This window comes from Ambystoma mexicanum, chromosome 3p (assembly GCF_040938575.1).
Source record: "Ambystoma mexicanum isolate Mex_15411 chromosome 3p, UKY_AmexF1_1, whole genome shotgun sequence".
In the NCBI taxonomy this organism is placed as follows: domain Eukaryota; kingdom Metazoa; phylum Chordata; class Amphibia; order Caudata; family Ambystomatidae; genus Ambystoma; species Ambystoma mexicanum.
In genome coordinates this window covers 884,996,578-886,150,010 of record NC_090925.1, presented here as the reverse complement: position 1 = coordinate 886,150,010, position 1,153,433 = coordinate 884,996,578, and the positions used below count along the sequence as shown (strand labels likewise).

Here is a 1,153,433-nt window from a genome sequence, read left to right as displayed (position 1 = left end):
AGCAGCTAACCTCACAAAACCTTCCTGTCTCTGACCCTATCTTTCCCAGGTACTCCCCATAACCTCACTATATCCACAACAGTCCTTCCTCTACAAGCCTTTGTAAAATTCGAAGACTTCTTCAGTGATATATATGTCCCCTTCTAGCCATAATCATTTGAGGGGTTTCTACGTGCTTCAACCTATGGGCTAGCCATCTTGCCGTAGCCCCTTAGAGCTGTTTTTTTGTGCCCAGCATTTGCTCAGCCTTTCTAGTCAAAAGTTAATTTCAATCTAATCTGCACAGCAGTACCGTTCTTTTGCTCTGTTTCTGAACCCTCTAGTCAGCCTCTTTCTTGTCATTAGGGTCATGACCTCCCTCATGACCCGCTCCCCTCCCACACTAATTACTGAGTTTCTCTCCTCAGTATTAAAGAGATTCAAATGCCACTCTTCTTCATTCGATGATCTACCGCTGGCTGCAGAGTACATCTATTTGGAGCAAGGAAGAGTAGAACATCCCTTTTGGCCCTCAGCAGAACCATTGCATCTCCTGAGTCAGAACATCCCTGATCCAGCATCAGATCCCATGATTCGTTAGTTATTATTTCCACAGCAGATTATAAAACCTTTCATCACTCTGGCAGGAGTGATGGTTTTGTAAGTAGTGTGACGAGGAAGAGTAGGACTGAGAAAGAAGAAAATTACCAGTAGATTATCTAGAGATTATCTCCATGTCCTCATCCCAGTACTTCCATTAAATGGATGTCAAAGACAGGACAAGGATGGGGCTTATGTCAGCCGAAAGACGCAGACCATCCTGAACACCTGACACCATCTCCTGTCACCTTTACTTATGCTGCCAAATATGCCCCAGAATTCTATCAATGTGTGCCTGCATTCAGACCAGTCCCGAAAGTGCCTTCAGCGAGACCCTCCACATTCATCTGATAATGCTGGATAAAGATGTTAGGTTCTGCCTGTCTGGCAGCTGTGCATATGTTCACCATGGTTACTCCTTGAGCATCCATCCCTGCTGTTGCCATTCCTCTAGTGGATTGTCCTTGGATATGAGCTGGAAGGGGAACTTTGCACAGCTCACATGCCAATGCCCTTGCTGCACAGTTCCTAAGGGAGACAACTAAAGCCTTCTTATCCCTGCTGGCCAGAGGTGACCAAGAGGTTATCTGTCTTCCTGATTGACAATCCACTTTCCTGATGATGAGATCTTCTTCAGGTTGGCAATGATCGCTCTTAGGCCATCCATATGATGCCACATTTCTTTTGATTTGAAGGGATTGTATAGAATGCTGGAAAACACATTTCCTGGGAGCCATGAAAATTCATTATTAACTTAGGAAGGAAGAATGTGTGAATAATTAAAAAGTGTGCGCAATTAATAGAATGCCTTACTCCACATTCCTCCCAGATTAAGTTATTGCCACCAAGAACAGAGTTTTAAGGGTCAACAGCTTAATATCAATGGAGGCAATGGTATTGAAGGAGAGGGATTGTAAAACAATGATCTCAAAAGGGGGAAGATCAGCAAGGCCTTGAGGACTAATAGACGATTCCATGGAGGAACCCCAAAAGGGGCCTGCGGCCTGTCCAGCAGGAATCTCTTCCACAGAAAATTAGCAAGATTTTCCCCGCTCTATCACTCCTTCCAAAGGTTCATAAAAGGCCTGGATGGCCCCCATGAAACCCATAAGACTCCAGGTCTTGGTAAAAGCCCTCTTTTAGAAACTGCATAGCTACTGGGATCCACATGAGAAGGAAGGACATTTTTCCCATAGCCTCTGGCCACAAAACTGTCTCAGTCCCTGCTACACCGTTTGTGGCTATGAGCCGCTGGAATCTTTGCACTAAAAAGACAATGGCCCTCATTCACAGTTTTCTGGTATCTCGCCGGTAATTCCAGCGGGATACAATTCCAACCCTATCTACAATTCAGATCTAGTCTCATCCATTGGCTAAAGGAACATGATGTCTGACCCTACCTTACCTGCATCCGCCCTAGTACCTAGTGTATATATGAGACCTCAATGCTTTTGCTATATTTATGTGCTCCACATTTATTTTCATGCGACTTACTGTATATATTTATTTGCCTTAACTGTTGTCTCATGCATACAGCATTGTAACCCCAGCTGTACTTATTTCTGTCCACTGTGTAACCTAAGCTTAACAACCCTCTTTATGCTTTCGCGCCCGAATACCTCTGGGTCTGGTGCGCAATATAAATAATAAAACAAACAGATACCGGCAAACTCACCTACCGTTTCCACCGCCTGATATCCCGGTATTACCAGGATATTTCAAGCAGCGGAAACACAGTAAATGCCCCATCCATGGAGTCCGATAGGTATTTATTTGCCCGTGAGGGACTGATTTACCTTCAACTCTTTGGTGAAGGTATATCGGTGTACCACCACCGTAAAATGTGTAGTTTCCCGGTGCGGTAAAAGTGCTTGTGCCAGAATTACCAGCACTTTTACTGGCATTTTTCCCACACAGGGAAACTTGTAATGAGGGCCAATGTGTTCAGAGAGGCCTCAGTCACAGAGACACTACCTTTCAATTTCCAGACCCCTCCTCTCTCTCCCCAGAACACCTGTCCTATAAAAGTACCTGCTTCTACCCTTTTACCGGCCAGGGGTTGTTGGGAATTAACCATACTGGCTCTATTGCCAACTCCAGGTAGAGCGGCAACAAGGTCTCCTTTGCCCTGTGTGGACTCCGGAGACATGGGTCGTTTGAGAGATCTGCTCCAGAATCTGTACTCCATTCTTCGACCACTTTGGGTCTCGGATGAATGCATTCCTCCCTGCAATTTGCTACAGACTATGCCGAGGGAGCTTGGCAGATAGGCGCAAGCAGGTGGATCAGACACATGTCTGTTCCACATGCCTGATCAGCCAACTCTCTGAGAAGACTCAGAACAAACAATCATTCAGGTATGCAAAAGCGTGCATTCCTTCCAGGTGACGGGCTGATGTTAGTAGTGCCAGACTTTTCATTAAGCCTTAAAGAGACATTTTGAGTCCAAAGAAAAGTGCTCTGAATTGAAAGAAAATGTGATGACCCCATTACGAACCCTAGAAACATCTGAAATAGAAATATGCAACCTGAAGGTCCAAAGATGCCAAAAGGGTACCCCTGACCAGCAACATAGGAATGATAGATTGGATGGTGTCCATATTGAAGTGTGATACCATCGATTGGAACATTCTGCACCAGCATGTACGTTTCAAAGCTTTTCAGCACTAGAAAGGTTATAGAATTGAACGCTCTTCCTCATTCTAGCTCGAGGGCCCTCAAAATCAACCTTCTCCTGAATAAGATTGCTGCTCCTTCCATGACTACGTTCTCCTTGACCTTCCCCTTGGTTAGGTGTGTAACAATGACTTCTGATGCGGTTGGAGGATGCATTGACCCCGCGTGATCACTTTCAATGCCTCAGAAACATTTAACAACCACTTCCCACCGGGAGAGAGTAGTTGTCAAGACCTTTGTAGTTTGGAAGGTGCGAGTACCCAGTTAGAGGGCTGGCAGCTCTTCTCTGTGTTCTGGTTGGGCCTGGTTTGGTGTTGCCTGAGATTACTTATATGTCTTCTTGTAACCTTTAACCTTTATTCAGGTATATCGACCTCTGCTTCCTGGCCAGTGGTTTTCTTTCTTCCTGAGTTTCTGTGTGTTTATCATTATGAAAAAACTCTGTGAATGTTCATTGCACTCGGTCTGCCAGTCCTGGGGATGAATGGATTTATGTCCAGAAAAGGACACTCCAATGGTCATGGCCATAGCTTTGACTCTGTCGAGTGACAGGTCTGATTAAAATTCGACATGACACGGTACAGCCCCCAGCCCCGGAACAGTGGATTCGGGAAGAGTTACCAAACAACATCTACTTGGATATATAGCAAGCTAAGGTGCTAGATTGTAAGGACAGATGACCTCCTGTGCATGTTGTGTCTCTACCTTTTTGTCTACCTGATCCCTGATGGAAACAGCCTCGGCCCTTGATGACCTCTCTGTGAAGCTAAGGCACCATTCTGTCCATGCTGACTGATAACGTCAGATGTTTGTCGTCCCCTCTGAGGGGTTACATTGTGGTTAGGAGCCAAGGAATACAGATCTTCTTTCGTTTTTCCCTTCTGGAAGGATGTGTCTTTTAATATCCTTTTTGCCACGCTCCTAAACTGGTGATTCTAGTGGTCATCATCGGAGGCCATGGAATCCTAGGAGAGGAAACTCATACTCTGCAACCTCCTCTGGAATCTCTGCCACTTGGTCCCTGTCCAGGAATTTTTCACACTCATAGTCTTGTTTTGCACCCAGTAAACACGATACCACAAAAGACTAATAGGCTATACTGGAGCCTGAAGAAGAGGAAGAATAGCTGCGTCTCGTCTTCTCTCTCTCTTTCTTCCTTCATTGTTTGCTTAACTATTTCCTTCACTTGCGCGGGGGAGATTTGAACCTTTCTTGTGTTTCTTGTGTATCATCCTAACGGAGCTGACGAAGACATCTCCCTCAGAACCAGGCGCTTCTGCTTAGCTGTAGCTTTTCTTCCCGTAGAACCCATAGTTGCTGAGTTGCGCTCAATGCTATCATGTAGCCACTGCTCCTGGGTTTGTTATGTAGCATTCCCAGCGTGCATATTCTCCGATTCCCCTCTGGCCCTCCTTACTCCAAGATGGCCGCTAGAGATGGGCCTCGAAAGTAGGGCTGGAACTCATTGTTTCAGGCCTCTGCGTGCTGGAGTTGCACAGGAAATGTAATCTACTGCGCCGGAGCTCCGCAATATGTTTCCTGCGAAACTCTGCTGAGTAAGTGTTTAGCACAAGGCCACAGCCACGGGACTGTGAGAGTGTTGCTCTCTGAGCACTACAAGGGGGTGTTTGGTCCCTGTCGTGTAGACACAAGAAAAAATAACACACGCACTTTGGGATCTACCTCGTGAAGGTATAAATAGCTCCTCCTGGAAGCGTTTATACCCCCAGGAGGGTGAGCAGGGGTCACTATCAAAGAATATTTGGTAACAGTTCATGTGGGGAGATGAAAACCGCTAATGTGAGAATTGAACGCAGAGGGACGTGCAGGTAACGTCGCTTACAAGGACAAATAGATCATCAGGCCTTTACAGCCCCCTCAGCCAACTGCTGAACACGCCCCCCACCCCCCTGCCCATTGAATTCAGGTTGCTCACCATAGATGCGTTATTCCAAAGGCTCAGCGTATTATGGTGTTTCTTTTTTGTTACATTTCTTTCTCGGGTTATGCACGTTTATTTTTTATGTTAGAACTATTGTAACTCACAAACTCACCTACCGTTTGCACCGCCTGATATCCCGGTATTACCAGGATATTACAAGCAGCGGAAACACAGTAAATGCCCCTTCTATGGAGTCCGAGAGGCATTTATTTGCCCGTGAGGGACTGATTTACCGTCAGCTCTTTATTTTGTACTCAAAAATGATGTTGCAACTAATATTTGTCCATTATTCATATAAAATATTGAAGCTTCATTATGAAACAATATGCATAGAAGTGCGTGCTTTTATGATAGCACCACATTTTTCACAGTCCTTCACGCCACATTCCTCCCTCGTCTAAGCACTACTATAAATTATGTTGCTACCCAATTTGTTGGCAATGGTCAGTGGCTCCCATTCCTACATTATAAAGCAGAAAAAACAAGCAGATGTGGCATTTCTTTTGAAAGCACAAACAGATTAAATGGTTTAACAACGAAATCACATTGGGCACAAGCAGCCTGGCTACTGGGCTACATGCTGGCACTGAGGGACCACGCAGAAAGAAAAGACGCAGACACCAGTGTAATAATAAAAAGGTTTTATTTAAGTGTAGTGTGTGTGTGTTTATTTATCTAAGTGTTGGAGAAACCATCCAGCCCATCATAGGGCTGGATGGGATGTTGAAAGTCAAAGTAAAAGACAGAACAATAGAAAAGAGCTCCCCTGCCCAAGAATGGGCTGGGCAGGGGAGAGAAAAGAATCCAGGCTAAAAACCCTCAGACAATATGTTTGGGTCTTTGTTCTATTGATTGCTATGTCACATATGATGCCGTCCGTGTGATCGTCAGGACTCGATGCAAAGTCTGCCCAGACCACCCAACACCCAGAGTTCTCCACTGAGGCTTGCATCGCCTTCCCTGCCTTAAGACTGGAATACCCAGACTATTCAGTTCTTGGGCTTGTGATTCAACCATCTCACAGGCCAAACGCATCTCCAGAGGCATAGGCCTCCATGGCCAAATGCATATGGTCTCCATAGTGCATACGTGTTTGTGATACCGGGCAACCAGAACACCCTCTTTAAGGCAGAGCTGCAGTTGGAGGTGCTCACTGGCTGCAGCCAGGGGTATTCCCCCTAAAGCCATCCCTTATTGTTAAAGTCTATAATGTGTCAGAGCCTTTCAACCATGTCATGACGGTATTGACCCTGAATTCTTCCATCACTGCGAATTGTAAAAGGGAATAACATCACCAGTCTGCAATGAAAACCTTCAATTACATCTAGTACACTGAATAAGGGGCTGAAAGACCAGAAGACACTGGGCCTCATCATGAGTTGGGCGGTATCCCGGCGCTAATTGCTCCGGGATACCGGCCAATGCTATTAGCGTTACCACAACTACGTCCGGCGCAATTTGCGCCGGATCCCAAGTTGCAGGGGAGGCTCGGTAAGTCCCCATTCCCCAATGGGGAATGGGGGTTTCTTGGCGCTATTAGAATCGGCCCAATTAGTGCTGCACTAATAGTGACGAAAATGGATGGAAAATGGTGATTTTTCCTTCCAGCAGGAAACTGGAGGTAAAACACCCATTTTCTGCCCAACTCGTGGTTGGGCAGAGCAGTAAATGAGGCGGTAATAGCGTTACTGACGCATTTTACCGCTCCGCCCAACTTGTGATGAGGCCCACTGAAGTGATCCCAGAAATGAACAGAGACGAACCACGGGAAGAAGGCCACAATACAACTTTACCATCAATCCCGGGCATGACCAGACACAACAACTCCAAAAGAAAGAGACCATAAAGGAGAGCAAAAAAAAGAAAGTAGAAGGTTATATGATGAAGTCACATGGCCCTCCCTTTCCCTCCCCTGGACAAAGGCTGCATGCAAACCCCCATGCAGCAATTGCAAATTGAAAGCGAGAGCGACTCACTACTGCCTACCCCATTGGAATACATTTAAATCTCCCTCCTGTCTCTATATGAGGGACAATCATTTGTTCTACCTGGGAAATCTACTAGGGACTTTTGCATCACACAGACTGAGAGCCATGAGGAGCGATTCCCAAAGTCGGACATCAGGGAGAGAGGACACCATGGCACACAGAGGCGATGCAGAGCCACAGCTCACCACCACGTGGGCTGGGAAAGTGATGACAACAAAGCCCAAAATGGTGACAAGCTCTTTTCAAACCTGCTTTTCTCTTTTGGAACTACAAAGCCTACGTTCCTATGAGAACTCCTACTGGGGAAACCTGGTCCTATCGCCCAATTGAGGAGCAAGGCAGCTGCAGTTGATACACCTGACAAGCACCAAGGGGAAAGGGAAACACCTGTGGGAAACCAGCATGAACCAGAGACTCTTCAATTTCTATCCCGCAGATTGAGGACCCACCAATCACAAAGTGGATCAGGTCAATTGGACAATGCAAGTAAAATATAAAAGAGCACCAGAATGAGCTCAGTTTGCCTCAGACCTAGAGGAGAGACATGTTGAAGATCCACACGAGGCGAGGCAGCCACATAGAAGCCGGAGCAAATGGGCGAGGCTAAACAACTACTTCACCTGAAACCTACCCGCTCTCGCTGTCAATCATGACCTCCTGCATCGCTGGCACCATGACCCAGAGGGGCACTCTGACCAGTGGGAGAATACCTTCACAGCTGAGACTTTGGCCAATAGGGAGATACGGACCAGTTGGAGAATACCTGCATTACTGCACACAAAGCATAGTTTGAGGGGCCGTGTGGCTAGAAACGGGTATAGTTTAGCCTGAAAACATCCAAGCAAAGGGAAGCAATGCATTACTAGAGACTGAGATCCAGAGCGCATGATGGGTGTGACAAACCCTCAAGAGGCAAACATAGAGAAGCATAGGACAGACAAAAAGCGACTGCAACTGGTTGTGGTTGTAGCATAGGGGTAACGGGCTAGTTGTAGAAAGGGGTGGTACTCGGGAGGGGGATGGAAATTGAAATTATGTGAGAGGGCGTGGGGTATTTGGTAGTTTGGGTGTAGGGGAATAAAGGTGCGTTCAGCAGAGCTGCAGTGTCCATGTCTTCATTGTTCCCGGGAGGATAGGTGTGGGAACAGCACCTCGGCCGCATGTTCCGTGGTGGTCCCAAGGAGATAAGGGAGACATTGGCGATGAGGCGGAAAGGCTGCGCCCGGGCCTGTCGATGCCTGACATGAGGTAACTCCGAGAAGAGCAGGAGGAAGGATCCAGATTGCCGCACACACCGAAGGAGGGTCAGGGAAGCACTATGACCAACCCGGATGTACCAGGAAGGGCTGTGTAGTGCGTGAAGTGCCCTTGGGCATACATCTGCAGTTGAAGGCACAGCAAGAAGTGTGCCTCCTGAAAGACTGCAGTGAATGGGCTCACTGGACACAAAGAGAGCCACAAGAGACCTGACTCAAGAAAGGCTCTAGATGAAGAAGTTCTGACGAGAGGAACAAGAAGACACACACCCTGGTCCCTACAGAACGACAAGGGCCAATCCAATAAGACAGGCAGGAGACACCACCACGACATCCACCATGTCTGATCTCTTGAGTATTCCCAACCACAGTGGCTGTGACACCATCCAGCCCATTCGCACCCAGCTGCAAGAATCACTGTCTCTACAGATGCACGTAATCATTGACGTGGTAGACACCAGTAACATAGGCCACACCACACACAAACGTTGAATACGAGAGGCAAAGCTTTCACACTACGGCACAACTTAAAGGTGAATCCATGGATGCCTTTGTGATGTGGCCTGCGAATATGGATCAAACACTGTACATTCATTAACTACTCAAACAACGAAGTGCTGAGGTCCCAGATAATCACTGGCTGTGAATCCCCGACATTTTGAAAGAAGTTACTACAAAAACTGTGCTCGCTGGAAGACATATTAATGCTGACAAGAGTGGAACTAGAGGTAGAACAACAGGCGACAGCCATGAGTAACACAAGAATCTCACAGGCAACGCCTGCGGTAGTAAACAAAATGGTCATGACAACTCCATCACCTGGCCCGATGTAACAGTTCAGCTTCTTGTGCAGATATGAATTCCTGCATGAAGGGTGCTGTCCGGCAATAGGACAACTATGCGCAACATATGGTGGTGAAAACCACTTTAAGGCAGTGTGCAGGATGTTAAGGAACCCACAGAAAGGGGGAAATGAAGATCACACACACGTAAGAGCAAAGGACAGATCGAGTATGCCAGCAACAGCAGTGTCGGCAAATGGCTAGAAAGCCAAGGAGATTCAAAGAAGGTGGAAGACGGGATGAAGGGTCAACCAAGGAACAAAGGCGATATGACAAGAGAATGACCTGTGTTTCTGCATCTCGCCCACTAAGGAGTTCAAGACAGCACATCAAATACTTAGTGGTGCAATCTCCATCGGAGAGTGAGTCTAGCTCGTCCACCGATCACCACAGATGGAAAAGATATATATTCGCATTGGGAAACCAACAAGCCAACAAACACAGCCTGACACTGCTACTCACAATTAACCTACAAGCAGAGTTCCTGGTCGACACCGGAGCCATGGTGAATGTAATCAGTGAAGAAGTTAACAAAGCCATTCCGAAAGCTCCAAAATGACTGTCGTCCGAGGTGGGCCTCTACCCATACGGATCGAGGACACTGTTGCCATGCAAGGGCTACTTCAAAGTAATTTGCGAATACAAAACACAAGAAATGAAGCTACCTGACCATGTATTGGAGGCAGCAGCGGAAAGCTGCTGTATATCAAGTTCTGAAGCTGCTGCCGATATGGTTCTGATTCACATACTTTATCAATTAATGGCACACAAATACATAGACACTGTAGCAAAGACGGACCAGCTATTCCCATCATTTTTCAAAGGGCTGGGAAAACAGAAACACTGACAAATAGTGCTCCACATTGACCCCAAAATCACACTAGTGGCCCAACACTACAGGGGCATATAACGATAAACATTCAAAGGCAAGTGGAAGAGGATCTACATAACTGTTGGAGCAAGACATCATCGAGCCAGCATCGGGACATATGCCGTAGGTGTCACCCATCATCGTACTGGTGCCAAAAAGTCTCAGGTGCCATTCACCTGTGAATGGAAATGAAGAGCGCCACCCAGCTCCACACATCACAAATATGATAAATCAGCTGCATGGGGCCAAAATATTTTCAAATTTGGACCTCAATAAGGGATGTTTTCACACAGAGGGACCAAATTGGACTGCTGGACAGAATGCAATGCCTCAATCATCTCACACAAAAATGTATCCGCGCAAAACTTTCATTCAGATGTTTACATTAGATAATCATGAACTCTGGCGATTACCGGAATATGGTAAAAATACTATTGGATGATCACTCCAGCTATAGACGGCTGGCGAGGGACCTCAAACCTGCTATTAAACTGATGACTGGTCCTATTTTAGAACAAGCTTTGAGTAGCCGTAAGGAGTATGCATTTCTCACACCTGCTGATCCAAAATGCCCAGCATTCTATGCTCTTCCTAAAGTCATCTTGGGAACTAGCCCCCCCATCCCCTGGACGACCCATTGTGTCAGGGTTAGGCTCCATTTTAGAGCCACTTTCCCAATTTGTTGACTTCCTTTTTAAAGATGAAGTGACTAAGATGAGATTGTACATAAAGGATACTGCATCTGTCTTATGTATGATTCAACAAATGTCGTTTGACCAGGGGCTGGATTTCCCCATCACCCTCGATATCGAGGCATTGTACACTCAGATTCCACAAGAGGAAACGTTGATTTTAATTGAGAAATTTCTTCAAGCAAAAGATCCATCATTGCCACTTCGAGTTCCTTTTGTTATGCAATTGGTTGAAATCGCTCTTACAAAAAACAAGTATGAGTATTTCGAACAAATCTCAGGCACCGGCATGGGGCAAAGTTTGTCCGCAATTTGACAAATTTATATCTTGAGTATTGTGAGGAAACCATAATTTATGATACCAGTTATCCCTTTGGCATTAACATCAGAAAGTTGGCCTGATATATTTATGATGTGTTGGTCAAATTGGAGGGAACTGAAGAATAATTGGGAGCTTTTTTGACATGGCTGAATGACCAGAATCACTTCTTGAAGTTTACTATGACATGCAGTAAAATACAGGCACATGCTCTTGACCTCATGATAACTGTCAATGTGGGGAAGATAACTACGACTGTTTGCCACTAACGAATCGACACAAACTCCCTCTTACAATTTCAAAGTTATCATCCTCATCCTCAGACTTTGAAACTAAATCTTCCATTCGGACAGTTACTCAGATATCGAAGAAAATGTTCAATGCTACGAGAATCTGACAATCGATATATCTGTCTCAAAGATTGCGTACACAAGGCAACCCCAAAAAACAGTACGGCATGCACGTAAACGTGCAAGGAACCTACCAAGGGACATTTTCCTGACACAGCATGCCTCAAACTCTCCCTTGACAAATTGTTTACAATGAGAGATCTTGAAATTGTGGCTTATTTTGAATGTGGAAAAAACCCATCATCCCATACCAATATTTCCAATAAAGCGTAGACGAAATGTGAGGGGTTCCAAAATTCGCACTTATCCAAAAAGAGATACTGTTATTCAAGGTACCCTATGGTATACCCCAGGTCACACTGATCCATGTGGACAGCATAGTGCATGTACACAGGTGAAGAGGAGCACCTCCATTGATATAGGTTGGCGTTTGCCCCGGTGTCAAAGATTGTTTACCAACTGTAACACCTCTGATGTTATGTATCTTATCACAGGTCCTTGTGGACTTAGATACGTGGGGATGACAGCACGTCCAGTTAATGTCCGGATTGGTGAGCGTAGATCCTATATTGGGAAAAAAAAAATAACAGCGTCAGTGGTTGAACATTTTGTTAATCATCAATACACAGGTATGGACTTCACATGGACAATTTTAGAAAAAGTTTAAATCTCTCGTAGAGGCGCTGATATAGCATACCTCCTGTTCAAGAGAGAACAGCTTGGGATTTTCCACTTGAAGATGGACACCAAGAGCCTCAATGAGGCAACCAGCTGGCATACTTTGGCCACTTTATAGCTATGCACCAACGGTTGTATATATAATATACTTTCAATGCTAGAACACATGTTGCATAGAGTGTGAATAGCACTCAGTATACCAGATTCATTATGTAAAATTACAAATTTCAACAACATTTAAAAGAGAATATCGGCATGATATCATTGAAAATCCTTGATATTGGTTGGTAGAGCGATTCTTTCACATTGGGCACACTAGTCTGTTATAACCAGCAAATACACGATAAGAACGATATTTGCTCCTTTGCTAAGATGGCCGCTCCCCCTTTTTGCAGTATATTGCATTGTTTTTTTACCAACAGGGAACGTAAATGCTTGAATCTCAATGTATTCTGGTAGATGTGGATCTATGTGATTAACTGCAACAATCGAAAATGTAGTGAGTTGTAATAATGATCACATAAAATATTTTTTCGAACAGTATATTTCTACAATCAAAACAAAATACAAAAGTAGGATTTTTAAATTTATATATGCTGGGACCATTGAGTGTGCAGCGCGGTAATCCAAAATGTTTGTATCGCTTTGATATATACAGTACTGTTGCAATTGAGTCAGTGTGATGCATAGGGAGACCAGAGGATAATGGAGATGACTCTGTGCTAAGACGGCGGCGTCTAGGCTATGCTTGATTGGAAGCTATGTAGACACACGTGGTGAGCCTCACATGATTGTACACCATTCCTTTTGTATATGTTAGATGAAAACTACCCGGTACAACGTCCTTTCATCGTGGGATGAAAGGACGCTGGATTTTTCTCCGTTGTTATTTCAATGTGAAAACTCATCATATTTTGCAGGGGGGTTAAAAAAATATATAGATTGGGTGTCGGTGTTCGGGAATAGTTAAATAATTCAAGGGGATGAGGGGTTGGGGGAAACCCCCCAAAAATAAATGTAAAAAAAACCAATGAGTTTTCTCGTTGAAATATCCATGGAGAAAAACCCATCGTTGTTTCATCCCGCTATGAAATAACATGGAACCAACTACCCATGCATCAGGTACGCTATTAAGGATTCCTCCTGCACAAGTGATGTAGAAGGAGCAAAGAAGCTTCGGAGGCTGATTTAATATGGTAAGAGTGAATATGAGGAGCCACATAGATATAATATAGATCTGGTTTCGTTTTAATATCCCCTTAACCTAAAGATAGTTACCTGTTTGTCTCGCCCAGATAAGCCAGAGCGAGCTGAAGTATGGACAAGCCCCTTTCCTTAGGGTGAAAAAAGTCAGATTCCCATTTGGTGAGTGTGTTTTGGACGCACATATTTATGGTGAAATGGTGACGTAACCTTGAGGGTACATGATGAGGTAAATATTATTAATAATAAATGGTCGCCTTTTCTCAATGTCTTTTAAAAACAATTCTGAGCAATTGAGAAGGGAGTATTAAAAGTGGCAGACAACTCCCTCCCGTACTCACCTATATGGGGTCTTAGTTATTTCCAGATTTTTTAACCTTTTTTTTATCTAAGTAGTGTTGCACGAATGGGAACACAATTGGTTATGTTTTGGGATAGGGTCAGCTTCTTTTCTGTCCACTCACCCTAGATAAGCAGCTCACCAGCGCATCCTAGGGCTAACATACATATATCTGGACAGTTAGTGTTGGTCGGAGGGCCTCAAGAAGGGCTACCATCAGCTAGAGCTAAGCTCTGAATGAAGATATATTGCCACCTTCATATCGCACCTTGGGCTCTACAGGTACAAAAGGCTCTGTTTCGGGGTATCATCGGGCAAGATATTTCAGGCTGAAATGCACAGTGTCAGCAAACACATCCCGAACTGTCTAAACTACAGTGATGACATTCTGGTGTTCGGCACAGACACAAAGCACCATGATAACACACTGGCCGGAGTGTGCATGGCACTTGAGGGCCGAAGTCCAACACTCAACAAAGACAAATGTGAGTTCCAAAATGGCACTGTGATATTTTTTGGACATGTATTCTCGGCACAAAGGATGACGCCAGACCCAGAAAAGCCTTGGCTTCTTGGTGCTGATCCAGCCTCGACCTTCTTTGATTCACTTCTGTAATACAATTGCTTTTCAACTGCGACACACTGAAAAAAGCCTTCCTTTTCCTGGTCCAGCTCTGCTAAAATGCATAGTGGAATCATCCATAGTTCACTCACTCTTCTATATATATATATATATATATATATATATATATATATATATATATACGTTGACGCATGCCGCAATCTATTCAATACATAGCTAGCCTCAAGACTACTTTATCTGCTTGCGTTTCTTTGCATCTATACATGTGTAAAATGACTTGATGTCTTCATCACTTTTGTAGCATAAGCATCTTCATCTCAATCCTGAAATGTTACTTATCTTCGATACTTTCTTAACACCTATAGAATGTCTATGTTCTCTTGTCTCTGCATCTCTTCTGGGTGCGTCAGTCTGGCTTCGTATGACGTCACCAATCTGCTCTTTTGCTCATTTTTCACACTTCTTCTGGTATCTCATTCAAATGACCGTCAATCATACTGTCGTGTATGCTGGTATGGTTTTCGCAATGGGAACCTAGCTTCCAGGATTCTCCTTGGTACATGAGAGCGATCCTTGAGGTGGGGGTACTTGTTTCCTTCTCTACACTCCCCATCTGGACGATTCATCGACCACTCTCCCATCATCCTTCACATTATCCTTCACATCAAGACATCCTCGTTTGAAGAAATGCTTCTTTGCGACCCATATCTTTATTACTCCTTTCAGGCATCCAGCTGATTTCACATGCTCATCTTCGTTCCAAGTCATAAGCATGCACTGTCCGCTTGGACTGCAGTAGATCCACTTCCCCACATATTTCTTATGGTTCTTTAGGTACAGGAATTTCGTTCCCTCCGGTGCATGCATACTAGCTTTCACATAGTCTCTGATTTCTTCATCTGTCAGCTCTTTAGACTTCCATCCTAATTCAACATCAATCATGATCTGCATCCGTATGGCTTTCTTTGCAGTCTTCTTGCATTGTGAGATAACCAATCTGATTACACAGAATGCAACCGTCAGCATCACTATCAGGGCTCCAAGGAACTTGAACATATCTGCCATCCATTGTGGAACCCACGAAAAGAGTGATCCAAACCAACTGTCAGCAGCAATATCTTCCACTTCGTCTACCATCTGGACATGTAGCTTCGTCAGCATCTCTATGGCCTTTGTTAAGGTGCCATTGCCATCATCACGAGAAGGTATAAACATGCAACATGATTTTCCAATTTTGGCACAAACACCTCCATCCATAGCTGTAATCATGTCCAGGATGTATCTGTTCTGAAGAGTCATCAGTTGTATGGCTCTCAGCAATTCCTTGATAGCATTGAATCCCTTTATGGTAGTGTTGATTGTCTGCAACAATTCTCATCTGGTTATCTGTAACCATTTAGTGTTCGCATTCATCTGGATCCTGGCCATGAAGATTATTGTGAATAACAATGAAGTCTTACTAAATAATCTGTGTTCATATGCGATGGAATCAAAGGCTTCTATTGACTTGGCTGAGAAATAGCTCTCTGTCTTTATTTGATTCAGGAGTTCAACAGATCTCTTCTTCCTCAGATGAGCATCTGCTTTTGGAAAGCCACCAATGCAAAAGTCACTTTTAGGAATCACCAATGCTGGAACATGAATGTTTACTATAGAACATCGTCCTGCCCAATCTTACATGTACTACTTGTGTAGGAGAAAGCTCCAGAAGCCTCATCCTATTAACATAACATGAAGGTATCAGGGAGCCCCCTATGACTTCCATATGTACTATGACCTCCCCCCAAAAGGAAGCCTAGATGTATCTATCATAGTACTATGTGCCTTTAAATGTACCTCTGGAGTAGGGAAAATTACATAAGGTCTTGGCTGTCTTGTAGTTGTCTTGTAGTTGCCACGTCTGTACCCTACTTCTGCACAGGAAGATACACAGGGATCCTTGCTTTATTTGGATCCATATAGTGGACACTACATACTGCAAGTGAGAGAAGAATCACAATGAATAAAATGCATGTACAAATGACATACAAATAGCTCCTTGCTTGTCGTGGTGGCCTCTCGTTGTTAGCCAAGTTGTTGTTGCTATCGATGTTGCCCATTCTCAATCCTTTTTAAGTTAGGAAAAAACTAACTTTATTCGAGCAACGGCATAAAGTACTCTGGCAACCTCTGGATCTGCTCCACGCCCTGTTCAAGCAGCTGGCTGATTGCAGGATGATTAACAGGATTCCTGATGTACACAAAGGAATCATCATTTCGGCAGATGGAATAAGGATGTGTTTCCAGCAAGTAATAGAAGGTCAAGGACAGTAAGTTCTGAATGTCTTCCCTCGAAAGCCTCATTCAGGATTGTTCTTTAGATTCTCTCAGAAAATAAACGTACGTGCACCTTAATGTCACAAAGCAATTCATTAAGTGCCACTGTGTTCCTTGGATCTCTCAGGAAAGTACGAACATCAGTTTTCCTTCAAACAAGATAAGGATGTTCTTCAATCAGGAAATAAAAGACAATTCCAACTAGTCTATTAGCATTGTCCTCAGATAGGGGCATTTGTGTTTTCCAAACTGTAATCAGGGAGCTATCTCCTCACAATTGGACCGTTTTTAGGATCTTTTAGGAACAGATAAACACTAGGTCTCCCCACAAGCGCAGGGTATGCACGAAGAATGAAGATAAAAACAGTAAGAATGATCTTCTGTACGTGGCCATCAGACACAACCATGGGTGCCTCCAAAAAGAAACTGAGTGAGAAACGAATCAGGGAACTGTTCCCTCTTCCAGTCATCAAAAGGGAATTCTAAATCTGGCATATTTTCATTCTCGATCAAGACTTAAATTTGTGTCTCAGTCTAATGTTTAGCAAGCTCCTGTGGCTCAAGAACAAATAACTTTTCTTTCACTCCTTGTTTAGCACTTTCAAAGATTGTCCCGAAAGAACCACAGTCCAATGTACTCTTTATCTGTCTTATTGGACAGTCTCTGCGTCCTTCTACTTTGTCATAGATCTAGTCTGCATATGCTGAAATACTTCCCCAATGCTTGCTTCCGACTGGCGTGGGGATGAAGGGGACTCTCTGGTGTAGATCCTTACATCTCTGAGAAATATCCAAGCTCGTCTTCCTAGGACCTTCACGGCCGATGGCGTGATGTCTTCTATGACAAACTGCCCATTGAATCGGGGCTCGTGCCACTTCCTTGTAAAGTTTCTTATTAGGATCTCATCCTTGGGGAAAAGTTTGGGAAGACGTAATTTTTCAGATTCGGTTGTTGTATGGTCTCCATCTGCGTTCTGATCCCCACACTCCTTGTAGTCTTGTACTTGTAGTCATACACGTTAAGTAGGCATGTAACTCCTTTCCTAACAATTCCACTGTCATCTTGGCATCACTTCGAGTTCTTGATGGAGGAGTGAGGGGTGTCCTCATTCGCCTCCCTGTCACTATTTCATGGGGCGTAAGATGATGGTCAGAGCCTGGTTGATTCCTCAACGTATATAATGCAAGGGGCAGGCAATGTAACCATCCTTTTTTCAATGTAAGCTTTAATTTAACTATCTTTTCCTTAAGCAAGCCGTTGAGTCTCTCAAAGACCCCATTCGCTTGCGGGTGATAAGCTGAAGAAAACGTGTGCTTTATACTCAGCAACAAGCTTATTTGCTCAAAGACTTCCTTTAAAAATGAGGGCCATTATCTGATCTTAATACTTCACATATTTCCCATCTAGGAAACACTTCTCGCACTAAACCTTTTGCTGCATAGGAGGAATCTGGATGTGTACACGGACCAGCTTCAATCCACCTTGAAAAAGGACATACTACCAGTATGATATACCTGTATCCGTTAAAGACCTGCAGCATATCGACATAGTCAATGTGTAAATGCTGAAAAGGACCATTAGGTCAGGGGATAACTCCTCTAACTGTACGCAGCGTGTGCCCAGCAGTAAACATTTGACACACAATGCAGCTTACTACATAAAATGCAACGTGTACTAGCAGGTTCAGAACAAACCAGTCCTCCGCAATAGCTGCTGCCAGGCTTTCTCTAGTGACATGCGCACGGTAGTACATCTGTTCCAATGCTACCCTTAATAGACTACAGGCATCACCGGTTTACCAGTGCTTTCCTGTCGCCACAATGCTTCGGAAGGGGATAAAGAACACCCCCTCCATGTCCACAGATCTTTCTCATCCTGTGGTGCTTCCCCTTGAATTACCATCAGTTGAGTCTTAGACAAATTGTTAAAACTGTCATTCACACTCTTCATCAGCACAATTTTCTCATTCAAATCAGGCGTACCAAAACTCATTATGACTTCTGAACATGCAACTCATTTCGCTTCTTCGTCTGCGGCTTGATTTCCGCGTGAGATAAAGTCTGGCCCTTTAGTCTGTGCTGAGCACTTAACGAGCGTGATGGATACTGGGAGCTGTACTGCTCTAATAAGTCTGTACAATAAGGTGGCATGTTGTACCAGAGTGCCATCCGTTTGGAGGTAGCCCCTCCTTTTCCAACGTGCTAGCCCTGCGTGTACTGTCAACGTCACATAGGCAGATTCACTGAACACCATTACTTCCTGGTTTGCGTTTTTCTCGAGCGCGACAATCAGAGCCACTAATTCTGCAGCTTGTGCTGAAAAGTGAGATGGTAGTCATGCACTTATCAATACTTCAAACTCCCCATTGGCCCTATGCTTTACCACAGTGGCACCTGTATATCTTTGCCCCTCATTTTGATCAATTCTAGAAGAACTGTCAATAAAGAGAATTTCCCCAGCTGCTAAAACATTTTCTTTCACCCTCAGGATCTCATCATAGAATTCCTCATGATTTGAGCAATCATGTGCGTGCTCATCTTCTGCCAGTGGTTCTGCTACAAACATGGCAGGGTTCACTATTCTACATCTGACTATTTTAATCGCTGTATTTGATATAACCACCTCATAGGCAGAAGCCCTTTGAGACGTCAAAGTACTGTTAGGTTTTTCCAAAATAGCAAACAAAGCAGGTTCAACAAATAACGCCATGGAACATCCCATCACTATGCTGGCAGCTTTCTCAATGGTGAATGTGGCGGCTGCCAAAGATTGTTTGCACAGGAAGTGACCCCTCATTATTGGGTCCAGAATCCCACTTTAACATGCTAGAGGATTGTAACCCAACATAGTTCTCTGCGTGAGTACTGCTGTCATGACTGTACCATTTGTGTGCGAACATAAGAAGAATTCCTCTGCATAATTGGAAATCCCTAAGACTGGAGCTGTACAAATAGCTTTTTTCAACTCATCAAACCCTTCCTCCATTTCCTCAGACCAGACAATTTTTTCCTGAATTTCCTGTGCTTTTTTCAGAGCCTGTAACAAGGGTCTTACATATGAACTGCAATCGAATACCCATGCTCTAACATAATTGCATAGTCCCAAAAATCTTTGCATATGCTTTATCGTGTGTCGCTTTGCTGTTTTCAAAATAGCCTCAACCCTTTCAGGTGTAGCTTTCTTTCCTTCATGCGAGATTAGCTGACCTATGTATAACACCTCTTCTTGACAATACTGCAATTTCTCCTTGTCCACATTGTATCCATTTTCTGCTAGAATAATCATTAGCTGAACTGAATCACGTCTGCACTCTTCCTCTGATGTTCTACAGACTAATATATCATCTACGTATTGCAGCAAATCAATATTGCTTAAGTGCATCTGCAAGACTCCATTGAATATCAATGGGGACTCACAGTACCCCTGGGGTAATCTTGTGCTTTTTAACTTAGTCTGTCTGAACGTAAATGACGTCAGACCTTGAGAATCCTTATGCAACGGGATTGAGAAAAACCCATCTTTCAAGTCAAACACAGTGAAATATCGCGCCTTGACAGGAATACTACATAAGATCGTCACTGGATTAGGAACTAGAGGAAACTCGGCCTCTACAATCTGATTAATTGGGCATATGTCCTGAATTAAATGCCACAACCTCCCTTAGATTACTTGATAGGGTAAACTGTGGTATTGCATGGTGACTCTGACGTCACTATGCCTTGATCCATCATGGTGGATATTGTCTTAAAAATACCTTTGTCTGCCTCTCGAGACATGGGATACTGTTGTGCTTGAGTCAAAATTGCTGCTGGCTTCAGTTTAATCTTAACTTCTCCTACCCCTTTTAATAGGCCTATGTCATAAGGGCTTGTGGTCATAATGAAACTGGCACTTTTATCGTGTCTTCATCAAAAAATGCGTGACGCTGCTGTACTATCATCATCTTCTGAGGAACTTTGCGTCTTATTGCTTTTACCCAATAATTGATTCTCATTTCAAATACTACTTCGTCATCTGACGTGTGGTCTCTAAACATATCCTTGTCAGTGACGTCAGTCAATCTGTAACCCTCTCCAATGGCAATCACTGTGCTCCATTGTCTACCTTCATTATCAACTCCATCAAGCATAGCTAATTCTCCTCGCACTATAGCTGTTTGTAACTCTAAGGGGAAGATTCGTCCCCCATCTTCATCGATAGGTATCCTGGTCCTAAATAAAAACTCATCAGGTATCCTCATAGTCTTACCCACTAACCCAGGTAGCCATGTTAACAAAATGCATACCCCATAGTGAAAGACCTCCGGTTCTAACGGTACTCCTTGCATGGCCATTTGCCCTGTAAATGCCATGATAAATTCACTCACGTTTAAATTATGCATTCCTGGCGTGGAAGACACTATGCCTTCATCAGTAAAATAAATCGTTATATTTAACTTTGTCATTAAATCTCAACCCAGTATATTAACTGGTGTCTGCCTTGAATACAATAAAGGCACAGACATATCTCACTCTCCTATAGAGACTGGCAATTTCTCAGTAAAAGGAACTCTACTTGTAGCTCCTGTGAAACCTTGAGCATTCATGGCATTTCCAGATATGAAAGCGTCCCCTCTCGTATACATGAGCATGTTGCACCTGTGTCTACCAAAAAAGAGAAAGATTTGCTTCCTATAGTGATGTCAACCCTCAGTTTCTCTTGAGGATTGGGAGTCACAGATAGCACTGAACACATCAAGTCACCCAGTGAGCTGTCCTATTTTGGGTACATGCTTATTCCCGTGCCCGTGAAAGGGTTCCCTACCTTGACTGTGACACCCCATATACTAGGAGTCATTAACTGTCCCGTGTTTGGGCCCTGCTGAATCTGCATGGGTGCAAGATCTGTCTTGTGGTGGATTTAATGGTGTCTGCTGTGTTTGCAAAGTTTGTTGCATTCTCTGCGCTTGTGTTTGCTGCACTGTCTGATTTTGGGCAAACCCCTCCCTACCTTGCTGTCTATATGCATGTTGATGAGTGGTCCCCCCTCTTCAGAACTGCCAATTTTGTACAAACCCATGACTTCCACACATGCGCGCTTTATGCCCTGTAATTCCACATGCCCAACATACATGAGGGAATCTCCTAATTTGCCCTTCATGCATGCCCTAGCTATCATTCTGCATATCCTGAAACCCACCCCAATTATTCTGGACATTTCCCTGATTATTCTGGAAGCCTCTTCCTCAGAAACTTCCTCTACCTCTTGGTACAAATCCATTATTACCTTGATCGAACTGCCTTTGGTTATTCACCTGTGGCATACCTGCTGCTTGCTGTGAACCCGACCCTTCTCCGCTAGTCAACATCACACCTTCTATGGTGTATTTTGACAATTTCTTTTGCACCAATTTTGCTTCTTCACCTTTCCTAACATCATCTTTCTTTCGATTCTTCTCCTGTAGCAGTCTGTAGTAATGTACAATGGTCAGCTGTATTTCTGACCAGGGTTTTGTCTCCATACCCACCAGTTTCTTGAGCTGCTTCTGTACTTGATCTGGCAGCCCTTGGCATAATATATGGTAGAATAGAGGTATAGATTTCCCCCACAGTTCCCACGTTTCCAAAGACTACTGCTCTTGAAAATGCTGAATGTACACAAGCATCTTCTGTGCCATTAAAGCTCCCATATCTGACATGTCTGGATGCTCTCTCCCCAAGAATAGCGGCTAGAAGACCTTTAATGTCTCCTATAGCTAACGTGTTTCCTCCTGTCATTTTCTCTAACTCATGTATCCATTTTCCAGCACCGGAAGTTAAAATCGAAAGTTTACACCTTAGGTTATCCTTATCCATTTCTAGCCATGGTATATACTGTGGTCTGGCTCCTGCTTTCTCTAGTAAAGGAAACCGTGAGATCCCAAACTCACATTCATCCCCCATCATCTTTCTGCCCATAGCAGGGACAAAGGTTCCGCACTGCCTTCTTCCTGGTAGCGACCTTAGCCTGCTCACATAAGGTGGCAAGCCCCCCCTCTTACTATGGGATCGCCCTCTGGGTCAATCTAGCCGTGCCAGAGATTCCGACGCCCTAGATTTAGGTAGGTCTAGATCTGACCATCTCACTTCTTTGTCCGTCGGAGAACAATCTTCAGGACCATAGGCACTAGCGCCTTCCTCCCTACGGAAGGTTTCTCTGTCCTCGTCTGACATATCCTGTCCCCAGCTCGTATGACTTCCCTCTTTTTCATTTCTATTCAGAGTTAGCCTATCCAAAGACAACGCTCTATGCCCAAGGTTGTACAAACGTCCCTCTTTGCTGTGCAACTGCGTACTTTCAAGTCAATCTGTTTTTTCCTTTCCTTTCGGTTCTTTCTAGGCCCTCATCTCATGATAGACCTTATTGATTTTATCCCCAATGCTTCTCATATTAAACTCATCCTCTAGATTCGCACTAGATGGACCTAGTATTGGCTCATGTGTCTGGAGTAATTCTTCTATATAGTCCCATGTTATTACTGGATTAGGCTCCAAACAAACAAATAAAAGAAAAAAACATTAATTATTTCTCTATGAGATCAATGTCGCGTGCCCTCTGTCTTCTCTTTTGTTCTATTCCTTCATCTAGTTCTCTTCACTTTCTTGCCACTTCTCTTACCCTTTCCTCTTCCTGTCTTTTCACCTCTCTTCTCTCGTTTGCCCTACATATCTCTTCGTCTCTTCGCCTTTGTATTCTTTTATCTCTTAATTTCTGCTCTTCCTCTTCCTCTCTTTTTCTTTCTAGCTTGTCTCGTTCTTCACTTACCTTCCGTCTATTATCATACTTTCTTTGCTCTCTGCCCTTTCCTGCTTTTTAGCTGCTTATCTTGATACAGCTGTTCCCATCTTTGTCTATCCTTTCTTCTAGCTTCATCTTCTTTTAATTGTTCCTCTCGTTCTCTATCTTTTTTATCTTGTTTGTCCTGATCTTCCCTTTGCCTTACTTCCTGAATGCTCTTTCCATCAAGTTTGAGCAAAATCTGACCACCCATCCCTTCGTTCGGTATGAGCTCTATCTCGTCATCCTTATCTTTCTCTCCTTTCCATCTCTTTATCTCCCGTCCTATATCTAAGGATGTGCTTGGTCAATCACTTCTCTCCTTGTCCCTTTTCTCTTTGTCCCTTGGGACTTTAGGAATCACATCTCTTTCTGGAGTATTTTCTGGACTCTCATCGCTGCTAAGCACAGGTGGCTCATATGCCGGATTGCTGTACCCTATTGCTGCCTTAGGTTCTCTCAATGGGTATACTCTGTCATCCTTCGCACTATCGCCATTTACTTCAGGCACGGTGGGGGTAGCAGAAGGCCCCTCCTCCCCTCTTTGCACTGGTTAAGCATCCAGTCTTCAGGAGGTGGCTCTTCCCTACCCCCATCCCCCGGTACATTTTCCAGATCTCTAAGCTTGCTAACATCTTTTATAACTTTTTTCCGTGTATGCTGCGTGCAAATGTGTTGTCATGTGTTGCAAACCTGTTTTCGATAGTGATCCCCCCTTGCACTGTGCTGTTTAAGCTTGGGCGTGTATTTTGGCAACTGCTTGCATAGATGTGTAAGCAGAGTAATATCCTCCATTTTGACTCGTCATACTTGGATATCAATACTCACCGTTATGTTTTACACTTTATAAGTATGTTTCAGAAAAATAACACAATATGAGCGTGCACCAACAATCGCAGCTCCAAGACTTTTATATCATGTTCTTTTTCAATCTACTTATTCACTAAACATCATCAGTTCAACTAAATAAACAAATAATTAAATTGCAAATCTCTGTGCTTTCTTTTCACGTCTCTTAAATGTTCATTATTTCTTCACCACATATACATTATACAGCACATAAAACAAATGGACAAACTTGACAGACTTGGCCGGCCTACACATATCTCAGTCTACACTCCTCGTGACTATTTCTTCATTTATGCTCTTCGTGACTTATCCTTTCCCCTAAAAATACTCCTACAGAGTTTGAGTTGTTCCCTTTAGACAATCTTTAAATGTGTCTGTAGTCTACGTCATCCACTATTGGGACTCTGGATAGGACGCCTTCTGATACGTGCTGTGATGCAGCACTCTGGGCTTAATCTACCTGTGACCCTCCTCGTCTCACAGTTTCTTAATTGCTTGATGCTCCACGTCTCAAGTCAATTACTTAATAGCTTGACGCTCATTGTATCAAGCTATTCACCTATAAACTTGACGTTTGTCGTCTCAGGTTATTTACCCCAACCACCCTCTGTTACTTATTTCCCCTTATCCCTCTCTCCACTCAACATCCATTCATGTTTTGCCACCTCACTCAGTCTACTCACCATTTGCGTTTTTGACTTCCGACTCTCGGGATCGCCACCTCCTCAATCAGCCACTTCAGCCTTCCGTCCGCTCAGCTTCCTGTTGAAATTGGGAGGGGATTCCGTAGAAACCGAGGGACCAGTCCCACCTGCACTTGCAAGATTATTTGCGCTAATTTCTGCTATCTGCAGGGAGCTTCACATCCTTTCAGCTAAATGGCAGAGGACGTCCGATATTACCGGGACCCCAAAGCTTACTAGGTCGACAGTTCTTTAAACATCATCTCTCTGCTACCATGTGAACCGGGATTACTGACCCAGCCCTTTAAGACGAGGTAGCAATACTTTGAGATGGATGGGGATGCAGAAGATACTCCAACATCAATAATCAAACTAACTCAGGAAGTTGGCAAATCAAAACTGTTTTATTTACAAGTGTCTAAAACAGGGAGCACAACGGACATCAATGGACGTCGCAAAGCCTGATCTCTCATAAAAAATCATCTTATATAGTAAAGACTCGTCATTACTGATGTCAATTTACGTGGCAAACTACAAAAACCTATTTGGGAAAGTGATAGGATTACGGGGAACATCTAGGGATATGTCCCATACTAGTCTAAGAGAGTGATAGGGTCTTTAACATCAGGTGGGGCAACTATGCCCTTCCCTTAAACAGATCACTATGAACATCATTGAATACATGACATCCCATTGGATACACAAACTATAGGGCTCTTTACTACGTGGCCTTCTATAATTGGTTGGCATCCTTACATCCGTCAGTACTTTTCCACATACGCCAGCAGCACGGAGGCTGGCCTCCAGGTGCTGATGGCTTGATCTTGACCATTGCTTCCCACCAATTAGCATATCATCTATCATCACCTCTGTGGTCTGCACGTCAATTAAGGCTTTGAACTCACCCTTGGAAATGTTCCTTGCTCTGGAGAATTTGAGGGAGTATAGCATGCTCTGTCTCCCTGGGTAGGTGTGGTTTGTCACGATTGTCTATTTTCAGCCATACACATGACTGAAGACCATGATTTTGAGCCCTTGGTGTATTTAAAATACTACTATTTAATGAACCTCTAACGTCTTCCTTGTTTTCGTGCCCGTCTTGTGAACATGAGTTTGTTCTTTTCACACGGTTGTAGCTACTGTCTGATCATTCCAGCCTAGAGTGGCCTTGGCTTCTTGGTGCTGATCCAGCCTTGCCCTTCTTTGATTCACTTCTGTAATTCAATTGCTTTTCAACTGCGGCACACTGGAAAAAGCCTTCTTTTTCCTGGTCTGGCTCTGCTAAAATGTGCAGTGGAATCATCCCTAGTTCACTCACTCCTCTATATATATATATACTTTCTTAACACCTATAGAATGGCTATGTTCTCTTGTCTCTGCATCTCTTTTGGGTGTGTCAGTCTGGCTTCGTATGACGTCACCAATCTGCTCTATTGCTCATTTTTCACACGTCTTCTGGTATGTCATTCAGATGACCGTCATACTGTTGTGTATGCTGGTATGGTTTTCACAGGTTCATAGTCATTGCATCGACAGCCAAACCGTCGAATGCCATACCATTGAAAAACATGCATCGAAAAAAGAAAGCATTGAATGCATTAAAAAAAAAATATATATATATTTGATGGGGGGGGGGTTCCACCCCCAACCGCCTTTAAAACCCATTTTTATTAAACTAAATCCTTTACCATTTAAAAAAATGCATTTGATGTTTTTTTCTCAATGCATTTGTTTTCAGTGGAATGGCATTCGGCGGTTTAGCTGTCGCTGTAATGACCAGATACCGTTTTCACAATGGGAACCTAGCTTCCAGGATTCTGCTTGGTATTGGTATTTTCACTGGCACTGCACGTGTTTCACGTTCTGGTTCCCAACATACAGGCAACATGGGAGCAATGCTTGCGGTGGCGGTACTTGGCTCCTTCTCTACACTCTCATTATAAAACCAGGGTCATGTAAATGACGAGAACCCTTAAATACAAATGTGTATTTAAACATTTTTCAGTTTATTTAGGGTTGCATTGGAAAAGGGCTGGAAGGGGCTAGTAATGGAAGCATGGGGTGAAGAACCCCTATATTTTCACATGTAAATGTGTTAACCTGAGGATGTTTCACTGCTAACATTCAACATATTTTTCCTTCTAAACTGTGCATGTCAGCCTTTGTAGCAGGTCATCCTTTTACTGTCTACCTTTTGACAACGGTGATGCTTTGATGTAGGTCAAGAGATATATAACTTTTCTAGGTCCCTGGTTCAAAGTGATTATTTCCAACCTGTACTTTTAACAAAATCACTTTGGGCTTTCTGTGCTCTTCTCTTTCCCCCTTTAGACTTCATTGGGGTTCTCCCCAATACCGTACTTGGCCCCCGCCTGATCCTCCTCTAGCCTTTAGCCAGTCCCCTCAGAGATGTTAATTCTGAATTTGTTTCTGAAAATCCGATCCCTTTTGGGACTTGTGGCTTTTATTCCTGTTTAGGAAGCAATGTCTGCGAATTCTGGGCTGTGCCAAAAACATAATTAGTAATATCTTCAATTAAGCCTGTCATTTACAAAAGAAATTTTGGAAGTCGGGTTATTTACTGACCTTATTGAAGAATCCTATGAACATTTCCGCGTCACTTGTACATATGTCCCAGATTATTACTAAATGGTCTGAAATGACAGTCAAGGAGAGGAAAATCATTGTAGGATGAGATGAACGCACTCCTTAGGGCAGGAAGCACTTTGGGAAGCATGGGAAAAAAGTGGTCAATATCTGCTGGAAAGTCTTAGATCCATATCTGTACAAACCCATCAATACGTCATGCAATATGGGTTTCCTTATGCATCGGAGAGACTGCATACATCTACAAGAAACGAGAATAAGAAATGTTATCAATGTAATGAAGTGGACAATTGTACTCATTCCATTGCCACATTTGCATTGTTAAACAACTGGACAGATATATAAAAAAAGGTGAAAAGCCAATCCAAATTGGATCTACCTAGGCACAGTGGGCAACAATGAAGGGCTGCTCAAACAGGAGGCACAGCCTTTTGTACAATTTGATGATCGTAGCAAAATTTAATTTCTTTAAAAGATTGCATGAAGTCACAGGAGAGTTTTCCATTGACCTGTAGATGTTTGTTATCTCATAGTAAAGTCGTCTAATCTTTCCAGTGCACCCCAAATTCGATTTTAATGAGATACAGCAGCTCGACCCTTGGTTTAATAGTCAGCGCTTCAACTTGTAAAACAACAGCAGCCTCATGTTAAATGCAGTGGGGCGGGAAATGGGCACTTCAAGGTGAGGCCTAATATGCTGTATGTGTCAATTTCCCACTCTGCCCCATTTCGCTTCCATGACCAGGTGGAAGGGGGGCATGGATCAGAGATGAGATCTCTGCCATGCCGAAATTAGCCCCCCCCACAAACCGCCCCCTCCCCCCCTCCCGGACAGTGCGTTTCGTTTTACACCTGCATGAGATTTTCATGCAGCTGTAAAACAAATGCTTCCCTATGGATTCTGCCTCTCTTTTGCACCAGCTAAAGTCCAGGGGGATTCCATAGGAATCCCTTAATCAATGCAGTCTGCAAGGGAAGATTTGCAGGCGCAATTTACTTTTGCACAAGCCTTGTGACTGATCAAAAATCGCATGCAGGCGACCCAAAAGCACAAATATTGGCGATCTCCTGCTTGCACTTTGCGTCTAATATATAATTGGTTATTTATAATGCGCTTAGTACCCAGAGGTTTCTAAGTACGCACTCAGGGATCGAACCTGTGTTGCTGCGTAGTTTTGCTTCCAACGCGCTTAATACCCAGAGGTTTCTAAACGGGGACCCTGGGGTGGAACCTGTGTTGCTCCTGTCCTCTTGCTTCCAAGGCAAGCACGTTGCCCCTGAGCTATCCTCCCATGACTAAAGAGACTACTGGATGAAGGATACTACTCCAGGCTCTCAAAAAAAAAGTTCGGATATGAGGGAAAAGGCTGTAGGGCCTAAGGCTGAGGATTCATCTACCATTAAATACAAAAAGAGCACCGACAATCACAAGCAAAAAAAGACACTTCTTTTCAATATTTGCCGCAGACTACTGTCACTCCCAGGATCCACTCCTTTGCTGTGCACGAAGCAATCCCCCACGCAGATCACAGAGACTGGGTCACATAGTCTTGGTGGCCCTGCTGGCTACGGTGGCCTTTACAGTCCCCACGCTGCCCGTCTGCATTGCTTTGGTCAGCAAGGCCCGGCTGCCAGCATGGGAACATCTGCTTTCCTTTTTTAATGATTTTCAAAATGACTGCAAACAGGAAACAAATAAATGTCCATCTGCATTTATGTGTGGACATCCATAACAAATGGCAAAAGGGGAGCCTTATTTATGTGTCAGATGCAGTAGTGTAAGCCTAACTGGGACGCCTCGTGGTCCTGGAGTGTGTTTTCTACTGGGCGCATGCGCAGACGCCCTAGCAGCTGTATTTGGACGCCTCTGAACAATAAACAGAATTAACATTGAGCGACCCTCGAGCCAACTAAGACTCGTGCAGTTGTTGCAGAGAGCCTTGTTCACAGTGTCCAGAGCTAATGACTGCGCAGACCCGTCACTCACTTGATGATCTAGAGTCAAATGGCTTGCCTACTGTTTCTGGACACCATTTCGTGGCCACCAGGAGCCACCAATGTGACCTCTGTGTTTTCCCTATGAACCACTATGCCCAAGAGACTCAGTGGGCCTCATTACGACCCAGTCGTTGACGCCGGTAATTTACCAATTCCACCATGGTGAATGGCGGAAATTCTGCCCCATTCCAAGGTTGGCGGGGCGGTAATTCCCCATTCACCATTGGCCCTTCCCCATTCCCATTTTTGCCCCCATAGGGCTCAATGGAAATGGGGAAGGCGGTAGTTACGATACCGCAAATTGCGGTACCGTAATTACCTCCGAGGTCCCTTTGCGGGTCCAATCCTTAACGGCTGGTAAAGCCAGCCGTTAAGGTAGGGACCCGCAAAGGGACCTCGTAATTAGGCGGTAAGGGGTTAACGGCGCTGCCACCTTTTACGGTGCCGTAAACCCCGTACCGCCTGGGTCGTAATGAGGCCCAGTGTCCAGATCTCCGGCCTCCCAGAACTTTAGCATCCAATGGAGCGAAGCAGCGAGGGCTTGTATGTGCAAGAGCCAGCAAGAAACTGATTGCCAGGCTTTCAATGACAGAGTAACCAATTGCTGGGCATCATTGAGGTAGTGCTCTGCAACCTTTGGTTGTTCTAATGTTATGGACTATTTTATTTATTTATTTATTTGTAGCGTCCAGGCAGTACATAGTTAGTTACTATATGGTAAGAACAGTAAGGTCTCCCCTGAGTCTTGACCATTGACTACATGGTTTAGGGCTAATGGAAGCTGTACTCCAAAACATCAGGACAGCTAAAGGCTGCATAGCTGTGATTTTGGGGTTCACGAGGAGGAGGAAACTGCAACCACTGCGCCTTCCATTATTACTCCTATATCTGCTGCTTATCAGCATCTGCAAGATTTAGAAGTTATTTATATGTGTTGCAAATATTTTGAGATTACTTTGTATCCACTTTAAGTGATTTCATCCGGGCCCAAGGCTGCTTCTTGCCATCTCTTGCGATGTTAGGGAAGTCAAAAGCCATACGCTGTATCTTCCTGCGATGATGTTATGAGACCAAAGAGCATGTGAAGTCACTTCCGATAACCATTTGACTGTAGTGAAATGGTGCCAGTGTGTTTTATTTATTTATTTATTGTTTATTTGTACAGCGCTTATACACATGTGAAGTGCTTCAAACCGCTTCAAGGTGGGAAGGGAGCAAGGGAATACAGTAGTCATTCTTAGGCCTTGAAGTTTCCGAATGATCTAACAGAAAAGTAACTAGCGCACTAGGCCTGACGGCATTTCTCCTAGTGCAAGTGCGTGAAGTGTATCAGGCGCAACCAAACTGGGGAGGACAAGACAGAATGTACTAGTCCTAGTAAATTCGGGTCACGCAGTATACAGACGGACGTGCAAGGGCACCTTTTCATGGGCAATGAAGGGCGATCCCTTTTAGGGTAATAAGACTCATTCCAATTTGGGCATGTCTTGTCCTGAGCTTGTGAAAACACAACTCCTATATAAGAGTACTCCAAGGAACTATACAGCACTCCTGCCACTTTCCCACATCCATCGCTGCTCATACACAGCTCTGTGCACCACAAATGTGTTTAGTATTTTATCTGAACCTTCACACTCAGGTGCGTGCTACTTAATTCAATTCAAAAACAAAAAAGAAAAACAAATAATTGAAACACAATGCACTCATAAAAAACATAAAATCGCTAAGTGGGGGTTAGTAGTGAGGCTACACTGTACTCAAGCCCATATGCTATCTTTATCTGGGCTCTTAGAATGTACCCATTGCATAGACTTAGGCTCCTCGCACTTAGTTGTGACACATGACAAACTGGTAAACTACTGTCTCTCATCAAAATGCTCAAATACAGTTTCCCTCCTGCGAGCACACTCCAGCACCGCAAACCCTAGTGCGGTGCTCATGCGCCCGCTTCACAGCCAGCGGTTATTCAATGCACACCATTATAGAATGTTCATTTTCAACTTATCCTGAAGTTGGCCATAGAAGCTCCAAAGTTGACAAGCATCTTCTAATATCTAATAGCAAGTCTGGTATTTGAAATACCTAATAGGGACCTTAATAAAGGTTAGGCAGATATTTTGATTGCAAATTCCCAACAACAGTAATTATCCTTACCACCGGTTATATTCCAAAATGTCGAGCCAATTACAGCAATGCAGCTGCACCAGTGGCAACGGCAGCAGAGTAACGTAAATACTGCCAGGGGCACTTTAAAAAAATCCATTTGTAACATGTTTTGTTTTGAAAACATCTATTTTCACCCTCAACTTGTGTGTGGAACAAAACGGACAGTTCTGACCCTTTTCTGCATTACATTGGAAAGATGGTTGAAAGGTGGGCAGCAATCGGGTCCCCTGTTTTAGCCCCCTGAAAGGCCTAATGATAGAAGTGGTTCACTGCTGTGAAGAGAAGTGTTTGTGCTTCCATTCTGTACAGGAGAAAAGTCACTTCTGAACGGGATGAACCCATAGAACTAGGGCCCTTTAAGACGAGGTAGCAATACTGAGAGATGGATGGGGATGCAGATTTTACTCATACATCAATAATCAAACCGACTCAGGAAGTTGATAAAACAAGGTGCTGTTTTATTTGCAATTATCTAAAACACAGAGTTACAACAGACATCAACAGACGTTCGCTCGATTTCTCTAAACGCATTTCATAAAAAACACAATTTTATAGTCAAAACTCATCATCAATGACATCACACTATGTGGCAAACTACAGAAACCTACTTGGTGATGTGGTAGGATTACCAGGAACATCTAAGTATACATTGCATACTAACTGGGTTAGTGATTGGGTCTCTAACATCAGGTGGACAACTAAGCCATCCTCTAGTGCAAGTCATCTTCATCGTCATGAAATACACAACAATCCTTTGGTTAGACAAACTATAGGGCTCTCTGTTACATGGCCCTGTACAATTGGTTGTGGCACCCTTGTGCCCTTCTGGAATATTCCACATGCATGCAGCACGCAGGCTGGTACCCCAGGTGCCCGTGGGCTGGCCTTCACCATAGCTTCCCACCCAATTAGTCTGACATCCATCATCACTCTTGCGGTCTGCCATTCAATTAAGGCTTTGAAGTTGGCCTTGCAGAAGCTCTCTGTGCCTGAGAATAAAAGGGAGTGTGGCATGGTTTTATCTTTTGGTTTCATTGCAGCTCGATCCAAAGTCTATTTCAATATGACCATGTGACTGGAGACCACGTTGTCGAGCTCTTTACTGCATTTAATATTATTAAATTATGAACTCTTGACGCCTTGAGTGTTTTTTCATTCCCCTTCAAACAGAAGTTTGTTTCTTTCTCATGTTCATGTAACTATTGGATGGACAACCAGGCTCACAGTGGCCTCGACTCTTGGTGCTGGGCCAGCCAAGCCTTTCTTGAATTTGTCCTTCGCCATTAGCTGTTTTCCAACTGGGCCGCACTGAAACCCTTTTTATTCATGGGGTTCAAGCCTTGCTAAAGTGCATCGTGGAACATCCAGGTTCTATACATTCCTATGTATATACATTGGCACATCGCTGCAATCTATTCACTACGTAGCCAGCCTCAAGATCACTTTGTCTACTTGCGTTACTGCGTCTGTACAATTGTAAAATGACTTTGCATTCTCTTCAGCGTTTCTTTGCATGTGCATCTTCGTTTCAACCCTGAAATATTGCTCATCTTCGACATCCCTTCTTCAGATCCTATAGAATGTCTATGTTCTTTCGTCTCATGCATCGTTCCAGAGTGCGTCAGTTCTGCTCTGCATGATGTCACCATTCTTCTTTCTCACTCATTTTCACACTTCTTCCGGGCCTTTATCCAAAAAGCCATCATATATTCATGAATGCATATAGGGTTTTCTCAGTGGATACCTTGTTTCAAGAATTCTTTGCGGCACAGGCATCCCCACTGGTACTGCACGTGTCGCAATTTCCAGTTCCCAACATATGGGCAACATGGGGGCACCAGTCTTCACATCAAGGCATCCTCATCTGAAGAAGTGCTTCTTTGGAACCCATATCTTTATAACTCCTTTCAGGCATCCTGCTGATTTCACATGCTCATCAACACTCCAGGTCTTACGGCTGCATTGTCCATTGGGACAGCAGTAGAGCCATCTCCCCACATACTTCTTGTGGTTCTTCAGGTCTAGGAACTTCCTTCCCTCTGGTGCATGAATTCTGGCTTTTATGTAGTTTCTGATTTCTTCATCTGTCAACCCTTTAGGTTCAAATCCTGATTCGACATCAATCACAATATTCACTCCTAATGCTTTCCTTGTAGTCTTCTTGCATTGTGTGATTATTATCCAGATCACACAGAATCCACCATGATCATCACCAACAGGGTTCCAAGGAGCTTGAAAATGTTCCCCATCCACTGTGAAACCCATGAGAAGTTGACACAAACCAGCCTCCATCAGCAAAGTCATCCACTTCGTCTTCCATCTTGACATGTAGGTTTCTCAGCATCGTTATGGCCTCCGTCAAGGTGACACTCTCGTCGTCGTGAGAAGGTATGAATTTTGGCACAAACACCTCCATCCATAGCTGTAATCATATCCAAGACATATCTTTTCTGGATTGTCATCAGTCTTATGGGTCTCAGTTCCTCCTTGATGACATTGAATCCTTTTATAGTGGTGTTTATTGTTGCAGAAGATCCCATCTGGTTATTTTTAACCATTTGGCATTCTTCATCACCTGGATCCTGGTAATAAAGATTGTTGTGAATATTGCTGAAGTCTGACTGAACAATCTGTGTTCATATGGAATGGCATTTAGCTGAGAAATAATTCTTGTTCTTCATCCAATTCAAGGGCTCAGCAGATCTCTTCTTCCTCAGGTGAAAATCTGCTTTTGGAAACTTGCCAAGGTTCAAGCCACTCTTAGGAATCACCAAACCTGGAACATGAACGATCACTATAGAACATAGTCCTCCCCAATCTCTGGGCAGCTTCATGTAAGCTCTGGATCCACAGGCCCAGTAGTGATCCATTATCACTACTGTCCCGTCCTTCATTGCTGGCGCATCAAATATTCGTCTGCACTGTTGATTCTCTCCAACTTTTCTCGTGTCATTGTTTCAGCAGCATTGCTCTGTACTAGCCAGCGGCACTATCTGCAACGGAACTGCTTTGTCTTTGACCCATGTCAGTTGTTTTGCAAGCCTCGGCCATAGAGGTTTGCATCCCTTTTCCACTTGTTCAATAACTGGCTTTTGATGACCAGTTACTGCCACAACTCTGCATATGGCTACACCTTCTTCCAATCCGTCTGGAGAAAGCGCTGTTCCTCAGATCTGCATCTGGCCTCTTTCTCTGCAGCTTCAAATTTCTTCTTCAGTCTTCCCTTGACAATGAAGTCTTCTGTTTACTTCCCATCTAATTCCTGCTCGATTCATACCAGGCTGTTCATATCTTATCACATGATTTCTGGTGTGTGGTCACGCTGTCTTTATATCTTGAACATAATCAACTTCATCTGGTGCTGAACACTCTTTCCCACCTCTTTCATGTGCTGATACCACATGTTGTTCCCCAAATGTGCTGTACAGTCTAAATAATTATTTAATTCATAATCATCCTTCCTTGTACTTCTCTTAGGTCTCTTTCTTGCCAAATAATTCTGGCTATGATGACCATAAAGTAAATAGAAAACAGACCTCCCTCCAAAGGGAAGCCTAGGGTCACTTGTCACATACATAGGTACTGCTGCATGAGCTACTGGAGTAGGGATAATCACATAATGCCTGGGCCTTCTCACAATACCTAGTTCTGCCACAGTGACTGGAGTGGGAAGTATTAACGGACTACCTTCCATTTTGGAACCATTAAAGTAAACAGCACGAATCAATAGAAACAGGAAAACAATGATGGATGCTGAACAGCATAAATTATGCACCAATACATTAGGCTACACCATCAATGTCTTTCCACATGTCGTTGACTCTGCCCACTTTCTGGAACTGCAATATGCTCTATAGACCACATGTTAGCCTATAATTAATTTTAAGGAAGGAAAAACTTGTTTTATTCAGGCAAACTCATCAGATGCTCTGGTAGTTGTTTAATTTGCTCTATGATCTCCAGAGGTAGCTGGCTGATTGCTGGACAATTTATGGTATCTCGCATAAATACAAACACAAAAGTGTTGGTATCTCTCCAAACAAGATAAGGGTGTACTTGAAGCAAATAGTAAAAGATAATAATAAGTAGTTTTTGGGCATCATCGTTAGATAGGACCATCTGTGTGTCCGGAAAGATGTTCAGGTAATAGTCTGATCTGCTCTATAATTGCTGCCAATAAACGTCTAATCATTTGGCCATTTTTAGGATCCTGGATAAAAGTACATATGTCAGTGCTCCTCCCAACAAGAGCAGGGTAAGCTCTGAGTATAAATATGAAGACAGCAAGAAGTAGTCTGTGTATGTGAACATCTAATAACACCATAGGCACCTCCAAAGAGAAACTCAGTGAGAAAGGAGTCAGGGAACTGCTTCCTCTTCCAGTCGTCAAACAGAAACTCCAAATCTGGCATTTTTTGTTTACTTCCGCACTCCACAGTTCAATGTCAGCAAACTCCTGTGGCTCAAGAACAGTAACTTGCTCACTCCTTGCTTAGCAGCTACAAAAGTGTTCCAGGGGAGCCACAGTCCAAATGTACACATTCATCTGTCTACAGGACCATCTTTGCATCCTCCTTCCTCGTCATCGATCGAGTCTGCACGTGCTGAACTTCTTCTCCTTGACTTGCTTCCAAATGGGTTGGGGGTTCGTCGGCCTCTCCAGCATAGACTTTCATGTCTCCTAGGTGTATCCAAGCTTGTCTCCCTAGGACTTTGACTGCAAATGGAGTAATATCCTCTACAATGAAAGGGCAGCTCAATCAGGGCTCGTGCCACTTTCTTGCGAAATTCCTGATCATAACCTCATCTCCAGCAAACAGTTTAGGTACACATAGTACTTCAGGTCTGGTTGCTGTATGGTCGTCATCTGTGTTCTGAGACCGATACCCCGTTCGCTTGACTTGATCTGAAATGACAGAGATACTAGCGGTCATGCATGTTAGGTACACACGTAACTCATCGCCTAACAATTCTGCAGTTGTCTGGGCATCATGTCTCGTCCACGATAGAGGAGTTAGAGGCATTCTCATTCACCTTCCTGTGACTAATTCGTGGGGTGTGAGGTGGTGGTCAGAGCCAGGCTGATTTCTCAATGCATATAATGCAAGGGGCAGGCCATACAGCCACCCCTTTTTCAGTGTCAGTTTCAACTTACCTATTCTCTCTTTGAGCAGACCGTTGAGTCGCTCACATATCCTGTTCGCTTGCAGGTGATAAGTAGAAGAAAACTTGTGTATAATGCTAAGCAATAAACTCATTTGCTCAAATACCTCATTCACAAAATGAGGGCCATTATCTGATCTCAACACCTCACATACTCCCCATCTAGGGAATACTTCTTGTACTAAGAACTTCACAGTGCAAGTGGTGTCAGGATGTGTGCATGGACCAGCTTCAATCCACCTTGAGAAAGGGCACACTACCACTATCATATACATATATCCATTACAGACCTGCAACATATCAACACAATCAAAATGTAAATGCTGAAAAGAACCATTTGGTTGAGGAATTACTCCTCTGACTCCACAGAGTGTGTCCAGCAGTACATTTTTGACATACAATGCAATTTACTACATAAAAAGCAACGTGTTCTAACAGGTTCTGTACAAACCAGTCCTCCGCAATGGTTGCTGTGATGCTCTCCCTAGTGACATGTGCAGGGTAGTATAGCTGGTCTAACGCCACCCTTGATAAAGCTACAGGCATCACTGGTTTACCAGTGCTGTCTTGCCACCACAGTGCTTCGGAAGGGGATAAAGAACACCCCATCCGTGTCCATAGGTCCTTCTCTTCCTATGGAGCTCCACCTTGAACATCAATTACCTGCATTTGTGACAAATGGTTAAAGCTTTCATTCACAACCATTATCACAACAATTTTCTCTTTCACATCAGGAGTATCAAAACTAAAAATATCAGATGAATAGGCAACTCTTTTGGCCTCTTTGTCTATGGCTTGGTTTCTGCGTGAAATAAAGTCAATTCTCTTGGTGTGCTCTGCACACTTAATTATTGTGATGGCTACTGGGAGTTGCAGGGCTTTAATGAGTCTATCCAATAATGCAACGTGTTGCGCTGGAGTGCCATCCGCTCGGAGGTAGCCCCTCCTTTTCCAATGTGCTAACCCTGCGTGCACGGTTGACATAACATAGGCAGAGCCACTGTACATTGTCACTTCCTGCCCTGCGTGATTCTCGAGCGCAACAATAAGCGCAACCAATTTTGCAGACTGTGCTGAAAAATGAGACGGTAGTCTCGCACTTGCTACCACTTCAAATTCCCATTGGCTCTGTGTGTTACCACAGATGAGCCTGAATGCCTTTCTCCATCAGTTTGATCGATCTTCGAAGAACCATCAATAAAGAGAACACTCTCAGGATCTCGTCATGCACTTGTTCATTCTCTGCCAGTGGTTCAGCTACAAATATGGCAGGATTCATCATTTTACACCTAACTATTTTAATCGCTGGATTCGATATAACCACCTCATAAGCAGAAGCTCTTTGAGACGTCAGTGTACCCTTAGGTTTCTACAAAACAGCAAAAAAAGCATGCTCAACAAATAACAACATGGAACACCCCATCACTATGCTGGCAGACTTCTCAATAGCGAACGCGGCTGCTGCCAATGATTGTTCGCAAGGGAAGTGACCCCTCATAACTGGGTCCAAAATCCCACTGTAATATGCTAAGCGCTTGTACCCCAATGTATTTCTCTGTGTGTGAACTTCTGTCATGACTGTCCCATTCGTGTGCGAAAATAAAAAAGGACTCCTCAGAATAATTGGGAATCCCTAAATATGGAGCTGTTCAATTTGTCTTTTTTAGTTCATCAAACCCCTCTTGCATTTCCTCAGTCCATTCAATTTTTTCCTGATTCACCTGTGCCTTTTTCAGGGCTTGCAACAAAGGCCTTGTTTATGAACTATAAACAAATACCCATGCACTAACATAATTGCATAGTTCTAAAAACTGTTGCATTTGGTTTATCGTGTGCGGTTTTGATGTTTTCAAAATTGCCTCAGCTCTTTCAGGTGTAACATTCTTTCCTTTGTGCGAGATTAACTGACCTATGTACAACTCCTCTTCTTGGCAATTTTTCTTTGTCCACCTTATAAAAATAATCATTAGCTGAATCGAGTCTCCACTGCATTCTTCTTCTGATGTGCTAAGTATTGCAACACACTTGGCAAATAAATATTGCTTAGGTCCATCTGGAGGACTGTATTAAAAATCGATGGAGACTCACATTACCTCTGGAGCAAATGTGTGCTTTTCAGCTTAGTCTGATGTGATGTAAACAACGTAAGACCTTGGGAATATTTATGCAACAGGATTGAGAAAAAAACATTTTTCAAGTCAATCACCGTAAAATATTGCGTCACAACAGGGATACTACATAGTATCATTGGCGGATTCGGAACTAGAGGAAATTCTGCCTCTACAATCGGGTTAATCGGTCTCATATCTTGAATTAAACGCCTTGACCCACCCTGTGATTTTTTGATAGGATACATTGCGGTATTCAATGGTGACTGACGTCACTAAGATACCTTGATCCATCATGGGCAATATAGTCTTGAAAATACCTTAATCTGCCTCTCGAGACATAGGATACTGTCTTGCTCGAGGTAAAATTGCTCCTGGATTCAATTTCATTTTAACTTCTCCCACCACTTTTAATAGGCCTATGTCACAGGGGCCCGTAGTCCATAAAAAAATGGTCACTTTCTCCATATCTTGATCAAAAAATGTAGGATGCTGCCGCACTAACATCATTTTCTGTGGAATCTCTTGTCTTTCTGTCCTGATCCAATATGTTTTTTGAGGCTTCTTAGGTGGGTAGAACCTGCCCAGAGAAGCATCAGACGGGGCAGCCAGCAGAAGTGGAGAAACACCAAGGGGCAGAAAATATACAAAATGGCAGACACAAGCGGAACCTTACTGGGAGTGAAGCTGGGCACGGTGGTTGTGACTTGCGGATCTCTTTGGACCCACATGCAGTGTGTAGGAGCTTTGTAGGCAGAAAACAACAGCTGGACCCTGGGGACAGTGACCCGACTCTGAGCCCGAACAAGAGATTAGAGAGCTGGTTAGTAGAAGGCGAGACCTGTGGAGAAGAGGTGAAAGCAGTGGCTGCGGGCAATGCCTGCAGTTGTTAATTGGAGAACCTAAGCAGGCTAGCAGGTGCTGTGGGTGCCGATTGTAGTACCTTGTGGCTGGGGTTTCTGGGAACGCTTGGGTGGGTGGTGAGACTGGAGCAAGCCAGATCAGTAGCACAAAACCTTGGCATGAGAAAGGCAGGGGCAACTGGCACTGCAAGAGACTGTGATTGGTAGTAAAGGTGACTGCGGGCCTGGCTTAGCAGCCGGGCCGCTATATGTTTGGTTCTGTTGACATCCCCTGGTTGATAATTGGATATGGGCATCTGGAGGGCCAAGCCTGAGGTAGTGGTGCACTCGCTGAAGAGGAGCCTATGCACAATGAAGTAAAACATGGCCTAGAACTGGAGACAGAGTGCCAATACAGAGGAGTGCACCTCATAGAGAACACTGAGGTACAGAGCTGCAAGGCAGGGGTAGCATAATGCATAATGCCAAAAAGGGAAGCAAAGAATTGGGGGGTAACTCTGGGACAAAGTTGAGCAAGCAAGGATGGGTCAATATACGTTGTTATCTGACAGGCATAGGTGGCAGGAAGAGAAGCACAGTAGAGAGGTGGATGGGGCACACATTAAGGAATGGGAGACAGAATGAATAGCCACAGCGAAGGATCCTAAAGCCCACATGGAGGTGCTGGCTCTCACAATGACGTATCTAGAGTTGTGGGAAGAGGATGCGGAGGCTTGCTGCAGAAGAAATAAGCTACAACTACTAGGCATGACAGGACCATGGAGGGAACCTGTCAAGGGAGAAGGGGTAGGGGTTGGATGTACACCTCTCCCAGGCTTGCAGTGTCTGAAGCCGTGCATGCAAATTGGTTCCCCTGTCTCTGAACTGTCGCTTACCAACCTCTGTCCTAGACAGGCCACATTTTGTATTCTTTTGGAAAATATGATGACCAGCATGCACCAGAATCATCAGAAACCTGGCATGGATCCTTGAACCTGGGAAGCAATACCATTTGGGGGGAGAAAAGGGAATGTAAGAGAGAGAGAGAGAGTGAAAGAGAGAGAGAGAGAGAGAGAGAGAGAGAAAGAGAGAGATAGAGAAAGAGAGAGAGAGAAAGAGAGATAGAGAGTAAGAGAGAGTGCTGAGCGCACAGCTCATACTCGAGAATAAATATAGCGTTTGCAGGATTTTCTTGTATTCCATAGTCCACTAATTCAGAACACTTGCACAGTGGATCACACAGCATTGGTGTTTAATTTAAGGGGCAGGCATTTCTAACACTGAACTGGCGATTTAATTTGAGGATGCTGGAGAATCTGGCATTCTCGATGAGACTTGAAGAAGACATTGGGCCTCAATTCGAGTTTGGCTGTAATCCAGTAGTAAATCCGTGGAAATGCCACCAAACATGTTTACAGCTGCTGTCACTCAGTTCCTTGACATTACCACAGGATTATAAGCCTACTTAGCAGCCCCATCATTAATCCAAAAACGAGCGAAGACAAGGACATCCCAGCCTTCTGCTACTCTGCACCAGCCACTTCTTAGATATAAACCCCTTTGTAGGTGCTCTTGTCACAGGATGCGTTTATAGAAAATCAACCCAAAGAAGGAAACCCTGCTGTAACCTAAACTGGTCCATTACCATTCACATATAGTGCCAGTCGACTGTATTAAAAACTTTGCGGTCATACAGATTAGCAATTGCAAAGAGTCAACACTTTCCCTACCTGATGCCAGCATCAGAAACAACCTCCTTAGATGCACGTCATTTTCTTCTGCGGAATGAAGCCAGATTGGTCCACGTGTACCAACTGAACTCCTCTGCACCCCATTGTGCTTGTCAGAATTTGACACCACGATATTTTACTATCCACACTCCTTAAGGATATCAGCCTATATGATCCACACTGGTGAATATCCTTCACAGGATTCAAGTGTCTATTTCCTTCTGATATCAACTGCACAGATCACTGTAAAGTGGTCAGAAAGTTGAATTACTCTCAACCTGCTAGTATGCTAAAGCCCCATTTCCATTCCAGATGCCCATGATTGAGTGAACGTCTTCTCTTTATTAACCATCCAAGTAAATAATGATTCTGCCTTAGCCACCTCATCATGTGTCTTTGCCATGTATGCCTCTACTCTTTGACCTTTACAACTTATCCAGAACAGGAGTGCGAGACTTGTCCTTGGCCACAAGCCCAGTGATTGTATCTCTCCAGCTCTGAAATCTCTTCATTGGCTCCCTGTGGCTGCAAGGATCAACTTCAAGACCCTCTGCATTGTCCACAAGGCTTTCTGAGGCCTGGGACGCTCCACCTCTAATTTTCTCTTCCAAAACATCTTCCTTCTCGAGCTCTCTGCTCATCCACCTCCAACTCTCTGAGGGTCAGACGCTTCTCCAAGCAGAGATTTGTGGGCAGATCTATCTCCTCGGCTGGGGCATCCCTTTGGAACAGCTTCTCTGCCTCTCTCAAACTTGAGCAGGACCACCTCTGGTTCCAGAACCAACTCAAGACCTTCCTTTTCACTTCCACTTTTTCTCTTCCTCTCTCCTGCTGATGCACCTGACTGCTCTGCACACTGGTCACCCTCTGAACTCGGCCCCAGGATCCTGCATGTACAGTTACCCTCGCACTGCCTCCGGGCTCCCCAGCACTTAAGGGTCTGTATCAGCAACTCACAGCCCCTTCTCTATGCACTTATGAGCAACCTGCTGGCTGCACTTGTGAGTTAACTGCACTTCACCTACCCCCTGGCACTTCTCACATTCCCTCTTCCCCGCACTTGCGTGATCTGAATGACACAAGGCCTAGTAAGATCGTTATTTTGTCCTCCTTTGTTTCCCCCTCCTTGTCTTATCGCGCCTAGAAACACTTGTGTACAGGTGCGTTATAAATGCCACATCATATCATATAATTTCATATATTAAAATGGCTGTATTCCTGAATCACTAAGGACATATTGCACACTGGGGTTGATGCTCATTTCATTTTTTACAACACTCACCCTAACATTAAAGTGTTTCTAGCCATGAGCTTATATACTCGTTCAGACAGCCTCGGAATCAAAAAAACTAAATTGTGGGGACACACAACTATTTAAATATGATGTATATGAGATAACTGAGTTATTGGTGTTTCAGCTGATCCAGGGCCTGGTGTCCCTGGCGTGGGGACACTGATACTAAGAAAATATGTTTGTTCTTTGAGCTGACTCAAATAAATACCTGGGCACTCCGGGGATAAATCCCAAACCTTCTTTAAGTATGCTTTCCTCAATGAGAAGTAGAATTGATGGATGTATTTCACACATATATGATCGAAAAATTAGAATTAATAAAGCCAGTGTATATAAACAACCATTTGCAGTCAGATTCTTTTGTGTCATCATACTCTACAATGTATACAAACATCATAGAAAGTATTTTTTTACCTTACAAGTCACTCTGACTGGCATATGGTTGCATCTCTGCCTTTTTCAAGTACATCTTACAAGTTGGGCTTGAAGCTAATGTAGTTGGGCCCACCACAGTGACATTAAAATGTGTATATTTTATTTATTTACTTATTTTATTTATTGTGCATTTGTAAGGTGCTTATACAACACAAAATGGTGTTTCAAAGCACCGACAGGGCAAAAGGGGGAGGGAACATGGGAACAAAAGGCAAACAGAATAGGCTGAAGGAGGGGTGGTCCTACTGGGCCTTGCGAGCCTTCAGAACGTGCAAGTGCAGGGAGTGAGAGAGAGAGAGAGAGAGAGAGACAGAGAGAGAGAGAGAGAGAGAGAGAGAGAGGGGGGAAGGGGGCAAGTGCTAGGAGTTCCACAGTGAGACGTGCCAAAGAGTCAAATGTGTGCAACAGTAATTGCCTGGCAGAGAACACTTGGTGCAGAGTGATCACCTGCCACTGTTATAAGGGCAGGCCTGTGAGGGCACAAGCCAGTGGGTGCCCGAAGGCAAGTGCTATAATGGGGCAGAATGCTGAGGGCGATTGGGGGAAGGCCAGGACCCAGGAAGACACATAAGGGCTCAGGCCACCGATATCAGCAACTGTGGGGTTTTAGCACAGGAGAGCAAGGGAGCAGGAGAAGGTGAAGAGGAAAGTCTCGAGGAGCTTCTGGAATTTGAGGAGATCCGGCTCAAGACAGAGAGGAAGGGAGAAGCTTTTCCAGAGGAGGGAGCCACCTGAGGAGAGAGATCTGCCACGCTGAGAGTTAGAGCAGGAGGAGTGGAAAGATCTGGAAGGAAGGTATTTAGTGAGAGCAAGTTGTAGATAGATTGGTCATCGGCCCCAGAAAGCCTTGTGGATGATGCAGAGGGATTTGAATTTGATTCTTGTAGCAACTGGGAGCCAGTGGAGAGATTTTAGGGCTGGAGAGATATCGTCCCTGAGCTTGAGGCCAAGGATAAGTCTCACAGCACTATTCTGGATAAGCTGGAGGGGGCAGAGAGAGGAAGAGGGTAGATTAAGGAAGAGGCTGTTGCAGTAGTTCAGCCAAGAGAGTACAAGAGCTCTGGAGACATTAAGCTTCTGGAGAAAAGTGAGGAAAGGAAGGATACCTCTGAGGAGGTGGAGTTGAAAAAGGGCCTTCATGGCAAGGTCCAAGATGTGAAGGAGGAAAGAGAGGGAGGAGTCAAATAAGATTCTGAGGTTTCTGGGTTCTGATGCAGGAGAAGGGGGAGAACCCATGGCCAGAGTGACGGGAGGAAAAAGGGAGTCGGAGTCCCAATGGGCAGTATCTCAGTCTTGCTGGCGTTGAGGCAGAGATCATTCGAGGCACACCAGGACTGGATAGAAGATAGGCAGTCAGGGATGGTGGAGAACGTAGGGAGAGAGTCAGAGGGAAGTTTGAAGAAAAGTTGGGTGTCATCTGCATAACAATGGAAGTGAGGGGAGAAAGTGGAAATGTGGCGAGCAAGCCGTAGATGTAAAAAAGCCAGGGTGAGATGTTGGAGCCCTGGGGAACGCCACAGGTGAAGATAGAGGTAGGAGAGGAGAAAGAGCCAAGGATGACGAGGGAGGGTCGGTCTATGAGGAAGGAGGTCAGCCAGTACAGTGTCCACTCCGAGAAACTAAGGGTATCATGGAGCTGTTTTATGAGGATGGAGTGGTTGACTGTATCAAACGCAGAAGAAGGATCAAGTGGAAACGAACAGCGGGATAGTTAGTGTTAAGAGATGCAAGCAGTTCTTCACGGTTGTTCAGAAGAGCAGTGTCCATGCATCTGAATGCTCAGAATCCAGATTGATGGCCATTAAGGTTTATAGTGATTTTTTCGAATGGCATATTTTGAAATTGTCATGCATGCTGGACGCTACGCTCGTAGGACAGCGAGACCGTTCTACTCCAAATGGAGGCTATTCGATACGTTACCGGGAAAACGACGTTTACACTTTTCACGTCGCTAACTTCACGTGACTTTTGCTTCGTCACGTGAACTACGGTATTACGTATTTAAGCAGCGTAGAAACTTCACTCGCTGCTTCTGATCGTCTCTATTGGCGTTGTGTAGCTGAACCTCTGATCCACATCCTGGCATAATCCTACAGCTACTTTTGGGCCTTCGATAGCGTGTGTTCCGCCACACGCTGATTCCTGGAGCTATCCCTTCGCGTGATAATGCACACGCGTTCTCTGTCTTCACACGCGGCTGGCCAAGGCTGCGTGAATCCTGCTCGCGTGTAAAATCCACACGCGCTCTTTGTCTTCACACGCGGCTGGCCAAGGCTGCGTAAATCCTGCTCGCGTGTAAAATCCACACGCGCTCTTTGTCTTCAAGTGCGGCTGGCCACGGCTGCGTGAATCCTGCCCGCATGTAGAATCCACACGCGCTCTTCGTCTTCAAGTGCGGCTGGCCAAGGCTGCGCGAATCCTGCCCGCGTGTAAATCCACACGCGCACGTTGTCTTCACACGCGGCTGGCCCAGGCTGCGCGAATCCTGCCCGCGTGTAAAATCCACACGCGCTCTTCGTCTTCAAGTGCGGCTGGCCAAGGCTGCGCGAATCCTGCCCGCGTGTAAATCCACACGCGCACGTTGTCTTCACACGCGGCTGGCCAAGGCTGCGTGAATCCTGCCCGCGTGTAGAATCCACACGCGCTCTTCGTCTTCAAGTGCGGCTGGCCAAGGCTGCGCGAATCCTGCCCGCGTGTAAATCCACACGCGCACGTTTGTCTTCACACGCGGCTGGCCCAGGCTGCGCGAATCCTGCCCGCGTGTAAATCCACACGCTCACGTTGTCTTCAAACACTATTTTCTTCTAACTCCTGCATCTGTGGAATTAACAGAAGGATTGATCCCTAAAGTGGGAAGGAAGCCTTTCAAGGATCATTGGAAGTGACTTTGGACTGAACTTTGGACGCTATCCTGTGGTGAATTCAACCCGTATCTAGCGTGAGCCTCGTTCCGTTCGGGATAAGTCTCCCTTACTAATTTTCCCTTCCCTATCGTTTTGTTCTTCATTTCAAATCCATCAAGAGACTTCTGGATTGTTCTACCCAGAGATACAGGTCAGTGTGATCATTCCTGTCATTATCTAATTCATCATACTCAGATTGGAGCAGTTATTCATGATACTTTAATTTGTCCTAGGCTGGATTACTATACCTTACCCACGCCCTTTCCAGTGATCCATCGCTCTGCCTGTTTTATCAGCCAGAGGGTTGTATCATTTGGAAGGTCTTTGTTGACTTCACGACTATCAAGTCGGGTGAACAGGGATCCGGAAGACCCTACCTCCTGTATCCTTTTGAGTATTGTATCCTTTTCAGTTGATACTTTGGTACATTTCTGACAGAATCAGAAGCCATGGAGGGTACGGATCCTTTAACTGTTTTGACACAGTTGATCAACGATTTGAGAAACGAAATGGTTACTGCACAGGACATGTTACGGCACCGTATGGACGTTATGCAAGACGCCCTACATGGTAGTCCTCAGGGAGCACAGGCGCCGATGGCTACTGCATCTGGATCTGGGACTACGGCACCCCCACAGGAAACTATTAATGTGGTTATGCCCACTCAGTTTCCCTTGGCCCCTCCGGAAAGGTTCACGGGTGATCCCAAAACCTACAGAACCTTTGTAAATCAGTGCCGACTCCATTTTCTTTGCCGTCCTACATCTTTTCCTGATCTAACCACAAAAGCAGCCTTCGTGCTTTCCCATTTAGGGGGCACAGCCGCTGCTTGGGCTAACCCTTTGTTGGAAACTAATAGCCCTTTGTTGTACGATTGTGACGATCTCTTGACTGCTATGAGTAAAGTCTTTGACATGCGTTACTCAACTCAAGCCACAGATCTAGAGTTGCTTAACCTACAACAGGGCAGCCAACCCCTTATGTCTTACGTTGCCCGGTTCAATCAACTGACGGCGGAAACCCAATGGCCTGACAGCAAGAAAACGGCTGTTTTTTACAAGGGTCTTTCTGAGGAACTGAAAGACGCCTTATCTACTGTTCCTGTGGTTCCTACGGGTTTCCCGGAGTTGCTCGATTTGGTTCTACAAATCGACGCCCGAAGGAATGCTCGAAAGGGAGAGAAAAAGCCCTTCATGCCAGTCTCGGGGCGGTCAGAGACACCAGCAGTCGTCTCTAACGACCCTGAACCCATGCAAATAGGCGCCGTGAGAGGCCGATTGTCCAATGCAGAACGGGAGAACCGAAGAAAAAACCACTTATGTATGTACTGTGGTTCTTCCGAGCATTTATTGGCAACATGTCCTAAAAAACCCGTCAAGCGTGCGGGAAACGCCAAAACTCGACATTAGCAGGAGTCCCTATGTCGAGTGTTTCATCGGACTCCAGTACCATTCCTAAACATGCACCTGTAATAGTTCAGGTGACGTTACATTGTGATGAGCGAGAAGTGGTTTCCAAGGCCATGGTTGATTCTGGAGCCACCAGCAATTATATAGACATCACCTATGCCAAGAACCATTCCTTACCCCTTGTAAGCAAAAAAAGACCTGAAACGGTGAACACCGTGGACGGATCTGTTTTAGTTTCTGGTATGGTAACCCAGGAGACGGTACCGGTTCATATGACGTTATCTAATAACCATTCAGAAGAAATCATCTTCGATGTTATTGCTGCTCCGCAGTACGAGATCATACTTGGTCTTGCATGGTTAACCCTTCACAATCCTGCTGTTGACTGGGTTTCGGGATCGCTCCAATATCCTTCGACTCATTGCAATGAACATTGCTTTACCAGTCAGGAGGTGTCAAATAAACAACACATATTGGCCTCTATGGTGGAGGATTCTACTATCAGCGTTGTACATCGATGCGACAATATAATACCATGCGAATACGCTGATTATGCTGATGTCTTTGATAAAGGCCAGGCAGAACGATTACCTCCTCATCGACAGTACGACTGTCCTATCGAATTGATTTCTGGTGCCAAAATTCCTACAGGCCGTGTTTATTCTTTAACACCTAAAGAAGATGTCGTGTTAAAAGAATACATTGACAAAGCGCTAGCAACGGGCTTTATACGGCCCTCACAATCTCCTGCTGCATCTCCTCTATTCTTTGTTCCTAAGAAAGAGGGAGACCTCAGACCATGCATTGATTACAGGGCACTTAATGATATCACCATCAAAAACCAATACCCCTTACCACTAATAAACGTTCTGTTGGATCAGTTAGGCACTTCCAGTTACTTCACCAAATTGGACTTGCGAGGTGCATACAATTTGGTTCGCATTCGTGAAGGCGACGAATGGAAGACCGCTTTTAAGACACGGTATGGTCTTTACGAATATCTGGTGATGCCTTTTGGTCTGTGCAATGCTCCCGCCACATTTCAATTCTTCATGAATGACATATTCAGAGACATAATGGACCGATTTGTGGTTGTCTATCTGGACGACATTTTGATCTACTCATCATCTTTATCGGAACACGTCAGACATGTTTCTACAGTCCTACAAAGACTTAGGGAGAACCATCTTTATGTGAAAGCCGAAAAATGTGTCTTTCATTCACAGGAAGTGGAATTCCTGGGTTATGACATTACCAATCTAGGTGCTCGAATGAGTCGTTCCAAGGTAAAGGCCGTCTTGAACTGGCCAATTCCACATAACGTCAAGTCACTACAGTCTTTCTTGGGCTTTGCGAATTTCTATCGCAGATTTATCCATTCCTTTTCCAAAACAGTAGCTCCTTTGACGGCTTTAACTAGTTCCAAAGTACCTTTCTGTTGGAACCAACATGCCCAAGCAGCATTCGAAAAGCTGAAGGAAGCATTTACCACTGCACCCGTGCTTCAACATCCGGATCCTGATCGCCAGTTTGTCGTCGAAGCGGATGCATCCAGTGTCGCTATTGGTGCAGTGCTCTCACAAGTTTGCACGGAAACCAAGGAGGAACACCCAGTGGCTTTCTTCTCTCGTAAACTCACCTCATATGAACGGAACTACACCGTTACTGAGCGGGAACTACTGGCTATCAAAGATGCCTTCCGAGAATGGCGTCATCATCTTCTTGGGGCCAAACAACAGGTGTTGGTGTACTCTGACCATAGAAATCTCCAAGCATTCAAATCCATGAAATGCCTTACGGCCCGTCAGGCCAGATGGCATGTCTTTTTTGCCCAATACGATTTCCAGGTCACCTATCGTCCTGCCCGAGAACATGTTAAGTCGGACGCTTTGTCCCGTATGAGTAAAGAGGCGCAGGAAGAAAAACAAGTACAGACCCAGCTGTTGGCAGATCATGTGATTTGTAGTTGTTCGGTTCAACCATCCTTAAAAACCGAAATACAAGAGTGGGTAAAAAATAATCCACAAGTAGTCCAGGATATGAATCTGGACGTGCATAACGGTTTACCATTCACACAAGGAGTGCTTTATCTACCATCTCCTTCAATGCGGAATAAAGCCCTCAAATGGAATCATGATTCCTTGATTGCAGCCCATCCTGGACGGAAGAAAACACTGGACCTGCTCAAAAGGTGGTGCTGGTGGCCATCCATGGCAAAAGACGTTATAAACTACGTATCTTCTTGTACTGTATGTATCCAATGTAAAAATACACCTGGTAAACCAGTGGGCTTACTCCAATCCCTGCCTGTCCCTACCAAACCATGGGACATGATATCTATGGACTTTGTGGTGGAACTCCCCCCAAATCAGGGATATGATACCCTATGGGTCGTAGTGGATTATTTCACTAAATTGGCCCTATTTATTCCTTGTATTGGTTTACCAACTGCCACTGTTCTGGCTGAACTGTTCATCCAACATATATTTCGTTTCTTTGGTCTACCGTCAGTAATCATTACTGACAGGGGCTCGCAGTTTGCGTCACGCTTTTGGAGAGCTTTAACATCTGCATTACTAATTGATGATAGGATGTCCAGCGCTTATCATCCTCAAACCGACGGACAGACTGAAAGGGTCAATTGTACTATGGAACAATATCTGCGGTGTCTGTGTTTGCAATACCAATCGGATTGGCTCACGGTACTGCCGGCGGCTGAATTTGCCTATAACAACTCTTATCATAGTGCCATAGGCACTTCACCGTTCTATGCTCTCTATGGACAACACCCCCGATCAATACCTCTGGATTCCGGTCTATCCCTGGACACGCCTGCCGCAGGCCGTACTCTTCGTGATCTGAAGAGATTACAAAGAAAGGTGAAGCAGCAATTGGAGCAGGCTAAACGACGTGACAAGTTCTATGCCGATGCTCATAGGGTGTCCGCACCTGTCTATAAGGCTGGGATGAAAGTCTGGCTATCCACTAAGAACTTAAGGATTCCAGGCAAAAAGAAATTGTTGCCTAGATACATCGGTCCGTATGAAGTGCTCCATGTTCTTAATCCTGCTGCTGTACGTCTGGCTTTGCCACAACGATGGCGGGTGCATCCTGTATTCCACGTCTCGCTCATTAAGCCGTTCTCTGACACTACTAGACTGCCTGTACGGCCTGTTGCTATTTCTGTGCGGGGGTCTGATGAATACGAGGTACAGGACATACTGGATATGAAACTCCGTTCTGGTAGACCGTATTATCTGGTGGACTGGAAGGGCTATGGTCCCGAAGATAGGTCCTGGGAACCTCTTTCCAACATACATGCTCCTGCTTTATTGAAGCGCTTTCACACAAGAAGGGGAGAGGTGGTCGCTTTGGGGGATGGCACTGTCATGCATGCTGGACGCTACGCTCGTAGGACAGCGAGACCGTTCTACTCCAAATGGAGGCTATTCGATACGTTACCGGGAAAACGACGTTTACACTTTTCACGTCGCTAACTTCACGTGACTTTTGCTTCGTCACGTGAACTACGGTATTACGTATTTAAGCAGCGTAGAAACTTCACTCGCTGCTTCTGATCGTCTCTATTGGCGTTGTGTAGCTGAACCTCTGATCCACATCCTGGCATAATCCTACAGCTACTTTTGGGCCTTCGATAGCGTGTGTTCCGCCACACGCTGATTCCTGGAGCTATCCCTTCGCGTGATAATGCACACGCGTTCTCTGTCTTCACACGCGGCTGGCCAAGGCTGCGTGAATCCTGCTCGCGTGTAAAATCCACACGCGCTCTTTGTCTTCACACGCGGCTGGCCAAGGCTGCGTAAATCCTGCTCGCGTGTAAAATCCACACGCGCTCTTTGTCTTCAAGTGCGGCTGGCCACGGCTGCGTGAATCCTGCCCGCGTGTAGAATCCACACGCGCTCTTCGTCTTCAAGTGCGGCTGGCCAAGGCTGCGCGAATCCTGCCCGCGTGTAAATCCACACGCGCACGTTGTCTTCACACGCGGCTGGCACAGGCTGCGCGAATCCTGCCCGCGTGTAAAATCCACACGCGCTCTTCGTCTTCAAGTGCGGCTGGCCAAGGCTGCGCGAATCCTGCCCGCGTGTAAATCCACACGCGCACGTTGTCTTCACACGCGGCTGGCCAAGGCTGCGTGAATCCTGCCCGCGTGTAGAATCCACACGCGCTCTTCGTCTTCAAGTGCGGCTGGCCAAGGCTGCGCGAATCCTGCCCGCGTGTAAATCCACACGCGCACGTTTGTCTTCACACGCGGCTGGCCCAGGCTGCGCGAATCCTGCCCGTGTGTAAATCCACACGCTCACGTTGTCTTCAAACACTATTTTCTTCTAACTCCTGCATCTGTGGAATTAACAGAAGGATTGATCCCTAAAGTGGGAAGGAAGCCTTTCAAGGATCATTGGAAGTGACTTTGGACTGAACTTTGGACGCTATCCTGTGGTGAATTCAACCCGTATCTAGCGTGAGCCTCGTTCCGTTCGGGATAAGTCTCCCTTACTAATTTTCCCTTCCCTATCGTTTTGTTCTTCATTTCAAATCCATCAAGAGACTTCTGGATTGTTCTACCCAGAGATACAGGTCAGTGTGATCATTCCTGTCATTATCTAATTCATCATACTCAGATTGGAGCAGTTATTCATGATACTTTAATTTGTCCTAGGCTGGATTACTATACCTTACCCACGCCCTTTCCAGTGATCCATCGCTCTGCCTGTTTTATCAGCCAGAGGGTTGTATCATTTGGAAGGTCTTTGTTGACTTCACGACTATCAAGTCGGGTGAACAGGGATCTGGAAGACCCTACCTCCTGTATTCTTTTGAGTATTGTATCCTTTTCAGTTGATACTTTGGTACATTTCTGACAGAAATGCCATTTTCTCGACACAATTTTGCCGAATTTTTTTTTCTTGGATGTTTCTTTTTTTAAATTTTATTTTTGAAACGGGGGGTTCCTCCCAAACCCCCTTTTTTAAAACACTTTTTATTTTACTTACGAAACCAAAAAAACCCATATAAAATAAAAAAATAATACATTCTAAAAAATAATGTCAGCAAAATGTTTTCGACAAAATGGTGTTTCGAAAATACATTTTCGAAAAAATGACCGGATACCGGCCATGAAGGCAGCCAACAACCTCAGTATGCTGGACTATTTGAGGGAAAGACCAGCTTCTCCAGGAGTTTCCCCAGGTAAGGGAGTGATGGAGATGGGGCTGTAGTTAGCTAGACATAAGGGGTCGGCGGAAGGCTTTTTCAGATGGGCCGCACAAGAGTGTGCTTGAGGGAAGAGGGGAAACACCCGGTAGCAAGAGAGTGAATGCAGAAATCAGCAAGTGCAGGGGCAAGGGAGCTGATGTTGTCCTTAATAGTTCTGGTAGAACAGGGATAAACCTGTTTGGAGGAGGCCTTCATAGAGCGGACAACCCTAGAGACGTAGTCCGATGTGATGGAAGAGGAGGAGAGAACGGCTGAGAGAGGATTGGAGGTCAGGGGTGGCAGGGGGATGGGAGGAGGGGAAGAGGAAGAATAAAGGGTGCTCAGGATGTCCTGAGTTTTTGCAGTGAAGTGGGTGGCCAGTGCAGTGCACAGGGCCTGTGAGAGAAGGCGCAAGGTGGAGACTGCAGAAGGATTGGCTAGTGGCAAGGTGGATGTTGAAGTCACCCAGTAGAAAGAGCTTAGAGGAAGATGTCGGGCGACAGGAGGAGAAATCAGCTCATTCTCAGAGGAACAGGTGATAGAGCCAGGTGGTCTATAGATAGTGGCAATGGTCATGGAGGAGGTATGAGAGATGACCAGCTTGCAGACCAGGCTCTCAAAGGAGGTGTATGGCTCGGTGGGTACGAGGGAAGAACAGACCCACTCAGGGAACATCAGGGCAACCCCACCGCCAGACCGGTTAGGGCGAGGTTTAGAGATGATCTTGTAGCCATCAGGGAGAAGGGAGTCAAAGGCAGTGACTGAGCTGGCATTGAATCACTTCTCAGTAAGAGCGAGGATATCAAGGTCAATGTCTTCAAGGCGGAGGCAAATATCGGCAAAATGTTTGATAGTAGAGCGAGCATTAAGGGTGACTAGATGAAGCAGGTCTCTGTCTTTAAAGGTTTTCTGAGGAGGAGTACAGGGGCGTTGTACACCAGTCGGAGGAGGTGGAAGAGGGACAGAGAGGAGGAAGGAGTAGAAGGCGCAGGAAAGAAGTTGATGAGGGACGGCAGGCGTCGGTCAAAGAGGAGGAGGCTTGGCTAAGGACCCTGAGCCATGATAGTGCCATAGCGATAGACATTGATGATGATCAGCCCGCCAGGAATACCTCCCATCTAGTGCCACCATTAATGGCCTCACAACGCTGATGAGTGGGCAGTTACAGCTTTTGTGTCACCCTTGCCAGCTCAGGCCCTACCCTGTCTATGCCTAAACGGCTCTCCGCCATCAAATTACTCATTACAAGAAAATGGGCACCCATGTGTGCTTGTATGTTATCCCTCATTTCATTTGGCACTACATGGGCTTATATGTTAACACTCAGTCTCAAGGAATGTTACTGTATTTGACTGTATATCCACCAAAATGCATTCCGATTAGTCTGACGCAGAGGAAGAAGCGATTGGAAAATGGAGCACTGTAGAAACCACTGGAAGCAACATTTTGTCAACGTTCTTGACATAGACCTGGTCCTCATCATTGAGATGCAAATTACATAAAATGGCTGACCAAGTCCCTGATAGCGTTTGTTTCAAAATGCATGTTAGCAGCTGCTATACTGGGTTATAACTGTGGGCATTTGTTCCTTAGCAATATATGTCCTAGGCAGAATTACTTCATAAAACACCATTATTTCAAACAGCCTATGGGTGCATGTCCCCTCGTCAATACCACCACCCTATTATTCTGTCCTGGAAGCCCCTTAGGAAATGGGTCATGGAGACGTGCAGTTACTCCCAAGATAGTAAAAAACAGAAGTTCACTCAGCAGGGCGCCCAACCATGACTGCGCCTGGCTCCCCGCAAGATTCACGAAGACAGCCCTTTTCGAGATACTGCAGAAAAAACTGTCTTCCTGTTGTTAATTGATATTTCCAGGCAAGGCCCTTTATATTGTAAAACTCATGAATAGACACGCTTTAGATTTCCGTATCTTGACATGCGAATCAATCACAGCTGTTATCCTAAGGCCCTTTTCGTGCCAGGGATCATACATAAACAGGAGCCCGATTCAGGCGAAGTATAAAGACTGGCTGGCCCACATTCGGGAGGCAGCCCTGTGAGAACAAAGCCAGGCAATGGAAGGAAGCCCAAGGCACACACGTGCCTCGTCTATTGAGCCATGTAGACCAGCCCTATTGTATGAGCGCAATGGAGTGCACTGGCACCAATGCACTGGCTGGCGATAACGTCTCCTATCCCCCACCCTGACACCGATTCACTCATAGCTCTCAACTCACCCGCTTTTGGCGGGTGTCACCCGCCTTGCAAAGGGCTGCCTCACCCGCCAAGCCTCCTGCACGCCCATTCATTTCAATGGGCCTCTCACCCGCCAAAAACAAAATCGGGTGATTTCACCCGCCTTTGCAAGACAAATGGTTGAGAGCTATGGATTCACTGGGGGATCCCATTTCCTCTCCCCCACCCTTCTCGCGGCTTCTGCGGGCACGTGACTGACTGTGCTCTAGCCCGATTGACCCCTCATAAGCGACCTCGGAACTGTTAGTTGAGAAACGAGCGCGCCACGTGGTGTTCCCACCCGACTGCCTTTTACATGCAGACCCGGATGTGAACGCCAAATTGAGTACGGGAGCCCGTTTGGTGCAAAATATCTTTCCATTGTACTTGCGCCATTGCAGCAAAATTATAGTGTGTGAGAAAAGTCCTTGAGTTTTGACCCAATAGGGAGTGCAGCAAGCGAGTAACCTTTGAAAAAGGTGCCTTGTGGATTCTCCCCAATAAATGTTTTGAAACACGGAACCTAATAGTGTATTTTACAACACATTTTTCAAAATGCATTGGCTATATGGGCAGCTCTGGACATTGGCGCAGATTTGCCCGGCTCGGGAATGCTGCAAAAAATGCCTCCCCGCATCTGGGAAATCCATCTGCACCATTCAAGTGTTTTGGATCTGCTTTTGTTGCCAGAGCAGGGATTTGAACTCACCCTAAAAGCGAAATCTTTATTTATGTGGGCTGTCAATAAATCTTCTGACCCACATCTTACACCGCCGCAGCCCACACCGCTACCCTTACCTCCCTCCTCGCTGGTGGGATCCCACAGTTAAACGTTTCCATTTCCCGCACTGGACGTAGGTTTAATATGGACCATAGGCCATTCAGTGTGTTGATCAGCCTAAGCCCTTAAAAAAAGAATACAAACACATAGCTCCCAACTTTTTTTGTCACCAAGGCGGGTGAAAACACACCCGATTTTCGTTTTTGTGGGCGAGCGGCCCATAGAAGTGAATGGGCGTATGAGGGACTTGGCGGGTGATTCACCTGCTTTCAATGCGGGTGACACCGGCCAAAAGTGGGCAAGTTGAGAGCTATTAAAACATACAAACATAAATACATGAAAAATCATTACATCTTCACGATAATACATATCATTATTCAAAACAATCAAAATGGGATATAACTATGTGCCCCAACTTACTCTCATAAAATGAACTGCCCTTTGCATTGGGGGGATGTCTAGGGCATATGAGGAGGGACACAAAGCTTGTAGACATTGGGCCTCATTACGAGTAGGGTGGTAAGGGGTACCGGGCACTGTTAAGAAGACCGGTGCCGGTAATCCCTTACCGCACTACTACGAGTTCCCTTAGCGGGTCCCTCCTTTAACGCCTGGTCTGACCAGGCGTTATGGACACATACATGCCAACATTCAGACACAGCTGGGAGGGAGATTTCCACAATGAAATCGGGAGACCAATATTTCCCCATAGGCTTGCACTGGGGCTACAGCTATTTTAGGCGGGAGACAGTGAAAACGAGCCCGATTTTTCACTGAAAAATTGTGAGTCTCCCGCCTAAATCGGGAGGGTTGGCATGTATGTGGACAGGAGCCGTTAAGGGAAATCAGAGCCAATAACGGTACCGCAATTTGCGGTACCGTTATTAGCACCTTCCCCATTCCCATTGAGCCCTATTGGGGCTCAAATGGGAATGGGGGATGGCTTTTTCAATGGGGACTTAGCGGTCCTGAAAAGGTTGGACTACACCGGTAAGTCCCCATTGAACGAGACTGGTGCCGGACACATTATTGGTGGCAGTCATGGCGCAAGTATCGCCATGACTACCACCAATCTCGTAATGAGGCCCATTGTTTGGTTATTTACCCACCCATTGACTGCCCATGGCCATGCTAATCCCTATGGCCATTCTCACCCACCTCCTTCCCCGCCCTAAATGCCCCAACCCCCAACCCCAACTGGATCTCTTTTGAGCTAACTTTATCAAGCGTTAAAACCAGACTTTGAAGTGTCTGCCAGGGTTTTTTTCAAAGCAGTCTTCTCAGAGCTAATGGTTTAAATGGTGCTGTAAAAGCGCTGCTGGCGTAATAATGTCTAAACCTGGTCTGCCTGCAGACACTTTATTTATAAGCTGTATGCATGTCCTTCACTAAAGTCCTTTTAAAAACAAGCACTGGCAAAGTCAACAGTTATGGCTTGTGTATAGGCATTTGCTATGATATGCACATGCACCATTTTCCAGCTTCTACAATTAATGGACAGTTAGTACCATTTGGACCATTGCGGCAATGCCAGCCAAATACCTTTCCTGTGTCTAGACACAAAAAACAAAACTGTTGGCATTGCCAGTGCCTGTTATATCGAAGGAGGGGCATGGGGAGATATTCATAACAATTCGCTGCTACTGAAGGTGCCAGAATTAGTAAGGTACCTGTGTTTCTTCCAGGCTTTCCAAATGAAGGCTCATCTGCAAACACCCCAGTTGGGCTAGCCATTGAAAGTGCCCCAAAAAGTGCCTCTTGCCAACACATCACTCTGGACTCCCTCGGTAAGGCCAGGCCTGCCTAAGGCATGGATCATTTTTACATATTGAGAGGAAGTGGGCAACTGTTTCCTTTTCCTGTCCACAAGAAAAGAGACATTCAACAGGTTCAGAGCTTGCCTACTTCCCTGCTGTTATTTTTGCAGGTGGCCATCTCAGGAAGCCAGATTTCCGGAAGTTATGGTTCTTCACAAAAATGACTCTTTAATTCCACATAGAGCACAACACTGGGGTTGGTCTGGATTAAGCCACGCTAAGATGAACCTTTCCCAATAAACTGCTTTGATGACCTTAATGTCCAATGCCGCAATCAGATTTGATGTTGCCTACTGGTGATCGAGGTCATAAGTACATAACCTTTTCCAATGGGCCAACAATGGCAGAGCCTCTTCACCCCTAAGGGCCATTGCGTCTTATAAATGGACCTTATAAACAGGGTCTTCTTCGGCCGACCATATTCTAGCAAAGAGGAGGGCATGTCTTACGGCTCCTGCCCTACTAGTCGAACTTAGTCCAACTCCTGGTGAACCATTATAGACGGTGTGGAAGTAGGAAGCCTCAAAAGCGTCCTGCAAAAAATCTTCCCTACCACATGGAGTGTCTGAATGTCACCTGTCCCCAAGTCACTAGCATTGAGGGCACTCCAGCTAGCCAGAGCATTATAAGCTTTAAGGGCTGGCGAGACAGAATGGCCATCAGTCCTCTGGTTGAATCACAGTGTATCCCCCCAATCCGCTTCAGAGTGAGTTTGCTCTTCTCAAGCTGGGGCTCTGAAATGCCCAAGGCCGAAAGCATCTTACAACTTCTAGAGGGGCATCCCCCACAATGATCCTTTGCTTTAAGGGGCGTCAGAATCCACATAAAATTGCCTTGGTTTTCAGCCTACTAGTTTCAAGCCCCTTCACTGCACAGTATTACTAGGAACAACTCATCAGTTAAATAAGACAATTTTCTGTCTGCGCTAACAGCACAGAGGCGTTTGTATACTGAAGCAAGGGGACTTTGACATAGTCCATCTTCGCAGGGTCTGCACCGTTGCCTTCCAAACATCTGTCTGGGTTGTTGATACATAATTTGAAGAGGGTTGGGATGGGGGCACATCCCTGTCTCACATCCCTGTCTAATGAGATTTCGCTTGTGGTCTCCCTCCCCACCCCAATCCAATTCTTTTGGGTGTGCCGCAAAATGCAAGATCTTTTTTATCTGCACCTATGAAACGATTGATGTGGTGCGATGAAGTCAACGTGGTCTGGCCAGCAAAGGGAGGCTGGGAAACTCTAGGGGCCAGGGGAAGCCACCTGCTCCATGATGAGACCCCTTAAAATAGTAAATAGGGAATCACCCATTCCCCCCAGTCCTCGCACCGCTGGCAAGAAAGATCAAGAACACATGTACTTCCTATATAGCCGACAAATCCCAAATACACACTCCAAGAGAGTTCATGATCGAGGGCGAGGCTAGAGGAGGAGAATGGAGGGAAGGATGAGGAGTTGAGGGCAAGGAGGAGAGAGTGTTGTGTCCCAGACACAACAGAGTGAAGTGTATCCGGCCGACGCTCCCAGCGCGAGTACCATACAAGGACAGACAGGAGGTATGCGCAGTGTGAAGGTGCGGGGCAAAGCGTTCAGTTCGCACAGATTGAAAATGAAGAAAGTCATACTATAAACGGCTCCTGAAGTTTCCTTCCCGCCTTGTGCATCATGTGAACAGTTACTCAGGACCTGACAACATGGTGACGAGGATGGGTTCCTGAATCTTTGCAAGTCGGCTAAGTCCGAGGCGTAGCCAAGCTTGTCTAAAAAGTGGGGCCTGAAGCTAATGTAGAGGGGGCCACCACAGTGACATTAACATCTGTAAATGCCCACAGATTTCTGCTGAGTGGGCATTTACAGGTTTTGGGTGGGCCTTGCCCACTCAGGCTCTACCCTGTCTACGCCTCAGCTTATGAGAATGGTCATGAGTCCCCTATGAGTACCGGTGTTGAATGGACACTATTATTTCTGGATAAAGAGTCAGTGTGCGATGGTGCACTAAGTTTACTCTCGCTGGGCCTGAGGAGTATCCTGAATCGCACACATTTGTAGCAGGCAGTAACAGTGGCCACTGGAAATATGTCTGGTACTGAAGTGGCTGGTGCTGGGCTGAATAATGCACCTGCGTTTTGCCTTATTCGCCTTTCGACATGACCGATCAGCGCCGGGTCCCGACTGGGAACGGTGGCTACGACGTTTTGAAAATGATCTGGCTGCCTACAATGAAAATGCATCCGACAAATTCGTTCTCACAGCGTTTACTCATCAATTTAGCGGGAGGCGAAGTTGAAGACCTCAGTCCCACTTTCCCCCCGGAATAGATTGATTCATACGCAGGATTAAAAGATGTGTTTACTGGATACTTTGACCCTCAAAGGAACACTGACCATGAGAAGGAAATGGTTTACACAGCATTTCAGTCCATAGGAGAACCCATGGATGCCTTTGCCATGCGCCTTTGCAAACTGGTGGCTCACTGTGATTTCCACAAGTTTACGAATGAGGGGGCCGTTCAACTACAAATCATAGGTGGGTGTCCATCCTCATATTTTCAGAAAGAATTACTGAGTGTCACTCACCGTTCTGGTGATGAGTTGGAGTGGGACGGCAAGGCTTCGGAATCCTATGTTTCCGACTTGATAGATGAGCCTGAGGTTATGCAACCCATGCCTCCTCTCTGGAGGGAAAACTCTTTTCATGCGATATGCCCCTTTGCTGAATGAAATAAGCAGACAAAGGAACTGATCGCCTAAAAGAGCGGGGGGAAACGCACCACCATGATATACCAGCTGAAAAGGAAAAAAACACAGGTCAGTGGTTGTTATGTGTACAATATTAAATCGAAAAGAAAACGCGAGAAATAACCACCTGTTTCCCCTCCCTGCTAGAGATGATGGTGTGGGACTATCGCAGAGTCTTATCCCTACAAGAACAGAACAAGAGATTCGACTAAGTATCAGGTTGATTCACAATAATGTAAGATCAGGCCAATGGAGAATTGAGTTTGTTACTGTTCCTTCTCAAGTGTCTAGGATGATGATGCGAGTCCGTGATACAGTAGAAAACGACGGGAGAAAACAAACAAAAAACGTAGGTTAGTAAGGTAGACTGACAAGGGCGGCACGAGGGACGCACTGCAGTCGGGAGGGTGCACCGGCTGAGGTCAGGAGGGTGCAGAGCATTCTGAGGTGCACAGTGATCAATGCTGAGATCCAATACAGGTGGTTCCCAGTCAGTACATGGGTAGTCAGAAAAGGAGCAAGGAGAAACTAGGAAGTCCTTATCACATAGCAGGAGTCGGTACACAGGAAATCAGAATGGAGCGAGGCGAAAGTCCAAAGCAGTCCGTGTAACGTAGCAGGAGTCAGTACACGGGAAATCAGAATGGAACAAGGCGAAAGTCCAAAGCAGTCCGTGTAACGTAGCAGGAGTCGGTACACGGGAAATCAGAATGGAACATGGTGTAGGTAGGTCAGGAACCACGGAAGACAAAATAGTCTGGTAGTAAACTTCAAACAGAAGCAGTGTTTAGAGTATGAATAACGCTTAAGTTTGTGCCGGGAACGAGGCACTGAGCAGCCATTGGTTGTCTGAATCACCTGACACAATGCTGGCCGGGGAAGACGTGGAGGTGTTGGCCTGGTAACAGCTGGCTGTAATGGCCCGTTTCAAGGGCAACCACCAACACCGGAGAAACGATGCAGCGAAACGTTGTGTTCTCCGTTGAATGGCTGGATAAACCTTGCATTTAGCGAGCCTACAAGTAACGTGCCTTCCATGATTGTTGCTCCGGGTATGGGAAGCATGCACGGCCTTCCAAGTTGTTACACTGAGGGAGCCACTTCTGCTAGCAACGATTCATTTGATGGGCCAAACCGAAGCGAGGGCAGAGGCACAATCCACCCAGATGGAAACTGGAAAGGACTCTAAAGGTGAGCAACTATATCAGGTCTCATATTCCATTTTTCACTCGATGAAGGGTCGATATGGAGGTGAAGCACCTGGGAGAATGTACTCCTCTCGAGGCCGATGCTACCGATGTGGTCTGTCATTTCTGCATGAAGACGGCGTGAGATGTCCTGCAATAGGGCACAGATGTAGTAACCGTGATAGGTAAAATCCTTTGGCAAAGGTATGCAATTCAGTATCAACCAGACAGGAAGGAAGCAATCCGGTGATGATGCGGCGCAAATCTTCTGCCTATTGCCTTGCACGTCGAGGCATGAGTGCCAGGAAAGACCTGGTAAGTCATGTTCGTCAAATTACCGGCCATACAACCACACCATTACCGTCTGATATACACATGGAGAAAGGGAAAACTATGCACACATGATGACCAATCCGCCGGGACCGCAAGGAAGAGATGTAAATGTGTTAGTAGGCGATCATGTGGCCAAGTTTGTCAAAGACACAAGTGCAATGCTAAACATCATGTTTATCTCTGAATTTAAGAACAGGTTCATCCTCCGACATTGATACCCTAGCAGCTGAGAGTTTGTCAGTGGGCTGCCATGGGCCCAATGATTAATCATGGGAAGTTCCAAACTATACTGCAGTACAAACGAAAATGACTACACTCCGAAGTGCATGTGCTTCAAGGTGAAGTACCAGGAAGCAATCTCTTGGGGCATGCAGTCATCTAGTTCGATAGCAGAGGTTCTTGTCACCATTTCAAAGATTAAGTCAACTTAAAGATAAGCCAGTAACACTTCACATCGATGAACCCATGACACTAGTAGCACAGCATCCTTGAAGAGTATGCATTCAACTCCAGCCACATGTAGAAAAAGAACCGCTCGCACTCCGTGCCTTTCACACATGACGAAGAAATGGCAAGTGACATACTTGTCTGCATAGACATGAGATAGGCAAACAAGGCCATTGGCAGAGAAAGACATCCCACCATGCAGCTGGATAACATGATAAGCTTGCTGAATGAGACCCAGGTATTCTCTAATCTTGATCTTAATAAAGTATACCACCAGCTCGAACTGGATGAGCAGTCAAGATACATTACTGCTTTCTCCACTTATGTGAGACCTTTTCGCTACAAGCGCCTGAGTTCTGGCATCTAAGTGGCCAAAATCTTTCAGGAAAGTGTTTGTAAGGTGGTACATCACATAGGAAATTGTTCCAATCACAGCAATGATATTCTCGTCCAATTTGGAGCAACACGGTCAAGCTTTGCTGCAAGTGTGCGCCGCGCTTGAAGAAGCGGGTTTGACCCTTAACGCAGATAAATGCACGTTGCACAAGTCTCACCGGAAGTTCTTCTGACTTAATTTCTCCCATAAGGGGATGGGCTAAATGGTAGCCTCACTGCCTGATTTAGATTAACCAGAGGGACAAGGCAGACATGTCCATTGTCCCCGCTATTGTATGCCCTAACGATGGAACCCTTGGTGATAGCAATATTGGAGCATCAAGGGATTAAAGGAATCATATGCAGAGCAGTGGAGTTTAAGCTCTCTCTTTTTGCTGATGATATATTGGGGTATCTAAGTGATGTGCACACCTCCCTTCCAAAACTCTTGTCCCTTAATGAGACACTTGGAACTTTCTCAGGATTGAAAATCAATGTGAGTAAATCGAGCGCCATGCCAATACGTAATATGGGTTCCAGCCTTGATCGTGAGAGGAAGATTCTGGGTATGACGGAAGACAAGTCCAACATTGAATATCTCGGCATTCTCTTATCAAGAAACCTATTGAAATTTCGACTATTTATTTTCACCCACTACTAGATACCATTAAGTGAAATTTACAAAGGTGGATGCCGCTAATATTGTACTGGCATGGTCGGATGACAGCAATCAAAATGAATATTCTACCCTAGCTCCTTTAATTATTTACGGCACCACCCACTTGGCCCCCGGAAAGCTTTTTTGGTGATCTCCGGTCAGCCGTTAATAGGTTTGTGTAGAAAATAAATCTCCCAGGCTTAAGAGTTCCACTCTCACCTTTCCTAGGGAATATGGGTGGTTTGGATTTCCAGATTGTCCACTGTATTACAAGCAGTGAAGTTGAGGGTTCTGCTAGAGCACAGATGATCTGGGAACCTACTAAACATACCTCAAAAATATGTACACTCATGCTGCATAGATGAGAGACCTGCTATTGGCTCCGATCAAGGGCATACCAAGAAGACTTAGGGAACATCCATGTTTGCGGGAGCTGTGGTCCATGTGGAAAAGTGGCAAGTCGAATGACAAACTTTCCTAATGGCCATCGCCCATGACCTCGGTTGGGACCCCCCCCCCAGACCTAGCCAGGCAGGACTTCCACAGGGTGCATCAATGGTTGGATAAGGGGCTAGAAAGGGCGGGACAATTGTTTGAGGAGGAGTTGTTCCTGGACTATGACTCGATAAGTGCAGTTCTGGGCCGCAATAATATCACAGTTTTCAAATATGTACGCCTTAAAGGGATCCTCACTGACCTGAAATGGGGAAATAACTTGAAGTGATCTCGTTCACACCAGCAATGGAACATAATTTCAAAATTCTTCATGGCTGGCACTACGATCTGTTAAAACTCTCCAAAATGTTTGCAGGGGTTTCCATATTGCGTCCAAGGGGATATGGTTGTGTTGAATCCCTCTCCCACATGTGGTGATTCTGCCCTAAAATGTAAATATACTGGGGTGAACTCTTGAGTTGGATAAAAGAAGTGACAAAGGACCAACTCTCTTTGGGCCCACTCCAAGTGCTGTTAGGGATTTCCCCAGAAGGCAATGGGCCTCATTACACGGAAGGCGGTGAACCATGGCGCTATTAGCGCCATGGTTCATGTCGGTAAAATACCGGCACCGCCTTGGTGGAAAGGGGAATTACCGCCCTATTCCAAGGTTGGCGGGGTGGTAATTTGCCCTTCCCCATTCCCATTTTTGCCCCATGGGGCTCTATGGGAATGCGCTAATTACGGTACCGCAAATTGCGGTACCGTAATTCGCTCCCTAGTCCCTTTGCGGGTTGGTTTTTAACGCCTGCAAAAAGCAGGCGTTAAATTCCCCAACCCGCAAAGGGACCTCGTAGTAAGGCGGTAAGGATTTACCGGTACTGGTAAAATACCGGTACTGGTAAACCCTTACCGCCATCCGTGTAATGAGGCCCAATGACTTATATAGATATCCAAGAATATGGGAGGCAATGTTCAGGTCGGGCAGAGTGGCAGTGGCACAGAGGTGGAAAACCCCAAATTCTCTGAGAAATCTGATTGTAAATATTTTTTTGAGGTTCAACATCCAATCGAGAAGCTTACTGCGATGGTGAATGACTACATGGGTTCACTTCGGGAGGAATGGGGTCCATTGATTGCGATTTGGGGATGTGATGCACCCTAGTTGCATTCTTGGAGGCTCCAAGCATGAAATATGAAAGGGCTGTTCTTTTGTCCCTTCTCAATATGGCTGAATGTTGAGTAGGTGGATGAGACTGGTACATCAGGAAGAACATCGAGAACATTTAATAGCTCTTGGTGGGGATCATATGGGAAAGTGAGAGGGAAGGAATGAAAAGGCAAGAGCTATAGTCTACAAAGGGGATAGCCAAGTCCTACCGTGGTGACATGGGAACATTACTTTGCGTAATACTGTTAGTTGGTCCTGCACACTTGATTATATAATCCTGAATCACTTGTAACACATTGGAGAGGGGGGGAGGTGGGGGGATTGTTAGAACGGTATTGTTATATGCATGTTATGAAGATAATAACATGTTCGTAAAACTTTAATAAAATTAAATGGAAAAAAGGGGCAAGGGGCCGGATCCAGGACAAGTGAAAGCCATTTCAGAGGTGTAGTGATGTCCGCTGCTTTCTAGGGATGGCCAATTACTGCAGCAGATATATTACAAATTGTGTTACTACAAGCATGCTGTGAAGTAAATCACCAAACAAGGTACATTATTTCACTGCTCTTTGCACTGAACTGAGAATGGACGGTAGCCCAGTGGGCATAGCGGCTAGCCTCACACAACCCAAAGAAGGAAGAGAATCACCTCGGTCTGTATTGTGTATACCAGCAAAGGTCTGTCTGAGGAAAATAGTTGATACTGTCAACCAGAAAAAGAAAGGCTGGCTGTAGTATGGGCCTGTGAAAACCTCCAAATGTTTCTGCTTGGCAAACCATTTATGATAGGAGCGTATCACCTGGCACTGATCATGATGTAGTGATATGGGGAATCCCTGGTGTAAGATGCCACTGAGAATTGAGAAGTGGGGTCTTTCTCTGCAAAACTATGACTTTCACATCATCCACAAACCAGGAAAGGAGAACAAGCCAGCGGATTGCAATTCACGGCACCTACTTCCTGAATCAATGAGTGATCTATCCATGGTGGAGGAATATGTCAACTTCATTACTCAGACAGTGGTGTCGGGACCTGTATCCATATCACTCATTGCTGAACATACGCAGCAAGACGTCACGCTAATCAAAGTACAAGACCTGTTTAGTTCCAGGTGATGGGGAAGTGTATTCCCGGAAGGTGGTCATTATAACCAGATATTGATGACGAATCTATGTGCGTTCAAACATCTGAAGGATGAACTGTCTGTATCTGCTGCAGGTCTCGTGTTGAGAGGTTCTGACTTTGAGGGTGCTTCAACAACAAATTGTGGATGTGGCTCATGAAGGTCACTGAGGAATAGTTGCAACCAAACGGCAGATTAGAGAGACTATGTGGTTCCCTGGGTTAGACACATGCGTGGAAGGTACCATACTAGCATGTGATCTGTGCCAAAGTACCATGAGACCAGACCGTCCGGAACCTCTCCAAATGTTGAAGTTACCAGAGCCTGTGTGGAGTCAAGTAGCAGCAGATTTCTGCAGATCTATGAAGGATGGCAAGTACCTAATGGTAATAATGTATGAATGCTCCAGATTCCCAACTGTGCAGACGGTGTCGTCCCCCGCAGCAAGAAAAGTAATTGCGGAGCTAGATACCATCTTCTGTGCATGCGGAATTCCAGAAGGATTGAAGACAGAGAGCAGACCTCCATTTAGTGGACATGCGCTTGCTAGGTTCATGCAATACATGGGTGTGCATCACAGTATGATAACTCCCCCAGGGCCGCAGCCAATGGCATGATTGGGAAATGCGGGGGTAGTCTCAAGAAAGGGATTCCACAAAATGATTTGAGACCAATGTAGTTAAATCAAGCTCTGCGCACCATGCTGTGAGGTTATAGGAACTCATCCCATGGCACCACGTGCAAGTGTCCGGCCGGATTGATGCATGGGAGAAAGTTAAAAGCACGGCTGCCTTATATATCACTGGGAAAAGAATTACTTGTGAGTGAGAAATTGATACATGAAGAAGTAGCCAAGAATGATTGGGTAGCAAAATCTGTGATATCAATTTCATGCTGGATAATGAGCATGCAATAAAATGTTGAAAGCATGTTATGGAAGAAAATATGGATTTTTTGTATTAATGCATCTTCTGCTTTTAGTTGTTTAATATTCATCGTTTCCATTTCTCCTGTGCTGTTTTTTCAGTACAAATTGTTATTGATGTTAAAAGTGAGTTTATTATTTCTTGTTTTTATGAGATACAGACTTTGCATTTCTGTTACAACCAGTGGAGGACCTCATGCCCCACAGTGCATGCAAGATATTTAGTGAATCTCCTGGGTGAACCATTACCCCCAGCCAGGAATGCGGGGGCACCTGATGTCTCAACAAGGTGGTACGTAGCCTGCTCAGAAATGATTCCAGTCAGACCTTATAATTTGCTCTGCAAGACTGTGTTGTATCTAGATGTCAGACTTGATTCACTGGTACGTTTAACAGCCACCCACCTACATACATCTGCAACAATCACTGCTCGACTTTACCCACCCAAACACACATCAGCGCTCCCAATAGAATGCAGCTGAGTCCCTCGAAATAAACGCACATAATCACATAATCAGTCTCCTTGACTCTCCTATCCTCCTGATAGTCTGTCACAGCATCCAGCCTCTCATCTGATTTCCGTGGGCTGCTATCAGGGACCTAGCCACCCCTATCTACCTTTGTGCTGGCTGAAAAGGCGCACACGCATTTTAGAATCTTTCCTTCACATCTCACATCTCGGGCCACGGTCCTCCGAAGGGCATTCGTCCCCACAGAACTTCAAGGCCATACCATTGGCATTAGGTGCTATAGAAATGCCATATGATAAAACATAACATATTTGTATGTCATACACACAACACATGCTCCTTCCACTTGCAGAGGCTTCTGGCTGGGCATTATCTATTTTGCACACAAACAATCCCCGCGTTTTAAGAATGCTCTAAACCTCCAGCATGTTCAAAAAAAAAGCTCAGCTGGGGCTGCCCTCTCATCAGCCCCCCCCCCGCCGCCCACTTGTGCATCCCTGACTGAGTGCTGTTTTTAGAGCACATAGACCAGAGGCCAAAGGTTAAGGAAACAAAGCTATGCAGGTGAACCACATGTTTGCCACTGCGCCCTGCTGAGCATGCGCGGTACCGCATCCAAAACATCAGTAAATTGCCCGCTGCCCGCTTACTGAGACAAAGGTTCTTGTATCATGGCAAAGGGTGTATTGTGTGCCAGCCTATATTCCAAGAGTGAGTGACAAGTACAGTATTCCTGTTTGCACTACAAGATTGAAACTGTTGCTGTACAGTACATGCTTATTCGAAAGTCATGCTCCCAGTGGGACTGTTCGAGGACAGTCAGGAGGTCAGGCAGCCGTCATCATGTGTCTTGGGGTATTGCTGCAGTAGACCATTCCCAATGAAGCCCCCCCCCACATCACCAGCTTCTTAAAGGGTTTGTTGGACTGCACCTGCCTTCCCTTGATGTCTTGTTTTCCACTACATGTTCACACCTGTAAGAGTACCGGGTGCCGAGGCCTACTGTCGGCACAGGTTTCGGCCATTTTGGGCAATTAAGGTGACATTTCTTCTCCGGCCCTCCAATGCTTTTCCCCCTGGAGTGTGAATCGATGTACCGTTATCCTGGTCCCCCCGTTCTCTCATCCACTTGCTGTCCACTTGACTTGACTGTTGCCCTGACCATGGTGCCCAAGATGGGACCACCACCCCACCCCCCGGATGAATTCAGACTTGATGTAGCATTTAATTGTTATGGATCAAAATCAGCGATATCTTTATGAATCAATATCTGCAAGTAAACAGCAACAAAAAACAAGACCTGGGGGGAAATTAAAACGGTCACGTCCACTGACATTATTAAACATTACTTGAACACATTAATTTAGTACATATTTGTAGACATACTATACTACCATACGCATACCACAGTCGGGAAAGCAGAGTTAGAAGTTTCTACCTAGGGATCTCGAGATGTTTCGAACAACAAACCCCTTCATCTTTCCCCATTGCGTTCCATGAGTAGTAGAGCTGATGGGAGTGCTAGACTGAAATATTTGGCGGGTTTAGAGAAAGAGAGCATTGCTTTACAGAATATGTTCCACCAGGGGGCAAACCAGACCTGGCCTGTGTCACCAAAGTCTACAGAACTAACACTCTTCCCAAAGATGGACTAGTAAAAGGGTTTGGTACACACCAAGGGCAGGCAGCGCATATATGCATAACCATCTGGTCCGATAGCACAGCGAGTAGAGCGCCCACTTTGATATCGCCGCAGAGCATGCTGACGCAGGTTCAAATCCCACCAGTGCCTAATTCTGCCTTTCATCCTTCCGAGGTCGATAAATGCGCACCACACACCTTGGTTAATAAAATACCAGTGCTCGGATGCCTGAGGGCTCTTAGCGCTATATAAATGCTAATTATTATTATAAGGGTGAAAGACCTGCATTCGTCTTATGCCCTACCGTAGTGCATTTTCTGACAAAAAGTTGTCTTGCACTAAATGATTTTGTTGAACGACTGGGAGAGGGAGGCATGAGACTGGTCTTGTAAAAGACTGTAAAATAATTCATAGGGTTTCCGGAGGGAGCAAGTACTTGATGTCTGACTGGGAGGGCAAGCACAACTGGAGTGGCACCATAGTCTCAAAAAATGTGGAGTTTTAATGTATACTGACTGTAGTAGTTGACAAGAATTTTTTTTATACCTACAATGAGGCTACTGTAAAGTGGTTTTGGGTCGGTCGGCCGATCTTGGGTCGGTCCCCAGGATAACCCACACGATGGGAAATTATATCAAAGAGGGCATAGGAGCTGCCCACAGAATTAATTTGTGCCCTTGCGAGCTGGTCGTGGATCAGCTGCAGAGCATGAATGCCCATTACTGGTGCTCCAATCTGCCGCGCCGCGCGTACGGACACAGAAACAGAGAGCCTGATTCAGAAATATTTGCACGAGACGCAGCATATGAGCAGGCGGGGGGCCCACAAACCACAGCAACCCCAAACAAAACTCAAATGAAAGAGATTAAGGAAAGCATGAAGCCGCTAGGTGATTGGGGTTGGGAAGAGTCCTTCATACTGCAGGGAAGGTGCTGAAAGAACCACATTGCTTGGGTGACTTTGGCAGCCATGGCACATGTGAGGCTACTTCTCCTGACAAGTATGAAAAAAGTCTCCCAAATAAGCAAAATAACAAAAGCAATGTAGTATTTTAATTCTCTAGCAATAAAAACAGGTGACATTTTGTGGTCCGGGGACATCAGAAATGTGCCTGGCTCAATGATTGTCCCCAAGCAGCCACAAGGAAAATTGCTGCTCCAGAATAAAATAAAATAGACAAAGCCAGGCCAACTCCAAAAGGCATTGGCAGAGGTGGCATTAGAACCCAGCTCTCAAGACTGCCACTCATTTGGCGGCCAGTGTCCTAACCACTTGACAAACCTACACCATATGTGGGAAGCCTGTGGAAGCGTAGATAAGTGTGAGCACACCCCTGCATGTCGCCACGCACACGGCTTGGCCAAAACCTTGCACGTAGGCTGCCGAGTTTCTATCTAGTGCCACACCATTCAACAATGTTGTTAATACATCTTTAAGTATATTGGCAATGACCAAAAAAATGAATGATCCAAAGATCACTCATCGAGACTACGGGTCTCATATCGCGCAAAAGGGAGCATCAAATGCCGGCCAATATTCCAAATGTAACTGACAAGCACAGTAGCGACTAAGGGTCTGGTTGATGTAGTACACATTTAGAAATAATTTCCTCAGATTGTGCGAGCGAGAGCTGCCAGGGCCAAACCCTGCCTAATCTGGTAAAACTAGCCCAGGCATATGTGGAAAGAGCAGGTTTTGAATAACCTTTGCTAATAACGAATTCCTATATTATTCCAGCTTCAGCAATAATGTCATCAAAACCTCATGGTTAGATGCCAGCAGCACCCCATGCTCCTCTTCTTTTCATGGCATAGCATGCGAATCTGGGGTGTGGAGAACATTAAAGGTCTTATAAAATTCAGCTGGCAATCCATCTAGCCCCAGAGGGTTGTCCCATTGATGTCTTCTAAAGGAACCTTGAAATCTGTTTCACCGATGGGTTCCTTTAGTGCTTCCCTGGCAGCTCCCTTACTTTAGCCCAGCCATACCCAATCCAAGAAATCATATACAAGACCCCAAAACAGTGATCCCCAGCGTGTAGCAATGATGCTAGACTGGCTGATTTGGAGACTCAAGAAGTCGATATCGAAAATAGAGAAAGAAGGAATAACTTGAGAATATTGAGCCTGAAAGAAAAAGGAGAGAGCCCCCTGAAGACGTGGAGAGAAAAGTGTAAGGCGTTATAAAAAAATCTATTTGCGGAGGAAGGGAAAAGAGGGCCAGCATTGATAGAGCCAACTGAGGTGGAGCATCGCAGAGAGGCCTAAGATCGATAGTAGTTAAGTGCCATTAATATAAGGGAAAAATTGAAGTTATATTAACTAAAGCAAGAGCGAAGGACGTGTGGAATTTAAAGGCCCAAAAATATGCATCTTCCAGGACTTACCTGTTCTGACTTTGCCGAAGCAGAGAGAATGCAGGCCATTAACAACATGGTTGTAGGAACACAAAGTTAAATACCAAAAATGATACACGTTCTCTCTCATGTTTGAATACAAGGGAGAGGACAGATATTAACCATATCGTTGAACAAGGACAGTAGAACCTCCCAACGAGAAAGACTAATGATCGCGTTATCAAAGGAGGGAAGACGACTAGAGGTGGCACATGAGAGATATTTAGAGAGTCCGAAACTTTATGAAAACAAGTTTGACATCACCAGGGAAGAGAGGAGAAATTTGAGATGGGGATGGACAGCTGCACACATTTCGTATTGAAGAACAGAGACCTATGTGAGATAGAAAGAGAGAAGGAACAAATATGTATGGGGGACTGTACTGTGATAAGTTGAAATGTGAAACTAGGCATGTGTATAAGGAAATTAGGGGGGGGGGAAGGGGGGCCTAAAGGGGTGCAGTATTACAAGGGAGTTCATTCACAAGCACTATCAATAGGGTGCATAAGTAACACAGGTGTAGAGGGGACATGGCAACATGTGCCGGGGAAAAGGTGAATAGCGGTCTAGACACTTGAAAGAGTGGGGATCTAATAATTGGGACCTTGAATGTACAGGGACTAAGCTCCCTGACTAAAAGATCGCTGGTAGCAATGGAATTCATCCAACAGCGTTTAGACCTACTGTTCTTGCAGGAGACGAGACGAAAAAGGGAGAGGAAGAATACAATATAGGAGACTATTTGGCCAAGTCAACTGGACCTCAGGTAAGAATAAAAAAGGTGTGTGTGGGCATCCTACTACACAAAGAACTGACTTCAGAAGAGGTAAAGGTGGAGAGGATGATGGAGGGTCAGATCCTGGCCTTGAAGGACCGAATATGGATGAGTCATGCTATGTTCCATTGACCGCCCATGCCAAGGACAGGTTAGACTTTTTAAGGAGGCATTAGACAAGATAACAAAGAAGGCTGAGGGGTCCTCAATAATAGGCAGGGACTTTAATACATGGCCGGACACGGAGAGACTACTGATCAAGAAAGGGAAGAATGTAGGGGTAAACTAAAACCGCACAAAAGAACCCCACATTGATTTTTTAGCCCACATGTGACATACATCAGAATAGACTATATAGACTATATTTTGCTTGAAAAACAACAAGAATATGTAATTTTATGGCGTACAATAGAACAAGTCCAGTATGCAGTGATAATATTGCGGGAAATGATAAAGAACGAATTTAAAAAGATGAAAAAATATTGCAAGAAATAATAGAGTGGGTAAAAAATACCTAACAGCAGAAAGAATATCAAAATAAAAAAATAAAATATAATGATTGGGGTGGGTTTTAGGTGTAAAAAAATAAATAAACAGATGTAGGTTAAAATTGGGATAAAGGGGAGGGAGACTAGGAGAGTTGAGGAGTAGGAGAGGTAGGGGGACTCGGGGGCTGGGGGGGAAATTAGGTATTTTTACAATGTGCACTGTAAAAGGCATTTCGATATTTTTTCTTGCAATATTTTTTGCACTCTGTAATTGTACATCTCTGTTATTTCTGCAATGAAATCAAAGTGAACCACAAGTCCTTGGTCAGACCATGATATGGTGAAAATGAACATGGACATCTGAGACCTGTCCCAAAGAGACACAGGATGCATATGCAATGACATGCTGTTAAAAGACCTGGGGCCTCGTCACGAGTTGAGTGGCATCCCGGCGGTAAATGCGCCAGGATACCGCCCAATGCTATTAGCGTTACCACAACTCGGTCCTGAGCAATTTGCACCAGATCCCAAGTTGCAGTGGCAATGTTAATCCCCATTCATTCGTAGTACATAGGACTCTATGGGGCTTTTCTGCATTATTACTGCTGCCGGTAATAGCGCCAGTGGTAATCGTGCAGAAAATGGGTGGACATGGGAGGTTTGTTCTGTTAGGAAAGATTTCCTAATTGTGGGTAATTTTCCTTCCATGTGGCAACCCTTAAACTTTTTGCTGTTGTTTTCACCATGATCTAGACTTTGCCAAGGAAGTGCAGCCTTCTGCTGCACTCCTCTGGGCTTTCGCTCCATTCTTACGGGGAAACTGACATGCCCTTAAGACAGTCAGTACCGGGAAACGCTGTTTTCCGTAGTGTCTTTATCATGTTGCAGCTTTCGTGCAACATGACACAAGAGGGCACTGTAAGCTAAGTTACTGCTCTCTTGGGTCTCTAGTCTTCTACAGGCCCTAGATACTCTGTTTGGATTGTAAATGATCGGTGCAAGTGAATCACGGACGGGAATGGTGGCAGCAATCGTTTCTTGTGTTTTTGAGCTCCTTTTGGCGTTTTAAGCGCGTTTCTCGCGCTTAGCCCAAAATGGTGGCCTGGCTCCCAAAATGGCCAGACCACGAGGCTTTTGTCCTTTCCGCTGACCGTCTTGCCCCCTTCACCTTCCCCAGGTCGAGACGACCCAGGGCCTTCCTTATTTGGGCATTTACTTTCCCGCGAAACACAGATGCTTTCGCGGGCTTCTACAGGCCTTGTGTGTGCCTCCAGGATGTGGGCTGGGATGTCTGGTCCCAATACACATCCTGGGTGCCAGAGAGTCTAGGGTGGTGTGAATGCCTGGGACCACCGTGGTCCGTGATAGGTCCACGTATGGTGTGAGTGTTTGATGAGCGGATCTCCCATTGGGTCCCCTCCGTTTTGGCGCAAAGGGAACCGTGGATAAGAGGGGGCTGGAAACGCCACTACCATGTCGATCTCCCGAGTTCTCACGAACAAAGGAATACAGGAGCCAAGTATCCTGCAACCACAAGGCTGAACCGAGGAATCGCTGGTGACCCGCTGAAGGACTGCTCCTCTGCACTGCTGTCGCTTTGTGAAACCCTTTCTACCTCTGATCGAACCAGAAGGCCTGTACTGGTACTTCGACCCTTGGAATAGTGGGGACAGCTATTCTCGGCATCTTCACCATCTCCTGCACGTAAGCCTTCGGAAGTGTCTCTGGGCCATCCAGCAGACTGACCAGCCTACCCAGGAGTCTTGCTCTGTAACCGCCGCCAGGTTGTGTTGTATTTCGAGTCCTTGTCACTCTCACACGATTCGTACACTTGGCATTCCCAGGTCTGAAGTGAGTAGTGTACATATGGCTGAGATACACACGGCCGCTCCGTTGCCCTGCTGTGGTAACAAACTGTGCGGGTTCACTTCGTTTGGGACATCTTTAACTCAACTCTGCTGCTGCAGAATCTACACGACGACGAGACGTCCCCTGCTCCCCTGAACCTGCCAGCACTGAAACTGACGCAGAGAAGCCTGGGTCTGCTTGCATCGGGGACCGGTGAGTAGCATAGCTAGGAACTGGTCGCCCTCCTGCAGGAGCCCATAGCTTTTCCCCGCTGTGTCAAACAGCACGCCTTTCCGTACTCGCGCTCTGCTTCTGCCCACAGTGGAGGCTGCGCTTGAGTCGCGGAACTCTGTTCTTCTTCATTTGTGCACCAAACTGAACTGCCTGATTCCCTCGAAGAGACTCCCCTTTTAGCCCGTTGGCTGCAGCGTGTGCAGGTACTTTTGAGCACAAGGCTCCACTCTTCGTAGGGCTTGGACTTCCTTTTAGTTAGGTGCCTCTGAAGGCGGACTGGGTCTAATCATTATTTCGCACTGCCTGTTTTCCTCCCTTTCTAGGTGGACTACACATTTCGTGCATCTAACGCTTTAGACTCGTTTGTATTTGTATATATATTGTATTGGTTTGGTATGTGTTGGTTTACAAGAGTTTTATTGTGATTTCTCGCGAGTCGCTACGGTCATTGTTGCAAAGGCCTTGGAATAAATGTGTATATATTTTTAATATAGCACCTGTTTGGAGTAATTTGTAAGTGTCCTTGCTTTGTGTGCTCATTGCGGGCTTTCAGTCACCCTCACCCCTCTTGAGACCTAGTCTTGACCGCCGCGATCGCTACCCTGATTGGTCTGGCTTGTCCAGAGGTTACCCTGTTCCAAGTAATTAGGTTGGCCTTCTGAACCTCTGCGCCTCCAGGACAGAGTTCAGAAATCCGTCTTAACATGTTCCTCCAGCAAAAAGCTGGAGGTAAACCTCCCACTTCCCACCCAAATTTGGAATTGGGTGGAACGGTAATGCGGCAGTAATAGCGCTACCACCACATTTTTACCACCCCGCCCAACCCCTGATGTTTAGGGAAGAGATTAGAGGCAAAACTAAGGAATACTTTAAGAGTAACTAAACAAGGGAGGTGAGGGAAACTATGGTGTGGGATGCAACAAAAGCCACCACCAGAAGGCTCCTTATAAAAGAAGGATATCGAAAAAAGAGGGAGAAGAATTTAATGGAGTAAAAAATAAGGAAAGAGTTATGGGCTTTAGAAATATCCCTACAAGAAGGCAAGGAACCTAAGGAGGAGTTTGTGATGACAATAAAAAAAAAGACAGGACGTGAGGGCACTGGCCCTAGGGGAGCTCTAAAAGAAACTGTGTTTTTTAAAGCAAACATTTTTAATAAAATAGATGATAAGGCATACTGAGTGCAGCCAGGAGAATAAGGGCACAAAGGCTTGAGAGAAGAGTAGATAGAATCAAGGACAAAACAGAAGGCATGGTAAACCCACCAGGTGTGACAGTGGATTGCTTTCCCAAATTCTACCGGACCCTTTGTACAGAGGAAATAAGTGCAACATACAAAGAAATTATGAATATATACGGAGAGAGACACCCCCCAAAATCACGGCTGAAGAAGCAAATGCTATCAGCGATATGCAGGATTCCCGCTTAAACAATTAGCAGATATACTGGTCCCACACCTAGTGAAAGTATTCAATACTATCTTAGAAAAAGGAACATGAGTAGCGCCTATAACAGTGATTCACAAGGAAGGTTAAAGATCCTGAACATGGTGCATCCTACTGCCCAATCTCCCGCCTGAATGATGATGCAGAAATCTTTACATGGATCCTACCATCGAAAATGGAAGCGATAATACCAAGATGAATACCCAGGAACCAGGCATTGCTCAGGGATGGCAGGCGGTGGGCACCATCCATAAAACAAGCCTTCATGGAGGCTATGAAGGATGCACCAGGACAGCCAGTCCTGTTATCGCTTGAAGCTGAATTGGCGTTAGACCAGGCCAACTAGACACTCCTGACCGCAGTCTTGACCTACATAGGATTCGGAGATAAAATAATTAGGGGCATCGGAATGTTATAAGTGAAGTAGACCCAAAGGTACACGTAATAGTGAATGGCAACATGTTGTGAGTGTTTAATCTTTTATTTTATTTGTATATTACAGTCAATAAAGATACAATTGATACATATATCAAATCACAGCGATTCAACAAAACCAATATTTACAAATAAAGGCATTGAAAAAAGGGAGAAATAAATGTGTCAACATTTTTTAGAAGAAGTACAGTCAAAAGTAATGTCCTTCAACACATGTCTTATTAAAGAAACAGAACTTTGTTAGATGATAAATCAAGGTTTAGGTCGTTGTCTCTCCTAAGTAAGTGTCAAATATTTTCTTTAGTGGACTTTCAACTTTCACGTTGCCATGTGCATGCAAAAAGGTGCTATGAATACAGTCTAAACAGGCACATTCCAAAATCAAATGTTTAGTGGATCCCAAGTTGTTATTACCACACATTCTGCACGTTCTGGCCAATCTGGGAACCTTGTTCCTACTTCCCATAATTTCAAAAGATTCAACAAGACTGAATATAATTTTCACGTATTCTCTTAAAATTCGATTATTTGGGAATGTTTCTTAATCGAGTGGCCTATGAAGTCGCTTGAAGATTTCTTCTATATAATGTCCACTATTTACCCTGGCAGCCAGATCAACCAGTGTTTGCTCTCTGTTGAAGTCAAGAATCACTTTTTTAAACCACATTTTTAAAGTTAATGTGATTAGAGCTGGGGCCAACTAATGCTAATCGTGTCTGCCAAGTACTCACTATATGAAATATGTGGTCAATAACAATAGTCTTTAGGAAAAAAGTTAGAATAGTGTACCCATGTACAGTCCTGGATAGCAATGAGGTCTCCAAAGGGTTACTGCGCTTTACAATTAGGCTACCTCTTGTGAAGGCATCATGAGGTAAGACACAGACAACAGATTCAAAGTTCAAAGCAAAGTGTTTTATTAAATTAAATGTCAGGATGGTTGAAGGCCTAACTTGCCCTACGCTAAGGTGGGATTTCCCTACCCGAACAAAACTAAGGAATGTCTGGGTCATAAAGTTCAACTTAAAAGTCTGTCTGTGTCCAAAACCGATCCTGGCCCTCACAACTAAGCTAAACAATGCATGTGGATGTCAATAATAGTCAATAATAAAAGATACATTGATCAAACAAAGTTCAGAGCTTTTTCCAGCTCTAAACTTCCTTTTCTGCTCCCCTTCCCCAAGTTACAGGAAGTCCCACACAAATCCTTGGTGTTCCCTTCCCCAAGTTCAAGGCACCACGGTTCCAAAGAAAAGGGTCTTGGCTCCATCCTCAAGACAGTATTGCAGATCATCAAGCCTCATGGTTCCCTACCCCAAGACTCCAACTTATCAACTTATACTTGGTTTCGAACGCTTGGTTTCAAACGTCCAACACAACTCCTGGTCAACTTGACATTCCGTCTGGATTGCATTAACAGTTCACTTAAAGTGCTCCTTCTTGGTTTGTTTCAAAATGTCTTTATCTTTCACAATTGAGGGCTCCCTGGACTAGACGCAGTTGTCAGACCACACGGTCCACCCCTCACAGGTCGCTCAACCAGGAGCCCTAGGCTATTCAGCCCACACAGGTTCTTTTATATTTGCCCTTGTGTACAGATTCACATTCACTTTCACTTAGTTTCTCTTTGTCAGCCTCCTGACTTTATGTCCAGGTTCACACCCTCTTGACTTCTCCTGGTTAGCCTCTTGGCTTTTCTATGTTGTGTCACACAACTTCCTTCCCACATGGTATTTATTCATAAAGTTCACTTTGTGGTCATATAACTTATTCCCCACCTTTCTGTCAGGCTCTTTCACACTTGCGCTCTCATTTTGCATCTTTTAAATGGGCACTTTCCCATTTGACTTTCATCTTTTCGCACCTTTGCACAAAACGTTTTCATTCAGTTCGATATTCAATATTTGCTTAATATTTCCATTTCAAGTGTTCATTACTTGCTTGATATTCAAAATGGTTAAATGTGCTATTCAGGACAATGTCCAATTGCTTTTAGATAATTCGGCATTCATAATTTACATATTTTAGTTCGTTCGGCATTCTCAGAACACATATCATCATTAGTGGAGCACTCCGGGCAGAGTGTTTCCTGCATTGCACTCACATGCTATGCGCGGCCGTTCTTTGCAGCTTTGCTGGTTCTTCTTCCCTTGAGAGCTTCCCTAAATTCTCCCGCTTGTCACAGCTGCTGTGGGCTTCGGGCAGAGCACAGCTTCCTGCTGTTGCTATCGGCAACCAGAACTCAATTGGACATTTAGACCCTCTGACAGCCCGCACTCGCTTTAGGCATCTCCCTCCTTCTCCGGACTCACACGGCTCCCAATAGTGGCTCTGAGATGCTTATCTTCAGCCTGTTACGTGCCCTGCTCTCCCTCCTGCGCAGAGGTCCCCCTCCATGAAGGGCACCCCCACCTCTTATACTCCCTAGGTGTAGTATGGGTCCACAGTTGTGGGTCAGAAGGTTCAATTGCCCGGCATCTAATCAACCTATTTGTGGGGCATGCCTGGCTTCCCCAATAGTGTTCAGTCACAGTGTTCATTTTCGTCTCAGTACAAGAGTGGTGAAAATACCTATTGGTGTTCACTACTCCTAGTCACCTCTTCCTTGTCTAAGTACTGTAACAGGTCAAATGAGGGGAAATGAGGGGAGATGTTTTACATTAGCTGATAAGGGCCAGGGGATGGTTTGGTTGGTTTTCAGAGGAAAAAGGGGGATACCATGTCTCGCCTGTGGGTACCCTGCTCCCAATCCCCAAGGACCCTCCGTCCAGGTGATCCTCCCTCGCTTCTCCACCCCCAGAGCCAGGATGCAAAAGTGATGGCCTTTCCCTGCAAGATATTGCAATTGGTGTACCATCTCAACCGTTTTCCCATTTAGTGACCACCGGTACCCCTTAGCCTTGTGTTGTTTGTTCGGGTAGAAAGCCATAATCTTGGTTTTGTCAGTGTTGATCTTAAAACAATTCCGATCTGAATAGATCTTGAAAAGAGAGAGCTGCTGCAACCACTCTTTTGCCTCTCGTACCTTCCCCTCGCCCCCTAAAGTACTCTCTTGTGCACCCTCTTCTCAAGAATCCTTCAGCCGATCCCTCCTTTCTCGCTAATTATCACCCGATCTCCATCAATCCTTTCCTGGGCAAACTCCTGGAAAAGCTGGCCATCTCCCAGCTGAATCTTTTGTCATGCGGCAGCCTAGGCGATTGTTGCACAGATGGAGAATACAGTGTGGTTCTTGTTCGAAACCACGTTCTGTTAATAGTCATCAGGAAAACACTGGACGCGGTCTAGTCCTCTCCCAACATGGCCGCCGCATTGCAGCGTTCCTATAACAACCCGCCGTGATCCCAGCTCAGTGCGTCATATCGTTCTTCCTGGTACCTCGCTGCAGCAACTCTCGCTGTTCCTCCTTCTAGCCCGTGTTTTGTGGATTCTTGCCTCCTGGTGTCATCCTGCCTCCCGGAGTTCCCCCTTCTGACTACTCTCTGTCCCCATACACTTCCGTTCATCTCCTTTTGCCATTCCGACTTCGTTTCACCCGAGACCCTCTTCAGCTGATACCTGCTCAGTAAGGTACGCTCTCTGTTTTCATCGGCTCCACCGGTTTCCTCCTCATACTCCGCTGCTTTCTTAACGAAAGACTTTCTTACTTTCCGGGACTGTTCTCGCCTTTCCTGTGCCCCAGCACTCCCTTCAGCCGCTGTGGCATTTCCCTTTCTCGCTTATCTCATTTCTGGAATTCCTTCCGCTAGCCGCTACGTTCTGTCTTTCCTTACTGCACATTCCAAATTGCTATCTGCCCTTGCCTTCAGGATTGCTATTCAGCCTATAGCTGCCTTGATCCACCCGTATATTTCATTGGACTCATATCTCAAACTACGAACTTTAACCTAATTGAGTACCAAGAGGACTATCATCCGCTGACCATCTGGACCTTCATTACAGCAGGATTATTTGGTGCTAAGAAGCTTTTTCCCTGCTTTTGAGGCTGGCTCCATGGGGTTCCTTTTGGTCAGGAATACCTATCCTGCCAAGCTGGCCCCCATGGAGCCCATCCTTACCTGCATGATAAGAAGGTCAAGATTAAGAAGTGCAAAGGTGATAAGAAGTCCTGGAGAAGAGAGACATCTGAGACCCAGACCAACTCCTCAGAGGAAAGAAGTGAGGAGGGGTCACTGGAGAGTTCACCAGATAACACCAGGCCTGACATCTTCACACTGAATCTGTCGGTTGTCTCCAGGACCATCAGTCTGGCTTCAGAGCCTCCAGAAGAACGGAAACTGCTCTTCTGAACATCCGTGAGGACCTACTCTCTAACCTTGATTCTAATCTCCCCTCTGTCCTCATCCTACTTGATCTTTCCTCTGCCTTTGACACAGTCAACTATGCCAGCCTGCTCAACCGGCTCTGTGATAACCTGGGTATCACTGATCAGGCTCTGGCCTGGCTGACTTCTTTCCTCTCTGACCGACCCTCCCGGGTCCAACTTGGGTCCTTCCTCTCTTTTAGCTCTCTATCCACCTCTGGTGTTCGCCAGGGGTCTAACCTTTCTCCCTGGCTGTTCAACCAATTCCTAGCACCTCTCGCCCACTGCATTGTTGTTCTCTGCTCCATCTTCCAGTGCTATGCGGATGACACACATCTCGCTTTCAGGATCCCCACTGCCACCTCTTCTCCTTCTCTCATCCCGGATTGTCTGTCTGCAATCCAAGAGTGGTGCACCGCAAATGATCTCTGCCTGAATGCCAGCAAGACGGAGATCCTCCTCATCGGTACACCTGCTCCCCTTTTTCCTTTCACTCTCCGGCCAGCCTCCCTTGGCCCTCCTCCTGCTCCCACCTGTGAAGCTAAGAACCTGAGGGTTATCGTCGACTCCACACTCTTCTTCTCTCCTCACATCTCCGACGTCTCTAAGAAGTGAAGCTACCAACTGCACTGACTCAGAGGTATTCTTCCTTTCCTCTCCTTCCCCCAGAAGCTCACTATTTCTAGAGCTCTGGTTCTCTCTAGGATTGACTACCTTAACAGCCTCTTTTTAAATCTTCCCGCCTCTACTCTCTGTCCTCTGCAACTCACCCAGAGCAGGACTGCAAGACTTGTCCTTGGCCTCAAGCCCAGGGAGCGTATATCTCTCCAGCACTGAAATCTCTCCATTGGCTCCCAGTGGCTGCAAGTATCAAATTGAAGACCCTTTGCATTGTCCACAAGGCCTTCTGGTGCATGGGACCAAAATATCTCCAGCTTTCCGTTCTGAAGTATCTTCCTACTCTGCTCTTCGCTCCTCCACCTCCAACTCCTCGATGGGCAGTCGCTTTTCCAAGCAACGAGCTGGGGGCTGATCTCTCTCCTCGGCTGGTGCCTCCCTCTGGAACAATCTCTGTGCCTCTCTGAAACTTGAGCAGAACCATCCCCAGTTCCAGAAGCAGCTCAAGACTTTCCTCTTTGCTTCTGCCTTCTCTCTTCCTCTTCCCTGCTGATCTGCTGACTGTTACTGCACTGGTTACCTAACTACCTTCTGAACCATGGGCCCAGGTCCCTGCCCTCCCAGTTGCACACCTGCATGGCTCCTGGCAACCTCGTACTTGGGGCTGTAACCCTACAGTCCCCCCGCCCCTACCTGCACTATCTACCACTTGCTGCTCTGCACTTAACCTTGCACTGCCACCTGTGGCTGCACTTCTTGTTTTTCTATGTTTTGATCCTATGTCCTGCACTTGCTCCTCCTCCCCTTCCCCCAGCACTTTTACCCTCTCCTCTCCCCTACACTTGCGTGATCTCAATGTCACTGGGCCTAGTTAGATCGTTGTCTTGTCCGCTCTTGTTCCCCTCCCATGCCTCATCACACCTTGAAACACATGTGTATAGGCACGCTATAAATAAAATATATCATAACTTGGCACTAGAAAAAGTAGCAACAGAGCAGAACAGGAGCTACTGAAAGGAGGACTAGAACAGATACGTTTTTAACAAACACCTAAACTGGATGTGATTTTCTACAGGCCTAAGTGTTGCTGGTAGAGAGTTCCACAATCTGGCTGCAGAGACAGAAAAAGAGCGACCACCGAACCTGGCCAGGCAGAATAGGGGAACTAAAATCAAGCAGGCATCATGGGAGCACAGTGCACGAGTGGGGCAGTAAGGTGGAAACTTGTCCCGAAGAAACTCTGCGCCAACACCATAGAATGCCTGGTGCACGATGCAACGCGATTTGAAAGAGAAACGCTTGGATACTGTCAACCCATGAAGTAAACAGAGCAGAGGCGAGATCTGAGACCCATAAGGGGTACCAGTAGCTGCCCTAGCTGCCTGGTTTTGCGTGAGCTGCAGATGCTTGGTTGGGTAGAGAGGTTGAACTAAGCAGAGAGAATTACAGTAGTCGGTGAGGCTCAATATAAACTACATGCAATCAAGCTACTCCACAGATGACAGCGTGATACCCTGAGGCTATCAAAGATGTCACCCTCGTCGAACCTGTACTGCTGGAGGGAATGTGGAAAACATGCTTATGTGGAAAGTAGCCAAACCTAATGGATAAGGGAGATGGATCTGTTTGAGAGATTTGGACCCAATACTACTCGTGTTTGGGCTGCAAAGGAAGGAAATAAGAGACTTGGGAAAATCTCCCACATGTGACCCACTTCCTACTCTTAGCGGGAAGAGCATGCATAGCGTCCTACTGGAAAAGACATAGCTTGCCCATCAAAACGGACTGGTTGCTCAGAGCTTTGGGAACATATATGATATGGAAAGCCTAACAGGGGTGATCGATTCAATATTTGCTTATGTGGAACTAGAATGGCTTCCATTACTGCAGAAATATAGAAATTGTAGGAAACTAAGTTAAACCCCTAAATGGTAATAAGAAGCCAAAAATGAAGCACAACGCAAGAATGAAGGAGGAGCTTTAGATAGAATTAAAGGCTATCATTGATGGTTTATGATGGCAGGTACCTCGACGGACTAAACCAAGTACACTCTATCCGCATGTGAAAATAATATAGATATAAGAATGAATACAGCAAATACACCACCACCATGAATACACCACTCTTTGGGTGGGTGAGGTGTGGGAAAAAGGGAATACATCTGTTGTTTATTGTAGAGTTGAATTATGATCTGGCGGGGGTGATCTGAAACGCTCCTTAAGACAAGTTGAAATCAAATGGATTCATTGGCTGAAAAGGCTGTCTCCTAATGGTCTGAACGCAGATAATGATTTTCATATATTTCTTTGCTTATTATATGTTTTAGATGTATTTCTTTGATTTAGTTTTTGATTTATTTGGCTTTGCGTTTTGATAGTGTTTTCCATACAATCTGAAATAAATATGCATGTACGTGTATACAGAATAACACATGGTTATGTTGGTGTTTGGGCACTGATTTAATTATTGTGTTGATTATTTGTTTTTTAAATATCTAAAATATTTTATGTTTTTTAATTACAATTTTGAATTTTTGTTTTGGTGTTGATCCTGATGCTATCTGGTATCTGGATATCTGGATAATAATTAATTGCATTCCATGTACTTGTTGTGATATACTGAGCTGTTCATTTTCCTTTGTTCTTATCATTTTTAGGATATACATTTTGAATTAATGGTATTATTAGATCAGCCAGGAAGGAACCTGCATTTATTTTTTATGTATTTATTAAATAAATATATATATATATATATATATATATATATATATATATATATATATATATATATTCATTGACTGAATTAATGTATGTGTATCATGTAAATGACTAATTACAATAATAATAAATACAATTATTAGATCAGCCAGGAAGGAACCTGCATTTATTCCTTTTCACTTTCAGGTATGATACCAACATTGACTGCAATTTCCTTAAAGCAATGTGTACCTCCATCTTTCATTCATGTAGATTTGGTACTATACCTTTGTTATGGTATTTTTTTAGATGTCAGGATGTAATAATAAGCACTTACGTATGTGGACATGTATGCATTCTATATAGGTATTTTACCCTAAACACCTTTCCACAATTGTAGTACTTTTTTCCCAGCCAAGGAACCATGCAAGTGGCGACAGTGTGCAGTATATGAACCTTTAACATATTAAACAAATAATAAATAATACTTTATTGTTTTATATTTTAAAATAAACTTTACGCAACAATTAGGAACAACAAACAACACATATTCATTGATATACAGTTATTCCTTAAAAATCAATACATTAATACATCTTAAAAACATAACCCAACTCCATTCCTAATATACTATGACACCTGACAGTCCTCAATTCCCCAATGCGATGTGCTTAATGGACCAAAGGATAATCAAGTTTCGGAGCAATGCGTAACCATATACGAAATAAAGCCAGGTGGGTTGAGATGGCATTCGAATTCAGACAATAAGTCCAGAACGTTTTTATGTACTCCAAATTATGCAGCATATTACCATGCACAATTACATATAACGCCCCCAGCTTGGGGCAGCTTGTGAATACATGCCTCATCATTTCCACGTGTGTCTTACATTCACAAATGCTGCAATGCCTTAGCTTCCTGAGGTAACTTCCATCTAGTCCCCCAGATTGCACGCAGCGACAGCTGATTAATGCTCACCAATAAACGTAGACCGTGTACCACCGGATTAGGGCATATAATGAGATACTGTTGGGGTATGAAAAAAGCATGAGGCACCATCGCGACAGCTGTCGAGTTTTTAGGTACTCAAGTGGTCCTGATCTTTAATCCAGTCCCACTTACATAGCTTTCCAAGAAAGACCTTTTTAAGTAGCTCCAAATTTCGGAATTGTAGAAAACCCGGGACCCACTTCATTTTCCTAAAGAAATGTATGCTAAGCTCCCCATAATGATGCTCTCTCCCGCCTGTTTTTGTCGGCATACTCGACCAGATTGCTTCTAGTTTGGGCGCGGATAGATGAACCCTAGCTTTAATGAACAAAATACTCCGCCTCTGTAGCGCATGAAAACCCAAAAGACACCAGGCCCAGCTCAAGACAAAGGTACTACATGGGAGTAGAGGGCGGCAAACCCAGTATTTTGCACCAAAAAAGAGCTTCAATTTTGTTGAGCCATTTATAATCCCTCATTCCGAGGGCTTCCAAACCATAAAAACTACCAAGGACAAAACCACTGTTTGTAAAGAGTTATAGAGGTGGACTTCCTCTGATGCCTGTGCCTAGAATCCCTGCAAGGTAACGGCTGGTCCATAATGGGCGAGGAGGCATCGACCCAACGGCTCTTGGCCCTCTCTCACCCATTATGTAAAATACGAGCGCTCCCTCAGCTGCTTTTTTCAGCTGAGGGAGTGCTCTTAACTGTGAAAGGGACATTTTTTTCCCTTTCACAGTTCAGTTTCCTCAGCCGCGCAAGCTCAATGAGCCATGCAAGGCTGGGGGCATTTGCTTCCCCAGCCTTGCATGGCTCATAGGAAATGCTGGCTGGGGAACGGCACGTCTGTATGTGCAATGGGGCGCTCCTGCACCTCCTTGCACATACAGATAGAGGAGGCTGGAGAGGGGCATCTACGGACCCACGCTCATGCCCCTTGCACGCATGTGCAGGAACCAGGAAACTTCCGGATTACTGCTCATGCTTGCAGGGGGCTGGAGCACTGGACCCTCCGGACCCGCGGCAGAAGGTAAGTTTGTTTATGTTCATTTTTTAAAATTTAAATTATGTGTATGGATGCCTGCATGTTTCTGTTGTGTTGTTAGGTGAGTGTATGATGATGGATGCTCGTGTGAATGAGAGAGTGCTTTCTATGTGTATGTTGTGTAAATCTGTGTGTTTGTATGTTCATTTATTTAGTATTATTAATATGTGTATGGATGCGTGTGTGCTTGTGTTATGATGAGTGAGTGCATGATGGATGCTCGTGTGAATGAAAGAGTGATTGCAGTGGGTATGTTGTCTAAAAGTGTGTTTGTATGTTAATTTATTTATTTAAATATGTGTGTGGATGCGTGCCTACTTGTGTTTTGAGTGAATGCATGATAGATGTTCATGTGAATGAAACAGAGAGTTCTTGGTCGGTATGTTGTGTACATGTGTGTGTTTGTATGTTTATTATTTGAATATGTTTATGGTATGCTTGTGTTATGAGTGAGTGCATGTTGGGTGCTCATGTGAATGAAAGAGTGCTTACTGTGTGTATGTTGTATAAATGTGTGTGTTTGTATGTTTATTATTTAAATATGTGTATGGATGTGTGTATGCTTGTTTTATGAGTGAGTGCATGATGGGTGCTCTTGTGAATGAAAGAGTGCTTGCTGTTTGTATGTTGTGTGTGTATGTTGTGTAAATGTGTGTGTTTGTATGTTTATTATTTAAATATGTGATGGCGCTCGTGTGAATGAAAGAGTGCTTCCTCTGCGTATGTTGTGTGTGTATGTTGTGTAAATGTGTGTGTTTGTATGTTTGTATTTAAATATGAGTATGGATGGGTGTATGCTTGTATTTTGAGTGAGTGCATGATGGATGTTCCTGTGAATGCAACAGGGAGTGTGTGATGTGTGTATGTTGTGTAAGAGTGTGTTTGTATGTTTATTATTTAAATATGTGTATGGATGTGTATGGATATGTGTATGCTTGTGTTATGAGTGAGTGCATGATGGGTGCTCGTGTGAATGAAAGAATGTTTATTTATTATTTAAATATGTGTATGAATGCTTGTGACTGTGAATGAGACAGCGAGTGCTTGCTGTGTGTATGTTGTGTAAGTGTGTGTGTGTTTGTGCTGGTCCGAGATGACTTTGGCAAGTGGGGGTAGGAGGTGTGTACAATAAAGGCATTTTAAAAATACCTTTGTTGCACAAACCCCCTCATAACAGGCCAAAATCAGCTCTCCGTCTGACGTGCTGTGGGGCCCCGGGGACAGGGATGGTATTTTGTTACTGGACATCTATGATAGATGTCTAGTAAAAAATATCATACTTGCCTCCCTGCCCTGCAGCGTCTTGCATACACACATAATCACTTTGATTGTGTGTGCGTGCTTGGCGCAGTGAGGCCCAGGGAACAAGCATGGTATTTTCTTACTCGACATCTGTGATAGATGTCCAGTAAAAATTACCATCCCCGCCCGGGTCCCCCAGTGCCTGTCAAACACACATAACCACATTGATTCTGTGCATTTATGAGGCGCTCGGGACCCAGGGGACAGGTGCGTCATTATTTTACCAGGCATCTATGATAGATGGGCAGTAAATAAAAATGCTTTTCCCCAGCTCCCCACAGCGCCTCGCAATCACACATAATCACATTCCTTATTATTATGATTATGTCTGGCTGCAAGGTGCTGGCACACCGTGGAGCAGGCATGGCATGTTTTACTGCGCATGTTTGATAAAGCTAGCATGACAAGTGTTATTATGTAGCTAGACTTGCATTTTGATGCAGCCAGTCTAGCCATTTCTTATTATGGTATGACATTTTGTATTGGGCATCTTTGATAAAGCAAGAAGGATCAGTGGTATTATTCTTATTGTGGCATGACATTTTGTATTAGACACCTTTGGTAAAACAAGCATAAGTGTTATTATTTGGCTGGACGGGCATTTCAATGCAGCCAGTTCACTCATTTCGGATTGTGGTATGGCATTTTGTATTGGGCATCGTTGGTAAAGCAAGCATTATAAGTGTTACTATGAAGCAAGAGGTCACTATTATGCGCTTAGTGTAGCCATTTCTTATTGCGATATGACATTTTGTATTGGGCATCTTTGATAAAGCAAGCCCGATAAGTATTATTATGTAGATCGACTGGCATTTTAGTACAGCCAGTTTGGACGGTTTCTAGTGATAGCCTCGACATCCAAAGTATTGAATGCAAAAGCCTCGAAAAAAATGCATTGAAAAAATGCTTTTTTTTTCATTTTCTTAATGGGGGGTCTCCCCCCAGCCCCTGTTTTTTTACCCCTTAAAACCCATTTTTTCAATGCATTTTTTTCAAGGCTTTTGCATTTGATGCTATGTTTTCGAGGGATTCATGGATACGAGTTTGGACATGTTTTCATACTTTGGCATGCAGTTATAATGGTAAAGCCAACTGGAGTATGTTCTTATGAGGGGACACTGCCATATATTGGCAGAACACACATGGACATGCTTGCACAAAGCTAACATGAGTATGTTCTTATGTGTGAATAATAGCGTAATGCTCCCGTCCACTGTTGGTCCACTGTTGGTCACTTGCATCTATTGGATTTTTTTCATGAGTCACCCTACAAACCCCAATGGCAAACAGTTTGGCTTTTTAGCCAATTTTTCTCAAAAAGTGTGCTCTAAAATGCACCATTTCCTCCCCATTATTTAAAAACGAATCTTGGGGGGAGATCCCCCCCAAACTCCATTTGCGTGGTGTGGGCTCCCTCGTTACACTCCGTCGCTCGGACATATCAGGGAAAAATATTTACTCCCCTGCAGTTCAAAAATTCACTAGCCACCAATGATCAGCGTATCCAACATCCTAATGTTGCAGAGACTGCTTGACCCTGGTCGAAATCCCATTTGAAACAGGTGGAGCAAAATATTTGAAATGGCCAACTTTGCAATTCAGCCAAATATTTGAAATGCCCAACTTTGCAATACAGCCAACACATACGAAGCAAAAGTTTTTCCAGATACCTCTAACATAGATAATATTCTGTAATTCCCCGGTACTAGCCTGTCTTCTACCGTAAATACAGGTACTAACAGCGCATCTCTCCAGGACTGGGGAATGACTCTTTCTTCACACATCTTCGTAAAGAATTGAAGCAGAATCGCTGCCCAGCCTTTAGCGACCTGCTTCAGAACTACCGCTGCCAACCCATTGGGCCCGGGGCTCTTGAGCTTTTCAAACTCTTAATAGTTTTACACAAATTATGTCAGTTAAATAGTAGATCCCATCCCAGTTTGTCCCTCTCCGGGCAATTCCAAACGTTACATACAAGCTGTTCACTAAACATCTTCCCGCTAATGAAACTTTTCCACTCCCCCTCGGGTATAGGGTTAACTATATGACCATCTTTAGTGCCCCTTGCCAGAGTCAGAATCCGCCAAATGGAGGGGGTATTCTCCTTACACAATACCCCCAACATATGCTGCCAGTTAATATTTCGTTTTTCTAAAACGTGTCGTTAGTTCCCGTTACTGTGATTGTTTTTACATTTTTTAATCTATGCTATCATATTTTTCGGTGCCATCCCGCCATTTTCTACATGGCGGATTTCCCTTCGAAGATTGCTCTTCATCGCTTGTATAGTGGGGTCAAATGCACGTTTCATTGAATTTGGCTTGATACTGTATACCCTGTCTTGATTGATACCAGCTCTATGTGTCATGGCATTCCATTTCCGTGGCAGTGAGGTCAATCAGGTTTAAGCATGGGAATGAAGCCGCGGCATATCTTATTTTATATCGTAAATCACGTGCTTTACGATACTCTCAGTGGACCAAGTAATACGATTTTTTATATGGTTAGTGCTCGGCCCCCCAATCCCCAACTCTTTCCCCATTCAACTACAGCTTAATTGCAAACCGAGCAATGCATGATCAATATATTGGTTTCTCACAGCCTCAAAATCCATCACCCTTCCAAGTAAGGCATTATTACCACAGAAATAATCAAGTGTGGTGGATTTGGAGCCCATTTGCCAGGTCATCTTTCCCAGGCAATCACTGTGAGACCTACCGTTTAAGAATGATAGCTCCCAATCTGACATAAAGTGGGCCCACTTTGCCCCTTGCCCATTTATTTTTAAATGTTTTTATTGGCATTTAAGGTCATACATAAAGCAGTTAGGCCTAGATTATGGCTCGTAATATTGATTGCGTGACACATTCACCAATTGAACAACAAGTGACAACAGAACAACAATAACAACAACTTAGACTGTCCTCTCTCCTGCTGTTACAGTGCGGTCCACTCGGCACGTGTAGGCTCAGTATCAGGGCCGTCGTTCTCCGTGCCAGTCTTCGGGGGGTAGCGCCAGGGCGTGCGCAGGTTTGGTGGTCTCATCAGGATGGCTAATTTGCAGTTCATGCCATAACGCTCTGCTCAGGGGGGTTTAAAATTCGTCGAGAAGATCATGTCTCTCATGAGGGCCTTCCAGGACTCTAGTGTGGCACTCATATCTTCTCCGCCTCTGCTATTCCCCTCCTCCCAGGCTCTGGTTTCTGCAGCAGTCCATCTCTCCATTTCCTTGATCCAGGGTCCAAATCTCGGGCCTGCAGGCGACTTCCAGGCCATCGCTATTGTTCTCTTCGCGAGTATGCACGCCATGTCCATAAGTTTGACTAGATGCCTGATTTTACTGAGTCTCGGGTAGGTGCCCAAGAGGCATTCCTTGGGGGTCCATTCATCCCTTTCCAATCCAGCTTTCCCGCAGGTCTGTTCGGCAGCTAGCCAGAGCTTCTGTGATCTGGGACAGGTCCAGAACATGTGAATCATGTCGGCGTGTTCAGAGGAGCACCATGGGCACGTCGAGGGAATGCTGCCGTTGAAAGTGGATATTCTATGCAGTGTCATATAGGTCCTGTGGAGGACGTTCAGCTGAATCATCCTGAACCTGGCGTTCCGTGAAACCTCCTTCGGTTGCAGCAGGGCCCCTGCCCATTCGCCCTCCGTGATTTCGGTTCCAATCTCAGCTTCCCACTTCTCTTTCAGGTGCGCACTTGTGGGGTTAGATCGGGCGTTTATTTGGGCGTATAGTCTCGATGTCGGCTTCAAGCCATCGCTCAGGTTGTACATTTCCTGTACAAGAGGATGTGTCTCCGGCTCCTCGGGCCATGTGTTCCATTTTGCCTTGGCTACATGTCTCACCCTCTGGTACCATAGGAACTGGCCTGGTGAGAGCCCGTCTTTTAATTGAAGAGATTCAAAGTCTCTGAATGATCCCTCGTCGAACAGGTCTCCCCATGTATAGAGACCGCAGGTCTCCCAGCTCCTCATCATTGGTAGTTCAAGGGGGGTCTTGCAAACATCAGCCAGAATGGGGATTTCAGGCATGTAGGGGTGCTGAAGGCCAAGCAGTTATTTGACCTTGCTCCAGACCTGTCTCCCCAGCATCACTATCATGGGTGGGTTGGGGGGTCCCACCAGTGAACTCCATATTACCTCCTTGTGGTGCATTGGCGTGATCAGCCGGTGCAGGATGCCAGTCTCAGCCGAGGGCTCATCCGAAAGCCACTTGGTGACATGTGTTAGTTGTGCCGACAGATAGTATCTCTGGAACTCGGGCAGTTGGATGCCGCCCTCAGCATGGGGAAGCATGAGGATGTGCAGGGCGAGTTTGTGTCTCTTCTGGCCCCATAGGAAGTCTCGAAGCAGGGATTCCAGCCTCCTGAAGAAGGGAGGGGAGATATAGTACGCAATGTTGGTGAAGTAATAGAGGAACCTTGGCAGTATTATCATTTTGGATATTGCAGCTCTGCCCATCACCGAAAGGGGAAGTTTCGACCAGAATCTGATGGACCTGCGTACCCCGCACAATGCAGTTTCAGTATTTATTGCGCTCGTGAGTGGAAAGTGGGGAGTGCGCGATGGTGAGGCCCAGGTATCGAAAGGCCTCCACCTGCCATTGAATCCCAATCTCGGGCAAATCTTCGATGTCTTTCCCTCTGAGTATTTGGCGAAGTTGTCGAGGATGTCCAGCGCGGTGGGTGCGTTCTCTCTGAGGTTCCGTAGATATAGAAGGACATTGTCAGCGTACAAGGAGATGATGTTATCTATTCCACCGATGTTGATGCCGGAGTCGAATAGCTGCCTCCTGAAATAAATTGCCACTGGTTCCAGGCCCAGGATGTATAGCATCGGCGATAGTGGGCACCCTTGCCTGGTTCCCCTTTGGATGGGCCAAGCCTCCGACACCATACTTCCAGTCTTCACCCTCGGCACCGGGTCGTTATAGAGGACCTCTACCCACCAGATGAATTGTTCTCTGAGTCCAAACTCCCTCAGCGTAGCAACGAGCCATTCCCAAAATATTGAATCGAAAGCCTTTATGGCATCCAGTGAGAGCACAGCTAGATCTTCCTGGCCCTCCGCTGTTTGTGCCATAATGTGTTGTAGCCTTCTTAGGTTGGCAGTGGTGTTGCGTCCTGGGACGAAGCCGTTCTGGTCCTCGTGTATCAGGGATCCTATTACCTTCGAGAGCCTATTGGCTAGTATAGTTGTGAGGATCTTGCCGTCATAGTTCAGCATCGCCAGGGGGCGGTACGAGTCGCATTCATCGGCAGGTTTACCTGATTTAAGCATTGGTGTAATGAGGGTCTCTCTCATGCTGCTCGGCAGGGTCCCGGTCTCGTATGCCTCCGTGTACACTCCATGCAGTATCGGGGTTAGGATCCCCTCATAGGCCTTGTACAATTCCGGGATAAGGTCGTCAGTCCCAGGGGTCTTGTTTGTGAAGAGGGACCGGATCGCTTCCGATATGTCCTCCAGTGTGATGGCTTCTCCCAGCGCGTCTCGTTGTTCTTGGCTTAATCTGGGTAGCTCCATCTCATCCAGGGTATCTCTGATATCCGCTTCGGGGATTAGCTCGTTGTGAGCATAGAGTTTGGCGTAGAAGTTTGAAAAGACATTGTTAATTGCTTGTTGTGATCTTTCCGTTATACCATCCTCATCTTTGATCTCTCTGAGGGGCTGTCGTGGGTTCTCCTTCCTGCAAAACCAGGCTAGTATCCTGCCTGGCTTATCTGCTTCCTTGTGTGCCTTAAGAGTCCGTGCAGAGAAGTCGAACTTGGATAGTCTTTCCCATGCAGTCCTGGAGTCCTCTCTAATCTCCTTCAGCCTGGCCTCACTCGCAATGGTCGGTGGTAGAGTTCCCTCTAGGTGCCTAATCTCTTCTTCCTTGTGCTCCAACTCCCTTCTCAGTTGCCTCCTGATCCCGCCAGCTTCAGCTATTATCACGCCCCTTGTTATCACCTTCATAGCTTCCCACAGCGTGCTCCATTTCTCGACTGATCCCGTGTTGATTTCTATGTACTCTTCCAGTTTTTCTCCTAGGGTCTCCTTAAATGCGGAGTCCATCAGGGTTTCCGTCGGCATGCGCCACATCGGGATGGGGGGCCTAGGGCCCTTCAGGCAGAGCTGCATTAACAGAGGGGAATGATCTGAAATCGACCTGCCCTGATAGGACGCCGACTCAACTTGGGGGATTAGTTCGCTGGCTATGAAGAAGTGGTCAATCCTGGTGTGCAGGCCGTGAGGTGCGGAGTAGAAAGAGTAAGCCCTGTCGGTGGGGTGTAGGTCTCGCCAAATATCGACCAAATGTAGATCTTCCACCACGTTGCGTAGGGCACAGGAGGCAGGGTTATTGAGGGTACGTGGGGTTGCAGTCCTGTCTAGCTCCTCATTCATCACGCAATTAAAGTCTCCCCCCCACAGGAAAGTGGCCTCCCTGTGGTGTGTGATTCTGGCATACAGCTGCTTGAGATGAGCAGGTATGGCATGTTGGGGGAAATATGAATTCACGATGCATTTGCCCCTTGCCCATTATGGCTCCCAGCAGTCTTTACACTAACAGAGGCCAAATTGGCAAACGGTTGCCGTGGGAGGTGTTCTTCCACATCGGAGGTGGTATTCCACACTTATTAAGTAAGGGTAGCGGAAATTCCCAGCTCACCTGGTGCCGCCCTCAGCGGACCACAGTAGACCACGTCTGCTCCACTTCTCCGCTCCACATACTGCGGTAACTGGGGTTTAAACGCTTTTTTCTCACAGAATAGGGTTCAGTGACCACACCTCCAGGCAAGGGCCACTGAAGAAATACTTCGGCACTCCACAGCATACACCACAGCAGACCACCTCTGCTCCACTTCCCTGCTCTGCATTCCATGGTATCTGGGGTTTAAAAGTCTTTGCTCACAGAATAGGGCTCAGTGACCACACCTCCAGGCAAGGGCCACTGAAGAAATACTTCGGCACTCCACAGCATACACCACAGCAGACCACCTTTGCTCCACTTCCCTGCTCTGCATTCCATGGTATCTGGGGTTTAAAAGTCTTTGCTCACAGAACAGGGCTCAGTGACCACACCTCCAGGCAAGGGACACTGAAGAAATACTTCGGCACTCCACAGCATACACCAAAGCAGATCACTTCTGCTCCACTTCTCCGCTCATAACATAGCATCATTTTATGTGGGATTAGTATTGCCTTATTATTTGGAAGGGCACTTGCTTCCCCTTTTAATGCAGGGCTCCTTCCTGTTATTTACTACTTGTCTAGAATAGTATGTTTTGCTTTTCCAGACTCAAGCAGAGGCTTTTACAGAATCAAGAGGTGTGTGCTGTAATATTTTTTATAAGACGCTGATCTCCATAACTGCTATGTTGGGCGTTTAACCCCTTTAACTTATTATCCAATCTATCTAAGCCCCTTCATATCATGTGTAAGAACCAAGTTCCTTCAGAAATAAATCTCTTCTGGAAGCAGGCCTTTAGGTTTTAACATACCACTTGTTTGGACTGAACTGAGGCATTGCTCCTCTAACAGAATTCTCAAATGTCCTCCCTTACCGAGGTTGTGAAAAATGAAAGGTCAGCCAGGCTATGTGCTTTAAGTCTTCAACCCCCAAAATGGGTGTGAGTTTGATGGGTGAGGTTTTTTTTTATTATATTATTTATTTATTTGCATTTTTGAAAATGCTCACACAGCCCAGGGGCATCGAGGCGCTGTTACAGGAATATGCCTTAGTTGAGTATTTATAACACGCTTAAGAGGTTTCTAAGCGCGGACCCGGGGATCAAAGCTGTGTTGCTTTGTGACATCTTGTTTCCAAGGCGAGCATGTTGCAGCTGAGCTATCCTCGCTAGTTTTTCGTAAATTAACTGGGCGATGATCTCAGAGTTCCTGCAAGAACTGCACACTTATTTTCTAGCCAATGCATTCCTTTCTCAAACACTAAAAATTAAAGCTAATCATGATACTGAATTATGGATGGAAGAATAGAAGGTACGCGACTTGACATCGCTATTGCTGGTCCTCAAAATACATTCCACCCCTTATAGGCCATCTATGGGACCCTTGTTGACCTCAAAGAGTTGTTAGTGCTACTGTATCATTCATGGTCAATCACCTCATGCTTAAGTTGGCTTTAAACATCCACCCGCAAATTATAACTGAGTTCAAACATTCTTGTACCATGCTTGCAATCCATTCATAAAAATTAGTATTGTTACCCTTTGAGCATACTTTGACAAATGTTACACTCTTATAGCCTATAGCTCTGAACTGCACTGCCTTCCCGGCAACCCCTGCACTACGGGACTGTCTCTGTATCCCTACAGCCCCTCTTCCCAGCACTTGTCTGCACTTATCTTGCACTTCCTGCAGCTGGCCCTTATTATTTATCTTGTTCGTTACTAACCGTGTACTGCACTTTCCCCTCTCCCTTTCCCCCTTGCACTTTTCGCGTCCCCTTAACCTTGCACTTGCGCGATCTGAATGACACCTGACCTAGTAGGATCGTTGTCTGTCTCCCTTTGTTCCCCCTCCCTGCCTCGTCGCGCCTTGAAACACTTGTGTATAGGCGCGTTACAAATGCCATATCATATCATATCAAGAGTGTTAGTAATCAACCCTATCTATCTTCTACCATTTCATATAATCTGAAGCCAAGCAGCCTATGGACGAACATGGCATCTGTCTTCCTTTCCTCTCAAGACATTGAACCCACAGAGTCATCACATTTTTCACTCCGGATGGCCTACAGAGCTGTGGCGTCCGTTTGTGAAGCAATCAACCTACCATCTCAACAGAACTGGCCTCTCCCACTGATCAGCCTCCGTCATCAGATAAATGCTTTCCTGCCCACCAACCCAAAGTAACAATAGAAAACGAACAGTTTGAGCCTGGTCCATCTGTTTACCATTTCCATACCTCATCATCTGTGCAACCGGAAGCCGTGTCACCTATCCTTTAGACACCAGCATGTGATGAACACTGTTGCACTAAGAAGATCTGAGACTGATAGAGCCTGGGGAAACCCCACTCCAAGGACAGAACTTTTCCAAAAAGCAATGAGCTGGTTCCAGCATAAGAAATATGTGTGTCTTGCCCGTATCAATTGATACTTTTGCTTTAAACTCCACAGACTATTTGATGTGCTGTAGTCAAGGTTTTCTGACCTCTTTATGGCACCTGGTGCCTTCCTGGTTGCCGCTCTTTTCCCCACTTAGCAAGCCCCGCCCAACTGGTGCCTTCCTGGTTGCCGCTTTTTTTCCCTACTTAAGGAGCCCTCCAGCCTCTTTTACTTTGCTGATGGGGAGCAGGTGCAAGTGGATCTTGGTCACCTGGCCTAAGCCCCGCCCACCTGGTGCCTTCCTGTTGCCGCTCTTTTTTCCCCACTTAGCAAGCCCCGCCCACCTGGTACCTTCCTGGTTGCAGCTCTTTGGCCCTACATAAGGAGTCCTCTGGCCTCTTTTCCTTTGCAGATCGGGAGCATGTGGATCTTGGTCACCTGGCCTAAGCCCCGTCCATTTGGTGCCTTCCTGATTGCCGCTCTTTTTCCCCACTTAGCAAGCCCCGCCAACCTGGTACCTTCCTGGTTGCTGCTTTTTTTCCCTAATTAAGGAGCCCTCCAGCCTCTTTTACTTTGCAGATGGGGAGCAGGTGCAAGTGGATCTTGGTCACCTGGCCTAAGCCCCTCCCACCTGGTGCCTTCCTGGTTGCACTCTTTTTTCCCCACTTAGCAAGCCTCGCCCACCTGGTACCTTCCTGGTTGCAGCTCTTTGTCCCTACATAAGGAGTCCTCTGGCCTCTTTTCCTTTGCAGATCGGGAGCATGTGCAAGTGGATCTTGGTCACCTGGCCTAAGCCCCGCCCATTTGGTGCCTTCTCGGTTGCCGCTCTTTTTCCCCACTTAGCAAGCCCTTCCAACCTGGTACCTTCCTGGCTGCTGCTCTTTTTCCCTACTTAAGGAGCCCTCAAGACTCTTCCTTTGCAGATGGGGAGCAGGTGCAGGTGGATCTTGGTCTCCTGGCCTAAGCCCCGCCCACCTGGTGCCTTCCTGGTTGCTGCTCTTTTTCCCCACTTAGCAAGCCTCACCCACCTGGTGCCTTCCTGGTTGTCACTCTTTTTCCCCACCTTCCTAGCCCTGCCTCTTCCTTCCTGCTCTTAACTCTTAGATCAAGGAGGATTCAGGGCCTGAACATCTGCTCAGACAGCAGGTAAGCATGCACAAACACGTGTTTACTCCCTTTGTCCCCACAGGCCATCCCCACCCCTCTGGTCCCCCTGTGGTGTTCCCTTGTGCCGTGCCCCCCCCTTCTCACACACAGTTGTTGCCTGTTTTGCTTGATTTCACCATCACTGTCTTGTGGCCAATGCTGGATTTAACTTTTATGTACTTCATTGATTGACAGTGCGTCACCCTTTCTCATTGTGGCCCTGAATCATGCTGCTCCCCATCTTCATCTTGTATCCAAGCATGCAACATTATGTGTTACTACTAACTTCTGCAATTGTATTTGCTCTCCACTCTTTTTGACTGTTTACTCTCTGTTCTCTCCTGCTCTCCCTTTTTTCCTTTTCGTACCTCCTCCCCTCCTCCCCTTACTTTCTTCTTTGCACTTACTCTATCAGAATTGTCCCTGGACCTAGTATGATAGCTACCTCGTCTGTCTCATCCCCCGCCCCTTACTTGTTCCCCCCCCCCACTCCTCCAGCACTATCTGAAATGTCATCAGGCCTAGTACGATAGTCGCTTGTTATGTTCCTCCCCTCCCTTTCTGCACCCCTCTCCCTCACCTTATGTTTTCTCCGGCTCTACCAGAAATGTCGTCAGGGCTAGTACGGTAGTCGCCTGTCTGTTTCCATTTCCTTCCCACTCCCCCCTCCCTTATGTATCTATGTCTTAGCTCTTGCACTATCTGAAATGTTGTCAGGCTGAGTACGATAGTTAATTTCACATCCTTATTGGTCATGGCCTGTAAGAATGTCATTGTATTTTCCCTTGTTCCCTCCCTTGCCTTGAAGCGCTTTGAAACACATTGTGTAAAGGCGCTATATGAATAAACTATCATATCATATCATACCATACCTGCACAATGACAGTAAAGTCCAGACAAATTGAGATAGGGTTTTGTTAACATAAGAGTGTCTCTTTCTCTATCTCTCTCTCTCTCTCTCTCTCTCTCTCTCTCGCTCTCCCTCTCTCCATCATGTGAGGGGTCAGCAATGCAAGGTGGACAGCTGTTCGATATTTGTTCAAAATATGCCATTTTAGTAGACTAGAAATGATATAAAAAGGCCTCACTTTCCCTTCTCCACTCTCCTCTACTCTACTGTGGGTTTCCCTACCTAACAAACCTAAGGGGAAACACTCTAACACAGGAGTTCTGTATCTTGATAATCTTCTAACAACCTTGGTAGAACTACCTTTGCCAGAATTCAAGGTATATTCAGTTTCAAGGTTTGTTAAACGAATATGATAGATACCACATAGATAACATTGTCTCAGTTCTTGAAGAGTCAATATTAAGGCCAAGATCTGTCAACTACAGTTCCAACAACAACACACGTTCTTCTGATGAAATAAAGACTTTCCACTTCCTCAGAATAGCATCAATGTTATTCGCAGCCACAATGCCTTTTTACAACTTTCAGTTATCCAAGAAGACTTGACACAGTTCAAATGAAATACAACTTCTAGACTGTTAATTGAACAAATATCTTGGTTAACAGTCATTATTTGTCTGTTCAGGTTAGAATTCACAACAGGTATATTTATCAGGATGACTTCTCAGTTCTGTTGCTTCTACTTCAGCAACTTCATTTCTGCCACCGTTCACCATGAGGACATTCTCCTTGACACCATAGCATTCCACTACTGAATTCTTGCATCCACTGACATCCCAAATATACCACCACAGCTTGAGTACTTGGTGTTTTAAAAGCAGGTTGTGAAAAGATTCACTTTAAGGCACTGCAATGCCTTCAAATAGGCAAGGCACTCTTCCTCTGAAAATCTCTTCAAAAGGGGCAGCCTCTGTGCCCCTCTTGTCTGTCTCCAACCACGACAAATGTACTATTGTATATAAGCAGCAAGGTTTCCCTTCCCCAACTTTGCCTTCACCCCTTTTCCACTGTTGGTCACGTAATGACCAAGAAGCCTTGGTGCCAAGCTCTTGCCTTGGACAATGCTGGCACTCACTCCAACTGCCGATACAGTTTCAAACACTTGACTTCTTTTATGCACAATGATTGTTTGAATAAAGAATTAAAGTTCACTCTTCAAATGGAAAATGAAATTAGGCACACCCGACAACTTCTTCATAACGTTTAAGGGCTTTAAGTGTTTAACAATGGTGTTCCAAAACGTTTGTTCTGCTTAATTATAGACATGCAACCACTTCTTCATAAAGTTTCAGGGCTTAACAATGTCTTTCAGTAGAATTTGCTTTCACGCAAGTAAAAGAGACTTTTCCATTAACACGTGAATGCTACTTTCCTTTGTTCCCTTGTGAGAAATACAACAAACAACTTCAGCTCGCTTCTGTTTCTCTGCGAGTGAATATCTTGACTGCCTTCTGTTGCCGGCAGTGCTCGCACAAGGAATCAAAATGCCAGGTTTCACTCACCGGCTTCTGTGATCCTTGTCCTTGTTCTGCTGGTTGCTCGACTTCCACGACTTTGGGCACAACTTCTATTGCTTCTGGCTTCACAGGGACCCACAACCTTCCTCTGTTCAGGTGTCTCCGGACCGGCCACTCATTCAAGGAGCCCCTCTCACTCCCGACTCCTGCGAAGGACCCACAGAGCCTCGCCTCAGTCGCCGACGCGTTTCCAGCACAGCAACCACGGCAATCAGGCTCACATGGGGAAAGACGCCTCTATGCACATCTTCCGCTGTGCAACCTATGCACTTCAGAGTTTGGGGGAACAGGCCACTCTCAGAACAAGCAGGTGAAATCTGCTGCATCCACGTTCTGGCATACCTCTGGGCTCCCACTTCTGCTTGGCTTGACAACACTGTACCTTCTTCTTTCTGCCTCTGCTACTACTGCACACACTCCAGCCAAAGTTCCAGCTCCTTCTAATTGCTTTTGCCTGAGGGGGCCCTTTATGCCTCACAGGTTCCTTCAGGTGTGGGGTATTAGGCTTAATTGCCTGACTACTACATCAGCCCTCTTCAGTCTTCTTCCTCGTCCCAGTACATATGGTATTATGGGACTTGTAGTCCCCAACAACAAAGTTGGTTCTTTTAACTTCTGCTGTTTGGCAAGCAGCCATCAAAAGTGTGAGCGGTTTCCCAGTTTTCCTGGCCTGTCCCCCCATGTGATCCTCCCGCAGTACATCAACCGCAGGGTGGGGATCAGGAAGCATCTGCCTTTCCCTGGCTACCTGAGAATGGTCCCAGGCCAGCTTTCTGGGAGGAATCATTACTGATTCATCACACTCTTCAGGTAGACGATGCAGCCTTGTTCCTGTAATTTACTAGTTTGACTATGATGGGTCAAGTCACCACTCTAGCACCGACATGTGGGCCAGTGACCTGTACACCCTCCCAACGACAAACAGCGGGAAAGGTGAGGTTTATGAAGCACCTCAGCCATTATTGCTTCCAAGAGTGCCTTTATGTTCTGGGAAGTTGTGAACTCTGTGACACCATGGATCTTTATGTTGTTGTGCCAGGATCTTCTTTCCAAATCTTCCTTTTTTTCTGCCACCGCTTTAAGAGGAGTGCCCATCTTTGTAACCATATCACACACTAAACTTATGCCATCCTCTTAAAATGATAATCTTAACTACGACCCAATATTCACTACTCCTGCTTTTACACCCATAAACACATCCCCACATCTCTCCCACTGTCTGGGATCTTATGACTTTGTAGGTTTTCCACTGCCATGCTCTGTTTCACAGCCTCCGATTTTTGGGAATGTTGTCCCACCTACTTCATACCTGCATTTGGATTGACTTCTGTTGGATTTGACAATTATTCACTGGGGTTTCTAGGTGAGCTTTACCACTGGAAGCAATGTATGGCTAATGCAATCACTATTCTGAAATAAAACCATCAGCAAATCTAGTGAAGAGGGGGTAACAAGGCCTGTTGTAGCTTTAGAACTGGACCTGTCCACCTCTTTCATGAGCCACTGCATTAGCCTTCCTCAGACAGTTCTCTGTGCCACACCCTTCTCGCCCCACTCCCTGACCCCCACTGCTGTCAAAATGACCTTTGTGTAGCACTGGTCAAAAGCTTGAGCCAGTCCCCTGAAGCAACACTCGCTCCAAGATCTCCTACGCTGTCAGGAACCACCATCCATCTTCCACATCCGGACTTCAGCTCTGTGAGAGGAGATGAAAATGAGGATTGGAACTCCACTTCAGCTGCCCAAGGCAAGTATGGATGTGCTAGGAAAGGATTAGCCCCAGGCCGCTCCACTGCACTTTCTCACACAGAGGGTCCCATTGTCCCCGGACTCCGTGAATGCTCACCTCATGGGCACCCGGATTGGAAAAGGGGGCCCAGTGCCCATCAGTCTGCTGCAACACTTTGTAGCCTGGCATCCTAGCTTACCGGGAGCGCTGGCAAGTACTCCACAAGAATTCCTCCCAAGGTCCCAGCAAGCCTCCAGAGGATATCCAGATGGAGCCCCCCTGTTATGCTGTTATGTTGTCAGACATGTACATGTGTTAGCTCAATGGGGTTCACAGAGCACATGGATCCCACAGGAATGGCTTCATGGCACTAAACCGGAGCAGAGCGAGAGATAAGGCGCAAGCGAGGAGAACAGATATCAGATGCTTCCTGAAGGTGAGATGGTTGTCCAGACCGTGTACATCAGGTTGAAGCATGAAGAGGAGGAAAGAGTGAGATGCTGTGGAACTAAAAACTACTAATAAAGCATTTGGACGATGATGCGCATTTGGTGCATTTAGCAAAGCTGGGGAGGACACAGGATTACATGAAAAGCATTGCCAAAGCCAGTAGTTTTAGCTTTTTATAGGTATAAAATAGCATGTGTTAGGCACAGCCATAATGTTACACCTGACGTGTAAAAGATTTTAACTGTGCGCACCAAGACCGTGGGTTTTGTTTTAGTTTTAGTTGAGGCTGTTTTTGTGTTAGAGCCTCCCCGGAATGGGTGCTGCCAGTCTTCAAGTAAAAGTAAATACAAGGGTTGGCGCTGTGTTGCCTAAGCACTGTGCGCAAGTCCTGATCCTGCCCATAAGATGACAACAGCTGAGAAAGAGTGTGATTACGTGGACATGTGATAGCAGTGTCTGCCAAATGCCTACTTAATGTCTATGTACAAACAAACACGAATTGCTTTGAGCTTGCCTCAGTCAATTCCCTTCTTTCTGGATTAAAAACCCCCATATAAATTAGACCCAAAGACAAATATAACTAAATCAATTGGTCTAGCTTGGTGCTGGTTGGTCATGCAAATAAGGAGAGTCCAACTAGTTATGGGCCGGGGGTTGTTAAGATGGATTTCTGAACTCTGACCTGGTGGGGCAGAAGTTCAGAAGGCCAGCCTAGTTTCTTGGAACAGGGAAACCTCTGGACATGCCAGACCAATCAGGGTAGCGATGGCGGCGGTCAAGACTAAGTCTCAAGAGGGGCGAGGGTGACTGAAAGACCTCAATGAGCACACAAAGCAAGGACACTTACAAATTACTCCAGACAGGTGTTATATTAAAAATATAGACACATTTATTACAAGGCCTTTGTAACACCCACTTGATATATCTTTCCAAAGAGCATTTACAGCAGCTGCAGCACAAGCATCAACGATGCACACAGACCAAGTGCAGCGGAAGTGCAAGTGCCCCTCCCACTCCCCCCATAGCAAATGGCAGAAGATAACCATAACTCTTCCAGGACTTCATTGGCCGACTTGGACTGATAGGCAAGACGCGGCTGCTTTAACCTACAATGGGACATGGCAAGCGAGGAAGATGTCTGCCAGTCCTGGTCACTTTGATTGGGACACTGATGCCTGCAGCTGCGGGTCGCATTATCTGCCGAGGGTCTCTTCCGGGACAGGGGAGAGCCAGGAAAGGACAGCAGCTGACTCTCCTCGCCAAAGGACAGGCCGACTTCCTCAGCTGGTCTGCTTCTTGCATCTTCACAGTGCACGCAGGCACGGAAGCAAGCAGACACCAGCACAGGGCTGCCTGCATTGCGCCAGGGTAGGGAGTGCAGGAACGTCCCGCCTCCCAGCCTCTCAGGTGTCTGGCACGGAGCAGGACGATTCGCCGCGACCGATTCGGCGCAGGAGACAGTTGGGCGCGCCCAATTTGGCGCGCCCAGTTCGGCGCTGCGACATTTGGGCGCGGGGATGTTTTGGCGCGCGGGGGGGGGGGGGCGGGGGGCCTGGGAATTGTCATTGTTTTGCGTTGTTCAGTATTTTTTATTGTGAATTGCCCAAAAAAAATAATACAGCATTTGATATGATATGATAGTTTATTTATATAGCGCCATGAAACACATTGTGTATAGGCGCTATATAAATAAACCATCATATCATATCAAATGCTTTATTATTATTTCTTTTCTTAGACTGTTCAATCATGGGAGTTAAGTATGTAACTTTTGCTGCCTCAGGCACAAGGCCAGTTTGGTCTTGTGGTTAAGTTCCAAGCCTCACAATCTTGCAGGCCATGGTTCATGGCTAGGCTAAAGCTTTTAATTTTATTCTATTTGCAAAATATCACATTATTTTTTTTTTCAAATAGAATAACATTAAAAGCTTTATCCCAGCCACGAACCATGGCCTGCAAGATTGTGAGGCTTGGAACTTAACCACAAGACCAAACTGGCCTTGTGCCTGAGGCAGCAAAAGTTCCATATTTAACTCACAAAATTGAACAGTCAAATAAAATAAAATAGTAATAAAGCATTTGGGAAAATCACAATAAAAAATACTACACTTCACGCCAGTCACTTGACCCCAAATTATTTTCAAATGCAACAAGTTGTCAGGCACAGTTCCTGTCAACGTGCTGCATTTGAAAATAATTATGCTTTTAAATTTGGCTGCAATGTCAGCCACGTCCAAACGTCCCTCGCGCCATCGTGCAGCACAATGACAGGGCAGATCGATGTGACAACAGCGCCGCGGTAAATATACTGGCGCTTAATATCGCTATGACAATATCGATTCTGCTAATATAATTGTTGCTCCTGGGGCCTTTCTTTTACAAGGGAGTCCGCCATGCCCCTGCTTTCCGCCCACGTCCACCTCAGCAGCCCCCCGTCCCAGTCTCTGCAGTACATAGCTCCATGCTGCCCCCCACCCCGTTATATTATTCCCTATTTTTATGATTTTGGGCAAGGTGCCACACAATTTTTACCATGATATTACCACTGGCCATCAAAGTTACGTTTACAAATCTAAAACCCGTGTGAACCTCTTCTGACACTCCTCCAGCAACACAGACACAAACCCCATGCCCCCATGAAAATGTGACGTCTTGACCTTTTATTTTTCCAGTAGATGGTCAGGGGGCTGCTCCCTCCCAAAGATCAAACACTGCAAGTGCAACAGACCATCCCCCATCCCCTGCAGCCTACTGGGAACCCCATGGAACTATTTATGCCGCTAACTGGCACAGATGCCTGTGTTACATGGCATTTATGCTGGCAGGGCCACATTGACATTTAACCACGTCAGGGTCTGTCCAAAGTGTTTAAGGGGGGTGGGAACTGATTGGGGGTGCTGGGAGGGGTGTCTTTGTCCCCCCTAAATGTATTTTATTTTACATTGTTTTATTACACGCCGGTAACTTGATCACATATACACACAAGAAACAGAACAAAACGGCACGAGGCATTAGAGAGATGATGGGCCATGGACGTCATTTAGGGGTCGACAGGGGTCGCAACTGTGACCCCCGAGGTCTCCTTTGCTACCCCCGTGGTCTCGCTTGCTACCCCTAAAAAAAATGCTACAAAAAGTATTGTTTTCTTTTTTTTTCTTTCTTTTTTTACATTGAGGCTCATAGGCTGGGGCCAGCACCATGTGGCTCTTTGTTTCTGGAGTGGCTGGTTTTCTGATGGCTATAGTCGGTAAGATAGCTCAGTGGGTTGATCTCTGCCTGCTGAAATGTGTGTGTGTTCTGCAGGTTGCAGGTTTGACTCTCAGCAAGGTCAACACAGCCTTTCATCCTGCTGAGATTGATAAATGAGACCAAAACAGGTTGGGTGATATTTTATGTATATTTGGATACATATGGTGATCCATTCGTGTATGAAATGTATATCACTTTACAGTTATATCGCAACCATATTTTTCGTAGTGTACTCAGAAACAATGCTATGTGATGCCACTTACTGTTCTGTCGTGAGGTGAAAGGTAGTGTTCCATCGCTTCTCGTGATGTCACTTCAGAGTAGGGTCAAATTACATCACTTCCTGTGATGTCATCAGAGGTCAAGGGTCATATGATGTCACTTCCGCTACCCCTGGAATATTGGTGAAATGACGTTGCTGTGATGAGCACGACAAGGATATCCTATTTATCTATTCAAATAGGTGGGTTTTCAAACTCTTCCGAAAGGATAGGAGGTTGTTTTCGAGATGTAAATAGGATCTATCTCTGTCCCAAGGCAGAAAGAAAATAGCATTAACCCTTTACCTCTCACGTTTAAGGCTGGTGTGGAAACTTGTTTCTCAGCTCTCTGCTTCACAATGGGTCTTTACAACAATTCACACCTCTTTCCAGTGGATGGGCACACAGCCTAGAGTCTCAAAAGAGCCTCCGTTAGTTTCTCCGCCCCCTCCATTGCAATTATTTTCCCTGGTACATATACGATACTGTCCGCCTTTGTTGCCGGGAAAGTATGGCCTTGTTCCAGTTCAGGACGCGTGGGAGAGCTTTTTCAGATGGAATGCATCCAAACAGTCAAGGCAGCAATTCCCGCAATTGTGCAGGATTGCGTTATGCATGGAATTGGTTCGGTGTAATCACTGGAGTAGTGAATACCAAGCACAGGCAAAGCCAGCAGTTTGGGATTTTGTGTAGGCATGGAATAAGCATTTTCGGTATCAGGTAATGTTATCCCCACCAAAACTCTCGCCGTATATATGGTCGTCATGATCGGCCATAGGCGATATTTTTAGTGGGGATAAAATTTGGGGTTATTGGGAGCGGGGGTTTAAAATAATATTGGGTTGCGGGGGTGTCCCCCGCAGGTTCCATGCCTTAATATCGCTGCAATAATATGGCGATATTTTTGTATGGCGATATTTATGCGGGGATATTAACACATGGAACTGCATTTTCCAGGCACTTCTATAAGACAGTTACTGGCCATAAAATGGCAATGGCTGGAAAATGGTCTTGGTACCTGTCGTGTCCTGGGCAGGACATGGTTAACAGAAATGGCCGAGCCCGACTCGTCCCAGGATGTCACACCAATGAGAGCTGTCCCAGCTTGCGCATGCCCCGAGGCACCCACTGTGCTCAGCAGTCCGTCGGGACACCGGGACATCCCCCAGTAGGTCTCTGGCCTGCAGGGCCTCTTTGGCACCTGAATCCGCTTGGGTGGTTTGTGTGAATTGGCTGCCTGCAGTGCCGGCTGCCACCACTGACGCCACACTGGCGCCTGGCGCTGCCTGTGTATTTTTTTCTTTCCAGGGTTGGGCTGGGAAGCTAGGCTGCGCGCCTGCGCATGAGGGCCTCGGCTGCCTCCTTAGTACGGGAACCGAAACCGCACATGCCCTGCCTGCCCCTGCACACACATTGCGCAGCAGCACAGGTCAGGTGCAGGGCAGGCTGGCAGTGCGGGCCGGGCAAAGAAGTTTTTGGTGTGCACTGCCAGGGCAGCGTAGGCCGCAGTGAGGGGCCTTCTTCGCTATGGCGTTATCAAGGTAAGCGTAGTTGACAGAGCCCATGTCTCCTCTTCTGCCGCATGGGCCAAGTGTTTCATTCGCCTTGTAGTGCACAAGGCTCTGACAACGATCAGGTCGTTCATCACGAGAGCACCGCATCGGTTTCGCGCACCTCTCCATTTTACTAGACAGTTGGCTATGTTATGTGTCACGTGTTGTTGTATATCTTTACACCAGTGCAGCTTGGCTGCCGTATCCCCCCCCCTGAATTGGCTACTGGTGAGTTCAGGAGAGGAGGTAATAAAGTCAATAAAGCAGCCCTCTTCGTCATCACACAGAGCTGCATTGCACACTGTCTCCCGCACAAGACGGTTAAAAACACAAAGAGCAGCACTTTTAAAATCACAGCAGCCATTGTTTTATTATTTTGTTTGATAATTCAAATAGGGCTGGAACAGTGCAAATGAACCTTGCAAATCAGTATGCAACAGTGCCAAGCAACAGTGAAAATCAGTACAAAATAGTGCATACTGTAAATGGAGAACTAGTCATTACCTGCGGGTTGGACTCACATTTGAATCCTTACTTTCCAAACCTTGAAGGGTGTATATGTATATGAAGTGGTTATTGAACTGTATATTGCCAGAAAACCTTAATTTCGCCAGACATGAATGTTACAATGCGAGCCAAAAAAGTCCCACAATTCATCACCAAAGAAAGTCAAATATCTGCGCTTACACTAGTTCCAATTACATGAACAATGGCATCATCAAGGGCTCTGCAGATAAAATGATGAACGCGGCCATAAGCACTGTCCTTGGAGAGTACGAGTTGCTGAATTTTGGGTTCTTTTTACCATTAAGATAGCTCAGCGGGTTGAGAGCTTGCTGTTGAGATCTATGTACGATCTGCAGGTCGCAGGTTCAAATCCCTGCAAGGTCAACTCAGCCATTCATCTTTCTGAAGTCCATAAATGAGTACCAACTTCGGTTTCTACGAAAGCGCCATTTAAATAACAAATCATTATCCTTTTTAGGATTTGCATTGTAACCTCGACGTCCCTAGAACTGGGGATGTTATGTTGCATTAACATAGGTCAATCCTTCTGCTTAGTAGAAAACCTCAGCATGACTAAGCAACAGTATATTGAGCTGGGTGTGTGATGTGGTCTCATGACAAAGCATATCCACATGACTCCAGGAAGCACGCATCACAACCTTCAGCTGGGCCCCTGTTCATGGCATGTCATGGCATGATAGCACAAGCAGCACATGGCCTGGGTCCTTGTAACGAGTGTCCCATTCACGTATGCAGCCTGTGTTAAATGGCACGCATGTTCCTTCACTCAGACATGAAGACACATGTCAGTGTATGCACATGGTACACATTGCATGCTCTGCAACAATGCACTGTTTGGGGAGCTGAGATGCATGCGCAGGTTGTGTTGAGCGCACATTCATGCTATGCGCTGTATAATGTAGTGGTGCGCACTGCATGCTCTGCAGCAATGCACTGTTTGGGGAGCTCAGATGCATGCGCAGGTTGTGTTGAGGGCACATTCATGCTATGCGCTGTATAATGTAGTGGTGCACACTGCATGCTCTGCAGCAATGCACTGTTTGGGGAGCTCAGATGCATGCGCAGGTTGTGTTGAGCGCATATTCGTGCTATGCGCTGTATAAGTTAGTTCAATGCATGAGTATGGCTCACACAGTGGGGGTCCTCCAGTCTTGTCCAATGTGTACCACTCGAATATACACTGCTGTGTGCAAAGCCACGGCATTGTAGTATGTGTTCCACGCAGATGTAACATAACACTCTCGGTTATAGAATGCAAAACTTGTTGTTAGACAGAATTGCATGCAGTACCCTCTGGGTCCACCACACACAATTAGGACTACAGGTGTAAGCAAGGCCAACCTTTGCTATCAGTCTGTACCACACAGTTTGTTGGTAGTGAGCTGAGCAGCCAGGCTTATCTCAAGAGTGAATGTGAGCAGTACAAGTAGTTACACAGAGGACTTTCAATCACAGTGGTTCAAGTAAACTCTTATACTCAAGGTTTCTTGGTAAAACACTTATTAATTTATTACACAATCATTTATAAAACATTTCACTAGAAGAAGACAACTTAATATTATATACCAATACACTTCAATACAAAACTCGTTTATGAGACAGTTTGAGCTCCCCTGAAAAAGGAGCCAAATGGCAGTTCAGTTACTTAGCAGTGAGCAAAAAGGACAAAAGTAAGTTGAATAGATTACATATACTTTCTAGGCAGTGCAAATAGTTTCAGGTCACCAGAATAGTTCAATTCAAGTCAATAGGCCAGGCCAAAGTCAATGGGCTAGCTTTCTGGATAAGAAAGAGCAGTTCTGGTATCAAACGGTAAAGTCTTTGTAAAAGTTCTCAGAAGTAGTTTAGGTGAAAAAGAATCATTTGTGGGGTCACAGACTGATTAGGCCTGCGAGTTGGGAAAGTTTCACAAACTTTCACCACGAGAGTGGCGTTCTCTCAATTGGGTTGGCACAGTACCTTTGTATGAAGAAAACAAATGTTGCTGAAGTCGTGGTTCCTGGCAGTTCCTGCAGATCTCGCTGTTCCTGAGCCTCAGTCGTGGGGACAAGAGGGAGGACGTCGGGGGACTCCTGCACTGCACGGGATCGTTGAAGAAAGCAAACAAAATGGAGTCACTTCAGTTCGAGTAGCTGTAGATTCAAGAACACAAACTGGTGTCCCTCTCCCTGGTTAAACCTAACCAGCCTTGAGAATGGTATCCAGGTGTCTTACGAGTTGATTTGTCCCACCAACTCAAAGGAAGAAGCCGTCCTTGAAGGAGCTTCTCTGTCGAATGGAGTTTGGCAATTCGGACCTGCAACAGGGCTTCACCGGGAAAACCGACGGTCCAGTGGTTGCAGCAGCCGTCCTCTTCCAGCTCGTCTTCGGTTCTTTCAGTCCAGTGGTCGACTCTGCCTTCCAGTCGACGAGACTCACCTTTTAAACAGTTTTCTCCCTTTCATTCCAGCCTAGCTGTCACTCACCCAGCAAGGTGGCTGTCCTTGCTGGACAGTCAGCCAGCCAATCATGCCAGAGTGCATTTGGGTCTCCTAGGAGACTAAGCACAGGGAGTTTCGGGCACCTCCTTCACTTCCTGCCCACCCCAGACACTCAGACGCCAAGGGCGGACTTCAGTCCTGAAGCCCGCCAAAGTCACACGAACAAAGGGACCAAACCTGGTTTGGCGCTCAGACACAAACACTAGAAGGACCTTTCCAAAAAGAAATGGCGAAAAAAGAAGACCGGGACCTGTTTAAACAAAGGGGCTTAAGGCGCCATCTTGAAAAACATGGCTCCTGTGATTTTTAGCTACAGGTGTTCGCGGTTGGGAAAAATCATGGTAGTTTGTTTTAAAACCACTGCCACCAGCCTTTTCAATAGGAAAGGGTAGCATTTGACTGCTACATGGGTGTTTAGACACAGGGGATACTATGTAACCCCTCCAGCACTCCATTGTAAGATGGTGTGTGCTGGGTCTAGGAAGTTGGAAAAGACTAGTAAAGTCAATTTCACTTTACATTCTCTGGGAAACAGTAGTTTATCCCAGAGAAGGTACTTAAACCTTTGGGAAGTCTAAAAGACATCCCTGTGTCACTGCACTGAGGGTGCTGTGTAACACACATCAAAAGATGATCCCCATGGAGTGATCTAAAACTCCATAATCAAAGAACACAAATGTAAAACACACATCAAAACACATGAAAGAGTGGGAAAAAAGGCTCACACACTTTCTAGGTACAAAAATCAAGTCCTCAAAATCCAGCAAAGTTGCTGGAGGTGTCTAACAAGAAGGGAATTAGCACATTTACGAGAATTCTCCCTAACACTTAGACAAGTGTACAGACGTATTCAGTGAACTCAAGTGGTCAAACAGTGTACCAATGAGACATGGGAGGGGTGTACCACTCAGACATCTGGGCTGTGTTCACTGCATGCATACAGCACACAGTAGACTTCCCAACCATCCTGGACGCTCATCAAAACTGCCCGCATGACACATAAGGCAACCCTTGCCTACTTGCGAGTCACGACTCAGGTGTAATGCTAGACCATTGCACGAATCGAGATTAAACCAGGAGACAGGCCTTCTCTTGCTAGGCCCGGCACCTGGTCTACTGGAACACCATACTGAGGCCTTCATGCACCTGCATTTCAGGACGGGACTGAATACCCTGGTTATATGCCGACCCCCTGGTGTGGGATTCACAAGCTAGTACAACCTGTAACTTCCCTGTCACCGCGCTCTGTTGCTGCCTACCTAGTTTCAAACTATATAAAACCAATAACAAAATACTAATGCAGAGTTCAAGCCGACCAGATATGCAGTCAGTATTCAATTCATATATTTTTTCCAAACTCATTTTAAAAATATTTGATGCTGTTTAGCCTGTCCGGGTCAAGATTACAGCAAGTCAAACGTGTCACAGTTAATTGACCTCTCAGAATTTTTCTTTTGCAAGTTGTTTCTTTTATTTTTTATATGGTTAACTTTCTTTTAATTTGTAGAAGGTGCAGCCATGACCCTCTGCCTTTTCTTCTAACCGATTGAGTGTGGAATGAGTGTGGATCAAATGGATTTGGGTTTTGCAAATTAGCCCAAATGCAAACCTTTTCTGCAGGAAATTGTCTTTGTCTAAGAGGGCAGTGCTTCTTCATACATAACTTAATCAAACCAAGACAGACATTTGCAAGATCATGAACTTATTTAAAACATGATTTTTTGTTAATCCATATATGATTTAAACATGGTTTAAACGCACTAATTTGGACTAATTGTATCGAACATCTTCTTGGGGGATACTCACAATTCCCTCATAAAAGGGTTGGGCTCACGTGCTGTGCTCGCTCCTTCGGCGAAATATGGGGCCACTTTGAAAATAATTTCCAGGGCCACTTTTGGTTCCCAGACCAGCCCTGCGTGTGAGACGTGAATAAAAAGAGGCTGAATATTCCCGCAGTCGCTGGCTCCTTTATCTCCCGCATTTTCCCTCGGCAGCCCGACGCTGGCTGGTGTGTGTGTGGGTGAGAATCCATCCACTCTGCTCTATCAACACGCAAAACAAGAAAATGGCGACAAAGGTGAGATTTTGCTGCCCATGATACCAGACTGGAGCTAGAGGCCAGCCAGAGTGAGAGAGCACTCACTGACATCAATTTGTCACCGACCTCCATACCCGCAGCACATTCTTTCACCCAAAATGTCTGAAAATGAACAGGCAGATGAGGGACGGCCTTGCGCCACTGCACTCCGCAGGCCCATACCATTCGACATGAGTGACCAGCAGGTCCTTGGACCCCGGTGGGAGCGTTGGAGCTGAAGGTTCGAAAATGATTTAGCTGCTCATGAAGGAACCGCACCTGACAAATTTGCCAGAAGGCTGCTGAGTAACTTAGTAGGGGATGAAGTGCAAGATTTAATGCACACTTTCCGACCTGATGACGTAAAGACCTACGCAGGCCTCAAAGAAGCGCTTAGTGCATGTTTAGATCCACAACGAAACGTGGATCATAAACTACACACGTTCAATACGGCGTGCCAGATGATAGGTGAATTGATGGACATGTTTGCGATGCAGCTCTGCAAATTGGTAACCCACTGTGACTTTCACAAGTTCACCAATGAAGAAGCAATCCATTTGAGAATCATTGGAGGCTGTCTCTCATGCTCTGTTTGAAAGAAACTGCTGCGTTAACCACTCCCTCCAAAAACCATATTAGAAATGGCTACAACGGAAGCATGAGCAGATCCGTAAGCCTCGCAGATGGAGACCAACAAAACACCTGTGAAAGATCATATGTACCAGCTCACTCAAAGAGGCAGAGGAAGATATGTCGGCCGCATTCCCCCAAGGAAAGAAGTTACCGATGCGGATTACCTTCTCCTCATGAAGAGGATTTTCAATGTCCTGCCTTTGGACACAAAAGCACAAACTGTGGCCGGTAAAATCACATGGCTTCTGTGTGCTACTCAGTACCCCACCAAATGCCAGGAACCCATTTCACGCCCTCAAGACCAGAAAATATCATGCAGGGATCAGCAAAAAAGATGCAAGTGCACAAAGAGATCTTGTGAGCCAATTAAGAAAGAGTACGGGACGATCTCCCTCACCTCTGCCACCTAAAGAAAGAGGTCCAAATGACTATGCGTACATGTTGCAGGGCGTGTCCGCGTCACCTGACAGTGATGTCGACATACAAGTAGGGGAACATCAGGCCAAATTTGTCATGGACACTGACGCAACCCTGAACATTATGTGCATATCCGAATTCCGCAAGATGACACATCCGCCACCACTATCGGCACTAAAATTGAACGCTTTTCAGTGGGCCGGAAAGGGGCCCGTGCAAATTCTCAGGAAATTTTCTACAATTCTCTGCTACAGAGGAAGAGAGGCCTTTGCAGAAATTCACGTGTTACAAGGGAAAGTCCGGGAAGCAACCCACTAGGTCGCCCCAGAGCCCTCGAAATGAGAATCGCAGCCGTGACACATGCCATGCAACATGAGGGCTCACATTTGCATCTGGAGCTATTCAAAGGCTTGGGATGTCTAAAGGGAGATCCAGTCACTCTCCACATCCATGAGTCCATAGTGCCGGTTGCACATCCAAGAAGAATCCCTATTCATCTCCTATCACAAGTTGAGAAGGAGATTAAGTGTCTGTTAGAAGATGACATAATAGAACCATCCAGTGGTCCAACACCCTGGGTGTCTCATATTGTAGGATTGGAAAATACAAGAAAGGAAAATATGACCAAATATGCCTTTTTGTGGACATGCAATTGGATGTGAAAAACATCCCAGCATGCACCTGGATGACATGATAAGCCTCCTAAATGGGGCCAAGATATTTACGAAGCTTGATTTGAACAAGGGGCACCATCAGATTAAATTGGATGAGTAGTCTTGATATATCACCACTTTTGCCACCTACATTGGGCTTGTAAGAGGTTGAGCTTCAGAATCACGTCCGCTATCTAAATCTTTCAAGAGAGCATCAGGAAAGACATTCGTCACATAAGGAACTGTTTTAACTAGAGTGACGATAGCGTGGTATTCGGGGGCGATACTGAACCACACAATGTTGCCATGCAGCAAGTATGCACTGCCCTCATGCAAGCGGGACTGACACTCGAATTCGAGAAATGCGCTTTCCACAAAACGCACCTCAAGTTCTTTTTGCATGTTTTCGCTCACAAAGGGATGAGTCCTGGTCCATGTAAAGTGGCTGCAGTCTCCGAAAATTGCAGCGCCACAAGATGTCAGTGAAGTCAGATCATTCTTGGGGATGGGTAGTTATTGCAGCCTCAAGAATCTTTCCAACCACAGTGCCCCACTCTGGGAACTAACCAAACAAGACATCCCGTTTTGCTGGTAGTCTTCTGAATGCAAAAAGGCTTTCACCCAAATCAAGAAGGTATCACATTTGCAGAACACATGGTGTATTTTCATCCAGACTAATGGACAGAACTAACCGTGGATACCAGTCCGGTGGGACTCAGAGCCATAGTGGCGCAACACCACCCATTGCGCAGAGCCCCCAGGAGAGCGATTGCATACACCAGAAAAAGCTTATCTGAAGTACAGAACAGATATTCTCAACCTGAGAAGGGAGGGCTTGCAGTTGCATTGGCGTGCAAGTACTTTCAGATGTTTCTCATAGGAAAACCCTTTCACAATAGTGACCTTCAAGCCCTGGTGGCCATATATGGAACCCCTCAGTGTAAGATGCCGCCAAAGATTGAGCGATGGGGTTTAAGGATACAAGAATTTAGCTTCACGATTGTACACAAACCAGGAAAAGAATACAGCCCGGCTGACTTCATGTCACAACATCCTCTCCCTGATTGTTCTACAGAAATGTCAATGGCAGAAGAATACATCCATTTCCTCACCCAGCAAGGACCTCTGAAGCTTCTATCAACTACAATGATCAAGGAATGTAGCCTGATGGACAGGGTGTCGAGGAAAGTGTGAGAGATCATCGAGTCCAGGAGATGAATAGAAATCGGCCTCAGAACAACTCCAGGAGAAGAAGACTTCACTCAAGAATTACACGCATTCCGGTGAACTCTCAGTGACGGCAGAAGGACCTCTTATGAGAGGCCGACATATTATCATACCCACCGATCTATGACAGCAAGTTGTGGACCTTGCTCATGAAGGGAATGGGAAATACTGGATGGTTGTCATGGACAAGTACTTGCGATTCCCGCTATTACAACTGATCTCGTCCACTGTGGCCAGCACAGTCATCCCTGATCTGAACATAATATTCTCAGGATGGAGCATTCCCAAGGTTTTTAAATCAGATAATGGCCCACCATTCAGCATTCAGCAGTTTCGAGTTTGCCCGATTCATGCAGTACATGGGAATACACCACAGGAAGATCACTCCACTGTGACCTCAGGGCAATGGCATGGTGGCGAAGTTCATGGGCAGTTTAACGAAGGTACTCCAGCAAAGCGAATTACAGTCCACCAGGTCTTTGAATCAGGCGGTGTGAAGCATGATCTGTGACTACAGGAACTCGCTGCATGGCGCGTCTGGACGATGTCTGTCTGAGCTGCTATTCAAAAGAAAGGTGAAAACAAGGCTCCCTCACATTGCAAGCTCTCCTGAACAAGACGTTCAAGGGCTTCTAGCGACAGATGCGTCCAAGAAGCAAAACATGAAAAGCTACGCTGACGCAAGAAGGAACACCAGGAATTCGACATTGCAAGCAGGTGAGAAGGTTCTCGTATGCAGGAGACAAGAATGAAAATCAGAGTGCAAGTTTGATCCCACACCAATGGTCGTTTCTCACATGAAAGGATCAATGGCGACTGCCCGGTCTCGCAGAAGAGTCACCACTAGAAATATTTCCCATTTCAAGTTATTCCATGAAAGGGAAGAAAAGGATATTGAGAAGGACAAAGAGGAGGGAGATGGAGAAATTATTACACAGAGTGAAAGTAGAGAGTTGGGCGTTGAGCCTCTGACAAGACCAATGAGATGCGTCAGAAGGCCTGTAAGGCTGATTCAAGAGATGTAAAGGGGAGAACTGTAAGTTTAATGCACTTTTGCCTGAAGGGAGAGATGTGGTGTCCCGGGCAGGAAACGGGTTAACCGAAATGGACGAGCCCGACTCGCCAGAGGACGTCACACCAATGAGAGCCGTCCTGCTCACCTACGCGCAGAGGGAGCTGCCGCCCTCAGCAGTCCGTGTGAGACCTGAATAAAGTAAGGCTGACTATTCCCACAGTCTCTGCCTCATTTCTTTCCTGCGTTTTTCCCTCAGCGGTCCCTCACTGGGGCCAGGAGGGGGCTGGTGTGTGTGTGGGTGAGAAACCATCCACCTCCGCTCTATACACATGCAAAACATGAAAGTACCTAGTCATATTGTCGCAGTCCCTGGAAATGCCTATCTAATGCCCTTTTGGCGAGGAAGGATAGCTTAGGGGCAGTGCGTTTGTCTTGGAAGCAAGACAAGGCAGCGCAACACAGGTTCGAGTCACGATCCTGCGCTTAGGAACCACACGCTGACATTAAGTGTGTTATAAAAGAGCAATTATAATTATACAAGAGCCACAACGGTTGGCTTTGACAATGCTTTTTAAATTGGTATTCAGAGCAAGGAAAAGATGCAAGGGTATATACATATTGCTTATAAATTAATTTGCTGAAGACACTCTTGGTTAAGACATTTTTATTTCACCAGGAGCTGGATACAGCTGCAATTAAGTCATGACTTTTCAGGAGACTGCTTAGAAATAATATTGGCTTCTCCCCAAAGAGACCTCGGGATGCATGTTTTGGGCGAGGAAGGGCAGGTACTGGGTGGGAGTGGCCTGAGGGAGCAGCATGGGCCGGAGCAGTCAACGTGTGGTTATCAGCCCACCAGCCCGAGCCAAAGTAGGTCTGAGCAAAGCTGGGACCTCAGCAAGGGCTCAGGGCCAATATCGCTGAAGTCCACCCCCTGTCAAGGCTTAAGACTGCTAGGTCCCCGGGACTCCCTCTGGAGTGCCAATGTGCCTTGCTTAAAATAAATGGATCCACACAGGGGAGTTGCTAGGTCTGGAAAAGACCCGGGGCTAAGCTGATGTCCGAACTGTTGGGACTGGGGGCTAGCTAGTCTTTTGGCTGTAGCTCCTGAGATTCTATCCGGGGCTGCAACCAAAAGATCAGGGGCTATAGCCCCCACCTAGCAACGCCCCTGGACCCACATCAACAGTGCAAGCCTGCTTTCCTTTAAAAGAAATAGTGATGGCTGTCGAGGAACAATGAAATGGTCATATCTATGTCCCTTTCCTATGTTACTGGTGTCCATCTCTGAAGTAGGGACTGGGGTAGCGACTGCTAAGTGGAATGGGTGGGGAGGATAAGGGTGGCTAAGGCAAGCAGGCAAGCAGTGAGCGGTGGGGCATGAGGGTAAGGGAAGAGAGAAGAGGAAATCAGGTGAGCAAAAATTAGCAGAGTGGGGAGAGGTGCCGGCAGCCCATGGTGGAGCGCCAATCAAGACTGCGATCCAGCCAATGGGATTCCGTGGCAATTTTACCCAGAGTGCTTAGTGCTCATTGATCATGTGGAGAAACACTGGCAAAAGAGGACGTAAACACGTGCATTGCCCGTGAAAAGAAGTGCGAGAGGGAAGAGTTTAGAGTCATCAGAATGTCTTCTGCATTTTGGGGCAATGCTTACTTGGTTTTGAGTTTTCCCAGGGTGAGGAGTGACCATCCTTTTATGTGTTATGCTATTAGATGAGCCACTACGTGCTTTCTTTTCTTCACAAGCTATCAATGCGTGAAGGCAGCGACCATGTTCCCATGCGAGGCCTTTGCATGCCTTCTAATTCACTCACCTATTCACCCGTCTGCTTTCTACCTTACACTGTACTGCTCATGGGCGCCCCACTATGATTCTGCCAGCTGGGATTTGCCCCATGTGTCCCACTGCAAAGTCCTCCCTCTGAGGACTCGCTTCCTGGTGTCCCACTGCAATTTCCTCCCTCTGAGGTTTCGCTTCCTGGTGTCCCACTGCAATTTCCTCCCTCTGAGGTTTCGCTTCCTGGTTTCCTACTGCAATTTCCTCCCCCTGAGGTGTTGCTTCCAGGTGTCCCACTGCAATTTCCTCCCTCTGACATTTCACTTCCTGGTGTCCCACTGCAATGACCTCCCTATGAGGTGTTGCTTCCAGGTGTCCCACTGCAATTTCCTCCCTCTGACATTTCACTTCCTGGTGTCCCACTGCAATGTCCTCCCTATGAGGTGTTGCTTCCAGGTGTCCCACTGCAATTTCCTGCCTCTGAAATTTCACTTCCTGGTGTCCCACTGCAATTTCCTCCCTATGAGGTTTCGCTTCTTGGTGCCCCACTGTGATTTGGCCCTCTGGCTCCCAATGCAATTAAGCTCTACCGTGTTTTGGCTCTCTGATGCTCAGTATAAGTTGAGTGACTGACACTTAGGTATCGCACCTTGACCTAGCAGCATGCTGACTTGGTCCAAGACTCTCCCCTCTCTGGAATACCGGCTGTGTACTTAAATCGCAAGCTATACTCGCCCACTGCCTATTTGGTACCCAGTGCTGCATTCTCCCTATGTTCTCCACTCCTCCCCATCTTCCCCTATTCTCATCCAGGACCAGCCACTAGTCTCTGCCAGAGATACTAGCCCGCTTACGTGTGCCTCAGACATGTCCCCACAAGTACCTTACTCAAAGGGCACCACTACCGAGACATTGCCCAACAGCCATTCCGAAGATACCTCCCATGGCCACACCAGAAGGATGCTCCGAGCTGCCAACCAGGCCCTTTGGTAACCTCCGTGCACAAACATTCTCAACCTCTACACACAAACACACTACACTCATACCAACATAGCCATTCTTACCTGGCCATTCAATAATATCTATTTGCTTCTAAAATGTAAACTCTAGCACTCCCAGTCACTTGGAGGTGCTAGTCTAACCCACCCAACAGATATCAAACCGTAGAATCCAACGCCTCTATAATCAACTAACGCATCACATTCCCGGCCAATGCATGGGCGCGCATGTCTCCCCTCTGGACACAAATGGCTCTGCGCCCTCGTCACATGACATCTAGGGACAGACCTGCACGCAGAGCTCAGGGTACTTCCGATCTGCACGCATCAACACAACAGCAACGTCACCTTGCATTTTTCCTCTCTCACCACTAAACCTAACCAATTCCTTCTCTTCTAGATCTACCAGAGTGTCTGGAGGCCACGAAAATGGCAGCGGTGGTCCCTGTAAATCCTAAGAACATAACATAAACCCATGGTTTTATCTTCTATTTTGCATTTATTTGATACATTGTGGGGCTGTGGTCTTTTTCTGTATTCTGTGTGCCTTCATTTTGCTTCAAGGGAATTGTATGTGGAATGTATGTATTTTCTATTTGCTTTTATGGAACCGTACGTTTTGCAAAACAATCTTGACTTACTTCCCGTGGTGTAGCTGGCAGCTAATGAGGTTGAGTCTTTTGGGAACATATCTACAGTGAACAGTATGTTGCGCTTAATGAGTGATGGAGTAAACTTTGGCATGCCCAATGGTTTTGGAGCTTGGACCCGTGTGTAAGATGCTCTGAGTAGTTTTATTTTTGGGGCCAAAATTTGATGGTTGTATTGTTGTTGTCAGTTGAGATGCGGGGAAATATTAAATAGTACTCGAGATATTTAAAAAAGGATTTCAGGTGCAGCGTTGCAGGGACGGCATTTCACCAAAATGCCTGGGGTAGCGGAAGTGACATCACACCACCCTTGGCCCCCTGATGACATCACAGGACGTGATGTCATTTGACCGCACCCAAAGTGATATCGCGGGAATCGATGGAACATGACGTTTCACCCGTTGACAAAACAGGAAGTGGCATCACATAGCATTGTACACTACGAAAAATATGGTTGCGATATCACTATAATGTGATGTACATTTCATACAAGAATGGATCACCCTATGTATCGTTAATGTCAGTCTGTATAGGCCCATATTACCAAATTACTGTGAATGCAAGCAGACGCCCATGACCAAATCATAATGTTGTGTTATTATATAGCACTTACGCTTAAGCGATTTATATAGAAAAAATATACACCCAATATCACCCAACCTGTGTGGGTACTCATTTATCGACCTCAGAAGGATGAAAGGCTGAGTTGAGGCGTTTAAGAACAGACTAAATCAGTGACTCACGCCCTGAAGTGTGCCTGAAACAAACCTTTAATGAGTCAAACAATTATTGTATAGAATTCCAGAAAGACACATTGTTTGGTATTCCCATTCTTTCTTATTTAGAGTCAGTGCTGAAAGTGTTAGACTTGTGGCACTCCTGTTCTTATTTTTCTTATTTTTTTTAAGGGGCCTGTACAAGAAAGCCAGCCACTCCAGAAGAACAGAGCCACATGGTGCTGGCCACAGCCCTGGAGCTTGCATTAAACATATAAAAGAAATGACGCCCCTGCAGGGTTGTATTCTTTGAGGACATCTTTGGAAAGAGTTGGGTATCATTTGCATCTTGATGTGGGGCACTTCCCTCCTGTGTTACTGTAGTCTGCAGGCATCCCATGTAAAGGGTGGCACCAATTGGGCCATAAAATCGGCCCTTGGGTAACACCTCATGTGAGAGCGAGGGCAATAGGATTTCAATCAATCAAATCAATCAATCAATCAATCACTTTATTCGGTATAAAAACTCTAACGTTCATAAAAACAAGACACGGGTTAAAATTAAAATCACAATGTAAAGGAATGCAATAGGATTTCATCTTTCACTACATTACCACCCATTCTAATGCATGAGCCGACAAGGTGGAAAAGGCGGTGACTAACTTTAGGGAAGCCCGGTACAGATTGGTATTGATTAGCACAGTGGACAGGAGGCCACCCCCCTCTAAACAAAGGCGAGGTTGTTTATCCTTCAATAACTGTAACCATGGCAACAAGCCTCTTGCAGGTGATGTCTAGATTGCATTCTGGAACAGTAGAGATTTTGTGATGGAGATCAGACATTTTGCAGCAAAAAAACAATACCTTCTGTGCCTTTTTTGGACCAGGGCATTTGCCTTGGTGCAGAAATTCACTGAAATAATGTTTTCTTGCACCAGCTCAATTTTCTGCCCTGGTCGAATTACTTTTGCAATGGTGCAAAATGTCCATGATACTGCACTTATTCAGCGACACACATTTCGTGCCTTGTCCGCCTCACGTTAGGTGCCCTTCTTCGCCAGCATGTCTCGCCCATGTCTTCTTCCTGTGCGGTTTAACTCCAAAAATGCCTGCTCATAAGGTTCAGAACAATGTGGCCTGCTGGGGGCGGATTTCCCTTCCATACTGCATGCCCCCAGCAAGTCATGGAACTTTAGATAACATGGCAGCAAGTGCGGGCGATAAGCTTCTTTCTTGTCAGTTCCTGCCTGGACTTTTGTACATTTATTTTCCACTTGTATGGGTTCAGTTTAAGGTTTAATATAGCTTTATAGACCTGCTGCGAGGGCCGTACCGGGCGTTATAGGCCCTGAAGACCGAGTTACGAGGGCCTTTAATGAGGTATGATGGACCATAACGCCCTGTACACCCGAGGTGAAGGTCTATAACGCTATTAGAACACCCCAACTGCTTAATTAAAGTAGAATAAAAGAGACATGTTTAATTAAAGTAGAAACAATTGAGAAATGATACATCAAGCTGCAGCCATTGACTTGGTTGTGCTTTTTTTTATAGGGTGGTAGAACGTGATTGGGTGGGCATTGGCAGCGGCGCAGGCACAGGTAAGCACCTACTATTACAATTGCGGGCTGTAATCAATATGCCGGCTATACCAGTTTGTATAGACCGCAGATTGGCCAATCACAAAATGTCAAAAACACACTAGGGTGTTCTAATAAGCAAGAAAGCCATTATGAATTTGTGTGAAGTAACCGGAAAAATAATGCCTACATGGCTGATCTGCTTACAAAGCAACACAATAAAAACTACTACCAATAACTCCGAACTAATAACTTGGAAAGCAAGACCCAGTGTTGACCTCCCATCTGACCTTTGCAAAGTGGCATCTATTTACCAGCTTTAGGTTATACAGAGACACAAGTTATTTATTTGGTTATTTTTAACGGCTCAATACTCAGAGGTTTCTAAGTGCCGACCATGGGGATCGAACCTGTTCTGCACGTCGTCTTGCTTCCAAGGCGAGCGCGCTGCCCCTGAGCTATCCTCCCGTCCCAAAACTGTGAGTGTTCAGACAGTAAGCATCCTACGCAGGGATGGAGGCTGGTCTGGTGGCTGAGGGTACAAAGCGCCCCTCATGGTGCACTCGTCAATATCATTTCACTTCTCTGCTGGTGGCAGGATGGATAGCCAGGATGTGAAAGGAAACCCAGCGCCTCTTCCCCAGGACCAGCTCGATCTGCACCACCACTGGCCATGTACCTAAAATGAACTTCCGTCTGAGCGCCTGCCAGGTACACAAAAGTAGTGGCAATGCCAATAGTTTTATCTTTTTCAGACGTACATTGTATTTTACATTTATTTTGTAGGCATCATTTCCTGCCCTCCTGTGAAGATTGGACTCAACTCGGGCAACGTGCAAAGCAAGCTGACAGGCCAGCCATCATGTGACTATCATTTCATGAGATGCCAGCTTCTGCTGGCTGAATAAATATGTCTAACATGTTTCATAGGGAGATGAGGCTTTGATATTGATATTGATATTTTATTTCTATCGCGCTCGTACACAAGTTTTTCAGAGCGCGACAAGGCAAGGGAGGGGAGCAGGGGAGAACAAAACAGCGATCTTACTAGGCCCAGTGACATTGAGAATGCGCAAGTGCATGGGAGAGGGCGAGGGGAAAAGTGCATGGAAGCGGGGAGAAGTGGAAAGTGCGGAGCAAAGGAGAAACATAGATAATAATAAATAAATAATAAAGGCAACTAACAGTGGTAGCGCAGCCAGCAAGTGCTGGGTTTAAGGCAGCAGACATGGTAGGTCTGGTAAGTGCAGGAAGTAAAAGGGGGGGGCGACACTATGGGTACAGATACAGACCCCAGTGCAAGGGGTGGCCCAGAGGCAGAGCGGGAGGGTGGCAGGGTGAGGCTTGAACTTTGCAGTGTACACAGCCTGCTATGGAGCTCTATAAAATGCTACTGATCTATGTATCATCTGTAACGGATTCTTCACAAAAGTGAAAACACACCTTCAACTCCAATTAGCCAGGGCCATGAGCGATGTCCAACACAATTGGACAATCACCAACAATCATCTTACCACAGGGCCAAAAAAAGAAGAAATGTACCACTTTGAAATACAAAACAGATGCTGAGATGTTCATGGATCCGAGTGTGGAGCTCTCAGATTGTACTTCCGATGAATTTCAAATCGCACACACATATGATACAATACACGACAAACTTGGTACGACAATTGACATATTCTTGAATACAGTGTGCACCAAGGTTATCAAATGCAACTGACTTGGTGTTGAAATCGTGTCGCACATAGAACAAAACCCACATTTACAAAAGCCAGCAGCCTGGCTTCACATCAGCCATTTTGAATTGTTTTTGTCATAAAAGACGGACTACACAGGCTCTTGAGGGAGGGTGATTTTCGTAAAGAAATACTGGGGCAAGAACTGATACACTTGCTAATGTCAGAGTCCAATAAAAGCAAATTCCAATGTTTTTTGAGGATACAATGTATCTTGTGGCGGTCGGTGGTGAATTGGGTGGTGAACCTCAGTATTTGTTCATCTGTATTGGAAGTATGAGTGATGCACTCCTGGGGCTCTGAAGTGCACATTTCTCTGCCTGTTGCAGTGGGGAATCCCCGGGACACAAACCTGTAATGAGGTAGGCTTCCTATTTGAACGGAGACTTGTCTTTCATCTTAATCACGGGTACTCTCGTGTCCTTTTGGGACTCACTCTTCGTGTGTTTGTTATTTTATTACTCTTTACAACTGATGTACTTTTGTCAGCCTTGCAATAGACCTATGGTCGAAACACGTGTAGGCTGTTTTTTGTGTTCACATGTTAATTTACCCTCAGAAGGCTCCCCCTGCATTGATGGCTTTTGTTCTCAGTGTAATGACATAATAACCTCCACTGATTGTTCACTACACTTTTTCCACGTGCATTGTTGCCCAGGGTATTTGAATATGTGTATATATGTGTCCCAATATGGCGGAATTCTATTCGCACAGCAGTGAGGGATCCTAGAGCATGACCAACACAAAGGAAGGACTTATTATATAGATGATTGAAACCCTTTTTCTATGTCATTACCTGACATAGTGTGTTGTTTGCTTGCCTCCTGTGATTTCCTGCTGGGCGCAAATGAGAGCAATCATTTTAACTAAAGTTTGAATAATAAAAGGTGATTTTAAATCTACCAAGACTTTTTGGAGATTGGTGTCATTCCGACGGATTCTGCAACTGCTTTATTTTTCGATCATTACTGCCTGTGAGTGCGGCTTCCTCATACCGATGGTCAGCATTGGTGAACTTTTGAAATATATATATATCATGTGAGACCACTTGTAGGAGGGCGTGTACTTAATAATAACTATTGTTTTCAGCAAGATGAGAATACTGAGCTCTGTTAAGACCCATCAACAGTTTACCACACATGTTAATGCAGAGACGGCATCAACATTCATGCTAACATGCTAGTTATAAATGATGTAAGTGTGATACGACTGCATGGACTCCATATGCCTATTTCTGTGCAGAATTCATGCCTTATCATTGACATTTAGGACAATTGAATCAGCTGCTCCACTCAGTGCTTGCCTGCAAGTTTCACATTTAATAGTAGTGCGTCAGTTGCATGTATACCTCCAACCCTGCAACCCTGTGTGTGCTGCAGTTGCGAAATGTCGAGTTACCACACTCAGATCCAGATGCATGTTTCGGGTGTTTCTTGCAGCATAAAAGACACATTCTCCTAGGTTATATCACATCTTGTGTTCTCGGCACCCAGCAGCCTTACACACTCTTAACGAAGTCTTTGAGTCTTTCTTCGACTTCACTTGTGCCATTTCCAGCCCAACCGACAATACCGTCCCCCGTGAGAGAGAACTATAGAGAAAGAGAGAGCAAGCAAGAGAGGGTAGACTTGGTGAGAGAGAGGGGGGCAGACAGACAAGGACATATTTAGGGGGAAATGATGAAATGATAGGTGAAGTGTTGAGAGATGGCGACATTGTGACTGTGGATGATTGAAAGCCTGTGCCTGAGAAACTGACTATGACTCGGATGGAGATTGAGACTGAAAATAAAAAGGAGGAGTGACTAGGACTATGATGAGAGACTAGGATGATGGACAAGGACGAAGGAAGAGAGACTAGGGATCAAAGATTAGGAATGAGAGACTAGAGGCTAGGATCAATGATGAGGATCTAGGATCGGGATAAAGGACAAAGGGTTATGAGAAGTGACCCATATGAGGGGCTAGGACAAGGGACTAGGATGATGATGGGGACTAGGAGGAGAAAGAGGCACTGGGTCGAGAAAAGAGAGACTCGGATAAGGATGAGAGACTAAAATGAGGATTTAAGGGCTAGGATGAGGACAACTCGAAGGCTGAGGGGCTGGACAATAGACTAGGTGGACAACGAGAGTTTAGGACTATGATTAGGGACTATCATGGAAGTCTATAAAGACTAGGAGTAGAAACTAGGAGAACAAACCCGGGCAAGGATGAGAGTTTAGGAAGAGGACAAAGTGTTAGCACTACGACTAGTATGAGGATGTGAGACTAGGAAGATGATTAGGTACAAGGAGGAGGGAAAAGGGGCAGAAGGAGGGATAAGGGCGAGAAACTAGAAGGCAGCCAAGGGATTAAGACAAGGAGAATAATAAAAGCAAGGGGATAGGGTGGGAGACTAAGAACTGGGTGAGGTACTAGGAGAAGCAGGAGGGGGGACCACAAGGAAGAGGAGGAGGGACTAGGTTGAGGCAGTATGATAAGGGCGAGGGGCAATGATGAGGGACACAAATGAGAAACTAAGCTGAGGGACTAGGCCAAGAGACATGAATTAGAGTCTAGGCAAAGGGCGACGAAGAGGGATAAGGAATAGGACAAGGATGAGAGACTAGAGTGATGGTCTAGAAGGAGGATAAGGGACTAGGATGAGAATGATGGACAGGGTTGAGGGACAAGGAGAGAGATTAGGGAAAGTAGCAAGTAGGTAGAACTAGGGGCTAGGATGAGAGACTAAGAGGAGGATGAGGTTCAGAGACTATGACGAGGTACTAGGACACGAACTAGGAAGAGGTACAAGGATGATGGAAAAGGACGAAAGATATGGACTAAAATAAGGAACTAGGAATTGAAAATAGGATAAGGAACTAAGATAAGGGAATGGAAATAAGACCAGGGACCATGACATAGATGTGGGACAAGGACTAGGAAAGGGACTAAGATGAGGAGCTATAACGAGGACATTTGGCAAGAATGAGGGACTATGCTGAGGGATTTAGACATGGGGCTAGAACTGGAATGAGGATAAGTGTCAAGGGCGTGAGAAAAGAATGAGAGACAAGGACTATAATGAGGAACTGGGATGAGGAACTAGGAGGAAGGATTATGATGAAAGACTAGGACAAAAGTCTATGGTGAGTATGGGAGACATGGAGGATGATGACATATTAAGGGTGGGACAAGGATGAAGATGGGGGACTAGGTTGAGATACTAGGAGGAGTATGAGGGATTCGAACTAGGATGATGGTCTGGGACTAAAATGGGACAAGGACTATGACAAGGGAATCAGACTAGAATATGTTACAAGGACTAGTATTTAGGAATTTAGGGATCCTATTATCATCTGATCTATCAATTTCTCCGCAGGTTAGTGCGGTCTGTAAGACTGGTCATTTCTTTCTTAGGATTTGGCTCTGTGTCTTGCCCTTTCTGCCTGAACATTTGCAGCCTTTAGTGGTGTCCGCTACCTTAAAGGCTGGTGCACCGCTTGCAGTTGTTGCAGAACTTGGCGGCCAAGGTCGCTATAAAGTCTCCTTTTGGAGCTCACATAAGCCCGGTGCTCCGGTCACTCCTCTGCCTTCCAGTGGCAGAGAGGATTCAATTCAAGGCTTTGTGTTAGTACAGTGTGCCTTTTTCAAGCAGAGACCTGACTATTTACAGGACAGGTTTCTTCCCTATGTCCCTTGCCGACCACTGCGTTCAGGAGATGCCAACTTAGTGGCTGTCCCAAAGGTGCGCCGGGTCCGTGTAGGAGGGTGTGCATTTTCATATGCTGCCAGTAGACTATGGAATGGACTGCCCTCTGGCCTTAGAGCCATGGCAAATCATCTCCAAATTAGGAAAGCCCTGAAAACTTTGCTATTCAAGGGTCACCGTAGCGGCCTGTACCGATGCCAGTCCTTGCGCCAAGATTCCTTCGGGTGGTAGTGCACATTACAAATCTTCATAACATAACAAAACATAGTATGAGGGTCTGCGACTGGACTAGGTTGAGGAACTAGGATGAGGAATCTAGACAAGGAAATAGGACTAGGATGAGGTACCAAGATAAGTGACTGAGACAGGGAAACGAACCACAAGGACGAGGCACAACAGGCAGGAAATGGGACAAGGAACTGTAATGAATAACGAGGATGAGGGCCGAGGATAAGGGACTAAACCTAGGATTACAATGATAGACTAGGATGACTGAATACAATGTGGTACTGGGGCTAAGTTGAGGGGCTATGTGGGGTGTAATCAAAGGCCCCAAACTGAAGGTCTATGGGAAAAGGGCCTACCTGTCATTACCAAAGGAAAAGCAGCATTTAATGCACAAAGAAAGAAGAAATTCAAAGGTCCATTTCACATGGAAAACAGGATTTCTAAATACTGATACAAAATCTGCCTTTCTTGAGTGCTTGCAAGTTAAAGCAAGACATGAGAAAACTGTTCCCCTTCTAACATGAAAATGTCAGGGAAAAGACATTGTGCATGTTGACAAAAAATAATAATGTATATTATGTTTGGCATACAGAATATCAACAAACAATTGGAAAGAAAAGCCCACTTTGTTTCCATGAAAGGGTCTCTCTAGGCACAAGGCAAACACTTTGCTTGCTGTGGGACAAATGTCACAAAGGACTCCCCGCATGGAAAACCTGGTTTATATCCCCTGGCTATTATACCACTGGAAAAAAATGTGGCCTGCCTGAAAGGTGTTGTTTCTGAAGGCTGGGCTGTCTCTGCAGGACAATTTCCTTTGGCTGATGCATGACCAAAATGTAAGCAGGAGGTGAGAAAACAGGGGCTACAATTAAGGGAGGCTGAAACTCCAGCTTCAAAGAGCAAGCTTTAAACACAAAGAGACTAATAAAAACTCTGGTTACAGGCTGGCCCAGAGTGGAAAATGGCATGGAGGAAGGGAAGCTCATATTTGCACATATGAAGATTCCCTTTGTTTAAAAGGACTTGTATGATTTAGGCATTTTTCTCAGCAACCATAGTCGGATTTTCTTTATGTGTAATTTTTTAGGTAATTTCCAGGCGACTTTGGTGATATAAAAGTCATCCACCTATGATTCAAGGAACTGTAATGGCTATCTAAAATGGGTTTCTGGCTGATCTGAAAATGTTAAAAATGTGGGAGTTGGTTAACGAGTGGAGGGTGAAATTAAGGATATTGGGAATAAATTGCATGTTCCTAAGATTATACTTTTGTGAAAATGGCAGAAAATTGCCACACAACTGTGCAAAATGGTGCGGACCTGGCTGTTGTCTTATTTAATTCCCCATGATTAGCTGAAATGGAAAATATATGTATTATGGCAGTTGCAAGTAAAATTATGAAGTTTTGGCAAATAACTAGATTTCCACCATAATTTGACATGAGAACAAATGGGGATTGCAAATGAAGCTGCCCTATGTCTGCTCCAGACTTCTAAACCAATCCGTAGAGAGAGGCGGGAGTTGGAAGGAGGGAGAAGGGTAACTGTTGAAACCTAGTTGCTAAAACTCTTGCAGGGTAATTCCCCAAGATTCTAAACTTTATGGTCTCATCCCTGCTGTATAAGGTGGGATGCACTATGAGGAAGAGACAGAGCTGCTGAAATTTACCATCAGGAGAGCTTCTGAAGCTCCCCATGTGACAGCTGCAAGGAAACACCAGAGGAGATTGCTGAGAGTGCATCTGGGTGGAGCTGTCTATTTCTAGGAAAGCCTAAAAGCTGATTGGGTTGTATGATGGAGAGCGGGAGGCCATCCTTGAGAGTGGAGTGACCAGACCCTGCCCTATCTTTCCAGAGGGTCCTGAAATGCAGCTGGCTGTCCTGAACTTTAAACAGAGGATTTCATTGTAAGTAGATTTGAGCCCTTTGCAACCAAATGGTGGTGGAATCTGCCTGTCTTAAATAATCCTTTGCCTTTATAGTGGGCGGGGTGGTGGGCAAAACTGTGAAGATCCTTAGCCTATTTAACAAAAAACGATTAATTTTATTAATACCCTTTGGCAGAACACTATGGGTTTGTTTTTGTTAAAATTTGAAATTAACAAAGCTCACTTCCTCACACATTGTTAATCACCACTACTTACAGGGGTATAAATGGGGTGGTAAGGGGCAGCGGATAAGTTGATAAAATGTAATCTACCTGTAATGTGGCATTGTAACAAGTTCAGGAGTTAAAGTGCTAAGATGTGGAGAAAGACACTTAAGTAGCGTTGCGGTGGATAAATGGGGGGGTGTTAGGTATCTACAGATTTTTCATTCATACTAGGTGTTCTGTATATAGGGATGGGGCGGGGGAAAAGGTTATTTGAGAATGTTTTCTCTTCATGAGTTGCTGCAGCTTCGGACCAATGTTACCCAAAGAGGGTGCAGATTAATTTGTTTAATTTCTTAATTTTGTGCAGTGCAGACGGGGTAGGTATTCACTGAGAATAAGCATATTACAGGGGAGACAAATATGGCTACTGTTCAGGATGAACTGTGATTAATCTCCTGGAATGTGAAAGGGATCAATAGCCCTCTAAAGAGGAAACATATCCTCAAACATTTGAATAGCCTTAAGGTGGATGTATGCCTGTTACAGGAGACACATCAAATGCAGGGGTAGACAGATAATTTGAGGAAAGGATGGGTTGGAAAAGTATATGGCTCTTCATTTAACTCACAATCGCGTTTTGACTTTATGGCTCCAACGGTAGATGACGGATCTTTTTTCAAATACGTTGCCCAGAGATGACAGAATCTGAATAAGATGAATATAATACTGGGAGGAGAATTCAATGAAGTATTGGATCCTCTGATGGACAGAAGCATTAACTGCACGCCATGGTTAAAAGGCAGCCAGTCAGTTGCATTACATGACTTGATTGAGGAACACAACTTAGTTGACACTTGGAGACTTGAACATCCTTCTACTAGAAACTATAGTTTCCTTTCAAGTGCCCGCAACAATTATTTGAGGATTGATCTGTTACTAAAGCTGGATCTGCAACTTGGAACCATACTGGGGGCACAATTAGAAATATCCATTTATCAGATCATTCTCCATTGGAGATGACTTTGGCTTTGCATTTCAATACCTTATAGGGATCAATATGAAGAATGAACACCTTGGTTTTGGAGGAGGAGGAGTTTAAGGAGAAGATCATTAGTGAAGCAGCCACTTCATTGAAGAGAATCACACTGGTGAACTAGAACCGAGGATGGTCTGGGGGCCTTCAAGTGTTCCAGGAGAGGCCTGTTGATTGGGTTGTAAAGAAGTATGAAGAGGAAATGTATTATAGAGATCTATTATTTTGGTTTACAGATTAAAAAGTTGGAGCAGGAAGTGATGCAAAATCTGAAGAGTGAGAAAATTGGGGAACTACGTTGGCTAAAAGGTGAGAATGTCAGAGAAAGCAGAGCAAACACTGTTCCATATTAAGTACGTCTACTATGAAAAGGGGGAAACATGTGAACAATGGCTAGCCCATCGCTTACGAAAACAGGAGGCGGACAGAGCAATCCCTTCGATTGCTAAATCCGATGGCACCATAACGTTCAACCAGAAAGAGATAAATTATGTTTTTATGAACTATTATAAAGTTGGGGGATGGATAACGTTGGATCAATGACAAGAAACTTGGCAGATACCGAATTGCACACCACATGATTTTTTGAGACTCAAGAGGGCTATTGGGGACGTAACGGTGGATGAGGAGGTTGATTTCAAGAGTATGCATACACAGGCCAAGATTGAGGGTCATCTGGCAGGTAAATACTATAAATGTATTGTTTCCAGGGCAAAAGGCAATATCACCTTATTAGAGTAATGGACTAGAAGATAGCTGTATGAAATGACTCAGGAGTGTTGGGTGAGTGTATGTAAGAATATATGTTTGTCATCTGAGAGTTTGGGGGAGAGATTGCGACAGATTTAGATTTTAAACAGGGTCTACCTGACTCCAGAGAGGTTGTATAAGAGGGGAATGTCTGACACGGATAGCTGCTGGAGCTGCTCTCACAGAGTGGGAACATTGGAGCATGTGCTCTGGGAATGTGTTAAGGGTGAAAGATTTCAGGGGGAAAGTTTGCACTATTTTCAACAGTGTACTGGGATTTACCCTGCATTACAATGTTATGACATTAATCTTCTGAGATTATAACTGTAATTGTAATGGGTTATTTATAACACGCTTAATACCCTGAGGTTTCTAAGCACTTACCCAGGGATCAAACCCGTGTTGCTCACGTCGTCTTGCTTCAAAATCAAGCACGTTGCCCCTGAACTATCCTCCTGAGATGACAATTTGTTGGATGACTTAAGTGTTTCCCAGAGAAAGTGGTTGTTCAGGGCCACCATAATGGCGACAAAACTGATAATAAGAGGGTGGAAATCCAGGGTATATCCGAATGTGGAGTGTTGGTTGGATGAAATGTCAAAACCTGCTGCTATGGAAAGAAAACAGAAGGTGGACAGAGCCATCCCTTCGATTACTAAATCTGATGGCACCATAACGTTCAACCAGAAAGAGATAGATTATGTTTTCATGAACTATTATAAAGTTCTTTACTCGAACAAGAATACTGTAACATGTTGGGATTTGGTGAAGATGTACAACTACAGAAACTGACTGAAGCGGAGAGGGCATCCCTGGAAGAGGATTTTACTTTAGAGGAATTGAAAGACTCAACCTTGTCACTGAATTCCGGGAGGTGCCCAGGACCTGATGCGCTTCCGATGGCGTTTTACAGGGTTATGCCTGATTCAGTATTTGGACTTTTGCACGATATGTACAAAGCATTGCTGACAGCTGGGATGTTAGCACAGATGACCCATCACACATCCATTTCATTGATAATGAAGAAGGATAGTGATCAAACATTACCCTCAAACTATCAAACAATTAGCCTGTTGAGAACAAATTATAAAATTCTAGCTAAAACAATGGCAAGAAGACTGGAATTATTGCTGCCAAGATTGATCCACACAAACCAGACAGGTGTTGTAAAGGGACGACATGCGGCAAGTAATATGAGAAGGCTATTACAAACAATAACACAAATTGATGATTGTGGTGATGATGTAACAATTTCTTCATTGGACGCTGAGAAAGCGTTTGATCGGGTTAACTGGGATTACTTATATGCTGTTCTAGAAAGAATGGGATTTGGTCAGTCAAATGTTAATTGGGTGAGGCTTTTGTACTCATGCCCTACTGCGGAGGTGGGAACAAATGGTATGAGGTCTGAGTCTTTTTGTTTGGAGCGTGGCGCCAGACAAGGATGTCCATTGTCTCTGCTATTGTTTGTGATTGATATGGAGCCTTTGGCCACAGCAATAAGACAGTAGGAAAAAATACAAGGAGTATGCTAAGGCGGAGTCAGTCAAAAACTGAGACTTTATGAAGATGATTTATCACAGGTGTTGACAGATCTGGAAGTTTAACTCCCGAAATTGATAGAGCTGTTAGCGGTGTTTAATATTTGATCTGGTTATGAGATTAATTGACAAAGTCTGAGGCAATGCCACTTACATTGAATACTAAGAAGAATCTGATTGTTAACTTTGGATTCAAATGGTGTCCGGAGAAGCTTAAGTACTTGGGAGTTTGGTTGCCAAGTGGTTATAGAAGATCATACCAGAGAACTTGAGGGTTTTGCGTTTAGGTCTTAAACAAGATCTAGAGAGGTGGATATTAAATGGTCTCGACACAAAGAATTACTTATGTGCTGAGCATGCTTCCGTTGCGTATTGGAAAGAAATTGTGGAAGGAATTTCATGTTCTCCTGAAGGGTTGTCTGTGGGATGCTAAACCTCCCAGAATGAAACTTTGGAAATTGCAATTATCTCTGGAAAGGGGAGGCATGGGGGTTCCTAATTTTCAAGCATATCACCTAGTGTTTGCTGCAAGACATTTTGCACCCCTGGTGGACAGAGAGCCAAATGAATGGGCCAAGGCGGTGGCTTGCTTTTTGGGTCCACTGACCCCGATGTTGATTTTTTCAAACATATTAGGAAGGCCTTCTAAAATAGAACCTACATCAGAATTTATAAGGAACTCATGGAAGGGGTTGCTGACACTGGGAAACACTTATAAATGCCTTTACTCTTCTATCTGGTACAACCCTGCAATAAAGGAGAAAAGTAAGACATTGTTCTGGCAGGATTGGTTTTTTCGGAGGAGTGCAATGGATTGGAGAGAAATGGTAGATGGATAAAGATGGGTCAATTACAAGCAACTTGGCAGATACCGAATTGCACGCCACATGATTTTTTGAGACTCAAGAGGGCTATTGGGGACATCACAGTGGATGAGGAGGTTGATTTCAAGAGAAGGCATACACAGGCCAAGATTGAGGGTCATCGGGCAAGTAAATACCATACATTGATTGTTTCTAGGGCAAAAGGCAATATCACCTAATTAGAGGAATGGACGAGAAGATTGCTGTGTGAAATTACACAGGAGTGTTGGGTGAGTGTATGTAAGAATATATGTTTGTCATGTGTGAGTTCGGGGGAGAGATTGCGACAGATTTAGATTTTAAACAGGGTCTACTGCACTCCAGAGAGGTTGTATAAGAGGGGAATGTCTGACACAGATAGCCACTTTCAGCTGCTCTCACAGAGTGGGAACATTGGAGCACGTGCTCTGGAAATGTGTTAAGGGTGAGAGATTTCGGGGTGAAAGTTTGCACTATTTTCAACAGTGTATTGGGATTTACCCTGGATTACAATGTTATGACATTAATCTTCTGAGATTGTAATTGTAATTGTAATGGGTTATTTATAACATGCTTAACCATGATGTTTCTATCGCATACCCAGGGATCGAACCTGTGTTGCTCACGTCGTCTTGCTTCAAAATCGAGCATGTTGCCCCTGAACTATCCTCCTGAGATGATAATTTGTTGGATGACATATGTCTTTCCCAGAGAAAGTGGTTATTTAGGGGCTCCATAATGACAACTAAACTGATAATAAGAGGGTGGAAATCTAGGGTATCTCCGAATGTGGAGTGTTGGCTGGATGAAATGTCAAAACCTGCTGCTATGGAAAGAATAATATATAATCATCAGAGAAAGAGTACACCATTTGAGAAAACTTGGGGAAGATTATTAGACCTGTACTGGCTCTGTATTGCTATTTCAGGGGGTGGGGGTTTTATTTGAACAGTTGTAAAATGTATAAATTGGTAAAAAAAAAATGTTTTAAAACAAAGCTCACTTCCCAGCGTGTGCTGAAAAACTATAGCCTATAATTTAATTGGGTACTCCTTTTTGTCCTGTTAACCCCAACTTCTTTAAGGAAAAGGGGTGTCTTTGTTCTTACATCAGTCCAATCTATTTGTCCAACTTCCCTTAAAACAGGCCTTTAAGTGGAGGGAGGGGGGGCAGAAAATCCTACATTCTCAAATCATTCCAATTTTCACCATCCAGCTTCACCAACAGGCCTTTAAGTGGAAGGGTATCTGAAATACAACGTTCCCAAATCATTCCAATTTCTGCCTGTCCAACTTCCCCAACACAGACCAAAGTAGGCGGGTCTAAAAAAACAAACCGCTAAATCACCCAGTGTTTATTTTAAATTAGAAGTGTGGGTGAAATCATAATTGCCATATGCATTTGTACCAATCTAGAAACCCTACTGCGAGCCTTTTAAGCATGCAGGGAAATCGAAATTGCACAGCACTACATGTATAATTGTTTTTGGTATTGATTATTTTAATTATTTCCTGAAATTTGTAGAAAGTAAAGAATTGTGATTTGTGTTCTTTTCAACTCACTTGTGTGATTTATTTATGTTGAGAGACGTTTATTGTGTTGTGCCACGGATAAAGTGGTGTTTGACATTTTAGTGCGAGCATCGTACACATCTGAAGTATATTTCACACGGAGGCGTATTACGGTAAGTTATGCATTTATTGTATCTATATATATATCATGTAAAGGGGATAACTAGTTAAGTGGTAACGGGCTCCACCGGCTGACGACCTGTTCCGTTGGCATTTCAAAGTCGCCTCCGCTCGCTCACACTCGATGCGCCCTCTGCACTGTGACGTGCTTCAATGGATCACCTCTCGTGCTTGCCTGGTCACGAGCTCTGCGGTCTTTAGCTGGATTGTTTATACTACACATCTCCCCTTCTTAATATTCGAAAACATAACAAAACTGTCTCTTTACAAATTGTATTGGGCTCATTGTTCACACACGAAGTCTTTCAATCTGCAGGGATGATGAATGACTCTCCCTCTTCTTGATGTGCGTGAGATATCTGTTCTTGGTTTTGGCAAGGAAATCATTGATGGGTCTTTCTCTTGTGTTACATCCCTCTGACATCTCTCAATATCATTAGTACCATTTGTATTCGTTCTCTCTCTTGACTTCCCTCGACTACTATGCATTGGTGCATTCTCTACAGGAGTATCCCACACACACACTCTCTTCATATTCCAGACTCTTCCATCTTCAACCCTCACTGCATGTTTAAAGAGTTCAATGACCCCAACTGGCTTGGACCATTTACATGGACCATTTCTCAATACAGGCGGAAGTTTGATTCTCACTCGTCCTCCAACCATCAACGTTGGACTCCCTTTTTTTTTTTTACTTACAGACACATCATGAGTTCTCTTGTTTCTTAACTGCATAGTTCTGATGTTCTGACATGCATCTCCGAAATCCTTCCTTATCACAGTCATTCTGTTTAACCAGGATGGTGTTAACTTAGTGTTAGCTTTCCTACCTCTACTCATTTCAAATGGCGACAGGCCAGTCGTACAGTGTGTTGTGAAACGGTGTGCATCAATCTTTTGTTTAACAGCTTCTTCCCATTTCACACCGTTTGCCCAAGCCCATCTCACAGCATCTTTAAGCACTCTGTTAAAATGCTCGACCATCCCGTTAGTCTGTGGGTGATATATGGCGCTTCTTTTATGTACAATGGAATTTTCCACACAAAATTTTTCCATTTCTCTTGAACGGAATTGAACTCCATTGTCTGTTAGTATGCTTTTGGGTAAACCTTCCCTTCCACATACTTCTTTTAAGAAATCAACTACCATTTTTGCAGTCATGCATGGTTTAATCATGACTTCAACCCATCTAGTTAAAAGATCAATAATCACTATACAATACTGTTGTTTTCCCTCACTGTAAATTGGACCTATTATGTCCATACCCAGATCTTCCCATATGTTACCTGGAAGTTCAGTAATTACCATGGGGTATTTCTCACTCACACATCCTCTATCACTCTCTTTGCAAAGGATACAGTCACGTATGACTCTCTCAGCCTGTAGATCATATCCTGGCCACCAGAATTCATCTCGTATTCTTCTCTTCGTCTTTACAATTCCTTGGTGGCCTTCATGACCTAACTCAATGATCTTCCGACGTAGACTTACAGGTGGAACAATTCTGTCACTCCTCATAATTCTGTTATTTTCCACCTTCAGTTCATTCGCAACCTTCCAGAATTCCAACAGTCCATTTTCTTCATATTTGGTCTTGGTCAATGCATCACCACTTATTATGATGTGTTTCAACTTATTGAACGTGTCATCCAACTCTTCTGCTTCGTTCCATTCCTTTTCCGATATAGATAGTTCTTCAATATTTAACACAACCTCAGATTCCATATCTTCAACATCATCTACTTCCAAGACATTAGTGAGCCTTGATAAGCAATCAGCAGCACGATTTTTTATGCCTGGTACATATTTCACTGTACTATTGTACTCTTGCAGAAGGATGACCCATCTTTTCATACGATTTGAGACATTGTCCAAACCCTTACTCATTATGACATGGACTAATGGTTTGTGATCTGTGCGAAACTCCACTTCTGTTCCCCAAATGAAATTTCGAAATTTCTCTGCCGCCCATTTAATGGCCAACATCTCTTTTTCAATGGCTGCATATGTTTTTTCAGCTCCCTTCAGCAATCTGGATGCAAAGGCTATCAATCTCTCTTTACCATCACTTTCTTGTGTGATAACTGTACCAAGACCTACATTGCTGGCATCTGTCGTGATAACGGTTTTCTTACCACTCTTGAAATTTCTCAATGATGGCGCTTTATTTAGTTCGTGTTTTATCCACTTAAATTCTTCTTCACATTCTGTATCCCATGCAAATGTTTTCTTCTTCAATAATTCACGTAGAGGAACGGTATGTGTGGCAAAATCACGCATGAATTTTGAATAGTATTCAGCCATGCCGATGAATGTACGTACTTCCTCTTTAGATTTGGGCCTTGGCATATTTTCTATTGCTTCTACCAGTTGTTTCTTGGGTCTTACTCCCTCTGCCGATATAGTATGTCCTAAATATTCAATTTCATTACAATTTATCTTGCATTTTTCTTTACTAAGGGTCATTCCAGCTTCGTATAATTTCTTGAATACTTGTCGTATTTTCTCATCATGTGTTTCCTGGTCAGTAGCATGTATCAAAATATCATCCTGGAAGCATATAACACCATGATCTCCTTCAAACAGCGTATGCATGACCTTCTGGAAAACAGATGCAGCTGATATTAGCCCAAACGGTAGTCTCCTATACTGATATAGACCATCCGGCGTAATAAATGCTGTCATGCATCTGGATTCTTTGTGTAGATTCACCTGATGGTATGCCGAAGTCAAATCAAGGGTGGAGAAATGCTTCGATGGACCAATCGTGGAAACTATTTCATGAATGTTTGGAAGTGGGTGTCTGTCGGGAATTACACATTTATTCAGCTCACGCATGTCAACACATATTCTCAATTTCCCAGATTTCTTCCTTAAGACAACCAACGGGGATACCCATTCGCTGGCATCAATACTTTCTATGACTCCTTGCTCAACCAAATTTATTATTTCTTTCTTGACTTCTTCTCTCATAGAAAGAGGAATATTCCGTAATTTCTGCGCCACCGGAATACATCCTGGTTTCATTCTGATTTTATGTGAATACCCACGTAAACACCCAATTTCATTCTTGAACACCTTCTTCATTATTTCTTCCATTTTCTCATGTGTTAAACGTTTCCTTGTTTCATCATTTTCAATATTCATCACTGATTCGTCAGCATTGGCGTCTAATCTCACTCTGAGTTTGCTCTGATGGGTCCAGCTTAATAAAGGAATTCTCCCAGATTTTGTAATGTAAATCTTCCCATTCGCCTTTCTGTTTTTAAATTTGAGTAAACCCCAAAACCATCCAATGATATCTATTTTAATGCCACCATAGGCTATGGGTCGAATGTCAGGTTCATACAAATATTCATGTTTCTTTCTGTCCCACATCTCTTGTGGTATCAGTGTATATTTGGCACCAGAATCAACCATCATGTGCATACTCACTCCATCTATACACACCATGGCTTTAGGGCTTTCTATTTCTTCTTCCTGTTCTTCATCAGATATAGCAAAAACACATTCATCATCATCAATATTACTGTCATTATCACTACTAATCCAATTCATGGAAGTATTTGATGCTTTGCAACATCTGGCATAGTGGCCCTTGCCCTTGCATTTGCCACATATAATTTTCAAAGCAGGGCATTCAGGATTATCGGCCCAATGGTCAGTGCTGTCACACCTAAAACATCTTCCCTCATTTCTTCTTCTTCTTGGGTTGCCTCCTTGTCTGCGTGGACTTCTTCTCTTCTCATTTACTCTGGTTGCACCTCTGCCCCTTCTATTTCCATTCCACGATGAATTACGAAGTCTTCCTGATTTGTCTCTGCTGCTAGTTACATCCATCACTTGGGTTATTGATTCAGTGCCTTTATTTGTGTTCATAGTGTTATTACTCTTTGGAGTTTCCTGTTTAATCTCCACAGACTGCATCCTGTTTTCTAGTTCCTGAACACATGTTTCCGTATGTTCAACTTCTTTGGCTATCCTCAGAACTGTGTCAAGGGGTGGGTCATCTTCAGCCCACAACTTTTCCCTCACCTTGCCGCTTCTGCACTCTAACATGAATTGGTCACGTAGTCTCTCATCCAATTGTGCATTGAATTTACATGTTCTGGCTAATTTCCTTAAATTAGTTATGTATTGTTCAACACTTTAGCCTTCCTCTTGAATTTTCTTCCCGAACTTGTACCGTTCTAGTATAGTGCTTAATTTCTTTTCATAATGTTTACTCATTTTCTTCACAGAACATTCATAGTCGTTTAAATCTGCACTCTCTTCTGGTAATTGTTCTGGCAGATCTTCACATTTTTCTTGTCCAGCCGGTCCTAAGCAGTGTAACAGAAGGGATTTTCTTTTCTCTATACTACAATTAGGACGGCACACTACTCCTGCATAGTGTTCAAAAGCCTTGATCCATCTCTTCCACGGTATTGAGGGTTCCCGTACATCCGTCAAAAAGAACATGGGAGGTGGAACACCACTGAATGCCATTTTGAATGTCCTATTAAGACTTGGCCTAATTAATAGTGCGCACAATATTGGCAGTGTGCCTCTGTGGTAACTCAAAATCCAGTTCACATTCACTTTTCAGTATCAGCGTTTCACATTACGATGCATTTCACACTGTTTAAATAACACTATTGTCCTGCAATTAAAAGTAGTTAGCTACCAGAGTTCACTTCCTCATCTATAACGTGGTGTACGGTACAAAATTTTCCGTGTACACACTGTGGGCTGGTTGAGTGGGCGGGGTATTCTCCTGGACTGTTTCCAATTTGAAACAACGAAAGCACTTACGTGATGATGTGCTCTTCGCAGACGGTAGGATTATAAGGTGGCCGCTGCTACGTTCACGGTAACGGAGCGGCCATACTCATCGTTGGGCCACTGCCACGCTCGGGAAACAGAGCGGAGCGGCCCGGTTCCCCTGGAAATGTTCTCTGGAAACTGAACGCACAGGCGGAAGGAGGCGGTGGAGCCCGAATCCTCGTCGCCACTTGAAGTATATTTCACACGGAGGCGTATTACGGTAAGTTATGTATTTATTGTATCTATATATATATCATGTAAAGGGGATAACTAGTTAAGTGGTAACGGGATCCACCGGCTGACGACCTGTTCCGTTGGCATTTCAAAGTCGCCTCCGCTCGCTCACACTCGATGCGCCCTCTGCACTGTGACGTGCTTCAATGGATCACCTCTCGTGCTTGCCTGGTCACGAGCTCTGCGGTCTTTAGCTGGATTGTTTATACTACAACATCTAATTCAAACAAATATAAATGTATTTCCTGTACTCTGGCCTGGTTCTTGGCTCATTGGCATCTCTGGGGAAGGGATCCAGGGGACATGATATGCATCTGAAATATGGATGAATACAAGAATCCATTAAACAGTTTGTTGCATGACACCTTGAGTGGGGTGGGGAGGAACTCCCTGTGTTGAGGGTGGCCTCTCAATACATTGTTACAACTAGAATGAGGGGCAAGGGACTAGCATTAGTATGGTAGACTTTGACTAGGACTAGAGTCTAGGATGAGACACTAGGATGATGACTAACCAAAGAGACTAGGACAAGTGCATAGACTGAGATCCTGGAATGGGAGACATGAACTAGGACGACACACTAGGAAAAGGGACTAGGATGAGAGACTAGTACAAGAAATCAGGGACTGAGACGAGAGCAGAGATTAGGATAAGGGGTAGGACAAAGATGATGACTAGGATGAGAGACTAGGAATAGGTTGTGAGATTAGGATTAGAATGAAAGGCTGCAATGAGGGTTTGGGAGAAGGGACTAGGACCAGGATTAGGATCTAGGATGAGAGCTTGTGTCTGTTAATCAGACACCATACATTACAGGGCTCTGCAGTTATATTTCATTACTGGTGCCTGCACTAAGGCGTGCGAAAGAAAAAGGCATGGCGAGGGACAGGTCACAAAAAATAACTATCTGTGATGCATGCAGCAAACAGCATTGCCATTTGCCATACCAAACACATATTCTGTGTCTCTTTTATCTGTAGAATCTTTTGGACGCAAGATATTTCTAAAGTGCTCTCATGTGTGCCAGAACCAATAATTGTCTTTCTCTATCCCATACTGTATCTGTTCCTGCCATTAACAATGTCTGAAACAGAGGGACGCCTTTTAGATTTTGAAACACTAAAGGGGAAACATGGGTACAACAAATGGACCACAATGGGCACATACAACTCACTCACGCAATCAATACCCAATTCCCGAATCTGGAGGAAATACCCATCTGCTCCCCACTAGAGACCAACGTTCTCCCGGTACGCATCCCGTCTAAGGTCACCTCTACACTTTACCTTTGGGACCCAAGAACTCACTAGTCTGAAGGGGAAATGGGAAAGAGACCTGGGCCCACTGGAAACAGAAGAATGGGTGGAAGCATTGATGTTCCCTCGGGAGACAGGGATTGATGCCAAGCTAAGACTGATCCATCTTAAAATACTAAACCAGGCATACTATTCCCGGACAATGATGGCCCGGTGGGGGTTGGTTGACAACGGGGAATGTCTCTGGTGTAAAAAGGCAGAGGGCACCTTCTTCCTTATGGTCTGGGACTGCGATATACTACAGAACTTCTGGGAAAGATGCACTAGTAGGATCTCCAGAGCCCTGGGGTCGCCGGTTCCACGAGACCCAAAACTGATATTACTGGGAATCTGGGGGGAGGTGGACTTTACTAAACACACAAAGACATTTCTGGCAGTGGCATTAGGAACTGGGAAGAGACTGGCGGCAGCAACCTGGGGCTCGGCTGATAAAATAAGTGTTGACCGATGGTCCAATGCTGTGGACAGATGCGCCTCCCTGGAAAAGAGAATCTATAGTGCCAGAGGATGCCCCAAGAAATTTAAGAACATTTGGGGGAAGTGGATAGACTCTGAATAACCACTCCACCACCCCCACCCACCCCCGCCCCACCCCAAAAGGAGGCTGTCCCGGCATCATATGTACCTTCTAGATAACTAATACCTACACTTGAAGAGTTGCCCCCAGGGCGCTCGGGACATCCATGTGCTGCTGAATTGTTAAAGGTTTAACTAATGTGTATGTGTATCATGTGACCCTGCTGCTGCTCATATGGTTATGCATTAGGAATAAAATCAATAAACGGAGTTCTTAAAAAAAAACATTGCCTGAAACAGCATCATACATTTTCCCATTATCATTAAAGGAGCTCTGCTGTATTACGCTGCTCAATAATTCTTAAAATATTTGTCTGGCTTCGAATCACTGACAGATTAAACCCGTGAATATGGCATAATCCTTATGTCAACACTTCTGTTCATAAGAAAGACATGAAACTCATGATGTTGCACCCAGAAAGCTGTCTGTCTCTTTGCTTTTTTACAAGGTACGCTCGCTGGGTGGCGCTCTAGAGGCGGAAGCCGCAGTCACATGCCACAAGGACCCATGTAATGCTGCCCTGGCAGAGCTGATCTGACACGCCAGCCTGCCCTCTGAACGGACACACGCAGAGGCCCCGCAGCAAAACTGAATGCTGAAAGTAGGTGTAAATCCTAAAAGACGCACAGCTCTCAACCATTTGTTTTGCAAAGGCGGGTGAAATCACCGGATTTTGTTTTTGGCGGGTGAGACGCGCATTGGAATGAATGGGCGTGCAGGAGGCTTGGCGGGTGAGTCAGCCCTTTACAAGGCGGGTGACACCCGCCAAAAGCGTGTGAGTTGAGAGCTAGTTATGGGGATGTCTAGGGCCACTGTAAAAGAATCACACCAGTATTTCTACATTATAAGATGTAGGCTTCAGAGGTAGGCCAGACATAGCACATCTCTGGCCCAGTTGGCAGGAGCTTACGCTGCATAACACAGTTGTGTAATAAAATAATACGGGATGTGGCCTAATTTGGCTGAACAAAGGGTATTTTATTGTAACGTTAATTTTTATGCTGGAGGAATGCAGGCTTTTTGGACAGACTTCAAAGATCCTGATTTCCTTCCCTCTGATTTGAAGTGCCGCCATTAATTGGTGTTGTGGAGAGAGAGAGGGGACTGGATTGATCGGGTTTTGCTAAGTCTTTGCAATGTTCTTTACCCGTTTTCTCTGTTAAAGCTGCTGCACTCTTTATTTTCAGGTGCGGGAATTCTGCCTCATGTCTTGCAAAATGGTCGCATTTTCTGGTCTAGGGTCGTAAGTACATGCATCCCTCATCTTTGAAGCAAGCAACAATAGAATGGGTCTGTTCTAATATCCTGGGAATAATAGCCCGTTCTTAAAATTAAATGCTAGAAAAGAAGAGGTGAAAATAACTCATTTTATATTGAAAGTGATATAAACAGTAACAAGATATTTTAAAGGAAGAAAATAAAAATACATGTGCGATTTTACATTTTTCTGTGAATGCATAGAAAGCTAATCAGAGCTAATATATGTATTTATTTTAAAAATGTTTTTGTGATTTCTTCTTCATCCGTCAGTGCCAGGGGAAGCTCTACCATATAACCCCCTGCTAAACTATCATCCTCTTATTAGCCCTTCTCTATTTACACACTCTAAGCTCTACTTTCAAAATGGGGGACAAGTCAACCCTTCTCGCCCTTCCATAACTGCACTATTCCATACGGACCCCAGTCATGAATTATTTGCATTTTGTTTTGATCGCCTGTTTGTTTAAAGAAATATTACATTTGGAAAAGATTTGCTTTCTACATTTTTAGCTAAGATATTTTTAGCAAAAGTAATTTTTACCCTATTCTCATTCTTTGTTTTTGCATCCCAGCAGAAGATTGCAGAGCTATTTTTACTGTGCAACAGTGGGACATCCCAGCAGAATTTTGTGGAGCTATTTTTACTGTGTAACAGTGGTACATACTAGCAGAATTATGCAGAGCTAGTTTTACTGTGCAACAGTGGGACATCCCACCAGAAAAGCCCTCCTTTTGTCCTCCTACCTTATTGTGTCAAAGTCAAATGGTAGCCTCGTATTCGATAATGCGCCCCAAACCTGAAGGCCCAAAGCGTGGTGGAGGCTGTTGCACTTGCATGTCTGAGAAGAGCCAGAGGCTGAGGGGGAATTTTGCAAAATAGGTTAGCAGAAGAAAGCGCCATTCTGTGTGCTGAGTAGTGTTCCTTTATCTCTGATCAGAATGGCAGTGTAGTATCCTCGTGCATAAGCTAGTTCCATTTAAGGCCACTATAGAGAACTCCCTTAAATGCTTGCAGTCATCTCACTAGCCAAATCCTCACAGAGAGAGATGCACAGCAAGGCTTTTTTTGTAAGTTATCCCGCATGTAAAGTTCCCAGCCAGTGTCCAACAAGCCCCGTTTACAGCCCTATTTTCTAAACATATCAATTAGACTTCGCTCTCACCGGCCCGGCGTGTACGGTGGTTTCCTTGAAAGTGATTCGACATGTGTCGTACTCTGTTCCGCCAAGAGAATTCGACAGAATATAAGGTTTGCTTAGATCATTGCTTGGAGGGATGGGGGGGCATTGAGGTTCTCCATGAAACTCTTACACTACTAGATATACTCCTGCAGGCTACGAAACCTCCCGGGGCCACTCAGCAGTTGATAGGCAAGAAATTACTATTTGCCACTAAGGAGTACGGGGTGTGCATGCTGCAATTAGACTTTATGGCACTTGTCGCGGTAGGATAGCTCAGGGGCAACGCGCTGGTCTTAGAAGCAAGATGATGCAGAGTAGCACAGGTTTGATCCACGGGTCTGCACTTAAAAAACGTGCATTATTAATAACCAATTACAATGGGCAAGAGAACGCAAGAAATAACATGGTTCACAACACTGCAACAACACATAAACCGAAGCAACAGCACACGCGGACTGACACCGATCCAATACCTGCACCAAAGCTCAGCACCCAGTGTACACCGAGTTGAAGCTGCCAACAGAACACCACTCCTCTCACTATCCTACTCCCTCTTCACCTTACTAACCCATCCCACCCCACCTTATCGTTTACAGATCCGCCAGAGCGCCTGGGGACCAATTCCGTTGGTGACGGTGCGCGGTACAAATACCTTTAACATTTATGGGTCCACTCCAGTATCTGTTTCATGAATCCCCAGAACAAGGCACAGAATTGTTCATACACTGTGAATGACAGGGGAGACGAAGGCGGACCATAATGAGGCCGCAAGCTCAACTTTGGTTGTTGGCCAGGAGGCTTGTTTGGGGATGGCCTAAAGCTGACCAAACAGCACCAAAGAGGTGATGATGCCAAATGGCAGCACCTACCGGCGGGTACTGTGATTGGCCTGCATTTTCTGAAAAATGGAAACCGAGCAGGAGTAACCAATGGGGAACAAACAGGGTTTTAAAATGACCCGTGCCACCGGAAGAACCTCACATTCTGGGTGTGATAGCTGCAGGCAAGAGGAGAGTCGGGAAAAGCACCCACCCACCTAGCTAGGGGGACGAGGCTAATGTACAGAATATAGTATGACCAAAAGAGGCAACCTCTATCATTGCAGGGGCGATTCACAAGCAACAAGTATGACAAAATGCCACATAAGTCAAACTTTAAGGAAATTGGGGGGGGGTATCGCCCCCTCCGGAATAAGGGCCCTTCTGAGGCCAATCAGCAAGGATGCTTAAATAAAAGAGAGAACTGTGACTTTCCCCTGATATGATCGGCATTCCTTCCAGCCCAGGACAACACGCATGGGCAGGACAGTCCTCTGAGACACTAGGCTGGGGAGACATAGCCAAAAACGGACTTGATTGAAAAAAGAGGGGGGAAGGACAAAAACTATCATGCTCTGCTGGTCGCCTTACAAAATGCTGCTGTATTGAGGCAATATGCCCGGAGGTGGCGGGCCCACCCTGTAGGCAGGGGAGTTGCTAGGTCTGGAAAAGACCCCGGGCTAAGCTGATGTCAGAACTGTTGGGACTGGGGGCTAGCTATCCTTTTGGCTGTAGCTCCTGAGATTCTATCCGGGGCTACAACCAAAAGATCAGGGGCTATAGACCCCTTAGCCCCCCCCCTAGCAACGCCCCTGCCTGTAGGTAACAGCGTGCCACCCAAGTGAAGGGCCGAGCGCAGCGAGGATCCCTTCATGAGGGTGTCGGGCCATTACTTGCAGGGCGGACCCAGCCACTGAGGTGCATATCGCTATTAGCACCTGTGTAGAAAAAGTACCTTTATCACGCGCCCGAAGCAGCAAGTACCTTCAGCCAGTAAGTCCGTCTTCAATGTTGATGACTGACGTCATCAACATTGAAGAGGGGACTACCTGGCTGAAGGCACTGTACGGTTCTGTGAAGTGAGATAAAGGTAAGATTTTCGATTTTTTACAAATAGCGATCTGCATGGATGCTAATGTGAAGGGGGAGCGGGTGAGCAGGGAAGGGAAGCATGTATTGCTCTGACAGGCTCCTTTCGTTCTTTTTAATCTTGTTCTTTTCTGTCTATCTCTGCCAGTGTTCACCCTCCACTGCTACACATATTAACCTCTGTAGGGAGCTCAGAAGGCGACCTGTATCTCTAGAGGCCAGGGAAAGCCACCAGCTCTGTGATCTGACCCCTGAAAGTGATACATGGAGTATTCCCCAGAGAGTACCCAGTCACCACTCTGGACCGCTATTGTGCCCATTAAAATCTACTCTGCATTCATCCTGCTAGCAGAAGTCTCGGGAGGATAGCTCAGGGGCAACGTGCTCGCCTTGGAAGCAACACGACACGGAGCACCACAGGTTCGCTCCCCGGGTCCGCGCTTAGAAACCTCTGGGTATTAAGCGCATTATAAATAACCAATCAGATCCGATCAGCATAGATTTATAGTACAACCTCCCAGAGAATATCCTCCTTGGGAAGAAAGCAGAACTGCACAGTACTGCCCTCACATGAGGGGAATACTGTAAGCAAAAAGAAATGCCAAGGTTTGCCACTGGTACCATGGGTGTCATTTTAGGGGGGTCAAGGGTGTTTGCCCCCTCAACTTTTTTGGCACACCATTTTGTCCCACTCATTTGGCAGGGGCCCCTTTCATTTAGATGTCATGTCCCCCCCCCCAACGTTTTCAGCAAAGTTACACCACTGTCTACTACAGTGTACACAGGATATTTGGTTCTCAGACACCCAGTGCAAGTCCTTGTTAGAGATTTGACTTCTGGGCCTGGGGCCAGATTACAGAATCTTTTCACCGGTGCAAGTGCAAAAGTTTGCACAGTATTAGCACTAGGGCAAAGTTTGCCCTATTTTTAAAAACACTGGCACACATTAAAAAACCATTGCACCTGGACAAGTGCAGTTTGGCATATTAAAAGCACCAGGGATAAAATTGCCCTAGTGCTAAAAAGAGATATTTTGTACGCATTTTTGCATCAGGGCAGAGTTTGCCCTGGTGCTAATACCGCTCCGTATTAGTACTAGGGCAAACTTTGCCCTGGTACAAAAATGTAGTGAAAATGCATCTCTTTTGCACTGGGGCAATTTTAGCCCTGGTGCTTTTAATATGCCAAACTGCACTTGCCGAGGTACAATGTTTTTTTCATGTGTTCCAGTGTTTTTAAACGTTGCCCTGGTGCTGATACCGTGCAGACTTTGCAGTTGCACTGGTGCAAAGTTTCAGTAACCTGGCCCCTGGTCTCTGCTGCAAATGCGGCGCGGATGCTTAACGTTAGAAGTGGCTTGCGGAATGTAGCCCAAAGAGAAAGGCTGCGCAGAGAGGAGCGAGACATCTTTCTACATTTGGATGTTTAGTTAGCCCCTAGATCAGGGGTCTGCAGCAGGTACGTCAATTCACCAACAACTGCATACAATGCACCTAGACCCCCCACATCAATGCCCCAGGTGTAAGCAGGACTCGTCGGCAGGCTTCTGGCACATGGTGTGGTGGTGCCCGGTAATACAAGCCTACCGGCAAGCCGTGAAGGCAAGAATCAATGCTTTGTTGGAGGGGCCAAGTAGACTGTTCCTCCAAGATATGTCTACTGGGGGTCATACTGGGTGGGGGGAGTCGGTGGAACCAGAGGAAGAGAATGCTAGTCTTCTTACCCAAATAAAATTCAGGAGGGTCCTGTGCTGGCATAGTGGTTGGCTGATGCGCAACGGTGGGTAGCGGCCGAGCAGCGGATCGTGTGAGAATTGGGGAGGAAGGAGGGGAACGAGGACAATTGTCTTGCATGGAACATCCTCCTAAATCACTTACAAACCTCCGGATGATCGCCCTCCTTGAAGCGCAGGACGCTTGACCACAGAAGGGTTGAGGAGCAAGACAATGAAGAAGGACCATCGACCGCAGGCGCGACACACGTCGTAAGACTATAATCAGAAATGGAAGAGGAGAGGGACATCTCCTGATCTATCTTGGCAGACTGGGCTGGACAGCGGTAGGGATGGGGGAGGGGGATTTTACGATGTTACTGTGTTTGTTCTATATTTTGAAAAGCAATAAACGGATTTAAAAAAACGTTTTTTTTAAAACCCCAATACGTGCATGATTCATAAAATAATAAATAGTGCTAAAAGGGACAAATAATTATTTTAGTTTTCAACAATATATTAACGATATTGCTGCCCCAGTATGTAATGTGAGCAGTTACAATATGCTGGGAGCGCACCCAGCCGAACCATCAAGGGCCAGGAGCACATCTCTCTTATGCCAGTAGTGGATCATATGGCAAGTCACTGCCATCTTATATATGTTAAACCCTCACATGCCAGCTATGGCCATAATAGGTCAAATGGTGCACCCCATGTTGGACAGTTCTATACGTTGCACAATGCAATACACGTTTAAGCATCATACGGCATGCATAGCCATCACATGGAAGCTACAGCCTGACAGGCACAGGTGCTGAGATCGTTGTCAAGTGTGCACTCAATCACCCAAGTACTTCCATGTTATGCTGGGCAAAGCCTGATATGGTAGATTCATGATTGTGATGTATTGGTTTTTTTTATAGTGCAAACTTAAATTCATCATTTTTTGGTGATCTCACTTTGAGAGGTTAAGGAAAAGCGTGGTATAGTAACTTGCCCAGCCTTACACCTGTTGCTCAAGTGGAGAAGCTGAGACTTGTGCCCATTTCACTGTCTCCAATTGACCCAGTAGACCACATCTCCTACAATCTCATCTTTCATTTTACACCAACATACAAACGTTGTGTTTTTTCATGAGCAGACGCAGATGTTTGTGTTTGATACAGTGGATTCATAACGCACAACACGACCTTCTAAATGAATCAGAAAATATAAAAGAAATCCTTATCGAAGCCCGTTGGGTGGGACAAGTATGAAATATTGTAAAGAATGCTGGAGGGGGCAGAGAAATGAGCTGTAATCAATTAATGAATAGAGCTCTCCACCCCTATTTCTCCATACGTCATAAAAAGTGAATTTCCTAAATGTTAGAAATAACGGCCCTGGACAAACTAGAATGAATTGCCAGGCATACGACAGTACACATCTCAATAAAGCAAACTGCAAACAGAGATCTCTCTCTCTCTCTCACACACACGCACACGCACACGCACAGCACGCGCGCACGGTCTCTCTATACATAGGAATGTATCTATCCATACAATGATAATTCTGAAGATGGATGTGTAGTTCCCTTCTGCAAATGGACAAAGTGTTCACTCCTTCAGTCATTGCTAATGGCTGCAGTACCCAATGCAGAAGCAGTCATTATTAAGCCTCATTACGACCCCGGCGCTAAACCATGGTGCTATTAGCATCATGGTCCATGCCGGGACCGCCATGGTGAATGGTGGAATTACCGCCCCATTCCAAGGTTGGCGGGGCGGTAATTCCCCATTCACCATGGGCCCTTCCCCATTCCCATTTTTGCCCCATAGGGCTCAATGGGAATGGGGAAGGCGCTAAGTACGGTGCCGCAAATTAGCATCAAGGTCCCTTTGCGGCACCCTACTTTAACGCCTGCTAAAAGCAGGCGTTAAGGTCGGGTCCCGCAAAGGGAACTCGTAATGAGGCGTTAAGGGTTTAACGGCGCCGACACCTTTTACAGCGCCGTTAAACCCTTAACGCCAGGGTCGTTTTATGTTAAAAAGATGACTTAAGGTGCGAAAGCCAAGGTGATTTATTTCAGGTCAACAGTGCCTTTTCATAATCCTTTGACATTTAAGTGTGAGGGCTGGGAGGTCACGGGTCGCAAAGAGACTGCCAGCGGTACCATGGAAACTTCCAGGGGTAGCAGCAGGTTCTCCTTGCTACCTCCAAATGGCTAATGGATCCTGAAGGAGTCTGTATCATTCTTCACCGACCCTGGAACTCTTAGGTGGAAAAATACAGGGTCTGGAGAAGGCCAAGGCTGCCTTAACAGATTATTCCAGAACAGGATTAAAGAAGAGAGGAGTCCTATCCCATGAGGCTGTGGATTGCCAATTATACCCGTAGTCGCATAATCAAACAGGTTGGACCAACTTGTGAAAAAGAGAGACCCTTTCCTGTTGAAACAGATACCTTACTCTACGTGTAGGTGGGTTCTGTTTATGTTACAACCTGTTTCATTCCTACCCACAACCAAGTGTTTTACTTCCAAATGTAATCTGATACAGCTCATCCATTTTGTTTGTAAGAGAGTTCTGTTTCTCCCGCCTCATGACAGTACCTAATACTTAAAGTAAGTTTTGGGAAGTAGTGGTGTAATGTGATTTAAGGTTCCATTTTCAGTATGATGGACTTGGTTTAGAGCCAGAGTTTGTATTAACTTTGATGTTGGCATTTCCAAGATTTAGGGAGCGGAGAGTATACCTTTGATTTATCTGGAATGCTGATAGTAACCTTAACGGTGGCATGTCCAGTGTTAGTAGATTTTGCTTTGAATAGGTAGTAAGGGTAACTCTTTAAAAAAAAAATATTTTCTGAACAATGTCCTTTTTTCTGTGTGTGTGTTTCTGTCTGTTTCCTAATGCTGTTACTGAGTGTGTGTGTGGTTGTAACTTTGTAAATTGCGGTCATTTGATGCAGATGTCAAATACCTTATGCGCATCAGTAGCCACACTTGCATCTGTTTGTCTCAAATGTGTGTACTTTGTGTGTGTGTGAGTGAGCACATTTGTTCTGTTTGAATGCTGGTTTGTTTGTGTTGTGACGGGGATAACCATGCTGACGCCGTCTGATACTCCAAGGGTGTTTATTACAAATAAGTCCAATATCTTGGTAAAGGGATTCTTGTCTATTCATCGAGCCAATCAGGCGTCTGGTGAAATTTGGCGCTAGGCCCATCCCTCAGTTGTCCCCCTCCCTAGCCCGGGGCGTCCGTTACAGGGATGTTAGTCTATATCAATCGGTGACACCTACCTGACTCCCCAGCGGCCTTCTAGCTTTCCCTGCCCTAGCACGCTTAGTGTTGATGGTGCCTCCTTGCGCCCAATGTCACTCTCTCTCCTCACATGCCGGGTCTCTCTTGGCCCTATTCTACACCAGATCCCAAGATGTTCTCCTCTCGCTGTGCTACTGTCCCACTGGGCTCACATTCCGCCTTTGATGTTACTACTTTCCTTACTTTCCCTACTCTTTCACTTCTCACAACCTCCAACTCCCACTCTACTACTGCCTCTGCTACTAACTTCTTCCTTCTACTCCCCCACCATGTCACTACTGCCTCTCTGTTACTGCTACACCCTCTTTACCACTATTCGTACTACCCTTCTACTACTGCTGCCACCTCTTACTACTACGACTCCCCTTCTACCTTTTCTCTACTTCCACTTCTTACTACCACCCTCTACCACCGCTATTACTACCTCCTCCTCTATAGTCACAACTACCACTACTCAATACGAATGCTACTACCTCCTACTCTTATTCTACTTCTACTGCACTCACGACTGACTCTTACACACAAACACTCCACAGGCCCCTCTCTAGTAGCCTCCACGCTCTGGTTTCTCGGACGTCAACCTCTGCCTCCTGTCCTCACCCAACTAATCCACACCAACCCATTCACACAGACATCCTTAAATACCCTATCCCCCTGCAGGATGGGCTACTTACCCTCTCCAATCACTTACTTTACTTTCTGGGGTGTGACAAGGGATGATCTAAGGAGGGCTCATAAGGGCCTGTAGGCCCCCTCACTTCTTGCTGAATTTCTCACATGCAGACGAAAGCAGTGGTTCTAAGACCTATTGGTAAGTCTTTTATTTTTACCGAACCCTGCTATGCTAGTGCAGGGGCTACATTTAAGACAGACAATTCTGTGCTAAACCCCATAATTATGAGTTTAGTGTCCTGGTGGCAGGTGCATCTTTAAATATAATCCATACCTGAGGTATGGTGGATGGTATTCCTCATAATTATTACAGCTACAGCAATTTGATATCACACATGTGCCAGCCCTGTGAGCCCAGCTCAGCTGTGAAAGTATTATGCACAGTCTCTCCAAACAAGCTGTCCTTGCTACTGCTAGCAAGATTGTAGCCTTGGGGTTGCCTCTCTCTGTTCCTTTGTGAGGGCAGGTAACACCCTCCCCAGAGAGACAGCCACTCCACATGAAGCTGTCATAGAACAGGAATCAAAGAGCACCCACATTTACAAAAGGCTTGGCCTCACAACATGGTGCTACACACCAAAGGTGGCTTTGACCCTACTGACAAGGGAAGCAGCCGGTGTTAGTGTAGACTGAGGGAGGGAACGCCCCACCATCTTCTTTCTCTTTGTCTCTATCTTTCATTTCTATCCCTTCCACTTCCTTTAGCACCAAGCACTTTGGGTATGATGTCAGAAGGAAAAATCCACTTGTTCTAAGAACAGGAATGGGACTCCCTAAACCAGTCTATCTTTAGTCCAATCATCTGTGGGCTTTTGCATTTAAAAGAAGGGTCCGTAACTCCTTCTTTGGTTCACTCTTGAACAAAAAACTGAGGAAGAATTAATGAAACCTCTGTTGGAAGAGTTGATCACTCCAGTCCTCAGCTAGTGAGGTGAAGACTATGGGCCTCATCACGAGTTGGGCGGTAGCCCTTAAATACAGCACTGTCTCCCAAGCTCTGGTTCTCTCTAAGTTGGACTATTGTAACAGCCTCTTTCTAAATCTACCTGCCTCTACTCTTCGCCCCCTGCAACTAATCCAGAACAGGACTGCAAGACTTGTCCTTGGCCTCAAGCCCTGAGATCGTATCTCTCCAGCTCTGAAATCTCTCCATTGGCTCCCAATGGATGCAAGGATTTAATTTAAAACCCTCTGCATTGTCCACAAGGCTTTCCGGAGCCTGGGTCCAAAATACCTTCAGCTATCCCTCCGCAAATACCTCCCCTCTCGAGCTCTTCGCTCCTCTACCTCTAACTCCGTCAGGGTCAGTCGTTTCTCAAGGAAACGAGCGGGGGTAGATCTCTGTCTTCGGCCGGGGCCTCCCCCTCCCTGCCACACTCAAACTTGAGGAGTACCATCTCTGGTTCCGGAAGCACCTCGAGACCTTCCCCTTTGCATCTGTCTTTGCTCCCCCTATCCCTTGCGGATCTGCTCTCTCTTGGCACTGTGCATCCGGCCACCCTTCGTACCCTTGGCCCAGTTACCTGTTCACCCTGCCACCCTTCTGCACTGTCCCCCGGCCACCCCTTGCACTGGGGTCTGTATCTGTACCCATACAGTCCCCCATGCCCCCATTTTCTTCTTTTTATGCACTTATCAGACTTACCCAGTTCTGCTGCCGTAAACACAGAACTTGCCACTTGCTGGCTGCAGTACCCCTGTTTAATGCTCCATTATATATTTTATTTGTATTTATTATTATTTATCTGTTTATCCTCTGCTCTGCACTTTCCACTCTCCCCCTTCCATGCACTTTACCCCTTTCCCTTCCCCATGCACTTGCACGATCTCAATGTCACTGGGCCTAGTAAGATCGCTGTTTTGGTCTCCCCTGTTCCCCTCCCTTGCCTTGTCGCGCTCTGAAAAACTTGTGTACGAGCGCAATACAAATAAAATATCATATCATATAATACTATAGATGGCCAATGGAAAGTGGCGAAAAGAATTTGAAAAGTGGACAGAGGCGGAAACCAAGGTGTGGGTGGAGGGAGCGACCAGTTCGGAGCCAGATGGGATTGACAAATGCGGGGCGTGGAAAGCACTACTCTGGGACATGTTCCACCCGTCCGATGATAAGCCCCCATGAACGCTTCCACCGAAGCAACTCACACTTGAGGAGCACCCAAACAATATACACCGGTGACATGTGAACACCCCCCAACTGCGATAAGGGTCAGGTAACCACCACCCCGGATGCTGCAACACCTGCCCTGAGACCAACACGCAGGACACAAGCACGTGTAGGAAGTTGTTGTTAAATGTTATTTGTTACTATTGACAAGTATAGACATGCATTATTCAATGCATAATTGTAACTAACTAAATGGCAATAAAAACATTCAAAAATGAAATATAGAATGGGCCCGACACTTTGCCTACTGGGAGCCACAGAGAGGATGAACCCTGTTTGGAGGAAGTTACTGAATTCTGCTATATTACTCACTAAAAGGGCTATGCTAATGAAGTGGAAAAGCAAGTACCCACCTACTAAAAATGACTGGGACAAGGACATGCTTTGGGCAAATTATAATGAGGAAATATATATTGAACCAATGCACCTCATGTCATGACCCAGGAATACTTGGGATAGATATAGACAATATCTTGCCAAAAGTGAAATTGAAGAAAATGACGTATAATGAAGATTGAAATATGTATGTAAGCACGGGGCGTGGGGGGCATTTTTATTTTTTATATATGTAAGATGAGCAACTTGAAGAAATTAACTGTGTACTGTACCTCTGAGTATTTAAATAAATTTTTTTACAAAAAATAAAAATAGATGGCCAAGTGCGTGAGAGTGGAAGGAGCACTGGCGTCTGGTGGGTAAACAGACATGTAGAGTGAAGATATACCTGGAGGCAATAAATGGCCGTGTTAGGCTGATGTCGCAATGTAATAAAGGAAGAAATGCGGGCGAAACCCAAACTAGGAGGGTTGTGTAGAAATCCTACCTCGAGTGAAGTCTAAGTGATCATCAAACAGGGCTCTGCGTAATTCGGAATGCTGCGGAAGCAAGGTTGGCGTGCCGGCAAACCCTCGCGAGGAATGGAGCTTGCTGGAGCTGTGTAGGAATATGTATGGCGTATGCCCACGAGATCGCTGTTACGAGCCTGGGCACATGCGTGGTAGAGAAAGCGTCCCGTTGACAAAGTCACGTAGCTAAAAGTGGCTACCCGTGGGGGGGACAGAGGAGGGCTACGTTCTGGAAATAAACACTTCATCAAATTGAACTAACAGCACCAAGAAGCTGGATTGGACGCCATCGAACCATTAAAAACCTCAGAAGGTATTACTGACTGCTAGAGGCTGGCTAGGTTACTAATTCCCTTTTTTGAAACCAAGAACATATCCTTTTTACAAACATTATGGTTTTTACTTGCTTTACACCCATGATTCATTACTGAGAGTGCTACATATTTTATTCTGTAGATATTCTGTATTCTTTCCTCAGTGGTGGATTTGGTATAGTTGTTCCCTATTTCATTATATTTTCAGATGTTGTGTTTCATTAAAGTATGTCAATGTTTTATGGGACCTTGATTGGACATTCCCTTTATTTTGGACTGTTGTACTATTGCTGTTTGGGGTGCTACTGAATCACATTGACACCCCTCTTGAGAGTATAGCCTTCCCCCGGCCACATTATCACAAAAGGTGAAGGAGGTTCATCTCTTAACCTTTCCTGTTTTACCATTATGATTGGGGTCACTCTTGGTTTGTAGCAGTTTGGGGGCAGAGAAGTCACTTTGGCCACTGCTCACCCTTTTACTCTTGCAGGGCAGAAGTTATTTCATCACAGGTACACAAGTATACAAGTAAAATAATGAATGGCGAAGGCTGATCTGGCTAAATGTGTTACAAAGGTTCAATGAATGAAAGTAAAAAGAAATATCACGGTCAGCATGGTAATTAGGGGCATCAATTCATCACAATGGCAATGGCCGTAGAAGAGATCTGGGTCAAAATAAAGGGGTGTACCTGCACTAAATCCCTGGTCCTTCAGGTAAGATATATAGGATTCACAAAACAAAAGGTGGACCAGTGGATAGGGATGACACAGATTATTCAAAAAAATATTACACATTTTAATCAATAAACATATAGTACATCATTGTATGTATTGCTTTTAAAAACATAAATGTCAATTCATCATCATATATTTCATATATTCAACTTTCATACTCAATCCCAAACTCACTCATTCATACTGTCATTTCTTAAAAAACAAATTTGGCAAATTATACATAATGTATTGTTTTCCTAATACAAGTATTTCCAAACAGTGATTATCACAAGTATTTACGGCCCAGTCCTTATTCACAGGTGTCGTGTTTTATCTGATTTTTTAATTAACCAGAATGTTCACATAATCGTCGACACGTGTTTCGGTCCACATTTAACAGAACATACATAAAACACCATCAGTATTCATGGTCATCCCATATTGCTTTTATCTCCAGTGCAAGGTTATATTTATGTATTCATAATTTCTTGTAACCACCAAAGTATGGATAATTAGAACAACAATTTCTGCATGGGTATTCTAAGGAGGAGGTGAGAGATCCCGCCCTACACTCATAGCAAACATAGACTGCTGCATTTGAAAAACAGTGGTATGGGAAATGCTGCTAATGCTACATAGTAGCGACACCATGCCACCGATTCAGAATGTTATATGCACGCTCCCGTGACTAATAGATGCTGTGGAATCGCGGCACCCTGACAACGATGCTCGAGTGCTCGTTCGAATGCCTGCTCGTGTGTCAGCATCTCTATAATCTATGTCGGTGATTCACCCGCTCGAAGGTGCACAAAAAAGCTCTCCATTTAATAACAGAAGCCGCATGTGTTCAGCGTTAGGGAATGGGAGCATACCTTAAATTGCTTAACTCCCCAGCGTACCACAACAATCTCGCCGTAGACTTCGTATTGTTCTGGCAACATAAACAGGGGACTGCTGCTTTTTAAAGCCCGTCCCAATCTAGTAAACACAGAAAAGGGACATTCTGCTCATTCATGCTGGCTTCATACCAGAAATACCACGTGAAGCCATCCTGGCATGTGTGTTGGACTGCCGAATTTTTCAAGTGTGTGTGCCCACCAGACCACCTAGTCCAGTGTCTGTTAAACACATAGCACGTGTTCAAATCACAGTAAAATAAATATTACAATAAAATAAAATAAAATTAAAATTACAAAAAACTACTCTCGCAGAGGAGATTTTTCTTGATGGAGATTACAAGCGTGGTCCCATTTACCAAAGTATGCATAAACGTAAATATTCTAATGTTCAATCTGTATTGTAAACTCTCTCTTAACTTAACGGTGGCAGGATCTCAATCCTCAAATATATCCGACCCCCTGCTGAACGGTTTATTTTGTTATTAGAGATGAGTTGTGTCGTGCTATTTATCAAGTGAGACTGGCACACTCTTTCTGATGTAAGTATACATCTCTCTAGTACCTCCGAAAGAATATACACAGAAAATATTACATATCTCGTACGCCCAAATGTCAAGTATGTTATCTCTTCTCCTGTGGCACAACATGCATGCCTGAGTGCATAGGGTGAATTATCATACTATGTATTCAATTTTTTGTGATTAAAGCGTTCCACTCAACTGATAGATTTAAACCATTCAGCACCGTGTTCAGGGTGCAGAATGGTTTAAATCTATCAGTCTTGATCTATCCACCGTTGTTAAATACGGTGCAATATTGTGCCCATATCACCACCTCTCATATTAGTTTTTACATGCTGCAGCACAAACCATCTTAGGTCCGTGTCTTTGTGTTTAAGTTTCATAAAATGTTCAACTAGGGGCTTATCTGCAATGTTATTTCTAATGCAGCTCCTATGTTCAGATATGCGCTGTCTCACCTCTCGTGTAGCTTTGCCAACATAAAGTAGTTGGCAAGGGCAAGAGATCACATAAATCACATTTTTCGTTAGGATACCCATGCAGAAATTGTTGTTCTAATTATCCATACTTTGGTGGTTACAAGAAATTATGAATACATAAATATAACCTTGGACTGGAGATGGGTAGTTACAAGAAATTATGAATACATAAATATAACCTAGCACTGGAGATGGGTGTATAAAAATACAAATAAATCACTGTGGATATTATGTTTGTATCCCGGCAGATTCCTTTCTCTAACCATCGCTGATGGATTTATATGACTAGGCTGAAAGAACACAATAACCCGATTCACTGAGCTTGAATAGGAATTTGGATGAGTGAACCCATTTATTTTATCTGTTATGGTTACCAGAAGTTGTAAAAAATATAGATAAAAAGATCAAAGATACATTAGAATGTTTTGGCTCTTGTAGGTGTCGGGAGCAGGAGGGAATTTGGCAACACCCAGGAACATTGAAAATCTATACCTTGTGGCTACGAATAAGTAGAAACTGTAAGTTTATATTGCCATGCTTTTATGAAGAAGAAGTAGAAAGAAATAGATACAGAGAATTGAGTAGCACCTCTGTTGTTTCACAGGGTCTTAACAAAGCCATAGACACCGTGAAGGATTTGCTCCAACTAGCTACTCGCCATCCCTTGAATTGACACATGGGGGTGAGTAAAAGGATGTGTTTATGTATGTTATACACATGTGACAATATGAGTAACCTAAAAAAGCAATATGTGATGACAACGAATACTGATGGTGTTTTATGTATGTTTTTTTAGATCTGAATTTGGCTTATACTATTCCAAATATAAGGGCAGACCTAATAGTTTGTGCCCTACGTCCTGAAGAAGGTCTTGAAAATCAAAGACAGTCAGTTCTGTTAAATGTGGACCGAAACACGTGTCGACGATTATGGGAACATTCTGGTTAATTAAAAAATCAGATAAAACACGACACCTGAAAATAAGGACTGGGCCGTAAATACTTGTGATAATCACTGTTTGGAAATACTTGTATTAGGAAAACAATACATTATGTATAATTCGCCAAATTTGTTTTTTTAAGAAATGACAGTATGAATGAGTGAGTTTGGGATTGAGTATGAAAGTTGAATATATGAAATATATGATGATGAATTGACATTTATGTTTTTAAAATCAATACATATAATGATGTACTATGTGTTTGTTGATTAAAATGTATAATATTTTTTGAATAATCTGTGTCATCCCTATCCACTGTTCCACCTTTTGTTTCGTGGAAGAGATCTTACATACCCAATGACATCAGAAGTGACATCACTTAACCTTTGTCCCCGAAAACATCACACTAAGTGATGCCATATGTCCTGGAGTCCTCACTGGAAGTGACATTAGAAAAGGAAAAAATATCTACAATGAATACGATTAGTACAATAGCAAAAAGTACTAAAACAGACAAAAAGGCTATTTTCGTATCACCTACGGTGTTGTCTGGATATGTAATTGGTGCAGTCAAGATATGTCGGGGTTTCCTTGAGTAGAACCATCATAGGAAAGGAGCACTGCTATCTTATGCCAGTACTCATATGGCCTGTCACTGCCATCTTATAACTCTTAAAGCCTCACATGCCATGTATAGCCATAATATGCTACATACTGCCTCACATGCTAGGCACTTCTATAAAATGCAAACTCATATACCCTAAAGTGCCATCTTATACCAGGATAAGCATCGAACACCATGTATAGTTATCGTATAGAAACTTCTACCTCACAAGTCAAAGTGCTATCATTGCCAAGTGCAGACTCAATCTCCCAAGTACTGTTGTCTCGTGCCAGGTAAAGCATGAAATGCTAGATACATGAAAACGAGTGTGTATTTATTTATAGTGCAAACTTAACTACAACCCTTTTGGTGATCTCAATTTGAGAAATTAGGAAAAATGAGTCCCTGTGAGGTAAAACGATTTGCCTGGGACCACCAATGTTGGTCAAGTGCAGAAGCGGGGTCTTGTGACTTTTTACTGACTCCATTTTACCCAGTAGACCACATGTCCTACCATCGTTTAATTTTACAATAAAATACTAATTTCTGTGCATTGTGTTCTTTCATGAGCAGAATTCTTCGTGCTTAAAAGGTAAAGCACGAAAGCACATTCTGACTGATTCTGAAAATATAAAAGAAGTCTTTATCAAAACCTCTTGGGTACATAAAGTATGATTAATTGTGATGAGATGGGATGCAAGAGAAAAACAATAATTCACTGAGCTATCCCCATCCATTTCTACATACAGCATGAGCACGTTAATTTCTTTATGCACAACATGTCTGTGATGAATCCATGGATTGTGTCCCTATTTACAAACAAGCAAAACTACTCCAATGCTTAAAACACGACGTAGCCAGAAGAATTTAGCCACTTTTGCTACTGTAATCAATCATATGCCATATCAAGCCAAGTACTAGTAATAGGGACATGTAACACTGGGACGAGAAGAGACGAGTTTTTCTATGACCCAGGAGGGTGCATAGAAAAATCATGAGAACTAAAGCCAAGGTTCTAGTTATTGTGCAGTGAAGGAAAACCGGCAGAGAATAAGAAGAGAGAACGGAGAAGGACATAGGAGAAGTAGTAAGGAGGACGAGAAAGAAAACTGAAGAGAAGAGAGAACGCTAGCCTGCGAAGTGTACGTTGGCAGGCCGAACAGCAACCACAAAAGGAAATGGGGTATCAGAAGGAGACCCGCCAGGATATTCCCAGAGGAAGTCTACTTGATTGGAAGTGCCGGTGACACAAACAGAGACACCAGTGCCCTGGGGGTAGCGTGACTCGGAATCCATACAGCAGCAAGGCAGATTGCTCAGGAAACCAGACGAGCATACATCCGGCTGCCGTTCCGCCCAGAGCTAGCGGGGGACCCGCTAGCAATCCCCCTAATCTAGGTAGCTGCCAATTCGGAAATCGAAGAGCGACCCTATGCAAAAACGGTTGCCGGTGGTCGGGAGGGCAGTCGGGTTGGAGCAGAATGCAGAGACAGCGCAACGGCTCTGGCTCTGGGAAAACCTTCAGGCACAGGGCAGACAGACCTGTGTGTTTGCCAGACAGGCATTTTCCTGGCGACAGACACTCTGCAGACTGAGGGAGTGTTGGCTGAATGTCGATGGTAGAGCTGGGAAGGAGAAAGAACCCAGCCTAGAGTGCAAGTTTCATTGAAAAACAGCACGCCAGGGATAAACTAAATTAATGAAAGCATTGTTTTCTTTTTTGTTTGATTCTGACGTTTGAAAGTTGGTAACAGTTGGCAAAGAGTGAAGGCACAGACCTTGCCAGGAGAGTGAACCAAGGCTGTGCTTTTGCCTGAAGATAGACAAGGACTGTTGAACTACAATGAGAATTTAGGAGACTGAATACCTCTGCTATATTTTGACGGAACAAAGAAAAGGGGAAGAGGATTGTCCCCCTTGGCAAAGAGAAAGTAGGAGAAATATAAAGAGGAGAACAAATTTTCCCTCACCTGAAGATCCGAAAGTCAAATATCTATAGGTAATTTAAAATAAAAACAGACTAACTCATGGACGTAATTTCGCCAAAAAGCCAGGCAAAGTGGAAGTGACATCACACAACCCTTGACCTCTGATTACATCACAGGAAGTGATGTCATTTCACCCCACCCCCAAGTGACATCACAGGAAGTGATAGCACACAGCCTTAAGATATTTCAGATGCGTCTAACACCCATGTTTCCAGGCACTCTCATTTCAGCCAGATATATGAACCAAGGCACAAAGCAGGCACGATTTGCCCATGATCACACATTTGGAGAATGTCATTTTTCAGAATCGACATAGGGCCTATCTGTAAAACATAGATAATGTAGTATTTGTAACAAGGTAACTGAAATCTCTAACTCAGGCTACAGCTAGTGTATGAAACATCTATAGATCAATGGACACAAAAGTACTCGTTATCTGTGCCATTGTTGTGTTGACCAAGTCGAAAAAGCACTGACCTGCAGGTACTAATCACAAGACAGCGACAACTGCAATGACACAATCATCACCGCAGAAGAAAGAGAATTACATTCTAACTCCTTTGCAAACCATCTCAAATTGATAATCAATATTGTAGTGGACATAGAACCAATGGCACACAGTATTTAATAATGTCCATCAGCAGCCAGGTGGGGGGAGCCAGCCAAACAGATGGCTAGAAACACAGGCTTGAAACCGCTGGTACAAGCCCTCGCTCCAATCCCCCTACTAACCTTTTTTCAGTGGCGCAGGATGCGGGTGCCGCTGCTGCAACCGCTCCTTCCCCTCACCTCCCGATGTCTGGCATGGAAAGAGAAGGGGGGCAAAAACAAAGAGGTGATGGCTGGAAGGTTTAGAATTAATCTTAACCACTGGCAACGCTCTGGGCAACCCTCCAGACCACCGTTCTTCGCCTGCCAAGCCATTACAGAAGGGAAAGACCATATGCAAATCAGGCTTGGCCCCACCCCAAAAGGGGCAGTCCAGCCCGAACTGCTAGGCCACATCCCCTCTGCATAAGAGCCCCCTTCCCTTTCCATGGTGGCCATCTTCGAAAAGGTTTTTCCTTTCTGCAATGGGATGCTATGCTCGCCGTTTCCCTCTGTTTCCCTTTCACCGTTACATTTCCCCAGCCGAGCAAGCTAAATGAGCCAAGCAAGGCTGGGGGCGTTTGCTTCCCCAGCCTCGCATGGCTCATTGGAAATGCTGGCTGGGGAGCTGTACATCTGTATGTGTAAGGGGGTGCTCCTGGGCCTCCTCACACATACAGACAGAGCAGACTGGAGTGGGGCATCTCCGGACCCACTCTGAGGCCCCTTGCACGCATGTGCAGGAACCAGGAAGATTCCTGATGGCTGTTCATGCTTACATGGGGCTGGAGCACTGGAATCTCCGGACCCGCTATAAAAGGTATGTTTGTTTATGTTCTTTTTAAAATTTAAATTATATGTAGGGATGCGTGCATGCTTGTGTTGTTAGGTGAATGTATGATGATGGATGCTGATGTGAATTAGAGAGTGAATGTGTGTGTTTGTATGTTTGTTTTGTTCGTATTTAAATATGTGTATAGATGCATGTATGCTTGTGTTATGAGAGTGCATGATGGGTGCTTGTGTGAATGAGACAGGGTGCGTGTAGTGCGTATGTTGTCTAAATGTGTGCGTTTGTATGTTCATTTATTTATTTAAATATGAGTATGGATGCGTGTATGCTTGTGTTTTGAGTGAGTGCATGATGTTCGTGTGAATGAAACAGAGAGTGCTTGCTTTGTGTATGTTGTGTAAATGTGTAAATGTGTGTGTTTGTATGTTTATTATTAAAATATGTGTAAGGATGTGTGTATGCTTGTGTTTTGAGTGAGTGCATGATGGATGTTCCTGTGAATGAAACAGAATGCTTGCTGTGTGTATGTTGTGTAAATGTGTGTGTTTGTATGATTATTATTTAAATATGTGTATGGATGCAAGTATGCTTGTGTTATGATTGAGTGCATGATGGGTGCTTGTGACTGTGAATGAGAGGGTGAGTGCTTGATGTGTGTATGCTGTGTATGTGTGTGGGTGTGTTTGTGCTGAACCGAGATGATTTTGGCGAGTGGGGGTAGGAGGTTTGTACAACAAAGGCATTTTAAAAATGCCTTTGTTGCACAAACCCCTTCCCCACCGGGCAAAATCAGCTCTCCGTCTGAGGTGCTGTGGGGCCCCGGGGACATGGATTGTATTTTCGTACTGAACATCGTTTGTTTATTCATGTCTATGTGTTGAAATGGCTGCTTCTCTGCATTAGTACAGTGATGAGTAGTGGCTAATACGCCTACTCAAGCCCACACTACTGCTAAACTAACAGTGTGATCCCAATCAAGGTGAACAAGGCACAGCCTGATCCGTTTACCCCCTTCATCTCTTTTGATAGAATGGGCCAGGCCATATCCAATCCAAGTTCTATCAAAATAGGACCTGTAATCAAATTAAAAAGGCACACAACTAAATCAACATGAAACACCCCCACTTGTTGGAGAGAGATCAGAGAATGCAGACTGTATAGTGAAATGGGCAATCTGGATCTTGTAGACAGGTGCAGGACAGGCAATATTTCACCAGCAATCTCTTTCAAAATATATCTTTAGAAAGAAATAGAGAGTGGGGTCTTACAAGGCACTAAGGCCCCCAAAGACAGGCATAGGGGGACAGGACCACTGCATATTCCTTTTTGTTTTGTTCTTGCAACTCAAGAACATTAAGGCAAGCTTCAAGGTGGTTTTTTACGTGGTGATTCGGCATCGTGTTGGTGAGCTGGGCAACTCGTTCAACACACGGTGTGGTTCACAAGCAGTAATGGCACAGGACACAACGGAGCTTGGGGCAGGCAAGCGATGTCTGGGTCGATGTAGAATTACCATAATCATTTTATGTAATACAAATTAAAAATGTTCAGGCTATTGTCTTCTGTGGGGGCCTCCCTCTGGAACTGCCTACCTGCCACCTTGAAACTTGAGGAGAACCACCTACGGTTCTGGAAGCTCCTCAAGACCTTCCTCTTCGCCTCTGCCTTTCCCTCTCATCTCCCTTGCTGATTTGCTTTCTCTCTCAGCAATGCTGCACCTGGCCACCGTCTGCCCTTCGTGCCCAGCTCCCTGCTCACCCTGTCGCCCTCCTGCACTGCCCCCTGGCCACCCCTTGCACTGGGGCCTGTATCTGTACCCATACAGCCCCCCCCCACTCTTCGTCTACACTGATCAGATACTCCCTATCTGACTAACCTTGCACTTGGCCCGCACAGGCTGCACTACCACTGTTTCTGATCACCGTATTTATTTATTTACTTACTCTACTCCCATGCACTTCCCCCCTTTTCCCTTCCCCATGCACTTGCACGTTCTCAATGTCACTGGGCCTAGTAAGATCGTTGTGTTTGTTCTCCACTGTTCCCCTCCCTTTGCCTGGTCGCAGTCTGAAACACCTGTGTATGAGCGTGATATAAATAAAATATCATATTATATCATACCATCCTCCCAGATGGCCATTCTGGCACAGTCTGTGATTTGTAACCAACCTTCTGGGTGGAAATTCCAGTTGGACAGTTGCAGATGGTTTCTACTGGATCCAGTTGCAGTGTGTGTGGGGGTGGTGGGTTGTACTTGGAGATCTATACAAACTGAACAATATTAATTCTGCTGGTTTAATAAAACTTGTAATTGAAATAATTCAGACACCGGCAACCCATTCTAAGACCAAACTGGAATCCACTGGTGCTTCACCTTACTAGTTGAATAGATAATGGATATGCCAGAGACTGGATCCAGTAGCGATCAGTTGTAACAAGACAGCAGTAATTTCCACTCGGCATGGGACTCTTTTAAGGCTCTCAAATTTCTTATTTTTGTAATCACCTCTGAGGTATATGAATACATGTACCTCACGGTGTGCCAGATTCCATCGTTCTACCTAAACATTGTCAAGAGCCCTATACTGTCATGTGCAAGTGCAGATTTCATTGGGTCCTTAGAGCTTGGCAAAGCTGCCCAAGTTTATTAACTCTTTAGGTGCGAAGGATATATATATATATATATATATATATATATATAAGCTCCTCTCACACTTTATTGTAAGTGTTCTATGGCCCTATGGCCCGGGATCTGGCAGTTTCAATGTAAGGCGTGTTTGGGACTGGTGAACATTCCCCGTGACTCAGGAGTTCCTAATGACTCATCCGAGAGAGTGGCATCCCACACAACCTCCAGGACTATCAGAAGTTGGAAGGATCTCACGCTAAAGTCAACATCAGTTTGTTATTCACTCAATCTGTGCAGATCTTAACATGTGTAAACTAAATGCATGTGATGGCAAATATTTGCCGTGCTTGCTTTAAATGATTTGTTTTCAAGTGCAGTGTGTGCATAGCCAAATACTAATGACTTGAGGGTGTTGTACACGTTGCCTTTGCTTAAATTAAGTACATACAGTTCACACCACAAATAGGAGAAAACCAGTTTCCGGGAAGACACATGCTGAAAGGAAGGCTATTGTTCAGCCTGCAGACTCCATGCTCACTGGATTATAGCTATGCCTCTTCTCAGGGCTGGGAGGACCCGCAGTGGGCGTGAGAATGGGCGCAACTAACTGCGCCAGTATCAGAAGCGGTGATTAGCCGCCTTACATCTGCACTGCATTTGCAATTCTGGATATTTTGAGCACCCCTCCCAGCCCATTAAAGCAGGGATGAGGGGAGTCGAGGAGCAGCCATTGACTGAGGTGATGGCAAGTTATATCATGAAGGTGACAACACAGATAGTGACATTATAGGAAGTGAAATGACAGCCTGTGGTCTGGTAAGTCTTCAGTTCTGTAATGACACTGATCTACCCTTCCAGAAATGGCACTTCACATGTAGAAACCTCTATGTTATTTCCACCTGTCCTTATGTATGTGAGCACACCAAATAATAGATCACCTGAATATAATCTGCAAGGTTTCACCTGCTGCAGAGATGTGTGTGTGTGTGTGCGCAAGCTGCATGCCACAGATATGTATCCTGGATGAGCTGGCAAAGTATGTAATCCTTCGGAGAGTAACAAAACTAGAAACCATAAGCTGAAACATGCTGGCTACATGGAGAAGTGGGGTGGGAGATTACACGGTTGACATCCAGATCTTCTATGGGATTTACGCCTTCTGCATTTGCCTTCTGCAATCTCTCAGCACCCATCAAATGGCAAACAAAGGAGCAGCAGGTAGCACACCTACGTCCTGGATGGTGGGATGGGGCCAAAACTAAAGCAATGCAGCAGGGGGGAATTCACAAGCCTAAGGGCAGAACCAGCACCATGCACACCTGTTCTGCCCACGACCAGTGTCCCCTTCCTACCCTAGGTGCAGTCAGAGTAGCAGGCGAAGCTCCTTAGCTAAAGATTATAGGCCTTGACAGGGCGCAGAAGCAATTATTCTGACAGAGCACTTACCACCTGAAGTCCCATCCTCCTCACCCATCAAACGTTGCAGGGTGTCATTGACTTTTCTGAAAGGAGACTGCCATGCCTCACAAATGATGGTGTCACAAGAGAGATAGCAGCAGTTCTGCTTGCAGTGTGAGTTATATAAATCATCAATGTTATTATATAGACATGGAAAACATAGTAGCATTTTAAACCATGGACATGTTAATGTTCAATGTTGAAGATATTTGTACCGCGCACCGTCACCAACGGCGTTGGTCCCCAGGCTCTCTGGCATATCTGCAAACAAGAAGGTGGGATGGGTTAGTAGGGTGAAGGGGGAGTAGGATAGTGAGAGGAGTGGTGTTCTGTTGGCAGCTTCAGCTCGGTGGACAGCGGGTGCTGAGCTTTTGGGGAGAGTATCAGGCAATGTCAGTCCTCGTGTGCTGTTGGTGTGGTTTATGTGTTGTAGCGGTGAAGAACATGTGAAGAAGTTAGACTTGTGTAGACTTAACACACTAATTTGTAGGTCATCTCTGTTTTCAAAGTCAAGGAAAACAAGGTGTAAATTGCATGGGGGGACCGGCTCCATTTGTACTTCTGTGAAAAAGGCTCCCTGCCATATCATTTAAATTCTTTAAACCACATAGAGAAAAGGTAAACAGTAAACCATAAGCAAAATTACTTTACTAACTACTTTTCCGCAACGAGTTTGGAAACATGTAAATGCCTCCCGCAATCGGCGATTGAGGGAGGCATTTCCAATGGATTCCCATGGAATCCGCCTGCTTCTACCAGTTGTAAATGTCAGGTGGATTCCATAGTTTGACAAATGGACTTCTGCCCTGCAGGAGAGCAAGGGTGAGTGCATGCTAAAGCTCCCACTCAGTCCTCACATTTCTACAAACCAATACCCAACACTATCATAAAGCTAAAAACAGGCACAGTTAAGAGATATACCTCCTTCGCCTTGTATGGTCATGTGGGCTGATGGAAGGCTCTACTCTCAAGAGGGGTGTGAATGTGGTTCAGTAACAACCCAAGCAGCAAAGTATAACAGTCCAAAATAAAGGAATGTCAAATCAAGGTTTTATAAAATATATATAATTAATCAAACATACCATGTACAATAATAACTAACTAGAAAAACTGTAAAACCCAACCCCTGTAGAAAGAACACAGAATATCCTCCAAAAAAAATAAAAGAATAAATGCAGCACTCTGGGTAACGAGACGGGGGGAAAAGGCAATTAAAAAAAGATATTTCTTGAGGTTGCAAAACAGATTAAAATGACCAGTCTCTAGGGCTCAAAGATAAACCAGGGGTAGACATCAGTCAGTAAAACCTTTGGAAATGCTTTGGCGGTCTGATGGCGTTGAACCAGGCTTCTCTGCATCGTTCGCAGGCTCATTTTGGGTTGACGACACAGCCGTCGCGGTAATCCAGTGGGAAGCTGGCATTGAGTCGGGGTCGAACATGAGGTCACTGTGGCTTTGAAGCTTCTACTAGAGCTCAGCGGGTTGGGCAGTCAGCAGGTTCAGTTAGGAGGACAAGGGTGAGCTGGTTCCAGGATGCAGAGGTGAGTCTAATCTATGCAGAGGCTCAGAGGTCACTGTTTGGGGGATACCAGGGCCAGGTCGATCCACTCACAGGAGTGGCAATGAAGAAGCTGGCTGTTCGAACGGTACTCTGAGTAATGCAAGGCAGCAGTACTTCGAGCCGAGGCAATGATGCACTTTAGCTGGCGCCGTGCAGCGGTGGATGGAGTCCAACAGGTTAACGGCTGTTTGAAAAATGATGAACCCCAAAAACAGTGTTGAAAGGTCCTGGTGCTTCACTTGTCGATACACACACTCCAATCACTTCTCACAGCAGGTCGATGTAAAAAACACAGGGATTATGTCTGTTCTTGTTTCCAGGAGATATGAGTCCCACTCCAGTGTCCCAAAAGCCACGATTAGTCCTTTTCTCAGACCCCCAAACATGGGGGACGATGGCTTACACCTTCAGGGGTCCTGCAGCACGGTGAGGTCCCGGCAATAGTGTGGCAGGCAGAGATGCAGGTCTTGATCCAGCCGCAGAGTTCACCGCCAATGGGCCCTGAGGACAGTAAGGGAGCAGAGCTTTCCTCTGCCTTCACCCAAAGCTGGAGAACTTTAGAAAGGACTTCTGTCCCATCAGGATCCAACAAAATCTTCAAGAGCAGGAGTCCAGAGATGATTCAAAGAAATGTCGGTGGACCCCTTCTTTCAAAACAGAAAGCCCACAGGTGATTGGACTAAAGATACCCTGCCTTAGTGGTCCAATCACTGCTCTTAAAATGAGTGGCCCTTGCCCTTCTGACTTCACACCCAAAGTTTTCTTTTTCTAGAGGAAGTAGAGGGGACAGGGCGGAACGAGAGAGATGCAGAGAGAACCAAGATGGCAGAATTCTTCCACTGTTCAGAGATCTCCCATTTACACTAAACCCTGCTCTTCCTACTAGGATCAAAGGCCTTTATAAATGCAGCACGTTGGTGTGAGGCTACTCCCTCTGAATGTGTGTGCTCCTTTGATGCCTGGGCTCAGAACAGCTGCCTGTTGTGTGGCTGTCTTTGAAGGAAGGTGTTACCTACCCTCACAAAGAGATCAAAGAAGAGGCATATCCATTCAGGTTCTTGTTCTGTCATTTGGTAGGATCAGCCTGCCTGGCCAGAATACAATTCACCTTTCACAGCTGAGCAGGTTCAGAGGAACTGACACATGTATGATATCAAATTGGATGTGCCTGCAATGATCATGAGTGGTACCATGCACCATGCATTTAACCCAGGCCTAGTTTATCTTTAGAGTTTCCCCTGCCATCACCATGGGCCACTTATGACCATCATAGTATTGGTAAAGGGGTGCATATCTTAAATGAAGACACGCGCTGCCGAGACTTGACTGTCACAGCAGCTGTGAAATGGGAAACTGTGGCCTCTAAGCCTGCTCTGTGCGACTGGTAGATCAGGTGCTGCTAATCAGGAAACTGATGCAGCGGTACACACTATGTTTTTGGCATGGAGCTTATGAAAGGGGAATCTAATCAGCAGATTATCCTTTCAGAGATGGATCTACCCACATCCTTTTATTAGTTCATAATAATCAGAAAAGCCAGGGCTTCCCACATGCCCCCCGCCAAAAAGGTTGAGACTCATTCTTCTAAGGGTCTTGCTCATCCTCCAGGTGAAAATCCCTACTGAGGCCATCTGCACTGGAGTGCTGTGAGCCAAGTTTATGTTGGACGTCCATGGCGAATCCCTGTCAGGATATGGCCGAATCCAACAATTTAGGGACCTCTCCCTGCGTAGCAATAAGCAACCTAAAAGGGTCTATGGTTCGTTTGGATGGTAAAATGAGACCCAAATATGAAGGATATCATCTTGCATACTGCCCAAACCACTGCAAAAACCTCTTTTTTAATTGTGTCCCAGTTGCACTATCGCTTGGTCAGGCACCTACTATGTTATGTTGCGCACAACTTTGCTCTATCCCCTCAGAGTTTAGCTGCGCTACCACTGCAACAATTCTGAAATCACAAGCACTTTTCTGTATGATTAACTCATGCCCAAAACCCAGGATCTTCAGAACAAGGGCCTTGCACAAGCCATCCTTTAAGCTCTGGAAGGTGTCTTGGCAGGCAGAAGTCCAAGTAACCTTCTTTGGCATCTTCCTAGAAGTTTACATCATTCAGGGGAAGGGCAAGCGTCTCATGCCCCTTAATGAAAGGTCTGTTGTATCTGTTGAGGCCAAACAAAACCTCACCTGAGTCTGGGTAGTGGAGACATCCCAATGCATCACTGCCTGTAGTTTGTCCTGGAGAGCCTGTTTCTTACCGCCACCCACTTGGTGGCCTAAGTAACTAACTGTAACCTATGGTATCTGGCACTTGGATGCCTTGATAGTTAGGCTAGTTGATAGTTAAGCCAGTCTTCTATATGGCTTGAAGCACCTGTTTCAGGTCTTCCTGGGTATGGCTGAAGACAGCAACATCATCTAAATAGTCAATACTTAGGTCCTCTAACCCAGATAGGACCTGATTCACAATCCTTTAACAGGTGGCAGGGGTGTTTTTAACCCAAAGGACATAGCAGTGGACTGGCATTGCCCTTCTGGAATGGGAAATCCTCACCTCTCCATGGCCTTGCAAATCTTAGCACAGGCCATGTGTGTAACAACTGGTGGGAATGAGCTGTGTGCACAGGGTTTCTCAAAGTGACAATGCACATGTACACCGATATGATATAAAAATGAATTCAGTTACTGGGGTGGAAATGCATGTTGTACAACAATGCAGCATAACTGCAGAGAGTGTCCATCGACATGCCATGAAAAATGCCACACATCCTCAATGCATTGTGACTGACATCTATGACCTTTTCCCTTACAGGTGACTCTGGATATCCTGAGCTCTGATGGCTGATGACACCTGCGTGTAATCCATGTGTGATACATGAAGTGGGTTACAATGAAGCACATGTCAGGACCAGGTTCTGCATCGGGCGGACCTTTAGCCTACGGCGGTTCTGATGCCTCCACCAGATAAGAGGGGCCGTGATGTACAGGCAGAGAAGGTTGGGTAAATCTTTGTCGCCTGTGGTATGCTTCACAACATCTGCCTCAAGTGACATGTCCCCTCTTCCTCCTGATGACAACATGCCTCAATTTCTGCAGGTGAAGTGCTGTCACAAAGAGAGCACGAGGAAGGCAGGGACAGTCATCTGGTGTGGTAGGAACTAATAGAAGATTTTTCTAGACACATTTCTTTTCACCTGCTGCACAATTTTGTTTATAGCCACGTATTACACATTCACACAAAATCATTGTACTTGCATGTGTTCAAATGAGCTTGCATTTGATTAAGAACTGTGAAAAGCACCCATTTCCAACACCTCCCCATCCCCAACACCCATTGCCACCCACCTCCTCCCATCCACAACACCTTTTGCCACACATCTCCCCCATCCCCAAAACCATTGACACCCACCTTCCCCCATCCCCAACACACATTTCCACCCTTGTGCCCGGTGAAATATTGTCAAGAGAAATCAATGTCATTTTGGTGGCCTCTTGCCCTAGCCAGGCTGTTTCTGCTGTGGACGGCCCACATTTAGCATTGAGCATCACTGCAGGCTCCCAGCCAATGACCCCTCTGTGGGTGTGACGCAGGTGGATGGCTCAGTATCCAGGGCCCAGATGTGCTGGAGGGCCAGGAACAGGCTGGCGTGCATCGATTCGGCAAATGCTGAGATGCCCGCTGTGAGCTCCCTCACACTCTGGCCCACAACAGTTAGGGTAGCAGTTGTCAGCAATGGTTGCCGGCGCTCTCAGTGCAAGGACCTTGCAATCCAAGCCCATGATGGCCTGCAGATGCAGCACCTGTGTCTCTGCAATGTTCTCAGTGTGGATCTGTCACTGCTGCATTGCATTCAGCTACCCCCAGATTGCATCAATGGAATGCTGAGGCACTGACTGTGGGCTATGGAGAGGGCTGGGGCTGAAGCCAGTGGCTGCATGTGGCTCCTCAGACACAACCAAAGGGGGCCAGCTGTGGAGTGGTGTTTTCAGTTGCTGGGGGTGCCGCACCTGTAGCTGCATGTGGTGTGTTTCCATCAGGTGCTGTTCAAGGAGTGGTATGTACACTGCTGGTGGATGGGTCACTCGGCACACTCGGACTGTGGCGGTGTCCCCACTTGGCATGGCTGCCATGGTGCTGCTGGGCCCTGGCACTTGTGCATTGCTCCTGCTCTCCCTTCTGCTTTTCCCAAGGCGGAGCAGTGCACGGTTGGAGGTTAATGTGCTTGTACCGGTGGACGTACACTGGGATGTAGATGGACCCTTCTCACTGCCCTCAGTGGACTGTGAACCAGTCTGGAGGCAGAGTGGGCTTGATCTTCCCTGACAGATCCCCGCTACTATCATTCCCACTGAATCCTACTCCTCCTTTGAATGCCTTGTCTGCAGGCTCGGCATCTCTCCAACCCTTTTGCTGACTCTTGCCTCCATCTACAGGATCTCTGGTTCAGATGCCCTCTTCCTCTTTGAGTGGTGTGACCTCGCCTTTTCCCTTCTTGCCTCTACATCCAAACTTCTCCTCCTCTGTGACTTCAATATTCACCTTGACTCTCCCAAGGCAGCCTTCTGCAGCCTCTACAACACTCCCTCCCTCAGCATTCATCCCTCTGGTCCAATGCACTCTGCCGTACATACCTTGGATGCTCTCATCTCCTCAGACATTCCTAGCTCCAAACCCCTCACTATGCCTCTCTCCTGGTCTGACCATTCCCTCCTGTCTTCTCATCTGGATCTCTTTGGTCCCCCTGCTAAGCCTCCACCTGCACTGCCTGTCTCATCTACGTCATTCGTCCAATGAAGCGAGTGTCAGTTGCTGCCTTTGCTGCCACTTTCATTCCCCCTCCCACCCTGCCACGGACTCCCACACTGACTATGCCCTTGCTAATCTTCACCTTTCTGTCACCAACACCTTGGATATCTTTGTCCATGTCATGAGGATCCGAATGAAGCCCGCCTCCTAGTGCAACACCTGGTATGACTCCAACCTAGCCTCTCTGAAGCACAAGTGCTGAGCGGCTGAGCAGAAGTGGCGGGCATCAGACACATCTTCTGACAAACTGGCCTGTCGCCTGCTCCAAAGGCAATACAAACGCTCCATTTGCTCAAAGAAGAGGGCTCACATCCAAGCCCACATCTCCAGGGCCACTAACAACTCTGGTGAACTGTTTAAAATCCGCAAGGAACTCGCCTATCATTCTGAAGTCTCCACATCTCCCCTGCCGTCCCTGACCCTCTGTACCTCTCTGGTCTCCCACTTCCTTCTAGAAACTCAGGACATTCTGCCCTCACTCTCCTCTTCCCCCCTCCCTCCGAAGCTGTCATTCCTCCCTTGACTCCCCTGTCCCCTTCCATACTTCTCTCCTCCTTCTCTCCCATAGCACCGACTGAGGTCTCTAGACTAGTCATCTCTATGAAAGTCTCCTCCAAACAGGTGCTCCCCTCCTCCCCCAGACTATCAAGGACAACATTGCCTCCCTTGTGGCTTCCCTTGCTGATTTCTGTAACCACTCCTTTGCCACCAGCTCCTTCCCTCTTCCCCTCAAGCACTCACTTGTGCACCCCTCCTTGAAAAGGCCTCTTCAAACCCCTCCTGCCCTGCTAACTATCGCCCTATTTCCATCACCCCCTTCCTGGGAAAACTGTAGAAGCTGGCCATCTCACAACTGACCCAACACACTGAATCTGTCGGGTGTCTCCACCACCACCAGTCTGGCTTCAGAGCTACCAGAGGCATGGAAACTGCTCTACTGAACGCCTGTGATGACTTGCTCTCTAATCTTGACTCTAACTCTCCATCCGTTCTTATCCTCCTGGATCTTATCCGCCTTTCAACATGGTCATTCATGCCATCCTGACAAATCGGCTCTGCGACACCCTGAGCATTACAGGCCTGGCAGTGGACTGGTTGAACTCCTTCCTCTCCAATTGACCTTTCCAGATTAAACTGGGTCCTTTTCTCTCCTCCATCACTTTCTCCACCTGCAACATCAATCAAGGCTCTACCTTTCTCTTTGTCCCACTTGATCTCTTCCTTCTCTGCTCACTTCCAGTGTTATGCAGACGACACACAGCTCTCCTTCAAGCTTCCATCCTCTTTCTCCTCTCTCATCCCTAACTGTGGGACATCTAATCAGTCATGGTGTGCTGCCAATGATCTCTGTCTCAATGCCAGTAATACTGAGATCCTTTTTAGTCAGACCGCAGCTCGCACCTTCCTTCCCTCCCTCTAGCCTCCCTCTATGGGTCTCCTCACCCTCTTGTGAGGCAAAAAACCTTGGTGTCGTCTTTGATTCCTCTCTCTCCTTCTCTCTTCACATCGCGGACCTTGCCAAGAAGGCCCACTCTCAGCTGCACCTCCTCAGAGGTATTATCCCTTTCCTCACTTTCCTCCAAAAACTCAATGTCTCCAGAGCTCTGGTCCTCTCTAGGCTTAACTACTGTAACAGCCTCTTCCTCCATTTTCTTTCTTCCTCATCTTCAACTAATTCCGAATAGGACTGCAAGACTTACTATTGGCCATCAAGCCAGGGACTGCATCTCTCAGTCCTATTTTCTCTCCACTGACTCCTGGTTGCTGCTACGATCAAATTCAAGACACTCTGCATCATTCACAAGGCTGCCTGGGGCCTGGGACCCCACTACACCCAACTCTCTCTCCCTAAATAGCCTCCCGCTAGAGCCCTTCGGTTGGCTAGCTCCAACACTCGCTCAAGACCCCCCTACTCAGTCCCCCTTTTCCTGCACTTAACTGCATCCCTGGCACTTGCCTGCTGGCCTTCCCATCGCACTTGCACCTCGCCTCTTCACCCTTTTCCCTTCCCACTTTAGCACCTGTTTTTGCTCAGACCAGCACCCTCCTCCTCCTTTGCACTCCGTTTTGAATGTCACATAGCCTAGTAGGACCGTTATTGTATCTTTGCCTTTGTCTCCCCCTTTTGACCTTGTGGCACCTTGAAACACTTTTGTTGTATAGGCGCCTTACAAATATCCAATATATAAATAAATAAATAAATAAATAAATAAATAAATAAATAAAGAGAAAACAGAGGAACCCGCAAATGGGATCAGGAAAGTTAGTGACACGGTGGTACCACCCAATGAACTGCCCCCTCCCTATGGGCTATACCCAGCGCTGAAGCATGCAGCAGGGTACACAAACCTGAAACAGGTGTCCCCAAGTAGGGACAAAACAGAAACAGGGAAGGGAAAGCCAGAGGCTAGAGACACTACCACTACCGGGGGAACAGCCACCAGTAACAAGAAGTACTTAGCCAACACAGATGAAGGTAAGCAGCGGCAGATAGAAACTGTGTTCAAAGCAGACGACAGTATGATAGAGAAGGAGGTCCAGAAAAAGTAGGAGGAGCAAGGCGATGGGAACACAGGGTGGCTGGATGTTTGGAAAAATTATGTTTAAATTAGATAAAGAGACACTGGAAGAGGAGGAGGAGAGCTCTGTGGGTTCCGAAGAAGACCCTGAGGACACTTATGAGGACAAAGGAGCAGGGTTGGGCAGGGGAGAGATATAGGCTGGTGAGCAATGGGATGAAGACAGAGAGAAGGAAAGGGAAGAGAGGAGAAGATGGAGGAAAGACAGAGAGAGAGAGAGAGACGGAGAGAGAGAGAGGGAGAGGGAGAAAGAAAGGGAGACAGATTGGGGGAGCACTAAGGACTGGTCCCAGACCCTCCGAAACAGGATAGGAAGAATAGCAGTAGCTAGCACTTCAAAAGGCAATGCTGCCCCCATGCCATGAACACAGTTGCCATGTTACAGAAAGGCAGGGGAGGAGCGCAGTATGTACTATGACAGAGCATGGACATAGATCAATTAATGTACAGCTTGTCATCCCTCGCAGCGGGAGTGGGCAAGTGGATATATACTCTCGAGAAAGAGACAGGAGGGGTTACCCTGGCAACTGGCGACAAGAAGAGCCTATTTGCAGCCATATTGGGAGAAAGGGTGGACAAAATATGGGAGCCGGCAGGCTATAATGGAGTAAAATTGAGCAGTAACATATGCAACAGTGCCCCCTTGAACAACTTCCATGCTTACATATGGAAAGTATTAAGGACTATGTACCCAGACCTATCAGACATGGGGGCCATTTTGGCATGTAAAATGAAGTCAGACAAAGACACAGCAGAATACATACAACAGATACAGGAGATGTGGACATTAGAGACGTGACAATCATGGGACATAAACATATCAATATTTTATCACATACTGGCTGAGGACTCCCCTCAAATGTGCATACATCCCTAGAAAAGGTAGTTGGGATTGAGGCGAAGGGATGGCCAGAAATACAGACCACCATAGTATACTTTTGTGAGAGGAAACCGGAAGGAGAAAAGGACACAGCAGACAATGCAATTAAGGCAGAAGCAAAATTAATGCAAAAGAAAATAGCAAAAATATCCAAGGAGGGGGCTGTGCTTAACAACATTGTCCCAGGACAGCACGAAGTTGCACCCTTCTGCAAGGGGGGTTCTCTATGGGGGGCGTGCCACAGTGAGGAGTGTATGCACAGCAAGGGGAGTTCCAGCCGCATGGTGGGGGTTTCACCAACATGGAGTGTATCAGCAACAGGGACTATCAGCAAGGGAGGTATTGCCTGCAGTAGGGACTTTAACAAATGGGTAGAGGATACTCATAGAGAGGGAGGGGGTTTGGATATGGTGGAGCAGGACCCAGATTTGGAGGACCGTGTTTTATATGTGGGTAGAGGCGACACTTCACATGAATGTGTCCATATGGACAACAGCAGCTGTATGACCAGGGGGGACCACAGGGATATGTGGAACCCATGCAGTCACAGGGGCAGCCTATACAAGATTTGCCACTCAGAATAGGCACATAGCAGAATGTAGCACCCCTATCATATTCAATAGACACCCCCACCAACATATTAGGAAGAGATATAATTAGCAAATTAAATGTGACAATTTCATTTTCAGAAAAGGTCATAGTATGCTCGACACCCAGTATCTTTTATGAGCGGGTCACAGCCATCATAGAAGCAGTTTGTGCACACAGCACTTTACGTGGGTGCAAGTATTGCTAGGGTGGGTACCCAGAATGAAAGATAGGTTATTCCGATTGGCCACAGAATTTTTGTTCAGGCCAGCAGCGCACAAGGAAATAGCACCCAGAACAACACTCATCATACATTTAGAAGCAGCACTTACAAGGAAGGACATGGTAATTTTGGGAGGGACAGATAAAGATGATGCAGAGTGGCACATGGCCCTCTGTATTGACCCGGCATTAAGACTAACAGACTTGATTAACAAACAGCTGTTCTCAGAGGACAAAGAGGAGGGGGAAATAGTATTTCAGATATACATCCCATGTCAAACTGACATAGAGGAGAGACAGGTCACCCACAGTATGCAGGTAGTGAGCAAGGCATCAAATCACTTGCGGGAAGATTTGAAAAAAGTACCAGATGTACTACGGACCAGTGGCCTCCATGATGTAGGGTTGTTGAAAGGAGATGGGGCAGTCTGCATAAAAGTGAAGGAAGGGGCACTATTGCCACAGGTTAAACAGTACCCATCATCACGTGAAGAAGACAAAGGTATATATGACACAATCCTCGCACTATGGCGACAGAGCATAATAGAAACATCATGATCCACATGTAGCACGCCCATCTACCCTGTCAAGAAAGCAAAAGATGGGGCACGGAGATACCTTCAGGATCTCTGCACCTTAAACAACATAGTGGAAGCAGAATCTCCACTCCTGGATAATCCACAATATTATGTACTATACCTAAAAAAGTAACATATTTCACAGTTATTGTTTTAAAGAATACATTCTTTTCCATCCAGAATCACTGTATCTCACCGCATTCACTTATCGCGGGACGAGGTTCTAACATACTCGTTTACTACCAGGGTTTTGACAGTCACCTAGTGCATTCAATAGGGTGATTCAAATGGACCTAAGCAACTTGCAAATTCACAGCCCAGTCATCTAGTACGTGGACAACCTCCTGGTGTGCAGCACAACAGAGGACCGATGCAGGAAAGATTCAATTACACTGCTGACATTGCAAGCAGAAAAGGGGTACAAGGTTGACAAGGAAAAATTGCAGGATTGCCAAAAGGAATTAGCGTACCTAGGACAAATAATATCAGTTGATGGAGGGAAGATAACTCCAGAAAGCAGAAGCAATACACTGCACACCACAGCCATGCATGGTCAAGCAGATGCAACAGTTCTTAGGCCTGTGCAATTATTACAGGGCCTGAGTCTTTGATTACTCCACATTTGCAAAGCTCCAACTTCACAGATTAAAATAAGTGCACAAGACAAAAAGCCCCATAAAATGGACATCACAAATAAATGAGTCATTTGCCGAATTAAAGCAAGTGTTAGCATACACACCAGTTTTAGCAACCCCAAACTAAAGAGAACTTCTTTTTGTTCTCACATTCTGATGGCACAGTGATAACAGCTGTCCTCACTTAAAAGTAGCCCCTGGGACACAAGCCCCTGGCCTACTACAGTGGTCTCTTAAACTCAATAATGCAACACTGCTTCCCATGCAAGCAAGAACACACCAGAGCAGCATTTGCCATCAAGAAATCAGCAACAATAACGATGGGCTGGGCAGCCATGCTCTATGTGGAGCATTCCTTCTTTGCGATATGAGAAAAAGCAAAGTCCACATTGGCAACTCAGAGAGCTTTAGGATACGAGGTAATGTTATCCAATCCAGCAATTGAGGTAGTTAGGTGTTGAGGTGTCAACTCAGCAACATTGCTCGCACAACCGGTGGAGGTAGAGGAGTATGTACACAAATGTGCCTCATACATGGACAGCCCATGGAGGGAGAAGAGATGCTCTTCGTTGATGGGTCATCAACAATAGATTCAAGCATGAGTTGTCGACACTCTGGTGCAGCAGTGGTTTGTTATCATGAAGGAGAATTTCAGGTATGGGCTCTGATGCGGTTACCTCTACATTATTCCACACAGGCATCTGAACTAACAGCCCTGATAATGGCGGTTAACATGTCAGAGGAGCATGCAGTCAATATTTTTCCAGATTCTGTCTACGTCACATCCACAATGCATTCAGGATTGGCCTGCTGGGAAAGGAGGGAGTTCAGGAGGAGTGATGGATTCCCTGTACAACATGCAGAGATATTGTCCCAATTAATAAAGGTACAGTCCCTCCCAGCAGAACTGGCAATAAAAAACTGTGGCACCCATACTAGCTGCACAGATTTAATTTCACAAGGCAACGATAGGGCCGATGCTGCAGCAAAAGAAGCAGCATATTTACTTTTACACACAACACGGTTCATGCCTTCTAAAGGGGAACAAGTACCTTTGATCGAATTGCTGCAAAGACAGAACCCTACACTCGCAAAGCCATTTAATGCATTGCCCATTGTCCAAGTGATTCAATTGCAGGTGGGTGCACCATAACAAGACCAGGAGTTATGGAAAAAGAGGGCCTGCTCACTGTCACCTGCAGACTTGGTGTGGATTCAGAACAGTACAGGGAAACTGGTAATGCCGCAGAAGCTGCTCCAAACAGCCCTGTAAAAGCTACTTTACCCAGCGCATGTGTCAAAAGTGCATTTAGCTGAAGAGATTAATGAACAGTTGTTTATGCCTAAACAACAAGAACTGGTAATTGAGTTTGTAAACAACTGTGTCACATGCCAAAAAGGTATAGCAGGGCACTTAACAACTATTACCATGCTTGGAGTGGCCCTTCCAGCATTTACATATTGACTATATATCGCTGCAGCTCTTATAGATACATGATCGTCATTTCATGCCCTTTTTCACATTGGCTTGAGGCTGGCCCATGTGCTCACAATGATGGAAAGTCTGCCATCAAATGTTTGGCCGTGAAGTATTCCTAAGGTGGGGGGTATGGGATGTGTTGAGGTCCGACAACAGACAACACTTTGCCAATTATCTATTTATGGATGTAACGTGCCTCCTCGGCATAAGCACACGCTGTGCTAAGTGTACTATCCTCAAGCCAACTGACTTGTTGAGCACCTTAATGGCCTGCTTAAAGTGTGCATTGCCAAGCTGTCAGTGACACTTGGCAAGAATACACTCTACTGTCTTCCGCTTGCTTTATTTGCACTGTGCAATCCCAGGCACGGATCATGTCACTAACAGGAGAATGCATGTGCCTCTCTGCATCAAGCACAGACACTGCGCAAGAAGAGACATTCGTAGTACAGCCTCCCTTTTATCTGGGCGAAAAAGTCCTCATCAGGAATTTCACAAGATATTGGAAAGAACCACATTTCACCAGCCCCTTCACTGTGACGTACTGCACCCCAACACTGGTGAATGTAGAAGAGAGTCTTCCATGGATTCATCTTTCAGATGTTCATCAGGACAAATCCAATGCTCCCCTCATTGGAGAAGAGAGGGGGGCAACTGATGGAAAGTATTAATCGGTTGTCTATGACTTTTTTTCCCCTCCTTTCACCTTTATAGAAAACCTGGGAGCTGGCCAACGGAGTTACAGCAAGTGAAGGTGGCAGGAGGAGAACAAACATTTTATAAACTATGTCGGTGTAGTGTAGTGTTTTTGTTTTTTGATTTTATGTTTACTTGGTTTTTAGTTGAAAGGGGACAGTTCGCCCCTATTAGGAGTAATTCAAAAGGAGTATGCACCAAAGGAGATCTATTTAATTCTGAAATATTTGAAGATGGTATTAGGGGCAGTCTCAGCACTGCACTGCATCTGGCAATATATGGTATGATGAAATGAGACGGGGGGGACGAGAGAGGGCCAATGACACATGTTATGTGTGTTCTCTCATTTGTGAGGAAAATGAGGGTATCCTCATTTCTTTTCCCTGAGAATCCTCCTCTCATGTGGCCATCACCTCTTTGTTTTTGCTTTGTCACCCCGAGTGGGACGGGTATGCCCAGACATGGGTCCCGTGTCTGCTGGGCCTAGAGACCCAAGCTACTCCTCACTGATGAGCCCCAACAAGGGCGAAACATGTTTGGGGATGCTTGTGGTTTCGTGCAGAAGGGATGTGACCTAGCAGTTCGGGCTGGACTCCCCCTTTTGGGGTGGGGCCAAGCCTGATTTGCATATGGTCTTTCCCCTTCTGTAATGGCTTGGCAGGCGAAGAACGATGGTCTGGAGGGTTGCCCCGAGCAATGCCAGTGGTTAAGATTCAGTCTAAACCTTCCAGCCATCACCTCTTTGTTTTTGCTTTGTCACCCCGAGTGGGACGGGTATGCCCAGACGTGGGTCCTGTGCCTGCTGGGCCTAGAGACCCACGCTACTCCTCACTGATGAGCCCCAACAAGGGTGAAACATGTTTGGGGATTCTTGTGGTCTCGTGCAGAAGGGATGTGACCTAGCAGTTCAGGCTGGACTTCCCCTTTCGGGGTGGGGCCAAGCCTGATTTGCATATGGTCTTTCCCCTTCTGTAATGGCTTGGCAGGCGAAGAACGATGGTCTGGAGGGTTGCCCCGAGCAATGCCAGTGGTTAAGATTCAGTCTAAACCTTCCAGCCATCACCTCTTTGTTTTTGCTTTGTCACACCAAGTGGGACGGGTATGCCCAGACGTGGGTCCCGTGCCCGCTGGGCCTAGAGACCCAAGCTACTCCTCACTGATGAGCCCCAACAAGGGTGAAACATGTTTGGGGATGCTTGTGGTCTTGTGCAGAAGGGATGTAACCTAGCAGTTGGGGCTGGACTTCCCCTTTTGGGGTGGGGCCAAGCCTGATTTGCATATGGTCTTTCCCCTTTTGTAATGGCTTGGCAGGCGAAAAACGATGGTCTGGAGGGTTGCCCCGAGCAATGCCAGTGGTTAAGATTCAGTCTAAACCTTCCAGCCATCACCTCTTTGTTTTTGCTTTGTCACCCCGAGTGGGACGGGTATGCCCAGACGTGGGTCCCGTGCCTGCTGGGCCTAGAGACCCAAGCTACTCCTCACTGATGAGCCCCAACAAGGGTGAAACATGTTTGGGGATCCTTGTGGTCTCGTGCAGAAGGGATGTGACCTAGCAGTTGGGGCTGGACTTCCCCTTTTGGGGTGGGGCCAAGCCTGATTTGCATATGGTCTTTCCCCTTCTGTAATGGCTTGGCAGGCGAAGAACGATGGTCTGGAGGGTTGCCCCGAGCAATGCCAGTGGTTAAGATTCAGTCTAAACCTTCCAGCCATCACCTCTTTGTTTTTGCTTTGTCACCCCGAGTGGGACGGGTATACCTAGACGTGAGTCCCGTGCCTGCTGGGCCTAGAGACCCAAGCTACTCCTCACTGATGAGCCCCAACAAGGGTGAAACATGTTTGGGGATCCTTGTGGTCTCGTGCAGAAGGGATGTGAGCTAGCAGTTCGGGCTGGACTTCCCCTTTTGGGGTGAGGCCAAGCCTGATTTGCATATGGTCTTTCCCCTTCTGTAATGGCTTGGCAGGCGAAGAACGATGGTCTGGAGGGTTCCCCCGAGCAATGCCAGTGTTTAAGATTCAGTCTAAACCTTCCAGCCATCACCTCTTTGTTTTTGCCAGTGCAGGGCCGACACCTCCAGATCCTGACCCTGGGGGTGGAGATGCAAGGGAGGATCACCTGGTTGGAGGGACCTTGGGGATTGGGAAGAGGATGACCGCAGGTGAGGCATGGTATCCCCCTTTTCCTTGTGCTAACCAACCATACCCTTTCCCTCCCTTTATAGGCTGTTGCCAATCCCATTCTATCATTTCTCATCATTCACACCACTATAGTAATGGGACGAGGAAGAGGCGACTAGGAGCGGTACACATTAACATGTCATTTCACCACTCTGGTACTGAGATAAGGAAGAGGCCAGAAGGCTATTATGAGGGTCAGGCATGTCCAGAGAACACCAAAAGCTATGGTTAGGCAAATATGCTTAAAGACTCGCACCTGCAGCCTTTAAAGTGGTTGCAAGTGCATAAAAGGTGGAGCAGACAATCAGAGAGGGGATACCAGCAGGAGGGAAGCCAGGCTGGGTTTGTCGGGCCTGCGAGGACAAGAATCCTGCCAAGAAGGAGGCTGCTGTGTACGGTACTGCCTGGAGGCCAGGACACCAGCAAATATCCAAGAGAGACTGTGCGGGCTGTGGGAGGGTCACAACAGTTAGCGCTTCCTTGGTCAGGTGCCCACAGCCACAGCTGTGGGGCACGGAAGAGACCCCAGTGCTGCAAACTATCGGCAGCATTCACGAGTGGTGAGCAGAGCTGTCTGCAATCCACAGAGAGGTTTCCAAAGTGTGAGCACGGCTCGCAACGCTACAAAGACGTGGACATGGAGCAGAGAGCAAGTAAAGAAGATGGCAGAGGAGCCACCAGGGACCAATGAGTGAGCAAAAGGGAACACTTGTACCGGGGTGCTACTGCAGGGCAAATGTAATTGCCGGGTGAATGAAAATAGATATGCAAGCAAAAGTGTACCCACAGTGAGGGGTTATATGAGCAAGATGAACTATAAGAGAAAGCCTTCTTAATTAGGAATTATTGAATACCGAACTAAAGGAAAGCTTTAATAAGCTTATGAATGGTAAGCTAGCATGTGCAAAGCACACGTAATAAATACTGAAAGGCAATGAACGAATCCTAGGAAATAAAGTGAAAAGCAAGTGATGTACATTACTGAACAGTGTGAAAGTATGTGTTGAAGGAAAGTAGGCACCACGAAGTGAACTGTGTGAAAAGAACACATTGTGGCATTGTGGTAAAGCCAAGAGACTGGCAAGGAGAAAGCAAAGTGAAGGTGAACCAAAACACATGGTCAGTGGCAGAGAAGCTTGCTTGGGCAAGAAAGTCTAGGGTTATCGGTTGTGTGACCTGTAATGGGTGGACCGTGTGGTCCGACAACTACACCTAGACCGAGAATGCCCTGTCTGTGAAAGTCAAGAAAACATACAGATACGTGTGAAACAGATTGCTGAAGTGAAAGTGGAACAGTGCAATCTGTGTAAGCTATTAAGGAACCAGAAGGAGTGTGAAATTGACCTAGAACTCGTTTTCAGTGTTAAGACTCTAAAACAAAATGTGAGCTGGCTAGCTGACAAGCTGATGTCGAGGTGAAGGGAAACCTAACACCTTGTGAACTTTGTTGTTGCTTTGGGGAAGGGACCCTCAAAGCCCTTTGGAACACTGTTATCTTCTTGGGGAAGGGAACCCAGAGACTTTGTGCAACTGCTTTGAACTTGGGGAAGGGGAGCTGGAAAATAAGCCAAGAGCTGGAAAAAGCTCTGAACTTTATTTTGGAACACTACTTAGGTTGTTGCTGATATCCCAACACATTGTGTAGTTGTGAAGGTAAGTATAGGTTTTGGACCCTGACAGACTTTTAAGTTGAACTCAATGGCTCATACTATCCTTAATTTCTTTAGGTAGGGAAATCCCACCTTAGCATAGGGCAAGTTAGGCCTTAAACCATCCTGACATTTGAGTTAATTAAAGTATTTTATTTGAACTTTGAATCTGTTGTCTGTGTCTTGCTTCATGATGGCTTCACACATTCCACACGTTACAGGGGCACCCAAGTTCGTTCTCCCAAAGAGGTATTAGCGGATGAAGGGGGGGTATCTGAAGCATTTGTCATTGTGCAAGAAAAGAGGCTTATTTCAAGGAAACTCAGTTAATGTCCAATAGATAGATGAGGGGAGGAGGTATATGATGACAGTTATATGAAACTCATGACAATGGTTAAAAAGAGGCCACAAAACACATTATATTAGAATATATGACAGAAGGGACAAGAAGGGGGGAGCAACTGTTCACAACCCACAGCGGATTAAAATGTCATAATGAAAAAGGGCACGGAATTCAGTGATGTCACACAAGACCACTGATGCGTATTGAGGGGTCAGTCTTCCATGATGGGGCATGGGAGGGGGAATGTTGCAATTTAGGGTGGAAGTGCTGGTAGGGTTTGAGGAAGATGTAGTGAGCAAAATAAATATCAGTTGCCTTACAGTTTGGAGCAAATATGTTCATGCTCTAATGTGGATAGATGAGAAAAAACAACCTTTACACATAAAGGAACTCACACGCTGTTCTTCATTTTTCAGATCAGCTGGCTCGATATATTTAGGGATAAAAACTGCGTGCACAAAGGTGATGAGTATTCCCGTGCTAAGGAGCAGGACTGCAGATATTTGGGATTGATGGTGGGCTTGCAGGGCGCACGCATCTGCCCAGCTCCCTCCAGATTGGAGAGGCACATCTTCCCTCGTCACACTACACAGCCCTGCCCTGGTGGTGCCTCATTCAGAACTAATTCCGTTCATTGAGAGGGTGGTGTGGGGGGTGCATATACAACCGGCCTGATCGTTTAACTTGAAGAAAATTCAAAGGGACAGTAATTATTGGTAGTGAAAGTCATGAGACACACTGTAAGGCATCAAATATTTTTGTGTCCCTATTGCTTCCAGGTGGACAGACAGCAGCCAACGTGAAGTGGTTGCAAATCACCTGTTATAAAGTGTTACAATTGGCTAACTCGACACAGAAAGGGCTAAACGCTGTGAGATGAAGAGTGGAGGGCTGTCTGATTACTTGCCCACCAGAATAGAAACAGTTTAGATCTACTAACAGCAATGGAGGGCAGCATCTGCAAGAAAATCAGAAGCAGCTGCTGTTCTTTCGTGCCTGCAAATGATTCAGCAAAAGGAACCTTTAGGGAGGCTATTGAGTAGCTACATATGCTCCATGAGACTATGACAAGGGAAATGAGGTTCCCATGTGGTTGACGAACAATTTTAAGATAACTTTCCCAATACTCGTTCGGGTGCTAATCACCTTTTGTGCATGTCAATTAGGGGTAATAATCTGGAAGAGAAGCAGGCGAGGAAGAAATACATGATGCCACTGAATGTTGACAGGCTGGGAAAACAACACCCCATGTACACCACACACAAACACAAACAGAAATGCCTGAATATGATCCACCGGGAATGCTCAAAATGCCACCCTTGCAAAGAGATAACTATGAGGCTTTTTGGGTAGACTGTTCAGCTGATGGGGAAGCTTTTGGACACCAAAGGAAAACAACAAAGAGCTACTAGCCCAAAATGTGTCGATCGATAGATTGATCAAAGGGGGAATGTTGTAAATGTCCAGATCCAATGCTGCCAAGGTGGGCACCCGTACCAATTGTGCAAGTAACGTGGTGATGTCAAGGATGACATGGTGGGTGACATCAGGGGTTAGGACATCATTGAACATGGCATGGCATGCATACAATGACACAGAAGAAGGCGCAGTGTGAGAAGTCACAGGGTGCAACTCAAGGAGGGGTCGGTGCTTTGGGACAGTACAGGGTAGTTGTATTGAACAGGCACAAGATGGGGGTACAAGATGTCACAACAGGCTTATGGTATGGGGTTTTCTTTCAGCAATATGTGAACAGTAAAGAGGCCATTTTCGTTATCGGCCATTAAGAAAGCAATTCCCGCAGATAGCTCATAAGAAAAGAGCTGCATGCCCTTGTGCGACAAACAGAATGTATTTCTTGAACATTCTGCAGAAACAGTGTGCAGAAATGTTACACATCTGAAGGCTCCCCAGCTCTAAGATCTCTTTTAGTCTTGGGAGTCAGAGTATGCAAGACGGCTTTTACCTTTGCATGTTGAGGCTGTACATTTCCGTTCCCTATGAAGAAACCAAGATATTTCACAACGTATTGAGCTAATCTGCATTTAGCTAGATTTGCAGTTAGGCCAGCATTACTAAGGACTTTCATGATGGTATAAAGATGGAAGAGATGGTCTTCCCAGGTCTTACTATAGATGATGATATCGTCAATGCAAGCTCTGCAAAAGTCCAAATAGGGTTATACGATGTTATCCATAAGACATTGGAACGTAGCTGGTCCACTGTGTAGGCAGAAAGGAAGAACTTTAAATTGGAATAACCCTAGGGGTGTTGAAAACTCAGATTTGTCCTTATCTGGCCCATAGATAGGTGACTGTTGCTCGTTTATCAATTAGGTCATCGATGCATGGCATGGGATAGGCATCTAAGTCCGAAATGACATTAGCTTGACAGAAGTCGGTGCAGAACCTTCAGGACCGGTCGGGTTTAGTGACTAACACGATAGGAGAGGACTATGGACTTGAGGAAGGTTCAATGATATTAGCCTACAACATTTTGTTGACTTCCTCATCACTATCTGTTTATGGGCCTCTGGTAGACATAGGTTTTTAGGTGAACTACTTTGCATTTTGGTGTTCAAATATAATGATATGTGCCTTTTACTCTTCCTGTTTTTTCTTAGAATACACCAGGGAATGAGACTATTACATATTTTAGATCTTCTCATTCTCAGGAGGAATTAAGTCAAAGTTATCTAAGTCTGCAGGAACCAGGCAGGCTAGAAGTTTGGCATGAATGGCTGATGGGTTCTCTTTCCACACTTTTAAGAGGTTAATGTGATATAGGTGGACTTTCTGTTTTTGGTCTGGCTGGGCTATTTTATAGGTACACGTTCCCATTCTTTCTATTATCTCATAACGTCTGAGCCACTTGGAGACAATTTTGTTTTCTGAGGTGGGTAAGAGGACTAGTACTTTTTGCCCGATATAAAAAGATATTAAATTAACCTTTCTCTCGTAACTGGCCTTTTGCTGACGTTGGGCCTTTCCCATGTGAGTACAAACTAAGTCTCGGACTAATTTCATGTGTTCTTGCATTCTAGTGGCGGTTTGGGATATTAGAATGGGAGTCTCCTCTCGTTCTTTCCAGGTTTCCCGGAGCATGTCCAGGCCATCTCTCGGTTCTCTTCCATAGAGTAGCTCAAAGGGAGAGAAACCTGTGGAAGCTAGTGGTTGGGGGGTTTCTCACGGCAAATAGTGCCCATGGGATCATTTGGTACCAGTCCTTCCCGTCCTTGTCTATCAATTTCTGTAGAATTAGTTTCAAGGTCTTATTGAATCTTTCTACTAGACCTTTGGTTTGAGGATGGTACACAGAAGTTTGCAAGGTGGTACTATGGTGTCCTTGACTTTGGCTATAAGCTTACTCATAAAATTTGAAACCTGGTATGTTAGTATTTCTTTGGGAAACCCTACCCTAGAGAAATACGGTAGAAGATGTTTCTGGATCTGCTGAATGGTGTTATTTCACATTGGGAATGCCTCGGGGTATCGAATCGCACAATCCACGATCACCAGGACATACTTGTTGCCAGTGGCGGCTGGTGCGTTTGAAAGCTGGTGGGGCGTAAATTTCCCAGGGCGAATTTAGTAGCGAGCGCGTGCAGCGCGCAAGCCCACCCCCCCAGGGGGTTGCGTGGGGGTTATACCCCGCAAAATTTTGGGAAAAATGGCCTAAAAAATGTGCAATTTACTGTCCCAAAAACCCACCGAAATATGAAAAAAGCATTCGGTTTTACACATTAATGGAGGTACACTATTCTTACGTGTGCAAGTGTGATGGTGTATTTTACAGCAGCTTGTATTTAGCTGGTACTATGGTTTATGCATAAAGAAATTCATTATATAGTCAGTAATGATGGAAACATATGTTTGTCATGCAGCGGTTACTGGTTACCCCTGCTGTTTCGGTTGCGACTCGCGCGAGTCATGGGTTTCTGAGGCTCAGAGCATTGGAAAGCAATTTGTCCAATCTTTCAAGTGTTAAGCTGTTTTTGGCTTGATCCTCTAGGCTGAAGAGCATCCTCAGGCTTCTATGCACTGGTGTATAGGCGCGTTACAAATGCCATATCATATCATTTGCAGCAGCTGCCCTCAGCCGAGGTCTAGTCCAAGGAAAATAATGCAAACACTGCCCCTGCTGCTGGTTGGCAAGCTGATGACAAAGCCAGGGGCACAAGGGGCCGAATCAGTGCAATGCAATCAATTATTACACAGATATCGGTAGGAATGATTAAAATGGCGATAGTTGGATGGCAAACGAAATGAACCCTCAATAATACCCCGGCGACGGCTCTCGCATCTCCAGGCAGCACAAAATGCTGCAGTTACATATTTTTCATCTTCTAAAATCAGCCTTGATCTCCCTGCTGTGGAAATCATTGCACTGCCTGCCCGTCAGGCAAAGAATCGAATGTATGGCTAATGGCTCTTTGTGGGAGCGGGACGTCCATTCTGCTCACTAATATATATTGGCTGGGCCAACATCACGTTTTTGTGCGCCGAGGAGACAGGAATCTTTCAGTCTTGGCCCCTGGGCCCCATCAGTCTGCGTTGCCTTGATACATTTCTCTAAATTATTTTCTTAATACCACCATGCATATTTTAATAAAGCTTTAATGCAATCCACGTAAAACCTGCGTCCAGATGCAGTTTGTTCTGCCCGGTCTATGCGCATTACAAATAAATAAATACAATGTCAAACACTGGCACACGGCTGCGAAATAAGGTACAGTAAAGTGTACAAAGAGGGCAGCGTTTCCCTCCTGTTCCTTTGAGAAGTCTCTCGACCACGGATTTAACAATGGGAATAATTCATTTTCACGTAAATGGTAAACTGTGGGGGCAAAGTAAGGTGGCCTTGTCCCAGCCGCGGCCTGCGACCCCTCCGAGTCCCGCATCATGCAGTGCTAGGCCTGGCCACTCACTCCTCTGCTGCCCCTCTCCCCTGCTCGCGCGCTCTATCTCCTCTGCCCCTCTCTCCTCTGCTACCACTCTCCCCTGCTCGCGCTCCATCTCCTCTGCTCACCCTTTCCCCTGCTCGCGCTCCATCTCCTCTGCTGCCCCCCTCCCCTGCTTGCGCTCTCTCTCCTCTGCCCCTCTCTCCTCTGCTGCCCCTCTCCCCTGCTCGCACTCTCACTCCTCTGCTCTACCCTTTTGCTTCTCTATATTGACTGGTGCTCCTCTGCTCTGACGATATCCCCTTTGTGTTCTCTCTTTCTCTATCTCTCTGCTACCTCTCTCGCTCTCCCACTTGTTGCTCCCTTGCTCCCTTCACCCTGCAGGCTGCTCGCTTTTCTGTTGACCCATACTCACGTGTCATCCATTATAAACTATGTCTCTCTTACCACTGTAAGCCATATCCGTATCTTCTTCCCTCTGTATCTCCCACCCACCCCTTACCCACTTCCCCTCGTTATTCTTTCCTGCTCATCAGACCCCTCTCAATGGTTCTGTATTGCTCTCTATGCATGATATATTATTCCCCAATCCCCTGTTACTGCCGAACTCCCTCGCTCAGATTTTGGCCCGGGGACTGGTATCTCTCGACTCACCTCTCACATTTTCTATCTCACGTTTCTACACGCTCCCTTCTCTCTTCATTGCATTCCCTCTTCTTCTTCTCCTGTGTAACTCTCTATTTCTAATGCCCCCCTCTGCTACTCTTAGTCCCAGTACTTCTAGTCAATTCGTTCCAGCCCTCGGCTGTATTGTGTATTTTTTACCTGTGTCTCCTCTCCTACCGCCTACCTTTCTGGCTCCCTTCTCTTTAGACACCTCCTGTTTACACTGTCTCTCTCTTTCTGGTCCTCGCTGTTTCCACTTCCCCTTTGGTCTTCTCCTCTATCTCTCCTGTGCACCCTTTCCCCTTCTCCCTTGTTCCTTACTTGCCACCCCCTCTCTACTTCTGCATCCTGTCTCTCCTTTTTTTGTCTCCGTCTGTCAACGCACTCTCCCCACTACTTTTCCAATCCTCTTTTTCTCTTTTCTTTTGTTCTCCCTCCTTCCTTTTCTCTGCCTGTTTCTTTCACACTCCCCCATTTTATCAAGAACTCCCTTTCCCTCCCGCGCCTTCCCCTCTCTCACCTTACTTCTCTCTTCTCGCTTGTTTTTCTTCGCCTCGCTCTCCCTCTCTCCATTCTGCGGCTCCTTTCCTTCCTTTCCCGCTTTCCCTTTCTTCCCTTCTCTCTCTCCTGCCCAGGTTTTTTGATGGAAAAGGGTGTCTCCTGCGGAGGGCTGCGACCCCCTTTCTCTCTTGAGCACTAGGGTGGTGGGAGGGTCAGCCTTCCTGCTCCCACCCTCGCTGCGCTCCCCGGTGCTGGCGGCCCTGTGGCAGTGCCAGGCTGCGAGAGAGAATCCCGCTCAAATGAGAGTGCATTCAAATCCCTTAAAAGCTCCCCTTGCTAATGCACGCAGATCTGGAGGAGACATGGGCTTAGCAGCAAAAAGGCTGTCTTTTCTGATATTATCCACCTGGGCGACCCCTGGCAGCGCCTGCTGAGCCCTTCTGTTACAGGAACCCGGGGATGGGGGGAAGGGGGAGAGCAGAGGGAGAGAGAAAAGGCAGGGGTAATGGAGACAGGAGGACGATGAATGCAGAGACATCATGGGGCGAAAGGGAGGTGGAGGAAAGAGGGGGGTAAAAGAGAGACGAGAGGGTCAAATGAACAGGGGAAGTGGCCGTAAAGAGCGAGTTGGCGAATAAGGGATTTGTCTGAAAGTGGCACCCCTCTCCAACCCAATGAGTAGGCCTTGCCGGACATCAATTCATTTTTATTTTTACATTTCCCAAAGAAACTCCACTGCTTAAAAAGTGAATGAGTCTGAGAGCCATTAATCTGTTCACATCAACCCCCACCCTCATCTGCCAAGTGAACATCTGCACCGCTACCACCCCCGCTTCCAAGAGTATCATTGAACATCTGTGCTAGGCCTGGCCACCAGGCACCGCACCAGCCGTGGTGCTGGTACCACTGTGCCAGGCAGCCAGGCCTCTCCCTCACGCTGCCAGGGCTCTCCCTGGTGACTTACTTTGCCGTTTTATATTTTCGGCATTTTTTATCGAAAAATGCAGAAAATATAAAATGGCACATTTTGGATGGAGTCGAGATTCTACGCGGCAGCGGTCCGCACTGGGCAGCAGCACGCCTGCCTGCACCTTGCTGTCCGCGTGGGCGGACCGGGGGTAAAGGTCCAGGCCAGGTGGCCCCGGGCCCGCTACCACCAAGGCCCGCGGGAGACTCACTCGAGTGAGACACAAGGCCCCATGCCCCAATGAGTTGACGGCAGTCAGCAACACTGAAAGACGTAGGCCCTGGCCTACACGTCTTTCAGCGTTGCTGATTGGGCCGGCTGTGGACCATGTCCCCGGGCCCTGGGAAACACAAACAACATGCTGGGACCTACTACTTACCCGCCGGCAACTCGTGTCGTGGAGCAGGGTCCAGGCCGTCTCTGCTGGGCTGGTGGTGGTCTTCAGGGCCAGGAAGCTGAGCTCACGTCGACTTGTGACTCCTGCCGTCGTACCAATGCATAGATACAGTATGTCATTGGCTGTTTGCCAGCCAATGCAAGGGTTGTCATTGGCTGGCAAACAGCCAATGACATTACTGTGTCCATGCAGGGGAGGGGAGGGAATTTCATTTTAGACTGGCGGGGCCACCCCTGAAGCGCCCCGCCAGCCTTCTAATTAAAGGGGCTTACGTAGAGTGCGTGGAGCTATGAGCTCCACGCACTCTACTATTGAAAGAGGAAGACGTAAAATGGGACGCGCCCCGCTATGAAAGCAGCCGGGCCGGCCCTTTGTTCTTGTTGCCTTGCCACAGCGCCCCAGCGCTGTTGGCAAAGGAAATGCAAGCTAAAAGAGATTCAATCAGAGAAATTCTCAGATTGAATCTCTTTTAGCTTCCTTTCTTTTCTCCTTCTTTTCTGGGGGGGCGGCGCCCGGCCGCCCTATGATAGCAGCCGCCACTGCTTGTTGCCCAATTGAGATGTTTCCAGAGGTCCTAATATGTACATGCCAATTCGTGAAAAGGGGACTTCTAAAACTGGCAATGGGTTCAGAGGGGCAGGTAATGGAATGTGTGGGCTGGTCTTTTGACATATCTTGCATGTTTGTATGAAAGTTTTGTATATTGGCGTGGATACCTGGCAAGCAAAACTTTCCACTAATATGTCCCTGCGTTTTAACTTGGCCCAAATGTCCTCCTGTGAGATGGGATTAAGCAATCTCTAGCACAACCTTTCAGTGACTTTTAGGTATTACCAGTTGAGTTTTGACTAAACCTTCAGGGGAGGTTTCTTTTCTGTAAAGTAACCCTAATTTTAAGAAGTAAAAGAGACTTCCCTTCTCTAGGCCTTCTTCCTCAGGAATTCCTTGTAAAAAAACCTTTCACAAGGGCTGGATCATTTCGCTGGGCAAAGGCTTGATCAGGATAGATGGTGGGTTCCTTTACTTTCCTTCCATCAATGGTAAGGGATTTATCATCTTCTCCAAAACCTAAGTTACCTCTGTCTGTTTTATCTGGTTTACTTTCTTGGAATTGAGGGAACAGAACTCTTTCCAAAATTCCCTGCACAATTTGGTTTCCCCGACAGACCTCAAAAGGGAATTCACCATCATTCTGTAAGAAAACCTTCACGACTCCTCGGAAGTCAGGATCAATAATGCCTGCTAAGATGTCTATCCCGAACTTCCATGCTAACCCAGATTTTGGGGCTAATCATATGTAACACCCCAGGGAGCCAGAACTAAATCCGTAGGAATCAATCCCTTTTTTTCCTGGGAGAATTATAGCTTCCCTACTTCTACATATATCAAACCCTGTTGATTCCTTGGTGGCAATGGAAGGTTTGTAGGCTATCTGACTAAGCTTTTGAAATTTTAGGGTTCCCCAATTTGTTTCAATTGAGTCATATCCCACCCCTGACACCATAAAGGAACCCACGGTGGCAACAAGTAAGACAGACACAAGTGATCACAGTTCAAGGGTGTTTATTGAACAATGAATGCTGTGTGCAGGTTGTGAAAACACCTAATCTAAACCTAAATCTAAGATGGGAGCAAGCATCGACCATCAAATGAAAAATAAGGCAGTCCTAGTGGTGTTGTGGTGTAGTGGTGTTGTGTCAAATAAAAAGGGCCTATACTAAGAAACCTGTTACCAAACCTTAAAACTAATACTAAAAAAATTGTGCAGGATAGTTTCCAAGAAAAGAAACTTACCTCGCTGACAACTGGCAACCACAGCAATCCAACCCATGTTAGAAGCAGTCACATCAAACAACATAACACAAGCAAGTAGAAGAAGGAGGAACAACTCAAAAAATAACAAGCACACAACCTATGCGATAACACCCTACATCACCAAAACAAAAGGAACTTCCAATCAACAACCACAACTTCTGGAAGATGAACATGATGAAAACAAAAATAACCCAAGACAGAACCTAGAAGAACATTTCGAAGACGCGGACAACCCGAAACCCACAGCTCAACAAGTGATCGACCAGGAAGAAAACCTCAGCACCGATCAGAAGACGACCTCAACAAGAAAGTACAAACCAAACAACACATCCAAACTTCACTGCAATCTAATAAATGCAAGATCCATGTCAAAACATTCAACAGAGATCTTCGATCTACTCGACGGTAATGGCATTGACATCCTGTTCCTCACAGAAACATGGCAGGATGACAACTACAAAATCACACACCAAAGCTGCCTTCCAACCAACTTCAAATGCCTGCAAATAAACAGGAAAAACCAAAAAGGAGGAGGCATCGCAATAGCATTCAACGAACACCTGAAAATAAAAACTGACAAACTACTCAACATCCTCAACTGCGAAACCATGGTAATACACCTAACGGCGAACCCAAAAACCAACATCACATTCATCCTGGTGTACAGACCCCCGACATATGATGCAACTTTCGTCGACAACTTCACAGAAGCCATCACCAACTTAGCCATCAACCACGAACAGCTAATCATCCTGGGGGACTTCAACATATGGTTTGAAGACAATCACGCCAACTCACAAAACTCACTGATTGAACAACTCACCACCATGAAACTACGACAACTAGTCAAAGAGGCAACACACTCTGCAGGACACACCCTCGATGCAATTTTCGCCAACGAAAAACTCATCACCACGGCACCACCAATACAAATGCTGTGGAGCGACCATCTCATCATCTCATTCATGAACACTCTGCCTACTCAAGTCTGCATTCATCCCCCGAAACTCACAACCACCACAAAGAGAAACTGGAAACAAGTCAAAGAAAGCAACCTATTCGAACAACTGAATTTAACCAAACCCTCAACTACCGAACTAGAGCTAGCTGACCTAGACGGGAAAGCAGAGATACTACGCAAATTGATTGCAGCTACAAAAGACAAGATCGCCCCAAAAAAAACGTTCACCCCATCAAAAAAAAGAGCAATGGTTAAATGGTTCACCCCACTATTAAGCACCATGAAAAAGGAAAACAAAAAGATGGAACAGGAATGGAGGAAAGAATACAACCCAAAAACAAAAACACTGTTCCAGAAACAAATCCGTGCATGCAAGAAGGAAATTCAAAAGGCAAAGAGAAGACATTACGATGACAGAATCACCAACGCTGCCAACACACAAAAAGAAATGTATAGCATCATTAAAGAAATGAGAAACCCACCAGGCTGCAATTACACCATAACACCCTCAGAAAAACTATGCAACGACCTGGCAGACCACTTAAAAAAAAATCAATGACATCCGACAAACCATACAAAAGAGACCAACCAACCACAACATACAACCTAATTAACCTAACAGGGAACCACAGCACAAACTCCAAAGCTTTCCTGAAATATCAGCAGAGGCATTCGCAATGCTGGTAAAACAAAGCAAGAAAGCTGGATCACCCATGGACCCATGTCCCCCAGACATCTACAAATCAATCCTCGCGCAAGGAACACCAGCAGAACACTACAAAAACCTTCTAAATCTATCACTAACAACAGGGACTGTACCGAGGATCTTCAAATCAGCATATATCAAGCCACTCTTAAAAAACACAAGTAGCGACGTAGAAGACCTCTCCAACTACAGGCCGATCTCCAAAGCACCTAACCGGCAAAACTTCTAGAAACCTACGTATATAAACTAACACAAGAACATGTAGAAAAACACCACTTGCTAGACCAAGCTCAAGTCGGTTTCAGACCAGCAAGAGGAACGGAAACAGCACTACTATCCATCTGGGACGACCTCAAAAATAACGCAGACTCAAACACTACCTCGGTCCTTATTCTGCTCGTCCTCTCTGCAGCCTTTGACACAGTGAACCACAACACCCTGACCAAAAGATTAGTAGACATAGGCATAACAGACACAGCCCTACTTTGGACCAAATCATTCCTAGCAGAAAGAACAGAAACCGTATGGATTAAACCATTAAAATCCACTCCACGAGTTAACAATTGTGGAGTGCAACAAGGATCCTCACTATCTCCACTATATTTCAACATCTACCAGAGTCCGGTCACCAGAATCTTCAAAAAATACAACATTACATTCTACAACTACGCAGAAGATACTCAAATCATCTACAAAATCAAAGACACTGATGCCGAGCATTCAGCCCTAATCGACTGCCTAAAAGAAGTCTTCATTTGGATGAATGCAAACAACCTAAATATCAACCCAGGAAAAACAGAAATCATGATCGTATCCAAAGACCAAGAGAACTAAACCACCATCCCGTGGCCTACGGAAATGGGAAATGCACCAACACCATCGAAGGTAGTAAAAAATCTGGGAGTCATAATGGACAACACCCTAACCTTAGAACCACAAATAAATGCAACAGAGAAGAAATGTTTTTTCCTCCTCCACATGGCAAGAATACTTTTACCTTTCCTCTCCTTCACGCACAAAACACTCACTATCATTGCCCTAATCATGTCAAGAATGGACTATGCAAACAGCCTCTACCTCGGAATACCAGAACACCTGCTGAAGAAACTGCAACAGATCCAAAATGCAGCAGCAACACTACTCCTCAAACTATCCAGAAGAGACCACATCACTCCAGCCCTAAAAACACTACACTGGCTCCCAGTTAAACATCGCATCACCATCAAAACAATGTGCATAACGAACAGGGCAATCAGTGGACAAGGAGCAGAATTCCTACAAAAGAAAATAACAATCTACAAACCAACAAGATACCTCCGATCAAGCAACAAAGTCCTCCAGGAAATCAAACCATACCTTAAGAAAAAACTTGGAGGCACCTCCTTCTACCACTTAGCCGCAAAAACTTGGAACAACATCCCAAAAGAAATAAGAAACACCTAAGATCACCTGCAATTCAGGAAATCACTAAAAACCTGGCTCTTCAATACCACTGACTCAAACTGAAAAATGAAACAGAGAAAAGGATGACTAAACCGGAAAAGACATGGACAACCCCAGAAATGACAGGGAAGCTCACGTGGCTCTTGAATGGGTGACACCGGATAGACGGGAGCTCAGGCAACACGCACGGAGATCGAGTCAACTACTCCACCCACCCCTTAATTACCAACAGGTACCACAGTGGTGTGGAATACCCGAGATATTGGCAATTAGCACACTGCCTTTATTGTTGACATTGGCAGGTGCACTGGCCACAGGAGTATGAAGGGAGTACAGGTGGTGCTAAGAGAGAGCCTGATAGAGGTGGGGACCAGAGGAGTAAGGTGCCTTGAATGTCAGAGGGACCCAGATCAGGACAGGCGCATCGGGGGAGACTACACAAGCCCAGAGCCTCAACTCAGGATTGAGATGCCAACTAACCAATTCTACTAACAATTTCACCTCTACATACACATCTGAAATTCCTGAACCAACACAACCAAAACCTACAGCACAACAAACCGCACAAACTTCACTACATTGCAACAACAAAACAAAAAAGATGCATAGACTCGCACAACAGTACACGACGATTACTGGCTGCAAACACCCCATGCCCAGCCAACGGACCCACCGGAATGAGGCCGCCAACAGCACATCACTGCTCTCTTGCACTTTTCCTGCTTCCTCCCACTAACTCAACCTCCCCTCCTTTTTCAGAGCCGCCAGAGCACCAGGGGACCACTCCAGTGGTGATAGTGTGCGGTACAAATGTCCTTTAACATTAACATTAACATTAATATTAACATTAACATTTCGGCTTCACTGGAGTCAAGACTGGTACCACGATCGCGGGAGCTTCCCTCCTGCTTATCGGCGCAAGCTTGCCTGTGTACTGTTGACATCTGCTGCAAGACACTTGTGCTATTGTTCACGGTCTGATGTCCTCATCCACGAAGGTTCTGCAGGCCTAGGACAAAAAGGCAAGGTTGCTTCTCTCCTCACTGCCCTCTTGATTACCACCACCTTTCTCCTTCTCTTGAACTATTGTACCTGGGTAGCCGTCTTGATGTGCTGTCTGCTGTGCTCATACTGTGCTCTCGAGCTCCACCTTTTATCCCTGTCGGGAAGGGAAAGAGCCGTCAGGTGTGCCTGATTCTGGTCTATTGCCTGACTTTGCCTGACCCTTGTATTGGGACATGTCAGGTAAAATGGCTCTGGTGTTAGTTTGTTGTCCTTTGTGTTGTATGAAAGTGTTTGTGTCGTAAAAGGGGGGAAGGCAGTGGTTTTGAATGTCCTACCTGAGACGATGGGGAAAAGGTGTCAAAGGAAGGGGAACACTGCATCTCACCCGTCGGTCTCCCACTCCCCGAAGACCCCCCATCCATGTGATTCTCCCTCACTGGTCCGCCCCCGGGAACTCAATCCAATAGTGATGGCCGTGTCCTGGCCACCCGGATGACAAATCCCTTGGGATTAGCTAGAGAGACACCTTCAGGTTTCTCACAGTATCTACACCGTGATAAGGGGTATGCTTAAGGGCTTTTAACTTCACTCTCTTTCCCTGGCGGTCATTGGTGTATGTGGTGGTAGGCATGCACCTGTCACTGCTCCATGCTTTAGCGTAGGGGTTCTAGTTGCTGCGATCTGAGATCCCCTCTATATGTCCTGCAGTTCCAGGATCAACTGGGTCGGGGCAGCCGCAGACCCCATTGACCATCCCACTGTCATCCTGCAAGTTTAGGCAAGGAACCTTTGCACATTATTGTAATTGTAATTGTTTATTTGTAAAGTGCTTATACACAAGTGAAGTGCTTCAAAGAAAACTCCAAGAAATTAAAGTTTTCTTTCTCAGAAAGGTGTTTATCATGTGTGGGGCACATGATAAACACCAGCACTTTGTCGTTCATTGGAAAATCCTTGTTGTCAATGATGAAGCTGCACAACTTACCAAAGGTCTTCAATGTCGGCACTTTCTGGATAAAATGGTGTGTAGGAGTGACCATGAATGTGAAGGCAAACCCAATGAGGATGTCAAAATTTCAGATCCACAGTTGCTGGTGACTATATCCAGGAAGTGTGTGGATTGACTGAGATGTCTTTTTTATTTTTTTAAAGCAATTTATTTGCATTTTCAGTATTACATATGTGCATACACAAGTACTTATCATAGGTTGGATATGCAAAAAACAATTCGACATTTGCTCCCCGCCCTCCCCCACCCACAACAATTGCCTTGACAAACTAACCCGACTTACTGTTGGTGCGAATATCATTCTTCAAAGCTCTACTGGATATGCACAGGAACATCCCTGTATCCCAGAGACAGAAAGTCCTGCAAGTGTTGGTCATGTTGTGGCACATTATCTCCCCCTTCTTTCAAGCTCTGGTATACAGCCTGGTGCCACATCACAGTTTCCCCAAAGACCATTTCTGCACATCCCCCCCGATCCCGTCAATTCGAGGGGCATCCGCTGATTTTCAAGACATAGCAATTCTTCTCTTGGCTAACACATATACATGGTCTTTCATTTTAACAATGTGGGCTTCATGCCGTTTCCTAGCCAACATTCCTAACAAACACACCCCTGGAGACGAGACATCAAGACTTATTCCCCCCTCGGACGCTCTTTGTGCTATGTCTTCCCAATACGACTGAATTTTCCTGCATGACCAGAACATGTGGACGATACCATTGTTTTCCTGCGTAAATCTGGGACAGTATTGTTTATCAGCACCAGTAAACTCAGAGACCCTCTGGCGTGCGGGGGGGTAAATGGGCCCTATGTGTTACAAATAACTGTGCAAGCTGTAGCCAGGCATTTCTAGAAACCTTTTTCGATATGACAGTACTCTAGACCATTCTTCATCTGAGATAGGCCTCCCCAGATCTTTCTCCCACTTCTCTCTTATTCCCAGTTCAGGGGAGCTTGGACCGCCCAGTAGTGATTCATTCAGCCTAGACCCCTCATGTCCCCCCTCAGTCATATCGTATATTGCCTCGACTTGGAGATTTCCTTCCATGCGTTCCCAGATAACAAGTGTGCGCTTTATGTTGAGGTATATCATAAACTGCCCTCGGTGTAGGCCGAATCGCTCTATGAGTGGTTCAAATTCTATCCACTCTCCCTTCAGAAACAGGTCTCTTACAGTAACAATGCCACAGCTTTTCCAATATTTACGAACATTCAACATCTGCTGTGGCTTATCCACCACTACGGCCGCCAGGGGGATCTGCTGAGAGAGGGGGTCAGCGTCCCCCAGTATTCTGCAAGCTCTCCCCCATATATGTTTACCCAGGGTCACGAGGTGAGGGGACTGTTTCATGCAAGCGTCTCGTGCCCACACAATTTCTTTCATATAGTGGTATTTTATGCCAGGTGGCAGGAATGTAGTGTCTAAGGTTGGATCCTCTGCTAGCCATACTGTGAACTGCAGTTGTCCCACCACATAATACAATTCGAAATTTGCCATTTTTATTCCGCCACCCTCATAAGCCCTTTCAAGTGTACTAAAATAAATCCTAGGTCCGACTCCTTGCCACAAGAACCCCCTACACAAGGGGCCTCATTACAAGTGAGGCCGAACGGGTTAACGGGACCCGCTAAAGGAGGCGGACCCGTTAAACCCGTTCCGCCTCATTACAAGATCCCCTCGCGGGACCCGGTAAGTAACGCCTGGTCAAACCAGGCGTGCTTACCGGGTCCCGTGAGGGGAAGAGGGAGCAAACAACGGGCCGCTTGTAATCGGCCAGTTGTTTGCTCCCTCCCCCATTCCCATTCAGCCCTATTCGGGCTTAAATGGGAATGGGGAAGGTCCGGGCCCGGGTTCCTGTAGGGAAGAATTACCGGGCCCTCCGAACTCGGAATGGCCCGGTAATTCCCCATCCTGGGAACCCAGAGCCGGACCCGAATAGAGGCATGGCTACCGCCAAAATCGTAATGAGGGCCAATGTGTCAAGGTGTCAGAAGACACTGGGGATGTTATATGGCATATTTATGAAGAAATATAACAACGTTAGAAGGGCTACCTTTTTTAGGAGAGCAGCTCTGCCCATTATTGACAAGGGCAGTCTACCCCAAAACCCATTGGGGGTCATTACGACCCTGGCGGCTGCAGAATTAACAGTGCCGGTAAGGGACTGGCACCGTTCATTCCGGGCTGCCACATTACGAGGTCTGCTCGTGGGTGCCACTAAGGACGTCTGGTCAGACTAGATGTCCTTAGCGACACCCGCGAGCAGGCCAGGATGCTAACAACGGGCCCGTCATTAACAGGCCCGTTGTTAGCATCCTCCTCATGGGGGCTCAAATGGGAATGGGGATGTACTGGGTCCCGGTCCCGAGAATGGGAATGGGAATTACCGGGCCCGCCAAAGTCGGCATGGCCTGGTAATTCCCTATTTTCCGGACCCGGACCCGGACCTGGACCTGGAACTCGTAATGAGGCCCATTGACATAGTTAGTCCTTTTGTGTTACGTTCATTTTTCTGCTTTGGGGTCATGGAATACAAGGATCCCCAAATATCTGAAGGTGTTTCTGGAACATTTCAGCTGTAAGGTAGGGACCTGTGCAACTTCTTGACCTCTCATCCCTGCATGGCGAACAAATATGACTTCTCCCGGCTGATGTTGATGCCTGATAGTTGTGCAAAGTGATCCAATGCATCCAGAATATATTGTAAGTTCTCTCCAGGTCTCTGCACATATAATAGCATTTCATCTGCGTACATGAAGACCACATGCGTGACGACATCTATCTTAATTCCTGTGTCTACATATTCTTCTTTAAGAAACACAGCAATATGCTGCAATGCAAGAATAAAGAGAATCAGCGATAGCAGGCAGCCTAGCGCGGATTGACTGAGATGTCTATGAAAAAGTAACATGTTATGACTACCTTTCTAGATCGAAACAAAAACTGTGGCAAAACGCAGATCGTGTATTGTGATAAGAGTGGAGATATTCTTAACAAAGACTTCATGAAATAATAGTAGTATTTGGAAATAGTGCAGCAGAAAGAATATACCACAGCGGCTTTGTGGTTTTAGTATTTTTTCAATATCTTATACATTTTGACCCATATATGACATTATAGAATAAGGATACCAACGACAGTCAAACAGTCAGCATTGTCAGTTCTACCACATAGGAATTCCCAATGGACAAGCGCATAGAATTATGCTTAAGTGATAAGAACACCATCAGACCCTGGTGACCATAGAAAATTAAAGGAAAAGACAAGGGAGGTCATTACGACCTTGGCGGTAAGGGGTTAACGGTGCCAGTAAACGTGCCAGAGCCATCAATCCATTACCGCCTCATTAGGAGTCCTGCTCGCGGGACCCGCTAAGGACGCCTGGTTTTACCAGGCGGCCTTAGCGGGTACCGCAAGCAGCCCCGCATGCTAACAATTAATTACGCTTGGTTTTACCAGGCGGCCTTAGCGGGTACCACGAGCAGCCCAGCATGCTAACAATTAATTACGGGCCCGTTGTTAGCATGCTCCCCATTCCCATTGAGCCCTATGGGGGCTTGAATGGGAATGGGGATGTACCAGGTCCGGGTTCCTTGAATGAGGAATTACCGGGCCCTCCAAGGTCGCAATGGCCCGGTAATTCCTCATTCAAGGAACCCAGACCCAGTACCCGGTAAGGGGGTAGCCATGCCGCTAATAGTGGCATGGTTACCTCCTACCTCGTAATGACCCCCAAGGTCTCTAGAGTGCTTTCAGCTGAACGAAAGTGCTGTTAGCAACAGCTTGAGAATTTGCATGAGGGAAGGAGACCCATATAGGAATTGTGAGAGGAGCTGCAGCTGAAGACCACTTACAAAGCAGAGGAAATACTCAGATAAAGAAATTGTTAGCGACTTCTGAGGCCATAAGTGCAAAAAAGAATAGATTGGCTTCTCCTCAATATACCAAAAGGAACACTTGAATCAAGTCCATAAAAGGACAAAGGTCCCTTTGTAGTAAAGGTCCTTTATAATCTGCTGGTTGGTAAACAAGACCGCACTTGATGGGAATGTCCACCAAAGAGTTTCTTGCTGAATTTATAAAAAAGCTTCAGCTCTTCCATCACCAAATAAATGCCACAGTGCTTTGGTGAGGGTTCGTATGTCAAGCAAACACATCTTCCGCTTGTTACAGGAAAGTCTTTGGTCCTGCTGTTTCAGAGCTCAGACCACATTTAAGCCTAACCACCACAACAAGGTAATTCCCAAGAATGGGGAAAAAGACACATACTTGTCTCATACAACTGTACTTTACTTACTGTGTTTGCTGTTCCAAATGCATATGTATGAGTTAAAGAAGATCAGCTACTTACCTGCACTGTAGATAACTTGTGATCCGCCAGCGTTCAGGCACCCAGCTCACTGGGCACCAAAGTGCCCTGAGGAAAAACAAATTCTGCAGGAAGTGCATCAACATTTAAATCTGCCCCTGCCCTTATTGGGTGCCACTGCAGCCATGCTACCACTGAAGTAATGTGGCTCCCAATTTAGCTGCTTGATGTGGAACTTTTTTTCAAGTTTAGCAATCCTGCCTGGCAATCCCAAAATGGCGCCCTCACAAAAATCCAATCTGGAACCTGCATTAGCAGCGGATTTTCGATTATTCATTGATAGAGCCTCTAGTCATTGTCTGTGGGTCTCAGATGGAGATAAGAAGATTCCAAAACATTCTCTTTCTGTGACCTGAACAGAAGCTGGTGCTCAGACTGTACGCCCAAGTTGATCATGTTACTCACAAGTTCTATTGAGCAACACCAGAGTCGGGCCTAGGACATGTGTGCTCTACTTTCTTTGACAGCATTCTTAATTGTCTGGGCAGTAGTCATTTAACCATTGGTTCCACAACATTCCATTCACTCTTATTAGTGATTTCTTTTCTCCGACTTCATATTGGGTTTTTTCATTGTACACATTAAAGTCAAGTCTGGTATTAATCATGGCTCCCGGCAAAAATACAAATACTGGTTCATACTGATATCTCTATTTGAATGAGATTTGGCAAAGTGCAGATCCCTGTGGAATGCCACATTTCATGTATTGTGGTGTTCGAATTGCTTAACCTATTTTCATTGTTTGTTCCCCATGCTTCCATGTCTGCTAGCAGATGGGCCTCATTATAACCCTGCAGGCCTGGAATTAACTTGCTGGTGATTCTGTTTGCCGGTACGTTTCCAGACCGGCAGAGTACACGTTTGCCGGGGGGCGGCCTCAAGTCAGGTACCCCACCGGCAAAAAAGCAGCTGGTATTACCGGTGCCGGTAATATCAGCGAGACCCCGTGGAGTCCTATGGTCTTCATGGAGTGGGGATTAACACACTCTTATAGAATCAAAACAACCCCTTACCGGCACCTGTAATCTTCCAGTAATTCCAGCAGATCAGGCACCGGAAGAGTATTACCGTGTGGTGGTATCCCACCGTATTTACTGGCAAGATACCACCAAACCAATAATGAGGGCCAATTTCTGCTTCCTTTGATGTGACCTATTTATAATGCAAAGCAATACCAAGACTATCTAGGCGTTGTCGTCGAGAAATCAGCCAGAGACTCGGGCGGATTGGTGAACGTCTTTTAATAGCAGTCAGCAAAGCCAGCAAACGCAGGACAAACACCAACCCGAGGATTGAATGAGACTCGGTGCAGCAACACCCGTCCCTCAGGGCACAGTGCTCCTAAACAGAAGAGCACACATGCATTTCAATGGAAGGGGTAGTTTAGGCGTGGCATAACATTGACAAGAAACAATGTGGCCGTATGATGTTCACAGTTTCCGAGCATACAAGTCTTAGGCATCCACAGCCTTCTCATGCCTGGCAGAGCACAACCGTGATACTCCCGGAAGACATCCTAGGATGCATTTGAGCAGTTTCTGCTAGCCATGCTACTTGCACAGTTCTCACATGGTTCAGGGTGAGGTGATCCACCTAATGTTGCTCATTTTACCCGCTGACGCTGCTTTGCGTGGTAAGGCAGTCTCTAGCCTCGCTTCGATATGCCAAACAGGAAACACATCAGACGCGAGGAGAAAAGAAGCAGGCAGTCGTATGCAGTGGAAGGCGAAGCGTATCTGCAGTTAGGACATGCACACTACAACATAGTACACATTCAGTTATGGTAACACGGCACAGTCAAACATGGCAGTCCGTGAGTGAACAGCCTATGCAGTAAAGCAACTAGAGGGATACCTCAGGAGTTTGACAAAGTAAGCATTTTCGTTTTTCAACCACAGCATGACACACCTATTGTCAATTTCAGTGACAGAGGACAACGATACCATGATCTATGGTCTCCACTGTCTACAAGAACTTCTGGTTTCCTGCTAATTAAAATCAATTTCCAGCTCTTTTAGGGTTCATTCTTAGACTGCAAACAGGCATACAAGCTTCAATGAAAAGCTGTGAAGTGTCTATGGTGTAGTTACCTGTGGTCTGCACAGTGAATTGCTTGTTTTGGGTTGTGAATTGTGAACACTGATGCAGGCCTTAATAATTCCAAAGCGATGACACCCAATGTCGCAAATTGTGGTGAAGGACCACGTGCATTCCCATCACCTACACACAAAGGCATGGGGCCACGCATGCACCTTTTCATTATTAGGGATGCAAGGCTACTGCAGGGCTGTGACATTTCATATTACCCCCCTTGACTCTTCCATTTGGAGGTGCTTATGAAAAAAGTGGTTCTGACCATCCATTACTTTCCACTATATCCATTTGCCATGTTATGTCAGAGCGAGCATTTCAGTGTGCTCCTGAAGCAGGCAAAGGACCAAGTAAGGAACACCAGGCGTGGCAAGGTGCCCAAACCTACAGAACCACCGCAATGTCCGGGCCAAGAGACAAAAGGCCTGATTACGAGTCCGGCGGTAACCGCGGCGGTAAAACCGCCTGGTTACCGCCGGACTCGTATTACCATTCCGCCTCGGTGATTCCTGGAATTACCGGAGCATTACAACCCCGGTTTTCCGGGAATCACGGAGGCGGAATGGTGTTAATCCCCATTCCCATTGAGTCCTATGGGACTCAATGGGAATGGGGATTATGGAAACACTGGCAGCATCTCGTAATGCTGCCGCTGTTTCCTCGTCCGCCTGCAGGCGGGCGGTGTTAAACCCGCCAGGTCAAACCTGGCGGGAACATCACCTTCCGCCTGCAGGAGTTGTGATCGCCAGGCATGGAAACAACGGTGGCAGCGGGTTTACCGCCACCGTTGTTTCCATACCGGGCGATTTGTAATGAGGCCCAATGAATGGTTTTTATTTGCAGGCACATCAAAGTGGGGTGTGCTCAAACATGGGCACTACCAAAACAGAATATTCAGAAGCTCATACATAAATTGATATGTCAGGGCTTGTGATGAATTAGCCAGTGTCTACAAAGACATTTTAAAGGGCATCCTTCGAGGAGGCCAGAAATGTGTCTTGAGAATGGAGATACGTTTAAATGCTCAACAGTCACAAAGCATTGGTAGTGGTAATGTTTCTTTTATTCAACAGTTCAGTAATTTTACAAAAACGTACGTATACGCCAAATAGTGCAGAAAAACAAGACTCAATAATTTATACATAACCCAATATATTTCATCCATGTCTATCAGAAATAGAATGAGTGTGTCAACGCATAGATAAAATTGATAAAATATACGCACACTATACGAAAATAGACGTTGCTTTCTTACCCTATTCTAAAAGCAATAATCATGTGTGCAAATATTACAGCCAATAAATTCATTAGTCGGTGTGCAAAAAATCAAGAAAGTGCATATTCAATTATATAATAACAATAACGAGTCTGCACTCATAATTTGGCCAGATTTTAGTTTTGGGATCCAACACCACTAGCTTTAAGAACTTTCGCTCTTGTTCGCCAAGCATGATGTATGTAGCTGGCTACAAAAAATATTACATTGATGTCATTTCATGACCCGAACAGCAAGATAGCTTCACTTGTGCAACGTCTTCCATTTGTATTGCAGATAGTCTTCAAATATGTGTTCCGAGCCCCAGGATAACCAGGGCAAAAGAACAAAATATGGCCCAGGGAGTCCCCTGCCGATCCACAGGCCGGACATGAACTATTTCCAGTACTATCCCACAATCTAGTGCGGCATGCCAGATTCAATTGGCCAAACCTAAATTTCAAATCGAGGCTACATGCAAGTGGAGGATTACCTAAGTCCAAATATTTCTCAAACCCCCATGCTGCCCAGATAAGTAGCTCCTATAGACAGCCTACTACACATGTTAACTAGTTCAGTCTCGGAAGCATCACAAGAAATTACCTTGGCTTTTTCAACATCACCCTTGGCGATGCCCATGGGATTGTTCCAGAGGTCTTCCAGATTCAATTCCAAGAGGAGTCTTTTCATGTCTTTGACCCAGGGCAGTGATGTACCTCCCTCACTATACAACATATATTTTAATGATTCACGATACCTATTAAGTTCAGGGGTCATCCACAATCTACAACTATATGCAACCGGCCTAAAAGTGACATCACTATTGATTGCTCTAAGACCCACTTCTAAGTAAACAGGGTTTCCTGGGCATGAGGTTGCCAACCCAAGCAGCCGTTTGAGGAAGCGTCTTTCCACCAAGCCCAATTTATGACAGGTTGCGTAGCCCCATATCTCCGCCCATATAAGGTGGCTGGTTTGGCCTGAGCAGTATACATGGTAACTGCTGGCGAGATTGCACCCCAGCCATGGGCTAGAAAGAACCTTGATATTGCCCCCTGTCTTTTTCCAATATTGCGCTAGATGTAGATATCTCTGAGGTCCAATTCCCTCGATCACTGACTCAAACCCCCAGGTAATCGTAATACTGGACTTGTTCAAGGGCCGTTCCATTAATGTTCAATGTTACTTTCATCTGCTTTTTGAACTTTGGTCGGAAAACAAACACTATTAATGTCAAAGTGGAGATCCGCACACTTCTCAACAGATGCTCCTAGTGTAATTGCGATTCCCCTTGCAGATGTTGACAGAAGTACTACTTTCTGTGTGAATAAAAGTGTTTGGATTGATTCCTTACCAAGTTTGGCTTGATCCAGACACTTTGATCTAATGTGACGGATTACTTCATCTATGTATTCACAAAAAATAGGACCCATCTGGTCAGAGCAAATTATTTTGTTAGTTCTCCCTCCAAACCCTATCGCACTGAAGCTCTATTATGGGAGAAGAGTTGCATAATCATTTTCAGCAGATTGGGTGGGACTCCTTGTTTGAGCAAAATGGGCCACAGCATACCCTGGGACACAGAATCAATACGGTCCTGAGATCTACAAACACTGAAAACAGGTCCATATCTCTCAGTACCGTATACTTCTGCTTAACCAGATGTAATTGGAATGCCTGGTCTATAGTGCTCGTCTTGGACCTAAGCTCCGCCTAGAGATGGTCAACCACCCCTTCCTGTAAGACCCATACCTGCAGGTGCCCATAAATAATTCTAGTAAAAACCTTGCCCACTCCATCCAACAATGAGATCGGCCTCAAGTTTCCAGAATCTTGGCTCTCTCCTTTTTTGTAGATGGGGATTACAGTTGGGGAGCACCTTGTTGAATCTAAGAACAACTTAAAAATAGCTGCCATAGCACCGGTACCCAGATGATCAAAGCATTGGATGTGCTTCACAGCCGGAGCAGCCCACAGTACCCCGTGAACCAAAAAATAAACTGAGTTTCTGTGGGCAGGAAATATTCTTTTTATGGAGCCTTGAATAGACATCCTATTGTCTCTATGTGTTGCTGAATACTTTGAAGTCTTGAAACAATGAACAGGTTGAGGACTTAACTCTGTGGACTGGATTTCTTTGCGCTGGACATAGCACCAGCATTGCATTTACCCCAATGATTGGCAGTCATACACATGCCCACTTTGTAATGTGTCTTGAATGTGATTAATTCTAGAAGATGAGCTTTTATTTTAGACAATCCTGGAAGGCTCTCCAGGTATCATCATACATTCTAAAACAGAGCAACATGCTCCAAAAATAACTGATCATTGAGGTTGCAATGGGTCAGAAGGCTGCAATGCTCATGCTACCATGTCACTGTTCATGGTGACCTGGCAGCATGAGTGTGCTGGTTTATTAGACACCCAAGGATTTCAAGTTCCTTCTATAAAGACTGATCAGTGGCACATGATAAGATGCTGGCACATAGTCATTGTGCCATGCCATTAGACATCTTTCTGATCATTGATGAAGACGCGGGACTTGCAACTTGTGTACTTGCCGGATGTAACACAGTGCAAGATCATACATTAGCAGGGCAATATCATGGCAGCAGCGTGCAATTTAGCAGTTTATTTTGGGTCTTAGAAATATTGCACCACACATGACACGATACAATTGCTAGCTGTAAGTGGTCCATATTTTCAGCTCTAACACAAATGCAATCAAAAATGTGCACAATAATTCCTTCGCAATACAGAAAAGAATGACTGATTAGGCAGTCAGACACCACCGAGATAACTAAATGAGCAAACAAGACATGTGGGATGCGTTCAAAGCTGAAACTAAGGAAAGGGCAGATGTTGGCAAGGCTTCTGAACCACTGAAGCCATATCTGCAAAAAAAGGACTGGCCATATTCTTGCATACCAAAAGTAGCAGCTGAATATGGAAGCCCATCAGGTCCAAGACGGTAAGTATGTCCTCACAGGTGGAAACGTATGCAGATTTGCCATCGGAAATGTTTCCATGGAGGGTTTTTCCATCAAATTTTTTCCAACGAAGAAATGTTCATCGAATGCATATTTTTGCATATTTTTGTGGGGTAAAGGGTTAATTTTGTTTGGGGTGTGTTTTAAGGGTTAAAAACAGGGGACTGAGGGGAGACCCCCAAAAAATAAATGCATTTGATGCACATTTATTTATTGGAAAAAATTCAATGGTACTTACATTTGATGGAAGGACATGTAACCAGGTGGAAATAACCTAGTAAATAGTCCATTAGAGGCTCTGGGATTGCACACAAGAGCATCCTTACAGATCTTTCCCAGTGATTGGTGACTGTATTTTCAGGGTAAATGATTTGTAAAATATCAAATTTGTTGTCATTCCCTGCTTGGAAAGTTAAACCTTGCCATCTAAGCAATCACAATCCACTGCCAGTGGTGAGAGGACAGAGAGGTATGCAAATTATGATGGTGAGCCTACTGAGAAAAAGGGAAAAGGCTCCGGACGAGCGGGGTGGAGGTGTGTTTGTGCAGGGACCGAAAGCGCTGGAGCAAGGGGCAGTGATAGCTCAGGGGAAGGAGTCGAGCATGGTGTCACGTGGTGGTGACACGGGTGGGGTGACAAGCAACGTGGAGGTGAGCGGAGCATTTGGACAAAAGAGACTGAGGGTTAGCTCTCCCCTCCTGACCTACCCTTGGCACGACCCATGGTTCAGGCGATAAGGAGAGACAAGGAGACTTTGTGGAGGGTCTCCCGAGGAGCCATATCAGCTCATGTCAGCCATTTATAATGTGGGCAGACTCCCAGGCTATAGCATACTGCGGGAAACTGAAATAGAAGCAGCCATCTTTTCTCAGGGCGAACTTTTAACCAAACACAGATCAAGGCCTTGGACCATTCATACAAACTCTGCAGGTATTCCAGCACAATATTCTCAGTTTGAATACAGAGGCACAAGGTTATAGACAATGATCTACAACTTGGCACATGATTACAGATAGTGATCTAAAACCTTATTGTTGGTCCTCTTACATCAGACGGGACATGTTCTCCCACTCTAGACCTGGGGCATCTTGAATATGGTGCGAATGACGGGGTCAAATGGCTTCTGGGAAGACTAGAAATAAGGATAAAAAGGCAGAGGCTGACTTGTTTGCACCACGTAATAAGCAGTCAAGTCAGGATGACTCCCGACTTGCTACACTGCCCCAGGACCCAGTTCCCAACCTCCTTGGGCCCTCTACCTGCACCTTCCTGCGAGGCAAAAAAACCTTAGTGTCATCTTCGACTCCACCCTCTCCTTCTCTCCTCACATCAAAGGTATTCTTCCTTTTCTAACTTTTGCCCAGAAGCTCAGGGTCTCTAGAGCCCTGGTTCTCTCTAGGCTGTACTACTGTAACAGCCTCTTTCTAAATCTGCCTGCCTATGCTCTTCGTCCTCTGCAACTAATCCAGAACAGGACTGTAAGAATTGTCCTTGGCCTCAAGCCCCGGGATTGTATCTCGCCAGCTCTGAAATCTCTCCACTGGGTGCCGGTGACTGCAAGGATCAAGTTCAAGACCCTCTGCATTGTCCACAGTGCTGTCTGGGGCCGGACACCCCACTACATCCAACTCCCTCTTCCTAAACACTTTCCTTCTCATGCCCTCTGCTCATCCACCTCCAACTCTCTGGGGGTCAGACACTTCTCTAGGCAGAGAGTGGGGGGTAGATCTCTGTCCTCGGCTGGGGCCTCCCTCTGGAACAGCCTCCCAGTCCCTCTCAAACTTGAACAGGATGACCTCAGGTTTCGGAAGCAACTCAAGACCTTACTTTTCGCTTCTGCTTTCTCTCTCTCTCCCATGCTGATGTTCTTTCTTCTGAACTAACTGGTTACCTGGCCATCCTCTGAACCTTATGGAGACCAGGCTCCTTCACGGCCAGTAGCCTTATGCGTTGCCTTCGGCCCTGCCACGCACTAGGGATTGTATCACCAACCCTACAGTCCCCTGCCTCCTTGCACTTACTTAGAACCGGACACCCCGGCGGCACTTATTTGAGCTTTGCTTGCACTCTCCCTTTCCCTCCCCCTGGCACTTCTCCTATCCCTTCCACTTGCACTTGCACGATCTGAATGACACATGGCCAAGTAAGATCGTTTTTGTTCCCCTTTGTCTTCCCCTTTCCGTGTCTTGTCGCGCCTAGAAACACTTGTGTGCAGGCGTGTTATAAATGACTTATAATATATCATAAAACAGGATTGTGATCAAGAAGGTTATATTTCAACAGCCAAGGTCTGGTTATTACGATCACTGCACATGAAGCAGAGCCGTATCGCAAATTGCATTTTCGAGGATATGGGGAAACACCCCATCCTGTGGAGCTCATTGCTGCGAGGGACCGACAAAGTTGACTTTGGACTGTTTTTCTGTCCATTTTATCCATATGTGAGGAGGAAGAATTACTTAACGTCAGTGTTTAAAAACATTGCAATACGATCGTACCTATTTGACCCATATGCTGCCTGATGTAGCCCCCTGTAACATGAGGTGTGGCTTTGCCAGTCTGTGTACAAAGACCACTTTACATCTGTAATCATATGCTTATTCTTGCACTTTACCAATGTACCTTGCACTTTTGGTAGCTAGCGCCTAGATGCCTCATGGCTTTGTGTGCTGAAATAAATGCATAAATAAATAAATAAATAAATAAATAAATAAATAAATAAATAAATAGATAAATTGTGCACTGGAACAAATGAAATATGAATAGTTGTAAGACAAACTTGCAAGATGCTTTAAGTGGGAATATACTTTATCCTACAAAGTGCATTATTGCGGTGCTGGGTGGATTGCATTGATTGTTATCCTATTAGGCTAAATATTAAGGGTTGATTGCATAATGCATAGGGCTGATTCGCACATGCTCAGTGAAGTTGTAATAATTAACACTTCAGTTTCTTTTTCTGGAACCTGTCCCTTTTACTCGTGTGAATTGCACATTCAAATGCGGTGGTGTGATTTCTGCCTTCATTGTATGATTCTCACCCTTCCAGTGTCTTATTTTCCGCATTTATCACAAAGCTCCTCGGAGGAGGCTGCCAGCTTCCTCTCTCGGCTCTGTAGGTAATGAACAGCCACTAGTTCTATTTTTGGCTGGCACAGAAGGTCCTTGGAACAGCAGTACTATTACCAAGTGCCGGCCTGATTGATGGCTGCGTAGTCCCCTTTAATGTACTGAAGATTTAGCTGACTCACAAGCTGCGCATGCTCGCGACCCTGACTGCACTGTGGGAATAAATGGCTCGCACCACCCCAGAGCTTCACTTCGTTTTGCCCCCACAAGTACTGGTCAGGGATTTCATTTCAGCCAAATGCCAGGGGTAGCGGAAGTGACATGACACGACCTTTGACCTCTAATGACATCAGAAGAAATTATGTCATTTGACCCACACCGAAGTGACATCACAGGAAGTGATGGATTACGACCTTTCACCCCTTGACAATACAGGAAGTGGCATCACATAGCATTGTTCCTAAGTACACTACGAAAAATATGGTTATGATATCACTGTAATGTGATGTACATTTCATACAAGAATGGATCCACCATGTGTACTGTTAATATTAGTGTGTACAGGCCCATATTACCAAATTACTGTGAATGCAAGTAGATGTCCAAGGCCAAACGATAATGACCTGTTATTATATAGCACTTACACTTAAGCACTTTATATAGAACAAATATACATTCAATATCACCCAATTATCAACCTCAGAAGGATGAAAAGATGAGCTGGCCCTGCCAGGATTCGAACCTGCAACTTGCAGATAACACACACAAAGCAGCAGCGAGCCACCACTGAGCTATCTTACCAGCTATAACTATCGTACCAGCTATAATAAAATGAGCAATTACAAGTCTGAATATTCTCAAAGTCAGAAAACAAATTACACTCTGTAGTGGATACCATTGAAATGGTAACTGAGATTTAACAGCAGGCCTGTTCATCTCCACATCTGAGGCAAAGTTGGCCAGATGGCAAGCCTGCATGGATCTACTTTTCAGGCTTCAGAGGTTGGCAAAATACCTACTTTTCAGGCTTCAGAGGTTGGCAAAATACCTACCATTGGGAGGGTTCAGAACTGTGTATTAAAAAGAGTAGCACAGGGAAAGCAGCGCACTCAGACAGCATCCCGTACTCTGGGCACTCATTACCTCATAGATACAAGCAAACATCCTGATCAGTATGCGAGGGAGATAGAAAAGATAGACACATTACAACAAAGCATTAGTTGTGGCACAATGAAATCAAGGGTCACTTGATGTGCTATGGTCAAACATTTCTACACGGTACACAAGCTTTTAGGCATAAGGATTTTGTCAAGTGACCGAGGACACCGAGATGGAATGTCTTGTGTTGATTGTAACAGAGACAACAGCAGAAAGAAACATGCCATAACTTCAATTTGCAAAAAGCAAAATACATAGTCAGAAATGTATGCTTATTCCACTCTAAATGCTTTTTGGAAGCTTTTGTGAATTTTAGGTGTTTACGAACAGACTAAATCAGTGACTCACCCCTGAAGTGTGCCTGAAATAAAACTTTAATGAGTCAAACAATTATTGTACAGAATTCCAGAAAGACACATTTTTTTCCTATTATTTCTTATTCAGGGTCACTGCTCAAAGTGTTACACTTGTGGAACAGCGTGTTTTTTTTCAGAGGCCAGAACAAGAAATCCAGCCACTCCAGAAACAAAGAGCCACATGGTGCTGGCCACAGCCCAGGAGCTTCCACTTTTTTTGTTGTTGTACTTTTCTTTTTTTAGGAGTAGCAAGGGAGACCACAGGAGTAGCAAGGGAGACCACAGGGGTCGCAGCTGCGATCCCTGGCGACCCCCAAATGGCATCCCTGGTACTGGTCATACACAGGGTGAAGTAGAAAATGAAGAAGACATTTGGAACAGAAGATGATTTGGCCCGGAATAAGATGGAGCTGTGGTCCACCAAGAATTTGTCACAATAGTGAGTCATTTCATGGAGTCTCGAGGTGCACACATTGCATGTTATGTGAGACTTAAGGCCTCTAGATGTGCGACAAGCCAGGGAGATGAGTGATTGGTACACAAGCTCTGAGAAACATTTAGGGAAATGAGACATCCCATGTGCAAGCAGATCAGACTGAGCCTCACATCTGTAAACAGGGATTGTCCAAATGAGTATGTAAGGATTGTGGTTTGCAGACGTTTTATGGTTAGGGTGAGTGTTGTGTCACATGAAATGAGCAGAGAGCCCAGTTGGCCTGTTTCATGCTTGAATCACCATCACAGACATATTTCAAATATGCATTTCTGTGGTCATTATTATGTTCCCAAAATGCTTTTTGCTTTCATGCAAATTGACAGGTGACCATATTTGTGCTATTTGCCCCGATCCCCTTTCTCAGGGGTAATTTACCTATAGAATGAGTGTGTTTATTTACTGAATGAGTGAGTTCCTTTACAAATCCCAGAGAAATGAGTTTACAGTATACAGACTGGATGCAAACAATACCATCGGAGGCCATTCTGCGTGGCCCAAAGTACATGTATCCTGATGTATTGTTTAGGTCAGGTGGCACGTCCATCACCATTTTGGGGTCAGGATAGGAAGAGATTAGGTGCTTAGGATGTCGGTGTTGTTCCTTTGGTGTGGGGGTGGGCTCACCAGCAGCCACTTGGGGCATGCTTTGTGGGGATATAGGGGTATGGCTATATGACTCAGGCACCCCTGAGTGTGCCCTCATTGTGACACCATGTCTCAGTTACTCCTGAAGGTGTCCACATTGTGGCTCCATAACTCAGGCCCTCTATCAGGTGTCCTCAATGCAGTGAGATATCTCATCCCTCCTATAGGTGCCAACCAGCTGCACTTGATTTGGTTTCTTGAGGCGATCAGGCGCTGTTCCACCTGGGCTTCACCAATCAGCCCCACCTGCATCGCCCGTATCTGCCCCCACATATGGAGAGTGGGGCAGAGTTTATTTGGTCAATTTCCAGCAACATCAACCCTGATCGCATTGCATGTAGAAGATAGTTGCTCATCCAGACATAGAGCAAATTCTGTAATCAAGCACAACAAATGTTAACACCCACAAATGCCAATGACAAACTAAATGAAACAAGAATTGGCAAAGTCAATAGTTGGGATTTGGCTCTTCTTAATTGTATTTTATATTCATAGGCATGAATTTGAGTTTTCCCTATAAAGAACGGATCCAGCTCAAAAAGCATACAAACTTAAGGGCTGGTCATCACATGGCTATTATTACTCAAGATTTTAGCTTCTGCTAGCTGATTAAATACCTATAACATTTTAAATTGGCGACTGAGACAATCATCTGCAGCTCACACGAGCTTCTACGGAGACCCATAAAATGCTATTGATCTATGTACCATGCAGGACGGCAACATCAATAATATTAAAACACATCCACGGTTATCCAGGCCATAAACAATTTCCAACAGAATAGGGTAACCCCTAAAAGTCAGTTACTAGAGAGATACAAGGTAGGACAACACCACTCCAAAAAGGAATCCAGACAACCATTATATGTGTGTCGGGGTGATCTCCCGGGGGCCGCAGAGCCATCCGCGGACCTCCGTGCTGGGGAGGCCCCAACTCCTCCCGCGTCCCAAAAGGAGTATGAGACACACACAAAGAGCAAGGCAACTACTGCTGTTCATTAGAGTAACGGCAGGAATACGCTCAGTCCGTATGCATCCGGAGTGGCTCTCGTCGTTAGCGGGGCTCGCAGGCCCTTTTTACATTAGTATGATGCGCTACTCGCGTCACCTGGGAAAATCATCACAAAACCTATCGCCACTTCGGGTTGGTTCCCCGAGTGGTAGGGTTAGTATAGATCCCCTATGGGAAGAAATGTTAGTGGATGAGGACGGGTCAGGTGGTACACTTGGGTTGTCCCTAATAGTTGTTACATTGGAATTGTTACAAGGGGACCTTTGGTGATTGGCTAAGAGTAATAGCGTCAGTGATGAGCCCCCCTGTATTCTGATTGGATCTCCCGCGAGCCCCCAAGCCTGGGACCATCGTCATTCCCAGCTCGCGGTGCACCTGACATTAGCATCAATGTGCAACTATGTGTTTGTGCGGACAATGGACAGGTCTGCTTACGGGCTGGGGAGCAGGTCTTTCCCATCGCTGTAGGTGTCCAACTTGCCGCTTCGTTGTTGCAGATTGTTTCCCAGACGTGGGACCCTGGCGGTTCTCTGTCTCGTAGGCTTGGCACCTTGACAGTTCGGCTTAGTCACGTGTGGGGAGACCATAGCTGGAGTAGAATTATGAGCATTAGATTTTGTATTTTGTCTCTGAGGGCTTGGCACCTGTAGGTATAACCTTGGCGCTGTGCGTGCGGCATGTAGGTTGCAACATCGTGGCCTTGGCTGCGGGCTCTCGTTGAGGCTCGTTCTGCATGGTCAGCACTTGTATTTCGTTCTGAGAGGATTTTCGTTTGCGAGGCTCCTGCCTGGGGACTCTTGCTTGCGGCCTACTTGGGCCTAGTTCGTGGGTGGCGGTATATAATCCATACCGTGGGTGTCGCAGGGTGTCAGAGTGTCATATGCACATTAGATATACATGGTGGTATCTTCATAGTGATAGGTAGCAAGGAAGCATAGGCAAGCATATACACGAGCTCTTCAGGCGTCTTGCGTTTCTGCTGTGCTGTAGAAGGCCTATGTGAAAAATAACAATGATGCATGCCTGTGGGTATGTCAGTCCGCTACGTCATAGCACTGAGTATATTCTTCGTGTTGGTTGGTGTGTGAATGACCAGTGTGCATGGTGGCACATGTGTTCTTGTCTGTTGGCTATGTCGTCATGGCATCTCTAATGATGTGAATACTTGTGGCTGTTGTTCTAGTCGAGCTGATCCATGTTGCAGGCGTCGGCTTGACCCGGGCGTACTAGAGGGCATACTCTTCGTATATGCATGTTTTTGAAGCACGGTACTTTGTCATCTGTTAAATAAGCGAACTCCTCTCGTGGGGGGTGCCTGGGCCGTGATCCCCTAGGCCATGGTCTGGATGAGATCGGGGGGAGGGTGCTATACCATTTTCCCACTTCAGTCCCCCCTCTGGTCGACTTGTCGACCACAAAATCATCCTTCTCCTTATCTCCTTTTACTCTCCATACTTTCGTTATTCCAGCCAGGTGTCCATAGTGGTTACCATGATCTTCAAATGACCATTACATATAAATGCATCCGCCGCTGGGTTTACAATATACCCATCTTCCAACATAGCTCCTCGGGTTCCTCGGGTTCTCCACCTTCACAGATGGCGGGTCTAGGTGATTTTCAAGTATCTGTTTGCGCAACCTTTCTCTTTCTTGTATAATCATGTCCATGTGCTTGTCGTCTTCGGCTGGTAGCAGGACCTGCATGCCGACCATTTCCATCATCTCATCCGTTGTACATTCTTTTCTTGCCTTCCAAACCCTCATTCCAATTAACACGGCCATTCCTACTAATAAACAGCCAACTATCAATTTCAGTCCATCTGACAGCCATGAGGGCATCCATGACCATAAAAAGGAGAACCAACTGTCATCTTCCTTTACTCCTTTACTTTCTTCAACCATTTTCGAGTGCATCAGGACAAGTTGTGATACTGCTTCAGTAAGTGTTCCATTGTCTGCGTCATTAGCAGGGCTAATTGTGCAACATGATTGTCCAATTTTTGCACAAACTCCTCCTTCCATTGCTGTGAGGAGGTCTAGCACATATCTGTTTTGTAGGGCTACCATACGTACCGCCCTCAGTTCTTCTTTTATTGCATTAAATACATTGACAGTGGAATTAATTGTGATCATTAGCTCCCATCGGGTTATCTGGAGCCACTTTGCATTTGCATATGCCTGCAGTCCTGGGTGTATTATTGATGAGAAGAACATTGCTGTTCTGCTAAATAGTCTTTGTTCTGGTGGAATGGCAGTGAGAGCTGTTTCCGATCTTCCCCACAGGTAGTTTCCCATCAGTGGTTCTCCTTGTCTTCTCACTCTTGACAGAATGTTTGTGTCGTCGTTCTCGTCACCTTCTTTAAACGTCACAGATCTTTTCCTCCTTTTGTCTCCTTCGTCCATCTTGGGGAAGTTGGCCATGTTGACATGTTTCTGAGGCACAACCAGAGATGGTACGTTGATGTGTACCATAGTGCATATGCCATTCCATAATGGAGGTAATGTGTGATATGCTCTATCGCCACAGGCCCAATAGTCGTCCATTAGAACTGCTGTGCCGGCACCCCCCTCTGGTATCAATATTGTACATTTACAGTTGCTGTTATTCCCAAAATCAACATTGCCATTGTGTTGATAGCAAAGTGTGGGTGCAGTTAGCAGTAGAATAGTTATTGGATCTTCATCTTTCTCCAGCCATGTTAATAGTGGTACACTTTTTACCCACTCCATCCAACACTTGTGGTTTGTTTTGTTTATTGAGTTCGCATTTACGTTTGTTACCATATTGCTCCCCAGCACTCCCTCTGTCCATCTTTCATTGTTGTATATCTTCCCATATTTTACAATGAGAGCTCTTTCCCAGCAATCTCGTTCATCAGCAATTTCACTTGCATACCAATCACAGGGCAGGTATTGTAACATTACTTTCTTCGTCTCTCCTTTTTCAGGGCCATCCGTTACGTATCAGAACCCTTGAGTGTGTAGGCGGTAGCTGTTGTACATCTTAAGTGTTTTGATGAAGTTATTTTCATATGGTTATGAGCCTCTTGTCTTCCATTGCAATGATACCACTGTCCCTTTAAATCGTCCTTTTGTTTGGAACAGTGCCATATATATCAGGCATTCAACTGTCCTTGCTGGTACTTCAGTAGCTACAAACGTCCTTGACGCGCTCATTTCGTATGGGATCAACGAGCACACATAGCAGTTGTCCTTAGTTGTCTGCTTACCAGTTTTGGACATGTGCTGATACCACATGTTGTTCGTGACATGTGCTGAATCTGTGAGATATGTTTCAATCCAATTATTATCTCCATATGTGCTACGTTTAACACTATTCCCATTACCTCTTGTGTTACTTGTACCACTTGACACGGTACCTGTTGCAGCTGTGGGAGGGGGTAGATTAGTTTTAGGTGCAGCCATAATTCGAGAAGCATAGTATGTCTGCCAGACAGAGGCAGCAAGTAGACCAGTGATGACCAACACTCCTACAATTTTTATTACAATAGCTAATATCACCGGAATTTTGCGCTTACCTTTGCTGCGGTCCTGCAGCTAATTCTTTGTGATGCTAAAGGTGCCCGCCTGAAAATCTCTAAAAGTTATACGTTAAGGTGTTAGTTGTTAAGCTCTCCCTATCAGGTAGTCGTTTAATGCCCAGGCGAAAAGCTGTTCCTACGCTGATCTCAGCAACCTATCTCCCAGAGCTGGTAAGTGCTTGTGGAGATGTGGGAATGATTGTTCTATGGCCAAAATGAACGTGTTGTAATATACACGTATCCTTCTCTTCTTTAGATATTTTGGTCTTTTTATAGCGTATACAAATTGGTGTGACAAAGCTTCAGGGTGTTATCGTCTGTGGGTAGCATTTACCCCTGGGCAAAACGCAATGTTAGTTTCTTCACTTTTCCTTATACAGAAACAGTTGTGCGCAGTACCTGCATGTGCAAAACAAAAAAGAGAGAGAGAACATGCACGTGTCTACAAGTGTGGTGCAACGTAACAATTTGTTAGGCAATGTCCTTTATTTGGGTAGTGGCAGGGGCGGGCTGGCAGGGGCAGGGTTTTGTTTGACCTGGGATCTCGTGACCATGGGGAGGGCTGTGGGCTAATGTCCAAGGTTGTTATAATCTGTTGTTGGGGAAGGGTCAGGGGCAGTGTCGCAATTATCTTTCGTTGCAGCTGCTGCTGTGTTGTCCTTTGTTGTGGTTGTTGCGATGTTGGCCCTGTCGTCAACGCAAGGGCGGGTCTGGTCTTTGTAGGGCTTGACGTCATGTAAGTGGTTCCACACTTTCTTATCATGGAGCTTTACAGCTCGAGGAGCTACTTCTTCCACCTGGTGGGGCCCAGTAAATGTGGGGCTGTTCCACCTGCGGTTGAAGTTGTGGAGGAGAACGTGATCTCCTTCCGCAAAAGTCCAGTTAGCATGTTGTCCTTGCTCCTCGTTTGTTTCTTCTTGTCCAGTGGTTTTCGACCCGCCCCCCGTGCGCTCGAGCTGTTGAGAGATAAAGGCGACACTAGTAATCAAGGAAGACACATATTGATACATTTCATCACCAAAAACATTTGCAGAGTTGTCATAATCAGTCAAGGCCCTTGATGGTGGCGTTAGTGGAAGGCGCATCTGACGTCCAGTCACCACCTCGTGGGGTGTGAGGTGGTGATCTGACCCTGGCCTATTCCTTAACTCAAACAGAGCCAAGGGGAGGCAGTACAACCAGCTTTTCTTAGTTGTCTGTTGGATCTTTGCAATTTCTTCTTTCAGGAGGCCGTTCAGACATTCACAAATACCGCTAGCCTGCAGGTGATATGCGCATGCAAACTTGTGTTTGATGCCAAGTAGTGCCGTTGTGTGTTCGAACATTTCGTTTGCAAAGTGTGGGCCATTGTCTGACCTCAGCACTTCGCAAACTCCCCACCTCGGGAAAACTTCCCTCACTAGAAATCTTGCTGCTCTGAAGGCGTCTGCATGAGAGCAGGGCCCAGCCTCTATCCACCTCGAAAATGGGCATACTACTACAATCATGTATCTGTGTCCTTGACATACATTGATCATGTCAACGTAGTCAATGTGCAGGTGCAGGAAGGGTCCTTCTGGCTGGGGTATAGTACCTTTTATCACTTGCAGTGTGTGACCGGCTGTGAACTGTTGACATGTTAGGCATTTGCTGATAAAGTTTGCAACATGTGAATTTAACTCGGGACAGAACCAGGCCTCCTTTATTCGTGCTGCAATTACATCCTTTCCTGTGTGTGCTGGATGGTGTAGCTGAGCCAGGGCTGTTTTCAATAGGGCTAGGGGCATCACTACCTTGCCTGTATTATTCTGGCGCCATATTGCATCTGTGGGGGACATTGTGTACCCTCTTTTGACCCACAGCTCCTTTTCTGCCATGGGTGCTGCTGCCTGTAATTCCATTATCTGTGTTTCAGGGATGTGAGTGTATCCCTCCTTCATTAGCATCTTTTTTGCACCCACCCTCCCTTTGTGTTCTTGTTTTTCTGGGAGGGTCCACATCTCACCAAAGTATGCAGCATGCTTGGAATGTGTGTCTGCTGTTTCATTTCCTTTTGAGCTAGGGTCATCCCCGATAGTGTGTGCTTGACACTTCACCAAGGCTATTTCCTTAGGGTCATTAATTACTTCAATCAGTTCAGCAAGTAGTAGGGCATGTTGTACTGGGGTACCATCAGCTCTTCTCAACCCCCTTCGTTGCCATTTTATTAATCTTGAGTGTACCGTTGATGTGACATATGCACTGTCTGAATATATTGTTACTCTTTTATCATAGCTCTCTTTTAGTGCCAATATTAGGGCCACTAGTTCTGCTGCTTGGGCCGAGTAATGTTGTGGCAGCTGTACACATTTTACTGGGACATACATCCAATCCTCTGTCAGCCTAACAACTGCTGCTCCTGTCCTTCTAACCCCATCACTCTGGTCAATTGTTGAGGACCCATCAATGTACATTATCTCCCCCCCTAGGGCATTTTCCTCGACCTTTCTTGTGCTGGAGTAAATTTCGATGGCCTGTGTGCAATCATGTGCGTAGTCACCATCTTCAACTACCTCCGCTATAAACCTGGCTGGGTTTACATTGCTGCACCTTACAATTGTTAATTCTGGTCTAGATAAAAGTATTTTGTAGCCTGATACTCTCTGTGTGGTCAATGTTGATTTGGGCCTGTTCAATATTGCAAAGAGGGCGTGTTCCACAAATAGTGTGGTGGGGCACCCCATCATTATGGATGATGATTTTTCCACGGCAAAGGCTGCGGCGGCCAAACTCTGTTCACAAGGGAAGTGACCTACACATTACAGGATCCAGGTGTCCGCTGTAAAATGCTACAGGCTTGTGTCCCATGCTTGTCTTTTGTGTCAGTACTGCCTTCATTACTGCTGAGTCGCAATGTGAGAAGATAAATAATTGATGGCCATAGTTTGGAGTGGCTAGTACTGGTGCTGTTGAGATGGCGTGTTTTAATTTGTCAAATGCTTCTTTCATTTCTCTTGTCCACCCCAACCTTTTGTCCCCCTTCTGTGCCTCCCTGAGGGCCTCGAGCAGGGGTCCTATGTATGAGCTGTAATCAAAAACCCATGCCCTGCAGTAGTTGCTTAGGCCCAGGAACTGCTGCAGTTCTCTCACTGTCTGTGGTTGTGGTGTGTTCGTTATTGCTTGTGCTCTTTGTGGTGCAATGCTCCTTCCATTCTGTGATATGAGCTGACCAATGTAGAGTACCTGTTCTTGGCAGTACTGTAGCTTTTCCTTGTCTACCTTGTACCCCTTCTCAGCTAACACTGTGAGCATCTTAATTGAGTCCTTCCTACACCTTTCTTCTGTGGTGCTGCAAATGATGATGTCATCTATGTATTGCAGCACCGTGCTCTCCATCTCGATGTTTACCAAATCCATTTGTATCACTCTATAGAAGATGGATGGTGACTCACAGTACCCTTGGGGCAACCTTGTGTGTTTCCATTTTGTGTTGCGGTATGTGAAGCTTGTCAGATCCTGTGAGTCTGGGTGCAGAGGTATTGAGAAAAAAGCATTTTTGAGGTCAATCAAGGTAAACCGTGATGCCTCTGCTGGGATCCACATAGTATGGTAGCCGGGTTAGCTGCTATGGGGTACTCTGCCTCTACAATGTGGTTTAAGGGCCTTAGGTCCTGGATAAAACACCAATACTCTCCTTTCGCTTTGTGTACTGGGTACACAGCAGTGTTGCAAGGTGATTCTGATGGTACTAGTATACCATTGTTTGTTAGGGTGGTTATTGTTTCATATATGCCCTCATCTGCCTCTTTTGATAGTGGGTATTGTTTCACTCTTGGTAGCATTGCTCCTTTTTTCAGTTTTATTTTTACGCCACCAATGCTCTTGATGCAGCCAACGTCATATGGACTGGTGGTTCACAGTGATGTTGGTACAGCTGCCAGGTCTTCCTCGTAAAATGGCACTGGTGTAGGGGCAGGTGCCACGAGTGCCATTGCCATTTTCGGTGCCACCTGCTTGTACGTTACCTTCAACCAAATGTTAATGCACATCCCAAACACCATCTCTCCCTCTCTGTTGTCGTCTGAGAAGAGCTCCTCATCAGACACCTGTGTAAGCCTGCATCCCTCTGCCAGTGCTATTACAGCTCTCCAAGCTCTCCCCTCCTTGTCTTGGGCATGTACTGCGATGTAGTCAGCAGTTGCCATAATGCTCTCGATGCTCACTGAAATAATTTTCCCATCAATTTCACTTGCTGGTGTCTCTGGTCTGAATAAGTATGCTGCTGGCCTCCTCCAAATGTTGCCCTCAATTCCAGGCAACCATGCAATTGCCATGTCTGTCCCATATTGGAAGATCTCTGCATCTACAGGCTCAGCCCGGGCCACTGTTTGGCCACAGTAAGCCTGCAGTATTTGTCGTGCTGTGAGCATGTTAATTCCTGGTATAGAGAAAATTATGCCCTTCTCCGTGAAGGAGATGGTCATATTCAACCTGCTCATTATTCCCTCCCAAGTATGTTAACTGGTGACTCCTTCGAGTACAGGAGTGGGAGAGACATGTTGTGATCTCCTATAGATAAAGAGATGTTATCAGTGAAGGGACCAACCCTCGAGCCCCAGAGAATCCTTGAGTGTGCATGGCTTCGCCTGACGGCTTAAATTTACCCTCCCTTATGCAGGACCTAGTGGCCCCAGTGTCAACTAGGAAGGAAACATTTTGGTCACCTATCGCTACCTGTATGCGTGGTTCCTCCGCAGTATTAGGTGTTACTGATAGGATGGGACACATCAAAGACATCTGTGGGCTGTCCTATTGTGGATATAGTGACTGACCGCTTCCTGTGTAAGGGTTGACCCAATATTGTCACCTTCCCCAGCCGTGTCTGCTGTAGTGGTTCAGCACTTGTTGATATTGCATTGTCCTGTATTTGTGTAAGCTGCTGTGCCGGTTGTACTTGATGTTGTTGCGTTGTTATCGCCTGTTGCTGTGGTGGTGTGTATGTTTGTACCTGCTGCTGTGGTTGTTGCAGTGACGCTTGTTGTTTTGGTAGGCATTGTTGTATTCCTTGTTGTTGTTGGTAAGCTTGTTGTTCCCCCATAGGTCCTTGCTGCCATTGTTCCCCCCAGGCTGTTGGTGTGGGCCTCATCCTGCAAGTGTGTGACATGTGTCCCACCATCCCGCAAACCCAACATATTGGTGGTTCCCTAGCTTGCCAAGGGAAACTCCCCGTGTTGTCCTGGTACCCTTGCTGTCCGTTTGGGTAGTAGCCCCGGAACCCTCCCCCCTTGCTGTTGTGCAGGTTGGCCATAGCCCCTCCCTCTTATCATGCCGCCCCTCCCTCTGTAGTTGTTATAGTATCCATTTCCCATTGGCATATATCCTCCTCCTGCATTTGCCGTGTATGGTGGGGCGGGGGCATCTGCTGTGTTATAATTTGGGCTGGCTGCTGTAATTGTGCTACCTGTTGTGTTGTGTCTTGTGCAACCGTTACTTGTGTGGGAGTTGGTGTTACTACCGCGGGTGTTGTTATTAGTGCTCCTTCCATTGCACATTTAGATAACTTTTTCTGTACCAATTTTGCCCCCTCTGCCTTTCTATTGTGGGATGTATTTACCCATGCATCCGAGCCATACCTCAAAACTGTGCAGTACTGACATGGAAAACATCATGATGGCCAGAGCTTCCCAGAAAATGCACAGGGAAATGCATGAAGAATAGGCTGCCACTCATTTTTGCCGATGTTATGGGCACAGAAGGACACTGCCTAAAACCACCATTGGACTACCCACACAGTAGTCTGAAACCATTGGGAATGGCAATGCTGATTGCCAAAAGCAAACCCATAACTGTGGAGAATTCATTTTCTTAAATCCCAAAAAGGGGTGCAGTACCAGTACTCACCACTATCCAAAAGCCGGCGTTTTAAAACCACCAGATTTTACTTTTTTGTAGAAAACTGAATAAATGAACCCAAAACAGGCCAAAGAAAGACTTACTGAGAGGTGGATCCAATGTAAAGTTATATTCTGAAGTGACTTGAAGGTTTATAACAAGACTGGCTGAGCTGGGGATTTCAGCAGTTTAAGTAAATTTGGACTGAAAGACATTAAAAATCTCAAGGTTTAAGAGAAATGAGTGACCTACTTTGAGTGTCACATAGGTTGCAATTGTTTAAATGTCATAGTTTTGAACTTAGAATCAGCATTCTAGCTGCATATGTAAAAAAATTGTCTTGACTTAAACTGGGAAACAAAAAGTGACATTTTATCTGAAACCTGGCTTAAGGAACTGAATTCTGCCTGGCAACTACCCCCATCAGGAGTGAAACTTGAGTCACAGCTGTGTTCCCAGGCCTAGCTGCCCTTTTGCTGCTCACACCAAAAGGGATATGACACTTCCCTGAATTACCTGGGCTCTGCAGGAAATTGAACAAAGCCCTGTCCTGACTCAGGCAAATGTTTTATTGGCGGGAGTCGTAAATGGAGCTTCCTCTTGGCAGAAGCTGGGAGGGGCAGGGTCTCTGAGCTTGCCAGAAACTGGAAAGACTGGTTTCTGTACCATGTGACATGAAAAGACACACCTCTATAGCCAGAATATGGTTTTAGAAAAAGATGAATAACTCATAGAGCGGACATGTGAAAATTGTATAAATGACACCATAATTCTTGTGATTTTTCTGCCCACATTTTAAGACGTGCTAGGACCCGGTGGTATGTTCAGGGGGGTTTTAGCGGAAAAGAGGATATTACTCAAAATGTGTGCATGTGAAAAATCTGACACTTCATCAACTAATGTCCATACTCCTTGCGCACATGTGTGTAAATTTGGGTCAATGTCCGGAATTGCAAAATCAGTTAAAAAGTGAAATATGTGCCATTTCTGAATGCAAGCCCCCAGGAAGAGCAAAGTTTGGACAGGGTATATCTCCTGTGATATGTGATGTGTGCATGTAATTTTAAACCAATGTTTACCTGTGCAAATATGTCTTTTGTTATCAAATATAGAATGTGTGCAATTTGACTGGGGAGTGTCCTCTCTGCAGGCTGTAAAATGACATCGCTCTGACACAACTTAGCTCCCCCAATCAAGTGAGAAATGGAAGTTTGACCAATTAGAAGCTGAGAGAGAGGTAGGGTCAGTGATGCTCACACACACCCATTTTCAAAACACATAAAAGCAGAGAGACAGGACAGATAGGGACTTTCAAATCCATTTGCAGCTGGAAGCTCTGCCGGGAAAATCCATACTTTACCTCCATCAATCTCCAGAGAAAGCTGTGCAGAAAGATCCAGACTTTAAATCCCTCAATCTTCAGAATGCAGAGAGAGAGCAGACCCAGATCACTGTGAAGTGCAGAGACCAGAGTCCCGTCTAAAACCTGACCAGATCCATGGCGAGGCCCATTTCACTCAAGAATATAGTGTGAGTACCTAGAAAACTGTGCAGAACCAATCTCCTAGTTAAAATAATATAATTCAATCTAGCTTAATCTAAGTAGAACTGTCTCCTAACTGTCACCTGTCATTTGCATAGCTGTCACCTGTCATTTTCTAGTTGCAAGCTGCACTTGTCTTTTTGAACTTTAAAATTTCGAATCTGAAAAACGACCTTTATTTAATCGCTCATATCTCCGTGACCGTTTGTGCTAGAGACTTGCAGTAACTTTCGTCTGGAAGCTGAGATCCCAGGCTTTCCTAGGACCCCAAAACGATAGTGATAGTCCTTGTAGTTCCTCTGTAATCGCGCCAGACGCATCCGCAAATTTTGCCGCGATTTGAAAATTTCTCCACTTGCAAAAAGATAGCTGCTTTTACTTTCCTCTGAAAAAAAATCGTTTGCCTCATAAAAACTATCCCTGCATCACTGCTAGAGTGAGCCTGAGCTAATATTAACTTGATTTCACTCACCCTGAACCTCTAAAGGGAATTAAAAGCATTTTAGCATATTTTTTTCTTCATTTCCAGCACATTTAAAAGCATTTTGCCTGTGTTTTCAACTTCTGTAGTCTAAGTTGCTGGGTGAACTGAATTACATTTGAATTGCATTTCTGAGAACTGTGTGCTTCCTTCCATTTCCTTGCATTGCAAAAAAGGGGGGGTGAATTGCCAGAGAAAAGTGATTACATTGTTTTGTTGAAATCATATTGAGTATTTTCTATACTGCATTTCATTCATTCAACCTTGCATTTCCTTGAACCCTATAAAACATTCTCTTCCACATTATTCTTCTGTCCCTATTTACCAGTGTGCTATCTTATCCATTTCATGTCAACTCCTTAGTGATTATAAAGAAGTGTGCTAGTGCCAGATTCTCCGTTGTTAATCTTTATCATATCAGATTAAGTGTGATATTCAATTATTAATTTATTATAAAGTGTGATAGATATATATTGCTTTACTTCTCAAATAAACCTTTTAATTTGCAAAACAGAACTACTTCTTGGCTCAGTGGGGTCAGGAGGATTCCAAGAGAGGGGTGTTATATAGGGGTAGTCATCCAGAACGCATGAACTGGACATAAAGATATATCAATAAGGGTTTTCATTCAGTATTCTAGACTAGGCGTTGACTTGGCTGTAGTGCTGAATTGAATCCTCTTACAAATTGGGGGCTCGTGCCGGACGTTTGGGTTAGATCTACCATTTGTGCAGATTAATACAGCGTGCCAGCTGACCAGATACACATATCCGGTCGGATCACCACGCTGTGTTACGCTGTAAAGCACTCCTCATAGGAACACTCCAAGAAAAGTTCTGTTCTGCAAAAATAAAATACTAACTTCTGTAAGTCAGGACAGAGACCAATCTCTAGAATGACGACCTTGGTAGATATGAAAATAGCCAGAGAGCACTTCTTACATAAACTATTTGTGAGAGGTGAATGGGCTGAGCAGGGCCAGGAGGCCTGGTTGCAGGCCATCACGCGACAGGCCACTGAAACAGGGTCAGACTTATGGAGAGATCAGGGTCCATTACATGTGGCCCTGAGTGAACTATATATGGCTCCTAAGGCCAAAGATGAACACGACAAGATTGTTAGGATAGCGGCATATTTATATTTATATATGGGAGCCATACAGAATAAATGTGCTGAAGGCCATGATCTGGCAAAAAGGCAACAGATGGCGTTAGAGAAGGCCCAATCTGATCTGGACTCTTCTGAGCAAAGGCTGCACAGAAGCCAGGAGTCAGAAAATGAGACCAGACAGTACATCACTAAAATAAAGGAGGATATGGATGTGCTGCAAAAGGAAAAGTCAGAACAGGATACCAGATTTCGGGCCTTGCAGAAGGAACACCAAGAAGGTTTGGACTCCCTACTGCAAAGCCAGAAAAAGCTGGAGCAACAACTGGACTTCAACAGGGTATGTGCTGAGCAGGTAGTCACCCTGCAAGGCCACCTAGATAGGGAAAAGGCAGAAAGCAATAAACTGATTCTGAAAGACCTGGATACCCAGGCAGAGTTTGATGAAGAGCGCCGGAAAGCTGGTGCCCTTCAAAGGCAGAGGGACGACCTGGCAGCACAGATGCAGGCTCTCAGTCAGGAAAGAGACACTTTAGGCCAGGAAGTCTGCCACTTAAAAAAGGAAATTGAAGAAAATCACCTGGCCCTCCAGGGGCTGGGTGACCTCCAAAAAGAAAACCAGAACTTGGTAGAGCACACCAGAAGGGTGGAAGATGCTCTGGCAAGAAAGGAGCAGGCCGGTAGGGATGGGACTCAGGAGGTAAACCTCCTGCAGCAAAGACTGGCCCAGTTCTCCAGGACCAACCAGGAAGCACAGAGGGAAAATGAGGCTCTCTGCCAGCACAATGAGAGGCTCCAGCAACAGGTAGCGATGCAGGAGAAACTGATAGAGTCGAGTAAGGCCTTAACAGAGGAACTGAAAGCACAAATGCAGGCTCTTGCATTGCAACAGGGAGCAGGGGCGGATAGAGATGAGGTCCGCTGGGAAAGAGAGATTCCTGACCATAACCGCAGGAGCCCTAACACCAGGGGCCTTCATCTCCCCCAGTCCCTGGACTCTACCACCCCCATGTCCCCTGGCGCACATGAGCACAGGGCCACAGGGATGGCAGATTACTATCCAGCTAAGAGTATGGGGCTCATAGGCCAGTACCACTCAGGAATGGAGGGGTGGGCATCCGGGTATGGGCACCCAAGTACAGTACAGTTCAATGGGGAACCCCAGGAGAGTAGGCCCATTAAGGGCATCCTGAAAACCTCTGCCCAGTTAGGTCAGTGAAGGGGGTACCCATCAAATCCTGGCAGCAAGGAGGAATCTGAAGACTCCTCTGAACTGCACAGGACACAAGAGACCAGGTCCCCACATTCTGCCAGCCATTCCCAGGCTCGCAGAATCCGGGAAAACCTGGAAGAGCAGACAGGAACCTCTGGGAGCAGTGCCTCTGAGTCAGAGGATGAATGGACAAGGGTTACCCGAACCAAAAAGGCCAATAAGGCAAAAAGGGCCTTGCTTAAGGACCCCTTAAAGCAGATTAAGGCGATCAGGAGCGTCATCACGCCTTACCATAAGAACGCTAAGTATTCTGTTTGGGAGCACTTAGAGTTGTTTGAGCAAATGATGGAGACTTTCCATTTGAAGGACAGCCAAAGCTGTATTCAATATGTAAAGTGGACCTTCTCCCCGGAATACTCCAGTTTCTTTGCGGGGCTGGAGGACCAAAATCATTTAAGATGGTCCACCTACAAGGCGGCCATCTTGAAACATTTTTCCATTCATAGAAATCCTCAAGAGGCTCGCAAGGCAGCCTACAATTTGCAATGTGGGGAGGATCAGGCCCCACAAGAATTTGTGCAAGAACTGAAACGTGCTTTTGCGCAGACCACCAGAAGGGTGCGCACAGACAGTAGAGAATTCATAAATACATTTTTTCATGCCTTGCCCAAATACATAATGACCCAGCTCGTGAGGGATTTTCACGAGCAAAGATCTTTAGACTGGGTCCTTGAACAGGCTACCCGGATCTATGAGGTGCAGAAACCGGTAGATAGCAAAAATAATGCTCAGAAAAACCCCAAAGCCAACAGCTCCCCTGCTGCTGCCAAGGTGGCAGAGGTAAAGGTCACCCCCGTTTTAGAGTTGGAGATGGGGGGGCCTAAAAACCTACCTGCACCTAATAATGCTAGGCCCAGAAGGTCCTCGGGCCAGTCACAGACAGGGAGCCAGGGAGGCAGCCCCACAAATGGGGTCCCTCGCTCTCCTGATTATGTAAGTCCCCGTTACAAGGGAAATCGACCCATCCTGGGTTATGTGTGGACTCCTCCAGCCCAAGGGGGGGGGATCCAGCCAAGCACCTAACCCAGGGCACTTCCCTCCCAACTTCCCACAGGAGGGCAGAAATTCTCCAAATCCTGGGCAGAACTTTTTCCCCAGGTATCCACCCAATTTCCAACCCCAAAATCATCCATCCTTCTTTCCCCAATTCCCTGAGCCCAGACAACCTAATCCGGGAGAGGGGAGGCCAAGGGTGGAGGGGTACCCAAATCTTCCCAACCCGGGGTATTACCAGAGGAGGGACAGCTACCCTTCCCGGGATCAGCCCAGGGGAGAAAACAGGGCCCCGTATCAGCCTGAGCGGGTTTCCCAGTTAGAGCGCCAGGTTCAAAACATGGCGCGGGATCTGGGTCACATACTGAGGGCTCAGCAGAACCCTCAGACCGGCATGCCGGCGCAGAACGCACCCAACTCTGGACCTGGTGCCCCAGAACAATGACGGGGGCAGCACCCCGATAACTCACCGGTTCCCAGGGAGGAGGCACAAAGGGAAGGGGGGTGTAAAGCCTTGGAGGAAGCTTCCTTCCTCACTTGTAAACAGCCCCTGGAAACCCAGGAACCGGAAACAAAATCTCTTGCCCCTGAAAGTCTGCCTCCTAAGGAGCAGAGGGGGGGTAGGAGAAACAAAAGACCCAAACAGACTCAGTTTGAGGAGGAGGTACAGGTCTTCCAATTTGAGGGAGAGGGATCCTCAGAGGATCCTGGGAAAAGGATCTTCTCCTTCAGAGAGGGGGGAACTCCTCCCAAAGAAAAATGGGTCCCTAGGGATGCAAATCCAGACTGGGGCGATGTGGAGACTGAGCTACCGCCGCCCACTATCTCATCCCAGAACCAACAGCAAGAAAATCCCCTGGTTCAAACCCATCCTGGTGACTGCCTCCAAAAAGGGGGGGGCGGCCCAGAACCGGAGCCAGGGGAACCCAAAATGGCTATGATCTCCAGTTGCCAACTTTTTCTTTCAGATTCCCAAGGCTCTCCACAGAATTCTGCCCAAATCTCTTCGCTAGCGATGTCCAAAACCAGAAAATTAGCCCACCAGTTGTCCAAAAATGTACATTATCTGTGCCCCCTTGAGGAGAAGGAGGGAAGATATTATGCCCCGGTACAAGTACAGGGGCAGGGTACAATTTTGGCACTGGTGGACACTGGATCTCAAGCTACCCTTCTGTCCAGAAGGGCCTTTGACAAACTGAATGCAGGAAGGGGAGAGAATTACCAAATTCCTCTCACCTCTCTTCCTGGGCAACTCCAGAACTTTGACGGGAAGGAAATTCCCGTCGAGGGGACGGCAGATTTGGACATTAAAATTGGGCGACACAAGTTGAAACACCCGGTCATAGTTGTGACCCCAGAGGGCACCCCTTGTTTACTAGGGAATGACCTCCTGAGAAGGTTGTCACCCCTAATAGATTGCGTAAACAGGGTCCTCTGGACCCAGACTAGCCGACCAATAAAATTAAAACAGAGTATCAACCATGTTAGTTTAAACGGCACATGCCACATGGTTGAACAAAAATCTGACCAAGTAGAATTCCACTTCCAGAATAGCCAAATTCCAGACGTGACAGTAATAGCAGTAGGACAACAGACTGGTGATGGAGGGTCCTCTCTATTTCTGAAAATCAACCTTCCTTCCAGTCTAAAGTGGTACTCCACGCTGGAAGGAAACACTCTGAGATTCTATACTAATCCACAATCAGAAACTCCCACTCCTATAGTCCAGAAAGATGTGAAATCATCTCAGAGCCTGACTGATATTCAGCAAATTGGAGAGCAGTTGTTCATCCCTGTCCAATTAAATGATGGGAAGGTCTCTGTTCTCGCTCGAGTGTGTGTGAACAACGGTAAGAGCTTCATCAGCGAAGCCATGTTCCGCCAACTCCCAAAAGATCCAGCCATTCCCACCTTCAAACTGATAGACAAATGGGAAATGGACCTGGAAGCACCCAATTCAAAACATCTCCTGCCAAGCGGGTGTATGCTCAAAATCTCCATTGGCAACAAGAGCATAGTCCACAATTGTTGGGTCGTGCGAGACGTCCCTGCCGCCTTTTACTTAGGCAGTGACATTCTCAATCGCTTTGCCATTAGTTTGGACCTAATAAACTTCAAAGCTTGGTCCCGATTAGCGGATAATCCCATGGGCTTTGATGATCCAGAAAAAGCATTTAGGTCAGCTCAATTGCTACCTTATGCAGTTGAGATTCAGATCAAAGAGGAAGTCACCATCCCAGAAAGGACCCGACAATTCTCCCTGGAAGTGAAAGTTAAAAGAGGACAACATTTGAAAAACCCTGATGCTTACATACATCTAAATGCTTCTCTCCAACAGCAAGGGTTAGGGGTAAACCCAACACCATTAGTCAACATAGAACATGACACCATTCCAATAGAGGTGGATAACAGCGACTTAAAGAGTATTACTCTAGCCGCAGGCACCATTATTGGAATGGCGGTTGATGACCGACATTTCTCCATTGATCTTGGAAATGAACTGTTAGGGCCAATCCCCAAGGACTGCTTTGACAGTGACAGTGATGACAACACAACACCAGACAGGATTTTTACCCGGCATGGGGGGAACTTCGTGGTGTACACTTCCTGCCCCTATGGTAAGGAAGATGTGACTTGTGACTTCAGGAGGGATGAGGTGATTTTCCAGGTCCATGAGGGCTGCCTTTCCCACCTGAAGCCTCCAGTCCAAATCAGCACTCTGACCAGGGACTTCTCCACCCAGCTGGAGGAGGCCGCTGAAATAGCCAAACCAGAAGTCTTTCCAGGCTTCAGGCAGATGGTGGAAGAGAGAGTCAACCTAGCTGATGCCTGTGTGACTCTGGAACAAAAGCAAAAGTTGAAACAAGTTTTCTTGGATTTCCAAGATCTCTTTGCGGTAGACTCATATGACTGTGGTCGCACTGACATCCACACAACAACAATCCCCACGGACCCTGGCATGACTCCTGTGTTTGTGAAGCAATATCGCTTGCCTCTCGCATCAATGGAGTCCCTTACTGAAATAATTAAGAACCTTGAGTCCCGGGGAATAATCCGTCCAGTCCACAGCACCTTCAATAATCCGGTGCTGGGAATATTGAAGCCAAACGGCCAGTGGAGACTCTGCGCTGACCTCAGGGAGCTCAACAAACGGGTCCATACTTCCCGATGGCCTCTGCCCTACATTGACCAAGGGCTGGCCCAGATTCAGGGGTCACAGGTATTCACTGCAATAGACCTGACCAATGGATACTGGACTGTGCCTGTCAGTAGGGAGGACCAATACAAACTGGCTTTTTCCTTTGGGGGCCAACAGTATACATGGACCCGGACGCCCTTCGGATACCTTAACTCCGGTAATGAGTTCAATATTTTCCTACATAAGGCCATGCCCGACCTGGGTGCAAGGGGTAACCTGGCTTATGTAGATGATGTCCTCATCAAAAGTTCATCTGTGGAGGAACACATAGCGGAGATCCGTTATGTTCTGACCCAGTTGAGAGCCGCCGGAGCAAAACTTTCCTTTCAGAAAGCACAGTGGTGTAGAACCCGTGTTAATTTCTTGGGGCATGAGATTACTCCTCAGGGTCTCTGTCCCCAGGAAAAGAAAGTGGAAGCACTTCAGAAACTGAAAGACCCCACAACTCTACGGGAACTAAGGAGCCTCCTTGGACTGACTAATTACAGCAGAAAGTTCATTGAGGGCTACGCAGAGATCACCAGACCCCTGATTCATCTCCTGAAGGGGGGGGTCAAGTGGGAATGGGGTCCAGAACAAGCCGAGGCAGTAAAACAACTCAAAAGAAGCCTCTCACAAGCGCCTTGCCTAGCTTACCCTGTCAGAAACAAGGAGTTCTTCCTGGAGACGGGGTTCTCTAATACGTGCTTGACGGCAGTATTATACCAAAAGCATGACAAGGTCAATAAAGTAATCTCATATGCGAGCAAAACTTTATCCTCTGTGGAGGAGAAATTCAACGATTGTGAGAATGCACTCCTGGCGACGGTGTGGGCATTGAAGAATTACCGCCCGTTTATCCAGGGGGAGCACATCATAGTGGAGACTCCACACCAGCCTCTGCAATATCTCCAAAGTGACAGAATCCGGGCCGGAAATGTGAGTAATTCCCGAATTACTTCCTGGATTCTGTCAATGCAAGGCTTTCCTGTGGAAGTCAGATATGGCCAAAACAAGAAGAGTCCCCTCGCGCAAGGTCTGGCTGACTTGCATGATTGTGCCAGAGAAAACTGTCTCGAGGACGAGAGTCTAAAAATAAAGGACAACACGGAGGCATACCTTAATTCCCCACACAAAGTCTTTGAAGAGGACAAGTGTGAGGGAATGCCCACTGTCTATGTGGATGTATGCTCTTACCATGTTGACAACAACGGGGAGAAAGAACTGGTGGCCGGCGTAGGGAATGCATGGGTGAATGAGTTCCCAGAACCCTCCGCTGGATACAAAATTGGTCCCCGAAGTAGTCAGGTGACAGAATTGATGGCTGTGCATCAGGCCATCCTCACTGCTGTCCAGCATCAACTCCACGAACTGGTCATAATCACAGATTCGGATTATGTACGGAACGGGTTCGTGGAGCACCTGGTTAATTGGAAAACCAGAGGCATGTTATGTGCTAACAACAAACCCTTGAAACATGGGAAGTTGATCCAAAACATTGATGATCTGGTCACCTCGAATGAGATGACCATCTATTGGAAAAAGATCAAGGGTCATTCCAAAGTAGAGGGACCAGACAAAACTGGAAATGACTTAGCTGATCAGCTGGCCAAAACCGGGGCCATCCAAGGGGATCTAATTGAGATTGAGTCCCTGTTGGGGGAAATCCAGGTCACTGCTATCACTAGGTCCCAGACAAATGCTCACAACAACCTTTCAATTGCACAATGGAGTAAGGAGACCCCTGATGCTGATTTGATTACAGCTCAGAAGGGGGATCCAATAATTGGTAAATTTTACCGGCACCTTGAGGACCCTGAGAACTTTCCCCTGACGGATACCGATTACATTGGGAAAGAGGACCTAAGAGTGTTGATGAAATGTCCAAAAATCTTCCGAATCCAAGACGGTTTGCTGGTAAGGAAATCCAAAGCTGGCCACGATCAGTGGGTGGTTCCTACCTCATTCCGAAGCCTGATGTTAAGTCACGCCCATGATGCGGCCACCGCCGGTCATAGGGGGTTTCACACACACTGGAAATCTTAAGAGAGGTTGCATACTGGCCACACATGGGGCAGGACCTCGACCAATACTTGAAGGGGTGTCTCGTGTGTGCACAATTTCAGCCATCATCCCTCACGCACCGCGCGCCTCTCCAAAAGCGGGGGATGACACTGCCATGGTCAGATTTACAAATCGACTTTGTAGGCCCCGTGATTCGCTCTGCTAGGGGGAATAAGTACATGTTGACTGTCACATGCTTGTTCACCAAGTGGGTGGAATGTCTCCCAGCCCCAAATTGCAAGGCAGAAACCGCAGCTGCCTTGATGATTAACCACATCTTTTCCTGTTTTGGTCTACCTCAAAGGATTGAGTCAGACAGAGGTAGCCACTTCACCAGTGAAGTAATGACAAAGATGTGGGAGATACTGGGGGTCAAGAGAAAGCTGCATATTGCTTATAGACCAGCTTCTTCTGGGGCAGTAGAGAGATATAACCGGACAATTGTGAGCATATTAAAGAAGTTTGTGGCAGATTCTGGGCCAAGTTGGGATATCCGATTACCTCTGGTCCTAATGGCCATCAGATCTACCCCTTCATCTGCAACCAAAATGTCACCATTTGAGTTGATGACTGGGCGCAAGATGGTGCTTCCGCAGCATTTGCTCTACAGGACCCAAGAGCAGACACTGATAAATGCCTCCACTACTCATGAGTATGTGGAGAATTTAAGGAAACACCTTCAACATGCTTTTGCTTATGCTCAGCGGAATCTAGAAAGATCGGCTGATAGCATGAAGACCCATTATGACCTGAAAACTTCCAGGAAGGAATATCAGGTGGGAGACCGGGTCTATCTATACAACTTCCAAAGGAACCAGGCCAAGCAGCGCAAATTTTTGCCTACATGGAAGGGACCCTTTGAGATCATCGACAAGATCTCTCCTGTGGCCTACAAAATCCACATCCCCAAAGGTCCTTTGGCAGCGGGGGAAGACAAGTGGGTCCACATAAACCAGTTGAAATGTTGCCATCCCAGGCACACTCTGCAACAACTGGAGGAATCCTCTGGAAACCTAGCGGGCACTGTCTCAGACTAATTCAGTTCCAACCATAAAACATACCACATCTAGTCTCTAAAATATTGTGATTTGCATGAAACTGTCTCTTAGTTATACTGTTTTTTTTTTTCAAAATAAGAATGTAATGTTTTGTTATGATGAAATGCATATGCTGCCCCACTATCTCAACAGTGGTGGAAAAACGTCTATGAGTAGGTATTGCCGCTTTTGCTTTATCATCCTAGGAGAGATGAAACCATGGAGAATGACCAAGGAGGACGATCCGGAGACCGCGAGCAGAGACGCAACGGGCCCGGGATACCGCCCAATCTTCCCATCAGGACCGGCGAGGAGAACCGATCGATCAGTACCGGATGGAGGAAAAGATGCTGAACTGTGCCATCTATTGGAAGAAGATGAGGAAACATCCCAGGTCTTGCGAGTCCCATTCGTGAAATAGAATGGCCATCGCAAGAGGGGGGCTTGTGGGATGTATTTACCCATGCATCCGAGCCATACCTCAAAACTGTGCAGTACTGACATGGAAAACATCATGATGGCCAGAGCTTCCCAGAAAATGCACAGGGAAATGCATGAAGAATAGGCTGCCACTCATTTTTGCCGATGTTATGGGCACAGAAGGACACTGCCTAAAACCACCATTGGACTACCCACACAGTAGTCTGAAACCATTGGGAATGGCAATGCTGATTGCCAAAAGCAAACCCATAACTGTGGAGAATTCATTTTCTTAAATCCCAAAAAGGGGTGCAGTACCAGTACTCACCACTATCCAAAAGCCGGCGTTTTAAAACCACCAGATTTTACTTTTTTGTAGAAAACTGAATAAATGAACCCAAAACAGGCCAAAGAAAGACTTACTGAGAGGTGGATCCAATGTAAAGTTATATTCTGAAGTGACTTGAAGGTTTATAACAAGACTGGCTGAGCTGGGGATTTCAGCAGTTTAAGTAAATTTGGACTGAAAGACATTAAAAATCTCAAGGTTTAAGAGAAATGAGTGACCTACTTTGAGTGTCACATAGGTTGCAATTGTTTAAATGTCATAGTTTTGAACTTAGAATTAGCATTCTAGCTGCATATGTAAAAGAATTGTCTTGACTTAAACTGGGAAACAAAAAGTGACATTTTATCTGAAACCTGGCTTAAGGAACTGAATTCTGCCTGGCAACTACCCCCATCAGGAGTGAAACTTGAGTCACAGCTGTGTTCCCAGGCCTAGCTGCCCTTTTGCTGCTCACACCAAAAGGGATATGACACTTCCCTGATTGAATTACCTGGGCTCTGCAGGAAATTGAACAAAGCCCTGTCCTGACTCAGGCAAATGTTTTATTGGCAGGAGTCGTAAATGGAGCTTCCTCTTGGCAGAAGCTGGGAGGGGCAGGGTCTCTGAGCTTGCCAGAAACTGGAAAGACTGGTTTCTGTACCATGTGACATGAAAAGACACACCTCTATAGCCAGAATATGGTTTTAGAAAAAGATGAATAACTCATAGAGCGGACATGTGAAAATTGTATAAATGACACCATAATTCTTGTGATTTTTCTGCCCACATTTTAAGACGTGCTAGGACCCGGTGGTATGTTCAGGGGGTTTTTAGCGGAAAAGAGGATATTACTCAAAATGTGTGCATGTGAAAAATCTGACACTTCATCAACTAATGTCCATACTCCTTGCGCACATGTGTGTAAATTTGGGTCAATGTCCGGAATTGCAAAATCAGTTAAAAAGTGAAATATGTGCCATTTCTGAATGCAAGCCCCCAGGAAGAGCAAAGTTTGGACAGGGTATATCTCCTGTGATATGTGATGTGTGCATGTAATTTTAAACCAATGTTTACCTGTGCAAATATGTCTTTTGTTATCAAATATAGAATGTGTGCAATTTGACTGGGGAGTGTCCTCTCTGCAGGCTGTAAAATGACATCGCTCTGACACAACTTAGCTCCCCCAATCAAGTGAGAAATGGAAGTTTGACCAATTAGAAGCTGAGAGAGAGGTAGGGTCAGTGATGCTCACACACACCCATTTTCAAAACACATAAAAGCAGAGAGACAGGACAGATAGGGACTTTCAAATCCATTTGCAGCTGGAAGCTCTGCCGGGAAAATCCATACTTTACCTCCATCAATCTCCAGAGAAAGCTGTGCAGAAAGATCCAGACTTTAAATCCCTCAATCTTCAGAATCCAGAGAGAGAGCAGACCCAGATCACTGTGAAGTGCAGAGACCAGAGTCCCGTCTAAAACTTGACCAGATCCATGGCGAGGCCCATTTCACTCAAGAATATAGCGTGAGTACCTAGAAAACTGTGCAGAACCAATCTCCTAGTTAAAATAATATAATTCAATCTAGCTTAATCTAAGTAGAACTGTCTCCTAACTGTCACCTGTCATTTGCATAGCTGTCACCTGTCATTTTCTAGTTGCAAGCTGCACTTGTCTTTTTGAACTTTAAAATTTCGAATCTGAAAAACGACCTTTATTTAATCGCTCATATCTCCGTGACCGTTTGTGCTAGAGACTTGCAGTAACTTTCATCTGGAAGCTGAGATCCTAGGCTTTCCTAAAATTCCTCTGTAATCGCGCCAGACGCATCCGCGAATTTTGCCGCGATTTGAAAATTTCTCCACTTGCAAAAAGATAGCTGCTTTTGTTTTCCTCTGAAAAAAAATCGTTTGCCTCATAAAAACTATCCCTGCATCACTGCTAGAGTGAGCCTGAGCTAATATTAACTTGATTTCACTCACCCTGAACCTCTAAAGGGAATTAAAAGCATTTTAGCATATTTTTTTCTTCATTTCCAGCACATTTAAAAGCATTTTGCCTGTGTTTTCAACTTCTGTAGTCTAAGTTGCTGGGTGAACTGAATTACATTTGAATTGCATTTCTGAGAACTGTGTGCTTCCTTCCATTTCCTTGCATTGCAAAAAAGGGGGGGTGAATTGCCAGAGAAAAGTGATTACATTGTTTTGTTGAAATCATATTGAGTATTTTCTATACTGCATTTCATTCATTCAACCTTGCATTTCCTTGAACCCTATAAAACATTCTCTTCCACATTATTCTTCTGTCCCTATTTACCAGTGTGCTATCTTATCCATTTCATGTCAACTCCTTAGTGATTATAAAGAAGTGTGCTAGTGCCAGATTCTCCGTTGTTAATCTTTATCATATCAGATTAAGTGTGATATTCAATTATTAATTTATTATAAAGTGTGATAGATATATATTGCTTTACTTCTCAAATAAACCTTTTAATTTGCAAAACAGAACTACTTCTTGGCTCAGTGGGGTCAGGAGGATTCCAAGAGAGGGGTGTTATATAGGGGTAGTCATCCAGAATGCATGAACTGGACATAAAGATATATCAATAAGGGTTTTCATTCAGTATTCTAGACTAGGCGTTGACTTGGCTGTAGTGCTGAATTGAATCCTCTTACACTATCTTCCTCCTTTTGTTTCATCTTTTCCTGCCACATCCTGCAGTAGTGTACTATGGTTAGTTGTATTTCCGGCCAGGCCTTAGCTTCCATCCCCACTATTTCCTTCAGCTGTCTCTGTACTTGCTCCGGGAGCCCTTGTACTAATATATGGTAGAAAATTGCTAGTGTTATATCCCACGGCTCCCGAGTTTCCAGGCACCACTTTTCCTGAATCTCCTTGAAGTAATCAACAGGATCTTCATTCTCACGCATCTTGCGTGATGTTATAGCTCCTATGTCTGACATGTCTGGGTACTGAACCCTTAGAGCCTGCCACAGCGCATGTCTGCAGTTGGCAAATGGCGCTATATCATGTGATGTCTCAGTTATAGTGACCCCTGGGAAGCCCGCCCTTTTCCAAATGTCATCTGCAGAATCCCCCAATATTGACATTAGGAGTCCCTTCACGTGCCCTACTGCTAATTTTTGCCCCTCAGTGTGTTTTTCCATCTCATATATCCACTTCCCTGCTCCTCCACTTAGTGATGGGAGTCTGCATTTAATATTCTCTTTATCGGCATGCTTCCAGGGGACATATTGTGGTCTGGCCCCTCCCTTTTCTAGAAGTGGCATTAAATTGTACCCCCTCATTTCCCCCCGTGCCCGTGGAGTTATGTCTGTGTATTCATCCTCTTCCTCTGTGTCGGGTAATTCTTCAATCATATCAATATTACTGTTAATTGCTCTATCGTCCTCTTCATTCTTCCTCCCTCTCCTGTTACCTTCTTCTCTCACTGTGGGCGTTCTTACCCGTTCTTCCTGTCTGCGTCCTGGGAGGTCCCTAAGTCTGTCGACATATGGGGTGTGCTCAGGGGTTGGTGTCAGTGGGCATGGTGCTAGAGGTCGTGTTGTTAGAGTGCGTGGCATTTGTACCGGTGTCGGTGTTAATAGTTGTGACGCTCTCCTTGCTACCTCTTTCTTCTCTTCACCTTTCGTATCTTCTTCCCTCCTTTCGCACGACCACGGTGACTCGTGGTTGGTGCGTGTAATGTACAGTTTCTCTGAACTTTCCCCCTTGCCATCTCCTCCACTTTTTCCTAAACAGTCTTCCTCCTCGCTGCAAAATCCATCAGCAAAAGACAATCCCCACTCCGTGCGTTTTCCACCCACTGTCACCGTCCTTAGATCTATTAAGTCCACTTCCTTGTGCTCTCCTCCTTTAACAGCTGCCCCTTGTGTTGACGTTGTAGCCGCCTCTAAATCCTGGCGTGTGTATGTTCTTACACCGTGCTCCACCCTCCTATCTCCACTCTCCTCATCCTTTTTTCCTATTATTTCACCACCTATTTCCACTCTCTTCCTTTTTAGTTCTTCCAACACCTCTGCACTTACCTTCGCTAATATCCTCTCTTCATCTTCCTTCCTTTCCCATTTGGCCCATTCCCTTTTTAATATGCTCTCTATTACTTTATCTTCTTCATATTTACGGGCGCTTTCAGATAGTATTTTCTTTTTCCACAGTTCCATTTCCCTTTCTTTCTCTTCCTCCCTCCGTTTCAGTTCTTGTTGCTCTGCTCGTGACACCCTCTCTGCTATTGCCTTCATCCGCTCTGCTTCCTTCTTCCTTTCTTCCATTCATTCCTTCATCCTCTCCTGCTCGTCCCCATTCTCCTTTCTCTCTTTCTTCCTTCCTCGTGTTTCTTGCTCGAACTGTCTGATAAGTGCACTTCGTGCGTCTCTTAATTCAGCCAACCTTTCCTCCAACATTTCTTCCTCTGCCTGTGACAGTTGACCTTCTCTTGTCTTACTCACCTTGGTCCCTGTCTGTGTGATACCCATTTCATCCTTTGCCATCCTCCTCACTACGCCCTCTTCTTCCCCTGTTAGTGTCCCTCGGAGCTTTAGGAGCACTTGTGCTGCTACCCATTCGTCTGGTCCTATGGTTGCAATGTGTTCCCCACTTTCCTTCCCACCCTTCGTGCCTGCCTGTGTGGAGTTTAAGTTCATCGTGCTCGTCACCTCCTCCCCCCTCTGGTAGCTATCTGTAGGGGCATATGGTGGAGGCCTGTATGCGGGGTTGGAGTACCCCTCAGCGGCTGTCAGTTGTTGTCTGGCGTCTTCTCTTAATTCCGTTACTGGGTAAAACCCCCTTTCTTTCTTTCTTCTTCACTACCTTCGCCAGAGGCATATCTTCTGTCCCTTCCTTCTTCACCTTCTCTTCTGATACTGTACCCAATCCCTCTCTCTGCTTCTTGCTCTCTTCTGCGCATAGTGCATTGCTGCTCGCCGTACCCGTGCCCCCTCCGTTCTCCTTCTCCTCTTTGCCTCCCTTCGTTTCTTTGCTCCCTTTCTCCTCTGCTGCCCCTTCCATAGTAAACATCCCCATTGCCCCTGACCTGGCTCCCTGAAACATCTTCCATAAGTTAAACATCTCTATATGGTGAGCTCATTTCTTTCCCTTGTACGTGTTGTGTATATATGTCAATAGCAAGTGTTGGGTGTATGAGTCAAAGCTGCCGTTAGGCGGCCAAGGTGTCAGTATTTTGTCTTTTCCTTGTGTCCAGTCGATACTGTACTTGATAATTTTCTCCTTGTATGGTGATAGTGACGTGCAAATGTGTTGGAGGGGTGTAGTCAAAGCATTTCCCCTCACCCCAGACCCCAACCCGTAATATGTGGCCATGTTATAGTTTTTGTTTTCTCAATATCAACCTTCTTTACCTGGCCCAGTAAACTGGGGACTTCCGATCGTCCGCTGAAAGGTAATACAATGACAAAATATACAGTTCTTTTCCTTTATAATTTTTCCCCCTTGATGTCCCCAGTATGGCCCCCTACGGCCATGGCGCACGAAGACCCCTTCGGCTGCGTGCCCTGTGTGGTGTGCTTTTACAGCCGCCCCACCTCTCCTTCTTCTTCAAACCTCTCCCTCCCATTTTCCAACCCCCGTGCTGAGCGTGACCGGCGTTCTCCATGCGCGGCCCTCTCACCTCTTCTATCCCGCCCTTTCCCTCTTCCTATCCCCCGGCGACTCCTTGATCAACCCGAGATGGTCGCAGTGTCCTATACAAGCCCTGCGGGTGACGTCACCACCTTCTGCAACTATTACCGGTAAGAAACCTTTATAAGATGAAAAAAGAGTGCACAATATGTTTTAACCCTTTTGTCCCCTGTAAACTCCACATCTGTCCTCTCGCTTCAACCGGAGCAAGGTAACTCACAATAAACTCTTATAATCGGACTGCGCACGCTGCGTCGCCTCGCGTGTGATATGCCCCTCACCAGGGGAGCTTAACAAGCCAATTATCTTCCGCACTTGGAGCCAAACTAGCTACCTCCTGCAGTGAAACTTCATCTACCTAACGATCTTCAACACTCAATTAGTAGGGATCCTCATCTACTCATTGATCTATAACACCAATTCATAGGAAAGCCACACCCCTTCCCTACAGGTGCCCGAGATCTGAACAAATCAGTGCCTTCTGACAACCACACTTGGTACCTTTCGGCTCCACCCAATTCGCCTCGTGAAGTGGTTGAAGACAGCCCTCGTGCCTGTCCAGCCACCGCTCACTCGTCTATCATCACTTATTTATCAAATCTTTTGCGGCACACTTTAAACACCTCCCTCCTCCCTTTTCACAATTCCTCCCCCTCCCGCACATCATTACATTGCTTGTTGGGTGTGTCATACTCACCAAGACCTCTTGAGGCGGGGCCGCCCGACTGCGTGCACCCCTCCAAAGCAGCTCGCCACCTCCCCTCGTCTGGACCACGTCTGGACACTCGCCAACCACGGGCGGGATACTTCTCAAGTCGGCTTGCGAGGGCCAATATCCGGTTTGCGCTGTCCGGTCTTCTCGCAGTTCCGCGATGGTCCTGTAGTCCTCAAAAGGGGGCAACGGCAGAGGGGGCCGCGCTGCCTGGTCTCCTCATTGCAAGAGGTCTTCGAGTGGTGCTCTCAGGGTAATAGACCTCAAACAGATCTCAGCAGTGCCTACAACTTGTCGGGGTGATCTCCCGGGGGCCTGCAGGGCCGTCCGCGGACCTCCAGGGCTGGGGAGGCCCCAACTCCTCCCGCGTCCCAAAAGGAGTATGAGACACACACAAGGAGCAAGGCAACTACTGCTGTTTATTAGAATAACGGCAGGGATACGCTCAGTCCGTATGCATCCGGAGTGGCTCTCGTTGTTAGTGGGGCTCACAGGCCCTTTTTACAGCAGTATGACGCGCTACTCGCGTCACCTGGGAAAATCATCACAAAACCTCCCCGAGTGGTAGGGTTAGTATAGATCCCGTATGGGAAGAAATGTAAGTGGATGAGAACTGGTCAGGTGGAACACTTGGGTTGTCCCTAACAGTTGTTACATTGGAATTGTTACAAGGGGACCTTTGGTGATTGGCTAAGAGTAATAGCGTCAGTGATGAGCCCCTCTGTATTCTGATTGGTTCTCCCGCGAGCCCTAAGCCTGGGCCCATCGTCGTTCCCAGCTTGCAGTGCACCTGACATTAGCAACAATGTGCAACTATGTGTTTGTGCGGACAATGGACAGGCCTGCTTACGGGCTGGTGAGCAGGTCTTTCCCATTGCTGTAGGTGTCCAACTTGCCGCTTCGTTGTTGCAGATTGTGTCCCAGATGTGGGACCCTGGCGGTTCTCTGTCTCGTAGGCTTGGCACCTTGTCAGTTCGGCTTAGTCACGTGTGGGGAGACCGTAGCTGGAGTAGAATTATGAGCATTAGATTTTGTATTTTGTCTCTGAGGGCTTGGCACCTGAAGGTATAACCTTGGCGCTGTGCGCGTGGCATGTAGGTTGCAACATCGTGGCCTTGACTGCGGGCTCTCGTTGGGGCTCGCTCTGCATGGTCAGCACTTGTATTTCGTTCTGAGAGGATTTTCGTTTGCAAGGCTCCTGCCTGGGGACTCTTGCTTGCGGCCTACTTGGGCCTAGTTCGTGGGTGGCGGTACATAATCCATACCATGGGTGTCGCAGGGTGTCAGAGTGTCATACGCAGCATTAGATATACATGGTGGTATCTTCATAGTGATAGGTAGCAAGAAAGCATCGGCACACATATACACGAGCTCTTCAGGCGTCTTGCGTTTCTGCGGTGCTGTAGAAGGCCTATGTGAAAAATAACAATGATGCATGTCTGTAGGTATGTCAGTCCGCTACGTCATAGCACTGAGTATATTCTTTGTGTTGGTTTGTGTGTGAGTGACCAGTGTGCATAGTGGCACGTGTGTTCTTGTCTGTTGGCTATTTCGTCATGGCATCTCTAACAATGTGAATACTTGTGGCTGTTCTAGTCGAGCTGATCCATGTTGCAGGCGTCGGCTTGACCCGGGCGTACTAGTGGGCATACTCTTCGTATATGCATGTTTTTGAAGCAGGGTACTTTCTCATCTGTTAAATACGTGAACTCCTCTCGTGGGCGGGTGCCTGGGCCGTGATCCCCTAGGCCATGGTCTGGATGAGATCGGGGGGAGGGTGTTTTCCCATTCTCCCACTTCATGTGAGATCATGTGTCAGATGTTTTGCACTGCTTAGTAACTGTTATTTACAGCAAGATAAGAATATTGTACTGTACCAAGCCCCAACCCCAGTTTACAATCCATGCCCAATCAATGAGGGCCTCAACATTCCAGCAATATTCCATTTATAAATAAGGTATGGGAGATCTAACACCATGAAGGACATATGCCCATTTCTGGCAAAGAAACTTTGGAGCAGCACTCACACCTTACCTCTTACCTCTGTGTTTTCTGTTTTTGTATCCTATTGACTCTAGAATGATTATGACTTTCTTTATTAAGATCTATAATGTGTTATTATGGTTCTGTGAGTACTTGCTCTACTCTGACGCTGCCAACCCGTTTCATGCTTAATATAAATATGTATCCCACCAACCAATTAGGTAATTTAGAAATACCACACACAAACCCATATGCAACCTCATGAAGAGATTGTTCAGCAAAACAAAGCCAAATTCCGGACGAGTGCATCACATTTTATGCATTCAGCATCCATTCCCCTTATAGACTCACCATGCAGCCTGCTCTAGTTCCCCGTCAGCACCCCACTCCCCAGTGAAAGGAGAGAGACTGCAAGCACGAGAGAAAGAGAGAGAGAGAGAGAGAGAATGAAAGGTAAGGTGGGATATATGTGGGGGAAAGAAAAGATAGATGAAGTGATAACGAAGCGGGCAGAGAGAAGGAGAATATGACTGTGACTGACTAGGAGACTGTGTGTGAGGGACAGACTAATTTGGACAAAGGGCTAGCACAAAGATTGTTGCCTGGTCCCTCATGAGTCTTCAGGGGTCAGGCCCTCCTTTGACTAGTCTACCTCAGCATCCCTAACCAGCACTTGTCCCCGGGCACCCTTCCCGGACTAGCTTATATCTGGTTCACCATGTCCACTGCACTTGCTTTCCCTCTCTCCCTTATCCTCTGCACTTGCTCAGCCCCCTGAGCCCCCCACTCCAGCACTTCATCCCCCCTTTCAATTTTTACCTTCTCAGCCCTTCCCCCTACTTCCACCCCCTGCACTTCTTTGTCTCTGTACTTGCACGGTAAGAATGTCACAAAGCCTAGTACAACCCCCCACCCCACCCTGCCCCTGTTTTGCCTTGTGGAACCTGGAAACACTTGTGTATATGCACCTTACAAATGTCAAATACATAAAATAAATAAAGGAGAAGTACTAGGACATAGCACTTGGATGAAAAAAGGAATTTGATGAAGGACATGGACTAGGACCAAGGAATAGGGATTAGGAGAGTGGACTAGGTTTATGATGAAGGAGTATGACTGAGGAACTCATTAAGGCATTGGAAAATCACTATGAGAAAAGACTATGATGCAGGACTATGCCAAAATAGATGGACTGGTGTCAAGGACTATAACAAAATAAAGGACTCGAACGAAGGACCAGGATTAAGAATTTTGATAAAGGACCAGGATTAGGACTGGGGTGAATGACAAAGAGTAGACAAAGGACTATGATGAATGAGAAGGTCTATGATGTTAGGCTATAATAAAGGACTAGGACTAAGGACTAGGATTATGTACAAGGATGAGAAGTAAGTACGTGCACGGATGAGAGAGACTGAGGACTAGGATGATGTACAAGAATGAGGAGTAAGGACTAGGATGAAGAAGAGATCCACAACAAAGGATAATGGTTAAGATGATGGACTACGACAAAGGGCATGGATTATGATAAAGGACAATGGCAAAGGAAAATGTTGGTGGTGAAGTACTAAGATTACAGACTAGAACAAAAGCGAAGGATTAAGATGACAGACTAGGACTAGGAAGAAGCAATAGGACAAGGCTGAAGGAGACACACTTGTATGAAAGGGAAGGATGAACAGAATGTCTTGTGTTGCTATATAGATAGTTTGGCATAACAATATTTTAACTATTTGAATCCTGAAGAAGGTTGAGAACAAAAGATGGAATTCCTGTCTGCCAAAACACAAGTGGATCTTTTGAAAAGAAAGCACATGTTTTTGTAACGAAATAACAGCTGACAAAATAGTCTTATGTCATGCTATAAACATCAGTGAAAGTCATTTTGTGAACTTTTCTAATATATGAGACATTAATATAGTAGTTCAATTGTGAGTTCAGAATACCCATTGTGAATGCTATAAGAATTGATTTTTCATGTTTTAGTTTAACTTATGATTTGTTCAAGGTTTTGTCATATTTGGTGTTGAGTTACAAATTGAAACAATTGTAATATGTTGTATGCTTTTTCCTATGACCTGTTACATGACTGTCAAATATTAAAATAAATGTTCTTAACTCAATGAGGATCGAGTTCAGAAAATGTTTATATGTTAACCATATGTTAGGGATAGTTGAGTGTTTTTTTGGTTGGAGATTTTATTAGCTAATTCTCTCTGACTGAGCAGAGATCTAAGATACATTACACATTTTCAATGTATTTCAAAGCATTTCTGTTTGTGTTTTATGCACTGATTAGTCATTTTTCAATGTGTACTAATCATGCATTGAATGGATACATAAAATACAGTTACACAATCACACTGAATACATTCCAAATCATGAATTTCTATAAAAATAAATACATGTTTTGGGATGTTACAATTGACTGAAATGTGGATAAACGAGTTTCTCATTTACCTATTGTATGAATGACCCTTTCTCTTCATTAAGTAGTCCATCACATCAGTTACAATTTCTCTGGGTGCATAGAATTGTCAACATGTTTAGGCAAAAAACAAAATAGCAGTTAGCTTCGCCTTGTATTTGTTAGGACAGAAATTTTCATTTCAAATATTGTGTCACAAAGTATTGAATCCTTGCCCAAAAACACAATAACTTAACAAACAATTCATTGTTCATATAACTAGTGCCTACAATTATTAGACTTACTTGACTTGTAAGCTTTGACAGCACTTTAAATCTTAAACCTACAATGCACCAAAATGAATTGAATACACAATTAAATATTTATCACATATATGTAATTCAAAAATTACATTTGGAATTGGATGTTCCTCGATGTGGGCTAGGAGACTGCCAGTTCTCAGTTATGCTGGTGGTGCTGTTCTACTGTCAGTAAACCAAAATCTCTACAGGTTTTAGTTGAAGGCTACTTTTCATATATGAAGGCAAGATGCATATTAGTTAATTTGTTTAAGTGTTTTGTGTTGTCTGCCTCTCCAACTACGGTTAAAACCTCTCTGATCGTGTTGGATGGCCAGATTTTCTGACACTGCTCTTCTTTCGATAATCTAGGTCTTAGATTTAAAAGTAAATTGACCAGGGATGAGCATCTCACCAAAGAAAAACTCTCAAAATGCGACAAGTGGTGGGCAGCATTTTTAGATTTTCTAAAATATTTCATCATAGCTCTGTGGGTCATACGCTCACTATTTACAAGGGCAGAGCAATTAGAGCTGGCAGCTATGGGTGTGAAATCTGGGGGGTACCAGAAGCCTCAGCGGGTCCATCTCCAGAAATTGGGGAATCATGTTTTGTCACGTTTACTAATGGTTGCCCCCTCAGCCCCAGTCTATTCAATGCATGTAGAAACAGCTACCACCTAGACTTTGTCTGGGACCTTTGTTAGCCTCAAAGGCTTTATGGGAAGGTCAACAAAGCACCCTCACCAGAGAGTTGATAGGGAATAAGCTTGATCTAGATGGTTCTTATAAAGTGGGTTGGCTCTCACATATAAAGCGTTTATTAAATAATCTCGATAAGGCTCCTATTTTTGAGAATCCTGAAAGCGTAATGAGCATTTCCAAAACAGAATTACAATTGAAGGTTTTGAACTCACTGGAGGCTATTAGAGAAAAGGATATGCTCCTGAAACCTCAGGTAAGAGCCTATGTCCCGCTATTCCCCATGGGGCGACATGCAGCTTATGTTTTACAAATTCCTTTTAGCCAACATAGATTTTTTTCTTACAAGAGCAATGTTTAATAATCTGCCTTTAAAAGTTGTCTCCGGTAAGTGGTCGAAGAATTCTTCTGATGCTCTTAATAGTTGTTGTTTATGGGTGTGGGGGGGGGGGTTCAGTCTCTTACACATCTTGTTCTATTTTGCCCTTTCTATAATGATTTTAGGAAAATGTTTCTTGTGGGCATACTTAGGGACTCTGGGTTTAGACAACATCGACCGGCTATGTCATTTTGATTAACGTCAACCAATTTGTGGGTCAATTTCACCCTAGCAAGTTTTTCAAAGACAGTATGGTCAAGAAGCTGCAAATTACTGGAGGCTAAAGGTTGAGCCTGGAACTTCTAGGGAGGCATGGCCTTGGAGGCACTGAGTTCATATCTGGTTGTCTAATTATAATATGGTTTGTTTCAATCTATTGCAAATTACTTGAATAAAAAAATGGTCAACCTCTGAGTCCTCTCTGAAATCAGAAGCTGTGTTACTTTCCATGTTATTCGCTGAGCTTTCCCTCACGTTTTACAGTTCTGCGGGTAGTATTAGTATGTAACTAATAGGGCAGGCCCCAAGAGGACCTGAATAGCTCAGCTTTTAGAGAGACGTGTCCGGTTTATATTTTAGGGAGAGTTTCATTTTGAGCATTTGAGAAAACTTTCGATCAATCGTTTCTGATTTCTTCACTTTTTCAAATTAATGAGAGAATCATGATGATACTGCCAGGGTTTCGAAAGGCTCTCATGTTCTGATTCTCGGAATAAAGTGTGAGTGGTTGGCGGTGTGTAGTCTCTGATTACTTAACAATAGACTTCCTTGTACTGGGTCCTTTTTTTCCTTGTCACAATCCTTATCTTTAATTTATTTAATTGTTTTTTTATGACACGTCTAATACCATACCTGAGTTCGGTTTCAAAGCGCAATTCCGGGATTCAAACCTCTGTTGCTCTGCATGGTTTTGCTTCCAAGACCAGCACGTTGCCCCTGTGCTATCCTCCGTTAATATCATATGAAACTGTATCATGTTCTGCATTGTAATGTAAAGTACATCACTGGAAGCAAGGATGTGGCTGCAGACAGTCAGGTACATGTTAACCATTTCTTTATTCAAACAGGTTACTTCTTCAGGTACAACTTAAGAGGAAGAGTAGATAAGCATTATAAGCACACACAGATCCTTATACCCCGGGGCGAGATGCTGACCAGGCTTACAGAATCTTCCTCTTAAATTGCACCTGAGAAAGTAACCTGTTTGAATAAAGGAAGAAATTACCACTTGCAGCCTCATCCTTGGTTCGTTTAATGTTCATTACAGTACAACATGTTGAAAACAGGTAACCCGTCTCACCGTGTCCATTTTGTACTGGTTATTAAGCACCTGACAATTTATGCATAGTCCTTGTAGACTACTCAAAGAGAATGCAAATGGTCAAGGAAACACCTCACAGAGACAAATGAGAGTGAGGGAATGGAAGACTATGATGAGGAAAGGAAGGGCTCAGAGCATTACCACTTCATCCGTCTTCTACGACACAGTCCTAAGCACAGTAGGATATACCAAGCAGAGATCAGTCTTCGACCTACCACACTTTACAATCCTCATGCAAAAAAATAAAATGTTTGGAAATAACAGAGTAGCAGTTTCGAAAGACAACCAAGAATGGAAGTGACTGTAAGAGTAACCATCACATAATCAAGTGTTATTGAGATACTTCAGCCACCCCGAAATAAATATCCCACTACTGATTACACCTCTTATTAAACTCAATACTAAATGTATTATCCTTGGAGACTTCAACCTAGGATTTAAAGATGACAAAGACCACAAAGCTGCTTCAGTACACCTTGCTCTCAAAGACATGAACTTCACCCAAATGGTGAATGAGCCCAGGGACATTTCAAGGGCAGAATCCTGGACTGGATACTGTCGCTTAACACCACCCTAACTATCGACCTGATCAGCCCCCTCAACTGGTCAGATCATTACTGCATAGAATTCACTGTCATGAGCAAGGAACTCCTTCATCCCAAGACCAATACTACGGATACCATCGAAGCCAGAAATCCCTGCAAACTCACGGCAGAAATGTTCACCCCTAACCTCATCAAAACACTTGAATCTGATCTAGTCATCAGCAATGACCCCAGTATCATTGCAGACTACTACCACAAGTGCCTCATCCTCACCATCAATGAAGTTGCACCGTTGTCAATTAAAACGTGCTGACTTGACAAAAAGAACCATTTCTGGTTTGATGAAGAACTAGCCTCCCTAAGAAAAACCAAACGATCTCTTGAACATGCCTACAATAAACATCATATCCCAGAGACCACCAAAGCGTTTAAGGAAGCTAACAAAATCTATAAAACAGCTATCATTTTCCATAAAGCCAATGGCTTTAACACTCGCATCAGCAATGCTGCATCAGACTCCAATGAACTCTTCTCCATTCTCAGGGAATTAGAAAATCCCACCCCAAGTACGACCCCCACCAATTCCAGCAACGAATGGTGCACTACTATTCAAGATGCACTATCTGCTAAAATTGTCTTATTACAAAATAAAATCTCCACCAAAAGACTGGCATTAATTGACAAAAAACCACCACATCCAACACCATTCCCACCCCCCTGATAATCCAAACTCATCCTTCCAGTTCTCCCCGGTCACCCAGGAAATGGTATTTGACACCATCTCTAAACTAAAAGCCTCTAATTGCAAAGGCAACAGCGTACCAGCCAAACTAGTGAAAGCTTGTGCTACCACTCTTATCCGACCCTGACAACCTTTATCAGCTCTTCTTTTAACACCAATACAGTTCCAGCAAGCATTCAAAATGCCTGGGTCATCCCCCTCCTAATAAAAAAACAACACTGGACCCGACAGTACCCACTAATTATCGACCAATAACAACGGTCCCATTTCTACTGAAACTCATAGATAAAATAGAGTATACACAGATACAATCTCATCTCGAACAGAACAAGCTCCTAGGAACCAGACAATCAGACTTTAAGCCTAATCATAGCACAGAAACGGCCCTTTGGACCTAAAAATCCAGATGGACACCATCAGGGACCAAAGGAAACTCTGTATTATGCTGCTAATTTGTCCTCTCTGCAGCATTCGACCTTGTGGACCATGATAAACTGTGCACCTCATTAGCTAATTACTTTAATTTCTCCAAAGACGCAACGCTGTGGGTCAAATCTTTCCTGGCTGAACAGACATCTAGAGTGACCATAGGTAAGGAAGCAGCTGATCCCATATCAGTACCCTTGGGAGTACCCCAGGGCTTGTGCCTCTCCCCTACACTCTATAATGCCTACACAAAACTCCTCTTCTCTGCCCTTGACGACATGGGTGTCATCTATATTAATTTCGCAGATGCCACCCAAATCCTCATACCAATCACAGGGATCTACACCCAGGATACCATTACCATTAACAAAATATATGCTATTATCCAGAACTGGATGGCGCTAAATAGCCTCTGTCCAGGGCTGTCAGAAGATGTGGTGAGGCCAGGGGCAAAACATTTGGTGAGGCCCCCTTACAATTTTTTGCACTTGGCCAGCAGCGGCACCTCCGCAAACAGCAGACTCGAGAAATCTCCCCTTGAGTTTGTGTGCAGGATCCCAAATATGGTTTATTACTACAACTCCAAATCAACTACAGCAAAGTTAGATTTCTCTACTGGAGAAAGGTTTATGCCAGACTAACATTTGTATCATATGCAAATATATATATACGATGGCATGAGCTCTCCAGTGCGCCACTTCCAACTCTCTGAGGGTCAGTCACTTTTCCAAGCAAAGGGTTGAGGGCAGATCTCTTTCTTCGGCTGAACCCTCCCTTTGGAAACATCCTCCCTGCCGCTCTGAAACTTGAGCAGAACCATCTCCGGTTCGGGAAGCAGCTCAAGACCTGTCTCTTTGCTTCTGCCTTCTTTTCCTCTCCCTTGCTGATCACCTGCCTGATCCATGCACTGGTCACCTGGTCAAGCTCTGAATTCGGGCCCAGGTACCTGCCTGTCCTGTTGCAATCACGCACTGCCTCTTGACTCCCCTGCACTTGTAGTCTGTATCTGTAACCCTACAGCCTACTCTCTTGCACTTATTCTCCACCCGTTGGCTACACTTATGAGTACCCACACTTGCCACCCGTTGGCTGCAATCTTGTTTCTCCTTTTTTCCTGCACTTCTGCATTCTACCCCACACTCGGCACTTCTCCACTCCCCCCTTCCCTGCTCTTGCGCAATCTGAATTACACAACACCTAGTAAGATCTGTTTTTTGTACACTCTTTTGTTTCCCCCTCCTTGCCTTGTTTCGCCTAGAAACACTTGTGTACAGGCACGTTATAAATGCCATCTCATATCATTAAGGAGCACCCTGCACCTGTGTGCACATTAAAACATACATCACACACAGTGACAAATAATATACAGTGGAGGCTGGTACATTTCTGAATTTAAGAGGCTTAAATGTTTGTGCCAATTAGGCAGGATCAACAGAGCACAGTGAGGGAGCCCAAACCAAAGAAGGGTTGCTTGAGGGGGGTTCTCACACTCAAAAAAATGTTTGAAACATTGGGTTAAAAGTATGCCTTTTATAGTACTTTCTTAGCAAAATTGGGTAGAAATCCATACAGTTTGCAATTGGTTTTGTATGGAAGCACATGGAAAATCCCAATAGTTGGAAATCACAAACAGTGCATAGGAACATTTTCCAATACATTTCATGCCGCCTTTCCATGCGAGATATGCTAGTATAAATATATACTCATGCTGGTTGTTCTAATTATGTCCATGCAGGCTGCATCAATATATGCCATTATTACCATGTACAGACTCCCAGCCAGTAAAAATGCCATGCCACAGAAAGTATATCCAGGCTGACTGTGTACCATAAGTGTCATTACTGGCTAGATTGGCCTACATTCAATGTGGGCCATTTTTAGCCAAGTAGTAAGTTTGCTTTAACCTTGATGCATAGTCCTGTGCATCAAGGGTAAACCAAAAAGAGCACTGGCAATGCTTACAGTTTGGGCATTCGTGTATTCATGGGAAAGTCACTTCTGTATTGGTATTAGCTGGCCATTGATAGTGCCGGTGCAAAATGGTTTGAGTACCTGAGCAGCTCATAGTAGTGTCTGGCAAATGCCTAATACTTATAAACATGCCAAAACTGCTGACTTTGCCAATGCTTATTTTTAACAACTTCAGCAAAACACACGCAGGGTGTTTTTAAATCGAGTGGCCAAAGGCAGACCTAATTAAGACATTTTTATTACACCAGTTCCGTGTTTACAACTCCAATGAAGTCATGAACTCTCACAAGACTCCTTTGAGGAAACACTTGCAGGCACATTGAGGGCACAGTTTGATGGCAAGGCGTGATTAAAGCTAGCTCAAAGAGTTCCAGTGAGGAGGCGTTTTGGGTGGGGAGGGCAGGAACTGGGTGAGAACTGCCATAGGGATTAGCATGGCCATGAGAAGAAGGGAAGTGGTGACATGAGACATCTCATTCTCACAGCAGTCTGTCCTTAAGTGTAACGTTTCAGAAATGAAGGCAAGAGGTAGTTGCTTGTAACATTGACGCTTCACCAGAAGTCTCATTCGAATGTAGAAAGATGTTAGGTGCCCCCACACAAGGAAGTGTCCCTCCCTCACAGCCTCTGATGTTAGTGCCTCTCCCAACATTTTAAGTGTTAGTCCCCCCTCCCACCTGACATTTTAACCTAGGTGCACTTCTGATGCCATGGACACACCACTTAATGAAGTGGCCCCCAGGGAGGCTAAATTTAGGGGTGGGGCTGAACACATACTCACATAAAACACTTTCACCCATGCATTCATCCACCAGTTACACAACTCCATACATACATGCATACATAAAACTAAACACAGCATTTACACAAACACCAACATGCACGCATGCACTCATGCATACACATATACATACTAATTTAATTGAAATACACATTTACACTTTTAATTTAAAATTAAAAAAAACACTTACCGTACCTCCATGCACTCCGACACGTGGACATGCTGCCTGATAGGAGAGAACTCTCCTATCAGTCAGCATGTACAATCACACTGAGCAACGTGAACACACTGACTGACAGGAGAGGAGTCCTCTCCCATCAGTCAGCATGGTCAGGCTGAGCAACATGAACACACTGCTTGACAGGAGAGGAGTCCTCTCCTGTCATTCAGCATGTCCACGTTTTCAGCTGAATAACGGGAGGGAGCAGAGCTCACTTCTGAGCCCTGCTGTCTCCCATTATTTTGCTGTTTGTTGCGGAGCCAAACGGCTTCTCAACAAACAGCAAAAACAGGGGCAGAGAGGAGACAGCACAGTCCCCCGTGTGAAAAAAGGACATGGGAGACTGTGCTGCCTTCTCCTTAGGAGAGGGGGCGCGAGGCCCCCCCAAGTGCGAGGCCCGGGGCAGTTTGCCCCCCCCTGAACCCCCCTCGTGACGGCCCTGCCTCTGTCTCAACGATGAGAAGACAGAAATCCTCATTATCGGATCACCAACCAAAATAGCAACACTCCATGCAGATTACAACTCCATCAACATAGATGGATCCATGATTCCAGTCCTTAAGCAGGTAAAAACACTAGGTGCTCACCGTGACACTAAGCTCAACATGACCAAACATATCAATTCCTTGTCATCATCCACGGCGTATACAGCCAAACTGATTGCGTTAAGTCGACAATTCATGACACCGACCAACTGCCTTACCCTGGCAAGAGCCCTAGTATTATCTAAGTTGGACTATTGCAATATGCTTCTACTAGGGACCTCTAACACCAACCTCTGCAAACTGCAATTCTTGCAAAATAAAGCCCTAATGGCAGCATTAGGGATACAAAACATGATCATATCTCCAAGACCAGGAAGGATGTCCATTGGCTACCCATCAAAGCCAGAATCATCTTTAAAACTTTATGCATCGCACATAAGAGTCTGGCCAAAAAAGCTCCCCTTTATCTGAACAACACCCTTCAGAAAAAAGAAACTGTTAGAACGCTGATATCTAATGACAGTCAATTCTTTGTGTTACCCCGCTACAACAATACCAGAGCAGGGGGCAGCAGCTTCCAGGTTTTAGCCCCCAAACACAGGAACGCCCTCCCCTCAATCTCAAACTAGAGACTTCCTTCCCTGGATTCAAAAAGCAACTAAAGACATGGTTGTTCAATCAATACTAGCACACTGCTGAACGGACACCAGTGCAACCGTCTGTATTTTGTATATAGTGTTTACCTTTGCTTTGTATGAAAAAGGTTATTGTGTCTCATTATTTACCTATTTGCTCTTACCTCAAACCAATGACTAAACTGTCTGTAACCACGTCGTGATACCCCAGGGTCTGGGCATGTAACAAATGAATAAAATAAAATGAAAATAAATAAAATACTGCTCCCTTTCAAGCTAAAGTGTTTTGGACTACAACCACCAACTGTACCCAGCATAGTCAATTATGAGGGATCATGGGAGTCATAGTCCAATGCAACTGTAGAGACTTAGCTTGCAGATCCCTCCCCTATGCTCTAACCAGGAGTACTGTGGCCAACAATGGGGCAGTTTAAACGTTAATATAACTTCCCGACCAGAGGCCTATCCGTCGAAAAACCTGGGGGATGCACACACTGACATAAAATCCATACAGACTGTTAGAGTCACCCATTGATATAAAGGGGGCAAGGCTCCAGGAAACAAACCTAGAACTGGGAGAGCAATACACAGCATCCTAAAAGAAAGCATAGAACGAAGCAAGAGAGCGAAGAGTCGCTAGGACATGAAAGTGGACTATGCATGTAATCATAAAACCTCAGGACATGAAGAGCGACACAAAACAACAAACCTCATTAACAATCTCTGGGGAGGTGGCAGTGCAGAGATCAGGGACAAACACCACTCACCAAATGGTGTAGGGAGAAAACAGTGAAGCACTTTGCCACACAAAAGCAAAGCAACCTACCCAAACCAATAGGGGAAATGGAAACCCGAGTTAGCACTAACTCCAACCACAGAAGCTCCTGAGCTCATGAAGCTGCCCGGTCCAACAGGGCCCAAGCCGTCTGACACAGCATAAGGGTGGGTACTGCCACAACCCAGCCAGATGCCTTAACACCTCCACAATGGAGGAGAACAGCGGCATACAAGATTGCAAACAAGACTACAACATAAAGTCACCAACCAAGGTGCCATAATGTACAGCAGGTACAGCAATGGTGGTGAGATGGTGTAGGCCCCAAGTCTCTAAAGGAAGCTGTGAGAAGCATGCAAAGCACAGGAGATGAGTGGACGAGGAGTGGACGAGCGGACCAGGGCTTACCTCTACACAGGATGCAAGGCTTCAGAGAAGGAGCAGTGACCACGGTGAGTGATGAGGAGGCGAGCAGCTTGAGGTCTTGCAAGTGGAGGCGGGCCTGGTGCCGGGGACTAACATGATCGGAAAAGGCAGTGGTTGGAGTCAGATGAAGGCCATTCCACCAGCTGATACCAACCAGGCAATTGCTGGTATACGATGCAGATCCTTCAAATGATGGGTAGACATGACTAAACAGAGTGGCCTCTTTTCAGCCTAGGTGAATGCCTTGGATGAAATTCTGTGGTATGTCTTGCAATTCACCCAATTACATAAATACCGGAGGGCTAATGAAAATATAGTGGTTTTTTTTAAATAAAATACCACGTGCATTCCCAGCAATGGGACTTCCACACTTTTGGCAAATTATGAAACGTTTGGAATGCCTGTCTGTTAGGGAAAATTCTCATTTATGGCTAATATCCCTCACCTAGTGAGTCCCCCAGCAGCTTTGCTGGACTTCTGGAGTTTATTTTTTTCCACTTGGTAAGAGTGTGAGCTTTTCCCCCACTCTTACCTATGTTTTGCCATGTGTGTTTCTCTGTTTTTATGATTGTGGACTCTGAAGCACACCACTTCAGTAGCCCCCTTCTTTCTGTGTGTCACACAGCACCTTCAGTGCCGTGGCACAGGGTTGTCTTTGAGACTTTGACCGAGTCCATTTCTGAGGCTGACTACAGTCCCCCAGAAAAGGGTAAAGTTGCCATTAACTTTACTTAGTCAATCTACCACAGATCCAGTACACCCCATCTTCCATGGAATACTGGAAAGGGTTAATTCGTATCCCTTTTTATCTGTACCTCCTAGAGCATTGTTTCGCTCTTTTAACATTTGGACTTGGCTGGTGGCAGTGGTATCTACCCTAACTTTTCTACCGCGATTATATTAGATAAACGTGGTATTGTTCTTGGCTATTATCTTAGCCTCAAACATAAACCTGCTTGACCAAATTTTCTTTCTTTTGACTCCGGTTGGGTTTATTCACCATTTCTTTTTGTTAAAGTCCTTCTTGTGTTTTACTTTACGCGGCAAACTAGGTTCGCCTTCTTTGTTCACCGTCTTTTGGCGGGCTTCTGCTCAGAAGCCCTCCACTAGGTGCCTGAGTGTCTAGGTGGGCTGAATGTGAGGGAGGGGAAACCCAAGTCGCACTTTGCCATGATTGGCTGAGGTGGTTGTCCAGGCTGGACAACCCCCATCCTGGGAGATTGACAGCCAGGCTGTGTGAATGGGGGTTTTGTGCATAAAAGGAAGGTCTCTTGGGCTAGAAGTCAGAGAGTCGCCACTGGAACTGCAAGGAAGCGAAGAGAAAAGGAGAGAATGACGGCTGCTGCAACTATCCCGTCCCGGTGCAGCCCTGCTGCAGTCGTGAGCTATCTACCCTTCAACTACTAAGAGGAGATCCAGTCCGGAGTCTTCTTCCCTTGAGCCTGGTGGGGATAACCAGCTCATGTTCCACAGCCAGAGGATCCTCTTCCTTGGTCGAAATCGCTGCACACAGCTGTAGTGGTCCGGATAGCCATTTGAAGAGCCTCTCCTGTTTTTAAGGAGCGCACCTTTTATTCGTTGTCGCTGCTGCCGGCTTCATCCCTGTGTGGTGCAGACCCCCTTCAGACGTCCTCCTTCACAACGAAGGTCCAGGAATCGTGGGTCTGCGGGAAACCAACAGGAACAACTGCCAGGGCACCAGCTGCACCATTGGAATAAGGTACTGTGTTCTGCTTGAGGAAACTGGGTGAACCCCTTTTCTTCATTTCCAAGGCTTGCCCTTGTCTTCCCTCCTTCTTATAACTTTTGCTTCCGAACATTGACAATATCGAAGTACTCTTGGCTACGTTGAATCGTGAACTATCTGACTGTGTGATCCTCGGCAACAGGTCCCCGGTGTCACTTGACCCTGGCTCCGGCCCTTTGACTTTTGAACTCTTGTCTCTGAGTGTTTCTCGATTCTGTTTGCCTAACCAAAATATTGCCTGTGATTTTTGCCTTCAACTCCCTCTGGGTATCTCAAGTGTTAAGTGTGTTTTTGCCCCGATAGCATTTCATGTCACGGATACGTGTTTATTTAGTAGACCGAACTATCAAAAAGTGATCGCAATCATATTCACGGTAACGTGTTTTGTTCATAACACTGGTTCATTCAAACACAGGGTACTTACCTTGAGACGTACTGTACAAAGTGAATTGGTTAGTTGTAGTATATTTGACGTATGGTTTGTGTTTAAATTTAATAGAAGTGTTGTGTTTATAACGAATGGTTTAAAAATAAATGTACTTATATTTTTCTACCTGAAACCTTGAGTCAGTGTTTGCTTGAGTCACAGTAATTGTGGTCCCTTTGTGTAATCTCTGCTACTGCTCATATACCCTTGAGATAAGCCTGGCTGCTCCGCCACTGCTACCACTTTGATATAGTAGTACAGGCGTGTACCAAAGGTAAAACTTGTATTGCCACCTGCAGTCTTAATTGTGTGTAGTGGTCCCTAAGGGCACTGCACAGGATTCTGCCTAACACCATCTAAAGTCCTTAGAGTAATCCAGACCTGGGCCCCCACATCTGTGAGCATAGAGAGGTGTTGTACCGCAGCCACATCATGGTGACCAACAAGAAGACTACACTTCAGGGCTTGCTATTGGCTCTCTAGTTCACCAGAGCACTGTCTACCATTTCGGCACTGAACTGCCACTGAAGGTGTGACCAGAATGATGCGCAAAAAGGTATTTTTCCTCTGATATTGAACAGAGAGCCTAATTGACATGTACGTGCTTGTGTGAATGTATTTATTTATTTACATTTTATAGAATACCACTGGCGGTATTTGAGGAATACCACTTGCTGTACTTTTATTCTATCCATCGCCACCCTCACATTTGTGTACAGTGGTGGTTTATACCACTACTGTATGATTCTTTCAATGAGCAGAAGAGGGATTTCTGACCCTTGAATGCATTACATTTGAAAGATGGTGTAAGGGTTGGCATAACACTTGATGCACTCCTTACCCTCTTCTAATGTCCCCATGACTACTTTTTTCTGGTGCTGAAGGACAGCATTTGTGCTTCTTGCCTGTACAGTAAAAAAAACTAAAAAAATACATGAAAACAATTCTGTGAACCTTTTACTATAGGTAAAAAGTGGTGGATATTCAAGGTGGAAATATGCCCTGTGAAGCAGATGTATTTATGTCAGGCTGAATTCTATTGGAATACCACTGGGGGTATATACACATCTCCGGACCAGCAATGGGTACTGCTACACGCCTTGGGTTGGCACATGACTGCTAGAAGATTAGAACATTTATCAAAGCTAAACTGAATGAACTAAAATTGGGACTGGAAGATAGCTCAGGAGTAACACGCTCGCCTTGGAAACAAGACGGCATGAAGCAACACAGGTTCCATCCCCAGTTTCGCGCTTAGAAACCTCTGGGTATGAAGCGCGTTATAAATAACCAATTACAAATAGTTCTTCTAAATCAAAACGAAAGGTAAACATGGCATATATCAGTTTAAAAAGAACTGTGGTTAGATATGGTGCTGATCACAAAGAGGCTTAAGGAAGCATAAAATATGAACTTGTGTTTAGACTATTACGTTCCATCACAAAGTGAGGCATCTAGAACTAAGAAGCAAATGCAAAACTGTCAGACAAGCTATGAGTCATGTCAGAGGAAGTTACACAAAGCATGTCAGTTGCAAAGCAATTGTGTATGCTTGAGCGGCGACATGCCAGTTGGACATTGTAGATACCACTGAAATTGACACATATTGCCCAGAGACGATCCCGACTAGGCAGGGTTCATCACTAATCCATTTAGTAATTTAATTGCACTGTTTTAGTGGTGAGTAGCGTGTCTTGCATTTAACCAAAGACGATAACGAAAGCAAGTAGGATGGAGGTGAGACATGTTGGAAAAAGGAATTACATTGTTAAAAGCAAGGAAGAAACTCCATTATTGTAACGCCTGGTGCTCTTCTGATTTTGCAGTGGTGTCCATATTCTTTAGGCGGATCGGCAAAAATGTAACAAAGGGATCTGAAACTTGCGCCCCCACATCTGTGAGCATAGAGAGGCGTTGTACCGCAGCTCATCTCAATCATGATGACCAACAAGAACACTACACTTGTCAGGGCTTGCTATTGGCTCTCTAGTTCACCAGAGAATTGCCTACCATGTTGGTGCTTAACTGCCATTGAGGGTGTGACCATAATGATGTGTGTTGGCACAATTCCATTGAACAGGTTTTCTGGTTGCTCAGTTTTGTTTAGCAGTGTGGCTCTCACAATTTCGGTACATTTTAAACATTTGTTGTTTCTACTTAAATATGAAAGAGAATTCCTTGCTCTCTGTACCTAGAGGGCCTGTCAAGGTTCCTCTCCGACTTCCAAGCATCCAGGGACGTCATTTCACCAAAATGCCTGGGGTTGCGGAAGTGACATCACATGACCCTTCACCGCCCTCCCCCAATGACATCACAGGAAGTGATGTCATTTGACCCCTCCCCAAATTACATCATGTGGAAGTGATGGCACACGACCGTCCACCCCTTGACAAAACAGGAAGTGGCATCACATAGCATTTTCCTCCACTTCCTGTTTTGTGAAGGGGTGAAAGGTCGTGTGCCATCACAAAGCATTGGTCCTCAGTACACTATTTATTTATTTATTCACATTTGTAGAGCGCGCAAACAGCCCAAAGGAAGAGAAATAAGAGCAATATGGTTACGATATCACTGTATTATGATATACATTTCATACAAGAATGGATCACCATGTGTAGCATTAATATAAGTGTATACAAACCCATTTTAACAAATTACTGTGAATGCAAGCAGACGTCCAAGGCCAAATGACACCATGCAATGGAAAGAAAATACATGTGGCTGTTGCATGAAATTAAAAAGGTGTGTCAACAAATTCAACCCTTAGAAACTGAGCCAGAACTAAGCAAATCTTCAGTCATCCCCTGTCGAGATATGCAACAAAAAATACAATCGATTGTAACAGGTTATATATATATTTACAGGTGTTGGAAGTTTTCTGAAGCCTACTCATTTGTTCGCCAGCTCTCCCATATTGAGTGTGGCAAGGAACACAGAGAGAGAGAGAGAGACCCTCATTCGTTCCACCCAAGGCCTGCCACAAGCCCACATTCCTCACTAGCAGCTGCAAATGCAAAGCGCCAGTGGCAAAAAAGCAAAATACAGAAACTTGGCAGCTACTGTCCCCCCAACACTCCGCCCAGCCTGCATGGAAAGGAAGCTGTTCTGAATGTGCTACCCACACTAGGCTATAGCATTCTAAACCTGAGCCTTCTGCAAACTGATAAGTGTGTATTGTGAAAATGTTGTGACTAAAGTGTGTATTTCCATAGTGAAAGTTATTTACTGTTTGTTCTGAAAATTAAAAATCTTGTGTTAAAATACAATGGCCCAGCACACACTGAGAAGTAGCACTTTCCAGGAAGATCTGGGATTTGCCGTTTAAAAGGGTCACTGAAGAGGATTAATTATGGCGCCTCATTGCAGCACCTTGACAAAAGAAGGCAGCCTCTGTGAACCAAGTGAGGCGGATGTGCCTGGGCCCTGGAAACAGCTCCTGAGGAGAATCCTTGCAGCAAGCAAGCCAAACCACCCCCGAGATGGCTTCTGACATAGAAGCCAGGGTGTGTTGTCCTAGTTTTTTTGTGGGCTGTTTGGAGAGAGGACTCCGTTTCTTTGATGTGACTTGGGGTTTGTCATCTACAAGCTTGAAGGGCAGGCCGTACCCAGGCTGTGTGTTGCATCTGCTTTCAATTAATCACAGAAAGACATCCAGAGGATACAATTCAAAGATTTGGTATCAAGGATTTTTATTAGACCTGATACAATTTAAATATATGAAACAAATCATGATTTAATCTGCACTTCTAGCAGCAATTTACATAGCAGGAAAAAACTTGTTAAGAACACATCTAAGTGATAAAATTCATACTATTCAATCGTCAAAGCATTCATCCACATGCATCTGTCAAACAATCCACTCATATCAAGCACCTATGGATATACAATATAAAATAAAATCTATAAAAGAATTTCATGACATATAGTTCATCAGAAAAGTTTACAGAAAGAATGTTCAATCAATATGTGGGGCCACAGTAGATAGTGCCAGTGGCCAAACAGTTGAGATGGGTCTCAGAAGTCTCCCAAATTTCACTCAACCGGTTTCGACGTGTGTACTTTATTATAGTAACGTCTTCATCAGGAGTAAAGAGTTTACATTCTTAGCTTTGACGGAGGAAGGCTGTTCATGACTTCCTTTGGTTGTTAACTGGGTCGACTTGTGCATATTAGTTGACAATGTCCCAGCTACACCCCAACACAAAATTACAATAATTCACCCGTTTTTATTAAAAACCGTTTTGGTAAATTCAGGCGGGAATTGCAAAAGTATGTTACATTTCCAACCTGTCATTTTGATTATAAACTGTTTTCAATCTTCCATTCAATTTCACATTGTATGTCCATTCATTCATTTATTCATCCATTTTCAAATGTCAGTTTAGCATTGCCAGGGTTTGAAATCCATTTTTCTCTTGTTTGGGGAGGGAAGGTCGGATTTAAATTCTGTTTCTTGTCTGTCATTCCTGATTACCTGCTGCCTCTGTTCATCCACTTAGAATTGATTATTTGTGGGTTGAGGGAACCTTGCAGGGGGAAATTCTAACTCAAGTGCTATCTTACCTAAAATCAAAAAGTGCTCCTGTTCCCTGGTGTTTTGTAGATATGTCAATAGAAGCTTAAACTAAGTGCATTGCTTACATTCTTGTTGTTCTTATCACCCCATTGGTGATTGCTGCCCCATGTACAAAAATTGTATGATTTCTTTTAATTTTCAAACAAATAAATAAATAAATATTATATTTTATCAACCAGCCTGGTTCATGGTCCATTGTGACCCAGGGTATTTGAAAAGGGTGTGTGATATGAGTGGCGTATCATCTCAATATTGAATCTAATCTAACATAAGCATTTAAATCGCACGCTGCATATTGGGCCGAGACTAAGGTGTGTGTTGCCTGATTGAAATCCTTTGGTTGCCACCCGTGACAGTCTAGCACAGCAGACTAACCTGCATGGTAGAAATACTGTGTTGCACTGTACAAGTGCCTTCTAAAACAAATACTCCAACACCAGGGCTGTCGGTAAAAGCAAAATTAAATCAACCCCGAAATAATTAATAAAGAAAGAACAATTGCCAAGATGGCTGTTCCAGTAGAAATCCGTATGGCTAGGGAGCACCCCCTGCACAAGTTTTTTGTCAGGGGTGAATGGCCAGAACAGGATGAAAATGTCTGGCTGCAGGAAATCACACAACAGTTCACTATCATGAACCTGTTATGGACCTATTACACCAAGCTCTGAGTGAATTATACATGGCCCCAAAAATGTAATCAAAATTGCCCGAGTTGTGGCCTACCTATATCTTCACATTGGAGTGATACAGGAAAAGCATGTTGAAAGCACAGTTCTGGCACAGAATCAAATTGAATTATTAGATAAAATCCAGACTGATCTAGATTCAGCAGAACAAAAATTATGGAAGAGCCAAGAATTGGAGGCAGAATCTAGAGATCATGTCACAAAATTATAAGAGGATTTGGCTCTCCAACAGCACGAAAAAGGCAGATCAAGAGACCAAATTACAGGCATTAAAAGAAGAGTGTAAGGAAAAGGTTGACTCAGAAGTTAAATCAGCAATTACATTTTAATAGAGCCTGTGCAGAGCAGATGGTTACCCTACAAGACCAGATAGACAAATTGAAAGAGGAAAATAATAAGTTAATCTTGAGAGACCTCAACTCAACAGAATTTGATCAGGAGTGCCAGAAATCCAATGCCATCAAAAAACAAAGGAATTACCTGGCTGAACAAAGGGGCACCCTAAATCAAGAGAAAGACGCCCCATGACAGGAAATAAATGTGTTAAAAACCAAGTTACAGGAAAGTAAGTTGGCCCTCCAGGAGCTAAATGAACTAAGAACAGAGCATGGGAAGCTACTGGAGAACGCCAGACGAGTAGAAGGTGCTCTGAAAGAGAACACCCAGCCAAAGATACACAGAATCAGGAGATGAATCTCCTGCAACAGAAAATGTTTCAGTATTCCCAAAACATGCAGGGAGCGCAGAGAGACAATGAGGCCCTCTATGAACAAATTGATGGACTCCACCAGCAAGTGGCAGCACAAGAGCGGATCATTGAGACCAGTAAGGCCTTGATAGATGAACAAAAGGCTCAGATCTTTGCTTATTACCAAGAAATAGGGGCTGAAAAAGAAAAGCTAGCAAGGTTGGAGAAAGAGGGTGCTAGACTAAATCCTAACTGGAGGGACCCATCATAGCATAAGGACCTCTTTACTCAGGGACTCCAACCCATTCAATACCATGAACACTGCTAACTTCATGTCTACTGGCTCACATGAGCCGGGAGCCATGGGGCGGGCAGAATTCAATAGGTTTGGTAAGATGGGACTGACAGATCAGCGCCCCCAGAAATTGATGGACGGCGTCCCTGTACAGATATCCAAATGTTAGGGCTGATATCTCTGACAAGGAAGACTCCTATGAGGGGAGGGTCAGGGAATCAGATCAACTGAAATACCGCCTTCCAAGGGACTAGTTGGTTTAATTTGATGAGAAACTAAATGAAATAAGGCCCAAAAAGAGCATCCTGAAGACCTCTACCCAGTCAGGGCAGTGGGGGATACTCCATAAACCCTGGGAGCAGGGAAGGGTCAGAAGACTATTCTGAGCACCACAGGAGTAGAGAAACAAGGCCCCAACATTCTGCAAGCCCTTCTCAAGCTTGCAGAATCCGGGAGTGCCTAGAGGATCAAGAAGGGACCTCCAGAAGCAGCGCCTCTGAGTCTGAGGGTGAGTGGACTATCAACAAAGATCCCATTAGGTACATTAAGACCATTAGGAGTTTCATAACTCCATATCATAAAAATGCGAAGTATTCTGTTTGGGAACACTTAGAACTAAATGAGCAAATGATGGATACTTTTCATATGAAGGACAGCCAGAATTTCATAGAGTATGTAAAATTGACCTTCTCCCCTGAATACTCCAATTTCTTTACGGGACTGGAGGACCAGAACCACTCCAGATGGTCCACCTACAGGGCGGCCATCTTAAAACATTTTTCTGTACACAGAAACCCCAAAGAGGCCCGCAAGGCGGCCTACAATCTGCAGTGCGGGGAAGATCAGGCCCCCCAAGAATTTGTGCAGGAGCTGAAACGTGCCTTTCCACAGACCACCAGGCGGGTGCGCACAGATAGTCGGGAGTTCATCACCACCTTCTTCCATGTCCTCCCAATATATATAATGACCCAGCTGGTGGGGGACTTTCATGAGAAAATATCGCTGGACTGGGTCATACAGCAGGCGACCAGCATTTAAGAGGTCCAAAAACCGGCAGATAACAAAAACCCCAAAGCAGCCAACACCCCTCTTGCTGCTAAGGTGGCGGAGGTGAAGGTTGCCCCCATTTTAGATCTAGAGATGGGGGGGCCTAAAATTATACCTGTACCAAATTAACCCAATCAAAGACCCAGAAGGCCCTCAGGCCAATCCCAGACAGGTGGTAGTCAGGGAGGTAATCCCACAAATGGGACCCGTAACTCCCCTGATTACATCAGCCCCCGATACAAGGGAAACAGACCAATCCTGGGGTATGTATGGGCTCCCCCCTCCCAAAGGGGTGATCCAACCAGGTAAGTTCTGCCCCAGGAAACTTCCCTCCTAACTTTCCCCAGGAGGGCAGTAATCCCCCAAATGCCGGGTTGAGTTTCTTACCCCGGTACCCACAAAACCCCAACCTGCAGGACAACCCTCCTTTCTTTCCCTGTTTTCAGGAGCCCAGACAGCCCAATCCGGGAGAGGGGGGGACAAGGGTGGAGGGTTACCCAAATTCTCAATACCCAGGGTACTATGGGAGAAGGTATAGTTACCCTTCCAGTGACTCACCTAGGGTTGACAAGAGACCCCATACCAGCCGGAACGGGTGTCCCAACAGGAGCGCTAAGTACAGAACCTGTCCCAGGATCTGGTTTGCATGTTGAGGGCTCAACAGAACCCTCAGATGAACATGGCGGCTCAGAACCCCACTAACCAAGGGTCTGGTACTCCAGAGCAATGACGGGGAGAACACCCCGACAACTCACTGGTTCCGGAGGAGGGGGCGCAGGGGGAAGGGAGGTGTAAAGCCTTAGAGGAAGCTTCCTTCCTTACTTGTGAAAAGCCCCTGGACACCCAGGAACCAGAACCAAATTCTCCTGCCCCCGAAAACCTGCCACCCAAGGAACAGAGGGCGGGTAGGAGGGATAAAGAACCCAAAAAGACCCATTTTGTGGAGGAGGTTAGTGTCCTCCAATTTGAAGGGGAAGAATCCTTAGAGGATTCTTGGAAAAAGACCTTCTCCTTCAAGGACGGGAGAACTCCTCCCAAAGAAAAATGGGTCCCAGAGATCCAAATGAAGACTGGGGGAATGTGGGGACTGAGTCAGAAGCGCCCATCATTGAACCCCAGAATGAGCATCAAGGAAACCACACTGTCCAAACCAAGTCTGGGGACTGCCTCCAAAAAGGGGGGGTGGCCCAGAATCAGAAAAAGAGGATTCCCCAGCTCCCCAAAGCCATTCTGATGACTGTCTCCAAAAAGGGGGGGAGGAGCTCAGAATCAGGAAAGGAAGAGCCCGAGACTCCTTGAATCCCTGAGTGCAAAATTGATGAAGCACCCTTTCATATTTGTGGCTCCAGAGGGAACCCCCTGTCTATTAGGGAATGACATCCTCCGTAGGTTGTCTCCCCTAATAGACTGTGTGAATATGGTACTCTGGACCCAGACTCACAGGCCAATCAAATTAAAACAGAGTGTCAACCATGTTAGTCTAAATGGCACATGCCACATGGTTGAACAAAAACCAGATCAAATGAAGTTTCACCTTCAGAATAATGAAATACCCGACGTTACAATAATTGCTGTGGAACAACAAATGGGTGATGGGAACTCCTCTCCATTTCTGAAAATCAACCTTCCTGCCAGTTTCAAGTGGCATTCCACACTGGAAGTAAATACTTTGAAATTTTATACCAATCCGCCATCTGAAAATCCCAATTCTATAGCCAAAATTGATAACCAACGAGCACAAAGTGTAGCTGGCATTCAGAAGAAGGGCGAAAAGCTCTTCTTTCTGATTCAGTTAAATAAATGACGGGAAGGAGTCTGTCCTCGCCCTAGTTGACTTGAATAGCGAAGAAAGCTTCATCAGCAAAGTATTATTCAGGAAACTCCCAAAAGACCAGACCCTGCACACTGTTGAGTCAGTTTATCAATGGGTACGGGGCATAGAACACAATTGTTGGGTAGTGCGAGGTGTTCCTTCTGCCTTTTATTTGGGCATTCACATCCTCAACTGACTCGAGATTAATTTGGATCCCAGTTATTGCCAAGCCTGGTCCCAACTGTAGAGTAAATCTCAAGGCCCTGACAGTCATAAAGAAAGCCTTCCGGTCAGCCCCAGTGCTACGGTAGGAAATTGAAGTTAAAAAATGGAGGAGAGGTCATCATCCCAGGCCTCGCCTACAGAATCCGCATCCCCAAAGGCGAATTGACAGAAGAGAAATGCGCCCATAGTAATCAAAGAAAGAGCTGCCACCCTAGGCACACTTTGCAACAAATTGAAGAGCTGTGATGCTGGAAATGCATCGGAGGGGCAGGGCCTCCGTATCCTTGTCCTTTACTGCTTTTTATCTTGTTTTCCGCGCAGGAGTTCATGTGGGACTCCTGGCGGTGCAGCTCTCTTTCTTTTGGTTTGGTGAACGGACCCGTGGGATACCCTTATGGCACCCATGGGTGGGGGTACAACCCTGTGCCCCTAGTGTATGTTTTTTTGGGCACCTGTGGGTGGCCCACAGAGCAGGATATGGGCTGGTGGCAGCTCCATGCTGAATTTGACAGATGCGCGGAGTATCCTCCATTTTGGGATACCCCGGCCCTGCCATTGGGATCAGTTGATCCCTGATGGAAAACAAGATGGCCCCGGTGGCCTCTTGCTTTCTATTACCCATTATCTTGTTTTCCCAAAGTCCTGGGAAGCACTGACTCTGTCCCTTCCCCCTGACTGGCTGTTGGATGGAAGTGCCATATATGGTGTTGTTGTGAAGGCCCAGTCAGACTAGCTGGAGCCTTCCCGGTGATGTATGTTGTGGGTACCTCCTGTGGGTAGGACCTGGGTGAATAGAGTGTGTGACGAATATGCATTCTGTGTTGTGGGTGTCTAGTATCTAGTGGCTGACACAATGACTGAGACAACCCTGCCCGAAACCGGTATGAATGCAGCTTGGAGTGTTGAATGGCTTGGTACTTGTCCCAATACACATAACTTGTTGTGAGTGTCTGGAGAGAAGTGAATGGCCTGAATACCTCGTGTGCCTGATTGGCTGCCTGCCTGCATGAATGCCGTAGTCGTGATTGGATGCTTGAGTGTGACCCAGCGGAACGAATGGGAGATCAACAGTATATCTGGGGACCTCTCACTGCTAGGAATCGTGTTCAGAAGCTGAAGTCCACTACGACGAGTAACTGGATTAACTGACGCTTGACCTTGAAGCCCTGCTGGACAAGAAGAATTGCTGTTGCTCTCCTTCACAATCTGAAAGCTGCTGTGCCTCCAAGGACTGACCCAGAGAGGACCTAGTAAGGCGCCCTCTTCCCGAGCTACGAGGGACCATCGTGCACAGCTGATCTTTGCCAATGCTCCCTGGTAGACAGACCTACGACAGGCTGCCGACCCGATACGGGGACTGCTGCGGAACTCCAAGGAGAAGCACTCGGACTGTTGTCTGCCACTGTCGACGACCACCCTCACCGACCGGAGCCTCCATGCTCCCGTTTGCCTAAGAACTTCCATTGATCATCAGACGCTCTCGTCTGCATCGCCATCCGCTTGTCTCCCGCTGGAGAAGGCCCGACCGTCGATGCGCCGAGGAGTATCCACCGGTGGGTTTCCCGCCACCTACAGACCGCAGAGACGCCGACGACTCGACGCCCTTGCTGGGCCACAGTTCTTCATCATCTCTTTGCGGTCCAGAACTATTGTCACCGAAGTGCCCCGCACGCCTCTTCCTTGCAGGACGCCAACGCTCTGTCGTCGACGAGCACCGCTAGGAACGAAGCTGCCACTTCCCTAACATAGTTCACCCTGTTCACCGTCGGACGTTCGACGACCCGTGACTCCTGCCTTAAGGGGAGGGCACACAAGAAGGGCCGTCGATTCCCTGACACCGAACGCCAAGTTCCCCGACACCTCTCGACGATCCGTGGCTCCCGCCTGAAAGGGAGGCACTCAAGAAGGATCGGTCGGTGCATCGTCGGAGAACTCTACTCCACCAGGGACATTGGGGGGGTAAAACCTTAACAGGAAGAAGTAAGACTATTGAACATTTGGACTGGGCTTGTGCTATATATCTTTATTTACAGGTTGCCCAGGTGGGGGTTCTCCACACAGAACTGCGCCTAGTGGTAGGGGTCAGTATTCTGCCTATTGTTTCAACCATCTTGCGTTCCTTCCTATCTCTATTGCTGGTTTACTCGTTATTGATCTGTGTGACATTTTAACCGTACAGTTGATGCACTTTAATGAGATTTGATAACATTAGTGGTACCACTCTAGACATGTGTATATTTATCATTATTGACTTCCAAGTACAAAGTGCGTTATTGTGATCGTGTACATACCTTTGAATATTAATTATATAAAGACTGTGTTTTCAGTAATACAGTGTGTGGACATTCCTTTTTGGGGGTTCGGGGACTACACTGTACTTAAGAACCAGCCCGCATCACCTCCTGAGAAGCTAAGCCTTGATTGCTCGTCCATTGCTACCCTATAGAGAATCTTGGCTGGGGTCCGCTGTGCCTCTCCTCTACCATATAGAGAGCGGAAGTACAGACACCCCCTACCGGTCTTTACACTGGTGGCAGCGGTGGGATGCTTATGGTTTTAAGACTTGGTGTATAACCATGCCACTTACAAAATATCCGCACTTTGTTTGATTAAGGTTTGGGTGTGTACAAAATAACTGCATTACAAGCAATGGAGTCTATTGCGAATGGTAAATTGATTCGGATGAGTTTAGAGGCTCTCCAGAGTGCTTGTGAAGCCAGGGAGTTAGACTTTGTGGATAAGTCTAGGGCTGAGCTGATAGCTGCCCTGGTGGACTACCAGACCGATGGTGAAACTCTTGATGAGGGGGGAATGCAACCAATGAGGACTCTGCCCCTTGGGTTTCTACTGAATCTATTTCTGGGAATGCCGCCATTCCTGCTGCCTCTGTTCCGAACCCCAGCAATACCTTGGAGCTTGAGTTATTAAGGATGAAATTGGCCTTTGAATATCGCAAGTTGGAGATAGATGCTGAGCTTAAGAAGGAGGAGTTGGCGCAACAAGTGGAACTCAAGAATAGGGATCTTGAACTCAAAGACAAGGACACTGAATGTCAGAGAATCCAGCTAGAGAAAGCTTGAGTGGAGACTTCAGCGAAACCCAGTGAGAGTGCAGGTCCCCAGCCACTAAATTTATGAAGGATTTGGTTGGTGTGTTTTCGGAGGGTTCTGATATCCTCCAATGGATTGAAGCGTTTGAAATGGCTTGTGCAATTCATGATGTTGACAAAAGAGATTGGGCTAAGTGTTTGCTAAGCAGAGTGCCTCAAACTGGATATGACTGTATTCTGAAGCTGAGTGTGGAAGAACGGGGTCAGTATGAGTGTATGAAATCTGCTTTGATTGCCAAGTTTGGCAAGACACCTACCCAATACCTTAAAAGGTTCAGGGATTTTAAGAAAAGAGAGTGTCTTGGGTTGACTGGGTGTGTGCTGCGCACATGAATATGATGGGCTGGATTGATGGTTACAAGGTGAAAGCTTTTGTTGAATTGTCCCACCTATTGTTTTTTGAGCATTTTTCTGAAGCCTGTTCACCAGAGCTGCGTCAGTATGTTGCTGACCAGAACATTTTAGATCCCTTTAATCTGGCTAAGTTGGCTGACAAGTGGGTCTCCTACCGGGTGTCCCCTAAGGGCTCCAGTGGGAAGGACAAGGACAAAGAAAAGGGGGCCTCTCAGAAAGCTGAGGAGTCCCAAAAGCAGTCACAGTCTAATAAACCTAAACCCTCCTCTCCTAAGACCCAAATATCTAGTGGGGATAAGTCATCTGTGGGTGGGAATAAGAGTAGTGGTCCACCTGCTGCAAAGCAGACTCCCGGTGGTTCCAGTACCGTACCCCGCACTCCCGGCACTTGTTGGCACTGTGGGGCTCTGGATCACAAAAGGGGTGACTCCAAGTGTAAAGGTAAGGCACTCGGAGTACAGGCTGTCAGCCTGACCTACCCTTACCCCATGTCTGAGGTGGAGGCCACCGTCCTCCCCTCCTCTACCGGGATCACTTTTGGTGCTCCCGTAGAGATTTCCTTAGTGTCCCTTGGGGCCTGGGACCAGTACGTGGAAGTACTGGCGACTATCCCACAGAACACCCGTAGATTTTTGAGAAGTGTCCTCCTGAATGGCCAGCCTTCTACTGGTTTGAGAGACACTGGGGCAAGCATGACAGTGGTGGACAGGACCCTGCTCAAGCCAGAGGACTATGTAGATGCTCCTCTGAGAACCACCAGGTTAGCTGGTGGGCCTCCCAAATTATCGCCTGTAGCCCGAGTCACACTCGTGATTGGAGACAAGACAGCAAAGCTTCCTGTCCTGGTTCAGGACAACGTCCCTGCTAACATTCTGTTAGGTAACGATCTAGTCGAGTTGGGATTGATCGCGGATGGTCTTCCCATGACTGCTGCTGCGGTCACTAGGTCACAGGTGACACCGGGTCTGGCTGTGAGTCAGGTACCCGAGCCGAAGGCACGGCCTAAGGCACGACGAAGGAAGAGCAAGAAGGCCACCTCTGTGGAGGGAGCCCCTTCTCTTCCTGCTGTTCCTACAGCACCCATTGGGATCCATGCTCCGGACGGGCTGGGTCCAGTGGCAAACCCCGTCTCAACTCCTGTGGGAGAAGAGCCAGAAGACTCTCCTGGGGGAGAGGTTCTCAACCCGGAGGATCATCCCGATCTTCAATGCTTGTTGGCTGAAGGGGGACCCTCCCGGGCAGACTTCTGTAAAGGACAGAGAGAGTGTCCCTCTCTCGAGGGTCTGAGGAAACAGGCCCTGTCCCAGGCACAAGGCGAAGTGCCTAGGACTTTCCGGATTTATTGGGAGGGTGAGCTCCTTGTTAGTGAGCCCACTAAGCCTGAACCTGGTGCCCTCACAAGGTTGGTGGTACCCCGGGTTTACATGCCCTTCCTACTGCAGTTGGCGCATGAGGTGCCCTTGGCTGGTCATCTTGGTACCAAGAAGACTAAGCAGAGGCTCTCTGCCCATTTCTACTGGCCCCGGATGGGAGTAGAAGTGGAGTCCCACTGCAGGACCTGCCCAACTTGTCAGTTGTCTGGCAAGACTGGAGGCAGTGTCATTGCCCCACTGCAGCCATTGCCAGTGGTTGGCACAACGTTTGAGAGGGTGGGCATCGACATCGTCGGTCCCCTTGACCCTCCCACATCAGGTGGACATCGGTTCATCCTGGTTTTGGTAGATCATGCCACCAGGTACCCTCAGGCTATACCCCTTCGGACTGTTACTGCCAAGGTGGTTGCCCGGGCCCTCCTGGGCATTTTCACCCGAGTTGAGATTCTCCAAGGAGGTTGTCTCTGACCGAGGATCCAACTTCATGTCTAGTTACATGAAAACCATGTGGAAAGAATGCGTGGTAACCTACAAGTTCTCCACTTCTTATCACCCCCAGACCAATGGTCTGGTTGAGAGGTTTAATAAAACTCTCAAGGGCATGCTAGGTGCTTTGGAAGAGCCCCTAAGGAGGAAATGGTATCTCCTCCTGCCATGCCTGCTGTTTGCTTACCGAGAGGTACATCAAGAGGGTGTTGGTTTCAGCCCCTTTGAATTGCTCTTTGGACATCCCGTGAGGGGGCCCTTCGCCTTGATCAGAGAAGGTTTGGAAGCCACCCCTCCCGGTCCCACCAAGCGAGTGGAGGACTATGTGTTAGGCCTCAGACGGAGGATGACACAGATGATGGGACAAGCAACGGCGAATCTCAAGGCCAGCCAGGAATTGAACAAATACTGGCATGACCTTAAAGCATCGCAAGTAGAGTGGACTCCGGGATAGGAGGTCCTCGTGATGGAGCCTACCAAGCCTCAGGCATTGGCAGATAAATGGACTGGACCCTTCCAGATAGTCTCCAAGATGGGCGAGGTCAATTATCTGGTTGACATGGGAATCCCAGGGGTAGCCCCTCAGGTATTCCATGTTAATAGGCTCAAGCCGTTCCACAGGCGGGCAGAAGTCTCATGTCTCTTGCTGGCTTCAGAGCAAGAAGAGGATGAGAGTGAGCCCCTTCCTGATTTGCTGCATAGCAACCCTCAGGTTGGCTCAGTGGAGGGAGTGCAGCTCTCTCCAGATTTGACAACCGAGCAGCAGAGGGCCTGCAGACTCCAGCAGTATGCCTCTCTGTTTTCGTTGACGCCAGGCCTTACACCGTGGTGTAAGCACGAGATTGACACTGGTGACAGCGTGCCTGTCAAGAGCAGGAGCTACCGAATGTCAGATGGTTAAGAACCACATCCAGACTGAGGTCGCCAAGATGTTGGATCTGGGTGTTATTGAACTCTCAACCAGTCCCTGGTCCAGTCCAGTGGTCCTTGTCCCCAAGGCAAGCTCCCAGGCCGGTACCAAGGATTGGAGGTTCTGTGTGGACTACCGAGGAGTCAATGCCGTCACCAAAACTGAAGGGCACCCATTGCCCAGGGCTGATGAGCTCGTGGACACCATAGGTGCTGCCAAATCTGTGAGCACCTTTGACCTCACCTCAGGCTATTGGCAAATAGCTCTGACGGACCATGCCAAGGAAAAGACAGCGTTCTTAACACCAGAGGGACTCTACCAGTTAAGGGTCATGCCTTTTGGGTTGAAGAATGCCCCTGCCACCTTCCAGAGATTGGTCAATCATGCTCTCAGTGGGCCGGAAGCCTTTTGTGTGGCTTATTTAGACGACATTGCCGTCTACAGTTCAACTTGGGAAGAGCACTTGACACATCTGGGTAGAGTGTTGCAGGCCTTAAAGAGGGCTAACCTCACTATCAAGGCCACCAAGTGCCAGATAGCTCAGGGGAAAGTCACGTATCTTGGTCATGAGGTAGGAGGGGGTCGAATCCAACCTCTCCCCAGTAAGGTACAGGATGTACAGGCCTGGGAGACTCCCACTACTCAAACCCAGGTGAGAGCCTTTTTGGGTCTCACTGGGTACTATCACAATTTCATGGCGGACTATGGAACCATAGCTGCACCACTGACAGCTCTGACTTCACCCAAGCAGCCTGGGAAGGTCAATTGGACTGAAGACTGTCAGAGGGCCTTTAAAGGCTTGAAAGAAAGTCTGTGTCGGGCACCCGTGTTGTGTGCGCCTGACTACAGCCGACCCTTTATCGTCCAGACGGATGCCTGCGACACCGGAATTGGAGCTGTCTTGTCCCAGTTAGATGACAAAGGGAGAGAACATCCTATCATATTCATCAGTAGACAACTCAAGGGTAGAGAACTTAGGTGGGCTACTGTTGAAAAGGAGTGTTTTAGTATAGTTTGGAGCCTTAGGCGTTTTAGGCCCTACCTTACGGGGTCTACCTTCAAGGTCCAAACAGATCATAAGCCCCTAAAGTGGCTTATGCAGATGAAGGGTGAGAACCCGAAACTGCTCAGGTGGTCCATTAACCTGCAAGGGCTAGACTTCACCATAGAGCACAGACCAGGGAAGAGTCACGATAATGCAGATGGCCTTTCCAGAAGGTATGTTGACCGCCTGGATGAGGGTGTCTATCCCGTGGGAGATTAGGCACCCTCCACCTCAGTCTGGGGGGGTGACTGTGATGCTGGAAATGCATCAGAGGGACAGGGCCTCCGCATCCTTGTCCTTTACTGCTTTTTATCGTGTGTTCTGTCGTGTTTTCCGCGCAGGAGTTCATGTGGGACTCCTGGCGGTGCAGCTCTCTTTCTTTTGGTTTGGTGAATGGACCCGTGGGATACCCTTATGGCACCCATGGGTGGGGGTACAACCCTGTGCCCCTAGTGTATGTTTTTTTGGGCACCTGTGGGTGGCCCACAGAGCAGGGTATGGGCTGGTGGCAGCTCCATGCTGAATTTGACAGGTGCACGGAGTATCCTCCATTTTGGGATACCCCGGCCCTGCCATTGGGATCAGTTGATCCCTGATGGAAAACAAGATGGCCCCGGTGGCCTCTTGCTTTCTATTACCCATTACCTTGTTTTCCCAAAGTCCTGGGAAGCCCTGACTCTGTCCCTTCCCCCTGACTGGCTGTTGGATGGAAGTGCCATATATGGTGTTGTTGTGAAGGCCCAGTCAGACTAGCTGGAGCCTTCCCGGTGATGTATGTTGTGGGTACCTCCTGTGGGTGGGACCTGGGTGAATAGAGTGTGTGACGAATATGCATTCTGTGTTGTGGGTGTCTAGTATCTAGTGGCTGACACAATGACTGAGACAACCCTGCCCGAAACCGGTATGAATGCAGCTTGGAGTGTTGAATGGCTCGGTACTTGTCCCAATACACATAACTTGTTGTGAGTGTCTGGAGAGAAGTGAATGGCCTGAATACCTTGTGTGCCTGATTGGCTGCCTGCCTGCATGAATGCCCGTAGTCTTGATTGGATGCTTGAGTGTGACCCAGCGGAATGAATGGGAGATCAACAGTATATTTGGGGACCTCTCACTGCTAGGAATCGTGTTCAGAAGCTGAAGTCCACTACGACGAGTAACTGGATTAACTGACGCTTGACCTTGAAGCCCTGCTGGACGAGAAGAATTGCTGTTGCTCTCCTTCACAATCTGAAAGCTGCTGTGCCTCCAAGGACTGACCCAGAGAGGACCTGGTAAGGCACCCTCTTCCCGAGCTACGAGGGACCATTGTGCACAGCTGATCTTTGCCAACGCTCCCTGGTAGACAGACCTACGACAGGCTGCCGACCCGATACGGGGACTGCTGCGGAACTCCAAGGAGAAGCACTCGGACTGTTGTCCGCCACTGTTGACGACCGCCCACGCCGACCGGAGCCGCCATGCTCCCGTTTGCCTAAGAACTTCCATTGATCATCGGACGTGCTCGTCTGCATCGCCATCCGCTTGTCTCCCGCTGGAGAAGGCACGACCGTCGACGCGCTGAGGAGTATCCACCGGTGGGTTTCCCGCCACCTACAGACCGCAGAGACGCCGACGACTCGACGCCCTTGCTGGGCCACAGTTCTTCATCATCTCTTTGCGGTCCAGAACTATTGTCACCAAAGTGCCCCACACGCCTCTTCCTTGCAGGACGCCAACGCTCTGTTGTCGACGAGCACCGCTAGGAAGCTGCCACTCCCTGCCATAGTTCACCCTGTTCACCGTCGGACGTTCGGCGTCCCTTGACTCCTGCCTTAAAGGGAGGGCACTCAAGAAGGGCCGTCGATTCCCCGACACCAAACGCCAAGTTCCCCGACACCTCTCGACGATCCATGGCTCTCGCCTGAAAGCGAGGCACTCAAGAAGGATCGGTCGGTGCATCGTCGGAGAACTCTACTCCACCAGGTACATTGGGGGGGTAAAACCTTAACAGGAAGAAGTAAGACTATTGAACATTTGGACTGGGCTTGTGCTATATATCTTTATTTACAGGTTGCCCAGGTGGGGGGATCTCCACACAGAACTGCGCCTAGTGGTAGGGGTCAGTATTTTGCCTATTGTTTCAACCATCTTGCGTTCCTTCCTATCTCTATTGCTGGTTTACTCGTTATTGATCTGTGTGACATTTTAACCGTACAGTTGATGCACTTTAATGAGATTTGATAACATTAGTGGTACCACTCTAGACGTGTATATATTTATCATTATTGACTTCCAAGTACAAAGTGCGTTATTGTAATTGTGTACATACCTTTGAATATTAATTATATAAAGACTGTGTTTTCAGTAATACAGTGTGTGAACATTCCTTTGTGGGGGTTCGGGGACTACACTGTACTCAAGAACCATCCCGCATCACCTCCTGAGAAGCTAGGCCTTGATTGCTCGTCCATTGCTACCCTATAGAGAATCTTTGCTGGGGTCCGCTGTGCCTCTCCTCTACCATATAGAGAGCGGAAGTACAGACACCACTGGGTGACAGCGTGCTGTTGGAGAAAGCCCAGATAGACAGTTCAGATACTGTTCGGGCTCCCGCTTCTCATCGGAGGTGCACAGTTTCAATGTATCTGAAGGGTGATGTCAGTAAACAGATTAGAAAATGCTGTGTGTGCTTCCCTTCAGGTCATGGGATGGATAAAGAGATCCATGTCCTGTTGTGTGCTGACAGATGTGTCCTGGCGGATTTCACAGGAGGGCTTGGGGGGCGCGCCCCAAAGTCCACAGCTGGAAAGAAGGGACCAGGCACTTGATCTGCTCAGTTGGAAGTCACACCGGCACAGTGGCGTGTATCAGGGGTGCGGATGGCAGGGTCCGTGAGGCTCAGGCAGGGCTTGCCTTCTCACCTAAACTGCACATGCGTGCAGCGTATGCATGCAGCAAGCCGGAAGGCAGGCAGCCCTCCCTGCCCCTCACACCCTTGCCTCACTGCTTTTGATGTGTCTGGGGGCAGTGGGGGCCACAAGGACCATGGGGTCCCCCCAGCCCCGGTACACCACTGAGCACAGCTTCCGTTTAAAAAATAAAAATACAGGAGCTGTATGAGAAAAAGCAGGGGGAGTGGCTAGAACCAGAGGGGTTGCAGCTGCGACCCCTGGCAACCCCCAAATGATGCCCATGGAAGCTTCTTACGGTGCATGTCCTGTGAATCTCGTCCAGTTGTCTACTTGCCACACCTTATCTGGATACACTGTTATAAGCCCTACCAGCTTCTCGCATGCAGGCCTTTTAACACTCCAGTTGCCTTCTTTAAGAAAGATTCCTGAGGAACGCTGGAGAGTTCCACCACTCTTCACGCTCCACTGGTGCAAGTCACTGCAAGATGTCATATGACCTATTGATGCTGCATAAACTCTGCCTCACGCTGCTCTGCAGTACAGCAGAGTGCCCCAGTATGAGGGTAAAACTCTAGGGAGCACCACTGAAAGGAATGGAGTGGAGGTGTCAGTGAGTGACCGTAGTCCCAACCACTTACCTACGCCCCTGTGGATATCTTCAAAAAATAATCAAAAAGGTCCATGGGTTCCCAAAAGGATCCACCTTGTTCCAGTGCTATTGAACTGTATACATAAGGGACATTGGGAAGAAACAGGAAAGCGGGGTCTACTTGTGTGCAGATGTCCTTTAGGTCCGCTGCACGGATTATATTTACAAACTGGGAAGAACAGCATGACGAGCGATCTAGGACGTGGCAACCATTATTTACATTTTTAAAAGGAAAACTGACAATTAAAGAATAAAGCACTTTAATTGGCATAGTATTCCTGCAAGTAAGCATTTAATGGGGCTGAAGGGAAAGGGCAGGTAGGATTGGTGCTAGAAAATGTTTGTTTATAGAAAGGGTAGGGAACGCGTGGCACAACCTATTAGCAGAAGTGGTTGGAATAGAATCTTTAAAATAATTTAAGGTCTGAGCTAGACAGAGAAGAACACAAAGGTTCTGGGAACAAGGGTAAAGCTTGAGACAGTTTAGAACAGCGGTGTATTTAGGGCACCTACTGAACTAGGCCCATCTAAGTACATGCGCCCCTCTCCCCAACTCTACTCTGTCTCTACCAGATTCTGCACCGTCACCAGATTCTGCCCCTTCAATAGACTCTGTCTTGGCCAAACTACACCCCTTCATCAACATCTTGTCCCGATGCAGCTCCACAAAAACATAAGGATGTTTTAAGGCTACACGGATTAGAAAGGCACTCTTATTAATGTAAGCATGTTATCTTCTATGTTATGCAAGTTGAAAGAGTATTTTCAGGTCCCTCCTGCCCAGGATTTGGAGAAGGCAACATACTCTTCACTCTAGTGCACAAGAGGTACTTGTTGAGGCCAATTGCTTACTTTTGGTTAGGTCAGAGGGCAACTGTTTAGAGTTAGAGATCAGAACATGAGCTGTATGCCAACTGGACACAAGAAAGGGGGGTTTGGAACAAGGACTTTTGGTTTCATTGGTATTATTTGGTTCTCCCAAATTGCCTGCTATCATCCCATGCGAAGCACCTAGACTGGTCTGTAATGGGAATGTTTCAGGCAACATAACAGCCTTGTCAAATGGTAAGGTTTACATATAATATATCCGCAGGTGGTACAGGCGCATCTTTAAATTGATTGAAAAGAACTTAACCTTCTTCTCACGGTTACACCTCTGGTGTTAGCCGGGGGCATAACGGTGAAAAGGCAAGTTACCACCTGCTGCAGCCCATCTACATCCATTCCCTTGGGCTGGAACGCCAATAAAAGATAGCAAAATCACAAGTGGAATGTTTAAACCGCTCGCATAAACACCACTGAGGAGTAAATACAGTTCAAAAAGTTTCCTGGGACCTCTGGCTGTGCATTCCCAAGGATAAGGGTGACCCTGAACATTCATTGGTTGGAAGCACCAGCATTCCTCGTAGCCGAGCAGTGCAGGCAGCATTTTAAACAAATTAAGTGGTGCATACTGTTTACATCATTGCTCTGTGTGCCATTGTTCAAAATACCAAACACCCAAAGAATGAAAATTAGCAATTGGTCGGGCTTTCCAGCACAACATTTACCTTTGTGAGTGTCGCTTAGCCTATGTGTCTTGCCAGCTTGTATGTGCGTTACTTAAAATGTTTGTGAACTCCTTAGAGTTGGTTAGACTTTACAATACTTAGGGACATTTTGAGATTTGTGGGTTATAGATTTCCTGCTGACATGTAAAAGTCCACCCTCTATTTAAAATGTTATTCTCGTAAAGGTCACTTATCAACGTAACTGTTACGCATTCTGTGACATACTACTGTGGTGTCTTCACTGTCTGCGCTTGCAACTTTAGATCATAGATTGAAGAGTGCAACAAATGCAAATTGGTATGTGATCAATAGACAAACTGTAACAGAGTCTCTTTGGTTGAAAGTATTATTATTGGTCACGGTGTGTTGTAAAATATATATATATTGATGTTGTCCACATAATTTACGAAACAAAAAGTTACATCAACAAGATCTCCCAAATCCTGGAGTTGTGTATATTATTTCCAAAACACAAGGTTATAACAGAAAAACCGCCAACACGTGTTTCAACCCCAACTGGGCCGTCTTCAGGGCGTATAAGTCTGTAGGTCACCAGGTATAAGCATAAAAATCACATTGCAATTAACCAAAAGTTTTTTTGGGTTGGTGAGGAATATCCATTACAGGTAAAGTAATGTTGTTAACAAACCTGCAGTTACCCAATTTCATACCATAATTGCAAAGGAGAGAGCAGGGAGAGGGGAGGGGATGCGAGAAAGGGAGACAAAAAAATGAACAGATGATGAGTACAAATTACTTGGTATTTATGAAAATATATACAGAGTTCCATAATAGTTGTAAAGGTGGCACTTGGTGAGCATTGGTGAGCTCTTGGTGAGCTATAGGCCCTGGCCTATGGATTTTATATACTGTATACCCATACATTGATAAATCTATGGCCTCACACTCACGTCTGTAGCCTGTGGCTACAAACTACTGCAGCATATCACAGCTATAGGTACACTTGTACTATGCAACATCATTAAGATGGTTGTGGGAAGGGCATAAGGTTTTGGGACCATCGCTGCATATCAAAACCATGGTACTTGTAAATTAACTACTTATAAGTTAACTTTTGGGACCATCGTCTGCAGCCATGCAGCCAAGACGCTAGGACGTGCACACAACTACCGCATTACACCACACCCATTTTCACTTATAACCCCTCTGCTTATGACTTCAGTCTTGGGTGCATGGCCTTTGGGCATGCAGGCAAGACTCTGGGTCCTGGGCAGAAACACCACAGCATATCGGAACCATTGTGCCTTGTGATTTCACTACGTACAAAGTTGGATGTACGTCTTTGATGCATGGCCGTAGGCCGTAGGCCGACGGCCATACTTCCAAGACTGTAGGCCCTGGCCACAACCACCACAGCATGTCACACCCATGGATACACCTGTAGTATTGATTATCGATTAGGTCTTTGTGGGGAGTGTGTACAGTCTTGGGTGCATGGCCAAAGCCCATGCACCCAAGAACAAAGTTATAAGCACTGGAGGTCTAAGCCACTGCACACCCATAACTTCTAATATCTATGGACATACAGGTAGGAGTCCAGCCTCTGACCAGAAGCACTGAAGTATACCATACCCATAGATACACCTGTACTACGGCACATCACTGAGGTGGTTGTGTGGAGGATCTGCAGTCTACGGTCCATGGCCGGAGGCCATGCACCCAAGAACAAACGTATAAGCTCTAAATCTACAAGCCAACATGGACTTTACATAGTGCAGTGGTTGTGGGCAGGACGTAGCCTTTTGGGTGCATGGCTGAAGGCTGTAGGCCACACACCGAAGAGTGTAGGCCCTGCCTTCAAGCACTACAGGACATCACATTCATACATCACAGCCATAAATTCGATTATGTATCTGGTAGGTGTGGCCAGGCCCTGGAGTCCTGAGTACGAATTGCGTGCATGGTCCAGTTACAATGTTTCATTGTATGGGTATGTTAATGATGTATAAGCGACCATGGGTGTAATATGCTGTGCTGGTTGTGGCCAGGGCCTACAGTCTTGGGTGCATGGCCGCCGTAGGCCATACTTCCAAGACTCTAGGCCCTGGCCACAACCACCGCTGCATGTCACAGCAATGGATACACCTGTAGTATTGCTTATGGATCAGGTGGTTGTGGAGAGTGTGTAGAGACTTGGGTGCATGACCGAAGGCCATGCACCCAACAACACATTTCTAAGCACTAGAGCTATAAGCTACTGCACACCCACACATTGCAATCTCTACAGACAAACAAATAAGAGTCTATACTATGGCCTCATCTACTGCAATATACCACAACTATACATGCACCTGTAGTATCGCCCATCAGTCAGGTGGCTGTGAGGAGGGCCTGCAGTCATGGGTGCATGACCAAAGGCCATGCATCCAACAGCACATTTGTACGTAGTGTAGTTACATGCCCCAATGGGGGTCATATGGTGTGGTAGCTGTGGCCAGGACGTAGAGTTTTTGGTGCATGGCCAAAGGCCATGCACCGAAGAACAAAGTTATAAGCACTGTAGTTGTAAGCCACTATGGATTTTACATACTGCATACCCATACATTGAAAAATCTATGGCCTCACACCCAAGTCTGTAGCCTGTGGCCACAACTACTGCGGCATATCACAGGTATAGGTACACTCGTACTATGAAACATCATTCAGGTGGTTGTGGGGAGGGCGTACCAACTTTATACGTAGTGAAATTAGAAGCCACAATGTGTGCGATATATTGTGGTGATTCTGGCCAGGACCCAGAGTCTTGGGTGCATGGCCAAAGTACATGCACCCAAGACTGAAGTCATAAGCAGTGAGGTTATAAGTGAGCATGGGTGTGGTGTGATGCGGTAGCTGTGTGCACGTCCTAGCCTCTTGTGTGCATGGCTGCAGACAATGCACCCAAGAGCAAACTTATAAGTAGTCAAATTACAAGCACCATGGTTTTGATATGCAGCAATGGTTGTGGGTAGGACCTATAGTCTTGGTTGCTTGGCCGTAGGGTGTAGGTGGTAGGTTATACAACGAAGATGCTAGGGCCAGGCTACAGCCGCTGCAGCATATTAGTGCCATAGATTACACGTGTAGATTTGCATATGTATGAGATGACTGTAATATACTCACTGTTTACTTTGTTCAGAATCCATATATGTCTTACATGACTTTAGTACTTGGCGGAACTATCCATTTTTAATTTCTGTGATAAAAGAAAAAAAGCATGTTAGGGTTTGCATTTTATGAAGACTTATTACATTGTACAATAGACAGTCTAGCTTTTTTTTACCCTCATATTTAGTTTACAAACCAGTGTACTGTGCATTTTGCTCAGTTTCTGTGTTTGTTTTTGAAATCCTTGGGTCTGGGGGAAAAAAATCCTTGTCGGATTAAAAAAAAATTATTTTCCATGCTACACACTATTTCTTTGTTTTCTTTGAGTGTTTCTGTCTTCTTTCTGATTAATGTTATGTTTGTTGCCTTGCTGCTGATTTTTAACAACAGTTAGATACTTGTTGGCGTATTATAACTGTGCATTTGTGGTTATGGATCTGTGATATTCATTTATCTGTGTCGTTGTTATACACTCTTGGGCAGTTAGATACCTGTTGGCGTATTCTAACTGTTTGTAGTCTTTCTCTTTATTTTTTTGGTAATGTTGAAGTACACATTAGTTATTAAATGTTGGCTTTAAGAAGATTAAATACGCATTTGTAAGATAAGCTGTCAATCTCTGCTTTAGAGTAATGGTGCTATCATTACATTCCAACCATCCACATTTCTCTTTAATGTATGCAGTGTAGTGACCTGCATTGGTTGTAGCTCCTGCATGGTAGATTATACCTATTGTTGTAAAGGTTTTCTTTCCAAGTGACACTTGACCGTGTGTGAATCCAGTCAGTTTGCAGTTGTTTTTGGTACCATCTGCATTATAACGTAGAAGCATAAGTATTATGTGTTTGTATCAGTAAGGTGGAGCGATTGTCTGAATTGCACATGGTACATAATCTGCCATGGTTTGCATTCTGTACAAGTTGCTGAAATGGAATGGATTCACAATTAGGTATGAATACGTACACGAATCGCTCATTTGGGATTTGTTCCTGTATCACACTGCTACAGAGAGTGCATATATGTTTCCACATGTATGAAATCTGGAAGATTTCATTTATAGGTATGCTTTTGTTTTCCAGTACTTGTAGTAAGTCCATTACAAATTCTTGTGGATCTTCTTGCGTTTTTACAGTGAATCTCACCATTCCAGCACAGTAGTCCAATTCTTGTCTTATTCTGTTAACACTGTACGTGTTGTCAGGGTTGTTTGTTGCGTTTCTTTGCAGGACTAACATTTGCAAACACAATTGGTCTGTACTGTGTAAGTAAATATTGTTAACAGTTGGTGGCAATTAAAATAGAATATTCATTGCTACATTTGCATAGCAACTTACACCAGTTTCATTTGAAAATTTGAATGGACCAGCTAGTTCTGTATCTGAGTGCCATTTTCGGCCTTTCTGTTCCTTCTTTGAAGAAGTACCTGGTTTACTTTCCCTAATAGATTCTTCTTTGCTTGTGGTAATTGATGAAGCTTTAGCTTCTTTTGTTTTCTTTGAAGGATTTGCTGTCAGATTCTGTTGCATTTATGTTTGATTTAGTTTTCTTTTACCACATTTTACTTTTTCTTGAACAGGATATTGTTCCAGATGTAGGGTGTACAGTGAATGCAGTCTATTGTATTATAAAATACAAGGAATATCAGCGTTCACTTTACTTGCATCAAAGTTCATTAGAAATAGACCGTCAAGTGTACATAAGCATGATAGCGCTACGTAGCTCATGCCTTCTTTAAAGACTGTGTTTCCTATATCTATCAATGCTATGTCTAGGGTAAGACCTTGGATTTATGAATGGTGACTGCATATGCAAGAGTTAGAGAAAATTCTTCTCTACGTACATACATGTCTTCGAAGAGAAGGAATCGAGCAGTTGAGCGCTCTATCCTTTTCACTTCTGAAAGTTTGTTGAAGTGAATATTGACAAACTGAATGTTTTTGTCACGTGGGTATGATTGAAAGCCAACAACCGTACCCAGTGCCCCATTAACTAGCTCTTGCTCCACGTCAAGGTAACGTTTAAGCATTACTCTACAATTTAAGGATCATTTTAAGATTTTTTCGAACCCAGCTGTGTTGGAGATTGAATTTTCTAAGCTATTTAGTCTTGTTGTGGCTTGCTCACACATGGGTAGTGTCATACCATGTACGTCTAGTTTGTCTGTGTCGCTAATTTCTATTATTGGTTGCATTTCTTTATTTAACATTGTTTCATTGAATTTGAAACAGCTTGCAAGAGTTGGCATTAAGGCCATACAATTGACATTTTTGTGCGCTAATTGTTCCATAACATAAGTAGCACATGCATTATCGCCATAAGGTGCATGAATGTGCAGGTTTTTCAATATTGCCTGTGCTTCTTGCGATAGTACACCAACTCTAATACTTTTTAAGGTGTTGGCATAAGTGAGATCTGCAGATTGCCGCATGTTTTCTGTTAATTCTCTGTATTGGAAATGTTGCCAAAGGTTGACATTTCCTATGCTGCCAACAGTTTTACGGCAGAGTTTGTGTCCTAAGGTTTTAAAAATAGGTTCACCTTTTACTGATGTCAATTGTAGAAGATCTCCGAAAACGTTAATGTGCTTTCCTGCAAAGAGTTCTTCGTAGTTTGTTTTAAGTACTTCTTGCAATCTGAGGTGAATCAAAGCCAACATTAGGTTGGAGGCCATGTTCACTTCATCCATTATTAGCATTTTCATTTGTTTTAATACTCTGCATAGTTCCATTGCAGCTTCTGCAGAAAGTTTGTAATAGTCTCATTTGTTTTGGTGCTCTACTGGAAGGAGTAGTAAAATGTGTAAAGTGGCACCGCCTATGTTGTAGGCAGCTAAACCTGTGGAGGCAGTTACAACAGCTGACAGTTTGTTGTTTGTCAATTGTTGAAGGAACTTGCTGATGATTTTGATTAAGAATGTTTTTCCTGACCCAGCTTCACCACTGACGTACATCAGTATAGGTTTGTAATTTTGGCAGGTACATTCTTTATTTTTGTGTTGAACACCATGTACAATTTTTTTTTTACTTCTTCAAAAATGGTGCGCTGATCTTTGTTAAGTTCTGCTTGTTGTACAGTTAAGTCTTCTATATCTTCTTGATAGTGACACATGGTGTTTTCCACTTCTGTCATAGCTAATTCTGCCTCGTTTGCTATTAGTGGCTGTCCTAGTGGTTCTTGGCTTCCTGTTACAGAAGGTTGACTACTGTCAGAAGAGTCCTTATCTAGTTGGGCCTGAAGTTCTTCTTCATGTTGCTGCTCATTGTGTAACATTGTTTTGTACTGCGTAAAGTTCACATCGGTGATAGCGCTTTCATTTGCTTTGAAAGCATCTTCATAGCAGTCAGAGTGATCTAGTATCTCTTCCTCTTTTCTCCACGGTTTGAAAAGTTGTAGCAGAGATATGTAATATAGTTCTTTTTGTTGAGGAGTTTTTAATGACAATTTAACATGATTAATTAAGCTTTGTTTGGTAAGTTTCACTAAGCTGCCTTCACAATCGGTCACTCCATACCTACCTTTGCTTTCATCAGGTTTTACACTATTTTTGTATGCAAAGTTTTGAGCTATGTGGTATAGACACATGCTTTCCACAGTGCTACTCCTGTTCGGATAGTTTGTGTCCAGTAAATTGTTTTTTAAAATGTCTTGGCTGTTGGGATGATTTCTGGCAATTGTTTCTATGTTCTCATATGATTTCAGAACCCCTTTTCTAGAGTTAGCAGGACCAAGACTTAGCCATACTATGTTGTCTGATTTTCCATACAAAGCAGTACCGGTTAAAAGATCTGCTGCTTCATAGGCGCCACATTCTCTATGAGAGAGCATTTTTATGCCTAGGCTGTACAATTTCTGAGATAGGGTTTTGTCTGATGTTAGGTCATCCCAGAGGTCTTGAAGCTCTGTTTTTTCTGCTTTTGTTAAGTAGGCTGTAACATATCGTGCAACAGCAGTACAATTGTCTGCAATGTACTGCACATTTATGTTTGCATTCCTTAAGAAGGCAATGATTGCATTGTAATCATTGATATATTTTGATTCTTCTGTTCTTTTTATGTAATACGTGTTCTTAGGTGATTTACCTTTAACACTATGTCAAACTGAAGACATGAAGTTGTTCACTTCACCTGTTTCTGTAACTGGTCTAGGGAAACCAAAGCGGCATTTGTTGTAGTATTTACCTTTGTTTTTGTATTTGTGATGACAATATTTGCCACATTTGTGTATTTGAAATTGTAAAATCTGCCCATGCAGCTCACTATGTGTCCGTTGTGACGGGATTTCTCAAGTGACATATTTTTGGATGAACTGCAAAACAGGGTCATCACTTTCGTGACCAAATTTAGGTGCACCTTTGATCTTAAAAGCATGTGAATATGTGGTGCTCCTCTCGCTTGATATTCAGTGTTGCACTTCTCAGAGGGGAGGAACAGTTTTATTGCAAATAAAGTGTAGCATAGCAATTAAACGATGATGGAAATATCTTGACACATTAACTGGATCTAGAGAGCAAAGTTCTCCAGGTGTTAATATATCTATGTTGGTTTTGTTGTTGTTTGCTATGTGTAGGAGCGCATGTAAATCTTCCCATGCATATTCTGCACAACTTAGTGTTACAAACCAAGTCGGTGGTCCAAGGTTTCTGATCATACAACGTACATCTCCGTGCCGTCGGAACCAGTATTCTTTTGTACCACGCATGTTTGCAAGCAAATTTGTTATACTTTATTGTAAAACCTCATCTTTTTCATGTAATTTTTGTATTAATTGCATAGCTGACATATTTTGAAAGTGGGTTCCAGATTTCAAAATGTGTGCAACTCCGTAACATAGCGTTGCTAGTTCATTTTCAAAGAGTAGGTTGAATAAATGTACTCCACATTTTGTTGAAATCTGGGATCTTGCGAATACATTCGTAATAAGCGGTATTCTGATGCCGTAATCTGAGTGGGTCTATCATCGTATCTTCCACCTTTGCCAGTAGGAAATAGCAGTGGAAAAGCATGTGCTTCTATACTTTTTTCCCATATACTCATTGGTGAACCTTTGGTTTGTCGCATTTGGTAAGTTTCTAGTACATCATCTATTCTTTCATTGGAATGCAATGGATGAATTGTGTACTGGTCCAAAAGAGTGCATACTGCAGCAAGATCCAGAAGTTCAAATTGTCCAGTTTCTGATGGCTCTTGAATTATTTCAGTTGTTTCCCTTAAGCTTTCTTCAATATTTATTTCCTTGTAGTACTCGTTATTGTCTTTCAGATATTGCAAGGCTTGTCTAACTTTATGTAAGTCCACCAGTTGTTGCCAAATTATTTTGTTTTTTGCTGGTACACCATTTACCAAGACAATTAAAGAATGCTCTATTGAACGTTGCACTCCTAGAGTGTATACATTTTCCGTTAGATCTAATGGCAAATAAACTACTTTGCCACAAATGCCTTTCACCAATTCAGAGGGAGGTAATTTTTCTGTTTTTGGGTGAAGGCGTATAATTGCTTGAAATGGGTAAACTGTTTGAATTATGATGCTCTCATACAAGTTGAGTTGTGTCAGGGTTTTTGGTAGTGGGAACAATTCCAAATTATTTGTGATAGCACGTGAAGGAGTTTGGTTGTTGTCTAGTTTTGTAGTGCAGTAACTGCAACATATTAGGGATTCACTTATTTCATATTTGTTTTCTGCTAAAAGGTAGAGAGCTAATTCAAACCATTTGGAATCTTCATTGTCTTCTATTTTGTATGCTATGTCTACATTTTTTGTGTTCCTTTTGTAAAACGTTTTGCGGAAACACACACACACATGGTTTGGTACTTCAGCCGATGCACATTTAAATTTTAGCATTTCTTTTTTGTATGTGTGTAATAGAAGGTTGCTATGTGCAGAATTGTTGCTACTCTGTTCTAAAACTATTACATTTTGTAAGTGGCTTTCACTTCCGAAATCTTTTCTCTGGATACAGTCAATTTCTTCTTGCAGGTATTTGCGTGTACCATGCAGAAGAGTGTTATTTAAATTGGCTAATTCTGAAGCTGGACTTTTAGCATAGTATATTTTATACACTAGGTTTCTTACATTTGACTGATGTATTGATAACCGTTTGAAATCATGGAAGGTGCTTTTGCAAATAGGTGCAGAAATGCAGGCTAATGAATGTCCTTGTAGTCCTGTGTATTTGCGCACTGGACAGATATCCATATTTTGCAGCACTTCCATTTTAATGTTGTCTTTACCTTTTACATACTGATTGAGGAACTGACGTAAAGATTTGAAAGATTTGTTAGGAATGACACACATTGATGTGCACGACCATTTGTATACTGGACGGTCTGCTTCAGTCAAATCGAGAGGTCATTCTGAGTTTTCAGGGGAGACTTTTCTATGCAGTGTTTCTTGTTCCATGATGGTATTATTGATTTTTTCATACCCTCGTCCACTGCTATGGATGGCAATTGTGTTTGTTTGATTTTGTTTGTATGCTTCTTCATTAAAATATGGTTCTGTGGTTGTCGTATGACTCCATTCACCTCCACAAATATGTAAGAAGTTATTTTTGTTCACATTCCGTTTATTGATAAGTTTCTTTTGTAGTTTGGTACTTAGTTTTGTTAGTGGTTTCATCCTATTTAACACTAATATAAACAACTTCTTTTTGAGAAGGATTGCACTGTCCACGAGAGCTTGAAGGATTAATTTTCTACGGTAGGTTTTAAGGGTTGAGGATGATTTCGGTCCTCTTCTTATTAGATTCTGAAGGACTGTGTGGTGAAACATTTTTGCTAAAATACTTTTTATTACTATGGGTTCTTGTTAATATATCAGGATTAATAGGAGCATTGTTAACAGTACTGGTAGCCGATTTTTTGTGAGGAGTTTTGTGTTTCTTGCTACATTTTGATGGAGGAGGTAAAGTTTCGGTCGTTGAAGCTTCCTTTGTTTTCCTAAATGACTTTATTAGCTGTTTTGTTCCAACGTTTTCTACAAACTCTGCTACAGATGGATGCTTAGGTTGGACACTTATTTTTATTTGCTCTACTTCTGCGTTCCTTTATATGGACTTGCTTTTTGGTAGGCATTCTTTGGGGTCTGTTGAAAAAAAGAAGATATGTTTTGGTCTGTTGTACAATGTATGTGTGCTGTGTGCATGCGTGCATGCGTTTGATGGGGAAACACTTTGTGGTGGTGTGTCAATGTGCATTGGCCTCTTACAATGATTTGGGAAGGCTATATTTCTGTTTGTATAGTACTACAATGTGCTTCAGATGAGAGTACAAAGTGGGCTAGTGGCGAGGAGAAGCATTAACAGTAAACGTAATGGCATAAAATTGAAACAGCTATTTTTTTTCTATTACTAACATAATAAGGATTTTGTATGTTATTTGCGTTCCAAACACACAAGTATTTGTGAGCCATTCTGCCTATTATTCTTTATTTAATAAATGGGGATTTGTGGGTAGAATGGTTCAGAAATCAATGTTTGCTTTGGTGCGCAAATTAAATAAACAACCCACACAGTCTATTTGCGTAATAGTTAGAATATAAAGGTAGTACTGTACTTACTTTTTTGCAGAATAACCAGGTTTCTTCGGATATGTCGTTTGCAGTGAAGATGCTGTTGATTTTCAGGAGAGTAGTTTTCACTTCAGTTGTAAAAAAAGAAACATTTGTAACTTTGTGTGCTTAAAGCAGTGATGTTACTATACACGTTACTTTTGCATCTTGCATCGGACTATTCTCCTTTCATATTTCAACACAGTGCATGTTTACATTTCACTTCACTATGTGCTACTTCTGTATGTTATTTGCAGTATGTTAGTTGCATGTGCTTCAGAAATGAGTACAATTTTTAGGCCATGAAAATGCCTTGTTTTTTTAAAGCTGTATTATCTATAGGAGAGAGGTTTGTAAGCAAAAGGTCATTATGGTAGATGGGAAAAATTCCTCTACTTTCATATTATAAGTACGATTCTGAAAAATCGGGAGACCCTCAGAGGGAGATGTCACCACAGCAATCGGGAGCATTTATTTTTCTCATATGATCGCATTGCAAGTAGCATTAATGTAGGCGGTAAACGTTACAAAATTCAGAAATGTTCTAATGGACAATAGCGTTTCGCACTCAATAGGGATGGTTGTGACGTATGTATAGGTTATGCAGGAGACAGTAAGAAGTAGTGTGGTTTGTCAATGAAAAATCGGATATCTTGCACTTAAAGGGGGAGTGTTGGTATGTTTTGCCTATGCAGATTTATCGACATTAATTTGTTTAAATAAAATCATAAGCGTTGCACATGTTCTCTGACTAAAATATGCATACCTGTACTTTACACTCATGCATGTGCGCATGCATGGAGATGTACGTAGAAATCTGCGACACTTGCACAGTAGTTTTTGAAGTAGGTGCTTTGCAATGATATGAGACTTCCCTTCAGAGTCATCGATAGTACATTTGAAGTGCGAAATTTTGATGACGGAGTTAGATTTAGCGATGTTGATTGTGATTGGTGGATGGTTGTGTGACTGCTTAGTTCTGTCCAATTTGCGACTGATGTAGAAAAGGTAGAAGGACTGCCTAAGAGTTACATCCTGCACGTAGACAATGCTTGTCCGCGGCTATGGCGTGTCACATACAGGTTTCTACAGCAAATCCGGCATATAAAAAAGGGGCTGTAGGCATCAGCCAATCAGATGTTCGCATTGTTCTTTTATCTCGAAAGACGATGGCAGAGGTGGAGAGGGTCAGGGTTTTGGTGCTTGGAGATATTTTTGTCCATGGTTTACAGCAATATGCCGAGAGTAGGCATGTGGCACACCATTTCGATGTGAGAGGAGTGGAGGTGATGTGGAGCGCTGAGAGTGATCGCAATGTTGAGGCAATTCTACAAGTTTGCAGAGACATGGGTACGATGACCACTCCTCATGTGGTACTTTTGCACTAAGGTGCTTGCCATTTGGGCTACGTGACTTCACGTACTTTGTTGGAAGATTTGGAACAGTTGGTTCAAGCTGTCGTGAATATCTTTCCAACTGCGAAAATATTTTTTTCTGGTTTACTCCCTAGAAGAAAATGGGACAACAGTTCGGTTTTCTGTCCTGATCAAAGTATTGGGAGGTGTAACATCAATCACGGCATGCGTGCTTTCATGTTACGAGCTGGTATGTTTTTCTGCAGCCACGATAACATTGTTCCCAGTAATGCAGATTATTTTGAAGCAGATGGTGTTGCGTTATCTTCTTTGGGAAATGCCATGTTCTTTTGGAATGTAAGGCTTGCTTTAGAGTAGGTTCTGTAATGGTTGCAGGAGTAAAGTAAGAACAAAAAATATTTTAAAAAACACAAAATAACAGGTGTCTGTAAAGCATCTGCCCAAAACCAAAAAAAAGGTCCTTTTCAGAGCCCACCTTAAAGGGGAAAAGGGGAATAATACTTAAATGTACAGTCGTCACGCTCTGATCCTGTACGTGTCCGCAGTGGTTTGCAGCCAACGCATGTTAACATGGGGGATTCTGGGGTGGAGATGCATGCAAATGAGAATGAGCGGAGCTAGGGATTGGTCAGTAAAGTTCAGTGGGTGTGTTCTGAACGGAGAGATTTTGTGAGACCGTCTTCTCCCTGACAGGAGACCAGACAGCCATGGCTCTGTGTGCTCGAAAACAGATTATCTGGATTTTGGGAGACTCCTGGATACATTGGTTGAAGGTGCATGCAGAAAGTTAAGGTCTATCTGCAGATCTTGGATTTCCTCATGTGGAAGTGCACTGGCATGGCGTGCGTGGAATGAGGTGGCTGGACTTGGTACCTCTCTGTGCTACTTTACAAACAGAGCGTCATCCTGATATAATTATCATTCATTGTGGAGGAAACAGTTTAGGGCATGTCTCTGGAATTTCTTTGCAATTTGCAATGAAGAAAGGACTTGCGAAGGTCATGGACATGTTTCCAAATTGCCAAATAGTTTTTTCCCGTATTGCACAAAGACAAATATGGCTACGTTCTTCTGCATTTGGTCCACAAATGCAGAAAGCGATGTGAATAAGGTTGTTTGTGCCTTTCTAAGAGATGTTGGCATGTCCTCATTCCACAATGAAAACATTTTGTTTCGCAGCTCTTTAATTTTTCGCAGAGATGGAGTCCATCTCACATTTTCTGGCAATCAGATTTTTCTTTGCAGTGTACAAACCGCATTGCAACCTTTTTTGGATTCACTGTAACCTATTTGGCAATCCATTTTTTTGTACAGTTTTTGACCCACACAAAACACCACCCAAAGGCTCTTTTCAGTGCCACCACTTACTCCCAGCGTAAAGTCCATTGGTTTTGCTCCGCGTGCCCCCTCCATTTTTGTGTGTCCTACGACAAACCGCAAACTTTTTCAAAAATGCACAGAGGCCTACAACGCTCACGTGATAGTTCTATTGTTAAACTGAGAAAGGCGGCTCTGAAAAGAGCCATTTTTTAAAAATGTTTGTAGTTTTCCACTTTACTGCTTTTGGGCACACAATACAGTAGGAGAGGAGGACAAAGGAGGGTAAGGTAGGGACACCAACCACGGGGATAAGAAGGGGCTGGTGGAGAAAGATATAGGGTGAGCTTTACTTAGGTAGGAGGCAGTTCTTCTGGTGCTCTGTGACCGTAGTCTCAAAAGCACTTCGAAAACTCTCCCCCGTGCAGAGTACTGCATCACAATACATACACACTATTGTCACCTTTGAAAGGTAAGGGTCAACAGCATTGCGAATGGCTTGTGAGGCAGCTAAGGGATGCGCTCTGCCACAGGAGTGTCTCTTGTGGTGAGAGGATCGGACACGGAGGATGCTGTGGAGGAACTCAATCTACTGTGTTCTTCACATGGCACCACCTTGCGAATGTCCGCACTGTGGAACGAAGTTAGATGTCGCTTCATGGTTGTCGTACCAAAGCTGTACACACCAGGTCTTCCGCGACCCAGCACCAACTGGCACTCGTTACACCTGACCAGGTTCGCACGTGCTTTTGGTACGTTCCCACAAACGGAAAACAACCGCCACACCCACGACTCCCGGCGAGGGCTTGTAGTTCGGAGTTCCTCCACCTCATTCTCTTCTTCCTCTTCTTCCTCAATCTCTACATCCTCACCCGTATATCCCTCTGCAGGCCCTTGGGGAGGTGGTGGCGGTGGAGGGTTTGGGGGTGGTGCTGAGGCTAATGAGGCAACAGTAGCCATGGATGCCATAACCATTAGTTTCCTATTGGTCGCTACAGCAGTAAAGGCAGCACACCTCAATCTGCTATAGCCAGAAGCACAATTAAGATGCGCTCGGGGGTGTGGCCATTTATAGGGGTGGAGGGGTGCGGCTCATGACCATCTTGATCACTGAAAAGCATTTCAAAAATTTAAAACAATACGTCCACAGGTACAGCTATTGTATGGACATGTGACATGATGATTTTATACTGTGAAATCATTTCCCTTGTGTGTATAAGTTCTTTTGTAATGTTGCGGAAGCACACAAAGTGCGCAAATTAGTCCTCACGTTCAGCATGGGTGCGGTTACATGATGACGTCCTGAACACATCCGCAAGGAAAATGGGTGCCCGCTGGACAGCAAATGCAGACTAACAAATGTGCGCATGCGTGCAAGTGTCCTACGGGCAGTGTTCGGGTCCTCAAACTAATTAAAGGTACAACACAAGTGAGACGGATAGTTAGGGACAGGCGCGATGTTCGCTGTACATATGGGTGTACTGCGCATGTGCATACATGATCACCTGACTGTACGGACAGGTCCAGTGTCCTTAGGACACCTCCATTTTGTTTAACTACGAACATGCCGGCCACCGTGCCTGTTCTACGGACGGTTCCATCTTGGCTGTGGACGATACGGACAGGTATAGTGTCCTTAAAACACTCCCATTTTGCTTATTTACAGACATCCCAGACACTTGGTGTGTTCTAAGAACATGTTATATCTCCTTTGTGAGCGGTACAGAGAGGTATAATGTCCTTAGGACGCCCCATTCTGTTTACTTACACACAACTTCCACAGATGGTGCATTCTAAGATCAGACCCATCTTGGTTGCCATTGGTACGGGTAGGTGTATTGCCGTAAGAACATCCATATTATATTGCTTACGGATAGCTCGATCAGGCGCGCTGTTCACGAACATTTTAAGTCTTTTAAAAAAAAAAAATCCTCAATCTCTTCAACTACAACTAATATACAAAAATTATCCAAAAACACACACACACTTCAATCAACAGAAATACAGGGGGAAGCAGATACTGACACAAATTTAGGAGGATTCAACACGGGCTGGCTATGAGGGGATGATTTGTGAGGGGAAGCAGCGATGGATGTTTCATCAAAACGTCTATTTTCTCCTTGAAGGTTTGGGGATGGTTCAGTAGGGAATGGAGAAGGGGGGCAGGTACAGGTGGGACAGTGATAATGTATTATTCCTCTTACAAACTCCTCCACAAACTGTCTTAAACTGTTAAAATTTTCATTTAGTACGTCCATTTTCAGTTCTATCTTTTTCAGCCTGTCTTCCTCTGTGTCGTTTGTTGGCCTTTCTTCTTTTTTTTCCTGGCCTGTTAAAAATAAATATATATATGTTAAATTCCCATAAAATACTGACCATTACTTTGCTTATGCAGAGCAGTGTATACCATTATTATCGCTATCTTCTGACATTTCCTCATGCAGAAAATTTTACTCCAGCCACTCCAAAGTACTGCACATTTCTGTGTCAAAACAAGAGAAAGAAATTATTTTTTCTAACCCCCATACCAAAAAAAGTACACACACATATAAGAAAAATGAAGTTCACTTACTATTTCCTTGTAATTTGCCTTCCTTGTACTGTGTGCGTCCACTGTCGGTCCTGGCTGCAGAGTTTCTGTGACGTACTTACATTGGAGGCATACCTTTTTTTTGTTATGGTATAATCCATTTCATTCTACATGATTATTAAATCCATGGTTTTTATTTCACACGTTTAGGTTTCCATATTAATTTATTAGTACTTATCATGTCTTTATGTGTCCTTTTTCAAAGTTGAACATTTTTTGAGTAAAACAATAGTACAATTTCAGATACCCCCTGACTGTTTGGTTACTGTTGACCTCGTCCGCGCCCGTCCGCAAACAGGCGCTAGTCCGTGCCTTACAAATATCAATAACGAGGGGTTTCTGTATGTTCTATGTTACATATATATAAAGTCAGTACATTATACTACACATCTCCCAACATCACATGCTAGTGTATAATCAGCAAATAAACTTTGTTAATGCAATGTTATGATTAGGTTCTCCTTCCAAAAACCTGTGAAATTCAGTAACAAAAAAACTTTGTTAAAGGGACGTTATGGTTAAGTTGCACTACTAAAAACCTGTACAATTCACTACGAAAAAAACTTTGTTAAGGGGACGTTATGGTTAAGTTGCCCTACCAAAAACCTGTGCACTTCACTAAAAAACCTTTTCAAACACGCCATTATGGTTCAAAGTAAAACTGAAAAACTCCTGAAATTCGCCAGTTATGGTAGGGTAACCAACCATACCTGCCATCACCTCTCTACACTGTTAAGGTTTATAGTCATAATGTAGAAAAAAAATGTCGACTTACAAAAATGTAGAAAAAAAATGTAGAAAACTATAATGTCGAAAACCTATACATATAATGAAAAGAGTCAATTTTTTGAAAAAAAATGTCGAAAAAAAATGTCAATTAGCACTATCAATAAATAAATAAACAAGAAGAGTATCATTTACTAGGGGGGGTTCCCCCCCAACACCCCTCACCCAACACCCCCCGGCCACCCCCCCAACCCCTCACCACCCTCTCACCCCTCATACCCAACACATTTTAATTATATATATATATTTATTTATAAATAAACAATAAGAGTATCATTTACTAGGGGGGGTCCCCCCCATCCCCCCTCACCCAACACCCCCCGGCCACCCCCCCACCCTCTCACCCCTCATACTCAACACATTTTAATTATATATATATATTTATTTATTTTTTTCGAAAAATTCTAAAAAATGTAGAAAAAATTCGACATTATTGTTTTTCGACATTATTGTTTTAAAAAAAAAAAATTCGACATTTTGACTTTCTACATTATTGCATTCTACATTATGACTGACCACCCACTGTTAACACTAACACCCGGGACATGAAAGATGCCATCCCAAATGTCATTGATGACATCACTGACACCATCACATGTTTAGCCCCTTTGATTTTCTTCACTGCCATATATATATATATGTATATTCAGTAAAAAGGGTTCACTTCACAGTAAAACCAAAAAACACTTGGCGTTCCCTAATTATGGTAAACTAAGCAACCATAACTCGCGGCACCTACATGCAGTGCTAAGACTAACACCCAGGACATCAAAGATGACATCACTGATGACATCACCTGTCTAGCTCCCTCTTTTTTTGTTCACTGACATATCTAAGCCAGGTTCACTGTCACTCACTGTCACTCAGAAAGTAAAAAAGTAGAAAGTGCTATATTTGTAGTCCTAACCCTTCTCATATGTTCTTACAATACTTTCCTTAGGGTACATTTACATTATATCATACATATACATAGGCGAGGAAGAAATCCTGAAACACAAGAATCTTTTCTGTGCATGAAGTTATTTAGGTCGGTTATAAACACTTTCTGGTAATACTGCAGGTTTTTTTGCTTACTTTACGTTCCCTGTATATGCTTCTATTTGTATGCATTGTGGTCTCTTTGTGTTTTGTGTGTAATAGTAGAATGTAGTGAATAGTGATAGTGAACGGTGTGCTTCAGCCGGTGCCTGTAACTTTCTGATCGAAGATAATGGCAAGTCCCTCGTTTGATCACAGTCCCTTTCGTGGAGCTGGTATATGGTTGCAAGTTCTGAAATATTCGGCAACTCTTCTGTATGGAAAATGTGATTCCAAGTAAAGCTTTTCAGCAACGCGTTGTTACAGGGTTGCCATAGTGATTGCGCATGCGTGTTGGTGTTTCTGTTCCTGTGTGAGCCGTGTACCGGGGTGGCCCCGGGTGTTTCTATTGTAGTGTAAGCCGTCCATGGTCCTATGCAGATTGTGAGGCAGAAATGCCTAGGCAAGCAAATGGCTCCATTTGTATACACAGGTGATGCACACAGTTCTGCTATGCCCATTTGTATCGGCGTAGTATTTATAAGCAACTAGTGTGCTTGATGTAATAGTGGTACAACTATATTTGTCCTGGTTCAGTAAGCGGTGTCATTGAGGAGAAGCAGATGTGGAGGCGCCTAAAGAGTAGAGACGACCTGTTTTGTGTGGCTCTGTTGTGACTCTCAGTTTGTGATGACTTTGTGCATGGCCCACGGGTACTTGGAGAGTTGCGTAAGCATTTGGTGCTCCCATCTTGGCGGTGGCAGAATAAATCTGCATTCGTGTACATGAGTTGTCGTCATAGGCGATGCGCTGCCAAAGCAGCTGTGCTTTGCCATACTGCCTGGGCCCCTGTCCTGATTGGGGAACAGGTCATGGGGCACGTGAAGCATTGTTCAGGCCTGATTAGATGTCTGGCAGTGTAATGTGGCACAAGAATTGGTATCCCAACTCATGGTTGTAGAGGGGGCAAAGGGTAGCATCCAGTTTCTCAAAAGACTATTGGCTGGAAGATCTCATTCAAGCCGTGGTGGTATGTATCTAGATGATGGATCCACCTGGATTCCTTGTGTATGAGGCTTCGTTGGATATCCGCTCCTCCCATGATTTTTTCTACCACCCACAAGAAGATGTCATTAGATGTGTGATTGGTGGCTAAATAATGTTCGACTAGTGTTGCTGTTAGATTTTTACATCTGATTTTTGATCTGTGTTCCAATATTCTAGTTTTGATGGATCAGGTGGTTTGTCCAATGTATCTTAAGCCACATGGGCATTGGATACAGTAGACCACATTGTTGATTTTGCAGTTTGTGAGATCTCTCAAGGTCCATTCCCGCCTTCCGATTGTGAAGGTTTGCATCTTCGTGAATTGGCAGGCGACACAGTTGCCACATGGGTGATGGCCTTGTAAGGGACGCAAAGTCCTAAGACCACTATGTTTTGGGTCTGGTTGATAGAGAGAATGTACCAAGTATTCTCTGATATTCTTGGCTCGTTTGTAAGCGAATCTTGGGGAAGGTTCTTCAGGTAAGTTCAAACAAGCTATGTGCCAGTGTTTATGGATAATTTTCTTTATTCGGGATGTGTGTGTGCTGTGAGTGACTACGCAGGTTAAGCGGTCTTAACTCTTCTCGCGGCATCCGTTGTGCGGTTGAAGCAGAGAGTCCCTGTTGGTGTTGCCTGCTCTTTTTCTGGCTTGTTCTAATTGTTTTTTGGGGTACCCCCTCATTTGTAATTGGGTAGACAAAGCTGCAGAGTGTCACCTGAAATCCTCAATAGAGGTACAATTCCTGCGTATCCAGAGAAATTGCCCATAAGGGAGGGTGTCTTTCGTGTATATAGGGTGATTACTGGCATGGTGTCACAATGTATTTCTGTCCGTGGGTATTCAGTGGAGATCACATTGAAGTTTGTCGTCTTTCTGTCGAATGATGAGATCCAAGAACTTAACTTCTGAGGTGCTGTGTTCCATGGTAAATTGTATGGGTCTCATTACACGGTATGCGTGTATGCAGTAAGGGTTTACCGGTACCGGTAAGGGCACCGGTACCGGTAAACCCTTACCGCCTTACTACGAGGTCCCTTTGCCGGACCCGACCTCAACGGCTGGTTTTACCAGCCGTTAAGGAGCGGGCCCCCAAAGGGACCTTGGTGCTAATTACGGTACCGCAGTTTGCGGTACCGTAATTACCTCCTTCCCCATTCCCATTGAGCCCTATGGGGGAAAGAATGGGAATGGGGAAGTGCCTTGGTGAATGGGGAATTACCGGCCCCGCTCACCTTGGAGTAGGCCAGTAATTCCGCCATCCACCAAGGAGGACACGGTAAAATACGCCATGGTTACCGCATACCGTGTAATGAGGCTCTATGTCTGGATTTCAGGTATTGAGCCATGTCCAGAATTGCTGTAATTGTTCCAAAGGAACAGTCAAAATAAAGAGGACATTGTCAATGTATCCATACAATTGACTCACCTGTGCCCTCATGTGTTTAGCTGGGAAAAGACATATTCATTTTCATATTTGGCCATGTAAAGTATAGCTAAACTGGGGGTCAAAGCTGCGCCCATCGTGGTTCCCCTTCGTCTGTAAGTATATATGATTGTCAAATGTAAAGACATTCCTACATAATTCTATTGACATAAGTTCCAAGATGAAATTCGTGGGGACCCTGTGTTGTAATGGGTTCATTGTGAGCCATTCTCAAACACATTCAATAGCTGCCTCCTGAGGTATGCTGGTATATAAGGACTTGATGTCCATAGCTACCAGCATCTGTGTGGATGGGTCAAATGTCATTCCCTCAAAGATCATGATTGTGTGAGTTGTATCCCTTAAGAAAGTCTGTGTTTTTGTGCTAATCGGTTGAAGAAAGGTAGCCACAAATTTGCAGAGTGGTACAAGGATCGACCCGCAACTTGACACAATCTGTCTTCCTGGTGGGTTACAGGGATCCTTGTGGATCTTGGGCAGCGCATAACAGCATGGAGTTCTACCGAGAGGTCTGCTCAGGAACTCTGCCTCTTGTTTCAAAATCCAATCACGTTGTAATGCGTAGTTGACTGATTCCGAGATTTCTTGACCGAGTTCTTTAGTGGGGTCTTCATGTAGAATGGAGTAGCTTTATCTGTTGTCTAGCAACATAAATACCATATCTTTGTACTGTGCAACTGACATAATCACTACTGCACCCCCTTTGTCTGAAGGTTTAATGACTATTTTCTTGTTGTTTTGTAGCGATGTAAGGGCTTGTTTCTCAGCTAATGTAAGGTTATGTTGAAATCTCATTTTCTTGGATTTTAATTTGTCAAGGTCCTGTAAAATGCATTTTTCAAACGTAAGGAGTTCATTCAGAATTTGATTGTCCGAGGGTGTGAACACTGAGGGTTTATGTACTGAGTACTGATCCAGTGTCTTCTTCGCTTTCCTCAGTGTCCAGAGAGTGTTCTTGAAAGAAAGTTTGTAATCTCACCTTGCAGAGGAAGGTGCGAACCTCCATTTCTGCATCTTACCAGTCAGTTAATGTGTTGCGACAAAAGATAGACCCTTGGTCAGTACGGCGGTTTCTCCATCCAAGAGTTCGATTCCGGCTAAATTGAATATGGGTTTTGTATTGGGATCCGTAGAAGGTCTCAGTATCTCTGTCTGCGGCGGGGGCGGAATCCTCGTTGGAGCAGGCCCCATTGTGGTTGGCCCCATTGGGTATTGCCAAAACCACCGCCCCATAATACCATGTCACCCATAATGCCATTTTGTGTGTCATTGTGAATCCCTGCTCTTATTATATGTATGTGCTCATAGGCTTTGCAACAGGAATGCGCCGAGTTGAACTGGTCATGACTTCCTACATCTGTGGAATTTCAAGGATTTTTTTGCGTTAAATCTCTGCAACTTAACTGCACTGTAACTAAGGTTTTTTCAGTGAATTTCAAGGGATTTGTTATACCATCGTTTTATTTACAGGCCTCTATCACTGGCCTTCGGCCGTGTCCACTGTACATGTTCCCCCAATATGTTTCTTCTGGACCCACTAGGTGGCCACGGCCTTTGGCTGTGGCCACTATACATTTCTTTTGGGCCCACTAGCCAGGGTCTTTGGCCGTGCCCACTGTCTATTTTAAAACACTATCGAGCCACGAGCCATGGCCTTCTGACGTGTTCACTGTACATGTTCCCTTAATAGGTTTCTCTTGGTCCCACTAGGTGGCCACGCCTTCGGCCGAAGCCACAATACAGGTACTTTAGGCCCACTAGCCAGGACCTTTCATCCTAGCTAGTGAGCACGGCCTTCGACCATGCCTAGTGTATATTTTAAAACACTTCTGGCCCACTAGCCATGGCTGTGTCCACTGTAGTTGTTCCCCAAATATGCTTCTTTTGGACCTTCTAGGTGGCCACAGCCTTAAGCTGAGTCGATGTAAGTGAGCTTTTGCTCAATTGTGAAATAATAATGGAATCCGAACTTAGATATATTTTCTATGCAACAGCTCCCTCTAGTGGTGACAGGCAGGTAAAGCGCACAGTCTTTTCTGTGCCTGACGGCTTCGGACAAACATACTGACCTTTTTATTGATTTGTGTGTGCGTGTGCATATATACACACATATACAGAACACGTGCAATTCAAAATGTTAAAAATATAAAATAAAATGGGCCCTGTGTTGGCTATTTTACTTGACTGTTGAAAGTTTGCTATCGCACGCGTCCGGTATGTAAATTGTGAAGTTTGAGCGTATATTGTGCAACACAGTGCCTAAAAAGCCAGCATGTCTGGGACCAGAGCACTGTACATTATGCAATTTCTCCTTGCCTCAGCCAGCCCTTATCCACCAAACCTTAAAAGCTCATGGCACATTATCCCTAACCTGTAACGCCACCCCCATACTGCATACTTTGTGTTGCTGTGGTGATGCGCTGCCGCTGTGTATCACTAGCATGCAGTATTTGAGTGGATAAGCGCAGATAAGACACCCCTCGAGAATCCAACAGAGGCATGGTCTGAGATCAATACAGTCAATACATCTGTCTGAGGCTTACAACTCCAGGCGCGCTCTTTCGAAGGCTGCTTGTGTGAAATGGCCGCCCCCGCTGGCGGATACAATGGCGCTGTCTGAGACGAGAAGCTGACGGATTGCGCATGTGTATGAGGCGGCGAGTCCCTGCCTGGCTCAGATAACCCCAGAGACACTGACACGCCATCAACATTTCCTGCAGATAAAGGTCAGCAGTGCCATCCAATCTGCTTTCTCGTGTCGCCTTTATGTACCTCTTCTAATCATATCCGGAGCAGCCACGAATAAGCAAACCCACAAGGACGAAATTGGCGCTTCCTTCGGAAAAATTCTATTTATGTTATCCTTGGGTGACAGGGTACATGCAAGGATAGGTTGCTGTGAAATACACGCGTATGATCCCATGGCCAGGTTCTGAGGGAATCAGACCACGAGGCTGAGTTCTTGGAACACAGAAATAATAATAGTATCATATTTTCATATAGCTCTTCATGCCGGATTCCAAAGCCTTCTAGTAGCCTCCATTTGAGTGATTCTGGATTTTTCGACCACTTGAAGATGATGGGCTGAGCGGACACTGCCAGGGGTTCAAGCCTGTGTATTGCCTGCTGAGCACAGCTGTCTGAGGCGAATAGTTAATTCGCTCAGCATCTTTGCCGGCGAGATGGCATTATTGACCTGCTCAAGAATTCTTGTTTTTCAAAGGAATTCGGTGCAAGGAACAGATGCAAGGACACCCATGCTATATCTCCCAAAAGGCAATCCATTACACTCCAAAATCAGGCTACCTGCACACATTATTTTCCCTACAGATTGGGATTGTATGATGCCCAAATGTGCATGTGCCATTATTAAGCCAATTAAATGCGCTGTATCACCCGTTTGTAATCATGAGAAACAATCGAAGGAAGCATCTGGGGGGGGACACCACCCTCTACAGAAGATGCATTAACCAACAGCAGGTGCATGCTACTTATGAGGACACCCACGCTACAAGTCATATAATGCAAAAAGATGACGGCTAAAACGCCAGAACTAGCTCACGGTTGGCCAGTTTGCAGCTTTCATGGTCATCTGCTGAGTATTCTCTCTACAATAATACGTGTGTCGTGGAAAAAATAAACGCAGCTATGCACTTAGAAATGCAACATTAGAAAAAGAAACAGAGCAACCTATACATGTTTCATGCTAATTTTTGGGGCAACCTTTTGATACAACTAAGTCAGAATCTGCAAGCGTTTATGACAGAAGGGAGGACAGCACCAGGGAAACGCGCTGGACTACGCAGAACAAGAGGTTTGAATCCCGGATTCGCACTTAGTAAGCAAACTCAGGTATGGTATTAGGCTTGTCATAAAAAGAGCAGCTAAATTAAATTAAGGAAGGCTTTGTGGGCAGTTACCACTGATGTTGTAAAGGTGCTGCTTGCTTCCTTGACAGATCTCTGGTGATGTATTTTGCACACTGAATCAGAATTCAGGGACAGATGAAGGGAGACATTCGATAGAGACAAACATAACATGGCAGGACATCAGTTGAGTGATATTGACTGCAGTGAATTTCACAGAACACCAAGATTCAGCTTTCACTCTGCAGAAGAGGAAAGATGTAAATATCCCTACAATTGTTGAAATGTGGAATAAACATATCTAAGATGAATGGACTGCAAGATTCTCCTAACTAAGGGCGCAGGCGTGTTGCTAATAGCGAAAATCAGAGGAACTAAACATATCACGCTTTATAGGTGGTTAACCAACCAGAAACAAAAAAGAATTCCAGCAATAAGAACCCAGAGTGCCAATCACACATGCACAGGTAAGGGCTGAAGTGGAGAGGGAAGAGGTGGAGAAGAAGGTGGGAGAGAGAGAGAGGATCAGAAAGGAAAAGAGGCAGGGAAGGGAGGAGGAGGAAGACTTTGCATATTACCACAGAAAAAAGTCAGCAGAGGAGACATGCCAACAGCACAATAGAAGAATCCCACATTAAGGGAATCTTACTTCCCTTGAAACATGATTCACTGGGAGACCCTGTCAAAGAATGAGGCTGGGAATCATGGATACAAACCCCATAACAGTGTTCACTGGTGCACAAGAGGGAACATGGCTGCTGTGTTACAACCCTGAAAGAACAGAGCAACCCCCTGAACCAGTCAGAATGCAAAATAAATGCATGATAAGCACTGCACTAACAAAACAATGCAGGCACTTTTCCTATTGTTCATGGCTGACCCACGCCATGCAGCATCTTTATTTTATTTATTTATTTGCATTTGTATAGCGCACTTGCATCCCAGAGGCATCGAGGCGTTGAACCAATCCTTGCTTTTTTGCCAACAGTACTTTACATGCTGGGGACAGGTCATACTTATGGGAACAGCTAAACTCCAAGATGGAGAATGCAAAGCGGAATTCCATGAAAAGGCAAGGGCTGACTCGAAAGTGGCCACTTTGCAGCTTTGATATTCACTTCCCATGTATTTCCCCCCTGTAAAAGTAGGTGGTTTGGTGTTGTGGCCAAGTGAAAAACCATACATGTATGTTTAGAAATGTAGTGAAATCAGCACGTCTGCCATGGTTCAGTTAAGCGCCACCCCTTAAACAGGACATCTACCTGCCCACATCAATCCCATTGATTCAGCAAAGAGCTCCAGGCACTTATAAGGAATGTGTATGATGAACATTCCACAAGCAGCTGACACGGATGTGCTTAAGGTGCTGCCTTTGTCTGTCTTTGACAGAACTCTGGATGTATGCATTATAAATGTAAACACTGAATTCTAAGCACAAGAAGGAGGGAAAGGTGCTATAGAATCAATCAACCCTTGCTGGGGATGCGTAACTGAACGCCATGCAGTGTAGCAGTTACCCGAGCCTTCTGCGGGTGCGCAGTGGGGTCCCTCAAATCCCACCCAGGTTCCACTCTCCTTCCTAGAACATCACGAGGACAAGGGGGGAACCTTTGTGGCAAGGGGGGTTGGTAGGCATTGGGTCCCCTCTAGTTCTTCCCAGTTCTTCTCAGGAATTCTTCAGAGTCAAGGATTCTCTGAAAGGAGAAGGAAAAGTCCTTAGATCCTCGCCCTCCTCTTGCCCCCTCTGGATTAGTCCCCCTAATCCCTAGATACCTGAGCAGGGGTATCTGCTGCCACAGGACCAAACCCCCAGAGTTCGCTTCACTCCTAAGCAGTGTAGTTTGGCTACAAGGGATTCGATCAGTTGAGCGACATGGTGCTGCTTAGTCATCAAACAATGGAGGGTTCAGGATTGTTGGCTCTTTGATATCAAGGATCGCTCTGGTCCTTTCGTTCAGCTGGGCTTCTATCCGAGCCGGTGCCAGTTCCTATGCGTGGCCTCGCAACCTTTAAAACTAGTATGTAAAGTAAGTATTTTGCATGCAAACATAGGTTAGTGTCAGTATATCCCTTACAAGATGCTTCCCAAAAGACTTTTGGTCAAGGTAGGCTTTCCCCATTTTATTCTCAACAAGTTCACAAAAAGTTGTAGGTCACTATACTCTCAGTTTCTCTCAGTTCTCACAAGGGTTTCATAAAGTCTATAGGCATAAAGGTCTCTCAGTTCTCTAACAAAGAGTCAGACACTACCCGCAATTCATGCGCTTGTTGCTAGGATGATAAAAGTTAGGGCGTCGCAGAGGAACCTAGATGGTGGGGCGCTTCTCTAATGTCCCTGTAGGTAACAAAAGCACTACAAGAAGGCGACAAGGTTCCTAACAGCGCCTTGCCCCATTCAAAACAGTTCTCCTAAAGTCTGAAGATCAATGGCTCATGGTTTCTTTTTGCCTTTAAAGGTGGCGATCGAGCGAGATCCTGAGGAGCAGCAAGGCCGCTGAAATCCAGAGCGGCTGCTGGTCAGAGTTGCTAGACTGGGAGGAACGCTGAGCACACAGCGTGCTGTGGGCGTAGTCTGTAAAGCCAGGAGGGCCAGATGGCTGTCACTTGCGAAATCCTATCATGAGGCATTGAGATTTCTGAACTGTCACTGGATTTCGGCAGAAGAGAGTGCGGCGAGTGCCAGGTGGCGGCTGGATCCTGTGCCTTCATTAGTTGGGCGATTCTGCACCCCCCCCAATAGTCTCCCGCACTGAACGCAACCCTCACTACCCCCTCTCGAGGGACCCAAAAGTCTAGAGGGCCAGGAGCCTGCTGGTCATTTACCTCACTGGGTTTCCCCCTCTTCCCGAATTCCTGGCATGACTTGAGATGTGCCGAGCAAGTGGCCCCGGCTAATGGAGACTAAAACCATTATGTATTGACAGAGAACATTCAAATGGTTTTCAAGGCTGCCAATGTGTGATCTGCACTGTATCATTGAACAGTAGCGACGCCATGAATGAATATTGTTTTTCTTAAGTGTATACAAGTTCAGAGTGGAATTGCCTCGTGGGTGGGACCAAACTGATATGCAAATGGATATTTCTCCTCTGTGAAGGGTGCAGTGAGCTAAAACGTGGTTTTAGACCCTCCTGAGTGGGAGAAATTCCATAAACAGGTTATTTGACCCATTTGTATTTTTTTTGTATTGTTTTGTATGTTTGTTCTCAGTAGAGGGGCTCCCACACCCTTGTTTCAGTCGTGGAAAGGCATTGTTTATAAATCAAGGGTCTCAAGGTACACTTGGTTATGACATTTGTATTAGTGCATGTGCTGGTTTCCAGTTGAAAGTAAGATATTACCCTCAGAAGACGGCTTAAGAATGACAATGGCCGCTGCTCAACCACGCGTAGCGTGATGCTGCTGTGCAAGAGCAGGAAGGGACAGCTAGTGGGCACTAACGGCCATACAGAGTGACCTGGCTATGAGCGTTCAAGGGATGGTAAAAAGCCAAACAACATTCACAGGCTGCGTGTTCCTCTTCACATCACCACTCTAGCTGTACTTCTATGGCAATCATTTTGAACCACATATTAACCAAAACTAAAAAGGATGGGAAGCATGGCACTACATTGTATATGTGTAGGGAAAGAGAAGCTGCCATTTTAAAAGGGATGGATGGAGTATTTGTGCCAGGTCATTGATGTCACATGGATACTAACATAGTATATTCACTGCGGTGAGAACAATACCACAAGTGTGTAGGGTGAACAAACGTCCTGGTTTTGCCAGGACTAGCCCGGAATTTGGAGCTCTGTCCCGCTTTGTCAGGATTTCGTTTCCATTGGAAACTGCAGTGGTCCCGGTTTTTGGTAGTAGGTCTTCATAGCTGGCAGGCAGGAATGCACAATCGCACATATAAGAAATGCTGCATTTTACAACTTAAGATAGTGTTTGTTTGTGATAAATTAATTATAATGTGTGTTTATTTGAACAGTGACACTTAAACCCCCTTCTCCTCCAACTGCTACTGAAGTGTAGTGCCTTGACAGCCACTTTCACGAGTTAGTCCTACTTTTATGTTAGTTGCCCTGTCCCGGTTTTTCACTTCTTTAAAAATGTGGTCACCCTACAAGTGTGTCAATTGTCATGATAACATCTTCTCACTGCATTTTCTGCAATTCACTGAAACACGCATTGGTCCTTCCTTCCTTTCTGACGGCATCATCCTCCCACCCCCTTCCCATGCGTTATGTGTGGCTTGTTTGATGTATGAAGGAATGTGAGCAGCAGGGTCGGTTTGGCCCATCCACCACTCGGCCTGTGGCCCGGCCGAAATCATGTGTAGTCCCTGGGGGCCGGTTTCTGCACACACCTGGGCTGGTTTGGAAACAAACAAAAAGCACCCGCAACAGCATAATTGATCAAAGCAAGGTAACATGCATGCATGATGTGTGCATCATAAATTATGCTGCTGCAGCACGCGGCCAACTTTGCACCAGACCTGCAGATGAACTCAGCTGGTCTGCTGTTAAATCTCAGTTACCAGTTTAATGGTATCCACTGCAGAGTAATTGCTCGTTTTACTATAGCTGATATGATAGCTCAGTGGGTTGAGCACGCTCTGCTGCGCTGTGTGTGTGATCTGCAGGTTGCAGGTTCGAATCACAGCAAGGATATCTCAGCCTTTCATCCTTCTGAGGTCGAAAAATGAGTACCAACACAGGTTGGGTGATATTGTGTGCATATTTGTTCTATAAATAAGAGCTTAAGCGTAACTCCTGTACAATAACATGTTATCATTTGGCCTTGGACGTCTGCTTGCATTCACAGTAATTTGACAATATGGATCTATACACACAGATATTAATGATACACATGGTGATCCATTCTTGTATGAAATGTATATCACATTAGTGAAATCATAACCATATTGTTCGTAGGGTACTTAGGAACAATGTTATTTGGTGCCACTTCCTGTTTTGTCAAGGGGTGAACGGTTGTGTTTCATCACTTCCCGGGATGTCACTTTCAGGTGGGGTCAAATACATGACTTCCGGTGATGTCATCAGAGGTCAAGGGTCGTGAGGCGAGAGGTGGGCCACTTTTTTTGAGGCGATGGGTGGGCCACTTTTTCTTGGGTGTCCGGGCCTATTTCTTGTCCCAGTTCGACCCTGGTGAGCAGCGATTGTTAAGATTAGATAAGTGTTTTGAGAGGACGCATGTCAAGCGAGGGTGCGCTGATCGGTGCTGTGGGGACATTGACAGGCCATTCTGTCTTCAGATCCATGTATTCTGCTTTGTTACGTCACTGAATGCATGATGCAGAGTTACCTATTGCGTATCTTCGCCATCTCTACCCACTCTATCTCACCCATTTTCAACCCCACCCACCTCACCCCCTTTAACACCACACATACACCCAACCGCTCCCTCTTTGACCTTTACTCACCAATCCTACCTCACATATATCACTGACCACCTTTGCACCATACCTCACCCTTTCACCTCCCATCCGCACTCTCTCAGCAACTTTCAACCCACTCGCTAATTCTACCTCACCCTTTTTAGAACCGGCACGCCCTACTGTGGTAAACAAAGCCTCCTTCTCAATCAAGAACACCAGAAGGTAAGTAGTTTACATGTAGGTTTATTTCTCTTGTTCACAAGTAGAGAAAGCTCTGGGACATCCATCCAGCCCAGCGCATTAGGTCCAACTGACACCAGTAGAACCCAGCACTCCAAGCACCCATCAACACTCCACCTAGAGTCCCAGTGACATCACCACACCAACACTCCATCTAGAATGCCAGTGACATCACCAGACCATCACAACACTCATATCCATAATCAGGCCCAGCGCAGATTATGACATATCTCCCGCTCTTCCACTAACACAACACAACACCCATGGTGGAGACCCATCACAATTGCAATATTACCAGAATATTACCAGAACAAAACTCATGCCAGCTGAGAAACCATTCTCAACTGAGCCAATCCGCTACACCACGAATCCTAACCAAGATCTTAAATGGAAAACACACGAAACTAAAATTCAATCACAGGCCCTCCCCCAAAGCCTGAACCCCACTCAGCTACAGAACCCGCTGAAGGACACAACAAATGGAAGAACAAACCAATCCTTCCCTGCAGGAGACCCCATGCACCATAACCAAAACTAGCCCACTCACCTTCTAATCCCCACACAGACATGTGGCCAGCATGTCTATGTCCAACTGCAAAAACTACAACCAACTTTGACCCTACCACCAAACCAAACTTCATAACAACACACTATCCCCATAACTGATTATGACAGCACCTTACTGACCTTAAAAACACCGGACAGCACCTCACTGCCCCCTAACATGACCCAGACAGCACCTCACTGCCCCTATAAACACCAGACAGCACCTCACTGCCCCTAAAACACCAGACAGCACCCCACTGCCCCTTAAAACCACCAGACAGCACCGCCCCTAAAGAAAACCCAGACAGCACCTCACTCCCCCCTAACATGACCCAGACAGCACCTCACTGCCCTCTAAAATACCAGCAGCAGCACCTCAGTGCCCCTCAAAATCACTGACGTCCACCACACTGACATCATCCACTTATACCCAGGGGACATGCCCCTACGAACAACGACAAACAGAAACGCCATAGGAAAACATATAAACCCTATAAAAATCATATTAGATAAATTAATGGCGCCAAAGTCCCTGCGCCAATCCCAACATGTCCATGAAGTGCAGGCAAATAAATGCAAAAATGACATGGCGCTAAAGTGCCTGCACCAACCCCAACATGTCCATGAAGTGCAGGCAAATAAATTCTAAAATGACATGGCCGCTAAAGTCCCAGCGCCATCCCCACACCCACATGTCCAATTCAACCAATCTGCAAAGAAAACATTGTTTAAAAACAAACATCACAATTTCACCCATGAACCCCAACCCACGAGTCCATACTGCAAACCCAAGGAAGACCTAAACATCAGGCCACATAAGCACACCAGCAGTACATAAATTGACAGGCCTTAAACAATCTAACATGACCCAGGACCAACCCATAATACACCTGCCCCGAGGCCACTACACATACACAACAGCATTATCACAACACCGGCCTCCCCCAACATCTACCTCAGATTAGATATGGAACTCCTTTAATGCCGCCCTCATAGGGAGACCCCACAAGTCAGGATCGAGCTCCCGCAACCATCCTGCAACACTGCAGCCCTTGTCACAACGTCTCTACCACACCCCCTCGGTGCACATGTAAAAAATATCCTCTGCTCTTATCACTTTTCCGCGCTCTTCCGCTCACCTGGAAGACACTCTGTTCCCAGTCGTAGGCACTACACGATAATAATGCAAATCCTCTTCACCACATCCCCCGGCACTTCCTATGGGCACTGCTACCATAGTATATGCCCCATGAGGCTCCGAAACCACACTGGCGGCATACACTGTCCGTTTCCGATCCATTACGCGCAGCTGCACGTGACCAAGGCCGCCGAAGCGTTCCAAAGAAACATTGCTCTTCAAAGGAACGTTGCAGCCACGTTCTACGCTGCGCTCCATCGCTACGTTGCGTTCCAGCAACGTCATCATACATACTCCCGTCACCAAGAGAGCAACATCAGTGGACACATGCCCGCTGCTAAACGCCATCACACTTGACTGCATGCGGATCGCACTGCCCAGATTGGGTCCGTCAACCCAGCAATCCTCCTCCTGGCCATCTCCGCTTCCTGCCTATGCCAAACCCGACGCACACAAACCTGCGCTGGGAATCCACTCCTTGGATCACCAATATTCGTTCCTCCAGTAATGTGTCGTACTCGAAGCACCAATATTCGTCCCTCCAGTAATGTGCTGTACCTGAAGCAGCTCAGGGCCCTCGTCCTGGACCTTGACCACAGTCCTCCGCTGCTCCTACATTCGCTGCCCCTGCACCACCTCACAGGATGACTTCAGCACAACCTCTGGTGAACTGGACCTCTGCTGCACCGCCCAGCCTGCAGCCTCTTACTGCTGGACAGACGTCTCCCAGGAAGGCAGCGCTTCTCACCTACTGCCCCTTCCCAGCAGGACCATCCTCGTTGCCAGTGTTGTAAACTAAGCCTCCTTCTCAATCAAGAACACCAGAAGGTAAGTAGTTCACATATAGGTTTATTTCTCTTGTTGACAAGTAGAGAAAGCACTGGGACATCCATCCAGCCCAGCACATTAGGTCCAACTCACACCAGTAGAACCCAGCACTCCAAACACCCATCAACACTCCACCTCGAATGTCAGTGACATCACCAGACCATCACAACACTCATTTCCATAATCAGGCCCAGAGCAGATTATGACACCTACCTAACCCCCTTGGACACTACCCACCCTTGCTCACCCTCTTTCACACACTCCCTAACTCATTGCTTTTCAGCCACATCCACTCTACCGCACCCTTAACAACCCTACCTCACCCCCTTGCATGCTGCTCACCCTTCCTCATCATCATTCACACCCACCCTACTGTGCCAAACCACATTTCGGCCTCATCCACTATACTGCACTCTGCTCCATACCCTGTTTTCAGGCACCAACTACCCTACCTCGCCCCCTTTCACACCCACCCATCTTATATTACATCCTTTCACTGCCAACTGTGCTACTTCAACCCCATGGGCCCCTCACACCTGACCTCATGCACTTTCACACCCACCCCACCTCGTCCTCCTTGCACCAACCATCCACCCTACTGTATGCCCAATAATTCCACTTAACACCTGTCATCTCCTCCCAACCTAACCTCATCAACCCTTTCACCCACCCCTGTCCCCCTGCCTCACCCAGGGTTTGACTGGGCCATAAAATTGTCTGAGGCACCAATGAAAAAAGTGGCCCACAGTTGCAAATGTCTATTCATTCCCTTTGTGACAATGTTTGAAAAGTACCCAAGGGGGAGTTGTTAGTGTGACATGACTACACAAAAAGCCTTGAAATCAGAATTTCTGATATCTTTACTGATTTGCAGCGATTTAAATGCCGTTTGCAATATTGAGAAGAGCTCACGAGCTAAAAAACATCTAACAGCCGCAGAACAACGTGGCAGAACATGGCTCAATCTGACGCAATCTCGAGACCTACACAATCTCGACCTCGCGTTCCCACAATCAAATCGAAAACCGACTTGGGAACGTGCGAACACGAGTGAGACAATTGATTACATATTTGTCTCCAAATCGCTATTAAGCGCTACTACGTTCTTCAACGTACGTCGAACAGCCGCCAGCGATCACAATCTCTTGGAGACCTGCTGGACAATTCAAAGCGCAAAAAACAAGTGCACAAATACGCACATCGAGATTGATGCAAGAGGAACCAGACTCAAATTAAGTGTAGCCGCGATTAAAAACCTAACACACAGATACAAAGGCAATGCACAGTCAGCACATTCTAAAGCAGTCGACTACCAGCCTCTTCTAGCGGCATACAAACACAAGAAAACAAGTTTAAAGGTCACAGTCAGCATCAAAAAACACACCTATAACAGTGACCTAGTAACAAGAAGACGCAAGTACAGAAGAGCCATGAGAAATGCTAACAAACTCGCATTAATCACCAACGACATGACTACACAAAAAGCCTTGAAATCAGAATACAGAGCTTGGTTACGAGACCATCGAGGCAAACTGTATCAGCAGGATGCCGAAAATATTACCAAAGCTCTAATGATAAACAATGCAAGAGACTTCTGGTCCTTACTAAGATCAACAGAACAGTCAGAGGAGAACCAGATAACGAGCAACATCTCACAACTGACCTGGGAAACACACTTCGCTGAGGTGTTCAAGTCTGTCATACCTAAAAACAAAGTGAAACATCAGTACCAAGAAGCAAAGTGGACCAATCTAGAAGACAAAGACGACATTCTAGAAATCATTAAAAAGCTCAAAAATTCACGGGCGCCGGGCCCAGATGGAATCACCAACTTTGAACTCAAAGCGCATCCTGAAGAATGGGTCACATTCATCAGTGAAATTTTTCGGCGCTGCACAGGGTCAAGCTTGGTACCGAAATCATGGACAACACCTACAATAATCCACATTTACAAAAAGGGAGATATAAAGGACCCGACAAATTTTCGGCCGATATCGTTGCTGGACTGCATCGGCAAAGTCCTCGGATCATTACTTTTAAGAAAATTTCAGTCCTGGGCACTCACAGCCAAATGTAACGACCATCTGCAATCAGGTTTAAAAAAAATGCGGGAACATCGGGCAATATACTAATCTATAGTATACTGAAAAGCAGAGCCCTCCAGTCTGGTCATCCATTGTTCGTTGTGTTCATCGACTTCACACAAGCGTTCGATCGAATTGAAAGACATCATCTCTGGATGAAGCTGAGAGGCTGGCAATGTCCCGATGCCTTACTGGCCCCCACACCTCGATGAGAGTGCGCCTGAGCCATGAGGGTGAGCTATCCGAGGAAATTCCAATTTCTCGGGGAGTGAAGCAAGGATGCCCACTAGCTTCAGCCTTATTTCTAGCCTACATAGGTGATCTTCAAGTTCGTACAACCAGCACGCGGGCCTTTCAGCCAAAAATTGGAAATTCTACGATTGAACGGCTCTTATACTCAGGCGACCTTACACTATTTGACCAGACACAGTAGGCCTACAACGCCAACTCAATGGCCTACAAGAGTATGCAAGGGAAAATTGTTGGGAAATTAATAAAGGAAAAACCAAGGTAATGATCCTACAAGACACGAAGAAGAAAATCACAAATTTCAAGTAGTCTCTTGAAGATTCTAAAATCGAAATCGTTCAAAACTTTAAGTACCTGGGAGTACAACTCGACAGCACAAAGACTGAAACAACTATGCAATCTGTTCTGTTTAAAAAGATCAAAAAGCTAGCAGCTCAAGCAAAGACAATCGACCGCAAATTTGGGAAATTTTCATTACAACCAACAATCAGTTTCTACAAAATGAAGGTCGTGCCTGCAATAACCTACGGAGCAGAGGCCATGCCGGCCATTCCAAAAAACATCTGGCTTAAGCTGGAAGCCTCATTTTGGAGATCAGTGCTCAAGCTCCCTAACTCGACCTCAGGAGTAGCAATAAGACGTGAGCTGAGCCGCCAGTCCATGCAATGCACAGTAAACGTAATACACTAATGCTCTACAGAAAGTGCAGAATGGTCGATGGTAATGAGATCTACAGCATGATCAAGCGTGAGATGGACCTGGGCAAATCCGAGATGTTATCAACTTGGCAAAAAGAAAACACTTGCCTCTTGGACACCATTGCCTCTGACGAAGCTGATTTTATCCACAATCCATGCAAAATTTTACAAAAGCTGAAGGAAGCGGACTGGGCAAAGACGACCGAGCAAGCCTCAGCTCAAAGGCTCACCGCCCACCTCCCTGGCAATACAAGAAAATTGAACAAGCTTCAAAATTACATAAAGAGATTCCCGAACAAATGGGCTTGGAACCTGATTTTAAGAGTGTGTCTGAATCTTTTACCAACAAATGAAATCTTGTACATAAGAGGGCTATCACCAACTGCAAATTGTTGCTTTTGCCACGGCACTGAGCCTCCGCCACAAGAAACAATTCGACACCTTTTAATGACCTGTCCTGCGACGTGCTCATTGAGACAAAGGTACTTCTCGAACGTAACAAAAAACGACCAATTGATGGAAGAAGCAACATGGTGGTGCAGACTCATTGGTGGTTACAAAACCAGCTGGCAAATAATAACAGCCAACACACTGGAATTCATCGCAAACGATCGACTAAAAGCCAAAGAATGATACAAAGAGTCCAAGTTTCACACAGCCAACAAACCCTAGTTGATATGAAATCGTGTTTGTGAGGCAAATTAGAGACATAACGAAAAAGAAATATTGTAAAAATCTAAGTTTGATTAAACAATTAAAAAAAAAAAAAGTACCCAATTTTGCATTTTAAAAACTATTTATTCAACAACACTGGCCAAAACTACTAGCTGCAGAGTGAATTAACTCATCCAACTGGCCCAAATTTTTTTGGTTTGGCCATGGGTCTATTGCTCTATAGGCCAGTCCGAGCCTGGCCCTCAGCCACCTGCTTTTACGAAAAAACACGCCATCTTACTGCATACGCGTTCACCGCCGCCCACCCAAGCTCACCCCCTTTACTCTATTTCACCCCCTTCCTCTCTACCTCACCCCTTAACCTCACTTCAGCCACTCTGACATTCGTCAGACCTCCTTCCACCCCAACATTAACCCCTTTATTTTAAATCACCCGTTTAACTGTTCCTCAGCACATTTAACCCCCCACACATCAGTTCTCACCCTTTTCACTCATTACCCTGTTTTCACCTGCCTTCGCCGCTTCAACCGTCACCAGCCCACCCTACTTCATCACCTTCCACCCCATCCTATCTTACCCCAATAACCACCCTCTCACTTATCCTACCTCACTCCCTTTCGCCACCCTCTCCCTCGCTACACTTTCACGACCCGCACACCCAGCCCACCTCAGCCCCTTTTATCCCCTATTTATCCTTCGTAACCCCTTTCAAATCACGACATGTCCACACTATATCACTCCCTTTCAAAATACTGCAGCCCCTTTCACACCCATCCACCCCACCTCACCCACTTTTATCCCACCCGACGTGACACGGGTTGTATAGCTCAGTGGCAACGCAGGTTCGAATCCCGGTCTGCGCTAGAAACCTCTGCGGTATTAAGCGAGTAATAAAAAACCAACTAATTATAATATTAATATAATCAACACTTTTCACCCAAAGCATTCTACTATACACCCCCCCTTTTCTACTCAACCCACCAACTCAGCCTCACCCGTTTTCATATCCATGTACCCCCCTCGCCCACCTCACCTATCCTCACGGACACCCTTTCAGTTACTGCAACCTCACTCACTCAACTTACCTCAAGATCATCCCAGCCACCCGGCCCCCTTCCACAGCCCTCCAGTGGTCTGAAACCTTTGGCTCACCTGAGGTTTTGTACTACAGCTCTAATGGGCTTTGACAGCTGAGTCAATGGAGGGATCATGGGAGTTGTAGTCTAACACTTCTGGGGAGCCACAGGCTGCAGACCCGTGTGACTCCTTTCACAACCGCCTACCCCATCCCATCCCCTTTCACAAACAAATGTTCCACCAAATCCTTTCACCCGCATCCACCTCACCCATCCACGTTAACATACCTCGCCTACCCCACTTAGCGCTTCACCACTACCCTGTCGCCGCCCACCTCACAACAATGCTGCATCACCCCCTATCTTCTCTTGCCTATCTCTTGCCCTCACCCCCACTCTCCCCTCTGCCCCACCCTCCCTAATACCTGATTCCCAACCCCACTCTGTGCACCTTCTCAATCTCTACAAGACACCCCACCCCTTTGCACTCCTTCTTGCCACGCCCTCGATTCTTCTGCATTTCCTCCCTCCTCCTTGCCCCATTTTCCCTCCTTCTTGCTCTACTCTTCCACTTGCCACGCCCTCCCGCTCTTTCCACACATTCTCCATCTCGTCTATCTCTCTCTCTCTCCTGCAAGATGTCAGGACTGGCCGCTCGGGATGGGTGTACTTTCCCATATTGGAGAAGCATGAAGAAGGAAGAGTGGGTGAGGGGTGCCACTAGGAAACCCGGGCCACCTTTCGCAGGTGCTGCAGCGCTGACCGTTCCGGAGTGGTACATGTAATGGGTGCTAAAGCAGTGGATTTCTAAACAGAGTGGCTCTGGGTATTACGTGTGTGAACGCTGTTCCCACAGTCCTGGTCCAATCAATGGAGCAACGTCATTTCACGGCGGGAAACGTGCAGGCAGCGCGCCGGGAGCACCGTGCGTCGAGGATCTGCTCCTGAGACACAGCTGTGGTGCAATTTCCAAGTGCTGTTCGTTCATTTGCATATCAGTCTTTGTCCCGCCCACTTGAGCATTCCAGCACCAAAATGCTATGGCAATCCTCTATTGAACAAGAGTACCAACAGCAACACATAATAATTAATTATATCTAAATTGTTGGTTTGAAACTTCGAATACTCAGGGCCTCATTACACGGAAGGCGGTGAGCCATGGCGCTATTAGCGCCATGGCTCATGCCGGTAAAATACCGGCACCGCCTTGGCGGAAAGGGGATTTACCGCCCCATTCCAAGGTTGGAGGGGCGGTAAATCCCCCTTCCGCCATTGCCCTTCCCCATTCCCATTTCTGCCCCATAGGGCTCTATGGGAATGGGGAAGGCGCTAATTACGGCACCGCAATTTTGCGGTGCCGTAATTAGCTCCGAGGTCCCTTAGCGGGTTGGTTTTTAACACCTGCAAAAAGCAGGCGTTAAAGCACCTACCCGCTAGGGGACCTCGTAGTAAGGCGGTAATGGTTAACGGTCACCGTTACCATTAACGGTGGCCGTTAACCATTACCGCCTTCCGTGTAATGAGGCCCATAGTTTCTGAACAAGAACATCTCTTATGCAGCTTAATGCTTTATTGCCCCATTGTCAATGTATAATCATTGGGCGTAAGTGACCGCCTCTCATGTCCAGTTGCTGCCATCATATGCCAAGTGCAGTGCCGGATGCCCCATGAATGCATTCTATGCCAGTTAATGCCTCATATTCATGTCACAGCAGCCACAGGTAAGGGACAGCCTCATGTCCAGTCGCTGCCATCACATGCCAAGCGCAGCAACATTGTTTGCAGCCTATGCATGCACAGCCACTGAGTACACATATACAAGGAATTGCTTGGCATGTTCTTCCACTTATCCCTCACCCGCCCGCATGCCCACAACCTGCCCTTCCCTTTATCGGGGACTCTTGTCTGAGCATTCAGCTCTCCCTGCCTGCACTGCTGAAGTGGGGACAGTTGGAAGCCGAGTTCCCAACTGGTTTCCCCTCGTTCCCCACTTAGAAGTTATACGATGAGGTTCCGGGTGGGAACTGCCGAGAGTAAGCAAGGGTAGTCGTCTATACTTTCAGTTCGGCCCTTCCCCAGAGATCCCTGAACCCGAGATATTAAGGGAGTTGCATAGAGTAAAAGGTCATACCCCTAGCAATTAATGTCCCACATATTTCTGCTTTCTTTGGCTATTATTATTATTATTATTATGGGTATTTATGAATCGTGGACCTAGTTCCAGGAAGCAACGGGTCGCTTTACAATCAATGGGGAAAGAAAACAGCGCGGGAAGCAGAGAAAAAGCATGGGAGGAGCTAACAACAGGGGACGGTGGGCAATTGGCAGCAAAGCGTCTACAAGCAACCACGAGAGGAAACCGTGTGGAGCAGATCCCCGAGTCTCATGTAGGATGGGGAGTGGAGGGTGCGCGTGGAATCAGGTGTTAGGGAGGAGCCATTTCTTGAAGAGGAAAGTCTTTAACTCTTTCCTTAACTGTAGAAGCGATGGGTCTAGTCTGATGTTGACTGGGACGAGGTTCCAGAGTCTTGGGGCGTAGGCAGAGAAGGCCTGTTTAGGTCTTTCCTTCATGCACCGCCGGAGTTCAGGTTTGCACATGTCCTTCATTTTGGTGAATCTTAGGCCTCCAGAGATGTTGAGTTTCTCAGTGAGGTAGCTTGGGGACGTCAGGGTGATGGCCTCGTAGATGATGCACAAGGGTTTGAAGATAATACGGGCATGCAGCAGGCGCCAACACAGTTCAATGAGCGTCTGGGTGGCATGGTTGAATTTGCAGAGTCCTGTGATGAGTTGTGCTGCCGCATGCAGGACACATCTCAGGGGTGCCTGGGTAGTCACCGGAAGGCCATCCCAACGGGTATTGCCACCATCCAAGTGGGAGAGGACCAAGGCTTGGACAGCGGATCTGAAGTTGTTTTCTGGGTGGAGAGAAAGTCATTCTTTGCCTGTTTTCCGGGCTGTAGCTGGTTGATGCCGTGTATGCTGCAAGGTTGTGCCACTGTTCAGTGGTGAACTGTAACATGCCATCTTACTCTGCGCCTCTGTCTGACCTTTCCAGTGGGTAATGGAGTGTCGCCCTGCTTCTTTAGACCAATCATGAAGGGAGTGCTTCTTATGGGTTGCCAGTATTTTTCTGAGGGTTTTGAACGGCGCGAGACCAGATTGCACGGACTTTCCTTGGTGGTGCAAAGAGTGACTACTGTGCTAAACTGCATTCCTGTGTTACTTTGCTGCAGTGGTTCTAAACTGTACAGGGCAGTTCTTACTGCAGTGGTTCTAAATAAGCGGCTACTATTGTAACACAGCAATCAGCTTGCATTGCATCTGGAGCACGTTTAACACACTTTCAGCCGGGCCCAAAGCTTCACAAACTAATGCCAACGTAATTTCTGGGACAATTTAAAGCCACTCAAGGGCGCCATTAACGGCTGCTTATTCACTCGCAAATGCAAATGTAAGAAACAAAACAGTTGCAAAACAAAATACCTGCATTTTCTAGTGAACATGAACATTTATCAGAAATTATAAAACCGATGCCAACTACAGGCCATCACACTTGTGAAATGGCAGTTGCTTCCAAGGTCATGATCCGCAGGGCTGTACTGGAACGAAAACAGCTCAAGCATTAATGGCTGCCACCCAGCACTATTCCCGCCAAGTCTGAACGCTAACAGCGTGGGGCCTGCTTTTAACACCCCTCCAGAGACGCGTCATTCTGCACCGTGGAAGCAACCTCCAGCAGCAAAAACACTTCAGGAAAGCCAAGACTTTCCCCGGCAGCGGCTCGTGCGCAGACTGTTTATTTACCCTGTCAGGCTGGTAGAGGCGGCTCCAGTAGGAAGGGAGGCGACTTCCTCCATTGTACATTGGATTTAGTGCTTCTCCTTCGTGTCGTGTTAGGAAACAGGCCCAGGCTCTGTTTCCAAAACCTCTTGACCCACATTTGCTGTAGTACTGAAAACATACATGCCAACATTCAGAGCCACCTGGGAGTGAGATTTCCTGGAGACCTACATTTCCCCATAGGAATGCATTGGGGCTACAGTCATTTTAGGTGGAACAATGTGAAAAACAGCTATATTTTTCACTGAAAAATCGGGACTCTCCCGCCTAAATCGGGAGGGTTGGCATGCATGTGAAAAGCACGTAGAAATTGCTGGATCTTTTCCGCAGTCCTTTTGATTAAGCCATGCATTTCGGCTGCTTCTCCAATCCAAAACATGAATGTGCGCGTAGCACAGGATAATGCAATGATCTGATTGGATACAGACAGGAAGTGTTCACTGTGGGACCCCAGCATGCATGCCAAACCTCCCGATTTAGGGGGGAGACTCACGATTTTACTGTGTCTGACCTAAAATATCCCCAACCTCAATGCAGACATTTCACTGTCCCGATTCTCGTGATAAATCTCGCGCCCGGGTGATCCAAAGGGCTGGTGGCATGTATGCAACAAGACTGCGCTGTGAACAGCCGGGTCCTTTTTATTATAGACAAAAGGTATTGTGTGTTGTACACAAAGGTGTGTTGTGCATTTTGTTTGGGTAGCCTCGGGATTGTGCAGTGTCGTTATGTGCACATACTGTATTTATGAAAAAGGGGCTGTGTGTAACCCCATGACCTTATCAGAACAAACAATACGCATAGCTCAGATTAATATAGACAAATTCTAGGAACCATGGCAGCTATCCAGTGTAATATAACAGGTCTATTTGTGGAGCCTCAGTCATAGCCAGCCTTGGGGGGCGAGCCGGGTGACCTCCTGGGGTGCCAGATCACCCAGGGCACCATTAGCCCCCGCCACGCCAGCTCGGGGGAGTCTTTCAAGGGCTCCCCCAAGTTGGCGTCGTTGGAGAAGGTGCGGCAGGAAGGCTTTTTCTATTAAATGCGCCCGCGGCGGCGGGCGCATGTAATGACAATAGGGCGCTGTTGCGCCCTATTCATATCATTACCTCCTCGCCGGAGAGAGGAGGTTAAAAAAAAAAGAAAAAAAAAAAGTCACATCCTGGCCCACCCCGCCCCCTATTGAACAGGGGCGTGCGAGGGGTGAGGGGGTGGGCGCCAATTCGGCCAGGGCGCTGCGGCCCTTAAGGCCGGCCCTGCCCACAGTGGGTGCATAGTCTACTGAGGCGCACTACCAGCCTCATAGACAGAGGGATGGGTCTTCATACATAGCATAAAGTACCCCCTACTGTATATTGCAAGTTAACAAGAAGTACTTTGTCAAAAAAAAGAGTAACAAGGCCAAAGGCCGAGTCCGAGGTGAGTTGCGATATCCTTTTTAGGTTCTGTAGGTGATATTTAATAACTTATAATGCATGGCCATACACTATCACCTTTGATACTTGGCCTCTTCCTTAGTGTAAAGCAAGAGATTGATAAAGATTATACGTATGCGTAATTGGACAATCTGCCTAATTCCTCCCTTTGCCCCCTTCATCTAATCCAGAATAGGACTGCAAGACTTTTCCTTGGCCTCAAGCCCAGGGACCGCATCTCTCCAGCCCTAAAATCTCTCCACTGGTTCCCGGTTGCTACTAGGATCAAGTTCAAGACACTTTGCATCATCCAGAAGGCTTTCTGGGGCCTGGGACCCCATTGCATCCAACGCTCTCTCCTTAAATACCTCCCTGCTAGAGCCCCTCGGTCTTCTAACTACAACACTCTGCAGATCAGACGATTTTCTAACAGGGTTGGACTGGGACAAGAAATAGGCCCGGACACCCAAAAAAAAGTGGCCTCGCCTCAAAAAAGTGGCCCACTCCTCGCCTCACGACTCTTGACCTCTGAGGACATCACCGGAAGTGATGTCATTTGACCCCACCCTAAAGGGACATCCCAGGAAGCGATGAAACATGACATTTCACCCCTTGCCAAAACAGGAAGCGGCATCAAATAGCATTGTTCCAAAGTACACTACGAACAATATGGTTGATTTCACTAATGTGATATACATTTCATACTTGTGTGTATAGATCCATATTGTCAAATTACTGTGAATGGAAGCAGACGTCCAAGGCCAAATGATAATATGTTATTGTATAGCACTTACTCCTAAGCTCTTTTTAATAGAACAAATATGCATACAATATCACCCCGCCTGTGTTGGTACTCATTTATCGACCTAAGAAGGATGAAAGGCTGAGAAGACCTTGCTGGGTTTCGAACCTGCAGATCACACACACATCGCAGCAGTGAGCTCTCAAACCACGGAGCTATCATATTGGCTATAGTAAAATGAGCAATTATTCTGTAGTGATTACCATTAAACTGGTAACTGAGATTTAACAGCAGACCAGTTAAGTTCATCTGCAGGTCTGGTGCAAAGTTGGCTGCATGTCCAGCCTGCATGCATCTACTTTCAAGCTTCAGAGGTTGGCAAAATAGGGAAAGCAGCGCACACACAGGACATCCCATACTCTGAGCACTCGTTACCTCATACATGCAAGCAAACATCCTGAACAGCATGCCAGGGAGATGGGAAAGATAGACACATTACAACAAAGCATTAGTTGTGGCACAATGAAATCAAGGGTCACTTGATGTGCTATGGTTGAATATTTCTACACTGTACAGAAGCTTTTAGGCACAAGGATGTTGTCAAGTGACCGAGGACACCGAGATGGAATGTCTTGTGATGATCGTAACAGAGACAACGGCAGGAAAAAAAAACATGATGTTACTGCAACTTGCAAAAATACATAGTCCGTAATGGATGCTTATTCTACTCTAAAATTGGTAGTTTATCATTAATATCACTAATACATAGTTATCACTGATACAACAGCACAGCATCACACTTGCTAGAACTTTAATTATGTCTAAGCTAGACTACTGTAATGCCCTCTACCTCGGGACTAGTCAACGCAACATTAGCAAGCTTCAGGTAATTCAAAACAATGCTATCAGAGCTGCCTTGAACATCCCCAGGAACCAACACATCTCGGACAACCGACGCAATCTGCATTGGCTTCACTGTTGCTCAAAGAGTGTCCCTTAAAGCCCTGACCCTCACACACAAATGCTTGACGGACAATGCTCCCCTTTACCTGCTCACTCGATTTTCACAGCAAACCTCAAACCGACCACAAAGAGCAGCCCAAACCCACTGCCTCTCCATACCGAGACACAAACTACAAAAACCAGGCGGGACTAGTTTCCCGGTGCTCGCTTCCAAACTATAGAACTCTCTACCTACTTCATTAAGATTAGAACCCTCATTCTCGGTCTTCAAGAACAAAGCCACATCCTGGCTTCTAACCCAAGACCCAATCAATCCCCCTATGTAACTCTATTACGAGGAACTACTCATTCCCGGTAACTGCCTTTACCCACCACATCTTAGTAATATCTGTTACTTTCTTGTACATATCTTACCTTGTTTAATATGTTTATAACTTTATATTTTGCTGCTAATGTAACATATGTAATGATTATGTATATTGATGCTATGGCTGTGACCCTCAAGATATGTGTCCAGATGCCCTCGGGCCATGTGCGCTATATGAATAAATAAAATACAAATACAAATACAGCAACTCCAGGGGGCACCGTGCCCCCTGGAGTGGCGGCACGGTGGTAGCCGCCAGCCCAGCGGTGGCCCGGGCCCCTCAACTTTGCATGCTGCAGCAGCATGTGAATGATGCATGCATCATAATTTATGATGCACACATCATGTATGCAAATAAATCATCAAAGCAAGGCAACAAGTGTCACCTTGCTTTGATGAATTATGCCGTTGCAGGTGTTATTTTAATTTTTTTAATTTTTTTAATTTCAAATTTCTTTTCCCACATTTTTTCTTCTTCAAAACTGGTCCAGCTATGGCCAGAAACCGGCCCCACTCTACATGGACGATTTTGGCCCGGCCACGGGCCAAAACGCAGAGGGTCCAATCTGACCCTGTTTTCCAAGCACAGCGTGGGGTGGGGGGAGGTAGATCTCTCTCCTCTGCAGGTGCCTCCCTCTGGAATGGCCTCCCTGACCCTCTCAGGCTTCAGTCGGATCTCCTTAAATTCCAGAAGCTTCTCAAGACCCTCCTTTTCTCTTCCTCCTTCTCTCACCCCCTACCCTGCTAATGCCCCCTCTGTCTCTTTTAACTGGCTGCCTGGTTTCTTGTGATTCTTAAAGGGCACCCAACCCTCCTCGACCAGTCTACCCCTGCACTTGGTCTCCCCTGATTCCCTGCCTCCCCCACCTGCACTTGCCCTTCTGGGCTCCCTCCCCCTGCACTAGCCTGGCTGGGCCTGCACCCCACTGAGCCCTTCCAGCCCCGTCCACTGCACTTAGCACATGGACCTTTCTTTTCCTTGCACTATCTGCAATTCCCTGGCTCTTGTCCAACGGGCCCCCATTAGCACCCTCCTAACCCATGGGCCCTGTTTCCACCCTGACCGGCACTTCCCCCCTCCCCTCTCCCATCTCCCCTGCACTTCTTTTACTGCACTTGCACAATCTGAATGACACAAGGCCTAGTAGGACAATTTTTGTTTTCTTCAGCCCTGTCCCCACCCCCCTCTTTTGCCTTGTTGCGCCTTTGAACACCTATTGATGCAAAGGCGCATTATAAATACCCAATACAAAAAGCATCTGTTTGGATTTTTTTTTAAAAGCAGCTTCTCACGTGTTGCAGAAAAACGATGTAGGCAGTTTAATTAAATTTATCTAAAAACGTTTTCGACGTGTGATTTATAACAGGCAATAACTTGCAGATTCTTGCACTCTTAAACTCCAGCCATGCGCAAAATAAACATACTGCCATAGACAGTTCCTTGTGTCACAGAAAGCTATTTTACAAGAAATGAGTTTGAAAAGCTTGGCATGGCTTTAATTAACTTCTCCAGTGACAGCTGGAGTTCCGCTCTGTGCTGACTCAGTCATCAGGCATTGTGACATCACAAGCGAAGTGTAATAACTTATTACAGAGCAGTTTAGATGTCATGTCTTATTACAGGTCATTAGTAGGGTCACAACCAGTCTGCAGTAAAAATAAAAGTATCTACAGACTTTTATGCAGGTTTTGCATGCTACCATGTATTACAATGGCATAATGGTCTGCTAGAGCCATAAGTTGGGGAAGGGTCATTTTCCCAAGCATTAAAGACCTCTGACAAGGTCTATTAGGCTAATAGCACAGACTGATAATAGCAATGTAGGTTGTGGAGTTGTGGTGGTGAAGTGTGACACAACTTGTTAGTATATTAAATGTGGTTTTAATTCATACTATTTAAATAAGGTTGTCTTTATAAGGTAAGCATTTTAATTGTAAGCATGCTTGAACTGGATTGGTTTACGCATGAGCATGTATTTGGGTGCAATGTCTAAGTAAACGGTTTCTCTGTACAAAAGTGAAAGCGTTTTTTCCATAATGCGGCTTTCACTTTGGTATGCTAAACTGGAAGTTGTTTGTCACTTGCTCTCAAGGAAATTATCTCGAAATAATGACATTCTGGGAGATCTGATTTTCTTGCTTATCAAAAAAATGCCTAGGAAATACATGTTGTGCTCTCCCGCTATCCCTGTTTTGGGATTGCCTGTGCCGAATGTGATATGGTAGATGATTGGAAAGGTACACCGCTGACAAAAGCCTGATGCATTGTGGTTAAGTCAGGAAGTGAACTCTGATATTCAGTTATAGAGCAATGGGTTTCGAGGTACTGTACAGCAAGCCTTAAAAATAAAACGTCTATTCTATTCTAAACAGATGATAATTCCACTGTTTGAACCGCTCCAGGAACTGTGGAAGAGACATGGAGGCAGGTTGGGGTAGCACTAATTGATGTAATTGTGTGATGTCCTTATTCTATTCAGTCTTCCTGCGTTATTGTAAGATGAAGATCTTTTCTTTTTCCTGCAAGCAGCAAATTCATAGTATTGTATCCATTACATATCACCACCTCTTCACCCAACCCCTTGGCACATATTGGTTTCTGTAGTTGATACCCTCGCTCCGGCCCTTGCCGATTTCTGCAACCTCTCCTTTGCCTCAGGAACCTTCCCCTCCCCTTTGAAGCACTTTCATGTGCATCCTATTCTCAAGAAACCCACAGCAGATCCTTCTTGTCCGGCTAACTATCTCCCAATTTCCATTAATCCTTTTCTGGGCAAACTCCTTGAAAAGCTGGCCATCACTCAGCTTGACCTTCATTCTGGTTCTGTTGGCTGTCTCTACGACCAGCAGTCTGGCTTTAGAGCTGCCGGAAGCACGGAAACTGCTCTCCTGAACATCCGGGAAGATCTGCTCTCCAACCTTGACTCTAACATTCCCTCTGTCCTCATCCTACTTCATCTCTCTTCTGCCTTTGACACTGCCTGGCTGACCTCTTTTCTCTCTGATCGACCCTCTCAGGTCCAAATTGTGTCCTTCCTATCGTCAATTTCCCTTTCTACCTGTGGTGTTCCTCAGGGGTCTAACCTCTTGCCCAGGCTTTTCAACCAAAACCTGGCAACTCTCTCCCATTGCATTGCCATTTTGTGCTCAGATTTCCAGTGCTATGCTGATGACACTCAACTCATTTTCAGGCTTCCCTCGGCCACCTCCTCTCCTTCTCTCATCTCTGATTGCCTAACTGCCATTCACGATTGGTGTGCCGCCAACGATCTTTGCCTGAATGCCAGCAAGGCAGAGATCCTCCTCATCTGCACACCTTTACCCGCCTTTCCCCTCACTCTCTGGCTGGCCTCCCTCGGTCCTCCTCCTACCCCCACCTGCGAGGCCAAGAACCTCAGGCTCATCTTTGACTCCACACTTTCCTTCTCTGCCCACATCTCTGATATCTCTAAATACTTCCTACTGCACCTCCTCAGAGGTACTCTGCCTTTTCTTTCTTCCCCCAGAAGCTCACTGTCTCCTATGCCCTGGTTCTCTCTAGACTGTACTATTATAATAGCCTGTTTCCAAATCTACCTGCCTCTACTCTCTGCCCTTAGCAACTAATCCAGAACAGGACTGCGAGACTTGTCCTTGGCCTCAAGCCCTGGGATCGTATCTCTCCAGCTCTGAAATTTCTCCATTGGCTCCCAGTGGATGCAAGGATTAAATCCAAAACCCTCTGCATTGTCCACAAGGCTTTCTGGGGCCTGGCTCCAAAATACCTACAGCTATCACTTCGCAAATACCTGCTCTCTCAAGCTCTTCGCTCCTGTACCTCCAACCCCCTCTGGGTCAGTCGTTTTTCAAAGAAAAGTTGCGGGGGTTAGATCTCTGTCCTCAGCTGGGGCCTCCCTCTGGAACAGCTCCCTGTCACCCTGAAATTTGAGGAAAACCATCTCCGGTTCCGGAAACACCTCAAGACCTTCCTCTTTGCTTCTGCCTTTGCCACTCCTCTCCCCTGCTGATCTGTTCTCTCTCTCTGTACTGTGCACCTGGCCTACCCTCTGTCTTCTGTGCCCAGGTACCTGCGCACCCTGCCAACCACTCGCACTGCCTCTAGGCCACCCCTTGCACTGGGGTCTGTATCTTTACCCATACAGTCCCCCCTTTTTTTCTTCTTCCTGCACTTATAAGACATACCCTGTCTGCTGCCTTAAACCCAGCACGTGCCACTTGCTGGCTGCACTACCACTGTTTGTTGCCTTTATTATTTGTTTATTTATTTATATTATTTATCTGTTTTTCATTTAGTCTGCACCTTCCATTCCCCCCTCCTTACACTTCTCCCCTTTCCCTCCCCCATGCACTTGAGCATTCTCAATGTCACTGGGCCTATTAAGATCGTTGTTTTTGTTCTCCCTTGTTCCCCTCCCTTGCCTTGTCGTGCTCTGAAAGACTTGTGTACGAGCGCGATACAAATAAAATATCAATTAATCAATCAAACTGGACAACGCTTGTATAGCCAGTCATGTTAGAGATGTTCCTTCAGCAATGGATCTGAGGCGAGCTCCGGTGCTCATTGACACTAGGGCCGCAATATAACAAATATTTTTATTTTTTTATTGTGCTTTCAGCTAAGACAATTAAGGATATATTGAAATTGAGACCAACAATTTCCCTTGATCCTTGCTACTTGCAATCCTAAAAGTCACACACGAGATGCACACAAATCAGTGATAAGCAAGTTTGTGTCAAGACTCAAGGTCTATCGTGCATTAAAGCAAAACCCATGGGAATGTAGTCCATTTGGAGTCATTTATCTGATTTATTCAATATTTTAAATCTAATCCGGTCTGACCCACAAAAGAAATGCATTGGTCAGTGAGCCACAATGGCATCCCACTCGAAAATGATGTTCCCATAGTAACTATCCAGAGTGGCTCTTTCTTATGAGCCAATCTGATTACCCATTACTGCATCCACCAAAAATATCAAATCACATAGCTACAAATCTATATGTGGCTCAGTAGATTAGACCTGGTAAGCCGTCAAAACACTCAAGAGACAGATTTTGTAATGTGAAGCTAGAAATACATTCATATGAGGTACCTCAAGAGGCCCACCCTCAGCCCTCTGCACCTGGAACTCAAGTCCCTGCCTCATCAACAAGATAAGGCTCAAAGTGGAGTATATCTTAATTATATATATATTCACTACAAAAAAAACTTTGTTGAGGGGACATTATGGTTAAGTTGCCTTAACAAAAACATGTACACTTCACTAAAAAAATACTTTCCACCTCCCTTTAATGCTTCAAATTAAAACCGAAAACCCCCTGAAATTCGACAGTTATGGTAAACTAAGCCCCCAAACCTGCCACCACCCCTGTGCACTGCTAACACTAACACCCAGACCATGAAAGTTGTCATCTCAAATGCCAATGATGACATCAATGACAACATCACTTGTTTAGCCCCTTTATTTTCGTTCCCTGCCATACATATACTTGTACATTCAGTAAAAAAAAATCACTTAAGGAATATTATACTTCACAGTGAAACCAAAAACCACTCCACATTCCCCCATTATGTTAAGCTAAACATCCATAACTCGCACCATCTACGTGCATTGCTAAGACTAACACCCAGGACATCAAAGATGACATCACAAATATCATTGATGACATTTGTAGGGATGAAGACGGTCACGAGGCACACCGCTCTACCCCTACAAAAGGCCACACCCCGAGTGCATCTTCATTGTCCTTCTAGCTATAGCAGATTGAGGTGTACAGCCTTTACTGCTGTAGTGACCAAAAGGAAACTAATCGTATGGCTTCCATGGCTGCTGTTGGGTCATTAGCCTCTGCACCACTCCCAAACCCGCCACCACCACCACCTCACCAAGGGCCTGCAGAGAGATATATGGGTGAGGATGTAGAGATCGGGGAAGAAGAGGAGGAAGAGGAGGAAGAGAATGAAGTGGACAAACTCTGCACTAGGAGCACTTGGCGGGAGTCGTGGGTGTGGCGGTTGTTTTCCGTTTATGGGAACGTACCAAAAGCACGTGCGAACCTGGTGAAGTGTAAACAGTGTGAGGTGGTGCTGAGTCGCGGGAGATTTGGTGCGTACAGTTTTGGGACGACAACCATGAAGCGACACCTCACTTCATTCCACACTGCGGACATTCGCAAGGTGGTGCCATGTGAAGAGCGTAGTCGTTTGAGTTCCTCCACAGCATCCTCGGTGTCCGATCCTCCCACCACAAGAGACACTCCTGTGGGTGAGCGCCTTCCTCCAGCTGCCTCACAAGCCATTCGCAATGCTGTTGACCCTTACCTTTCAAAGGTGATACTAGTGTGCATGTATTGTGACGCAGTACTCTGCAGGGGGGAGGGTTTTCGAAGTGCTTTTGAGGCTTCAGTCACAGAGCACCAGAAGATCTGCTCCTTACCTAAATAAAGCTCACCCTAAATCTTTCTCTGTTCAGTTGCCCTTTTTTATCCCCATGGCTGGTGTCCCTTCCTTACCCTCCTTTGGCATCTTCTCCTAGTGTGCCGTGTGCTGTTAAGCAATGAATGTAAAAACAACAAAAATTACAGAAAAGGCTCTTTTCAGAGCCGCCTTTCTCAGTATAACAATAGAACTATGAAGTGACGGTCCTAGACCCCCGCAGAGTTCTGAAAAAGTATGCGGACAGTCGTAGGGCAAAAAAGGGAAGGTGCAAGCGGAGCAAACGCAATAAAGTGTACGTTGGGAGTAAGTGGCGGCTCTGAAAAGAGCCTTTCGGTGGTGTGTTGTGTGGGTAAAAAACTGTGGATTGGGGAAAATGTATTGTCAGATGGGTTAGTGTGATTGCAAAAGAGGTTGCAATGCATTTTGTACATTGCGAAGAAAAATCTGATTGCCAGCATATGTGAGGTGGACTCTATCTCTGCGGAAAATGAAAGTGCTGCGAGATAAAATGTTTTCATTGTGGAAAGAGGACATTCCAACATCTCTTAAAAAGGCACACACAGCCTTATTCACATTGCGTCTCGCTTTCTCCATTTGTGGACCAAACGCAGAAGAACGCAGCCATATTTGTCTTTGTGCAATACGGGAAAAAAGTATTTGACAATTTGGAAACATGTCCATGAGCTTTGCGAGTCCTTCCTTCATTGCAAATTGCAAAGAAATTTCAGATACATGGCCTAAAATGTTTCCTCTGCAATGAATGATCAGTATATCTGGAGGACGCTCTGTCAGTAAAGTAACACAGAGAGGTACCAAGTCCAGCCATCTCATGCCACGCACGCCATGCCAGTGCACTTCCACATGAGGATATCCGAGATTTGTAGATAAACTGCAGCTTTCTGCATGCACCTTCAACCAATGTATCCATGAGTCTCCCAAAATCCAGATAATCTGTTTTCGAGCATGGAAAGCCATGGCTGTGTGGTCTCCTGTGAGGGAGAAGACGGTCTTACTAAAGTACGTTGGTCAGAACACACCTACTGAACTTTATGGACCAATCCCTAGCTCCGCTCATTCTCATTTACATGCGTCTCCACCCTTGAATCCCCGTTGGTGATATGTGCTGGCTGCTAACTACCGCCATGTTCGTGGACATGTACAGGATCAGAGCGGGACGACGGTACATTAAAGTACTATTCCCCTTTTTCCCCTTTAAGGTAGGCTCTTAAAAGAGCAGTTCTTTTTTATTTTTGGCCAGATACCGTACAGACATCTGGTATTTTATGTATTTTTTTGTCCTTGCTTTACTCTTGCAAACATTACAGAACCTTCTCTAAAGCAAGCCTTACGTTCCAAAAGAACATCGCATTTCCCAAAGAAGATAGCGCAACACCATCTCCTTCAAAGTAATCTGCATTGCTTGGAGCAATGTTATCGTGGCTGCAAAAAAACATACCAGCTCGTAGCATGAATGCACGCATGCCGCGATTGATGATACACCTCCCGATGCTTTGATCTGGACAGAAAACAGAATTGTTGTTCCATTGTACTCTCGGGAGTAAAGCAGAAAAAATGACTTTCGTTGTTGGGAAGATGGTCATGAGTGCTTGAACCAACTGTGCCAAATCTGCCAACAAAATTCGCAGTGAAGACTACTCTCCTGAGAATCAACAGCATCTACACTGCAGACGACATATCCGAAGAAACCTGGTCATCTTGCACAAAAAAGTAAGTACAGTACAACCTTTATATTGTAACTATTCCTCAAAGAGGCTGCATGGTTTATTTGTTTATTTTGGGCACCAAAGCAAGCATTGATTTGTAAACCATTCTACCTACAAATATCCATTTATTGAACAAAGAATAACAGGCAGAATGGCTGACAAATCCCTGCGTGTTTGGTACTCAAATAACATACGTAATCCTTAGAAGGTTAGATTGTGAAAAGAAGTTGTTGTAGCAAGTTTTTGGCATTTTGGTTATTTATAATGGTTCTCGTCACAAGTAGGCCACTTTGTACTTTCATCTGAAGCACATTTTAGAAGTACACAAATAGCAAAGTAGCCTTACCAAATCATTGCTAGAGTTCACTGCACGTTGACACACCATGACAAAGAGCTTCCCCATCAGACTTATGCACACATACATTGGACAACAGACCAAAGTATATATTTTTTCTCAACAGACACCAAAGAACGCCTACCAAAAAGCAACTCCGTAGAAAGGAACTCAGAATTAGAGCAAATAAAAATAAAGGTGCCCAATGTAAGCATCCACCTGTTGTAGAGTTTGTAGAGAATCTTGGTACAAACCAGCTAATGCAGTTGGGTAACAAAATAAAGGAAGTCTCAACTACCGAAACTGTACCTCCTCCATCAAAAAGTGTCACAAAACACAAAAATGTTGTCAAACAAATGGCTGCCAGTACAGCTAACAATGTTCCTAATAATCCTGATAGTGTAAGAAGAACCCATAGTAAAAAAAGTATTTTAGCAAAAATGTTTCATCACAGAGTCCTTCAGAATCTACTAAGAAGAGGACCGAAATCATCCTCACCCCTTAAAACCTACCGTAGAAAGTTAATCTTACAAGCTCTAATGGACAGTGCAATCCTTCTCAAAAGGAAGTTGGTCATATTAGTGTTAAATAGGATGAAAGCACTAACAAAACTAATTACCAAACTACAAAAGAAACTCAGCAATAAACGTAATGTGAACAAAAATAATTTCTTGCATGTTTGTGGTGGTGAATGGAGTCATACAACAAACACAGAGCCATATTTTAATGGAGAAGCATACAAACAAAATCAAACAAACACAATTGCCATCCATAGCAGTGGACGAGGGTATGAGAAAATCAATACTGCCATTATGGAACAAGAAACACTGCTTACAAAACTATCTCCTGAAAACTCAGAATGACCTCTCGATTCAGCAGAACCACACCGTCCAGTATACAAATGGCCATGCACATCAATGTGTGCCATTCCAAACAAAGCTTTCAAATCTTTACGTCAGTTCCTCAATCAATATGTAAAAGGTAAAGACAAAAGTAAAATGAAAGTGCTGCAAAATATGGATATTTGTCCAGTGTGGAAAGACACAGGACTAAAAGGACATTCATTAGCCTGCATTTCTGGGCCTATTTGCAAAAGTACCTTCCATGATATCAAAAGAATATCAGTACATCATTCCAATGTAAGAAATTTTGTGTATAAAATATACTATACAAAAAGTCCAGCTTCAGAATTGGACAATTTAAATACCACTCTTCTGCATGGTACACCCAAATACTTACAAGAAGAAATTGACTGTATTCAGAAAAAGTATTCTGGAAGTGAGAGCCACTTACAAAATGCAACAGTTTTAGAACATAGCAGCAACAATTCTGCACATAGCAACCTTCTATTACACACATACAGAAAAGAAATAGTAACATTTAAAAGGTCATCATCTGAAATACCAAACCATGTGTGTGTGTGTTGCCGCAGAACGTTTTACAAAAGGAACACAAAAAATGTGGACATAGCATACAAAATAGAAGACAATGAAGATTCTAAATGGTTTGAATTAGCTGTGTACCTTTTAGCTGAAAACAAATATGAACTAACTGAACTCCTAATATGTTGCAGTTACTGTACTGCAAAATTAGACAACAACCACACTCCTTCACGTGCTATTACAAATAATTTGGAATTGTTTCCATTACCAAAAATCCTGCAACAGCTCAATTTGTATGAGAGCATAATAATTCAAACAGTTCATCCATTTCAATCAATTATACGCCTTCATCCAAAAACAGCAAAATTACCTTCCTCTGAATTGGTGAAAGGCATTTGTGGCAAAGTAGTTTATTTGCCATTAGATCTAACAGAACATGTACACACTCTAGGAGTGGAACTTTCAATAGAGCATTCTTTAATAGTCTTGGTAAATGGTGTACCAACAATGGCCAAAAAAAGTGGCAACAATTAATGGACTTACACAAAGTTAGACAAGCATTGCAATATCTAAAAGACAATAATGAGTACTACAAGGAAATAAATATTGATGAAAGCTCAAGGGAAACAATTGAAATAAGTCAAGAGCCATCAGAAACTGGACAATTCGAACTTCTGGATCCAGCTACAGTAACCACTCTTTTGGACCATTACACAATTCATCCATTGCATTCCAATGAAAGCATAGATGATGCACTAGAAACTTACCAAATGCGACAAACCAAAGGGTCACTAATGAGTATTTGGAAAAAAAGTAGAGAAGCACGTGCTTTTCCACTGCTATTTCCTACTGGCAAAGGTGGAAGATACGATGATAGACCCACTCAGATTGGGGCATCAGAATACCGCTCATTACGAATGTATTCGCAAGATCAAAGATTTAGACAAAATGTGCAATACATATTCCACCTACTCTATGAAAGTGAATTAGCAACACTATGTTATGGAGTTGCACACATTCTTAAATCTGGAACCGACTTTCAAAATATGTCAGCTACGCAGTTAATACAAAACAAAAAGTACAGGAAAAAGATGAGGTTTTACAATCAAGTATAACAAATTTGTTTGCAAGCATGCGTGGTACAAAGGAATACTGGTTCAGACGGCATGGAGACGTACGTTGCAGGATCAGAAACCTTGGACCACCGACTTGGTTTGTTACGCTAAGTTGTGCAGAATATGCATGGGAAGATTTACATGAGTTCCTACGCATAGCAAACAGCAACAAAAAGAACATAGATATATTAACACCTGGAAAACTTTGCTCTCTAGATCCAGTTAATGTCTCAAGATATTTCCATCATTGTTTCATTGCAATGCTACATTTTATTTGCAATAAAACTGTTCCTCCCCTTGTAGAAGTGCAGCACTTCTTTTGGAGAAATGAATATCAAGCGAGAGGAGCACCACATATTCACATGCTGTTATGGATCAAAGGTGCACCGAAATTTGGGCACGACAGTGATAGCACTGTTTTGCAGTTTATCCAAAAATATGTCACATGTGAAATCCCTTCACAACAGACATGTAGTGAGCTGCATTTGCACAAATGTGGCAAATATTGTTGTCGCAAATTCAAAAACAAAGGTAAATACTACACCAAATGCCGCTTTTGTTTCCCTAGACCAGTTACAGAAACAAGTGAAGTAAACAACTTCACGTCTTCAGTTCGACATAGTGTTAAAGGTAAATCACCTAAAAGCATGTATTACATAAAAAGAAGGGAAGAATCAAAATATATCAATGATTACAATGCAATCATTGCCCTGTTATGGAATGCAAACATAGATGTGCAGTACATTGCAGATAATTCAACTGCTGTTGCACGATATGTTACAGCCTACTTAACAAAAGCAGAAAAAAACAGAGCTTCAAGACCTTTGGGATGCCCTAGCATCAGACAAAACATTATCACAGAAATTGTACAGCCTAGGCATAAAAATGCTCTCTCATAGAGAATGCGGCGCTTATGAAGTAGCATATCGTTTAACCGGCACTGCTTTGTATGGAAAATCAGACAACATAGTATGGCTCAGTCTTGGTCCTGCACAATCTAGAAAAAGAGTGGTAAAATCATATGAGGACATAGAAACAATTGCCAGAAATGATCCCAACAGCCAAGACATTCTAAAAAACAATTTACTGGACACATACTATCCGAACAGGAGTACCACTCTGGAAAGCATGTGTCTATACCACATAGCTCAAAACTTTGCATACAAAAATAATGTAAAACCCGATGAAAGCAAACGTAGATATAGAGTGACTGATTGTGAAGGGAGCTTAGTGAAACTTACCAAACGAAGCTTAGTTAATCATATAAAATTGTCATTAAAAACTCCTCAACAAAAAGAACTATATTACATGTCTCTGTTACAACTTTTCAAACCATGGAGAAAAGAGGAAGACATACTAGATAATTATGAGTGCTATGAAGATGCTTTAAAAAAAATGAAAGCACTATCACCGATGTGACCTTTACGCAGTACGAAACAATGTTACACAATGAGTAGCAACAGGAAGAAGAACTTCAGGCCCAACTAGATAAGGACTATTCCGACAGTAGTCAACCTTCTGTAACAGGAAGTGAAGAACGATTAGGACAATCACAAATAGCAAATGAGGCTGAAGTAGAAAACACCATGTATCAGTATCGAGAAGATACATAAGACTTAACTGTACAACAAGCAAAACTTAACAACGATTAGCGCACCATTTTTGATTACGTAACAAAACAAATTGTACATGGTGTACAACACGAAAATAAAGAATGTACCTGCCAAAATTACAAACCTATACTGCTGTACGTCAGTGGTGAAGCTGGTTCAGGCAAAACATTCTTAATCAAAATCATCAGCAAGTTCCTTCAACAATTGACAAACAACAAACTGTCAGCTGTTGTAACGGCCCCCACAGGTTTAGCTGCCTAGAACATAGGCGGTGTGATTACATGGATTACTACTGCTTCCAGTAGAGCATCAAAATAAATTAGACTACTGCAAACTTTCTGCAGAAGCTGCAATGGAATTACGTAGAGTATTGAAACAAATGAAAATGCTACTAATAGATGAAGTGAGCATGGTCTCCAACCTAATGTTGGCTTTGATTCATCTCAGATTGCAAGAAGTACTTAAAAATAATAACGAAGAACTCTTTGCAGGGAAACACATTATCGTTTTCGGAGATCTTCTACAATTGACACCAGTGAAAGGTGAACCGATTTTTAAAACCTTAGGCCACAAACTCTGCCGGAAAACTGTTGGTAGCATAGGTAATGTTAACCTTTGGCAACATTTCCAATACAGAGAATTAACTAAGAACATGTGGCAATCTGCAGATCTCACTTATGCCAACATCTTAAAATGTATTAGAGTTGGTGTATTATCGCAAGAAGCACAAGTTGTATTGAAAAACCGGCATATACATGCACTTTATGGCGATAATGCATGTGCAACTGATGTTATGGAACAAATAGCGCACAAGAATGTCAATTGTATGGCCTTAATGCCAACTCTTGCAAGCGGTTTCAAATTCAATGAAACAATGTTAAAGAAAGAAATGCAACCAATAATAGAAATTAGCACCACATACAAACTAGACGTACATGGTATGACAGTACCCATGTGTGAGCAAGCCACAACAAGACTAAATAGTTTAGAAAATTCAATCTCCAACACAGCTGGGTTGGGAAAAATATTGAAATTATCCTTAAATTGTAGAGTAATGCTTAAACGTAACCTTGATGTAGAGCAAGGGCTAGTTAATGGAGCACTGGGCACAGTTGTTGGCTTTCAATCATACCCACGTGATAGCAACATTCAGTTTGTAAATATTCGCTTTGATAAAGTTTCAGAAGTGAAAAGGATAGGGCGCTCAATTGCTCGATTCCTTCTCTTCAAAGACATGTATGTACGTAGAGAGCAATTTTCTCTAACTCTTGCAAATGCAGTTACCATTCGTAAATCCCAAGGTCTTACCCTAGACAAAGCATTGATAGATATAGGAAACACAGTGTTTAAGGAAGGCATGAGCTATGTAGCATTATCACGCTTACGTACACTTGACGGTCTATTGCTAATAAACTTTGATTCAAGTAAAGTCAAAGCTGATATTCCTTGCATTCTAGAATACAATAGATTGCGTCACTGTACACCCCTCATCTGAAACAATACCCTGTTCCAGATAAAGTGAAACGTGGTAAAAGAAAAGTAAATGAAACAGAAATGCAACAGAATGCAACAGCAAATTCCGCAAAGAAAAGAAAAGAAGCTAAAGTTTCATCAATTGCTGCAAACATAGAACAACCTATTAGGGAATGTAAACCAGGGACGTCGGCAAAGAAGCAACAGAAAAATCAAAAAATGCACTCAGATACAGAACTTGCTGACCCATTCAAATTTGCAAATGAAAGTGGGGTAAGTTGCTATGCAAATGTAGCAATGAATATTCTATTTCAATTGCCACCAATTGTTAACAATATTTACCTGCACAGTACAGACCAATTGTGTTTGCAAATGTTAGTGCTGCATAGAAATGCAACAAGCAATCCTGACAACACATACAGTGTTCATGGAGTAAGGCAACAATTGGACGACTGTGCTAGAATGGTGAGATTCACTATGAACTCATAAGAAGATCCACAAGAATTTCTAATGTACATACTATTAGTATTGGAAAACAAAAGCATACCTGTAAATGAAATCTTCCAAATTTCGTACATGTGGAAACATACATGCACTCTCTGTAGCAAAGTGATACAGGAAGAAATCCCAAATGAGCGATTTGTTTTATGTTTCCATACCAAATTGTGAGAGCATTCCATTTCAGCAACTTGTACAAAATGCAAACCATGGCAGATTATGTTGTATTTGCAATTCAGACAATCGCTCCACCTTACTGATACAACCACATAGTGCCTACATAATACTTATGCTTCTACGTTATAATGCAGATGGCACCAAAAACAACAGCAAACTGACTGGATTCACACACGGTCAAGTGTCACTTGGAAAGAAAACCTTTACAACAGTAGGAATAATCTACCATGCAGGAGCTACACCCAATGCAGGTCACTACACTGCATACATTAAAAAGAATTCTGGATGGTTCGAATGTAATGATAGCACTATTACTCTAAAGTAGACGTTGCCAGCTAACTTAACAAATGCGTATTTAATGTTCTTGAAGCCAAAATTTACGAAATAATGTGTACTTCAAGATTGTCAACAAATTATGTGAAAGACAACAAACAGCTAGAATACGCCCACATGTATCTAACTACCCAACAGGATGGAAGAATGTGTTAGGAAAGGAAGAAGGCGATGGATATGGCAGGGGAAATGTGCACAAAATACACAGTAAACAACCTTGAATATAACAACGTGCATTCAATACCCAAGACTCGTGTATACCACTATATGAAAAGGAATGTAGGGTAAGCACTTAGAACCTCCTTATGACTGAAAGGAAAGTCGGCAACTCCTTACCCACTATGCTATTACAGATACTGACAGCGCTAAGCCCACGTAGAGGGCAAGCAGGGACGGAATCTGTAAACTGACACTCTAGACGGTACTGAATAAAGAATTTGGAAACAGTACTCACAAGGACCGGAATGACCACATGAATGCCAGTACTCACGAAGACCGGAAAGACCACTTGGATGTCCGTATTCACGAGGACCGGAAAGACCACTCAAAAAGTCAGTACTAACCCACAACCCTGTAAATCAAACAAGAACCCAGAAGGCAGTAAAGGCAAAGAGTGAGGATGACTAAATACCTAAACCCAAGTCAAGAGGCAAGAAGGAATAGTACAGTGTGGAAAACAAAAGATAATCACACAGGAGCTAGTTACAACAGCTTCCCACACCTAATAATAAAATAGGAAATAAATGTAAAAGTGTAAAGGAAAACATGGCATGGATCCCAATAGAAGGCAAGGATCAGGAGCAGTGAAAACGATATAAAAAGGGAAACTTTCCCACCCATCCAAGGTGAGAAGGCAGGAAACTAAACCTGTAAAGGAAAGATTAATGCAACAAGTCTTTCAGTAGCAAAGGACAATTTCTAGGAAACAGTGAACGCAGGCAATTGGGCTACAGCAAAAGGAAAGCTCAGAGAAAGGCTGCCTGCAGACAGAGAAAGGGAGAAAGGGATTTCCAAAAGGCAGAAATCAATTAGGCATACAAATACGAATTCCAGGACAGGGAACAAGAAACACTAACTAGAAACTGGGCACAAAAACTAGGAACCAGGAACAAGGGACCAGTCACGACAGGAACGCTGCAACAATGACCAGAGCTGGACTGAAGGAAACTGAGGCTTTTAAAGCTGCTTAACGAGCACACCCCTCAGGCGTGTCGCCTGCTGCACCTGCAGCCACAGGTGTTGCCTATCCTCCACCCAGCCTTGTCCTGCAAGGGAGGAGGTGAGGCAGTGAGCCAGGCATTCTGGGAAGCATAGTCATTTCATTAAAGTAGCAGTAGCATGCTGGCTGCCAAAAACCTGGAATGGATCCGGAAGGGAAGTAATTCGGGAAATAAGGTTTTAGTGCTGCCAATTCATCAGGACATTGTAGCATAAGGTTCGGAGGAAATGTCCAGTAGGGAAGAAACCCCAAAACATGCCCCCAAGTGGCGGGAACGGGAGCGAAGGGAGCGAGCCGTGACAGAATGACACAAATAAATGATTATCACAGATCGTTGGAAACAAATGCACAGGTAGAATACGCCCATAGGTATCTAACTGTTGTTAAAAATCGGCAGGAAGGCAACAAACAAAACATTAATGGGAAAGATGAAGGAAACAGGATATAACAACGACACAAATGAATGAGTATCACAAATCTGTAGGAACAAATGCACTGTTAGAATACGCCTATAGGTATCTAACTGTTGTTAAGAATGGGCAGGAAGGCAACAAACATAACATTGATCAGAAAGATGAAGGAAACACTCAAAGGAAAAAAGGAAGTAGTTAGTACCATAGGAAACAAAGTTTTTTTTTAATCCGACAAGGATTTTTTTCCCCCAGACCCAAGGATTAGAAAAGCAAACACAGAAACTGAGCGCAATGCACAGTACACTAGTTTGTAAACTAAATATGAGGGTAAAAAAAAGGTTAACTGTCTATTATGCAATGTAGTAAATTAAAAGAAAAATGCAAACACTAACACACCTTTTTCTTTCATAACAGAAATGGAAAAAGTGATACTTCCGCCAAGTACGATAGCCAATTAAAAAAATGTATGTGGGTTCTGTACAAAGTAAGGAGTAAGTATATTGGGAGTCATTTTCTACACATGGGAATCTGCACATCTAACCTATGGTACTAATATGCTGCAGTGCCTGTAGGCTGCCCCTTGCATCTTCAGTGAGTAATCTACAACCTACGCCTTACGACCAAGGTACAAGGAGTATAGTTCCTATCCACAACCATCGCTGCATATGAAAACCATGGTTCTTGTAAATTAGCTACTTATAAATTTACTTTTCGGACCATCGTCTGCAGCCATGAAGCTAAGACACTAGGGCATCAACACAACTAGCGCATTACACCACACCCATATTGACTTGTAACTCCACTGCTTATGACTTCAGTCTTGCGTGCATGGGCTTTGGTCATGCACCCAAGAGTACAGGGTCTCTCCACAAACACCTCAGTGATGTGGATAGTGGCGGTTTTTCTATAGGTGTGATATCCTTCAGTGCTTCTGGCCAGAGGCTTCACTCCTAGCTGTATGTCCATATATCTTACATGGGATGGGTGTGCAGTGGCTTGCACGCCCAGTACTTATAACTTTGTTTTTGGGTGCATGGCCTTTGGCCATGCACCCAAGACTGAACGTACTCCCCACTACTTGCCAATCGAAACGCGATACTACGGGTGTATGCATGGGTGGCACATGCTACAGTGGTTGTGGCCAGGGCCTAGAGTTTTGGAAGTAAGGCCTTTGGCCTTCGACCGACAGCCATGCATCCAAGACTCTAGGCCCTGGCCACAACCACTGTAGCATGTGCCACCCATGGCGGCGTACTGATGAATTCAATAACCTAAGGAAAAAGTATAGCAATTATGTCATGCTGTCAATTTCAATGTTCCCTAACACCACACATGTCCTTACAACTGTAACAACTCCTCGTGCACTGCACGGGCTGAAATACTGGCCTTATTGGACCCCTCATTTTCTGTGCGTACAATGAGGCCATAGAACATACGTCATTAAGAAGGTATAAGTGTATTATTGGGTGCATAGCCTTTGGCAATGAACCCAAGAGTGCAGGGTCTCCCCACAACCACCTCAGTGATGTGTGGTAGTGGGGGTTATTCTATAGGTGTGTTATCCTTCAGTGCTTCTGCCCAGAGGCTTCACTCCTAGCTGTATGTCTGTAGATCTTACATGGGATGGGTGTGCAGTGGCTTCCACGTCTAGTACTTACCACTTTGTTCTTAGGAGCATGGCCTTCTGCACCCAAGACTCTAGGCCCTGGCCACAACTACCGCAGCATATCTCACCCATGGCGGCGTAAAAAATAGTAGCACACCCATACAAACAAAAATAGTAACTACAGCATGTACTCAATTGTAATGTTCGCTAACACCACGCGTGTCCATAGAACAGTTTGAAGTTGCCTGCCGACAACACGGACTGAAGTACTATCCTTATGAAATCCCTCATTTTCAGTACTTACAAACATCCCGGACAAGGCGGGCATGGCGAATACATCATTAACACCTGCCGCCTAAACAAGTACAATATTTCACCCCTCTCTTACTCTCTGAACCTCCCCAAGCACTGTAGCAGACCAAAACAGTTTCCGAAACAGCATTTTGCCTCTGGTCGCGACAGCGCTGTCATTGGATCCAAGATGTCAGGCTCATCCACACATTCTGACGCACATCATGGCTCGCTTCAACCAATCAGCGAAGACGTTGCGTGTCCGCGGTCATGACCCCACCCCCTAGCCAATCGGTATCTTGTCCGCGGAGCGAACAGGGAAGTGTGACCGCGAAGCGGACATAGATATCACTAATTTTTTGCTGCATATTTTGTGGTCGTTTTAAAGGAAACTACTGGACAGATTTTCACCAAATTTACAAAAGCACGCTTTGGGGACCAAGCCCCTGCCCCTGCCGCAGATTTGGTGACAATCCGTCCAGCGGTTTGACCTGTAGCCATGCGCAAAGTTTTTCTCCCATTCAGTCTTGGGAGCCCCTCTATACTCCCCCCCCCCCCGGACCAAACATCTCCAAACTTTGATTCATAGTGGCCCATATACTATTTTTGCAAAGTTTGGTGACGATTCGTCCAGGGGGAGCGGAGTTATAGGCCGCCCAAAAAGTGCTCTTCCTATGGAAACAGCAACTTAACCATAACTACACAGCCACTACCGTGGCTGTGTAATATTTCACAACTTAATTGCATAACCTTATATCTACCTACTTATAAGTATGTTTCAGGGAACCGCTTAGAGTACCTTTCCTTTTCAGTGTCTACTGTTTACAGATAACCTCATGATGCCGATCTGATGGTACTGATTGTGTGCATTATACTATTTACTGTGCAGAGACCAGACTACGGCGGTCTATTGAATTAGCTTAGAGTGTATTGTACAGCTTAACATGTAATTGCACACCCAGAAACTGCAGTCAGTTGCTTCAGGACTAGATAGTCACGTCTATATTCCACTGCTCACTCCACCTTTTAGTGTAGCGTCCCCATAACAGTCAGTTGCATCCAGGACCAAATTCGAGTTTCCTGACAGCAATCACTTTTCACTGACATAGGAGTACATGCAGCACGCCACATACAGCATGCCACATACAGCACGCTGCAACTGATGCATAATATTGATAAAGTTAACTTTGCACATTTTGACAATTTTAATTTTCCTACGACTGTTATTACAACAGTATGGTCTACTAACTAATCATTCACTGTAATTCACAGTTTAATATGCCATTACAGATTAACAGTTATTTTCCTGCAACTCTAATGGCAAAACCTTGCTCTACTAAATATGCCTGCATTCTAACATACGGTTTAAAATGTAATTGCAGAATCGCAACTTTAATCAGTTGCCTCGGTAGTCATACGGGGTCATTACGAGGTTAGAGGTAACCATGACGCAATTTGCGGCATGGTTACCCCCTTACCGGGTACCTGGTCCGGGTTCCTTGAATGAGGAATTACCGGGCCATTCCAACCTTGGAGGACCCGGTAATTCCTCATTCAAGGAACCCGGACACGGTACACCCCCATTCCCATTCGAGGCCCCATAGGGCTAAATGGGAATAGGGAGGGAGCTAACAATGGGCCCGTTAATAACGGTCCCGTTGTTAGCTCCCTGGTCTTCTAGCAGGACCCGCTAAGGGCACCTGGTTTTACCAGGCGCCCTTTGCGGGTCCCGCAAGCAGACTCGTAATGGGGCGGTAAGGGGTTGACGGCTCCGGCACCATTACCGGCGCCGTTAACCCCTTACCGCCAACCTCGGAATGAGACCCATAGACTCCATATTGGTCAGCCGAGTCACATGTCCAAAATTCCGTTCACATGTTAGAACTCGCGCATTCATTGCCATAGCAACACACAGAGCACCCCACGCCCAACACATACATTCTGCCATGTACCGTTAGAGCACTGGTCAGCTCTGCCAAAGAAATTGTGTTTTTCTTGCAATTGTAATGTGCAAGTTTATTAGGCAATGTCCTTCTGCAAGGCAGTCTATTGATTTCCATTGAATGTGCAGACTAAAGTCTGTCTGAGCTCCCAGACAACCCAAGGAGCTCCAGACCATTGGCAAAGGTCAGTTAGCCATTATAGGCATGTCAAATAAGATAGCACAACAGCTCCAAGATAAGCTAACACTTTGTAAATGTACACCCATAGTTGTGTGAAGTGTACTAAAAAACAAAGCGAATCAATTGTTACTACAATGATAGGGCCACTTTAAATAGGGGGAATGCAATCCACAGCACTGTTCTCCACTTTCATCTGGTCCATTTAAGCATAAAATGCTGTGACTTTATTAATATTGGTCACTGTTTTGTTAGCTCACTTTCCTGAAATATTTAAACCAATGAAATCTTTCCTTACCTCCGTCACTGCATATAGGGCGGCCTCATTTGTCTGAAATGAAGACACCCATTCATCAGATACTGTGTTTTACAATCCTAAGATTTTAATCAGGGTTTATATTTTTCATATAAATAATTTATAAATAATAGAGGGCCTGTGGTAAGTGAATATGGGTTAACAACAATTAAGCAGTGTTGGAAATGGTAAAAGTTTATTCCGGGAGCTGATCGGCGGTGTGGGCGTGGTGTGAGGGATGGGGGCGGGGCTGGTCAGGGGTGGAACCAACTAATAGGGTCACCTGGAGCACATCAAAAACAACATTTCTTTCCAAATGGGTCTGAAGGAAATTCTCAGGCGGCCTCGTACTAGTTCAGATCTGGAAAAAGGGACATGTTCCTGCTCTCTGAGATTCTCCTACTGTGAGCGGACACTATTCGGAGCCCTCTGAGACTCCCCAGATCGTCCACACAGCCTATAGAGAGCGGATGGACACATACTCGAAGGGCCAGGCATAGGGTGAGAGACGGCCAGCAGCAGCACACCGATCTCCCCTACCAGACTTTCCCAATGCACTTCCGGCCTGAGCGGGGTGGGCGTGAGACAAGTCTCACGCTCTGGAAAATCCGCTTTCCATGGTGCACCACCATGGTGATTTCCGTCCCTATTCTTGCACTGCAACTAAGTGTTTCTCGATGAGCCCTACATAGATTCAGTCACTAGGGTTCCATGTGTTAATATCCCTGCAAAAATATCGCAATACAAAAATATCGCCATATTTTTGTGGTGATATTAAGGCATGGAACATGTGGGGGACACCCGCGCAACCCCTGTATTATTTTAAAAGGAGTGGGGGACACCCCCGTAACCACTGCTCCCAAAAAACCTGATATTGTGCCCACTAAAAATATCGCCTATGGCCGTTCCTGACGACCATGTATACGGCAATATTTTTGGTGGGGATAATATTACCTGATACCGTCACTAGTTTATGTCTAGAATGGTGCTTATAAATGCATCACTGAAAAAAGTAAAGACAAATATATATTGAGCTCAGATTTACTGGCGATTTTATTATGGCCTTCTTTTGTCACAGTGAACTTTTGTCAGTTTCTTTAAAAGTACACTTGGATAAGACACTACAAGATCGGCTTCACACGATGCTTTAACTTCAAGGGTCTGGTGGACAGCACGAGAACATTAGATCGATGAGAACATGTCATGAAATAGAACCACCCCAGCCGTCAGCTCTTCTGATGGAACAAAGAGATCAATGCCTTACTCGGCCAGCTCAGCAAAAATCAAGCATAATCCCTTGCCCCAGCCTCTGACATTGTTATCCATCTTTGCAGGACACACTCAAGCACATGTATAAAAGCAGGACCAAAAGTAGCACTTATTTCGGTATTAGCATAATTGACCTAAAAACATTTTACCTAAAACATCTGATCGAATTCTTTTGACCTTTTTTCGGTCACATCTAAATAAATATATAAATGGGGTGGGTAAGGATATAGATTAGGTTGAGGGTAAGTTGGGGAGAGGGCTTGCATGGGTCTCCCCCTCTATTTAGACTGAAAAAAAGGTCAAATAAATTCGATCAAATGTGATTAGGTCAAATGTTTTAGATCAAATGGACCCAAACCCTTATATCTCATCTTATTGATGGAGGGGGTCATTATTACTAGATAATGACATGCCCCCAAGTTTGCATCAGGCCCATTAGTTGGAGAGGGTCACTATCCTAAGTGATAATGACCTTCCCAAGGAATAAAAGTCTATTAGTACATAGTGGTAAAGGCAATAGATGTTTTGGAGTTGTAGCAGTGAAGTATAAAAGCTTATTTCAATATTGAGTAATGTAAATAGATTAAATATTTTAGTAATTTAAATGTGGTTTAATAGTTTAATATTGTAGTATTTAAATTACGGGGTTGCCATTATAAGAAAGATATTTTAATTGTAAGCTTGGTTGAAATGGAGCTATTTTAACATGAGAAAGCATTAGGTGTCATGGAAATGTAAGGTTTTTCTCTATATGCAAGTGAAAGCATTTGCATGTTTTAGCTTGTCTGCCTGTCATTTTGAAGGCGCAGTGTAAAAGGATCCTCACAAAGTCTTGGGATAAGCCGGGCTGGGAAATTGCATTGCTGTATCTTGAATGCAGAGAGTCACATGCTGCCCCTTTCCTGTCTGCTTTTGAAGCCAGAATGTTTGCAATGCAGTGAATAATATAATCTTATAGACTGAGGGTGGGGTCATTATCACGTGATAATTACCCACCTCACCTCGGGCCATAAGTTGTGGAATAGTCATTATCCCAAGCAATAATGATCCCTTCCAAGGTTTATAAGGCTATTGGTGCATAATAGTATTATCAATCCATGTTTTGGAGCTGTGGTGCTGAAGTTTAAAACGTTAGTTTAATGATGAGCGAGTAAATCGAGTCGTTTAAATAGCAAGCTTTTCTTCATACGCTCAGCATTTCAATTGCAAACTTGGTTAAACTGGAGCCGGTTTTACATGAGAACGCATTAGGGGTCGTCTGAAAGTAAAGGGTTTCACAATATAAAAGTGAAAGCACTTTGCCATATTTTAACTTTCTTACTGGTGTGCTAAATAAGAAGTTGAAGTGAAAACAAAGGTTCTCTTAGAGAGGAAGTGTCTTCTTGAAAGACATCTTAACTGGAAATTCCACTATTGCTTTCCTGTCGGATTTTCAACTCGAACTGTTCAGAAAGCAGTCAATAACAGTAATAATCGAGTGGACTCTGAACATTCTGATTGGCTGTGAGCAAGTCAATAACAATTTCCATGTGCTAATAGTAGTTAGTGTACGAATATCTGAAACTCTAATTGGCTGAGAGGAGGTCAACATTGACATCAATGTGCTAATGGGAGACAAAGAAATACTTTTGTGTTAGCAGCCATTGTTGATACTGCATTGTTCATTTATCAATTAATTATGCAATATGGTAAATGTTCTGTAACAAAGAGAACATGGATTGCTGGATTGTGAATCTGTGAAAAACAATCCTCCTTTGCCTCTTTTGGCAATGTGGGCTGAGGGCAGACTCGACTGTTCAGGAGAGCTGTGAGCTGATACGGTTGCAATACAAACACCAATAGAACAGTTGGTTCCAAAATTAAAGAATGTCCAACCAAGGTTTTATTTAAAAAGAACTTTAAAAAAAAGCAGACAACTAATTCAAAACACTAACGACCCACCCCTGTAAAGAAAACACAGACAATGCAGACTTTGAGAGCAAAGAGGACACTTTGGGTGAAAGCAGGGGTGCAGGCAATTGATTTGAGCATCTAATATCAAAAGTATTTCAATGGGTCTTAAAAGGGCAAAGAGTGGGTGGGGGCGTGGCTTACAGCCCTGCAGGATGGCCAAACTTGCGTAGAACGCCTGCTTTGACATCTGTGCAGAGCCTGCTGATGCAGGTTCGAATCCCGGCAGGGCCAAACTCAGCCTTTCATCTTTCCGAGGTCGATAAATGAGCACCGCACAATGTGGGTAATAATAAGCAGCGCTCAGATAACTGAGGGTTTGTAGCGCTATATAAATGCTAAAGCATTATCATTATTATTATTTTTAATATTATTACTATTAATATTATTATTATTATTTGAGCTCACGCCCTCGGTCCCACTTAACTCACAATAAAACAGGATAATAGGCATGCTTGCCATTCACCGGTTGAGATATAAGTAGATACACTTATCCACTACTAGCAGCAAACTTCTTTGAAAGGTGTAATTGATTGGAGATGAACGCTGCACACGTGCACCTCAGGAGCCTTTTCACATACAATGGTGTCTGCTTGGCAAAGCTTACTGTGACGGGTCATGACAATACTGAATGAAACACTGATGAAACACTGCTTTGGGATGCCATTTCCGGTATTTCTCTGCATTCTTTGAGTGGCCAAACTGCTGAAACTGTGTTTTAGTTCTCCTCATGCTAGAGGTGCTCACAGTGCCTCCCGGTGGTCACTGATCAACAATATAAAACCTGTGGTGAAATGCAGTAGAAACTGGGCATGCAGCCACTTCCACTCAGCTCACGACCTACAACAAAGTAATGAAGTATCTCTTTTGGGTATTGCGTTGATTTGGCGATAAGTGTTTTTTTCGATGTCATTTCCTTCTAGAAAATGACATTGAAAAAACTCATCTAAATATTTGGGGTTGGGGTAAGGGTTTACAAGGGGCGGGGAGGTGGTTGGGGTAGGGTTTATAATATAGGGCAGGGGAAATAGGGGGAACCCGAATTTAAAAACCTTTTTCAGTGAGTTTTTCAGAAATAATTTCTCCCCAATAAAATTCTGAAAAACTCATGTCTGCAAAACAACATAGAACCCTCGTTTGATTAAATTCACACAAATCACTGTAACCGGGGGGGAAAAAATAATAATTTCAATTTGAAGTGATACAAAAGTAGCCCTCGATCTTCTATCCTAATATCACATATCAAAGATTATTTTTATGGACTGTACTATTATGTATTATCACCAAGAAGAATGAGCAGGAAAAAAGGAATGGGTGGGCATGCAGACTTCTAACGCTCCTCTCGTTCCCCTAATCAGAGACAGAGAATACACATATCTGTCCATCCTAGGGGTACCCCTCACCCTAGTATGTGATGCTAAGCTGCCTATCTAAAAGTGGATAGAGAGGGAAGCTCCCTAGGTGCTACTACAGTAGAAAAAACATCGAATTGTGAGGATCACAGCCCCTGACATCTGTACGTTTATGACCCAGATGACACTCCCTGAATATAAATCCAAAACTGAATTAGCATGGGAAGCAGATGGTGAATTAAACATATCTGTAGATCTTTGGGAAAGGTATGGTGTAGAATCTTTAGAATAAGCACGGCTGCTAGTTTAACTCTAGCCTTAGGGCCTCATTACACGGTAGGCGGTAAGGGTTTACCGATACCGGTATTTTACCGGTACCGGTAAACCCTTACCGCCTTACTACGAGGTCCCTTTGCGGGTTGGGGAATTTAACGCCTGCTTTTTGCAGGCGTTAAAAACCAACCCGCAAAGGGACCAGTGGAGCTAATTACGGTACCGCAATTTGCGGTGCCGTAATTAGCGCCTTCCCCATTCCCATTGAGCCCTATGGGGCAAAAATGGGAATGGGGAAGGGCAATGGGGGAAGGGGGAATTACCGCCCTGCCAACCTTGGAATTGGGCGATAATTCCCCTTTCCACCAAGGCGGTGCCAGTATTTTACTGGCATGAACCATGGCGCTAATAGCGCCATGGTTCTCCGCCTACCGTGTAATGAGGCCCTTAGTCTTTAGAATGCATAGAGCCCTGTTTACTCCTCATGGAATATCTAAAATGTATCCTCGTTCATCAGACACCTGCAGGCCAAATGAAAGCCCCACAGCATCCTTTAAGCACATGCTCTCTGAATGCCCCTCTATCTTTACAGAATATTTGTATTAATCCTTCTAGTACAGGTGATGTTACAAATATGGATTCCTCAAACTTATTATTATTTATTTATTGCCCTATCTTTACAAATGATTTCTAAATACTAGAAAAAAAACGCTCAGGGATTACATATTGAAGAATGGTGGAATTTACTTTGTTCTACTCACCGAATCGAATCTTGTATTGCAAAACAAAATAATCTAATACTGAAATTTCAATCCATATGGACTACCTTTACTAAATTTAAACATTTAACATTTAAAGAGTGTTCAACATTTTGGTCCTAATTCCAATGTCCCCAAACCACCATGAATTTTCTATAATATGCAATGTTTATGTTTATCACTCCCCTCCTATAGTGTGTGTCCAGTTTATCGTCACTTGTTGAATTACTTTTATCCATTTTTATAACATGATTTCCACTTTAAGATGAATTTTCAAATTAAATGCTGCATTCTGTTTCACTTCTTTTTTCTGAAATGTTACTTTTAATATAATTTTACAGTAGCTAGTTACACATTATGTTATTGATATTTTTATAGTGCCTTGTGCCATGGGTATGGTCTCGATGCACTGTAGTGGATGAGCGCCGTTTCGGAAGAGCGTAGTCTGAGCTGACATGTAAATGACAGGAGCTGTACAATTCATGTTAATATTTATTGCCAAATCGGTGATAAGCAGAGATGACTACGATAAAGCAATTTTTTCAATTTTGTATACCTAAAGGTATAAGGAAGAGTGCTGTGACAGGGACTATGTGACAGCTGGACCAAATTATTTGTGGGACTCGGCTGTATTCTATGGGTTGCAGCGCGAGAGGGTAAGGGTAATGTAAAAAGCCTGTCAAACCCCAAGGCAACAGACTACAGTTGAGGGCTCTGCTGTACTTTATGTGCAGGACACCTGCCTCGATGGCTAACATGCAGTAGACATGCAATTACGTGCACAATTGTAAGATAAGATACATACACCAACCAGCGCAAGTCCTGTTCTCTGTACCATCTTTGTAGAGTACATAATACTAGGTTGGCTTCAAGTGTGGTGGTGATAATGCATAGTCACCTAAGGAAAATCAAGCTCATCGTCTGTGACATGGATGGTCTTCTAGAGTGCTCAGTCCGCTAGAGAGACCACTCCCTAAGATCCCTTCATCCCCCAACCTACCTGAGTCCAATGGGTGTCCGTTTCCCCACATGGGAGAGCTCGGACTGGTTAGTCGCTATTGATTGGCAGGGTGGGAAGGCCAATGGATGCGTGAGGTGGTGGGGGGGGTCGCTGAGAATTGGTAGGATGGAATAGGCTGACGAGGTGGATGTTTGACGTGTAGGACGAGTGGCCCAGATTAAGTATGCATAGGTGCAGGGGGGAAGAGCCAGGATTGGAGTGCTTCCCTGAAGGCGAGATGGTCCTCTATGCGGCGGATGGATACAGGATACATTATATTGTGGTGGGCTCCAGGGTAAAGCTGGACACCCAATTGTCGAAATACCAATTAATTGTACTTCTAAAATATTTCAATAAACATCAAAATATAATAAAAAATAAAAAATAAAAAAAGGAAAATAGAAGGGTCGTATTCGTCTTTAAGGAGAGCCAGGGGGACTGTACCACTGCAAATATCTTGATTGCTTGTCTTGGGTGCTCAACAGTGTTGAGCAGGGCTTCTTGGTGCTTTTCTGAATTCGAGCCGTTGTTGGGACAGTCAAGTTGTGTTGTTCCAGTGGCGAGCCAGCAAAGAGTCGGAATTGAGCCGGGGCTTATTGTGGATGGAGTCCGTTTTCGATATATTGGAGTCAATAGGTCCGGACAGTTTCAATCAACGGTCGAGTTGGGGTGAAAAGATATGTCCACTGGCTCAAATCAGCATTTGAATAAGTCGAGTCAATGGCTTCCAGCTAGTTGAGTCTGTTTTTAAGTGAGAATCGAGATTATACTTTTGTTGCAACAAGTCAGTGCTTGGGATGCGATGAGTAAGGTGCTTCCACAGCTGCGAGCCGTGGTCGAGTTGTGGTGGTGATGTGCTCCACAGGGTCAAAAGCAGCATCATAGGCCCTGCAGTGGCTTGAAGTGAGTCAAGCTTTGTTGAGCTGTCTGGAAAAGGTTACGTGGAAGTGAACTGAGTTATATATTGCTTCTGGACTTCTGAGTTGCTGCAAGGCCCAATTCAGGATCTTCAGGGACAAGATGAGTCCTTTGTTCTGCCCGTCCACTACAGGAACATTGTCACGCAACTAAAGGGTATCCTTCCCTTCCAGTGAGCAGGATCCTGCTTCCAGAGCACAAACAGCCGAGAGGCCTTGGTCCGCATCAGTGTCCCCCAAATGCATGCCTAAGAAGAGTAGGGGGGAGAGTTCTCCTCTTCCTTGCAAATGTCTGTCTTGGCAGAGGATTTTGGAATATCCTTTATACCCAACAGAGTTCCAAGTGAAATTAAGAAGCTCAGGGGTGCAGACGCTGGTGGGTGCTCACTGGCTTAGTATTATTAATATAATCTTATGTCAATGCATGCCCGCAGCATCACACAAATCCGGAAAGCCATCCCTTAAGGCCTCCAATGATAGAAGTAGGTTGATTAATAGAGAATGGTGGAATGCAAAACAATACCTTTTACTTTAGGAGTATAGATTTGTCAAAAAACAAAACATAATCTGAAACCATAAATTGCTTTATTGAGGCCATGTGTTCAGCTTAAGTGTGCAGCTGACACCTGTTTCGACCAAAGGTCATCCTCAAGGCTGCATTACCAGAAGGGTTTAACATACACACACACCAAAGAAAATGTGTCAAATGCATATCAGATCAATTCAATAGTGTAAAACAGGGTTTGCCAACATACAACAAAAGATATAATGAACAAGTAATAATGAAAATAGATAAGAAATATCAATGGGCGGTAACAGTTATAGCAAAGTTAAAATTGTGCAAAATGTCAGAACCATGCACATTGCATACCGTGATGGTGGATAGCTGGTTCGCGAAGATAGTAAAGAAACCAGAGGCAGTTAGATTAGGATTCATTCAATTATTATATTAGTGGAATTGTTTTCATGATCGTATACCAAATGGAATCATTGCTTCACAGTCAATCCATCCTGATTATCCTTGATTATACCTCGGCTAGCCTGGTAATCCATCCTGTGCATGCTCATGTGCAGTTATCCTTGATTATACCTCGCTAGCCTGGTAATCCATCCTGTGCATGCTCATGTGCAGTTATCCCTGATTATACCTCTGCTAGCCTCGTAAGAAACATCACCATCACTAACATTCGGACTAAATTATTACAATGCCATACCAAGCTCTATCCTTTGTTACGAATTGTATGAGTAAATAGTGACTTTGGTGAGTGCACTAATACGTGAGTGAAGAGTCACTAATTGCCAGAAGAGTGCCCCTTTGGGCATTGGTTCCTGTGATTATTCTAAGCGGCCATCATGTTAAGATTGCACCATAATGAGTGAAAAGTATTAGTTTAGTGTTGTAAGCATTGAAAACATGATATCTTACCAATAATTAATGATCACCAACAATCTAAGGGAGAAAAGGAAGAAAACAATTCTGATTGAAATTGTCGTCAATTAATTCACATATGAAGGTTAAACACTCGTTAGCATTGACACGTGTTGTGAGAGACAGGTAACGGTAAATGCAGGTAATTGCATATTCTACCTCAATATTGATTCGATCATAATAACAGTTGAGATCAAGTCTGATACCAAAGGTCAGTTGAACCAGTAAATGGTTATGAAATTATTGTTGCTACTCATAAGGCAAAATTAAATCTACTGAAAGTTGAGTCAATTACAATTATTAAATTATATTGCTGTTGCTAATGATGGTGAGTTGCAGCATAATCAGTTAAATGTCCCATTGATCCATCTAAATAAATCTAGGCGCCAGTTCCGTAGGTTGCATCATAGTACCCTCATTAGTAAAGTAATGTGTCATAAAGAAAATGGAGATTGCCATTGGAGTACTTCCCCAAAAACTTGGAGGACGAATAGAGAGTACGTCAGGAAAGAGCAGTTTTCACTCTTTAAACCTGCAGTATCAGAAAGGGAGTACATATTTATCACCATCTGTATTAGATACTGAAAATCTGGCATTAAATAGGTTCTTATAGCATGGTGAGAGCTGAGACTGTATCATAGTACCATAGGTTGCATCATAGTACCCTCATTAGTAAAGTGATTTGCCATAAAGAGAATGGAGCTGGTTCCCCAAAACTTGCAGGACAAATAGAGAGTATACCGCGAAAGAGCAATTTACACTCATTATACACTCAACATATTCAAATGTTAAAAGAGTTTCTGAATTTTACATTAGCTAATAATATCTTTCTTTTCAACGACTCATATTATGTTCAGACTAAGGGAGTTGCAATGGGGGCTAAATTTGCTCCCTCTCTATGCCCCCACCTCCTTGTAAAGGCAAAATGCTACAATGGATTGGTCCAAGTGGAATCCAGTGGATTGGTCCAAAGAAAGCTAGTTATCAGGGGTTCGATTCAGGCTGCTGTAACAGGAGTACATTTCCTTCTGATGTCCTATCCAGAGTGCTTTGCCTGCAAGAAGTGGGGAGTGGGCAGGAAGTTTAGGTAGATCTAGCAGTATACAAGATGGTGGAACCTCACTCTTGGCCTTGGCCTATGCCTCTCCTTTGACTACTCTAACTCCACCATCTTCCCATGTCTGCCTACTTTAAAAGGACAGCAGTAATAAGCGCCATGCTGTGAGAGTGTCTTTCTATGTCACTGACCACTTTGACACTCATCACCTTCAACGTTCATTTCTTGCTATCACAGAAACATGGATCTTCCTTCATGCCTCTGCTACACTAATAGCTCTATCTCTGACGCTGCTACCTTCTCCAATTCACCCCAACCTGTTGGGAAGGGCAGTATTGTGGGGTTCCTTATCACAAAGGCCCTCAACACTGCTTCTTTACCCCTGTCTGGCATCAACTCTTCCTCTTTTGAATATGCCACTATTCAACTCCTACCTTCTACCCCTTAAACTTTTCTGGCTGTTTATCGACTCCCTGGTCCTCTCAACTCCTTCTTCCCTGATTTGACCTGCCTCCTTGAGTGACTTCCTATTGACATTCCCAATGTCATGCTAGAGGACTTCAAGAATCCCAACCCCTCTGCAGCCTCCTGCATTGAACTTAACTCCCTCCTATCTGGACCATACCTCCACGACCAGCCTGCCCATTCTGATGGGAACACTCTTGACCTTATCTAGAACTAATCCTGAGAGGTGTACCAGGTATACGGAAGCGCTTGAGCTTATATAATTAAACAATATAGATAAATTAGTTGCCCAAAAGGACTGCAGCACCTGTGGGAACAAGTGTACACCTCTTTTCCACTTATCAAAACACATGGACTAATGATTGTTCCACGGTCGGGTGCGCTGTCTTATTACATTCTACTTAGTCATAGCCAACTGATGTACTAATCCTGTTTTGACAAACAACATGAAATTAATTAAAATATTTATTTAATTCGATTCAAGGTCCATGTAAAAACATCTGCAAAATCTGCAGAGTCATATGCCAACACGTGTTTCAACCTCACAGGTCTTTCTCAAGGCAAAGCTCTGCTCCAAGTGATACCCAACATTCCATTACGTATATAAAACACTGAATAATACCAATGGTTCCATCAGATATATATAACCCCCAATTCAAAATAGGGTCAGATGATACAGGGAAAAACATCAAACAATACAAAGAAATATATATATATATATATATATATATATATATATATATATATATATATATATATATATATATATATATATACATATACATTACCCAACCAGGTTGAAATATTATTGAATACAGTGGCGCGTAATCAGCAACACATATAAGGAAATCAAATGTGATAAAGATATAAATCAAAATCTTGCAGCTTGAAAATGAAATTCATTGGTTACATATCATATAATAACAAAATCACCTAATATCCATGTGTGCCACCATTTAGAGCCCAGTGTTACCAGCCACATGTGTCATTTAACCACAGCCGTTGAGCCAAACACATGCAAAAAACTTAACTTCATGTATATAGGGTCCCATCATCCCTTAACCAATGTGCAAGAGAGGTCCTCTCCTTTGCAATGATCACGCTATATCACCAAGTATTAATTCATCAGTTACCCATTGGGAAGTCTTGTAGATAAGTATCCACTTTTAATCACTTCGGTGATGTATCATTGAATTGGAATAAATGTCCTGAGTGATGAGAAAAGGAAAATAATAGGTGATAAAACTAACTAACACTATGTATGCAAAGCTCTTAATCGAGTTCAACCACAAGAATTACCTGCACCGTTAATTTGTGGAAGCGGATCCAATGTATCCTTTCATACTATCAAATAACCTGCCATATATTGACGTTGCCTAATAAAGAAAGCCATAAGTATTTGTCAAAATAAAAATACCATACCCCATGTATCTACCTATTATCTCTTATTAATCAGTCGCCAGACTTACATGTTGGTCTCATGATTCTTTATCCATCTGGTACATGCTACATATAAACGCGACCGATCTCGCGTTCTGTATTAAGAAGCCCCAGCGAGGTTAGAAAAGTGGACCTAGCGTTTATCATTGATCATGTGCCTTGATCATGTGATTGAAGTCAGTCATGTTACTGATTCACGATATAAATAAAAGATCGTGAATATTTGTATCTATGCTAACTAAAGCTATTTAGTACCCAAAGTATATATGCATAGATAACTTTAATGAAATCGATCTCGCGTTCCCGACATAAGAAAATAGGGGAAGATTAGACGGCGCATCATGCGCATTTCACTGGTCACGTGACACGCTGTCCGTGCGACTCTGTTCACATGACACGCTGTCCGTGTGACTTAATTCTGTCATATTTTGAACTCCAAAACTTGAATGAGACCTTATGGTATTTTAACTTTAGTCACTTGAGACCTGGTATCCCTTAAACACTAGTTTGAATAACAGTACGTGCAAGAATTTATGATTCTTATTATTAATGACACACGGGTTCGCGTAATCACATCATAATTAGATATGAAATATCTGTCAGCTAACTGCCAATTTAGCACGCATAATTATCCTTGTTATCTATGACTCCCTAATTATAACATGTAAGTCCAAATAAGGTGTCAAAATATCAAATCCAATTTAATGTTACTTATTATTATTGCAAATGCTGGTGTGGTTGGCTCCCGGTCACAGCCCTGGCACTTGACCGATCCCCTAGGCTCCAGCAGGTAACACCCACGGATAAAGATACATTGGGCTTTGGTTCAAACATTTAACCTCCCATTTACAAAAATACATGTAGTTCCGTGTCACTATTAAGACCTAAAGTAGTGCATCGAAGCCTACAGATGGTACGTGCTTCCAATTGACGTAACAATCCCAGACGGTCCCCTCCTCTGGGATGGGTTTTTGCTTGTATTAAACCAATAAATTTAATATCACTGACATGGTCCATTTGGTGATGTTCTTGCCAATGTTTTGAGAGCGGTAATTTGGAGTCAACTTTGGTTAAACTTGCAAAATATTCTGTGATCCTAATTCGTAATTCCCTTATTGTGGAACCAACATACACTTTACCACAAAGACAAAGAATCGCACATACTATGTATTTAGTCTTGCAGTTCATAAAATCTCGTATTTGGACTGTTAAACCATGATGACATGAAAAGGTATCAGATTGAATAACATATTTGCAGAAATTACATGTACCACATTTAAAGAAACCATTTGGCTTAGAGGGAAGCCATGATAGGGGATTTGTTGCAGAAGTCTGAGAAGTTAAATAAGAGGGACACAAATATCCCTTAAGAGTTCGATTTCATGTAAAAATGACCTTTGGCTTATCCGTGATGTATGGTAATAAGTCGGAATCAAGTTGGAGTAAATGCCAATGCTTTGCTAACAGCTTATATAACATCTTAGAGTTTTGCACATATTTTGTTATAATTCTTACGTCTGAAAACCCAGTGGATTTAGTCTTTTCATGTTCAATCAACATATCCTCTCTTGAAATACTGCTGACCCTTTCGATGCCCCCTTGAATACTGGAGTTCTTATAGCCTCTTCTTTTAAACCTTTGCTGTATCCGTTCTACTTCATCCATAAAGTCTGATGTATCACTACAATTGCGACGAGCCCGATAAAATTCCCCAAAAGGTATATTCTCTATAACCGATCTTTTGTGACAGCTGGTAGCATGTAGAATTGAATTCACCGCTGTCGGTTTTCTAAATGTATGTGTGTGTATTTGACAATTTGAAATACTGATAACAAGATCCAAAAATTCTATTTTGTCTGAACTCACATAACCTACAAATTCAATGCCAAAATTGTTATTATTAAGATATTTTGTGAATTGTTGAAACTGATCAATAGAGCCATTCCAAATCATTAATACATTGTCAATATATCTCTTCCATATAATAATGTAATCCCTGAACTGATGTGAATTGAAAATATAATGATGTTCAAAATTCCCCATTAAGAGGTTCGCTAAAGAAGGGGCATACTTGGCTCCCATGGCTACCCCTCTGGTTTGAACATAATATTGTCCATTAAAAAGAAACTGATTATGTTGTAGTGTAAAGGCCAAACATTCCTTAATCATCGTTATGTGATCTGCATAAGATGCTGAGTGATTTCTAAAAGAAAAATCAATTGTGTCAAGTGCCAACTCATGTTGGATAGAGGTGTACAATGATTTAACATCTAAGGTTGCTAACATGTAACATTCAGACCATTTTATGGAAGACAAAATTTGCAAAGTGTGGGTAGTATCTCGTAAATAAGCAGGCAATGTGGGAACCAAATCTTTAATAGCGGTACCAATATATTGTGACAGGCCCTCCGTGGCCCATCCTAAACCACTCATAATCGGTCTAACTTGTGGCAATCCAACATATTCTTTATGAATCTTAGGTAAAAAATACATAGTCGGCATAACTGGAGCCGAAGACGTTAGATATTGCTTTTCATTATCAGTAATGAAACCCTGTGAATGCCAGTTTTGAATTAGAAGCATTACATTTGAAATTGTTTGACTGGTGGGATTCCCAGGTAAAAGTTGATAACATCCAGGTGTTGCTAGGTGTTCATTTGCCATTTGAATATAATCATCTCGGTTGAGTATGACGATATTACCACCTTTATCGGCTTCCTTAATGACTATACTGGAATCTAACCTCAGACTATTTAAAGCTTGTTGTTACAATTTAGAAAGATTATTATAACATTGAGAATTTCTTTTTGGATGATCAATAAGATAATGCACTACTTTAGGTCTTAATAGTGACACGGAACTACATGTATTTTTGTAAATGGGAGGTTAAATGTTTGAACCAAAGCCCAATGTATCTTTATCCGTGGGTGTTACCTGCTGGAGCCTAGGGGATCGGTCAAGTGCCAGGGCTGCGACCGGGAGCCAACCACACCAGCATTTGCAATAATAATAAGTAACATTAAATTGGATTTGATATTTTGACACCTTATTTGGACTTACATGTTATAATTAGGGAGTCATAGATAACAAGGATAATTATGCGTGCTAAATTGGCAGTTAGCTGACAGATATTTCATATCTAATTATGATGTGATTACGCGAACCTGTGTGTCATTAATAATAAGAATCATAAATTCTTGCACGTACTGTTATTCAAACTAGTGTTTAAGGGATACCAGGTCTCAAGTGACTAAAGTTAAAATACCCATAAGGTCTCATTCAAGTTTTGGAGTTCAAAATATGACAGAATTAAGTCACACGGACAGCGTGTCACGTGAACAGAGTCGCACGGACAGCGTGTCACGTGACCAGTGAAATGCGCATGATGCGCCGTCTAATCTTCCCCTATTTTCTTATGTCGGGAACGCGAGATCGGTTTCATTAAAGTTATCTACGCATATATACTTTGGGTACTAAATAGCTTTAGTTAGCATAGATACAAATATTCACGATCTTTTATTTATATCGTGAATCAGTAACATGACTGACTTCAATCACATGATCAAGGCACGTGATCAATGATAAACGCTAGGTCCACTTTTCTAACCTCGCTGGGGCTTCTTAATACAGAACGCGAGATCGGTCGCGTTTATATGTAGCATGTACCAGATGGATAAAGAATCATGAGACCAACATGTAAGTCTGGCTACTGATTAATAAGAGATAATAGGTAGATACATGGGGTATGGCATTTTCATTTTGACAAATACGTATGGCTTTCTTTATTAGGCAACGTCAATATATGGCAGGTTATTTGATAGAATGAAAGGATACATTGGATCCGCTTCCACAAATTAACGGTGCAGGTAATTCTTGTGGTTGAACTCGATTAAGAGGTTTGCATACATAGTGTTAGTTAGTTTTATCACCTATTATTTTCCTTTTCTCATCACTCAGGACATTTATTCCAATTCAATGATACATCACCGAAGTGATTAAAAGTGGATACTTATCTACAAGACTTCCCAATGGGTAACTGATGAATTAATACTTGGTGATATAGCGTAATCATTGCAAAGGAGAGGACCTCTCTTGCACATTGGTGAAGGGATGATGGGACCCTATATACATGAAGTTAAGTTTTTTGCATGTGTTTGGCTCAACGGCTGTGGTTAAATGACACATGTGGCTGGTAACACTGGGCTCTAAATGGTGGCACACATGGATATTAGGTGATTTTGTTATTATATGATATGTAACCAATGAATTTCATTTTCAAGCTGCAAGATTTTGATTTATATCTTTATCACATTTGATTTCCTTATATGTGTTGCTGATTACGCGCCGCTGTATTCAATAATATTTCAACCTGGTTGGGTAATGTATATGTTTATATATAATATATATATATATATATATATATATATATATATATATATATATATATATATATATATATATTTCTTTGTATTGTTTGATGTTTTTCCCTGTATCATCTGACCCTATTTTGAATTGGGGGTTATATATATCTGATGGAACCATTGGTATTATTCAGTGTTTTATATACGTAATGGAATGTTGGGTGTCACTTGGAGCAGAGCTTTGCCTTGAGAAAGACCTGTGAGGTCGAAACACGTGTTGGCATATGACTCTACAGATTTTGCAGATGTTTGTACATGGACCTTGAATCGAATTAAATAAATATTTTAATTAATTTCATGTTGTTTGTCAAAACAGGATTAGTACATCAGTTGGCTATGACTAAGTAGAATGTAATAAGACAGCGCACCCGACCGTGGAACAATCATTAGTCCACTCTTGACCTCATCTTTCTCTCCAATTCACTCTCCTCCTCTGACCTTTCCATTCACTGTTTTCCCTCTGATCACTCAATTAGTCCCTTTAGCATCTCGGTCCCTCCACCTTCTAATCCCCATCTTCCCTCTTCAGTGACTAAGAGGAAATTCAGGCAGGACTGTCTTGCTGCTTAACTTGATGATGTAAGGACATCTTTCCTGTCTCTTTTCCTAGTCGTGCCTCTTCCATTCCCTCTGCTTTCTCTGACTTTCTCTACGCATGTAGGACTCCATTTGGCAAAAACTATCCTGCTTGCACATTCACACCTTTGCATCCCTATCCTCGTGTTGGATCACCTCTGGAATTCAGACCCTCAAAACTAACATGCGCTGTAACCTACAATGCTGGTGAACATTGCAGACATTTACCCTACTGCTAAATTACAAAAATTCACTTGCTGCCCTAATCTCTGTAATGGACTCTACCAAAACCTCCTACTTCACAAACCGAATCTCCGTTAACAGTCACCACTGCAAACTTTCATCTACCCTCCAATCTTTACTCACACATCACAAGCAAATATCCATCGCCTTCTCCCTTTCTTCTGATGACTTTGCTCACTAGTTTTCCTCTAAAAGCTCCTAAATTCATGACACTCTCTCAGCCCTCTTCTCTATCCGTCCCCAACCCTACTTCTGTCCACCACCGCTCCACCTACCTCTTTTACACTCAACTACTTCTCTCCTACTCTACTAATGAATTAGCACCCATCATTCACAGTGCCAACCCTTTTGCTCCACGAATGATCAATCACTTTCCCTATATCTCTAACCTCTCTCCCTCCACTGGACTCTTCCCTACCACCTTCAAATTTGCAACTGCCCCACCACTACTGAAGGAACCATCTTCTGGCCAAATTGCACCAGCAAACTATCACCCAGTTTCTCTAATTGTCTATTATCCCACAGCCCTTGAGCAGGTGGTGTTTAACTGGATCCCTGAGTACCTTGATGATTATGGCCTTGGAGATCCACTTCAATCTGGATTTCGTAGTAAACATTCCACCGGGATTGCACACACGCATATTTCAAACTGTCTCTCTAATGCCCACCACTCCAAACCTTCTGCTATACTCATCCTTTTGGACCTTTCTGCCACTTTCGACACCCGTGTTATCTCCTCTCTCCTCCTCACTCTCCGGGACCCTGGGTTTCACAAATCTGCCTTTGCCTGGATTGCCTCCTACTCCGAAAGTCAACTTTTAAGAAAATCTCTTGGAACTCACAACCTCTGATCCCACTCATCTTCCTGTCGGTGTCCCACAAGGATCAGTTCTTTGAACCCTACTCCTCACCTCCTTTACCTCTGTCCAAGGGAAACGTATCTCCTTGTTTGACTTTCGCTATCACTTTTTTGCTGACGGCACTCAAATATTTTTCTCCTTCACTGCAGCCGTCTCAGAATGTATTGCGAACCATGTCACTGCAATTATTCACCGGATGGCTCTCTGTTGCCTCATGCTGAACTCTTCAAAAACAGAAGTAATTGTTCTACCGGCTTCCAATGCCATCCCTCCCCTCCCCTCTCCTATCTATTTCCCGCCTGACCTTCTTGCTCCCTCACACAAGACTCGCAGTCTTGGCTCCTCTTTCATAAAGGCCTACCACTGAAACAATTAATCACTACAACTGCCTCTGCTGCTTGTATTAACCTCCTCAACCTTCGGAAAATGTGTCCTTTTCTTACTAACCACCCTACAAAAACTCTAATCCCCACTCTCAAATTTAGCAAACCTAACTACTGCTCAAGCCTCCTCCTTGGCCTGCCCCTCCCCTCCTTTCTACCTCTAGACAAAGACCTCAACTTTGCTACCCACACTCTACAATATACCCAAATCCTCCCCCACTTCTTCCTACAGACAACATGCTGTTTGGCTCTCCATGCACAACCACTGTCTTTTCAAGTTTCTTATCCTAATCTACAAAGCTATCAATGACCTTGCTTCTCAGTACCTGTCTGATTGTATCTCAGTTCACTCACCATCTTGTTCCCTCCGATCCTCCTCTGCACTCAACCTCACCGTCCCATACCCTCCCTGTGCCTCCTCTTGCTTTCGCTCTTTCTCTCTACTCGCTCCGAAGGAAACTTCTGCCCATAAGGATCAACGCTTGCACAAATGTGGATCTCCTTCAAGTGAACGACCTCAAATCCTTTCAACAATGTAAACAAAATTTCAGTTTATGGGATAATCAGTTTCAATACTTTCAAGATAGACACTGGTCCTTGCCCCACCGATTCGGAAGGCGGCAGTGAGAGATCTTACACCTTTTGAAAAATATGTAACATCTAACCCAGGGAATAAGGCTTTGATTTCAAATGTTTACAAATTAACGGTAGACGATGCCGGGAAGTACTCAATTAGACATACATATCGTTGGCATCATACCCATTCGGGTTTCTTACGGAAAGCAGTTCCCAGACTTACCAGGTCGCTCCAAATCAGAGAATTTTGGTACAAGCTATTGGTGCAATGACACTATAGACTGGCACGCCTAAAGAGAATGAAGCCCTCTGTTTCAGATAAATGTTGGAGGGAGTGTGGGGAGGGGTGAGGGACTCGAAACATGTTTGGTGGAGCTGTCCTCTTTTAGCCACATTTTGGGAAGATGTTAATGAATGTATGGTGGCGATTTCTGGCTTGAAAGAACCCAGATCTTTGAGGTTGTGTTTAATGGTGATACTGGAGGAACACTTTCAACAGACCCCCCAATATGTTTCAAAGGTATTTGTTATGTTACAGTTGGCGGCGCTGCTAGTGATCGCCCAAAAGTGGTAGTCGAAAGATTCACCGCACTTTGGAGACTGGCTCTCTAAGGTCCGGAACTTCCTGGCGTTGGAACGGATAACATACTCCATAGAAGGGCAACAAGCTAACTTCACTAGGGACTGGAATATGGTGATGAACGTTTTACATGAAGACCATAATGTTGTATACTGTCCTCAAAAGCTACGCTTATTGGGAATTGCTTGATTGGGTGTTGTCAGGTCAATTATAGGCTATAGCTCACCTTGAAGTGTTATATAGGTAATAAATACATCGGGAAGGGTAGGGGGGCACATGGTGGGGTGAGGGGTGATCTGGTGGGGGGGTGGATTGGTTGGGTGTAATATGTAATACATAAATAAATACATTAAAAGAAATTCACTTACTTGTATTTGTATTTGTTTTATTTGTAAAGCGCACCAGGCCCAAAGGCATCCGGGTGCATAACAGCATGGTAAAAATGTGAACAGAATAATACAATTACAGTATAAATTACAGTTATATACATAAGGCACATTTTAGAATAAGCAGAAAAAAGCATGAGGCTATAAACAGAAGAGAGGCTGGTGGCTATTGCGTGGGAGGAGCAAGGTCAGTGGAAAGGAGTGAGTCTCGGGCGGCTAGCCAGGCTTTGGTCATGTTTTTGAATCTATGGAAGGAAGGTTCCGCTCTTAGCAAGTTGGGGAGCGAGTTCCAAAGTTTAGCGGCCAAGAGGGAGTCCTGCCTGCCCTCTTCCCATTCTCCCAACCTAACCCCACCACTGCCTCAAGTGATGCTTAATAATGTAATTTGGTATATTTAAAAAGTACTCCTCTTTCGCTTGAAGCACTTGTTCAATTGGTTTAATGTTAGCTATCTAAGTCACCTGTTTTCTTACTTATATATTGTTTCTTTGTGTTATTTGGTTCCTAGTATATGTCCCACATTTTCACCACATCATGAAACTGGCTCTCTACGTGTTCTCATCTTTGTCCTATCGTACAGGCGCCCTTCGTGGGAATGCCCCTGCCATCGATAATTGTGTTATTATAAGTCATTTCTGATTTAAATTGACTTCCCTATTCTTCAAAGAAAATGCAAATACAAATACCAGACAAAGCATCTATTTAGAAGAGGACACACAATTATTATAGTTTCAACCAGATGTGAAGATGATTGAAGAGCCAGCTCTGCCTGTTCAAACGTGTTGTTCCAGCAGGTGTCAGGAATGCACGTGTGACCTTTGAGCCTGCCCTGCTGTCACTGCTGTCATCTGGAGATGTCACAGGATGGTCATGGCAAAGGCACATGAGTGCATTATCATTTTGTCATGGAGCATTATGGAACGGGGGGGAAATGTTCAGGCTAACCCACCTACTCCAGATGGCTACAAGTAAGTGTGCTTTGTGGAAGGTGCTCTTCTCCGGGTTGTGATTTCACCTCTTTTCAAGATCTGGCAACCAATGGTGGCTCATAGTAGGGATCCGCCTCACGGAAGCACTTCTGATACTAGGATTCGCTCCAACGCCAGGTGGGCAACCAGCCTTGCCATGCAAAGGTGTTTGGGCCACCAATTCAGGGATGGTGGTCCAGTACCAATCTCCTTGCCCACTTGGGGGATTCAGAAAGAGGCTACTTCCAGCCAGAGCTGACAGGGGTGGTGGCACCATTGCCTCCACCACTCGCCAGTCTCTCTTCGCCCACCTCAACTGAGAGGCAGTTTCTGCATCTGTGATTGGAGGTTGTGTGCTGAGGGAGAGCAGAGGCGGGGTAGTAGGAGAGCTTCCGCAAGCCGACCTTCAGCAAGTTCCATCCTCTTATAGGGTAGAGTGTGCAATGGTGGCAGGAGAAGCCCTCGCCTGCTCTGAGCCACGCGGGGTGTGCATGGTATGTTGATAATAATTCTAATTATCAGTGCAATTGTGCTGCTATTCTCAATATTAAGATGTGTGCAACCCGCAGTGATGAGGATTTGGAGAATCTATTGATTTCCTTTCCCCTGGTTCAGGAAATGTGTCGCATTGCCAGCCCTTTGTGTGCCCTCCTGCTGCAGGTGAGAGGGCCACTCTATGAACAGCGGGGGCCAGATCCCTGATATAGCCCCTATGCATGGACTTTCTGACTGTGGCACTTCAAGAATACACAGGGCTGGTGAGACCCCTGCCTGATAACCGTGTTCTCATGGGCCTGCGGCAAATGCGAAACTCCAAAGCCGAGTCCCTGTCACAGTGTCCCTCTAAAGGTTTCCTATTGTCCTACCTGCTTCATGACACTTTCCTGCAGCCCTGAATGCCCCACAGCTTGTCATGGATGCACATTCTAATGTCCCCTACAGGACCACTAGCTTCTGGATGCTAGGAGGTCCCATTATACACGCCGAGGGCTCCGGGGCAGGGTGCAGCAGTCAGACGCAGCTCCTACAAGGTGTGTGTTGTGGGATCTCAGGGTTTCAGGGGTGCCCTACATTCTTCAGCCCCAGCGTTAAAGGCACACTTGCAGGCAAGCAGTTTCTTGGAACTCAACAAGAAAAGGCAGTTCCACTCTGAAAAGCAGGAAGAGTCAGGTCTACGACAGGAAGTGTGGCGTCTCTGCAGCGGCTTGTAGGTAACTATAGTTCTAGATTCTCAACACCGATTCTACATAGGCGACTCGCGCGCGGGTTACTATGGCTGTCGTCAAGAGAGTCCCGCCCGTGTTGGGGCACTGTGGTCCCCTCCAGAGTGGTGTATTTTTTATTGTGTTTTTATTTTTTTATTTTATTGCTGTTTTGGTTAGAAAATAAGTTGAAAGCTTTCAGCATTCAACAATACAAAAATAAATAAATATATGCAATTCAATTAATTTAACAACATAAAATTCCCCATGAAACATTTCAGTAATTACAGTTACAATCCCCTTACGCATCTTCAATAGTTAATTGTTCGAATTAACATGTGTTCAAAATATGATACATGGCAACATATGCAAGTATATAATCAATTTAATATACCTCCCTTTATAAATATGAAGGTTGTCCACTAGTTCATATGATCATCATTTGAGCAGGAGTGGTGTATGGTATTTGTATGTGTGAGGGAGCTCTTATGGCCTCCTTCTCTCAAGTCCTCAGCGGGGATTGCACTCCACACACCTGATACAGCGGCACAGGGGCTCCGGAGTGCAACTCTTACTGCAATCGAAAGATCCGATCACCAAGCAGTTCCTCTCTCTCAGACATTCCTTCTTATGGCACTACCACGAGTGAAGTAGGAGCTGGAGAGCGGAGAGCGGTTAGGGGTGTGTGGGTGTGTCGCATCCTACACCCCTTGCCAATGGGGAATGTCTAGTTGGTAACCCCACTCAGCAAATATTTATGGCAGGATCTCTTGATTGGTGTAAAAAACCCATTCTGGTCCAGATTTTTAAAAAGTCTTTATAAATCCTGCCTTCTCCTCGACCCCTCCCCGACACCCACATGAAAGACGTGCATGTCTTTTAAGAGATGTCCCAAACAACAAAATAAATGTGTGTTCAAATGAGAAATACAAGTAGTTCATGTACACTTTCAAACTCTACTTTGAACATTTTTGCATTTTATCTAGCACTATGATACGAACCCTCAAGCAGCTGAGCGCCGCGTATTATTAGCCACAGTGTGTGGTGCTCATTTATGACCTCGGAAGGATGAAAGGCTGAGTTTGGCTCTGACGGGATTCGAACTTATGTTAGCAGGGTCGGATGTCAAAGCGAACGCTCTACTTGCTGTGCTATCTGACCAGCCAATCCGATCAAGCACCAAACACCAAGGGCCTCATTACGAGTCTGGTGGTAACTGCGGTGGTAAAACCGCCTGGTTACCGCCGGACTCGTATTACCATTCCGCCTCCGTGACTCCTGGAAATACCAGGGCATTACGACCCTCGTGTCCTGGGAATTCCGGAGGCGGAATGGTGTAAATCCCCATTCCCATTGAGTCCGGTAGGACTCAATGGGAATGGGGAAGTGGAAACACCGGCACCATCTCGTGATGGTGCCGATGTTTCCACGCATGGGCGTAATTTTAGGGGGCGACAGGGGTGTTTGTCCCCCCCCAACTTTCATGGCACACCAGGTTGTCCCCATTCATTTGGCTGGGGCACCCTTTCTTCAGATGTCTTGTCCGCCCCAACATTTTCAGCAAAGTTACTCCACTGTTTCCACGTCCGCCTGCAGGCGGGAGGTGTTCAACCCGCCAGGTCAGACCTGGCGGGAATGACAACTCTGCCTGCGGAACTCGGGATCGGGCGGTTCCGGAATTAACAGTGGTGGCGGGTTTACCGCCACTGTTAATTCCGGACCGCCCAGCCTGTAATGAGGCCCCAAGTCTTAATATGAAATTATATGCCTGTACACATGCACACCGCGTTAGGAAGTGCTTCTGCCAGCTGCGCTAAATTGAGGCTCAATGTAATATTACATAACGTATTACATTATAATTTAGACAATAGACTCCATGTAACCTTTCTTAAGACAATACTACATTCCCTTTTCATGGATTGGCAGCCAGGAACTGCCATGCGCTTTCATTAATAAGTACCTTTTATTAACGATTTTAAGAAAGAATGTGGTTACATGCCTGTCATCAAATAACAGTTCCTCCCCTTTCCAAGCCCCTACCTTACATCCTCGCGCCCGCCATGAGTACCTGTTTGCCATGACAGTGCAGAACCAGCTGTCAGGAATGCTTCCCACTGCTTCCCTTCTCTAGTTCTTTCCAGCGTGCAGATATATGTTCTGGAATATTCCACGGTCATTAATCCATGGACTCCCTATAGCCGCTGTTTCATCCTTTTTCCAATTCTTCTAATGATTTCTCATGCATTTGCTAATGCCAAGCCTCTCCATTTCCTGCACTTTCTGCTCATTTCCTATTGGTCACTTCCAGTATTGTCACTGTTCCATAGTCGGGAAGACCCATTCCTTAAGGTCATAATGGACACTAGCTTCCGTTTTAACCATATTGAGGTACACACATTTTAAATAGAGAGAGGTTCTCGGGTTCAGGAACAGGGGTGGACTGGAGTATAGGGAGCTCTGGAGATTTCCCGGCAGGCCTCTGCACCCTGAGACTCTTTTGTGTGGTGCTTCCCAATTTTCCCATACGAAAATATTTGGGCTTGCTGAAAATGTGTACTATGGGGCCACTTTGAAAATTATTTCCATGGCCTCTTTTGGTTCCCAGCTCTGGAACAAGCCAATTGGGGAATTGGTTAAACTAGCCAACTCCTTCCTAAAGAGTCCCTGAACCAAATCACTGGTCTAAATATGTCCTAATGTGGAAAACGGCATAGCAACCTTCCAGTATCCACATTCACACTAGTAGTTGATGAACTAAGGCCTAAAAGGCCCAAAGACCTCTCTCACAGGCTGTGAGTACAGAGGGCCTGTAAAGTGCGATAGGAACACTGTATGTTGTCAGTATTTCCCTTCGCTTAAGCAATTCTGCCTGGGGTTGTTCACCTTTCAAGAAAAACACGCCAACGCCATTTTGAAATGATGTGTTTTTATTGGTTGCATAATCACATTTATTTTATTCAATTCTTATGAATTACAATCTGTTGACATTTAAAACTATCCAGAGATATGGATTTAAAGAAACAAATGGAGGAGAGGATGCGGCAGCAAAAGTGGCAGGTATTTTATAAAGTACTGACTCTGTTGACGTTTTAAAAATGCGGCATATTGTTATTTTTATGATTGCAATTTCTCCTCAGAGCGTTCCTGGAGAGTAAAGGGAGGCCTTCGGGCTACAGACGTCAGGGTCCAGGCACCCTGAGTCATAAAATGGCGCCGGGCCCAGGGATACATGACGACTGAAAGCTATGTTTGCGAGAACGTGAGAAATCATTGAAAAAGAGTAAGGGTGCAAACTCTAGCGATGACAATGTCCGGAAGCAGTCTCTTCGGCTGTGATCCAGCGAAAACTTTGATTTATTATGCTGCTGAGGTAGCAAGACTGAAAACTTTGCCAGCATGGCAAGACCCCAAACTGCCTCAGCTGGAAGGCTGATGCAACATTTGAAAGGACTTTGAGATGTAGGTAGCGGTACATGCAACCTGCAGGAAGGATCGCTCCGGGGCAGCGCCTTTGTATTGAAAACAAATCAACGCATCACAACGCAGGTTCGAATCCTCATCCCGCCATTATAAATGGACAATGACAAGAAAGCGAACAAGTTTATCAAAGCGCATTATAAAATAAATAACAAACATGAGAACAAGCTTATCAAAATACTCTCTCTAATTCTGCATATGTTAATGTTCATTGTTTTCAAAAGAATATTGTTTTTACATAGATGATTGAATATTGCCAGTTTGGCAGCAACAGTAAAAACATGTGGTATAACAAAACTGTACATTTTTACTGACTGCATGATGATGAGTGAGCACCACATGCGGTATAACCTAAGTAGGGGCGCCACATGTGGAAGATACCACATGCGAGATACAAACCCATGGAAGTGCACGTGCAGTTTTCAGGAATGCCAGATGTGGAAACAGCATCCCTAACTCCAACACCCATCCCACACTTCAGCATCTATGTCAATGTGGTCCCTTTCCAATGCTGAGTGTTGTTAATCGTGTTGCCCTGGCAACAAGCAACATAAGACTGCTCCCCACATATCACCCCAAGTGGGAGATTGAGGAGCATCAGGCGGATGAGAGGGGGGGGGGCTCCTGTCAAGGCAATCGGTGTGACTGTAGTGGACATCGGTCCTAATGTTCGCAGCAATGTCCTAAGGCCCAATTGATTCAGTGGCCTGGTTCTATGTGTAATATCCCCGCAAAAATATTGCCATACAAAAATATTGCCATATTTTTGCACCGATATTAAGCCATTGAACCTGCGGGGGACACCCTGCAACCCCCAACAATTTTTTGATGGAGCGGGGGACAACCTCGCAACCCTCGGTCCTAAAAAGCCCATACATTATCCCCACTAATAATATGGCCTATGGCCTTACCCCACGGCCATATATATGGCGATATTATTGGTGGAGACAATATTACCTGATACCAGTGGCCTGATGGGATCCGTTCCTCTGGGTTCATGGCCGAATGCATGGCTTGGTTCCTCTGCCTCATCCTCTGCTCCAGCTGCTTAATTGCAACATCCACCACTCCCATGAGTGCCACCTACTGCTGAGCCATGCCTTCCTGCATCTCATAGTTTTCCTACATTGCCCGCAAGCTCCTACGGTGCAGCTTCAGGGCCAGTGGGAGCAGGAGGTGTAGGGCTGCCCTGGCTAGCTAGCATCCCCTAAAGCAGGGGTCAAGTCCTAAAAATTAAAGTGGGGGGACTCATCAGCAAACGCAACGGGATGTGCCGTCGCCAGAAATTAGCATATCCTGATGAAATATGCACATTTCATTAAATTGGCTTTGCATAACCACCCAAATTGAACAGGACGAATGGCATTTGCCTTTCATAAAATCAACACACACACACATACAACCAAGACAGGATATTTTCTTCTAATAGTGTTTTTGAAAACTTTAAAAGGTGTGCATTTTTAAACTCCAAGAACCAATACAAATGTTTTCGCTGGGACCTGCAGTACCTAATTGGGACATTTCACCTTTAGTTGTTTGTTGTTTTTCATCAGGTTATATAGTGCAGTGGTGAAGTGTCCAGCCTACAAATCTGTTGACTGCGGTTTGATCCCTGAGGCTTTAAATCATAAATTCAAAGAAGACATTCAATGTGTTTCTCATTTTAGCTGGGGGGACTGAGTCCACCCTCTGAAAAAAGTTGGTGGACTCTGTCCCCCCGCGTGTACCCTCGACTTGAGCCCTGCCCTAAAGTGATTCCCAAAATGGCAGGTTTATATGGGGTTAAAAAAAAAAAAGGACCTTGGCTATGAAGCCAGCGGTGTGGGCTGCACTCCCAATATCCACATCATTGGTTTACAATTCTTCGAAATGTTCAATAATGTATACATCAAATCTTCCAATGATATCTTAATTTATTAGTTGTGTTCATCATTAATTCATCGTTCTTTCACATTTTATGAGCAGATGCGAGATATGCCCAATGCATTTCGGACATGTGTGTCCTTCGTCAGGGCCTGTTAAATCCTCTAATTAGGTCAGACAATTACAATTCCTTGTCCAAGACAGTGATTCACAATCAACACTATGGTTCCAACTGAGACATCCCAGGAGCCAATCAATTGTGAAAGTCCACATGTGCAAAACCATTGTAACTTAGTCACAGATTAGTACGAACATCCATTGCGCGTGCTATATTCAAATAGTAAACAGATTGTGTTGCAACAATAATTCGACGTGATGTAATAATACATGCGCCATGTGGAATTTGATCAAAGGAGATGGGACACAGAAACGAAAGAATGTCTGTTAAATTCTATAAGATTCAATGAGTAATGGAAAACACTGCAATAGCATGCTAACTGACTTGCTGGCGCTGATAATTGCTTAATAGAGTCTGTACACATGAACAAAACAGAGCATTGTTACCTGGGTTGTGTGCTACTTACTCGAATAGTGCTAAAAAAGGGGAGAAAGGAACTACCTGCGTGGGTCCGAAACACTGTATTTTCATACTGAGGTTCATTGAAGGGTAACGTTGTTACTCGCAATAGTAATGCAGTTCCTCTGCAACTGTACAAGGGAATGTGTGACTGGTTTTAGTGTATGTACACATTGGGCCTCATTACGAGTTTGGAGGTAGCCATGCCGTTTTTAGAGGCATGGCTACCACCAAACTCGGGTCCGGGTCCTGCAAAAGGGGACTTACCAGGCCATTCTGACCTTGGAGGGCCCGGTAATTCCCTTTCACGGGACCCGGACCTGGTACGTCCCCATTCCCATTTGATCCCCCATAGGGCTCAATGGGAATGGGGAGGATGCTAACAACGGGCCTGTTAATGACGGGCCCGTTGTTAGCATCCTGTACTGGTAGCGGGTCCCGCTCTGCACGTCTGGTTGGCCAGGTGTACAGAGCGGGACCCGCTGCAGAACTCGTAATGTTGCGGCCCAGAATGAACGGTACCGGTCCCTTACCGGCACCGTTCATTACGTGGCCGCCACAGTCGGAATGAGGCCCATTGACTCTACGGTATAACTATCCATAACGATCATAAAATAAACAAGGATCCCTTACCAGTCGTGTAAACTGTGCGTCAGCGAAGAAATTCACTTTAGGTTGTGCAGCGTTTCACACGTGTGAAATTTCCGTATTACTAATGAAGGAAAGGATGAACCATGTACGGTCAGCCCCATTATCAGCAGCGGCACTGCTGCCCGCAATCCCACGCAGCAGGCCACAGACAACACATCCAATGACATAGCTTGTCCGATACAGCCAGGGGAGTTGTGCAGGATTTTGCCCAGGTGACCTAATGGAGTTTGCCCGTGTGTGGAAGCAGGGGGTACCAGCGACAAAGATGTCACCATACAGACTGTGACTACCACACTGACTGAAGTCTTGACTCCTACCCGGGGCTCCCTGGCCAGTTCTGTTACCCCCCGTGACCATTGCAGGGGAAGCAGCAGTTGTATCCAGGATGGACAGTATGGGAGAGTCCCCACTGAACACTGTGTTAGCCATTGGACCACAGGTTGGGGCCCGTCGGTGAAGGAAAACTGCAAACAGGATGACAGGGGTGATGTGATCACATCAGTGCAGGATACACCACCTTGGGAAATCTGTGACAAAACTGACACCGAGCCTTGCACCAGCCCCCCTTGGCCCCCCAGTCTACCTACCCCTGGACCATCCTTAACGTACATCCCTGGCCTGGTTGGTAAGGGGGGATCCGCTGCCAGGTGTTGCAAGTGCAGCATCATCCTAGCGGAGCCAGTGAATCTAAAGAACCTACTTGTATTGCTCCTGAAAGCTCATGGAAATGGAGTGACCATGGGGGAGGCATTAACTACTCTGGAGGGTGACAAGGGTCACCAGGGGGCCCTAAATCCCCAGAGGTAGTAGCAGCATCCACCAAGGTTGCCATCTGCTCAAACACGACCAGCATCAACCAGTGCAGACTGGGGCATATTGCCAAAAATAGAGGGATCAAAGAAAGCACAAGAGCTTTGCCTGCCAAAGGGCCTCCGGCCGCAACCATTGTAGGCACCCACGATCACACACTGGGCACTCAGAACCTTAAACCACCTCCCTCACCTCCGCTGACCCCTAGGCACCCACAATCACACACTGAGCACTCAGAACCTTAAACCACCTCCTTCACCTCCGCTGACCCCTAGGCACCCACGATCACACACTGAGCACTCAGAACCTTAAACCACCTCCCTCACCTCCGCCGACCCCTAGGCACCCACGATCTCACACTGAGCACTCAGAACCTTAAACCACCTCCCTCACTTCCGCGACCCCTGTTTGGTGGGTAGATGGTCAATAAAGTTCATGGCTGGAATGATATCTAGTAAGGCTGGTTACGTGATACCTGGCCCCACCATCAAAGATAGTAAGGCGATAGCGACCACCGTGTGGTGGGGCACTATTCCTATACAAAGTCCCCAAATTGGCCCCAAACCATCTTGAACAAAGATGAAACACTGGCTAACAAGTGCACCCATTGGCCGCCTGTTATGCGGGATTCCTTATTTGTAACCTGGGAGGACATTCTAAGCCGCACTAGGCTGAGCCACCGGGGGGATCGCCCATTCGACACTATACAAATTAAACTCAGGGTGCTGAGACTGGCCATGGGTATATTGGGCTTCGACCAGAGACGCTACCCCTCCCAAACAGCGTGATACTAATTAAAGCCTAGTCTTCGTATGATGTTGACAGTGCTTCTGAAATTAGGCCACACGGGGTTGTGCTCGCTGGTGCAAATGCGGTCAGCCTGGGGAAAAGGTCCTATGTGGTCTAATCACCCCCACCTCCCCCCGCCCCCCAACCACATGCATAAACGATGATCTGGCTGTCCCCCTAATTCATTGGAAGTAGCCTATTTTGGGAACTGAGCTTGCCGGAGGGCAGCTGGACCATAGGGTCACCGCAATTGATCTAATCAAAATATGGATGGAATGTGTAATTTATTCATATTATTTTGGTTATTTTTTATTCGTTTGTCAATACTGTATATGTGTCATGATGTACTTTAATGGCTACAGGTCGAAATAAAGTGATTGATTTATTGATGGATTGATAAAGTCACACACAAGTAGTATGTTATGTTATGTTATGTTATTTTGCACTTATATAGCGCCTTATATACCATTGGTATGGTCTGAAGGTGCTGGTAGGTTGAACGCCCTTGGGAACCGAAGTTCAGATCAGTAGAGAGAGTAGGGAGAGTCAAAAAGGTGCGTGTGTGCACCGGATATGTGTGCAGCTCGTGCGGTACGCGTGTAATAGCTGATTCTTATCGGTAGGTGTGGTGGTTGAGAGATCAGGAGAATGTGTTCGTTCTGGCAGGATTAATCCGGAACGGATGTGGCTGCGTTAGGCCTGGGGAAAACGCCTGGCTGAGGGTGTGAGATCAGCAGTGTTTACATAGAATGATGTGGAGTAAGCGGCGGATGTTCGTATGAGAACAGTTATACCGAATGGTGTCATAGTATCTCTGTGTTCTAGTTGAGTGGTGATGTAAAGGAGAGAGTAAGCGTGGGGTGTGGTATGAATGGTTATATGCTCTTTCAGTGTGCAAACTTCTAAATACAACTTTCCCAGATAGGGTACTGGGCGAACTTCTAAGTTCTATTTTCCACAGAGAGGCAACTAGGCAAACTTAAGTACAATTTTCCATACAGAGGCTATTGGGAACATTTCTAAATTCAATTTATCAGCGAGGCTACTGGGCAGCAGTATCCCCAATAATGAATTAAAAAGAAAATAATTACATTGGTTAACAGAAAATATTCAGGGCATTCTTACATAATCTTGACAATGTAAGTGCAATTAGCTCTGCAGCAACAATTGCCCTAGGAAACACATTATTTCCATGCATTTTAGTGGCAGGGCAATGTTGTTTTCCCTAGTCCTGGTCATTTTCCCTGGAGCAAAAATGTATTGTAAGATGAAGGTCATCACTGATGAACCCAGGATTACAGATAGTCTGTGCTTCTTTCTGAAGCTACTTCAGTCCGAGACCCACTCCTCTCTCTCTTCCCCAGACTTTTTCCGATCCAACAAATCTGATATCCCCTTTGATGTCCATGTGATGATGCTCCTGCAAATGATGAGGTACTGCAGTGTCGGAAACCTTTCACTCCCCAGATATTTGGCCAACTCCCATCAGCTCTAGCCAGCACAGTCGATGGTGAGGAATCAGGGGAGTTGTTGAACAAAACATCTGGAGAGCCGCGTGTTGCAGACCCCTGGGCTAGCGGATCATTCCTGATCCAGATTCGTAGTTACTCGGGAGGATAGCTCAGCGCAACGTGCTCACCTTGCACACGGAGCACTACAGGTTCGATCCCTTGGGCCGCGCTTAGAAACCTCTAGGTGTTAAGCGCGTTATAAATAATCTATCATATCGTACTACCCTCCTAGATTTTTGTGACATAAGCATAGTTGGTATGCAGTGATTATATCGAAACCAAAACAACTAATACTAAAATAACTAATTTTGAACAAAAACTAAAAATGGAGTTGTGAGAGGGAATAGTGGTTTTGAGGCTGGGGGAAAAGTATTATAAAAAAAGGGGGAGTTTTTTGGGGAGAAGCCCCCCAAAACAACGAAAAAATGAATTAGTAATTTTGAAATTATTTGTTTTGTATTCATTATTTTTTCATTAGGTGTTATTTCATTAGTTGTAGCAGATAGTCTGGTAGATTTACAAAACCACGTCTGCAGTTGACTAAGTGCTTGATCAAGATCCCATTGCCCATTAAAGTCTGGAAGATTGTACTCGTAGACAGAGCAAACTGAAGTGATGAGCATCGATCCACATCTATGGAATCCCGCAATACCTGTAAGGATCTTGCGCAACATTGCTCCTTGGGGAGATGGGATCAGAAGTAGCAAAGGAAAATGATATGTCACTGAAGGGGCACAGGAGCCAAAATACATGAATATGTTGTGTAGAATCAAAAACAGGAAAGGGTCCTGAGGCAGAAACATGCATCCGTAACATTTAGGAAGATAGGGTAAAGCTGGAGACCATGACTGGGTTTGTATGCGAAGAGTAGGCAGCTAAAGGGCATATTGCAGGGGTCCAAGGTTTTTCTCTGTTTCCATGCTTGAAGGAAGAAACAGAAACCACCCCTGTTCACTTCCATGGAACTGGAATAACCAGGGCCTCTTGTAAGACTGGCAGTACACAGATCATTATTATAAAACGTGCAAGATGCCGACTCTAACCCGTGTTGGCCGAGATGACTTGTTTCTAAGACAAACGCCCCTGAGCTATCCGTCCTACTCAGTATTCGCTGTGGCTTTCAGTGCCTCCCCACAGCTGGCTCCAAAGGCTATGCAAGCGCCTAGTGCTGTGTGCCATAGTGCAGCATCCCTACCATCCAACGACCTCCTCTACCACTGCCCCACCCTGCCCGTTTCACCCGGGCACTTATCCTCGGATAACCCGTCAGTGACACAGGCAGGCTGAGGTTTCGGGACCTTCTGTCTGCTTTGGTAATTTTTCTCTGACCTACATTCTGAGCATGTAAACCATTCAACCGTGTACTGCAATGTCTCGAGCGTCGTGCTCGGGCCTGTGTCTCACGCCCTTAAGTAACCCCTGCCATCTATACCACTTCAGATGCCAGTTAAGGGCATTGCAAAATAAATCCTTTGGAAATGGCGCAGATTTATTTCTTCAGCTTGCAAGTCGGTATTGCGAAGGTGTTGAGCAATGGCTGGAAAGCGCCCTGTGTAGGAGCCGTGGGAGGGTTTGCAGGACCTAAATCCTATTCAGAGACATTGCCCCCTCCTTCCCTTTACTTGCACCTCTAAAACATTCTGTTATCTCTGCTAGGTTTTAAAATGTTTTTTTCGTTTACAGAATGTCAAACTAAAACCAAAAAATGATGGGTGGTAGCCTGTGCATGGATCAAAACCACTGGCATTTTTCTGGTCAGTCTCTGCTTCATTGGCTTTTTTCCAGTTGCACCTTTAAAGCATGGCACTAGCCACATGCAAGTCTCCTGGCCCTGGCCTCACTGGGAGCAGTACAGTCTTGCCTCTGTAATCCCACAAACCAGATAAAAAAACGATGAAATGGAAGCTGCCTGGCATAATGCAAGTTGTTAGGGTTAAATAGTACCCAGCAAGGGGGTTGTGGTGGCCTCCCAGTGAATGGGGAGGCTCAGAGTGCGGGCGTTACCAGACTGTAATCCCACCCGCCCTGAGCCTCCTCAGGGCTAGCAGCCGCCACCTCCCCTCGCCGGGGAATGAGGTACGTCTTCCCCTTCCCCCAAACCCCATTCTCAGAATTTCCTTCCCTCCCTGCCCTCCCACCCCCATCTACCTTCTTTTCTGTCCATTTCAGGTAACGGACACTCTGGGAACACTTGTTTCCCCAGCATGTCCGCTCCCGATCTGCGTCAGGCCATCATGGAAAGGAAGAAGGGACTACATGCAGCCATTTTTTATGTTTACTTTTTTTTAATGGCCGCCACGCAAAGAGAGAAGGGACTACGTGTAGTTCCTTCTCCCGTTTCCATGGTGGCCATTTTTTTGTTTACTTTTTTTTTGTTTACTTTTTTCTATTTATGTTCGCTCGGGACTGTAACTATGGGCCCCGAGGGATTACCTGAAGTGGTAATGACCCCCGCCCCCACCTCCACGCTTGGGGCCTGTTGCTCAATTGAAAGCTTTCTATCAATCACTTTATGGTGTCTCTTGTGGCACTTTGATCCTCCATCATCGTCTGTGCTGGCTAGGGCTGATGGGAGTTGTTGTCTAAAATATCTGGCGAGTCAAAGGTTGCAGACCACTGCAGTAGCCCAACAGTGGCAGGAGACTCATCAGATGGCCAACTAAAGCAATATCAGATTTGTTAGAACATTCGCTTCTTCATTAAAAAGGCTAGTCGGTCTGGTGCTTGTGGGCCGGATGGCTTGTCCAACAAGATGTTGAAAGACCACCCCGAACTTTGGGCACAAATATTGTTTCAAATTTTTACCATCATTATTAATACACAATCTCTTCCCCCTTCCTGGACTCACTCAATCATTGTCTCCATTTTTAAAAAAGGGGACAGGAAGGAACCGTCTAGTTATAGACCAATAGCGTTATTAGATGCCCCTGGGAAGATTTTTTTCCGATTAATTTTGAGAGAGTTTCATAAGTAGACCTCGCAAGCTCAACTTAATGACCCCTTTCAAGCGGGCTTTGTGGCAGGAATAGGTACCATTCCTAATATCATTCCTTGAATTTACTTCTATCTGGTCATGCTGCACAAAAATAGACCTTGTTCTTGGCCTTTTTCGATTTCAAGGTCGCTTTTGATTCAATTGATCGTACCCTCTTGTATACCAAATTAGTCAAATACAACTGCCCATCATCCTTAATAGCCCTAATAGTACGGCTTAACATTAACACCTCCATGCAGGTTAGACTCTCCTTGGTGGGCGATATGACAGCGAAGTTCTCTACGTATAGAGGTTTGAAACAAGGGTGCATTTTGGCCTCCTCTATATTCAATTTCTTTATATATGATTTAGGCGTTGCCCTTAGCCAAATTGGTAGTGACTCTCCAAGTTTGGGCCCACACAAAATCTCCTACCTCTTTTACGCAGACGACTTAATCCTTATTTCGAAAACTCACAGTGGGTTGCAAAATCTTTTGGGCTGTCTAGAAAATTATGTGGACATGAATCATTTGAAAATAAACACGAATAAAACTCAGATAATGGTTTGTAAATGGCACTTAGGTACCAAAGTTAAACCCTTCAAATGGAAAATGCACAATATTCCCCATGATAAAGTATCCATTTACAAATATTTGGGCATATCAATTGCTGACACATCTTCAAGCACACGGTGCCGGTGCTACCGGCCTCCCCAATCCCATTGAGTCCTATGGGACTCAAATGGGAATGGGGAGTAATTTGTACCGGAACCCGGCGAAGGAAAATTACTGGGTCCGGCGGGGCCGGAATGCCCCGGTACATCCCCATTGCCCGGTGCCGGTAAAAAAATTACTCTGACGGCAGCCGTGCCATTTTGACAAACGAAGTAGGGGAACTCTAGGTCTTCGTTCCCTGCACGCATTATTGCGACACGTAAAGCTGTCATTTTATGCTAAGGTTGCGGAGGTTTAAGAGTGTGGCCAGAAAAGCTCCCCAAATTTGTGCGGTTTAAACCAACGTTGTCACACTTGCATTTCTATCCACAAACTGGGATGGAAATGCTTTTTTTTCTCGAGCATTTCACTTAGTCTGGCAATTTAACGGCCCAAATCAGAAAAATGCGCTTCTAACAACCACTTGGTTGCTGCCTGTAATACATCAGTTTTGGGAGCGCGCTCCTGACACTAATGTACGCAAGATGGCTGGACAGTGCATCACTACGCGCCGCTGTCCAGCCCCTCTTGAAATGCGCATGTCACCTTTGAGAATAAGGTGACCTGCACATTTCAGCAACGAGCGCAAATGGAAGAAGCACATCCTCTGCACTTTTTTCATTTGCGCTCATTTTGAATATCTGTCCCTATAATTGGTTATTTATAATGTGCTTAATACCCAGTGGTTTAACGTGCAGACCCTGCACCGCGTTGTCTTGCTTCCAAGGCAAGCAGGTTGCCCCTGAGCTATCCTCCCGAGACAATGTCTTCATATTCCTTCTAGAATGGTACCCCAGACCAAATTGTAATCTCAACCTAGCAGCAAGTGTGTGTCCCTCCTTTCAGAAAGAAATCGGGGTCTGGTGTGCCTTCATATTTTACTAGACTGATTAAAGTTTGAGGTTGATTATGCAGTCATATCTTCAAGATCATGTGTCTGCCCTCTGGTTCACTGTGAATATCCTCCATTTGAACACTCTCTTTGTTGTGGAATGCACACTTGCTCCGCAGGAGTTAAAGGCGTAACACTGTTCAGCCTCCACGACAACCCACTCTCGTTGAAACTTGTCTGCTTCCTCATCAGGTGAGCAAGTCTCAACAAGCACAGCTGTTGACCTTTTCATTGTTGAGGAAGGTCAACATTGTTTTCCTGTTCACTGGGTGGTTGGACTCATTGGGTGATTGCACCCATTGACATTTCAGAGTCTGATGTTATTAGCACATGGACATCATTATTGACCTCCTCCCAGCCAATCAGAATGTTCAGAATTTAATATCTACTGTTTTTTTTCTGGATTTCAGATATTCTGACTTTAGAAACTGCCAGAGAAACAACAGAAAGCATTTTTTCTGCTTTCAGGAAACAGCTATGTAATTTCGAAGCAAGGTTTCTTCAAACAAGGCACTGCAACCCAATTCAACACAACAAGGTTAAAGCTTAAAGCTAAAACATGGAACAATGCGTTCACCTTTTAAAAGAAAAAGTGTTCACTTGAACATTGCCCCTTAAGCAAGCTTATGCCAATCAATTCCAGTTCAAGCAAGATCACTTTAATAATGCTTACCTTACAAAAACAACCTAGTTATTTCAATATTCCAAAATGAAACCACATTTAATTTACTAATTCATGTTGTGTACAAAATAAAACTACATTCAATGTACTAATTCATTTTGTGTAGTTTACTCATTGTTTAACTAATGTTTAACTTCACCACCACAACTTCAAAGCCTTTATTGCTATGTATTTTTTATTCTTATATGGTTAAATAATTTAACTTTAACATTCTTCAATAACTTACAAACAATCATCAAATAGTAAGCGTACAAAACATACAAATTCACAATTTAAAAAACATTCATAATAAAAATAGATATATTATTATCATACTTATCTCAATTTTAAATCAATTTTATGACTACGTCTCTAAAGAGAGACATTTCTTTTCATTTCAAATTTTTCTTTCCAAACTCATATAAAACAAAGAAGAATGGAGAAAAAAAATCACCGCCCTGCTCTATAGCAAGGATTATCCCAATTAAAATGAGGAAATAGAGCGCACTACCGGACTGGGTGAACAGGGTATGAATGCAAACGCAGCGATTTACAAGCCCAGGGCAGGTGTTAAGTCATTCTGTGATTCCAGTTGCAATGATATCAAAACACCAACCACTGCCAACACTGTAGATTTGGTCCATCCCACAAGGCAGTACTTCCAAGCCATCACTTTGTCGCCCAAACTAAATAATCCAGCAAATTTGTTCCGGAATTGCACCTTTGCCCCTGTACTGTGGGACAGTAAACCAACAGATGTTTCAGGGATTCATGTTGACCATCTCCATTACAAAATCTACACTGTGCCATTTCCTGTTGCAGCAGACCATATCTCACCAAAATCTCCTTAGTCAGAATCAGATTCCATCCAAGCCGAAGGAATAGACGTCTGGTACTTCTTTCCGGTTATATTATGAGATATCGGGCTAGTGTGCCCAGCATTTAATGTTCATTATGCAGATGATTAGGCAACACGTACTTATGCAATCCCTCTATGGTGTTTATCCAGTCAAATTTGTGTAATAACCGTTTCACTCTCCCTGGATTCTCAACTAGCTTTTTTGGCGAAGAGCTAATTTTATTAAGGAGATCAAAACATAACAAAGAGTGCTCTTGGATTAACCCACTGCCTCTCTCCTCCAGTATCACTTTTAGATCAACAAACAATGAGCCTTCGACTGGGCTCAAGATCTTCCTGTAGAGTGACGGGAGTTTCCAGTGCGCTCCAGACTGCATCGAGGTAATGCCAAGCTCGTACCTAACGGCATATAATGGAACCGCGCTAGGAATCCGGAGAGCTCTTCTCCAGATCAGTGCTTCCAGAGTTGGCCGATGTTCTACGGTAGATAATGCTTGTACTTCTACCCCATATAAGAGTCATTCTACCCCGTATAAGATCTAGGGATAATGTTTCCCTCATAAATCGAAATGCAGTGTATCAACAAGAATTTGATGTACCTGGCATCCACCCTACACAATTGATTTGACAGGGCCAAAGGGTGATTATTCATCCACTTCCTAACTTGCTGTTTCTGAGGTTTCGAGGTAGTAAAAAAACCCAAGTAAACAAGACTGTCTACCTTCTCTGATGGTTCGGCCCAACCTGCCAACAGAAGGTTGTGCCTTATTTCTGTCTTCTGCACTGCATAACTTTAGTTATTACAGGTTTAATCTTAAAGAAGAGGATATCAACACAGCTTGTGAACCCAGCAATCAAACACTGTAATCCTATTTGCGTGCAATCAAAGATAAGGAAACTGTCGGCATATACCATCCAAACAGAGCTCAGGTTATGCAATTTGGGTTTAAGAAAGCTACTGACTCCAATTAATCTACAATGTCTGCCATATTAATATTGAAAAAGCAGGGTACTATAACGCAGCCCTGCCTAACCCCACAGGATGTGTCGGGATTTGCCGAGACAATGACCCATTCTGTTGTAATCAGACTTGAATTTTCGATTTTTCATGAAGGCCGATTATCAGCTGTAATAATCCAGATGGGATTCCCCACTTGTTTTAGTTTTGACCACAAAATTCAGCGGTCAATGGCATCAAATGCTGCCATGAAGTGTATTGGAGCTAAATAAATGGAGTCATACTTCCCTGTCCAAACCAGGTTTTGAATGCATTTTAACATGAGGCCATTTAGGGATGTTCCCATATGCCTCCTGAAACCAGTCTGCCATTTGTTTATGATGCCCATCTCTTAGACCAATACTTCAGGGCAGAGGTGTTGCTGGGGGTGAGGGTGGGTTTAAGGGGCTATTGGTCCGATAGAAGTTCAGGGGCTACAACCAAAATGCTAGCTAGCCCTGAGTTCCGACAGTGCTGACATTAGCATAGCCCCAGATCTTTTCCAGACCTAGCAACACCCCTGCTTCTGGGTGCTGAAGTAAAATTGACGCAAACACCTTACTATAGGCATCAAGTATGGAAATCGGCTGATAGTTTGTTGGGTCAGATCTTGCCCCTTTTTATATATAGACACACTATACATGGTGGACCAAGACTCTGGAAAGGTTTGAGTATCAGTCACATTGTTAAGCAAAAAGGACAATACTGTAGCCCATGTGGCAGGCTCATCCTTAAATAAAAAATGTGAAAGTTTATTTGGGTCTGCAGCAGTAGAGGTGCTGATCTTTTTTAACAATTCCTGAAGAGTCTTGCAACTGATATTCAGTTTCCAAAACTTCATTTCCATCGCAGCATCCCTGGTTTAACATGCCACCCCACTTTGAGGCTCTGCATACAGGGCCTCGAAGTGTGTCACCTAGTCATTCTCAGAGACTGAATTTATCTGTTCGGCTGATTGTGTTGTGTCAACTTCATTATTCAGCCTCTAAAAGACCTGCTCGTTCTTATTGCGCAAGGTCTGCAGCATTACCTCAGCATCCACTTGACTCCTTTTTGCTCTGCTAACCCGAAGCCAATTTCTATAGGGCCGTCTAACCGTCTTCCCAGTTAGTGACAGATTCCCCCTGTTCTGTAAATATCTATTCATCGCTCTCATTTCTTTTTTCCTATTGGTTACCTCACAATTAAAGGCGTGGTAATGCTTCTTTTGTATAGGTTTCCCACCCATATTTGTCTGGGTCAAAGTTGAACTTATCATACCACTCACAAACCCCTCAAAGTTATCCACCATAAAGGTTTAATTCTTCTGTTTTAGAAAGTGGTGTTCAAATATTCAACAAGGGCATTACTCACCAATACTACTGATCGTGCATTCCATGATATCCTATGACCTGCTGCATTGAGGGTCAGGTTACTGGGGCCAAGCTTTTCCAATCCAACCTTGGTCACAGGGACCTCAAACAAAACCTCTAACCTACAATGGTCACTGAAAGCTGTTGGAAAAGGTTTGAGTGAACTACATTTCCCAAGAAGCCTTGTCCATGTAAAGATATAATAAATTGTTGAGTAATACATTGTTCGACCAGATGTAATGGGAAGGTATTTCATCGGTTTTTGTTTTAATTTTGTTAAAAAAAATGTATTTGTTTATATAGTGCCAAAGCCTGCAGGCATCAGGGCACAGTCAACATACACACATAGACAGGGAAGCTAGGTCCAGACAGGACACAACGGGTAGAAGGGTGGGGTAAGATAGGCTAGGTGGTATAGTCCCTGAACTGAGGTTCCTGCTCAGCCCCTTAAGATAGGTTAGCAATGCATTAGAGATAGATGGAGAATGTAGAGTTCAATCAGAGATCAATAATAGACACAACTCAGGTAGTTGGCAAAAGATACTGTTTTAATCTCAATTATCTAAAACAGGGAGTACAACGGACATCAACCGACATCCGTCATGATCTCTCCCAGGACTTCTCAAAGCATTTAGAAAAAACATACATTCTTATAGTAAAAAAATCATCATAGTTGACATTTAATCTACGTATCACTAACGTCATCCTACATGGCAAACTACAAAAACTTAAAGTCTAATGTGATAGGTTCTACAAGGATCATCTAGGTATACGATCCATACTCGTCTAGGGCAGTGGAATTATGTGATAGGTCTCTTAACATCAGGTGGGGCAACTAAGCCCTTCCCCAAAATGTGTCACTATAAACGTCACTAAATACACAACATCTAATCGGTTATACAACTTTAGGACCCTTAATCATGCAGTCCTCTATTATTGGTCACACTCTAACCTCCATCAGTGCCCTCTCAACCTACGTTGGCAGTATGCAGGCTGAACATCCAGGTGCAGATGAGCTAGTCTTAACCATAGCTTCCCACCAAGTAGCCTATTGTTACGCTCACCTGACTCCCACGGAGGCGCTGGCCAGGATCGTGCTGCTGTGACCTCTTCTAAGGTGTTGCGCGGGGCTCAGAAGATGGACTGGACCAGACTCCCAACTCCTGCTTGTCCGGCTTGCAAAAGTATCCTTCTTAGGGTCTTGAAGGGCGAGCTCTCCTTCCTGCTTCTGATGCAGGGGCGCGTTGGTATCCAGTTACTTCACTGGATTCTTGGTTTTATGAGAACCAAACTTGCTTGGCTTCCAGGTAAGTTCCTTGAAAGGTTCCCCTTTTGTCCTTGCATCAATATGCTAATGTCAATGTCTTTTTCCCCATAGGGGCCGGGGTACGGAATGCTGGGGAAAAGGCACCGACCCGAGATGCGAGGTGCAATCCCTGTAGAAATCAGGTAAGTCTTGATGAGCGTTTTTGGGTAATGTCTTTTCATTCTCTCATTGATGCTAATGTCTTTTTCCCCATAGGGGCCGGGGTCCGGAAACGCCTGGATGCGGCGCGGACCCGAAATGAAGAGGGAATGACCCAACAGGTAAGTCGTAACATGGAGGTTTAGGTTTCCTCATTCCCTTCTCTCTCTCACCTTTGCTCTTGTCTTTTTCTCGCTAGGCGTGGAAGCGTGGCTGCGAATCCGGGTGATCGCTGCTGAACATGGAGGCGCCCTGTGAAGGTGAGTGGAATGCGGCGCTGCAGCGGTCTTTGCGATGTGCTTTTAAATTAAGGGTCTTCCTTTGCAGGATCGTCGGCGAGCTGACTCCGGAATGCGGATCTTGCAGGTAAAGTATTTTCCTTCTCCTATTCTCTCTTTCTCTTCCTTTGTAGGTGATCAGGATGCTGGCAGGCGTGGCAGAAGTCCGAATGCAGGAGCAAACACGGTGAGCGTCCAGCTGCTAGATGCAGAACAACGCGAAGCATGTGCTGCTCTTCGGGTGTGGTTTAAATAGCCTGTAAAGTAGTTCCAGGTATGTATCCTTCCACTCAGGTATGTATTCTTCCTCAGACCACACCCGAGTGATAAAGTATTCCAAAAGATAAAGTAGTCCCATTCAGTCCTCAAGAGGGCCTGGATGTAGCAGCACGGTCTGCTTCAGGTAAGTGCACATTAAAACACTTACACACATGTCTTGCTTTATGAGCCTGGCGCCTAAGGCGCCAGGACTGGGGTCCAGAATGAGCCTGGCGCCAAAGGCGCCAGGACTGCGTCCAAAAGGCCCCAACTTGGGCCCGCTGAGACGTCCTTGGGGAAAATGATGTCTGCCTCTGGGGTTGCTGGCCTGGGCCTGGCTCCTTGGAGGTAGGCATCATGACACCTATCCATCCATTATCACCTCTGTGGTCTACTGTCAATTAGGTCTTTTGAACTTGGCCTTGAACATGTTCTTTGCTGCGGGAAATTCAGGGGAGTTAAGGCACATACTGCCCTCGTGCGTATGTGTGACCATCATGCTTGTCCAACCTTGTCTCCCCACATGACTAAAGACCACGAAATTGAGCCTTTTATTGTATTAAAATACTATTCTTTAATAGACCTCTGATGTCTTCTTGTTTTTGTCCATGCCTTCTGAACAGAAGTTTTGTTCTTTCTCACAATTTGTATCCAATGCCAGCTCACCTCAGTCTGAGATAGCCTTGGCTTCTTGGCTCCAGTGTCGCCTTAGTGAGTATTCTCCTGTAATTCACTTGTTTTCTGACTGTGACAAATGAAAACTTGGTCTTCCTTCTTTCGCTCAGCACTGCTCTTGTTCGTAGTGGGAGCATCCATCCTTTACTGACTCCAATATATATAAATGTGTGCTTGTTGGCTCATGCCACAATCTATTCACTATAAAGCTAGTCTTTTAAGAATACTTCATCTGCTCGTGTTTCTTTGCATGTATACACGTGTGAAAAATAGCTTGATTTCTCCCTTATGTCAGCAGCATTAGTTTCTTCATCTTGATCCCAAGTTGTCCTCAGTCTTGATACTTTCGTGATGCCTTGTAAATTAGTCTGCATTCTTTTAGTTTCTGCATCTCTTCTCTATTCGTCAGCATTACGCTGTTATGATGTCACTGGTGATTGTGACAACGCCATTCTTCTTTGTCATTCATTTTCTCTGCTTCTTCAGGGATTTCATTCAGACCACCATCATATTGTCTCGTATGCAGATATGGTTTTCTTAATGGGAACCTTGCATCCCAGATTCTCCTAGGTATCAGTACTTTAACTGCAACCGCACATGTTTCCCACTCTGGGATCCAACATACAGGTGCTGCGGGTGAGATGGTTGAGGTGGGGGTACTTATCTATTTATTCACATTTGTTAAGTGCACAGCAGCCCGTGGGCATTGTGGCGCTGGTTACAGTAGTTACATTCACGTATGACATACAAAAGGAAGTGGCATTGTTACGATAGGTGCAGATAGCATAGCTGGGTGCTGTATAGATAATGGCTAGCAGCTAATTGAAGAGGGCAGTTTTTAGGCTTTTGCGGAAGGCATGGAGAGAGGTTTCAGCTCAGAGGGCTGTGGGGAGTGCTTTCCATAGCTTAGGTGCCAGATAAGGGAATCCTAATCCTCTTGCCTTTGCCCTAGCGATTTGAGGTACTGTAAGTTGATTGGTGTACCCTAATCTGGTAGGCCTTGTAGATTGTGTTCTAGCTAGAGTGTCAGATAGGTAAGAAGGTGCGGTAAAGTTGATGCATTTGTGTGTGGTGGAGAGAATTTTGAAAGTGATTCGGTCTTTTACTGGTAGCCAGTGTATACAGTTTTTCTTGCTTGAGAGATGTGTTCTCTTTTAGGAAAATTGTGAGCTGCTCTAAGAGAGTTGTTTTGGGTGGTTTGGAGTCTGGCTAGCGATTTTTTGGATGTACCAGCTAGGAGGGAATTGCAGTAGTCCAATTTGGCTCCTATGGTAGCTCTGGCAATGGAGAGGCAGTTGTCTTTTGTTAGAAATGGCTTTATGGCATTGATAAGTTTGGTACTCAGAGCAGAGACCGATACAATGGTGCTAACTTGTTTATCCATGGATAGCGTAGCATCAATGTGGACTCCAAGCGTTTTAACTAAGGACAGGACTGGGATGACACAGTTGTCAATGCAGGAGTTTAGTAGGTCGGACCCAGTTTGGCTAGAGTGGATTTTTGACCAAGAATGAGGATTTCAGTTTTATCCCCATTAAAACATAGGCCATTCGTGGCTTGGATTGTGGAGTACATTTCTTGAAGGGTTGTTGCGTCTTGGAGATAGCTCCCGGTGAGGGGAAGGAGCACCTGGGTGTCATCAGCATAACTTAGCTCCTTCTCTACATCACATTCAGTACTGAGAGACCTAGACCACACAGGCCCTTCATCCAGGACCTCCCATTGTATTGTTTTACTGACCAAGGCTTGTGATTCAGACAAGAACTTGTGGACAGTACCAAGTTAAAGCAATCTGAGTTTAGGTCGCCCGCTAGGAGGATATACCCCCCAAGTGCAGGCCACTCCAGTCATTAATACACAACTGGATTTTATCTAAAACGAACAGCATTCAGGTTGCAAATTCCAGTGTGCCAATACACATTCAATATTAAAAGGATCAAGGAATGCTTCACAGTAATTTTTATGTGGGTAACCAATACACCAAAACATACATCCATACAGCCAACCACTTCCAATTCCTTTCATGATTTTGTGAGGGTTAACAGGCCCTCTCAAAGGGCGTCCCAATTCTCCTCAAATGGCTGCCTAAAAACTAGTCATAAATCTGTCCAAGGAGGCAATGCTCATCAGCCAGAGACTAGAGAGACTATGATGTACCTCTTTAAAATTCGACCAACTTCAAAATGATTAAATAAATGTGAGTGCCCACGGGTGTTCTATGAAAGAAAGGTCAAGTATTTGGGATTTGTCCTTGGCACAGACGTACGGCACCCCCCCTTTTTCTGTTGGTCTTAACTTTAGAAGTAACCAACATTGCCTTGTCTAGTTAGCTGCGGCTGTTCTTATATTGTCAAATGTGGCCGTAGCCTCTGACCGCCAGCTGGATGATGCCCTTCAACCGGCATGACGTTCAGACTGCTTGGCTACATTAAGCTAGTATTGGCTGAATTATCAGTTGTGTTTTTAGATAAGTACTGTGTTTTTCAATTTTCTAATTAAATGGTGTCATTTAGATAATGAGCTCGAAACACGATTTAATATGTATATTTTAAACATACAATGAAATACAAATAAAATATTCATGATTTCAAATTTTTCTGTTTCTGGTATGGTTTGGTCTGTGGTTCCGAATTTGGGTGCCCCTCTCCCTGTTCTATAGACGGGTTCCTCCCTAATTTGTTTTTTTTCCGCTGACACACTTTGTGTATGTTATATTTGTCCTTGGCACGACAAACTCAGTGCGTTGGCCAATCCTTGGTCTGCTCAGAGACTAAGATCTTCCTCTTGAGTGCCTGAATCTCTCGCCCTGGACCCCCATCCAGTTCCGATACCCCCCCACTGGTATTGGTTGTAGGCGATCTACTCAGTTCTTCATTCTGATGGATTCAGCTTTTCCCGCTCTCAGAGTATTGCACAAGGTCAAATCCAAAAGCCATGAGATGCTCCCGCTCCTTTAATATTGTTTCAAACACAATTTTGGAGTTAACATAGATAATAGAGCGATCAGTCCTGTATAGATCTATGATATCCACTCTCTGGAAATCACGTGAGGAGATGGCTCTCGGTTACAGGATTTCACCTAGCAGCCAGAGGATATTTGCACGATTCAATACCAGATACCTATTGTCTGGCAGCATAATAAGAATTCTAAATAGGTGTTCACCATGATAATCCTCATGTCTCAATTGACCATCAAAATTGTGCGGTTTCTGAAGTGCCTTGGGGCCAGCTGGAAAACGTTGTGAGTCCACCCCTCTTCATGTCCCTTCTCACCTAGTCCTCTTAAAGGATTGAACACTTGGCCTACGGATGCCTGTTTGAGAGGTTGCTCTTGATGCCAGATATTGTGATCAGGATCAGCACTCAAAGGGGTGTAGGTGTCCCCCACATGACGCTGTAGATCTTAGCTAGGGGGGTGATATTGTAAAGAACCTTGCAAACCAACTAACAGTACACCTCCTCGATCAATATTGGCCGAACTTACACTTATGTCGGTGGTACGAGCCATCTGGTTCAAAGTTGGCAAACCCAGATTTGCCGCCAGATGTGTGGCATCAGTCTGGACCGCAAAAGACTTACATTGAGATACCCCCTCCTGGGGCATTCCCCCCCTGAACCGTTTCCCTCGAAGCAGGTTCCACAGCCGTCAATCCGTTTGAATGTGCTTATACAGGCTTAGCTAATGTCCTTTCCAGCGCTGCTTTAACAGTCGGTTGGGTAAGCAAAGAGCGAATAAACATACACAACGCCTGTTTGTTTAGGTGTTGAAGCAGTCTATTCTTCATTTTTTTCTGTAGCTTAGCCTGACTTTTTTTTAGCAAGGGGACATTTGATTTAATTGGTCCCCTTTTAATCTTCTTAGAGCTGGTATTGCTAAATATTTGCGATTCGCCCGGTTCGTCCAAATAGATTACATCATTTGGGGAAGCCGAACCATCACACCGCCTCAAGTCTGTATCAACACAAAATGCATTGGCAGATGAATGGCTAACACCTACTTTTATCATAAATGGTTCACCAGGCAATGATTTATCCAAATAAAGGGCATCGTTTGGGCCAGGCACTGCCATCGTGCAATTTTACCTCTGTTAAGTGCTCAGGACGGAATCTGTCCCAACTGCCTTTTCCAACACACCCATCTCTTTAACCTTGCTGGCTCGCAACCGTTGGTTGAACAGGAATTCCTTTGCATTGGTATGTAGTTGAATGTTTGCAAATTTAAACAGGGATTCCAACATTACTGAACAAGTCTTTGTCTCTGCATTTATGCTCTCATATAGACACAAGAACACACAAGACTTGGTTCATTTCCACCTCCTGTGGATCCCCCCTCGTTCTTCAAATCGCTTCATTACAGCTGACAGTCTCCTATGGGGTAATGATGCCGGAGTAGATTTGTATGATGAGTTACATTGGCTTTCAATTGAAGATCGTATTAGGTTTAAGGTAGCCTGTATCATCTTTAAGTGTGTAAATTGTATCGCTCCTCTGTATTTGAGAGAGCTAATTCAGCCATATCACCCTATCGAGACAATTGCGCTCTAGTGATGATCACCTCCTGGTTGTCCCCCATTCATTATACAAATCACAGGGCGATAGAAGATTCTATGTCTTTGGGCCCAAGTTGTGGAACTCCCTACCATTAGAAATAAGGATTCTGAGTTCACTTCTCGAGTTTCATCGAGCATTAAAGACCTTTCTGTTTAGATAGAGTAGCCTTACACCTAGGGGGTCCTGTATGGACTTAACTGTGTTTTCTATCAATCGCTATTGTCATCTGCGTCGCTATATGGTTTATTCTATTCTGTGCGCATTATAAATACCCAAATACAAATACAAATACAAAACAGATGACTCAACGTTAGACGGATCACTTATCACCAAATCTGGAAGGGTATCCAGGATGCTCGAGTCATTTTGTCGCTCTCTGATCGAATGAAAGGGTACTGGCTCACTAAAATCAACTAGTCCCCGGCTACGCCTGCGGACAGGTGTTCTTCAAATGCACGCATTCCCTGCTGCTCCCCTGAATCATGTGTTCCTAAATATGGTGGCCCTGTTTCATTCTGCACTACCAGAGGAATCGTCGAGAAGAGAGAGGTGATTTTGGTGGCGTGCGTGTTGCCTGTCACCTTCGGTGGATAAGGTTTAATCAGTCCCTGAATCTCATTGATGGATTATGCCCTGGACTGCTGCCGTTCAGCTGGGTCGATGGTCCTTCCACAGGACAAGGCGGCAGGGGGAGATTCGCAGCTGCTAACAAGTCAGAGATTTGTTTATATTTAGATCCCCCCCCCCAGCATTTTATTTTCACTTCAAAGGATTACACATAGACGTAGCTTTATAAACGCTGGTTGTGAACTGGAAAAGTCGATGACTGCAATTCCAGAAGGAGAGTGACAGTATCAGTAACAAGGGAGAACAATCTCGTCGCACTCACCGATTACAGGAATGTGTAAAAAGTCCACCAGTGCTCCCACTGCTTCACTGCTGAACTACAGAACTGCACACTGCTCACACACCATGAAAATACTGTGGTGCAAGCAGTTTTTCAATGGTGGCCAGTCTCCACTTGATAAAAATTGTTGCAAGCCTCAGGCTCTCACCAAACAGTTCAAAGTAGTGCTGGATAATTCCCACGTGCTCCGCTGATACAGCAGTCTCTACTACAGAACTGCTTTCACACCGACTACGTGCGAATAGCCTCATAGACTGTGGCAGGGGTCATTATTGCTTGGTATAATTACCTTTTTCAAACCTATATCCCTCGCCTTCGCCTCAGGTCATAAAATGGGAGTGAGTCATTATCACGCGATAATGACCCTTCCCTCTGTCTATAAGACTAGAGTGGCTTACCTGAATCCATACTTATTTTGTATTGATTGTATGAGCTCTAACCAAACTAAAATATTAACTGTTATTAGGATAGAAAAAATAACTGTTCGCTCTCAGGAAAAGTGGGTGATGGGCACTTGCAATATCTAGAACACTTTGGATGACGTAGGGTCGTAAATAAGGGTAATGTGGTGTCGAGCATGTGAGGAATGAAAAATCTAATCACTAAAAGTATTGGGTCTGAAGACATGAAGTTTGCTTAGAGGCTTATTGTTTCTATATAGCAAGGGCCGGGGTTGATGGGGATCTCCACAACCTCGTGAAAAGATACTAAACAAAGTAAGCCTGTTGGGTCTCCCATCCTTGGTGTGAGGTCAGTCACCAAAGAAAACTAGAGGTAATTTTGATTTTCCATCTAGAGTTCATCTACATGTTTCTATGTATCATGCCTCCTTGCCTTGGCCTGTGGAAGGCTAGGAGTGAAGGACTAAGAAGTTTGAGGCCATCTGATTGACCTTCTCTCATGATTCCTCTCGAGGGGCCAATGATGTCCAGCCCTACAACCGCTTGCAAACTTTGTTGTACATGTAGGGAGGTTAGAGACTAGATCTATGTGGGACAGAATACCATCTATACGGGTAGGCAATCCCAAGCTTTTTTGATTTTTTGTAACACAAAATAATGCTGGTTATTCTATTAGAAAGTGAGCTCTGCTCATTAGACCTTTCGTAAATCCTCCATGCTAAAAAGTATAATGCACACCTGTTCTCGTGACTGCGCCTGGAGAAACTGCCATGTAGTTTTGCAACATGGCAACCACAGAGTAACATGCACATTCCTGACAAGCACCCTGCTAGAATCTAAAGTAATTCCAGCCATTAGCAGCTCTTAAGAGTGGACACATGTGGTCCAAATTATATACAATAAAAGCTCCCCAAGGCCTGGTTGCAGATTGATAAATATATATCAAGCTAAATCTGGTTTTGACCAAGTTGACTTTGGAAATCTATTGTTGATGTCGATATATAGGCTTTATTTTTGGCTTTGGTGCCATCAAAGCAAATTAGATTACAAACAAAATTGCACATAAAACTACTGTGTAGTGTTTAGAATGTAATTGTTCTGTATTGTTTTAATCTTTGCTCATATCCGGCTGAATGTTGTGTCTTGTGTTAACTTAAAGGTTTATACCGAATATAAAAGTATTTTGACTGACTGGCACATAAAACCATATAAAAACGTATACAAACCAATAACTTAACACTCTGGTCACAAGCTAAAAATTACATATATTGTTTAAAGATAGCATAAAAACATCTATACAAGATATTTTCCTCTATTATGAACCACACTGGTCCTTCTCAGTCATTCCCTATGCCGGTGTTTGGCTACAAAGTATAAGAGGTTGTGGTCTTCACTTGCCCTTTGAATGGCTTTCAATCTAAAGATTGGCTTTACGTACTTGGCTCTAAGATCGTGATATCTGGGGCAAAACAGTACAAAGTGGAGAGTGGTCTCACATGTTGCCCCGCAGGCCAAGCATTCGGTGCAATTTCAGTTGCTCCAATTTCTCTTAAAAGAGGCCACTCGCAGAGTCCCTGCTCTCAAGTCGTAAAATAGCGACTGAGCGTAACTAGGAGAAAGAGCATCTAAATAGCATGTCTAGCCGAAAGCTGCCTTGACCCGCAAATACTGCAGGCCACAGGAGAGCCTTGCACATGCTACCTCCATTGATCTTCTGCAGTTTAATCTACAGGCCGTTTTGATCACTCCCATGGAGTCAGGTGTCATACTGGATAGCTGATCCTAATACAACCCAAGACCCAATTTCTTGCACTAAATGGGGAGTTGTTAGGTATGGAAAAGACCCGGGGCTAAGCTGATGTCTGAACTGTTGGGACTGGGGGCTAGCTAGTCTTTTGGCTGTAGCTCCTGAGATTCTATCAGGGGCTACAACCAAAAGATCAGGGGCTATAGCCCCCTTAGCCCCTCCCTAGCAACGCCCCTGGTAATATGCATCAGCCATTGGGTTGATCAGGTTCTATGATTATTCATCCTGAAAAAACGAATGGTTTTTTTTTACAATTGATTTGGGGGTCCCCCTAATGCCCCTTCCCCTATTATGTACTTCCTAGCCCTCATCCCCTGTCCCTTATATGCCCCTACACGACCCCCCAAATCCCCCATATTTTTCACAGAGTTTTTTTGGCCAAAGTCTTTCTGCCAAAAATGTCATACCAGTTGATCGACTACCTTCCAAAGCTAGATAATTAATGAAGGTTTCCTTGAACAGATGTAGCCCAGGTACAGTCCATATACGGGCCCAGAAAAGAAGCGGTTTGACTGCTACCGAATTCTCGATGGGACATATGAGTCACAGTAGGCGGACTATTAGGCTGCACCAATAAGGATTTAAGGAATTTGTTTTCAGCCACACCTATGCCTGCCGATTCAGCAAATTCCCAAATCTCTGCTCCGTACACTGCTGCTGGGATAGCCTGTAGTGTATATAGTTCAAGGGCAGGGGCTAAAGCACCCCTCCCATGTGATTGGTAAAATGTCCTAATACCCCCACTGTATTTGCTCAAGGTCGTGGTGGCTTTTGATACTTGTTCACATCAAGAGCCGGTTTCAGCAAAGCACAGGCCCAGATAGTTGTAGGTGGTAACCTGCTCCAATATTACTTAAACCTTCTATCGCTATACAGAAAAATAACATGTCTGCTTGTTCTGCGTCGGAAAACAAGAGTTTTGTTTTTGTTTTCGTTAATTTCCAGACTAAAATTGCCACATTTCTTCGTAAAAACAGCCGTAGTGTGCCTTATGCCCATTGGAGTAGTCGATAACATCACTGCATCGTCTGCGACAAACAGGGCCGGGAAGCGTGAGCAGCCCATCCTTGGAGGGTCCATGCTATTGGCCACCAGCTCCTCTATTAGGCTATTGATGTAGATGCAAAAGAGGAGTGGCGCCAGCACGCATACCTGCCTGACCCTACGCTGCACCCCAAACCTTTCTGTGTTATCTCCACTTCTCCCCCAGCGCACAGAGGCACTGTTATAGAAGTATAAGGCTTATATTATGGACCGTATGCCTGAAGGAATGTTGTATCTTTTCAAAACCTGCCACAGATGGTTTCTGGGGTTGCAGTCAAAAGCTTTTTTTAGATCAGCAAACACAGCATACAGTTTGTTGTTGTTCAGGCTTGTGTATTTTTTGACAGTGAGATCTAGCCACAGGCACTGCTCAAGGGACCCCCATTTTCTGCTGGAATCGAACCTGCAAGGGGTTTATTATCCCTCTTAACTCACCCATTGTTGAAGGCGGCCCAAGATAACCTTTGCATACAGTTTCCCTGGCCCATCGAGTGGGGAGATGGGGCGGTCATTTTCTGGGGAATCTTTTGAGCCCTTCTTAGATATACAGATAATTACAGCCTCCTACCAAGTGGGAGGGACAGAGCCAAGCTTTATAACCGCGTTGAAGACTCATGTAAAAACCAGGGCCCATATTACTGCTTCATTTTTAAAGAAGTCTACGGTTATACAGTCAGGGCCGGGTGCTTTACCTCTCCCAAGGGCACTAATAGTCTTCTCAACCTCTCGCACACTTACTACATGGTCTGGATCCTACCCAAGTGAATCCCCATTCCGTACACCCGGGTGGTTCAGTGAATTACTGAGGACCTCTGAGTCCTTGTACAGGTTCAGGAAGTGGGCACAGCAAGGATCAGGTGCAATACTACATTAAAAGTCACAAGAGTCATCTGGTCCCATGCCCAGTGCACGTTTCAAGAAGGTGCGCGCATCATTGGCCTTGCATACCCCCTGCATGGTTTCCCTGCTTTCCTGGAAGGAAACCTATTTCTTGTTCCCAATAGTAGTTTTATAGATAGATCTAAGCAACGTCCAATTTTCACATCAACAATTGGTTCCTTTTTAAGGCATGTCAAGATATTCTCCTTGCATAGTCGACACCCCCCGTCATACCAGCCCTGGCTGGTCTGTACATAGGTCTTAACCTTAGTTCCTGGTTTGGTAAACGAGGACTGTAGGACTGCAACCATCTCAGCATAGTCGTCCAATACTTCTTGTGTTCCCACAGTCGGGTCACAGATGGCTGTAATGTACCCAATAATTGTACAGTAAATGCCTGGTAGCCGATCTTTGTTCAGCACCTCTGCCCACTTCACCACCCTTCTTGAGTGGCCACCAATGTCTATAGAGGTTGCTCTATGGGTTTCAGTAGTCCTGGCCAGATTACCAAGTACTGATGAAATGCCACGCAGAATCGGTCTATGGACGCTCTCTCTACGGTCCAAATTCTCAAATGATGTAATCAGATCTCAATCTTTGGCTCCAATCATGACATAATCTAGTTGGCTCTAGACATGTCCATAAAAAGTGTTCTTTGGAGGATGGTCCATTACACAACAGCCACTGCATGACGTCAAATTAAGATAACTCAGGAGTCATGCCACATCAATGGCCAATGGATGTGATTTTATTTGGGTAATTCGCTATTACGGCGGAATTCCCCATGCAGCATCTTGTTCATCCCAGATATCATCAACAAGTCTGAAAAGTTCATACTGGAGGTTTAACTCACCAACTGCCAGAGTTACTAACAAGGAGCTGTCTGTTAGCTCCCTTTCTACAATGAGCCCATTCATCCTTATCAGACTATGTAGTGGGGATGCCCCGTGGTTCGATTGTAGATGTTGAACAGTTGTACTCTGGTTCCTTTGTTCATTGTAAAGTTTTTGAATTGTAGATCAGACGAGTCAGTAGGTACTTGGTCAGCTACCCAGTTAAGTGATGAGCTGACCCAAGTAAAAAGGCCTTCACTTGGGTGGCCTCTTGCGCTCTTGGTCGCTGGGGTCATATAGAGTACCCTTGTCGCTCGATGGGCTCGGACGCCCGCGTCTCCTGCAAACAAATTAGGTTAAATCCCTGGATGAAGCCTCTCCAGCCCGGGTCTACTCCCGCAATGTTCCATGAAAGAACTTTAATATCCTTGGGGCTGGTGCTTCTAATGCATTCTGGGGCGCTGTAAGTCAATCCACTTCATCCAGGCAACAGTCTGCTTGTGCTTGGCTAGGTAGTACTCAAGGCACTTCCAATATGTATACTGGTGGGATCAGTTGATCGTATTGTGATGTTGGAGCCATTGGGTGGATATGTGAGTGATTCAATAGAGAACAGACAAAAGGCCATCCAATAGAAATGTGCTCCTCAAAATTAGCTGGATATAATTTGTGTTACCCAGTGCATCTGCACTCTGGTGCATAGGATTATGTTCCCTCCAATCAGTGAGGCACAGCCCCTGGTACTTCAGATCCAGTATATTACTTTGTTAATGAGCGAATCATTCATTTTTGAATTGCCCCCTGGGTTGTCTTGGGACACTGTACAAAAAAAAGTACAATCATTGTTTGTATATGTGTTTTTAACCCTGAGGTGCATATGCGCAGGCCTGGCCTCAGCTCCCTCAGGTCCCATGTGCAGGGTGTTGTGTGGTGTTTTAGAATGTAAATGCCTGCTACATGTGATTTAATTGAATCACAAAATACCTAATCCAATAACAACTAATACCAAAATAACTAATTCCAAAATAACAAATTCCTAAACCCCCCTTTTTTTCCCTAATACTTTTGCCCTACCCCCAAAACCACTATTCCCACTCCCAACCCCATTTCTGTTTTTTCCCAAATTCGTTATTTTGGAATTAGTTATTTTGGATTTGTTGTAATTGGATTAGTCATTTTGTGATTCCACATAATCACTGCATACCATAAATGCCTCCGATAGGGATTGGCTTGCGCAAATGTGTCTGTTGCTGTGGTAATTGCCAGGTCAATCCTGTTCTTTCAGGCCATTTTGCCAGCCTGCTCACATGATTCTGAGCGACAAAGCATCTCTAATCATGACACATTTTCCCCAACATTAGTTGTTCGATCAGCGGGGCAAGTTTCGATGAAGCAGATGATCCTTGGATTATACTGGGGCGTGAACTGCGATCTTCTTTGTCTGAGAAGACCAAACTCGGCCTCATTTTGTTATTGATAGCTATAGCTAATGAAGGCATGCCCCTAAACGCTCACACCGAAAAAAATACAATCCACTAGGGAAAATTGCCCATGAAACTCTTGCAAGGATCATACGTTTTATTTGTACACAGAGTAGGTGCGCCAGCCAAGAATTCTGCTGCCGAGAACGTTCAGAGAAAAAAAGAGTGCAAGTAGAAACTTAAAAGGGGGTGCAGCGTCATTCATATACAGTGGAAACCCACGTGGCTGGTTGGTGCAACCCTATACATGGTCGGCCTACTACATAGGGGATGCTAGGCCATTGGCCCCAGCTCAGTCCGTCCATCTTCCATCACCTGGTGTCTGCTCGGCTCATCATCTCCAGGGAACCAAAGTCATAAACACAATTAGCTACATTGAAAAATAGTGCTAGTTCACACACACACACACACACACACACACACACACACACACACACACTTCACTCATCTCGATCGCATCTCTCAGCCTCCAAGGCTTCCACCCTCGATTTTGAACTATAATGCATCCCTCCCTGTACCTCCCATTACAAATCATGCTTTGTGCAATAAAGGTGGGACGGCCATATTCTGAGATCTTTTATGGTCGATTGGTTTATGGTAAGTGATCTGGGGTCAACTAGTATCTTCAAAATCAGGGTGTCCTAGGATTGGGGCATGGCCAGGAGCTATAACTCGTGGTTGGCTGGGTGGGGGTCGGAGGTCTTCTTTGGCCTGTTTGTGATAAAACGTACATCAGGGTGCCCATCACTGTCTCGTGGCCTTGCGGGGCACATTCTTTCTTAGAGCAACGTATTGGTGACACGTTGAGAACAAAGGGGGGTTTCTGTTGAAAGTTAGCAGCAGCATGGGCCTCTCTCATTAGTGCTTGGGCCTATTCAGATTCCCTCTTCAAGCTTGCGTCCTGTGTTTAGCACACTGAATACTACTTGGTCATGCAGGCCCCATACTTCGATCATGGCTACAACATGGCGTCTAATCATATGCGCTCTTTGTCTAAATCACATATAATATTACGATAGTGTGGGGATTCTCAGGCCACCCCCGCCCACTGGGCTGTTAGACATCTTCTAATGGAACTCGCCTCATCCTGAAGCGCCTAGGGAGGTGGGATGAGTTTGCTCCCACCCCAATACTGGTTAGTACCTTCCAACAACAGTTCTAGATCAGGTATTCACTGCACAGTTGCAGGTCGGGCAATATGTGGCCTTGACATGCAATGTAGCATAAGTACTTTACGAGCCAAAGACAGTGTTTATCAGAATTACAATTTTCCCAGCCATAGCTTTAACAAGATTCTTAATTTCCCCCAGATCTTCCATTACGATCGATTGAGCCAAACCTTCAGAGCAATTCCATGCTCTCTTGTTGGGGGTAGCGTCACTAGCCATGTTTTTATCTTTCTCCGTTTCCTGGGCCTCCATAGAACAGTCCTCCAACTCCACCAATGCGGCATATCTGTGGGTTAACGCTAAATTACAGACAACTGCTCCTTCCTCTCCTCTAGGCGCCTTACTTGCATTGGTTGTACAGGGTGTTTTGGACTTTTCCAACGGCAGATTGAAATGTACTATGTCTTCCGCTAACGGGGGGCCTTGATCATGGGCGGAGTCGATTGAATCACCCCCAGTGATTTCACTTGATTCCCTCACCTCCTCGGCTTGTCTCAAAGGGAATATAAGTTGTGGTGTCAAATGGGCATATGGGGCTCTCGGGTACCGTCCTCTTAGGTATGAGAGCTCTGTTGATAAGTCTTTGTGTCTCAAGCACGACTAGATCGCTCTTTCCTTTCAGGTCCCCCGAGCGGGGAACCCTTTGTCCACCCAAAGGAATTGAATCGATTTTTCCGCTGGTTTGGTCAAAGCTCTTGTCCACTTCACATTCCACAAGAGGGTCCAGCATTTGTTCAATGATATCCAGCCCGAAACAATTAACAACACAATTTGTTGTTGCTCTGCCCCTCCTTAGCCTGAGTTCATCGAGCCTATTTATATCATTTAGCAGGTATTTGATTTCATTTACGAGGAGGTTTACGTCGTTGATGAGTTTAAAGAGTTTATAGAGCTTTTTTCTGCCTTCTACGGACGAGGTGGTACTGTTGGCCTTCCATTTGGACATCTCGCCTTGCAGTGTCCATACAACTAAGCAGTTCTCTGCAACAACTCCCGTTAACACAGGCCCCTGGTAGTTGGCAGAGTTGGGTGTTTGATGCTGGAGTGCTAAATATGTGGGAGCTGAGACTCTGACCCAAATAAAAGATGATTCACTGTGCCACGCTCTTCCCCAGAAGCCACACGCCACTCGCCCTTTATTTCTTAACTCTCTGCTCTCCCTGCCCTTTCTTGGAGCCACACTTCATCTGTAAGGGGTGCACGTCCACCACATGGCGAACACTTGCAGTGTCAAACACTTCACCCTTTCCACTGCGGGCTTTACCCTAGCCGGTTGGTGTAAGAGCTGATAAAGGCTGTGGGCGTGGCAACAGACCGGCTCCCAATGGCTTCTCTCTCCTCATGGTAATGGCAAACACTGTGCTCTTTCCACCAACAATCTATTGTTAATAGTCCCATTTGATGCTTTTTATCCACCTAGTTTCCAGGGACCCACTGACAAGGCCCAACAATACCAAAACACATGTATGGGTTTGCTGATGGTACTTTTGTTCACAGGAGATTTGCCTGGCATTTCAACACTGGACTGCTCTTGTGGGTGGAACCAGACTGATATGCAAGTTGATATTCCTCCTCTGTGAAGGGTGCAGTGATCTATCACATGTCTGTAGACCCTGCAGAGTGGAATCCATTCAATAGAACAGGCTATTTGAGCCATGTTCATTATCAGTAGAGGGGCTCCTACAGCTTTTGTATAGTTTTCAGGGACCTCTGCAACTGTATGAGTTGTGTGTATCACTGTCTGGGGCTGGGCTCCCCTAAAAACAGGGTGTTAGGTCCAACCCTTTAGGCTCCTTTTCTTTTGCCCTGGGAAAGCTTTAAACCTTCCAAGAGGAACACGATCTGCCACTAGAAGGCCGGGTGGGAGACCCTCCTTCAAAGAAAGATCCGACAACACAATGGGGCGATCACACAAGGGGAATTATTACTGGAGTCTCTTTGATGTTGGGCCTGCAGGCAAGGAGGACTTTTAGGTAGCTGAGGAGAGGAAGTTATCCCCTGGAGAGGGGTTCCACGATAGTGAAAGTTCCCAGGCCACCCCACATCTTGTGCCGCCTCCTAACTTCCTGCACACTTAGCACTCTGGACTGACATCACCAGGCAGGCAAAGACTGCTCTAACATCAGTCATCATTTGGCCCTAACAGAAGGCTTGAAATTGACTAATCAGCTTTGGAAAAATGCTTATCTAAGGGTGTGGGGCACCCCTCCAGCATAATGGAATCATCTTTTGACTTCAGAAGAAAAGGATTTCACTGAAACTGCTTTAGGGTACGGTCTGCCCCAAGACCTCAGCCACTGGGGTGAAGATAAAAGGGAGCCAGTCTCTCCCCTCAAACACTTCAGAGAAACATTTCGAGTGACATGCTGCTTGAACAAGTCCTACCTGCTGCCCAGGACCCTGCCCATTGGGAACAGCAGCGTTGCACATGTTCTCTGGCACTCGTCCTACCTGGGATGGACAGAAGAAGGATTTACCTTATCCTCTGAGGCCCAGGAGCAAAGGAACAGCTCTGGACTTTGCTTCTCAGCTTGAGCTACTTGCAAGTTGAATCGACTGCTTTTGAGCCAATACAAGCTCCAGGAGCTGCCTTTAGCATTGTAGGCTATTCAAGCTGTCTCAATGTTCACTCGCCCCATTGGAAGCAGCAACTAGAACCATCTCAACACTGACTCAACCCATCTGTGAGTGCTGACTCGACCTCTCTAGAAACTGACTTGACCCATAAGGAAGCCTGCCTCGATCTCTCTCGACAACATCTAGAACCACTGAAAAGCACCTAGAAGCCAGGTATGACACTGGTGAGTCTCCAGAACAAGCCTGAAAGAAATGTGAAGTGGTTCTGTGCCCTAGCCTGGTTTTACTGTCTCTAGAGACATTGAAGACCCCACCTTTTCCCTTTATGAATCCATATTCATAAACGTGAACATTGCTGCAAACTAGTGCCTGTCTACCTCTGTCTTCAGTCCCAAAGTGCTCCTTGTATCCAAAAGTCTGCATATTCTGTGTCTCCTTTGACAGGAGTGGGTGATTAGTGTTTGTAGTTTTGTGTATTTTTAGCCTAATTAAATTCACCTACTTGTTGATGATCCTTGATTGGGCAGTTTATTTATTTTGATAACACAGTACTATTATTGTGTGTATACTTCTTTGCTAGCTTACATCCCTCTTAAAGAGTATAGCCTGGTTTCTGACAAGGTACTAACGCTGACATGAGGAGTAATGAATGCAAAATACACACCAAAGGGGAACCTGGATTTGTTCCTCTAAATGGCCAATTATGTCCTTACTTCCTATACAGATGTTGATCTGAGGGTTTTGGTTGCAGGTTGAGCTTTATTTTCCTACATCTTAGACAATGCTGAATTTATTTTGCTACTGGTCAGTTTATTCATATCTCTGTTCAATCTGAGTAAACAATTTTTGCTAAAATGGAGTCTGCAGTACTGCAGTAAAATCACTGGTGCTTACAGACTCATAGCAATAACCTCCTAATTGCAAAACTACAGTTAAGATATGGAATAGCATCACAGGTCAGGCCCTCACTAGTGCCGTTTCCGATACCAAAACAGTGGTGACCTGGGTGTTCCCGCCCACTGACAGACATTGAGACTCACTGCCTCCCCTTTCTCTGGGAATAGCGTCACATGCACAGCAGTGTCCCCTCTGCTTGCAGACAATGGACCTCATTAGGAGGTTGGCTATTAGCCCATGGCTATCACCAATAACGGGACCGTGCCCGCCCTTGTTCAATGGGGACTTACCGGTCCAGTCCGAACTTGGCGGGACCGGTAAGTCCCCATTGTAAAAGCCATTCCCCATTCCCTTTTGAGCCCCCATAGGGCTCAATGGGAAGGGGGAAGGCGTCAATAACGGTACCGCAATTTGCGGTACCGTTATTGACCCCGGTATCCCCTAACGGGTCCCGTCCATAACGCCTGGTAAAACCAGGCGTTAAGGGAGGGACCCGCTAAGGGATCTCGGAATAGGGCGCAAAGGGATTACCGGCACCGGTGTCATTACCGGTGCCCGGTATCTCTTTGCGCCCACCTCGTAATGAGGCCCAATAACTTCACCCACAGTGCATTACACACATCATGCTGCATGTTGCCTGATGATTTCTTTTGTCAACTCCACATTGAAAGAGTACCAAGTTGTAAAGGAGCGGCAGGGGCACTCTTAGCAGCTACCCCGATTACCAGCAAGAGGATACCTGGGTCCCAACAAAATCCCCACTGCAAGAGCAGAAGACTAAAGATTACTGTCTTTATCATCCAACATAAATCACAGAGATCACACTTGACCAGCATGTCGTTTCCAGAGCTCTCATCCTCCAAACAGCATTTTAACAATAAGCGACGTCACAAAAACAAGTGATGTCCTCCAAAACAGGGATGGGGATTGGTAAGTTTAGATAAACTAAATATATGATATATAGCGAGTAGTTTGGTTATTGGATCACCATATCTGGTGGCTCCTCCTAGGACCACCTCTACAGGTAACAAATCCAAAGTTGCAGGAAAGTGGAGAAGCTATTGGCCACTGCAACAAAACATGTCTTAACGTGAAAGGTGGCTACGGATTGGGTAAAACTTGTCTTCCCAGCCTTGGCACCTTGGACAGCTACCAGACTGAGTGGACCTTTTCAAGGCAATGGGTATGGTCACAAAGGTGCTGTGTGTCCACACCATTTTGCCATCTCTGATCGCCTAAGCCCTGAGAGAGCACATCCAGTTATGGACCTGTGTAGCAATTGTATCTTTCCACCTATGGTTCGATGGGAACAACTTCCCTCCATCTACCTCGAGTTAATAAACATTGTCCTGTTCTTTCAGGTCACGTGTGTAGAGACCACGAAATGGAGCTCTCTTGCTTGTAATTATGATTATTCTAAGCCAAATTCCTTGCAGGTGTGTTATCGTCTTGTTAAACGGGAAACTTTACATCTCTGCTGGTCCTTGGCTGGGATATGCACTGTGTCTGCGCTGGAAGCTCTGTCTTCCCACCTTCAGCTAAATCAGGCTTTCAACCTTTCCATGTATTTGGAGTCTGTCTCACCTTTACCATTCACTTTAGTGCACCTATAGCTTCCATCTTTGTTCTCATGGCTTGATGTGTGTATTCTTAGCATCTTCCTGTTTCTGCTTTAGCAAAGGATATATAAATATATATATATATGTGTGTCAGTCATCTATCCGTGGGAGTCATAAGCATTTGCTTCATGTCTATTCTTAGGAAAGATTTCTTAATTGTGGGTAATTTTCCTTCCATGTGGCAACGCCTAAACTTTTTGCTGTTGTTTTCACCATGATCTAGACTTTGCCAGCGAAGTGCAGCCTTCTGGCGCACTCCTCTGGGCTTTCGCTCCATTCCTACGGGGAAACTGACATGCCCTTAAGACAGTCAGTACCGGGAAACGTTGTTTTCCGTAGTTCTTTTATCATGTTGCAGCTTTTGCGCAACATGGCACAAGAGGGCACTGTAAGCTAAGTTACTGCTCTCTTGGGTCTCTAGTCTTCTACAGGCCCTAGATACTCTCTTTGGATTGTAAATGAACGGTGCAAGTGAATCATGGACGGGATTGGTGGCAGCGATCGTTTCTTGTGTTTTTGAGCTCCTTCTGGCGTTTAAGCGTGTTTCTCACGCTTAGCCCAAAATGGTGGCCTGGCTTCCAAAATGGCCAGACCACAAGGCTCTTTGTCCTGTCCACTGACCGTCTTGCCACTTTCACCTCCCCCAGGTCGAGCCGACCCAGGTCCTTCCTTATTTGGGCATGTACTTTCTCGCGAAACACAGATGCTTTCGCAGGCTTCTACAGGCCTTGCATGTGCCTCCAGGATGTGGGCTGGGATGTCTGGTCCCAATACACATCCTGGGAGCCAGAGAGTCTAGGGTGTCGTAAATGCCTGGGACCCCCGTGGTCCGTGATAGGTCCACATATGGTGTGAGTTTTTTATGAGCAGATCTCCCATTGGGTCCTCTCCGTTTTGGCGCAAAGGGAACCGTGGATAAGAGGGGGCTGGAAACACCACTACCATGCCGATCTCCTGAGTTCTCACGAACAAAGGAATACAGGAGCCAAGTATCCTGTAACCACGAGACTGAACCGAGGAATCGCTGGTGACCCGCTAAAGGACTGCTCCTCTGCACTGCTGTCGCTTTGTGAAACCCTTTCTACCTCTGATCGAACGAGAAGGCCTGTACTGGTACTTCGACCCTTGGAATAGTGGGAACAACTATTCTCGGCATCTTCACCATCTCCTGCACGAAAGCCTTCGGAAGTGTCTCTGGGCCATCCAGCAGACTGACCAGCCTACCCAGGAGTCTTGCTCTGTAACCACCGTCAGGTTGTGTTGTATTACGAGTCCTTGTCACTCTCACACGATTCATACACTTGGCATTCCCAGGTCTGAAGTGAGTAGTGTACATTGGGCTGAAATACACACGGCCGCTCCGTTGCCCTGCTGTGGTATCAAACTGTGCGGGTTCACTGCGTTTGGGACATCCTCAACTCAACTTCTGCTGCTGCGGAATCTACACGACACCGATACGTCCCCTGCTCGTATCTGAACCTGCCAGCACTGAAACTGACGAGGAGAAGCCTGGGTCTGCTTGCATCGGGGACCGGTGAGTAGCATTGCTAGGAACTGGTCGCCCTCCTGCAGGAGCCCATAGCTTTTCCCTGCTGTGTCTAACAGTACGCCTTTCCGTACTCGTGCTCTGCTTCTGCCCACAGTGGAGGCTGCGCTTGAGTCGCGGAGCTCTGTTCATCTTCAATTGTTCATCGAACTAAACTGCCTGATTCCCTTGAAGAGACTCCCCTTTTTGCCCATTGGCACCAGTGTGTGCAGGTACTTTTGAGCACAAGGCTCCACTCTTCGTAGGGCTTGGACTTCCTTTTATTTAGGTGCCTCTGAAGGCGGACTGAGTCTAATTATTATTCGCACTGCCTGTTTTCCTCCCCATCCAGGTGGTCTACACATTTCGTGCGTCTAACTCGTTAGACTTGTTTGTATTTGTATATATATTATATTGGTTTGGTATGTGTTGGTTTACTTGAGTTTTATTGTGATTTCTCGCTACGGTCTATGTTACAAAGGCCTTGTAATAAATGTGTATATACTTTTAATATAACATCTGCTTGGAGTAATTTGTAAGTGTCCTTGCTTTGTGTGCTCATCGTGGGCTTTCAGTCACCCTCACCCCTCTTGAGACCTAGTCTTGACCGCCGCGATCGCTACCCTGATTGGTATGGCTTGTCCAGAGGTTACCCTGTTCCAAGAAACTAGGCTGGCCTTCTGAACCTCTGCCCCTCCAGGACAGAGTTCAGAAATCCATCTTAACATCTATCTGCAACAAACTAATGTATGTTTGTGAAGCTTTGTGCATAGGGTCCTATATGCTTCATGTCTGCGTGCACCTACGTCGTGATGTCAGTGATGATGTTATTCATTTTCATGGTTGTAGTCAGTCAACTTGTTCAAATGATGGCAACTCTATCTCCTCCATATTGTCAGTCGGTTGTGTTTTGAATGGCTGTCTGAGCGAGTAACGTTTCTCATATCTGCGATACATCGACGATGGTGATGAAGGACCCAAGGGTGGTGTATGTCTATCATTTCTCTGCCTTCTCGCTTCGAGTCAGGTGGGGGTCATGAGGGCTACACTTGGACCTACATGGTCAAGCTGTTCACGCATGCATAGGCATGGTAGTGTTATGAGAATTTGTAGATATTTAAGCTGTTAATTACATCTCTACTCTTTCGGAACTCTGCACAGCTGAAGAAAGAATTCTGATGTCTAACCCTTTAATAATAATTTTGCATTTATATAGCGCTATGAACGCTCAGGCGTCTGAGCGCTGCTTAATATTACCCCCAGCGTGTGGTACTCATTTATCGACCTCAAAAAGATGGAATGCTGAGTTTTGGCATTGCTGGGATTTGAACCTGCGGCATCATGCTCTGTCAAAGCGAGCGCTCTACTCACTGTCCTATTTCACCAGCACATGGGGAAATAGGGGACCATCTCTGGGTCGCATGAGAAAGAACTGCCATTGAGGGAACTCTGTGGGGTGCTTGGGCTTTGCACACAACTTCCTTACATTCCTGATAGGCTGTTTCTGCCGTCTACATTGTTCCTTTAATGAACCTATTCATCCTTTCCAGCTGCCCATTTCTTTGAGGAAATATCGAGATGCTCTGATGTGCTGGATCCTGTATTCCTGTAGGTAGCGCTGTATTTCTACTCATGTTGTCTGTTACTAATTGGTCAGGGTCCTTCTCAGTCAAATAGTAGCTTAGGTGTGATGTCTTCCAAGAACTGTATTTCTGCCTACTTCGAGGAACCACCAATCAGCATTATGGCATATCGCAGCTGAGTGGCAAGTACTCCAGGGGTGCTATGAAGTTGACTCCCAACTTCTTCTAGACCTTAATTTACCATTCTGTTTGTAAGTAGTGTTGGTCTTATTTTGAGCCTCGTGTGGCTTTCTGCGCATAAGTTGCATCGCTTTACAACTCTCCACACATCAGGGTCCAACTAGCCAGCAGTAATGTTCTCTTAACCTTTTAATTGAGAGAGTTTTACTCTGATGCCTTCTGTGTGCCAGGTAGATGAGTCATGGGTGGGACACTGATTGAAGTCCTGTACTATTGTCAGGAGCGAACTGGCAAGGGGGGCAACGGAGAAGTGCCGTGCAGGCAGCCTCGGCTGTTGCTCCCTGGGCCAGAGCTGCTAAATATAAAAAGAATGCATTGAAAAAGACAAAATCCTTCAGAATCCAGCCTCCCTCAAAGGAGCAGAGTGCTGCCAGGCCTGTTCGGCTTTGTGTAGATGGGGCGAGCCAGTCACCTTGATTACAGCAATTTTCTGGATGTGCCTGCGTGGTGCCCACACATGGGCCTCCACAGAGAGTGAGAGGGAGAAGAGTCTAGGCTGCAGGGGCATATTCATACCACCCAACGTTGGCATCACTGCATTCCATACACCATTAGTCTGTTATAATCCAGAGTAGTTTATGATTACTGCTCCTTGCCAAAGAAGTAAGGATACATATCTTATTACAGTTTGCCCTTGTTGGCAGTTTCCTTCTGTAAGAACGCATCCGCTATGTTCTGGTGAATGTTCATTGAAAGAAGAGTTTAAAAGGGCTCTCGATAACATCCATGGATGTTACTATATGGTGGTTATAGAAATGCTGTTGGATTGTTTGTGGTACTCATTTTTGGGCACAGTAGAAAAAAGCTCACAGAAAGATGTAACATTCAGGCCTGAATTATTAGTAGACAACAAACTGAGATAGTCATTCAGAGTTGAGTAGTTTTTTTAAATGAAATACTGCTGGAGACAGTTACCACCTCTGCCGAAAACTGCCCAATTCAAAATGTACCACCAGTGGGGGTGGTATTTCTGGAATACCTTGAGAGCCATTTCAGGAATACCATTCTGAAAGTCATAACATAAAAAGGTGTTTCTAACATTTCTTTGAGCCTTGTTCACCTTTAATGTGAAGGTGGAAACGGAGTATGTATAGTAGTAGTTCATACCACTACTGTACATATTTATTATGCACAAAAGGGCCAGTTTATACTGTAATCTCTTGTGTGCTATGTTATAGCAATTTCTCCCGTTAGGCTGCATTAGTTATGTTAACAATGCTACCTTTCTGGTTCTACATTCTTTGTCATATCAACCCTTATCTCCCGAATTGTTCATTTTCTGTGCCCTACTGTGCTGTGTCACCAATCGCTTGGTAGAATCAACCAATTCACCACAAAATGTCAATGGAGTCGCAGGGCCGGATCATGCCGTATTTCCAGGATACCCCTCATTAATATTCATGAGATAAATTTGCATACAATGAGTCTAAATGTATGCAAATCTTTTCTCATGCCTATTAATGAGGGATATCCTGAAAACCCATCAGGTTTCCGGCCCTCAAGGCCTTGAGTTGGACAACCCTCCATTAGACGATCATCATATTTGGTAACTATGGAAGTTAGATCTTCACATAGAACAGGAAGAATATTATCTTTACCTAACATGGACCATTTTAGTCTTTGAACATTATAATTTTCCATCTGTAGACTATGCTTATCTAATGTACTTGGTACATAAATCTTACAGGCAAGTGCGAGGACTAGAGGATCTTGATCACTCTCCGAACTCTCATTGATCTCCAAGGAGATAACAGAGGGACACGATTCCCAGACAACCATAATATAATCAATATATATCTGTGTTCAAGCAATCCTGTAGGTTGGATGAGCCGTACAATCACCCGTTGTCTGTCTATTACAGACAAAAAGACCATTTGAATCTAGGATGTTGAATATCTTCTTCCGTTGTGAATAACGACAGGACACAGGGGGTGTGTTCGATTGCTAGTCGGGAATTCCCCAGTGAACATTTTCTAGTGACAGCTAAGAGGAATAAGACAGGTTTGCCTCAATTTAGCAATTAAAATCGCCTAGCACTACTAAGTGGTCAAGTTTCAAGATATCTCTACTGTCCATCGCAATGCCCAGATAAGTGTCAAAAGAAACTACAGCTTCCGGTTCCTGCCTTAGATACACATTCAAGACATGGATGACCTCGGTTTTTTTTGGCTTGATAGTAACACCTAACATATCAGCAACCAATATTCATCTGTTTACAAATAGCATCCAATGTGTAATGTACCCATATTAGCAAACCCCCCTCTGGGAGACCTCTCAGCCCTTTCATAGCTGACTGGAGAAAGGGTAGATAACCCAGCTTATAGGCTGGTTCCATATTATGTTTGCATTAGAAATATATTCCTGCCGATCAGCATCTTCAAGCTTGCTACCCAGGACCAGTACATTCCAAGGAATCATTCTTAGATCCTTTGCCATTGGTGACTCCAATAGAGGACAACAATTTACTTCATTTTTCTTTTCCTTTGCCAGAGGTACACAAAAGGAGGGAACCCATCAGTCTTGTGTTATCAAGGGTTCCTCTATTGTATTTTGTGTGACTGTTAGTTGTGAATCTAGGGAATCATCTTCTATAAGTCTCGGTCTTAACTGTATGTTAGAACCAGGCATAGGGTGCTGTGCTCAACAGCAAGGAGACCTTCTACGAGGGATTAGTGTGTCAGGTAAATCCATTGGGAATATGTTGGGTCTGGATTTTGTTGTGTCTCATAGCCTTTTTGCACAGTTGATGTCAGCACGAATAATGCTAAGGCAACCCTTCTTATGCCACAACCAGTGAGTGCATTTATTTATCAGACAAGCCATGCTTTCACAGGTCTTTTCCGTTAATTTTGGGGCAGATTTTGTGAACAAGAACCCATTTTCCAACCTTGTACCTGCTAAATTTCCTCCACTGTTCTCTCGATGCTCACGCCCTACAATTGGTGTCAAGTAGGTTTTATGTTGGCTTTGATGCAGAAATTGTTTTGCGGTTGTCAAATAACATTCACCTCATCAGTTCTACAGATTCCCAAGATTTGCCACCCTTTCCCAAAGATAAGGTATCTGTTTGTTGTGCATATTTTGATTAGCAATTATGCATCCATCATTTAACTTATCAACTCTTGTTGTCTTCCCATGTGGCCTCATGTTTACTTGGTTACCATTGTGGCCTTTAGCCGCCATTTTAGATCAGTTATTACTATGCCTTGATCTTTCTAGGCATTACTCTCCCAGGTGTCAAGTTCTACCACCAAGATAACACCCTGTCGGGCAGGACCACTAGATATAATTGGCTGCGGATTGGCAGTAGCTGCCTTCCTATTATACTTATGATGTGTAGAGGGGTCAAAACTTTAGGTTGGTGCCCTAAGGCCATTAGTTATTTTTGTGCAGTCGGCAGCAGTGTCAGCACTTAGAGGTATCCCGCTTAACCTATAGTCACAGAGAATATGTTGAAGCTGATTGCGCCGATGACTTGCGCTACACCATGAGATAGTGTATTTGCATATCATTCAAAGATCTGCAATGTGATCAAAAACAGCTGACATGTGTTTCGACCCTAGGTCGTCCTCAAAGCAACTGTTATAGTTCAATTATGGTCCCCTTATTTGATGTTCCTGTGTTCAGCGTTCCTCCTCTTGGCCAGTATTTTGCCCTTCTGTGTTACCAAGGTGGTACACTTTGTGGATCTGGGGACTTGGGCAGTTTAATTTGCGCTTTTCCTTCAGAAAGTTGTCTCTACATTGCCTGGTCACGTTAATTGTTAGTCACCTTAATCCATTTGGAAGGTTGCATGACTCGCGTCGGGAGGATACTGGCTAAGAGGAGAAACGCTGAACACAGGAACATCACATAAGGGGACAGTAATTGAACTATGTATTTCCAGTGCTATGCTGACGACACTCAACTCATTTTGCCCTCTGCCACCTCCTCTCCCTCTCTCATCTCTGATTGCCTAACTGCCATTCAAGATTGGTGTGCCGCCAATGATCTTTGTCTGAATGCCAGCAAGACGGAGATCCTCCTCGTCGGCACACCTTCACCATCCTTTCCCCTCACTCTCTGGCCAGCCTCCCTTGGCCCTCCTCCTACCCCCACTTGCAAGGCTAAGAACCTCAGCGTCATCTTTGACTCCAACCTTTCCTTCTCCCCCCACATCTCTGAGGTCTCTAAAAAGTCACATTTCCGACTGCACCTCCTCAGAGGTAGTCTACCTTTCCTCTCCTTCCCCCAGAAGCTCATGGTATCTCAAGCTCTGGTTCGCTCTAGCTTGGACTATTGTAACAGCCTCTTTCTAAATCTACCTGCCTCTACTCTCCGCCTTCTGCATCTAATCCAGAACAGGACTGCGAGACTTGTCCTTGGCCTCAAGCCCTAGGATCGTATCTCTCCAGCTCTGAAATCTCTCCACTGGCTCCCAGTGGATGCAAGGATTAAATTCAAAACCCTCTGCATTGTCCACAAGGCTTTCTGGGGCCTGGGTCCAAAATACCTTCAGCTATCCCTCCGCAAATACCTCCCCTCTCGAGCTCTTCGCTCCTCTACCTCCAACTCACTCAGGGTCAGTCGTTTTTCTAAGAAACGAGCTGGGGGTAGATCTCTGTCTTCGGCTGGGGCCTCCCTCTAGAACAGTCTCCCTGCCACTCTAAAACTTGAGGAGAACCATCTCCGGTTCCGGAAGCACCGCAAGACCTTCTCTTTTCTTCTGCCTTTGCTCCCCCTCTCCCCTGCTGATCTGTTCTCTCTTGGCACTGTGCACCTTACCACCCTCTGTCTTTTGGGCCCAGGTACCTGCTCATCCTGCCACCCTCCCGCACTGCCTCCGGGCCACCCCTTGCACTGGGGTCTGTATCTGTACCCACACAGCCCCCCCTTTTTCTTCCTGCACTTATCAGACCTACCCTGTCTGCTGCCTCAAACCTACCACTTGCAAATTGCTGGCTGCATTACCACTGTTTGTTGCCTTTATTATTTATTTATTGTTATTTATCTGTTTCTCCTCTGCTTCACACTTTCCACCTCTCCCCCTTCCATGAACTTTTCCCCTCCCCCCTCTCCCATGCACTTGCGCGTTCTCAATGTCACTGGGCCTATTAAGATTGCTGTTTTGTTCTCCCCTGTTGTCCTCCCTTGCCTTGTCGCGCTCTGAAACACTTGAGTATGAGCGCGATAGAAATAAAATATCAATCAATCAATCAATAACAGGGTCGAAACACGTGTCGGCTGTTTTAGATCACAATAATAAATAGCATTAATGTTGCAAATCTTAGATCTTTGAATGATTGACAAATACACTATCTCAGGGTGTAGCACAAGTCAACGGAAAACCAGCTTCAATGCCTTCCTATTATAATTATGACCATGCATGTCATTGACAACGCGTACATTTTTCTTGATAGCTATATTTAGAATATCAAGTACAGATTTCATATGGTCATTCAGGAAAGTTACTTAACCTCCTATTTCGACCACTTTTCTTAACAAGTCTTTACAATGCATACAATTCAACATCATAACACCCACTTGTTGCAGTAAAGAGGAAGGACTCAATGGGCCTCATTATAAGGCTGGCGCTCCCGTAATGAAGGGGGCCGGTACGGAACCGGGCCCCTTCATTACGGGAGCACCGATTACGAGCTTCCCATCGCGGGACCCGGATCGCACGCCTGGTAAAACCAGGCATGCTTTCCGGGTCCCACGAGGGGAAGAGGGAGGCAATAACGGGCCAGATGTAATCTGCCCGTTATTACCTCCCTCCCCATCCCCATTGAGCCCCATAGGGGCTCAAATGGGAATGGGGATGGGTTCCTGCAAGGAGGACTCACCGGGTCCTCCTATGTCAGAGTAACCCGGTAAGTCCCCATTGCAGGAACCCGGTAATGGAGCTCGGAACGGAGACAGCCATGGAGCTAATAGCTCCATGGCTACCTCCATTCTCGTAATGAGGCGCAATGTGTTGTCCCACAACTCATGCCTCTTTGTGTTCACCGGAAGAGATTGGAATCTTAATAAATCCTCAGGTTTCCCAGTGGAAACATCTTAAGGTGAGCCCTCCCTCTGAGTGCCAGCTTCCTCCGTAAGCTTTGATCATGCTTCTAGCTGTTGCAGTGGAGAGAAGCGGTTACAGCATTTCATATCTGGGTGTATGATGATAGCTATAGTACCATGAGTCATGACATCCAACTTACATTTTTCGCATCTCCAACTAGCCCCTCCAACTGGTGGGGACCCTCAGTTATTCCGAGGGCTAACCAATCCTGGGTGATGTGTGGAGGGTGTTTAGTATAGTTCTGATATTCTTTGGAGGCAGACATCCCTCCCGCTGATAATCTCAAACTATTATCTACTGCTGCTTTGTCAGTAATTGCCAATGGATTTAAACATTTGCCAGAATTTGTTTTAACATTCTGGTTGACAATGACTGTGAGGAGAAGTTGATTCTCCTCTAAGACTCTCAGCTTCTGTGACATCAGGTATAATCTTTTCCATGGAATTTGCAGAGGCAGTTTTCTTTTGGTGGGGGGGGGACATTAAAAAGATCCATGATAGTAGTTTCCTGGTTTCCCATATTGCTCCTGGTGTCAGAGATTGATAGGTGTGGGACATGTGTAGGACAATACAGGATTAAATAAGTTCATGTATTCCTCCTGTGTATGTGGAAAGCCCAACTGGCTCAAGGGGCTTGTCACAAGCCCCTACCCACCCCCACAGTACACTAGATACGTTTGCATGAAGTGATTAAGGCATTTCTGAGTGCCAGAAAGTCCAAGGGCCTCCAAAGTAGGAAACAAGATAGACAACACCTACCAATATTTTTCTTCATTTTTCAGGTATCCACAGGCGAGTTCCCAGCCAACTAGCCAGAATCCCTGCAGCAGTTACGCACCCCAAAGTGCCCAACTGCCTACGCACTTGGCCGTGGAGGCTCCCCCTGTAGACTCCCACATCTGCAGCATTTAGTGGTGGGGGCATGGCCAATATCACAAGTGTGGCAGCACCTGCTCCCTTCTCTCTGAAGCTCACAACTGCTGGTGCCCTTGGCCAGTCTTACAGTGCTAAGATATTACAAGGTATCTGTACTACGACTACAGTGCTAGATGCTAGACCACCTCCAGTCCATGAGCCCATTTGGGCTCCATTCTATCTTTATTTCTGTGGGGCTTTTCATCAGTGCCACTGCGCGACCTCGAAGACATGTATGTCACAAGCCGCAAGTTGCCATGGCGCTCGTCACAACATTACTTGCGCATGTGCAGGCTTCCTAGCGTCTCATCACCTAGGCAGCAACATAGTGTGCCAGCAACAGGTAACCACAACTGACATTTATCTGTTGCGCGTTCTCCTTCACCGGTGCTCTTGATTGAAGTTGTACCGCGTAATTGAATCCCATTGCTACTCTTTTGAACCCCTTCTTACTGATCCTTTGACTGCTTTGCACGGACTAATTTTTCCTCTTCCCAGGTCTGCAACCTGATAACTGCTGTTACATGACTTCCGAACGTTTCCCGGATTGCCTTGCCCTGTATTACTGCATACTTGATTCCTGTGTTACAACATTGGAACGCTTTTGGTTTGTCCTTGTCTGCTCCAACTCTAGTGCATCCTCACTCCATTTGGGAATAGGCCTTACTAACACACTAACCTGCCTCACACTACCTGCCTCCTTTAACATCCCCTGTGCTGGGTTCCTCACCAACTTTCAGGTTCACGAGTAAAGCACTTTCCGTACATGTCTGTGTTTTTCTCCTGTATTCACAAGGTTAGTGTAACCCCATGGCCTTTAGTACCTAATTGCTTTGCTACTTCCTTGTCTGATACCTTTTCTCTTTTCTTCCTTAGCCTGGCGTGTACTGCTGTATCTTGCTCTTTTATTCGAGCCGATGTGACACCCGTTAATATTACGTGTAGTGCAGTCTCTTGAAAGAATGGTCGCCCTCTGTTGCGGAGACCCTCCTTGGGTTCTGAAGGTGTCCTGGCAGACTTGGTTGGTAACTGCACTACGGTATTCCTGCTACCTGGTCCTTGGTACGTGAGTATGACATGTTCCACCTTTGTCCTCGGTAAGCCCACCTGTGCTGTCTGCAGATTGGCTGGGGTCTCACTTGTAATGTAGGTGGGCCAGGGAGCCGGAAGGCAACACCGGCCCCCTTGAAGAGCCACCTACAAGGGCCTTATTTCCTCTACGCCTGGGCCTTTACCTTTCATCTGCCCTTGAAGAAGACTGGACCATCTCCAGCCTATGAACCCGTTTGGGCTCCATTCAAATGTTATGTTTGTGAGCCTTTTCATCATGGCTGCTGCGTGACCTCGAGGATGTGTTCCACCTTGATCCTCGCCGAGCCCACCTCTGCGGTCTGCAGATTGACCGGGGGCTCGCTTGTGATGTAGGTGGGCCCGGGAGCCGGAAGGCGACACCGACCCCCTTGAAGGGCCACCTATAAGGGTCTTATTTCCTCCCTGTCTGGGTTTGGATGGCCCACTGTAATGCTGGTCTGCTCGAATCTACTGCTCCTTGGGCCTCCCATGATTCAGAACTCCAGCATCACAGCCGCAGTCTCTCATGTCTTTCTTTCAGGTAAGAGGTGCTGTGGCCCCTCACTTGTACCCGCTGGTTTTTGCCCATCTGCCCGCCCCCAGGCCCTCCCTGGGTTCCTGATCCGCTTCATTTTGTGGGCCCTTTTTCCCGGCATCACCCTGGTCTACACAGGCATTCTGCGCTTAACCTGCAAACCTGGATGTTCCTGTCGACTCTCCCCCGCCTACACCCAGTTTCATGCCCTGTCTTCTATGGGAAGCTTAATTTCATGCTTACAATACCCCCTCCCTTCTGGCTCCTCCATCACCTACGATTGGTCTGTTCCATTTTCCACAGTGCTGCGACGCTATGGTTGCCTTCCCTACAGACTACAGAACTTTTTTTCCGGGACCTTTTCTCCTATTGCCGATTCCTTGTTAGGAGCACATTACTTTTGCGGCCCATCCTTAGCCCTCCCTATCCTTTTGAATCTAGTGCCTTACTAAATGGCCCCAGCATGGCTTCCCCTTGTCCCGCATACCCAAATGTTATCACTGTCTGTAGTGCGGCATGTTACATTTTTATACCTCTGACACTTGTAACGCCACGCTTTCTTGACCCCCGAATACCGTTTTACCTCCCACTCAGTTAAAATGTAATTTTGCCTGTGATGAGGCACTGTGTAATTTCATTACTGCCTGTGATGCTGTTTTTTTTTTTTACCAATTGTTAGCTGCCTATTTGACATAGTTCCCACAACCCTGTGGTCAGGGTGTCCCAAATTGTGCACCCATTCTAACTGTTGCATTTTACCTATTTGTTCATACATAATTAGATGTAGTTACCATAACCACGTAGTGAGGCTTACCCAAATTGAAAATAAAGGGGTTAAATCAACACAGATATCAGTTTAGGCAGTCCTTCATCAACAATCCCTAACTTATTTAGTCCAGCCCTACGAAGAGAGGAGCCTAGCACTCAAAGTACAATTGTTCGTTAACAGCACGTGGTCGTGCATAAACGAAAAAGCGGTACTCTTCGGGGGTCTACCCTTGCAGATAGAGCAACTTTCGGAGTTCGCAATAGCGGGGGAGCGCAGGCTATCCCAGCAAAGGTGAGTATCATTTTAGGCACACTCGTTCGTAAAAATGAATGGATTTGCCAGGGGGCCAGGGTAAGTTAGGAAAGTACTCACCGACCCTCGACACAGTCCAGACCAAACTTTGGCAGTCTAGCCCGCTTTGCCTCTAGGTGTTAACCCTGCAGTTTCAGGAAGCTATGGTCATCAGCGGGTGTGGTACAGGACGATTGTCAATGGCAGGACATTTGCTTTTTCACAGCCCTTGAAAGAACAAGAAGGATAGTTCCAGTGCAGCACGTCTCAGGACACGGTAGGTAAGAACTGCAGGCACTTTCAGCAATGGTCACCACAGTGGGGCGACACAGGAACCGCAAATGCTTGCGGCGTGGTGCATTCTCATACATCGCAACCCATAGGAGCTAGGGCAACCCGTTTTGGTGGGAAAGGGCCCAGGACCACAAGCTAGCGATTCCCAGAGTCTCAAGTCTCAACTCGGGACAGCAGCGTTCCTGTGCAATACCCTGGGTTCGATCTGGTCAGTTCACTGGATTGCCCAGGAACACTTCCGAAGAGGCTCTTTTCAAGGGTAAGTAGGAGAAACCGAGAGTAGTTATTCCCACTACTCCAAAGGGGTGAAGTGCCCTTGCAGGCCTTCTGGGTACGATGAAAAAACAGAGGTCTGACGGGACAACAACGAGATTAGGGTGCCAAATCTTCCAAGCACGTCACCGGCGGTTCCTCCAGTCTGCTTTCTTGTTGAAGATACTTGGCTCCTTATGAGGTTCGGTATGAGCCTCAGTAGATCGACCTGGAATGGATACAGAGCTCCTTCTCTTATCCAAGATTCAGTTTGTGCTCAAATCTTAGATAGCCAATGGAAGATCTGCTCTCCTGCATGCACGTCAGACATGAGCCAGTCATGTCCCACGGTGGTTCCAGTCATTCAGGCCTACCAGACATACTGGCACCAGTAGTGTGAATTGGGACCAGACTGTCCCAACCCTCTACCTGGGCACTAGCACACGTGACATGCAGGAGCATGTGAAAATTGCAGTTTTCGCGGGAGGCTGCATGCCCAAATAAGGAATAACCGTATCTCTCGACCTGGGGGAAGGCAAAGGGACAACATTGCCAAAGGACAGCACAGAACAAAAGACTTTGTGGCACGGCCATTTTCTGCACTGGTCACAGTCTTGAGCCAAACGTGGTAAACACAATACGGTCCATACAAAACGAGGTAAAAATACTTTAAAAGTACTGCCACCAGTTCGTCTTAGGCACACTTTTACAAACACCAAAAAATCCTTAGAGGGTAGCTAGGGCCATATAACAAAAGGACCCTTATGCGCGGTACTGTAAGATGCATAGATAAAAAGTTACCAAGAAATGGCAACAAAGTCAAAGACTCAGGGAAACATAGTTTCCCAGTACTGACAGCCTGAAGGACATGTCCGTCTCCCCATAGCAAATGAGCAAAAGCCCAGAGGAGTGCAGCTGAAGGCTCTGCTTCGCTGGAAAAAGTCAGGTTAGGTACTCCAAACAAAAGCAAAAAGTTTGGGGGGTTCCCAAATGGAGGAAAAATTGCACCTAAGGGAAATCTTTCCTAACACCCCCTGTCCCACAGGATGAGGCTTTCCCAAATTGTGGACCCACTCCAATGTCGCTCTTCCTTCCAGCATTTGCTGTGTCGGAAGCTGCTCACTTGCACTTAATGCACCCCTTCTCCTCCCTCTCACCTGATCATTACCTCGTCATACACTCCCCCTCCTCGCCCCCTCCTCATTTCTGGTACTGCACTTGCACGCTCTGAATTCTCGTAAAACCTAGTAGGAACGTTTTGTTTGTCTTACCCATGTTCATCCCCTCTTCACTTACCCTCCACTCCCTCTACCCTTTCTGTTACGCACTTGCACTATCCGAATTGCCTCTTGATTTAGTAGGAACGTTATTCTATGTCTTTACCTGTCCCTCCTCATCCTTCACTTCCCCACCACCACGTTCCCCTGCTTTCTTGGTATTTCACTTGCATGATCCAAATGTGTCAAGATTGTTATTATTTTCTCCCCTGTTCCCCTCCCTTGTCTTGATGTGCCTTGAAATACTGTTTTATGTATAGGCGCATTATAAATGACTAATAAATAAATAAATAAAATGATGCAACTGAAAGTAAACTCCAACCATACAGCATAGTGTGGAAAGTGTGGGGGGTATGCTATTAACTATATGTATGGTTCGCAGAGAGGAATAGCTGGACCCTATATGAATGTCCCTATAATTGCATTGAGGCAGGAGTAGTCCCACATTACCCTGGTAGTATTTCTTTGGTCATCGGATTAATTGCAGCCAACCTGCCTCTCCGGGGTGGCACCCTCCCTACAACCACCCATCTGCGAAGTCGGTCGGGCGGCCTAAGCCGCCAGATTGAATACATTAGATGTTTCCAACACTGCTGGGAACCCTGGGACTCCAGTGGAGAAGCAGAAGTGGCCACAAAATGTTGCTTGGTCTCCTGGAAAATAGGCAGCTTCCACTGCTGCACAGGCGATGCAACATCACTCCAGGGCCCAGGAACATTTAACCGGTACCCCAGCTCTGCAACATCACACAGAGGTGCTGAAGAAAATGAAAGGATGGGGACAGGTCAGGGTCATCTTACCACAAACCTTTACTCAGGTGTTCCTTGTCCAAGGTGCCACCAATGCCGCTCTGGCATGTCTTCCACTACTTCCGGACAACTTTGATCAGGGCGACTGGCCTGAATGCATCCTGTTTGCCCGAACAACCTGGCTCTTTGAGTCCCTCTCTCTGTTTTGTTTTTGTTTTTCCCTCACCCACATCATGCTTTTGAGCTGCAGAGAAACCCCCTGGTCTTCTGACGGAATCCAGTGGTCAGACTGAGTAAGAAGGGCTCATTCCTGATAAAGGAGCTGATAAAGGAGCTTTTCATCATAGCTCAAGCTGGGGACTAGTCTGCCACTGCATTATTTATGCGTCCTATGCTGCCAGTGAGCAGGGATGTCATTTAGGGGTCACGAGGGGTCGCACTTGCGACCCCTGAGGTCTCACTTGCTACCCCTGTGGTCTGCCTTGCTACCCCTAAAAAGAACAAAAAAAAGTTTCTTTTTTTAAAAGATTTTTTAAATTTATTTTTTACAAATTGAAGCTCCTGGGCTGTGGCCAATGCCATGTGCCTCTTTGTTTCTAGAGTGGCTGGCTTTCTTGTTCGGGCTTCTTAAAAAAAACAGGGGGTTTGACAAGGGTAACACTTTGAGTAGTGACCCTAAATAGGAAAGAATAGGAATAACAAATCATTTGTCTTTCTGGAATTCTAAACAATAATGGCTAGACTCATTAAAGGTTTATTTCAGGCACACTTCAGGGGGTGAGTCCCTGATTGAGTCTGCTCTTAAACACCTCAAATTCACAATGCAGACAAAAACCTCCAAAAAGCTTTTGGAGCAGAATAAGCATTCCTTTCGGACTATGTATTTTTCTTTTCGCAAGTTGCAGTTATAGCATGTTTCTTTTTCTGCCCATACATATGGTGAGCCATTCTTGTATTAAATGTATATCACGTTACATTGATATTGTAACCTTATTTTTCATAGTGTACTTAGAAACAATGCTATGTGTCACCACTTCCAGTTTTGTCAAGTGGTAAACTGTTGTGTTCCATCGCTTCCTGTGATGTTACTTCAGGTTGGGGTTAAATTACATCACTTCACAGAGGTCAAGGGTCATGTGATGTCACTTCCGCTACCCCTGGCATTTTGGTGAAATGGCATCCCTGCCAGTGAGACTTGCCCAGCTCTCGTATTTGCCTGCTATCTGCAGTGGGTGCCTAGACTGTAACAAACCCCCAGTAACTGTAAGCTAGTTGGGATGTCCAGAGTGGGCAAGGGGTGGATGGTCTGGTGTCAGTACTGGGAAGAAGAAGTGTGCCACAGAGGGATTGGGCCTCTACCCAGGAAAAGGTGCTATCCCATCCACCAAGTGGGAGTGAGCAGACGGATAGCCTGTTATACAACCATACGCTGCGTAAAGCCAAGTATCATCATTGTATCTTGTTGGCTTGCCGTGTCAGGGGGAAGGCTTTACCAATCACACACAGTGTCTGGCTCCTTGGAACTGTGGAGGCTGAAAGGAATGAGGGAGAATCCTAGCTGGCCCTAGAGCCCCTTGAGTAAGTTACATCCCGTGAAATGAAGGGCTCTGACTCCCACCAGGAGAATGGCTTTTGGAACTTGTCTGCCATTGATCGTCAGTGACTATTATTTCAATTCACACACCACAGACTGGAAGTGCCCTCCTCTGGTGGAAGATCACTTGGGCTATTTCGGTGAAGAGTAACCTCTTGACAGGTGCTTAGCCGTTAGCCAGGTGCTCTACATTAGCGTATATATGTGCCCTACCCCTTGTTCCCATGTAGAGGAAGTGAATAAACTCTAATTGCTTTGCAGGAGCTGCTATTTACAGGTTGTGATTACGTTGTCTTTTGTGTGAGAGTGTGGACAGGTGTGTCATTCCCTTGCAGCTATCCCTGTCTGCATTGTGCTGGTCCTCGGGATCATTTGTGATCAGGTGTGACACACTCACCCACACCATCACAGCTGAAGGAACAATATTAGAGCGTTTCTTGCTTGGCAGAAATCAAGGTACCTAATCCTTCTTGGATACAACAACACCAGAGAGGGTGGTGTTTACATAGAGAAAGCACAAGGACTCAAGCAACCTACTACACATGTATGCTAACTAAAAACTAGGCTGCTTCGTTCACAGAGCAGGTTGAAGACTCATTAATATTAAGCACCCTTTTAAGAATGTTCAGGACAGCCGGCCAGGGTAGTCCAACTCCAGTGCTTCGAGGGCTGGGATCCTGACGAATTTTCCAGATATCCCTCATTAATATTTATGAGGAAAGATTTGCATACATTTAGAATCATTGTAGGCAAATTGATCTCATCAATATTAATGAAGGGTAGCCTGAAAACCTGACATGGATCCGCCCCCAGGATTTGCTGCCCCTGCATCTGGGACGTCCCATCCGTCGTCACAGACAGCCGATCACCCCACATCATACCCTGCTCACATTCCTTTTGGGGGGTTGCCCTCCCACCCCTTCTGCTCCTCTTCCTTTGCCAGTTTGAGAAATGCCTGTGGCACCGCTTTTTCTTTTCCCAACATCCAATCCTCCAGTGTTACCAGGGGTGTTGCTAGGTCTTGAAACGATCCGGGGCAACCCTAATGTCGAGATTGTTGGGAGTCGGCTCTAGCTAGTCTTTTGGTTGTAGACCCAGAGCTACTATTCGGGGCAAAAACAACAAGACCCAGGGCTTTAGCCCCCTCAGCCGCCCCTAGCAACGTCTCATCATGTTACCATCGGATTTCTCTGTTTCTCGTGCCGAACTGTCTAGGTAGGCTCTTTCCCCATATTAGGGGCGCTCTAAAAGCATTACTGACCCAGCAGGGTGGACCGTAAATTCTCTGAGCCTTCGGTAACAGCTCTCACTTCACTCTGACACATTAAGTCTGGCTTCTAGCCACCAAGTGCCAACGATTACCCCAACCCCCCCACGGATGGGCTCAAATAATGATGAATTAGTACCTCTTCCCTAAGAAAAAGGGACCCGCTTCGCTAGCATTACAATTGCTGAGCGGTGTTAGCGAAAGGTCACGTCAGGGGCATCCATGTTGCATGCACTTATTCGCAACAACTGTATCAATATTTAAACAGTTCCAGCACCCAAGTGGAGTTTGATAGAGGAACGAGCATACCCAAGTACAGAGGGAGTAGAGTGGGACACAGCCTGCTGGGTTCCAGACATAATGCAATGTCCCAGGCGGAAGTGCCCTGTTCATTGTTAAAGGCACAACAAAGAGCAAAGCGCCATGCGCCATAGCTCCTGTGTCGTTGCTTAATAGCTGCACAAATAATTCAGATAAAGCGTGTGCCATAGATTGATTCATGAGGCTTTGGTGGCGGGAGGGTGGTGAGGAGCGAAGAGGTGGGGGGGGGGGGCGTTGGGTTGTCCAGTCTTGCCAGACAGCCCTTAATACGGAGGCGTTGGAATAAACAAAACGTCTGTGCTCAAGGAACGAGCTATCGTTCCCTTTCAGAGAGCTGCAGAGATTGGAAAAATACAAATCAAGTCTGCAAGTGAACCTAGGCCTGCTGGGGAGGGGGTTGGTCCCTCTCCTCAGCAGCAGGCCTCGCGTATAATAGACGTCCTCGTGAGCCCAAAGCCAGCTCACATTATCCGCATCTGATTTATACGTCTATTTTTATGTGGAAATGTTTTGCACAATAGTGGCATTGGCCCCCGGCGAGCTGTAGCTTGTTCGTTCTCTCTCGCGCCTAGTTCCTGTTGCCATGGGAGCCACAGGATCCGTCGCTATGGAGACAGCAGGCAATAACGAACTTGAGAGAGCAGAAAACACAAAGGTGCATCTCGGTGTAAACTGGAAGTAGGCAAGAAAGGTAAACAAGCAGAAATGCGCAGTTACAATAGGAGAATAACACGATGACAGAGAAAAAACACAGAGAAAAAACACAGTGGGTTAAAAGCATTCGCATTCATACACTGCACTGCCATCACAGGGCAGTTATCATTATATACTTTTATAGCGTAAATCTAGCTTTGGAGCAACGGAGCGCTGTACATGCCATGGAGCAGGGGTCAAGTGCTTATGTGTTATCGTGTCTCCCAATTGTGGGTACTCTGTCTCTAAAATTGGTTATATGATGTCTCATGATGTTGCATAAATTGTGATTGTGGTATATATTGCACAGTACAGTATTGAGTCAAGACTGGGCTCTGATGAAGGATTTCATCCAAAATGCATTGGCCATACAGTCATGGTTTGCTGTACATTTTGTCATAGCCAAATTGGTGATAATTAACCAATAATTTAAAGAAGCTAAAGAATAAAAACACGATTATTTGATAAATCATTCAGAAATTTCGAGCAGAATTATTTTGAAAGCACGTCAAAAATTAACTAAACCCAAGTGGGCATAACGGGTGTGCGGCCCACACTGAAGGCTATTCAGCCTAGGTCTCTTTCATTTTTCAGTGACTTCCCCAAGCGCCCCTGTCCCATTAGGCATGTTGGTTTTGGGTACTAAGAGGCATTTTTGTTTACGGAGATGGGCCTGTGCCTCCCTGTTAGGGAAGATTTCATGGGACACCATCTTCATGGCCCGGGCGGAACAGGACTGAGAAAGAGGTATAGATTGACACCCTTTTCTCCTTCCTGCCTGCAGATGTTAGGAAAGCGATCTGGTGGCAACGGATCTATGTGATTATTGTGACGGCCGAAAATGCCGACTTTTCTTTTTAACCCTTTACACCACATATATATGCGGGGGGAGACTCTGCACAGACCCCCCCCCCTCATATTAATATTATATTCTAAGCCCCCACATATATATGTGGTGTAAGGGGGGGGTTAAAAAAACGGTCGCCATTTTCGGCCGTCGCAATTCCCAGGTCGACATTTTTGTACGGTTCCATGGCAACCTGTCTGTGATGGGTTGGTAGAACAGTTAAGTAAATCAAAACAACTTTTGTGCGTGTTTGCAAGCAGCTGTCTGTGTGTGCAAGAGCAGCACCCCGCTATTTATAATACCTAGGGGGGACTTGCTGTGCCATTGGGAGTAGGCTGCAAGGCTCCCGGATGTGAGGCAGCTACATCCCGCCAGAGCAGAGAACACATGCGGGAGCAGTCTGCTCCGTGCAAGGCTGCCAGCAGAGTCCATATCCAAGATGGTGGACCCTGCACTTAATCCATCAGACTGCAACACGGCATAGTGACACCCTGAGGAATTTGTAGCACATGAAACAGTTGTAGATCCTATCGCAACCAGGCAAATTGCAAGCCCTATATCACAATGCACAGAGTTGAAGTCTGATCTAGTATTATAGCCCCAATCATCGCCCAGTTCAGAAATATAAAATGCAGAGGGAACAGATCTAGTGCTGTGGGTGTTTGGAAAAAGAGGAGGAGAACATTTGGAGAGAGAAGGAGAGAGAGAGAGAGAGAGAGAGAGTGAGAAAGAGAGACAGAGACTAGGCGGGAAGACAGAGGAAAAGGAGGAGGGTCAGAGGGGTGCAGATGGGGAGATGACCATCAGCAATAGGAGAGAAGAGGGCAAACTGTGGTGAGGTTGAGTGGAAGACGATCAGTGAGAGGAAGGTGGAGGGTGAACGGTCTGGAGAGGAAGGACATCAGTGGTAGGATGGAGAGGAGTGAAAGGTGTGGAGAGTAGGTGATGAGGAAGCAGGAGGGTGAAGGGAATCGAAGGGAGGAGGACTATCAGTAGATGGAAAACTGATGGTGAAGGAGTGGACAGAAAGATCAGGGGTCCATCACAAGAATAAAATAGGGTGAAAGGTGTGGAGAGGAGGACCATCAGTAAAAGGAAGGGGCGGGGTGAAAGGATTGGAGAGGAGGACCATCAGTAGAAGGAACGCAGAGTTGGAAAGCTGTGGAGAGTGGAGAAGAAGACAACTAGTGGAAGGAAGAAGGGTGAAAGGAGTGGAGAGGAGGAGACATGAAACCTCAAAGGCCGGAAGGAAGACGACAAACAGATTAAGGATGGTGGAGGATTCATTTTTTTTCCAGCGCCTGTGAATGGGAAATTACCGGGGCATTACAGCCCCGGCGGCCCTGGTAATTGCCCATTCCCGGGCGCCGGAAAACATAAGTCCCCATTCCCATATGGGACTCAATGGGAATGGGGAGGCCGGATGCACCGGCACCATTTGTGAATGGTGCCGGTGCATCCGACATTGTCTGCTCACGGGTGCCGGTACGCCCGCCAGGTCGCCAGGACCTGGTGGGCGGAAAGGCACCTGCAAGCAGTACTCTTAGTGTACCGGTCCAGTAACAACTGTACCGGCAAGCTTACCGGTACCGTTGTTACCAGACAGGCAAACTTATCATGAGGCCCATCTCCGTAGCTGAATATCCTTTCAGCAGTACAAGCAAGATTATGAATAATTGCATTATGGCAGCAGAACACAATCATGCGAGTAAATACTGCATTGATGCGCCAAGTTTCACTTCTCCATCCTGAATGCAAGCATATAATTATTCAAAATGGAGTTTTCTCTCTGAGCTACTCTCGGCTTGAGCTGAATATAAAGGTCTAGGCTTTCATGGGCTGGGAGGACAGTTCAGGAGCAGTTTTCATTTAAATTCACTTATAATAACATTTCCCAAGAGCATTCTTTAGGTAATCCTTTACATATATCAAGCTGTTTCCCCTACAGAATCCCCCATTTGAGGCTAATTACAATTACCCACACACAAGTACTTTGCATTATCAGCTCCAGAAATCCAGGTTCTTTCTCACATATCTTTTTAGTAGTTCTCATTAGCATATCCTGCTCTTGAACTCTCCGAATTTTACCAGTGGTCTTTCCCAAATAACTGAAAACACATCTCATTGGCAAATATATGCAATATGTTCCTAAAAGGCTTGCAAAAATCATCACAGTCCCATGGAATATAGAATCTCCTAGCAAGGCAACAGAATGAATTAGCCAGGTTCAAAGATGCCATCCGGTTCACATGCTCTAATGTGGGTAACAATATCAGTCAGATTGTCTTCATAATTTGGAATAAATGTACTGCATTCTGGCTGAGTTAAGACAGAGACACCTACTCTGGGGCCAGGATGGCATCTAAGCCCTTCAAGTGTGCAATACTATACTATGCAGTGTGGCTTGCTCATGTGGAATTAGCAAATAGGTAATTGAAGTGTCATATGCCATCCCTCCAGTAGCAGGGACAATTTGGGCATTCCAAGCATTAAATAACCCAATGTCGCAGACAAACAACTCTCAAACAAATTCTACCTTATCTCTTGGTTGTGATGGTTGTCCTGATAAGTGTCTACTGTGACGCAACAAACCCCATGTAACAACCTTCCCCCCAATCCAAAGGTAGCCTGCTATGGACTGAGACTCCACATATACTGCAGGCCCCTGTGGAGGTGGCATAACCAGACATAGTAAAGGAAAACCACTCATTAAAAGGGAAGGCAATAATGTTCATTATAGAACTTGTACTGGTGGATTGAGGACATCTGCATTTACTAATTCCCGTAAACAGGGAACCAGATTAGTGTAGCAGCAAAGCTTCTAGCACCAGAAGATACCCGGATTGCAACAGGTTTCTTCTGAAGCTGATCAAGAGGAGGAACAAAATCGGAAAACCAGAAAACACCATCTCAGAATAATGGCCAGAACATGGGCTAGGCCCATTGAATCTGGAATCCAGTCTCCAATCACTGCATATGTCTCCCCAATAAAAGGGACTGTTGCGAAAAGACCCCAGAATCTATATCATGCTGGAGATGGACAGAGATCAAGGGGTTGGACTCCTTCTGTATGCAGGTGTATTGCAAAGTGTCATGTAGAAACGTGTTCTTGTTTTCTAATCAAGGATGAGCATTGGGGCCCCTTGATTCATGACTAGTAGTATTACATGGTCCAGCAGTTAAGTCAAGTATCATCATCGGAAAACATGCACAATTTATCTTCTTGAACTAATTAATAATCCCCTTTGATCAGATCAGAAATGTTCTTGATAAAGGATAACAGGTGCAGTTCAGAAGTCAGTTCTGTCTTCACAGGCTTCCATGAGGTTGGTGTGCAGATACAAACCTAGGAGCAAAAAAGAACAGCAATGCACACCAAAAACTAAGGTTGTCATTTGGATGTGCCAATGGATGAGCAGGAAAGTCAGCAATGTTGTGCATTGTAAGACAAGTGTACTGATATCAAAATGCCAACAACAATGACCCAGTGGCACCAGTGTAGAAAGGAAGCCAGAAGAGCCTTGAACAGAATATTTCACTGTAACTTCATTGGTCGTTCCACTCGCAATCACCTTGTTCTAAAGATAACATAGTGCCTTGACTATGACCTTTTCAATGGTGTGATGTGGCAAAGAAATGATTATTATTTGCATCACTTAATCGTTAGCCCGTCCTCTGCATAGAAGGAAGTGGTATTTGCATTGAAAAGTGGAATCAGAATCTTGAAAAGCTGAAGCAGATTGTTGCTGGTCCTCTTCCACCTCTGCATCAGTGCTCGCTGTTGATAGCTCTGCACTACTGAATGAAGTTGCCTGTCAATGCTGCTACAAATATCAAAGTCGTGGCACTCGTCGCAGTAGAGTTGTGCACAAAAGCAGATGCAGATGTTGATGTTGCTGATGATGCTATCCCTACAGAGGAGAATGAATTAGGGGCCTCCGAAGAGGCTGTGTTGACTCTGATGCAACCGGTGGTGCAATGTGCAGCAGTTGAGGGCATGAACCCATATCAGATAACCCTCCATTTAATGGCGGTCAGAGTCGTGAGATCAATCTGAAATGGCCCTTTCCAACAATGCTGCAGAGTAGATTTTCTCTGATGTACTCCCAGGTAGACCCAAGCGCCAGGTCTAAAGGAATGGCAGTGTCCCTCAACAGGTTCTGGTAGTCATTTCTCTACAGTAATTTCTGGACCAGCAGTAATTTTCTTTCCCTCGCACAGAGCCCTGCAGTACTGAAAGACTAGAAAAAGCTGCAATTGTAGATTGTTCCACTGAAGCACAGATGAAGATGTTCTTAGCAGGCAGGGAGACTTCTAGGGTCGCAGTTCAGGCTGAATTTCCAAATGGGGAATTGTGCATCATAACCACTCAACTAGATTCAGCAATTCTCTATTGCTAGTGTGGAGGGCAGCGAAAGGGCTATTTGATAATTTTATAAGCATCCACGAATTCAAATAGCATATAAAACTGCACAACCCAAAGAAATTACTCCCAGATGTTTACATAAACAAGACCCATCAATGAACAGAATCACCTCAGATTCCTGCAGTAGTACATCATTTAAATCAATTTAAGTCAAGAGATTTTTGGTTACCAATAAACAGTTGGATGGTTCCCCATCTGAGGATGTCAGGAGTAAAGAAGATTTCAAAATAAAACAGTGAGTAACAGTTATATTAGTACCAGAGGTCACTAACGTCTTATATTTAGTTCAATGTGAGTTTGATATGTCATATGTCTTCCCCTTTAAAAGTAATGCTAAGACAGCATGAGCACCGCTACAGTAGCAGGATAACCTTGAACCAAAGTGTGTGCTTTTCTACTAACAGTGCAGTTGCTGTCACTAGGCGTAAACAAGATTGTAAGCCTGCAGCCACAGCATTTAATGCAGCTCTCTAATGGCAAAAGGGTGAAGCTTGTCACCATACATTTGAGTCAATACTCCCAGGGCAAAAACCTCATTTTCATCACAAAATATTGTGAAAGAAGTGTGTTAATTTGGTAAAGCTAAACCCTCAGCCTTTGACAATTGACAATTCCTGCTTAATTTTAACAAATGCCTTCTTAGTTTCAGGGGACTGTGGAAAGGGTTCAGGAGTTGAATAGAGAGTGAGGTTTGGTAGAAGGTTGATAAATGAAGCATAGCCCATTACCCACTATCAGCAGTAACCAGCTAATCTAAGTAATCCTCTCATTTGACTTTGTGTTTGAGGCTTGGTATTAGAAAAATTACATTAATGTAATATTTGGACAGCCCACCCGCCCCGGAACACCAGCAATTTAACAACTTGCTTTAAAGTCTGAGAAAAGAGTTTGACTTTCCACATACCCCTGTGGTAAATGACTAAATTAATATTGTAAGAAATTATTAATAAATGTGAACCAGTACAAACAGGCAGGACACAGATCCACTACTGTAAAATGCATTGCAGTTGCAATAATGCAAGATAAAATGGGAGCAGGATTAGAAATGACAGGGAAAGTGGGCAGAACTGCTGCATTGACAGCTCAGAGGTTATGAACAAATCAATATGTTCCCTTCCCAGGTTTTGTTTCAGGTAAAATGGGGATATTGCAAGGACTATGAGTAGGCACAATAATTTCTTGCTTAAGAAATGACTCAATTAGAGTTTTTATACTCTCTTCCACTTCTTTTGATATGGAGTTCTGTAGAATACATGGAAGAGGTTTGGCTGGTTCCACATTTAATATTCGTCCAGCTTCATTTTCAAGTGCGGACCATAATTGCAGAGGAGCTTGGTCCAACTGTCCCTTTTGCAAAAAGAAAGCGTCATTTCTAAACCTCCCTTTTGAAATTTTAAGACTACTGTAACACAGTCAAGAGTTTCATTTCCAGATTTGCCCCAGAAAATCTGAATCAATTGTTTAAGCCTCTCGATATAATTGTCCAGGTACTCCCCCTTACATTTCGTAAATGCATTTATCTCGGTCCAATCTGTTTTTGTGTGGTAAATCTCTACAATGCAGGTAAGTAGCCTGTTGGTAAACTCTTTTAAAGTATCTCTTTGTAATTCCTGCTGTGGAGGAGGTCTATACACTCCCCCATTGTATATGACAGGCTGGTAAATATGGTAGTAAGGGCCTATGCTCCCACACCCCCTGTCCAACATTGCACAAATCAGGATTATTGTCTGTTTAGGGAGTTAAGCTGCACTTATTCAAGGCAACATATAAGCAGGTTTACATTACACACAACAATTAAACACAGAATACAGAAATACAGATTTCTTATGTATAGGTTAGCAAAAGATAGCCATTGCATTATAAAATGGTTGTAAGCTTTAGCTTTCGGGGAAATTCAAAAGTGCTGAAAGCAGAAAATATAGTGCTGTGTGCAAAGTTGTCTGGACAGAAGCGAGGTACAGTGAGATGGCAGAAATCAAATAAACAGAATATGTAGTTTTCTGTGGTGTGATTCATGAAACAAAACTGGTTTATAGTCAGGAAAGGTATGATAGGGAAGCTGACCTTGGACAAAATGTACTAGAAGTCTGGAACAACTGCATCATTTTTAGAAACTTGTTCTGTTCAGTGTAAAAATTGCAACATATAATATTGCATGGTCAAGTGAAATTTGGGAAAACACCTAGTCTTGCTAATTTGCATAATGAGTCATGTGTCTAAGAACTGCTATTTCTAGTTTTAAAAAATTGCTTGCCATCCAGGAAGTGTGAAAGATAGCAAGTCATACTGACCAGGAAGTATTTCTGTCCAATAGGGACACCAGTAGTACTTCAACCTGTTAGTAAGATGACCAATTAGAATGTGTTGAAATGTAAAAGTCCACATCAGCATAAATTGTTGCACAATCCGTTTGCCATGGTATAAAACCCATGATGTATGTATTATAGTGTGAGATGTTCCTTTCTTGACAGTGAAGAGGAGCGAATAAATGAATTTAATCCTAGAGCCGGCTGACGTCTGCCTCCCTCACACAAGAAGTATGTACTGACAGGATGGCTGTCTGCAAGATAATTATGGCTGAGAACTAATTTTTTAACACTGCAATGGCCCGTTACATTTGCTTTAAAAAAAGTGAACATGTGATGAATAATGGCAGCTTTTAGCACGAGATTGAGATCAGCGTAAGTGGGATTTTAACAGTCAATAATACCTTGGATCTCTTCTTGAAACTTTGCGGGATCATCACGGAGCTCCATGGTGCGTGCACAGTCAATATCCTATTACCTGCACCAGGAAACTATCTTAAAGTGTATGCTGCAGCACCAGCTCAGGGAGGTTTATTACGGAAACCCTTCAATGGTTGCAGAGACAGGATGGGCAGGTAAGGTGCCAAAAAGATTAGAAAGCAGGCATCTATTGTGCAGCACATCAAACGCTGAAAAAGATTGTGAAGTAGAGCCTCCCAGTGAGCACAGATGAGATGATTGACTATATTACTGTATTTCGCTGTGGGATGAATCTGGGCGTTTAAATCAAATCTCCCCACCCAGTGGAGATGACGGAGCAGATGCAGCTGCTTGGGGTTTATCTGGTGCCTGGTCAGGTATAGGGTTGAATAGAGCAAGGTTATACAACCCTAAGAAATCTTCTGGAGTTTCCTTCGGTAGGAGTACACCTCAGAGCAGTGGATAGAATCTACTGTAACTTTTTTTGTTATTAGGAATGGCCAAATTCGCTTGTCCTGCTTGCAGTTCTTTTAACTGCTCTTCGTGTTTCCCTTGGGCATCTTTCAGAGCTCTAGTCTTGGACACAGAAGGCCTGTTAGTGGCCTCTATGTACCAGTCAAAGAAGGAGTTCCATTGTTTTTGGGGGCCCTTCAGTCCCAGGGTCCGCAGAACTGCTTTTAGATAGCCAATCTTATCACAATGAAATGTACCTTACTCGAGAAACTGCTTTGTGATGTTGCTATGTGTAAAATAGTGCCCTTAATCCAGAAATGTACAAGTCTTGGCCCAATCATTTGTGTGCATAAAAAAGGCTGGACTTCTCTTAGAGGGAAGAGGCATTTGTTTTGAGTGACTTATTCCCAATGTCTCAGAGGTAAGACAAGGATTGGCTTTTAGGGCAGGTATTACACACAGACACACAGGGCAAAGATAGATAAGCCTGCTCAGATCCTATTGTTCGGATAGACAGACTAGAAATATATGAATAGAAGACGGGCTAGTGAAGTGTCTCTGTCACCAGTGTCTCCTACAGAAAACACCAGAACTGAGGCAACTCAAGAAGAAAAAAAAACTCTTCACCAAAGCCAAACTTGCTGAAGCTTCGCATCTATGACTTCACAGATTAATGATATTGGGAACAAATGGCTGAACAGACAAACTCTTTTACACATTCACTTTTAGGCACTCATACAGTATTCTTTCCCACCATCCCAAAAGCGACCACCTGTCTGGGGGACATCTGGGAGAGCTATGTGGAATGTCTGGTGATTTTGAATTGCACACAGACCTCTTTTTTTTTAATCAGATAATTTGCACCAAGTGTGACAGTGACAAACACCAATCTTACTACCGCAAGGAAGAAAATCATCAATTAAATACAAAATGCATGCATTTATTTTGCCATTTGACTTGATTGTGATTAATAACATTATGATCATATGTGAAACTGTTCTTGTTTATTATAGAGTGCTACTACCACTTAGGTGAATACAAGTTATTTTTATTCAAGAGCTATTCATACTAGAAAACTACCCTACACTGATTTAATACATAGTGAATGAATGCAAATGATTTTACTATTGGCCGCTGCTGTTCCAAGGCCTGAAGAGGTTTCTTAAAAGCTATTGTTCTGCCATCTTCAGAATAACAGTTACAAGACACAAACTCAGTAAACAAATACAAACAATACTCTGAATAAAACTGTCTTTCCCTTAAGTTTACAGAAGGCTCCCTGATCAACTGGCATTCCCTTCAGAGAGATCCCCATTATTAGAAAGTATCTTACCTTCTCTGCTGGGTTCTGTTCCTCTGGGGCACCCTTCAGCCAATGAATCTGAGTGCCACAGTGCCATAACTGTCGCGGAAATCAGATGTGGAACTCAAATATTGGGTGAGGCTAGTTTGGTAAATGAGTAATAGCAGCACTGCAGGGTGAACACAGGAATGGCAGCACACATTCCCCAAGCAATCCCAACTATGTGTTATACCTATCCCTTTACCAGCAACGTTTACAGGTTTTCAGTACCTTGACTGGAATACAACTAACAGGAGACTCTATGACCCCAATAAGGAAAATGTCACTCCTTTCAATTAATACAATGGACTTCCATGTGGATCCAGGCAACCCTACATACCCAAGGTCTCTTCTCCTGTCTTCATAAGGTACCAACACAGTTGTCTACCCTTAATATAATTAGAAATGATATCCTCATGATGTGTTTGAAGAAACGTATTATCTTTGTGGCTGAATATTCATTTGGTGGTGTAAGCAAGTTATGAAAAATTGTGCTAAGGCAGTAGAACACAAGTGTGCAAGTATCACGTTGGTGTGACAAATTTCCTTTCTCCATTCTGACGTACAATTGAAAATGGAGTTTTCACTGTAGGCTACATTAGGCCTTGTGCCGAATATAAAGGCCTAGCCTTTCTTGAATCAACATACTGTGGCAAGCATTGTTGGTAAAGGCATCATGAAAATGTGTTGTAAAATGCTCCTGTGTACTTTTGGTGACCTGTAATCTATTGGATTTCTTCATGTGTTTACAATCAATTGTAAATTATAGCATCTTATACCCAATTTCTTGCTAAAAAGTGCTATAAAATTGACCATTTCAATTCATTATTTTACATATTTTCTCTTTGTGGGGAAAAGTGTGCAACCACACTAGGTTGGCTTGTATTCCTTTTCTACGTTTATTCACTCATGCCAATTCAGGAGAAAAATAGATTTTTGCTGTTTATTAGAAAACAAACATGTGACTGAAAATATATTAGCATTTGCTCAATAATCACATACGACGTGTAACAAAAAACATTTATGCGCACAGCAAACCATTGTCGTCATCACCAATAGACCATCTTCTGGTTCAGGCCAGTGGACGAACGGTGCAGGGAAAGCTTCTGGGGTATTATGTGTCTATTGATGTTATGGGAAGCAAGGATCTACACATTTGCTGTGGACAAGCACATCGGGCCTCATTACGACCCTGGCGGAGGACCATGGTGCAATTTGCACCATGGTCCATGGCGCTAAGCTGCCAACTCCGCCAGGGTGGTTGGCGGACTTACCGCCCCATGCCGACCTTGGCGGGGCGGTAAGTCCCCAAACCCCATTTTACCCTTCCCCATTCCCATTCTTGCCCCATAGGGTATAATGGGAGTGGGGAAGGCGTTAATTACGCCACCGTAAGATGCGGTGGCGTAATTAACGACAAGTCCCGTAGCGCCATGGATTTCTCCGCCTGCAAAAAGCAGGCGTAAAAATCCTCCATGGCGCTACGGGAACTCGTAGTCTGGCGGAGAGGTACGCCATGCACTCCGCCGGCGTAAAACCCTCTCCGCCAGGGTCCTAATGAGGGCCATCCTCTCGTTTGTCACTATCCCTCTGCCCCCCCACCTGCATAACTGAAAACACTCTGATTGGACAAATGCTGATGGGGTGCTGAGCACTTCTGTAGCAATATGTGAAAGTACTTTTCTGCCCAGCCACAATATGAGTGGGTCACCTAATGTGCACATACTGCATGTGTCAAGCATGTATGTATATATGACACATGCAGTATGTGGGCATTTCGTCCGCAGTGTTAAAGAGGTGCACACTAGGTATATGGCATGCACCACAGGTTGCAGCCACACACAGTTGTATCAACATTATTACCACCATCCCCTGCACTGCTAGGACCTTGCTACAACAACCTGGGACACTGTTATATAACAATTAAAGCTTCTTGCATTTTAACCTGCAAAATGCTTTTGCTCCGCCCTATAATTGCGAAAGCATGTGTCTAGAAATGTAGTAATTGACCTTGATAGCATTGATGTGTGGGGAAATCCATCTGCAGATGACCATTTGACAATAAAGGCTCCAAGCTTCCTCAGCTCTGCCATCTTGCACAGATTCCCGCGCTGCTTGTCTTCAAGGCTCTTCTCCAGGAGGCAAGTGAGTCGCAGTCTTTCGCCCGGATCCACTTTCTCACGACTCACGTGAACAGTTGTTTTCTCACAAGCAAGGAAATAAACTTGCAAACAAGATGAATCTGTTGCAAGTGGAAAGCGACAGAGCAATGTAGCTATGCCTTCGCTTGCTGGGGCACCATTATGCAATATGTGATGGCAAAGCGTTGTTCATTAACCATACACATGGGTGACGACCTCAAGCTTCATTCGGTGGTGAGGCAGCTGGTTTGTTTCTTGGAAGCGGGACAAAATGTTGCAAGCTATGTCAGAATGGCTGAAGTGTAAGGGCCTCATTACACGGTAGGCGGTAAGGGTTTACTGGTACCGGTATTTTACCGGTACCGGTAAACCCTTACCGCCTTACTGCGAGGTCCCTTTGCGGGTTGGGGAATTTAACGCCTGCTTTTTGCAGGCGGTAAAAACCAACCCGCAAAGGGACTAGGGAGCTAATTACGGTACCGCAATTCGCGGTACCGTAATTAGCGCCTTCCCCATTCCCATAGAGCCCTATGGGGCAAAAATGGGAATGGGGAAGGGCAATGGGGGAAGGGGGTATTACCGCCCCACCAACCTTGGAATAGGGCGGTAATTCCCCTTTCCACCAAGGCGGTGCCGGTATTTTACCGGCATGGACCAAGGTGCTAATAGCACCTTGGTCCACCGCCATCCGTGTAATGAGGCCCTAAGTATCCTTTGCTAGCATGTCATTTAGTCATGGGTCTCTCATGACTGTGCGACAACCAGGCTAATCATATGGGCAAACCATGGTGTGTGAATACAAGCTGCCTGATTCAGGGCTGTCACAATGTTTCTGTAATTATCCTCTGTGACAATCACAACTTCAAGTGTCTGAGAACCAACACACTCACTGATCAAGCCTTCAGGTTTGCTATGTACATCTAATGCCTGCAGAGCATTGCTTAATCTCCTTGAGGTGCCTGTTAAGTGTGTTTTGTGTGCCACGTAAAAGCAGACCAATTGTTTTATTTTTGCTCGTGGTGCTGGCTGCCCAGAACAATGGGTAAGTACTCCCCTTGTCCCCTTGCCCCCTAACTACCAGCAAATCCGTTTACTGCAACTGGTACCTGCTTCCCGCTTTGTTTTTTGACTCATCCTGCGTTCCTTTTCTTTTCCTTCCCACTCCCCACACCCCGCCCCTCCCTCTGCCTGTCCTCCCCTGAGTGGATTGGCCTGCTGGCTTGGCCATATGACCCAGACAAGAAGTGTGGTTTGCTTTGCCTAGACCGAGTCAGCTAGGCCATTTCGTTCATAGGGTTGCATGACCCGAAAAATGGGTAGATGCTCACCTTGGCCCCTTGCCTTTCATGTACATTCTGCTATTGGTGCCCACTTCCCGCTTTGTTTTTTGCCCTGTCCTGCGTTCCTTTTCTTTCCCTACTTGCTCCCCACCTCCCTCCACTCCCTCCGCCCACCCTCCCCTGAGCAGATTGGCCTGCTGGCTTGGCCTGTGACCTGGATAAGAAGTGTGGCTTCCTTTGCCTACATCGAGTCGGCTAGGCAATTTCGTTCGTGGGGTTGCACGCCCAGAACAATGGGTAAGTGCTCCTCTTGCCCCCTTGCCCCTCACGCACATCCATTTTCTACAACCGGTGCCCACTCCCTGCTTTGTTTTTTGCCCCTTCCTGTATTCCTTTTTTTTCCCTCCCTGCTTCCCGCCATCCTCCCTGCGCCCGCCCTGCCCCGAGCGGATTGGCTTGCTGGCTTGGCCATGTGACCCGAAGTTTCCTTCTTCATGGATCCTCCCAGGGCAGCCGTGCTCAGGCAGCTGGCTAAGGGATCAAGGTAAAGGGCAGCTCCCCAACTAAGCAGCTCCACTCCATTTTTGCCCGTCCTCGCCTGGGATGCCAAATGCAGACAACCTAGTGTGACTGATAAGGTAAGCGTGGTGTGGCCGGGGAGTATGGCCATTACTGTACTCCATTAAAACCCCACTACTCTTATTACCTACTAGCAAGTGTACCCGTGCTTTGCACAGTAATTCCTACTTCAGTCCAATTTTGTAGTTTATTTAATGAACTAAACCAATGCTTCTTTATAGACAATATTGCTAGTCTTTCCTGTATGAGCTAGTGTGAACAAATTGTCTTTGTTTCCAATTCTGGAGCAAGCCACATAAAGCTGACCATGAGAAAAACATGTATCCTGTAAATCGGTTCCAGCTACTTTGAGTTTGAGCATTGAGATTGAGCAGCAACCTTATTGGTGTTCCGATATGCAGCAAGCTTAACATAAATGCCATATGTGTAGGGCTGAAGCATGTCAGCTTGAAGTGCTGTACCCGTGTGTGTACGGCTAAAGCATGTAAGCTTTGTACTGTTGAGATGTCATACATTCATCAACTTCCGTGGGAAATGAAGTTACTGTAATTGCCATGAGAGAGTTTTCCCGATCTGATGGACAATGTCACTGAGACACTATTGAAGAGACATGCACAGTTCCCTGTCACCTGCATTACTACAAAAGCACTGTATTGTGTCATCCACATGACTCCAAAAGGGAGTGCCACTAATGTCTGAGAGAATGCTGATACTGTGGAAAGTTTCGGAACAAAGAACTGCTGAATTTTTAATGAACTGCAAAACTTTAGGAACAATGAACGTAGACCTATGGCAGTACTACGGCGCAAACAGCCATATGGCAGGGGTAAGCATACAACTTAAAAAATCAATTAATCTGAAAAAGGTTATAGTTGTTACATTGTCTATACCATGGAACCTACCCACATGCCACATTTCAGGTTTGTAGCATGTTGGGAAGTATGCTGAACCTTTCGAACAGACACACACACACACACACACACACAAATCTAAGCATTGCAGACTGCTTTTAAAAAAGACCAATTTATATTTTATACTGTTTACATTGTCTACCCCATGGAACCTACCATACTTGACACTACTAGACAATACTCAACATTACTCAAAGATACTCAACAATACTCATTACCACCCTGCACCCACCGTTACTTTCCCACTCACCTTAGTTACGCTGTGGCTGAGTCAATACTTACACTCCGTGATCCACTGACGCTGTTCGGCTACCGGCTCCCCCAAAGCTGCCACACCACCCTTCTGGTCTGCTGGACTCCTCACGGACAATATATTTCCAAGCTGGCTCCTGATGTCCTTTGCACAGGGGTGCACACCCCGTTGGACTTGGTTTCCGCAAGGCATCCACAGCCCTCCAGGAACACCGGCGGAAGAGGCGGTTTATGCCAAAGGGGCATAGTAAACCGTCCCTCTGCTACCAACGTGTTGGTGAGGTCTGGTATACCAGAGGTCTGGGTGTTGCTACAAGCTTACCCGTTCAGCTCCCAGGGCCCAACAACCCTTCCTCAAGAACAAACGAAGGACTCAGCCAAGGGCAAGTTAGACTGTTGTTTATAACCAAAACGGACAGGGATCATACAGGACATTCAAAAATCTTCAGAGTCACCATTCCCAAACCCACGTCAAGCCTTTTGGGGCAGAGTGTTGTCGCGACATGGATCCCTCCCCGAAAAACCTATCCAACTTTCTGGTTGGGTGTTTGGAGTGGTATACAGTATAGATTGCCCCTATGGATCTTAGTCAATTGGCCCTTCCATGTCAGGTGGTTGGCCTGCCCCTTCCCCATGAAACTATTACTTTGTTGCAGGGTCGCAGGATTACCATTGGCCCTTGCCCCCTGCCATCCACCCCTCGATTTGTGTCCCATGATTTGCTGGAACTGGTCTCGTCAGGCCTGGGACCCAGCTCTGTTCTCAGCGCTCTGTGCACTTCTTCAATATATCTGTTATCAGTACCACTTTTGCCTGTAAGAGCGCTCTCCGTGTTGCAACGTTGTTAATTTGTTCATGGTTCACTTAATGACTGTGGTTCTGAGAACTGTTCTTCTTCCCACCGCGGTTGAATAACCATTGTCTAGCTCGGCCGCATCATGTGGTTGAGGACCACAAGATCAAGCTCTTCTGGTCTGCAATTTATGAGGATTTATTCTGTTATTCTGCAGATGGCCCCTTGTCATTTTAGGTTTGGAATGTGCTGCTTGTCTCTGACCTTGGCTGTGAGCCCTGGCCTTCCTGTTCTGGGCAGCCCGGTTCTGCTTTCCCTCGTCTCTCGTCCTGAAGCTTGTGGCCTTATGTGATTCTCGTTATACTCATACTATGATTTCTGTACACCTATATCATGCTATGTTTCCTATAGGTTAGTCATATTTGGCTTGCCAGGCTCCTTATGTGATCCTGTAGTTCCATAGGGTTATTTGCCACAAGCATCTGCAAGCTTGCTCTGCATTTCTTCGTTGCCTTGCATTCAGCGTTTCTGCACTTGGCTAATGAGAAAAATGATAAAAGCTTTCAATATAATGTATATTTATCTGTACTATCTATAGAACTGTGTAAGCACGTTCTTCATGTATACAAGTGTGTGGTTGTTTGACGTTGTGAATGGTTGTGAATGTACTTCATGACTAACGTGTCTATGTCGTAGTGTCACTAATAACATCAGCAGAGTGGGTTCCCAGCATTAGTCAACATCATCCATCAGGCGTTTGGGTCCATGACCAATGTTGAAGCATCTCTATCCATAAAAACATTCACTGGATAAGGTTTGAATGGCTGTCTGAGAGAATATCTTTCTGCATATGTGTCAGTCACTGGTCCTCCTGGGGCCTGGCCAAATAGTGAGTGACTTTGTGTGTTTTGACTCTTTGGGCCATCATGTACATGGGGGCATGGAGGGGCATTCCAGGGACCCTCTCTTCAGTCCCCTCTCTGGTCGACATGTCAAAAAAACCTCCATACTTTGTCACTCGTGCTTTTGTTAGCCATATCTTCGTTAATCCTCCAAGATGTCCATAGTAATCTGCATGGTCATTGAAACTCTAGGTCATATAACAGCAGTCTCCCTCTGGGTTGCACCATACCCATTTCTCCAAGTTTCTGTTATTGTCAAATATATTGTCTAATGTTATCATCTCAGTCGGGAACATGGGACATTCTTTTTTTATTTTTATTTTATACAGTTTATTACAAAGTTTAAAAAAAAGAAATAAAACAATCACGTCATCACAACATTACAACTCATTTCATCAAATACCATTCCTTCTTCTCAGGTGGATTCCTTCCCTTTTGGTGTTATTAAGTCAAAGGAAACACAAAATCAACTAAGTAGACAGACAAGCAAACTCAGAATTCAGTGTAGGGAGTTTGCACAAGGATGCACTTTTTCATGATACTAACCAGGATCAATATTCACCAATTGCAGAGAATTTCTCATATGTCCCAAGAAATAAATCAAAGCATACTTCAGTTTGTTATTAGATCCTTCAAATAGAGCTGCCCACCATACTTCAATTCCCCAAGTAGCTCTTTTCTCAATCTCTTTTCCAAAGATTGATGTTCTCTTGTCACGCAAGGCTGGGAAAAAAGCCACAAGATGTTTCAAGGTCTCGGTTGAATTTTTACACAGTCTGCAACTCCGATCATTCATTAAGTCCTTTGTCTCAATACTTCCTTAGTTTCAAATTGGTTTAGCCTGAATCTCAGAAAAACATCATGAAATCTGTTATCAGGGAACTTTATTATGTAACTCTCAGGATTGTTGTATGCTTTGGCTTCAGGCAGTACAAATTCCATACATTTGTGCAGGGAACTTTGATGGCATGTTTCAAGCCAATCCCATTTCCAACGTTTTGTCTTTACCTCATTAGGATTGGACCACAAGGTTTCTTCAGTTGTATTTAAGATTTCTAGGATAGTTTTACAGTTCTTTTCCCAGAGGCTTTGAATTGAATGATCATCCGTCTCATTTTGCCTTTTCAATATTTGGAATTGCGGTGTGGAATTAGGGTCTATTATTTTCCCATAAAGTGATAACGAGTTCCACATAATTTTCACTGTTATTGAAGTTAAACTCAGTTCATATCTAATACATGCCCTCGGCACTCCATTTGCGAGGTGAAGAATTTCTTTCCAGAATAGATATTCACAGGATTCCCACGCTTTATATGTGCATCCAAAAGCTGTCTCTGCCCCTTACATTAACGCTGGTAACACTTTGAGCTTGTAGAAATCTAGAACTGGCTTTAGGCTAAATTTCCCATATTTCTTGTTAATTAACAGCCCCTGAGCCGTGAGTTGTTTACATTTTGCCTTGACAGCTCTTAACATCGGTTCGTCATTGATGTTAGCACTTATTATGGCTCATAGATATCTTATATGGCTAGATCTTTTAAGGGTGTCGGATCCTATTTTCCATTGTAAATTCACCTTTCGTGCTCTCTTCTGGCCATGCAAGTTCTTTAATTCCTTTATCTCTGTTTTCGTAGTGTTTATGACCAAACCGTTCTTTTCGATATAAGTATGAAGAGCTGTTAGTTTTCGCTGGAGGACTACCTGCGTTAAATCTAGAAGAACAATGTCATCTGCGTATAGCATCCACTCTATTTGAGTGTCGTTTATTTTTGGCGAAAACGATTTTATTTCGTCAAAGGAGGATCCGACATCTGAAATGAAGAAGTTGAAAAGGACTGCACCCAGGGGACAGCCTTGTTTCACCCCACATTCAGTCTTTATATAGTTGACGTATTGCACAAATAAGGCCTTCCAGGCATTTTTGTCTTTCATTTTCTTCCATAGCAAGTTTTGATCTACCGTGTCAAAAGCGTGTGCAAGAGCCACGAAGGCTGCATATATGGTTTTCTTCTTCTTTATTGCCTCCATTTTGAGTGAATTAATTATGAATAGGTTCAGGTTGCATCCGACCCCTTTGACAAATCCTGTTTGTCTTATGTTGAATGCTCCTGAATGTTTAATCCATGTTGTTAGTTGATGCTGAAGCTGTGTAGCAAAGATGTTACCTATGACATCTAGCAGTGCCAGTGCAATTGGTCTATAGTTCATTGGGTCTGATCGAATACCCATTTTAAAAATCGGAACGATACTGCACTCTTCCACGATGTCGGTATTTTTTTTTCTGTGATGACCGTGTTAAACACAGATTCACAAAAGGTAGCCCACTCTTCTGGATGTTATTTTAGCATGTAATTTGTTAAGCCATCGGGACCGGGAGCCCATGATGAACTTAATCTTTTGATGTTCTCTAGGATGGCAAGCCTAGTAATACTCCACGGTGCATCGTTTTCACAGAAATCTTGGTCAGTTGGATCTTGATTTTGAAATAATTCTGTGTAATGTTGGATCCATTGGGCTTCACTCACCATGTTACTTGTTAGAGCCTGTTCTTGTGCTTCGGTGTGATTTATTAGAGACCAAAAATCTCTTGTTGTTTTCTTTGATATGCATTGTTGCATTGTTTATGCATCTTTTTGGACATTAGCCTTTTATGGGCTTTTATCCAGTTATTATATGACCTCTTGAGTTTGTGCACTTCTCCTCGGTTGTTATTGGTTGCATTGGTTTTCAGCAAATGTAGGTTCCGACGTAATTCACGTTTTTTGCTCATGATTTCTGGGTCAAATGAGTGTTGTGGTTTAAAGTTGGATTTCCCATTGAGTATCTTCACTTCTCTGTATTGATCTAGAAGTGGTACATAATTCAAGTCTTTATTATGTTCAACACGTCTTGTAAATTCAGTTATCTTTGGCTATTAAACCTCAGGCGATTTCGGTTTGGCTCAATTTCAAGCCCGTAGGCAAATGTGTCTTTTTCTTTACAAAAAAGGTGTTTCCTCATTCCTATCTTTACCAAGTCATGATCGCTGTTTTGCAAACATTCAGGTATGATATCTTTTCAGATACCCGGGTGGATACAAAGATATAATCCAACACAGAGTTTAAGTTGTTTGTTTTCCAAGTTGGATTCGGAGGAATATCACCAGGGGTGACGCATTCAATCTTTGCAATCCTCTTACATTCAATTCATCCTGTATATGTATTGCGATTTTTGCTTTTTCAGAAAGTTGATTTTTCGAGGTTGTAGTTCCGGAGAGTAATGTTATGAGATCCAGGTTCCAATCCCCACATATTATTATGTTTGGCGATTCCACTGCTGACATTATTTCGTCAATTGCTTCACACAACATTTCAGCAAAAGCACTGGTCCCAGTTGCTTTGGGCTGCCAATAAATGTTTATTATGTGTAGTCTCTGGTCAAGACCTTTTTTCAATTCCACCGTGTCTATTGTCAATACCTGAATGTATGCTGATTTGTTACATGAATCTCCAATCCGGTATCCGCTCCTTTTATGTACTTAAGTTAACATACCAGACATTGGTCTCCCCTTATGAGGTCCAATAGCTGGGTTTATGAATATTTCATAATCAGCAGATTGGTTGCTCAGAGAGCCATGTTTCTTGAAGGCAGAATATGTCCAGATCCAAAATTTCTGGGGGTTGATCATGAAAGAGATGTAAAAAGCCTTGTGTGTTCCAGGAGCCAATTTGTAGCTCACCATTTCTTTGCTGCTTTAAGCATTATCTCAATTTATTCGTGATCAGATCACCTGCCAACCAGTTCCAGTTATCCGAGTTTTGATTTATGTTCTTGTACTCTGAAGAGTTTGGTTCTACCTGGTCCATTTCTTCAGTCGGAATTGTGATTTTTATTTGCCTCATTTTTGACATCAAAGTTTCAGAGTGCATGTCGCGCTTCTCCTGCTCCCAAGTTACGGTTTTAGCGCTGGTTATGAGTGAAGTCCTTTGTTTTTCTTCTTGTGTAGTATTGCATAACCTGTTTTCTCTTGAAGGCAGCGCAGCTCATGTTGATCTTTCCATATCAGGTACGGGAGCCAAGTGGAGAGTCTCAGGGATTACTTCAGCCACCTTAAAGCCCAATCGGGTTAGGACGGCCTCCCTTTCTTATAAAGTTTGAGTGAATGTGTAATATTACTCGATCTGTTTGAGTTTCATTTACGAATTCCACTGTTTTGATGTCACTCAATGATACTGATCTCAAATCGGGGATGTCCTGGAACAAACCGATTACATTATTCCTATTCAGTATTAGTCCATCGTTCGAGCTATAGCTCCTCTCCAAACTGATATAATAATTGGATTTGATATTTTTCTTGATATCCTTGTCAGAATTTCTTTGTTGGTTCAGCTTGTGTGAGTCTAATCTCCAGTTTCCTCCATCTAGCCTCGATCGATCTTTCCATTCACTAGATTTAATGGTTTGATTTTGCAACAAATGTTTTGTCGCACGTTTTGTCTTCTTTCTTCCATTGTTAGAAATCTCTGAACGTCATCCGTTACATCGAGTTTGAGCCCTTCAGAGTCATGGTGAAGTGATTTGGAGAAGTCACCAATTCAATTATTCTTGTCAGGCGTAATTTCTTCAGATTCATCGGCTGTTTTAAATTATGATTCTCAGCCTGTTTATCATCATTTGTTTCCTCGGAACTCATAGGCGATTCCTTTTGTGGTTCTAGCTGGTCCTCAGTTCTACTGATTTCGTCATCACTTATGTCATAAATTGATAAGTTCATCAGTTCGTCTGTATGATCCTCAGTATTCTTTGGAACTGTGGTCAAAGCTCTCACATTTCCACTTGGGTTGGCTACTGGATTCACCTTTCCATGGGTATTCTCTACACCATTTTCCCGGACCGCTGTCATAACTGCGAAATTTAGGGATTTTAAATTTCTCAGAAATTTCCTCGAACCATTCCCGTTCGTTCGTTTCAGGCAAGTCATGCTTTTTGGTGTTTTTTTTACACTTACCTGGTTTCGATTGCGAACCCAACATAATTTGTGACAAGTGCTGCAGTTTATTTTTAAAGATCGGATAACTTCCAGGTTGTTTGCTAGTCCCATCATTCGCGATTTCTTGGTCCATGGTCATTGCTGTTTTCTCAGATGTCAACGGCTGATTGTCTGCACACAAGAGCTGTACTTCTTTTGACTGTTCGACAGGCTCAATTGTTGACAATTTTATCTGCTCCTCTGCCACGGTGGCAGTTATGCCACTTAACTGAATAACCAAATTACATAAATGTGTTCTATCCATTATTACTGCTTGATTACCTGTTGTTGGTATATTCAGATCACATGGGAGGTAATTTTCTGTAAAGAATTTCTGGTTTGTTAGTTGCAAGTTTGAGGTGCTAGGCAGCTCTACACAACTATTGTTGTTAGTTGCGACCTCAGTCATGAGATTTTGGACATCATCATTGATACAAGCTTTTTCGGTCACATTTGAGCAAATATGAGATCTTGAAGTTATTGGCACTCTTGTCGTAATATCCATAACTTCAGGAGTGTTTTCGCGCTCAAGGTTATTCTGATAAGTCTTTTTCAGAATTAACAGCGCTTCTCGAGCAACCTTTGCTAATAATCTTTGGTCCTCAGCAGAGTTTCGTAGTTGTTCTTTCAATAACACACTAGACGACTCAAGTCAATGTAAATCCTTATGTGGTTGAAACTTCATCTCACGCATTTCCAGGTCTATGTTAGCCATTTTTGTACTTAACATTGCTAACAGCGTGTTTTGGTCTCTGTAGCTCTCATTAAATTTCTCATACATTTTAGAGAATGAGGCTTTTGCTATTGTTATTGCTAGCGATATTTTGGGCACCAACTCTGCACAACGTTTCTCTATTGTCACATTTGTTGGATTATTAAATTGATTTGTTTTCATCGTTTTGTCATGTAGCACTCTCCTTATTTTTGGGAAGGCTCTTTCAGCAAAGGAAGAGTCAGATGTATTCTCTTCAGAATTCTCTTCAGAAGATGACTCGTTTTCCATTTCACCAGTTTTGTGTTTTGTATTTGAACAAACAGGGTTCTCGTTCATCCTTTTATGTGTATCCAAGCAGTCTTTAAGCAACCTTTTTTGCAAGCTCATGATGTGCGTTTGCGGGCTCACTTCCACGCGTCTCCTCTTTAATGTGTTAGTTGTTGAGCAGTTTCCATTGTCTCTGGGCTGAGTTGAGCATGTTATCTCATGAGCATTCTCTCTGTGTTTTATTAATTTAGGCTTGATGTTATTAACACTTTTGGAATTTAAAGTTCTAGCCATTCCATTGTTCTGAAATTTCTCATTGAGTGCAGTCAAGTCGTGCAGCAATTGGTCTGCTACTGCCAATGAAGACCGCTTATTGTCAGGGATCATCACTTCATCAAGAATCCCATTCGATGCTACCTCCTTCAGTAGACAGAATTGGTCAATGGGATTCAGCAGACAGCGCTCATTTAAATGGGCGTTTCTGTCTACAGGATTCAGGCCATCTCAGTTCTCATTGAGGGCTGCTGATTCGTCAACAGGCTCAAATACATCATCTTTACCACAATACTGGGTAGATCCATTCATTTTCTCCATATAAAAGCCCACAGAGCCATCACAGACAGCATCCTCGTGCCCAGCCAGCACGCAGTTTGTAGGCTGCCTGGTGTCCGCAAGTAGGGAGCTTGAGGCCTGAGGCAGTTGTTCCTCTTCGAAGTCAAGGGGCTCATCAGTCCAGCAGCCACCTACCATTTGCCTTTGTGGTTTTTCACATTGTTTTTCGGGATTTCCAACAGGGTGCTCCCTCGGAGAGGAAACACTGCCTGACTTGCCTGTGCTCCTCAGCGGGAGCGAATGCACAGCGGCCCCAGACAAAACCACATCCGCTGTGCTGCAAGTCTCCCCAATTGGACCGCTATGACAGCTTGCCAAGTCAATGTCCCAGTGAGCCCCCCTGCAGGAATTCATTGACTCACCTCCAACACGACTATCCAGAGGCTTCACCCCACGGCACACAACCTCTCGATCTCCAATACGCTCTGCCTTACCGCTCTGGGTCGCCGTCGGTGCCGGCACGCCAGATTCAACGGCTTCCACTGCCACAATCTCAAGTGCATTTGAGTCAACATAGGAGTCGGGGAGCTCCGTTCTTTGGGGATTTGTAGTTTGAGACTCACTAGGTTCTTGTTGACAACGACCACTAGAATTGTATGCTAAGCGTTGCGAAGGGGCAGAGAGAAAGGGGTGGATCATATTATTTGTTTCGTCCTGTATAGCCCGCTGTTCAATTGCAGAATTACAGCATCTATATTGAAGGCGCGTCTGCGGGTAAGAAACAGCAGCCGTTCGGGGGTCCCACGTAAGGAATGTCGTGGCATAATGTTATTAACAGACATTTAACCAGAATTAATCGCCATAGAAGGGAAAGAAACGGAGGGCCGTGGATGGGGGATGTTCAATGTAGCTGAAGCGGCAGATAGAGAGGCATGGATCACTATGGTATTCTTACCTTCCTGCCGCATCACCCTGCCTCACCCCATGAACACCACCAACACACTCTACGTACTCCGAAACGCTCCACATCCAGGTGCAGTGTTATGTTGCAAACTCTGCCTCCAGTACAGTAAAGGTAGATGAAAGACTCTCGTGGCTGCAGCTCCTCAGTATGACCAACACCACCAACACACTCTACGCACTCCACGATGCTCCGCGTCCGGGTGCAGTGTTATGTAACAAACTCTGCCTCCAGTACAGTAAAGGTAGATGAAAGACTCTCGTGGCTGCAGCTTCTCAGTATGACCAACACAACCAACACACTCCACACACTCCGCGACGCTCCGCGTCCAGGTGCAGTGTTATGTAGCAAACTTCGCCTTCAGTACAGAAAAGGTAGATGAAAACAACACCACCAACACACCCTACGCACTCTGCGACGCTATGCGTCTGGGTGCAGTGTTATGTAGCAAACTCCGCCTCCAGTACAGTAAAGGTAGATAAAAGACTCTCGTGGGTGCAGCTCCTCAGTATGACCAACACCACCAACACACTCTAAGCATTCCTTTATCTTTGCTCTCAGATTATTTCTTTCTTCTACTATCTTGTCTTTTTCTTCTTCCATGTTCACATCTACCCGCACCTCCGTCCCTATTGTCTTCTCAGTAGTTTAGTTTTGCGACATTGTGTGATGCAGATCTTGACCACACACAGTCCCACTAGTACTTGTATTAGTGCTCCTAGTAATACTTTCAGTCTGTTTTCTAACCATGTTAGCATCCATGACTATATGTACGACAACCAGCTTGGTCCTTTCCTGCCCCATTGGCTTCCTCCTCCATCTTGGCGTGCATCTTTGACAATCTTGTCACTGCTTCTTTCAGTGTGCCGTTCTCTCCATCATTTGCAGGAACGTACGTGCAACAGGAACTCACAATCTTGGCGCAAAATCCTCCTTCCATTGCTGTGAGAAGGTCTAGATCATATCTGTTTTGGAGCGCCATTAATCTTACTGTTCGGAGCTCTTCTTTTATCGCATTGAAGCCATTCACTGTAGAGTTTATTGTCTGCATCAGCTTCCATCTTGTTATCTGCAACCATTTTGCGTTTGTATATGTCTGGACACTTGGAACTACTGAGGCAAAAAACACCTCTCTCCTGCTGAACAACCGATGTTCAGGTGGTACGTCGTCTAGTGATGCTGCTGATTCTGATGAGAAATAGTTGTCTCTTTTCACTCTACTCACTTCTACTGACCATTTCTTTCTTCCCTTTTCTTTCACTTCTATTGATCTCTTCTTCTCTTGTTAGTATCCATTTTAGGGAAGTTGTCTAGCTTCACATCCTTCTGTGACACTACCAGTGCCAGCATATTGATGTGCACCAATGAACAAACTCTTCCCAAGTTGAGTGGAAGCTTTTTGTATGCCTTGGATACACACGCCCAATAGTGGTCCATTAATACTGCTGTTCCAACCTTCATTGCTGGATGCTTTTCTGTGTACCTACACTCTGTGTTATCTCCAATCTTTACTGCACCATCATTCTGGTAACATAATGCTGGTTCCTTCAGTGGTGTTATGGGCATTGGTCCAGTTTCATTATCTTCCCAGGTGAGCAACTTGGTGCTCGCATCCCATTCTTTCAGGCACTTGTCATTTTCTCCTTGCACTGTGTTTACCAGTGCTTGTACTAGGGTGTGTGCTTTGTTACCTACTACTCCCTTGTTCCATCGTTCTGCTTTGTATACTTGGCCATACACAAGCATTGTTGGTCTTTCCCAGCATCCTGGTTCTCCTCCTATTTCCTTGACCCCCCCTCTTCAGGCAGGGTAATTCCTTCAGTGTTATCGTTTTTGTCTCTCCTTTCTGTGGGCCATCAGTTATGTATTTTATAGCTTGGTCTAATTGCCAGCAATTGTTCATCATGTCAAGAGTCTTTAAAAAACTGTTTTCATAGGGGAACGTTGTCTTGGGCATCCATCTCAATGTTGCTGTTGCTGCTTGACACTCGAGCAGTGTCAGTGAAATATAAGTCTACCCCTCAAATGTCTGTATCAGTACTATGCTTACCTCTCTTTATTGTGCTTACAGTGTTCCCCTGTCCACCTGACATGGTCGTTACACCTGCTGGAGTTTGGGAAATGTTAGTAGAGGATACAGCGGTAGCACTAAGATACAATGGATATTCGCCAAAAAAGAAAAGCAAAAATACCTCTTGGAAATAAGAGACAAGACAAAATGAACATTTTTTTAATAACCGTTTCCATTACCTGTGCTGCTTGGATCCTGGTGCAGCTTGAAGTTATCAGTTGCCTGCCTGAAAAGCACATAAATTAACGTTAATGTATTAATATTGTATTAGTTCAAGCCCCGTAGACCATGTAGTCTGTCATGGCAAAAATTAATAGTTGTCCCCACACAGCCTTACTTCTAGGGTTTCTGAGGACTGGAAAGATGGATGGGTTTCCTCTTTCTAGTGTGGGTGTCTATGAAGACATGGAAATACATTTTAGGATGGCGTGCTCGAGATCTGTTGGACCTTCTAATAAATTGGACGATTCGACCTTGGAAGGTGTCAGGTTGGGGATCAGTGGGAAGCATGGAAGAAATGCAATAAAAACAGCAGCACTTTCATGATGAATGTGTGCGAAAAGAAAAATAACAACCAGACAGTGTACCCTCACTCTGGATGTGTAGGAAGTCCTTGCGCTAACTCTCCTGCCCGTGATCATTCGATCAATCATCAAGCGAGTAATCATTGTGTGTCTCTACTAGGAAGTGCTGATTCTGAATTATTCCGCTGCTCTTCTTGCTGAGGATCCTTGGCCCTGTTGATGTCGATGACAGGTGAGGCTGTAACAAGAAAAGGTGTTTACCCCTAGTGATGCAGCTATGGTGGGGGTCTAAAATATGCATACGTAAAGTTCCAAAAAAGCTGCTAATAAAATTATTATTTTAGCCTCACTAATGAATTAAATTCAATTAGTGTTCGTATTTGGTATCATTGATATCCATGTTGATTAACCCTCTATAGTTAAAGTACGCAGTCAGCAGAAAAAAGAGTGAAAGGTAGAGAATTAAAACTTAATTGATTTATTTTGTTAATTTATTCTATTTGACAAAAAGTCCGAAAGACTGCAAGTAATTTGCAGTTAGAGCAATGATAGTAAAGACCTAAAAAGATTCAAACAATACAATTGCTAAATAAACTTAAAATAAAACACTTTTGAGATGTAAACAGTAAAGAATTAAGAAACAAAAGTTTTTTTTACAAATGGACAAAAAAATTCATTTATATAAAGAGAATGTTTTTCTTTTCTTGAAAACAGTTTTAAGAAAACAACCTATGTAGAAAAAACATCACAGGTTTTAACAACAGAGAAAAACATGGGTGAGGCAGCTGCTTTGTATGGCTTGATGTCACCTAAGTGATTCTAAATGTTTTTCCCAATCAGTTTACCGGCTCTCTATGTTATTGCTTCTACTCTGTGGAGGCACTTGAACCTGGGCGCATCCCACCTGTGGGTAAAATTCCTCAGGAGAACCTGGTCCCCTGGGTATACGGGTGGCTGCTTGAGTAAGTCCTTGTGGCTTTCAACACTATCACTTTCTTCTCTGGCTTCAGGCCTCTGCTGGTGTCTTTGCAGCTTGCGAGAAATAAAAGAGGCACTAGCAATCAAGGAAGTCGTATATTCATACATTTCCCAACCCAATACATTTGCTACATTCTCAGCGTCCTTTATTGCTCTTCTGGGAGGAGCCTGAGGAAGTCACATGTGCCGTCCTGTCACCACCTTGTGTGGGGTTAAATAGTGGTCAGACCCGGGCTCATTGCGCAGTGCGAACTGGGCTAAGGGGGGGCAATGCAGCCAGCTTATGTTCAAACTCTTTTTAGTTTTGGCTATAGCTTCTTTACGCAAGCCGTTGAGGTGTTCACACATTCCATTCGCTTGTGGGTGATAGGCACAGGAGAATTTGTGTTGGATTCCCAGCAGTGTTATAATTTACTGGAACATCTCGTTGGCAAAGTGAGAGTCATTGTCAGACCACAGGACCTCTCACACACCCCATCGTGGGAATATCTCCCAGACCAGGAATTTTCCCGCTCTAAGGGTATCAGGGTGAGAACAAGGACCGCCTTGAGCCAACGGGAAATTGGACACACGACCACTATCATGTAGTGGTACCCTTGGCAGACTTGGATCATGTTGACATAGTCAACGTGTAGGTGTTGGAATGGACACACTAGGAGAGGTATGGCTCCTCACTACCCTTAATGTATGACCTGCAGTATATTGTTTACACACCAAACAATCAATCATGAATTTGGCCATGTGTTTCCCCATGTTAGGACAGAACCATGTTTCTCCTATATGGGCAGCAAGCACCTCCTTCCGTGTATGGGTTGGATAGTGTAGTTGTGTCAGTGCTGTGTGCAATAATGCACATGGCATAACCACCTTCCCTGTGTTGGTTTGCCACCATAGGGTTTCTGTTGTAGACACTGTACATCCTGTCCTTTGCCACAGTCCCTTTTATTCCCTGGTTGCAGCCCCCTGCAGCTCCATAATTTGTGTCACTGGTAATATGTTGTACCCCTCTTTAAGTATCATAGTTCTTGCATAATCACGCACGTGTGACAAAGCCTCCATTTCTAAAATGTCCCCAAAGTAGGTGCACGTTTTGCCTCTGTATCTGCTGCGTTACATCTGGAGATAGGATCCTCCCCTTTTGTGTGTGCTTTGCACTTCACAATTGCTATTCGCTCTGGGAGATCTATGACGTCTACCAAACTGCCCAGTCGGAGTGCGTGCTGTACCGGTGACCCATCAGCATGTATGAAGCCCCTCCTCATCCACTGTGACAGCCCAGAATGCACTGTGGATGTCACATAGGCTGAACCTGAATAAATCATCACTTCCTTCTTCCTGCTGCGCTTCAATGCCAATATTAAGGCCACTAATTCTGCTGCTTGTGCTGACTATTGTGATGGCAAGTGTGCTCTCATCACTACCTCACTTGCCCCATCCTCTCTCATTCTCACGACTGCTGTCTCAGTATGTCTTTCCCCAGTTGTCTGGTCAATTGTCGAAGACTCATCAATATAGAGCACATCCCCCCCCAAAGTGCATCCTCCTCTACTTTGTGAATGTCATTGAATTCTTCTAGGTTCGCTCTGCAGTCATGTGCATAGTCGCCTTTCTCTAAAGCGTCGGCAAGAAAGGTCGCTGGGTTGACAAGTATGCATCTCAATATCTTGAGAGCACGGTTAGATAGTAACACCTCATACCCTGAGATACTCTGTGTTGTCAGTGTGCTCTTCGGTATTTCCAGTATTGCAAAGAGAGCATGCTCCACATAGAGAGTGGTGCTGCATCCCATGGTAATACTCATTGATTTGTCCACTACGAATGCGGCTGCAGCCAATGCTTGTTTGCATGGATAGTGTCCTCTCAATACTGGGTCTAATTTCCTTCTGTTATAAGCTAGGGGCTTGTACCCTAAGCTGGTCTTCTGCATCAGTACTTGCGTCATCACTACTCCATCAGAGTTTGAGAACAGAAATAATTCCTTTTGATAGTCTGGGATCCCTAACACTGGAGCTGTGCATATTGCTTCCTCCAGCTCGTTAAATGCCTCAGTCATTTCCATTGTCCATTGTATTATCTTCTCCCCGATCTGTGCTTCCTTCAGTACACTTAATAAGGGACTAGTGTAAGTGCTGTAATCGAATACCCATGCCCTGCAGCAATTGGTTACTGCAGGCTTTCGGCATAATATAAATCAATCAATAAATACATTACATAGCCATAAGAACTGCTGCATCTCCCAGACTGTTGTGGGTTTTGCTGTCCTTCGTATTGCCTCTGCGCTCCCTGGGGTCACTCGCCGGCCATTTTGGAAGATCATCTGTCCAATGTATAACACGTCTGTCTGGTAATATTGTATTTTGGCCTTGTGCACCGTGTATCACTTTTCTGCTAGCACTGTCAGCATACGTGCTTAGTCATTTATAAACTGTTCTTCTGTTTTGCTGCAAATCAATATGTCATCTACGTACTGTATAACCGGGCTTTCCATCTGTACGTTGCCTAGGTCCATTTGAAGGGCCTTATTGAATATGGAAGGTGATTCACAGTACCCTTGAGGAAGTCTTGTAAGTTTCCACTTCTTATTTCTATATAGAAATGAAGTTAAGTCTTGTGAGCCCTGGTGTAATGGTACAGAGAAGAATGCATTCTTCAAATCTATAACCGTGAAGTAGGCAGCTTCCGTGGGGATGCTGTACATAATTGTTGCCGGGGTTCGGAACTAAAGGATATTCTGCTTCTACAATATGAGGGCGCAAGTCCTGTATAAAATGCCATGACCCCCCTGTCACCTTTTTGACAGGGTACACAGCCATATTGCATGGTGATTCTGATGGCACTAGGATGCCCTTCTTCACTAGTGCTGCAATGGTCTCATAGATACCTTTGTCTGCCTCTCTCGAAAGTGGGTATTGTTTTACTTGCAGCAGAATGGCTCCTGGTTTCAGTGTTATCTTTAATGCTCCTATGCCCTTCAGAAGCCCCACATAATAGGGAATTGTGGTCCATAAAATGCTGGGGACCTTTGCGAAATCCTCCTCGAGAAAGGTTGGTGGTTCATTCAGGACCATTGCCATTCTCTGTGGTACCTCTCTGTAATGTATTCTCACCTAGTATGTGATGCTCATTTGGAACACTATCTCGTGATCTGATCTGTTGTCTTTGAATAGTTCTTTGTCTGTGACTGAAGTCAACCTGTGCCCTTCTGCTATGGCGATCACTGTTTACTGTTTACCAGTCATGCCCCATGATTACTGCCTCTAATTCTAGTGGCACTATCGTCCCTTCTTTCTCATCTAATGGTATGTCGGGCTTGAATAAGTACTTGTTTGGATTGTGCCACATTTTCCCTTGAATCCATGTAAGCCATGCTATTATAATTTCAATCCCATATTGGAACAGCTCCTCGTCCACTGGCACCCCCTCTACACCCTCGCCCACAATAAGCTTGAATATTTTCCCTTACATTTAGAAGGTGTATCCCTGGTGGGGAGCACACTATCCCCTTGTCGGTTAATGAAATGTTCATGTTAATTCTGCTCATGATGTCTCTCCCCAGTACAGGTGTCTGTCGAGGATAGAGAATGGGCAACGATAGGTTGTGCTCCTCTATCAAAAGTGCAATATTGTCTGTAAAAGGAACCACTTCTGTCACCCCAGAGAATCCTTGAGCATTCATGGCATCACCTGACATACTATATTTCCCTTCTCAGATGCAGGATTTTGTCGCCCCTGTGTCTTCAAGAAAGGAAGAAGTCGTGTTACCTATCGTCACCCCAATATGTGGTACCTCCGCAGGGTTGGGTGTAATCGATAGGATGGAACACATCAAGTCTGTCTGTGAGCGATCTGTAACGCTCACCTTATTCCCACGGAGGCGCAGGTCGTGGCAGGAAGGTGTCTGTGACTCGAAAGGTGATGTGCAGGAATCGATGGGCTTCTGGGGTCGAACCTCTTCGCACTGTGTGACGAACTCGTAGGGTGAGGTTTCTGCAGGTGAAAGAATATAGGGGTTAATGGTCTGGGTTGTTTAATGTCTCTCTTCCTCTCTCTCCCAAGCTTCTCTGTAGAGCCCCCAGGTCAACGTGCTCACCTTAGATAGGTGAATGCTGGACTCTCCATCTGCGTCTGATGCAGGGCGCTGTTGCCAGTTCCTTCACTGGTGAAACATAGGCCTCTTGGACTCAGAGGACCTTTACCGTCGTTAATCGCACGAGCGGTGAGTTTCCAGACACCTTTTTCGTCTTTATAGTCTTTAGAGTCTTTAGGTGCAAGGCACGTTAACATTGAACAGGACTTTGTATGATGCTTTTCTTCCCTTTTGCTTGCAGGACTCTTGAGGAAGATGAAATAAAGCACGTGGAAATGCGTGAGTAAATGCAAGCGCTCTAGCTGTTTTTTCCCTTGCAGCGTACTTCGTCCTGAAGAGGCACCGGAGTATTTGCAGGCGTTCTATTGTGAAGAGTGCGATGGGCGTAAGTAAATACCTTTCTAATGTCTCTTCTTTTGTCTTTCAGAAGCTTGTTTGCAGCGCCGGAGTCCGCGGAAGGCCCGTAAGTAAATACGATGCTTTTATCTCCGCAGGTGGCGATGCAGCGTGAAGAATTCCAGAGTTCACGGAGTGCCGGTAAGTAATGACAATGCTTTTGTCTTTACAGGCGAAAGTACAGCGTGCCGAAATGACCGCAGCCGATGGATCAGGTGAGTAAGCACTGCGAGTTAAGACTGCCTTGCTAACCTGCTGTTTCTTGTCTCTGCAGATGCTGCTGTCGACTGGATACAGGAATGGTGAGTATGATTCTTGCAGATTGAGGAAGAAAGGCTGGAACAGACTCGGTGAGCGTTCTGCTGCAGATGCAGAATAACGCGAAGCACGTTTCATCAATCGGGTGTGGTTTAAATAGCCTTGGAGTGATGAGGCGTCTTCCTCCACGGCCCCGCCTAGGTAAGAAAAGAGTTCCAGTTCCAGAAGCTTTCCCCATGCTGAATCCAGGGAATGGAGCTGCCCCACCCAGGTAAGAAAGTAGTTCCTGTTTACAGAGGACTTCTAAGTGGCTGGTAAGTAAGCAGCATGGTCTGCTGCAGGTAAGTCCACCCAAACATCTGCACACATATTATGAGCCCGGCGCTTCCAGTGCCGGGACCGATGATTCTGATGAGCCTGGTGCCACCGGCGCCAGGACAAGGTCCAAAAGGTCCCCGTCGGGACCGGCTGGTGCCTAGGATTAGGGTTAGGGGCCTGCTTCCAAGGACGTTGGGCTGGTCCTGGCTCCTTGGAAGCAGTGATCATGACAGTACCCCCCCTCAAGGCCCCTCCTAAGCGTGTCTTCTCCGGGGGTTTTGGCTTATCGGGGTAATTCAGATGGAATCTCTTGACCAGACGAGGTGCGTGGACATATTCTGAGGGTTCCCAAGACCTTTCCTGGGGACCGTATCCTTTCCAATCAACCAGATAGTATAATTTAGATTTGGAGATTTTGGAGTCTAGGATGTTCTTTACTTCGAATTCGAGTTCTCTGTCTACCAAAACGGGTTCTGGGAGTTCAGTCAATCGAGTTTCTGGTTGTACTGGTTTTAATAAGGAGACATGGAATACTGGATGTATTTTCATATGCGTAGGTAATTCCAATTTGACCGCCACCGGATTAACTATGGTAGAGATGGTGTAGGGTCCAAGGTATCTCGGGTTGAAGGTGCGGGATCCTTTTAGAGGCAGGTGCTTAGTGGATAACCGGAGATTACTTGTTTTTGTATTTTCTCACAGGGCAAGTACAATCGTCCTTGGAAATATGGTAGGTCTTGATCCACTGAGAATTCTTTTCCCTTTAATTGCCAGTTCTGCAAATCGGCCGGAGTTAGGAGTGACTTGACTGCAGTCTTGATGTCTTCAAAGGTTTGAGTGCTGACTAACCCCAAAATCCTTTGTTCTGGGATTATGGGTATTGGTTCTGGATTGGTCAAATATTCATCTACTCCCATCCGAGAGAGGGCATCTGCTTTTCCGTTTTTACTGCCGGGTCGATAAGTAATTATAAAGTCAAACTCAGCCAGAAACAGAGCCCAGCGAAGCTGTCTGGAAGACTGAGCTTTGGCCGTCTTCAGATATTGTAGATTGCGGTGATCAGTCATTACGGTGACTGTGTGTCTGGCTCCCAAAAGATAATGTCGCCAGGCTTTAAAGGCCGATCTGATAGCTAAAAGTTCCTTGTCTGTAATGGAATAGTTGATCTCGGGAGCCGAGAATTTGCGGGACCAAAAGGCTACAGGATGTAATTGGTGTGTGACCGGATCTCTTTGTGATAAAACTGCCCCCATAGCAAGACTAGAAGCATCCGTTTCCACGATGTAGGGGAGTTCTGGGCGAGGATGTTTCAGAACAGGTGCAGAAATGAATTTAGCTTTTAAGTCCTGAAAAGCTTGTTCAGCTTCAGTAGACCATTCAAAACGTTTGTTCTTTTTTAACAGAGCGGTGATGGGCTGGACTATCCGGGAAAATTCAGGAATGAATCTGCGGTAAAAGTTAGCGAATCCCAACATGCTTTGAACTCCTTTTACCGAGGTTGGTGATGGCCACTTGATGATTGCATCGACCTTCTTCGAATCCATAAGAACCCCATTAGGTGACAATATGAATCCCAGGAACTCAACTTCAGTTACGTTGAAAACGCATTTTTCAAGCTTGGCAAAAAGGTTATTTTGACGCAGTCTCTCGAGAACCTTTTTAATGTGTCTCTGATCTTCCTCTTCAGATGATGAATAGACCAGGATGTCATCAATGTAGACAACAACACACACATCTATGAGTTCTCTAAGGACATCGTTCATAAAATACTGGAAAGCGGCAGGAGCGTTACAAAGTCCAAAGGGCATCACTTGATATTCAAATAGCCCATACTTGGTGCGGAAGGCCGTCTTCCATTCATCGCCTTCTTTTATTCGTACCAAGTGGTAGGCTCCTCTGAGATCCAATTTTGTATATATACATGCTTCTTTGACTTGGTCCAGGAGTTCAGGGATCAAAGGTAACGGGTATCTGTTTTTAACAGTGATTTGATTCAGGGCGCGGTAATCTATACAAGTCCTAAGGTCTCCTTCCTTTTTCGGAACGAAGAACAAAGCCGAGGAAGCTGGAGACTTAGAAGGACGGATAAACCCGTTAGCTAGGTATTGGTCCAGATATTGTCTGAGGTGAAGATTCTCTGGCTCGGTGAGGGCATAAATCCTACTGCAAGGAGGAGTTGTTCCGGGTATCAAGTCTATTTGACAGTCGTAAGACCTATGAGGAGGCAGGGTGTTAGCTTGATCCTTCCGAAAGACATCTTGGAATTCCTGGTAGTCGGGAGGTAATGTAGGAACCTCAGAAGAAATTGCCGCCACTGAAACTTCAGGCCGAGGATAACAAGTGGTAAAACATTCTGGAAACTGAACCGTCTTTGCTCGCCAGTCGATCTGAGGATTGTGTTTCTCTAACCAAGGGATTCCCAGAATGATCTGGAACTGAGGGGCCTTGATCACATCGAACACAATTTTCTCCCGGTGTCCATCTTGGCTCACTAGCGTCACTTCTTGGGTGGCGTGCGTTACTGGTCCGGAGGCTATCTCCGTGCCATCCACTGTAGTAATGATGTCCTTTACTGCCTTAGGGGCAAGGGGTAGATTCATCCTTGATGCCATTTCACGGTCCACATAATTGCCGATTGCTCCGCTGTCGATGTAAGCTTCAATTGCATGCAAACGATCCGGACATGCTGGACTAATGAGGACCATGGGCACCACGAAATGCGAGGTCACGGGACAGATCTTAACGCTCGGCAAGAGGACCTCTACACTTGCCGGGCTAGGTCGTTTCCCTGCTTTGAACTTGTGGCACTGGTGTCTGCAGCTCCTACAGCCTTCTTAGCTGGTTTCACAGGACAGTCTCGAAGAAAGTGCCCTGAGTTCCCGCAATAGAGGCATAATTGCAGCTGTCTTCTTCTTTCCCGCTCCTTTTGGCTTAAAGGACCTTTCATCCCCCCCTATTTGCATGGGTTCCACAGTGTCAGCTCCCTTAGTAGAAGTTTGTGGTTTAGAAAACACTCGGGTATCAAATTTAGAACTATCAGCCTTCCTGTTCTGTAATCTGTGGTCCAATTGGACGAATAAGTCAATATAGTCTGAACATTCTTGTGGAGGGTTCACAACTTGAGCTAACACATCCTTGAGCTCTCCACGCAGGCCTCTGTAGAAAAGCGTTATTCTCTTGTCCTCGGGCCATTGAGTTTCCACTATGAGTCTGTTGAATGAGGCTATATAGGTCAAGAGGTCTTGATTACCCTGTCGTAATGAAAGAAGTTCATGGTCCAAGGCCTGCCCTTGTGCATGTCTTGCAAACAGTTTCTCCATACTGGACTGGAAGGCCTGGAAATCATGTAGAACCGGATCATCCTGGGTGACTAAAGGAATCGACCAATCTGCGGCGCTGCCACTGAGATAAGAAAGCACGAAAGCCACTTTGGTCTGATCTGTTGGGAATGCAGCTGGTCGACATAAGAAATGTAAGCGGCACTGGTTGATGAACACTGCATATTTCTTTGGGTCACCAGAAAAACGTTCGGGCGGAGCCAAGGGCACATTACCAGGTAGATTGATTTGCACTGGATTTACAGATGGTGCAGAAGGATAGCTTCCTCCTGCAGCGGGCAGAGGTGTCTGTCCGGCCTGCGTTTGTAGCAATTGCCTAGCGAGGTCCTCTGTTCGCTCCTTGGAAAGTATTAGTTCTCTTCTTAGAGAGCTTGTTTCCTGACGAGCTGCATGTACTTCTGCTCTTAATTCTCCGAGCAACTGGGCTAAGTGATCAGTGTCTGAGGTTTCCATTGCGCCTGGGTAGGAGTTTTGCGGTGGGCTTCGCGTTCTGTAATGCTCACCTGATTCCCACGGAGGCGCAGGTCGTGGCAGGAAGGTGTCTGTGACTCGAAAGGTGATGTGCAGGACTCGATGGGCTTCTGGGGTCGAACCTCTTTGCACTGTGTGACAAACTCGTAGGGTGAGGTTTCTGCAGGTGAAAGAATATAGGGGTTAATGGTCTGGGTTGTTTAATGTCTCTCTTCCTCTCTCTCCCAAGCTTCTCCGTAGAGCCCCCAGGTCAACGTGCTCACCTTAGATAGGTGAATGCTGGACTCTCCATCTGCGTCTGATGCAGGGCACTGTTGCCAGTTCCTTCACTGGTGAAACATAGGCCTCTTGGACTCAGAGGACCTTTACCGTCGTTAATCGCACGAGCGGTGAGTTTCCAGACACCTTTTTAGTCTTTATAGTCTTTAGAGTCTTTAGGTGCAAGGCACGTTAACATTGAACAGGACTTTGTATGATGCTTTTCTTCCCTTTTGCTTGCAGGACTCTTGAGGAAGATGAAATAAAGCGCCGGGAAATGCGTGAGTAAATGCAAGCGCTCTAGCTGTTTTTTCCCTTGCCGCGTAGTTCGTGCTGAAGAGGCACCGGAGTATTTGCAGGCGTTCTATTGTGAAGAGCGCGATGGGCGTAAGTAAATACCTGTCTAATGTCTCTTCTTTTGTCTTTCAGAAGCTTGTTTGCAGCGCCGGAGTCCGCGGAAGGCCCGTAAGTAAATACGATGCTTTTATCTCCGCAGGTGGCGATGCAGCGTGAAGAATTCCAGAGTTCACGGAGTGCCGGTAAGTAATGACAATGCTTTTGTCTTTACAGGCGAAAGTACAGCGTGCCGAAATGACCGCAGCCGATGGATCAGGTGAGTAAGCACTGCGAGTTAAGACTGCCTTGCTAACCTGCTGTTTCTTGTCTCTGCAGATGCTGCTGTCGACTGGATACAGGAATGGTGAGTATGATTCTTGCAGATTGAGGAAGAAAGGCTGGAACAGACTCCTCGGTGAGCGTTCTGCTGCAGATGCAGAATAACGCGAAGCACGTTTCATCAATCGGGTGTGGTTTAAATAGCCTTGGAGTGATGAGGCGTCTTCCTCCACGGCCCCGCCTAGGTAAGAAAAGAGTTCCAGTTCCAGAAGTTTTCCCCATGCTGAATCCAGGGAATGGAGCTGCCCCACCCAGGTAAGAAAGTAGTTCCTGTTTACAGAGGACTTCTAAGTGGCTGGTAAGTAAGCAGCATGGTCTGCTGCAGGTAAGTCCACCCAAACATCTGCACACATATTATGAGCCCGGCGCTTCCAGTGCCGGGACCGATGATTCTGATGAGCCTGGTGCCACCAGCGCCAGGACAAGGTCCAAAAGGTCCCCGTGGGGACCGGCTGGTGCCTAGGATTAGGGTTAGGGGCCTGCTTCCAAGGACATTGGGCTGGTCCTGGCTCCTTGGAAGCAGTGATCATGACACTATCCTATTGAGGGTATAAGGACACCCCGTTTCCCAGGAATGGGTTGGCCCCCACTACAGCGACCCCCTTCCCCCATTTTCCTAATGGGAGTCACTGTCATGGAGTCTGTGCGTGCCATTGTCCCTTCCTTTGGTTGTGCACTGTTCTGCAACTGCGGTATTTGCTGTGCCGTGTATGTTTGTGTGTATTACACTGCACCTGTGGCATCTGTGGTGCATGTGAATACTGCTTCATAGGCGCTTGTATTTGTGGTGTCTGCATCATGGGCTGGTGTGTCTGTTGGTGTATGTTCAGTGCCTGTCCTTGTTGTGTTGTCTGGTCCTGCGTGTAATACTCATTCTGGTCCCCCTGGTATACTGGCTAGTATTGCATTCCCCCATTCTGTTGCGCCCCTCCCCTGCTTCTGCACACCTTTATGATATGCCCTATCTGTCCACAAGCCCAGCATTGGGGTGGCTCTCTCACCTGCCTCTGGAGCCACTGAAAACCCCTCCGGGCCCTGTTGCATTTGTTGCCCATACCTTCGAACCCCCCTGCAAATCCCCTGTGGTTCTGCTGCTTCTGATACCCAAACCTGCATCCTCTAGGAGGACCCACTCATCCTCAAAACCCATGATGTGCATCCCCGCCCCATGAATCTGCCTCCCGCGGGTGGTGGTGCGTACTGCGTCTGTGGTGCCACTTGTCCCCCCAAGCTCATCAATACTGCCCCTTCCATGGCATATTTAGATAGCTTCTTCTGTACTTACTTTGCCTCCTCCTGCTTTCTTTCCTCACACGTTTTTCTTGCGTTCTCTTGCACTAGCTCACAGTGGTGTACTATTGTGAGCTGTATTCCTGACCAAGGCTTTACCTGCATTCCCACCACCCACCAATTTCTTCAGCTGCCTTTGCACTTGTACTGGCAATCATTGGCATAATATGTGGTAGAATAATGCTACTGTTTTGTCCTCACGGTTCTCATGTTTCAAGGTGCCAAAGCTTTGAATCGTCTGAATGTAGTGTAAGGGGTCTTCGTCTGCCCCCATTTTGTGTGCCATAATCGCACTAATGTCTGACGTGTCTGGGTAATGCATCCACAGTGCTTGTCATACGGCCGCTCTGCAGTTAGCAAATGACGTACCATTGTGTGCCATGTCCTGGGTGGTTACTCCTGGGTATCCCGCCCTTGTCCATACATCATCAGCGGCTTCCCAGAGGATTACCACGAATAGCCCCTTTACGTCCCCCACTTCTAATTATTGTCCCGCTGTCATCCATCCATTTCCCTGCACCCCTGGATAGCAAGGGTAGCCTACACCTCAAGTTTTCCTTGTCTGTTTGCTTTCATAGTATGTATTGAGGTCATCCCCCTCCCTTTTGCAGTAAGAGCAAATGTGTTAACCCAATCTCCTCATTCGCCCCTCGTGTCAGCCTGATCTGCCTATTAGGTCTCTCGGCATCTCTAATTTCAGTACATGCCTTTGCCGTCTTGCACTTCCTTCACCCTGGAAGATATTTAAGCCTCTGCACGTATGGGGTCAGGTCATTCATACTGCGTGATGCTTCTCTGGACTATTGTGATCCATCGTCCTTGTCACCCCTAAATTCCCCTGTGTCTTTTCCTGCTTCCCATGTCAAGCTTCTATCTGCGCTTTCCCCATTGACTGATGCTTGGGTCACCTTCCCCTTTCGTCCTCACTTCCCTCAGCATCCCCATCTGAGTCAGTGTCCTTATCACTGCCAAAATCATCAGCGAAGCTCAGTCTCCTAGAGGTTGTGTCTTCGCTGAGCTTCAGTTCAAAGTCAATCAGATCCCTGCTACCCCTTCCCCCGAAGGACCTGTCCTGTCCGATGGAGTGGCAGTCCTGTCCTGTGTGGTACTCATGTCTGGTTCCATTTGCCTACCTCCTCCCACTTTGTCATCTTCCGTGCCCATTCCCCACTTTGTCCTTATGTCTCTTATTGCGCGCTCCTCCTCCTTGTGTTTGTGCTCTCTTATGAGTCGCTCTATTTCCTACTTTCTCAGTTCCCTTCACAGTAAAACTCACTTTTCCTTCATATCTTCTTCCCTTCGCCTCTTTTTCTCTTCTAGCACCCTCCTTCTACTCATCTCTCGCTGTTCCTGTTTTTTCTTCTCCTCCCTTTGCTTGTCCCTACGTGCTCTCTCGTGTGCCCCTTATTCTTCCTTCTCTTTTTTCTACTCTTCCACTATCTCCACCCATTCTTGCGCTTCGCTGCTCCCCTTTTGACCCTCCATTTCATTAGTCACCTCTGCTGATTCTCCCATTGCCTTCCCATCCAATTTCAGACGTATCTGCACTCCTACCCATTTGTTCAATGCTATGCCCCTCCTTGGTGCTCGTCTGGGCCTCACTGCATGCTCCCTTGCCACCTTCTGCCCAACCTCCTTCTGCCCCTTCTCCTTGGTATATGGTGGAGGTTAAATATTGGATTTGTGTACCCCTCTGCTGCCTTTAGTGCCTGTATAGGGTATAACCTCTGCACTTCTGCTGCAGCTCCTTCTTTCTCGCTCTCAGGAGAAGGTGGAGAGCGCGGGCCAAGGGTGCTGCCCTGGTGTCTCCTGCTAACTTAGCATCTGAGCATTGACACCTCGCTACTTCCCCCTCATCTTACTGGAAAATTTTCCAGAGCTCAAATATCACCATACGATTGGACAACTTCTTCCGCTTATAGTTGTCTTGTATGTGTGCCTGTAATGTTTGCTGCACATTTTTTGAGAAACTTCTGCATTGTGGCCATGGCTTAGTCAATTTACCCTCTGTACTTTTCGTCCATTCTGCGCTATATTGACAAATCTTGTCCTTATAATGTGAAGGGCCTTACACAAGTTCTGTAGGGGTGTATCCCCCCCACTTCCCTTGATACATTGCTTTTATACTCACTTGATCTCAAGTCGAGGCTTGTGACACTCAGTTATTACACAAGCACAATTAATATTTTCAGTTCAGATTTACGAATATCACAAATACCAGTTCTCAACAATTCTTCTCGAGCGTCTCTGGCCCCAAAACAACTTGTTAGGCATGCTGCCCGTACCACCCTTCTGTCACTCTCCACCTCCTCAGGCACACTCACCAATCTTGCGCATGCGCATTCCGCGCAATGCCACCAAACAACCTCCTCTGTCAATTTTAAGTTTCTCAACACAAACTTCTACAGCTCCTCGTGCTTTCCGAGCCTTATCCACAACCCTGATGGGTAACGTCACTGATTCACAAAACAAGGGAGTTCTAGAGATCCCTTACAACGCTCACAATGCTAATGTTCCGTTACACAAATATGTACACAATCCCAACTTGAACCCAGAGCTGTCTTCCTGCATCCTAACAGGGGATGCCAATATTTTTCATGTTCGATCTGCACTTACAACGTCGCCTTGCAGGTAAAACGCTTCCTCGAGACTTATCCAGACGAACACCATCCGCAATCGAGACTAGCTCCCTTTACTAAACCTTTACACAGGGATACCATCATGCATGACCCGAGCTAAAATGTCCAATTCACAGGGAATCCAATATTCACATAGCTTCTGTCATCTGTGCCCTTAAGTTGATAGTCTAGGTTGTTCACCAGAACCTTTTCCCTTAAGACCAAATGTGCCTTAACCACAGAAATGACATATACCTCTGCTCCTTTCCCTACAATGCATCACAATACTTGCCACTACTAGACAATACTCAACAATACTCCAAAGATACTCAACAATACTCATTACCACCCCGCACCCACCGTTACTTTCCCACTCCCCTTAGTTACCGTGTGACTGAGTCAATGCTTACACTCTGTGATCCACTGACACTGTTCGGCTACCGGCTCCCCCAGTGCTGCCACACCACCCTTCTGGTCTGCTGAACACCCCATGGACAGGATATTTCCAAGCTGGGTCCTGATGACCTTTCCATGGGGGTGCACACTGCGTTGGACTCAGTTTCCGCGAGGCACCCGGCAGCCCTCCATGCGCTCCGATGGAAGAGGCAGCTTATGCCGAATGGGCATAGTAAACCATCCCTCTGCTACCAACCTGTTGATAAGGTCTGGTATGCCAGAGGTCTGGGGGTTACTATGAGCTTATCCATTCAGTTCCCAGGGCCCAGCAACCCTTCCCCCAGAACAAACAGAGGACACAGCCAAGGGCAAGTTAGACTGTTGTTTATTACAAAAACCGAAAGGGATCATACAGGACATTCCCAAACCTGTGTCAAGCCTTTTTGTGGCAGAGTGTTGTCACAACATGAGCCCCTCTCCGAAAAACATATCACACTTTCTGGTTGTGTGATTGGAGTGGTATACAGTATACATTTCCCCTATGGATCTTAGTCAATTGGCCCTTCCATGTCAGGTGGCTGGCATGCCTCTTCCCCACGAAACTATCTATTACATTGTTGCAGGGTCGCAGGATTGCCATTGGCCCTTGCCCCCTACCACCTACCCCTGGATTTATATCCCCTGATTGGCTGGAACTGGTCTCCCCAGGCCTGGGACATAGCTCTGTTCTCAGCGCTCTGTGCACCGATTCAAGGTGATGAGAACGACTATGTGTTCCCAATGTATCTGTTAGCAATACCAATTTTGCCTGTGTGAGTGTTCCCCATGTTGCAACGTTGTTAACTTGTTCATGGTTCACTTCGTGTTTGTGGTGCTGAGAACTGTTCTTCTTCCCATCGCGGGTTAATAACCATTCTCTAGCTCATCTGCCTCACGTGGTTGAGGAGTGCGAGATCGAGCTCTTCTGGTCTGCAATTATGAGGATTTATTCTGTTATTCTGCAGAAGGCCCCTTGTCGTTTTAGGTTTGGAATGTGCTGCTTGTCTCTGACCTTGGCTGTGAGCCCTGGCCTTCCTGTTCTGTGCAGCCCGGTTCTGCTTTCCCTCAACTCTCATCCTGCGGGTTGTGGCCTTATATGATCCTCGTTATACTCATACTATGATTTCGGCACACCGATATCATGCTATGTTTCCTATAGGTTAGTTGGATGCTGTCCTGCCAGACTCTTTATGTGATCTTGTAGTTCCATAGGGTTAGTTGCCATAAGCATCTGCAAGCTTGCTCTGCATCTCTTTGTTGCCCTGTGTTCACCGTTTCTGCACTTGACTAATGAGAAAATTATAAAAGCTTTCGACAGTATGTATATGTATTTGTCCTCTATCTACAGAACTGTGTAAGCATGTTCTTCGTGTATACGAGTGTGTGGTTGTGTGACTTTGTGCATGGTTGCACGAGTACTTCATGATAACGTGGCTATGTCATGGTGTCACTAAAGATATCAGCACAGTGAGTTCCCGGCATTAGTCAACGTCATCCATCGAGGAATTTCGGTCCATGACCAATGCTGAAGCACCTGTATCCATAAAGACTGATAAGGTTTCAATGGCTGTCTGAGAGAATATCTTTCTGCATACGTGTCACTCACTGGTCCTCCTGGGGCCTGGCCGTATTGTGAGTGACTTTGTGTGTTTTTGACTCTTTGAGCCGCCATGATCATGGGAGCGAGGAGGGACATTCCAGGGACCGTCGCTTCAAGACGCACACACATATCCACACATTTCCCTTTTTAGGTATAGAGAGATTATAAAATAGCCCATTCATGTTAGTCAGCCATATCTCGCAGTAAGCCTAATTGTGTAAGGTAGCTTTACCTTGCTTATAGCCCATTTGTGTTAGTCAGCAATATCTAGCATTTAACTTAATTGTGTAACATAGCCTTACCTTGCTTTTAGCCCATTTGTGTTAGTCAGCCATATCTCACATTTAGCTTAATTGTGTAAGGTAGCCTTACCTGCTTTTGGACCATTTGTGTTAGCCATATCTTGCATTTAGCCTAATTGTGTACGGTAGCCTTACCCTGCTTTTAGCCCATTGGTATTAATCAGCCATATCTCACATTTTAACCTAATGGTGTAAGGTTGTCTTACCTTGATTATAGCCCCTATGTGTTAGTTAGCCATATCTAGCATTCAGCTTAATTGTGTAAGGTAGCCTTACCTTGCTTTTGGCCCATTTGTGTTAGTCATCCATATGCCACATTTAGCCTAATTGTGTAAGGTAGCCTTACCCTGCTTTTAGCCCATTTGTGTTAGTCAGCCAAATACCACAATTTAGCCTAATCGCGTAAGGTAGTCTTACCTTGATTATAGCCCCTTTGTGTTAGTCAGCCATATCTAGGCTTTAGCTTAATTGTGTAAGGTACCCTTTGTGTAAGGTAGCCTTATCTTGCTTTTGGCCAATTTGTGTTAGTCAGCCATATCTCGCATTTAGCCTAATTGTGTAAGGTAGCTTTACCTTACTTTTAGCCCATTTGTGTTAGTCAGCCATAGCACGCATTTAGCATTAAGGTAGTCTTACCTTGCTTTTAGCCTACGTGTGCTTGTCAGACATATCTTGCATTTAGCCCAATTTTGCAAGGTACATAGATGGAACCCAGGATGTAGACATTGTTGTTTCCTCTGGTAATCCATTTCTTCTCTCGCACACCCCACCATTGCGACTTAGTGGAAGGCACAGGTTCATACCACACACCCTGCACTCACATATAACACAAACACTATTGCACATCAACTCTACCATAAGAATGAAGCTACTTTTAACAACAAAATTCGAACTGTAGCTTCCCACATAACTATCTCTTTAAAAACAACCCCGCCCCTTTATTCCATAGTATACCTCTGCTGCACCCATACCCACTCCATTTAGACATGGGTGACTAGCAGGGTCTTGCCCACCCTAATAGCTTTAATGGCTGGAATGCCCACACACATAATAGAACCTCCAAAATTCTTCCAAATGTCTGGACTCTGGTCCCTCCGAGGGCATTCAACCAAAAGCGTGTTGGGACCATAATTATGGTGAAAAGCGCTTTAACAAAATGACAAAATGATGTATTTGGCACTCTGTGCACTTGTCCATATGTTCATGGTGAGATTAAATTTCCCCCACTGACTCAAGGAGCACATTCCGGAGCAATACAGCAACCCTGCAATACAGCTTGGGAGGCGCAGCCCTGGAAATATGGTGGCGGTTTAGGGACTTGCGCTTGGGTTCGAATTATGCCATCAGTTACAGGAAATCAATATTTTCCATAAGGCAACAGCAGAAAATCTAGAGTGGGCCTCTTTGCTGTATTGCCTTGAATTGGTCATCAAGTGGGCTATCCGGCAAGTGTCATAGACTGTAATGTTACACCTTGCTTTGCACCCAATGAAGTAATCCCACACATTAGACTTAGCACGCGCCAACATCTTTGCCTGCAAACTGCATTCAGTGTGAGGGCTTGAGTTTGGCGCAAGAGGGGTGCAGTCTTCCGTTGATGGTATGTTCCTGCCGTAGATTATAATTATAATTTGTTATTTATAACGTGCTTAATACCCAGAGGTTTCTAAGCGCGGACCCGGGATGGAACCCGTGTTGCAGATGCCATAGACAGTGGCAGGAGCGATAGGTGTTGCTGGCTTACTCTCAGCCTATGGTGTCAAGGTTTGGCATTGGATGGTGATGTCACTGTCAACTTAAAGCCCTCCTTAGATGTTGAATCCCCTTCCCCAGAATAGTCCAGCAGTGAGGCCCTGTGGTTGCTGAAGTGCCGTCCCGGTGAAGCGATGAAGGAAGAAACATGAAGCACCTTGGTCTTCTGCCTATCAGACTCCCTGGACTAGCATTGGTTCTCTGGGATGACGCTCTGCATTTGCCACAAAGAGTCCCACCTGCTTGTCCGACTCTTGGTCAATAATGGAGGAGAAAACAATGGCGGACCGCCTGATGGACATAGCACTTGCTGGTGTTTCGTGAAAAGCAATGAACAAAGTATATATTAGCAGTAGCATTGTGTGAAAAAGAAATACAACTCTAGTGCAGAAAATTAAACCAAGTACCAAAGTGAAACACAATACATTTAGCCATGGCATTAGGATTGGGAAAATGGAAAAGTGGTAGAGTATATTGATATTTTATTTGTTTAGCACTCATACACAAGTGTTTCAGAGCGCGACGAGGCATGGGAGGGGAACAAGGGAAAACAAATACAACAAACTTACTAGGCCTGAAAGGGGCCCCTAGGGGTCCCTAACGTCTATTGAAACAAGGCGAGTCACCACACACGATAGATACGCCAGACACGAGGTTGTATTCCCAAAGCTAGGGTTTATTGCAAAGCAAAAGTCTCAGTTGGCCAACTCGGTCTCACGCCCCGCGACGTGGTGTATCTCTAGACCTCGAGGTACGCAAGAGAGTGAATTACATACATCAGTTACATATATACAAAATGCATATCAAACCACCAGCTATGACATGTTTAACACCCCCTTTTATTGGGTTTCTTTGAACTTGGTGTGATGATGGACATCTCTGACAACTATGGCACCTTCAAACATCTATTCTAGTAACAATTTGCAATTTGTGAGTGCGGAGGCATCTTTCAGTTGTTGAATAGAACACAGCGCTTCTGTTCTTGGAAGCGAGCTACATACGGGGGGAAGAGTTACATTCCAAACCTTGCTATCTATTAGGTGCTATTCGTGTCCTGGGAGCTGACACGCTCTAGCGGGCTCAGCAAAGGGGGGCTGTAAGAAAAGCATAATTCAAGCCTTTAGCTGTATTATTCTAACATATTCTACCATATAACAAGACTGGCTGGCAGGTGCGAAATGATTAAATGCCCTGCAGCTCTGCTTCAAGGCTACATTCGGGAGGGAGCCGGGCATTCTTCCTGGCGCTGCCTATGTTTGTGTTTCAGCGAACTCTTGTTATCCTCTCGGCCCAGCGGCCTTGTCCTTTTTACGTGCAGACAACAATGTTTTACAGTCGAGCAGTGTAAGCAGAAAATATACTGCGAAGCAATAGGAACAGAAAGCAATGAGTAATGGTTAGAAAACAAAATGGCAATTCTTGTTGCATCAAAATGGCCGTTCAGTGGCAAACTCGAAAACCTATATTCTGTCGGGGTGAAAAAAAAAAAAAAGAAAACCTATATTCTGTCATATCGTGTATGAGACGGTTGGCCCACGGCCACCAAAATACGTTTGCGGTCACACAGTAGAGGTATCCATTTTTCTAGACTGACAAACCCTCCTTTGGCCGTATGCCAAACGTCTCATCTATATATTGAAACCTTCTCTAGTGATGATGAGTCTGAAGTACTTATGTCTGAATTTTTCATGCTATCGTAAACATCATCGTCTTCATCAATATCTATTGCCATCAGCTCTTTTACTGTTCTCATCTCATTTGGGTCTTGGTCAGCTCGACCATGAGGTTGGTTTTTCTTTGTCATCATATGCATACATCCTTCCGTACATCCCTCATTTACCTCAGCGCAAACTATTGGTAGGCAATGTATGCAACAACAGCACGTTAGGAATATTCCAAACACCACTACTAATATCGAGATCAACTTCCATCCCCAAGAACGTAGTATTCCCCAAAACCAGGATCCTATTCCCCAGCTCTCTTCTCCAGTAGGGAGTTCAGAGCTTAGGACATGCATTTTCTTTATTGCTTCAAAGATCGTAGGGGAATAGTCATCGACATAAACGCAACATGCTGATCCCACTATTTTGCAAATTCCCCCATGATCAACCAGGATCACATCGAGAGCCATTCTATTTTGCAGCGTCATTAACCTGATTCCTCTTTCTTCCAACGTCATGTTAAATAATATATCTGCTGTTGTGTTTATGGTATTTTTTAAGATTCTGGACAGCTGCCTTATATTATAGGAGTTCACTATCTGCCCTAAGAATGGAATGAATGATTTTGCTACATCAGTTGCTATTAAAACACCCTCGTCAGTCCTTTTGACTCTAGTTCTGGATAGTCTGGCCATGTCTGCTGTTTCTAAGAGGAATACTCCTGGGAACAGTAGACCTAGGTAACATGTACCTCCCCAGTTTCTGGGCAACCAAGGATATGCTTTCTCCCCACATATAAAATAAACTGGATCACCTACATATACTGGTTCTATTTCCCATTTTAATGCCACTGTATTCATGCATCCAGTATAGGTTCCGACTGAAAAAGAGCCTTTCTTTTTTAGACAAAAAGGGACAGTTCCTGGGCTATAATTCACTGTGTAAAATGGGGGGATTGCCTCTTTGTCCCCTTCTGTTCTTACATGAAACGTCATTACAGATGTCTTTTCTGGTGGGGACAATCTATATCGTCTATTTTGTCGTGTTATCTTTCGTGTACTTTTCCAAGTGGGCTCTGGGGCTATTACTTGTGCTTTATGGAAAATGGAACAACCCACAGGCTTCATTATTATCTCCTCAAACTCATTCATGTTGGTTCTGTCTAATTGACCCGTACTACTCTCATTCCATTTCCCATAAAACATTGCACCTAAAGATGCACTACATGCAGAACTTAATGGTAATGGCTGTAGATACCACCCTATTCCTTTCCCAGCATGCTGTGGTAAATGGGCACATACCCAGCAATTTGTTTTCTTTAGAATTGCCTGTGTCATGTTCATGATCAATAGCAATGTATTATTCCCAAAACCTTCTCTGTGTCTTTCTTTCATTGGGGGCAGGGTATAGGTAATCACCTGAACCGGGCTTTCAGTAGTGGATATATTAATTATTGGTAAAAACATTTCTAATGGGTGTATCGCTTCCACATACCATAATATTAGGGCTGTCGATATTGGTGCTACCACGCTCATAAAGCACATTATTATTGTCAGTGCCAGCATATAATTCGTTTTACCATGCGTTTTTCTTAAGTTTACAGTCTTTATAATTGACTCATTCTCAGCAGTGGTGGTGCAGGAGGAGGCTGGAACCGGTCCCGGCATGTTTCTCGTCGTCCTTCTTCTTCCTTATTACAGTTCGTCGTGGATATCTCTCTTTGTCACGCTTGCTCTGGTGTCAATAAGTTCAACGAAATTGTCACAGTTCAGTTCTGCCTGTCCTTATTAGCCTGGATTTGTTTATTCGTTTTTAGGCAAGATCACTTGTCCTTTCTCATACTGCTCAGAGGACCTTTGATCAGTTATCTTATTGCCTTAGTACCATGTGCGCCCAGCTTGTCCGCTCTGGTTCCTGACACATGTACTTTTAATCAGTTATCTCATTGCCTTAGTACCATGTGCGCCCAGCTTGTCCGCTCTGGTTCCTGACACATGTATTTTTATGATCGTACTGAGGAGCCACGAGTCTTGAATTGTCCGACTTGCACAATTCTCACGCTTCTCTCCTCTACACCTCTAGTTCCTTCTCCATCCATGAGCTGAACCAGAGGTTGACATAAACATCAAAAAAGAACTGCGGATCACTTTGTCTTTCGAGGCCGCAAGTTGTATCGCCTTACTCCGGGTATCGTGTGATCCGTGAATGGTGCCGGTGCACTTCCAGATTCAGGCTCAAAGTCAGCCTGTGGTGCTACTGCAGGTGCTGGTGTGCGCTGTGCCAATGATGCAGATCCGTTCTTTGGCGTGTTGGCAAGTGCTGGTGGGCGCCAAAGGGGTACACGATTTGTTTCTGCTGGTATTTGCAATGCAGATTTCGTGTCGGTCAGCAGTGATGTTGATTCTGCTGGGCAACGTTGGGGCACTCTTTGCCCTTCCCTCTCTTTGGCAATCGTCTCAGGCTTTGTTTAGAGTTTCACTTCTCGTTTTGGCAGATTTGGTGGCTGCTTACTGGCAACAGTTTCTTTCGTTTCTGGGACCGCTGTCTCTTTTTGGTCATCAGTGTCAGGCAAGTCTTTCAGTGCAGTTGGAATCTTCTTGGCATGGGTGGCATGGATCCATGACTTCCTTCCATCCACCCGTATTGCCGTCTGCGTCGCCAAGAGTACTTGATAGGGCCTGTGCCACCTGGGTGCTAACGATGACTTTCTTTCAAAAATGTTTAGCAGCACCCAGTCTTCTGGCTCCAGCGCGTGCCCTGGACCGGTGTATCTCACTGGTAATGCCTCCTGCACCTGCTGATGAATCAAACGCAATTTCTGCATTAAAAGGCCACAATAAGTACTAAGCACAGGATGTTCTACCTCACTAAGTCGTTTTGGCTGTGGTGCGCACCAAACATTTGCCGGCCTCCCCATCACGATCTCGTACGGGGAGAGCCCAGTTTTAGCCTGTACCGGCAGAACTCGGATGCCTTGAACTATGGAATCTCTTATCAATCTGAAGACCAGCACATATCTGTAACACCACTGCGCCCACAAAATGTGGTCCATTATCGGACCATAGGACACAGGGCAAACCAAATCTGGAAAAATACTCCTTAAGTATTACTTTTGCCGTGCTCATTGCTGTGCAGTCATTCAAGGGATATGCCTCCACCCACTTACTGAATGCACAGATCACCACCAAGACGTATTTTAAGTTTTGGCATCTCTCCATCTCTATGAAATCAAAATGGATCACCTCAAATGGCATAGAGGGCGGGCCAAAACTGCCTGTTGGAGCCACTGTTCCCTTTCCTACATTGTGTTGCAAACACGTGATACAGTTCTGCACCAACCTCTCTGCATTATTTTTTATGTTTACATTCTGCCATACTGTAGAAAGGTGCTGTATCATTTTCTTGGCACAGATGTGCGTAGGGCTGTGGGCCATTGTGACCATTGCAGTCACATATGAATTTGGCAACATCCAGTTTCTAGTTCTCTTGTCCACCCAACAACCCTCCAGATCCAACTCAGCAGATCCCTCTGCCCACCCCTGTATTTCATCGGCCGTAGCTTCGGCCTGCATTTCTTTGACAGTGGTAACTCCATTTTCTATCATACAGGGTACTTCCTCTGTCTGAACCATCATCATTTTGGTATTTAAATCAGTGGCAGTTTGTTTCGCAATTCTGTCTGCAAACGTGTTTCCCTCTCCTACTTTGCATGTTACCTTTTTGTGTGCCTCGCATTTCACTATTGCTAGGCGCTTTGGAAGCGTGAGTGCAGACAGCAATCGTACAATCAAAGGGCCATGTTGAATTCTGGCGCAATGTGATGTCAAAAACCCTCTCTCAGCCCAGAGTCGACCAAAGTTATTACCCACTCCAAAAGCATACTGACTATCAGTATAGATATTCACATTCAAATTTTCAGAAATCTCGCAGGCTCTGGTTAATGCTATTATCTCTGCGGCTTGTGCCGAGTTGTAGGGGATTCTTTTGCTTTCTACAACGCTCTCTAGGGTAGTGATAGCGTATGCGGCAGTTGTTGTGCCATCTGGTAATTTAAAACATGAGCCGTCACAAAATAACTCTCCATCTGGCTCTTTCTGTGGGATATCACTTAAATCAACTCTTCCCTTGGTTTCTTCCTTAGTGACCATTAAGCAATCGTGGAGGGGTGATTCATTCTTCCCAATTTCTTTTATGGTTGGTGGCATTAATTCTGGAGGATTCAAAGCGCTAGACCTCATAATTTGGATATGAGGCGCGAACAAGATAATCTCATATCTTGTCAATCTAGCAGAGGTGAGGTGTTGCGTCTGTGTCCTATTTAATAGAACGTCTATGGCATGTGGCACCATCAAAATTAAAGTGTGCCCCAATACCATCCCTTCCGTTTGTTTCACTGATGCAGCAGCCGCCGCACAGATCGCAAACATCGTGGTAGTGCGCACGCTACAGGGTCCAGCGCAGAAGAAAAATAGCCGCATGGCCTATTTCTTCCACCTTGTTCCTGTGTCAAAACCGCCAATGCACATCCTTCACTTTCACACACAAATAGTCTAAAAATGTTCTCATAATTCGGCGTACCCAAAACTGGAGCCGAGCATAATGCAGTTTTCAATCCATCAAATGCTTTCTGACATTCCTCATCCCACTGCAAAGGCATAACCGCATCCTTTCTAGTCAAATTCACCAACGGCTTCACAATTAACGCAAAGTTACCAATCCATTGTCGGCAATATGAAGCCATGCCTATTATGGCTCTGACTCCTTTTTGTGTCTTTGGAATAGGCATACAAGAAATACTTTCTATGCGTTCTGGCGTTAGTCTTCTCCCTCCTTTCGAAAGTAGGTAGCCCATATAGGCCACCTCCTTTCGATTATATTGACATTTCTTCAAACTAGCTTTATGGCCATGTGCCGCTAGGTGTGACATTAGTAATACAGTACTTTCTTTACAAATCTCCTCTGTGTCTGTAGCTAGCAATAGATTGTCTATGTATTGCAAGAGTACACAACCCACTGGTAATTCCAGCATGTCTAGCTGCTCTTTTAATGCTCCACTTTAAATACTTGGACTTTCCGTGTAACCTTGCGGAATCCGCGTAAATGTAAATGATCGTCCTCCTAATGTGAACGCAAACAAATATCTGCTGTCCTTGTCCACTGGAATACTGAAGAACGCGTTTTTCAAATCCACTACACTAAAATATTCTGCTGAAACAGGTATCATTGTCAATATTGTAGTGACATCTGGTACTAGGGGAAATTGTGGATCTACTACCTTGTTCAATGCGCGCAAATCAATTATAAAACGGTATGGTACCTCATTGCCTCCTTTTTTATAAACTGGAAGAATCGGGCTGTTGCATGCACTGCCTGTAATTTCCTCGATTGCCCCTAATTTCACCAAATCTGTAACAATACTCTTCAATCCTTTCTCACCTTCAGCCGAAATTCTGCATTGGGGTATTCGCGGTAGGGTAACACCTTCTTTCAAAATGATCTTTACTGGCTCTATCTTTAAACATCCTACATCATTGTCATGCATTGCCCATATACAGGTTGGTACTTTACTTAGTTCCCCTGGTAAAGTTTCGGACATGAATTCTGACACAGGGGCATCGTGCGGCCAAATCGTTAGGAACACTTCGTCTGCCGTGAAATGTATAATGGAACCTAGTTTTTTCAACAAATTTAATCCCAACAAGTTCTCCCCACAATTTTCTGTTAAAAGGAAAGGACAATGTTCAGTAAATGGTCCTATTGTAACTGGGACTGGTTTGGACACTGGATTTATGACTGGTGTACCTGCTAACCCTACGGAAACATTCTTTTGCCCTGACATCCGGAACCAAGTGGTGGTCTATTGAACACTTCTGCGCTCCTGTATCTACAAGAAAGCGGTGTCCTCATTCCCGATTCTCAATTCTACGTAGGGACCTCTCTGATTCACGGGAATAGACACTGGTTCCGATCCCTGTCCTCGGCTGTCCTATTGGAGAAATAACACATCTTCCAATGTGTAATCATTACTGTTACTGTAATACGTGTTTGGCTGTGTTTCGAAAATGTTCCCACTCTTTCCTCTATTTCCCCCACTCTGGTTTCCATACTGTTGATTTTGCTGTCCCTGACTCTGGTTTGGGGCATTTTGGTTTTGGCCTTGGTTTTGATTACCTCTGTTATTGTGATGCTGCTGCATACTATTCCTATTTGGTCCATTCGCTCCTGGGTGTCCTCTATGCTGTCTGCTCTGACCAGAACCATTTCTATTCTGTAGATGCGGACATTGTGCTCGCCAATGTCCTTCCTGCTTACAATACGCACACTGATTTGGTCCCACTGTTCCCCCATGCATATTCGAATTACTCCTTACTTGTGCGTTCCCTCGCCCTCTATTATGTCCTACTACTTGCTGCAGTAGTACCCGTGTTTTCAGATTTACCCTATCCCTCTCTTTTTCTTTCGCCGCCGTCACTCTGTGCTCATAATATTGGGCCATGTGTAATACTTCGCCCAGTGTTTTTGCTTGCCATGCACTCTCTGATATCATTATTAGATCCTGGATTGGAAGTTTTAACCCCCTCATATATTTGTCAACAAATAACCTCTTCCCCGATTCCGAGCCCACATCCTGCCCACTGAAGTCTGTGAATACTTCTTCAAATCCATTAAAATAATCTGTAGCCAACTCATCCTTGCCTTGTACACATGCAGTCAATTTGTCCCATTGAATTCTTTTCTCTGGGACAATTTCTTTTAATTTCTGCACTATACTTGCTGGTAATGCTACCAGGTTGGCTCCTGGTGTTCCTCCAAACGCTTTATTCCTGTCTTCTATTATCAAGTCCGCCCATGTGGCGCCAAAGGCTGTTGCGTCATCTACCTTCCTTATTTGTTTCCATATGTCTGCTGGCAGAATCACCGGGAATATTAGGTCTATGTCACCCATGGTGAGCACGGATAATTGCAGGCAGGACTCTACTTCCTTGTAAAACCCTGCAGGATTCTTTCTTATATCAGGAATCGTCTGCTTTATTTTATTCACCTCCTATCTGGAAAAGGGGACATGTACGTATTGGGCGGTGTAATGGGCTGGTGTTACCTGCGCCACTACATTGCCCACTGCGGGAACCTCTACTTTGGGCACAAAGGTAGGTGGGACCTCTCTCATAGGAAATGCCCCACTTACGGTCCCTCCCCTTTCTCTTAGGTGTAACAATATTCCCAGATCCAGCGATAGGGCTGTTTCTCCTGTCCCTCGCTCTAGTGCTCTTCTATATACTGCCATTATTTCGGGTGGGCTGGCCTTATCATTTTTTATATCTTTATCTAATAAATGTTCAGCCATCGACTGTAGTGCTTTTTTTTTCATGGGCATGGAATATTCATCAAATATCTTGTGTATCTCCATTGTGGGAATACTGGGATCCGACATCCATCTAAACGCTTCTCGTATACATACTTTTAATTTGTCGCCCCTCTGCACTGACGACATTGAATGTCGTTGTTGTATGTATGGCTTTACAGTTTCCTTCCTATTTCTCCCGATATCCCTACTCCTGTACCCAGGTGTAGCAAACATTTCGGCATAATCATTATCTAATTCATCTTTAAGTTCAAAAAGTCCATATACATGTTCTCTCACTTCTTCATCCCTCTCCCTACAGCGTGCTAATGCATTCAAATCTAACAATCGCTGCAGTGGTAATTTCCCAATTAACTGTTTCCATTTCTCCACCAAATATTCACCCATGCATTCCAACACTACATGTCTTTCGTTGCTTCTTCGGAAGTAATACATCGAAGCCAATGTTGCCGTCCCGTCATTCCCGTCTATATACATCTCTGCCTGTTGCTGCAATTCCACCTTCCTTTCTTTGCTGATCGCACTGCGAGTTACCCTCGTGCATCCCCGTTGGTCAGTCCCGCCTCTTGCCCCCGTGGTTTCAACTTCAACCCCGGGAGGAACGACGGTACCGAGTCTGTGTCTAAGGTGGGAGGTGTGGATGGGACAATGGGAACAGGGAGTGTCTGTTGTGGGCCTGGTTGGCTAATAGGAAGTGCTATGTGTGCGGTCTGTGGCTGTGGGAGGGCTTGAGCTACCGGAGGGAGAGCTTGAGCTACGGGCGGGGTTTGGGCAATAGCTACTGATGTGTCTGGCCTCACTTCTGATCTTGGGCCTTGTTTTGTATGCGTCAATATATTTTCTATCAATTCATCTGCTATGAGTAATTCCCGTTGTGCATATATATCTTTTCTATATTCAACTGGTCACGCCTACCTGCCCTTCTTAGACTCTCAGTCCACTCCTCCTCTTCTTTCTCTTCCGCTACTTCACCTTTCGATTTATGTCTGCGTGCATGCTTCACTCTGCTTTTAAATTGGAGCATTGCTTCCTTTCCCCAGTCTTTAATAGTCTCAAATGCTGCAGGACGCGCTTTCTTTCTTATCAACACCCTTTCCAGGTTGTCTATCCTCGCTATCTCAAAACTACCATTAATCGGCCACTGATGGTCTTGTTGCTTTCTGGTTTGCCTATGCCAAGTCTCACAGAATATTATCGCACCCACTCCATACTTCACATACATCTCATACGCCGGCATTCCCCCAGGTGGTACAATTTGGCCATCTTCCAAAGATTGTCTACCACAGCGGAAAAACCCTGCTAAGGTGGACAATACCCCAGGCATGTTTCAACCTTCCCCCTGGTTAATCGACCTTATCTAGGGCGTTTGATTTTGCAAAGTCAACTCTCAACCAATATCAGGATTACTTTGAATCAGGGAATAACTCACCTGATAGATCAAGTTGTCTGTCTACTGATGCACCAAATGACGTTGTGTCTGCGTTTCTTGGCTTCCTCCTCGTTTCGGGACCCTCACCTCCTTGTTCTCTAGCCAGTCACGTCGATCAGGGATCAGATGTGTGCAGATCTGCAAAGGAGTCTCTCATCACTTTTACAGGGCGCCCGAACATCTCTTGATCCCGGCTCAATCGTCCCGTCCTCGCCGTTCTCCGCCTTACTCAATTACAACGTTATGGGATAGAACAAGTGGGGGAGGGGCCCTATTCGGGCGCCATCTTGAAAGGGGCCCCTAGGGGTCCCTAATGTCTATGGAAACAAGGCGAGTCACCACACACGATAGATACGCTAGCCACAAGGTTGCATTCCCAAAGCTAGGGTTTATTGCAAAGCAAAAGTCTCAGTTGGCCAACTCGGTCTCACGCCCCGCGACGTGTATCTCTAGACCTCGAGGGATGCAAGAGAGTGAATTACGTACATCAGTTACATATATACAAAATGCATATCAAACAATCAGCTATGACATGTTTAACACCTCCCTTTTTGTGGGTTTCTTTGAACTTGGTGTGATGATGGACATCTCCGACAACTATGACACCTTCAAACATCTATTCTAGTAACAATTTATAATTTGTGAGTGCGGAGGCATCTTTCAGTTGTTGAATAGAACACAGCGCTTCTGTTCTTGGGCGCAAGCTACATACGGGGGGGAAGAGTTGAATTCCAAACCTTGCTATCTATTAGGTGCTATTCGTGTCCTGGGAGCCGACACGCTCTAGCGGGCTCAGAAAAGGGGGGCCGTAAGAAAAGCATAATTCAAGCCTTTAGCTGTATTATTCTAACATATTCTACCATATAACGAGACTGCCTGGCTGCTGCGAAATGATTAAATGCCCTGCAGCTCTGCTTTAAGGCTACATTTGGGAGGGAGCCAAGCATTCTTCCTGGCGCTGCATACGTTTGTGTTTCAGCGAACTCTTGTTATCCTCACGGCCCTGCGGCCTTGTCCTTTTTACGTGCAGACAACAATGTTTTACAGTCGAGCAGTGTAAGCGGAAAATATACTGCGAAGCAATAGGAACAGAAAGCAATGAGCAATGGTTAGAAAACAAAATGGCGATTCTTGTTACATCAAAATGGCCTTTCAGTAGCAAACTCGAAAACCTATATTCTGTCATATCGTGAAAGAGACGGTTAGCCCACGGCCACCAAAATACGTTTGCGGTCACACAGTAGAGGTATCCATTTTTTTTTTAGACTGACAGGCCCAGTGACATTGAGAATGTGCAAGTAAAAGGGAGAGGGAAGGGGGAAAGTGCAGGGGGGAGGGGAAGAAGTGGAAAGTGCTGAGCAAAGGAATAAAAAACAACAACAGTGGTAGTGTAGCCAGCAAGTGACAAGTGCTAGGTTTAAGGCACAGACAGGGGGTGCCTGATACGTGCAGAAAAAGGGGGGGACTGTAGGGTTACAGGTACAGACCCAAGTGCAAGGGCAGTGCAGGTGCGTGGCAGGGTGAGCAAGTACCTGGGTTCGAAACCAGAGGGTAACCAGGTGCACAATGCCAAGCAGAGTAGAGAATGTTTACATTAATAAACCAACCAACACAGGAAATCATATTACATTGAGCACTAGCACTGGTTCAAAGACTGTAAAATAATAAACTGGTAACACCGCCCCCCCCCCCGGCGTGCGTGTAGGACCTGGAAGAGTGTCTCGGTCTCCCCACTCAGCAGTAGAAATCTGGGCAAAAGGGGAAAGCAGCAGAATGTTGAGAAAAACATTACCAAGGGAAATAACTAATACGTTTGTAAGCCACAAACAACTGGTATCGCTACAAAATAACGAGCAACAAAAAAAGAGACACCAAACTATCATTTTTTTAAATCGAATTTTCGTGCAATTTGGGGAAAAAATAGAGAGGGGTTGGGCTTAGGCTATAAATGAAAGTGTTTGGATGATGGGGGAGTGTGGGGCAGGTGTGGGCTGGCCTAGAGGGAACTCTGGGGATTTTCCGGTAGCCCTCTCCACCCTGGGTCTCTTTTGTGTTTTATTTTCAAACGTTCTCATAGCAAAAGGATTGGGCTTGCTGAAAATGTGTAACATGGGGCCACGTTAAACATTATTTCCAGGCCCTCTTTTGGTTCATAGTTCATAGTCCATAGTCACAAAAACTGAAACAATTCGATACAAAAAATGTGTTGTTTTGAGACCCGGTATTTTTTGTTGTTATTTCAACATAGAACCAAAAAACTAACAGTTATCAAGCAAACATATTATCAAAAGAAACGCTCAGCTAAAGGCATACAGTGGGAACCCTATACACACTATCCCACTTCATTACCGAGCTGTGAAAGAAAATAATAAGCAAGTCAAACATTAATAAGCAAGAGAAATAATATTAAGTGAGCACAAAATAGTAAGAGAGTGAAGCTCTTAAGAATGGGGCAAGTTGGGAATAGAAGTCAGCCAGCTCCTTGTCACAGCTCCCCCCTTAGATCCCCCCCCGCCTATTTATACCACATCACAGACTGCACACCTGGATGGGTTCAAGAGGACACCACTAGTGAGATTGACAAGGCCGCAAAGGTTCCCAATGAGTGTGCCAGCAAGAATCATTCAAAACCGCAGGATTCCTCGCCTGCGAGCAATGAGCCGGCTCACACGCGGTTTTTCAGGTGGATCAGCAAAAATGCCAGTCATGGCATGCCAGTCATGGCATGCCAAATCTGTACCTGTCTGTGAAAAAGCAGCAGCAAGGCATGGGGTGAGTTCCATCGGTTTCTGTTCATCAGCAGATATCATGCCCGCCCACTCATTTTCAGGAGGATAGCTCAGGCAACGGCTTGCCTTGGAAGCAAGACGACATAGAGCAACGCGGGTTCAATCCCGGGTCCGGGCTTAAGCAGCGTTAAAAACAACCAATTATAACATTATATGTTTCTAACACTCCCCTGCCAGCCTCACTGGTGAGGCCTGGAAGGGATTTTCTTTGTGTTGTTTGAGTATGGAAGTCTGGTGATTTTTGTGTTGTTAACTTTGGGCTCAGCTATTTTCACTGAACATCATTTTGATTTCTTTATTTTCAGTGTTCTTCAATTTGATCCAGTTATTTTTACTGCGCACTGAAAAGATACCTGTGCAAACATTCTCTTGGACAAAATAAGGAAAGCCGAACACTGCTTTACAATGCCAATTCCTGCCAACCGAATATTTTGCACTGGGCCAGAGCGGTTTCTGTGATCCACCCCCAGGGCGCTGCTCATTCTTTTGGCCAAGGGTGACTAGCCCACAGCAGAATGCATGCAGCCAGAATCCTGAGATCTTAAAATCAGTGTTTCTTCTTCCCTAATGTATGAAGTATGCATTGTGCAAACTGGTTGAAAGGCATTGGATTGAGCAGTGCGTGTTATTCACCTTGGCGTGTCCCAGGATCCTCTACTTACTCAGGAACTCTTGCCAAGCAACCGAATCGCCCATACATCTTCGGTCTAATGGTGCCTGCACTACTCATCCCAGCATGCACGTGGAACCAAACATTGCGGGGTTCATAAACAGAACACTCTGCCTTCCCACCTGGTTAGGTCAACTAAACTGTGCATTCTAAGTCAATAAAGGTCTGGAAACCAATGTGTCTGTGTGCTGGGATTTCCATATGTCAAACTTAGCTGTTAAGCACTGGAGCGCTGTACACCGATGGGGTGCACGCGCGGCGCAGATCAATCTATCCAATGAGATATCTAGACTATTGAAGGTGCACTTGGAAGCATGTTGAGGGAGGGGCTTCAGGGGATGCAAGCAGGGGCTACTGCTTAGGAAGGGAATGGTGAACCAGGTCTTAATGAATGTGTTAGCACTTACGCAGCTTTGCCACCATTAAAGCTATGCTCCCGCAGTCTTCACACTATCAGAACTTCCCAGCGGCTTTGTTGAGTCCCTTGAGCTGCACCTGTGATTCTGCCTTCTGCTATAAGCAGTCGTAGACATGGACTTTCTTTTAGTCAACCTCCATAAACATTTGCCTTATAGCCCCCCAGAAGATTAGTCATGAACACCCGGAAAATATACCAATTTCTTATAGTGGGCCTCATTATACGTTCGGCGGTAACCCGCCGGTGCTACCGACAGGTTACCACCAAACTCATAACACCGTTTCCGTTGCCTGATATCCCAGGGGCCACCGGGACATTACAAGTCTCGGCGGTCCTGGACATCAGACAGGGGAAAGTTTAAGTCCCTATTCCCATGGAGTCCAATAGAACTCCATGGGAATGGGGACACAGAACCAATGGCACCATTCCTAACGTTGCCAGTGCTTCCTTGACAAGTCTGCCTACCGGCACTGTTGCGCTCAGCAGGTCAGACTTGCACCCCCACCCCACCTTCTCTCACCTCTTTTGGCCCACCTCTACCCCCATACTCTCCTCCCTCTCTCCCATTGCACCAGACGAGATCTCTACAGTTGTCCGCTGAATGAAAGTCTCCTCTAAACCGGTGCTCTCCCTCCGCCTCCAGAACCATCAAGGGCAACATCCCCTCTCTCGCCCCAGCCTTGGCTGACCTCTGTAACCATTCCTTTGTCACTGGCTCCTTCCCACAACCCCTTAAGCACTCCCCTGTGCACCCTCCCCAAAAAAAGCAGTCGACTGACCCTTCTTGCCCGGCTAACGCCCTATCTCCATCACCCCTTTCTAAGGGAAACCCATGGAGAAGCTGGTCCACCCCCAACTGACCCTCCACACTGAAATGGCCGGCTGCCTCCATGGCCACCAGTCCGGTTTCATTGCATCCAGAGGCACAGAAACTGCTCTCCTGAACACCCGTGAAGACCTGATCTCTAACCCTTCTCCTCTCCCCTCCCATGCTAGCATTCCCTCTGCCGATGTGACTGGGGCCTGGTTCCTTCAGAGTCATACAGGGGCCAGACCACCCCCTTGCCAGTCCCCCCAAAATCCCCTGCCAGCACTTGCCATCTGGCTATCTTCCCCGGACTAGCCCTAACTTGGTCGGTTCATCCAACCCACCACCCTCATCCTCCCTTCCCCCTCTCGGTCCCCTGACACTTGCCGTTTTGACCCCACAGCACTTGCCCACGCCCTTCCCTTTGGGAACCCCACTCCTGCACTTCTCACTCGCCCCCTCCTGCACTTACCACCTTGTCTTACACGTGCACGGTTGGATCGTCACAAGGCCAAAAGAACTGTTTAAAACATTTTTCTCGTACTTTCTTTCCTATGTCCTTTTGTATGTGCGGGGGTCGGCCGTCGGCCGTCACACATGCATGCAACCACACGCACCCATGCACGCAGAGAACACACGCCGGAGACGTGTGATGGCTCCGGTCTCCGGCGCGAACTGCCGGGCACCGCCTTTATTATTCTAACGCGCATGCGCGAGCTCCGTAGAGGCTCGCGCATGCGTACCTCGTGTACGCAGTACACAACATGTCCCCCCTCCACCTCGTCTCGTGGTGCTGGGAAGCACTTGTGTATAGGCACCATACAAATGTTTAAAAAACCGAATTTTCCCATAAAGCCCGTCCTCCTTGCGGCTTGTTTTAATTCAAAAACAAAAGATGCCGATCGATTTACAAAAAGGCTCTCGGCCTTACGCTATTTCACAATGCTTGGCTACCCACGGTAATTTCAACGTTATCATGCATGAGATAGCCTGTTAAAAAAATACAGAAAGCTTTGGGTAGAATCTCGTGTGAGAGGAAACAGTTAATGCTCACAAAACAAGCCTCTTAAATCCTTGCATTCGTGTTGCCTTTTACAGATGGGTTCTTTTTCCGCGACTTTAAATATAAACGATGACATTCTGCTCTCCAGCGTTCAATTTTGTGTACTACAAATAGTAAACTCTAAAACGTATTTTGTAGTTCAGAGACATGCTAGTTGAGTTCAGATTAGTGTAATCCTTTTTAGTGGGACTATTTTATGTTTCTTATTTATAGTTAGAACCAGGAATAATAGGTGCTTAAAATGATGCCTCATGGTTTAAACAAGGTTCACCTTCTGATGGTTTAATGAACGGTCAACTTAAAAACTGTAAATGCAGGGAGCAGTTGATCTCAACCTTGCCTGCCTGATTCTCTTGGTTTTCTCCCTCGCCCCCTCCTTCAATTCGATGGCTCCTGACTGTTGCTTCACTCCATGCGTTTTCTTCCTGACTCCCCGTGCTCTTTATTGCTCGCTGTTATTTATGAAACCCTCCCCCGTGCCTTGGGCAATGTCACGTGGTGCAAACGTGGCACGCACCATGTGATTGAATTAATAAAAGGGCGGCATAGCTCCCCGTGCAGCAGTTTTGAACACCAACTCACCGACTCCTCTGTCTATGCATGCCAAGTATGCAGGAGGGGGCCTGGCCATACCAAGCCCATAACAATGGCGACGAGGTCTGTAGGAACCTGTGTGCATCCTGGTCAAATCGGAGCACACGTTGGGGGGAGCACCGCTATGCAGGAGCTCTCACATCCCCTATAGGATCTTGTCTGATGACCATCAGCAGTGTTTGCGAGGTCCCGCAGTGCGCGGGCGCCCTTGCTGGAGTCCCCAGTGCGGGCCTATTCGCACCATCCAAGACATGTCAGGGACAGTCCTGACACCTACTGATCCGCCAGCGTGGGAGGCACGAGAGAGAGAATGAAGAGGCGATAACCCGCTAGGTAAAAAAAGGGGAAGCAGTGGCTCACACCGCCGCTGTCATCATGGCCGCTGCCGGGCACATGGAGCACCACACAGACCGCTGCTGCAACTGTGAAGGTGGCATCGCCGCAGAAAAAGAAGGAAGTCTGCCGCCGAAAAGAGAACACAACTTATACCGCTGCATCACGGCAACACGCCCCGGCCGCGGCCCTCATTCTAGAGGGTGCCTGTGTGGCCGGAGTGCTGCCGCAGGAAGCAAATTATTCCGGCCGGAGAGAGGAAGGCCAGGGGCGGCTTGCACTATTGCCCCGCAGGTTTGTACCAGACTCCTGCCTAGGGGAACACCACAGTTAAGTGCTCGGCCTAGGGGGAAGGGAAGCGGTACAGAGTCACAGTGCATGGGGAGCTGCCAGAAGGTTCACCCTGAAAATACTCTCCGGCAGTGGGCAAGTGAAAGAATGATGACCCATCTTGCGTTTGAGTCCAGAGACAGCTGATGTACTTCGTAGAAACTGTGTCCGGGTACAATGGATGAAACAATTGCCCATCTGAAGCCATCTGAAGCTGTGGTCCTGTGAACTGCTTGAATGCTTCATTTGGACTCAGTAACATTGGACATCCTTGGTATACCACCTTTCCAGGACTAATAAAGTAGATGTTGTATCTGTGCAAGTGCCCAGTGTCCACTGGCTGGGTGTTTTTAAAAGTATATGGCCCTCATTACGACCCTGGCGGAAATCGTGGTGCAAAATGCACCATGGAGCACGGCGGAAAGCTGCCGATAGCGCCATGGGGGTTGGCGGATTTTCCGCCCCATTCCGACCTTGGCGGGGCGGTAAATCCCCATCCCCCATTTTACCCTTCCCCATTCCCATTTTTGCCCCATAGGGTATAATGGGAGTGGGGAAGGCGTTAATTACGCCACCGTAAAATACGGTGGCGTAATTAACAACAAGGTCCCGTAGCGCCATGGATTTCTCTGCCCGGAAAAACCAGGCGGAAAACGCTCCATGGCGCTACGGGAACTCGTAGTAGGGCGGACGGGTCCGCCGCGAATACCGCTGGCGTAAACCCACTCCGCCAGGGTCGTAATGAGGCCCTATGTGTCTGTCTGCCCAATCATACAAGTGATCAAGGAAAAATGGCAGTGTTGGGAGCTACATCTCCTTTGCGTGTGGTCATTTTATTTTTTAATGTAGTTGGGATGGGATGGTACGTCTGAACCCCTCCCCCCTGACTCGTGCAAGGTCACGTGTTGCACACGTGGCACGCATCATGTGATTTAATTAATAAAAGGGCTGCATAGCTCCCAGTGCGGCAGTTTTGAACACCAACTCACTGACTCCCGTGTCTATGCATGGCAAGGACGCAGGAGGGGGCCTGGCCATACCAAGCCCCATAACACTTGTGACTGTTGTGTCTTCTGCTGCTTCCCTGTTCCTTGATTGATTAAATGCAGTTGCCTTTGATCTATTGTTCCTACATCTACAAGACTTCTTGATTGTGCATCTCATTAATCTGCCCCGATTTTACTTTCCAGTTTATACTACAGTAGGGTGACCAGATTTTCAAGACAAAAAACCGGGACATCCAAGATAAAAGAAGGACTAACCCGCCCCCTCCACCCCCATTCCCACAGTATCTGCATACAAATTGTGCAGCTTTGAGTGTTGATGACACTCACAAATTAAAAGCATGATATATTTTAAGTAATACTGATTGAATTATGTATTTTAATGTCATATCTGTACAATGAACTTGATTATTATTGGAATTTAGTGTGACAAGTTGAACATTTCAACTATAACACACTTTAACACAAAAGCACGTAAATATGAACAACAAAGGTGCTTTTGCACTGTTTGACATTACGTTCAGCCTGTCTCTGTGGAACAAGGTGTTAATGCATATGGCTTGCACCTGGAAGGTTGGGTGTTTGAGCACATTCTAAGATGACAAAATGCTTAAAATCTAATACCGTTTATTTAGTTGATAATTGTTGGTGATTAAAAGCACTGGGACTGTCACTTTCCTGTTCCCCAAAACCGGGCTGGGGTTTTGAAAAAAAAAACTCTCTGCTCTCGGGACAGGTGGACAGAGGTCCCAATCACTAGACAGTTCCGGCGAAACCGGCACGTCTGGTCACCCTACACTACAGGCATCTACTAACCACTCAACCTGTGCTTGTATCCCTCTCCCATGCAGACACTAACATACTACAAACTGTCCATCTCTCCAACCAGCTTGTCGCAGACAGTCGCCCGTCTCCCCCAGAAATCCCAGAGCAATCCTGGCTTTCATGGCAGACAATGTCAGTAGCAAGCCGAGCAGGATACTTACACTTCCGGTTTGTATCTTGCCCTGTTCCTAGCCTACCGCCATCTCTTAACTCCCTCTCGTGTAGGACCTGGCACCAAGAGACCACGTAAATGAATAGAGGTTGTGTATACAAGTCCTCCTTACATGGCAGTACATTAGACGATTCATGGCAAAATTAAATTCAGGGGCACAAATTGACCAAAACATTGGGGGAAAGGGTGGATAACTCTTCAAATGGCAGGGGAGGGGCTACCTTCAGAGACTGCATGGGGGTGGGACAAACCTACTTGTGGGGAAGAGGCGTTCTCCACCAAAGAAGATTTTTGAAAACTAGTGTCAAGTAAGCAGCAACTGGTTCAGAGTAAAGCAGTTCACTTCACTGATTCGGCCCCTACACATAATACGATGGATTGAAGGATAACATGCACATTTTTATTGACACTTTCTGGCATGGACATGGTGTGGTTGTGATGTGGTGTGTGGTTGGCCTGGCCAGCTGCTAGTTCATTCTGTGTGTTCCCTGCATTGCACCATAAACCCATTTAAGCTAGAGTCTCACTATGGTTGGAGTGACTTTGAAGTGTCAGAATGAAGCCCCTGGTCAGCTGACTACAAACTGTGGGCACTGAACATGTGCCACGTAAAGTGTAATGTGTAGCCGGGTCAGTAGCTCAGTGGACTTATACAGCCACTTCAGTGGTCTGTGTTTGACCTCATAGTTACCGGTTTGAATCCCGGCAGGTCCACTCAGCCCTTCATCCTTCTGAGGTCGATAAAATGAGTACCATTGAGGTGGGTAACAATACACATCTGTGAACTGTCAATAGTGCCAAGATACCCCTTCGGGGCCAACATGTGCTCTAGAAATGCACATGTTACGTTAATATGACTTAGCCTGACATTAAAAAATATAGTATGACGAGACATACAGTCTGGAGAAAGAATATTTTGCATGAATATAAACAAATAAATGTGACCAACTGTGATGTTCCAGAAATGAAAGACTGCCCTCAGTTTTTGGGAGGTCTGCTGACCAAGGAATAGTAACAACACACACTTCAAAATCATTCTATCTCCCACCATAAACACCAAGATCTCGACATATGCACCCGGGACAGCACCATCGAACATACTGCACCTGTAGACCCTGGGGTCTACACTAAAAGTCTGTAAACACCACACCAACCCACCACAGATAGCTGAATACAACTCTCCTCAAACACTGCTGTCCCAGACACAACAGACAACCATGCAAAGATGTATCATTCGAGATTGCACAGTAACCAGTGCCCAGGACTACTCACACAATATCTAAAATATACACACTATTGTGCTTTCACACGTGTTGTTTTCAGATCTGTACACAACACTGAAACAAAGTAACCTTGCCCTGCTCCCGCTCAATCTACTTTAGTCCCCCATCCCTCCTCTGGAAGATCCTGAAATGCCAAGAACCAATGAAAATGCCAGAAGTTGTACTGTACAAGACTGACTGACATAGCATAAAAGACCTTTCCTCATTCTCCTGTGAGGCAGAGTTCTGGCCGGCCCAAGCCACTCTGGTGGTTGGCAGCAATGGGGGGGAGTACATTGATAGCACTTCTGCTGCAGTCAGTACGTTACACTGGAATCCCTGGTGCAGAGAGCGCATCCCACATTGGCGCTCAGACCCAAACCTGGGGATTTTCTGCGTCTTTACATTGCAAAGATCCTAAGTTTTCGTGACAGAGATCACCTTCTCAAACTAGCCAGAGATAAGAGAGAACTGCGTTTGGGGTCCTAAACTATCCGGATCTTCCCAGACTTTTCGGTGCAATGCAACAGGAGCAACGTCAATTTACTGGAGTCAAGCAACTACTCTGGGAACACAATATCCTACATGCAATGTTGTTTCCGTCATGCCTCCGTCTCCAGTTTCGGGGGAAATTCTACTTTTTTACATTTCCGGAAGAGGCTGTGAAGTTCATTGGGGCCCAGATCCCATTGCCTGACCAGGGGGTTGTGGCTGCTGACAATCAGCTGCCGGCTTGATGGTTTGTCTCTACGTGGTCATAAATAGCTCTGCCGTGATTATGAGGACATTGTACATGTTGGTTCCATTTACATCACTATGAAACATCTGGTTTAGTAACAGCTCAAGCTCAGCCACAACAGTAAGCCACATTGCAATTGCTGGTGTTGACATGTTTATGGTTGGTTAAAGGGATTTGGAATGGGATGGGGAAGGATGAAGGAGGGAGGTAACACACCGCTGGTTGGGGGGAGTCATTGAGCGTGGGAACGGGGTACTACATAGGTGGTCAGTTACCTAGTGTTGCCAAAGTTGGGGAGTGGAACGGGTGAACCGGGTTGAGTTGGAAGAAAATAAAAACAAGTTCTTGGCAAGCGGGCACTCACAGCAAACTAAATGGTACGGGAGAAATGTGGACAACTTGGACGTGCAAGGCGAAGTGCTTCATAATAAAATTATATCAATGTAATGCAGATCAAGATGATGATCTGGAAAATTAGGGGGTTGGGAAATTTCACCAAGTCATGGAAGATTATGGCATATGTGAAAAGACGTAGGGCCTCATTAGGACCCTGGCATTCCCGTAATGAACGGTGCCGGTACGGGACCGGCACTGTTCATTACAGGCTGCCCTATCACGAGGACTGCTGCGAGACCCGCTAAGGAACGCCTGGTCAGACCAGGCGTCCTTAGCGGGACCCGCTAGCAGTCCAGGATGCTTACAACGGGCCCGTCATTAACAGGCCCGTTGTTAGCACCCTCCCCATTCCCATTGAGCCTTATGGGGCTCAAATGGGAATGGGGAATGGTTTTTTCCTGAGCCCAGAAAAGGGCAATAACCGGGTCCGCCAAGGTCGGCATGACCCGGTTATTGCCCTTTTCTGGGCCCCGGTAAAAAATCATCACCGGCGGCAGCTGTGCTCTTAACAAGGGCACAGCTACGGCCAGGGTCCTAATAAGGCCCATAAGATTAACATATTGCTAATGCAGCAAATACAAGCTTTGTTGGGTACATTTCAAGGTGTTGCAGGCCCCTGGGGGACCAAAATGTATTTGACCTCTTACTCTATGCAGTCACGGGGAGTTATGATGCTTATCAGTAAATTGGTGCATTTTACTGAGAGGAAGGAGTACATAGAAACCAAAGGGCACTACGTAATCGTCCTTTGTATTATAGAGGGGTTTGAGATACTGTTGGTGAACACTTATGTACCGAACATTGATACCCTGGAATGTTTTGACATAGTGGCCGGTATACTAGCTGCTCATGTAGTGGTCCCTTTTGTCTGGGGAGGTGATATGAATTTGATAATGGACCAAACACTAGATCGCATGGGTACAGCCCCCAGATCTCGATCCAAGACAGCATGTGCGTTATCCGACCATATGGACATTTGGCGCCTGCTGCACCCATGCGATCGGGAGAATATTTTTTTCCTGTTGGTGTATGATATGGCCTTTTAGCATTGGTATGTTCTTAATTTTGACCTCTTTGGTCGGCAATGCTACTAATGCTGATATCTTCCCTGAACACTCTCTGACCACTCTCCCGTGGTGTTCACCCAAGCCCTGAACAGTTTCCGTAACCGGGGCAGGTTGTGGAGGTTTAAACCAGACACCCTGGGAGATATTGTCCTTAAGGTGGACATCAGATCTGACATCGAAACTTTTTTCATCTGTAACTCGGCTAATGCTACTTCTAAGGGAATTCGGTGGCAAGCATTTAAGGTTTATGTGAGGGGTATGGCAATATCCAGAGAAGCAGGGGTTCTTAAAATGATTAGGAAGGACTTACAGGAGTGTGAGAACCACCTGAAGGCTCTGGAGACCGAATATGCTCAATCGCCGGATCCTGCTATATTAGCCTTAACTCGAGGGGAGTTGGAACAGTACAGGTCCCACGCTTTACGAGAGGTGAGATATTTTGCACATCCAGTAGCGGCGTGGAAATATGGTGAGGGGAGAGACCGGGAAGGAAACTAGCTAGGGTTGTGAAGGCGGAGAGGGGACCGGCCCGCATTGACTGCATCCTCAACAAGCAAGGGGTGACCAAGTGGATAGTGTAGGGAAGGCAAGGTATCACAAGTATGACACTGACACCATGGGTACAATTTGTTAAACTTTTATTGAAGTTGTTGGGGCTGGAGAAACTCCTACTTTGCCCTATAACTAAGATGGGAGTAGTCTCAACCATGAAACGATAAACAAGTCTTAGTGGAGCCTGTCAAATCAAAATGGCCTACTCTAATAAAACCTAATGCCTCCCCTATCTCTTGTACAAAAAAGTGTATAAAGGAGAAATGTATGCAAAGGAAAAATCAGTGTTCAAAAGAATAAATGTGGTTGAACCAGCTCTCCTCCCCACGTTAGACCTCATAGAGTAAGGCTGTCCCTGTAGGCAGGATGACACACTCTGGCTCGTTTTTCAACACAATAAACAGTTCCAAAACAATCAAGGCCTGCCTGGCCTTCCATGTTAAAGTCTCTTTTCCTGACGTTCAAATAAGGTTTCAACAAAAAAGTTCAAATGGGTCCCCCCCTCTCGAGCTCAGGCCCTTCACAACAGAGTTCACATAGGGCCCTCTCTGTCAGGCTCGTATCTCTCAGAACAAAGTTCAACAAAAACCTGCAAGGGGGCACCCTTCCTCAAGCTTATTACACTTCGGGTCTCCCTCTGTCGGGCTCTGACCACTTTCGGATGTTGAAGACTTTCGAATGTGTGTGGCTTTGTTTACAGACCACCGCAGGACCCCTTCGACTCAAAGTTCACAGTTTAACTTTCACTCTCCCCTTCTCTAGGAGTTAAATCCTACTTACTTCATTTTTACTGTTCATTCGCTGTATTGCTTTAAACAATGTACCTTTCATAGAGACTTTCAAGTGGGCTACTTCCTTTCGCTGGACAACTCTGTTACTTAGTATCACTGATTTCATAGCTCTCCTTACTTCAAAATTCATTCACAGGTCTACCTTTCTTCGCATCTCAGTCACACACGTGCAGCCTTCACTTGCAATACAATGTTGCAACTTCAAACTTTAACCTACAACGATCTTCCAGGTTACCTGCCAACTCACCGGCTGTGTGTGTTTCTTTCTTGGTTTTACAATTCCCCATTCATGAGTCAAGGTTAGTACCACAGGTTTGGCCTCACCTCCCCAACTCTGCTATTCAACTGAAAAGGTTGCTGGTATTCTTGAACCACAATGCAGCCTTCTGATGTGGGATGTGACCTTCTCCACATGTCTTTCGCAGCCTGTTGGAGGCAACAGGGAGTTGGGACTGCAGAGTTTCCTAAACAAATAGATGGTTTAGATAAACAAAATAGGGGGAATACCGCCTCTCACCATCGGCTGCCTCACCCCCCCCCTGAAAACCCTTCAACCAGGTGATCCTCCCACACTGGTCCACCCCCAGGGTCTGGATCCAAAGGCGATGGCCGAATCCCTATGGGAAGCTGTTATAGCAGTCCTTCTCAAGCCAAACAAACCAGCTAATCAGTGTGGCTCTTACCGTCTCCTCTCATTGACGAATGTGGATTTGAAAATGTATGCTAAAATATTGGCAAATCATCTGCTCCCATTACTGCCCACATGGTCCACCGAGATCAAGCAAGATTTGTTCCTGGCAGGTCCGCCTCACTTAATATTCTGCGTTTATTCAACGTATTGGCCAGATTGAACCTGACGACTGAGGCAGTGGCAGTGACGATTGTTGCCCAGAAGGCATTCGACATGGTCCCGTGGGAATACTTGTTCGTAGTGCTCGAATAAATGGGGCTGGGGACTGAGATGCTCTGATATATTAGGCTCTTGTATACCCTCCGATTGGCTAGGGTTCGGGTGAATTTGGGCTTCTCCGAATGAATTGTGTTGGGAAGGGGCACCCATCAGGGCTACCCCTTGTCGCCTATATCGCTTGCACTGGCTATCAAGCCCATGGCAGATGTTATCCGGGATCGCCATAGACAATGCAGAATAAGACTAAAGGGCCCACCCAAAATAATGTCTTGATATGCGGATGATGACCTGTTATACATTAGAGACCATGAGGCACATCTTGACCTGATCATTCGAGACATCACTCTTGTGGGTGATTGTTTGGGCTTCCTGATAAAGTATACAAAGTCTGAGATCTTTTCCCTAACTGAGTGCATGAAAGAACCTTGGGGTGAATATCCTCTAAGTTGGGCCCCAGATAAAATAACATACCTGGGTAGTGGTGACCAGGGATAAAACCTCTCTTTTACAAGAAAACTACATGGCACAATCACAACAGGTAGATGTTGAATTGGTAAGATGGAGGTTGCTTCCCATCACACTGGCTGACAGACTGGTGCTAGTAAAGATGATTCTCCTGCCCAAACTATTATATACATTTGTCAATGTACCAATATGGCCTGGTAAACAGTTCTTTGTTAAACTGCATGGCTCGTTGGTGCAATTCCTTTGGCATTCTGGTGCTGTCTGGAAAAAATGATGATGAATGGTAGAAAATTGGCCTCATTATAACCCTGGCGGTAGCCGTGCCTGTAAAATAGGCACGGCTGCCGATGGAGTTGCATTTTTTCCGGCACCCGTCAATGAGGAATTACTGGGTAATACCGACATTGCCAGACCCGGTAATTCCTGCATTGCCGGGTGCCGGTGCCAGTCAGTCCTCATTCCCATTTGAGCCCCATAGGGCTCAATGGGAATGGGGACGTCGGATGCACCGGCACCATCAACGACGGTGCCGGTGCATCCGACATGCTGCGCTCACGAGTGCCGCTCTGCCCGCCAGGCCAGACCTGGCGGGCTGACAGGTGCCCGCGAGCACAGCTCGAAGTATGGAGGTACGGGAACTACGGTACAGGCATGCTTACCGGTACCATAGTTCCCTGACCGCCATGCTTATAATGAGGCCCAATGTGTCTCCACACCAAAAATGTGTCATTGAATGCCAGATTTAAACTGATGCAGTTCAAATTGCTGAATAGATTGTATTATACACCTGAGAGTTTTAGTGCAATGTATCGCAATTAATCCTTTGGATGCCCAAGTTGTTGTTCCTAAAATGCGGACCATATGCACATGTTTTGGAGCTGTACCAAGTTGGTGAATTTTTTGGGAAGAGGTTCTTAAGATTATGTCTGAAGTGGTGGAACTTCAGGTGGAACCTTCACCGGCTGGTGTACTGTTTGGGTTGTGGACGGTATCGCTGAGTAAAACGCCTCAGGTCCTTTGTAAACAGGGGTTGCATGATAGCCAAATGTTGTATACTCTGGCGGTGGAAGGATAGGAACCCACCTACCCACCTACGGCCCAGGGGTGGCTGTGTGATCTCACATGGGGCCAGAACTGTGAGGAAACGTATGTCGGCTCGCTGCCCTGCACGGCCAGGCCCAACGATATATGGATGGAACTTAGAGTATATTTAGCCAGACAACCCCAAAACTAACGCACTGATCGGATTCACAGTGCCCTATGAGAAGTATGTGTTTCCTACCCCTGTTTTGTGGCTTCTGCCAACTTCCCAAATTACACTGATCATACCTTGTTTGCACGTCCCCTCTTCTCTGTAACTATGTTCCACAATTATTGTAATGTCTTTGTAATGTGTTATTATATGACAGACATGTGGTGCCTGGCTTGTTAAGTCTAAATAAAGTTTTTTTTTAAAAAAACAATCATAGTTCAACATATCGGAAAAAAGAAAAGTGAGGACTGCTGTGAAGATAAACTGTCTCCTTTCCTCCTGATGCTGTTCCAAGCACTCCCTTGACATGTACATGCTACAAATATGATTTCTTAAGTAAGACCGGACTTCTTGTCATCAGTCATTTATGATATGGTTTTATTTTTTCAGTCCTAAAGTGTGTGCACTTTGTGTAAAAATAAACTACCTGTGACTAAGCAGGCATAGATTCCCCGATCACTGCACCTGTGTGGGAGTTTCCAGTTTAGAACGTTCCATTATGGCTTGAACTGCTCTAAATATGCATGCACAGGAAAATCACTGCTGCTAACAATGAAATGTGTTTCAGAGGTAATTGCCATGCATGTGTTAACAGCACAGCCCCAGACATCTTTAATCATCTGTGTCCTGACCTGTTCAGGACTGCTCTGAAGGCTGAGGAGTATAAATCGGCGTAGACTGCCTGACTGAATTCTACCTGCTCTATAAAGGAAAATGTCTTACATTTTCTACTGCTCATCGAGTACATAGAATGAAACCAGAACGTTCTCCATCTAATTTTCCCATTTTGTATCATGCCTGTTTCAACACTAAAGTTCCGAGAATTATACAGTTCCACCTCGTCCACTCTTCGCTTGAATCGAGGGAGGTATCCTCTCTCGAGTACTTGTGTGGTCACGACCATGAACCTCAACACCAGCGTCGGACTGGGACAAGAAATAGGCTAAAAAAAGTGGCCCCACCCCTCGCCGCAAAAAAGTGGCCCTCAAGCCATCATCCGTGAATCGCGTCAATTCACGACTTTACAGAAAAAGCTACTTATGGAGGGTTCATGTGTCTGCTGCATGTTATGTTTTGTGTAAACGCTTGAGAAAGTGATAACATTCCCTTTGTTCTTTTTGAAGAAAAAAACCACATTATCACATAGCTAAATACTTATTTTGCAGAACCAGACTCCAGGCATGTCTACTCGTTGCCACCAGTAATGAAAACAGAGTTGCATTTATTAAGCAGTACAGCCAAACGATGACACCAGAACGTACCTTGCCAGTTGCATTTATGCTCTAATATTACATTACAACACAACTCATGAAATAACATTCCCTGATTCCCCTGTCTTGACACACACTAGCTGAAATCAAAATACCAATAGTAACCCCCAACAAAGGACTGGTCCGTGGGGCGCAGAGAGCAGGCACAATCCTGCGTACCCCATCTCCAGCATCCACAACAAAGTACACAAAGCCGTCTGTACATCAACTATTAACATCGCGCATCCCATAAATGCATGAAACTTTGTACAATAGAAAACCATAAAATTAAATTAGCACACGAGGTGCGGCATGGCTGGCTCTGCTTGTAAATGTTTAACCTAAATCGGGTTACACAAACGCTTCTAAAAATGTTAGCCAAAATGGCCTTTGCATCATTGCATTATGCGCCAAATAGTCGGGGGCCTAAAGGGACAAAGGCCCAAACTGTGCGGTTTAACCCGGTCGTAGGCGGCCGGGTGCCGCACTCAAAGGTAACATGTAGCCATCACTACCCCAGTCCATTCTCCCGGCTCGGGAGCCATCCACAGCAGAATACATTGGTAAAGACACAGTGGCTCACCACAGAAAAATACAGCAAAAACTGATATCTGGACAAAGCCTTGTCCTAAGGCCAGAGACCCAGGCATGGCGGGCGTACATGCGGGTTTGCAATATTTAGCGATGTACAAATTGAATTGCGCTTATGAAAAAGAGACTGCAGCCTAAATCCAGCGGCCTAGACCGCTTGCTTGGCCACGCCACCCTGCTGGACACTAATTTACAATCCTCTGTAACATTTAGCTAGGCAGTTGTTTTCAAAGAAACTTATCTTCAACCCACATGAGCCCTTAATACCAAAATAAAAGCGTGGAGGTCCTTAACTCCAAGGACAAGGAAATGCAATGCAAAAACATGTTTTAACGTTCCGCGGCTCGACGACTGCACATCATCGTAAGAAAATAGCGGCTCGGAGGCCAGCTCACGTCATCGAATACATATGGAAAATACACAATCAAAATGGGAAACCACAATTTGAAAGGACTTCACCTACAACCTGGAATGGGACTTCGCAAATTCTTATAGCAAAAACAAGGCTGAGAGGCCCGAACAGTTAATGCACCGCCTGACCAAAAGGCATAACACATAGCCATCGCGCCACACGTGGCCAGCCAGGAGCGGGCGATGACGGCACAAAGCAATTTGCAACAACTTGCAATTGCGCATTGACCCGCCGACCCGGAGCCTCTCTCATGTCATGTTACTAGTTACCAATACAATTCACTGGGAGGGAGCAGGCTGGGCTGAGGCAGCCCCGGCCGGCCCAGCCCTGCTGCTCCCAGTGTTTTGTAACACACTGACTGCTGGCGCCATGGTTTCGTAAGCCGCCCTTGCATAACCAATCTGGCACCTTAGAATGTAATATAACAGGGCATGAGGTGGACAATGAGGTGATTGGCACTCTAATGGTGGCAGAGTAGAGACAACTATACAGTTTGGAAAAGAACAGAAAGCATCTGGATTCTCAGGCCTGTAGAGTTGAATCCGAGGAAAGGAGGAAGAGTTTCAGATCTCCACCAATGGGCCAGTGGCTACATCATGCAACCTGAGGCGAGGCTGATGTGGTTGGAAAATCTGAAGAGCAATTTACATATCCTCAAGATCCAGAGGATGTAGGAAGGAATGGATCCGGAGGACCTTTAGGGGAACACGATAAACCAAATTCTGTATATATCTGAGAACGACTGGTTAGTTAAAACAAAGAGTATCATCAACATATCCACTAGAGGTAAATTCGCAAAAGGGACACAGGAAAGGACAGCTCTATTGGTCCTGCAAGATCCAAACAGCCCGGAGGACATTTTGAAGATGGCTAACACTCAAAAGGTGAAACTGTGTTTGGAGGGGAGGGGGGTTCTGCGCTTCCTAGATGTGTGCCTGGAAATTGTCCACAGAAGAAATAAAGGATCTTCAGGTCTCCACAGGAAGCTGCTGGACATAGGGATGCAGACCTCGGTCAGCCCATGCTGGGCCGAGTGAGCACCACCAGAGGACAATCTTTGTATTTCCTCCAACTTGACGCTGCCAGGGACTCAGGAGGTCATTGTGAAAACTAGTCTGACATCCTAATGTCTTCAATCAGATGTAAGCATGTGTTTTATTTGTTGTCTGGGTATGCTCTCATATTGTTAAAGTGTTTGGAGTCCCCCCATCAAAATGTCTTCCAGCATATAAAGGAAAGCTACACAATTTGCAATCAGTTTATATGGTAAAACATGAAGAAAAAAAAATAGGTGCAAGTCCCCAACTGTTCACAGAAGCATTTTAATGTTGTCTTTGCCCACAACATATGCCAATTAAAATATATGTCCTTGCAGGCTGCATCAATATATGCCACAATTAATAAACAAGAACATACTCCTGTTGGCTTTAGCAGCTAAAATGTCATGCCACAATAAGACAATATATCCAGACTGGCTGCACCAATGTAGACCAACTGGCCACATAATAACAATTATCTTGGTGGCTTTACCCTTGATGTCCAATAAAAAGTGCAATGCCACAGTAACAAAGTTTATTCATGCTGACTGCCTCAATGTCGGCTAGTCTACCCATGTAAAAACATGTATGATTTGTTGCTTTATATTCGATGGCACTAAAAAATGCCATGCCACAGTAAGAATATATATCCAGAATGGCTGCACCAATGTAAGCCAGTCGACCTCCAGTAACAATACTAACCATGTTTCCTTTAAATTTGATGCTGAGCAAAATAAAAGCCATGCAACAGTAAGACCAGACTGGCTGCACCAATGTAGGTGAGTCTAGCTATGCAACAACACTCATCGTGTTGTGTTTATCTTTGATGTCTCATACAAAATTCCAAGCCAGAATAAGAAAACAAGAACACCTGGCTGTTGCTGCACACATGATATGTCCTCCCCCAGACAAATAAGAACACTCACCATGTTGGCTTTACCCTTTATACTCAGTATATTGTGTCATACCATAGAAAGAAAATATACCCAAACTGGTTGCATGAGTGTAGGCTACTAGCCATGTAACAACATTAATCATGCTGGCTTTACCATTGATACCACAAGAAAAATGTCATCCCAGTGTGAGAAAATATATTTTTACTGTCTGCATCGATCTAGGCCAGTCCAGCCAAGTAATAACACTTATCATGTTTGCTTTACCCTTAATGCGCAGTAAAAAAGTGCCATGCCACAACAAGACAATATAAGCAAACTGGCTGTACCAATGTAAGCCAGTCCATCCAAGTAATAACACATCTCATGATTGCTTTACCCTTAATGCCTAGTAGAAAATGGTATGGGACGTTAAGAATATATATCCAGACTGGTTTCACCAATCTAAGCCAGCTTAGCCAAGGAATAACACGTATCATGTTTACTTTACCCTTGATGATCAGTAAATAAATGGCATGCTACATGAAGAAAACATGATAACCCTACGGCCATTGCACAAATGACCCCCATCAATCCCAAGCACACACACTTGCACACATAAGAACACTCATCATGTTGGCTTTACCTTTTATGTCCAGAACAAAATATGCCAACCCACAGTAAGAAGTAACATGTCTAGGCACCCACCCAATCAGAGGCCTGTTGCACACATATTGATACAGCATTCATTCATGCACGTTATTCATTCAAAGGCGCACCCATACCACATTCATACACATTCACATGCACACCATTCACACATGGCCATACACTCGCTCCTTCACACATGCACCGATATCACATTCATGCACATTCACAAATGCACCTATACAGCATTCATAAACTCTCTCATTCATATGCACTCCCAAATAACACTCTCTCATTCACATGCACTCCCACACTCTCTCATTCACATGCACTCCCAAATAACACTCTCTCATTCACATGCACTCCCAAATAACACTCTCTCATTCACATGCATGCTTACAGACACAAACCCTTGCACACACGCATACCTACACATACATGCATACATTTTGTCCTTACCTGCAGTCCTGGTCTGTACTCCTCCTGTCACCATGTCCGATGTCCCTCCGGCTTCCACCTAACATGCAACGAGCACTAGGAGGCAGAGAGAGCTTCCTCATTCCAGAGGGCATGGGCGGTGTAGCCACAGCACCTCCTTCATACCGACTCTGGACCCATGAATGTGCGTAGAGGTGCAAGAGCACCCCTTATGCACATTCAAGCATGCAGCACCCCACCTACATCCCCAATGGGCCATGTAAAGATGGGGAAGCAAAATGCCCTCCGCTTTGCATGGTCCACTCGACTTCCACGCTAGTGCACTCTAAACTGTCAATGGGAAACCGTTTCCTTTATCGACAGCAAAAGGCAATTGGCTGGGTTTAACTGAAATGTGTTGTTGCTTTATTTGGTACTTCTTGCTTTTTTACGTGTTAATCAAAGGCTTCTGATGGTTGGAAGATGAATTATGGTGAAATCATATGTCCATATGCAAAACCTGATACAAAGACTTAGGGCCTCATTACGGGTTTGGTGGTAGCCATGGTGCTATTGGCGCCATGGCTGCCTCCAAAACCGGGTCCGGGTTCCCTGAATGGGGAATTACCGGGCCATTCGGAGTTCCAAGGGCCCGGTAATTCCTCCCTCCGGGAACCCGGGCCCGGACCTTCCCCATTCCCATTTGAGCCCCCATAGGGCTCAATGGGAGCGGGAGCTAACAACGGGCCGATTACGACCGGTCCATTGTTTGCTCCCTGGTCCCCTCACGGGACCCGGTAAGGACGCCTGGTTTTACCAGGCGTCCTTACCGGGTCCCGCGAGGGGACCTCGTAATCTTGCGGAATGGGTTTACCGGGTCCGCCTCCATTAGTCCCGCAAAGGTTGTAATGAGGCCCTTAAATATAGTAAATCAGGAGAAGTAGGAAGAAAATAACAAGAGCTGGCTAAAAATGCTGAAATGCACAATATTCTCATAACTTATGGTCTGCTGAGAAATATCAATCCATGTGATAAAGTATAAAAGCACCAAACGATTAGGGAACATTAAAGATATAAAGAACCATGTGAAAGAGCCACACTTCAAGGGATGGCGTCCTTCAAGATGGCTGCACGTGTTCTCTTTGCAAGCAAGCACACTTGGCAGAGCAGCAGGTATGTTCACAAAATAACTTTTCAGTCTTTACACTTGCACCCCAATATTGTTGTATTTCTATTGCACTTTTTTGCTTTTTTTTTAAAATCACACTAGACTCTTCAGGAATCAGACTTTGGAGGAGATGATGCACTTGGAGTGTCTCAGCTAATGTTGATCAGAGCATTGGGTAGGTGATGACAAAATAGTTAATCTCTCTGCTTATGAGCTCCCCATATTTCTGCTGAATTTCTTGCAAAACCATGTCCTCTTCCTTGGTGTCATATTTGTTTATGTATATTCGTACCTGTGCAGAACACAGAAGTTGCATGTCATTTGCCATCTAATTCAACTTAGAAATGATCTTATTGTACAGTTATACACACATACAATCTTACCACTACATTGGCTGCAGTCTGATTTGTGGCTGGCAAAATCAGGGCTCCAGAAAAACATTTAAGGTGCAAATATTGTACTCCCTATTTTGCAAAGTTTGGGCCCAAATGATTTTTAGGGTGTCAAATTATAGTTCTCATTTCCAACTGGCATTAAAAAGAAAATAGGCATTTGCATTGTAATCCAAACATAGGTTGTACCTGGCAATTCCAGGAATATAGGACAAAATGTGCATATCGTATCGGGTGTCTTTGCATCAGGCATGGGATAGCAGATGTCCCTTCGTGGGCGGGGCTACCAATGCCATTGGTCTGAACACATCATCTGAGCAGTGGAGGTGGTATACAAGTTCAGACACATGTGTCCTTGACATTCATTTTTTTTGTTGAGAGTGTTGGCTGACTTTAGGGAGTAAAATATTCAGGTGTGTTGCTTATCTGGAGCCCTGAGCACAATGATTGTATTGCCAGTTTGAATCTCTCTCCTCCCCGTTGTCCCACTGTGGTGTCAAAGTTAGTCATGGCTATGTAAATCGGATAATTCTGAAAAAGAAAACTCTCACTCCTCCTTCTGCCCAAGTTTGCTTTGTTTGGGGATTTCTGATGGCTAATATCTCACGCCCCCAAGACACTGGTGTATCCATCAAGGAAAGTAGAGCAATCAATGTGAAAACCTCAGGATTCTCACTATCATGCATTGATATGATATGGCATTTATAACGCGCCTGTACACAAGTGTTTCTAGGTGCGACAAGACAAGGAGGGGGACACAGAGGGCGGTCAAAACAACGATCTTACTAGGCCCTGTAACATTCAGATCATGAAATCTTAGGGAGAGGAAAGGTGAGAAGTTCAGGGGGGAGGAGGCAGTGGAGAAGTGCAGGTAGTCAGAAAGTGCAGCCAGCGGGTGGCTCATTAGTGCAGAGAGAGGGGACTGTAGGGTTACAGATACAGACCACCAGTGCTGCGGGAGTCAAGAGGCAGTGCAGGTTGCAACTGGACAGGCAGGGACATGGGCCTAAATTCAGAGGGTGGCCAGGTGACCAGTGCGTGGAACAGAGAGGTCATCAGCAGGGGAGAGGAAGTGAGAAGGCGGAAGCAAAGAGGAAAGTCTTGAGTTGCTTCTGGAACCGGAGATGGTTCTGCTCAAGTTTGAGAGTGGCAGGGAGGCTGTTCCAGAGGGAGGCCCCAGACAAAGAAAGAGATCTGCTCACAACTCTATGCCTGGGAAAACGGCTGTCCCTCAGAGAATTGGCGGTGGATGAGCAGAGAGATCGAGATGGGAGATACTTAGAAAGTTAAAGTTGGAGGTGGTGCGGTCCCAGAAAGCCTTGTGGACAATGCAGAGGGTCTTGAACTTGATCCTTGCCGCCACTGGGAGCCAATGAAGAGATTTCAGAGCTGGAGAGATACGATCCCTGGGCTTGAGGCCAAGGACAAGTCTCGCAGTCCTGTTCTGGATAAGTTGTAGAGGACGGAAAGTAGAGGCAGGAAGATTTAGAAAGAGGCTGTTGCAGTAGTCCATCCTTGAAAGGACCAGAGCTCTGGTGACAGTGAGCTTCTCGGGGAAAGTGAGGAAAGGAAGAATACCTCTGAGGAGGTGCAGCTGATAGTTTGACTTCTCAGAGATGTCGGAGATGTGAGGAGAGAAGGAGAAGGTGGAGTCGAAGATGACCCCAAGGTTCTTAGCTTCACAGGTAGGAGCAGGAAGAGGTACCGGAGTAGGCGGCCAGAGTGAGAGTGGAAAGGACGGCGCTGGTGTTCCGATGAGGAGGATCTCTGTCTTACTAGCCTTAAGGGAGAGATCATTGGCGGCACACCATTCCTGTATTTCAGACACTCAGGAATGAGAGAAGGATTAGAGGTGGCTGAGAAGCGCCTGAAAGAGAGCTGGGTGTCATCCACATAACACTGAAAGTTGGAGCAGAGCACAGTGATGCAGTGGGCAAGAGGTGCCAGGTATTGGTTGAACAGCCAGGGAGGCAGGTTAGACCCCTGGGGAACACCACAGGTAGAGAGAGATATAGAAGAGAAGTAGGACGCCAGTTGGACCTGAGTGGGTGGGTCAGTGAGAAAGGAGGACAGCCAGGCCAGGGCCTGATCAGCGAGACCTCGCTTATCACTGAGGTGCTTGAGCAGGATGGCATGGTTGACCATGTCAAAATCAGAAGAAAGATCGAGGAGAATGAGGACAGAAGAAAGGTTAGAATTAGGGTCGGACAGCAGGTCTTCACGTATGTTCAGGAGAGCAGTTGTCATGCTTCTGGCCGCTCTGAAGCCAGACTGATGGTCATGGAGACAACCAACAGATTCAGTAGGAAGGTTAAGATGGGAGATGGCCAGTTTTTTCAAGAGTTTGCCCAGGAAAGGAGTGATAGAGATCGCGCGATAGTTAGCTTGAGAGGAAGGATCGGCAGATGGCTTCTTGAGGAGGGGGTGCATAAGAGAGTGCTTAAGGGGGCAGTAGAAGGTTCCAGTAGCAAAAGAGTGATTGCAGAAGTCAGCTAGGGCAGGAGCAAGTTTGTCAATGTGGTCCTTGATGGTTCTGGAAGAACAGGGAAGAACCTGTTTTGACGAGACTTTCATAGATCAGACTTGTCTAGAAACATCATCAGGGGTGAACAGGGAAAAGGAAGAGAAGGGAGGGATGTCCTGAGTTTTTTAAATGAAATGAGAAACCAAGGCCGTGCAGAGGGGCTGGGAGGGAACAGGAGAGGTAGAGACTGCAGCAGGGTTGGCCAGCTCCTTGCAGATTTTGAAGAGTTCAGCCGAGTTGTTAGATGCCGCAGAGACGCGGGCTTGGATGTGTGCTTCTATGTGATTTTGTCCAGATCGATTTTATTTTATTTTTTACAATATGTGGTGGGAGACAACCTGCAGCCCCCCATTTTCCCCTATTTCAATTATCATAATCACCCAACCCCCACACATATATTTGTCCAAATTTGATTAAAAAAATGCAACAACTTCCAATTCGATGAAATCTCCTATGTCGTAATGTTCCTATCACACATGTGGTACATTGTGATTGTGTTGTGCACATGTGCAATATTCCCAAATTCAAATTCATTACCTTGGGTTGAATGGAAGTGTTTTGCTACAGGATTGAGATTAGCATGTTGCTTGTCTAGCCATCTCAATTACCACTGTGTTTTATGAAGCATTTAATCATTGTGCATGTGTGAACCATTATTGTAAACATTCAAAATGGATGTGCAGAAGTTCCGTGCTTCACTGTTCACTCCTGTAAGTAATCATAATTACATTTTTCAGGTTTTCCTTTCTGCAGTGAAATAAATGAAAGTGTCACATCAGCTATGGGCTCTGCTGTGTTATGCATGTGTGCATGCAATGTGTGTCTACTTTTGTCAATGTTGTAGTGAGCACAAGGAATAATGTTGCATCAAGCAGTGCACCGCATGAAGCTGGACGCATAGCACGCATACCGACCCATTGGCCCTCATTACGACCCAGGCATGGACCATGGTGCTAATAGCACCATGGTCCATACCGGTAACTCACCGTCTCCGCCATGGTGGATGGCGGAATTACCGCCCCATTCCAAGGTTGGTGGGGCGGTAATTCCCCATTCACCATGGCCCCTTCCCCATTCCCATTTTTGCCCCCATAGGGCATAATGGGAATGGGGAAGGCGCTAATTACGGCACCGTAAATTACGGTGCCGTAATTAGCTCCAAGGTCCCTTTGCGGGTTGGATTTTTAACGCCTGCAAAAAGCAGGCGTTAAAGTCTCCAACCCGCAAAGGGACCTCGTAATCAGGCGGTAAGTGTTTAACGGCGCCGTAGCCTTTTACGGCGCCGTTAAACACTTACCGCCAGGGTCGTAATGAGGGCCATTGTCTGTTCTCGTATGCCTAAAGCACGTTATATTGATCACCGTCTGCCCACGGGCTCAGCAATGTGTCGCAACACCAAAGGTAACATTGGATGTCACATGCCCCATTATACGCCCAATTCATAGTACTCTCTGCGAATGTATAATATATACAAACCATTGCCTGAATTTGGTCTTATTAGTAAATGGTATCTAGAATGAATAGAATCTATCACACTTGGTAGAAATATACCTTAGCTATTTTAACATGCTTATTCTTGCAATATAGAATTGCGGCCACACTAGTAAATGGCATCTAGATTGAATAGCATCTGTCACACCTGGTAGAAATGTACCTTAGCTATTTTAACATGCTTGTTCTTGCCATATAGAATTGCGGCCACACTAGTAAATGGCACCTAGAATGAATAGCATCTGTCACACTTGGTAAAGTGTATCTAGGCTACTATAATATGCCTGTTTTAGCCATTTAATTATCCTACATTTAGAAATTATGAACCAAGGTAGCACTATGTTCTCAGACTGCTAATTAATCTGTTCACCAGGACCACCTTAGCTACCTAGTATATTGTATTTAGTCTCTTGCTAACCTTACCAATTCTACATTACAACCACACCTAGATCGAATCACCTCTTCCACTTGGAAATCATTACTGGTAAACTGCATTTAGACTGCCTGAAATTCTAGTCTGCTCATACTCCTAAGTGGTACTGCTAGTCGCTAGCAATAGCCTTGCACTATGTCAAGTTTACTCAATATCTATTCTATAATGGTCATGACCATGCTTCATGCCTCCAGTACTCATAAGTGCCATATTGAAGTCCCCCCATGTAAGTTAGCTCTTGCGCCCTCTCTCCCACCCACCACATCTAAGGTACTCAACTACTCTGGCCATACCAGCCCTATGCACCATGCCATACCAGGTCAACCAGCCTATACCTCCCAGCCTACTCCAACTTACGAGAGAAACCTCAAACTACGAGCCAGACTTAATAAACTATATGAACCGCCCAGAAGATTCCTTCCAGCTACAAAGCGCATAATGAAAGGCCAATATACCAGGATATGTAATGGTCCCAATGTTCCTCATTCCCTACCAGCCAACATAAACATCCAAACTTTCAACCCTAAGACAAATACTAACACATTATCAAATACTGTCCAAACTAAAATGGACTCTGAAGGACATTCCTCGAAGGGAGCACTCCTCAACGTAAGATCCTTAGTGGCACATGCCGTCGACCTAGCTGACTTAATTATAGAAGCTAATCTAGATTTCATTGCTATAACCGAGACTTGGTTATTCAATGCAGCAGGACCATCACTCATTCTGGCCATTCCCGATGGTTACACCATATCCAGGCAAGACTGAGAAGGCTCCCGTGGAGGTGGAATCGCCATTATATCCAAAACAGACTTATCTTTAAGACTAGCCCCTGCCACAACTCTGCAATCTTGTGAAGCCCTCACTGCGAAAATCCCCATAAATAATACCCACACTTTATCCATTCACCTAATCTACAGACCTCCTGGTCCACTTGGAACCTTTGAGGAGGATTTGCACAGCCTTCTGTCCAACAATGTCAAAACTACATCACAACTGCTGGTACTAGGGGACTTTAACCTTGGCTTCAACGACCATGCAGATGCTCACGCATCAACTATTGCCAATATCCTTAACACTTTAGGACTAACCCAAAAAGTTAACACCCCTACCCAATGCGAAGGGTAGAATACTTGACCGGATCGCGGATTCCAACTGTACGGCCATAATCTCCTCTATTACGCCCCTATCCTGGACCGACCATTCACTGGTGTCCTTTAACCTACTAACCACCAGACCATCCACTCCAGCCTTACATGTGGCTCCATCCTGCCCCACCAGAAATAAAACGAATAAGACAGTGGATAATATTATTCTCCTGATCCTTCCAACCTTAAATGCATTGTCAGACAACCTCGACCCTAGTGCACTAGTCCATGAATACAATAGCATCATGTGTGCTACTATGGACAAAGTCGCCCCACTCAAAATGCGAACAAGCAAACCAAAGGCACACTTAACAAATGGTTCACACCAGAACTCAAAGCCCTACGTTTAACAAAAAGAAAATGTGAATCAGATTGGAAATTGTGTCCAACTGAGGAGAACAAAGTTAATCTAAGTAATATTTCTCAGCATTATAAAAATGAAATTTGTCTGGCAAAGCGCAACTCCTACAATGATCGCATTGCTAACTCTAACTCAAGTATGAAGGAGCTCTTCTCAATTCTGAAATAACTTGAGTCTTCCATTGCCACACCAGATACATGTATTAAGGATCAGACTTGGTGCACAGATATCCAAACTGCCTTAGCAAATAAAATAACTACGCTGCAAAATAAAATCCAACTAAAAAAAGAATCTTTAACCCTCCCAAATAAGCCGCTGCTTAATGACACCATCAACAACCTTACCAACAAATTCTCCTTCACAAAAACTACTACCATGGAGGTAGAGAAAATGATCCTCTCTCTCAAACCCTCTAATTGCAAAGGTGACTTCTGTCCAGCGAAATTGATAAAAGACGCTGCCAGAGACCTATCACCATTCATCTCCAAATTGATAAATGCCTGCTTCGCTACAGGTAACATCCCGGCTAATCTGAAACAATCATGGGTGCTCCCGCTTCTCAAGAAGCAGACCCTAGACCCCCTTATCCCCACTTACTACCGGCCCAATCCTACGGTACCTTTCTTACTGAAAATACTAGACAAAGTTGCCTATACACAAATTCAAAGACACCTTAAATCACATAAACTATTGGGAGCTAGGCAATCTGGCTTCCGTCCACTTCATGGAACCAAAACTTCCCTCATTGATTTAAAGACCCAAATAGATGAATTGAGAGATCAAGGTAAGACAGCACTCCTCCTTCTACTTGATCTTTCAGCTGCTTTAGATCTCGTGGACCACAAGGTCCTTTGCAAACACGTGGACACTGCTGCCCACTTCTCCACCTATGCCTTCAAATGGATTGAATCCTTTTTGAGCGAGAGAACAATGAGAGTCTTCTCCCCTTCGGCAGTAGCAGACCCCACGCCAATCACCTGTGGAGTCCCTCAAGGCTCGTGCGTCTCACCAACCTTGTACAACATATTCACCAAACCTCTATTCGATGATCTGGACCTTCTAGGTATCACCTATACTAACTGTGCAGATGATACACAGATTCTCCCCCCGCTTTCTGGGGATCACAGCAAGGGCAGTGAGTTGGTGAATAGGGTGTACCTCATTATTCAGGTGTGGATGGCATCCCATGGCCTCCCATGGCCATCCCATGGCCTCTGCCTGAATGATGATAAGACAGAGCTGATTATCTTGGGTACGCAGACTAATATCAACAAGTTAGGCATGGACTCCTCCATGTTCAACTTAGACGGCAATAGCATCAAGGTCTTGAGGGAAGTAAAAACACTAGGTTTCTATCTTGATTCCACCACGTCCTTTACCAAACAAGTTAACTCCTTAGCTTCCATCACAGCATATACCTGTAAATTATTAAGAGCAGGTAAGCCCTTCTTATCTAATGATATTTGCATGATCCTGGCGAGAGCCTTAATATTATCCCGACTTGATTATTGCAATGCCCTTTACAGTGGTACCAACAAAGCCATCACTAAAAGGTTACAAATCCTACAAAATAATGCCTTAAGAGCTTCTCTTGGCATAAATAAAAGGGAACATATCTCCTCCATCAGACACCAATATAAATGGCTCTCCACCGGCAATAAAATCCACTTAAAAATGATCTCCCTGACACACAAAGCTCTCAATAACGCTGCTCCCAGCTACCCAATTCCAACTGCCTGGTAGTACCCACATTTAAACTTGCTAAAATTGGCGGTATCAGCTTCCCTGTGCTAGCTGCTAAATGGTGGAATGCCCTGCCACACAACTTGAGAACAGACCAACCTTTCCCATACTTTAGAAAGAATATCATCAAACACTTCAATGACAATGGGGGTCATTACGAGGTTGGAGGTAAGGGATTACCGGCACCGGTAAGGGTGCCGATGCTGGTAATCCCTTAGCTCCGTTTTCCGAGTTCCCTTTGCGGGTCCTTCCTTACCTCCTGCTTTTAGCAGGAGTTAAGTACGGGACCCGCAAAGGTACCTCAGAGGTAATTACGGTACCGTAATTTACGGTGCCGTAATTACCTCCTTCCCCATTCCCATTGAGCCCTATGGGGCAGAAATGGGAATGGGGAAGGGCAAAAGGTGAATGGGGAATTACCGGTCCCTCCAACCCTGGAATGGGCCGGTAATTACTCCATTCACCATGCCGGATTTGGGACGGTTTCGGAGGCAACCATGGAGCTAATTACTCCATGGTTAGCTCCAAACCCGGAATGAGGCCCAATAACATGTAATGCACTGCTAGATACCGTTGTTGTGCTACTATATCTGAACTGTCTATATGTATTATTAGAGTTATACCACAAATGTAAATAATTATAGTAACACTGTATATAACTTACTGTTTCGCCTGACATTAGTGCCTTAAACTCTTGATCAGATCTGCATCCTGCTAAGTTTGTACATACCTATCTCTTTACTATTGTAAATCTTGTAACCCTGTAATTCCATGTAACGTTGTAAGCTCTGGATATTCTCTTTGCTGCGCCCGGTTACCCTTGGGTCTGGCGCGCGTTACAAATAAATAAACAAACAAACAATTGTATGTGAAAACTTCACTTGACTAACACAGTCAGTGGTCATGATTTACAAAGCGTTTTTGAATGGGAAATTCCCATTCAAAAACGCTTTGTAAATCAGGCCCAGTGTGTTGTTCCAAACATTTAAAACATGAAAAAGTTTGAATATATTCAATGAAAACCAGAAAAAAAGACTTTGTATTTGGCCTATATAAAAGTTTAAATGTTTTAAAGTTTGAAAATGTGAAAGTCATTTCTTGATCTTCCATCAAAAAATATATATATTTTTTTAATTCTTCTCTAGTTTTCCTGCAAAGCCAAAATGGATTTCTTCTCATTTTGCTTGCTTCGAGTTCATGTATTTTGAAGATATAGGGCCTAATTCATAGAAAAAGTCCCTGCAAACTACTTTGCACCATCAACATTGTGCATACTGGTGCACAGGAAGATTTGCGCATTCCGTGATTCATGGATTCTATAGCGCTAAGTAACCCACGGTGCAAAGGAAAACAAGATGCACCTGGAATGCCCACAACTCAATGTTCCCACTAAGCTGTGCGCACGTGCGCTTGCCCAGCTTCCTTCTGGGTGCCACTCAGAAGAATTTTAGCAGCGCACACAGACAATTCCCACAAATTTAATAAGGCACAAGCCACAGTAGGTACCTAATATTTTTAAAGCTAAATTGTAATAACTAGTCTTGATATTCTGATCTACCATTTTTTCATTGCTCTACTAAGAAAGCTTGACCGTAAAAACCTACAAGTCCTAAAAACTGAAAACATGCACAAGAGGTTCAACACTAATATGAAAAAGTATCTCCATGATCAGAAGATATAGCTAAGATATGCCTGCACACATTAATCAAATAAGCGTCCCTCCCCACCCAGAACTCCTATACTTGAGTCTACCATACTTATAACTTATGACTCTGATTTCCGCCCCAGGCCACATTCAGATATTATCGGACAACCCTGACTATGCCTACCTTGGCTCTGCAAAAGGTTACTAGACTTGTACCTACATCAACTTATTATCGTTCATAATAATATGAATGATGTTCAAGCACAAGACTTTGTTACTCATGGCGCCTTAGTAAAAGCGTCACCCATACTATGTAACCCAACTGTCAGCTCAAATATTGGATAATGACTGTAATAAAACAGGCAACTTGGATGTGTAACCTCATCCCATGCTTCCTATTCTTTGTACATATGTCGCACAAGCACTTTGTAGTGCCCCCTTGCATTATAAAACTCAAATATTATTTAGCTCTCTAAAGATTTTGAGTACGCAAATGTCATGTTCAACGTCTCTTGGTAACATTACCCTACAAGTGGAGAGCAGCATTGCAATATCATTTACTTGGCCTGCAAGGAATAATGGATATGGACTATGCCCAGCATTATTTGGATGTAGTATTAGGGCAATGGATATTCCGATAACTAAATCTTTTAACACAATCTGCATCCTTTCTAAGTTTTCAGAGTTCCATGAGGCATAGACCTTAACATATTACATGGTAATTTACTTCTATACAATACCACTGAGCACATGTATAATCCTACCCAACAATTTTAAGTTGGGGCATGTTGCAACCAATCTTGTATTCACTTCATAGTAATTGTGCACATGCAGATTCATAACATTTTCTTAAACTGCACATACTGACATGATGAGGCTTTAAATGTGTTTTGCTTGCAAAGTATTGTGGGTATGCAAATATCCCAGTTAGTGTTTTACTAATACCATCCCTCAGTGTTTACAGAGACCCATCAGATAGTATTATAGGTTGGACAGGAGGTGCAGCGGGGTACGAGTGGAAGGGCACAGGAGAATAGTCCTTCAGGGTAAGAACAAATCAGCAACTTCCAAAAACCAAATCAGATGTTTTGGCAGTACAGTGAAGGAAATGTGTTGTCTGTTTGCTTAAGGATATGAAACTCTAGTAACAGTCCAGGAAACTTCACCTTCTGTTTCTATTCTTCGCTGCTGAGAGCTTTTCAATGTAATCATGTGTATGCGTTTATTGCCTCTAGTATCCCCATGCATCTTGTGCAAATGATATCAGTGAATTTCAGAAGAGGGGTCCCTAGTTAAAGGAGAAGACACTCAATCTGGAGTACCTATGAGCATTTCTGCTATTGACTTAAACAGCAATAGATGGGATTTTCCTCAACAGGGCACCTGAAGAAATCTCAGTAAGGCTCTTGTTGAAATGTATCTAGGCTGTGGTGAGGAAGAGAGGGCAAAACTATAAGCTGCATCACGTGCCCTGTAATTTCACCTCCTATGTCAGGGATACAGGCAGGGTTCTGATACGATTTTACTCCCTACTTGAAATCAAATGATTTTTCTGGGAGTATAAAAATAGTTTGCTTTGACAGTAAGGATATTTAATGCTGATTAAACTATGTTCTTTTCCGTAGAAATTCCTCTTGACATCGGCCAGCAATATTATTAGAGCTCCTACTTATGCCACTGCTCTGCTGGTCACTGATATGAAAAAATATCAGTGGGCCCTTGTGGGTAGGAGCAGGGGGAAAGCTTCTTCCTATATGTTCATGGTTTCCTGTTTTTGTTGGGCACGTTTTCCTGATTTTAGAGAGTAGAAATTGATGGTTAAATGCCATTTAGCCATAAGGCTTGTTTTGAGTAAATGTTGTCACAACTCGCAGGACAACATAATGTGGACAGTAAGCAGAGACCCAGGCATTCGGATCAAATTCTCCCTGAGGGTTTGTAGCACTATATAAATGCTAAATTATTATTATTATTATTATTATTATTATTATTATTATTATTATTATTATTATTATTATTATTATTATTATTATTATTATTATCATATTCTGTGGTGCAGTTATTCTGATGCAATTATTGTCCTTAAACAATTAGAGGCATGTTCTCTTGGCTCTTCTCTTGGCCCTTGCTGTGATATTGTAAAGACTTTCCCAGTGGTTTCCAGTATATAACACAGTTAATATGTAACAGAAAAGTACACCAACCTGTCTCAGACGCTGCAGCTAGGAAACTGAGAGAGCCCACCTAGTTACTCTCCCCCTCTCTGCAGCAAAAGCAGAGAGGGGGTGAGCTTTCAGGGAAACCCTCTTGGGGAAGAAAACCCTTGTCGGAATGGACAGGAAGACCTTCTTGGCAGTTGGGATGGAGTCAGCCTTTACACGGTCTTCAGGTTTTGTGTCTCCGCAGGAAACTGGAAAATAGAGAACCACTATCAGAAAGACAAGGAGAGAGATCGATGCTGTCCCTTTGAAGGATAAGTCAATACCTGGTCTGGGTAAGCTCTACAGCCACACAGCAGTGAATCTTGTCTTCACTTTCAGGGTGTTCGGAGGACTCTTGCTCTGGAGTGATATACGCAGAGCAGGGGTAAGGTGAAAGCAAGTAAAGTAAAGCCTGTGAGAGATGGAGAGGAAATGGAGACAGCACCTACCCGTCCGTGTTCCTGTGGACGGCTGACTAGTGAGAGCCTTTGCGGTAAGAGAAATGAAGCCGGAAGCTTCGGGCAGTTTGAGAAGGTGGAACGCGCTCTGCCGTAGCTTGGCTGAATCGGGAAGCAAGAATAAACGTAAGGCAAGCATACAAAAAAAGGCACAAAAGGGTTTCTTCCGGGGAGTAAGAGGCTAAATGTTAGTACCGGGGGAGGAGAAATCTCTCGACAGTTCGGACGGAACTGATTGTCCAAAAAGACACAGCAAGAGTCACAAAAGGTAGAGGTAACAACTACTGGAAGGAAAGGCAGGGACGGTGATTGGAAGCACAATATAAATCAATCCAAGACAGCTATGGCAAGTAAAACTATGCAAACTTACGAAGCACAGCTACAAGAGGAGAAGCAACCCAACTCTGTGTTGGTGGAACCCATAGATAAACATCTGCCGTGGTTGGGGGTGGAGTCAAGCCAAGATGGCCGTCAGGAAAGACTGAACCGATACACAGACCTCTTGCCGCTATCTTGGGAGAGGAGCAATTGTGTATGCCAAAGCGCTTCCCTCTGCCCCACAGTGACCACACAGGCCGCCTAAGCATGACAGTATACCCCCTCAGAAGGGCAGCAGAACCTGGCTTCCCCGGGTCCAGGCGGTGAAAACTACGAATCAGGTGGGGGCATGCACTGCAGATGCTGGCTCCCAGGTGCGCTCAGCCAGACAATAACCCTTCCAGTCGATAAGGTACTGCAGCGTGCCCCTGTGATAACAAGAATTACAAATCCCAGCCACCTCGTACTCCGGACCCAAGAGGGTGGCCACCAGGGAAGGCTTAACTGATCTGGAGCGGTGAAAGTGACTGGTGACATCCCGCTTGAGCTGTGAAACATGAAACACCTGATGAATCCTGGTCCATGATGGTGGAAGGCAAAGAAGGAAAGCCGAGGGTCCCCTCAGGGCAAGCACAGGAAAAGGACCAACATATCTGGGAGAGAGTTTAGAGGAAACCAGGTGCTGAGGAAGGAATCGGAAGCCAACCAGACTTTGTCACCAACTTTGATCTCGGGTGCAGGAGTGCGATGGCGATCAGCAAAATGTTTGATTCGATCTTGAGTAGCATGCAGAACTGCAGAGGCAGTCTTATGAACAGCTGTATTTGCGTGATCAGACTGTCAATGTCCGGAAAGGCCGTAGCAGGAGGAAGCCCGGTAGGGAAGGTAGCCGGATGGTAGCCATAGGTGCAAAGGAACAGGCTTACCTTGATGGAGAAATGAACTGTGTTATTATATGCGAATTCAGCTAGGGACAGTGAAGCCTTCCAATTGTCTTGGGCGGCAGATATGTAGCACCTAAAGTATCCTTCGAGTTTTTGATTGACAAACTCTGTCTGGCTGTTAGTTTGTGGGTGATAGCCAGAGCTCAATGCTCATTTGATGCCCAGGATGGCACACACCTGCTTCCAGTACCCAGAGGTGTATTGTGGTCTATGATCAGAGAAAATGGTGTCAGGGAGTCCATGAAGAGAGAATATGTGAGCCTTTACACGGTCTTCAGGTTTTGTGCCTCTGCAGGAAACTGGAAAATAGAGAACCACTATCAGAAAGGCAAGGAGAGAGATCGATGCTGTCCCTTTGAAGGATAAGTCAATACCTGGTCTGGGTAAGCTCTACAGCCAAACAGCAGTGAATCTTGTTTTCACTTTCAGGGTGTTCAGAGGACTCTTAAGCTGGAGTGATATACACAGAGCAGAGGTAAGGCGAAAGCAAGAGAGAAAGTAAAGCCTACAGGAGATGGAGAGGAAATTGAGACAGCACCTACCCGTCCGTGTTCCTGTGGACAGCTGACTAGCAAGAGCCTTTGAGGTAAGGGACGTGAAGCCTGAAGCTTCGGGCAGTTTGAGAAGGTGGGACGCGCTCCACTCTGGCTGGGTTGAATCGGGAAGCAAGAATAAACGTAAGGCAGGCATACGAAAGGCACAAAAGGGTTGCTTCTGAGGATTAAGAGGCTAAATGTTAGTGCTGGGGGAGGGGAAATCTTTCGACAGCTCCGACGGAACGGATTGTCCGAAAATATATAGCAAGAGTCACAGAAGATAGAGGTAACAACTAATGGAAGGAAAGGCAGGGACGGTGATTAGAAGCACAATATAAATCAATCAAAGATAGCTAAGGCAAGTAAACCTATGCAAATTTATGAAGCTCGGCTACAGGAGGAGAAGCAATGCAACTCTGTGCTGGTGGAGACCATTGATAAACATCTGCCTTGGTTGTGGGTGGAGTCAAGCCAAGATGGCCGTCAGGAAGGACTGAACCGATACATAGCACTCTTGCCGCCATCTTGGGAGAGGATCAATTGTGTATGCCAAAGCACTTCCATCTACCCCACAGCGAGCACACAAGCCGCCTAGGCATGACACTTACATTACTTCGTTAAAGTGGGACATGAACTCCTATTGGCAGGTTTTCTTCCACATTCTTTTTAGTTTCCATTATTCCATTTGCAAAAATTGTATTCCATCTACGTTTTTGGACAACCACATCATTGATAAGCGATATTTGTTTTTTGTAATAAACATGAGTGTTTTAGTTCAATGGCATTAAAAACGTTCTCTATTGTCTTTGAGCGGTGTCGACAAACAAATAGCCTTAACTAAACCTATTGTTTATCCTGAGCTTACAAAGCTACTTTTATGCGTACTCATTTCGTCTCTGCACTGGAGTACCTTTGGTAGGTACTATGGCATATCTTGAAGTCTTTTGGACTAGTTGATGAGCTCTTCTTATAATCACATATAACTTCTTAACCTATATATGTTTGGAATAATTGTTGTACAATGCACATTTTACACTGATTTGTAAAGAATTGCAGGGGTTGAGAAGGGGAAATACCCTTCCATACTCTCCGGAGATGGTACCTCACTAAGTACGCATGCTCACAAACTGGCTTACCTCGTTATTCAGTTGCGCACATGAAAAACATTGTGTGCACGAAAGCTAACCATTCCCACACTCAAGGAAAAATAATTAGAGGAAACATTGCCCATTACACACCCCCACGTAAATGAAAACTAGCACCAACAAACAACCTTTGCGCCTACCTTTGTACAACCAGCCATCACCCCTGCAAAGCTACATACTGTGCCCCATAACACAAGGTAGCACTTGTGTGAAAGTGCGTATGGTCACCCGTAACTCAAAGCAGCACCTGAACTACATACTGTCACCCGTAACTCCAAGTGGCACCCCTGCGAAACTGCATACCATCACCCGTAATGCAATGCGGCTCCCCCTGCGAAACTGCGTAACATCACCCATACCTCAAGGAAGAACCCCGGCGAATCTGCAGACCGTCACCCATAACTCCAAGCAAAACCCCAGTTAAACTGAATACTGTCCCCCATAACTCCAAGTGGCAACACAGCGAATATGCAGACCTCACCCCTAGGTCATAGCAGCCCCCTCAAGTCCTCCCATGTTCCACCACCCCCACTGACATCTGCCCTAAGCCCCAGGTAGCCCCCTCATGTCCTGACCCCACCAACCACTGCTGCTGACCTCCGCCACAACCCCCAGGCAGCCCCTTCAGGTCCACCCTCACTCCCACCACCCCCACTGGCTCTACCCTTACCCCCAGGCAGCTTCCTCAAGTCCACCACCCTCCCACCACACACACACCGACCTCTGCCACAACCCCAAAGCAGACCCCTCAAGTCTAGACACCATCCACAACCCCACTCATCTCTGCTGTAGCCCCAGGCAGCCCCCTCAAGCCCACGCCCCCCCCAGCAACCCCACTGACCTCTTCCCTAAACCTCTGGCAGACCCCCAAGTCCCGCTTCCCACCACCCCACTGACCTCTACCCTAACCCCCAGGCAGCTCCCTCTAGTCCACCCCCCTCCGAACACCCCCACTGACCTTCGCCACAACCCCCAGGCAGCCCACTGAAGTCCTGACACCCCCCCACCACCCTGACCTACTTCTACCCTAACCCCCAGGCAGCCCCCTCAAGTCCACCCCCCTCCCACCACCCACACTCACCTCCATCAAACACCCCCAGGCAGCCTCCTCAAGTCCTGACACCACACACCACCCCACTGAACTTCACCCTAACCCTGAGGTAGTCCCCACATTTCCACCCACTCCCATACTGACCTCTGCCACAGCCCCCAATTGTCCTCTCCCACCTAGACTATTCTTATTCTATTTATGTGTATGCCCCTGCCTATCATCTCACTAGCCCCCTCAAGTCGACCCCTCTCCCATCACCCACACTGAACTATGTCCTAGCCCCCAGGCCCCACAAGTCCAGCCCCCTCCCACCACCCCAATCCCTGGGAACCCCCCTCAAGTCCACCCACTCCCACCACCCCCACTGACCTCCACTACAACCCCCAGGCAGCCCCCTAAAGTCCTGACATGAATCCCCACCCCCACACACCACCGCCCTAACCCCCAGGCAGCCACCACAAGTCCACCCCCCTCTAACCCCCCCCCCCACTGACCTCTGCTGCAATCCCCAGGCAGTCCCCTCAAGTCCACCCCCCTCCCAAGACACCCACTGAGCTCTGCTACAACCCCCATGCAGTCCCCTCAAGTCCTGACACCACCCCCACTAGCCCTCACCTTACCCCCTGGCAGTCCCCTCAAGTCCTGACACCACCCCCACTAGCCCTCACCTTACCACCATGCAGTCCCCTCAAGTCCTGTCACCACCCCCACTAGCCCTCACCTTACCCCCAGGCAGCCCCCACAAGTCCACCCCCCTCCCACCACCCCACTGACCTCTGCCACAACCCACAATTGTCCTCTCCCGCCTAGACTGTTCTTATTCCCTTTATATGTATGCCCCTGCCTATCATCTCAGTAAGCTACAACAGATCCTGAACAAGACAGCTTACCTCATCCTTGCACTCACCCCCAGGATACACATGACTCCTGCACTCCGGATGCTAGACTGGCTTCCCATTGTCCAACGCACCACCTTCAGGGCCATTTGCATCAACAACTGGACCCTCCAGGAGATGTGCCTTGACTGCCTCCAATACTGGCTCACAGCCTAGCGATACTACAGATACCTCACATTCGGCTCTGCACTACTCCTTGTGATCCCTTCCCTCAATTTCACTTGAATTTGACATGCCTCTTTCTCCATCAAAGCTCCCACACTTAAATACACCCTCCAATTCAGCATCGGGCAAGTAGTGGGTCACCTTCCAATCCATTAGGCACAAGAAACCTGGCTCTTTCCTTCCCCAAGAAGGACAAAGGTCACACCCTATGCAATGTCACAGCCCAGATTTCCCTGCTGGGTGCACCCTGCCAGCACATGGCAGTGTTGCCCTGCATGTCATGGCTGTGTTGGTTAACTTGAGTCCAGGGTGCCTGGCCAAGGTCTGTTCATCAGCTCACTTGTACACAGATGGCAGGGCAGCCTGGCCATATGTCTCCCTGCACTCCACAGGACAGAATTAGCACACTTGAACCATCTAGGTTTGTACTGCGCACATGTGGACCCCTGACAGACTTTACCTGTGTTCCCTAGACAATCACTTGCTTATGTGTTGTTCCTGCAAGTGTTTGCACTACACCCTATGATCGCCGCCTCCTTCCTTGGAACAGTTTGTCCTGGGTGTGGGATCTGTTTGAGAAGAAAGCAACAGCTGGGGAGTGATGACCTGTCCATTAACTATGGTGTCCGACAGGGGGGGTAGGTGGGTGGAGTGGAGTCTGGAGTGGGGGTGCCACAACCTTATTTGCATGGGGATTAAGGACATGGGTCTCTTTCTCGGTGCATACTGTGGTGTGTATACATATGGTTTGGGGCATGAGAAGCTGATGAGTCCCCTTAAGCAGACAGCCTTTGTTTCTCAGTCTGCTCTTCACCCTCTCCCCCTATTGTCCTATTTGTCCTTCTTCACCCCCAACCTGTGCTATCGTTTCATCAGTGTGCCTCCCAGGCTCTCTATCCGTGCTTCCTTCATTTCCTATCCTTCTGTCTCTGTCTTCCTCTCTTCCCCTCCGTCTCTCAGCCCTCACCAACTCCACCAGCCCCTGTCCCTCTCTCCATCTCCCCACCGGCCAAACTCCTTACTCCGCACACCCACTCTACCGCTCTCTCTGCTCCCCAGCTGTGCATTCTTCACTGTGTCTCCTCTCTCCCTCTTGCCCTCTTTCATCCTTCTCAGCTCCCCCACTTGTACATCCACTCCCAAGACCTTCCACTCCTCCTTTACGCCACAGACCCCCGGGAAACCTGACGGTGGGTGTGTCCAATTTCTATGCCTGCAATCGATGGCCAAAGTTGTGCCCTCTGCCCAGAGTGCATAACGTGCTCTAGTGGCAGTTTGTTTGCTTCGCTGCCGGTGATTACTTTGTTCATGAGTTCCATTTGTTTGTGTTCATTGGTTCATTGGTGCTCACGCTCTTTGATATGACCTTCCAGTTGTTGAGACTGGGGTGGACCATAGCTGTCAGGTTACCTTGCTCCATACGGGACACCTCAAGGCTGTCCTGTTTGTTTACTTTCATGCACTGCATGTCTTTGCAAGCTGAGAATGTGATTTTTGGTGAAATGCTGTTGATGTGAATGGCGCAAAGTGCCTTTGCAGCGCGCAAAACATTCTATGAATTAGGCCCATAGATAGATAGATAAAACATAAAAGCAGACTTTACACTGGGCTAAAAAATGTAGATATTTCCTTTTGTTTCCCCCCCTCCCCCCAATTCTAGTTTCAATCTAAATGAACTGTTCCCTTTCTGCTTAAAAAGTATTTTTTAGCCTTCACCAAGAATATTGCAGTCTTTTGGATTAATTGGTATGCAAAAATGAAAAATGGCCCGGTGTGCTTTAAAAATAATTCTGCTGCATATTTACACTGATGTTACAGTGTGAAATGTAAACCACTTATTCAACTCAAGGCTGCTGTATGCACTGCTGATCTTGCTTTCGGCTGGACCTCTGCTAAGTATCTTATCTGCTAGCAGCTTGCTGGTTACTTGTTTCCCATTTTGGCAGCAATGCTTAAGTTGCAGGTTCAAAAGCCTTGTAAAACTAGCAGTTTGTACAGATGCTTTGAAGAGTGCTACATCGTTTTGCAGGAAAATGTGTCTTCAAATTGCTTTACAGGTGATAGTGATTTTAGGTAACATGTCATGTGTATTGTGCAGAGAGCATTACCCGGTCTCAATTTATAAATCAGTTTTTTTTATCAGAGTGTACACAAAAACATCATGTTGTTTTCAAGTGCAATGTACAGAGAATAGAGCATTGGAGAATTGATTCTGTTGTCCATACTCTAAAAATAAACTTATGCTGCAAGTGCACTCTCCCGACTACTGAGATCAGTTGTAATTGTAATTGGTTATTTATAACGCACTTCCCCTGAGCTATCCTCCCGGCAGAGGCGTTGCTAGGGCGTGGGGGGCTAAGGGGCTTTAGCCCCTGGTCTTTTGGTTGTAGCCCTGGAAAGGATCTCAGGAGCTACAAACAAAAGGCTAGCTAGCCCCCAGTCCCGACATCGGGGACGTCATTTCACCAAAATGCCAGGGGTAGCGGAAGTGACATTACAATTCCCCCAACACCCCCAAGAGTGACATCACAGGAACTGATGTAATTTGACCACACCCATGTGACATCACATGAAGTGATGTCATTTGGCCGTGGCCCAATGTGACATCACAGGAAGTGGCATCATAAAGCATTATCCCTCAGTACACTAAGAAAAATATGGTTACGATATCACTGTATTGTGACATTTCATACAAGAATGGATCATCGTATGTAGCAGTGTGTCAAGGCCCATGTTGCCATGGGAAGTGTATGAACGCAAATCCCCCCTGCATGTGGCACAGCCCTGTTATTTCAACAGGACTACACAAGAAAATCACAAGCTTTGGCTTTTGTGTAGGCATGAAGTAGCCATTTTCCAGGCACTGCCTTAATGGTACGATGTGCCCAAAAGATGACAATAGCTGGCAAAGGGTGTTAGTACCTGGGCATATTAAGGCAGTGCCGGCCAAATACCTAATCAGGTGTCAAGACTGTTGGCTTTGCCAAAGCTTGTTTTTAACAGGAAATCAGTGTGAGGAACAGATGCATGGACACACAATGCTTAGAAGTAAAGTGAGAAGCACTTGTTTAAAACGTTTTTATCAGACCATGCGCTGGTTTACAGCTGTACTTCATCCATTACATTCAAAAGGCCTCTTAGAAAGAAAATTGGGATCCTCCTGAAAGTGGACTAGCTCAAAAAGATCCTGGGTTGGAGCTTAAGGCAGGTAGGGACAAATAGTGGGTCGGAAGAGCCACAGGAACTAGCATGGGCATGGTTGATCAAATAGTAAAGTCAAACAACACCCAGGTACTTTGTCATGCCTCACATCCCATCTCTCTCCTATCGTCACACTACTTCCTATGCCAAAAGTGTTGGCTTCTCAGTAGTGCTTACAGTGCCTTCGAAAAACAAAACTAAAAATATGCTTTGCTTATAGAGGGGTGAGAAAGAAGAAATGTTAGAGCATAATCGATTGGACGAATTCTACTGTGGGCCACTGTTGCTATGGTGGCAAGACACTGAACGAAAAGCAGCCCTGGCAAAAATATACTAGCCCTTTTTTCCCGAGCATAGCAAGTGGGTTTCAGATCAAGCGAAGCCAGTCCAGCCACCAGGGGCCGAGGATTCCAGGGTGCCAGGGCGGGGTGGAGGCCATCACAGGGGGCACGTGGGGGGTGAGCTATTACGCAGGAGAGGGGCCTGGAGGCCATAACACAGGAGAAGGGGGCTGGAGGCCATCATGCAGAAGAAGGGAACAAGGCTATCAAGTAGGAGAGGCGTGCTGGAGGCCATCCCATTGAAAAGGGGCACTGGAAGCCATCACACAAGAGAGAGGGGCCTTAAGCCATCATGCTGGAGAGTGGTCGGGACGCCATCACTCTGGACAAGGGGGCAGGAGGCCATCATGTAGAAGACGGACTGCATGCGATTCCACGGGAGAGGGGGGCTAGAGGCCACCACACCAAAGATGGGTCTGGATGGCATCACACAGAAGGAGGAGGATGAGGGGCATCACACATCTGGAGAGAAAGGGAGCTGGAGGCTAGCATGCAGGAACAGGAATGGAGGCCATCACGCAGAAGAGCAGGGCTTGAGGCCATTGCACTAAAGAGGCAGATGGAGGCAAACACATAATACAGGAGCGCTCCCAATCACAACTTAGGGGAAACATTGGATGGAGCGGAGCTGTAACCACACCAGCACCGTCCTTTGAGTATCAAGGGTATTTCAGCGCTCACAGAGAAGGGAGCTTGGGGTGTGTGGTTTGGGTCGTAGATAGGAGCAGGTGCACAGCAGAGGAGGATTGCCACACTCTGGTGTATAAAGTGTTCCTTGGAACCAGACACTGCACCCAATGCACCACATCTTCCGAATTTACACCTGTCGCCCATTTGGTTGTGAAAACACCACAATACCATACATGAGTTTAGTGATTACGAGCAGAGGGAATGCAGAATGTGAAACACGGTGATTTGAAACAAGGTCGCGCTAATAAATGGGCGGGGAAGAGGATACATTAGGGGTGGGGCGAGGGTATTTTACAGCGTTTCCGTTCTTTTTTAGTTAACATGCAATAACGGGAAAGAGCCTCCCACGGGGGCTGCACCCAGGGGTGCACTGGCCTATAGGGAACTCTGGAGATTTCCCGGCAGGCCCCTGCACCCTGGGTCTCTTTTGTGTGGTATTTCCACATGTTCTTATAGGAAAAGGGTTGGGTTTGCTGAAAATGTGTCATATGGGGCCACTTTGAAAATTATTTCCAGGGCCTCTTTTGGTTCCCAGTCCACCCCTGGCTGCGCCTGCCATATCGGACGGCTCACTCTAAAAATAGGAATACAATTGCTTCTGATAATTCCCTGCAGCTATTTCTAGAGCCGGGACCAACTTAAGCACTGCTCTCTCTCTCTCTTTGTCCTCCTCTCTCCACTTGCCTCCTTCATTCTGTCTCCGTCGGTCTCCAAGGGTGATTACCTCCTCACTCACAGAGTCCATATCTGATCGTCTGTGCCAAGGCAGCAGTTACCAATGCTGACTCCCCCCCCCCAGCGCTCCCACCCCCCCACCCCCACCGCAGGAGCCCCCCCGCCCGAGGCTCCATTTCAGAATGCTGTGCCCGGCATCCGGAGACGTTGCTGACCTTTCCAGCAGGGTTGTTCGTGCACCATATACTATGCAATCAGGACGAGGGCGGCTCCTTACAGAGATGTACATTTCGCATGTGGGTCAGTGCGCTTGTGCCTGTTTGTGTATGCGTGCATGGAGGCAAGTGAGTGCATATTTCAGTGTTGCGCGGTAATGTACGGGCATGCTGTGTTGGTTGCTTGAATAGCGCTTTATGCCACTGCCAGGCCACAAGGAGCTCAGAGAGAGGGGAGGAAGGGCTCGTAGTGCAGCATGCAGCGCCATTGTGCCAAAACGTCTGTTCTTGAGGCCCGTGGGGCCCGAACACCCACAAATGTCCAGCTCTAAAGGAGGGATGCCTTGCTAATCTTGAACCCACTTTCTGGTGATGGAGGGCCGCATACTGTAGATTCCTTCCTGAGAATACAGCCCTGAGCTGGCTGCCACCTCAGTATTAGAGCCCTTGTAAGCCGTTGTTGGTGCTACCCCCTTTTCCAACCACATGCTTTGTGCTTTAGCCGCAGGGCATCCTCTTCATTGTACAGCACCGCTGTGCCAACAGAATTCCTGGGTTGGTAGACAAATAACTGGTTCGGTGGTAGTGAAGTGCGCGCCCCCAGTTTGCGTGTGCCTGCTTAGGTGTCAGCTTGTGTGTACTAGGGGGGTTGAGGATAGCTGTATAACGCATGGAATTAGGAGGGGATTCTCTGCCTAGAGAGATTTCCAGATATGCTGAAAACGGGAGAGACCAGGCTAAACCAGACCACGTGGGACAGAAATAAAGGCAGTGTTGTTGTACAAGCCACCTGTGTGTTTGCGCCTGGGTTGGGCATCTTTAAATTGCATTGGCATGCAGATAGATGGCACCTTTACCATTAAGTTCTACCTTAAAATCAGAAAGCAAGGGCGGGGGCACAGGAAGAATTATTTACACAATGCATGTGCGCATTTGTGTGGACGTGGAAGAGTGCCTCCTGCTTGTGTATGTGCATGCTTGTATGTGAGAGAGAAATAATGTGTGTCTATGATGGGAGAACCTTGCCGTATGGTGCACATATCTGGGCATGTAACAACAACGTCCTGCATATGAAGTGAGTACCTGAACTTCCAGGATTGCTGTTCATTGACCGTTACTGCCGACACCTATGCAGTTACAGTCAAACAAGTCAGCCGCAGAACTCAGCTGCGGGCGCGGCAGGCCCAGGCTGACCTGTGTGCTTCACTTCACCGACTGAACTCGCAGCCACAGGCGAGTCAGTGGACCTCATTACAAGATTGGCACTAAAAAGCAGCCATTAACGCCATGCCGTTAATAACACGTCCGTCTTGGCAGGAACCCGCAAACAGCGGGTTATTAAGAGTGCGTGAGCACGCTCACCCCTGCATGCCAGTAACGGCCATACTGGCATCCCGGTAACGGCCCTCAAACCCCCAGATAGTGGCACCAACAAATACGCACATAACTGCTCCGGCCTCCCCAACCCCCAAATAGCGGTACCGGTATTAACATAGTGCTAAGAACGGGCCCGTTATCACCGGACTCAGAAGTAACGTCATCGCGCCGGAACGGGAAATGCTTAGGCGGCCATCTTCAATAACACAATCCATTGCCACCCTCCACATACAGGACCTTCACCACCAGAACTCCTAGCACACCACGGACAAAATGTCGAAGTCCACCCAGAAAGGCACTGCCCGTCTGCGTGAACCACGGTTCAAGGATGAGGAGCTGAACTGGTTAGTTGACACCCTAGTGGCGAATGCTGATGTGGTGTTCTGCAGCGACCTCAGGCGTCCAGCCCAGCTGAAGAAAAAGGCCATCTGGGAAGAAGTAGCCCGGAAAGTAAGTGCAGTCGGCACCACCGCACGTACAGAGCGCGATTGCAAAAAATGATGGGATGACCTCAGGCTGAGAGTACGGAACATCTTGTCGGCCAATCGGAGCCAGGGGCTGGCAACACGGGGAGGACCTCACTCACCAGTGAAAATGGCCAGATGGGAGGAGACTTGCAGCTCAGTCATAGATGTGGAGTCAATAGAAGGAGTGGTGGAGCTGAGTTTGGAGTGCCAACATCGGCAGATGAAGGTGAGTGTCCCTACAAACACACAACAACTAATCATCACCATTGTCCCCCAAATGTGACAGCAACGCCAGCCAATACATGGCCCATCATGCACACCTACACATATCCATATACACATGCTGGGACCACCACTATCACATCCCAATGCATGCTGCATGCTGTGCCCATACACAAATACACACCCCACACACAGATGACTTGCACGTGTCACACAGCACGTCACTCCCAACACACATCAAGGCCCAACAGCAGCCACCATGGTGTACATGTTAACACCTGTACGATTCCAAACAGCACCCTCCAACCTTGCATGTACCCAGTCCGCTGCAAAGCCAGGCATGCAACTGATCACTGGCGCCACCTGCATAAAGACTAACGCATGCATGATGCAAGCACCACCATCACTGATGCCCTGCCACTCTCTGTCCCCCACAGGTAGGGATGCAGACAGCGAAGAAGCACATGGAAGTGCACAATGCACAACACCAGCCAAAAGGGCAAGGTGATGGCACAGGACCATCTACTTCAAGTGGACCAAGGATGGGCCAAGCGGCACGCGGGACAACAACCAGTGCCCTACCAACCACACTGAAACCCACACAGGACGAGCAGACACCTGCCCCTGCACCTCTGGACACACAATCGACACAGCCGAGGACACATCTGGCATGGACGATGGCACACAGTCTGCTGCTGCAAGCACAATTGGGGAGATGGCTGCATCGGCACAGCATAGTGTCGACGAGGAAGCTGACCCCGATGATGACGGCAATGCAGGAATCATCCACTCAGAGCTTGTAGTTTGAACACCAAGCCCGCCATGGTGAGTGGTCTCTGACAATGCACAGCCCCATATTGCATGCAGTGCCACCACATAACCCACCAACCACGACCCACACTGCCATACGGGACCTTGAAGGCCGTCTGTCCAGGATGGAGGCCCGGCAGGAGGCGAAGCAAGGCTATGTCAAGCAGTACCTTGCTGAAGGGGAGACAACATGCTGTGTCATCCAGGACAGTACTGCGGCCGTAATCCAGGCCATCAACTCAAGTGTACAGCAAGTGCGCGATGGCTCCAATGCCTTGGGACAGATCCTCAACAGGATTGCTGACAGCATGGGGCAGCGGCAAACTCCGGCTTTGGGGTCACAACCATCTTGCTCATCCACATTGACCACGCCAGCCTGCGAAGTGCACGGTGCTCAGATATCCAACCCCCACCTCTGAAGGGGGCTCCACAGTAACATGGCCACCCTGCAGATTCTCTTTACGGATACATGTAGACACATGTTGTGCCACTGTTGACTTTGGGTATTAGGGGGAGGGTGGAGGGTGGTGGTGGCTGTAGTGTGGAGTACTGGGGGTGTTGGGGAGTGTGGGGGTAACGTGGAGGTTTGTGGGGGGAGGGGAAGGGGTGTTGGGGGCGTGGATTGTTGAATAATGTTGTATAAAAAATCTCACTAATACACCTGTTGTGTACCAAACATCACATGAGTGGACGTTGCTGGTTTGTTGTTTGTCAATTTATTGCTTCATAGTGAACTGTGCCCATATACCCACACACCCAGTGCCCACAGTTCCCAATACATGACAAGTACATCAGAATAATTGGTCTATGACCAATTGCCGCACTGCGCGACCCTCACGTGTATTGCGTACTGGCCTATGTCCAACATCTACTCCTTCCTCTCCTTCTACTTCACCAGGTGGTGGCACTTCCCTGTCAGGTGGCAGGGGTACATTCCGCCGGATGAACATGTTATGCAGCATTGCACATACCATGATGATCTTGCCCACCTTCTCAGGCCTGTATATGAGTGCCCCTCCTGACCTGCTGATGCAGCGAAACCGTGCCTTCAAAAGGCCAAACGTCTGCTCAATGACCACACGTATACGCGTATGTGCACGATTGAAGTCCTCCTCGTGCCTGTCCTGCGGATTCCTGACAGGGGTGAGTAGCCACACCTTCAGAGGATATCCAGCATCACCTACATGGGAGCAGAAGGAGGTATGTGTAAGGATAATGCTCAGTTGCCATGTGTGCTCAGCCTGTACATCTTTCAAGTTCATATGCACAATCTCGTCAATGGCAGCCACATCCACATGACTATCAGCCCTGTACAGTGCATGCCAATCCATGGAGCCAGCCTTGGGTGACATACATGACCTAGGGTCCTAGGCATTTAAACCACCAGGCCCCCCGGTGCATTTTGGCTAGGGGCATTATGTACGCACATGTGAGTGCTGTTTGTCGGCGGATGACTCAAGGTACTTTCATCCCTCTCCTCCCATAGCCCAGAGGCATTCACCTTGCATATGCATGTAGCCCCCGCATCCCTCTCCTCCCATGGCTCAGGGGGAAGACTCACCCAACAGCCAGCCACTTCGTACGACGTCTCCTTCCATGTAGCGGGGTAGTGAGGAGTTCTGCAGCACCATGGCATCATGCATGGATCCTGGGTATCTGGCCCAGCAATGTGTTATTATCTGGCTGGCATCACACACCATCTGCACATTGATGGAGTGGTATAGCTTCCGATTGCAGTACACCACCTCCACGTCATGTGGGACTACCAGCTCTACGTGGGTGCAGTCAAGGGCACCAATTACATTGGGCATGCCTGCCAGTGCATGGAATGCTATTTTGGTGGCATTTGCCTCCTGTGGTGTCCTTGGTAGGGATATGTAGGCACTTGCGGGCTTCAGTAGTGCATCCAGCACTTGGTTTAACACAACAGAGAAGCATGATTGCGACATGCCATGCATTTGGCCCACTGTGTGTTGGTAAGTGCCTGTGGCCAGGAAGTGGAGCACAGATGCCACCTTCAGCAGAGGCGAGATGGCTGTGCGGATGTTGATCAGGCTGACCAAGTCATCCTGTATTAATTCCACTATGCTGGTGATGGTGTCCCTGTCCAGCCGGTACAGAGCGTGGATCTGTGCTGGGGTTAAGTCAAATGGATTGGCCCTTATACGTGGAATTGATGGCTGTCTGCGGGGAACAACTACCTGCACTGGTGGGATTTGCTGGGCCAGTCTCACCCTCCTTCTCCTCCTGCGTCTCCTCTGTGTTTCCTGTTGTACTACCTGCTCAAGGAGTAGCAGTACAGGCATGTCCTCCAGCCCCAGTATGGCAAGTGCAAGTGGTAGCATTTTGGTTTGGTAAGGGGTGTGGTGTGTGGGTGTGCTCTTTTTGTGCTGGCCCAGTGTCCATTGCCTCCACCTGTGCTGATTGTGTGCACCTGTGGCACTTGGTTACACAGAAGTTTGCTGTTAACGGGTGGTCCGCAATGCCGGTATTGCCGGCATCATGGTGGCCCTTCTTATCAGCATCTCGATGCCGGTTTGTACATGTCTGTGCGACTCGTGGTGTCCTCTTCGTTGCGGGATGCCAGTATTACGGGCACGCCATCTGCGCGCGTGCCCGGGTACAGTGGTGCACGGCCACAGTGGGTCCTTGTCGATGCCGGTAGTACCGGCATCTAGGGTCATATTACAACGGCCCCGTAATAGATGCCGGTATTGCCTTACCGGTGCCGTTATTACCGGAGCGCCAAACTTGTAATGAGGCCCAGTGAAACATGCACGCAAACCCGACTCCAACCTGGGCCTGCGGTAGTGCTGCAGCCACAGGCGAGTTCAGTTGGGCTACACATAGCAACTTATTAACATTATCAGCGACCCCAACCCAGCAGCACCCATACCCCACCTCAGTCAGACTGCACACACAGACCCGACCTCAGACTCACTGTCTTTTTGGCAGTTGGCCTTGGACAGGAGCACCGCACACGCAAGAAAAATCACACTTGCTGCTGTGGCCATGCCCCATCCTCCGATTGGAGGAAATAAATGGCAGAGGTTGCAAGAGATTGACAGCGGTCGCTGGCCAATCAGCAGAGGTATCTCTTGTGACCTCTGGCGACCCCTAAATGACATCCCTGCCAGGGACGTCATTTCACTAAAATGCCCAGGGTAGCAGAAGTGACATCACATGACCCTTGACCCCCTAATGACATCACAGGAAGTGATGTCATTTGATCCCACCCTGAAGTGATATCGCAGGAAGCGATGGAAGACAACCTTTCACCCGTTGACAAAACAGGAAGTGGCATCACATAGCATTGTACACTACGAAAAATATGATTACGATATCACTATAATGTGATGTACATTTCATACAAGAATGGATCGCCATATGTATCGATAAGATCAATGTGTATAGGCCCATATTACCAAATTGCTGTGAATGCAAGCAGACGTCCATGACCAAATGAAAATGATGTGTTATTATATAGCACTTACGCTTAAGCGCTTTATATAGAAAAAATATACACCCAATATCACCCAACCTGTGTTGGTACTCATTTATCGACCTCAAGAGGATAAAAGAGTGAGTTGAGGTGTTTAGGAACAGACTAAATCAGTGACTCACCCCCTGAAGTGTGCCTGAAATAAATCTTTAATGAGTCTAGCAATTATTGTATAGAATTCAAGGAAGACACATTATTTGGTATTCCTATTCTTTCTTATTTAGGGTCAGTGCTGAAAGTGTTAGACTTGTGGCAGTCCTGTTATTATTTTTCTTCTTTTTTTTTTAAGAATGCCAGCAACCCCAGAAGTAAAGAGCCACATGGTGCTGGGCACAGCCCAGGAGCTTGCATTATAAAAAAAAACTATTTTTGTTTTTTTAGAGGTCCTAAGGGAGACCACAGAGGTTGCAAGGGAGACCTCAGAGGTTGCAGTTGTGACCTCTGGCGACCCCTAAATGAGGTCCCTGGCATACACTATGCATAAGACTGTTGACATCCACTTCTCTTGCCATCCTGGTGCTGGTCGTGCTCGTTCATTCTGTAAAATCATGTTTGCCTCATCATTCGTTATTTCTAATATAATCATAGAGCGCCAGGAGACGACTTTGGTGGTGATAGTGCGCAGTACAAATGTCCTTTAACATTAACATTAACATAAGAAAATGCTTTTACTCCTGGAGTTGCAATATATGCTCAATGATTACAAATAACAGCCTCCTTATCACAGGACTTTTTTTAGGATCCTGTAAAAAAGTGTGAATATCAATGTTTCTTCTGACAAGAGCAGGATAAGCTTGAAGAATAAATGCAAAAACAGCAAACACGATCCTATGCATATCCCTGTCAGTTAGGACCATAGCGCTAACCAAATAGATGCTCAGTGAGAAAGGCATCTGGATATTGATCTTGTTTTCAATCTTCGAACTCAAAATCACGTTCAGGCATGTTCGTGATACGCCTGAACGCCTTCGACACGGTCAACCATGCCATCCTGCTCAACCGTCTCCATGACTACCTGGGTATCACTGATCAGGCTCTGGCCTGCCTGACTTCTTTCCTCTCTGATTGACCGTCCCAGGTCCAACTTGGGTCCTTCCTTTCCTCTATCCCGTTCTCTACCTGCAGTGTTCCCCAGGGGTCTAACCTCTTTTCCTGGCTTTTCAACCAAGGTGGCAACTCTCTCCCATCGCATTGCCATCTCTGCTCCAATTGTTAGTGCTATGCAGAAGCCACTCAACTTATCTTCAGGCTTCCCTCGGCCACCTCTTCTCCTTCCATCATCTCTGATTGCCTGTCTGCTATTCAGGAATGGTGTGCAGCCAACGATCTCTGCCTTAATGCGAGTAAGATGGAGAGCCTCCTCATTGGCACACCTCCACCCTCATTTCTTGTCGCTCTCTGGCCTGCCTCCCTTGACCCTCCTCCTGCCCCCACCTAAGAGGCTAAGAACCTCAGGGTCATCTTGGACTCAACCCTTTCCTTTTCTGCCCACATCTCTGATGTCTCTAAAAAGTCAAACTTCCAACTGCACCTCCACAGAGGTATTCTGCCTTTCCTCTCCTCCCCCCAGAAGCTCACTATATCCCGAGCCCTGGTCCTCTCTAGGCTGGACTACTGCAACAGCCGCTTTCTAAATATACCTGCTTCTACTCTCCGCCCTTTGCAACTCTTCCAGAACAGGACTGCAAAACTGGTCCTGGGCCTCAAACCCTGGGATGGTATCTCTCTAGTCCTGAAATCTCTTCATTGCCTCTGAGTGGCTGCAAGGATTAAATTCAAGACCTTTTGCATTGTCCATAAGAATTTCTGGGGCCTGGGTCCAAAATACCTTCAACTCGCCCTTTGCAAATACCTTCCTTCTCGAGCTCTTCGCTCCTCTGCCTCCAACTCCCTCAGGGTCAGTCGTTTCTCTAAGAAACGTGCTGGGGGTAGATCTCTGTTTTCGGCTGGGGCCTCCCTCTGGAACAGCCTCCCTGCCACTCTGAAATTTGAGGAGAACTATCTCCGGTTCCGGAAGCACCTCAAGACCTTCCTCCTTGCTTCTGCCTTCTATCCTCCTCTCCCCTGTTTATCTGTTCTGCTTAGGCATTGTGCACCTGGTTACCCTCTGATTTCCGGCCCAGGTATCTCCCACCCCGCCATGCACCCGCACTGCCTCCCGGCAACCCTTGCACTTTGGGTTTGTATCTGTAACCCTACAGACCCCCCCATTTCCATGCACTTATCAGACACCCCCGGTCTGTGCCTTAAACCTAGCACCTGCCACTTGCTGGCTGCACTAAAATTTGTTGTTGTTTTTTCATTCCTTTGCTCAGCACTTTCCTCTTCCCCCCTTGCATTTACCCACTACACTCCCCCCTGCACTTACACATTCTCAATGTCACTGGGCCTCGTAAGAGCATTGTTTTTGTTCTCCCTTGTTCCCCTCCCTTGCCTCATTGCACTCTGAAATACATGTGTATGAGCGTGATATAAATAAAATATCAATATCAATATTTTTCTAAAGTTCATTTTAAAGATTCCTGTGACTGCCAGCAAAGGTTTGCACTCCCGCTATAATATCTGTAAGGAGTGTCCGAATGAGTTACAGTACAAATGCAAAATCTGCAATATCAGCTGGTTGGTTTGTCGTCCTTCTTCTTCGTCATCGATCGAGTCTGCACACACTGAAATTCTTCTTCTTGTCTTGCTTTTGGATCGGCAACAGTAGGAGGGGTGATCTCAGCGTTGTACAATTTCTCGTCGTTCAAGTGAAGCCAACTTCTCCTGCCTTGGACTTTTACTGCTGAGGGGTTCTATTTTCAATGCAAAAGGGGCCATTGAAACGTGGATTGTGCCACTTTCGGGTAAAGTTTTTACTGAGAACGGTGTTACCAACAAACAGTTTAGGTGCTAATCAAAGTTCAGGAGATTCGGTTGCTGTATTGTCTTCATCTGTCTTCTGAGACCGACCCCTCTGACACGTGAGTTGGTCTGAAATGAGAGAGATGCTAGAGGTCATACATGTCAAATAATTGTGCAGTTCATCACCTAACAGTTTCGCTGTACTCTGGGCATCACTTTGACTCCTCGATGGAGGTGTAGGAGGCGTTCTCATTTGCCTCCCTATCACTAGCTCATGTGGTGTGAGGTGGTAGTCCGAACCAGGCTGATTCTGTAGGGCATATATAGCCAAGGGCAGGTAAAATAGCCATTCCTTTTAAATTAGCTTGATTTTGGCAAGCCTTTCTTTAAGGAGGCCGTTGAGTCTCTCACAAATTTGCTTGCTTGTGATAAGCAGAAGAAAACTTGTGTTTAATACTCAATTATAGTCCTATCTGTTCGAACACTTCATTAACAAAATGTGGCCCATTATCGGTTCTCAGCACTTCACACCCACCCCATCTTCGAAAGACTTCACTTATTAAAAACCTTGCTGCTTCAGGGTGTGTACATGGACCTGACTCAATCCATCTAGAGAAGGGACACACCACCACTATCAGATACCTGTATCCATTACATACTTGCAGCATGTCAACATAATCAATCTGTTAATGCTGAAAAGGACCATTGGGTCGAGGTATTACTCCTCTAATCATTCTCAGTATATGCCCAGCAGTAAACTTTTGACACACAATTGTCAGGATCGGCCAGAAACACTCATTGCCTTCTAAGTCACCCGGCAGTATCTCTGGCAGATCCCTTGCAAAACTCACATCACGTTCGGATTCCTGTTACATCCACACCCATTTCAGGACGCATACAGCTTCATTGCCATGGCAATTGTGGCATCCCCTCCACAAGTGTAACGCTATCGCGTTCCGCAGGGGAGGAATCAAGCGGAAACGAGGCCGCGCTCACCCGCTATAATCCCTTCCGGGTTGCAGCACTCGTTGCTTCTGATTCTGATTCGAGGCTAGTTTGTTAATTCCTTGCTCTTGTTCTTGATCCCCCCTTTTGCCCCCTTTTGCCTGGTTTGCTCTCCTCCTGACCCATGACCCCGGACTGTCCTCTGACCTGCATTGTGGCTACGTCTTACCTCTTGTTGATTACACGCTGCTGAATCTGGACCGTTTAACGACCTGCCTCCTCTTTCTGGATTATACCTGCATTGCCCGCACGCTGCTTGACCTCGGATTGTTCAACGACTTGCAACCTCTTTTCGTACATTATCTGTATTGCTCACCCGCTGCCGAACCGCAACGTCCAATGACCTACCTCTTTGGATATCTTCTGCATATGCCACACGCCGTCAACTGGGGAGCAGCTCCCAATCCGCTACGGCTGATTGGGCGCTGTGTTTGCTTGCCTCCACTACTGCCTAGAGTGAACCTACACCATCCCATTCTTGGCACCTGGACTAGAGACTGTGAACATTGGCGCATAAGGCGTTAGGCGTCCTCGTTTCGTTGGGATAGTACCTTGGACTAGAGTCTATTTCCGCATAGGCATCCTCTTGTCGGCGAGGTGTTAGGGTTAGGTTGGATGGTGTACTAGTTCCTCGGTAGTATTCTCACCATTGACCCCAGTGGTAAGTGTACTACTTTCCATCTCCTCGTTTCTTCTTGCTTCTTGCTGTTCAATGTTCTTGTTTGGTTCTGATATTCATGGTCTTGTATAGTTCTTGGGGACTACCTTGTTTGAACTCAGGTCTTTTAATTTAGGCATTTGTCAGTATTGGAGTTTCCAACCCAAGGTTAACAACAGTATTGGAGTTTCCAACCCGAGGCTAACAATGGTGTCTGAACTTGCCAAACTACGGATGCAGTGATCTCCATCTTTCGGCTAATAGATCCCTTTGTAGTTTTCATTATAAATACAAAGGGGTACATTGGTAGGAAGAACTCTACAGAGACGCTTCCAGTTCTTCTACCGGATTATTCTCAAATGCAATTCACTACGAAGAATGCAACATGTTCTGACAAATTTGGAATGAACCAGTCTTCAGCAATTGTTGCAGCAAGACTTTCCCTAATTACATGTGTGGGGTAATGCAGCTGTTCAAGTGCTACTTTTAACAATGCTACTGGCATCACCGGCTTTCCAGTGCTATGCTGTTGCCATAATGCTTCTTTGGGGATAAAGAACACCCTCTTAGTTTCCATAACTCCTGCTCTTCCTGTGGTGCACTCCCTTGAATCTCCATTAATTGAGTCTTTGCCAAGTGATTAAACTCTTCTTGCATTGCCATAATTGTGATACTTTCTCTTTTCTTTTTTTCATATTTTTAAAATGCTCACACAGCCCGGGGGCATCGAGGCACTGTTACAGGAGTTTTTTGTCTTATTTACGTATTTATAATGTGCTTAAATACCCAGAGGTTTCTAAGCGCGGAGCCGGGGATCGAACCGGTGTTGCTTCATGGCGTCTTGCTTCCAAGGCGAGCATGTTGCAGCTCAGCTATCCTCCCAGGATAGCTTTGACGTTTGGAGTGTCAAAGTTTGAGATATCTGGGGAATACACAACCCTTTTAGCTACTGCATCTGTGGCTTCATTCCTGCAAGAAAAAAATATGTTTGCTTAGTGTGAGCGGTGCATTTAACAACCGCTATGGCTACTGGGCGTTGTAGTGCTTTAATAAGCCTGTCCAATAAGGTTGCATGCTGTACTGGAGTGCCATTCTGTAGGAGGTAGTCCCCCCTTTTCCAACATGCTAACCCCGCGTGTACTGTTGAGGTCACATAGGTGGAGTCACTATACACCGTCACTTCCTGCCCTTTGTGTTTCTCGAGCGTGACAATGAGTGCTACCAATTCTGCTGCTTAAGCTAAAAAGTGAGATGGTAGTCTGGCACTTGCTACAACTTCAAATTCTCCATTTAATCTATGCCTCACTAAAGCTGCGCCAGAATGCCTTTCTCCACTAGTCTGAACAATTTTCGAAGAACCATCAATAAAGAGAATTTACCCTCCTGGCAAAGCATTTTCTTTCATGCAAGGTATATCATCATAAAATGCAACGTAATTTGCACAGTCATGCCCATGATCACCTTTTGTTACCGGCTCAGCTACAAATGTGGCAGGATTCACTATTTTACATTTGACAATTTTGATTGTTGGGTTCAAAATCATGACTTCATAGGCTGAGCTCTCTGAGGTATCAATGTACCTTTGGGTTTCTCTAAAATGGCAAACAGAGCATGCTCCACAAAGAGAGTCATAGAGCAGCTCATAACAATACTTGTAGACTTCTCAATTGCAAACGCGGCAGCTGCCAATGACTGTTTGCAAGGAAAGTGTCCTTTCATAACTGGGTCTAAAATCCCACTGTAATACGCTAGAGGCTTATACCCCAATGTATTCTTCTGTGTAAGCACTGCTGTCATGACTGTCCCATTTGTGTGTGAAAACAAATAAAATTCATCAGCATAATTGGGAATTCCTAAAACAGGGGCTGTACAAATCGCTTTCTTCAATTTCTCAAACCCTTCCTCCATTTCCTCAGTCCATTCTATTTTTACTTTGTTCACCTGTGCTTTCTTTAAAGCTTGAAAAAGGGGTCTTGTGTATGAACTGTATTCAAACACCCAGGCTCTAACATAATTGCATAGTCCCAAAAATTGTTGCATCTGTTCTTCTGTATGTGGTTTTGCAGTTTTCATAATCACCTCAGCTCTTTCGAGTGTCACCTTTTTTCCTTCATGTGAAATCAACTGTCCTATGTATAAAACCTCTTCTTGACAATGTTGTAGCTTCTCCTTGTCTACCTTGTATCCTTTGTCTGCTAAGATAGATATCAACTGAATCGAGTCCTGCCTGCAGCAAGACTTTCCCTAATTACATGTGCGGAGTAATGCAGCAGTACAAATGCTATTTTTAACAATGCTACTGGCATCACCGGCTTTACAGTGCTATCCTGTTGCCATGATGCTTCTTTGGGGGATAAAGAACACCCTCTTAGTTTTCAAAACTCCTGCTCCTCCTGTGGTGCACTCCCTTGAATATCCATTAATTGGCAAATGATTAAACTCTTCTTGCATTACCATAATTGTGATTCTTTCTCTTTTCTTTTTTTCGCATTTTTAAAGTGCTCACACAGACCGGGGGCATCGAGGCGCTGTTACAGGAGTTTTTTTGTCTTATTTGCATATTTATAACACGCTTAAATACCCAGAGGTTTCTAAGCGCGGACCCGGGGATCGAACCTGTCTTGCTTTGTGTTGTCTTGCTTTCAAGGCGAGCATGTTGCAGCTGAGCTATCCTCCCAGGATAGCTTTGACGTTTGGAGTGTCAATGTTTGAGATATCTGGGGAATACACAACCCTTTTAGCTACTGCATCTGTGGCTTCATTCCTGCAAGAAGAAAAATATGTTTTCTTAGTGTGAGCGGTGCATTTAACCACCGCTATGGCTACTGGGCGTTGTAGTGCTTTAATAAGCCTGTCCAATAAGGATGCATGCTGTACTGGAGTGGCATCCTGTCAGAGTTAGCCCCTCCTTTTCCAACGTGCTAACCCTGCGTATGACGTCACATAGGTGGAGTCACTGTACACCGTCACTTCCTGCCCTTTGTATTTCTCGAGCGTGACAATGAGCGCTACCAATTCTGCTGCTTGAGCTAAAAAGTGAGATGGTAGTCTGTCACTTGCTACAACTTCAAATTCTCCATTTAATCTATGCCTCACTATAGCTGCGCCAGAATGCCTTTCTCCACTAGTCTGATCAATTTTCGAAGAACCATCAATAAAGAGAATTTACCCTACTGGCAAAGCATTTTCTTTCATGCGAGGTATATCATCATAAAACTCAACCTAATTTGCACGTCATGCCTATGATCACCTTTTGTTACCGGCTCAGCTACAAATGTGGCAGGATTCACTATTTTACATTTGACAATTTTGATTGTTGGGTTCAAAATCATGACTTCATAGGTTGAGGCTCTCTGAGGTATCAATGTACCTTTGGATTTCTCTAAAATGGAAAACAGAGCATGCTCCACAAAGAGAGTCATAGAGCAGCCCATAACAATACTTGTAGACTTCCCAATTGCAAACGCGGCAGCTGCCAATGACTGTTTGCAAGGAAAGTGTCCTTTCATAACTGGGTCTAAAATCCCACTGTAATACGCTAGAGGCTTATACCCCAATGTAGTCTTCTGTGTAAGCACTGCTGTCATGACTGTCCCATTTGTGTGTGAAAACAAATAAAATTCATCAGCATAATTGGGAATTCCTAAAACAGGGGCTGTACAAATCGCTTTCTTCAATTTCTCAAACCCTTCCTCCATTTCCTCAGTCCATTCTATTTTTACTTTATTCACCTGTACTTTCTTTAAAGCTTGAAAAAGGGGTCTTGTGTATGAACTGTATTCAAACACCCAGGCTCTAACATAATTGCATAGTCCCAAAAATTGTTGCATCTGTTCTTCTGTATGTGGTTTTGCAGTTTTCATAACCACCTCAGCTCTTTCGGATGTCACCTTTTTTCCTTCATGTGAAATCAACTGTCCTATGTATAATACATCTTCTTGACAATATTGTAGCTTCTCCTTGTCTACCTTGTATCCTTTGTCTGCTAAGATAGACATCATCTGAATCGAGTCCTGCCTGCACTCATTTTCTGTAGTGCTACAAATTAAAATGTCATCTACGTATTGTGTAACCGCACTTTTCAAATCAACATTGCTAAGGTCCATCTGGAGAACCCCTTTAAAGATTGATGGAGATTCACAGTACCTTTGAGGCAGCCTAGTGTGTTTCAGTCAAGTTTTGTGAAACATAAAGGAAGTCAAGTCTTGTGGGTCCTTGTGCGATGGGATTGAGAAAAACGCATTCTTCAAATCAATCACAGTGAAATATAGAGCTTCTACTGGGATACTGCATAGTATCACTGCCGGGTTAGGAACTAGAGGAAACTCTGCATCTACAATCTGGTTAATCGGTCTCATATCTTGTATGAATCTCCACGACCCTCCCTTTGTTTTTTTAATAGCATACACCGCGTTGCACAATGATTCTGATGACACAATAATACCTTGTTTCATCAGTGCTGAAATGGTCTTGAATATACCCTCATCAGCCTCTGGAGACATGGGGTACTGTCTTGTTCAAGGTAAAATTGCCCCTGGCTTCAGCTCTATTTTAACTTCCCCTATTGCCTTTAATAATCCTACGTCATAAGGGTTTGTAGTCCATAGTATGCTGAGCACCTTCTCCAAGTTCTCTTAAAAAAAAGCTGTACGTGCTGTATTATTGCCATTCCCTGTGGGATTTCCCTTTTCTCTATTCTTATCCAGTATGTAATGCTCATAAAGAACCCTTTTTATTTTTTTAATGTGCATTTAGTCTCACAAACAGACTTTTTACACATTGTACAAAATAAAATGAAAAATATAAAGAAAAAGAAAAATACACTTTCAATTCATGTACTTAAATCATTTAAATCATGCATAGCATAGATGTTGAAAAAGCAAAATTAAATAAAATGAATCATTTTGAAAATAATGTTACACTACATCAATCAACAAGCAATCAATTTATATGTGCAATAATACATATTATCAAATGTGTTTTTAAAAATGTGATTGTGACATTTCAACGGAAATCTGTCTGATGCAATTTGCTGAAGGGTTGTGGTGGTAATGTTATAAAGTTCAGATAATTCAGTAATTTCAACTAGGCAATTGATAAATGCATTTTCCGGTCGATAGTATTAGCCAAAAGTCTTGGGTTGAGATCCAAGGAGAGTGATGCACAAAGTTTACAAAATATGTATTTCTGAGTAAGAGAGTGGCTGGGCAAACAATGAGCACATGTTGCATATCTTGCGTGAGACCTTCTCCACAAAGATTACATTCTCCCCTGCAATTCTGTGATTCTCATTGGTCTTTGTCAGACCCAATCGGAAACAAATTAATTCTTTTCGCCACAAGGGGTTGGGAAACCTTCTAATTTAGGGCAACAGATAGGAACTTGGTTTCTTCACTTAGGGGAACATTTTTGGTATTTTTTAGATTACAGATTGAAGCTCTGGTTTTTATCCAATCTGTGCGCACAAGCGCTTTTTTGACTTTGTCAGGATTTTCAATGAGTGTCTGATTGGAGCATTCTCATTGCAACAGAATCTTAAGAGCATCATTCTGGATATTGTTTAGGAAGCTGTTTTTACGAGAATTAGTATATTGACTTATGTCTTCATGTAGTGTTAGCTCAGGAGGAGTCAGAATAGGCCTGAACAAGGTTAACATCTTTCAGTGATAGTGAGATTTAATAGTATGTAAACCAAGCTCATATCTTAATCTAGTAATCAGTAATGATTGAAGGAGAGATAATGTTTTCTTCCATATGCGGCTTTCTAATCGGTCCCAATCGACATTGCGTGAGTGAGGAGGGCATTCCTTTCCATATAGGAGAGCTGGAACTATTTTCCCTCTGTACAATTTTATTAATGGTACCAGTGAAAATTGGCAAAATGTGGCATGGAGTGTTCTTAACTGGCAAAAGTATTGATGGACCTTTCTCTTCAACTCTAGAGTGCGATCTTGAAGTGACGGTCAGGCCCTGAGATTAAGTCCTAAATACTTGGCTTCCTTAATTATAGGAATAGATTGTTGCTCCAAGTGCCATTGAAATTTATTAGACTTATTGTTGGGTTTTCCAAAAATAGTAATATATGGTTTGATCAGATTTATTTTAAGTTATTGTCTGGGCTGTATGTTTCTAATGCTCAGAGTTTTAAACCCACAGGGGTGTTATCTGTTAGGACTATGCCATCAGCATAAGCAAGAAGATGGAGTTTGCATTTCCAATAGAAGGGGTAGCAAAGGTGTACTTTTGCAAAAAAGGGACTAAGTCTGCGAGATATAAATTGCATAATAGTGCCGCAAGGAGGCACCCATGTCTCACGCAATTATCAATTGGGATGCTAGAAGACAGGTCACCCTGTAAGTTTAATCTAACTTTGTAGGTGGTCTGGTTATCTAAAGCGATCATTATTATCAATAGCCCATCAGGTATCTTCCAAGCCTTTAATTTCTGCCACAGTTTTGATCTATTTACCACATCAAAAGCTTTTGAAAAATCCATGAAGGCAATGTAGGATGGGAGAGATTTTTTCTGACTTTGCGCTTGTAAGGTGTTAATAGAAAGTCCATTCAGGATGGTTGAGAGCCCTTTTCTAAACCCTATTTGGTATTTCGATAAAATCTGGTGATTTGTGGCCCATTTATGCAACTCTTGGAGAACAATGTGAGAAAAGATTTTGCTGTCACAATCCATGAAAGCGATCGGTCATTAGTTTGTTGGATCTTGTGTGTCGCCCTTTCTGTGGATAGGAATTATTATAGACTGTTTCCAAGAATTGGGAATTACTTCGGATGTTAAGATTTTCTTAAAGAGTTCTGTAAGGATTACTGACCAAGTATGAGGATCTGATTTAAGTATTTCATTAGCTCATCCGTTCGGTCTTTTTGAAACAGTCTTGATGACATTTGTAATTTCATCTTCATTAATCTGTAAGGACCAATCAATGCTATTGTCAATGTGAGATTGTATCGGGAGATTAGACGTTGCCTGTTTTCTGAAATAAGACTCCCAATCCTCTTCAAAGAAAGTGTTAATTTGCTGCAAGCCTTGAGATTTATTTTAGTTGTTTATCAATGCCCAGAATTGCTTTGTTTCTGATGGTAGAAGCGTTCTTAGCATATTCTGCCCATCATTGATCTTTTGGTTCAGGCGATGTCTATGTGACCAATATTTATATTTGTTTTTCAGTTTTTTTCAATTCAGCTGCCAGGGATAGTAGAGATTCTTTTTTTTTTAAATTCTTTCTTGTCGCTCTTTAGTTGATTTTTTTATGAGGTAATTGGTCAAAGGTATAGATATTCGTTTTTTTAAGGTCATTTTTGTTATTTGCAGAGGGTTTAGAATCCACAAGAATTTAACGTAAATTCCCCGGGAACTCAGTGTTTCAGAATCTTCTTGGGAACCATCTAAGAGCATTTTTTCTAATGTCTCATTAAGCTTCTGACCCTTATTTGCAAACCCAACAATGGGATTTCCCCTTGAGTTAAGCTGAAGGTTGAACTTATAATTATCATTGATTAAGTTATTACCCAAGGATAAAGTAATTTGTAGGGCGGTGTGGTCACTTTGCCTCCAGGGAGCTACCTTAAACCATTTACACCGAAGGAATAACTAATGAGAAACGTTAAAATAATCTATTGTGGAACAGCTCCTGTCATTTGAACAAGTTGAGGCAGGGGGGTTGACGGAACTAATATTCCCATTTACCATATGCAAGTTCCATTGTGTGAACATCTGTTCCCATAATTCACCATTATTGTTATTTATCGAAGACTTAGAAGATAACCTTGCAACTGGTCAGCAATATGCATTCAAACTCCCCCCGCCAATAACTATGAGATCATTTGGAAATGTTATGTTCTTCTCAGTGAGAATGTTGGAAAAAATGTTCTAAAAAAGTATCAATTGGCATGATGTTGGATTACAATAAATATTGAACATTATGAGACCTCTTACTGAACTACCCCAGTTAGTGATACACCTAGATAATAATATGCCTTGGATGGTATTACTAATACATTCCATATTGTGACCAAACATGTTTTTTACTGTCAGGAATCCACCTGACAGACACCCACAAAGCGAACTGGTTGCAAGTTGTGACACAATGGTGTAACCATCCAGACATAAATTAGATGTGAGCCAAGTTTCTTTGAATAATACAGTGTCATATTCCTTGAAGATAGCTGCAGCAATTTCTTTGTGTTGAAATGATAAAGGTCCCCATGTGTTTCAACTTATACATTTGATGCAATTTGGAGTCTAAAGTTGAGTGTCAGACATGTTTAGACGTTGAATCACTTGAGAAATTATGTCCGGTAGAAGAGATGGACATTTATCGTTGTTTTTGCTTGTGTGTACTGCAATTATTCATTTTTCACAAATGTATTCCACCTCCATGATATCTGGATTGGTTGCCGACGTTTGTTTATGGTCTGGAGCAGTGCTTGATGAAACAAGACAAGTTTTTGGAGAAACTAGTATAGGTCTGGTAGTGAGAACTTCAACACTGAGGGCTTTAAATTCAGATGAACAGGGCAGAAGAGCTTGTGCTGCCTCTGCAGTTTTCAAAATGAGCTCCACGATATGTGTTCATTTTTCAAAAGGGAAGGACAAACTCTCTATGTCATTAGAGGAAAAGAGATATAAGTCAGGTATTTTTTTTGTGACAGTCAAGATGTTACTTCTGTTTAGAGCTCTGTGACTTTTGTTCAGATTTATCTGTTGTAACCACACTTTAGGGGCTGCAAAAGGTTTAAACACTTGAGGTGATCCACGTGTGGGTATTGCTGGTGTTTTATTCGCAGTTTCCGGTGCACAGATAGGGGCAGTGGAAGCTGGGTCTTGCAGTAAAGGCAGGTTTAATTGCTTGTTTATTACTAAATCAGTGGGTTGTATTTCATGAGGTACATCACAAAAGGATTGGTTTATGTTTTCCGTGGGTGTGGACTCATTTACAGAAGATAGGAGCAAGCTTCAATACTTTCACAGGGATTTTTGTGTTTCTTAACAGATCTTCGGTTTGCGATGCAGTAGTTGTTTTCTTTGACTCTGTGGGTATTTTAGGGCCAATTGTAAAGTCCTCTGTGATGGATGGTTGGGCTCCTTCACTAGATAAAGGTTTAACATACGTGGCGTTTGCTCTTTTCTCTTTAGATTTCTTTGATTGCAGTTCTTTATTTTTGCTTGCTTTGTCTAATGCTTTAAAAAGGTTTCTTTGCCCTTTGTTTTTTGTTTTTTTTATTTGAGTTGCTTTTTGATGGTTCTGAACATACAGCTACTTCACTTTTAGTTTTTCTTTTCCCTTTTTTCCCCTTTTTTTTGGATTGTTGGCATCTGTTGAAACAGGCTTCGAGGACGACAGGGCTTCTGTGGTGTCCTCGCTCGAAATGGGAGCAGGTAAATTGTCTATTTGGTCACTTAATGAATTTGAGTTGACTGATGCAGGTTGTTCTCCTTGGTCTGAAAACTCAATTCTGCCAGTGGATTGAGGCTGAGTTTGTACTTCGGTGTCTACGATTTGTGCCAATCTTAAATATTCTTCAAGAGTTGACGCAGACAGTGGAGTATCATCTCCACAACATGGATCATGGTTTGAGGGTGATGAAGGTTCTGCGGGAGCTGTCTGTATCAGATCGCATGCAAGAATAAGCGTTTTGAGTTCTAGCCATGATAGTTCATTGCAGGGACGTCATTTCACCAAAATGCCTGGGGTAGCGAAAGTGACATCACATGCCCATTGACCCCCTGATGACATCAGAGGAAGTGATGTCATTTGACCCAACCCGATGTCACATCACGGGAAGCAAAGGAATACAACCTTTCGCTCCTTGACAAAACAGGAAGGGGCATCACATAGCAATATTCCAAGTACACAGCGAAATATATGGTTACGATATCACTATAATGTGATATACATTTCATACAAGAATGGATCTCCATGTGTATCGTTAATAGAGGCCCATATTACCAAATTACTGTGAATGCAAGCAGACATCCAAGGCCAAATGATAATGTGTTATTATAAAGCACTTCCCTTAAGCGCTTTAGATATAACAAAGATACATACAATATCACCCAAAATGTGTTGGTACTCATTTATCGACCTCAGAAGGATGAAAGGCTGTGTTGGGGTGTTTAAGAACAGACTAAATCAGGAACCCCTAAGTGTGCCTGAAATAAACCTTTAATGAGTCTAGCAATTATTGTATAGAATTCCAGAAAGACAATTGATTTGTTATTCCTATTCTTTCTTATTAAGGGTCACTGCTGAAAGTGTTAGACTAGTGCAACCCCATGTTTTATTTTTCTTATCTTTTTTTAAAGATGCCTGAACAAGAAAGCCAGCCACTCCAGAATCAAAGAGCCACATGGCACTGGGCACAGCCAGCCCAGGAACTTACATTAAAAAAAAATATGTATATATATTTTTAGGGATAGCAAAGGAGACCACAGGGGTAGCAATGGAGACATCAGGAGTCGCAGTTGTGACCCCTGGCAAACCCCAAATGACGTCCCTGGCTCCTTGTTTGAAACCGTTCAACCCATCATGAGAAACATTTAACACTGCTAATGCCAGTGCTTATGGATTAGGAGACAGCCTGGCCCAGAAGGTGAAGTCCAACAGGTAGTAGCGTTTGCATCTAAAGTACTCTCGAATGCAGAATAAAATGACTCCACGGTTGAAAGAGATGTTTGCATATGCCTGGGCGGTGGAGTATTTCAGAACTTACATATGGGGCAAGACATTTCACTTGTTCACAGATCACAAACCCATAATTCACATGCTAAGCACAAAGACGTCGACTCCGAGACTGGCATGGATAGCAGCAAAGCAGCAAGAGTACACATGAGATAATGCATATAGCAGTGTGGAAGAATGCGCATGCAGACTGCATGACGCGCCTACTGGAGCACAAAGAACCAGCCACTACATTCCTTGAAGACTAATGTGTACTAGCATTTGTGAGTGATCTAAAAAGCCACAAATTGCTGGAGATGGAAAAAAAAAACACTGGATGGAAGAGGTAGCCAAAGATGCGACTCTGAGAAGAGTGGCCCACTGGGCTAGAAACGGGTGGCCCAGTGAAAGGACTATTCAAGAAGGATTGAGGCCATGCTGGAAAGTGAGTGTGGACATTTATGAAACCGAGGGGTTAGTGCTGAGAGGGGATCAAGTAATACCTCCCATGGGCATTTGAAAAGTGGTTCTTTGCAGGGCACACTCAGGCCATCTAGGAGGCAACATGACAAGGCGAAGAGTGCGAGAGATGTACCGGTGGCCATGCATGGATCAAGGCATCAGGATAATGAGTGAAAGATGCCATGAGTGCCTGAACAGAGACAAGAGGCTCAAAGTACGGCAAGCACTGTTGGTTCCCACTGAGATTCCTGCAGATGTATTGGACAAGCTAGGCCTTGAGTTCATCGGTCCCTTTGATTCTATGTCGCCTGGCCACAAATATGGGGTGGTAATAGACTACTTGTCAAAATGGGTTGAGGCAGAATTTATACCCAATATAACCACAGCTGCCATCATAGAGTTGTTGAGTATGGTCTTTCAGAGGGAAGTACTACATAAAGAGATAGTAGCGGACAATGGCGTCCAGCTAGTATCAAGAGAAATGGAAGAGTTCCTGCAGAATCATAATATCAAGCAAATTAAAACTATCCTCTATCATTCCCAGGCTAACAGACTAGTCCTAAGGGTAAATAGGTTCATAAAAGGAGCCTTACAACTAGTAGCAGCCTCAGGGATGAACCCTTACAAAACAGCCAAGGCAGCTAATCGTCTAACCACAAATGCGGTCACCGATGTGTTGCCATTTCATCTACTGAAGGGGAGGAGGGCTGCTTCCACTCTACTGCACCAGTGGTTATCCAAGGTGAGACAGGATGACACAGTCAACATGGAACATGTGGTATGGAGAATTCCAAAGAACAAAAACCAGATCAAAGCACACTCGCAGAGCAGCCCTAAAACCAGAGGTCAATGAAGGGGACATAGTGAAGATAAAATTGCCACACAAGGATCATGTAACAGGCTCCAAGTACAGTCAACTAGTGAAAGTCATGAAAAAAGGCACCAATTATGTATGCACCAGAGACGGTAGAAGGTGGAACCTTGAAAGAGTTTCTATGTTTAGAAGGCGACTCCAGGAGTCAGGGGAATCATCCATTACAGAACCAGTGCCAGAAGACCCAGGATGATACAAAGAACAGTAGAGTGAGGGTGAAGAGAATAGGTCAGAAGAGAGTCAGGAGGGGAGCAGTATCAGAGGCACCACACAGGAAGAGAGAAAAGTAAAGAATGAAGTGGCCAGGTCACTGCCTACCAGTGGAAGAGAATGTGGAGCCGAGACTACACCCCTAAGACCATTGCCTGCTGAGAACCGTCCCCAACGCGAGAAGAGAAGACCGACAAGGTACAAGGACTATGTGGTGGAGTAGTACCAGGCAGCTCAACAATAGGAGGTGTGTGGGAGTGCATCCTCGCGAGATCACGGCAGCCGCTGTGATCTCGCAAGACTGTATCATGCATGTGCACAGCTCACCGCGTACAGCACGAAGACGAGAGAGGCCGTGGGAGGAAGCAGACGCTCCACAGTGCTCCTCCTGTGTTAAGGTTTGGGCCTTTCACATTGATACGAACCAGAACTCAAGACTGTCACCAATCCATTGAGTGTGTTCCTTAGTAGTGAAGTAACTACTGAGCACTCACAAGAGAACTTTAATCAAAGTGATTTAACGGTTGCTCTCCATACCAGATTTGTATAACAGTAATTTTCAATCCACACAAGCCCAGTGATCGTAGCTCTCCAGCTCGGAAATCTCTTCACTGGCTCCCCGTGGCTGCAAGAATCAAGTGAAAGACCCTCTGCATCATCCACAAGCCTTTCTGGGGCCTGGGACCGCTCTACCTCCAACTTTCTCTTCCAAAACATATTCCTTGTTGAGCTCTGCGCTCATCCACCTCCATCTCTCTGAGGGTCAGACGCTTCTCGAAGCAGAGAGTTGGGGGCATATCCATCTCCTCAGCTGAGGCCTCCCTCTGGAACAGCCTCCATGCCTCTCTAAAACTTGAGCAGAGCCACCTGTTGTTCCGGAAGCAACTCAAGACCTTCCTTTTCGCTTCCGCTTTCTCTCTTCCTCTCTCCTGCTGATGCACCTGACTGCACTGTGCACTGGTCACCGGGTCACCCTCTGAACTTGGGCCCGGCTCCTGCATGTCCAGTTGCCCTCGCACTGCCTCCGGCATCCCTAGCACTTAAGGGTCTGTATCTGCAACCCTACAGTCCCTTCTCTCTGCACTTATGAGCCAACTTCTAGCTGCACCTGTGAGTTAACTTCACTTCGCCTTCCCTCTTCCCTGCACGTGCGCGATCTGAATGACACAAGGCCTAGTAAGATTGATATGTTGTCCTCCATTTGTTTCCCCCTCCTTATCTTGTCACGCCTAGAAACAATTGTGTACAGGCGTGTTACAAATGGCACATCATATCATATTATATCACTCTCCGTGTTGTGTCATACCTGAAGCCACAACACATAGGTTTTATTGCATACAGGTTGCACGCTTCTTCCCCACACTGAAACCGATTAGCGCTGCTTTCAAGTCTCTCTCTCCAATAACCCCCCTCATCCACAAGCACTTTCCCAGTGCAGGCGCTTATTCCTGAATTAGAGGAAAGGGTAAGGGACGTGGGGCAAGTACATCGTTGTTAAGCCAGAACAATAAGATTCCAGGTCACCTTCTTGTGTCTGCTGGGAAACTAACACCTTCTAACATGGCCCCTGTGTGGCCAATGCAGTCTGTCTAGAGTTTAGTGATGTAAACCCTCACAGACAGAAAGGCAGCGTGGGTGGTGTAGTGTAGGGGGCAGGAGCATCACCACTGCAGTGAGAGACTTGTATGCGAACCCTTGGCAGAAAGGTGAAATAATAAATGCACAGATTCACACCATCAGGAAGCAGGGGCACACAGGTTAATGATAACATTGTCAGGCAGTGTATGACCATCCGAATACATCTGGCTGTGAATGCCATCCTCAGCATCACAGAGCAGCCTATTGACATCAGGCCCCCGCTATCAATCAAGAGCTCATTTTAGTCTCCAAAACTTATTTTGCACAAATGGAAATGTAGTGAATCAATGTTTTCTGTGGAAAACAGATGCATATAATTCACAAGTTGGAGACTAAAGGCATAGATATCTAAATAGGGGCAGGAGAGGGTGAAAACCACGCAATGTAGCAGACATTTAAACGTAAGCAGGGAGGGGCCATGCAAATAGCCCATACATGTGAGAAACACCAACATGACTGTTGACAGCAAAAAAGAGTATTCACAAATGCCTGTCAGCACTTGCACCACTGCTAAACCAATACAAGTGTAATAGGGTAGCCGTATCCAGCAAGAGCAGTTTTCCAAAATGGCGGATACAGTGGAAATGATGATGCTCCGTCATCTCGTGACGAGACAAAGGAGGGAATCTACACGAGAAGAGTTTATAGCTTTGATTTGGCAGATGAGATATTCTTGAGGTACCGCTTCTCCCTCATGTACTTCTTGACATGCTGACCCGTGTGGAAGGAGTGCCTAAAAAGCACCTACCATCCGTGCACATCTCATACCACAGCTAGTGAATCTTCCAGAAGGTCTGCATTTCTTCACCTCTGGCTTCTTTCGGAGGATCAATGGTATCACAAAGGGGATGTCACAGGCCTCAGAGTCACAGGGTGTACCCCAGATGTTCCTCGTGATCCTGTCATCTACCAAGAGACATCTCCATGCCCCAAAGTTCCTGCGCAAAGACAGGAATTGCCTAGGGATTCCATGACACTTCTGGGTTCACCGGGGTGATTCATTGATTGCACCCATGAGGTTCTCAAACCATCCTTGGCCACCAATTCTATAGGAAAAAGTGTCGTTGTAATTCAGTTAACATCCTGATGGTGTTTGATGCCAACAGCATCCTGAACGTAAAAGCCAACTACCCTGGGTCCACACAGGAACTTTAGATATACCGTCACTCAGCAAAGCATATATAGTACTGGTATATAGGTCTGCACTAAACTATGTGACAAGGTTGGCCTCCCACCTCTATCTCAAAATGTGGCAGTGGGTACCCCTAAGGATGCATCTGCTCACCCCTTTCCGTAACTCAGTGGGGAGAACCAGTACAATGAAACCATCACATTCATCTGTAGTTCCATTGAGCAGGTATTTGGCAAACCCAAGTCCCTGTTCTGGCCCCTTGACTGTTCAGTGGGTGTGCTGCTAGAAGACCCTGTGGCCGTGTGCAAGATCATAGTGGCTTGTAGCATGCTGCTTAACTTTGCACTCAGGTGTGGTTCGCAAATGCAAGGGTGCCATGCCATGCCCTGCACCCAGAGCCACCCATCCCATGTGCTGCTTTTGCTTGACTGGGGGAATCGAGAGTAAGCATCCGGAATGACCTGTTTGCAAGGTACTTAACCTAAAGTGCTATGTGTGTAGTACCTTCCTTAAAACATGCCAGAGTGTATTAATGATGAGAACACAAGCACCCAATGAGCTGATGATACACTGTGGCATAAAACTGTGCCAGAGGCTTTGCCCCCATATGATATCAAAACATTAATTCTCAAGGTTTGAGTGAAATAACACATGCTACACATGGAAAAGGAAAATGAAAATGCCAGATTTCAAAGTGCACAATTCACACGTCTCCAAAAATATTTCTATGATGTATAGCTCTCCCGCGAAATGTCAATGGCTCACAATGACCTATCAAACCTTCCATGAACACAACTGTAGTGTAATTGACCACAGGTACATGATAGGTATCGATTTCTCATCTTAGGCCAGGTACCCTTGTTGAGACTTCTTTTCGTCTCACTGGGGCAATGGCAGGTGTTGTTGGCAGGGGGGCTCCACCCTCAATATTGGATGGGGCTATTCCCTGTCCAGAGCCTGCACTAGGTATAGATCTCTGGCTTCAAGGAGCAGTTGTTTCAGCCACATATTTTCGGCTCCATGTCATTTCATCGCGGGATGTTTTCACAGGGTTTTTTACCACCATTTTTTTTTATGGAAAAACCCATCGAATTTTGTTTCAATTATTTTTGGGAGGGTTCTGGGGGGGGGTTCTTTAATATATAATTATATTAAGATATAATTTACTAAACCCCCCTAAAACATTTGATGGTCTTTTTCGAAAAAGAATTCGCTGCAAAAAAAACATCCTGTGATGAAAGGATGTCGTACCATATTTTCGAGCACAGAATCTATTTAGTTTGCGGTTCCTATGGACTGGACATGTTGCTGAAACTTCAGAAGGGCATGCCTATGTGAGATGCACCATTGAGCATACATGTTGTCTGTAATTTTGGCAGTCAGGGCCCAACTGGTCTCTACCATCTCAACAGCCAGGTCCTGAGTAGTCCAACCTTGCTGGACAGGCCCTTAAATCCCTCCCCAAATGTGTCCCAATTGTCACCTAGTGTGGGTGTATCCCCTCATCTCACATCTGGACCTATTTTTATGGCCCTGTCCAGGCACCTGTATGAGTTGGTCTGGTGGAGCTTGCACCTCATTCCCCATGCCACTGGGTGTATCTCCCTCCTGCATTCTCTGTCCAGCCGTTGGACTTTGGGGCACAGGCTCATGCATGATGTATTCCTGTGTATGGTGTGAGGAACCTAAGGACGTCCTCAGTTCAGTCTCCTCAACATCCTCTACTCAGGTAGCCAGCGAAGGGCCATTGCTTTTGGATCCCAACCCTGGGGGTGGAGATGTGGGAGAGGATCACCTGGGTAGGGGAGACTTGGGGAGTGGTAGGGGGGTGCCCTTATGTGAAACGCGGTATCCCCCATTTCCTTTCCATGATGAACCCTTAATCCCAGATGCATGCATGGGATATTGTTACCCCTTTCCCACTGGCCAGGATTACACCAGAAGATATTATCAGTCTAGAAACATCAGGAAGAGGGTGAAGAGGAGGAGGTTCAAGGGTGAAACATAGTATCCCCCCTTTGCTGGTGAAAACCAACTTTAGCCTCCCCCTGCTTTTATAGGCTGTTGTAAACCATCTCCCATCATTTTTCCTCATTCAGACCATTATAGTGCAGGGACAAGGAAGAGGTGACGAAGAGTAGTGAACAATAAGATGTCCTTTCACCACTCTGGTACTGAAACGAGGAAGAGGTGACTAAGAGTAGTGAACACTAATAGGTAATTTCACCACTCTGGAACTGAGACAAGGAGGAGGCCTGAGGACTGCTATATGGGTCAGGCATGTCCCCATAACTATGATCAGGCAAGTGAAACTAAACGTTCACACCTGCAACCTGTTAAATGGTTGCCGGTGTATAAAAAGATTCAGAATCAGCACAGAAGGGAACCAGTTGGGCCAGAGAGCATAGCCATCCGAGTTCGAATGGGCAGAGTGTGGGCCGGTGAAAAGGATGCCGACAGCAGAGAAGCCAGGAAGACGCCAAGGCCATTGTGGTCCGCGACAGGGTCTGGAGCTGTGAGAAGCCTGTTGCTTTGTGTTCGCCGTTGGGAGTGGGGAACACAGAAATGCCGCCGACTGCTGCAGGAAGAACTGATGGGGGCGAGCAGTGCTTGCCGGAGCTCCTCGGGAGTCAGAGGTGAGCGAGGGAGAACCCAGAAGCAAGACCAGAGCACCCAGAGGAGCGGCCGCACACCAGTGAGTGACAGGGAAGGATTACTCGGGACCAGGGCGCTCCAGGGGCATGGTGTGAGTTGTGGCAGATGCTGAACAAGCAACAATATATACGATAAAGGGGTCTGGATTGAATTAATTGCAAAGCAAGTTATGAGTTTTGAATACTGCTAAATGGGTCGGATGACCAAATATGAACTATTGAATGCCGAACAAGTTGAAAAGCACTGAATACGTTTTATCAGAATATCGCACAAATTCAACTGAAAGTGAAGTGCATTTGCAAGCAAGAGGAATTTAGAGAAAGCACATTTGCAAGCAAAGTGAAAAGAGCAACAAAAAAACACTATTGGATAGTGTGAAAGCAAGGTGGTAACCATGAGAAATACCACAAAAGAAAGTGTGTGAGAGTCACATGTTGATAAAGGCAAGAAGCCAGTAAAGTGAACCAGAAATATAAGTGGACTTATTGCACAGATGCAGAAAGGAAACCTATGTTGCCAAGAAAGTCCTATGAGAAAGAATGAACTGTTGTAAACTTCCATGGGTTATCATTTGCGTGACTTGTGATGGTTGGACCGTGTGGTCCGACAACTGCACCTAGATCGAGGAACCCTTCCTTGGAGTAAACCAAGAGAAGTCAAGAGGCCTAGGCTGGTCAGTCTACATTGTTGAAGTGATGGAACTTGGGTAAGGGAACCCCGAGACCATTTTGTGGAACTGTGTCGAACTTAGGGAAGAAGGCCCGAGAACTTTTGTGGAACTGTGTTGAACTTGGGGAAGGCACCCCCCAAGACCCTCTTGTTGGAATTGTCTTCAACTTGGGGACGGGAGCCAAGAGTAAACCTGGAGCTAGAAGCAGCTAAGAACTTTCATTTGAACACTGTTAGGTTGGTTGCTGAAATCCCTGCCCATTGGTCGGCTTTAGTTGTGAGAGCAAGTATAGGTTTTGGACACAGACAGACTTGTAAGTCAAACTTGCTGACTCAGACTATCCTTAGTTTATTTAGATAGGGAAATCCCACCTTAGTATAGGGCAAGTTAGGCCTTGCACATCCTTAGTATTAAGTTAATAAAGACTTTTTATTTGAACTTTGAATCTGTTGTCTGTGTCTTGCTTCATGATGCCTTCACAAAGGCCAGTGTCCTTTTCTTCTCCATGCCCTACACCATCTGTGAAAATGGTGGTAAATTAGTGACATTCATTGTTCCACAGAGGTTAAGTTAATATTACCATTTCATAAGCCAACACCCATAGAACTTGTCATGTTATTTTGCATATCAGCTGACCACTTTGGCAGGCACACCCTTAGCATGCCACCCGTACACCCCTATGACCCTCACTCCATAGCTGCATCGATACACACCGCACTACACAATTGGACATGCATAAGCACACCAATTCCTTTGACTTTCACCAGTTCCTGTGACAGAAATTGCTGGGATCTTGGCTACACTGCCCCTAATTTGGTGTCCAGATTGGGATACGCAGGGTTCACTGCCTGTTCCACTGTATGTGCATTCCTAAAGTTGACCTTCCCCTTAATTAAAATCAACCCAGCGCTTCCTTCCATTCTTCACGGTGCATATGTGGTCACCTCCTACCACAGAGTATTGTGAGTCCCCATCCTGGATCAGTGGCCATGCAGGGAAAACATGATTTCCAGTGCCGAGGTTTGCTTGTGCTGTCTAGGGGCTGGAGCTCCTGGACATATCCGACATCAAATGCTTGTTTGAGGCAGAGGGCTTCCTCTCCAGGGCAGCCCTGAGCCTCAAACAGGTGAAAAGGAAGCCGGGAGAATGGGCAGCTAATCTTCACCCATACATCAACCCCTACAGACAGAGCCCGTGAAGCATCATTCTACACTTTTAAATCAAATAACAAGCTGACAATCAGGAAACACTCAGCAGAAGCTGAATAGCAGCGTTTTAAGCAGTGTCTGCTGTGTTGGTGAAACCAGAGCAATGAGTGTTACTTCACTTGTTTCAGCCTGGCTGTTAGGAATGGCCATGCTTCCCTTGAATGCTCTTCAGGTCACAATCCCACCTCCTCATTGCAACCTAATTCAATTGTGTAAGCTTATTGTGTAACTTAGTGGGTTAATGTGCCTCCTGCAGAGATCCCATGTAACCTGCACAGCTGTTTCAGCCTTTTATCTGTCCAAGGTTGATAGCATGTGTACTATTTTAGTTGGATATTAATAGGACCTGTATTCAAGTGTCAAAAGACAAATATTGTATGATCATTTATTTAGTCTTCTACAGTCTTTTTATAACACTTCTTTAAGACCATTTTCTGTTGCTTATTCTGAAACTTCATTTCATAATGATCCCCTGAAAAAGTGATGTTCTTTCAGATATCCAATTCAGCACAGCTGTTTTTGGTTTTGGCTTTGCCACCTATGTGACAAAGTATTGCTATTACAAAAAAGAGACGCGTGAGTTCTCAGAAGCAGAATATCTGGTTGGCATGGTAACTGACAATGCTCAGTCCCGAATTGGCCGCATCACAAAATGTTATTTTCTGTCTCCTTCCGCCTTTTAAACAAATGAGTGGGAGTTTTACAATGATGTCACCGATGAAGAGTACGGGTGCAAAGCACGTGTTTTCATTCGCCGTTAACAGCAAAGTGATCCTTCTTTTTCTGGCATCTCAGCCACGCCTATCCCTGTGTGGCAGCTTCCTTCCTGTTCCCTTTCATGGTGATATTGATGGCATATTGCCCCTCTGCCCGCCACCAGTGAACACCATTTATCAGAGCAGAGCCTTCCTCAATGGCATTGTAGACCTTCCCCCATGCCCCACACTCTTCCTTGAGTGGTCTGCCAAATAGCATAGCTCCGCCCCACCCCCCTCTCCAGCACTGGTAAGACGAAAGAAAGGCTGGGCCTAGACAGGCAGAAGAAGGTCATCTGCAGTGTGTTGACAATGTAAACAAAATAATGCTTAGGCACATGCATGAGAGGGTTTGTGCGTGTGAATGAGTAGAGTGCTATGTGTGGGTCTTTTTGGGTTTCGTACTGCCTGCTCAACACGTCGATTCAACTCGGACACTTAAGTTGGTGTCTTTTCCTGGGGCACGCTGCTGTCTGTTCAATGGAAAGGAAAGGAAGAGTTAGTGTAAGCGAACAGTGAGCGTAGCAACATTTAGAAAAGAGGAGAAAAATTGCCTATACTAAACAGGAAATCCTATGGTGGAGCGATTAAGGATATAGCACTGGACACAGTTCTTATGGCCTCCTGCAATTGTTCGAATCCAACAGACTAGAGACAATTTAATTGTATTTAAAAAAAATAATTCTCAATATACGGCAGCGGTCAGCATGAAAGCCATTAACGACTCAGTGGGCCTCATTACAACTCTGGCGGTAGCTGCTGCCCCCTGAGTTGCATTTTTTCTGGCAACCATGAATGGGCAAGAACCGGGTCATGCCGAGTTAGGCGGACCGGGTACTTGCCCATTTTCGGGTGCCGGAATCAAAGGCCTCCTCATCCCCATTCTGCCCCATAGGGCTGGATGGGGGTGGGGATGTCGGATGCACCGGCACAACTCTGCATCTGCCGGTGCATCCGACGTGCTCTGGAAAAACCTGGCGGGTGAAACGGTTCCCACGAGCAGAGCCCGTAGTATGGCGGTCTGCGAAGTACAGTACCGGCATGCTTATCAGTACCGTACTTCCCAGACCGCCATGCTCGTAATGAGGGCCAGTTTCTAGTGTGACATATGTTTTTTTTCTTCAAATAATCCATCCCCGGGAGACCTCTGCTCACTCGGGCTCATGTTAGAGCTGAAAGCCACATTGCAGCAGTGGCACAAGCTGCTCACACATAACAGGCTGAGAGGGAGCCAGAGCTGTGAGGCAGGACACACACTGCAAGCCTAGACGATGCCCCATGGCAATACCAGCTATTATGTCAGGGTTCCCCAACATCACCAACCCCCATCAGCTCAGTCCTTGGACTCTTAAGCACCTCCAGGTTTTACCATAACAATCCCCTGTGATTTCAGAAGCCTGAAATCTGTGCTCAGACCAAGCTCTGTAGCCAGCAATGGCATGCATGCCAACATGTTGTGTTCCATTTGGGAGAGCCCTGGTTTTTCTTTGGATTCTTCAAGCAGCACCCAACTGAAATGGTGCAAGTTGAAATGTCTGGAACAGTCCTGTTGTGGCCTGTGTCGAACAGCGCAGTGGATCCTGTGCTTGCAGAAGTCATTCTTTGGTGCAAAGAGCAGCAAACGTGCCGTGTATTGTCATGACGGCTTTAGCGTCGCATCACGGACCGCACGTGTTGCTAGCCACGTGGGACAGTCCTTGGTCATGTGACCAGAGTTAACTAAGAAAGAAGAAAGGCAGAGCATGAAAAAGTTTCACCCGTGTGAACGTGTCTCACTTAGTGTGCGCATGAGATTTGCCGACAAGCCAGTCTCCACTTTTTAGAAAGGAAAGCTTTGCATGCTGGCACTTATAGGACAATATTTTTAACAGGGAAAAAAAAACACTAAAAGTCCCAGCATGCGATAGTAATGTTACAATTGTATATATTGCTTCATACCTCATTTCCTCCTGCTTCTTTGCTCCACACTACCACCAACCCCACTAAACCCCCACCCACCTCACTCGAACCTCACACCAGCACTCTGCCTCACCAATCTACTCCCACTCTACCACAACCAATCTGCCCTATGCAATTCTGCCCCACGAACCACTCTTCTCCACATCACTACCCCACCTCACTGCTTTACTCCAGTACCCCACCCACCTACTGCTATACAGTATGCGACACAGATAAAAGATAAGGGCAATCAGTACAACACACGGAGAGGAAGGCAGCGTATGTCTGTTCTCCTTTATTTCTATACGACAACTGCGGAACATTTAGGCGGTAGCTCCGCCTACTTCTGCGAGCATCCGCGCTCGCATGAACAGAGTACTGTGTCCTTCCTAGGCATACAATAAACATAAAGATGGGACGCTACATCTCCCCCTACTTAACAATTAACTTCTTTCTTCGTGCCATTTCTTCTATCCATCTTGTAGGTCTTTGTATTGTTCTTTTGGATGGGCTGTGAGTCACTGGGAGGTGATCGTTCCTCTCACTGTCACTATTGTCTATGACAACATCAGCATCCATGAAGTCGGAGCAGCTATCTGAGCCGTCCTCTGAGGAGGTACTCTCCTCACTCTGCTGTGTTACCCCTCTTCCCAGTCTTTTGAAGAAAGAGGAGTTTCTGGTGATTGTGCCATTTAGACTTGCTACTGTTACCATGGATCCTTTAATATGGGTGACTGTCAGGGGCTGTCAATTGAAGGATCCTTGCGCCTGGCGCACCAACACTTGGTCCCTGAGGTGTACTTCTGGTTCCTTTGCCTTCTTCCTTGCATCAGCATCTTTTTTCCTTGCTTTCTTTGTCCCTTTCTCTCACCTTCAGTTCCGTGTCAGCAGACCCCTCGCTAGTACTTCAATGTGGGATGTTGCTTCTAACAATTCTGCCGAACATGAGTTCTGAGGGGCACACTCCCGTGGAACTATGAGGGGTATTCCGATAGTGCCTGAGTAAGTTGCAGATCGCCTACATGAACGATCCTCTCGTAATGGAGCATATTTTTAGTGCGTGTTTTAAGTTTGCCATGAAACGTTCTACTGTGCCATTTGCCTGTGGCCATAGTGGGGTAATGTTCTAATGTTGGAATCCTAGGTGCTCAGCGAACATTCTGAATTCTTGTCAACTGAACAGTGGGCCATTATCAGATTTGAAGACTTTTGCAATGTTGTAATAGGCAAATGTTTTGTCTAGTGCTGGAATGACAGCATGTTCTGCCGAGGTTCGCATCAAAAGTATCTTTGGGAATCTTGACATTTCATCCATAATTACCAGGACATGCTTGCCGTTGGGCAGAGGCCCAGACATGTTGACTGCTACTTCATTCCATACCTGAGGCGGCATGGCTGTCATCTTTAGGGGTTCTGGGAATGTGCGGGGAGCAACCACCTTGCATATCGTACACTTTCCCAAGATTTCTTCCACTTTCATGTCCATTTGGGGGAACCATACTTTTGTTAGGTAGATTTAACGGTATAAATTATCTTTGAAACCTAGACATAATAGTTTGACTGTGTTTCGGTCACATACAGTGTGCAGGGGACGGGAGTTCCCACACCTTGGGAACTTGCCACTTTTTGCTTTGCATAAATTTATGGCCCATGTGCACGGGTCGCTACTTTTCCCTTGCACCTCTAACACATTTTACACAACTGATACCTGCTTCCAATATTCGAAACATTATTCACAAGGGAGTGCAGTGTTTACCAAAATACCATGTGTTTTAAAAGATTAAATGTTTGTAGGTGTTTCTGTTCCGACTCCGAGAGAGCCTTCTCATTTCGTTTTGCATCATGCCATCTGCCAGAGGATACTCTCTCTTTGACTATCATGAGGACGGGGTCCTGGCTCAGGCTGTGGAGGAGTTTGGGAATGATGAGTGACTTGGATAGTGCGTTGCTGATGATATAGTTGACATATTGATCTGTTTTGCAAGATTGTGATTCCTCTTTGTGGGGACGGGCTACCTTGAAAAGAAATCTGACGGCTTGTTCTCTTTCCCGGGGCAGTGCAATATTTTGAAATAATATTCCTGGAGACGATGCTCCCATCTAGCGATGCAGAGAGGCATTTCTGCAGTTGACTTTCCGTATATGGTTGTGAGGGCCTGATGATCTGTGATGATGGTGAAGTTTTGTCCATATAGGAATAAGTGATAGTGCTCACAGGCCCACATTACTGCTAGGCTCTCTTTTTCCGGCTGCAAGTATGCACATTCTGCCGAGGACAGGCTGCGGTTGGCATAGGCTACAATGTGGCATGATTCTGATGAATGAGAGCCAGGCTTGAATTGAGAAAGAATCGCGCCTAGTCCAACTGCACTCGCATTTCAAGGTTCAGGTCGTAGTATGCCATGCACGAGGCGAATGCAATCCGTCGTTTGATTTCCTGGAAAGCATCCACGCAGTCATTTGACCACACAAAGTCTTGTCCTTTTCCTGTGAGGTGTCTTAGTGGCATGTTGATGGATGCAAAGTGTTGTATATAATGAGTTCAAAAGCTGGCCATCCCTACAAATGAATGGACAGCTGATGTTGATTGTGGCGTGGGCGCATCTACAAGCACTTGGACTATTAGGATCAGGTTGGAGGCCTTCTTGCAGGGAGATGTGCCCAAAGAATGTAAGCATTGTTGTGTTGAATTCGCATTAACCAACATTCAGGGTTAAGTTTGTATTTTCCAGTGCAATTCACACATGATGCAGTGCATCATCATGGGATTCTTGAGTGGCACCAAACACTAGGATGTCATCACTATAATTGAGACATTGCGGAATGTGCTTAATCATCTGCTGTATCTCGTTCTCGCAAATTTCTGCAGCAGAAGATGCCCCAAAGCAAAGTCGCTTGTAACAAAATAATCCCACGTGGGTGGATTACGTGGTTATATAATGAGAGTCCGGATGTAATTCAAGCTGGTGGTAGGCTTTGTTGAGATCTAATTTTGAGAAGAATTTCACTCCATGCAGCAGGTGCATCATGTCCGTCATTCTCAGTGATGTATGCCTCTCTCTCTCAATGGCCGTGTTGGGTGCCTTTATGACCACGCAAATGCGGATGCTTTTCCCTGTTTTCTTTCTTCTGGACTGGGACAATGGGGGATACCCACGGCGTGAGCCCGGTTGCATGCTCTGTGATGTCTTGATCGAGGACTGCTCGTATCTCATCCTCTACCTGCTTCTGCATGTTCAGCGGTATTCCTCTATAGTGTTGTGCGATGGGCTTGGTGTCCCAATTGATGTGCAATTAACGTGTTTCCCTTTGAGTCGGCCAAGTCCTTTAAACAAGGCTGGGAACAGTTTTATCATCATGTATTTTGGGCTTGTTGTGTACGCTGTCATGATTTGGTACATTATATGTACTGGACCCATCTGTATTGCAGATTGAAACTAAGTATGCTGCCACCTGGTACCCCTCCTTCAATTACTTATATCAGTATTTTTGCTATTTTGTCCTTGTATGTACAGGTGGCCTTGAACATGCCTTTGCACTTCAAGGTTGTGTTTGCTCCATACGAATAAATATCAATGTCGGCTGGTTGTAAGGCTCTCTTCTATTTGAGGCCCTGGTATGTTGCTTCATTGACTACATTCACGGTTGCACCTGTATTGATCAGAAATTCTCAGGGGCTACCGTTGAGCTGTAATAATAATGTTGGGCTGTACTTTGTTGCTGTCTTGTTGCCTATTGCATGTACATAGCCTCACTTGCTTGCTATGAGTCTGAGGCATTGCAGTGTCTTGGCGAGACTTCTATGTATCGCACCTTGTGTCTTGTAGACCTTTTTTTCGTGTCTTCGGGTGAGCGTCTTCCTGTGCCTAACTTGTCGGGATCTGCACAGGGATTCTCTCCTTCTGCTTGGAGACCGTTGGCCCCTGCTTGTAGGTGATCTCGGCTGTCCAAACTTGCTGTGTCGTGAAGAGTATTAGGGCCTCTGTCCCCAGGTTCCTCACAGAGAGATATAAATATACTCTCTGTGCGAGCCTTGAGGCCACAGGTGTTGGTGTAGTTGCAACAGGAACCAGGCGCAGCCGAAGACCCCAATACTGTGGGAAGGAAGCCAAGTATTAGCACAAACAGGCACAGTATTTAATTACACAGGCAAACCTTAATACCCAAAAAAGGAGCTTACCTAAACCCGATAAGAAGGGGCCGGGATCGGGAGTTGTGGTGCAAGGGGCGCGCAAGACGGTCCCTGAAGCCTGGCACCCGATGGTAGTGCCGGCTGCAAACACCTAAATGTTTCTTGGCACTTAGTAGCACGTGGAACACTTGAACGTGACTGTAACAATTCAGGCAAAACGAAGGCAGGTCCAAAAACAGTCCGAGGGTCAGTTCAGCTAATCGAGGTATAGAAGAACAATCAGGGAGCAGTTCAGAGGCAGTCCAAAGTTCGTTATCCAAAAGGTCAATATTCCGTGTAGATCAAAGTAGAAGTTCCAAGGAGAGAGAGAGAGCAGTCCGTGATTCGTGAGCCGAGGTGGAGTACCGTGACTCTTGAATCCTGAATCGAAACGCCGAACAGTGTTTGCGTGAGAAACAGCTGTGAAGCAACAAGTGTTTTGAATATGCCGGCTTTTATGGACGGCTCCCGATCACGTGAGCGGATGACAGGGCACGTGATCAGGAAAGCGTCCCGTAACCAGGAAGTGATAGCGATCGGCTGCTCCTGCCCGACCGCAACCTCCAGGGAAGTTGCCAATGAAAACAATACACCCAATGAGGACGGCCGCTGCCCCTGCTCGGAAACAAGGACCGCTTACGCTTCCCCAGCACCACAGGTAACCTAGTACCGTGAACTGGGTGTGCCCTGGGAAGCCTAGCAGTACTGCTTGTCGGAGGGTAACCGGGAATGCGAGTACTGATATCACTATCTGCAGTGGTCTGTCTGTTTGGCATGATGGGGTGCATGTTGCTATTCCTCCTGAGCATGACATTGGCTGCCTGGAACAGGAGCCGTCTCGTCCACTGCATTGCTCGCTATAGTAGATCTCTGAAAATATCTGACATTTTTGCAAACTGACTGAAAGTGGTTTTCACCTCTGCATTTGTCACAAGTGTGTCCGACTGCTGGGCATGGGCCAACATGAGGGAAATTGTAACCACACCTGTAGCACTTCTTTTGATCGTTGCTGCTTTCCCATTCCAACGCCTGGACCTGCCATAGGGGCGCAGTGGATGGCCACTGCGTGATTTTAATATTTCCTAAGGGTTCAGTCTGCATTGAGAGTGCCATGTCCGCCCTGGCTAGCTGTAGTATTTCTTCTAGAGATGTGGTCCTCTGCAGTAATTTCTTTTGGAATTCAGCTGACTCACATTCAGTAATTGTTTGCTATTTGACAGCTTCTTCAGTCGAGTGGTGTTCAAAATCACAATATTTCACCCTTTTTCTAAGTCTCATGACAAAATTGTCTAACGTTTCTCCCTTCTCTTGCGTGGACGTATGAAACTTGTGGTGTTCATAGTCTACGTTATGTAGTGTCATGAAGTAGTTGTTCGGGGAGTCGATGATTCCTTGAAACATGGTGGTGGTGCTTTACGGCATTTCAAAAACAATGTTGCGCACTAAGGGGCCTAATGAGTGCATTAATATTCCTCTGAGGCGGCACTCTTCCCTCAACCCCAGTTGCATCAATATATATCTGAAGTTCTTGGAGCCATCAGTTCCACTGTGGCCCTAGGCTACTAGTGTCTGGGATGCCGAAAGGCTGGACCACCTGTAATTGTAAGGATTTATTGCCCCATTCTGCCCTGTCATGTGGCGGGGGACAGGGGGCGGAGAGGCTTCTATGGAGGGGCTGCCAACAGCCTCATCCTCTGACATGGTGATATCACACTGAATATGAGTCTGTTCTTGTAGTGAGGACTCTTGTTCTTTCGCTGTGCTTGCTCAATGTAGGCACGTGGAAGCGTTCCATTGTTGCAGTGACCGCGCCGTAATTATAATAGAGTTCCCCACAGGCGTTGGGTGCAGGCCACTCACTTCTCCTATGGCAGGCGTGCTGATTGTTTCTCCGGAGCACCAGGAGGGCCTGCACGGCGGGGCACCAGGAAGCTCCGTTGGAGGTGGTGTACACCGTAGGGAGGCTGATCACAGCACACATAGCTTCTCTCACTGTACGCATAGCTTCTAAATGGACACAGATACAAGATAAGGGCAACACAATAAAACAAACAGAGAGGAAGGCAGCATATGTCTGTTCTCCTTTATTTCTATACAGTAACTGCCAAACATTTAGGCAGTAGCTCCGCCTACTTCTGCGAGTGTCCACACTCACCATGAACAGAGGACAGGGTCCTTTCTAGGCATACATTAAATATAACGATGGGACCCTACAACTACCCTATCTCATCCTGCTACTCTACATGACAGTCTATCTCTCTAGTACTCTATCTCCTCTACCCCAATCCACTCGGTTTAGGTGTGTTTGATCGTCTGAGAACTAATTGCGGCAAATTGTTTTTTAAAAAAAACAGCCTGCATGCGATCAGTTCTGAGAGGATCAAACGCACTGACACAAATCTCCCACCCCTAACCCCCTACCCTAATTACCTGTTCGCTCACCTCAAACGCAAGTCGGATCCGATGCTGCATGGTCCCTTTTTCTTTTTTTCTTTTTTTTTCGGTCCCCCGCCTCCAATATTGAGGAAGCGGGGGACACCCCTGCAACCCTCCAAGGCTAATACATACCGATCATATGAGAGGGGTGGACACCCCCGCAACCCCTGCTCCACATGTTCAGTATGTATTAGCCAATTTGTACGTTTTTATTTGGTCAAATGGTACAGGCCAAATTCGGTCAAATGTACCATTCGGCCAAACAAACACATTTACTAATACCATCCACTCTACTCCACCCCAAGACTCCACTCAGTCCCACTCTACACCCTGCCCACTCTACCACAGCTCATCCAAGTTTAACACTATCCCAACCCCACTGTACTAAACCCACAATTTACACCTCTCTACCTTACCACACTGTACCCCACTATACTCTACCTCTACCCTTTCAGCCACCCCTCTGGACCCCCACACACCATACCCTATTCTATTTTAACCCCTAACCCCTAACCTATTTTCCCCTTCTTTTCCACAGCCTACCCCATTCTTCCCCTATCCTCCCCACTTTAACCCTAACCAACTCTAGCCATGCCCAATACTCCAACCTATCCCACTACTCTAACGCACCCCACTTCCCTCCCCACCATTATACTGTTGCTCAGACCACTAATCTACCTGCACCCTCTCCATTCTACCCCATCCACTCTTCTCCCACTGCTCTACCCTTGTCCACTATTCTACCCCACTTTATCCTGCCCCACTCTATCCATACCCAACTCTTCCCCCTTAAATGACAGAATGCCATCTGATGAGGGCATAGAAGCCCTGGCTTTCTTGATTTTGATCAAGCTAATACAATGATATGGTTAATTCCATGTCAGGAAGAGTAATCTGCAATGCAGATCTGTTGCATGCCAAAAGCATAATGTACACTTGCACCCTGATGGAACAGTATCCTGATCTGCAGCTCCAAGTCTCAAGGGAAGGGGCCAGAATTAGTGCTAACAGGGGAGATTCCACCATCTTGTTTTCTCTCTATTGTGGCCAAGGTGCTGAACTTGGATGCACCACAGAGATGGGCAATGTCTGGAAGTAGATGTACTTTGGAGTAGTCAAAGTTTTGAACCTAGAAGAATGTGATACAACTGCCCACAAACCCACTAAAAACCCTCAAATACTCTGCTTACTCACCCTTAAACACTGTACTATATATAAAATACCCGTAATGCAACAAAACACTAGACCATCACAACCTGCAATGAACTACACACACCACAGAGCACCTAACAAGAAACCAAGTCAACTGCGAAACTACAAACACGCCCACACCAAGCACAACATAACTACCACCAAATACCACAAACCAGCACACAGTTTTACCAAACTGAAGCTACCAACAGCACATCATAGCTTTCTATCCCACTAACAAATCCCCATCAGCCCTCCTTCCATTTCAGATCCGCCAGAACGCCAAGAGACCACGTGAGTGGCAGCACTGCGCAGTACAAGACCAGTTAACATAGCATCATAAACACATTCAAATAACAAACACAATTAACAAACCTATGAGCATCGCACATATCAAATCCTAAAACTTCCCTCAATACACCTTTTATATTCCATCAATTTTTAACACTAAATAGTTTCCTTGTCAATAGAATGTTGGGGTAACAGTTTGGATTAAGCAGTATATAATCAGGATTTTCGTGAGGTGGAGATGTTCTCCTCGAGATCCGAGATGCACATCTTCGTCCGCTTCAGTGCCTGTCCAGTAAAGGAATTAAGCGCCCAATTTATGCATTCGGCTTGGAGTAATAAACAGTATAGTAAGGCATGTCCAAATTGGTATAATCCCTGACGTGGCGCTCAGGGTCAGCCATGTACTGCCCAGGTTGTACTCATTGTTGCCTACCAGATGTGACAATAGCAGACGTTTTACGCAAGGTGGGAGTTTTTACCTCATTTATGATTACGTGAGCCACAAATATCTGAGTATTGGCTGGCACTGGGACCTCCTCTGGTGACCCAGTGCTGCTGACATTCAGAGTGTCTAGGGAAGCGTCAGCCACTCCCTGGCCTTGTGTGACTTCATCTGCGGAGATGCCCACACGTATGATGGTTTTCTTCTCGAGGCCAGCATGGACTATGGGCTTTGTGGGTCTACTTTTACATGCTGGATTTCCCTTGGTAGGATTCAAATCCAAATGCAGAAATCATCCTTTGGGTGTTGAGGATGTTGATGCCCCACTGTTAGGGGTTCAATAACTCTGCCTTTCTGTGGAAGCTAACATACCATGTCGCTGGAAATTCCCTTCAGGTTTTTGGGGACCATTTTTGGCAGCAGGGTGAGAACCTTTTCCCTTACCCTCCTTTGCTTTACTCTACCTCACAAAACTTTAGAACATGCTCACATGCAATCAAATTAAACTTTCCTTCAAATGTGTCTACTTGGTTACCAGTGACCCACCCATTCAGATATTACAAGGACAAATGTGTGAACTTCTCAAAGGTTTGATTCCCCCTTTTGTTGTGAGCTTTCTAAAGCTCCTGAGGTATTGCTGTAGAGTTTTGCAGAACTTTCTGAGGATGGTGGCCTTCATTTTGGAATAAATGATCCTATCCTCAGGAAACAACTGAATAATCACACTAGTTCCTTCACTCTGTAGATGGCTGCACCCTGAAATTCCCTCTTCCACCACCTGGAGCTGGAATGTTAACTCCAGTGTTTCAAAACAGTCGAAGATATCCTTTCCCACCTCATATGTCTGGACTAAGTCGTTGGAGATGTGGCACCTAGGCTTTCCTGGGGTACCACCACTGAAGATACTTCTTTTCCCTCCTAAGGTTACCTTAGGGTCTCCCTTTTCTCCTCAAACTCTAACTGGTGCAGTTATAGCATTACCTGCAAAGGCTACTAAATCCCTCTGCTGCTTATCAACTAAGGTCACCCTCATGTCCTCCTTTTCTCTAGAAGGAGCTTCCTAATAGCCACTTCTGAATCTACTGTGAGACCTACCTGAAGCTTGGACTTAAATGAAACTTGGGCCTTCACTGAGACTTTAATTCTCTGGTATACCACACTACCCACCCAATGGGAGGAATGGCAGTACCAATTATCACTATTTCTGTCCCCATTCACTAACACCACCCCCAGCCACCCAGTAGAAAGGTTATCTGGCTTGGGGGCTCAACATCACAACTTGCTCCTTGGGTCTTATCTGCAACCTTAGTGGCCTCAAAAGGTTGGCGGCTCTGAAGCATTTTAAGTTTGCTAACATTACTGCCATGGGGGAGTCCCATTCAGTTACATAGCTAATGGTAGGTGCCGGACTTCAGGTCCCTCCCTCCCTGAGCGCAAATTCAGTTCAATTGTGAAAAAGAAATGAAAGGCAGTGTTTCTAATGTTGAATGCACAGTCTTTTATTTTGGATGACTACACTGCGTACCAAATCCAACTGCTACCTACCAGTGTGACAAAATGACTAGTGCTCCACAGGAGTACAATAATGAGTAGCGGTTAAACCGCCAACTTAGCCACAATCTACTGCCAAACCAGCAGTGATCCCAACCAAAAAGGTGAAACAAGCACAGTTCGACAAGTATGCCTCACTTGGGGAGTGTGGACGATCGTCCCTGGCCCCCAGGAGGTTTCTGATAAGCCGGAAACATAAGAGCCCATTGTAAGAACCCACAGAGGTTGTAGGGGGGAGGTGGGTGTCGATGCAGCTGAATTAGAGGTAGATTATCATATGTTTAAGTATAGATCATGCTGGTAGTAAAACGCCATCTTAGAAATCATCAGCCATTTTGAAATTAATGCCTAGCGCCGCGCGGCAGCAAGTATTTTAGGACCAACCCCAAAATATCGAAATAAGTTTGTGCATGTGGGTCCGGGTTGTAATGTAGGCAGCCGCGTAGAAGGCCAAATACCTGGAGATTCGTAAATCTCCCATTGTTTCACACAAGTTTGTGTGTGTTGAAGGGGAGGGAGTGAGAGTACATGGTAAATTGATGACTAGTGTGTAAAGACCACGTGGCGCTTTTTCGTTGTTTTTATTATTACAAGTATATAAGAAGAGAAATAGAGAAGTGGGACCCTTTCCAAGGCACGAAAAATAGCACCATATTTTGAAATGTGAAAAGGAGAATACAAAAGTAGGGGTCCGTGTAGTTATAGAGCTATGATTCCTGTGCCCAATATATCTCGTGTGGGTGAATAATATGAAGTACTGGTTGTTATTTTAGTTTTATTGTTTTGGTTTGTTGTTGTAGTGTTTTACATATTTATTGTCTTGCAAACAGGAACCAAGGGAGGGTCTGTAGAAGAAGTAGTGTGGGTGTTGGGTGTGTTGAGTGAGAGAGTGTGTGCGAGTATAGAGGGAGTGTGAGTAGGGGGTGACAGGGGAAATGGAACGACAGACTAGTAGGAACGTTTGATGAAACGTTGCATTTTGCATACGGTTTAATCGGTATCCGGTTAATTTTTCGAAAACATATTTTCGAAATGCAATTTTGTCGAAACAAAATGGCGAAAACATTTTTTTTAATGTTTTTTTTATGTTTTATTTTTGGTTTCGTTAGTAAAAAAAAAAGGATCAATAAAAAAAACAGGTGTTTAGGGGGATCCCCCATTTCAAAAATAAAATTAAGAAAAACCATTAAAAAAACTTTCTGCAAAATTGTGTCGAGAAAATTGCATTTAAAAAATATGGCATTCGAAAAAGTCACTATAAACCGTTTAATCTTTTACTATATAAAGGTTGTCAACATGGGGGTATTGACTCCATTGTAGTACATGTGCATTGCATTGCTGCTGTATAAAGATAAGATTGAGAACTACCATAAGCAGTGGGTGGCGGAGACACAAGGCGGAATGTTTCGTCCATGGCCAGAGCAAGGTACGCATAACAGGGGGATATTGGAACACATGCACACATTTTGATCTGATAAATATAAGGGTAAAAAGCTTCAAAGGAGGAAACACATATTAGAATTATGGAAGATGGTAGAGCAATGCGACAGTAGTTTAGCCCCGAGCAGAGTCAAACCAGTAGCACTTGACAGAACGCAGGCGTCGCCTCCTCAAGTAGGGCTTTACCCACTCTTCCCACTACAGGATACACTAATCCAACATATGTGCCTTCACCTGCCACAGCACCACCCCAAAACCCCCAATACCACATGCCTCCTAACACCACAACAAAACAGGATAGCAAGTCACAGAGAGTTAGAGGAGGCTTTAGAAGCAGCAGAAGCAGAATTGGCACGGTTGAGGCCCCTTAGTGAAGGAGTGTGCAAATCGGGGTGTGGCCTGGACGAGTGGAGGGCCGGAGACATCTTGTTTAGATAAGACAGCACAGCGATCAAGGATGTTCACATTGGGAAAGGGAAGAGTGATGAATGAGGGGCAGAGAGTGTAGGTCACGGGACAGTGAGGTTGGATGCAGGTATGAACAGGGAGCTGCCGGAGGACGAGTGGGACACCATGGATGCATTAGAGGATGAAGAGGAGGCACTGGCAGTTACCCAATGGGTAGAGAACTTGTGGGGTCTGCAGTTAAGGAACAGGTTTGGGTGGGCAGCAGTGACCAGGAAAAAGGGAAGTGACGGAAAGAAGGCAAAACGGGTAACGGGCACGCATTTGTCATTAACGAATAAAGGCCCTGGGAGGGCACAGTATGTCCCCTGGGCCCAGATGGACAAAATCTATTTCATTAAAGCGCTCCCATCCCAAACTGTGGGGGCTGGGAAATGTACATACGCTTTAGAAAAACAAACAGCTGTAATTCCTTTAGCAGTGGGGGACATAAAAAGTTTGCTTGTAGCAATCATGGGAGATCAGGCACGACATGTTTGGGTAAAGGCTGTGTACCCGGGGTTGAAAATAGATGATGAAACACATCATGGGGCACCGTTTAATAACATCAGAGCGCAGGTATGGGATGCACTGCAGCAGGCATATCCTGATAGACTGGACTTGCAGTCCATAATGCAAGATATATGATGGGGATGATGAAGACCCCGCTCAGTGTATTTTGAATGTGCAGGAGATGTGGAGGGCAGAGACGGGGGAGGAGCAGGACTGATCGGTTCCTCTTTTCTATTTCTTTAAGGGATTGCCCAAGGAGGTACAGAAAGCCCTCAAGAAAATAGTGGTCATGGAAGCATACGGGTGGCCGAAATACAAATTATAATTATACACCACTGTAAGTGGACCAAAGAAAGAGAAAAGGAAACGTCACAAAGGTTGCATGCGGAGGAAACATCACTAGTACAGAAATAATGTGCTAAAATAGCAGTTACTCAAACAGAGTCGGTAGAGCAGGCAGCAGTACAAATGGATGCAAGAATACCCACACTCTCGCCAGGTGGAGAGCAGTGGGAGGATAGCTCAGGGGCAACGCGCTTGCCTTGCAAGGAAGATGATGCAGGGCAGCACAGGTTCGATCCCCGGGTCCACACTTAGAAACCTCTGGGTATTAAGCGTGCTATAAATTACCAATTAGACCTTTTAAAAAGGAGGCCAGCAGCATGGAAGGCGAGGGTTTCAAGTGGGAACAGGGATGGGGCCTAGAGGGGGAGTGGCACCAGCTCAGTGTTGGAGGTGCAGAAAGTGGGGTCATTTTGCAAGAGAATGTAGAAGTAGAATGGGAGCATGATAGAATCCGTACAACAACAGCAACACTTTCCTGCGCCCCTGATGCCCACATTCATACCACACGAAATACACCAAGCATACGCCCAGCTACCACCACGACCCCCACAGGCGCAGCTGCCGGCCCATTCCAGCACCCCAACCCAAGCTGTACCACTGAACCAATAATACGGTGCTCCTATGCCCGGAAAGCAATGCCGTCCCAAGTGAGACAGTGGAACCTTATCGGAGTGTGAGTGTGCTAGGAGGTAACCCTTTTATGTTCCCAGAAACCAACACGTATCCTGACTAGGACAGCCCATAGAGAGCTCTTGCATGTCCGGTCCTGTCCATGACTACCCACTATTATGAGGAACCCTTGGTGGGTGCTGAGATAGGAAATAAACAATTAATCTTTATGGTTGTCGCAGGTGCCACTTAATCATGCCTCAGTGAAGGAAAAGTCCTGTTATCGGTGACACGCTCGACACGCAGGACTTCTCTGGGGCTGTGGCAACGGTTCCGTTTACAGAAGATGTAGCTATCAAAATCGGAAGAAAAGTGGTGTGTGCACCTCTATTATATTCAGAAACCTTGCAAGTGAATTTCTTAGGGCATGACCTCCCAAGCAAATTGAATATGACCGTTTCCTTTACAGATCAGGAAATAATATGTGCTACACCAGGGATGTGTGCTATGAGAGCGACAGTGATAATACATGCAAGGGGAGCAGAGGCAGTGGTTTGCGGCATTCCCGTTGACCCTGATATGTTTATGTACAGGATCACAGTTTTGCTTGATGCAGTGCCCCAAATCAGAAAGACATGTTGGCAGATACCATCTGATTTCATCTTTAGACCCATTGCCACCCCAGAGCTTGTGGCAGGGACGATACTCTCATTGGATCTGCAAGGTTTGGTGGTGTCCGCAAAAAGGATTGTTGTAGTGGGAACTGATTCAGATGGGTACAAGTGGTGCACTGTATTGAGTATTCCCGTACCCCTAAAAGAAGGAACAGATGAAGAATTGTTTGAGGATTGGGTTGATGATGGAGAAATAGTGTTGGCTATTTGCATCCCCTGTGAGATTATGGTGCAATAGTGTGAAGTGCAATGTTCTTTGATGGCCCTTGTCACTCCACCCTCCTTCACTGAGAAAGATCTAGAGCAGGTCCCTGAGAGATTGTGGACCACCAGTACCCATGATATAGGGCTTATGCAGGGAGTGGCACCCGGTACGAATCACACTCAAGCCATGCGCAGTGCTACCCCGTGTGAAAGGATATCCACTGTCCAAAGAAGCAGAGGATGGAATTCGAGATACCCTCTCTGCACTCCTAAATCAAGGGATTATTGTTCCTTCCAATTCCCCATGCAACACGGCTATATATATAAGTTGGAGAATGATTCAGGATCTCTGCCTGTTGAATGACATTGTAAAGGCAATATTTCCTGTAGTTCCTAACCCTGTGACCATTTTGTGCAGCAACCTTAAGCAAGCAACACATTTTACTGTTTTACTGTACCAATATGTGGACGACCTGCTAGTGTGCAGTGACAGTGAACAAAAGTGCTGAAGGGACTCTGCCACCCTCTTGCAGCTGTTGGCATATAAAGGGTATATGGTAGACAAAGCAAAGTTACAATGTTGCCTCCAGGAAGTTCTTTATCTGGGACAATTGATATCTGTCCATGGGAAGAAAATAATACCAGAACGCATTGCATCAGTGCGCAGTGCCCCGCAGCCAAAAACTGCTAAAGAAATGCAGAAATTCCTTGGACTGTGTAATTACTGCAGGGCGTGGATACTAGATTCTGCAGCATACACTAGGCCCCTCATGCAGGGCCTCAAAGAAGCACAAAAGGCTGACAACAAGATAACATGGACAGAGGACAAGCGTATAAGCTTTAACGAACTGAAAGAAGTCATCTCCACTGCCCCAATGTTAGCAAACCCTGAATAAACTCAAGAGTTCTATGTGTTTTCCCATTCTAATGGTCAGATGATGACTGCGGTACTCACGCAGAAAAGAACTATGGGCCAGAAGCCCTTAGCCTATTACAGTGAAGTGCTAGATTCCGTGATGCAGGGCCAGTTCCCTTGCAAACAGGCACTTGCTGCCGCTGCATTTGCAATTGAAAAGAGCTCCATGAGTGGTGGCGGTGTGGAGCAGCCCAAGATGGCTGCTTAGCCTTTGAGCTCCGTGTGGCTCCGGCACACATCCGCCTACATCTGCGTTCACCAGCGACCTGTGCACTCCTATTACAGCTGGGCAGCCGCTCCTCCGTGTCGGGCTGCAGCCTGCACAATTTTGGCTCGATTTGGACTCCGGGAGCCCATCTGCGGGCCCCCTTCGGCGGCGGCCTACTGTCTCACTGAGGCCGCGGCGTGAGCCCAGCCCCCATCCCCTCCTCTCCGGGTCCCGGCACGCTGTGCGGAAGCGGGGAGCAAGATGTGACTCCCGGGTGCTCCGCCTCTCCCCCTGGGTGCTCTGCCGGGGTGTCAGCGGCCCGCTCGGGGTGTTTAGACTGTGCCACCAGCCGCGGCGGCACCCCCTGGGGCACGCCGTAGCGTGAACAATCCACTGCTGGGGCCGACGCTGGAGCGCACCCGAGCCCCCGTCCTTCCCCCGGAGCCTCCGCCGCCGGGCCACTTGGGGAGGCCGGGCTGCAGCCGGGCTGCTGTAGCAGTCCTGCAAATTTCGGGCGGGCGCGGAGTTCCGTGCTGTTCAGGTGAGGTGCGGAGGGGGGGACCCATTCTGAGTGGTCGCGGCACCCCCCTGCTTCCGCTCAGCCCGCTGTCCTGCTGCTCATCGGGGCCGCGGAGCTCATCCCCATACCTGATCTGAGCCATATTGCCCAGCCTGCACACCCTGGAGGGAGGGCCATGAGGAATTCGCCTGACACACCTGCATCCCCTGCCGCTGAGGCACAGACTGCACCATACCCCTTCCTGTGGCCAAACATCCACAGCTTGGTGGGCCCTGTGGGCACTGGGCACATGACCTCTACTCTACACCTGCTTTGCAGTGACTGGGCTTCTGGTGGAGCGTGGCCTGGCAGGTTGGACCCTCACCTCTCGCCTGTGTGGGGGTGTGCCCCCCTACAACACAACTACTACATCTGCTGTCCCCTTGGGGCCGGCGCCCTCCCTTTTCTGGCCCTGGGGGCAGCCCCACGTTCTCGATCCGGCTGTGGCCACCCTGCCCCCATATCTAACCTGAGACTGCCTACCTTACTGTTGCTGGAATAGCACCCTCTGCCCTCCGCCCCCTCAGTCCTTTGGCCACGTACTTTCCTCCAGTGGCTACACCTCTGGCCTTCGACACTCCTAGGGCTGAACCAGTAATGCCAAACAAGTCCAGGGGGACCTCCAAGGGGGGAGCCATGGATAGATTCACCAAAGCTGTCCCGAGGGGGGAGGTGGGACACGCATCATCCATACAGGAGGAGCCGGAGGCTGACCTTCATCCCAGTGCTACGTCCCCTGATCTGACTACACTCATGGAATCTATGGCCAAAAATGTCGCCTCCTTTCACGAGAAGTTGGATGACATCAACGCTAATGTCGCCTCTTTAAAAACACGGGTGGATCAGGCAGGGACCAGAATCACCGACGCCGAAAATAGGATATCTACAAATGAGAATGAGGTACATGTACTGCAGAACACTGTTGCCTCCTTGTCACGCGACATGAAGAGTGTGAGAGCAAAATGTGATGACCTTGAATCGCGCTCTCGCAGAAATCACCTACGTATTATAGGGGTCCCTGAGAATGCCCTTAAGGGGCGCATGGAGGATGCTGTGGAAGCCTTACTCAAAGACCTGCTAGGCAACCCGGCTCTGTCACCATATTTCACAGGTGAGCGTGCCCACCTAGCTCTGTCACCACGCCCCAAGCCGGGTGACATCCCAAGGCCCATCATAGCCAGGATTCTCAATTATCGGGACAGAGACCTCATCCTCCGTCTATCACATGAGAAGGGAGACCTGCGCCTTGAATCACACACTATTAGGATTTTCCCAGATTTTTCAATTGCGGTACATCAGGAGAGGCGCCAGTTCATTGGAGTCAAGAAGCTGCTTAGGGAACGCAATGTCCCGTACACCATCCTATTCCTGGCACGTCTCAAAATTGCACACAGCGGCAAACTATACTTCTTTACTGTCCCGGACGAAGCAGTGAAATTCATTGAGGCACACATACCACTTCATAATCCAACGGGGGACCTCGCCAACGATGGTTAACCCAGTGAGACACTACCCAACGTAAACTTACCTATCCAGTAAATCCGAGATTCGGAATGTGTTAATGGTAATAATGTTCTACAAATTCAGCGAACCAGGCTCCCCCTGCGCTCAGCCGGGGTGAGGCCCGACCCGGGTGCAGTGGACATTGATCTCCTTGCCCCCACGGGGCTTCGAACTTGGCATGAGCCCTAGATATCTCTTCAGCGTCATCTCACCCTCAATGGCCAGCTAGATATGGGGGCCTGACATAGGGACCGTCTACCGCAGAACTTGTCTCTGACAGCTCTTGCTGTCCTACATGATACTCGAAGAGCCGCCCACATGGCAACAGCACACCTCACTGAAATTGCAACGTTTATGTTTTGTTGGTTGTCACTGCTTTTTGGCCCCTGTTGGTCACTGAAAGGGGCTTATCTCTGTTGGATTTCGCCCTCCGACCTCTACTTCTTGGGGAGAGTCGGTTCAATTGGTGACACCTGCATTGGGGGGTGGGGGATCTCCACTGCAAGTTGGGGGTGGGCAGTGAGGGTTGGGGGTGGTGATGTTGGGGATTGGGGAAATGTTATAGTAAAAGGTGAAGACGGATTGGCAGACCGCATCACATCGGGGCACCCGCACTGGAGAAGGCTCCGCCCTACATTTAGACTACGACAACAGTGGTGGGATGTGCATTAGATTTCTGTAATGCCTATAACTGTGATGTCCAAGATCACTCTGGGATTGGGTAACTGTACCAAGGCTCCAGAAATTATGGCACACGTCAATAGTCATGGGTGTAAATATTACCTTTGCAGGAAATGCACTCCATGGGCTCTCTGTTTAAGTGTATGTTACTTAGATCATTAAAATGCCGGTAACGGTGATGTCCTGGAATGTGCAAGGCCTAAGCAATTACACCAAGGTCGTAAAATTATGGCATACGCCAGCAGACACGGCTGCAAAATACTGCTCCTGCAGGAGACACATTCCACGGGCCCTCTGGCTAAAAGTATAGTGCCAACTTGGGGACCACACAGATATTTCACCTCATATTCCACTTGTGCCAGAGGGGTATTGACAATGATTCATAAGTCACTTAAGTTTGTTCTCCACAAGAGCTATATAGACCCCGAGGGAAGATACACTGTGTTGCATTGCGCCTTAGCCAACAGGGATTATTTGCTGGTGAATACCTATGGCCCTAATGTTGATTCTCCCGAATATATTGATCAGGTGGTATCCATATTGCTAGGGTACGTGGGGGTGCAGATCATCTGGGGTGGGGATATGAACTTCATACTTGATACCATGATGGATAGGACTGGCACAGCCTCTAGGCCCGTGCCAGGCGCAGCGCGTAGACTTTTGACCCACTGCGCGACACTCGACATTCATGATGCATGGAGGGCGCTACATCCGCAAACGCGGGAGTTCACTTACTACTCCTCAATGCATGACAGTTCCTCCAGGATCGACCTGTTCTTATTATCTGGCCCTATGCTGGGCAGGGTTGTGGAAACACGCATACTTGGCGGCACACTGTCCGACCAGTGACCGATTTTGATAACCCTAGAACTGGGAATACCTGCTCCCACCATCAATGCATGGCGATTCAAATCGGCCGCTCTGCAGGACATTGTATTTAAGGTGGACATCCTTGCTGATATTCAGTCCTATTTTGAGCACAATGCGCCACAGTCCACCACCCTGGGGGTTCGCTGGGATGCCTTCAAAGCCTTCATCAGGGGGGCGTCCATCTCTAGAGAGTCGGGAGTCTTCAAAACCATAAGAGCCGTTCTGTCCCGCACTGAAACTAAACTACGGGACCTGGAGCAAGCCCACCCGGCCTCGATCGACCCGGGTATCCTCTCCCAGATCAGTGAGGAGCTCAAAACCTTTAATGAGCAGGCCAATAGGGAAGTCCAGTATTTCAGCTGCCCACAGGCTGCGTGGAAATACGGCGAGGGTGACAGACCCGGCAAAGCGCTGGCCGCCTTGGCGAGGGGAGAGTGGGGCCAATCCTAAATTACCTGTGTTAAGGACAGTCAGGGGATGATACAGTGGTCCGATCAGCATATCCTCGAGGTCTTCACAGGCTTCTTTTCTGAACTATACTCTCAACCCCCGAACACAGTGACTCTCAGATGCGGGAGCTCCTGGAGCAGATTCCCACCACTATTGTCTCCCCAGCAACGAGAGACCAATTAGATTCCCCGGTTTCATTGGATGAAGTAGTGGAGGCTATATCTGGTCTCCCTAAAGGGAAGGCACCGGGCCCTGACGGGCTAACGGCTGAATTCTATCAGGAGCATGTTTGGCAATTGGCCCCCGAATTGCTCGGGTATGGAATGAGTCACTCCAGTTAGGATCACTTCCCCCGACATTACGCAAGGCCGTTATTACGGTCCTGCTCAAGCCTGGTAATCCTAGCGATGACTGTGGATTATACCGGCCCCTTTCACTAATGAACTTGGATACAACATTTTTTGCCAAGGTGATCGCTAACCGCTTCCTACCTGTTATGTCATACATGGTGCACGACGACCAGTCAGGTTTCGTGCCCAGGAGATCCACGTCGCATAATATCAGAAGGCTTCTTAACGTTATGTCACAAATCGATCAGGATGTGAGTGCAATTGCGGTCACCCTGGATGCTCAGAAAGCCTTCGACATGGTGTCCTGGAAGTACATGTGGCTTGTCCTTGAGACCATGAGCATTGGGCCCAGGATGATTGCATACATCAAACTGCTATACACCTCCCCGGTTGCCAGGGTCCGTGTCAATTCTCAAACGTCTGCCCTGTTCCCTCTCTTGAGAGGCACCCGCCAGGAATGCCCGTTCTCCCCGATCCTATTCGCCCTGGCCATTGAGCCCATGGCGGACTTTATCAGGGAGTGCCACTCACGCAAAGGGATACGACTACAGGATACCCCCGAAATGATCTCACTCTATGCAGACGATGTACTGCTGTTCATCAGAGACCCAAACGTCCACCTTGATCCTATCCTGCGCGACATCACCCGTATTGGTACATACTCTGGTTTCACTATCAATTATACCAAATCCAAACTCTTCCCTTTCACAGGCTCCACAGTCCAACCTACCACGGAGTACCCGCTCTGTTGGTCCCCTGACGGGATTAAATATCTGGGAATTCAGGTGTCCCTGACCAAAGACACTCTCTTAGCTAACAATTACCTGGCCGTGGCAGAACTGGCGGAAGCCAAGATAGCGCGTTGACGCTCTTTCCCGTTGTCACTAGTGGGGAGATTACTACTGGTAAAAATTATATTGCTCCCCAAACTGCTGTACATATTCACAAATGTCCCCATATGGCCCGGCAAGAAGTACTTTGCAGATTTACACAAGCTTTGCGTGAAGTTCCTATGGCACTCGGGAGCCATGCGTAAAAAATGGCTTGCCATGACTCTCCCCTACGAAAAAGGCGGGTTCACGGCTCCTGACCTGATGCGGTAACTGGATTGCAGCGCAGGCACAGTTTGCCATCTACTGGTACCCTGGACCCCCGCCCCCTCGCCCGCATGTCAAGCTGGAAACCCTTGCTGCCTCTGGCATCAATATAATGTCTTTAATTTTACACCAGCGATATGAGCCAGACTCAACCATAGACCCGGTCCGAACCACCTTAGTGGCCTGGAGGCGGATATTTGCTGCAGGCACTGAGGAACATCCATACTACAAGTGGCTCCACGCCTGGCGGTTCCCCGGATTGGAACCCACAAACGACATAGCCCTGGCACGACACTGGCAGACCCTGGGATACCTAGCCCTAACTGACTTCTACCCGGACGGGCTATTCATAACACCACAGACTTGGAAACCGGGCCACTCGGGATCACCGATGGAACTGCTACAATACTACAGACTCCGCACTGCATTCCGTGGCGCGTGGCCTGAGTTTCCCAACGAACCCCCTGACTCCCCTGGGATTTCCTACATCGCCAACTTCGGTGGGGCCCGCGGGGTGGTATCTTCATTATACAAACTCCTTCTCACGACTGCCCCACCACAGCTCTCTAGGGCACGGGATGACTGGGCTTCCGAACTGGAGGTAGAACTCACGGATCAACCATGGGGGAAAATGTGCTCCCACACTAATAAAGTCTCCCTGAACTTTCGATATCGCACCATCCAGTATAAACTGTTGAACAGGCTATACTACACCCCGCGCAGGCTCTCCAGGTTTGTCCGCTCTGACCCACGGCTCTGTCCTCGCTGCGGTGCAGAGGATGCGGGCCATTTACACATGTTCTGGGACTGCCCGTGGCTAGCTCCATTCTGGGATGAGATCCTGAAAACTCTGTCAAAAATTTGCGATCCTGTTATTGAGCCTGACCCGCTGGGGGTACTGTTTGGGGAATGGGGGGCTGAGGAAGCCAGGGGGCGGCTAAATTCCTAAATGTGTGCTGTATAATTGCCAAAAAGTGTGTTTTGCAGAACTGGAAGTTCTCCGCCCCTCCTACTTTCCGGAAATGGCTGAATTTATTGACATGGTCTCAGAACTGTGAGGAGGAATAGCCCAGTACCCTCCTGGCCGGTCCCGGCCTAAAAACATCTGGACTGCCTTTAACAGTTATCTTAATGGCCTAGATGCCCCCTCCTTGGCGGAAAACTCACCGTAATTATTATTGTTATGTGCCACGGCACCAGATGCTCTCTGTTGCTGCATCCCCTACTTGACTATTTATCACTGTGCATATGAACCACTGTACTCTGTTGATTATTCATTTTGTCATTCGTAGCTGCTCTTATGTGTGTGTATGTTATTTGCCTCTGCCAACAAAAATAAAAGTTTTAAAAAAAAGAGCTCCATGATCTTATGGGGTGTTCTGTCACACTGCACATGGATCACACAGTATTTGCCATCCTTGAGCGATCTAAGTCGACCACACAGCTGGTATACACGTATGATGTAATTCGATCCAGCCCAAATATTTACATAGTGTGATGCAAGACAGTAAATCCCGCTACTTTTTTGACAGAACTGTGCACTGATGAGGACCTCGCTACACATAACTGTCTAACGTTTGAAGGGGAAGAGGAGGACATCCCAAAAGCAAGAGACAGTCCACCCGAGGGGGGAGAAGTGCTTTTCATTGATGGGGCAGCAAGTGTTTACCAGGGGACAGGCCTGAGACATACTGGTGCCGCAGTGGTTGCCTAGCAGACAGAGAGTATGAGGTGGTGGTGCAAAAAAGGTCACCAATGCACTATTCTGCTCAGGCAGCAGAGCGTGTAACACTTATTTAAGCACTTCTTGTGTCCCAGGGGTGCTGAGTGACTGTGCATTCAGGGTTAGCATGGTTGAAAAAGAGAGGGTTCAGAAGAGCTTGCGGGTCACCAGTCCAACATGCAGCATTATTGGATAAGTTGATCGAAGCGCTTTCCAAGCCCTCTGTAATGGCAGTGGTTAAATGCACCACCCATACCAATGACACAGATGCAGTTTCCCTCGTCAACTCAGCCATGGACACGGCAGCCAAACTAGCTGTGTATCTTCCTGTGCCTGTCATTTCAAAGTATCTGGTGACAGACAGACAGACAGGAGGAGTTGTCAGCCCTGTAGACTTCCCTCCAATAGCTCAAATAATTGAATTACAGATGCAGGCACCCCAAGAGGAGAAAGATTTGTAGAAGAAGAGAGGGTGTACACAGTCTCCTACAGATTGGTTATGGCGGCAAGATAGCACAGGCAACGTTGGTATGCCACACGGACTGCTGTTGATCACTTTTTCGAACAGCTGCACCATCCAGCACATTTGCTGCAACAACACATGTCTGCAGACATACAGGAGGCCTGGTTTTTTCCCAATCTTCAGGAGGTTCTTTCTAATATGGTAATAAATTGCATCACATGCCAGACATACAGTACTGGTCGCACTCTCAGAACAATACATGGTACTTTGCCCCGCCCTTGTGGGCCATTCAGAGAGCTCTACATTGACTACACAGACATGGGAGAGTGGTGTAATGGGTCGAGGTACTTAACCGTGGTGGTATGTTCCTTTTCCCGGTGGGTCGAGGCTGGTCCTTCTGCACATCCAGACACTAAAAGTGATGCAAAATGTTTAGCGAGAGAAGTATTACCTCGTTGGGGTGTTTGCGATGTCTTGTGGTCAGATAATGGCACCCACTTCTTTGACAAACATTTTGGAGGAATGACCGCACTATTGGGCATAAAGCATCAGATGCGCACAATTTACCACCCCCAAGCCAAAAGGATTGTAGAACAGATCAATGGACTATTAAAGAGCAAGCTTTCCAAAGTTGTGGACAACGCTGAGGAAAAATTGGGTGCATTATTTGCCCCTGGCGTTGTTCAGTATGTGAACGGAGCCCTGCAAGGACCACTATTTATCACCTCATGAGGTCGTAACAGGACGGCAAATGCACACGCCCCTATCTCCTATCAGAAAAGCCCTGGATGCTCACAGGGCTGTGTCCATTCTAGGGGGTGAGTTCAGAGATTATCTTTCTACCTGAACAAAAGCCATAAAATGTATCTCTCAACAGATAGTGCCACAGCTGTCTTAAGATGCAACCATCACTGCATCTACCTCAGTGACGTCACTGCCACTGCAGCTGTTCACAGGAGAGCAGATTTTTATTAAAAATGTTGTCCGCAGATGGAGTGAACCTAGATACAATGGACTGTTATTAATATGAATGCCACTCAAAGGGAGATGAGAAATCTTACTAAACTTGCCATGTCATTATTATTCCCCAATATATTTTGTGCTGTAATTTCAAATTCAAGTACATTTAAAGGGGTAGTGCGATCAAAAATTGTATAGCCTCAAAAGATGGGCCATCATCAAAAATATATATAAAAAAACATTCATTAAGAAAGTTGCTATGTACACTTTTGAGCAAACGAGGCTCAAAGTCACAGATTTAAAGCACTAGGAGGCATCCATTTTGTGGAATGGATGAGCCTTGTATGCTTGTGTTAATTTCTGCCCTTACGGCACTAATGAAGCAAAAGCCAGCCAGCTGTAACACACAAAAGCTACCAGCAGGTGGCTTTTGCTTCATTATTGCTGGAGAGCAAAGATTAACACAACTTGCTGCTTGTAAGTGCTTTAAATTTCTTTTTTAAAAGCATTGGAAAATAAATGCTGCAGTTTTCTTTCTAACTTAGAAAGAAAACCACATTTATTTTTATAACTTTTATAAACTGCATTTAATTTATAGCATTTATAACTTTTATTTATGTTTGCTGTGGCTTCAGCTTTGAGTCTTCTGGGCTCCCCCGACCCTGACTCAAAGCTGAAGCCACAGCAAACATAAGTACAATGTTGTTGTATTTAAATATGCTATGGGTTTCTCTCTACGTTTCCCGGGGCCCCGGAAACGTAGAAAGAAAACTGCAGCATATTTAAATACAACAACGTTGTATTTATGTTTGCTGTGGCTTCAGCTTTGAGTCTCCTGGGCTCCCCCGGCCCATCCAAGACTCTCTTGGAGTCAGTCCTGGCACCTTTGGCACCAGGCTCATAACCATCATGAAGACCAACATTAGAATGGGACTATTTACTTGGGACTATTTAACTTGGGGGAGTTCAGCCAACATGGAGGCACACACATAGCTCAGTTACAAGGAACTAACTGAGCTATGCGGTCTAGTCTTTTGGGTGTGGCAGGCCTGGGACTACTTTACCTGGACTACTTTGGGTGTGGCAGGCCTGGGACTATTTTACCTGGAGTACTTTACCTGAGACCATTTAAGCCGCACCCAAACAGCAGAACATGCTTTGCGTTATTCTGCTGTGGGCAGCGTAACGCTCACTGTGTCCAGTTCTTTGATGCCAGTTTACCTGAAACCAAGGACCTGCAGAGAGAGAAAGAACACTACGAAACTTACCTGGAGAAACTTACCTGGAACAGTATCCTGTCTTCAATCCATGGCCAACTTCAGTTCCATTCACCTGAAGGTACGAACTCCATCATCCGGCACCACATGCATCCTGGAATACCATAATCTGGAAAGAGGAGAAAGAAAGACAGCATTAGTAAGCGTTTACTCACGTTTCCTCCCGAATGAAGAAAGCCACACAATTCTTACATGGGTAGTCATCTCCGGGTTAGTATCATTGCTAAAACATTACGGCGCTCGGCGAAGAACATCGCAACCTGCAGGGAGAGAAAAGACACCGGTTAGCAATTTAAAAGGCGAAACAGCGCCGTGCATCGAGCATTACTCACGGACAGCATCGCGCACACCGCGCTTTCGCCTACCAGCCCATGCTCATCTTCAAACTGCATGACAACACCAAAATACCTTTCCATACCTAAAAGGAAAGAAGCAAGACATTATTATTCGAATTAAGAGGAACATAAGATCTGCATTTAAAGACTGTAAAGCAGCAAACCTACAGAGTCACAGCAGGCCTGGATTCCCACAGGGGGGCTTGCACCAGTGAAGTAACTTGGTCGCTGCTCGCCCCCCCACATCTACGCACTCCTGCCATGAGGAGCAGGACGGAGAATCCACCTTTTACAATATTAAGGTGAGGAGAAGGCCCAAGGGGGAGGAAGGAGTTGAGGCCAAGGGAGGTGGGGAAACATAAAGACAATCTGGTATTGAGTCCAGCTCTCCTATATTGCAGACCCATCTTTAACCAGAGGCCTTACCGGGAGAGGGTTCGAGAGTTCAAATCATCCAACCAGGGCTGGGTGGCATCCCCGTGGATACCAGGTGAGCGTAACAGTTTGTTAATGTAGATTTAATGAAAGGGGGATTGCTGGGGAGCAGGGACAATCGTTCCAGGCCCCAAAGAGGTTTCGGATAAGGCAAAGGCATAAGAGCACATTTTAAGAACTCACAGAGGCTGTAGTGGGCGGGGGTGTCAATGAAGCCGAATTAGAGGTAGATCATCATATGTTTAGGTATAGATCACGCTGGTAGCGAAACGCCATCTTAGAAATCAGCAGCCATTTTTGAAATTAAGGTCTAGTGCAGCACAGCAGCAAAGGCATCAGGACCACACCCAAAATATAGAAATGCATGTGAGGCTTGGTTGTAATGTAGGCAGACAGGTAGAAGGCCAAATTCCTGGAGATTTACAAACCTCTCATTGTTTCACATGAGTAGTACATTTATCCCAGAAGGAATGTGCCCTGCAAGGCTGTCAGGGGGCCGAGAGCACCCTCTGAAATGCTGTCCCATGAGAAGGAGGCAGAGGCCTCCTACCTTCGCTTGTCCAAATCCTAAGTTATAGTGGTCAGATACCCCCACCCCAAGACCCCAGAATTCCAGTGTACTGGTCAACCCCAGACCACCGACCATAGAACTGTTAGTGTGCTATCCATCCGAAGGATCACAGCAGAAAGGAGCGTTAACCCCACCTGGGGTCCCTGTGATTTGTGCTGCGAGGTGCCAGGGAAGGAAAGTAAAAACTGTAAGCCTGGGGTGGGAAGAACTGAAATGGCGCTGATGGGTCTGGGATCAAGCCAGGTTTAGAGTTATTGTGACCTTGAAAATAGCCTCTGCGCCCATGGCTGCAGTGCCAGGTGTGCATTAGGCCACAGATAGCGGATGTACTGAATTGTGGTGACCTGGTCAACTGTGTCCAAAACGTGGAGCGTTCCAAGCAGCAGAAGCACGTGGCACGAAGAAGCTTGCGGCAGCCAGCCGATGACCGGATCATTTTAGCTCCCAAGCAAATTAAGGCGGGAACCAGGGCACAGGGCTGTTACTTGACTTCTGGTTTATTAGGATGCCCAGGGTTTCAAGGGGCAGTGTGAGCCCTTTCATCTGCCATTCCTAAACAGGAATCTTTGTAGAGGGCACTTGCAGGGGTTCTGTCACCTCTAGTGGCAAGGCCCTGGGAACCAGTTCCTCAGTTGCCTTGTCCATACAGCAATTTCACACCAAATATGTCCCTGGGATGGGTAGGTAGAAGAGCTTTCTTCCTTTCTGTCTTCACCTCTGTGGTAGCGAACTTTAGAAAAGGTTGAATCCCCAACAGAGTTTCACATGAACCCTTCTTGCCTTGTAGTTAAAAAATGAATCAACTAAAGGGATGCCTGCCTCCTTATATTGGCAAAATGCAACAGCAGTTTGGTTGACAGCAAACCTGTTGTTAAGAGCCAAATCCTGGCTGCTGTAACAAGAGTTCTTTGCCTTCTGATGTCATACAGAGAGTGCTTTATCTGCAGGAAACGGGTAGTGGCAGGAGAGTTGGGGAGCTCCAGCAAAATCCAAGATGGTGGATCCCCTCTCTTGACAAAACCTCTCCCCTGGGCTACTCTATTCCACCCTCTTCCTCTGTCTGCCTACTTCAAAAGGACTCCAGTAATCCACACCGTGGTGTGAGTTGGCCATTGTCATGTCGTGACTGTCTTTGAAGCACTGGTTCCCAGGTGCAGCATCCTGGCCAGGGTTCCACGTGGTTGTTGTGGATACACGTAGGCCATACAGCTAGTACACATCCAGCCGTGTCATGAGTGAGTCACCTCACCATGATGACTGTAATAAGGAATCCAAATGCGAGTCGCTGGATAATTATGTAACCTCAGAAGCCACCATGTCATAACGATACATGGCTTAAGTTTAGAGTTTAACATGCCCCCAGTCGGCTGGGGTACACAATCAAGATGTTTTGAACCAGAAGCGCAGACGATTAAAGAGCCACCTCTGCCTGTTGTGACTTTGTGTTCCAGACGCTGTTTGCAAATACACGTGACCTTTACGTCTGCCCTCCTGCCGCTGCAGGGAAGGCACTGGGGACGTCAGTCTACTGTCACGGCAAGCAAGGTACATGGTTGCATTTATGCTTTTGGCATTGAGCATTATGAATGTGGAGTCTGATTAGCGGATCCCAACCCTTTTCCAGAAACGAAATTATTGGAATAATTTAATTGCTAAAATCATAGATGGCATTTTGTCACAGGTTCCATCACCTGCCAAAAAGTCAAATTAAAACAGAACAAACAAGGAGCTTCACATGTCGCAGGCACCACCAACACCCAAACCGTGACGAAAAGGGAAGAGGTGTCCCTCGCTCGCCAGTAGTGGTAAAACATAATGGCCTTCATTATAATTATTCCGATATCCCGCCGGTAATTCCGACGGGATACCGGCAAACGGACCTACCATTACCGGTGCCTGATAGCCCAGGAATCCAGGGATATTCCAGGTGCCGACAACGGCAGTCATTCCACATTCCATGGATGGGAATTGCAGGTGGTTCCGGCACCGGTAATACCTACTGTTTTTTGCCAGTGGGGGCCTGATTTATCTCCAGCTCTTGGCTGGAGGTAAGTCAGTGAACCCCCACTGGCAAACTTGCAGATTAGAGGGGCGGGAAAAGTGTCAGTCACAGAATGACTGCCCCTTTTAGCTGCACTTTTCCAACACTGCAAAACCTACAATGAGAGCCAAAGAATTTTCGAAAAACAGATGTTTTAGCACTCGGCCAAATTCCGATTTTCAAATATGAAAGCATAAAGGTAAAAAACAAGCAATTAACAGCGCAAGCTCTTATCAATAAAAAACTTTGCACATTTTCGTTGAAAGCAATCATAACTTTCTACAGACAAAAGGTGGTCCCTGCCTTAATCCATCGAGCAGATTGTGCATTGGGATGTCTTTGGACATTGTGGTCATCCTTGGAAAACAACTTCTGCCGGGCAGTCTCGCGGCTACCAAAAGGTGTGCCGACAGTCAGCATAAGATACGAGTTGGGGTTGATCTCAATAAACGCCAGAGTGACGTGGAGTATGTTGTCACTCTACAGAAAAACTGCGACAGATGACAGCCCTCCTCAATTTAACATCCTGTGCCAACACTGCAGTTACACAAATGAACCCATATTCAAAGAATGGGTTGAACGCTGTGAAGAAATACTGGTGGAGCTCAATACAACTATGGCTATGCTTCAATCAAATTCAGAAGCTGTAAAAAAGAAACTCTGGCACCGAGATTAGACCGATACCGTAGACCAAAGACTCAAACATAAATTGTTTCAAAACATATGTAGCAAGTCCAAATCCATGAATAAATTACCAAAATACTTAGAGAAATTTCCAAATCAACATCAACGGAACCTCTATATGAAATGTCGTTTCAACCTATTTCCGACGAAAGACATTTTGGAAATTTGGAAAAACAGTCCATTGAAAGACAACAAGTGCAGATTCTGCAATCAGATAGCAGAAACACTAAGGGGCTAATTCATAGAATTCAGCGCACAAGTGGCGCACGCGGCTGGCGCACAGTGTGCGCATGCGAATCCCTGCGCCAGCCGCATGCGCCAAAACCCATTTCCGCGCACAGCGTATTCATGGATTCAGCCACCAAAACCAGCCGTGGCGCACAGTGGCGCAGCGACCTTGCAGCAGCGCCAGTTACGCCCCCAAGAACGCCTTCCGCGCAGGGAAAAGCCATCAAAATCCCCAATCCAGCGCAAAGGGCTGCGCTAACCCTGTACCAGCACGGCAAGCGGGCTACGTGTATTTCAGGGGTTCACGTGAAGTTTCTCACGCGAACGGTCCTGGGGGAGCGGGCTACGTGTATTTCAGGGGTTCGCGTGAACTTTCTCACGCGATCGGGCCTGGGGGAGCGGGCTATGTGTATTTCAGGGGTTCGCGTGAACTTTCTCACGCGATCGGGCCTGGGGGAGCGTGCTACGTGTATTTCAGGGGTTCGCGTGAACTTTCTCACGCGATCGGGCCTGGGGGAGCGGGCTACGTGTATTTCAGGGGTGTGTGAGAAGTTCCACACGCGATTGGCCTGGGCGCGTGTATTTCAGGGGTGCGCGGGAAGTACCACACGCGATTGGCCTGGGCGCGTGTATTTCAGGGGTGCGCGGGAAGTACCACACGCGATTGGGCTGCATGCGGGTATTACAGGGGTGCGCACGAAGTTTTACACGCGATTTCAGCAGGGTACGTGTATTTCAGGAGTGCCGGGGAGTCCTACATGTGATTTGCCAGTGTGGGTCCTCCCATGTGTTCCCTGTACACCCTCCACGGCCCCTGCAGGCAGCCCACACCACAGGGGACTACCCTGCATCCCTGGTCATGTCCCGCAGGCAGCCCACCCAACATGGGCATGCCCCCCAGCAAAGGCACATGTCTCCTTGAACCAATGATCACCAACTCATGTCCCCTTGCACCCCCACCCCCAGCATTGCGGGGCACCTGCCAGCAGGCCCCCACCCATGTCTCCCAGCACCCCCACCCCCTCAGTCACCAGGGGCAGCCTCCACCAGGCCCCCACCCATGTCTCCCAGCACCCCCAGTCCCCCAGTCACCAGGGGCAGCCTCCACCAGGCCCCCACCCATGTCTCCCAGCACCCCCACCCCCCAGTCACCAGGGGCACCTGCCAGCAGGCCCCCACCCATGTCCAACTCATGTACCCCCCCCAGCACTGTGGGGCTCCTGCCAGCAGGCCCCCACCCATGTCCAACTCATGTACCCCCCCAGCACTGTGGGGCACCTGCCAGCAGGCCCCCACCCATGTCCAACTCATGTTCCCCACCACCCCCACCCCCCAGCACTGTGGGGCACCTGCCAGCAGGCCCCCACCCATGTCCAACTCATGTTCCCCACCACCCCCACCCCCCAGCACTGTGGGGCACGTGCCAGCAGGCCCCCACCCATGTCCAACTCATGTTCCCCACCACCCCCACCCCCCAGCACTGTGGGGCACCTGCCAGCAGGCCCCCACCCATGTCCAACTCATGTCTCCCAGCACCCCCACCCCCCAGCCACCAGGGGCAGCATCCACCAGGCCCACACCCATGCCTCACACTACCCCCACCCCCCAGCAGTGCAGGGGCAGCCTCCACCAGGCCCCCACCCATGTCTCCCACCACCCCCACCCCCCAGCCACCATGGCCAGCCCCCACCAGGCCCCCACTCATGTCCCCTATCACCCCCCCAGCCACCATGGGCAGCCTCCACCAGGTCCTCACAATCCCCAACACACATGCACGTCCGCGTGTAATACGAGGAAAGGGCCATGCGCGTAAGCGCGCGTGGAAACTGCACGTCCGCGTGTAATACGAGGAAAGGGCCTATGCGCGTAAGTGACGTGACGCGCGCAGGTGTTTCCCTCATTGCACGTGATGACAGAACACACGTGGATTTCCACCAATCGCGTGTGAAAGTTCCCGGCACCCCGGAACACACGTACCCAGGCCACTTGCGTGTACGCACACTCCCCTCCGATCACACGCGATGACACTCGGACCGTATCCGAACACGGGAAACACGCGCACGGCAAAAGACGTGCACAGGCGTCAACGCGTCTGCCACACGAAGGCAGGCGGAAGCGTCCCCGCGCACAGCATAAAAGTGCGCGCAAACAACAAACGCGTATATACAGCTACGATGAATGCCCCATTTGTCGCTGCACTGATCGTGGGACACCGCAGGAGGAGGAGAATAGCCAGGGCGCGCATTTTCGCAACACGGACAAGCCTTTTTGGGATGCCTGATGACCAGGTCTATGGCAGGTATAGGTTTCCACCCCATATCATCCTAGACCTGGTCAGGGAGTGGGAAGATGACCTCACATCCCCCACCCTTTGCTCCCAAGCATTGAGCCCCTTGGAGAAGGTGCTCAATGTCCTGCATTTTTTGGCCACTGGGTCATTTCAGCGGACCACTGCCATAGTGGGGGGGGTCTCACAGGCCACGCAGTCACGCTGCCTACACCAGGTACTGGCAATCATGACAGCGTGCCCCTCAGTCCGCAGGCACATATACATGCCCAGAACACCCGCAGAAAGGCAGGCCGTTGTCCTGGATTTTTTCAGGGTGGCACACTTCCCCAAAGTGCTCGGTGCCATAGATTGCACCCATGTGGCCCTACGTCCACCTAGGGCCATTGAGCACATCTACCGAAACCGCAAGCACTGGCATTCCATCAATGTACAGGTGGTATGTGATGCAAAGGGAATCATCACCTCTGTCTATGTAAACTACCCTGGCTCCACCCATGACAGTTTCATATACAGAATGTCCGCCCTGAGCCGGGCCCTGGAAGCTGGGCAGCATGGCGACACATGGCTCCTAGGTCAGTACAAATGCCCTTGCACATGCATGCAAGTCACACACAGACAAATATCCAAACCCTAATTATCTCAACTATTATCATCTCCCCAGGGGACAGTGCCTACCCTGTGAGCAACCACATGATGACGCCAATCCGGAACCCCACCACACCACCCCAGGTAAGATACAACGCCGCCCATATTGCAACCAGGGGCATAGTGGGGCGCACATTCGGAGTGCTCAAGTCACGTTTCCGCTCCCTTGACCGCTCTGGTGGGCAACTACTCTATGCACCACCAGTAGTGTGCAGGATCATTGTGGCAGCATGTGTCCTGCACAATGTTGCAACACGGCAGGGCGTCCCGGTGGACATGGTGGTGCCCCCACATCCCCAACCACAGGCGCTGCCCATGGGAGGGGACAGGGCACGTGGCGAGGAAGCCCGGACCCAGCTTGTGGCCACATTTTTCACCTAAACTCCCACCCCTGCGGAGTGCACACAGGCCTGGCACATACCAGGTGACAATCGATGATGACAAAGAGACAGTCAACTGTCACAACCTTACCACCCTGAGATAGTTGCCATGGAAGTGCCACATCGTCTGCATCCCTAGCTACTTAAACACAAGCTATCCTGTGTGACCAAAAGGCACACATATGACATATGACATGATATGGGCCATACACAAGTATTCCAAGGCGCAATGAGGCAGGGAGGGGGGAACAAGGGAACACAGAGAACGGTACTACTAGGCCAGGTGTCATTGGGATCGTGCAAGTGCAGGGGTGGGGGGAATGGGAAAAGTGCAAGGGGAAGGGTGGGGGGGAGTCCAGTACAGGGGAAGTAGCCCGAAAAAATAATACATAGGTCACCTGGTGGCAACTACAAAGGTGAGTGCAGTCAAGTGCTGGGAAGGGAGGGCTGTAGGGATAGAGAGACAGTACTGCAGTGCAGGGGTTGCCAGGGAGGCAGTGCAAGTGGAGAGTGGCTGGGCCAGGGACCAAGGTCGGTGAGAGTGGCCCAGTTGCAGCTCCTGTGCAGTTCCAGTGGAGAATTCTGCAAGGGAGAGGCAGACAGTAAGCAGAAGCAAAGAGGAAGGACATGAGGTGCTTCCAGAACTGGAGATGATTCCCCTCAAGTTCAAGTCAAGCCGGAAGTCTGTTCCAGGGGGAGGGCCCTGCTGCGGAGAGAAATCTACCCCCAGCTAGTTGCTCTGAGAAGCGGATGACACGGACATGCAAGGTGTGCATCACACACAGCTGCAAACCAGGCCATGGCCATCACTGTCATGTCACACAAACCCTCCCAAAATCAACATGTAATGGCACGCAATACCCATACACCAATGCAGTAACGATAAGGTACACATTGCCATGTCCTAAATGCACAGTGGCATCAGACACTGCTGCCTGACCCGGAATCAGATGAAATGACAGACCAACAACCTCCCACCCAAAATAAGTCATTTCAAAATGCATTACAACAGTCGTAGACGTAACATCACAATGAATGCCTGTCTACATGCACATCATGCATTTCAAAATCAACACTGCAGCTCATGTGTGCAGTGTCCTACTCCTGCATCACACTGCTCAGCGCACAGCACAGTGAACAGCCATTGTGTGTGATGCACACCCTGAGCATCACATCTAAGTGACAGACCACGTCAAACATCAAATCAGGCATGTACTGGATCCATGATCGGTCACAGAACATGTGCTGCCGGGACACAGTGGGCACCAGAAGGCAAACAGTGTACATGTGTATATGCAAGGGTGGGAGTACATGTAGTGCATCAGAGTGCAAGTGTGTGGTTCTGCAAGGACATGCACTCCACATATGCATGTGCACTCAAGTGACCATCAGTGTTCCCTACACATCACATGTGAACATCCACCATGTGTACACCCCAGCATGTCAAACCACAACTATCCCCTCGCACCTGAAAGGAAAACACAACACATGAACAGGCATTGATCAGCAGAACACAACATGTACATGGGATACCACCATTACTATGTCAGAGTTCCCATCACACTGCAGGGCAAGGCAACAATCAACAACAACCCCCCCCTCCCTCACAAATGACCATGACCCACTGAACAACTGCACCTGGGTCATGGAGCCCCCAAACCTCAATTCCACCTGGCCACAGGATCACCTTTACCCTTCGTCACCATCTCCCACCTTGTGTGTAAAAAGATGCCTGAACCCTCAGAATACACACTCATTTCCGAAACACAAAATCCAAGGCATAAAAACGAACCCAAACACCCTCCAGTAGATGACTTGACGTAGCAGTACCTCACAAAGGCCAAGTACTACCACAATGACGCAACAACCAAGGTAGCACAGCAAAACAATGTCACGACAGGATGTGAGACATGTGTGGTACATGACATAGGATGATGCACCATGAATGGATGTGTACTGTCACAGGTCCCCTGTACAGGCGCTGGAGTGCCACGAAACAACCACCGCCACCATGTCCCGGGTGCCTGCAAGGTCAAACTCACACAGGCCCCTGAGACCCTGGTGGGGAAGGAGGTTCAGGGATATGCAGTCAGGACAGGTGTTGACACACTGGATGACTGGAATGAGCGGCAGGAGAGGGGAGGTGGAATGACACATGAAACTAGGGAATGCACGAAAATGTACAACCTGCATGAACACATACACAATCCAAACAGACTTGGACATCATTGTCATGGCCTTCTGTAGTCCAGGCTCAGGAGTGGTACGAACCAACCACCCCCTCTAGGGTTTTGGCGCCTGCAAGTTCGGGGCTTACACAGGCATCCGCAACCCCAGTGGGGAAAGAGGGTCAGGGAACGTTGCTTAGATAGGCACGGGAAGCAGGAACACCGGGTAGAGGGTACAGGTTTCAAAATTGCATAGGATCACGGGTGATTAGGGAGAAAATAACATACCAAATTGAACCACACATACATCCATGCATCAGTACACTCCCCAGCAAGCCTATGCAGAGCAGTTTGTAAGAAAAACAACAAGACACTTAGCTCTGGTTTTGAGTGCTGGCCTCCTGCCTGCGCACTCTCAGGTCCGGTTACAGGAGCACTGCAATGCTGCAAAGAGAGACACAGTGAACAACCTGTACGTGCCAATTGCACAAAAACACAACACCAAACATGCCCCATAGCAACAGACTACTCTACAAACAGACAATCTGTGGTTGATGCTTCGTACCCATATATAACATCACCCCTGTGACGGGTCATACACAGTCAATGCAGTAAGGCAGCCGCTGCTGGGTGCGTGGCAAATGGAACACCAATGTGTCACAATTCACACAACATGCAATGTTCCCTGGGTAAGCAGACAGACCCATATTGCAAGCCATGACTACAGAGCAAGTTGTGTACCACCATGACCGAAACAAAGTTGGCAGTGCATTTATCATGAAGTACGTGGAAAAGACATGCACTGCACCCGAGTATGTCCCTTGCTGCATGTCCCTGTGAGCTGCCCCTTTCCATGTCTCGGAAGGCTACATGGTTGATACAAGTGGCTCAATGGACCTTGGTGTACCGGAGGGTATGTGCCACTGCCCCTGCATGTGTCCCAGACAACCCTACTATCAGCAGCCATCAGTCCACAAACACATCTGAGCTGCATTGTGTGCTTCAACACCAATATTCGTCTAAGCTCACCCTCAGTGCTGTGACTAAGCCTGCATGTGCAACTCGCCTGGTGCAAGCTTTGCTGTGTCGTGGCCCCCCTGTGATGCTCACCTTGCCTGGAGTTCCTTGGAACATGTCAGCAGTACTAGGATGTGGGTCTGCAATCACTGTGCCTCTGCTTCTGCACACATGTGCATGAGGGCACCAACAAACGGGTCCAGAATTCCGTCGTCCAATGGGACATGTCTGCTGACAAAAGTGCTCTGGAGGCTCATCCCCCTGCAGAAAGGGCATGTAACACATGATTAATGCTTCAAAGTCATCTGTGTGTGTCTCATCAGGCATCTCATTACTTGACCATGTCAGAGAGTCACATCACAAATCACACCATCAGTCCGTCTCTCACCTACAAAGTGTGGAACACTATCTACAGCATAAATTGCAACAAACACATGTACAGGAAAGAAATGAAACATACTACACAATGCATAGCAATCAATGTCCACATTAATCATGATACACCCCATCTAGCAAAAGCTGAACAGTGGACAATGACACCTAAATCATCCCCACTAGGGGTGTCAACACAAGTCACACAGCACCAGACATGCCACAGATATGACAGTCCAATGCCCTTGTGTAAAATGCTGTAACACCGAACCATCCTTGCGAGCCCATGGATAAGGGAGGCAGGAGTGGCATATGTGAGTCAAGGAACCCAAGCAGCAAACACATACACAAGACAACCATGAAGGGCCCAGCTGGAACAGACAGTGGATGCCTTCAAAAGCCACAAAGCACCGCACCGTCACATGAAAGCACAATAGACTAGCAATTTTAAACTAAATCAACTATTAACTAATTACACTAACTATGGAAAACCTACATTACCTATTTAAACTAACTATCAAACAGAAACTTAACTAACTAAACTAGAAGAAAAATCAAAAATGGCCACATACGACCCGGGGGGGAGGGGAGGCACCCAGGAGGGGGGAGGTACAGGGTGCTGCTCAACATCCACATGCGATGATGCTGAGCCAAAAGAAAAAACCTCCATGGGCTCAATGCCTGCACAGCACGACCTATGTGGGAGATAGATGGTCGTCCGAGTCTGGCTCATCCTGGAAAGGAGGACGTGGCACAGTAGCCTGGCCACGCCTAGCCGCAGCTTGCCCCTCGTCGGCAGCAAGTCTGCCGGACGGGTGAGCCTGGTTCTGTGTGGCGATGTGACGTAGGTCTGCATGCAGAACCTCCCGTGATACACGTGCTTCCTCTTGCAAGGTAGCACATGTAACACGGAGTTCCTCCTGCAAGGCCTGGCTGGACAACCGCTGCACCTCCCGGCAAGCCTGTAGCTCAGCCGAGATGGTACACTCAAGCTGTGCAAACCTCTCCTCTGCCCGCTGCCTCTGGGACATCATAAGGACACCCAGAGTGGATCTGAGGGAAGCATACTCCTCCCTCAAGGCATCCATGTGCGCCTCTGCGTGAGCAGCAATTGCTTGACGCAGAGATGACATTTCAGCCTGGCGTGCCCTGTCTGAGGCCGCCATGCCCAGCCTGAGCGAGCGGGCCGTGGACCGTGCCGCCTGCTGCTGGAGAAGCACCTGCCTAGCAGGGGGGAGCACAGATCGGGCCACACGCTCCATGCTCTCAGCGATGTTCTCCATTGCTGCCCCCTGCCGTTTGGAATTGGCAGTCATGTCTTGCTCCCACTCAGTATACAGCGGTTGCGCGCGGCGACCGCGTTGCCGGGCTTGACCCCTGCGGGACCCAAGGACCGGGGGTCCTCGCTGTGTTGGCACCGCCTGCGGCTGCACGACTACATGCCCCCGTCGAGGTGATGTCCCAGGCACATCAGTGACTGGGGTGGAGGGTGACCCTGCGTCCCGATCCACCACGGGCGGAGGAACCAAGACTGTCTGATCCCTCAGTGCAGGTGTCGCAGACAGAGGAGTGTCCACATCAGAATCACTCACCCCTGACACATGGACTTGATGGTCATCCAACTCAACATGGACGTCAGAGTCGTCATCAAGGCTGGACTCATAGGCAGCCAGAGACAAGATGGACTGCAGCACTTGGGGGGTTTCGTGGCCTACCACCCCACGACCCCCACTAGTGCCGGGTTGATGTGGCGTTACCAACCCTGTGTCTGGCATGACAACACCATCCTCTGCCTCCATTGCGCCATCACCTGAAAAATAGAGGGGAAAAGGTCAATACACATGTCAGAAGCACACGACACACACACACACCGACAGCAAAGGCATCAGGCAGACATGTGACACACAACATATGACCTGGCATGCATGCTGGGTCTACTTTGAATAGCTTCTGTGATCAGACCTGTTGAAAGGTGGCAGTTTCCATGGAAGTGGGTCTATGCAGTGCAGAACATGTGTACGCCACTCACTACCTACATGTACAAGCACTACATGGTGTGTGCCAGGAAATGTGAAGGCAGTGCAATGTCAAAATCAGACATCACGTGCATTGTGCATTCAATGTGTACCATGTCCAGAAGCCAAGCACCCCTCCACCCCAGTACCAAAGCAGGGATGCCTATCATGGTATCAAAAGGCTGACCATACACCTGTGTATTGACAGGCAGTGTTGACTGGCATCAACAGCTTCATGTGATTCAAATGACAACACTGCAAATGATGCTGGGACAGTGGGCAGGACACATGATGGGAACTCCGGAGGCCGCCCACGTGTGAAGAAGACACAACAAGAGTTGGACAGAGTCATTGGCCATTGAACAGGCTGAGGCCTGTGAGCCACACAGATTGTCAGAGCCTAAACATGTGTGCAACGCAGGACTGAGGCGCAGTTGACATGGGAAGGCTGATGAGATGGCAGGCAATGTATGTAACCAAGGACTGATATTACAGTGATCATCCAGTCAAGGACACATAGGGGCATGCGTGCAATGCACATGGAGCATGAATGGGCACTCATGTCCCTGCGGGACATCTGACCCATGCACAGTACAAGTGAGATACCCTGCATCAAGTACTAAGGCTGTACGACATGGCATATGTCTGGCAGATTCTACGCTGGAAGTTAGCATCTACACAGGACACATGGACAAGAAACTACACATTGGCAAGATTGGAGCAGACCAGTGCAAAGGTGGAACTGGGGTGCAGAGTGGCGGAGGAGGGGCAAGGGAGCATGCCTACATGGAGTCCCGCATGCAGGCAGAGGAGACATGCATGACGGTAGCATTGCATTACTTACACATCAGAACCATGTACACGTCACATGTAGCAGCAATCATGCACAACACATCCCACAAGTGAACCACACACGTCCTCAACAAACACGCATCAACACTCACTGGACTGGGCATCAAAGTCCAGCTTCTCTCCCACTCCTTCGACCAATTCAGGTGGTATGAACTCCGCAACGAGAGCCTCATGCAGAGTGAGTTCTTCCTCCTCTGGTGCAGGCCCACCGCCAGTCACCAGAGTCAAGTTGTAATTTGAGGCACGCTTGGCCTTAGTGCTGCGCTTGATGTCATTCCAACGCTTTTTGCACTCCTGCGCCGTGCGCACCTCATGGCCGAATGAACTGACATGTTCCGCAACATGCTTCCAGTGGGTGTCACGTTGGGCAGCCATGGTCTGACTATTGGCACCCACTAGCATGTCACGGCTGTGGCCCCGCACGTAGTCCACGAGGAAGTCCAGTTCCTGCTTACAGAAAGGCTTCTTCCTCGACGTGCAGGAGGTCGTGGCTGTGTGTGGGGTCCCAGCCTGTGCTGCAGGTGCAACCTTCCTCCTCTTGGACTGTGGCGCAGACCCTGGCTGGCTAATGCCGCCCTGACCAGCATGGCCAGTGGGTTCGGTGGATTGAGCCAAGGGAGTGGCAGGTGGAGGGATGACCAGAGGCCTGACTTGTGTCAGTGGCAGCTGGGTGCCCACTGATGGACCCTGCGCAGCAACATCAGCTGTGGCAGGGTGGTTGGCCGCAACGGTCCTGGTTGGCAGACTCACAACCGGGATGCTGTTGGGTGCATCTGCCCCTGCACTTGCCAACACCCGGCTGTTCGGGGCAGCAGATGACATGACTGCCCCAGGGACACGTGTCTTGGTCTGAGCAGCCCAGTGTGCCCCTATGGTTTCCCCCCTGGCCTGTTGGAGATCTACCAAGGGCTCTTCAAGTGCCAACGCAGCCTGCGCTGGCAGACCCTGAGCCTGGGTGGCGGTGTCCACAGCTGCACCTGCAGCTACCACCACCCTTGGGCCCGTGGCAGTCGATGGAACTGACTGCCGGGTTATATGGGTGCCAGTGCCAGATGCAGGAGCTGCATCCCCCGGAACCACAGGGGGTGGTGGCATGGCTGCACCGACACATGGCACAACATTGTGCTCAAGTGGCGCACCCCTGCCTCTTCCCCCTCTGTGGCTGCCCTGGACACCCTGGAGTCCCCCTACTCCCTGGTCACCACGGCCACGACCCCGACCACGCCCGCCACGAGGAGTACGCCCAGCTGAGGCGCCCCTCACCTTTGGTGGCCTCCCAACCATGGCACAGATGTAGTAGTGCTGGCACAGATGGAGTGGTGCCAATGGGAGGTGTACACCACAATTGACCTGGGCAATTGGGGTGAAGGGGGTGGGAAGCAAGATGTTAACAGCCCCCCTGCACCTGCAAGGCTGTATGTGACCCCGGTGATGTGGTGACGGGTCACGCAACGCTCAGGCACCCCAAAACTGCAGTAAAACCGTGCACGCAACCCTGCAGCCTACGTGCGTGGATTGGACCTCCCGCAGTACGCGGTGGCACCCAGTAACACGAATAACGCGTACGCGTGGGACACGCAGGCTACTATGACATCAAAAATGGGTGCGATACACAGGGGCACCCGCAGTGGGAAAAAGAGCGTGTGTGACTCACCGTCTGACTAGCGCGATGCAGAAAAACACGCGTAGCCAATACCCCCGCCAAAAGAAGAGATACGTCCTTGAGAGCTGTGAAGTTGTGATGGCGCGCGAAACAACAGGAAGCAGCAACACACGTCGTTCTCCACGAAAGGCACGTACAGCGAACTGCTGGGCCCGCTCACCTTTAACCCGTGCTGAGGGAAACGCACGCGCGCGTCACGTCACTTACGCGCATAGGCCCTTTCCTCGTATTACACGCGGACGTGCAGTTTCCACGCGCGCTTACGCGCATGGCCCTTTCCTCGTATTGCACGCTGACGTGCATGTGTGTTGGGGATTGTGAGGACCTGGTGGAGGCTGCCCATGGTGGCTGGGGGGTGGGGGTGATAGGGGACATGAGTGGGGGGCCTGGTGGATGCTGCCCCTGGTGGCTGGGGGGTGGGGGTGGTGGGAGACATGAGTTGGACATGGGTGGGGCCTGCTGGCAGGTGCCCCACAGTGCTGGGGGGGGGGACATGAGTTGGACATGGGTGGGGGCCTGCTGGCAGGTGCCCCTGGTGACTGGGGGGTGGGGGTGGTGTGAGACATGGGTAGGGGCCTGGTGGAGGCTGCCCCTGGTGGCTTGGGGTGAGGGGGACATGCATTGGGGGGGAGTAGTGCAAGTTGACATGTGGGTTGGCTGGTGGGCATGGGCATGGTGGGTGGGGTGCCTGCATGACATGTGCTGGGTAGGCCCCTGTGGTGTGAGCCACCTGCAGGGGCCGTGGAGGGTGTAGAGGGAACACCTGGGAGGACCCACACGTGCAATTCAAGTGTGCTGCTCCCCGCGCACCCCTGTAATACACGTACCCTGTTGATATCGCGCACACCTGTAATACACGTACCCTGATGGAATTGCGTGTGTAACTTCACGCGAACCCCTGTAATACACGTAGCCCGCTCCCCCAGGCCCGATCGCGTGAGAAACTTCACGCGAACCCCTGAAATACACGTAGCCCGCTCCCCCAGGCCCGATCGCGTGAGAAACTTTACGCGAACCCCTGAAATACACGTAGCCCGCTCCCCCAGGCCCGATCGCGTGAGAAAGTTCACGCGAACCCCTGAAATACACGTAGCCTGCTCCCCCAGGCCCGATCGCGTGAGAAAGTTCACGCGAACCCCTGAAATACACGTAGCCCGCTCCCCCAGGCCCGATCGCGTGAAAAAGTTCACGCGAACCCCTGAAATACACGTAGCACGCTCCCCCAGGCCCGATCGCGTGAAGAACTTCACGCGAACCCCTGTAATACACGTAGCCCGCTCCCCCAGGCCCGATCGCGGTAAAAAGTTCACGCGAACCCCTGAAATACACGTAGCCCGCTCCCCCAGGCCCGATCGCGTAAGAAACTTCACGCGAACCCCTGAAATACACGTAGCCCGCTCCCCCAGGCCTGATCGCGTGAGTAAGTTCACGCGAACCCCCGAAATACACGTGCCCCGCTCGCACAATTGCTGTATGTTGCCACTTTTGTAATGCGCAGGGACGCTACCGCCTGCCTTCGTGTGGCGGACGTGTATCGGCTTGTGCGTGTCTTTCGCTGTGCGTGGCTTTGCCCTATTCGGTTCCATGAATACGTGTGGTTCGGATGCGTGTGGGCGTTCCGTCTGCTTCCCTGCAGTACATCCCCAGTTACGCCCTTGTTTTCGCGAGTTGTTCCCCATTCCGCACGTTACACCCCGTTTTCCGCCCACTTTCTAGTGTATGCGCAGAGGTTGTGCGCTTTCACTGTGCGCATCGCGCACGTCTTTTGGGATGTTGCAGTGACGTGTGCGCCATGCACGGGTTTGACGCACATCCCGTGGTAAACACGTGCAGGGACTTCCATGTATCGCACGCGTGCGCGTGCGCCTGTTTTTTTCCGCTTGCGCCTGCTTGCGCGAAGATTTTCGGCGCATGTTTGTTCCATGAATCGGCCCCTAAAGCATCTAACACTGTTCTGGCCAGCACTAACCTGCTTGAGAACGAGACATCTGGGACTCCTCATAGCAGAAAGACCGCTATTAAGCGGAGCAGAATGGTGGCAATTATGCTGCAAGGGAGTGAATGTCAAGTTATCTTTTGCATTAACTAATTACTTGGACCAAATATCCAAGTTATTAGCAGCAGCAATAGACAATCTTTAAAAGCTAAGACAAGCTGCGACCGGAAGCCATTGATGGAGAGTGATGGAGAGATGACACCAGAAGACCCGCAAGGAATATGAAAAAGTGGGAAAATATATGAAATGTTATTTAACATGCTATTTTTTTTAAAGATTGTAACAAACTAATACACATAAAAAATATATAAATAAAAAAAATATGAAACTCTCATACCACCGTGTTTTGTGTGGAGGAAATTTACCGCATTCAATATTTCTGCACCCGGTAAACCCGCATTTGATGGTAATCCTGAATAAGGTGACATGGCAGGTTCCCACAAAGTCCTGTGGCACGGTGGAATAGGGAATACATTAATGGTATGTATCGCTCATGCAGACCTTACCTGTAATCAAGTTTGAGGGTATTTCCGTAATGAGGCCCCAATTATATCACTCTGTGACTATATAACGCCTGGATATCCGAGGGCTTTGTGCACTGTAAGAAACGCAAATATAAATAAAATAAATGGGAAAGTTCCCAAAAACACACTAGACACAGACCCTCCACACACTTAGTCCGGGGCAATAAAACGAGGAACAGAACTAGAGCCAGTTAAATTGTCTGTTGTTGCATCCTGCACCTAACGCTGCGTCATAATACATGTGCTGGCTCACCTGTGTCCTCGTGGCAACTCCATCGGCTACTACCCCTTGCATCTTTCTCGCTAGTGTCACGGGCGATGCTCTGAGGGGTTTTAGACACCGTTTCCCCCTTGCCCGCATTTGCTATTGCGCAGTGCAAAACCTGTTTTTACTCCTCACACCGCAGTTTGCTTGTCTGCCCGTTTACAGATTGTGCTCTTTCATCTTTCAGCGGTGAATCATGTGTTTGGGTCTCACGTGGCTGAACAGATGTGTTATATGTTCTCAGGAGACACTGTGGGAGTGAGGGGTGCATTCCAAATGTGTTCTTTGGGTGCTAGATTGCCTGACACTGCTCTGGACACAGGCTAAACCGGTATTCGAGTGCTGATTGGTAGAGGAAACTTAAAGAAACAATGAATAGGCATTGGATGGCACGAGTCAAATATGGCTTCAAATGCCTCAGTAACATTCATACCATAATTGAACGGCATCTATTCAGTTAGAAAGTCATATTCTTTACAGTAGATAACACAGCAAAGGGACATGTTTGAAACAACAAAGAAGAGCAAAACAGACAGGAGAGATAACCAATCACAACTAAAGCAGACACAGAACGTTCGTCAAATCACAAAGCCAGAACACATACACAAGGAGGGAACAATGAGTGTGGATGTGTATTCATACTACCGCTATGCACCAAAACCTAAAAAGACAGGAGGCCTTTAGCTATAAAGCTTTGGAATCGAAAACCAAGACAGGAATGGGAAAACCACCAGCCCTAATTCGAAAACCTTTTGTCACCTCCAAAGGACAAATAGGGCAGCAATGCAGTTTGCATGGCTATGGCATTATTGATACAAATGAAAGATGGGTATGGCTTCTGTTGTCAAAAAAACAAAGCTGGGCAACCCTCTGTTCACCTCATCAGACAGAAATAAACAGTGACACACATCACAATGATCAAAGCACAGAATGGAAATCAGACAAGCAGGCAGTAATTAACATGGGATTTACTACCTCACACAAGACAATGCATTTATGTGAATGTCAGAGCAAGTATGTATTTATTTATTAGAACTGTTGTCCAGTTGTGTAAGATGCTCTGAGACCCCTATTGGGTCTCGCAGCGCCTTACAGGGTTCAAAGGTTAAAAATGTGAGAGGTAAAACAAATGTTACAAAATGTTTTCATGATAGGAAGATTATAATTGGTTGTCTAAAACTCACTTAATATCCAGAGGTTTCTAAGCACAGGCCGGGGATCAAACAGGTGTTGCTCTGCATCATCTTGCTTCCAAGGTGAGCACGTTGCCCCTGAGCTATCCTCCCAAGGCAATAGAAAAGAATAGAATAGAAAAATGGTAGCAGGGGAGATGGAGGGGCATGGTTTATTGAGGGGAAACCAGTATGATTTGAGGCTTTCTGAAAGTGGTAATGGAGGGTGCAGTGTGAATGTGACGAGGTAGGACGTTCCATACCATGGGTGCCCAGTCGGTAAATGCTTGTTCTTGTGTGAACGTTAGTTTGCAGAGTGGAATGTGTAGGAGATGCTGGCTTGCTTGTCTGTGGTGTGGGTGGGTGATGGATTTGAGTTTGTCGTGAAGGTAAAATGGGGTTTTGCGACGGATGACTTTGAAAACAATGCAGAGTGCTTTAAAGGCCATTCTTTTGGGTACTGGCAGCAGTGGAGAAGGATGAGAGCTTAGGTGATTCGTGAATGTTTGGGTAGGTGGAGGATGAGTCTGGCTGCTGCATTTTGCAGGGTTTGGTGGCGAACAATGATGCTGCTGAAAAGTTCAGTGAGGAGAACATTGTCGTAGTCCAGCTTGGAGACAACTACTGCTTGGACTGCAGTGTGGATGTCACCAGGAAGAAGGATGTGTCTGATGTTACATAGGAGTTGCAGTTATAGATTCCATATTTTGGTGACAGCAGCTATGTGGTGTGTGAAGGAAAGGTTGGGTCGATGGTGAAGCTAAGGGGTCTGACAGGTTTCGAAAGTCATATTTGTGGGTTCTCATTGGTGAGCTCTTTGATCCAGGGTGTGTGTCCCGGTTTGTGTCTGGGGTGAATAATGAGGTAATCCATTTCGGAAGGATGAGCTTGAGGAAGCGGGTGGCCATTGAGGTGGTGATGGTTGAGAGATAGCTTTTGATATGGAGTTGTGAGGGGGAGATGATGAGGAATGGAGATTGGCAGGAGCATTGCAGGACTCTATACTTGGCCGGGGTGGGGTTAGATCAAAAAGGGGACATGGAGACAAAGTGGGCCTCATCACGACCCAGGCGGTAAGTTACCGCCTGGGCCGTGACTTTACCACCATGGCGTAAACTACGTTTACGCCATGGTGGTTGGCGGACTTACCGCCCCATTCCGACCTTGGCAGGGCGGTAAGTCCCCAATCCCCATTTTCCCTTCCCCATTCCCATTTTTGCCCCATAGGACATAATGGGAGTGGGGAAGGCGTTAATTACGCCACCGTAAATTACGGTGGCGTAATTAACTCCATGGTCCCTTAGCGCCATGGATTTTAACACCTGCTAAAAGCAGGTGTTAAATCCGCCATGGCGCTAAGGGACCTCGTACTCAGGCGGTAAGGGTCAGCGCTGTTTACGGCGCCGTAAACCCCTTACCGCCTGAGTTGTAATGAGGCCCAGTGTGTCCTGGAAGTAAGCAAGGAGGTAAACCAGTTGAGGACAGTGCTGAGAGTTTAATCCTGTGGGATAGGATGTTGAGTAGAATGGTGTAGTCAATGGTGTTGAAGGCAGCAGAGAGGTGTAGTAGTCCGAGTAGTGCTGTGTGTCATTTGTCTTTGATGTTATGGAGGTTATCGAGGGTGTGAAGTGTAGAGGTCTCGGTGCTGTATTCAGATCGAAAGCCAGATTGGAAGGGATTGAGTAGGTTGTGTGTGCTGATATGTTGTTGTAGTTGGGTAGAGACAAAGTGTTCTATGATTCTGGCGAGGTATGGCAGGACAATGAATGGGTGGTAATTTCCAGGTAGTATGGGGTTGAGAGATGTTTTTCTGAGGAGGGGTGTGATTTTGTCCAGTTTTGAGGGCAGAGCAGATACTACCATGTGAGAGATAGATAAGGGTTGAGGTTGTTGAACCAGTGGGGAATGAGGTTGTTGATGCAATTGGATGCAGCTTAAGATGGGCATATATCATTCAGGAAGTGTGCAGGTTTTCTTTGGTAGTAAGGGTGATGAAGTTGTCTGTGTTGATGGGGTGGAAGGTGTCTCATGTTTTGAAATGATTCAGAGCAGTGGTGGGAGATCAAACGGGAGGGCTTGTCTGATATTGTGTATTTTGGAATTGAAGTAGCCCATGAGATATTTTGCCTACTGCAATGCATGGGGGTGTGAATGGTGGTTTGGAGAGGGGTTTGACAATGCTGAATAGTTTCTGTGTACGATTGGTAGCAGATTAGAGTTCTTGGGGGTAATGGTTGGCTTTGGCATTGGGTATGGCTGTTTTGTATTTGGTGCAGCAGTGTTTGAGGGGTGTTCTGGTGCGTAGGGCATGGGTACTTTTGGTAGCCTCTTCCTTCTGGCTTCCTGCTTGATAGAGAGGAGGGAACTGTTGAACCATGGTTTATGGTGGCATGATGCCTTCTTCCAATGGCTTCACCTATCCAAGACTAGACCAGAGCCAACCCCAGACAGAAACGTGCTGGTGGCCATTGCATCCCTGAACATCAGCATGCTATGTCTCACCAGATTTGTAAAGTCACACTTTCTCGTTTCCTCATGGACGTCTGGACATTTTTGGGGGAAATTTTGCAATTTCAATAGCTATGGTGTTAAAGAGAGTTGGCAACTGTACAGTGAATAGTTTGCCTATTTTCCAAAAGGATGATACATTAATACAAATATTAATCAAATGCCCTATTTCAGAATTACATTCTGAGTGTAACAGCAGTAACATGATCACAAATGCACCATGAAGTGTCTCCAAACAGCTGTTGAACAGAAATGCTCCCAAACAAATTCCACACAAAACTGCATCATAAAATATGAGCCTCAACTGTCCACTAAAAAGTATGAACCACCCCAGAAGAGCCATATTGTCTACTGGCTTCCTTGATTATTCAGTGCTTCCCTATCTCAATTCCTTTCTGTCTCAGTCTCTCTCTCTCTTGCTCTCTCTCTCTCTCTCTCTCACTCTCTCTATCTATCTCTCTCTCTCTCTCTCTCTCTCTCTCCCTATCTCTCTCTCTCTCTCTCTCTCTCTCTCTCTTGCTCTCTTGCTCTCTCTCTCGCTCTCTCTTGCTCTCTCTCTCTCTCGCTCTCTATATATGACTATACTGGTCCCTTATAAGGGAATTTTTAGTGCACAGTGCAAAAGTGGAGGAAGTTTCGGTCTCCACACAATAGTGGGTTGAATGTATTGAGAAGTTATATTTCAAACCTGATATGGAGTAGTTTGTTGTATTCCCCCCGAGCAATTATATTGCGAGTAAGCATGACTTTGACAAATTAGATGTGCTAATTATTATAACAGCTCTCAAGAACTCTAGAGCACCGGGACCCGATCGGTTGGCTAATGTGGTGTTTTGTGCTAACCCAGAGTTTTGGGCCTGGATACTCTACACTATATTTGTGGATATCTGGAGGTCGGGTTGTATTCCTCCCAGCTGGAGAACTTCCATACTAATAGCTATATTTAAAAAGGGTGCAAAGAATGATCCGGCTAATTACAGGCTGTTAGCCATGTTGGACAGGAGCTCCAAAATATTTGCCTCCATTTTGCAGAAAAAATTGATCCAGTGGATGGAATGTAAACAAATACGGCATAAATTCCAAACTGGCTTTCAAAAATTGCACTCAACCTCCCACAATATTAGCGTGCTATTAAGTCTTATATCTACCGCAGTCACCGAGGGCAAGCCACTCTATATTTGTCATATTGACTTCTCCAAGGCATTCCATATGGTTAACTGGGGACTTCTCTGGGCTAAATTGAAGATGTGATAAATAGATCCACAATTACTATATCACATCCAGCTATTATATACAGATACATCGGTCAGAGTCAGCGTTAAACCTGAGGGGCTGTTAACTGATTGTATGTCTACTAACAACGGACTAAAGCAGGGACGTGGTCTTGCCCCCATGTTGTATAATTTATATATATCAGATATGGCACAGACCCTGGAGAGGGTTAGAAATTTCCCACCAGTCATCGGTGGAGAAAGAATTCCCTGGCTCTGCTATGCAGATTATCCCATTCTTTTAAATCAGACCCCCATAGCCTACAGCGCTCCATTATGGCACTCATGGAATATGCTCCGGGTAATGACCTGATCATTAACATTGACAAAACTAAGATCATACAATGTCAAATAGGGTCTGATCCTAAAGCCAACTCAAGAAACCACATATGGAGACTTGATGCAATTCCGATCAAGGAGGTCAGTAGCTACCAATATCTTGGCCTACCTGTAGAAGCCAGCCCTAGTAGAAAATGTTATCGTGATTTCTTTTGCCCAAGCATCATGAGCAAGTGGCTGTTGCTAAAAAAGATCATCTACACCAAGGGAGGGGGAAGTGTGGAAGGGATGATTATGGTATCGCACCTCGATCGTCCTGGGAATCTTATATGGGGTGGTATTTCTGAATGAGGAAAATAATTCTCGGCTAGAAGTGATCGAAGGCAAAATTCTGAGGTCCATATTAGGAGTGCCCCATGGCGTGCCTGTGGAGGCACTGAGAGTGGAGCTGGGGGTTCTTTCGCTCAGATCTCTATGGCTTATCGCAAGATGAAAACTATGGCTTACTATCTGGCTAGCTGGGGCGGATGCCCTCCTCTCCCTGATTGCTAAAGTGCCACCATCTGAGAAAGACAGCATATGGTAAGACTTTGGAAAATGGTTGAGGAGCACCTGGTGGCGATTGATATGCCTAAGGATGACCTGGTGTATGATCCATATGCCTTGACTCGCCTAAAAAGGAAAACTGCAATATGGGACGTTGACAAGAGTTTGTCTAGTGTACATTTGAAAAAGATGTATAAAATCTGTGCGGGATAGAGTTTTACCCCTAATCTTCCTTGCTCATAACTGCTAAGGCCCATTAATATTAATCTTAGGCGCTTTATTGCCTACATACGATTCGGTATCCTTCCCACTAATGAGCATCTGGGTAGATGGAGAGGGCTCGCACCTGTGGATAGGTTATGCAGGATGTGCAAGGGGTCAATAGAAACAACGAGATGTGTATTCACTGGTTGCCCTAAGCTTATAAGGTGCTATTATAAAGGTTATGCATACAATTGATGGGGCTAGCTCTATGGTGTTTAAAGGCAGGTACCTTCTATATATGGAAAGAAATGCTGAGACAGATTAGCCTAAATTGCACTGCATAGGTACTGAGATTGCTGGTTGTCATAGTTATCTTAAAAGGAAATATATGTAAAGTGCTTAAACAAGAGTTGGGAACCTGTATATGTAAACGTTTTTGGATTAACTGTACTCACTTATTTATATATGTTTGTATACATTTACGTTTTGTATATGAGTTTTGCATAAGGTTGATTTCAACCAATGCATAAAATAAAATATATATATATATTTTTATTTTTTTATTTTTTTATATATATATGTACTAGCCGCCCCCGGCTCTGTCTGGTTAAATGGAAAAGAAAGAAAAGAGAAAGCGCACATTTCTAATATGTTTAATTTGACAATGCTTGTGGGTAGATTTTAATGGCTCTGGCAGTTCTCCAATTTGAGGCAGTTGAGGCGGCACAACAGATTCCTTTAGTTTCTCCATTAAATCTCAGAGCTTTGCAATAAGGACACACTTCAGTCATGGTGCCGATGAGAACATGCCGGCTCAAACAATAATCATCAGCTGGGCTGTACCGGAATGCAAGGCGATTGTAATTGCGTGATTACTGAGCATGGAGTAGTGTTTGACGCTGATCTGCTGTTTCTCGTTGACGTCTTTCAGCCATGCTCAGCCTGTCACGTTCATTTTGTTTAGAACAAAGCAGATCTGAAGCTGCAGAACGCGATCGCCATGCTCGCAACTGTGCAGCCTAAAGTCTGGCTGCACGTCGCTTCTAAATCGGAAACATTGAAATGGAATCGTAAAATAGCATGTGTTACTTTTACGTCCAACAGATGGCGCTGTTTTTCAGAAAAAGCATGTTTTTACCTGTCACAGGTGTGACATCTATGTATAGTAGGCATATAAAAACACGTGCCTATTCAAATGCAACGTTGTGTCCAAATTTCAAAGCAATCAGTGAAGAACTTTCGGTGATTTAAGATTTTGAACAAACGAACATTTACATTTTTATTTATATAGAAAGATATATATATATATATATATATATATATATATATATATATATATATATATATATATATATATATATATATCATTATGGTTAGGTTGCACTAATAAAAACCTATGACATTCACTGAAAAAACATTGTTAAAGGGAAGTTATGGTTAAGTTGCACTAATAAAAACCTATGAAATTCAATGAAAAAACTTTGTTAAAGGGATGTTATGGTTACAAGAAAAATCGAAAAACCTCAGAAATTTTTCAGTTATGGTAAGCTAAGCAACCATAACTGGCACTACCACTGTGCACTGCTAAGACTAACACTCAGGGCATCCAAGATGACATCACAAATGTCATTGATGACATCACAATACTGTAATCACACAGCCTACTTCTGTGGGACACAAAATCCCACCAGCTACCTTGTAAGCAATAAAAGAGGCTGTTGATCCATATCTTTCAAAGAGAACAGTTCTCTGCATATACTGCAACACAACACTCTGCAGGGGGAAGCCATTTCGAAGTGCTTTTGAAGCTGTAATCAAGGAGCATGAGAAACACTGCCCTACCTTAGAAGTAGCACATGCGCAACATCTTCCCCTGTCCACTTGCCCCTTCATATTAGTGCTTGGTGCCTCTTCCCTCATTTCCCTCCCCACCTTACGTTTTAACCTCTCCTGCAAAAAGAAATACATAGAAAACAACAAAAGAAAGGTTCCTTTAGGAACCACCTTTCACAGTTAAAAAATAGAAATAAAAATATAAATCTTATAAATCTTATAAATGTTATAGACTCCATCTACTTTACATTTCTCAATAAAGTACATAGACTCAATAGGATTTTCCAACATTTCCATTAGCATTTTGTGTTATGCTAATGGTTCATCCCTTGTTCCAGCCACTGCAACGGGGGATAACGAACCGGCAGCCCAAGTTATCGGCCCAAGCGAAGCGAGGGTGGATAACGAGGGCTCTGGACCGTTGTCCCCATTCCAGCCCCTGCAATGGGGGATGAAAGCCATTAGCACCCCGGGTTCCCAATGCGGGAACCTGGGGTGCTAAAAAATGGATTTTTCTTTCTACACAGGAAGTCTGTGGTGTCCCACTGTAGGAAGGAAAATCCTTTTCCAAGATGTCCACCATGGAAAGGAAAGGTGGGGCTCCATACAGAGCCTCTCTTCCCTTTCCATGGCAGCCTGAAGAAGGCGAAGAGAGAACCCTATGACCATATTACCACAAGCACATTTTCTTTTCCCTTTCAGACCTATCCCACTTTCGAATAACTTTACCACATAGCCGGTCCCAGGTGGACATGGCTACTTTAACTCCATTTGACGTCCCTCATGGTCATGGCCAGTAGCCAGATTATCCAGGTCATGACCTTATGCCATGACCCAGACAATCGGGCCACTGCCCATGGCCACAGGCTATACCTCAGTCACCAAAGGTATATCACTATTTTTTGTACCTACATTATGGGACATTTGTAAAACCATGCTTTAACGTCCTTGTCTCTGCTCCTTACACGAGTTTGCTGGAAATCCGCCCATGTTTTATTTCTTCGGGGATGAAAAACACCTGTTTTTTGGCTTCTTACGCCCATATCCCTTCTCATCCTCATCACCCTACACCTCCCCAGGGATTGTTTGATGAGTTTGACAAGTGCAATGTTGTGTTTTTTTTATATGTTTTTACCGTGATGTTCGCAGACACCAGCGAATGTCTGCAAATCCAACGTGGCGGGCGTTTCCAAAAATCTGACGCACTTCACGCTTTTCACCATCCAATCAGTGGGTGCGTCCGATGTCCGCGGACATCACGTCGCCCTCTTGGCCAATCGGAGGCCCGTCCGCGGAGCGAACAGGGAAATTGGTCAGCTGACCGAACGCAGATATCACTAATTTGTTTTTACCTACTTTTGGGCTGTTTTAAAAATAACTACTGGACAGATTTACACCAAATTTACAAAAAACATGCTTTCGGGACCAAGCCGCCGCTCCTGCAGCAAATTTGGTGAAAATCCGTCCAGCAGTTTGGGATGTAGGCACGAGCAAAATGTATTTTCCATTGCGTCTATGGAAAAAAAAGAATTTGGGACCCCCCTAAAGCTTTTCCCCCCATTGATGAAACCTCACCAGATTTGTCAAACATATTTAGAGGGGGCCATATACTTTTTTTGCAATGTTTGGTAAGGGTTCATCCAGGGGGAGCGAAGTTATAAGCCGCCCAAAAAGTGCTCCTCCTATGAGTTGAGCAACTTAACCATACCTACAGGGCCTCTACCGCAGGCCCTGTAATATGCTTGCAAAAAGTACCCGTTTTCCGAGCGGGTTCTGTGGACAGACATGACAACACTCCCATCAATTGTTAAAAATCAATGAACCTGTAGGTCGCTGTTCCGATTCGCTTATCGCTTGATGTGCTTTGTACTCTGAAATAAACTGCACTGAGAATCGATGTGTGTGGCTGGCTGACAAACCCCAGAGCAGACGTTGGAGGGAGGCTAAAGTTGGTGTGCTGCTGCATACTGGGACCTACTGTGGTCTCTCCCCACCTGTTGCCTCACCCTGGCGTGGAGTAGTTCACTGCAGTGCATTGCGGTGTAAATGTCATAGAAACTGTGCATTCTAGGGTTGAGGGCCAATCCTTCTACGACCACACAGAGGAGAATTGCGTAGCATTTCAGTGCTGGACTGCCCCTGGGCAGGACTAAGACTGATATGCAGGGACATGTCTTCTCTGTGAAATGAACAGTGCTGGTAGAGAGTTTCCCAGACCCCCCCTCTGTTTTGCATAGACCCCTTGCTCACTGCTCTTAGAGAGGCACATCTTCACCTCACTGATGATGCCCAACTAGGCTGAAACACGTGTATGGGGTTGCTGTGGTACTCTTGTTCAGAGGAGAATTGCCTAGCATTTCAGTGCTGGACTGCCCCTGGGCAGGACAAAGACTGATATACAGGGAAATGTCTTCTCTCTGAAAAGAACAGTGCGGTAAAGAATTGGTTGAGACTCTCCCAGGGGTTACCCACCCAAGAACAAGTCAATGGGCTGTGTTTGTGCTGGTAGAGAGTTTCCCAGACCCCCCTCTGTTTTGCATACCAAGTAACTTTGGTTCTCACCCTAAGTTACCAGAGGAATCCAGACCTGGACCCCTTGCTCACTGCACTTAGAGAGGCACAGCTTCACCTCACTGATGATGCCCAACTAGGCTGAAACACATGTATGGGGTTGCTGTGGTACTCTTGTTCAGAGGAGAATTGCCTAGCATTTCAGTGCTGGACCGCCGCTGGGCAGGACAAAGACTGATATGCAGGGAAATGTCTTCTCTCTGAAAAGAACAGTGAGGTAAAGAATTGGTTGAGACTCTCCCAGGGGTTACCCACCCAAGAACAAGTCAATGGGCTGTGTTTGTGCTGGTAGAGAGTTTCCCAGACCCCCCTCTGTTTTGAATACCAAGTAACTTTGGGTCTCACCCTAAGTTACCAGGGGAATCCAGACGTGGACCCCTTGCTCACTGCACTTAGAGAGGCACAGCTTCACTTCACTGATGATGCCCAACTAGGCTGAAACACGTGTATGGGGTTGCTGTGGTACTCTTGTTCAGAGGAGGATTGCCTAGCGTTTCGGTGCTGGACTGCCCCTGGGCAGGACAAAGACTGATATGCAAGGAAATGTCTTCTGTGTGAAAAGAACAGTGAGCTAAAGACTTGGGTGAGACTCTCCCAATGTGCACCCACCCAAGAACAAGTCAATGGGCTGTGTTTGTGCTGGTAGAGAGTTTCCCAGATCCCCCTCTGTTTGACGACCACATTGATGTTTCGTCGATTTCAGGCAACCGTCTCATGTGTGAAGGTGCAGAAATCCAGGGAAAGGGGCGGGGTGTCCAAATGTGATGTCCAGAGGGTCCTAACAGGTAACTATGCACAATTTGGTTCAGATTGGTGAAACGGTGTGGAATTGTATAAGGAACAACGCTTTGCCAAGCCACAAATCCAGCCACAAACCCACACATTTTCACTTTTATAAACATCAATATATATATATAGTGTGGCTGTGAGTATCAGGTACTATAGGAAACCCAAAAAACGAATTGCTAATAACCTTTCACTCGTACTGTGTATTTGGCTGCAATTGTGCAGACAAAATTGTGTGTATGCGCCCATAGTAAAGAAAATTGGACGTCTGCTCACATTCACAGTAATTTGGTAATATGGGCCTATACAGACTGATATTAACGTTACATAGGGTGATCCATTCTTGTATGAAATGTATATCACATTATATTGATATCGTAACCATATTTTTCGTAATGTACTTAGGAACAATACTATGTGATGCCACTTCCTGTTTTGTTTGTTTGTTTGTTTGTTTTATTACTTTTATTGAGCACCAGATCCAAGGGTATCAGGGTGCATTGCATAAGACAGCTTGCTTAGTTACAGAAAGTACATTTTCATACATAGATACATTTGCATAATACAAAGAATACAATTCAGAATAAGATGATGTTGCATAGTCGGGATACAGATAAAAATACTTTATACAATTATGGTAACACATTGTTATGTACAAGGGTAAAGCAAGAGGTAGAATGGAATCATAAGCCAGATTGCTTATCCGGATCTTTCAACCAACTTATGAGGTTCTGAACGAATTGTGGGTAAGATTGATCTTCTCGCAGGGGAGGGGGTAAGGAGTTCCACAGTTGGGCTGCCTTAACCGGGAAACTGCGTCCCCCAACTCTGGAGAGTTTGAATTTTGGGACCAAGAGGCAATTGGTGTACAATGATCTGGAAGGTCTTATAGAGGTTTTTCTAGTGATTCTCTCAGTAAGGTAGCAGGGAGCCGCATTGTTTAGGCATTTGTATGTGAGAGAAGCCACTTTCAACTGGATTTTATCCTGTGTGGATTGCCAGTTGTTTAATCTACTTTTTTCTGAGATATGATCTCTCCTGGAGATTCCGAGTGCAGCTCTAGGAGCATTGTTCTGGAGGAGCTGGATTTTCTTGATAATTTCCTTGTTGGCCCCGAAGTAAAGAGAGTTACAGTAATCCAGTGACAGGCAAGAGCTTTTGCCAAGGTGATGCAACTGTTGTTGGACAGGAAGGGTTTACCTGCTCTGATTAATTTACAAGTATATGCTGCGGCGTATGCCATTGCATTAACCTGTTTCTTGAAGAAGAGGGTTTTAACCTCGCTAGCAACCGTAATGGGGTTGCTGTCAATGTAGAACAAAGAGTATTTGGGTCCCAGTTTTATAAGGGTTGAGGAGGTGCCTAAGATAATGATCTCAGTCTTGTCATCATTAGGCATAGTCCATGGGTGGCCATCCATGCCTGGATGATGAGATATACCCTGTTCACCAAGGCCAAATCCTTGTCGAAATCACCAGTAAGTGGTAGGAGAATCTGTGTATCATCTGCAGAGTTGGTGTAGGTGATGCCAAGAAGGTCCAGATTATCGAACAGGGGCTTCGTGAAGATGTTGTACAGGGTAGGAGAGATGAAAGATCCCTGAGGTACTCCGCAAGAGATCGGGATGGGGTCTGCGGCCGCAGTGGGGGAGATGCCAATGTGGCATCAGAGCCAACAATCAGGAGCTCCGTCTTTGTACTGTTCATGGCCAGTCCATTAGTGACCATCCACCTTTGTATAGCAAGATATACTTTATTGATGTACAGTTCATCAACATTATGGGATCCTGTAATGGGGATAACGCAATGCGTGTCATCTGCATAGTTTGAAAAAAGGATCCCCTCTTGTTTCAACTTGTGGAAGAAGGGAACCATGAATATATTATAAAAACATGGTGAGACGCACGCTCCCTGCGGGACACCATAGAGCAAAGGCGTTGGTTCTGCTTTGGCTGACTCACTTGCCACTCTGACCAATATATCGCTCAGGAATGATGAAACCCAGTGTGTCGCATCAGCTTAGAAATGCGCAAGATCCCTCAACCTGGTGCTTAGGATGGAAGGATCCACGAGGTCAAACGCTACAGAGAGGTCTAAAATCATGAGTAACAAGGTTTGGCCACTATCCACAGCTTGCAGCAGTTGAGATTTTGGAGCTAGGAGTGCCGTCTCAGTCCCATGATTTTGGCAAAATCCGATTGGAATTTATGTAGGATTTCGGCCGTATTAAGATAGTGAGAAATCTGGTTATAGGCAACCCTATTCAAAATGTTCAATAAAACAGGGTATTGGAAATCGGTCTATAGTTGCTATGTGTCGGTGGGCATAAATTGGGTTTCTTTAATAAGGGAGTGATCCACGAATATTTGAGATTTTGGGGAACACACTTTTGAGCAATAGATGAATTAACGAATTTGGTGAGAGCTGTGATAAGCAGGGGTGAGCATTCCTTTATAATTATGGCGGAGCAGGGATCTCCCTTGCAACTTGTGGTTTTTAATTGGGAGATGATTTTTGCTAAATCCGATTCTGAAACAGGCCAGCGAATACTGTGCCATCACGTGTAGTAGAGGGGAGAGCAGCCAGCCCAGTCTTGGTCATCCTGCTGGTGTAAATTCCTTTCATGTTTGTCCTGTGTTGAATTCTGCTTGTCTTGTAACATTGCTTGCAGAACCTTTCTCTGTGGCAAGTAGCCTGTGCGGAGGCCAAACTCTTCCAAAGCTCCACCGGGTCTGGTCATTAAATCCCACATTTCTTTGGGCCTTCACCTTCAGGTAAGACAACCATGATCACTGCCTGAGTCCTAATCTCTAGGAATTTTTGTTGAACAACCCCTTGTTTTATTCTTTAATTGGGGAGATCCAACAAAACGCCTCGACGGCTGGTTCTCTTCCATGTTTCCGCTTTTGCCTAATTTACTGGGCCAAGCTTTGTTTTAAAATGCACTAGTATCTAAAAGGATGGGGATATTTAATACTATATATATACATTTAATGATTCAACAATCAGGAGTGGACCTGGAATTTATTTTTCAAAGAGGCTCCATATTACACTGTGCAAACCGATTTAGTGAGTTGGCCAACCCTTCTGAGTCGTACGTGGGGGTTCTCGCCTCAAGAAAATTCAAAAAAGCTGGTCCAAATAGTGAATCTTAAAACCCATTTGTCCCCATATAGGGATCAACAAGTAGTTGACTATGATTAGAAGGGATACGGGAACTCAGCAGAGATGGAAGGAAGGAGGTAAGTTGACTGGGAACGTGGGTAAGAGGTGAAGAAAACCAGGCTAACCACAAAAAAGCGGCCCACAGTGTAGAGGCCCACTGGGAAATGTCCAGAGTTCCCTGTAGGTCAGTCCACCACTCTCTAACATAGTATAGGCTAGCCATGAATCCAAGCCCTAAGTCAATGTAAAGTGTGGTCTTGGACCAGCAGTGGCAGCCTCTCTAGGGGGTTCACAGACAACCTTGGGGTTTGAGCCCTAGTCCTTGAAAACACCGACCCAGACTTTGATTCAGGCTGGTCCGGTCTGGCCGTTTTTGGACAGTTTATTATAAATAGAAGTCAAACATTCAGAGCGATGACACAAAACTTTCAAAACTCTCTGTTTTACTACACATGTGGGTCGCCCAACATTTGCACAAGCTAGAATAAGGATGGGCCACTGTGTTTGGTGTCATGGTAGGGTGTGCCTCTGTGACTCTATTCTAGGGCCCTCCAGACCTTCTTATGAGAGTAACTTACTTGTCAGCGGCATACTTTCCTTCATTCCTGTGCCTCGTCTCCCTCCTCCCCCTGCGACATCAGTTCCCAATTCCCAACGTGAACTACCACCGAAGGGTCCTTTGTTTTTCTTTTTTCTTCTGGATCTTTATGTAATGGAAGCGGGCGACACCCCTGCAACCCTTGCTCCCCTAGTTCGGTAAAGTGGGATTCAGTATTTTCGTTACCGCCGAGTGTACAGTAAAAGCGCATTCTGCATTCTTTTCGATATTTTCTCAGAATACCGATCGTCTATATACATAAAAGGAAAGTGATTCTGGGTTGCCCTTGGGACATATGCCCTATGTCCTAAATTGTGGTGGCAAGGACAATCTCTGCTCCCCCTCAGTCAAGACCCACAGACGGCAAACATGTTTGTCTGCAGGTGTTGCTACGTCTGGAAAAGATCCGGGCCTACGCTAATTTTGGGACTGTCCGGACTGGGGGCTAGCTGTAGCCTTTTTGGTTGTAACCCCTGAGCTTCTATCCGGGGCTACAACCAAAAGACCCGGGGCTATAGCTCCCTTAGCCCCCCGCCTCCGTAGCAACACCTCTGCTGGAAGGCATTGAAAGGGTTAAATAAATCAAATGAACAGGCATGACACTGAGGATTCACTATGACAACACATGTCAGAGAAAACAGGTCCCTGAGGTTGCTGCTATTGTGTCTGCACGAAACAAAGGGTTTGCCCCCTGGGATCATGGCGTCTGAACAGACTCATGACGTCATACTAAAGTGCCCCTTTCACTTGAATAATCCACTGAAAACACTGCTTTCCCAGAACAACTTTCAAGAAACATTGTCCTTCCTTCATGCACACTATAGTTGCCTCAGCGCCCACTGCTTTTAGAAATAGATGTTTGGTGCCCAGAAGTAATTTGCCTCACTGCCTCGAAAACTGTTAAGAGGGACATGGCCGCTGCTGCATGGGAGTCTGAGGTTTTCTGGCCCACCCCAAGTTGTTGTTTACCCCCTAAACAAACACACGTTCTAGCTCCGTGCTTTGTGCTCGTGTTTCCTTTCGTTTTTCGGCATGTTTTGTCAGGCAGCATTGATAGGACTGTGTGGTGCTCTGCTATCCATTTAATATTGAAAAAAAAAGATCTTTAATTTATGTGGCAAAGTAACTGTCAGGCATATCAGTCTTTGTCCTGGTCTGGGGCAGTCCAGCACCGAAATGCTAGGCAATTCTCCTCTGAACAAGAGTACCAACAGCATCCCCAGACATGTGTTTCAGTCTGGTTAGACCTCATCAGTAGGGAGGAGCTGTGCCTCTCTAAGACTAGTGAGCAAGGGGTCCACGTCTGGATTCCACATGTAATTTAGGAAGAAACCCAAAGTTACTTAAATATGCAAATTAAGAAGGGGTGGTTCTGGGAGTCCATCTGCCAGACATTAGTCCTGGTTACGAGAGAATTACCCAGAGTCTTTAGCTCACTATCTTTCTCAGAGAAGAAACATCCCAAACATATCAGTCTTTGTCCTGCCCTGGGGCAGTCCAGCACCGAAATGCTAGGCAATTCTCCTCTGAACAAGAGTACCAACAGCATCCCCAGACACGTGTTTCAGTCTGGTTGGACCTCATCAGTAGGGAGGAGCTGTGCCTCTCTAAGAGTAGTGAGCAAGGGGTCCATGTCTGGATTCCCCTAGTAATCTAGGGTGAGACCCAAAGTTACTTAATTATGCAAATTAACAAGGGGGGTCCTGGGAGTCCCTCTGCCAGACATTAGTCCTGGTTACGAGTATGTGGCAGAATACCTGGCAAGCAGACATTACATAAATAGTAAAAGCAGGTGAGGCGGTTTGTGACACGGCAGCCGATGGGCACGACAGTGAGTGACAATGTTTTGGTGGCACATTAACTGACTGGCATGCGTATCTGGCAGCTAACTGATAGGCGCTTGCAGCAGTGACAGATGGGCAGGCCTTTTCAGCCCTAATGACTGGTAGGCACGCCTTCAGTGGCACAGACTGGTATGCAGTGTTTATAGCGAAACTCTTATAACGAATTAACATATATCGAATATTTTATAATGAAAAATGTTATGAAAATGCACTTAGGGGTGGGGTAAAGGGTTAAATCTTGTTGGGAAACGGTTAGGGTGGGATTTTAGGGGTGAGAAACAGGGGTTTGCTCCCCACCCCGCAAAAAACCCTAAATAACAACAACAAAAGGCATTATATTTCTCATTACAAAAGTGTCGATGTATGTTCATTCTTTATATAATGTTTCGATATAAAGACAGGTAACCACACACACTTTGGTGTCAGGAATTCCGAGGCAGAGGAACAGATGTATTTATTTATTTATTATGCATTGTGTGGCAGCGCAACTGATGGACTACACTTGCACATTCCTTCATTTAGGTTTAGATATTCTTGGAAAGGTAAGTGACATTCTTACACACCTATTAGAAAGGGTTATCACTTGGACGCATGTGCTCAAATGTGCATAGACATTCCGCGTGCACATTCTCTGGCAGAGGAATCCTAACGTGCATATTAATGGGGCTCATTTTCAAATGAGCCTTAACATCAGTGGAAGACGTAAAAGCTTTTCATGCTGGCGCAACTGCTGGGGATCCCTGTGGCACCTGCCAGCTTGATGCGAGCACATCAAGCAGACAGACTGCTTAGGAATGCATTGTACACGCTGGCACGCATGGCAGGCGACGTGCACAATCAAATGCTGCATACTATGCTCGCATGGCAAGCAGCATTTAGTTGTCATTGTAAACGCTGCCCGCCACACGAGCATCGTAGACAGAATGTTTACTAATTTGCACGGAAGAGTGCAAATGTGGGGGCCAAAGGCATGTGTACGCCGCCTTTTGCCCAGCACATTTGCACTCTGTCATGGAAATTAACACCATTTGCCAATGGAGAGTCGCCTACTTTTATGACTTCATGTAACAGTTCCCCACCGCCAAATTACGGTATAAAGCAACATGAGTTCCGTTGACTTTTATGAACGCGTACTCTTGGCACATGAATTCCAAATTGACACATTCCCTGGCACAGTCTTTTCTTATATCACAGGGTGGATGATAACGTTTTTTCTCTGGTCTCTTGAGGATGGTGAGTGACATGTCCTTTGTAACATAATTGTTTCACAGCATGAATTTGCAGGTGCCTCTCTTGTTCTTCTGGGTGCTATGTGGCACTCTACCAAATATAACCTAATGAAAGCTCTTGGTTAAGACTCAGAAAAGGCTGTATCTGATAGGCAGAGAGCTGCATATTCTGCTGCAGTTGAATAACACTGTTTTATAGAGCAGTCACAGATCTTAAAGCAGATCTTATAGTGGTGTATTGCATAACACTGTTTTATAGAGCAGACACAGACCTAAAAGCGGTTTATTGCATAAAACTGTTTTATAGAGCAGTCCAAGATCTTACAGCGGTGTATTGCATAACACTGTTCTATAGAGCAGTCCCAGATCTTAAACCGGTGTATTGCATAACACTGTTTTGTAGAGCAGGCACAGATCTTAAAACGGTGTATTGCATAACACTGTTTTATAGAGCAGTCCCAGATCTTAAAGCAGTATATAGCATAACACTGTTTTATAGAGCAGTCCAAGATCTTAAAGCGGTGTATTGCATAACACTGTTTTATAGAGCAGGCACAGATCTTAAAGCGGTGTATTGCATAACACTGTTTTATAGAGCAGTCCCAGATCTTAAAGCGGTGTATTGCATAACACTGTTTTATAGAGCAGTCCCAGATCTTAAAGCAGTGTATTGCATAACACTGTTTTATAGAGCAGTCACAGATCTTACAGCATTGTATCGCTTAAAAAGCTGATGTTCAGGGCCCCTTCTAATAACAATGGGGTTTCATCTGACACAGCTAGAAAAATATACTTTCAAATGTGCCATTGGCACTGCCCCAGACACCTTTTATAACAGCCATAATAACAATAATGCCATGTTTTGACGTAGCGTTTCCTGCCGCATTCTTTTTGTATATCAAATTCTGTAATATAGCCTTATAGACTGAGGAAGAGGTCATTATAGCAGGATAATGATCTGTTCCAAAGTTATGGCCTGAGGCAAAACCAAGTGCCGTGAGCTGGGAAAGTGTCGCGAGCCCTCTTGAAGTCTATAGGACTACACGCAGATAGTGCTAGTAGCAATACAGGTTTTGGAGCTGTGCTGGTGAAGTAAAACATGTTAGTTTAATCATGAGTTAAGTACAAAAAACAGGTTAGTACATTACATGTGATTTCATTTTGTAATCTTTAAATAACTATGTTGTCTTTAGAAGGTAAGCATTATTAATGATGATTATTATAGTATAGTATTATTGTATCATTATATTATATTAGTTTATAATTGTATAAATAAAATTTATTTTTAAAAATATTTATAATGTATTATTTTGTTTCCTTGGCTGCTTAGACAATACATGGAGTTATTGACTGATACTGGAATAATTCTGATTGGCTGAGAAGAAATCAATAATGACTTCAAAGTGCTAATATAGATTGAGGTAGGGGTCATTGCCTGTGGCGAACCCAAGGGCCATAACTCGGGAAGGGTCATTATCCCAAGCTATACTGACCTCCCTGAGGTCTATAGGTTATTAACACATGGTGGTAGTAGCGATACATGTGTTGGAGCTTTTGGTGGTAAAGTTACTTTAACAGTGACCAAAGTAAACACACAAACTGAGTTAGTTAATTAAATGTGGTTTTATTTTGCAGTATTTAAATAACTTGGCATTCTTCATAAGTTAAGTATTTTAATTGCATCTTAGTTTAACTGGAACAAGTTTAACATGATTACGGATTAGGTGTCATGATAGAGTAAACAGTTTATATGTAAGAAAATGAAAGCATTTTCCTTTGTTTTAGCTTTCTCTTTCATGTGCTAAAGAAACCGGTGCAGCAAAAAAAAAGATCCTCCGAGAGAGGAAGTGTCTTGCTGAATAAAATCTTGCCTAGAAAGTGCATTTCCCTGTCTGCTTCTGCAGACAGACTGTTCAGAATGCAGTCCATATCAGTAGTTATTGACTGCACGCTAAACATTCTGATTGGCTGAGAAGCAGTGAATAACGATCTCCATGTGCTAGTAGGTGTTCTGTTTTATTTTATGTAGAAGTAATCAATTACATTAATGTGGGTCATGCACCCCACACATAAACTCGTGGCTGCGGTCCTCTTAAAAACAAAATACCAAGATTCTCTATTTATCTATGCCATTATGGTATGGCTTTTATAATGCACTAAAGGTGGAACCGCTTGTGAGCCCAGGAGTGTTTGAATGCCCTTGTTTAAACTTAGAATGGAACCTCTCTTGCACAAGGGCAGTTTAAACATAAACTGAAGTCCCAGGCTTATTTGTCTACTTCAGAAAAGAGGACCTTTCATTGTAAAGCAACGGATGCAGAGCCGCGTGATAGGGACGGCGGGCGTGCTACCAGGTTGTTGCATGCCCCGGCGCCTTAGGAGTAAGTTGTGTGCTGAAAACCCCACCCTGGCTATCACTCTTTCCACCGTAATCCTCCAGCCACAGGTTCTCACCTTCAGTGTGTGCAGACAGCATTTTCCCTCCTGTTGATACAGCAATAACCTCTCGACAAACCGGAGCTGGAGGAAAGCCCAGATCTTCAGGAAGGCCAGGTTTTCACAATGGAGGACTAGCTGGACGAGCTCATCATCCACGGGCTCCGAGTAGTTGTTGACGTGCAAAGTAAACCTCTTAATCATCGAAATCAAGGAGGAAGAAAAGATACTCATGTAAGCAACTGCACTCCAAGCCAGGCTGCCTTATTGGTGGAACAAGTACAAGTGAGATCAATCGAAAGGAAACTTAACATCTATATATTTAATGAAAACCCATCAACATAGCACCCTATTGTGGAATGGAGGTGCTCCAAGCTATCTTCAGATAAAAGGGGGAGCTGAAAGGGTTCACAGGCACAAGGACCTTTTTAAGGGGCCAGTTCAATGATTGGATTGACTTATGACATTTCACACCTACCAACCACATGTACTTATTGGTATTCTGAAACCTGTTGCAATAACCATGTTATGTCATCTTAAAAACTCGATTGTTTGTTTTCATGTGCAGTTGAACTTTAATAACATTTTGAATTTTAAAAAACACATTGAAGGAAAGAAAGATTGGTTGTGCAACAATTGCTTAATAGATTATTAGATATCGGCATAATGTCAAATCATTACATCAGAGAAAGCCATGTCTTATGCAAAGAAACATTCTGAAAATTCAAACCTTTTCCAAAGTATAAACATAATACAGTTATCGATGAACAATATCGACATGTATATTTCATGCTGTGCTGAAAGGGTTTGTACTGCACGCAGCTGCCATTTGCACGCTGTGCAGGCGCTCCCGGGGGTCGAAAGAGAGAGAGGGTGGGGTTAGCCGGGAGGTGAGGTAAAATGCAAGATTGCAAAGCTTTGTGTTGTTGATTCAAATATACACAATCTTGTTGTGTGTTTTGTGATCAGACGCGCGGATGGCTTCGCTTTGGGTGCATTGCGGCTTCTTCGTGAGGTGTTCTGAAATAGCCGTGCAGATACAGTAGCGATACAGTTCAGGTAGAATTGCTCAGTGGCAAAGTGCCTGTCTTGGAAGCAAGACGAACAGAACACAGGTTTGAATCCCGGGTCCACGCATAGAAACCGCTTAAGCGTGTTATAAATATCCAATTCTACATTATACATAATCGATTCTTAATAAAACCAGCGATAGGACGACCAACATTCTATGCGGGAAGGTGAGCTTGGGCGTGATCTGTCTGATTGAGCCCAAATGGTAGAAAAATGTTTTCTTGATGACTTTAGATGTTCAACGGCAGTTGCTCATTTCAATTGGGCATGGATTTGGTGCCTCGGGTGCAAGGTACGGCAAGACATCTGTTGGCATCATCCAAGTGCTCACTTGGCAAAGGCAGGTGCTGATGTGGCTATTACATTTTCCTTCTCTGTGGATTTTAAAGAGAATTTGAGTGTTGTCTGCTTAGTTGTAACAGGTGAGTCTGTGTGCTTTTATGATCCTCGTAAGTGGGGCTACGTAGATGTTGAAGGGGAGCTGGGAAAGGCTCCTAGGAGGACCCCGCAGGCTACTTTTCATGAGTTCAAGCTGAACGGTAGAAATCAGGGGATTTCAATTCTGCACTTTACAAAGAACCTCATCCACACCAGAGCGATGTTGTAGAATGTTGTTCCTTCCACTCTTGCAAATAATGGTTGATGGTGTCCAAGGCCACTGAGATGTCCAGGAATATGAAGGCAGAGGTGGTGTTTTCATCCACCGACATTTTGAGATCATCTCAGATGGAAGCCAGGGGAGTTTCTGCCTCTCAATATCTGACATCTACTTGTGAATGGTCTTGTAGGTTATTAGGTTCTATTCGATTGCATGTGGTATATTTGAGGTCAGGCAGCAGTGTTTTTGTAGTGGTTTGAAATAAGCTGAGGAGTTGAACAGTGTATGATAATATGACGGAGGAGTTTAATTTATGAGGATCTATCCTGGAGTAGTGAAGCCATCGACTGCTCATGATCAACACTCAGAAGTCATGGACTCATACATTAACCAAATAAAAAACAAATGCTGGCAATGGCAGGGGAGTGCTGATGTGCCTTAGCTCAACTACCTCCACCACTGTTTTGGGGTTTCCAGGGCAGCGATTGCTGCTGGTCAGCCAGTACCTTGCGAAGTTAAAGGTTTGAAGAAAGCATACCCATGTCCAAAATCCACCTCTGTTGAATGTTTACAACCTATTTTAGTGCATTGAGCAATGAGGCAGTAGAGTCTACCTTACATGTAAAAGGGTCAGAGCTGATGTTTGTAGATGTCGAAGACCAGCTCAGCCCTCCGGTCGTAACGAGGCAAGATAGACACCTACACAGAAATACTGCAACCGAAGAATGGCAAGCATAATAGCAAGGAAGCATAACAATGTTGGAATAACAGTCAACCGCAGGGGAGGTGATGGTGCTGGCGGCGATTGCGTCGCTGCACACCTCATTGAAAAAGCTATTTCAGAAATAACAACAATAGCCACCACTTTGCAGACACAAGAGAGAACATTCTGGAGAGCAGAATGGAAGATAGGGAGGGACGTACTACATGAAATAACAAATATTATTGGCCTTCCGGGGGATAAGGAAGGAACTGATCAAACCATCTACATTGAGAACATGATTTTGCAGGAAATAGATCCAAGACAATTGTTGCAAGGCTTTACGATCAAAAGAACGCACAGAGCATTAGTGAGAAGACACCAACGGAACCAGTCATTGCAAACATGCTCAATTACCTAGACATGGAGACCATACTGAAATCTTTGAGGCAAGGAGGCAAGATTAAAAGTAACTCAGATCAGGCCATCAAGCCAGGTTATGCAGCCAAAGTACAGAAAAGATGTAGGTTGTTTGAATCAGCGAAACTGAAACTACAGCACCTCCAGATTAAGTATATGCTTATGATATGATATGATAAGTTATTTATAACGCACTTAATACCCAGAGGTTTCTGAGTGCGGACCTGGGGATCGAACCTGTGTTGCTCTACGTCATCTTGCTTCCAAGATGAGCACGTTGCTCCTGGGCTATCCTCTTGTATCCGGCAAGATAGAACATTTTCTTTCAGTGGAATAAATCCTTTTTTTATAATCCTGGAGAGGCACACCAGTGGCTAGACAGTAATATCCCAAAGCCACCCTGCAAGCCAATGGAGAATGAGAGCTTCAAATGCACTGAACATGTCACCAACAACTCTGGAACAAACACCGGTGGAAGACCAAACCACAAATGAAGGCCTGGAGACCTCCAGGAACCCTCCTCCACATGGATCGAGGTACATCAAAAAGAGGAGTGACCACCTAGGTGTGACTGAAACTAATTATGGGTGATGATAATATTATGGCAATAAGCCCTGAGATGGTGGGCCAATACTGCCCCAGCTAATACCCCCGGGTCCCCAAGGGCATTACCACGGGTGGTTTTGGCCAACCGTCGAGGGGCTTATTGCCATTAGTATCCCGGTCCGTTATACCAGGATACTAATAGCCTTTTTTTTCTGTTCCGCATTTAGGAACAGAAGAAAAAAAAAGTCAATAAAATAGCCGCCGGGAAAAGGAAAAAGAAGTCAGTTTTCCCTTTCCATGGCTGCCATCGGGAGCGGACGCGCTGGGAACAGAAGTGTTCCAGCGCGTTCGCTCCCGAGAAAAAGAAGAAAAAAGAAGGTAAGTGGGATTGGGAGGGCAGGAGGGGATAGTTTGCAGGGGAGGTGGGTGGAGGAAAAAAAAAACATACCCGAGTCCCCGGCGTAGGACGAAGGCAACCTCCTTGGGGAGCATCAGAGCGGGGATTGCCCCGTTTCAAGCCTCCTCATTGGCTAAGGGGCTGCCACGCCCCCGCCAGGATCAAACGCAGGCACGTATGTGCGTGCGAAGGGTTCCCGGCCGGGTAATTCGCCGGTGAGGGCCAATCAGAATACACCCAATAGTCTAGGCCTTGCCCATACCCACCACAACATAACAAAGCCATGTATGCGAACATGTAGGCATGTGCCACAATTCAGAAAGGCAACATATGCACCAGAACTTCTGCCCAACCTATGCACCCTAAAGCAGGAATGCAAGCACACTTGTTCCACTTACCGTAATGCACAAACATACCACAGTATTTGGCACCACTACCCACTTCCATTCAGAAACCATTGTAATAATGCCAACCAAACAACACAATCTTCACATTGGTCCTGCTCTCCACACTCTACTACGTGCATACAAGCAATACTGCATAGTGCACTGCAACACTTACTAATCTGTGCAATGCACACTACGCAAGCACATGTAAGAACCAGTTGCACCGTAACCTCTTCCATATTTACACAATTCCATTAGTGCACCCAGTGGACACAGTACACGACTGGTCACTACAGCATCTCCACCCATACACCGACAACTGTAGGATGTTCTATCAATCACCACACCCATGCAACCAACAATATGTGCAATGCAGCCAAACCAAACCACGCACACAAAGTGACAATGTGGCACCGACTTTCAACCAGTGGACATACCTATTAGACCAGTGGACATACTTTTCTGTGTAAGGGCTGCAGCCATGCATTAAAGGGGCTATGGACTTACCACACACAGCACACCATAGCACACCCTATCTGTAAATGGTCATGTCTTGTGGGATGCACTCCCCTTCTGCAAATGTGCCTGCCACCACTCATCACAGAAATACATTGCTGCTGCAGCTGGCATGCCATAACGAAGCTGCCTGCAATGACCACACAAGATTGTTGCTTGTTGAGGTAACCGCAAATTGGTGTAGTATGCACGGATACCCCTGGCACCCCACCTTCTTCTTCTTATGAGATGTATCACTTCAAGCACTTCTCTCTCTCCCACCCTTTCCATCCCTTCTTCCCACCACCAGATGCCGTAAACTATGTTTTTCAGGCCCTTTCGCAGCCGCAATGCCCTTGGAAAGAACATGCCGACGTTATCGAAAACTATGCACACACAACACTTCACCGTACACTGCAGTGCAATCACTTTTTCTGACCGTGCGGCGAATAGGGAAAAGGGACAGTGGAGCGGAGGCAGCTATGACTACTTTTAGTGGCCACACAGTTACATACAAGAGGCTCAGCCATGAACACAATGCATTAGGGGCTTTGGCACACACACCACAACACTGTCCTCCGTTACACCATGGCAGCGGTTCCCAAAAACTATGACTCACAGCACGCTTCCCTCCAGTCCACCACTAGCCGCGTCCAATGTGCGCCGACATCACAGCGTACTGCAGGCCAATGAGACTTCGAAGCAAACAGGGAAATGGGTCCGCATAGCAGACCCAGATATCACTAATATTTTGAGACGTACATTTCAGTTATTTGCAGCAAAAGTACTGGTCCGATTTCAACCAAACACACAAAAGCATGCTTTCTGACTCTGAATTTGGTGAAAATCCGTCCAGCCGTTCGGCCTGTAGTCATGCGCAACGTTTTTCCCCAATCAGTCTATGGAAGAAAAAAAAATGTGGGACCCCCCCTATAACTTTGCCCCCTCCTGCACGAAACCTCAACCAACATACTTTTTTGCATAGTGTGGTGAGGATTCCTCTACGGGGAGTGAAGTTATAAGTGGACGAAAAAGTGCTCTTCCTATGAGTTTAGCAACTTAACCATAAGCCGTGTAATTTGTTATGACAAGATATTAAATTAAATAAAATACTATATATATATATATATATACACGAAAACAACTGATATGCCAAAATAGTGCTCAGCCTACATGTAGCTGGTGCTAGGGAAAGAAATCTTGGCCGGATTTCTAAGTATACAAAAATACACACTTGTGGAGGAAGGTTGTAGCACTTCAAAAAAAAAACAACAACAACATGTAGCACAATAATCCCTGCACACAAAACCAAGCCGCTTGCTCAAAAAAGTATTTTTATTTAATTACAAAAAATCTCGTGCAACCAACACTGCCTAATGGCTTAAAAAGGGTAGGCATCTCTCCTGCTTTTTTAGCCTGAGGAAGTTTGGAACACAAGCGGGACGCGTGGCGGTTTCCACTCTGGTGGAGTGAGTGTCTTTACAACCTGTTTGTCAGTAAGGGAGGCAGGAGAGATGCCTACCTACTGTTAGCACCATGGCTGCCTCCAAACCCGTGTCCGGGTAGTCGGAATGGGGACTTACCGGGTCATTCCAACTGTGGAGGATCCGGTAAGTCCCCATTCTGAAAACCATTCCCCATTCCCATTTGAGCCCCCATAGGGCCCAATGGGAATGGGGAAAAGCTAATAACGGGCCCGCAAATAGTGGGCCTGTTATTAGCTCCCTGGTCCCTTAGCAGGTCCTTCTAAGGGCGGCTGGTAAAACGAAGCCAGCGCTAGTGGGACCCGATAAGGGACCTCGGAACGCGGCGGTAGGGGGTTTACGGCACCGGCATCCTTACTGGTGCCGTTAATCCCCTAGCGCTGTACTGGTAATGAGGCCCCATATCTTTCGCAGATTTCATAACTGCAGTAAAAGAATGGAGCGCTATTTGTTCACGTAATGCACAGTGACAGGCTTCTGGACAGACAGATGGTGATGCAGGACTCAGGTGTGGTACGGGAGAATTTCAGACCCCCCCCAGGTGAGACTGTCCTAGAAAGAAAACTCGGCAAGCAAGAGGGGGGAAAATCAGACACTTGGGCTCAAAAGGGCCCAGTGCTCGGCTCAAAACATGTACTGTGCCCCCAGAATTAATGGGCACACTTCAGATCATTAGTTTCATAAAGCAGCACCTTGCGCTTAAGAGCATTGCAAAAGGCTTCCCCCTAAACAGAAGAGGCCAGTAATTAGTCGCTTAGCTGTTGTTGTCTAGCGCAGCACAAATGGCAGGCACACACAACAGATGGCCGGGGCATTTTTGATGAATCTTGAGGTGAAAATACATGGGCTATAGGATTTACGTATCGACCACTGATCTCAGCACTAACCATGGGAGAACACATTCGCAGACGCTCTACAAGCACGGCTCTAGGAGACCACCTGCTGTGGGACGACCCTCTGCAGTCACTAGGAGAGAGCTAGGGATCAGGGGAACGTCAGGAGGATGAAAATATCAAGATGTAGGCTGCTTGTCGGCATAAAACTACAATGCCCCATTCTCAGCAAGCTTCAATGTCTTCCAGGAGTCTATCATTCAGCCACCAATGATTCTCCACATACGGTACTCCCATACACCCCTGTATGTAGATAGCAGGTAGAGATATCAGTAAGTACACCGGTGCTCAAGGCTGCGGACTCGCCACACTGCACACAGCGCCAACTTCGATGTCCCCTCTGCAGCAACGTTACCTGTTGGGCCAGAAGAAACAACAGGCAGCGTGCCGAAATGCCCACCAGCCAACAGCAATAGAACTTATGTTCTGGATTACGACTTCTCCACAGCTCCACACCTCACATGGCACCGGGCACCAGGGTCCAAGCTCCAGACTCTGCACTCCTACATTTGCTTTCGCCGAAGTGAGGAAGACAAGGAAGTCCAGAAGCGCTAGATGAGCGGACCCAGCAATGTGTCAAGCCGCACTGAGAGGGTGTCAAGGGGCTTGCGGGTAGAGACGTGCTCACAAAGCCAAAGGGAGAAAAGTACACAAGAAGCAGTAGTGCAAGGAGTCCTGCAGACAAGAAAGGATATGATATGATATAATGTATGACATTTATAACGCGCCAATACACAAGGTCAGGGATTACAAGTAAAACAAACAGGTTAGGTTCCCTCTTGGGATGTACGTAGAATGGGGGAAGAGTTTCCCACAGAACCAGGGTCCCACTCTGAATGCTCATGGAAACGAGCAGCAGCAGTGGGTGTCTGTTCCTGGACCCTAAGGCATGAACAAGGAAACAGTACTCACAAGACTGATGCCTGTACGGGTCCAGCAGGAACTGAACAATGACTGCCTCCTGAAACAGGAACCAGCACACTGTTAACAATGACACAAGGTACAATACTGAAACATGACAAAGGAAAGGGGCAGAGATTGCCTACTGGAAACCCAGCAGCCAAACTCAGAAAAAGGAATGACACAAGGCACAAGTGAAGACAAGAACTGTAACAGAAATATCCAGGGAAAGAAGGAAGTCAAAGTGAGCAAGGTTCAGGACAGAGAACCGGAAACAAGAAGAAAAACAAGAAAACTAGAATCTAAGTGCAGGGGAAAGGAGACTGGAAACTGCAGATTGGCAACAAGGAACAGTGCCTCTGGACTGAAAAAACAAGGGTAGTACTGCAGAGAAAAAACAAGAAACTGTAACTCTGAAGTGGGATAACAAGGGTAGGACTGCAGACAGATAAAAAGGAGGCTAAAGTCAGGTAACACAGGCAATGGGCACAGAACAAGGAACTGCAGGCAGGTAACACAATATTTAGTGTTAGAGAGCAATGGGCTGTAGACAGGGAACAGAGACTGCAAGCAGGGGAGCAGGGCTGCAGTGAAGGAAGCACAGAGGTGCAGGGCAAAAGGCAGGGGAGTGAAGGCAGAGTGGCAGGGCAGCAGGGCAGGGAGCTCAGGGCTCTGGAACAGGAGCAGGTTCTGGAAACAACAGGACACAGCAGAAATCCAAAGATCAAAGCAACAAAGGGCTGGAAGCAAGCTCAATGCAAGTGACCTGTGCTCCTGCCTGCCCTGTGCTGAAGCAGGCTAATTAGCAGCACCTGGAGCAGCACACCTGAAGGCAATTGGCCTCCTCCATCTCTGGTCCTGGGAAAATGAAAGCAGCACTGATCTCTAAGGCTTCCAGAGATTGTAGTTCTAAGACTGCTGCATCGGAATAGCCAGGCAATCGGAACTGCCACATGGTGCATTATGGGACATGTAGTTTGTGAAATTAAATAAGGAAGATCCAAAGTCTTGCAAACAGAAAGTGAAGACAAAAATATGAATAGGTATTGTCCATGGAGGATAATGGAGATGCATTAGTCCCAAATAGTCCACGATGGGTGCCAATTGGTGCGCCAGTGGCACAGTTGTGACAGAGGGAGCCATTCAGCCACTTCCGACACTGTATACACCATTGTAATTATATCCATGACCATTCTAGCTTCTAACAGGTCTGATACATAATGAAATTGCTACAAGTGGAGGATTCTGCAACCTTTGGCTCTCCCGATGTTTTGCACTACAACTCCCATCTTTCCTAACCAGCATAGTCAATAGCCAAATGTCATGAGAATTGTAGTCCAAAACATCTGGAGAGCCAAAGGTTGCAGACCCCTGTACTAACGCTATAAGTAACATCAGCCATGTGAACCCAAGTATAGCACCCAAATGTCCTGATGAAATTGGGTTTAACATAGAGGCAAGTCACTGTGATTGTAAGAGTGCCTTAAAAGATCATGTAAAACATGTGATCAAGCTTCTAATTAATGAAGTGAGAGATGGTAAACATAGTGTCACAAAAGCAAATCCTTCCCATGAGATAAGTCCCAAAAGGAATATAGATGTTCCATCGTAGAGCAAGGCATCCCCCCAAAAAGTACCCGCCCACCAAGAACTTAGTAATTCTGTCACAAAAAAGAGAAGAAGCATAGGTTTCTGAAAATAAATTGAGACACAAAGGGTGAACATGTGAATAAAAGGAGGTCCCCATATGTCTTATAAGCCGAAAAAGCTTTAACATGAGTAATAAAGAGCTTCCAGGTTATGAAGCCAGCACCTGAGCTAGCAAGTGCTTGCCGGCGAATGGTACCTAGAGGGGATAGTCAAGTCGGACACCTGGATACCCAGAATGGGAGTTACTCAAACGCAGGAGATAGCAGACCTCTAAATGGACTGGAAAGTGGTGCTGTCTATATGCACAATGTTCCCAGTCTAGCTAAAGGGGTTTATGTGGGAGGGGAGTCATTATCAAATTAATGTATATACTGACTGAGACATTGAACAGGTTGTTGTTCAATAATGTGGGATGATATTGTAAAATGTACTAGAAGAACTGGAACCAATAGCAAAAATATATGTATTGAACTAAGGGATTATAGGTTTTATAGGTTGGTAGAAGGTCTCCTAGCAATAAAATACCGAATTCATCCCCAGGTAGGCTCACATTTGCCTGGGAGCATAGCCCCCTATGAAACCACTGTTAACTGCAGATAGGAAAGGCCACCAATCTAAAGTGAGTAGACACAAGGGTGAATATACAATTGATGGAACAATAGAGATTCAAGCCGGACACACTCGCCCTCACCCACAAATGCCTCCATGAACTTGCTCCACCATACTTGACCCAAAGAATCTCCAAGCATTCTGCCACCAGACCATTAAGAACGTGCTATTCCAACACGATTGTCACGCCCAAATCACGCAAGGTGCGCGCTGGCGGCGCCAGCTTTCCCACTCGGGCCGCCACCCACTGGAACGCACTGCCACCTCACATCAGAATGATTGAATCCCACCAAGCCTTCCGCAAAGCTGTTAAAACCAAGCTCTTTGTATGAAACGTACCTGAATGCATTCTGTTACTGTATTATCAATATCATGCCTCACCTGCAACTATGCCTGTAATTTTGTATCCATAAGACCTCTGGTCTCATGCATATCTGCTAATTAAGAATCCAACACTTACTTGTAACAGCGCCTCGATGTCCATGGGCTGCAAGTGCGCTATACAAATGCGAATAAATAAAATAAATAAATAAATAAATACAGTGAGCACTGCTCGAGTAGAAATTATGTGGAATGTTGTCCAAATATGGAAGGGAGTCCCAGATTAACTAACAAATATCTGCCTCGACCATAGACAACACAGATAAGGGAGCAGACCTCAGGATATTGTCATGAAATATTGCCGGGCTGGCTAAAAATATGCACGATACTAATTGATGTGATCTCATGAGAAACAATGATTGTATAAACTTTCAGGAAACATGGGCTCTATATGAGGTACATAGCTGTTAAAGGTGCAAGAGGTCACCCAGGTCGGCGGTTGCTGACTTGGGTGGATTCTCGTCTTAACTGCATGATTAAATCATTCGACACAGGATTTAATGATTTGCAAGAATTACAATTGCGAGGGGAAACAGGGGAATACTTAATATTTTGTAATACTTTGTCATGGGGCCTTGCCCATTTCTGCCCTGCGGAGTAAGAGGGATAGGGAAGACACCATCTCATTTCAGAGTGTCGCCTCATAATAGAAGAACTATTTTAGCATTAGCTCTAAAAGGCCAGGCAGAATACACTACCTTGAATGAGATAAGCAAATGGATTCCTATATTATATCCTGTGAGGATATATTATGTTAAGTTTAAGTATAGGTAGCAAAGATTGTATTGTGATACATGCTTAAGGGCAGTAAAGACTGCAATACTTCAACCAGCAGCTGTAGTGCTTAGCACTGCAACAGTATTCTCAAAGCGCTTTAGTGCTCAAAAAGCCTCCGAGAGGCTTATATTAACTTTGTAGTGAAAAAGGAATGGAGTTTTGGTAGTAATGTCTCAAAAGAGAAGTGTGTTTTTGAGTTAGCACTTATTCATTTATTCATTTATGTAACCATTTAGCATAGCAAGGCGCTAAGCATCTTGACCACATCATATCATACATGCATGCATGCTTACATATGTAGTGTGGCTGGATTAAGCAGTCCAGCTCATGTATTCCTATGCAAACCTTTAGTCATAATGAGCAGGCCGTGGAACCAGGTCCACTCCATTTTCCAATTAGCAAAATATACAGCAACTCACTTGGGCGCTAAGAAGAAGCACTTTGTGACATTGAGGCCTTGGGCGGGGACATTCAGGGCATGTTAGATGGACACATCCTCTTGGAGCCATTATTGATCATTTGGCTTGGGGATTCTACTGATAAATAAGCCGAAAGCACAGGGGTGGTACCAACCCATATTGTTTACCATTATCCTAAGGCGAATGGGAGGTACTTCGAATCCAGAAGTCAGAAGCTGGGGGATTCGCCTGACAGTGGGAACGTTTGGTACGAGGGGAATTCCAAGTGGGAAACATTATAAATAGACTGCTGACCCCCAGATCTGGGCTGCTGATCCCACACCAGGGATGCAGATGGGGCTTGTGGGCTCTGAGCCTCGCCTAAATGTCATGGTTACATACATTCTGTCACTATTATGTTGCGTTTGCTTGACTGAACAGTGTGCAATTCTGGTCCTGCAGCATTGTGCTTTGTGTTACTGCAAATATTTTAGAGACACAGGATCGATTCGTTGAATTATGCATCTTGGGTTGTTTTAGAAGTAATAGATATGGGGTTGAGTACCTTTAGAAGTGTTATACTTTTCCTTGGAGAACAAATGAAAAGGGTTTCAGTGTTCAGAAGGTGAATTGAGGGTACCAGTTGGATCAGTTAAATTAAAGAGAGTTGAGCAGTGGGGTTTGTAACGTTCAAATTGGCAATGTGTTTGTAACTTATGTTAGTTAAGTTCAATCCAATCAAGGGATAAAGAAAAGAGATTTGTAAATAAAATGCTTATTTTTCATACATTGACATTGGTCGTTCTTGTCTCTGGTACATTACTGGCGCATTGAGTTTTTTGGGGCTAGCTTATCAGAAGCACTGCGTTATTTGTTCTTGTTGCCTCTCTCCGTGTCTCTCTCCCTTGCTCTGTGCATTAGGATACGTCAAAAGTATTGACGGGACACGTTGCTGCACCCGTGAAAAAAATGTCAGGTTCTGAGGGTTGTAATATTGCAATGCTATAAATGCTTTGAGGCAGAGTCGTCTTTATAGGAGGGCAAACGGGGCATGTGACATGGGCACCCTTCCTTGAAGGGGGCCCCCGCCTGGGATCCTGGGAGAGGGGCCCCGACATGTTGTGTGTTGGTTGGGCTGGCTGGGCTGGGCACATGAATTGAGAGTGTCACTGTGTGTGAGACACAACACGTGCCTACATCACGCAGGCACATGCGGCGGGCTCCACTACAGTGACTTAAAGTTCAAGTGAAAGTTAGTCAACAATGTAATTGATTTTATTTATTTTTATTTATTTATTGGACATTTGTATGGCGCCTATACACAAGTGTTTCCAGGCGTCACAAGACAAATTGGAGGGGTGTGGGGGGACATGTGAAAGAAGTAGAACAACAAAAACGGTTATATTGGCCTTGTGACAATCTTACCGTGCAAGTGTAACACAAAGTGGTAAGAGCAGGGGGTTGGGGGGTAGAGGGAGAAGTGCAGTAGTGGGGTGCCCAAAGGGAGGGGGTTGGCAAGTGCTGGGGGGACAGGGTGGCAAGTGCCAGGGGCAAGATAGGGGGAAGGGAGGAAGAGTGCAGTGGACAGGGAAGACCAGGTTAGGGCAAGTGCTGGAAAGGGATGCTTGGGGGGACTGGTAGGGGGTGGTCTGGCCCCTGTATTACACTGAAGGGACCAGGACCAAGTCACAGCGGCAGAGGGAGCGTTAGCACAGGAGGTGCAGAGGGAAGGAAGAGAAAAGGAAAGTCTTGAGACGTTTCCGAAAGTTAGGGAGGTCCGGCTCAAGTCTGATGGGGGCAGGGAGGCCATCCCAGAGGGAGGAAATGGCAAAGGAAAGGGATCTACCTCACACTCTCTGCTTGGAGAAACGTTTGACCTGCAAAGAGTTGGAGCAAGAGGACTGAAGGACCCCGGCAAGGCAGTATTCAGGGAGGGAAAGCTGGATGTAGAGAGGTCCCAAACCCCAGACAGCCTTGTGGATGATGTAAAGGGTCTTGACATTGATCCTTGCAGTCACTGGGAGCCAGTGGAGGGATTTTAGGGCTGTAGAGATGCAGTCCCTGGGCTTGAGGCCAAGGATAAGTCTTGCAGTCATATTCTGGATTAGTTGAAGGGGGTGAAGGGAGGAGAGAGGCAGATTGAGGAAGAGGGTGTTGCAGTAGTCCAGCCTACAGAGAACCAGGGCTCTGGAGGCTGTTGAGCTTCTGGGGGAAGGAGAGGAATGCCCCCTGAGGAGGTGGAGCTGGAAGTTAGACTTCTTGGCAAGGTATGTGATGTGCGGAGAGAAAGAAAGAGAGGAGTCAAACATTATACCAAGGTTTTTTGCATCTCAAGTGGGAGAGGGGAGGGGACCCAAGGAGGCTGGCTAGAGAGTAGGGGGGAAACAAGGAGCAGGCTTTCCAATGAGAAGGATCACCGTCTTACTGGCATTAAGGCAGAAATCATTGCCGTGCACCATGCCTGAATAGCAGTCAGGCAGTCAGGTATGAGGGAGGAGGGGGAGGAGGTAGAGGAAGGCAGCATGAAGGAGAGCTGTGTGTCATCTGCATAACACTGGAAATGAGGGGAGAAGGTGGAGATCAAGTTGGCCAGAGGGTCCAGGTAGATGTTGAAGAGCCATGGCAATAGGATAGAGCCCCGGGGACACCACAAGTAGAGTGTGAGGTGGAGGGGAGAAAATGACCCATTTGCACTTGATAGTGTCTGTTAGAAAGGAAGGAGGTCAGGCACGCCAGTGCCCTGTCCATGATGCCTAGGGTATCATGGAGACGGTTTAGAAGGATGGAGTGGTTGACTGTGTCAAAGGCAGAAGAAAGATCGAGGCGGATCAGAACAGAGGGAGTGTTTGAGTCCAGGTTAGAGAGCAGGTCTTCACAGGTGTTCAGGAGAGCAGTTTCCGTGCCTTGGATGCTCTGAAACTGGACTGGTGGTCATGGAGGCAGCCAGCCAGCCATTTCGGTGTGGAGAGTCAGTTGAAGATGACCAGCTTGCCCATGGGTTTGTCTAAAAAAGGGGTGAGAGAGATAGGGCGATAGTTAGCCAGGCAAGATGGCTCAGCAGACGGCTTCTTTAGAAGAGGGTGCACAAGAGAGTTCTTATGGGGTTGTCGGAAGGAGCCAGTGGCAAAGGAGTGGTTGCAGAGGTCAGCCAAGGCTGGGATGAGAGAGGAGATGTTGTCCTTGATGGTTCTGGAGGAGCAGGGAAGCACTTGTTTAGAGGGGACTTTCATAGAGCGGACAACTCTAGAGATCTCATTTGGTGGAATGGGAGAGAAGGAGGAGAGTATAGGGGGTGGGAGAGGTGGGCCATGGGGGGAAGAGAAAGGGGTTGGGGTGGGAGCAGGAGTCTGAGACAAGAAGCTGTCCAGAGTTTTGGAGGAGAAGTGGGTGGCCAGTGCAGGACAGAGGGCCTTGGAGGGAGGAGGAGAGGAGGAGACTGCAGTTGGATTGGCAAGTTCCTTGAAGATTTTAAAGCACTCAGCCATGTTATTGATGGCTCCAGAGATGCAGGCTTGGACATGAGCCCTCTCCTTGTAGCAGATGGTGAGACGATATTGCCTTTGGAGTAGGCGATACGTCAGTTTGTCAGAGGAATAGCTAGATGCCTGCCACTTCCGCTCTGCAGCTTTGCACTTACGTTTCAAAGCTGCCAAGTCCGAGTCATACCAAGAGTTGCATTTAGAGGCAGGCTTCATGTGGACCTCATGATGGGGGCAAGGATGTCCAGGGTGTTAGAGATAGAGATGGAGGTTAGCTAGAACAGAGTCAGAAGAGGAGTCCAATCAAGGGGGCGGAGGAGGATGAAGGAAGAGGGACATCCAGTAACTGACATACGCTTGATTGGTCGAATGACGGAGAAGAAGACGGGCAGTGCAGGTGGAGGCATCATCAGGGACCGGGGAGGTCAAGGTGGCAAGAGAGGAGAGAGTGGTTGGACCCGGAGAGAGGGGTAGTAAGAAGATTGGAGAGTGGGATGTCTGTTGAGATGAGAGCATCCAAGGTGGGTCCGGCAGAGTGGGTTGGGCCAGAGGGAAGGATGGTGAGGGAAAGAGTGTCACAGAGGTCACGAAAGAGTACAGTAGCCACATCCGGAGAGTCGAGATGGATGTTAAAATCCCCAAGGAAGATAAGTTTGGGGGAGGAGGCAAGGATAAAGGAGGGCAGGTCTGCCCATTCTGAGTGGAAGAGGGAGGTTGGTCCGGGGACCCTGTAGATGGTAGCGCAGAGTTAGAGAGAAGGTAGGCGAGACAGAAAGCCTGCAGACTAGGCTTACAAAGGATGAGTAGGTTTGAGAGGGGATGATGGAGGCAGGAACCCACTCCGGGAAGATCAGCGCCACTCTGCCACCAGGCCAGGAGGGCCCTGGATTGGACAGGATCTTGTAGCGCTCAGGAAGAAGAGTGTCACAATAAGTGACAGAGCTGGTCTTGAACCGTGTCTCAGTAAGAGCAAGGACATCAAGGTCAAGGTCTTCAAGGAGGAGACAGATGTCAGAGGAATGTTTGATAGCAGAGCGATAGTTGAAGGTAGCCAAATGAAGCTGGATTTGCGGGGGGCAAGTCTTGAAGATTCTGTTGCTTGCCCTGCCAGTGCCCCCACCCCACCAGAATTAATGAAAGCACTTGAGCTTCTTATTTTACAGGCCTTTTACGGCCTGGTGGCCCACGTGATCACTGCCCTAGTGCAAGTGTGTCTAGCTGGAAGTGAACAAATGAGTTGACAGGACACGAAAAAAGCAACTGTGATTGATGAGCCTTGTGTTGTCCTGGCTCTGCCTCTGCCCCCACATCAACCAATGAGCAATCAAAAAGGCCTGTTGCCATGCATGCAGCAGCTTCCATGAACCAATGGTATCTGAGTTGGTTTCTAACTTGTGGGCGTGTCTTCTTCGAGGGCCCTTTCCTTCTGCAGTGTGAAGAAGCTCGCCTTGGCACGAGGCCCCATGTGCTGCTGCTCTCCAGGCCTTCCGAGGTCACCATATCAAGCCTAACCCGGGCTACCCCAGCCCCTGCCGCCCCCCCCTCCTCCCTGTCCCCTGAGGAAGTGCTGAACCGGTCCCAGAGGCTCGGAGCTGTGCTGCGCAGTAAGTTCCAAGCAATGGTCCGTCCATCATGTGTGTGTTGATTAAAATAATGAATACTGGTGATGATGGTGGTTGGTGGTATATAATGGCACCAATAATAGCAGGGCCAGGGGCCCAGTGCTGGCTACTGCACTGGGCCTGGGTGGGGGGGGGGCCGGCCTCTAGAGGTGCAAGGCGCAGATGTTGGCAAGTTATGACAGATTAGCGCATTGTGGGCATGCATTTTCTTCTTCTCAACCGACCAGTTTAGTGGTCATTAGCATCTTGTTAATTTACCTTTTCCCCTGTCGGTAATTGGTCATTACTTTGCCAATAAATTCAAACTGGTGGTCAATTAACAAGTGTTGACCGTCAGCTAAACATCAGCGGGTATTGGCTTATTATATGACCGCCGTGAAACCGGTTTGCGAGCAACTGAGAGCAAGTGTTCACTTCGAAAAACACTCCGCTAGTGCTCCGCTTGGGAAGAGTGGGGAAGCTGCATTTCGCAGGAGCGTCTTTTTGCTGTGCTTTCTGTCCTGTACTCTGCTGGCTGGCCCCATGTCAGGGTCCAGGGAGCTCTTGCATAGGGCACTTGGCAGCTTGGCTGCCGCTTCTGACATTTTATTTTGTATGGATGTAGGTTTCTTAGATAGGGGAGAGGGGTCCAGGCAGTGAAAGGAAGCCCGGACAATGAGTTCGAAGTTAGGGTGCACAGTGAAATAAGGACAAAGACACAGGCATGCAGATTTAACCATACCCTCCCATGGTAGCTGCAAAAGGTCAGAGCGAGCCTTATCCCCCCCTCCCCCGCACCCTACACCCTCACTCCTGAATTTGATACATTTGCCAAAAGCCCTGAATGGTACGCATGGCTTGCGAATAGGCGGATGGATATGCATGCTTTTTTACACAGTGGGTAACACCACTGTAATGTTCGATTCACTTTGCTTATGTGTGCATTTATACATTTAGTGTAGCATTGGCTACTAGGGGCAGTCATTACTGTTTGTTGTTTCAATCTTCTTTGTAATACCAGGGTTGTCTCCTAATGATGTCCATTCTGGCATACAGGGGAGAGAGGTCTTAATGATGTACACGCGCGGCCTGCGTGGCAGAGGATCAACCAGACCCAGGGACGTCATTTGGGGATCGCTAGAGGTCGCAGCTGCGACCCCTGAGGTCTCCTGTGCTACCCCTAAAAAAATCAAATGTATTTCTTTTTTTTTGTTTTATTGAAGCTCCTGTGCTGTGTCCAGCTCCATGTGGGTACTTTTCCTGGAGTGGCTGGTTTCTTGGTCAGGCCTCTTTAAAAAACAGGGGGTTCCACAAGGATAACACTGAGCAGTGACCCTAAATATGAAAAGCAAATAATTTGTCTTTCTAGAATTCTATACAATTGCTAGACTCATTAAAGGTCTATTTCAGGCACACTTCAGGGAGCGAGTCACTGATTTAGGGCCTCATTACATGGACGGCGGTGGTCCAAGGTGCTATTAGCACCTTGGTCCATGCCGGTAAAATACCAGCAACGCCTTGGTGGAAAGGGGAATTACCACCCTATTCCAAGGTTGGTGGGGCGGTAATTCCCCCTTCCCCCATTGCCCTTCCCCATTCCCATTCACAAATGAAATGAAAGTTGAGCATACAGAGATGGGCCAAAGGACTGCATTGGCCAAAATGGGTCTAAGTTCACACATACATAGAAAAAAAACATCTGGTCACAAAAAGTAAACAAGAACAAAAACAGCAAAACATGTTAAAAAAGGTAGACGAGCACAAGCACATACCTGTCCAGCATACAAGCACGTGCTCTAAATATGCTTGGACAGAGGTTGCCCCTGCTGCTCGACAGCATAAAGAAAACAACCGAAATATACTCAGAGACGTGAGATTCCCTGACACACAATACTTGTTTAGAGGCTTCTCAATGTTCACAATAAGGCGTTCAGACAGACAACCCTTCACACACCAGCGTGTTAACTGCTTAGTCAAAGAAAGTCGTTCTCAGACACACACACACACACACCACATGCATTGCATGAGCCCAACACACTCACCTTTCAGAGCAAACATTTCTCAGTGAGTGGCTCAACATGGGACCCACATATGTGCTTATCAGATGGGGGAGCCGCTAGTGCACAGATACTCCTAAGGGGGCGGGCTCCTCATAGTGTAGTGTGATCATCTGAATTCAAGCAATGGTGAGCACACATAATGAAAAGTTAACAGCCACTTACTTTTGCACAAAGACATTTCAGAAGCACTGGACACACAGGTGGCTAAGAAACTATAATAACGGTATCCCCATTCATGTTTTCTTACCCGAGTGAGCACCCCCCCCCACCCCGAGATAATCTATCTGGAAGACATAAAATGCAAACATCGTAAACCTGGAATATGGAGCCAGGCACGTGGGAGTCACATGTGCATATTACAGCGCTTGCAAAACCTTCCTGTAACCCTGTACATAAATCCGGGTCAGATATACGAGGGATATTATTGTCAGGAACCGTGGGTGGAAGATTTGGAGTCAATGGAGGCACTAGCATACTGCTCAGGTACGCTCTAGTCCTCACCAAACATGGCGGACTCTCCTATAATGCCTGGCTCCGCCCCCAGTTCGGTGCGTTGTATCTGTGAACTTTCACTTTGATGCTCCGTATTTCGCCTGCTGTACTTGTATTCCTCTCTCGGCTCTTCGTAATCATGTGTTTGTTCTTATTCCTTGTCTTTACTGCCTGTCCGCCTGTACCTTAGTTGTCCGTTCCTCTCTTTGTTTGTTTGCTTACCTTTTTTTTTTGTTTCAAGCCCCCTGTGCTGCGTCTCTAATCTTCCACTTTGGCGCCCTTCGCCGTTGCCGATTCTGCCGCCTGCGGTCGTTTGGCTGTGTTTGGCTCTGCTATTCTCTTTCTTCCTTCATTCTTATCTTCCGCTTCGGCGTCCTTCGCCGTTCCCGATTCTGCCGCCTGCGGGCGTTTGACTGCAAGCAGCTCTGCAACTCTTCTTCTCATTTTTTCTTCTTACCTTTCACGTCGGCGCTCTCGCGCTTTCCTGGCTCTGCCACCTGCGGTATTCTTTTACCTTCGCCAGTATTCTGTCCTTAACCTTTCTGTTGGCTATCAGTTGTGACTTACCTGCGTCCCGGAATCTAAGGATCCAGTTTCCCTGTATTTCCTCCTAGAGTTGGTGCCTCTTTTTGAGCTCTTCTTCTTTCATTGGTCTATGCCTCCAACCCGATCACCATCTGCTTCCACAGTGCATTCTTTGGGCAACTCGGCTGTTTGAAGTACATTCTTCGCTACTCATTGGTTCTGGAATTCTGCTTACCACCTCTCCTGCAAACAAGATCTCCAGGGTTTTTTCTGCCTTCCGGCTTTTTCCCTGGGATTTGAGGCTGGCCCCCTGGCAGCCCCCGAGGGCAGGTTCTCATCACTGTCAAGGTGGCCTCCGGAGGGGCCAGACCTTATTTACATGAGCGGAAGGTCCGGACTCAGAAGGACAGGACTCCCAACAAGGAGAAGAATCGTCCAAGGGTTAAGGCTGCTCCCAAGGTCCAAACATCTGAAGAATCAGGTGAGGAGAAGGGGGAGGTGGAACCGAAGCCTGACAGCATACAACGCCCACCTTTAACCATGGCATCCTTGGAGCAGTATCAAGAACTAGTAGCTGCAATGCAGAATCTTACTGCAGAGGTCCATGCCTTGAGAACAGAAAACATCGCAGGTGATATTAAACCGAGATGACCATGGTGACTTACCTACTATGTCTCTCACGTTTGGCAAATATGATGGTCATCCAGGAGGACTCGAGGATTTCCTAGACGCCTGTAAGGTATACTTTACCTTCCGACCCCATGCTTATGAGACTAGCCGATCAAAGGTTGGGTTCATCATAGCTAATCTCACAGGAAATGCCTTATCCTGGTCTACACCATTGGTCTCTAATGATGATCCTTCTTTGAATAACTATGACCAATTCGTAGTAGCCTTTAAGGACCGGTTCGACAGACCCGAAGTATTGTACTCTTCTTTGGAAGCTATTTTGGATGTTCGCCAGGGGAATACTGATGTCCAAACCTATATTTCCCGCTTCCTGAGGCTAGCCGCCAAGGCTGACTGGCCCGCCTCTACCCAGCAGACGATTTTCAGAAGAGGGCTCCAAGATGAGATCAAGGATGAGCTTGCTCGGGTAGCTCGACCTACTTCATTCCAGGATTTGATGACTTTGTCTCTCCAGATCGAATTTAGGTTGCAGGAACGTCGGAAAGAGAGAAGGCAAATTCGTGGGTCCTCCCAGGCTGTGGGTCTACCTACCCCGACTCCGGCCCAGAGATCAACTCCCTCGACAGATGAGCCCATGCAGATTGGAGCCACTCATGGACCTCTTACTCTGGAAGAAAGAAAACGCTGTTGAGATGCAGGGTTGTGCATGTACTGTGGTTCCTCAAAACATCTATTACGAAATTGTCCAGAGGTTCGCCCTAGGAGGAAGGAAAACTTCAACACATGATCTGCTGCAAGGGAAGTTTCAGGATATCTTCCAGTCACCCTTGCTACAACTCAAGATCATTAGAAGAGACAGAAGAAAACAGTTTGATGGTTTTTAAGGTCCTCTTGTGGTTATCTGATTCAGCTCCCACCGAAGTGTTGGCAATGTTAGACTGCGGGGCAGCTGGAAATTTTATGGTCCTAAACTGGGCCAAGGAGAACCTGGTCCCCACAAGACCCAAGTCAAGACCCATTCCAGTTGAAGGTGTGGATGGTAAACCCCTGTCCTCGGGACCTATCCTGAGAGAGACGGTTCCTCTAGAGATGAGTGTGGGCAACCATCAGGAATTTCTGGTATTCGACCAGATCCGAGCGGCTCACTTTCCTTTGGTAATCGGGATACCTTGGTTAAGGAAGCATAACCCTCTCATCGATTGGTCTGCCAATAGGGTGTGCTTCAACTCGCTGTTTTGCAGATCAAACTGCATGAACTCTTCTACCACTAAGGCAGTAACCAAGGAAGGAATTAATACCATCGGTCCTGTTATTGTATCCTCAGTCCCACTCCAGTATCATGAATTTACAGAGGGTATTCCTGGATACTATACCCCGGCAACTACCACCACACAGGGCAGAAGACTGCAGTATTGACCTGATGCCGGACTCAACGGTGCCTTTCGGAAAGGATGTACCCTTTGTCTATCCCTGAACGAAGCGCCCTCCGAGATTATCTTGATGCAAATCTCAAAAATGGGCTCATTCAGGAATCAAAGTCATCCTGCGGTGCTTCACTATTCTTTATACCAAAGAAGGATTCTGCCGAGCTACGCCCATGCATTGATGACAGAGGTCTCAATAAGATAACTATCCGAGACAGATATCCCATGCCCTTGATACGGGACATCTTGGAGGCAGTTCAAGGTGCCGTGTACTTCACCAAGCTTGATCTGAGAGGCGCGTACCACCTCCTGAGAATAAAACAAGGAGACAAATGGAAGACGGCTTTTCGCACCCCCTTTGGTCTATTTGAATATAGGGTGATGCCGTTCGGACTTGTGAACGCACCAGCCGTTTTCCAGAGATATATGGACAAGGTATTTGCAGACATGTTGTTCCTGTCGGTGGTGGTCTACTTAGATGATATCCTGATATATTCTAAGATGTTAGCTGAACATAGGCAAGTGGTCAAGAAGGTGTTGAAACGCCGGCTAACCCATCAGCTGTTAGTCAAGCCAGACAAATGCCAGTTTGAGTCGACTTCAGTATTTTACCTTGGGTTCATCTTATCCCAGGAAGGAATCAAGATGGATCCTAATAAGGTCAAGGCAATCAAAGAATGGAGGGAACCGGTAAACATAAAGGAACTACAGAGTTTCCTGGGATTAGCCAACTTTTACAGGCGATTAATTCCCAATTTCTCTCAGACTGTACTCCCTCTTACTGCACTACTCAAGAAGGGTGTAAGATATACCTTTGATGATGAGCCCAGGAAGGCCTTCCTTACCCTTAAGGAGAAGTTTTCCACAGCACCCATTTTGGCCCAACCCGACCAGACCAAACAGTTAATCCTGGAAACAGATGCCTCTATAGGAGCGGTAGGGGCCATCCTACTTCAAGAATCAGATGACGGCTATGAACATCCATTGGCTTACTATTCCAAGACATTGACTAGCAGTGAACGGAACTATTCTGTAATGGAAAGAGAGCTATTGGCAATAAAGTTGGCTTGCCAAGAGTGGCGCCATCTCCTACAGGGAGCTGCACATAGCTTTGTGATCCGTACTGACCATCAAAACCTTAGGGTGTTACAGCAAATGGAATGTACAAATGCACGACACGCCAGATGGGCCTATTTTTTCCTACAGTATGATTTTGTTATTACCTATATTCCCGGAACAGAAAACAAGAAGGCTGACGCATTGTCACGAAGTCATGGAGAAGGCTCAGGGTCCTATCAGGGGCATGACTTGGAATTTCCAGAGCGCAAGATACTGGCTTCTACTACTACATTTTTCAAGGAGTTGATACTGCATTATCAGACTTGCACTGACCTTCCTTCCTCGATAGTGCAAGGAAATTATGGGTTGTACTACCATGAAAAGGCTCGCTTTGTTCCCACCAAAAGACTCCAAAGGATGGTTCTTTCCTGGTGTCACGATACGCCCTTGACCGGACATCCAGGTATCAGAAAGACCTATGACTTACTACGTCAGAGTTTTTGGTGGCCTACCCTCAGAAACGACGTGCACCAGTACGTCTCTACCTGTTCCGTGTGTGCCTCAAACAAGAACCAGACGGGTAGGCCTCTAGGACTTCTGCAGCAACCTTCTTTACCAGAACGTCTATGGGAACACATATCCATGGATTTTATAGTGGATCTTCCTCAGTCCTATGGCATGACAGTAATCATGGTCACGGTTGATTCTTACAGCAAACTGGTGCACTTCTCAGCCTTCCAACAAGTACCTTCTGCCTCAGATACCGCTGCAGTCTTCCTTCGAGACATAGTCAGTCTGCATGGCTTGCCTAGGACAATAGTCTCGGATCGAGGATCTCAATTTACCTCAAGATTCTGACCACCCTCTGCCACATCCTGGGTATCCATAGGGCTCTTTCCTCGGGGTATCATCCTCAAAGCAATGCCCAGACGGAAAGACTTAACGCTAGCCTGGAACAATATCTGAGGTGCTTTTGTAGTCCCCAGCAGGAAAGGTGGTTTCGATTACTCCCTCAAGCTGAGTTTGCCTATAATAATGCCATTCACACTTCAATTCAGATGAGCCCTTTTTTTTTGTACATACGGATTTCATCCCCAACATCTACCCTGGCTTAGTGCACCTGCTACCAAAGTTCCTGCGTTGGACGAGGCTTTGAAGGACCTGTACGAGGTACATAAGGTAGCCAAGAAGGCACACTTGGCTAGCCAACTCTCGCAGAAGAGATGGGCGGATAGGGGCAGACGCTCCAATCCGGATTGGAAGATAGGACTAGTAGTCTGGTTGTCTACCAGATTTCTACCTAAATGGGTCCATACTGGGAAGTTTTCCTCATGTTTTATTGGACCCTTTCCCATTGTTCAACAGGTGAATCCAGTGGCTTTTAGGCTCAAGCTCCCTGATTACCCCAAGAGAGTACTTCCATGTCTCCCTACTGAAGAAGTATAATGAAGATCCATTCCAAAGACCAGTTAATAAAGGGCGCGCCCAGGTAGAACAGGTTCCGGATGAATATGAAGTGGCTCGTCTAGTCGATTCCAGATACCACAAGGGCAGATTGCAATACCTGGTTCATTGTAAGGGCTATTCTACGGAGGAAAGATCCTGGGAACCAGAGAGCCACATCCATGCTCCCCGCCTGATGAAGAGATTTCAGCAGTTTCACCCAGGTAAACCCGGGGGGTCCCCCGAGGAGAAGGGGGTGTACTGTCAGGAACCGAGGGTGGAAGATTTGGAGTCAATGGAGGCACTAGCATACAGCTCAGGTACGCTCTAGTCCTCACCAAACATGGCGGACTCTCCTATAAAGCCTGGCTCCGCCCCCAGTTTGGTGCGTTGTATCTGTGAACTTTCACTTTGACGCTCCGTATTTCCCCTGCTGTAGTTGCATTCCTCTCTCGGCTCTTCGTAGTCGTGTGTTTGTTCTTATTCCTTGTCTTTACTGCCTGTCCGCCTGTACCTTCATTGTCCGTTCCTCTCTTTGTTTGTTTGCTTACCTTTTTTTTTGTTTCAAGCCCCCTGTGCTGCGTCTCTAATCATCCTCTTTAGCGCCCTTCGCCATTCCCGATTCTGCCGCCTGCGGTCATTTGGCCGTGTTCGGCTCTGCTATTCTTTCTTCCTTCATTCTTATCTTCCACTTCAGCGTCCTTTGCCGTTCCCGATTCTGCCGCCTGCGGTCGTTTGACTGGAAGGAGCTCTGCAACTCTTCTTCTAATTTTTTCTTCTTACCTTTCACGTCGGCGCTCTCGCGCTTTCCTAGCTCTGCCACCCGCGGTATTCTTTTACCTTCCCCAGTATTCTGTCCTTAACTTTTCTGTTGGCTATCAGTTGTGACTTACCTGCGTCCCGGATTCTAAGTGTCCAGTTTCCCTGTATTTCCTCCTAGAGTTTGTGCCTCTTTTTGAGCTCTTCTTCTTTCATTGGTCTGTGCCTCCAACCCGATCACCATCTGCTTCCACAGTGCATTCTTTGGGCAACTCGGCTGTTTGAAGTACATTCTTCGCTACTCATTGGTTCTGGAATTCTGCTTACCACCTCTCCTGCAAACAAGATCTCCAGGGTTTTTTCTGCCTTCCGGCTTTTTCCCTGGGATTTGAGACTGGCCCCCTGGCAGCCCCCGAGGGCAGGTTCTCATCACTGTCAAGGTGGCCTCCGGAGGGGCCAGACCTTATTTACATGAGCGGAAGGTCCGGACTCAGAAGGACAAGACTCCCAACAAGGAGAAGAATCGTCCAAGGGTTAAGGCTGCTCCCAAGGTCCAAACATCTGAAGAATCAGGTGAGGAGAAGGGGGAGGTGGAACCGAAGCCTGACAGCATACAACGCCCACCTTTAACCATGGCATCCTTGGAGCAGTATCAAGAACTAGTAGCTGCAATGCAGAATCTTACTGCAGAGGTCCATGCCTTGAGAACAGAAAACATCGCTGTTCGCCAACAGGTGATATTACACCGAGATGACCATGGTGACTTACCTACTATGTCTCTCACGTTTGGCAAATATGATGGTCATCCAGGAGGACTCAAGGATTTCCTAGACGCCTGTAAGGTATACTTTACCTTCCGACCCCATGCTTATGAGACTAGCCGATCAAAGGTTGGGTTCATCATAGCTAATCTCACAGGAAATGCCTTATCCTGGTCTACACCATTGGTCTCTAATGATGATCCTTCTTTGAATAATTATGACCAATTCGTAGTAGCCTTTAAGGACCGGTTCGACAGACCCGAAGTATTGTACTCTTCTTTGGAAGCTATTTTGGATGTTCGCCAGGGGAATACTGATGTCCAGACCTATATTTACCGCTACCTGAGGCTAGCCGCCAAGGCTGACTGGCCCGCCTCTGCCCAGCAGACGATTTTCAGAAGAGGGCTCCAAGATGAGATCAAGGATGAGCTTGCTCGGGTAGCTCGACCTACTTCATTCCAGGATTTGATGACTTTGTCTCTCCAGATCGAATTTAGGTTGCAGGAACGTCGGCAAGAGAGAAGGCAAATTCGTGGGTCCTCCCAGGCTGTGGGTCTACCTACCCCGACTCCGGCCCAGAGATCAACTCCCTCAACAGATGAGCCCATGCAGATTGGAGCCACTCATGGACCTCTTACTCCGGAAGAAAGAAAACGCTGTCGAGATGCAGGGTTGTGCATGTACTGTGGTTCCTCAAAACATCTATTACGAAATTGTCCAGAGGATCCCCCTAGGAGGAAGGAAAACTTCAACCCCTGATCTGCTGCAAGGGAAGTTTCAGGATATCTTCCAGTCACCCTTGCTACAACTCAAGATCATTAGAAGAGACAGAAGAAAACAGTTTGATGGTTTTTAAGGTCCTCTTGTGGTTATCTGATTCAGCTCCCACCGAAGTGTTGGCAATGTTAGACTGCGGGGCAGCTGGCAATTTTATGGTCCTAAACTGGGCCAAGGAGAACCTTGTCCCCACAAGACCCAAGTCAAGACCCATTCCAGTTGAAGGTGTGGATGGTAAGCCCCTGTCCTCGGGACCTATCCTGAGAGAGACGGTTCCTCTACAGATGAGTGTGGGCAACCATCAGGAATTTCTGGTATTCGACCAGATGCGAGCGGCTCACTTTCCTTTGGTATTCGGGATACCTTGGTTAAGGAAGCATAACCCTCTCATCGATTGGTCTGCCAATAGGGTGTGCTTCAACTCGCTGTTTTGCAGATCAAACTGCATGAACTCTTCTACCACTAAGGCAGTAACCAAGGAAGGAATTAATACCATCGGTCCTGTAATTGTATCCTCAGTCCCACTCCAGTATCATGAATTTACAGAGGGTATTCCTGGATACTATACCTCGGCAACTACCACCACACAGGGCAGAATACTGCAGTATTGACCTGATGCCGGACTCAACGGTGCCTTTCGGAAAGGATGTACCCTTTGTCTCTCCCTGAACGAAGCGCCCTCCGAGATTATCTTGATGGCAATCTCAAAAATGGGCTCATTCAGGAATCAAAGTCATCCTGCGGTGCTTCACTATTCTTTATACCAAAGAAGGATTCTGCCGAGCTACGCCCATGCATTGATTACAGAGGTCTCAATAAGATAACTATCCGAGACAGATATCCCATGCCCTTGATACGGGACATCTTGGAGGCAGTTCAAGGTGCCGTGTACTTCACCAAGCTTGATCTGAGAGGCGCGTACCACCTCCTGAGAATAAAACAAGGAGACGAATGGAAGACGGCTTTTCGCACCCCTTTTGGTCTATTTGAATATAGGGTGATGCCGTTCGGACTTGTGAACGCACCAGCCGTTTTCCAGAGATATATGGACAAGGTATTTGCAGACATGTTGTTCCTGTCGGTGGTGGTCTACTTAGATGATATCCTGATATATTTTAAGACGTTAGCTGAACATAGGCAACTGGTCAAGGAGGTGTTGAAACGCCGGCTAACCCATCAGCTGTTAGTCAAGCCAGACAAATGCCAGTTTGAGTCGACTTCAGTATTTTACCTTGGGTTCATCTTATCCCAGGAAGGAATCAAGATGGATCCTAATAAGGTCAAGGCAATCAAAGAATGGAGGGAACCGGTAAACATAAAGGAACTACAGAGTTTCCTGGGATTAGCCAACTTTTACAGGCGATTAATTCCCAATTTCTCTCAGACTGTACTCCCTCTTACTGCACTACTCAAGAAGGGTGTAAGATATACCTTTGATGATGAGCCCAGGAAGGCCTTCCTTACCCTTAAGGAGAAGTTTTCCACAGCACCCATTTTGGCCCAACCCGACCAGACCAAACAGTTAATCCTGGAAACAGATGCCTCTATAGGAGCGGTAGGGGCCATCCTACTTCAAGAATCAGATGACGGCTATGAACGTCCAGTGGCTTACTATTCCAAGACATTGACTAGCAGTGAAGGGAACTATTCTGTAATGGAAAGAGAGCTATTGGCAATAAAGTTGGCTTGCCAAGAGTGGCGCCATCTCCTACAGGGAGCTGGACATAGCTTTGTGATCTGTACTGACCATCGAAACCTTAGGGTGTTACAGCAAATGGAATGTACAAATGCACGACACGCCAGATGGGCCTATTTTTTCCTACAGTATGATTTTGTTAATACCTATATTCCCGGAACAGAAAACACGAAGGCTGACGCATTGTCACGAAGTCATGGAGAAGGCTCAGGGTCCTATCAGGGGCATGACTTGGAATTTCCAGAGCTCAAGATACTGGCTTCTACAACCACATTTCTCAAGGAGTTGATACTGCATTATCAGACTTGCACTGACCTTCCCTCCTCGATAGTGCAAGGAAATTATGGGTTGAACTACCATGAAAAGGCTCGCTTTGTTCCCACCAAAAGACTCCAAAGGATGGTTCTTTCCTGGTGTCACGATACGCCCTTGACCGGACATCCAGGTATCAGAAAGACCTATGACTTACTACGTCAGATTTTTGGTGGCCTACCCTCAGAAACGACGTGCACCAGTACGTCTCTACCTGTTCCGTGTGTGCCTCAAACAAGAACCAGACGGGTAGGCCTCTAGGACTTCTGCAGCAACCTTCTTTACCAGAACGTCCATGGGAACACATATCCATGGATTTTATAGTGGATCTTCCTCGGTCCTATGGCATGACAGTAATCATGGTCACGTTAGATTCTTACAGCAAACTGACGCACTTCTCAGCCTTCCAACAAGTACCTTCTGCCTCAGATACCGCTGCAGTCTTCCTTCGAGACATAGTCAGTCTGCATGGCTTGCCTAGGACAATAGTCTCGGATCGAGGATCTCAATTTACCTCAAGATTCTGACCACCCTCTGCCACATCCTGGGTATCCATAGGGCTCTTTCCTCGGGGTATCATCCTTAAAGCAATGCCCAGACAGAAAGACTTAACGCTAGCCTGGAACAATATCTGAGGTGCTTTTGTAGTCCCCAGCAGGAAAGGTGGTTTCGATTACTCCCTCAAGCTGAGTTTGCCTATAATAATGCCATTCACACTTCAATTCAGATGAGCCCTTTTTTTTGTACATACGGATTTCATCCCCAACATCTACCCTGGCTTAGTGCACCTGCTACCAAAGTTCCTGCGTTGGACGAGGCTTTGAAGGACCTGCACGAGGTACATAAGGTAGCCAAGAAGGCACACTTGGCTAGCCAACTCTCGCAGAAGAGATGGGCGGATAGGGGCAGACGCTCCAATCCGGATTGGAAGATAGGACAACTAGTCTGGTTGTCTACCAGATTTCTACCTAAATGGGTCCATACTGGGAAGTTTTCCTCATGTTTTATTGGACCCTTTCCCATTGTTCAACAGGTGAATCCAGTGGCTTTTAGGCTCAAGCTCCCTGATTACCCCAAGAGAGTACTTCCATGTCTCCCTACTCAAGAAGTATAATGAAGATCCATTCCAAAGACCAGTTCATAAAGGGCGTGCCCAGGTAGAACTGGTTCCGGATGAATATGAAGTGGCTCGTCTAGTCGATTCCAGATACCGCAAGGGCAGATTGCAATACCTGGTTCATTGGAAGGGCTATCCTAGGGAGGAAAGATCCTGGGAACCAGAGAGCCACATCCATGCTCCCCGCCTAATGAAGAGATTTCAGCAGTTTCACCCAGGTAAACCCGGGGGGTCCCCCGAGGAGAAGGGGGTATACTGTCAGGAACCGAGGGTGGAAGATTTGGAGTCAATGGAGGCACTAGCATACTGCTCAGGTACGCTCTAGTCCTCACCAAACATGGCGGACTCTCCTATAAAGCCTGGCTCCGCCCCCAGTTTGGTGCGTTGTATCTGTGAACTTTCACTTTGACGCTCCGTATTTCCCCTGCTGTACTTGCATTCCTCTCTCGGCTCTTCGTAGTCGTGTGTTTGTTCTTATTCCTTGTCTTTACTGCCTGTCCGTCTGTACCTTCGTTGTCCGTTCCTCTCTTTGTTTGTTTGCTTACCTTTTTTTTTGTTTCAAGCCCCCTGTGCTGTGTCTCTAATCATCCGCTTTAGCGCCCTTCGCCGTTCCCGATTCTGCCGCCTGCGGTCATTTGGCCGTGTTCGGCTCTGCTATTCTCTTTCTTCCTTCATTCTTATCTTCCACTTCAGCGTCCTTCGCCGTTCCCGATTCTGCTGCCTGCGGTCGTTTGACTGGAAGGAGCTCTGCAACTCTTCTTCTAATTTTTTCTTCTTACCTTTCACGTCGGCGCTCTCGCGCTTTCCTAGCTCTGCTGCTTGCGGTATTCTTTTACCTTCACCAGTATTCTGTCCTTAACTTTTCTGTTGGCTATCAGTTGTGACTTACCTGCTTCCCAGATTCTAAGTATCCAGTTTCCCTGTATTTCCTCCTAGAGTTTGTGCCTCTTTTTGAGCTCTTTTTCTTTCGTTGTCTGTGCCTCCAACCGGATCACCATCTGCTTCCACAGTGCATTCTTTGGGCAACTCGGCTGTTTGAAGTACATTCTTCGCTACTCATTGGTTCTGGAATTCTGCTTACCACCTCTCCTGCAAACAAGACCTCCAGGGTTTTTTCTGCCTTCCGGCTTTTTCCCTGGGAGTTGAGGATCGTCCAAGGGTTAAGGCTGCTCCCAAGGTCCAAACATCTGAAGAATCAGGTGAGGAGAAGGGGGAGGTGGAACCGAAGCCTGACAATTATGTCCCTGCAAGAGAGACCAGTGTGAAGTGCTGTGTAGAAGGATTGTAAACATCTCATTCCAAGCGTTCGAAAAAGAAACAAAAAAAAATGGAAGAATGTGATGCTTTTAATTATTTACCATAGTATGTGTGTAATTCCCATATTTGTTTATATGTGGGGGTGTTCATGTGTTATCTGTTCTGCCAAGCAATCGTTCCGTGTATATATATATATATATATATATATATATATATATATATATATATATATATATATATGAGAAGAATGCCTTTTAAAAAAGACAGCAGGTGGAATGCACTCCAGAGAGCAGCTGCAATCGAGAACCAGTATCCTTGCAGCAAAAGAAAGTGGAAAGAAACTCCTCAGCACTCCTGGCAACACATTTTCTTTATTGGTGTGAGTACATCAGGAAGGAAAACAAAGAACGACGCGTTTCGCGGTGCACAGACCGCTTGATCACGTGGGTTTACCAACAACACAGAGAATGGACTGCAATTTATCCCCAGGCTGACTCTCTGATTTCACATAGAGAGTGTCCTCCTGCTATGGACTGTTCGTTCATCATGTTTTGTAAGGCAGCCATATTGGAACGGTTCAACAGTATGTGATTACTCATGGAGGAGTTCTAACTTTGTCCTCTAATATGTGCCACATGAATTACTTTCATAATTTGTAAGCGCATAATAGACACACAGTATGTGATATAAAAAAATGCATTATTTTCACAAATCAATCATGTATTTTTCAATTTCAGCAATATGCCATAATTTTTGGACATAATTTATATATCTAAGAATGCGTTTGTCAATGCATCAAAAAAAGGCGGAATTAGTCAGATGTGACTCCTAGCTACATGATCATAAATTAGCAATGGTAACCTATGCAAAGTAGAATCTAGCGTACTCAAATGAACCTCGGACTAGGTGCATACAGACGGTATATGATATGTGCAAAATTGCCAAGTATGAAACATTTGGATGTCTGTGCAAAAATAGCATTCCAGCAGCGAAATTACATGCATAGCAGCAATAAAATAAAGTGCATAGTGCTCTCCGTCCATGCACATACCTCTCTTATTCATATAAGCCTCTCGGCTTTATGCTTTACTAAATGGATACATTATCCAATATATGTCAAATGAAGCGAATCTCTATAAGTTTAGATTTTTTCACATTCTGAGGTATGTGCATGGACGTCTGCTCTGTTCATCATTCCGCAAAAATTTCCTTTTTATAAAGTGCAAAGTGCGTGCAAACAATTGCTAGATCATAAAGTGCATAGTGCATAAAACATCCAAATTCATAATACTAAAAAGAGAACCATATTGGTCGTATAGAAGGTAAAGAATGTGTCTCTTTCATATAAATCTATATATTTGCACCAAAGATTTTATAGAGGTAAGAATGTATCGGCAATAGAGTATAGATAAAACCCTTCTGTTATAGAGTCCGCATAGGATTATCATCGATATGACGCCACAAAACAGGTACAGTCAAGTTAAAAAATCTCTGTGTTATAGCAACCTCTAAAGATAAAAACCTATATGGTTACCTATTAAAAACCAATGTTTAAAAACTGCATCACAGCTATGAAAGCAAAGTACCAACCCAATATTTCGTAAATAAACATATGATAGTAGTAGCATCAGGGGTCCACTATGGGACATGTACCGAATGGTAAGAGCAGGTTAGAGACATTATAAACTTAAGATTCATGTTCCCAGGAAGGTATACAATTCCTCATCTAAATTGTGACCCCTGGGTTTCTTAGTCTCTAGGTCCAAAATGCACCTGGTTTCCAGCTGTCGTAATGCTAACTCGCGATTACCTCCCCTGAGTGGTTTAGTGATTGTGTGTATGCCGAAAAAAGTAAAACCCTCTAGTTGGCCCCCATGTTGATGCTTAAAATGTAGAGCCATAGGGTAAGTTGGATCGGCATGCTTTATTGCCCTGATATGTTGTAGTACCCTTAGTTTGAGTTGTCCTTTGGTGCTACCAACATACCATTTGTTACATGGGCAATTCAACACATATACCACGTATTCGGTTTCACAAGTTATTCTGGACACAATCTTAATGTTCTTCCCTAGAATAGGATGTAAGTAACAGCTAGTATTGACTGCGTAGGTGCATGCTTTACATTTGGAACATTTTTGGAAGCCCGGTCTCTTGATGTTCATCCAACTGGCTCCTGTTTGATTAATCAGAGGGCTCATAAAACTGGGCACCAGGGTATCTTTCATTGAGGGTGATCTACGAAATGTAATGTTGACTTTGGGTGTCAGAATCTCGCCCAAGTGTTCATCTAATATTAGAACATGCCAGTGCTTTTGTAATACTTGGCGAATTTTACGCGCCCCGTTACCAAAGGTCAAAATTAAACGTGTATCTGTGTTCTCTGTATTTTTCGTTTGCACAGAATTAGAAGTCAGTAGGAGGGAGCGATCCATGTCTCTAGCTTTTAAAAATGCTCTTTCCAATATTTTGATAGGGTAGCCACGATTTTTAAATCTCTGGGCCATCCAGGCGCATTCACTGTCAAAGGTGTTGATGTTTGAGCAATTTCTACGTATACGTATAAATTCGCCATACGGAATGCTCCATTTAAGGGCTGTGGGATGGCTACTCTTTGCGTGTAGTGGTATGTTTGAGCTGGTTGGTTTTCTGTGTAGGCTGCTAGTGAGTTCTCCATTAACTACTTTAATTGCAATATCCAAGAAAACTACCTCCGTCTTGCTATGGTTCTCAGTAAATTGGAGGTTTAAATTATTAATGTTTAACATCCTCACAAAGTCTAGCCATTCTTGATCATTGCCATCCCAGATCACAAACAGATCATCAATATATCGCAGCCATAAGATTATTTTGTCTGTGTATAAAGTGTTGCCTGAATGCCAGACAACAAACTTCTCCCACCACCCCATGGTTAGATTAGCATATGAGGGAGCAAACGTGGTGCCCATGGCAGTGCCTTGAAGTTGGATTAAATACTCCTTGTTAAACAGAAAACAATTATTGGTTAAGCAAAATCTGATCATCTCCAATATCATGGTGCCATGTTGCATATAGTTCATAGACCTGGTGTACAAGAAATGCTCGCAAGCTTTGAGGCCATCTTCGTGTCGAATTGAAGTGTAGAGAGAGACCACATCTAGAGTTGTTAACAAGTAGGAAGTTTCCCATGGGATACCCTCTATTCTGCCCAGAAAATCCTTAGTGTCCCTTAAGTAGGAGGGCAAGGTGGTAACAAAAGTAATCAGTGTTTCATCCACAAACCGCGATAGGTTTTCCAACAGTGCCCCGCATAGTGTGACAATAGGTCTGCCTGGAGGTCTTGTCAAGCTTTTGTGTACTTTGGGCAGAAAATAAATCGTTGGAATAGTGGGAAATTTCGGTTGTAAATATGTACACATGTCTTCGTCTAGCAGGTCTCTCTCCTTCCAAGTCTGTAAAAGGTCTGATAGTAACACTCTCATGGTTTCAGAAGGGTCAGCTTGTAATTTTGAGTAACAGTTTTTGTCTGTTAGTTGCCTATGAGCTTCCTTGATGTAATCAGTCCGGTTCATCATGACTATATTAGTCCCCTTATCTGATGGTTTGATGATATACTCTTTCATTGCCCCAAGTTGTTTAAGTGTGCGTTGTTGGGCTGGGGTCAAGTTTGTTCTCACAGGTTGCCGTGACTTCCGAATTTTTTTAAGGTCATTAATGACCAGGTCCTGAAATGCCTCAACATGGCCTCCCGGATTGAACATGGGGTTAAATTTAGATTTTATTTTGAGCGCTGTTTTGCCTGGCCAACTTGTGTCTGCATTAGTAAGTTCCGAATCTGTGTTAGTCATCAAATCTGTGTTTTCAAATTCCAAATCTTCAAGGATGCGCAGGGTAAGAGTGTCCTGTATGGAAACATCAGTACGTCCTGGGTGATAGACTTTGGTCTTAGGTTTTGGCGGAAACATGGCAAAGAATTTTTTAAGTCTGATTTTCCGCATAAATTTATCAAAATCTATGCGGGTTTCAGCATAATCGTAGACAGAGGTAGGACAAAAGTTTAGTCCCAGTCTTAAGACTTGATTTTCAGCCGCGGTCAGCTCATGGGAGGAGAGGTTAATTATGGACATATCGGGTAGTTCTGTCATGGATGAGTTCATTTCTTTGTTCCAGAGCGTGTTAAGCGCTCCGGTTTTTCCATGTTTGTTAAAGATCCCGCGTCTTCCCCTCCTTGTCTTTTTCTTCCTCTTTGATTCGAAGTCTTGCCTCGGCCTCTGCCTCTTGTTTTTTTGCCACTGTTTAGTCTGCCATCCATACCCAACAGCTTCATTTCCTCTAAAAAATTTAATTTTCTCAAAGGTTGTTCACTCTCACTCTCAGTAGTATCGATATCTGAGGATGATGGTTCTATCGAACTGGTGTTTGTAGACATTGGGGCTTGTAGAGGAAGTTTTTTCCTTAGTGTGTCAAAGCGTTTGGCAAAGGTCAATACTCTTCCTTGTTCGTAATCATTTCTATCACGTATGAATTTCCTTTGCTTACGTAATTTGATATCGTCCTCAAACATTTTGTATCCTTTTTCCATGTTGATGCGTAGATTTTTCCCCTCTTCACTTTCCTCTTGACTCTGCAATTGTTCTGTAACTTCTTTTATTTTATCCAGTATTTTGTGTCTGTCCATTCTGGCATATTTAATCAAGATGTTAAGGAAGTTAACTGAGCAAGCATTGCTGGACTCTCCCCATTCTTGTAACATAGCAGGATCTTGATCTTCGAACGAGGGTGTGGTAAGGATACGTAAACCTCTTGGAATACGTCCTACATCAATGTAATTTTGTAGAGAGAATTCTTCCCACCATTTACTGATCTCTCTTTTACGTAGCTTCTCCAGTTCTCTTAGAAGTTTTACCTCATTGCTAGACTGTATATATATATATTTATCCTCTTGGCAGGGATGTAATTTCACCAAAATGCCTGGGGTAGCGGAAGTGACATCACACGACCTTGACCTCTGATGACATCACAGGAAGTGATGTCATTTGACCTCACCCTGAAGTGACATCACGCGAAGCAATGAAACACAACCTTTTACCTCTTGACAAGACAGGAAGTGGCATCACATAGCATTGCTCCTAAGTACACAACGAAAAATATGGTCACGATAGCACTAATGTGATATACATTTCATACAAGAATGGACCACCATATGTATGATTAATAGCAGTGTGTATAGGTCCATATTACCAAATTACTGTAAATGCAAGGAGACATCCAAGGCCAAATGATAATGATGTGTTATTATGTAGCCACATCATCTTAAGCGCTTCATATCGAACAGATATACACACAAAATCACCCAGCTGCATTGGTACTCATTTATCAACCTCAGATGGATGAAAGGCTGAGTTGGCCTTGCCGGGATTGAAACCTGCTACCTGCAGCTCACACACACACATTGCAGCAGCGAGCGCTTAACCCAATGGGCTATCTTACGGGCTATAGTACAATGAGCAATTACATGTCTGAATATTCTCAAACTCAAAAGCAAATTACACTCTGTAGTTGGTACTATTAAACTGGTAACTGAGATTTAACAGCAGATCAGTTCCTCTGCAGGTCTGGTGCAAAGTTGGCCACATGTCAAGCCTGCGTGGATCTACTTTTCAGGCTTCAGATGTAGGCAAAATAGGGAAAGCAGCACACACACAGGACATCCCATACTCTGGGCACTCATTACCTCATACATGCAAACAAACATCCTGAACAGCATTCCATGGAGATAGGAAAGAGACACATTACAACAAAGCATTAATTGTGGCTCTCTTCTGCTGTGGTTATTTTTTACCTGCCTTGAAGCCAGCGAGATTTATTAGTTCGGTGAAAGAGAGCGCGAGAGAGAGACAGATAGAGAAAGAGAGAGCGAGAAAAAGAGGAGAGAGAGAGAGAGAGAGAGAGAGAGAGAGAGATAGAGATGGAGGAGAGACAGAGAGTGAGAGAGCGATGATGAGAGAGAAAGTGTACAGTTCAGAGGAATGTTCTGACAGGCTTTAATTAACCTGCAGACAACACAATGAGAATGCCTGGTTACATTATCATCTGACATTGTAAGGTACAGTTGCTATACTCATGTTCCAGCCAGGAGGTTGTAGGAGGCCGGCAGAGGTCGCAACTGTGACCACAGAGGTCGCACTTGCGACCTCTGGCAACCACCAAATGATGTCCATGCCTCTGGGGTTTGTTATAACAAAGGGTTTAAATCCATTCATATTGTGTAACGGGTGGGGTGTTTTAGGGTTTTCTGAATTCCTCGTGGCCTAAAATAGAGGACAATGGTAGGGTCCACCTGTAGGGGGGTGATGCGATTCTGGGGTGTTTCCACCTCAGGTATGATGAGGGTTCCCCTGTCAGACCGGGGGAAATGGACGGTGCCAAGCGGGATATTGAGTGTGTTGGCACAGGGAAAAAGGGGAGGCTGGTGGTGCAGGGCGCATGACCCTGCGCACGTTCTGTTCCCTGCTACAAGCAGGCCTGATCAGCATGTGAGATCTCTGCACTAACTCCATGTGGGGAGTTGGCAGCCGTCGCGTTTTAGTCACGCCAGATTTGGGATGCCGTTTTACGGCATTGTGCGCTGTGAGTGCCGGAGCGGCTCCCTGGTCAGAGGGCATTGGTATTTCTCAGCGTTTTCCCCCTGAGTTGTGATGGCTACTGCGAGGTAGGATAAGGGGGAAATGAATGGGCGGGGTGCTCCATTAGCCCGACACCGTTCGTTTATTTTACGGACACACGTTGTTCAGTCTGTTTGGGGCAACGGAAATTCATCTAGAAGAGAAAAGTAAAAAAAGAACTCTCAAAAACTGAGTTCAGTGGGCAGCCACAGTTCTGGGAGTTAAACGTTTTGATCTGTTGAAATCTTACCTTATACAGATTTAGGAGAGGCCACCATAGATGAATTTGACAGATGGTGAAAAGCTTTCTGTATTTCTTGGCAGATTTGTCATTTGCGCTGCTTCAGTTTGACGTTAGCTGTTGTTTTGGCCATGGAGTAGCTGCCCTGTCAGCTCTTGCATAAGAAAGAAAACAATTGGATTTGAATTTTGGAACTTCAGTGGGTTTAGTAAATGGCATCAAGGCAGTGCATTTTTCGGGTCATTCCTCATTTCATAAAGTGATCTGAGGTAGGGGGTGTGCGTCTTCTCCTGTACGCCATGCTAACCTTTCATTGTATTTAGCTGAGTGGAATCAAGGTTTACCAATTCATACTGGTGTTGTTTTCCCTTGTTGAGGTTATTTTTCTCAGGCCATTTATTTAGAGGGTCCCTGTGTTAGGTGAAGGCAGATATGCACCCCCCACCCCCTGGAAAGGTTCTTACCTGTTTTATTTTGGCTGGGTGCCCGCTTATAGTAGTTCCTTTACCAGAAGGGCTGGACTCGTTACTACGTTTTAAGTTTTATGCATGCGGGGTCTAGTCTTGTTTGTAAAACATGTCTAGTTTTGTGTAAGTTGTCTGAGTGGTAGACTGTAGTTACCACTAGTTTAGGTTTGCTTTTGTGGGTACTGGATTAATGCAGGGTTAATGTGATGACAGAACATTTAAAGCTACAATGTTAGGTATATCTTGCACTTATTCAAACGCCAAACCACCCCTCATCAGATGTTAATGAATTGGTGTTACTTAATTATCTATGTATTCTGTGTCTGAAATGCAAACACCCAACCACCCCTCATCAGATGGTAATGAATTGATGCTATTTATTTAATTATTTATGTATTCTGTGTCTGAACTGCAAACACCCAATCACCCCTCATCAGATTGTAATGAATTGATGCTATTTAATTATTTATTTATTCTATGTCTGAAATGCAAACGCCCAGCCACCCCTCACCAGATTGTAATGAATTGATGCTATTTAATGATGTATTTATTCTATGTCTGGAATTCAAACGCCCATTCACCCCTCATCTAATGTTAATGAATTGTTGCTATTTAATTATTTATTTATTCTCTGGCTGAAATTCAAGGGCCCATCCGCCCCTCTTCAAAGGTTAATGAACTGAAGATATTCAATTAAGCGGTTATAATATTTTTGAAATTTAAGCGCCCAGCCCTCACAGGTACGGTAGTGTTGTAATTTATTTATGTATTTATGAGTGTCCACTACTTTCATATATATTTATATAAAAGGGCTGTTCAAGCGCCGTCAATGAAATAAGGCTGTCTTTTTATTTATTCAGGTTCCTAGATACTAAGATCATTCACCAGGGCTGACCGATCATAGGACAGGGCCAGATCCCACTCAGAGCACCCAGGGCTGGTGCTATCACGAGGCAAGGTTAGGCGCTTGCCTATATGTTGGAAATGTTAGAGCTGCAAAATGATTTTTTTAACACCCCCACACTACTGCCTTGCCTGGTGATAGCACCGGTCCTGTTAGTTACTGTATCCAGTAAGTCTGGCTGCAGCAGCAGACTAGGTGGCGCAGTGAAGGTTGGGACTTGGGGCCGGGTCAGGATCACGATGGGTGAATGGGCGTGGTGGCAGCGCTGGCACCTGTGCAATGTGCATTAGCACGCCACCAAGCACCACACGTGCCCCCTTGACCGATCCGATCGTCAACTCAATGGTATGAATGCTGCAGTGCAGTGCGACGACCACGACGCAGGAGTCAGGACAGGTGAGGAGGACCCCTGGACCGAGGTGCCGTGCCGACTACACTGCCAACCAAGTAAGTAGATGTACCAGTGCGCAAACCCACGTTAAACGTGGTTACTTACTTGCAGAACACACATGCTGAAAAACTGCATTGAAGGGCTATGTGGCGGCACAAGAATGGGTTTCACATCAAGTCCCAAACAGACTATTCATATCAACAAAGCCAGAGTCAGTGCCTGCGAGATATCTCAGCAAGATTGGGGGTGGGGGACTGGGGTTTGGTTGCTGAGATGGCAGTGTGTCGGTGACGAGCAGCGCTGCCGCCAACGAGACAAGGCCCGGTGCCAGGCTCAGCGCCATCACCCGTCCCCGGGGCTCCATGGCTGGGGGCAGAGGGCATCAGGGGCTGAGAGCGGAACTACTGTGGGGGGCAGTGGCCAGCATGGAGCCTACGCCCCCCCCTGCAGACTGCAGTCCTCACTCAGTGTGGGTTGCTCTAACGCTTGCTTTCCAGGAGCGAGCGCTCCAGGTCCGCCTAAACCACAGTACTTCCATATGTGGCTCAAAGGCTCTGTCAACCTGTGGTAACGTAATATTGAATGAGCTTTACAAAATGTCATGTCATGTCATGAGGGTCCGTCTGAAGTCTCCCAAAAAATGCAACTCTTGGTACGACTCTGATCTGGCAGCCCTAAAATGCAAGTGTAGGGCAGCTGAGCGGAAATGGAATTTGTTGGGCGAACCCTCTGACAAACTAGCCTGCCGCTTCCTTCAAAGGTGATATCGACTCTGCATCCGCACCAAGAAAAGAGCCTTTATTCAAGCCTGCATCTCCGTGGTATCAAGCAACACCACCAACCTTTTCAGTCTGTAAGGAACTGACCAATTCTGAAGCAGCCTCTTCTTCTGTCACACCCACCCAGGACCTTTGCTCGGACCTGGCTGCACACTTCATCACAAAAACCAAAGACATTCTTTCCTCCCTCCCTTCCACACCACAACATACACCTACACTAGAGCCTCTTTTGCCCCCGCCCGCCACTTCCCCTCTCTTCCCTCTCACCCATCTCACCCGCTGAGGTCGCCAGACAAGTCCGGTCCATGAAGGCCTCATTCAAATAGGTGGACCTCTGCCCCTCCAAAACCATTAAGGACAACATTGACTCCCTCACCCGAGCCTTGGCTGATCTCTGCAATCTCTCCTTTTCCACTGGAGTTTTCCCAACAGCTCTTATGCACTCCCTTGTGCACCCTCTGCTCAAGAAACCCTCTGTCGACCCCTCAATTCTGGCAAACTATCGCCCGATCTCTATCACTCCTTTCCTGGGCAAACTCCTGGAGAAGTTGGCTATCTCTCAGCTGACCCTCCACACTGAATCTTCTGGGTGCTTCCACGACCATCGGTCTGTTTTAGAGTATCCAGAGGCACGGAAACTGCTCTTCTGAACACCTGTGAAGAACTGCTCTCAAACTTGACACTAACACTCCCTCTGTCCTCATTTTCCTTGACTTCTCCTCTGCCTTTGACACAGTTAACCACAACATCCTGATTGCACGGCTCTGTGACACCCTGGGAATCACAGTTCAGGCTCTGGTGTGGTTAACCTCCTTTCTCTCCGACGCCCATGCCAGGTGGAACTCGGAGCCTTTCTCTCAACTATCTCTCTCTCAACCTGTGGCATACCCCAGGGATCTAACTTATCCCCCTGGTTCTTCAACGTCGATATGGCTGCCTTGGCACGTGTGATTGCCACTTTCACCTCTAACTTCCAGTGCTACGCGTGTGACACAACTATCTTTCAGGCTACGCTCAGTCGCCTCCTCCTCCTTGCTCATATCCAACTGCCTGTCTGCTACTCAGTCACCCCTGCTCCCGCCTTCCTACTTTCACTCTGGCCGGCCTCCCTTGGCCCTGTGCCTGCACCCACCTGCAAGGCTAAAAACATTGGAGTGATCTTCAACTCCACTCTGTCCATCTCCTCTCACATTTCTGACGTCGCTAGACCTCCTCAGAGATACTCTAACTTTTCTCACTTTCCCCCAGCGGCTCTCTGTCTCCAGAGCCCTGGTTCTCTCTAGGTTGGACTACTGCAACAGCCTCTTCCTCAACCTCCCTGCTTCTGCCCTGTGCCCTCTGCAACTCATCCAGAACAGAAGCGCAAGCCTTATCCTTGCCCTCAAGACCAGCGAATGCATCTCTCTGTCACTGAAATCCATTCACTGGCGCCCTGTGGCTGCAAGGATCAAGTTGAAGACCCTCTGCATTGTCCACAAGGCTTTCTGGAGCTTTGAACCTACCTATCTGCAACGTTGCCTACCTAATTACTGTCCCTCCCGAGTCTTCCACTCATCTACCTCCAACCTTCTGCAAATGAGCCGGTTCTCCAAGCAGAGATTTGGATGGAGATACTTATCCTCAGCAGGGGCCTCCCTCTGGAATAGCCCCCCTGCCACCCTCCGTCTTGAGCCTGATCTCCTTAAGTTCCAGAAACTCCTTAAGACCTTACTTTTCTCCTCTTTCCTCTCTCTCCCTCCTTTTCTCTACAGCTTGCTGTCTGGCCGCCTAGTGTACCTCAAAGTCTCACAGGTCCCTTGCACCCCACCAGTCCTCTCTTGCACTTGCCTCAGCACCCTGCACTCACCCCACCCTCAATGCACTTGAGAAAGGACCCGAGAGAGTGTCTCTCTATGCACTTACCCTACTATCCACCGACTGGGTGCACTTGGACCCCCCTGTAACTGTCTGTGCACTTCCACGATCCGAATGCACCGTGTTTGAAGATTGTCTGTCTGCTCTCCCCTGTCTACCCCCCTTAATTACACTTGGTAAAACTGCAGAATCGTCGGCAGGCCTATTTGCTGTGTCTGAACTGTTAATTGTGTTATTTGCACTTACTCTGCCTGTGAAGACTATTATCGTCTCAGAATTTCAAGGGTTCTGAACGACTGTTTTGTCCCCATGTTCCCACCCTCCTTGAACGCTTTGAAGCACTTGCCTTGTGTATAGGCTCTTTATAAATAAACATTACCATACCATACCATGACTTTGAGTGTGCTTTAGTCAAGCCTTACCATACAACTTTGTATTTGTAGTGGCTGCAAATGTTTTTTTCAAAGCAGTCTTCTGAGAGTTATTCACTTAATTTGAGCTGTACGTGCTACTGATATAATAAGAATGTCTTACCAGGCCTGCCCACAGCCACTCGATGTATAAGCACTATTGTGTCCTTCACTGAAGTCCTGTTAAAACAAGCCTTGGCATAGCCAACAGTTTTGACTTGTATATAGGTACTAGGCATTTGACAGGCACTGCAGTTATATGCCCAGGTAACCGCACCATTTGCATCTGCTACCATCAATGGCCAGTTTATACCACTACAGCAGTGCCTGGCAAATGCCTTTCCCATGTCTACAAAAAGGCCCAAACCATTGGCATTGCCAATGCTTGTTTCTTTTGTTTTCGTGGTATGTTGCCAAATCTGTCAGGGCACCTGGAGCTGCTGTTTTGAGCTGCCCCACATTAGTTTGTTGATTTCTTTTTATGCATGCTGGCCTAGATGTCACCCCCTCCTTCAGGGCAATACACATCTCGTGAACACAAGGCTGTGAGGGGGTGGGGGTTGGTGGGAGGACGGTTGATTGAGAACGGTTAGAATCTGGAGTGGGGGCTGTAATCTGACAGTTTGCCTAGGGTGGCAAAATTCCTTGCACCGGCCCTGAGAGCACCCTGCTCTACTAGAGGGCAATACATAGGGCGGCTATATGCTTGTTCACAGATTATACCCCAAGGTTTTATTTTGCACATGTGTGCGGTAAGGTGTAAGTGCCCCGACTCAAGGTTACCTACAGGTTGCTGTTTACTTCTTCATAAAGGATGAAGGCAAGAAACAACTTACACTCTGCCTAGCATTCTTTGGTACCTGAATGCATCCTTTCACATGGGGCCGCTAGGACTGCACAGAAGAGGCACGAGGGTGGAGAAATAAAGAGGCGTTAAGCAGTGGAGTAACTTTGCTGAAAATGTTGGGCGGGGACAGGGGTGGCGTGGAGGGAGGACGGTTGGTGGCTCTTAGGGATCGTTTCGGCCAAATTGTTTGACAGAATTTGGTCCAATGGTGGATTTGACTGAATTCGGTCACCACCATTAGTTCGAAGCAGAAGATACCGAACATGAAGAGCTGGGGTTGCAGGGGTGTCCTCCCCCGCTTCCTCAGCATTGGTGGCAGGGGACCCAACAAAAAAAGAAGAAAAAAGGACCTTGCAGCGTCAGATCTGACCCGCGTTAGATGGATGGATCTGACGCGGCAGGGTACACTAGAGGCGGCGGATGGAGAAAAGGTAAGCAGGGGGGTTATGGGTGTACTGGCGGTTTGGGAGGACATGGGTTTGGTTTTTTGTACCGAGGTAAAACGTATTTGCAGCTAAAATGACTACGGTCAATTCTGCCGTGATTTTGTACCTCGGTCAAACAACCTAAATCCTTGAGGGATAACACTAAACTACTACACCACAAGAGTCCATTGCTGATGCTCTTTTATAACTGGGATATTTTTTTAATTCAATTGGGCCCCCACACATCTTCAGCCGGCTTGCCATGCACCCAGTGACACAACATAACATTCACAAACTTAATTCCAATAGAAAGAAGAAAACCCCTCACACTTCGCGCTTGGTAAATGCAGCTCTACAACATGTTTTACAAAAGATTATTCGGTTTTAGTAACACTTGAGTTAAAAGTCATATAGTCATATAGTCTTAAGTGGCCTTGTTAAGTCCAGTTTATTTTCTTGTGCAAAAGACCAGCCAACACGTGTTTCGACATGATGTCCTTTTCAAGGCTATTCATTTCTTGATGCATTACCAGATTTGATACTTGAAGCGTCCTGCAAGGAATCGCCTCCAAAACTACCCTCTACTTATGTCAGGTCCCTCACCCTGTCTGGCCTGACTCAAAGTCAGCAGCCAGGGTGCTGAACTGGTTGTTGCAGGGCCTGGCGCCTGTGCTGCCACACTAGCGGCAGCACCTCCACGGGCCGCAGTGCAGAGAATCGCTTTTTCCGGCTTTGTGTTTGTGCGACACACAGAAAGGAACTAGGAAGCTCATTCAGCTTGCTGGTTTCTGTCTGGAGGTGCGGGGGGGCCACAATCATCACATTCAGGGCTGTGGGATGCTCTGCATCTGGAGGTGCGTGAGTGCGAAGTTAGGTCGGTGTAACATGAGATGTGACCCGGGCGGCATTTGAAAGCAGAGCAGGGGTACGTTTTTTAAAAATAATTTTAATTGTGTTTGTGTATGTTTGTTGGGGGGCTGGGCTGCTGGCTGACCCTAGTGAAGGCGCGTGTCACACTTGGACAATGTGAGCAGAGCCCCAGGCCCCAGGTATGAAGACATACAAACAATAACAAATGGTGCATTCTCTGTGCATTCTCTGTGGCAAGCCACAGCTCTACAATGCCTCTAAAATTAGTCTTGCCACTTTTCAGATGCTACTAAAGCACCACCATCCTAATTTCAAAATGAAGTTGGCGAAAGATGCGCCCTCCCCAAGTAGAGTGGAAAGAATCAAGCTGAGAAAACATGTGACCCAAAACTGTCGTACTCTGCAAATTCTGTGAAATGAAGCTGAGTGCTATACGCCTTCCAAACATGGTGAACCTTTGTTAAGCAGTTTTTGCTTTTCGTGCGCAGAAGGAACTGTATGGGATTTTGTGTTAAAACCACACGTTTAAAAGCCCTTGCCCTGCTGCCAAAAATAATTGTCACCAAACTGGCAAAAAGTATTTCGAGTTTTGCAGACACTTTTTAAGGACAGTTTGGTGCAAATTAGTAAATGAGTGTCATGGTTCAGGTTACAGGCCACCAAAAACTGCTTTACTTACCAAACTAAGCAGGGGAGTATCCAGCATTGTAAGAGTGTGGGGGCCCGGGGGTGAGCACCGAAATGCAGTGTGTGGAATTCCACATGGTCTCATTGGCACTCCCAAACCGCCCACCGCTGCCCCAATCTACTTTTCTGGTAACAATAGTGGAAGATGGTATTTTAAACCACAAAAAAAAAAAAAAACTACAGGATCATTCAAGATGCACAAAACACATCTATTAAAGCTCTGTCCAAGCCCTCTGAGGCAAAATACATGCAAACTTTCTAATTATTATATGGATTGCACCAACAGAAGTGACTTCACAGAAAAGGATTTTACAAGGCGCATCATCAGTCTTTGATACTTGGAGGCACCATGGAAGTGACTTTAGACTAAGTTGCCATAAAAAAGGCAAGTGACAAATAACTTTGTGGTGCAAAATACCTAAATTGCAATATAGTTATATGTGGATCAACTCTATAGTCATTAGGCTTTCCCATTATAATACCATGATACATTAACATAAACTTTGAAGTGAATCAGAGTCACTTGCAGAGCTGCTGAAAAGGCACACCTGGATTAAATGATTTGCTCAGGATCACACACTTGGTGAAATAGTGAAACTGGGATGTGGACAATTTAAGCGACCGCGCACATCTTTCCAGTTTTAGTTAATATAGATATTTATTAAGGTTTTGCTTTACATTTCATGTGCTTAAATAATTATTTATAGCAATGCCTTGGAAGCAAACCACATTACATAATAATTTAGCCTTTCATAGTAAACTAACCATACACTATATTAATTGTCATAGAAATATGTTGAGCAATGGGAGTATGGCTTAAGTCACAATAGCATCATGTAGATTAATGTGAGCCTAACAAATCCCCCTTGGGTTTTAAAGCCATAGTCATTATTTCATAAAGCATGCAACATTATGCACCCTTCTCACTTCTGATCACTCCCTCCCATTCACATTTCTAAAGGGACAAAAGTCACTGCTAATAGTACCCCCTTCCCTCCCATCATTGCCTTATGGCCCACTTTGTAATGCTCTGTTGATAGAGAGCAATATGAGGAACCCCCTGCCCTCCCTCCAAAAGATGGGGGGGACAAAAAGGCATTCCACAGAAGTTGGGGGGGGGGGGACAAAACCCCCTAACCCCCTATAATTACGCCTATGGCATTAAGTTCCCGAAATGAGTAGGTATATGACAATGAGAGGCCGATAGGGGCGAAGGGGCCGGGGAGTGGGTGTCAGCGAATCCATCCTGATTTCCTTGCATAGATAAGAGGAGGCACATGATAGGAGCCCGTCAGACGTGGTGCAGACAGGCAGCTTCAGCAGCACTGCGAATCTCCTCCCCCGACTTGCGAGTTCTGACCACCACCACCTCCCAGCTGTATGAGGTTCTTCTGCCATAAACATTTGTCTAAAAAGAACTAGAAATATCCATCTCACGTTGCAATTTGATGCATGCACTATATACTACATTGTAAAGTTACGACGCATAGCTTTGCAGTTAACCGCATTAGCTTGTTTTCCGGTGGTAGGTTAGATTGTGGTGCAAACTGGAAAGTGCCTTTAATGGCCCGAGTGCCTGCCCAGCGCAGGTGTGTACCTTCTCACAGGCCCAGGATGGGGCAGGGGAAATACAGCAGTTGGGGAGCTGCAGCCCTTGGGGTCGATAGTGAGCCAGGGGCTTCTTGCAGTCTGTCACATCAGGGCGGAGAGCGGGCTGTGGAACACAGCGAGCACGGGTGTAAACAACGTGAAATATGCAGAGGCTCGCTTCAGCATAGAAAGGACAGGACTCAGGAGCAAGGAAAGGTGTATTAGCACGCTCTGTGGAACAGGCAGAGAGAGGTAAGTGTTGGCAAAGAGATATAGGCAGTAGCAAAGACCAGTGAGGTTACTGACTGGAGAAGAGAGATGTGTGGAAGCGACAGAAGCAGGCACTGGGGCAGGGTCTGCGGCACAGGCAAAAGTGGGGGTCGGAAGTGTAGAGATAGGAGATGAGGCAAGAGCAGAGGTGGGTGCTTGAGAAGAGTCAGAGGTGGGAGATGAGGCCGAGACAGGGTTGGGGCAGAGACATGACTCGGGACAGAGAGAAAAGCAGAGCGTGAAATGTTGTTTGGGGCTCATTCTATGGCAATTGTCTTAAATTGTGCCGGGTGCTGTTCCATGAAATGCTGGAAATGCTGTAGTAGCATGAAAAGCCTTTTAACCATGATCAAATTAACCATCAATAACACCAATGTTTTAATTAATAGCCCTGTCAAATTGAATGAAAGTGCTGTAATACAGAATGTGAACATTGTAAAACCCAATGTGCCAGTCAGGGTGGGCTATGGTGGAACTGCTGCCTCGGGGCCTACTGCTGCACGTACTGCTGCAGTGTTATGCTCCGACCGTCGCATGCTGCACCTTTACGGAATTCCACGCATGCTGCACCTTTACAGAATTCCACGGTACGGCGGAAGAGTCCGTTATGGCACCGTTATAAGTTGCCATGGAGACTAGGAAGCTCTTGCACCCGTGTTCATCAGCTGACGAGGTTCAGCTGTGCATCACGTCTCCTTACGTGGTAAGCCACGCCCCCAGCCTGTTTAAATCACAGCAGCAGCAGCAGCATTCTGGTTGCTGCAAATTGCTTTGTTACAGCTCCCGGCTCGAATCACAGCTACTTCCTTCTTCGGATTACTCTCCGTACCTGGGTGATTACCCGGTTACCAGACCTCCTTTTTTCCTTGCACAGATTGCCACAAACACCTCCGAATAACGACTCCTCAAGTTTCTGGAGGGTTTGTATGTTTTCTCTGCTATTGTTGTTGCGCAAGCCCTCTACTCAGCGCCTACCTTCCTTTTTCCCTCACCAAACGGGCGGAGTTCAGAAACCCTTTCTGCACCAGCTCTCCCATCTGCCAGGCAGAGCCGGGGACTGCACTGTCCTGCTTGTAAGCGGGCAAAGGTCGAACTGTTAGAGCGCATTGGAACAGCAGACACTCATTTGTTAACACACCAGTCCCGCATTGAGTCTCCGTGCTTTCGCACGTCACGTTATTTGTTTCAGCTACTCCCTTGCATTTGTCAAACGTCAGGTATTCGTTACCTCTGCTACACACTGCCAACGACTTTATTTGCACGCTGTATGATCACTTCATACCATCCTTGGACCCTGCACGCGTAAGAACTTGGCTACAATCCTTTAATCAGCACAGAACATTATACGGATTGGTCCCTCTAAGTGCATGTGAACGCTCTCCAGTTTATGCTGAAAGCTGTGATGTTATAGCTTCTTATTGTGTCCATCCATGAGTATTAACAACTGACAGCCCCTGTTTAATTCCACGTACATTAGGCTTCTACATAGGTGGTTAATTGCCTAATTAACTGTTCATATTTTTTGCAGCATTGGGTTAGCGGTGCCTGCACTCCCCGCTCTTTTGTACGATGGACAGTTCTGACTATTCTTAATCAAATAACAGAACAGTACATTGTAAAGAAGAGCCCCTCACTAGAGGAAGCCTGATACCTAGAGATCAGGGGATCCGGGGTTCTGGAACCACTACTGCTTCTCGTCTATCACTACCACTCCTGGACGGACCATACAGCCTGTAAGCGTGGTGAGTAACATGCTGGCCCTGCTCCAGATAGTGTGCCTGGTCTAGATACTGAGAGCAGTCAGAAGGTGGATGAATTGGTGACTATGGCTCACAATAGATAGTGTGCAGGGGACACGGGTTTCCTAAATTAGGAAACCATCTTTCCTGTCCCACAATATCAAAGCGGCCAGGGCACAACCGCTCTGGGATTTTTCAGACAAAAAAGAAAGCGCCAGTGAAAGTAGAGGAACAGTGTAGGGTTGCTGCACCGTAAGTTGAAAAGTAAGTTCTCGCCCATGACAGGACATGCGTGCCATACTAAGGTGCATGATGAACACGAATGTGCGCACAGGCACAGCAAAAGGGTAAGTAAGAGCAGCCCTGTGCACGGCTAAGTGATTAACTCTCGGAAGACTGCTTTGAACAAACCCTGGTAGGCACTTTGAATGGTAAATTAACAGACCTCAAAGAGTTTCCATTAGGAGGTGTTTTGGGTGGGCAGCGGTATGAATTGCTAGGAATGGCCATAGGGATTAGCATGGCCATGGCCAGGCAATGGGTGGGCAAATAACCAAACAACACCTACAGAGACTGTGTCCGTCCTCATAGACCATTCCTCCCTATTTCTACTCCAATGCAATAGTTTTGGCATATAGGTGTCGCAAGCGACACCTAATATTCCAAACTAAAAAGCGCAGCACTCGAGCCGCAAAGAGTCTTTGTTTAAAGAGCGGACTTGTGTCTGCAGCTTTGCCGCCCAAGCTGTATACTAGGAACCAATATGACATGTTTAATGTACCACTGAAGCTTAATATTAAATGGGCTGTCAGTCCAGTCAGGCCGCAGCCTAAATGCAGACTGCATTTATTATAACTCATTAGTTGTACCAGACTTATTGACCTTGAAAGGATGAATGGCTGATAAATGAAGGGTTCTCAATGTACGAGATTCCATGCATGTTGCTACGTATAATAATAATGTCCATTCATATGTATATCACAAAGTTATGTGTCTCTTGGCTTACTCAAGACAACTTATTTTGATGTAAATGTCTATGATACATGGACTTGGGTATCAAAGACTGATTCTCACTCACTCCATTGACATCATGTTCTTATTTGTCTTTTATGGGGATGTCAATATATAAATGCAAAATTGCAAACTATACCCGCACGTCTTTTGGCACAAAGGGCAATTCCTGTGACCGTCAGTCCTTTAAGGATTCCTAGGTATTTATTGAAAGCAAATGTTACTTAGCGCAAAGGCATTCACAATTGTGCCTTTTTTATATGTAAGATAATCTATTGGCGATGGTCGATTTATTTAATTGCACCCACGCTCCCCTTGCCGTCTTCCACTTCAGCCAGGGTAACCATTTTTGTAGGATTTGCCAAGCCTATTGTGGCTCAAACATGCATGCCCCTCTAATTTAGGAGTCATGACAAATGTATGAATTCTTATGGAAATTCCTTTGAGCAAAAAGAGTGTGGGCCTCCCTACCAGGCTCCAATACCGGGTTCTGTGAATGAGGAATTACCGGGTCATTCCGACCTTGGAGGACCCAGTAATTCCCCATGCAAAGAACCATTCCCCATTCCCATTTGAGCCCCCATAGGGCTCAATGGGAATGGGGATGGAGCTAATAACGGGCACGTCAATAACGGGCCCGTTATTAGCTCCTTGGTCCCCTCGCTGGACCCGGAAAGAACGCCTGGTTTCACCAGACATCTGTTCCGGGTCCCGCGAAGGAACCTCGTAATTGCGCATCCAGTAATCAATGGTGCCGGTCCCGTACCGGCACCCTTCATTACGGGAGCGCAAGCCTCGTAATGAGACCCCATGAGTCTAGCTTTAGTTTCTGCCTTTTGATTGCATTGACGCCTAGATGTACCAGAATGGAAAGTAATGAGAACCTTAAGAATCCGCTCTGCATTTTGCAAATGTACTTTCAAGACTTCAGACACATCGCAAAATAAACTACTTTGTAAGGTCACTGGCATATAGACATTGTGGGATAGAGGGAGCCTTGGAGCTTGCTAGGAGTATGATGCAGTAGAATGTGAAGCAAACCAACACAAAATGGCAGCACGTAATGCAGTACAAAGTGAGAATTACAGGGTCCCAGAGAACGCATGTTTGGGCTTCATTTATGATCATGCTTAAGTGGGGCCGAGTCACCTAATTCGCTCTTCTCAGATATTGACGTTTGTTTTGCACTGACACTCAAAGCAGAGATTAACAGACGAAGAAGCCGCCACTGGCAATTGCAGGGAGGTATATAATCATCCTTGCTGTCTTTAGGCCATCTTCATTTGCAAAAATGGTCTTATAATAATCATTTAGTGTGTGGGCTAAGCAAACCATCAGGAGTATTTGAATTTTCAAGATGATTTATCACCACAACAGTCGTGATATGTAGGACTCATACCCCCATATTCTAATTCATGGCATGTTTTGAACTTCAAAGGTACAGTACTAAAATTATTCCCTTTTACTCTGCCATTTCAGATTACTCTGCCTGTGAAGACTATTATCGTCTCAGAATTTCAAGGGCTCCGAACGACTGTTTTGTCCCCATATTCCCACTCTCCTTGAACGCTTTGAAGCACTTGCCTTGTGTATAGGCTCTTTATAAATAAACATTACCATACCATACCATGACTTTGAGCGTGCTTTAGTCAAGCCTTACCATACAACTTTGTACTTGTAGTGGCTGCAAATGTTTTTTTCAAAGCATTCTTCTGAGAGTTATTCACTTAATTTGAGCTGTACGTGCTACTGATATAATAAGAATGTCTTACCAGGCCTGCCCACAGCCACTCAATTTATAAGCACTATTGTGTCCTTCACTGAAGTCCTGTTAAAACAAGCCTTGGAAAAGCCAACAGTTTTAACTTGTATATAGGTACTAGGCATTTGCCAGGCACTGCAGTTATATGCCCAGGTAGCCGCACCATTCGCACCTGCTTCCATCAATGGCCAGTTTATACCACTACAGCAGTGCCTGGCAAATGCCTTTCCCATGTCTACAAAAAGGCCCAAACCATTGGCATTGCCAATGCTTGTTTCTTTTGTTTTCGTGGTATGTTGCCAAATCTGTCAGGGTACCTGGAGCTGCTGTTTTGAGCTGCCCCACATTCGTTTGTTGATTTCTTTTTATGCATGCTGGCCTAGATGTCACCCCCTCCTTCAGGGCAATACACATCTCGTGAACACAAGGCTGTGAGGGGGCGGGGGTTGGTGGGAGGACGGTTGATTGAGAACGGTTAGAATCTGGAGTGTGGGCTGCAATCTGACAGTTTGCCTAGGGCGGCAAATTTCCTTGCACCGGCCCTGAGAGCACCCTGCTCTATTAGAGGCCAATACATAAGGCGGCTATATGCTTGTTCACAGATTATACCCCAGGGTTTTATTTTGCACATGTGTGCGGTAAGGCGTAGGTGCCCCGACTCAAGGTTACCTACAGGTTGCTGTTTACTTCTTCATAAAGGATGAAGGCAAGAAACAACTTACACTCTGCCTAGCATTCTTTGGTACCTGAATGCATCCTTTCACATGGGGCCGCTAGGACTGCACAGAAGAGGCACGAGGGTGGAGAAATAAAGAGGCGTTAAGCAGTGGAGTAACTTTGCTGAAAATGTTGGGGGGGACAGGGGTGGTGTGGAGGGAGGGCGGTTGGTGGCTCTTAGGGATCGTTTCGGCCAAATTGTTTGACAGAATTTGGTCCAATGGTGGATTTGACTGAATTCAGTCACCACCATTAGTTCGAAGCAGAAGATATCGAACATGAAGAGCTGGAGTTGCAGGGGTGTCCCCCGCTTCCTCAGCATTGGTGGCAGGGGACCCAACAAAAAAAGAAGAAAAAAGGACCTTGCAGCGTCAGATCTGACCCGCGTAAGATGGATGGATCTGACGCGGCAGGGTACACTAGAGGCGGCGGATGGAGAAAAGGTAAGCAGGGGGGTTATGGGTGTACTGGCGGTTTGGGAGGACATGGGTTTGTTTTTTTGTACCGAGGTAAAACGTATTTGCAGCTAAAATGACAACGGTCAATTCTGCCGTGATTTTGTACCTCGGTCAAACAACCTGAATCCTTGAGGGATAACACTAAACTACTACACCACAAGAGTCCATTGCTGATGCTCTTTTATAACTTTCATAAGCCGGTGGCATATTTTTTAAATTCAATTGGGCCCACACACATCTTCAGCCGGCTTGCCATGCACCCAGTGACACAACATAACATTCACAAACTTAATTCCAATAGAAAGAAGAAAACCCCTCACACTTCGCGCTTGGTAAATGCAGCTCTACAACATGTTTTACAAAAGATTATTCGGTTTTAGTAACGCTTGAGTTAAAAGTCATATAGTCATAAGTGGGCTTGTTAAGTCCAGTTTATTTTCTTGTGCAAAAGACCAGCCAACACGTGTTTCGACATGATGTCCTTTTCAAGGCTATTCAATTCTTCATACATTACCAGATTTGATACTTGAAGTTCCTGTAAGGAATCACCTCCAAAACTCGCCTCTACGTATGTCAGGTCCCTCACCCTGTCTGGCCTGACTCAAAGTCAGCAGCCAGGGTGCTGAATGTTACAAAGTGTAAATGTAGAATGCATAGTGACGTGCCGCGTTTGTGAGCGTTTCGTTATATTGATTCGAGAATGTGATGACTTCAAGAAAATGAAACATAGGCACGACTCGGAGATAGCTGGCTGGCCGGGGTAGCCTACCGGAGACTTTTCCAATAAACCACTAAAATAGCATCACGCCTGCTCATATTTGCTTATACTACAAATGGCGACGAGGATATCTATTTAACGAGATAGGAAGAGTCTCCGACTGGATGCGCACACTTGTAACGACAGGTCAGAGGAAGCTTTCAATTATATGAAGCCTGTACCCGTGTATGCTCAGCATCGGACACATCAGGCCGGGGAAAAAGACAATAAGAAGGTACTCTCTTGAGAATACAGGTGAACTATAAATCTGGATCAGCAAACAAGGGAGGCATTATTTGAATGTGCGCGCGGGCTACCAAACGGTACTCTGTGTGAGCTGGATGAATCGTGGCAGGGCTGATCCAGGTAGAAACAAGCGTGGATGCTTAGAGGAAAGGACCCTACAACGTGATCGACGTGCCTCCATTTCGTGTGTGTTTGACAAGGATACCATGGCAACTTGTAACGCTAGATGAAACGAGCGTCTACACCGCATTCAAACGGAAATAAACATTGCATTTGTGGGTATGGAACTGAGCAACAAGGTGAAGTCTTTCCGATATACTAATATGAACAAATTTAAGGCTGGAGAGTGAAGGTATATGACATTATTATCCTTGTGCTCTGGATATTGCATTAAAAAAAAAAGGAAGGATAGAATATAATTTAAAGAATATAGGAGAAGGTGAAATTCCACACGTCCTAAAGGAAAAAGAAAGGAAGTGAAGTGAACAAATAACAAATAAACCTATGCAATAACAACTGCCATGCAGAGTGTTGTGGCTCCAATGAAATTCCTACCCTTACCGGGCAATCCAGCATGCCCCTGGGAGCAATGGTTAGACAGTTTCCAGGTTTACTTGGGAGCGGTTGGGGGTGCTAAGTATAATGATGACGTTAAAGAAGCCACACTACTAAATTGTATAGGGGCAGAAGCTTTACGAATTTTTAGGACTTTACCAGAACCCAGTATTGTTGAACTAGGAGCTGGAGATTCTTCCACCAGTTCGAGGAAGTATGAAATTGCTCTATTAAAATTGAACAAACACTTTGGCAATAAAACGAATATTGTTCTGGAAAGATACAGGTTTCTTTCCAGGAAGCAGGGCAAGAATGAATCTGTAGATTACTACATTGCTGCTCTGAGAGGCCTCATATCGACATGTGAATTTACAGGTGTTGCAGATGAGTATATGAGAGATCAATTAGTGTTACATGTGGCCGGCAATCGAATTCAGCAACGCTTGTGGCAAGCAAAAAACCCATCTCTAGAACAAGCCATTGAAATAGCAAGGACGTTTGAATTGGGAGAGAAGTGCATGAAAGAACTACACAATAAAAATGAGTGTGGTGACATTAAATCCGTACATGATACCAATGAAGGAAATTGTGATAGAGAAGAGGAAGCACTAATTGCCATGGTAAAAAAAATGGCGAAATCAGATTTCGGCTCAAACTCGAGACAGAACAGAGAAACATTTCAAAGATGGGAAGGCAAGTGTTTTAAATGTGGTTGGGAAAAACACTTAAACAATGAGAAAGAATGCCCAGCCCATTCAGCAGAGTGTTACAAATGTGGACATGTGGGCCATTTTGGGAAAGTTTGCCGTAATGTTAGGGGTAGGGGCAGATACAATCCACGTTACAACAACATGAGGAGTAACAGCCATTTGAGCAGGGGAGCCATGACAACTGTGGGAGCACTTGAAGAATCAATTGCATCAAACGATTTTGTTGCGATTAGCAACTGCTTGGAAGACGAAGTGCGCATACTTACTGTTGCGACAACTGGAAGCTCTCTTGACTCCTGGGTGTCCATGGAAATAAATGGCGTTACAGTGCGAATAATGGTTGACACAGGATCACCATATACCATGGTTGATTTGAACACATTTGTAAATGTGTTAAACATGGGCATGAATGATCTCCAAACACCCAATGTCAAGGCGACAGGTTACGGGAAGACACCCATTGATATACTTGGGTATACTGGGGTACAATTGAACTTCAAAGGAAGGAAAACATTTTGTAAACTAAATGTAGCGAAAGAGGGTTTCTCAATAGTTGGTTGGTGGGAGCAGGCATCACTAAAGATCAGGATACATCCTGGTGAGGATGTGCCGATAATGAGCGTAACGAGTAACACGTGTGATTCTGCTGAAAATCTAGCAAAAAGTTTTCCCAAAGTTTTCAATGACAATATAGGAGCTCTCAAGGGCTTCAAGCATCGCATAATATTGAAAAGAGGGGCAAAACCAATAGTGTACAGAGTGAGGAACATTCCAATTGGTACAAGAGAGGCCCTTCAGAAAGAGTTAGGAAAGTTATGTTCTCAAGACATTATTGAGCAAATCGAGAGTTCTGAGTGGCTTTCCCCCATTGTTATTGTGAGAAAACCTAAAGGGGCAATCAGAATGTGTGTAGATTTAAGAGACCTCAACAATAATATATGGATTGACCGCCATCCGTTGCCCAACATTGGGGAAATGCTGACAACTATGGAACCGGCAAAAAATTTCTCCACGCTAGATCTATTGTCTGCCTATCATCAAGTTGTATTAGATGAAGAGTCTAGACACCTTACATCTTTTAAAACACCACTGGGGGCCTTTCGGTACAAGAGGATGCCATTTGGGTTGGCATCGGCGGCTGCCGTATTTCAGAGACTCATGCAACATCTTTTCTCTGGCATGAAAGGGGTATATTATTTTCAAGATGATATCCTTGTGTCTGCTATGAATGACGAAGACCATGATGCTAAGCTATTAGGTGTGCTACAAGTAATACAACAGAAGGGTCTAACTCTCAAGATAGAGAAATGCAAGATAAAGAAAAAAGAAGTTACATACTTGGGCCACTGTATCAGTGAGGAAGGTATAAGACCCAAAGAGGCTCTGATAAATACTATTCTAAAAATCCCAGATCCTACAAATAAAGACCAACTCAGGAGCCTGTTAGGTCTCACAGAATATTACTCCAAGTTTGTTGACCATTATGCAGACAAAACCATTCATATGAGAAGTTTGATGACCAAAGGCACGAAATTTGAATGGTCGGTAGAATGTAAAGAAGAATTGGACAGAATCAAAAATCTAATTAATAAAGCACCCACACTTAAAATGTTCAATTGTGGTGCTAAGACCTTGTTGTCGGTAGATGCAAGTAATGTCGGTTTAGGTGGTGTTCTAGAACAGATCCATGATGGTTTACGTGTTCCAATCGCATTTGCCTCAAGGACTTTAAAGGGAGCAGAGAGAAACTACTCTACCATTGAGAAGGAGGCACTAGCTGTTAAATGGATTTTAGAACACTTCAAAGGATTGATTTGGGGAGTCCCGATCGAATTGAAGACAGACCACAAACCTCTTGTTCATGTGTTGAATCCCAAAAATTCTCACTTGTCATCGCCTCGCATTAGAAGATGGATATTAATTATCATGCAGTATAATGTGGTCATAAGATATACTCCAGGCAGAGCTAATAAAGTTGCTGATTGTTTTTCCCGTCTACCGTGTGTTGATGAACACTTTGAACCATCAAGTGATGAGGGGATGATGGAAGATCAAGATATGGATTCCATTATTGCACAGATTCATCCCAGTTTTGGAAAAGAAGAATGGGTGGCAGCCACGAAATTAGACCTGGAACAAGAGATGTTGAGGAAAGCTGTTGTGGAAGGTTGGAAGAATGTTCAGGATGAAATCAGAATCTGGGAAAAGATCAAAAATGAGTTGTCATGTGATGACTTTTGTGTCTATCGTGGCGATCGCATTGTGCCACCAGTGACATTGAGAAAAAAGATTATGGACATTGCCCATGAGGGACATACTGGCAGAGATTTGACAAAGAGAAGAGTCAGAGGGACATACTGGTGGCCAAATATGTGGGGTGATTTGGAGTCATTAGTCAAAGAATGTTCTGCTTGTGCAGCGAGTGATAAAAGTAAACTCACAAGAGCCACGCCACTCCAACCAGTAAGTGTACCCGATACTGTATAGTCTAAGCTGGCTATTGATATTGCTGGCCCTTATGAAGTATTGGAACCCATGAAGATATACTTTATAGTGTTGATTGATTACACGTCAAAGTGGGTGGAGTGTGGAATCATAGAGGAATCAGTTTCTGCATACAAGGTTGCCAGATTTTTAGAAGAGATTTTTAGTAGAGAAGGTGATCCACGGGAATTGGTTTCAGACAACGGAGCCCAGTTTATGTCACATGAAGTACAGAGCTTCTTAAGAGATCGTGCCATCAAGCACATTACCACATCCTTGTACCATCCAATGAGCAATGGACTAGTGGAAAGGATGAATCGCTTCATAAAGGGAACAATCCAGTTGGCAGTAGTAAATAATCTATCATGGAAAGATACTCTCAAAGAAGCATTGAACACTTATAAGGTCACCCCTCATTCTGTTACTGGTGTGGAACCGTTTACTTTAATGAGAGGCAGGTTTGCCAACAATAGACTTAAGCCGGTTTGGATGACCACAAAGAAGAGTGCTAACATTCACATGAATGAGATCATGGAGAGAGTTAAGAGGAGACAAGAACAGTACAAGAAGTACTATGATCAACATAAACATGTGAAGGAGAATAATGTTGGAGTTGGAGATTGGATTAGAATAAAAGAGCCCAAAGAATTTTGAAGGGAGAGTCCAGGTTCCGTACCCCTCAGAAAATAACCAAGCGTTTCAAGAAAACAGTCGTGTTGGAAAATGGAGATAAGTGGTCTTGTGATGACATTACTTTGGCAAGGAAAAATGAGTTGGAGAACATTAACAATACTCCTGATGAATTCAAACAAACTGTTGATGAGAGAGAAATGGAAAGGAGATTAGTGAAGGAGTCAATTGTTGGAGAGAGTTATAGAATTCCATGCAGGAATGTTGGGAAATCTTCAAGACCTAGAAGGGTTACACCTAACTACAGAAAAGATTTCATTTATTATTAAACCACGAATTTACATACCCTGGACATCTATGGACATCCACCATTAATTCTTTGATGCATTGGAAATTTTGGAGTGTATCCTTTTCTTCGTAATTTGATTTCTTTTATCAGTATTTAGAGGAGATGAGGCGTGTAATACTATATGCCCATTATAAGTTACATAACCATTTTTTTTCAGGTGTATATCACTTCATGTACCTGTGCTGCATTGTATTTTCATTCATTTTTTTTTCCTTCTTTCTCTCTTTTCTGCCGTCCTTCTTCCCCCGTTTACTGCCTGCATAGCGCTGTACATAGTTACACTTCTTATGTTTTGTGGGATTATGGGAAGGGAGATGTTACAATGTGTAAATGTAGAATGCATAGTGACGTGCCGAGTTTGTGAGCGTTTCGTTTTCTTGATTCGAGAATGTGATGACTTCAAGAAAACGAAACGTAGGCACGACTCGGAGATAGCTGGCTGGCCGGGGTAGCCTGCCGGAGATTTTTCCAATAAACCACTAAAATAGCATCACGCCTGCTCGTATTTGCTTATACTACACTGAACTGGTTGTTGCAGGGCCTGGCGCCTTTGCTGCCACACTAGCAGCAGCACCTCCACGGGCCGCAGTGCAGAGAATCGCTTTTTCCGGCTTTGTGTTTGTGCGACACACAGAAAGGAACTAGGAAGCTCATTCAGCTTGCTGGTTTCTGTCTTGTGGTGCGGGGGGGCCACAATCATCACATTCAGGGCTGTGGGATGCTCTGCGTCTGGAGGTGCGTGAGTGCGAGGTTAGGTCGGTGTAACATGAGATGTGACCCAGGCGGCATTTGAAAGCAGAACAGGGGTACTTTTTTTTTATTTTTTATAATTTTAATTTTGTTTGTGTATGTTTGTTGGGGGGCTGGGCTGCTGGCTGACCCGAGTGAGGGCGCTTGTCACTCTTGGACAATGTGAGCAGAGCTCACAGTACACATTAAGGCCCCAGCTATGAAGACATACAAACAATAACAAATGGTGCATTCTCTGTGGCAAGCCACAGCTCTACAATGCCTCTAAAATTAGTCTTGCCACTTTTCAGATGCTACTAAAGCACCACCATCCTAATTTCAAAATGAAGTTGGCGAAAGATGCGCCCTCCCCAAGTAGAGTGGAAAGAGTCAAGCTGAGAAAATATGTGACCCAAAACTGTCGTACTCTGCAAATTCTGTGAAATGAAGCTGAGTGCTATACGCCTTCCAAACATGGTGAACTTTTGTTAAGCAGTTTTTGCTTTTTGTGCGCAGAAGGAACTGTATGGGATTTTGTGTTAAAACCACACGTTTAAAAGCCCTTGCCCTGCCGCCAAAAATAATTGTCACCAAACTGGCAAAAAGTATTTCGAGTTTTGCAGACACTTTTTAAGGATAGTTTGGTGCAAATGAGTAAATTAGTGTCATGGTTCAGGTTACAGGCCACCAGAAACTGCTTTACTTACCAAACTAAGCAGGGGAGTATCCAGCATTTTAAGAGTGTGGGGGCCCGGGGGTGAGCACCGAAATGCAGTGTGTGGAATTCCACATGGTCTCATTGGCACTCCCAAACCGCCCACCGCTGTCCCAATCTACTTTTCGGGTAACAATAGTGGAAGATGGTATTTTAAACCACAAAAAAAAAAAAAAAAAAACTACAGGATCATTCAAGATGCACGAAACACATCTATTAAAGCTCTGTCCAAGCCCTGAGGCAAAATACATGCACGCTTCCTAATTATTATATGGATTGCACCAACAGAAATGACTTCAAAGAAAAGGACATTGCAAGGCGCATCATCAGTCTTTGATACTTGGAGGCACCATGGAAGTGACTTTAGACTAAGTTGCCATAAATAAGGCAAGTGACAAATAACTTTGTGGTGCAAAATACCTAAATTGCACTATAGTTATATGTGGATCAACTCTATAGTCATTAGGCTTTTCCATTATAATACCATGATACATTAACATAAGCTTTGAAGTGAATCAGAGTCACTTGCAGAGCTGCTGAAAAGGCACACCTGGATTAAATGATTTGCTCAGGATCACACACTTGGTGAAATAGTGAAACTGTGATGTGGACAATTTAAGCGACCGCGCACATCTTTCCAGTTTTAGTTAATATAGATATTTATTAAGGTTTTGCTTTACATTTCATGTGCTTAAATAATTATTTATAGCAATGCCTTGGAAGCAAACCACATTACATAATAAACTTGCCTTTCATAATAAACTAACCATACACTATATTCATTGTCATAGAAATATGCTGAGCAATGGGAGTATGGCTTAAGTCACAATAGCATCATGTAGATTAATGTGAGCCTAACAAATCCCCCTTGGGGTTTAAAGCCATAGTCATTATTTCATAAAGCATGCAACATTATGCAACCTTCTCACTTCTGATCACTCCCTCCCATTCACATTTCTAAAGGGACAAAAGTCACTGCTAATAGTACCCCCTTCCCTCCCATCATTGCCTTATGGCCCACTTTGTAATGCTCTGTTGATAGAGAGCAATATGAGGAACCCCCTGCCCTCTCTCCAAAAGATGGGGGGGACAAAAAGGCATTCCACAGAAGTTGGGAGGGACAAAAACCGATGCCCCCCCTATAATTACGCCTATGGCGTTAAGTTCCCGAAATGAGTAGGTATATGACAATGAGAGGCCGATAGGGGCGAAGGGGCCGGGGAGTGGGTGTCAGCGAATCCATCCTGATTTCCTTGCATAGATAAGAGGAGGCACATGATAGGAGCCCGTCAGACGTGGTGCAGACAGGCAGCTTCAGCAGCACTGCGAATCTCCTCCCCCGACTTGCGAGTTCTGACCACCACCACCTCCCAGCTGTATGAGGTTCTTCTGCCATAGACATTTGTCTAAAAAGAACTAGAAATATCCATCTTACGTTGCAATTTGATGCATGCACTATATACTACATTGTAAAGTTACGGCGCATAGCTTTGCAGTTAACCGCATTAGCTTGGTTTCCGGTGGTAGGTTAGATTGTGGTGCAAACTGGAAAGTGCCTTTAATGGCCCGAGTGCCTGCCCAGCGCAGGTGTGTACCTTCTCACAGGCCCAGGATGGTGCAGGGGAAATACAGCAGTTGGGGAGCTGCAGCCCTTGGGGCCGATAGTGAGCCAGGGGCTTCTTGCAGTCTGTCACATCAGGGCGGAGAGCGGGCTGTGGAACACAGCGAGCACGGATGTAAACAACGTGAAATGTGCAGAGGCTCGCTTCAGCATAGAAAGGACAGGACTCAGGAGCAAGGAAAGGTGTATTAGCACGCTCTATGAAACAGGCAGAGAGAGGTAAGGGTTGGCAAAGAGATATAGGCAGTAGCAAAGACCAGTGGGGTTACTGACTGGAGAAGAGAGATGTGTGGAAGCGACAGAAGCAGGCACTGGGGCAGGGTCTGCGGCACAGGCAAAAGTGGGGGTCGGAAGTGTAGAGATAGGAGATGAGGCAAGAGCAGAGGTAGGTGCTTGAGAAGAGTCAGAGGTGGGAGATGAGGCCGAGACAGGGTTGGGGCAGAGACATGACTCGGGACAGAGAGAAAAGCAGAGCGTGAAATGTTGTTTGGGGCTCATTCTATGGCAATTGTCTTAAGTTGTGCCGGGTGCTGTTCCATGAAATGCTGGAAATGCTGTAGTAGCATGAAAAGCCTTTTAACCATGATCAAATTAACCATCAATAACACCAATGTTTTAATTAATATCACTGTCAAATTGATTGAAAGGGCTGTAATACAGAATGTGAACATTGTAAAACCCAATGTGCCAGTCAGGGTGGGCTATGGTGGAACTGCTGCCTCGGGGCCTACTGCTGCACGTACTGCTGCAGTGTTACGCTCCGACCGTCGCATGCTGCACCTTTACGGAATTCCACGCATGCTGCACCTTTACAGAATTCCATGGTACGGCGGAAGAGTCCGTTATGGCACTGTTATAAGTTGCCATGGAGACTAGGAAGCTCTTGCACCCGTGTTCATCAGCTGACGAGGTTCAGCTGTGCATCACGTCTCCTTACGCGGTAAGCCACGCCCCCAGACTGTTTAAATCACAGCAGCAGTAGCATTCTGGTTGCTGCTAATTGCTTTGTTACAGCTCCCGGCTCGAATCACAGCTACTTCCTTCTTCGGATTACTCTCCGTACCTGGGTGATTACCCGGTTACCAGACCTCCTTTTTTCCTTACACAGATTGCCACAAACACCTCCGAATAACGACTCCTCAAGTTTCTGCAGGATTTGTATGTTTTCTCTGCTATTGTTGTTGCGCAAGCCCGCTACTCAGCGCATACCTTCCTTTTTCCCTCACCAAACGGGTGCAGTTCAGAAACCCGTTCTGCACCAGCTCTCCCATCTGCCAGGCAGAGCCGGGGACTGCGCTGTCCTGCTTGTAAGCGGGCGAAGGTCGAACTGTTAGAGCGCATTGGAACAGCAGACACTCATTTGTCAACACACCAGTCCCAATTTGAGTCTCCGTGCTTTCGCACGTCACGTTATTTGTTTCAGCTACTCCCTTGCATTTGTCAAACGTCAGGTATTTGTTACCTCTGCTACATACTGCCAACGACTTTATTTGCACGCTGTATGATCACTTCATACCATCCTTGGACCATGCACGCGTAAGAACTTGGCTACAATCCTTTAATCAGCACAGAACATTATACGGATTGATTCCTCTAAGTGCATGTGAACACTCTCCAGTTTATGCTGAAAGCTGTGATGTTATAGCTTCTTATTGTGTCCATCCATGAGTATTAACAACTGACAGCCCCTGTTTAATTCCACGTACATTAGGCTTCTACATAGGTGGTTAATTGCCTAATTAACTGTTCATATTTTTTGCAGCATTGGGTTAGCGGTGCCTGCACTCCCCGCTCTTTTGTACGATAGACAGTTCTGACTATTCTTAATCAAATAACAGAACAGTACATTGTAAAGAAGAGCCCCTCACTAGAGGAAGCCTGATACCTAGAGATCAGGAGATCCGGGGTTCTGGAACCACTACTACTTCTCGTCTGTCACTACCACTCCTGGACGGACCATACAGCCTGTCAGCGTGGTGAGTAACATGCAGGCCCTGCTCCACATAGTGTGCCTGGTCTAGATACTGAGAGCAGTCAGAAGGTGGATGAATTGGTGACTATGGCCCACAATAGATAGTGTGCAGGGGACATGGGTTTCCTAAATTAGGAAACCATCTTTCCTGTCCCACAATATCAAAGCGGCCAGGGCACAACCGCTCTGGGATTTTTCAGACAATAAAGAAAGCGCCAGTGAAAGTAGAGGAACAGTGTAGGGTTGCTGCGCCGTAAGTCGAAAAGTAAGTTCTCGCCTATGACAGGACATGCGTGCCATACTAAGGTGCATGATGAACACAAATGTGCGCACAGGCACAGCAAAAGGGTAAGTAAGAGCAGCCCTGTGCACGGCTAAGTGATTAACTCTCGGAAGACTGCTTTGAACAAACCCTGGTAGGCACTTTGAATGGTAAATTAACAGAGCTCAAAGAGTTTCCATTAGGAGTTTGGGTGGGCAGGGGTATGAATTGGTAGGAATGGCCATAGGGATTAGCATGGCCATGGCCAGGCAATGGGTGGGCAAATAACCAAACAACACCTACAGAGACTGTGTCCGTCCTCATAGACCATTCCTCCCTATTTCTACTCCAATGCAATAGTTTTGGCATATAGGTGTCGCAAGCGACACCTAATATTCCAAACTAAAAAGCGCAGCACTCGAGCCGCAAAGAGTCTTTGTTTAAAGAGCGGACTTGTGTCTGCAGCTTTGCCGCCCAAGCTGTATACTAGGAACCAATATGACATGTTTAATGTACCACTGAAGCTTAATATTAAATGGGCTGTCAGTCCAGTCAGGCCGCAGCCTAAATGCAGACTGCATTTATTATAACTCATTAGTTGTACCAGACTTATTGACCTTGCAAGGATGAATGGCTGATAAATGAAGGGTTCTCCATGTACGAGATTCCATGCATGTTGCTACGTATAATAATAATGTCCATTCATATGTATATCACAAAGTTATGTGTCTCTTGGCTTACTCAAGACAACTTATTTTGATGTAAATGTCTATGATACATGGACTTGAGTATCAAAGACTGATTCTCACTCACTCCATTGACATCATGTTCTTATTTGTCTTTTATGGGGATGTCAATATATAAATGCAAAATTGCAAACTATACCCGCACGTCTTTTGGCACAAAGGGCAATTCCTGTGACCGTCAGTCCTTTAAGGATTCCTGGGTATTTAATGAAAGCAAATGTTACTTAGCGCAAAGGCATTCACAATTGTGCATTTTTTATATGTAAGATAATCTATTGGCGATGGTCGATTTATTTAATTGCACCCACGCTCCCCTCGCCATCTTCCACTTCAGCCAGGGTAACCAATTTTGTAGGATTTGCCAAGCCTATTGTGGCTCAAACATGCATGCCCCTCTAATTTAGGAGTCATGACAAATGTATGAATTCTTATGGAAATTCCTTTGAGCAAAAAGAGTGTGGGCCTCCCTACCAGGCTCCAATACCGGGTTCTGTGAATGAGGAATTACCGGGTCATTCCGACCTTGGAGGACCCAGTAATTCCTCATGCACAGAACCATTCCCCATTCCCATTTGAGCCCCTATAGGGCTCAATGGGAATGGGGATGGAGCTAATAACGGGCACGTCAATAACGGGCCCGTTATTAGCTCCTTGGTCCCCTCGCTGGACCCGGAAAGGACGCCTGGTTTCACCAGACGTCTGTTCCGGGTCCCGCGAAGGAACCTCGTAATTGCGCATCCAGTAATCAACGGTGCCGGTCCCATACCGGCACCCTTCAATACGGGAGCGCAAGCCTCGTAATGAGGCCCCATGAGTCTAGCTTTAGTTTCTGCCTTTTGATTGCATTGACGCCTAGATGTACCAGAATGGAAAGTAATGAGAACCTTAAGAATCCGCTCTGCATTTTGCAAATGTACTTTCAAGACTTCAGACACATCGCAAAATAAACTACTTTGTAAGGTCACTGGCATATAGACATTGTGGGATAGAGGGAGCCTTGGAGCTTGCTAGGAGTATGATGCAGTAGAATGTGAAGCAAACCAACACAAAATGGCAGCATGTAATGCAGTACGAAGTGAGAATTACAGGGTCCCAGAGAACGCATGTTTGGGCTTCATTTATGATCATGCTTAAGTGGGGCCGAGTCACCTAATTCGCTCTTCTCAGATATTGACGTTTGTTTTGCACTGACACTCAAAGCAGAGATTAACAGACGAAGAAGCCGCCACTGGCAATGGCAGGGAGGTATATAATCATCCTTGCTGTCTTTAGCCATCTTCATTTGCAAAAATTGTCTTATAATAATCATTTAGTGTGTGGGCTAAGCAAACCATCAGGAGTATTTGAATTTTCAAGATGATTTATCACCACAACAGTCGTGATATGTAGGACTCATACCCCCATATTCTAATTCATGGCATGTTTTGAACTTCAAAGGTACAGTACTAAAATTATTCCCTTTTACTCTGCCATTTCAGATTACTCTGCCTGTGAAGACTATTATCGTCTCAGAATTTCAAGGGCTCTGAACGACTGTTTTGTCCCCATGTTCCCACCCTCCTTGAACGCTTTGAAGCACTTGCCTTGTGTATAGGCTCTTTATAAATAAACATTACCATACCATACCATGACTTTGAGCGTGCTTTAGTCAAGCCTTACCATACAACTTTGTACTTGTAGTGGCTGCAAATGTTTTTTTTCAAAGCAGTCTTCTGAGAGTTATTCACTTAATTTGACCTGTACGTGCTACTGATATAATAAGAATGTCTTACCAGGCCTGCCCACAGCCACTCAATTTATAAGCACTATTGTGTCCTTCACTGAAGTCCTGTTAAAACAAGCCTTGGAAAAGCCAACAGTTTTAACTTGTATATAGGTACTAGGCATTTGCCAGGCACTGCAGTTATATGCCCAGGTAGCCGCACCATTCTCACCTGCTACCATCAATGGCCAGTTTATACCACTACAGCAGTGCCTGGCAAATGCCTTTCCCATGTCTACAAAAAGGCCCAAACCATTGGCATTGCCAATGCTTGTTTCTTTTGTTTTCGTGGTATGTTGCCAAATCTGTCAGGGTACCTGGAGCTGCTGTTTTGAGCTGCCCCACATTCGTTTGTTGATTTCTTTTTATGCATGCTGGCCTAGATGTCACCCCTCCTTCAGGGCAATTCACATCTCGTGAACACAAGGCTGTGAGGGGGCGGGGGTAGGTGGGAGGACGGTTGATTGAGAACGGTTAGAATCTGGAGTGGGGGCTGCAATCTGACAGTTTGCCTAGGGCGGCAAATTTCCTTGCACCGGCCCTGAGAGCACCCTGCTCTACTAGAGGCCAATACATAGGGCGGCTATATGCTTGTTCACAGATTATACCCCAGGGTTTTATTTTGCACATGTGTGCAGTAAGGTGTAAGTGCCCCGACTCAAGGTTACCTACAGGTTGCTGTTTACTTCTTCATAAAGGATGAAGGCAAGAAACAACTTACACTCCGCCTAGCGTTCTTTGGTACCTGAATGCATCCTTTAACATGGGGCCGCTAGGACTGCACAGAAGAGGCACGAGGGTGGAGAAATAAAGAGGCGTTAAGCAGTGGAGTAACTTTGCTGAAAATGTTGGGGGGGACAGGGGTGGCGTGGAGGGAGGGCGGTTGGTGGCTCTTAGGGATCGTTTCGGCCAAATTGTTTGACAGAATTTGGTCCAATGGTGGATTTGACTGAATACAGTCACCACCATTAGTTCGAAGCAGAAGATATCGAACATGAAGAGCTTGGGTTGCAGGGGTGTCCCCCGCTTCCTCAGCATTGGTGGCAGGGGACCCAACAAAAAAAGAAGAAAAAAGGACCTTGCAGCATCAGATCTGACCCGCGTTAGATGGATGGATCTGATGCGGCAGGGTACACTAGAGGCGGCGGATGGAGAAAAGGTAAGCAGGGGGGTTATGGGTGTACTGGCGGTTTGGGAGGACATGGGTTTGATTTTTTGTACCGAGGTAAAACGTATTTGCAGCTAAAATGACTACGGTCAATTCTGCCGTGATTTTGTACCTCGGTCAAACAACCTGAATCCTTGAGGGATAACACTAAACTACTACACCACAAGAGTCCATTGCTGATGCTCTTTTATAACTTTCATAAGACCGGTGGCATATTTTTTTAATTCAATTGGGCCCACACACATCTTCAGCCGGCTTGCCATGCACCCACTGACACAACATAACATTCACAAACTTAATTCCAATAGAAAGAAGAAAACCCCTCACACTTCGCGCTTGGTAAATGCAGCTCTACAACATGTTTTACAAAAGATTATTCGGTTTTAGTAACGCTTGAGTTAAAAGTCATATAGTCTTAAGTGGGCTTGTTAAGTCCAGTTTATTTTCTTGTGCAAAAGACCAGCCAACACATGTATCGACATGATGTCCTTTTCAAGGCTATTCAATTCTTCATACATTACCAGATTTGATACTTGAAGTTCCTGTAAGGAATCACCTCCAAAACTCGCCTCTACGTATGTCAGGTCCCTCACCCTGTCTGGCCTGACTCAAAGTCAGCAGCCAGGGTGCTGAATGTTACAATGTGTAAATGTAGAATGCATAGTGACGTGCCGAGTTTGTGAGCGTTTCGTTTTCTTGATTTGAGAATGTGATGACTTCAAGAAAACGAAACGTAGGCACGACTCGGAGATAGCTGGCTGGCCGGGGTAGCCTGCCGGAGACTTTTCCAATAAACCACTAAAATAGCATCACGCCTGCTCGTATTTGCTTATACTACAAATGGCGACGAGGATATCTATTTAACGAGATAGGAAGAGTCTCCGACTGGATGCGCACACTCGTAACGACAGGTCAGAGGAAGTTTCCAATTATATGAAGCCTGTACCCGCGTATGCTCAGCATCGGACACATCAGGCCGGGGGAAAAAGACAATAAGAAGGTACTCTCTTGAGAATACAGGTGAACTATAAATCTGGATCGGCAAACAAGGGAGGCATTATTTGAATGTGCGTGCGGGCTACCGAACGGTACTCTGTGTGAGCTGGATGAATCGTGGCAGGGCTGATCCACGTAGAAACGAGCGTGGATGCTTAGAGGAAAGGACCCTACAACGTGATCGACGTGCCCCCATTTTGTGTGTGTTGACAAGGATACCATGGCAACTTGTAACGCTAGATGAAACAAGCGTCTACACCGCATTCAAACGGAAATAAACATTGCATTTGTGGGTATGGAACTGAGCAACAAGGTGAAGTCTTTCCGATATACTAATATGAACAAATGTAAGGCTGGAGAGTGAAGGAATATGACATTATTATCCTTGTGCTCTGGATATTGCAATAAAAAAAAAAGGAAGGATAGAATATAATTTAAAGAATATAGGAGAAGGTGAAATTCCACACGTCCTAAAGGAAAAAGAAAGGAAGTGAAGTGAACAAATAACAAATAAACCTACGCAATAACAACTGCCATGCAGAGTGTTGTGGCCCCAATGAAATTCCTACCCTTACCGGGCAATCCAGCATGCCCCTGGGAGCAATGGTTAGACAGTTTCCAGGTTTACTTGAGAGCGGTTGGGGGTGCTAAGTATAATGATGACGTTAAAGAAGCCACACTACTAAATTCTATAGGGGCAGAAGCTTTACGAATTTTTAGGACTTTACCAGAACCCAGTATTGTTGAACTAGGAGCTGGAGATTCTTCCACCAGTTCGAGGAAGTATGAAATTGCTCTATTAAAATTGAACAAACCCTTTGGCAATAAAACGAACATTGTTCTGGAAAGATACAGGTTTCTTTCCAGGAAGCAGGGCAAAAATGAATCTGTAGATGACTACATTGCTGCTCTGAGAGGCCTCATATCGACATGTGAATTTACAGGTGTTGCAGATGAGTATATGAGTGATCAATTAGTGTTACATGTGGCCGACAATCGAATTCAGCAACGCTTGTGGCAAGCAAAAAACCCATCTCTAGAACAAGCCATTGAAATAGCAAGGACGTTTGAATTGGGAGAGAAGTGCATGAAAGAACTACACAATAAAAATGAGTGTGGTGACATTAAATCCGTACATGATACCAATGAAGGAAATTGTGACAGAGAAGAGGAAGCACTAATTGCCATGGTAAAAAAATGACGAAATCAGATTTCGGCTCAAACTTGTGACAGATCAGAGAAACATTTCAAAGATGGCAAGGCAAGTGTTTTAAATGTGGTTGGGCAAAACACTTAAGCAATGAGAAAGAATGCCCAGCCCATTCAGCAGAGTGTGAATGGGCTGGGCATTCTTTCTCATGTGGACATGTGGGCCATTTTGGGAAAGTTTGCCGTAATGTTAGGGGTAGGGGCAGATACAATCCACGTTACAACAACATGAGGAGTAACAGCCATTTGAGCAGGGGAGCCATGACAACTGTGGGAGCACTTGAAGAATCAATTGCATCAAACGATTTTGTTGCAATTAGCAACTGCTTGGAAGACGAAGTGCGCATGCTTACTGTTGCGACAACTGGAAGCTCTCTTGACTCCTGGGTGTCCATGGAAATAAATGGCGTTACAGTGCGAATAGTGGTTGACACAGGATCACCATATACCATGGTTGATTTGAACACAATTGTAAATGTGTTAAACATGGACATGAATGATCTCCAAACACCCATTGTCAAGGCGACAGGTTACGGGAAGACACCCATTGATATACTTGGGTATACTTGGGTACAATTGAACTTCAAAGGAAGGAAAACATTTTGTAAACTATATGTAGCGAAAGAGGGTTTCTCAATAGTTGGTTGGTGGGAGCAGGCATCACTAAAGATCAGGATACATCCTGGTGAGGATGTGCCGATAATGAGCGTAACGAGTAACACGTGTGATTCTGCTGAAAATCTAGCAAAAAGTTTTCCCAAAGTTTTCAATGACAATACAGGAGCTCTCAAGGGCTTCAAGCATCGCATAATATTGAAAAGAGGGGCAAAACCAATAGTGCACAGAGTGAGGAACATTCCAATTGGTACAAGAGAGGCCCTTCAGAAAGAGTTAGAAAAGTTATGTTCTCAAGACATTATTGAGCCAATCGAGAGTTCTGAGTGGCTTTCCCCCATTGTTATTGTGAGAAAACCTGAAGGGGCAATCAGAATGTGTGTAGATTTAAGAGACCTCAACAATAATATATGGATTGACCGCCATCCGTTGCCCAACATTGGGGAAATGCTGACAACTATGGAACCGGCAAAACATTTCTCCACGCAAGATCTATCGTCTGCCTATCATCAAGTTGTATTAGATGAAGAGTCTAGACACCTTACATCTTTTATAACACCACTGGGGGCCTTTCGGTACAAGAGGATGCCATTTGGGTTGGCATCGGAGGCTGCCGTATTTCAGAGACTCATGCAACATATTTTCTCTGGCATGAAAGGGGTATATTATTTTCAAGATGATATCCTTGTGTCTGCTATGAATGAAGAAGACCATGATGCTAAGCTATTAGGTGTGCTACAAGTAATACAACAGAAGGCTCTGACTCTCAAGATAGAGAAATGCAAGATAAAGAAAAAAGAAGTTACATACTTGGGCCACTGTATCAGTGAGGAAGGTATAAGACCCAAAGAGGCTCTGATAAATACTATTCTAAAAATCCCAGATCCTACAAATAAAGACCAACTCAGGAGCCTGTTAGGTCTCACAGAATATTACTCCAAGTTTGTTGACCATTATGCAGACAAAACCATTCATATGAGAAGTTTGATGACCAAAGGCACGAAATTTGAATGGTCGGTAGAATGTAAAGAAGAATTGGACAGAATCAAAAATCTAATTAATAAAGCACCCACACTTAAAATGTTCAATTGTGGTGCTAAGACCTTGTTGTCGGTAGATGCAAGTAATGTCGGTTTAGGTGGTGTTCTAGAACAGATCCATGATGGTTTACGTGTTCCAATCGCTTTTCCCTCAAGGACTTTAAAGGGAGCAGAGAGAAACTTCTCTACCATTGAGAAGGAGGCACTAGCTGTTAAATGGATTTTAGAACACTTCAAAGGATTGATTTGGGGAGTCCCGATCGAATTGAAGACAGACCACAAACCTCTTGTTCATGTGTTGAATCCCAAAAATTCTCACTTGTCATCGCCTCGCATTTGAAGATGGATATTAATTATCATGCAGTATAATGTGGTCATAAGATATACTCCAGGCAGAGCTAATAAAGTTGCTGATTGTTTTTCCCGTCTACCGTGTGTTGATGAAAACTTTGAACCATCAAGTGATGAGAGGATGATGGAAGATCAAGATATGGATTCCATTATTGCACAGATTCATCCCAGTTTTGGAAAAGAAGAATGGGTGGCAGCCACGAAATTAGACCTGGAACAAGAGATGTTGAGGAAAGCTGTTGTGGAAGGTTGGAAGAATGTTCAGGATGAAATCAGAATCTGGGAAAAGATCAAAAATGAGTTGTCATGTGATGACTTTTGTGTCTATCGTGGCGATCGCATTGTGCCACCAGTGACATTGAGAAAAAAGATTATGGACATTGCCCATGAGGGACATATTGGCAGAGATTTGACGAAGAGAAGAGTCAGAGGGACATACTGGTGGCCAAATATGTGGGGTGATTTGGAGTCATTAGTCAAAGAATGTTCTGCTTGTGCAGCGAGTGATAAAAGTAAACTCACAAGAGCCACGCCACTCCAACCAGTAAGTGTACCCGATACTGTATGGTCTAAGCTGGCTATTGATATTGCTGGCCCTTATGAAGTATTGGAACCCATGAAGATATACTTTATAGTGTTGATTGATTACACGTCAAAGTGGGTGGAGTGTGGAATCATAGAGGAATCAGTTTCTGCATACAAGGTTGCCAGATTTTTAGAAGAGATTTTTCGTAGAGAAGGTGATCCACAGGAATTGGTTTCAGACAACGGAGCCCAGTTCATGTCGCATGAAGTACAGAGCTTCTTAAGAGATCGTGCCATCAAGCACATTACCACAGCCTTGTACCATCCAATGAGCAATGGACTAGTGGAAAGAATGAATCGCTTCATAAAGGGAACAATCCAGTTGGCAGTAGTAAATAATCTATCATGGAAAGATACTCTCAAAGAAGCATTGAACACTTATAAGGTCACCCCTCATTCTGTTACTGGTGTGGAACCGTTTACTTTAATGAGAGGCAGGGTTGCCAACAATAGACTTAAGCCGGCTTGGATGACCAAAAAGAAGAGTGCTAACATTGACATGAATGAGATCATGGAGAGAGTTAAGAGGAGACAAGAACAGTACAAGAAGTACTATGATCAACATAAACATGTGAAGGAGAATAATGTTGGAGTTGGAGATTGGATTAGAATAAAAGAGCCCAAAAGAATTTTGAAGGGAGAGTCTAGGTTCCGCACCCCTCAGAAAATAACCAAGCGTTTCAAGAAAACAGTCGTTTTGGAAAATGGAGATAAGTGGTCTTGTGATGACATTACTTTGGCAAGGAAAAATTAGTTGGAGAACATTAACAATACTCCTGATGAATTCAAACAAACTGTGGATGAGAGAGAAATGGAAAGGAGATTAGTGAAGGAGTCAATTGTTGGAGAGAGTCATAGAATTCCATGCAGGAATGTAGGGAAATCTTCAAGACCTAGAAGGGTTACACCTAACTACAGAAAAGATTTCATTTATTATTAAACCACGAATTTACATACCCTGGACATCTATGGACATCCACCATTAATTCTTTGATGCATTGGAAATTTTGGAGTGTATCCTTTTCTTCGTAATTTGATTTCTTTTATCAGTATTTAGAGGAGATGAGGCATGTAATACTATATGCCCATTATAAGTTACATAACCATTTTTCAGGTGTATATCACTTCATGTACCTGTGCTGCATTGTATTTTCATTCATTTTTTTTCCTTCTTTCTCTCTTTTCTGCCCGTCCTTCTTCCCCCGTTTTCTGCCTGCATAGCGCTGTACATAGTTACACTTCTTATGTTTTGTGGGATTTTGGGAAGGGAGATGTTACAATGTGTAAATGTAGAATGCATAGTGACGTGCCGAGTTTGTGAGCGTTTTGTTTTCTTGATTCGAGAATGTGATGACTTCAAGAAAACGAAACGTAGGCACGACTCGGAGATAGCTGGCTGGCCGGGGTAGCCTGCCGGAGACTTTTCCAATAAACCACTAAAATTGCATCACGCCTGCTCGTATTTGCTTATACTACACTGAACTGGTTGTTGCAGGGCCTGGCACCTTTGCTGCCACACTAGCAGCAGCACCTCCACGGGCCGCAGTGCAGAGAATCACTTTTTCCGGCTTTGTGTTTGTGCGACACACAGAAAGGAACTAGGAAGCTCATTCAGCTTGCTGGTTTCTGTCTGGTGGTGGGGGGGGGGGGGCACAATCATCACATTCAGGGCTGTGGGATGCTCTGCGTCTGGAGGTGCGTGAGTGCGAGGTTAGGTCGGTGTAACATGAGATGTGACCCGGGCGGCATTTGAAAGCAGAACAGGGGTACTTTTTTTTATTTTTTATAATTTTAATTGTGTTTGTGTATGTTTGTTGGGGGGCTGGGCTGCTGGCTGACCCGAGTGAGGGCGCTTGTCACTCTTGGACAATGTGAGCAGAGCTCACAGTACACATTAAGGCCCCAGGTATGAAGACATACAAACAATAACAAATGGTGCATTCTCTGTGGCAAGCCACAGCTCTACAATGCCTCTAAAATTAGTCTTGCCACTTTTCAGATGCTACTAAAGCACCACCATCCTAATTTCAAAATGAAGTTGGCGAAAGATGCGCCCTCCCCAAGTAGAGTGGAAAGAGTCAAGCTGAGAAAACATGTGACCCAAAACTGTCGTACTCTGCAAATTCTGTGAAATGAAGCTGAGTGCTATACGCCTTCCAAACATGGCGAACTTTTGTTAAGCAGTTTTTGCTTTTTGTGCGCAGAAGGAACTGTATGGGATTTTGTGTTAAAACTACACGTTTAAAAGCCCTTGCCCTGCCGCCAAAAATAATTGTCACCAAACTGGCAAAAAGTATTTTGAGTTTTGCAGACACTTTTTAAGGACGGTTTGGTGCAAATGAGTAAATTAGTGTCATGGTTCAGGTTACAGGCCACCAAACACTGCTTTACTTACCAAACTAAGCAGGGGCGTATCCAGCATTTTAAGAGTGTGGGGGCCCGGGGGTGAGCACCGAAATGCAGTGTGTGGAATTCCACATGGTCTCATTGGCACTCCCAAACCGCCCACCGCTGTCCCAATCTACTTTTCGGGTAACAATAGTGGAAGATGGTATTTTAAACCACAAAAAAAAAAAAAAAAAACTACAGGATCATTCAAGATGCACGAAACACATCTATTAAAGCTCTGTCCAAGCCCTCTGAGGGCAAACTTCCTAATTATTATATGGATTGCACCAACAGAAATGACTTCAAAGAAAAGGACATTGCAAGGCGCATCATCAGTCTTTGATACTTGGAGGCACCATGGAAGTGACTTTAGACTAAGTTGCCATAAATAAGGCAAGTGACAAATAACTTTGTGGTGCAAAATACCTAAATTGCACTATAGTTATATGTGGATCAACTCTATAGTCATTAGGCTTTTCCATTATAATACCATGATACATTAACATAAGCTTTGAAGTGAATCAGAGTCACTTGCAGAGCTGCTGAAAAGGCACACCTGGATTAAATGATTTGCTCAGGATCACACACTTGGTGAAATAGTGAAACTGGGATGTGGACAATTGAAGCGACCGCGCACATCTTTCCAGTTTTAGTTAATATAGATATTTATTAAGGTTTTGCTTTACATTTCATGTGCTTAAATAATTATTTATAGCAATGCCTTGGAAGCAAACCACATTACATAATAAACTAGCCTTTCATAGTAAACTAACCATAGACTATATTCATTGTCATAGAAATATGTTGAGCAATGGGAGTATGGCTTAAGTCACAATAGCATCATGTAGATTAATGTGAGCCTAACAAATCCCCCTTGGGGTTTAAAGCCATAGTCATTATTTCATAAAGCATGCAACATTATGCACCCTTCTCACTTCTGATCACTCCCTCCCATTCACATTTCTAAAGGGACAAAAGTCACTGCTAATAGTACCCCCTTCCCTCCCATCATTGCCTTATGGCCCACTTTGTAATGCTCTGTTGATAGAGAGCAACATGAGGAACCCCCTGCCCTCCCTCCAAAAGATGGGGGGGACAAAAAGGCATTCCACAGAAGTTGGGGGGGACACAAACCCCTGCCCCCCCTATAATTACGCCTATGGCGTTAAGTTCCCGAAATGAGTAGGTATATGACAATGAGAGGCCGATAGGGGCGAAGGGGCCGGGGAGTGGGTGTCAGCGAATCCATCCTGATTTCCTTGCATAGATAAGAGGAGGCACATGATAGGAGCCCGTCAGACGTGGTGCAGACAGGCAGCTTCAGCAGCACTGCGAATCTCCTCCCCCGACTTGCGAGTTCTGACCACCACCACCTCCCAGCTGTATGAGGTTCTTCTGCCATAAACATTTGTCTAAAAAGAACTAGAAATATCCATCTTACGTTGCAATTTGATGCATGCACTGTATACTACATTGTAAAGTTACGGCGCATAGCTTTGCAGTTAACCCAATGCTTGTTTTCCGGTAGTAGGTTAGATTGTGGTGCAAACTGGAAAGTGCCTTTAATGGCCCGAGTGCCTGCCCAGCGCAGGTGTGTACCTTCTCACAGGCCCAGGATGGTGCAGGGGAAATACAGCAGTTGGGGAGCTGCAGCCCTTGGGGTCGATAGTGAGCCAGGGGCTTCTTGCAGTCTGTCACATCAGGGCGGAGAGCGGGCTGTGGAACACAGCGAGCACGGGTGTAAACAACGTGAAATATGCAGAGGCTCGCTTCAGCATAGAAAGGACAGGACTCAGGAGCAAGGAAAGGTGTATTAGCACGCTCTGTGGAACAGGCAGAGAGAGGTAAGTGTTGGCAAAGAGATATAGGCAGTAGCAAAGAGCAGTGGGGTTACTGACTGGAGAAGAGAGATGTGTGGAAGCGACAGAAGCAGGGACTGGAGCAGGGTCTGCGGCACAGGCAAAAGTGGGGGTCGGAAGTGTAGTGATAGGAGATGAGGCAAAAGCGGAGGTGGGTGCATGAGAAGAGTCAAAGGTGGGAGATGAGGCCGAGACAGGGTTGGGGCAGAGACATGACTCGGGACAGAGAGAAAAGCAGAGCGTGAAATGTTGTTTGGGGCTCATTCTATGGCAATTGTCTTAAATTGTGCCGGGTGCTGTTCCATGACATGCTGGAAATGCTGTAGTAGCATGAAAAGCCTTTTAACCATGATCAAATTAACCATCAATAACACCAATGTTTTAATTAATAGCCCTGTCAAATTGATTGAAAGGGCTGTAATACAGAATGTGAACATTGTAAAACCCAATGTGCCAGTCAGGGTGGGCTATGGTGGAACTGCTGCCTCGGGGCCTGCTGCTGCACGTACTGCTGCAGTGTTACGCTCCGACCGTCACATGCTGCACCTTTACGGAATTCCACGCATGCTGCACCTTTACAGAATTCCACGGTACGGCGGAAGAGTCCGTTATGGCACTGTTATAAGTTGCCATGGAGACTAGGAAGCTCTTGCACCCGTGTTCATCAGCTGACGAGGTTCAGCTGTGCATCACGTCTCCTTACGCGGTAAGCCACGCCCCCAGCCTGTTTAAATAACAGCAGCAGCATTCTGGTTGCTGCTAATTGCTTTGTTACAGCTCCCGGCTCGAATCACAGCTACTCCCTTCTTCGGATTACTCTCCGTACCTGGGTGATTACCCGATTACCAAACCTCCTTCTTTCCTTACACAGATTGCCACAAACACCTCCGAATAACGACTCCTCAAGTTTCTGGAGGGTTTGTATGTTTTCTCTGCTACTGTTGTTGCTCAAGCCCTTTACTCAGCGCATACCTTCCTTTTTCCCTCACCAAACGGGCGGAGTTCAGAAACCCGTTCTGCACCAGCTCTCCCATCTGCCAGGCAGAGCCGGGGACTGCGCTGTCCTGCTTGTAAGCGGGCGAAGGTCGAACTGTTAGAGCGCATTGGAACAGCAGACACTCATTTGTCAACACACCAGTCCCGAATTGAGTCTCCGTGCTTTCGCACGTCACGTTATTTGTTTCAGCTACTCCCTTGCATTTGTCAAACGTCAGGTATTCGTTACCTCTGCTACATACTGCCAACGACTTTATTTGCACGCTGTATGATCACTTCATACCATCCTTGGACCCTGCACGCGTAAGAACTTGGCTACAATCCTTTAATCAGCACAGAACATTATACGGATTGGTTCCTCTAAGTGCATGTGAACGCTCTCCAGTTTATGCTGAAAGCTGTGATGTTATAGCTTCTTATTGTGTCCATCCATGAGTATTAACAACTGACAGCCCCTGTTTAATTCCACGTACATTAGGCTTCTACATAGGTGGTTAATTGCCTAATTAACTGTTCCTATTTTTTGCAGCATTGGGTTAGCGGTGCCTGCACTCCCCGCTCTTTTGTACGATAGACAGTTCTGACTATTCGTAATCAAATAACAGAACAGTACATCGTAAAGAAGAGCCCCTCACTAGAGGAAGCCTGATACCTAGAGATCACGGGATCCGGGGTTCTGGAACCACTACTGCTTCTCGTCTGTCACTACCACTCCTGGACGGACCATACAGCCTGTCAGCGTGGTGAGTAACATGCAGGCCCTGCTCCACATAGTGTGCCTGGTCTAGATACTGAGAGCAGTCAGAAGGTGGATGTATTGGTGACTATGGCCCACAATAGATAGTGTGCAGGGGACATGGGTTTCCTAAATTAGGAAACCATCTTTCCTGTCCCACAATATCAAAGCGGCCAGGGCACAACCGCTCTGGGATTTTTCAGACAATAAAGAAAGCGCCAGTGAAAGTAGAGGAACAGTGTAGGGTTGCTGCGCCGTAAGTCGAAAAGTAAGTTCTCGCCCATGACAGGACATGCGTGCCATACTAAGGTGCATGATGAACACAAATGTGCGCACAGGCACAGCAAAAGGGTAAGTAAGAGCAGCCCTGTGCACGGCTAAGTGATTAACTCTCGGAAGACTGCTTTGAACAAACCCTGGTAGGCACTTTGAATGGTAAATTAACAGAGCTCAAAGAGTTTCCATTAGGAGGTGTTTTGGGTGGGCAGGGGTATGAATTGGTGGGAATGGCCATAGCGATTAGCATGGCCATGGGCAGGCAATGGGTGGGCAAATAACCAAACAACACCTACAGAGACAGTGTCCGTCCTCATAGACCATTCCTCCCTATTTCTACTCCAATGCAATAGTTTTGGCTTATAGGTGTCGCAAGCGACACCTAATATTCCAAACTAAAAAGGGCAGCACTCGAGCAGCAAAGAGTCGTCTTTGCTTAAAGAGCAGACTTGTGTCTGCAGCTTTGCCGCCCAAGCTGTATACTAGGAACCAATATGACATGTTTAATGTACCACTGAAGCTTAATATTAAGTGGGCTGTCAGTCCAGTCAGGCCGCAGCCTAAATGCAGACTGCATTTATTATAACTCATTAGTTGTACCAGACTTTTTGACCTTGGAAGGATGAATGGCTGATAAATGAAGGGTTCTCAATGTACGAGATTCCATGCATGTTGCTACGTATAATAATAATGTCCATTCATATGTATATCACAAAGTTATGTGTCTCTTGGCTTACTCAAGACAACTTATTTTGATGTAAATGTCTATGATACATGGACTTGGGTATCAAAGACTGATTCTCACTCACTCCATTGACATCATGTTCTTATTTGTCTTTTATGGGGATGTCAATATATAAATGCAAAATTGCAAACTATACCCGCACGTCTTTTGGCACAAAGGGCAATTCCTGTGACCGTCAGTCCTTTAAGGATTCCTGGGTATTTAATGAAAGCAAATGTTACTTAGCGCAAAGGCATTCACAATTGTGCCTTTTTTATACGTAAGATAAACTATTGGCGATGGTCGATTTATTTAATTGCACCCACGCTCCCCTCGCCATCTTCCACTTCAGCCAGGGTAACCAATTTTGTAGGATTTGCCAAGCCTATTGTGGCTCAAACATGCATGCCCCTCTAATTTAGGAGCCATGACAAATGTATGAATTCCTATGGAAATCCTTTGAGCAAAAAGAGTGTGGGCCTCCCTACCTGGCTCCAATACCGGGTTCTGTGAATGAGGAATTACCGGCTCATTCCGACCTTGGAGGACCCAGTAATTCCTCATGCACAGAACCATTCCCCATTCCCATTTGAGCCCCCATAGGGCTCAATGGGAATGGGGATGGAGCTAATAACGGGCCCGTGAATAACGGGCCCGTTATTAGCTCCTTGGTCCCCTTGTTGGACCCGGAAAGGACGTCTGGTTTCACCAGACGTCTGTTCCGGGTCCCGCGAAGGAACCTCATAATTGCGCATCCAGTAATCAACGGTGCCGGTCCCGTACCGACACCCTTCATTACGGGAGCGCAAGCCTCGTAATGAGGCCCCATGAGTCTAGCTTTAGTTTCTGCCTTTTGATTGTATTGACGCCTAGATGTACCAGAATGGAAAGTAATGAGAACCTTAAGAATCCGCTCTGCATTTTGCAAATGTACTTTGAAGACTTCAGACACATCGCAAAATAAACTACTTTGTAAGGTCACTGGCATATAGACATTGTGGGATAGAGGGAGCCTTGGAGCTTGCTAGGAGTATGATGCAGTAGAATGTGAAGCAAGCCAACACAAAATGGCAGCATGTAATGCAGTACAAAGTGAAAATTACAGGGTCCCAGAGAACGCATGTTTGGGCTTCATTTATGATCATGGTTAAGTGGGGCCGAGTCACCTAATTCGCTCTTCTCAGATATTGACGTTTGTTTTGCACTGACACTCAAAGCAGAGATTAACAGACGAAGAAGACGCCACTGGCAATTGCAGGGAGGTATATAATCATCCTTGCTGTCTTTAGGCCATCTTCATTTGCAAAAATTGTCTTATAATAATCATTTAGTGTGTGGGCTAAGCAAACCATCAGGAGTATCTGAATTTTCAAGAGGATTTATCACCACAACAGTCGTGATATGTAGGACCCATACCCCCATATTCTAATTCATGGCATGTTTTGAACTTCAAAGGTACAGTACTAAAATTATTCCCTTTTACTCTGCCATTTCAGATTTACAAGCCACTAGCACAAGATGCCACAAAACCAGTGTTTCTGAAGTCTGCTCTCTGAATGAAGTGCTCTGCTCCTGCTAAGTTAAGAGTTAGCAAAGAAAAAAAAAGGCAATCAATACATGATCTCACAATGATGCGTTCACATGAAAGTGGAGCTGCAAAAAGGAAAAAAGTAGAAAGAAAAGAGAAGCATGGTGATCAACAAAAAGTGTCTTCCTTTTTCTCTGCACAACCAAAACTATCTAGTAGTGATACTTCCATTGAGGGGCAACCACAGTGCAAAAGTGAGCACATTGAGGCTCAGGCTGAGTACATAGAAGAGTCCACCGAGGGGGTATTTGCTGTTCCCACTTCATCTAGCAGTGGTCATCTACAAATTGTGGCGTAACAGCATTGCCCTGCACCAGGAGGAGAAGAAGATGACAACCATCCTGCAGGAATATTAAAAACAACATCAGTGAGCATCACAGGTTCTTCCACAGATCCTTCACTATGGGATCATATCGCAAACAAATTACGATATTGTTGGATTAAAAAAGGTTCGGCAGACTGTCAAAACGTCAACAGCAATTTGTCCAAGTCAACACGTGTTTATGAACGTGGTGACAAAAAACCAAAAAAGATGCATAACAGAAGCAGTATTTAAGCGACAAATGAGGAATAGCGAACTTGTAAACCGTGAATGGTTGTTATACTCCCCATCACAAGGTTTAGTTTACTGCTTTGTCAACTGTTTGTTTTCTAGTACTGATTCTTCATCCAGTTCAACAGGTTTTAATGACTGAAAGCATGCATCGTCCCGCATTTATGAACATGAACATGGTCCTAAGCATGAAAAGTGCATGGTAATAATTTGGAAACATCAAAAGGAAATTGGCCGCATTGACTCAAAATTAGCTAAACAGTTAAAACGTGGACAAACGTACTGGCAGGATGTGCTTAAAAGAGTTGTAGCAGTTGTAATGTTCATGTCATTGCGGGGTCTAGCATTCTGACTAGATAATCAGATTATAGGATCACAGCACTATGGAAATGTAGGGATTTTGGAGCTGAAAAGCCAATTTGATCCCTTCATGGACGAACACATCAAAACATTTGGAAATGCTGGTAAGGGAAATCCCTCCTATCTATCAGCAAATATTTGCGAATAATTCATCACACTGATGAGCAAAAAGGTTTTCTCTGCAATTATTTCAGAACTGAGAAAAGCAAAGTATTATTCACTTAGTGTAGACTCCACTCGAAATGCGTGTCCCATCGATCAGTTTCCTTTTATGGTGCGATATCTAAAGGATGATGCACCAAAGGAGAGATTTCTGGACATTCATGGCCATTTAGCAGAGTACCTTGCAGATGTTGTCGTCCCGTTCTTGGACGGGGCATCTATCCCCATATCAGATTGTCGTGGCCAGTCATATGATAATGCATCCAATATGGCAGGACAGTACTCAGGCTTGCAGGCAAGAATAGAAGAGATCAATACATTTGCTGTTAATGTTCCCTGTGCAGGGCATTCCTTGAATGTAGTTGGTGTCAAGCCTGCTGAGAGCAACATGCAGGTAGTTTCTTATTTTTACTTATTCAACATTTGTATGCATTGTTTTCTGCTTCCACTCATCGCTGGAATTTGTTGGCCTCTTCTGTTGGTCCAGCTCACAAGATTGTGAAGCGCTTGTCTGACACAAGATGGTCAGCTAATGAAGATGCAGTCAATGCTCTGTGTGATGGCTATGAAAGAATTCAAGCTGCTCTTGGTTGACTGACTAGTGATAACATACAAACAAAAGACACCGCACACGATGCACTAAGCTGGAAACCATATTTCTGACCATTCTTTAGAATGACATTCTGTTACGTTTCAATGAAACAAGCAAAACTGTTCAGACAAAAGATATCAACCTCTCTGTTGCAGTTAACATCATCCAGTCATTGAAGTTGTATGTACAAGAAATAAGAGAAACATTTGTTGAATATGAAGTCAAGGCAAAGGCAAAAGCTCCAGAGGCAGATTACAGTGACCAAGGTAAACCTGTGAAACAGCAAAGCTCTTAACTAACTAGCTTTGAAGGAGCTGCTAGTGACACTGTCCTTCAAGGACAGCAGAAATTTCACATAGAAACATACTTGCCAATTATGGACTAAATATTTAATGGGTTATCAAGACAGGGTGATGCATACAAAGATATCCGCAATAGATTTGGGTTCCTCAAGAACCTGAGAGACAGGATGGAAAAGAAATGAGTCAACACTGTATGCAGCTGGCCTCTTACTATCGCCAAGATCTTGAGAAATCTGGCCTTATTTCTGAATGTCAGCAATTTAAGCATTATACATTTGAAAAGAAAGAAACCATGTCAATTTCATGTATTTACAAGAAAATAAAAAATGCTTGATATAAAAGTGAGCTACGAAATCGTATGCTTCAAGCCAGACTGAATTCTGTGGCTCTGTTAAGCATTGAATCTGAAATGGTTCAAGAGATAGAATTATCTGACATAATTAATGATTTAGCAATATGCAAATCTAGAAGGAAACTCTTAATGCTGGTGGTGTAGAAAGCATATTATCGCCATCATCTCATTCTTTCTAGGATTACTTGAATTTGTTTGCTGCGTGGGCATGAACTGAAACGCCAAGGGAATTTTGATGTTTGTTACTTGCTTTTTTCATTTCTCTGCTTCCTTGTCATGTCATGTTTTTCCGAGTGCTTGTAGTTAGGACACATTCATACAGGAAACACATTTCATGTTGAACTGTTAGATTTTCATTTTGATAAATAAATGCTTGCTTAATATCCTTTTCCTTTATTTCCTTTTGAAATTAAAATATTATTCGGTAAAAAAAAGTGAAATGTCCTATTCTTATTGGGGAACAGATCACAGATATATATAATGTTTATGTTTCATTAACAACTACATAATCAATTTAAAGCTTAGAGCAGTATCTGTTGAATTTGACTCGAAGTATATAAATACCTTCATTTTTCATATTGGGTGGGGTCCCGGGTGTGGATGTGTTCGAAAGCTGTCTGTGCCCCGGTCCCCCTGCTGTGAGAGAAGGGAAAACAAACCTTAAGGCCCACCAATCTAAATCTAATCTAATTATTGTAGCAAGAGCACAAATTTGCTCTGGACTGGCCTGGGGGAGTCGTCCTTCTTGCAGCTAGTCCAGTGGCTGATTGCTCCTTCCATTCGCAAAAGAAAGACGCAAGCCCTCCCATCGAAGCTGAGCTTAGATCACTAGTGCAGAGTTTTTAACTAGCCGGTGGATTGTTAATACGATATGCGACAAACGCCTGGTAAAAAACAATGGTTTAGAAACCAATCATTTATTGAAACATAGAATAGACAACTGGAAAGGCTATCGCTCAAGGAGAGTGCACTTCCTCTTAGTGGATGATTTCAATCTTTAAGGGAATTTTAGAAGAGAAAGGTGATGCCTGGAACATACCGGAACTGAAGAGGAACACCACTAACATGCCCTTGATGTAGCTCGGGCCCTGTACAATCTCGATCTAAGAGCATGCAATGGGAGGATTGATGGGGACCAGCCGGCTCGACCAACTTTTATCTCCAGCTATAAACACTCACACATTGATTTCATTCTTATTCTAATAAGTGGTTGGCATGCAGTTAAGAGATGTAAGGTGTTAGATTGCTTGGCGAGGAATCATAGACCACTGAATGCAGTCCTTGATTTTGAACTCTGGTCAGAGACTAATGTTGGGGGTACCTAAGTAAGGTCATGCAAGATGCACCATTAAATGGACTGTAATCGAAAAGAATAATGTCTTACCCAACCTGTATAATAGCATTATGAACCCCTTAGAGACACTCTTATGCAAGGCTTATTTGAACAATGGTAAAAACATACAGTTATACAATGATATGGTGAGGGGGATTTAGCCTACTGTAACAAAAGCAGGCAGCAAAATAAAATATTTTACCAACCAGCATCCTAGTTGGTATGATAAGGAATGCAGACATGCCAAAAGGGAACTCACCATGTGCGTGAAAAATGTGGAGATTGATGGCAGGGATAGTCTTTGCGCTTCTAGACGGACGATAAAGAGATGATCGTTTCTCCAGGAAAGCGGACTGCTCTATTGACTCTCTGCATAGCGAGAATAGTAGTGAATTTTGTAAACTCGTCACACTGGGAAACATTGAAAGTATAAATATTATTCACGGCACCGTTAGTGAAGCTGTGTGGTTAAAACATTTCCAAGCCCTATTTGAGGAAAGTGTAATAGACAGAATCCCGGATACCTTGCGCTTATTTTTAAGAGAAGGATGAATATCCACACAATTGTTTGAGGGACATTTTTTATTTAAGATAAAGAAGACATATAGGGCCTCATCACGAGTTGGGCGGTAACGCTGGCGGTATTACCGCTGGCGGTATTAGCCCTACCGCCAAACCCCCTGGCGCTATTAGAACTGGATCATGGGTTTGGCGGTAATGGAATTCCCCATTCCCCACTGAGCCCATTCGGGAATGCCCCATTCCCCATTGGGCTCAATGGGGAATTTTCGCGCTCTTACAGCCGGCGGATTTCCCGCCGACGGTAGTAGCGTGAATTTTTGGCGGATTTCCCCCCAGCTCAGAGCTGGGGAGAAATCCGCCAAAGCCCTGATTTGGCGGACCCTTAAATCTGGCGGTAATAGCGCAACCGCCGGATTTAAGGGTTACCGCCAAACTCGTGATGAGGCCCATAGTCTAGTGTGGTCAGCCGACACGTGTTTTGACCTCTAGGGTCCTTTTCAAGGCTATTGGGCCTCATTACAAGGTTGGCGGTAAGGCAAAAACGATGCCGGTATGGTAATACCGGCATCGTTTACCGCTCCGTTGTATTCTGACCCGGCAACCCGGTATTAGCGGCACCCTAAATAGCGGTGCCGCTAATAGCGGCAGGGGCGCGTACACGTGCCCCTTCGGGGTGCAAATACCGGCATGCCGGTAATAGAGGGACATCCCAACCCACGCGGACATGCAAATACCAGCATCGCGAAGCCGGTAATCACGTGCTGCACGTTGCCGGCCATACAGGCATCGCAGACCACCCGCAAACAGCAATCAGGAAACAAGCCAACTGCCACAGGTGCACACAATCCCCACAGGTGGAGGCAATGGAGGCTCGGCCAGTATAAAATGAGAACACCCACACACCACACCCCTTCCAACACCAAAATGCCACTACTAGCTGTTGCAATCATGGTGCTGGAGAACATGCCAATACTGCTAAAACTACAGCAACAGCACCAACTACAACAACATCTACAGCAGCAACAGGCAGCACAGAGGAGACGCAGGAGGAGAAGGAGGGAGAGACAGGCCCAGCAAATACCACCAGCGCAGCCAGCAGTGCCTCGTAGGCAGCCACCAATCCCTCGCACCAGACCATTCAACCTCATCCCTGAGCAGATCCACACCCCGTACCGGTTGGACCGGGACACCATCACCACCATAGTGGACATGATACACAACGACATAGGCAGCCTCATAGAAATATGCACTGCCATCCCCCTGCTACTAAAGGTGGTGTCCGTGCTCCACTTCCTGGCCACAAGCACCTATCAACACACAGTGGGGCAGCTGCATGGCATTTCCCAACCACTTTTTTCACGCATGTTGAACCAATCGATGGATGCCCTCCTGAAGTACACAAGCACCCATATATCCCTATCACGGACTGGCCATCAGATAGCCGATACCAAAGTAGGCTTCCATGCACTGGCAGGCATGCCCAATTGTGTTGGTGCCCTGGACTGCACCCATGTTGAATTGGTAGTCCCCCATGCCATAGAGGCAGAGTACCGCAATCGCAAGTAATACCACTCCATCAATGTGCAGATGGCATGTGACTCCAGCAAGATCATCACACATTGCTGCGCCCGATATCCCAGATCAACACATGATGCCATGGTACTGCGCAACTCCACCCTACCCCGTCACATGGAGCTACATGCTGGACCAGGTGCCTGGCTGCTTGGTGAGTTGCACAACTGGGCCATGTCAGTGCTCTGGGGTACTGATGTGTAGGGATGCATACTCCACCTGGCTGGGAAAGGGGTGGGGGATGCATACCCCACCTGGGTGGCAATTGTCGGTGATTGGAGAATGCATGCAGAGCTAAACACTCCAGACCTGAACCTCACAAGCGGAACATGACACATCACTGACACAAATTAAACAAATAATGCATATCGATGACAACAATTAAGAGGCACAACCGGGCCACCATGGTGATGGCAAGCAAAGCATGACTGTACAGGATGGCAACTGGGCCAATGTGGCTAGTGTGACCATGCATAGAAATAACTGCTTGAATGGGAGGCTAAACATTGTCGTACTACCGCAGTACATCCGCCTCAGCATGCATGATTACACCCTGCATCATCTATTGAAAGCCATCCAGACTACCACACCTCAAAACAGTTTAGAAGGCATCTAGGTGACAATTTTTCATACATACAGGGACATGTGCATGTCCACACCAAATTGATGCCGCCATGACTGTGCTTCCTGAAGGTGCCAGCTCAGAGTGACACACACCTATTTGTATTTGCTTGCAGGTGACGGAGGATATCCCTTGTGGCCGTGGCAACTTACCCCTGTGCGGAACCCGCAGAACAGCCATGAAGAGGAGTACATTTGTGTGCACACCCGCACCCGTGTTGTGATAGAGCAGACATTTGGCCTGTTGAAGGCGTGTTTCCGCTGCCTAAGCAGGTCTGGTGGGGCACTTCTATATACGCCTGAGAAGGTGGCAAAAAACACCATGGCCTGTGTTATGCTGCACAACATGTGCATCCGGAGAAATGTACCACTGCCACCTGACATTGACATACATGCCCCGGGTGAGGATGATGAGGATGGAGACGGAGGTGAAGTAGCCCCCCTGCTAGTACATGATGCATGGGATAGCCATGCAGTACGCTAAGCACAGATTCACGAATACTCCTGATCCACAGGGACTATGAAAGACATGTGTCAGTCAGACACTGGGCCAAAGTGGACAACCACACAGGGAATGTTGGGAGTTGGGCACTGAACACTGTAACACATTAAATGGATGCACACGAAAATAACAATGTCCAGCCATGGATTTTTCATATCACAACGTGTGTATTATTTACAACAGCAAAAATGTGCCCACTCCCCCTTCCCTAACCCCCCCAACAAACTCCCAGACCCCCCCAACAAACTCCCAAACCCCCCCAACAAACTCCAAAACCCCCCGACAAACTCCAAAACCCCCCCAACAAACTCCAAAACCCCCCCAACCAACACCAAAACCTCCAATAGACTCCACAAGATGCACCCCTTCACCCCCAACCTTGTGTCCCACTCCCATTGTCCGCCCATACTACTTCCGGGACTTCTTCCTACCCGGAGGCGGCATTTCAGTGTGCCTTGCACTCCTCCGTGTCTGGCGCACTGGGCTGGTGGGGACAGATGAAGCTGGTGTGCAGGTAGTAGGTGAGTCACTGGCAGGTTCCACACCTCCTGCAAGCCGTGGCCACTGTTAGGGAGAAGTCTCTGTTTAGGCTGAATTTCCTAACCTTGTGAGTTCCCCAGCAGCTTTGCTGGATTTTTGGGGTTTATTTTATTCTCCTGCCAAGAGTGAGACTCTTTTACCCTCACTCTTGGACATGATTTGAGTGTGTCTCTTTGATTCTAGATGTGTTTAATGGGCTATGGGGTCTTTTACTCCATAGGGCTTCATGTGTTTTTGTGATGTGTGTTACACAGCACCCTCAGTGCAGTAACACAGGGGTGTCATAGTGACCCCCCAGTATAGACTCCATACCCTGGGACTGACTACTGTCTCCCAGGGCATGTAAAGTCACCATTGACTTTACTAGTCTCAAATTCTGAACAGAACCAGTACAAACCATCATATTGTGGACGTACTGCCCCGGGGTCTGTTAGTCGAGGGGGCACGTCTCCGTCCCCCCTGATCAAGTTTTGGCTGGTGGCAGTGGATACTACTTCGACCGCGAATATATCCCTATGGGATTTCCCATTGTTCGAGGCTACCAACTTTAATTATTTAATTCCTATAGCCTCGAACATACCGCCGGTTTATTTATTTAATATTAATTCTCCGGTTGGTAATTTTTGCCAGAACTCGGTTCTAAAATGGCGTTTGTGTTCGCTTCTGTGACTCCAACCCAAGTTGAGCCCTTTGTTCCACTATTTTGGCGGGCTTCTCCACAGAAGCCATCCAAAGTGGTGCCACTCTGTCTGGGGTACTTAGGAGGGGTGGAGGGGGATTTAGGCACCCTGGACTGAGTTGCCTAGGCAACTCAAGTCACACTCCGTCCTGATGGGCCCAAGTGGTGAGCCGGCTGGCTCACCACTTAGCATGTTTGAGTGACAGCTAGGCTGAGTGAATGGGGGTTTTCTGCATAAAAGCAGGGCTTTGGGGACTGGAACTTCAAAAGTCACCACAGGACCTAAGAATCCGACGAGGGAGAAGCTGAGCCGACCTGCTACGACGACACCACCAGTGGAGCCTTACTGAACCGTCTCACCACTTTTCCCAAAGACAGAGGAGATCTCCAGCCCGGAGAGGCTTCTTCCTTCGACTGGTGGGGATAACCAGTCTGCTTCCTTTTTCGCTTCCTGGAGCATCTCGTGGCCGCCTTGCCTGTGCCAAGCACCCCGGCAACCGGGATACCACGTTTTACCACTACCGCGAATCAAAGGCTAGTATTTTTAACCGGAAAACTCAGCGGCTGGTTTCTTCCCTGGCAGTGCAACGGCCGTCATCTTTCCTCCACGTCGAGATCTTCTCTTCCACTGGATGACGCCGTGACTTGCACCCGCTGCCAGGAACAACTGCCCCCGCTGGAGGATCCTTTCCACATAAGGTACCGTGTTCCGCCTGGCTTCCCTACCGACTGTACGGGGTAGATTTAGCCCCCAGCTTTCGACCCTGGGTTAGCCTGGGACACCTTGGCTAAACTTTTCTGAGCCTAACTAAAACCTTTCTGAACTCCCTGCAAGACCTTTTAAGCCTGTTGTCATTGTATGATCTTGGGTGCATTTGTGCCTTGCTCTCTCCAAGAGTGGGCCCGGCCTATGAACTTTGGCTCACAAGTAACTTTTGACTTTCCTGCCTTGCTTAAGAATTCCTAAGTATTAGTGTGGTATTTTCCTACACTCTGCCTTTTTCCCTCCCTTGTTCGTTAACTTATTGGAGTGCCATCTATAGTTAAGCGCTCACCTCTGTCTGGAAATAAGTGGTGTTAACTAAGACTTGTCTGATAAGGAATAAGGAGTGTATATATAATAATAGTAACTGTGTTTTAGAGTGAATTACAATAATAGTGCTGGAGTGTTTCAATAAGTTTGTTTTTAAATAAACAATTATATACCTTGATACCAAAGCTCTGGTCAGTGTTTGCTTGTGCTATTGTATCTGAGTGCCTATTGTGTATACTTTGCATACTGCCTAGCTCTTCTTGATGGAAGTCTGACTGCTCAGCCACAGCTACCAGGTAAATCTGGGTGGTACAGACTGCTACCAAATGGGTTTACTGCCAACACCTGTAGTCCTAAATCTTTTGCAGTGGTCCCCAAGGGAACTGCACAGGTTTCTGCCTAACACTGGTGTACAGCGGTGGGATTTGTATTGAGTATACACTTTAGAGTGCTTTAAGAGACCTTAGTGCAAATAACCACAAAGCTTAGCACTGAAAAAGTAATCTTTCTAACATGTCAACTATGGAAAATTATAGTCAAGAGTCCCTTGCTACAAAAACTGCTGATTGTTTAAGAGTTCTCTGTAAGCATGAGAATCTCCTGACTAAAGGCAAGAAAATGGAATTGATAGAAAGGTTGTTAGCTAACCAAAGTCTGGATGATGGTGTCAGGATTAATCAGGTGAGTGCAAAGGCAACGAATATGGCAAGGGATATGTGCACAAAATCGCACAGTAAATAACCTTGAATCAAACTACGTGCACACAAGAACCAAGACTCATGTATACTAAATCCAGGAGTGCAGATTGAGTGAAACAATAATACAAATATATGAAAAGGGATGTGGGGTAAGCACTTAGAACCTCCTTATGACTGAAAGGAAAGACGGCAGACTCCTTACCCACTTTGCTATTACAGATACTGACAGCGCTAAACCCACGTAGAGGGCAAGCAAGGACAGGATCTGTGAGCTGACACTCTTGATGATATTGAAATAAAGAACTTAAAAACAGTACTCACAAGGACTGGAAATACCACTAGAATGTCAGTGAGCCCACGAACCCTGTTGATCAAACAGGGACCCAGAAGGCTATAACAGCAATGGGTGGAGGATAACTAAATACATAAGACTCGCGACAAGGGGCAAGTAAGAATTTTGGTTATAGAATAGTGAGGAAAACAAAGGCATTCACACAGGAGCTAGCTACAACAGTACGCCACACCTAATAATCAATGGAAATAAATGCAGAAGTGCAAGGGAAAATATGAAATGGATTCCAATAGAAAATAAGGAGCAGGAGCAGGAAAACGTTTTTACAAAAGGCAAACTTCTCCCACCCCTCCAAGGAATAAAGGCAGGAAGCTAAATCTATAAAGGGAAAGTCTAAGGCATCAACTTTTTCAGTAGCAAAGGACAGCATCAAAGAAAAAGAGAACACGGGCAAATTGGGCTGCAACAAATGGGAAAGCACTGAGAAAGGCTGCCTGCAGACAGAGGAAGACAGAAAGGGAAATCTAGGAAGCAGAAATCAATTAAGCACATAAATTAGAAATCCAGGGCAGAAGAACAAGAAAACAGGAACTAGGAACCAGGAACAAGGGACCAGTCACAACTGGAACACTGCAACAATGACCAGCGCTGGACTGAAGTAAACTGAGGCTTTTAAAGCTCCTTAACGAGCAGACCCCTCAGGTGTGCCGCCTGCTGCACCTGCAGCCACAGGTGTTGCCTATCCTCCACCCAACCTTGTCCTGCAAGGGAGGAAGTGAGGCAGAGAGCCAGGCATTCTGGGAAGCATAGTCATTAGATTAACGTACCATGCTGGCTGCCAAAAACCGGGAATGGATCCGGAAGGGAAGTAACTTGGAAAGTAAGGTTTCAGCGCTCCCAATTCATCACAGCACTGTAGTATAAGGTTCGGAGGGAAAGTCCAGTAGGGGATAAACCCCAAATCATGCCCCCAAGTGGTGGGAACGGGAGCGAAGGGAGCGAGCCGTGACAGCATGTTTGAGTGACAGCTAGGCTGAGTGAATGGGGGTTTTCTGCATAAAAGCAGGGTTTGGGGACTGGAACTTCAAAAGTCACCACAGGACCTAAGAATCCGATGAGGGAGAAGCTGAGCCGACCTGCTACGACGACACCACCGGTGGAACCTTACTGAACCGTCTCACCACTTTTCCCAAAGACAGAGGAGATCTCCAGCCCGGAGAGTCTTCTTCCTTCGACTGGTGGGGAAAACCAGTCTGCTTCCTTTTTCGCTTCCTGGAGCATCTCGTGGCCGCCTTGCCTGTGCCAAGCACCCCGGCAACCGGGATACCACGTTTTACCACTACCGCGAATCAAAGGCTAGTATCTTTAACCGGAAAACTCAGCGGCTGGTTTCTTCCCTGGCAGTGCAACGGCCGTCATCTTTCCTCCACGTCGAGATCTTCTCTTCCTCTGGATGACGCCGTGACTTGCACCCGCTGCCAGGAACAACTGCCCCCGCTGGAGGATCCTTTCCACATAAGGTACCGTGTTCCGCCTGGCTTCCCTACCGACTGTACGGGGTAGATTTAGCCCCCAGCTTTCGACCCTGGGTTAGCCTGGGACACCTTGGCTAAACTTTTCTGAGCCTAACTAAAACCTTTCTGAACTCCCTGCAAGACCTTTTAAGCCTGTTGTCATTGTATGATCTTGGGTGCATTTGTGCCTTGCTCTCTCCAAGAGTGGGCCCGGCCTATGAACTTTGGCTCACAAGTAACTTTTGACTTTCCTGCCTTGCTTAAGAATTCCTAAGTATTAGTGTGGTATTTTCCTACACTCTGCCTTTTTCCCTCCCTTGTTCGTTAACTTATTGGAGTGCCATCTATAGTTAAGCGCTCACCTCTGTCTGGAAATAAGTGGTGTTAACTAAGACTTGTCTGATAAGGAATAAGGAGTGTATATATAATAATAGTAACTGTGTTTTAGAGTGAATTACAATAATAGTGCTGGAGTGTTTCAATAAGTGTGTTTTTAAATAAACAATTATATACCTTGATACCAAAGCTCTGGTCAGTGTTTGCTTGTGCTATTGTATCTGAGTGCCTATTGTGTATACTTTGCATACTGCCTAACTCTTCTTGATGGAAGTCTGACTGCTCAGCCACAGCTACCAGGTAAATCTGGGTGGTACAGACTGCTACCAAGTGGGTTTACTGCCAAAACCTGTAGTCCTAAATCTTTTGCAGTGGTCCCCAAGGGAACTGCACAGGTTTCTGCCTAACACTGGTGTACAGCGGTGGGATTTGTATTGAGTATACACTTTAGAGTGCTTTAAGAGACCTTAGTGCAAATAACCACAAAGCTTAGCACTGAAAAAGTAATCTTTCTAACATGTCAACTATGGAAAATTATAGTCAAGAGTCCCTTGCTACAAAAACTGCTGATTGTTTAAGAGTTCTCTGTAAGCATGAGAATGCCCTGACTAAAGGCAAGAAAATGGAATTGATAGAAAGGTTGTTAGCTAACCAAAGTCTGGATGATGGTGTCAGGATTAATCAGGTGAGTGCAAAGGCAGCGAATATGGCAAGGGATATGTGCACAAAATCGCACAGTAAATAACCTTGAATCAAACTACGTGCACACAAGAACCAAGACTCATGTATACTAAATCCAGGAGTGCAGATTGAGTGAAACAATAATACAAATATATGAAAAGGGATGTGGAGTAAGCACTTAGAACCTCCTTATGACTGAAAGGAAAGACGGCAGTCTCCTTACCCACTTTGCTATTACAGATACTGACAGCGCTAAACCCACGTAGAGGGCAAGCAAGGACAGGATCTGTGAGCTGACACTCTTGATGATATTGAAATAAAGAACTTAAAAACAGTACTCACAAGGACTGGAAATACCACTAGAATGTCAGTGAGCCCACGAACCCTGTTGATCAAACAGGGACCCAGAAGGCTATAACAGCAATGGGTGGAGGATAACTAAATACATAAGACTCGCGACAAGGGGCAAGTAAGAATTTTGGTTATAGAATAGTGAGGAAAACAAAGGCATTCACACAGGAGCTAGCTACAACAGTACGCCACACCTAATAATCAATGGAAATAAATGCAGAAGTGCAAGGGAAAATATTAAATGGATTCCAATAGAAAATAAGGAGCAGGAGCAGAAAAACGTTTTTACAAAAGGCAAACTTCTCCCACCCCTCCAAGGAATAAAGGCAGGAAGCTAAATCTATAAAGGGAAAGTCTAAGGCATCAACTTTTTCAGTAGCAAAGGACAGCATCAAAGAAAAAGAGAACACAGGCAAATTGGGCTGCAACAAATGGGAAAGCACTGAGAAAGGCTGCCTGCAGACAGAGGAAGACAGAAAGGGAAATCTAGGAAGCAGAAATCAATTAAGCACATCAATTAGAAATCCAGGGCAGAAGAACAAGAAAACAGGAACTAGGAACTAGGAACCAGGAACAAGGGACCAGTCACAACTGGAACACTGCAACAATGACCAGCGCTGGACTGAAGTAAACTGAGGCTTTTAAAGCTCCTTAACGAGCAGACCCCTCAGGTGTGCCGCCTGCTGCACCTGCAGCCACAGGTGTTGCCTATCCTCCACCCAACCTTGTCCTGCAAGGGAGGAGGTGAGGCAGAGAGCCAGGCATTCTGGGAAGCATAGTCATTAGATTAACGTAGCATGCTGGCTGCCAAAAACCTGGAATGGATCCGGAAGGGAAGTAACTTGGAAAATAAGGTTTTAGCGCTCCCAATTCATCACAGCACTGTAGTATAAGGTTCGGAAGGGAAAGACCAGTAGGGGATAAACCCCAAATCATGCCCCCAAGTGGTGGGAACGGGAGCGAAGGGAGCGAGCCGTGACAGTATACCCCCTCCCACGGCCGTCTTCGGGCGCCCGCCACCCGCACAAGACATCTTCTTTCCATGATGGGAGTGCCTTTTCTTTGGAGGTGGCACTGATGGGAATGGTGGCCTATGTGCAAAGGCAGATGGCCTGGAATGCATAGAATCAGGCTGCAGTCTAGAAAGGTCATAGGCAGGCGTCTGGTGAGGAAGATATTCAAGGGTCGAAGAAAGGCATGAAGGACTTGCAGGATCTGAAGCCGAGTTGGAAGGCCCAGGAAACTCGGTCACTGGGAGCGGACATGCGGGAGGCTTCAGGAAATGTTTATGTTCAGCAATTAAAGAAGGTGGCGGCAGAGGTAGAGGTTTGGATTTTCTTCTGTCCTCCATCTGGGAAAAGGCTTGTGGTTGAAAGTGATTAAGGCTCGCCTGCACATGTTCTACTCCTTGGAGGCCTGGAAGTCCAATGGGTTGTACGAGGCTGGTACTCCTGGTGACAGTTGAGTAGCCACTTTGTTGCATGTGGGATACGACAGCAGGGACATTTGGCGTACAGATAGAAGTGATAGACGCAGTACTTGGTACATCAGGCACACTCGCAGCAGGAGCAATAACAGGCACATCTTGAACTGCAGCAGTCATTCCCTTCCTTTGGCTGCTAGCACTCGACTGGTGCTTCTTGGCGGAATTCTGTTGTATAAGTCCTGCAGGTAATACGCCGGTCTGCACCACTCCCTGTGTATACCCAGGTGAGTGGTTCTGACCCATCACTTCGGCCAGCTTGATGACTCTGAAGCGGGAGCTGTCAAAAGTCTCAAACTCTGATGCTGCATATTCAGGAGGCTCTGATGCTAAAGTGAAGCAGTTGGGAGAATCGTCTTGTATAAAAGGCAGGCATTCTGGTGATCCTCCTGCAGCATAAGAAAGGCATGCTGGACGTTCATCGGCAGTAAATGGTTGGGATTCAGGAGGACTCTCTGGAGCGGTAGAAAATACAGCAGGATCTGATGGTGTAGACAGGTATACCTCTGATATTGGAAGCGAGGCTAAGCAGGATACCTGTGTCTCATGAACTGAAGGCAAACAAGCAGTAGGCTCTGGGACTGAAGACATGCACTTATGATGGACTACCGGAGGCTCTCTGGCTGAAGGATGATCTTCTGGATGAGTCACTGTAGCTGAAGACAGGCAGGCCAGAGGAAACTTTGAGGCTGAAGGCATGCAAGTTGGAGCAATCTCGGTAGCTGAATCCAAACATGTCAGGGTCTTTGGAACGGACCACGTGCAAGGTGGAGGCTCTTGAGTAAATGGCAGACATGGCAGCGGTTCATTGATTGAAGACACGTGTGCCAAAGATGACTGCAGGGCTGTGGATTGGATCATAGAAGAGTCAATGTTTGTAGGGGGACAGACAGAAATCTCAGAAGTTGACAGACACATTTGTGGCTCAGGAATGGTGGGCACCTTTAGGGCAGTAGACTCCTTGGCACCAGTAGCCAAAGACTGGGCTGTACCCTTGCAGTCACTTTCCTTAGTGGGTGACTCAGAGTCTCTTACTTTGTAGAAGTCAAAATCAACCAGAGGAATCACCATAGTAAAGTCTCTGTTAATCAGGATTTCGTCAATTGTCCATTCCTCTGTCTTGGCTTCTGAAAGTGGCAGATTAACAATCAACAGTTCAGGAATTGCCTGCCGAGTCTTTGGTTCTGTATACTGTAGAATGAGTCCATCAGAACATGAATGCTGTACTGTCTCTGACTGTTCGTTGTGATCAGAGTTGACAGAAGGAAGAGTGAACCCCGAGGTAACATTGTTTTCCACATCAGCTTGAACCTCTACTTCAGTCTCAGCAGCTGGATCAAGAGCAGGGTCTAAGCCTACTGTAGTGACTGAATCTGTGTATGCCACCATTGTGGATTGTGTTTGAAAATCAGAAGCGTGTATGTGTGCTAGCTCAGGATTATGACGAGCTGCTACACTGGAAACCTTAGGTAAAGGAGTTTCTAGTAAATCTTCAGCTAACTGCAATTCCGGACAAACAGCAGGACAATTGTCAGAAACTGTGCCCAGATTAAGCGCTGTGCTAGAAGAAAGACTTTCACTCCCAATAGGTCTTACATATTGAAAAATATCAGGGTTTACTGTAGTCTCTGCACTCAGGGGCTGAACAGTGTTCACTTCATCAACATCAACAGATAAAGTCTGAGGTGTGTTCAGTAAAGACTGCAAGGTCTTATTCTCCTCTTGTAAAGAAATGAATTCTTGTCTTAACTCCTCAAGCTTAGCTTTTAGCATGCCCTACATTAACTGTACATCACTATCAGTAGGCACAAGGGGAGGCATGGTGGCATCAGGGCTGGATCCTGCCCTAGCAATCTGGATGTTCACTGATTGTACATTGTCATCTACTGCTTGCAGGTTCTGTGATTTATACTTTCTCTTACCAACTTGATCTGTGTTTCCCTTAAGCAAACTATTGACCTCAGACCTCTTGGCATTAGGGACTACAGTATGTACTTGTGCAAAGGAGTATGCTTTAGACTGAGTGTAAAAAACAGAGGTTATGCAAGGGACCCCTCCATTCTTTATCCTTGTATCATGAAACTGTTCAATCTGAGGTGAAGCACGACTGGAATCATGGGGTTCTACTACAGAGGTACTCTTGTGTAATAAGCCTAACAGTGTGTTGTTTTCTGCTGCTAAGGCTTGTGCTGACATAGAATCTGGGTCAGAATGAAAGACAGAACTAGGATCAGGCAATGTAAGATGGGCCATCCTGTGGGAAAAATACTCTGCACGTAAATGTCCATTCGTGACCAGGAGTTCATTTAAGTCAGGACTAGTGATTTGATTGTCACAAGTAAATGTAGGGAAAGCTTTCTGTACAGACTTGTTAGAGGCCTTTCTGCCTTTCTTTCTTAAACTTTCTCCTCCACCCAACCTTGTCCTGCAAGGGAGGAGGTGAGGCAGAGAGCCAGGCATTCTGGGAAGCATAGTCATTAGATTAACGTACCATGCTGGCTGCCAAAAACCTGGAATGGATCCGGAAGGGAAGTAACTTGGAAAGTAAGGTTTCAGCGCTCCCAATTCATCACAGCACTGTAGTATAAGGTTCGGAGGGAAAGTCCAGTAGGGGATAAACCCCAAATCATGCCCCCAAGTGGTGGGAACGGGAGCGAAGGGAGCGAGCCGTGACAGCATGTTTGAGTGACAGCTAGGCTGAGTGAATGGGGGTTTTCTGCATAAAAGCAGGGTTTGGGGGCTGGAACTTCAAAAGTCACCACAGGACCTAAGAATCCGATGAGGGAGAAGCTGAGCCGACCTGCTACGACGACACCACCGGTGGAACCTTACTGAACCGTCTCACCACTTTTCCCAAAGAGGAGATCTCCAGCCCGGAGAGTCTTCTTCCTTCGACTGGTGGGGAAAACCAGTCTGCTTCCTTTTTCGCTTCCTGGAGCATCTCGTGGCCGCCTTGCCTGTGCCAAGCACCCCGGCAAACGGGATACCACGTTTTACCACTACCGCGAATCAAAGGCTAGTATCTTTAACCGGAAAACTCAGCGGCTGGTTTCTTCCCTGGCAGTGCAACGGCCGTCATCTTTCCTCCACGTCGAGATCTTCTCTTCCTCTGGATGACACCGTGACTTGCACCCGCTGCCAGGAACAACTGCCCCCGCTGGAGGATCCTTTCCACATAAGGTACCGTGTTCCGCCTGGCTTTCCTACCGACTGTACGGGGTAGATTTAGCCCCCAGCTTTCGACCCTGGGTTAGCCTGGGACACCTTGGCTAAACTTTTCTGAGCCTAACTAAAACCTTTCTGAACTCCCTGCAAGACCTTTTAAGCCTGTTGTCATTGTATGATCTTGGGTGCATTTGTGCCTTGCTCTCTCTAAGAGTGGGCCCGGCCTATGAACTTTGGCTCACAAGTAACTTTTGACTTTCCTGCCTTGCTTAAGAATTCCTAAGTATTAGTGTGGTGTATTTTCCTACACTCTGCCTTTTTCCCTCCCTTGTTCGTTAACTTATTGGAGTGCCATCTATAGTTAAGCGCTCACCTCTGTCTGGAAATAAGTGGTGTTAACTAAGACTTGTCTGATAAGGAATAAGGAGTGTATATATAATAATAGTAACTGTGTTTTAGAGTGAATTACAATAATAGTGCTGGAGTGTTTCAATAAGTGTGTTTTTAAATAAACAATTATATACCTTGATACCAAAGCTCTGGTCAGTGTTTGCTTGTGCTATTGTATCTGAGTGCCTATTGTGTATACTTTGCATACTGCCTAACTCTTCTTGATGGAAGTCTGACTGCTCAGCCACAGCTACCAGGTAAATCTGGGTGGTACAGACTGCTACCAAGTGGGTTTACTGCCAACACCTGTAGTCCTAAATCTTTTGCAGTGGTCCCCAAGGGAACTGCACAGGTTTCTGCCTAACACTGGTGTACAGCGGTGGGATTTGTATTGAGTATACACTTTAGAGTGCTTTAAGAGACCTTAGTGCAAATAACCACAAAGCTTAGCACTGAAAAAGTAATCTTTCTAACATGTCAACTATGGAAAATTATAGTCAAGAGTCCCTTGCTACAAAAACTGCTGATTGTTTAAGAGTTCTCTGTAAGCATGAGAATCTCCTGACTAAAGGCAAGAAAATGGAATTGATAGAAAGGTTGTTAGCTAACCAAAGTCTGGATGATGGTGTCAGGATTAATCAGGTGAGTGCAAAGGCAGCGAATATGGCAAGGGAAATGTGCACAAAATCGCACAGTAAATAACCTTGAATCAAACTACGTGCACACAAGAACCAAGACTCATGTATACTAAATCCAGGAGTGCAGATTGAGTGAAACAATAATACAAATATATGAAAAGGGATGTGGGGTAAGCACTTAGAACCTCCTTATGACTGAAAGGAAAGACGGCAGACTCCTTACCCACTTTGCTATTACAGATACTGACAGCGCTAAACCCACGTAGAGGGCAAGCAAGGACAGGATCTGTGAGCTGACACTCTTGATGATATTGAAATAAAGAACTTAAAAACAGTACTCACGAGGACTGGAAATACCACTAGAATGTCAGTGAGCCCACGAACCCTGTTGATCAAACAGGGACCCAGAAGGCTATAACAGCAATGGGTGGAGGATAACTAAATACATAAGACTCACGACAAGGGGCAAGTAAGAATTTTGGTTATAGAATATTGAGGAAAACAAAGGCATTCACACAGGAGCTAGCTACAACAGTACGCCACACCTAATAATCAATGGAAATAAATGCAGAAGTGCAAGGGAAAATATGAAATGGATTCCAATAGAAAATAAGGAGCAGGGAAAACGTTTTTACAAAAGGCAAACTTCTCCCACCCCTCCAAGGAATAAAGGCAGGAAGCTAAATCTATAAAGGGAAAGTCTAAGGCATCAACTTTTTCAGTAGCAAAGGACAGCATCAAAGAAAAAGAGAACACGGGCAAATTGGGCTGCAACAAATGGGAAAGCACTGAGAAAGGCTGCCTGCAGACAGAGGAAGACAGAAAGGGAAATCTAGGAAGCAGAAATCAATTAAGCACATAAATTAGAAATCCAGGGCAGAAGAACAAGAAAACAGGAACTAGGAACCAGGAACAAGGGACCAGTCACAACTGGAACACTGCAACAATGACCAGCGCTGGACTGAAGTAAACTGAGGCTTTTAAAGCTCCTTAACGAGCAGACCCCTCAGGTGTGCCGCCTGCTGCACCTGCAGCCACAGGTGTTGCCTATCCTCCACCCAACCTTGTCCTGCAAGGGAGGAGGTGAGGCAGAGAGCCAGGCATTCTGGGAAGCATAGTCATTAGATTAACGTAGCATGCTGGCTGCCAAAAACCTGGAATGGATCCGGAAGGGAAGTAACTTGGAAAATAAGGTTTTAGCGCTCCCAATTCATCACAGCACTGTAGTATAAGGTTCGGAAGGGAAAGACCAGTAGGAGATAAACCCCAAATCATGCCCCCAAGTGGTGGGAACGGGAGCGAAGGGAGCGAGCCGTGACAGTATACCCCCTCCCACGGCCGTCTTCGGGCGCCCGCCACCCGCACAAGACATCTTCTTTCCATGATGGGAGTGCCTTTTCTTTGGAGGTGGCACTGATGGGAATGGTGGCCTATGTGCAAAGGCAGATGGCCTGGAATGCATAGAATCAGGCTGCAGTCTAGAAAGGTCATAGGCAGGCGTCTGGTGAGGAAGATATTCAAGGGTCGAAGAAAGGCATGAAGGACTTGCAGGATCTGAAGCCGAGTTGGAAGGCCCAGGAAACTCGGTCACTGGGAGCGGACATGCGGGAGGCTTCAGGAAATGTTTATGTTCAGCAATTAAAGAAGGTGGCGGCAGAGGTAGAGGTTTGGATTTTCTTCTGTCCTCCATCTGGGAAAAGGCTTGTGGTTGAAAGTGATTAAGGTTCGCCTGCACATATTCTACTCCTTGGAGGCCTGGAGGTCCAATGGGTTGTACGAGGCTGGTACTCCTGGTGACAGTTGAGTAGCCACTTTGTTGCACGTGGGATACGACAGCAGGGACATTTGGCGTACAGATAGAAGTGATAGACGCAGTACTTGGTACATCAGGCACACTCGCAGCAGGAGCAATAACAGGCACATCTTGAACTGCAGCAGTCATTCCCTTCCTTTGGCTGCTAGCACTCGACTGGTGCTTCTTGGCGGAATTCTGTTGTATAAGTCCTGCAGGTAATACGCCGGTCTGCACCACTCCCTGTTTATACCCAGGTGAGTGGTTCTGACCCATCACTTCGGCCAACTTGAAGACTCTGAAGCGGGAGCTGTCAAAAGTCTCAAACTCTGATGCTGCATATTCAGGAGGCTCTGATGCTAAAGTGAAGCAGTTGGGAGAATCGTCTTGTATAAAAGGCAGGCATTCTGGTGATCCTCCTGCAGCATAAGAAAGGCATGCTGGACGTTCATCGGCAGTAAATGGTTGGGATTCAGGAGGACTCTCTGGAGCGGTAGAAAATACAGCAGGATCTGATGGTGTAGACAGGTATACCTCTGATATTGGAAGCGAGGCTAAGCAGGATACCGGTGTCTCATGAACTGAAGGCAAACAAGCAGTAGGCTCTGGGACTGAAGACATGCACTTATGATGGACTACCGGAGGCTCTCTGGCTGAAGGATGATCTTCTGGATGAGTCACTGTAGCTGAAGACAGGCAGGCCAGAGGAAACTTTGAGGCTGAAGGCATGCAAGTTGGAGCAATCTCGGTAGCTGAATCCAAACATGTCAGGGTCTATGGAACGGACCACGTGCAAGGTGGAGGCTCTTGAGTAAATGGCAGACATGGCAGCGGTTCATTGATTGAAGACACGTGTGCCAAAGATGACTGCAGGGCTGTGGATTGGATCATAGAAGAGTCAATGTTTGTAGGGGGACAGACAGAAATCTCAGAAGTTGACAGACACATTTGTGGCTCAGGAATGGTGGGCACCTTTAGGGCAGTAGACTCCTTGGCACCAGTAGCCAAAGACTGGGCTGTACCCTTGCAGTCACTTTCCTTAGTGGGTGACTCAGAGTCTCTTACTTTGTAGAAGTCAAAATCAACCAGAGGAATCACCATAGTAAAGTCTCTGTTAATCAGGATTTCGTCAATTGTCCATTCCTCTGTCTTGGCTTCTGAAAGTGGCAGATTAACAATCAACAGTTCAGGAATTGCCTGCCGAGTCTTTGGTTCTGTATACTGTAGAATGAGTCCATCAGAACATGAATGCTGTACTGTCTCTGACTGTTCGTTGTGATCAGAGTTGACAGAAGGAAGAGTGAACCCCGAGGTAACATCGTTTTCCACATCAGCTTGAACCTCTACTTCAGTCTCAGCAGCTGGATCAAGAGCAGGGTCTAAGCCTACTGTAGTGACTGAATCTGTGTATGCCACCATTGTGGATTGTGTTTGAAAATCAGAAGCTTGTATGTGTGCTAGCTCAGGATTATGACGAGCTACTACACTGGAAACCTTAGGTAAAGGAGTTTCTAGTAAATCTTCAGCTAACTGCAATTCCGGACAAACAGCAGGACAATTGTCAGAAACTGTGCCCAGATTAAGCGCTGTGCTAGAAGAAAGACTTTCACTCCCAACAGGTCTTACATATTGAAAAATATCAGGGTTTACTGTATTCTCTGCACTCAAGGGCTGAACAGTATTCACTTCATCAACATCAACAGATAAAGTCTGAGGTGTGTTCAGTAAAGACTGCAAGGTCTTATTCTCCTCTTGTAAAGAAATGAATTCTTGTCTTAACTCCTCAAGCTTAGCTTTTAGCATGCCCTACATTAACTGTACATCACTATCAGTAGGCACAGGGGGAGGCATGGTGGCATCAGGGCTGGATCCTGCCCTAGCAATCTGGATGTTCACTGATTGTACATTGTCATCTACTGCTTGCAGGTTCTGTGATTTATACTTTCTCTTACCAACTTGATCTGTGTTTCCCTTAAGCAAACTATTGACCTCAGACCTCTTGGCATTAGGGACTACAGTATGTACTTGTGCAAAGGAGTATGCTTTAGACTGAGTGTAAAAAACAGAGGTTATGCGAGGGACCCCTCCATTCTTTATCCTTGTATCATGAAACTGCTCAATCTGAGGTGAAGCACAACTGGAATCATGGGGTTCTACTACAGAGGTACTCTTGTGTAATAAGCCTAACAGTGTGTTGTTTTCTGCTGCTAAGGCTTGTGCTGACATAGAATCTGGGTCAGAATGAAAGACAGAACTAGGATCAGGCAATGTAAGATGGGCCATCCTGTGGGAAAAATACTCTGCACGTAAATGTCCATTCGTGACCAGGAGTTCATTTAAGTCAGGACTAGTGATTTGATTGTCACAAGTAAATGTAGGGGAAGCTTTCTGTACAGACTTGTTAGAGGCCTTTCTGCCTTTCTTTCTTAAACTTTCTCCTCCACCCAACCTTGTCCTGCAAGGGAGGAGGTGAGGCAGAGAGCCAGGCATTCTGGGAAGCATAGTCATTAGATTAACGTACCATGCTGGCTGCCAAAAACTTGGAATGGATCCGGAAGGGAAGTAACTTGGAAAGTAAGGTTTTAGCGCTCCCAATTCATCACAGCACTGTAGTATAAGGTTCGGAGGGAAAGTCCAGTAGGAGATAAACCCCAAATCATGCCCCCAAGTGGTGGGAACGGGAGCGAAGGGAGCGAGCCGTGACAGATTGTTCAGAGGAACCTACCATGCCAGAAACAGTAGATAACAGTATAGAGATGGATGTTGATCAAAATGTTGATAATCTTGAGGAAGAGTCAGAAGAGGAGGGTGAGGCTGCTGTGACTGCCCCCCCTAGGCATCTGTCTGCTCTGCCAGCTGTACCTACTGGACCTTTACCAGGTCCCACACTTAGTCCTCAATATCTTGAACTAGAGAAAATGAAACTTGAATTAGAATTCAAGAGACTGAATACTCAGGCTGAACAAAGACACCAGGAACTGAATCAATAACTCAGGCTAAGGGAAATGGAGCTCAAGCATGAGCTAGAAATGAAGAAATTATCTGTAGACAATGCTTCTCTCTCTGACTCCTCTAGAAGTTCCAGTCCTAAAGACCCCGGATGCCTAAGGAATTGATTGGTATGTATGAGCCTAAGTTGGATGTGTTGGATTGGTTGTCTCTGTTTGAATATAATCATGGGTTCCAGAACATCACAGGAAATGACTTACTCACCTGGTTGTTCTCTAGGCTTCCCCCTGTTGCAACTGATGTGGTAATTGAAATGGGGGAGGAGGATAAGAAGGATTACGAATGTGTGAAACTAGCTTTGATAGCTATGTTTGGGAAGACCCATTCCCAGTATCTTAAGAGGTTTAGAACCCTCAAAAAGCATGATGGTACCCCTTGGGCTACCTGGGTGAGTGAAGGGTTGAAAAACTTAGAGGGATGGATTAAGGGTTACAAAGTGAACACTTATGAAGGTATGAGAAATTTGTTTATGTTGGAGTCAATTTATGATGCCTGCTCTCCTGAGCTCAGACAGGACTTGGCTGATTCAAAGGAATTAGATTCCAGAAAACTAGCTAAGGCTGCTGATTTATGGGTTGCCAAGCGGGCCACTCACAAGGATTCTGGGGTAACTCAGAAAAAGGATGAGGGGAGACAGCCTAAAAAGGACTCCAAAGAGAATTCCAATACTGCAAATTCCAAAGAGGGCCCCAAACAAAACCATAAGGGTAAGCCACAAGGCAAACCGAATCAGGCTAGTGTACCTTCTGGTCCCAGACCAGAAGGAGGTCAGAACAAGCCTCCATTCCAGAGAGCCTTTGGCTCTTGTTATGTTTATAAGGCCACTGACCATGTGAAAGGAGATCCCAGATGTAAGGGTAAACCTTCAGGGATCCAACTTGCCTCCGTAGCCTTCACTCAAGAAGAGGAAGTCCCAATGGAAAGTGGAACCTTTCTACTGCTGGCTGATGAACCCATGGGAGTCTCAGTCAGTGTTTCTTTAGTCTCTCTGGGGTTGTGGGAACAACAGAATTTAGATGTATATAATTCTATCCCAGATAATACTAAAGAGTATTATAAGGACAGTGTCCAAGTGAATGGTCAGGAGACTCCTGCCATTAGGGACACTGGGGCCAGCATAACTGGGGTGGATGAATCATTTTTCAAGGCAGAGGATGTTGCTAAGGCACCCAAATGCCTCACCAAGTTAGCTGGAGGGCCTGTGCAGATGTGTCCCCAGTTACCAGTTCTCATCCAGTGCAATGATATGACTGTAAAGATACCTGTCAGTGTACAATGCGAGGTGCCAGGAAGGGCTCTGTTGGGTAATGACCTGAAAGCTCTTGGAGTTGTGTCACATACCCCCAGACCTCCTAGTAAAAGGTTACAGGAGCTCACTAAACCTGCAAGAGAGAAAACCTTGAGAGGTTCTCCTCAGAAGATGATGAAGAAAGATATCACTCCTCCTCCACTGGAGCAAACTACTGCAGTCTCAACCAGATCAGGAGCCAAGGGGCAACCCAAGACTCCAAGGAAAAAGCCAGCAGCAAGCACTCCAGTGCTTCCAACAAGGACTTCCCCTAGGATGTCCAAAGTTACACCAGTAACTCCCCCTCCAGCTCAGGCTGGGAGGGTGGTTGAACCCTCTGTGGTTTAACTAGACTCTGAAGAAGAGCTAGTAGGAGGCCAAGACCTTATTGGAGATTTAGATCCAGCTGACCATCATGAGCTGCAGTCTTTACTGGCAGAAGGTGGACCCAGCAGATCAGCTTTCCATAAGGACCAAAGAGAATGTCCAACTCTGGAAGGTCTCCGCCAACAGGCAACTTCTCAGGCTGATGGGCAAGAGCCTGGGAAGTACAGGTTACACTGGGAAGATGGCCTCTTCTACAGTGAACCAACTGAGTCTGAACCTGGAGACTACAAGCGCCTTGTAGTACCTCAAGAAAACAGACAACAGTTCTTACAACTAGCCCATGAGATACCTTTGGCTGGTCACTTGAGTTTCAAGACCAAGGAAAGGCTCTCTCTCTCTAGTTTTATTGGCCAAAGATGGGAGCTGAAGTAGATAAGTACTGTAAGAGCTGCCATACCTGCCAGACTTCCGGTAAGGTGGGTTCCAAGAATGTGGCACCTTTAGTGCCCCTCCCAGTTGTGGGAGTCCCATTTGAGAGGGTAGGGATTGACATTGTTGGTCCCCTTGATCCCCCAAACTCCTCAGGCAACAGGTTTATCCTTGTTGTAGTAGACCATGCTACTAGGTACCCTGAGGCAATTCCTATGAGGACTGTTACAGCTCCGGCTGTAGCTAAGGCCCTCCTTGGTATTTTTACCAGGGTTGGGTTTCCCAAGGAAGTAATCTCTGACAGGGGGTCAAATTTGATGGCCCACTACATGAAAGCCATGTGGAAAACCTGCGGAGTTACTTACAAGTTCTCAACAGCCTACCACCCTCAGACAAATGGGTTGATAGAAAGGTTTAACAGAACCATGAAGAGCATGATAGGTGCTTTAGAGGTACCCCTTAAACGAAAGTGGGACCTTCTACTGCCATGCCTTCTCTTTGCTTATAGAGAAGTCCCTCAGGAGGGAGTAGGTTATTCTCCCTTCGAGCTTCTTTATGGCCATCCGGTCAGGGCTCCATTGGCCCTGATCAAGGAGGGGTTGGAGAGTGCTCCTTCACCCAAGCCAGTCAGAGTGACTGACTATGTGATAGGTCTCCGACAGAGAATGTCCTACATGATGGCAGAAGCAAGTGACAACTTGAAAGCTGGACAAGCTCTGGTCAAGCATTGGCATGATCAGAAGGCTAACATGGTTGAGTTCACTCAAAGCCAGGTAGTTCTCGTTATGCTCCCAACAAGGCAGAGGGCCTTGCAAGACAAATGGATGGGACCCTTCAAGGTTGTGGGAAAACTTGGAGAGGTCAACTATCTGGTGGATCTGGGCAAACCGAGGGAAGCTCCCAGAGTCTTCCACACCAACCGCCTCAAAGCCTATGTCTCTAGACCTGAAGTAGGAGCCTTGCTTCTAGCTTCATCGGAAGAGGAAGAGGAGAGTGAAGCTCTACCTGACCTCCTTAGAGGCTTACCTTTGGACGAAAAGGTTGAAGGAGTTAATCTCTCTTCAGATCTGACACCTGAGCAACAAGAGGAGTGCAAATCTATGTTAAATCAGTTTGCCTCCCTGTTCTCACTTTCACCAGGCTTGACCCCTTGGGGCCAGCACGATATTCTCACTGGTGACTGTCTGCCAGTCAAAAGCAGAGGGTACAGAATGTCAGAACATGTCAGAACCCACATCAAAGGTGAGGTCAAGAAGATGCTTGATCTCAGGGTAATAGAGCCCTCTACTAGTCCATGGTCTAGCCTAGTTGTGTTAGTACCAAAGGCAGGATCCAAAGAGTTGAGATTCTGTGTGGACTATAGAGCTCTTAATGCAGTCACCAAGACTGATGCCCACCCTTTGCCAAGGACAGATGAGTTAGTGGATAGGCTTGGCGCAGCCAAGTACCTCAGCACATTTGACCTTACGTCAGGCTATTGGCAAATAGCCCTGACAGACCATGCCAAGGAGAAAACTGCATTTTCTACCCCAGTTGGTTTATACCAATTCAGGGTTATGCCTTTTGGACTGAAAAATGCACCTGCTATATTTTAAAGGATGGTAAACCAAGTTCTAGCTGGGAATGAGGACTTCTGCGTGGCATACTTGGATGACATTGCAGTCTTCAGCCACTCCTGGGAGGAACATGTGAACCACCTGGGACATGTTGTGCAGGCTCTTGAGCAGGCCCATCTGACCATAAAGGCAGGTAAATGCCAAATTGGACAGAGTAAAGTGGTCTACCTTGGGCATGAGGTAGGAGGTGGAGAAATAAGGCCTCTGCTCAGCAAGATTGAAGCTGTGCAGAATTGGACAACACCTACTTCTCAAACCCAGGTGAGAGCCTTCCTAGGCCTCACTTGGTATTACAGGAATTTCATAGAGAACTATGGGACCATAGCTTCTCCACTGAATGTAATCTCCTCTCCAAAATTCCCTAAAAAGGTAAAATGGAATGAGGAGTGCAATCAGGCATTTGAAAACCCGAAGAAAGCTCTGTGCCAAGCACCAGTACTAAGAGCTCCTGACTACCACCAAACTTTCATTGTACAGACTGATGCTTTCAATGTAGGTATAGGTGCAGTCCTTAGCCAACTGGATGAGAAGGGTAGGGAGCACCCCATTTGCTTCATCAGCCGTAAGCTGAAGGATCCTGAGACAAGGTGGGCAACAATCGAAAGAGAATGCTTTGCTATTGTGTGGGCACTGAAGAAGTTTAGGCCATACTTGTATGGTTCTACTTTTGTCATTCAGACTGACCACCAACCCTTGAGATGGTTGATGCAAATGAAAGGGGAAAATCCAAAACTATTGAGATGGTCAATCTGCCTTCAAGGGTTTGATTTCACCATTGAGCACAGGTCAGGGTGTCACCATCAAAATGCTGATGGACTCTCTAGGATGTATGTCATCGACTAGAGGTATGAGGTTCATCCAGGAGTAGATTAAATCCTCCTGTCCCTTAGTCTGGGGGAGGGGGGAGGTGAGTGTTAGGGAGAATTCTCTGTTTAGGCTGAATTTCCTAACCTAGTGAGTCCCCCAGCAGCTTTGCTGGATTTTTGGGGTTTATTTTTTTCTCCTGCCAAGAGTGAGACCCTTTTACCCTCACTCTTGGACATGATTTGATTGTGTCTCTTTGATTCTAGATGTGTTTAATGGGCTATGGGGTCTTTTACTCCATAGGGCTTCATGTGTTTTTGTGATGTGTGTTACACAGCACCCTCAGTGCAGTAACACAGGGGTGTCATAGTGACCCCCAAGTATAGACTCCATACCCTGGGACTGACTACTGTCTCCCAGGGCATGTAAAGTCACCATTGACTTTACTAGTCTCAAATTCTGAACAGAACCAGTACAAACCATCATATTGTGGACGTACTGGCCAGGGCAATTCGATTGCCCCGGGGTTTGTTAGTCGAGGGGGCACGTCTCCGTCCCCCTGATCGAGTTTTGGCTGGTGGCAGTGGATACTACTTTTTATATTCGACCGGGAATATATCCCTATGGGATTTCCCATTGTTCGAGGCTACAAACTTTAATTATTTAATTCCTATAGCCTCGAACATACCGCCGGTTTATTTATTTAATGTTAATTCTCCGGTTGGTAATGTTTGCCAGAACTCGGTACTAAAATGGCGTTTGTGTTCGCTTCTGTGACTCCAACCCAAGTTTAGCCCTTTGTTCCACTATTTTGGCGTGCTTCTCCACAGAAGCCCTCCAAAGTTGTGCCCCTCTGTCTGGGGTACTTAGGAGGGGTGGAGGGGGATTTAGGCACCCTGGACTGAGTTGCCTAGGCAACTCAAGTCGCACTCCGTCCTGACTGGCCCAAGTGGTGAGCCGGCCGGCTCACCACTTAGCATGTTTGAGTGACAGCTAGGCTGAGTGAATGGGGGTTTTCAGCATAAAAGCAGGGCTTTGGGGACTGGAACTTCAGAAGTCGCCACAGGACCTAAGAATCCGACGAGGGAGAAGCTGAGCCGACCTGCTATGACGACACCACCAGTGGAGCCCTGCTGAACCGTCTCACCACTTTTCCCAACGACAGAGGAGATCAGCAGCCCGGAGAGTCTTCTTCCTTCGACTGGTGGGGATAACCAGTCTGCTTCCTTTTTCGCTTCCTGGAGCATCTCGTGGCCGCCTTGCCAGTGCCAAGCACCCCGGCAACCAGGATACCACGTTTTACCGCGAATCAAAGGGTAGTACCTTTAACCGGAAAACTCTGCGGCTGGTTTCTTCCCTGGCAGTGCAACAACCTTCATCTTTCCTCCACGTCGAGATCTTCTCTTCCTCTGGACGACGCCGCGACTTGCACCTGCTGCCAGGAACAACTGCCCCTGCTGGAGGATCCTTTCCACGTAAGGTACCGTGTTCCGCCTGGCTTCCCTTGCAACCGACTGTATGGGGTAGATTTAGCCCCTGGCTTTCGACCCTGGGTTAGCCTGGGACACCCTGGCTAAACTTTTCTGAGCCTAACTAAAACCTTTCTGAACTCCCTGCAAGACTTTTTAAGCCTGTTGTCATTGTGTGATCTTGGGTGCATTTGTGCCCTGCTCTCTCCAAGAGTGGGCCCGGCCTATGGACTTTGGCTCACAAGTAACTTTTGACTTTTCTGCCTTGCTTAAGAGTTCCTAAGTATTAGTGTGGTGTATTTTCCTACATTCTGCCTTTTTCCCTCCCTTGTTCGTTAACTTATTGGAGTGGTCTGGTCAATGTTTGCTTGTGCTATTGTATCTGAGTGCCTATTGTGTATACTTTGCATACTGCCTAACTCTTCTTAAGGGAAGTCTGACTGCTCAGCCACAGCTACCAGGTAAATCTGGTTGGTACAGACTGCTACCAAGTGGGTTTACTGCCAACACCTGTAGTCCTAAATCTTTTGCAGTGGTCCGCAAGGGAACTGCACAGGTTTCTGCCTAACAGCCACTGCATACGGAGCAGCATTGAAGTCAGCACCTGTGTCACCGCCCCCAGGCAGTCCCTCATTAGCCGAGCCGATGCATTAACAGCGGCCGTGTTGGCTGCGATGGCCGCTGTGGTCCCCGCAATTGCTGTGGCAATACCCCGCCTGGTTTCCTCCCTGTCCACTATGTACTGGTGGAGTAGGTCTAACATGGCCTCCTGTCGGGCCTCCACCCTCGACAATCGTGTCTCCAGGGTTTTGGAGGGGGCTGGAGTATTGGGTTGTGCAGTCATGTGGATGGCATTTTCGGGACTGTACTCATCAGAGGTGGGTAGGTCACATTCACAGAGGCAGGGATCAGCTTCACTGCAGGTGGGTGACTGCAGGTGTTGGGGCGAGGGGGTGGGCACGGGGCTCGGGGTGGCCGGGCATGTCACCTCGGTGTCTCCCTCACGCTCCACACTGGCATCAAGTTCTTCCCCAGTGGAGGCAGGTGCTTCCAGGGACTCCCCTTCGACAGGTGTGGGTGTGGCCTGTTGGGTCAGTAGTGTGTCAGGCACACTGGCAGCAGGTGTTGCTGGCTGTGTCCCAGCTCACACAGGCACACTGGCAGTGGCTGTGGCCTGCTTGCCTCCAGCGGAGGTGGTGGTGGTGGTGGTAGCCCTCTTCTTAGGGTGTGAGGTGGATGCCCTTGCAGTGGTCTCATGGGTTGCTTCTTCCTCATCTGTGCCTGTGGGGTAGAAGAGATGCAGGGCATCAGTGATGGTGTGACATGGCAGAGGCATACGATGGTGCTGTTCATTATTAATTTGATCATGCATTCATGTCTTACAGGTGTGTCACGCAGTGTATTCAGAGGGGGCATGTTAGCATTCGCTGCATGGCAGGTGGCATGTCGTTGATATGGGGTTTGTGTGTTGGGTTACATGGGCACGGTCCTGGTATGTTGTCCCTGTGTAGGTTATGGGATTGGCACTCAGCATGCATTTCTGTGCGGCAGGGTTTGGGCCGCAATCTTGACTTGGATATGTTGATGTGGGTGTAGGGACATGCATTGCCTCGCCTAGTCTCACATCCACGTCACTAGTGCTAAGTCATGTTTTCCCCTACAGGGATGTGCAGGGTCACTCACCTCTTTCTGTGGATGATGCGCACCCATCTCCATCTCTCTGAATCCCTCTATTGACTCAGGATCAATAAAAGTACTGGCAGTCTCCTCCCAGGGCATCAGCTTAGCAGGTGAATGTGGACCCCCACCTGTCTCCATGGCCGCCCTCGTGCTGCTCGATAGGATGTTTGGCACCCTCAAGCGGAGTTCGTCCCACCTCTTGTGGCCAACACCTTCCAGGCAACCGCCTGCCAGATTTCCTTTCTCCTCATCTGGGCTTCTCGCTTCATATCATTGCTTTTCATTATGGCTGCATGTGCAACCAGAGTGTCAGCAAGCATATTGAGCTCAGCGTCTGAAAAACGCTTCTTCCGCTGCCCGGTGGTCGTCTTCCGGGTGGCCTTGGACATCCTCAGGGTTTTCCAACACAGCACAACACGAAAAGACTGGTGGTTAGGAAGGATGGCAATGGATGGTGTTTTTAAAGATGGCCGCCGGCCCATTTCCCGTTTCTGCATGATAACGTAATTTCCGGGTCTGGTTTTGCGAACCCGGTATTAGCATGGTGGCATTACCGGGCTGGTATTTAGGGGCAGTGCCGGTATCGGCGGGTCCCGTGATGCCACTATCGGGGGTTGGAGGGACTTTAGCGGCATGCCGGTATTGCCATTACCGGCATGGGGTTCGCGCGTGCTCGCACACTCGTAATTACCCGCTATTAGCGGGTTCATACGAGCATGGACCCGCTCTTACCGGCATGCCGGTAATTAACCCGTTTTTACCGGGCTACTCTGAATGAGGCCCATTGTGTTTGTAGATGATGCCCGAATGGTTCCTGGGCTATTCGGTTCCTGTGTAGGCTGTGGTAAAGGGTTGTCTGCCCTATGTATGTCTGGGCTGGGTTGCTGACCTGGTTAGGCTAATTGTTCTAACTCCGTCTGTGCGTATTGCAGCTCTCTATGAGGAAACAATCATTCGGGCACAAGGTTATTTTTTAATTGGAAATGTTAACCACAAGCATATTTGATTGTAGAATATCAATAAATCTTGACACATATTTAATGTGAATGCCTATTGGGAATAATTTACTAACATAGTAACTGAAGACAATGGGCCTCATTACGACCCTGGCGGTACGGGGTTAACGGCGCTGTAAAATGCGCCGGCACCGTTTACCCCGTACCGCCTCATTATGAGGTCCCCTTGCGGGACCCAGGAAGTAACGCCTGGTCAAACCGGGCGTGCTTACCGGGTCCCGCGAGGGGAAGAGGGAGCAAACAACGGGGCAACTCGTAATGGCCCATTGTTTGCTCATTCTCCCATTCCCATTCAGCCCTATGGGGGCTGAAATGGGAATGGGGAAGGACCCGGTCCGGGTCCTTGGAGGGAGGAATTCCGAACTCGGAATGGCCCGGTAATTCCTCATTCTGTGGACCGGGACCCGGACTCGATTTCGGCGGCAGCCATGGTAGTGGCCATGTAGTTATTTATGGTTAAGTTGCTGTTTTCATAGGAAGAGCACTTTTTGGGCGGCTTATAACTCGGCTCCCCCTGGACAAATCCTTACCAAAGTATATGGGCCACTCTGTATTTCTTTTCAAAGTTTGGTAAGGATTCGTCAAGGGGGGGCCAAAGTTATGGGGGGGGTCCCAAAACGTCTTTTTTTCCCATAGACTGAATGGGGCAAAAACTTAGCGCATGGCTACAGGGCAAACCACTGGATCGATTGTCATCAATTTTGCAGCAGGGGCAGGGGCTTGTTCCCCAAAGCATGCTTTTGTAAATTTTGTGCAAAATCTTATTGTAGTTTCCTTTAAAATTATCAAAAAATATCTCTCTAAGAATTAGTGACATCTATGTCCGCTCCGCGGTCCCACTTCCCTTTTCGCTCGGTGGAGAATGGCTAATCCATGGCATGCTGTACGTCAAGATGTTGCGCTTTCACCGATTGGGTCTGCCGCAGCGTCAAGTGTGTAGCATTCTTTTGATACGGCCGCCATGGTCACTTAGTTTTTGAGTTGTACGCCAAAATCCCTGCAAACAAACCCTTATGGCAAGCATTACTTATAAGTGGCAGTAGAAAGTGAAACAGTACTTTGTTCTTGTTACCACTATCATACTGTGCACTGCAACTTGGTAGACAATGTACTACAATTCTTTACTGCGTCTTTGTAAGAAGCCAACACCAACATTACTGCGGTTAGACTGGCGTCCTATATTTTGGAATGTGAGGCAGCCACATGCACAGTTTCGTAAACAGAGCGCGTCTGCACGTGGTCGGGAGTAACGGTTCTCATGAGTGACTGCTTTTATGTAGTAGCAGAATGAGAATTTATTTGCGTTCGGAGTGAAGGTCAGTTCATCTCATTTCATTTTTTCAGTAGGCGCTCAGTATGGTCGCGCACGCACCAAACATCATAAGGGTCAATTGTTTTTCGACCTTGACGTACAGGGAACAGAGACAGAAAGAATGTAGGGAGTCACAGTTTGTGAAACATTCCCTTTGATAACTTATACTTCAAAAAGGTTTCTGAGGCACATGAAATATCAGTTCCTGTGGAAGTCTTCTAGCAGAGAACTACTGTGTGACTGCAGAGGTCGAAATGGAGCCGGTGCATATCATGTGAGCTTATTTTAGAGGCCTGTACACCAACCTGCCATTATTTACTTAGTCTGAAAAAATATATATATTTATTACTAGTAATGATTTTGGAAGTTTGTGTGCCGTTCAAAATTCATATCACATATTAGCGCCGTCTGTACAATGTCACTACAATTTCCACTATTACCTACGACATTTATGTGACAATCATATTTTTTAACTACTATACAGATTGTACATTGTCGCCTTTTCTAAGGAGTCAATACATTTCCCCATATAAAAGTAATTGTTTATAAAAAATGTAATGTGTTACCCTTTACATTTCCGCAAAGGCTTTGTATTCATGCCTTTTTTTTTGTCATTTTATCCTCAACTACTTCCTTCCATACTGCGAATGTCATTGACTTCAGCGTCTGACTGACGGTTTCTTTAATTGTCAAGTGCAGCTTTTTGTCACCGGTTGTATGTGCGCGGTTGTAGCAGTAAGAAGCAACATACCATCCTTTCTGGTGTCATAGTTCGCAGCCATTCACGTCGCCTTGTAAATCACTGTGACAGGAATATGCCTTCTGTGTCAACAACGCATAATTTCAGTGTGGTTAAACAACAACGTCACCATTGCCAGTAACATTATAAGTAACATACTATACTTTCTGATGGACTACATCACAGCAATTGACGCTGTCTTCACAATGAATGTGAGAGGAAACTGACTACTGTGTCGCCACTGCATACTGTGTATGTGTTAAACACTGTGATGCCAATGCATGATGACTGTGTGGGAAAACATCTACGTGACCGTCAAAACTAACATTTCAATTGTGCAGCAGAGACATACATTTCCAAATTCTTTGCAACTGAGAACAGGGCAATGATTTAACACTGTGCATTGTGAAATAAAAGTCCCTTACTACTGCTCACATGTTAGTGTGTTTTTTAACCATTTCATGTTCCCCGTCATAATCTGCCATGCTACGTTGCGGGCTGTAGTATGTTCTTTCATAGGTGGCATATCATGCTACGTAAGCCTTTATGGAATCATTTGTTTACGCTGCCAAGGTACGTTATCCAGAGCACTATTGGACACCACTTACTTTGGCAACGTTAGGCTTAGGGCCATCTATTATGCTTTTGTGCTGTTACGGTACTTTCTGAAACCCAGATGCCCCAATTACCGAGATCAGTTCTGCATGAAGACACTATGGGGGTAATTCATAGAATTTCGCGCACAAGTGGCGCACACGGCTGGCGCACAGTGTGCGCGTGCGAATGTCTGCGCCAGCCGCGTGCGCTACAATCGATTTCGGCGCAAAGCGTATTCATGGATTTTAGCCTCCAAAACCAGCCGTGGCGCAGAGTGGCGCAGCAACCCTGCAGCAGCACCAGTTACACCCCCAAGAACGCCCTCACGCAAGGAAAAGCCATCAAAATACCCAATCCAGCGCAAAGGGCTGCGCTAACCCTGGACCAGTTTACAGGGCTGCCAAACAGCAAACGCCAAGCGGGGAACGTGCATTACTGGGGTTCGCGTGAAGTTTCACACGCGAAAGGGCCTGTGCGAGTGGGGTACGTGTATAACTGGGGTTCATGTGAAGTTTCACACACGATTGGAGCAGGGTACGTGTATTACGGGGTTCGCGGGAACTTTCACACGTGAAAGGGCCTGTGTGACTGGGGTACGTGTATAACTAGGGTTCGAGGGAAGTCTCACACGTGATTGGAGCAGGGTACGTGAATTACGGGGGTTTGCGGGAAGTCTCACACGCGATTGGATCAGGGTATGTGTATTTCAGGGGTGCGCGGGAAGTTTCACACGCGAAAGGGCCTGTGCGAGTGGGGTATGTGTATAACTGGGGTTCGCGGTAAGTTTCACACGCGATAGGCCCTGTGCGAGCGGGATACGTGTATTACTGGTGTTCACGGGAAGTATCACACGCGATTGGAGCAGGGTATGTGTATTACGGGGTTCGCGGGAAGTTTCACACGCGAAAGGGCCTGTGCGAGTGGGGTACGTGTATAACTGGGGTTCGCGGGAAGTCTCACACGTGATTTCAGCAGGGTACGTGCATTACGGGGGTGCGCGGGAAGTTTCACACATGAAAGGGCCTGTGCGAGTGGGGTATGTGTATTCCTGGGGTTCGCGTGAAGTTTTACACGCAAAAGGGCCCTGTGCGAGTGGGGTACGTGTATTCCTGGGGTTCGCGTGAAGTTTTACACGTGAAAGGGCAACGCCCGTGCGCGATACGTCACAGACGCGCTTATGCGCTAAGGGCCTTTGGTCCAATGAAATCGCGTACGTGTGCTGACCCGCTTACGCGCTAAGGACCTTTCCTCGAATTACACAGTGACGTGCAATTTTTTCATGTGCCAAATCACTCCGTATCAAGCTGGCCACGCATACACACACAGAAGACCAAGCTCCTGCCCTGAAGGCCATTTTCCTGCCCCCCAGAGCCCCGAGCACGGTCCCACCTGCCATCTGCTGCTGCCTGACTGTCTGCTGCCCACGTGCCCTGCTATTTGGTGCCTGCACATGAGCCATCTGCAGGGGTCCAGTTGCTGTGTCCACCCCTGCTGGAACAGAAGACTCCCGACTGGGATACCATTACTCCACAGCCCAGCCCCAGGACCCAGTTGTCCACCCACTCCTGCCTTTGGGGTTGCCATGTCAGGCACATCTCCATCTGGCACCACTGGCAACCCCCGGCCAGAGAGGCAGAGGGCCACCAGCTTCACTGCCACCGAAGTTGGTGTCCTGGTGGAGCATGTCCTGGGGCATTATGATGCCCTCTTTGGAACATCACGAGCCAACAAGGAAGGACGGGAGAGGATCTGGACGACGTAGTGGTTGCCATCAACACGGAGGGGGTGGCAACCCGTGACATCAAGCACATCAAGAAGCGCTGGGAGGACTTCAGGTCCAGGACCCTCCACAAGGCCCGGCGCCTCGCAGAGGGGGGCCGGGCACGCATGAGTAACATCCAGATGAGGGTCCTGAAACACGTAGGCCCAGCGCTCCACGCCCAGATCCTTCGGAGGCAGACCCGTCTGGAGTTGAGCGGTAAGTGGCCAAGCATTGCTGTGTGAGACAGGGCATGTTGCAGTGTGCTGGTAGTCTGATGCTTGCCTGTATGTGTGACATAGGCCATGTATGGATGTGTGTGTGCAGGGACATCATGGTCATGCATGTGAGACCAGTTATGTTTGAACCACATGGTTGGTGCATGTGTTTTAATGCAACATGGGGAGCTCTATGCGGAATGCACACATGAAAGCATGGCTGTCTCTGTTCCTGGACATGAAGGTGGGGTGAGGAATGGGTGCTGATGTCATGTTCATGTATGGAGCACATGTGTGTGTGTGTGCCTGAGAAGTGTGTGTGTGACTTTGAAACGTCATGGATGCATGTGACTTTGAAGGCAACATCTTGGTTTACAGGGGCCCTTCTACATGGATGTTGATGTTGATTGCAGGCGCCAGGACTGTTTCTGCATGTGTGTTGTGTGCATTCACCCATGTGTTGTGGAATGACAGGATGGAAGTGACATTTGACAGTGCCACACATGTGTTATTGCTGTTATAGAGGGCGGAGACGGCGCTGTGGAGCCAACCGGCGGGGATGCCTCTACTGGGCGGCGACGCAAGGCCCAGCCACCCTCCCAGGAATTACCATCATCTGGGAGCGAGGGGTTGGTGCTGCGTCTGCCACAACGGCTGTGGCGGAAGGGCCGAGTGAGCCCCTACAGGGGCTTCCAAAGGCGGAAGACGGTGTGGAGACATCCAGGTTGGTGGTCTCCACAGAGGAGGAGGAGCCTGCTACTGAGCCGCACATGGGGCCTGGTGGGGGTAGTACCACTGGTGCAGTCCAGGGCCAGGGTCAGGAGGCAGCACAGGTCACCGCGGAGGTGCATGTGCATGTCGCTGTCCCTGACCCTGTGACTGCACCACCATGCACCAGCAGGGAGGCCGCGTCCCAGGCCCGTCCGCAGGTAGGGGAGAGTACCATGTCATCTGCCTCTCCACTACCTGTGGACGAGGGGTCCCACGAACATATGGGCTCTGTCCTGGTTGGTTGGTTCCTACATGTGTCGCGCACTCTGGCGGACCTCTCCTCCTCTGTGGAGACTATGTGCCAGTCGTTCTCCACACCGTCTTCCGGCCCAGATTCCACCAGGGCCACCTGTGGACCTGGCCCGACCAACACAGCCAGCTTGGTGGAGCTCACATCCCTACCACAGTCGGGAGTCGGCGGCCCAACAGGGGTGGACACCACAACTGGAGACCAGCTGATGGAGGATGTGCAGGCACCATCAGACACGACACATGGACAGCAGCAGCAGGAGCAGGCTCTAGGTGGGAGTAATGATGGCTCTGGGCCATCAACATCGGAGGGGCAGGCATCGGCCAGAGGGCAGGAGGACCCAGGAATGGGAGTGTCTTCCGTGTGGCACCAGTTGTGCCAGCAGATAGGTGCGGAGCAGCAGCAGGCGGAAGAGGCGCGGCTCACCATGGTCAGGACGGAGTTCTCCATGCGTCAGGCTTTGAGACGGGCAGAGTGCCTCGAGGCAACTTGCAGGGAGTTGGAAAAGGCCATGAGTGCCTCCCTGCGAGACCTCTGGGCCAGGACAGAGGCCCGCCTCTGGCAAATAGACATGGAGTTCGATGATGCCCTGACCCGGGACACCACAGAGTGAGCCGCTGGACTTGCCCGCCACCATTGTATATAGTTAGATAGTGTTAGGTTTTCTTTTGTTTTTTCTTTATTTTGGTTGCGCTTGGACAATGCACCACGTTTTTGTATATAGTTTTTTATTAGGTAGTATTTTTGATAGGTTTCATTACATCAGTTGGGCTCATGGACCCTGGATTGTTCATCTGTACATAGTTCACCATTGGATTTGTTCTCTTTTTTTTTATTTTCACCATGGAGCAATGGTTTTCACTTTCTTTTTTCCCTTGGATTTGCTTTTTTGGACTGTGACTTTGGACACCATTTCTTTTGGATTTCTTTGGATTATGATTTCTTGTTTTTTATTCTTTTACGGACCTGCAGCTTTTCATTTATTATTCTCATTGTTGTGTGTTGGATTTTGATTACATTCATGTTGTGTTTAATACATTTATTTCTTCATACTTCGATGTGTTGTATTATCTCATTGGTTTCATGCATGTCATGACATGGGTTTTCACATTCACTTGCACCCATTGTGTGTGTGTGACAGACATTTGTTCATTTAAATACTTGCCATTGGGGTTGTATCATGTAATTGCCTTTTCTATGTGGGTGGATGCAATACTTGGTTGGGTCTTTGGGCTGGGGAGGCTGGCCATAAGGGCCATGATTGAGGATCGTCATGACCTGGGGGAAGGGGGACATGAGTGGGACATGAGTGGGGGCCTGCTGGCAGGTGCCCTGCACTGCTGGGGGGTGGGGGTGCAAGGGGACATGAGTGGGGGCCTGCTGGCAGGTGCCCTGCACTGCTGGGGGGTGGGCGTGCAGGGGGACATGAGTGGAACATGAGTAGGGGCCTGCTGGCAGGTGCCCTGCACTGCTGGGGGCTGGGGGTGCAGGGGGTGCAGGGGGACATGAATGGGACATGAGTGGGGGCCTGCTGGCAGGTGCCCTGCACTTCTGGGGGGTGGGGGTGCAAGGGGACACGAGTGGGGGCCTGCTGACAGGTGCCCTGCACTGCTGGGGGGTGGGGGTGCAGGGGGACATGAGTGGGGGCCTGCTGGCAGGTGCCCTGCACTGCTGGGGGGTGGGGGTTCAGGGGGACATGAGTGGGACATGAGTGGGGGCCTGCTGGCAGGTGCCCTGCACTGCTGAGGGGTGGGGGTGCAAGGGGACATGAGTGGGGGCCTGCTGGCAGGTGCCCTGCACTGCTGGGGAGGGTGCAGGGGGACATATGTGGGACATGAGTGGGGGCCTTCTGGCAGATGCCCTGCACTGCTGGGGGGTGGGGCACAGGGGGACATGAGTGGGATATGAGTGGGGGCCTGCTGGCAGGTGCCCTGCACTGCTGGGGTGTGGGGGTGCATGGGGACATGAGTGGGACATGAGTGGGGGCCTGCTGGCAGGTGCCCTTCACTGCTGGGGGGTGGGGGTGCAAGGGGACATGAGTGGGGACCTGCTGGCAGGTGCACTGCACTGCTAGGGGGTGGGGGTGCAGGGGGTCATGCGTTGGTGATCAATAGTGCAAGCTGACATATGGCTTGGCTGGGAGGCATGCCCATGGTGGATGGGCTGCCTGTGGGACATGACCAGGGGTGCAGGGTATTCCCCTGTGGTGTGGGCTGCCTGCAGGGGCTGTGGAGGGTGTAGAGGGAACACCTGGGAGGACCCATACTGCCAATTCACATGTAGGACTCCCCACGCACCCCCGAAATACACGTACCCTGCTGAAATCGCATTTGAGACTTATATATTGGCCCTGTGTGAGTGGGGTATGTGTATTCCTGGGGTTCGCGTGAAGTTTTACACGAAAAAGGGCCCTGTGCGAGGGGGGTACATGTATTACTGGGGTTCTCGTGAAGTTTTACACACGAAAGGGCCCTGTGCGAGCGGGGTACGTGTATTTCGGGGGTGCACGGGAAGTTTCACATGCGATTTTGCTGTCAGAGTGGTGTACTGAATTTCGGGTGTGCGTGGGGAGTCCTACATGTGAATTGGCAGTGTGGGTTCTCCCAGGTGCTCCCTCTACACCCCCCACGGCCCCTGCAGGCAGCCCACACTACAGGGGACTACCCTGCACCCCTGGTCATGTCCCGCAGGCAGCCCATCTACCATGGGCATGCCCCCAAGCCAAGCCACATGTCAGCTTGCACTACTGATCACCCACTCATGTCCCTTTGCACCCCCACCCCCCAGAAGTGCAGGGCACCTGCCAGCAGGCCCCACTCATGTCCCTTTGCACCCCATCCCCCAGCAGTGCAGGGCACCTGCCAGCAGGCCCCCACTCATGTCCCCTTGCACCCCCACCCCCAGCAGTGCAGGGCACCTGCCCGCAGGCCCCCACTCATGTCCCCCTGTACCCCCACCCCCCAGCAGTGCAGGGCACCTGCCAGCAGGCCCCCACTCATGTCCCACTCATGTCCCCTTGCACTCCCACCCCCCCCAGCAGTGCAGGGCACCTGCCAGCAGGCCCCGACTCATGTCCCACTCATGTCCCCCTGCACCCCCACCCCCAGCAGTGCAGGGCACCTGCCAGCAAGCCCCAACTCATATCCCACTCATGTCCCCTTGTACCCCCACCCCCCAGCAGTGCAGGGCACCTTCCAGCAGGCCCCCACTCATGTCCCCTTGCAACCCCACCCCCCAGCAGTGCAGGGAACCTGCCAGCAGGCCTCCACTCATGTCCCACTCATGTCCCCCCTACACGAAAGATGCACAGTCATGGCCCACTAGTACACCAAAAAATACCACATCACGCCACCCCATTCTTGAGACGCAATGATTTCCCAATCCACCCCACACTGACATGCCTATCTCAAGACAGAAACCAAAACTCAACTATGTACATCAACACATGTCCATCACACACGTACACTGGTTGGCATTGCCTGTGTAAACCCACAATTTCACATGCATCAACTCAATGAGCAAATCCCACACATGGAACTAAAATATGAAAATGTATTATGTATATAAATAAATAAATGAAATGAAAGTATACCAAAATATCAAACATGAAATGAGAAGCATGTGAAAAAGATGAAAGAATGAAAATGCTAAGCAATGCAAAAAAACTTGAAAGAAAAACAGTCCAAACTCTCCCTCCACCAACGCAAATCCAAAAAAAGGTAAAAAAAAAGATATCAATTTTTTCATGTTCATAATGATAAATAAAAATGCGAAAGCAATCCATAGTCCAACTATTTACAATACATTGTCCTGAAAAAAAACATTACTCCATGTCCATAGTGAAAAAAAAATCCAAATGAATCCATGATGTAACTATATACAACGATTTGTAGAGAGTTTTTCAAAGAAAGGCCAATATGCCTAATTGCGCTTTCCGAATAGTCTCTTTTTGCACTTATGGTGTGCTAAAAGACACATGCTCTATCACCTTGACTTAGGCATGTGTTAGCTGCCCCCCAAATGAAGATAAACATTAATTTTATTAGGTTTTCTCTGGGTAGGCAGGTGCAGATACAAATTAGTTAAAATTGTGAAGAATTTTCTCCAGCGAAGGTCTCTCTTGAGGTAGGTCGCTTCAAATAAAGAAAGGGTCCCTGGATACTTATAACAGGGTAACCCCAAATGGAACGAACAAAAACTGTGCGGTACGTTTTTTGCACTAGGTTAGAGTCGTTCTCCTAGCCGACCGGTTTCTGTGGTGCAAATAAGTGGGCCACATTCATCAGGGCTTATACATGACATCTTGGTGTGTGCCTGTTGTTAGTCTCATAAAGCAGCTCTGTCTGCATTTCTTGACGTCCTCTCCCCGCTCCGTGTGATCTGGTGGCTTAATCATGAATGGTGAGACGGCCCGATACCTCTGAGCAGAGTTCAGTCCGTATTACGAGCCGCGCCGACCGGTTTCTGTGGCGCGCGGCTCGTAATACGGACTGAACTCTGCTCAGAGGTATCGGTCCGTCTCACCGTTCATGATTAAGCCACCAGATCACACGGAGCGGGGAGAGGACGTCAAGAAATGCAGACAGAGCTGCTTTATGAGACTAACAACAGGCACACACCAAGATGTCATGTACTAAGCCCTGATGAATGTGGCCCACTTATTTGCACCACAGAAACCGGTCGGCTAGGAGAACGACTCTAACCTAGTGCAAAAAACGTACCGCACAGTTTTTGTTCGTTCCATTCGGGGTTACCCTGTTATAAGTATCCAGGGACCCTTTCTTTATTTGAAGCGACCTACCTCAAGAGAGACCTTCGCTGAAGAAAATTCTTCACAATTTTAACTAATTTGTATCTGCACCTGCCTACCCAGAGAAAACCTAATAAAATTAATGTTTATCTTCATTTGGGGGGCAGCTAACACATGCCTAAGTCAAGGTGATAGAGCATGTGTCTTTTAGCACACCATAAGTGCAAAAAGAGACTATTCGGAAAGCGCAATTAGGCATATTGGCCTTTCTTTGAAAAACTCTCTACAAATCGATATAACTGTGTTATTATTAGTGTGAAAACGAGATTGGGCAATACACAGTTACATTACCCTAAAAATAGTCCTCCTTTTGATTTGGTCTAGTAACTATATACAATCCATTGTCCAAAATGAAAATCCATTAATCCATGTGCAAAAATCCCCCCAAAAAAACTATCCATTGTCCAACAATGTAAAGGGTCCATGAGCCCAACTAAACAAATGAAATCTACCCAAGAAACTACCTAAAAATATAACTATATACAAATGTGTGTGGCATTGTCCATTGACCACAAATAAAAGGAAAACGAAAAGGAAACCTAACTCTAAAAACTATTTACAATGGCAGCGGGCTAGTCCAACGGCTCACTTTTGGATGTCCGGGGCCAGAGCATCGTCGAACTCCTGCTCAATGTCCTGGAGGCGGGCCTATGTCCTGGCCCCGGGGTCTCGCAGAGAGGCACTCATGGCCTGTTCCAACTCCCTGCGAGTTGCCTCGAGGCACTCTGCCTGCCTCAGGGCCCTCCACATGGAGTTCTCCGCCCTGACCATCGTGAGCCGTGCCTCTTCTGCCCGCTGCCGCTCCGCATCCATAGCATGGCCTATCCGCTGCCACACGGAAGACACTTCCAGTCCTGGGTCCTCCTGCCCTCTAGCCGATGCCTGCCCCTCCGTTGACGGGAGGCCCGATCCATCATGGCTCCCACCTTGTTGCTGCTGCTGCTGTGCCTCTGCCTGTGCCCTGGCTCTTGCTGCCTGCACATCCTCCTCTGGCTGGGGTACAGTTGTTTATGTGGCCACTCCTGCTGGACGTCTGACTTCCAACTGTGGCAGGGATGTGTCCTCCACCAGCCTGGCCGCATGGTCAGAGGCAGCTCCACAGGGTACCCAGGTGATACATGGGTGGGAAGATGGCATGGAGTACGACTGGCGCATAGGGGGTTCATTTGAGGAGGGGGTCGGAACAAGGTCCAGAAAACAGAGGAATCCGGCCCTGGTGAGCTGTCCCAGTAGGTCAACGCGGTCAACGAGCCATTCGAGAAGACGTGCAGTCTCCTCATGAAAAGACTGCAGGTCACCTCGCATGGCCCGTTGACGCAACGCCACCCCACCCAGGACAGGCTCAACCCGGTCCCGGATAGCCACGTCCACAGGGAGAGGAAGGCCAGTTGTTGTAAGCGGATCCCCTCCCTGAAAACGGGTCCGGACGTAGGCATCCCTGCTGGTGCGGGATGATGCAGTCACAGGATCGGGGACAGGATTACACACAGGCACCTCTGCGGTGGCCTGTGCTGCCTCCTGTCCCTGCCCCTGCACTGCACCACTAGCACCAGTGGAATCCCCACCTCCAGACCCCGTGTCTGTCCCTTGCACGGCCTCCTCCTCCACCAAACCCCCCACTAACCTGGATGACTCTGTGCCATCTTCCTCCGTCGCACCGTGTGGGGTCTCAGCTGCCCCTTCTGCTGCCCAGGAGTCCAACTCCGACCTCCGCCTCTTGGATCTTCCCTCAGCAGCTGCGGCCTGGGACGCGGCACCGGACTACTCACTCTCCGACAAGATGACAACCTGGGAGGGGAGCCGGGCCTTGCGTCTTCGGCTGGTGGGATGATCCCTGCCGCTGTGCTCCATAGCACCCTCTCCGCCCTCTTCTTCAGTTGACGCTGCAGACAGGGAGAGATAAAACACAGGCATCAGGGCACTGTACAATGGACTGATACACACATGACAGTTGCCATGAGTGCCATTGTATAACTACAGACACGGCATCACACTCCACAACACACATGTCATTTTAACTCACACACATGAACATTTCAACAGCAATATGTACCAGGCAGCACCATCCATACACATACAACAGCATGAACAGCCAAAGGTGAGCCTAACATCACATGAAACACAAGGAGTGCACTAGACATGCACACACGCCACCACACTTACATACATGTCTACATCTCCTCCAACTGTTGCAGTGATGAGATCGCCATACATGTCACATCTGCCATTCATCCTTCTACATATCAGTGTCACGTGCATCCATGTTGCATCACAGTTGCACACTTGTCAGATACAAAACATGCACATGTACACAGTGCAGATACATGCATTATGAACCACCATCCATGCCACAACCATGCCGATGTACATACACAGAAATTCAAACATGTGTGCTCCCACACCTGCATTTGCCCAGCATGCTTACCAACACATACACCATCAATGTGTCTCACAACTGAGAGGACTCACATGTGGCAGCCTCACACCCATGTTCATACACATCCCTACATGGCCCTACATAAACACATGTGCAACCTGCACACTACTGGCACACCATGACACGCACAGTGTACGATCAACATGCATGTACACTTACCGCTCGACTGGATCTGGATGTAGAGCGCTGGGCATATGCGTTCCAGGACCCTCATTTGATGGTTTGACAGCTGGCCCAACGCCCCTTGGCATCCGCTGCCTTAGCGAGGCGCCGGGCCTTGTTGAGGGTCCTGGACCTGAAGTCCTCCCAGCACTTCTTGACATGATGTATGTCGCGGACTGTCACCCCCTCCGCGTTGATGTCAGTCACGATGTCCATCCAGATCCTGGTCCGTCCTTCATTGTCGGCGCGCAAACTTCCAAAGAGGGCATCATACTGCCCCAGGACTTGCTCCACCAGGACACCAACTTCGGTGGCAGTGAAGCTGGTGGCCCTCCTCCTCTCTGGCTGGGGGTTGACAATGCTGCCAGATGGTGTTGTGCTGGACATGGCAATCCCAGAGGCAGGAGTGGGTGGGCAACTGGGTCCTGGGGCTGGGCTGTGGAGCGATGGAATCCCAGTCGGGAGTCTTCGGTTCCAGCAGGGGTGGTCACAGCAACTACAACCCTGGCTGACATGCAGGCAGCAAATGGCAGGGCACGTGGGCAGCAGGCAGTCAGGCAGCAGCAAATGGCAGGTGGGAGCGTGCTCGGGGCTCTGGGGGGCAGTAATTCGGCCTTCTGGGCAGGAGCGTGGTCTTCCGTGTGTTTTCGCGTGGCCAGCTTGATACGGAGTGATTTGGCACATGAAAAAATTGCATGTCACCGTGTAATCGAGGAAAGGGCCTTAGCGCGTAAGCGCGTCAGCACACGCACGCGATTTTATTGGACCAAAGGCCCTTAGCGCGTAAGTGCGTAAGTTACATTACGCGTGCGGGCGTTTCGCTCATAGCACGTGATGACAGCGCACACGTGGAAAAACTGCACGTCCGAGTGTCATCGCGTGTAATTGGAGGAAAGCGCCCGCGTACACGCGTATCTGACGTGTACGTGCGGGCCGGTTTAAAAGCTACGTGTAGAACGCCATTTCCTTGTATGTGCTTTTCTGGGAGAGCGAGTGGGTGAAATCTGCACTTCTTGTCGGTTCACACGTGATTACTTCACAGCGTTTCGAGTTCGTACTCCCTGTTACCTCTGACAGCTCTTTTCTGAATTTTTGTTGGGCCTGTTTCCTCAAACAGAGTTATCTTCTCCTTTTGTCCTGTCTCCTCAGACAGCGTACAATTCTTCTTTTGGCGGGGGTGTTGCCAACACGCATACGTGCGTATTTTTCACATTCTTTTTCCAGGCAGACGGTGAGTTCCGCACGTACTTAGCAACTGTGCTTGCCCCGTGTGTCGCGTTCCCCTTCAGAGGTCATTGTAGGCTGCGTGTATTACGCGTACGCTTATTTTTGTGTTTCTGGGTGCCACAGCATAGTGCGGGTTCATTTTTTCATGCACGTGATCTACGAGGGGTTGCGTGCACGTTAATTTTTATTTTGGACTGCATGTGCGTTGCGTGACCTGTCATCTTCCCCCAGGGGTCACAGACAGCCTTGTTAGAGCACTAGGGTACGAATTCCATCTAGTATCCTACCCCTTTAACCCCCAATTGCCCAGGACAATATTTTACTGCAACTCCCATACGCACAACAACATCAGTGCCATTGTTGGGAGGTGACCAAGCAGTAAGGGAGGCAAAGGTGGCCGACCTTCAAAAGGTGGGCGTGGTGGGCGCGTTAGGGGACGTGGCCGGGATTTGCAGTGTGCCCTTATACCCCCATGTGTGGAGGAACAATCAGGGACACCCATGCCCCCCCCCCATGGTTGAGGGAAACGTGGCTGACACCATCCCAGCTCAGCCCCTGTTGGACCAGCCCATTGTGGCACCTGACCTGACACAGGATGACTCCCTGGCTGACTTCCAGGTCAGCAAGTCTAGGCCACGTGTGGCGGTGCAAGTTGTTGTCACCAAGCCACGTGGATCTGGGGCAGCTATGTCATCTGCTGCCCCAAGTATGCAGGGTGGGGAGGCTGCAGGGGCAGCTGCAGCTCCATCCGCCCCAGCTCTGACTCTCCCAGCCAGGACAGTGTCAGTCCAGGTCCATCAAACTGACGTTCCCCCTGCCAACATTACCCTGCAACCAATGCCTGCATCAAGACCTATGGTCATTGTGCATTCCCACACTCCTACTACCCAGTCCACCAGTGATTCTGCCCCTACTGACCGGAGCGGCGTAAGCCACTCTGGCTCTGCTCCACCTTTAAAGAAGAGGAAGAAGGGTGCTCTGGCACGACAGGCTGAGACCCCAGACACGGCTACATACTCCGGTACCTCAAGGAAGCCTTGCTTTAATGAGGCGGAACTTGATGCACTTGTGTCCTATGTGTCGGCACATAGCCACGAAATGCTGGTGACTGCAGGGTCCAAGACCACAACTGGTCAACGCAAGGCACACTGGCAGATCATCGCCGACTGCATAAGTGCCCTTGGATTTGTGAGGCGCACAGCTGATGATTGCTACAAGCGGTGGAATGACCTGAAACGCAGAGCAAAGAACAAGCTGGCCTCAAATCATGCCGCTACTCTGGTGACTGGCGGTGGGTCTCCACAAGAGGACAACAAACTCACTGAACATGAGTCTGTTGCTGGGGCTTTCGTCACAGAGGAACAGATCCAAGGTATGGGAGAACTACCTGATTATGATGCATTGTCCGGTGAGTGCCCATGCATGTGTGTGTGTAATGCATGTGTATGTTGTTTTGGAGAACTACCTGATTATGATGCATTGTCCGGTGAGTGCCCATGCATGTGTGTGTAATGCATGTGTATGTTGTTTGGGTGACGGGTTCTGATTGAGTGCCAGGTGAGGGTGTGCGTGCCTGAGTGGTATGGGTAACCCATGTGCTCCATCCAAAACATTCAGCGGCCTTGGATTTGGGTGTGACAGTATCCCTTCTGCCCACAGTAGTAATTTAGCGCAACATTACGGCAGTTGCCCTTGAAGTGGCATCTTGCAACAACATTGTTTGTATTTTTCAGTGTTCGTTCAGGCTGATTGTTTCGATTCTCCCACTTTTGCTATGCATTCCTCAGCCCTATTGTCACATTTGTGACATGCTTCTGTCATTGATGAACCCCACATTGGCCCATATGTGTTACCTTGTTAGGTGAATGATTTGACCATTCAGGCTGATTGAGTATTGGCCTGATCACATACATTTTTGGGGCCTGTTTGAATGTGGAACATGATAGTTGTTTCCTGTCATGTTGAAGTGCACAACCATTGATGTGTACATCGGCCTGCAATCACTGGATGTGTTGCAGTGTGTGGCACATGCATATTTTGTCACACTATGTAGCATTTTTCATCTCATCATGTCCATCTCACATGGATGGCTGACAGTACTCATTTACTGACATATGGATGTACTTGTGGAATGTACCATGGCTATGGTACATGCCATCTGTGTGATGGCATGTGTCATATACGTGTATTGGACATGCCACTCACGGGCCAATGTGTGATGGCAGTGCTACCCAGCATGCAGCAAATGTGTTGCTCTTCCATCTTGGTGTCATCAGTGTCTGCCTTTTGCCTCCCTTCCAACTCAGTGACAGTGCATGCATGGGAGGGTTATAGTCATGTGGGACATGTGTAAATCATGTACTGGTTCTGTAGCTTGTCAGACCTATTTGTGTGCAATGGTGCTAATGCCTATTTCCATTTTTTGTCTTTCATGTTTTTGCAGGGGATGACGCACTTGATGCTGTTGAGGTTGAGGAGATGGTGCAGACCCAGGAGGGATCTCAGGCACGACTGGGCACCAGTGTGAGATGTGGTGTGGTGGTGGGTGAGAACCCAATCTTGCTGCAGACCATTCTGCCCAGGGGTTTCTCTGGGTGCACCTCCCCAGACCTCTATTCAGGTGCTGATTCGGATGATGAGACCTATGTGCCTTCGCAGATAAGTGTTTCTGGCAGGGATTCTGTTCTGTCCAACCCACCTGCACCAGGGGTAAAACCCTCTATGGGGATGTCAGTGTTGGTAAGTCCGCCTTTGGCGGTTACGGATGCAGGGTCACACTCCACAACATCTGATCCTGTTCCTGGGCCAGCAGATCAGAGGGGGAATGCAGTCCTGCAGCCTCAGGCAGTGTCGGCACAGCAAGGCGCAGATCGCCTTGCCCCAAACAGGTGTGGTGCCCGCCGACGCGGTGACCGTACGCCACCAGGCAATACCGCATGGGAACAATCCATGTACGGTATGGCAACCCAACAGGCAGCATCAGTTGAGATGATGGTTCAAGCAATGGAGAGGGTGGCTACTTCCATTGTCCCCCCTGAAAGGCAGATGGAGCAACTACAGCAGGCAACAGACTCAATTTGCCAATCACACAGGGAAGACATGTTGGCGTCCAACAGGGACAGACGGGGGGCACTGGAGAGTTTACGCCAATCGATATCAATAGAGTCCCAGGGCCACAGGGAAGCCCTGAGGGTAGAACTCCATCACCTCAGGTAGACTCTTGTTGACCTTGAGGCTTTCACTAACTTGAGGACAGAACAGCAGCTGGAGCAGCTCACACGTTCGCTCTCAGCTGAGATGCACGCAACTCGGGAGGAGATCCGGGCATCACGTCAGGTAGTGCATGGGGATCTCTGCACTATAATCCTCCAGAACGAGACCTTCCACACCTGCATGCTTGCTGCCATGGAGGACCATACCAGGGCTTTGCGTGGGCTGCCTCCCATAGCACCACCGCCTCCTGTGGCAGCAGCAGAGGGTGATGAGAGCGACAGCAGCAGTTCTCCCACATTGGCATAGCCGTGCAGGCCATGAGCCCATGGAGGTGTTTTATTTTCCCAACATCCACACAGGTGGCTGTTGGTGTCTGTTACGCTCACCTGGCTCCCACAGAGGTGTCGATCTGGACTGGACTGCTGCAGTCTCCACCAATGTGAGGCATAGGGCCAAGATGACGGACTGGACTGGCCCACCTAGCTTCGTTTGCTTGGCCCGTTGGAATATTCTTCTGCAAGTGGAGAAAGGGAATTAACCACCCATGGAGTTGAGCGTAAATCCCCCCACCCCGCTGTTTTCCCCACTGATCACCTTGGATGTTCCCTCTTATAGCCTCTGGAAAACTTTCAGAGGACTAGGGTATTTTTGAACTAGAGAGGCTCAAGACGGTGCCCTATACAAAAAATTAAGTCAAAACAGAATAGTCTCAACACCTCTCAGAGAATCACCCTTAAGGATCTATATTCATCCCTGGGGAAACACTATGAACTAGGCTCCTCTATGGCAACAACTGATGCTGAGAACAAATTGGAAAAATATATATATATCTTTTTATTTAATGCATGTAATTAGGTTAAGAAACAGTTTAATAAGAAACACCATTTTTATTGTTAAAAACATTTTTTTAAAAGGACGGTAGAAAAGCCGTCAGACCTTCTAATATATAGACAAAACACAATAATACACCAACCAAAGAAAAAAATTATTTGGGTGTGCAGTAACAATTGAAAAACAACCAAATCTACAAAAACAAATAAGTGGCAATGAAAGCTAATAAAAAGAAAAAACAAAACTCAACAATGTATACCAAAACAACTGTGTGACATGAAAACAATATGTGCAATTGTAAGAAAAACGTTTCTACACTGAAACACTTAATTAGGTTCTCAGTTTGACATAGCTGTAAATGCCTTGTTCAATTTGTGACAACAATCTCACAATAAAACAAAAGCCTGGCATGTTTCATTCCCATTAATCTTAAAGAAGACAGGTGGTGGGAAATTCTTCAGGGGACGATGTAAAAAACATCAAATAGCATGTCAATGACTAGATAATGTGTAGTATACAATCAGCAACACTTGGAGCCAAACGAGGAGAGCAGTTCATAACAGGTGCCTTCTTTTGATTATGAAGGCGCAACCTAATGGACGGAAACAGAAACAACAGGCCAAATCAGTTGAATCCCTCCTAACCAACACTGTGAATAGTATCAGGTTTCTAACTTGCTGCTAAAATGAGGGCTTACCTTACTGCTCACTTATCAGTAGTAGCAGGGGTAGTTTACGCGAACTATTTCAGTGGAAAAACTTTTCTTTCTAAAAAGAAAGGTATGGAACAAGGGGCAATATTTAGAGCATGATCAGCAAATGGCTAATACTGATTGTAGTTGTGAGCCTAGCGAAACAGTAATAAGGGGCTAAATAGTGGCTGGGTGCCCAACTATAGCCTTAAACGAAATGTACTCGAGCAGCGTCAACCCATAGAGTGAAAGAACCACTAGACAGGGAATAAGACTTTTGAACTGGTGACAAACGGCTGTAGGAAGTAAAAAACACCTTGTGCTAGTGATCCTGCCCCAAAGTGGTTGACCAATTCACTGCAGAGAAATCGACCACGCCTGATTCAAATGGCGCTTGCCTCACCCCCACCCGAGTGGGCTAATGTGCAGAGCAACGTGCGAAACTGACCTTTATTTTAAGAGCGGTCTTCTGTGTGATTTGGGCTCGCATGAAGGATAAAGCATGCCGTCTGCGGCTCCACTGCACTGCGCGATACTGGGCTGTCGGCTTCTTCACAACGGCCGGGTTAGTGTTCCTTGCTCCGCCTGTGAATAGGGAACAAGACAAGCGTAGACAACGTGTTAAGTGCCCCTCGACTTGGAAACTCCTGCAGTGCGCGAAGAATATCCGTAAGGACAATTACGGTCACCATGGGACATTATCGACGCGCACCCTCTCGCCTTACTGTGTTAATCATGGTGCTCCCCAGATCGTCTGGCTACTGCGCAACTCCAAAGCTGTATGGAGCCGCCGTGTATTTCTAACTAACTGCATCAGTATATAGAAACTGACGAGGTAGTGGGAAAACCTCACTCACTGCTGTGTAAGCCGGCGGCCATCTTAAAAGAGGGAAAACCTCTTATCCGATATAATGATAGCCTGCCTATTATGGACTGTGTCCTTGGAACTAAAGATTTGAGGAAATCTTAAATTGAAAAGCTACTCCGATGTAAAAAAAGCTTGCAACACGAATAAGGTGCCGCCTGATCAGACAGTACATAACTCATTTTAATGCAGTTAGGATACAAGTGCAGCCCCTGCATTAGATACATGCAAACTGCTCCAAAGGCGAGCTCAAAAAGGGGGGGGGGCGCGCCCATTGAAAGGAAAGGGAAATGTACAAAACCCTAACTCAAGCGGTCCCACTCGATAGTCTCATTAAAACCTAACTCTACCGAATTATACAAAAAAATCAATCTTTGTTCTGTGTCAAACAATTTTTTCTTATTAACCGATGTATTCTCTTTAGAGGACATCTGTGTCACAGCACTCCACTGTGAAAGACTCTGGTGAATGATCCTTCGACAGAAAATGGCCAACCATTGGGGCTGTGATGTTCTTATTTCGAATGCAGCTTTTGTGTTCGGTGATCCTAGTTTTGATTTTACGTTCGGTCATCCCGATGTAGATTTTGGGGCAAGGACACCAAATCACATAGACCACCATCTGTGAGTTGCAGTTGGTGAACTGCCTCTGTTGCCAAGGTTTTAACAGGCCTAGATCGATCTCTTTGGTACGTTTAGTACTTGAACAACAGCTGCACCGACCACAAGGTGCATGTCCCATAGGTTTTTGGAGCCCCCATGACTCAGTCAAAGTTAGTTGTGGTGACTGGACTGAGATATCGTTCTGTGTAACTAAATCCTTTATATTCTGGCCTCTTTTGAGAGCACACAGAGGCTTTTCGATCGGACAATCAGCGGTGTCTAATATATGACAATTGCGTTTAATGATGGCATTCACTTTGTTGGAGAGAGTGTTAAAAGTACTGACAAATACGATTTTATCATTGGAGTTTCATTGCGATATTCGAGAAGTGCTTCTCTATTGTTGTTCTTAGCGCGTTTGCAAGCTCGCTTTACAATCTTCTTCGGGTACCCTCTAGTGCGCAACTTCTGGCTCAAGGTAGCTGCTTCTACTTTGAAAATCGCCCTACTAGAGCTATTCCTCTTGAGTCATAGAAATTGTCCTACTGGTAGGTTGTTCCTAATATGGCTCGGGTGGCAGCTGTCGTACTGTAAAAGTGAATTCCGATCGTCGGTTTGTGATACTGCTTCACTTTCAATGTGTTATCGCTGGCATCGGTCCAAATTGTGATGTCAAGGAAATTGATATAGCTGGTACTGATGCTAGCTGTGAATTTCAAAAATGGATTCTGTTCATTAAGCCATTTTTTGAAGTTCTCAAACGACACTGTCGCCATCCCAAATAATGAAAATATCGTCAATGTAGCGCCTCCACAGATGCAACTGACTCAAAAAAGGATTGGAGGAGCTATAAATGACTCTTTTTTCAAAAGCTTCCACGAACAAATTAGCCGCAGAGGGCGCAACTGCTGAGCCCATGGCAGTGCCATGCACTTGCTGAAACATTTGTTGGTTAAAACTAAAAAAAATGTATTTTAGGGACATGGACCCACACCAAAGTATGAAGCTATTGGGACACGTTCCTTCTGTTCTTTTTTCAAGAAGCACCTCTTCCAAAACTTCTAGGGTCTGGTCTTGAGGGATACACGTATACAAGGATACGATATCTAGACTCACGAGCACATGTTGCTCATTGTTAAAAGGATAGTCCTCGATTAGAGTTATCACCTCTGTGGTATCCTGAATATATGAATACATCTCCAGGACATACGGCTTTAAATATTTGTCTGCAAATTTTGACAGTGGTTCTAATATAGAACCTACCCCTGAAACAATGGGGCGGCCTGGAGGGTCAAGAAGTGATTTTTGGATCTTAGGCAAAATATAAAACCTAGGTATAGAAGATTTTGTTGCTATCAAAAAGTCATATTCTTGCTTACAGATCCAACCTCTTTCGAGAGCTTTACTTGTTTTCTCTTCAATCAACAATTTCAAGCGGGGTGTCGGATCTTCTTGGATTTTCTTATAGAATGATATGCCATTCAATTGCCTTGTGCATTCTGAGATATAAAAGGAGCAATTAAGTAATACAATAGCCCCTCCTTTGTCTGCCTTTCTGATAATGATTTGTTTATTATTTTTCTATTGATCCAGGGCTATTCGTTCTTCCCGCGTCAGGTTTTGAAAAAAATTGGTGGCGACATTCTTCTTTTACAAAGATTGTAGATCAGACAGCGACGCTTTTTTTTTTTTTAACACTATGGCTTCAGGTGTAAAACTCGAAAAGGGGGGATGGAAATCAGAGCGGTTTTTTAAACCGGTCTCGTTAGATTCGCCCTCATAGCTCTTGTCCGCAAAAAACTGTCTCAAGTGTATCTTGCGAAAATGTTGGTGAAGCTCAGTCCTCATTCTGAAGCAGTCGTAGTTGGTAGTTGGGACAAACCCTAGGCCTTTATTAAGCAGTTTAACTTCTGTCATCGTGGGAGTATAGTTAGATATGTTCACTAGTAACCCCTGGTGCTCCTCAATTGGCGGGGTGCATATCCCAATCGTCGTTGTGAGTGTCCTCCTCTAAAAAATGCTGCCTTTGGGGTGGGGGCCCTTGTCGACCTCTGGACGGTCTGTTATAATTCTGCCCTCTACTACCCCTTGATGTCTCGGAGGGTAACTGCTATTTTTCTGTGCTCTAGAATTCGAGGAAACATCCTCTCCAGAGGAACCTGAAGAGAAGGAAGTGTTCCCAAAGTGTACCTTCCGTTGCTTCTGGAATTGGACTGTTTGGTTTTTAGCTGGATCATAACCTTCTTGGGTATACTTAAACGCCTTTTCATGGGAGTATTCAGTGAGATCTTTTTTCATTCTTTTGATCCTTTCTTTTGTGGTGAATTCTTTAAAATCCACCATTTCCTTCATAATTTCTTCTAGCCTGCATTTGAAAGTGTCTAAAGGAACCAGTTTCTTAATTTCGGCTTCCATTTCTGAGAGATCCTTGCCCCTCTTATAGTCTCACCTGATGTTTTGAAAAGATGAGCTCTCCATCCTGCATTGAGCGCAGGGGCGCGTAGATAACCAGTTACTTCACTGGCTCGAACGAATTGGTGAGTTCCAGGACAATATTGACTCCGATATTCCCGGCAAGACGCCGTAAGTATGTAGTTCGTAAGAGTTCAAATGCCTGACTTTCACTCTTGTCCAATTCCTTGCAGGTTGCAGCTTGACCCTACTGAAGAGTTCCTCATGGCAACCGGTAATGTTCTGGTAAGGATTTGTATTATCCAACATAGTTCGATAAAATAATGTCCATATGTAACCTGTTGCTTTCTCCCTTATTCAGGCGCTGAGAGAAAGTATGAAGTCTCGGGGAATAATGCCTCCGGCGGTAAAATCAGATAAGTCTTTTGTGGTGAGGAGGGTTTCCCTTGGTAGTCCCTTGTTTCACCTTGCTGTCCTTTTGTTTCCCCTTAGGGGCCGGGGTTCGGCTAGGATGCAGTGGAAGCTGCGCCGACCCGTGAAGAAGAATAGTACCCCCGGTGGTAAAATCAGGTAAGTCTATGGAGGGTATTCCTCTGTGTATTCCCTTGGATCACCTTGCTGTTCTTGTCTTCTCCTTAGGTGCCGGAGTGCGGCGGTAACATGCAGGAGGATGCGGTGAAATGTGAAGATGCTGCGAAGGCCGGGGAGTTCAGCGCGGCGCTGCAGCAGGCGAGGCGACGCGCATAAAATAACTTCTTTCTTCCAGCTCGAAGGCGCGATGGATTGGGAATTCAGGTAAGGATCAAAGGTATTGCTCTTGTTCTAACCTTTTCTCCTTCTTTCTCCCTTTTTCTAGGAGCTCCAAACTCGAGGCGGGTGTGGCAGGAGACTGGATGCAGACTTGCAGGCACGGTGAGCGTTACGCTGCTGGATGCAGAATAGCGTGAAGCGTGTGCTGCTCTTCGGGCGTGGTTTAAATAGCCTCCAAAGTAGTCCCAGGTAAGTATTCCTCCCCAGCCCCACCCGAGTAAAAAATACTCCCTAAGTAAAATAGTCCCTTCCAAGCCTTGTTTGGCTTGGAGCTCTTGCAGCATGGTCTGCATCAGGTAAGTTTGCAGCATGGTCTGCATCAGGTAAGTTTTAATCTATGAGCCTGACACCTATGGCGCCAGGACTGACTCTCCATATGAGCCTGGCACCATAGGCGCCAGGCCTGCACCCAAATAGCCCCTAGCGGGGGTTGTTGGGCTTGCTTGGGGTAACTTGATGCCTGCTTCTGGGGTTGCTGGACTTGGTCTGGGTCCCATGGGGTAGGCATCATGACAGTTGGTGCGTACCCTGTCCTCGGACCTCCTGCGTGGCCCCCCACATGGCCATTTTTGATTTTTGCTTTTTGATTTTTGAATTTTGAATTTTGATTTTTGATTTTTTTTTACAGTGTGTTGCCTTGTGTGGCTCCCGTGGGCATCCACTGTATTCCGGCTGGGCACATGCAGGCTTGTCCTGAGTTTGGGTGGATGCTTGGGTTCGTGAGACACACCCCTCCTGCTTCCCGTTTCCATGGGCTTGCAAAGGGTGTGCCCAAGTGACAGTGACTTACAAAGTGACGTTGGACTCCCATGAGCTGTATAGGCAGTCTGTAGTCAATACTGTGTATACATTCCTAGTGGATATTGTTGTTGTATTGTACACTGCATGGTGTACTGATATGTGCTTGTGCATCCATGTCTTCCTCCTAATTTGCAGGTTCATTCCTCATGTCTTCACAAGGTCGTCTACTTTGGGAGATGGAGTTCATGTTGTAAGCAGTGCACTTACACATTTCCGTGGCAGCAACACTGTACAGTTGGAAGTGGTCTATGTGCTGGCATAATCAGGTTCTAAGACTACCTCTACTTTAACTTAGTACTGTCATGTTTATGCTATGTTTGAGGTTGTGTAGCTGCATTGTATTGTTGGTAAGTATTTGGTCATGTGTGTTGTTAGTTCTACATTACTGGGAGCATATTGTGTGTGGCCAGTTTCCATTAGGGACACTGTACTTTGTGAAATTTGTGTCATGTTTTGGGGATTGCTTTGTTTGCTCTCACATAGCATGACATGCCATGGTGTGTTGGGTGGCGGTGCTGGGGACGGGTTGGGTGACACGGGACTGTTGTCATGTTGTATTTTGCAAGGGGGCAATGAATTTAGCAGCTTAGAAGTGTGTCTTTTGATGACACAGCATTGGTGGTGTTTGTGTAGGTAGGGATGCACACAATGTAACACTTCCAGGTGACCAATCTCAGGCTGGTATGGTTGTGACAGTTGACTGTCACTTATGTCATCATCATTGATTGTCAGATGGTATGTGCCAGGGCTGTGTGCACTCCACAGGGGTGTGAGTTTAGGTGAAGTAATTAGCCACCAGCTGCGTACGGGCTGCCTCACCCCGTGCCCTTTCCCCTCCCATGCGCAGCGGGCGTGTGTGTGGTTGGGGATGTGGGGGCACCACCATGCCCACGGGCAGGCCCCGGCGTGTTGCAACGTTGTGCAGGACACATGCTGCCACTATGATCCTACACACTACTGGGGGAGCGTATAACAGCTGCCCGCCAGAACGGTCAAGGGAGCGAAAGCGTGACTTGAGCACTCCGAATGTGCGCTCCACTCTGCCCCGGGTTGCAATGTGGGCTGTGTTGTATGTTACCTCGGGTGGCGTGGTGGGGTTCCGAATTGGCGTCATCATGTGGGTGCTCAGAGGATAGGCACTGTCCCCTGGGGAGGTGGTGATGGGTATCATTAGTGGGGTTGTGACATTACTGAGTATCTGACATGCATGCATGTGCTGTGGCATTTATACTCACCGAGCAGCCATGTATCGCCATGCCGCCCAGCTTTTAGGTCCCGGTTTAGGGTTGACATTCTGTAAATAAAACTGTCGTGGGTGGACCCTGGATAGTTGGCATATACTGAGGTGATGATTCCCTTGGCATCACATACTACCTGGACGTTGATGGAATGCCATTGCTTGCGGTTTCTATAGATGTACTCTGATGCCCTGGGGGGACGTAGAGCCATATCGGTGCAATCAATGGCACCTAGGACTTTGGGGAATTGTGCCACCCCGTAGAAATCCTGGATGGCAGCCTGCCTTTCTGCAGGTGTTCTGGGCAGGTATATGTGCCTGCGGACTGATGGGCGTGCAGTCATGATGGCCAAGACTTGGTGTAGGCAGCGTGACTGCGTGGCCTGTGACGCCCCCCCCCCACTATAGCACTTGTCCGCTGAAATGATCCGGTGGCAAAGAGGTGCAGTACATTGAGGATCTTCTCCAGGGGGCTGTGTGCTTGGGAGCACAGGGTGGGTGATGTGAGGTCATCCTCCCACTCACTCACCAGGTCGAGTATTATGTGAGGTGGAAACCTGTACCTGCCATACACCTGGTCATCAGGCATCCCAAAAAGGCTGGTTCTGAGTGTGAAAATTCTGGGCCTGACTATCCTCCTCCTCCTCCTGCGGTATCCCACGACCACTGCTGCTAAGAACGGTATATTCATCCTGGCGTCTGAGCTTGTTTGTTGTTTGCGCGCACTTTTATGCTGCGTGGGTCCACGTATGCCTGCTTCCTGCTGGCGTACGTGTTTCCGGATTAGCGCGTCTTTTTTGGCGCACGCGTTAGCCTCTTTCGAATCCATGAATATGTGTTTTGAACGTGCGTGTGGGCGTTCCGCGCATTTGCCTCCTGTACTTCCCCCATGACGCCCACATTTTCACGCGTTGTTCACCATTCCGCGTGTCACGCCTTCTGTTCCTCCTACTTTTGTTGTGTGCGCCGCGCTATGTGCGATTTCGCTGTGCGCGTAGCGCATGCTGTTTGGAGACGTGTGCGCCAGCGTGTGCCACGCAGAATTTTGGCGCACATCCTGGGATTTATACGCGCACAGACTTCCATGAATCGCTGTGCGCGGGTTTCACTGCGATTTTCGCACTGGCACTGCGATTCGCACGCTTTCACACGCTTGCGCTGAAAATTTCAGTGGTATCTCTCTATAAGTGGAAAAATGAGATCAGCTGCAATGAAAGTGTTTGCTGTACAGAAACGTTTCAAAAGCAATGCTTCCTTATACCTTCTCAGTACACCTTTCTTCACCCATCTCACTTTGTGACACTTACACAAAAATGTGTGCACAGGTCAGTGGTAATGGTGTTGCAATATTTCTTTATAACAACAAACAGGGTTAAGTTGTTGTGGAGAAACAAGGGAGGGCACGGACAAGCCGTTGGTTTCCTTTGAACCGTTAATAGGATAAGACGTGGTAGCACAAAAACAACGGTTTTATAGGAAAATATGTTTAATTCATCAGAGTTTCTAAAGCGAAGAACTGGGGGTTACAGATCCTCGAACTCAAGTGCAAGGGGTGACAAGAGAGTGGCAAATCCATTTGGGTTGGTACATAGCTGTCCAGAACTGAGGATTAGATTCTGCAGCTGTGTGGTGGTGATACGACCTGGATTAGGTCAACTGTTCATATTCCGTTTCCTGTGTGGATATTTTAATTATTCCCGTGGGTCACAGAGAGTCCGAAATACTTGAGGTCCAACAATTGGAAATGCACAGACTAAAAAAGGCCAAGGGGCCAAGTGGTGAGGGGAAGCTCTTCTAAAAATTGCACACTCTTTCCATCTGGGTGTGCGCAGGAACGGTTGTTATTTCACAATATTTTTTTCCTTTAGGTGGAGATATTTGATGAAGGTCATGAGCGCCCATTCTTTGAGGGTACAATGGAGTCATGTCATCTTTGATATCCTGGGTGTTAGTCTTAGCAGTGCACAGTGGTGGAACGAGTTATGCTTGCTTGCCTAACATAAAAGAAAGGGGCTAAAGAAGTGATGGCGTCAGTGATGGCATCAATGACATGAGTGGTGGCATCTGTTATGGTCAGGGTGGTAGTGGTAGCAGTGGAGAGTGCTGATGGGAAAAATGGGTGATTAGCCTACCATAACTCCCGAATTTCAGGGGGTTTTAGATTTTTTAGATTTTACTTGTAATCGTAACGGCCTGTTTTACAAAGTTTTTGTACAGAATGGCATAGGTTTTTAATAGGGCAACTTAACCATAACGTCCCTTTATCCCTTTAACAAAGTTTTTTTTGTAGTATATATATATATATATATATATATATATATATATGGTGTGAGGTGATTGCAACCTCTTGCCCAAGGCTGCAACTTGCTGAGATGCAAGCAATCTATACCTAGCTGTACAAAGTATGCCATTTTAATGTGACCATTGTCAAAATATCCCACATGGAGTGATAAAAAGCCACCCAGCTTTACAACAGTGCAGTACTACTGCCAACTCATCCTCATACAAGATGCAGCACACAAATTAAGCAATCACTAATCAATTACACCTTGAGACTCCAACCTACTTACCTCACTATGCAGCCTATACTAACCTATATGCAGACAACAGGCTTCAGCCTACGGAAACCCATAGACAACTCTCAAACGGCCCAAACACAGGTACAAAGAAGCAGAAATTGTGGCCTGCACACCATTATCAGTTAATGAAATCTTGAGTTGCAACATTATCCCCTTCTGCCCGCACCTTAAAACCATCAACAAGCCTGCGCTTTTCCCACTATCCTGTGTCACACTAGAAAAGAGGACCCCTGAGTCAAAATAAAACAGGATGTTAGCTGTTGTGCTTAAGCAATTAGAAATGTACTGCTCCATCAAGTGTTTGGCTGTTTAAAGATTGGGAAGGATCCCCGAAAACACACCTCATCATGATATATCTGAGCGCATCTGTGTGTAGCAGTGTGTTTTGTGGGGCAGTATGAGCAGTAACGTGCAAGGAGCAGTTGGTGGACACAAGCAGAGTCTGTTTTCACTGTCTCCTGTTTCTGAAGGAAGGAGGATCCTTAAATGCTTACACACATCGCGGAGTGCAGCTGCGTGTAGCAGTGTGTTTTGTGTTTGGTGTGTGGTGCCGGGGCCTTGGCGGCGAGGCCTCTGCCTACGCTGTAAAATAAGCAGTGAGACATTCATTTCTGCCCTGTGTGAGCACGCATTGGAAGAACTTTGGAACCTTGGAACTTTGTTACTGCTTTCCTTGCCGCGGATAAAGCATGAGTGTTTAAATCTATTTTAAGAATCCATTGTACTGTACTTTCTGGTCCTAGAAGCGTTAATGTTAAAGATTTAGGATCCATGGAAAACCTTGCTAATCCATTTGCTTGATCAAGTTGGAGAAAAGTGAAGAAGAGTCCTTCTGGTATCCCGTGAGTCACCTATTGTGCATAGGGAGTGCTGGTTTTCGATTCTAGCAGGGATGTGCAGCAGCAATTATATTTTGTGCTTTCGCTTTTAATGGTTGCGCTAAATGCACAACATTTTGTGATTTTGTCAGGCGTTTGGAGTGGCTGTTGGTAGATCACCTTTGAGCTCCACGCTCTGGAATGGGATTTTACATCAGGCTCCCAATATAGATTATTAAATTGGCTGAACTTTTTTCTTTTTCTTGTGCAACCGTGACTGAACTTCAAGTCTCGTGGGCGAATGGTCTGCCTGTGGGTCTGGTGCCTTTGAATTCCAGTTCGCCGGGTCTTTCTTTTTATAATATTTTTAAAGAAGTTTGATCTGAAGCATTACTAAACCCGATCTACTTTGGCATTCTTGTGTGTGATTTTAGGTTTTCCATGGTAGTGGCCCTGAGAAGTGGAAAGAGCTTCATGGAGCCATTATCCTGTTTTGCCAAATCCACTGTCAAACTGGGCAATCATTCAGCAGGCATGTGGCAAGCATTTAGACATTGAATCAAATACCGCAACCTTATGCAATCATAAAGCAGGTAGATCTTGACCCTATAAAATCTAGGGATATGCCTGACGAGTCGATCAATGTGCATAAGGTAAGTGAAGCAAATGGTGTGTCTAATGTTTGAGTGAACAGTGATTGTTCTTTGTCCGCATGTGTCTAATGTTTGTGTGGACAATGATTGTTCTTTGCCTCCTACAGACACTTCCTCATGTTCATTGAGGCACGTTGACTCAGAAGACCTATTGAATTGTGAGGACAACAATTCTGTCTCCGATGTTTCTATTCTAGGCCCAGTTTGCTCTCTGAACTAGGAAACCATGTGCGTATGTCATTGGAGCCGCCTCCTTCCCGTTTTATGCTGCCATCGAAGGAGTCTGTTTATACAACCACCTGGCCTCTCGGCCCACTAGTTTGGAGGGGGTCGCTTTCGGGGAAATTACCAATGCACTGCTCATTTTCTGGTTCCCCGGTTTGCCATTCAAACCACTCTCTCCGGGACCCACGAGTGAAGGGCCCACCACAGTTTGGAGGTCCCATAGATCCATTTGGCTAGACAGAGTCACACAAGGAGGTTCAGCAAACTGATCAAGGTGTACTGCTCTCAACTCCTCAAGAGTTCAATGTTCACCAACAAGAAACTTCAGCTATTGACATTTGTTCCTTCTCTGTCCTTACCAGGGTTCTTAATTGTTGGACAAAGGTTGTGATAATACTCACTTTGAAATTCATGAATTGAATCTAATCTATCATTGAAGGAGATATATGCTAAAATGTATTTGTTGGAGGGCTTCATCTTGGCTTGTGGCTATTAAATGGCCATCAGTCAGGATGGATCTGTTTCGAATACAGTGCATATGAGATCAGTGGTTGTCAGATTGAATTTGGAAGTGCGTGGGGCCATCCTTCATCTCATTCACCCCCTATGGGGAAGCAGGTTTTGGGAAACCTAGAGGAGTGTATGCACTTATTAAAAGGGTTTAGTGTGCTGTTTGATTTAGGCACTCTGCCAATCAAAACAGGAGTGAATTGCAGTAATGATCCCCCGCTCAGACAGTATCAAAAAATGTGTGATATTGCAGTCTCTAGTATGTCCAAAATATCTCTATTGGAGGAGAATGTACAGAGTCTTTTGGAAATTAAGACATTTCTAATAATTTGTCCAAGGTGATTTGTACTGCTAATCAGTCTGGTTTTGCCATCTCTGAGCCTACTAGCCGAACACCCCTCGAAGATTGCATAGTGAAGGATCATGAAATGCTTGAGCTAGATGTAATAGCACACTCTACCTTGGCTAAAGAGGAGATGTCTGAATCACCTACATCTGTGGTTCTGAATTCCAGAAGTATTCAGCGCAAGGAGAGTTAACTAGGAAGGAAGCGAATAGAACTTCTAAGAAAAACAATGGTTAAAAAGAAAAAGAAATATGCAGTCAGAAAAATCCATGGGCATAATTCCTTCCTTAAATCATTACGAAATCTGCCTATGGAGGATGCAGTCATAGATTTGAATACCTCAAGGAACACTATGAATAATGAGCTAGTGAAAGAGGGCAAGTTCAAGGGAGTGGAATCCACTCAAGAATCCCAACTAGTTATTATAGAGTTGCAACCTTCTATAGCGGACAAGAATCCGGTGTTGAAAATTGCCTTTCAGACTGGTGCCCCAGTTGCACAAATAAGCATCAACTGTTGTTCCAAGTCTGAGCTTTTATCCTTGTTACCACAAATGGCATCAGTTGGGTCACTCCAAACCAAATTGACTTCTTTATTTCCAAGTATTGAAAAGAATATTCAAGAGATGGCTTTGAACCCGATGTTGGCAACTGCAATGGTTGCTTATTACGCCCCAGCCCCTATACTAACAGTGCCAGCCTTGGGTGGATTGGGGCCCGTTGCTGCTCTCCCTTCGATGGAAGCAGTGGCTCCTGTAACTGAAGTGACACCCCCAGTAAAAGATCAGACATCTATTAATAAGGGGCATTACTGTTTTAAGTACTTGGGATGGGAAACTAAACTCAAAAGGAATGGTGCTCTCAGATTGAATAGATTTAAGCTGCTGGATTTATTCAAATTGATTCTGGCGCTTAGATCTCTCCATTCTGATGATATTGCTTGGATCACCCTACCTGTAATCAATAATAATCGCATGTCATGCTGCGTTCAATCAGAGATAATTGAAAATCTTGTCTTTGAGCAGCGTTGTGATTTACAGTCCTTGGGCTATGAGTTGCATGTTTTTGATTCAATGGAAGTTGGCACGAAATGTGTTTCATATTGTACACAACCTCCCACTGTAGCACTGAAAGATGTGCAGGCAGATGTGCAACTCTGCCTCCCCATCAGTCGATTCGTTGGTGGCTCTGCACTAAAGAAGGTCAGGACTGGTCCTGGGTTGAGGCTGCTTTAAAAACCTTCTCTGCTATTAAGCAGGTTTTGTTGCATCTATGTGAAACCTGAAGATGTCTCCCTGACTAGTCCCAGGGGATCTGTCATCCAGGTGGCCAGGACACGGCCATCGCTATTGGATCCAGTTCCTGGGGGTGGACCAGTGAGGGAAGATCACCTGGATGCAGCGTCCTTTGGGAGTGGAAGTGGTACGCCAGTGAGTAAGACGCAGTATCCTACTTCTTCTGACACCTTTCCCCCATCCTACCACGTAGGATACTCAGAAACTCTATCCCTTCCCTTTTCCGACACAAACACTTTCGCACACCACAAAAGACAACGGACTAACACCACAGCTGTTTACCTGACATGTTCCAACACAAGGGTCAGGCAAAGTCAGGCAATTGACCAGAAACACACACACCTGACAGCCCTTCCCCACAGGGATAAAAGGTGGAGCACGAGAGCACACTGTGAGCCAGGCAGACCGCATGACGAGAGAGCTATCCAAGTACGGCAGTTCAAGAGGAGGAGAAAGGCAGTGAGAACCGAAGAAGCGACAAGGAGAGAATCGACCTTGCCTTTTCCGAACCAGACCCGTGAAGCCTCCATGAAGGGAATCATAAGACAGTGAACAATAGCCAGCATGTGTTGCAGCAGATGCCAACGGTACACAGAGCCCTACTACTCTGATAACCAGGACAGGGAGAGACGTTTGCTACTGTGGTACCGTCCTTGACGCAGACACAAGAAAAGCCAAGCGGGTCTGGCACCCTGTGGGTGCTCACTCGGGAGACTCTGCACAATTCCCCTACTATTGAAACTACCGAAACCAGAAGGCCATAGGAGTGCCAGAAGGAAAAGTGGTCATACAGGGGTTTACCAAAAACCCCTGTACAGTCAAAAAGTCTTTGACCGGCATGTAATGGAAAAGCCAAGGGATATGATTCCCGCAAAGTGAGAAAGGAGAAGGAACTGTGTGGTTGGCAAGAGTGAACCTGTAACGCTTACCTGGACTTCTCGGGAGGGTAATACCTTCCCAGCCTATGGACCTGATATCTTGGAATCTTTAGGATTCTTTTTCTGTTTGAACAAACACATGACAATAGAAATGCTATACCATCTATTAATTCCCTCAAATCACTCCCTTCTAACTCTATGACTGAATTCCCTTCTCACATGTGTTTTATTATTGTGCAGCTCTCCATCCTGCTTTTCTACAGGGGCGCATTGAGATGGAGAAACAGTGGTAACTAGGGTTGCTGATGAACTCTAAAGCTTCTTGCTTTGAAATGTCTATTCTTTGGAGAATGAGTTTTTGGGTAAGTAAACAGATGAATATACTGTAATTGATTCCTACATTGGAGAGATCGCTCTTTCTAATTATTTTTGTCTTCTTTCTCTTTTTCGCAGGTTCTGGGGAATTTGGGAAATAATTAGGGCTGCGGGTGGCTGTGTAGTTACTGAGGATGAGAAAACATCTTTAAAAAACGTAAGTTCGCCAATAAGCAGTAACTGCAGCCCACATCTGCCTGCACATCTTTCAGTGCGGTAACATCTGTGAGGTGAAAACTTGAAGAACCTTCAGGTATGTAAACGCTTATAAAACGTCTTCTCTGTTAAACTGTAAAGTTTGTTTTTAACTTAAATACCTCTTCTGTTGTCTGCAGGTTTTCGGAAAGCTGAGGAAAAAACCTTCAGAAGAGGCGGTGGCTGCGGAAGAAACTTCTGACTGAAGATGCTGCAGCTGCGAGCGAAAAACTGCTGACTGAAGATGCTGCGGCTGTGAGGGAAACTTCTGACGGAAGATGCTGCGACTGCGAATGAATAAATGTTTTTACCGAAGATAACCGCGTCAGAGATAACTTCAGTTAGGTAAGTCTATTCTATGAACTATGGTATTCTGTAACTATTCATAAAACTAATGTCTCTAATATCTCCTTTCTTTGACAGGTTCTGTGAGGAGAAACACCGGTAGCGTTACCCACTGTCAGCGGAGTAGACGAGAAGTGCGCCTTCCTGCGGAGGCGGGCTTAATTAGCTCCCTCTGCAAATATGAATAGAACAGTGCTGCTACGTGTAAATGGGTTTTGCGGCGGCCATGTTAAGGGAATGAAATTACTGTTGAACATCATGGGAGTCTAGGGAAGTGGATGCTGTGAATGGTGTAAATGCCATCTGTACCAGGCTAACACCCACCTTTGACCTGCTGATAGATTTAATGTTCCTTGCCTAGCCTGAATGCCTGAATGAGGACTAAGCTCACTGACTGGGATCATGACAGAACCCGACGGTGGTATGCCGACAAAAAGGGGCAAAGTATGATGCCCCAATGAACATTGTGTTGACAAGAGTGACCCCGATAGTGGGATGTCCATAGTGGATTGTCTAAAAGGACATTAAGACTTGGGAAGGCCACAGGTGAAATTGTTTTGGGAAAAGCTGTAGTGCACCCGACGGAGGGAGGCTAACATTCGAGAGACGGGTCTGAGCCCACAAGAGGGTGATCCAGGGGTGAAAAGTCATCAACCAACGTACATACGGAAAGGAACTTTTTTTGTTTGTTATTTTGAACACATCAGGTCCTCTGAGGCAAGAGACTTTTTGTAGAAAAGAGACTTAACCACCAAAGGTCCTGATATCTGAGAACATAACTGTAGTCTCGTGCTGGGAAAGCTCGAGAGTGTGCTGTGCTCCAGAGTCCCGCCTTGTCCCATGCTCAAAATGTCGGGAAGAGAGACCCCCGGCTACCACATTCTGACTTACCATTTGTCAACACTTCTTTCCTTCTTGTGAACCCTATTCCACACTCTTTTTGTATTTAGTTGTAAGGATTGGCAATAGGTTTTTTAGTATAGGCCCTTTTATTTGACAAGATGCCACTAAGACTGCCTTATTATTATTTGATGGTCGTAGCTTGCTCCCATCTTAAATTTAGGATTAGATTAAGCGTTTTTCCAACCTACCTATACAGTTTAATAAACATCCTTGAACTGTGATCACTTGTGTCTGTCTTTACAGTTACCACCATGAGTTCCTAACACATCCCTATCCTTCAGTCTATTAGTATTCTTTCATGGAATTAATGTGGGTTGAGTAATCTCAGATGGTTTTGGAATCCTGAATCTTCAAATAAACATTAGTTACTTATGTTTCAGGAACCAATGGCCTGCTCTCATTTTAATCTTAAAGGCTATCTGACTTTTAACAGTCCTGCGTTCCGAGCTAATATTGGACGACCTAGCATTGTGCTGGCAATTGTGATTGACATAAACCTACAGGTAGCTATTGAGTTGTTAAATTCATCTGATGGTCTTTTGGCTGTCTTCTTCAAGTATTTAGAGGAAAAGGGGGCATTGTTGCTTGTAAATCTGTATTGGATTCCAGCAAAAAATGTGCTAGGCAATTTTATCTACCTGATCTATTGGAAGAATGGATGATTGCATGTCCCGAATGTTTTGTTATTCTTGGGGGCAACTTTAATTGTGATTGTTTTGAGGGATCCAAGCATGTCTCTAGCACCATGTAATTCTCACTGACCGCTTTAAGTGAACAAATAGGCAACATTTGGGATGAGTGTGTCTCTGGGATCTTCAACAGTTGGAGGTAGCCCCAAGTGTTGCTAAACCCATATATACATGGCACAGAGGCACCTTTTCCTCAATGGTTATCTGTATAGTTCCTCAGCACTCAAGGGGAACTGTGAAGCAGTGAATTTATGAAATGTGGTGTTTGGTGATTATCTGATTTTGGATTTTAAGGTTGAAATAGGCATCCCAGTTTTTTAAATTGATCCTTCACTGGCCTTTCTATCCTTTGATCGACCTGGGCTATCTCTGAAATGGAATCAAAGACTAACTGACAGAGTCACTCGTTCATTAAAAGGAGGTTGAACAATCAGGGGTCTTGTCGAATGCAGACTGGAATTCTTTTGAGAGGGAGGCAACATTGACTGAGCTGTTGATGCTCTGTTTAAAGAGGACTGCCGGATCCAGCATACCTGCACTGGAGAATTCTGTTAAACATAGATTTGTTGCTAGAGTTGCTGCCTCTAAAAACATAAAGAATGAGAATATTAGAGATTTGAAGAAGCAGAATCTACCTAATTTGCAATATGTTAAAAGAAAAGCCTCTTTATGACAGATGCATAAGAATGATACAAAATCCCTAAGAATTGATATGCATAATAGAAATAATCATGTAATATTAAAACACCTCTGTGGCAATAAGATGGGAACTTTCTGGTCTACTATCAATACAACTCTAGGGAATTTGCAAGGTGATATTGAATCTGCAGTTCCTGAGGATGCATGGGTTAAGTTTTTCACTGCTAAATACAAATTGCTGAACATATTTTCAGAGGTGACAGACCCATGTGTGGGCACTTGTATTCGAGGTATCTGTTCCTGGGATGAGGAGGACATTAGATGGGCCATATCCAAATTGAATCAATTGAGAGCTTCTGGCCCTGATGGTATTCTGTCATTGATATTGAAGAATGACCCTGTACAATGGGCCTCAATTTTGAAAATCAAGTTTGATCATATATTTATGTTCAACTGTTTTCCAGCGTCCTGGGCACAATCTCACATAATTCCCATTTTTAAAAAGGGGGACCCCCTAGATGCTGTGAATTATAGGCCCATAGCTCCCACCGATGCATCCTCAAAAGGTATTTGCTCTGCTGGTTCTTAGGGAACTTTAAACTGTTTTGCAGCAGTCGGCCATTCTTTCATGCTCTCGGGTTGGCTTTAGAAATAATATGGGGACACCGTTAAATGCCATCATATTGGCTCATCTTTTGTACAATGTAAAACACAATTTATATGGCATTCTTGGAAATGTCAAAATAACACCGTAGATCCCTTACTGCTATGTATCAAAATCAACATGATTAAATTGTTCAAAAAAGTACCAAACTCTGGTATCATGCATTTTTATGAAATTCTCTGAAAACAAAAAGGGCAAATTTCTAGAAAGTTATTTGAAATATTTATTGTTTAGACAAAGAAAATCCTGATGAGCATAAAGGTTGTAATAACAAAGAAGTATAACAGAAATTGTTAAAACACTCACAGTTGTAATTCACAATTTTGTTTAAAGAACAGAAAACAATCAATTATTCTTTTTATGAGAAACAGAAAAAAATATTTTTTAAAATAGGTTCTTCTTTGTTGTAAAGTCACAAAGAAGAAATAAAAAAGGAATGGAGTACTAGTGGAGAGAAGATATATAGACGGTTCTTAAGGTAAAAAGTTCTTCCTTCTCTACACAGAACAACCGTATCCTCTCAAACGCTAACTCCAATATTCCTAATGACAGGTCTGCCTACGTGTAGGTGTCAAAAAAATATTTCAAGAAAAATCAAGGTTGACATCATCACAACAACGTTTCGGCTGAAATGCCGCCTGTCTGGCCATAGTTTCTTTACATAGTTGAAAGTTGCCTTCCTCAGGGCGAAAGAACCTCACAACAGTTTAACCCTGTGGGGAAGCAGACATGAAAGAAAATGGAATTAAATTTAAAAGCATAATGGGAGTGAACTCCAAAATTTGAGTAAAGTTGCCCTTGTTGTTTAAAAGAGAATAAATTAGGAAATCAATTACCTCAATTTTGTAGGCTGTGGAAAAGTTAGAAATACAGGCGTGAAAACGGGCTCAGGGGCCCACAACAGTAATGCCTGAAGAGCGGAACCAACAGGGCCCTTGGTGTAACTGCATCGGGTCAGGTTGGAAAAAACAACAACTGAAAGGGAAGGGGGAACTTATCAGAATAAAAGTGAAGAAAAGTACAAATAGAGGTTATCCAAATAGGGAGAGGAGTGTAGAGGTATGTACTCACATGTGGATTAAATCCTGTAACTAGATAGCATGCACAGTTGAAAGGTGCAGTCTGCGGACTATATAGTGCGGAGAGCACATGCGTCGGGTAGGCTAGTGTGGTCCCATATCACTGGCATAAAAGGTGTACAGCCTCTGAAAAATAGAAAATGATGAAAAGTGTTAGAGGGATGGACAGATATATACTGTAAACACTAAACTGTGTTTAAGAAAGAACCCACGAGAAATCGTGTTAGAAGAATGGACGGATATATGCAGTAAACACTAAACTGTGTTAAGGAAAGAACCCACGAGAAAATCGCGTCTTACCTATAACGACTTGACCAAAGTATAATGCAGATGTACGAGGGGAACAGCCTTTCTTGAAAACCTCTCGCAACACTCTGCAAAGCGAGCACGAATGTTCATATAGCCTAAAGAGGGCAGAAGGCCTAACTCGCCATTTCATTGGGCCTAAAAATAAGATGTGTGGATAGGCTGAGAGCTGCCCCACCTGCATGTCACTCACTTGGGTGGATGCAAAAGGGCGCCATAACAGCGGCCTCTGTAACGTCAACTAAGAGAAGCTGCCGCGCCGGAAAGCAGACAGAAGCCTGCGGAGAAGCGTCCGGCTGGGGAGCAGAACACATGCTGCTGGAAGGAGGCAGCCGCCCGCAAGGCAAAACCCAGGTGTGGGATGGAAGCCAAAACATGTTAAATTGGACTGAAATCCTCATTAAGTCCATTAATGTGAGTGGATAAACGATGGATCCATCGAGCCTCCTTCTGTAGGAGGCAGTGGGTTATGTTGGGCGTATTTTTGACCACATCCAGAATCCACCATAATATGTCATTAGCAGAGTGCTGTAGCTCAATGTAGTGACTTACTAGGGGTGCGGTAAGTGTTTTACACCTGATTCTAGATCGATGTTCTGATATTCTAATATGTACCAGTCGTGAAGTTTGACCAACATACCGAAGGCCACACGGGCATTGGATGCAGTATACCACATGTGCGGTTTTGCAGTTTGTCATAGTGGTAAATGTCCATGTTTTTGGCCCAATTTTGAACTCCTTCATTTTCCTGGTGAATTGACAGACAGAGCAAGATCCACAAGGGAAATGCCCTGTGGTGGTCCTCAGGTCCCACAGTCCTATTCTAGGGGCGGCTTTCTTAAGGGAAGAGTGCACAAGTTTGTCACGAATATTGCTGCCCCTCTTGAAAGCAAAGCGGGGAGGAGGTGTGTCTGGCAGATTTATTTTGACAATGGGCCAGTATTTCGAGATGAGTTTTTTAATCTCGAAGGTCTGAGGCCCATGGGTCAATACACATGTCATCTGTGAATTGTTCTTATCCAGTACTGAATTGGAATTTTGTTTGGGCGTTAGCAAATTGTCACGGTCAGTAAACCGAGCCCTTTTGTACGCTTGTGTGATCAATCGTTTAGGATAACCTCTGTCTCTAAGGCGACTGCTAAGCTTATCTGCTTGTTCATAATAATCAAATAACTCGGAACAGTTTCGCCGGATCCGGAGAAACTGGCCATAGGGTAGATTATCCCTAATATGTCGAGGGTGATTGCTGGAGTAATGTAGGAGAGTATTACGAGCTGTGGTTTTACGGAAAAGCGAACACTTCAATTTTCCAAAATCATCTTTAATTATTAAGTCTAGAAAAGGGATCTGAATATTGCTAGACTCCATGGTGAACTTGATATTATGATCAACGTTATTCAACCATTCAAAGAAGAGTATTAACTCGGCTTTGGTGCCTGTCCAAATAAATATGATGTCATCGATATATCTCTTCCATTTGGTTATAGAATAGCGGAAGGGATTGGTGGAAGATAGAATGTGACGAGTTTCAAATTTGAACATAAAGAGAATCGCTAGGCTCGGCGCAAAAGCAGCCCCCATAGCCGTACCTTTTACTTGTAAGAAAAACTGGCCATTAAATTCAAAATAATTTTTGTTGAGAGCTATGGCCATAAGTTCCAAGATGAAGTTATGTGGAACGCGATCCTGAGAATCATATTCCAGGAGAACTTCTCGCATGCATTCTATCGCTTGATCTTGTGGGATGCTAGTATAGAGGGATTGGATGTCCATTGTCACCAGTAATTGAGTAGTGTTGTCAAATTCAAGATTTTCAAAGATAGTAATAGTGTCAGTCGTATCTCTGAGGTATGTCTCAGTTTTTACGCTAATAGGTTTCAGAAATACGTCAATAAATTTGCAAAGTGGTTCTAAAATTGAACCACAGCCTGACACTATTGGTCTTCCGGGTGGGTTTTCCTGATTTTTATGTATCTTAGGTAAAGAATACATAGTCGGAATACGACTTTGACTGGTAATGAGAAATTTAGATTCTTTTTCCGTAATCCATTTGCGATCTAAAGCAAATTGTACTACGCTTTCAATTTCTGTGCGAATGTCTCGGGTGGGATCCTTCCTCAGTTTCTTATAGCTGACATCATCTTGTAATAGCGTGTCCATCATGTTGATATATTGAGCCTTAGACATAACTACAATTCCACCTCCTTTGTCTGCAGGTTTTATGACAATGGAGGGGTTGTTAGATAGTTCAGTGAGAGCAGAGTTTTCTAATTTAGAGAGATTATGTCTAAGAGATTTCTGTTGTGAATTACTTTTGAGTTTGTCTAAATCTCGAAGGACACATTTTTCAAAGGTCAAAATTTCTCTTGTGACTTCATTGTCTTGGGGCTTGAAGGTTGAAGGGGCTCGTAAGCCAGTGTCTAGTTCCTGCTCATTTCCTCCATGTTCATTAAAGAAAACTTTGAGGCGCACTGTTCTAAGGAACCGGCGAACCTCAAGTTCTGTTTCAAACCAATCCGTTTTTTGTGAGGGCACAAATGAAAGCCCTTTCGAGAGAACTTTAATCTGAGGAGATGTAAGATCAATTTTAGCAAGATTAAAAATTGGTATGTCGCTTTGTTCAACTACCTGTTCAGACGACGCCGTCCGCGAAATTGGCGGCGCGGTTGTTGATAGGGGGGAAACCATGGTTGCCCCCAGAAAGGCCCTCCGGGGCCACCTCTGCCTAAAAAAGGCTGCGGTGGTAAAAAAGGTTGTTGGGGTGGGTGATTTCCAAAGGCTTGTGATGATTGCCGGTCTTGTCTGGCCTGACCGTCTGAGCTGCTACTGCTAGAATTGGAAAAAGACACCCACCTACGTCTGCCTTTATTTCGTGGTTGGGAAGTTAACTGTGTTTTGGCGGCTTCAATATATTCCTCTGTGATATATGGGAATATTTTATCCACTTTAAATTCCTGTATGTCAAACTGAAGTTTCTTTGTTTTTTTGCTTAGAGTGGTCGACTTAAAGTCGTCAAAGAGTTTATTAGTTTTCACTAATTGTTCACGAGCATTAGAGATAGTAGTGTTCTCTAAAAAGGTTTTCTCTTCCTTTTCAAGCTCCTTCTGTATTTCTGCCCCGAGACGCTGGGCAGTTGTTATGGTAAGGACCATAAGGTCCCTACTGCATTTAATGGCAATGTGGCTAAAGGTAGTAGTGTATTCCTTGTCTGTAAGAAACAGACAAGGTTCATTGCGAACTATCAATCCCGCCGGGATGGTGTCAGCCCTTAAATACTCACGGAGGAAATGTCCATGGAGTTCTGTCCTAAAATGCTTTTTTTTGAGTTTCAATATGTCGTCACAACATATGGATTGGGCAACCCCCACTCCTGATCCTAATTGATCAAATAAAGACGGGCCTCCTATAATCTCAGCGGTTTGTTCAAGCGAATAGCTGAAAGTTTGTGCTTCTGCCATTCCGTATTGCTTGACCAATGGGATCCCAACAGTGGGGATGCAGAACTACCAAGGGTAGGCCATGGAAGCCACTCCCACAGCCAATGGAAAAAAGAGGTTATAAATACCTACCTCTGAAAAACATAAATTAAGTGTGTTCTTCAGGAATCCTCATTAATTGCGAGATAGCTATAAAGAACGATCCCCAAGCAACCAGGTTGCTGAATATGCAAACAAAGAAAGAGGGGGGGGATTTGCCCCATGAGCAGAAAAGGAGGGGACAAAAGACCAAAATAACACCGTAGATCCCTTACTGCTATGTATCAAAATCAACATGATTAAATTGTTCAAAAAAGTACCAAACTCTGGTATCATGCATTTTTATGAAATTCTCTGAAAACAAAAAGGGCAAATTTCTAGAAAGTTATTTGAAATATTTATTGTTTAGACAAAGAAAATCCTGATGAGCATAAAGGTTGTAATAACAAAGAAGTATAACAGAAATTGTTAAAACACTCACAGTTGTAATTCACAATTTTGTTTAAAGAACAGAAAACAATCAATTATTCTTTTTATGAGAAACAGAAAAAAATATTTTTTAAAATAGGTTCTTCTTTGTTGTAAAGTCACAAAGAAGAAATAAAAAAGGAATGGAGTACTAGTGGAGAGAAGATATATAGACGGTTCTTAAGGTAAAAAGTTCTTCCTTCTCTACACAGAACAACCGTATCCTCTCAAACTCTAACTCCAATATTCCTAATGACAGGTCTGCCTACGTGTAGGTGTCAAAAAAATATTTCAAGAAAAATCAAGGTTGACATCATCACAACAACGTTTCGGCTGAAATGCCGCCTGTCTGGCCATAGTTTCTTTACATAGTTGAAAGTTGCCTTCCTCAGGGCGAAAGAACCTCACAACAGTTTAACCCTGTGGGGAAGCAGACATGAAAGAAAATGGAATTAAATTTAAAAGCATAATGGGAGTGAACTCCAAAATTTGAGTAAAGTTGCCCTTGTTGTTTAAAAGAGAATAAATTAGGAAATCAATTACCTCAATTTTGTAGGCTGTGGAAAAGTTAGAAATACAGGCGTGAAAACGGGCTCAGGGGCCCACAACAGTAATGCCTGAAGAGCGGAACCAACAGGGCCCTTGGTGTAACTGCATCGGGTCAGGTTGGAAAAAACAACAACTGAAAGGGAAGGGGGAACTTATCAGAATAAAAGTGAAGAAAAGTACAAATAGAGGTTATCCAAATAGGGAGAGGAGTGTAGAGGTATGTACTCACATGTGGATTAAATCCTGTAACTAGATAGCATGCACAGTTGAAAGGTGCAGTCTGCGGAGTATGTAGTGCGGAGAGCACATGCGTCGGGTAGGCTAGTGTGGTCCCATATCACTGGCATAAAAGGTGTACAGCCTCTGAAAAATAGAAAATGATGAAAAGTGTTAGAGGGATGGACAGATATATACTGTAAACACTAAACTGTGTTTAAGAAAGAACCCACGAGAAATCGTGTTAGAAGAATGGACGGATATATGCAGTAAACACTAAACTGTGTTAAGGAAAGAACCCACGAGAAAATCGCGTCTTACCTATAACGACTTGACCAAAGTATAATGCAGATGTACGAGGGGAACAGCCTTTCTTGAAAACCTCTCGCAACACTCTGCAAAGCGAGCACGAATGTTCATATAGCCTAAAGAGGGCAGAAGGCCTAACTCGCCATTTCATTGGGCCTAAAAATAAGATGTGTGGATAGGCTGAGAGCTGCCCCACCTGCATGTCACTCACTTGGGTGGATGCAAAAGGGCGCCATAACAGCGGCCTCTGTAACGTCAACTAAGAGAAGCTGCCGCGCCGGAAAGCAGACAGAAGCCTGCGGAGAAGCGTCCGGCTGGGGAGCAGAACACATGCTGCTGGAAGGAGGCAGCCGCCCGCAAGGCAAAACCCAGGTGTGGGATGGAAGCCAAAACATGTTAAATTGGACTGAAATCCTCATTAAGTCCATTAATGTGAGTGGATAAACGATGGATCCATCGAGCCTCCTTCTGTAGGAGGCAGTGGGTTATGTTGGGCGTATTTTTGACCACATCCAGAATCCACCATAATATGTCATTAGCAGAGTGCTGTAGCTCAATGTAGTGACTTACTAGGGGTGCGGTAAGTGTTTTACACCTGATTCTAGATCGATGTTCTGATATTCTAATATGTACCGGTCGTGAAGTTTGACCAACATACCGAAGGCCACACGGGCATTGGATGCAGTATACCACATGTGCGGTTTTGCAGTTTGTCATAGTGGTAAATGTCCATGTTTTTGGCCCAATTTTGAACTCCTTCATTTTCCTGGTGAATTGACAGACAGAGCAAGATCCACAAGGGAAATGCCCTGTGGTGGTCCTCAGGTCCCACAGTCCTATTCTAGGGGCGGCTTTCTTAAGGGAAGAGTGCACAAGTTTGTCACGAATATTGCTGCCCCTCTTGAAAGCAAAGCGGGGAGGAGGTGTGTCTGGCAGATTTATTTTGACAATGGGCCAGTATTTCGAGATGAGTTTTTTAATCTCGAAGGTCTGAGGCCCATGGGTCAATACACATGTCATCTGTGAATTGTTCTTATCCGGTACTGAATTGGAATTTTGTTTGGGCGTTAGCAAATTGTCACGGTCAGTAAACCGAGCCCTTTTGTACGCTTGTGTGATCAATCGTTTAGGATAACCTCTGTCTCTAAGGCGACTGCTAAGCTTATCTGCTTGTTCATAATAATCAAATAACTCGGAACAGTTTCGCCGGATCCGGAGAAACTGGCCATAGGATAGATTATCCCTAATATGTCGAGGGTGAAACTGAGGAAGGATCCCACCCGAGACATTCGCACAGAAATTGAAAGCGTAGTACAATTTGCTTTAGATCGCAAATGGATTACGGAAAAAGAATCTAAATTTCTCATTACCAGTCAAAGTCGTATTCCGACTATGTATTCTTTACCTAAGATACATAAAAATCAGGAAAACCCACCCGGAAGACCAATAGTGTCAGGCTGTGGTTCAATTTTAGAACCACTTTGCAAATTTATTGACGTATTTCTGAAACCTATTAGCGTAAAAACTGAGACATACCTCAGAGATACGACTGACACTATTACTATCTTTGAAAATCTTGAATTTGACAACACTACTCAATTACTGGTGACAATGGACATCCAATCCCTCTATACTAGCATCCCACAAGATCAAGCGATAGAATGCATGCGAGAAGTTCTCCTGGAATATGATTCTCAGGATCGCGTTCCACATAACTTCATCTTGGAACTTATGGCCATAGCTCTCAACAAAAATTATTTTGAATTTAATGGCCAGTTTTTCTTACAAGTAAAAGGTACGGCTATGGGGGCTGCTTTTGCGCCGAGCCTAGCGATTCTCTTTATGTTCAAATTTGAAACTCGTCACATTCTATCTTCCACCAATCCCTTGCGCTATTCTATAACCAAATGGAAGAGATATATCGATGACATCATATTTATTTGGACAGGCACCAAAGCCGAGCTAATACTCTTCTTTGAATGGTTGAATAACGTTGATCATAATATCAAGTTCACCATGGAGTCTAGCAATATTCAGATCCCTTTTCTAGACTTAATAATTAAAGATGATTTTGGAAAATTGAAGTGTTCGCTTTTCCGTAAAACCACAGCTCGTAATACTCTCCTACATTACTCCAGCAATCACCCTCGACATATTAGGGATAATCTACCCTATGGCCAGTTTCTCCGGATCCGGCGAAACTGTTCCGAGTTATTTGATTATTATGAACAAGCAGATAAGCTTAGCAGTCGCCTTAGAGACAGAGGTTATCCTAAACGATTGATCACACAAGCGTACAAAAGGGCTCGGTTTACTGACCGTGACAATTTGCTAACGCCCAAACAAAATTCCAATTCAGTACTGGATAAGAACAATTCACAGATGACATGTGTATTGACCCATGGGCCTCAGACCTTCGAGATTAAAAAACTCATCTCGAAATACTGGCCCATTGTCAAAATAAATCTGCCAGACACACCTCCTCCCCGCTTTGCTTTCAAGAGGGGCAGCAATATTCGTGACAAACTTGTGCACTCTTCCCTTAAGAAAGCCGCCCCTAGAATAGGACTGTGGGACCTGAGGACCACCACAGGGCATTTCCCTTGTGGATCTTGCTCTGTCTGTCAATTCACCAGGAAAATGAAGGAGTTCAAAATTGGGCCAAAAACATGGACATTTACCACTATGACAAACTGCAAAACCGCACATGTGGTATACTGCATCCAATGCCCGTGTGGCCTTCGGTATGTTGGTCAAACTTCACGACCGGTACATATTAGAATATCAGAACATCGATCTAGAATCAGGTGTAAAACACTTACCGCACCCCTAGTAAGTCACTACATTGAGCTACAGCACTCTGCTAATGACATATTATGGTGGATTCTGGATGTGGTCAAAAATACGCCCAACATAACCCACTGCCTCCTACAGAAGGAGGCTCGATGGATCCATCGTTTATCCACTCACATTAATGGACTTAATGAGGATTTCAGTCCAATTTAACATGTTTTGGCTTCCATCCCACACCTGGGTTTTGCCTTGCGGGCGGCTGCCTCCTTCCAGCAGCATGTGTTCTGCTCCCCAGCCGGACGCTTCTCCGCAGGCTTCTGTCTGCTTTCCGGCGCGGCAGCTTCTCTTAGTTGACGTTACAGAGGCCGCTGTTATGGCGCCCTTTTGCATCCACCCAAGTGAGTGACATGCAGGTGGGGCAGCTCTCAGCCTATCCACACATCTTATTTTTAGGCCCAATGAAATGGCGAGTTAGGCCTTCTGCCCTCTTTAGGCTATATGAACATTCGTGCTCGCTTTGCAGAGTGTTGCGAGAGGTTTTCAAGAAAGGCTGTTCCCCTCGTACATCTGCATTATACTTTGGTCAAGTCGTTATAGGTAAGACGCGATTTTCTCGTGGGTTCTTTCCTTAACACAGTTTAGTGTTTACTGCATATATCCGTCCATTCTTCTAACACGATTTCTCGTGGGTTCTTTCTTAAACACAGTTTAGTGTTTACAGTATATATCTGTCCATCCCTCTAACACTTTTCATCATTTTCTATTTTTCAGAGGCTGTACACCTTTTATGCCAGTGATATGGGACCACACTAGCCTACCCGACGCATGTGCTCTCCGCACTATATACTCCGCAGACTGCACCTTTCAACTGTGCATGCTATCTAGTTACAGGATTTAATCCACATGTGAGTACATACCTCTACACTCCTCTCCCTATTTGGATAACCTCTATTTGTACTTTTCTTCACTTTTATTCTGATAAGTTCCCCCTTCCCTTTCAGTTGTTGTTTTTTCCAACCTGACCCGATGCAGTTACACCAAGGGCCCTGTTGGTTCCGCTCTTCAGGCATTACTGTTGTGGGCCCCTGAGCCCGTTTTCACGCCTGTATTTCTAACTTTTCCACAGCCTACAAAATTGAGGTAATTGATTTCCTAATTTATTCTCTTTTAAACAACAAGGGCAACTTTACTCAAATTTTGGAGTTCACTCCCATTATGCTTTTAAATTTAATTCCATTTTCTTTCATGTCTGCTTCCCCACAGGGTTAAACTGTTGTGAGGTTCTTTCGCCCTGAGGAAGGCAACTTTCAACTATGTAAAGAAACTATGGCCAGACAGGCGGCATTTCAGCCGAAACGTTGTTGTGATGATGTCAACCTTGATTTTTCTTGAAATATTTTTTTGACACCTACACGTAGGCAGACCTGTCATTAGGAATATTGGAGTTAGAGTTTGAGAGGATACGGTTGTTCTGTGTAGAGAAGGAAGAACTTTTTACCTTAAGAACCGTCTATATATCTTCTCTCCACTAGTACTCCATTCCTTTTTTATTTCTTCTTTGTGACTTTACAACAAAGAAGAACCTATTTTAAAAAATATTTTTTTCTGTTTCTCATAAAAAGAATAATTGATTGTTTTCTGTTCTTTAAACAAAATTGTGAATTACAACTGTGAGTGTTTTAACAATTTCTGTTATACTTCTTTGTTATTACAACCTTTATGCTCATCAGGATTTTCTTTGTCTAAACAATAAATATTTCAAATAACTTTCTAGAAATTTGCCCTTTTTGTTTTCAGAGAATTTCATAAAAATGCATGATACCAGAGTTTGGTACTTTTTTGAACAATTTAATCATGTTGATTTTGATACATAGCAGTAAGGGATCTACGGTGTTATTTTGGTCTTTTGTCCCCTCCTTTTCTGCTCATGGGGCAAATCCCCCCCCTCTTTCTTTGTTTGCATATTCAGCAACCTGGTTGCTTGGGGATCGTTCTTTATAGCTATCTCGCAATTAATGAGGATTCCTGAAGAACACACTTAATTTATGTTTTTCAGAGGTAGGTATTTATAACCTCTTTTTTCCATTGGCTGTGGGAGTGGCTTCCATGGCCTACCCTTGGTAGTTCTGCATCCCCACTGTTGGGATCCCATTGGTCAAGCAATACGGAATGGCAGAAGCACAAACTTTCAGCTATTCGCTTGAACAAACCGCTGAGATTATAGGAGGCCCGTCTTTATTTGATCAATTAGGATCAGGAGTGGGGGTTGCCCAATCCATATGTTGTGACGACATATTGAAACTCAAAAAAAAGCATTTTAGGACAGAACTCCATGGACATTTCCTCCGTGAGTATTTAAGGGCTGACACCATCCCGGCGGGATTGATAGTTCGCCATGAACCTTGTCTGTTTCTTACAGACAAGGAATACACTACTACCTTTAGCCACATTGCCATTAAATGCAGTAGGGACCTTATGGTCCTTACCATAAGAACTGCCCAGCGTCTCGGGGCAGAAATACAGAAGGAGCTTGAAAAGGAAGAGAAAACCTTTTTAGAGAACACTACTATCTCTAATGCTCGTGAACAATTAGTGAAAACTAATAAACTCTTTGACGACTTTAAGTCGACCACTCTAAGCAAAAAAACAAAGAAACTTCAGTTTGACATACAGGAATTTAAAGTGGATAAAATATTCCCATATATCACAGAGGAATATATTGAAGCCGCCAAAACACAGTCAACTTCCCAACCACGAAATAAAGGCAGACGTAGGTGGGTGTCTTTTTCCAATTCTAGCAGTAGCAGCTCAGACGGTCAGGCCAGACAAGACCGGCAATCATCACAAGCCTTTGGAAATCACCCACCCCAACAACCTTTTTTACCACCGCAGCCTTTTTTAGGCAGAGGTGGCCCGGGAGGGCCTTTCTGGGGGCAACCATGGTTTCCCCCCTATCAACAACCGCGCCGCCAATTTCGCGGACGGCGTCGTCTGAACAGGTAGTTGAACAAAGCGACATACCAATTTTTAATCTTGCTAAAATTGATCTTACATCTCCTCAGATTAAAGTTCTCTCGAAAGGGCTTTCATTTGTGCCCTCACAAAAAACGGATTGGTTTGAAACAGAACTTGAGGTTCGCCGGTTCCTTAGAACAGTGCGCCTCAAAGTTTTCTTTAATGAACATGGAGGAAATGAGCAGGAACTAGACACTGGCTTACGAGCCCCTTCAACCTTCAAGCCCCAAGACAATGAAGTCACAAGAGAAATTTTGACCTTTGAAAAATGTGTCCTTCGAGATTTAGACAAACTCAAAAGTAATTCAAAACAGAAATCTCTTAGACATAATCTCTCTAAATTAGAAAACTCTGCTCTCACTGAACTATCTAACAACCCCTCCATTGTCATAAAACCTGCAGACAAAGGAGGTGGAATTGTAGTTATGTCTAAGGCTCAATATATCAACATGATGGACACGCTATTACAAGATGATGTCAGCTATAAGAAACTGAGGAAGGATCCCACCCGAGACATTCGCACAGAAATTGAAAGCGTAGTACAATTTGCTTTAGATCGCAAATGGATTACGGAAAAAGAATCTAAATTTCTCATTACCAGTCAAAGTCGTATTCCGACTATGTATTCTTTACCTAAGATACATAAAAATCAGGAAAACCCACCCGGAAGACCAATAGTGTCAGGCTGTGGTTCAATTTTAGAACCACTTTGCAAATTTATTGACGTATTTCTGAAACCTATTAGCGTAAAAACTGAGACATACCTCAGAGATACGACTGACACTATTACTATCTTTGAAAATCTTGAATTTGACAACACTACTCAATTACTGGTGACAATGGACATCCAATCCCTCTATACTAGCATCCCACAAGATCAAGCGATAGAATGCATGCGAGAAGTTCTCCTGGAATATGATTCTCAGGATCGCGTTCCACATAACTTCATCTTGGAACTTATGGCCATAGCTCTCAACAAAAATTATTTTGAATTTAATGGCCAGTTTTTCTTACAAGTAAAAGGTACGGCTATGGGGGCTGCTTTTGCGCCGAGCCTAGCGATTCTCTTTATGTTCAAATTTGAAACTCGTCACATTCTATCTTCCACCAATCCCTTCCGCTATTCTATAACCAAATGGAAGAGATATATCGATGACATCATATTTATTTGGACAGGCACCAAAGCCGAGCTAATACTCTTCTTTGAATGGTTGAATAACGTTGATCATAATATCAAGTTCACCATGGAGTCTAGCAATATTCAGATCCCTTTTCTAGACTTAATAATTAAAGATGATTTTGGAAAATTGAAGTGTTCGCTTTTCCGTAAAACCACAGCTCGTAATACTCTCCTACATTACTCCAGCAATCACCCTCGACATATTAGGGATAATCTACCCTATGGCCAGTTTCTCCGGATCCGGCGAAACTGTTCCGAGTTATTTGATTATTATGAACAAGCAGATAAGCTTAGCAGTCGCCTTAGAGACAGAGGTTATCCTAAACGATTGATCACACAAGCGTACAAAAGGGCTCGGTTTACTGACCGTGACAATTTGCTAACGCCCAAACAAAATTCCAATTCAGTACTGGATAAGAACAATTCACAGATGACATGTGTATTGACCCATGGGCCTCAGACCTTCGAGATTAAAAAACTCATCTCGAAATACTGGCCCATTGTCAAAATGCATCTGCCAGACACACCTCCTCCCCGCTTTGCTTTCAAGAGGGGCAGCAATATTCGTGACAAACTTGTGCACTCTTCCCTTAAGAAAGCCGCCCCTAGAATAGGACTGTGGGACCTGAGGACCACCACAGGGCATTTCCCTTGTGGATCTTGCTCTGTCTGTCAATTCACCAGGAAAATGAAGGAGTTCAAAATTGGGCCAAAAACATGGACATTTACCACTATGACAAACTGCAAAACCGCACATGTGGTATACTGCATCCAATGCCCGTGTGGCCTTCGGTATGTTGGTCAAACTTCACGACCGGTACATATTAGAATATCAGAACATCGATCTAGAATCAGGTGTAAAACACTTACCGCACCCCTAGTAAGTCACTACATTGAGCTACAGCACTCTGCTAATGACATATTATGGTGGATTCTGGATGTGGTCAAAAATACGCCCAACATAACCCACTGCCTCCTACAGAAGGAGGCTCGATGGATCCATCGTTTATCCACTCACATTAATGGACTTAATGAGGATTTCAGTCCAATTTAACATGTTTTGGCTTCCATCCCACACCTGGGTTTTGCCTTGCGGGCGGCTGCCTCCTTCCAGCAGCATGTGTTCTGCTCCCCAGCCGGACGCTTCTCCGCAGGCTTCTGTCTGCTTTCCGGCGCGGCAGCTTCTCTTAGTTGACGTTACAGAGGCCGCTGTTATGGCGCCCTTTTGCATCCACCCAAGTGAGTGACATGCAGGTGGGGCAGCTCTCAGCCTATCCACACATCTTATTTTTAGGCCCAATGAAATGGCGAGTTAGGCCTTCTGCCCTCTTTAGGCTATATGAACATTCGTGCTCGCTTTGCAGAGTGTTGCGAGAGGTTTTCAAGAAAGGCTGTTCCCCTCGTACATCTGCATTATACTTTGGTCAAGTCGTTATAGGTAAGACGCGATTTTCTCGTGGGTTCTTTCCTTAACACAGTTTAGTGTTTACTGCATATATCCGTCCATTCTTCTAACACGATTTCTCGTGGGTTCTTTCTTAAACACAGTTTAGTGTTTACAGTATATATCTGTCCATCCCTCTAACACTTTTCATCATTTTCTATTTTTCAGAGGCTGTACACCTTTTATGCCAGTGATATGGGACCACACTAGCCTACACGACGCATGTGCTCTCCGCACTATATACTCCGCAGACTGCACCTTTCAACTGTGCATGCTATCTAGTTACAGGATTTAATCCACATGTGAGTACATACCTCTACACTCCTCTCCCTATTTGGATAACCTCTATTTGTACTTTTCTTCACTTTTATTCTGATAAGTTCCCCCTTCCCTTTCAGTTGTTGTTTTTTCCAACCTGACCCGATGCAGTTACACCAAGGGCCCTGTTGGTTCCGCTCTTCAGGCATTACTGTTGTGGGCCCCTGAGCCCGTTTTCACGCCTGTATTTCTAACTTTTCCACAGCCTACAAAATTGAGGTAATTGATTTCCTAATTTATTCTCTTTTAAACAACAAGGGCAACTTTACTCAAATTTTGGAGTTCACTCCCATTATGCTTTTCAATTTAATTCCATTTTCTTTCATGTCTGCTTCCCCACAGGGTTAAACTGTTGTGAGGTTCTTTCGCCCTGAGGAAGGCAACTTTCAACTATGTAAAGAAACTATGGCCAGACAGGCGGCATTTCAGCCGAAACGTTGTTGTGATGATGTCAACCTTGATTTTTCTTGAAATATTTTTTTGACACCTACACGTAGGCAGACCTGTCATTAGGAATATTGGAGTTAGAGTTTGAGAGGATACGGTTGTTCTGTGTAGAGAAGGAAGAACTTTTTACCTTAAGAACCGTCTATATATCTTCTCTCCACTAGTACTCCATTCCTTTTTTATTTCTTCTTTGTGACTTTACAACAAAGAAGAACCTATTTTAAAAAATATTTTTTTCTGTTTCTCATAAAAAGAATAATTGATTGTTTTCTGTTCTTTAAACAAAATTGTGAATTACAACTGTGAGTGTTTTAACAATTTCTGTTATACTTCTTTGTTATTACAACCTTTATGCTCATCAGGATTTTCTTTGTCTAAACAATAAATATTTCAAATAACTTTCTAGAAATTTGCCCTTTTTGTTTTCAGAGAATTTCATAAAAATGCATGATACCAGAGTTTGGTACTTTTTTGAACAATTTAATCATGTTGATTTTGATACATAGCAGTAAGGGATCTACGGTGTTATTTTGGTCTTTTGTCCCCTCCTTTTCTGCTCATGGGGCAAATCCCCCCCCTCTTTCTTTGTTTGCATATTCTTGGAAATGTCATCTGCTTTTGACTGTTATTAGATCTGTCCTATGGAACAAACTAATGAGGTTCAAGATCCCCTTAGAGCTAGTACAACATTGTCACGATTCTCTTCCTTCGCTCCCATTCCCACCACTTGGGGGCATGATTTGGGGTTTATTCCCGAATGGACTTTCCTTACGAACCTTATGCTACAGTGCTGTGATGAATAGGGAGCGCTAAATCCTTATTTTCCAAGTTACTTCCCTTCCGGATCCATTCCAGGTTTTTGACAGCCAGTATACTGCTTTAATCAAATGACTATGCTTCCCAGAATGCCTGGCCCACAGCTTCATCTCCACCCTTGCAGGACAAGGCTGGGTGGAGGATAGGCAACACCTGTGGCTGCAGGTGCAGCAAGCAGCACACCTGCGGCGTGTGCTCGTTAAGCAGGTTTAAAAGCCTCAGTTTGCTTCAGTCCAGCGCTGGTCATTGATGCAGTGTTCCTGTTTGTGACTGGTCCCTTGTTCCTGATTCTTAGCCTTGTGCATAGTTCCAAGTTTCTATTCTTTGTTCCTTATCCCTGGATTTCGAATTTATGTGCTTAATTGATTTCTGCTTCCCAGATTCCCTTTCTGTCTTTTCCTCTGTTTACAGGCAGCATTTCTCGGTGCTTTCCCTTTTGGTGCAGCCCAGTTTGCCTGTGTTCTATATTTCTTTGACTTTGTCCTTTGCTGCTGTAAACCTTGATGCTTTAGTCTTTCCTATTTATAGCTTGGCTTCCTGCCTTTTTCCTTGGATGGGTGGGGGAAGTTTTCCCTTGTAATTTCGTTTTCCATGCTCCTGTTCCTTTACTTTCTCTTGGAATCCATTCCATGTTTTCCCTTGCACCTTTGCTTATATTTCCCATTGATTATCAGGTGTGGTGTGGTGTGCGGTTGTAGCTAGCTCCTGTGTGAATGCCTATGTTTTCCTCACTATTCTGTAATCACTATTCCTAGTTGCCCCTCGTCTTGAGTCTTATGTATTTAGTTATCCTTCCATTGCTGTTACAGCCTTTTGGGGTCCCTGTTTGATCAACAGGGTTTGTGGGCTTGCTGACATTCAAGTGGTATTTCTCGTCCTCGTGAGTACTGTTTTTAAGTTTCCTTATTTAATACCATCAAGAGTGTTAGATCACAGATCCTGTCGTTGCTTGCCCTCTACGTGGGCTTAGCGCTGTCAGTACCTGTAAGAGCAATTGTGGGTAAGGAGCTTGCCGACTTTCCTTGCAGTCATAAGGAGCATCTAAGTGCTTACCCTACATCCCTTTTCATATATTTGTATTGTTGTCACACTCTGTTTGCACTCCTGGGTTTTATTATACATGAGTCTTGGTTCCTGTGTGCATGTTGTTTGACTCAGAGCTATTCACTGTGTGATTTTGTGCACATTTCCCTTGCCATATTCACTGCCTTTGTCCTTAACTGACAAACGTATGGCTCTTTTACATCAAAATGCAACATTTAGGATCAGGATTTCCAAAGAAGGAGCACTTACAAGATCTATTGCAACCTTTACAGGAGTCAAACAAGGCTGCATCTTGGCATCAACCTTGTTTAATCTATATCTCTGTGATTTTGAAGAATTGTGGAATGTTCCCAATATAACATCTGTGAGGCTAGGTAAGTCAATGATGCATTGGCTTGCCTTTGCCGACAACCTAATTCTCTTTGACAGGACGGCTTGTGGTCTCCAAGTCAAATTGAATCTTTTTCTTCAATATGCATTAGCAAATAACTTGCAAGTTAATGATCTTAAATCCAAAATAATGGTATTTTCTAGAGCCCATAAGATCGGAGTCATGTCATGGACCATTGGAAATGACCAAATAGACTGAGTTGTGCAACTGAGATATTTGGGATAGAATCTTACCAATGCATGGTCTATAAGTATGTGGAAGTTTTCTTTGTTAGAAAAGCTTCGACCTTTGACATCACATATGAAATGTTTATATGCAAGGTTGTGTAAATGTTCGCTACTTCCACTCTTAAACTATTACTTGATGAATATTGAGCCCATTTTGTTGTATGGTTTAGATGTGTTTACTTGCCTTGGGTGATTATTTGAACTATTTACAAGGATGCGCCTGGAAAGAGGTCTTATGTCTTGCCAAATCTATGCTAAATGCTATCATAAGGCATGAATTGAGACTTATCTCTTTGCAGACTGCAGGCAACTTTTTCACTTTGCAAATGTGTAGTCCCTCCACATAATTCTTTATATGTGGATTTGGCTTCAATGATGGCAGATGCCTGTTCCACTTCAGTTAATGTATACAGACAGAAGATGCTTCTACTCCTTAATGAAATTGATTCCACTGAAGAAGAATCCATTAATCGTCCTTGTGATGTTAAAGAAAAAACTCTTTAGATGAGACTGGTGATGTACAATTCACCTTATAGAGACATATAATTATTTAAACAATATGCTAAGTACCCCGGGTAAAGTGTCAACTTAGTACTTACCTGAAATGCTTCCTATGCAACAAGGCACAAGCACTTTACATGCAATTTCGCCTAAATCAATTTGCTACTAGAGAACGTACTAAAAATTGGCCATCTTTTAAGGATTTACATACTTGAACAGACTGTCGATTTTGTTAAAAAAAAAGTCTTTATACATTACGACATTGGATAATCGACTGTCTGTATTTTAGTCATAGTAGGCTTAGATTCTTTAACTCTGAAATAAATCTTGAGCTCGAACATGCGCAAGACCACTTTTGGTCTAGACTTATCTGGGGTGAGAACATTACTCTGATCCGATCTCTATATAATTTTTCTAAATTTGATCGAGTCACAATTAATGGAGCTGAAATAAAATCTGATGAATGATTTGTCTATATTTCTTCTCTTTCATGCTAGTATTTAATAGTTGATCAAATTGCATGTTAGTGATATGTTTTAATATAGGATGATTGTATTTGGACTGATTGTTAATCAAATCTATGAATTGGTAGATGAGTGTCTTTCATTCTTATTTCTTGGCTTTTGATTTCTGTTAATTTTGGAAAGGTTTGAAATAAACCAGATAGAAATAAAAACAATTTAAAAAAGAAATTCCATGTTTTTGCACTACGTCTTGCAATGACCAAACTGAGGAAACTGACCAGACTGGTGCTTCATGTGACGCCGAATGCCGTGTAATGCAAGGTATGCAATTTTACTCTGTGATTAACATTAAATGGTCAACTTCATGAAATATTTTTTTTATTTTTTCATTAGCATACATATAGCCACTTATGGGTTTTGTATACAAGCCCATTCATTCATTAAAACACAAAAACCCAAAAAAATCAATATCAATTGGCAAGTTCATTTAAAATCCCTAATACATAATCACACTGTTTACCAACATAAAAGATCAAGTTAAATCATTTCCCGCCATAAAATGTTGCCAAATGTCATTCAAATTTAGCCCTGTCGCGTCGTTTCCTACATTGTGCTAAGAATTGTAGTCGAATCATGCATATATTGTCATGAACCTCAGATCACGCCCTTTTTGGACCACCTGGTCCTTGTCTCAATGGGGCTTACATTCAGTACTACTTCCAACATGGCCATTCAGAGCCGTAGCCCTTGCTCGCTCCATGCACTGAGCGCGGCGCGCTATTGCAGAGTAGCCCAGACGTGTGTTTGTAGCTCGCGGTATTGTTTCCTTTATCCCAGTGCTATTACCCACTCCTGTCCCTTTCCCCCTTCCTGGTTCCGGGCATTTCTAGCCTTTTCAGTCTCCCGGATTCCTGGACTCTGCGATCCCGGAACTAAACGCAACCTGGAACCAGACGAGACTCGAGCAGCTCTGTTCAAGACCAGGAGCTTTCGCAAGAAGGCAGCGATCGAAGACACTGGCAAACACCGGACCCAGTTGAGAAGGGGGGAACTCCTTGACAGTTTGAGACGACACCCGATCGAACCTAAAAACGAGATGGAAGCCGCTGTGCAGGACTTAATGCGACGCATGCAAGAATTATCAACCGAGGTTCAAAACCTTAAGGCGGAAAACGCAGCGCTCAAACAATTGGTCTTGTCCCGGGATTCTGCTACAAAGGAGGGTGCCCTGTTGGGCGGTATTGTTGACAAGTATGATGGTTCGGCAAAAACACTTTGCGGATTCCTGGATTCATGCCTGGTCCACTTTACCTTTAAGCCCTATTATTTCTCGACTCCTAGGGCTAAGGTGGCTTTCATCATATCCCACCTTTCCGGCAATGCCTTAACTTGGGCAACACCCCTTGTTAACTCCGGCAATGCCCTCCTAGACGACTACAATGGGTTCATACAGGCCCTTAAAGGCATGTTTGACCGTCCAGAGTAGGTCTATACTGCCCAAGAACGCTTGCTGGATTTTCAACAGAGCTCCCAAGATATGCTCACTTATGTGACCAGATTTAAACAATTGGCTTAGGAAGCAGACTGGTCCTCTGAGGCTAGTTTTACCCTGTTCAGGAGAGGCCTAAACGATGATATCAAGGATGAACTGGCCAGGGTGGCCAGACCAAATTCATTCCAAGCACTAATGGACCTGGCCTTGCAAATAGACTTTCGCATCCAGGAAAGGAAGGCTGAAAGGAAGAAATCCAAGGGAAACCCACCCAAGACGTCCTTTGAGAGCACAGCCAGAATGGACACAAACCCAAGTCCAGCCCCAGGACCTGAACCCATGCAAATTGGAGCCTTTCGTGGACCCATATCACCTCAAGAAAGATTGAGAAGGATCCATACGGTTTGTGTATGTATTGTGCTTCAGACAAACATTTGGTCAGGGAATGTCCTCTGGCACCTCCTCGGCGTTCGGGGAACGCCAGCTCCCGATCCTAAATGGAGCAGAGATTCGGGAGAGAGATGTTTGCTCCACATCAATTCCATCCTTGAACTCTCCTGGACAAAACAGTTTGGTGATACTACAGGCCTTCCTGTCACCCTCCAAAGACAAGACCTATCCGATTCTGGCCTTGGTGGATTGCGGAGCTATGGGAATTTTCATTGATCAAGACTGGGTTGTTAGTCATCATATTCCGCACGAGACACGAAACTCCATGCAGCCGGTGGAAGGAATTGACGGAAGACCCCTCTCTTCAGGACCCATAAGCCTGCAGACTAAAGAGATCCAACTTTCCATAAACCCTCATCAAGAGCGGATTACATTCGACATCATTAAGTCAGCCCATTACCCCATGGTTTTGGGTATGCCCTGGTTACAAAAGCACAATCTGTATATCAATTGGACAGCAGGATCATTATTCCTGGGCTCAGAGTTCTGTATGTCCCACTTTCTATCCCTGGATCCCTCCTCGGTAACTCCTAAAGAACTACCAAGAGACCAAGAAACACCACTCATGGTTTCCAATGTCATACAAGTTCCAGAGGCCTATCAGGGATATGCTGATGTATTTTCTACTGCCATAGTCCAGGCCTTACCCCCTCACAGGCCCGAAGACTGTGCCATAGATACGGATCCCTCAGCTGTAATTCCTTATGGCAGAATGTTCATTCTTTCCGAACCCGAGAAAAAGGCCCTTCGGGAATACCTAGACACCAATCTTGAAAACGGCACCATAAGACCCTCGAAATCTGCAGTGGGTGCTTCATTGTTCTTCGTTCCCCAGAAGGATACCAAGGAACTCAGACCTTGCCTCGACTATAGAGGCTTAAATCAATGCACCCTCAAGGATCGGTACCCACTGCACCTTATCTCGGATATCCTGGAAGCTGTGAGAGGAGCCGTAATATTCACCAAATTGGATCTCAGGGGTGCCTACCATTTGATCCGTATCCGGGAAGGAGACGAGTGGAAGACCGCCTTTAGAACACCCTTTGGTCACTACGAGTACCTGGTCATGCCCTTTGGACTAGCCAATGCCCCAACAGTATTCCAATGTTTTATGGATAGGGTGTTCTCTAATATGCTGTTTCTCTTCGTCATTGTCTATCTGGACGACATATTGATTTTTTCCAAAGACCCTCTGAAGCATGAAGGACATGTTAAGGCAGTTCTACAAAGACTCCGGGAACATCACCTCTTAAACGAGCCTGAAAAATGTTTGTTTCACGTTACCTCTGTGCACTATCTGGGATTTATCCTTAGTCCAGAGGGGATTGGCATGGACCCTTCAAAAGTAAAGGGCATTCTCGCCTGGCCTACTCCCAAGTCCGTGAAACAAATCCAATCCTTCCTAGGACTAGCCAATTTCTACCGGAAGTTCATAGCCACCTTTTCCGAGATTGTACAACCCATAGTGGCTCTACTAAAGAAGGACACCCCATTTGTCTGGTCAACATTACAAGAAACTGCATTTCAGCGTTTAAAGACTGAGTTCACACAAGCTCCCATTTTGGCTCAACCTGATACAAGTCGACCCTTTTTAGTGGAAACGGATGCCTCTAATTACGCTATAGGAGCAGCTTTGAAGCAGAAGATGGAGGACGATTTGGAACACCCCGTTGCTTATCTGTCAAGAACCTTAACTCCTAGTGAAACGCACTACTCCGTCCTAGAAAAGGAACTCTTAGCCATTCGCCAAGCCTTCACTGAATGGTGACACATACTTCTGGGAGCCAGACATCCTGTCCAAGTCCGTACTGATCATCGAAACCTTCAGATTCTACAGTCACTGGAGTGCAGGAACAGTCGTTAGGCACATTGGGCCCACTTTTTTGCCCAGTATCAGTTCCACATTACCCATGTCCCTGGATCACAGAACCTGATCGCTGACGCCTTGTCTCGCCGTCTTAACTACGTGACCACTGAAGATAAGGCATTTCCTAAAATGTTCTCTCCCACGATCTTCGTAGCCCAAGCAGTTGATCTCCTGGAAGAAGTCCGATCGCAAACTCAATCCTCGGAATTATGGAAGGACATTTCAACACAAAATCTCTGGAAATTAAGAGCCAAGGAAGGCTACTTATTCAAGGACAATGCACTATTCATTCCTACACGGAAGTTACAGCAAAAAATAATAAACCTTTGTCATGACACACTCCATTCCAGGCACCGAGGTATCACCAACACCCTCCGTCTTATACAGAGACAGTTCTGGTGGCCTAAAATGACGTCTGACGTACAGCCATACAGCAATACATCCAGGCTTGTATAACCTTTGCCCAAAATAAACATGATAACAAAAGACCGACGGGTCTTCTTCTGCAGCCCACTCTACCCTCCAAACCATGGGAAATCATCGCTACAGACTTCATAGTGGAGTTACCACCTTCCCGAGGATATACTACCATCATGGTCACCATAGATTTGTTTACCCATAAGGCCCATTTTACGCCACTGATGAAACTACCCTCCTCTTCAGAGCTAGCTGGAATATTTCTGGGACACATATTCCGACTACATGGGCTTCCTTCCAAGATCATATCTGACCGGGGTCCCCAATACATTTCACAATTCTGGAAACACCTATGTCGGGTACTAGGAATCCAACGTGCCCTCTCTTCAGGATATCACCCCCAAACCAACGGAGCCACAGAACGTGCAAATCAGACCCTGGAACAATATCTCCGATGTTTCGCCACCAACGTCCAGGATGACTGGTCTCTCCTGATACCCGTTGCGGAATTCGCTTACAACAACTCTGAACACTCAGCGCTACAGACCAGCCCTTTTTATTGTAACCAGGGGTTCCATCCATCGGTCTTACCCTCGGTTCTTCTTTACCCTACACCAGTACCTACTGTTGACTCCTGGATCAAAACTCTTATCAACATTCACCGGGAGGCTAAAGAACACTTAGAGAAAGCCAGATCACAAACCAAGAGGTATGCGGATTCCAAGAGAAGACCAGGTCCTTCCTATACAGTCGGTGACCGAGTGTGGTTGTCATCAAAACTACTTCCCCGACACTTACGACCAAACAAGCTGGCTCCCCGCTACTATGGTCCATTTCCCATCAAGGAGATTATCAATCCTGTCTCATATCAAATTAAGCTACCTGACTCCTGGAAAAGAATTCATCCAGTTTTTCACACATCCCTATTGAAACCCTACATCCAATCCTCTCAAAAATCCAGTAGACTACCTCCTCTACTGGTTAACAACCAACTGGAATATGAGGTGTCCCGGATTTGTGACTCCAGGTATAAGCGGGGCCATCTTCAATACCTAGTGGAGTGGAAAGGATATCCTCCTAGCGAAAGGACCTGGGAACCTATTTCAAATATCAAGGCTCCTCGGTTGCTCAGAAGATTTCACCTAATACACCCGGGCAAACCTGGAGGGAAAGGCCTTCGGAGGAGGCATGCTGTCATGAACTTCAGATCACGCCCCTTTTGGACCTCCTGGTCCTTGTCTCAACGGGGCTTACATTCAGTACTACTTCCAACATGGCCGTTCAGAGCCGTAGCCCCTGCTCGCTCCATGCGCTGAGCGCGGCGTGATCTATTTATAGACCACGCCTTCCGCGGCTCCGCGTGTCTCAATGCTATTGCAGAGTAGCCCAGACGTGTGTTCGTAGCTCGCGGTATTGTTTCCTTTATCCCAGTGCTATTACCCACTCCTGTCCCTTTCCCGCTTCCTGGTTCCGGCCATTTCTAGCCTTTTCAGTCTCCTGGATTCCTGGACTCTGTGATCCCGGAACTAAACGCAACCTGGAACCAGACGAGACTCGAGCAGCGCTGTTCAAGACCCGGAGCGTTCGCAAGAAGGCAGCGATCGAAGACACCGGCAAACACCGGACCCAGGTGAGAAGGGGGGAACTCCTTGACATATATGAGTTCATTCAGCAATCAAGGGCTCTGTAGTTTCAATTGCCATCTCTCGACATAGTCTACATAATCTCAATTGTTGGGGTATGCCCCTCAGAGCACCTTCAATTTCAAATGACACAACCCTATTAAATGTAATGAAGATATAACGTCTAGCAATGTGGCTATAGGGATAAGTATGTACGTATTTACGCAGTCCCGGCTGTACATTCAAGTCTGTGAAAAGGTTGCTGTTAACTTTCGTTGTAAGTTCAGCAGTGGCCCTTTCTATGTCATACATATAAAGAGTCTTCTTAATCATTACTTTGTACTCCAAAAAAAACATTAGGGGATTTACAGGCCCGACCAGGGCATCCCAAAACTCAGCATGCTGACAATGCCTACTGTGAGAAACCAAAGGGTGTCTCACCCGCTAGTCCTCTGGGACTTGTCACCCAGGTGGCCAGGACATGACCATTGCTTTTTGATACAGTTCCTGGGGGTGGACAAGTGCGGGAGGATCACCTGGGCGAGGGGTCTTCAGGGAGTGGGGGTGAGGCAGCTGATGGTGAGACGCGGTATTGCCCCCTTTTTTGTTCGCCTAACCCATCCTATTCTTTTGGATTCTCTGAGGTCCCAACTCCCCTCTCTTTTTACACAAACCCTTGGCCGAGGAAGAGGGTGACTGAGAGTAACAAGGCAAACTCCTAAACATCATACTGGACATGTCCCGCTAATCGCGTCAGGCATTTGACTCTAAGTGCATACGGTTTATAGTCATTCCATCGACAGCCAAAGCATCCAATGCCATACCATCTAAAAAAAGCATCTAATGCATTTTTTTAAAAAAATGTAACGGGGGGTCCCTCCCCTATCCCCCTTTTTTTAACATTTAAAATCCATTTTTATTAAACTAAACCCTTTACTATCTAAAAAAATGCATTAGATGTTTTTTTAGATGCTTTTTTTTAGATGGTATGGCTGTCGATGCTTTGGTTATCGAAGCAATGACCGAATACCGTGCATACACCTGATACCAATTAGCTCTCCCCACACAGATTAAATGCAGAACCTAGAGACACACTCTGAGCAAGGTGGAACACGAGTGCGAGCAGAACTTCTGGGGCGAAGGCAAACCTACTTGAGCAGAGCAACTGACCAAGGGACGAGAGCATCCCAAATCAAAAGGCTGCGTTGTGTTTCTAGAACGCCGGCGACCCTCCCCGGTGAACGGCAGAGTTGGATAGGCGAGGCCAAGCCTGTGGTACTAACCTTGACTCGTGAATTGGAAATCGAAAAACCAAGAAAGAAACGCACACAGACGATGAGTTGGCAAGCAACCTGAGAGACCAGTGTGTGTTAAAGAAAGATTGAAATGGAAACATTTTATTGCAAGTGAAGGTTGCACATGTATGGATGAGACGCGAAGAAAGGCAGACCTGTGAATGAACTTTGCAATAAGGACAGTTGTGAAATCAGTGATACTGAGTATTGGAGGGGTCTGGCCAAACGAATTAGCCCACTCAAAAGTCTCTGCGAAAGGTGCATTATTTTTAACGATCAAGTGAATTGACTTCAAAAGTGAACTAAGCAAAATGTAACCCTGAGAGACGGGGAGAGTGAAAAGCTGAACATTGAACATTGAGTCGAAGCGGTCTGAGCCTGACAGAAGGGGACCAGCTTGAACATTTTGTTGAAAACGTTTTTGAAAGAGCAGATGGAGAGTCTTAAACGTGAAAGGCCAGAGGTATCAGGTAATAATGTCCACATCCATAATATCCCCATACATAATGTCACCGGAAAAAGCCATTGGTGACAATATGTATGGGGTCGGGTTGCAGGGATGTCATCAGCTCCCCTTCTAAAAAATAAATAAATAAATCAGGGGTTTCGGGAGATGTTCAATGTAATAATGTTTTGTGTAGAAGAACCGAGCTGGAGTATGTCATCCTGCCTACGGGGACCGCCTTACTCTGTGTTGTATTACCTGGGGAGGAGAGCTGATTCAGCCAGATTTATTCTTTTGAACACTGATTTTTCCTTCAAATACTTTTCTCCTTCATACACTTTTTGTGCAAAAGATAGGGCAGGCATTAGGTTTTGTTAGCATAGGCCATTTTGAATTGGCAGACTCCGCTAGGACTGTTTTGTTTATCGTTTACTAGTCAAGACTACTCCCATCTTAGTTATAGGGCAAAGTAGGAGCTTTTCCAAACCCAGAAACTACAATAAAGGTTTTACAAATTGTACCTTTTGCGTCAGTGTCATACTTGTGATACCCTGCCTCCGCTACATATGGTGTCAGCGGTGGGATCTGACTTAATTGATAAAAGTTGAGAACCCATGCTAGTAATTGTCCTCCCACCAGAAAGGGAGAACAGAATTATTGAAGTCCTTGATTCGGATCGAATATCTACCATTAAGGTTATCTTATTCTCCCAGCTTCAAATCTCAGTGAGTCAACAGGATTTGTTTTTCAAAACCCAGGTGCTATTAAACACCCTACCGACAACCCATTATCAAATACAACAGTGGGGCTGAATAGTCTTAAAAATAAGACCCTCCCATATATTCATTAGCCTTAGCACCTTAAACCCACCTTTTCCGAACCTTTGTTTTCGGTACCAAACCCCCTTCATCAAAATCAAGCTCAGAAGGGCCAGACGACTTCGAAACCTTCTCTGAAGAGGTTGAGACCCTTTTCTTCTCCAAGTCAGAGAACGTGACAGAGGGAACCCTTAACCCCTCCTGAAAATATGGCCGATATTGAAGCCGTCAAAGCTCAACTGGCCACCCATCAGATTCAGGTCGAGGCTCGCCCTCAAGAAAATTTGACAAAGTTGTTCAAATTACAAGCAAGACCCCTATTACCTCAAGGGATATTACAACCCTTCCAGGAAGGAGAAGACCTAAGGATTTTTTTTGTTTGTTTCGAACAAGTAACTTAAAAGCTGGGATGGGGCAAAAATGTAAAGAAATACTACTTTGGCCCTCTATTAAAAGGCGAGCTACAAACCGCCTATCAGTTGCTTAATCTAGCCTTGGGAGCTACCTTCATATCCATCAAAGACAGACTTGTTAAAAGAGTAGGCAAAAACTAAGGTCCATCAGATTAAACTCTGGCGAGACACCCCTGGAAGTAGGGGAATGTATTAAAAATACTGTCTCACTTTGGGCCAGCAATAAAACTCTGGAGGAGTTAGTAGAAATGATCATCTTGGAACAATTTATCAACTATTTACCTCCCTTTCTACATAAAGCCATATTGCAATGAAATCGGCCCACCCTTAGCCTGGCTATTGAGACTGCCCAAAATCATTCAGATGCAGTAAAATATTTCCATTGCTTACATAAAAATTAAGATAGGAAAGACAAAAATCTATCTACCACTCTCAAAGCCAGACTTTAGAACCAGGACGATGCTCTAAAAGAGAGGACCCCGAAAGAGAGGGTAGAAATAAAAAGACACGTAACAAGGGTAAGGAAGAGCCAAGGAGAGAAGATCCCAGAGGGATTAAACCATCAGCACCCATCTGCTTCTATGTAGCGAGACGGGTCATTTGCCCCGGCATTGTCCCAAAAATAAAAAGGAGGAACCTATGGAAATAGGATGTCTAAGAGGAGAGGAATGGGACAAACACGAGGAAGATCTAGAAACCTTTAGCATATGTGTATGCTGATCCTCAGCTGATTTTACATATAAGAGAGCTCTAGCAAATGGGAGAGTAGTGAAGGCATTAATTGATTCTCGTAGTAAACAGACAGCCATAAGAGCCAATTTAATCACTCCGGCAGATCTAGAAAATGCAACCATGGTTAGAGTCACCTGTGTACACGAAAATAACAAGATCTATCCCCGGGTACTGGTGTACATTAATATTAGAGGGGAATTCCGGCTGGTATCATCAGCCATTATCCCTGGACTTCTGGAAGAGATTATTATAGGAAGAGATTTTCCAGAATTTTCCACCCTTCATCAAGAACCTCCTTTTCCACCGAGAAAATGTACACCGCAAGATCAGTGCCACTCTCATTTCTATTCCCAGACCTTGCTGGTATGGGAATGGACGGAAAAATACCCTCAGAGACATTATTTGTATCAAAGTTCCTCGATCCCAGTTCATGGGCTACTCACAGGGGACTACGGTCAACATCCAGCCCCGACCAGAACAGCCAAAGGAAAACTCTGTAGATATGCAAGAGTCCCTGAGTAAAATGTCCACATGCCCTCTCCAGAGCCCTCAGAATAGGGGACTTCAGAGAAGAACAAAGCTACCAACCTCACATAGGGGAAGGGTATGTGAGAAACCAAAGGGTGTCTCACCCTGACCAGTGGGAAGCTGGGGGGTAACAAGGGCCCAGACAGCTTGAGACTGCCTATCTGGAACTGCAGGCCAATGTCATGATGCCTACCCCCGGAGCACCAGGCCAGGTCCAGCACCCCCGGGAGCAGGCATCACGCCCCCGGGTAAAAACCCAGCAGCCCTTTATAGGGGCTCTTTGGACTCTGTCCTGGCGCCATTGGCGCCAGGCTCAAGTTGGAGATCAGTCCTGGCGCCATAGGCGCCAGGCTCATAAGGGGAAGTGTTTGGTGCACTTACCTGAAGTAGACCATGCTGCACACTCACCTGATGCAGACCATGCTGCATGAAGAACCAAGCCAAATGAGGCTTAGGAGGGACTAACTTTCTGAAGGAACTATTTTGTTACTTGGGTGGGGCTGTGGAAGAACACTCACCTGGAACTTCTTCCAAGGCTATTTAAGCCACGCCCGGACAGCCACACGTGCTTCGCATTGTTCTGCATCCCAGCAGCTGAACGCTCACCGTGTCTGCTCCTGCACCTGGACTCCAGCCACGCCCGCCTCGAACCTGGAACACCTGTAAGGAAAGAAGAGAAGAGAAAGGTGAAAACCAAGAACTTATTCAACCTTCTTACCTGCATCCGGAATCTTCACGCCAGCATTCCTGAAGGAAGACTTCCATTTAAAAGCACTGCGTTGCTCGCTGCAGCGCCGCCCTTCACTCACCTGTTCCCGAGACACCGCCCGGCTCAATCGCGGCTCTCAGCACCGGTCGCCACATCTCTGCACCTAGGGGAGAGAATAAGAGACAAAAGGTGAGCAAGGGAACACAAGAGGAAAGCCGAATTTTCAGCCATATTACTTACCGGCTTTTCTTGGTGAACCATTCCACATCTCGGGTCGGCGCCGCATCTTTGGCAGGTACCGCACCCCGGCCCCTATGGGGAAAGGACAAAAGACATTACTGGGGAATTATAAAGACATTTAGAGGGGTCGCCCTCAGCACTAACTCACCTGATTTTACCACCGGCAATTTAACCCCTCAACGCATCGCCTTTGTTCTGCACCTGAAATAAAGGACAGATCACAGGTTAGGAAAAACAACATAAAAGGAGGCTCACACTTGAACTTTGCATCTTCATACTTATGCCGTATCGCTCAGAAAAGTCAAGTGGATTTGCCAGCGCCATTCTGAAAACCAGTGAAGTAACTGGACGAACGCGCGCCCCTGCACCAGAAGCAGGATGGAGAGTTCATCCTTCCAAACCATAAGAAGGATATTCCTACAGGCCAGACAAGCAAGATTTGGGGGTCCTGTTCAATCGGTGGTCCGAATTCTGCGCATCACGCTTGAAGAGACCACAGCAACCCAGACCAGACCAGCGCCTCCGTGGGAGCCAGGTGAGCGTTACAGAACGCGAAGACTTCCTACAAATTCCCACCCAGGCGCTATGGAAACTTCTGAGACTGACCAGTTGGCCCAACTACTGGGGGAATTATGGGCCGAAGTACACGCCGCTCGTCAAGAGACTAATGCTCTCAGGAGGGAAGTGATTGTAACAAAGGAAAGAGCTGGTGACCTGGCTAGACAGCTTTTGCAAGGTCAAGCTGGACAAACTCCTTTACCCGGTTCCGGAGGGAACCCCGCTCCTGTGCTTTCCAGTAACCCGGTGCAGATTAATCTACCTGGAAACATGCCGCTGGCCCCCCCCGAACGCTTTGCTGGGGACCCCAAACGATTTGCCGTATTCATGAATCAGTGTCGTTTGCATTTCCTGTGCAGACCTGGGGCCTTCCCTAATGACCAGACCAAGGTAGCCTTTGTATTGTCATATCTCAGCGGCAGTGCTGCCGATTGGTCAGTTCCACTGGTAACTCAAGATGACCCCATTCTTCGTGATTTTCAAGGATTTCAAGCAAGCATGGAAAGGTTATTTGCTCGTCACTCCCAGGGGCAGGCTCTAGATGACGAACTTCTATCTCTGCGACAGGGCAATCAAGACCTCCTTTCCTACATTGCAACCTTTAATAGACTAATTGTGGAAACTGGGTGGCCAGAGGATAAAAGAATCACGTTATTTTATCGGGGTCTACGCGGAGAACTTAAAGATGTCCTGGCCCAAGTTGTAAATCCGCCAAGAATGCTCAGAATATATAGACTGAGCATTCAGAAAAGAACAGAAAAGCGGATCGGTCCAAGTTTGAGACCCGGGTGTTAGTCAAGACCCACGCTAACCTCAAGGGGGCTGAAGCCTCTGAGCCAATGCAAATCGGAGGAGTTAAAGGACCTTTAACTCAAAAGGAACGTGAAAGAAGACGGCAGATGCACTTATGTCTTTATTGTGGTTCCTCTGGGCACTTTCTACGAGATTGCCCGGCAAGGCCGCCCAGGAAGGTGGTAGGAGCCGCTGATAAAATCCATGAAACCTTTGTACCGGGAAACGACCCCGCCCTACAAGCGTAGGGGTCCGCTTGCCGAGCTTGAAAACGAACTCTCAGACCTCGCATTTCATTGTGCCAATGGTCCTCATAGATCCGTAACAGCCTAAGCGGTTGCATGCAATAAAGGCATACATTGATAGTGGGGCTAAAGGAAACTACGTGGATCGTGAATTGGTCTCCAGGATTAACCTCCCTCTGCGTCCTAAAACCAGCAAAGATGTCATCACCACAGTTGATGGTACCGAAATTGCCTTGGGACCGGTAACACATTCCACAGCTGAGGTGACACTTGTAGGTCCGGACGGCCATCGGGAGGCAGTTGTGTTTGATGTAATCAAGGCTCCACAGTTTCAGGTTATTCTCGGAATCCCTTGGTTAGAGACACATAATCCTCGAATTGATTGGCGAGCAAAGAGAATAACCTTTCCGGAGTGTGCACGAACCTGCTACCCAGAAAATCTGAAGATCAGTCTAGCATCAGTAACCTCTGTCTCCATGCAGCTACCTCCGGAATACCAAGACTTTCAGGACGTCTTCCAAAAGGAACAGGCCAACACGTTACCTCCTCACAGATCGTACGATTGCCAAATCGATCTGGTGCCCGGTGCACAACCCCCTTGTAGCAGGATTTATGCCCTTACTGAGCCGGAGAATCTGCATTTGAGACAATATTTAGATCAATACCTAGCCAATGGTTTCATTCGCCCATCAAAGTCTCCGGCATCCTCGGCTTTGTTTTTCGTGCCAAAAAAAGAAGGCGACCTTAGAACTTGTATCGATTACCGTGCATTGAACCAGATAACTGTTAAAAATCGTTACCCTCTGCCTTTGATCCCTGAACACCTTGACCAGGTGAAGGACGCTTGCATATACACCAAGTTAGATCTCCGGGGGGCTTATCATCTGGTACGAGTAAAAGAAGGCGACGAATGGAAAACGGCCTTCCGTACAAAATATGGACTATTCGAATACCAGGTGATGCCTTTCGGGTTGTGCAACGCGCCTGCTGCCTTCCAATTCTTCATGAACGATGTCCTTCGGGGACTCATCGATGTCTGTGTTGTCGTGTATATCGATGACATTCTGGTGTACTCCTCTTCGGAATCAGATCACAGAAAACATGTCAGGGCCGTCCTTGAGAAATTGCGCCAGCACAAACTGTTTGCAAAACTGGAAAAATGCATTTTCCATACCACCGAGGTTGAGTTTCTTGGATTCATCCTGACACCTAAAGGGGTCCGAATGGACTCACAGAAAGTGGTTGCCATCCTCAAATGGCCATCACCTAGTTCGGTGAAAGGTGTCCAAAGCATGCTTGGTTTTGCCAATTTTTATCGCAGGTTTATCGCGGAATTTTCACGGGTGGTGCAACCCATCACTGCACGCTTGCGGAAGAATAAACGTTTTGAATGGACCGAGGAAGCTGAACAGGCCTTTCAGGAATTAAAAGCTAAATTTACGTCTGCACCTATTTTGAAACACCCGCGTCCTGATCTCCCATATATAGTCGAAACCGACGCATCCAGCTTAGCCATGGGAGCTGTCCTGTCTCAGAGAGACCCCGGAACCAACCAACTGCACCCCGTAGCATTTTGGTCCAGAAAGTTCTCGCCGCCGGAGATAAATTATGCAATCACCGGTAAGGAATTATTAGCCATTAAGTCCGCCTTTAAGGCTTGGCGGCATTATCTTCTTGGCGCCAGGCATACCATCACCGTGATCACTGATCACCGAAATTTACAATATTTAAAAACTGCCAAGGCTCAGTCTTCACGACAGCTCCGATGGGCTTTATTCTTTGCTGAGTTTGATTTTGTAATCACTTACCGTCCCGGCTGTAAGAATGGCAAAGCGGACGCGCTATCTCGAATTGGAATGGGAGAAATGGACACAAACTCAGAACCTGTGGCGATAATTCCCGAACAAAGAATCTTGGGGATAACCCCTTTACAAACCCTTGAAGACATCCAAGCACGGGTAAAACTATTCCTGGACTCTTCAGCCTTGGAGGATTGGATCAAAAGGGGGTCTGACTTTTCAATCAATGATGGCTTACCTTACTTCGAAGGACGTTTATTTTTGCCAGAAAAGGAATTGCAAGAACTGATTATTTCCCGTCATCACGATACTCTGATGGAAGGACATCCTGGCATTGCCAAAACAGAGGAAAAAATTAAGCGACAATTCTGGTGGCCGTCCTGGCGAAAGGATATTAAATCTTTCATGATGTCCTGTGGAGTTTGCGCCCAAAACAAAGGTCAAAAAACAAAACCCGCCGGTCTTCTTCAACCCTTAGACATTCCACCAGCAACTTGGCACACCTTATCACTAGATTTTATCACGGACCTGCCCTCTTGTAATGTATACAATACTATTCTGGTTGTGGTGGATTTATTTTCCAAGATGGCCCATTTTATTCCGTTGAAAGGATTACCTTCAGCTTTTGTTCTTGCCAAGGAATTCCTCGAAAATATCATCCGTATGCATGGATTCCCGTCCATACTAATCTCCGATCGGGGAAGCCAGTTTATTTCTCATTTTTGGAAAAAGTGTTGTCAACTGGCACAAATCGACGTAAGACTCTCAACCAGCCACCACCCACAGACCGATGGTCAGATGGAGAGAACGAACCAGACCCTTGAACAATATCTGCGATGTATGTTGCACCAATCGGAGGGTAATTGGAAGGATATTTTATGGGTGGCTGAATATGCATACAATAACTCGATACACTCTGGAACTGGTCAGAGCCCCTTTTATACCCTATATGGACATCACCCTCGTACTTCAGACTTGGACTCACCTTTGAGCCTCGAAATGCTCGCAGTGGACCATTTGCATTCTACGATTACTCAAGCCTTCAAGGATGCTACTGCACACTTACAACATGCGAAAGGGAAATACAAAAAGAATGCGGATCTGCTTCGACAGGAGGTGCCTCCATACCAAATAGGGGATCAAGTATGGTTGGCTACCACACACTTATCGCTCAAGGGACCTCAGACTTTTAATCCAAGGTATTTAGGCCCTTACTCGATCAAAGCTATAATTAACCCAGTGGCAGTCAAGCTAGATCTACCAGCTAAAATGCGGATTCACCCCGTTTTTCATGTGTCGCTTTTGAAACCAGTGCAACCAGGAACCAGATCAATAAAGCCACCAGAACCAATCCAGATAGATGGGGAGCCTGAATTCGAGGTGAAGAACATTTTGGACTCTAAGATCTCAAAATCAAAGCTTTTCTATCTAATTGATTGGAAGGGGTACGGGCCTCAGGAAAGATCTTGGGAACCCAGCGACCACGTACATGCACCTCGGCTAGTAAAAAGGTTCCATCGGAATTCCCTGAACAAACCGAAACCTCCTGAGGGAACGACCTTGGGAGGGGCCTTGGGGGGGAGTGCTGTCATGATGCCTACCCCCGGAGCACCAGGCCAGGCCCAGCACCCCCGGAAGCAGGCATCACGCCCCCGGGTAAAAGCCCAGCGGCCCTTTATAGGGGCTCTTTGGACTCTGTCCTGGCGCCGTTGGCGCCAGGCTCATGTTGGACATCAGCCCTGGCGCCATAGGCGCCAGGCTCATAAGGGGAAGTGTTTGGTGCACTTACCTAAAGCAGACCATGCTGCACACTCACCTGATGCAGACCATGCTGCATGAAGAACCAAGCCAAATGAGGCTTAGGAGGGACTATTTTTCTGAAGGAACTATTTTGTTACTTGGGTGGGGCTGTGGAAGAACACTCACCTGGAACTTCTTCCAAGGCTATTTAAGCCACGCCCGGACAGCCACACGTGCTTCGCGTTGTTCTGCATCCCAGCAGCTGAATGCTCACCGTGTCTGCTCCTGCACCTGGACTCCAGCCATGCCCGCCTCGAACCTGGAACACCTGTAAGGAAAGAAGAGAAGAGAAAGGTGAAAACCAAGAACTTATTCAACCTTCTTACCTGCATCCGGAATCTTCACGCCAGCATTCCTGAAGGAAGACTTCCATTTAAAAGCACCGCGTTGCTCGCTGCAGCGCCACGCTTCACTCACCTGTTCCCGAGACGCTGCCCGGCTCCATCGCGGCTTTCAGCACCGGTCGCCACATCTCTGCACCTAGGGGAGAGAAGAAGAGACAAAAGGTGAGCAAGGGAACACAAGAGGAAAGCCGAATTTTCAGCCATATTACTTACCGGCTTTTCTTGGTGAACCATTCCACATCTCGGGTCGGCGCCGCATCTTTGGCAGGTACCGCACCCCGGCCCCTATGGGGAAAGGACAAAAGACATTACTGGGGAATTATAAAGACATTTAGAGGGGTCGCCCTCAGCACTAACTCACCTGATTTTACCACCGGCAATTTAACCCCTCAACGCATCGCCTTTGTTCTGCACCTGAAATAAAGGACAGATCACAGGTTAGGAAAAACAACATAAAAAGAGGCTCACACTTGAACTTTTGCATCTTCATACTTACGGCGTATCGCTCAGAAAAGTCAAGTGGATTTGCCAGCGCCATTCTGAAAACCAGTGAAGTAACTGGACGAACGCGCGCCCCTGCACCAGAAGCAGGATGGAGAGTTCATCCTTCCAAACCATAAGAAGGATATTCCTACGGGCCAGACAAGCAAGATTTGGGGGTCCTGTTCAATCGGTGGTCCGAATTCTGTGCATCACGCTTTAAGAGGCCACAGCAACCCAGACAAGACCAGCTCCTCCGTGGGAGCCAGGTGAGCGTTACAGCCAACTAGCGGGCAGGAAGATGCAAGAGTTCCAAACACATAAACATTGGGCCAGGGTTTGGTGCACAGTTGAACGTGCTGGGTGCCTATACAGCCTTTGAGAGATTCCTCTACCTTTTTACCTTGATGTGGGGGACACTCCAGGGACTGACAAGAAAACCAAGGCTATCCACACATATATCATCACTCTCGCAGGACTGAGGAGGTGGGTCACTTTCACACAGCGCTCCTGACAGGGGGTCAGCTTGCTGTGGAGTAACGTGGATGGACCATGATGGGAGGAAAGATGAGGCAACCCAAGATGGACAAATATACAGCCCTGATCTCGCAGTACCCACCTCCCAGAGTATGCCCCCCCCCACCCAACTGCAGGAAACTCAATCATCTAATTTGGTGCCGAGAATTGCGAATGTCCTGCAGGCAGCGGACGGTGCTGGAACACAAGATCGGCACAATAGGGGAGCAGCTGAACCTCATCAGAACAAATATGCAAAAACCAATGGAGAGACTGAAGGCAACTAACCTTAGGGTCACAGCAAATGAGGTGGTGAACAGACCCTTAATAATCAAGTGTCTGTACTCCTTCAGACGACCCAGGTCCTCGAGGCCCGAGCGGAGGACACAGAAAGCCACTCCAGAAGAAATAATTAGCGGATAGTCAGTTGCCCTGAAACTGCATAAGGAGAATCAATGGAATTATTCCTGGAGAAGTGTAAGAATTTGCACCCTCCGTTGCAGTCCTTTGTGGCGCCTTCCCTGGAGATTAGGGGATTCACGCCGACAGGGAGTACCAACCCCAGCAGCACACGGGGCACGTCACGCTTGCACATTAAGAGCCCTCTTTTGTCATGTGACGCCCTCAGAACGTCGTAGACACTGAGCAGCCAGAGACTAGAAAGGTTTCCGTTTGATACAGGTCAGGGCATCTCAGCTGTTCTCCTATGGCACAGCGAGCTGCCTTCCATGATTTTGTTTTGGCATTTGGACCTACAATTCTCCCCTGGATTGTGAACTCCTGTTGCTGACTCTGGACCGGTATGTGGACTCTGCCTTTTGTATCTCGATTTTGCTTGTTATTACTTACCTGAATCTCGACCCTCCTTTTGAACTTAGACTACCTTTGCTTCCTGATTTTGGCCTTTAATATGAATCTCGACCCTGCCTCGAAAACTTGACTGCCTTTGGATTTCTCCTTTTTGGATCTGGATTTTCTACCTACGTGTGTTTTTTCCTTATTGGCCCTTTTTGTTGGAACTGTGATTTTGTGAATTGTGTGCCCCTTTCATTTCAGCCTGGTGCACCTGACAGTGGTACTCCACCCTTTTGCTGAATCATTTAGCCAATGCAGTGTGCCTTTGTTCTTGTTTGCTGGGAGATTTGGAGGACTGTACTCTTACTCCACACAGGATCCGGTACAAGTCGTCACAAGAAGTAGCTGCCAAAACATCTCGGTGAGAAGGGACTCTTTCAATGGTTTGCCGCAGAACAAACCCACAGAGACCCTGCCCAGAGACCAGCACCGGGTGACAGACCCAGACCGATTGTGGACAGAATATTTAATTACCCAGGCAGCAATGTCCTCTTGCAAGCAGCCAGGAGACGGGGCCCGATCAGATTCGCCAAGTCGTCAATCATGGTATTCCCAGACTACACAAGGCGATTACAACAGCAGCGGCAGAGCTTTGAGGAAATAACGTGGGTTTTAAAGAATAACAACATACACTACATGCTACTGCACCCAGCAAGACTCAAAGGGCCTCATTACAACCCAGGCGTTAAGGGGTTAACAGCGCCGTAAAAGGTGTCGGCGCCGTTAAACCCTTAAAGCCTGATTACGAGGTCCCTTTGCGGGTTGCACTTTAACACCTGCTTTTAGCAGGCGTTAAAAAACCAACCTGCAAAGGGACCTAGGAGCTAATTACAGCACCGTAATTTACGGTGCCGTAATTAGCGCCTTCCCCATTCCCATTGAGCCCTATGGGGCAAAAATGGGAATGGGGAAGGGCCATGGCGGCATGGGGAATTACCGCCCCGCCAACCTCGGAATGGTGTGGTAATTCCCCATTCCGCCATGGCGGAGTCGGTAAGTTACCGGCATGGACCATGGTGCTATTAGCACCATGGTCCAACGCCTGGGTCGTAATGAGGCCCAAAGTCATTAAAGGGGGCCGCGAGTGGATCTGCAACTCCCCGGAAGAGGCATGGGAAGGGTGGGAGGTGGAATGCAGCTGGTAGACAAATTCACATTGAGGAAGGCAGATCAGGCGCCCTGGCAGATGAGAACGCACCCAAACACCTGAGACAGGAGGGAGACGGATCCCCAACTTTCAGTCTGAATTGAGCAGGGTTACTGTGGGTCACAGTGGCAGAGGATGCGACACTTCCCTACAAAGTGAGGGTGAGCAGCTGGCTGAGGCCGTGAATAGGGAGCTTCACCCCAAGGAGAGTACCAGACTGCATCTAAGGGGGTGACAGGATCGGTTGCAACAAAGAGATGGGCGGGGAGGGATACCTGGGTGCTTTTTAAATGTTGACGCTAACATTTTCAACAGAATAATGGCCACTCGGATGGAAGGGGTTCTGACATGCCCGGTCCATTCCGAGCAGGTGGGGTTTATACAGGGAAGGCAGGGGGCAGACACATTGGGCCTCATTACACGGTAGGCAGAGAACAATGGCGCTATTAGCGCCATGGTTCATGCCGGTAAAATACCGGCACTGCCTTGGTGGAAAGGGGAATTACCGCCCCTTTCCAAGGTTGGCGGGGCGGTAATTCCCCCTTCCACCATTGCCCTTCCCCATTCCCATTTTTGCCCCATAGGGCTCAATGGGAATGGGGAAGGTGCTAATTACGGTACCGCAAACTGCGGTACCGTAATTAGCTCCACTGGTCCCTTTGCGGGTTGGTTTTTAACGCCTGCAAAAAGCAGGCGTTAAATTCCCCAACCCGCAAAGGGACCTCGTAGTAAGGCGGTAAGGATTTACCGGTACTGGTAAAATACCGGTACCGGTAAACCCTTACCGCCTATCGTGTAATGAGGCCCATTGTGTAAAACATTGCATTTGATGCGGTGAAGGGGACGGGTAACCCGGTGCTGGTGGCCCTTGATGCAGAAATGCGTTCGACTGGGTGAATTGGGGCTTTCTCAATGGGGTACTGCAGAAATATGGATTTGGTGAAAGAATGTTGAAGGGGATCAGGGCGTTGTATGCTTCTCCGGTGGTCAGGGTGGCAGCCAACCGGAGGCTATCTACATCTATTAGATTGTGGAGGAGGACTAGGCAGGGCTGCCCCCTCTTGCCACTTCTCTTCGCTCTGTCAATGCAACAGCTTGTGGAGCAGCTCTGGCGGGCCCCGCGGATGGAAGGGATTAGGGTCGAGGAGAGGGAAATTAAGGCAGGATTATATGCAGATGATGTCCTGCTCCACCTGGTGAATCCATCGCGTTTGGTAACGGCGGCCCTAGATATTATCGAAAAATATGGAAGATATTACGGCTTCAAGGTAAATAAGGGATAATCTGTTATCTTTCCATTTGCGGGGGAAGGCCGAGGAGAGGTGGAGACCCTGCGAGCCCTAGGGTTGGAAGTTGACACAGAAAAAATACACTACTTACGGGTTGCCATAGTTAAGCCGGGGAGAGACTTGGGTGAGGCCAACTATCCTCCCCTATTTACCAAACCTTTCAATTAAATGTCAGGTGGGGGAAACGGGCAAATTTCCTGGATGGGCAGGTTGAATGCCATCAAAATGAACCTCCTTCCCAGAGTGTTATACCTCTTCCAGATGCTACCGGTGAAGGCCCCGGAGGCCCTCCTGAGGGGAGCTAAGTCTTGGATGCTGAGGTTCTTATGGTAAGATCGGATTAGAGATAACCCCTACCTGGGAGTGTGCTGGGATGTTTGGGGAAAGGGAGCAGGCGGACAACCGATTATGACATGGTCCTCGCTGATGAGTCACATCTGGGCCCCACCGGTGCGGGATGAGATTCCAGAACCGGAGAGATTCCAGGGTTGGTTCGAGGCAGGATTGTCCAGAGTTGGGCAGCTGTGGGTAGAGTGGAGATGTATTGGGATACAGGACTTGGAGGCTGCCCTGGGGATTGGAAGGGTCCAGGTCCTTCTTTATTTGAGGTTGAAGGGTGTGCGGGAAGAAACTTGTGGGACTGGATCCAGAGAGACCTGACTCCAGTTGAAAAGGTATTAGATGGACACTCGAGCATGCCAGGACTTATATCATTGTTGTATAGAGCTCTGGTAGATGTTGGGAGGATCAGTGGAAGGGGTCCAACAGAGGTGGGAAAGTGATTTGTGTATGGGGTTGGATGCAAGCCTGTGGGATTTAATGTGCAGGAGAGCCGGCAAAACATTTATAGCGTGCCAGTATAAACCTCATGGGGTGAAGTTGTTGCATAGTTGGCAATATGACCCGGTGGAGTTCTCCAAAATGTTCCAGACGGTGAGCCCCCTGTGTTGGCATGGTTGCAGGGACAGAACAGACTATTGGCATATGTGTTGGGGATGTCCCATGGTTAAGATGTATTGGATGGAAGTCCTGGGATACATCAAGATTGCGGGTGGTAGGGAATGGGGGCTAGACCCGGTGTTGATACTGTTTGGGCTGGAGAACCTGGGAGGACACTGGCAAACCCTGCCCCACATGTCACACTTTTTGTTGTTGGCGGCAAGGGCATGCATAGCAAGATTCTGAAAAAGAAAAGAACTTCCTAGCCAGAAGGAATAGTCATACACGGCCAAGGACACAGATTTAATGGAAAAGATTATGGCTGCAATTCATGGGCGCGGGGGCAACTTGGAAGGGGAATGGCAACAGTTTTGCGCCAACCTTGGTTAAGAAGGATGGGGGCATACGGAAAGTACTCGATGGGACTTGATCCGCCACCGGCCAAGAAAAGTGCAAAGTTAAAAGAAACACAGACACTTGAGTATTCACTGCGGGCCTCTCCACACAGTCCGGTGAAACTAGGGGCTGAACATTCACTATTAAAAGTGATAGTAGGGGATGAGGGGGGGTGAGTTCAAGGCGGGGATGGGGCAAGGTCACATATGGATTAACCGGGGTATAAAATTAGATGTTGGGGGTGTTCCCCCTTGCTTGTTCGTACCTTTCCTTCTTTTTACAAAACCAATAAAATTATGTTTGAAAAAAAAAGCACAACTCAGAAAGCATGGTCATCTAATTCTAAACTGTAATTGATTCCTACCTAATGTGTGTATTGCTATTTCCATATTCATCCCATAAGTAAGGGTGTGGGCTCATAGACTCTATGTGCATGGGTTAGATCTGGATGTCAGGCACGTGGCACAGCAAACGCTATTTCCAAACCTTACTACAATAGCAGAGGACTCCGATATTTGTAGCAGAGGAAATGGCACCCTGTACCATTTGTAGCAGCCAATTTAAATGCAAGGCGAACATGTATGCATAGGATCTGAGCCAGCTACTCATTACACAAAATAAACGAGCTGGCATATGTTAAAAATACCATCCCTACTGAACTCAATCTTTTGACTATTCCTCATAAAAATGAAATGGGAATCATCAAAAACTTAAAAATCACCCAATTGAAAATATTGTGCACCTAGGAAATACAGAGTACAGTACCTGTCATTTTCATTTGTAATATATGCCAACACGCAATGTGCCCTTTGCCACAATACAAGACACTTTATCACTGTGCACAGCCCCCTACAAATGTAGTTCTTTTTTCCCCATTGCTGGTGGGCCTAAAGACAAAATAATTGCACTTGTACAGCCTCTCCACAGTGTTGTGCTAGATACAAACTGTAAAACAAAATATACTAGTTTGATCAGTTGAACAAAGTATTATTTCCCTTCTGAAAATAAGGTGATGCTCACATATGCCGGTCACATAGCACAGCAAATAGAGCACTAGCTTCAGGCAGGTTCGAATCTCTGCACAGAGGCGTTGCCAGGATTGTCTAACACATGGGGCCTGATGCCAATGTAGTTGGGCCCACTGCACTGACAAAAATATCTGTAAATGCCCACACAGCGCTGCTGAGTGGGCATTTACAGATTTTGGGTGGGCCTTGCCCCTCAGGCCCTACCCTGCCTACGCCTCTACCCTCTCCCCCAGGGCAAAGACTGGGAAAGGCTTGCTACAGCAAGAGTCTTTTAAATCTTTAACTTTTGAGAGCACAGTGTTTACATTTAAAAATCATGAACAAGCAGCAATAAGAAAGCATACAGTAGCAGATGACAGAAGATGGCCCTGCGCATATCAATACACCCCAATGACAAAGGCAAAGATTTAACTGACCTGCTTAGCTATTAGTGGCTGACACCTCACAATGATTATCATCTCTCTGTGAAGCAAAACATCCTCTGAATTGGGGTGAAAGATAGATCTAATGTGCCAAAGGAAGGCAACATGGAAATTCAGTTTCCTGCTCTCAGAGGAAGGTGGGTCGACAGCCCAATGGGTTAATGCACCTACTGCAGCCTCCTATGTGTAGCCTGCAGACAACCCATTCAGTTGCCGGTGAGATGCTCATACAGGTTTGCTTGCTATGCAGGGGCCAATGGTCACCTCACAGTGCCTCGAGAAGGTGTCCTGTTTGAATCCCAGGGCAATTATCGTATCAACCATGACCCGTAGATTACACCTTTTCCCCTCATTTTTTTTCCAGTCAATTGGGGCCAGAGAGACACAAGCTTTTGTATGGGCGTTACCAAGGCCAGAGTGCAGAAAACAAAGGCACAACTGTTAGTAGGAATGCAGGTATTGAAGGGGCATTAGCTGTTGGCTGATCGCACAGGGCAATGCAAACCCATTTAAAAAAAAAAATATATATATTTTTAATAGACATGCCCAAGAGATTCCAGACATTGGACTAGAACTCAGGTCTCCAGCATTACAAGACCAAGCCCTTACCACTTGAACCACTGGTGGCTGTGCTTCTGAGAGTAGCTTTTGGGCACATATATTTTTCTTCTGCATGCCCCTGTGAGCATACCCATTTTCATTTCCTTGGTGTAAGGCACTCTATAAATAAACAAATCAATCAATCAATCAATCAATCAATCATTGTGAAACATGCTCACTGAGGAAAATGAGGATAGAACATCTGGCCCCCCACTCCAGCAAATACCAGCTAACTGCAGTGGCCTAGAGGTTAAGTGCTTGTTACAGTTCTGGGGGCCTGGGTTTGAGTCCTGCTGTCGGCATGTAAACGGAATAGTTGGGTAATCTCCTTGTACAGTTGGGGTGGAAGAAAGCAGAGAGGCGGGACTGTGGAAGCGAGGAAGTGCAGGTAAAAGGAGGCGATGGGGCAGGCTAAAAGAAGAGGTGGGGGAGGTAGGGCTGGATGGATGGGTCCCTGCCGAGAGGTGGAGGCGCTGGCTGAGTGGCGGTAGGTCTAGAAGGGCATGGGGTAAGTTCCCAGGTAAAGGGAGGGTGGAAGAAAGCAGAGAGGTGGGACTGTGGAGGCGAGGAAGTGCAGGGTAAATAAAGGAGGAGGTGGGGCAGGCTAAAGGGTAGGGCCGGATGAGGAAAAAAATGCCAGCCCATTGTGGGGTTTAGTCCACCCTCCACTGGGCACCCTTTTGCCCCTCCTCAATGGCCCCTTTCCCCACATTAGGACCCTCCTTTACACACCCTCCACAATTCAGGGCCCTCTTCCCCCTATGACACCATCCTGAGAGCCCACTTTATACCACATTTCCCATGCCCCTCTCGATATACCCCAACTCAGCCATCCCCTCCTCCTCTCCACAGGGACCCCTTCATCCGGCCCTACCTCCACCGTTATTTACCCTACACTTCCTCTCCCCTGCCTCCCTGCTTTCTTCCACACTTCCTTTTCCAGGAAACTCATTACATAAGAACCAAACCTTTTAGGAGGAGTGTGGGTACATGCAACTGTACAAGGCGATTACTGAACCATTCCATTTATGTGCCCAAAGCAGGACTCGAACCCAGGCCCCCAGCACTGTAACAAGCACTTAACCTCTAGGCCACTGCAGTTAGTTGTTATTTGGTGGAGCGGGGGCCAGATGTTCTATCCTTGTTGGCTTCAGTGAACATGTTTCACAATGCTAATGGGTATGCTCACAGGGGCATGCAGGAGAAAGATATATATGCCCAAAAGCTACTCTCAGAAGCATAGCCACCGGTGGCTCAAGTGGTAAGTGCTTGGTCTTGGAATGCTGGAGACCTGAGTTCTAATCCAATGTCTGGAATGTTTTAAAAAAACATTTTTTTATTGAAAATGGGTATTCAGTGCCCTGCACGATCAGCCAACAGCTAATGTCCCTTCAATACCTGCATTCCTACTAACAGTGTTGCCTTTTTTTCTGCACTCTGGCCTTGGTAACGCCCATCCAAAAGCTTGTCTCTCTGGTCCCAATTGACTGGAAAAAAACGAGCGGAAAAGGTGTAATCTACGGGTCATGGTTGATACAATAATTGCCCTGGGATTCAAACAGGACACCTTCTCAAGGTGCCGTGAGGTGACCACCGGCCCCGGCATAGCAAGCAAATCTATATCAGCATCTCACCAGCAACTGAATGTGTCACCTGCAGACTACACATAGGAGGCTGAATTAGGTGCATTAACCCATTGGGCTGTTGACCCTCCTTCCTCTGAGAGCAGGAAACTGAATTTCCATGTTGCCTTCCTTTAGAACATTAGATCGATCTTTCAACCCAATTCAGAGGATGTTTTGCTTCACGGAGAGATGATAATCATTGTGAGGTTTGAGCCACTAATAGCTAAGCAGGTCAGTTAAATATTGAACTTTATTAATTTTTTATTTGTTCGGCTGAAATTCAACCTTTCAGATTTTTAGTACAAAAGATATAAATATGTATAATCGTAATACCATCATTACATTACAATTCATCATTTCATAGTTTTAAATTACAATTGTTTCATAATATAAAAATAGACCCTCTTTATACTTTTGGTAATCAAATTAATAAAGAATGTAGATAAGAATTTGACTAAGGCAATGTATATGGCTGAGCGCTCACTATTAATCAAAAGCTCCCAAATTTTTTATTTGTTCGGCTGAAATTCAACCTTTCAGATTTTTAGTACAAAAGATATAAATATGTATAATCGTAATACCATCATTACATTACAATTCATCATTTCATAGTTTTAAATTACAATTGTTTCATAATATAAAAATAGACCCTCTTTATACTTTTGGTAATCAAATTAATAAAGAATGTAGATAAGAATTTGACTAAGGCAATGTATATGGCTGAGCGCTCACTATTAATCAAAAGCTCCCAAATGTCTTAGAGCAATAAAGCTGCAGCAAATTTTTAAAATATGCTTGCCGTAATGTTTCCAAAGCTGGGCAGCACACTACTAAATGCGTAAGAGACTCAATTATCGTATTGTTTTTACAAAACCGACACCATTTACTTTGCTTCAGTTCATTATCCCTTCTAGCCAAGATTTCATACGTAGGATGAAGATTTAGGCGTGTTCTTATCATTTGTAACCTCACATAGTGAGAAGGATATTTCTCCATTATACCCATTTTCTTTGGAAGAAAGATTAATGTAGAGAAGTCAACCAGTTTTTTGCACATATCTTGGGTTACAATCCAATCATATCGAAACAGTGTTTTCTTCTCTTTGAAAGGATTTAGAATTAACAATTGTAGAGAAATATTAGCTTCAGTTTAAATTTCGAGTACACATTTGTACCACACTTTTGGAAATTTGTCAGTGGATGTTAAAAGATAGTGTGCAATGGTGTTCAACACATTTTTCTCAGAGACACCCACCAAGCACTTCCTGAAGAAGCAACACATTTTCCACATTACGTAACAATAGATTGAACAGGTGCCCATTTCAAGTCTCAACAGAGCAGTAGGTGTACAATTTGGGAGTTTGAAGACAGATTTCCAAAATAAACCTTCGTACCTGTCCCAGTAGTTTCTTGGATGAGGTAATTCAGATTCGGTCCCATACGACATTATAGGAATTACTTTTTGTTTGTAGAACAATGCTATATGATTTGTTGTAAATTTCCCATATTTACGCATCAAGATAGAGGCTTGCGAGGCCAATGATCTAATTTTGGCCCTTATAATAGATGTTGTCAAAAGAGGCTCTGAACTACCAGAAAAGTAAAGGCCTAGATATTTATAGTTAGAAACTACCAGAGATTTTGGTTGTTTAATGTCCATTTACATCGTCTAGTATCCTTCTTTTTTAAATTCTTTTGGCAGATAACCACCTGGGTTTTTTCTGTGTTAATTATGAGATTGTTTGCTCTGCTGTAGTTCTCTAGACATTGTAGTAGTTTCTGGAGACCTCTAGGGGTCTGTGAAACAAGCCCCAAATCATCTGCGTAAAGGATCCATCTAATTTGTTGGGTCCCTAGTTTAGGTGTGTCACTTTCCTCGTTTTCAGATTCAATCCCCAAGTCTAGTAAGAATAGGTTGAAGAGTGTTGAGGCTAGAATACAGCCTTGTTTGACACCTTTTTCCGATTTGACCCTCTTGGATAACAGTACTTCTATAGTTAATCTAATTTGGACTGTTGTGTTGGAATGAAGTTCTTCTATTATTCGTTGCAATGAAAGAGGACAACCATATTTTCTTAGTTTGGAGAATAGTAAACTCCGATCAACAGAGTCAAAGGCACTGCGGAAATCAACAAATGGCATATAGAGATTTTGGTTTTGGTTAATATATGTTGCTCTTAACATGTTGAGAATCAACATATTTGGGGTTGTTCCGAGCCCGGATACGAACCCAGTTTGGAATGGATCACGCATATTATCTGAGTTTATCCATGAGTTTAATTCTTTTAACACAATTCTAGTGTAGATTTTTCCTGGCGCATCGAGCAGTGCAATTGGCCTGTAACTATCTGGTTTCTCTCGGTTACCTTTCTTATAAAGAGGAACTATAATGGAATGTTTCCAAGAGCAAGGAAGAGTTTGAGAGTAATTGATTTGCTGGAATAAGGTGAAAAGAATGTTAGCCCATAATTTTGGATGTTGTTTAAATATATAGTTAGACAGGCCATCAGGCCCTAGAGCTCTTGATGCGCTAATTGTTTGGATATAGTATAATATATCTGTTCTGTCAATGTCAAGATGAAATGTAGAGATCTTAATTCTAGTTTGTACATTATCATCCTGTTTAGGTGGGGCAAGGATTTTCTGAAAGTAGTCTACCCATGTGGATTCTGAGACATGTTGGATTTGTTTACAAAATTGTTGAGACAAGGTTGACTCATTTATCACTTTCCATATGCGTGCAGTGTTCTTATCTTTAATGAGTTCAAGCATATGTTCTCCGTCTACTTGTAGCATTTGTGCTTTATGGTGTCGGATCCAATTTTTGTAATTTGTTTTTAGAAGCTTGAGCTTCAAGTATCGGGTACAGGTTGGCAAAAGCATCACCTGCCTCTTTTCTTTTCTGAAAAGTGCTTTTCTTTCCTTAATTTTGGAATTAAAAACGTGATTTCGAGGCATATGTTGTTTTTGCCTAGAGTATGCTTGGCTCATCTTTTGCAGTATTTCATGGTAGACTGAACTGGAAACTGTATTTATGGGGGCATTGTCAAAAGCTGCTTCCAACGTTATACCAAATTGAGCAATGATGTCTGCAGTCCATCGTACTCTATTACCACTGTTGTTTGTCATTACAGAATGACCCCATTTTGTTTTAGTGGCCAATAATTGTCAATGAGGAATAAACCATTGCAAGCAAAGCATATCGTGATCACTATTCCTCGTTTGTTCGATTTTAAATTCAGAAGGGTATAAGGAAAGTGACACACTTATGTAAATGTAATCGATTATTCCACTGGCCCCTCTTTGAGACCAGGTGTTCTTATGAGGATAATCTTGCGGACTAGAGCCATTCATCATATTGAAACCTCTTGATTTCATTAAATGGTTCCGTAGGATTCTCCTATTTTGTTCAGAGACTTTCAACTTTGTTAGACAATGAAGATTTAAATCGCCCGCTATGATAGTATGCTCTATTTTTGGCACAGAGGTGCTATAATCTAACAGAGTTGACACATTTGTAATGGACACTGATTCCTCAGTTCGCAAAGGATTCCAGTAAAGATTAACTAGAGCATAGAGGATGGAATTAATTGACACGATAGTTAATTGAGTATAATAATTTGGAGAATATTTATGTATGATTGAAATATTTGCACTAATTTTGGTGGCGGTGAGAAGGCCACACATGGGACGGCCTCTAGGACCTTTAAGGGCCAAAGTGGCATGCAATTTATAGTTGTTCCAAAAATATAGAATTCGTAATCTATGTTTCCTGTAACATTATGATGTCGTAGTCAGGGAGTGCATTGGCCTTGTTTCCAAGTAGATGACTGAATCCACATGTCTTCCAAGAGACAAGGGATATTGCATCTTTCGCATCCTTCTGCTCTAGCTAATTTTTAGTTATATCACATTGACATTGGCATTTTTGATTTGTATCACATTCAACTTCTTGGTATTGGACTTTATCATTGGGGTGTACTGATATGCGCAGGGCAGTCTTCTGTCCTCTGCTACTGTATGCTTTCTTATTGCTGCTTGTTCATGATTCCTAAATGTAAACTCTCTGCTCTCAAAAGTGAAAGATCTGAAAGACTCTTGATGTATGAAGCCTTTCCCGAACTCTTTGTCCTGGGGGTGAGAGGGCTGCTTTCTCCCTTTAACACCCTCAATTTTGGAGTGGCTGGCTCCACCACTGAGAATCAGGGCCTAATCCTGGAGGAAAACAGGCAGAGGTCTGCGCCCTGCATCCTCCACGTGTCCCTAATGCTCCCAAACGCGACCACAGCCCTTACGGGCACAGCCCTATGTCTGGTGTAACCTCTATGGTGCAGCCACCCAGGTAGCTTAGGGTTAGGATATGTGCTCTTAAACATAAGCCTGGCCAACCAGGCCCCAGAGAGTGTCACAGCATGCTCTGTAATCCCCTAGTGATGGTGGCCTTGGTGACGATGATCTTGCTGGAATACTGATGTCTTTTTTTCCTCCCAGAAGCCCCAGAAGCCTAGTGAAATGAAGGGAGGTGCACCTCTCACTGGCCTCTGTTTACCTTCTGGCTAACGGAAATTAGTTGTGGGCTCTCCAGGCAAATGTATACATTTGGGAGAGAGCTAGGAATAGGAAGGCTCTTTCTGCAGGCACGGTGGGGAAGAGTCAGAGAGCTACTTGCCTGAGGCATCTTTCCTCCTCCCTCGCTCATTGTGTTCCCTAACTTCTAACTCTCAGCCAGGCTAGGCCCCGTTTCTTTTTCTGCCAACCCCCCTGACCCCTCGTCTTCCACCTACTTTCCGCTCTATTACACCTTCTCCTTTTTTGCTCTCTTCTATGGTCCTTTGAAAAGGACTGCAGGCCTAGCTAAGCCTCAGGAAGGAAATCTACCAACAAAAGATGCATTCCTCGTCTATGGGAGGTGCTGTGAGATGAGTAAGAAGGGCTGAAGGAGAAATTGGGTTGTTGAGTTGGGAAGCACCAGAGGCGTAGCCAGGATTGTCTAGCGAATGGGGCATGATGCTGATGTAGTTGGGCCCATTTCACTGACACAAATATCTGTAAATGCCCACACAGCGCTGCTGAGTGGGCATTTACAGATTTTGGGTGGGCCTTGCCCCTCAGGCCCTACCCTGCCTACGCCTCTGTTTCTGCAGGGCCAAACTCAGCCTTTCCTCCTGAGCACCACACATCGTGGGAACTAATATGAATACATTCTATATTATTTTTATTATGTCACAAAAAAGTAGCATCTGAACATGTGATTGTTGTGGGGACTGGAGAATAAGCAATCTTTTTTTTTATTTTGAGAAATCAATCAGCCTCACAACCTGTTAGCCAATGTGATCTGACTGTACCTATGACAGAATGAGGTAGTCCATTGAGGGAAAGCTTTTTTTCCAAGTTCGACACATCAAGACCACCAATACCATTTTTATATACTACAATAAAAGCAAACAGCTGGATATAAATGTGTGATACTGTCATTCAAACAAACCTAGGAGGTGCAAACTTCATCTCCATCCAACTTAATTTTTAAAATGTCTATCAAGTAATGTATTTAGGATTAAACATCCCCTCATGCAGGGAGCCCAGGCTGATGATTGATTGCCTGGAATGTGTACTATTGTTTGTGATCAAATTTGTTGAATACAATTTGAAACCAAGAAATAAAAGAAACAGTCAGTGAAAATTGAGTGATCACATATGAGCTCTGCTTAAAACATGGCCGCACCAATGTTTATATTTCATAAGGCCAGGGCAGACCCCTGTGCTTTCTTTCAGTTTGGTGTCCCAGGTCTGAGGTCCTTCTCAAGTGCTATACTAACACTGACTGGGGTGTACGATTGATATGGTGTCATGTGACAATTCCCTGCATAGCACCCAGTACTGTCTTTGCACAGTGTTTATTCACACATTTTTTAAAATTGGTGATTTCCACCTGCTTGCGATGCAAAGGACCACTACCCCTGATTATTAAGATGCCAGGCTGATAGTTGCTGTCCCCTTGTTTAATTCTGGGGACTTCAAGTGGACCAGTTGTACTACAATCACGCAGTAACGAACACTGCAAGGGGCACCCTGCGTTGGTACAGACACTGGGGGCACCCACTGCACCTGGTTCTCAGCGCTGTTGTCACACAGGCCGAGGAGTCCCCATAGGCTGTAAGTACAAGGTCAATTTATTTATTTATTTATTTATTTATTGTGCATTACAGTACAAATCTGTACTTTTTACACAAAAAGAAAAAGAAAAACATACAGAGAAACAATTTTACAAAGGAACCATTTTACAAACCCCTAAAAAAATCTCTAAAAGGACATTTCACAGTTTTATTTCATTACAATACATTTCCAATAACAATTCCTACAAAAACCTCACTTAATTTTCAAAGTATTCAAAAATACATAACATTCCACATAGGTTCCCATAAATTACAAAATATGAGCATTACAATTCCAATAAACTTGCCTTTAAAAAATCTAAGAAACAAATTGATAAGGAGATTTCATTTGTATTTAGGATCCTCCTCCAAAGGTCATGTTCTGTTGCTATAAAATTCATAGGTATAATTTGGTTCCTCAGTACACAAATTGGGACATTGTACACATAAATGTTTCAAGGTCTCAATCTCTTTATCACAGTGCCGACAAAGCTTCTGGACCCTTGGGACTTTGCTACGTCTACCCAGTACTTCTTGGGTGGGTAAAAGGTTTAGTTTAAATCTTAACATTTTTGACATAAAGAGCCTTGCGGAGTTCGGCAGCAGAGTTGAAGCTGCAGTCAGTGGCAGTCTACCCTGAGTCTCTCTACAGTAGCAGTCACCAGCATTTTCAGTGTGAGTGTGGGAGGTGCATAAAACCCCACCACAACCGCGGAGCGGCCGCGGAGTTCGGCAGCAGAGTTGAAGCTGCAGTCATGGCAGTCTACCCTGAGTCTCTCTACAGTAGCAGTCACCAGCATTTTCAGTGTGAGTGTGGGAGGTGCATAAAACCCCACCACAACCGCGGAGCGGCCGCGGAGTTCGGCAGCAGAGTTGAAGCTGCAGTCAGTGGCAGTCCGTGGGCAGGACGAGCAGCCCAGCAGAATGGTCCCCAAACCACCGGTGGGCCGGGAAGAAGAACGAAGACAGACGAGGAGTGTAAGTGTTTCACTAAGCAAATTAGAGCCAGCTAGAAGTGCCTCATCCCGAGGATGTCCGCCACACACTCTATTTCTCACCAAAGATTCTAGATTCAATCGCCATCCTAACCCGTCTGGTGAAACCTTGGCGGCAGACAATTCATTCATACAACTCAGGTCCCCTACCTCAGCTAAAAAGCTCACTTTTGTGCTAACAACCTCACCTGGACCTGAAGCCGGCAGCACCGGCGCGGAAATGGCATCGGTGGAAGTTCTTGCCCTTGCCCTTGCAGGGTCTCCGGCTTCTCAAGGCGGCAGAGCGGAGTGTCTGCGGCCACCTATGCCTGCGGAGACACTCATTCCCGGCTCGCCCCCAGTGCAGTCGGCCGAAGGGCGGATTGCGAGGGACTCGCAGGCCGGGTTGGGTTGCGCTGCAGAGGAAATGGACGATTGCCCTCGGAGTGGCGCGGGGGTCCCACGCGGTGAGCCCCGGCCGGGTCCCGAGGAGACGAGAGCTTCGACGGTGGAGGTGGTTTCCCCTGCGGCCGGCGCACCGCCGACGAGCTCGTTAGTGGAGCTGCGGGTGCAGGACACGGGGGAGGAGCCAGACTCTTCATCGGAGCAGCGGCGGATCGCTGTGCTTTTCCACGCCGCGGAAAACGACGCCCCGTTCCTAGGGGAAGGAGGAGTCAAGACCCACTCAATGAAGTGGAAAAAGAAAGAGAAAGAGAGAGAGAAAAAAAACAAAAGGAAATTAAGGGGTCAGCGCCGGAAGGGCGAAAGCCTTGCTCTTTGAACTCGGAGCCAAACATCCAAACAGATGACTCCATTGTCGAAATGAACACCACAGAGGACTCTACCTCCTCCATTGCGACCCCTCCGCCAAAGAAAAAAATCAACAAAGGAAAGCAAGGGCCAAAAGTGCCTATTTCTACAGCGCAAAGAAAATCAAAAAGCTTGCAGCAAAATGCACAAAAACAAAAATGATGCAATACAAAAAAGAAATTGCATGCTCTAAAGACTATGTCGAAAGCAGTGCTATGCAACTCCGTGAAAGAATACTTTACCAGCCAAGGAAAAAGGAAATACGATGTCCTAAAAGAACTTACAGATGCAGAGATATTAGAAGTGTCTTGTGAGCATCTAACAGAACCATCTCAGAATGGATTCAACAATTACAATAAAGTCCTTGGACCGTTTAATTTTTCAAGTGAGGTTGAGGTCCCCTTGATGGCCGTGTGCTCGATCACCTTACCGGCCCCGGCAAGCCCAGTACCTAAAGAAAAATGCAAGGCTGACATCAACGACAAAACCGGTGGTCCGGTATGCCCAACTGTTCTACCACAGAGTCCGTTACCATCGTCCACTTCAACAATATTGCTGAATCCGCGATCCCTTTTGCCAAACACGGCTCAATCGGAAAGCGAGATGGATCCAGAAAACCCAACAGATCTTCAAAACGGATCCCCACTTCAAGGAATTGCCTTGAGAAACCAGACCAGTTCCCCAAGAACATGTTCCCCAAATCAAGGACATGAAGCCCTAACAGCTAAGGCTCCGAGTTGGAGAGAGGGGAAAAAAAGTCAGAAGAATATCCCTCTGCTTCCATTATCTCCTCCCTTAGCAACATCAAGGAGGAAAAGTAAATCAGGAGACCAGCCCCAACAAGAAAATCAGAAAGACTTGCCTTCTAAGCGACTGGACTTAGCAACGTTGATGTCAGCAATCACTATTGCCCTTGCCCCGTTTGGCAAACTTTACGAGGCAGTAAGTGACTCATTAAAAGACCACACTACTCTTTTAGCAATGATCCATACAAAATTAATTTACCTGGAAGGGTATATCGCAGCAAAGGAAAAATTAGACTCAGAACTCTTTAACAAAATCCTGCTGACATCCTCTAAAACGATCACGACGCCACAACAACCAAGACAGAGACCGATTGAAATTATAGACTCTACAGACCAAGGATCTCAAACCGGACCTGTTCTTCAGATGACGCACCTTCCTGAGGCCAAACCTCCTGCGTCCCAGTCCAAACACAAAAAGAACACGTCTTTCTTTCCGATGGCGGATACAACTAATCCAACTTTGTCGACAAAAGAAGGGAGGGGTCTTTCCTCTATTCAACCACTGCCCAAAGAAGGTCCTGCTAAAACGAACATCCTTAAAAAACCTATGAATACCCCGAATAGCCCGACACGCCTGACAAAAAGGAGGGACTCAGCAAAGGTCCTGGTATACAGAGATAAAAATACAGACTCCAGAGAACTAGAGCCCACTACCCCGAAATCACTTTTAACGGAACCTGTGACGCGGCCTAAAAATAACCACCTTAAGGCCAAAGAACATCCATTTCGAAATACGGTTTCTGAAAACCCAGAAACTCTACCCAATCAAAGAAAGTCCCCAATTACAACGGAAGATTTTATGAGAGAAGACCTTATCATGAACCTCTCCACCCATTCATCACTGATAAGGGATGAGGGACCACAAAATTGGTCACAGGAAAAACAGGTTCTGTCACCTGAAAAGAACAACTCTCCCTCTCCCCTACCGCTAAAACGAAGAAGACGGAGTGATACTTGTTTTGAAGACTCTGATGATAATTCGAGAAGACACCCAAGAGGGCCGAAGGCAGGCGGTCAAGTCTCATCTCCAACAAAACAGCGCAGGAAAGAACTAGATTTCAAGGACGACAACTATCGCAACTCATATAGGAGAAGATCTTCAACTAGTCCTAGAAGACACCGCACTTCAAAAAAACAAAACAGCCCAACTAGACAAAAAGTCTTTTCAAGAGTCCATAGACCTGAAAAAATACTTCCTCCATCGACAATCTTCAAAATTGAACAAATCCCGCAAAACTCAGAAAAAATGATACTGAACAGAGGCACAATCTTAAAAATTCTGAAGCATTCGAAAACCTTAAAACATCTAACTACGGCAGATTTAACCCTAGTGGAACCCTACCATAACGGAAACAAAGCTAAGGCTTTTTTTCATGTTAAACACCAAGCGGCAAGGAGATGCAATAGTGACGATTCAAGCGATCTCCGCAAATGCGGGTACATCATAACGGAATGGTTAAGCACAGCAGACAAAGAAATCAAGCCTGGGCAGCACCGACGACCCATCCAAGGCAAATCAGAAAGAGAACGAAATAGAAGTACCGACGACTACAGCAAACCTTCAGGTCAAGAGACACTCTTCAGATTAAATAAAAATAAAAAGGGGGGAGGTACAAATGAGAAAACAAACCAAACATCTGCGACAGTAGCACGTGAAAAAAGAGTAGAAGACTCCACAAGCACAATGCCAAAAGATTCATCAGCGACATCAAGATCTGAGAAAAATATGACAACTGAAAAACCAAAGTTAAGGCCCCTCCGAGCAGAAAACTCCAAATTATCATTTGCCCCTATAAAACAACTTCTTGCGTGGCTACCGCAGGCATCAAAGCCATCAATGAAAAAATAGCAATTATCACCAGTGGGTCCGAGAAATAACGACTCCACCTCTCACCGACTCTCGAGAGACTCACAAGCCTCAACGCCCGACGAACGCTCTGATATTACGCTGATGTCCTGGAACACAAGAGGATTTAGACACCTTACAAAACCTGGGGAGGTAAACCTTGCGGACTATGACATTATCACCCTGCAAGAAACATGGCTTACAGAAAAACCGGGAATCGACGGATTCTCAGTCATGGTAGCACCAGCGAGAAAGAGTCGTGTGGGACGCCCTTCTTCCGGTCTTCTGATAGCAGTACGGAACGGAGTAGGTCTCACAATTAAGAAGCGTCTGGGTGCCACTCAAAATCATCTAGCCGTGCTTGTTGAATGGTCAAAATCCTCGGAAATACCAACTGATGTAAATAAAAACAGAAAAAAAAAGAGACACATTGGCTCGCTATTATCACGACGTACTGGAATCCACAGGCCATTACAGACGAGAAATTCCTGAACATCATTGAAGCTGAGATAGATGGAATCTTAACAACTCAAGAAGACCCGCTGATCATAATAACGGGAGACCTGAACGCAAGATGCCCAAGAAAGGGCCAAGGCATCACCTCCACAAAAGAAAAAATCAGAACAGACTCTCGAGGCGATAAATGGCAGCAACTGATGAACACCAGAAACCTGCATAACATCGAGGAAGCACTCCTCCCAATGAACCCGATTCCATCATGGGAAAGAGGCACGCAAAAGGGGACAATAGATTACATTTTCTCTTCAGAGGGCCTGTTAGCCCGGTTGACCTCGTTTGAAACTTTGCGCTCTGGGGCAAGCGACCATAACATCTTAAAAACCAGCTGGCCATCCAAGCGAGACGCTAGCCTCTTTCTATCAGAAGCCTCGGAACCTACCATGCAAGGAAACCGACTCAAACTCACGAGCGAAAGGATCATAGAATTGACGGGGACGTATGAAAGGCAGCAATACAGAGAAGCAAATCCTCTAAACCACCTAGCGGACTACCAACCGCTGCTAATTCCTTATTACTCTAAAACTCAACCAAAAAGAACTGCAATTAACCCCTTGCATGAGTACAACCGAGAACTGGTTCTTAAAAGACGAGAGCTCCGAAAACTGAAAAGACAGGCGACAACCTTAAGAACGTCTGACGCTGTGAAACTTTATAGCCAAGACAAAAAACCTACAAAGCCTGGCTACGATTCCATCGATTCGCCTTCTACCAAAAAGACGCCGAAGAAATGCTCAAGAAATTAGCAGATAAAAATTCGGGAGCGTTTTGGCAACTGATAAACAAAAACGACGGTTCCAAAATGTCATCCACAACCTCTAACTGTGTTGGAGAGGCGGCATGGATATCCCACTTCTCGTCCATCTTTCAACCCCCTGAGACGAATGTGATGAACAGATTATCACCAGCTACAAACAGCGTCTGGGAGGATTTTTCTGACATTAACGACATCAGGCTAGCCATAAAAAGGTTAAAACCATCTAGAGCCCCGGGCCCCGACGGAATTACTAACATCGACCTAAAAAACCATCCCGATGAATGGGCCTCGTTTATCAGCAAAGTGTTTAAGAACTGCAATCTCTCTAGATCATATCAGGAGTCCTGGTCTACTTCAGTGGTGGCCCCTATATACAAGAAAGGGGATAGGTCGGCCCCGGTCAACTATCGCCCAATTGCACTGTTGGATACTATTGGAAAGATCTACGGGTCGCTTTTACAAAAAAGCTTTCAATCATGGTCCAAATCGGCAGAATGTAATGACCCCTTACAAGCGGGCTTTACTAAAAACTGCGGAACCCAGGTCAACATATTGACTCTCAGTATTTTGAAGAGCAAAGTCATCGAAGGGTCCGGAAAGATCTTTGTAGCCTTCATAGACCTTACCCAAGCTTTCGACCAAGTTGATCGCGAGCTGTTATGGACCAAACTTTCTGCCTGGAATTGTCCGCAATCATTATTGGCACCGATTAAAGCACTCCATACAGCAACTTCTATGAGAGTAAAATTGAACCGTCAAGGCTTACTGTCGGAAGCTATATCGACCTCCAGAGGGGTGAAGCAAGGCTGTCCCCTTGCCCCGGCCCTATTTATCTCCTTTCTGGGCGACTTCAAAGAAAGCGCAAGCCAAATAAGATCTTTTCCACCTAAAATTGGGCAAACACCTTTAGCCAGACTTCTCTACGCCGATGACATCATTCTTCTTGATCAAACAGAAATTGGCCTCCAAAGGCAACTCAACAACTTGTCTTCGTATATATTCACCAACAACTTGGAAATCAATAAGGAGAAGACAAAAATTTTGATAATAGAAAAATGCCAGGGGAAGAAACAAAGAAAAAAACCAAGCTGGTTCATTGACAAAGTACCTTTGGAGACTATCAAAACCTATAAGTACCTTGGCGTAACAATTGATAGCTCCAAATCTGAACTTGCCATGCAGCATCATCTGTGGGATAAAACCCGAAAACTAACAACTCAGGCAAGGATCATTGACAGGAAGTTCGGACGCTTCTCGTTGATGCCGGTGCTCAAATTCTACAAAGGTAAGGTAATCCCTTGCCTGGTCTACGGAGCCGACGCCCTTCCCAACCTCCCGATGGATTTATGGGGAAAAATGGAGGGGTACTTTTGGCGGAAGGTCCTTAATCTTCCAAACTCGACACCGATTGCAGGTATCAGAAGGGAGCTAGGTCTTCGATCGCTGAAAGCAGCTAAAGAGGCAGGTGAAATGTCACTATTCAGGAAAATACTTATGCCCGAATCACCTCCGCTATATAATCTGCTAAATACAGAAATGAGCAATAACACCTGTAAGATGTTGACGACATGGACGTCCAAACAAAGAGCTATTCTTGAGAAGATTGCATGCACAGAAGAAACATTGATTGGTAACCCAGTCAAAGTAAAAAAAAAAATGGACCAAGAGGACTGGATTGAAACCCACACTATGGCCGAAAAGATCAAACTTCTAAAACATCTCCCGTCTCTACCTAAAAAACTGGATGCGATCCCTGAAATAATCAAAAGATTTCCAGACAGAGCTCTCCGCTCAACCTTTTTAAGGGCAAGATTAAACCTCTTGCCGACAAACGAAATTCGGTCCATAAGAGGCCTTTCGGACTCAAACCTCTGTCGACTGTGCAATTCACAATCAGAAAAGGAGACTGTGAAACATCTTCTTATGTGTTGCCCCAAGACTTTCATTTGGAGAAGAGCGTTTGTAGGTCCTCTATTGAAACCCTTTGCACAGTACGACGAAGACGTGTGGTGGTCCCGTTTAATGAGTGGTTCACGAACCAAGTGGTCTATTGCAACAGCCAAAATTCTCAACGCAGCGTTGGAAGAATGCGCTAAGAAAGATGTGTCCAACGCCAGTGAACAGCATTAATTGAACTGAAACTAACTGCTTACTGGAAACTCTCACAAATGGACTGTTTAATAAGAACTAAACAAACGGAAAAAAAAAAAAAAAAAAGAAAAAAGGGAAAAAAAAAAAAAAAGTGAAAATGAAATTAAACGTAGCAACAATATTGCAAAATCATAAAAATGATAAAAGCAATAAAAAAAAAAAAATAAAAAAAAAATAAAGAGCCTTGACAGGTACTTCTTGAAGTATGGTGCAACACTATTATCACTCTTCTTTGTCCAGTCAAAGTGGTCACCAGAGCACTGGTATTGCATTAAATTCTCTCTAAGTGTAATCCACACATGCCTGGACAACTTTTGTTTAACCAAATATGCTGTTGCTCTTAAATCTTCTGTTGAAGCCCCTATTGTTTGCATTAGCCTCAGGCACTTTTTGGTAACCAGGATTTTGAGACATTGGTGTTGGAGAACAGCATCGAGTAACACCTCTGTCAAATGATTGTGAATTTTGTGTAAATCTCAGAATGGCAAACATTCCAGGGCCTGCCTTATTCTTACCTCAACCTGGAGAAGCGATTATCAAGTGGAAAGATTGGAAAGAGAATTTCTTGAGGCAGTTTATTGAGCGAATTATGCAGGTGAAAGTAAGGATGCCTATTATATAATTGTTTAGGACATGCTGGACAGGAAGTGTTTAAAAGACTGCCCGGAACCAACACAACCTCAAGATGCAACCTCCTGCAAGAGTATTGACATCAGTATTGCAAAGTTGGATAAACATTATGAAATTATTGGCCAGATACCAATTAGGCACAAGGGAACAAAAGAATGGAGAACCAATAGAAGATGTTGTCACTGCCCTGAGAGGCTAGGCCATTAAATGTCGGTTTTGCCAGTACTGTTATGATGAACACATAAGTGATCAGCTGATGATCAGGTGCGCGCATGACAGGATCAGAGAGGAACTATGCAAAGAAAGAGATCCAAATTTGGATAGGATGGTTGAAATGACGAAGCAGGCCGAACACACAGCTCTGTGCATCAAACAACTCAGTATCGAGATTTACAAGGCAGTAGGAAAGGTGCTACAGCGATACATGTGGTCTCACATTGTAAGAATCAAAACCAGTGGAGCAAGAAAAGTGGTGAAAGGAACAATGATTCCAGGAAGTTCAAGACATAGAATGGTAGCAGCAGTGAGTCCAAGAAGCAGACAGTGAGGATAGCAGAGCGCTCTCTTGGACAACAGCAGAAAAGGTGTGGCAGTACATAGCACTTTGCCAATTCAAAGGAGTGCACAGCGTTCTATGTAGAGTGTCGCCTGTGTGGGGTTAGGGGACATTTAGCAAAATGTTGTAGAATTGCTGACAAAGTTGGGAATGTACAAGAGAATGAGTGTGACAATGCAGATTCCGCCTTAGAATACTATGGAGGAGTAAGAGCCATACAAGTGATGAAAGCGGTGATGGGAAGGAGTTTAAAAAAAAATTCAGGGAAATGGTCACTGAGAATGTAGCCAAGGTTCTTATGTTGATTGATAGTGGAGCTAATTACAATTAGATTGGGAATGATACATGCAAGACCAAGTTTGGTTGCTGTGTCTTGGAAGAGGCTAGAGTCAAGGTGAATGCCTAAGGAGAAAAGCCCATACAAATAATTGGAGAAATGGAGGCAGATCTAAGTTTTCAAGAAAGGAGAGCCAATGGGAAAGTCTATATAACCAACATCGGGGGTGATCTATTATCATGGGGGAGTCAAGCAGCACTGGGGATCAAGTTAGACCCAAATGCTGAGCATCCTGTATATACATCGGTGGTGAATCAGGACATCAGAGGAGTTGTGAATTGTGAGAGTAAGAGTGAAACCACATCTTTAAGTGCTGCTGAGAGGGAGAGCAGAGTGAGTGCAAGGAGTGAGAGTGACACTGAGAGTGTCGAAATGAATAAGGAGATAGCCACTTGGGTGCTGCAAATTCTAACTAACAAGGTTGGGTGTCTGAAACAATTCATGCACAAGATCAAACTTAGACGTGATGCCATTCCAGTTCTGGCTAAAGTCAGGACAGTACCTTTGGCACTGAAGAGAGAGGTAGAAATGGAACTTGAAGGCATGGTGAAAGAGGGAGTGATTGAACCGGTTGAAGCTTCTGAGTGGGTTAGACCCATTGTCGTCGCAAGAAAAGCCAATGGGGCTGTGAGACTCTGTATTGATTTGAGGAGTTTGAATACAAATATAATAGCTGAAAGATTTCCATTGTCTAAAATTGATGAACTGATTTCAGATTTATCAGGAGCTAAGGTGTTCTCTCGGTTAGATCTGAAATCAGCTTATCATTAGATACCTCTACACCCTGACTCCCTAGATTTAACTGCTTTCGTAATGCATGTATGATATGATATGATATGGCATTTGTAACGCGCCTATACACAAGTGTTTCAAGGCGCAACGAGGCAGGGAGGGGGGAACAAGGGGAGACAGACAACGATCCTACTAGGCCAGGTGTCATTCAGATCGCACAAGTGCATGGGTAGGGGGGACGGGAAAAGTGCGAGGGGGAAAGGGAGAGGGGAAGTGCAGTACAGGGTTAGTAACGAACAAGATAAATAATAAGGGCCAGCTGGTGGCAAGTGCAAGATAAGTGCAGACAAGTGCAGTGAAGGGGGGCTGTAGGGATACAGAGACAGTCCCGCAGTGCAGGGGTTGCCAGGAAGGCAGTGCAGGGGAGAGTGGCTAGGCCAAGGACCGAGATTGGTGAGTGGCCCAGTTGCTGGTTCACTACAGTTTCAGTGATTTAGCAGGGGAGAGGGGGAGAGAAAGCAGAAGCAATGTAGAGATGTTCAGATGTGTACGCATGCCTTTCGGGCTGGTACCAGCAGCAAGTGTTTTTTCAACAAGTCATGTATGTTCTCCCGGGTGACAATGAGGGAGTTAAATGCTATCAGGATGACATTTTGGTGTGAGGGGTCAGATGTCAAGGAGCATGACAGAAGACTTTGCCTTGTTTTGGAGAGGTTAGGTGAGTCAGGTTTGACTCTGACATTGGAAAAGGGTTGTTTTTGACAAAGTGAAGTAGAGTACTTGGAGTACAATTTATCCGAGGCAGGGGTTAAACCCAAGACTACTGCGCTAATGGGAATTGCAGAAATGCCGGAACCAAAGAATAAGATGGAGGTGGCATTGTTCCTTGGTCTAGTGGAATACTATGTCAAGTTTGTGAAAGGGCTGGCTAGTTTACTTACAGCCTTAGGAGGCTTATGAGGAAAGGGGTCAAATTTGAGTGGGACTTGGGGTGTGCAGAAGAGTTTCAGAATGTCAAGAGACAGCTTCTAGAGTCTCTATTGCTGAGTGGTTTTAAGACTGATAGTAGGACTATTGTTTATACAGATGCTAGTGATTTGGGACTTAATAAGTTTTAATGCAAGAGGATGGCAAGGGAAAGGAGTGGACGTTTGCTTTTGGATCTAGGATGCTGAAGGACATTGAGAGGAGATACTCAGTTATAGTATATATACCAATAGTATCCACTATGCTGGAGCAAATCTTTAAAAAGATTATTTTCTTAATTTTCACCTGGTGTGGATCCAAACACAGATATCACAATTATTTTAAGCCTCTATAGATGCTGAAAACAATCCTTTTTGTTAAATCAACTTTAATAGAGCATTTTTAATTACAAAAGCAAAATTTGTTGAACATGTTTGAGTTAAAGAATAACATTGTTAAATAACCAAACGAAAGACAATCGGGAAACACATTTTTGTTGAAAACAAGTGTGGAATCACAAAAATAATAGGCAATAAAACAGAAGCCTTAGTTAAGGTAGTACAGTGTTCGAGTCTTGAAATAAACACAAAGGAAAGTACAGAGTCAAACAACATTTAGAAAATAAGACAGATAATGAGCAATGAATGCATCAGAATTTGGTCATAGACATTGGAAGATAGAGCAAATGACAAGCAATTAATGCCTCAAAGAAAATGGTCATAACTAAGGAACCAAAATGAAAGAAGGGTACTGCAGCTTCTATTAATATTCAGAATTCCCCAGTCCTATATATGCAGGACAGCCGACGTTCTAGTGTTGTAAGGAGATCCAAACTCATCAGTGGACTCTAACAAAAAAAATGTTACTGTTGAAATTACATCAATGTCACATTTCGGCGAGTGCGCCCCCTGCTGGGCAGGATATTTTGAAGCCTTCGTCAGGGCGAAAAAAGAAGAAAGAAGAAAACTTTACACTGTATGGAGGCAGACAGAAAAATAAAAAATGTTTTTAAGGAGTGTTTTCAGAAAACTAATGGGCTGTGAACAAATCACATATTAGGATTGCAAGTATTGAAAAGCTGGTGAGAACAAGGTCCTTACCCTGGTCATTAGCAAGGACTAGATTGAGTGCTCACTCTGCAAGGGCTGCAGTTCCCCGCTGGTTCTAGAAGCGCACCATGGACCTGAAGACAGATATGTTCAATTCCCACATCAAGCGTATTGGTACTGAAAGAATTAACAAGTCAAACCTAAGGGTAGGTTTTAAAGGAGTGTGTCAAGGAAGAACACACAGGCAAAATTACAAATTTACAGATAATAGCTGGTTTGGCCGATGTTGGTGTGGGCCAATACATTTCAAAAAGATTTTTGTTTAAAACTCTTGAATCGGTTATCATTTTGGCCCCCGTAGTTACTGCAAGCCCTTTACACGAAAATAGCTAGTAGGGTGGCTTACAACTTTGTTTCAGGGAGCCATAGCATGAAAGAGAAAGTGGTAGACAGTAGTACCTTATTTTTGGAATCTTGCTTTCAGAGGACGTGATTGCAGGGATCCTCAAGAATATGCAGGGCGAGAGTTTAGGGTTGTGGCAGCTGGGCTTGCTGAGATGGAAATCTCGTCTTTATGGATGCTTCAGGAAGCAAAGCTTGTGTTTGCTTTTGGAATTGCCTAAAGTGAAAGAAGGATTCACTCTGAGGGCTGGAGGTACCCATGTACTCATTGGTTAACATTGCGCTTGGTTGTGTAGTGCACACTTCTTAAAAGAGGTAGATGTGAGTTTTTTTGCAAAACCAAACAGCCAGGCATGTACCTGACAATGTGAATCCAGGCAGAGGATTATTTGTGTAGGGAAGCTTGTGCACGGATAGTCAGTTATAGGGCCTCATTACGAGTCAGGCGTTAAGGGGTTAACGGCGCCGTAAACGGCGCCGACCCTTAACGCCTGATTCCGAGGTCCCTTTGCGCCATGGTGAGTTTAACGCCTGCTTTTTGCAGACGTTAAAATCCATGGCGCTAAGGGACCATGGTGCTAATTACCCCACCGTAATTTACGGTGGCATAATTAGCGCCTTCCCCACTCCCATTATGCCCTGTGGGGCAAAAATGGGAATGGGGAAGGGTAAATGGGAAATGGGGATTTACTGCCCCACTCACCTTGGAATGGGGCGGTAAATCCGCCATCCACCATGGTGTAAACGTAGTTTACACCATGGTGGTAAGGGTACGACCCAGGCGGTAACTTACCGCCTGGGTCGTAATGAGGCCCATAGAGCAGGAAGCATTGGTGGTGTTGTGGGCTGTGATGAAATTTAAGGTCTACCTGTTTGGCAGATCCTTTACTATAAGAACGGATCACACGCCTTTGGTCAATATTTTCAATAGAGTCTTGATGGGGTTTCCAGACTCATTTCAGATGGGTGTCTAGAGTGCAAGGATTGGATTTTGAAGTAGAGCACGTTGAAGGCAAGAGAAACTTGGTGGCATATGGTCTGTCCCGCAATACGGTGGTGGAGGACGATTCTGTGGATGTTGAGGAATTTGAGGGAAGCATAAAACATGTCTTTCCAGTTGAAGAGTGCTTAGATCAGAGTAAATGGAATGTATCTTGTACCAAGGATGAACTGTATCAGTTGGTGAAGCAGTTCACCTGTAAGAAATGGCATTGTTTGAATTTGGATTTTAGGCATTTCAGGAGGGTTAAAGATGAACTGAGTGTGCAAGGGGAGTTTGCCAACAGAGGGGAGTGGCTGGTTGTTCCATAGGAGATGCAAGAAATGGTGATTCATTTGGGACATGCATCACGCATGGGGATTTCAAGGACCAAATATGTGGTCAGAGACGATTTTTGATGGCCACACATGGATTTGGATAATGAACAGGTTGTTGTGGGTTGTCCTGTGTGTAAGGAGAGTGACAACATTTTGAACTTTAACGTGGTGCCCATGGTGGTACCTGATGTTCCTAAAGTTCTGTGTGAGGTAGTGGCTGTTGAATTGCTGGGACCATTACATCTGCCGAGTTTCAAAGACAGTTATGTCAATGTAGTTAATGATCTCATGTCTAAGTAGCCGGAGGTGGCAGTGTTGAAGGAAGTTACTTCTATCAATGTTATTAAGTTACTGGAAGGTGTCTTTTTGCAGGACGGTTTTCTGTCCAAGCTACTTATTGACAATGTGCCTTAGTTCACATAGTCAGGATTTAGGTCATGGCTCTAATTGCTAGGGGAAGTTGACTTCCTTTCACCAAAGTAACAGATGTATTTAGAGGTTTAATAGGACAATAATGGATAGGGTGAAGATGGCAGTCGCCAATGGAGTGAACTGGAAAGAGGATCTGGTGCAGATAGTTTTCCAGTATAGAATTACTCCATATGGCATTACGGTTGTGTCACCTTTTCAACTCTTCAAGGGAAGGAAGCTCAACACCGTGCTCACACCAGGTTGGTTGCGAAGGTCCAAACTGGTGAGAATCAACTCCAGTGCAGTGAGAGATCGCATATTGAGGAGTGGTGAAACAGCGAAAAGCAGGTATGATCAAACAAGAAATTGCAAATTCACCAAATTTGTGAAAGGAGACAAAGTAAAAAACTGGTTGGCAAGGAAGGGGAAGAAGTGCGATTCTAAGTACTCTGCAGTCAAGGTGGTGGAGGAAGATTGTGGTAATGATGTGAAGGTGTTTAGAGGAGAAGTGTTCTACAAAGAGAGGGTTACCAGGTATGCGTGACTTGACTGGCATTTCCTTACGTTGAGGTCACTTAATAAATGTTCAAGGGGAGGAGGTGTGCTATGATGTTAGCTTTAATGGGAGGAGATGTGATATGATGTTATCTTTAATGTTATGATGTCATCCTTATGTTTTTATTCTCACTGTTTAGGAGTATTGCATTTGTTCCTAAACCCATTGTAAATAGTTATTATCTGCTTATGTACATAAGTACATCACTGCGTTCTGTGATGTCAGGAACTTAGTGAAATGGAATTGCTATGGCTCAAACTTCCAGGAGGTCCAGGGAGTTAGAGGTGATCCTGGAAGGGAGAGCCACAGTCAAACGTGTACTCCTGAATAAACCTCACAACTGAACTTCTTGTGCCTAAAGTCATCATTGGAGTCCTGTCACTTCACAATAGACGGGAGGCAAAAGGAGGTTGTCGGAGCGAGACAACAGGGGATAGTAGAAGGGACAGAGCAGGAGGGAGACATAGGAAGGTGTTTGGAGAAAGACAACAGGAGCTGGGAGGAGGAACACATCATGAAGTGTTAGGAGAAAGAAAACAAAAGGTGATAGGAAAGACAACAAGAAGAGACTTTAAGTGAGCAGCTGGTGGTTCATGGAAGTCATCTGGAGGATGTTGAAAGTCAGCACAGCAGGAGCTAGTTAGTGTTAGTGGAAGTCATCTGGGAGACAGGAGGTCAGTGAAGGAGGATAGCAAGGTGGTATCTAGCAAGAACAAGTGGAAAGGCTTGGTCCAATATAGGGGTTATGGGTGGGACCCTGATCAGAAAGGATTAAACACACAGAGGGAGGAGGAATGAGGAGGTGGTGAAGGGTCGAGAGCGAGTCAGGAACCAAAGTGGAGAGTGTAGAAATCAAGACCCATGAGAATGGAGAAGATAAGGCCATTTCAAGGGATCTACGCCCTTTCTTCACATGGATTTCATCGAATCCAATTTCAGCAAATATCTTTTGACAGCATTTTATCCCAAAGAAAAGAGAGGGGAGACCCCTGGATCCCCCCTCCAGCCTCTCACACATCCCACCTTTCTAAATACCGAAACCCACCACCCTCTACATATTTGCAGTAAAATGTGGTAAAATCTGTATGATGAAATGAAAGTGGCCTGTGAGGAAAATGGCTACTTCCATCGCAAGTTCCTCTGTGGAAACAGAGATAGGCAAACTCAAATGGCTCTGTGTGCAAGTGGAAGACAAGTGACATCTATTCTTATGACGTATGGCAGAGATACAGCAATGTCTATAGAACAGGAAGAATCGGAGGTGGTCATATCCCACCATCAACATACAACATGCTAGAGGACTTTTGGAGAAAGAATAGTAGATATTGTCAGTGCTGGGGAGGTACCATGAAATCTTGTGAACTTTAGAAGGAGTCCCTTGTAATGCTGGAACTGTTGACAAAAGACTGTTTCGACCCTTTAAGTTTGGGGTTTGGACCAATGAGTTCTTTTGTGTGAAATAAAACCTATTTTTCCTGAGATCATGCCTGGACTTTTTTGGTGAGCCCACTAGACTATATGACACTATGTTCTCCCTGGTAACGTCTGAAAGAATCTCCTACCACGCAAGGCCTTGAAAGCACCCCATTTGGAGAATACATTCATTTTTTGTATTGTAACTTGTGAGGACAAGAGACCTATGATACAAACTGGATCAAGTATAAAAGTCCCAACACAAAACAACACATAGTACTGTAGATTGTACACCTACGCAGGTATAGATATGGCAGAGAAAGGACAGTGAAGGACAGTGAGTGGACTAGAGGCGTGAGGGAGACTGAAGAGCGCCAAGTCTATTCCTAGAAATCACTTTGTAGTGTGTTTGTGAGATAATACAATCGTGTTAACATTCAGAAGCTCTCCACATTCTGCACACAATAACCCCATCCATGGTGTGGCACACAATTCTACTATATAACAGTGTTACTGTGCTTCAGGAACAGGTGCAAATAAAAGAATTGCAGGCTGGTCATGTAGAGTGCTTTAACATTCAGTGTTGTGTCATGATCTGTACCAGAACTTGAACAAGATCTTCTAGCATGGAAAGTGTTGTGGTGTCCCAACTTGTGTGTTCAGGTACTAACAGGGACTACTCAGACCATCTATCCCTATTACCTGGGATGAAGCAATGTGCACATGCCGGAAAGATGCAAATGGCATGAGGGGCACAATGTTCCAATTTGTCTTGTCTTATCCTTTTGAAGTACTTCACTGATATTGTACCAGTTGGAGATGGCATGCTTTCCCCGGTCACCCATCTATAGTTTGCCTCATGAGGCATTTCAACCTCTCATTTTACTCTTATATTTAGAGAACAGTGTAGAGTCACCCACATCCAAACAAAGGTCTGTCAATGAACTTGAGCTGTTTGTAGGGCATGGCCTGCCTCTTGTGGAACTGCGCTCTCCATTTAGAGATCTGAGCCAGAATTTGCCAAAAACCTTGGTCCATGACAAGTACTGTGTTCAGACTTGAACTGGGAGTAATAGTGGCACTTGAAATCTCTTCCACAGTTTTAAGATCTACAAGGACCTTTAACACATCAGCAGAAATTCTATCATGCACGTTTCTTACTTTTATCTTTTTGAACTGTCCGCCTCAGCGGTTAAGGTTTTTAATTCTTACTGTATTCACATTCACTGAAATGGAGTCCTCTGTTTGTATCCTGCAAAGTTGCAAGAGTTAAGTGCATCATACAATAGGTGTACGTGAAAAAATGTTTAGAATTTAAAAAGGAGACCACCAGAGGGCATGGACGAGTATGACCCCCTGAAGCCACAGCTCAGTTGATCCCAGAGTTTGGAAGCCCCCCCCCATATACCCCAGATGAGCTATAAGATGTTGGCCACAATAGGACACTGAGACCTCCCTTCCCCCGCGGGCAAGAGACCATCTCAGGTACGTTAGTTTGGACCAGCGTGTGGCCCGTGCAGCTGGGCCACAGCAGGGTGCCATCGACACAAGCCCAGAGAGAGTGAATTAAGCCATGGAATGTGGAGGCCATTGGGTGGTGGCCTACCACAAACAGCAGCGAGGACTGGGCTGGCATGCCTGTGTTGCAGGAGAAGAGCCCCATTCTGAATGGGTGACATGGCCGACCGGCAGGGGTGTCCTGCACCGTGTTGGGGAGCATGGGCCGGAAGTAGGACCTCGGCGCAAGCACTCACCTCAGCTCTAGACACAGAGAGATCCTTACAGGCATGGTGGGGCACACGCAGATGTGGGTTAGGGTCCTTCCCCCGGCAGGGATCCTCCGGAGGCTGTCTAAACAGCATGGAAGACCAGAAGAGCGGGACAACGGCCCAAAAGGTGGGTTTGCCTTCCTCCTATTCCACCTACAGTAAGGAGACAGCGACATGCAGTAGGTGAAGTGACTTGGAGAGGGACCATGACAAGGAACCTGGGGGCTTCAGGAGTGCTCCCTCTAACGTGACTGTGTTATGGGGTTGGGCTGAGTCTGGGGGGCTCTGTGCGGCTCTGAAGATGGAAGAACACTGAGATTCACAGGGCACAGGCTGTAGATAGGAGTACACGGGGAGGAGACAAAATTCACATTCCCACAAGGACATGGCATTATGGCGATGCAGCTTCCTGTCCAAAGCATTCTCATGGAGCTGAAAGATTTCCAATCAGAGGTGCAACGCCCCTTGTCGGAGATCAAGAGCAGGATAGAGAAATCCAGGATAGGGTTGAGACGCTAGAGAATAACCGACTCTCTGCAGATTTTCTGTAAGTGCAATTAGACACGAAACTGAAGGAGTTGAAGAAGGAACATGACCTCTGTATGAAGGTCGACGATTTTGAGAACAGGGAAGGCTGCGGGACCGCTCAACGTACCCAAGTCAATGATTGCCAAATGTTTCTATTTCAAGGGTTAGGTGCCGATCTTGGAAGCGGGCAGGAAAAGAGAGCATTGTAATGGGAGGGTGCCAAAATAAAACTTTTTCAAGACCTATCCTCCTTCACACTAGAGCAGTGCAGGCAATGCAAAACTCTCATGCGTTAGCTCCCTTCAGAACAAATCCAAATTACGGATGGGGGTACCCATTTACCTTATCCATTGAGGTTCCACAAACCATGCAAGATCTTCGTGGAAATGTTATACCCGCCAGCATCGAGGGCATGCAATACATGCAGGGCAAGCTTCAAAGTACTTATTCATAGCCAGGCGCGAGGAAGAAAGTAGCAGGAACAAGGACATTCAAGAAGAACAACTTGTTGTCGTAGAGGAAGAAACAATGAAAGCAGGGTAATGTGGTGTACTTGTGAGAATGCAAGACCTGCCGAATGAAGCCTGGTGTGACAATGGGGGGATGAAAAAAGGCAAAGTGTTCAAGGGAGGGGAGTGGGGATGATTTATTGTAAGGGATTAGGGGAGTCATGTCATAGAATCTTACTGGGAAAGAATGGAGGGAATCAGCTCTTTGCACTTGTGGCCCAGATTTTCCAGGGTGTCTCTTAATTGTGAAATGTTTCAAACATATTTTTTATGGTTGGTTTTTATGGTTGGTCTATTGGGGTGATATCTGGGAAGAGGGAAGGGGGTTCATGGAGGCGTTCATGGAGGCGTTCGTGCTATTGTGTGCCAGGTGTGAATTCAGGGTGTGGTACGTGGAAGGGAACTATCCATGTTACTACAGAAACTCACAGGGGGCTACATACTAGGCAAGGTAAGGGGATGGCACAGAAGGAAGGTGTTCAGAGGGTTGTGACCCTCAATGCAAGGGGTTTGAACTCTCACCACAAAAGAATCCTAGTGATGAGAGAATGTACTAAACAGTAACTCTCAGGCCAATTATTGGTGCAATGTCTGGTTGAAAAGACACACAGGGGCTGGGGGGATATACCCTGTTCTCGGCGCTGCATAGCTCATATACCAGAATTGATTATATTCTGTTGCAGAAGGAAATAGAATCCCTGGCATTAGATTGAACAATTTATACCATCCTGTGATCGGATCACAATCTGGTTTTGGCTCGACTGGAACTAGGCCCTTCCCTAAAATCTAAAGAAAGTTGGTACGGTAATGACTCAATGCTGACAGATATCGGCCTGATTCACAGAACATTTTCCTATCGGATTGCGCCATTATAAAATGCTTCTGTGAATCAGGCCCATAATGTTTTGAGCTTTCCTGGAACAGGAAATTGGCCACTTCTACAGACGAACGACTCGGGTGAGTTACCGAAACACACCACATGGGAGGGAGCAAAAGTCACTCCTAAGGGGTTACTTATATCAGAAGGAGCCAGGAAGAAAAAAGAGAGGGCAATCTTAGAGATGAAACTATGGGACGACATTAGGGCCCTCAAAATCAACATGCGGAGGTCTGAGACCGATGCAGGGCCAGTGTTTATGGACTTAAAGGAGAAGAGACAGGAGCTGTAATTACTACTGGTTGCCGAGATCCACCAAAAATTGAAATTAATGAAACAAAGGTACTATGAAAAGTTAGGCACCATGCTGTCAAGCAGGCTTAGGTCCATGAGGGTAGAAAGAACAATAGGTGAAATCAAGGGTGAGTCGAATATAATTAGGACATCACCAGAGAACATAGTCCAGGAATTTGTGGAATACTACTGCAAACTATATAGTGCTGAGGACACAATGTCATCTGCAGAGGTGGAAAGCCATCTAAACGTCCTGCCTTTGAAGGTCCTCACAGCCCCTGAGTTGAGGGCCTTGGATGCTGAAATATCAGCAGAGGAGGTTAGAGCGGCCATCAGCCACGTGAAACCTAGGGAAAGTACAGGAGAGGACTGCTTCACCTCAGCCTTTTATAAACTATTTGTGAAAAATATGTCCCCTTTTTGTTCAAAACAATTTAATAGTATTGTGGGTTCCACAACTATCCCCAAATCTTTTCTTGAGGCGGTGATAGTTGCCAGCCCCGAGGAGGGCAAGGACCGTACGGAGTGCTAATCATAATGACCCACCTCCTTGTTGAACCTCAATGCGAAGATCTTCACAAGAGTGTTGGTGTCGGGGGTCCAATGAATGCTACTGGCCATGGCCCATCCAGACAAGGCAGGCTTTGTCAGGACTAAACAAGGAGCAGACAATATGTACAAAACCTTACATTTAATGTCAGCCCTACAGATGATTAAAACGTGATGCCGAGAAGGCCTTTGACCGGGTGTCCTGGGCATTTATGGGTAGGGTACTAGAAAAGATGGGTATGGGCCAGAGAGGGAGGGGATGAAAGCTCTCTACTCTTGCTCGGTCACAACAGTAGCATTGAACAGGGGGCGGGGGGTTAGGTTAGATCCCTTTGACCTTCACAGAGGGACGAATCAGGGTGCCTCCTTTATCCCATGCTTTATGTCTTAGTCATGGAACCCTGGGCAAAAAGCATTAAAGCAGGCATCAACATAAAGGGAAAAAAGGTTGTGGGGATGGATTACAAGCTTAGTCTCTTTGCAGATGATGTGTTTATATGTGACAGACATGCGCTGCTCTCTCTCACACATAGAGTTACGACTCCCCTTTTTAACATGCTGGATAGGGGGGCACCCGGTATGCAAACTATGCTGACGACACACAGTGTCTGATTTGCCTAATGGGCAACTACACTAAAGACACCATCTCCGTCAACCATGTGTTTGGTCTCATTGAATCGTCCATCCCTGTGCTCCCATTCCCCGATTCCCACTCCTTCTAGTATTAGGAGAGCTCCTCCTCCCTTATGGTCTGCATCTTGGTTTCCGACGAGAGCACTCACACAAAGATTTGTGTTGCTTTCCAGCTGGGGGTTGCTAGGGAAATGCTGGAACGCAATGCGCCAAAACAGGAAGTCTCGAAGACGTGCTTTACGGCATTTTCATACCTCCATTGGTTAAATACGGCTCGGATCCAACATGCCTCGCTTCTGAATATTGCTCTTCAAGCCTTGTGACTTTTGTCTTGCTGTCTGTTATCCTGGAACTTCTGACCCCTTTGCTTGCTTCACGGACCTGTTACACCTTGCCCTTTTTTTACCTCGTTGTTACCTGATCCTGTTGACCGCCGGCTATGTTATAATCTCACTGCCTCGCCTACCTTTTGTCCCTGACACTGCTCCCATGGTTTTGATTCTCGCTACGGTTAATGGATTGTTTCTGCCTGCCAACCTGCTAACTACACTGTAATAGCAGCCCCACCTTGCTACTTACCACGAACGGCTGCATCACACTCAGTGTATTCACCTCAGTTCTACCGCCTTCACTACCTACGTCGCTTCCTCAGCCCTGCTCCTCTGCTCACGGTGATCTGCCCTTCACTGTATTTCTCCACAGACTACTACCCAATCGGAATCCACATCTTCCTGGAACTATTTCTGCACACGCCTGTTTGTGAACTTGAGACTTGGTTGTTTACCTGACTAGGCGTACTCGTGCCATCGGGAATAGGGTTTTTCCTGTGGATTATTGGGACTTGCTGAACTGCTGTGGACACACTCCTTCAGGGATACCTTGCAGAACTCACAGGTAAGGAATCCTGAAACTAATATTTGGGTTTACTTAATTATTTAGTTGATGTGACACTCATTCTAGGCTTATTTGTGTTTAGGGGGATTTCTGGGCTGCACCGCTCCCAAACTACAGTATAAACACACATCTCTAGATCCTAGAGGTGAGCCTCACTTATCCTTCCGTTCTTGGTGTCTATGTAATGTGATTTACTAACCTGTGGCCTTTATTTGCAGCCAGCGGTGTTCCGGTTATGTCCTCCTTCTTTCCATTAATAGACTGCCCTGCTCTACTGCTGAAATCAGTAGGGTGGTGCATAATTAGGAAGAACTTGTCATCTACGCGACTAGTTCAAGGTACCAGGATTGAGTTAACCGCAGTAGGTTTATAGAGGTTGGTTCTGACAAATCCTGGATGAAGGAGAATGGGCTAGCACTAAACGCCAAGAAGACTGAGTTGATGATTACAGGGACTGCTGGTCAGACAAGGAAACTATGGGATGGATATCAAGCCTTTGTCATTGCAGGCTGTGAAATTAAGACAGTCAACAAAGTGAAGATCCTGGGGGTGGTACTGGATCAGGAGCTTTCCATGAAAGCGCATATCAGCGGCCTGGAATCTATTTCAGGCTACTACTTGAAATTGTTGGCCCAAATTAGGCCATTTCTCAGCAGACCCAACTGTGCAGCAATCGCTAGAGTGATTATTGGGTCTCGTATTTACTACTGCTCCAGCCTTCTGCAGGGCATTGGTAAAGGAGAACTGGCAAGACTCCAGGTCATCCAAAATAATGCAGTGAGAGTGGTGGAGGGTCTCAAACGATCAGATCATGTCCCTCCATTGACTCCCAGTGGAAAAGAGAGTGATCTTTCGGACACTCTGTATCACACACCAATGCCTCCACAGAAACGTTCCTAGCTGTCTCGATGAGAAACTGGCTTGGTTGCAAGAGAGAAGGGTTCTAAGATCGAACATGTCTTATCTCTTGCTCATCTCTAAGGTATGACTGGCCAGGGTGGCACAGAACTCCTTTGCCCACACAGCCCCCAGGCTTTGGAATAATCTTCCGCCAGTTTTGTGGGCCTGTAGCAGCCTTCTGAAATTCTAACAGGCACTTAAAACTTTTCCCTTCTGCTAGTTAATCCTGGCCATCTTGCCCTGCTTGCGTGTCCCACTCTGTTTGTTACTATATGTGTGTCCTCTTCTCTAATGCCTATGGGTCGTGTCAATGCGCAATGCAAATAAAATAAATAAATAGAGGAAACAATAAGAACATACAGGAAAAACTCAGGATTTAAGGTCAACTTGGACAAGTCCAATGCACTTTCGGTGGGAAATCTATCGGTGAGGAATGAACAATATATGAAAACACTCCCCTTAACATTCAGAGGGAGGGTATTAGATGGCTGAGGGTTTATATACCCAGGGACCTGTCAGATCTCATTGGAAGAAACTATCTCCCATCATGGACAAGAATACGTGAAGACATAGCCATGTGGGGGAACTGAATCCCTCTCATGGATAGTGAGGTTAAACGATATTAAAATTAATATATTACTGCAGTTCCTCTTTTTATTTCAGATGCTGCCTGCCCGAGTGCTGCCGTCTTTATTATTTATTTATTAAGTGTTTATAATGCGCCTACACACAATGTGTTTCAAGGTGCAACAGGGCAAAAAGAGGGGGGGGGCAGAGATGACAAAGAAACGGTCCTACTATGCCTTGTGACATTTGGATCGTGCAAGTGCAGTAACAAGAAGTGCAGGGGAGAGGGGAGGCGGGGAAGAGCAGGTCAGGGCGGAAGGGCCTGTGGGATATGCGAGTGCCAGGGGAGCCAGGGGAATGCAGAGAGTGCAGGGGAAGGAAGGTTCATGTGCTAAGTGCAAGGTAAGGAGCTGGAAGGTCTCAAGGGGTGCAGACCCAGCGAGGCTACTGGTCCGGAAGGGCAAGTGCAGGTAGATGGGTGGGAATTGGGGGGTTCATGGGAGATCAAGTGCCTGGTGCCCTGTAAGGATCTGAAGGAACCAGGCAGCCAATCAAGTGGCAGACAGGGACATTAGCAGGGGAGTGGAGGGGGAAGGAGGAAGAGAAAAGGAAAGTCTTGAGAAGCTTCCAGAACTTAAGGATATCCGGCTAAAGTCAGAGAGGGGCAGCGAGGCCTCTCCAGAGGGAGGCACCTGCGGATGAGACAGATCTAACCCCCACTCTCTGCTTTGAAAAGCATCTGATCTGAATAGAGTTGGAGCAAGAAGATTGAAGGGCACTAGCAGGAAGGTATTTAGGGAGAAAGAGTTGGATGTAGCGGGGTCTTAGGTCGTAGAAATCCTTGTGGATTATGCAAAGGGTCTTGAACTTAATCCCCGTAGCAACTGGGAGCCAGTGGAGAGATTGTAGCATTGGAGAGAGGCTTGATGCCAAGTATAAGTCTCGCAGTCCTAATCTGGATTGGTGAAGGGGGTGAAGGGAGGAGTTAGGCACATCGAGGAAGAGGCTGTTGCAGTAGTGCAGCCTTGAGAGCACCAGAGCTCTGGAGTTTATGTGGGAAGGTGAGGAAATGGATAATGCATCTGAGGAGGTGCAGCTGAAAGTGGGCCTTCTTGGCAAGGTGTGAGGTAAGGAGAGAAGGAGAGTGAGGAGTCGAAGATGACACCAAGGTTTTTTCCATCACAGGAGGGTGACGGGTGGGTGCCAATGGAGGGCAGCCAGAGTGTAGGAGGGAAGGAGGGAGCAGGGGTCCAATGAGAAGGATCTCTGCCTTATTGGCATTAAGGCAGAGATTGTTAGTAGTGCAGCATGCCTGAATAGCGGAAAGGCAATCAGGAATGAGAGAGGAAGAGGAGGAGGCCGAGCTTGTGCAGAGAGCATTATCGGGTTTCTTGTGGTAGAAGTCTAGACCAAGAATTTCATATGAAACACTAATTTGACCTGAAGAGGCAGGAGATATGCATTACAGGTCAGTGCAAAGGAGGGTAATGCTTGACCACCTGGACCTGCTAAGGGACCTCATTCATGAGCCGTTGCGGTTCCAGTGTTGCTATGAGGCAGGTTTGGAGAAGGTGGGGCAGATGTGGTTGGGGGGGATACCTCTCATGTGAGCAACTAGAGGAAGAATTGCAGATTAGACCCATACCAGAATTTTCATACGTGCAACTGAATGGTGCCCTGACAAACAAAAGATGGAGGGTGCCCTGACAAACAAAAGATGGGGAGACAATTTGCACAGAGACATCTCATTTGAGAAGATTATTTTGACCAAAAGAGGCTCAAGGGGCCTTCTAGCATGCTGAACCTAGCGACCCACCAAGAGCTAGAATACAGTGGAGTAGAGATGGGAAATGGGCCTTGATGTGTTGTAAAGCCCACCTATCTTCCATCTGACTGCAGGTCATAAATGTCAGATAATTAAGACATTGCATCAATGGCATTAATGCCCGCACCAGCTGTCGCAAATGTACCCAGGTATCAAGTGCAATTGTTGGTGAAGTAGCCACATGGCGCCAATTTCTGGCACATGTGGTGGGAGTGTGGAAAGATTCAGGGATAACGGAGGGTGATATTGTCTTGGATTAGGGAATTGGAAAGGATGCCACGTTTATTGTCAACGGAGCTGTAGCTACTTGGCTTGTATAGGGAAGAGGAGAGAGGGGGAGGAGTATTGGGCATTTGTCAAACAGCTTTTGATAGCCTCTGAGACACTGTGTGGCATTATTTTGGAAGAGACTGACAAAACCCTCAAAAAAGGAATGGCTTTGCAAAATATGGGACATCTACGACATTGAGAGACTGTCCCACCTGCTAGATGAGTCAACACAAAACATTGAAGAATTGTGACTACCATTTTTTCAGAACTATAATAACATGGATACCTAACACTGCAATTTGAATGTGTTCTACCCTACGCACCTGTATAACTTACTAGAGAAGGAGGGGGGGGGTGAGGCAATGCAGATGGGAGCGGTTTTCTTTTGCATTGCTTATTTTCCTGAACTTCAAAGAGGGTTGGTATATATTAATGGATTCTGCCATCCATTTCTGTTAGAAAAAGATTGATTTAATTTTTTTTTTTTTTTTTACTGTTTTACTGATCACAGTGCAGTACTGCTTTGATTAGAGTTCGTGTGGGCAAAACTGGTAAATTCACATGACAAAAAAGTAGGGCATAAATATACACGAAAGTTGTGTCTTTACCCGGTAAGTAACAGGGGAGTGGACTAGAGGAGCAAACCCTGGTTCCAGGTTGTTTGAGGGTTTCACCAGAAGAGTGTTCTAAGCTCTGGTCCACTAACACTACAGGAAATGGCGTCTGGATGCGTAGGTTCCTGTGTGTGTTGTAGACAGGGCATGAAGCTACAGATGCTTTGACCCCTGCTGAATGCCGAGTGGACACCTTGTGGGCACATGAGATACATGGTCTTGCAAAGCTTTGCCAGCCGTATTTCAGAGATAAACATTGGTCCAATTAGAGGCGAGATGTGTTGGTGAGACATCCGTTTGTGGATAAAAAAGAGAGAATATGCAAATGTTTATCAGTACCAGTGATGTCAGAGTTGGTGCTTCTGCTGTGTTTGGCACAGTTCTTGTTACAGTAAACAGCAACTCGGCAGTTCATGCTTAGGAACGTTCTAGCAAAAACCTTTGACTCATGCCAAGAAGCAGTCCCATACACCAATTATTTGACAGACGTGCCTTCCATCAAAACCTAGTGAACAGAGCTGCCAGATAGTGAAAACTTTACTGTGGTTTTATGGCAAGCCAAACTGAGCTCTGGGTTTAGTTTGCCATAAAATGAACTACAAGACGGTGTCTGGTCAAAGGATCGAATCCAAAGGGTCGAATGGTCAAAGGATCGACACCAAAGGATCAAAAACCAAAGGATCACATTTTTTTTTAATTATATATTTTTTGGGGGGTTTTCGTTTAGTGAAAAAAAGTGGTTTTTACCACAAAAACGGAGGTTGGAGGGGGACCCCCCCCCCAAAAAATAAAATGTAAAAAAAAAAAAAAAAAATTGATCCTTTGGTTTTCGGTCCTTTGGTGTCGGTCCTTTGACCATTCGACCCTTTGGTTGTCGATCCTTTGACCTACAACTCTATAAGACCCCACAGTGAAGAAAAAATATTAAGTAAAGGTTTGGCGTGATAAAATAATTGGTTTGTATTTTGCTATTGGTGATGGATCAGGGTAGCAAATCTCTGCCTTACAGCAGAATATTCGAGGTGGGTTCCATTGCAACCTCATGTTTTTTTTTTAGCAGAATCTCTTCTGGAGATGGGAAGGATCCATGACTGTGGAACCTAGAGGAGATGAGGGCATTGAAGGGTTGTTTCCTCTGCATTGAAAAGAAGAATATTCTCTGCAGTGGGTATGACAGTATATTAGGCACCAATTGTCACCTTTCCAGGACTCGACCTGGGACTCATTACAAGGTTGCCAGTGCGGTAACAAGGGTACCAGTAAGATTGCCGGTACTATTGTTAACAGACGGCAAACTACGAGGTCTGCTCATGGGTGCCTGTCAACCCGGCAGGTCTGACCTGCCGGGCGGAACGGCAGCCGCGAGCAGACCTACACGGTAGCGCTAGCACCATTATTAACGGTGCCAGCGCTACCGGCCTCCCCATTCCCATTGAGCCCTATGGGCCCTATGGGCTCAATGGGAATGGGGTTTAATAGTTACCGGCAATGGGCAATTACCGGGACCGGCAGGCCGGAATGCCCCGGTAATTGCCCATTGCCGGATGGCAGTGAAAAAATTACTCTGGCGGCAGCCGTGCCGGCACGGCTACCGCCTCAGTCATAATGAGGCCCAGTGTGGTTGATCCCACTGGCATTAACTTTGACTATGTGCAGTATGTCTCTACTTTACATTCCTGTAAATAAAAGACCTGAATAGTAATACAGCAATGTAGTCACATGACTCTGACGGATAGAGCTGAAGAAGTATTGCATTCTTTATACTGGGGAATGCATGTTGCTTCCCTTAGTGTGGCATATGTCCTGGTTAATAGGCCCATGACTGCAATGGCCATTTGGCCAATTGTTGAAGAATGTCATGCCTAGCCGCAAGTAGGATTTCACAGACTGCACCTTACCCGGAAAGCCAAGATATACTAGCAACACCAACTAGAAGGAGTTTACCAAGTCTGTGGGATTATTCTTATTATTATAATCATTATTATTATTATTCCATCTCAACCATGTCAGCTTTTTCTCTGCATCTAGTCTCCTTAGTATGGGTTACAGGGTTGAGGTCTGTAGTCTTTCTGACAAGAAGGCTATAAAGTCATTTAATCGGGTGTAAATCTTGGGGAAAGTCAATAAATAAATAGCAATATGGGAGTTGGAGACAAAATGAGGCCACGTGGTTGGAATTGTGGTCTTGATGGAGGTGCAGGCTGGAGGTAGGAAACCCGCAGATGGCACAATATTAAGGTTGGCATGTCCCGAGAAAGGAGAGTTCAGTAAAACAGACAGCTGAGCACTGACAAAGGGGCACAGGCAGTCAACGGTTTCCTTACAGGGTATCCAGCATGCTGTCATTTAGTAATAACCTTTAATGATTATTTGCTGTCTGTTCACAGAAACTATTCTGGAACCAACTTGGGAGACCGTTCAAGCTTAATAGACCCCCAAGGAATGTACATACACTTTAACAAAGTGTAAACTTGTAAACTTAGAAATCGAATTAAGCAACATATGTGTTTAATTTTCCAATATTCCTACTTGCACACAAGGATTGTAACATTCAGATTTGTGTAAGTATGTATGATCCCAAATTTGCATTTCTTTCAAAAAATGCTTTCAAACTAGTACAAATCACTTTGATTTGATATAACTTAATAGTTTGCAGACATTTACATACCTAACACAACAAATGGACTATGGGCCTCATTACACGTTAGGCGGTAAGGCGGCCTTACTACGAGTTCCCCTGGCGTGACCCGACCTTAGGTAAGTAGGGGGCCGCAAAGGGACCTTGGTGCTAATTACAGTACCGCAATTTGCGGTACCGTAATTAGCTCCTTCCCCATTCCCATTATGCCTTATGGGGGCAAAAATGGGAATGGGGAAGTGCCTTGGTGAATGGGGAATTACCGCCCACGCTCACCTTGGAGTAGGGCGGTAATTCCGCCATCCACCAAGGCGGACACGGTAAAATACCGGCGGCAACCATGGCGCTAATAGCGCCATGGTTACCTCCTACCGTGTAATGAGGCCCTATATGTGTTGAAGTACCAGACAAGTACAAGTAAAGATGGTGCGCACGGTAACGACCTTTATTGTTTAATAATACATGGTTCATCTACTTAATATTGATAGGTAGTATTCATAAAAGTGGAACATTGTTCATATCATCGTTATTATTGTGTTTTTCAACACGGCCACCATGCTTGTGCATTATACCCTAAAAAATGCTTTAGATGTTTGATCAATGTCTTAAAAATATACTAATTAATCTTATTGCTGCCTTTTTTTAATACTTTTTTTCACTTTTATTATTTTATGTTCATTAACAACAGCTGTACTTACCTATGCTTGTGATTCCTCATGCTAAGTTTATTATGGTTACGACTGACTATGGGTTAATACTCCATGACTGACTATGGGTTAATACTCCATTGTTTTAAATCCTTAAATTGCGCTGCTGCAATGTATCCTTTTAATGCTTGGAAATCATGTATCCTTTTGTACGCAAATCAATGTTGAATCCTTTCATTCAATACATTGCAAAAATTGGGATAGGCCCTGAACAAGGTCTTTTAAGACGCAAAGCACGTTGCCTACCGTTTGTAAATATGATTTTGTTTTAGGAATCCTTAGCTAATCACATTAGGTCCTAGGTGCAGAGAATTTCATTTTTGAATCCGTATATTGATGATTATGAACTAATAAGCACAAACATTTGAACTTGACTTAAATACAAATTATTGATGATATTAGACATTCGGTAAACAGCCATGGATTCAGAAATGTCAGTAATTATTCACTGATGAATACTCACAAGAGCTACTCACAAGATGCTACTGGTGGTAAATTCATTTCAATGGGCCTCATTACGACCCTGGCGGAGGACCATGGTGCAATTTGCACCATGGTCCATGGCGCTAAGCTGTCAACTCCGCCAAGGTGGTTGGCGGACTTACCGCCCCATGCCGACCTTGGCGGGGCGGTAAGTCCCCAATCCCCATTTTACCCTTCCCCATTCCCATTCTTGCCCCATAGGGTATAATGGGAGTGGGGAAGGCGTTAATTACGCCACCGTAAATTACGGTGGCGTAATTAACAACAAGTCCCGTAGCGCCATGGATTTCTCCGCCTGCAAAAAGCAGGCGTAAAAATCATCCATGGCGCTACGGGAACTCGTAGTCTGGCGGAGAGGTACGCCATGCATTACGCCGGCGTAAAACCCTCTCCGCCAGGGTCCTAATGAGGGCCAATGTCTGATTTATACATATGAGTGTGGGATATTTTGCAGCCTATTACTGAAGAACTAAAATACACGGATAAACCAGCGCAGAAGTACAGTTTATTAACATACCCAAAGCAATCGTATTATTGAAGAAGAGTGAACAAAAGCATGAAGTGTATTGCGGGGGTTGTGGTTCAAACACCGGAAGATTCCAGTGTGGGGTGCTGGTAAGTCAAGTCAACTGATGCAAAAAGTATATTGTCACTAATGTGGTTCAATCACTGGGAATGGCGAAGCGTTTGGTGCTGAAAAGCTCAAGTGAACCAAAAAAGGAAGTGTATTGTGGGAATTGCGGGTCAATCATGCCAAGATAAAACCATGTGGCACTGACAAGGTCAAGTGAACCAAGTGAAAAGGCAATAGCAAAGCCAATAGAATCAAGCACAGTATTGCTAAGAAAGCCAATAGAATCAATTACAGCATTGCTAAGAATGTCAAGTAAATCAAGCATCGAGGTGCTCAGAGTGTCAAGGGAACCAAGTGAAGATAAGTTAAGAAAGTCAAGTAAGCTGAGGACTAAAACGTGGCAATTGTGGTTCCAACACTTGAGAGACTGGTTGTTGTAGTGCTGGCAAAATCAAGGGAAACAGACAAGGATTACATTACGAAGAGTGTGCTACAGAAAATCTTAAAGAGACAGCGCAGGATCATTCAACAAAGGCTATGCTGTGACCTAAAAAAGTACCGCCCAAGTAAAGCACAGATTCTGAAGCCCCGTGAAGTAGCACAGTGATGCTAACTAAGAGAACTATATCAGAGAAGAACCGACTCTTGATAGTTAAGATTCTCATATTTTTTCCAAAAGAATGCAGGAGCAGCGATAGCAAAAAGCAAATCTAGAATGAACTGCACCTGGGAGTTGTGGTCGGAGCATGCTAGCCACCTAGACCTGTAGTGCATAGTGATAAATGGCCATCTATCATTGTCACTGCTCAAAGAGCAAAAAAGACATTCGCGCAGTGGCTCAGTCTCACAAGTACTAAATTCAAGAGTCTAAAATGGAGTGTTTTTTGCAGTGAGAGAACTTCCAGATAGACTCATCCTGACACACACTGAAGAGAACAATGGAGAAATCCACTAAAGCTACTAAAATCTTGGTGTGGGAAAAGAAATTAAGAGTCAACACATGACAATACATAGGTTGAACGGTCCCCTTTGACCCCTTTCTTTCCACACTGTTGTGCTGCCTGCATATCTGTCTAAGGCATGGTTGAATTAATTCATTGCATTCAGCTTTGGTACTACTTTTTCATTCTCTAATTCAATTTGTATCACACCTTAAAAATGCATTGCATAGAATTTGCCCCAAAAACGTAAATGGAGAAAAGCAAAACAGAACAACACATAAGAAAATAAACACTGCAGCAAAAAATACATATAACTCCTATCACTGCTGGTCCCATTAAACATTTACAAGAAATGTCTTTCCATGTATTAATAACGGATTTGTATTAAAAGCTCATTTCTAGAGTCTTTTAGGTGTTCCCATACTAAATACAATATTATTAATGTCTCACAGTCTCCACACACTTCTCTAGGGAGATAACAGTCTAAGAATTGATAGCATTCTCCATCTGGAACCTCGAACAGGTTTCTTTGGGGGAATCAAAAATATTCATAAGCTCCTACAGTTCCAATGCTTGCTTATCAAATATAGGTCCTCAGTCCTGACCTCAGCACACAGTATCTTGTTCATGGTCTTCCTGAACATCCATCACAGATGTTTTGGACCCCACTTACAGAATAATGGAATACCGGCTGGAAAACGACATCAAAGCATGATATTGTTGTTTTAGTTGCCATATAAATCTAGGGAAGTGTGTGTGTTTATTGTAGACTGCCAGGCTCACCTATGTGTACAGTACACATTTACATTCTGTAGCCTCTGCCCATATCATCCGTACTTGTGAGCTACACAAAGTCCTCTTTTTAGGGACTGGGTGGGTGAGGACGGTTAAACACGAAAGCTGCAAATTCCCACAAACCAGCTTCCTATCCTCTTTGCTAAGAGTGAGTATTCACAGATTCAAACGCATTATGTCATGTTCACCCCCTACTCAAAAAGGAGCGATTAACCATGTGATTTATCAAAAATATACATATTTTAATTTTTTCCAAAAACATTACACTTAACAGTCATATTCTAAAGAATGTTTAACAAAGACACCATCTAGAATTCATTCCTATGCTTGTATGTGTATTATCTACCTGGAAAAACAATTCTTATACCAGACCCCTTCTATACCACACTGTAGGGTATATATCTTAACCCTCAGTGATTTGATTAATGCCCCTCCTGATTTCTACAGGCAATGAGGCTGTGCCAACACTCTAAACATGTGTTTCTAGAACCAGCATTAATCTCAATTTCAACACAAACATATACCTGAATTCATCCCTAGTATATATTCTGCTGGTTCTGTCTTCAGGGCACTTAAATCTTTCTTGTATTCTTCCAGTTGTCACGCATAACGTTACGTGCTACCAGCCATAGTTCCGATATCTCTAAAAAATACAAAATAAAACATAGACAGTCTAAAACACATGGTTATGTAATTTAAAACATAACATTTCATACATTGAATCTGTACCGACTTCATCTCTATTCTCTAATGTCAGCAGAGGGATATATTGCATCGTGATTTCTTTGTACACCACTAGATTTTCATTCCTTAACATACAATTTTACAATACTTAGCATATCCCAGTCTTTCTCTGGGTGCCATTGTCTATATTTATTATCCAGTATTTTTATCACAACAACATTTCACAAACAAAATTTTCACAGAAATGTACTCTCTTCCCTAACCCCCCTGTCACCAGATACTCTGTGTAGGGGGTGTACATAGCCCGAAATGATTTGCGGCGTGAGATAGGTACAGGTACTTCAACGAAGTTTACCTAAACTTGTCTTGGTCTACCAAAACGCTAGGCGGCTTGTGTGTTGAGTCCGCCGTCAGCGGAAAGACATTTCTCTCAATGTCTCCAAAACGACTGTTCTTACTGCCTATTTTTTGTCTCCAGCCGTGTGATTTCTAAAAGGAGAAAAAGTAAAAATGTGTTTCCCTGAGTTTTGTTACTACCTCGTGGTAAAACTTCAAAGTTACACCCTGTCCTATTGCCGGCTTACCGGTTCGGGAGATTCCAAAGTTTGTCTTATTGGGAGGGTCATGCGCAGGGAACTTCACTTCCCGGCTTAATTCTAAGCCTTCACGCTCTCTGTCTACCGGTGGTCACGATGACCTACTGGGGCGAAAGAGATAGGACAAATCAGGTTTGTAGATCACGGGATATTTACGCACTCACAGACCTTTCTATCGCTATTCTTACCTAATGCCGGCTCGGCGTGCTCGCGGTGTGTAATCCGTATTCGAGCACTCGTCGGTCGTTCTAGTGCACCCTGTCTCCCGAGTACTAATGTCGGGTGGGTTAAAATGGTGCACCGCGCCAACTTACTTTTTACGTATGCCTACGTGTATGTGCAATCTCACGTGATCCACAGCCCTCTTTCTAGCCTGCGCCTCCGCCATCTTGGAACGGGAGGTTGTACCTTTGGTATATTTGTCTCAATTTACAGATACCGAATTCTCCCTTGGTCTACACGGTATTTCATACTGTCAAAAATGGGACCAGGCCCAATTCTAAGGTTTGTGTATGGTAACGAACACAAAGGTGATACTAACACATCTAGCCATTGTCTCTGAAAGGATACAAATGGCGCAGAGAAACCTTATCTCAGCGCAGTTCGTCCAATTGGCTACTATGATCACCCAAAATGGATAACTGTTCTCCCCTTGTGTATGCCACGTGTATTACGGGCCTCTTGTTTGTATTTCTTGATTTCTTATTTTTTGTGATGGATGAATAGAGCCCATTCGATAGAAACATTCAAACCATTTTTGACAGTATCTAATGAATAAATCCATTTCTGTTCGGATTGCCTGAGTCTAAGGTCTCTGTCACCTCCTCTCGGTTGTGGAAGTATCATTTCGATGATAAACCAAAATATATCATCCGCATTGTGGTGGGCACCCTTGAAATGTGCCACCAGAGGTTTTTCAGGGACCTGATTCTTAACACAGGACCTGTGTTCACAGATCCTTTGTCTGATCGGCCTCTTAGTTTTGCCGATGTATAACAACCCACAAGGGCACCTTATTCCGTATACCACCCACTTGGAATTGCAGTTGGTAAAGTTGTTTAGCTCCCATTTCCTCCCTTTAAGATCTACCTCCTTCATGTTAGATGTAAGTTTGCATACTGAGCATCTTCCACAGGCATAATGGCCCACTACTGGTGGAAGTTGCCACAATGTAGACTGGGTCACTGGCCCAGTTTCTTTAGATGTCTTGTAGGTGTGAACCAGCTTATCTCTAAGGTTGGGCATTCTACGGAACGCGAATCGAGGTTTGTTGATAGATAAATCGTCAGTGTTGATGATGCTCCAATGCTTAAGTATACACCTTCGCAAATCATTGCTAATAGGGGTGTATGTAACATCTTATGAAGTTATGGGTCTGTTACATCGATGATGTGTTTATGTTATGGGGAGGCACTGCACTAGAGCTTGAATCCTTTCTCATTTGGGTCAATAAACAGGACCAGTGTATTAAATTTACCATGAACTCAGATACAAGTAAGATCCCGTTTCTAGACCTTGAGATCTTTAAAGATATAAACAGCAAAGATCTATCAGCTAGACTTCACGCAAGAGGTTATCCACCTTTCATTGTACGCAGGTCGATGAAGAGAGCTAAAAATACCCAAAGACAAGATTGTTTGGTCCCATAGGTGCGTGTGGCTGAAAATAAGATAACATGTGTATCTACATACTCCCCTATTAGCAATGATTTGCGAAGGTGTATACTTAAGCATTGGAGCATCATCAACACTGACGATTTCTCTATCAACAAACCTCGATTCGCGTTCCATAGAATGCCCAACCTGAGAGATAAGCTGGTTCACACCTACAAGACATCTAAAGAAACTGGGCCAGTGACCCAGTCTACATTGTGGCAACTTCCACCAGTAGTGGGCCATTATGCCTGTGGAAGATGCTCAGTATGCAAACTTACATCTAACATGAAGGAGGTAGATCTTAAAGGGAGGAAATGGGAGCTAAACAACTTTACCAACTGCAATTCCAAGTGGGTGGTATATGGAATAAGGTGCCCTTGTGGGTTGTTATACATCGGCAAAACTAAGAGGCCGATCAGACAAAGGATCTGTGAACACAGGTCCTGTGTTAAGAATCAGGTCCCTGAAAAACCTCTGGTGGCACATTTCAAGGGTGCCCACCACAATGCGGATGATATATTTTGGTTTATCATCGAAACGATACTTCCACAACCGAGAGGAGGTGACAGAGACCTTAGACTCAGGCAATCCGAACAGAAATTGATTTATTCATTAGATACTATCAAAAATGGTTTGAATGTTTCTATCGAATGGACTCTATTTATCCATCACAAAAAATAAGAAATCAAGAAATACAAACAAGAGGCCCGTAATACACGTGGCATACACAAGGGGAGAACAGTTATCCATTTTGGGTGATCATAGTAGCCAATTGAACGAACTGCACTGAGATAAGGTTTCTCTGCGCCTTTTGTATCCTTTCAGAGCCAATGGCTAGATGTGTTAGTATCACCTTTGTGTTTGTTACCATACACGAACCTCAGAATTGAGCCTGGTCCCATTTTTGACAGTATGAAAGACCGTGTAGACCAAGGGAGAATTCGGTATCTGTAAATCGAGACAAATATACCAAAGGTACAACCTCCCGTTCCAAGATGGCAGAGGCGCAGGCTAGAAAGAGGGCTGTGGATCACGTGAGATTGCACGTACACGTAGGCATACGTAAAAAGTAAGTTGGCGCGGTGCACCATTTTAACCCACCCGACATTAGTACTCGGGAGACAGGTTGCACTAGAACGACCGACGAGAGCTCGAATACGGATTACACACCGCGAGCACGCCGAGCCGGCATTAGGTAAGAATAGCGATAGAAAGGTCTGTGAGTGCGTAAATATCCTGTGATCTACAAACCTGATTTGTCCTATCTCTTTCGCCCCAGTAGGTCATCGTGACCACCGGTAGACAGAGAGAGTGAAGGCTTAGAATTAAGCCGGGAAGTGAAGTTCCCTGCGCATGACCCTCCCAATAAGACAAACTTTGGAATCTCCCAAACCGGTAAGCCGGCAATAAGACAGGGTGTAACTTTGAAGTTTTACCACGAGATAGTAACAAAACTCACGGAAACACATTTTTGCTTTTTCTCCTTTTAGAAATCACACGGCTGGAGACAAAAAATAGGCAGTAAGAACAGTCGTTTTGGAGACATTGAGAGAAATGTCTTTCCGCTGTCGGCGGACTCAACACACAAGCCGCCTAGCGTTTTGGTAGACCAAGACAAGTTTAGGTAAACTTCGTTGAAGTACCTGTAGTTATCTCACGCCACAAATCATTTCGGGCTATGTACACCCCCTACACAGAGTATCTGGTGACAGGGGGGTTAGGGAAGAGAGTACATTTCTGTGAAAATTTTGTTTCTGAAATGTTGTTGTGATAAAAATACTGGATAATAAATATAGACAATGGCACCCAGAGAAAGACTGGGATATGCTAAGTATTGTAAAATTGTATGTTAAGGAATGAAAATCTAGTGGTGTACAAAGAAATCACAATGCAAAATATCCCTCTGCTGACATTAGAGAATAGAGATGAAGTTGGTACAGATTCAATGTATAAAATGTTATGTTTTAAATTACATAACCATGTGTTTTAGACTGTCTATGTTTTATTTTGTATTTTTTAGAGATATCGGAACTATGGCTGGTAGCACGTAACGTTATGCGTGACAACTGGAAGAATACAAGAAAGATTTAAGTGCCCTGAAGACAGAACCAGCAGAATATATACTAGGGATGAATTCATGTATATGTTTGTGTTGAAATTGAGATTAATGCTGGTTCTAGAAACACATGTTTAGAGTGTTGGCACAGCCTCATTGCCCGTAGAAATCAGGAGGGGCATTAATCAAATCACTGAGGGTTAAGATATATACCCTACAGTGTGGTATAGAAGGGGTCTGGTATAAGAATTGTTGTTCCAGGTAGATAATACACATACAAGCATAGGAATGAATTCTAGATGGTGTCTTTGTTAAACATTTTTTAGAATATGATTGTTAAGTGTAATGTTTTTTGAAAAAATGAAAATATGTATATTTTTGATAAATCACATGGTTAATCACTCCTTTTTGAGTAGGGGATGAACATGACATAATGTGTTTGAATCTGTGAATACACACTCTTAGCAAAGAGGATAGGAAGCTGGTTTGTGGGAATTTGTAGCTTTGGCCTCTGCCCATATGACATCCTATTTTAAATCATTTGAGATTCTGGTAGGTTGCTTTTTGAACTGTTAACAATCTGCCATTATCTGTCTAGAGATATGATCACAAGAACTGGACAGAACATTCAAGATGAGGTCTTAGTGGCAATGTGTACATTGCTAACACAGTACCATCTTTTTCTTCTGCCTATATACCCCAGTGTTCCTTTTGCTAACCCCTGGACCTTGAAACATTGTTTATCCACCTAGATGTCATTCAATATAATATTCCTAACATCCATGTCTGGCTCTGTGACCTTTAATAACTGGTCTATGATTCTGTAAGTCTTCTTAGTGGCCATGTGATCTACATGCTTATATTTGCAATTGATTGTATGAAACCTGTAACCAGCGGCAACCAGATGTTTTGGATTACTACTCCCTTGATCTCTTACCAATAATAAATACCAATAATAACTTTGATAGCTATGGCTGATGAGAGATGTAGTACAAAACATCTGGGGCACATGTCCTAGACCATTGTACTACCTTCTGTAAACCATAATTCATGTTTCATTGTTCCATTGTGGAGCCATTGTTGGAAAGGATCTAAATGTTGTAATCTAAATGTTTTAAATTTAAAGGAAAGATAAATCCAAAGGAATAAAATAGCCAAACTAATGAATTGCATTTAGGAAATAATTGGCTATTGATGGTAAAAGATACTAAGATTGTTTTGCTGAAATGTTTAATTTGAACATAAATACGCAAATAAATAAATAAATAAAGCATAAAAACAAAATTCATGTTTCCACACATTACCGTGTTTCAAGGATACGATAGATCTGCATATCTGCAAATAGTTATACCTTATAACCAGCTCTGCTGTAGTATAATTTAAAAATGCACTGAAGAGCATCAAACCAAAAGTGACCAGTGTGGCTGCCCACTTACCCGCAGATGATGCCTCAAAATAGACTCCCTAAACTACCCAAGCATGCTTCATTTTCCAGGACAGCAAGCATATCAAAAACATGCAGAAGGAAATTAGAAAGTTTATCTAATATAAACCATCAGATTTCACCTTGTATAAATAGAGAAGCTATGATCTACTTGGCTTTTAGAAACACAAGAACACAGACAAGTTTGTGCATAAAGAGCTTAATTTACATTTACACATTAAACAAATCATTGAAATAGTGTTTCAAGAAGCTGAATTAAAATGGGAAGGAAGGAAATCCCCCACCTTACCTGCAGCGTGCGCCTGTATTGTGGGATTAGATCGATGAGCGTTGGTCGCAATGCCCAGTCGGGGTCACTAAAGTAGCAGCTTCTGAGAATGATGCTTCTCACTGGGATCTCGGCCAGCAGTATCCTCATCAAATGTTCATGTCTAATGACCCTTTCAAAAAATGCATTTACCCTCAGATCAGGTGCCCTTCTCACCAGCTTGTACCAGGACGTACCGCACACCACTTGCCTGTGCGGATCATTTGTGTGGCATTTCAGGTTCAGAATCTGGAGAGTATGGGCACAGGTCTCAGCCAGGGTCTCCAGAAAAGTATCAGAAATGCAGTTGTAATTTAAGCTCAGGGTGGAGAGTTGGCAAAAGGCAGCGATGGTCTGGCTGAAGATAGGGCAGCTGTGGACTGGGAGGTGGTGGCTGAAGTAGTCCTCAATGTTTAGCTCACTAGCATAGCTCACCTTCTTCGGGTGACTTAGGGAGCTCAAAAGACCACAGCCCTGATCTATCGTCAGCCTTGCACCTTTCAAACTGATGTACGTCAGGTTTCGGTTTGCTTTTTTTAAGAAAAAGTTTAGGCTCTTGATGAAAGAATTCCTGATTGTTGTTCTCCATACCAGCCGATCCAACCCTAGATCCTGAATTGTTAAATATCTCATACGGTGGTTGCACTTTCCAAGACTTGAGAGAAGGCTTCTCATAGTGATTTGAAATTTCCGAGTTAAAATAGCATTGTATGGATTAAGAAATCGGATCTCAAGCTTCTCCACGTATTTTCCGAACTGTATGGCGTACGCAACAGAAGAATCAAATTCCGAAGCATTTCTCTTCGAGGGCCTTCCACTGAAAATGATTGATCGAGTTCTCCAAAGAAATGCTGCGTACATGCCATCATACCAGGTTTTGCATACCAAAGCAGCATTGGCCCTGTCCTTGTCCCCGAGCCACCAGAACACACGGTGCAGGCACACTGTGGGCAAGTAGTACCAGCAGCTTTGTTCTGGCATGGATTCACTGGCTTCCATTTGTAGGGATATTGCAGAAGTAGAGATGTGAGTATAATGTGTGGCAACGGTTTTGAAAGGTGTGTGACGCTTGGTTCGAGAGAGATGAAATTTGGGGTCCTCGAATCAAAGCTGGAGCATAGAGTAAATTTTTCTTTTGATGAAAATGGTGAACTTAACGAGTTATCCAATGAGCTATTGAAGCTTGTGGATGGGAGGTCTTCATCGAAGAGAACAATCAGTGTCATTAGCTGTAACATACAACATGGAAAAGCAGTCAGTGTAGAATTATCTTTTAGCCGTCAAATAATTTGTCCACCTAATATAATTTGGCGATAACATGTCTGAATGTCTCCTCTGATAGCTTCAGGATATGCACGCTGTTTGTAAGTGTTCAGATACTTTGACTACTAATGATGATGCGTACAGATATTGACCTTGTATGTTTACTTTGGGTGCGGCTTTACAGTAGGCACTGGCCCTCATTACGACCCTGGCGTTGGACCATGGTGCTAATAGCACCATGGTCCATGCCGGTAACTTACTGACTCCGCCATGGCGAAATGGGGAATTACCGCCCCATTCCGAGGTTGCCGGGGCGGTAATTCCCCATGCCACCATGGCCCTTCACCATTCCCATTTTTGCCCCATAGGGCTCAATGGGAATGGGGAAGGTGCTAAGTACGGTGCCGCACATTGCGGCACCGTACTTAGCACCAAGGTGCCTTTGCGGGTTGGTTTTTAACACCTGCAAAAAGCAGGCGTTAAAATCTCCAACCCGCAAAGGGACCTCGTAATCAGGCGTTAAGGGGTTAACGGCTGCGCCACCTTTTACGGCGCCGTTAACCCCTTAACGCCAGGGCTGTAATGAGGGCCACTGTGTGTTTCTCCCTCAAGCTCTTCGCCATCCTTACCTTGCTGTGTGTTTCTCTACAAAGCCCAAAATACTAAGCCTGGGTGAATAAATGCATACGAACCCTAAATCACCTGAATTTTCACTGTATTCAGTGATTTTGGTTCGGCCAAACTTTTAAGGGATTCAAGGTCACAGATTTTGGCTAAGCTTATGACAATTCATGCTGATGAAATGTTGCTGTAAACATTGGCTTGGAGAGCGCAGACCTCGTCCTGCCAGCACACATTCAAAGCAAACAAGATATAAAGATACTGAAATAGGTCAGAAGTTCAGAACCTTTTCTGCTAGGGATTCAGAATGAAAGGAGTGTGTCTACATCACTCAGGGCCTGCACTTGGTCTTTCCATCAAAATAGAAACCAAAATGAGCTTGCAACTGACAATAAAATTGTAATTTTTTTAAAACACAGTGGGAAATGCACACAAAGTAATACAAATAAAATAGAAATGTGCAGAGGATGCATTTTTTCTTGCATTACTTTTGGAAACGCACAGATCACCTTATTCACAAAGGTGCCCGCGCATTCCCAGTGAACTCTGCTGCAGCACTCATTGTGCAATTTGCACTCCCTCAAATCTCGTTGTTAGAATCTGAGCATGTATGGCGCATATGCCTCTTGATGTAAATATATGTTGTGTGTTTTTCCCCACGACCTCATAATATTTCAATCCTACCGGAATAAATGGCATTCATTTAAGGAATGTCAGAATCTACATCATGAATGCTTGACATGTCAATGACTCTGCCTGCATCCTACTGGCCTTTCTGAGGTAATTGACCTGCACCTATGGACTCTCCCTATTAATAAATAAATAACCTCATTCATTCGCACAGAAGAAAACTCAGCCTGATGACTCTTAATGCACCCCTAATGCATGACTGAACGTTTTTCAGCTCTGGAGACTTCTTTAGAGGTCCATGTCTATGATATGATATGCTGTAATGTGATATTTTATTTGTATCTCACTCATACACACGTGTTTCAGAGCACGACAAGGCAAGGGAGGGGAACACGGGAGGACAAAACAACAATCTTACTAGGCCCAGTGACATTGAGAATGCGCAATTGCAGGGGAGAGGGAAGGGGGAAAGTGCAAGGGAGAGGGTAGAGGTGGAAAGTGCTGAGCAAGGGATAAAAACAACAGCAACTGGTAGTGTAGCCAGCAAGCGCAGACAAGGGGTGTCAGATAAGTGCAGGTAAGGGGACTGTAAGGTTACAGATACAGACCCAAGTTCAAGGGTTGCCAGAAGGCAGTGCGGGTGTGGCTGGGTGAGCAGGGGCCTGGTCCCGAAATCAGAGGGTAGCCAGGTGCACGGAACCGAAGCAGACAGATCAGCAGGGGAGAGGAAGAGCGAAGGCAGAAGCAAAGAGGAAGGTCTTGAGGTGCTTCGGGAACCGGCGATGGTTCTCCTCAAGTTTCAGAGTGAAACGACTGATTCTGAGGGTGTCACGACTCGCTCCCTTCGCTCCCGTTCCCACCATTTGGGGGCATGATTTGGGGTTTATTCCCTACTGGACTTTTCCTCCGAACTTTATGCTACAGTGCTGTGATGATTTGGGAGCGCTAAATCCCTATTTTCCCAGCTACTTCCCTTCCGGATCCATTCCAGGTTTTTGGCAGCCAGCATGCTTCTTTAACCAAATGACTATGCTTCCCAGAATGCCTGGCCCACTGCTCCACCTCCACCCTTGCAACACAAGGTTGGGTGGAGGATAGGTAACAGCTGTGGCGGCAGGTGCAGCAATCAGCACACCCGAGGCGTGTGCTCGTTAAGCAGCTTTAAAAGCCTCAGTCTTACTTCAGTCCAGCGCTGGTCATCGATTGCAGTGTTCCTGTTTTTGACTAGTCCCTGGTTCCTGGTTCCTTGCCTTTGTACCTACTTCCTTGTTCCTGTTTTCTTGTTTCCTCCGCCCTGAATTTCGGATTCATGCGCTAATTGATTTCTGCTCCCTTGATTTCCCTTTTTGTCTTCCTCTGTTTGCAGGCAGCAATTCTCAGTGCTTTCCCCTTTTAGATGCAGCCCAGTTTGTCTGTGTTCTATATTTCTTTGACTCTGTCCTTTGCTGCTGTTACCCATTTGCCTTAGCCTTCCTCTTAGTTTAGTTTCCTGTCTTTTCCTTGGAGGGGTAGGGAGAAGTTTGCATAGGTTATTTCGTTTTTCCCTGCTCCTGATCCTTGCTGTCTAGAGGATCCATTCCATGTTTTCCACTGCACTTCTGCATTTATTTTCCCTTTGATTATTAGGTGTGGTGTGCGGTAGTAGCTAGCTCCTGTGTGAATGCTTATGTTTTCCTCACTATTTTGTAAACACTATTCCCACTTAGGTATTTAGTTTTTCCTTCCATTGCTGTTCTAGCCTTTCGGGGTCCCAGTTTCTTCAACAGGATTCGTGGGCTAGCTGACATTCAAGAGGTTTATCTCGTCCTCGTGAGTACAGTTCTTAAGTTCCCTTATGTAATACCATCAAGAGTGTTAGTACACAGATCCTGTCATTGCTTGCCCTCCACGTGGGTTTAGCGCTGTCAGTACCTGTAACAGCAATTGGGGGTAAGGCGCTTGCCGACTTTCCTCGCGGTCAGGTGCTTACCCCACATCCCTTTTCATATATTGGTTTTGATGTCACACTCTATTTGCACTCCTGGGTTCTAGCATACCTGAGTCGTAGTTCCTGGGTGCACATTTCCCGTGCCATATTCGCTGCCTTTGTACTCGCCTGACTAATCCTGACAGTATGACCAGCCCAAAATTCCCATTGAATATGGCAAGTTTAAGAAAGAAAGGCAGCAAGGCCTCTAACAAGTTTGTACAGAAAGCTTCCCCTACATTTACCTGTGACAATCAAATCACTAGTCCTCGCTCCAATGAACTCCTTGTCACGAATGGGCATTTACGTGCAAAGTATTTTTCCCCTAGGATGGCACATCCTACATGGCCTGATCCTAGTTCTATCTTTGGTTTTGATCCCGATTCTATGTCAGCACAAGCCTTAGCCGCAGAAAACAACACACTGTTAGACTTATTATACGAGAGTACCTCTGTTGTTGAACCCCATGATTCCAGTTGTGCTTCACCTCAGATAGAACAGTTTCATGATACCAACATAAAGAATGGACGGGTTTCTTGCATAACTTCTGTTTTCTACCCTCAGTCTAACGCATACTCTGTTGCACAGGTACATACTGTAGTCCCTAATGCCAAGAGGTCTAATGTCAATAGTTTGTTTAAGGGAAACACAGACCAAGTTGGTAAAATAAACTATAAATCACAGAACCTGCAAGCAGTAGAGGACAATGTACAATCGATGCACATCCAGATTGCTAGTGCAGGATCCAGCCCTGATGCCACTATGCTTCCCCCTGTGCCTACTGATAGTGATGTACAGTTAATGCAGGGCATGCTAAGAGCTAAACTTGAGGAGTTAAGACAAGAACTCATTTCTGCACAAGAGGAAAATAAAACCTTACACTCTTTACTGAATACACCTCAGACTTTATCTGTTGATGTGGAGGAAGTGAACACTGTTCAGCCCCTCAGTGCAGAGACTTTGGTAAACCATGATATTTGTCGATATGTTAGATCTATTGGGAGTGAAGGTCTTTCGTCTAGCACAGCGCTTAATCTAGGCACAGGTTCTAACAATTGTTCTGCTGTTTATCAGGGATTACAGTTAGCTGAAGAGTTACAAGCCACTCCTTTACCAAAAATACCCTGTGTAGCAGTTTGTCATAATTCTGAGCTAGCACACATACAAGCTTCTGATTTCCAAACACAATCCACAATGGTGGCATACACAGATTCAGTCACTACCGTAGGCTTAGGCCCTGCTCTTGATACAGCTGCTGAGACTGAAGTAGATGTTAAAGCTGATGTGGAAAACAATGTTACCTCTGGGTTCACTCTTCCTTCTGCCACTTCTGATCAATACGAACAGTCAGAGACAGTACAGATTTCATGTTCTGATGGACTCATTCCACAGTATACCGAACCAAAGAACCGTCAGGCGGTTCCTGAACTGTTGATTGATAATCTGCCTCTTTCAGAAGCTAAAACAGAGGAATGGACAATAGACGAAATCCTGATTAACAGAGACTTTACTATGGTGATTCCACTGATTGATTTTGACTTCTACAAAGAAAAAGACTCTGTGTCACCCACTAAAGAAAGGGACTGCAAGGGTACAGCTCAGTCTTTGGTTACTGGTGCCAAGGAGTCTACTGCCCTAAAGGTGCCCTTCATTCCTGAGCCACCGATGGGTCTGTCAACTTCTGAGACTTCTGTCTGTCCTCCTACAACCATTGACTCTTCTCTGATTCAATCCACAGCCCTGCAGTCATCTTTGGCACACCTGTCTTCAACCAATGAACCGCTGCCATGTCTGCCATTTACTCAAGAGCCAGTCCCAAAGACCTGGACATGCTTGTATCCAACAACCGAGATTGCTCCAGCTTGCATGCCTTCAGCCTCAAAGTTTCCCCTGACCTGCCTGTCTTCAGCTACAGTGACTCATCCTGCAGATCATCCTTCAGCTTTAGAGCCTCCGGTAGTCCATCAAAAGAGCATGTCTTCAGTCCCGGAGTATACTGAGTATTTGCCTTCAGTTCATGAGACGCCTGTATCCTGCATAGCCTCGCTGCCAATATCAGAGGTATACCTGTCTACACCATCAGATTCTGCTGTATTTTCTTCTGCTCCAGCGATTCCTCCTGAATCCCAACCATTTACAGTCGATGAACGTCTAGCCTGCCTTTCTTTTGCTTCAGGAGGAGCACCAGAATGCCTGCCTTTTCCACAAGACGATTCTCCCAACTGCTTCACTTTAGCATCAGAGCCTCCTAAAGATGCAGCATCAGAGTTTGAGACTTTTGCCAGCTCCCGCTTCAGAGTCATCAAGCTGGACCAAGTGGTGAGTCAGAACCACTCACTTGGGTGTGCACAAGGGGTGGTGCAGACCGGCGTATTACCTACAGGACTTGTGCAACAGAATTCCGCCAAGAAGCACCAGTCGGGTGCTAGTAGCCAAAGGAAGGGAATGACTGCTGCAGTTCAAGATGTGTCTGTTATTGCTCCTTCTGCGAGTCTGCCTGAAATACCAAGTACTGCGTCTATCACTCCTATCAGGATGCCAAACATCCCTGCTGTGGTATCCCACGTGAAACAAAGTGGCTACACGACTGTCACCAGGAGTACTAGCCTTGTACAACCCATTGGACTTTCAGGTCTCCAAGGCGTAGAACATGTGCAGTCAAACCTAAGTCACTTTCAACCAAAAGCCTTTTCCCAGATGGATGACAGAAGGAAATCTGAACCTCTACCTCAGCCACCACCTTCTCTAATGGCTGAGCATAAACCTTTCCTGAAGCCAGCATTTTCCTCACCTCCCGCATGTCCACTCTCGGCAGAAAGGCTAACAGAGCTTCTACCATTGCCTAAGGCATGTTGCACCAGCCTGCCTCCCCCCTCAAAGACTTATAAGGGTCCACTCCCAGTGACTAAGCTTCCTGGACCTTCCAACTCTGCTTCTGGTCCTGCAAGTCCTTCATGCCTTTCGTCGAACCATGAGTCTCTTCCTCACCAGAAGCCACCGTTTCCATCAGTACCACCTCCAAAGACAAAGCACTCCTATCATGGAAGTCCATCTGCCTTTGCCCACAGGCCACCATTTCCATCAGTGCCACCTCCAAAGAAAAAGCACTCCCATCATAGAAAGAAGATGTCTCGTGCGGGTGGCGGGCACCCGAAGCCGGCCGTAGGAGGGGGTGTACTGTCACGACTCGCTCCCTTCGCTCCCGTTCCCACCATTTGGGGGCATGATTTGGGGTTTATTCCCTACTGGACTTTTCCTCCGAACTTTATGCTACAGTGCTGTGATGATTTGGGAGCGCTAAATCCCTATTTTCCCAGCTACTTCCCTTCCGGATCCATTCCAGGTTTTTGGCAGCCAGCATGCTTCTTTAACCAAATGACGATGCTTCCCAGAATGCCTGGCCCACTGCTCCACCTCCACCCTTGCAACACAAGGTTGGGTGGAGGATAGGTAACAGCTGTGGCGGCAGGTGCAGCAATCAGCACACCCGAGGCGTGTGCTCGTTAAGCAGCTTTAAAAGCCTCAGTCTTACTTCAGTCCAGCGCTGGTCATCGATTGCAGTGTTCCTGTTTTTGACTAGTCCCTGGTTCCTGGTTCCTTGCCTTTGTACCTACTTCCTTGTTCCTGTTTTCTTGTTTCCTCCGCCCTGAATTTCGGATTCATGCGCTAATTGATTTCTGCTCCCTTGATTTCCCTTTTTGTCTTCCTCTGTTTGCAGGCAGCAATTCTCAGTGCTTTCCCCTTTTAGATGCAGCCCAGTTTGTCTGTGTTCTATATTTCTTTGACTCTGTCCTTTGCTGCTGTTACCCATTTGCCTTAGCCTTCCTCTTAGTTTAGTTTCCTGTCTTTTCCTTGGAGGGGTAGGGAGAAGTTTGCATAGGTTATTTCGTTTTTCCCTGCTCCTGATCCTTGCTGTCTAGAGGATCCATTCCATGTTTTCCACTGCACTTCTGCATTTATTTTCCCTTTGATTATTAGGTGTGGTGTGCGGTAGTAGCTAGCTCCTGTGTGAATGCTTATGTTTTCCTCACTATTTTGTAAACACTATTCCCACTTAGGTATTTAGTTTTTCCTTCCATTGCTGTTCTAGCCTTTCGGGGTCCCAGTTTCTTCAACAGGATTCGTGGGCTAGCTGACATTCAAGAGGTTTATCTCGTCCTCGTGAGTACAGTTCTTAAGTTCCCTTATGTAATACCATCAAGAGTGTTAGTACACAGATCCTGTCATTGCTTGCCCTCCACGTGGGTTTAGCGCTGTCAGTACCTGTAACAGCAATTGGGGGTAAGGCGCTTGCCGACTTTCCTCGCGGTCAGGTGCTTACCCCACATCCCTTTTCATATATTGGTTTTGATGTCACACTCTATTTGCACTCCTGGGTTCTAGCATACCTGAGTCGTAGTTCCTGGGTGCACATTTCCCGTGCCATATTCGCTGCCTTTGTACTCGCCTGACTAATCCTGACAGAGGGAGTTGGAGGTGGAGGAGCGAAGAGCTCAAGTCGGAAGATATTTACGAAGGGAGAGTTGAAGGTATTTTGGACCCAGGCCCCATAATGCCTTGTGGACAATTCAGAGTGTCTTGAATTTAACCCTTGCAGCCAATGGAAGCAAATAAAGAGATTTCAGGGCTGGAGAGATATGATCCCAGGGCTTGAGGCCAAGGACAAGTCTCGAACTCCTGTTCTGGATGAGTGCAGAGGGTGGCCTTGCAGTCACTGGAAGCCAATAAAGAGATTTCAGGGATGGAGAGATATGATCCCAGGGCTTGAGGCCAAGGACAAGTCTCGAAGTGCTGTTCTGGATGAGTTGCAGAGGGTGGATAGTAGAAGCAGACAGATTTAGGAAGAGGCTGTTGCAGGAGTCTAGCCTAGAGAGAACCAGAGCTCTAGAGACAGTGAGCTTCTGGGGAAAGGAGAGGAAAGGAAGAATACCTCTGAGGAGGTGAAGTTGGTAGTTTGACTTCTTAGAGACATCGGAGATGTGAGAAGAAAAGAAGAGTGTGGAGTCGAAGATGACCCAGAGGTTCTTAGCCTCACAGGTGGGAGCAGTAAGAGGGCCAAGGGAGGCCGGCCAGAGAGTGACAGGAAAGGAGGGTGCAGGTGTGCCGATGAGGAGAATCTCTGTTTTACTGGCATTAATGCAGAGATCATTGGTGGCGCACCACTCCTGGATGGCAGACAGACAGTCAGAGATAAGGGAGGGAGAAGAGGTGGCAGAGGGTAGCCTGAATGCGGTGGGCAAGGTGTGGCAGTTATTGGTTGAAAAGCCAGGGAGAGAAGTTAAACCCCTGGGGAACACCACAAGTAGAGAGTGAGATGGAGGAAAGGAAGGATCCAAGTTGGACCGGGGAGGGTCGATCAGAGAGGAACGAGGTCAGCAAGGCCAGGGCCTGATCGGTGATACCCAGATTATCACAGAGACGGTTGAGCAAGATGGCATGGTTGACAGTGTCAAAGGTAGAAGAGAGATCGAGTAGGATGAGGAAAGAAGGAATGTTAGAGTCAAGGTTGGACAGCAGGTCTTTACAGATGTTCAGGAGAGCAGTTTCTGTGCTTACGGCAGCTCTGAAGCCAGACTGATGGTCATGGAGACAACCAACAGAGTCGGTGTGAAGATTAAGCTGGGAGATGGCCAGCTTTTTCAAGAGTTTGCCCAGGAAAGGAATGATAGAGATCGAGTGATAGTTAGCTGTGAAAGATGGGTCGGCTGTGGGGTTTTTGAGAAGAGGGTGTGCAAGAGATTGGTTCAGAGGGGAGTGGAAGGCTCCAGAAGTGAAGGAATGGTTATAGAAATCGGCCAGAGCTGGAGCAAGGGTGTCAATATGGTCCATGATGGGTCTGGACGAACAGGGAAGAACCTGTTTTGATGATATTTTTATAGATCAAACCTGTCTGGAAATCTCATCGGGGGAGAACAGAGGAAAATATGAGAAGGGGGGAAGAGAGATAGCTGAAGGGGGGCCAGAGGTATCAGAGAAGGAAGGGGGGGCTGGAGGAGAGAACGAGAGGGTGGACAGGATGTCCTGGGTTTTTTAGATGAAATGAGAGACCAGGGCCATGCAAAGGGACTGGAAGGCGACATGAGAGTACAAGACTGCAGCAGGGTTGGCCAGCACCTTGCAGATTTGAAAGAGTTTGGCCGAGTTGTTAGATGCCACAGAGACACGGGATTGTATATGGGCTCTCTTCTTAGTGCGGACGAGGAGCCGGTATTGCCTTTGGAGCAGGCAGCAGGCCAGTTTGTCAGAGGATGCACAAGAAGCCTGCATTCTCTCTCAGTCACCCTACACTTGCGTTCATGTTTACTATGAATTACCTATATTGTAATATTATAAACCTCAATACATAATGCAGGAACCTCTGAACGATGAAAAGCAGGCTCGACTCAGGTATGCCTGGCATGCTACTGAATCTGTTGGTCTGCCATGCAATCTTACCATTTCCCACTTCAACTAATTTGATTAACTTTAGAAGGATGAAAGGCTGAGTTGTTCCTACCCTAGCGCAGATTACACAAAGACCTCTGCAGTAAACACATTCATCTGCAGAAATATCTTACTGCAGAGTTTAATGTGCTGTCCTATTTGGATAACATCCACAGATGCAAATGTCTCTATTTCCTCTTGCTAGCCTCTCTACCCAGCCTCGCCGACTCCTTTTTCCTCTAACCTGTCTCTCCCTTCCTGAAGCCTTTTAAGTTATTCTGTGCATGTTTTCCTCTTGAATCAGTCTGCTACCTGAAGTTCTCCCGAACTTATTTGAAGATGTATGGCTCTTACAGGAGATTCGGACAGATTCATGTTTGGAAAGACATCTGTAGGAACCCGCAAATCTACCTGAATCCCACTAGGAGAGTCGCTGGAGCCAAGGAATCACTTCTATGTCATGAGAGAATCTGTCGAATATGCACATCTACAGTTGAAACAGCTCGCTCAGTAGTAACTTGCGCAGAATTTTATGTATGGAGGGAAGCTTTGTGTCTGATTAACAATTGATTTATTTTAATTATTGGTTTTAGGGACGCTGGAATATACATATATAAAATTAACTTAACCTGGAGATGTGATCATCATATCATGGTGGTCAGTCAAAAGTCGATTTTCTTTTTTAATTATATATTTATTTTGGGGTCTGGGATTTAAAAAAAATGGTAAAAAAAAGGGGGGGGTCGGGGGGGAACACCCCCATTTCGAATAAAAAACGTCATAAAAAAATTCGACTTTTTTTTCAGCCTTTTTTTTCGAGATTTATTTTTTCGAGATTTATTTATTTGAGATTTTGACCATAAACCGATCATCATGATGTGAACCTGTTAGTAATTTCTTGAATCTCACCTAATGCATTTTCTACTATGTTTTATTCTTGTATTACTTATTATATTGCATATTTATTGTATTACATTTGTGTAAAAGGTTTGTATTTAACCAATACGCACAATAAAAAAATATTAATCAAATTAATAGGAGGTAGGGATTTTAATGTGAATTGGAATGATTAAAGGGCAGATCTAATCAAATTGTGTGCTCCTTGGTTTCAAGATCTTCTGTCCTGTTAGAAAGGTGTTTGGCATCACAGGCACTACTCGGAAAAGGATTACTGACACCATTCCTATGCACACATAAGTGACTTCCGACTAAATGTTGTCTTGCTCTCTAACACCTCAGCAGGTATTACAATTTTCTGCAACATTGTTTCAAGGTCTGTATAAGACCATTCCTTTGTCTCAATGACCTTGCTTTGGGTGTGGTATAGGGGAGTAATGAAAGGCAGTTGGTGCATGAATGACTCATTGCTAAATGATCCATGCATGGTCAGCATTACAGCAGCGCATCTCACAGCCTGCTTTGCTCAGAGAGCTAATGCAACCGTGTGGGAAGCCTTCAAACCTGTCATTAGGTGAAAGCTGATCAGTATTACTGCTGATCATGAAAAAAGCCAAGACTAAATCTCTCCTATAGGAGGTGGCAAACTGGAATCCTTAGAACTAATATCCATTGAGGATGACACCACTGCCTATTCATTGCTGAAAGCCAACCAATGGTATTACTCCCATTCTACAAAAGCAAATTTGATTTTGGCATGGAAACTCTGCACACACATTACTATCACAGCTCTTAAAGCTGAAAGGGGAGAAATACACACTACAAAACATAATAATATTAATCTATATTTGTAATCACTCTTTACGGGGCAATCCTTGAATTATGAGGCTCAGTCCTCCTATCTCAGAGGTATGGCATACCCACTGATCTCAAATGAGGTTCCACAATACTTAGGGAAAGACATATCAAGTAACAAAATTGCCCATGTTATGATATCTCTCCCATTAAATAAAGCACAAGACCCACATTGGCTGTTGGCATTATTTTTCAAAAAGTTCCCACACAGTTTAATCCTGCAAATATCGCAGCAGTAACAGTACTTCTGGCTACTTAGCCATTAATTACAATTCCAGACTCTATTCCAAAGTTATAGATAACCGTTTTGTTCCATTACTACTTGGCCTAATTGCCCCAGAGCAGACTGCGTTCATAGTGATCATCAAACCCACAATAATACCAGAAGGATCACTGATGTACGCTACAAAGCACAGCAAGAACAATTCTCCTTTGTTTTCCTTTCGATCAATGCTGGAGATGCATTTGATCGAATAGACCGGAACGGTTATCCACAGGCTCTCAACAGATTGGTTTTGGGCCCATGTTTAGTTGAAATACCGAAGCTAATTTTGTAAGCCTCCAAACAGTATTCACAGGAATGGATTCATCTTGGCCACGCGAAAAATCGCAAAAGACACCAGGAAGGGCTGCCCCTCCCCCCCCGACTTCCTTATATGTTATGCTTTTCATGAAGCCTTTTAGCCTAATGAATCGAGAATAAAATCCAATTCAGATCCTGAATTATTCTAATTCTTGCCGTGTTAGCTTTTTTAGCTGCCAAAGAATAGAACCGACTGTCTCCATTCTTATGGAAGAATTACAATGATTTGAACAAGTTTCATGGCATGAGATAAATTATAACAAACTGATCTTCTTAAATACTACTAAACTGCGGGAGTAGTTTCAGGAGCTACAGCGTCTTTATCCCTTTAAGTGGAAGAAAAATGTTCTTCATTATCTTGGGATTCGCCTAGACAGGGTGCCGATGCTTCCGTGAAAACTCTGCAGGTGGGCTCCTGACCTGCTGGGCGGGGCGGCACCGCCCACAGAGTTGTAATATGCCGGTCCGGAAAACAATGGTGCTTATCGGCTCCGTTGTTTCCAGACCAGCATAATTGTAATGAGGCCCACTGTATCCTTGAAGCCCTGTGAGTTGCTTCCCCCCCCCCATCATTCACTTCTCTCTCTCTCTGTCCTCCTGTTGTTTATGATTGTCTTCCCTCCTTTGTCCGCCAAGTGGACCCCCTCTCCTCCTTGTCTGCTTTCCTTCCTTCCTGTGACCTCTTATGTTCTGATCCTGCTGGGTCAGATCTAATATTCCTTTCAACCTGGGGACCTCTCCCTTTCCCCCTCTACCTGCGGCACTCATCACAGAGGTTTTTTTTTACCAAGCTTGGGGTTTCCTTTTGCTTTCGGTCCTTGCCTTAGAGGCTTGCCTCCAAGTGTCTAGTTCCTCTTTGAGTAACTGTGGCTTCTCGATTAAATGTACCATAACTCTTCTCCTCCTAAGACCCAAAGGAGGCAGGGAAGGACAACCCTAGTGGAAGGAGAGACCACAGAGCTCGACGTTGACTGACTCAGCCATAGCCACAAGAAGAACCTGTGGTATGGTAAGTTATCCTTCATTGCTCGCTTCTGCCTAGCCACCACTCATATCTTGTTTCAGGAGGAAGGATCTGTGTGCTGAGTAATTTCCCAGTGTCTGATGTAGCTCAGAGCAACAGGAAAGGAGTTGTGCATATATGAAGTTATTCTTCATTGTCTGACTCTGCCCAGTCTTACCTCAAGTCGTGAGTCAGGAGAACGTAGTTCTATGTCTGTTTGTATTGTGCCTCCTTAACCATCTGGATGGTGTACACCCTCTAGAGTCCCCTGATGGGTGAGATTATCAGGACCCTTCTAATGAAGGGAAATAGGCATTTGTGAGGCATAATCGCAAACTATTTAATACAAAAAGGAGAGTTATATGTTCACGTTTCATAGGTCATGCCTGGGGACTCTGTGTTTGACCCTACATTTTACTCCCAATCCAAAGTACTGTAATGTGCCAATTGTCTTTAGGATAATGGATGTGTCTAGAAAACTATTGCATTTACTAAACAGTTTATCATTGTAGGTTTGTTAAATACCAAGTACCAATAAATTAACCTCTTCCATGATGTCACTTTATGGAGAGCGCCATGTAGTGTTGATATCAAGATGGCTGCCGACAAAGTTCATAAAATCTTCAATATCTTTTTTTATTTATGAACCAATGTCAATTTCTCATTCGCCTCATTTGACGATTATTTTCAGGCCTAGAAAAGTTGCCCTAACAACATTTACTCTAAAGTGAATGGTGTCTTCACGATTTCCATTTCTATATTATGAAACCCTGACTTTTGTACATTTGATTAGATGTTCCATGGGAAATAAAACCTATGAACGTGAAATTAGAGCAATTGCTCCTTTACTTTAACAAATATGATGATGTACTGAACTGTTGACGTTACTAACCTTGCGAACATAATTATATAGCGTCCTTTGGTATGCCACTAATTGTGATGTCTACTGAGCTTGGTACAGTGTGGGAATCATGATCGCATAGTTCTTCATCTACTCCACTCTCAGACATGTGGGTGCCAGGTGTGTTATTTGCTAAGCACTGATGTGGTGGACTTCTCTGCTCTTCACACACACACATCTTATCAACTGCAGAATGGAGTCTTGAGCACACAGCATCTCCCAGGAAACGGCAGTGTCTTCTCTTTGCCCTTTGTTCCATCCATGTCCAATGCACTTGTTGGCCATGAATGGTCATCTTGTTGCTAAGTATTGATCTGGTAGTTCACCCTCTTCATTGCATGTACAAACACACTTTTTGTCGATGGTAACTTTTAGTAGGTCATCAGTTTATTAGAAAACATAGTGCAGGACAACTCTGCATGTTTACCCATTACCTTTTTAGGACTATTTGTTCTTGTGCTCCTGGGGAATTAAGTGCCAAAGGGTTTCTTTATGCATTGTATTGAAGGCCTTCCGGTATGACATTGTTGCTTTTCCTGACACAGTACCCATGCTATCCGGTCCTGATAAGATGTGAAAGGAATATCTCTGCAGTTGAAATAAGGAGTCTTAAGGTAGGCACAAATGAAGCCTCACGGGGAGTTTTGGATGCCTTTTTAATAGCCAAAACGAAAACATCTGCATCCTGTTCAAATAAATAGTTTTTTAACTCCACTTTCTGTGGCATTGATGGCATGAAGAATTATTTTTGTGTCTGCCTCGTCTTGTGTACTACTAAAGCACTGTAAACAAAGATTTGAGGTGGCCACTTACCTACGGCATGCCACCAGTACATTTGTTGTGTCATTTGTTTTTTGAGCTCGGTAAACAGCTGATCCATGTTTGGTGTTATTGTGTGCAAGCAGCTTCTTCATCGTAACATTGTTTTTCCGGTCCATCGCTTTGTAATAGGTTGGCACAATTCTTTGGGGCCTCTTTTACATTGACACACTCTTTATGGAGTTGTCTTTACGTATGTAAAACACTAAGGGCCGCATTGCCGCCGGTAATTTACTGATCCCGCCATGGTGAATGGCGGAATTACCGCCCCATTCCAAGGTTGGCGGGGCTGTAAATCCCCATTCAGCATTGGACCTTCCCCATTCCCATTTGAGCCCCGATAGGGCTCAATGGGAATGGGGAATGCGGCAATTACGGTACCGCAAATTGCGGTACCGTAATTGCCTGCAAGGTCCCTTTGCGGGTCCCGTCCTTAACGGCTGGTAAAACCAGCCATTAAGGTAGGGACCTGCAAAGGGACCTCGTAGTAGGGCGGTAAGGGATTACCGGCACCGGTGCCCTTACCGGTGCCGGTAATCCCTTACCGACATCCGTGTAATGAGGCCCTATGTCTATTTTATTATGCTCCCAGTACTTTTCTGAATATTTGGGGGGAATACTTAAGCCAGATCTTTGCATGTCTGAGTGCCTTTTGACTTATCCAAAGCGTGTGGCTCTGCTATACCATCCGCCACTACCATCAGCCACTGCAACAGAGAAGATCTGTGCATGTGGAGTATTGTTAAAGGCAGTTGTTTGCTGTTTGTGCTGCTGCTTTACAGTGGTGGTGGCGCGATCGACGCAACAATTTTGTTCAGTTTGCTTTTTTGTGCACAAAATATACACGGTTCCTCATCATTAAACAATGATCGTGGTACAGTAGATAATTCACAGAGCCCTAATGTCTCACATTATTAAAATGGATGCTCTGATCCGCTTACAGCAAGTGGTCAGGCAAAGAGTGATCTTAACTCTGTAAAGGTACCAACCACTTTTATATGTATTTTCTTCTTGGAACTTGAGCACAGATGTATGTTTGTTGTTCTTGATAAGTATAAATTCAAGGTGCTCGTTTCAGGGAGGAGTCTCTGTGTTTTAGACCCATGGTACAATCTAATAACAGGGGCATGGAGCTGGCCAACATCTTTTGTAATAGTGGCACTAGAAAATGCCTGCGTTGCAATGTTGATATGTTCAGGTTCATAATATGAAAAAAAATTTCCAATCCAAATAAGCAATTCATTTATTGAAAAACCTTTCACCTGTAATGCTTCTTTAGAGTCATAGGGCTTCATTACAAGTTTGCCGGTGCGGAAACAAGGGTTCTGGTAAACTCATTGGCACCATTGTTTCCCGACCGGTAAACTACGTGTCTTCCTGCAGTGGCCGCTGCGCCCGACTGGTCTGACCTTGCCGGGCGCATCGGCCATGGTAGGCAGACTGTTCACGGAAGTGCTGGCAGTCCCATAGAGTCATATTGGACTCTATGGGACTGGGAACTTAAATTGTACCGGCGCCTGACTTCCCGGGCCATCGGGTTACCACCAGACTCGTAATGAGGCCCTATAATCATGTTTGTGTGATGCTATTTATTCTGATATTCCTGCCATACCCAATGTGCGAAGTACTGGTACTGTTATAAAATAGTGTGCAAGTTCCCCACAGTGTTGAGCTATGCCTACTATACCTCCGGTAAAGTCCAAACCTATTTGGATGTTCAAGCTCTTCATAAGCTCCAAGAGTGCAGAATGAAGTGGTAGCCTTTCACACAACCTAAAGCGCCTAAAGCAAATAACTAGCAAATTTCAGGAAGCCATGTAAATATACTGCCTTGCTATTGTATATATTTCCTATGTAATTTATGTATTGATTGTAACTACGGTCTCCTTTGCAACTAAGATTTCTGTAACAAGCGCCACAATGCTTCTGGGCTGATGTGCGCTCAACAAATTTGAATAAATAAATAAATAAAGCGCAGAGAACATGTTACGGCACCTAGGAGATCTCTGAATTGGCTTCCTGTTAGGGAAAATGCCTCTTTGGCAACAATCCCAGCTACTTTAAGCAATGATAGTGCTTCATACAATGTAGTGGTGTGTTAAGATCTAGCAATAGTAACTTGCTCTATGTCCCACGATTCAAACCTGAAAGAGCTGGCAAACATTCCTATGAAAGAGGCCATCTTCCTCACAGTGATGGAGAAGCTGGTGCTTGTGGATTGGGAGTCTTGTTATCATATTCTTTAACCACACTGAGATGCAGCATCAATGTGCTGCCATGGAAACAAAAGTAACTATCAGAAGCAACTTTTGACTAGAACAGATATTGATGAAGATGCAGGACTTCTGCATATATCACCCAACAAGAACCACCCTGAATCTTGCTCACCAATCTACGCTTATCTGCCTTCATTTCAATTTTCCTCACGTTCACAAAGCGCCATTTGCAAGCGGGTAGCCATGCTGCCACGAAGAAGAGCTGGGAATCCTGCACTAATGCTTGTTAGGACTATGTCCTGTGATACGCCCCATATAAAATGAGCACTTATCCTCCAGCATTAATGATTCATATTCATATTTTGAGTGTCCGATATTTCAAAAATCACCAATGAAATAAAATTTCAAATGCTATGGTGTGCTTCCCCTATCCCTTGCTCGCTCCCACACTATGCTTATCCGAATCCCTACTTTTCTCAGAATAGTTTTCAAATTACCCAATTACGATTTGCAAAATGTTTGGTTTAAACATTTTGTTCACAAAGGTCCAAGTGGCAGAAAACCAACACATTTTGAAAAATCCAATAGAAATGGGAGTAATGCTTTTTTTGTGCTCAAATGTCTTAAATTATTCTGAAAATGATTCATCTGAATAGTAAGTACTGCATTTACTGTATATCTAGACACTTTGTCCTCACATACTTCCTACCTACATTTCTGTTTGATAATCTAAAGCTACAAATGTTGATTTGAAACTGCATGAATATATATATATATATATATATATATATATATATATATGGGCTGGCTGTCTGAAAATGCTTACTAGAAATGGCAAATGTTTGTGATTATTTAAATAGACACATCCCAAAAATCATTCATTAAATCCAAGGTAGGTTCAAATGATATGTAACAGTACGGAGAACACACAGTACCTGCCACAGTGTGGGACTATAGGGATCATTACAGTTTTGGTGGTGTCCCACTGATAAATCCGGCGGTATGCCACCAAAATTGGAATACGGTTTCCACCACTTGGAATGCCAGAATTATTGGTACGTTCGAATTGGCAGAAATTCCGGTAAATCCCCATTCTATGGAGTCCTGCAGGACCCTGGAGGGGATTGCCAGAATTACCGGTACCAGAATTAGCAGTAGCGGTAATTCTGGTATTTCTATGCAGGTGGGGGCAAGATTTACCTGCAGCTCTCTGCTGGAGGTAAATCAGTGGCCTCACTGGTAAACTTGTGTTTTGCCGGTGCAGTAAAAGTGCCAGTGCAAGAATTATCAGCCGTTGTGCCGGCACTTTTATCACACCAGCAAAACTGTAATGAGGCCTGATGTCCAGGTGTGAGAGGAACCCATGCACAGACATTTTATAAGATCCGTCCCTTCGAGACTGATGACCACTGCAAAATGTGTCAATGACAGTCAATAGCTGACATCAAGGCACTGTGCTGAAAAGGGTGAAGAGTTTCCTGGATGCTAGAGTACAAACAGCCTGTCACTCAAAGGCAGACGATACGAAGGAATGAATACATATCGGTGTAAGATCTCTGTTAAATAAACTACTTACCAGGTTTCTGTCAGGGATCGAAAGTTACGTGAGGAAGAGTTGGTTGCAAATTGAATTGGGTCAAGGCTGAGGCGATATGTTTGAGACTTCTAAATCACCTGTTCCAATGGTCTGTTTTTTTCACTGGCACTTTTGTTGTTTGGAAAATCAGTCATCCTGCAAAAAATAAAGGCAGAGGTTTAGAAGTAGTACTGTTTCACTCACAAATTCCTGCAACCCTTCGAGTAGAAAATGTCATACATGCTTAGTTTATAATCCCAGAGCTAGGACAGGTTCCAGCCCTTGTAATTAGAAATGCTGTTAACTTGAGTTTGGGTTACAAAATGTCCATGTGAAGTTGTTTCATTTAATTAAATGTTTCCACCTCTTCTATTAGGAGACCCCCAAGGAGGTAACATTACTGTCTTTTAAACCTCTGTAGAGAACTATATCATTGGCATTTCAGATGAAACCTACAAGATCCATGGGGGTTTCCCTTCTGCCCCATCAACACATCTGAGCTGATTTGAAAAATGGCTCCTTAGCACATTGTTCAAAAGTTCCTTTATGCCCAGATGGCACACCATTGCAGATTTCTATTGAACTCATTTGGCACATCTTTGCTAGTTAACATTATGGGCAGTTGGCACTAGGATTGTATCAACTAGGAGGTTTAGTATTTATCTGAATACTGAATAATTGGTCAAGTATTCAGCTGAAACCGAAGCTGGAGCCGAATATTTCCTTTTTTCTAAATAAAGCTGCACACATGAATGAAAAACATACCCGGTACACTAAAAGCACACTTTTAAATATGTACCCCCATTCATTATTTTATTTATTTTGTGTTAACTATAGTTCATGTCTATGTAAATGAAAGAACACATTCTAGTTTGTTTCTTCATGCATTCATGGGTGAAGCTTCCCTGGTTTACTGCTGGGCTGGGACCAATTAAGACCCTGATCACAGGTTCGAATCCAAGCAGGTTAACTTAGTCCTTCAACCTTCCGAGGTCTATAAAATGAATTCAAATTAAGTTGTGTAACAAAAAAGATCTGTTATTTGTCAATAGCGCCAAGGTGCCTTTCTGGGCATGACCATGTGCTCTAAAAACACACCCATTATGTTAAGAAGAGTCTTTGGCAATAAAGTGCAAATGTGCAATCACTGCGAAGGGAGTGTTTGGCCTCCTTTTGGGCCGCCCATCTTTTGCCTTCGGTTCTAGCAGGGCATTGAAGCACAGATGAAATGATTACATAAATTACAACCCTACTGACATCCAAGGGGCTACTAAATGCACACTTTTTATATGCTAAAACCATGACTTCATTTTCAGCAGGTAAATTAAAAATTGAGGAATAGACCATTTTCCTAAAGGTGATTTAAATGTTTCTCCAGCCGAATGTTTTCAGTGACAAAGTGGATGCTATGCCTAAGGCTTTTTTGGAAGTTCTAAAAGTAGCCTCAGTCCACTAAGCTATACTTCCTGGTTTCCTTTCTATTGCAAGGCATATGAAGATTAAGGCCCATATTAAGACCTTTATTATGTATCCTACCTTTTCTAAATGTTACCAGTAGTATATCAGCAATAAAGGTTGACAGGTGCAAACACCCTGTTAACTCAGAAGTTCCACCCTAGCAGAAGTCCCGCTCCAAAAGTGACATCATGCGGGTGACCAGGAAGTCCTCCCCTAGCGTAAGTCCTATCCCGGAAGTGAGGTAGAGGGCGTTTAGCAGAACTTTGCCCTAGCTATTGTGTTACCCAGGATGTGACATCATAGGTGTTACCTGTAAGGCCCCCACAAAGCCCATAGTCTCCAGGGGCACCCCCTATTGTCCCCCAGAAGTCCAAACATGATGAGTGACCTATCCCGGAAGTGTCCTAGTGGGGTTCACCTGGAAGACTCCCCTCTTTTAGGTTAAGGGTAGGGGGCATGACATTCTGATCCGGATGTCTCCCCAAAGACCCGGAGGTGTGGTGCTGTGGAGATGATATCGGTGCCGTGCCTGCTTTAGGGGTGTGGCTTGAAGGGTGTATATATGCAGCAGGTGTTTGAGAGGGAGGTACATGCCGCTCCTGAAGCCTGGGGAAAACCTGCTTGCACAGCACCTGTGATACCCTGAGTGATGGGAAGGTATACACATTGTTGAAGCCTTGGATATCTAGCTGGCCAGGGTGTTAAACCCTGTCTGAAGGTTTAGATATATAAATGTTAAATAGATCTACAATGCTTTCTAACCGATGGGTCTGGAGTGTGCTGAAGAGGGTGTTTAGTATTGAGCAGGGTGGTGTGTTTCTTTGTAATAAGAACCATGAAAATAAAAGCCTAGCATGTATACTAGGTTTTGCGAAAATAAATTAATAATATTAATCTGCATAAATAAATATTTATATATATTAGTAAGTGTATTTAAATATACATTTTTTTAAATAATTAATACTTGTTTTAATTATTTATATACAATTAATTAATTTAAAATAATAATAATGTGGTAAAGGGGGTGCTAGTTCTGAGCACACCAGGTTTGTGAATTAAGACATCTGTTCTTTGAAAAGGCTTGGTTGTGGTGCCCTGAGGGTATAGCAGGGCTCTGGATGGTGTGGACATTCTGCTCACACCATCTAATGCAGGACTCTGTCCTGTGCAAACTGTGTATATAGATGGGGCTGGCTCCAGCTGTGAAACAAGGCCATGATGTAATGTGCTCAGGTGACAGGGGGTGCTGTACTTTCGTGTTCTTACTAAGTTTCAGTTTAAAAAAACAGCTGTTAGCAACACATGTGTGTGTCCCTGGAAATATACATGGAAGCATTCTTTGAGCTCAAAGTGAAATCCCAGATCAGAGCACATCGCACAGGATGTATGTATGCCCAAAGCCATATGGGTAATTACCTAAATGGAAACAGATGGTGTGCCACAAGCTGATGCTCTGGGTCCTCTTTCTCAGCAAGAGGTAAAGCCTGCCTATTCAAAAAGTATAAATATGGTGGTGAGGGGTTGCCCCTTTCCAGCATTCACATTTTCCAGACCTTGGTGAGCACATTCAATGTTAGAGACTATGCAGGATCTTCAGAAGATGAAGTAAGTGTTTGCAGATGCTTTTGAGAAAACTAAATGTAACTTTATATAGTTTGTTAAAATACTGTAACGGTACCAACCAGTTAAAATACTGACAAATTGATTTATTTATTTTATTTTATTCCATAGGTGTACGCTGAACCAAGTTTTTATGATGCTGTAGATTATTCCCCAGCAAACATGCCAGGTCTTTTTTTTCATGCTTTATTATTTCTAGGTTGCTATGTCATGAAATCTGTCTTTTTTTTTAACTGAGGTTGATGTGTTTGGTAATATGCTGTTTAGAGGGGATTATGGCATGATCTCCTGCAAGCTGTATTTTACCAGAAGCATCTTTTTTATTTTAATGTAACATGAGGTGTTTGTGTGCACAGAGCACTGATGGCTTCACAGAAAGCCTGCCTTGTGCTCCGGGCTGTAGTGGGAGGCAACAGCATCGGCTGTTAGCAATTAAAATGCTAACAGCGTGGACCGGTGCAGCCCAATACCGACCTAGATTTATGCACATTGAATGCAGCTCGCAGTATTTAAAGCACACGTGGCTTCAGGAGTTTCTGAAATGAATGCTTCAATCCCAAAATCCTGAAGCTTTGTGTATTTTAATGCCCGCGAGCAAAGCTCGGATTATACATGCTGCTGGCAAGGATGTGTTTGCATAAACCTGGGTCATGTAAAACACACGCTCATGGCCAGCATGCTTTTCGACCTGTTCGTTTATTTTGGCTTTGTCCTTTGTTTTTTAAATTATTCCAGCAGGGGTTTATGCTGCATGGAAAGCAAGCCTGAATGACTGTTGTGCACGTTCAGAATCACAGCTTGAGACATTGGCCGAAAATGGTTTCCATAATATTGAGACTTATGCTGTGTATTATAATAATTCTGTATTTTTTTGAGTGAAAATAACCCCTCTTTATAGGAGGTTATGAATGTATATTTTCAATGCTCTAACAGTTATTCACAGAATTTCTTTTTGTGTTTTCATTAATTAGTTAAGTAGTGAAGTATTCTTAAGTAGCAAATCATTTTTTATTACATAATTAGAACATGTTTTAATTAATTAGTGATTTTTTTATTAGTTGTTTTTTAATTAATGATTTTGAAATAGTTACTTATTGAAATTTTAATTAGTGTTTTAACTTGTCAATTGGTCAGTTTTTTTATTAGTAATTTTTAATTAGTTGGTCATTTTTTGATTCATTATTTTTTAATTAGTTTGTTTTAATTAGTTTACATTTTTTATTAATTATTTTTAATTAGTTCATTTTTTAATTTGTTAACCCGTAATTAGTTAATTACTTGTAATTAGTTAATCAGTTAATAGGTTTTTTTTCCTTTTGCAATAATGCATGTTATTTTTATTTTTTAGAGGTTGTGCCCAGAGGTGATACTGATGCCGACCTCAAAACAAGACATTCAGATTCTGGGTTTTCAAAGGTTGTGAGAGAGGCATCTGTCATCATAAGAGGTAATAATGGTTGTCACTCGGGATATGTTAGTTAAAGGTCAATGGTGTAAAACCTGAATATTTTTTCTGTAGGCGGGTTTTCCAAACTTTGGCCGCCTGTGTAAAAACATAAGGAAGCAGTATGGAGCTCGGGGAGGAAGCTATAGGAGTAAACGTTTATTTTCTTCTTCAGATTCACACTTTGAAGGAGCATCGCCTAAAGCGGAAACATCCAGAGGGAAATGCACATTGTAAGTTTCTATGCCTACCAACAAACAAAAACCTTTCCCGCAGCTACGCCTGTTAATATTTGAACGTGTTGTTGTAATGACATAGACATGTCCTTTCATTTTGTGGAGTATTCCTTGGTCTATAGCCTTTTTTCCCCAGATAAGCCTGTTAATATTTCAATGTGGTGTTGGGACACTGTAGCCATCCCCTTTTTATCTTTTTAATTTTTCGTAGAGTGTTGTTTGGTCTACAGTTTTCTAATACCCCGCTAAACCTGTTATTTTTTATTTTGTTTAATTTTAGGGGCTTGTGCTGCACAGGAGGCAGAAGGTCTAGCGCAAGCAACCTCTGTGACCCTACCCTTGGACATTCCAAAGACTACAGGTCAGGCACATACACAACAGCTGTACACTGCACCCAGCAGCGGTTATGTGGACGCCGAGGGTTTACATAAAGTGTTAAACAAACAGACGATCTCATAACAAGGGCCTCAAAGGGTTGAACACGCTTTAAATACTTCTAGCCAACAAACGGTTAAAGCCCACAGCATACATATAACACAACCTGTTGAACCTTGTATAAATCTGCATAGAACTACTGTTCTAGGCCCCATGAATGTTAGCCTTAGCGCGTATGCTCAGGCCAGGGGTGAAATTATAAAGCCCTCTGTATTTTCAGCAGTGAGATCCACAACCCTTCTAGTCTGGGGCTTTGGAAGCCACCGCCCGTGTTCGCCGGGTTCTGGAGAGATCACCCCACCATACGTGTTCTCACCAACGAGCCCCAGCAGTGAGCAGAGTGCTAATATACCTGAAGATCTAGAGCACCGGAGTGTGGACCAAAGTACCAATGCAAACCTGTATTCTGAGCCTGTGATAATAATTACAGATTCACCCTTAAAAGTGCTGATCATAGTTATTTCAGACTCCCCCTTAAAAATAGAGCCTAATACTTTGTATATGCATCTGTTATCTGTGGATCAGGCTATGCCAGAAACCCCTTGACCTTTTCTTTTTCTTCCAAAGGGCCCAGTGGTGTAAACAAACTGCGTTGTAAACGGTCATTTATTGCTCAGACCATACTAAGCAGTCCTTTAAGTCCCCTCTACCTAAACATCTTAATACACTAAGCGTCTGTATAAATACTCGAGACTCTAAAAGGGTTAGCGTTGTTAAACAATTATTTTGGATACCCGCTTTAAAAAGCCAAAAAGGAAAACATGTTTTAGGCCAGCGTAACAACAGTGAATTATGACACCAGGCCTGTAGATTAAGACATACCTTTGTTAAAAATTCTTTAGCAGCTAAGTGTAAGCATGTTTCTAAGGCCAAGCACATCCTGTTCACCATGGAATCTAAAAACAGAGTACAGGTTGTACCTAAAAAAAATAAAAAAATAAAAGTGCCCTGACTCTTAAAAACACACAAAAAAAAGAAACGACAGTTAAAAAAAAACCTTATGCAGGCTATGCCTGATTTTGCAGCCCCCTTAATGCCTTTAAGATCTTGGGCAGTCCCCAGGCAGCATACAGATGCTGCAGACTTAAGTGCCATTATTAAGACACCAGTGCATGTGTTGGAGGATACAATCACACCATCAAAGCCTGTTAGAAAGCAGCATATACCTGTAAAAGGTTTACCAGCCTCGCGTTTAAAATGGCTTTGAACTCGAAGACAAAGGAAAATGATTTTGAAGCGCTTGAGAAAAGCAAGAATCATCATCAGCCAGTGCACAAGGTTAGATTTAGCGTCACGGCCCCATAGCACACCACCGCTGTCCGAGACTGACACTGTTTTTTTTTTACAGAGTATGGGAAGATACCAGAGAGATCTACCAAAATGTAAAAGTGTTGAATACTTTGAAGATCCACCGGACAAGGTTTATTAATAATAACAGAGGTGGAAGGTTGATTAATAATAACAGAGGTGGTTGAAATCCTCGAAACGGTCGGGCCTAACAATTTTGTGCAGATCCGTTTGGACAGTGTGGCTTTAAACAACCCTCTTTTATCCAGGCCCTCATTTTGTCAGACCTTTGAAATTTTGGGAGTTTCTAGAAAATATCGGAACGCTGTTACAAAGTAAGGCAGAGCTCGTCATAACAGAGCTGTTGAGGATTGTGTCTGTGGTTGTCAAATTTAAAGAGGGCGGCATGTACAGACAGTTAAAAAAACACTTTTCTGTATGCTTGTGGCCAAGAAGAAGCGTTGGCTCTTAGACTTTAACTATGGCTCAACAAACATGTGTATGGCTGCAAGTTATAGGCCTAATGGAGGCTAGAACGGTTACTGATGGCTACATACAGACAAATGAACACCAATAATAACAACACTGTGTATATTCCATACCACGATCAACACTATTACACTATTACGGTATCTGAAACCTTCAGGGATTCCTAGGGGCCAGAAATGTATGCCCTCATTGTTGTCACATATACAGCAACACGTTGGCTCAAAGTTGCTAGTTCCACTGTAACATGTGCCAGAGAGATGGTTGTGTGGTGATCAGTGAAACAGTCTTTAAATGTCCCAAGTGTAAAACATTTGCCAGGTCTGAATAATGTCTTCAAAAATACATTGAGAAAACATCTCAAGGTTTAGCAGAATGTAATCTTAAAACAGACTGCTGGTCCTGCAGCCGATTTATAAAGATCAGTCATAAATGTAAGGGTAGGAATTGTCCGAGGTGTGAAGTTGAAGTTGTCTCGATGGAAGACCATATGTGTTATATGACACCCACTAAAGATGTACCCAAAACCGAGAAATACATCGTCTTTGACATGGAGTGCATGCAGGAGACAGGCATTCACATCCCCAACTATATTTATGCCAGACATCCTACTAGGAATAAAAGTTGGGATTTTGAGCACCCTGAATGCGTCAGCCTATTTATTGCAACTTTCGTGGCTCAAAAATTCAGGGGCTATAGCTTTTTGGCTCACAATTGCCAGGGCTATGACAGGTTTTTCTTAATACAGCAGTTAATTAAAGAGAGAGCCGCTGTCAAGTTGATAATGCAGGGTGCAAAACTGAAGCTCCTCAAAATCTGCTTTATCGGCAGCTTGAATTTTCTACCCATGAAATTAAGCAGGTTGCAGAAAGATTTTGGATTCCTGGGGTCCAAAGGTTAATTACCACATTTCTTCAACATTGAACAGAATCAGAATCAGGTGGGGTCCATCCCACCGGTTGAGTGTTATGGTTCAGAATTCATGATACCTGATGATAAGGAAGCATTTCTTAAATGTATACAAAGGCCTGCAAGCATGTTTTTGATTTTAAGAGAGAACTAAAAACCTACTGCTGTGAAGATGTAAACATTTTGAGAACCACCTGTAACATCTTTCGAGTCAGTCTCATTGATCTGACCCGAAAGGAGCATGTTCTGTACCCTGACACCCCTGAGATGATAAAATGGGTTACCTATGTAGATCCCTTCACATTTATCACGCTGGCTAGCAAGTGTATGAATATATACAAACAGTTGTTCCTAGAGCCGGAAACACTAGCCCTCATACCCCCAGACATGTACCACAGTAATCAAAAACAGTTCTCCACACCCTCCATCCAATGGTTGATGTATGTGTCTGAGCATGTCAAGGTACCTATATGACACGCATTGCGTGGAGGGAAGAAAAAGATTGGCCCCTATTTTCTAGATGTTTATGCTTCTTTAAATGGGGAGGCTGTGGCTTATGAAGTTAACAGATGTTTTTTTCAAGGGTGCCCCCACTGCTTCAAGAAAGACGACGATAACACCTTAACTGGCTGTATTTATGACCATCTATGTAGAAGAACACTTTTAAAAAGAATGTTCTTGAGACCCGGGGTTTGCACGTTTTTACGCTTGGGAGCATGAATGGTCAGAAATGCTGAAAAACGATGTGGAGTTAAAGATTTTTCTTAAACAGAAACATTTTCAAGAACCCCTAGAACCGCATGATGCTTTTTTTGGTGGCCGGACTAATGCTGTCAAGCTCTATCACGAGACTGCCCCGGGGAGAAGATACATTACTATGACTTTACCAGCCTCTACCCCTTTGTCAACAATTCAAAACCCTACCTGTTAGGATACCCCCGAATCATCTATGAAGATTTTGGGTATATTAAGCAGTATTTCGGTCTGATCAAATGTCAGGTGTACCCACCTAAGAAGCTTTATTTTCCAGTGCTCCCCCAGAGAGTTGTCGAAAGTTAATGTTCCCTTTATGTATGGCCTGTGAAGAGTCAAAACAAACTGCAAAAAGCACACATAGTGATGAGGAGCGTTCCATTACTGGTAAATGGTGTACCGTTGAGTTGGAAGTGGCATTGCAGAAAGGGGATCGGCTGGGAAAGATTAATGAAATATGGCAGTTTGAGAAGATTACGGTAGAACCTTTGTGTGGTTACATCAGTCTGTTTCTGCATGATTAACAGGAGGCATGGGGATACCCTGAGCTTTGTTAAGGACCCTGTCTCCAGCCAGAAGTACATAGAAGAGTATTACAAACATCAGGGTATCCACTTAAGATATGAATTCATTGAAAATAACCCCTCCAGATGTCAATTAGCGAAGCTTTGTTTGAATTCCTTATGGGGTAAGTTTGTGCAGAGAAGCAATCTCCTGAACACAACAGTTATAACCAACCCTGACGAGGTGACCACCTACCTTTTTGACGCGGGTTATGACATTTCAAGCCTGCAGTTTATAGATGAGGAAACAGCGTGCCTCTGCTGGAAGTACGCTGAAGAGTACCCGACATGTTCCAACAATATAAACATATCTATTGCCTGTTTCACAACAACTCATGCCCGTTTGGAGTTGTATACCATAATGGACATTGTCCAGGAGTGGTGTTTGTACCACAACACTGATTCGGTCATTTCTGTTAGTGCCCCCGGCCTGGATAATCCTCCACTGGGTGATTAGCTGGGCGAATTAGCTCTGGGTGAGCAAATTATAGAATTTGTTTCTGCAGGGCCCAAAACCTATTTGTATTGGACAGCAACGGGGATGGTCTGTACTAAGGTAAAAGGCATCACTTTGAATTTCAGTAACAGCATGAAAACCAATTTTTACAGCCTGAAGGAGTTAGTGCAAGAGCACTCTTTAAAAAAACAAGACAGAAACTATTGTGGTGCAGCAACCATCCATAGTGCATGAGAAAAAGCGTTGGGAGATTCGTACCCAGACGATGCAAACAACATCGAGGGTAGTATTTGATAAATGTGTGCTCACAAAAGATTACAAGACATTACCCTACGGCTATTGAAAAGGGAGCTTCACGTACGATGGACACGCGATTTAAACACCCTTTTTCATGCGTGTTAGTAGGCCTTTCTAGCTACGGTAAAAGCTATATTATTAAGCAGCTTATAGAAAATGCCCCCACGGTTATGACAACCATACAAAAATAATATCATATGGTTTTACTCATGCTGGCAACCCATGTATAATGAGCTGACAGCTAAAATACCTCACCTGAAATTTGTGGACGGCTTACCAGATTCTCTACTGCCAATCCTTATCAGCATGATCATCGTAGATGATCTGATGATGGAGGGTGGGCATAGCTCTGAACTGGGGAAATCATTCACTCAGTACTCGTACCATCTTAACCTTAGTATCTGCTACATTGTTCAGAATGTATTCTACAAGGGCAAGGGACACCGTTCAATAACATTAAAGGCCAGCTATATAGTTCTGTTTAAGAACCCAAGAGATCAACAACAGCTTGTGATCCTAGGGAGATAGCTGTATCCGGGTAACAGCCGATTTTCCATGGAGGCCTTTGAAGACGCTACCCGGAAAACCTTATGGTTACTAATTGGTGGATTTAAAAACAAACACCTTAAAGGACTATAGACTGCACACAGGTCTTTCCCATCCTGATCTACTTGCGGTTTACATACAAAAGGCCTCTAGAAAACCCAAAAGAAAAGGAAAACTTCCCTCATTAGTACCCCTGACCGGCCACCATGACGGCACGTATACGTAGGAACTTTGCCCTCCTTAAAATGCTAAAAACAGCTCCACCACAACAACGCAAGGCCATTCTGTGCTCAGCTTCTGATGATTTAGTATCAGCTATAGCTGAGATTGCCTTCAACACCATAAAGGGAAATGTTCCACTATCCAGCTTCCAGTTAGGAGCCTTAAAAACGAAAAAGCAAAAAGCGCATCCTCAAGAAATTGGGTACCAAGAGGGCCTCCCTAAAAGCTAAAAGAAAACTTTTAAAACAATTGGGTGATTTCCTAGGATCGCTATTAGGTTTTGCATTGCCTCTGATCACCAGGCTTCTAGGGAGCGGTTAATGGAGCACAGTCAGAAGCTGTATCTGGTTCACAAACACCAGATGGATAGCCTGAGTACCGAGAACCGTTAAGAACCTGATATTCGAAAATCAGCCACCGTTCAATTCTGAAATGCATGAGATTCTAAGGCTTCATGATTTATCGGACTACAACAAGGTTACCCACTATTCAACTATTCTCCAAAAATACTTAACATACTTTAGACAAGCAGAAAATGACAAGAATAAACTAACATTGTACATGCCCCCTGAAGATCCCACAAGTCTCGACAACACAACCCCTGTGCCCCCTGTTTCAGATCCACTGGTGGTTGAAGTTCTGGACACCATTAATCCCCGTTATCATAAAAATGCAGAATTATTGCTGAACAAGATGGCGAGTGACAAGGTCAGGGCACCATGGAACGAGAAGGGAGAATTTGAATATAAAGGGGTGGTTGTCAAATGTTCAAATGTCCACAATCTAGTTTGCAACATTACCAATCCTCAGGCCTTTGGAAGACACACAAAACCTAGAGGTTGGGATCTGTTCATGCAATCTGCTCCGATGTAAACATCCCTGCTACTTTAGTGGGAAATATGGGACATTGTGAACTGCTCAAAACCATAAAAGACTCTGATGTTAAAACCCTGTCAGACGATGTTGATTCTCAAGATAATGCATTTAAGAAAAGAAAAAAGAAAAAGAAATCCACCAAACAATCAGACTGGTTTAGTGTGTAATTGTGTGTTTTTTAGTTTTAAGAACAACAATAGTAATATATGTATGTATATATATATATATATATATATATATATATATATATATATATATATATATATATATATATATATGTGTTCATGTAAATGTTTTATAAGGATAACCTCCCAGGCTGAATAAGAAAAGGCTCTGATTGTAATAAAATACACTGATTATTTATACCTACCAAACGTTTTGCGACTAATCCTTTCAGACATGTCTAGCTTTGCATGTTTTTTAAAATATTAAATAAATAAATAAATAAGAGAAAAAAGGGTTTTTGTTTAAAATCATAAAATGCTTTTATTTGAACATGTATACATATCGCAGGGATTAAGTAGCAATGGTAAATTTTTGACAAAAGCTAAATACGATATTTTTTCTTGTTCAAAAAGGCCTCTACCATCCAATCATGTTGTTTGCGATCAAGAGAATAGGTTTGTATAACGGCCAACAAAGAGTGTTTCTGAGACATTTTAGATACAAAGTAGCAGGAGTGTTGCCTACATGTCACGGCTTCAGAATGGTGCACCTGTGCTCTATTATAATGTAATATGGATGCTATATGTTTAACATAGGCCAATAGAGTGCCGCTGTATATAGGGTGGCTTGCAAAGTACCACAGGCTATCAAAGACAGTTATTTTACCATTGTCTATAAACATCGCTATCCAGTGGGTTCCTTCTTGATCCTGTGGGTCGGTGTTCACCACAAGGCTGACGGGCCACTCACCAGGTATATCCCTTGGACTGTTATTTCATGAATGCACGACACAGAATGTTTTCATAGCATTTTTGTCTTTACTCAGGAAACGCATGATCTGGTAGGTATCCATTTCATATTTTACAACACCAGACGCTGATTGTTGAATTCTTTGACAGAGTCAAATAGAGCCATAATAATAAGATTCACAGTGTTTGGTAAATTTGCAGCAAACTGTACCTTGATGCATACATTACCATTCCTAATCAGATTATAATGGGCAGATGATGCGTTATCGTGTCTCAAATCAAAAGCCAACAAGGTGTAACCTCGTCTTAGTCATCACGAGGTATCACAAAGCCTTTATCACGCATGTGCTTGCCGCTGATTGAGTCTAGACCCAGATACTCCCTAATCGTATTTTTATATTGAAAACTGGGGCTGTAGGCTTTTACTGGTATAAAGACCCCATCCTTAAAAAGAGCAGCGTAGTTCATGTTCTAATGCTTAAAATTAAAAGGAATGATGGCGTAATCCCCAGAAACAGCTGTGTTCTCCACAAAACCAATAATGATTATTTTAGGTAGTGTCCCAAGAATAAGTTATCTTGACTGGCGACACAACTGCCTGCTGGTACACTGAACATTTTTAAGGATGTCCTCTCCATGGGGTATTTTAAGTAAGATACTTGTAGAGCACAGCGTGAATGATTCTGACCATGGGTGACACAGTGACCCTTATCTTGACTGGCGACACAACTGCCTGCTGGTACACTGAACATTTTTAAGGATGTCCTCTCCATGGGGTATTTTAAGTAAGATACTTGTAGAGCACAGCGTGAATGATTCTGACCATGGGTGACACAGTGACCCTTTTAATTAATAAACTTGCTGATATTATTACCAGCTCATAGGCTTCTGCATCATTGCTGTTAAGGCAGAAGGAATATTTATTTCGAGAGAGTTTCATTTTCAGATCAACACCATTCACCATAGGTTTCTCCTGGAAAAATAGGGTGTCCAGTCAAATGGTCGAAAACAAAGGATCGAATGACCATTTGATCGACAGTCAAATGGTCGAAAAAGAAAAGGTCGGATTTTTTTATTTATTTATATATATTTTTTAGTTTGGGTTGGTAGAAAAATGTTTTTAATAAAGAAAACGGGGGGTTGGGGGTGAACCCCCACATAAATAAAAATAATTTAAAAAAATTTACCCTTTTTTTTCGTTCATTTTACTGTCGATCAAAAGGCATTCGATCCTTTTGTTTTCGACCATATGACCTACAACCGAAAATAGATCTGTGTGCGAACGCCCTAGTAGATCAACATTTTGGCTACCTGCTGCATATGTTGCTCTATTTATAAAGCCTGTGTTGGCTCCATCTAGTGCATAATCCTCCATATGCCCTGCAGTGATTTGAGTGTCCAAGGCATCATTGCTGTAGTTCAGAATGCTTTCTATGTACACTATATAGGCGTACATGTTGTCATTCTCCGTAATCAGGCGGTCACCTAGTGTAATGTCCACCTGTTTGAAAAAGGTGGCCACGGGATAGGCAACAGTGGCAACATTAGCAGCAGCGGTAATAGCGGTCCCATTGGCTTTTGTTATTTTGCAGGATAGGTAAAGTAAATTGTCATTCAAATCCAGGTTCATTTCCATTGAGACTGATGTGTAAAACTCTATGGGCTGTTTTCAATGCTCGTCTGTGCTGGGGGTGTGAAAAAACAGTTCTAGTTCCGATTTCACACATTCCCCTGAGGCACAGTGGATGAAGGCCATCTTTTAGAAAATATTGATGCTGGTCTGTTTTATTTCTCTTGTTCTGACTGTTCTTCGGTGTGCATTTTCTCTTCTGAGCGACTCTCATTGTTGATCTTTGTTTTTTATGCGGCTTCTGAGGCCCCCATCTGTACGAAGCTCCCCTTTTTCTTTTTGCTGGGTTTTTACCCACATAGACCAAGCCATAACCCTCTTGTGTTGGTTGGTTGAAACTATTTGCGATGTATGCTGTTGCAGTAGACACCACATCCTTAGCAATATTTGTAGCAGCAGTTTTCATATGTGGCATGGCTAATTCAAACCCTTTGCGCAGGAAGGGCATACCCCTTCGAAAAAGACTTCTGAAAATACTTCTTAGACCCTCACTATACACAACAGGCGCTCCTTGGAAGTAGGGTTGATCACTATAACCGCCCTGCCTGCGTTAATAATCCCTATAAACATGCGGCTCCCCGTAATTCTTCATGATTACCATGTTCTAGCTGTCTTTCTCCTGTCTAGGGCACTTATGTAGTTTCACTAGGACCTTCCCATATTTAAATGAGTCCAGTTCCCCCTTATCACCCCTTATCCGTATGTCAATGGTGTCAAAATGACCCTTAGAAACAGGGATATAATCAGGTTTAATGTATTGTATATTAGCAGTGCTGTTATTTTCACCTTTGACTTGAGCTGTTCTCATTAGGGGGGCATATGCGTCACCAACCCTTTGATATTCTACTATATCGCTGTAGATCATGAGACTGTAAAATGCACCATCAATATCAGCATGTGTTCTGTCCAGAGCTTTATTACTTTTGATGTGCTGACCGCTTCCCAACACCCTAAAAGGTTTCCCACTACACATAATCTCTGTGGTAAGATCAGCCGATCTTAGAAATACTTTCCGCCACGCATTATCCAGAAAAAGCTGTATATCTGAATAGCACTCAATGCTTGCGAGCGATTTGTTGATAGTATCTAACAGCGTTTCTATGGTGGGATAAAAGCCATGAGGAAAGCCCCCATGTAACCGTTCAGCAGGTTCTCCACGCTTGATGGTAAACCAGGCCTCTCTTTTGTCCACTGTGTCCGACGTATGGGGATATTGAGTATCCATCAGACCCGCTTCCCACAATCCTTGTAAATTAACAGGCTTAGCCAGTATCTAAAGAGGCATTACTGATCAAGGTGATATAAAATCCGATGTTTTCCATCTTCTCAGGGAGCGCTTATGCTTTTTGGATCCTCTAGCGATGCAGCGTTGACCTAACTGTTAAACATTTCTCAGGCCCTCCCTTCCATTTTACCAGGTGTTGTTTCTTAGGTCCCTTACCTTTACTCAGAATAATTTTCTCAACCCTATAAAGATGCTGGGGATAGTCTGCCACCTTTTGGAACTCCTCGGTATAAAATGTACCGCTTACAGCTTCCCCATCGCAATCAAGCAGCTGGTAGATTTATATCCCCTCTTTCACAGAGACTTCAGTCACTATAAAAATGTAATCGGTAAAGGACTGGTGATGCCCCTTTGTAAAGACTCCTTTTAACTTGGATTCTCTGACGTGGTCCCCTATGCATAAGGGTGTTTTCTTGATCTTCTCTGATAACCTTGCAGCATACAAGTTTCTCCACACTGCTAATGAGTTTTCAGACATTACATACTTTGGAGCCATTTTAATAGACCAGTGATAGCTGACATTATACACATCTATAAAAGACTGTAAATGTCCACATAACATTATTATTATTATATCATTTATAAGGCGTGACTGGGAGGCCCTGGGGCATGCAGGTGCCGAAACCTACGAAATGGGCAGTCGTGAGGTTATCTGTCAGAGTTAGTCACAGCTCTATTTAAATAAATGAGTTTTGAGTTTCTTCTTAAGAATCTCAATGCTCAGGCAATTTCTTAAAGCCAGAGGGAGGGCATTCCACTTAGTTGGGGATGCCGCCCAGAAAGCACCCCTTTCGACTAATTCCAAGGAGGTTTTGGGTGTATACCATTGTTTATCATTGTTGGACCGCAGGCTGTGCACCACAAGGTTGGTTTTGAGTCTTTTAGCTATATATGTTGGGAAAAGATCTGTCAGTGATTTGTATGTGATGACAAGTAGTCTAAAATCAATTCTCTCTGCAATTGGCAGCCAGTGTAACATTCTCCTTAGGTCTGACACATGGGCACATTTTCATAAGCCCATAATAGCTCTAATGGTTCTATTCTGTACCACTTGGAGTTTTGCTAGCTCAGTTTTACTCACTCCAATGAGGAGGTAGCCGCAATAGTCGATTTTGGCCGAGATGATGGCTCTACTAATGATTTCGAAGGCTTTTTGGGTTAGGAATGGACGGATGTGTGCAAGCAGCCTGATATAGTAGGCTGATGCTGACGCCAGACTGTTTACATGATGGGACAGGCTCAGAGTCTGATCGAGTATTATGCCCAGGATCTTTTGTCCGAATATTACAGTCTGCAAAATGAAAGGATTTGTATTCTGTCGAGAGCTTAGCTAGTCTAGGTCTGGTAATGATCAGCATAAGTTCTGTTTTACTATGATTCAGAGCCATGCCATTCATATCCATCCAATCATGAATGATATTATAAATCTCTGAGATTGTCTTGGAGTCATTAATGTAATTGCCTGTAAGTGGAATGAGACATTGTGAGTTGTCTGCCTAGTTTGAGAAGTAGATCATCTTATCCTCCAACAAATGGAAGAAAGGAGCTGTGAAAAGATTATATAGGACTGGGGAGAGAGCCGCACCTTGGGCGACACAGTCGCTAACTAACATGGGTTCGGCTTCTGCTTGTTTGCTGCAAACACGCGTGGTCCTCGACCCCAAAAAGGACTGCATCCAGTCTTTAGCTGATGTACTAAAATTGGCTGCATTTTGTAGTCTGTCCATAAGATGAGGATGGTCCACTAAATCGAACGTTGATGAAAGATCAAGCGACATCAGTAGCATTGTTTTCCCCTCACTAATATTAGTCATCATATTTCGATTTGGGTTCTAAACGAGCTGATTCTGTGCTAAAACCTGGCCGGAATCCAGATTGTGCTCCGTTTAGGATAGGTTGGTATTTTATGTGCCGTAGAAGTTGATCATAGGCTACTCTGTCCATGATCTTTAGAATAAAAGGTAAATTAGATATGGGTCTACAGTTGGTTGCAATTTTGGGGTCCAAGTTAGTTTTTTTCGGCAAGGGGGTGACCCAGGAACCCTGCAGTCTTGTAGGAACCTTGCCCTCCTTAAATTAGGCATTAACAATTCTTGTTAAGGAGCTAATAAGAAACTCCAAACACGCCCTGATGGCCGTAGCTGGAAAGTGATCACCTTTACAAATGTATGGCTTAAGTTTAGCATAGGTAGTACGCATTTCATACTCTGTTATACTTCTAAAGTCAAACTTAGGGATAGCAGTAGGCGTAGGCAGAACAATGAATGGTGGACCTTGGGATACCTTGTCAGTGTCTATAGTTTGTGTGCTAAGAATTTGGGCACTAGCATTTTTTATTTTGGTAGTTTTAGCAATCATGGCATTTTTGATTTGCTTGCACCACTCCTGATCTTTAACAATGGGTTCCTGATAGTTAATATCAGGTTTTTCCAATTCCCTAAGAATAGCAGATATTTCGTTAGAGTCATGTTGGGCATTTGGATGCGTCCTTCGTATGAATCCTTTTTGGCCTTTATAATTGCCTTTTAAAATTTGTTAGGTGCACCCACATAGGTGAGTCTGTCTTTGTCCCTTTTAGTATTTTTCCAATGATAGAAGGTTTTCCTCTTTTCTACTCGGAGTATTTTTAGTTCCTCGGAGAACCAAGAATTCTTAGCATGGTTGCTAACCTTCCTGTTTTTCAGCAGGGCTATTTCATTGATGGCTATGGCCAAAGTGTTTAGAAAAGATTCAGTCAGTCCATCCACATTCTCTGAGGAGTGTGTGACAGATTGATCTAGAGGTGTAATACAGTCTTTCAGGGATTCCTGGGTCACCCTCTTCAGATTTCCTGATTTGACCCATTTTTGATTGGACGTACTCGGTTTCCTCGATGATATGCTGTCCACCTCAAATTCTATGAACATTAGGTCAGACCACGGGCTTAAGGAAATATCCGGCATATTAATTTTTAGATTGGCTGTAAAAACCCAATCCAATGTATGGCCCTTGGCATGTGTGGGTATATGTATATGTTGTGAGAAGCCGATGCATTTCATGAATCTAACTCTTTGGCTATTAGATCCTTGGCATCATTCCTCCAAAGATTAAAATCATCCATGATTAGCCATTTTGCCCCTTCTATAACTTGAGATAGAACAAGGCTATTATTTGTGTGATAAAATCTGGCATGGTGTTAGGGGGACGGTACATAAGTAATATATTCATAGTCGTGGACGCATCAGTTTTGATTTTAAAACACAACGTTTCACATGCATAAGGGCCTTGTATATAATTTTTCCAGATCTCTAAAGAGTTTTTGTAGATAATCGCAACTCCACCCCCGGCCAGATTCACCCTGTTAGCGCATAAAGCCTTATAACCGTTAGGAACTGCCAGGGCCAGCGATGGGCCAGAGGCCTCATGAAGCAAGGTTTCTGTTAGAGCACAGACATCTAGGTCCTTCTCCAATATATAGTCTGCTACGTCTACTGCATGCTTCACTATGGACCTGGTGTTAAGAAGGAGGAAGCGCAGAGACTTAGGATCTCTTGTTTTGGATGTAGTCTTGGAATCAGTTGGACAGCAGTTTTCTACTTTAGCATTACCAAGTATGCCAGTGGTCAAATCGGTTATCGATGGAAGAGCTACCTGAGCTTCTCCCAAATCCAAATCTTCTGCTGTAACATTGGGTCGATTTATAACAATACCTGCAGCAGCATCCATAGTGGTCCTTCCCTCTCTGAGCTCCTCAGACATATATCCTGCTCTTGACTGGAGGTTATCTTGAGGAATCCCATTAAATGTTCCCTCAGTACATAAAGTTACCGTAGTTGTAGTAGCCGGAACAGTTTTGTACTTGTTGAATATGGTTCTAGCAGCAACTATAGCTGCTAGCACTTCTCTAATGCCCATTATGTGGAACCGGGGGAAGGTAGGATTCCTGGCTCGTCCTCTTCCGGTCCTTTACGGACCGCCACAGACCGTTTGGTGGTCTTGCGCTGGCGCTCTCACACCTGGTATGCAAATAAAAAGCCACGAGACTCGCCAAGCGATCTGGACAATGTAATCTTAGGGATAAGGAGTGGCGTCTGCTTTAAAACCCGCTAGCCGGGATGCAGAGCCAAACTCGAGTAAAAGTAGGTGGGGGGAGGGGCTATGTACAACGGGGTAAGAAATCACCAAGAAAGCAGTTAGACTACAAATAAGAAATGCACACTAAGGTGTACAGGCTAAAGGAAAGCTAAAAGCAATAACGGTGCAACAAGTGAATCTAAAAACAAAAATAAAAGATAACATTCTACAAATACTGCAGCCTAACACTAAAGAACAGATAGCAAAGCAACGTGCATAGGTAAATATAAATGAAGAAACTTTGTGTATTATATGCTGTGAAATATATCCAAAGTTTAGATTTCAAGGTACTATTCAAACTTTCAACAATAGCGGCTTTAACATGGTTGTGAGTTATAAAATGATGCACACTGTGTTACTTTAGAAGGTTTTGGAGGGGTCTATTTAAAAACTTGTTACCAGCATCAGTTTGTAATTTTACATATACTTGTCCCTTGCTGAAGATATGCTTGAAAGCAGCTGTGACTCTTGAACAAGTTTTATCCCTCAAGACCTTGACAAAAGCATATTTTGAGAAAACATCTATCACTGTCAAGATGTTCCTGCACCATTGTTCTAATTTTCAAAAGAACTTATATCCACTAAATCAGCCTGCCATTGTAGTTCTCAGTCAGATACCATGGTCATTCCTCTTTTAAAGTGTTTTCTAGCGTTTTTATGAATGGTGTATGTCTCTTGACCAGATAGCCAGGCCTTGACAGCTCCCTGTGTAACGGGGTGTTTATCATGTTGCAATTTCCGATAAAGATCATCAACACCCCCATAACTCCCAATGCCGCTTTTATCATAACAGCTTTTATGCATTCTTGAACACATTTTGTTATCCATTGAAGCACTGCAAAAAAATAAACAGAGACCAGGCTGGTGGAAGACATTTTATTTTTATAACGGATATTATACATGTAGGGTCTGACGCAGGGTTACCGGCTGTAATATTTTGTTTGCAGCATTATAAATCACGCTATACATGCAATCCCGGGTGCCACTTCTGCATGCACCAGACACTCGTAGCATTTAAAAGTTTAGATAGTTCTTGGTCCTGTGAAATGTAACCTTTAATGCTAAAATAGTGTTCATATCGTTCATCCACGAGCTGCTGCAATACCTCTCTAGGGCGCAGGTATAAAGAGCCCACATCATATTTGTATACATGCCCGTATTCATCCACCAGAGGCAACCTGATGCTGGTACAGATGTTACATATACACCTCGCACTTTTACAAATCCTCCTGCATCGGGGTGTAGGTACCCGTAGATATTTATATGTATCTGGGGCGTTTTCAGATATTATTTCTTTCAGCATCACGTATAACAGTTTTTCCACACATACACATCCAGGCGTCAGCACGCGCATGGCTTGTCCTTCAGAAGCTCTACCCCATAAAAAAAGGTACACATATAATGAGCAGGCATATTGTATTTTTCTCTTTAAAAAAGCTCCTGGCATACCGGGCACTCCTTATGGGTCTTCCCAAAACTGTATAGGTCAGAAAAGTCTTTTTGCATTAAACGAGTTACTCGGTTTCTAAAAACCACGGGATCAGCCATCTGTAAAGATTTCATTTTTTTCTCCGGATTGCGACATATGTATATTTCTAGCAATGTTTTTGATGGAAGCCCCTCCACACTAGCATGTACACGCATCCCCATGCCTTTATAAACACCATTAAGCATCTGAAAAAACTTTACATACACACACACACTTTATTACATACCATAGTGCACATTTCAGAATCAGCAGCTTCCATCTCACAGGCGTTGGCGACGTCCATAAACAGTTTATCTTCATCGGAAGATGGTTCTAGCTCAGGAGTCATGGCTGCCTCTGGAAACAGCTCATCTAAAACAACACCCAGGTCCTCATACAGGGGCTCTTTAAGAGTCTTAATAGACTCATCCATATCTATGTAGTCTGCATCTGTGTAGTCAGCATCAGTTATAACTGCATCTACGCCATCACCACATTCATCAGAAGCCTTGATAGGGGAAACAGCCTGTGACATACCATCAAAAGTCATCACATCAAAGCGTTCACACAGCTTATCTATAGCAGCGCCGTAATCAGGCTCTGCATCAGTGGCTGTAGTTGTTGTTGGTATACTTTCAGGGCTGCAGTACTTTTGAATGGTGTTCAAATCATTGTCCCCGGGTTTATTCTTAGAGTAGTAGCTGTAGAGCTTCATGATTCCAGGCATTGAGGGCGCTGTGGAAGCAGTTTTTTTTCTGGCTTCAGGAGCGACATGTACCTCCCTTCAAAACACCCTCTGTATATATGCATCCTTCACGCCACACCCCTAAAGCAGGCATCGCACAGACATCATCTCCAGAGCACCAGCATGCACTATCAAAAACTGTGACACACTTCCAGGTCTTTGGGGAGACATCTGGGTCAAAATGGTCATGCCCATACCAATAACCTAAAGGAGGTGAGTCTTTCAAGTGAACCCCACTAGGACACTTCCAGGATAGATCACCCATCATCTTTGGACTTCCGGGGGAATACAGGGGGCACCCCTCAGGACTATGGGCTTTGTGGGAGCCTTACAGGTAACACCTATGATGTCACATCGGGGGTAATACAACAGCTAGGGCCAAAGTTCCAGTTAACCACCACTACCTCATTTCTGGGATAGGCCTTTCCACTAGGGGAGGTCTTCCAGGTCACCCTCATGATGTCACTTCTGGACCGGGACTTCCACTAGGGCGGGACTTCCAGGTTAACGTGGCGTTCCCACCCGTCAAGATTTATTGCTGATGAAAGGTATCATCTTATACTACTGTTACCTCTATGCTTCTAAAATAATTATTTCTGCATATCGCTGGTTCTCATTAGAGGGAAAACGGTCAAACACTAGAGGGGTTTTGGCTTGGGCCTCTTGTGCTGGAATGTTTGCATTTCCACTGTTACATATCCACACTTGCCCGGTCTTTCAGTTCTTTGCGTCGCACAGATTTCTCCCTTTTATTCATGTAATCGAACGATTTTTATGTCGTGCTCAAACTCAAAACTAGCTTCAATGAGCTGCAACAAAACAAAGATGTTAAAAGAGGACCTGGTTGAGTTGACCTATTTCTTTTTAGTGCATATATGATCAGTATGACCAGTGACTGGGACACAAAGTGTGTCCTAGTGGCTTTTGTGGTGAATTCTTAGATCTTCACATATAGATTAATTTCACAAACACTGAATATGCCAAAATAATGACGTGCACTTGAGATACATCTGCTTATAGTTATTGATACATCTGTGCCTGCTTCTGTGAGCCTGTGCACCACCGCAAATACATAGATTGGCTCTCTAACCTTTGATCTCTTCCCATCTTGTCTGCAATTTCTATCTACCTGTCTGTCAGTTCTCACTATCTTTTTTTCCTGGTTGGCACCCCTCTTATCTTTCACAAGGCACTGTATTCCAGTTCTGCCACCCCGTGACCCAGGGCTTCTTTTTATTACTGTGTCCTCATAAGCCTCAAGGTTTAATTACAGCCCATGTGAGGTACTTGGAAGAACTCTTTGGAAGTGGCACGTTGTGTCTCCCTGCTGTTTCCCGCAGTGTCACCCTTCTTTTCAGTAACAGCTAATTTCTTGTCTGTTAACAGCAGATAACCTTCCTGCTCCCTGTACACGCTCCTAATATTGAGGCACGTAATCTCAAGTGTGTTGTGCGCACTGCAGTCCAGTGTTATACCTTTCTGAAAGTGTTCTCTTATCAGAGAACTTGGATTTACAAACTACGTTTCTTTGAAAGCATAACTAGTGCATTAGCTAAATAAGACCAGTGAATTGTGGCTTCAAGTGAGAAAACGAGTATTCGGTGGAAGCCGAATATCGCTTTCATAGTCAAAATTCGGCCAAATACTTACTTGAAGCAGAATTTCTGGGAAAAACCCTAGTTGGCGCATCATGGACAGTGCATTTTATCCCCAGCAGCACATTATTGCTCACCTGACCTAGTAGGTCCGCCTCTAACTTTTATTGTTGTATTTGTTCTTCCTTCCCATGTTCCCTCCCTGTTGCCCTGTGGGCACTTTGAAACACAATTTACTTGATGTATAAATGCCTTACAAATGCACAATACATAAATATATAAAGTATATAATGCCCAGTAAGCATATCATTCTTAGGTTCCATGATGCAGTATTATGGAGCACCAGACAATACTTTCAATCCTAAACCCTCAGCCCTGTAAGGCAGCATAGGCAACAATGACTACATGAGCTCCATGTAATGATGACGCAATCTGGCAGCATAGATCATAATGATCGCGCAAGAGGCAGAATGGATCGTGCAGATGATGCGAGAGAGGTAGGATAGCATTTCTAGATGCAATTTGACACATCTTTGTGTTTGCATAATGTCCAGTTAACACATCACAGGCACTTTCCCGAGTACTGATCTATAACGACTAGTACTCAAAATGTTCTTGCTTTCTCGGTTTTGGTCATAGCAAAAGATGCAGGAAATGCCTCTAACATGTAATCCCCTTATAGTTACATATGCATTACTAAGATCAATCAAGTTGAGGTAGGGAAAAGTAAAATAATTTGTACAGAACAGATGGCATTAATTCTGGAGTAACCTCAAATGGGATTTGCTGTATTTTCAGTGACAAGTGCCAATTTAACACAAGAAGCCCAGGACGTAGACATTGTTGTTTGTACAGCTAATCCATTTAGTCTCCTCGAAAACCTCACTTTCGTAACATAGCACAAGGCAGAGGCTCATCCCACACACCCTGCACTCAAATATAACACAAACATTGCACAACACATCTGCCATAAAAATGAAGCTACCTTTAACGACAATTCGAACTGTAGCTCCTCACATAATTCTCTATCTCCTTAAAAACAATGCACCCCTTTTTAGCTCAAAGTCTACCTACACCCATCCATACACCATTCAGACATAGGTGACTAGCAGGGTCTTGGCCACCCTCACATAACTTTAATGGCTGAAATGCAAACACACATAATAGCACCTCCCAATGCCCCCAAATTTAGACTTCGGTCCCTCCAAGGGCATTTAACAAACAGCACGTTGGGACTATAACTATGGTTGAAGGCGCTATACAAATAACAAAATGAAGAAATTAATTAAACCAGAAGTGTGTGCTTATCCCAGAAGGCGGTCCTTTATATACCTGGTGGCCATGTTTTATACTTTTTTAAAAAAAATAAAAGTCTCTGTGCACTGTTAGTAGACATAGGAACATAAAAACCTGCATCTTGATTCTGACAGGACCATTCTGGTTTAAATAAAAGTGCAGATTGTGCAATTTTGATACATGCATGAGTCTAAGAAATGCACTGTTCACCTTTTGTATGCTGGTATATCATAAAAGACGTGGAAATTTTGTTTACTGCCACATTTACCGTACCAGCGAATCATGAGTCGGCAGTAATACCATTGCCGGTATTTTGGGCACTGGTGATTGATACCAGCACCGAAAAGTCCAGCAACGGTATATCCAACGAAAGTATAATCTGTGCCATTATTACCGGCACAACAGTATTACCAGAACATTACTAGATGGGAAATGGTGGTAGTACTGGAGTTTTTTGACAGGAATACTGGCAAAAGCAATACGGAGATACCTCCACCTGAATGTAGGAGGTAAATGCACACAGGTGATGCAAAGGAAGCCACATGTGTGCCCAATGCACATATGAAGGGTACAAAAGGAGGAAATACATGAACGGTAGGAGCTAGACTCCTGAGAAAAGAACAAGAAATGATTTACAGACTGCAGAATGACACTAGAGGGATGAATGATTCCGTAGAATGGCACAAAATTCGCCAATAGAAGGGCTCCACTCCTACCAGAGGAGAGGGCACTAAACCAGCTATATATCCTGCTATACTGGCGGATTTGATGAAGGGTATATTGATGTACTTTGTAGTCACTTCTAAAACTATGAAATGAGGGATATTCTCTGATACACCATGATGGAAAGGGACGCATTAGTCTGCTTTTCTATAAATCACATTGGTTTATTCTAATATGTATGAGATATTAAGATGAACCCGTGACCCCCACATAACGAAAGTAACTGTTTTACGGATCAACATGTGATATGCCTGACTCTTGTGTATTAATATCCACTGATGTTTCATCCATATGAATGTTTTAATATGGCAGTATCAAACGGTTTTCGTTTTGAGGGAGTGTGTAATTCTTCTGTATACCTCTCCTGTTGATTACACAATCCATATACACGTATGACTGTGTGGGGCTAATGTAAAGACTAAAAGTAGAAAACATCCTGATCATTGTGGCAGAACGTGGTTAAGGATTCTATATCCCGTACGTTGTGTGGCAGGGTCCCTTGTCTTCCGCCACCACATAGAGATCTGTAGGAGTCAGTCTAGGACTTCCCCTTCCTAGGGCCGGATATATATATGCTTTTGAACGCCGTGGCTACTTCCATGACACTGGGTGCTATCTAATTTAATCAGACACTTGAATCTCCTTGGCCATACCACAGAGTTCCTTTCTTTTGATTCTAGGACTCTGCACTAAGAGGTGTAGATATTCTAGAGGGCCGTGACCATATTTATATTTTTCGATCAAGTCCAAAAGGGATTAGTTTCTGCTAAATATTTTTGTTAAATAATTTTGACAAAACTCCTTCCCGCACTATTTACTCCAGCTTGTTCCTCCATATCCACTCCCCCGTATACTTTACTTATTCAAGACTACCCTGCCCACTCCATTCTAAGATGGCCGCCCGATTAATAGAGTCAGGTAGATCCTCTACCGCCGAATGGATGAACGTGCCATTTCTATGGAAAGACATTACTTGAGCCCGTGAGCTGCGCGCAGCCTTCAGATGCCCGATCTTCTGTGTACCGTGTAGAAGCCCTGTGCCTACCGCAGAGGTAGGTTCAGACTTGTAGAATTACGAACGATACCCATGCAATGTTTGTATACATATGTAATGCCGTTAGGCTCCAATAGATGCAGGTTCTCGTCTCCATTTTACACAGATTCAGACTCGAGGAGCTTTCGCCGCTAGATGTATAGCGTCGGCCTTTGCTGCACCAAACACCATGAATTGTGTAGATCCGTCTAGTGTATAAGACGGTAAGCTGATGCCCTGCGATACACTAATGGGCACACGGGTGTGTTCTCCGGAAATAGCTGCATGCTCTCTTCTATAAGCTTATAGCTTTATTCAGACAATATCTAGTAGTTGATGAGTCACAGATTGGGTTCCTTCATGTTTTACAGACACCAGAGGTGACTTCTACTCAGGCGATTTCACTTCACCTCTCATCTAACCTCGCTTGCACCCGGCGTCGGGTCCTGTTTAGGCACCAACAGGCTATACTCTAGGCTGCTCTGAATGATAACCCTCTTATGACTGATGGTACTCTGACTCTGATTACTTTCTAGTTTCACTGACCTTGTCCCTTATTTTCTATGAATCTACACCTTAAGGACACCACATAGCGACCTTTCTTTCAACTGTTTTCACTTTTTTGTCCAGTGGCGACCGATTCCAGCCATGGTAAAAGAACGGACCGGTTCCAATCTATAGTAGCAACCATCTACTTTGGAGTCTAGCGACTAGTTAAGTACTATTCCACACTTCCTAAGTCCACTCTCTAACATAGGACTTACAGGTGAGCTACTGGCGAGCCAATTTATATGTTGATATATAACCTACCACATCTTAGTCTCTATAGATGTAACTACTGAACGTTTTGAGCCTGGTTTTTCAGCTCATTTGGAAAAACACTCAGGTTTTTCCATGTATTAATTACAGGTGGTGAGCTATTTTGAAGCATCCCTCAACTGGAGTATCCCAGGTTGTGAGACCCCACGAACACCACAAAGGTAATTGTACCCCTATTTGTGGTCTTCTTATTCACCGTCTAGGGAATTAGACAAACTTAACTAGCTAAAGATTTAGCCCCTTATTTGTCTCCTTTTCTTTTAATTTTCAGGTTGCAAGGGCAGACTACACTTCTCCTCTAACAAATCAACTGACTTTTTAAATTTGTTTTGGGATTGTCGTGATTTTGACTATTCTCCTGATCAATGTTCTCTGAATAACTGAACAGAAACATGTTGAGACATTTCTCCTGGATTGACACAGGGAACAAACAACTTATGTTATCTAGTACTGAGAAGAAACTGATACAGTACCAGCGAGATGATGAATGTATCCCTCATTCTTTGTTACTTAACCATTTGATTGTAAAGGTCGAAATCCTATGTGTTTTTTATGTAAGGATCCAGTGAGATCCCCTTGTGCTGATTTAACTTTTGTATGAAGAGAGATATTTATTATGTGTTTTACTATTTCTCAGTTTGTATGAAATTAAAATTATAATTTATAAATGGGTTTCTTTGGAACCTAGTTAGTTGCGCAACCTGTTTTTCTAAGCTCTGTCTTATTTATAATTTGATGTATTACCCCTCCCGGGCATAGACAGAGTAGACACTTTCCTCCACCCAGTTTGGTGGACGAGTGACTACCGGGATTCCTCCCCTATCTTACAGGGTACAAAAGGGCCCCACCTCCCACAACCACACATCCTAACACCACCATGCTGCCAATAGTGTGTGTTTGCATAGACATATAGCTGCTAAAGCTGAACATTGAGCTGCAAGGGCTAGAGGACCAACACAGGCAACATATAGCAGAGGAGAAGGAGGAGGAGAAGGATGGCAAGAAGGAGACGCCATGCAAGGCGAGCGCCAATACCCTGGGACAGGGCCTCACCATGGACTCTCGCAGACAGCCAGACACTCACCCTGTACCGGCACATCAGGAAGACAATTGCTGAGCTGCTGACCCTGACCCAGAAGGGAATTAGAAGCAGGATCAGCATCAAGAAAGCCATTCCACCGCTGGTGAAGCTGGTGTCGGTCCTACACTTCTTTGTGACAGGGACACATTCCAACACACTGTGGACGCACTGCATGGCATCTCGCAGCCCACACTCTTGAATGTGTTCAGTCAGGTGCTGGAAGCACTCCTGTGCCTTGTGTTATGGCATATCGCCCTATCCACCACCCCGGTACAGGTGAATGCCAAAAAGGCATGATTCTATGCCTTGGCACACATGCTCAATGTACTAGCAGCCCTGGACTGTATGTACTAGCAGCCCTGGACTGTACCCATGTTAGAGTTGGTGGCACCCCAGACATCAGAGAAGGTCTACCGGAATTGCAAACAGTTGCACTCACTCAATATCCAGGTCACCTGTGAAGAAGACCTCACCATCATGCACTGCTATGCCCACTTCCCAGAATCAACCCATGATGCCATGGTCCTGTGGAACAGCACCCTGCCGGCATACATGGAGGGGCACAGAGGCCAACGGACCTCCATATTGGGTGTGGGTGAGTACATGTACCATCACACTAACCTTGCAGTACAAGTGTCATACAATGTAAGGGGGGTTACAGACATGTGGAATGCATGCCCTGACAAGGCCCTGTACATGCAGGGCCCGCCTGCACAGACCGCCCATGAGAGACTGCATCCTACAGGAGTTGGACATGACTCACCGTGCAGCAGTATATGGCCAGGTCATGTTACCCCAACAAGCCAGCTACACACACTGGGCTACAGGTACCACAATGCAACATCACACATCCCACAACATCTATGGGCTGGCAACGGGGGAGGGGAGGCCCACCTAGGAGTGTCCAAAGTATGTTATAAGGGGCCCCAAGAGTCAGGGGAAAGGCAAAGAGGACAGTTGGCAAAATAACCAATGACCAAGGTTAACATCCAATCAAAGTAAAAACACACAGTACAATGTAACACATGGAGAGTAGTTGCCCCAATGACTCTCTGCAATTCCGAATAGCATGTCCACCCCCAGACACCTTTTGTGCAACATGAGGGGTGTGGCGAATGACTAGGTGCATGGCCCACAAACACCAATAGAGCTCATGGGGTGTCTGTCATGTAAAGGTGTGAAGACTACTGGCATACATAGAATGACATTCTGCTAAAGTGCAACTAAGGGGCATAACACCGGCAGTTAACATGGCATGTACTTAGGTCACCATGTATATGAATCCATCATGGACTCCACACAGACAACCTGCACATGTAACCCAAACTCCCAGCAGGAATCATGGATGGGAGCAATGAACAGGCCCTAACCACCCACCATGGCATGCTGTCCTGTCAATCACAGACCATGAAAGCAACGAGTGTTGGCTTTGAACAGTGTGCAAGATGTACCATAACAGACTACACATGGCCCCTGAGTAGTTGACACCACATGCAAATACTGGAATGTGAAATTGTGTTGTGCGATGAGACATGTGACATGCATGCACAAACTGTCTATTCGAGATGCTATTGTTACAAGTAACGCATCCACAGATCATCTTGATTGACACCTATGTCCTTTTCCCTTGCAGGTGACTTTATACCTCCACTTTCCATGGCTATTGACTCCACTGAGGAATCCCCAGACGCCACAGGAGGTTGCATACAACCGGGCACATGTATGGACTAGGGTGTGTGTCGTGTGCACTTTTGGCCTCTTGAAGGCTCACTTCTGCTGTTGACACTGCTCTTCAAGTATGGCCCGCCCCATATCTTGATAGGGATTAGTCCTTCCTCCATGTCCAATACTCTGTCTTTTCCACATACATTGAGTATTAAGATGGCGCTGATGGTTACCCTAGTAACGGACTCAGACGCCATCTGCTGAGCTCCTCATTCCGCACTTGGGCTTGGCCTCGTTGAGATCAGGTAAGCCTCTTCAGCGCTCTGCTACTCTAGGGATTACGTTCAAAGAGACTTTTTTCTTATGTTTTTTTCTCTATTCTCATGCAGCATTCCCGGATACTTTGTGTCACGTTAGTAGCTACTCATCCATCAGGCTATTTCATTGAGATAACTTCTGATCTTCATTTTTTTCCTAACCTCGCATGAGGCAAGTATTTTTTAGATTCTATTGTTTTGATCCCTTTTTCCTCTCCTTACTGGTACGTTCAAGTTTTTTCCCCTAACAGTCTTCTGGATGTATTTTTTTTAGTTTTCTTTTCTTCTATTGTCACTCTAGGTGCCTTTGAATTATTCATCATTGCAGAGCAAATCTTCGCTCTCTCGCATCAGCAGCAGAGTTTCTTTAGAATCTTTACCCCTTGAGTTTCTTTTTCTGCAGTTCACGTGGTAAGGGACACTATGTTGTTATTCAACTTTTTGTTAACTCTTTCTGGTCTAAGGACCCAGGAACTTATATTTTAATATGCGTGCACTAGTTTGCACAAGAGTATTTATTGAGCCTTCAGCTACCAGATTGCGATATAAATGTGACATTCGTCTCCTTAAATCTACTGTACTATAAACATGTATTACTATCTTGTCTTTAGACTTTGCCACATCTAGGGCTCCCTTGAGGGCCTTCCATATTTCACTGCCTTGGGAATCTTTGGGGTAAGATAAGACTTTGTTAATATTGATATGGTACAGTGAGAGGCACCCGATGCAGTCTTTTTCCGCAGGTATGTTTACTTCTATGCACTTTATTCCTTACTCTGTTGCTAGTCTTTATTCCATTGGGTATCATACTTTACTTAGGGTGAGCCACTTACACACGGCTCTGATCTGTGGTGTTGCCCACTAGGACTTAGTTTTCCTTTAGACCATTTTTACCTATTATTGTTAGTACATGTAGTGGTTCTATGATAACATTGTTAATATATTTTGTGTCCATTTGAAAGATGTATATGTCTCCATGATGTCCTTCTGGATTTTGCAAATGTCAATTCAGATTTATAATCTCAATAAAAGTAGAAAAATGAAATGATTTGCTTGATTTGACGTACATATACTCAGCAGAGATGTACTATTTAGATATTCCTCAGATATTTCTCTCTGAGAGAGAATACATATATTGATCAGGTTTTGATTCAATTTGTAATGTCCAACACAATGATTTGTAAATATACTAATAAATGATAAAGGTTGTACCAATACATGAAACTGAGAACAAATAACAAATAATTATGTATCATCAAAAAGTTTACTTTTATTAATGTAACTTTGTTTTCTTAACAGTTCGTATTTGGCCAATTGAAGAAGGGGGCCATATCTTCGAAATGCGTCGCCTCAATATAACAGACTAATCTATGTTTGCTTCTCTGTACAATAACCGATGTTGTGTATACATGTTTCATATGTATTTTCATGAATCTGTCACAAGTCTCTCCCCGTCTCACCTGTTTTTGTTGAGTACTTGCGACCTTCTGGGATTTCTTCTTTTTTGCGATCCGGGATTTGTATAGACCCGAACATGAGGATAGCGGTTCAATTTCCAGGAGCGTTCAGAAAGTCCACGGTAACACCAGGATGCAAACAAGTTACGCTCTGAGGCACGGAGGACTGTGACTTGAGCGCAGAAGGTTTTCAAGGAGATTGGAGAGGGTAGGAATAGGACAGGGAATCAAGGAGCTGGGAACAAGGAATCAAGCGAGAGCCCCGATCGAACTCCGGCAAAGCACGTCCGACTACAGGTAGCGGTAGCGTTGAGATGCGCAGAGCCACGGGGGCGTGTGTCTCTTGTAGGATAAGCAGCGTGGAACGCATAGACTGATCCAGAGCATTCCATTCCGAGCGGCCATGTTGGAAGGAATACTGCATGCAATCCTCTGCGAGTCAGGGACCAGGAGGACCAGAAAGGACGTAGAAGATGGTTCATGACAGTATGCCTCCTATGAAAACCAGCTCCTCTGCGTTTGCCCGGATGGATCAGATGAAATCGTCAAACCAATCTGGGCGCATTCATGTTTGACACTGGTTCCCACGTACGCTCACTGGAAGGGTAACCTTTCCACTCAACCAGATATTGTAGTTGACCTCGTCGATATCTTGAGTCACAAATCCTGCAAACCTCGTATTCCAGTTGATCATTTACAATAACAGGGGTAGATCTAGGAGCTGTTCGGGATGACTGAATGTATGGTTTTAGCAGAGAAGTATGAAAGACTGGATGAATCCTTTTCCAAGATTCAGGTAACCGAAGTCGAAAGGCCACTGGTTGATGATTTCTTGTATGGAAAAGGGACCGTAGTATCTGGGAGCCAGTTTATTAGGGCGCAGGTGTCTAGGAAGGAGCTTCGAGGATAACCAAACCTTATCTCCTACTGAATAGGGAGGTCCAGGTCTTCTCTTAGAGTCAGCATAACGTTTGACATCTTTTCGGGCCCTTTCTAGGTTTTCTTTAACCTCCTTATGGACTGTGATGAGGTTTTCGATCCAGGAGTCTACTGCAGGTACTGGGGTATGATGTGGGAGTACGGCGGGTAGGACAGATGGATGGAATCCTTGACTACAGAAGAAGGGACTGGTCTTGATAGCTGAGTGATCTGAATTGTTATAAGCGAACTCGGCATAGGTATTAGGAGTGACCAATCGTCCTGAACTTTGGTGGCGAAACAACGTAGGTATTGTTCGAGAGTCTGGTTGACACGCTCCGTGGCTCCATTGGTTTGTGGGTGGTAGCCAGAGGATAAGGCACGTTGGATTCCTAGAATACGACACACTTGCTTCCAAAACTGAGATATGTACTGGGGTCCTCGGTCTGAAATGGTTTTGGAAGGCAGCCCATGAAGTCGGAATATGTGTTCCAGGAAAATTCCAGCAAGATCTGATGAGGAAGGTAGTTTGGATAAGGGTGTAAAATGCGCCATATGAGTAAACAAGTCAATAGTGACCATGATTGTTGTGTAGCCTCTAGAGGGTGGTAATTCCACGATAAAGTCAGTGGCGATGAATTCCCAGGGTCTTGTTGGTATTGCTGGTTGGAGTAGGAGTCCGGCCGGCTTCTTATTATCATGTTTGTTCTGATTGCAAACGGCGCATTTTCGGACATGGATCCTAATGTCATCCTTCATCTTCGGCCACCAAAACTGTCTTTGTACTAAATGGAGAGTGTTGGTAATTCCACAATGTCCCGAATGTAAGGTATCATAACATAGCCTTGTGATTCTTTGTCTCAGTCAAGGAGTGGGAATAACTAGGCGATTGTCCTTGAATAAATATCCGTCCTTTGCTGTGAGATTCCATCTATTATTTCTCTTGTGCTCCTTCCAGAGGTCCGAAAGTCGAGTTTGGCCTTGGATATTCTCCAGGAGGGTGAGTGCTTGGGCAATAAAGATTGTGTGGGGAAACATTTTTGGAAAGGTCCGATCCTCAGGGTTTTCATAGTCAGGACGTCTGGAAAGGGCATCAGCAATTATATTCTGTGATCCAGGGACATGATGGATGTGGAACTGATACTGGGCAAGGAAGAAGGCCCAACCGGCCTGACGACTGTTTCTACACTCCAAGGATTGTAGAACTTGAAGATTTCGATGGTCCGTACGGACCTGGACTGTATGCCTAGCTCCCAGGAGTAGATATCGCCACTCTGTAAAGGCTTGGCGGATGGCTAATAGCTCCTTTTCCAAGACAGAATAATGAGTCTCACTGGGAGTCAGAGTTCGTGAAAGGTAAGCAATGGGGTGCTCCAATTTGTCCTCAAATTCTTGTTTTAGGACTGCTCCTATGGCATAGTTAGAGGCATCTGTCTCCACTAGGAATGGCCGGTTAATGTCGGGTTGAGCTAGGATTGGGGCTTGAGTGAACTCTGTCTTTAATCGTTGGAATACCTTGTCTTGGGCTGCGGACCTGAGAAATGGGGTATCTTTCTTCAAGAGAGAAATGATCGGTTGAACAATTTCAGAAAAGGACGGTATGAACTTTCGGTAAAAATTAGCAAGTCCCAGGAAGGATTGAATTTGTTTCACGGAAGTGGGAGCGACCAAGATAGTATGGCCTTTACCTTTGAAGGATCCATTCCAGTTCCTTCTGGACTAAGGACAAATCCTAGGTAATGATCAGAAGTGACGTGAAATAGGCATTTCTCGGGTTTAGCCAGGAGTTTGACTTCACGTAATCGTTGTAGGACTGCCTTAACATGCTCTTCATGCTTCAGAAGGTCCTTGGAGTAGATCAAGATATCATCCAGGTAGACGATGACGAAGAGGAATAGCATATCCGAGAACACCTTATCCATGAAATGTTGAAAAACTGCTGGGGCATTAGCAAGTCCGAAGGGCATGACTAGGTATTCAAAATGGCCGAAGGGGGTTCTAAAGGCTGTTTTCCATTCATCACCTTCTTTTATACGAATGAGATGGTAAGCACCCCTTAGGTCTAATTTAGTAAAGATTACTGCACATCTGACTGCTTCTAGGATATCCGAGATGAGGGGTAAGGGATAACGGTCCTTGAGAGTACACTGATTTAGACCACGGTAGTCCAAACATGGTCTGAGTTCCTTGGTATCTTTCTTTGGAACGAAGAACAATGAAGCGCCCGCTGGAGATTTGGACGGGCGTATGGTACCATTTTCCAGGTTAGTATCCAGGTATTCTCGGAGAGCCCTCTTTTCAGGTTCAGATAATATAAACATTCTGCCAAAAGGAATCACTGCAGAGGGCTTGGTATCGATTGCACAATCCTCTGGTCTGTGAGGAGGTAAAGCTTGAACTATAGCGGTCGAAAAGACATCAGAAAAGGCTTGGTAGGCTCTGGGAATCTGGATGATGTTAGAAACGGTGACTGGACTTTGTTGGTTCTATTGAAAGTCTTCAGAAGGCTTCGGTATGGTATCCAGGGATAGGCAGTGAGCCATACAATATTCAGATCCAAGAAACAGTGAGCCGGCTGTCCAATTGATGTAAGGATTGTGCCTTTGTAGCCAGGGCATTCTAAGAACCATCGGATAATGGGCTGATTTACTGAGGTCCAATTTGATCCTCTCTTGATGGTGATTAATAGAAATTAGAATCTCTTTAGTCTGAAGGGTAATGGGTCCTGAGGAAAGAGGCCTTCCATCAATGGCCTCTACTGGTTGCATTGTTACTCGGCTTTCATGTAGAATGTTGTGAGCAGTGACCCAATCTTGATCTAGAAATACGCCCATGGCTCTGCAGTCAACTAATGCCAGGATGGGGTAGGATTCTGTCTTGGAAGGCGATAGAAATGCCTGAAGAACCACAAGGTTATTTTGTCCATGAGAGTTCAAGGATGGAATTGGTGTGGACCAAATATCTCTCTCCCGACACTGTGCTCCATCTAGGATCGGGAGCTGGCGTTTCCCGAACGCCATGGAGGAGCAATAGGACATTCTCTCACCAGATGTTTATCGGAGGCGCAATACATGCACAGACCAGTATGGATCCGTCGCTTCCTTTCTTGAGGGGTAATGGGTAAATGGAAGGCTCTTAGTTGCATAGGTTCGGGGTCCTGGGTAGAAGGAACAGTAGGCTCTGCTCTAGGAGCATGTTCCGTGCTTGTCTTTGGGAAACTCGCCTTAGACTTCTTTTTCTCTGCTCTTCTTTCTTGGATTCGGAAATCTATCTGTAAGGATAGGTCCATAAGAGCCTGGAAAGAACTTGGGCGGGCTACCCTTGCTAGCTCATCTTTTATTTCTTCGTTCAGCCCCCTTCAGAAGAGAGTAAAACTAGCTTCTGGAGACCAGTCTGCTTCCTTTACAAGTTGTTTGAAATGAGTAACATAGTAGAGCATATCCTGGGACCCTTGTTGAAACTCGAGTAGTCTCTCTTGAGCACTGTACACTTGTTCTGGGCGATCAAACATTTCCTTAAGGGCTCTCACAAAGCCATCATAGTCATCCAAGGGGGCATCGCCTGAATTGACCAGGGGGGTTGCTCAAGTCAATGCATTTCCAGTGAGGTGTGAGATCATAAAACCCACCTTTGCTCTAGCAGTGGAGAAATAGTAGGGTTTGAAGGTGAAGTGAACTAGACACGAATCAAGGAAGGCGCGGAGAGTCTTGGAAGAACCGTCATACTTGTCCACTATTCCTCCCAACAACACACTTTCTTTTGTCGCTGAATCACGTGATAGAACTAACTGCTTTAACGCAGCGTTTTCTGCCTTGAGGTTCTGTACCTCTGTTGTTAACTCCTGCATGCCTCGCATGAGGTCTTGAATGGCGGCTTCCATCTCTGTATCTGTATCGTTTTTAAGGCGTCTCAATCTGTCACAAGTCTCTCCCCGTCTCACCTGTTTTTGTTAAGTACTTGCAACCTTCTGGGATTTCTTCTTTTTAACGGTCCGGGATTTGTATAGACCCGAATGCTGATCTTCGGCGTCCAGCGTGAGGATAGCGGTTCAGTTTCCAGGAGCGTTCAGAAAGTCCACGGTAACACCAGGAAGCAAACAAGTTACGCTCAGAGGCACGGAGGACCATGACTTGAGCGCAGAAGGTTTTCCAGGAGATTGGAGAGGGTAGGAATAGGCCAGGGAATCAAGGAGCTGGGAACAAGGAATCAAGCGAGAGCCCCGATCGAACTCTGGCAAAGCACATCCGACTACAGGTAGCGGTAGCGTTAAGACGCGCAGAGCCGCGGGGGCGTGTCTCTCTTGTAGGATGAGCAGCATGGAACGCATAGACTGATCCGGAGCGTTCCGTTCCGAGCGGCCATGTTGGAAGGAATACTGCATGCAATCCTCTGCGAGTCAGGGACCAGGAGGACCAGAAAGGACGTAGACGACAGTTCATGACAGAATCAATATAATATATATATTTTTCAAACCAAAAATCCTTTTTGTGTGTTAGAATTATTCACTCTCACCATGTTGAAAAAATCAATTTAAAAAGAACCTATTTTATCTCTATTGTAATAAATATAGTATTTGGCTTATTGCCAACATCTAACAGTGTGCAGGGGGCGGGAGGATGGATCTTTGTGCCAAGGTCCTAGTTCCACCCCCGCACCTAAAAATTTAACCAAGAAGAATTTACCTCAATTATTTATTTGGTTAGCTGAAAATCTAAATTAGGGGTGCACCACTGTTACTCAATACTGCTCTGGATGGGCCCTTATGTATAGGCTAGATAAGGTGGAACAGATTGTCCTCACATGTGCAATGTTGAACAATATCTGCATACAGCAGAAAATTCCCCTGCCCCCAGATATGGACATGCCACCCCCTAAATACAACACCTTGCCCGTGAGTGCTGTGCATGCGCGCATTGAGCAGGGTAGAGGCCAGCGAGGGGGCCTCGCTTGCAAGGAACTGTTAGACCATTTATTTTTAGCACCATCTCATAGCACTTCCCTTGCACCTTTGTCAATTGTCAATACTCACATTAAACACTTGCACACAATAAGGAATGTCCTAGCATTGCTTCAAGTTAAAAAATGTATATGTAAAAATGTGCAACGACCTTCACCAGAACAGCATCCCCTTCCCTAAAAACTCACCCAAAACTCCATCTCACCAAAAACCTACCCTCAAAACACCCTCCCCAAACCCTCACCCTCAAAGCACCCTCACCAAAATCCCACCATCAGAATACCCTCACCAAAAACACATCCTCAAAACACCCTCCACAAGAACCCACCCTAAACTCCCCCTCCCCAACAACCCACCCTCAAAACACTCTGTCAGTGTCCAACTGTCACTCTCTGTGCCTTTTGGCCATGGGGCTTTTCACCGGCTCCTTGCCAGACAGGAGGCGCTATGAGCGGTGCATTGGGATACCAGATAGGGAGCCCTCTGTCTGCGTCACAGAGATAAAGGGCTCTGACACAAGGGCCCAGATTAACTGCAGGGTGAGCTGGATGGCTTGGCTGCGTGACTTGGCAGAGATTTAGGATGACTCTGTATGCACGCGCACTCACTGTCCCAGTAAGACCATGGTGGCGGTGGCACAGCCAAGCAACCAGGCAGTCCTGCGGGTACACCCCTTCAGGCAGTCATGCATGGCCTGAATTTCATGCAGCTGCTGGCCTGCAAGTGCCTCTATGGATGCCTGTTGGTGCTCAATAGTATCCAGCTTCGCCCATACTGCTGACATGTTGGTCACAGGCAGAGGTGGTGGGCTGTGTGGGCTTTTTGGGGGCTCTGGGCTGAAGCATGGAGATGCATCAGCAATGTCGTGCTCGTCCTCCTCCCCATTTTCCTCATCAGTGTTAGGATCATGGGCCCTGCCGCAATGTATTAGTGGCAGTACTGCACATGCTGGAGATGAGGGCGTGCTGGAACCCTGACGACTATCCACCGCTGCTGGGGCGGCATTGGTGTGTGCCACGACAGGTGGTGGATGTGGCATGTCGGTGATGGCTGAAATGATAGCTGTGTTACCTGCCTGCCTGGCTGGTTGAGGAGCCACTGTGCATCACTGTAGGGATGGTGTCACCCTCAATGGTAGGTGCTGTTTCCACTGTGGTGTTGGGTGGAGCTGGAGGAGGTATTGGTGGCGGTAGCCTTGTAGCCCTGCTCTGCTGCTTGCTCCCACTGGCAAGGGGGGCTGGCTGTGCAGAGGTGGTGGCAGCTGATGTGCCTGAAGTGGAGGGTCCTGCCTCGTCACCATCCGTGGATTGTTTTCCTGTTGGAAACATTACATGCTGTCAGTCATCTTGCGTATTTGTTTGCAGGTTTGCAGGACACATATACGATATTGTATGTGTTCCAGGGACACCGATGTTACATAATTGGAATGGTTTGTATCAGTGCAATGAGTTCCGCCATCTCTACGTGGTGGTGGTACCTTCTGAGGGTGTACACGGTGCATGCATGTGCTCACTGTCTGTTGGCCTGCCACGGTGGTATGTTGCTGTGTGTGCAGTGGGGCATCACTTGGTGCTATGGACTTACATGGCACTCATGGGTGGTTCTCATGTGTCCATAATTTGGCATACATGTCTCACCTACAGTGCATATATATGTCTACAATTCCCTGCCTCCTCTGGCACATGTGTGTCCTCACTGTGCATTTGCTGTGATGGCCATGTGATTACCCATTCCCTGGCTCATGTTGTATATCTATGCTGGGGGACGCATGCTAATGGTCACGGCATTCACATGTGCATGGGATCAGATAGAATCACATGCATCACCGTGGGACCCAGCTCCATGCTACCAATCCCTTCAGTACCCACCATGTGGAGGATGGAGCTGGCTGTCTCCTCTCATGGTGTGAGTTTGAAGGGTTGCACTGTGCCACATCCTGTGACAGCACTCTCCCTCCTCTGTTGGGACATGAGGTTGTGCACTCTCACCTTTACATCATCCCACTGCTTGTGGCAGTCCCTGGCAGTGCGGGGGTACGGTGCCACTGCTAACACGCTTGACTTGATATTCGCCCATATGGCAATCTTCCTCTGTGTAGAGGTTTTGCGCTGTTTTCACAAATATTTTCTCAGCATTTTACACAACTGCATCAGCGAGTGCAGTGAGCTCTGGCTCAGTGAACTTTGGCTTCCCAGCCGCAGTTCTGGGCGGCATGCTTTCTTCTGCTGCGCCATGATGCTGCCAGTAGTATCAGGACTGGATGGCAACAGGAAATGGGGAATTCCGAATGGATTGAGTTTTTAAAGATGGCCACCGAGGCACTTCCCCTTCCGCTGGCGATGTTATTTCTACTTCCGGTATTACCGGTAATGGTAATACCGGCAATGGTGACACTGGCAGATTTCTTGCTGGTTTCAGTGATACCACTGTTTATTTGGCAGTGTTAGCGGCAAATGTGTGTTGTTGCTGGTAATAACGGTTCATCTGTATTAGCGTTACCAGCGTGGTAGTGCGTGTGCCCACGCATAGTCGTAATCCAGTGGTACCGGCGCCAGTCACCCCGCCGGTAACAGTGACATTGATGAAACGGTATTACCGACGTTTTACCCGGAGTACTCATAACGACCCCCAATATACCACACAGTTTGTGATACCTAACCTATTCCTCCAAGATGACTCTCACACTCTAGTGGTTTGAAAGATTTGGGAAACAAGAGTTATAGAGGAGACTGTTCTGTTTAGCCAGTCTGGGAAATGGAACAACAACTGCAATCCTCTAGAGAAGATGTATTGAGTGTGACAAATGTAGCCCCCATAGCAGAAGGTGTAAAGGTATACTGAAAGGTATAAACGTACAAAACGCGATTTCATCAGATCAGGATTATGACAACAGAGCCTGAGAAGCAGATTATCCCTCCATCTAGAGGCTATTAAATGTGAGTTGTGTAGTCCTCACCACGTGACTTAGCAGTTTTTGTAACTGTTTAAGGGTTGGCCCAATGTTGCGCGCCTCTCTGTGAATACTTACATGCTGTCTTTGTGCATTAAGTGAGAGATGGTGAGACCATTTTCCGTGCACCTACAGTGACAGAAAGAATAGATCTGAACCAGTCAAAGATGAAGTTAGACTTGAGGATATTGCAACCATGCTGATTAGTCGGGGGCTTTGGCATTTAAGTATTTGTATTTAAAACAAGTGGGCATGTGGAATCGCTTGTGAGTAAGCTTCATACAAGCATTCTATTCAGCGCTAATCTTACCAGAGGTTCTGAATTCCTCATCAGTTTAATAGGATTCTGGGTGTATTTTCTCATGCTCTCACTCCCCATCGGGAGGGTGATACAGTTATTAATGCAACATCAAGATTTGTCGATGAATGTGTACCCTACCACAAGGAGCGCAAGAAGCAGTTAAGGTTGATTTGCAAGAGAATTTATATCAAGATCCCTGGCTGTTACTTCTTTGAAATATGTTTTGCCTACCAGCTCATTTGCATTGAGCCCCAATGTAAACTATTGAGGTCTAAATAGCATGATGATAAAGGATGTGTAGCTTTTATTTCAGTCCGACTCCTTGAGGTATTGACCAAGTTAGACCTGTAGAGCAGCTTTTTATCACCTATGGAACATGTTAGAAGATCAAATGTAGGTTGGCTTGGAGATACCTCATTATCAGTGTTACAAAAGGCATTTTGGGTCAGATGGCTTGGCCTCACAGCCTAGCAAACTAGTGTTAAATCTTTTAAAAAGCATTTGTAACTTGCAATTTACCATTTCCTACTTTCCTTCCCAGACACCTAAGTTATTTTCCAGGTGAATAGGTTTATTGTACGTGGCCTGGCCACCAGTCAGAACTGGGTCATAAAGAATCTGAATCAGAGGGGTAGAGTAGCCTATATCTAGAGCTATGTGGATGTTATATGGGAATATTTCATCATCACAGGAGTAGGATTCTACTTTGTTGCTCTCTGAGAGTGGAATGTTTTGTGATTAGAGTTGAATCTCTGTATTTATAATTGCATTTGTATTCATTTTAAAGTATTTTAATGAAGCCATCTGGCTATAACTAAAATTGAAAAAATCATATATAAAGTATAAGCTGTTGCAGTACCCACAATTCTGGACAGTAAGCAGACAGCGTGATTCTCAGAATGCTAAATGTATTCCCTTCTTCCCAAACTCAACCAAATACACCTAAAACCTAAAAAGGGAATTTTAAGAGCACCTATTTATGCCAGGGACAATGGTGTGCCCCAGAACCACTAGGTAGATGGTGAAACACTGAACGTTAGCAACAATATGATTACATGCCATATCACCCAGCTCCTCAGAGAATATTTGAGGCGCCATAACCCAGAAGAACAATGGGAAAGAGAAATGAAGCCATGCACATAGGCATCCTCCTTTCAGTTATAGTGACATGGGTGGTAAATATGCAAGTAGGTAAGGAGATTCTAGCAGTGACTCTGATTCTGAGGGAAAATGGATCCAAGTCAAGAGACATAGAAAAAGAAAGCCACAATCACAGTTGGTGAAAGACTGGATAAAACAGATTAAGGCCATGCCAGGTTTTATGAATATTCTGTTTGGGGACATAGAACAGATGATGGCATCAGTTAGATTGAAGAATTAGCAAAACAACATGGACTTTTTTAAAATGGATGTTCTCCCAATTATTCTTGCTTCTTTGCTGGGTGGGAAGAAAACAATCATTAAAAATGGTCCTCTTAAAAAGGCAGCAATTTTGAAATAGTTTTCAAGTTACAGACTTCCCCAAGAAGCCCTCAAGGTAGTGTACAGTTTAATGTATCTGGAGGATCATTCTCCTCGGGAGTTTGTTCAAGTAGTGAAGCACGCATTTGCCCAGATTTCTCAGCGTGTCGATAGCAAAAGTCAAGTATTCAAAATCATTGCCCTTCCAAAATATGTTGCGTCTCAGTTGGTCCGTGTTTTTGATGATTCAAGAACTTTGGAATGGATCATCACCCAGGTTGCGGGGATCTATGAGGTACACAACCCAACAACACCCCAAAAACAAGAACCCCAAACAAACGCCTACCCCAGCCATCATTATGGTGGCTCAGGTGAATAGTATCCCTCAGTTGAACTTAAAGATTGAGGGGGGCAAACACCTATCTCTCTGCTGTTAAGGAACCTAACAGACAGAGAAGACCCTCTATTCAAAGCTAGCCACTTGGCATGCAAAATAATGGCCCTAAAAACCTAGAGACATGCATAAGTCTTCGGTATTGAGGCTCCAAGCCTAACCTAGGCTATAAATATGTGTTTCTCCTACCAAGAGAAACACTCAGGACCCAGGAGAAGGTTCTGATGGAAATTCGAAACAGCATTTTTCCAGGGGTAGAAGCCAATCACTACCTCCTAGGAATAATTACCCAGAAAATGACCCTCCACCATCTTCTAGGTTCTAGGATAACAGATCCCAATACCAGGTTGAGTAGAGATCCACCAATACATCTTCCAACAGTTTCTAGAATTACCAGAACTATTCCCCTCGAAGAGACAGTTACCCATCTAGAGAAGAACATTGATATGACCAAAGAACACCATGTTGTCCATAAAGCGGAGAGAGATTCTCACAGCTGGAGAGGCAGGTCAAGCAATTGCCAGAGAGCATGGGGCAATTCATGAGAGCCCAACAGAGAAACACAGATTTTAATGATCATAGAAACCTTGGCCAGAACTACTCGACAGTCCAGGGTGGCAATGACAAGAGGAAATACACAAGGTAAATATGTAAGCAACAGAAAAAATATGCCAAGCTTTAGAGGAAGCTTCTTTTACTCCATGCTTAATACCCCGGAGTTTGCTAAGAAATTGGCAAAGGACAATGTTGAGCCCCGCTTTAGTCTTTGAAATAAAACCAGAGAAACCTAAAAAAGTGAAATTCAGTGAGGAGAAAAATGTAATCATTAACTTTGGAATGTAAAGGATCTTTGTGGAGATGAACCCCAGAGTTGCATCTTTCCCTGATGTAATGTCTACTGCATAAGAACATAGGATCTGAGTTAAAAGTCTGCTAAAGGACCTGAATGAAAAGTGTAGCAAAGACACCCCTAGTCGCGAGACCAAAGATGAGCGAAATCCAATACTTTTGACATAAACCCAAACAAAAGGGTCTTCCTCCCTTTTCAGGTTTTTCTAGGCCTCAGAATCTAAGCAGTAGCAGTGACCTGGAACCTGCAGAAAAGTGGGTAGTCCCCATCCTTGGGGTAGTCCCCATCCCCATCCATTTCATAATCTCAAAATGTTATTTAACCTTTGTATCAAGTTTAACATTGTTTCCACCATGGAGGTGGCCGGGGGGGCAATTAGGCCTTCAAAGGTCTTCTCGTTGCTGTCGACATTGTGGGGAAAATCTGCTAGGCATTCAATATTGGAATTCGAAGCCTTGTCTCATTGGCGAAGAACTGCCCTTTTACATTGTGGTTTTAACTATCCTCATATACACATGGGTGATGTATTGCTTGAATGTCATGCAGGTAATAATGTGAGCCTAAACTGTGATATTGGTAAGATGTGGGGGAACATTGAATCTCTATCATTTTGGGATGAATTTCTATGCTCCTTGTCCCTTCTATTTTTATCCTATTCATAAAATGTTTTATCTTTGATTGCATAAGATGATGTGTAGCACAAACAGCTTTTAATTTGCTGTAATGTGCTGTTTTTTATAAAAATAAATAAGAAAAATGTTATTTCATTCCTACAGATTGCTTGGCCAACTCACATGAACTTGACACTGAAGAGAATACCCCTGGGGGGACTGCCCAAGATCAGGATTATGAAATCCCAAGCATACACCAAATGTGATAAAAATAATTCACTAACTTACATTTTCTCTGTAAGTTGGAGAGGAAGGATGAAGGTTTTTCATGCCTGTCCAATTTCAGGGACAGTGTGACTTACCAGCTCTCAAAGATTCAGGGTATCAAGCGACTGTGATATCTAGAGAAGTGCTTTGGACTTTCAACCAATGAAGGGGGACAAGTCACTGTATTACTCCTAAATCTATCTTTGGAGAGATGCACAGCTTTGACAGGAAGCAAATCTCAGGAGATGGAGTTAATGACATCAACATCAAAATAGAGTGACATAGACTCACCCATCCACTAATAGTTGTGGCTCTGGAGAGCACGTCTGTTTTACTGGAAAAAAAATTACTTTGAAGGCTTTTACCCCTGGTAGATTGTGTCAACCAGGTTCTCTGGACCCAAACTGTCATTATTCGACATTTCAGTCCCTTTTGGACTACGTGGTCCATAAGACACTGCTACATTCCCTCCAAAGTACATCCAACATGGCCAACGCTAGTGCATCACTACCGCTCTAGTGTTTCCAGGAGTTCTCCAGATCCTTGAAAGGAGACACGCCCCGCTGCACTGCGCGTCTCAACGCTAACTTTCCGAACTTCGGCAAGTGTGGTCGTACTTTACCTTGTGCTTAGTACCTCTTCCTTCCAGGTTTTGTTCAAGCCCCCCTTCTCTCCCTTAGCTTACTTCTAGCGCTTCTCCTTCCTGGGGCCTTGCCGCCCGTAGCGCTTATCCCTTACCATCTTTGTACGTGTCCTGGTTCGTTCCTGGCTTCCTTCCTCCCGAGACTCTGCGGAACCTTCCTCATCCTTCCTGGAGTTGAACGCATACTTACCTCGGTCGGATTTCACCTGCACACTGGCGACGGAGGACACGCAACCATGTCTCTACAAGACCCTAGCAGTCCGGAAGAAGGAAAAACCCCAGACCAAGACATCGAAAGATAAACAGGTGAGATTTCAGGCAAAGTGTGACAGTTTGAGACACCAAGGATTGAATATTGATTCTACTATGGAAGCAGCCGTTCAGGACCTCATGAGAGGTATGCAAGAACTGACAACTGAAGTACAGAATTTAAAAGCCGAAAATGCAGCATTAAAACAGCTTGTGCTCTCCAGGGATTTGGCGTTCCAGGAAAGTGCCATAGTAGGGGGTATTGTGGACAAATATGATGGAACCACCAAGGCATTGCGTTCCTTCCTTGACTCATGTTTAGTGCACTTGACTTTCAAACCTTACTATTTCTCAACACCCAGGGCCAAGGTAGGATTTATAATCTCCATCTTTCGGGAAACGCATTGGCCTGGGCAACACCCTTAATAAATGCAGGGGACACACTCCTGGACAACTATGAAGGATTTGTGGATGCCTTTAAAACTATGTTTGATCGATCAGAACAAGTATACAGTGCCCAAGAGAAATTATTGGATATGTTGTCATACGTCACCCGTTTCAAACAATTGGCCAAGGAGGCTGTCTGGGCTCCAGAATCCTGTTTCACTCTGTTTCACCATGGATTGAATGACGAGATTAAGGGCAAACTTGCCCGGGTTGCCCGCTCAAGTTCCTTCCAGGCTTTACTGGATTTGTCCTTGCAAATTGATTTCCGCATCCAGGAAAGAAAGGCTGAACATAAAAAAACACGTTCCTTGCCCCCTTGGATTATACCAGTCCAAAGGAGACAGTGTCTAATCCTCCGCCGGATCCTGAGCCAATGCAACTTGGCTCCTTACGGGGACCCATTTCTTCACAAGAAAGGACTCGTAGAATCAATACCGGACTTTGCATGTATTGTGCATCTGACAAACACCTTGTAAGAAATTGCCCTATAGCTCCACATATGTGTTCGGGAAACACCAGCTTCCGATCTTGAACGGAGCCCAGCTTCAGGAGAAAGATACGTGCTCCAAGTCTTCTCCAATCAAAACCAGTCAACCCACAAATAGCCTGGTGATTCTTCAGGTATCTCTGTCAATCATCAATAAAGAAATGTTTTCCGTCCTGGCCCTGGTAGGCTGCAGAGCAATGGGCATATTCCTTGACCACTATTGGGCACTGAAACACCATATCCCCCGAAAGGCCAAACACATCATACTGACAGTCAAAGGTATCAATGAAAACCCATTATCTTCAGGGCCCATAACTCAACAAACCACGGAACTGCTACTAACCATAAACAATCAACAAGAGATGTTGCACTTTGACATTATAAAAGCTGCTCATTATCTGATGGTGCTAGGCATGCCTTGGCTTGAAAGGCACAATCCATATATCAACTAGGCAGCAGGTTCCTTGTTCTTAGGATCAGAATATTGCCTTTCACATAGCCTTTTTCAGGGGGCACAACCCCCTTCCTCGGAAAACCTGGAGTCTAAGAAGTTGTCCATTAGTGTGTCTAATGTCACCCAGGTACCTGAGTCTTACCAACAATTCTCGGATGTGTTCTCATCAGATATCATTCAAGCATTACCTCCCCACCGACCTGAAGACTGTGCCATTGAAACTAGCGACTCTTCAGTCATACAATTCGAAAGTATGTTCATACTTTCGGAACTTGAGAAGAGAGCCCTGCGTGAATACTTGGACACTAATCTTTCCAACGGCACTATTCGCCCATCGAAATCCCCTGCAGTGGCGTCCTTATTCTTTGTGCCAAAGAAAGATACCAAGGAACTTCGACCCTGCATGGACTACCTAGGTCTCAACCAATGTACATGAAAGTGCCGTTACCCATTGCCACTCATCTCAGACATCCTGGAAGCAGTCCGTGAGCTGTTATTTTTACCAACCTTGATCTTCGGGGTGCATACCACCTAATCCACATAAAAGAAGGGAGTGGAAAACTGCCTTCAGGACACCCTTCGGCCATTTCGAGTACTTAGTGATTCCATTTGGTTTGTCTAATGCTCCAGCAGTGTTTCAACGCTTCATGGACAGAGTATTCTCAGACATGCTGTTCCTCTTTGTTATCATCTATTTGGACAACATCCTGGTCTATTCCAAGAATCTCGCAATAAATCAAGAACATGTGTCTCTGGTCTTACAATGTTTACGAGAGAATAACCTACTCGCCAAACCAGAGAAATGCATTTTTCACGTCCCTACTGTTCGCTATCTAGGATTTACCCTAGGTCCTCAAGGAATTGAAATGGATCCTGCCAAGGTCGACTACTCAATCCTCTTGTGGCCCACTCCCACATCAGTGAAACAAATACAATCCTTCCTGGGACTTGCAAACTTTTATTGGAAATTCATTCCTACCTTTTCTGCTATTGTACAGCTCATAGTTGCATTACTGAAGAAAGAAGTTCCTTTCAACCGGGCAAAAGACCAAGAATCTGCCTTTCACGAGTTAAAACAAAGGTTTACTCAAGGACCCATCCTGGCTCAACCTGACATTAACACACCCTTCCTGTTGGAAACTGATGCCTCAGACTACACCATAGGGGCTGTCTTAAAACAAGAATCAGAAGATAAAAAAGAACATCCCATAGCTTATCTGTCTCGTACTCTAAATTCCAGTGAAACACATTACTCTGTGCTGGAGAAGGAATTGCTTGCCATCCATCAGGCTTTTACCGAATGGCGTCATCTGCTCTTGGGTGCCAAATATCCGATTCAAGTCCAGACCGGTCACCGGAATTTACAAGTTCTTCAGTCATTGGAGTGTAGAAACAGCCGTCAGGCTCGCTGGGCCTTTTTTTTTGCTCAGTACCAGTTTCAGATACACCATGTTCCAGGAGTAACAAACGTTATTGCTGACGCTTTGTCCAGACGGCCTGACTACGAACCTGAGGAACCCTATGCCCTTCCAAAGATGTTTCCCGATTCTGGCCAATTCCTTATTGGATCATATCCGTTTAGAAACTCCTCTTTCGGATCTATGGAAGGAATACCTTAAGACAAACAGATGGGTATTCTCTGCAAGACGGTTAGCTTTTTAAGGATAAGAACCTAGTGGTACCTACACAAGAACTAAGATCAAAGACAATAACCCTCTGTCATGATACCTTCCATTCAGGACATCGGGGCATTTCAGCAACTCTTAGACTCATTCAGAGGAACGTTTGGTGGCCCAGAATGGCCAAAGACATAAGAATGTACATCCAAGCTTGAGCAGTATGTAGTCAGAATAAGTGTGACAATAAGAAACCAGCAGGACTTCTGTACCACCCAGCCTTACCGGACCGACCTTGGGCGACTATTGCTACTGACTTCATCATGGAACTACTTCCATCCAAAGGCTTCACGACAATAATGGTTACCATCGACCTGTTTTCCCATATGGCCCATTTCACTCCCTTGGAAAAGCTACCTTCAGCACAAGAGTTGGCAGGGATTTTCGTAAGACATATCTTCAGACTTCATGGCCTCCTTTCTAAAAATCATTTCTGATCGGGGCCCACAGTACATCTCACAATTCTGGAAGTACCTATGCAAAATGTTGGGCATTCAACGTGCCTTATCTTCAGGGTATCATCCACAAACCAATGGGATTACAGAACGAGTCAACCAAACACTCGAACAATATCTACAATGTTTCGCCTCCAAAGTACAGGATGATTGGTCTGTCCTGATTCCCATGGCTGAATTTGCTTACAATAACTACGACCATGCTGCCATGAAGACCATTCCATTCTTTTGTTAGCAAGGATTTCATCCATCTGTCTTACCTACAGTTCTGCCTCACTCCACCCCAGTTCCGTCAGTCGATTCCTGGATAGAGCATTTGTTCACAGTACACAAGGATGTGAAAGGACACTTGGAAAAGGCCAGGATGGATGTAATCGATGTAGCACAACTTTCTGTGGAATGTAAATCGCATCTTGGCACTGACTGTGGGAAGATGCCAAAGACAAATGAAGCCAATTTACCATCAAATTCTTGCTGTAACATAAAAATTGTTACTGCCAAAGTGCATTCTGAATACGCAAATTCTTCAGCCATGCACGATTCAAAGATTGCCTCTGACAGTGTGATTGAAGACGAAGGAGAAGTATTGAAAGTTCAAAAAATACTTCCAAATTACTTTCAAAGTGTTGGAAGGAAATATACCTCCAAATATACCTCCAATAGGTCTTCATTATCTTCCAAACTACCTACAGACTTAAGAAAAGTATCTAAACCGCCCTCTGCTATACTAACAAAAGGGGTACTGTTACTGTATTCCGAAACACTACTGAAAAAAACCTGACACAGATCCAGTAACCAATACCACTAATGCACCTATTATTTTAAATGGGAGAGGGAAGCTTACTATTCTACCCAATGAATCATCCAATGTAAATTTACTCTCAAAGAATCAAGGGGACTTTAATGGCCCTGCTTGCGTTGTACAGGAAACAGTTAGACAATCATTGCAGAGTACTAATATTGAAGTATCAAATGTGCATGATTCCATGCTTAATGCTTTAAAGACAGGAATTCCACCACTTGAGATAATTAATCAGTTCCTAAATACACAAGCTTCGGGAAGTGTAACTATTGCACAGCATAACATAACTCAAATACCTCCTGAAACAGTTTCATCGTGCAAACAACTTAATTCATCAGAACCTGTTGATAGACCTCTTAATGCAACCCTAACCGATCTGAAAAATGTCCTGAATCTACATGATCCTGTGTTTGGGGCAAATAATTCTGCTAACTTCTTCGAAGGCAGTTCATTGGCTGAGCAAGGCAAAATTGTTGATGCCCGGCCTTGGCCTTTTAAAGACAACAGTAAGAAAGGTATTAACATGTTAGGGTTGGAAGGAAAACCGGAAATCCTAGGTGATGCACGAATGAACAGAAGATATCTCCTGGATCTCCTTTATGCAATTCCACCATTGAGAATTCTAGCGTCCAGTGATATTGAACATATTGCCCTAGCTCCAATTAATAACTATCGTATGACATGCTACCTGTTCTCGGAACATGTATTGAAACTTATATGGTCTTATAGAAAGGAGCTATCTGAAATGGGATTCTCATTATTTACATTCAATGATAAAAATCTGGCAAGAGAATTTTATATGATAATCAGAGCTCTGAATCTTCTGAGCAAAGAATGAATGGTGACTTGACAATTAGTGCAAAAAATGAAAAACTCTGTATTTCCCAATTAATGATGATTGCACCAATAGTGAAATGGCATGGATTGAACTGCTACTAAAAACAATAGTTGTGGCAAATCCTAACTTATCTGCATCATAAGCTAAGGTGAAGACAGTACTTACTGTACTGTCATGGAACTCTTGTGGATGCAGTAATATTCCGATTTGGCTATCTACTCTTGAAAAGTGCAAACTACCATCCATTTTTATGTTTCAAGAAACTATGAAAATAGACTCACTAGTTATCCCTGATTATCATTCATATTGTTCTCTTGCCACTAAGGCAGGCCCTATGGTGGCTTAGCAATCTCAGTTAACAATTCTGTTGCCTGTAATGTAACTCTGGTGTACTCGTCCATTCATGTTTTAGCAATATTTTTGCGTTTGAACAAGCACGATACAAAAGTGATTCTAGTCATTAACTTGTACTGCAATCCCCTGAAATATAAACTAATGGAGATTCTTGATGATATAGACTGTTGTTTTGATCAAGCCTCAACCTTTTACTCCAATTATGATACTATTGTGGGTGGTGACTTTAACTCTCAATGTACAGGATTGCTTGCATATTACAATGCCTCTAAACAAGTCAAAACAAACAGTTTTAAGAGAGGGGTTGAATGTTGTGCCTACTTCAAGGACTGGGGCATGTCATTTGTTAAGTTTAGTGAACTTTCTAATACTCATACCTGGAAAAGAGGAAATACTAGTTCTACGATTGATTTCTTTTGTGTCTCTGATTCATTGTTATCATGCATTGACTCTGCTATTATTGGAGATATTGTTTATAGTGATCACGCCCCTATTATTCTCAATACTCTCATTGATACCAACCAATGGCATACCGATCACTGTATACGAGCAATTGCGATCAAAAGGGATAATATTTCTCTTAGATGGAATCCCATTTTATGTAGGAGGTTAGCAGAGCATGCATCAAAACATCTTAAATGCGGTATTAATTTGAACACACCTGAATTATATTCAATTGAGTATCTAAATCTGATCATCAATAACTGTATTAAAGAAGCCTTGATCATTTCAGAATTAAACAAACTCCTTTTGCGATTAATCATAAACATAGATCTAACTATAAAATTAAAATTCTGAAAAGATCTAAAAACCGAGATATAAGAAAGATTGAATTAGCGCACTTACCAATGAAACAATATTTGCTAAAAAAAGAAGCGTTTTATCCAAGAATATACATTTAAAATTAAAGGAGTACATATCGAACAATATAATAAACAAAATTGTGAAATGATCAAAGCTATCTGCAGTTATAATTCATGAGATATTGGACCGCACTTAAGAAAGGAGATGCTCCAGCTTATCAAAATACGTCTACAATCAACGCAGAAACATGGATTGCCTATGTCAAGAAAAAATATGTGCTACCTGCTCGTTTTGCTAAATTACAAGCCGATGTGGATTTGCCTCCTCCGTCTGCTCAATTTGTTTGGTCCACTTTTGATATCATGTGGGCCATCAAAAAATTATCCAATTCTCGTGCTCCAGGCCCTGATGGGATTCCATCGTGTGTATATAGGTCTGATCCAACCTTCTGGAGTATGATCTTAAAAATTAAGTTTGGTAGCATTTTAGTAAGAGGTACCATTCCTATGTCCTGGGTTACTTCTTTCTGATCCGGCTCTATAAAAAAGGTGACTCTAGCTTACCTGAGAATTATAGACCTATTTCTTTGACAGATGCAGCGGCCAAGGTCTTCTCTATTTTAGTTATCTATGAGCTTGATAAACATCTAGTGACCTATAAGATCTACTCCAAATGCCAAGTGGGATTTAGACGCCAGTTGGGAACAACATTAAATGCTACAATAATGGCACACTTGATTGCCGGAGTTAAAAAAAGGAACTCAGCACCATTTGCATTGCCTCAATCAATATGTCTTCTGCGTTCGACACTGTCGTTCGCAATGTACTATGGACTAAAATGCATACATTGGGAATTCCTGAATATCTTATATATTGGATTACCAAATTTCACAGCAATACATCATGTAGAATTTGTTTAACTCAAGGGGGTTCTCTGACTGACCCTGTGCAATTACATCTTGGGTTAAAGCAAGGCTGCAATTTTGCAGCTTTGCTTTTTAACCTCTATCTCTCCGATATAGAGGAACTTTGGAAGTCCACTGTTACTTTTCATGCAATGCTATGCTCATTACGACTACACTGGCTAGCCTTCGCAGATGATCTTATTTTTTTTTATCTAACCCCAGCTGGTCTCCAATCTAAGTTAAATATATTCTCAGTATTTGCTTATCAACACAATCTCGAACCTAATCCTTCTAAGACAAGTATAATGATCTTCAAATCCAGTAAGAAACTTAAGAAGTATAGTTGGAATATCAAGGGCATTTCCATACACGAATTACAAGAAACTATTTACCTAGGATATCGCCTGAGCAACGTGACCTCTATTAATTCATGGGTGGATTATCTGAAGCAAAAAGCTAGACCTCTCAGAAGCCAAATGAAATGTATTTTTACTAAATTTTGCAAATTGTCTGTGACACCGTTACTCGAGTTCCCCACCCTAAAAGTAGAACCAATTCTTATATATGCATTGGATATTTGTATATGCAATCTGCATAAGCAATTGGATTTTATACAGGGCAGTTTGGTGAAAGAAGCTCTGCGTTTGTCTCCATCAATTCCTAACTATGTCATCAGACATGAGATGGGCTTGATCTCTCTATATACTAGACTAACCTGGCAGGCTCTATCTAACTACTGTAAAATTCTTAACTGCCCCGATAATTCAATATATCAAGATTTCTTTGAATTTAGGAAGGGATGCTCCTCTAGCTCCATTGCTGGTTACTATGAATCTATGGCAAAAACTATGAATAATCTGGGTGTTGACCTAGATGATTTATATATCCGTCCGAGTTATGTTAAACATAAATAATTTGAGAACGATTGGTAGAAAACCCTAGATGAAATAAAAATACTGAGAACATACAAAGAATATGCTAAATTTCCACATAAAAGAGATGGCTGTTGTGGTTATTTTACTATATTTCCATGTAAGGTAACTAGAATGTATCATATGAGATTTAGACTAAATCAGTACCATACTCTTGAACAAACAAAATACTGGGGAGCTTTAAATGGAAATCAGGGTGCTTCTAAATGTTGTTTTTTGAATTTTCCAGAACAAAATTAAACTTTAAAACATTTGATTTTTAAATGCTCATATTTTAGAGATGTAAGGACTAAGTTCTTTTTACGATTTGTAAATCTGAATTATGAAGATTGCATGGAATCTCTTTGGAATCGACTCATGCAAGGACATGAGAGAGCATTAATCTTTGCATTGGTTGATTTTCTGAAAGTAATCGAAAAGGAGATGTTGTTATTTTAGTGTTACTTTTTTTCTCTTCTTTATTAAGTAATATAATTGTTGATTTGGATCAAATTGTTTTTTAAAAATCTGTTTTAATTTTATTCTTTAATAATTATTTTTTTGTATTGTGATATGTAATAATGTATTCATGTGCTATTTGTAAAGGTTTTGAATCACACACAAAATTTTTTTTTAAAAAAAGGCCAGGATGGATGTTAAATGATATGCTGATACCAGGAGAAGACCCGGTCCAAAATACGCCATTGGTGATAAGGTCTGGCTTTCCTCCAGACTCTTACCTCAACATTTAAGGCCCAACAAGTTGGCTCCACGATTCTACGGGGCTTTTTTAAAAAAAAAAGAAATCATCAACCCTGTAGCCTTCAGACTGCAATTACACGGCTCATGGAAAAGGATCCATCCTGTTTTTCATACATCCTTGCTGAAACCTTATTCACAAACCACTAGGACCTCTTCTTGTCCTACTCCCGTGCTCAACAATGAACAACTTGAATTTGAAGTTTCCAGGATTTGTGACTCCAGATATAGAAGAGGTTGGCTACAATATTTGGTGGAATGGAAGGGATATCCACCCAGTGAACGTACTTGGGAACCAATGTCCAATATGAATGCCCCTCGCTTGCTACGACGGTTCCACTTGAACCATCCAGGCAATCCGGGAGGATCGCAGTTTAAGAGGGGGCATGCTGTCATGATTTGACATTTAAGTCCCTTTCGGACTACCTGGTCCATAAGACACTGCGACATTCCCTCCAAAGTACATCCAACATAGCCAACGCTAGTGCATCACTACCGCTCTAGTGTTTCCAGGAGTTTGCCAGTTCCTTGAAAGGAGACACGCCCCGCGGCACTGCGTGTCTCAACGCTAACTTTCTGATCTTCGGCAAGTGTGGTCGTACTTTCCCTTGTGCTTAGTACCTCTTCCTTCCAGGTTTTGTTCAAGCCCCCCCTTCTCTCCCTTAGCTTACTTCCAGCGCTTCTCCTTCCTGGGGCCTTGCTGTTCATAGCGCTTATCCCTTACCATCTTTGTACGTGTCCTGGTTCCTTCCTGGCTTCCCTCCTCCTGAGACTCTGCGGAATCTTCCTCATCTTTCCTGGAGTTGAACGCATACTTACCTCGGTCGGATTTCACCTGCACGCTGGCAACGGAGGACACGCGACCGTGTCTCTACAAGACCCAAGCCGTCCGGAAGAAGGAAAAACCCCAGACCAAGACATCGAAAGATAAACAGGTGAGATTTCAGGCAAAGTGTGACACAAACTCATCTCCTGATCAAGCTAAAAAGAAGAGCTAAGTATGTCAGTTTGAATGGCACCTTCCATTTGACTGAAAAACATACTGACGAAGTAGAGATTCGTTTTCAAAACACTCAAGTCACAGACATCACTGTCATATATTTGGAAGAAAAAGATGATAGTTCATGGCCTTCCATAGAACCTTTGAGGATAAATCTACCTCCAAACAATTAGTGTATTTCCACTTTGGACAGAAATACGCTACAACGCTACAATGTTATCCCCGGCAGACCTCCATTGCGGACTCAGGTCAACCAGAGGATAACTCGGAAAACAGAATCAGCAGTTTAACCCCACTACAAAGAAAAGGGGAACTAACATTCTTCCCTATTCAACATAATGCAGGTAAGGAAACACTTCACTCCAAAGGTTGTTTAACTAAAGAAAAAAGCTTTCTGGGCAAAATATTACTTGGGAAATTACAAGAGGATAAACAGATACCTGCCTATAGCCTGAATAATACATGGAAATCTGGACTTGATGCAATGGATTCAAAACACATGGCTACTAGCAGGTGCATACTGGAGATCAAAATTGGAAATAAAAAGGTAAATCAAAATGGTTGGGTCCGGAGAGATGTCATTTCTGATATTTCTGTCTGCAATGACATGCTACATCAATTTGCAATTAATTTAGATCTTATTAATAACAAAGCCTGGTCCCAGAACTACGAATATTGAAACCCCATGGGCATTGGAGACTCTGTTCAGACCCAAGGGAATTAAATAAGAGGGAACACGTGTCAATGTGGCCTCTTCTATATATTGATCAGGGCACAGGTCCATGGTTCAAAAGTATATACTGCCCTAGATTTGACTAATGGATATTGGACTGCTTCGGTACACTGTGAACAGCAATATAAACTTGCCTTTTCGCATGGACCACAACTCTTTTGGGTATATTAACAATGGAAATGAGTTCAGTATCTTCCTACATAAGGCAATGCCAGACTTTGTAGAAAGAAGGAATTTGGCTTATGTCGATGGCATATTAATCAAACGTCGTACTATTGGGGAACACCTGGAGGCGATCTGTCATGTGTTCGCTCAATTGAGAAATATAGGTGCAAAGTTATCACTTCAGAAAGCACAGTGATGTAGAACTATAGTCAACTTTCTAGACCATGAAATCACAGCCGAGGTTCTTGATCCTCAGAAGGAGAACATTTGGGCTTTACTGGAATTGAAGAACCCCACAAATCTATGTGAATTACATTTGGCCTCATTACAAGTTTGCCGGTCTGAAAATAACAGTGCCGGTATGCTTACCGCCACCGTTGTTTCCAGAAATGAAAACTATGAGTCTGCAGGCGGGTGCATTCGCCCGCCACGGTCAGACATGGCAGTCGGAACGGCACCCTCCCGCAGACTTTCACAGAAGCAACAGTGCTTCCGTGGTCCCCATTCCCATGGGAATTCCCATGGAGTCCTATAGGACTCCATGGGAATGGGGATCAACACTTTACCGGCACCTGACTTATTGGACCACTGGGGCTGTAATGCCCCAGGGATTCCGGCGAGTCAGGTGGCGATAAATCATTACGGGTCCGGTAGCTACCTGCCGATTTTACCAGCATGGTTTCCGCCGGACCCGTAATGAAGGCCATAGTTTTTTTTTTAAACTTATTTTATTGGCATTTCTTTTCACATCAAACCCCCCCCCCCACCCTAGATTCCCCTGTATAGCATACGTTACCCATTCTAATGCCAAAAAGTTGCCTTCCATTTTTGAGCCATCACCAGCAAAGCTGCAAGTTGCAAAATAACATATGCTTCCAAAACAGGCTTTGACTTCTGTCCAAATTCCTCCTCAAACAGCACCAACAAACATGATCGCATAGAGCACGGTTCTTGCAGAGCAAACATTTCCACCATACATTTATTTATTTCCTCTCAATACTGCACCAACCCAGGGCAACTCCACCCTATATGGTTCCAATCTCCCACTTGTCCACACTACCGCCAGCATTTATCCAAAATGGAGGGTTTAATTTTCCTTAATCTAGCAGGGATGTATTGCCATTGCACCATCAACTTGTACTAGAATTCTCTAATTTGAATTGACCTCGTAAATATAGGTATTACTTTCCATAATGCTTCCCATTCGGTATCCACTATATCCTCCCCCAGTGTTAACTGCCATCGATACTTATATTTCATGGAGCCTTTTAAGTTTGTATCGCTCATCTGCTTTTATAGATTTGAAATGAGAGCTTTATTTCCTGGGTTATATGTAACATATTTCTCAAGCAGTATTAACTCCTTTAGTGCCGCTGCCTTTACAGACAGAGCAAGAATCCAATGCCTCAATTGAAAGTATTGAAATCTGCTGGACTCCCGCAATCATATCTCCTGTTTACATTGTGGAAATGATTTGGGGTTTCCCCCTGAAACATATCTTTCAGTTTCTCACAGCCGGCCTGTTTCCATTCCATGAAAGCCTTGGGATCTAATCCCGGGGTAAATTGTGGATTATGAAACAAGAGTGTTAGGGGGGATGGGAAGGGTGTCAGAATATGTTTTTTTACCAATGCATCCCAGATTGCCTCCACTGTGCTAGTAATTGCACTCGCGTGTATATTGGTGGGTCGATCTTGTTTTGGCAACCACAGAACGCCCCTAAAACGAGAGCCCCCCACCGCTTGTTTCATCTGTAGCCATCTTTTCCCCAGCTCCCCTACTGACCAGTCCTTGATGACCCTTATCTGAGCTGCATGATAATATGTCATAAAGTTAAGGAGGTCTATCCCACCCTTCTCAGATGGGATTATCAACGTATTAAAGGCTAACCTTGGGGTTTTATTTTTCCATACAAATGCGGATATCTCTCTCTGCAACTTCCAGAAGAATGCTCTTGGAATCTGTATAGGTAATGCTTGAAATAGGTATAAGGCTTTGGTGAGCATAACCATTTTTACTGAGTTTATCCTACCTAACCAGAAAATAGTAAGGGGACCCCCATTTCAATAATTGCGTTTCGATTTCTTTTAATAATGAGGGGTAGTTCACTGCATATAGCCCTTTAATTGTGGGAGTAATATTCACCCCCAGCAAATTTATCCTCTTCACTGCCCAAGTGAATTGTACATGTGACTTTAAAGACTGAATTTCTGCGGGAGATAAGGATAAATTCAAGATTTCAGACTTTATTTTGCTTATGTTTAGGCCCGCCACTTTGCCAAATTTGGCAAATTCCTGAGTAAGTACATTTAAAGTGTTAATGGGATCTGTTACCATGATTAGCATATCATCAGCATATGCCATAATTTTATGCGGGATACCCCCAAATTCAATTCCCTTAATTCCCTCCGTTTGTCTAACTCTCGCTAGCAGAGGTTCTAAATGTAAGGCATATAATAGAGGTGAAAGGGGACACCCTTGCTTGGTTCCACGGTGTGGGGAAATGGGAAGAGACAGTTGACCATTTATTAATATTCTTGAATTGCCCTGTTCTTTATACAGTCATGTTAGAACGTCATTTTCTGAGGAAAGGACCTTGAGGATTATATAGGTCACGTGATCTATGTCATCACTGGCTATGAGGAAATGAGGAAACATCAGAGGCACCGTTCAGCATCTCGCAGCCACCAATATAGGCAATATCTATTTAGGAAGACCCCAGGAGCTTGCCCGCAGTGACGGGAAACTGTTGTAGGCGCAGGTAAGAAGGGGACCAGCATTGTGTGCGTCCATCTCCGGTCTTAACAGTATGCCCCCCCAAATCCCTTTCCCTGCCATCATAGAGGAAGAGAAATACGGGCCTGGTTGCAAAGGAAACAAGCTATGGAATTTCCTAACGAGATGAGGAGCCATGACATGATGATGGGGAACCCAGGAGCATTTCTCCACCCCACAGCCCTTCCAGTGTACCAAATATGATATGATATATGATATGGCATTTATAATGTGCCTATACACAAGTGTTTCAAGGAGCGACGAGGCAGGGGGGAACAAGGGGAGACAGACACCGATCCTACTAGGCCAGGTGTCATTCAGATCGCGCAAGTGCATGGTGGAGGGGAAGGGAAAAGTGCAAGGGGAAAAGGGAGAGGAGAAGAGCAGTACAGGTTTAGTAGAACAAGATAAATAATAAGGGCCAGCTGGTGGCAAGTGCAGGATAAGCGCAGACAAGTGCTGGGAGGAGGGGCTGTAGGGATACAGAGACAGTCCCACAGTGCAGGGGTTGCCAGGGAGGCAGTGCAGGGGAGAGTGGCAGGGCCGCGGACCGGGATAGGTAAGTGGCCCCGTTGTAGATTCAGTGCAGTTTCAGTAATATTAACAGGGGAGAGGGGGAGAGAAAGCGGAGGCAAAGAGGAAGGTTTTGAGGTGCTTCCGGAACCGGAGATGGTTCTCCTCAAGTTTCAGGGAGGCAGGAAGGCTGTTCCAGAGGGAGGCCCCTGCTGCGGAGAGAGATCTACCCCCAACTCGTTGCTTGGAGAAGCGGCTGACCCTGAGGGAGTTGGAGGTAGATGAGCGAAGAGCTCGAGAAGGAAGATATTTAGGAAGAGAGAGTTGAAGGTATTTTGGCCCGAGGCCCCAGAAGGCCTTGTGGAAAATGCATAGGGTTTTGAACATAATCCTCGCAGCCACTGGAAGCCAGTGTAGCGATTTCAGTCCTGGAGAGATACGGTCCCTGGGCTTGAGGCCAAGGACAAGTCTCGCAGTCCTGTTCTAGATGAGTTGCAAAGGGCGGAGAGTAGAGGCAGGCAGATTCAGATAGAGGATGTTACAGTAGTCCAGCTTCGAGAGAACCAGGGCTCTAGAGACAGTGAGCTTCTGGGGGAAGGAGAGGAAAGGAAGGATACCTCTGAGGAGGTGAAGCTGGTAGTGTGAAATACTGCAAGGAATGTCCCCTGAGGCATGAATCTACAATGTACTGGACCTCACATTCTTCCTGGGGTCCCACGGCAGGCCAAGCTTATGTTAACAGATGGTGGTATCTCAGGGATTCACAAACAGTCTTGAGAAGAGAAACATGGAACACAGGGTGGATTTTGTAGTGTGAGGGCAGTGTTAATTCAAGAACTACAGGATTGATAATCCGTAAAACAAAAAAAGGTCAAATATATCATGGTCTTTTGTACAAGCAGGGATTTTGATTTGTTCGTTAGATAACCATACTAAATCATGAAGTTTGAATAATGGTGCAGGGTTGTCAGCATGACAATGGGCATTATCTTGAGTCATCACTAGATATTTTTTTACATGTTTGTAATCCTATCATGATAGAATGTACATGTTCTTTTACTGAAGGGACTTTATGGTCAATGGTAGACAGCATAGGAATCGATAAAGGGTGGAAAACATATGAGGCATGAAAAGGAGTGTCACCTAGAGAAACGTGGTAAGAGTTGTAAGAATACTCAGCTAGAGATAGTAATTTTGTACATTTCTCTTTGTTTTCTGTAACATAACAATGAAGGTATTGACCGAAGGTTTGAATGGCCCTTTCACTCTGTCCATCCGTTTGGGGATGGTAAGCAGAAAAATACCTGTGTTGGAGGTTTAGGTGATTTCATGTCTCCTTCCAAAATGAAGAAATAAATTGTGTACCTCTACCAGTGATTAAAACTCGTGGGAGTCCATGAAAATGGAAAATGTGTTGAATGAAATAATGAGAGAAGACAGGGGCTGACGGCACCCTCTTTATAGCAATGAAATGAGCCATCTTTGTAAAGGAATCTATGATGGTTAATATGGTGGTATGACCGTTGTCAGGAGGAAGATTCATAAGGTAAGGGGAGGGGTCTTAATAATCCAGAAGGGCGTTGGTGGGAGGGTTTGGCTTGTGCACAAATTCCACATCCTTGGATATAGTCTGCCATATCTTCGTTCATTGTTTTCCACCAAACAAAGCAATGGAACTTTTACAAGGTCTTTCTTACCCCAAAATACCCAGCTCCTGGTAGGTCATGACACCATGACAATTAGGTCTTCTGGCTTTCTTGTGTAGGTAACCAGATCTTGTTTTCAACAGCAAACCCTGTTTCACCATATTCCAGGGGTCTGTTCGAAGGAATTGTTGAATTTCTAAGCATTATAACTGCTCTTGAGAGTTTCTTCATAAGGCAGCAAGAAGGATTGTAAAACTCCTATAATCCTGTTGGGACTGATAAAGAGAACACCCTCCATTTCTTCTTCATCGGTCCGATATGCCTGAGACAAGGCATCAGCTTTGGTATTTAGATGGCCTGGTTTAAAGGTCACTATAAAATTGAACTGTGCAAAGAAATTGATCCAATGGTTCTGCCGTTGATTCATAGACCTCACAGTTTTGAGGAAGCCGATAGTATGCGAAGACTGTGATGGTATGTCGGTTCCTTCAAGAAGATGCCTCCAAGTTACGAAAGATTCATTAACGGCAAGTAATTCTTTCTCGAATATGCTGTAGTTTTTCTAAGCTGGAGTGAAGGTACGAGAAAAATAGGAAATAGGATGATTTCCTTTGGTCATAGGATCTGTCTGAGTAGGTACTGCCCCTAAAACAAAATTAGAGGCTACTGCTTCCAGCATGTAGGGTACGTTGGGATCAGGTAACTTGAGTACTGGGGCTGTGGTGAATTTGTTCTTTAATGTACGAAGTGCTTTTGCTGATTCTGTACTCCAATCGTACAGGACTCCTTTTTTCAGTAGTCTAGTAAGAGGTAGAAGTATTTTGGAATAATTCTGAATAAACCGTCCGTAAAAGTTGGAAAATCCCAAGAATCCCTGTAACTCTTTAACTGAACGAGGAGGAGGCCAATCCAAAATAGAGGACATTTTCTTGGGGTCCATCTCAATGCCTTCAGGGGTTAAGACATAATCCAAGTAATCAGGATTTGGTTTTCTCTCTCTGTTAAGGCATAAATCCTTCCATATGGAATCTTGGAGTCAGTTTTATATCAATGCGATAATCATAGTCCCTATGGCGAGGGAGGTTATCGGCTTCCTTCGGATCAAAGACATCGAGATAACCATGATATTCTTGGGGTATTTGTTGTACCGTGACCAATGCCTGTTGTGGGTCAAATTAATTCATGACCGGGAGGTATTGGGATAGACAAGAGGGCTGAGAACAGGAACTAGTACATTGAGAGCCTTGAAATGTGGGTTTCTTATTTCTCCAATCAATGGAGGGATTATGATATTTAAGCCAAGGGGTACCGAGAATAAACTCAAAATGGGGAGCTGCTGTGGCATCAAACTTTAAACATTCATTATGATAAGAGGCACAGGTCATGGTCATGGTTTTGGTATGTAAGGTAATGGGCCCGGAAATGAGAGGGATCCATCTACAGATAGTATAGGTTCACTTTGTTTTTTAGAGACTAAAGGGATTCCTTGTTCATGAGCAAAGTCAAGATCTATAAAGTTGCCTGTTGCTCCACTGCCTATGAGGGCCAAAACCTTTTCCCACTTATATGCCTCAACACTTAAGTCCACCAGGATAAACAGATGAGTAGATTGGTATGGCATCGTCAGACATAATTCATGGGGGGAATAGGGTTTTATAGAACTTGTCCGCGATTTACTACTGAGGACGAGTTCAGGAATTTTCCTGTAGAGATGGGGTTCTTTTAGGACAATCTTTCATCAAATGTTTGGAGTTGCCACAATAGAAACAAAGGTTAAGACATCTGCACCTCTCTCTTTCATTGGAGGGGGAACTGGACCTCTAGTGCTCCCCAACTACATGGGTTCCGGTTCAGAGATAAGGGTATTAGTCCCCCATATAGTAAGGTTTCACCTATATTCCGTTCTTCTCTTCTCTCCCTTTCTCTCTGAGGCTCTCTGATCTATCCGTATTACCAGAGAAAGTAAGTCAGCAAAACTGATTGGGAGTTCTACTATCTGACTAAGGGCATTTTAAGTTCTTCTCTAAGGGCTCTGCAAAATATGGTGATTTGGGCATCTTCTGGCCAGCCCGTCTGCGTAACCAGACCCTTGAAAAAAGATATATAGGAGACAAGATCCTTGTTTCCTTGTCTGATATCTAGCAACTAATTTTTTAACGGCTTGGGCTGTATATTGGCGGTCAAACATGATGCTTTGAAAAAGCGATCATAATCACCTAATAGAGGGCTTTTGTCGTCTACATAAGATGTAACGCAGGCCAGCGCTGTTTCTTCCAAATTAAGCAGAATAAATGCCAGCTTAGCCTGGTCCATGCATATAGCTGTGGTCTATTGATATAGTGAATACAAAATAGGGTCGTAATGGACCTAAAATCACTAGGATCCCTCCATATTTGGGGGCATAGGTGGTGAGGGGATGTTAGGAGCAGCAGCAGGGGCCGGTAGAGTGGCAGGGGCGATAATGGATTTACCATCAGAACGGGGTGATGCTGCACTCCCTCCTCCCCCCATGATACCCCAGGGTGAACTAACGGGCCCTGCTTTCTTGGCCATCTGTTCTACCGAAGTCTGTAATTCAGAAAAAGACTGGAAAAGTGCAGCATTCTCCTGGCGAGAAGTAGTCATGTCTACCTGCAGTTTCTGTACTGTGGCAGATAATTCTTTCAACACAGCATCCATGGTTCAGGAGGGAAATCAGGTTCTCACAATCTGTCAGAGATGTCAGACGGAGCATTGATTTCGTATCCCTCAGAAATCTACATACTGTGCTACCCCTGCCCAAAGAGATGTGACCCGCCATTTGGTATAACAATTAGTGAGACCTATAACTCAAGGCAGGAGTGCTACGTGGCACACCCCCCCAGGTACCAAGGACTGTTGGAATCAGGAGCTACAGAGGAGACAGGATAGACAAGTTGACTGTTCTAGAATAGTAAGCCAGAGAGAATACAAGGTTAGTAACAGCACAATTGTAATGTCCTTACCTGAAGGAAAATAGCTCATAGCCAGAAACTCCAAGAATGATCCAGGTACTGATATAATTACCTATCTCTAAATATCTGCAACTGTCATTCACTGGATGTTTGTGTTCAGGTCCATACGATATGCGATTGTTGTGAGAACGGCGTGTTTGTGAATTGCTCCGTTTTTTTCTACAGTCACGTTTGAACGTGATTTTCTGAGGAAAGGACCTCGAGGATTATATAGGTTGCATGACTTATGTCGTCACCACCTATGTGGAAATGAGGAACCATTAGAGGCACTGTCTGGCGTCTCGCAGCCGCAAAGGTAGGCGATACCTATTTAAGAAGGCCCCCGGAGCTTGTCCGCGGTGACGGGAACCATTCGTAGGCACAGGTAAGAAGGGGACTGATGACCGGCCTTGTGCGCGTCCGTCTCCGGTCCTAATAATGTCATGTGCACACTAATCTCTAGAATACAGTCATCTATATTTTCTCACACGTGCAAATTCAAATTTACTGCCTAAAAACAAAATAACCATTTCAATTTTTGGAATGGATTCACCCCTCCATTTCTGTGTGTTATGGGACTGGTAGAAACCACACCTCTATCACAAAGTTCAGGTGGAGCTAAACAATATATATTTGCCCGCTCATAGAATGAGAGAGGGTTATGGAATAATGGGAGATGAACACTAAGGATTTTGGAACCAACTGGAGATGGGAGAGCAGAGCTGACACAATTTGAAGGACTGGCTCCATGCAGAGTGGAGAGCATCCCATTGCGAGAGGGATGACAAGTCTATGCTTCGAAATTGGTTTCCAGATAGCCAGAGGGCTTGGTGATGGAGTGATTCCAGAATGACTGACTCCCCAGCTGATACTCCAAAGTGAGACACCATATTTAAAAAGATAAATTAAACCCCAAGAAATGTAAATCTGGGAGACTAGAGTGCTGAGAGTCCAGGGAAATGCAACTTGAGAACAGGAATACAGATGCAGTGTATTTAAATGCCCTTTGCCCTCCCATATATATAGAATACATTGAGATGTTATTTCCTTAAAACCCAATATATTTTGTATTGAGAGATGAGATTAAAAACTAAATGCATTTGGTGCCACTTAAATGCAGAATTGCCTTCTTAAAATTAAGTACCATTTAAAAAATGATCTGTGGCTTAAGTCAGTATAGAGTTATCTGGATTATAGTGTATTCATGACATACTATCATCTAAGAGATATCATACTTTAAAGCAGTAGGGGGGAGCCTAGGCAAAAATTAGATGTTTGTGCAAAAGAAATTAATATCAGGAATAAGTTATATGCACTGAAAATCATTCATAGTGCAAATACCTCTGCAGTCCCTTATCTTTGAATGCACAGGCAGACCCAGGTGTAATGTTGGTGACCAGGTTTTTTAAAAATATTTTGTACCTGTTATTGGTGAATAGTATTTCTGCAGCCCAAAACACACATGCAGGATGAAAACTGTACACAGACACATTAAAAGCTGTGTATGCATCCAAAGATTTAGAGTTGAACACATGTTTATTTAAATCTGCATTCAAAGTCACATATAAATATATACATTGAAAGTTTCACACACTTGTTCATAGGAAGCTGCACACACAAATTCTGAGAAGACCGCATACACATGTGTTTAGAGAAGAGCACACTATCCTGAGGACATTATTTTTCTAATTCAAAGTTGCCAAAGCCAAATGCAAGCTGGTCATTGCTTATATTTAAATGACTCACACATAGCCTATTCACTATCTCAAACCTGCACAGGAGTCAAGTTGATTATGTATGTACTTTAAATGTTAATTGTTCAAGTAACATTCTCCAATACCATTCTTGTTTTGATAATGGAAAAAGTGAATGTTTTGAACACACTTGCCTCATGTTGAAATGCTACCATTAAAGTCAACTGTGTTGCCTAGCTAGAAGCAGTAGACATTTTTAGTATGCTTAGGATCTTGTAGAGTACAATATATAGAGAGAATTGAAAATGAATGCTTGTGTGCACTAATAATAGTGATTCAAATAGGCAAAGAAATATTTTTTTGTTTATTATTTGTTTGGGATATATAAAACATTGTGATGATCTCCATGGTGAAAAACTGGAGGCCTTTGTCTACATTGATTCAATTATTTTGAATACATTTTGAATTTTGAAATCATACTATATGTTTATTTTCCAGAATTGTCATGTACATAGGGCGGAAATTAGGTTAGAGATGTCTCTTTAGCAGAATCAATAAACAAAATCAGGATCTTCCTATAAGGCGGCACTAGAACCACAGCTTTTGTAGAGGAAATCTCCGTTGGTGGGGGTGAACTGTAGCTACATTCAGTGAATTTTTAAAATGTTCATCATATGATATATTTAGGATCATATATCCCGTATAACAAAGACCCTAGACTGCTGCAGTGCGTGCCTGGTGAGATGAGCAGTGGCTATCTGCGGTTGTGACTTGAAACATCCAAGCCTTAGGATGACTGTCCAACAGAACTGGGCAAAGAGCTGATTGACTGAAATGTGTTCTATTGCTTGTAAATAGATTGGTTAAATAAAAAGTTAAATAGGAATATGAAATAAGGGGTTGATTGCAAGGAGGAGCTACAACGGAGGGGCTGGAATGACCACCCATATAATGGCTTACAATCCAACCAACCATATGATAACTATCTCATCTGAGATTTAGGGGACCCCTCCAGAACACTAGGTGAATTCTTTGTACAATGCAACTTTGAAGGAAAAGAGATCTATGATTCCAACTGGGACCATTAAAATGTCCCACTAGTTTATTCACAGAATTCAATATGTTGGTCGTATCTCAGGCCAAGGGATCAACAGTCAATTCAACAGTGTTTATTGAACATCACAACACTGAAGATTTCAGGATCTCCAACAGTACTGGGCATTATTATAAAAATGATCAATAGGCAAGGATTTCCATTGTTGGTATGATGATTTGCGGATGTTGGCATTCCAGATGTGTGCCGGTGGAAAGCTCTGCTAGCACTGTGAAATATTTCTGGTGATACCAACTTGTTATGATATGATAGGTTATTTATAACGTGCTTAATACCCAGAGGTTTCTAAGCGTGAACCTGGGGATGGAACCTGTGTTGCTTCATGTCGTCTTGCTTCCAAGGCGAGCACGTTGCTGCTGAGATATCCTCCTGAGACTATGTTCCCTGAGCGTGTTGAGCTCTGTGAAAATTCAAGGAAGCAGGGAAGTGTTTTCACTGGGTAAATGCACTCGAACTTCAATAGTTGAAAAAGGCATTATTCATTGATTCTCCAAATGCAGGATGGGCCAATTCTGATGTACATGAGGCAGTAGACACGTAACCATAAATATCCAGGTGTATCACACCTACTGGCAGGAAATGTTTTGGTGCCGGAGGCTAGGGATGGACTGGAGGCCAAGGGGAGTGCTCCTTGTATCTTGTCCAGAGCCAACACCATGTGAGTGGCGCTCTCCAGCCACTATGGAGTCCTCTACCTACAAACAGGAAACTTTGTCATAGGTGTTTGTGAAACAGTACAACTGTGTTCACATTCGGCATCACTGCCACATCCAGCCATCAATAATCATGTTAATGCTCGGGTGCTTTGAGAACATGGTGGACTTGTTGATTATTTTTCTCGCGCACTGCACCATCCCTTGCATGCAAACATCTTCAGGAAAGAGTTGTATTGTCTACAAATGCCCATGGAATTCTATTTCTTGGGATGATGTAAGATGCACACAGCATTAAGCAGCAAACGTCCTGTCACACAATGTTCGGTATAGTCTCTTCTTAGCGTTTTACAATTCTTTCAAAGACACAGTGCGGTACCGAACAGAGCATCCTCGCACCAAAATGTCATACAGGTTTTGTCCCATCCCTAGCTTTGCATTGCCAGCCTGCTTATGCTATAGCATTATCATGTTATCATGTACCCCTTGATGTTAACTGTGCAGCTGCCAATTGAGCACTCATTAGTCCTGCTCACTTTGGGTAGGCAAACAACAGTCAACCCATGAGGCACTCCAATTATGATAAGCAGTGTCCTAATGTTAGCACTGTGGCCAAACAGTGAATATTGTAGACAATAGGTTTATAGTCTTTCTCTTTAAAGCATTCTTGGAGGGGTAAGACATGGGGCTGAGGGTGGGGCTCTGGATGCGCCATGCTGTATCTTTTCACGAGTAGCCATTCGGCCAATCTGAATAGTGGTTTTACTAGACCTGAAGCTCCCCAGATGTTTCAGCGCACAACTCTCATCACACCGCACCAATGACAATACTGGCTGGGGCTGATGTGAGTAGTGGGGATGTTTGTATTCCCTCATTTCATTTGCTAGGGAGGGATTGTTCAGTAGAGAGGGGTGAAGAGGGGCAGAGTAGAATAGGGCTTGTAGTATTGTAAAGCCCCAGGTGAATTTTGTATCCACAAGTTGCCTAGCATACCCTTAGTGTAACAGTGATGTTCAGTAATGTCAAGTTATGAGACCATATTGATTTCCCACAGTATTGGCCACCGGCACACATGCTTTCAAACAGAGAAAGAACACACCCAAAACTTACTGCTTGATTTCTGTTACATTTGCATGTATTAACTCAACATGAATTTCATCATGAAATTCATTATAAGTAAATAAATAGAGGAATAAATAAATGAGTATGCATTAATCAGGGAGGTGGTCAGTCGACGAGTGGGTGTAACTTTGTGGTGTTTCCAGGAGATTCACTGAAGGTTTGACGCATGTTAGGTGGTGAAAGTATGTGGATGTGATAGAGTCTTGCCTGAGTAAGGGGAAAGAGCAGCTTGCAAGGGCAAGGGGCTGCGCAATGGTGGCCCAGCATGCCGTTGTTGCATCTTTGAGAATAAATTGATGTGATCCTAGCAGTGCTGAGTGTGATTCCTATGAAGAACCTTCAGTGGAAAAAGGATACAATCGTGTTGCTCAGATTAAGAACAGTAATATCTTGTTGTCTGAATCATCAATGTCAACTTTTTAACCCATTGTTAATGCTGTTCGAAACTGAAGGCATGTTTGAACAGAATGTAGTCTACCTCACCCAGAGAATGTTTGTAATTCTTAAGAATTATCTGCTTGTCCTACGTATTAATGGCTCTCAATAGATAGGCAGGTAATGGGGAACCTTTGCTCTTCTTCCTTGAAAACATGGGGCAGGTGCGAGGGATCTATGCTACCATAGTAGAAACTAGGTTAGGAAGGTGCAAGGAGGTATAAGGGTTATTGGGGTGCCCATTTTCAGTACACAGGAGAGTGGTGGTGTGGGGGATGCTGTCATTTGGGACAGTATCCAGTGGGGTGTAATGGAGAAAGAGGGTGTTGAGAGGAGAAGGAGCACTGGTTAGATGGCTAAAGAAGTGGAGGAAAGATCTGCCCGAATAGTGCTGATGGTGATATGTGAGGGTGGTGGGGGAAGATATGGAAGGTTGGAGTAGAAATAAGGGTGTTTGATCCTGGGGATCTTCCTTGATGATACGCTGGCAAGTAAAGACCTGGCATAAGGGCTCTTAGCCATTGAATTGTGGTAACTACCGCCTTTCAATTTGAACATCCAATACAGGGCAGCTCCTCCTAAGAAACAGGAAAGTAGACACCCAGCCATTAAGATAATCCAAGATAAACAGGTCGCAGAACCCTGTAAAGCTCAAATTCCTCTAATCACCAAAGACCATATTCAGTGAGATTGATATTGCATCCCCCGTTGCACTGCCTTTAGGCCCCTAACTATAGAGAAGGTGATAGTAAAACCCTCTGACCTGGGAAATAATCAATTTCAGATAATTCATGAAATATAGCTGTTTTAATATCCAAACAATATTTAGATTGGGATACATGTAATGATACAAATATAATTTTCCTTCAAGAGCCTTATTTATTTATTTTTTTATTGTGCATTTGTAAGGCATCAAGTAAATTGTGTTTGAAAGCGCCCACAGGGCAAGGAGGAGGGAACATGGGCATGAAAGGCAAATATAATAACAATGAAGAGAGAGAAAGAAGCGGTCCTATTAGGCCTTGAGAGCATTCAGAATGTGCAAGTGCAGAGCGAGAAGGGAAGAGAGGGTGGCTAAGTGCAAGGGGTTACACAGAAGGAAGTGCAAGGGAGTATTTTTGCAAGCAGCTGTTAAGTGCCTGGCAGAGATCACTTGGAAAGAGTGGTTGCCTGCAAATACAATGAGTTCAGGCCTGTGAGACAGCACAGGCCAGTGGGAACCCAAATGCAAGTGCTGGAAGTGCTGGAGGCTGAAGGCTATTGCGGGGGTGGGGGGATCAGGACCCAGAAGAACACATAAGGGCCCTGGTCTCCAATCTCAGCAACTGATGAGTTTAGCAAGGGAGGGAGAGGGGGAAGGAGGAGGTGAAAAGGAAAGTCTTCAGGAGCTTCTAAATTCTTGCGCATAAGATACAGTTTGTACATTAGGATATATGACCTATATAATCTGCACAATCCCATCTCAGTATAAAGGAAGAGGCAGGCCAAGTGAGGGATTGTTGATTTGTGTATTGCATTATATTCAGTGCACCTGTTCAATCCTTGATATAGAGGACACCAGTATTGAGGTCCAATGCATACATATCTATATATTACCAATCTATAACCAATCAAGGGTGCACTGCAATATTTACACATATAATGTTGGCACATGATTTTAATTTTCAATTTGAAAATTACAGACACCTCGATTTTCTATATCGCCCAGTCAATGACATGTTAAATATACTGCCTCCCAATAATTCAGGGAAAATCTTCTAAACATCACCTAAGTATCAGATTAGCTGAATTAATGATCCAAAAAAGATATAGGGCATCTACTGAACAGAAATCAGGGGATGTTCCAGCATACGCATCCATTAGGTCTATCAATACAACTTAGATTATACATTGATCAATATTGCCAACTGGTCACGAGTAGTAGACTTTAAGATGATAGCAAGAGTCAAAAGTGACCATGACTAGATATGTATCCTTGGAAATTCACAAAACCGGAAATAAGGTTGATTCCAAAGATTCACATGAAACAACAATAGCACATTCAAATAACTGGAAGCAAATTAAGTGGGTAGATGTTAACTTGGCCAGGCCACTCTTGTTGTCAAGTACACAATAATGAGGGAAGGTGTGTCAACACTATCCCCCGAACCACAGAAGCCGAATGTAGTCGACCCTCCACCCGTAGTTGGCACAGGTACCTGATATATATATAATTACAGGATATCACGTGGCAGCCAGTGGGGGAAGAGGGTTAGGGGGAGGTTGTGGACGGGAAGGGGAATGTAGGAAAACCGGATAGAGGGTTAGGGAATGCCTAAGGTGGATAGGTCCGGGGAAGCAACAGGGAACAAACCCTACACTGTCTATTATCACATTTAGTATCATAGACCAGAACATAGAAGACAGCACATCAACAATACCACTTAATACAGGTTACTGATGCTCAGTCTAGAGAAACTTGCACTCCCTAATACCCCTTGATACAGGCACAGGTTGTCATTCACTTACATGGACCACATATAGGCAAGCAAAAATGAAACAGACTTTTGGGATGTCATTCCCACATGAAGAACATGACACATGGCCCTCTGGGCAAGCAGTAGCAACATGTACAAACATAAAACATGTATAGTCATAGACCTGGATCACAACCAAACATATACGTGAATACACACTCTGAGAGATCGAGTTAGCAGCACTGATACTCGAGTGAAGTCTATTTCCAAACCATAATAATGGCAAGCCATTAGTGTGCTCCTAGACACATTTTGAGTAATCAAGTTAGCTGCACTGATACTCGAGTAAATCCCATAGTAATGGCAAACTAGGAGTTCATACACATAGGCGCGGCACATTAAGAGTTCTTCCTCGCATTGAACACAAACATAACTCTGAAACATCAAATGATTTCCAAAACCCTTCCTGCGCTTATCTTTTCGTCCGGGAAGCTAATCAGCCTTCCCGGACGTAATCGTGTGTAGCCTTGACCTCAGCGTGGGTTCTCCGTCAGACGCTACACCTTCAAGAATGCCACTCAGGAGAAAATACAACACCGGCATAGCAATCGCGCGTGTCTTCCTCTCGCTGCCATCCACTCCCGAAAAGCCAATAGTTAAGAGGGAAAGCAGTTGCAGGTGCGGCCGAAGTCTCTCAATCCTCGGGCATGGCTTCGCCTCACAAAACCAAAATAAGCCACACCTGCCGTGCGCCGTTGGCCCTTGATAAGCTTTTCCTAATTAGTGTCAGCTGGCCAGACGCACTCACGGCAAGAACTACTAAATGTCAAAGAGGCTTATGGGAAAGGTAGTTTCTAGCCTATACCATGTTCTGAGAACCCTGACACCTCTTCCGTCACCACCCTCCCATATTCCTTACATTACCTCCTCTCCCAGGGCCCTTCCGAGGGCCTGGTTTATCCGGATGTTGCCGATGAAATTGTTTGACCAACCTTGGAGCATGTACCGCATCTGCGGGTTCCCAAGAACAGTCCATAACCTTTCCACTGAATCAGATAGCAGAATTGACGATTCCTTTTCTTTACATCCAGAATACGCTGCACTTCATATTCTTCTTGGCCTTCTTTCATGATGGCTGGAGGTCTCTTCGTAATCATGCCCGGAGCTGCAGGTTTAAGTAAAGATACATGGAACACCGGGTGTATAGGCAAAGATGTAGGTAAACGCAATTTCATAGCAGTTGCAGAGATACAGTTACTAATCTCATAAGGTCCAATGAATCTAGGTAAGAATTTGCGTGACCCTGTTAAAGACAAATTTCGAGTAGACAACCACACTCTATCCCCTACTTTTTATTGAGGACCTTTCTGGCGGTGCCTGTCTGCTTGCCCTTTGTACTGCCTCTTGGCTCTCTACAGATTTTCTCATGCCTTCTGTCTTACCTCAAGAAGCAACTGTTTCCGCTCCTGTAACACTGGCATATTTCCCATTTCCGGCAAATGTTCTGGTAATATATTCTGTTCATGACCATATAAACATTCATTAGGTGCCATTCCCAACGATGTATGATATGTGTTGTTATAGGTAAACTCTGCCAACCATAAAGCCTGCAGCCACGAATTCCTGCCATCACCCAGATAGCCACGTAAATATTGCTCAAGGGTTTGGTTCACTCTTTCAGTCTGCCATCTGTCTGGGGATGATAGCTGGTGGAAAGCACGCAGTTGATTCCCAGCATACGACAAAAGGCATGCCAAAATCTGGAAAATTGCGAACCTCTATCCGAGACAATACTTTTTGGCAACCAATGCAGCCTTATCACATGTTGTAAGAATAACTCAGCCGAGGGCGCTAGAGAGCCGTCCAAGATGGCGGCCTCCCTGTGAGATCCTGATAAATCGCAGCTATCGTGATGGTGATACTAAGCTCTGACGCCAGCAATATTTAGACGAAGCATTTGCGAACCAAAGTTTGCGACTAATCTGCTTGTTACCTGACGCTTCGCCTCTGAACTCCCGGCGGAAAGGACCCCCACCTCTCCTCTTGCAGGCCTGGAGACTGGGCGCAGGTAGACAGTCAGATGAGAGGAGCCTGCCTCCCGTCTCCAACATCCGGGCGGCGCCCACTTCAGGATAAGCTCTGAGGCCACTGGATGGGCCCTGCGGTCCTGTGACCGCTACATCCGGGTGCGGCCTGAGAAGAGCGAGCGGCCCAACACCGGTTCCAGGAAGAGCGTAGAGGCAACCGGCCGCGACCTGCAGGAGCCCAGGTACGAGCGCCCTGCGCATCCCTAAGCTGCATACACACGCGCGGCGGGCAGGCTGAAAACCACGATCTTCCCCGTGTGACAAGCAAGCAAGCGGCACAATTCTCGAGGCTACGTCGGCCCGGAGGCCCGTTGTCCTGAGAACAGGAGAGCTCAGGAGAGGGACTCGAGGCGCGACACCGATGCACATGTCGGAGGGGCGAGGGAGGAATACTCGGCAATGAGCGGTATCCCCGGGCTCAAGCAATGAAATATATCGGGGCGCCCTGGTGGCCCTGAGGCACTGAATATCCAGCTGAGGTACTCCATACGGACTTGAGCCCCGAAAATCGCTGCCACACCCCCTGCGGGGACACGGCCGGCCCTATCCACAACGAGAATGGGGAAAACCGATAGGTCGCAGAGAAAGCTGACCTTTGGAAGCTGCTCCTCTACCAAAACGGGCCCCCCAACAGTAGATCACAATCCCCCACCCAGGACCCACCGCATGATGAAGAAGCGACGCAGGACTTCGACATCAGGGAAAGACTACTTGATCTTAAAGCTGGCATAGGTGGCCTGGGAAGCAGACTGGATACACTTTCCTCCAAAGTGGACCAGTTCCAACACCGGCTGGACAAGCACGCATACCGGCTGGATGCAATCGAGCAGATGGTATCCGAACTTGACGATGGGGCGTCAGCCCTAACTACCAGAGTGTCCTCACTCGAGGCACAAATGAAAGTAGTAATGGCCAAAAATGAGGACTTGGAAGGTTGCTCCCGGCGCAATAACATAAGGATCGTCGGAGTCAGAGAGCACCAACTGACTTCCAAGATGGAGGACCACGTGGAGAAGATCTGCACTGACTTGTTGACTTGTCCAAGCTTTTCGTAGTCGAAAGAGCCCACAGAATTCCTAACTCAAGACCCATCCCGGGGAGGAACCCACGTCCCATCATAGCTAAACTGCTAAACTATAAGGATCGAGATGCAATCCTCAGGGCCGCAAGGGACAAAGGGGATCTACTATACGAGGGAGATAAAATACAGTTCTTCCCGGACTTTTCTCAAGCAGTCCAGACACAAAGACGGTCGTTCACAGCTGTGAAACACAGGCTGCAAGAAAACCAAATTCAATATTCGAGGCTATTCCCGGCGAAACTTTGCATCCAATTCGAAGGAAAAACTCAGTTTTTCAGCACACCTGAAGAAACAAGTGACTATCTGGATCATGCTGGCTGCAGACCGGCCCAAAATAATGGTCTCCCACAAAGGGGAAACCGACAGAGAAGAGACCCGCCATAAAGCTATCTCCAGGAGCAAATACAAATCAAAGGCGTCCATTCTCCCTCGACGCAATACAATCATCATCACGAAATAAAAGCGTAACAGTGGGAGGGAGCAAACCTCCTCTTGGAGGGCTACCAGCGCCCCTTGCACAGCAATGTTGACAGTTTGGTTTATTAGAGACTGTTTGTCGTGGGCCAGTTGGGGGTTGCCCACTCAAGGGAGGGATACGAGTTCAGCACAGCCGCCTTACACCCCGCACTCCCATTCCACAACAATCACGCAGCATGAAGCTGTCTGATCAGAAACCAAGTCCTCCAGTCACTCACATGGATCAAGTCATCAGTCGCAACATCCGGACCTGTCAAACATGAACTCACCAGATCTTTCTGATGGCAGTGCCAACACTTAAAATCGCCACCTGGAACATTCGTGGGGGCAACCAGCCAGCGAAAGCAAGGAGAATCTTCCAGTACCTCGGCAGACACAAAATCAACATTGCCATACTGCAGGAAATACATCTCCTGCCAAAGTCAGAACTGCACTGGGCCAAATCCTGGGGCTGTCACAGGTATTTCTCATCGTACTCTTCCTATGCCAGGGGAGTCGCAATCTTAATAGATAGGAGAACAAACTTTAGTGTAATTGACTCGCAGAAAGACTCTGAGGGGAGAGCCCTGCTGGTGAGGGGGATAATTGCAGGAAAGGAAGTAATAATTGTGAACTCTTACGCACCGAAAACTGATAGCCCAGACAACTTTAACTGGGTGATGTCCCAACTAGGAAAGACCAATGCAGCAACCATTATATGGGGAGCGGACCTTAACACACCAATTGATCCCAGACCTGATAAATCCCACAACACAGCGGGGAATCCGTCCAGAGCCAGCACTCAAGTTTGTGAGATCTGCCAGACATTTGGCCTATCCGACACCTGGAGGCACCACAACCGAAATGCAAAGGACTATACATTCTACTTCGCCGTCCATAACACCAGTTCCCGGATTGATTACATCTTGGCGTCCACCCTCAGCCCATTCGTCTGGGGGATGAGTCAAATGTTTCCACGCACCTTGTCCGACCACTCAATGGTCACACTCGACGTCTCCCTAGCGAGCAGAGCAGTTCCCGGCCTTAACTAGAGATTCAAACCTGGCACACTTGCCGATGCAGTTTTCGCAGATGAACTGCGCAAAGAAATAATGGCCTTCATTGAGACAAACGTTGGCTCTGTCGATTCACCCGGCACCATTTGGGAAGCTCTAAAGTGCTTTGTACGTGGCATATGCCCAGCTAAAGAAAATGGCATACTAAAACTGATCCGCAAAGATTTATCAAACAGTGAGCAACATCTGAAGACACTAGAGCTTCAGGTCCTCACCGCTCCAAACTCGCACACCCAAGCCAAACTAAAGGAAGAACTTCTGAAATTCAAGGAAACGGCCGAACGAGAGATAAAATTCTTGGGTCGCGGTCACCAGGTCCGACAATATGGGGAGGGACAGGCGCTCTGTTGGCCCGTCTACTGTCGATGGACAAAACCCCGACTCGAGTTGAATGTGTTAAAGACGATCAAGGGCAGCGAGTGTACACTGAGGAGGAAATTGCTCTCGAATTTCAGAACTTCTATCAGAAACTGTACAGTTCCAAAGGTAACTCAGATCCGAAATCTATACAGGAGTATCTCGACGACACCCAGTTGTACTGGGTGGAGGCAGACCTGCGAGAACCACTGAACGCAGCACTAACAGAGGAGGAAATTCTGCAAGCAATAAAATCCCTTCCAAACTCCAAAGCACCAGGCCCAGACGGGCTCATTGGAGTGTTCTACAAAGCCCACGCGTCCATCCTCGCCCCACTCCTGCTCCGCGTTTACGAAGAGGCAATCAAACGTGGAAGCTTTTCCCACACACTGCGCGAAGCCAACGTTATGGTGCTGCACAAAGCCGGCAAACCCGCAGATGACTGAGCCTCTTACAGGCCGATCTCCTTAATCAACCTGGACAATAAAATCCTTGCCAAAATACTCGCATCACGGCTTCTCCCTCTCATGCCGGCTCTGGTGATTGGAGACCAAGCCGGATTCATCCCAGGACGCAGCACCACATACGGCATCAGGAGACTGCTTGGGGTTATTGAGGCCATAGATCCAACGCAACAAGCAATTACGGTACTGCTCGATGCCGAGAAGGCGTTTGACTCTGTAGAATGGCCATTCATGATGGCAACGCTTAGGCAAATGGGCTTTGGCAATTTCTCAATTTCTTTATCAAGTTAGTATCTCTGTTATATAATGACCCACGGTCATATGTCACTCTGGGAAACACTAGATCCACGAGCATATCATTAGAGCGTGGAACACGACAAGGTTGCCCGCTTTCAGCCCTGATATTCGCTCTTATCATGGAACCCCTAGCATCGAGATTACGAGAAAACCAACTGCACCAAGGTCTTAAACTAGGCCCCCACAGGTTGATTGTCTCTCTTTACGCTGATGACGTTGTGTTGTTCGTCAGTGACTCCCAAGAGAATTTTAACCCTGTAATGCACGAAGTGATAAGATTCGGCCAAATGTCAGGTCTTAAAACTAATCATTCCAAATCGGTAGTTTTCCCCTTGACTCCCAATACAACTGAATTTATTGACGATCATGGTTTTAAATGGGAGCACTGAAAGGTGCGCTATTTGGGTATTTACATGTCGCGTAACCATCATGAGATTTACAAAGATAATTATGTTGCCACGTTAAACTCTCTGCAGGAACGTATACACAGGTGGAAATCGTTACCAAAAATGCTATGGGGTAGAACATCCTTGACTAAAATGGTCATTCTTCCTAAGCTTCTGTATCTATTCATAAACATCCCACTACTCCTCCCCAAATCCTTTCTCCAGAAAGTCAAGTCGGCAGTCCTGGAGCTAATATGGGCGGGTAAACCGGCTTGTGTCGCGTATAACACACTAGTTCTACCAACGTCGAAGGGAGGTCTGGCGCTCCCAGATATAGAAAAATACTATTGGGCGGCCCAGTCTCACTTCCTGAGCTACTGGTATATGACTCATTTTGTTCGCCCACATGTGCAGGTGGAACGAGCCCTGGCCTCACCTGACCTGTTAAGTGCTGTCATTATGAGTCAGATCCCAGTTTCATACAGCACGCTCAACACGGTCTTGTCTACATACGCAATCTGGAAAAAGATGGCGGCCAAATACGGAGTGGACGTGAGATTCTCCCCTCTATTGCCTATCAGATTTATTCCCGGCATCCCTCTGACGAATGAAAAAGTATTCCTAATATGGGCTGACAAGGTTAATGTCCACTCCTTCGGAGACCAGAGGACACCTTTCTAACCCCACTAATGGCCAAAGACAAGGGCGGAAACACTTCCCTGGATGTATTCCTTTACTTTAGACTACGCCACACCTTACACAAAATATTTCCCTAATTTCCCAAACAACCCCACACGTGGGAGTTACTGCATAACACAATTCAGGCGCAGGGGGAGGGGAGGCTGGTCTAGTTGCTATATAAATCCCTGGTGGTCGATATTGGGAAACCCAACCCTAAAACACATCAAAAATGGGAAACAGCCATTCAGGAGACGATATCCATGGAGGATTGGTCCTATATCCTATGTCAAACTCAAAAGGTCGCACTAAAGACTCGCTATAAACTAATACATTTCCATTTTGTACACCAAACATATTATACCCCAGTTAGGAAACACAAGCTTCACCCAGAAACGTCGCCCCAATGCGAAAGATGCACGGCGGCCCGTGCGGACTTCCTCCACCTAGCGTGGGATTGCCCTGGAATAAGGCGTTTCTGGAACTTGGTTCTACAAACAACTGCCGACACCATAGGTGAACAGGTGACCCCGCTACCACTAGGGCCCCTTCTGGGTCTCACTAAATAACTTCAACCTGCATCACGTAAATTAGCAGCCCTTCTTCTGGTGCTGGCCCGAAGGAGCATCGCCATGTCATGGAGCCGAGGCCCACTACCCAAAATTGAAGACTGGAAAAAAGACATAACATACTGCCAGGACGTGGAAGGCGAATTTATAAGAACCCTACCATTGCATGCACGCCCCCCCCCCCGACATCTGGGGACCGTATATTGCATATCTGCTAAATAGTAATGAATCTTCTGACTCCAATTCATCTGGTACCTGAAAGGAGATTATGGAACTAAGATCCGTAACCCTCCACTAAATTTTAAACTATCAGACTCTGATGAAGGACTGTATCAGGCTTTATCATCTTGCAGATGTGGGAGGGGAGGCGGCCTCGGGGGGAACTCAGTATTGGGTAACATTGTGTTGTTTTTCTTCCTTCTCTCTTCCCTTCTTTTTCTCTCATGCCCTCCTCTTTTTCCTTCTTCCCCTTTCCTTTCCCAATGGTTTTGACTGGGCACCATGTTGGTGCGATTGTATTCCAAAGGTATGCAAAATTCAAAAATAAAGTTTAAAAAAAAAAAAGAAGAACTCAGCCAACCTGCCTGCTCCAGGTAATTGTTGACATCACTTGTTTTGACAGAAAATCTACCATTACCCGTATGGTATCATATTGATTATCGGGCGGCAGATCAGTGATAAAATCCATGGAAATGTGTGTCCATGGTTGCTCAGGAGTGGGCAATGTCTGTAGTAAACCTCTTTTCTTAACGTGCTCTGCTTTGTTACCTGCACAATTCTCACATAATGCCACATAGCTTTCCATGTCCAGCCTTAAGGTGGGCCACCAAAAGTATTTTTCCAACATGGTCTGCATTTTTCTCAACCCTGCGTGCTAAGGGAGACTGATGACACCAATATAACGCCTTGTCTTGTAACTCTTTTGTTGGTAAATATAATCGCCTCTGATGATATGGCAACCCTTTCCGTATAGTTAGTGCCGGATGACTGTTCCGCCAGTCTAACAATTGTTGTGAGTTTAAAGCTTTCTTGATTAGTTCAGTGACCTGTGTGGTAATGGCCCCAACAATTGTGTCTGGTGAGATCACAGTTTTCACTTCACCTACTGTATGGTCCAAATTGTGTTGTCTAGAAAGCGCATCTGCCTTTCCATTTTTGCTACCTGGCCTAAAAGTAACCACAAAATCAAATTCATTAAAATACTGAGACCATCACTATTGTCTAGGACTAAGTGTGTGAGCTGTTTTAAAATATTGCAAATTTTTGTGATAAGTTACCACCATCACCTGTTGCCTTGCTCCCAGTAAATAATGTTGCCACTCAAGGAATGCAGACCGAATTGCCAACAACTCTTTATCAGTTATGGAGTAATTTTGCTCACACCCTGACAATTTTCTGGAATAAAATGCTACAGGGTGCCATACTCCCTTCTCATCTTTCTGCGACAAAATGGCTTCTATCGCCACATTACTTGCATCTGTTTCAACTTGAAATGCCCTCTCAATGTTAGGATGTTTTAACACAGGAGCAGTAGTGAAAGCTACCTTCAACTCCTGAAAGGCTTGCTCCACTTCAGCACTCCAAGTAAATTTCACCGCTTTTTTTAACAAATGCGTGATTGGAGTAACAATTTTAGAGAAATTGCTGATAAATCGTCTATAAAAGTTGGCAAAGTCTAGAAAAGATTGTATGTCCTTGATGCATTGTGGCGAGGGCCAGTCTCCAACTTCCTGCACTTTCTTAGGATCCATCACAATCCCTGTATCAGTCAAAATAAATCCCAAAAATTCCACCTGTGTCACATGAAATGCACATTGCTCCAATTTGACACATAGGTGACAATCCTGTAATTGTTTCAACACTGTCCTTACATGTCGTACATGCTGCTCAGGAGACTCAGAGTAAATCAAAATATCATCAATATAAACAATGACAAAAATATCAATGAATTCCTGTAAAACTTCTTGCATAAAGAACTGAAAAGCGGCAGGAGCATTACATAAACCAAAAGGCATTACCAAAGATTCAAACAAACCAAACTTAGTTCTAAACGCTGTTTTCCACTCATCCCCCTCTTTGACCCTTATCAGATGGTAAGCGCCCCTTAAATCAAATTTGGTGTAAACTTTGGTGGACCTCACTTGATCTAAAAGAACTGAAATCAATGGCAACGGAAATCGGTTCTTTATCGTTACCTTATTTAAGGCCCGATAGTCAATACAAGTACGTAAGGTCCCTTCTTTCTTGGGAACAAAAAATAAAGGTGAGGAGACTGGGGACGTGGAATGTTTGATAAAACCTTTAGCCAACATCTCATCTAAATATTACCGTAAATACTGATTTTTCTGTTCTGTAAGTGCATACATTCTGCTGCAAGGCAATTTTGGTCCTTCCTCCAAATCAATAGCACAATCATAGGGTCTATGCAGAGTTAATTGCTCTACAATTATCTTGTCGAAAACTTCACTAAACTCCTTGTACTGAGCAGGGATTCCCTCTGTCATTGCTCCCACAATCTGATCTTCTGACCTCTTTTCAACTAACCATGTTGCTGGTCCTGCTTCTGAAAAAATATGCTCTTGACATTTCTGCTCCTCAAACCACACTGTCTGTATTTCCCAATCAATCCTTGGATTATGAAGCACCAACCAGGGCATTCCCAATATTAATCCAAACTGAGGGGCTGCTATTAGGTCAAATGTAATTTCCTCTTTATGACCATGTCCACAAATCATTTCCAATTTTTCTGTCTGCTTTCTTATAGGTCTTGATACCAAAGGAGAACCATCCACTGATTGCACTCCTTCCACCTTGGTTTTGTCCAACAACGGCAACCCTAACTGCTCTGCCAAAGTAATATCTACAAAATTTCCCGTAGCCCCTGAATCCACCATTGCCTGTTTAGTTAACGCAAAACATAACGTCACCAAAATGTATAAGTGAGAAGTCTTACCCCCCACTGTGTTCGCAACCCATCTGGGGAACTTGATCTCCATCAGGCCTGTCACCTGTGTTCCCCTTAAGGCCAGCCCATCTCTTTTCCCGCTTCCTTTGTACTTCTCTCCCCTCCTCCACTTTTCTGTGGGGTATTGGTACATGTACGTATGATATGTCCTGCTTGTCCACAATAGAGACACAATTTATTAACCTTCCGCTGTTCCTTCTCTGCTGCTGACAAGGGTCCTTGTATACTACCAATTTGCATTGGTTCCACTTCACTTGTCCTTCCTCTACTCCTGTCTAAACGCACAAAAGGCCCTGTTTCAGGTCTCTTTTTATCTCCTTTTCTTTCATTCATGCGATGATCCAACCTTAAAGCTAAATCAATCATAGCTGTGCAAGTGCTTGGTTGCGGCTCCACTTGAGCAATTGCATCCTTCAGTTCCTCACGTAATCCTTGATAAAATAACACAGTTTGTTTTGCCACTGGCCACTCAGTCTCAATTACCAACCTGTTGAACTGGGTAACATATGTGACCAAATCCCTACCTCCCTGTCTTAATCCTAACAACTCCTTATCTTGAGCTACGGAAACCTCTAGGTGATCAAATAACCTGCCAAATTCCCCTAGAAAATCATCCCAATTGTATAACAAAGGTTTGTCTTTCTGCACCAATGGCATAGCCCATGCAGCTGCATCCCCTGTCAAATATGAAATTACAAAGGCCGTTCTAGCCGGAATGGATTCAAACGCAGTAGGTTTACACAAGAAATGAAGTCGGCTCTGGGTCAGGAATGTCATGTACTTCCTAGGATCACCTGAAAAGCGCTCCAGCGCTGCCAATGGTACACTACTAGGAGGTTGGACAATCACCGTGGGATTCTGATTCTGCGAACCCCTCGCAGCACTAGCCCCCTCCAACAGAGTTCGCTGGGCTACCAAACTCTGTACTTGTGTTTTTAAAGTATCAGATTCCTGTCTTGCTTGTACTAACTCTACCTGAATATCCTGAAGTGCCTTGAGCACGTCGGCCAAGGCCGCAGCGGTCACCTCCATTTGGCTCGGTGGTTGTAAGTATCCCAATCTGGGGGTGGCTTATTATGTCAAGTACACAATGATGGGGGAAGGTGTGTCAACACTCTCCCCCGAACCACAGAAGCCGAATGTAGTCGATCCTCCACCCGTAGTTGGCACAGGTACCTGATATATATATAATTACAGGATACCACGTGGCAGCCAGTGGGGAGAAGAGGGTTAGAGAGAGGTTGTGGACGGGAAGGGGAATGTAGGAAAACCGGATAGAGGGTTAGGGAATGCCTAAGGTGGATAGGTCCGGGGAAGCAACAGGGAACAAACCCTACACTGTCTATTATTACATTTAGTATCATAGACCAGAACATAGAAGACAGCACATCAACAATAGCACTTAATACAGGTTACTGATGCTCAGTCTATAGAAAATTGCACTCCCTAATACCCCTTGATACAGGCGCAGGCTGTCATTCACTTACATGGACCACATATAGGCAAGCGAAAATGAAACAGACTTTTGGGATGTCATTCCCACATGAAGAACATGACACATGGCCCTCTGGACAAGCAGTAGCAACATGTACAAACATAAAACATGTATAGTCATAGACCTGGATAACAACCAAACATATAGGGTGAATACACACTCTGAGAGATTGAGTTAGCAGCACTGATACTCGAGTGAAGTCTATTTCCAAACACTAATAATGGCAAGCCATTAGTGTGCTCCTAGACACATTTTGAGTAATCAAGTTAGCCGCACTGATACTCGAGTAAAGCCCACAGTAATGGCAAACTAGGAGTTCATACACATAGGCGCGGCACATTAAGAGTTCTTCCTCGCATTGAACACAAACATGACTCTGAAACATCAAATGATTTCCAAAACCATTCCCGCAATTATCTTTTCGTTGGGAAGCTAATCAGCCTTCCAGGACGTAATCGTGTGTAGCCTTGACCTCAGCGCGTGTTCTCAGTCAGCCACTGCACCTTCAAGAATGCCGCTCAGGAGAAAATACAACACCGCATAGCAATCGCACGTGTCTTCCTCTTGCTGCCATCCGCTCCCGAAAAGCCAATTCATAAGAGGGAAAGCAGTTGCAGGCACGGGCGAAGTCTCTCAATCCTCCGGCATGGCTTCGCCTCACAAAACAAAATAAGCCACACCTGCCGTGTGCCGTTGGCCCTTGATAAGCTGTTCCTAATTAGTGTCAGCTGGCCAGACGCGCGCACGGCAAGAACTACTAAATGTCAAAGAGGCTGCTGGGAAAGGTAGTTTCTAGCCTATACCATGTTCTGAGAACCTTCACACCTCTTCCGTCGCCACCCTCCCCTATTCTTGACACTTGTATATTTATAATTAGTTTCTTCTGTTATTATCATCCTTTATACATGATTAAGAGTCAAATATAAAACCTGCAATTGTGTGCTCTGCTTTATCAGATATTTCTAGTTTATTTGAAAAAGCATAATAAGACCGAAATGAAATCAAGATATAAACAATTGTTTTGACCGTGCAGAGACAGTCAAAGGAGTTTGCTAATGGCAATAAAAAAGAACTGATGAAAGAGAAACTATGGAGATTAAGAAAGTAAGAATTGAAAATAAATTTACGATAAACAAAAAGAAAAAAGAGGTGAATCTTAGAGGTGGTAGGAACTCAAGTATTCATGTTACAATAACGTTAGCAAGTTGTTTTGGCAAATTCTCTGCATAGGCAAGAACCTCGCGTTTCCAAGAATAGAAGGTCCAATTTCAGCCAAAACATGCTTACATTATTTTAAAGATCTATACAACACACCATTTAGTATCCAAGAGGAGTCTTGGGAGACAAGGGCAAAGGCTCTCATACAAAATATATATATATATACATAAATGGACTTTCCCATTTGCGCTTCTGTTTACCTGGGAAGCAAACATCAACGTGCCACAACCTGTGATGAGGGGTTGGCCATTCTATAAATAGACGAGAAAGCTTACCACAGTAATGCTACGGGCCAGAGCTAGGACCCACCAAGGAGGAAACTGAGGGAATGGTTAAAGGTTTCCCGAAAAGACAAGAGAAATGGTCCAAAGAGATATCAGCAATATGACACTGGAGGGTGCATTGGAAATACAGGACGATGAGAGCGCCCACCCCCCAGAGAAAAGGCAGGAGATGCCACCAGCAACACTGCCACAGAACTGGTACATCCGGTGCACAGTGCCACAGAGTTTATGATCACATCACTGAATTTAGTCCATTAGTACGATACGAGACTCGCACCAGATCGCAAAGGAGGTTGGACCATGGGTGGAGAGGATTGGGGCCACTTAGTTTTCAGTAGGGGGTATTAGTGTCCCTACAAGGTTTATCTGGGTTCAGCAGCTGAGTTCTGGTTGGTGCAGACAAGAGGAAGGAGGGGGTAGGGGAAAAGGGAGGTGGAGACAGTTTATGGGGGAGAGTTCAGGGAAGGGGGGAGAGCCAGATCCAAAATTGTGAGTTTGTAGAGACAATGTTTATGGCGTGATGGGGCTTCTGAACCTCCATACGCTAGGTCGACACACTACTACACACTGGGGTAGGCAACACTCGATCTGCGTAGCACAGACAGAAGATGGGACCACATATTAGGCTCTTAAGGTACAGCATGAGGGGATTGAATACCCCCACCAAAAGGAAAACATTAGAACAGCATTTGACCAAAGAACATCCAAAGATTATAGCCATTAAAGAAACACACATCTGTAAGAAGGACAAACTAAGGCTAAAACTAAGAGGGTACCCGATGTTGTATCAATCAAATGCGGAGGGGAAAACAGGAGGAACACTTAAAGCGTTTACACAAATAAAGGATGTAACTATCCTAGACACTAAGGGAGACAAAGGAGGTAGATACCTGTTTGTTAAATGCAAGCTTGGGACTCAGATCCGGAAAATGGCCTAGTTATACGCACCACATGTGGGCCAGGAAGGATAGCTTTCATAGATCAATTTTGATCACATTGGAGACATTAGCCTCTGGGGATATAATACAAATGGATGACTTCAAGATAGCTTGGGACCTTCAAAAAGACAGTAGTGCAAAAACATATCATGGTCAGGTGGCACCTTTGCAAGCGCTGAAAGTAAAATAGACCAACTAGCACTAAAAGATGTCTGGAGGACGCATAGGGGCGACTCCGACAGGTACACGTGCTATTCAAATGTCCACCAAACTTTTTAGAGAATCAATTATGTATGGGCCTCCTCTACCATATTGGGTAGGATCACGCAAATGGACGTAGGCACCATTCTCCTTTCAGACCATTCCCCAATTGGTCATTTCCCTCAGAGATAGTAAAAGATAAGATTTTAATAGGAGAAATTGAGGATAAAATTAGAGGATATTTTACGATAAATAGTACACCAGACATGGCGGGCGCAACAGTGTTGGATGCTTTCAAAGAGGTTACGAGGGGGCACCTGATAGCAGTAACAGTCACGAGGGCCAAACAGTTATGATTAATGTAGGAGGAGTTAGAGGCCAAACTAAAAGAGATTGTGGCATGCATTCTACAAGATCAGAGCAGAACAATTAAACGGGAATGTAGAAGTGTTTGAGGCCAACTGGGCATCCTGTATACAATGATAGCAGAAAGAGCCCTACTGTATGCTAATCAAAATTATTATGTGAAGGCAAATAAAGCAGACAGCTTGCTGGCCCGATATCTTAGGGGGAAGAGGGCAAATCAGACAATTACTCAGATTAAAAACCGGCAGGGTAGAATATGCCCATCCACCTCGGAAATAATCAAATAGTTTGTGGAATTCTCCTCCAACCTATAGTCATCGGACTCCCTGAGCCAGGAGAAACAAAACACCTACTTACAATTCCTTTGCTTCCATTAAATTACTTTGCAAACCAGGGAGTTCCTAGAGGCTGATATATCAGAGGAAGAGGTGTCCCAGGCCATCAGGATCTACCGCTCAACAAATCACCAGGCCCCAATGGTTATTCTGCAGACTTTTATAAGACTTTCAGGGCAACTCTAACACCTAAACTGACTTCTCTATTCAACCAACTAGGGACACAGGGCAAAATATCCACTACAATGGAGAAGGCTAAAATGGTGCTCTTTCCAAAACCTAACAAAGACCCAAAGCAATGCGGGTAATACTGACCGGTCACGTTGATAAATTTGGATGCAAAAATATAGACCAAGGTACTAGCAACCAAACTGGATACCATACTCCCAGATCTGACAGATCCAGACCAATCTGGATTCATGAAAAATAGACAGACCTTTGACAACATCAAGAGAGTCTGCAAACCTGGTAGAAAAGATCTAAAAAAACAAAACCTCACAACCATTCTGCTAGCATTGGACACTGAGAAAGCATTTGCCTGGGTAGAATGTTCCTTTTTGTTTCAGATGATGGAGTTCATGGGGTTTGGTCCTGGATTCCTTCGAATGATACAAGCTAATTATGTTAGTCCAACTATAAGGTTTCAATAAATGGATCCCTGTCCCAACCGATAAATATTAGAAGGGATACGAAACAGGGTTGTCTGTTGTCCCCGTTGCTCTTTCAATATTCCTGGAGCCCCTCCTAACAAAAATTTGAATGTCAGAACACTTCAAGGGAATCCCATATGGGGGGAGGAACACAAAATCATGGCGTTTGCAGATTACTTAATTCTTACAGGTACGGAAATTCCGCCAGTGGAAATTTGTCAGCACTATATAAGGAAGCACGCAGCAGCCATTTTGGAAATCACAATCCATTGAATATCTTGAGATATGAGTGCCATCCAGACACCCAGTGTCAAGAACCAACAAAGGAGAGCATATCGACACCCTCCGCTGAACCACAGAAGCCGAATGGATTCAACCCTCCCACCGTGGTTGTGGATAGGGAAAGGGAAGTAAGGAAAACCGGAAAGAGGTAAAGGATAAACATGACTGGATAGGTTTGGCGGAATAAAGGGAAAATACACATGTACCAGTAATCCTATTCTAACCCTAACCCTGACCTGCCTTATCTCCTGAACCTAGTACCACTGTAACCTGTACACCTTTACATCACCCTCTGAACATGATAATGAAACAGTGAACATATGATATGAAGCATGATAAAACATGGAAAGCATGTGATTACACTGAAGCAAGCAATATGGAACATACAAGGGATTCTCTCCATATGAATAAACAATATCATGGCCTTTTCGGCAAGCAAAGCAAACAGAACATAGCATGCATGGGTCATTCAACAACGTAACCCAGTTGCCCTTGCCAAGGTCTTGTGTAACCTATATGTGTTAAATGATCTCACACACATTCCAACCCATGAAGGAACTCCACTGCATTCCACGGACTCATAGCTTCCCCCTTCAACACGAAAATGCTTCTTTAGCATAGAGTCCAAACCCCCCCAATAATGGATTCTCCCCTCCAGTGAAAAACTGAACCGGAACCCGTTATCTAAACTCCACCAGTATGGCCCACCTAAGGCGAGCAAGCTCATTTAATTCAGAATACGTTTTCAGGGACAGTTCATGTACACATGCGTTTTTAGCAAGTTCATATCACACGTGCTACAAACAAAAAGCAACATGCAGGCACTTAGCTGTATGTCCGGGAGCCCCACGGGACTACCCGGACCAGAAGAGAAGACGTGAAATATCTCCGGGTAGCATCCTTTCACCACTGCAACCCCGGCTGATAACAGTCCACCATTCCTCCAGCGTACCAGCCTCTCCTAGATTCCTCTGCCAATACTGCTGTGACCGCCTGTGCCAAACGCTCAATAATCCGCACCTGAGCACGGGCGGCTGGAGTGTAAATAGTCTCAGCATAATTACGCGCAGCTGAATGAGGCACAAATCTAAGGACTACCAAACCTTCCCATTGCTGCTGGCAAATGTAGTTTTCTGTTACTCGTGTGCAATCCTCAGCATCTTCTATGCCCAACGCGTCCCTTTCTGCCCCAACTCCTAATCCTGACAGTAACTCCTCTCCCAGGGCCCTTCCCAGGACCTGGCTTCTCAGGGTGACGCATATGAAACTGTTGCATCAATTCTGGAGCATGCACTACCCCTGCTGGTTCCCATGAACAGTCTTCTGGACCATAACTAGACGATTTAATTAAATACCACAAATCACGTTGCTTTCTCTTCGGATCAAAGATTAATTTCACCTCATATTCCCCTTGGCCTTCCTTCATAATCGCTGGTGGTCGTTGTGTGATCATCCCAGTAGCTGCAGGTTTAAGCAAAGACAAATGGAACACTGGGTGTATCTTTAAAGTCATGGGTAACCGTAATTTCATAGCCACAGATGACACCCAATGTATGATTTCATAGGGCCCAATAAATCGAGGTGCAAATTTGTGAGGCCCCACAAGTGAAAGATTACGAGGAGACAGCCATACCCTATCCCCCACCTTGTAATTTGGAGCCTCTTGACGTCTTTTGTCAGCCTGTGTTTTATAGGCCGCCTTGGCCTGTTGCAGATTAAATCGTGCCTTCTGCATGATGTCCAGAAGCAACTGCTTCCCGTCTTGTAGAACAGGAATGTGTTCCACCTAGGGCAAAGTCTTGGGTAGCATGTTTTGTTCATGCCCATAGAAACATTCATTTGGTGCCATACCCAAAGATGCGTGTTCCGTGTTATCATACGTGAATTCTGCCAACTACAAGGCTCTCACCTATGACTCCATACCATCCCCGAAGTAACATCGCAAATATTGTTCCAATATCTGGTTGGCACTTTCTGTCTCACCATGAGTTTGTGGGTGATAACTCCTAGACAGAGCACAATCGATTCACAACATCTGGCAGAAGGCATGCCAAAATGTAGAAGTAAATTGTAGCCCCCTATCAGAAACAATACTGTGAGGAAGTCCATGCAACCTGACAACATGTTGCAAAAACAACTCTGCCAACTGACCATACCCTGGAATTCCGATACACCGAACAAAGTGAGCTTGCTTAGAAAGATAATCAACCACAACCCAAATGGCGTCATACTGGTTATCTGAGGGAAGATCAGTTATAAAATCCATGGAAATGTGCCTCCAGGACCTCTCGGTGTGGGTAAAGGCTGTAACAAACCCACCTTGCTGGAATGATCCACTTTGTTACGGACACAAGTTTCACACCTTTGAATGTAATCAACAGTATCCTTCCTCAAATCCGGCCACCATAAGTACTTTTCCAACATGCTTTGTTTCTTTTTCTTACCAGAATGGCCTGCTAAAGGGGACTTATGACACCAATACAAAGCCTTATCTTGTAAGTCCCGGGTGGGCAAAAACAACCTGCCTGCACAATGAGGAAGACCATCCCGGATGGTTCTTAATGAGTCTCCAACTTCCCACTTGTGCACTTCCTTCCGACTCATTCCTTTACGCACATGTCCTAGCAGTTTCTCTGTAACCACCCCAATTACATTCTCTGGGAGAATGATGGACTTGACTTCAGTAATCACATTCTCCAAATTATGCAGCCTTATCAAAGCATCAGCCTTTCCATTTCTGTTCCCTGTCCAAAGGTCACCATGAAGTCAAACTCATTAAAATATTGAGACCATCGCAACTGCCTAGGACGAAGGGTCTGTGCTGTCTTGAAATACTGTAAATGTGTGTGGTCTGTCACCACCATTACCTGATGCCTGGCCCCCAGCCAATGGTGCCTCCATTCTAAGAATGCAGCACAAAAGGCCAACAACTCTGTATCTGTCATAGAATAATTCTGTTTACAGCTTGTGGGTTTGCGGGAGTAGAACACCACCGGATGCCAGATACCCTAATCTTTCTGAGACAAAACTACCCTCAAAGCCACATTGGATGCATCCGTCTCAACCTGAAAAGATTTCCCAGGGTCCGTATGTCTTAAGACTGGTGCCTTAGTAAATGCTCCCTTCAACTCCTGGAATGCCTCCTCAGCTTCCTCATTCCAACTGAATCGTGTTGCCTTCCTAAGTTACTTAGCGATTGGGGTCACAATCTGACAGAAATTACCAATTAACCTCCTGTAGAAATTGGAGAACCCTAAAAAGGACTGAATATCCTTTACACATTGAGGAGAAGGCCAATCTGTAACTGCCTGTACCTTTTTCTTATCCATCACAATGCCTGTTGGTGTTAAAATGCACCCCAAAAACTCCCTCTGTGTAGTATGAAACACACAGTTCTCAAGTTTGACATAAAGCTGATATTCTTGCAGCCGTTTTACACAGCTTTTACATGTTCTATGTGTTGTTCCTTGGAGGCAGAATAGATGAAAATATCATCGAAGTACACAATGACAAAAACATCAATGAATTCCCTCAGCACCTCCTACATGAAATACTGAAAAGCGGCCGGGGCATTGCACAGTCCAAAGGGCATAACCAAGTACTCAAATAAACCAAACTTGGTCCTGAAAGCTGTCTTCCACTCATCCCCGCTCTTCACCCTTATCAAATGATAGGCTCCCCTCAAATCCAGTTTCATGTACACCACCACTTATTTCACTTGATCTAGCAATGCAGCGATCAAAGGCAGGGGGAACCTATTCTTGATAGTCACCTTATTCAATGCCCAATAATCAATATAGGTTCTGAGGGGTCCTTCCTTCTTAGGGTGAAAAAGTGTTTTTTTTTTTTTGCCAACTGTACTAGACTGTGCGTCCTAATAGACTTAAATTCTCAAAATGTCACAGGCATGTGAGGCAAAAAGAGGCAATGACCCCAACCTCTTGTTATGACAAAGAAAACCAAATGCCCTTATACAATAAAAGAACTGCGCCACACTTGTTCCTTGTGAAAAGATATTTTTAGTGTTCGAATTCACATAAAAAAGAAATGAAGAAAACACAGTGCCCTTTTGGGATAACACGTGTTTCGACACAGCAGTGTCTTTGTCAAATCATGGCTGATTTTGGCTAAACATTTTTTCATATATGGATTCAAGTCCATAGAACAATGCAGTCTAAGGGATAAATCCTGACACCCAGCTAAGGCCAAACATGTCTCCAGGAAACGGCAAAGGCAGTGTGCCCGATATGAGGCAGCGGAAGCCTAAATTCACAGAGCAGGAGCTCACAGTGTTGGCAGAGGAAGTGGTCACCCACTCTAAGGATCTGTATGGGGCATTGCACAGGAGGACCAGCCAACAGCACAAGAACAGCATATAGGTGGAAATCGTGGACACAATGGTGGCCATAAAGGCCCGTCCAACAGAGGTGGAGGACATGAAAAAGAGGTGGAATGACATCAAGGCCAGGAGCCTCATCTCCATCCACCGCCGGGAGACAGCAGCCACTGGAGATGAGTCAGTGGAAGCCTTGCAACTGTCACTGTGGGTGGACATGGTCAGTGGCATCCTGCACGTGGTCAGGATCGAGGGTGTGGGCACAGCCAAGCTAAGAGCCAGCAGCCAAGTTGAATCTGGTGAGTATCACAGTTACTCCCATAAATAGACAACCCTGCAGGCATCCACAAACACCCACACTGCCATGGAAGCAAGCAACATGAACCCCAGCAAGTACCATCCATGTGATGCATAAGGCCACAATGAGATTCATCAGTGGCTACAGGACCCCTCTGACATGACACCCATGCACAGTCAACATAGCCACCATGCAACCATACAACTTGTCTATGCCCATGGATGCACAACTGTGAATAGTTGCGTCACAGCAACTAGCCCCTCGACTACAATGCCCCATGTACATACACATTGAGGAAAACATATCGGACAACATGGCAACCTGACCCACACACAACCAAATGCACTGCACCGGATACCTGTCACCAACAGTCCTGATGCACCACTGGACAGGAGAACCTGCAGCCCAACATATCCCATGGGTTGCATCACCAAATTAAGCTGGCCAACCCACACCTGGCCGACCAGACCAAATGTATGCCATGCACACAGTGGCCAACACATGATGCCAGCTCCCCAGGAGGCCCAACACACAGTGACGACATAGTACAAGTGACAGTAAATGTTGATTTGCCAAGCACCTCATCACCAATGTGGTAACACGCATGTCATTTTGTCTCAACAGGAACACAAGACACCCAGGAAAGGACCGAGGAGGCTGGTCCCTCCATGACACCAGCACCAACCACTGCCAGCAAGAGGCCAAGGCAATAAGGCCACTGCCAAGAAGAGGCACCAGGCCATCAGGCTGACAGACACTCCTGCCGCCCAGTTGGACACACCGATGGGGCCACCACAGACCCCAATTGTGCAATCTGTGCCATCAGAAAAAAGCAAGAATACAGCCACAGCGGGTCTGACTGTGGACGCAAAGGTGGGGCAGAGTGTGCATGACAGCCTGCAATCAGAGCAGGCCATTGCAGGCATGGTAGACAAGCAGTATGAGAGTCCCTCCCCTGCATCCAGCAAGCTACATTCCCCTGTCTGCCATTTTGTGCCTGATTCCTCCCCCTGCACAGCCTCTCCCCACTGCACACACTACCATCCCATTGTGATTCCCGCCGTGCCCTACGCTATGTGGAGGACTCATCTGACGAGCAGGCCGGCAATGGTCGCCGTTAAGGGCAGCATGAGGAACATGACCGAGGACATTCACCATGGCCATTGCCTGTCCCCACACTCCAAGCCATCTGATACCATCTGGACCGGATGGAACAGAGGCAGGCAGAAATGCGCGCCATCACACAGGAACATTTGAGGCATGCTGAGGCCATGTGTGATTGCATCCAGGGGGCCTCGAGAAGGTTGTCAAAGTCAATCGACTGTCTTTGCAGGAGCACAGTGACATGCTATACAAGCCTTTGCCTCACAAGCCAGAGGGGGCGGGAGCTGGCTGAACAAATGTCATGGCAGGGAGAAATGGTTTAAAAGGGGTTGTAAAACTCCTATCTTGCCCTATAACTAAGATGGGAGTATTCTCGACCATCAAAAGAAAAGAAAATACAGTCCTAGTCAGTCCTTAGTAAAAATAAAATGGCCTATACTAATAAACCTAAAGCCTGCCCTCTTTCTAATACAATAAATGTGTAAATGGAATGTGTAATACGAAAAGGAAAATCAGTGTTCAAAAGAAATTTGAGTATGCCTGCATAAACTTCCTTCCCCACGTATTGTAGCATGGGGTAAGGTAGCACACTTGGACCTTGCAACACACACTGGCTTCCGACAAAAGGAGACAGTTCGTTTTGTGGACCAGGGCTCACTTAGCCTTCCACGAATAGTTTATCTGCTGGACCTCCCGGATTTCACTCACTCCAGCCCAAGTCAACTTTTAGCTTGTAATACAGGTCAACAAAAGTTAGTTTCCTTCTTGTTACCACAATTCAGTACAGGATTCCATCTGCCGGGCTCAAACCTTTCAACCACAATTTGTGGGGGGGTCCCTTCCCCAAGCTTCAATCACACATTCATAGGCATCCCTCCGTTGGGCTCAAGCCTTTTTTCACTTTCCTTCCGCTGTGGAAGTCTTTCGAAACTGCAAGTCTTTTGCTTTTACCTCCGCATGACCACTTCGACCTTGTTTCCTCAAATGTTATTTTCTCTCTCCTACAGCAAGTCTTCTGGGTAAATGTAGTTTCGAGCACAGTATGTATTTCAAAGTTCAAAGATATCTCTCACATCCAGGTTTCCCTCTGCCGGGATCAGACCTAACAGTTCAAAGACATCTCTCACATCCAGGTTTGCCTCTGCCGGGATCAAACCTAAAAACTGTTCAAATTTGGTATCTCAATTTCTTTCTCTTCCTGTCACTTCTACGGAATCAGACATTTCACAGAGACTTTCGATTGGGCAATCTTCTTTCGCTGAACCACTCTGTTACTTTGTTTAATTATTTCACAGTTCTTTACAATGCTTTGCTTTCTCTCACGTCTTATTGGCACACGCGCATCCTTTCTTCATCGAATACTGTTGCCGTCAGGTTTCATTTAACACAGACCGGACTTTCATTGCTTTCATCAACTCACCGTCTTTCGTGGATTTGATCCTGAAGTCAAGGCTGATACCATAACTGTTGCTGCACCTCCCCAACTCTGCCGTTCACCCGGGAGGGTAGCTGGTATCCTTGAGACACAAAAGAGATTTGTCTCTTCTCTCTAGCTGGGCTTCCTTGCACAACCTTAAAGGCCCTTCGGAGGCAACAATCACTCGCCGGGGTGTCCAAGGTTTCTCTGTCCCTCGGTTCCATCCCTCGGCCTGTCGCTGTGCTCCGCCTGGTTCGCTGTCGCCCTTGAAGAACTGCTCCTTCTCGTACATCGCCGTCCTCCGAGTGTGTCTCAGTGTTCCACCTTTTAACCATGTGGGGAGATGTAATAGGTACCAGGTGTATGTAATTAAGATCAAGTGCCGGACCCTGCCTGATCTTATTAGTGTGACATGTCCAATGTATTGCATGGGTGGTACTCCTTTCAGTCTCGGACCTCCTCTTTCTCAGCCCAGAGTTTGTGTAGAAATGGGCGGGTAGGATCTGGGAAGTTGGAATATCCTATAAAATAGGATGGGACAAGGGTATTTGGAAAGGGGGGATACCATATCTTACCATCGGGCATTCCAACCCCACTCCCCGATGACCCCCCCCCACCCAGGTGATCCTCCCACACTTGTCCACCCCCAGGGTCTAGATCCAAAGGCGATGGCCGTGCCCTAGCCACCTGAGTAAGTGATCCCTGGGGTCTAGGCAGTGAAACACCCTCTGGTATTTCACAGCCTTCATGCCATTAGTCCACATCCAGACCCATACATTTCAGCATGCACCATCTATGGCGGATCGTGCAGGGGAGCACACAGTTTGCTACCCCTACTGAGGGGTCATTGGCGAGCACCCCGCCCAGGCGCTCACAATAGCGTGCCTCAAATGCTGCTAAGCCTGTAGACAAGGGGGACAAGCGCACATGCTGATGGGAGTAGTACTTGGTGCTGGGGATGGGGGTGTGGGGTGGGTCGCTGCTGTTGGGGATGGGGTTTCCTTGTTGCCAGAAATAAACACACTTGAATCGTGATCAGTTTGACAGTTTTCATTCAATTCAATTTAGAAATATGCATTCATTGCATGTATGGGCGGCATGTTCCTAGAGTCAAATATTTTTTTCCATGAGCTCCTGGCGGACCATCCGACCTTCCCTTACTTCCCCACGTATGTCCTGTGGTGCCCTGTTCCCTCCTCCAGCCTCTTCCTAGGGGGGTCATTGTCCAATTCTGCAGGCATTTCAACATTCCTACATATGTGTTACGCTCACCTGGCTCCCACAGAGGCGTTTATCGGAACTGAACAGCTGCGGTCTCCACCAATGTGACGCGTAGGGCTGAGATGACGGACTGGACTGGCCCACCTAGTTTCGTTTGCTTGGCCCGTAGGAATATTCTTCTGCAAATGGAGAAAGGGAATTAACCACCCATGGAGTTGAGCGTAAATCCCCTCACCCCCGCTGTTCTCCCCACAGATCACCTTTGATGTCCCCTCTTATAGTCTCATCTGATGGTTTGAAAAGATGAGCTCTCCATCCTGCATTGAGCGCAGGGGCGCGTTGATAACCAGTTGCTTCACTGGCTCGAAGGAATTGGTGAGTTCCAGAACAATATTGACTCCGAGATTCCCGGCAAGACGCCGTAAGTATAACGTTCGTAAAAGTTCAAATGCCTGACTTTCACTCTAGTCTGATTGCTTGCAGGTTGCAGCTTGACCCTAATGTAGAGTTTCTCGTGGCAACCGGTAGTATTCTGGTAAGGATTTGTATTTTCCAACACAGTTCGATATAATAATGTCAATATGTAACCTGTTGCTTTCTCCCTTATTCAGGCACTGAGAGAAAGTATAAAGTCTCGGGGAATAATACCTCCGGCGGTAAAATCAGGTAAGTCTATTGTGATGAGGAGGGTTCCCCTTGTTAGTCCCTTTGTTTCACCTTGCTGTCCTTTTGTTTCCCCTTAGGGGCTGGTGTTCGGCGAAGATGCAGTGGAAGCTGCGCCGACCCGTGAAGAGGAATTGTACCCCCGTTGGTAAAATCAGGTAAGTCTATGGGGGGTAACTAATATTCCTCTGTGTATTCCCTTGGCTCACCTTGCTGTTCTTGTCTTCTCCTTAGGTGCCGGAGTGCGGCGGGAACATGCAGGAGGATGCGGTGGAATGTGAAGATGCTGCGAAGGCCGGTGAGTTCAGCGCGGCGCTGCAGCAGGCGAGGCGGCGCGCATAAATAGCTTCTTTCTTCCAGCTCGAAGGCGCGATGGATCGGGAATTCAGGTAAGGATCAAAGGTATTGCTCTTGTTCTAACCTTTTCTCCTTCTTTCTCCCTTTTTCTAGGAGCTCCAAACTCAAGGCGTGCATGGCAGAAGGCTGGATGCAGACTTGCAGGCACGGTGAGCGTTATGCTGCTGGATGCAGAATAACGCGAAGCGTGTGCTGCTCTTCGGGCGTGGTTTAAATAGCCGCCAAAGTAGTCCCAGGCAAGTATTCCTCCCCAGCCCCGCCCGAGTAAAAAAATAGTCCCTAAGTAAAGTAGTCCCTTCCAAGCCTCCTTTGGCTTGGAGCTCTTGCAGCATGGTCTGCATCAGGTAAGTTTGCAGCATGGTCTGCATCAGGTAAGTTTTAATCTATGATTCTATGGCGCCAGGACTGACACTCCATATGAGCCTGGCGCCATAGGCGCCAGGACGGGACCCAAATAGCCCCTAGCAGGGGTTGTTGGGCTTGCTTGGGATAACTTGATGCCTGCTTCCGGGGTTACTAGACTTGGTCTGGGTCCCCGGGGGTAGGCATCATGACAGCACTCCCCCCCAAGGCCCCTCCTAAAGTCGTTCTTCCCTATGGTTTCGGTTTGTCTGGGAAATTTCGGTGGAATTTTTTCACCAATCGGGGTGCATGAACATGGTCACTAGGTTCCCATGACCTTTCCTGTGGTCCGTAACCTTTCCAGTCGATTAAATAAAAGAGTTTTGACTTTATCAGCTTGGAGTCCAGGATGTTCTTAACTTCAAATTCGGGTTCTCCGTCTACAAGGATAGGGTCTGGTGGCTTGGTTAACCTTGTCCCTGGTTGCACTGGCTTCAAAAGTGACACATGAAAGACGGGGTGAATTCGCATATTAGCAGGTAAGTCCACCTTGACAGCCACCGGGTTGATAATGGCCTTAATAGAGTAAGGTCCCAAATATCTGGGGTTAAAGGTCCGTGTTCCCTTTAGCGGTATATGTTTTGTAGCTAACCATACTTGGTCCCCTATCTGGTATTGTGGAGAATCACTTCTATGCCGATCAGCATCTTTCTTGTATTTTTCTTTCGCCTGTTTTAAATGTGTATTTGCTTCCTTAAAGGCTTATGTAATCTTAGCGTGCAGATGGTCCACTGCGGGCATTTCTAAGTGTTGGGGTGAGTCAAAGTCTGAGGTTCGAGGATGGTGCCCATATAAGGTATAAAAGGGGCTTTGTCCAGTTCCAGAGTGTACTGAATTATTGTATGCATATTCGGTGATCCAAAGAATGTCTTTCCAATTACTCTGAGTCTGCTGTAACATACAATGCAGGTATTGTTCGAGAGTCTGGTTGGTCTTCTCCGTTTGACCATCGGTCTGGGGGTGGTGACTGGTCGATAACCTCACATCGATTTGCGCCAATTGACAGCATTTTTTCCAAAAATGTGAAATGAATTGACTGCCCCGGTCAGAGACCAATATGGACGGAAATCCGTGTATGCGAACAATGTTTTCGAGGAACTCCTTGGCCAGGATTGAAGCTGAAAGTAATCCTTTTAAAGGAATAAAGTGGGCCATCTTGGAAAAAAAGATCCACAATAACTAGAATGGTGTTCAATCCATTGCATGGGGGTAGATCAGTAATAAAGTCTAACGATAAGGTGTGCCATGGTGTAGGCGGAATGTCTAAAGGTTGTAAGAGTCCAGCTGGTTTTTTCTTTTGACTTTTGTTTTGGCCGCAAATGCCACAAGACATCACAAATGATTTAATATCCTTTCGCCAGGTGGGCCACCAGAATTATCTTTTAATTTTAGCTTCAGTTTTTGCAATACCTGGGTGCCCCTCCATTAGGGTATCATGATAACGGGAAATGACTAGCTCTTGTAGTTCCTTGTGTGGCAGAAATAGCCGCCCTTGGTAATAAGGTAGATCATTGGTGACAGAGTAGTCCCTGCCTTTTTTTACTCAGTCCTGGAGGGCTGTAGGATCAAAGAGTTGCTGGATCTTTACCTGAATTTCCTCTAGTGTCTGTAGAGTAGTCATGCCAAGAATCTTTTGTTCGGAAATTATAGGTACTGGTTCTGGGTTCACTTCTGACTCTCCCATCCCGATTCGGGATAAGGCATCTGCTTTACCATTCTTACAACCTGGTCGATAGGTTATTACGAAATCGAACTCGGCAAAGGACAATGCCCATTGGAGTTGACGTGACGATTGCGCCTTGGCTGTCTTTAAATACTGTAAATTCCGGTGATCACAGTAATGGTATGCCTGGCACCGAGAAGATAGTGCCGCCAAGCCTTGAAGGCGGATTTAATGGCTAATAACTCCTTGTCGGTAACCGCATAGTTCAACTCGGGTGCCAAGAACTTTCTGGACCAAAATGCTACTGGATGAAGCTGGCCAGTTTCAGGGTCCTTTTGAGACAGGACAGCTCCCATGGCTAGACTGGATGCATCAGTTTCCACTATGTATGAAAGTTCAGGGCGCAGGTGCTTTAATACAGGTGCAGACGTGAATTTCGCTTTCAGCTCTTGGAAGGCATTTTCAGCTTCTTTAGTCCACATAAAGCATTTATTTTTTCGCAAGAGTGCTGTGATGGGATGTACAACATGTGAAAAATCCGTGATGAATCTGCGGTAGAAATTGGCAAAGCTGTGCATGCTTTGTACTCCTTTAACTGAACTTGGTGATGGCCACTTAAGGATTGCGTCCACCTTTCGTGAGTCCATTCGGACTCCCTTTGGGGTCAGGATAAACCCAAGGAATTCAAATTCTGTGGCATGAAAAATGCATTTTTCCAATTTTGCATATAGTTTGTGCTGGCGCAATTTCTCAAGGACTGCTCGGACGTGCTTCACATGGTCAGATTCTGAAGAGGAGTATACTAGAATATCATCGATATATACGACAACACAAACGTCAATGAGTTCACGAAGGACATTGTTCATGAAGTATTGGAAGGCTGCCGGTACATTGCACAACCCGAAAGGCATCACCTGGTATTCGAATAACCCATACTTAGTGCGGAAAGCAGTCTTCCATTCGTCGTCCTCTTTTACACGTACCAGATGGTATGCCCCTAGGAGATCTAATTTAGTGTATATACAAGCGTCCTTCACTTGGTCTAGTAGTTCAGGGATCAAAGGCAATCGGTATCGGTTCTTAACAGTTATCTGGTTCAATGCGTGGTAGTCTATGCACGTTCTGAGGTCACCTTCCTTTTTGGGCACGAAAAACAAAGTTGAAGATGCAGGGGACTTGGATGGGCGAATAAAGCCATTGGCAAGGTACTGGTCTAAGTATTGTCATAGGTGAAGGTTCTCAGGTTCCATAAGGGCATAGATCCTGCTACAAGGGGGTTGTGCACCGGGTATGAGATCAATTTGACAATCTCATACGATCTGTGAGGAGGTAAGGTGTTTGTCTGTTCTTTTTGGAAGACATCCTGGAATTCTTGGTATTCTGGAGGTAGTTGCACGACTGCTGTGGTTACTGTGGCCAGGCCTGCGTTCTGATTTTTCTTTGGGTAACAGGTTTGTGCACAATCCGGGAAGGTTGTTCTCTTCTCTCGGCAATCAATACAAGGATTATGTGTTTCCAACCAAAGTATCCCCAGTATTATTTGGAACTGTGGGGCTTTGATTAGATCAAACACAATAGTCTCTCGATGCCCATCCTGACCCAATAGTGTCATCTCTGCGGTGGAATGAGTTACAGGCCCGGAGGCAATTTCAGTTCCATCGACTGTGGTGATGACATCTGAGGTGGTTTTTCTGCAGAGAGGTTGATTCATGCTGGAAGCCAATTCATAGTCCACATAGTTTCATATGGCCCCGCTATCAATGTATGCCCTTACTGCGTGCATACGCGATGGCTGCCCTGGATCTACGAGGACCATTGGTATGATGAAATGCGAGGTCTGAGTATCCATCTTCAAGCTCGGCAAGCGGACCTCTACGCTTGTCGGGCGTGGTCGTTTCCCGAGTCTGACTCCATATGGCTTTTATCAGCAGCTCCTGCCACCTTCTTGGGTGGTTTTACAGGGCAATCCCGTGAAAAATGCCCAGAAATTCCACAATATAGACACAATTGCATTTGCCGTCTCCTTTCTCTTTCCTTCGGGGTTAAGGATCCTTTAACCCCTCTGATTTGCATGGGTTCTGAAGCATCTGCTCCTTTGGGGTTAGCGTGGGTTTTGACCAACACCCGATTCTCAAACTTGGCTCGATCAGCCTTTCTGTTCTGAAGTCTGTGATCTAACTGCACCACTAAGTCTATATATTCAGCGCAGTCTTGAGGTGGGTTCACGACTTGAGCCAAGACATCCTTGAGTTCTCCTCGAAGCCCTCGATGAAATAACGTGATTCGTTTTACCTCAGGCCATCCAGTTTCCACTATCAACCTATTAAAGGTTGCAATGTAGGATAGAAGGTCCTGGTTACCCTGTCATAGGGAAAAAAGTTCGTTATCCAGGGCCTGTCCTTGGGAGTGCCGGGCAAATAGTCTTTCCATGCTCGTTTGAAAGCCCTGAAAATCCCGAAGAATTGGGTCATCCTGAGTAACTAGTGGAATTGACCAATCAGCTGCACTGCCGCTGAGATATGACAATAAAGGCTACCTTGGCTTGATCGTTTGGGAAGGCTCCAGGTCTGCATAAAAAGTGCAAGCGGCTTTTGTTCAGAAACACGCCGAACCTTTTGGGATCTCCGGCAAAGCGTTCAGGTGGAGCTAATGGAATATTTCCGGGTAGGTTTATTTGCACAGGGTTACTCGATAACACAGGAGGTGGATTTCCCCCAGAAACAGGTAGGGATGCTTGTCCAGCCTGGCTTTGCAATAGTTGCCTAGCAAGGTCATCAGTTCGCTCCTTTGACAAAATCAGTTCTCTCCTAAGAGCATTGGTTTCTTGACGGGCGGAATGCACTTCAGCCCTCAGATCCCCTAGTAATTGGGCCAATTGGTCAGTCTCTGAGGTATCCATAACGCCCGGGTGGGAATTTGTGGGTAGGCTTCGCATTCTGTTACGCTCACCTGGCTCCCACAGAGGCGTCGATCGGAACTGGACAACTGCGGTCTCCACCAATGTGACGCGTAGGGCGGAGATGACGGACTGGACTGGCCCACCTAGCTTCATTTGCTTGGCCCGTAGAAATATTCTTCTGCAAATGGAGAAAGGGAATTAACCACCTGTGGAGTTGAGCGTAAACCCCCGCACCCCTGCTGTTCCCCCCACAGATCACCTTTGATGTCCCCTCTTATAGTCTCACTTGATGGTTTGAAAAGATGAGCTCTCCATCCTGCATTGAGCGCAGGGGCATGTTGATAACCAGTTGCTTCACTGGCTCGAAGGAATTGGTGAGTTCCAGAACAATATTGACTCCGAGATTCCCGGCAAGACGTCGTAAGTATAAAGTTTGTAAGAGTTCAATTGCCTGACTTTCACCTTTGTCCGATTCCTTGCAGGTTGGAGCTTGACCCTAATGAAGAGTTCCTCATGGCAACCGGTAGTATTCTGGTAAAGATTTGTATTTTCCAACAAAGTTCGATAAAATAATGTCAATATGTAACCTGTTGCTTTCTCCCTTACTCAGGCGCTGAGAGAAAGTATGAAGTCTCAGGGAATAATGCCTCCGGCGGTAAAATCAGGTAAGTCTATTGTGGTGAGGAGGGTTCCCCTTGTTAGTCCCTTTGTTTCACCTTGCTGTCCTTTTGTTTCCCCTTAGGGGCCGGGGTTCGTCGAAGATGCAGTGGAAGCTGCACCGACCCGTGAAGAGGAATAGTACCCCTGGTGGTAAAATCAGTCTATGGGGGGGTAACTAATATTCCTCTGTGTATTCCCTTGGCTCACCTTGCTGTTCTTGTCTTCTCCGTAGGTGCCGGAGTGCGGCGGGAACATGCAGGAGGATGCGGTGGAATGTGAAGATGCTGCCAAGGCCGGTGAGTTCAGCGCGGTGCTGCAGCAGGCGAGGCTACGCGCATAAATAGCTTCTTTCTTCCAGCTCGAAGGCGCGATGGATCGGGAATTCAGGTAAGGATCAAAGGTATTGCTCTTGTTCTAACCTTTTCTCCTTCTTTCTCCCTTTTTCTAGGAGCTCCAAACACGAGGCCGGCGTAGCAGAAGGCTGGATGCAGACTTGCAGGCACGGTGAGCGTTACGCTGCTGGATGCAGAATAACGCGAAGCGTGTGCTGCTCTTCGGGCGTGGTTTAAATAGCCTCCAAAGTAGTCCCAGGTAAGTATTCCTCCCCAGCCCCGCCCGATTAAAAAAATAGTCCCTAAGTAAAGTAGTCCCTTCCAAGCCTCCTTTGGCTTGGAGCTCTTGCAGCATGTTCTGCATCAGGTAAGTTTGCAGCATGGTCTGCATCAGGTAAGTTTTAATCTATGAGCCTGGCACCTATGGCGCCAGGACTGACTCTCCATATGAGCCTGGCGACATAGGCGCCAGGACTGGACCCAAATAGCCCATAGCAGGGGTTGTTGGGCTTGCTTGGGATAACTTGATGCCTGCTTCCGGGGTTGCTGGACTTGATCTGGGTCCCCGGGGGTAGGCATCATGACAATATGCACATGTTGTGTAGCATGGTGCAGACCACTACGATTTTCCCAGCTTTTTCGGGGCTGTACATCAGTGCACCGCCTGAGTGATGTTTGTACTTGTACCTAGATTTGAGAAGGCCAAATGCTTGCTCGATACATGATCTTGTTCTCCTTTGCGGCTCATTATAGCCTACCTCCCGTGGTGTAGCAGAGTTTCTTACAGAGGTTATTAGCCATGCAACTGCAAGTATCCAGCATCACCTGCAAAACATGAATGGACTGTGTGAGACATGGCGGTGTGTGGGCCGGGGAACACTTTAATGGTCCTGACATGTATACCCCTATTTGCATGACTCAGTGGATGGGAATGGTGCACCTTGTGTGCATCGAGGTTGATAGCACATGGGCTACGTGGTTCACTTGCAGTCATTCACGTTTTGGGAGTCGGCAGTCATGTAGCGGCTGTCACCAGTGTGACATTGGCAATGCACTGGTCAACTATGGTGTGGCAGTACGCCATGCAGGGTACACTGCAATGCTTGTATGGGTTGTACGTAACGCTGACTGTGTGGTGCTTCCTTGCATGTCTGGGTGCCCTGTGTCATCACATGGTTCATGTCTGTTTCCTGGGGTAGGTCATCAGGGCGCTTGGCATATTCTGTGTATTAGTGTTGTTGCATCATGGAACTTGTATTTAATTCACTTTATTACTGCTTACGTACCCCAGGTGTGTGTCAGTGCGTTTGGCAGTCAGGTTTCAGTGCTACTTTCCCACAAGCCAGGTGTGCTGTCCTCTGTGCCTCTCCATGTATGCAGGTAGGCTGCTGTTGCACAGAATCAGCTAATCATGTGTGGCCCCACGATATCGGGCACAGAAGTGACTGAAGGTGAGGTTGGCATTGCAGGTCATCTGCACATTCATCTAATGATATTGTTTCCGGTTGCAGTATTCATGTTCTGTTGCCTCGGGGGGACCAACGCCGCATGGGTGCAATCCAGTGCTGCAATGGGGTTGGAGGAATAGGCAATGTTGTAGAACCTTGCCTTGGCTGCATGCACCTGTTCCTGGGTAATGGGTTAGGAGATGCGCAGATGTGCGTGCATCATTAAGGCATCCAGGACTTGGTCCAGCACCTTGGAGAATGTAGGCTGGGACATACCGTGCAGTGTCCCTACTGTGTGTTGGAAGGCACCTGTGTCACAGGCACTGTTTGGCGATGGTTGGACGATCCAATCGGTATAAGCTGACTAATTAGCTGTCCGTGAGTGTTCATGGTCATGGTGATGGTCAGGCACTTTGCACGGGTGCCATCTGCAGCATGAGCCTCCTGCGCCTTTGTTGCGCCTGTCTCCTTCCCTGCTGTGGTCCAGCATGCTGCTGTAGCTTGATTTAGATAGTCATGTTCAGTTATAATTCCTATCCACACCATTATGTGGAAGGTGGGTTTAGGGTGGGGGTGGGACACAGGGGAAGGGAAGTGACGTGAGAAAGGGAAATGGAGTCAGTTATACATTTTTGAGACCGGTACAGCCGCGTGGGCCTCCTTATTGGTATAGCGTGTGTATGCATACATAGCACACCGCCATATGAGGGAGAGCACCACTCTTCTCTAACACTGGGGATGAAGGAAGACAGACACTGGGTGGTCCTCCCTGGCCTTATATCCCCGCTGGGGGCAGGAGTGGGAGGTGGGCCCGCCTATGCTGCTCACACAGACCCAGGCTGGAAAGGGGTGCGTTCACCTGAGGAAGCAGCAGTGAATACGCCTCCTTCAGTGTGGCCTCAAAGATAAGCGTTTCACACAGCCTGGGCCGCAACAGTGATTCCAAGGCATTTTGCGGCCTGTGCGGCACCCCAATGGCCACACGCTTCAGATAAGAGCGGGAAGGCCCAAAGAACGTGCAAGGAGGAGCACCTTGACCTGTGAAGCCCCTGTTGGCCACGTGCCTCAGGAAGGAGCGAAAAGGCCCAAAGGGGCCTCCTCCGCCTGGAGCGGCTGTGAGAAACACATCCACACGTGCCACTAACAAAGATCAACACTCCAGACTGCAGGGAGAAGCACACAAAGGCTACCAATGTCAGAGGAAGACATCCCAGCTACCGTGCCATCAAGACTTTCTGAGACTTTTCCCCATGGTCAAGGTGACGTTACCCCGTGGCAGTTAACCTAAGTGTTCAACCTCAGAGACAGAGGTAACCTGGGGCCCAAGTGGGTCCGATGAATGAAGGACTTTAGGGTGTACGTGGGGGTGATGGGCCCCATGGATGAAGAAAGGAAGAAAAATATACTTACCTTAGCAGTGGGAGGCACTGTGAGAGACATCCTCTACGAAATGGTTGATGAGGAAACTGCAACGTACCAGGAAATTCAAGAATTACTTGATACCTACTTTGCACCACACACCAATGTGGACAATAAAAAACATACCTTTCATACAACTATGCCGGAGAAGGGGGAACCATGGACAAGTATGTCATGCAGCTCTGCATCCGCATGAAGCACTGTGGCTTCCATCGTTACTCAAATGACGAAGCACTACGCTCCAAAGCCATTGTGGGGTGCGAATCCACAGAATTCAAAAGGAAATTGCTTCAAAAACAGAGGACCCTCGATGAAATCTTAGTGATGGCCCACACCGACTCAGCAGTCACGCAGCAGGTGGTCGGCCTGGGGCGAGTGAAGATCTCATTGGACACCAGAGATCAGGAGGTCATCAAGAAATTAACACCGGTCCTACCTGACAAACCCAACCAGTCAACGAAATCGTGCTATAGGTGTGACTACGAATTTCCACATGATGGAACGTACCCAGCACTCAGCCAGAAGTGCGCAGCATGCGGGGGTGATGACCATTTCAGAGCCATCTGCAGGAAATCCCCGGCACCAACCGCCCATGCTGCCTCTCTGAGAAGCAGCAGACGCCATCCCAATTACCGATCAGACAACAGGAGATCGAGCTGCGAACACAGAAGGTACCGTACCGCGGAAAAGCAAGAGCGGCAGTCAACAGCCCAGAAGATCGCTCTGGTCTCCTGACCAGACAATCACTCACAGACCCCGACCCAGCGTCCGCTACATGGAGATACGCTCACCATCAGGGAGTGATTCCTCATCCTCGCGTGACAGCCAAAGGAGGAAAGGATATGTGTGGGTGCTTGAGAATGAGACGGAGAAGGAACACAGCCCCATTTTAACCCTCCAAGTGCACAACATGCCGACAGAATTTCTCACCGACAATGGTGCAACTTTCAATGTTCTGAGTGAAGAGGCCTACAATCGCCTCCCTCACCTGCCAAAATTGCAGCCCTCGCAGGTCGACATTTTCCCTTGCGGCTCGAATACACCCCTGCTGTGCAAGGGTACTTTTACCACGGTCTGCACACACAAATCACACACAACCCACATCTGGCTACATGTTCTCTCCACAGAAGGCAACAGTGGATGCCTTTTGAGCTTCAAACTGGCCGTGGACATGGGACCCGTCCATATCTCATACCACATGATGACCCACAAATACTTGGCCCCAGAAGGAGACGTCACCAAAGCATATACAAACCTCTTCAAAGGTCTGTGCAAACTGTGCAACTGCAAAGTGAGGCTTCGCATCGATCTGGAAGTCAAGCCAGTTGCCCAGCACTACAGGGGAATGCCGATAAACTTTCAAAAATAGGTAGATGAGGAACTAAGACGTGTAGGGAAATTTGGGTGCTAATTCATGCAAATAAGAGCATATGTATACAAATTCTCAGGGAAGCAAAATGGGTGTTTTATTGGCAGTGTTTAAAAGCAGCCATTTCGTAATGGGTGCAAATGGCAACTTTTCTCAGATGCAGCCAGTAAAATGGATGTTCATTTTTAAAATACTCGGCAAGATTTTTCAGTAGCAGCCAGTAAAATGGATGTTCATTTTTAGAAATACTAAATGAAACAGGAAGTCATTTTAAAGTGGATGCAAATTAGAGGTACAGTTCAGCATGGTAATGGGATTAGCCTGGAGGTAGAGAAGAGTTGGGACATTACATGGAGGGATAGCACATTAGGGTTACATAAAAAGAAATGAATGCAGAAAAAGACAGGGTTTCAATGTGCATATTTACAAATCAAGTATTTCTATCTGTGACAAACTGCATTGTGGAAATAACCTATGTAAGAGAATATACTAACCAAAAGCCCATTAACCAACTAATTGTCCCAAATTAACATTGTAATGCAGTTGGTAAACACAGATGAACATTTATTCGGTTCTAGTGCTCTTCTATGGAGAAGAGAAAAATATGCACTGTAGGAAACTAGAAGGGTAACAGTTTCTTGTATAACTGAAGCTCCCATTGTTCTCGTAGGAAGTGAATAGTTGCATGCAGGCCCTTGTAATTTGATTGGTAGAAGTCTGGGGGTGTTAGAACCACGTCAGGGAAGGCTGAGTTCATTTGTAATGGACAGCCAGAGGAAATTTAAGCAGCTGAGCTGGGGGATGTAGTCACAGCTTCCTGAGATTCGATTCCTACCAGTGCCTCCCTGGGACGCTGGGCTCTGTGGGCTGCAGCTTGAAGAGAGCTTGAAGACAGGGCAGAGGGAGTGTCGTCCTGGCTTCGGAGTGACTGGAATTCCCAGGGCTGTGTCTGAGGGCTATGTGAGGTCGTGCAGATAGGCTGCGGCAGCAAGAGACACAGGCGGAACATAGAAGCAGACTTCAAAATAATTGTAAATCAAGTTAATTGAGGAATACGTGGGATCGGTGACATGTGATCAAGTAGCTTAGGGTGCTAGGTTATGAAACGAAATGCTTGATTTTTGTTGCTTTCTGTCTGCATTTGTTTAAAAGAAAAATTGCACACATGTGTACAGACTCTTCCATGTTGTCCTGTGCTTGTTTTCTTCTCTCTTTTTATCTTTTAGAGGGTCGAAGTTGTGATTGCTGTTGGTAAGAATATATGTAACTTTAATATTATGAGATGCAACATTTTACTCTTGATTGTGTATAATAAGAACAAATATCATAACAAAAGAAAAGCTGGTGCATTTTCTGGTTTCATTTCATGCCTCTAACGGTTACTGTTTCAAGGGGAAGGAGTGGTTGGGAGGTTTTGATGTTTACACCGCGGTGGTAAAACATTTACCATTTTTGTTATCGCCAAAGGTAAATTTAGGAAACAAGGAAGAATATACATATTCAAGATAGAAGGTTGTGTGTGTGAATGGGTTATCTCTGCATGCTGAAGAGAAAGCGGTGCCCTCCAAGGCACATAGGTTACTGATGTAAATAAATCAGTAACATGAGCTAAATGCAATAAGTTGCATTCTGTATAATCTTACTGGGTTCCCTCAAAGTGTGCGAGGTCCAAAGGGTCTTTATTGTCAGCCAAAGGTGGGTCATAATTATAAAGAGGGAAGGTTTGTTTTATCATAGGGCTGTATGATTGAAGGTATGCTCACCACTATACCACAAAAATAAGATACCACTAAAAATTACCACTAAAGTAAGCTAACACTAGATTAGCACCAGAATAAGATAGTTCTGAACTATTACCAAAATAGGGTAATACTGAACTACCACCAACGGTAAGGCCACTTTACTGCCAAAATACCACGATACTAAAATACTCCCAAATCAGGAATTAGCCCCAAAGACAAAATCACCAACATACTATGGTGTGTTGGCCCTGTGGGAACAGACGGTAGAGCAATTACTGGGCGTGGCAAGTGTGTCCCACACCGCCATACGTGCATTACTGGGAACTCGATTAGTGCAACGCTGGAAATTGAATTCCATGATGTCTCAAATTGAAGCCACATTCCCAGAATTGGTGAAGTACTTAGAGGCAAAATTATATGGCATGGAATAGGGTCATCAGATAATGCCATACAGAGGCACGACCACCTGCGTGGGAAAGTTCAGAAAGAACCGCTGGACAGCATTTTTGAGGAGGGTAGCATAATTCAGGTGTGTCTTTTGAGATTATTTAGAGCTGATAAAAGTTCTGAGAAGGACTGCTTGATGTGGCTATGTGCCAAGATCTGGTTCATTTTAAATAGTTCTCTGCAAATGCAAGATAATGATGCTGAGCTGTCATGCCTCTTAATACCAGGGCATTTTCTCACTCACCTTCCAACACATCATCCTCTGAACGATGCAACCAATATGCATTTAGATTGGTTGATAAGCCCTTCTATACTAAGTGGAGGCTCTTCGATGCTCTCCCGGGCAAGCGACGCTATGTGCATCAAGTATTTAGGTCCTTTCCTCTAGCAGGACGCTGCTTCTGATTGAGAATTCTCTGTTACTACAAAGCTGCAGTGGTTTTGCGCATTCCATTTGGCGCGCATTTACTACTGTTATTCCTGTTTCATCAATCCTGCTACCGGCATCTCTGTTTTCAACAATCCTGTTACTGGTTGCTACTTCCTTTCAGCTCCGCCTCAAACCAGCCTCCACAGCAGCCGCAATCCTGACGACTGTTCTTCTGGGGACTGGTCCTCCGGAGGCTATTTGTTCCTTGTTCTTGGTTTCAATCACCCTACGAAGCTACCTACAGCCTATCCCTCAAGATTGTGCTCGAGACACACGAGCGAGCGGCTGCTTCCTAACAAACAGTATTCAAGTGCTGCCTATCCCTAGTTTCTCTACTTAAAAAACGTCTTCAAATCAAATCACATTCTAAAGGAGACAACGTTTCAAGGAGGTGGATTCCAGAGATTGATAGGTATGCATCTTGAACTGAACTTCTGTTAAAGCTAGTTCCAGAGCATTGTTATTCCGTTTTCCAACAGAAGAATAATTTGGGGTTTTCCAGCTTTATTATTTGGACTGCAAAAGTGAACTCATTTAAGAGTGGTTTCTGTCTACACCAATTTGGATATACTTGCTTTTGTGCACTGGACTGATGGACGCTCTCCTGGGTGCACCAACCCGGCTCTAGTTCGTCCCTCGTGCCGTGCGGGATAAGTTCCCCTTCTAACCTTCCTTTGTTTCCCTGGTCGTTGTGTTCCCAATCTAAGGATTACTTACACTGGACTCCTTCCTACCTCAAGACTCCCAATAAGGTTAGTGGGAAACTTCACTTGGGAAAATTGGTTAAGATACATTATAGCCTTGCCCTGTTAATTGTGGTTTCTTTTCTCACAGCTGGGATCTAGCTATACATACTTTCATGTCCTTTCAATTGATTCCTCCCTCTACTTGTGGTTATTAATCAATCAGAGGGTGACATCATAAGAAAGGTTCTTTGCTTCACGTTATCAGAGGAAGAGTTCTCTGCAAAGGCTTTGAAGTTCCTCCATCTAAAGAATTGTATCCTTTTATGGTTATTAAAAAATCGTATCCTTTTTTGGTTCATTACAGTTTCTGTTGGCTATTGACAAAGTGATTCCGAAAGCATGTCATGAACTGATTAGCAGACTAAAAATCGAATTAGATGAAGCTAATGAGCAGGAGAAAAAGGTAAAATCAGAATTAGAATTATGTCAAAAAGAAATGCAATCAAAATGCAGTGAATTCGATACCCAACTGTCTCAGAGAAGGAAGCAGTTTGAGGAAGTGAACAAGAATTAAAACACCTAAAAGGGTTTGTAAGCAACATTAGACAAGACTAAGAGAAGGTTATCTTGGAGATGCAAACTCTCCAGAGAGATAATATAGACAAAAAAGGCGAACTCCAAGCTATTGAACAAGAAATAGCTAAAATGTTTCAAGAAATGGACAAGCGGGCCAAAGAGTTTAATCAATGCCAAATTAATATAAGTCAGATGCATGATGTGATTACTAAAATGGGTGATGAAAATACTTACCTATGTCAGGAGGAAGACCGGCTCCATAAAAAGTGCAAAGATTTGGAACAGCAGATATGCGATTTCAGGTCTCAGGACAAGCGACAAGGCATCACATTCAATGGGATACAGGTTAGCCCCATGTCTACACGGGGGATTAATACCCTGGTGGCTGTACCGGTGGCCAAGCCTGGTTGTAATGCCTTTGGGGGGTTTGACTTACCCGCTATTGGTTGCCGCCAATCCCACCCACCTGAAAAGAGGAATGAACAACAGAATAATGCCCCTCCAAACATAGCACCCTAACAAAATAATTAAATCAATCAAGGCCCTAATTAGACCCTTTAAGAAGAAGGGGGGTGATTGCTGTATAGGGGACCACCTGGAAGCAGTGCATGATATATCTAAAACCCTAACCATACCCAAGCAACAATATAGACAATACTTTCATTTAACTCTTGATGCGGCCACAGCAAGCATTATCAGGGGTTTGAATGAACAGGAAAACATTCCTTGAGCAGAATTTCAAAGAGTTGAAGAGAGCATTCTCTCGTTTTGATGTATCATTTAGTCCCAACTCCACTGAGTTTAAGACTGCTTACTTCTATGGCTTACAAAAAGATATTATATCACAGTTAATTCGCAAATTTGATCGTGGTAAGTCCCTGGATTGGATTGTAGAACAAGGTACTAAATTATATGAGGCACTCTATTGCCAGAGTGGAGAGGGAGATAAAATAAAAGAAACAAGGTCAAAATCGAATGAATCCTCTGCAACAGGAATGGAGATAAGATCTGCCAAGATATCACTTGAATCAGCACAAACTCCAGGCAGAAATAATGTGGCATCCGATCAGAGGGATGCACCACAAACGCTGCCACCCCAGGTGCCGATTTTTCAATCACACAATCCAAGCACTAGAGAGAGTTACATTAGTCCTAGGTGCATGGGAGATAGACCCAAAGTGGGATACTGGCCCGATGTGTCAGGCGTAAATAACAATCAAAGACAAAAACAGGATCAAAGAAATAACAGTCCCTACCAGACATTGGGGGCACAGTGCAGATTTGACCCCAATAATATGGTGTATGGCAACCAGGACAGACCACAATATGGGATAGATTCATTGAAAATGGAAACCAGGATTCCAAGGTGGTCGCGTAGGGAGGCAGAAGCTGTGCCCCGGGCTCCTGACCTGGTAACGGCTATTCCTTTGCCCGCCCCATTTACGGCCCTCCCTGGCGTTTTGGGTTGGCGGCGGGGGCCCTTAGCAGCGGCAATTCGGCACTCGGCCTGGGTGAGCCCCCCCGGAGACAGGGCAGCGACGCACTGCAGGTGGCGATCTGGTGACGCCGCTCGAGTCCTTTGTCGGCGACTAGAGGAGGCGGAGGGACCAGCCGGGTCCAAAGGCACGGGGGACGGACTCCTGTGGCGAGCCCCGTGGATGGCTGTAGGGCTCCCGCGCCCCCGGCGGTGACGGGTGGTGCACGGCCCCCCCTCACGGATCCCGGCGCCCAGCGCAGGAGGATCCGCTACTGGAGGTACGGGGGCGGCCTGGGGCCTGAGGAGAGGTGCGCCATTTCGGGAGCAGCCCAAAGCGGGAAGGAAGGAGAGTGATCCCTCGGCCCCTGGAGCATTTGTGTTTGCCGCTCGGGGGTGCCTGTGGGAGGAAGGAGGGCCCCCCCTGAAAGGGCGCTGGCAGAGGAGATGGTGGTGAGCCCGGGACTGCAGACTCAGCTACTCCGGCCCTGGCAGAAGCCCGAGGGGCCCCAGTTCGAGGCGCCGACCCCCAGAGGCTGGGGGGGCCAGGTGAAGAAATTAGGATACGGGGTCCCCCAAGGGGGGCCCCGGAGGACTGAATTGAGCCCAGGCACTGAGCCTGGATTCTGGGACTGCTCACGGGACCAGGCTCCGGCTGGTGCTGTGGTCCACGCAGCTTGGCGAGTCCGGACCGGCTCGGAGGTGGCGGCACCCCCCTCTTTGGGAGAAGCACCTGGGAAGGAGTGGGATTCTACAGTAACCACCAGGCCTGTGGCTGGGAGGCCCAGCTGGCCCTTGGCCACTTGTTACACATAGCGAAACAGCACTGAGATGTCCAGGAACAGGGGGAGAGAGAATCCACCCCAGGGAAAGGGCCCTAGGAGACTGACAGAGGGGCCCCTTACAAAACTTTGGGTAAAAGACACGGAGATGGCATCCGCCCAGGAAATAGCCGCATCCACGGAGGTAAACGCTCCCCAGGCCACCCAGGGAGACTGTGACGGACCGGTTACTCAGGCCATGCTAACGCATTTCATGTCAGACCTGGTGGAGAAGATTACATCAGCGGGCCAGCTACAGATGGAAAAGCTCTGTGAAGACCTGGCAGAAGGTCTCAGAGAAATTAAGAGAGATATTACAAAGTTGAAGAGAGGGTGGATATCAATGAGCGAGCCATCCAGGAGTTGACCGAGTACGCGTGGAAGGTGGACATTTTCCTAGAAACTCTGGCGGCAGCCACCCAGAACCTGGAGCTGCAAGCCGAGGATCTGGAGAACAGGTCTAGGAGGTCGAACATTAGGGTTAAATCCCTTCCAGAGAGCATCACTGATCAGGAGCTATCCCCAACTTTGAAGGAGATATTCGGCGGCCTGCTAGACTCTGACCAGGACACAGAAATGCAGTTTGACAGAGTCCACCGGGTGGGCCCACACAGTCCGGAGCCGGGTTCTCGTCCACGTGATGTGCTAGTGGCGTTCCCCAATTTTGCGGTGAAGGAGAAGATTTTGGAAAAGGCGAGAAGGGCCACGCGCATCACCCATAACGGTCACGAAATAGCTCTGTATCAGGACCTGGCGCGGAATACCTTAATTAAAAGGAGAAGGATGGGCCCGGTCTTGTCCTATCTATGGTCCCAGCAAATTCGTTATAGATGGGCCCACCCGTTTGGTCTGTCATTCACTTGGCAAGGATTCCAACATTAAATCAAGACCTGTGACCAGGGTCTGGCCTTGCTTGGTCTGGAGGAGCGGTCGCTGTCCCTTGCGGCACCGCGGGAGGCACAGTCTAGCGAGCGTAGACCTTGGGAATGGTCTACGGCTAAACCCAAGCGGGGAAAGAAGAAAACCATGGCTCCCAGGAGGGACATTAGCATTGATTCAGCGAGGGATCCTTCGGGGGAGGCGGTCCCCCCTTGGACACATAGGCCCTTGAGCAGCCATGCGGCCACCAGAGTTGAGTCTGGGGAGGGCATCAGTCTAAGCTTTTATATACCAGTTGTTGGGCAGCATAATTGTGGAGTTTGAGCATCAAGGAGGGAGGAGGGGTGGGTACTTGGAATGGGATTGGGTTATCCTGCGTGGGGAGTTTCCGGGTGTGTTATTGAGTTCGGTTCTCGGGGAATGGTCACGAGGGGGGCTTGTTGCCAGCCGATCTCACCTGGCTTGGGGGGGGAAGGGGTTGGACCCAGGGGTTGGGTTTTGGGAGCCCGTCTTGTGTCCTGAGGTGGAAGAGTTCCTTCGGGTGGTATACAATGGAGTACTTTGGGGCCCAGAGTGGGGCAGCAAGACTTCGCCAACCTTGAGTTATGGCTAGTGCCGACTTCTTAAAGTGCCTTTCACTAAATGTGAATGGCCTTAATTCCCAGGTTAAAAGGTTGATGGTGGAGAGGTTTCTTAAGCGTGAACAACCACATGTAGTGGCCCTTCAGGAGACCCATGTCCATCCTAGGGACACCCATAGGATTACATTTCGGGGCTATTCCCGGCTATTCCAGGTCACACAACCACATAAGAAGGGGGCGGTATGAATAGCCCTGAGAGATGGACTTGATCTCACCATCAGCACTATGCAAAAAGAAAATTGCGGTAGATATCTAGCCTTGATTCTGGAAGGGAAGGTGGACACTTTCACAATGGCGACACTTTATGCTCCCAACCAAGCCCAGGATGCCTTCATACAAAATATTCTGGCCCGCCTAGGGAAATTTGCCAGGGCTAATATTCTCCTGTTGGGAGACTTTAATTTAGCGTGAGACCCTTCTAGGGATAGGAGCTCTGTCTCTTGGGAACCACAGGCGGGGCCATCGAGAGAATTGGTGCGGAAAATGCGGGATTTGGCCCTGGTCGATGTCTGGCGGGAACTCTATGGGGATGCTGCGGGCTTCACCTTTTATTCGCATGCGCATAGGTCACATTCGAGGATAGATTATGCCTGGGTTTCAAAACCATTGTTGGGAAGAGCTCTTGCGCTAGATATTGGGGCGATCACCCTTGGGGATTATGCCCCACTTACCTTTAAGCTCTCCACTCCGAAAAGCCCTGCGGGCATTTGGAAATGGAGGTATCCAGTCTCGCTGTTCAGGGACCCCATCCTGGTTTGGGAGGTTGAGGAGCAGGTGGTAGAGTACACCAGCCACAATAATTGGGAGGATACAAACCCCAGAATTTGGTGAGATGCCCTTAAAGCTACGGTCAGGGGTAGGATTATAGCCATAAAAGCAAGAAGGGAACGGGAGCTGCGTCTGGAGGAGCAGCAGCTTGAACTCAGACTTAAAGAAGTGATGACTCGTATGGGGGGTAGGCCATCGGCCACCGTTAAAAGGGAATTTAGAGCAGTGAGAGGTCAGCTTAACCTAATTCAGACCAGGACTGCGGAACGCACACTCCTCAGGCTGCATCAAAAGTTCTATATCAAGGGCAACAAGGCCGACCGTTTGCTAGCCAGAAAACTTTGGAAGGAGTCAGGGGATACAACAATCCTAAAAATTAAAGGTGAGGGAGGAACCCTTCTCACTAGGAACTCTAACATAGAGAAGGAGTTCTGTAAGTATTACACAGCCCTCTACAGGTCGGATGCCCCATCGCGTTCGGAGCAGGAGAGATACCTCCGATTGGCGGGGTGTCGTCATATTTCGCAGGCGGATAGGGAGGCGCTGGAGGCTGAGATCCCCATGGATGAAGTCCGCAGAGTGATCAACAACATGCCCTCCAACAAGGCCCCGGGTCCTGATGGGTTTATGTCTGAATTCTACAAAACACATAAAGTGGTCCTGATCCCCATCCTTACTAAATTGTTCAACTCTATTGTCTCCACAGGGCTTATCCCCGATTCCATGAATGAGGCTAAAGTCATACTCCTTCATAAAAAGGGTAAAGACCCGACTAACTGCGCATCGTACCGCCCCATTGCGTTGATTAACGTTGACGCTAAAATCCACACCAAGATCCTAGCCAATCGTCTTGAGAGGGTCCTCCCGACACTGATACACTGGGACCAGGCGGGTTTTATAAAGGGCAGGCAAACTTCCGATAACGTGAGGCAGTTGGCTCATTTAGTGGAAAAGGCTCCGAAAAAGAATCTACCGGCCCTGCTTTTGTCGATCGATGCCGAGAAGGCCTTTGACCGCGTGGAGTGGGGCTTTTTGTTTGAGGCTATGGGTAAAATGGGTTTCGGCCCAGGCTTCCTGAAGTGAGTAAAGGCAAATTACTGTGGCCCTGTGATACGCTTAGCAGTAAACGGCCAAATTTCTCCGCCGGTACGAATAGAAAGGGGGACTAAGCAGGGTTGCCCGTTGTCTCCGCTCTTATACGCTCTCCACCTGGAGCCGTTTTTGCAAACGGTGAGATTTTCTACAGACATTGAGGGTATCCTGTTTGGGGGTCAGATCCATAAGATCGCAGCCTTTGCGGATGACATGATTTTCACACTGACCCACCCGATCACCTCCTTGTTTGCAGTGACGAGAGAACTAGACAGGTTCGGCCAGGTAGCTGGTTTAAAAATCAATACCCATAAATCGGAGGCCCTCCCTCTCACCTTGAAGTCCAGTATGGTCCAGGAACTTAAGAAAGCATATAGCTTTCGTTGGGTTGATAACTCGCTAAAGTACCTTTGCATTCATCTGACCAGGAACCTCGGCGACCTCTACACCGCAAATTACCCCCTGCTCCTTCGGAAGGTCAGATCGAAACTAGTAGATTGGGGCCCCCTGGAGATCTCTTGGTTGGGCAGAATCAACGCCTTGAAGATGGCGATCCTCCCAATCCTGTTATATCATTTCTCGGCCCACCCAGTGCGCATCCCGCCGTCCTTCTTCAGAGCCCTACAAAAGATAACAAGCTGCTTCATTTGGAAGCGACGGCGGCTGAGGGTGGCGGAGTCACATATGAAGGCCTTGGCGTCCCGGGGGGGAGTTGGGGAGCCGGACTTTAGGGTATATTACCTGGCAGCTTAGCTCAGGGTCATAAGAGATTGGCAGAGGGATGATAGAGGGAAGGTGTGGAGGTTCATGGATAGGGCGGTGGTTGGAGGGGATCTAGAAGGGGTTCTGTGGATGCCGAGGCAAGACAGACCGAGCAGAATGTATTGCAGCGATATCACGTCCACCATAGGGGACGCCTGGGAAGAAGCTATTAGAAGGGCACATATCACTACTTTTCCCTCCTCGTACACGCCCATACATGGCAATCTGCAATTTACTCCTGCGGCCGCAGGAGACCCTTCATTTGACACCTGGTTTCAGGGGGGGTGCCGCATGATTCGGGATATGTTGGCAGAGGGGGAGATGAAACAATTTGAGCGGTGCAAGAAAGATTTTGGCTTAGGGGAGCTGCAGAGGTATTCATATCTCCAAATTCGGCATTGGGTCTCTCATCCAGAGATCATTCAAGCGGGTACTAGACCTCTCACTCAGTTCGAAAAGTACCTGGACACTGACCCGGGTGATAAAGGGGTGGTGTTGTCTATATGTAAACTCATAAAGCAAAATGAACCCCTGAGGTCTAGGAGGTACATGCTCAAATGGGAGCGGGATGTAGGGGGAGACCTAGAGGAGCAGGGGTGGTCTCAGCTCTGGTCACAGATTCCTAAGCTTACGAGATCTCTTCAGCTTCGGGAGATCTGGCTGAAACTGATGCTGAGGTGGCACCTGACCCCACGTAGATTAAATGAGATGTCCCCGGCGGTGTCCGAGCTTTGCTGGAGGGATTGTGGGGCAATAGGGTCCTGGGCCCATATATGGTGGGAGTGCCCAAAAATGTATACCTTTTGGTCGCTAGTTCAGCAGGCCGTCTCCCAAGTGCTAGACTTAGAGATGGGCTCTAATAGAGGGAGGGATTTATTGGGTCTTAATGACATGCTCTCCTCTCTATCTAACAGAGCGGACCGCAAACTCTATGTGTTAATGATGTTGGCTGCGGCCTTGGTGCTAGCCCGGAAATGGAAATCAAAAGACCCGCCTCAGGAACACGAATGGGTGGTGAAGCTGTGGTCATTGTTGGCCCTGGAATGGCTTACCTATACGATTCAGGGTCTCCACATGAAGTTCGTGTCAGACTGGTCCAACTTGCTGTCATACTTAAAGGCAGGAGCACGCCAGGCCTGGTGTCCCAAGGCTATGGAACTATTGGGAATAATTCGCCCCCAGGACGATTCGGACCTATAATGCTTTGAGAAGGGCTGTGCACTAACTCATTGGTAAACTACCTGTCTTACAGCCTTCATGTCTCGTCAGACCAAACGAGGTGCACAAATGTTCATTTCCGTTTCAGTTCAATGATGAGGAAGGGCTTCCACTTGAACTCTTGGATCTGGGGTGGAGGGGAAGAGGGGAGGCGAGGGGGGGTTTAAAGGATGAGGAAAACTGGGTTTTTGTGTTTCTTTCTGTGTTTGTTACATGTGAAATTCTCAATAAAAATGTATTGGAAAAAAAAGAAAATGGAAACCAGCATAAGGGACAGTACCCACAAAATGAAAAACAAAATGTGAACTATGCCCCACGCCACTATAATCAATCACGACCACCAATGGATCACAACCAAAGAATGAGCACACCACATTCCCCACCCTCCACGAATCAAGAGTTCAGAAACAATCCAAATAGAAATCAATCTCCTGAGAGATACCAGAACAGTTTTAACCAGGGTGAAAATAACCAATACCGGTCTAGGCCACAAAGAGAAGATTCTAGAGAAATTGACAGATTTCAATGTCTTGAGGCCCAAGTAAAAATGTTGTCTGAACAGATAGGGAAGCTCTGTACAGTTCAAAAGCAGTCATCAAATGAAGGGGCAGAAAGTCGCAGAAGCCATCTCGGAGCCTCTGATAATAAGTGACTAAATGCTAATGGCATCTGCAATGATAAAAATCCAGAACCCCATAAACCAATTTTGTGTAACGGCCCTGAGTTGCTTGCTGATTTAAACATGAAGATGCCCGCAAATGATTCTGAGGCAGGGATTGCAACCACACCTAAAAAAGAGGTTTGGTTTAGCCTAGCGTTGAATCAGACTATGGAAGTCTGTGCAAATAGAAAAGAGAAAGGAGAAAATAAACATGAAGTTCCAAAAGAGCAAAGAGACAGATTCAGAAAAGACATCATATGCACTGATAAAATAACCCATGGCCTGTGCTTGAATGATGATAAGACAGAGTTGATAATATTGGGCACACATGCAAACATCAACAAACTAGGCGAATACTCCTCATTCAATATTGATGGAAATATTATCAAGGTTTCCAAGGAAGTAAAAACCCTTGGCTTCTACCTTGATTCCACTCTGTCATTCGACAAACAAGTAAAATCTCTGGCCTCCACCACTGCCTACACTTGTAAGCTGATAAGAGCTGGCAAGCCATTCCTTTCTAATGACAGCTGTATGATCTTGGCTAGAGCCTTAATATTCTCTAGAATTGACTACTGCATTGCCCTCTACAGCGGCGCTAACAAAATTACTATCCAGAGACTACAAACACTCCAAAATAACGCCTTGAGAGCAGCGCTTGGCATAAACAAAAGAGCACATATCTCCGCCATCATATGCCAACATAAATGGCTATCCACAGATAACAAAATACAGTTAAAAATGATCTCACTGAGCCATAACGCTTTAAACAACGCTGTTCCCAGTTACCTTATGAATAAACTACATAAAAGAACTTCTATTAGACCAACCAGAGCTGGTAACGCCAATTCCTTAGTAGTACCAAGATATAAGCTAACTACGATTGGTGGCAACAGTTTTCCAGTGAAGGCTGCTAAACTCTGGAACTCACTGCCATATAATTTGAGAGCAGTCCAACCCTACCCACACTTTAGAAGGAACGCTATACAACATATCATCTCCAATGACCCCTAGTCACCTTTTCTTCTAAACCATATCTGCCCTTTGGCCCACCTCTAGGCCATGGCACACTCCCATTATTCTTATACTTCTAGTTGAATTATGTCATACTATCAGTATTGTTATGTGTAATCTATTCTGCTACTTTGTGATTCCATGTACCTTTATTGTAACCTGTATAATTTGTAACTTTGTAAGATTTGCATTATTTTATTGCTGCGCCCTGTTACCCATGGGTTTGGTGCACATTAGAAGTTAATAAACAAACAATCAAACTGATGGAGGAGTAAGTGTGATGGCTAAAACATCCTCCCTGGACGATCAAAATGCCAATAAAATTCAAACCAAAAAAATTAGTACTGAAAAGGAGGGTACAGTTTAGTCACCAGAAGAGTTTTTTGAGCCATATATTTTTGAAGAAATCAAAAAGGCTGATACTGTGCCAGACACCAATAGGTGCTCAGAACTAGAAAGTGACAACTTACCATGTGATGGATATGAGCATGTTCAGTTGAAGAACTGCAGTGTAAACGCTGATGGTCCCCGGGCAGTGGGGCGAAAAGTGGCTACACTCCAGATGACTTCTGAGCGTGACAAAACAAACCAAGATTCCCGAGATGAGATGGGCAAAAAGGAGGAAAAGATATCTTTTCATTTACCCCTGTGTTTGGCAAAAAGCGAGAAGGGCCTGAGAAAAGTGAGTCCTGAAATCAGCGGAAATTCCCACATTCTGTGTCTATTGGAGGAAGTTGAGGACATATATTAATCTCCCATTACTGTGGAGGAGAAGTGGAGTACATTTGCAATGATTGACACAACGGCACAGGCCACAATTATGTCCAAAGAATTGGTAAAAAGTATCAATGAAGGTAGATCCCCACAAAATCAGATCAGAGTGAGACAAAATGAAGGTCCAGTACATAATTTGAACGGCGATGAAGTACCTATCGGAGGTGTCACTGAGGTTGACATAAAGATAGGAAAACACAGAATGTGACAGGAGGTATTGATTACATCTATCAGTGAAATTCCATTCCCGATGGGAACAGATTGCCTGAAAAGTTTGTCACCCCTCATTGAGGGAGTGAATGGTGTCCTGTGATCTCTGACAAAGAAACCATTAAGGCTTAAGAAAATAAAGTCACAAAACAGCAGTGCGAACGAATGCCATACTGTTGCCAAATAAAATGATGCAGTGGAGGTATATCTTCAAAATGGCTGTGTACCTAGTGTCACAGTCATCCTGATGTGTCAGGGCAAAAAGCAAAGTGAAAAGGAAAAACAATCCATGCAGATTTATTTGGATCCTGGGAAAGAATGGCAAACTGAAATACATGAAAATACATTGCGATTTTATCTAAAGGAGGAGAAGTGCAAGCAGAATAATATTCCTTAGGCAACCAAAGAAAAACATATCACAACCCTTGCTGAAATACACATGGAAGATGAGCAGCCATGGATCCATGTTGGTGTAAATGGCCATTGTAAAATGCTAAAAAGCCACGTTATCGCTTGAACAAGAAAGGAGTTTTATTAGTGAGAAGTTACTTCAGAAAATAATGGAAAGGGAGGAGATCACAAAATTCAGAATTAAAAGCCAACACATCGCTAGATTGGACAATCCAGATTTTGAAAATAGAATTGCAATGTGTGGATAGTGAGTGGTACACAAAAGATTTTTACCCGGGCAATGACATTATGCACAGGATGTGTATGGTGTTAGATTTGCTTAACCAAAAAGTATGGTCCCGGCTAGGGGGACCTGCACCCGAATTTGAAGACAAAAGAAAGGCGTATCATTGCGCACAGCTGGTGCCATATGCATTTGAGCTACAGGTGAAGAAGGATGTTAGCATTCCTGCATTCACTAGACAGGTTGCTATAACATTAAATCGCAAAAGTGAACAACAGATGAAGGATTATGATGCCTTTGTATGCATAAGTGAGTCCATGAAGCAGCAAGGGCTGGACTGTGAATATACCCTATTGGTAGATATTGGGGGAAGGGCCATTCAAAATCGTGGTGGATAATAAAGGGTGTCAAGAAGACATTTATTTAGAGGAAAATTCTGTGTTAGTAATGGCAATACAAAAATCTCATTACACTGCAGATTTCAGCAATACAATAATTGGGAACATCCCTGAGAGGTACATGGATGCGCAGGGTGTGTTACCAGAGTCAATGGACTCCCAACCTAAAGGGATATTCAAACTTCAGTCTGTGTATCCCTATAATTCTAATGAGACAGTATGCTGTCACCAGGAGAATTGCATATTGTTTGATTTAAATGAAGGTGAATCAGAAAATCAGCCTATTGAAGTGGAGGCTGATGTGCCAAAATATTTAAAAGTGGTAACTCTGCAACGAGATACAGTCACACAGTTAGAAGAGAGTAAAGAGGTTCCTCCATTAGAGGATTTTCCAGAATTTTCAAAAATGGTAGAGGAGCAGATTCTGTCAGCAGATGCATGTGATAGTGAAGAGGACAGGAATGAATTGAGAAAAATATTTATGTAATTTAAGGAAGTGTTTGCCAAGGATGCATATGATTGCAGCATAACTGATCTACATGTTGCCACTTTACCAGAGGGATGTGGTAAATCCAGTATTTGTGCGCAAGTATCGGTTGCCATTGGCATGCTTGGAGTCACTGGCAGAGATAATTACGAATTTAGAATCCAGAGGAATTATCAGACCCATTCATAGCACCTCTAACACTCCCACTTTAGGGGTATTGAAGCCAAATGATCAATGGTGTTTGTGCGCAGACTTGAGAGAACTAAATAAAAGGGTGCCAGTGTCTAGATGGCCACTTCCATTTATTGATCAAGGCCTCGCTCAGGTTCATGGATCGAAAGTATTTCCACATTAGATCTTACATCTGGGTACTGGTGTGTGCCATTGGCTGAGGATATTCAAAATGAATTTGCATTCTCATTTGATAAAACGCAATACGCTTGGTCCAGAACACCGTTTGGGTATGTCAACAATGGGAGTGAGTTTGGCATATTTCTGAGAAAGGCACTTCCAGATGCAGCAGAAAGAGGGACCATAGTTTATGTAGATGATGTCCTGATAAAAAATGAAAGCCTAAGAAGTCATTTTGATGAAATTAGACATGTGCTTAGTCAATTGCAGAAGGCGGGTGCTAAGGTATTCTTGCAGAAGGCTCAATGGTGCAAAAAGAGAGTGAATTTCTTAGGCCATGGAGTAAAAGAACATGGGTTAAATCCACAAAAGAAAAAGGTGGAAGCGATACAGAAATTGAAAGATCCTAAAAATATGAAAGGTTTAAAAAGTCTATTAGGGATGACAGGATATAACAGGAAATGTATTGAAACTTACACTGAAATCACTCAACCCTTGACTAAATTGTTGAAGCAGAATGTACCCTGGAATTGGGAAAAAGAGCAATCTGAGGCAGTTGATAAATTGAAAGGATATCTGATGAAGGCGCCATGCTTGGCCTATCCCATAAAGAATAAAGATTTCTTTGTAGAAATAGGATTCACTCTGAGCAGTGTATGTCAGCTGTGATATCTCAAAAATATGATTTGAATCAGAAAACTATTGCATATGCAAGCAAGGCATTATCTCAGGTTGAAACTAAATTCATATAATGTCAAAAGGCCCTTCTGACCACTGTGTGGGCGTTACAACATTTCCGTCCCATTATTCAGGGAGAAAAGGTAATTATTGAAACAAATCATCAACCGTTGCAATTCTTACAAAGTAAAAGGATTAGATCAGGTAATCTAGCGCAGTCCAGAATTACTGTCATGATCCCTGCCCCTCATGTCCCCAGCCCTCCAAGATGTCAGGCTGGGTGCAGGCCACAATCACCTACATGGCCCTCAAGGGCCTCTCCATCCCTCCAAAGACCCACCTGGAGTCAGACTTGGTGCTTGTGGCACCAGACCCACTCACTCCCATACGATAACATTGGGGATTGGACTTGCAGTGCATTGATGGGGACAAGATGGATGCCCCCACATATTTCGGTTCCCATAACTGCATGTTCAGTCGAGTCTTTTGGGTGTGGTTCAGCCCAGAGACACATGGGATACCCAGAGACTATTTAAGCCACACCCAGGCTGAGAAACATGCTTTGCGTTTTCTGCACCTGCAGCGCGACACTCACCGTGTTCAGATCGGTCTCCAGTAGGCCTGCATCTTACTTCTGCGCTCAGCTCCTGCAAGAACAAGAACACCGTTAGGAACAGCCTTACCTTGCAGCACTTCTGCCCATCATTCATCGCTCCTTCTGTTCTGCGGGCATCTTCGGCGGTGTCTTTCCCATCCCGGCACGCTGCTTCCTAAGGAAAAGGGAAAAGAACAGAAAAAGGCATTAGTAAGCTTTCTGCAAATCTTCGCTTATTTTTAAATACTGTTCGAAATTCAAACACTTACCTTAATCCCAGCCGCTCTGGGGGAACTCTGTCTCCGGAACATCTCATCCATCTGCAAGAGGGGAAAGACACTCCAGTTAGCGTGGAAACATCTAGAGGCGCTGCATACCGAGATTACTCACCGCATTTGTTCTTCATAATCGGCATCCACGCCGAAAATGTAGTAGCACCTAAAAGACACAGAAAAAGAACTCAGTTCAATACAAATACGAAAGGGGTGCATCGCGCATCGTGCTCTCACTCACCTTCAGCGCTACTCATCGCAGCAGCACGCCGCCATCCCCGGACGCCGGCCATCATCTAAGGAAGGAAAGGAACGAAGTTAGAGAACTGTTCAAAAGACTCATTATACTTACCTGTCGGACTCTTGCCAGTGAAGTAACTAGGCAGCTGCGAGACCGCATCAATCAACGCGCCCCTGTGCTGGAAGCAGGACAGAGAGAACACTATCCAAGAAAACAAGGTGAGCGGTAGATCAAAGGGAAGGGTTGGACCCCGGGAAAGAAGGGGTTCAAGCACACAGAGACAATAGGGAGTTAAACTCTACCAATCCTGTGTTTCAGGCCCAGTCTCCAGTCGAATGTTATGTTATGTTATGTTATTAACACTTGTAAAGCGCACGGTCACCCAAAGGCATCATGGCGCTGGAAAGGAAACTACTCAGTCAAAGAAAACCACTGGAAAGGCCAGAGTTAAAATAGATTAGTTTTCAAAGCTCTTCTAAATCCAAGATGGTTAGTAGTGGCCCTAAGTGGTGAAGGGAGGCTGTTCCAAAGTTTGGCCGCGGCCACAGAAAAGGCTCTACCACCAAGCCTTTCCCGGTTAAACCTAGGGACAATGAGAAAGTTAGAAGTAGCAGAACAGAGGTCCCGATTCGGAATGTATCGGGTAAATTTAAACTGCAAGAATTCGGCTCCCTGACCATAAATTGCCCGATGCACAATGCACAGTGATTTAAAATGAATTCGCTGATTCACCGGGAGCCAATGCAGTTGGCGAAGCACTGGTGTGATGTGGGCACCATAATTGGAGCCAGTGGCCAGCCTAGCAGCAAGGTTCTGCATACGCTGAAGACGATATATAAGGCCGATAGGTTGAGACAGATAGAGCGAATTGCAATAGTCCAGTCGTGAAAGAACTAACGCGGCCACCACATGGGGGCGAAGGGCTTCCGGGATCATGGGCATGACCCTCTTGAGAATTCGGATCTGATGATGGGTGGACTGGCACACGGCCGTGACCTGGTTAGACATAGACAAAGAAGCGGAGAGGGTAACTCCTAGGTTCTTTACTTTACTATCTGGATTAGGTAACGGGCCAAGGGAAAGAGGGCAGAAAGCAGAAGTCCACAGTAAGGGCTTAGGGGGGCAACCTACCAATAATACCTCAATTTTATCACCATTTAACTTTAGCCAATTCTGATCCATCCAGATCCCGACTGCCTTTAAGCAATCGTGGAGGCAAACTGAGGCCTCAAACTGATCCTGATCCAAACGGATCAGGATTTGTGTGTCATCCGCATATGAGTAACAATTAAGCCCAAAAGAGCAGATGAGACAAATCAAGGCCCAGATGTATATGTTAAACAGAATTGGCGATAAAGAGGATCCCTGAGGGACATCACAGGTGGGAGAACAGGAAGGAGAGAGAAAGGGTGGCATAGCAAGGGTGGGTGTGCGATCTGAAAGAAACAAAGTAAACCAAGCAAGAACAGAGCCAGATATCCCAATCTATTAAAGGCGAGAGAGAAGGATGGGATGGTCCACCGTGTCGAATACGGCGGAGATCTAACAGGATCAGAGCCCCAACTCTGCCAGCATCGACAAGTGAGGACATGTCATCTTGTACAGAGACAAGGACACTTTCTGTACCTCTCCCAGGCCTAAAACCCCCCTGAGCATGATTAAAGATTTTGGAGGATTCCAGAAAGGAAGACAGGAGAGGTGTAACCAAAGATTCCAGAAGTTTAGACAGAAACGGGAGCAAGGAGATAGTGCAGAAATTAGCGGGGATGGTAGGGTCCAGAGACGGCTTCTTAAGGAGAGGAATAAACCTTGCGGATTTCAATTCCGGGGGAACAAACCCAGACTGACAAGAATTATTTATTGCCAATGTAATATCAGTCAGGATGTCAGGTGCAATTGTCTTCATAATAGAGGCAGGAATAGAATCCTCAGGAGAGGACGATTTGATCTTTAAGATGGCTGCCAGAACTTCTACTTCAGTAAATGAGGGGAAAGAAGACCAACTAGCCAAGGTGTCGGTAGAAGGGACAGGCACAAAGCTGGGGGTTTCAGGAGGCAATATCACAAGGGATTTGGCAATGTTAGCTCGAATAACATAAATTTTTGTAGTAAAGAAAGAGGCCAGGTCATTACACAGTTCCTGAGAGGGCTTAACCATAGAGGTAAGAGTCTCCGGAGAGGCTAACGAGTGCACAATAGAAAAAAGACTTTTTGGTTTGCACATAGCATGTTCAATTTCCTGAGCAAAGAAGGTGGATTTTGCCAATTTAACACTTGCCAGATAAGTGGACAGGTTGCGTTTATATAAATCTCTAAGCTCCGGATTGTAGCAGATTCGCCATTTACGTTCGGCTTGTCTGAGTTGGAGACAAGCAGTTTTTAGCTGGTCAGTAAACCAGGGTTGGGAGGGAAGTCTACGGCCTTGAGTCAGTTTCAGTGGGGCTTAGAGGTCAGCAACAGTAGTTAAAGAATGGGAAAGTGAGGTTAAAGATAGCCTCCAGGGAAGGGTTCGAGGTCGTAAGAGGTCAGAACAGGCTGAGAGACGTGCCAGTGGATACCAGGTGAGCGTTACAGAACGCAAAGCCTCACATGAAAATCTACCTGGGCGTCATGGAAACGTCAGAAACTGACCAGTTAGCCCACATGTTGGGGCAGCTACGTTCCAAAGTACATGCAGCCAGGCAGGAGACCAACCCCCTGAGGAGAGAGCTGATAGTAGCCAAAGAACGCACTGATGATTTAAGCCGGCAACTTCTCCAGTCACAAGCAGGGCATGCACCTTTGCCAGGAAGTGTGCCCTCGATGCCAGCGCCATCAGCCAATCCCGTTCAGATAACCCTTCCTGGGGCAGTTCCCTTGGCCCCGCCCAAAGATTTACAGGGGATCCCAAGAGGTTTGCAACATCAATGAACCAGTGCCGCCTGCACTTCCTTTGTAGGCCAGGGGCCTTTCCGAATGACCAATCACGGGTCGCTTTTGTGCTATCCTCCCTGAGTGGTAGAGCCGCGGACTGGTCCGTACCCTTTGTGGCCCAAGACGATCCTTTGCGACATGAGTTCAGGGGCTTTCAGCAGGAGATGGAAAAGCTGTTTCGCCCGTCGTACTCAGGGGCAGGCATTAGACAATGAACTTCTGTCCCTACGCCAAGGGAATCAAGACCTATTAACATACATAGCCACGTTCAATAGACTCGTAGTTGAAGCAGAATGGCCAGTAGAGAAGAGAACCACATTATTTCATCAGGGGTTGCGGGGGGAGCTCAAGGATGTTCTCGCACAAGTAGTGAACCCCCCAAAAGACTGCTCAGAATTAATTGACCTTGTTGTTCAACTGGATCATAGGTTGCAGGACCGAAGAGCAGATCGAACCAGACCGGACCCTCGCCCTATGTATGTGCGTTCAAAGGACAATACTGCCCGAACAACAGAAGGTTCAGGAGAACTATGCAAATCGGGGGGTCAGATCCCCCTTGACTAAAGCGGAAAGGGATAAAAGGAGACAGCAACAGTTATGTCTGTACTGTGGAAGGTCAGGTCATTTCCTTAAAGAGTGCCCTGTGAAGCCACCGAGGAGGACGGTAGGGGCCACGGACAAGGAAGATACCATCAAGGAATCGGAAAACTCCCCAGCCTGGCAAGTGTAAGGGTCCATTTGTCAAGCAAAGAAAGTGAACTACAGCCCTCCCATTTTGCACTATCTATGGTCTTGATCAATCACCAACAACCATCTCGGATGCACGCAGTAAGAGCGTACATAGACAGTGGAGCCGTTGGGAATTACCAGGATCTTGCGGCAAAGATGGGGCTTCCGTTACGCTCTAAATAAACCACTGACACTGTTACCACTGTTGACAGCACGGAAATGGCTTCTGGTCCAGTATCCCAATGCACTGCAGCTTTAACCCTTCTGTGCCAGGATGGACACCAAGAATCTATCGTTTTCGACCTCATTAAGGCACCACGGTTCCGGTTGATTTTAGGAATGCCATGGTTGGTAGCTGACAATCCTCGAATCGATTGGCGAGCAAAGGAATTGCTCTTTCCCGAGACTTGCGCCCACACATGTTATCGCCAAGAGAAACAACAAATAGACACAAGAACCTCCACGCTTGTGACTGTGGCAATCGGCACCCTACCAAGTGAATACCAGGACTTTCAAGATGTCTTTCAGAAAGAACAGGCTAATACCCTGCCACCGCATAGACCATACGATTGCCAAATCGACCTGATACCCGGCGCACAAATCCCTTGTGGGCGAATTTACGCACTCACGGAACCAGAAAACCAGCACCTAAAGGCCTATCTTGACCAATACCTAGCCAACGGGTTCATCCGTCCCTCGAAGTCTCCAGCAGCCAGTCCTCTATTCTTCATACCGAAAAAGGAGGGGACTTGAGAACGTGCATCGACTATCGCGCACTGAACCAGATTACCGTAAACACCGCTACCCCCTGCCACTGATCCCTGAATTGCTTGATCAAGTCAAAGATGCCCAAATCTACACAAAACTAGACCTGAGTGGGGAAAATCACCCTGTTCGTGTAAAACAGGGGGACAAATGGAAAACCACTTTTCACACCAAATACAGCTTGTACGAATATCAAGTAATGCCCTTTGGCCTTTGCAACGCGCCTGCTGCATTTCAATACTTCATGAACGATGTCCTACGGGAATTGATTGATGTCTGTGCTCTAGTGTACATCGACAATATCCTAGTATATTCTGCATCAAAGCAGGACCATGTTAAAAACGTCCGATCCGTATTGGAAAAGCTCCGTCAACACCAGCTCTATGCCAAGCTTGAAAAGTGCTCATTCCACGTCTCCGAGGTGGAATTCATGGGCTTTATTCTCAGCCCGAATGGAATCCGAATGGATGTACACAAGGTAGATGCTATCCTGAACTGGCCATTCCCAAATTCATTCAAGGGGGTTCAAGGTATGCTGGGTTTTGCAAACTTCTACTGCCGGTTCATCCCAGGATTTTCGCAAATCGTGCATCCCATCACGTCATTACTAAGGAAAAGCAACAAAAAGTTCCAGTGGACAACAGAAGCCGAGGAGGCTTTCCAGGAACTCAAAGCAAGATTCACATCTGTCCCAATCTTACGCCACTCTCGCCCTGATCGCCCATACCTGGTGGAAACAGACGCATGGCTATGGGAGCCGTCCTCTCACAAAAGGACCCTGAAACGGGCCAGTTACACCCTGTTGCCTTCTGGTCGTGTAAATTCACACCCCCTGATCTCAATTACGCTATCACAGACAAAGAACTCCTGGCCATTAAGTCAGCCTTTAAGGCATGGCGGCACTACCTGTTGGGCACCAGACACACAATCACCGTGATAACTGACCACCGGAACCTCCAGTACCTAAAAACGGCAAAGGCCCAATCCTCAGGACAACTACGTTGGGCTCTTTTTTTTGCTGAATATGACTACGTGATTACATTTCAACCAGGGGTGAAAAACGGGAAGGCCGATGCCCTTTCCCGTACGGGGGTAGGAAAGCAAGGGTATCAGACCCCTGCCCCAATAGCAATAATCCCGAGTGACAAGCTCCTAGGAATCACAGCAACCATAACTCAGAAAGAATTACATGAAGAAATCAATAACCTGATGAGTCTGGAGCAATTACAAGCATGGAGTGCGCAAGGAGAACATTACATGATAAAAGATCAGTTGCCCTACTTCAGGAATCGTTTATTCTTACCAAACCAAGGACTACGAGAACAAGTCATGTCGGGTTATCATGATTCCTTGATCGAGGGCCACCCCGGAATCGCTAAAACCCTAGCCAAGGTAAAACGAAATTATTGGTGGCCCACATGGCGTAAAGACATTACCCAATTCATCCTATCTTGTGGAGTGTGTGCTCAAAACAAGTCATCCAAGCAGAAACCGGCTGGGCTATTACAAAGATTGGAAATCCCACCAGCACCCTGGCACATGTTGTCCCTCGATTTTATTACTGACTTACCACCCAGTCAAGGGTTTAACACTATTCTTGTGGTCGTGGACCTATTTTCAAAAATGGCACATTTCATTCCTCTTAAGGGGCTCCCAAATGCTTCCACTCTGGCAAAGGTATTTCTTGAAGGCATCGTATGGCTCCATGGGTTTCCTTCAGTTTTGGTCTCAGACCGAGGTACTCAGTTTGTATCTAACTTCTGGAGAAAATGCTACTCTATGGCCCAGATCGACATCCGGCTATCCACCAGTCACCATCCCCAAACGGATGGTCAAACTGAGAAGACAAATCAGATGCTCGAGCAGTATCTGCGTTGCATGTTACACCAAACTGAAGGAAGCTGGTTCGACCTATTATGGATAGCTGAATATGCTTATAATAATTCCCTACACACCAGCACTGGGCAGACACCCTTTTATACCATGTATGGCAGGCACACACATACTTCTGAGTTGGACGTTCCTACAACCCTAGAAATGCCAGCAGTCAAAACCTTGCACGCGACCATTTCTCAAACCTTTAAGAGGGCAGCTGAACACATACTTCAAGCTAAGAATCGCCAAAAGAAGTTTGCTGATCAACACCGAGCAAAGGCCCCCAACTACCAAGTGGGAGACAAAGTCTGGCTGGCGTCTAAACATGTGTCCATTAAAGGAACCCAAACTTTCCATCCAAGATACCTGGATCCATTCACCGTCACCTCCGTGATAAATCCTGTGGTGGTCAGACTAGCTTTGCCGTCAAACATGCAGCTTCATCCTGTGTTCCACGTGTCTCTCCTTAAACCTGTTCAACCTGGGACCCGGGTAGCAACACCACCGCAGCCAGTAGTAGTCACCGGGGAGCCAGAATTCGAAGTCAACGACATCCTAGATTCAAAGTACGTCAGATCCAAATTATACTACTTAGTAGACTGGAAGGGGTATGGTCCACAAGACAGGACATGGGAGCCTTGTGAGTACATCCATCCACCTCACTTGCTTAGACGATTTCATCAAAACCATCCAACCAAACCAGGACCAGACAGAAGAGCCACCTTGAGAGCGGCCTTGGGGGGAGGGCTGTCATGATTCCTGCCCCTCATGTCCCCAGCCCTCCAAGATGTCAGGCTGGAGCCAGGCCACGATCACCTACATGGCCCTCAAGGGCCTCTCCATCCCTCCAAAGACCCACTTGGGGTCAGACTTGGCGCTTGTGGCACCAGACTCACTCACCCCCATAGGATAACATTGGGGATTGGACTTGCAGTGCATTGATGGGGACAAGATGGATGCCCCCACATATTTCGGTTCCCAGAACTGCATGTGCAGTCTAGTCTTTTGGGTGTGGTTCAGCCCAGAGACACCTGGGATACCCAGAGACTATTTAAGCCACGCCAGGCTGAGAAACATGCTTTGTGTTTTCTGCACCTACAGTGTGACACTCACCGTGTTTGGATCGGTCTCCAGTAGGCCTGCATCTTTCTTCTGCGCTCAGCTCCTGCAAGAACAAGAACACCATTAGGAACAGCCTTACCTTGCAGCACTTCTGCCCATCATTCATCGCTCCTTCTATTCTGCGGGCATCTTTGGCGGTGTCTTTCCCATACCGGCACGCCGCTTCCTAAGGAAAAGGGAAAAGAACAGAAAAAGGCATTAGTAAGCTTTCTGCAAATCTTCGCTTATTTTGAAATCCTGTTCGAGCTTCAAACGCTTACCTGAATCCCAGCCGCTCTGGGGGAACTCTGTCTCCGGAACTTCTCATACATCTGCAAGAGGGAAAAGACACTCCAGGTTAGCGTGGAAACATCTATAGGCGCCGCATACTGCGCTTACTCACCGCATTTGTTCTTCATAACCGGCATCCACGCTGAAAACGTTGCAGCACCTAAAAGACACAGAAAAAGAACTCAGTTCAATACAAATACGAAAGAGGTGCATCACGCTTCACGCTCTCACTCACCTTCAGTGCTACTCATCTCAGCAGCACGCCGCCATCCCCGGACGCCAGCCATCATCTAAGGAAGGAAAGGAACGAAGTGAGAGAACTGTTCAAAAGACTCATTATACTTACCTGTCGGACTGTTGCCAGTGAAGTAGCTAGGCAGCAGCGAGCCCGCATCAATCAACGCGCCCCTGTGCTGAAAAAAGGACAGAGAGCACACTATCCAAGAAAACAAGGTGAGCTGTGGATCAAAGGGAAGGGTTCGACCCCGGGAAAGAAGGGGTTCAAGCACACAGAGACAATAGGGAGTTAAACTCTACCAATCCTGTGTTTCAGGCCCAGTCTCCAGTCGAATAGCCTCAAAGGAAGGGTTTGAGGTCGTAAGAGGTCAGAACAGGCTGAGTGACGTCCCCGTGGATACCAGGTGAGCGTTATAATTACTTCATGGACGTTGGTGTTGCAGGAATTCCCTGTAGAAGTAAGATATGGACAGAACAAAAAGACCCCAATAGCTCAGGGGATAGCAGATCTACATGACTGTGCAGCTGAGTGTGCCTCAGATGAGATAGAAGTGGAGCGCAGTTTGGATGAATTTGAACAATCACCACACAAAGCTTTTAATGAAAATACGTGCAAGGATTTGCCAACCGTGTATGTGGATGGGTGTGCTTATTATATTGAAAATGACAGTGATAAACACCTGGTGGCAGGGATAGGAAATGTCTGGAGAAAATGTGAAGGCATTCCTGACATGGGGATGAGCATTGGCACCAGGAGTAGCCAAGTAGCAGAGTTAGCTGCCATTTATAAAGCAATTAATACTGAGTTGATAATAAATTCAAAAAATTGTCCTAGTAAATGATTATGATTATGTCCAAAACAGCTTTGTAGAATATTTACCTGGCTGGAAAGCAAAGGGTATGCTCACATATAGTAAAAAGCCCTTCAAAAATGGGAAAATGATCCCAGCTATAGACAAGTTAGTGTCAGAGAATGATTTAACAATACACTGGAGGAAAATGTGTGGACATTTAAAAGTATCAGGTGACGATAAGGAGGGAAATGATAAAGCAGATCAATTGGCCAAGATTGGGGCTGTCATGGGAGAATTGTTGCCCATTGAACACCTAATTAGTGAAATACAGGTGAATGCTGTCACACGCTCCAAATCTCCAAAAGAAGTTGAACAACCTGTAGTGCAATGGAGTTATGATACACCAGATCAGGATCCGTTTAAGGCACAAAAAGAGAACCCAGTATTGGGTGTATTTTATAATCACTTAATAGATCACGAACAGAATTCCTTAACTGAAAACAATTGTGCAGGAAAGGAAGAGCTGAGAGTGTTGTTAAAGAACAAAAAGAGGATCAAAATACAGGATGGTTTGATGGTTAGAGAGTCTGTAACAGGGCAGGTACAGTGGGTAGTGCCTCTTACATTCAGAGGACTAATGTTACACCATGCGCATGATGCAATAACTGCAGGACGCAGGGGTTCACAAAAAACGCTGGAAATACTGAAGGACTATGCTTACTGGTTACATATGTCCGAGGATGTGGAATTATGCACTAGGTGATTTCTGGTATGTGCACAATTCAAACCTGCTTCACCAATGCATAGGGCTCCATTAATGAAAAGAGGTTCAACTCTTCCATGGTCAGATTTGCAATTCGATAATGTTGCGCCTGTAAAAAGATCAGTCAGGGGAAATAAATATTTATTGACAGTGGTATGTTTAATGTCGAAATGGGTGGACTGCATTCCTGCACCAGACTGTAGTGCACAAACCGCAGCCACATTTTTGGTAAATCATATATTTTCAAGATCCGGGTTACCCCAAAGGATAGAATCAGACAGAGGAAGTCATTTTGTGAGCGCTTTGATGAGCAAGGTGAGCAGGTATTGGGGGTAAAAAGGAAATTGCATATTTCCTACCGGCCGGTTTCTTCTGGAAATGTTGACTGAAGCAATAGATCTAATGAGGAGATACTAAATAAGTTTGTAGCAGAGGCAGGTTCTAGTTGGGATCTAAGGCTACCTTTAGTGTTAATGGCCATTAGATCGACTCCTGCTAAAGCAACAGGTATCAGTCCTCATGAAGTATTGACAGGAAGAAAAATGGTGCATTAGTCTCTTGTCGGAAGAATAAACCTCAGCACGAAGCTCTCCTAGTAATTGGGCCAATTGGTCCATTTCTGATGTCTCCATGGCGCCCAGGTGGATTTGTTATGGTAGGCTTCGCGTTCTGTTACGCTCACCTGGTATCCACTGGGACGCCACCCAGCCGGGTTACTCGCTGGTATGCTTCTCAGCTTTGCCCTGATGTGGTCTGCTGGGAAGGTTCTGCCTGAAAATACAGGAGGACTGTGTTCAAGACTGACCAACCGGGGTAAGTATCCTGCCTCCCCCACGTATGATTTCAGTCCCTCTGGCGCCCTCTCCTCACCTTGTGGTAGAATTAGGCGTGCTCTCGTCCTGCCTTCTTTGCAGGGGCGCGTTGTCTTTCATGGGCGAGTGCGGTCCAGTTACTTCACTGACGCCGGCCCGTTTGATATTGTTCAGGTAGGTCTTATTGCTGTTGTTTAGTTTTGTTGCTATCCTGCATGCCTTTCTTTGTTTAAAATGTCTCTTTTTTCTCCCTTAGGTATGTGGAGCTTCAGCGCGGCGAACTGGCTTGGTTGAGCCCCGCTGGTAAATTATGGCGCATTAAGAGCACTATGATGCGGTAAGTAAGCGCTATGCGCAGCACTGCAAAGTCTTGCCTTTGCTAACCTGTGTTTTCCTTCCTTGTAAATCGCGGTGTTCTTCAGCGCGAGTGGAATGTCCGGAGTGGTGCCAGCCGAGAGGCGACCAGCCAGGTAAGCCTTTTGAGCAGTTCGTAATTTGTAAATGCCTCTACTGCTTTCTTTAAGGTTGCCTCTATCTTCCTCTTTCAGGTCGTTCTGCCCGGGAGGCGTGCAGATTCGAGGAAGCTGTTCTCAGGAGCTGCGAGTGGCTAAAGATGAAGACTGCAGGTAAAATGCTGCTGCTAATGATGTTCCTTTTGTCTCCTTGCAGGTTCTGCTTCTCCGAGGGTCGAGGGAATAGCTGGACACGGTGAGCGTCACGTTGCAAGCTGCAAAGTAACGCGAAGCGTGTTGTCTTGCTCAGGTGTGGTTTAAATAGCCCCAACAAAATAGTCCAGGTAAAGTAGTCTCTAGGCTACCACACCCAAAACACTAGCCCGCATAGCTTGGTTCTTAGGAACCAAGCTATGTGGATGCCTCCATGTTGGCTGACAATACAATAAAGTAGTTCCCAAGCACATTGTTTTTCATGGTGTATGAGCCTGGCGCCATAGGCGCCAGGACTGACCCCATGAGGGCTTTTGAAGAGGATGCCAGGCTCTAGAGGCCCGAGTCCTGACTCCACCCGGCCAATGGGTTTGCCAGAGGGGGTTTTGGGCGAGGGTCGTGACAATAACTGAAGCTCCCATTGTTCTCGTAGGAAGTGAATAGTTGCATGCAGGCCCTTGTAATGTGATTGGTAGAAGTCTGGAGGTGTTAGAACCATGTCAGGGAAGGGCTGAGTTAATTTGTGATGGACAGCCAGAGAAAATTTAAGCAGCTGAGCTGGGGAATGTAGTTGGAGCTTCCTGACATTCGATTCCTACCAGTGCCTCCCTGGGACTCTGGGCTCTGTGGGCTGCAGCTTGAAGAGAGCTTGAAGACAGGGCAGAGGGAGTGTCGCCCTGGCTTCGGAGTGAATGGAATTCCCAGGGCTATGTCCGTGGGCTGTGTGAGTTCGTGCAGATAAGCTGCGGCAGCAAGAGACGCAGTAAGTCAAGTTAATTGAGGAGTACGTGGGATCGGTGACATGTGATCAAGTAGCTTAGGGTGCTAGGTTATAAAATGAAATGCTTGATTTTTTTTGCTTTCTGTCTGCATTTTGTTTAAAAGAAAAATTGGACACATGTGTACAGTCTCTTCCATGTTCTCCTGTGCTTGTTTTCTTCTCTCTTTTTATCTTTTAGAGGGTCAAAGTTGTGATTGCTGTTGGTAAGAATATATGTAACTGTAATATGTAACATTTTACTCTTGATTGTGTATAATAAGAACAAATATCATAACAAAAGCAAAGCTGGTGCATTTTCTGGTTTCATTTCATTTCTCTAACGGTTACTGTTTCAAGGGGAAGGAGTGGTGGGGAGGTTTTGATGTTTACACCACGATGGTAAAACATTTACCACTTGTGTTACCGCCAAAGGTAAATTTAGGAAGCAAGGAAGAATATACATATGCAAGATAGAAGGTTGTGTGTGTGTGAATGGGTTTTCTCTGCATGCTGAAGAGAAAGCAGTGCCCTCCAAGGCACATAGGTTACTGATGTAAATAAATCAGTAACATGAGCTACATGTAATAAGTGCATTCTGTATAATCTTACTCGGTTCCCTGAAAGTGTGCCAGCTCCAAAGGTTATTTATTGTCAGCCAAAGGTGGGTCATAATTATAAAGAGGGAAGGTTTGTTTTATCATAGGGCTGTATGATGGAAGGTATGCTCACCACTATACCAAAACAATAAGATACCACAAAAATTACCACCAAAGTAAGCTAACACTAGATTACCACCAGAATAGGATAGTTCTGAACTATTACCAAAATAGGGTAATACTGAACTACCACCAACATTAAGGCCAATTTACCACCAAAATACCACCAGAATACCACAATACTAAAATACAGCCAAATCAGGAATTAGCCCCAAAGACAAAATATCCAACAGACGCTTACTAGACCTCTATACCATCGAGCCCATGCTGGAACCCACCCCATGGGTCTCCCCAATTGTGCCGGTTCTCAAGAAATTGGCTGAAGGTTCCATCCAGCTATGCGTAGATGTGCACCGCCCCAACATGGCCATCCAGCGAGAGCACCATCAAGCCCTGAGAATAACGGACATGATCCACCTCTTCAATGGTGCAACCGTGTTCTCAAAGCTCGACCTCAACAAGGGCTACCATCAGCTGCAGCTAGCCCAGGAGTCGAGGTACATCATCACGTTTGTGACTCACATGGTGCTATTGCTACATGCATTTGAACTTTGGCATATCTTGAGCTGCAGAGATTTTCCAGGAGGAGATCCACCAGGTGATCAAACACATCCCATGATGTCTGAACTACAGCAATGGCATCTTCTTATTGGGCAAATCAACCCACAAACACAACGACAATCTAAACAGGGTGTGCATGGCCCTAGAAGCAGCCAATATCACACTTAACAAGGACAAGTGCGAGTTTGACAAACAAACCCTCAAATTCTTTGGCCACATATTTTCGGACCAAAGCATGTGGCCGGACCCAGAGAAGGTCAAAGCACTACAAGAAGCCCCCCGACCAATGGACGTGTCGGACCTCAGGTCATTCCTGGGGCTTACGAGCTACTGTTTGTGCTATCTGGCAAACTTTGCGATGGTGAGCGTCCCACTCAGAAAACTGGCCAAGAATGGTCAAGACCTCATCTGGATGCAAGGCTGCTTTCGCAGAAATCCATGCTTGCATTGCCTCGGCCTCTGATATGGCAAATTTCAGCTCTGCCAAAGACACAGAAGTGACTGTGATGCCAGTCCGTTGGGACTAGGTGCGATACTGGTGCAATATGACCCCAGAACCCCACACATCAAGAAAGTTGTGTCATACTCAAGCCGCAGCCTCTATGCCACCAAACAGAAATATTTGCAGGCAGAAAAGGAAAGCCTGGCAGTCGTCTGGGCCTGTGAACACTTCTATCTATTTCTATTCAGAAAAGCATTTACAGTGGTCACCGACCACCAAGCCCTTCTCACCATTTATGGCAACCCCCAAGCTCGGATGCCTCTACGGATAGAAAGATGGGGACTTCGTCTCCAGGATTCCAAGTTTTCTATTCGCCAAAGACCGGGCAAGGACAAGAATCCGAGCAACTATCTCTCACGCCACCCCACAGGGCCATCACTTCCAGAACACTCAATCGCTGACACGTACCTCCAATACATCATTCACCAACTAAAACCATTCCTGATAGCGTGGAAGGCGCTTCAGCAAGAGTCAGCAGGCGGCCCAGTACTGGCCATCCTCGCCCAATGCATCCACCAAGGCAAAATGAGACATGCGAGGGACAGAGCCAAACACTTAGAGGAGACGTTGCAGAGTGACATCAAAGCAATGTTGTTGGTTCAGGAGGAACTCACCACCACCGAGGACCAAATAGTAATGAAGGGCTGCCGAATTGTTCTGCCCAAGTTGCTACGCCAAGAATTGGTCGATCTGGCCCACAAGGGACACCGAAGTGTGGTCTCAATGAAGAAGCTACTGAAGCAGAAAATCTGGTTCCAAGCACTAGACAAACAAGTTGAGGACCCCTTAAAAATATTGTGCAATCTGCAGCGCCATAGCGCCAGCCCACGCCCAAACCCACTGCTGATGTCCCTGCTCCCCGCTGGTGTATGGGGGGAGCTAGCGGTCGACTTCGTTGGACCCCTCTGTGACATATGCCCTGGTCACGATCGATGAATACTCAAGGTACCCGGAGGTGTAGATAGTGCAGTCTACAGTAGCAACAGAGGTCATTCCAGTCCTGGAACGCATACTCAAGGCCTATGGCATCCCTCAGAAGATCAAGTCTGACAACGGCCCACCGTTTACCAGTTTGGACTTCACAAATTTTGCTCAATACATTGAGTTCAAACGCTGGAAAATGACACCTCTCTGGCCCCAACCCAATGGCATGGCTGAGCGCTTCATGGGGGAAACTCAAGAGAGCACTGCAGGTGGCTCAGCTGTCTCACAAATCATTCGAACAGACACTGCACCGGCTACTGCGCGACTACCACCACACTCCCCACAGCACCACGGGCAAATGCCCAGCAGACCACCTATGTGTCCGCAAGTAACGGACACGACTGCCGCAAGGGCCCCGGAGGGCAACACCATACCAGAGGGTGAGGAGATCCAGACGAGGGACGCTGAAGAAAAGCAGAAAAGGAAGATTGCAGCAGAGAAGAGTAGCCCAAGAGCACCGCTTCATGGAAGGTGACAGAGTGCTGGTGCGCCAGACCCAGAGAAGGAAGGGAGACTCCTGTTTCGCACCCAGCCCTCTCGGCTGTGGATGAGGAAGGACATGCAATCACAAGAAACGTGTCACACTTCAAGGAATGCTGCAGCGAAGTGACACCCTGGGAAGCTTCGGAGGAGGAACATGGGCCTGGGAAGATTCCGATGACCCCTACTGGGGAGATGAGAAAGTGTCAGGCGCTGAGGTCGCAGATGACGATGGTGACTGAACTACAGACAAACCCCCCCTTCTACAGCCTAGAACTGCCAAGGGTAAGCCACCACGTGCAGGCAAAGACTAAACCCATAAGACTCTTTGAAGAGATGGGCTAATACCAGATTAAGTGTTTAAAAGGGGGAAGGTTGTCATGTTCAGTTATAATTCCTATCCGCATAGTTATGTGGAAGGCGGGGATAGGGTCAGGTGGGACCCAGGGGAAGTGAAGTGACAGGCGAAAGGGAAGTGTAGTCAGTTATTAAAGTTTTGGAGTTGAGACGGTACAGCCGTGTGGGCCTCCTTACTGGTGTAGCGTGTTTAGGCGGACAGGGAGTAGCGCCGTATGAGTGCGCTGCTCCCCTCCAACATAGAGTAGCAGGTTGTGGAACCAGTAATCTACATCTGCTTGTGGCTGCATGTTGCTTGGATGTGTGTTGGGGGTGGGTGTGGGCCTTGTATACTGCTCCTGAGTGGATCAGGTGCAACTGGGCCTTGATTTGTGACACCTGTATGCATTTACCTCCACCTTTTTTGTGGAGGCAATTGTGCTGTGTTTTTGGCAGAATTTCCTCTGCTTTTTGGAGGTAATTCCTCTGTTTTTATACTTGTATTGTGGCAGTAATGGGTTTTTGTTCTTTGGCAGTAATTCCATCGAAGAAATTAGCCCCAGCACTGTTTCTGCTGATTCTTGGCGGATTTACCCCTGGAGGTAATTCCGCTGGAGATAATTCTGCTGGAGGAATTACCGCCAATTTTTGGGTCACTCGTAATTTGGCATAGTGGTAAAGTTGGCGGTAACAGAGTTTATTTTCCCTTTCAAACCTATCGCACTTTCGAATAACTTTACCACATAGACGGTCCCAGGTAGACATGGTCACTTTAGATCCATTTGTCATCCCTCGTGGTCATGGTCAGTAGACAGATTGTCCAGGTCATGACCTTATGCCATGACCAGGTCAATCTGGCCACTGCCCATGGCCACAGGCTATACCTCAGTCACCAAAAGTATATCACTATTTTTCGTACCTACATTGCAACACTTGTAAACAAAAAAAACACAGGAACATTTGCAAAACCATGCTTTCAGGTCCTTGTCAAAGCTCCTTAAATGAGTTTTCTGGAAATCTGCACAAGTTTTATTTTTTCAAAAGTGTCAAAATGTATGCACATAGAATAGTCATATAATTTACGCCCCACTTGACAAAAACCCATTCAGACTTTACACAAACATTCAAGGTTGGGTCTATAATCTTTCTGGAAACCTTTGTCCAGATTCGTGAAACGGCAACAAAGTTATAAGTCATTCAAAAATGTTAACCCCTGCCTCTAATTTAGCCACCTTTTGACAAACTCCCACCAAACTTTACAAAAACATTTATATCTAGATCTAAAATGTTTTTGCAAAATATTGTGTAGATTTGTCAAATGGCACCACATTTATAAGCCTTTACAATATTTTGGGCCCCTCCTCTAATTTTGCCCCGTCCTGACAGAATCCCACCAAACCTTGCAAAATCATTCAAAATCAGGTCTAGAATAGAATTCCAGAATTTCAAGCAGTTTCACAGAGTGGCATCAAAGTTAAAAGCCATTCAAAAACTGCTTTCACCAACTTTGTAATGCAGAGATAGGCATAGATGTCCCCGAACATATGAAGTGTTCGCGAACATCGCAGGACTGCCCCAGGACACCGAACAGTGTTCACGGACTTTGGGGGCGAGAAAACCCCTTTTTTTGGCTTTTTACGGCCATATCCCACCCCATCCCATCCTCATCACCCTCATCACCCCTCACCTCCGCACAGATTGTTTGATAAGTTTGACAAGTGCAATGTTGTCTTTTTTAATATGTTTTTACTGTGACGTCCGCGGACACCGGCCGCACTCTGCAAATCCAACATGGCGTTTCAAAAAATCTGACGCACTTCACGCTTTTCACTAATCCAATCAGTGGGCATGTCCGATGTCCGCGGACATCAGGTCGCCCTCTAGGCCAATCAGATGCTGTCCGTGTACCGAACAGGGAAATGAGTCAGTGGACCGAATCCAGATATCACACTTTTTTTTTTTACCTGCTTTTAGCCCGTTTTAAAGATAACTACTGGATTGATTCACACCATTCATACAAATGCATGCTTTCGGGACCAACATTCAAGGTTGGGTCTATAATCTTTCTGGAAACCTTTGTCCACATTCCTCAAACATCAACAAAGTTATAAGCCATTCAAAAATGTTGAGACCCCCACCCCTCTAATTAAGCCGCCTCTTGACAGAATCCCAGCAAACCTTGCAAAATCCTTCAAAATCAGGTCTAGAATAGAATTCCAGAATTTCAAGCAGTTTCATTGAGTGGCACCAAAGCTATAAGCCATTCAAAAACTGCTTTCACCAACTTTGTAATGCAGAACATTGCAGGACTGCCCCTGAACACCGAACAGTCTTTGTGGACTTCAGGGGTGAAAAACACCCTTTTTTTGGCTTCTTACGGCCATATCCCAGCCCATCCCATCCTCATCACCCTCATCACCCCTCACCTCCCCATGGATTGTTTGATAAGTTTGACAAGTGCAATGTTGTGCTTTTTAATATGTTTTTACCCGCTATCCGTGAATCCAACCGGGCAGGCGTTTCCAAAAATCGGACACACTTCACGCTTTTCACCATCCAATCAGTGGGCACGTCTGATGTCCACGGACATCAGGTCGCCCTCTATGCCAATCGGATTCCCGTCCATGGACCGAATAGGGAAATGAGTCCGTGGACCTAACCCGGATATCACACTTTTTTTTTACCTGCTTTTAGCCCGTTTTAAAGATAATTACTGGATGGATTTACACCAAATGTACAAAAGCATGCTTTCGGGACCAAACCACCGCTCCTGCTTCAAATTTGGTGAAAATCCGTCCAGAGGTTTAGGCTGTAGGCGTGAACAAAAATTGTTTTCCATTGCGTCTATGAAGAAAAAAAAATGTGGGACCCCACTATAACTTTGCCCTCCTTGATGAAACCTCACCAAACATATCAAAATAATTTAGAGTGGGTCATATACTTTTTTTGCAAAGTTTGTTAAGGATTCGTCAATGAGGAGCGAAGTTATAAACCGCACAAAAAGTGCTCTTCCTATAAGTTGAGCAACTTAACCATAACTACACGACTGCTACCACACGCGTGTAATATGCATAGGTGCATGTCGGTGTAGGGGAGTAAGGGGGTAGAGGGTGCAAGGGTGGGGTTGTAGGTTGGGACAATAGGGGGACCCCATTAAAAAAACAGGTAGAATTCATGTTGACCAAAAGTGAATGAACAAACTGCTGACTTTTAAATAGTAGTCTATGAAAATACATAGAAAGCATTGGTCTTGTCCTTAGCATAGCAATAAACAAGAGAACTACATACAAGAATAGTAAGGGAGCGTCAAATGTTTTGATAGTACACGTGAAATGTAACAATTATTGGGTTATACAATGCACTTTTTACTGCAAAATGGTTTGAGAAAGCAAATCATAATGATTTCAATTCATTGCTGAATATTTTGTGAGATGGCGGTTGCTGCGAAGAAGCTGCAGAAAATGGAGTTAATCAGAGTTGTTTAAGTACAGAAAGTGTTGCATTGAATGTCACTTTATATGGCCAGCAGGTTTTTTTTTTTAAAGTAAGGATTGTTCCAATCAAAAAGTCTGTAATAGAAAACAATTAATTATTCACTTTATTGTTAGCAACCAAGTAGCCCTTTCAAATGCATGACTCCTCCATCCGGTGCTTGTCTTTACTATTGCATGTTGGGACTTGTAGTTTCATTTTTGTTCCAGCAAACAATGCGAAAACCTGAAATGCCTGGACGCTGACACAGGAACACATTTAGTATATAGTGACAAAGGATGTGTGTGATTTTTTGAGGGAGTGGGACAAGAAGAGATTTCATTGGCTAAAGTATGTTATCTTATTGTTTTCAAAAGATACTGCCTGCAGACTTGCGTGTGCCACGTCAAACGCTCCATTCCAAGAGTTATTCAGTAACCATTTGGCGACATCCCTTTCTTATGGCCAAATGCTGTTGGTCCTGATGATGGATCCGCAAACACCCGCTTGCCCCCACGTAATTACCGTTATTGAAAGTGACACTTGACTAAATCTGTTGTGAAATGCTGATGAAGAATTGGCTATTCTAAGAAGAAAACTATTTGAGAAACAAAATCACAATCTGACATCAGAGTTGCCATACTACATAATGAAAATGTGTTCTTGTCCTTTGTTTTCACAGATAACTGAATATTGACCTTGCTTTGAAATGCCGCAAAGCACACCACCATGACAGACATCTGGAGTATAAAACAAATTAAACTCATTCAGAGACATTGCCACGTACACACCAAAGGCTTTCTTCAATTTGACTTCGCTTTTCACAGAAATGTAGTTGCAGAAGAGAAAGGATGATGTACAAATGGTGTCATGCTGTTTTTATTGTGCATAATGATCACTATTCGTAAGGCTTTTTAATAACAGTGGTGTATTTCTACAATTACATGTTAATACAAATCCTTAAACTACATTACTGTGTTGGCTGGTTTCATTATTTTAGAAATTGTATGATTAAAAAAAGATTTAGCGATGAACATCGAAAGGCAATGTTAATAGGCATTAGTATGCAGAGAATCGTACGCATTTTCGTGGCGATACATGCGCTCATACATTTAGAGTACATTTTGCTCTAGTAACCACAGATGTCACCAGCAGGAGCATTTGATCTGGTTTGTTCCACCACTGCAGGTGATGTCAGCATGCTGATTTGTGACTTATGTTACTTAAAGAGAGGATCCATAGACAGCAGAAGTCTAATTCATTGATATGAGATATGGACCAGGTGAACTGATGTGTCATGGGGAAAGGTATGGGGGTGATCATTCCCTTAAGTTGACAGAGAGTAAAACATTTACATTTTACCCCTGCATTGATCTGACCCATGAGGCTCAATTCAGATTCCAAGAAAGTCCAAGAGTTCTTTACCAAGAAAGTCACTTGCTGGCCTTTTAAAACCAGGGGAAAAGACAAGGGAGGTCATTACGACCCAGGTGGTAAGTATCTGATATTACCGCCATGGCGTAATGAACGTTTACGCCGTGGATCGATGGCGGAAAGAGCGTCACATTCCGACCCATCGCGCACGAGCATTACGCCATGGCAGTAATGTAAATTACGCCATGGCGGAAACGGCCCGTACCGGCATCGTACACCACGCAAGGTGCACTACCGCCACCCATCTTAGCGGCGACCGTAGTGAGCGGACACCGTAGTTAGCGGTGACCGTAATTATCGGTCACCGTAAATAAGCGGAACCGGAAGTAGCGTCATCGCGGCGGAACGGGAAACAGCACGGCGGCCATCTTGAAAAACACAATCCATTGCCATCCTCCCCAACCATACCAGATCCAACCCTGAGACCTGTCCCAACCCATCACCCACCCAATTACCTACATAAAAATGCCCAAAGTTGTGAAGAAGGCATGCGATCGGCAGCGCCAGGACCGATTTTCTCGGGAGGAACTGACCATGCTCGCTAAGACTCTTCAGGACAATGCTGCCGTAGTATTTTCTACGCAAATGACCAGGCCGGCATTAGCCAATAAGAAGGCCATATGGTCCCTGGTGGCAGAGCGTGTCAGTGCGGTGGGGACCGTACCCCGCAACCCACAGCAGTGCAGGAAGCGGTGGGATGACCTGAGGCTCCGCGTCAGAAGCATCATCTCCGCTAATCGCAACTTGGGCCTGGCTACTGGGGGAGGATCTGACTCCCCAATCAAACTCCAACCATGGGAGGAAATATGTGCCAGCACAATAGGCATGGAAGGCATCGAAGGTGTAGGAGGGATGGATAGAGGAGCGCCGACATCAGGCGATGAAGGTAGGTGCCTCAAATCAAGACATGCTATAGTCACTGAAGTCCATTCATGTGTAGCACAATGTTGCCCTAGAGTGTAAATGCAACACATCAGCTGGACACTGCCCACAGCCACATGCGACCTCCACCCTGTATACATGTAGCATGCACACCCTAACTGCAGGCACCCACAGACCTCCATCCTTATTCCACACAAAAAGGAGACAACTTGCATGCCCCTGCCTCAAATGTGCCTCATCTAGTGACCAAAATCATGTCAATCATTGCCATTCCAATGTCCGCAGACCCATCAATAACGCTCTCCCTCCTTTGCTCCACCACAGGCTCAGAATCCAACCCCGAGGATGAGGACACCCCTGCCACAAAAAAAGCCAAGAGGGCCAAGACCACCGTGCACAGACCCTCCACCTCAGCTGCAGTGAGTCAGACCCCGCAGCAGGCAAAATCCTCTGCCAGCACACAGGACGGGCCACCGACAGGCACCCCAGCAGGCAGCAGGCCAGCAGCAGCAGCACCACATGTCCCCACATTGTCCACCACCGAAGGCACCGCCTCTGCAGGCAGCAGCACCATAGGGGAAACAGCTGCCATTGCAGCATGCTCTGACTCCGATACAGAGGAGCCCGATGTTGGACGCCCCACTGACCTGCCTCATTCCCCCTGTTTGTCCCATACCAGCCCCCATGAGGATCCCACACAGGGGCACCCAGAGGAAGAGGACTGGCCATCCACCCCATGCCCCGCTGAAAGTCCACAGGAGGGGAGCAGCCCCTCCGTGACACCACCTGGAATGGGCGTGGCCCAGCAGAGGCAACAGTCCCTTGAGGATGTCATTGCACGTCAGCAACAGCTGTCCACGCTCCTCAATGAGCATGCTGCGGAATGTGGGGGGGCTAGGGCAGCCATAGAACAATCTACAGAGACCCTAAGGTCCGAAATTGAGCAGAGCACGAAGACCCTGAGGGCTGCAATGCAGTCCACCTCAAGGGACATTTGTGGGGAACTTGCCGCCGTGCGCCATGTGCTCTCGGAGCTGTCCCAAACCCTTCAGGACATGTATGCACGTGAGCAGCCAGGGACATCCTCCACTGCCAGTTCTGCCCAAAGCAGCCCTGTCCGACGATCAGGACGGAACCTGCGCTCCACAGGCAGGGGTGCCCCGGGGGCCGGGAGAGGGGGCTTGCAATAGCGTGTGCCCACTGTTACAGGCATCTTTAGCCACTCACAGGGTGTGTGTTGGGGTGTTCAGGGGGGAGGGGGTGTGTTGGGGTGTTCAGGGGGGAGGGGGGAGGGGGTGTGTTGGGGTGTTCAGGGGGAGGGGGTGTGTCACAACAATTTACAATTGAAATACACATTTTCCTTTTTCCCAAATCAAATGTGTGGACATTTTCATTGCATATGTGTGCTTTATTGGTGTACAGTCCACAGTGTGCATGACCCAGAGACACACAGTGCCCCAAGTGCCGTCTCCATGTGATACACACCAGCCGTGTGTACTAGAAGCATTGGTCGATTATATTTTGACGCATTTCACTCCCCTCCTGTGCATCGCCTCCTCCATGAGGTGCGGTCCCATCTGCACCCTCCTCATCCTCATGGTCAGGTGGTTGCAGTTCTGCGTCAGGGGCACATTTCGTCTGACGCACATATTGTGTAGCATGATACATGCCATGACCATCTTTGCCACCTTCTCATGGCGGTACAGGAGTGCCCCGCCAGACCTGCTGAGGCAGCGAAACCGTGCCTTCAAGAGGCCGAATGCCTGCTCAATGACCACACGGGTACGTGTATGTGCACGGTTGAAGTCCTCCTCGTGCTGGTTCTGTGGGTTCCGGACTGGTGTAAGGAGCCACCTCTTCAGGGGATAGCCTACATCACCTGTATGTGGGCGAGAATGTATGTGTCAGTCATGACGTCTAATTCAGAACATGATGTGCCACCATGGCTTGCATCCAACTGTTACTTTGGACCACTTCTAAATGCACTAATTGATTCACACTATGCGACCGGTATATGCTCATGGCTCTCATGGCCTGTTTTGCATGCCATCAACCAATGTATGCAGAGGGGTCGAGTGCCTTGTGAGTGCCCATCCATTGTGTTCGTTCATGCCGTTTGTTTTGGTGGCCTGGCACGTGTCCTGTGATGTCAATGCTCACATCATTGCAACATTGCTGTCGGCCTCATCATGACCCCAGTGAGCAATACTGATGTTTATAGGGACATTTTGGGGGCCCTGCTGTCTGTGTAATGGTGTGTTGATGTTTCTGTCCGTCATGTGCCTCCTTCGTGCGCAGTTATGGGGGACAGGCCTTTCGGTTGATGGTGTTTGGTGACGTGCATGTGGGTGCATTTCGTTGTAGTCAATGTGGTCTGAATTGGTACAATGCACTTGCAGATGGTTGTGTCATGGTTGGGACACAACCTCATTCACATGGTAGGGCTGCATACATCATGTATTGGGTTTACTGGTGTTGGGTGAAGTTTGGGTTGCTTTAGGGTATGCTCTGGCTCCGTTGTCTCTGCTACTCACAGCCAGGTGGAGTATGCATCATTCCCCCCCCTTTCAGCCCGGTGGAGTATGCATCATCCCCCCCCCCTTTCAGCCCGGTGGAGTATGCATCATTCCTCCCCCCCCTTTCAGCCCGGTGGAGTATGCATCATTCCCCCCCCTTTCAGCCCGGTGGAGTATGCATCATTCCCGCCCCCCTTTCAGCCCGGTAGAGTATGCATCATTCCCCCCCCTTTCAGCCAGGTGGAGTATGCATCATTCCCCCCCCTTTCAGCCCGGTGGAGTATGCATCATTCCCCCCCCTTTCAGCCTGGTGGAGTATGCATCATCCCCCCCCCCCTTTCAGTCCGGTGGAGTATGCATCATCCCCCCCCTTTCAGCCCGGTGGAGTATGCATCACCCCCCTTTCAGCCAGGTGGAGTATGCATCATTCCCCCCCCCTTTCAGCCCGGTGGAGTATGCATCATCCCCCCCCCCTTTCAGCCCGGTCAAGTATGCATCATTCCCCCCCCCTTTCAGCCAGGTGGAGTATGCATTGGTACGTCGTTCACCTACCCACTTCACATTTCCATGGTCATGACATTAGACTCACCGAGTAGCCAGGATCTTGGGCCTGCATTTCGCTCCATGTAGCGTGGTATTGTGGAGTTCCTCAGGACCATTGAATCATGGGTTGCTCCGGGGAATCAGGCACAACAATGTGTGATGATCCTGTTGGAGTCACAGACCATTTGCACGTTGATTGAGTGGAATTGTTTCCGGTTGCGGTACGGTACCGCCATGGCATGTGGAACCACCAATTCCACATGGGTGCAGTCGATGGCACCAATGCAACCAGGTATGCCGGCTAGTGCATGGAAACCCACTTTGGTGTTTGCAATCTCCTGGGCAGTCCGTGGTAATGAGATGTGGTCGTCTGTGTGCTTGAGGAGGGCATCGAGCACTTGGATAAGTGTACGTGAGAATAATGGTTGTGAAATGCCATGCAAGTGCCCCACTGTGTGCTGGTAGGTGCCTGTGGCCAGGAAGTGGAGTACAGACACTACCTTCAGTAGGGGTGGGATGGCGGTTGGTGTTTCTATCATGCTGACGATGTCGTTGTGTGTCATGTCTACGATGGCGGTGATGGTGTCCCGGTCCAAACGGTACAGGGTGGATCTGCTCAGCAGTGAGGTTGAATGGACTGGCTCTGATGCGTGGGATTGGGGGCTGCCTGCGTGGTGGCACTGGCTGTGATTGTGGGGCTTGCTGGCCCTGCCTTGCCCTCCTTCTCCTCCTGCGTCTCCTCTGTGCTGCCTGTTGTTGTTGTTGTTGTTGTTGTTGTTGTAGCACTTGCATTGCTATCAGGTCCTCCAGCCCCAACATTGCTAGTCCTATTGGTATCATTGTGGAGTGTGACTGGGTGTGGGAAGGGGTGGGGTGTGCTCTTTTTGTACTTCCTGAGTCTGTATTGCCTCCACCTGTGCTGTTTCTGTGCACCTGTGGCAGCTGGATTCACTTTACATGGCCATTTACGGTTGGTTCGCGATGGCGTAATTAGCACCATGGCGGTAAGGTACTTAACGGGCTGGGTGATGGCGTTAGGTGCATGTCCGCTTGGGTCGGCATTCGCATACCTTTCCGCTATGCCGGTAATTACGGTGTGGGAGGTCGCGTGCGTGCGTCCTTGGAGCAGTTAGCGGCAGCGTTAACTACGATGCCGCTAATGGCATCGTAGTTAACGGTCACGGGTCATCATCGGACCTAGCGGAAAACGATGGCGGTAATCATTTACCGCCATCATTTTTCACTTAGCGCCAGGGTCGTAATGAGGGCCAAGGTTGCAGGATTCTTCTAAAGATGAGGAGGTCTGAAGAGATTCATGTAAGTCTCTAAAGAGTTCAACTTTAACCCACTGTCCCTTATCCAGCCCTTAAAAACACACACAAGGTCATAAGCAAGCTTTGTGAAAGCTCAGCTGGGCCATCCCCCAGAACAGAATCTGAATATCACCTGCATGTGAGTGATATTGAAGGACCATGGATCCGAGCAGTTTCAGTAGAGGGACCACATAAATATTTAAGAGAAGTGTTTAGAAGGAAGATCTCTGCGGTACCCCACAAGGTTTTGCAAATGTAGTAGCTTTAAAAGGGTCAAACTGGACCTGATGTTCCTATCAGCCAAAAAGGACAGAAACAAGTATGTGCCTGGTTGTCCTGTTCATGATTAGAGCAAATCATCTTCCAATGACCAGCAGACTTATTTAGGTTCATTCAGATCTTTGTAGGATCCTCCTCAATCTTGCCAGACTATTTCAAAAGATTTCAAGTTGTAATGTCTGTGGTTTGTACCACAAATATGGTTCCTATGGGCCATTTTGTGGGAGACATGTTTAGCCTCCATGGGTTGCCATATATGATAATTTCTGACTGGGGTTTGCAGTATAATGCAACTTTTTTGGAGTAGTTTGGAGAGCTTTAGGGTTGAATGAGCCCTTTCATCTGACCATCCCCCACAGATTAATGGACAGAATGAAAGGGTGAATCAGACACTGGAACAGTATTTAATGTGTTTGTGAAAGCTGCACAGTACAATTGGATGGCCTTCTTGCCAACAGAAGGGTTTGCTTATATTAATACTTTGAAGCAAACTACTCTGGTGACACCTACTATTCACTTTTATGGCTTACACCTGTGGGACCTACTAGGCGTTATTTCTCTGAAGATACTGGCTTCAGCTTCTGAGGGGTTTCGGAGTGAAGTGCATACGGTCCCCACTTAGCTGTTCTTAATCTAAAGAGGTTTAAGAGGAGTTTGAAGGTGCAGTGGATGGATTCTGGAGAGTGCTCCCAGTGTGTGCTATCAGTAATTCATTTGCTTGCCAGTCAAATTTTTGCCTGCACACTCATTATCTGTGAAACATATAGTCTGCCATTGTTTAAACTTTTTGTGATGGGCTACTAGGGTTAAGACCTCCACCTTTGATTGGAATGAGACATTTGAGGTGTCTGGGACATGGGATTTGCATTTCTGCTGCTGGATGTTTCAGTATTTGGAAAAGATATCCTGAGTGATCCTGCTAATGGTACATGTCAGGAAATTGATGCTTATATTCATTAGAAAACCAAAATGTGATAGGTGGAGGGTTTTGAATGAATGATACCTACTGGCATTCCTTTGAGCAATATTCATCATTTTTTTATCTGCTGGTGCCATTACAGAAGGCCACCAGACACATGTTATGTTATGCTATTGATTTAGTGTGGAGCACATTGAAAAACAATTTGAAGGTGCAGTTTAACAAGGTAACAGGACAACATGACTCAGGAAGATCACAAGCTCCCTTCTTATAGATGGGACGTATAGCGCAAAACACACTCAATTACTTACGATATTAACCAGAATGCAAATTGAATTTTAAGGAATAAAGTCCAACGAGTAGGGACATTACCAGGTCAGGTAGTGCCCAGGGGCCTAGTTACATAAGCATTTTAACTCAGCATCCCCCAAAATGATGTCCCCCATGAGGTTATTTTGTATCTCATTGTGAATCCCTTACGTGATTCTCATAAATGGTCATCACTTCCCACACCCAGAGAATTTCAAGGATTTCGTTGCGATAAATGTGATCACCTTAACTCTGTCTGAACTCATGTTTTTTCACTGAATTATAAAGATTGTGTTACACTATAGATTCTTGCGTGCCGTTCGGCCGTGGCTACTGTACATCTTCCACTAATCATTTTAAAAGAGGGAAGATGACTGCCCACATCCCATCCATAGTAGCTAACTAGATTGCACTAGCTGTAGTGTAAGAATCATGGGCCACTGTCCTTCGGCCATTCCCAGTGGCCCACTGGCCATGCTAGCCCACGTCGGCCTCTGGGTCCACCGGCCATGGCCTTTGGGCATGTACCCTGTATATGTTGCCCACACGATTTAAAAAGGTGCAAGGCCACTGGCTATTACCTGTACCTCTTCTTTCCCCTTTTTCATTTGTGCAATGATGATTCTTGCGCTAAGAATAACTGATGTTTACTTCTATCCCTGTGGTAACGTAGCATTTGTCGATTCCCATGGTAACATTGAGTTTCCTATTCTCACAATAACTCACTGGTTGCGGATCACCACGGTTACCACTGCTTGAAAATCAAGAAGTCTTTCCTGCCCTCAACGGCTCCCATCATGTGTTCCCCCTCCTCTTTTCTTGGTCCCTCCACTTCCCTGGCTTGATTCACTTTCACTTGCCGTTTTAGTGATGCATTTTCTTTTCTAAGCACATCTTCCAACGTCACCTTTGCCCGTCCATCCCCACCTCTACCCTAATGAAAACATGAAAAAAAACATCCTTTTCGCCACTCCAGATAAGCACATTTCTTTTTTGGTTTCCAGTGGAATTCCCACGATACCGTCTTGCATCGAGCAAAAGAAAAATGTTGCCTTTTCAATTCTGGAATGCCTTTTCCTGCAATTCATCATGGAGACACACAAAAGTTTTCAGAAGCAGAGGACACCCCCTTCTCTGTTCAATTATTTAAAAATAGACTTTAAGGTTTTACCCCAAACCAACAAAAGGCACATCTGCAATTCTTTGTACCCAAGTTATTTGGTATGTCGAGCAGTTTTCATGCTATGGCTGTACAATGGACACCCTTTTTTTCTCTACGGGGAAATGAATGGGAGTAGGACCAAAACGAATGGGGCACGGGACACTCATTTTCGGGGAAAATATCATCCAAATCTGTACAGTGGGCCAAATATTTGCCATTGATTTTTGGGAAAGTCTACATAAAATGTTTTTACCGTAGGGATTTTGAGACAATATTGTTTCCTAAAGGCAACATCTGTCTCTTTTCAACTAATAATTAGCACATCATGTAACCCAATCAGCCGGGTATCATTATTGATACGCACATTAGTCACTCTCCCAGCATTTGGTGGCGTCATCATTAAGTTTTGAATAAAAATCTGCCCATCTATCATGGGCAGCATGGCTTATTAGGCGTGTCTCCATGTGAGTCCCTCTACTGGAAATGGCTACAATCTTTCTCTTTAACCACTTCTCTGAGAAAGTCCCACCTTTATTCCAGATGTTTACACCTTCTAGGCTACAGAGCCCTCTTTTACTAGCCACCTGTTTACCAGTGGGACATACTCTGTGTTGATCTACTGGTACTTCTTTAATAGCTAAAAGTAAATCCCTCTCAGTTGTTTACAGCATGCATCAAGCCAGGAGGGATTAGTTATTATGCAATGCTTTTTTAAATATACTGATAAAATCTTCCAGCAACACAAGAGGCCCACAATGAGTTTGCATCTGTACCAAATAAGCATTGATTTTATCTCTACCAGCAAAAACCGATTTCTTGTAAAGATCCTCTTAAACTGCTAAAATGTACCTGAATTGGCCAATGTTAGTTGCAGGTTTGATCTGTTGCAGGACATGTATTGCCCTGTAATGTGGGCTAAAGCCGATGGTAAAACACGGTACCACAACATCATGATCACTCTCGTCTCATGGCTTCACTGCAGGGGAATGATTGCAATCCCATATTTCTAAAGATAGTAAAATTATACTACATGCCCTTCCATTATCAATTGTAAAATGGGCAGGGATATTGTACCCAATTCTTGCATTTAAGGCTCTAAAGCTTAAGTGTTCTCGAAGGTCTGATAAAAGCAGCCCCTCCGGAAGAAACATTAATATCTTCATGTTGATCGACTTGATATTAATACTCTCACCTTCTGTGAAATTAAAAAGGTATATCCTTACCATCATCAAGTATAGTGTTACAATCTCCACGTTAATACTACCAATACTCTCCTTTTACTTAATTTGCCACTTCTGTTGCAACATGATCAGAGTTTATCTAAGCATCTCAATATCTAGGCCAGTTTTACAATTCCTTTTCCTGTTATCAATATGTCCCAGTTGTAATATGGCTGTTTTGCTGCTATTTGGAAAGGCAACTACTAGAGGTTGTTCTAGCAGATGTGATATGATATCAAAGTGCATTGTAGCTCAGCTCCAAAGAGACACATTCTGTTAGTTCGCCATAGATCTGACACTTCTTATCACTTTTGGAATCTATACAGAGTAACACTCACAACTTTTCACAACTTTGCAAATGAGTGTTTCGAGTTGCCGGTAGCATAACAATAATATAGTTTTGTAAAATTGTAAAAATGAAGTACCACTTGAGGGAAGTGACATGCCAATTAAATGAATTGAAAACATTTTAGATTAGACTGGCCACCAGGTTAGACTATCTGAACCAACTGCATCTAAGGAGCATGGGTTTATTGAAGAAACCCCTAAGTAAAAATAGAATAGCCGTAGTATGAAACGCTGTCTCAAGCTCAAAATTCATATCATTTCTATACAACTTCCCATAGTCCACCACAGTTTTGTGGCTATAGCATGAGTACATTAAATTACCAAGCAAAATATTACATTCCGTTAAAGTTGTGTACCTGGGCATGATGGGTTAAGCCGAGGACGTGGGTTTATTCCCAGACCATTGAAAAGTTATAATGGCCTCATATCCAACATTATTTCAGATGTTACCCAGTCAATCAACCGCCTTCAGACTGAAATATACATCACATCAGTTCCAAACAGGGAAATTGAAACCAGAGCATGTAACTGCCCCGGTAAGCTGCTGCCAGCAATGCCACCCTGGTGGCACCTGCTGTTCCATAAACATTTATTCACTCACTTGTGTTAGGCACTGTTCAAGATAATTGTGCCTATGTCTGGCTTGTAAAAATAACCAAGAGCATAAGACTACCTCTTAGATTTCTGGGCCGCTTACGGGTCTATTGATGAAGAAGGTTGTGAACAATATTAGGGTTACACAGTCAAAATCACCTGCGACTGCATTCCTGCCATACTCAATTTAGGCTGATTGTTTAGCTATCAAAGCATCTCAGTTGATTTGAAGTTTGAATTAGTATTCTATATTGATATACTACAAAGGCAAATTCATAGGTGATAAGGTATCCTCAGTGACGTTCTGCTTAAGAGTTGGAAGTTTAGTTAACCAAAGGTGCACCCTACTGAGGATAACGTAATCAAAACCTGAACTGCAAGTTCCCATCCAGGCCATATATGTCTCATTTGTCTTGCATTCATTAATAGCAGGCTGAGACTGATTGGTGTTAGAACAGTTACTGCCAAATCGATGATGGTAATTGTCCCCCCAGACCTCATTGTTATTGAAACCTTTCTTATGATCAGGGGAGCAACCATGGTTAAGATTTTTTTTTTATTGGGTTTATTTTCATTAATTTCCTTGTCTTTAATGATACCAGCCTGTCTGGTGACCTTAGGGGCTCTGTTGCCAGAAGAGTTTTCCCCCGTTCAAGGATCAGTCTGGTTAACAGGCCTGTGTCAATCAATTCGAGCTGTAACCTCCAGGACACGCAGGGGCCTCCCGGCGTCCTGCAGCAGTGCAGGGTCTCACCTCTGGTGAGAATAATGAGGCCGGACACAGAGAGGCATTAAGTGTGTCTACTTTATTTAACTATTTCAATCGAACTGACCACCCACCCACCGTCATCTTCTTCCGACTGCTCCCCATCTCTGAGGTAGGACTCATCTGAATGTCTCTCATCTGGACTGTCTTGGGTCTGTTCCCACCCGAGTGCTTGGGAGGCCGCAACCTTCTTGAAAAATGACAAGTTTCTCATCACGGACGATTGTGTGTCCCCACGAGTGGTGATAATAGTGCCCTTCTTGTGGGTCACTATCAAGTGTTCCGGTGCAAACGTGGAGTCTTCTTTTTGACCCTTTGGTTGGCGTACCATTACATGGTCTCCTGGTTCAAGGGTGCATTCCTGGGCCCGCCTTCGGATGTCACCTTGGTCCTTCATCTTACTCTTCTCTTCCTGATCTTTGGCTCTCACTTGCTGTTCCAGTGGTGTTGGCGAAGACTGGGTGGGTCCTTCCAGTAACCTCGTCTTGACATATCTACGAAACACTAGGTCCGAGGGGCACACCCCTGTGGTGCTGTGTGTGATGTGGCGGTATTCCCACAGCAGCTGATAGAGTGCTTGCTCAAAGGGTTTGTTGAGGATGGTGGCTATCTGCAGAGTCCTTTTGATGCTTGCCATAAATCTCTCGACTATGCCGTTGGCCTGAGGCCAGAGCGGGGTCATCTTCCTGTGCTTTTACCCCATGTATCTTGTGAAGTTCTGAAAGTCCTGGCTGGTAAATGGCAGGCCATTGTCTGATTTTATAACTTTTGGGACTTCGTATGTCAACAGCATGCAGTCCAGCACCGGGATCAAGCATGTGGCAGATGTGCTCTCGACCAGCTGGGCGTCCGGAAAACGGGAGTGTTCATCTATTAGCATGAGAACATAAGTGCCGCTGCGAAGAGGGCCGAAGAAGACCAACCCAAATTCTTCCCAGACATTCTCGGGGAGTGGGAACATTTGTAGTGGGTTGGGGTGTGGAGGCTGAGCCATCTGTGCGCATGTTGGGCATCCACCTACGATTTCCTATACCATGGCGTCCAGTTTGAGGAACCACATCTTTTGTCAAAGAAGCCGATTCGTTGACACCACCCCGCGGTGACCTTCATGGGCCAGCCAGACTATCTTCTCACGTAGTGACTCTGGAATGATCACTTTGCAGCCTGTTAGGACGATTTGGTCATCCACAATGGACAGCTTGTCCTTTACCAGGTCTAAGCACCGAATGTCGTCCCGTACGGACTCATTCTCGTTTCTGGCTTGATGTATTAGATGAGATTCTTTCCGACGTGAGGCAGTGGGTCACAATGCTGAGGGCCTTGTCCTGCTCAGGCGCGGCTGCGAGGTCGGTCCAGTCCACTGGAAGTGGCTGCAGATGGTGTACGACGTACTTGATATGTGCGTCTGTAATGGATGGCTCTGCGTACGCCGAGCCCATCGGGTGGTGGGAAAGATAGTCCGCTGAGTTTTCCTCCTTGTCCGGGCGATGTTTGATGTCGAACTTGTAATCCTGGAGGCGCAAACCCCATCTGGTTATCCGGGAGGGCATTCTGGCCTTTGGGACCCCATAAATCGTTAAGAGAGCCTGATGATCCGTTATGACCATGAACGCTTTCCCGTACAAGAACAGGTGGAAGTACTCACAGGCCCACACTACCACCAGGCTCTTTCCCCGCTTGAGAGTACACCTGTTCCGTGGCCGTGAGGCTCCTGCTGGCACAGGCTACTATGAAATCTTGGAGGGATCAGCAGGGTCTCTCTGTGGCAGGATTGCTCCCAGCCCGGGACTGGTGTCCACTAGTGCCTCGGTTTTCCTTTCCGCGTCTAAATATGCCATATCCGCGGCTTGGACGATGTTGATGCAAATTGTTTCAAATGCCCTCTGGCACTCTCTTGACCATTCAAATGGCTGGTCTTTCTGAGTGAGTAGACGAAGAGGGTTGCTCACTGTGGCATAGTCCTTGAGATATCTGGAACAATAGCTTGCCAGGCCCAGGAAGGACTGCAGTTCAGACATGTTTTGGGGAGGTTGTGCGGTGTTGAGTGCTGCCACATTGTCAGGATCAGGCCGCATTCCTCTTTCTGAAAAGATGTGCCCGAAGAACTGAAGCAAACCTTTTCCAAATTTGCATTCGGATTTGTTGAGGGTTAGGCCTGCCGCCTTGAGTACAGAACACACCCAATGCAGGGCCACATCGTGTTCCTCTTTGGACTTTCCACAAACAAGGATGTTGTCCGAGTAATTGAGGCGGATGGGTACGTGTTGTATGACCTTATGGATCTCCTGCTTAAATATCTTGGCAGCTGACAAGATGCCGAAACTGAGTCTTTTGTATTGAAACAACCCCAGGTCTGTCACGAATGTGGTGATCTATACAGACTCAGTTGCGATCTCGATCTGGTGATACCCTTTCATGAGGTCCAGTTTGGAGAATACTTTTGCTCCGTGCAATAAATGTATCATGTCGGTGATCCTTGACGTTTGGTGTCGTTCGTGCTCTATCACTTCGTTGGGTATCTTCATGTCTGCACATAGCAGTATAGATCCGTCCGGCGACTTCTTGGGCACCGGGACGATGGGACCAAATCGGTGGATCCGGTGACCGGCTCGATCACCTGCTGTTGCAGAAGTCTGTCTATCTCCTCCTCCACTTGCTGCTGTATATTGACGGGTATGCCCCAGTAGTGCTGGGCCACTGGTCGAATCTCTGGGTTAATATGCAGTTGTATCTTCCTGTGTTTCAGTTTTCCCAGCCCTTTGAACAAATTCCGGAATGCTCCCTCCACATCTTGCAGAATGGACGAAGTACTTGTGGGCCATTAGCTGATATAAGATGCGTACCAGCCGCATGTCAACTGCCGTCCTGAAGCTGAGTATGCAGCCACTGTTGACTTGTATCTTTAGGACATGTAGCTGGATCTTCACCGCGTGAGTCTTGTGGGTGCACCAGGCTGTTATGATGCCCTTGAATGGTAAGGGCGCGGTCGAACCATACAGGTTTATGTCAACAGTTGACTTTTTGAGCTTCGGAGGCCGGGCGAGGGCGTTGTAGGCCTCTTTGCTAATTATATTGACGGTTGCCCTTGTGTCGATGAGAAACTCTAGGGGGGTATCATTGACTTGGAGCATGAGGATAGGGCTGTGTTGGGTGGCTGTACTGTTATTGAGAGCCCACACATAGCCCTTCTTTCGTTGATCATCTCCTGATGAAGGGGAATCACTGTTTGATGGAGATCTCATCTCTATGCATCAGACAAATCTTCTGCCGCTGATCCTGGAGCCGTCAGGGGCCCGACAGTCGTCTCGAGTGTACACGCTTCGGTGTTCTCGTTCTTCCCGCCTCTGACATCTGGGTTCACTGCCATGCCTGTTACCTGGTAGTCTTGCCGGGGGGCTTCTCCTTTGTTCTTGAAATCTTTGCCTGCTAGGCGTGGTGACTAGTGCATTCTTGCAGACAGCCCGAAAATGACCATCTCCCCCACATGCGGCACATTGCTGCCCCAGGGCAGAGCATTCACCCGTGTGGGGATACTCGTACCCACACCGGAAGCACGTAGCTTCCGATCTTCTGCCTGTTTGATTTGGTGTGGTAGACAGCTTGTTAATGGCATCTACTCTGCAGGTTTTTGGTGTATGGTGATCTTCCCCAAACTGTCGAGCTGGGACTCTACTGCCGCTTCCATCCGAGCCAGCGCTAAAATGTCCTCCAGCGACTGCTGTTTCTGAAGCAGCTTCTTCCTAAATATTTGTGACTCACATCCTACAATGATCGCAAGGCCTCTTCGTTTGAATATCGGTGGAATTCACAGTATTTGAGTTTTATGCGGAGCCTCATGACGAAGTTGTCGAGGGATTCCGCTTTGTCCTGACATGTTGTATGAAAGATGTGACTCATCTCGTACTGCCGGTCCAACTGCCATGGCCAAGGTATTCTTTCGGTGTGCCTTGTCTGTGAGCCCGATGATCCGCACATAAAACTTGAAATCCCTTAGCCAATTTGGGGTCCCAGATTGCTGGTATCCCGTAGGTCAAAGGCATGGGGCAGGTGTAGTACCTGTGAGGCGCCCCCGGATGGGTTTTCCGGTCCTGCAGCGCCTCCCGGCATGCTATCGGCTGATGTGGAGGAGATATCCTGGTCCGACAAAGTGGGTGGCTATAAAGGCTGCACAGGGGACAGCGTGTCTTCCTAAAAACTGCTGGTTCACCCCTTGGTTTTGGGTTTTGGGCCTTGTGGCTTTCTCCCTCCTTGCCCCTCGTCTGCAGCCTCCTGCAGCTGCTGGGGTGCTGCTGCAACTTCCCCTGCAGGTACCGTGTGCTGAGCGTTGTGGCTACCAGCAAGGTGGGGTCCATGATGAGGAGAGAGGGGACATCCCTTCCTTCACGAGGGCACGTGTAGTGGAGGCTGTTGCTGCTGCTAGTTTTGGGGGACGAGCTGGCATAAAGAGGGGAGGCACGTAGACGCACGTTGCTAATGCCCGACGGCATCCTCCAGGCCCTTCACTAGCTGTGCCAAGCTATTCTTCGTGCTCCGTGTGTGTTCGCTGGCTTATCCTCATCGCTAGTGTAACGTACGGGGGGGCCTCCTGGTGTCCTGCTGCAGTGCAGGGTCTCACCCCCGGTGAGAATAATGAGGCCGGACACAGAGCGGCATTAAGTGCGTCTACTTTATTTAACTATCTCAACGGAACTGTCCCCCCTCGCTGCCAGCCTCCCTGACTCCAACGTCACTTCCCCTGGTGTACGGCCCGAACATGGGCCGTCCCACATAACGATGTGGGAGGGCTGGTCAGTCTGGCTCACGACATGACACCAGCACTACCAGGTTTTTTTAATTTCAAGTTTAATCTATGCATTTTATTCTCCAATTTTGTAAAAGGTTTGTTCAGAGTATATAATAACCTTTCAATACTGTTAACTTTTAACTTATCCTCTAGTCTGGTGGCCTCTTCGGCTCAAATATGCACTAAAATCTATTAGCCCCCTGCAGGGGGGCTCCAACCAATCAGGAGGCTTAGAACGTGAGCTGTACTGTATGGTACAAGCCCGTGTTCTGAGTTGACTGTGCTGCCAGTGCCCCCTTCCATTCCCTGCTCCCCCCACTTAATCTCTTAACACCTGTGTAGTTTCCTAAGCGGCTGCTAAAAGGTTTTTTTTAAAAAAAACTTACCTTAGAAGCGCAGCCCAACGCTGTGCAGTCCTGTTTGAAAGGAATTCTGTCTCCTATGTTGATGACTTTGTAACATAGAAAACTGACTTCCTGTCAAATAGGACTGCACAGCGTTGGCCGCGCATCTAAGGTAAGTTGTTTTTTATTTGACATATACACCATTAGCACCTGTGTAGGGAAACTACACGGATGCTAATGGCGATATGCCCTCAGCAGCAGTCCTACCGTTTAGGTAATGTCCTGCCACCTTCGGTAAGTGGCCCACGCTGGGGTCGGGCCCTTAACTTGGGTAGCGGGCCGTTACCTACAGCGTAGGTCTGCCACCTCCGGGCATATCCCCTCATTTTACTGCATCAGATCTCTTAGACTCTTTACCAACGGATTCCACATACTACTTTCCCTCTTCTTCCACTACTAAGAGGAGTTGGAATGGAGGATGCTAATGTGAACGTCAGTTAGTCAGGCTTATTCCATGGGGATGTGTCCATGTTTTGAATTTTTTGTTCAATGTGGCCTACAGCTTGTTTAAGAATCAGCGCTTTAGAGCCTCTTTGCATGTTTCGTTTTTTCTTTCTGTCAAAGGTTGATCATTCGACCTTCAATTTTTCCACAACTCTGAATAATTTAATATACTTAGAACAGACAATGTTGTGTACTATAACAACTATGATAACTTAAGCTCTACAAAGTGCAACATGAGTATGAGGAGCAGATTAATCACCTGTTATAATGGTTTACACAATTACAGAATTACCTAAAAATCGCCAAATCTAAACAATCATTAGAATCACTAAATAATCACAAGAATTACTAAATGCATAAGGTTTCGAACAGTTTTGAAACAGTTGTGCATTCCTTGATAACAGTGCAGCAATGCGAAATTGTTGTTTTATTCAGAGTTGTCCAAAGCATGAAGACTGATTGTAAGTCACTGAAGAGGACAGTATTCAGTGACTTAAATTCAGTCTTCATGCTTTGGACCACTCTGAATCAAACAACAATTTCACAATATGTTGGACCAAGGAGCAGCAATCAAATTAGAAGTTGCAGGGAAATGGTTTTTAAGATAAACCATGGGCACTGTCACAGATAAGTAGAGTGTAATACAAAAGCTATGATGCTATGCACCAATTTAATAGCAAAGCCCTCCACCAGCGAAGTTCTTCCCTCACCAGTGAAGCAGTTCAGAATTGTTAAAAATTGTCATGCAGCCATATAGGTGTCACTTAAAGGCAGAATCAGCATCTGTTACTGCTCAGAGGAAATATAATGTATACTCATTCCTCCTCATTTGCCACAATTAAGGTACAATTAGTAGGTAACCCCCAGCCAGGGCTCCAGGTCATAAATTCAGCCCCTTGCAGCTGATTTCCCATTTGGGGCTCTCAGGCTCCCCGTGGGGAGCCCGAGAGACCCAAATGGGAAATGCTAAATGCTGCGTTGTCTGCCTAGGCACACCCGATTTACTACTTATGGCTGGTGGAGCTATTAAGCTATTATAATGTATGGTACTTGCCTCATCTAGGATGTGCTCCAATTCCCAACCAGCAGGTAGCCCAGAGTCTGGACTCCAAGCCAAAATATGCATCCCCCTTTCACCTGCAACTACTACACCAGTGATGAGGTTAATGAGACTGATGGAAATCATCTCAATCATTCCAGCGATCCAGCGATATACGCTTATCATACTCATTCTGTGGCAGGGCTCCGAGCAACAAGACAGAAAGAGCAAGATGATTTCAGCTAACTGCTATCAGGTCGACCACCACATGTAAACGACTGACAGTAACTAGCAGTGCCTAAGGTGACACAGGCTGTACTCTGATGTTGTCAAGAGGGGATAGAAACCTGTCTTGGTCTGTGGTGGAAGGCCAGCCAAGGTGGAAGCCAGAACCAGTCCTACATCAGAGGGGGACAGAGGCAGTTTAGAAGGACCCAATTCCTTTCTCCTCCGCAAGTGCCTACAGGTACATGAATGGTAGCACTTTGCATCACCCCATACCTCTTCAAACAAGTGCTTGTTAGTTATTTTCTTGTCATTCCAGGAAAACACAGACCTAGGAAGCGTGGGCAGAGTGCCCGCAAGAATGTACCCCATCATAGCCTCCTAGCAGACTATTCCAATCATCAGAGTCCTGCGATCCATGGAAAGAGAAAGAGCCACCAAGCAACGCAGCAGTATCCATGCAGTGGCGAAGAACGCGGAACACCGCAAGTTGTCATCAACACAAGCCGCACTCCGGCTGCAACCACAGAGCCCCGCAAGTGAGTCTCTTACAGCGATGCCATGGAGCGGCTCTTTGAAAAACTCAAAGCCCCCTCAAGACTTACCTTTTACTTAGCAGTGGCGGGGCTCCCTGACACAAACTGCAACATTCCCAAAAGAGGGTCACAATTTTTATGGCACAGTGGTCCTGCATTGCAACAAGGGGTGGACCTTAGCCCCCTTATTATGCATTTCAATACTTGTAACTCCTCCCTGGCCAAAAGACTAGGGCAATGTTGGTTAAAGGACGATGGACAAGGGGAGAAGAAAAGGGGAGATAACAAGGGGGGCAGAGGAAAAAAGAAAGGTATTGTTTGTCCAAGTGAGGTCAGAGGAGGAGGAAGTGGCAGACCAAGAGTCCAGCAGGAGGAAGGATGGTGGGATTGGAATGTGGAGGCGTTATGCAAAGACGTGAGGTATTGGTTGGTGACAGCAAGTGGTGCTGTTTGGTGAGTGTGAATGCAAGTTCGGGGAAGGAGAGCAGATCAGTAGAGAAAGTGTGGATAATGAACGGAAAGAGTGATTGAGAGAGTGAAAGGACGGTGACTGAGAAGAACGTTGGGTTGAGTAGTAGTGATGGTGTGGTGTGGAGAGGGGAGAGAAGTATTGTTGAGAGGGAAAAGTAGTAGTGGTGTGAAGAGAGGAAAGTGATAGTGGTATGCAGAAGGGACAGTACTAGGGAGTGGTAGGAGGAGGAGTGGGAGGAGTAACATCATAGAGTAAAGGTAGGAGGTGGAAGGAAAGAGATATCAGAGGGGCAGAGGAGGAAGACAACGGAAGAGAGGGGAGAGAAGGTGGGTGGAGTTGGAGAGAGGAGAGTAGCAGGAGGAAGGGAAAGTAATAGAGAGGCACATGGAGAGGAACATCAGGGTGAGAATGGAAGAAGACTGAGTTGGGATTAAGTGCCTGAAAGGCACAACCCTACAAACCCTTTAGAACTAGATCTTAGATAGTAGGGAACAATCAGCTCATATACTTAACCTGCCCAAAATGTTGATAAAACCCCTTCAACCATCCCTTGGGGTTGGCATGTGCTTCAGATCAGCTGTGACACTAACCAAGCAGCAAACAGTAGGGGAAAGCTGAATGGTTCATTATAAAGGTCAGATTAAGTCTTAGAACCATTATTGAGAGAGGGCAGAGGGCTGACTGCAGTTAACCTCTTTCCATCATTGGACGACATCGGGTATGAAAGTATGTAAAGGTGGGCAGTGACGCAATGGTGGCCAGTCACACCTTTTCTGCTGCTCCATTTGTGATGCCGGTACTCTGCCAGCAATTTCCTGATAGCTTCACCTGCAGGTTTCTTGCCCGACTCAGATTCTTTATGTTTTCCCATGTGTGAGACCAATTCCAGAAGACATTCTGTTTCTCTGTTTGCATAAATAGCCTGCAGGTTGGATTGAAAAAAGGGCTGCACCTTTCTTTAACCCAAGAGAGAGAAGGCTTGACCATAAATCCATGATCATGATATTAGGCATATCTGCCTCACACCATGAAAGGGATAATCAACCCTTCCCTCCAAGTACTCATCCCCACCATCCATATCTACATTCAGCTTTATGACAGTATTTTTGAAAGCCGAGTTCTGAGTATGAGTTTCATTTGTGTCTGCATTCTCCTGATAATGAGGAAAATAGGGGAGGAAGGATAGCTCAGGGGCAACGCGTTTCTTTCTTGGAAGCAATACAACGCGGCACACCACAAGTTGGAATCTCGATCCTGTGCTTAGAAACCCCTCGCTGGTAGTAAGCGTGTTATAAATGAACAATAAATAAATAAAGTAAATTGGGTATTTGTAGGATCTCAGAATTAAAATGTTCTACTTCCAACACATCCTTAAAGGGAACATTGCCAAAAAACCGGAATGCAATAGACACCTGTCCTAGAAGCTCTCTGCTGCTGCAACCAACTTCTAGAAAACTGCCCATGAATACTTGAATGTAAAAGAAATGCTGGTGGTGGGAAAAGGGAATATGTATGTTCAATTGCTAATGAGAGAGTGCACGCTCCGCCAGCCTAGCTGCCAGACCAGTGGGGTTCCGTTGCAGGAGTCTATGCTGACTGTGGGGTGCAAATGCACACAGGAGCACTGAACAACAGCAACTCAGAAACGTTGGCAGAGCCTGGGTTGCATAGCCAAGACTTCTATTCGATATATTAAGCGCTGGAGTGTTGCACATCTAAACACCGACTTTTCAGAATAATGTGTAAACTTGAACCTACTTTAAACTTTGTGAGATTGTTATTAAATTGAAACCTTTCCCATCTCACCTCTACAGGGCATCCAGGCGCTGTAACAGGAATCGTTCATTTTTTTAGTTGCGTAATTGTGGTTTTTTTTGTCTTAGTTACGTATTTATAACGGCTTAAACACCCAGAGGTTTCTAAGCACGGACCCGGGGATTGAACCTGTGCTGCTGCGTGTCGTCTTGCTTCTGAGGGGTGCATGGTGCCGTTAAGTTATCCTCCCGGGACCCTTCTTGGAGAGGATTGTGATTTGGAGAACAGTCTATAACGTGTCAGGCTAAAGTCTGATACCTTGATGGTTTGTCACCAATTGCACTGGTAATTTTTTTTTTTTTTTTTTTTTTTTTAACATAGTTTATTATTAAACTTTTTGTTATGACACATCATTATTTACAAAACAATTCCATTACAGCCTCAAGAAGCCCACCCCTCCCTTCACATGATCTTTACAGTTGAATGGCATCGAGGAAGTTTATCACTGAGGATATTAGGTGAATTGAGCTCCCACTCAGTATTCGGTACCACCAATCCTCCATGTTCTCATTTCTCGGGGCGTATTTGATCAGGTGTACAGATCTTAGGGATCGAAGTTTGGGGCAGGCGACTAACAAGTGTTTTACTGTTTCGATGTCCTCGTTGCAGAATCGGCACCGATTGTCTCTGGTCTCTGCGTCTTTTCTTATTAGTAGGATGTCCTTAGTTCTTATCGCGTTCATTCTCATTTTCAGAAACCGATCACGGTGATGCCTCGAAGGAAACTGTGACAGGTACTTTGGCATCTTGTTCATTTTATTAGCAGTCGGCCCAAGTTTGGGTGCAGCTGTCTGGCTTTCCAGTCTTGCTATGTTACCTGCCCATGACCATTCTTTTAGTTTTCTTTTGGCTACTTGTGGCCACTTTAGCAGCATTTCTTCAGATATCTTTGCGGCTATCATAATGTCAAATGCCTTCTTATACCATTTCCTGTATGCGTCTCCGGCAAATCTCATGTCTTTGACTGCTAAGATTTCATATGCGGGTTCTTTATTTGTTAGTAGCGTCTTTCTCAGTAGTGCCAGGGATTTCCATAACACGGTTGTATACAGGTCAACCAAGGCTAGTTCTTGTCTTATAACGGTAATTGAAAGGCAGTGTCAGGCTAAAGTCTGATACCTTGATGGTTTGTCACCAATTGCACTGGTAATACCAGATCAATGGCCCAGCCTTTGTGGGAAGGATGTTCCCATACATATGAGTGATCCAGAGAAGAGGAAGGGTTACACTGGGTAAAGTTAAAAATGGGGAGTGTAAACCTAACTAATGCTCTGATAAACCTAACTAATGCTCTGATTACTTACCGGTAATCTTCATCTGTTAATCTACTGGCTCTGGCATGATGCGCAGCTCATATGACCCTACTTTCTTGATAGTCAGAACTGGTAGGCACATCAAGGCAGCTGAAGTTGTCATTGTCCACAACATTGATTCAGTCCACTGCCTTTCCAAGCACTCCCATTAGAACATGTGCTAGCTATGCCGCCAACTTTACCTTTCAAGGACAGGACAAAGGCACCACATGATACAGACCATCCGCTCTCCCCAACCGATAGAGAACAGGATGGTCGATTGAGAAGAGTGGAGAGAGAAGGAGTGGTGAAGGCAAGTGTGCAGGCGTTTGGTTCATCCTTCAAAAGGAGGAGCAGAATAGTGCACGCGTGAGGCTATTCGTCACTTTCAAACAGCGTGCAGGGATGAGAAAAGTTAGTCATTTATCAGGCAAGCTTCTTTATTTTTTTATTTTATTTTGCATTTTTAAAGAGCTCACACAGCCGCGGCCAGGCATCCAGGCGCTGTTACAGGAATTGTTCGTTTTTTCAGTTCCGTAATTGTGTTTTTTTTTGTCTTAGTTACCTATTTATACACCCAGAGGTTTCTAAACGCTGACCCGGGGATTGAACCTGTGTTGCTTCGTGTCGTCTTGCTTCTGAGGCGTGCATGGTGCCATTAAGCTATCCTCCTGGGACCCTTCTTGGAGAGGATTATGATTTGGAGAACAGTCAATAACGTGTCAGGCTAAAGTCTGATACCTTGATGGTTTGTCACCAATTGCACTGGTAATACCAGATCAATGGCCCAGCCTTTGTGGGAAGGCCGTTCCCATACATATGAGTGATCCAGAGAAGAGGAAGGGTTACACTGGGTAAAGTTAAAAATGGGGAGTGTAAACCTAACTAATGCTCTGATTACTTACCAGTAATCTTCATTACTCCTAGTCATACTCTTCCTCGTCACAGTACTTACTTCATGAGGCCCCTGCCTCCGACACAGGACCTTCTTCTATTTCTTTAAATTCCTCTAACTCCTCCCCCACATACACGTCACTCAGTTTCATATTACCAAGCCAGAGCATGGGACCTTCCCTGCAGGGAGGGTGAGGAGGGTCGTCAGTACTGTGACGAGGAAGAGTAGGACCAGGAGTAATGAAGATTACCAGTAAGTAATCAGAGCATTACCTCCACGTCCACTCTTCCTCGTCCCAGTACTTACTTCATGAGGTATACCAAAGCAGCAATGGGGAAAAGGTCCCAATGAGAAACAGAGCTAAAAACAGTGCAGCAAACACACCCACAATAACTCTTAATTCACATCCCCACAGATAAAACTCCAACCACGAAGGAACCAACCCCCCGAGAGGGAGAAACTCAACCCATAGCGGTTGATGGAAATCCCTAGACCAGCCAAGGCGGCAGCCATGAAAATCTCTTGCAGAGAAAAACCCTCCTTGCATTGGCCCAGGAAGCCGCCAAACCCCTGGCGTACCGCCCCTGATCGTGCGCAGGCACAGGCAGGCCAAAAGCCATATAGGCACTGGGATCACAACCCGGAACCATCGGAAAATGGAAACCACAGATGCGTTTTGCCCAGCCCCAGCCGGACCACAAGCAATCAGAAGACTATCAGATTGGTGGGAAAAAGCAAACCTAGCCAAATACTCCAACACGTCCCGCCGGACATAATGTTAAGCCAAGCCACCTCCTCATGCATTCTCGGATCATGAAAGAAGTCAGGGAGAACCAGATCCTGAGAAGTATGAAAACCGAGATACAACTTAAGGGAGGAACTTCGGACCACACCTCAGCAGCACCAAGTCTGGCAGCACCCTCAGGAAAGGAGGGTGACATAAGAGAACCCCAATCTCCCCAAGCTTATGGGCAGAAGCGAAGGCAATAAGAAAAGCAGATTTCAGTGTAAGATGTTTGATATCAATCTCGGAAAAGGCCTCAAAAGGAGGCCCTTGAAGGAACCGTAATACAAGAGGGAGATCCCAAGGGGGAAGCCCTTTATCAGAACACCTTCAGAGTGGAGCGTCTAAGAGCATCCATTATGTACTCAACTACAGGATCTGAGAACCCCTGAGATATCAACCTAGACTGAGCAATAGCCACACTGCCCATTGCATCCAGTGGAATTCCAACCGCAGATCCCCTTGAAGGGGACACGGCCCCCTCGGAATCAGCCAAGGTTCCTAGGACCGAAGCTCCAACAGAGAGGGGAGCCAACTCCGGCGGGACCAGAACTGAGCTAACAACAACACAGTCACCCTGGACACTCTGATGCGCCAAACCACCCGGGGCAGAAGGGGAATAGGTGGAAAGGCATAAAGGAAAACCCCAAGGCCACTGTACAGAGAGGGCGTCCATTCCCCAATCCTCCCGGCCTGAAACCGAGAGCAGAAGAGGCGAACTTCTGCTGAGGCCGGGGATGCAAACAGGTCTAGAACCGGGGACCCTAATCTGACACAGGTCACTGCAAAGACCTGGGCCAACAGGACCAGTTCCGCCGAGGAGTGAAAACCGGCATCTGAGAAGATCCGCTTGAACATTGTCCACCCTTCTGATACGTGAGGCCACCAGAGACACCAGATGAGATTTCTCCCAGGTGCCTATCAGCGCTGCCAGAGCATTCAAGTAACAGCCGGAACCCCTTTTGCAGTTGACATATGCCAAGGCCGTCGTATTGTCCGATCGGATCAAAACCGCCGACCGTCCAGCAACTCCTTGTAGTACACCAGAGCTTGGACAATGGCACAGCTCTTGCCAATTGGATGATCGCTGGCTCTCCCCAGATCTCACAACCCTTGACCCCCAAAGTAGACCCTTTCTGCTGGCGTCGGTAGTAAGAGAGGCCACAGGAGGATGGACCATGCACACCTCAGCCTGTAGACCTGAAACCCCCCGCCACCACAGCAGGGAGACTCGCAGCGCTGGGGACACCGAAAACACAACTACGAAAGCCGAGACATCGGAAACCAGTGGGAGAGAGTATAAGACACCAGGGGACATAACCGAAGACGGGCTCAAGGAACCGAAAAAACGCAAGACGCCACGTGCCCCGTAACTTCAGCAACAGGCGAGCCGAGACACACTGCCTTCTGAGAACCCAGACCAGCCAGCAAGCGCCCCCCCTGCACAACATCCAGAGTACACTCTCCCCAGATGTCCGGACAAGCAGTGCAGGGTCTTGAGACCCATAAGCAGTTGACACATCCTAGAAGGCATAGGGACCAGGAACACCCGCAAGTAGAAAACTTGACTGTGAACAGGGAGAGGAACGGGCAAGACGGTAACCCACAACAATCCTTCCTAGAAAACGGATCCCATGGCCAACTACTTGGACCGTGAGCTGGGTACCAAAGTCCTAACCATGCAAACCTGGACAGGAGGAGACAGGAACTGCAACCGATACCCCCCTCCGGAAGGAGCCCATTACCCAGGAAGCCGAACCCCACCGGTCCCATACACCTCAGAAAAGATAGAGACGAGGAGCCAGGGAAAACCGCCAGTCACTGCACTTGCACCAGAGGAAAATCACAGGACGTTGAAGCATGCCTGCGCCACAATATAACAGCGTCAAAAGGGCAGAGTACTGTCACAAAGCAGGGCAAAGCAATCCATCCCGGATAGCAGACATCAAAGGCAATCCCCCACCTGGGGTATTCCTACACTGGAAAAACCCACTGAAGTGACATCCCCGTCCACCGGCACCAGGGGCTCTGAGAACCCCTCTAAGTACAGACATGTGCCTCCATGTGCCATATCACTTCCCACAAGTCTGAGAGGAGGTGTGAAAGCAACACGTCAGCACCGGAGGACTTAGGCCCTAAAAGAAGAGACACTGGGAACCCTCTGAATGGCCATTACTTCCATGATGCATTTTCTATAATTCCATGCCGGACAAGAGAAAAGAAAATCATCTCCTTTGAGCTTCCCTCGTGCAGTTCAGAGGAAGAGGACAGGACAAGGAGTCTGCGTCCATAGCTAGCACAGACCCAAACACACCACTAACTCGCCACATTACTGAGAGGTGGCTTGAGCCCTGTATCCAGTAGCTGGTAGCCCCAAGGTCTAAATCGTTCCAATGCGTCGGTCTAGGAAGGATGAAATGCCAAGTCAGCACCGCAGAGACTCGAACCCGAAGTGTAGACTATGCCACGCCGGTACCCTTCAGGCCGCTTGCAGACGCGTCCAAATCTGCGCCGTTTTCACCGGCTGCACGCAAAGAATGCAGCCAACATCCGGTGCATCCTGGGCTGCGTGTGTCTGAGGAGCGGGTAGTATGTGACATGCCTGTGACAGAACAGAGCCCCAGCACTTTCAAAGACTCTCTGCCACTGTCACCCCACGACAAGAAGCAGAGAGGCCTCACAACAAAAAGGGAAGGCTAGGCCATACTTCCAAGTGCTTGCCATTATTTCCAATAAAGATGTGTATACAGAGCACGAGGAAACGGCATGTTGAAGGAGTCAAGATGGCCATACCAGCAGGAGAGGGGAAAAATATCAAGCACAGTCCTCCCCTCTCCTTACCTTCCCCCAGAGAATGCAGCTAACATCCGGTGCATCCTGTGCTGTGTGTGTCTGAGGAGCGGGTGGTATGTGACATGCCTGCGACAGAACAGAGCCCCCGCACTTTCAAAGACTCTCTGCCACTGTCACCCCACGACAAGAAGCAGAGAGGCCACACAACAAAAGGGAAGGCTAGCCCATACTGCCAAGTGCTTGCCATCATTTCCAACAAAGATGTGTACACAAAGCACGAGGAAACGGCATGTTGAAGGAGTCAAGATGGCCATACCAGCAGGAGAGGGGAAAAATATCAAGCACAGTCCTCCCCTCTCCTTGCCTTCCCCCAGAGAATGCAGCTAACATCCGGTGCATCCTGTGCTGTGTGTGTCTGAGGAGCGGGCGGTATGTGACATGCCTGCGACAGAACAGAGCCCCCGCACTTTCAAAGACTCTCTGCCACTGTCACCCCACGACAAGAAGCAGAGAGGCCACACAACAAAAGGGAAGGCTAGCCCATACTGCCAAGTGCATGCCATCATTTCCAATAAAGATGTGTACACAGAGCACGAGGAAAAGGCCTGTCGAATCAAGATGGCCAAAACAGGAGGAGAGGGGAAAAACATCAAGCCCAGTCCTCCCCTCTCCTTACCTTCCCCCGGGCCATGCAGGACCCGGGACACAATGCTCACGCTGCGGTCCGGAGCCCAGCAAAGAACCGAGCGAGGCAATCCCGCTCAACTGTGACCCCAAGCCCCGCAGGTGGCCCAGGAGCAGCGCCGCACCTCAGGGAGCCGAGGGCCCTGCCACACAGCCCCCCCCCCAGGGGGCCAGCAATCGGTGCTCCCCAGTGCCCCGCACCAGGTAGAAAAAGTCCAACCTGCCGGAGGCAGGAAAAATTAAACTGAGTGACGTGGATGTGGGGGAGGAGTTATAGGAATTTAAAGAAATAGAAGAAGGTCCTGTGTCGGAGGCAGGGGCCTCATGAAGTAAGTACTGGGACGAGGAAGAGTGGACGGACATGGAGGTAATGCAAGATAGGTGCTAGTGAAGGTCTTTGTACAACGATTATTACAGCAATTTGATATGTTTAGCATTGTGGTGAGTGGAATCAGATAAAGCCGATAATTAAATATATAAGCAAGAGCCCTCTCAAACAACTGCCTCCAGGACCAATGTTCCCAAACATCCAGATCAATCAACTATGGCCCATTGATATACAGCCTGGTGAATGACGCATGACAGTGACGAAAGCACAGTAAGTGAAGGAAAAAGAATGCCAGTGTCCCAACCTGGCATAAAGGTCCTTGAGTGAGGTAAAAGGATTGGACGAGTTCAGCACTCACACAGAACCACGTGTTCCTACAGGGCCGCTGAGCATTATAGGGAGAAATTCAGTGACTGAGGAAGGAAGATATATAGTTCCACGAGCCTCATTTAAGGCATACCTTCAATATAATGATCAGACATCATTGTGTGTATGGGAGTGGACACACCAGTGACTAGAGTATAGGATCATGCCACAAGCAGCTTGTCTGTTAGACCTTTAACTGAGCTGTGCTATTAAAGTGAAATGTAGGTCAGTTAATCATTTGAGATTAAGTGCAATGGTTGTGGATGGCGAAAGCAGAGACATTTGCTAGCCATGTGCATAACACTCACTGGCCCTCATTACGACCCTGGCGGAAATCGAAAAACGATGGCGGAAATGCAATACCGCCATCGAATGGCGCTCGGTGCGATCATGACCCGTCACCGTAAACTACGATGCCATCAGCGACACCGTAGTGAACGCCAACGCTAACTGCACCAAGTACGCGCACACGCGCCATGCCAAACCGTAATCACCACCATGGCGCAACGGTACGCGAATTCTGACCCTAGCGGACATGCACCTAACGCCATCAAGCATGGCGGAAAGTACCATTCCGCCATGGTGAGAAGTACGGCATCGCGAACCAACCGTAAACGGCCCTACTGAGTGCCTGTACACCACTCCCTGGCCACATTGCACAACTCCCCGTAGGTGCAATGAAGACACACAATGCAACCAGTGAAATGTACAAGTCACCCATGCATGCCAACGAACAAATGAATCTAGGGGCTCCAAGTGCCTTGTGAGTGGCCATCCATATTTGCCATGGCACCATTGCCGCACTGATGCAGCACAGGCATGTGAAGGGTCAAGTCCAGCAACATGAACTGAAATATGAGACAAACAAAAACAGGCCCCCCTCATCGACTGACACCAGTGTAAGGCAACATTCAAAGCAGTACCCTGAGTGACACTGCACCAGCCCTGTACTCCTGCCAGTAAACAAACCAACCATCAGCATAAGCATGCACCACACAAGTTGGCAGAGTGGCTGAGCAGCCAGGCTCATCCCAAGAGGGGCCAATGGGAGCTGCAGGGCACAGACAGCACGAATACAGAAGCCATTCAAATGGACATGACCTCAGTCTCCCTCCAAGAAATGCACGCAAACACAGGCACCTGTGACCAGCCATATACTGATAATCACATCATTCCACCAATCCACCTGGCTGACCGGCATCTGTTACACAAAAGCTAATCCCCCGCCCCTGAGCACCACATCATTAAAACAGTCATAATGGCAGCCCCTATCCCTGACCTCACTGGGCTTCGTAGGCAAACGCGCCCAGTACAGTACCACGCAACCATACTCCGAAGCTGGAACCCAATGCAGATCTCCTCACAATACATCGCTCCACAAATAGGAATATGCTACATCACTTGCAAAGAAGAACGCTACACGGTTCACATCAGAATAGAAATTTAATGCACGACAAAATCACCAAGCCCATACAGCCATTAGGTCATGAACTCCAAAACATATTCCATCATTGTGGCCTGCATCCGCAATAAATGACCAGCTTCTTCTTGTGTGACGCCCTGTTCCTTCATGGTACACAGGGGCTACATTCACGTTCAAAAAGGCAACATGGAAGCGCCTAGAACCGCAGGGCCGTCCCATTAGGTAGGCACTAGTCCAGCTGAAAGGCCGAAATGTTGCTCCTAGCCACTAGTACTGCGTAAGGGCATGTGGCCCATTGCCGATCGTCCCATAAGATCGTAATGGTGCTCCACTGATTGACACGAAGCAGCAGGTGTCGGGAGTAAAATCCATCTGCAGGAGTGGCATACAGATGGCAGTGGCAAAAGGGGAGGAGATACCTGTCACCCAAATGAAATGAAAAAGAATAGTATGGCCATCAGAACTTCATTTGAATTACCCACTTCAATGATCACACTAAATCCACAGCCATATGCATGCTAGCCCACTCCAAAGGATTATTCCCACCCAAAAATCACGTGCGAATCATAACTACATATATCGAGGTGAAAACACTATTACAAACAAGTGTTTGTGTGCATGCGCCTGTTAGAACAGAATCCATCAGATGGGATCAGTAACGTGCATAGACACAAGTGTCTGAAGGCGCGCCGAGACAGGGAGGGTTCAACAAGGCCAGATAGACGATGGTCCCACTATGGCAGCTCTGCATCACACAGCGCAGGGGAGGTGGACAGATACCAAAAAGCCCTGTACATGGCAAACTCCGTATTAAATCAACTGTCCATGCATCCATACATCATTCCCTCATCCCGTAATGAAAACGCCTGATTACATACTCACATCACATGTGAAATTTCCATTGAGTCTGTGCGTAATGCAGGCTGCAAAATCCACTGTGCTCCAGCCCGTAATTCCAGTGTTGTGAAGTAACATGCATTTGGGAACGTCCGGCCTCATCGTCCACTACGCAATTGCGCATCCCATACCATTCATATCAATCATTGCATATTCGCCATGGCCCCTGTCCCAAGGTCATCGAACAATAGAACGTTATATTTGCAGTCAGACCTGTGGGCATCTCCTCGCCGCCAGCTGAAAACCGAAAGCGCTGTCCTTCGAATTCCTCATTTGCAACATCACGTCGAAAAGGCATCTGTGACCGCTTGAAATCACAAATTCATCCATCTAGTGCGGCAGTGTGTGAAAATGGCAACTGGCTACACTCACAAATGGGACGCCCCGCCCGTCGGTGAACTCGGTACAGTGCTGCATGAGGGTCCACCGTTTATCGAGTACTACATTCCACTGACCCTCCACTAGTCTGTTCGCGACTGCAAAGATAGTATGTGAAACAATGGGACCATAGCAGAGTGAACTTATGAACCAATATTTCACTGCCATCGGGAACAAATACATGATTGTAATAGCAAGATGCCATTCGTCGGATTGCAACGTTGTGTGCGGGACGTGCTCGCCCAAAGGGGAGAGCAGCTTGCACAGGTGGAATGAATCACCACAGGTGGAGGCAATACAGCCTGAAAACACATAAATTGCACACCCAACCCCCTCCCACAACCACACCCACTCCGAAATGCTACCGGCAGGACTAGCGATGTTGGCCCTGGGGGACCTGATAGCACTGCAAGTACTCCAACTACAAGAAGAAGATGAACACCAACTACAACCGGCCGCACAGAGGAGACGCAGGAGGAGGAGGAGGGCAAGGCAGGGCCAGCAAGGGCCGCCAGCACAGCCACTACCACCACGCAGGCAGCCCGCAATCCCACGCCTCCGAGCACATCCGTTCAACCTCACTGATGAGCAGATCCACACCCTCTACCGTTTGGACCGGGACACCATAACCGCCATTGTGGACATGACACAGGCTGACCTTGTCAGCATTATAGATAGCCCAACCGCCATCCCACCCCTACTGAAGGTGGTGTCTGTACTCCACTTCCTGGCCACAGGCACCTACCAGCACACAGTCGGACAGTTGCATGGCATTTCACAGCCACTGTTCTCACGGACACTATTGCAAGTGCTCGATGCCCTCCTGAAGCACGCAGACGACTACATCTCTCTACCACGCTCGGAGCAGGAAATTACGAACACAAAAGTGGGATTCCATGCACTTGGCGGCATACCGGGCTGCATTGGTGCCATCGACTGCACCCATGTGGAATTGGTCGTCCCACATGCCACGGAGGCCCAGTACCGCAACCGGAAACAATTTCATTCCCTGAATGTACAAATGGTGTGTGACTCCAACAGGATCATTACACATTGCTGTGCCCGATTTCCTGGATCAACCCATGATTCCATGGTCTTGAGGAACTCAACAATACCACGCTACATGGAGCGACACGCAGGGAACAGATCCTGGCTACTCGGTGAGTCTCATTTCATGCATGATGATGTGGGGTATGTGATGCGGCAATGACCTGGCAGGAAGGGGGGGGGTGCGTACGTAGCAATGTCATCCCACTAACATCCATTATTGTCCACATACAGGTGATGCCGGGTATCCACTGAAGAGATGGCTCCTTACACCACTCCGGAACCCACAGGACCAGCATGAGGAGGACTACAACCATGCCCACTCACGTACCCGTGTAGTCATAGAACAGGCATTCGGCCTACTGAAGACTCGTTTCCGCTGCCTCAGCAGGTCTGGCGGGGCACTCCTGTACCGCCATGAGAAGGTTGCAAAGATGGTCATGGCATGTGTCATGCTCCACAACATGTGCCTACGTAGAAATGTGCCCATGCCCCCTGACGCAGAACTGCAAGCACCTGAAGATGGTCATGATGAGGGTGGGGATGTGGCAGCACCTCAAGGAGTCTGCGAGGCACAGGAGGGCCGTGACATTCGTCAGCATATCATAGATGCATGCTTCTAGCACTCACGCCTGGTGGCTGATACATGGACACGGGACTTGTGGCACTGTGTGTGTCTGGAACATGCACAATATGGACTGTACGCCTATAATGGCCTCGTACACAAAGATCAATGTCCACACATCTCATTGGATGATCGTGCATTGTTTATGGCATATGTGAAATAATGTTACACACCCCATCGACCCGCCACCCAAGTGAGCCCAACACACCCCCTCCACCCTCCTACCTCCCCCCCGAACACCAGTGTCCAAAGATGCTCATTGTCAGTGGGCAGTCGCTATTGCAAGCCCCCTCGCCGGGTATCAGGGGCACCCCTGCCTGTGGAGCGCAGGTTCCTCCCAGATCTACGTTGGGGGCTGCCCTGGACGGAACTTGCAACGGATGATGTCTCTGCCTGCTCACGTCCATGCATGTCCTTGAGGGTTTGTGAGAGCTCAGTGAGCACACGGCGCACAGCGGCAAGTTCAGCACATACGTCTTTGGACGTCGCATGCAGTTCCCCCCTCAGGCTCTCAGTGCTTCTCTCCATTTGTGCCCTTTGTGTCTCTGTACTTCTCTCCATTTCTGCCCTGAGTGTCTCAGTTGATGTTTCTATGGCTGCCTTAGTACCCCCACATTCATCAGCATGCTCCTTGAGGAGCGTGGCCAGTTGCTGCTGTTGCACGATCACCTGGTCGAGGGACTGTTGCCTCTGCTGTGCCACGGCCATTTGCGGTGGTGTCACAGAGGGGCTGGACACCTCATTTTGCCTTGCCACGGGGCTTGTGGGGGATGGCCAGTCGTCGTCTTGTGGGTGCCCCTGCGTGATATCCTCATGGTGTACGGGATGAAACAGACAGGGGGATTGAGACAGGTGATGGATGGATCTTACTTCGACATCCCCGTTTTCTGTGTCGGAGCATGCTGCCATTAATGCAGTGTCACCTATGGTGCTGCTGCCACCAGAAGCAGTGCCTTCTGTGGCATCCATTGGGGGGACCTGTGGTGGTGCTGTTGTGGGCATGCTGGCTGCTGGGGTGCCTGTTGGAGTTCCCTCCTGTGTGCTGCCACTTGATTTGTGCTGCTGCCGTGTCTTGATCCGTGCAGCTGAGGTGGAGGGTCTTTGGCCGTTGGTCTTGGCCCTCTTTGCAGGTGTGCTGGTAGGGGTGTCGTGGAGCTCGTCGTTTGAATCGGACCCTGTGGTGGAGTAAAGGAGGGCGAGCGTTATTAATGGGTCTGTGGAAATTGGAATGGCAATGTATCACATGCATTGGGGTGGTACCTGAGGGTGATTTGGGTCGGGGCCTTGGAGGTGGTTTCATTTTTGTGTGGATTGAGGATGCAGTTGTTTTGCAGCCTGCAGTTAGGGTGTGCCTGCTGCACGTGTAGGGGGTGTTTTTAGGATTTTTAATTATTTATTTATTTATTGTGGGTTTTAAAGTGCGCTATCAGGCCAATGTATGTGGACGTTCTCCTGGACATGTGTTTCTGTTGCTCTATGTGGACACGTGGTGCTTCACATGATTGGACATTGTGGATTTAGCATTGTTTTATTTGGCCCACCTACCTGATTCTTCGGATGTCTGCACTCCTTTCTCCATCCCTCCGACTCCCTCTATACTCTCCATTCCAATGGTGGAGGCACAGATTTCTTCCCAGGGGGTCAACTTGATGGGTGATTTCGATCCTCCCCCGGTGGCTGTGGCAATGTTCCGGTTGGCGGATAGTATGCTCCGTACGCGTATCCGCAAGTCGTCCCATCGCTTTCGGCATTGCTGTGGGTTGCGGGGTGCGGTCCCCACCGCACTTACCCGCTGTGCCACCAGGGCCCATATGGCCTTCTTGTTCGCAAGTGCCGTCCTGGTCATTTGCGTCGAGAAGACGACGGCAGCATTCTCCTGGAGGGTCTCTGTGAGCACGGTGAGTTCCTCACGGGAGAAGTGGACCTGCCGCTTGCGGTCGCACGCTTTTTTCGCTACTTTTCCCATTTTTATTGGTTTCTCTAGGGTGGATGACGGGTTGGGATGAGTCTCAGGGTAGTGTTTTTAATGGTTGTGTGGAAATTGTGGTTTTATAGGTGTACGGCGTGCTGTTTCCCGTTCCGGGACCATGTTTTTGCTTCCGTTTCCGTATATTTCCGGTCACCGTACTTTCCGGTTGCCGCTCATTGCGGTGACCGCTAAAATGGGTGGCGGAATTGCACCTAGGGCGCCGTACGGCGGCGGTGAGGGCCGTTTTGGGGACATTTCCGCCTTCGCGGACTTTGCACTTCCGCCATGGCGTAGTGCTCGTGCCCGATGGGTCGGAATTAGCCGCACTTTGCTCCGTCGTGCAATGGCGGAAACGCTATTTACGCTATGGCGGTCCGGTCAGTCACTTTCCGCCAGGGTCGTAATGAGGGCCACTGTGACAGGCTCAACCGACTGGCACACCCAAGTGACCTGTGTGACATAACTCGCAAACACTTGTCATGTTAAGTGGGGATGTAACCAAGTGAATCTGTGTTCAAGTGGAAGGTGGCAGCCCAATGAATGAATGAATGAAAGCAGAGATAGGCGCGCATTAAGGAAGTGCTGGAAAGTGCTGCTTGGCTGCTCCTCCTGCTCGTGCTGATCTTGTTGCCTCAACCACAGTTTTCATGTTGACCCCATTTGGGATTATTGAGCCAGAGTCCGCCTCTTACCCTGAATCCTCCATAACCAGCGGCTGCACGTATTTGCGCATGCACATTAAGGAAGTGCTGGAAAGTGCTACTTGGCTGCTCCTCCTGCCCCTGCTGATCTTGTTCTCTCAACCACAGTTTTCATTTTGGTATGCTCATTGGATGTAAACTCTACTTTAATCTCTTATTTAGTACATGCTAATTTGCTAAATACTATTGGCCCTCATTAGGACCCTGGCGGTAAGGGGTTTACGCCAGCGTTAGCTGCGCCGACCCCTTACCGCCAACTACGAGTTCCCAAAGCGCCATGGTCACTTTTCCGCCCGCTTTTTGCGGGCGTAGAAATCCATGGCGCTATGGGACCTTGGTGTTAATTACGCCACCGTAATTTACGGTGGCGTAATTAACGCCTTCCCCACTCCCATTGAGCCCTATGGGGCCGAAATGGGAATGGGGAAGGGTAAATGGGTCAATGGGGACTTACCGCCCCGCCAACCTCGGAATGGGGCGGTAAGTCCGCCATCCGCCATGGCGTAAACGGACTTTACGCCATGGCGGAAAAGTCTGTCGATGGCGGAAAAAATCCGCCAGGGTCGTAATGAGGGCCATTGTCTTTTCTTTGTTTCAATCTAGACTCCATTTGGGATTATTGAGCCCAAGCTCTGCCCCTTACCCAGAATCCTACATAATCCAGCGGCTGCGCGCATTTGCATGCATGCATTAATGAAGTGCTGGAAAGTGCTACTTGGCTGCTTAGCGGCGCAGCGAGCAGAGGGTGGTAGTTCCTTTCTTGGATATTTCAGGCAAGTTATAACTTACAATTGTGCCACTGGTTTCCCTTTCATCATGTCGAACAGCCTGTATACTTGAAAATCTATGATGCCAAAGTTAATTGCACCACAACGAACAACACATTGCTTAAAGCGAACCTGAACATGCTGAATACCGGCGTCATCGAAAACCCCCGTCTATTTTTTTTCTTGTTTTCTTTGTATATGGTTTACAGAAAAGAAACCATTACAAAAGCAGTTACAATTAAGAGAAAACAATAGTAAAAGTATAAAATATATACATAAGCATATCTAACAGACAATATTGTTATTATTAATAGAAGGTCTTGAAAAAAAGAGAAAAAAATTTAATAGAAATCCAACAAACAATAGCAATCCAGGTCAATCAATATAAAATCTATCATCAACACTTATAGCCTTTAATCAATGGTTATTTCGGGCCTTCAGTGGATTAAAAACATTCATTTGTTTGATATTTGCCTATGAAATTTAATATGTACTTCTAAAATTTGCTGAGATTTATTTGATACAGGGACTTGTTTCTCAGCTCTAATTACTGTAGGCTTCTATTAAACCACAGACTACTTGATAGGAATCTAACCGTGGTCAGTTTTAGAGACATTGGTTTCCCATGGAGCATATTCCACCATACTTCCTCAATATTGACCTGAGATGGATCGTGAACAAATTTACGGAATGCAACCACTTGTTCCGGTTTCAGGACAACACATTCCAGCAATAGATGTTTCAGTGTTTCAATAGTTTGAGTACAATGGCAGAAGCAGCATGGGATATGTTTTGTTGTCTCCCCTGTACGAATTTGCAAGATTTTGCCAGTAGGTAAAACATTGAAATGGAATCTCAAGTATGCAACCCGCCAGTTTGGATTGGGGAATTTAGTGAGATAAGAATCTGGGTTACCTATGATCTTCCCATATGGGACTAGATGGTGATAAATCCTAGATGCACGAACACTCTCGATTGTTTTCAACCAGTCACTATAGTATAAGCGTCGCTTTACTCTATCCAGGTTGGATAGGAGAGTTTTGTGCGTTAAGCCAATATTTTCCAGAGTTTTCAGGCAATCAATCTGAAGGGTCAATAACCATTTGGATGCTGAGACTCCCCTTCTTAGTATATTGCCCATTCGTGCAAGGAGGCAATTTTCTTGTGCCTTAAGAAGATTTCTATACAAAGCCAATCTTCTCCAAAGCACTATACACTCAAATGACTGAAGGCCCAGCTCAAAGCGTATGGCATTTATAGGTACTCCCTTTTGGAGATAGTAGATAATCCTATGCCATATTTTGGACTCAAGCTTGTATTGAAGTTGTGACGTGGCAATCGGCAGGATTTCAAAGCCATAACTGAGTTTGGGGACGACTTTTAATTTGTAGAACCTGAAAAGAGGAGAAATGGAGTACTTGGAGTATTTTATGGACAACTTTTTCAACTGGGAGATCAGTTTATCAGCTCTGTTCAAATAGAAATTCCAATACAGATAATTTGTGGATCTACTGAACACAGGAAAGCCCAAGTAACATATGGATCTTCCTTTTGTCAGAATATAACTATTTATGGTCCATCTAAAGCAAGGAGTTTTTTCCGATTAGTTAGGCAAATTATGACTGACTTTCTTTCATTTATAATGAGTCCATTAGCCTTAATGTAGAGGGACATGGCCATAAGCTTTCATTGAACACCAATGGGAGTGCCATCCACTAGCAGAAAGTCATCTGCATAGGCACACCAACTAATTATATTGCCCTCCACATTAGGGGAGATCAGGGAAGCATATCAGAAACACATAAATTGAAAAGAGTCGGGGCGAATAAGCACCCCTGTCCAAGCCCATTGGATGTTTTTATAGGGCGGGATAAATTGCCTTCCATATTTAACCGTATCTGAATTTCTGATCCCTCATGGTGGTGTATTAGAATTGCCAAAATCCCAGAAGGCATCCCCAGAAGGGCCAGTTTTGTCCATAGTTGGACTCTACCCACTTAGTCGAAAGCAAGGGAAAGGTCGATAGAGGGCAGAAAGATAGTACTCGTGGATTTCTTGCAAGCTTTTTCAAAAAGTAAGGTAAATAACAAACCTCCAATTTCTCTTCCCATACATTTTTCCAAAAATCAAACTGTCGGTCGGATAGAATATGATTTCATTCCGCCCATTCCACTATATGTTTCAGAACCATACCTGCGAACATTTTGGAATCTGCATCCATAATGGCTATGGGTCGGTAATTTGCGGGGGATCGCCTGTCTCCTTTTTTGTAGAATGGAATAATGTAGGAGACCCTCCGGGAGGTCGGGAAAGTGCGAGTGATCTTAATGTCCGAGAATAAGATAAAGCGTGCTTTCACCCAGACTTCTGAATTTCTTTTTATTGTGGCATTTGCCAAGCCATTGGGCCCTGCTGCCCTAGAATAACTGGAGACTGCAATCTGATGTCAATATACAATGATCACTCATATTAGACCTCATGATGATACAAGGGCTAGATTTCCCTCCCAGACTACCCGAGAGAGCGATGTAATCTATAAAAGATGATTGCTCCCCGTGAGCCCAGGTTCTAGATAGTACGTTGGATGTGGAGGTAAAGGGAATTATATGTATGCCCCAAGCAGCCAAGAATTTCACCCAAAGCAGACCTCTGTCGTGTGATAGTGTCAAGTATTGATGATTCTGAGTGTCAGCATTTTGTACATTTCAGGCAAGGAATGTTGCATTAAAATCCCCACCGATTATAAATTGTACTTTTGGGATCCCAATGAACACATCCATTAACAATAGGTTTAGCTTTTGCATTATCACCTCAATTGCAGTACGCATGGATTCCAGTACAGGGACACAATCAAAAGGGTCCACATCAGTGGAGAACAAGGTGAGACTTCAATTGCCAACAATTCAGGTGACGAGTACTGTTCTTGTAATAGGAGGAGGGCAGGGTGCTCATTGGGAGGTAGCGTTGAAAACCAGGCAAAGAGATTATTAAAACCGCAGCAGTTCCATGAATTTTAAATTAGGGAATTGACTTATGATTTATCACCCGGGGGATTTACATTGGCTATGGGTTTTATCAACGGTTCCAACCAGGCAAGTCCATTTAGTATTTGTGCCACTGAGTCCGATTGTAGCCTTATTTTTTCATTTAGAACCGCTAACTTTTGGTCAAATGCCCTTTGGTTTCTGGGCTTAATACTAGTAGCTGGAAGTCAATGACGCATGTAGGCTGCTCCATTGAGTAGAAGGCAAAAAGATTGTGTCCTAACGTGTCAAGTTCATTTTGATAGTTCCATATTAAAGTCGTAATTATTGGAGTCTGCAACTTACATATCATACGATGGTTTGACACATGTGACAACCTGATCCAGTCAACATCATCTGACATCAGATTACGTAACGCAGGGATTTGATGAAAGATTTTCATGAGGGCTGCTTGATTTAGATTCAGTTTTGTTATCTTTGCTAAGTTGGCCCTCCACCCCATCACCATTTTCATCTCTGATGGAATCTCCTGTGGTGTGATGACAGGCGCAATTTCGTTGGAGGTGGACTCAAGGGAGATATTGTTGGGAGTACTTATAGAGTTTGCTAGGGTTGGCCCCACGGGCACCTGATTATGGTTTACAGGCTGATCATCTTGGGCCAAGGGCTCTATAGATGGAGTATGTCCTGTGATTGCTATCTTGTCATCACCGTTCGTTGTCTCATCATTATTGGTGCAATCCGGCAGGCACAACCAACCCCCTGGATGAACTCAGTTCTCAATGCAATTAGATAAATTAGTCGTTTGCGAGGACATGAAGGTCATTTTTTTTATCAATTTTGTAGTTGTGTCTGTATCATCAACGGACTTGACGCCCTAGGTGGAAGGGAGCCTGGAACAGAAGAGTCTTTTTCAGCCCCTTGAGCATCGACCGGCATCAGTGGTAATTGGTCAGCTCCCTGACCCAGATGTGACTGGCTAGAATATTCATTTTGTTTCACCTTATTCAAGTTCAGGAGTGACTGACTTTCAGAGTCTAGTTGGTTAAGGTCAATAACAAAGTCCTCAGAGGAAATCTGAGCTATCTTTTTAATGACAGAGTTATGACCTCTAAGTTTTACATTTGGTAAGTTCTTAGGTTTTGTTTTCGGCATAATGGAGGTGGAGGACTTTGTGTTGGTGGAGCTAGCTTGGATACGCCTTTTTTGAGCTCTAGCCTGTGATTATTTCGCTTTTCGTGACCTAAGCGTATTAGTATGTTGGTCACCATTCTGTGAAAATATTACTTCAGATGGGCAAGAGGGAAAATTATGGGCACATTGTACTTCAGGTCGACCGGATGCAGCATTGTGTGAACATTGGGTTTTATGTGGACTGAGGGGAGGATTGTTCAGGCCAGTGTTAAAGTCATTTAGGTCAGTTAATGCTGACGGACTATCAGGAGAGTCGATGCCACTTTCAACAAATAGCAGGGTACTCACAACAAGATCACCCGTCAGTGCATCCATTGATACTAGGTTAGCCTTCACAAGAATGTTTTCTAAGGTCAGGATGCGATTATGTTGAAGTTTTGCAACTTCCATGTAATCAGGCAAGGGAGCTAGAGTTCGCATGTCCGACTTCTGATTTTGTTGTTGTGTGATTTGGGCAAATGTTTTCGCAGGAGCGACCTGAATGTCACAAGCTGTGTGTTGGAGTGCATTGTGCTTGCGTGGTAAATGTTGGTGAAATTTGTGTTTTTTGTGAGGTGCAACTACCTCTTGTCGACTGTGTTGCCCAGAAAGGGTGACATTTTTCCTGGGCCAGCAAGAACCCCTCTATTCTGCTCATTCTGATTGAGATGTGAGTGGTTGCTAGACTCAGGGAATTGATGGCAGTATGTGTGTATTCGTGTCCTTTGCCTGGCAAATTTAAGATACGCGAAAGGACAGGGACATTTTGAAGCTCCTGTTGGTTTAGATCGATAAGGGTATCTTCCAATGGATATAGCGGGAGTGAGGAATTTGGGGGTCGCCTTTGGTCCCCAGACACTTTAGGCTACTGCTGGCCAAACAGTGACACAGGGGACTGTAGGTAAAGTGGCTCACTGGGGTTGGCGATTACATCAAATGCAGGGGAACTCGCCTTAATTGAATTGCAACTTGCTGTGGCTTGCAGACCCTCTTCCCTCTTGGACATAAGTTGTTTGAGTTTAGATGCTACCGCCGCATGAAAGTGCACTTGTTCCTATATCCCATTAGAGCTTGCTGCAGGTGTTGACGGTCCATTGGACAAACGTGCCCGTCGGTTTAATTCTGGCAACACAGCAGGAGCCACTAACGAAGTGTCGGCCGGAGAAATATATGATACGTCATCCGCCAGGCCAAGAAGCAAGTTGTCATGAATTGGAAAATTACACACATGATTAAGGGTATACATGTCCCCCATAGATGGCGAACAGCACATGTGCGGTTCATTTGTTGCTACAAGCGGGCTTGTAGCAAGCGCATGAGATGCCTGGCATTCATGGATCTTGGGCAATACTGTGCCTTCGGTTGTTGTGGCAATGCCGAAGGGCTCACTTACCTCGCCCTTCCCCAATGGGTCATTGATGAGTTGGTCCTGATTTAACGCTACTTTAGCAGAAGCAGTATTAGGTACACTGCTAGGTGTACCATTTTGGAGGCGTTTACCGCTTGTCAGATTTTTCACCATGATTAGGCCGCTCCCCACACTTTGCACTGGTGAAAGCTGTTGCAGTCTGATGACCGCTAAAGGCTCCAGGCACAAACTGGGCATGTGGGATGGTCGCTAATATAAACCCACCCACTTTGGCTACCACACTCTCTGCAGTGATGGTCCAGACACTAGCAAATCATGCAAAATCACCTCTTGTTTAAAAGTTTGAACTACACCAGCCGAGTCTATACATGCATGCGCCTTACTACAGACGCGGTTGCAATTGGGCATAAACTAGCACATTAAAGTACATAGAAATTACGAGCACCGTTTGCCTCACCCGCCCACCCGAACAGCCAAACAGCCACTTGGTCCACTTGGGGTACGCATGCACAGGACCTCAAGTAGGACTGCTGGGAACGTTTTGGGCAGGGCTATGGGCAGGACAATCAGGCAAGTTGGTGCGCTACAAAGAGAAGAAGGAACAATTAGGAAAGTGGTAAAGTCCACAAGTAAAGTCCACAAGGAATGTCACAAGGGAGCGAGTCAAGAAGTAAATGTATTTACTTCAGAGCACTTCCAAAGCAGTTTCGCAGCTGATCAGAGCGGCGTGGCTTCAGCTCGAGGACGGCACTGTTCAGGAACGCAGGGTCTCCAGCCAAAATGCCACTTGGTCCACTTGGGGTGCGTGAGCACAGGACCTCAAGTAGGACTGCTGGGAAGGTTGTGGGCCGGGCTATGGGCGGGACAATCAGGCAGTTTGGCACGCTACAAAGATAAGAAGGAACAATTAGGAAAGTGGCCTCCCCTTCCCGCGTGTGCCGGACATTTACGGCGGCGGTATGGACAATTCTGCCCTGGGCTCCAGGGGGGTGAAGGATCATTGCGGCGTGAACGGGGAGCCCCCAGACTGAGCTCCGGCCCTGAGGAGACTCCGGCAGCAGCATTCATTGTTGGAGTGCTGGGAGGAGAGCTGTGCCCCTGGCCTTTCTTGGCCCCCAAGAGCTGAGCGGTGCGCTCTGCAGGAGGGTTGCACACTGCCCTCCCCTGACCCTGCGTGTCTGCAACCGTGTTCCCCTGCGCCATACTGGTCCCCCCTGGAGTGAAAAGTGGAGCGGGCGCAGCTAGGTAGTGGGGGTGTGGCTTGCCTGCAGCCCGACGCAGGCTGGGCGAATTAGCAGAGGAAACCTCTGGGGCGAACGCCATCCAGCCTGGCCGTGAGGTAAGGAGTGCGGGTGGGCCGGGGAGGCTCCTGATCCAGTAGGCACTGCAGGAGTCAGTGAGGAAGCGGGGGAGTAACTGTCCATCCGCCTTCCCCTCCCATTGAATTATACCCCAAGGCCTGGAGGAACAACTCACAGCACGGAAACCCAATTGAGAGGAGGCCCTACGCTCGGAGCACAGTGGCGGCGGGTTGGGGCTAAGCCCTCCACCGGCAGTGGGCAACAAAGACTGTTAACCAGTCACAAGGCTTAGGGACTGCGATCTGGGGATTTGGGCCGAGCTGCATGATCTGCCAAGCACAGGAGCCACTTCCTCCCTCCACAGGGGAGACTAGCTTCATCCTGCGCCTTCGCCTCAGAGACTTAATACGTTTTCGTTCCCAGGCAAACAACAGCCAATGAGGTGGACAGTGAGTCCCGTGAAACTTGATGAGTGGAGGCCCACCTCAGGCTGTGAGCGCACGGGCAAGCAAGAAGCGGCAGGCAGTTCCCCGGAGGAGGAGTGTTGTCCATTGAGGCCGGAGGGCAACTGCGCAGCACGCGACGAGCGACGATGGCTTAGCCCCCTCCTGTGGCGCACGGTGAACAAGAAAGCAGGGGCGCAGAAGATAAAGGTTGCGTCACAGCCTGGAGCATCGAGAACAGTTGCAATACCAAAGTCACACCGAGTGCTCCAAAACCCAGCCCGCAACTTCAAAAGCTCATTCCCGTGGGGGTAGCGGCCTGTAGTGACATGCCCCCTTTTGCAAGGAGCAATCGCAAACTCCCTGCATCGGCACACAACGCAGACTCTTTATGCTGCAGGACACAGGCCCTTCTACAGTTCAGAAGCTGCAGAAATTCCACAGGGAGTCCATGAACATGGCCTCTCCCGCGCCCCAGGATGACACGGCAATCCCAGGAAGTGACCAAGAACTATCAACTAAGGCTGACATTCGCCTCCTGCTGGGAGAAATGTGTGCGTTTAGGACAAGCATGACCACGACGGTCAGTGTGTTACAGGAGAAGATTCATAAGATAGAGGATAAGGTCGAGGCTCTGGAGAACTACCAGCAGTCGGCAGATATAAGTGAAATGAGGACGGAGGGCCGTTTCCAAGAGCTTGAACAGAAGAACCGGAATCTTGAAGCAAAAGTGGATGATTTGGAGAATCGGGAAAGAAGGGCAAATATAAGGGTACAAGGACTCAAGGAATCCCCAAATGAGACTCCTGCTTCCCTAGAAAGAAGAATCAAAGCCCTCATAGCTTCCATACTTCGCTCTTCAATCTCGCCTCAAATGGAATTTGAGAGAGTCGATCGGGCAGGCGCCCCCCCCCCCCCGGCGGACCGAGATCAGTCTTGGCGAGGAGCCACCATTACAAGCATAAAGTAGATATCCTCCAGAAGGTGCGGGAGTTAGAAACAATTGACTTTGAGGACTCCAAAGTAAGGATCTACCAGGAGCTCTCAGCTGCCACCCTAGCGCAGCGAAGCGCGTGCTGTCCTCTAACCCTATGGCTGCGAGAAAGGAACACAAGATATAGGTGGAACCACCCGTTTGCCTTGATATTCTCGTATAGAAACGAAGAATATAAGGTCACCTCGAGGGAGGAGGCAGAGGGAGTTCTTCGTAGCCTACAAGCAGGGTCAAGCGCAACTGATGGGGAAGAAGCCCCCTCATCATCGGAGCATGCAAGAACCCCCTCGGGCCCCTGGCGACAAAAAAGCAAGTCCAGGGGAGGCAAGAAGTTTCAAAGGTTGAACATCCCCTGGCAGAATCGAGATGGGCAGATCGCGCAATCTAGAATCAACTTAAACTGAAGCCGGGCTGGGCATCATTGACAGCTGATACAGAGCGACCACTTAAGACTTGTGTTTCAAAATGAGGTGGAGCCGGAGGTTCCTAGGGACAACACCTGTTAGGTGGCCCTATGTCAACACCTGGGGCATCTCTGCAGTTGAAGAGAACACAGTCGAAGGTTTTCTTGGTCTTCTTTCTTTCTTTCCATCTTACATTTTCTTGGGGGTTTGGGGGAGAGGGGCTTGACTGTAGCTGGCAGTCCAAGAGAGAATCATTATGGAGAGTGAAAATGCTGAAGGAACGACCACCAATGAAACCGGTCGGGAAGCTGGTGACAAGCCTGTTCAAGAGAGATGATGGGGGTTGATGCAATTAAAGTAGGTTCCCTCAATGTGAAAGGACTAAACTCGCTGCAAAAAAGGGCCATTCTTAGACACACTTTCAGATTAGCTAACCTTGACATACTATTTGTCCAGGAAACAAAATATAAGCAGTTGGGAGAATTTTAAGTAAGAGGGGGATGCATAGGGGGATCAATATCGGCATCTGAGCCTCAGAAGAAAGGAGGGGTGGCATGCCATACCGGGCCTCCCTGGGGCTCCAAATAACATGTTTGCGCAGAGACCCAAAGGGTGCATTTCTCATTATACAAGGGTCCATTAGTTCCACAGCAGTCACGCTGTGTTCAGTGTATGCCCCCAAAGCTCAGCAGCTATCTTTCTGATGACCCTAGAGGGGAAGGGGGGGGGGGGCCTGTTATCTGTGGCCACGATTTTAATCAAATCGCAAACCCGAACTTAGATTGGCGGTCATATCGCGTGGGAGCTATTCCCCCCTCAGACAATTGAGCCTTTCAGCTGTTAGTTACGGCACATCACCTCGTAGACGCATGGAGGACAACACACCCACAGAGCAAGGCCTATACATTTTATTCACCACCCCACCAAACCTTCACTCGCATTGATTATATATTTTTAGAAGGGTGCCTAGAACGCTTGATCACAGATGCGGCAATTGAATTGATGGCTTGGTCAGACCACGATATGGTCGCTATTGGCTTAGATCTGGGGCAGAACATATTGGGGGACAAAAGAGGGATATGCAATGATACACTATTTAAAGATAAGCTCTCCCGGGAAACCCTACACAGAGAGATACGTAGCTTCTTTGAGAGAAACAACACGGGTGAGACCTCCACCCATAGTGTTTGGGAAGCCGCAAAAGCCACGATTAGAGGCTTAATTATGGCGCAGGGATCCTCAGTAAAAAGATTGAAGCTGCTAAGAGAGACCCAAGTCAAAAGGTTAATTACAGAAAAAGAAATGGTCCCTTGCTGCGGAGGAGGGTGACCTCGCCAAGACGAGCTCCGAAATTAGAGCCCTTAGAAAGGAACTTAAAGAGATTTGGGAGGGCAAGGAGTTGTCTAGCCGGGGGTTTGTCAGGCAAAAACATTTTGAGAAAAGGGATAAGGCAAACACACTCTTAGCAGCTAGGCTCAGAAGGGAGAGAGCAGATAGGGTGGTTCTGAAGGTCAAGGCTTAGTCTGGTTCGATACTGACATCACAGGCAGATTTGACCAATTCCAAGAGCAGCTTTACACATCTGACACAGCCCCCACCCCTGAGAGCAGTGAGGAATACCTGTCCAAAGTAGTGTTCCCTGCACTGACCGATGAGGACAGAGATAAACTGAATGGCCCAATTACCAGAGAGGCGGTTGATCAGGCCATATCCGCCCTGAAGGTGGGTTCGGCGCCGGGATCAGATGGATTTACCCCAGCCTATTATAAGAGTTTAAAGGGCGCTCTGATGCCGTTTCTCGCCTTGCTCTTTAATAGTGTTTTAGAGTCCAGTTTAGCTCCCCCTTCCTTCACAGAGGCAAGAATTATAGTAGTACCCAAGGAGGGGAAAGACAGGATGGACTGTAGCTCCTATAGGCCTATCTCACTGTTAAATGTTGATGCGAAGATCTACGCTAGCATCCTGGCCAAAAGGCTAAGCACTGTTCTTCCCCGGCTGATACACAACGACCAAGCTGGCTATATCGCCGGTAGGCAAGGCTCAGACAATGTCCGCAAAAATCTAGACCTCATGGCTTCCATCCCCAACGCGGAAGAAGGACCCACATTGATATTGGTCGATGCCGAAATGGCCTTCGACCGAGTGGAGGTTCATGTTAGAGGTCCTGCGCAGAGCTGGTTTGGGCCCAAACTGGGTCAGAGGGGCACAAGCTTTATATCGGAATACTCAAGCGAAGGTAGTGGTTAACGGAATTGCTTCAAAGCAGTTTATGTTATCCAGGGGTACTAGGCAGGGGTGTCCCCTTTCCCCGCTTGTATAAGTTCTAGTCATGGAGCCGCTGGCTCAAAACATTAGGCGAAACCCTAAGGTTAGAGGGCTCCTCAGATATGGCGTAGAATACAAACTGGCGCTGTTTGCGGATGACGTCCTTGCCTATGTCTCCCATCCCGAACTTTCGATTCTGGCACTCCTGCGGGACATAGAGGAATATGGGGCGCATTCAGGGTTCCGCATAAACAGGAATAAAACAATGATCCTCCCTATCAGGGATCCTGACCCATCACTTGTGCAGCTCCCACTGACATGGGGCCTCCAAGTCACACAAACAAGCATTAGATACTTAGGTATACTGATTACGAGGAATCTTCAAGAGTTATATCAGTCTAACTATAAAACATTGTGGTCAGTAATCCAACAAGACCTGAACAGATGGGGCAAACTCAACCTCTCCTGGGCAGGTAAATTTACAGCGATTAAAATGAACATCTTGCCACGACTCCTTTTCCTTTTCCAATCTCTTTGCATTGTACTTCCAAGTGCTTTCCTGAGCACGGCTAAAAAAACTCTGCTGGCATTTGTTTGGGATAATAGAAGACTGTGCATTGCATACAACACTCTTATCCTAGCAAAGGAAAAGGGAGGTCTTGCCTACCCAGACATCCACACATACTATACAGCCGCCCAGCTTCGTGTTCTTGTAGACCACATTCGCGAATCCAAATGCAAACAGTAGGTCTCTCTGGAAAATGGTCTCTTTGTCCCAGGCACCCTTGGGGAATGGCTATGGGCTCCTCGGGACGCCATTCTTCATAGGACAAGGGAGCATTCTGTCCTTCGGGCACTCTGGGCTCTATGGGATAGAAGAAACCCGGGTATGGTGGGAGTAACAACATGGCCGTCACCACTTAGCTGCATCTGGGCCCCGCCAATTAGAGATGCTATTCAGGAGCCCCACTGGTTCCAGAGCCAATATGAACAGGCACTGCTCAGGGCAGGGCAAATGTGGAGGGAAGGCTCCTTCTTGTCCAAGGGAGAGCTCGAAGAAGCGCTACAGGGCCTGATTATTAACCCTCTGCCATACCTGCAATTGAAGGGAGTCCTCACTGACCGTAAGTGAAAAGACATGCTAAAGCGCCCTCTAACGCCATTCGGAAATATACTGAACACCCACTCTGGTTCCAAAGGGCTCATAGTCTCCATGTACAGGGCGTTCATGGACAGGGGTCACCTCTCACCTCCAAGCACTAAAGCCAAGTGGGACCAAGAATTGGTCTGGGAAGAGAACCAAGCGGGCTGGGATGCCATATATAAGGCGGTCTGGAAGTCCTCCATCTCGATGCAATATAAGATGCACAATTGCAGAATTCTGAAACAATGGCACTTAACCCTGCAACGCTTAGCAAAAGTGTACGAGGGCATCTCCCACTACTGCTGGAGAGGGTGCACACAGGTGTGTACATACTGGCATCAATGCTGGAGCTGTCCACGGATTCAGCTGTTCTGGAAAGAGATACTGGGGTGGATTTATGAGATCGAAAGACTTCACAGAGGCTTTACTCCTCTCTCGGTCCTCTATGGAATTGAAACAATTGAAGACAGATATCTGCTTCTCCCGCACATGCCAAGAAACTTGCTTTTAGCTGTCCGTGTCTGTGTTACACTCAATAGGAAAGCATCCTCCCTTCCTACGAAATCAGACTGGCTGAGCAAAGCGAAAGAAATATATGGCATGGAAAGCTTAACAGCTCTCATGATGCAGACTCATACACACATAGACCAGCAATGGCTTGCGGTCTTGGAGTATCTCAATAAGGGTCAAGCGGCCCAGACCTAATACGGCCCCACTGTCGGGGGAAAAGGGGAGCAAATGTTTTAGCCCGTGTGCCTTAAGCATTCCCGAACCTCAGCACAGGCACGTTTACTGGGAATTTGCTACCTTGATGGAACCTTTTCTATCCTGTAACCCAGCCAACAGGCTTGGACTCTGCTACAAAGCTAGCCACACGCCCCCGGCAGACAGCAGGTGCTCTTGGAACTCACTGGATAACGGTTAGCTATGGTGGTCAAGCCCATGGGGGGATTGGGGGTGGGGGCTGGGGGGAGACGTGGGCTAATCTCTATCCTGTTCTTCCTCTCTTCTTTCGTACTCTAATGTCATAAAACTGATGATCAGATTGTTATATTTGTTGCTTGTTTTCCAAGCCGTTTGGCAGATGCGTTTTCTGATCACAATAAAGATATATTTAAAAAAAAATAAAAAAGAAGTAAATGTATTTACTTCAGAGCACTTCCAAAGCAGTTTTGCCGTTGATCAGAGCGGCGTGGCTTCAGCTCGAGGACGGCACTGTTCAGGAACGCAGGGTCTCCAGCCAAACAGCCACTTGGTCCACTTGGGGTGCGCGCACGGGTGCGCGAACACAGGACCTTAAGTAGGACTGCTGGGAAGGTTGTGGGCGGGGCTATGGGGGGACAGTCAGGCAGTTCGTTTTTCCAAAGTCGATGGAATGAGGAGCCCATACCAACTTTATCCCTAACAATCTGTGATCACTCATTTCTGAGTCAGTCACAGAAAATGTGACACATGCGTCAGAAAGCCTGTTAGACAAAAAAATACGATCAATACTTGATTTAGATTGCACGTTCAACCATGTAAACTCTTCTGTAGAAGAACTGAGGGATGCGTTCATATGTGTTAAGCCCTAGGTTTCAAATAAATTGCACCAAATCTGGCCTTGAATAGTTTTACGAGAGGAGCCAAAAGGGACACCTTCAAACGCACCATTGTTTTCCATACTGTGAGTTGAAATAGAGCCATCTTTTTATACAGGGCAAGGCCATGTTTAATTTCTGAGTTAAGATCTCCCGCAACTATAATGGTCAATCCTCTATACTTGAGCAACATAGTCGAAAGACAAGTATTAATCATTGTGATGACATCCCCCAAAGGTGAAGATGGATTCCAGTATATATTAAGAACTAAAAGGTGAAGGGGGAGATGACCATTGAATGTTTCCAGAACTATCACCAGTACTCCCAAAGTTGAATCCAATGTTTCAAGAATTTTCATTCCTACATTAATTTTAACTGCGGTTAGTATACCACCGGCCGGTCTACTTCTACCCCCCAACCGTGCTAGTTGATGTGTGCAGTTAAAACCATCTAATTGGAGGGGGGGGGTCATCCATGATTCTTGAATGCAGATCAGCTCATAGGTTTTAAATTTCGCACACAATGCTTTAGAAACCAGAAGGTTGGAATGGCCTCTAGAATTCCATGAAAGGATGTTCCAATATGTAGGCTCATAAGAGGAACTAAACGTTTCTGATGTTATGATTTGATTTGAGATATGGAGTACCTCAGTGAAAGAGCAAGGCATCTCCAATCTTGCTGTTCACCCCCCGAGATTGGGGCATGTCCATAGTTGGACTCTAGTTATTCTTGTACATTAATTTGTGGTTTATTCACATGTTCTTCAATGTCCCTTCCTTGTGAACAGCCATTAATGAAAATAAGTATGTCATAGCCCATTCTGTTAAATTGTTCACTTTCTTTGAGAATCGTATCAAATACCTTATGTGAGTTTGGAACAATTCTAACGTGGTTATATCTCGTAGGATGTATGAAATCCACAAGTTTAAGGTCAGCTGAAGAAACCCCCATCTATTAAATCGAACGAAAGTGAAATATCTATCAGACGATATTCTGTACTTCTACTCACCTGAATCAACTGCTATGAAGCCGCAAGTATTGCATGTTGCCTTGCCAGCTATTCCGGTGGTTACTATCACCTGCGGTAGTCGATCAGAAGCTCTCCCAAATTCCAGCAGCTGGGTAACACCTCCTGATTCACTATTTGCAGCAGGCTTCACCTCCACGCTCGGAGCTCAACATACTCCTTCTTCTCACTTGGTTAGTTCTCCTCATTCGATCGGAAAACAGCTCATTTTTAATGAAACTTCCAACCAAGAAAACCCTTTTTACAATGGTGGCCTCTGTGCATGAACAAACAGAAGTTTCTGTTCCCTCTGACAATCCTGCCAGTGAATCCAGGTCTCGCTCATGCAAGGATAGCCTGACAAACTTTCATAATTCAATATTGGGAGATAAGAGCATAACTACCCCAGCTCTCAATTAGTGAATAGGGATGTTTCAACTGAATTTATTCCAGTGGAGCTCCCGATTCCTTTAACCATGCCTCCTCCATTCACATCCAACTTGTTGCAATCACCTATTATGTTTGCACACTCTACCCATAACTCCTCAGCATTGTCTATATAATTCACGAAGCCCAATCCCTGAAAATTAACCAAACCTCTTAGCCTGCAACCTTCTACTCTTCCGGCCCTCACATCATCTTCATATCTAGATATAACACTCATGTCCATGAACACTGCTCTGATGTCAACAACCAAACTGTACGAGAGCATGGAAAACCGATAAAATCATCAAATGTCTCTTATCATGCAACTTCTGACAAGGAGGCTACTAGCCTCAACCAAATAAAGACTTAACACCACCTGATACTGATCGTGCTACTCCAGATCCGATAGCTATTATTGCTCAAGCCATTACTCCTGATCCTTTAGCCTCACTAACACTGTGCAACACACTAGCGAAGTCAGCTTGTGACGGAGCGACTGCCGCGTTGCCTCTAGTTGAACAGCCGGAATCAACGCAATCTTTAATTCAAGCTGCCACTGACATCATTGACACAATCCCTGATATAGACAAACCCCCCTTCACAATATTCACTAAGAACAAGAAGCATAACAAAAAGAATGGCAAGAATAATCTCCAAATTGACTCTGTTGCTTACAAGAAGAAGAGCAAAAATATGAAGACCAGTTCTGCTCAGGTGGGCAGTAGTTCAAAGAGCTTTATCAAATCCTTGACCACTCCAAATAAACAAGTTACCAAAGCCAAAACGGCTGTAATTAGAAACTACGACTTGATCGCCAGAAGAAAAAAAAAACATCCTTACTAAAGCAAATCCAATAAATCTACTGTATCAACCACTTGATGACAGTGATGCCTGTGCTGACAGTGCCTGAAGGTGAGAGTGCAAATGGGGAGCTGCTCCAGGGGGTCTGGTGGAGTGGAGCTTGGGCCCCCTGTGGAGTGCAACATTGCCTATCCTGCTGGGGGGCATATTCTTCAGTAACATTGCCTGCAGGACTGGGGAGGCAGGCAGAGTGTTTATTCTGGTGGCACCCAATGCCAAGCGGACCATTTACAGTGTGAATATCCAGTGGGCCCAGCCACGTTGCGGTCCGAGGCTGGGCACTGTATCTGTCTGCAGGTTTAGGTAGAAACGGGAATCAGCTCCACAGGGTCTGGTGGGGAGGAGCTGGATACCCTGGATAAGTGTGACACTGATTCCCCAGCCGGGGATGTACCCTTCAAACGCATTGCCCACTTGACTGGCCTGGAGAGACCGGAGGTGAAGTCCCCCAGGTAACCAGCAGGTACAGAGGGGATCAGACACAAAGTGAAAATCCTGTGAGGCCTTCATAAGCAGCTGACAAGAAACCCTGCAGGGCATCAGTGTCCATGACCCAAGGTGGCAGCAAAAGCAAGAGAGGCCCAATGGACACTTATACAAGTACCCCGCATAGGGACGCGGCAGGGCCTGGCCCTGTCAGTGTGTGAAATAGAGGAGACCCCTCATAGTGCTGGTGCTATGGACCCTTATATGACAATGATGCAGGTGGGGTTTGCCTCTTTGAACACTAAACTTGATGACATAGTCGCCAATATCAGCTCCCTCTGGATGCAGCTGGACAAACAGAGCGGTCGGATTACAGAAGTTGAAACACAAGTCAGTGGCCTTGAAGATACTGTTGGGGAGCATTAGCGAGAGCTTAAGGCCATCAGGAAAGAGCGAATGGCAGTGCACTCGAAGTGCAACGATCTAGAATCTCATGTCGGAATAACATCACAATAGTAGGTGTCAGAAACTGAGAAGTCAGTTCAGAGCCCGATGGAGCAATGTGTGGAGGCCCTACTCAAATCTCTCTTCAACAAGTCAATTTTCTGAGCAATTCTTGGTGGAAAGGGCATATCACTCTCTCGCCCCGCTCCCTAAGCCTGGGCACCGCCACGCAAAATTATAGACCGGCTCTTGAATTATCATGACCTGCTCCTAAAGATGGCTAAAGAGAAAGGAACACTCCAATATGAGTCCACCAGAGTGCACGTCTATCCAGACTTTTCAACCAGGGTCCAGGCTGCCAGGAGGACATTTGATCAGGTAAATCAGCTTCTGCGAGAAAGGCAGGTGTAATATGCCATAATCTTGCATGTACAGCATGGTGGGAGGGTGCATTTTTTCAAATCCCGATAGGAGGCGGCTGCATATATTGAACAGACCATACCCGTCCCGACGGGTGGAGTCCCTAAAGCAGGAAAGAACATTTGCACATCTGTAACAGCGCAGTCTGTGCCCAGTGCTTAAAAGGCAGTTGAAGATGTTATTGTTATAGTTGGTTGCGCTGTGCAGTCTAGCTCTGCCTAGTATTAGTGGAGAAAAGTTGGTGTTCGCATTGTGCTCCCCGATGTTTCAAAGAGAATGTGAGAGGGGCTATACTATCAAGTTGTGGTGGATGGTGGGGTGGGGGGTAAAGGGAAGGGGATGCAAGTTAAAATGTTAAAAGGTTCAACAGTCACGCGGAAGGCAGCCACACATGCAGTTAAATGAGGTGTCATGATGTTGGGGGGGGGGCATGTGGCTGAATATGGGGCGTGATGGGTTAAGCACGGGTGGTTTCCCAGTTAAGCTGCTGACGTGGAATGTGCAAGGGCTAAATAACCTTATTAACACCAGGAAGATTCTAGCCTATGTGGCCAAACATGGGCTGAAAAAACATATGCTTCAGGAGACACATGCCTTAGAAGGGGTCCATGAGGGGTTTGCACGCAGATGCGGCCCACAGAGGTTCAACACTAATTATTCATCTCATTCCCGAGGTGTCCTCACCCTTATGCATCACTTCCTGGGGTTTCAGGTCTCCAGGAGTAGTGTGGACCAACAGTGCCGATAAGTTATAGATTGGGGTGCGCTGGCGGGTGACCCTGTCATACTGTTAATACATACGGTCTGATGGATGACCCCACATTTTACTAACAGGTTGGGAGACACTGCTGAGGCAAAGATAATTTGGGGGCGGGGGATTTCAATTTAATTCTGAATAATCAAGACGATAGAATGACCAGCGCCCCTCGAGTACAGACCAGGACTGCCCAGACACCAGTTGATGCTACATTTCCCCTTGACAGATGTGTGGTATGAGTTGCACCTGGATGCGTGGGAATTCACAAACTATTACTCAGTCCATTATTCTGGGTCCCGAATACATTTTTGGTTAAACTCTTCTGCGTTGGTGTCAGCGAGGCAGGATTGCAGTATTTATCCATGAACACTGTCAGACCACTCTCCGGGGTGCTGTCTCTGTTGCTTGTTCAAAGCCCTGGGCCACTGTCACTATGAAGGATGGCCCCGGCCGGCCATGCTGAAAGACACGATTGTGGTGGAGGTGCTGCAAAAGGACATTGCTGTGTTTTTTTCCAATTAATGAAGGCTCAGTGCAGTGCTGCTCGATGCTGTAGGAGGCTTTTGATGAATGGCTGAGTGGGGTGCTGCTGTCCACGTCGGATGGCATGCTCACATGTCTTAGGCAGGAGATGAAGGAGGTTGAGGCCCAGCTGAGGGAACTGGAAAATTAAAATGGCAGGTCGCATAATGGGTTGTTGCTGGGGCAGATCCCTGCTGAGCAAGAAATATCTGGGAGCTGGCAGATCGGGAGATTCAATATGTGTTCAGGCCTATTAGGGCCAGACGATATGGGGAAGGAAATAGGGCCGGACGGCTAATGGCTAACATAGTCAGGGCCAAGGGAGTCAGTCACCCTGTCACTGGGATGACGTGGTGAGATGGCACAGTCCTGGTCAAGGAAGGGGATATAAATGATGCCTTCCATGAATATTACTTGACGTTATATGCTAACTGCGACACCTCCACAGATGATACAGTGGTAATATAGTGGCAAGATCATTGGAGAACATCAGGCTATCGGAGGAGGCAGGTCAGACCCTAGAGCAGCTCCTGATGGTTGAGGAGATAGTGGCGGCCGTAAAGGCGTTGGCTACTGGGAAGGCTCCAGGTTCTGACAGACTAGGGGTGGAGCTATACAAGGCATTCCAGGAGGAATTGGCTCCAAGACTGTTGCAGGTGTGAGAGGAGTCTTTTGTTAGTGGCCATCTTAATCCATCTCTGCACGAGGCGATAATAACTGTGCTGTTAAAACCTGGCAAACCATCCCATGAGGTTACATCCTACTGACCACAGGCATTAATCAATGTGGATGCAAATGTTTTTTAAAAGATACTGGTCACTCGCCTCCTCCCGCAGGTGCCTCACTTAGTGCATCCAAATCAGTCAGGATTTGTTCCCACCAGATCTACCGCTCTGAACCTGAGGCGCCTGTTCTGCAATGTCTTGCAGATCAATCCCCAGGCTAAGGTGGTTTCAGCGTCCTTGGAGATACCGTTTCTTGGAGATGCCTTTTTGAGGTGCTGAGGCCCTTCCGGTTTGGGCCCTATTTCTACCAGTGCGTGTGTCTACTGTATGAGGGTCCGACTGCTAGAGTCCATACTAATACTATGTTGTCTGCTTCATTTACATGAGAGAGGAGCACCCGAAAGGGCTGCCAGCTCTCCCAGTTATTATTTGCACTCACAGTTGAGCCGCTAAGCGGCAGTTACCAGGGATACACATGGGCATAGGGGGATTAGGATTGTGTGTCCACCGCAGATCATATTGCTATATGCCAATGATGCACTGCTATACATTTGAGACCCAGAGCATAATTTTGACCCCATCAATCGGGATATACACGTGTTTACACAATTCTCTGGTTATAAAATAAACAGTACTAAATCAGAGCTGTTTCCACTTACGCCAGCCACATGGCAGCCTGTGAGCCTTGGGGGGTTTTGCTGGGCTCCTCTGCGTTTCAGATACCGGGAATCATTGTTTCTAAGACACAGCAATTGTTATATGGTGATAATCATGAGTAGTATTTACAACAGCTGATGGCTAAACTGAAGGTATGGCCGGGCCTCCCGATCACACTGTATGGAAGGATTTCATTATTGAAAATGGTAGTGCTCCCAAAGTTACTTTACCTCTTTTGCAATGGCCCCATATGGGCCAGGCGGTCCTTCTTCACCAAGCTTAGATCATTTGCGACTTCATTTATTTAGGGGGAAAGGGTGGCACAGATTTCCTGGGAGAAAATAATTGAGCCACATGAGTGGGGAGGACTTGCGTCCCCGGACTTTGAGCTATATTACTTGGCATCCCAAGCCCATTTTGCTGGATACTGGTACGTGGAAGGGTAGAGGCGGTTTATGTGGTGCTTGAACAAAATGGGGCGTCACCCACCAACCTGAAATCAGCTATCTTCAGCGAACAGTATATAGACTCCTGTACATTTGACCCAGTTAGGACCACGGTCAACACTTGGTCATGTATGTTCCGCAGATTGGATGTTACAACCCCTTATAATGGGGTGGTCTCCCTGTGGAGTTTCCCAGGCATATCCCCTACATGTGACAGGGATCTTAAAAGAAATTGGGATGAGCAGGAGCAGTTGACAATGGGGGACATGTTTCCAGAGGGGCGGTTTGTGTCCTTAGAGGACTTCTCCCTGAACTTGAGTGTGGACCCCACCAAGTGTTGCAATACTGACGTATGACGGCAGCATTTTGTAAGAGGAGGCCCTCCTTCCAGGCTGAGCCAGAAACTCATGAGTGTATGGTGGCAGTGGTGGCCGCTGGTGGGGTTGGACGCGGGGTGTCCAGGTTATACAGCCTACTTCAGATCCACTGAAGATCACGCAATACAATGAAAGCCAATTGGGAACCGGACCTAGGCATAACTTTGGGGGGACGATAAATGGAGTAAATGCTGTCAATTGACTAAGGACATCTCAATGAATGCCGGTTTTCGTCTGATGCAATTTAAAATTCGAAATCATCTACATCATACCCCAGCCAGGTTGGCTAAGTTCTCCCCGGATGTGAGTGGCAAGTGTGAGAAATGTGGTAAAGATCAGACAGCTTTGGTTCATATGTATCCGGAGTGCCCTCCAATCCTGGCGTTCTGAAGTAGCATAGTGGCAATAGTGAATGAATTGCTGGAACTCCCACCGATGATGACTCAGCTCAAATACTTGCTGGGAAATATAGGCAAGATTTCAGTTGTCACACAACGCTTTTTCAATATTGCTTGCGTTGTAGCCATAAAATGTATTTTGAAGTATTGGAAGTCAAAGCAAGCCCCCAGCAGCGAAGAACGGTTGCGGGAATAGGTGTCAACTAATGACATGGAAGAGGGCTATGTTTTCACAATTGCAGATATATGTAAACCCGAAGATATTTGGAATCCATTGACACTAAGGGCCCGATTCATAGAATCTTGCACAGGATAGTCGCAAGCGCCACGCACCGAGAAGGAGTGTGCGCCACGCGTGCGTCTGCCGTGGCGCAAACAAACAATTGCGTGGCATGCGTATTCATGGATTTCCTGAGGCATCACTAGCCATGGCGCAAGGAACATGAAGCAGCGCCAGTAACACCCCCAACACGCCCCCACATGCGGTAAAAAGCCAGTGAAATGCCTAACACGGCGCAAGCGCCCGCACCATCCCTGATCCAGCATACAGCCCCCCCAGCCAAATCGCGTGAAAACTCGGTGCGTCCGGCGACTGGGGTGCGTCCGGGGTATGCGCTGAGTTCTCACGCGATTCGGCTAGGGTGTGTCTGGGGTACGTGCCGAGTTCCCACCTGATTCAGCTGGGGTACGTCCGGGGTACATGCTAAGTTCCCACGTGATTCGGCTGTGGTGCTTCTGGGTTAAGCGCCGAGTTCCCTTGCCATTCGGCTGGGTTGAGTCTGGAATACATGCTGACATCCCACGCGATTCGGCTGGGGTGTGTCCGGGGTACACAATGAGTTCCCATGCGATTCGGCTGGGGTGCGTCCGGGGTACGCGATATGTTTCCACGCAATTCAGCTGGGGAGCGTTCGGGGTACGTACTGAGTTCCCACGCGATTTGGGTGGGGTGCATCCGGGGTACATGCTGACTACTATGGAATCGTTCATGACGTGAACGTGTAGGGGTAACACCTAGGTGCGCACACTGTACACTCGCTGTACATAAAGTACGTTAAGTCCCAGCACGCGGCAAGGGCCTTTACTGTGCAGGGAGAAACTGCGGTTGCGTGATGCACAACACTGTTCCTCCTGCACACACTGAGGCTTGTCTTTGCTCTCCTGGCCCTGCTTTGCCCCATTCACCACTACAGTGGTGCTGCATGCTTGGCTCTCAGTGCCTGCCTGCAACTGCACTGTCTGCCTGTAACAGCTTGAACACTCTTGGCTGCAACCCAAGACGCACCCCAGTCAGATCGTGTGGAAACTCAGCACGTACCCCGGATGCACACCAGCCAAATTGCATGGGAATCCCTGCGCATACCCCGCGAGACACGCACTAATCCACTGGAAGCTGACCCCTCCTCACGGGACAGTCACACCCCACACCACCCTCCGCAGGCAGCCCACACCACATGGGACCCCCATGACCCATGACCACACCCTGCAGGCAGCCCACAGCACATGGGATCCCCCATCACCCATGACAACACCCAGCAGGCAGCAGACAACACCTGTGACACCCCAGCACCCATCACTCAAGCCCGCAGGCATTCCCCACCACATGGTACACCCCCAGACCTCATCAGCCGAGCACGCAAGTAGCCCACTACACCTGTGACACCACAGCCTCCGAACCCGCAGGCATCACCCACCACATGGGACCCCCCATCACTCATGACCACACCCCGCAGGCAGTACACAACACATGGAACTCACCATCACCCGTGATAGCAACCTGAAGGCAGGCCCCGCCTCATGGTCCCCCCCTCAACCCACCCATCAGCTGTGAAAGCAACCTGCAGGCAGGCCCCGCCTCATGGTCCCCCCACCCATCACCTGTGATGGCAACCTGCAGGCAGGCCCGGCCGCATGTTCCTCCCTACACCACCCATCACCTGTGACGGCAACCTGCAGGCAGGCCCCCCATACTGGAAACCACCTGCATGATGGGTGTTGGCATAGTAACACAGGTTCACTCCAATGAAGACAATGAAGGTGTGTGTATGAACCTGCTTGCTGTACAGTGACTCCACCCTTAACCCCCTCCTCAGCAAACATACAGCAAACAACAACAAAAACAAACGTGGCCCACAATCTTCTGTGTCCCAGCTGATCACACGCAATTGAATACTATAACCATATCCCAGCATTCACATCACAAAAGTGTATGTCAAAGTGAGGACCAGCGTGGAATGTGACAAAATAATGTCAATAATCCACATGTACAAATACTCACACTGTGACAGAACACAAAGCACCCTAGCTATGTGTCACAGAAACAGACATTGCAATGGAGTGTCATGGCATCAGCATTAATGAGCACACATCACCTGAACCAATAACCCCCTATACACACAACTGATTTCACATGCTGGTGAAGCTCAAAGCACCACTGTGTCTACCGAATTCGGTGCCAAAATAGCAAACATATCACACACACATCACTCGCTCAACCCTCCATCCTCACAAACACACAGATGTCCAATACAGATTCATGCTGCACATGTGAAATGAAATCCCAACACACGGTGCACACTCGAACCACACCCAAACACCCATACACTGGTAATGCACACCAGGCTATGACCCATGCAAACGAATGTCAAACATGACACACGCCGGCATGTGCGCACATACATTAACAACATAGGTCATCATAATAGACACAGAACAGAGTAATGAACCCTCAATGGTGGAAGAAAATGGGCAAACAAACAGCACTTGTATGATAGTTCCGAAAATATATTGAAAACCTGTATTCAAAACATAGGGGGTCATTACGACCCTGGCGGTAGGGGGTTAATGGGGCTGTTAGAGCTGCTGGCCCCGTTAACCCCCTACCGCCACATTACGAGGTTTGCTCGCAGGATCCGGTAAGGACGCCTGGTTTTACCAGGCGTTCTTAGCGGGTCCCGCAAGCAGACCAGCATGCTAACAATGGGCCCGTCATTAACGGGCCTGTTGTTAGCATGCTCCCCATTCCCATTGCGCCCTGTGAAGGCTCGAATGGGAAAGGGCATGGGTTCCTGGAATGGGGAAATACCGAGCCCTCCAAGGTCGAAATGGCCTGGTATTTCCCCACCCTGACCCGGTACCCGGTACCCGGAATGGAGGTAGCCATGCCGCAAATAGCGGCATGGCTACGTCCAAGGTCATAATGACCTCCATATTCATGTAAATGAAATAAACAAATAAAGCATGAAAATAAATAAAATAACAATAGACTCAAAAAGAAATATCCTGTGTCCACATAAAAAGGGCAAAATCCAAAATGAGGTCCTAAATGAATATCCAAATGAAAATCACAAATAAAAAGAAAACCATTACGTCATGGGTAACACAAACGGAACAAAAAACAAATCCAACTATGTACAATGATTATAGGTCCTTTGTCCCAAATGCATAGAAGAAAACTTTATAAAAACACTCCAACAGATGACTTCTCAAAAAACAACTATATACAGTCCAAAAACTCCAAAAAAAGGGAAAAACTAATGAAATCTATGCCTAAATAACTATATACAATGGCAGTGAGCTACTCCTTCTCCTCACCATGCTCCATCATAGTCTCTGCCAGGGCATCATCGAACACTGCGTCCAATTCCCCTAGGCGGGCCTCCACTTCTCCCTCGAGGGCTTGCAGAGACTCCAACATGCTCCTCTCAAACTCCCTGCAAGTCTCCTCGAGGGCTTCTGCCCGCCTCTCTGCCAACGCTGTGAAATCTCTGTCCTGGTTTTATGCTTCGGCAGCGCCACTCTCGCCAATCTCCCTCCACATTTACACCGGCTCACACAGCCCAGGGAAAGACATTGCTGTGGCAGCGTTATCGGTTTCCATGGAGACTGTATGGACGCCGCATCGGCTTCGGCCGTGTCAGCTGACACGTTCATTACGCACAATGCGTACACCGATGCTCCGTCCCTTGTCTTCTTAACTCAGTTCCTTTCGGGGCTGGGTGCTGCTAATTGTAGTTTACACGTACCCCTACGTGTGTCGCCCCTGTGCTATTTTCCTTCTTCAACCTTGTGAACTTGCTTCTACCTTCCAACGTGTTTTCCCTGGTTCTTCGACATTGCCTTCCACTCGGACTGCTTACGGATTGCCCTGTTGTCTTTGGTTCTACACGCTGTTACGACTTGGAACGTTTCTTGGATTGTTGGCGGCTTCCTGTCAGAAGTCGTTTTTCTACACTCTGTAGCCTTTTTGGTTCCTTCCTCAATGGCTGCAACGGAGCGGTCGATCCTGGCAATTTAGGGTTCACTTCTTTCAGTAAGTGTTCCTTCATTTCAAACTGTGCTCATTGCTTCTTGTGATTGTTTGTTCTTGGATAAACACTGCCTGCCCTCGCTGTGAAGAAAACTACACGTTATCTTGGACATTGTGCTGGATGTGTACTCTTATCTTACAAGTGCAGTTCAGGACGCTTTCCAGTTATATGCACCAACCCGTACCTAGCACGTCCCTTCTGCCGTTCGGGGGTATCCTACCTCACTAACATCCCTGTTTATTATTTTCTCCTGTCGTTGTGTCCTTTCCATCAGGATTTCCTTTTGCTCTTTATCCATGTCCTTCCAGGTTAGTCGTGCATTCTCTAGGGTTTAAGGGGAATCCTTTAAGTCTGTTAGTTCCTTATTGTCTTTTGCATTGTCCTTCTAGGCTCTGTACATACTCTGCTACTCCAACCAACTTGTTATTCAAGTATTCATGAATTGTTGATTGTACTTTCAATTGCTATTCTCATCTGTACCACATATAACCCTTTCTGTGGTCTCTTTTCAGCTGTTGATCTAGCGGTGTGCGTTTACCCCGCTCTTTTATTTGATTGACACCTCTGTCTGTCATATCAACACAGCAGAGGGATACATCATAGAAAAGAGCCCCTCTGCTTCAGGAAGCCTGATTCACTGAAATCAGGGTAGCTGAGGTTAAGACTGGTTGCTCCGAGAATTCCGCCACTTCTGTCTTCAAGGTCCGGTTCCAATCTTCCAATCCTTGGTGTGGTGAGTAACACCTGGCCATGGTGAGTCTTGCCTTCTGTGCCCACTGCCACTCTGCCCCGATCTGGTGGCCCAAATGCTCCAACACAGAAGACATCCTTGTTTTAAGGTCCACATTTGCCTCCTGGCTGATGGCCGATAGCTGCTCCTCTGCTGTTGAAAGCCCCAAGTCCTGTAGCCTCCTACTTTGAGCCTGCTGCCGCCAAATTGCCCGGTACCTGCACCTCAAGGACAGCCTTCGGGATGATGTCAACCCCCGGGGCCGTCGTGCACTTGCCCTGCTCCTTGGTGCCTGCTCTTCCTCCATTGCCACAGCTCTGTCGCCAGCTGGATCGGCGTGGTGACCACATCTGCTGATTCAACCTCGACTCCCGACTCTGGCAGGGATGTGATCTCCATCAGACTGGCTGCCAGGTTTGAGACAGATTCAGAGGGGGCCTGGTTGTATCTGGGCCGGAACACAGCAGGGAGGACGAAAGGCGCACAGAGGAGGAAGATGAGGAGGTGGTCACATAAGTGACCAGCCCACAGACCCATTGCGAGACCAGGAAATGTGCTAGCCAGTTCAAGAGACGACAGACCTCATTGTGATGACGTGCAAGCCCCCAATTGGAAGCCTGCATCTCATCACGAATGGTGCCTGTATGCCTCATGACACCGGCTAGCACAGATTACACCCTGTCCCGAATGGCGACATCCGCAGGTATTGGTGTTTCCGTTTGCGTGGAAACATCCGCCACCTGAGGATGGGTCCAGTCTGAGGCATGCCCGCAGGTGCATACTGATGCAGTCACAGTCCCAGGGGCAGAATCAGTCACATGCCCCTCTTCGGTGACCGGTACTGGTTTCTGCCCCTGAGTCTGGACTGGACTAGTCACACCCACGTCATCACCTCTGCCGGGCCCTGCGGGCTGGACTGATGCGGCCTCCTCATTTCCCTCCGCCAACCTGAATGCCTCCACACCGTCCTCTGCATTGGATTGCCCCTGTGCATCCTCACCTGTGCCTCCCACTGCTGAGGAGCCCACGACAACTTCACCCTCTTGGGCCTCCCCTCAGCAGCTGCGACCGTTGCCTCAGAAGCGCCACCAGTCACCTCGCTCCCCGAAGATGCCATTTCCTGGGAGCGTGACTGGGCCTTGCGTCTGCGCCTGGTGGCGGCATCCCAGCTGCCTTGCTCCACAGGACCTTCTCTGCCCTCTTCTTCCATCATTGCTGTGGATAGGGAGACGTAGAACGCAAACATCAGGGTACTGAACATCTGTCTGTTTTCCACAAAGCTAATGTACCTGAGTGGCACTGTCAAAGGTCACAACCATCATGACCGTCCACAATACACAGGTTAGTGCAATCAACAAACATGCACAATCATGTCTGGCATTCTCAACAGACAATCACATCCTTGGACAAAGCACTGTCAGCACCTCAAAATTGTTCATTCACCTCACATGCATCATGGGACATACACATCACATTCAAACACATCAGCTGACAGTCATGAAGCAGGTCATGGAGCTATCACGTCCGAGTGCACTAGAGGTCAATTTTGCAGCATGAGTCAATCACACAATCAAATGCTCAAGTGACATCCATCCCGGAGTGTTGGAGTGTCACACACTCACTCTTCAGACACATGCACATATGCACCATGCATGTCCATGATGTTGCCAAAAGCACACATGTGTGACACCTCTCACATGGCCAAGTCCCGACACAGGAGACCAACCATGTGCAAGCCATTACATGCTGCCGCGCATCACACATTGCCACACAAACACTGTTGTTGTCACAAATGCTTGAATGGACTCACATGCAACACTGTCTGGGATATGCACACAGACATCTGTACAAGAGACATATATGACATAAGGCCAATGTGCACACTCCAACGATACATCAACATGTACATGCACTATGGTGGACAAGTACACATGGACACTTACCAGTCGACTCCAGACGGAGTTCCAAATCCTTGACCTGGGCGTACAGCGCCAGGTAGAACCTCTCCAGGACCCGCTTGTTGTCAGTCATCTACCAATCTTACTTCGTCCTTCCTTGCCTACTTGATATGGTCAGTGGAAGAGGGCATTGCATCATAATGCACCAGGACTTGCTCCACCAGGATGTCAACTTCCCTGGCTGAGAAGCTGACAGCCCTCTGCGTCGATGCCGGGGGTTGTCACTTGCCTCCGATGATGTTGCTTTAGACATAGCAACCCCCAACGCAGGTGTGGGTGGGCAAGGTGGTCCTGGTGCTGCACTGTGGAGCTGTGTTCTGGCACGTCAGGCGTCTTCTGGATCAGCAGATGTGACCACAGGTCCAATGACAGGAGATCTGGCAATGGCTGTACAGCAGGCACCAAAATTGCAGGGCACGTGGGCAGCAGGCACACACAGTGGGCAGGCAGCAGCAGATGGCTCGTATGAGGCAGCTCGGGGCAATTGGAGGCAGGTAAATTGGCTGGTAGGCAGGAGCGTGGGTCTTCCGTGTTACTCGCATGTCCAGCCGGAAACATTGTGACTCCGCACATGCGGAAATAGCACGTTAGTGTGGATTTAGAGGAAAGGGCCTATGTGCGTAAGTTATGTGACACGCGATGGAAGTTGGGTGTGGCGTTCAGGATCGGGATAAAGTAGTGCGTAGGAGAGCATCACATGCTTGCCGAGTTAAAGCAGATGGACGTGTGGACTTCATGCCCACGCAATCTCTTTACTGCATGCAAGCCTCTTGTTTTGGTGGGGGGTTGCCTCCGTGCACACGCGTGTGTACTTTATGAGGCTGACAGTGAGTTGCATATGCATTTTGCATTCTGTGGGTGCCCCTGTGTATCGCATAACCCCTTTTTTAACATCACTGTAGTTTACAAGTCCTATGCATACTTATTTTTTGCGTTGCTGGGTGCCACAGCGTACCTCGTTAGGTTTTTCCTTTACACGTGGGCTGCCGAGGGTCACATACATGTCATATTTGGAGTGCCTGTGCGTTACGCGCCCCCTTTTATTTTTTACCCCAGGGGTTACATGAGCCTTGCTGGGGCACACTGGTACATTTGACATCACGTACACTGCCCCCTCACTCAAATTGCCCAGGACAATCGATAGCTGCACCTCCCATTGCACCAATCCATATGTGCCATGATTAGGAGGGCAACTAGTGGGAAGGGATCCAAAGGTGGCTGGGGTGGCAGAGGTGCCCGAGGTGGTGGAGGTGTGCGAGTGGCAGAGGTGCCCAAGGTGGCAGAGGTGTACGAGGTGGCAGAGGTGGTGGAGGTGACAGAGGTATCTGGGCCCATACAGGGAGAGCTATGCCCCCCACCCAACAGGATCAGGAAGCTGCAGGGACAGCTGCTAGCAACCACCACCCAGCCTCCAGGTCACCCAGCTAGGCATGTGTTGCTCCCCACCCGGTCCACGGAGACGCAGGGGCAGATGCTATCCGTGCATTGAAGGGGAAGGGACATGCTGTGCAGCATCGTGGCACCAGCACCCAGGTACAGCCACCTGCAAAGACACCTACTGTCACACCATCAGTGTATGATGCCACAGCCCAGGCCACCAGTGCTCCAGCCCCTACTGACCCAAGTGGTTCCAGCCACTTGGGGTCTGCATGACCTTGCAAGAAGTCAAGGCATGTAGTAGGCAAACAGGCTCAGTCCCAAAGCACCGTACAGGAGAACCACACGTCGAGGAAGAGGAGCTTTAGTGATGAGGAGCTCCAGGTCCTTGTGGACTAAGTTCAGGAACATGAACACGACATGCTTGTGTGGGCAGGGAGCACACATTAGCCTGCCCAGCGTATGGCCCACTGGCAGTGTGTCGCCGATCTTATTAGTGCCTTCGGCCATGAGAGGTGCTCAGATTCTGATGCAATGAAGCGTGGGTATGACCTCCGGCACCGAGCGAAAGATAAGATGGGTGCCAACTACGCCTCTACTCTGGTGGCTGGAGGTGGGTCACCACAAGTGGAGATCATAGATGCTATGATTGATGTGGAGCAGATCCAAGGCATGGGACACCTGCCAATTTATGATGCAATGTCTGGTGAGTGGTGATGCATGTGTGTCCAGGACATGTGTATGTTGCTTGGATTAAGTGTTATGATTGTCTGGCAGTTCTGGCTGCATTTGCATGACTGCAATGGGTGAACCATGTCATGGTGGACTGACACGTGCTTGTTGTCCTGCAGACTACAAACGCACAATGTGCTGCACACTGTGACAAACCCCAACACCACACCTTCTCACTCCTTCATGTCACTCTGTCCAGACTCTCTTGGCCCTCTTCCTGCTCCAACCTGTGAAGGTGGATAGCCTGTGACAATCTTGCACTCCACACTCGCCTTCTCTCCGCACATTTGTGACGTCTCTGAGAGGTCACCCTGCCAGCTGCACCTCCTCAGGGGTATTCTTCCTTTCCTCTCATTCCCCCAGTAGCTCACTGTCTCCAGAGGACTGGTCATACCTATGGTGGGGTACTGCAACAGCCTCTACCAAGATTTATGTGCACTCACTTCATTCACTCCTTCATGCTTCTGTCTACAGATTACACGAGCCATTTGTAGTTCTAACCTTTCTTTATTCTCTTCCAACTTCAACTGCCTCACGTTCCCTTTTTGTCCCTCCCCTTCTGCCCTCCTCCCGCCCTAGTGTGCTCTCCTCTCGTAAAGGAGCTGCCTTCTTAAAATCACTTGTAACATCTCCCCCGTGCTTAGCATAAAAGCTGGGACCCTACATTTGTTCGATGAGCCTTGCGGGTCTCCGCATAGTTCTTTGGGGTCTGCCCGGGGACTCTCTGGTTTCACCAGCTGTTTCAGCTGGAGGGCTTACATTCTCTTCCAGTTCTGGGCTCTCTGTCATGCTCTCTGGTGCCTCTGGGTCCTCAAGGTGCAGTCTTTTGAAGAACGACGCATTCCGGGTTATCTCACCTGGCTCTCCCATCACTGTTATCATGGGTCCTTTTATGGCAGTGATAACTCGGGGTTCTGGGCTGTAGCGAGTATCCGTTTTCCTCAGTTGCCTTTGTCGGACTAGGACTGTCTGCCCTAACTCGAGCTGTGATTCTTTTGCGTTTCTATTCTTGTCGGCCCATTCTTTGGTCTTTGCTTTCTTCTCAGCATCTCGTTCTCTCATGGCTGCATCTTGTTCCGGGGTATAGTCTTCCCATTGAGGGATTCGTGGTTTGTATTTTACCATTAATTCGCTGGTGTTTGTCCTGTTGCATCATGCGGTGTGTTCCGGTAGCTCTTGAGCATACAGCAGATTGCCTGTGGATGTGGCATTTGATCCGCAAGGGCCTTCTGTCAGGTTAGCTTTATGGTCACCATGAAGCGCTCCACCATTCCATTGGCCTGGGGCCAGAGTGGCGTGATCTTCTGGTGACGGAAGCCGAGGTGGTCTCCCAGTTTGGCGAATTTGCATCCCTGGAATGGGGGACCATTGTCAGTCTTTACAATTGTTGGAATGCCCCATTCGCTAAATAGTTCATCTATGATTGGCGTTGTCTTGGCGCTGTCTCATAGAATGATGTTGATGGTGTCTGCTTGATGAATGGAAATCGTGAGTACTCATCAATTGCTACGAGTAGGTATCCTCCTTCCTCTAGAGGTCTGTTAAAATCCATTGCGACCCTTTGCCAGGGGCTTTCCGGGAGTGTTATCGGTCGCATCGGATGTGGGTCTGTCCTTCTCTCCGCTTGTTGGCAGGGTCCACAGTGTGCCAGGATGTCCTGTACTATGATGTCCATGTAGGGGAACCATATGTGGTTTCTTAGGATTTTCTTGGTATTCTCAATCCCCCTATGCCCCTCATGAGCTATTGTCAATAGTGTTTTCCGGAGGTACTTCGGAGCTACTAGTCCGTTGCCTTGATACGTGATGTATTCTTCCGTTTCGCATGCCAGTGAGCTTTCGTTGTCTGCTGTTGGGTGTCGTGACAGGAGTCAGCTGGGTTGGCATCTCCTCCTGGTTTGTGTATTATGTTGTAATTGTATTCTTGGAGTCTAATCCCCCGGCGTTCTATTCGGGGAGACATTTTAGTTTTGGGGTTCCCGAATAGGGATAGGAGTGCTTGGTGGTCTGTGACCAGTATAAATCTTCGACCAATTACGAAGTGGTGGAATTTCTCACATGCCCATACAGCTGCTAGGCTCTTTCCTTCTGCCTTTGAGTAGGCCTTTTTTGGTGGGGGATAGGGCTCTGCTGGTGTAGGCCACTAACGCATGTTGGGCATTGTCTTTGGGGTTGGTTTGGGCCAGGATGGCACCAAGGCCGACTGGGCTGGCGTCAACCGTGATGATGGTCTTCCATTCCGGGTGGAAGTACGCCAGTTGACGATGGTTGGCAAGGCTTTCTTTGATGGTTTGGACGGCCGTCTGGCCCCGTGAGTCCCAGTCAAAAGGGGTGTCCTTCTTGAAAAGAGTCCGGAGTGGATCAGTGGTGGTGGTGTAATTTTTGAGGTATCGTGCGCAGTATCCTGCCATTCCTAGAAACAACCGCAGTTCTGCTGTTGTTGTGGGGGCGTGAAGGTCACCTTTATTTTGTCCGGGTTGGCTGTAATGCCTCTATCAGAAAATATGTGTCCGAAAAATCTAAGACTGGTTTTATTGATGTCACATTTGGGTCCATTGAGTGTAAGGCCGGCATCTTGTAGAATCTTGCGTACTGCCAAGAGTGCCTTGTCATGTTGGTCTTGGGTTTTCCCAAAGATGAGGATGTTATTGCTGTAGTTAAAGGCATTAACCTCTGATCATATTAGCCGTCTGATGGTTTCTTGAAAGATCTCAGCGGCCGTAGATATGCCAAAATTGAGGCGCTTATATCTGAATAGCCCTTCATGTGTGGCAAAGGTGGTAATCGGACGAGAGGCTGGATCTTTGACGAGCTAGTGGTAGCCTTGGTTGAGGTCTAATTTGTAAAAGTTTGTCGCTTGGTTTAGTCTGATGAGCATGCCTTCTATGCTTGGTCCAGGATGTCTTTCCCGTTGGATGGTGGCATTAGGGATGCGCATGTCGACGCATATGCGTAGTCGTTCGTTGTCTTTGGGGATGATTACAATGGGGCATACCCATGGCATCGGACCGTGGGCTTTCTCAATGATGTCATTCTGTAATAGAATTTGCAGTTCCTTGGACACTTGTGCTTGTAGGTGGAATCCCACTTAACGGGGGTGTTGGGGCAACGGTGTTACTGTGGGGTCAATGTGTAATTTAATGACAGAGTCCTTGAGCATCCCTACCCCTTGAAACAGTTTGGAGAACTGGGCTTTGAGAGCATTTTTGTCAAGGGGCCAGCAGGTTATTGCCAGAATTTCCTTCCTGTCCGGTGGGTAACCCTTTATTATCTCCGTTGGTTCGTATTGTCTATGAGTGCCAGAGCTCTGGCTGTCCTGTAGCTGAGGAGGCATCGCCCTACTGAGGGACTCTGAATGACGTGTATTGTCGTTGGTATCGTGAGGTCTCTGTGGGTAAGGTTGCAGAGGAATTGGCCTTTCGATGTTAGGTGTAGCGCTGCTCCCCACTGGAAGATGTGTGTTTTCGACTGGCATAGTGGGTAGAGATCCGATATTGTGCGGTGTAGTTCCTCGTTCATCACGTTAACGGTAGCTCCGGTGTCAACGACAGATTGGTTCCAGGTGTTACCCATTTGTACTGTCCCTTTGGGAGCAGGTGTGTCTTCGGTGTTTATGCTGAGGAGTCTGACATACTCCTTATCATAGCCATCTTGCAGGTATAAGGCTTGGTGTTCTTCTGCGATTAAAGTCCTAGGCGGGGAGTTGTTGTTTGAGTCATAACCTGATGTTGTGGGGGTCCTGCTGCTTTCTTGTTCCTGGGCTGTTGCATGCTCCCTCGTGTAGGCCCCATCTAGGGTGGTCACTTGAGGTGGTCGTAGTGTTGGTAGTCATACAGTTCATGAGGTTTCCTGTCAGGTTTTATTTGTAGGCCTTCCAGGGCTCTTACGGTGTTCGGGCATTGGTGGGTCATCATGGGGTATGCCATTCCTCTCTCGACCAGTCTTCGGTCGTGTTGTTCCCTTTGCGGATCTTGGAAGCGACCGGGATTTTGTGGATTCCGTTGGCGGCCAGATCCCGTTTCAGGTAGTTGTTCTTTGCACATAGCTTGGAAGTGATTTTCTTGGCCACAGCGCATGCATCTTTGGCCAATTGCAGGGCATGGTCCTCTGTGAGGGAATTCAAATCCGCATCGGTAGCATTGCCTGTCACTCTGAGGTTGTTGTGGGGGGTTTCTAAAGGGTTGTCGGCTCTGTGGGCTTTGGTATCTGGTGTACGGTGTCATGGCTGCGATGATGTCTCCCTTTTTTGGGTTTTCAATAGCCGCATCCTGGACGTCTATTCTTTCATATACTCTGGCTAGGTCCAGAATTTCTTTGAGGGATAGAGGTTTTTTCAGAAGGTGTTTTCTAAACACTGATGATATGCACCATTCTATTATCCGCAGCCTGATGGCTTTGTTGTATCTCCCTAAGACTGTGATGATGGCACTGGCTCCCAGTGGCTACGAATGTTCATTTCCAATCACTGTGCATTGGCCACAGGGCCTTATGGGTCCTGGTGCCGCAGTTCCTTCTACTCCCTCTTCCCAATTTGCTTCCTACTCATGGTCTTTGATCATCCCTTTCCTACTCCCTCAGGGTCAGTTACTTATCATAGCAATTATTTGGTGGTTAATGTCTATCTTTTCCTGGGGCCTCCATCTGGTACGGCCTCAATGCCTCAATGGAACTTGAGGTGGACCTTCTCAAGGTCTGGAGGCATGCTTCCTCGTGCGTTGTGCTTTCTCTACATCATCTCCTCTGCTGGAGTATTGGATGACTGAGAAAATTCACTAGTCACCTGCCCATACTCTGATCTCCGACACGGGCCTCTGAGCCACCAGTTGTACCTATGCACTGCCTCCCTGCCATCCCCTACACTCGGTGGCTGTTTACTGTATCCCTACAAACCTCTAGCAGCAATTGACACCTGATGTCTGCACATACACTTCCACCAGCCTGCCACATTTTCATTGCTGATTATGTACTTGTATTTCAATGGTATGCCATTCCCATGTACTGCACTGCCCACTCCCACTTCCAACCCCATGTCTCACCTTCACCATCCCTATTCACTTGCGTGATGTCAATGTGACCTGGCCTCATGTGATGGGTGTGTCTGGCTTCACTCTATTACACCACCCTTGCATCGTAGCACTTTGTGACATTTGTGTGTATTGAGTTTGTGATTTACATGTCATGTCATGTCACATCCATTGTACATGGCTCTTGGACAGTAGTCAGCATGTTCCATGTCATGCAGTAGTGCAGTTCAGGCATGGCTATGCTATGTGGCATATGTGTCTTTGCACCTGTGATGTTGGTGTATGAACTATGCCAGTCAGGTGCTCATGTGTGTAGCAGGTGCTATGCACCATGCACTACATGTTGTATTTAGACCTTCCACACACGTCCATGGCTGCTTTCATGCTACCCTTGACTTGCATTGACAATGCGTACATGCAGGAGTTTGTGACATGGCAGGTTGTTGTGTTGCACAATGACATTGTGATGCCTATGTGTGTGGGCTATGCTATTTACATGGCTCTTCATGTATTTATTTTGTCCATGTGCAGGTGATGAGGCACTGGATGCAGAGGAGGAGGTGGAGGAGGAACAGGATACTGAACCACGACCAACCACCAGTGGAGCACGTGGTATGGTAGCCCCTGACGATCCACTGGTGCTCCAGGCCATCCTGACCCTGACTCAGTCTGAGTCAGCCTCTGAGGAAGCCTTCAGATCTGGTGGTGAAATGGATATAGGAACCTCAGTGCCGTCGCAGGTGAGTGCATCGACTGTGGGTGCTGTTGCATCCCAAATGTCTGGAGGGGGGACGACGCCTCACAGGGCCAATCAGTGTCGGTATGTCCATCTGTGCTGGTTATGGTTGCAGGGTCACGCTCCACAGTATTGACTCCTTTTCCTGGGGCAGCTGATCAAGGGAGGGATGCAGTCATGCAGCCACAGACAGTGTCATCACATCAAGGGCCAGGTACCCTTGACCCAGGCAGGCGTGGGGTCCCCGTGTGTTAGCGGGCAATACTGTGTGGGAGCAGTCCATGTATGCTGTTGCACATCAACAGGCTGCTTCATATAAGATGTTGGCTGAGAGCATGGATAGGGTGGCCAAATCCATGATACCCCCAGCAAGACAGGTGGAGCACCAGCAGCAGGCATTGCGGACCACATGCCGCTCACATAGGCTGAACATGGTGGCTAGCAACAGGAGCCGACGGGCAGAACTGAGGGCTCTGCGTGCATCCATGGCTGCAGATGGTCGGGCCCACAGGAAAGCCCTGAGGTCAGAGTATAGGTCCCTCAGGATTACACTGACTGCACTCGAGGCATCCAGCAGTAAACGATCTTAACAGCAGATGCAAATGAAGACTCGTACCACCACGGAGAAACTGCGTGCATCCCATGAAGTGTTGCATGGAGACCTCCGAGCCATCATGTTGCAGATGCAAGCATCTCAGTCCTGCAAGGCCACAGCCATGGAGGACCAGACCAGGGCTATACATGGTGATCCTCCCTTACCACTACCACATTCTGATGCAACACCAGAGGATGGCAGCAGCGACAGGTCTCCCGATCCTGCTAGCCGTGTGGCCCATTAACCCACGGAGGTGTTGACGTGCACCCTGCACCTCCTCCCTCCTGGGTGGGCGGTGGGTGGGTCTATCCCCACCGCCACCTCCGGTCCCCCATGGGCATTTTTTATTCTTTTTTACAATTCGTTTGTCTATTGTGCATTTATGTGACAGTGTGTTGCTTTATGTAGCAGCCGAGGGCATCCACTGTAGATTCCAGCTGGACCCATGCAGGCTTGTCTCGTGTTGGTAACCTCCTTGTTTGTGCCTTAGGGTCCAGACACATTTGCCACTTCTGCTTCCCCTTTCCATGGGCTTGCAAGGAGTGCAGCGTGTAAAAGTAACTTACACAGTGGCATTGGGCTTCCATTCTATCTGTGGGCAGTCTCAAGTCTGGCCTGTGTATACACCCCTAGTGCAAATCATGATTGTTTGTCCAGTGCATGTTTACCATCCCTTTTTGTTTGTAAATTGAGGTCCATCCTTTGTTCATGTTCTGTCTTCATGTATTGGCTTGTCTATCTACAATATTGTTAGCCTTCCTGCTGGATGCGCTTCACTGCACCCTTTGGTTAGCAGTGCCAAACAAATTTACTGGGGTGGCATGTGCAAGTCACGACACATTGAGGCACATGTGCCATTATGTATGTCCACGGTCAGACGGATTCACTCTTGGGTCCTGTGTTTCTGGTATGTTGTACTGGCCAATTTATGTTGCTGTGTACATTATTAGATTGCTGAGTGAGAGTGAGTTTATTCTGTACTTGTTCCATTGATTGTTGGGCGCTTTGTGACAGTGGTGTTATGTGTTGGCCATTTATTTCTCAGTTTGGACATTGCATGACATGGTGTGTCAACCAGGTGAATTGAAGTGTGGGAGGGTTTAGGTGACATACCAGCATTTGGATGTGTACTTTCGCATGGTGTTAGTGGCATACTCCATCTTCCATTTGTACCTTTTCTGCACAACTGATTGAGATACTTTTAGTACTAAGGGATGCACACAATTTAGCACTTGCAATGACACAGTCTCGGGGTGTTAAGGTTGGGACAGATGATTGTCCCTACTTGGAATGTACATGGGCTGTGTGCACTTTGCACGGGTTGGATTTTAGGTGGAAAATTGTGCCACAAGCTGGGTACGGGCAGCCTCGCCATGTGCCCTTTCCCCTCCCATGTGCAGCCACCGTGCATGTAGTTGGGGATACCACCATGTCCACCGGTACGCCACGTCGTGTTGCAACGTTGTGCAGGACACATGCTGCCACGATGATCCTGCACACTACTGGTGGTGCATATAGTAGCTCACCACCAGAGTGGTCAAGGGAGCGGAAGCGTGACTTTAGCACTCCGAATGTGCGCTCCACTATGCTGCTAGTTGCAATATGGGCTGTGTTGTATCTTACCTTAGGTGGTGTGGGTCTGTATTGGCGTCATCGTGTAGGTGCTCTGAGGGTAGGGACTGTCCCCTGTGGAGGTGAGATGGGTTGTCAGTGTGTGGTTTTGTCTGTGTGAGACATACATGCAGTACTCACCAAAGAGCCATGTGTTGCCATGCCTCCCAGCTTCCAGGGCCCGGGATAGGGGTGACATTCTGAATATAAAACTATCATGGGTGGACCCTGGTTAGTTGGCATATACAGAGCTAATGATTCCCTTGGCATCACATACAACATGCACGTTGATGGAATGCCAGTGCTTGCGATTGCAATATATGTGCTCTGTGGCTCTATTTGGACGTAGGGCCACATGGGTGCAGTCGATGGCACCAAGCACTTTAGGGAAGTGTGCCACCCCGTAAAAGTCCTGGACCATGCCCTGCCTTTCTGCAGGTGTTCTGGGCATGTATATGTGCATGCGGACTGAGGGGCGTGCAGTCATGATTGCCAACACCTGGTGTAGGCAGCGTGACTGCGGTGCCTGTGAAATGCCCCTGACTATGGCACTTGTCCACTGAAATGACCCAGTGGCCAGAAAATGCAGTACATTGAGCACCTTTTCAAGGGGCTCAGTGCTTGGGAGTACAGAGTGGGTGATGTAACCAGGTCTAATATGATATGAGGTGGAAACCTATACCTGCCATAGACCTGGTCATCAGGCAATCCAAAAAGGCTGGTCCTGGGTAATAAAATGCGTGCCCTGGCTATCCTCCTTTCCCTGCGGTGTCCCACGATCACAGCTGCGAAAAATGGTACATTCATCGTAGCTGTATACGTGCATTGGCTTTTGCATGCACTTTTTATGCATTGTTTCTAGTGCGTAGTGACGCCTACGCCAGCTTTCGCGTGGCGGATGTGCTTCCAGCTTAGCGCGTCTTTTTCCGTGCGCCGTAGAACCCTGTTCAATTTGCACGAATACGCATTGGTAGCGCGTGCGTGTGTTGTAAGTATTTTACTGTGGTACTTCTCACGTTATGCCCACATTTACGCTTGTTGTTCCCCATTCCACGTGTTCCGCCCCCTTTTTAGGTGACTGCGCTAGACGATATGTGCCATTGCTGGGCATCTCAAGCAAGGCGTTCGTGGTGTCGCAGTGACGTGGTGGACCTAGGCGGATTCAGTGCAAGGCTGCCTTAAGCCACACGCAATGTGTTCCATGAATCAACAAATGGGCGCTTGCTCACGTTTTGCACGCAAGCGCCAGTTTTTCAGCGCTATTTTATTCCATGAATCGGTGCCTAAATCTTTTGATTAACCAAATGAATGCATGCATAAAACAAGTTGCTATGGTTACCTCAAAAAAGTGGTTGATACATTCATCATCGAAGCAAATCAGGTTGCTGCAGTTTATGCAATGTGAAGATGGACAAATGTCTAAAAGTAAATGGAGAACACTAAAGAAAGTCTTGATCGCCAGGGTCCGTTGTAACTGTTGTGCGATTCTGGTGCCTCCTTTTTCGGCAGAATCATTGGGATCTTTAAAAAATGAAACAATTACTAAACTTTGTTACCAGTATGCAGATAATATGTGAGAAACAATGAAAGAGATTGGGGAGCATGAACATTTACCTGAACTTTACAAAGACAATGCAATTATTAGTGTTAGGATCAAACTCATGCCAAAATGGCGATTGGATTGCTTAGCAGTTTCTCCACACGTAGATTGTGATTCGTAGGAAGAGGACCACTTCTGGTGAAGGTTTATGTATAAGCTTTTACCAGTTTCTCCACACGTAGATTATGATTTGTATGAAGAGGACCACTTCTAACGAAGGTTTATGTAGAAGCCGTTACCAGTTTCTCCACACGTAGATTGTGATTTGTAGGAAGAGGACCACTTCTGACGAAGGTTTATGTATAAGCCGTTACCAGTTTCTCCACACGTAGATTGTGATTTGTAGGAAGAGGGTCACTTCTGACGAAGGTTTATGTATAAGCCGTTACCAGTTTCTCCACACGTAGATTGTGATTTGTAGGAAGAGGACCACGTATGACAAAGGTTTATGCATAACCGAAACGTATTCAGTGAGTAAACGCTATTTTCCTTTCATTAGAAATTATGTTTTGAACGGACCACACTGACTTTTATTGGAAATTATTACATATTCAACCTTCTTCAAGAGGATTACAAATGGATTCAACATTCTTCACAATAAGTTCCCTTATAGAAATAAATGCAGGTATCACTAAGAACTCATATGGTGCCTCATACACTCCATTCAATACTTATTTAAGAAATTATATTTGATTCTTCCTGACATAAAAGCAGCAGGTTAAATTAAGCACAGCACCTGTTAGTGTCCACACTTAATTCACACCTCAAAAAATAATCACCCACACTGTGCATTAGTTTGAATATGAATTCAAATTCTAATTGTAATGAATAGATAGTATTTATTACATTCACTAATGAAATGCTTTTACAATATAAGTCCCTTTTCTTTTTAGAAAAACATGAAAACTGTCTCGATTTGTCCAGGGGAAGTCATATCTTCCATGGTTACATTGATAAAGAGAGCCCATCCTTCCTGATTTCTCTCTGTTTGGCTGATTCCTGCTCAGGCTCCTACCAACAGTGACTACGCCGTTCACCTCTGTGCTTGCACTGCTCCTTGCTACTTATAAAGGAAGTGATTGGGTGGAACTGGAAGTTTGGATCACCAGAGGCGGAGTCCCTCAGCGATTAGGCTTATGGTGCCAAGCTCCACATTCACATTCTCCTCATTGGAGGCATATACTGGATGACACTCTCCAAGTACATGGCCTTTCCGATGAGGCTGCTTCTCTCCTCTCTCTACCTTTAGGTCTGTAGCGTGGCCTCTGAAATGCCCTCTGCTTTGTGTTATAGTGCTGCCTATTCTCGTATTCACTCCATAACTGTCTTGGTTGTGTATTGCCTGGCTTCTCTGATCATGATTATTTATTTCCCCTGTTTCCTGTTTATACTCCAGGTGTTCTTTGACCTCCTTGTTCGTAATTAGGTTAAATTAGCCAAGGCTCACTGGCTCAGCTGTAATGGGGGCTTAAGGAGCTCATTTTCCATTTTGGAGTCAGGAGGAACAGCTACGCAAGTACTGCAGCTCCACACACAGCACAAAATCTCCTTGCTGAATGCGGGTCAGCTCACAAGGAAGCTAAGCAGAATTGTGAGTCTGCTGTGAACCAGCCTAAAGAGGAAGTGTTGGCCCACAGGCAGGACAAATGATCTCTGCAAGGGCTGGTGCATCCCCCAGAAGGGGGTTACTCTGAGAGTCATAATTACCTTCCAAAGCCTATGCAAGCAAGGAATATTTGGGAAGTCTAAGTGATTAGTTAGTCCCCTGAACAATGTGGTGTGGGTTTTGGGAGATGTGGCGTTTACCTCTGAAAACCTAACACAGGATAAATGGGGCACAGCTGATCCGCCCCATACCACTTCCAGATAGCTCTTCGGACAGCAGTTGGGCATCCCTAAGTGGGGACAAGAGCGCCAGGGAACCACTCCCGTGGTGATAGTGCTCGGTACAAATGTCCTATAACATTAACATTAACATTCAATGTGACTTTGTCACTGTATTCTATTTGATATCCATGACTCTAACCAAACCCTCCACTCCAGAATTCCTATGCACACATTGTTCTCTGCAGAAAAGCAGGGAAGTACTCCATGACCCAAATTCCATGGGCCACAATCCTGCTAGCTCCAGTTAGCAGGGGGAAACTAAACTCAAGCCTGAGTTACTGTTCTACAAATCTCTGAAAACAAGATAACCTACCAGCGGTACCAAGGAAATAGCTAACTATATGCCTGGGAGGTCCCAATCTAATAACCCTTGACAGTTAAGTGCAGGAAGCTTAAAAGTATTTTCCAAATCATCTCCAAGTAGCAAACTGAAAATAGAGGATAACTGAAAGCTCCAAAATAGTCCTCACTGCTTTGTTAGGCTTTAGCAGGAAGATATTGGTCTCCCAGAAGGGAGAGAGGAAAATCCCCTGTTCCCAAGAGCCTGTTGATTAGTATTCTGAAACACAGCCCGGACTAGACAGCTCTAGGCCAGTATCTGATGGAAACTCAGAATTAAGCGGCCCCAGGATAGGGAAACAAGCTCATCCAACCTCTTGATAGTGGCAGTAGCAGCTGTAGGAGCTATGCAGGAGGTAAACGGATTTGGACTTCAACACTCCTAATAAAAGGCTTCCCTGGTCCTGAACAGTTGTTTATCAGCCCAAAGGATACCTAATTGCCCTGATGAGTATACCCTTGCTCTAGGCCAGTCTCTGATGAAAACTCAAAATGAAGCAGCTCCAGGATAGGCAAACAAGATCATCCAACCGCTTGATATTAGCAGTACCAGCTGTAGGAGCTAAGCAGGGGGTAAATTGATTTAGACTACAATGGTCATAAGAAAAAGTCTTCTCTGTCCCAAACTGTTGTTTATCAGCCCAAAGGATACCTAATTTCCCTTTTGAGTATACCCTTAACTCTTAAATAAGAAAAGCCAATGCCCGGCCAAACATGCTCCTGTGAGAAAAGTTCAACTAGGAAGGGACCACAATCGCAATGTTACACTTCATGGTTCTGACATTAGGGTACGAATAATAAAACCGAAGAATGATATGGTTGTTGTTACAACTGAAATCCATGCTCACAATTCCTGCCAAGGCCTGAATGGTAATGAGAAATTGTACTCTTGGATTCAAGAGACATAGACCATACCAACAGCTTAGATAGGTATTCCCCAACAATGTTTTCAGACTTCTTTAATCAAAAACACGGGCTCTATAATATCACAATTGTGAAGACATGCATTGGGGGTCATTACGATTTGTGCGGTATCCCAGCAGTAAATCCGCCGGAATACCACCCAACACAATTACTGTTACTGCCACTTGGTGAATCCTCCAACTTTCCGCCCAACCGTTACCACTGCATTAGCGCACCGCCCAACTTATTATGAGGACAATTGTCTTTTAAAAATGAGAGCCTGATTTTGTAAACAATTAATCAATCATTAAGGAGCTCATGGGGGCAAAAAGTGTAACGCTACTACGAAAAGGCCACCTGCTACATACGCTCCTACAACACGGGACCCTCTTCCCATACACTACTATGACATGTATCCCTTTGGCACTCACTTTTATAATAAGCTCTTAGTACACAAGCTCATACGACCCACAGTTCTGTGACATATGCTATGACATGTGCTCCTACGACCCAGGCTCCTACTGCACCCTCTTACCACACACTTATATTACATGTGCTCCTACGTCACATGGTCCAGCAACACACTATTACAGCATACACTCCCAAAACAAGTGTTCTGACGACATGCACTTCTATGACATGCACTCATATAACACGTGCACCTATGACACCCGTTCGTAGAAAATATGATCGAAATATATATTTGGTGCATGCCCACAGAAAATGTGCATCTTTCATACAGCTTCTATACAAACTGTGCACAGACATGTGAAATATGCACATTACACATGCTCAAAATAAACGTACAGCTTCCATACAATATGTACACAAATATGTAGAGTATGTACATGAAACACACTGATATGCCACAGCTCGGGCCGCGACAATAAAGAAACGAAATAAAGCAGGCACCAAGCCCTCCAAGACTCGCCTAACTCCCCCGGGAGAAGAAGAAACGATCACCTCGAAGGCGACAGAGTAAAACTCTTGATCCGGGCCGGGATAGCCTTCCGGCTGGCGCCGAAACCCCGACAGAGCAGAGATCCGGAGCCCGCCAAGGCCCTTGAGACAGCACCCGGACCTCCTCTGGAGCAAACCCCAGCGGAGAAACGAGGGGCCATGTAGAGGACCCCGCCCCGTCGAGACACCAGAGAAGCGAAGCAGGCAGAATCCGGAGACATTGCAGCCCCGGTAAGAAGAGGACCAGACAAGAGAGAGGCCACGCCGGAGAAGAAGACGGCCAGGCGAGAGGAGCCGTACGCCCAACCAGCCCGGGATAGAAGATTCCAGAAGCGAGCAGCGCGGATCAGTTGACCGATCCCAGAGGAGCCCATCGGTCCATCCGGAGCCGCTAAATCAGGTATGAGGCGGGGTGGAGAACCGGGGACAAGCAGGAAGGTAGCCGCTCCCCCCAGGCACAGACAGAGATGCGGCCCGACACACCGGGGGTGTCCCCCCCGGAACTAAAAGGGACAGAAATTGGGAGCCCACCCCCCCCCCCCGAAGCAACAGAGACCTGGTCTCCCTCCACAAGGCGGCCCCCCAAAGACATAAAAACAGGGAGGAAGCCCCTCTCTACTACCGCGCAACGAACCAGGGGGGGGAGCCAAACAACCCCCTGAGTTCAAACCCCCAGGCAAACTGTTCAGCACCTAAACAAAGTTACCCAAGAATCAAGAAACGGGACATATATCAATTGAACACACAAGAAGCGGTGGGCTCAATCAGTAACGGGGGGGAAAACAAGTTGACACAACGCCAAGAAGCGCTCCAGCAAAGATCAACACACATGTCCAAAGCCAGGACGAGGGTTGGGTCACAGGCAACGGCGACAAACAAAAGCGGAGCTAAACAGATCCAAGACCTAACCCATGTTTGGGGAATTGGAAGCGCAACACCAAAGCAAACGAATAAACTGAAAAATAAAAGGGAAAACCATATAGAGCGAAACAAAGACATAGATATGGCCTCAAGAGACGATATGAAATCCTGGTTTAAAGAATTTCAAGATCAGTTCATGGCCACAACACAGTCGCAATTTGACAACATGAAGGGAGAACTGAAACAGGCAGTCCAGGAACTAAAGAAAGACATTGAATCCATAGAGGAGAGGATGGACAATCTGGAAAGGACAGTCCAGAACATGGAAGAGGAGTCGCTCCAACAAGCAGATGCACAAGACCGCCTCGCACGTCTGGCGATGGAACTGGAATCACAATGCGAAGATTTGGAAAATAGATCTAGGAGATCAAATATACGCATCAAAAATATTCCGGAAACAGTAGAGGAAAAAGACCTTCGTGCAGCAGTACAACAAGTATTTCAAGGCATTCTGAAGGATGGCCCCGGGGAAGATATTCACATCGATAGAATACACATAATAGGCCCAAGGAGAGTAGGGGACCCTGGATCCCGCCCAAGAGACGTTCTAGTGGCCATGATACTCTACACGCAAAAGGAACAAATCCTGAGGAAGGCCAGGACGTTAGAACAAATAAGAATGAACGGCAAAGAAATTCTGCTGTTCCAGGACTTAGCACAATCCACGCTCAGAAAGAGCAGAGAAATGAATCAGCTTACCAAAATCCTAACCGAAAAACAAATCCGATACAAATGGACATTCCCCTTCGGCCTCCTATTCACGTGGGAAGAAAGACAACATTGAATCACAGCATGCGAAGAGGGCCTCAAGATCATGGGATGCCACGAAAATGAGTCAGAGCCCACAAAAACGAGGGAACCCCAAAAACAACGAAGACAGCCGAAGGGCTGGCAAGCGGAGAAAAGAAAAACAAGACTCCAATCACTCAACCCGGAGTAAAACTTGCTATCCCATGAAGTGAAATTTTAACGCAAGATCGGAGAGAGAGGGAACACTGTCACAGACAACCCAGCTAGGGCAGGTGCCTATCGGAAAGCGCGGCAGAGCCCTGGGACTGCTGAGGAACCTGCATCACAAGCAGGGTTTAGGAGCCCCTGCGAACAGTTACCCTGAGAAGTTAGAGGGCATGGAGCAAAGGCGCAATGCCGGAGCAACCATAGGGCCCAGGGCCCTCCTCAGGGACAGGGTTGGGGGAGGAGGATGGGTGGGGGGATAGGAGAGGGAGTTCAGGGGAAAGTTGGGAGGGGAAAAGACTTAAACACGGGTTCCGATGCACACCACGGCGACCCACAGGACACACACAGTATGAAACTACAGACATTCACGAAAGAATGGGGCTGAAAATCTTAACATACAACATCAGAGGGCTGAACACACCAGTGAAGAGGAAAAAAACCGAACACTTTCTACACAGAGAGAAGTTCGACATAATCTCACTCCAAGAGACGCACATTCAGAGGAAGAGAAAGAGTCAACTCCAACTAAGATGATACAAACAAATCATACAATCCAACGACGAGGAGAAAAAGAAAGGAGTACTCATTGCCTTCGCAAACCATCTTCAGGTCCGAATCATTGCAACATTAACGGATAAAACGGCCGCTTCGTCTTTGCAAAGACCCAGATAGACAATCGCAATTTGACCATCGCAACCCTATACGCCCCAAATACGGGCCAGGAAGGATTTATCAAAGACACGATCAACAAATTGGAAAACTTCGCCGAAGGAGAAGTGATCCTGACAGGCGACTTCAACCTGGCTTGGAACCTAACAGAAGACCGATCGAATCCCAAAAACACCCAACAGGGGACCCCAACACTACCGCTCAAACAGACAATGCAGAACTTGGCACTAGAGGATGTATGGAGAAGGCTCAGAGGCTCAACCAAAGGATACGTATCACTCACACGTACATGATACCAACTCCAGGATCGACTACATATGGGCAACGGGAACCCTATTCGGAGAAATACAGGACATCGAAAAAGGCATAATATCACTTTCAGATCACGCACCATTATGGATCACCCTTCCCAAACTATGGAAACCATCGGGACTATGGCGCTGGACGCTACCAAGAGAAATAATACAAGACACAGTGGCAAGAGAATCAATCAGAGAAAATATAGAGGAATACTTTGAGCACAACGATACCCCGGACGTCCCCCCAAGCACTACCTGGGAAACCTTCAAAGCAGTGATAAGAGGCCGAATAATAGCATTGAAAGCACAAAAAGATAAACTCTCATACAAATGGGAAGATGAACTGGGGAAAAAACTGGAAGAAATAAGAGAAGAAATAACCAAAAACACCTCCAGGAAAATAAAGAGAGCATATCGACACGTCCAGAGCTAGATAGACCTGATAAGGACCAAAAGGGCCAAAACACAATTATTGCATACAAAACACTGGTACGCGATGAAATCAAATAAAGCGGATAAACTACTAGCACAATAATTAAAAGGCAGACGGCAAGATCAAACCGTGAAAACCCTGATAGACGGACAAGCTACGAAGAAAACACAGACGAAAGACATCAAAGAAATATTCCAAGATTTCTAACAGACCCTATACACCTCTCAACGCCTGAGCAAAGAGGCACAGGAGGCATTCCTAATAGAGATAACTCTCCCAACAGTATCACAATCAGAAAAAGAGGCTCTTGACGAACCGATCACAACAGAGGAGGTGGCAAAGGCAATACTGGACCTCCAGAAGAATAAAGCACCGGGCCCAGATGGCTTCACCGCCATGTTCTATAAAACATACGCGGAAATCTTAACACCCTATCTAACCACTCTATTCAACACCTTCAAAACTACGAACAACATCGCCGCGTCCATGAACGAAGCAAAGATACTAGTCTTCCACAAAAAGGGGAAGGATCCAGAAAAACCGGGCTCATACCGCCCAATTGCCCTAATCAATGTCAATGCCAAACTCTATACAAAGGTCCTCGCCAACAGACTAGCACCCCTGCTCCCCAAACTAATCCACTAAGAACAATCAGGCTTCATCCCAAACAGAAAAACCCATGACAATATCAGACGAATTGTACACCTCTTAGAGAAGACAGGAATCATGGAAATCCCCTCGGCAATAATCTCGTTAGACGCCGAAAAAGCATTCGACCGGGTTGAATGCACAATGCTATTTGCAACACTACGGAAAATGGGCATGGGAAATGACTTCATTAACATGATTCGGGCCAATTACAACTCACCGATGGCCAGGATTGCAGTCAACGGGGAACTATCGGAGCCCATCAAAATAGGAAGGGGCACAAGACAAGGATGCCCCCTGTCACCCCTTCTATACTCAATCTTCCTAGAACCCCTCGTAGCAAAAATCAGAGCGGCCCCAGACGTAAGGGGTATAGAAATGGGAGCACATATGCACAAGATAGCAGCTTATGCAGACGATATGCTGATGATGGTGGCTGACCCAAGCAACACCCCCTCCTCATCCAGCTGATAGACAACTATGGGAAGATCTCGGGGCTGAAAATAAATAAGCAGAAAATATCGGTAATGGCCCTGGCAGGAGACAATGATGAAATATACAAGACGACTAAAGACCTTCAACTACAAACTGCCGAAGAAGGAGTGAGATGTCTGGGAGTAACGTTAACATCACAAATCAAAAACCTCTACAAAGGGAACTACCCCAAACTCTTAGAAGACGTAAAAAGCGACTTAAACAGATGGAACCCGCTAACAATCTCATGGTGGGGCAGAATAACAGTCATCAAGATGACAATCCTACCCAGACTGTTGTACTATTTCCAAGCCCTCCCTATCCGAATTCCACCGGCATTCTTTAAGACACTCTCCAAAACAATCACCAAATACATATGGCAAAACAAAACACAGACATTATCGCAATAGGCACTCACAGCACATAAACCAGAGGGAGGTATGGCGCTCCTCCACTTTAAGAAGTACTACGAGGCGGCACAACTCTGGGTCATACAGGAATGGATCTTGGACACCTCAGAGAAATGGTGGGAGGCACAGGATTGAGCAGTCGCAAGATCAAATCTGCACCACCTCCTGTGGAGGAAACCAGAACATAGACATCAAAACATCAAACTAAGCGAAGTCATGAGTACCATCAAGGAAGTATGGTACAGAGCAACTAAGACGGAAACCCTCACGATAGATCCCGCACCGTTTATATCAATTTTCGATAACCCAGACTTCCCCCCAGGAATGGTAAAAGGATCTTTTCAAAAATGGCGCGGAGGACTGTACAAAAGTGGGAGATATGCAGGAGGGACATCAGATCAGAACCTTCATAGAATGCCAGGAACTGCTGGGCCTCACAGATAGGGACAGATACCAGTACGAGCAGCTCCACCATTGGCTCACAACGCCAAGAATAACAAAGGCACTGACAAGGGACCTCACCCCATTCGAGACATATATGATGACCCAAAAGGGTGAAAAGAAATTTGTCTCCTCTCTTTACAAGTTCTTAAACGCCCAAGAAGAAAACATCACCAGGCAGTACATGAAAAAGTGGGAAACAACAATAGGGAAACAAATAACGAGGGATCAATGGACTTACCTTTGGCAAATAATCCCGAAATGGACAAGGGCGATAAAAACGAGGGAAGCCTGGACCAAAGTGATGATTCGATGGCACTATACGCCGGAGAGAATTCACAAAATGTTCCCAACAACACAAGGGAAATGCTGGAGGGGTTGTGATTCCATGGGAAGTTGGAGACATATATGGTGGGACTGTAAAGAACTGCAACAATACTGGGGGGAAGTGAAAACTGAGATGCAGGAAATCTTCAAGGGTGCGGCCAACTTAGGAGAAGAAATATGGTTGTGTGGCATGTGGGCCCCCCGAGACAAGTCCTTCACAAAGACACAAAAACAGAACTTTATGGGATTCCTCATTGCAGCGTGGCTAGCCATAGCACAAAAATGGAAACAAAAGTCCCCTGCAACCACACAGGAGTGGCGACACAGGATTTGGACCTATGTAGCAATGGAGAAGATCACATATAATATTCAAGGAGACAGACAGCAGTTCGCCACAGATTGGGGAGATGCCATAGACTTCCTGCAAAGCGATTACATGCTGCAGTGGTGCCCCCACAACATCCTGATTCTTGATATGTTCACTGGCTAAGATAAACACACCAAAGAGTCGCAGGGACAATGCAAAGACGTTAAAACCAGTGGGAGGGAGGGATGTGGGGAGGGGGGTTGGAGGGGACAATGTTGTGTCCCGATGTACATGTTCAAAGAAATGCAAATAAAAATATTTTGAAAAAAAAAAAACAATTACGTAACTGTAAAAACAAAAGTTGGAATTATTTGAAAAAAAAACATTTTACTCTACAAACCTTACAAATTATATTTGATTTTAACATAAATGTTTTTTCATTAATTGATAACGTTTATTTTGTTGTTACTCAAACGTAACATGTCTAATGTTTGTAGACTTTACGTTTTTGTTGGTTTAACCCTAACTATTTTGTAAACAATTATTTTTCAAATATATTTATATGAACTAAAGGCTTGCATTTGGGTTAACTTTCATACCTACAATGTGACTCTGAACTAGTGATGAACTTCCATTCATGGCTACTGGGTGGCGCTGTGGCATGTGTGACATTGCTCAGATGGCACATGCATATTTTTGTTTACTTTTTTATTTGTTCTTTTATTCTAAACTTATCTACAAACTTTCGTATGAACACATCCTTCATTTATTTGTATTGTGCTTTGGAGATGCAAAGTCTTTAGTTGCTTCACTTGCACACAACGTTTTATATCTTTGATAAAGTTTTTGGAATGGTGTAGACAACATGTGAGATTTCCCCAATAAGTCAACTACTTTCTTTTTTCTTTCTTTGGCCTTGTTTCATTGATAGTGAAGTCTGTACACTGTGGGCCTCATCACGAGTTGGGCGCTATCCCTGGCGGTATTACCGGCGGGGCTATTAGCCCTACTGCCAAACCCTCTGCCGCTATTAGCACCGGATCACAGGTTTGGCAGAGCAGTAAGTCCCCATTCCCAAATGGGCCCATTCAGGAATTTCCCATTCCCCATTGGGCCCAATGTGGAGTGTTCAGTGCTATTACCGCCAGCGGTATTCAAAATCGCGGCAGATTTGCCCCCAGCTCAGAGCTCGGGGTAAATCCACCAAGCCTGTGATTTGGCAGACCCTTAAATGTGGCAGTAATAGCGTTACATTTAAGGGTTACCGCCAAACTCGTGGCTGTTCTTTTTGGGATGACTTTGGGTTATGATACATTTTGGCACTCTGTTTATAGTTATTCAAAAGATTGGCTTGCTTAATAGAAAAGAAACACGTACTAAAAGGCAAAGGGTTCACAAAGTGTTTAATAACTTCAAATAATTCACCGAGGCATTCGAAGGCATTTGTGATTTAAGACTGAAAATAAACATTTAGCTCCCGAGATGTGCAATTCAGAAAGAGCGCAGAGATGATGTCGTTGGGACTGAAACTCACTGTTAGAAGACTTATGCTACTGTTTCTCAATGTGACAAATAATTTGCTTTCCTACCGAGAGTTGGGGTGTCTACCAAGGGGCTGAAGGATGGATTTTCGAGTTTAAGAGGGAGAAGTAAAGCTGAGGAATTAGCAGTACATGAGGAAATGGATCACCATTCTGAATATAAAGAATTAACATCAGTATAAGAAGAACAATCAGAGTTCTTACACTAAAATGAAAATATTTCAGATAAGGAAGCTAAGGACAACATTTTAAAGGACAAATTGATACGATTTAAGTAGATCTATGGGTAATAGACGTACAAATAGATGAGGAGAGAAAGAAAGGAATTGCAAAATGATCTGAGCAATCAAGGAGCACCGAAGTTTCACAAGAAAGTATAGAATCATCTGAAATCAAACGATCCAAAATATCATCCTGCTTGCCTGTAGCAGTTCTATCTTCGATCAGTGGAGATTTAAGTTACATGGCCTCTTTACAGCGTTGGTGGTGTCCCGGCAGTAATTGCGCCTGGACACCGCAGCTCGGTCCGGTGTTATTCGCGCCAGATCCCGAGTTGCGGTATGGCCATAATTCCCAACTTTTTAAGAGTCCATAGAACTCTACGCAGCTTTTCCGGTGCTATTACCGCCAGCAGTAATAGGGCTGGTGGTAATTGTGCCAAAAATGGGCAGAAAGCTGGAGATTTACCTCCAGCTCAAAGTTGGAGGTAAATCTCCAACTTTCCAGCCGAACTTGTGATGGGCAGAGCGCATTACCGTTGCATTTTTGCCGCTCCGCCCCAACCCCTGATGAGGCCCACAGTATAAATAAAAGGAAAACTGGCGATTATCAGTTATATTCCAATACATCGCCTTAGAAATATTTTTGTTGTAAATCACAGATTTTAAAGCCAGAAAATTGAATTAAACATCAACTGTGGAACTGGCAGCTGATGGGCGAATTTGAAAAAAAGAAAATATAAAGAAGTGGTAGATAATAGATTTAGAGAAAACGAAATACATTACATTGAGGAAAGGAGAATGGGATCTGATGAACAATCTAACTGCACATTCTTTTTTTTATTTCCAGCTGGTCCTCCCCAAAAGATTGCCACAGATCATGGAGTATGAGGGAGTACATCCAAAACATGACCAGATGTTGATTTAAACCAACTTACAGAACTAAAAGGAATGTCGAGATGAGAATTAAAAATAAGTCCATAAATAGCTGGAGCAATTCAAATAGCCAAACACGCCTTAAAAAGCATACACTTCAAGTTAGCTACATCAATATCAGTGGTGGTACTGAGGGCCTGGGCATACATCTATGTTTTATGAGGTGTGGATGGGGGTGTATCGAAATACATACAGCAATAGGTGCAGCAAAGAAACATATGATAATATGTATAAAATATGCAAACTCAAGAGAAGTAAAATAACTCCTACCAGTCTCCTAACTGGCTCGTAACAGGCAGGAATAAATTTCAGAAGTTGACAAAACCTTTTACAGAGCACCCTTTCCACACAAGCACATACAAGGGGCACCCTGTAGAAAAAGAAAAAAATAAGGCAAAAACATTTGGCGAGCATTATGTGACCAGAGTTTAGCCAATCAGGACAGACTCTTCCCAAGCAAGGATACCAGGGCCCTAAAGAAGCGCGCAAACTTTGCCACACAGAGATAAAAATGTGCAGCAGGAACCAGACAAGCTGGAGTCAGACGATCCCCTGAGCTTCAGTCTCACTCATCAGGGCACCCCAGTTTCAAAAGCCAAAGTTCATATCAGGCAGTAAAGCTTGTATTTGGTCACGTGAACAGTGACACTTGAGAGACCAGAGTTCAGCCAATCAAGGCAGTCATCTTCCTAGGAAAGGATGACAGTGCCCGCGGGAAGGAAACAAACACATCCACACAGTGGAAAGACCCTGCAGTAGGGACCAGGCAAGTTGGAGTAAGACTATCCCCTGCATAGTAGTATTCTAAACCAGGGCACCACAGATATAGGGCCTCATTACAAGGTGGGCGGTAAGGGGTACCGGGCACCGGTAAGGAGACCGGTGCTGGTAATCCCTTACCGCCCTATTCCAAGGTCCCTTGGCGGGGACCGTAAGGAACGTGTGGTCTGACCACACGTCCCTTACGGGTCCCGCTAAGGGACCGGGGCGCTAATAACGGGCTTGCAAGTCGCGAGCCTGTTATTAGCGCCCTCCCGATTCCCATTGAGCCCTACCGGGGCTAAAATGGGAATGGGGAATGGTTTGTTCAATGGGGACTTACCGGTCCTGCCAGGGTCGGACTACACCGGTAAGTCCCCATTGAACGAGACCGGACACGGGCGCGGTATGGAAGGCAGCTATGGAGCTATTAGCTCCTTGACTACCACCCATCTCGTAATGAGGCCCATAGCCTCCACTAGACTTATAGCTTTTTCTCTCAAGTAATACTTTCTGGTCTCTCCTAGGTTCATGTCGTCTTCCACAGGTGCTGAAAATTGATTGGACACCTGATTGGAGTTTGACAACATCTACACTGCCTCGCCAAATTAGAAAATAAGATAAATTATGGGATTGGAGGAATAATACAGACTATGCAGCTAAACAAACACCTTATCAAGACCATATTTTGCAGATTCTACCTATGTAAAGGCCACACAATTATGTGAAATTGGGCCTCATTACAAGCTTGCCGGTCTGGAAACAACCGTACCAGTAAACTTGCCGGCACCGTTGTTTGCAGACCGGCAAACCATGAGTTCTGAATGTGCCGGTGCTACCGTCTCCCCATTCCCATTGAGTCCAATGTGACTCAAATGGGAATGGGGAGTAATTTTTTCCGGCGATCCGGAATGGGCAATTACCGGGTCCGCCGGGGCTGTAATGCCCCAGTAATTGCCCATTGCCGGGTGCCGGAAAATTCATGACTCCGGCGGCAGCCATGACGGTATTTACTGGCACGGCTACCACCAAACTCATAATGACCCCCATGTTGTCCTTCCTTAAATGTATGCCGATTTTTCTATGCAACTACGTTTTAATCTACTACCTTCGCTGCTGATGCTGGGTACAAGGTTGATTATTCCAATGGAGGCTAGGATATGCAGATTGTGCAAAGATAATGGGCCTCATTAGGACCCTGGCGCTCCCGTAATGAAGGGTGCCGGTACGGGACCGGCACCGTTCATTACAGGATGCCCTATTACGAGGCTTGCTAGCGGTCCCGCTTTTCTATTCTGGTCTGACCAGATGTGAAAAGCGGGACCCGCTAACAGGCCAGGATGCTAACAACCGGCCATTCATTAACGGGCCTGTTGTTAGCATCCTCCCCATTGCCATTGAGCCCTATGGGATTGGTTTTTACTGGGTCCAAGAAAAGGGCAATTAACGGGTCCGCCAAGGTCGGCATAACCCGATTATTGCCCTTTTCTTGGACCCAGTCAAAAATCATTACCGGCGGCAGCCATGCCTTAATAAGGGCACGGCTACCACCAGGGTCCCAATGAGGCCCAATGACTCTAGATACATGCAATCATATGTCCCTTTCCCTGACACTGACATAGGCTTCATCCTCATGGGAGCAATACAATAATTATAATTATTTGAAGTAGTAGTAGTGATAACACGTATTAACGGGATGCAGGATGGGTGGTGCCTGTTTGTGATGAGAACACAATCTACCACTATATAACTAAAGAACTATATCCATTCCCCCATGCTCATGGGAAACAATTAAAGCCAGGTCCCAATCTACTATGTGACACTTTAATGCACTCTAATGCAGGGACATATCTTAGCTAGAAACTGAAGGCTTAATTAGGATGAGATTTTCAAACTATTCATTTGGGGCAGTAGTATGCCTTGGATTGGTCAGCCACATAAGAGTAGTCTGCATGAAAAGGAACATCTTAGTAAGAACATTTAAAGGTCTATAAAACTGAGAAGTTCTGCTGCTCTTCCCTCAGTTCATAGTATTTTACCTTCTTATTAAACACTGATGTTTAATTTTCCCTTTATCAATACAGGACTATGTGGAGTATTTGCAGGTGATATGCCTGGATGCTGAAGTTGTATGCTGATATCTCCCACTTGACATGGGACAGTATGGAAAAAGTACAGAGATGGGGCCAACTTTGAATGAGGCTTTTTTTATAGCTTGGGAGTTCCATGAAATGTCTTATCATTCCATGCAACTGTGGCTTTTAAACATCGACAGTGGGTTGTGTTTTGGGACTTGTAATTATGTTTTCCAATAAGGTAGGGCCTACAACTAAAATGCAAAGTTGTATTAGCTAGAAACACAATGGCTGGCAACATGGCAAATGCTTAATCAACGTGTATGGGTGTAATCTAGCTTTCCATTTTAGCCTAGAAGTGACTACAAATTAGATTTGCGGAATGTTATGTAAAAGTTCCTCATTCTTAAGTGGTAACCCCTGCTCACTGTTCTATGGTTGATATCAAGATCTGCTTTTAGCCCCTACACATATATATTTTTAGTCCTGCAGTCACACTGTGCTAGAATGGGGTGGTTTATCCTTTGCATTCTTACACTTGCACCTTATGCTTATGTTACTAGATCAGAAGTGCAGAACTATAGGAAATAGAATGCAAAGAAAAATCTGGACTGGGTGGACTGCTCACACATGGCATCAGACAACTTGAGTTGTGTGTAGTATTTAAAGATTGTGGTGTGCAACACAACTACAATTGCTGTGTGCTCCAGTTTTGTAACCCAAGAGATATAACTATGTCCCATTTCAGGAGTGAGTAGTGCATCTTGCGGGATCTGCTTCTCTTCATTATTGTACAGTTAGTATTGCTTTTCCTTTATAAATGTTTCACTTCAAGTGACAGGATGCAAGAAAATAATGTATGGCTGGATTTGATACTGACAGAGACATCGACATGTCGATACACTCCCCTGTGGATTGTATCAGAGAAGGTCAATTGTTTTATTCTAGTGCTTGAATCAAGCTTGCAGTCTGTTTTATGAATCATGTGACCAAAACATGTGCTTCTGCAAAAATGTAACTATTATTTTGGTGGTCAAACAAGCAGATAGCTTTGTAAATGTGACCTGTTTTGTTTAGCTTTTCTTCACTAATATATCACAATCTAGCCAGGCACAGACACCTTTCCTCTGTATAGACCTATGGAGGTATCTCCAGTTCACCACGGGCTCTGTCTCCAAGTTGCATTGTATGAGGTTTAGATTGCATGGTCGGGCCTCTCTTCCACCTCAAATTTAGCAGGGGTTCTGTCTCCAAATTGCATTGTACGACGGTTAGATTGCATTGATAGGCCTCTCTCCCACTATACAGATCTCTCAAATTTAGCAGGGGCTCTGTCTCCAAATTGCATTGTATGATGCTTAGATTACATTGATAGGCCTCCCTCCCACTATACAGATCCAATTAAATCTAGCAGGGGTTCTGTCTCCAAATTGCATCGTGTGACGTTTAAATTGTATTGATCGACCTCTCTTCCAACTATACAGGTCTCTCAAATTTAGCAGGGTTTCTGTCTCCAAATTGCATTGTATGATGTTTAGATTGCACTGTTAGGCCTCTCACCCACTATACAGGTCTCTCAAATTTAGCAGGGGTTCTGTCTCCAAATTGCATTGTATGACATTTAGATTGCATTGATAGGCCTCTCTCCCACTATACAGGTCTCTCAAATTTAACAGGGGTTCTGTCTCCAAATTGAATTATATGACATTTAGATTACATTGATAGTCCTCTCCCCCACTATAAAGAGCTGTCAAATTCAGCAGGGGTTCTCTCTCCAAATTGCATTGTATGATGTTTAGATTGCATTGATAGGCCTCTCTCCCACTATACAGGTCTTGCCATTTGATTCTGACCCAGACACCATGGTTAAAATATACGACACCATGGCCATAGCCATGGACACCATCGCCCCACTGAAAAACTGTAAAAGTTAACAACAATCCCACCTGAATACTTGGTTCACCCCCCATCTAAAAGAACTGAGACTGGAAAAAAGGAAGCTTGAAACTGAATGGCAAGACTCCTCTACAGCTGAAAATAAACTTAAACTCAAACTGTGCGCTACGAATTATAAGAAAGCAATCATCCAAGCTAAAAAAGAAGTCTATAACGACCGAATTTCCAAAGCATGCTCCAATACAAAGGAACTATTCGCAATCTTGCGAGAACTCGGATCCCCCATATCACCACCTGATAAAGTACCCAAAGACAAGCAATGGTGTATCAATATCCAAAATACCCTTGCAAATAAATTAAAAACACTACAATCAAAAATTGCTATAAAAAAGCCTCACTCCCTCTTAGTGAAATTCCCAGCACACCCACGCTCAAACCTAGCCTAACACCCTTCAAATTCTCTAAAGTTTCCACTCATGAAACTGAAAAAATCATTGCCTCAATAAAACCATCCAATTGCAAAGACGATTACTGTCCGGCCCAGATAATCAAGGATGCCGCCAGAGACCTTGCCCTTCGTCACTAAACTCATCAATGCCTCCTTCTCATCTAACACCATCCCAAGTAGCTTAAAAGAGTCCTGGATTCTCCCCCTGCTTATAAAACAAACCTTAGACCCCTCCATCCCCACCAACTATAGGCCCATCACTACTGTCCCTTTCCTCATGAAGATAATTGACAGAGTGGCCTATCTCCAAATCCAAAAATACCTGTAGACCAACCAACTCCTCGGCACTCATCAATCGGGCTTCAGACCGCAACACGGCACTGAGACCGCCCTTATAGATCTCAAAGCCCAAATTGACGAGCTCAACGATAAAGGAAACACAGCTATGCTACTCCTCCTTATCTGTCGGTGGCTTTTCACCTAGTGGACCATGCAGTACTCTGCAAACACCTAGCGTCAGCCGCCCACTTCTCAAGTGAAGCCATAGCCTGGATCCAATCCTTTCTCGACAACAGAAGCATGCAAGTCTTCTCCACCTCAGACTCTGCAGACCCTATCCAGACAACATGTCGAGTCCCACAGGGCTCTTGTGTCTCGCCAATGATATATAATATCTTTACTAAACCTCTAGTCGGCAAATTGGACAGACTGGGTGTCACCTACACAAATTATGCAGACGACACACAGATCCTCATCCCTCTTTCGGGCAATTTCACTACGGATACAGCTTTAGTAAACAAAATGTACACCCTCATTCAGGCATAGATGGCAACCCATGGCCTCTGCCTGAATGACGAAAAAACAGAGATCCTCATTCTAGGCTCACCCAACAACCTAAAAACACTCGATGCCAACTACAGCTCCTTCAATATCGATGGCAATATAATCCCTGTCGCCAAAGAGGTGAAAACCCATGGTTTCTATTTGGACTCCACTTTGTCCCTAAGGAAACAAGTGAACTCCCTGGCCTCATCCACATCCTATACCGGTAAACTTATTAAAGCATGCAGACCCTTCCTCTCACCAGCTAGCTGCATTATCCTAGCCAATGCACTAATCCTCTCAAAACTGGATTACTGCAATGCACTTTATGCAGGCACAAATAAATACATCATCAATGAACTTTAAACCCTACAAAACAACGCACTCAGAACGGACCTGAACCTCCCAGCTAGAGAGCACATCTCGAATGTGCGGAGAAAATACAACTGGTTAAATATTAGCGATAGGATGACCTTCAAAATTGTCACACTAACATTCAAATGTCTGAACAATGCAGCCCCCCCATACCTTAGGGATAGAATAATAAGAAAAACCACTGCACGACCAACCAGAACAGCTAACTCTTTCTGCCACCAAACCGCTAGATTCCGACTAAAAAAACAGGAGGTAATAGCTTCCCTGTGCAAGCAGCCCAGTAGTGGAACGCCCTACCAGTTGAACTACGAAGGGACCAGCCCTACAACAGCTTTAGGCACCATCCCCGCACCTGGCTTCGACGCAACGACCTCTGAAACCGGTGACCCTGTGCATTGTGATCTGATGACACACGTACTCCTCCACTCTTACATGTAAAATGTACATAATGTATTTACTGTATATAATTTGTTACCTTTCCAACTTTACATGTATAGAATGTACATAATGTAATTAATGTATACAATTTATGTTACCTACAACCTGTAATATGCAACCTGTAACCAAGTTCTAAGCATTCTTGTTATTCTGTGCGCCCAGCTACCCAAGGGTTTTCTGGCGCCCTATAAATAAACAAACAAACAAACAAAGTTAGAAGGGGTTCTGTCCCCAAATTGCATTGTATGATGTTTAGATTGCATTGATAGGCCTCTCTCCCACTATACAGGCCTCTCAAATCTAGTTGGGCTTTTTATGTCCAGATTGCATGGTAAGATATTTAGTCAATCCTAACTGCACCTCAAACTCATTCCTCAAACAGTACATGCCCCCCTGAACCTACATGGCTAGCTCACCGCGGTGAACCCAAGGGAGACGTCCATTGAGCAGGACTCACAGATCCTGCTGTGTCTTGTATCGTGCTCCACTGCATCAACTGAACCTCAGACCTAGCTGTGCTTGGTATCAGACAGTACAACTTCAACTGACCCTCAAATACAGCTGCTCAGTCTGATACCCTGTTGCTCTCCTAGGCATGGGCCTCCTCCCTACGGTGCAGGACCCTCAAGTCTATCTGTGCTTAGTATCGTGCTACGCTGTTTCGGCTGACCCTCAAACCCAGCTGTGTTAGGTCCATAACTCTGTCACCCTCCTAAGTGTAAGCCTTTCTCCCATTATACAGGGCCCCTAATCTAACTGTGCTTAGTTCAGTACTCTATTAATCCCGGAAACCCACCATTACCTAGCTTAATCAAGTCCCATTCCACCAGACCATTCAATACCCTAACCCTCCCCGACAGTGCACCCTTAGGAAACACACCCTTCCCCCCGACAGAAACGACAAACTGAGCAAGAAAGCACCCAGCATACCCAGAGAAGGAAAAAACCAAGATCACTTTGCCTGCACAACACAGGATAGAGGACTAACTACCCGACTACGCCTGCACCTTAAACTGAAAAATGGTCCGACCCAGAAAAGGACGCCTAGAAAGAGAACAAGATCGTGCAACAAGAGACGCGAACACATAACACCGACAGAACCCAGAAGAAGCAGCCCCATTGGAAGGAAACATGCCTAATGTAACCATAACCGGAACAAAATCTGTAAGAGAAAAATCCTAATACCTCACACCTTACCTCGCGACAACCGCGGCACACCGACGCCTCAACACGGAAACCTCGAGACATGCAAAGAATTTCCCGAAACACCCGGAAAAAAGATGGGAGCACTCAACAAGAGAGTGGGAGGGCTCCAACCCCATCACCCCTTATATCACAAGAAGAGAGGGGTATCATCGATTTCCATTACATCCCACACCATACGGCGAATCCCCGACAAACAACAATGCCACCTCCGACCCAACAATCGGACTCAATGAAGAAGCCATCGCTGATCTTCATCCGAACAGCATCACAGCAGAAACACCACAACTGATCAGCCCTGTTATCAACCTATTGGACCGATTCAATGAAGAAGCAGTCGTCGCCATTCTTCATCCTACCAACACCAATGCGGAAACACCACGACCAGACAACTACAAACTTGAACAACGAATAACCACAAAACAAAATCACACCCAGAGAATCCACTGCAACTTAATAAACGCAAGGTCAATGTCCAAACATTCAATGGAAATATACGACCTCCTATCAGAAGGAGGCATAGACATTCTATTTGTAACCGAAACATGGCTAGACGACAACTACAAGATCACCCTCAACAACTGCCTTCCTGAAGACTTCAAATGCATCCAAGCAGACAGGAAATCCAAAAGAGGGGGGAGGGGCTAGCGATCATCCATAACGAACAACTGGCCATCAAATTGGAAGATCCACTAAATGTCGATAAATGTGAATCCTTAATACTACGGCTTTCAGTAAACCCCAAAATTAACCTGAAATTCATACTGATATACAGACCACCAACCTACGATGCAACCTTCATAGATGCATTCACGGAAGCAATCACCACCCTAGCCATCAAGTACAATCATCTGATCATTCTCGGAGACTTCAACATCTGGTTCAACGAAGAAACCACAACCACACAAAAATCCTTAACCACCCAACTAGCAGCCATGAACCTACAACAACTAGTCAAAGGAGCAACACACTCAGCAGGGCACACACTTGACGCAATCTTCGCCAACAAGGATCTCATCACCACGGCACCCCCAATTCAAATACTCTGGAGCGACCACCTCATCATTCCATTCATAATCACAACGGCCACACCAACAAAAAAGCAACATGAAAAAACACTGAGCATGATGAAAAGAAACTGGAGAACCATAAAAAACTCCAACCTAACCAAGCTCCTAGAACTCAGCAAACCACAAGCATCAACCATGGAAGAAGCAGACCTCGACAGAAAAGTTGCCCTGCTCCACAACTGGATCGCAACAACTCTAGACAACATCGCCAAAGAAAAGCCCTTCAACCCATCACATAAGAAAACAACAGCAAAATGGTTCACCCCACTACTCAATGCCATGAAAAGAAAAAAACCAAAACTAGAATCTGAATGGAGGACCAACAATACCACTGCAAACAAATTGAAATTCCTGCAACAGATCCGCTCATATAAAAAGTAAATACAAAAAGCGAAGAGGAAACATTACGACAACCGAATCTTCAGAGCACCAAACGCACAAAAAGAACTCTTCAAAATCATAAACGAAATAAAAAACCCACCGGGCTGCAACAACACGCCGATTCCATCGACAAAACTTTGCGATGACCTAGGAGACCACTTCAAAAACAAAATAACCTCCATCCAATACACCATACAAAACAGACCAAGCAATCACAGCTCAAACCCCAGCGACACCGATGTGGAACACCCAAACAAGCTACGAAGCTTCCCAGAAATATCAGGTGAGGCCTTCGTCAAACTGGTAAACTAAAGCAACAAATCAGGCTCTCCTGAAGACCCTTGCCCCCCGGACATATACAAAACAATTCTCAAACAAGGAACCCCCATGGAATACCACAGGAATCTCCTCAACCTCTCAATCTCAACAGGTAAAGTACCACAGGTCTTCAAATTAGCATCATCAAGCCGCTACTCAAAGACAGAACAGGAAACGTAGACGACTTATTCAACTACAGACCCATCTCCAATATACCCTACATAGCCAAATTACTAGAAACTTACATCTACAAAATAACCCAAGAATTCATAGAAGAGCACTGCCTACTAGACCAGGTACAAGTTGGCTTCAGACCAATGAGAGGAACAGAATAAGCTCTCCTCTCAATATGGGACGACCTAAAAACGAACGCAGACTCGGACAACAGCACCGCCCTGATTCTCACTGATCTGTCCACAGCTTTTGACACTGTCAACCACGACATCCTCATAAAGAGATTAGAAGGACTAGGGATAACAGACACAACCCTCCTATGGATAAAATCCTTCCTAACAAATAGAACCAAAACCGTATGGAGGAAACCTTTTAAATCCAAACCTAGAGGCTCCACGTGCGGAGTACCACAAGGATAATCCTTCTCGCTGCTTCTATTCAACATCTACATGTACCTATTAATCAAACTCATAAAAAAAAACAGCCTCACATGCTACAACTACGCCGACGATACTCAAATAATCTTCAACATACAAAACAACCGAGAAGAAAACACTACACTAGAGAATTGCCTTTGTGAGATATTCAACTGGATGAACCTCAACCACCTCAAAATCAATCCAGGCAAAACAGAGATAATGATTGTTTCGAAAAAGAGAGGATACATCAGCTACATCCCCTGGCCAAGAGAGCTCGGCACCACACCAGAAGCATCATCAACTGTAAAAAATCTAGGGGTCCTGATGGATAACAACCTGTCACGCTCACCTGATTCCCACGGGGGCGCTGGCCTGGTTTCGAGTGCTGATGCCTCTTCAATGGTGAAGCGCAGGGCTCTGAAGATGGATAGGACGGGCCCCTCTACTCTGGCTAATCTGGCTCGCAGGAATATCCTCCTGTACGTGAAAAGGGAGTATTACAATCTGGCGGAATAATGCTCGAGCCTCCCACTTCCTTCCAACCCTCCTCGATACCCTTCCACGATCCCCCGTGAAGTCTCACCTTAGGGTCTGAAAGGACGAGCTCTCCATCCTGCTTCTGACGCAGGGGCGCCTTGAACCCAGTTACTTCACTGGATTGAGGTTGGATGGGAGTTCAGGTAAGCTTGATTATACTGGTAAGGCGCTGTAAAAGTTATTTTGCAAGTTCAAAAGTTCAAGCTTTAAATAATAATGTTCATTGTCTTTTTCAGGTGATGAAAGAAGATTCCTTTGGAGACTTCTTGCAACAAAGCGCTAATGTTGATGTCTTTTCCCCATAGGGGCAGGGGTTCGGAATGCCGGAGATATGGCGCCGACCCGAAGTGAAAAGTGCAGTTCCAGTAAAGATCTGGTAAGTCCTAGATGAGCGCTCAGGTAATGTTTTTGCATTCGCTCATCTAATGTCTTTGTCTTTTTTCCCCATAGGGGTCGGTGTCCGGAAAATGCCTGGAAGCAGCAAGACCCGAAATGAAATGGGAATGATCCAAAAGGCAAGTCTTAGAAGGAAACTGAGCTTTTCCTATTCCCTTCCTTCTCTCACCTTGTGTTCTTATCTTTTTCTCTCTAGGCTCTGGGAAGTGGCTGCGGATCCGGATGATCGCTGCTGAAGATGGAGGCGCCCAAGAAAGGTGAGTGAAATGAAGTGCTGCAGCGATCGGAGCGAAATGCTTTTAAAAATGATGTCTTCCTTTTCAGGATCGTCGGTGAGATGTCTCCGTGGTGCAGGTTTAGCAGGTAAGGCCTTCTTCCTCTCCAATTCTCTTCTTATCCCCCTTTGCAGGTGTCCCAGGATGCTGACGGGCGTGGCTGAAGTCCAGAAGCAGGAGCAGACACGGTGAGCGTCCAGCTGCTAGGTGCAGAACAACGCGAAGCACGTGTGGCTGTTCGGGTGGGGTTTAAATAGCTTTGGAAGAAGTTCCAGGTATGTATCCTTCCACCGATCAGGTATGTATCCTTCCCCGACCACACCCGGGTGGAAAGTAGTCCCACAGGTAAAGTAGTCCCATTCAGGCCTCAAGAGGGCCTGGATGTAGCAGCATGGTCTGCATCAGGTAAGTGCACATAAAAACACTTGAACACATGTCCAGCTTTATGAGCCTGGCGCCTACGGCGCCAGGACTGGGGTCCAACATGAGCCTGGCCCCTAAGGCGCCAGGACTGCATCCAAAGGGCCCCAGCGTGGGCCCGCTGGAACTTTCCTGGGGGGAATGATGCCTGCCTCTGGGGTTGCTGGGTCGGACCTGGCTCCTTGGAGGTAGGCATCATGACAGTACCCCCCCTCAAGGCCCCTCCCAAGGTTGTTCCCTCCGGGGGTTTAGGCTTGTTCGGAAATCTCTGGTGGAACCTTTGTATTAATTGAGGTGCGTGAACATGGTTACTAGGCTCCCACGATCTCTCCTGAGGTCCATATCCCTTCCAGTCAACAAGATAGAAGAGTTTCGACTTTAACACCTTGGAGTCTAAAATGTCTTTAACTTCGAATTCTAATTCCCCTTCAATTTGAACTGGGTCTGGAGGCTTGGACAGTCGGGTTCCTGGTTGTACTGGCTTCAAAAGTGACGCATGAAAAACTGGATGAATACGCATGTTGGACGGTAAATCCAGTTTAAAGGCCACTGGGTTGATTATAGCTTTGATGGGATAAGGTCCTATGAATCTGGGATTGAAGGTTCACGGGCCATACCTGGTCTCCTTCTTGGTAAGGAGGAGTTTTACTTCGGTGCAAATCAGCATTTTCTTTATACTTTTTCTTGGCTTGCTGTAAATGAGTTGCAGCTTCTTTGAAGGTTCGGGTTATTGTGGAATGCAGATGATTTACTGCGGGCATTTCCAGGGTCAGAGGTGGATCTAGGTCAGAGGTCCGAGGGTGGTGACCATACAAAGTATAAAAAGGAGTTTGTCCGGTTCCAGAATGCACTGAATTGTTGTATGCATATTCTGCCATCCAAAGGATGTCTTTCCAATTCAACTCGGATTGGTGTAACATGCACCGAAGATATTGCTCGAGAGTCTGATTGGTTCTCTCGGTTTGTCCGTCGGTCTGGGGGTGGTGGCTGGTGGATAACCGCACATCTATTTGTGCTAGTTGACAACACTTCTTCCAAAAATGGGAGATAAATTGACTTCCACGATCCGAGACTAATATGGAAGGGAAACCATGTGTGCAAACTATATTCTCCAGAAATTCCTTGGCCAAGGTGGAAGCTGTAGGCAACCCTTTTAAAGGGATAAAGTGGGCCATTTTGGAGAATAGATCCATAATTACAAGGATAGTGTTGTAACCACCACAAGGAGGCAGGTCAGTTATAAAGTCCATTGACAAGGTGTGCCATGGTGCCGGTGGAATATCCAAGGGTTGAAGTAGGCCGGCTGGCCTTTTCTTTTGACCCTTGTTTTGGGCGCAAATTCCGCAAGACAACACAAAAGACTTTATGTCTTTTCTCCAAGAAGGCCACCAGAAGTGGCGTTTGATTTTTTCCTCCGTTTTAGCGATACCAGGGTGTCCTTCCATTAATGATTCATGATGATGGGCAATAACAAGTTCCTGCAATTCTTTACTTGGCAGAAACAACCGCTCCTGGAAGTAGGGTAAATCATCCTTAACGGTGTAATGAGGACCCTTTTGACTCCATTTCAGTAAGGCTGAAGAGTCTAGAAGTCGTTTTACTTGCGTTTGGATATCCTCAATAGTTTGCAATGAAGTTAAGCCTAAGATTCTTTGTTCAGGTATGATTGGCACAGGTTCTAAACTCGAATTGGGTTCTTCCATGCCAATCCAGGATAAGGCGTCTGCTTTACCATTCTTGCAGCCAGGGCGACAGGTAATTACAAAATCAAATTCCGCAAAGAATAGAGCCCATCGGAGTTGTCGTGAAGATTGAGCTCTGGCCGTCTTTAAATACTGCAAATTTCTGTGGTCCGTAATTACGGTGATGGTGTGTCTTGCCCCGAGAAGGTAGTGACGCCAAGCCTTGAAAGCAGATTTAATAGCCAGTAACTCTTTGTCGGTAATTGCGTAGTTGATTTCAGGAGGAGAGAATTTTCTGGACCAAAAGGCCACAGGGTGTAGTTAGTTAGTTTCTGGGTCTCTTTGCGACAGGACAGCTCCCATGGCCGAACTGGATGCGTCGGTTTCCACAATGTAAGGGAGATCTGGGTGTGAGTGCCTCAATACAGGTGCAGAGGTGAATTTGGTTTTCAGGTCCTGAAAGGCTTGTTCGGCCTCAAGAGTCCATTTGAAGCGTTTATTTTTCTTTAGGAGAGCTGTGATGGGTTGGACTGTTCGGGAAAATTCCGGGATGAATCTTTGATAGAAATTGGCAAAGCCAAGCATGCTCTGAACTCCCTTCACCGAGCTAGGAGATGGCCATTTGAGGATGGCGTCCACCTTTCGCGAGTCCATTCGGACTCCTTGAGGTGTCAGGATGAATCCGAGAAACTCAACTTCTGTGGTATGAAAAACACATTTTTCGAGCTTGGCAAATAGTTTGTGCTGGCGCAATTTCTCAAGAACTGCCCTAACATGTTTTCTGTGGTCGGCTTCTGAAGAAGAGTACACCAGGATGTCGTCAATATAAACAATGACACAGACATCAATAAGTTCCCGAAAAACATCATTCATAAAGTACTGAAAGGCGGCAGGTGCATTGCACAAACCGAAGGGCATCACCTGATATTCGAAGAGCCCAAATTTGGTGCGGAATGCAGTCTTCCATTCGTCGCCTTCTTTTATACGCACCAGGTGATAAGCTCCTCGGAGATCTAACTTGGTGTACACACTAGCGTCTTTCACCTGGTCGATAAGCTCAGGGATCAGGGGCAGAGGATAACGATTCTTAATTGTTATTTGGTTTAGGGCGCGATAGTCTATACATGTTCTAAGCTCGCCCTCTTTTTTCGGCACGAAGAACAAAGCTGAAGAGACAGGAGACTTGGACGGGCAAATAAAACCATTGGCTAGGTACTGATCTAAATACTGACACAAATGCAGGTTCTCAGGTTCCGTAAGAGCATAAATCCTACTACAAGGTAGTTGTGCATTGGGTACCAGATCGATTTGGCAATCATAAGATCGATGGGGAGGTAACGTGTTAGCCTGTTCTTTCTGAAAAACGTCTTGGAATTCTTGGTATTCTGACGGTAGCTGTACAGAGGTGGAAGTCGCTGAGGCTAAACCCATAGCTGGATTTCTTGGATAACAAGTTGGTTCACAATCAGGAAAACTTATCTTCTTTGCTCGCCAGTCTATTCTTGGATTATGTGTTTCTAACCAAGGAATTCCAAGAATTACTTGAAATTGTGGGGCCTTGATCACATCAAACACTATTGCTTCCCGATGTCCATCCTGACCCACCAGTGTCAATTCAACAGTGGAATGCGTTACAGGCCCTGAGGCTATTTCGGTTCCATCTACTGTAGTAATGACATCTTGGGTTACTTTCGGGCAGAGAGGGAGCTTAATCCTGGAAGCCAATTCACGGTCTACGTAATTTCCAATAGCTCCACTGTCGATGTACGCTTTTATAGCATGCAACTGCTGAGGCTGTTTTGGGTCCACGAGCACCATTGGCATGACAAAATGCAAGGTCAAAGAGTTTGTTTTCAAGCTCGGGAAGCGGACCCCTACGCTTGTCGGGCTAGGTCGTTTCCCGAATCAGGTGTCAATAAATTGTTATCAGTGGCTCCAACCACCTTCTTAGGTGGTTTAACCGGACAATTTCGAAGAAAGTGACCGGAAGCCCCGCAATACAAAGTTGCATTTGCCGCCTTCTCTCTCGTTCCTTCTGCGTTAATTGTCCTTTAACACCGCCGATTTGCATAGGTTCGGATACATCGGCGCTCTTGGAGTTAGCGTGGGTTTTGATCGGTACTCGAGTTTCGTACTTGAACCGATCTGCTTTTCTATTTTGAAGTCTGTGATCAAGTTGAACCACAAAGTCTATGTAGTCTGCGCAGACCTGGGGTGGATTTACTATCTGAGCTAGAACATCTTTAAGCTCTCCGCGCAGGCCGCGATGAAACAATGTGATCCTTTTATTGTCTGGCCATCCAGTTTCCACAACCAATCTATTAAAGGTGGCAATGTAGGACAGGAGATCCTGATTACCTTGTCGTAAGGATAGCACTTCGTTATGAAGGGCCTGTCCTTGAGAGTGTCGAGCAAACAATATTTCCATGCTGGCCAGGAAGCTCTGAAAATCCTGGAGAATGGGATCATCCTGATTTACCAATGGAATAGACCAATCGGCAGCACTGCCACTGAGGTAAGATAGTATAAAGGCTACCTTGGTCTGGTCGTTAGGGAAGGCCCCGGGTCTGCATAGAAAGTGTAAACGACATTGGTTCATAAAGACGGCATATTTCTTGGGATCCCCCGCAAAACGTTCAGGCGGGGCCAAAGGCATGTGTCCAGGTATATTGATTTGTACCGGGTTATTCAAACCCATTGATGTGGAAGTACCACCGGAATTCGGTAAAGGAATGTGCCCTGCCTGGGCCTGCAATAACCTTTTGGCCAGGTCATCTGTTCGTTCCTTGGATAGGATCAGTTCTCTTTTGAGAGCGTTAGTCTCCTGGCGGGCTGAGTGCACCTCTGCCCGTAATTCCCCCAAAAGTTGGGCCAGCTGGTCAGTTTCGGAAGTCTCCATAGCGCCCGGGTGGGAAATTGTGGGTAGGCTTCGTGTTCTGTCACGCTCACCTGATTCCCACGGGGGCGCTGGCCTGGTTTCGAGTGCTGATGCCTCTTCAATGGTGAAGCGCAGGGCTCTGAAGATGGGTAGGACGGGCCCCTCTACTCTGGCTAATCTGGCTCGCAGGAATATCCTCCTGTACGTGAAAAGGGAGTATTACAATCTGGCGGAATAATGCTCGAGCCTCCCACTTCCTTCCAACCCTCCTCGATACCTTCCACGATCCCCCGTGAAGTCTCACTTTAGGATCTGAAAGGACGAGCACTCCATCCTGCTTCTGACGCAGGGGCGCGTTTAACCCAGTTACTTCACTGGATTGAGGTTGGATGGGAGTTCAGGTAAGCTTGATTATACTGGTAAGGCGCTGTAAAAGTTCTGTTGCAAGTTCAAAAGTTCAAGCTTTGAATAATAATGTTCATTGTCTTTTTCAGGTGATGAAAGAAGATTCCTTTGGAGACTTCTTGCAACAAAGCGCTAATGTTGATGTCTTTTCCCCATAGGGGCCGGGGTTCGGAATGCCGGAGATATGGCGCCGACCCGAAGTGAAAAGTGCAGTTCCAGTAAAGATCTGGTAAGTCCTAGATGAGTGCTCAGGTAATGTTTTTGCATTCGCTCATCTAATGTCTTTGTCTTTTTTCCCCATAGGGGCTGGGGTCCGGAAAATGCCTGCAAGCAGCAAGACCCGAAATGAAATGGGAATGACCCAACAGGCAAGTCTTAGAAGGAAACTGAGCTTTTCCTATTCCCTTCCTTCTCTCACCTTGTGTTCCTGTCTTTTTCTTTCTAGGCTCTGGGAAGTGGCTGCGGATCCGGATGATCGCTGCTGAAGATGGAGGCGCCCAAGAAAGGTGAGTGAAATGCAGCGCTGCAGCGATCGGAGCTAAATGCTTTTAAAAATGATGTCTTCCTTTTCAGGATCGTCGGTGAGATGTCTCCGTGGTGCAGGTTTAGCAGGTAAGGCCTTCTTCCTCTCCAATTCTCTTCTTATCCCCCTTTGCAGGTGTCCCAGGATGCTGACGGGCGTGGCTGAAGTCCAGAAGCAGGAGCAGACACGGTGAGCGTCCAGCTGCTAGGTGCAGAACAACGCGAAGCACGTGTGGACGTGTGGCTGTTCGGGTGGGGTTTAAATAGCTTTGGAAGAAGTTCCAGGTATGTATCCTTCCACCGATCAGGTATGTATCCTTTCCCGACCACACCCGGGTGGAAAGTAGTCCCACAGGTAAAGTAGTCCCATTCAGGCCTCAAGAGGGCCTGGATGTAGCAGCATGGTCTGCATCAGGTAAGTGCACATAAAAACACTGGAACACATGTCCAGCTTTATGAGCCTGGCGCCTAAGGCGCCAGGACTGGGGTCCAACATGAGCCTGGCGCCTAAGGCGCCAGGACTGCGTCCAAAGGCCCCAGCTTGGGCCCGCTGGAACTTCCCTGGGGGGAATGATGCCTGCCTCTGGGGTTGCTGGGTCGGACCTGGCTCCTTGGAGGTAGGCATCATGACACAACCTCACTCTAGAGCCACAAGTAAACTCTCTACTCAAGAAATGTTTCTTCCTCCTGCGAGCAGCAAAAAGGATCCTACCATTCCTGTCGTTCGCCAACAAAACACTTACCATCATCGCTCTGATTATGTCCAGAGTAGACTACGCCATTAGCCTATACCTGGGCATGGCCGAACGACTTCTAAAAAAACTACAACGCATACAAAATGCAGCAGCCAGACTCCTCCTCAAGGTTCCAAGAAGAGAACACATCACACCTGCGCTAAATATACTACACTGACTACCATTAAAACAGCAAATAAAGTTCAAGTCCATGTGCATCACGCACAGAGCAATACACAAACAAAGCGCAGAATTCCTAAGCGATAAACTACTCCTACATCAACCGACAAGAACACTGAGATCAAGCACCGACATCCGCCTGAAACCAAAACCCTACAACAGAAGAAAACTCGCAGGATCCTCTTTCTCTCGCCAGGCACCGAAAGCCTGGAATGACCTACCTAAGAATATACGGACACCAGCAGCACACAAGGACTGACATCGATCCAATACTCGCACCGAAGCTCATCACCCGGTGTATACCGAGTTGAAGCTGCCAACAGAACACCACTCCTCTCACTATCCTACTCTCGCTTCACCTACTAACCCATCCCACCTTCTCATTTGCAGATCCACCATAGCGCCTGGGGACCAACTCCGTTGGTGACGGTGCGCGGTACAAATACCTTTAACATTTAACATTTAACATTTAACTAATAAACAAATCTGCAGGGTATTCAGCTTTAAAATGAATATAGTCCATCTCAGTGTTAATAATAGAGCATGACCATATTTCCAATACATTTGACAATACTCACATAAAGCGTCTATTGGGTATGAACCCACCCTCCCAGCCCATTTCCCATTAACTGCTGCCTACTAGGTAGCCTTTAACTAAAAAAATTGCTAAAATTACACAAAACGTCTATGGACCCCAGTCATGGGAGCTCAGGTCATGATGCATACATTCAAAACCGACAAAATGCACCTAGGGTGACCAGCATCATGGTTTTGCCAGGTCTATTTTGGTTTTTGATGCCCTGTTCCAGCATTCTGACCATTGTCTCCTTTATTTGAAAACCGACCAGTGAGTATTGAACAAGGAAACAGTGGATTGTTCAAGTGCAATGCGCTCGCCTTGAGTTCCGGGCAATGCCAAGAGCCATGGCTCCAATACATTGGCTGGGTCGACTCCGCTCCTTCAGCTCTGAAATGCAAATAAATTGAATAACATATTGTGATTATGTAACAAATGTTACATATGACACAACAGTCCAAATACTTTCTGAATTCTTTATTCATGGTGGTAGGAGTGGTTTTGTGTGTCTTCCCCAACTCTGCACATCAAGGTTTCTTCTAGATATAAAGTATGTAGGGCAACCAACATGTCTCTCAGGTACAAATGAACAAGTGGGTCTCAATAGTTGAGGGGCATATGTAATTCTGTGGGTTTTGCTTGAAGGGAAGTTATGAATACCGAGGTACATTGCAAATGAAACATATAATCATATATTACCAGGTGTTTTGTCTGAATTTGTGGCAGAGGCCATGTGTGATGTCATTTATCCAAGATGGCCTCCGTTACAATTTATGAATTAGAATGTGATCTATAACTCCTTTCAGAGTGATCCTATCAAATATTTTCTAATAATCTTTTTTTCACCATAAAAACTGAATAAAGAAGGTCCTAAAAGAATTTGATATCTCTTATTGTTTAGATGTTTCTGTTCAAAGTTCGTTTTTCATGATTTCTAACTTTTTTTTCCTTCTATTTTGTAACAAGTTCTGAAAATTGGAAAGAAAATAAAAAAATTACAGTAAAATAATTATTTTCAAAATGTCAATTCCTCCAGATATTCAGTTCAAGGTCCACCATCAGCCAAAAAAAGAAAACGGATAACACCCTTTTCCTTGTGTATCTTATGTCAACATACAAAGAAATCTCCCCTGGTTAATCAGAAATGCTGAGTGGAACAATAATAAATACTTAGACGTAAGTCTAAAATTAACCAACTTAACACCTGAAGAACTGAAAAATGAAAAATTAAATAGCATCATGGCAATCGAAATGCTAGATGCAATGTACTCATAAGGCACATTTGGATTGAAGCAAAAGATTGTATGGAGAGCAGTTATGTGAGCCAAAGCCATCTATCCCCAGCCGTGAAGAAGAGGAAGAAGTAGAACGAAAGGCTATTGCGTAGTAAGCAAGGCAAAAGTACCATTTTGTGCTTTAAGGTTCAGATGAAGCACAGGAACATCAAAACAGGGCAATGAAAGTACTTGGTGGTGTGGTTAATATTACTTAAAAGAAACATGCCCTAACATGATTCATTTTAGCATTTGCTGTCTACAGAAGCAAAAACAATTGTAGGAATCAAAGATTAGAAATGATCAAAACATCACCACCCATTAGTACCCGGCACACGTGGCGCAACGGGAATACAGCATGGTGATTGGCTCATTTGCGAGCCATACCACACGGTATTCCCTTGTACGCCGTGCGTGCCGGGTACTCTGTTCCCAGTGAGGGGCGTGGCAGCCCCTCAGTCAATGAGGAGGCTTGAAACGGGGCAATCCCCGCTCCGAGCCTCCCCATGGCTGGAGGCTTTGTTCGTCCCCCGCTGGGGACTCAGGTAAGACTTTTTTTTCCCTTTTCCTCCCTCCTCCCACCCCACCCCATTTACCTTCTATCCCGCGGTCTCCGGCGGGGGACGATGGAAACCTCCAGCCGTGTAGAGACTCAGAGCGGGGCCATCCCCGCTCCAAGCCTCCATACGGCTGAAGGCTAACATCATCCCCCGCCGGAGACCGCGGTATATTTTTTTTTCTTCCTTCCCCTTCCTTCCGCCCTCCCAACCCCACTTACCTTCTTTTTTCTTCTCGTCTTGGGAGCGGACGCGCTGGGAACACTTCTGTTCCCAGCGCGTACGCTCCCGATGGCCGCCATGGAAAGGGAAAACGGACTATGTTTTCCCTTTCCCGGCAGCCACTTTTTTTCATTTTGTTTTTCTGTTTCGAAATGCGCGAAACAGAAAGAAATGCCATTAGTACCCCAGTCTAAAGGGCCGGGGTACTAATGGCAATAAGACCCTGAGTGGAAGGCCAATACCACCCATGGTAATGCCCCCGGGGCTTCATTAAGGCCCTCGCTACGCTCAGGCCTGTAACTACGGCCCCGGGGGCATTACCTGGGCCGGTATTGGCCTGCCGCCTCGGGTCTTATTGCCACAACAGCATCCAAAGCAAAATGCAAAAAGAAAGATGTTCAATAGGTCTACAACTCGATTATGACATTGACTAATCCTGTTAATTTATGATGGAAAAGAACTCATCAACATCTTGACAAAGGCAGCTTTTGATGAAATAATTCAGAAGAACACATCAAGAATGACAGAAAAAGGTTGCCAAATGTAACAGCTTTTAAAGAAGACCGGATTGAATCAGACACTTGTAGCCTGTGGGCACCAATGAAGAAAGAGAACCTTAAGCCTTGTAAAAGTGCATGCAAAGTTGTTAAGACAAAAGTATCAGACACTATAGTGCAGTTGAAGGCAGATCGTTCTATGTTCACACGTTTGCTTCATGAAGCCAAACTGACATTGATCTACAGGAATGCTTGAGTAATTATGAATTCTCTGCAGTTCCTCTTTCAATGTTCAACTTATAATTATAATTGTTCTTTTATAATGCTCTTAATACCAGAGATTGGTTTCTAAGCACAGGATCAGGATTCAAACCGGTGTTTCACTGTGTTGGCTTGCTTCCAAGACAAACACATTAACCCTGAGCTATCCCCCATCACCAAATAATATGGTACAATGATTTTAGCTGCTAACAAAAGCAGGCTGATGAAGATACCGGAAAAGGAACAACATAGAGAACAGAGGTTTGTAACAACATGACAGAGGTTTCTTCATTTGTTAGTTAGGACAGATTACCTGTACCAGAGCAAATATATTCGGCAGCTATCCTTGATGGAATGACAGAATTCCAAGCACCATAATATGTGAAGACATGCCATGACCTTGCAATTCAATTTAAAAAGAAAATAGAACCTTATCTGCTCAAGTATGATGAAGCTCATTTAGTATTTGATACCTACCTAGAGAATTCAATCAAGAAAACCATGTAAAGATTTATAGATCTCAAACATGTGTGCTCCTGCTTAAAGCCTACAAATGTGCAGGAATTCATGCTCTTTCAGGGTGTGACGTTAACGCACACTTTATGAAGAAAGGAAACCATCTTTCTTTCACGACTTCGGGAAAGAAATCCTTGAAGACTTGGATGTCTAGAAGATTTTAAGGAGGAAGATGAACGATTGATAGATCAACTCATTTGTCAAGTCTACTTGCCAGGAACAAAGATGTTGGACATTGGTCAACTGTGTTGGTGGATGCTCACAAAAAAAGATATGCAAAGTGAAAATCTGACACCAACAAGATCCTCTCTTATGCCATACATCTTAAGGACTCATTAACAAGTGATGGAGTGGTGACACGCTGATCAACAACACCTGCATCTCCCAGAGCAATCACAATTTGGGTGGGATAAGGCAGCTAATCAATATTCTCATGCAATGTGTATGCTTTGATTTGCACCACAATCAATCATACAGCTAATACGGTGTGCATGAGTCAAAGGACAGTGTGCTGTGCATTGCAAATGCCAAGCTGAGTCACTAAGGTGCACAGAAATGTGTAAGTGTGGTGGCAACGAAGAGCTCTGTGATAAAAACAATTTTGTAGATGATGAAAATTAACTGTGGGACTCAGAAGATGACCTGTAAAACCTTAATTTGTCTCTTCAAATGTAAATAGCTACTGTAGATTTAATAAACAGTATATTTCAATGAGAAAGTAGCAAATGACTTCAAACTTGCTAATTTAGTGAGCATACAAAGGTTTGTGATGAAGTAGCAATAACTTACAAGGCTATATCTCAGAAACAGCAAAAGATATCAAAAGGTTCCTTATATGAACTTTTCTATTCCTTTGATCATGTTTAACAAAATGTACTTCACACATTTTTCATGGAACCACCCTAAAAGCAGTAACAGCTCAGAAACTAAAATAGTATACGTAACGATGGCCATCTTGGACACCTGACGTCACATAGGCCCTCTGCCACAAATTCAGACAAAACACTTGGTAGTACATGATTGTATGCTTCATTATCAATGCATCACCGGAAGGTATACCATCCGTTCATAAAAAAAACCCCACACACTAGGTTATAGTAACAGATGCCCCTCAACCACAAAGCAAATGTTTCTGCAGACAACCAAAAATCTTTGTGTGTCAACCAAAAGTATCTGAGTCTCACAAAACAAATCCCTGGAGTTTATACCCCTCAGTACAGAGATCCGTCCCTGGACTGTCTTCCTTCTCCATCACTCACTCTCCATTCTAGCACCCTCAGCAAGCTCCTCCACTTCTCTTTAAATCTCTTGGGAGATCGAGTGGCGTGGGTCTCGGGCATTACAGGCCATTCCACAGTAGGTCCTTCCAACAGCAGGAAAGGGAGGTGTAACACCATCTTACACCAGAAGCCTGGCTGAAAGAGCAGCTCTTTAAGCTAGGGCGTTTCTACTCGCCACCAACATTTCTCAGGGTCCTGGCTCTTGTCCGTACAGAGCATCCCTATTTATCTCCTCATGCCAAGGGGAGAGGGACTATTTTCCTCTTTCTCCTTTTCACCTACTCAACACTCCACCATATGCTAGTAGCTCCATACAAAATGCATTCACACCTGCTTGGCTCAGGGTGCGATTCACTATATTGTCTCTCTGATCTCCTTCAGCACCAACCTTCACTCTCTTAGTCTCCTCCTCGTCAGCTCTAATGCCAACCACCTCCTTGAAAGAATCATGTATCTCCAACCGCTTAGGATTCTACCCCTCTAACCTTAGGGGTCTCTTCTTCTCCAGCCTCACTACATCTGCTACACTCCCTCTTTACTCTCCACTGCCGCCTTACTTTCTATCACCTCCAGCATCCTTCCTGCTCCTCTCTGACCACCTCTTTCCAGCATTTGTCTTCCTTTCTGACCACTTCTCACCTGCCTCCTTCTTTTTGATCACAGATAACCTCTCTCTAGGCTCCAGCCACTCTAACCTTTCCTTTCGTAACCCATTATCTGTTTCCAGACTCCCACTATGAAGCTCCAAAGGTCTCTTCTCCTGTTACACTCTGAGCTAGCCTTTAAATAGTGCTTGCCTTAAATAACTGAAGCCTGATTGGCTGTAGTGGTCACATGATGAGTTTGAGAATGCTCAGTGGCAGGAGAACATTGCAGATATGTGCCCATAGAGGAAGACTTTAAAAAGGGCAGCCTCCTTCTTGGAATGCAGGCCAAAACGTTATATCTCCGGGACGGGTGGTAACTGCTGTTCTTCCTCTCCGGGTCTGCTTCTGAAAGCTTTCTGTGCTTAGGCATTTGAAGTAGCTGACTCCTGTGAGTCCCAGGTAAGTGTTGAAGCTTCCCATTAAGGGTTAGAGAGGCTGAAAAGCCCCTTCCCCTACATGGGAACATACCGGTAGATATGAGCAACCAGGAAATACTGGATCTGTCAGTTCCAAGTGTGAAACTAAAAATACGTGTTGCAGTTACAAAGAGTACAAATGCATAAGCCATATGTGTACATTAGTTATACAGATCTTAACGTTGAAATACATTTGTAAGAAGTCAGTTAGAAATAAAATAATTGTAGAAGTGTCCAGTATATCAATTATTAAGTAACGGTATATAAGGTACCTTATTAGCATGACAAAGTATACAAATATTGCCAAAATAAATCTGTGGGATACATAAATGTTACATTATAGTCAGTACTGATCACTTTGGTTTTCAGCTTTTTTTCTACTGAAGTCCATATTGATTTATGCACTTTTTCTTCTCTGGTGGTATGCATACGTGTATTTTGTTGTTCTCTCTACTAATTCTGGAGTTTGCCCAAGGGTGAAATAGAGCTGTCCCTGTCCCGTTTTACCAAGACTTCCCTATTCTCGCAAAATGTGGCAAAAACAAGTCTCTTTGGGCCTCATCAGAAGTTGGGTGGTGTGGCTCAAAGTGGCGATAAAGCAGCTGTAACAGAGTTACCGCTGCATTACTGCACTGCCCAACTATAGTTGTTTTGGTGGTAACGTTGCGCAAAATCGTCCAGCAAAATGCTGGAGGAAATTCCACCACCTTACCACCAAAAAACCTGCCATTTCAGCAGCGTTACGGCCAGCAGAACTACCACCAGTAGTAATTCTGTTGACATCCCAATGGAGTTCTATGGACTTTATAAATGGGGAGTAACACCACCATACCACTACTAGTAATCCGGAAGTAATTTTGCAGGACCAAGTGGAGGTAACCCTACATGCCAACCCTCCCGATTTAGGCAGGAAACTCCCGATTTTTCAATTAAAAATAGTGCTATTTTTAATGACTCCCACATAAAATAATAACCCCAATACAATCCTATGGGAAACTTTAATTCTCTGGATATCTATGGTGAAATCTCCCGAGATAAACTACTCATTAAATCCTTCAAGCTTAGAAAATTGCCTCTATTTGGTGATGCTGGCCAGATGAAAGTCTAGTCATTCTTTTGTTTCTGAAGCCGTTGCCAAATTCCTACTATGTTGGTGATGAAAATATGGGTAGGAGTATGAAAATAAAATGTTATTGATTTGCTTCTGAATGTAAACATAGCATCTTGCATTTGAACACAGACGCAGCGCAAACTTATTAACAAAGACTACTGCATGTTTGCAAGCACTCGCTAATTTTAAACCAAACGGCTCTCTCGCGTTTTCTGACGATTTCCTGGTCAACCAATTAAAAGTGTTGTATTATAACGGGTTTCCCAGAGGATCCATTTACTCGATGGTACGGGGCCTATAATTGGTAGTTAACTTTGCGTCACAGTGCGTTTACGTGACCGTGGTTGATCCGTACCGGTGATGTAGGGATTACAAAGGCGCGCGCATGCGCATTTCGGTCAGTGTACTTACAGCCGTAGCTTCTGATTCGGGCGTGTCTTTTGAGGGTAGCTTCGCTACTCCTCAGTTGTCCTCTCCTTGTGTCCTCCTCGGGGGTCCCCGTCAGATTAAAAGTGCTAGTAGGTGTCCGGACCCCCAGACACGCAGACAGCGCCTGTGACCTCAAGACACCGCTTACAGTTTTCTGGGGGGGCAGTGTCTCACCCAGGAGTCCATTAGCACAATTTGTATTGTATTATATGGCGAGTAATTATGCCAGCTAAATAAAGTTAGCCTATTTACTATCGCTCCCCGACAAATGTTAGTAGACACTGGAAGCGCGGAGTGAAGATGTTTGGAAATTAGGTTCAGTTGAGACTCTGGCAGGTATACGGAGCTGAAAATGTTGCCCACAGGCCGTGGGAGACAGTGAAGGAAGTTATCTTCCAATAGTAGACCCAACCCCCGAGTGTTTCCATGATAAACTACATAACAAACACGCATTGGCAATGTCAACGTTTTGGGCCTTTGTTTAGGCATGGGAAAGGCACTAAAATGTATACATATGCCAAAACGGTTGGCTTTGCCAATGATTGTTTTTAACAGAACTTCCGTGAAAGACACCTAGAGTGCTTATAAATCGAGTGGCTGAAGGCAGACCTGTTTGACACTAATAAAAATAATCAAAAAGTCAAACCAAAGTAATTTGAAAGTAATCACACACAAAGGCAATACTCACATGTTTCGATCCAATGCTATTTGGTTTGTTGTAATGGAATTTAAAATATCCTGCTTCGCAACAGAAAATCACACAAGACGCAGCACTCATGTCATTCAATGTTATTGCTATAACCAATGTCATCAAATGGTAGAAGGGCTACCTTCAGAGTTGTGTATAGGCTGGGCAAATTTACCTGTATGGTGTTCCATTCCCTTTGTCCTAAAGGAATGTTTTGGAAACTTATGTCAAATTAGCAGCAAGTGGTGCACTTTAATGCCAATTGAGCCACTGACAGTGCCCAAAAACATGACAGGAAATACAAAATGCCCATTTTGATGGAAATCGCCTGCAGGCATTTCTGTGATTGTGATGTAATGCATGGTTTTATTTGTCATTTGGTAGTTCCTGGTGCATGTTCAGCTGCATTGCACCAAAATTCCATGTAAGACAGTAGTGCTAAAGCTGCAGTGTCTTTGAAGTGTCTGTGTGCAGTCAGAAGGGAGGTCTCAGGAAACTAAGTAGATACGGTGGTCTCTGAATGTGTGTCATGGCAAAGCGTCACCTGACATAGCATCCCATTGCCTAACAACACACCTTTGGCACACATCAACAATGCATCCTTTCTCTGCTCTGTGTTATTGCCTCCTAGCCCCCGGCTGACTGATCCTAAACTCCCAAGAAACTGTGAAGAAGAAAGGTTATGCAAGACTCAATAACATAGCATAACGAGGCATAGAAAAGAGTTTCACTCATTCTCAGTTTGCGTAATACTCTGAACGGCCTAGGCAACCTTGGTAACTGGCAGCAGCATGGCAGGATATTAAAGTCAGTCTGCTATGCTATCATTTCTAGTGCAATGACTGGCTGGTGAGACTATATTTCTGCCTGTCAAATTAAGTCATAAGGGAATTGAGGCAGGGTCACTGCCCCAATGACGAAATGTTAGGTGCCAACTCTGGGTGCCAATGGAGGAGCACAACGAGACACCATTTTGTCGCTAAAATCATGAAATCTGCCTCATTGTGATGCAGTCTTTTTTAGAATAGTATGAATTTAATAATGTCTAAGGATTCCACTTTCTGCTGTTAAGTCACAGTGAGATTACACTTTGTTTTAGCAGTGAGCCTCGGATTTTAGGTCCCTCTGCAAATTAGGCATTTAACCACATAGACAAATCCCATAGTAAAGCAACCTGGCAACATGTAAACACTTATAGAAACACATTAAGCCAAAATAATACCTTTGTTCCTTTATTTTCCACACCCTGAATGGAAAACTGCAAGTCTTACAATGCCAATGGTAGCCTGAAAAACCTCCTATTGTACAGCAGCTTGCTTTCAGCAATTTAACAAATACGGGGGTCCTTTTACCTAAAAATGTAAATTGCATGGAGGGGACCTATTACCTGTGTCCTTAAGTTCAATTTTAGTCATGTATACTATGCTGTGCAAAGACAAGTGTAAATACAGGCATGATCGTCTGTACACCTTATTTCTTTCACTTTGTAATGCAAATGGAGCAAAAATCCACGCCCATTTATGCATGGCAGGTGGTGTTTGCAGTGGATTCGTTGAGAATCTGCCTGCTTTTAGCTACTGTAAAAAGAAGTCATATTCCATAAGAATCCAAAGCATCTGTGCTGGCATGAAAACGTTATGCTGGAGTAAATGTTTGGGCCATTGTATGATGGAGTTAATGGGGTGGCAGAAAAGGCAATTGCATTCCGTGCCCCCTCTCCACCATACAAAAGAGTGAAAATATGGCGCAGCGTAAAAAGCATGTATACAACCTTAGCATATATATTTTACACATGCTCTTTTGCTAAGTCGAGATAAGCATGATCCCCTTCAAAAGAAATTGTGTAAAAGTCACATGGTATTGACATTGTCACAAACTTCCAGCTCGCTGTAATGCATGATTTTTGAGAACATTTGATATCCTCATACAAGCTAACCATGTTTTGCATGTCAAGGAAGTGGATATCACGGTTATAAACTAATCCTTAAAAGCTAGTTTTTTGTTTGCACACTTTAATTGTTTTGGAAGCAGACACATATTTACAGGTTCATAGGCGCTTCATGGGGCCTTTCTGTTGAAAATGATCCATTGTAGTGCCAATTGCCTAAAGATGCACGGCTAAGAATGGTGCTGCTCATAACAAAAACAAAGGAACAGCACAGACCAAGACTCATTATCATCCACATCTCGTCCTGCTCATGACGGCTTTCAAGGTCACCAGGTCTCTTCAGGAATGGCCCAGAATAAGGGCAGTTGGGGGCTGGAGCCGAATTAGCCCAATGGTGTTGCAGTCATGATTACACAATAAACATAGCTTCTATTTTCATGTGCAATTGTATTAGTATTGTGTTATTGGTTTCCATTCTGCGTGCAGGGGCCAAAAGCTACTGTCCTTTCGCTTGCATGCGATATCAATGTTCTATCCATGTGGTCATGCCCGGATCCACCGAGCCTCGGGCAATGATCTGGTTCATTGCCAAAACCTGCGCTACACATGCCCCCTTTTCTTTGATGAAAACAGGAGCTTCTTAGTTCATAATAAAGTCATGGTAACAGGCCGGCTTTTTTCTTGGCTCTCGACGGTCCAATGATTAATGCCTTAATCTCTTGCTCTCTTGCATGTGACCTGCTTTATTCAATGCTCTAATGAGTAGAAGTGCTAGCTCCCGAAGGCAACCTTGTTTCTTCCAAATCTGGCATGAGTTCAGTCCACCATGGATCTTCTAAGGCTTTTCTCTAATACTGTCAAAATGTGCTGGTGCAGTGTCATGTATCTTCTTCCAAGGTAAGTGGTGCTATGCTAGTTCTGGCGTATAATGCCATGATTATTTACTGGTAATATTTATTACTCCTAGTACTTCTCTTCCTCATCTATTACATGCACACAAAGGCTTATTGCCTTCACCAACCACCGAGATTCCAATAATCCATTCTTGATTACTATAAGGCCTGAAATGGAGGGGACTTACCAGACCACTTCCTGATTACCACAAGATTGAAGCGGCCTCACCCCCAGGCAAGGGGGCGTACGTTTTGGGCCGAGGACCAGTAGGGCTAGCAGTAATGAAGCTTACAGTAAGTAATAGAGGCAATACCTCCATGTTCCTCTTTCTTGTCCCAGTCCTTACACATGAGGTAAAGTCAAGACACCAGGCGATTTGTTCCTCCAAACAATACAACATCACTATCTGCTCAGCAGCTGAACTTTAATAAAACATGAACATTATAGTGATGAAGCATGCAAAACTACATGGGTATATTCATCCTTCCCCTGACCCATATCTGTGAGCAAACGTCGACCAGGAGACCGATGAAGCTGCTTACAAAAAATCACCATGATAAAAGGTGACCATCCGCACAAGAGGTGACCATCCCACAGGTGGAATGACCCTGGGAGGGGTAGGAGATCATCTAGAATGAATGCCATTGTAACAGTGTCTTTCAACAGAGCAGCTGATGGACAGGGAAGAAGCGTTCCTCCCCCTGCCTGAGGCTCCAAAGGACCTTCGAAAGATTGCAATTGTCCCAAGATATGCAAACAATATGTCCCTAATATCAAAGTGAGACAAGGGCATAATCTATCAAGAGGTTGAGAGGAAGGGCAGTGATGATGTCCTCTTGGGACGAGTGAAAGGACGAAACCACCTTAGGACTAAATATTGGGTCACCACGGAGCATGAGCACCTGTAGTTAAACCACCAAATAGTGGGGGGAGGGGTGGCAGAGATGGTCCCTGAGATAATTCAGACATCTAGCTGAGGTAATACCGAACAAGAGCCCCCATCTTCCAAGAAAGAAACTTCATGCCAATGGATTCCAGAGGCAAAGAGGGAAATAGGGGGACTGAAGTGCCTTCAGACTCTAGACAAGTCCCAAGCTGGAGTGATAACTCGGGAGCGGGATACTGTGAAGCTCCAAAGGAGCCAGGCTATAAAAAAGTTTGCCACCCCATCTCCCTCCTCACTGTTCCATGAAAGCCTTGATTGCACACCCCATTGGGTTCAGAAAAGAGGGGACCAGACCCAAATTAAAACCCATCCTGAAAACTTTGAACATTCTGGACTACCACATTGTAGAGGCAGGACCCCATGATCCCAACATAAAGACACACATTTCCTCCAGTGGTCCTCATGGGCAAGCAGAGTAAGGCCCTCACAAGAGTCTTGCAAGGATGGCGAGAACCTGTCATGTAAGCCCATTGTGCTCAAGAGCCTG

At 45.6% G+C, this 1,153,433-nt stretch overlaps 1 protein-coding gene and 1 long non-coding RNA gene across 2 annotated transcripts; one reads left to right on the top strand and one right to left on the bottom strand.

The window, feature by feature from the left end:
* Positions 1–508,776: 508,776 nt before the first annotated feature.
* FBXO39 (F-box protein 39) lies at positions 508,777–1,148,627 on the bottom strand. The gene is made up of 5 exons (XM_069649891.1): positions 1,148,513–1,148,627; positions 889,042–889,197; positions 869,271–870,517; positions 628,725–628,901; positions 508,777–509,033 (listed from the first exon to the last, which is right to left on the bottom strand). Exons 3-5 carry the CDS (start codon positions 870,285–870,287, stop codon positions 508,905–508,907), a joined length of 1,323 nt encoding a protein of 440 aa, XP_069505992.1. The 5' UTR covers positions 870,288–870,517; positions 889,042–889,197; positions 1,148,513–1,148,627; the 3' UTR covers positions 508,777–508,904.
* Positions 788,669–789,804, top strand: LOC138579639 (uncharacterized). Its single transcript, XR_011304107.1, has 3 exons — positions 788,669–788,994; positions 789,091–789,229; positions 789,353–789,804. It is a non-coding gene; the product is annotated as an uncharacterized lncRNA (long non-coding RNA).
* Positions 1,148,628–1,153,433: the final 4,806 nt, after the last annotated feature.

Excerpts from the sequence above, each read along its gene's own strand:
- FBXO39 (XM_069649891.1), bottom strand. The coding sequence starts at position 870,287 with ATGGAAGCCAGTGAATCCATGCCAGAACAAAGCTGCTGGTACTACTTG. Across the intron at positions 628,902-869,270 it reads AATACAGGCGCACGCTGCAG|AGGTTTACTTTGCACGTCAA; the intron begins GTAAGGTGGGGG and ends TCGATGATTAAG. Across the intron at positions 509,034-628,724 it reads GCTGTCTGCACACACTGAAG|GTACGAATATACATAAACAA; the intron begins GTGAGAACCTGT and ends TGTTCTGCACAG.